Source organism: Acanthopagrus latus, chromosome 5 (assembly GCF_904848185.1).
Source record: "Acanthopagrus latus isolate v.2019 chromosome 5, fAcaLat1.1, whole genome shotgun sequence".
Lineage (NCBI taxonomy): Eukaryota > Metazoa > Chordata > Actinopteri > Spariformes > Sparidae > Acanthopagrus > Acanthopagrus latus.
The window spans coordinates 15,186,885-16,325,984 of NC_051043.1; the positions used below are offsets into that span (position 1 = coordinate 15,186,885).

The 1,139,100-nt window shown below is 40.8% G+C and overlaps 30 protein-coding genes, 4 long non-coding RNA genes and 2 other non-coding genes across 72 annotated transcripts; 17 read left to right on the top strand and 19 right to left on the bottom strand.

Annotated features, from left to right (window-relative positions):
- Positions 1-34,245: 34,245 nt before the first annotated feature.
- antxr2a (ANTXR cell adhesion molecule 2a) lies at positions 34,246-110,410 on the bottom strand. Of its 3 annotated transcripts, XM_037098114.1 has the most exons (18): positions 110,297-110,363; positions 109,865-110,025; positions 104,063-104,134; positions 100,513-100,584; positions 99,229-99,310; positions 99,010-99,114; positions 98,642-98,710; positions 96,667-96,747; positions 93,414-93,474; positions 92,879-92,974; positions 90,994-91,063; positions 81,963-82,041; positions 81,177-81,272; positions 75,907-75,957; positions 75,191-75,280; positions 73,080-73,250; positions 72,358-72,438; positions 34,246-37,009 (listed from the first exon to the last, which is right to left on the bottom strand). In XM_037098114.1, the coding sequence occupies exons 4-18, from the start codon at positions 100,575-100,577 to the stop codon at positions 36,971-36,973; spliced, it is 1,236 nt and encodes a 411-aa protein (XP_036954009.1). In that variant the 5' UTR covers positions 100,578-100,584; positions 104,063-104,134; positions 109,865-110,025; positions 110,297-110,363; the 3' UTR covers positions 34,246-36,970. The 3 variants fall into 3 exon arrangements, with proteins under 3 accessions (XP_036954009.1, XP_036954007.1, XP_036954008.1); XM_037098112.1 differs by having other exon boundaries at positions 109,865-110,407; XM_037098113.1 differs by lacking the exon at positions 34,246-37,009 and adding an exon at positions 60,162-60,471 and having other exon boundaries at positions 109,865-110,410.
- A 33,616-nt stretch (positions 110,411-144,026) lies between these two features.
- prdm8b (PR domain containing 8b) lies at positions 144,027-150,694 on the top strand. Its single transcript, XM_037099479.1, has 4 exons — positions 144,027-144,478; positions 147,290-147,514; positions 148,213-148,444; positions 148,795-150,694. The coding sequence occupies exons 2-4, from the start codon at positions 147,296-147,298 to the stop codon at positions 150,051-150,053; spliced, it is 1,710 nt and encodes a 569-aa protein (XP_036955374.1). The 5' UTR covers positions 144,027-144,478; positions 147,290-147,295; the 3' UTR covers positions 150,054-150,694.
- Positions 150,695-158,654: 7,960 nt separating this feature from the next.
- Positions 158,655-166,477, bottom strand: LOC119020236. Its single transcript, XR_005075251.1, has 5 exons — positions 166,295-166,477; positions 164,489-164,624; positions 163,803-163,875; positions 160,721-161,978; positions 158,655-158,784 (listed from the first exon to the last, which is right to left on the bottom strand). It is a non-coding gene; the product is annotated as an uncharacterized LOC119020236 (long non-coding RNA).
- Positions 165,346-176,860, top strand: fgf5 (fibroblast growth factor 5). Its single transcript, XM_037099480.1, has 3 exons — positions 165,346-166,045; positions 168,189-168,292; positions 175,974-176,860. The coding sequence occupies exons 1-3, from the start codon at positions 165,826-165,828 to the stop codon at positions 176,343-176,345; spliced, it is 696 nt and encodes a 231-aa protein (XP_036955375.1). The 5' UTR covers positions 165,346-165,825; the 3' UTR covers positions 176,346-176,860.
- A 5,617-nt stretch (positions 176,861-182,477) lies between these two features.
- cfap299 (cilia and flagella associated protein 299) lies at positions 182,478-257,926 on the top strand. 5 transcript variants are annotated; one of them, XM_037099021.1, is made up of 7 exons: positions 182,478-182,637; positions 185,598-185,740; positions 199,294-199,384; positions 240,218-240,360; positions 244,177-244,305; positions 253,028-253,157; positions 255,450-257,926. In XM_037099021.1, exons 1-7 carry the CDS (start codon positions 182,497-182,499, stop codon positions 255,540-255,542), a joined length of 870 nt encoding a protein of 289 aa, XP_036954916.1. In that variant the 5' UTR covers positions 182,478-182,496; the 3' UTR covers positions 255,543-257,926. The 5 variants fall into 5 exon arrangements, with proteins under 5 accessions (XP_036954916.1, XP_036954917.1, XP_036954918.1 ...); XM_037099022.1 differs by having other exon boundaries at positions 255,414-255,551; XM_037099023.1 differs by lacking the exon at positions 244,177-244,305.
- A 2,039-nt stretch (positions 257,927-259,965) lies between these two features.
- Positions 259,966-268,978, top strand: bmp3 (bone morphogenetic protein 3). Its single transcript, XM_037099020.1, has 3 exons — positions 259,966-260,641; positions 262,116-263,041; positions 265,423-268,978. Exons 1-3 carry the CDS (start codon positions 260,266-260,268, stop codon positions 265,612-265,614), a joined length of 1,494 nt encoding a protein of 497 aa, XP_036954915.1. The 5' UTR covers positions 259,966-260,265; the 3' UTR covers positions 265,615-268,978.
- A 458-nt stretch (positions 268,979-269,436) lies between these two features.
- prkg2 (protein kinase cGMP-dependent 2) lies at positions 269,437-298,581 on the bottom strand. 3 transcript variants are annotated; one of them, XM_037099538.1, is made up of 19 exons: positions 298,414-298,581; positions 297,052-297,565; positions 292,614-292,780; positions 289,927-290,040; positions 287,890-287,995; positions 286,833-286,896; positions 281,811-281,888; positions 279,708-279,802; positions 279,057-279,125; positions 278,536-278,634; positions 278,267-278,420; positions 277,752-277,888; positions 276,136-276,225; positions 275,698-275,839; positions 275,003-275,166; positions 274,675-274,797; positions 273,743-273,805; positions 273,344-273,410; positions 269,437-273,052 (listed from the first exon to the last, which is right to left on the bottom strand). In XM_037099538.1, the coding sequence occupies exons 2-19, from the start codon at positions 297,555-297,557 to the stop codon at positions 272,957-272,959; spliced, it is 2,334 nt and encodes a 777-aa protein (XP_036955433.1). In that variant the 5' UTR covers positions 297,558-297,565; positions 298,414-298,581; the 3' UTR covers positions 269,437-272,956. The 3 variants fall into 3 exon arrangements, with proteins under 3 accessions (XP_036955433.1, XP_036955435.1, XP_036955436.1); XM_037099540.1 differs by lacking the exon at positions 298,414-298,581 and adding an exon at positions 298,320-298,366; XM_037099541.1 differs by lacking the exon at positions 298,414-298,581 and adding an exon at positions 298,009-298,063.
- A 5,311-nt stretch (positions 298,582-303,892) lies between these two features.
- Positions 303,893-413,163, bottom strand: rasgef1ba (RasGEF domain family, member 1Ba). 4 transcript variants are annotated; one of them, XM_037097049.1, is made up of 16 exons: positions 412,710-413,163; positions 394,650-394,697; positions 384,402-384,455; positions 325,866-326,048; positions 325,606-325,728; positions 325,375-325,512; positions 318,954-319,169; positions 318,159-318,233; positions 317,060-317,155; positions 316,237-316,339; positions 313,746-313,825; positions 312,154-312,249; positions 309,324-309,419; positions 308,672-308,795; positions 307,795-307,867; positions 303,893-305,643 (listed from the first exon to the last, which is right to left on the bottom strand). In XM_037097049.1, exons 1-16 carry the CDS (start codon positions 412,776-412,778, stop codon positions 305,619-305,621), a joined length of 1,599 nt encoding a protein of 532 aa, XP_036952944.1. In that variant the 5' UTR covers positions 412,779-413,163; the 3' UTR covers positions 303,893-305,618. The 4 variants fall into 4 exon arrangements, with proteins under 4 accessions (XP_036952944.1, XP_036952947.1, XP_036952946.1 ...); XM_037097052.1 differs by lacking the exons at positions 384,402-384,455; positions 394,650-394,697; positions 412,710-413,163 and adding an exon at positions 362,349-362,461; XM_037097051.1 differs by lacking the exons at positions 384,402-384,455; positions 394,650-394,697; positions 412,710-413,163 and adding an exon at positions 342,192-342,294.
- LOC119018953 lies at positions 337,336-342,171 on the bottom strand. Its single transcript, XM_037097054.1, has 3 exons — positions 342,025-342,171; positions 340,694-341,344; positions 337,336-339,967 (listed from the first exon to the last, which is right to left on the bottom strand). The coding sequence occupies exons 2-3, from the start codon at positions 341,199-341,201 to the stop codon at positions 339,459-339,461; spliced, it is 1,017 nt and encodes a 338-aa protein (XP_036952949.1). The 5' UTR covers positions 341,202-341,344; positions 342,025-342,171; the 3' UTR covers positions 337,336-339,458.
- A 10,635-nt stretch (positions 413,164-423,798) lies between the features above and the next one.
- Positions 423,799-434,805, bottom strand: LOC119018954. The gene is made up of 2 exons (XR_005074898.1): positions 434,666-434,805; positions 423,799-426,262 (listed from the first exon to the last, which is right to left on the bottom strand). It is a non-coding gene; the product is annotated as an uncharacterized LOC119018954 (long non-coding RNA).
- Positions 434,802-441,047, top strand: tmem175 (transmembrane protein 175). Its single transcript, XM_037097053.1, has 10 exons — positions 434,802-435,036; positions 436,045-436,083; positions 436,302-436,399; positions 436,510-436,561; positions 437,052-437,087; positions 437,213-437,296; positions 437,434-437,598; positions 437,883-437,961; positions 438,106-438,241; positions 438,388-441,047. The coding sequence occupies exons 1-10, from the start codon at positions 434,830-434,832 to the stop codon at positions 439,058-439,060; spliced, it is 1,569 nt and encodes a 522-aa protein (XP_036952948.1). The 5' UTR covers positions 434,802-434,829; the 3' UTR covers positions 439,061-441,047.
- Positions 441,048-441,096: 49 nt separating this feature from the next.
- cds1 (CDP-diacylglycerol synthase (phosphatidate cytidylyltransferase) 1) lies at positions 441,097-467,443 on the bottom strand. The gene is made up of 13 exons (XM_037098686.1): positions 467,011-467,443; positions 457,120-457,277; positions 453,502-453,598; positions 453,284-453,381; positions 452,272-452,411; positions 450,332-450,390; positions 449,234-449,316; positions 448,594-448,681; positions 447,975-448,043; positions 447,247-447,399; positions 446,917-447,036; positions 446,008-446,111; positions 441,097-445,260 (listed from the first exon to the last, which is right to left on the bottom strand). Exons 1-13 carry the CDS (start codon positions 467,077-467,079, stop codon positions 445,125-445,127), a joined length of 1,374 nt encoding a protein of 457 aa, XP_036954581.1. The 5' UTR covers positions 467,080-467,443; the 3' UTR covers positions 441,097-445,124.
- A 2,433-nt stretch (positions 467,444-469,876) lies between these two features.
- trnaa-ugc lies at positions 469,877-469,948 on the top strand. The gene has a single exon. It is a non-coding gene; the product is annotated as a tRNA-Ala (tRNA).
- Positions 469,949-471,267: 1,319 nt separating this feature from the next.
- wdfy3 (WD repeat and FYVE domain containing 3) lies at positions 471,268-563,859 on the bottom strand. Of its 5 annotated transcripts, none has more exons than XM_037098208.1 (67): positions 563,637-563,859; positions 544,968-545,178; positions 542,859-542,982; positions 541,507-541,616; positions 537,775-538,002; positions 537,291-537,483; positions 536,460-536,646; positions 536,201-536,367; positions 532,076-532,555; positions 530,661-530,765; positions 528,446-528,639; positions 525,120-525,391; positions 524,418-524,615; positions 522,724-522,807; positions 519,338-519,527; positions 518,591-518,805; positions 515,948-516,060; positions 513,820-514,057; positions 508,983-509,083; positions 505,624-505,842; positions 505,127-505,311; positions 502,857-503,088; positions 502,520-502,680; positions 500,935-501,046; positions 500,478-500,668; positions 500,199-500,351; positions 499,828-499,901; positions 499,542-499,703; positions 499,274-499,368; positions 499,013-499,133; positions 498,565-498,782; positions 496,975-497,171; positions 496,374-496,508; positions 495,432-495,611; positions 494,542-494,775; positions 494,253-494,352; positions 493,331-493,491; positions 490,977-491,206; positions 489,071-489,180; positions 488,709-488,891; positions 487,809-487,966; positions 487,639-487,716; positions 487,121-487,351; positions 485,036-485,204; positions 484,719-484,882; positions 483,761-483,909; positions 482,914-483,034; positions 482,675-482,760; positions 482,158-482,238; positions 481,812-481,866; positions 481,578-481,697; positions 481,358-481,475; positions 480,914-481,020; positions 480,445-480,598; positions 480,253-480,344; positions 479,948-480,160; positions 479,367-479,508; positions 478,892-479,046; positions 478,066-478,224; positions 477,602-477,781; positions 477,279-477,461; positions 476,826-476,919; positions 476,592-476,735; positions 476,076-476,321; positions 475,881-475,992; positions 475,473-475,670; positions 471,268-474,786 (listed from the first exon to the last, which is right to left on the bottom strand). In XM_037098208.1, exons 2-67 carry the CDS (start codon positions 545,145-545,147, stop codon positions 474,666-474,668), a joined length of 10,662 nt encoding a protein of 3,553 aa, XP_036954103.1. In that variant the 5' UTR covers positions 545,148-545,178; positions 563,637-563,859; the 3' UTR covers positions 471,268-474,665. The 5 variants fall into 5 exon arrangements, with proteins under 5 accessions (XP_036954103.1, XP_036954101.1, XP_036954102.1 ...); XM_037098206.1 differs by lacking the exon at positions 563,637-563,859 and adding an exon at positions 556,463-556,679 and having other exon boundaries at positions 505,127-505,308; XM_037098207.1 differs by lacking the exon at positions 563,637-563,859 and adding an exon at positions 556,463-556,679 and having other exon boundaries at positions 496,981-497,171.
- A 9,573-nt stretch (positions 563,860-573,432) lies between these two features.
- Positions 573,433-574,757, top strand: LOC119019757 (C-C motif chemokine 24-like). The gene is made up of 4 exons (XM_037098596.1): positions 573,433-573,584; positions 573,709-573,823; positions 574,040-574,153; positions 574,256-574,757. Exons 1-3 carry the CDS (start codon positions 573,524-573,526, stop codon positions 574,146-574,148), a joined length of 285 nt encoding a protein of 94 aa, XP_036954491.1. The 5' UTR covers positions 573,433-573,523; the 3' UTR covers positions 574,149-574,153; positions 574,256-574,757.
- A 6,153-nt stretch (positions 574,758-580,910) lies between these two features.
- On the top strand, positions 580,911-583,426 carry LOC119020253 (C-C motif chemokine 19-like). Its single transcript, XM_037099503.1, has 4 exons — positions 580,911-581,090; positions 582,389-582,512; positions 582,622-582,736; positions 582,986-583,426. Exons 1-4 carry the CDS (start codon positions 581,027-581,029, stop codon positions 583,016-583,018), a joined length of 336 nt encoding a protein of 111 aa, XP_036955398.1. The 5' UTR covers positions 580,911-581,026; the 3' UTR covers positions 583,019-583,426.
- Positions 583,427-587,735: 4,309 nt separating this feature from the next.
- On the bottom strand, positions 587,736-625,675 carry rusc2 (RUN and SH3 domain containing 2). 4 transcript variants are annotated; one of them, XM_037098129.1, is made up of 13 exons: positions 625,439-625,675; positions 606,124-607,876; positions 604,324-604,909; positions 597,806-598,495; positions 596,401-596,592; positions 595,930-596,103; positions 594,507-594,583; positions 593,525-593,699; positions 593,299-593,404; positions 592,695-592,741; positions 591,495-592,563; positions 591,175-591,345; positions 587,736-590,768 (listed from the first exon to the last, which is right to left on the bottom strand). In XM_037098129.1, the coding sequence occupies exons 2-13, from the start codon at positions 607,690-607,692 to the stop codon at positions 590,561-590,563; spliced, it is 5,064 nt and encodes a 1,687-aa protein (XP_036954024.1). In that variant the 5' UTR covers positions 607,693-607,876; positions 625,439-625,675; the 3' UTR covers positions 587,736-590,560. The 4 variants fall into 4 exon arrangements, with proteins under 4 accessions (XP_036954024.1, XP_036954025.1, XP_036954027.1 ...); XM_037098130.1 differs by having other exon boundaries at positions 595,930-596,100; positions 625,439-625,674; XM_037098132.1 differs by lacking the exon at positions 596,401-596,592 and having other exon boundaries at positions 595,930-596,100; positions 625,439-625,673.
- Positions 625,676-627,742: 2,067 nt separating this feature from the next.
- On the top strand, positions 627,743-630,017 carry LOC119019945 (extensin-like). Its single transcript, XM_037098940.1, has 8 exons — positions 627,743-627,904; positions 627,995-628,047; positions 628,189-628,349; positions 628,488-628,595; positions 628,650-629,228; positions 629,298-629,617; positions 629,702-629,784; positions 629,929-630,017. The coding sequence occupies exons 1-7, from the start codon at positions 627,888-627,890 to the stop codon at positions 629,736-629,738; spliced, it is 1,275 nt and encodes a 424-aa protein (XP_036954835.1). The 5' UTR covers positions 627,743-627,887; the 3' UTR covers positions 629,739-629,784; positions 629,929-630,017.
- A 693-nt stretch (positions 630,018-630,710) lies between these two features.
- On the top strand, positions 630,711-790,032 carry LOC119019929 (protein unc-13 homolog B-like). 3 transcript variants are annotated; one of them, XM_037098921.1, is made up of 53 exons: positions 630,711-630,944; positions 643,780-643,809; positions 655,295-655,394; positions 667,900-668,017; positions 668,567-668,690; positions 671,111-671,184; positions 671,886-671,943; positions 672,709-672,744; positions 673,435-673,648; positions 691,581-691,865; positions 692,659-692,746; positions 726,801-726,850; positions 726,977-727,052; positions 728,123-728,128; positions 730,228-730,302; positions 731,808-732,027; positions 732,327-732,554; positions 736,395-736,536; positions 738,055-738,224; positions 738,464-738,579; positions 739,422-739,585; positions 740,652-740,802; positions 751,420-751,488; positions 751,926-752,015; positions 752,388-752,528; positions 753,815-754,065; positions 754,779-754,864; positions 755,018-755,053; positions 756,150-756,191; positions 758,358-758,484; positions 758,739-758,835; positions 761,064-761,207; positions 765,023-765,100; positions 765,443-765,520; positions 767,030-767,050; positions 768,523-768,555; positions 768,699-768,713; positions 768,849-768,878; positions 772,115-772,132; positions 773,271-773,297; positions 773,729-773,749; positions 775,120-775,140; positions 776,864-776,890; positions 781,228-781,316; positions 781,476-781,613; positions 782,922-783,045; positions 783,973-784,017; positions 784,614-784,685; positions 785,078-785,225; positions 785,348-785,404; positions 785,720-785,803; positions 787,138-787,297; positions 787,397-790,032. In XM_037098921.1, the coding sequence occupies exons 1-53, from the start codon at positions 630,923-630,925 to the stop codon at positions 787,677-787,679; spliced, it is 5,199 nt and encodes a 1,732-aa protein (XP_036954816.1). In that variant the 5' UTR covers positions 630,711-630,922; the 3' UTR covers positions 787,680-790,032. The 3 variants fall into 3 exon arrangements, with proteins under 3 accessions (XP_036954816.1, XP_036954817.1, XP_036954814.1); XM_037098922.1 differs by lacking the exons at positions 672,709-672,744; positions 755,018-755,053; positions 756,150-756,191; ... (7 more) ...; positions 775,120-775,140; positions 776,864-776,890; XM_037098919.1 differs by lacking the exons at positions 630,711-630,944; positions 643,780-643,809; positions 655,295-655,394; ... (17 more) ...; positions 775,120-775,140; positions 776,864-776,890 and adding exons at positions 707,292-707,817; positions 722,367-725,283; positions 726,099-726,121.
- On the bottom strand, positions 668,791-695,649 carry LOC119019930. Its single transcript, XR_005075187.1, has 3 exons — positions 695,597-695,649; positions 692,650-692,707; positions 668,791-669,064 (listed from the first exon to the last, which is right to left on the bottom strand). It is a non-coding gene; the product is annotated as an uncharacterized LOC119019930 (long non-coding RNA).
- Positions 790,033-791,723: 1,691 nt separating the features above from the next.
- LOC119020321 (nuclear factor 7, brain-like) lies at positions 791,724-794,355 on the bottom strand. The gene has a single exon (XM_037099591.1). It carries the CDS (start codon positions 794,201-794,203, stop codon positions 792,764-792,766), a length of 1,440 nt encoding a protein of 479 aa, XP_036955486.1. The 5' UTR covers positions 794,204-794,355; the 3' UTR covers positions 791,724-792,763.
- An 812-nt stretch (positions 794,356-795,167) lies between these two features.
- Positions 795,168-810,530, bottom strand: LOC119019874 (SEC14-like protein 2). Of its 2 annotated transcripts, none has more exons than XM_037098816.1 (12): positions 810,214-810,530; positions 808,508-808,583; positions 805,088-805,131; positions 803,780-803,842; positions 803,437-803,625; positions 802,934-803,029; positions 802,768-802,828; positions 802,536-802,619; positions 802,320-802,426; positions 797,531-797,670; positions 797,160-797,329; positions 795,168-797,057 (listed from the first exon to the last, which is right to left on the bottom strand). In XM_037098816.1, exons 1-12 carry the CDS (start codon positions 810,265-810,267, stop codon positions 796,906-796,908), a joined length of 1,236 nt encoding a protein of 411 aa, XP_036954711.1. In that variant the 5' UTR covers positions 810,268-810,530; the 3' UTR covers positions 795,168-796,905. The 2 variants fall into 2 exon arrangements, with proteins under 2 accessions (XP_036954711.1, XP_036954712.1); XM_037098817.1 differs by lacking the exon at positions 810,214-810,530 and adding an exon at positions 804,187-804,244 and having other exon boundaries at positions 808,508-808,566.
- Positions 810,531-811,838: 1,308 nt separating this feature from the next.
- Positions 811,839-818,760, top strand: rnf215 (ring finger protein 215). The gene is made up of 10 exons (XM_037098415.1): positions 811,839-812,252; positions 812,832-812,984; positions 813,080-813,151; positions 813,282-813,367; positions 814,221-814,275; positions 814,395-814,499; positions 814,943-815,059; positions 815,556-815,699; positions 815,815-815,917; positions 817,206-818,760. Exons 1-10 carry the CDS (start codon positions 812,019-812,021, stop codon positions 817,226-817,228), a joined length of 1,092 nt encoding a protein of 363 aa, XP_036954310.1. The 5' UTR covers positions 811,839-812,018; the 3' UTR covers positions 817,229-818,760.
- Positions 818,761-818,910: 150 nt separating this feature from the next.
- ascc2 (activating signal cointegrator 1 complex subunit 2) lies at positions 818,911-827,538 on the bottom strand. Of its 3 annotated transcripts, none has more exons than XM_037098411.1 (19): positions 827,388-827,538; positions 825,873-825,980; positions 825,631-825,789; positions 825,292-825,465; positions 824,989-825,118; positions 824,772-824,839; positions 824,541-824,654; positions 823,727-823,839; positions 823,558-823,632; positions 823,337-823,441; positions 823,179-823,247; positions 822,946-823,020; positions 822,483-822,723; positions 821,684-821,880; positions 821,147-821,266; positions 820,768-820,992; positions 820,530-820,620; positions 820,269-820,360; positions 818,911-820,155 (listed from the first exon to the last, which is right to left on the bottom strand). In XM_037098411.1, exons 1-19 carry the CDS (start codon positions 827,427-827,429, stop codon positions 819,984-819,986), a joined length of 2,370 nt encoding a protein of 789 aa, XP_036954306.1. In that variant the 5' UTR covers positions 827,430-827,538; the 3' UTR covers positions 818,911-819,983. The 3 variants fall into 3 exon arrangements, with proteins under 3 accessions (XP_036954306.1, XP_036954307.1, XP_036954309.1); XM_037098412.1 differs by lacking the exon at positions 827,388-827,538 and adding an exon at positions 827,240-827,349; XM_037098414.1 differs by lacking the exon at positions 827,388-827,538 and adding an exon at positions 827,118-827,224.
- A 473-nt stretch (positions 827,539-828,011) lies between these two features.
- Positions 828,012-852,090, bottom strand: slc39a14 (solute carrier family 39 member 14). 4 transcript variants are annotated; one of them, XM_037098126.1, is made up of 11 exons: positions 851,826-852,089; positions 850,399-850,518; positions 845,135-845,311; positions 843,305-843,651; positions 840,129-840,306; positions 836,123-836,292; positions 834,823-834,945; positions 832,948-833,121; positions 832,413-832,647; positions 832,006-832,190; positions 828,012-830,932 (listed from the first exon to the last, which is right to left on the bottom strand). In XM_037098126.1, exons 4-11 carry the CDS (start codon positions 843,620-843,622, stop codon positions 830,780-830,782), a joined length of 1,536 nt encoding a protein of 511 aa, XP_036954021.1. In that variant the 5' UTR covers positions 843,623-843,651; positions 845,135-845,311; positions 850,399-850,518; positions 851,826-852,089; the 3' UTR covers positions 828,012-830,779. The 4 variants fall into 4 exon arrangements, with proteins under 4 accessions (XP_036954021.1, XP_036954022.1, XP_036954020.1 ...); XM_037098127.1 differs by lacking the exons at positions 836,123-836,292; positions 850,399-850,518 and adding an exon at positions 837,443-837,612 and having other exon boundaries at positions 851,826-852,090; XM_037098125.1 differs by lacking the exon at positions 850,399-850,518.
- A 1,598-nt stretch (positions 852,091-853,688) lies between these two features.
- On the bottom strand, positions 853,689-853,760 carry trnap-ugg. The gene has a single exon. It is a non-coding gene; the product is annotated as a tRNA-Pro (tRNA).
- A 494-nt stretch (positions 853,761-854,254) lies between these two features.
- On the top strand, positions 854,255-862,194 carry LOC119019380 (STAM-binding protein-like A). The gene is made up of 10 exons (XM_037097883.1): positions 854,255-854,410; positions 856,337-856,561; positions 857,061-857,136; positions 857,248-857,343; positions 857,737-858,136; positions 858,347-858,471; positions 858,918-859,055; positions 859,780-859,892; positions 860,071-860,170; positions 861,107-862,194. The coding sequence occupies exons 2-10, from the start codon at positions 856,359-856,361 to the stop codon at positions 861,161-861,163; spliced, it is 1,308 nt and encodes a 435-aa protein (XP_036953778.1). The 5' UTR covers positions 854,255-854,410; positions 856,337-856,358; the 3' UTR covers positions 861,164-862,194.
- A 1,057-nt stretch (positions 862,195-863,251) lies between these two features.
- On the top strand, positions 863,252-886,319 carry ppil2 (peptidylprolyl isomerase (cyclophilin)-like 2). Of its 2 annotated transcripts, none has more exons than XM_037097881.1 (20): positions 863,252-863,408; positions 863,591-863,640; positions 863,887-863,932; positions 864,033-864,095; positions 864,506-864,557; positions 865,075-865,126; positions 866,155-866,246; positions 867,005-867,094; positions 867,189-867,264; positions 867,445-867,605; positions 869,751-869,826; positions 870,562-870,668; positions 873,659-873,748; positions 876,223-876,256; positions 878,987-879,104; positions 879,916-879,972; positions 882,539-882,611; positions 883,127-883,189; positions 883,781-883,923; positions 886,070-886,319. In XM_037097881.1, the coding sequence occupies exons 1-20, from the start codon at positions 863,377-863,379 to the stop codon at positions 886,170-886,172; spliced, it is 1,578 nt and encodes a 525-aa protein (XP_036953776.1). In that variant the 5' UTR covers positions 863,252-863,376; the 3' UTR covers positions 886,173-886,319. The 2 variants fall into 2 exon arrangements, with proteins under 2 accessions (XP_036953776.1, XP_036953777.1); XM_037097882.1 differs by lacking the exon at positions 886,070-886,319 and adding an exon at positions 885,899-885,947.
- A 22,230-nt stretch (positions 886,320-908,549) lies between these two features.
- Positions 908,550-936,714, bottom strand: ypel1 (yippee-like 1). Of its 4 annotated transcripts, XM_037098355.1 has the most exons (7): positions 935,955-936,714; positions 935,572-935,650; positions 928,477-928,626; positions 926,974-927,258; positions 913,369-913,412; positions 911,633-911,741; positions 908,550-909,642 (listed from the first exon to the last, which is right to left on the bottom strand). In XM_037098355.1, the coding sequence occupies exons 4-7, from the start codon at positions 927,088-927,090 to the stop codon at positions 909,553-909,555; spliced, it is 360 nt and encodes a 119-aa protein (XP_036954250.1). In that variant the 5' UTR covers positions 927,091-927,258; positions 928,477-928,626; positions 935,572-935,650; positions 935,955-936,714; the 3' UTR covers positions 908,550-909,552. The 4 variants fall into 4 exon arrangements, with proteins under 4 accessions (XP_036954250.1, XP_036954249.1, XP_036954252.1 ...); XM_037098354.1 differs by lacking the exon at positions 928,477-928,626; XM_037098357.1 differs by lacking the exons at positions 928,477-928,626; positions 935,572-935,650.
- Positions 936,715-944,370: 7,656 nt separating this feature from the next.
- mapk1 (mitogen-activated protein kinase 1) lies at positions 944,371-968,543 on the bottom strand. The gene is made up of 9 exons (XM_037099233.1): positions 968,130-968,543; positions 951,866-952,048; positions 949,210-949,399; positions 948,449-948,565; positions 947,959-948,073; positions 947,136-947,267; positions 946,749-946,858; positions 946,513-946,641; positions 944,371-944,716 (listed from the first exon to the last, which is right to left on the bottom strand). Exons 1-8 carry the CDS (start codon positions 968,273-968,275, stop codon positions 946,525-946,527), a joined length of 1,110 nt encoding a protein of 369 aa, XP_036955128.1. The 5' UTR covers positions 968,276-968,543; the 3' UTR covers positions 944,371-944,716; positions 946,513-946,524.
- A 584-nt stretch (positions 968,544-969,127) lies between these two features.
- Positions 969,128-971,318, top strand: LOC119019563 (nuclear factor 7, brain-like). Its single transcript, XM_037098299.1, has one exon. The coding sequence runs from the start codon at positions 969,289-969,291 to the stop codon at positions 970,717-970,719; it is 1,431 nt and encodes a 476-aa protein (XP_036954194.1). The 5' UTR covers positions 969,128-969,288; the 3' UTR covers positions 970,720-971,318.
- A 3,449-nt stretch (positions 971,319-974,767) lies between these two features.
- grsf1 (G-rich RNA sequence binding factor 1) lies at positions 974,768-983,038 on the top strand. 2 transcript variants are annotated; one of them, XM_037097826.1, is made up of 10 exons: positions 974,768-975,194; positions 975,785-975,929; positions 976,146-976,301; positions 976,538-976,672; positions 977,586-977,724; positions 977,828-977,922; positions 978,355-978,440; positions 978,542-978,677; positions 979,750-979,801; positions 982,905-983,038. In XM_037097826.1, exons 1-9 carry the CDS (start codon positions 974,970-974,972, stop codon positions 979,797-979,799), a joined length of 1,167 nt encoding a protein of 388 aa, XP_036953721.1. In that variant the 5' UTR covers positions 974,768-974,969; the 3' UTR covers positions 979,800-979,801; positions 982,905-983,038. The 2 variants fall into 2 exon arrangements, with proteins under 2 accessions (XP_036953721.1, XP_036953720.1); XM_037097825.1 differs by lacking the exon at positions 982,905-983,038 and adding an exon at positions 980,219-980,358.
- Positions 981,382-997,576, bottom strand: rufy3 (RUN and FYVE domain containing 3). 4 transcript variants are annotated; one of them, XM_037097820.1, is made up of 18 exons: positions 997,020-997,281; positions 992,036-992,209; positions 991,721-991,838; positions 991,426-991,527; positions 991,152-991,275; positions 989,977-990,041; positions 988,833-988,898; positions 988,661-988,730; positions 988,428-988,517; positions 988,202-988,285; positions 987,894-988,061; positions 986,579-986,676; positions 985,310-985,429; positions 984,497-984,620; positions 984,314-984,399; positions 984,197-984,224; positions 983,844-983,921; positions 981,382-983,065 (listed from the first exon to the last, which is right to left on the bottom strand). In XM_037097820.1, exons 1-18 carry the CDS (start codon positions 997,279-997,281, stop codon positions 982,922-982,924), a joined length of 2,001 nt encoding a protein of 666 aa, XP_036953715.1. In that variant the 3' UTR covers positions 981,382-982,921. The 4 variants fall into 4 exon arrangements, with proteins under 4 accessions (XP_036953715.1, XP_036953716.1, XP_036953717.1 ...); XM_037097821.1 differs by lacking the exon at positions 997,020-997,281 and adding an exon at positions 994,237-994,934; XM_037097822.1 differs by lacking the exons at positions 981,382-983,065; positions 983,844-983,921; positions 984,197-984,224; ... (1 more) ...; positions 984,497-984,620; positions 985,310-985,429 and adding an exon at positions 985,633-986,408 and having other exon boundaries at positions 997,020-997,576.
- A 6,349-nt stretch (positions 997,577-1,003,925) lies between these two features.
- Positions 1,003,926-1,061,811, top strand: slc4a4a (solute carrier family 4 member 4a). 3 transcript variants are annotated; one of them, XM_037097560.1, is made up of 27 exons: positions 1,003,934-1,004,218; positions 1,004,788-1,004,886; positions 1,009,280-1,009,353; positions 1,014,995-1,015,168; positions 1,025,588-1,025,723; positions 1,027,910-1,028,070; positions 1,030,025-1,030,177; positions 1,033,916-1,033,992; positions 1,039,267-1,039,424; positions 1,040,130-1,040,217; positions 1,040,705-1,040,859; positions 1,041,676-1,041,786; positions 1,042,640-1,042,814; positions 1,042,907-1,043,040; positions 1,043,611-1,043,885; positions 1,045,392-1,045,462; positions 1,045,941-1,046,126; positions 1,046,247-1,046,360; positions 1,048,351-1,048,512; positions 1,049,656-1,049,834; positions 1,051,060-1,051,132; positions 1,052,190-1,052,258; positions 1,052,396-1,052,569; positions 1,053,543-1,053,698; positions 1,055,338-1,055,431; positions 1,056,215-1,056,294; positions 1,059,116-1,061,811. In XM_037097560.1, exons 2-26 carry the CDS (start codon positions 1,004,870-1,004,872, stop codon positions 1,056,256-1,056,258), a joined length of 3,210 nt encoding a protein of 1,069 aa, XP_036953455.1. In that variant the 5' UTR covers positions 1,003,934-1,004,218; positions 1,004,788-1,004,869; the 3' UTR covers positions 1,056,259-1,056,294; positions 1,059,116-1,061,811. The 3 variants fall into 3 exon arrangements, with proteins under 3 accessions (XP_036953456.1, XP_036953455.1, XP_036953454.1); XM_037097559.1 differs by having other exon boundaries at positions 1,003,936-1,004,218; positions 1,030,025-1,030,204; XM_037097561.1 differs by lacking the exon at positions 1,055,338-1,055,431 and having other exon boundaries at positions 1,003,926-1,004,218; positions 1,030,025-1,030,204.
- Positions 1,061,812-1,094,754: 32,943 nt separating this feature from the next.
- Positions 1,094,755-1,121,687, top strand: npffr2a (neuropeptide FF receptor 2a). The gene is made up of 4 exons (XM_037099530.1): positions 1,094,755-1,094,954; positions 1,100,917-1,101,251; positions 1,108,765-1,108,864; positions 1,113,157-1,121,687. The coding sequence occupies exons 2-4, from the start codon at positions 1,100,924-1,100,926 to the stop codon at positions 1,114,007-1,114,009; spliced, it is 1,281 nt and encodes a 426-aa protein (XP_036955425.1). The 5' UTR covers positions 1,094,755-1,094,954; positions 1,100,917-1,100,923; the 3' UTR covers positions 1,114,010-1,121,687.
- An 8,473-nt stretch (positions 1,121,688-1,130,160) lies between these two features.
- Positions 1,130,161-1,134,424, bottom strand: LOC119020282. The gene is made up of 3 exons (XR_005075272.1): positions 1,134,299-1,134,424; positions 1,130,585-1,130,698; positions 1,130,161-1,130,454 (listed from the first exon to the last, which is right to left on the bottom strand). It is a non-coding gene; the product is annotated as an uncharacterized LOC119020282 (long non-coding RNA).
- Positions 1,134,425-1,139,100: the final 4,676 nt, after the last annotated feature.

Genomic DNA, 1,139,100 nt, shown 5'->3' on the forward strand with positions numbered 1-1,139,100 from the left:
GGGGAGCCTCACCGCTGACCGATGTGCATGCTCTCCCCCTCTCTGCATCATTTTCTCTCCCTCAACATTTCTTCAGCTCAGAGTATATTTAATCCATCCACTCAAATTTTCCAACCGATAAACCCCCTCAGAAATCACCCTCTCGTTCGTTCACATGACCCCTCTCTGCAGTTGCAACCCCCCACCTCGCTTTGGGCCTCCGGAGGTTGAGAGAGCCCTCTTTTGGTGGGAGTCAGTATTACACCGCCACTGTAGCCACCACAGTCAAATCTCATCAGTGAAATGAAAAGGGCCCTGTCACAACCCTGGGATCATTCCTCCCACCCCTGGCAAAGCCATGTGTGCTGTTAGCCCAGCATACATTATAATCCCTGACATATGTAAGATCTGTGTCATGTTTTTTTTTTTTTTCTCCGATAAGCTAAAAAACTTGAAGAGGATGAATTTGAAGCCCCTTTAAGCTGCTTTTAGCATTCTGTAGCAGCAGCAGCAGCAGACATACTGAAAAATGAAAATGGAGAAATTATTAGATTGAGGACAGGAAGTGGTGGTTGTCAACCACTGTCCATGATGGGCTGGATATCTGTCATTGCATTACACCCCAGAGAGTGAAAGGATGTCGATGAAATTATAAAAGCTCTTTTATAGCAAATGATTAAATCTTAAGCATGAGCTTCTGTAATCATGGACTTTCTCCAGGTGTTATTTCAGGAGTTTCTTGTCTTGTTTTTGAGCCTTTCTGTTTTGTTTTTTAAAATTGCAATTTATTGTTTTTGAGAGGAAATATTCATCAGAAGAGAAAGATCTTCATTGACGGATTTTTAATTCTAAACAAACTACCTAAACACACAACCTTTAAGGACAGCACAATTTCCTTGCTGCCTTTTTAGTTTCCAACATTGTTCTGGTTGTTATTTTCATCTGAGAACAGCTTGTTTATTCAGTTATTAAAATACAAATATTTCTGAGTTTGTATTATTACCAAACTTATAATGTAAATATAGCAGCTTAAGCAAGCTCATGGTTAAGCAATCTTGTCTAAGTGTTTAGTCTCTAAAGTGTTTGTGAATAAGGAAGAATGCCGATAACATGTTCCCAGTGCTTATGGTGTAGGTCTTCAGACTGCTTATTTTGTCTGAACAACTGCAAAAGACTCCAGAAGGAGTTCATAATAACATGAGACAGAGAAAAGCTGCGCATGTTCACATTGGAGAATCTCAAGCATACAAATATTTAAGCATTTTAAATTTGAGAAATTACTGAAAACAAGTACACAGTTGGGAAAACTGTGGATAATTCTCTGCCTACCAATCCATTTATTCGATTGTCATTTACACAATATTTAGACCAATCACATTCCTAATAAGTTCACAGCTAATATAAAGAGACATCTGCAGCATCATCATGCTGCAGTTTTAAAGAAAATACAGTCAATCCTTATAGGGACGCCACAGATATTGCACCTATATGTGTACAAAAAGAAAAACATTGTATAATAACTTTTGTGGCTCCAGAGGAAGCTGCATGTAATCTAACTAACTGCTTCCAGTGATGTCACTTAGTGGCTACACTGCATTATGGTAATGTGGCACCAGGTTTAGAAAAGGTAGAAAAAGTTGTTCAATAAAAAAAAGGTTATATTTCTGGTTCCGCTGTACTGATTTGTATAATTTGTGCCGTCAGTGTTACTGGAGTGCAATGTTAGAGCAGCTAAGCTAAGATATGCATGCTTTGATCCTTCTGCTTCTATGACACCATCAATAACATTATGGCGGGGGCTCTCCCTCCATATGGGCAGAGACAAGCTCCAGTGTCAGTCAGCACAACACGAGGCTGAAGCAACAGTGTGTGCTGCAGCGTTTACATTCACGTGGACGCATGTGTGCCCATATGTGTGCATATGCATTGTCAAGTGACTTCTCTGACCGGGCTCATGGCTAGTCATTCATGCCGATCTCTTTCTCTCTCTCCATCCCCCTGCCTCACTCTCTCTGTGTTCTCTCTCTCTCCTGTCCTCAATGAATGTCTGTGTCTCTCGCCCCTCCACCCCACTCTCCGTTGATGTGCCAAGTTGATAAAGAGAACGTTTCATTTCATTCCGCGGCAACGGCACCATGGCCGCTCTGCATGAGCGGCTTGTTCGTCAGAGCGTACGACAAGCGAGCAAGATCCTCGAGCACAAAGTGAGATACAAAACAAATGGGCCAAGTACAGAAAAGAGAGGGGTGAGAGAGGGAGAGAGAGAGACAGACAGAGAGAAAGAAAGAGATTGCAGGAACCAAACATATGTGTGCGCCGGAAAGTCATGTCCTATTTAAGTGACTATTATTAGAGTGGGTCACCATCTGCAAGTCTAGATAAAGCAAAATGGGGGAGGGGGGGAGGTGACTCTGCAGAAGATTATGCCGCAAAACAAACAAACATATTAGCACATGCTAATGTTAGCTTGTTAGCAGACGAGATGAAGTCGAACATATGTCCTGCAATGACTCTTCAGAGTCTGTCGCAGGGAATTTTGTCATGCATTTATCATGTACATATTAAGTAAGTCTTATATATGCTTTTTTTCTTGGAAATTAAAAAGGGTAGGCTTTTGGTGAAAAACTTTCAAAAACAAGTTAACCATGATGACTTCACTATACCATCAATGCTGGTCATTTCATAAGGATTGACGAGGCTCCTTCTGGGCTACATCATGCACTGAACCATGGCTGAGTAGCACCTATGATGAGCAAATGATCCCCACGTGTAAATTTGGCATATTGTTCCTTTAAAGAGGCAGCATATATTTTTTGGAGAAGAAATTCAAACTCAAAATGTTAAGGTTTATAGGATTTAATAGGTAATAACACAAACTCAGGTCATATTTTTTTTCCATGACTGAATAAATAAGGTGTTCTTAGAGGACACTGTTTGAAGCTGTAAAGGTGGCAGGGTCCGCCACATATAGGCAAAGTAGAACAGTACTCAGTCACGAAAATGAAGGCCGTTTATTTAGTTTGTTCAGGCATAATAAAACAGTCAATGATGAAAATGTCCTCCCAAAACAACACAGTGCACCTTTAAAGCTACTGGCTACGGTGCAAAGCACAAACATAAACTTTTTGGTCTCATCACATTTATATTTCATATATATTGAATTGCTGTTGACATGAGCAAGTGTTCCTTCCTGAATATTCTGGCGTAGACATAAAATGCATCCACAAAACTCAAATATGTATATTCTCTCCCCAGTCACATCTCTCGGGCACAGAGTCAGAGTGCAGCAGCAGCCGAGCGTCGCTGCATTAAGGAGTCAGACCTCTGCAGTCGCTCCAGTGTGCAGCTAATCGGAGTGGGTATGTTGTTCTCAGAGCTAATGTCACCTTGCTATGAAGGCACATATTGCGCAGTGTGAGAGCAACTGCTTTTCAGCCCACACAAACAAAACAGATGTTGCGGGTGTCAGGGGTCGGTGTGCAAGCTGCACAGGCCTTAATCAACTATTTAAACAGCTGAGAGCTAATGACGTCATTACAAACACAGATTTACAGGCACTTTCAGCTCCCTCTGGTGCGACTGGACACATTTTCATTTTAATTCATCTCGTTATTTTTGTAGCGAGATGTTTACTTGTGCATCGTGCACGCAGTGTGGTTATGTTTATGTCCATACAGCCACGACCTATCCACTGTGTAAGCTCCTGCTGGGTTTGTGGTATTCACGCGTGATGTGTCAGCACCCGTGAACCAGGTCAGAAGGTCAACTCCTCGTAGACCCGTTTTCTTGTGTTACATGTGTTCAGGAACATTTTTCCCTACGTAAAGAACACAACCGTCAAAACAGCAATTAACAGATCTGAGAATTACTGAGGGAAAATAACATAGCAAGCTAAAGACAAGAATTATAAGACAAGACAGAAGAACCCTCAAGTTGTACGGTGCCTTGGATAAAAGCATCCATCAAACAGAATATGCTATATTAGCAACAGCAAGCTGTGTTGCATCTCAGCATTTAAAATATCACAAGTATTCTTTCATTTTCTATGAGGGAGACATTTTGTGCCACGTTCAGCTCCAGAGCCACTCATTTCTAATAAAAACACATCTCATCAGCCAGAGGTGTCATCCTTCCGTCGGTCCCGTCGGCTTTTATCGATTCACAAGCAGAATATGTACCTCTTCCTTTTGTTTTAGCTCAATCATTAAACCTGCATTACCTTTTTTTTAAAATCCCATTTGGGGGCAAGGTGCACTTGTTAGCAAACGTCTAGCAGACATGGAGCAACATTAGCATTCATTATAAATCATCATCTGGGTCTACCTGATGAATGTAAATCAAATATAGACACACTGCTAATGTCTTTATTTTGTTCTCCTATGCAGGCAGTGCACTGTTTGGTATTTACTTAAAAAAGCTGCCTGTCGTGTCGAGCACTGACACTAATGAGAGCTCAGAAGAACAAACCAACCCTTACGAAAATGTGAGATTTGAATGGAAAATGTCCACATAACAAATTTACATGCGTATCACAAATGTTCATGTGTATCCAGCGTTTGTCACTGGTGGATAAGAATTTCAAAATGTGGAAAAACTGTATATTTTCAGCGCAAAAAGAAAAATCAAATATAATGAGCCAAAAGACCATATCTGATTGCTGGATTCACTGAAGCTCGCCATCCTGGTGGGTCTTTATGCTGCAGCTATGATTGAATTCTAAGTGGATCTGGCGAGACAGCCTCTGTTAAAACTCATCACTCTCAGGATGCTCGTAACCCCAGCGTATGCCCCTCCTTCTCCTCGTACCGCCTGAACTTTTACTGTAATTGCACCCTCTTCTCTTTTAAAGCACACCGCTCTGACCCAGACTGGTAAGTGCTTACGCAGCACTCGTGTACATAGGGCAGGTTGTGCTTCCCTGAGCGTCCCACCGCAACCTCAAACAATTAAACAGCAGACCGAGGAGACACACGGGCCCATGGCCTCACACTGGCTGCTGCGACGACGATGGCGGCGGCTTCCCGTCTCACTGAATGACAGAACAGTGTGGCGGTGGCGGAGGGGAAGTCAGAGAAGCGAGACAGACAGATAGAGAGGAAGGGAGAGGGAAAAAGAGCCTGGGGGTGTTGCAGTCAGTTTGTCAGAGAAACTCAACGGCCACCAGAGCTCCAACCTGCGTCACTTTGAATTCCTGGTCTCGCCACATGATATCCCCCGCTCCCACCCCATCCTGTCCGCCCGCAGATAGGAGATAGTTGCCCTGGCCATGAAGCAAGGCCAGCTGTAACAACATGTAGGCCCCGGACAAATGATTGATTCCCTCCTAATTCTCTCAAATAGGATGAGGAGGGTGGAGGGGGAGGAGGAGGAATGGGGGGCTGTGGAGACAGAGAGGTGGTGATGGTGGTGGATTCGATGGGTAGGGTTGTAGGAGACGAAAAGGGGCGAGAGACGATAAGTAGGCCACCCTGTGTCAGGTAAACTTTGGGCCTGTAGCTAACTGGACGTGTCAGGGCGGCTAAATGTTGAGCTGTCGCCTCAGAACAATGGGGTTAAAGATATGGCCTAAAAATCTTATGCTAGCATCACACAGAGAGAGACAAGGAAAGAGGGTGGAGGAGATGGGTGGGAGGAGGGACCATGAGTCATGCAGAGGATTCCTTCTTTTCAGCTTTTCCTTTTATAAGTTGAGATGCACACATCGTTGGTTTTGTAACCTATTTTTTTATGCAATTTCTTCATTTATTTTGACAATGTCTTCATGTTAGCCTTTTCCAATTTTACATAATGGTCAAACTGTACGGGGGCTGTAAAACCGAGGGTTCATTTTTTTTTCGAGCATCACAACTCCTACAGACTGACATGTTTCACTATCAGAATATGATCCGTTGGTCCAATAACATCTGGAAACTCTAGATGAGATGCTCAAACAAATTATTGCAACCTCATTCAAGTTAGCTGGGCGCTAAACAGGAAGTTAGCGGGCTCAACATGGACGTCTCCAGTGCACATAGGCCCCACAGTGCGAAAGACTGGGGTATTTTTAAACCTCTGAACATATATTTTTTTTGACTTAATTTGCCACTGAGCAGCTTTCATAGGAATTAAATTGGACTTGCTCAGAATGCTGTATCCAGAGTTCCCATTATTAGATCCGTGCCCCTAACCTACCAGAAACTGATGAATTGTTCTTGTAGATATCAAACTATGGTAGCGATTGTTAGGTGCAGTTCACCGGAAGTCTGACCTGTTATTCAGAGTAATATCTTGATTAAGAGTTGTAAGAGTCTATGGCCGGTGGCCGGTCGGCGTGTGATTAAGCTTGATTTAAAGGTCTGCAAAGAGGCTAATGAAGAACTAGAAAACTTCTTGCTGAAAATGGGATGTATGTAGTGTAAAGAGATAGTTCTGATAACAGCTGGCAAACAGCTGTTTTTCTGTTTGCTTTGTTGCATGTGTTTATTACTCCCTGTAAGTGTATTCAGCACAGATATCATGTTTTGACTAATTAGACCCCATCTTATTAAGTCTAAGTAAGAAATACGCTGCATTTCACGTTACATTGTTTCACACACACCTGCCAGGTGTTAATTGGACACATTAGATCGCCGAAGCATGTAAACACACAGATCATCCTTAACCATCTGCATTTATACCAGGTTGAGCTACCGCAATCAACAAATAGCTGCACGTCAACAACAAAGGGACTCTCTTATCTATAGAGCATGTTTGAACTGCTTAATGGTGTATAATCTATTCATCACTTATCAATATGGGATGTCCGAGCGACACAAGCAAGACAAACTGCACTGCAACGAATGGTTATCGTCAAAACTATGTCATTTCTTTTTGATTGATTGTTCAGTTAAAGAAACACAAACAAATGCAGCTTGCTACATCCATCCAGCAGGAGAAAGATCACTAAACACTGATATAAGACAGAGAAAAGCAGCAAACCCTCGCATTTAATTGGTTGAAACCAGAGATTGTCTGACACTTCTGATTGCGGCTTAATCATCCACACTGTAGCCCGTGAACAAATCGACCGGTCAATAATTGTTGCACTCCTTTGACTACAAGGGCATTTTTATGCTTCTCTCCCGTCCAGTCAGCAGCAGTCCCTCGCTGCTCTAATAAGTCATGTAAACGTATGGGACAAACAACAGTGATCCAGAGCTCCTCTACAGAGACCGGGCATCTGCCTCCGTTAATCAACGGTCCCTTCCCCCTCCCTGAGTACGAATTGGAATAATGAGTCAATTAATGTGCTAAAACGTCAATGAGAGATAGCAAAGAGAGGGAGAGAGAGAGGGGAGGGGAGGGGAACTGGAAAAGACAGTGACAAGAGAGACAGGAGCGCCATGTGAAAAGGAAGGAACTGAAAGGGAAACAGTGTACAGAAGAAATGGGGTGTTGTGCCATTTCATTGATAATTGTTTGTGTGTGTGTGTGTGTGTGTGTTTGGCAGTTGTGTGCAGTGCAGCACTTTGTTTTTTTGTTTTTTCATTTTTTTTATCACATCCACAGAGCCACACCGCGGCATCCATGCATGACTGATGGTCTCGGCTGACACCCGCCTCCCCTGGCCTGTCTGTCTTAAGTGAGGAACCCCTGGGTTTAATTGCAAAGGGCACATTGGAAATGAATCATGGGAGGAAAGAGAGAGGTAGGCAGAGCAGGGTAGGGAGAGAACGAGCGCGCGTTAGACAGCGACAATGAAGGGAGCTGGAGAGAGACCCGTCGTGGTTTTTCACATTATGTTAACCGGCTCTGCGATGTGTATTTTGGCGTGTCCTGAACGTGCGCCGCACACACACACACACACACACACACACACACACACACACACACACGCACTTTTTTATTGAGCTCTGTGTTTTTCTCCGTGACACCTGGTTCTACTCCAAGATAATGAATTATTCAATAAACCCCAAACACTTGCGTCCAGTTATTGATATCCATCCCTGTTTCATAGTGGCAACCAGCCAAGCACTTTAGACAGGAGAACACACAAAGATTTGCAAAAAGAAAAACACAAACCAGTGTAGGTCTTTAACAAAAGGTATGTGTCAGAATTTTAGCCTTTTCTGACTGAATCTCTGCACATTTTCTTCGATCACCTTCTCAGCAGCGGCACGTTATGTGGAGAGTCTTCTGATTCCCTTCGTCGTTTGACGTCACCATTGTGACAAGTGGAAATGAGCCACTAATTGGTTATTTCTGAAACATTTAGACAAGGTGACCAATCAGTATGGGAAAATGTAAATGATGGGTGACAGCAGGCAGTTGAGAGAAAATGACTGTATCCGGTTTGCATTAACTCTCGACCAGCTCACCACACAGGTCCAAAGTAGTTTGAATGAGTCAAGATAGGGTACGCGCACTCTCACTGTGAATGCTTTAGTGTAAAGGAATGTTTGGATGTACAGGTAATGTAACGTACCTCGAGGGAATGTCCAACAAAGTTAGGCTACCAAACAGAAGAATATGGATCCTGTATTTTAATTCAATCAGGCAAACACATTCAATTCTAGTGTTATCTCAGGAGGCACCATGGAGTTCTGGAGGAGAAAGTCAATATTTACAATATTTAATGAGGTAATGATACAAACTTGGAAATATGTGAGCTGTTCTCAGAGGAAAATAAGGTCCTTAGCTTTTAATCACTAGTACTTGTTTTTAATTTATAACTTATTGGATCTATTATCTTTCAAACCCCCTGAATCCAACATTTCCCCTAATGCATCTCGATGGTATCTTCGATCTCCTTGGCCAGCGAGTACATTCTCCTTACAGCCAGTTAAATGCACAGTATTTACAGAAGCTGCTCGGTACACTACATTCTCCTGCTGTTAACCACTGAATAACTGAGATGATCTGTGTTTGGAGCAACCACCACAGCTCTCTTTAATCTGCTGTGTTGAAGCGTGATACCATGCGCCGACACACATGTGGCATTAAGAGACGCTGGTTCTTACAAATTGGCAGTAAGTGTAATTACCCTGCTGCTAATTGCCCCCTGTGAAAGTGGCACTGCCCATGCCATTACAGTCCGCAGCCTCTTCAACCTCGCTGATCAATTATTTCCACTCTTGAATAATTAATAACAACTTAATTGTCCGCGTTGCTGGCGAGCAGTCAGGGCCTCGGCGGCGGCGGCGGGAGGATTCTTCACTCACACTCTTGGTGGGCACGATGTTTCACTTTTTGAGTTGTTGTCTTTCATTACGGCTAAACACACAGACGTAAATCAGAGAGTGTTCACATGGTTATAATCCACAGCCGCGGTGACCTGAACGATCAATTATTCAGAGCCATTTGCCTTTGAATCAGTCACTGACACGCCGCGCGGACGACAGGAGCTTGTACAGCGACTAGGAGAACACCAGGAGGTCTGGGCCCCAGCGGAGCTTCAGGTTCAGACGCCTGCACACTTACTTTCGGCCTGTCACTAGGAGTCACCGACGACCTTTTAATGCTCTTACCCCTCCCACTGCACCCCCACCCCTCCTGAGGCTAAAGTAAATTAGCATGTGTCTCCGAGGAGCTCCTTTACACGGCGAGGGTCTTTTAAGATACAGCGTGTCTTAGGAATGTGTGAGATTGTAAAATGGAAGTAGAGTCGCTGTAGCGTTCAGAGAGACTCAGTAGGAACAGGCAGGCGGGTGGTGATAGCGACAACACGGCAGGGTGGAAGATAATGATGGGTTAGGAGCACCTGAATGCAGCATCAGGGAGAATCAGCGTTTACAGAGACACACTGAATATCGCCACACAGACAGGTGAGAAATTAAAGGGAAAACCTGAACAAATGCAGACGCTGTCACGCACGAGTGCTCAGTGAATGGTCTGATGACTATGACAATGATGTGAATCACAGTGTGGCTTTCACCAAATCTTACGTCCAGTACAACACTGGTAAGGAGGAGCCTTCATTCTACCTAAATTTCTTCTTTTAAAAAAACAACACTTGCGTAAATTTAGTATTCTTGTGTCCTTTCTCTCATCAGTTGCTATAACACATTTAACCAATAACCACTTGTGAGGGATTTTTTTACATTTGCTGCTTGTATTGTTGTATTGTATTGGGCAATATTAATTTGTCGTTTTTATCCTCAAACAACTCTACGGTCGTTTGATACCCGGTGAGCTGCTTCATGTCAGATAAATGTCAGAATATGACCCCACATAGCTTTTTTACGTGTGTATATCAATTTTTTTACCGAATACAAATGAATAAAATTATTGGCTGCACAGACATCTGTTGGTAGGACAACTGAATCGCTGGTGTTGGCCTTTTCATTGGATTTGTTCATAAAATAATACTTTCGTTCATCTTGCGGGAAAATCCAAACAAAACAAACAGGCATCATTTTGCTTCCGACCAGTTCACTGTTCAAACTTCCAGCAATATTGTACAAAACACACCACTGTCTGTACCCTTTCGGCCTTTATTCGCTCCTTAAATAACTCTTTCTGTGGCATTTCCTTGATTGCATTCAGAACACACACAAACTACTGACTACCAAAAGACAGAGAGGCCTTGAAAGCATTTTTCCATGTCCAGATGTTGGTGACATCTCCCGGGCCATTCAAGCCTTGCACAGACAGACTAAGTCGCCCAGAGACCGCAGTCAGGGGGGAAATTACATGAGGAATAAGAGCCAGTTTGTGTGCTTTTCCATGCAGGCTTAAGGGAACAGTGGGGAGGGCGCTTTAATAGACAGTGCGAGAGGTGGTGCGATGGCACTGGATCCATGGCAGCTGTTTCCTTCAATGTTTCATGCTCATAGCCACAGCTGCTCTCCAAATGAGAGTTAATATTGCAGGGGGGCCGTCCACCCTGGGTCGAGCCTTGTCGCATGGTCTGAATGTCAAACTCCACCCAGCAGGGTGACACCGGCTCAAAGGACACACTGTGTGATTTCTCCCCTCTCTCCTCTTTTGCCCTCTCCTCCCTGTTGATGTGTCTTTCTGCCTCATTGGATCTTTTTCCCCCAACTGGACAAGGGTGAAATCTGTATTTTTCATGGGTGCACCAATGTGGCTTCGGCTTTAAATGAAAAATAAATGAGGAAATAAAAGACGGTTGTTTAGTTGTAGCTGGGAGAATCATGTGCCGACACCGGGATCAGACTGGAATGTGTTTTTGAAGGCTGCCACTGACACTGATGTTTTTTATAGAGATGCCAGGATGTTGCCCATGCTCAAATGTTATTGTTCTTGTTCACAGATTCACTGTCTTGTGCAACCATCTGAGCTTGTGGACAAAATGGCATTTGGACATCAATAAATCAATAAATCTACAGATGGAATGCTTTTTACATCTGCTTAATTACAGGGAAACCCAATGTGCTTAATTTTACAATGGATACATAATAGTCTCTAAAAAAAAGAATTATTTCGTACACATTTAAATCTTTCTTTTAATTGAAGTGCTTTGCATGGTTACTGCAAAGGAGGAATATTCAGTAGTGGGTGACAGTTAAGCTCTAATCTCCACTAATTACAAATAAAGCCAGCTATCTAGTCCCAACCGGAAGATGTGAACCTTGACATACAGACAACAATCAAATAAAAAAAACAAAAAAACCCCACAAAACTCAAAGCAAAGCAGAAGTAACATCTAGTAGCAGCTTTGAACCTCATCACATGGTGTTCATCAGAAAATGGAGATAGCTACGTTGTCATGGAGATGGATCTGTTGGCACGCAGGCTGCTATGACGGAGCTCGAGGATCATTCTGTCACGCTGCAGTTTCACGGGATGTCTTAAGCTTCTAAATCAAATGACTGATTCTGTTGTTTCTCTGAGAAGAAAATATTGTCAGTTTCTTCGTGTAATTAGAGGTAATAAGAGTTCTGACATGGGCAAAATACGAAGATGTTACTTCTACATTCGGTAACTGCACGAAAGCACGGCCTGTGATCCACAATCTCTGGTAAATAAGGAACAGCAATTTTTTTTCTCAGGTGAGCCAGTTTGCAAATTTTGGAACAGACTGAAATATCCGCCTGGGCGGGCTCGGTTATTCCCACAGAGTCTGTTTCTCGAGGCATTTTTTTGACGATGACTTTGCTTTATTTCCAGACGTGTGTGGAATAAAAGCATCGGCGTCGACGCGTCTAGTGCCACGCTCTTTCAGTAGACCAACACACGACCTGCGCAGTAGACCTGCGCTCCCTCTGTGCTGATAACATCCACAGTGATAGATGTAGGGTGCCCCTCAACCCTGTGTTGTGTCTCACTGCAGCGACGAGCAGCAGATCCCTTTGGACTGCCACACACACACACGCGGCGGTGGCAGCGATGAGCATGATTTGAAGTGTCCTGTCTGCGGCGGTGCAGCTGCATAAAGGAAACAGCTGCTGAAATATCACAGGCGGCCTCCCCGTGTCTCCTAGTATCTATCACACACACAGTGGCCAGCTCAGCCCGGAGAGAGAGGACACAACAAAGACATCTGCAAGATGGCCTCGGACACACAACCCCAGTGATGTGTGCACTGCTGTGATGTCGTCTTTGCTGGGCGGATGACACAAAGCGCGCCGCTGTGATCTGCTCCTCTCCGGGTTCTATCCCGTGCCTGCTGTTTTCTTTTTTGTGTCGTATGGTGAGAGGCTGACACGCAAACAGGACATGATGGTCAGAGTCTTTGTTTGATTGCACGAAGAGGCTTTTTTTTTTCTGATGCTGCATCTGTGCCTCGTTCAAGGATGGTCCCGGCCTGTTCCACGGTCACTGCGGGTTCCTCCCCTTGCCCTCTCAGCTTCGGCTCGTGCGATTGTTACCACCTTCTGATGGCGCTCTAGACCTCATGGAGATGTCACTGCCACTCATGTGTGTTGGCATGTTGAGTCTACGTGCAGCCCTTTAAAATCCTTGGAGCTAATGTTGACCACACGGTGTGTCGCAAAAAGCAGATGGTGGAAGACAAGCTCTGACACAAACCGGCGTTGATTTTGAGACAAAGATGGATACATGGAAATAACCGGTATTAAATCTAATGCTACAAATGTTTTTAACTGTGCGTTGAATCCACCCTTTTTCCCTGTTGTGTTAAAAACTGAAACCTCTGACTGTCTCATTCAAAAAAGAATATTCTATATGCATCATAAAATGCATCCAAAAGTGTTACTATTTGAGCTAATATTATCTATATAGTAATTGACTGATATAACAAGGTTTATGCATCCAGGATTTTCTTACTGCTGATAAAGAAACCTCGATCACGGCCTGTCAGCTGAAAAAAAAAATCAGTGTGTCATCAGTTGGGTTCATTTGAGTCCACATATGAACGATAAAAAAAGTGAAGAAAATGCAGACACATGTTAAACAAGGCAGGAATTACATTGAACATGGCCACCAGGCCTTAATGCATAAAATGCGATTTGGTAAGAAAAACACTGAACGTAAACAAAATCATATTTGATGACAATGAAAGCTCCTCGGGGTGCCTTTAATGATACCCTGCTTATCTGGCTGATAGAATTATGACCCCAGAGAAGGAAGAATAAGATATACGATATATCACCAAACATCTGGTTACTGTCAGTTAATGATTCATGCTCCATTACACCATATCATAGACCAGATATAAAAAAAAAAAAAAGATTAGATTTCTTCAGGAAACACTCGAGGCTCTCTTTTCACCTCATCAGCTGTTTAATTCTCAGTGGGAGTTTTAGGTTCCTGGAGTCTTTCAGCTTTCACAGTACCATCTCATCACACTTTGAAGGGAAACAGAAACCTCGGCCAAGTTATTTCTCATGGACGTCCCATACGCCCCCGCACCTGTTGCGTTACGGCTCCTTGGGGGATGTGCCATACACTGCTGACAATTACGAGACATAAAAAAAAAAGAATGTAAGGAAAAGTCGGCGGCATATGGATCCGATTTGAGCAGCTCTGGCGGAGTTGAGCTCCACCAGATGTTTTGGCGATCCGCCGTGCTGAAAGGTGGAGTGTGTTATTTGACAGACGACCCCGTGGTGCATTCGAGCCGACGACTTCAGCTATCACTGAAAAGTCGAGTTTGCTTTTCCGTGCATGAAAGTTCATCTCACTTCTAGCTGAGAAAAACGGGGTGCAAGATGGTCACTCGCACACTGCCATTCATGCATTTCAATCAAAACATCCTGAGTTCTTAGCTGACAGAATGTTTGTAATAAAAGTAATAAAACATAAATCATAATAACAGAGCTTGTTTTATATTCTAGCATCTCAACAATCCACACTCAGTTCATCTTTCAATGTAGCATGATGGGGGACACTTTGCCTGTGGACCGATGCCGAGCAGAGGTTTTTATGTTTTACGTTTGCTTTTCTATGCATCAGTTCCAAAATCCCCTGCTACTCTTGACATGAAAGTAAAGTTAATAAAGAGTCAACAGGAGCGAAGCACATTGCATCAATAATACAAAGGATTAAATGTTTGTTCTGACATAGTAAGTCCACGGTGAGTGACAGACAGCTTGCCTGTCATTGTAGCTGTCATCGGCTTTCACAAATTCCATTACTCATGTCATAACTATCTGATACTCTGCTGTGTCTTGTGAGGCTGGTTTTTATTATTTACATAGTCATCCCAAGCATGTAAAATATGTACAGTGTGTTTTTGATGACATGTTTATACATGCGTCCATTTGATTGCCCTAATTTAAAGGATAAGTACAACCGAATCTGTTCATCCCTATGCCGATGGAAAGTAAGGTGAAGTTTTGTAGTCCATAAAACATTTATTCATTTATTTATTCATTTATTTATTTTTTCAGTTTCATCTATCTACATTTGTTGATAAATTCTGTGACATGAACTGGACTATGAAACTCCAAACATAATGACTGAATTTTACTTTCTGGATGAATTTATCCTTTAACTGCTAACCATGGGGTTTTGATGCGACTTGCACACCCTAAAAAGGATCTGTCCATCTTGTTATTTATCTAGCTTAGAGGCCATGTACATGACATCCAGCTCCATCACGGCCGCTGGAGACGATCCCCTGCCATTTTAAGAGGAGTGTGTGTGTGTGTGTCCACCAGGTCCATGTCTGCAGGGTCTATGTTTGCCCGGAAACAGCTCATGTCTCTGAAGATTTAAATTCACTTGCAAATGTAATGTATACACTCGTGACAGAGTTGAAAACTATCGTTACAATTGTGATGCACGTCATTTGTTTCTGAATGTGTGTACACATAACAAAACACAACTAGAGTCAGCAGGGGAGAGAAGAAGAACAACTGGGCACGATGGGGGAAGACAGAGGACCCAAAACGTCTCATCTGTCCCCTCCTGCACTCTGCGGTCACCTTCAGTGTGTTTGAATGCAGCTGAATTCATCATGTTGTTCCCACCACTTCTCTGTTTGTTTCTGTCGGACATCAGAAAAAAGGATGAAATCTGATCACCGCGTTGTCCGGCAGTCATTACAAGGCTGCAGAGCTGCAGTTAAAGCTAATTATTTTAACGACTATGTTACTATAATTAAGTGCTGTAATTGCTACACACGGCTATGAAGATACCAGATTAACTGTGATGTCTTATCTAACCGCATCACCTCATGGAAGGTTTTCAAACAAATATTTTGACTTGATTTTGATGTTAACCTATGTTTCATTACACTGTATGCGCAGTGTATTGTGCACGCACAGTAGCCTGCCCAGTATGTCAGCGCTGTATCAGTGGGAAATGTACTACAGAACCATTTGTCTCACGTCTGCTTATCGCTCCATGCTACTTCTCACATATGGCCATCTTCAAAGAACGAGATCTCTGCTGGAGCCGGTTTTCCATCTGGCAAAGTCATACAGAGCCTCTCGGAGCCGAGCTCGCAGCAGGGTGACGCTGAGCTGTATCAACAGTGACAAAAGTATATTGAATAATTATCTTTGGAATTAATACATTAGCCCAAACTTAAGTAAATGTCAGCAGATCAGTATATCTGGGAATGAAAGGGAAAGCGGAGGAGAAATGTGAAGGACGCTGCGCTTCATTAATCACGTCTCCCAAAGTAATGTAGGCAGATGAAATGATTCTTACAGAGAGCTGTCATTACAATCACACTGGTCATTTTAGATATCTAATTCACCATTCACCATCACAGCCTTCTTAACTAGATGGGGGGGCAGAAAATTAACTCACTCAGTGCTGATTCCTATTCTATTGATACGCAGGCGGACGTGAAGCAGGAAGTTACCACCAAGCAATTTCACAGTCATGGTAATCTGCATAAAGCAAGGCTAACATCAAGATTTACGGTACTTATATTTTCCTTTTTTTGGACTTCGACAATGTTACAGTCCATGTGTATGTCAAATCGGCTTCATGGAGTTCGGATTTTAATTGGAATTGTGGAAAGTAAGGCTGCAGACCAAAGGAATACAGGCAACACATTGGGGACATTTCATCCAGACCTTTTTTTTACAAATTTGCGACACAACACTGCATATTTGGATCTTTTAATTGACTTACATCCACATGACGTGAGGTAACCGTGTTTTGTAAACAGACTAAAGGGCTGCATCATCCTTCGCTGGGTGAGTGTGGCTCAGGAGGCAGAAGGCTTCGATTCTCGGCTCCTCCTGTCCACCTGTCCAAGTGTCCTTGGGCACTGAACACCAAAATTGCTCCCGATGGTCAGGTCAGCACCTTGCATGGTAGGTCACCAGAATAAATGCAAAGTACGTTTCCGCAGAACGACGGATAAAGTAGAACTAAGCATTTCTTTATGTTGCAACTGTACATCTGTTTAGGTTGAAATTTCTATTTCTTTTTTGCCACAGTGCTGTGTTTATTCCCTGTTCAGGTTTTAGGCACAAAAGCCATGTGAACGCGACATGCTGAGTTTGGAAATACATGTCAACCTTGAACTTGAAATGTTCATGGCAAACATAACGTCTTTGCAACTGGGTTGGTAGTGACACGTTTGATCATGATCCAGTCTAATGCAGCCAAATGAATCACTGTAAAGTTGTACTAAGACCTCTCAGGTCATTCGCAGGTCTGTTGTGTAAAGCTGCAGTAAATGTAATGGATCTCAATCCTGTTCAAACGAAGACGACTCAACTTTTTGACGAGGACGCTGTTTCAAACGTTGGAAAGCGTGCAGTGAAAAGATTCAACTTCGACGGCTAGAAAGACGATGCCGTTGTCTGCATCTGTACAATCATCCATAGTTAACCTCACAGCGGATCGTGATTGATATTTCCTGTGACACGAACATCAGTTTGTCGTGAGCCGCACACACCCGAACCGGAGCCTGCCCCACTAAAAAAAGTCTGTTTCCATTATTCACTGGTATGAATAAATCACTCCCAGCTCTTGATCGTGCAGCATATGTGAGTCCTAAGTTGTGTTCATCTGCCATTCCAAACATCTGTTTAGCCGCAGCCTCTGAGGACCGCTGCTCAGTGGTGACCTAGCCTGAGCCGCTGGGACGCGAGGATGAAATATACATGACGAGAGTAGAAAAGAAAACACAGTGAGTGAGTTCAGGGCGGTGGGTTATTGATGACCCTCCTTCCTGGCTCAATCCTGTGCTGCTACCTCTCTCATTTTGCTTCCCACAGCATCTCTATATTACATGATCGTTCCAGGTTCAGAGGGTCTTACATACATTTCTGATAACACTTGAATTGGCTGCACGCATGTCCCTGATCTATAGTCTTTGTACACGCAGGTAGCTTTGAATAAATGATGCATATAAACGCTGCTGTGTAAATCAAACTGTTTTACATGATGATTTTTTATTAAAGGAAGCTTGTAAAACAAAACAAGAGAAGATATGAGATCCAAATCTTAAAGAAAGATAAGCGAGGTTCGAAGAAGAAAAAGGAGCCATTGGATCCAGCAATATTTTTCCCTTCCGCACTGGAAATACTCTTCTCAATTTCTAAATATCATTTAATGTAATAACATAACTTTGTCTTCTAGAAATATTGCTTATTGTCTTCTATTTTGCATTTCTATTTTGACATTTTGACAGGAAAATAATGCCATCTCAGTTATATTTTTCATCAACAAAGATTACTAAGTACGATGCAACAGGTTCAAATTGAATGTATTTTCAAGTTGTTTGAAAATTGATTAATTTATACAAGTTTTAAAAAAGTCAGTCTTCTTGGTCACATATGAAACTAGTAACCTGACTAACACGCAGCACAGCACAGGGCATGTTGACTTTATTTACAACAAACCAAAACCACAATCTCACCCTAAACTTGAAGGTGCCGATACTGCATGTAAGAGTTTGACCACCTGTCGAATTCATACTCAAAACAACAGGGAACAGCATATCACCACAGCGATACTCGCTAACCGCTGCGTACTGTAGCTGCCGTTAGCTCAGTTAGCTGTGCAGCTAGGGAAGAGAGCAGAGAGAACAAGGGGACAGTTGGTGTTTAAACTGCTGGCAAATGAGCTTTAAAGCCTTTTCACACCAACCATGGCTCATCATCCAGAATATTTGCACAGAAATGTACAAATACTCATGTTAGAGGTTCATAATGTAACAGCTTCTGCTGCAGAAGATTTGCACGGGAGTATATCAAAATATGAGAATGAACCTTACAAAAAGACCCTGCAAAAAAACAGAAAATGATAACTAAACCAGAAACCATTCCTGAAAGAATATCAGATAAGCTTCCATTTTGACCTTATACCCTGTGATAAAACTCCTTACGACGGAGCAGGATGAGATCAGGGACGTGGCAGCCGTCCTCCTGGCACAGTCTGCAGTGCTAATTTATCTAGATTAAGTTGTCTTGATCCTGTTCAAAGTGTGACCTCCTCCATACAGTAGCAGGTGCTGAGGCAAGTAAAATGGCCCTGGATGATTGATGCCTTTTCAATTAGTCACAATGTGAGACCTTCACATGTCACTCTCCCTTCCTTATTAATGACATGCTGTGTTAATACTGGGTGTGTTACGCAGCCTCTGAGTGAGGTTTGTAATTAATGTGCACGGCCTTAAAGACACACGCTGACTGAGGAATCATCAGGTTCAGCTTCAGGTGCTTCAGTTCAGCATTTTATTTTATATTTATGGACTTAATTATCTACATGTGCCATCACAGAACATCCACAAAGATTTAGTTATTCAGTATTAACATGTACTCTGGTTCAAATGAAAGGAAACCCCAGTTGTAACATTTGACTGATTGCAAAAGTTCAATCTTATCTCTCCCTGAGGCTTGTTATAATTGAGTGTACAGGAGACGTCTCTGATGCATTCACATGAGGACGTGCGTCCAACACCCTCATTTCTTCATTACATGTTCTAGCCAACAGCATACATATATGTTGTAGGTGATTTAATTTTGTTCATAATTGAAGCATGAAGCTGGTAATTTCTGCACTATTAACGCATCCAATGAAAAGACAAAAGCCAATGATCAATGTGTCAAAAGTGTTATCTGTGTAAAGCCTGATATATTTTACTGCTCTGTCATCAATGAGCCACACTGTACTCTTAACACACACTATAGCTGATTGTGACGACCCCCCTGCTGCCCAAAATACTCACTAGAGCACCAACTGTGGTTGGTTCCTTCCACCTTTCCAGATGATTCAGGAAATATTTAGCCCTTTTTTTTTCAAATTAAGGTCCATGTTTCTTAAACACAAAAAGAATGGCGACTGCCACAGAAAACTGGTGAGCGACAGAATCGTTGGTCAGGGAGTTTCTACGGGATTCACTGACAATAACTATCATATAGAGCATCACAAGCCTTATCCCTTTGAGCTATGAAGCATGAATGTCTGGATTTTTCTTATTCAGCCACGAACAAGCCAAAATACAACCACTCCTGAACACACACAGTTAATAATGTTATGTTGTATACTACTGCAATTTGCACAATTATACATGGATGATATTCATTTATCTTCTTCTTTTTTTTAAACAGAGCACGTAGACAGGTGCAGAATAAAAGTTTTTACATTAAAGATTTTCCTTGAAAACATTACAATGATCGTGAGTTAATAATCAAAGAAAATGTGTCCGTTCTATAATAATTGTAATGTTTGCGTCTTTGTGAGAGTTTGGACAGTTGGTTTCAGCTCCTAACAATGTTTATGAGCCAACAGCACAATGCTGATGGAATCACCAGGTATCTTTTTCTCAGCATCAAGCGTTTTGGTGGTTGCCAGTTCGTGGAAAAACAAAACAAACATAAAACTGGCTGGGTTCCACGGCATAGTTCTGTATATAAATAACACCTATAATGTTTGACTCTTTTTAAACAAATTCCAGCATATTGTTCCTTTAAAAGAATAAAATGTACAATTGATAAATGAAGATATATCAACAGTAAACATTGTTAAGAGTAGACTAGTGTACAGTAGTGTTGAAATTACTAAGAGCGTAATGTAGACAGGGTTTGCAGAAGTCGTAATGTATACGCACATATTTATACCCAATGGCTGAAAAGCTCATAGACAGCAGTAAAATAAATGTACACTGCATTGTGTGCAGGTGTAAACAAAAGGTTTTAATAAGCTATTGCATTAGTTATATAAATATCAAAGTAAATTAATTGGTACGCATTTATTTATAAAGCAACACGTGCTTACGACTGGTGCGTTGCTCCCCTCATGTTTCAACAAAAGACATGTTCTACTTATTTTAATCCCATCTCATGTCCAGTACAGGACGACTTTTCATGTTTGCTTCCCAGACATTACAGCATTAATAATATACTAGAAACAGGATAAGCCCCAGAGCTGCCACCCTCGCGTGACTTCCGATCGTCCCTCCCCGCCTGAAGGAGTACAGGAGTTAAGCTGTGTAATATGCCATCAGATTCCCCAAGAGATTGTCATTTGGCCCTCATGGACACACGAGTGACCTGATAGCCATTGATCCTCCAGTGTAAGTTTGGAGGTCGCATAACTTTGGTCACGCTATCGGAGATTACAACAATATCTAAAGAAAAAAAAACCAAAACAGGATTATTGAGGACATACAGTACAAATGAGACTGCATATGTGTTCTCATTGCATGCTGTATGTTGTTGTTTAACAGATTAAAACCCAAGAGACACCTCTGATCTCCACACAGAACCGGCTGAACTCTCTGAGGGGGCGGAGAGCTTCTTAATGCAGTGGAGACTGTGGGATTTCACTGATCTCACTGGCTAGAAACCCCTCAGACAGACTATGTGTGCGAGCCATAAATTCAGCAAATGCACTACGCAGAAACCAAAGTGGTTTCCAACTCAGATACTGATGTGTTTTGACATATATAATAGTCTCCTAAAAATGTTAGGAAACGGGCCAAAAGGCATTTTCTGCAAGGCACTGCTCCTCACAATCTCAAGAAAACCCCTTTTTTAAATCTTAGGATGAAGACTTAAATGGTGTTATTTTCCTGGTGTGAAGGGGCTTAACGACTAATCTGAATGTTTGGACAACTGAGTCAATTGTTGCATGTTTGAGCTCGATTCAGAAGTACCAGCAAGTCAGTTAGTTTTTCGAAAATGAGCCCCGGTAAGACCGCCACTGTTTACGTCTTTATTCTTACTAAGCCACGTCTTTAGACTTGCAACAGTGACTGCACACGGCAATATTCCACTATTACACAGAAGATGATGATATCTAGAATTTGGTACAGACCAGGTAACAGCATATTCTGTTTGGATATTATGAATTAGGTCTTTAAAGGTACAGTTTGTAAGAAAGTTTGATTGTTGAGTCTAATCCATCAAACACTGACGCTTTAGCAGCAGTATCTGACGGGATGAGGACAAGACTCATCAATCAAGTAGCTCACAAACTGGACCTCTAACCCCAACGTCACATTTCCTGATTGAAACGTGTAGGATATGCTAATATTATTCAGGTTTTTATAAGCATTCATTGAACATACAGAGCATTCAACATATGAGTCTGTTTCAGCTTTATGGTGAGGAAAGAAAGACAACAAAACAAAACAAACAAATGATTCTGTTACTGATAATTATTAAATGCTTACATCTACTAATAAACTGGACATCAACAGGTTTTGGATATGCACAATTATCCCAAAGCTAAACTTTTCAAGAAGGTGGCTGAACGAATGAAAGAGGGAGGCTGTGCTCTTTAACTGGAGCATCTGTGGCTGCACATGAACAGGAATATTAGTGAAATATTCATTTTAAACAAGCCTGTAAACACGAGTTTGAAAACAGACATACTGACAAAGAACGAGGAGGAAAAAAAGAACTAAAATACACAAGGGATAGCGAACAACTGAAACACAGGGATACAGAGAAAAGGGTGGTAGAGGACAAAGACAGGAAGTGGAAAGTAAGGATAAATTCTACAAAATAAAGCAGTAAACACTAAACTGAAAACCAGAACCATGACAGAAGGCAAGTGGTCTTTTTTTAAGAAGGTGGACCTAAAGCAACATGGAGTAGAATTTGGTAGCATGTGCAATTTGGTGCCCCTCACAGTTTCTGAGAGCAACACCACTGCTGTAAATATAAAATCCCCAGTCTGTAACAATTTATCAGACGTAACCCTACCTTCTCACTTAAGTTACAAGTGTTATGGGGGTGGAGTGTCTGAGACAGAGACACCATTCATACTATATCAAGAAACTGAACCATCAACATGATTCTGAAGCTGACATTTTAACGAAAAAGGTCACATACTGTTGCTTAAATGAAGTGATTTAAAATGTTAGACAAGCCACCTGGTAACAGTAACAACTGTCCTCCAACTGTTCTTGACAGCTGCTGCTTTTGGGCAAACTGGCAAAAGTAAAACAACTTTATTCTTGTTGAGTCGTCTGACAGTTGCAGTATCTTCTCCACTATAACCGGAGGAGACACAGTGATACTGCTGGTGTCAGATCCTCACACAGTACGATACAGTGAAGGCTTCATATCAGTGACCGTGTGTCTTGCCAGCAGAGACGGGGGCATGTGAGGGTTCGGTGGTGAAACGAGTGGTGGGTTGTGGATGACGCCCAGGGGCTTCCTCAGGTGAGAACATGTCAGGGGAATCTAGTGTTGGAGACGGATTTCTTCACCGCAGAGCTATAAGTAACCCCCGGGGAGGGGAGGGGGCGGGGGGTACTCTCACTTTATCTTAATGTCATTCTCTTTCAGCCATCCAGGCGGATGAGATGATTGAGGCTGTCCCGGCCAATTGTCCGAAGAGGATTTGATAGAAGCGCAAGTCAATGAGGAGCGGAGATATGCTATAATATGCAGGCAGGGGAAACTGTTCACGGTCAGTGTGTGACGGTGGGATGGTAGAGAACTGTAAAGAGATGTCTACCCCCCGAATCCTTCACACTGGGCCTTTAAATTATGTGTGTCAACTGATCTCAAAGACAGACAATAGACACTTAACAAGGGTCAACAGAGGTGGAGGATTGGCGTGTGAGTGAATTAGCATGTTTTCATCATTTTTCCTACCTTGCATCTACATTTCACTCACTTGTGCTCATGCATGCTTGTGGGAAAAATGTAAAAAGTCACAAAAAACATAGATTGTCTTTATGTTTAGTCCTCCTGGGGGACTGGAAGCCGAATAAAAATGCTAATTTTTCATATTTATCTATGTTTTCAATTCCTCTGTAACTATCTCCAGAAAATCTGGTGGTCCGGGGGAGCTCGCCTGCAAAACAGGATAATCACGAGGATAATCTCAATTATTAATAGGATGGTACAAATATGATTCGCTGACCGATTGTTTGGACACACGACGGAGCTGAAGCAAAACAAAGGCGGGCCGGCGGGGTTAGAGGAGGCAGCAGCCAGGGAATTATCATGTATGTGTTGTACATGATCAATCTGGGATCAGCGGTGTGATTTATTTGGGCATTTTTGGCTCCACAGCTCACGCTCCATTGGTGGACTGTTGTGTTGTTGGTCTGGGAGTCTGACCTCGACGTGCCTGAATTAAAGTACTTGCCCGTGGAATTTGGGATCAGTGAAATACGCCCGAGATGTTGACTGAAATGTGAAATTGAACTGTTTCATCTATATGTTACGACGAAAAAGAATACATACTGCAAGACGGGAGTGAAATTCAGTATCAGCACTCTTCACAACACACTTCAGATGGTAGCACCCAACATCCTGCCAGCCTCATGAATAAATTATTTCACCCCTCGCTGCCAAACTGTGTTACAATGAGCTAGACTGTATTTTTGCCATTTAAATTTCTGAGCCCATTTTCATGCAAATGGGAAATTTATTGTCACAAACCGTGTAACGCTGGCAGTAACACCTTATCTTAATGAATATCAAGTGCGGCTGTATTTCCCTGCTGCAATAGCTCACTAATCAAGTTTTAGTTGGAATGTGATTCATAAACGGACGATTCATGGCCCCTCGACTTACACTTAAGACTCCGCGGCCTATTCCGCTGCGTTATAAGGATTGATGAAGTCATCCATCAGATTGATCGCCAGCATTCTACCAAATGAAAATGATTATCGAATTACTGTGGCCGAGCCGTTAAAGGACCCCCGGACTCGTAAAACTCGGAAGTTAGAGCTTCTCTGAACCCACTCAATTAAAAAGTACGAGGTAATCGCTTATACATGCTGTTAGTTTGAGTTATGGTGGTTAGCACAGTCTCTCGTCACTCGTGCTCCTAAGTCTACTGTGCAATTACTTAAGAAATGATACATTAAACCTTTAAAAAGTATCAAAGGTTTAAGTTCAGGTGACCTTTAGAAAGTGCAGTAAAGTTAAATAGAAAGTTGGACTGGGAGGGGTTTTCTGTTAGAACCGCTCGGTCACTGGTGCAATGCATAATCCTTAAGCCTCCCCTCCACCGTCAGTAGCGTGACATGAATTCTTTAGTCCATAAGCCAAATATTGATATTAATCAAAAACCTAAAAATGAATTAAGCCTCTTTACGTCTTTATCGACTTGTTTTTGACCTTTCACACCATAATAACATCCAGTGTACACAGTAGGCTTATTGTTTCCTACTGGCCTCCGAGAGACTGAAATGTCGGGCGTAAAGACAGAGAATATTATTGTTCAGTTCAACAGTGAGGCTTAATGTAAAGGACATTTATTTAATCCATGTTTAAACAAAACAAAGAGAATATTTGTCAACATTTTTCTTCTCTCTCTCTCTCTACAAAGTCTGCATCAACTGCTGGGCCAGGGAAATGCCACTGCTATGGTAACAAATATATATATATATATATATATATATATATATATATATATATATATATATATATATATATATATATATATATGTGTGTGTGTGTACATAGTACATCTAACAGACAAAAACAAAGGATTTCTTTTGTTTTTGTCTGTTAGATGTACTATGTATATATATATTAATATGAAAGATATGCCATATGCAACTAGATAACATCTCAACCTCCTTTATATTGCTAAATTGAAGAAAAAAAACAAAACAACTCAACCTGCTTACAGAATTGATTGACAGGCTTAATAGGCTAAGACTGCACAAGCTAATTGATAACTTGTAATGCTTCCAAAGGTTGTGTTATTGTTATATTGTTATGCTAATACAACATTTTTTTTTTCTTCCAGTTACCATCTTTTTTTATAATTTTATTACCAGAAAAAAATGTTTGAGGGAAAAAAAAATCCTTCACTATTTAACCAAACCTAACCAATCTAACAAAAACAATGATGGAAAATTAACTCTGATTTAGAGATCCGCCCAAAAATCAACCCACTATGGTCAGTGTAGCTTTTTTTTTTTTTTTTTTATTTTTTTTTTATTTTTTACCAATTTCCTTTCACGTTTATTCACCTGTGAAGTCTAAAATCAAAGCTAGATTTTCCACCTCCCATCGCAGGTTTGTTTCCTATAAATCAGCAGACTTCCTGTAAAATGCTGGTGATTCGGTGCAGTTTCGGTGGATATTTGGATTTGGTGGTTAGATTCTCCAGGTTGAAACAACTTGTTGAGTTTGATTACATTTGTTTTAATAAAGGTCAACACAAATACACAATGGGACACAAATACAATACAAAGTGCACTTTTCAATGTTAATTATCCTGTTTTGCCTTAATTACTATTATTTAAGTCACAAACAAATACCATCTAATAAAATCTTCTCAGCCTCTGCAGTAAATATATTATTATTATTATTATAAAAAATTCACCATCCTGTTACCCTAAACAATTTGCCGTGATTCAGTATCAATCAGTACCTTCATTAAACCTTGTTTAATTACAAGGAAACAATCCAACCCAAACATTAGAGACATTAGAATTTAATTTGATCTCATTTTCATTCTACAACAACAAATGGTACAGCAGTATGGATCCACCTTGGGATGGATTCAAATAGTTTTCAGACATATTTCAAAACAAAAGCGCCCCCCCCCATCACGTATGCAAACTAAGCTCTTAAGTCCTGTTGTTGGTTAACAATCAAAATGACGTCTCTGCATCGAGGAATCCCTCACCTTTTGTCAATAAACATGCTTTCTCTAAAATTAGAGCTTTGGTGCTAACAACAGTGGTGATTGGCCCACGTGTAATACTCTCGATTTCAGAGAGGGGGAACAACAAAAACAACAGTAATTCCCTGAAGGCTTTTGTCCCTTTGTTTGTGACAGCTACTTCAATTACCACCATATGACACTGGGGACAAGGTGACAAACATGTTGTTCTCTGTGTGCACATGAAATTGTTTGTTTGCTCTCACGAACCAGCAGGTTGAGCTAATACCTCGCAGCCTCTGCTAGATTAGACTATCTGGGAGGTGTCGCTCCGCGGCCCTGCCTTCGACCTTTGAACAGTCACTGACCTGTGGACCAATAGAAGAGCGGGGAGGGGCCGCCACCCTCCACCTTTCCCTCGTTCACTCTCTCTGTCTCCCTGTCCTTCCCTCTCCCTTCATTCACTGAGGATCAAGCCTCCATAATCCCTGGATTTTATATCCACCAAAACAGCTTGGGCCCATCAGCAAATTGCGATGGCATATGGTATAGGTTTATGATTCATCTGGCACATGCATAGCAATGAGAGCCTCATCATCCGTGGGCAAACACCAGGAAAATATCGTAATGTTAAATGATGCCAGCCATGGAGAGAAGCGGCACCGGGCGTGTGGGAGGGCTGTGTTTGTTCGGCCCAGCGAGCGCGGCAGCTGAGGTTGTAAACAGCGTTTCGGATCTCTCGTCCCCTCCTGCGGTCCGGGCTAGATTAGGGACTGGTGCTGGGCGTGGATGCTCCGGGGGGGAAGAGTTTCCGCTGAGAGGAGAGGGCGGAGAGACAGGGAGGGAGGAAAGAGACAGGCACCGAAACCCCGAAACACCGGAATTAAATCAGCAATTTGAACATTTTGGTTCTAGTTTGAGAAAAAAAGTTTGGCGTTCAAAATCTAATCAAACTGATTTAAGATTAAACACAGTGTTTTCAGTATAAAATAACCATCTTATAAAAGGTCGAAGGTCAGTAAAGTCATTGGTAGGTGGCATTAAGGTTTCTGTTTTTTCATACTCTGATGTTAACATGACATAAATGAGCTGAATGTATAAATTTCAACAGATGAAGCACAACCTTCTATTCTATTGTACTCAAGAAATTACTCTGCTTTACTTTTCTCTACACGACAATTTGACTTGTTGTAATATATTCTTTGGGAAATGTATGTAATGAAATAAACAGATGTTTTACTTGTGCATCTTTTAATATAACTAACTCTTCCATAAAGCTGGTTATAAGATACATTTTCTGCATACATTTCTATTAAGAGTGTATTTTTCCCAAGTTAAAGTGGAACTCTTGACAAAATGCAACCTAGGCTTTTTTTGTGAATGTATATGAGTCAAACCTTTGTGTAAAAGCACGATGACGACAAAAGAGGCACTTTTAAGATTTACCGTATTTTCGTTTTTAGGTCAAACTCATTTTCAATGGGAGTGCTTGGGGCAAATTAGTGATAGCGTCCAAAAACTCTCTTTTTAGCAAACTCTTTGTACACAAACATTGTTCTCAATGCTCGTGTTCATGTGTAGAGACCCTGGTGATACTACAAGCAAAGTTTCATGTTGTGTTGAGCGTTCTTAGTGTTTTAAAAATAGTTTGCCCCATGCACTCCCAATGAGTTTGACCCGAAAAAGAAACAATGGTAAATCTTAAAAGTGCCTCTTTCGTCGTAATTATGCCTTTACGCGAAGGTTTGACTTGTATACATTCACAAAAAAAGCCTAGGCTGCATTTTTGCAAGAGTTTCACTTTAACTCCGCTGTCATTCCTGAGTTTCTCTCTGCTTGTTCACCCACAGACATAATCCACAACATTAGCACCATTTCAAAACATCTGCTGGAGAAGTCAGAAGCGATCCGCTGCCTCCTCTGCCCGTGCCTCGCTGGAAATGTGACATGATTACATACAAACACCTCCAGCCAAAGTTTCCCTTCTGCCTTCATTAAAGGGCGACGCGGAGCGCTGCCGGCAAGGTGACTCGACCCGGCTCCTCCGAGGCTCCACCCCCACCGGGGCCGGCACTGGCTCGCAGGGGCCCCCGCGCGATTGGCTCAGAGGGCCTTCCGTCAGCCGCCGCGCCGGGTCAATATGGGTTCAGACGCAGAGCAGAAGCGACCGCGGCTGCCTGCCTGGATGCCGCTGCTCGGAGAAGACCTGCCATGAGCTGACAGTCAGTATGTTGGAGGTTTATCATTAGCAGGCTCCAGACGGCCCACCGACCCCTCCGGCCGGACAGGTGATCTCGCTCGGCCGTCTGACTCAACATATGCCCCCGCGGAGCTTCAACACACATATTGTGCCATCATTATTTCATACCTAGCAGGAGCATCTCTGAGCGCAGCCCAGATTTAGGTGCAAAAGCAGGTTGCCGTGGCCAGATTTATGGCAGGAGGTGGGAGAGGGAGGTAAAGTGCAAAAATGAAATCTGCAGCCATTCGCATGGGCTGACCATCATTTCATGTGAGCATGTAAAGATAATATTCATCATTATTTTTAAAAACTATATTCCAATAACTTCCCCTAGAACATCTTTTAGTCACTGGTTTAGTTCTTCAGAAGTCTTTCAACATTAACAGAAAAAAATGTTATTAGATTTCAGATACATTCAGTAAAAAAGGGGATTACTATCAGGAATCCATTTCAGAATACAGAGTGATATACTAGTCTGTAACTACGCACATGTGCACATGAACACTTCACGAGTCTGAGTGACCACATTTTTTAACAAGTTCTAGTAACTGTAACGGGATACACTTTAACAGACGACTGGGTGGAGGCTGTGGATTATTTGAAACTGTTTGGTATCAGGGCTGATTCCATGTAGTGCTTTTTTGTTCTAAAAAGAAGCCCTCTTATAATTTAACTTGAGGACCCAAGACAACTGTTCAGGTCAAGAAATTTGCTAAATTATAAAAGAGCTGATTTAAATCAGTAACTATCTGAACTATGTGATAAAAGATTACAGACATGACCTGATATTTACATCTGACTTTGGGTTATTAGATATTTTGATCACAAACATACACAAATTGTTCTGTACAAATAACTTTAAGTGTAAAAATATTTATATGGCAGATGAGCAGATGTATTTGAGAGGTATAGTTTTTCATTTTCATGTTTTTCCATCCATTAACTGTAGTGGACTGTAGTGGAACAAAGTCCAGTATTATCAGTAGAAGCACTTAGTTACCCAAGACTGTTCTCTAAGTGGGTATTAAAGCCTTTGGAGAGCCAAATCTTAATGTCTCATGGCTCATTATGATCATGTTTTTACTGGAGTGCACACAACAGCCTAAATCTTGCGTATAATGCGATCGGACTTCTGTTACATATACATACGTGGCTTTCCACTTCCTTGCCGCTCTCTTTAAAATAACTGTATACCACCAATGACATACAGTCTAATCATCTTACAGGAGTCCTAAATCTTTATCAGCGTATATAGTATATTGGGCTTTAAAAATTCACAGGGAGCTCACAGAAAAGAGCATCAACATAAAGCTCTGAAATCCCGAACCGCCGAGCTCTCCTAATCCCCCCACCTGCATTTTCCACAGCCGTCGCTGAACAGCAGCCCTCCATATCGCCTGAGAAGGGGATTTAGTTGTAATGCTCTCGGAAATACAATGCATAAAATCAAGTGTCAACTCTAACAAGCTGTTCTTAAGGCGGATGGGCCGCCCTCTGGATCTGACAGAGTCCGGGGCTCAGGCTTTGAAAGGTTAGCGGCCGTCCAGAGCCGCAGCGTTTGATCCCACAGTTACCCAAATTTCAGAGACAACTGTGCAAATCGGGATAACCTGGGAAGCCAGACGGGTTTTCGGGGGGCAACAGCTGCTTAAGTCCGTTCAGTGCCTGCCAGAGAAACTTTATCAGGGGAAGTGGAGGTTGATATTTTATGGCAGCTAAGCCCCCTCCATCAAATTGCGAAAACAGAACCTTGTGGCACAGCTCAGGATGGATTTAGGAGTTTGCTCTGTGTTTTCTTGGCTGTGAGTGTTAATATAAAAATAGAAGAATGCAAAGACCTTCGGATGCTGCTGTCCTCATGTGCCACTTTTATTCCAACCACCATGTTAGACTTGGGATCAACCGAATACAATGGTGAACTATTTTCTTCTCTGAATCACACACACAAAAAAAATTGCATTTAAAAGCCGCAAATTGCTGCAGCGAGGCCTAAACGCGTGAGCGGATGCGAATACCCTCGACTATAGCCACAAAATCGCCTTTAAAACTCACTTCTATTCTCGTGTTCGTGTTTCTGTTTTGTATCGCATTTGTGAATTTCTTTTCCTGCTGAAATCGAGAATCTTTGCAGCGTCTAAGCTTCTTCAAACACACGACATCTTTTGGGTAATGCAGCCGCTTTATTCTCCTTTCAGACGTCTTTTCATCTCCAAACTATTTTGTTTGTTCACGTATGGCAGTGTGTGTCTCTGTGCACTGAGAGCGTTTACATATCGCGCGATGTATAAGCTCGAATGGCAGCATGGTATATGAGCGGGCTCCAGTGTGAAGTAATGGCTCTTCATTTGAAAGCATATTTGTTGCAAAGACCGTTAGCAGACTGGAGAAAGTCTGTGTTACTGGCATTGGGATAATTTCAAGGAGCGACGCTAAGTTTTTTATTTTTTCAGAATTTCTTCTTCTAGTTTTGCTGTTCGCTCACTTCGTCTTGTGTTTCAGCTGACTGTTATTTGTTGCTCCTGAGTGAAGGCACTGACTTCTTTGTTTTAGATCCTCAACAATTTTTTTTCACAAACCTGAAGAGAAATAAAAAAAAGTTCATACATGAGGTCACTTACAAATGACGAATCTGAAGTTAAAAATGGCAGCATACAGCGTGCAGTAATGAAGACAATTTAGACGTGCTTGTAGTTTCCACTAAACTCTTAGAATTATCTGCGTGAGAGCTGATGTAGCTCAGAGCGCTCTGCTGCTTCAGAAGTTGACCTTTTAAAAGTAAGACTGTGAGATTAAACCCTGTATTTAAATACATAATTTGTCTCTTCTGCAAACAGCACTTGTTTGCATTAAAATGCAATTCGCACACAGTATTCTGGAGCAGCTCTGGAGGGAGTATCTTAAAACATTCAACATGATCAGCACCAAATTATCCGCACATCCGCATTTATTCACATCAACATTGTGTTATTGATTTATTTCATTTAGGGTTTCTCCGTTCATCTATTTTTGAATTAATTGTTTAAATGTTGAGATTTGAATGCAGATTTTTTTTTTCCTGTAGGAGTCAGCACTGCTACCTTGAATATTAAAAGTTCATCTTATCCAAGAAAAAAAAAGTCCAAATCAAATCAATTTAACAATGGTGACATGGGACACACACATACACAAACACACACATATACACAAAGACATACATGAATTACATATATATAGGTTATGTATAGGTTTTTTTGTTATTTTCTTTTTGTTTTGTTTTTTTCCTGGGAATAATGTAAGACAAAATAAAATCATTCAAATCTCGGGGTTGAACTTCTATCATTGATGAAGAACAACTTCTGCGAACAGTGTTGTCAGTGACACAAAGAAGGCGATGAAACTGTGGAGGAAAAAATAGAAAGCAAAGACAGAACATGTGCTGTGTGGACTTCAAGTCGCGCACCACACTTCAGTCTAGAAAATGTCACATTTAGCAGGAAGACCACTACACTCAGATTACCACCAAGTGTTTCCTTCAGCCGGCTGTGTTTAAAGCTACCCAGCCTGGAGCTGCTGCTCCTGTCGCTAATCATAAACACAACAGTAAACAGGGCAGATGAGCAGATATTTTGATAAAGCAGTTTATAAATCTCTGTGATTTTATACACTTGGTCCCTCGTGTCTCCAGTAGCTGATCCTGGTGTTTTTTTGTTTTAAAAAAAGGCTGTGTGAACTGGTCAGCTGAGAGCAGTAATCAGCTTATGGTGATGATTCTGTTAGCGTGGAGCCATACTGTCTGTGGATCACAGTGACACATGGAGGATGTATTTAGTCCCAATTTATAGAGAATCAGCAGTTCAAGCTCAGGAAACCTTGAATACACAGTGAGTCAGTCGTTTTATAAGGGTTTGTTGGTTTCCTGCAGCTGAGTGAAATATTTGTACTCAAAGACGTCAGTGAGCTCACAGATGAGAGGCACAGCTGATACAACGTCAACACATTTGAGTCTGAAGAAAGGCTGCAACTATGTTTAATTACCTTTTAATATGTATTTGTAGTTTTTTGATTAATTGATTGTTCAGTCAAGGGTTAGGGTTAATATTATAATATTTAGTTTATAATAATATGAAGAAAACATTCCAGTCCTCATAATGGCCAAAACTCAAAACCAAAAGGCCAAACTATTTTGTATCTGATATATAACTTGAAAAGAAATGACAAATGAAAATTAAACTTTTACTCACAAGTACTCTTTTATTTATCTATTGTTTAATTGGATAATTCCACACTTTCTTTCAATGTTCCTGTACGACAGTGTTAAGATTGTAATTTATGATTCAGTTTAGTTACGTATTCCTGTAAATATGACAGTTAACACATATTGTTTTTAATGCTTTGGTATGCTTATTTGTTGTTTTCAATTACATTTACAGCCCTTTGCTTTGAGCCCAATATCAGATTTGATCCTGACACCGAGCTGTAATAAACTCTGACTTGAGTTCTTTTGTCAGATGTCAAACGGTGTGAACAGATGAAGATCAGGGTCACATACTTTGACCATTAAAGGTTGTGACCATTAAAGAAAAGTTGTTATAGTGGAAAAACTATTTAATTTCAATGTGTATCTGGTTTTGAGTTGCCACAAACATAAGAAAACTTTGTAGTAAATGATATAAAAGCTCATATGTGAAACTATAACTTAAGTTAAACTGTAATTCTCTAACTGAGACAGAGTTGTTGTCTAACTGAATAAACAGTTACAGAAGGTACTTAATATTATTACTATCTACTAGTATTTTATTTATTTTTTTTTTTTTTTACCAAAATCAGTAAATGTGATTGAGCTCTTCACACTTAAATTTTGGGAAAAAGGGGTTTTAGAAGAAAAGCATGTTAAGAAATGTAAAACCAGATGTAAAAAGGGTCATTTTAATAAGCAATTGTGATTGTTGTCAGAGTACGAGTCATGCTTTCAAGTGAACTGTCCATTACTGCTTACTTATTCCTCACAGTATCAGCTTTACATAACTGACATATATTCTAAAACACAACTTTTAGTGGCTGAAATGATCGCATCGATGGTGAATGACTGATTTTGATTTATAACCTTCATGAGAGGAGAGTTCAGCCCAGAGAGACGGATGTGTGACATCTATACCTCAAACAAGGAGGCATCACTTTCCCTCTGTCACTTCCAACATAGAGGAGGGGTTACCGCATGTATACAGACACACACTGACCCACACACGCACACACACACACACACACCTCCGCTGGCATCTTGTCACAGCATGCAAATGTGGACAAAGCAGAAGGTGTATGAGCGCATATTTTTACTAAATGCAAGACCTCATTTTTGGGGCGTTGAAGACCTTGAAGGGATTCTGAATGTGTGTGTGTGTGTGTGTGTGTGTGTGTGCGATGCCTCCGGTGACTGACTTCACAGGGGGAGAGGCTGCACACTGTCCACTCCTCTGTCCACACACACTCTGTATAATCACGTTCCCTGTCGGGCCCTATAAATCTGCAAGGGCCCAATTAAAGATAGCCTTTAGCATGTCCACCCCTACCAGCACACACACACACACACACACACACACACACACACACACACACACACACACACAAACATATAATAAAGAAAGAAAAAACAAAAACACTGTTCGCTTTTCAGTGAATGTATATTTGACACAACAGACTGCAGTGTTAAACAGGAACTGTTTGACTGAAAATAAAAACAGTGTAAAAACTTGTGAAAAAAAAATAAGCTCTTAGCTCTTGCTTAAAAAATGTTTTTGGTATTTTGGCGGCAAATCACACACGTATGTGCAGCTTGTGTAATTTGAACCTGATCTTAAAAGGTGCTACATGAATATAAAAAAGGCAGCATGAAAGACAAAAACTGTACAATTTTAAAGATCATTCAAAGATAAATTACAATTCTTACACCATAAATGAGCTGATAGTAAGCAGAAGGTAGTGCATGCAAATCAAATCAAATCAAATCAAACATTTGACAGAATTGTTGCTAAAAAATCGAAATACATCAGCAATTGTGGTGATCTACAATTTTAAAGCTTGAGTTGTATTTTGAATTGACAAAGTTAAAAAATGTATTCATAGTGAATAAATGGTTTAAAATAATTAAAGTAACTTTTTTTTTACTTTTGCCGTTTGCCTGACATTAAATAACCTCATTAAACAAGTGTAGACATACAAAAATACTTTCTTTTTTGCATCAAAGGCATCCATTTAAAAGAAGGCACAAGGAAATTCAATAGTTGTCTCTTTCTTATGGAAACGAATACTACTGTGTGTGTGATGATGTGTGGAGAGGACGCAGAGGGGACATATGACGTGTGTTTAGCAGGGCGGCTCGTGTTGTGACTGCTATGTAAATATCTCATTAGTTCGGGTTAATAACATTCCTGTGCTCTTGGTTGTAACATAAAAAAGACAAGATCTAAGTGCTAAAATTTCCTCGTCCACCGTCCGTCCAGCAAGAGGCTGATGAGCCTATTAAATGTCAGCCTGCAAAATTATGCAAGAGGCTAAAAGCGTTTAAGTCAGACATAAATACCAGCACACCCCGAGGATTTGATTCAGAATTATTTATGTCCCTCAGATCGGGATGAACGGGAAACAAAAGAATAATTAGACTGGCGTGCCGCGCGCCGCCCCTCTTGCACGCTCTCGTGCCCACCGAATGTGAGACGCTCACCCATAGCCCCTCAAACTTGATGGTTGTTGAACTTATTTTTAGTGTCATTTGATAAGCTTCCCTGCTTGCACAGAGACATCCCACTGACCCAGCCACTGGTCATTGTCTATACCGCTTCCCGTCAAAGCCGGCGCGCTTTGTCAGGTTTCGACTCGAATATCCATTTTGCATCTGAAGTACGGTATCCGAAGTGACTGGATCATTCGAGCCTTTTTCTTCAGCTGCTGCCCCCTTTCCTCCCCCACAGTGTTTCCGCTCACACTAACATCATTTGGGATTGGCGTCATGACAGCGCGCTTGAGATATCCACCATATATCTAAGTATATATCCCCTGCTTTTTGGGGTGAGGGAGTTGGGGGTGGAGGGGTGGACATAATTTCTGGAAATGAACAATACTTATCCGTCCATCGCATCCGTTACTTTAGGTTTACGTTTTGGACGCGTCGCACCGTCACCGTGGCGCGGTGTCCTCTTTTTTGCTGTGAATAAAGCGGTAATAGGTCATTCAATGTCAAAAGGCATAAAAAAGAGACAGCCAAGTCTTCACAGGCTGCTGCTTGCTGTAGCCTTTAATTATTTTAATTAAACTTTGATATTCTGGTGCTGGAGGAACTAGTGAGTTGTGACGCAGACAGAAAGCCCTTGGAGGATTGAGACGGTGGGCAGAGGAGCGCCAACACGGCTGTATCTATATCTTAAAAGTCTTAACTGATAGGCCTGTTTATGGGCTGTGATGCGCTACGCCTTGCTGAGCAGAGAGCAGACTGCACTGAAAACAGGGGCAAAAAACACCAAGCGCCATGTCAAGGTCTTAAAGGCATCAATCCCTCAAACCTAGCTGGAGATCATCGTGGTCAGGAGGCTGTCCTGCGGTCGAATAACGCTCTATTAATTTTCTTGTCCCCAGTGCATATTGAAAGGAAGGTGTCTTTAAAAAAAAAAAAAAAAACTACAGGCAAAGTCTTGGTGCCTTCCAATACCTTGGGGCATCCTGTCTACAATTTGTCATGCGTGTGCACTTCTCAGTGTTAAAATGACAAGATAAGCCAGTCAAAGGGCAGCCGCCAGGCATCCAGCACTGCTGAAGTTGGAGAGGACTCGTGATGAGACATTGCCAAAAGGCAACGGACTTCTGCACTTGTGAGGCCCACTGGGATTATTCCGACTTCCACGCCAAAGGCAAACAGCCCCTTTCTCCTTGTTTTTTTTTCTATCTTTCTCTTTTTTTCTTTTTAGATAGCTTCCGTCTGTGTCCATGAAATGAGATTTTTTTCACAGAAGGCACAATATGGTCAGAATATGTTAAGCCTTTGGTGTGCACGAAAAGCTAACCGACTCTGAGTGCTAAGTTCTGGGGCGCCCTGTGCTTCTGCACAAGTTTTTTTTTTTTTCTTTCTTAATTGACAAAATATTTGGTAATGGAAAAAGGCAACAAATAATTTAATGAATAAGAGTTAATATAAACATTTCACCCTGCGTACTTCAAACGGGTGAAGGGCAAGAGAACCAGCAGGGAAACTTTGTGCAGAAAGTAGAGCGGAGTGAGCAGATAGTGGTTTCAGCTGAAGGATTACAGACTTTCAAAAAAAAAAAAAAACCTGAAATTCTCCTCTTGTCCACAGCAATCAGCACATGTTGGGTTTCACACAGTCGTACTTCTCTTCTACTGATGCTGCACACGGCTGAAATTAATACACCGACCCTGAAAGCACAGAAAAAAATAAAATAATGAACTTTCATAACTAAGAACCATGTCATAATTTACTGCAGTTTTCCTAAAAAAAATATTTTCTTCATATTTAGCATCTTATAATTTTCTTATTACCTCATTCACATAAAAACTACCTTACATAAACCAAATTAAAATAAAGTAAAAATAAATAAAAGATATGATGTAAATACATATATTATTATTATTATTATTATTATTATTAGTAGTAGTAGTAGTAGTAGTAGTAGTAGTAGTAGTAGTAGTACATTTCTTCCAATACATGCCAACACATCAAGAAATCGCATGAAGGGAGGTGTGTAATAATAAGCATAGAGTGAATACAGATCAATTAATAACAGTATAATTTAAGGACAAATGAAGATCATCAACATTCCAATGAGCAGACATTGCATTCAAACACAAGCAACTGATGAACCAGCAGCAGACACTCCTGTTCCCCCACCACACTGAAGATACTGACAAAAAAACCCATTTTACTGTAGCCACTCTGTGCCTGGTCTAACCCAACGTGTGTGTGTGTGTGTGTGTGTGTGTGTGTGTGTGTGTGTGTGTGTGTGTGTGTGTGTCTGTGTGTGCACGTGTCCAGGCAGCTGTCTGAGCCTCTCAGTGCAGCAGCAGCAGCCTGTTCACCGACAGTAGGCCGACTGGCACCAAGAGGGAGCTCTCGCACAGCGAATCCTCAACAGCCAGCAAGCCTCCGACCTCACACTCACACGCGACTCTGACTCTCTGTACCTCCATCCGGTGTGTTTACATGTGCTCACTGTAACCTCATTACGACATCGTAAAGGTAGTCATTAGTCCTTGTTGGAAATTTGTCCCCTGCATCCTTTGACTGGTTATAAATATTTACTGGGCAGCAACAGTGTAACAAACAAGGGCTAGCTCATATCTGCAAACAGTGTCTGGGTCAACAGCATAAGCAGCATTATTCCTAAAGGAGAGATCCAACAGAAAATAGAAAACCTCACAATTTCAAACTTCATAGTAATCCATCGATCCATGCACATGACCAGTGCAATGAGGGTGATTGGAATGTTGTTTGCAAGACTCAAAGCAGTGAAAAATGACTCAACACGTACAACACAAACAAAGCCCCAGCTGTGCCTGATGATCCACAGACCTCACTGTAAACTCTCTCTACTGGGACAATTTCTTGGTTAAAGAGTGGTTCTTTAAAAGTCTAAAATCTAAAGTGATAAGTGAGGTGCTTTCTTGTTCTTGAACCTCTTCTTTAAAATACGACAAGCGTGTCCTTGAGGAAAGTCACTCAATCATGGGGTGAAAGCTCAAAAACAAAAAGCCAGAGCAGGTCAAAAGTTTAAAGACACAGCGTCAACAGAGCCACATTATTTGGCCACGTGGATTCATGCCTGAATTACTACCTGCTGTTGAAGGCTTGAGACAGAGAAAGTATCACAGAGAGCCAGGATGATTCTTGTTTCCAAAATAACTGAACCCACTGACACACTGAAATGAATCAGTCTGAATAAGATGGTTTCCACAGCTCGAAAAACTGCCCGCTCACACCACAGAGACTGTCCTCTCACTGTGTGTCTAGTCTAAAAAAACTAAAAGATCAGTGGCAGCTTCATAACACAAACCAGGTCTCTTGTACAAAATAAACCTTTCATAGAATACAAACAGGCAAAAAAAAACCTCAAACAGAAACATGATCACTGTACAGTGACAAACTGCATGTACAGTAAAAACATAACGGCACGTGAGTATGTCCTACCTGAACCTGGCTTCTTATGTGAATGTACTCTGGTCTCCTCTCCCTCTCGCTGTGCCTCCTGCTCTCTGGATTACCAGACTGATTAGTTCTTATTGTCCAGACCTGATCTCCAAATGTTTGGACAAGTGTGAGCGTTTGCTTATCGACTGCATTGGTTGTCATAGTAATAACACAGGCTATGGGACTGTACGGATGTGTTTCCTGTCCAGCAAGAGCAGCAACATAACACAAAAGTATAGCTGTTTGCTCTGACATCACAGTGCAGGACATACTGGCTGTTGCTGTATCTTTTGTCCCAACAGGTGTTGACAGCACATTTAATGGGTTGATATGGTCTTGGTTGACAAAGACATTTCTATACTTTTTTTTTACTTTTTGGGGAAAATTCGTATTTTGTCATGAACAGTTACTGAAAATACTACACTGATAAAAGAGCAATCTCAAAATACCAAAAATTTCATAAATTTTGTATGCTTTGATTCTCCCTGAAGAGAAGAATAAATAAAAAAATGGGCGGAAAAAAAACATTTAGAGATCAATTTTGGTTGTAATTTCCAGACCAGGAAATGTTTGACTGCAAAGTTTTGAATGGCACAGAGTTTTGAGTTTAAAAGACCTGATTCACTGAATTGGCATTACAACGTGTGTACATATTTGAATTGCACATCTCTGCCTTTTCTCTGTTTGAGAACAGAAAAGCACATTCTTGCACATGCATGCCTCACACAGTCCAGGTGGCTGCTTCCCATTGAGGTATTACGGAGAGAGATGACCAGGACGTTGGCTCCTGAGCTGCAGGGTGAACACAGAAGTCAGCAGCCAGTTCCTCTGGTGTGGGAGCTCTTACTGTATCTGCACTACAGTCTGGCTCCGGAGCAGAAGTGTGCACGGACCGACTGTGACGAGGGCTTTAGACAAGCTGGAGAATCCTCCATTTCTCATTATTTGGCAGGGCTGGTGGGTGTTTGGTGGAGGGGTGGGGGATACGCTCCATCTCTGCATGGTAAGCCCCTCGACGTGTACCCTCTGCAACTAATCTCACACAGTCAACAAATAAGGCACATCAGATGCTGTTTTGGCCGCGGCCATCAGAGCGGCTAAGTTCAGTGGATTTTACGGGTTTTACGGTGCAGGGGCTCGGTGAGGGAAGAAGTGCTCTCTGCGGCAGCAGAATGGCAGGCGAAGCAGGGGGATCTGGTGCGAGGGCGAAGCAGGTGCAGCACAATACGGTCAAACCCATTCCAGCTCCCCTGTTCCCGGATGAGCGGGGCCTGACTTGGCAGGGAGTGCCGCCTTGTAACTGGGCCATGTTGGAGAGATGGAGGCCCACCTGTGCCACCCGGAGCGGCAGAACAATAGTCTGAATATGTCAGCATGAAATGTCAGTGAAATCTCATCAGACGGATGGGAGCGTGACTGCAGATAGACGGGTGGATGAGTCAGGTGGAGAGATGGAGAGGTGAAGAGACAAGAGGAGGGGGCGAGGCGGAGGGGTCAGAGAGAGGCATTGACTTTCCAAATGAAGACTGTGATTAATAAGGTTCATTACTGACACTCCAGTGACGTTCTATTGAAATAAATGAGAATATGTAGGATAGGTATGAAAATCATTGCCTAAACTAATGATTACCATCCGACATTTTATAAGTTATTCTTAGGTGTTTAAAATGACTGAAAATACAGTAATGTACAGTTTTAACCTTAAAATCTCGTGGGGTTTTTTTTGTCAAAAAAAAAAAATGTTTGCAAAATTTTCAGCATGCAACGTTTTGAGGTGGGCAAAAGCTGTGAAATGTCCCTGATGAAGCTGGAACATACTGCACAAATATTTTTGCATTTTTACTTGATGAACTACTTGAAATGATTAATCACTCATCAAAGATATGGATATATTTCCTCATCAATTTACTGACTGCTAACTGCAACACCAATGAAAACATTTTGAGCAAGAACAAAGAGTTAAAATGCTGCCAAAAATTACAGGATTCTTGCATATTTCAAATTATGTTCTCTTATATCATCAATAATCTCAGCAACTGAAAATGATCTTCTCAAGTCCCAGCACCATCCTGTGCTGAATACTTCACTTAGAAGAGTTTTAGCCACCTACACTCAAGTCTTGTTAACGGGAACCCTCGCTGCGTGTTGACAGGAGCTGCAGAGGTCCACATTTGCCCAGTCCTCAGACAACATGTTTGTGACTCGGACTGTTGGCTTGTAACTTGAGGCAGAGCTCCAGAAGTGAAGTGGAGAGAGTGTGAGTGTATGTGTGTGATTTTGATTCTCATCTCTCGCAGTGTTTCGCACCCTGAGCAGCTTGAGTCCCCCAGAGCTGCAACTCTCTGAGGAGCTCCGCAGCACGACGCTGCGAGATTCAGAAAGCAGACAGAAGCAACTTCAAGCTCAGACCAAACTCTGTGCTATTTAATGCTTTTTTGGGCTCTTGACACAAGAAAATACTACACGGAGATTTTAAATAATTATCATTCTTGTCATAATAGTGTTTGGGAAAGTTTCTGGGAAATTATCGATGATACTGGGGAATATTTTTGTTTCTAGTGGCTGAACTGTCTGCAAATTGATGGCCGACTGTGCAGCCCTGTTATTTGTATACGTCGTATAAATCATATTGACATTGTTTACAACTCGTATCAAATCACTTTTACATTACATGTATACTAGCGGACCATCACGTCCGGTAGTAGAGGGGATGGTGCTGGAGTGACAGCTGATGGCTGCCAAGCCAAAGATCACTGTTTGAGATGGTGTCATGACATTTTTAGCGTGAAACCACTGGCCAATCTCAGGCAGACGTCGGGACAATATCCAGCTGTGTTTGTGGCAACAGAATGAGGTCACTGAAATCAAAATTCAAGATATTTTCAAAAAAAATCCAAGATCATTAGCACAGCATTGTCTCAACATAAAATCAAAAGTTTTTGTCATTAATGTTTCAACATATCAGTGCAGAAATGTCAACTGCAACCATTTATTCTGATGATTTATTTAGCCTGGGTGGGGTTTTAAGACCTATTAAGACCTATAATTATAATTATATACTGAACATCTGGTTACAATTTAGCTCCCTAACCTCAATAACGAGTATTTATCCATTCTGCATAACATTTCTAGGGAGATGACGATGCCTGCTCTCTTTATTCAATGTCCAAGAAAGGTGATGTTATAGGTCTGTAAGTCCACTTCCCATTTCCTGGCTAAAGACAGGACCTTGGATAAATTCACTTGAGCCAACAATGGCTGGATGGTTGTGTAAACTCTTCATAAAATGTCATACAAACGCAGGAAATGCTGTCTGGCCTCATGGTTTTAATTGTATGCAAACAATCATTCACGTACTCAAATTACCAAACATAGAGTATGTTTCTATTGTTGGCATGGATACCATTGAAGAGGAAATTTGAAGCATTTCAAATGTTTGTGCTGACATCTCCAGAGTTCAAGAAAAGCTTTTAGTGGGCAGGCTCAGCTGTAGGTTGCAACTGGACACATATTCCAACTCCGAAGAAATGGAAAGTAAACAGTTGAATCCATTCATTGTGGCAGGTTTTGAATTGAGAGTTTTTGTACAGCTGCTCCATGGTGGATGGTGCCCAAAGTGTCGGTTCACCTTAACAACCCGAACTTCAACACATTTATAAAACTTGGGTATGACATTTCTTGCATGGTAGGATCTGATCCAGAGCGTGACTCAGGCCCTGGAAGTTACACCCATGCGTGTTTCTTCCTTTGCTTTCTTTCTCTAATTTAGGAAATAATCTAGACATCTTCTGTGATCTGTAAATTAAACAAAACTACAACTGAAAAATTAAGTCGCCATGTGTTTGTCTCTTCGTGATGCTCGGAACCAGTTCGAAACGAATCTCCTCAACATTTTTGGGAGACAAACAACAGGAAATAAACACAGCTGATGGTGAGTTAGCTCTCTTCCAAATGTTTGTATTGGATTGTCTTATTAATTGATTGTATAGTTTGTCCCATTTATGATATCATAGTCGACAAAAAGATGCATGAAAGAAGGCATCCATTTAGGTTACAGAACGAATCTCCCATCTGGACTGTAGTGTGAAAACACTTGCAAGCATGAGAGTTGTAATCCAGTTGCAAGATGCTTATTTTGCAGTGATAAGCTACAGGCTTTGAAAGATTTTATTACCAGAACAGAGACTTTTTTTCACATTAGAGCTTTGCAGCCTATACAGTAGCTTAGTTAATCAAGGGCTTACTTAATCCAACAGCAACAGGACGACTGCAATACTCATCACATTACTCTAACGCTTGTTTGTTGTTCTGACAAAATGTTAATGAGCTAAATGGGAAATTTGTACCATAAGAACTCAAATAATTGATGTAGATGCTCCATGTTTTACTGCAGGACTACAGTACCTGCAGTGTGTACTGCTGATGCATGTCCACCTGAAATGGTAAGGAGAAATGTTGCAAGATGATATTACTGCAAGATGGAACATCACCCTTGAACAAAGTGGAGACCTTGTCGTGTCACAATGTTCTACAAGCGTGGTCAACAGTCAATAAGAAACTATTACCCGAGCTGACTTGTGGATCCAACTGGTGCATCACTAGATACACTAATGTGTCAAGGCAGCTGTGGCTCAAGGGTAGAGCCAGCGTCTTGTTGTCGGAAGGCCGCTGGTTCCCCTGGTGTGCATGTCGAAGTGTCTTTGCACAAGATAATGAAACCCAAACGGCAGCTCGCATGGCAGCCATTGCCATCGGTGTTTGAGTGGATTACTGTAAGTCGCTTTGGACAAAAGTTGTACTTGTGGAGTGACATGAAGACATGAATCAGTGGCACAAAAAACTTTGACAGCGGTGAGCGGTCATTATGTTTACTAATACCTGACCCATGCTTTCCACAACCCCGCCCCAAAAACAAATAAAAACAAAAAGTGGATTTGCATAATCACACCCCTGAATAAGCTAAATAAGCAGCAATGGTGCCATTTATGGGTTTTTCTTCAGGGATCATTTCTGTCTTGACTGTCTGGTAACTATGGTGGTTTCTCTTCTAATCCAGGGTTTACCTCCCTGCTGGTACAATCTACAATTAGTATAAAAAAAATGTACTCTTTGAGTAAAAAAAAAAAAGTGTGAACTGTCCGTGCCTGTCGAGCTTCAGCCACCAGACATGTGTTCTGTTTTACTCTGTGCTCTCTGCCACATATTGAACAAATTAAAAGTTCAAGTTGAAGGGAGAAGCACAGCTGCACGGGTACAGAGGAGAGAGCCAGGGTGTGAGCAATCCTCCCTCCACGAGGCTGCTGGCCCTCTTCTCACAGCCCCTCGTCCACACACACACACTGCCCACACAGCGCTGCCATCTGGCCTGCTGGGAAATCAGAGCCACCTGAGACTCGGCCAAATACATGATGCTCGCTGACAACTCGGGCATCTCTTCTCATTGTAAAGAGATGAATAAAGATTATACAAGCACATAAGGTACATGGGAGGACAACATATAAAAAAAAAACAGTTACTCTTTTCACAACTGTGAAGTTAAAGAGAACCTGAAGGTGGCTGGATGAAGTTTTTTCCTGTTCCAAAACAGAAGAGAGTTTCTATCTATACCGTTATGTCCTTTCGTTATTATAAATACGCTGTGTTTACATGTATTGCTAGTGCATAGTGCTATAACACGTAAGAATAAGACTTTTGTAGTCTTTGAGAACTTTGATATATCTTTGTATTTGAACTTTGATAAGCTTCTGTATCCTAGCCAAAATTTAATTAACATCCATGAACAATATTACACCCATTTGCAATTGTTTTCCAAGCCCAGGCACATAAATCAGCAGGTGAAACAGCCTCCACTCTGCTGGTTTCAGGCCTCAACCTCCCTTTGACAACCTCGCTACAGGGATTTGCTCCCATTCAGCCCAAAGAGCACTGGTGGGCTTCAACACTGATGTTGATGGTGTTCATGTTCCACTTCATACCAGTGTGTTGGAAGAGGATGAGGTCAGGGCTCTGTGCAGACCAGTGAGGTTCATCCATAACAAACTGGGAAACCCATTTCTTTATGGAGCTGGCTTGTGCACAGGTGCATTAGCCTGGTGAAGTATGAACAAGACGCACACAAACAGTTGCCACAAGGTTGAAAGCAAACTGTTATCCAAAACTTTGATTTTGATGTTTAAGAGTTACCTTTATATTGAGTTAGGCCATTAAAAAGTGAACAGAGTTGTGAACATACTTTAGGTCATAACGTATGTGACACCTTTAGTCCTAGAGACTCAAGACGGAATCATTTCTGGTGTACCATTAAAAAGTGCTAACGGAGTAATTTACAAAAAGGTAAAATTATTTGTCTCCAACTCGCAGGGAACACCCCTGCTGGTCTAGTGGCCAACAACACAAAAACCCTTGTTCAAATCCAGTCAGACATCAGAACTGGTATCATTTAAATTATGCAAAATCTGGTCAACTAAGGTTAACAAGACTAAATGACTGACCCAGTATCTAGAGTCATCTTTGAGCACTAGTTTAAATTGGAGATGTTTAGTTTGATGCATAGCCCTACCTGTGTTTTGAAGTTTGACTAAACTGAGAACATGTGACTCTGGAGTTAACACCCTTTGAATGATGGGGACACTGAGTGCTGCACAGTCTGATGTGACTTTTAACAGTTAAACTTAGTTTAATACTAGGCTATATCAGTGTAATACAAATATTTAATGTTCATGTCCAGTCAGACAATAACCCTCATACCATCATTCTGAGAGAACAGCAATACCAAACATTTACCATAAAAACTGATGGTGATATGCAGCAAAAATCCACCCTCTGGCAGCATATTTACATCTCAAGCCTTTCAAACAGCCGTGCCGCCTCCAATAGTTTCGGTGTGAGTAAAGTAGTGGTTGATGGGCAATCAAGCTCTGACGGCTACTTGACTGACCCTGGGAGCAGAGAGGGAGTGAGCGACAGCTTGCAGTAAAAAAGTTATGCTAGCAGGCAGCAGCATATGGTCTGCAGACTGTCAGAGTGTCACTGGCTCCCATTTCCTGCAGATAAGAGAATATTTCACTGAGTGGAGAAAAAGAGAAACTGATGTTTAGGGAAGAGGCCAGGTTCTGTGCATTTTCGATTGAGGTTTCCACAGCCATTTGGAAACAATGTTGTTCCAACTTCAGTCCACCTAACTTTAGCTTTTTGGTGAACCAGTCTTTCGTGTATAACCTCTTCTTGTTTGTTCATATCAGTCTTATCTGAATGGAAGCTTACTGAAGTGCTTTTTGACTTTTTTGACAAATTATTTTGGTATGGTAAGGAGAACTGCCTTCCTCCTTACATCTACAAATGCTTGCATTGTCAGGTAAAGGGTTAACCAAGGCAGAGCCAGAATGGCAGCATATTAGTGGTGACAGCATGTTGTCTGCTTTTGCAAAACATGAGTAAAGAGAGATGCTCGCTTGACTTCAGAACATGCCTCAAACACCTACAACATACCTACTTTTATGGTGCATGCTATAGTTGGATCTATAGTATAGGTACAGGTCTAAAACTTAAACTATAAATTCAGCTTCTTTGGGCAAGTTCACTTTAAGTTTGCCCCTGAAAGGTGAGGTTCTACGGCATTAAAATATCCTTGGGGTTTTAGGGCTTACGAGCGTTGCTTAAAGGCACTTCAGAAAGGGAAACGCTTGCCAGCATGTCTTTCGTCTGAGGGCCTACGAGGCCATCTGCTGCGTCATATCATTTGCAAATTTTCTGTTCTGTTTCCTGTCAACCTGTACCTGTTCACTCCAGTCAGTGTAAATAACACTGCCAGCTAAATGTCTAAAAATGAAAAAGCTCTTGACTCTGTATCAGCTGTCTGTTGTTGCAGGGATAAGTGGTATCTCCTGAAGCTTGAAAATGTAGGATGCAGCACTGTAGGTGCAGCTGTTTCCTGCCGGGGCCTCCTGCTTGCTTCAGCCCCCCGTACCCCCCCATCCTCTCTGGTTTTGTCAGAGTAAGTGCACATCATTGGCAGCAAAAAGCTCTGGGCACCGTCCCTCTGGTTGTTCCAGAGAAATGCCAATCGTTTTGGCGTCGACGGGGCCCTCACAGACGGCGCAGGAAGGCACAGATGGCACTAATGGACGAGCAGAATCCAACCGAGGGACCGGGACAGAGCCACACCGGAGCGCCGTCCAAATAACTGTAGTGTGAATGTACTGTATGGCCAACGCGCCGCTCTGCTCTAGCGGGGATGATGCCACAGCAATGCGGCATAAAGAATTTAAAATGATAAAATAATCATAAGAGAGGGAGATCGTGGGAGGATCAGCGTGGAGTGGTGCCAGGAGGATCAGACAGAGGAGAGATTGTTCTTGGGCTGATAGATGCTGAAGTGAGTTAGACAGACCTCATCCAAGTCAACCTACTGCAGCCAGACAACTGGGTTTACAGCTAATGGACTGACTGCGACACTGTCTGTCAAGGAAGAGCCAGTTTATAGACTGCACCTTCCCCTGGTACAATGGTACTTTTATAAAATGTGTGAGCCAGCTGATACTCTGTTTTACGACCTGTGAGGCGTTAGACTTACATTTAGACTTTTTTTTTTTGTCACCCAAAATCTTTCCCTCCATTTCCCACGTGATGCCCACATGCAGCAGATCTTAACATTTGTTGTGCAAAGCATTGACAAAAAACATTACCGTGTGCACCACTCTCATTTTTAGCTCGTAGTGCTAAGCAGATGCTTGTAGGAAGAACTAGTCACAGCTTTAAGTGGTGCTAAGAGGCCTCTGAAAACCTGTTTGGAGCTCTGTGTTCTTTTGATAAAAGTTTAAATACTTCTGAAGGGTCACGGCACCTTAAGTTTGAGCCTTTTTCAGCCAACTCTGTGGTTTCTAAAAATGCAAGCGGTCTTATGAGCTGAGAGAAAAAGCAGATAGGTGGGCAGATTGGAAGAAATTGTAGCATGACATTTTTAAATTCTGCAAACCACCAAAACAGCACTATATGGATAAAAGTATTTGAGGCGCTAGTTGGCAACAGATAATACAGTTAAACAAAGATGACACAAGTAAGATGCTAAGTTATAGTTCACTTTGGATGAAAACATGCAAACTCCAGCGTCACCCGAGTTCCACTAAAAGAAAAAAGAAAAACAGGCCAGTTCAGCACTGGACACACAGCTGCTCAGTGTCCCAAAAGCTCAGATCTGCCGTACAACACGCTCAGACAGCATGTGCAGCCCTTCTGAACAGGGATTCCAAAAGCAAACCACAAATAAAGAGGGGGCCATTTGTTAATTTTGTCTTCTGTGTGCCACAGCGTATCAGCGTCCGCAGAGAGCCGGTGGGCTCATCTGTACTTTTAAATTACGTGTCATCGCCACAGCCGTTCTCCCAGTGAGGCCAGGAGAGACGCCACAAACACTCAGAACTGCACTCAAAACATAAGCTCACATCATGTCTCCGGGCCACGGCCCTATCAACAAACATCTTCTTGTATTTGGCTAAATAAAAAGTCTGTGTAATATTTGCCTATTAATACTACACCGTAAAAAATGTGTCTTTTATGCTAAATGGAATGAACCCTGCTGTTGCTTAAACCTGAGGGTTTTTAGAGGCACACACACACACACACACAAACAGGACCAATGATCGAATATGTATTAGCATGACTTCAGTGTGTCGTTCACAGACACAAAACAGAATTTATCCCCTGTAGCAAACAATTCCATCACTGCAGATGTTAGAAGAGGTGTAGGGGATGGATGAAGAAGCACTTCACATGTGCATATAAGATGCACAACATTCCCTTTCTGATCAGGTGCAACTTCTTTTAACATTGCAGTGATATTTGCTGTCTGATTGTGAAACAGTAGTGACGACTTGCACGGACTGACTGCTGCAGCACTTTCTCTGTAACACCAAATCGCACTAAGGTTGTCCCTCTTCTGATAGTCAATATTACAGGAAGTCCTGAGTGATGTATCTTTTCTCACTGCTGCAAAATGTATTAGATTTGAGAACTGTATTCTAAAAATAAAATAAAATAAATCTACTTACAGCTTACTGGCACTATGAGGTGGCAGCTTTCTACCACTTTCTTACCTTAAATCTGCATCAACAGCGACAAATGACATATTAAAGGGGGGAAACATTCACCAGGTAAAAGAAATGCATTTAAAAAGCAATATGTAACTTTATAAAGTGCTGAGTTGATTGAAAAGGTGATGTTTATTTTTTTACGCACAGTGACATATTAAGAGAATTTAAGTTTTTTGTTTTACCTCACAAGACTTGACAGTACAATGTGGCTAATTGCTTACAGTCACAATTCTGATGTGATAAGGAATCATTACAACTTTTCAGTAAAGTGCTCTTTCACTCACGACTCCTGCGTTATTTCAGCAAGTGCAACTAGTGCTTCAGTTGAACTGTCTGACCTGTAATTACAGTACACTGTTTTAATGAGTCCCTTCAAAATCAGCAAGCCTTTACTGTCTGCATCTACAATCAGATGGCCTATAATATTACTCATTCCTTCCTATTTTAAGACTTGAAGGGATTTTTTTTCTCCAAAAAATAAATATGCTGGGTATCCATTTGGTCTAAACTTTGTTGCCTTAAATTCATCTGTCAATATTTCAAAAACACAGATGATTCAATCTTCACAAACCTATTTGTAAACAAAGGTTTTAAGATGACTCATTAACAGCAATGTGCTTTACTTCCATGCCAGTCGTGTTTTTGTCAGAGTAGGCAGATATATTTTCAAGAGCTGAAGATCGCATTTTGGAATGAAACTCTTTGATTGGCCTCAATTTTTGGACAGTGTCCCTTTAATGTGTGTAAATGTGAGAGTGGGTGTGTGTTACTACTCCGGTTCCCTGCATGGTTCCCCCTCTTCCCCCTCCACCAGCGGCATGCTGGACGGGGTCACATGTGATCTGCTCTTAGCAGAGATGCAGGCCATGCGACAGGGAGGGCCAGTAATTGGAGTGAGCTGTCAAGACGGGGCGGTGTGTTTGTGTGTGTGTGTGTTGTGCACGTGCCAGAGAGGCTGCCCTCCTACAGGGTGGCACATATTAAAGTCCCTGATGAGACTAATGCAGGAGGAAATGGGTTTGGCGTTGCGCCCGGTCGAGAGGTGAAAAGGGAGCCTGGTCTGGGTCAACCATGACCTGAAATGAATCTGGAGCAAAAGCGAGAAAAAAAAAAAAAAACGAAGACAATTTCGATGTGTCTTTTGTGTGTGAAATCCTGAATTGTTAATTTTTGTAATTGTTCCTCTCGATTTGATTTGCAATGAATATTCATATTTTACCAAGATATTCTTAAAAAAAAAAAAAAAGAAAAGAAAAAAAATTCTGTTCCCCAAATCTAAAAAAGCAACATCTCATATTTGTATCATTACTGAATCATTGATCCTTCAGACGCAATTAGCGAGAGAGAGATCACAGCCCCGGATTCTCTTTCTCTTTCTCTTTAAAGAGTTAATCAACAAATTAAAGATGCAGATTTGCAGCTAATGACGAGCCGACGTGAACTGCCAAAAAACATGCAACGCTTTCCTGCAGTTGACATGATTAACAACAATTACAAAAAAAGGTAAAACAAAGGAATTAATGGAAAATGGTGTCTAATCAAAGACACAAAGGACATAATTGCGCTGTGTGTTGATGAATTAATTATTATTAGTCTCTCTGACAATTCTGGTTTATTTTATCTTTGCCAGTACATGAACATCTGTAGCTGCCTTATTAGTGTTTCGCTCTGACAGACAAAAAAGTTGCTTGTGGAACACATCAAGTCTTTGTGAATTGTTTAACCAATTAGTCTGCCTGATTTGGGGGATTGAAGGTTTTTGCCTTTATTTTGTCTTTCAATAATTAGAATAATCCCTGTTTATTCTTGTTCTAAAGTAAACTGATGCTAATTTTCATTTTTCATCATGAAATGTAAGATTTTAAAATGTGTGGATGTGAGGTAAGGTATTAACATCCCATCACTTTCACTCACGTCCTGGTATCAGTGTGAATAATCTTGAAAATGACTGAATCACACTCATCTTAAAATTAACACTATTGCCTAATTATGTTTTGACCTACAAGTTAGATTTCGTCATTTGAAAAGACAATTTCTTTTAACCTTTTAAATGAAATGTATTAAACAGATAAAAGAAGCAAAAAGTTTGAGGCAAAACACACAATTAACTTCAGAAAAATGACCAAATACTTTGTATTTTGTTAGAGCATTTTTAACATCCACTCTGTGTTGTTGTGCTGAATATTCCAAAGCTGTTCTGCTTATTTAGCAGAGCTCATTGTTGATTTACACTAAAGGTTCTGTGTTCATAATTCACAACCAAAAACTGTCTCCATGTTCAAAGTTAAATCTGATTTTACAGCAAAAATTCCAGCTTTAAATCTCAACAGGAGAAAAGTTGTTATTTATGAGGCTGTAAACTAACAGGGTGGAAACAGAAGCAAGCGGCGGCGGTGGCGGCGGCCTGCTACGCTGGGTGGAAAGGCTCGGTGATAAAGCATCTTGTTAGCTCTACTGAGGAAAATATGCTTATCAAGCCGCATGGTAATACAAGCAGTAAATAATGTGATCATCGGCCAGCGATGCTGGAAATATAACAGCGTGAAGGAGCCTGAAGCCACGCTGACTACAGGGAGGGTGTTGTGTGTGTGTGTTTTTTTTAAACATGGGCTACAAACTGTGAGAACTGGGTTAATGTGACCTGAGCAGTGAAGACATTAGCAGCAACACACACTGGGTGGACCGACAACAGGCATTTTACCAAACACACACACAAACACAGGGGCTCACAAAACCTCAGACAGCTGTGTAAAGGCAAGGTACATGAATAACATGTAAAGTGATAAATCAGTGCACAAGACAAACGATAAACAGATTATTAAGTCAGTTTTAATGGATGTCTGCTACTGGACAGAATTAACATTCAGGTTTTGTGCTGCTTTCAGGAGGAACTGAAACTGCAAAGAGAGCGAAAATGAATAAAATAATGCACAGGTTTGGTTCCAATATGTAATTTTTTAAACTGAATTATCTGATCTTCACTTGTGGGACACATTTGGAACGTATGCATGTTTTGTCTAATGACAAAGCAATTTTGTCCAAATTAATAATTTAGAAAAAGGTGTAACCAACTAACTTGCAACGTGTAAGTGGGAAAAAATTAATTTAAATGTATATTTCCTGTTTTATTAGGGGATGCAAAATGTGTTAATTTGAACACATTTAGAGAGATTACTTTTTCTTCTCTTTTAATTCAAAATATATGTGGACATCAAGCTGGATTAAAATAAATTCTTGACTATTAGGAAGCAGAAAAAACAATCTTACAGAAACACAAGACTACTGCACCACTAACTTACTCTGTTTTAGGCTGTTTTAGATGAAATTGCTAATGTGGTGGCTAACTGCCTACTTCAACATTCAATGTATATTATTCCCTCTTCAGTCTTTAGCCACAAGTTGCTAACTGTGTCTGCTTTTTTGTGCTTGGTTTGTGAAAGCCTGAAGGATTCTACAATACCATCTATTTGCAGCTTCTTTAATAAGAGAAGGAAGAGAAAGCAGTTCAACTCTGTGCAGAGCTTCTGATTAATGTTAATTCACTGTGAATCGGGCACCATGAGCCATTTTTACACCTGATCTCTGTTCCTTTAACCACACATGTCCCTGCTGGCATCAGAGACAATACTGCATTACAAACTTCCCCACTCCAGTGTGTTTCCATCATGCTGTCTTCCTCTGAGCTTATCTTAAGTCTCGCTAAAGAGGAAATAACACAAAGAATCACAGAATTGAAAGAACAGAAAACAAATGAACAGACTGGAGCTCTTAAGTTTTGATTAAAACAAACCAACAAATCGAATACGGCAAGTAAATACTCCATAGCAGGAATCTTCTTTTTCTGTGAGCTTCTTAAAAGCTTCTCAGAAGTGCCTATCAACAGTTAAGGCACACAGGTGTTAAGTTTCTTGACAATATCACGCTTTTGGTGTAATACATTATTTTTGCAATAAATCTCGGGGCTTCTCATTTTCAGTCCCATCAGTTCTACAAACTCAAAATGCATCAACCACCACACGAACATATGTACAGATATGACCCTTTACAACTGCATGGAGTTGGCCAGGAACAAGGGATAACATTTTTTATTTTTTTTTACCTGCAATATTCCTTTCCACCTGTATACATCTACATTAATCGAATTGTCTTTATATATTTGGCGTTAAAATGCAGCGGAAAAGCAAACAGATACACCGGAGGAATTTTCATTGTTTTGTTTTAATTTGACTTTTTTTTTGTTCTTTTGGCTCATGGCTAACAAAATGCATGCCAATGTTATAATCCCAAATGAAAAGGTAGCATTTTAATCTGTAAACATGATACAAAATTGACTGAAATTTGCTGGATTAGTTTATGAGATTGTCTAGTGAGAAAGGCCCACCTCGATCCTTGATGTTTTTTTATTGTTTATTTATTGTATCCAATAGCTCCTCTAGAGCTGTTCTTACAAGCCCACTGCTGATGCTTTGAGACTAAACTATGTTGAGTATTGCACAGTGTAAAATCAGTGAGTGTATCTCAAGAAATCCACAGGGTGCCACACACTTAGCAGAGGTCTTGGGGTGTACTACACTGCAATCAATCCAGCTAAAAACAACTGCTGCGTGCCTCTGTGGTACGTCTGCTTTTTTTAAGGGACCACCCTCTTATTCTGCACCGCAGTTCTCACGACTGTCCTTTACACTCTTGGCTCCGATCGTGAAAAAAACAACTGTGAACTTGAGTCAACTCTGGTTGACCTGGGAGTTGGTAGAAGAATGGGGGTGGGAGACTTAATTTGCAGTATGATGAATCGTAGCACAGCACGCTCAAACCTTCCCCGAGGCCCAGTAGTGAAATTAACAAGTTTGGCAGGCCGACGCTGCCCTCTGAGGCGGACGCCGAGTGTTGCTTTTGCGAGAGGAAGGCGGGCACTGCCTCTTTGTCTCAATGGAGACAAATCTTGGGCGGACTGTTTGTTTGGGGAAGGGGTGTGAACGGCGCACAAGTCCATCAAATCAATTAGAGTCTTATGCAGAGACGGCCTGGCTTGGCCTGGGCTGAAGGAGCTTGGCCCGATCTTTTGTGAGGGGTTATGTGAGTCAGAGTGTTGCCACAGCCAACAGTCATGACTCGTGTACTCACAACACCAGTACGAGCGGAGGGAGGAGGGGTGAAAAGCTTGCATATGGCCAGAGCCAGTGTGTCACATTTGGGCTACAGTTCACATTGGGCTCAGATGCTCACACCAATGAACTTGTGAGGATTGTCGAGCTGCAACACTGCGGCCATGTTTGAGGGTGAGATTTACCAGCTTAGAAGTGATGGGTAGAAAACCACACTATGTGTACACTGACAAAACCAGCCGCATACACTTATTCTCCTTCGTATCCTTAGAACTGCAGCGTGTTTACATCTAATGGTACAAGGAATTTATAAAAATGCCACTTTTCTCAACTTTTTATGGAGGATGAATGCAAGATAAATACATTTTCTTACTGCGTTTCCATAGAATTGGCATGGTTAAAAGGGCAGAAAGGAAGGAATGTAACTGCAAACAGTTAGGAAGCGAGCTAAAAAGATTTAACACCTGCAAAATGACAGTTTATCTAACGTTCTTATATGCCAAAAAAAGCATCAATGTAAATTTCCTGTGAAAGTACAAAAGCTTTTTGTTTTCATCTCCTCATGTAAAGCTTTGAGAGGTCACACTTTACTTACATATTTGCGTAACACGCACAGTGATCCTGGATGAGGGAAGTAGTATTCCTGTCTGTCAATAATCCAAGCTCGGATCTCTTCCAGATCAGCGTCAACTCAACACATCAACTAACCACCATGTGATTTCTCAGGTGATGGGAGGCTTTCTCACCTTGACTTTCTAATTTCGAATATACGCAGGTTAATCTGTTCACACTTTCCAAACGTGTCTGATTTTCCCTTTCCCTGTTTGAAAATGTGCAATCAACAGACAAACGTCATTCTGCTCAAAGCCAGTGACTGCATTTCATGGCTTCACTGAGCGGCAGCGTGCAGATGTGTTTTATTTAGTACAGTTAATGAAGGCAACTTTGTGGATGCACTTATACTACTAGTAGTGAGTAATTAGTAATATGTTGTTACAATTAAAACATGGTTTGGTATATTTAAACTTTTTTTTATTTATCCCTTTCTTTTGGAACAAACTTCCCATAGAGCCTGTTAGACAGCGAGATTTTCTAGAAGTTACATCAGTGCTGCTTAATTGTGTCATGTGTGGCTATCATTTTGAATTTCGATGTCTCCGTATGACATTAAAAACAATATCACACTTTGACCCTGACAGACGGCTGTAACATTAAGGTCACATACACACACACACAAAAAAAAATCATATTTAGGAGTAGAATTTGTTTACTGCAGAGAAAATCACATCACTCCGTCGGTTTCTAGTCTCCAAATGTCAGCTTCCACACGTGAAAAAGATTTTACCGTTGCTACCCTTTTTGTGATTTAAATCCCTGCACTAACACTGATTGCACTGTTTAATTAAGCAGGTCTTCAAGCTCTGCAGTGGGTCAACACTCATTTCAACTTCCACTGCTGCCATGAGCACGAATCTGAGTGCGATTTGCATTATGTTAATTTATTTGCATATGTTGGGAACTACAGACATTCACAGTTGCCTGAAGCCTCATCTCAAACACTCAGTATTAAGTATAATTATTCACCAGTGTTGGGCGACTCCTTTCTCTACTGCGCTGCATTAAAAAGGCTAATATAACTGCTGTTTTCCTAATGGCGAGGTTGGTGGCCATGTATTTCATTACTATGTGCATACTGGAAGTCTCAGAGGATATTTCACCAGGAGGACCCACATATGATGTTACATTAACTGGCCGAGAGCATTTCGTTGCAAGTTTCCAAGTTTTTTGGGGAGTCAAGCTGTACTGTTAGGGTGACATGCATGCTAATCAGCGTCGCCTCATACTCTAGTCTTTTATTATGCGTTTTCCAACACAGTGTGTCAAGATTATTTCGTTTGAAGGAAAACGCCAGCTGTCATGTTTTATGCATTCGCTTTTCAGTTCAATTTCTCTTTCACGTCGCTGTTGGAATATGCAGCTTGACTTGTGCTTCAGCTCTTATATTCTACAGCGTACAGGTTTTATACATTCACTGCAGATGCTTGGGCCTTGATCACATGCCAACGGACTAGACCCCATACAGCGGTGATGGGATATGACACCAATGTAGCGTCTAGATGGGAGCGTGTTGGGATACAGCTTAATTTCATCTCTATCTAGCTGAAGTGATTATGAGTTCATTTCTTCCTGAATTGGTTAAGCACAAATGCTTTTTCTGGGTCAATTAATAATTCAAAAATGATACCTGAAAAACAAAACTGAGAAAGAATATGGAATGACAACAGGTGTGTCTTGAATCCAAATGTATGCTTGTTGTTGTAAAAGGAAACTGAATTGCTGACAAAATGTTTTAATCACAAACTCATTCTGTTTTGACATAGCACTAAAACTGATAACTCAATATGGTGACATTTTTAAACTTTCTAATTCATAGACATTATACTTGTATATTACAATACCTGTACATGTTGTCCTTGCTCAAAGTAGAAAACAAATATTTTACCAGCCAATATCTGTGCAAGAGTTCGATATCTTCAAGTTTGACAAAGTCAAATATTACACTGATGAAAGATACAACAGATTTTCAGTACTCTTAACATATTTTTGAATAATGTGTTTCTCTGATATCTGTTTTATGTCTGAAAATATTTGCATAATGGCTTGTATATTAAGAAAGAGTGAGTTGAAAAAAAAAAAAAATTAATCCAAGTATTAAAAAAGCACTGTGATATCAGCATCAAATTGTAAGCAGTATGCAAATATATTAAATCATATTTTACCTAATTATTGATATATTAGTTTGTAAAACACAAGCATGGTCATGTTTTTATTTTATTTTAGATGTATTATGCATATACATGCAAGGCTATTCTTATTTAGCATTAAAAAACACAATTAAAAAAAACAAGTAACACAGACCGACTCCCCACAGCCATGAACTATAAAATTGACAAAAGCTTACATCTCAGCCAGTGCTTTGTACACTAACAAAATATACCAAACTGTTCTGTTCAAAACATTTTTGATAAGAAACCTGCCTAAATGTCTCCAAACGTTTGCTAATCTAGTTCAGGGAATCTCAGTTCTAAGTTACAGATCTGATTGATCATTTATAAGTGATTATGGACTCAATACTGGTAAAACAATTTTTTACAATGTCAATATACATATAAGTATACAAATCCCTATATGAATCCTCACACATGCTCTAAAAACTATTTCTTAAAAGCTTAGAAAAATGTGCTTGCAGAACAAAGTTGAATATCTGAACTGTGTAAAATATGATAATGTCATCATGATTTGATTCCGCTGATAGTCAGTAAATTACAATATTGGATTATCACCCTGCCATAAGAACAATCCTACATGTGAGCAGCAGACAGCAGGACTTTCAGATACTGTATGAAAAAACGGACCTATCAGTCAAAGTGCAGGGCAGCAACTCTCACGTACTCGATCTGTCTAATTGACTCAAAAATTCTGCCCTGATATCACAAAGGCCTCTGGAGCAAAACCTGCATACACACACACACACACACACACACGAACACACGAACACACACAGAGGCCCCCTGTCCCCTTTGCTTTCTCCTCCATAGCCGCGGCTTCATTAGCAGCGGTTTGCATCATCCCCGGTGAAAACGTCACATGTCATCAGTGACTCCATTCTTTATCACTTCCTGCGGTATAGACAGTGTAACCTTCAGAAACCTGCTGCCCACAGTTTTACGTCTTAATTAGGAGCACTGTCACAGGCGCCCAGCGCCCCTCGTCCCGATGTGAATGGACAGAGAGGGATGGAGACGGAGAGGGAGTGTGAAAGACGCAGAGGAGGACAAAGTCAGACACGAAGGCAGAAGACAAAGGCGGTGAGAGCGAAGGGAGGAAAAGATGTACAGTGGAGGAGAAGAGACAGGGGCAGGAGTGGAAAGGGTGGAGGGGGGCTAGAGGATGAGGAGATGAGCATGGAACTTGTGACCGTGTGCAATAAAGAGACAGGAGAAAGTAGGTAAAGAATTCTGAGTGAACCAAAGTTTCATCATGCAAAACAAATGACAATGCTTAGGCTAAAAGGACAAAAGAACATATCATCTTGTGATATTGTAGAGAAAACACTCAAAATAATAAAACATATGCGTCTGTAAGTGGATGTTGTTTGAAATGTTATGATACAAAAAATACTTAAATTATAGCACAAATTATTGTGTATTGCAATTTTTAAAATAGCAACATGTGTACATTCTTTTACTTTAACCAAAGAGGATCTAAAGGGTTTGATGTGGTCTCAACACAAGCAGTCGTACGAGAACTCATCAAGAATAATAATCTGTAGAATTTATTTTTACAGAAATTCCATGCCGCATTTACAACAGGTAGATTTTTAGGAACTCATGTTCTGAAAATAGTAAAAAGGCAGATACATTTAAAACATCTAAAACCAAGACCAAAAAGTCCCCCAGGAACCGTATGGTGCTTTTAAACTGACCACACACTGCGAGATTGAAACCAGTGGCTAATTTTTACCATTACGTCCAAATATAATAAAAAGGCCTCCAATACAATGTCTCTCTTTGCTCGGGCAAGTCTCAAAACATTTCTCTGTGACCAAAAAAATTTTTTTTTTCTTCTCATCTGGAGAAAAAACATTTTCATGATGGTTTTGTCAAAGACAGCAGCAGTCAGCAGGAGAGTACAGAGAGAGAAAAGGAGGAGGAGGATGGTTTTCAGTGGAACTTGTGTTGGCTACTTGCTCGGTGAGAAAGAGTGAAAATCCGGCTTAGTGGCGAAAACACTGGAGACGCTTGTGTCCTCAGTTTGGGGACAGCTGACGGGTTAACACTATTAAGACTGCAGAGAACACAGCACTGAGTGTGCATCTGTGCTCCCAAACAGTGGGATTGAACGCCGCAATCGAGGCGTTCACTCAGTCGCAGATACAGAGACAGACGGACCGCAGAGAAGCAAAGGGACGACTCAGGAACACAGATTCTTCTTGTTTTTTTTGGTACTATGCTATTCTGATGGCTTTGTCTGTTTTGGAAGTTCATAAGCAAACACAGCTTTAAGATTGTATGTAATGAAAGTAGATCATCACAGTATGCTCTGGTTTAATTAACCTAATACAGTTTTTCCAATCCAATGGCATTTTTTTTGTATCTGCATTTTTACTGCATGTACAACTAGAATAAAGTTCATGTTTCTTGATGGCCCCAGGCTAATTACCCGCTGTCGTGGTCCAACAACCAGCGATATAAATAAACAACAAACAGTAAAGGAACAGTCCACTGAAGCTGTACTGGTGAGTTGCTGTTCAGCAATGAAAGAATCATTAGAGCACTTAAGCATTAATTAAATCTATATCATCATTACTCAGTGTAATTGAAGGTGAGACAACCTATCAATTGTAAAAGATCACACTGTCATTAAGGTTAATAAGCTGTTTTATAAACTATCGTCATTAACATCAGATACATCTATTATAATGATAAACGACATATTGATAAAATAGGTGGTAAAAATTGGCGTCTTCTTCCAAGATGGTGGCACGGACGAGGTGAGACAAATGAGATGGGAAGGCGAGCGAATCAAAGTCTGATCAAGATGAATTCTTAATTCTGCACTTTATTGTAGGAAAAAAAGAGACGACAACTACATCTGGAACCCCTTCAAGGATGTTTTCAATTAGCCGCTGTGCCGTTTTGCCAACTATTGTCACATCTGCATCTTTTCTCTCAATCAATTATGAAACACTGTAATTTATTCATGGGATACTCAGGCTCTAGTTGTGAGAATTTATGACGAATTTGACAACTGGACTGACAGAAAAAAGGAAAAAAAAAAGTAAAAGCTCTCAGCAGTGTCCTTAAAGAAGACATCTGTTTAAATCATAGGAGATGCAGTGAAACCTTGCACAAAGATTTTTTTCAGTAAATAAAACCCCCTTTTAAATGTATGAGTGCACAGCTGCTGGTGCATTTTTAACTGCATGGATGTCTGAAAGCTCAGAGTTTGAGGTTTTTTTTTCCACATTCAGGACATTACAAGAAAATACTAAGGTGATTTTCATTCATTGTGTTTGGTGTAACATACATGTTCAGCGTAACTGCAGGCAGACAGACATTAGCACCTGCTGCAAAATCATGTGTCGCAAAAAAGAAAAAAAAACCCCACATGACCGATGCAAGTAAATCTCAGCCGAGGTCACTTAACAGAACATTTTAATCAGTGTCAAATACGAATTACAACGTCTTCGAATGGGTGTTGAGCGTACAGTTTAGGATGAAAGAGCTCAGGCCATTTGCATGCTGAAGCTCATTAGCATAATTAAGCTCATGTTTAAAAAATGGCAAAGGCCTGGCGTTGAAGGAGTTAACGAGGTGGAGCCGGTAATTGGACGAGGAGTGACCCTTTAACAGCCGGTGATGGGGGCGCGGCTAATTCACTTAAATGGTCACCGGAGGCCGATCAAAACAGGGACGATGAGCATCTTGTGGTGCCTTACTGTTGATAAAAAGAACCAAACAAACATGAAAAATGAAAAACAAATAAATAACCAGATGTGGGAGGCTGGCGTATGAAACATCTGCGAGCTCAGCTTTATCAAGACGGATGTCAAAGTTTGTTTGATTTCAAATGTGGCATTATCATCAAATTCCTTTTCACGCATCTTTGCCTGTTTTCATTTATGGATACTTGTCAATTGTGAACAAATGAAAGTCAGTATCCAACTCTCTGAACAGATGTGGTGATGCTGTGAATAACACAGTGACATGCTAGACCTCAGAACAAGTGACATATCAATCATTTCAGAGGCGTCGGGTGATTCTGTGTTAACATGTGATCTTTAGGTGTTACTCAGTTAAGTGTTGCTCATCAGTTCCAAAACAATATTTATCGGGGGCCACTTGCCCTTGTACCATAAAGTATGTACATCTAACAGGGCCGTTTTTAAGGACTGACTTAGCAAAAAAATCTTTTAGTGGAAATGATCTTGGAAACATCTTGGTGCATTGTTTAGTAGGACATCATAACTTTAATTCACAAAGCCGAATTTCCTGCAGTGTTTAATGGATTAGCACCCCATGAATGAATAATTTTATTAATAGAAAACGCTTTAGATAAAAAAGGAGATCAGGCATTGTTTCATGTTGTATATTCAATGTGTGTGGCTTTTTCCAACTGCTATCTTTTGCAGAAACTGAACTGATCATTAGATAAGATGCATTAACATACATCGTAGGTGGCTTACCACCTCAGACCAACTGTTTCCACATGTAGAGCCTGCGCGCTATAACTGAACTATAGCAAACACATGCTGGAATTACAGCCCAGAAATATATTATAAGTTAGTGGTTTATTGAAGCAAATTTGAAGTCTGGATCTTAAGAGCAACAGGACAACAGCAGACAGAGAGGGACAGGGGAGCAGAGGGAGGGACGGTCATGAGGACTAGAGTCAGGCCCGCAAACCAATGAATAGAGCCACATTAGTGACACTTCACTGCTCTATTCACAATGGAGAAGAGAGCCTCACTGTTCAGGGTGTTTTCAGGAGGCTACTCATTTTGTTTTCTCACCAAAACAGATAAAAAATAAACACAACAACATTCATAATAAGCCTTCAGGACAGTGTTTTGCCAGTGAAATCTGATTTTGACAAGAAAAGATAAATCCATGTTACGAGGACAGAGAGAATTATAGAGACTTATTGAGAGGGTAATACTAGCCTAAACTAATACAACGTCATCAATGATGGTAAAGCTTGAGGATTAAACCAGTATTTAAAAAAACTTCCAAACAGTCAGACTGTACATTCGGTATGAGAATTAACATCTGAGGCACATGTTTACATGTTTATTCATGATGTACGTCTGTTATCAAACATTTTAGATCATATAAAATGTAGCTTCATGCGAGAGCCCTTCACTACATATTAGCCAGCACCGTCACACCGCTACATTTATGTATACAAAATACGAGCAGGCTAATTGAATATTCACTGTGAACATATTCCCTACATAACATTACTCCCCGCTTCCATCTTTTTAAAAATTCAAATCGATGGGAGGAGAGGAGGGGAGCATTAGAATACATTACTGCATGTATGTGTTATCCCCCCACCCCCTGCCTCCCCTCCTTCTCCTCCCTCCTCTATATGTCTGTCAGGAGGTGAGCCGAAGAGGAGGAGGAGGAGGAGGAGGAGGAGGAGGAGGGCAAAGTGCACGCGACGGAGCGGGCCTCGGCAAAGCTGACGTTAACAATAATGTAATTTAATTAAAGCCAAGATCCCAGCGGTCCTCGCCAAACGACGGGGCTTTTGATTTTAATAGGTGATGAAGAAAAGGCTCAGCGCACGGCGACACCGCCACCGCTCCAACCAGTCTGAGGGGTTCTCGGAAAAAAAGCACCGGCAGGACATCAGTTTAGATCGTATCAGGCATGGGGGGTGAGGGGGCGGGAGGGACAGTGGGTGCAGGTACCAGCCCCGGCCACCCAAATACAACAACACCGATCAGCTAATGGAGAGGAAAAGGGGAGACCTCCAATACAGGCGTTACAGGACTGGACGGTGCCAAAAACAACATCGAGGACAACAACACCGGAAAATACTTGATTGAATCGCAAAATTCTTTTGTAACCGAGCATATAAAAGCTGTGTTAGAGTGGATTTCACTGCAGAATGAGCTTTAAAGGAAAGAGAAAAACAAGGGCTAATCCAAAACTGACCGAGAAGAGATCAGAGTCACAGTCTTCACATGCAGATAAATGACATTAAATCTGGAAAGATATTAAAATATCTAAACAACAGCTTGCTGTGGTTTAGTTTTTTTTTTCTTTTTTTTTTCGTTTCTGGGTGACATGTTGCTTGAGAAACTGTTTTTTTTGGTTGTTTTTTTTCTGTTGTTGCTAGGAATCAATCTCTATAATAATATCATTATTATTATGTTTTTTTAAACCAACATAAAAGCTTGGTAAGAAAATAATCTGTTTTCTTCTTTTTTTGTCTCTATTTAATGACCTCACAAACACTTGAAGTCTGGCTTGTAAAAATATATACAAATGCCTGAGTGTGTTTTCAATATATACAGATACATATGAGCTAAAGGACCTCTGTACATGTGTTTTAAAAATACACATTCATTAAAACAAGCTGCTTTTTACAGTCATTCATCAAATTTGACTGAATTCTGAAATCAAAATGTTTAAAATGGTCATTACAGAAGGTTTTTTTTTAAGTGAAAAAGACATTTGATGCCACAAATCCAAGACTAAGATGCTGAGAAATTTGGGTAGAACTAGAGGGGATTTGGTCCTGATGCCTCACTGATCGTTTTCTCATTATTTCTCTCTTTTTCCCACATTAGGCTACTTTTCACTTTTTCTCCTCCAACCAGCCACCACCAACAACAATTAGCCTCCTTTTTCCTGGTCCAAGAAACACAGACACACATGGGGAGGGTCCCCTTATTGGTAATCCTGTTACCAGCCAGGTCCCAGCCTGGACTTGCCGTGCGGGGGCACGGACAAAGAGGGGAGGAGGGGAGATGGGGGGGATTAACATGGCGGTCATTATCAAATTTACAACCAGTCACACAGACATCTGCCCTACTTTTCCTCGGTTAATGTAAAAAGAACTAATCTGGTTAAGAGAGCACGGGCACGGCTCATAAATCGGCGGCACTCTCCACCATAGTTAAAGCTGTCACTTCTCTTGTGGGGGGAGCGGCGGCTGAATGGAGCTGTCAGCTGACTACTTGTTAGGGCTAACAAGGCCGTCCACTGATAGGACTAATGAGGCCCAGGGCTCGCCGCTACCCCACAAAGCCACTACTACTGCTCTGTATTATGTACAATATAATGTATAAAGAGCTCCAAGGTGCGGGAGAGAACACAGATCAATCTTGATTTTTAGTGACAACTGCTGTAAAAATTAAATGGACAGCAGATACATGCCTCTTAACAAGTCTTAAAGTGTGATGGTGAAAAGAAGAAAATCTAACTTGTTACCTGGTTTTCCTTTGAGTCAAATTTTTTTTCTGTACCTTGAAACAACAACAACAAAAAAAATAGATCCCTTTACTACATGTAGTCTCAGAAAGACAGCCATATCAAAAATACTGTTAAAAAAAGGAAATTACAATATATTTTAGCTAGATTCTTGGCCACTAAACATGTTGATATGCGATCAAATCTGCAATTAAATTGTTTCAGTTCACTTATTAGATCATTATTTTGTTTTAAATGTTTTCCCTGATGTTATCGGAATGCCTGAACATTAAGGTTGAATAGTACCTTCATGGCTCTAAAGTGTTTACTTAACTCTACTGATTTCCGCAAATTGATGTATATTATGTTCATAATTCAGCAGCTTAAATTAGCATCTTGAAAATCATTAGACAATCCAGGGGTCAAATAACCATATAATTCAACTGACAAGATATTTCTTTGAAATCATTCGCATGCTCTTGGGTTTACAAAGTCTTGAGGATTTCCCCTCTGGTTATGCAGTGAGGAACCCCTACAGGTGTCCTGGAATTGTTGCATTTGACAGTGGTGGTCAGCTATTGGCCCTGTTTGTCCATCTCTGTCCAACATCTGGGTATGACCCCGACAACAGAACGGCAGTGTAACAAAGAAGCTAAAAAAACACAAAATAAATTCCTCCCTCCTTCACCACGGAGAGATACTGTAAATGTGATGTTGGTCGTTGGGGGTTAAATGTCAAGCATGAGTAACATCTGATTGTTGTTTTGAGCTTTGTTTTTCAGAGTCAACTCAAGCCTTTTCCGATGAAGCCTCGTCTCTTCGCCCAACGCTTCATTATTTGTGACGCTCTGGTTTAATTCCAATTACCCCTGTTAATTAGGAAATCTCATGCTCTCTGATCTAGGGGTTCGTTTCAACTTAATGTCATTTGCCAGGTTGTTTACTTTCGATTAAAGCATTTTATTGTGAAATTAAGTGTTACATTTGTTACAGCGAGGTGCAATGGTAAACATCCTGACTGATGTCAACATGTAGGAGTCCTCCTGCATGCATTACTATGTTTATTCTGCATTAGTGCTGCTGTCAACTCTTTCTTCAGGCATATATTATGACACAATTAGCATATTGTCTTATCAGATGTTTAGTTACCAAATTATTCCTTTCAGCGGCTGTGGAGAGCAAAACGTGGGCCTTCTGCAATGTTGAAAACCCTCAAGAATGTGTCATCTTTTGGCTCTTCTCGGGCATTTATTTTAACACCGAACAATACAGTTTGACGGCTTTTATTAGCTTCAAGAAAGATGTTCTCACCATATTCAGTGTGGCATTGTAATGCAACGAGATAAAAGCAACAAACGGAAGCGTGAAAGGATGAGTATGTGTGCATCTGTTTACATTTTTTTTAACAATACAGTGCAAATGTTTGCTCTGCTTTACATACAGAAGATGCAAAGAAAGAAGCTGCTAAATACATACTTGATGTACAAGACTGATCAAACAGTCTGTTGAATGAATTCCACCGCCGAGCACAGTGTAAAACGTTCAATATCATCTATTCTCTAGTGTCTTTTAGGATTCTGTGGCATTCAAAACTCTTATACCTAAATAGGTCATTGTGTACCTCCCAGGCCATAAGCAGCCAGCCTCTCTTGGATCTTTTCCATGTGACCAGCCTGCCCAGTACATAGTGATACACCAGTACAACCAGTATGGCAGCCAGTTTACTGCTGATCCTATGGCATGGCTATCGTCCAATATCTAAATCTGTATTTAAGTCTGATTCAGTGGTGTAGTGAGTTGGGTTTATCTGGTTTTCTACTGATGATATTGTAATTACTCATCCAGCATGTTTCTATGTCAACAGATCAGTAACAGTTTGCTCTTCGAACAGCTGATATGCTTCTTTCCTAAAAATCCAACAACTACAGTTTTATAATCGTTTTAGTTTTCTTCTTAATGTTATGTGATATTGCGCAAATCATAATTGAACAATATGCGTCAAGATAGCAAAACCATAAAGAGCAGCTAAAATATATAGAAGAAGATGACTTTAGAAACAACGTACTGTTCAGTATGGATTACAAACTCAAACAGAAATAAATTCATAAGCAGAAGAAGTCTAAAATTATGCCTTGCTTTTGAATAATGGTAAATATCATCATTAAGCAGACACGTGTTCTATGGTACAAAATCCATCTTAAGGTTCTTGAAAAACTACATTTCCCATAATCCTCATCAGTTCTTGCTACAAAAATGACGATCAGACCAAAGCTTTTTCTCTGTGGCATTTCTGAAGATGATAAACATATTGGAAATGATTTTTTCCCCCTTCAGCCACTCAGTCCTCTGCCATCTGCCATTGAGACAAACTCTGAGAGAAACTTGAGCTCCATTTGCGCTGGAAGAACATTTCCCACAAAATGTGACCCAGTGGCTCACAATGTAAAAATGCAGTGTGGAGGCCAGAGGGACGCTGCCAATCCTCTCAGACACGGTCTTGTTTGTTTACAGTAATTATAGTCATGTCTCAAAATGAATGTGGCAATTACTGATGACTTACTGATGTTAAAATGCTACATGTAGCACCTTCATGCCAGTCAAATATTGAAACTGAAAGGCAAATATCTTTCGGTCTAATGTTTCTCTTGGCTCTATTTCGATGCAAACAGTCACCTCACCACCTCGCAGCATCCTAATTGAGCCCTGACAAACCGGCAGGCACCACACCGAGCTGCTGAGGAAAGGAGGAAATAAACCAGAGCATGTATTACTGTGACCTCCAAGGACAGCTCTGCCATGCCATGCCGTGCCGTGCGATGCCAGGCTACGCCAGGCAACCAGACTGTCACCTCTACCCTCTGTGGCCCTCGGCTTATGCTAGCCTTGTCCTCCTCCTCTTTTTTTTTTTTTTTTACACCTCATATTACATCCATCCTTCTCTCTCTCTCTCTCTCTCTCCTCCCTCCATCTGATGGGACTCGTCCAGAACAGGTCCGTGGAGTCCCTCCGCTCATAGCCACTTAATTAAAGGCTCCCACAGCACTGTCGACAACGTGACCGACGGCTGTTAAATTAAGACGCTGTCGCAGCCAGGGCACCAAGCACTGGCAGGGTGAAGGAAAGATAAACCAGCTGAGCAAAGAGACACAGTGAGGTGGGCGGCTGCCTCTTTGACTCACGTGTGAGTCTGTACAGTTTGTTATAGGCCTTTTGGGGGAGGGCAATTCTACTGTCTTAATCTTTAATCCAGTCAAGAGCTCTAATGATTAATCAGTTGTCAACTATCAAATTATTGGCCAACGATATTGACAACTGATTAATTGAAAACACCTCTATGACAGTAGAGACAGCTACCTTTGGGCTTTTGGGAACATTTTTGTTATTTCTGACATTTTATAGACAATTTAAGAATGGATCGAGAAAACATTCAATGAAAATCACTGAAAATAACTGTCAGTGGCAGCCTCACTTGTTACTTTGTGCAAAGAGATTATGTATATGTAAATTTGCACTATTATAAAGTAAAATTTTTCCTGCGTAGTTAATATTCTTTAAATTCAATGTACTAATAGTATAATATCACATGCAAAAGACAGGACAAAAGAGAAATGAGAATTACAAAAAGTGGAAGTATTTCCTTTTTCGGTTTGTTTTAAAGTTTGCAAAGGATGTTCTGAAATGACGTTTGAGATCTCTCGCACTATCCAAGCTGCTAGTGGGAGGATGACACATGCTTCTGTTTTTCTTCTGTGTTCACACCCAGAGGGATCACCTCATTACTACTTTTTCTTTAAAAATGTTAAGACTCAAGAAGGAGCAGCGCCTCCCACCCCCCGCAAAACTATGTTTGAAAGTGTATTTTATAAACTCAACAGCAAATATGCTCCAGCAGTAGTAAAAAAATCCATTAGATAATACCATTAACCTCCGCACACACCAGCATACTCAGCCCACACGTCCCCCTGGTGAGGAACAGATGAGAGCAAGAGGAACAAATGGAAATCCAACTGGAAATCCACACAGACTCAGAACAACTCTAACGCCTGCTCTCTGTTTTTGGCTTGCCCACTACTGTGTGTCTTTTCCTGTAGGCGGACACAGAGGGTTTAATGTATGGTGATGCATCATTCATTGCACACCTTGTTTGGACATTTTTTGGACAGCTGCTTTTAGAACACAATACCTCGAGTGTAAAGGTTGGGGAGGGGGGTTCTGAGAGGAAAAAAAAAAACAAAACACACACATGCATCGTGCACACCACCGCCCCTTCAAAAAGAGCCTGAGTGAGAACCAGAATAAGGCCATCCTCCCTCTCAGTCTCTCTCTGCCACCTTCCTCTACCTGCTGTCCCCAGTCGATCCCCAGCAAAACTTGGCGGCAGATGTTGCTGTGCTAAGTTGGCTCTGAAGTGCCTCCCCGGCTCCCCTGTCTCACCGACAACACAGTCAAACCACATTAGATCTCTTTATTTGTGCCTGGGGCAAGTTCGGCGCTGCAGCTGTGTCCACCCCCGCTCTACCTTTGGTGTTGAAGGCCCGCCGGCGCTAAATGTGAGACCACAAAAAAAAAAGGAAAAAGAGAGAGAGAGGGAAAAAAAAACTGTTTCACTCTCATTTTCTGTCTCTCTGCCTCTCTTCTGCATCTGCTGACAATCCAGCAGTCTGGCTCCGGGCGGCAGCACTGAGGAAGTGGGGGAGGAGGGGGGGACAGGATAGAAGCTCAGCAAGGAGAGGGTGAGGGTGAGGGGGTGGCATGGACACCAGGGTCCCCGCGCTGAACAGATGTCTGCGACAACCTGCTTCCTTACACCTGTACGAGTCCTTGTAACCCCGCGGATGCAGCCTGCTGAAAAATTCATGACCCTAGAGGTTTCCTGTCCGCCATCAAAGACCGCTGCCCTCCCTCCCCTTCTCCCTCGCTGCCTCCCCTCCCTCCGCCGCTCCTCTCCTCTCTCTTCTCCACACCACCGTTGCCCACTCTGCCATCTACACCTAACCTCCCACTGGACAGTTCAGAGTCCTCTCACTTTGATCAAGTCAGGTTTATCTGTTCAGCAAATTATTACACGCATGTCTCATTGAGGGGCAGGCTGGAGAGGGCCAACAATAGTAACAGAAGTTACCGACTCCAACATGAGCTTTTAAGAAGACAAGGAACAATAATAACAAAAGAAAGAGAAAGATGACAAAAGAATATATAAGCAAAACTGTCAGCTACACATAGTTGTACAGTTGGATGCAAATGTTGTAAATCAAAGATTTAAGTCTAGGGATCAGGTCCAAGTAAAAAACTACTCCAGTGAAATGTGTCCGATGATAACACCAGAACACCAGTTACTGTATATGATAACTGATGATACTGTACATGGAAACTGTGCCCAAAGCTACTAAAAAGAGAACACATGCTGGAAATATAACACTTAAATATCTTGGTAAAGTTGACAATATGTCATGATACAGTTGTCTTTTACTTTCCACGGTCCAAATTCAAGGCCTCTTTTCTTGGACAATAAAACGACTGCATCAGTCAGCTGGATTTGGAATCCGATGTCTGAAGTTTCGATATATCCTTGTCGCTGATATCGTACATAAACCTGCCGAGCCACCATCACCACTGATTAAAACCGTTAAAATTAAAAATCTACTACAATCTGGAATTTGTAAAGAAATCTCCGTTGATTAAGATGAATTAATATGATTAATAATGATTTACTAATATACACTGAAGCAGTCATTGAATTATTGAACGTATTTCAGAAAAAGGTTTGGGTTTAATTGCTGTCGACAGGTTTGGTTTAGTGAAAACTTAAAGTACTATCAGTGGAGTTGTTACTCTTTTGAGAAGTACTGAAATTACTTAAATCAGACTGAATCAATTTAAATCAGTATTACAGTACATTTAATCCCATTTCTAATAATTAGTTGAATTAATCTAATTAAAAAGTAAATAAATTGGATTATATCGTAACCTAAATGTTTATAAAAATAAATTGCTTTGTTCATTGTGATTCAAGGAAGCCAGGAATCATCATTAACCACTTAAAAATAAATGCTTTCTGTTTTCACCAACATTCATTTTCCATTCACTGTCGACTACTGCTCTGTTAAGATGTAACCTCAAACACACAGAGCCTCTGTGGCCTCCTGTTTGATTCTCTCCTGTGTCCGCTCTGTACAGTCTTGATCAAAGACTTAAAAGAAGGGTTTGGCTCAGTGATGAGCATGTGAATGAAGTGTGCCAGCGGTGCCAGGGACTCCACTGGCGTTTTTTTCCTTCCAAGTCCTTTTCTTCCATGCCTATCCTACGAGCTTTGACACAACCGGTGTACTCACCGGTGGGCTTCACTCTCTGTTTTCTACACTTCCAAACTGTTTGCTCGGAGCAACCGAGGTGCCCTCTTGTGTGGGAACATCTATCATCTGTCACACAGTGGGAGCTGAAGCCATGATGTTTCCACATTCTGCCTTTTTCTGCTTAAAACTCAGACAGTTGGATGAATATTGGGCTGGGGAATTGTTGTCATTTCTACATGAACACAGCAGCCTTTCCAAGGAATGTACCGCAGGAAAATATGCACATTTGGTCAGCTTATTAAAACCCTGGCCACATCATAACACAACAAAAACAGCAGCAGTCCATTTAACAAATTGTTAACAATAAGTCATGGCAGTGAAACAAATTCATATTATACTTGAGTCCTTTTTGCCATTACAAAGAGCAGTTTCTTGCACAAAGACAAATCTACTGATCAGTTTAGAAACACTCAAAAAACGACCAGCCTGCACTGATTTGATTTGTACCGAAACAGATAACAAGGTTACAGTAAAAGCTGTTGACGGAATTTCAGTTGTTGAAATGCATTCACTGAAGAGATGTTTAAACATTAGTTATATGCTAGATAGATAGATAGATAGATAGATAGATAGATAGATAGATAGATAGATAGATAGATAGATAGATAGATAGATAGATAGATAGATAGATAGATAGATAGATAGATAGATAGATCTATTTGGATATCCTCTGACCTTCAATTAATAGGTCAGAAGATGTTGCAGGTTTTTATGGAGCATCTTTTGGCATTTTGAGCTCTGCTAAGCACTGTGACGCCCTGAGTAGCAACTGGCAGGCTCACAGCTGGCCCACTGGCTCGGTTTTTTCCATGTTCTTCAGAGCAGCAAACGTTATTCCACTCGAGATGATGCAGTCTGACATCATTCTGGGAACCATTAAAAAACTCTTATGGTTCCTGCTCTGAGAGTGCTATAAAGAGGAAAAGGATCAGAAGTGCCCACCACAGTGGATGAAGTTGCTTGTATAGTGCCTGTGATATTTTGCTTCATTCACAGAAGAGAACATTTTTCAGTGAATCAGTTGTTGGTCTTCTTTCAGCTTCAAATGTGATTTATGCTGATGTATGGACCTTTGGAAAGAGCTAATGTTACCTTCTAGTGTTCAAAAAAGAGCTGTACACAGAATTACAGTGAGACATCTACACTGCCTACTGTATAAATGTTTGTCTGGTCAAGAAAAAAGATTCTTAAATGCTCTATTCTACTAGATCAGACATATATCTCAGTGTCAACAGCAGATGGTGCGGTTTGTTGGATTGACTGCTGCTTTATAGAGCTAACAACATATCACAACATCTGGTTAACTCGGACATGCTGGCGGTTTGTGAGCGGCGTGCTCTCTTAACCGCCTGCGGGGCGTCAGGTTTCAGTGCGTCGGTTAGTGGAGCTGATGTGTTTCCCCCTCTCCAACTTGAGGTTGAGAGAAGTTCAGAGTGTGACCATATTAGGTTGTCCCTGTCGTGCTCCCTTCTGTGAGCCTTTGCAGCTGTGGCTTGCATCAGCTTGATTGGTTAACAACAACACAATGCTAAAGTTGTGCCAGCAGCTTCCTCTGCTTGGAGGCAGACACAGATTGTTGAACCTCCATGGCTGCAATAAAACAGGGAGTTCTTAACTGTAGTTATGATGACTCAAAAGATTCAAGGGGATAAAAAATACCCAAATATGTCATACTCAGAGTCTTGCTTTTATGGAAAAGAGAAGACCATCCATACTGCTGACTGATGCAAGAAATTCTCTACTTATATCCATGAACACAATAAACAGCACAGATGACACAGATGAGACTTTGACTCACTACCTTCTGGCTTAAGGTTTGTGCAACTAAAAATCCTTGACACTTTAATGCTGATTTACTGTATCCCACTCACACACAACCTTCAGATAACCACCTACATACACTTCACTCTTTATCTTATCTTGCATGCCTCTGCATATTTTCTTCATCGTGGGTATAGTTCCTATTTAAGGGTGACCTGTGAATAAACTGGGGGGTTCCCCGGGGGAATAAAAGAGCTAGAAAATGTCAATTCTTTTTATTGACTTACCTTGTCGTCAGATGTTGGTCGCATGAGGGAAACTCTGTCATACTGCCGCCTCATAAGAGCCCACAAAGCGTCCAGACGACCCTGACAAACCAGAAAAAATGGGTCTTAAGTCTAGCAATGTGTTTGGTCAGTTTATTTGTGGACATGGTAATACAAATAAAATATGTAAAATCTAGAAATTGACAAAACAAGAAAAGAAACTTGAGCACTAAATTTTTATCATCTGGTCTTGATCTTCAGGATGATCTTAGGGTTACGATCATTTGTCGTCATTTAACTGAAATTTAGCTCTTAGATTACATGACTCCTGAGCTAACTTCATTTGATGAATGACGACCTTTAGAGGCTGTTAAAAGCTATAAAGAGCTGACGAGTGTGTCTTTATTAGTGTCTGAGGGTAAATTTGTTGTGCAGATGGAAGATTCAGCATTAGAGGGTTAAAAACAGATTGCAATACAGATTCAAAGCATGTCAAACAAAATACATTAAAAACATGATACACCAATGAAGAAGATCATAACAAGTGCATCTACACACATACACACTCAAAAGCTTTAAGTGTTGTGTATGGGTGAAGTTGGCCTTTGACCTCAGATGGTTTTGCAACATAAACGAAATTAAAAGAATCATTGATTAGAGGGAAAAGAAGTGAGTAAGATTTATGCTGAAAGACATGTTCAGTAATATCAGTGTCAGGTACATGTACAGTATGTGGCACTCACCTTTATGGGAGTGTACCATTTGTTCTCGTTTTGATGGTAGGTCGGGGCGGCCTTGGGGGTGGGGCGTTTGATCATCGGCTCTGCGTCGTCTTCTGGTACTGACACTACAGCATTCTTGGCTTTCTCCAGCCTGGCGCCCTCCTCAGTCGAGCCTTTCTCACCCCAGCGTACCTGCAGAGGTACAGATATATTATATTTTTAAAAAAGGAACTGAAGGTGCAGATATGGTATGATATGGACATGATATATGTCGAGTGGACCAAATGAAGTCTTGCAGCTACTTTGTGGAAGCTGATTGGAATCAACACTTAAGAAAAAACAATTCTTACCCTTAGTACTTAAAATGGAAAAACAGCACCCTATACTTCCCATAACACACCTTTAGGTTTTTTTTTTTTTACTAGTCTCATGCTGCTTTGACACAGCCATGTCTTTAAACTTCACAAACCCAATTCGTTCCAGTTCTGTAATAAATTTGCGGTTGCCAAGCCAAGTGTGAGATTAACTTGATGACATCATTTTGACATAACGTATGGGATTTTGTCAGTATTTTCACACTTTACACATGTTTCATACATTAGCAGTGAGTCTGGATAGATAATAAAATGAAGAATTTGTTGCTGCTGTTGATATAAGCCATAACCAAAGATCACAATCGGTCATGTTCTCCCTAAACTACTAACTGTGATCTATAACAGCCAATAAGAAGACAGGAGAGGCCACAAAAGCTTTCAGACATGGAGGAGCTAACCTGTACAGGTGGGAAGGACATTATGATAGTCTGAAGGGAGTTGCATAACAGCTATCACTATCAGCGTATTCATACGAAAAGGAAATGACCTGAAAACCTGTTTTTGCTTTTATTAATAAGCACATTTGCAAGTGGTATAATGTGTTATTGTGTGTGTGAGAGACAGTGTGTGAATGTAGGCCTGTGTGTTAGTTAAGCTGTCCTGCTTTTTAATTGAATTCATCACATCTGTTGCAAGGAGGAGATAAAAAAATCCACCGTCACATGAATAGGGAGAGGTGATTAATTAGCGACACAGTTTTCAAGCTGTAGGTTAAGCCGTGACAATATAGAACAGCTTTTCAGAATCATCTCTGGGATACATCCCTGGCCTGCCGCATCAAGAAAAGAGAGGGCCGCAATGAATAAAAGATACGTTGTCACCTCAGCCGGCTCAATATGCGTTTGAAATATTGGCAGCGGCAAAGCAATGGAGGTGGAGGTGGTTTTCTCAGCGTGGCATCTTAAATGTGGATGCAGAGGAAAGGGCAGGTTGATCTTAACAAGCACCTCGTCCTCCATCCACAGGGGGGAAGCTTTAGAAGTGGAGACGGGCCTGTCGGTGGGAATCAACCTGCTGCAGGAAGAAGAGAGTAGCGGGACAGCCGCACTCTCAGCTCGCCAACACTCGTGGGAAGGAAGTCAAGAGGTACGAGCTCCCTGATGATGCAGGGAAATCCCTGCAATGCCACTAACTTCCTCGGGGCTGAGAAGCGGTAGGGGGTACAACAGCGATGGGGGAGTTGGGGAGCTTTCCTTTAAACCTGGATTCCCAGTGGAAGGAGGCGGACAACAAAGGGGCTGCCAAGGTTTGGGAGTTGAGAAGGGGGGAGGTGGAGAGGAGAGGTGGGTGAGGTGGATATGTCAAGTTGACAGCAGCACTCAATCCTTCATTCTGGCAATGACTTGATCCAATCAGGGCCACACGGCCAAGGACGACATGGCAGGGCCTGTCATGTTGGAGGCATCAGTGGACTGACGAGGACAGCGGCCTCGTCAGTCCCTCCTCCTGCTGCCTGTGTAACTTGACAAACTTGTGGCTTGTAGAAAAGACTGATTGTCAGCAGTTTTTTTCTCAACACGATGCTGGTTTACTGGATAACAGCTGTCGCATATGCGTCACTTCCTGCTGTCTAGGATCGTGGAGTTCGTTTTCACTGCCTAGGTAAGAAGGAGTGTCCTACTGTATTCAAATATGCTGCTAAAATCAATTTATATCATGAGAACTTCAAGGAGATTCAAGTGTCAAAAGTAATGGGAGCGATATGACTGCAGTGAAAGTGTGTCACTCATGATTGGGGGGTGATGGTTAGGCTCTGACCTCCATGCGTTTGATCCCTCCAGCTCCTCTTCCTCCGTAGTAGGAGGCATCCACAGTGGGCCACTTCTTCTTTGGCAGCTGCTCTGGCTCCTTAAAAAGACAGGACAATTAAGACCCTCACACCCGCTAACAGCAGAAGTTGTGGTTACAACTGGGAAACATGTAAAAAAGTATTATTTTAATGTCTATATTCTGCTGCATAGACAAAAGGTAGTGTGCTACTTTCTTTCAGTCCCATTTATCACAATTTGAATGCACTTCTTCTCAACAGGAAAAGATCATCGCCATCATTTTCTCATAATGGAGGAAATATCTAGTATCCTTTTTTTCTGCTAGAGACATCAATTTTTTCTACATGGTTCAATGAATTTCAGGGAAATGATCAACAGGATAATTAGTCGAATTTCCTCCAATTATGTTGTTGAGTAATCACCTGCAGATTAATCTAGTCTTGCAGTGAAAACTCTTAAATCTAGTGGTTTTTGAAGACCAAAACCCGTTTTTCTGCATATTATGATGACAGAGAATGAATAACATTTTTAGGATGTGATGTTATTATTATCAAAAAATTGTAAAAAAAAAAAAAAATTAAAAAAACAAATCAGCTTGAGTTTTTGCTGCAGCAACTGCTCTGCTTGTTTCACACATTTTAAAACTTTCACTGGCAACAAGTGAAATATTCCGGCATTGTAACAACCCTATCGCGATGTACTCACAGGTGGTGGTGGACGGGAAGGTGGAGGAGGTGGCGGCGGGTCTTTGATGACCTGGATAAACAGAAAAAGCAAAAGAGCGTCAGCACAGGTCCATCAGGGGACAAAATACAGACACGCACAAACACACATGCTCAAACCTTGTCAAGACAAGCGTGGACAAGGCTGACGGAGGCGATTCGTGACAGGTGACTGAGTCAAAGCGAGACGTCCCTCAGCGCGTCACACGGAGGAGACGCTGCCGCTGCCAGGCTGCTTTGTAACTGCAACTGGCACCCCATCGCCCGGCTGACTACTGATTACAAGGATTCTGCTTGTAAACCAACATCAGGGGCCCCCCGTGCAAAATAAAGAAAAGCTGAAAATCAACTTGTTGACAGGGGAGTCTGTGGGGCGAGCGCCGCTGCCCGTTTAGCTCTTAATTAATTGGATGGGGTTCAGTGCTCCCAAGCAATCCCCCCAATCATAAAGTCCTAAGGAGTTAATTAGCTCCAATGAGATACAGAGGAGGAGGCTCGGGCTCAGCTCCAAGCCCTGTCTGCGTGGAAGATGAGTGGCGGCATACACACAGGAGAAAAAAAAAAGAAAAAACCCACACACATAGTGGCGACACACCTCTCCCACAGCAGAATGACCAGCCCAGCGGCATTGTTCATGACAACACTGGATGACATGGCACCTGAGGAGCAGGTTGTCCACAATGTGATCCCACTCAAGGACAAGATGCCTCTACTGGGTTTTTCAGATGTGCATTGCAAAGCAAAGAGCAGCCTGACAGTGACATTTGTCAGGTGTCAGTCAGACGCTTCACATACTGATGTCCAACTTTTAACCGCAGGATTGCTGAAGACACCACTGCCACTCATTCCGTCTGTGAGAGCGATCATGCTGGAGTGGTGGAAATTATTCCGCTGTGACTTCAGGAGTTCAGACTTCAGGCTTTAGCTCCTGAAAAACACTGATGTCCTCTCCGTGTTTTCTGAAGATTATGTGCTGAAAGTGACAACTAGCTGCATTTGCAGAGACCATAATAATTCACAAATAAGAATCAGAATAGCCCAATCAGAATAAAAACACCTCATGTGAACGCCTAAGTCAGAAGGAATTGGATCAACTGGATTTGATAATCTGTTCAGCAGGAAAATATTAACGTGTAACCTTTTTTTCTAGGAAGGACAGAAACATGGTGATTGTAGAACATACCAACACAACTGGCAGACCTTTTACTAAACACCTCAGTTATTATTGGTTAATCTCAAAACCCAAAAAACAACCTTTATAAACAGTTTTGCCATGATGTTTTTCACCCAACAGACGTGACTTTGTGAGAGGCTCTCACCAGTAAACTGTCCATACAGTTGAAATTTTGTTCAAATAAATTGTTTCATCATCATGTTCCCAGGGATCAGATGTCTCAAATTGAGGAAAACTACCTTGCACATGTCAAAAAAATTATATTCTGATGAAATGCTTGGTGTATGTAAACTCACATTTCATCAGATCACTTTTTTAGCATGTATGTAGAGTTAAGGTGGAATCAGACTGAAGAAGCATTATCAATGTTGCTGCAGGTATAGATGCCTACACCCATAAGATAAGGGGGTGCCCCGTGGTAGAATAATTTGTTAATCAATTAATCAGTCAATGGACAAAAACTAAAAAGAAAGTGAAGAGTACTTCCTGTTCACTATTTCATCCAGCTTTGGTGTGAGAGATGGCCTCATTTCTTACACAGTGAAGGACATTAACACTACACACAGAGTACACTAGCCACCCTATAAATACTGTACATATAATTACAGTGAGGACATAGCTCAACCTGGGGTGTGCAGTAAAGTGGAATGCAGACCTTTGTACATCAGTCATCGCAGACGGATACTTCACTGTCATCACTGATTATGCATTTGCTAAATTGGTTTTGGAAGGGAAAAAAGAGCAATGTAATTACAGCATATCATAGATCCTAACAGCTGTTTCATTCAGCGTTAAGCGCAGGCATACCATCACACTCTCCACATACTGTTGTCATTAGAATAATGAAAAATAATCAATTAGGGTTAATTAATCGCTCTTTGACACACAACTGGCTGTAAGCAAATCCAGTGCATGTCTTCTGCTAACCTCTCCATACGCTGATTAACATCATTTCAGCCACACCTTACGTTGACAGGATTATCTCTTTTTATTAAGTAATTATGCAGCAGATTTCCTGGACATATTGTGGGATAAATAAAGCATTATACAAATGACGGGGCGCTGCTGCTCTTTCCCAGCTACCTGATAGACAGATGTGAAGGAAAGCGCTCAGCGACATAATTAAAAACTAAACCATGGGATACTTAGCCGCCTGACATCAGCCCCAGAGTTTCACCACCACAGCCACGACATCTGGGGGGAATCAGACCAATCAGAAGCTTTTGGGGCATCGTCCCCATATGGCTTTCCATAACTGTCCAAATGGACTTGATAATCTGTTCATTCCCAACCTCAAGCTCAAACCATGTTGTGTCAAGCTGTTTTGAGAGGCTTACTGTGATGGATCAGTGGCAGGTAGCATATTCAGAAATATAAAAAAAAAAATTGTGCCTTTAACCTTGGACAAATTAACCTGTTTGGAGGAAATTAAACTGGTTCTGAGGGGAAAAGATAAAAGTTCTGCATCAGAGAGCAACGCTGACAACTTCAAACATAAAATAACAAGACATAATCGGAGATTATTAACATATTAAGCACCAAATGAGTTGAAAATGTGTCCAAAAGTGAATCCAATTCAGCAGTGATTCATTTGTAATTTTGACAAAATGGCGATCTAATTTGAAAGTGCATCTCCAATCTAGAATCCTTTGATTTGAACTAAAGGCTACGCCATTCTGAGTTTAATTTCCAAACAAATCATAAACAAAGAAATTACCACTCCACAGCTTGTATGACCTCTCTCCTGGCATCAATCCATATGGGAGAGAAACAGAAGAGAGAGAGAGAGAGAGAGAGAGAGAGAGAGAGAGAGAGAGAGAGAGAGAGAGAGAGAGAGAGAGAGAGAGAGAGAGAGAGAGAGAGAGAAAGAGAGAGAGAGAGAGAGAGAGGGATTGTGGGAAAGAGGTTGGGTGCGCGTGTGTGTATATGTGTGCGTGGCCTCATCCCGACTGCTGAAACCTGGCAGACTGGGGGTTTAAATATTAACAAGCCACACATGGCCCTCCTCTTCTGCCTCGTCCCTCGATGGAAGGCAACAGCAGCTCTCTCCACCAAGACAAACACGTCCACGGCCAGACATGCTGCAGGGGGTTTACATTTTAATGCCTTTGTTGGTTTTCCAAAATATGCTTCCATCTCATCCTGGATGGGCTCCCTTCAGGTCCACAAAGCCAGGTGACGTCTATCATTTAAGGGGCGGTGCGGGTGAGCGGGAACTGAGGTGTGGTGAGGGAGGGCGGTTGGCAGTAGTGGAGGGTAAATTTGCCTTTATCAGATCTCAGTAGAAAAAAGCAGAGAAACAGAAAAAGACCAGGGTGCACCATCTGTAGCCCCTCTCTCATAGCCCCAAACGATAATCTGTTGTGGATTTTTGTAAATGGTTAAGTGGGTGAGACCGTTTCTCCAAAGGCAATAGGGGCAGGAGGAGTTTACAATCATGGCTTTCATGAATATCCAGCACTAAGGAAAAGTTTAAACAATGGATTAAAGGGGAAACAAACTTCCATTAAGTACAATCAAGTTGTTCAAGAGAAACGATAAAGGAGTGCTCACAATGTAATTGCAGATTCAAGACTCGTTAAATAAACGCAGTCTCGAGTTCCATCTTAACAAACAGCCCATTCACATGGGACCGCTAACACACGGTGATCTGTGGAGTTAGAGAATAACCCTCTGACCTCCGCATTTAGAGACACACATTTGCTCTTACTAACAACATTCTCTTTCATCACCAGACAATCTGAACATGAAACTGCAAGATTTTATATTTCGTAATTTCAAGATTTCAATGGGTGATGGGGTCCTATAAGAACAAAATATTTTCTTTGAAATTAAGAACAGTTTTGGTTATTTTACATGAGATATTTATGTCTGTGCTTTTCTGACTGCTTTAAAGTAGGTGGACGTTAGTTAGAAAAACATGTCATATATGGGTTAGGGTTAGGGGTTAGAGGTGTTGTTGGTTTCTTCTCATGAGAGGTTTTAACCCTAACCTAAAAACACTTGACACTACTACTACTACTACTACTACTACTACTACTACTACTACTACTACTACTACTACTACTACTACTACTACTAATAATAATAGTTGTTTTGTTGTTGTTGTTGTTATTATATTAATAGGGGGAGTGAGAGGATAAACAAACCAAGGGCAAAAACAAAGTATAGCTGAAATGAAACACTGACAGGATTAGTAAAAGAAGACTTCTGTGTTTACCAAAACAAAGTAAGTATTTTAAGCTGCAGCATGAACAGATTCGACTGTGATTAAACCATAAGCAATCTCTGTGATTATTATTAATCACTTCAGTCCCAAGGTAGGCCTAAAGTTAGTCCTGGACAAACAGAGATTTTGTTAACTGTCATGCAATCTGTCCATGACATTCTTCTTCTGCTAATCCATCTCTTGTTCGGTTTTTCACATAGTTTGCTCACATGAAGTGACTTCATCTCTTGTCAGAATTTGTGTGTGATCACATGCAGTCATCAGCTTGAACTGAAGTGCAGGATGTGGGTTTTTCACTTCCTGTTTGAGGTTCTTCCTCTGTGATGTTGCTAAGCCACGGCGGATGATTAGGGCAAATGGGAGGTGAAGGGGTTGGACAGATGTTCAGTACCACTTCCCTTTAGAGCCAGTGAACAATGTCTAGCCTGCTATGTGTCAGCAGCCTCAGACACAGTTAAACCTGGCAATGACCTGCTGGCAATCGCTGGTTTGTGTTCACAACATTGGGCTTTCTGAGTCAACATATCACGATTTGGACCCCAAATACCACTTGATTTTCTGCATTTGCAACAACAGAATGTTTTAAAAGTCATCAAGCTCTAAATGCAAATCATTTTATAAAATTAGACTGCTATCGTGATCATCTCTAGAGAGGGTAGCAGTGAGTACTATTTTTATTATTTTGGACTGCAGGCAAAACAGGCAACATATGAGTTATTTGGCATGTTTTGCCAGCACAGAACCTGCTGCTGTTATCTGTGTGCAAACCCAGATCGAATGAATCATCAGCTCTGGTTGCCCAAAGTTGAATATGTTCAGAGTTGGTTTTGAGCAGAGCAGCAACACTCACCACTTTGCAGCAAAGAGGCCAGAACCACCACATGAGGGCCAGAGCTAGGAGGATCAGCAGCACCAGGAAGACTATCGCCACCGCAAAACCATCTGACTAGAGGAGACAATGACAAGCAATCAGCTTATTGATCCTCAAAATCAATTTAGGTATCAAATTAAAGGACAAAAATTGTGAAATTTAACAATCAAATCACTGCTTTTTGCCACTGGCTAATAAACACAATCATAAAGTGGAAATCATTCACTGACCCATAAATGGCACAAAAATAATAATCCAGATAAAATATTTGGTATACATGTAGAGATAATGAATGCTAAAGAAGATTAAGATCAAATTGTCATTATTATTATTATTATTATCATTATCATCATCATTATTGTTATTAATATCATCATTGTCATTATTATTATTATTATTATATGGAATTTGATTTAAGGTCTGATTCTAATTCAATACAGGGTTTTCAGGTCTTTGTATCTCATAACAATTTAACTATTTTTAACTTAAGGAAATGTTTCAGTGCTTCCTTATTGTGTGCATGACAATAACAAATGGCACTGAGGAACTGTGGAACAAGAGAAGATTATGAGGTCACCACTGATGAGAAAAAGTTGGGAGAGAGGAAGAGGGACAGGTCGGGAACATTGTGACTATCACGTACTCACACCACAATATGAGCAACACTGACTGAAACGTTTACTGAAAAAAAATCCAGTTACGAAAGAGAGGTGTGAGAAAATGTTACAGAAAGATTTTGTTCAAGTGAAGCTGGTTCAGACTTACACATGTGGAGGCAGTGATGGTGTACGCGCTGGAGATGAAGGACTTGCCGTTGTTTAGGCTGATGAGAACATCCATAGTCCTGTAAAGAGAAGGGCTTCATTAATGTTTCAGTAATGTGTTGTAATTAACTATATTGGACACATACAAAAGTGAACTATGTGCACAACAGAGAGAAAACCCCTGTTGGCGTCTATTTCAAGTGTCCCACAAGAAATGCTTTTTATAACATGACAAAAAAGCTGATTTGCCAGCTGGTCGACAAAATCAGTTTGTTCTGTCGCATGTATATTGGCAAATACACACAAAGAAGTACAAAAATACTGTTTTATGCTGCATATTTATGTATTTTTCTGTCTAAATGTAGTTCAGCTGTGGATCAGGAAGTACCATGAGTTGTCCACTTCTCACAAATTTGGGAATTTGATCGCCAGAGTCAAATAAAACCCTAGATTGTTCCCTAATGCGTAGTGGATCGAATGTCTGTGAATGGATGATTGAGAGGCAAATTGTAAAGTCCTTTGAATAAAAAATCAATACACAAAAGCATTCAAAATTGCTTTATTTATATTTACTACTTTAATGATATGTGTAATGATCATGCTTCAGTTGACAAGGATCATTTTATCTACACTAAAAGACAAAAACAATATTTTTATTAAACATCTATGATGATCTTCAGTAATAGAATAAAAAGATTAATAGTATTATCTTCCAAAACTAATCCTGTTTAAAAATTAGTAACAAGTCCGGCGCTCTATGCAGCACAATGCTCAGTAAAAAACACAATGGGTGCAAACTAAACGGTCAAACTCAGAGGGAGGATATCCTCTCATTACCACATCCATCAGCGTGCGGATGAAGTAACCTGACTAGCAGTAACAGGGCTCGTGAACTCCTATGACTTATTTAGAAGGAAAAATGCGAGGCCAAAATGGGCGCAATTAAAACCCTAATGATGAACGGCACCGCAATTTCCATATGTCTATTACGCCCAATCCAATTACCGCAGGTTTAATGAGAATTCAGGATATGGAACGAGCGAAACGCCTGAAATCCTCCCTCTGACACAAGAAAGGGAGAAAGAGAAAGAAGTACGCAGAGTAGTATTGTGTGTGTGAGGGGCCAGCTGTGAGTGTGTGGTAGCGTACAGGGGAGGCCTGCATAAAAACTGGTGCTGCGGAATAATAACAAGAGAGCTCTTTGCTTTGCTTTGGATCTTGCCTGAGGCAGTGCCTTGGGCCGCCAATTCTCCTGTGGTTCAGAACAGATGAGCAACCAGACCATGTGTCCATTACTATGCAGTGGATTCTAAATATTCCAAACTGACTCCTTTGCACCTTTTCTAATTTACCACCGCTAAATATTTAAAATACAATTCATGGAACTTTAAAACCTGATGCACTTTGACACTTCACTCAACTTGTTGATGCCTCCACCTTTTCTTTGTTTCCTCTTTTCATTTGCTATTCTTTTATTGTTTTCTTGCATTTTTTACGTGATGTTCCATCTCTGTATTTAAGTTTTAAATGTAGACTGTCGGATCTTTATTTGTGTTAGATGGTTTAGCAGGGTAGGTGAGTCAATGAAACAGACAATAAGGAGTTAAGGCTTGGTTAAAGCAGGAACAGACAGGTAGACGATAACTATTCAGCACAGTTTTGAGGTCAGGAGGAGTGTTAGTGTCTGTTCTAGTTCAATTATGTCCCATGATCCTGAAGCATTAAAAGAAACCCAAGAACACAAAAAATATTCAGAATCTGAGTGACGATTGACTGAGAGTTAAGCTAAGAAAAGAAGAGTCACAAAATCTCCAGTTTAGCCAAAATTAGTGTGTAAAAGAAAGATTTAATGAGAGAGGAGATGTGTGGTAGTATTGACAGTGGAGCTTAATACATTTATAAAGTGTTAATTATCAATCTAACTTAATGACACGGAGAAAATACTCTAAATGACACATTTGTCATTAGTAGTAAAGCTTAATGAAATGTAACTGAAGGTCTAACTGAACCAAAAAAACCACGACCCCCTCCATCCCCTCAGCCTATGCCCATCCCTCCTCCCCTCCCGCTGCCGATACAGACAACCAATCTGTAAAAACAGACAGTTTAGGAGGAGTTTTGTGCCCAACACTAAACGGGCTTTAAATAGCCAGGGTTTTTGTTAGTTTTTAATTTTCACCTTGTTCTGGATGTCTTTTATGTGTGAGAGTGAAAACAAATGTCCCTCTACGGAGGACAATAAATAATAAGTATGACTCTGACTCTAATAATAGTCAAGTACAAACATCAAAGTTAAACAGACAGGTTTTACAGTTTAGAACAGACAAACAGCTTTTTTCCATTTTGTGTTGAACATTTCTACATCTGTGTATTACACACACATTTCTTTGATCCGCTCTATTTGCCCTATTTTGACTACAGGTGTTAAAATTGTTTTCACTTGATCAAAAGTGTCCAGACGAGGTTGGAATGTGAGAATCCCCGGCGCAGCTCGGAAGCCATGTCCCTGCTCCCCACTCCTCTTAATCATGAATGTATACCGTGCGCTCTAAAAGATTTGAGAACGCCCGACTTTGACAGTGCTTCCATCGAAAAGCATCTCTTTGTGTCGAACGTGGATCGGTGAAATGCTCCGCGGCTCTGCAGCTCAGCGAAGCCGTTCCAGGTCCATGCATGTTAACGAAGTGCACATGCTGAATGGGTGAGGGGAGAGGCTAATTTAGCTGACACCCTCAATCCGTGATAATGGTGGGCAGGTTGTTAATCAAGCTGGAGGTGTGGACCCCGGCGTGTGAAGGAGGAAAGCTCCCAAGCGAGTTACACTGATGAACGCCCCCCCTCGCCTGACATCGCTGGACATCCTTAATGCACCACAACTCAACCATAGTTAGCAAGGCCTTTTTTTCTTCCTCCCTGAGACACTGAATGCTAATTCATAGAGTTACTGTTGAGTAGGCAGAATCTGCTCAGGCAGATGCGTAAGTCATACATAGACTTCTCTTTTTCACAATTTTTTCAGGAATAATTACAAAACTAGCTATCGGGAAACAACATCTATTTAAGTGGTTACTCGTCATATTACAATTAGTGCTGACATGGTAAATTGGGTTAGGGTTAGTGTTAGTCAGGCATCGGTGAAGTGAATGGCAGATGTCACCTGTGCTCTGCAAATTTTTGACTGGTGTTTTTCACTAACTCCTGATAAAGACAAAATGATGACTTGTTTAATTGAAAATGAACCTTGACAGATTATTGATAGACAAAATTGTAAGTTGCAGGTTTTTGTGAAGGCATATACACAATGTGTACCAATCTAGTTCATTTGCCCCAAAGCAATTATGCTCTAAATTCAAAACCGTTGTGATGGTCACCAGTGAATATTACTACACACGGGAAACACTGAGAAGAACGCAAAACAAAGAGGAGACCAGAAGGGTTAAAATACAATGAAAACGGCGAGGCGAGTGACTCTAAAAAGTAGCCGGATGAATAATTTAAAATACAACCTGCTGTCATTTAACTTTTCCAACTGGTGAAAACCAATGAGTGACACTGAGTAGAGAGCTGCAGCTGCTTGGTGGGTCGATGGTTATGTCTGAATAAATGAGAGATGAGAGGGCAGATTGTCATGGGGCCGAGGGATCAGTCAAAAATTGGGTAGAAAGCGACACGGGCTCCCAGGGACACCGTTTGAATGGCAGAAGGCTCCTTCCCGTTGCAGATCTCTGGCTTCACGTTGGAAAAACTTTGTCCCTGGGCTCGCTGTAATCTGTCATAAAGTAAACCCGCCATGACACTAAGCTTTGGTGATGCGATACAGCTGGAGCGGCTGACAATGGTGACGCTAATGGCTTTCAAACTTCCCTTAAAGATGTGAAAATTGAAGGAGCTGAATAATTCACTGCAGAGCATATGCAAGGCCTGTCACTCGGCATCCAGGAGTCATCACTCTGCATGAATCTGTGTGGCAGAAGTTCTGACGGAGGAGTGGAAGCTCAACGAACGGGAAGGATGGCCTCATGAAGCCTGGGGACCTGATGAGAACTTCCAGAGTGAGACACCCACCATTTGGAAGAGTGATGCAAAGAAGTGGCATGGCAGCTGTTAACTGAAAGGGTCATTCAAGTGTGGTGCACGATACGACTGGTTAACTAAATATCAATACTTTTTTTCAGACAATTTTTGATACATGGTTTATTCTCAATGTCGATAGTTGATTGTTGAGACTCATTCCCAGGTCATCAAATAGTTTGTGGCTTGTTCTGAGCAATTTAGCTGTTAGTCTCCAGAATAAGTTGCTGCACCTTCAAGGGATCACAGGCGGAACATTTTGGGAATCGCTGATGTAAAAATGATTTGTAGCCATCAGGCAAGAGCTGGCCTTATTGAAATATTTTTTTTTAAGGCTATATTGCAAAACAAGGTATATCCCACGATTTAGAAATTTGTTCCAAAGCACTTTAAAATCCTGTGCCCAAAATGAAATATCACACTGTTATACCTCAAGACCGATATTGAGACAATATTGCAGGAATGACTACTGGTACCTGAAATTAGTTTTTTTAACAATAATCTGACTAAGTGTGGAATAGCAAGTATCAGAACAAGTAAAATGGACTAGTAGCTTCAGAAAATTTACTTTGAAAGATCTATATCCATAAAGGGCAGTATTAAGTCTCGTACCACGGTTTTCAATATCATCAATACATTGCCCAGCCTGACAACGGGCTAAAAGAGTAAAACAACACAAGTCCTCACACAAGTTATACAGACTGGGTTCTGTTTATTTGAGTTGATCTACTAAAAGTGTCAGACCTTTTGCTTATTTTTTTGCTCTCAAGAACCAAGAAGAGCTTGAAACATCCAACATTAAAGATTCAAAATCTAAGCTGACACGTTGCTCATTACATCTTTCAATCATCGAGAGTCAGTTGAAGCTTCATCATGGGACAGCAAATGATTGCACATCCAACATGTCTGTACGACAACATGGGGGGACAAGTAAACAACGGGACAGTTCTATCGTAAACATCTTCATGCGCCTACTGGAGCAGATGGAGTGATGTGGCTGCTAGCAGCAGCCCTGGGACAGCCTTTTTTAATTATTGACAAACATTAGCATTAGCTACTATACCTGCTTTGTAAAGCAGGTGTCGACTCCCCCCTCAGTTATTTTTTGTCCTCCACCATTATTGTGAAAACACCAGGTGAAGACATGCTGCTGCAAGAGCGCAGCCACTTAACCTCCCGATCGGTGCCCCAGCAGGGTGTTCTGGGTCTCCTAATGGGGATCTACAGAAGGGGGAGGAGGAGGGGGGTGGGGAGGGAAGAAGGGGCATCAGCAGATGCCAGTGTTTCAAGCTTGATGCGGCAGCTGTCAGCACAGATGATGCCTCCACCGTGAGTGCTCCTACACAGCTCGATGACCAACTGAGGACACTGTGATTCCTGGACATCGAGGCTGGATGTGGAAGCGCCTGCTTAGAGTCCCCGGTGGAACAGGAAGCTGCAGCTGAGCACCTCAACTTGGGTGTCTGCTGTATCTGAAATATGTTCCCCGACAACCCAAGCAGCGTTCACTGAGGAGTAGGCCTCACGAGTCACAAAACATGGTTGAAAAGGGGAAACGGGGAAAAGGAATGTGCAACGAAAAGGCGATTTTTCTTTGGCTGAGTAGAGCCATGTTAACGGAGCGCCCTGTGCGGCGGGAGCGGTGATGGAGCAGAAGCAGACAGATGGACGGAGACGGAAGTTTCCGGGCTCCGCCGTTCCATGCAGGTGGTCCTGGGTGCAGGGACTGGCAGAGCATGGTGAATTATTTAAATGGGGAGCGTGGAAAAGGGAATGGCTGCATCTGTCGCACATCCTTTTAAAGCCCCTCCAGCAGATGTGTTTACTCACCGCCCGTACCAGCTAACTACTTAATGGGTCACCATCGGCAGCCAAGAGTTAATTAAGCAGGCCTTTTGCAAATGGTGGGCACGTAGCATCAGCTCAGGTCCTATCAGGTCGTAGCAAGCGCTGTAGGCCTGTGGTTTACAGATGTAGTCGCTCAAGTTCATCCTTTAACTGCATCCTTAGTGAGTCAGTTAAAAAAAGATATCAGATTCTGTTTTCTATTCAAGAGATCTGGGTAGAAAGAGGACTTCTACAGCAGCTGCTCCTATAAGACCAGTTGTATTCAAAATGTTGCATTTTCTTCACACTGAAAAATGAAGAAACTCAAATGCACTCCAACAGTATTGTGTAAATGTCCTACAGTATATTACAGAAAGTGACGCCAGCTGGGAAAGTGTAAAAAATAGTTTTTCTAGCAGCTGGAGGAAAAGAAGCTGTTAACCTATAATAAAAAAAAATAGAAAAGAAAGAAGTGTGAGAGCGTATACTTCCGCCCCAGCTGCATCATTTTGAATTTCCTATCATATTATTTGCATGTTTTTTTTTTGCTGTGGCTCAGTTGGTAGAGTGGGTCATCTAGTGATCGGAAGGTCACCAGTTCAAATCCCGGCTCCCCCTAGTTGCATGTTGACGTGTCCTTGAGCAAGATACTGAACCCCAAATTGCTCCTAATGATCACCTTGTATGGCAGCCTCTGTCATTAGTATATGAATGCGTGTGTGAATGGGTATGACTGTGTGTGAATGAATGCAACCTGGAGCCCTGTCAGGCGCTTTGAGTACCTAGAAAATTGCCATACAAATCCAATCCATTATTATTATAACATACAAGACAATAATATTATCTTTTAAGAATATTTTTTACAAAGTACACCATTAGGTCTCAGTGATCATTTTGATAGATTTGCATTATTGCTTAACCCATGCTGCACTTTATAATGTGTACATTTTCAAACTCAGAAATAAAAAAGTGCCAGTTCTTATGATTTGTATCATTCATTTAGAAACTGCTGCTCTTGGTCTGATTTCCCATTTATTTATTCTATCTCTCTATATGACAGATGGATATAAGATGTGCAGCTAAAGCTTATTACAGCTCTGGTCACCCTTAGACTTGGAACGCAGGGTTTAAACAGAAATAGAGAAAAAAGGTAGTCTAAGAGGTCAAAGCATGTGTCTATGTACTATATTTGCATATCGCACTACGCAGGCTGTTTATGCATTGAAAGGTGCAGAAGTACATTTTTCTGTTTGAGTGCATGGTGTGCGTCTGTACATTTATGTGCCTTCGTGTATATGATTTAGTGTATCTGTTGAATCTATCTGATAAAGCCATTATTTCACTTGTTTGTTAAAAACTAAAAACTGAACTGAAAACATGAATACAAGTCCAACCTCACGTATCGTATCCCCTCAAAAACTCACATTCCTCTTTCAGCGCTGTCTGTCAGCGTCTGGCAGAAAAACATGTTATCATGAGCAGTTTGGACGTGAACATGAGAGGATTATCTGAGGTGAGGTTCAAGTTGATTTGGAGTAGTTACAGCACCGCCGTCATCATATGATACATAATCTGTTTTAGAGCTGAAAGACCTTCAGGAGCCAGCGGCACTCATAATCATACATTTTTGATTGGATTGCAGTCATCCAGGACATTAAAATCTGTTGTTCCATCTAGGATGCCTTAGTGATCATCTGTTATGGTTTGGGATTATAAGAGATGACGTTAAAATCAAACAATAGCTACGCAGCTGGGAATACATTCATATTTACACTGTTTTCACTTAAATCTTTGGGTTGTATGTATGGAGTGTTTTTCTGTCAATCTACAATGTTTACTGCATCTCCATGCTATGCCAAACTCTTCATCCCTGCTTCTACTGTTTTAACATACAGCTGATTTATAGATTTAGGAGTTGTTTATCTGCGAAAAAAAGAAGCCAAAAAGTAGTGCAGAAAAATAAAGACTGTGAATGTAAGATCAAGAGACACATAAAGGATTGAAACAACTTAGCTAAAAATAAGAGATACAGGCAGTTTAAAGAAAAAACACAGTTCTTAAACTGAACACAGAGGAGAGAGGCACAAAGACGACAACTGAGGAAAGGGTAAAATAATTATTTTTCAAGGGAGTCCTGATGTTGGTAAAAAGAGAGAGGAAGAATATCGAATTTACTGAACACAACACTCAATTTCTTCAAAATTTTACGGCAACATAAGGATCTGTAGAGTAACATATTTCAACTATTTAGAAGGTCACATTTATAGACACTTAATTTAAAGAGTTCACAGAGAGATATGTGTCATTAATAACACATTTCCTGTCATCCATATGCCAAGATTTAAACTATATTTATAGACACACTGCCCATCTACTGATACATATCCGTTATTTTATATTATGAAAAGATAAACAGAGAATTGTTACGTTAGAATATTTTCTAAATTTGTCATTTCTACTTCATAGTAAAAGTAGCCGTTTATTCATTTGTGTCAACCTTGCTTCAAAGAATTTAAACAACTGTTTAAATATCATATTTTCACTTAAAAATGTCTTTCAATTTGTACGTGTTATTAAAATATAATCACATACTTTCACCATTGCTGATCTATGTTGGCATAATATCTGGTGGTCAGTTTTGCAAAAAAGAATGCTTCTCTTTCAACAAAGTTCCTCAAAACAACTATAATTCTGATTTATGATTCACTAGGTGCCAGTTATCTATTTGTGTCAGTTGACATTGATAAAAAAGCAAAAAACCCCTTTTATTTTAGGATTCTACCCATCATTGCTTTCCACTTAAATGACACACAAATACACAAGTGAAGATTTCAAATGCAGCGTGATCCGACTATCACACTGCACACAGAGACTCTGAACAGCATTACTGTGTAAACATAACTGACATTGATTTAATGAACAACTGAGTTAAAAAATAAAATTCTACATTTTAGTTTATTCTGTGTCTGTGGTGATGAAGACACCTGTATCTTATCAGCAGTAGACTACATGTTTGTCCAAATATCTGATAGCGATATACTAATATTTAGTCAAGAGTCAATATTTGCACCATATGCAACGTTAACATGCTCCACCAGCACTTCACCCCAACAGATATTCCAAAGGCTACTTACTGTCCGACTTCGTAGAGCTTCGGTGCAGGACACAGCAGATAATCATTACGCACAGTAGTCGGCTTATGATCTGTAAAAACAAAAAAGTAGACAAAACAGCACTACATTATGTACTTTAATGACTCAGTAAGACTTGCATGCACATCTGAACCAAAAGAGGACAGGTGCTGAGTTGAAAGTGAGCAAAACAACTGCTCGTACAGTGCAGGGCTCAAATATCTACTTAATGCATCAAAGGAGCGACCTTTTTCAGTCTGGTGATAACAACATACATATAGTCAGTCAGAATTCTTTTTCAGTAAGTACAGCATCAGGAAAGTGCCAAATGTAAATATTCAAACCCTAAACATCCTCTTATATGACTGTCTTCTGATGATCTAGTAAGTAAGTATCAATGATATTCAAAAAGTAAACGTATCATAAATGTGTAATTTGACTATTTAATTGATAGTTTTCAAAGAAAAAGATACAAAATATAATGTGTGTGTGTGTGTGTGTGTGTGTGTGTGTGTGTGTGTGTGTGTGTGTGTGTGTGTGTGTGTGTGTGTGTGTGTGTGTGTGTGTGTGTGTGTGTGTGTGTGTGTGTGTGTGTGTGTGTGAGATCAGCACAGGTCGACAGAGGCCTGAACCATCCTCAGTCACGGAGGTCGTTCAGATTATTGATATTTCCTTTCTGCTTTTCTGCTCGGGGCTCCTACTGGTTTGGTGAAGGAGAAGACTGTAGCATCTGTTCCACATATGTGGTGTGTGTGTTCCATAGTTGCCATGATGCCTGTCCATAATTATAAGGTGCCCCACTGTTAAAAAGGTCTGGGCTGAACACATGCAGAAGCCAATAAGGGAATAAATAGCCCCAAGTGGGCGAATGTGAGACAGCCTAAACTGAGAAAGGACTAACAGGAAGACATCTGCTAATGGCCACTTCCTGATTCGAACGAAGTTCTTTTTTAAAAAGAAAAAAAAATATGCTCAAGTGTTTTAGTCGAGTTGAAATGTTGAAAATCAAAAATAACTTGTCAAGGAGGGAAGTGTTGTCATTGGCAGTCGTCGATCCCACAGATCCCACGGCCAAATGAGAGCTTGAAAAGATTGGCTTTCGGTGCCAAATCCCGTTTGCTTCCTGAAAAAGGATTTCTCAACAGAACAGACTGCAAGCTCAAAATAAGGAGCACAGTGACCTACATACCCTCCTTTCTTTTGGTGAATTTAGATCATATAGATAGGGAGCGGCTATGAGATAACAGATTTGGCGGGACAGGGGTTTGTTTTGCCATGTCCTTCCTTTGAATACCCACCATGAATTCATGTTGCAGCAAGTCAGATAAGAGGATGTGTTGAGATTTGTGCAGGAGATGTAACATATTGTGTGTCCATAACAAGGACATGAAATACAATGGAACACAATGAAACCTCATATCACAACACAAATCAACACATACAAAACATGCAGAGGCCATAGGTTTTTACTGCATGTCAGCAAGTTTATGTCTCTTATATTATATTATATCATATTATATTATATTATATTATATTATATTATATTATATTATATTATGTTATAGGCCTGACTCTAAAGACAACTTGTTTCAAATCTTGTTATACAAGGAATCAGAAAAACACCACAGTCAATCAGATGATGGATATTTGTGTTTTACAAGCGGTTAGTCAATGGTGTAGAGGGCTTTAATGTATCAGCATTTCTTTGCACTCTGTTTGAAGTTCCCAATCTTTCCATCACTTGCTCTGACTGTTACTATTTCTCTGACTGCTGAGCTCTACTACCTAGAAGTTTAATCTTTGTCTAAGCCTGTTGTTACAAAACTTTGCTATGAATGTGACAAGGTGAATGCAAGGTTTGTATTATAGTTAGTTCTCCAACACTTACTGAAGGTTTGCTCGTCCACTATGAAGCTGCAGACAACGCCTTCATTGCTGCGGCCGAGGGCGAAGCCATTGCCTCTGAGGACGATGTTGAACGACTCTGTGGAATGTAAACAAACAGGAGATAAGACTGCGAGGAAGAACATACATATAGTTAGAAAGTCTCTTCTTTTGTTTATCTGGATTTATGGGCTTCTGCAAGACCTGCAAGGAATTCCTTCACTGAATGCTTACAACCCAAGTTTAAAGTATTCATTATAAAAGAGAATAGGCCTCAATAATTGTGAACCAACTGATCAAAGTCTGAAATATTTTCAATTTTCTGAGGTCCCGTGGGGAGGAGTGACAACCTGACTTCAGTCAAGTGATCTTCAACGACCCACAATAATCTACTCCTTATCTCCAAGTAGACTTGCTAACTTGAAACCGAGACATATTTCCCATCATCCCCTTGGAGTGATGTCAATTTTCAATAAGAAAGCAGAAAAAAGAGGGCTTGAACCTATCTGTGCAGAGCTGAAGCAAGAGGATCCACTCACCATTCACACAGACGCTGGAGGGCTCCACATTCAGGATCTCTGTGCACGATCGCTTTAATATCTGGGGGATGAGAAAAAAAAATTAAATGGGTACATTATCGCTTGAGGGCCAAGAATAAATACATCAAGTGCGGGCCGTTATCAGCTCTGTCAAGTTTAGAAAACAGATTAGAGTGCAACACCTGAGAAATGTCTCACTCCTGATCGGGCCCTGGCGGCTAAAGAAGAGCGCCGAGTATCAGCGGCGGGGAGAACAGGAGGGAGAAACGGCAGCTGTGTCAGCCTTTATGGGAAAATTATGCAAGACTATTACATTTCCCAGTTCTATTAAAAACCTCCGGGATCCTGCATTATCATATAAAGAGGCCTGTGTGAGCCCACTGTCATAGAGCTGCACTATCCGCTATGATTCAATAAATCAACAAAGGACAAACTATGCAAATCCCAGTACACAGTCGGTAAAAAGAAGCATATTAACTGCAATATAGGACACTTGAACCTTTCATTTGATGTTGGCTGAAACTTCAATCTGAGCAGTGGAAGAGGGAAGTGTTTACAGCGGCCTTATTAAATATGATGGTCTGATATGGAATCGTTAAAAGGGGAGAGGGTTGTAGATGACAGCTGGGAGGAAAAGGATCTGCTGCTGTTCCTCTGTGCCACTATTTTCCCCGTCTAATTACTTCCTTGGCAGTGCCTGAGATAAAAGGAGGAAAAGAAAATAAAACAAAACTGATTGCTTAAAATGATGGAGGGACCTGAGGAAGTGGAATTTAGAGTGGAAATGTGGACACTTCCACTCAAAAATACCATTGCAAAATGTAGCACTGACTCTTAAATATCGCAAAAAGTATAGTACTTTTTGAAGAAATGCGGGTAAATTAAGTAATTTGTCAGGGTTGGAAGATTCACAAACTAGACTTTCAAATAAAAGCTTTGAATGCTGAGATTAGAGGCCTGAACTCAAACAGCAGCTACTCATTTCTCTGGGATCTTGTGACAAACATTATTTACAGGCTGCAGGGGGGAAAGGAGGCAGTCGTCCAAATATCCTAAGTCATCCCAATATCTCAGCCAGTGTTGGAAGTGGTGGGGTTTCTGAAAGGATGAGGCTGGTTTGATCATTTTGTGGGAATAATTAGGAGAAAAGGTTCATGAGGGGATTTCTGTTGGTCAGTATTTAACAATAGTGCATTAAAAGACAACGGTCAGCAAAACTTTACAGGTTTAGCTGAACTCAGCTTAATGTTCAGTAGCTAAAATTGGAGTTAACAATAATGATGTGACTACATTGCAATTTGGGGTTTTCCCAAATGGCCCAGAGCTCAGACAACAAAAAGCCCAGTTTAGTTAAAAAAAAACAAAAGAAAAAAAAAAGAAATAATGGCCCAACAAGGAGCCGAAGCACAACTTTGCTGAGCTCTTTCAGTGAGTTTTGTCATGCTGGTCACAGAGGCAGCGCGGATCCTGCAGCAAAAGGCTGCACAGATGATCTCAAATCCTCAAAATCCAACAGAGGAGTGAGGAGGCCAACTAGTCAGGAATCCAGTATTACTAATCAGAGAGGAATGCTCCGCGTTTCATTTGGATGCTGGAAGCGTCACTGTACTCAGCGCCTCCAAGGACTGAGGGGATGAGCTTTTTTGTTGAAGTGCTGGACATTCTTGTGCAGGCTTTCAAACAGTTTAGAAAGTGTTGTCGTATAAAACATATACATGGCTTTAATGGGAAGGACGACCTTGTGCAGGAGACTTCCCTAGATAGAAGATTTTCTTTGCCCAGCACAAAAACATTAGAAGCATATTCTCTTCTAATTATCAATAATCAAATCCATTTTTTCAGTGGTATTATTCACACAATGTTAACTACAACAAGATGAGTTCCCATGCTCATTAGAGAGGTCAGAACTAGTGTGTCATTTTTTCCTTTTTAATTTTTCTAGACACAGTTACTCATACTTTATAATGATCCAACGACTATTACACCTGTTTCAAATGAATGGTTGTTACATTTTTTGCAGCATGTTAACATTCTGAATAGACATGAAAGATGCATCACATGGACAAAATGGACACACATGAAAAAATAATTGGTCATAAATACACAGGAGAGATGATTTGTTTGAAATTTTAAGCCACATAAAGGGAAGCAATATAAAAGCATATTTGGCATCGGAAATATTCTGCACATTACTGACTGCAGTTTTCAGCTTCTACATTATGTGAACCAAAAGACTGAGAGCGAGAGATTCAGTCCCTCCTTTACATGACAGCCATGTTTAAAGCAACATAATCAATCATAGTTGGTGTACTTTGCGTCACACAACAGCAACAGGACACACCCTTTGGCTCCTGCGTCCTTCCAGCTGCACGTCTCGTAGCTCCGTCTAGTCCTGCCCTCTCCCTAAACACTGTCGGCCTTGTCGGTTTCGACACAGATGTAAGTCCGGCGCAGGTCAGTGAGCTCCGCAGGGCTCCAGGCTCACATTCATGTAAAAATGTTGCCATACAAACCCCCGCCTTGGCTGACAGCGTTTAGGCTAAAAGCTGCAGCAAATGGAAAGTATCACTAATTGGCTGGCAGAGGACGTAGAGCCTGCATGAGAAACTTTGTATAAACACTAGTTAAGGGACTCTTATGCTCTGACAGTTATTCACTGATTACAGCATTACAGTGACAAGATGGCTTTGATGAATAACGTGGGCTTTTATTCCAAAATTCTCATTGACCAAAAAACAACACAAATACAAGCATTAATTGTACTGAAGCGCTGCTGCTGCACGGAGAGTTTTGTCACTCAACACAATAAAAACATTGTGAAGAGGATGTCATATGGATAGTGACTAACTGTCAAGCTGCTCCCGTTACAGTGTCTAAATTGCTGCAGAGTGGCTGAGACATTTCCTTCCCCATCTAAAAACTGAGGACACAACGAGCACTTCTTTCCACAGACATTTTCCATGCAGCTTAGCAGGAAGTTCTCTGAAGTTGCTTTAATTTGTGACAAATTTCAGTGAAGCCAAGAGAGGAAACAATTTTATCCACCTGATGGCTAAATATACCAACAATCTGCACTATGTTACCACCTCCAAAAGTAAAGGAAAATACCTTAAACTGACTACTATGTCTGGTTTTAGTAGTGAAAATTAGTTTAAATTGTACTTATTCATCTCATAAATGAAGCACAAACCTGAGCTGACTGAAAGTCAAACAACAGTCATACTCAAACACAAACAAAAAGTCGGCAACTTACAGAATTGACAATGCCTTTGAGTGCGTGGAAGCCATCTTTGACAGGAAACACTTGGTCCTTGGTGTCCGCAATCACAGCAAGCTGTTGGTTTCATGAAGGAGTTGATAAACAAGAAGTACTGCTGATTTAATGCTGCTTTCTTCTTTTTCTGTTTTCCTCTTTATGACTGAGCACTGTCTTTCCTTTCATATCATGGGCAGGAGGAGACATAGCAGATGGCATGACTGTGGCAAACACTTTGCTCAACCATAAAAAAAAAAAATCATTGCAGCACAAACTGGGACTCAATATTGCCTTTTGTTTTTGACTTAATGAGAGCTCATCACAGGGTGGTTACCAATGGTTACAAGGGACAGGCCACAGTGTTGGAGGAGAGACAGAAAAACTACAGACACCACTGACACAAGAAGGAAAGATTGTGACTTTGGTGCAGCTCAGACATCTGACATTGTTTTGTTTTGTTTTTTAAATGAGGACAAACTCCGAAATAAATATTATTAGAGGTGGAGACAAATGATAAATTAAGTAGTGATCAAACTCTTATGTGGATGATTGCATTTATTAATTTCTCAACAAAGTGACAGCCAGCATAAATGGTGCCTTTGATCAACAGTGTCTATCTAAAACAGCATGCAATGAAAATCTACACATTAAGCTTAAATAGTCACACTCCCCTACACATCAGTGTTAAACAGATTCTTGGTTACGTGGCCCTACTGGCCTGTCCAAGTGTGAATAATATCCAACACAGAAACTACACTCTTTGTGTATGTGTGTGTGCTGCAGAAGCCGCAATATTGTGATTTTTATCAAGAAATGTGTGAAGAATTGTCTGTTGAAGATACACTTGCACTTCAACGTCAATGCTCACTCATTTAGCTTCTTAATAAGAACATTAAAGGTCCAAATCCTTATAAAAAACACAGTCAGTTAAAGAGCGTCCACAAATGGAAAAAATTAGACAAAATCAGAGAAGTCCTTTCTTTTTAAACTAATGTAAAAGTAGAACTAGTATTTGAGAGATAACACTCATATATTGTACATGAAAATGGCCTATTGTTTCATTATGTTCCTGTTTATGTGGCATGTGTCTGTTCAATGTAATTAACTTGGATTAAATAGACGTCATTTGTTTTTACCCCGTTAATTAAATCTTATGTTTTAGTTAATTTTGTTTCTATTCATTTCAGTTGTTATTATCTGTTGTCTATTGTCTATTGCCTCTCTCTGAGATTTGATAGGCAGTTGTAAGGGTTCATTTATAAAAAAAAAGGTCCTTATTGGGAAGTTTCTATCATTTATAGCTGCTATGCTATTGGTCCTTTGCACCTTATCAAACTCACTCTAATGACTGGCTTTCATTTCAGGTTCATCATGTTTGTACCAAACTTGGAAGATCTGCTTTCAGTTTCTACACCCCAACTACATGGAACTCTTAATAAAGCAGCCTAAAAATGAATGAACTGACGAAAACCACTGGGCTTCTGTTTTAATTCAATTGTCTTATTTTTGTATCTTTCAATATTTTTTACCTAGAACTTCAGTGGAAACAACATATTTCATCTTATTTTGGCAATACCATACCTATTTGGAGCATACTGAGCATGCAGATAAACATCAGATAGTGGATTATTTTGCAGGATTTTTTATTGACTATTTTTTTCCCCTCCATTAGATTTAAATCCAGTGCAACTGATATAAATTCAACCTGACCAGGGTGTCTGTTTTCCCTTACAAATACAAGCTTTGTTGGACATCTTTTAAGTGGACAGGAGGTTATTTGTTTGTTTTAAATTGGAATATCACTCCAAGGATTTTCCACACAGGTAATGGCACTAACATTACATATGTTTACCTGTCTGGACACACTTCCAACACGATGTCTCTTGTTATCAAATGTAGTCTTCCAGCACACATATAGTGACAGACTTCACTGGTGTTTACCTGCTGCAGATTAAGACTAAAGCTCTCTTACCTGCTGCTCATCAAAGTCCTTGATACCCACACAGTAAACACGAGCGCCATATTTTCTCGCCTCATCAGCCTGCAAATCAAACAGGTGTGTAGATGTAGATGATGTGTGAGGTTGAACAGAAACACTTAACATTCATTAAATCATATTTAAGGGAAATATATGAATTAATGTATTAACAGATTAAATAGTTAAAAGTAAAAAATAATTTATAATAAAAAGGAAATATTGGCATTTAAAGTTTGTCAAACTGTCAAGTACAACATTAGCTTTGTGGGAGTCTGCATGAATTGACTTTTGACACCTGAATGTCAACATTTTAACAAAGAAACAAGACAACTTGTACGCCTGTTTGACAATAAGGATCTCACCTCTTTCATTGTGAGCTCATGAACATAAACCTCTAGCTTTCCATCCGTCAGAGCCAGGATGATGCTCGACGACTTGGTCGTTTGTGCCTTTATCTGAGCTGAGGCCTGCAGGTTCAAAACGAAAGACAAACATTTCGCCAGATATTTACTTAATGTAATGTGAATGTTTGCAAAAAGTTACCAAGTTGTAATAAGTTTTATTTGAGAGGGTAAACTGACCTGTTTTATTCCCTCATGCATATATGTTTCACCTGCTGGTTTCACTTCCCGCAGGTTCTTCAGACCCTCTTCGATCTCGTATCTGACAACACACACAAAATAAAGCATTTACTTTTTTCCTCCTGTGTTTCTCTCTGTGGCAAATGCTTATTTTTTCACACAATGGGAGAAGCTTATTGTATTACCACTATGAAAAAAACAGATGTCATCCAGTTGTTCTTGTAATAAAGATGAAGCTGTTTATCCAGAAATACTCAGAAAGTCTGTTTTTGGCATTTAGAGGCCTTGTGGGGATATAACCTCTAACCTCTTACTAATGTCACCATGCAAACATTTCATCCACAGTGGCCAGCAAGAAGAGTCCAGAAAACCCAAATCAACAAAAAAGTATGCAACCAAAACAAGGTAATACATACAGTATAATATATACACCTATCATGATAATAATAATGTTTGATATTAACATAAAAACTTTGGAAAGTGTGACAGTTTCATATTAGATGTTGGGATTCTGATTTCAAAACACACCTTAGAGTTTCGGACTATGGTTGTTAAATCAGACTACGCTCTATTACCTTGTGTACACACTGTAAAGGTTTTGATGATGGTGCACATGAGAATTTAACTTTGTTATTTTATCGTATGTAATGGAAATAATGCATACACTAATATGCAAGACCAAACTGAAGTGGAATTATAAATCATTGCCATTTATATATTCTGTTTTTAGGGGCGCTAACATCTGTCCAATGACTACAGATAAAAAACAGGCATTTTGGCAAACTTTAGTACATTTACAGCAACGTTTATTGATGTGCACTGTCCCTGTTAAACAAAACCAACAAAATGCAGAACAATGATTAAGAATATATCAGCTTAATGTACCCAGTGTTGTATCCCTTTCAAATTGCTGTGGCATATTCATTGTGCCGTGACCTTAAAATTACTTAAGACACAATGTTAGCTGTTTTTCTCTTTTTTTAATACTGAATTAATGTGTACCCTACAAGTAAGCGATGGGAAAATGAGATTAATAATACCACTATATCTAAAAGGAAAAGCAAACATACTTTCATCATTATACAGTATATCGTGAACATTTTCTTGAAAATCATTCAAGGGGCTGTTATTGTATAAACAAATTAATTACGGTTGTCAATGGTATAACAACAAAATGTAAAAACTGAGCAAGAGTCGAACAAACTGTCATTTTTGTACTAATACAGACACCACACAACTGTGTCACATAATTAATTACAGTAAGTTGATCTCAGAGTTCAGTACCTGTTTCCAGTCAGGGGCAGGAGGACTGTCGCTCTGGCAGAGAAAACGATGAATGACACTCTCATTCTGGGGCTGATGAGAAAAAACAAAAATCTCATTAGGTGTCCAAAATTTTGCATTTTTCACTCAAGATAAATGAGCACAGAATTATGACATAATGCTGTAATACTTATTAAGGTCTTTCTTAATCATTACTTCTTTCCACTTCTGTTAACCACCCACAGAGTGTGAAATGTAAAATGCTCCTATATGACTGAGTATGTCTGACAGCTTGATATAAAGCTTTAACATAAGTTCATGTCTCTTAAAGAGAAAAAAGCTTGAAGGGTTAACCAAACAGAAGGGGCTCTTTAATGTCAACTAATATTAGTGTGCGACTTAAAGCAGCTTCTGTGGGGCTGAGGGAAGTGATTAATCAATTCACAGACAGGAAACATGTTGTGGCAATGAGTCATGCACAAACACACACACATCCTGCTTGGTTACACAAATATATACTTTGTACCTGTGACTTTAAAAGGGTGTGAACTGACGCTGGACACTGTGATGTGTCTCTGACCACAGAGTGTGGCATCAGACTGAGGCTTCTCTGTACAACCTGTACTGTTTACATTCAGTGTTCCTCTGTCATGTTACTGCACACTTGCCTTCTCATGAATATCAACACATTTTTTTTTGTAAACATCACTGATTTCTGAGTGGATATCCAGCTGAAATTTCTGAGGACTAAATCAGCACAGAGATGATGAAAGTGCACAACACCCACCGTAAAACTGTGCTCGAAAACTTCCCTTCCTTGAGTTGATTACGCAAACTCAATTTGAAATTCTTTATGCAGCTAAAAGCTGTAGCAACACATAGGAAAAATACTCCAATACTGGAGCCAATTAAGTAATTTTAAATTTCTTTAAAAAGCAAAGCAATAATAACTAAATGTACTTACAGTAGTCTGAGTGATACAAGTAACATACCCATAACTGGGCATTATACAATAATAATAATAAAAAATCAGAGTGGATTATTCAAGGTTTAACACATGATTATGTAAAAAAAAAATACATTTCTTTTATTTAATAAAACAACCCATGTATAACAACTCTATTCTAGATACAGACTCGAATGAGCAAAATTATAATTGAAATAAGGAGATAACTAATTAAAGAGCAAGGAACAGGATTAAGAAGCAGAACGAGCACTTGAGCTAGCTTTCAGTACGTGTAATGACGTTTACAACCCAGCACTAGTTGGAATTAAAATGTCTTCCTTCATTTATGTTTGCTATCCGAGATTGTCATCCTGTTTCTCCTTATTGTAAATCTTCTCTTTATCATTTCAGCCTTGGTCTGTTCACATGATATCTACTATCTGTCGTGCTGAGATATTCTTCCTCTGCTGCTCCTCATCATGTTTCCTAAGGATTGTTAAACCCTTTGAGGGAAATTTGTGGTCTGCAGTTGTGTGAACTGCAATTTTGGGCTGTATTAATAAATCTAACTTGACTTAATTCTGAGGATTTTCATGCATGCATGATGAACAGAAGGAGTAAACGCTCCTCTACAGATCAACTGAATCTTCTCTGGATAGCTTTAAAAGTCTGTATCAAGAAGCTGGAACAAGGTTTGTTTTTTTTGTTTTTTTTTATTCCTGACACATCAGCTATATTTTTTCTTTTTTTTCACACTGAATGTAAAATAAGGGGTTGATGTCGACACTGACCTTATAAAGCACACTTTTTCGATGTGCTGACCGATGTGAACTATACACATTAAATACATGTTAGTTTCCTTGTTGTTTATAAAAAGGTAACAGCACTATGAGATAAAACTTGCTGCAACAATATATACACAATAGTACATCATTTGCAGAAGCCTTTAAAGCAAATGTGTCGCTACACTGAAGAAGTGATGCACAGTTAGTGCTTTGCATTACACGCAAAAGACTAACCATTTCTACACAGTGAGGTTAATAAATTTTTATATTGAAAAATAAAAAGTGGTGCTATCAGAATTCGTATATGGAGAGACAAAGCAGGACCTAAGCATCTCTTATTAATATCATAACGCCAAACGTGACCAGTTACTCTGGCCATCAGATAAATCTAAGTGAGAAAATAGTACAACAACCACTTCTGCAATATAGAAGGAAAAACAAAGTACCAAATAAAGTCTTAAACTACTGAAGTACAGGACTCAAGTGAACGCACTCTGTTACAAACACAAAGCATGCGGATGTCATCCCACAGAGCGAATTAAACTTCAGATAATTAAGCGCCCAAGTGTTTCCTTCAGAGATCCAAAGCCTTCAGAGCATAAGGAGAGGTGCTGATATTTCTCACCCACGTGACACATGGCCCAGTCGCGATCCTCCCCCGCAAACATAGCACAATCTTTAAAGCCACACGGCCAGATTTGGCAGGGAGCGGTAGCAGCCGTATACATCCACATCCTGTCTGCAACTTTCAGAGTCATATGTGGACTAAAAACTAACCACACTCTAAACACGGATGATAAATCGTGGGTGGTGACTTAACGTCGAACTTTAGGCTTTCAGTGGAGCTTATGACTGAGAATGTTAGCTCTTGAGCAGTGTTGAAATATTTTCTGTTTCTAAGAAAGTCTACAGATAAAGCAGCAGGGATGCCAAGGACATATCAGAGGGTGGTGGTGGGATTCTTTTCTTTCGAGGGATGTGTGGAGGGGGGGGTTGATGAAGTAGTCCAGTTTGCTCCACATGGCGGAACAGAAGAGCTCTTGGTGAGCGAGCATTGTTTAGCAGATTGTCCTCGTCGCCTTCCAGTGTTCTTTTGCTTTACTGTACATTGTCTGCCTGTCAGCCGTTCTGTGGTGGAAGCAGGGGATAAGTGTGGTGCCGGACCCCCCCGGTGCAAATGGCCATTCTCACAGCCCAGAAGACTGCTCCTCTCTGCCACCCACTCCCACCTGGTGCCTTTGCTATTTTCTTCAACCAACCACTTCATTCTGGCTGGGTCGCTACCGTCTGTACTGTGCTGGCAGGCGCTGTTTGACTCAAACGTTATGCAAGCTGAACGTTTCAAGCCGGTTTCTCTGCTTTTCGTCTTTTTAATGAATTATGTGAAAAAAGGATGTCACTGATTTTTGCAATTTTGATCGTTTGTAAAGCAGGTGGGAAGTGCTTTAAATCTGTGCAACGGGCAACAGCTAACGTTGCACAATACTGATTGCATTATTTGATAAAACAGCCATGAAAATGTTACAAAAATGTGAAATAAAGGTGTTTTGGCAAATAGACTGCACTATTTCCCCAACCAATTCTGTCAATATAGATACCATTTTTCAGAAATGGTAAATATCTCTTATGGAAGAAAAAACTTTATTCTAACATTTAATACTTTTATTGCTTTACTAAGTATTTTGACATTTCTCCTTGTTTCTGTCATTGTTAAATCATTAGTCTGTGCAATATCAGCAACGTCTAAATATCACTTATTTCAAAGCTTCATGAAAGCCTGAAACTTTTTAGGTTTGAAAAGAAAATGTATGATTTTGACCCTGGCAACTTTTATACTGACCTCACAAATCTGTCTGTAAGGTTCTTCACGAATGAGTAAATCTCGAACCAGTCAGCAGAGACACTTCCAGACCTGAAACGAGAAAACAACAGTCAGTTTGCAGATCGTCAGCGGCAGCAGATTGTGTGCTGGGGAGTAAAACACTGTACAGTATTTGTGCTTTGTACCACAACCACAGTTGGACATTAACACCAGCCACATGCTGGATAATTGTGCCGATAAGTCTCTGTTCCATAGCAGCCACTTCAGCTGTTACAACCCTCGAATGTTCACAGGAGTGCTGCCTTTCTACAAATCTAGTTGGTTGGGAGAGTCAGAATTTATTTTCCAACACTAAAAGGTAGCAAAATCATTAAAGTAAATGAATGTAATGAACAGTAATTTGTTACACAGACGGGGAGGTAGGTAAGTACTGTATTTACAGTACAGTTATAAGGAATGCATGTCAATGCAAGTGCATGTGTAACCAGAGCTGCAACAATTAGTCGAACAAAAGAAAATGAGTTGCATACTATTTTGATATAGATCAATTAATCATTTTTGTCATCTACAAGCAAAAATGGCAAATATGAGGCTGGTTCAAGCTTCTTAAATGTTCTGCTTGTCCTTGTTATCTATGACAAATTATGTGTCTTTGGGTTTTGGACTGTTGGTTGGACAAAAGAAGCAATTAGAAGATGTTGCCTAAGGCTCTGTGCAATCCTGTTGAGCATTTTTCATAATTTCTGAAATTTTAAAGACTAAACATTAAATCAATTGGCAGATTAATCGATGATGGAAATAATAGTTAGTTCCAGCTCCGTCTGTAACACATGCATTCTCTCAGAGGGCTTGTTTAATAACAATACCAGCGGCTATGAACGCCACCAAGATCCTTTAGAAGACAAGAAATAGTCCTCAAATAAAAAAGAGCATAAGTTAAGACAAGGATAGGCAGGTGTGCAATAGGAGTCATGGCAGGATAACACAAACACAGTTACATCAGATTTACATATATCCACATCTAATGGCCTAAGTTCAATTCAGGACTTTCCAAATAAGTTGAAGAGAAAAGATAGAAAGTCTATTGAGGATCATGTACAATGAATTCATTAGTATTAGTATTAGTTTCACTCCTTCTGTTTTCTTCCTTTCCTTCTCCTATCCTTCCTTTTCTCAGCGTATGAAACTAGTAAAAATTTGAGTCAAAGCACTGAGGACTTCCTCCACCAATGCCTTTGTCTCATTAAAACTAATTAAGACTCTGTAATTGTCAAAAACGACGCATAAATTTTGCTGCAACCAAGGACAAACCAATGTTAGGTGGGTGTCAACCTGTAGCCCTTGGCCCTTCTCACCCCTCCATAAGTCAATCTGACCACAATGAACAAAGTGAGTAAAATGTGCCCTTGATGTAACGACAAAGAGGTAATTAAACCAATAATTACAATTCAATGTATGTGCGGAGAACATAAAACAGTAGAGTTTGACCATTAGGAGGCTCATCTTTCATGCCACCTCTCTCTCCTCCCCGCTGCCCAAAGACAAGGTCACACAGCGGAGGGAAGGCGTGACTGTGAGGGTGAAAGAAAGTTACACTGCACTGACAATATTTAAGTGTCAGTGGGTGATTAGCAGTGGGTAACTGTGGTTTAAGTGTTGGTGTGGCAGTTAAATTCAATGGCTCCAGAACACATCTGTATCATGTTGTTGGTGCTAGCAATCAGCTGGGGCATTTCAGATGTTATGGCTTTTTCTAGTTTTTCATCTATATTTCTTAAAAATTTCCATCTAACTCAGATCTCACTCTGCTGTGCAAAGGCCGCTATCATTGCTAATACTGAGTACCTAGCTCTTTACCTGTTGGTTACAAACACACCAGGATCTAGGGAGGGGCAATAAACCAGTCTAAGTTATGTAGTGATAGTGATAAAAAGGACTCTGTGATTTGCCAAGCATAATTTCATGATACACTTTCAATGTCCCCTTTTAAAAAGGACTTACATAGTTTTTCCTCTTTTCCTCGTCTTTGTACACTGATGTTCCACAGGTACACTACACACATAACTCTTGGTTTATCATCTATACTGAACAATTGCAGCTGATATTTTACTCATTGCCTGGCGATCGGGAGGCGTGGAGATGATAATCATTGGATTTTTTTCTGGAAAAGGTAAATAAACTCTGATGTAACAAAACTGAAATCAGGATTAAATTAAAGTGAGCACATACCCCAAAAACATAGTACTAAACTCTATGTTCTTATGAATTTAGGGGAAAATTATTATTGCTTTCATGATATTGGATTACATATATCAAGACTTCATTGTGACCGGACTGGTCTGGGTATGAAAAGTGCAAGCACAGCGCTGACACCTCCTTTGTTTCCACCCCTGAAAAAGCCCTTAGATTGCAACTGCAGCTCACTGACCAGCACAACAGACTGGGGTTGTACTGGGCAGCTTCCAGGTGTGAATGTGTGTCACTGTGTGAGTGTGACCAGGGCGTTTCTGAGAATGGAAAGCTTGGCTCTCAGTTAAATTTCCCCGACTAAAAAGCTTAGACATTAAAGGACGCTCACTTGGAAAGAGCCACCTGAGTGTACAGGAAACTAAACAGAAATGCTTTCATGCACTGTCCTCTGACTGAAACATCATCTGTAGGTGTTAGACCACCAAAATGGACATGACTTTCTACAAAAACATGCAACAAATCTTGCTGCTGACATTAAGACATCTGAAAGTGGAGTACTTTATCTGCAGGGTAAACTTCCTGTGAAGAGACATGCAGCTATTTGACACCCAGCAATCACTGCAGATTAAGCTTCTGTTTCACAAACATAACTGTGCATGTAAACCAAAGAGACCCCTAACTAACAAATGTATACAAACATGCAGAACAAACTAAGATCGTTGCACTTGGTCAAACTTGTGCCAATAATCTCCATCATCATCCTGTAATTTTGTCATTTAGAAGAGGGTGGGGTAAGTTTAAAAACGGGTCAGGAGAGCAATGTTTCAACTGAACGGCCCTGAGTAATGGCCCGTTTCCAAATTGGAGGGAGGACAGGATTAAGAACATTTGCTATCAGACACAAACTCTTCATAATATATTGGAGGACTTTTTGCATGACGCTACTGCAGCACTGCACATTTTTGCTGAACTGACTGAATCTGGCTGTGCAGTTTGTGTGTTTGATGTCTGAGGCACCACTGTAAGTGCAGAGAAGGCACAGGAAGTGGTACTAATGTGCATCATTAACACAAAACTTGCAAGGCCTTCCAGAAGATGTTTATGGTGTGCGTTTGTGTGCCAATAAATGACTCAAATGGTCATATGTTAAGGACACATGACAGTGGTCCAATTCCTGCCAGCTGGTACTCGAGGACAAATAATAAATGTTTCCATTGCCATTAAAGTTGAGATGATGCAACCTCTGAAAAACATTGCTGCACGTATTCATAAATGTATTCTGAAGAAGTAGGCCTATTCTTTGTTATTGTGAGGGAGGTATCATGGTAATCCCCCCCCCCAGCTCATGTACAGTAAGGGAACAAGAGATGTACAAACATCATGACATGTGAAAAGCTTGTATGGTTAAGGCTTGGTTAACCTGGGTGAATCTACTGTGTAAGTGTGGTCATGGTTAGCCTTGTGTGGCTCCCTAAGGTTTACCTTCTTCCAGTGCTACCACAGACTCTCACATGACTCCAGCCAATCAGAGACATGCCTCAGTAATCCATCAGGTCAGAGAAGTAAAAAGCCGGAATGAGTCTGAACCAGAACCACCCAGGTTCATCCTGACCATTTCCTTGTTTGGACCAAGTTTGAGGGACTGTGTAAATTTGTTTTATTTTTTTCATTTTTTGGACATTACTGCTGATAATTTTTCAAGGGCATGATGTAATGTTATCAAACTTTTATCAAATGCTGTTTTAAACTAATTGCCAGAATCTTCAGACACATTAACTGACTTTAGTAATGTATTTTCATAAACATCATGTCTGTTTTTATTTAGCCCAAGTTGGTGTAGCTACAGACTGATTTTAAAAAGCAGTACTTAATAACAACAATAACATTACTCCTACATAGTTGCTTTGCATACTAAAATTCATAGAAATGAAACCAGTGGTTGCCTTGTTATTCAGGAGCTGACAATGCTGGCAGCGCTGTAGAGGGAAATAAGGGAAATACTGTGTTGCATCTGTTATCTTTGTATTGCAAATTGCTTGTACTTAAGTGGAAAGATGTTAATAGGTCAAACCTTTGAACCAGTCAGTAGTCAGTCAGTAATTGTGCAACATCTTGTATTAAACGGGTTAAAAATGCAAACTTGGTGGTCTGGTCTTTCCTGTGAAACATTCACCACTGGAAGCAGCTCAGTACAACCACAGTATGTTGATGGGCACTCAGCAGCTTCACTGAAGCAAGTTGTAGCCCCTGTACCAGCTGCCTTGCTCTTGTGATGAGTGCCTCTGTGATAGTTGATGAGAAACAAGAGCCCAGTTTTAACCCCATTCAACACATGCAGGAGATGTCACACTGGAATCTGTGACACAAAAGGGTCAACTACGGAAAGCAAAAACACACTGTGGACCAAATATATATTATTCTGATCCAACTGAATAAACAAGCTGTTCTCAGAGGATAAGGATAAGGTCCCCAAGACACGTTTTGAAGCTAGAAAGATGGCCTGGTCCACCAAATGTTAACAAAGTAAAAGAGTGTGAAATTGGGCTGTCCTTTGAAGTCAGTCTGTTTGCTCAGTGGTTTCAGTCATGAAAATAAAGAGATTGTTTATCTCTGTAAACACCGCACTCATATGTGACGTGCAATCCTGGCTGCAGGAATGTGCGCCAATATAGCTTTGGTCCAACTCTGATGTTGGGTGATAAGGTCTGACTCTGGCATTCCAGTTCATCCCAAAGGTATCAGATGGGGCTAAAATCAACTTGAGTTCAACACCAAACTTGGAAAAGCATTTTTTAATGGGACTGGCTTTTAGGGGTAGATAGATTATCAGCCATGGCCAATTATTGGGGCTGATGTTCAGCCTTTTTCCAATTATATGTGTTGGAGGTGTTTCTGTCAAACTGCTGATAAAATAAACTTATTTTTAAAAACAAATGCAACTTAATGTCCGGTCCACAACAATATCTGATTGGTTACAACCATTAATAGCCTATCAACTGTGAATAATCTGAAACTGCAAGGTAACTGCAGTTATCAAATAAATGTAGTGGAGAGAGAAGCACAAAGTAGCAGAAAATGAAAATACTTGCAAGAGGGTATGTGAGAATTGTACTTATAAACAATACTTCAGTAAATCATACTACTTGTTCATTCCATCACTGGTTGTTCATAAGAGTGAAATAGGTTCACAAATGAATATCAGTCCTAAATATCTGTTTTTTTGTTTTGTTTTGTTTTGTTTTTTAATCACGCCTCGATTTCTGATAATCATTATTGCCCCTGAAAAAAGCCATATTGGTCGACCCCTGGCTTTGAGTCCACATACTTTTGACCGGATTTGTTACCCAACCTTAAACTATGGTGCCACCACTCTGGGTGGCAGCTAGTAAAATACAGTATGTGATGATACAGACACGTGCGCAGTGGCACTGTCTGAACCGGGGCACAGAAAACGCTGTCACACCTGCGACCACGCGCCCCCCTCCCATCCCTCCCGCGCCTCAACTCCCATCTCACCCCAGCAACAGTTTATAAACTTAAGAGTGTTGCAATGACATTATTTCAGTGTTTAGCTTCGAGGGGACTGTGGCCTGAAACACTAGCTGACGAACTTTTCTTTCCCTCACTTACTTGTCTAGAACAAAGTAGAGGTCGTAGGCTCCGTGACAGGATGCTTCCTCTGCCCAGCAAGACGACGCAAACAGTCCCAGGAGGACCACAGCAACCGCCGCCGAAGTCCACCGACTCTTTCCGTGGAAAAGTCCATCCTCCGCGGCGATGTACCGTGACAGCTTTTGCATTTTTTTTCCACACCAAAAAAAGCAAAACTTTAACGACAATAAATAACTTTCAGGCAGTTTCACAGCGCGCAGAGTCCGCTGAGTACGTCGTGCTCATCCCGTGGTGCGAGCAGCTACATGTCAAGACTTCCTCCAAAACAACCAAGTTAACTGTTTGAACTGCGAAATAAAGGAAATCACCACGCCGACGTCACCAGCTGTGCGGTTTCTTCATCATCTTGACTCACGCTTCACACACTCACATCCTCAATAAAAACCCTACCTGGCTCCTGAGCTCTCACCGACCCTCGGTAACAGACAACTTAAATCTCAGCTAACAATAAACTTCACCGTGCTGGAGTGCACACTGGGGAAAAAAGTTAGGGATGCCTTCAAGGGCTCCTTGAGAGCTCGTACTTCTGAGCGCCACAGGCGTGACTTGTTTTGTGTTTTTACCACAGTTGTTAATGATTATACAATGTTTGTAATAAAAACGTTGATGGGTTGTGTTTTGCATTATAAAAGTGCACTCACACGGGGTTGTACTGCTGCTGCATTTAACCAGACAGAAGGAGATTTTCTTTTATGTATTAAACTTGCAACCAATGTGTTATAATGTGTCAGAGAAGTGAAAAAGATGCAACACTTACAGCCCAACTGCAGTTTGGTAGTAATTTCAGATACTCCATTTTTACTGAATCAACAAAAACTTATATAAGAATATATTCTTATAAAAATAGGGTTGATACAAGTGTCAGTTGATGTGAAGATAGCACTTATTGTTAGATTTAAGTTAAATTGCTGTATTTTGTATAATTCAGGGGAAGTCTGGGTGTCCCTGCTCAGGCAGCTGCCCCCGCGACCCGGCCCCGGATAAGCGGAAGAACATGGATGGATAACTGACATCAGAAAAATATACTTGAAAAGTGTCAGAGTGTGTTGATATTGAGTGCAACAGAAGTTATATTCCACCCAAAATTTCGGCTATCTAGATGGTCTGATCTCACATAATCCTCAATGGGACCATTTGTCACATATATTATAAAAGCCACCATATGCAGCATTCACTTAGCCATCTCGCTGCCTCCAGTCCGTTCACCCAGCTAAATCCCTCAGTTTTCTATATGGCTGTCTCTCGTGTCCCTTAACGTCTCACCAACTAGTAGGGACAATTGTCTGCCTATGCAAGTTTAAGTTTCACTCCGACCTTTCCGACAGCACACAAACGCACCGTCAGTTTCTAACCCAGAGCGCATGCCCGATGTGAAAGCAGCTGTTGGACTTCTGCAGAGCTAGAAGTCTCAGTGCACAGCACACACCCTTCAACATCTGTATTGCCTTTTGTGCAAGGCAACTTAACAATGTGACGTTCACAATATTTACACATGCGCATTTGCTCCTGTGAGAAAACTACTTGCAATTGTGTTTCAAGGTCCTTGTTAACTTTCTGCCTGCAAACTAACACAGAAAAAGGGCCTCTTAATATCAACAGATAGATTCCATGTACCATCATCCAAGTTATTATGACTGATTACATTTTGGAAGAAGCACACAAGCTGCGCAGACAAGGAAATATGAATGTTCTCCTTTTGTCAAGATTTCACAATTTCCCCAAATATTCTTTTGACATGCGCACTAAGAGCCTCCCATTGAGCCGCATATCCGCTTGGCACGCTCCATTTGAAACAGTGGGAACACACGTGGCAAACAAAGCAGGCAACCAAAACTCTTTTCCCAATACAGAACAGTCCCTCTAAAGGAAACACAAAAGTCTGTAGGCAAAAAGAGAACAGGAAGGGGCTGCAGATGTGAGGTCTGTCAAATCAAAGATGTTGCATAAGGACACATTCTGAAGTGTGGCATTGGAGAAATTCTTAGAAATATTTTCTGGGAGGGTGTGAGGTGTTTTTGTAAACCTCTTTGTGTTTCTTTTCTCATCCTGTTTGTGTTTCTTCCGTCTTTCTTTCACTTTTTTTTTTAACTCACATGTGTCACAAGTGTACCCAAGAATAACTCTGGCCTGCAGTCCTTCAGTAACACACAACAGAATCAGACCCCCGAACACAGCAGAGCTTTAAAAAGTAACTCTTAAAACTGACTGATAACACAGTATTAATGGTATAATGTGTATGAATTGGCCACCTGTCCACTGTAGAGACTTGGCTTGGGGACTGGAGCGTGGCCAGTTCAAGTCCAGCAACAGACCACAATATGGAAGTGGACTAGTAGCTGCTGATGTGCCCTTGAGCAAGGCATCAAAACTCCCATGTGCTCCCTGGGCGCCTGACATGTGCTCCTTGTATATGCTTACAATGTGCAGCTAGTGATGGGTTAAATGCAGAGGACAAGTTTCAGTTGTTTTGCAATGTTGAATGTAAAAATCACTGACAAATAAAGTTTCTTCTAGCTGCCGTTAGCTTGGATCGCAGTGTAACTAGTGGTGATGTTGTTGACACTGCTAGCAGAGGAGCTGTGGACTGGGATGGGTTGGAGTTAGCAGGCTAATTGTAATAGATCTCTGCAACACGATACATAGACATCATAACGTCAAAGCTATTATTTCTTAAGATTTTGATGTTAATTTTTGATATATATGAATATATTTTTTTTTTTAAGAATATATGTATATATGAATATCTTTGCATATATGTGTAATATGTAACACACTGTAACACAGAAATATGCTAACGTAAAACAACCCAGGAGGAGCAATGGGGAATTTTCTGTTCAACTGCTAATTAATTTTGCCGTTTTTATTCCAGACACACTATGGAAACTGCAGGTGCTTCTGTCTTCAGCATGGATGGCTCATTGTGTGATTTAAATCCCCAAACCTGGCAGACTCGGCGCATTTCTTTCATCGTTGATCTACGCAGGGAGCTGAACCTCCGAGCCTGGCAACGTACCACGGAGCTGTATGCATGTATAAAACTGAAGCCCCCCTCATCTTAGTGCTGCCACGCTCCACCCGCTGGGCACCACAGCACCTCTTAACCAAACGCAATATGAACATGTGGCGGTTCTAAAACCAAAAGTCTTCGAGGGAATACTGAGGCGGATGATGCAAATGTTCTAACAGTTGTAAATGTTGACTCTGATGAGTAATTACGTTTCCTAACTCCTGTGTATCTGACTAACACCACCCTCAGGTAACAATAAACACTGATGACACCTTTTATTTCCCTGCAGGTGGTATTTTCCAGGACATACAGGAAGTTCCGGGTTTGGTCTTATCCGAGCACTTGTTTGAACAAGGTGTGTGTTGCTGGCTGTGACTCCAGGCTATGGAATTAGATAAAAACACTGGAAGGCTCTCGGCTCAGCTGTTGTTGAGCTTTAGCTGCATTACCTGTACCTGCCGCAACACATGTTCTCAATAAAGTTAGAGTGAAGGGATTTTTTTATGATTATTGCACTTCCTGTAATACCCGCAGGTATATTTGCTGTCACTGTCGACAAATTACACAATGACACATTTAACAGTGATAAAACAGGTGGTACCAGCATTGAAACCCATGTAAATCCAGCAGCAAAATAAAGTATTTGTTGTCCATTTTTATTTTGAGATACTGACTGAGATAATTCAGGAACTCAGACTTATTTTTCTGTAAGATGTTTAACATATTCCTAACTGTTCAATTTTAATTTTGCTATGAAATCCTATAAACTTTTTCGAAATCTTTCCATTTACTTTGGCTTTAGTCATTTTTTTTTTTTTTTTGCAATACACAAGCAAGTCTCAAGTCCCTGATCCGAATATATGGTCAGGGAAAAGTATGAGTGAAGTCGTGACTTTCTCATTTGAAAGTCAAAGTCAGGCTGCCGGTCCAAAGTCGGGCAAATCGATGTGACTTGAGTCCACACTTTGGTCCACTTGTCTGCTTTGACAGTGAACTTGGCCTCTTCCTGCACACACTGCTCTTAAAAAATACAGTAGACAGATGTGAGTCAGAGATGATTTCAAGATGCTTCTGGGAATGTGACATTTTCACATTTCTGTTAGGATGAGTCTCCAGTTAATTCATCAGGCTGGAGCACTGTAAATGCAAATGTGAAGACAACAGCTGTAGACATGAGCAAAAGTCACATTCAAAGTATTGAGACTTATAAAATCTGAATAGTATGATAACATAAAAAGAGCCGCCAGGCATTGACATCAGGCAAAGATTCCTTTTCTCCCCACAGTTGCAAAGGTTTCTTGCCTTAATAGAATGACTTCAATTGAAGCGGTTAAACTCCACATAAGAATGTATAAAATGGAGCACTTCAGTGTAGAAAAGTGATCCAAATATTGTTGTAGAGATGTGTTGTGACATGAAAACCTAAAATGGTAAAGAATGAATGTTGAATATGGTCCTGCTTTATTTAAGATTTTATTGTGCTCTTTTATTAGGAAGCACTCTCACCTTATTAACTGCAACAACTCTTTACTCTAAAACATGGGCTATACTGAGGAACTAGATCTATTTTCTTTTGTTTTGCCTCGGTGCAAAAATTGCGCTGTCACACAGCTCCACATCAGCGAGATAATTACCACTAACACACCTCATCAAATCTGAATAGTCCAGAGAACAGCGACACACGAGTATAATTATCTGGCAAATCAAAGTCTAATTAGATTTTAATTAGAATGTTAATTCTTTTGCACGCCATTTGGTTTCCGTATATGCTACCTAACTTGGTGTATCCTGAGCAGGGCTCCATAAAACAAAGAGAGCAAAAAAAAAACAAAAAAAAAAACACAACAAGCATGTCGTTCCCATTATTTGGCAAATGTACATGTTTATGAGAATCCAGTGGCTTGAGAAAATAGTTGTAGTGCATGAATTTGTCATGGTTTTTTTTAAACTGGAGGAGAAATCAGAAGTGACAGTTGAAACAACAACACTAATTTAAGGAAGCAGTGAGGTGTTGAAGCTAATCAAGACGTGAACCCATGACAAAATGCCAAAGTGCAAGAATAAACAAATATAAGAAAGGAACCCAGTCAGACTTTTGTTAGCATTAGACTGATAAAGATAAAATGGAACATGAGGGACACCAATAAACCTTTGGCCTCCCACTTTAAAATCATTTCTCACAAAGGTCCTCATCGTATGAAAGTTGATTTCTGAGTCTTATTCCCAACTTGACCATCCCAGAGTACTTGGCAAGCTGGAAATTCTTACAAATTGGACCTTCAAGAGAAAAAGAAAAAAGAAAAAAAAAAACACAGAACAAACAGGACCTCCCACTTATCCTCCTCAGAATAACTATACTAACTTCATAAGACCCTCACTCTTATCAAAACACAGACAGAGCTTCATTTTTGTACATCCATATTAAGCCTTACTTAGCACAAAGACAAGAATCGGATGAAAATTGCTGACACAGCTCTTTCTAATGCGCTTACCAACAACACTGGCACCAAGCAGTCTGGCACAAATGCTTGTACAACCTCGTTTTTGACCTTTTTATTTGCTAGGACAGCTTGAGATATGACAGGAGGTGGGGGATAACATACAGTCAGCGGCCACAGGTCAGACTTGAACCCCCGGGCCGCTACAGCAAGGAGCATATCAAACATTGGCTCTTGCAAACTTTAGAATTTAGAATCCAGTGGCTTGAGAAAATAGTTGTAGTGCATGAATACTGCATGACTTCTACTTCTATAACAAACACATGATTTTGTGTCTCTACATTACAAGTTAATCACTGTGTTTGAGTGTTTGAATCCTCTGGCTTCTTTTAATGGGTATGGAGGTGTTTATCAACGATATCCTCTCAGACCCTTGACTCAAGTAAGATAAAACTCCCAAAATGCAATGCATGTCACATGTACAGAAGACAACGATGTTGTAAAGTTACAGCAGGATGACAAAATACTATATTGATTGTAATCATGTTTGAGGAACATGGATCTTGGAGGACATAGGGCCATTTTCGAGGGCTCCAAACAGACCTGACACACGACCTTCTCTCCACCTTGAATAACCTGGAAAATGACAAACTACATACAAGTCAAGAACAACACGGAGAAAGGAAACAGAGAGAGTGTGAGGCAATAGGAGTTTATCTGCACTGACAGAGGCCGAGAACTGCAAGAACATTTCAAGAACCTCTTGCTACACTCAATTCAGTCATATTACAGTGTGTCATATGTCCTTACCTGCTAAAGACAATCAAAACTTTCAACCAGTTGAGACCATTTCTGAGCCAGTGTCCTGCTCTCTGTGACTCCCTGTGGCTTAGTATACAGTAAGTGTTTCTTTACTCTCAAAGACTCGTCCTCTGAAGGTCCTTGAAGTTTAGAACTGCTGTGTGTTGATGAAGCTTCATCAAGAGAGAAAAGAACTCGTTATCGATAATTGGAGAGGCGTCAGGAAATCAAGGCACCTCAAGGAAACCCACCAAAGAAGTATTAGTCACAATAACAAAGATCCACCGAGCCCTAATGGCATCTATAACTCATAATTACCTTAATAACTGTTATTTTAGCTTGTTTTCCCTCCTTTGAGAAAGCATTGTTTGTCACTAATGGCATCTTAAGTTGAAATTGAGTGCCTTGCCCACAAGTAAACAGCATCTATCAATCATGACTTGAGGCCAAGTGTCACAACACACAAAAGCCAAAAGTGTGCATGTGTGTGTGTAATGAGTGCGGTGTGTGCAGGAGTCAGACAGCTCCTACACCTGCCTGATGAGTGTGAATGGTGATTACGCACACAGCGACCATCTTTTGTTGTTCTGAGCGAGCCACTTTCCATTTCATAGCAACATGCAAACTCATCAGCTGCTCCACATCAGCGTCATCAGTTACTGGTGTCGGAGGTGAGACACGCCGCCATGTTGGAGGATGTTGTGACGTGTTCAAACAGCGCAAGTGTGCATGGCGGTTTGTCCACTGCGCTTATTTAAGACACTGATAGTTTTAAAAACAATGAGGCAGCAAAATGAATCCCAACATCAATATGAAGGAATCAAAACCCGGATCAGTAATTATTAACTTTTATTTTCATCCACTTTGTGTCTACTAGAAAAATGCTAACATGCTAGTGTTTTAAAAAAAACATTATTTTGATTATTATTTTTACTGTAACATTGCTGCAGCACCTCTATTCACCATCTGTCTGAACCCCCTCCTGAAAAGGAAGTCTGTCTACTTTCAAATTCCCTCTCTGTTTCCCCAAATCATGTTTCCTTGTTGTGTGTATATATGGTATATATATACAGATGGTATATATATATATATATATATATATATATATATATATATATATATATATATATATATATATATATATATACATATATACAACCCCATCACCAGAATAAATCTGGATAAAGTACATTTCTGCAAATCCACAGGTAAATTAAAATTTTACGTCTCTTTAAGTTAAATTTTTGTGCTCATGCTCTGAATAGGTCAAGGCACGAAAATGAACATGTGGTTCAGGTTAAGACAACATCATGTTTTGGCTTAAAATACCTGTTTTGGTCACCACAAATACAGCTGTCAGCAATGAAACCTTTTTGCTGCCACAAACACGGCTGGTAACTCTCCTGAAAAATGATCTAGTGGTTTTACACTTACAAATGCTGAAAGGTAGATTAAAACTCCAAAATGTTGCTCCAACACCACTCCTACACCCTCTGACATAAAGGTTAGGTAATAAACATGAAATGTAAACTTGATAGGGATGAAGATACCAACTCAATTTGGCTAACTAAAACTGGGATCTCATTTTAGGTTTGACGAAACTTCGGATAGAATTTTTGCATGGAGCAGGGATCGTATTTGTGCCCACTGTTAGGAGCTGGACTGTGAAAGGATCGTATTATAGCCAGTATGTACAAAAGGAATAAGTTCAGCAATCCATGACTCGAACAGAGAGTTTGAACAAATCTGAAGGAAGGATGGAGACATAATAACAAGAAGATTCCTCCATAAGTACATGCGAAAAAAGTCCATGTTAATGTATGTTTGAGCTGACCTCCTTTGGGTTCAGCCTCCACTAACATCCCTGCACAATGGGCCTCGGTTAAAGCACACATCTGCACTGACTCCATTCTCCTCGGAGGCAGACGTTAGCATTTAGAGAAGAACAGGCAGCAAGGCATCGTCCAGATAATGAAATGAATCCACGTTTGATCCTCTCAGCGTCTCCCGGTAATTGTTCTTGATTCCCCCTTTGTGTTTCACGCTTGACTCCCCACTCATATCAGGGCCCGTGTATGAAGACGTGCATCGTTCCCCCTATCAGTGACAGCAGAGTTCAGTGATTAACAAATTAAGGATCTTCTTTGCCTTAATCTGTCTCGAGGCTTTTTTTCAGCTGGCTCCTGCAGAAACATGTTTGGCAGTGACAGCACCTCTGCTCCCATGTTTAATTGGATTAGAGGGAAATCGGGATAAATACACTCTGAGACGGGGCGTCGGGGAGGGCCGGATGAGAGAAAAAAACAGGTGATGAAGTCGTTTCAGAATTACCCTTTCAACTTCTTTCACAGCGCTGTTGAGACGTCAAAGATTTCTTTGGCGTGCAGTATCATGGGAGGAAGTGAAAGCCTGTGTGAGGGCGTATGGATTAATTTCTGGAAACATTAGGCTGAACCGATTAATGTCACAGTCGGAACATTCAGAGGTTTCCTGATGCAGTGGGGATGGGGCGGTGCAAGGTCCTTATTAGATTCTCTACTGAAGTTAGTCCAAGACCAAAAATGATGGGATGTTTTGCATCTGAACCATTTTCATGTTGCCCAGTCGTTATCAGTACATAAAGTATGTTACAGCCGCTAGCTAGTCGATTGGTCCGTTACTTTAGGGAGACATTGATATTCGTCCAGACGTCGATGGTCCCTGAACAATGAATCCTTTGACTGACTCTGGTGGGCCGCTGACTTTCCATTGAGTGCCACTGTGACGTTTACATTGGTGGTTGTAAGTCCAGACAAGGATTCGATGGATTTATACCAAATGTGGTAAAAAAAAAAATAAATTAAAAATTAAAATAAAAAAAACAAAAAAAAAACCAAAACAAATCCATCTTGATGAACTTTAAATCACTTTTGTGTTCTCTCAAATTGTTCAGTTATGCGGGACAAAATTTGTTCCAAACATGAGTTTTCACCTGCACATAACATAATATAATATAATCCATGACTTTCATATCTGGAGGTGGAGGGTTTCAGCATTTGTAAGCGTGACACAATTTCCAGCTGTGTTCCAGCTGGCAACCAAAAAAAGGTATTCTCTTACCAATATTGTGCTCGAATGAAATCTTAATAATATTCCAATAATACTCGCCGCTATACTTGTTTCATAGAGCTAATAACAAATGACTAGTTGACTTGTTTTTCCTGAGTTGTTTTTTTCTGTTTGAAAAAGCCTGTGAAACATTTAAATACATGTTTTTCCTCGGACAAATTTAGCCACCAGCCTATGTCACCTAAATCCACGAATGTCTCACCATCACTTTTGTGCCATTAAAGCTCACCCTCTCATGTAATATTGCTTAATGTTTTTATTCCAATGGATAGATAATATCAACCACAACACCTTTGGTTTCAAACATGCTCCCCCCCCAAAAAAAACCCTGCCTCCTCTCTAAGTTCAGACACCACCACTAGTCTGTAAAAACACAACCATCAGTTTGCATCCATCTCACTCCTCTGTCTCGCACTCCCATCCGCCCTGTTTTATTTACTTGGCTGACATGCAGTCTTCGCGCTGGCAGCTTTGTCCATCAAAAGGCACCTGCTCCTGGTGATTGTTTGCTCACCTTCCTGTCCAGAGCGCTGCAGATGAGTGTCAGCAGCATTTCGCTCTCACCACCTCTTTTCTTGGGTTTTTATTTTTGTGTGTGTGTTTATTCTTCTTCCACTGTGATGAAATGTCTTCCAGGCTGACGAGCCACCCGAGCAAACATCGGGGTCAGCATGGCGTCCTGAGGGGTGTTCGTCTCTGGAAGAGTCACTGGATTTCATCACTGGCTTACGTTTTGCACATAGTGTTTTGTTGAGACTCTACGTGAGAGTGTAAAGTGGGAATTCAGAGTCTTGCTCAAGAACATTTCATAATACATGACTGTTGATTGACACACTGCTTGTAGAGATGACCGTGTGAATCTCCCAGTACAAGGGACCCTCTAAGCTTCTCTGTTCATCATGCACAGTAGGCCTTCGGAAACATATAGAATGCAATGTATTGCTTAACTTTCTTTACACAATCGGTTAAGCAATTATATTTTGGTATCATATCAGCATTAACTGACTCACTGTTAGGAGAGGAGCAACGTCCAATTGTATTCACTTGCTGGTACAATTATATCACTGCAGCGGCTGGTTTGTTTAAGTTTGAGTCTTTCCAGGGAGCATTTGACAGCAGTCAGTTCGACTGAATTAGCTTTCGTTGCATGTTGAAGATGAATTTCAGTTGTTTTAAGGACAGCTGTTTGCACTACATTTTGGCATTTCCTAAAGACTCTAGTTTGAGGGCACACCATACCGAAACTTACTAAACATAAAATTACATTTGAATTTTTGCACAATAATCAGATGAACCATGATTTCTGGCACATCTTCACCCACTTGCAAAGATACTTCTGAAATACTCTGTGTGTTCTTTGGCATAACAAGACATTTTGTGCTATTAGGCCTTTTGTTGAACTTTATCTTTCATATGAAAAACCAAAGAGGAGCAGGGGAGGAGATGCCCCCCCCGGTGTGAGATTTAAGCACCTCAGTAGCTTTTTAATCGTTTCAAATGTGTGAGGTCTAAAACTTGAAAAAAAAAAAAAAACGACTGCATTTACTTTCAACGGTAAGAACGTTGGTGCGATGGATGAGTGTATTGCACAGAAACTCACGCACTGGGCATGTTGACACGTGCTTTCCTTACATTACCTCCAGCATGTTGTCTTGCCCTGTCACACACATGTCATCTCAAGCAGCAGAAGTCAGGATTTTTAGCCTATTCATGCTCCAGAAGAGGTCTTTGTGATCAAAGCAGTGTGTTCAGTGGGGCATGGATAAGTGGAGGTGACCATGCTGCACATCCCTGACCGATCAAACAGGAGCACAAGTGCCATTTTAGGTACAGGCAGCTGAAACATATAGCTGAAATAAATGAAAATATAGACACTGGCCTGACCAGCAGCCTAATGTCAAAGTGTATGAGCTTGATTTTGAGTCTGCAACATTTTTTCCCTTATTTGAGACATTTCCACGTATCTAGCATTCGGTAAATCCAGACTATTATTAGAAAATAACAAAAAACAGAGCGGATCATGATTAAAACCACAACGATGAGTTGACAAACAGTTTCACATCCTCAGCTTTGGTGGGAATTGGCTCATACTGGCTATGTAGACGATGACTGTACAATAGTGTCCATACTTCAGCATCTTTTCTTCAATGATGAGAAACAGCATATCATACATTAGAATGAGGTCACAGAGAACATGAGATCAAGCAGTGTTAAGCAATGTATGCCAACCTCTATTGGCAAACAGTTGCAATTGCAACAGCCCAGAGAGAATTTGTTTCATATGATATAAGTCTTATCTCATCTCCTTCAGCACAATCATCAAAGTTGTATTTTTTTTTCTCAAAAGCAGAGAAAAACACAGTACTGAAAGCCTTAAATCTAACCACCCGGTGAGCAAAGTAGTCCCCATGCAGATATGTCAAAGTTTTCTTGCTGTAGGGCAGCAAAGGTCTTGCCACTGCCTCTTTAGGTTTGGATTCAAAGGAAAACAATAGTTCAAATGAAGGTTCGTGTTAAAAATCTGCCCCTAAGGGTTAAAAATTCCCCTTTGTGAGTTCAGAAAAAGTAGTCGGTGTAAAATCAGGGTTAGGGTTACTCGTGTGTTTGAATGAGTGAGCACGTAAGACGCAGACAAACACTGAGTGGTACAAAGAAAGACAAAGAGAACGAACAGCAAGAGCGCAGCCGCTGATGTGAAACCAAAGTGGACGAGGCTTTCGATTAGCTGTTGCTTCGCATGTCAGGCTGCGGCTCTGCTAAACACTGACGGGGGCTGATTGGTGAGGGCCATTCCTTTACAGCTTAATGATTGTCCCACAGCGCCCTGTCCCTCGGGGGGAAAAACACTTTTTTAAAGAAGAAAGAAGTGCATGAGCCTTGCTGTCGCTTAAGTTGGCAGCAAATAATCCGTCCACCCTCGTCACCTCCATGTGCGACCCACAATCCTCTCCCCCCTTGTTCCACCAGCCCCGGTTCAAACTGCCCCGGGCGCTTTGAGCAAGACAGCGAAGAACAATTGCCGTGTTCACAGTTCATCTTGCCGATGTTTTTTCCAGCCTGTCATGGGAGTCTTTGCACTTTTCCAGCGTTAGAAGAAAACTTGCTGGCACATTGTTGTTTTCCCGTGGCTCAGGAGAGGCTTTGACCTCACATGACCTCACAGGGGACAGGTGCTCTGACGAATGTATCGCAGCTCAACACGTTGAACGAATGGTCGTCATTAAACTTTAACATCATTTAAACCCATGTACAGCGAAGATGGCATGCATTGCAGATGATATGGATATACTGTCGGCCTTTTGATAATGCATCACCTTTCGGTGACCGCTTTTAACCTCTGTGGGCAGTGAATTATCTTCACTACTCTGGGTTTCCTTCTTGTCTTTCTTTCATTTTGAAAAGGACTGCATCAATTCTAACGGCCATGATGCTCTTGCATTGTCGCTAAATTAGAAATAAAAGGTTATCATTCGTTTTTCCATCTTTGCAAAGAGAAGTGGTCAGTCCCTTTTGATTGTTTAGCAGCGGGAGAAGACGTGTGAACTGTGGCTGTGTTGGATGCATGTGTATTATTTATTTCAATCCTTTTCTTTTGTTTGGCTTACACTATTGAAGAAGGACTTAGTGGTATCTATAGGTGTGTTTACAGATTTCAACCAACTGAACACCCCTCATCTTCGGTACCTGCAAAAAACAGACAAACAAACTAACAATGACAAAAAATACAAAGCACCCTCTCCAGAGCAAGTGTTTGGTTTGTCCATTCTAGGCAACTGTAAAAACATGGCGGTCAACATGACGGACCCGTTCCCATGTAGATATTAAAAGTCTGGTTATTATACACTACTGAAAAAAATTCCATGTCTGTCCAAAACATGGACATTTGTTTTCTAAGTTTGTTTTGAAACTTCATTTCCATGAAAATTACGTCATTTAACTGAAAGAGGGAGGAATTTCACAACACTTCAAGATTTTAGGCATTTATTTCCCCACATGGACTACTGTTGATTTTATTCAATTCAGCAGATTTTTTGATGTGCAGTTGATGCACGCACTTTATCAGAAAAACATCTTCAAGCAAGATTTGTTTGAAAAGTGCACCTCTTTTAAATTCTGAAGTCTCTGAGTTTACTGTTCCATATTTATTTGTAATCTCCAGTATCTTAGTTGCAATGCGATGTTAAATGTGATGAGATATTCATATGTCTGTTCTCTCTTTGGCTGGATCATTGAAGAAATCCCCCCTGTTCTTAGCGCTTTAATGGATTTACCTAAGCAGTCACACTTGAGTTCACGCACGGACATACCTCCTCACTCAACTTGACAAGCTTGCCGGTCCGCATTTACTCTGACGACCAGGAGTATCTAACGCATGTGACAAAGTCCTCAGACAGATCAGGGCGATGGTGGAGGTGGTGGTGGGGGGGGGTTCGGCTCTCGCCTGCTCCCCCTCAGCGTCACATCTCTTGACAGCTGCCATTTTCAGTACCGTGCTTCGCCGTCGCAGCCAGCCGACTGCCAAGTCCCCATCAACTTTGCTTTCTCGCCGCCTTTTCCTGCTCAGGTTTTCGAGAGCGCACACTGTAGACAGCGGAGAGAGTTGCAGCAGTGTCGCCAGATATTAGCAGCATGGGCTTGAGGGCCAGCAGGCCTCCGCCTGACCCTGAGTGACAGCTGGAGAGGACAGAAAACGGAATTGAAAAAAATCCTGAACTTCATGCAGTTAGAAAAGAGGGTGCGATGGAGAGGATGTTCTGCCTGATGCTGGATAGATGCTGATTGCTGGCACCAAGATCAGTAAGCAGGCGTGACTACATAACTGGAATACAACGCACACAATTTGTGTCTTTTAACACATCACAATCTGATTTAACTGCAGAAAAATGTTCATAGTTTTAATTTGTATGATGCTGTTGTACCTGTATGTGAAATTTCTATGCCAGGCTGTGATGATGTTGAACATGAAGGTTTCCCTCCTCACGTTCAAACTGATGAGGCTTCTCAATTGAGCTTGAAGAGACAGAATCCATTAAATAGCGTTTTAGCAGATGGAAGCTTTATTTTCTCTCATTTGCAATTATGTACTTTTATACACAGGATGTCCAAAGGTCCAATTTCCTTATCACTGTGAAGATGTGTTCAGGATACAAAGCATCACTTATGTGGCTCTGAGTGCTGAACGATTCGTGTTTATTTTCCCCCAAACAGCCAACGTGTCTATAGGCTGGCTAGCAACAGACAGATAGACAGTCACTGTGGGAGTGTGTCTGTGTGTTTGTGCTCAGCTCAGCCTCTGACTAAACTCAGAACTCACCAGAAACTCTTGTCTCTGCTCTGTTATTTCCCTCCGATCTCTTCCTTTCTTCTTTCATCTATGTTCTTTATTAATGCATTAAATCCATCACTCAGTGTCCCACAATTCAATTATAAAGCACGGACGTGTCTTAAAAATCCCGCTGAACACGGAAACTTTGCAAATTTAGATCGATCAATTTAATGAATACATGTTGAGTAATTACTGGCGGTGACGTTTAAGTAATGTGACAGAAATGTAGTCCGTTTATAGCCTAACATTAGCATTTTTTACTTTAAGTGAAAATAAAAAGTGGTGTTCATCCGTGAGAATGATCTTGTGGAGCAAAACGTGTACGTACCAACTTGTGATTGCCACAGAGCTTATTTTCTGCAGTCATCCAATTTTCCAATGGAAAGATCCCATAGGCTTAGTGACACGGGAACCAGAGCGATGCTAACTTAAACATGTCATCCCTACAGCACTAAGATCAATAGTAAGGTTTTCTAATAGAGACAAATACTTGTGAGTCTGTTTTATACATATTCTCTTTACTGCTGAAGTGTAGAAACATATGTACTATGTGGTAACCAAAGAGCTTCACCTGGGCGTTGAAGAAAAACTGCACATGGGTGAAGAAGTGATGTGCTGGAAACACGCAGTTGTGAAATGAGATATTTACTCATGCCTCTTTTCACATTCCTGAGGCTCAAAAGTGAAAGACCAAGCCAAGAAGTGTATGTAACATTGGGCGAATGTTGACAGAAACTTTCCCCTGCTGTGACAAACTGACAGCGTTGATTATGAGAGTCACTGTTCATGGGAGCTAAGACGCCAGTGAATCTCTGCTCCCTGCAGTTCTCATAAGTGTAATCAATAATCTCAGCACATTCCCTCCTCGCCAGGCTCGAGTGAGAGAAAACACATGTTAGGTACCGTAGAAGTATCAGAGCATTCATGAACAATCGCGCCTGGTCAGACCGCATAAGTGAATTCAGCTGTTGCTCAGGAACCGTATTGTTTGGAGGAGAGAGAGCACGAAGATCCATCCAGCGTCAACTCTCGTAACCTAGAAAGCAGCAAAACAAACAGAAAACACAAATGACAAACTGTACTCCACCTCGCCCGCAGTCTGTTGTTCAGGGGGAGGTAGCGTGATGGGAATCGTCTTGTTTGTTTCGTCAGGGGAATTTTTTGTTTTATCCAAGCTGCGGTGGCTGCATGAGATCGTTGTTCCTCTCAGGAATCCATCTCTGCTTGTTTTGTACCTTCAGGAAAACACAGAGGATGAGGTTTCACAATTTATTGGGCTGCTCCTCTTGTATACCGTGAGATACCCACCCTTGACCAAACTGATGGTCGAGTCAGGTTTGTGGTTGGACGAGTACCCTGACCATGCAGCCATATTTACCTACCTACATATTTACCTGTGCAGCGTCAGCTGATATATTTGATGGACTGGGAGTGAGAACGGACTGGAAATATGGCTCATAACTCACTGTAAAATCATTGGCATATATATATATATATATATATATATATATATATATATATATATATAGAAACTGTGTCAATCAGCGAGGTGCTGGGAGAGATACTTTTGAACTTTCCACAGATCCAGGTGAGCTACTCACAGTCCTCGTGCTATGCGAGGCTCCGGCTCTGTGCATGAGGCAGAGGTCAAGTGTAAACAGTTCCCTTGGAGAATCAACCTGCATCACATAACTTAATATCAGCAGAGTGTCTCTCTCCTTTTGCTGATATTGGCTCTAAACATTCTATCAACACTCACAAGCAGCTGTTTGTACGCTAACCAATTATGCAAAGTAGCATAATAGCTACTTCAGATCTCGGGCCATGTATACATTTTGAATTCTCAAGATGAGAAAGTAACCGTTAAATAATGCATAAAACTCATGTGTTTCTCTCGCTTGTGAGCCTCAACATGTACAGCACACTGTGTAAACCCTTCACCTGTTTTTGCAACCATGTCCTCAGTATGAGAGTGGAGATGTTACTGAGTTTTTTTCTCCACCCTGTCCATCCTTCTCAGTTGATGTTCAAATGTGTATTTCACTCAAAGTTCAATGCTTGGTGTAGTGTCAAAGGAGTCAGATTTTTGTTTATCAGCATCCTGTGAACCGCGTTCAAAAACCACTTTCGACAACGTGAAAAGTTTAACACTGTCAGATGAATTTTCAGTTCAGCAGGCAGCTGTATCTTCTGCTCAACTGTCCATCGCCCTGAGTATCCACAGAACCATCAGCTAACAAGCTCCATCTCAGCCCGGAGTCATGTTCCTGTAACGTACACCAGGGATCCGCATCTTCTCCCGTAACATGGGATCCCTCCGAGGACAGCCACAGCACAGCACCGTTTCTTCATCTCGGACTACTGTGTGAACTTTTAATGCGATTACCGGCCACATAGGATGACATGAGTCCAGGCCACGGCGTCCGTTTTCGCGAAGCGAACATAAGAGGTTTGGATGGATGGTGGGCAAATACCCCTGCACATCCCTCCTGGCAAATCACTCCTAGCCTCCTTCTCTGGTCATCCTCTAATTTCCAAAGGGTCACTAATCTAATATTAAAGGGCTGTGACAGTAATGAGCGCTGCGGATGTGTGGTCCGAGGCTGCGGGATTAAATGGGCGCAGTTACAATACCAGTAAACTCGGGCCAATCTCAGCAATATTTAGCCGGACATTGAGCTGCAGTGCCTGAGCCTCAAGTCATGTTAGCTTAACACCAAACGCCACTCAAGTACAAGGGGGTGGGGAGGTGTGTGGAGCTCTGACTTGAAACCAAGGCCAAACATTTCAATGGGTCACATACTTGGCTCAGCAATGAAACGCTTGCTGCCTCCCAAAGCCTTTTGCTCCAACTTCCTCGGGCAGTTTGAGGATACACCTGAGTGCCGCTTCAGTTTTCCGAACTGTGGAGTTAAAATAACCAGGGACTCATTCATCCCTGCTGCAATTACAGCAGATTGTCCAATTTGCACATGGAATCAGGAATCCTCTTGCGCCCATGCAACAACAAAATCCACTGATTCTTTTCTTTTTGTGTGTGGTGGACTCCTCCTCTGTTTTTAACTTTTGTGAGCGTTGTGTAATTATTTTATCTGACAATCTGTTGGGTTTATTTCTCAACTCCTTACTCCAAGTACATTTCTCTTATAAAAACAATCAGGATTTGAAATGAGTCGTGTCACATCCCCCTTCCACACTCTGATGCCTTTTTTTTTTTTTGTCTCTCGCACACTCTCTTTCAATCTCGGAATGCTTGAGGCCAAGAATATGAGACCAATTAAAACTCGGAGCAGGGTCCATCCTCTCTCCTGGCAGGCGTCCTGGTAACACGTTGCACATTCTTTGCTCCAGTAAGCCTTGCGCTCCCAAAACCGCATAAGACAAACGAGGACTGGTGGCTCGGGGTGCGTGCCAGGCTCCGGCGTGCAACAACAAAGACAAAGGAGATCACAGTGGGAATTAGGGGATTCCCCAGAGAGCAGAGGGGAGGATGGTGGTGGTTATGAGGTAAATCTGCTGTGAAATCTCCCCCATGTAGAAAGTGCGGAGGACAACGGCGTCTGCTTAGCCCCGGCGAGACAGGAATGAGGTCGATGTAACCCCGGGTGCATGACCCCTGAGTAAGTCCAGGGAATCAGGCGCCGGGGGGGCAATGCGGTGCTTCGTTAAAACCAGGGGTCACTCATTAAGGGTGGGGTCCCTCCCTCGGCTGAAATGTCTTGAAGGAGAGGGGGGTTTCAAAGTGATTATGGTCAGACATGGTTATCCATGTCAAGCAAGGTCAGAAGTTAAAGCATCACTGGTGACTGCCGGCATGTCCCGGGATGGTGCCCCCCACCTTTTAGCTCCCTGTGTGGCATCACTGGAAGTCCAGAGGGATTTATTTTCCTTTTTTTTTATTAATGCCATCACTCGAATCGTACAAGCCATATGGTACTAAAACAGTTTTCTAAGCGAGGGGTTAGTTGGGCTCTCATCCTGCCGTTTAGGATGCTTCCAAACCTCCACATAAAATTAAAGATAAGACATCTAAAGAATACATATGTATCAAATATAATGCTGAAATATATCAATAGAATCCTTTTTATTGCGACAGTTAAAGATATGTAAAGTCTTTTGCCATCAGTCAGTTTCTAGGAACTTCCAGCAGCTTAAAGAGGAGCTTTGTTGTTTTGGAAAAGTGATTAAAAAACTGAAATTTTATGTTAACAATATAAAAAAATGTAATAACACAAACTCCAAACTCATTCTTTTTCTCCATGACTAAATAAACAACCCATCCTCAGGGGAAAATAAGGTCCTAAGAACACTGTTTGAAGCTAGAAAGTTGGCAGGGTCCGCCAAATATAGAGTAAAACAGTTTGTTTATTCAATCATTAAGACCAAGAGTTTGTTTATTTTGGATATTTAGCCATCACAACCCCTTTTCCTCCCTTTCCTTCTCTTCTGATTAAAATTTCTCCCCCAAAACTATAAAAAAAAAAAAGAAGGAAAATCTCATTTGATTTCTGCCCGAGTTCCTGTTAGGACCGCAGCCAAAGCAGCAATGTGGAGAAAACGTGTCGCTTCCACTACAGCTGTGTCTGCGCTGCACATCTCTGTGGCCACGTGCTGGAGACTTTTCACTTGCTGCTCTTGGGCGTTCATGATGGAGGGCGTCCTCGCCGAGGCCTTGTTCGTGTCACCGCTCCCTGAAGCATAAAAAAAAAAATCGCTTTTAAATCCTCCTTGTGAATATTCAGGTTCCGAAAAAACACAACCTTCCCGCTCTGATCGGCTGTCGTCAGAGTCTGCATCGGTCTTCAGTTTTTGTTTTCAGTCGGTTTTCTCTAGTCTGTCAGCCATCCCTCTACCCCCCTGAATTCTCATTCTCCTTTCAGTCTCTGTGTGTTTTTGTCTCTTTGAGATGAAACGCTGATGCACTTATGGAACGCAGAGCTCTCCCTGTGCAGGGAGTCTGAGAGGGGCCACACAACCCCCCAAACACACACAAGAAACACATGAATCCACCCACATCTAAAACGCCCTCCACTAAGCAGCTGCGTCCCACCTCTGTTTGCTCTAAAACACACACACACACACACACACACACACACACTGCACTGCTCTGCTCCCTGCCAGCGTCCGCCTGCCGATGCCCGTCGGGACCCGGCTATGTGTTTGCTGCTGCTGGCTTTGATTTGCTGTTTGGTGCGGCGGTCCTGCAGTCGTCCCGGGCCACTGCAAGTTTGGAGGGGTGGAGATGGCGGTGTGGTCGCGGGGGGGAGTTGGTGTTGGTGGGGCTGACAGCTCCTCCTCAAGGCATTCCACATCATTTGTCATCTTCATCTCACATGTGTGTCTTTTTTTGGGGCTCTGTGTTACATCAAAAATACTCCACCGCTGCCCCCGCCCTCCCCTCTCAAATATTTTCAAACAGAGGTTTAAAATTAAATTTGGTGCTTTCACGCAGGACTCGTATGGTGTGGAGACCTCATGCAATTCATTCATCCTACAAACTCTGCAACGCATCTGGACAGAGTAGTGGCATTCACTGAAACGTATAGTCCCCAAATACAATAGTGTTTGGTACTGAGTTTGTAACTTAATGTTTTCTGGTTTTGATTTTTAGGGGTACCTCCAATGATCCCAACAGGAGGAAAACAGCAACGGAAGAAGTAGAAGAGGATGCACAGAATAACGTATGATTCGAAATTATTATCATTTAGGGATGTCTGTGTGAGAAACAGTGCTGGGGTCACATGCAAAATATTTAATTTAAGATGTTATTTTGAAATAATTATGAGAATAACATCAGAATGATAAAATCAAAATCAAAATCAGAACTGTATCTTAAAGTTATTTAACAACCGCTCAAAAAAAATTTAAACAATGCGTACACTAGTATATTCAGATTTAACCATATCATCATATTAAAGTATTTTATAGATTATTAAAAAACACTTTTGCACATTTCTGAGAGTGCCGACCTCAAAAAACAGAAGATAAATACAGCATCTCACATCAAGATCTTTAAGAATTCTCAGAATTTAACTCATTTAAAATATTCTCATGGCCCAATTATCAGTAATCACCAACATCTGTTTGCACGAGAATGTGGAGGAAAAATCCAGCCAGATCTTTAATCGACAAATAATAGATTTAACTTCCATCATTACAATCACTGGACACATGAGGAAACTTTATGCAGAATGCAAGAACTGAAATCCGATGTATGGGGGATTTAGATTTTGTCTTTTTGTGCAAATAACTACATCCATGTTATAAAAGCTTACTTACGGCAACATTTTAATATGTTTTCATGAATCGAAAAGGACCAAATTACAGATATGTCAAAAAAATGTTTTAAGCTGGGGGACCAAGTCTGTTTGCATCATTCTGGGTACATGAGGCAACAAGAGCGGAGCCGAGTGGAGCATTTGAAGAGTTTGGAGGACGCTGCCGCGGCCAGACAGAGGCAGACGTGCAGCTCTCTTCCCAAAGTGTGTTTTTGTTTGTTGGGTTGTGTATGGGAGGATGCCCTGAGGGCAGAGGAACCTGGAACATTAAGCCTTGCCATGGCGGCTCAGCACAGCTCTGAGCCTTGAGCTGCTCTGGCAGCTTGCCTGGGGTAGAGGTGGCAGCGGGGGTGGTACAGGTTTTGAAAAGGCCCCTCAGCTTGCTCCTTTTCACTCTTCTGGGACACACAGCCCCACTCCATGTCCGAGCTGGTTGAAATGTTTTTGTCACTTTCTTTTGGAATCACAGATGCGCAGAAGGGAAAGTTGGCCTATGTGGCCTTTGTTTGACCGTGTTCACATCCAGAACAGAGAGTAGCAAGGATTAAACGCATTTTGGAAGAGGGATGCAAATTACTAGGTTATGCTCAGTGGCTGGACGGTCTCTATGATGCAGACAGAAAATGTGTCACCGTCCCTTTGAAAACGGCCCAAAATAATCACCGTCGGTGCAGACGCCAGGTTGTTCTCGGCTCCTGGGAATTGAGTTGAAAGGCGACAAACAAACAGGATTTACATGACAGAAAGTCATCAAAAGGAATCTGGGTCTGTGTTTACGTGCTTCACGGTCAGTACAACCCGAAGCTCTATGAGAGACTTGCTTGATTACTGAGTCAGCAGAGAAAACGAAAAAGAAGCCTCCAGTGGCCCAGTCATTTTAAAAGCTGCTGTGAATTTGTGTTTCCCATCTTCCCCCAATGAGCCACTTCGATCTGAGGACAATGATGATTATTATTTCCAGCTTCATTATTTTATCTATTGCTCAGCCATCCTTAAGGTGCCACAGTGGTTGTTTATTAGGCCTAGACCCATAATTTGTTCATGGTTTCCATTTGGAAGATTAGTCATTATAGCAAACCCCTGTTGTCTACTTATGAACATGAAAGTCTGTAACTTACTGGGTGAGTGAGTTAGTGATGAAGTTACACCACTGGTTGGTCAAGTGTCAGAATTTCCCCATGACTTGATATGTGGGATCAACCTTTGTTGCATTAAGATGATAAGATAAGATAGACTGATAAGACAGTATTAAAAAAAATAATAACCATCATCATCAACACAATGTGAGGAAGCACCAGTTGTATTGTTTCATCAAAGACGTACTGAATGGATGATATATCTATTGAAGTTAGCATACTAACCAGCCCAGCCCCTGAACTGAAAACCTCTCTGTCCCAGCAGTCAAAACCTCCTGTGCTTTCAGTGTAAACAAGGAAACTCCTTTGGTGACTGCACAGCTAACTGAGCTAACAAGCTAACAGTAGCTACAGTCATGGATTTATGAACAGAATACAGTCAGCAGCAGTTGACAGTAACTTTGCCCATACTCAGAGAATCTGGAGTTATGACATGTAACTAACATACTGTGTCATAAAGCTCAGGACAGACAGATGCAGTCAGGAGAGGCTTCTCCTCCATTTTCTGGATTACTAGGGCAATGTGTGAGGAGTCTCGACTGATTGATTTCAGTCATTTGAGTGAAAATTCTCCTCAAAATCACTACCGTTGACCAAACATGGTCAAGTTATAAAGGTTTTGACCTCTTGTTGACTTGTGGCTTGGATAGACCCCCATTTGAAAGCACATATAGGCTGACAGGAGGTATTTTGCAAGATCCCAAACTGTACCAACATAATTCTGTTTTCAGAACCTCATAAATGCAGCAGTTACTCCCCCTCTCCAACAGCTAAAGATCCTGGGGAGTCTACGGGTTTAAGTATCTGACCAAGTGTGAAAACTGTGACAGACCCAAGACCATTCATCTGGACCCCACCCGTGTGTGACAGCAGCTTTCACGCTTTCAAACAATTGTACCAATTTCTCAGGGCGAACAGCCACAGGTTCAGTCAGCCCGGGTGTGAAAACGCCCTTCGAGTGCCATCACACCTATACTTTATTTTCTTGGAAGAGTTGACTTTGTTACTTTTCTGCGTTTGGTTCGACGAGGTTCTCACAAATCCGCTACAGCTTGAGAACAAAGTCATTTAGAGACGGAAAATAGTTTAGTAACTTGTTGTACCACAAGGATGGTCACTGTTTAATCACTGGCTGATAAATAGCTTTCTAGCTTGTGTCGCTATCGAGGCCTGCATGCATGGGGACATATACTATTGCGCCTTGGTTTGCAAAATTATGACACAACTATCAAAAACTTTTTGCAGGCTAGGAGCTCATTTGCTAAACAGTTGCAGCTCACTTAACAGTTGAAAAACCTACCTGCAAATATCAGGATGAGATTTTTACCCACCAATATCAGTCCTAGCAAAATGCCATCTGTGCATGGCCTGTAATACATTTGATGTTTTAAGTTTTTCCTTTCCTTTAGTATTTTGTATAGATTCTAAACAAGTATGGTATAAAACTGCTCATTTTGGAAAGTGTCATGAGATGACTGATTGTCTGATTGATCTTGAAAGTTAAAAAGGTTGAACACCGCACCAACAGAGCACTCTTCTCTCCTGCAGAAAACACTGCTCCTGAAACGCCTCACTGGTAGTCACACCTTTAATTCTGTGATTTCCTGACTTCACACTACGTCACAATGTTGCACATTTTCATAATTTATGCCTAGTTGCTAGTCTGGCACGCAAGAATTGATTTAGCACAGCTGCTCTGCTTTTTATTAGTGGTGCTGGCTCAGGCGTGTGCCAATTAGACCAATCAGAGAAGACTGGGTATTCTTGAGGAGGGGCTAATGAGACAGGAGCTAGATGCGTTTCAGACAGAGGGGAAGTACCGTGAGGAAACATATGTATTTTTTCAAACATGGCAGCATGTAAACCTGTCCTAGTAGCAACCCAACATAAATGAGCAAAATACCTCTCCTTTAAGAACTCCAGAGCCTAAACTGTGTTTGGACCAAAGAAACCAGAGCTGAGATTTATCTCTGGGCCCCCAACAATACATCCGTTTTCTGGTTGTAGTACTTTCCACTGTAACTTCCAGGAATGACTCACTCGCTCGTCAAACTCAAACGTTGCAGCTGCTAAACTTGTGCTCAATTTGGCAGACACAAATATACATAAATGGAATGCAGATGACTTTAAAGCGATACATCTCCATCCTACGTAATCAAACTGCAGCAGGGAGACGCTGAGGTAAAGTTTAACGTTTGTAACGCCTTATGAATGTAAGCGATGATACAGTAACCCTTATTTAGATTAAGCTTCAACAATCCGCAGTGAGACATGTCCATTAGTCTGTATTGTTTACAGTGCTACAGGTACAGGTGATATTTAATTCAGCGGCAGGACAAGGTCATCATTCCAAGTTGGCATCTGCGGCATGTGCTGTTTGCAAAATGGAAACCGTGCCTGTTCAGCCCACAAGCATCAGTGTTAGGACTTGGGGTGGATATTTCCTGTATGACGCCAGCTCTCCGTCATTACCGGTCTCTGTTTCAACTTTGTCCTGTCGTCCCCACAAATTTGTATATTTCTGCCGTCATCGGGCCTATTTGCCTGATTTCGACTGTTCTCCAGATGTGGTGAAATGCAAAAGTGAACTGATGTTGGACTTGAGTTTAGGTCCCGTGGCTCAGTCTGCGCGGTCGAAAATGGTCGACTGTGACTCGTCGCCCCTGCCGGCTCGGCTGTCAGTCAGGCACGTACCCCGGCCCGCGTGATCAGAGGCTCGGAGGCCAGTGTTCACAATCAACCAAACGAACCGAACAAAGGTGGATAAACATTACTTGATCCGAACACAGCCTTAGCTTCCCTTTGTCTCTTCTCGTCTTCTGTCCCTTTCTCTCTCTCTCTCTCTCTGTCTCTCTCTCTCTCTCTCTCTCTCTCTCTCTCTGTCTCTCTCTCTCTCTCTCTCCCCCTCTCTGTCTCTTTCTCTTTGTAGTAAGAGCACCAGAAGCTGTGGAGTGAAGAGTCCAAGCCAGCCAACAAAGCTATTGAAGCATTACTCCCCCTCCTCCCCTCCCTCACCCTCTCTCTCCATCCCTCTCTCTCCCTCTCTCTCTCTGTCTCTCTATCTCCCTCTGTTCAGGCCTTGCTGTGTTTTTGGCAGTTAGTACTGACCATCATGAACGTCATTGCCAATTTTTGTGAAAACTGGCACATATGGCAGCTGAAGTGCCATATGCCATACAGAATATTTTTTGGCCGTTTCCCCCATTTGTATAATCGCTGGATCCGGTATAAAAGTGGCTCATTATTAATTCATTCCTTCCCAGTTTTTTTTTTTCTTTCTTTTTTTTTTTTCCTTTTCAGTTCCCCTCTGTGTGTTTTTTTTTTCTCTTTTTTTTCTCGTTTTCCTTCATTTTTCTCCAAATCCGTTTGATGTCTATGAGGACAGGAACGACAAGTTAATTTAACGTGCAGTGTGCGGATTAAAGCGTTTGGTTAATTCAAAGCTAAATGTGGGGATTACTGCCAGCGCGGAAGTCCGTCTTTATGTATTAATCTTGTTTGTATTCAGCCCTGCTATGGCGCAAATTAGGTTTTAAATGCTTTACAACTGGAATAAATTGGTTTATTGTAACAATGAAACCCAAATCTTCTGACATTTGATGGCCTGGAAGAAAGTAATTCTATATTTCTTTTTTCTTTGAAGCAACACGCAGGATCCTTTAAAGGACTGCCCCGTTGGTCTTCTATATCTGTCCATTCTTAATACTTTCCATTTTCTCCGCCCTGTCTGTGGCACTCAGTACCAAGTGCCCTGGATCGTAGATGCAAATCTACAGAAAAAAATAAAATTAAAAAAAAAATTAAAAAGCTGAGGAATATATAGTTTAAAAGTGTACTATGTAATTTTAATCATTTTTTTCATGGCTGAATAAACAAAGTGACATTAAACGATGACACTGTTTCATACTGTTTGTTTATATTTGGCGGACCCTGCCATCTTTCTAGCTTTGAAAGTGTTCTTGGCCTTATTTGCCTTTGAGAACGGCTTGTTTATACAGTTACGGTAAAAACAGATATTTATGCGATTGTGTCATTACCTCATTAATGTTGTAATACTAAAATTCTGAGTTTGAATTTCTTCTCCAAAACTAACACAGAAAAAAAAGCAGCTCAGGATTACCTGGAAATTCCTGGGTACTGTTGATTTTCAGGAAACATGATTCAAACAGGACTGGACACTGCATTTCTTGTGAACTCTTTTCAGCGGTGGATCAATACTAATGTGCTCCGGTGAATAACCCTAGGTGCAAGATGGTGTATGTGCAACTGAGTGTGTGTGTGTGTGTGTGTGTGTGCGTGTGTGTGTGTGTGTTCATGGTAATGAAGGAACATGTCACCACCGTGCAACAGTGTGACTCGCTGATGTGTTTTTGGACAACAATGAAGCTCTATGGCTCAGAGGAATAAGACATATCAGGCTGTGATACACACACACACACACAATACTCCTTTGTCAGATTCTTGCATTTCATTTGTTGTTTTTCTCACCTGTCAGTCAATGGATTTTCAGTTTTTTTTTTGTTTCTTTTTTGTTTGTCTGGCTCCCACCTAACCACACAGTCCTTCTTGTATCTTCAACATGCGCCAAAGCAACGCATCACTTCCTGTGTGACAGAAGAGGGTTTTTTTTTTTTTTTTTTTTTTCTTAAAGCAGCTAATTTAAGAGCTCTCCTGAACCGGCTGAAGGTTGAGTCACTGTTGTGTTATATCATTTAGCGTGAGTGGCCGGACTGACATTTATTTATATAAACTTGTGATGAAATGGGACCTCTTTATATCACGGCGTGTGCCTCCTCCTCCTCTGTCTCTCGTGAACAGCTCTCGCACTCCTCTTCTACTACCACAATTGTCTCCTCGTGTGTGTGTGTTGCGTATGTGTGTGTGTGTGTGTCGGTCTCTGTCTTTCTCTGACACTCACACACAAACATCCCACACTTCCTCTTCGCTTTTGCCTCGGAGTCGCTGCCTGTCTCTTCCCTCTCCTCTTCTGCCCTCCATTGGAAAGAGACTGGAAGGTCTACACTGACTCCCACATTCACAGTCAGGTCTCAGCATTGCAGCTCGTCCACCCTCGTGTCAGTTTTTTCCCCCCCACGACTCCTCTTAATTGCATCTGGACCGTGTTTGCAGCTCCACCGAGAGCCCGGGTCTCCCTGTTCATTCATTGAAACAATGATGATGTCAGTAATATACAAACTTGATCCAATATCGCTCCGTTCAACAGTCATTCACCACATGCTGTGACAACCAGTCAAGACTTTGCGCCACGTTCCCCAATCACTGGTGAATGACACATTAAAGTGACCCTCATCACCACCCTTTAAAAGGTTAAACTACACAACATATTCGAAGGATGAACAGTGAACACAGTTTTTTGTAGCAAACTTCTCATTTTGTAAATCACCTTGCAACCTTTCAAATCCATTTTTCAGTGTTTGGGACAGTCTCTCGCTTTAGGTTGGGTTGCTTTGAACTGAGATTTTTGGAAACACTTACCGTTGATTTGATATTAAAAGGTACCAAATGTGACACAACGTTGTCCAATAAAATCTTTTACACTCAATTTATATCAGTATAAATTAGACCAAAAAATTATTCCTATTACTGTCAAATTAATTTGAGCAGCCAGGCTGAGAATGAACCGACTCACCAGGACAACATGGATCTGCCTCAGGACACTGAGCTGTACAGCAGCTCCCTCCACCCTATGAAATGTTTCATAGGGGGGCCTAAAAGGGGCCGATGAAACTCTTGGAGTGGACAGAACCTTTTTCTCTTTTGTGAGATCTTTTACATGTACAAACAAAACACAAAAAAAATGGAACATAAAAGTCATACAGAAGACAAACTAGGAATGATTACTGATATTGATTACTGGCCTGCACTGTAAAATCTGACTAGGTGACTGAAAAACCTGATTGAAACCTGAAGAAACTACAGTAAAGGAGTGATAATAATTTATAAGTTTTTAAAGCTTATTTAAAACTTATTCTGAGGGGATCTGAAGTCAACTTTTACAATTTACATTTTGGGATTAAATGATCATAATTTTAGAAAACATTCCACCGGTAACAGCATTAAAGACAAATAGACAGGGATCATTATAAAAGATGTAACACGACATACATCTAAAAGGAATATCATCATCTCCTACATTTTGGCCACATTAGTTTTTATTGACAGACCCTGATTCAGTCCAGACAAATACATCAATATTGAAGTTCATCAAGTTTTTATGCCATAATGTAGAAAGAAACACCTCCTCAAACTCCAACCCAAGAGGATAAACATTAACAACTAAAAATTAAACATCAAATACAGAATGAATTTAAAGATAAGTAGAACAAGTGGCTTCCGTTTATTACAGGAATGTCCTTCACTATTCAGTATCAAACAAAATCAGTATTTCAGACACATACAGCCAGAGGAAAACTTCTTTCACAGGAATGTTCAGCTTAAACGCATTAGGATACACCATATCAACACCATTTACAGAATCACCTGGAAGTTTACTGCCTTGCTAAAAAGCACATCAGCAATAGGTCAGGAAGATCCTCAGCTTTAGAACCAGCAACAATTGCAGGTTGTAACAGAGACTGTGATAAAAGTATTTGGGCTGTTTCATAAAGGAACAGAGCATCCTATCTTGGTTCTGTTTATTTTATCTATGTGTCTGTGTGTGCATGGTTGAGTTGGACCATTAAAAAAGACATATTCCACTCCACGTATCAAAGTCGAGGGAGATTTATTAAACAGCTTTGTTGGAAATAATAACTGTCAACGCGTCCACAGTGGACGACTTTGACGTCTGGGTGAATAACTGTGTTTTTCCTGTGATGTGTTTACCCATCGAAGATCAATGCATAAGTCTCCCGAGCTTCCATTCTTTTTTTTTTTGTTGTTTTTTTACGAAGCATAAAACATGCCTAATATTTGATGAGACGCGGTGACAGTACGTCCGGGACGCAGCGCTGCCAGTGTCTGTCTGCTGAAATCCGTTTGGAAGCGCTTTTGTTGTCGTTCTCGTGATGTGCTGAATGAAAGGGAGGGGAATTAACTTATCATTACTGCAGAATTTTGCATCACAAGGGGGAGGATTAAAGATAAAGTTTAGTTCAGAAGTTGCCCAGGTTTTTTTTGCGAGCAAATATTCAAGAATGCTTGTTGATCCGTGATAAAAAAATATGATCCTGTCAGAAACTCTCTCTATAATTGATGGCGAGGCATTTATGAGCGCAAGATTGTTCCCACAAGATGTTGCGTGATGACGGTGAATCAGTTATGGCGCGGGCATCAGCCTTTCCTCATACAGTATTTACTCAACAGGTAATTTGACCAGATAGGAACTTCAGTTGTTGAACGCAGGGAAAGGACAACAACGGATCATCGTGTCGGGGTTCATTTCTTTGAGACTTCATGCTAATAATACGACTTGGTCCTTCCATTGTTCCTGCTGATTCCACACACAGTCACATATTTTCAGTTGTACCATTTACTCCGAGTGGTTAGCTTTAGCTATAAGATCGTAGTTACGGCAAATAAACCATCATTCACTGGGGCATACAATGTCACTGTCACGTCTTGCCTTGCCATGGTTTGAAAAGTAGAAGAAGTGCAGCACCAAATTGAGCAACAATGAGTGTCCATGTAGGGAGGAGGTCAGGGCGAATGGGTGGGTCAAACAAAACGTTTGTTGCCAAAATGTAGAACTTTCACCCAGGAGGTTGGTATTTGTGTCCAGTGTACAATCCAAAGTTAGCTTTGACTTATTTTCACCTTACGTAGGCTTATGTAGGACAACTTACACAACTTACTTAACTTACGTTGCGTACCTAGCATCACAGGTGTAACGTCACAGATGCACATAATGTATTGAACTCCATATAACCTGTAAACGTCACATTTATTCATCACAATAAATATCTTGTTGGTTTAAATACCTAACGTAACATAGCCTACCATGATCTTTGTCTAAACCTAACCAAGCGGTGTCACTGCCTAAAATCCAAACTGTTGGCCATCAGCGAAGATTTTTCTCAGCAAATTTAATTTTTTAGTCTAATCTGACATTGCATATTTATCATTGCTAATCTGTTTGCAGAATAAGAACCTGAAATTCGAATGGTAGCTCTATTACAAGCACTGCCCTGTTACTGAGTTGGTATGAGGTAGCCTGTGGTTCTGGTTGAGCAACAAAAACACTTGGTTTAAGTTAGGGAAAGATATTTATTACAGTCTTTAAAAGAGGCTGACTTATGTCCTGACATCTGCGCCCTGACTATTTGCCATGCTACATTAAGGAAACACAACTTCTTGCAGCGCCACTAAAGGTGACCACTGGATGTGAACAGTAACATGCAGTAATGCATATAAACTTTAATAGCTTTTTAGTTTTCACTAAATGTTAGCCTGCTAACATGCTAAAAACAACATACTAAGTAACTGTCAACATGTTGCCTACATAAACATGCTAACATTAAAATGGCAACAGCTAGCATTGATATGACAATCTCACGTTGGCATGCAAAATGTTAGCGTGTCGCTCTAGAATTGCACATTTTAGTACGTTAACAGGGTAACTAAATGTTAGCCTGCTAAAAACTGCTTGGTTGACATATCTATCATTTATGGATAAGTAGGCCAACATAAACATGCTTACATTCAAATGGCAACAGCTAGCATGCTACCATTAGCATATAGCTAAGGTTAGGACTAAAAATGAGGGGTGTTGGTGAAGCTAACATGAACACTTACAGCTCAAGCTTACAGTGTCGAGAGCTGAGCCTTAAACGCTGAGTCTGACATGTCCTAAAATGGCCGCTGTAAACACAATCAACTTTCTGATTTGGACTGCAATCAGTTGTGGGGTTTTGTGTTGCTCTCTGTGTTTCGAATAACTATTTTCCTAACTCGTGATTTATTAATCTGAACCATCACAGCGATTGTCATCTGATCACAGACGTTGTGTCATCTCTGAACAGCTCTCAGTCCCTCTCGCGTGCCGTTTCTCCGTATTCGTCTGAACACATTCCGCTCCTTGGTAAAGAAATATGAGTGCTGACTTCACAACCTTTGCTTGGCATCGACCTAAAATGTGAGCGTGGACTGTAGGGAGTGGTGCTCAGGAAACAACGCAACTGTCATATTACCTAGATGATTCACAGACACACTGTTGAATTCAACTGTGAACACACACACCCTCTCAGCAACATCGCACACACACTCACACACATTGATCTTCTCATTTCCTTACAACTGCTGCATGAGGGGTATTTGAACTTGTTCGTTGCGACTGCACAGTGTGTGTTTTCTTCTCACCTCACATGTAGAGCAGTGACGCAGCTGATTTAACTGGAATTTACAACAATGTCTCGAAGAAGAAATTTTGTCAGGATGAAAAATTCAACTGCACACAGTTTTGTGTTTCATATGACAGGAATATTTTCCCAGTAGATTTAAGCATCTACATTTCCATCAGTAAGAAGTCAAGGAAATGGGAAAATTACAAACATTATTTTCAGCGATAAGGAGTCAGGGGCTAATTTAATTTGTATAAAATATCACCTTATCATTTACTTGATTTGGCGTGAACGTGTCCACACACGGACATGTTTTAACAATCAAAATCATTCCACACAAGTTACATTCAAATCCCGGGCGAGCAAGTGTGTAAGGTTTGTCACAAACACACAGCGCGAGGCCAGAAAAGCGGCGGCTCTCCGGCAAGCTGTGACGACTGCATTTTAGCATTCATGGCTTTGTAATCGTGAGTGCCTTCGTGTGATTTTTGTTCCTTTCTCCGCAAATGTTTTGGTGCGCGCGCTGATCACTGACAGGACGCATTCAGATGATCTGCACTTCACCTCAAATGTACTTGAGTAACAGGCAGTCTCGGAGCATCTGCGAAACGTCCTTTTTTAAAGATGGTTTCAGTGTGGGAGGTTGAGGATCTCTGTCTGAGGATGGAGTTTCGCAATAAAAGGCAACACAAAGGAAAAGAGATTCAAGAGAATCCGACGAGAAGTGCTCTAACTAAATCTGCCCCTTTGGACCTGAGCACACATTATTTTAAATCTTTCTCTCTTTTTTGGGGGAGATAAAATCATTTGGTAGAGTAAACATGTACTCTTTGTTTGCAGACCACTCTCACGTCATGTTTCCTGCTGCTGCACCACTTCGTGACTTTTAACAGTATCAGGTTCAGTGTCATGTCCTGCTGCTGCGTGACTCACACCCACGGTCAGGTGAAAAACAGATCCGAATTTCGATTTGTTGCTCGGCCCACAACACTTCCCTCGCTTCCATTCTTCTTCCACTCTGAGGCGCTTCTGGGTCGCTGCATCTCTGTTTTTCTCTTTTAGGGGTTGCTTGACCTTTGACCTCCCTTGTCTTGCATTACATCACAAGCCTTGTATGAAAGTAACAGTCGTCTTTTCAAACCGGATTATTCTCGGGCAAAAAAAAAAAAAAAAGAAGAAGAAGAAGAAAAAGAGAAAAAGTGTTCTGCCGAGTGCCATTTTTTAAAAAAATAACAAGTGTCCTTTTGCGCCTCTAAAATGCAGAATTCGACAGGGACAGTAATGACGAGTTGAGCAGCAACCAGTACACTTGACACACCAAGTTCTCTGCGACGAACAGCTACGCTGACGAGGGTTTAGCTGAATGGAAATACTGACCAGCGTTATTTTTAAGTAATTTATTCTGTCTTGATTCTGAGGTTTTTTTTTTTTTTTTTTTGGATTTATTATTATCATTATCGAAACAGAATATTTTAACTTCAGAAACAAAAGCTCAATCTGCTCTGATGCAGGAGGGTGAACGTCACATTGATGGTTATAACCTTTAAGTAATTTAAGATTAAAGACAGGATATTTATGATATAATTCAGTTTTTTTAATAATATAAACATAAAACAAAATCCTGGAAATGTGTTGCATTTTATCATTTAAAAGAAAATGCAAGTAAAACACCAAAAAGGGTTCAATCTTTTTCATGTTACTTGACTCAAAAAAAAAAATAATAATAAAAACAAACAAACAAACAACAAAAAAAAAAAAAAAACAGCAGGGAGCTAAAAAGTTGTATTATTCCAGTTTAACATAGTAATTTTTTTGTGATTACCTGATTACAAACTTCTTCTTCATACTCGTCATTTAAGTCTTGACTTTTAAATCCTAGGCAATTTACAAAATGTATGCAACAGCAGAGAGATTGACGTAAACGCAATGAAGCATTCTGTCTTTTAATCACATTTCAGAGTGCAGACATTCTTCATCGCAAAGACAAAAAGTGGATCCCAGCAGCAGCAGCAGCAGCAGCAGTGCTGGCCCTGACCTCACGCTTCTTTCCCTCTCCTCTGCCATCCAAATATGAGCCGCTCGCTCAGATGCAAATTATACACTGGCGCCCCCTAAATGAGCCTGCACACAGTACAGACAGGAGCAGCGTCAGCAGCGCTCCGCGGGGGGAGACTTCCCGGGATGCTGAGCCGCTCCGGCCGCGCGTCCAGGCCGGAGCTGGGAGGCTGCGGAGCGGAGCCGCGCGGCGCCCCGGTGCTGCGCGTCCAAGAGTCCTACGAGCGCTTCAGAGGAGGGTTCAAAGCCTCATTGGGGACTGCTTAATTAGCATACATGTAAATACATCTTGAGTGGCACTTGTGTCCAGCCCAATTCTGAGGAGTGGCGCTTCAAGACAGATATAATAGCATACAATAGAAAGTAAACATTCAGATGAGGAAAAGATCTGCGTTTTGAAAATTGCGCATAAAAATATTACTTTCCCCCCAGTCTTTAAACGCCACTTTATTCTAATACAACCACCAACTATAGTGATTAGAATTACAATAATAATGGGAAGGAGGGGGGGGGCTGGGGGAGGTGTGTGTGTGTGTGTGTGTGTGTGTGTGTGTGTTGGGGGGGTGTCTTTATCCCTCCGCTCGTCCATAAATCGCATCAAATGACAGTCGGCCAGTGAAGAGTTAAAGGGAGGAGACGGAGAGTGACACGCCTCATTGGGTAGATTATGTGCCGCAAACAAAAAGTGTGTGTCGGTGTGCCAGTCAGTCAGAGCATCGGGCCCCATCTGCACGCCTCTCTCTCTCTCTTTCTCTCTCTCTCTCTCTCGCTCTCCCCCCTCTCTCTCTCTCTGTCTCCCTTTATCCGTGCAGCTCTCTCTACCCCGCCCGGTCACTTCCAGTGTCGGCGAGTATCTGCAGCAGCAGCAGCAGCAGCAGCAGCACTGTCACTATCACCAAACACCGGGGGGGAAATGTACTGACACTACGGACCAGACCGGGAGCGCACCACCATCTCCATCACCTCCATCGCCTCCACCGCATCCCTCTTTGCTTGTTTTCGGGGCTTTTTTTTTCTTCTTCGTCCTCTTCTTCTTCTTCCCGGGGGTGCACACGGGTTTTGATTCGCAGCATCGCTCGCAGATTCGTTTGTGGATTATTATTCCTCCTCATCGACCGGAAAAGGTAGGTTTGGTGATACGCAAGGGGATGTGTGTGTGTGTGTGTGTGTTTTTTTGTTTTTTTGTTTTTTTTTTTGGAGTTTGTTTTTAATTTTGATTTTGTAGGGGACGATTGTTGGGTTTGTTTGTTTTGTTTTGTTTTGTTTTGTTTTTGCGCCGCACATGCAGCCACATATCCTGCAGGCGCAGAAATAGAGACAAAAAGGAGAGAGAGAGAGAGAAAAAAAGCAACTCAAAACGCAGATGTGCTGCGGACAAAACCCGCAATTCAGCCACAGCGTTGATTTAGGGCAGTTTTCAGCCTGGCACGGATTTAGCAGATGGGTTCAACACCCACCCAACCAACCACCCCCCTCCCTCACCCCCTTCCCAATCTCTGCTCACCCCCCTTACCCCACCCGCAGTGGGTTCGAACGGGAGGGTGGCCGCTTTTCCTCCAGGTTGTGGATTGCGCAAACATTCCGCTCTTCATCCATTTATTTTCCCCTCTTATCTGAACCTGAGCGCTGCCACGCGCCGCTCGCCTAATATTTTTGTGTGGCTTTCCTCCTCGTGATTCGACTGTTTCCGAGGGGCTTCTGCGTGGTACCGGAAACAAAATCTCCTCGGCTCGCAGCGCAGCGTCTGGAGCCACTCCGGGAAAGGGCTCTCCATCGCACCGTGCGCAAAATGTTCCACCGAGCACGCTTCCAGCTGCTGTTGAACCTCTTAGGACGAATTTGAAAAAAATAAATGAAATAAAGAGTTATGATAAAAACTGACCCAGGCTATTTAATCGGATTTCCCTCAATTTAGTCAGCAAAATCCGAGAGGAACGTCTGAGACCTTTTTCATGCGCGTCCAGTCACACAACAGCCGATACTGAATTTGGACACATGATAAGGGATGTTATCACACTGTTCATCATTGTAACGAGTGCAGGTGTTAAATATCAGCGCATTTATTTATGATTTGAACCGCCCAGCTGCGCACATGCTGGTCGCTCCCGGATTTTACGCAGAAAACAAACTTTTGCTCCAACTGTTCTTTCTTTCTTTCTTTCTTTCTTTCTTTCTTTCTTTCTTTTTAATCTTTCACACGAATAGCTCAGGCCTGCTTGGTGGTGACGTCGTTTTTGAGCTGTTCCTGGTGGCTGTTATGAAGTGTTATTGCGAGAAAACAAATCAAATGTGATCGCGCAGCCGCTAAAAATAATAGAATACGCGCGCCATAGGCCCAAAAAAACCCCGCATCAGTGAAGAGCTATGAATTATGATTTTGTGCCAGAAATGGTGGCACAACAATATTAAACTCTACAGTTTGCAAACAAGAAAGTGAGTATTTCAGCATTCGGGCAATTTCAAGGGTATAATCCCACTTTTATTTTTTATTTTTATTTTTTTAGCAATCGGTTCATATTTTTTCCAAATATATATAAACATTTTTTTTTTTTTTTAAATTGTATTTTGTTATATCCGGGTGTCCAGCGAGCCTTATTCACGGCTGAACAAGTGTGTGTATCAGGTGCAGGTTTGCGCGCACAGTTTGCGCTGCAGCCTATTTAGCAGGCGGAGGGGAGGAGAGGAGGGGAGAGGAGGGGAGTGAACGAGCCGCAGCCGTCTAAACACACACATTCAGAGGTTAGAAAAGGGAGAAAAGAAATAATTAACTGGTCGTGCTGCTTTAATTACAGTCTCAGAGGGGAACGTGGTGGATTATGGTAATGAGGCGGCATACGCTGCCGCTTGTAGGAAGGAGAGAAAGGTTGGCTGACACGAAATCACCGACTTTGACAGTCCACTTGAAGCCCATTGGACATGCTCCGTCCACATTGGACATGCACGGACCTCAGCAGCTCCTCGCGAGAAGGCGTATCATTATTTATTTCTTGTATATAAGGAATAAATATCTCGTAGTTGTACACGTGAACACCTCATGTTTCCTCAGAAGAACATTTAGAGAATATATGATAATAAAACGTATCATAGGGCACCACAACGCGATTCACAAGACACGTCAGCAACGTTATAGCGATATTCAAAAAATGTCTTCGTCTTGTTTGCGCCAATCACAGTTACACCTGAGCAGACAGGAGCAACGTGAGCCCGAAGAGGCCTAATGATGCTGATATTAATACGATACTGACACAATGCTGATAAAACGATGAGGAGAGAAGGGCGAATCGTATCATGATCACCCGTTTAACTTAATTTAAATAAAGGATACATGTTTAATATGTGATACAAACCGAGATAATAATAATAATAATAATAATAATAATAATAATAATAATAATAATAATGAAAACAACAACAACAACAACAATTATTATTATTATTATTATTATTATTATTATTATGTATCACCATAATGATAATAATAATTTGTTTGATCTGTTTTGGCCACATCGGATTTTTTTTTATTTAATTGACAACATCATCAACATGCTGAAGGTGATGCGCCCTCATGAACTTATTACGGGGTTTGAATAAATTAGAAGGCCTGGCCAAAAAAAAAAAAAAAACGAGAGAGAAAGAAATGGGCCCCAAATGACGCCCTTGACAGCTGGTTTAGTCAATCTGTCTAGGAAGAGATTTATTTCCCATCAGCAGGGACGGTGCAGGATAAACCCGCCAAACAGCCACTTTACACACCTTTAGGTTCTCTTTTCGGCTGGAGAAAAAATAAAAAAAATAGAGGAAATAAAGCACAGGCACCAATTGATTATTTTGATACAACACAATTTTTGTTTTGATATTTTCTCATCACCCGACGGCTGGTGTAGTATCTCTGCTCACGTCTCATGCCTCCCCCCTCTCCCTCTCTCTCTCTGCAGTGTGAAATGGAGGAGTCCAGCTCTCAGAAGTTGGTGTGGGATGGGGACGCCAAAGCGGTCCAGCAGTGTCTGACGGACATCTTCACCAGCGTCTACACGACGTGTGACATCCCAGAAAACGCCATTTTCGGGCCTTGCGTGTTGAGCCACACGTCGCTGTATGACAGCATCGCCTTCATCGCTCTGAAGTCCACCGACAAACGCACAGCACCTTACATCTTCAGGGTGAGTGGTTCTGCTTTTGACTTGTTTATATTTGTTTGTTTTTTTAAATTACAATTTTCTTTGAATATTTCTGTTTGTTTTTTTTGTTTGTTTTTTTTTGTTTTATTTATTTTTTTTTTATTTTTTATTTTTTTTACATTTTCTTAATAGCTCTGTCGAAATCCCTTTTAGTTATGCTATTCATGCTGTGCAGCTTCAATTAGAGTAAATAAAATGTTAAAGTTTTGGGCCCCTGTCCAATTTTGCAAATCAGCACTGAAGCCAAGAAGTTGAAATGTGCAATACTAAAATATTGCCATGTTAGTCTATATTTTCAGTCTTATTAAATAAAACAAAGCAGGTAACTCTTGACTACAACAGACCTAAACAAGGGATTTAATCCTTTATTGATTATGAATATTACTATTGTTATCCTTATTATAATTTCTGCAGGAAGGAAAGAAATTTGATATATTATAATAACATTTAATATAATTTAGTTAGAATAAATATTCTATTTTAGTAAATTGTGTCACACTGCTTTGCTTCAACATGTCAATCTGTACAGAAAATAAATATTTGGTCTAAAGGGGCTGGGTGAGATTTATTGTCTATTTGCCAAATTTTTGTAAAAAAATAATATGTAGTGCATAATATTTGCCTGAAAAGTGAATCTGAGCTCTTAATAACCGAATGGTCATGTGCGACGTGTCGTGCAGGTGGACACCTCAGCGGCCAACAGCACCTCAGAGGGTCTGATGTGGCTGCGGCTCGTCCAGTCCGCCCGGGACAAAGAGGAGCAGAACCTGGAGGCCTACGTGAAGAACGGCCAGCTCTTCTACCGCTCGCTCCGCCGGATCGAGAAGGACGAGGAGCTGCTGGTCTGGTACGGCAAAGACCTCATCGACCTGCTGCTGCTCAGCTCCAGCAGAGCCCCTGCCAAGAGCAAAGGTGAGTCATTCAAAACTACATCCTCGCTAGACAGTAACCTTTTGACTTCCTGTTTTCATTTGCTGTCTGCGGTCTTTATTTTACACCACAACAAGATACATTTCAGCGTCTTTGGAAATGCATTCTCACTCTGGCGTTGTTCTCATGATTTGTAATTTTGGCATGTAAGTGTGATGGTGTTCCAAGGACAGTTTTGCTCACCTCTGGACAATGTGTGATCATGCCTCCATTCAGATTTAGTGCGAAATACAGCGCAAAGCAAAAAAAGTATAATACTAATAAGTCTTAACCATGGCAGCTTTAGGATTGTCTCGATCATCAGAACTAATTTCTGTCTCTCTTCTTCACAGGTTCGTCCCACCACTCATGTCCAGACTGCAGTCAGCGCTTCCAGTTCGAGTTCCCGTTCTTGGCCCACCTTCGATTCCGTTGCACCAAAAGACTGCAGAGCATCACGGGGGCCGACGAGGAACCCAGCAAAGAGAGCAGCACCGAGCGACCAAACACAACCCCGACCAGGACCAGCCCAAAGCTGGGCCGCTCTGAGGGCTTCAGCAGCTCTCAGGACAGCACCAAACCCTCCACAGACTTTCATAACCTGGCCAGGGATCTAGAGAACAACCGCACCAGCCCGCCGAGCGACAAGGAGGCTGAGATCTGCAGCGAGAGCTCGGGGAAGAGGAAGTTCTCGGACATAGAGGACAGGGAGTGCCGGGTGCCCAGCCATCCACAGTCCAAGTCCAAAGATGAGCTTGCAACATCTGCGCAGAACTACAGAGGAGTCTACGGCCTGGAGGAGAACCACAGGTCCTTCTCACCGCCGGGCACCGCACAGATCGGGGAGGGCAAGCGCAGTGCCTTCACCGAGGTCAAGAAGACGCCCCAGAACGTCAAACACCACAGCGGCAACAAAAACCTCCACAGCTCCAACTCGGAGAACAAAGACGGCGGTCGCCCCAGCAGCAATCCATCAGAGAAGCACCTCAACATGAGGCAGGTGCTGTCGGAGACCCAGCCGCCCCAAACATCACCCATGGGCAGCGCATTCACATCTGTTAACCAAGGTGACGGAAATGGTGGCGAGAGGAAGAGCGCCTTCAGCCAGCCATCACGCTCCTCCTTCTCCCAGATCTCACCGCTGGTGATGCCACCCAAGCTGCTGGACTGCCACCCAGCGGTGGGTGACACCATCTCCTCCAGCAGACTCTACCAGGCCGACCACCTTGCCGCCAAACTACAGGGCGCAGAACTGGGCGCCAACTGCCCCGTGCCGGGTGGCATGGCTAAGCAGAACCCCTTCGTCTACGCCACGGCCTTCTGGCCCAAGAATTCCGGGCCTATTCAGCTTCAGATGCCCTCGGCGCTCACCCTCCTGCCACCCTCCTTCACCTCCCTGTGCCTGCCGGCCCAAAACTGGTGCGCCAAGTGCAACGCTTCCTTCCGCATGACCTCGGACTTGGTTTACCACATGCGATCCCACCACAAAAAGGAGTACGCCATGGAGCCTCTGGTCAAGCGGCGGCGCGAAGAGAAACTCAAGTGCCCCATTTGCAACGAGTCCTTTCGGGAGCGGCATCACCTGTCACGCCATATGACCTCCCATAACTGACTTTTAGAAAAAGGAGGGACTTTTTTAAACAAGGAGGGACTGTGACCCTGCCTGGATTTAAGCAGTTCGAGATAGGCCACTTAAAAACACACAAACACCCTCTTGCACTTGTTTTCACTTTGGACTATGATCTTCGAATTCCTTTTCGGTCTGTTTACTTTTGCTCCCCTGTACAAAATGTCATGTTTTGGGTGTATGCAAATGCGTTTCGACTTCAAAATGAATCTATTTATGGAGCACTTAAAGGTTTGAGAATAAGGGAAGATTTAAATATGTGTAAATGTACAGTAAGTTGTATTTTATATCATATAAATGCAAATATAGAGAAGAAATACAAATGTAGTCACACGTCATGGTTTACAGCGCAGCAAGTTTTTTCATGTCTACGATGAATATGGACACAAATTGGGGATATTATGTCAGACTATATTTCAGAGTGCATGTGATATTAAAATAATATTGATTTAAGATGCAGTCTATACATTACGATGTAAATAATTTGTTTTATTTGAAATACAAAGTGTAATATTTTGTGTCAGTGGGGAATAGTTTCAGTGTTTCTTCCTTTTGCGGAAATTTACTACTTGATAGTTTATCTAATCATGTTGAATGCATTGACAATAAAATAGCTTTATTTTCAACTGTGGCCTTCCTGGAATTTCTTTTTATAAACGGCAAGTGAAATATGAATATTTCTTGACTGTTGATACAGCGGTGCTTCATTCTGCATTGATAACAATAATAATTTACAACACTACAGTTGAGTGTGTGTGTGTATATATATATATATATATATATATATATATATATATATACACACACACACACACACATAGATTCATATTTATTTTTTAATCTTAAACATCATTCACATGGAACCAACCTGTCACACTACATTACAATACCATGATGATCTTATACCCATTCCAAATTAAAGTAAATATATGGCTATATGGGAATATGAATTTATAATAATGTTAATCATTATCATATCTCATTATTTTAATTCCCTATTGAAACGAAAGGCACCAACACCGGATGTCACACATATTCCTTATATTATATTATTATTGGCATCTTTATTAAATGTCAACGCATTTATTCTATCCTCATACTTCTGAAGCTTCTCGCGACAGATCGCTTCAATTATAACATTAAGAAGATATTAATAACCTGCCAATTTATGTTTCAAGAGTTTCATGCTTCAAATATATAAAGCGGCCCTTTTGATTTTTTGATTTTTTAATTTTATTTCGGTATAAAATGTTTGAAATGACGAGGGAACAATTTCTAATTCGCATTGGACATTGAATGTCGATTAGAGCGTGTATGACGCGGCACTGACTGAGTTGTATTCACTGAATAAAGCACATATTGCTCGATACATTTACAACCTATACCGAATTAATTTTCCTTTGCAGAAACAAACCCACAATGGTCTTAACACAATAAAACAAAAGGCCGAGCGTGCAGCTACACACGCGCCACGACCAAACTGTTTAATAATCCTGCATCTTATCTTATCTTTCCAACACTGAAGGCGACAAAGATCATTAATAACACATGAACCTGTAGTGAGGACAGCAACGAACTGACGGACCTGTGCAGAAGCTGTGACACATAAAAGTATCAATAATCAACCAAAGTTGAAAGCTTTCAGGTGAAATTACGAGAGACAACAACCTTACAAAAAAAAAACAGGCGATCATTTATAACCAACACAAACTGGTAGGCTTAGAGTGTGGAGAAGTCTCTGGATCGATAATCAACCAGAAAGAAGAAGAGGAAGAAGAAGAATCAGTCCGACCGGCTCAACGATTCACGACGAAAAAATAAATAAATAAAATAAACAAAAAAAACAAAAACAAAAAAAAACAACCAAAAATGTGGAAAATAGTTCAACAGCGACATCAAGTGGTCAACGTGTGAACTACACGAGAGACACAGCCGGTCTGTGTTTCAGCAAGTGGGAGAGATTTTACACTTTAAAACATTCTTGTTCAATGTTAAATAACAAACAAACAAAACAGAAGAACAACTGTTTGGTGTGCATATGATAAGCTATAATAAAACCTCAGGGGTGTAATTATATACAAGCTACTGAGACCTGAGCGTTATCTCGTGGCTCACATCTTTAACTGTGATAAAGTGATTTAAAACTTTAAGCTCCGCAGACAGTGAATTATGAATATTTATATTCATACTGAATGGTCTTCAAAGAGAGGAAAACAAATCCAATTATTCAAAATGAACGTATGAATCCCAGATACAGACGTGTGTGTTTCATTCTGTAAATAAAACAATCAATGGTGTGAAAACTGTCACTGATCAGCCAGGCATTATTTCATCTTTGCCACAGATAATCAGTTATTCTAAACCTTAAATTTCAGAAAAATACAGGCCCAAATAATGTGTATTCAAGTGTGCATTAACAGTAAATGAGCAGGGATGGGGATGAATATAATCATTTAAATTTTCAGGGGTATTTTTTATGCACACTTAATGCTTAATCAGAATCATCATGTGGCTAATTAAAATTTTTCAAAAAAATCTCAAATTCTAGTTCCAGACGCTTAAATATAAATATTAATTGTTATGTGTATATACAGGACATGAAGCAGGAGAAAGGCTGGCTTGAATGTACTGCAGGATCAGTTGTGGGAGAATTGAATAATTTCAGCCAAGCTTTGACTCAGAGTAGATGTTAAAGATAAATAAATCATCAGATCTATCAAAAACAAACAAGAGGTCCAAGGTGAAAACTGTGTTTGTTAATTTAAATTTTTGATATCTATTCTCAACAATCCACAAACCTTACAGGTGTTCCTCTGAGAGGAATACACATCTGAATTAAAGAATAATAATAATCTATTGCTTTAATCTGCTGGATGTGTTAAAAAGCCCTTAAAGAGTCATTTTGATCAGATTTTCAAATTCGAAAGCGTACTTTAAAAAAGTTCAACATTTCAATTTTTTTTAAAGAAACAATATCCGGTATGTTCAGGGTAATCCACAAACCATATTTTCTGGTCTTTACTACTAATTTCTCCAAAATGTTGAGGAGAAAATGAAAGACGCTGCTGCAGTAAAACTTAAATTGCCTCCATTGTACAGAGTAGCCAAGTGGGAGTTTATACATAGAAAATGTCAAGTTACTGATGATTTCAGCACTTAATGGCTTGGATGGGCCTAAAACTTACCTGGTTGAATCATCCATACAAAAGAGGAGCTCGTCTCTTACACAGTCACAAGCTTAAAATTAAATTAAAGGGTTTCACAGCCAGTGAGCTGAAATGAAAGATTCACTTTTAGAAACCTGACAGAAGCAGTTTGAAACGGTTCATTTTTCAGATTCTGGGGCAGTTTGGGATGAATTCAGTTGAAACATTTTCCAAATATGCTGCAGGTCTGATGGCTTGTTCCACCTTGCAATGGCATCTGAGCTCTCGGGTACGTAGCACTTGGAGACAGTCATTCCAGGCTAAAAAGTTGATTTCCCGGAAACAGAAGTTGAAATAATGGTCACGTTATAAACCAGCGGGCAACTTCTGCACATGTATAGGAACATTGAGATGTCATCAAAAGGAAAACTTTAAGTGGGGAAAACACAACTAAATCTATCTATAGAGCTGATACCATCCGGAATAAGCTGGTAAAATATGTGCTTTTTGGAATTTGGGTGAACTGATCCCTTTAAACATGATCCGTGTCACACAATACGGGAAGTAAAGGCAGGGGGAGGACATGGAGCTGTAGTGAAGATGTAGCAAGACATAAAAAAACAAACACGTAAATGCGTTCGAGGTTGAGTGAGGCGGATACAGCACGGCGCCGTGACGCCTCGCATGATGATGAATTACAGCACCGGTGTGCACGTCTGCATGTTACACCTGATCTCACATCAACACACACCTCCCGTGTCAGCAATCCAAACCGGTCAATCTCACCACACAGGCATGTGATGGGCGAGAGAGGTGGGCATCACTCACACACACGCACATGCACACACACACACACACACACACACACACACACACACACACACACACACACACACACTCCAGTGATATTTAGTGCCCTCATGCTTTGCTGCTTGTGTCATCGTCCCTTTTGTGCCCCGACCCTCCCCCCCCACCCCGCCAACACATTTGTCACTGCATCACTCAGCACGAAGCGGCGTGGGACAGTTTATATCTCTGCTAAGCTGGCACTTCCATTTGGCCCTCGGCCCCGGTCACACTACATTTTTACATTTCAGTCATTTAGCTGACGCTGTCATCCGTGAAAAAAAAAAGCGAGCAGGGAAGTGAACAAGCAGGTAGAGAAGCCTCAGAGGGGTTCAGCGTCTCTCTGAACTACACCCTGATGGGATGGATGGCGGTCGCTTGGTCTCGAAACCGGTGACCCTTTTCTTGGTTACGGCACAGGCTCGAGAACTGTTACGCCAACTTTGATACCTGAGCTGTATCCAGAATGCACACCGTATACTATTAATATAAACGGGTGGTGTAAGTGGGTAAACACAAGACAGGAAATGATACAGGCCGTGTGCCAGGGGACATCAATCAAACTTCTCCGTTGCAAAGCTGCTGTGTACAGTGGCCCCCGTGCGTCAAAACACACATTTCACAAAATATAATGTACAGAAAAGCTCAACAACATTTCCTCAGGACATTTCGCAAAACACATCAAAAAACATTGTGTCGCTGCCCCTAATCTCACTCGCCTCCCCACTGACAAAACAAGTTCACGCTGGCACCATTTTGCAGGCGGCGCATCTTGAGCCTTCTTCAGCCAATAACATTGTGATTGGTTAAAATATTTTTTAAAACACCAGAGCATTTTTCTTTCCCCTATTCCAAAATGAGATTTGATGCAGACTGCATACCCTGCTCTAACGTGTATTTTACTCTAAATGGGACCATGACTTACTAAATTAATTGAAGATGGCTTGAAACTAGCAGTCGAGACCATAAATTCATTAGGAAACTGTTTATCGAGGTAATAAATCCTGTGAGGAGCAGGCTCTTTTTCTCATAAGCTTACATACAATTGGACGTCTTTTTTCACAACCAGTGGATTTGCCCCATGCTGGCTAGAGAGAATGCAGGTTTAAGGCATCATTGGGTCTCGTGAATAAATAATTGGAAAATAAAAACGCATGATATGAATTGCAGTTTAATGATATTTTTTTTGGGGGGGGGGGGGCATGTACAACTTCTGTACCTATTATCATTTTTTCTAATCTGAGGAAGGCTGAGGGAAACTTTGAGCAGGAAGTCAGTTAATTAATGTAAGTAAAGGTCCCTTGAGAGGCCGATGAAAGAGGAGTGTGGTTTCATATTTTGTCACTTGTTCTTAAGTCATAATCACGTATTGGGGTTAGCAATCAAAGGAAGTAGCTGGCAAAAATCATCTCCACTGCAAACCTAAATACTACTAAATACAAATGTTGCTCTCCGTCAAAATGTTACACATCTGTTAATGCTTCACTTTAAATCAAAACACACAGCGTACAGGTCCCGAAACTTTAGCATGATTTTAACATTCAAAGTGTCGATCGCAAGTAGCACAAATACAATAATCTGTAGATTTGTAGTAGTAACAGGGGCCACTACCCTGGCCCCTTATGCATCTTTACTACTGCAGTGACCTCCGAGCAGATCTGTCCTGTGTACACAGATGGTTCAGACAGTGAGCTAACAAGGCTGCGAAAGAAAAGTTCAGATCAAAAGTATCTGTTTCGCCCGCCGGAGCACGGCCCGCAGGCCTGCACACACGCACCGCGATCTGTTTTAAAGTCGTAATCCAGGGTGAACACAGGGCCAGCTTCCCCCTGCTGCTGTCTGATTAGGATATCGCTGTCACGTCATTACTTTTTGAAGGTCTAAATATACAAAAACAGCGTCGTCCTCTGTGCACTCGCACTATTTCCGACCCACAATGCACTCAATCTACGGGTCCGCTGACAGGGACAAATTTACACATCATGTCCACTCTGAGACGATCCCTGAGAGTCCACATGCCTGCGACCGAGTCCCTCTCCCTCGGGGACTCTACCTGTCTTCAGGGCACGTCTGAGTCTTGGATTCTTCACATCGTGGGGATGGTGAAGACTCCGGAGGTTAGATATTTAGGTTACACCTGTTTCCCAGCTTCAAACTCCTCTCTGCCTTCTACAGAGGAGCGGCTGGTCTGTGGTCAGTTCTTAAACCAATGCACAGCGCGTCATAGTCATCTGATCCTGTATCATTTAGCTGCTTTTCGCTTTGACTCTCACTCTGTTGTTTTAGTATAAAGGTTTGTTAGATTTAGTGTCTTCGCTTCTATTCAGAGTGTTTTGTTGCCTCTTTTAATTGTTTTTCTGGGGTGTGACATTTTCATGAGCCACTCCAAGGGTACATATGAGTAGTGTATGTATACTTAGTTACAGCTTTATGAACGTTAAATGTTCAGTTTTTGTTGCCCTTATTTATATCAACAAGGATGGACGAAATATATTAAACACCTGTCTGTATATCACAGCACAGCTCACCTACAGCCTCTAAAAAGACTATATCATTGAATCTACATCCCTCTGTAATGGGTGGAGTGTATATCTTATTGGCCATGTATGAACAAATCTTAACACGGGATGGAAAATAATACCTTCACGTCTCTTATTGCCCAAACAGGCTCATGGATGATTTGTTTTAGTTGTTTAATGCTGCTCAGATTTCATTCAGATTTCATTCTGAAGGACCAGGCTCAGATTTCCTGCAAGCTACTTAGCTCAGTTTGCCGTGCAACTAGCGGTCCAGCTGGGATCCAACCCAAAACTTAAGTCTTGATGTTATCAGCTCCAATTCTCACACATTGCACCTTTAAATTTCCAATTCTAAGTTTTCAGCGGTTTTGTAAAGGAAACATTTTTCCACATGTTGAGTATCTCGGTCTTGAGCAGTACTCTGTCTGCGGCAGCTAATGACTCTGAATATGGTTGAATTACTTTGTTACACATTCCACCTCTGCTTTTAAAGTACATCTCCATAACAGCCGTGGCACACAGTTTTCTTGGAGGCTGGGCAAGATGAAGTTATCAGTCATGGTAATGACGGCAGCGTAAGGCAGTTCTCAGTTTGAGAGTTGGCTGGTCGTGTGCCTGTATTTCCGGACCGACAGCTAAAACAGCGGAGGACATCTTACTTATTTACAACCGAGAGCCGTCCGCTTTTAGCTTTAACACCACAAGTAAACACACATTCACAAACACACACATACACACACACACACAAACACCATCTCCTCAGCAACCGCAGAGGAAATGAATGGTAAAACTAGATGGAACACATGTGCTGAGAGCACATATCATTTCAATTCTGATTTGTCTTAACATGTCTTTCAAGTGCAAGTGCTTCCAGACTGACTAGTTCAAAGTGTCACTCTACATAAAATAGAGTAATACAGCAGAGCTTTGTTTGGAAGAAAAAAAGCATCTAAATTTGTCGAGTGTAATAGAGTAAAAGGCAGAGTCTTCTTCAGAAATGTATTTAAGTGGAAGCAGACAATAGGACAAAATGTAAATATTTCAGCGGGCCGTTTCTACAGGTTCTGTAGGGGATGCAACGTAATCCTTGAGCGTCACTCCAATTGTCGAAGTAAAAGTCCCCTAATATTGCTTTTTCTGACAACAACAAGCTGAGGTTGTTACTGTACGTGTATGACACATCACAGAGACGATCCCTACAGAGCAACATCAAATTTATCAGCTATTGTTTATATGTATGCAAATACTTGTTTTCATAGTAAATATTCACATACATATGATGGACCTTAGCATGCCAAAGTATATAGTCATATATCTGCCAATGCCATGGAGGCACTGTCACGATGAAGTATGATAGTGCAGTGATTGAAAAAGTATTTCACAGGAGCTGATATATTTTCAGGATGCTAACAAATTATTTTGTCATCAAATACTTTTTTAAGATCACAAGACTTTTTATATATAGATTTAAATATACAGTGCTGTTTCTGTTTCTGTTTTCTGGAGACAGATGGAAGCAATCCTCAATCAGAGAAGAAATAACAGAAGCTGTGTGGGAAGGGCCGCTGAGCCCAGGTTTGATATCAAAACACTGACTTAAAGTAACATTAGTTTGTCAAGTAAAATGTTGTGCAGGTAAAATCAATAACAAGCACACAGTCAGACTTTTAAACTGAGTCTCATCTGAGGTCATTTCTACTAGTGTGCTAAGACAAAAAGCAGGTGGTCCAGTAAAAACGTAAATAGTTCAAAAGTGTGAACAAATCAGTTTTCATTCATTCAATTATTTCTACTTTAATTTTCAAAAACAACTTACTGTCCATCTAGGAGCTTTGGAGCAGAAAACTAAACCCAAACTGCTCCAGTTTTGGACGACACCTGAACACAAAGCAGGAAAAGGCTAAAAAGTTTTACGTTTTCCGTATGTACTCAACAATGAAGGAGTATTTTCTTCTGGTCGAATCATGAATTCATCAAGATGAAAGAAAAAGGAAATGCTGCATAAGGACATACGTTAATCAGACTGCCAAGTGTGTTTTGTGTGTGTGAGTGACCGCGTGTGTTCCAAACCTGCTTGGGAGTTCAAGTGTGTGATCAGGCCCAGTGAAAGGTCCAAATGAAGACATATGGGGGCCCAGGGGTGGGCCAGATGCAGAGGTGGATAATGGATTAGTGAAGATCAGTGTTGTTCAGTGCGGCTGTTTCCTGTGAGGAAAAACAGACCAGATTTATCTTCTGTCCTCCGTCCCATGGCCACCCAGGGACCACTTAAAGCATGAAGATCTAAGTCTGATGTGTAAATATCTTCAGAAGGAATTTTCGGAGGAAAAATGGATGTGCCATCAAGAGTCGACCACTACGGAACAAAGAAAAGAGACTTTGTGAATGTTTGACCCGCAGCAGAGCTGTTGAGGAAGTTTCTGGAGTTTCTAAGGAGATACAGAGAACTGACATTCTTGCAGAAATCCATTTGTTTTCAGGCATCTTTGTAGTACCCCTGTCGTGCTTTGGCTATAGTTTAAGAAGGTAATTTCTCTCAAAACACTTCTTTCAGGCATAAGGTGTGCTCATCTGTGTGCAGCGAATAAACACAAGTCCAATTTTACGTGCCGGTGATTCACCAATCCTTCTTCTTCTAAGGCAAAAACTGAAAACTTTGTTACTGGTATGAAAAGGTCTCAGTTTGGTTGGGTTTAGGCAATAAAACTACTCTGTTAGGTTTAGAAAAACACCATGATTTAGGTTAAAATGAGAATGTTTTGTACCAGATTGATAAAAAAAACGTAAATGTCACAAATTCCATCAGAACCACACAAACACACTCCAAGGCACACACGCTTCAGCTCCACTCGTCTCTGCTGGATGAGCTCCAGGTTCAGGACTGCCATCAGCTGTTTTTACCGGGAGCTGAAGACCTCCACTAAAGGCTCCACGGGGAACATTTCATCACCTGAAACTCAACCAGCACACGTCGCCGCCTCGGCCTCGGGAGCTGGACCTGAGCTCTGCAGGAGCCGGAACCTGGTCCAGGATGGAAATGCTGATTGTTCGCTCACGCATACTCAACTGTTGGTGAAATGAGTGCGTAGAATACAGAGAGACGTGGACTCGAAAGCCAGACTCAGAGGCAGAGCAGAGGAAAGCAGCCAGTTCGAAGTAGAGATTCGGCATCAGGTTTTTTAGTCAGTGACGGCAGACTGAACAGGCAGGGGGCTTTCAGGTGAAACCAGAAACAGGCTCAAGGTCAAGAACAGGACAGTGAAACAGGACACAGTGCCGAAACGTGTAGACCGGGCGTTATATTAAACGATCAAGCAAATGACTGAGGAAAGAGGGCTGGTAGGGGAGATGGAGGGAATGGGGAACAGGTGTGTTTGTGCTCCAGAGTTTCAGGGCTGCCGGTGTAGCAGATATCCAGACAACTGATATATCCGGGCCAAGACTTTCTTGTCTTTTTCTTCTTTCCTTGTCTCCAGCCCGGTAAGCAACTTGTGAACAGAGTGGCTAATTCCTAATGGCAAAATGAATGTTAAACTAAATCGCCATTAGACGAGGTACGAGACTGCATTTTGGCCTCATCTTTGAAGGCTGAAGGCTGAATGCGTCACAGTGGCGTGACAGAGCCGTCCCATTTTGAAGCCGGACCCCAACGCTGTCAGGGTTGTAAGGTGACAGGAGCTATGCTTCTTGATGCAAGGGTAATGAATTCCTGTAGACCGGATCATCTTAGGTTTTTGCAGACGTGTAGTCCAAGTACAGTCGCAGTCAAGAAAAAAGAACAGTTAGAAGACATAGTTTGATTCACATTAAGTGGTTGTTGCCGAACAGGGTCTGAAATCACCTCTGCCCACACCTTACTAATGCTGGGAGTGATCTTTGTGACTTTCCTCCTCTGAAAATCAGAACAAAGTCTCACTGCCTTTTTGTTTACCACATTTCACCTGCTCCACCTCCACGTCATCTCTTTTTTCGTCAGTAAAGGCATGTGTCCTTTCCAAATGAACCCACGGTGACTGTAAAAGGAACCTGGTCATAGAGGTCCGGGTAAATTTTCTTTGAAGGTCCTTAATACACAGTGATGCTTATTAAAAGTGGATCAGACCATCCCCAAACACACACACACACACACACACACACTCACCCTTCCTCTCTGTGCTGGCAGGTGGTGTCTCTGTAACAAGTGAGCAGGTGTCGCTTTGTGGCTCCGCCAAGAGACATCAAGCTGAAAGCAAAAACACTCGCAACAAACAAGCAGCAACGTCCCTGTCCTGCTAATTACTGTGAATGCACCGCGGTGATCACCTCAGTCTGAAGTTTTGTTAGATCGCTCGTCTACTGAGCCATCGCTCGGCAGTTCAAATGAATTTCTCATGTCCCCCTTGCGACTCTCCTTTCTCCTAAACTTTGTCCTCTTTTTTTTCCCAGAGCTGTCTTTCAGAGCGGGCCTTGAACTTTGGAAGAAAGGAGGTTCAGGGAACGGGGATCTGTCGGAACTCAGAGGTCAGCGGAGTGGGAACAACGCGGCCAGAGGCAAACGTTGGACGCTGCAGACGGCACGTCGGCGAGGATGGTGGGAAGCGCTGACGGGGACGTCCCACGGTGTGTTTGTGGATTCTGTGACGCTTTTGACGTAATGCCCCTTAAAGTCCGCGGGCAGTTATTTGTTTGCATGTTCGGATGTGAATGGCCTCCTCACACTTCAGGGCAGGTCTTCATTCTTGTACAAAGCATTAGTATAAACATTGTAAATTATATATGAAGAGGGCTGATTAATGTGAGGGGAACTTGGCTGACCTCTCCAGCCGTGGCAGAGGAATCAGCCAAGCCACTGCAGAAAAGCTCGACGAACCATCTTAAAATATTGGGTGGCCAAAGAATATGTACACACAAACTGAGCATGCTCAAGTAATTCGACTCCCGAGAGACGGCACAGAGAGCAAAATAATATACAACAATCTGAAGCACAGCTCATTAATTCTGACCCATACATGCAGGAGAAGCAAAATGCTGAAACTAATTCATTTGTCCACATCAGTGCAAGTATGAACCTGGAAGACCTGCACTTTAAATGATGAGCTCAATAGGGACTGTTATGTGCAGGTTTTCTCAAGATGTCAGCGCCATATATGACCTTACAAGTGCCTGGAGATTGCAGCAGGAGGGAACGGTGTTCAGCATTTTAAAACTGTTTTCTTCATTATGGTCATTTTTTTTATGCCAAATATGCTCAATTCAGTTACTGAGCAAGTCAAACTAAAGGTTTTCAGCCAAAATACACTCATCGGTTCTTCCTAAGTCCCGCCCATTTTCACTCCAGTGACAGCTGCGCGAGCTTGGAACCGGGATGAACCTCAGTGAACTTTCCTGTTTCCGTAAATGTGCCACGTGCTGGTTCACCACTGTTGAAAACAAGAACACGTAAAAAAAAAGACCTCTACCTGCACCCAAGTATCCTGTCTGTGCAGAAGGCGTGTTGTTTCATGGACACACATTGTTTACAGTTAGCTAATGTAAGCGAAAAGGCTACCTAACTAGCTAACTTTATGTCAAGAGGAGTCAGCCCAATGTCAGATCTCCAGTGTCAGCCAGCTTTGCTTCCTCCGGTAAGATTTTCAAAAAGGACAGGTAATTTGGCTGCTGACGTACTGTTAAGATGAAATGAATCACCGTGAGCTGGAAAAGATCAAGGCATCGCTCATTTTTTTACTTGACTTCAGTTTGTGTCATTTGCAGTGCTCATGAAACTTAACATTGTGAATGCATCCTCCCGTCACGTACTGTAGTCTGCGTTGTTGGCTACATTATATTGTCTCACCCCGAGAAGATCTAATAAACACTGTGGCAACACAGCTCAACATGACCGGCATACTCCGACACCTTTTCTGTACCACCTTGCCCAAGAAGCTGACTTTGGCCATTCAAAATCTCAGTTTCACTCTTTCAGGCGTCGAACTGCACTATAGACGTGATATGGTACTTGTGCTGTTCTTCAATCCCGATGATTTTGCCTCCCATCCTACCCACACTACACATGAACCCCGGGTGCCTTTTTCTACAATGATGACTATGCAGACTATTCCAGCACCAGTGGACATTAGGGGGAGCACTGTCATCAGGTCGATGATTGAAGCCTTAGCGGGTCAGATGTTCCCAAGCGGTGCCCTCCACCCTCAGATTGATCACCGTCTCCAGGCTCAGACGGTTCAGGGCCGCGGCAGAACCTGCTGTCTGCCGTTTGCTTACACTAAAAAGCTGCTAAAAGCTGGGATCAATCGGGCGGGAGAATCAATCAGGATCATCCGTGTTTATACGACTCAGGAGGATTACCTCACTGTTACTGGAATGGCCTCACAGGAATGACTGGCCATTAGAACAGTGGGACTAAACACTGCCCCGCTGTTTACATAAAAGGTAATGTGGGCCCGGCCTCGGGTCTGTGTGCCAGAGACAATTAGGCTCCTATACAGGCCGTAATCCACTGCCGGGCTTGAGGTAATCAAATTCAAACATAGCCGGGCCCCTGAAAACAATGAGGGACAGGATTACAATGAATGCAAGGGAAGATAGAAAATTAATACGCTTAAGTCCAACACGTGCTCCAGTGAACAAGAGTCGTACAGCATCAGATGGATGTTTTCAACATGATCTATATGTTAGCTTTTTGCGTTTATTAAGAAGTAAAACTGAATCGAAATACAGTATGTAGCCAATGAATAGTTGTTAATCATTTCATCATTTGTGTGGTTATATTTTTTCAGCATGTGGGTGACAAACTGTATTTGTCGTGAAAGTGATGCCGTTTGTCCGTTCCAAACAGTACCAGTTGACTTCACAGAAGCAGCTTCCTTCAGCAAAAGTCCCAGAGGATCTAACTGTTCATCCAGTGTTCTGTGCTCTTTCTAACTGTGATCTGAAAGATGCCTTATAGATAAAAGTTATTACTGTTAAACCTCAAAGACCGAGGGTCCTCACTGGCTGTTCAACAGTCAGAAGAATTCTAAACTTTCATCAATCGAATAAAAATGAAAGATTGTCTGTTGTCTTACAGCTGAATAACAAAAATGTACATCCTCCAGTCAATCAGAAACAAAGACAACAGCTAGTTGAGGGTTTCATGAGTTAGACAAATGAAGTGCACACCTTCCAATGTTTGGTGTCTTTGTAGCGTGAAATGATCTCTTATCGTAAGGGTTCGGTGTGCTTGTAAGTAAATGTGTTTGTACCTGTTCCGAATGGTCACACCCAATGATTCCTGTAAGTAGGGCAGAGAGGGCACACTTTCAGACAATCTGTGCTCTAAAAAAAAAATCAAAAAAATCAAGGTTTTGGACTCAGATGAACACAAGGCAAGAAACTGTTGTGTGAAAAATTAAAGGAGAGCTTGAGAAAGAAGTGCAAATTCCACTCTCTCAGCTCTGCACATCAGTTACTGTGTAAAGTGCTCCTGATTGCTGGTATTGTCTGTTCCCCTTGAAGGCCCCAGTGTCTGTTAGAGAACAAACGTATAATCAGCGGTAACATGTCTCTAACTCACCTTTAACTCTACTTCATGGCTCGCTTCGTCAGCAGACATTTTGACTCTTCAGCTGCAGCACAGGTGTTAATAATAACATTAACAATGGCTTTGTTCTATTCAAGGTGTCCCATTAAGCTCAAACAGCACCAGGCACCTGACATCGCAGCAGCTCGGCCCGCATGAATAGAACAGACCTCAGCTAATATTAATGATATGATTCACACTGGTGCCGCCCTGACCGTGACATGCTTAAAACATAAGGTCTTGGGGAAGACCCGAGGTTCTGGGTATGGTGTGCGTGAGTGTTTTTTACCTTCAAAGTGTATTTTGAGCACAAAAAGGTTTTCGGTTCAGATTAATCCCACATTTTTGGGCATTCAAAGAGCTTTTTACCTGAGTGGCTCCATTTATGTTGCGTCTCCGCAGGTTACAGTGTCTGTCACAGGACGAAAACCATTCTTATTGTCAGAACCAACCGACGATTTACATTTGTCGCCCCAGCTCACCTCACTGGGAACTCGGAAATCACCTGCAATAAGAAAAGATGGGTGACATTTTATAAGCGAATCCTCTCAGCACTTCACTTTTTTCTCACTGCTGTCGGCCGTTGTGGGAAAACCAGAACACCTTTTTTTTTGTTTGTTTGTTTGTATTGTTTTAGTCACTTTCTTTGCTTGTGTGATTTGTGCGTTTGGCATCAGGACCGAGCCAGAGTTGGTACTTAAAACAAGAATGATATGATAAGGCTGAGTGTACGCTGTATGTTTACATGAATCAGCTCAGACGACTGGACGTTATATGTTGTCATGCCAATCTCAACACGATGACTTTAAATGATGTCTTTGTGTGACTTGGGTGAAAAAAAGCTTGTCTGGGGCATTCGGTGTTGTGTTCAAGGACACCTTCGGAGGTCATGTAACTGTTACCGTGTCACCCGCTGTTAAAACTCCCATCCAGAAAATAAACTAAACGAAATGACACGGGAGAAAGGCTATGCTTGTGTGCGTGTGTGCGTGTTTCTTCCACAATCTGATCATTACAACGTCTCCTCTGCCGCTGTACGCTGCTCAGAATACATTAAGCAGCTTGAGGGACGCGTCTCCTGGCAGCATGTGGACGTATCAGATGATAAGGTGGACTAAAGCCTATAAATACGGCTGCCCGAGTCTCCCGGTGAGCCAGTGTTAAAACTCCGCTGCGCCACCTGATGATCTGCTGTCTGACACCCACCGGTCCCCCTCCTGCGCTTAACGTCTCATTATATCGGTTCTTTATATGGAAAGAAGCGCCGCCAGGAGAGTCGTTCTCCCACCACGTCTCGTCGTTCATGAATCAACCGCGTCCCCGGTCTATTAGGCACGATGACTCCCCGTGCGTAAAATGCCGCGCTTAGTGCGTCCTGGCGCGGACGATTCCTTGGAAAATGTGCGGTGTCAGTCGCGCTGCCTTCACGCCCCGCCGCTGTGGATCGGTGCTGAGCAGGAGTGGCATCTCGGCGACAAAATCTGGATGAAAGAGCGTCCTTTAGAGCTCAGGCATGCATCGAGTAGTGAGATCATTGGCGTTATAAATATCCCCGTGCCAGCAGAACAACTCCAGCTCCTGCAGCCGGGGTAATGCCCAGGAGCGCTGCTGCACGCGTGTGTGCGCACTGGCTTTCTGGTGGCCAGACCTCAGGAGCGACGCCAAAATGCTAGAAGTGGCCTAGCGAGTGTCTCCTCTTTGGAAGAATGAATGTTCCTCTTTACCTTCTGACCGTCGCTCACTTGATTTGCGCCGCCGCCGCCGCCGCCGGAGCACAGCACGTCTCTTTGGAGCGCCAACTTCTGGAGGAGGAGATCAGATCGGGACGCAGGACTTGCAGGCTCTACTGTAGGGTTGGCATCGGCTTCCATCTCCAGATTCATCCCGACGGCAGAGTCAACGGCAGCCATGAGCCCAACCAGCTGAGTAAGTCATTCAGCCGGGCGCCACAGCGCACGGAGCAGCCTCACTGCTAAATTATAGACGCCTGACGCACACGTGAATCCAAGTGCGTCCCGCTGAGAATGCGCACACGGAGACGCGTGTTTGCTCCAATTGATCTCCTCTCTCGTTGCAGCTATATCTCTTTTAAAATTGTGTCCCTGGAGGTTTTGTTTTGTTTTGTTTTGTTTTAAGAATAATGATTTACAGAAGCAGAGTGTAAGGATCGCGCACCAAAACTTGGGCTGTCTGACCCCGTGAAATCTCCGAGCAGCGGCCATCTGGTTGACGAGTCTTGTTTGTGTCTCTCCGGAATGTTGGCAGGTAGACTATTTGTGGAAGTAACAGGTGCAGCAGTGAGACACCAGGATGTGTTGGATTGCCAGTCAGCACGATTGTCATCACAACAACGCTACTCCATGCACGCTGCAAAAAAAAAAAAAAAAAAAAAAATACCCAGCTTCAAATTTAGACCATTGTCTGTTGTCAAAGCTGCTGACTGTTTACCTTCAAAACTTGTTTGAAGAGCAGGCGCTTTGCATGCAAATTCAGTGATTTTATTTCATTTATTTTTAATGAAATAGGTCACAAAAAAGAAATACAGACCAATAACAAATAAATAGACAAGTAAATTAGCTGAGGTAAGCAGCTCAAGGTTGATTTGAGGTGGTTCTCAAAAAAAAAAAAAAAAAATCTAGGAAATATATAATCTCATATTCATTGTTCTACATTAACAACACAGACTAGCATTTGTACAAAAAAAAAGAAAAAAAAAGCAATCAATGCATCAGAGATAAAATTTAATCTTTTAATAAGTGGGAAGAATTTAAATACAACTTCTGAATATTGAAAAATTACACTATATTGTTTTTTGGGATGTTTTTTTTTTTTTTTGATGTGATGTTTGAACTGAAATGGCTTCTTTTCCTTTTAAAAAGTTTATCTCTCAATTCAGATCAGATATCAACAGTCAAAATTGGACTGAACTGCTTCCCAAACTCCAGTGAAGTTGAAGTTGCAGTTGAAGTGAAGAACCAGAAAGATGTGTGATAAGCTTAAAACCCAACAGTCATCAAATGCCGTCCTGTTTGTGAATCTTGCCCTGCGTCGTATGACTCAAGTCGTAAATCAGATATTGGGTTTTTACTGCCCCACCAGGGTCCCTCATCGCTCATCCGCTGACGAAACAGCCAAAGCTGACCGTGAAAGTGCACTTGTGCCTCCATTTCATGGTCCCCTTCAGAAGAGTTGTCAGGTTACATGGATTTCAACACGACAGCCATGTGGGTTTGAATCCTGCATGGCAGCGCCGGAGACGAGCAGGAGACGGGCTGTCTTAGAATTGTAATATGAAGATTCTGTTTTCATATCAGTGCCTCACAGAATACCTCAGGTAGAAGTTAGTACACAGACAACATTAATCTGGGACGACGCCTCTATTTGAAGGCACACTGTGAAGTTTTGGGCAAGAAACTTTAGTCAGAAGAGAAAGATGTTTATTTTGATGCCTAAACAAACTAAATAAACCAACTCTCTGTGATTTAAAGGCTAAATAAACAACATTGTGTTGGCCCTAAAGGACAACATAATTTCATACTCTTTTACTTTGTTTATATTTGGCGGACCCTGCCACCTTTCTAGCTTCAAACAGTGATCGGAGGACCTCGATAGCCTCTGAGAGCTTGTTTATTCAGTTATGGAAAAATGCAATATTTCCGAGTTTGTATTATTTCCTCATTAATGTTGTAAATATTAAAATTCTGAGTTTTAATTTCTTCTCCAAAACTACACAGTGCCCCTTTCAGTTTTATTTTCATTTTGACTCCGACCGTGGTGCTGTACAGCAGTCAAATGGATATATTGGTTTGGCAAAACTGTGTCAATATCAGCCTTCCGTTAAATTTCAGAGACCACTTTAACTCTAAACCGGTGTTATCCTGCATGGAAGAATGACTTTAAGGACTCTTTATTAATGAATGCCGTGTCAGACGTGCAGGTGAACTGGAGAACTGAGCTGATCTGACAGCGGGACCGTGGAGGGGGCGACGAGTTACAGAAAATGACAAGAGGAGTAAAAATACACTTACATCATCCATCAATCATCAGAGTGTGTTGTCTGTCCGCCCAGGTGTCCTGGAGCTCTTTGCGGTTTCTCAGGGGGTCATCGGCATCAAAGGGGTCTACAGTAACAGATTCCTGGCCATGAATAAAAGAGGACGGCTACATGCCACTGTAAGTATCCATATGCATGCACACACACACACATACACACACACACACACACACACACAGGACAAACTGCTTCTGTTTGTCAGCCTGCACTCTCAGCATGTACATACCTAAACAAATGTTCACACTCTCACCATTCACTGACAGCTGGAGATCAATTCAAAGCTGCACTAATTGATTTTTTGGCCATTCAGATGTGAAGAATAATTTCCACCTCATCAAGTTGTCTTTTGTTTTATTGAAGATTTATGGATCAATAATTACTGAATAAAGACGTATAGTATAATATGCATTATACTGAATTGGGTCATTTTTACTTGTAACACAGTATTTCCACACTGTTGGTACTTTTCCTTAAAGGTGCAATACGTAAGAATTTTGGCTGAGAACAATCAAAAAGTAAGAATTATCGACAACATGTGAATAACAGCGCTGATGTTATGACATCAATTTATTGTGTTGCAAAGATGTATACTGAAGTTGGCATGCTAACCAGCTAGCTGCATGGCTAACTGAGTGAGCGGCAGCTACAGTTAGCGGCAGTTAGAGTGAGAGAGCCAGAGTTTCTGTGTTGATATGCTTCCCCCTATTAGTTTTGAATTTGACAGGTGGTAAGTTCTTACATAAAGCACCTTTAGGTAAAATATCTGAGTACTGAACTTGTGTGGTGCTGAGCACGTAGTGTACAGTGGATTTATCAGGGACTGACAGAAGTGATGGGAACACAGAGACCGCAGAAGGCAGTAAATAGTTTGTGAAATCAAAACAATGAGCTAAAAGAGGAACATTGGCTGATATTTTCTCAGAAGAATTGCTTGTCAGAGTGCTCATAGTGTCTTTTTCGTACCCCATGGTAGAATGAACAAACACACGTGCATGAGTCTCTTGAGCAGCCTCCATCATGGCGTTGCATGTGGCTGTACGTAGGAGAGGTTGTGTGAAGACAGCAGAAGTTTAAATCATGTGTAACTTCTGGAAAGTTACAAAAGTTGTTCAACTCAAGCTGAATCCGACAACTTAGTTTAAAGCACACTGACCCCTTTATGAGCCTCTCAGAGCTCTCAACTGCGTCTCACAGTCGGATTATTTTGTTACACACGCTGCTCCCCAAAGGCTGAGAATGAATTTTCCTGCTCGAAGTGTAATATTGTTTACTTTAGATGGACCATTTCACTTGCTGCCAGTGTTGCTACCTGCTACCAGAGCGTAATAAGGCCAAATTCTGTGAATCTGCGCCTCGTTTGCTGCTGATATGATGCAGCCCAACTTATGAAACAGGATGTATTTCTCCATTAAAACCTTGCCTAGTGCATCTACAGTTGTTTTTATTTATTAGTTTGTCCAGCTTTGCATCTGTGCTGCATAACAAAATCCCCAAATCTGACATCAGCATGTCATGGCACACTGCTATAATCTTTAGCCACAGTTACCAAGACTTTCAAATCCCCCCAAACACACAGTAAGCCCAAATCTGCCCACAGCAGCTTGGCCCCGCTGCCGTAAGCAGGCCGGCCGGCCAGCCAGCAGCCAGCCGCGCTCACAAGTCATCTGTGGGAGCCTTGGCAGGCATATAGATAGAGGCGGCTCACTATTAGCATGTGTTAATGGGAAGAGCAGATTAAGTCCTGTCTGGGACGGCTGATAATATACAGAGAAGTGAGCCACAAAGTGAATATCAATATGTCGAGCAAACAATCAGCCAGGCAGGCAACAATCGGACAGCCGGAGAGTCTGTGAGCTGCTGTGGGTGTGAATGCCGAGCAACGGCGATTTATGCCCCCTCAGCTCCTGGGATTGTTTCATGAAACCCTGTCAGCGGGGAGTGATGTAGCGTCTTTCCTGAAAGTGCATTCTCAGCCACAGCCGGCTTGAACTCCACTAATATGACTGTAAGCTGTCCCACCAGCAGATACATATTCAGTTGTCACTGCAGCTCATACAAGCACACGGAGAAATTATAAACATTCCCGGCGTCACAGCGCATCCCAAACGAGATTTAGACATCCACCAAACTGGGCCGACATGGATAATAAGGGAGAGCAATGCAACAAAGCAAAAAAGCGTGGTGGGGGTGTCTCCTCAAACTAAAAACCTGATCATCGCTTTTGCCCTGCTGGAAGGTCATCATGCACTGACTCGGTGGGATTTTCTTTCTTGTGATCCGTCTAGTGCGCAATTCGGTCTCACCTGCCGCTTCATCTCCTGTTCCACAGTGTCCAGATGTCACAAACTAAAGTACGACTCTCCTCATACTCCTACTGCGCCAACTCACAGATCGGTGGTCTGTTGTATGTGGCTGGTTTTGATGTGTCTGAATGACTCTCTCAATCAGCACAATCAGGTTGATCCACTTATCCTCATGGACATAGAGTAGGATTATTGACAGATCAGCTTTACCAGAACTGAAATTTGGTACATTTACAAGCATTTAGCTCCCTAAATTAGCAGGCCTGCTAGCATTCTAGCCTTCCAAAATAATTTATACAATTGTTTTAATCTATTTAAATTGTGAATGAAAAGTAGCATGTTCATATCAGTGTCATAACTGAACCTTTAATCCAAAACAACAAATTTGGACAACTAATGAACCCATTACACTTAGATTTCTCATGGTCATTCATGGTCCCAAGATGTGCAATGATTTTCAAGGATTTTGGCAACTCCATGACCTTTGCTCTAGTGCCATCATCAGATACAAATTCCAGTAAGCTAAAGGAAAAATTAATGTCCAGGCTGAGTGATATTTTCTGTTCATTTTCCCCAGAGGATGAATCACAATGTTATGGTGACCTGATGGACTTTTTCTCTCATTGTGCGGCCAAAATGTACACTTGAGCACAAAGATTCAGACTCAAACGTCTCATCTTTTTGGATTGAAACTCTCTGAGCACAATCATGGTCCCCCCAGCATGAACCCCTTCTTTTTTGACCATCATCTTTTAACTAAAGCACTATCTTAGCCCCAATAATTGTAAATGTGATGTATGGCAGAAGTGTCACCGTGCTTTTGTGGAACTTTCAACTGCATCTCACGATTCTCGTAAAATTCTCGTGAAATTTGCAAAATATAAAGTTTGCAAGTGGTTCAACATGTTTGTGCCATATGACAGTTGGCAGTCTGTCTGATAGGACGCCTTTGGACTTTTTACATTCACTTACTAATTTCAGTTTTGTGCACAGTAAATGTAGGTTATTCCTCTTGCAGCACAGCTCTACTACTTACTGTAGACACTTTGCACTCTCAGAGACTGTTTCTCTGGCACCAGCCGTTGCATTTGGGGCTTATTTAGCAGCTCTGCCTCAGAGAAATATTTGTACAACTAAAACTCCAATCTGTGGCTACAGCTGCACTGTGCTATTTAACCGCCTTGATGATTCAGGGTTGGATGTAAACCTCGGGGGCCACAGACAGCCTCGGGCCTCGCGTCAGGGTGTCAGGTGACACCCTGAGCCTTATCTTGTTGCGTCGTCTGTCATATTTAATATTTAGATGTTTTCACAGTGGCAACTTATTGGCTGGATAATGGGAGAGGAGACAGATGCACATTGCTCTGCATGACCTGCTCAGCGAGACACCACAAACATAATCTTTCTAAAGGTGAAGGGGTCACCTGCATTTGTTGAACAAACAGCGACAGACGGAGGGAGGGAGAAGGGAGAGACTCTCAGGATTACACGACAGCGTTGAAATTATAAGGATTTAATCAGCAGAACCACCTGAATTAACTTGTGTGTTTTGACTTCTGTCACTTGTTTTAAAAATGTCTTGGCTACAATTTCATACTGTCAACACTTTTCATGTCAAAGCATTAAGTGTTTCACATTACCAACCAGCTCATAACAAGCCCAGCTCTTCACGTTTGTGCATAATAAGAATGAAGGTTCAGTGTGTGATCTGTTTATCTTTGACATTTTGGTTTTGAGTGGCACATCACAACAAATATTTGATGGATTGTTGTGAAGTTTGATAAAGACACTCACGGTCCTCAGAATATAAACGCAGACACATGGCTGAAGCTGACTGAAAACTTATCTAAGCTTTTGCAAACTGCTTTACTTATCTCAAGAGCTTTTTCTCAGTTTATAAGGCCTGTAAAAAAGTTGCATACTGCATCTTTGAAGGCATTATTTGTGTCCCAACGAATGGTTTACACCAGGAAATTTAATGGTTATTCTCAGCTGTGAGGTCTTATGATCCGCTCATGACCTCAGCCTAAAATCACATATGTGGAAGGGGGTTGAAAAAAATGTTTTTCCCTTGCATCTTATGTGTTCTTACCCCAACTCCTCCTCTAGTGTCAAAGACAAGTCGACATTTTTGGTTTTGAGTGAAATGTCCCCACAGCTGGTGGATGGACTGCATTAACTTTAGTGACATTCCAATCAGCGTCACCTATAAGGGTGCTTACACGCTCAGTTAATTACCTATCAAACGTTTGCATGTTAACATACTGATATGACAGCATTTAGGTCGAAGCTGAGCCTTTACCATGACTGTAGAGTCTTAGTCTTCTTTTATTGTTGTGTTATTTCGCATGTTGACCTAAGAAGCATCATTCTGCATGAACAGAATCTCACCTTGGAAATTGTTTAGAAAAGTGAATTGGCATTGGCTTGTAAAACGTCTTGTGTTAGACTGTGGTTTGAACAAGTTAATAAGAAGCCCAGTCTCTATGGTTTGTGCATGTTAGAATGAGTAAGACTGTGGTTCACTTGTAGTCTTCAATGTTAGTGAAACTGGAATCGATACAAACACTCTACCCATCCATCTGTTACAGTGGTAATACTAAAGGGGCCACTTTCGTGAAGAAATACTGTTTGGGTAGAGGGGGAAAAAAAACAAAAAACGTTGGCCATCAGTAACTTTCCACCTCTGCCCTCAATACAGCTAACCCCTTAGGATCATGGGAAAGGTCCCTTTAAAAGAGTGTGACCAATCCAGCAGGGCAAGAGCCAGGTTAAACAGCTGTACAAGCATTATGATTTTAACAATAAGATCTCTGGAATCTGGCCGCAGCCATTAAATCCTATGAAACACAGCAGGAGCCAAAGCTCCTTCCTGGTATGCATGCTTGTGTGTGCGTGTGTGCATACATGCCTGTGTGTGTGTGTGTGTGTGTGTGTGTGTGTGTGTGTGTGTGTGTGTGTGTGTGTGTGAGTACATTCATACATGCTCCAATGGATTTGTTTCCAAATGTGTTATTCCCTGACTGGTACCAGAGCTGGTATGTTGCTCAAATGTGGCGTTTTGTTAAATCATTGCAATCCACCCATAGCAGTGACTCGGGAGGTCCGTGCACTTTTCTAATCATTTCAAAAAACAACAGCCGAAAGGAACGCTCGGTCACTTTGAATAACTTAAGCGGCTTGTACTATTCTGCTGCAGCCGCGGCGCACTCTCTTGTGACTGGCATGTTTACCGAACGCTGTAATGGCATCATTTTCTGCTATGCTTCACTCTTCAGCAAAGCAGAACAGTTTGTTTTATTTCAGAATGGCGGGAGGTTACACAAGAAAGTCACACTGCAGCAAGAAAGCAGGCATCCCTGGGTACATGTCAGAGTTTCCCACCCAAGATATTTTTAGGCACAAAACTGGAACATTCGATGAATATCTGCATCTCTATTCCTGAAATGGGATGAAGCAGAAAACCATACAGCATGCTAGTGTTCTCTGACCATTTATACCAGGCTAGTGCATTGTTCTGACCACTTCCTAGAGGGTGTTCTGTTTGGTAAATCATTTATTTCAGCCAAATCGGTTTGGATCTGAGACTCAAATGACTTTCAGTCTCATATAATCTATTTGGGACATTTGGAAATTTCACCTGGAAAGCTAATGGATCCTTCAGAATATTATTGCTGATGCCTCAGTGTATAAGCAACATTTTGAATGCACCTCTGCTGACCATTTACATATGTCAGCTATATATATTGCATACAGCATCATTAGCATTACCCAGGACAATGACAAGGGCCTCACTAAAAACTTGGAATTTCACCTGGATGGGTTTTCAGGGTGAAGCAGTGCACGCTTTGGCGAGCTGTGTGACATTCTCGGTCTGGCTCTGATTACACCTATTTTCGACAATTTGTGTATTGTGTACTGTAAGAGCAATTATGTGGTTTTATGAAAAGTGTTCCGCTGGAGAGGCTTTGAGAGGTCATGTGATGTGGTTTAAAGATGGACAAAGACTCATTTCACAGCCAACAGTTATGTTGGTTGAATGGAATTTGCACATGTCTTCTGCGATGGAGGTTTTTGAGTTTTAGTTTCAGTGAATTTATTGTTTTCAGGTATTTAAGAATATGTTTCAAATTTTCAGTTTTCTTAGGTTTTTGGTAAATGGTCTTGCTTTTCTGTAGGGCGTCTACTGTCAGCTCAAAGCACAACACTTATCACATTCACCCATTCACGCAGTGGTTGCAGAGGCTGCCATGCAAGGTGCCAAGTGCTCATCAGGAGCTCATTGGGTTTCAGTATCTTGCTCAAGGACACTTGGACATGCAGCTGCGTGAGCCAGGGATTTGAACCAGCAACAGCTCTTCCTTCTGAGCTACAGCCGCCCCCAGGTTTAGGTTTCATGTCACATAACAGGAACAGCAATGACAACAAAAAAATGAAAATCATCTCTGAAATATGAAAGGCAATCAATGTGAGCTAAACGAGAACGCTCACCTACAGCAGTGAATGACGCAGGATGATAATGTCTCAGTTAGGTTTAGGGAGCAAAATAACTTGGCTTTTAGGAAAAGATTGTGGTTTTATTAAAAGTTTTCATAACTCCACTTTGCAGATGCCAGTGAAAGCTACTGCAGCAAACAACATGAAAAGAAAAACAACAGCCTGTGTCCTGTGTGTCTTCATTTAGCAGTTCTATTGGACAAAGTCGACACACAGACGGGCTGTAATGAGTATTGGACCGGTACAAAGGAGGCTCTGCTGCTGTCACTCAAACCATCTCCAAGATAAGGAAAGCCATTTAGATGACTTTGAAACCCGCCCACGAGATGAAAGCTAAATCCTCTGTTATTTCAGAGCAGCTACACCCAATCAGATCATAATATTGTGTAGAAGAGCATTGGGGCCATGCAGTATGCAATTACACGTTGAGATGAGAGAGTATTTTCTCACTCTCACTCTCACTATGATTCCTGCTCTTCTTTTTAAAAACAAAGAAAGATATCTGACAGTTAGGACAGTTAACCAGGGCGATGACAAACAGCTTCTCATCCTAGCGTTGTGTCCTTCTGTCAGATCGGTATTAACGAGGAAATAAAATTTCATCAGCGGGAAGAATCTGGCAGGGGTCAGCTCCCACATGCTTGTTGGTGGGAGATTTCCTGTAAAGGAACGGGAGCCATTACTTCTTCTTTCCCCAACGAGACAATTATCTTTGCAGCAGTTAACAAGCAGTTGGGTTTCATGGTAGCATGCAAACACAACAGAGCTCCCACATGTTCTGCACCTGAGCCTTGTTTTCATGCGGACAGATCCAGTTACATGAGCTCAGAAAATGAGCGTGTGGAACAATTTACAAATTTAGCAGACGTAAACGTGATTAAAAATTAATCACAAATAATCTCGCTGTCTGATCTAAAGCACTGAGGTACAGCTCAAGTTCCATTAGGTGAAAGCCAAAAGAAAACACCTGTTAATTCTGTATATTTCCCCTCTTTTCTAGGAAAGGTTCACCGACGACTGTAAGTTCAGGGAGCGTTTCCAGGAGAACAGTTACAACACTTACGCCTCAATAATCCACAGGAACCACAGGACTGGTCGCGAGTGGTTCGTGGCCCTCAATAAGAGAGGGAAAGCCAAAATGGGCTCCAGCCCGCGGGTCAAATCGCAACACGTGTCCACCCACTTCTTACCCAGGGTCAGCCTGCACGAGACGAGCGAGCGAGGCTTCACCATCACAGACAGGAGCAAAGAGAGGAGGAAAGCCTCGCCGGTGCCTCCACCAAAACCTGCTCTGGTGAAGGCCAACGTCCATGCAGGTACAGCGCCGAGACGTACGCAAGTCAAGTACTGGCCAAAGTACCGGTTTGGGTAGCTGTCAGAGGGTTTGGCTCTATCCGGGGGACAGAAGGTTCATAGACATTGGACAAACGTATAAATGATGAACATGTTCAAAAAACAAAGACAATGGTACATTCAAAGCATTCCAGGTATCTATGAAGTGTTTGGAAACCTCAAAGGGCTGCCAGGTACAACTGTGGAGCTTCTCTTTCCTGAAGCTATGATCATAGTTGGGATTCGTCTTTCCACTTTCGTTTTGTGGTGCTCTGTCCCGTTTTATGTTATCACTGTGTACATGGTGAACTTTAGCAGTGCTCCAGCTGGAAAAATGTTTGCTTTTTTCAGATCAGATGCTGTTGAAGCTGAAATCCATAACTTATTCTTGATATGATTTTATATTACATGTCAAAGACAATGTTTTTCTGTCTTGCTAGAAGACTGAAAGTGTGCTTTAACAGACTGTGCCATCCTCTCCCACTGTCTGATAGCTGGTGAGGGACTGAGAGAACAATCATATACAGTATTTGTATAAGGGATTTATTTTTGTTATAATCAAGTAACTACTGCCGAACCAATGTGTCAGTTTTGAGAAAAGAACCAATAAGAGTCAACTTCTTGTATAAGCATTGGTGATTGAGCATTATCTCGAGCAAGTAGGGCCTCATTTTTCACCTTAGTTTTCAAAGGGAACAAAGACATCTTTTCACCACCGAGCACTATTATTGTCAGCACTGCTGTCGCAACACAGCTGGATCGTTTCCCTTTTCCTCAGACTCACAAGAACACAAGTTTATTTATTCATTTAGTCTATATGAAACCAGATTGAAATGGTCCGGTGCCAGACAGAATGGCATAGTGAAGCCTTCGTGAAATTAAAGCTGTATCAGAGTTCAGAATTATGTCACATGTGAGGCTCTGTTTTATAACTGAATCCTGTTTTTTTCATGTAACAAAAAGTTCCATTTAAAAACTTCAATTGAAAATGTGGATCATTTAAATAATACTTACCATTTCAAAATTCCCCTAAAATGGTGAGCGAGGTACGAAGCCCAGTTACATAATTGGTTATGGATTTCAGCTTTAAACAGCAAAAAATAACATGTGACAAATGTTTCCTCCCTCTGAAGGTAAAATGATACATTTTTCCCTTAAAGCAATTATTTAGCCTCTTTTGAAACATGAAAATCCCTTTCAGACTTGGTGTGGAAAGTACTTTGCCGGAACATATACGACGCCCAACTGTCCCCTTTCCCAACACCAGATTTGTGATAATCAACATGAAAACGTAGACTGGGTCACTGGAGACTCTAACCTCCCTCCTCCTGGACAGCTGTGGGGGATCAAGGAGAAAACTGTCCGTCAAAACTATCATTCCATCAGCCGGCTGTCCCCTGAAAAAATCCAGAGTCATGACCTCAAGGCATTCCCCTGAGGAGGAGCGTGCACCGCCGCCACCGCAGGGATGAAGATGCCGAGAAAGAGCGGTCACTTGTTTTGGGTAAGGTTGAGGCTTTAGGTGTATCGGATGGCAAACAGCCGTGGAATGGCCATTCAGGAGTGTGCAGTCATCTCTGGGGAGGAGGGCAGCGATGGCTGTGTGTAGTGTCCCCGACCAAGGAGCCTAAACTTTAATTTGATCATTTGAATTAAGACAGCTTGGGCACATTTTTGCAATTCAAATTGACAATCTATTAAACTACTTGGATCATATCCACTGTAAGAACCTGTGTATTAATGGGAAAATGTTCATAATGTGCCCAAATATATGTCCCATAAGTTGGACAGTTGTTTCTTGAAAAATAGTCAAACTTCCCAGGAAGGATTTATTAGAATTTGTGCACTCTGTAGGTTTGAGAGAAAAAAAAAACTTTTATTGAATGATTTGTTTATGTCTAAACAAACTAAACAAACAAACTCTCTTTATGTTCATGACCGAATAAACCAATAAACAAACTGACATTAAAGGACAACACAATTTCATACTGTTTTACTTTGTTTTTATGTGGCGGACCCTACCATCTTTCTGGCTTCCAACTGTGTTCTTGGACCTTATTTTCACCTGAGAACAACTTGTTTATTCAGTTATGGAAAAGATACATATTTATGATTTTGTGTTACTGCTGGACACGAAAACCGAAAACCCTTGTCGATGAGGATGACAAAAACAGACAACCATCATAAAGGGGAACACACAATATTTAAAACATGTGGAATACCTTTATTTTAAAGTTAATACACAAGTTAATACAGTGGAAAAGTACTGTTGTCAACTGTTATACATTGTTTTTGTCTTTGTCCAGGTGTTCGTGGAAAGCTACCTGCTCTGGGGCCCTTATAGACTGTAGATATCTTGATGCTGTTTGTTTTTTGTTTGTTTTTGTGTTTTTTTTCTTTTTTAAAAGAGCTTCTGTTTTGTCATCATGTTGTCTGGTTCTCAAACACATCCCAAAGAAATATTTTTTGTACCAGAATTTTTTAAAAATAAAAATCTATGTATGAAGAAGAGTTTTATGTAATATGACTATTAAAAAGCAAATATAACAGTGGATAATCATATGTATTTTATTGTGTGCGTGTGTGTGTGTGTGTGTGTGTGTGTGTGTGTGTGTATGTTGGCCGATGTTCTCCAAATCCTCTGAGGTCATGACAGTTTTCACTTTAATGTAAAACAGGCCAGAGTGCTGATTGCTGACCGTCTTTCTTTATCTTCTTGTAGATGTGAGTGTGAGTGGGACCCCTCCTCCCTCTGACACTAATGAGCCAATATTTAGCCTCATTAACATTTTGTGTCACCATGTCACAGAAGGAGAATTATTATATCATCCTGCTCTCTTCCTAGAGGGGCCAGAGGTGAGGACCTGTATCATACCTCTCTTTCATCGGAGTCTGCCAACTCTATAGAAGTGAACACAATTAATCCTGCAATTACTATTTATTTTTCTTCGTTTTCTATGGATTATAAACATAAAAAACAAAACAACAAAAAAAACATGATGATTCAAAATTTTCCCAGAATAAGAAAAAACTGAATTTTGGAAAACAAAAAGAATTTATCATGAAAAAATACAGCATACATATTTATTGAATACATTCTGATATGCTGTAGATTTCATTTATGAAGCAGGACTACTGAACAGTGACATCAGACTGTCTAAAAGTAGTTCAGGTCATCAAAACAGCCACATACTATCAATGCAAACCACATATATCTACATTTAAGTTGCGCGGGCACTGTGAGTAATGACTTTATCAACATTTTAACACATTTAACCAGATTTTAACGTATGACCGGGTCAGCATGGATGCATGTTTGTTTTGAGCATGATCATGGCCTTGCAGTCCCAAAATTAAGTTTTCTCACACATCTACGATCTTTGGCCCCTCGGCCAAGTCCACTGATTGTTGTTCAGGAACGCAATGATGATAAACGAGTAAGATAAAGGAAAATTGATTGTTCTAATACGTTTTGTGCAATTACATCGCTTCAGGATCAGATGAAAGAGTGACTAACCCTGAAAAGAATTACTGGTTGGCATAAAGGAAGCCCAATCAACGGAGGGCAGCAACACCAGCAAGTAATCACTTCCTGGATCACATCCTCCATCACACGTGATTTTTTTTATCGGTCTCTTACAGTCTCCTTAGGTGTTTTGTCGCAGTAGTTTTCTAAATATTCTCACATTACCAAAAAACTATGTATATCTAAATGTGTGAAACAGAATCCAGCTGATTCTCCCCCTTCTTCACTGACTGCTATATTTATGTTCTTATATAATGCTGCACTCACAGGACCAGCAACAAAGAAACTAATTAGATGAGATACTGTGATTTGCTGCAGTGTGAGAGGCAGGTTAACGTTACATTTGAGTAGTTTTCTAGGGAGGTGATGGTGAAGAAGGTGATGAGCAAGAAACTGATCTGTCCTGGTGAGGTATGATGTCTTTACTTTAGCTGTGACGTGCTAATAAAGTAAAGCAAGAGTAATACAAAAAGAAAGGCATTATAAAGTCAACCAACTGACTAGTTTGTTATCATTAGATAATACCATCATTATGCTGTGGGTCCAAAGACCAAATATATATATTTTTTATTAATTTTATATCTCATATTAAAGCAACATGAAGTAGAAATTGGCATTTTGTGAAATTTGGTGCCCCCCACTGTTTCCGAGTGCAACACCACTGTCGTAAATACAAATCCAAGGTCTGTAACAATTTGGCAGAAGTAACGCAGGTGCTGACCACAAACAAACTTGTTCACAACAATGTTACGTGTTCAAAATTTGTACCTTGAAGTAAACATGTATGTAACGCTGTGATCCTCAAGCTGAAATTTTAAGGCTAGGAGTCTGCTATATTGCTCATGACTTCAGTATTTTATTTGTTGTGCAAATATGTTATCTCATCTTTCAAAATGTGTCTTTCATCCCTGGCTGCATTTTGAAATCATACACAGAGTTCAAGCTTGGTTATGTGTTTGTGACACAAGTACGGAAACCAATAAACTTCAGTGGAAATAATGCATAATAATCACAAGTGACCTTCTGCAAAAAAAAATAAAAAAAATAATAATATCAGTTCATATCAGATCAAATATATGCTGATAGTGATATAGCTGTTGTAGGCCAAAATCAGGACTGTACCTGCGGTATGTTTTCACTTTTTCATCAGAAAATGAAGGAACAGGGGTCAGACGAGGAATGAGAGAAAGCGTAATCACCATGAGAAGATTATTCAGCGCAGAATAAAAACAAGAGTTTGCCGTTTATTATTCATACATGGTGTTAAATAATGGAGCAGGTCTTTATTTCTAGGTAAGTAAACACTTTGTGACCTAAGAAATGAGACGAGCTTGCGTGACATTTTTTATTTAAAGTCAATCTCAAAGGAGCAGGGTCCCCCGTTAACCAGCTTACATCCTAACTCCTCTACCCGCCATCTGCCTCCACTTGTTTCTGCCCTTTTCGTCTCTGTGTGCACGCTCATATCGGCCATAAGTGACATGGCGGCTGCACGAGAGCGCATTCGTACCAACGTTTTCAGTCATGACCTCACTTTCCGTGGACGTCATGGCAGAGCCAATAAAAGTCATGCCGAATGAGAACATTTAAACAAAATGATAATAAAAGATGATACTGACGGCCAAGAGTGACAGGATTTCTGTAAATGGAGCCGAGAACATTCCCAGTTAACATTTTATTCTGTTTTACAGTCAGCCACGGTGCCAAATTGTGTCGATTTTGCCAGGATGTGGGGACTGGATGACTTTGTCTTCTTGTGCTGCAGCTTCAGGGCCATAATGAAGTGTCAGTTGAATTCAGTGAAGTTCATCAGGTATACAAACATACTGACTACAATGTTTAATAAGACTTATAGAACCTTTTACACTTTTGATGTGGAATTTAGTTGCTGACAACAGTGAAAGCGCAACACTCCACCAAATAAGTAACCACCGTTTCATACAGAAGCAAAACATGTATTTTTTTTATAGCACTGTCCAGTTCACACTTTCAGTCTCGCTTTTGAAAACACATTTTCCTGCAGTGGTTACAATAACAAGTTCGCTCAGACCCACTCCCACTGGAAAGCTACCGAAACCAGGATATCATTTTGATAACAACCAGCTGCAGCAAAGGCCGACTGTTGTGTCGCCAAATACAAACCGTTGACGCCACTTCTACTTAATATATGTCTGATAAAAAGTTGCAATTGGCACTGCTGAAGAGGGGGGAGGAGAAAAATAAGAATCTGCGCTAAACAGGTGAAATCATATATATTTCAGGCACAGGCTCATGGAGCTTTTCTTTTCTTTTTGAATTGTGAAATGTTTGCTGTACTGGAGCTCAGTCCCATTTAGATTATGCTGCAGCCTGTTGTTGCTTTCTGGGTTTTCGTTGGTCCACAGCAAGGATACAATTTGTCTTACAATTTGTCCATTTTATTGTAAAATGATCATTTTGGCACCATTTTGGCCTTTTCTGCCTAGTCAAACTTCAGTGAACCCTTTGCTTCTTTTTAGTTTCACCTTTTGTAAAGAGACAAAAAAAAAGAAGAAGAAAAATCTCCGTCTATATTAATTATTTTTGAACGTTTTCGTGCTATTTTTTCCCGTTACAATTTTTGGGAGGTTTCTGACTTCCGCTTCCTGTGATGTCATTTACGTGAAAGGCAGGTGAGGCGGTTGCCATGGCAGCCTGTCGCAACACAGCGCGCGAGCGGATGGAGCACAGCGCAGCCGCACGTGTCCTCGACCCCATCGCACAGTTTCAACTGTACGAAGATTATCTCGACTCCAAAGTCACGCCAATGGATTTATTTTACTCAAAAGTGAGTCACTCTCGGACTTTTGACGCCGCGTCGTGGGTCTGTTCCGTTTGGTGCGCCACTTTGTTCAGAACCGCGTTTAACAAACTGTTAAATTAAAGTTATCTCCGCCTATCTACGACATTGTAAGTAAGAACAACATACCTTTCGACTTTTTAAAGTAAAAAAAAAACTACTTCTTTAATTCGGCATGTAGCAATACTTCAACTCGTTATTATAAATAACACTGCCGTTGCTTTTAAGACTGCTGCAGGCTGACGTGGTTTTTGTTAGGGAGCAAGAAATTCTACATGTTGAGCTCTCGCTAAATGTTGTACCGTTTACTCAAAGTATTCCCGCATTGACTGCTGTATCACTACGATTATTTAAATGATTTAATGGACGTTTAACGAGGTAGGCCTCCTGCTGATGAGCAAGGCAACAATTTCTCACCATTTTGAACGGAATCTGGTTTATGGTCTTTGTTCGAGAGGACAGATTCATACTTTACATGGCTTAAATGTGGTCATTTTTGAAGAGCACAACACGTTATCCTCGTAAGTGTAGGCCGAGTTTTATTGCATAAACTTTTTCTGAATTCAAGCAGCATATTTGGAATCACATAAACGCTGCCTCTGCCATGAGGATAGGTTTTGTTGGTGTAGTATCAGTGGGCGCACGCTAGGTGGCAGACTTATCCAGTCATTTAGAGTTTGCTTCATGAATGCGTGAATTAATACTTATGTGACTCCTCACTCAGTCATGTCGTTTCAACAAAAAACGACAGCATGAAGTTAAATCCTTGGTCCTTTACTGTTAGTGATACTGTTTACTGGTAAGTACCGTGTTCATGTCTCATTACAGGTCTTGACTGTTATAGATATACATATTTAAGTATATATATTATATTTTTGACAGTGTGGATTTATTTTGTTCAGTAATGTACAAGTAGTATAATGACAGGTTGTATTGGTATACTGACAGTACAATGAACATAAGACCAATTACATGACACTCTCTCTCTCTGTCTCTCTCTGTCTCTCTCTCTCTCTGTCTCTCTCTCTCTATCTCTGTATCTCTGTATCTCTCTCTCTCTCTCTCTCTCTGTCTCTCTCTCTCTCTCTCTCTCTCTCTCTCTCTCTCTCTCTCTCTCTATATATATATATATATATATATATATATATATATATATATATATATATATATATATATATATATATATATATATATATATATATATATATATATATATATAAAATCCAAAGTGGCTTGAATTGGAATTTTTGCCCACCAGATGGCACTCATGCTAATGGTACACGTAGCTGCTGTAGTGGCCACTTTGTTTGAACACCTGTGTCCACAAGGAGAAGAGAGCAACTCATATCTGCCCTGATAATCGGCTGCAGTCAATCATGATCAAACTCAATCACCCCTGTGTTGTGACACAACGCAGCCAGCACAGGTCAGATGACCTGTGCAGTCTTGCTGATAAGGCCTACATTCTGATAAATCAGCTAATTACAAACCTATTTCTCCTGGATGACTTTATTTACGATTTGTTACAAACCAGGACTACAAACTCACAAAAATTAAGCGGAGGTTTTATGTTGAAGATGTATTAGCCCAGCGCCTGGTGTGTCCAGCTCATTCAAATCGACTCTCTCAATGAGCCTTGAAAATGAAGACAATGATTTTCAGGCCAATTTTAGGACCGGCAAATGTCTGAGACTCATTTCTGGTGAGCCACATCAAAGTTGAAGGAAAATATAACTTTTCCTCTCGGGTGCGGACACAGGCTCTGCTGCAGGGATTTTGGGGTAGGAGGACATGTGGCCGAAGCTTTGATCTAACAAGCCACAGGATTTGACAGCAAGATTTGGTTTTCAGATGATGACTTTATGGCTTGGCTTTAATGACAGCGGGTCTGCGAACGGTGATTGGAATAATGTAGCTAACAATCCCTGCAGAACCACTGACACATGTATGCTTGCACACTTAGAAGATGAATGGACCTGTGCATAGGCATGAAATTGCTCTAAATCCATAAAATGAAACTATATCTGAAGCGGGTGGTGTTGCGAAATGAATATCACCTCTGTATTTTGGGGAAGGGAGTGAAATAATGATTTTAAACTAAAGGCCAGAGCGGTTAAAGTCCTTAAAGCCACCTTGCTGGCGAACAACATTTCCAATTATATTTCTCAATACTTGGTGATTTCTGAGTTGGACGTTTCAGAAATTGGATGGATGATTCATCTAAAATAGCCACCGCAACAGAAAAGTAATTAATTTCAAACTTTTATGAAGCGGGGCGGCTGTAGCTCAGCGGGTAGAGCAGGTCGACTAGTGATCGGAAGGTTGCTGGTTCAAATCCCAGCTCCGGGCAAGGCTGAGCTGCATTGAGCGAGATACTGAACCCCACGTTGCTCACTAGTGAGGGCCCTGCGATGAGCTGGCGGCTTATCCAGGGAGTACCCTGCCCTCGCCCTGAGACAAGGCTGGGATTGGCTCCAGCAGCAACACCCCGCAACCCCATGGAAAGGGATAAGCGGTTACGGATAATGACATGACTTTTATGAAGCAAAATATTCACTTGATTTCAGCCTCTAAAATCTGAGTATATGCTGCTGTTCTCTGTTTTATATCATCGTAAAGTGAATATCTTTAAGTTTTGGACTGGCAGGTGAATCAAGCAAAGCGACATCACATCAAGCGCAGGGAAATTGAGAAAGACATTTAATGATAATAAAAACAGTAGTTGCACTCCTAAAGTGCTCTCCAAGAAGAGCAGTGAAAAAATAAATCACAGCGTTCGCAGCTTTCCCAGTGCCAAAACTCAAGACTGACAACATCTGACAGTCTTCAGCCCAGCCTGCAGGCTGTGTATCCTCTCTTCTCCTCTCGTCTCCTCTCGTCTCCTCTCTTCTCCTCTCCTCTCCTCTCCTCTCCTCGACTGACTCCTCTCCTTTTCTTTTGTCTCGCAGAGCAGGGAGTTGGCCCGTAAGCTGGTGGAGCACGGCCGCAAGGGCACGGTCCTGAGCAGGGAGGAATTTGAGGAGAAGAAAGCAGCTGCACAGATTGCAGAGGCTGCGAAGAGCAACACGTTCTACAACAGGAACCAGCCAGCGTGAGTTAAATTCTCACCAACCCACCACTGAGATGTTGTCTGCGTGACAAACACAGGAGACAAATTCACACCAGCCAACCAGTCAAATGCTAGAATATAAGGAGGCTGTGTTATATTGTGGAGGTTAAATTTAGCTTTTTTTAAAGTCTAAATGTAGTCAGTGGATTTTGGAATTAATCAGTCAATGTGGCTTGGGGAAGAAAAGTTACTCCCTTGGTCTCTGCGTTCCGTGTTTCATTATTCAGTATTCCTTTTTTTGAGGTGGAAGCTGGAAGGTGCCCATGCAACAGTTTGGCTGTGATGCCTCAGTTGGTTTCAGTTCCAAACAGATCTTATATCTCTGGCTGAATTATTATCAAAGGATATGTCAAAAAATGTGGCATTGATACAAATTATCCAACTTTTTTCACTCACCTTTACATGTAATCATTTTTTTTCTTGACTGTCAAGGTGTGTGTGATTTCAAATTTGCAAAAGATGCCAAAAAACAACTTCTTCAAGCACAGGAGGGTGTAATGAGAGGCAAAAGCCTCTCTTCATCTGGTGGACTTTGATCTCCTGTTGTAGAGTAAACCACTGGCAAGCAACTTCAAGACTGCCGCTGTAGCTCATCCTGACCTCTGACCTCCCTGTTTAAAGGAGGGGGGCAGAGAAACCTGACCTGTGGAGTGTGATTAAGTATCTGGTTAATGTTGATATATCGGCTTTCTACAGTAAATAGTACTGTGTACTGACACCAGACGAAAACACTGTTCCCTTGGAAAATGTGAGTTGGTGCGTCACTTCAGGTGCTGGAAAGTTATCACAAAGAACTTTTTATCCCCTGCTTTGACAATTGCGGGGTCAACTGAGCCAGTGTTGTGTCAAAGTTCACTTTAATCTACTGAGTATTTTCTTGATTAGTTGATTCTTTGTTTACTAAATGTTATGAATATTGATAAATTGCCATTTATAAGTTCTTAGAGATCACTGTGATGCGTTAAACCTAAAGATATTCAGTTTGTTATTATATCTGCGTTAATGCAGCATTTTTGCTTGAAAATTGACATCAAATACCCAAATCTGCTGATTCATTCTCCTCAACTGACTAGTCTTCGACTGGTTTTAAGTACTCCAACAGCTTGTGTTTGACTGTTCGTGCCCTTTTGACCCTAAACAACACGGTGAACCAGCTCGGTGAGTTTAAGCAGAATTTTGTAATACATACACTCGTGTTCCCAACATCTTTCTTTTGTCTTCCTTCGTTTGTTTTGTGAAACAGGATTTCTTCCTGTAGTGATTGGCAGCGGCAGTATCTAGAGGAAAGTGTAAAATGCATTTTTGGCTGATGCTCTGCTCTGCTAATCAAACCATGACAGCTCATAAAACCTGAATCTTTTATAGTTGTATCCGGTGCGGTAGCAGCTTGAGCAGCTCATATAGTCCTTTATGATTGCATTTTACAAAGGACAGAGCAAATGGGAGTAATTCATGAAGTCCGTGTCATATATGAACAAGGCTTTCATGTGAATGAGGGCTGCCCATCTGTCTGAATTCAAATAAAAAGGGTTAACCTAAACAAGCTGGATGACAAATATTACAAACTGGAGTCCTCTGTAAACGGCCCCTCCTGAGGAAAATGATCACAGAGATATTGTTCTCATTCTTGATAAAGCCATGTGGTTGTGGTATCTCCTTTGATGACAAGCCAGAACAGACTCCAAATAAGACTATTCACCAAACACACACACACGAACATACACACACACTGAGGGTTTTAGAGGTATCCAAACATTTACCTGCTAGGTGTTGAATTTGATTGAACCCTCAGATGCTTATCCAAACGTGCAGATGTCTGGAGGATGCCCCCACCCCACCACCTCCCTCTTCCAAACGTCTGTGAACATCAGTGACACTGGTGAAATGGGAGCCTCCACACCTGCAGTTACAGTGATATTAGGCCGCAAAGCCTTTCATCTTGTCCCAACAGGATCCAGGGAAATGTTGTCTGGGAACATTAGAATGTTTTATACACAGCGGTCTGTCCCTTCTCCAAGAGCAGAGGAGGTTCACAAAAACGTTATAAAAAAACATTGTATTGGTCTTGTACTGCAGTTTTAAATTAGACAGCCTTTAAGAAAGAAGTAGCAGATGAAGTAGTAGAAGTTCTGATACATTTTATGTATTTTATTTTATGTGTTTTTTTGTTATCTTTTCATAAACAAGTAACGAATACTTAAAGAGTATAGGTAAGATGGAAATTGGATTTTTCTATTTGAAAAGTAACATTCAGCCCCCTCTCCATTGCATTCATGTCAAAACACAGCTGTTCTTTGAATCATCTACCCCCCCAAGTGGTTGCCAGTTTGTTGCACTACCTAATGTAGCTAATGCTACATAGCAAACTTTAACACTTCTTATGCTAGCTAGCAAGCTAACTAATCTTAATGTGGCTATCAAGCCCTCGGGAAGAGCACCAGGCTTTGAAGCCAACTTTTGTGTTGGCCACACTGTGATTATAGTGTAACATGATGTATTGAGGCTCAAAAGGGACTTTTTTTTTTTTTTTTTTTACAATTGTCAAGTCACAAAATGATTCATTTGACCATTATGTTATTTTAAGTTTGGTAATAAATACATTTGTAGCGTGTTGAAGAGCCAGATGATTTTACATTTTATCTCTATTTAGGTTATGCAGGTGCTAAACCTGAAGTTAGACAGCTCGGATGATGGAGGTCTGTACTGTGCACACTCTATAAGCACCCACAACGCAAAAAGGTTTTTTTGGCTCCATGTGCCGCTGAGCATCTATCATCTTTAATGTTGTATCAGGATTGTTTGATATTCTGTTGCTACTGCAGGCTAAGTTCAACCTTGCTAATGCTAACAAACTAACAATAGGACAGTATGGCGCAGTACCATAAAAGTCTGCCATTTTTATGTTTATTCCACAAACTGGCAATTACCATACTGACAAAACAGAGATTCCACGTGATACCAATTTGTTACCCATGACTGAAAAAACCTTGTTAAAACTTCTATCAGAATTCTTACACAAAATCAATTATCAATTCACAATCATAATAAAGCAATGAGATACATTTTCAGCACCTTTCTATAAGCTCTAAAAATGTATTTTTTATTTAAAAAAAGTTATTTTTTTTTTACATAAAAATGTTATCAATTTGATCTTTAAGCATAATAGAGTTCGACATTGGCATTTTTTTTCCCAGAGCCATTTTAAAAAGCCACATTTCATTTAGGAATTCAAAACCAATGTAACATTGTGTTAACCAGGCACATGTTTAATAAGTGTCAACACAAGAGTAATAAGGAAGCATAGATTTTTCACTTTAGCCTTTATTTATTGAATTTGACATCATGTACAAAAAAAACATGGATTTGAAATGATGAGAAGGTGTTTTGTGCCAAGTTAAAACACTGGTTGTTCTGATGAACGTGAATTTAATCTTTTTTTTTTTTTTTTAACACTGAAACAGCTGTTCAAGAAACTGAAGGGAGTCTGAGTGAAGTATTTGGTTCAAATACAAAATAGCCTGAAAACAGCCCCTCTTGGCTCACTCCGCAATGTAATGTTTGCCATTATCCATTATGGAGTTTCTTGTTTTCCATCAACTCGAATGAAGGATGAAAATGCTCTGTTAATAATCGGACATTGATGGGAGAGACATCACTCATAGCACTTTTACAGTGTGTTGTTCTGACTGGACCGCAGCAAGTGGTTTTTGAATTCTCTCCAAGGTAATTAACCAGCGCTTATGTTATTTTTAAAAGGAAAAGGCTTAATATTGATATAATATAATCCTGTTCTAGGTAAATGATAGCTTATAGCAAATTAATGTCTATTGTTCATAATAAATTTAACCCTTATATAAGCATCTAATACATCTGCTGTCTTTGAGATTTTTTCACATGATTTTAGTACATTTCACTTGCTGTTTGGATTAGTCCGTCAATGCTAACGAACTGTAGGTAACAGTATTATAAACTTACATTGAATTTTCATTTTTTACAAATCTGTTTTGAAGTATTTATAGGGTAACTCCACCAATTTAATACAACTTCATTAGAACTCCCCAAGACCTGTAAACACACTTTAATGTGTAAAGTTGGTGGAGTTAACAGATCCCATTGTTTTCCCAAACTGGGAAATTTGACAGATGCAGACTTTTTCCATCTAAGTGGCACATTTGAGCCGTGTCCCCCTCTCTGTCTATATGCAGATTGCTCTTTCCTCTGTGGTTTTCTGATTGGACTCCCAACCAAACTGACCCCCTGACCTCCTGTTACGGTCACATTGTGAAAACACAAGGCCCAGGATGCAGTGTACCACCTGCAAAGTGGCTGAGCACAATCAGTACAGTGTTGTGCAGAAAGAGTTCGGCTGCAAAACCTGGCAGCTGTGCGGTAAACAAACTAAATGTAGTTGTTCTTCGGCTGGCAACGAGATTCAGATATAAAGAAAAAGTGATGTTAGGACAGACCGTGCACTTGGATTTGCATTTATTTGTGCCTCTTTTCAACAAATGCTAATCACTGTACTTCCCTAAAGACCTTTGCACCTGCATACTTATCCTCTCCCGGCACTGGGCAGCCATGCTGTTTTGGGAATGCCTTTTGCCTTCCCTGTAGGCCTTAACCTATGTCTCCAAAGGCATGTCTTTTTTCACTGCTCTGTCACTGTGCCGTGTTTTTTCCCCCTTCCTTTCTCTTCTTTTCAACCTCCATGTGCTCTCTGGGAGACCTTTAGTGCCTGCAGGTGTATAAATAGAGCTGTTTTCAATTAAGGGCTAACCTCGCCTGTAGCGTGCATCTGATCAATGAATGCCCCTGCACCTGTGGTAATAAAATACCAAGGGAGTGGAGACAGTGCTGTGAATGCTAATCAGATGTTGCCCTGTTGTTACCCTGTCTCATTTTTAAGGACAACACGCTCCTCCTGACAGCTTGACTGTGAAAGGGGAGGAGAGGGGGGAACGGCTTTGCCAGCACATCACAAAAAAGACCAAACAAAAGAGCCGGTGCTCTCATCAGACATAAGTGAAATTCAATATGTGATTGAAAAAGGAAACTTGAATGAATGGGATGCTTAGTGAGTTGCGTGGTTGTTCGGTTAGGGGGAAAAGAACATGGTTGGGTTCTGATAGCCAGTTGGAATTTTGGATTCAATTTCAAGTTGGTTAAAATACCTGGATTTGTTAAGCAGAGCTTTGTCCAAATCCTGCTTTGACAAAAGAGGGACCAAATGTCAACTAGCAAATATGTAGCAAGTTTTAGTACTTTGATTATCAATCTTTGGTTTTCAGCTATTGATTTGTATTGCTTCAAATGCTAAAAGCTGAACTGAACTTGATCTGATAAAGGCTGAAATAATTTTAATTTCACTATTGTTTTTTAATTTAAGAAAATGGCATCAAACAGCAGCCCTGCAAAAGAAAATTAAAGGAGACATATGATGCTCTTTCTAGGTTTGTATTTTTATTTAAGGTTAATATTAGAATAGGTTTTTAGTTTTAATAAAGCACATCAGTTTTCTCATATTGTCCAATACTGCAGCACTGTATTCCCCCTCGATCTGTGGCACTCTGTTTTTAGCTCCTGTCTCTTTAAGGTCCCCCTCCTGAATACCCAGGCTCCTCTGATTGGTCAGCTCACACATGCTTGACCCAGCCCCACACCAAACAACAGAGCAACTGTGCTAAATCAATTCTTAAATGCCAAGCTAACTGCTAAGCATATATTATGAAAGTGTATGACATGGTGACGCAGAGTGATGTCCCAAAGTCAAGGAAATTAGAGGCGAGACTACTGACGAAGTGTTTGAAGGGCAGTGTTTTCTGTGGGAGGGAGGATCTTTTGTTTGCTTTTTTAATTTTTACCATTTTCTACATGCATAAGAACATATATACAACACCGAAGGAAAGAGAAAAAACAAAAAACCCAACATGTCTCCTTTAACATTTGTGCTCATTCGTGTGTTCTAGTAGACTTTTAGCAGAACCAACGTGTCTTGCTCTTTTTATTAGATATTCAAAACAGTTGAACTTTTCAACTTACCAGATGTTGGAAACTATGTTCTGTTCAATGCAAACAAAAAAAAAATAGACACATATGAGAAGTCCTGATGGTCGTTGCGTTTTATCTCAGACAAGAATAACATTTGATATGAAGTCAGAGACAAACAAGAGGAGCAGGGGAGCACCGCTGAGCAGACGTGAGGCCTCCGCTTCCTTTCTGCGCCAGCTCTGGCTCGGGCCCAGAAGTCCATGTCAGCATATGTCCTGACCTCGCGTGCTCACGGCAGCCCTGCGAGGTTTCCATCAGGCTCCCCGCGATCTCCCCACAGTCCAAACCACAGCCATGCTCATTGTCCATTGTGCTGCTGCGTTTTTACAGTCTGCCTCAAGAATTCTCCGCTCTCTAACTCTCTACTCTATATTAAAAGTGAGCTATCACTTGCTGTGCCAAGTAAAACCAGTGCCACGAACACGCACAGTGAATACATTTCACCGCGGATCCAGCCTCCAGATGCTTAGCGAAAATAAGATTGTGGATGTGACTGACATGAGAAGCCTCACAAAGCTGATCCCAAGCTCATTTTTAGCCAGCCAAACCCCCGCCACTCTCCACGACTGCTACTCTGGCGAGGGCCCTCGGGCGACGAGGTTTTGCAGTCTCTATTACATGTGCTGTCAAGCCAATTGCCTTCCTTGCACTTTGTGATTTTGGACGGGTGTGTAAGTTTGGAGCTCTCCCCCTGCAAGCTCTGTCCAGAGCCACACATCCTGCCAGGCTTAAGCTCACCACCACATCCCACCACGCAGCACATACATCAACACACACCAGTTTAGGACCAGCTGGTGCAGCAGATAATAAATAACAAGCTGTCGTTTGGTCTGGACGTTTCCACATTTTAGAAGTCATTCTGTATTTCGTATTAATGACCTGATTAATGCCCTCACTCACTGGCTAAATATAAGAGCCCCCAAAATATCACTTTTTTTCAACAAAACCGTCCTCAGTGAACATTTGGTTCAACTGCATTTTGTTTAGACATGATCTGACAGTATTCTGATACCACACGTAGACATACATTGACATGCTTTCTTCCCTCCTACAAATAATCTATCAATGCACATATTACAGGTGAATAATAAGTGTAAATGGAAGTCAAACTTGAGTTCTTGAAGGCACAATATGTAAGATTTGTAGTTGAAAAAATTGAGAAACAGCTAAAATTATGAATAAAATGTGAAGAAATAACGGGTTTTACATTAACGTCTGTATTATCAGAGATATCTGCTGAAGTTAGCATGCGAACCAGCTATACTAAAATAAACAGCATTTAGTAATTCTTGAGATATCTTGTCTTGTGTTTATTAACGGTGACTTCTTGCTCAAAAAAAAAAAAAAAAAGATTGCATCAGACAGATCAGCTGATAGCATCATGACCCACACCAGGTCCACCAGAAGCAAAATGATGACTTTGTTTGTTAGAACTCAGCTTACATCCCACTTCTCTTTTAGCAAGAGCAAAGGAAGGCCCAGATGATATAAACACTCAGGAAGATTTTTTTATATGATATGAATTCTGGCCCCCATTTCATCTTTAGCTAAAACTGATCTGGAGTAATTTCTTCTTGTTTCCTCTTCTGGGTAATTGTCTGATGCTCTGCAGCAGACTTACTGAGGATGCATTCACTCTTACCTTCCACACTCTATCCAGTTGATCTCTGTTGTATGATCATATGAGATAGAACATTCTGTGGTTTTACCGCAACTCAGTACATTATGGCTATGTGTCCCTGATGAAGGGGAGGAAGTGTTTTCTACATCATACAGCTCTTTCCATTGTATCCTTTGTACTTCTAAGTGCTGCAGATAAAGAATGTGTATGATGGATTAAGTGGCCTGCAAAGCTCCCCCTGAGGTAAATTTTGTATGATTATTTTCTCCACTGTGCAGTTTAAAAATGCCAGCTTGTTTTAGGGGATTTTAAATGTTTTGGTCAAGAAAGTCGAGTTTCCAACTCGTGAGATGTTCTAGCTGCATATTAGAAATTAGAAGAAGACATGTAAGAACTGTGAGGACATTCCTCACCAATCACCAAAAAAAAAAAAAAACGCTTTAAAATGATTTCATATGTGTTACTTTGCATTTCAATGTAAACTAATGAACTGATGGGGAGGAAACCATACTGTGAACATGTGCAAGACAGAGAGACATCCAGGGGGTCGTCCAGCATGTACCCAAAATGGAACACATCTAATACGCTTCAATAAGAGCTCAGTATGAAAAACAGTGATTCCTTTGATCCACATTCAAAAACATCCATTAAGCAGGCAATGTACAATGTGCAACCTCCCCAGCCCCCAAAAGCCAAGGTGGCCACAATACACAAAGACAGCTCAGGTAGAATATCATGCGTAGCACATGTGTAACTGATACATTCAGCTCATTGTAATCAGAGGTGACAGAGGATTTTAGAAAAAGCCCGAAATAAAGTAAATTGTCATGCTGTGTGGAATTTCCCTTGACGTCCACCAGCCCAAAATAATATTTTCCATAAGATTCATTTTCCCAAGCACTCTGAGGAATAATATTCTGCTACAGTATGTGTTGTTTCTTAAGAAATCATTGTATTATTGAAAGTTCCCATCTGCCATAGCGTGAAGAGCTGCAGGCTAATGAAAGCTTCAATCTGTTAATCGGAGAATAAAAGAAGGAATGATTTCAAAGCACGACATCTGTTAACCGTTGTGAAAAGAAAAACTCAGAAAGCACAGTTTTGACCAGTTTCTGAATATTTATTTGCAAAATGAAAGCTACAAATTAAGAAGGAATGCTGCCCCCCCCCAAACCTCAAACAACTTTTTAACGACACTCCATTAATTATGCTGGGTATTATTTGCTGCTGCAGATTTTTGTACGTGTGAAAGAGGGCAGAACCTGATATGGATCAAATTTGTTTGGCAAGGGTGATGAAATTGCACAAAAGGCGGGGCTCGGGGCTGTGTGCTACACTATATTGGATTTCTTGAACATTCCCTGCAGTAGTCCCTCCTTTCAGCTGTACAAACAGATAATGATATTGTCTCCGAGTGCAGTAAAGAGGTGAATCATTGTCTATAACTGTTGGTTAATTCAAAGCTGACAGATGTGATCATATTCACTGGTAAACACACAAACTACAGGCTCTTATAAAACAATGAAAGAACATACAAGATGTCACATGTAAACCAACTTTTACACAGATGTGTCTGCTTTGTGAAGTTAAGACAGCGTCAGATTTAGATTTGTCATTGTGAAAGCACTTCTCCCTCTCATCACTTCAGCATTTTTGGCAGCTCTTCCAAGCACCAAGTGTAAAAAAAAAAAAAAAAGAAGCCATATGCCTAGCATGTAGCTAGCTAATGTCGCTAGCGGCCTATCTATAGGATCTAAAATGGTAAAGTATTTTAGCTAAGTTAAAGATGGAAAAACTATAGATATACTATAACTCTGAGGTAACTAGACGTACAGTATAATGTAGAGTTGGCACTGGAAGCAAAAGGACTTGCAGTTTGTAAAGTGGACATGTTGTCACACGACATTGTGCACAGGGAGAATAAAATCTAAAGGAGAATCAATTGTCTAAAGCAGCACATAATGCAGCCCTCTAACGTCTGTATCAATCAGTACTAAAAATAAACAAAATTCAATTGTTTCAAAAGCTGGCGACTTGTTGAATTGACTGCTCATGATTTTATCGCTTTGATTTCACAGTTTGAAGCTAGGTAGTGGTCCGTTGTTCATCAGATGGCAAGAAGTGTCACACTTTTGTGGATTTAAATCTATACTGTAAAATCATTGATGCCAAAAGTTATCATACAAAAACATGAAATCCTGAACATGTCCGATAGGGTTAAATGATGTAGATATCACAGAGAATAAATAGTTTAAAACATCAGTTTAGGAGGCTCGTTGTCCAGGAAGAAGGCCCCTGGGTTTTGGTATGGCTGAGTACATTTCACTGTCATGCTATGTTTATACATGTGTAAACACACTTGGAGGATAGTTGCTGTGCAGTAACAGCTGTTCACCCCCAACTGAGGTGGACAAAGCGTTACATAAACTCTAGTTTATAGCACAGGGAACAGGAGATTCTTGACAACCAAGAGGCACATTCATTGATTTTTTTTTGATATACAGATTGTATACAGTATCATTTGTGTAATAATTTATAAGTCTGACTAGACACACCGCTAAGTAGATGAGAGGTGTTGTTGCTTCTCTCACAGACCTGAACTGGAGGATATGTTTGTTTTGAGTTATTAGTTGCTAGTTTAACAAGGTCTGAGAATCTTTTTTCTACAGCTTGGTGTTGAAATTGATTTCAAGATACATGTTCAGTAATACTCTATTTTGGGCCTTGTGTGCCGTGTTGCAGTCATTTATTTGAGTGGAGCCTGAAATCCAGAGTAAGGAACGCTAATATGTATCCAAGAAGCTGATATGTTGTGGCTCCCCCTTTTTAGCTGGCACAAAATGAATTTCATATCTATGGACAGATGCTCCTCTTTCAAACAAGCCAAATGATGACTGTTCAGATCCTTTCCTCACTTTTTTTCTGTTAATTCCAGAGCCCACCTGCTCGACCACAATCCAAAAACAAGAGACTTAAAACACATGGCTAGATCACAGTTAGCTTAATACCTAGTCATTAGCCGCTAATAACCGTCATTTGATAGTGAAATTCTTGTTATCCCTCCTAAATGAGGCTTGATAAGAAATTTGTTAATTGACGGGAAACTCAAACTCGCAGCAGTCCATGTGTTTTGCTCAAGTATTATTCACTCTCCGTGACTGTGTGTGTTGCTTTAGCTACTGGATGGGGTAACCCCAGTCACTTGCCTCCTCAACACCTGTGTTTACTTTGGGGCCTCGGCCCCCATGACCCAGCAGCAATCCTTCACTCACTCAGAAGATGGAGTGAGCTTCCAGCCTCCAAATATGTGCTGTTCGTGCACTTTTACCACTGTGTGATTCCTCTAAGACTTTCATTATGGGGCTCAGGCCAACAACTAGTATAAATTACAATCCTTTTCCAACTTCTAGTAAATTTAAACATTCAAATCCTGTTCTCTTTCACTGTAATGCTAAGCTAGGCTAAGAGCAGAAATTGGCTTTGGCATTTGTCTGTGCTTGTTGTGGCTTTTTGTGCTTTGGGGATGGAAAGTAGATTTAAGGAGCCATTAATGTAGAATTTAACTGAACTTTTCCTCGCTTTGGACGATGAAGCAGACAGAGGTGGATTCAGCAGTTCTGAATATTCCACAGTAACATAAAGATGAAAGAAATGGATTTACAACTCAGCGTTTGGTGGTTCAAACTCACAGGTGTTTGGCGGGAAGGTTGGGATTAGGGCTAACCTCAGTACTAATTTAATGCAGAGCAAGTGTGTCTATAAGAGCAAGTCTCAAAAACTGAGATTCGATCTGATCAGAATCCTGATTTTCTTTATCTTTTCTTTGATCAGTAATTTCTCAATTTAAATCCTAATTTATCAAGTTGATAATGTTACTGTATAGCTATCTTGGGCAGAATTTCAGCTTTTCTTACTCAGTTTTGCATGATCAGTGTCTAGTGTGGAACATGGAAATACATTTCTTTTTTACAAGTTAGTCATGTTACATGTGGGGAATTTGCTTGCAAGTTTTGTCCACTCTTCCCTCTAGTACACACCTTTCTCATGAAATAGACCTGTCAATTATTTTTCAGCTTTTCTTAAACTAAAAAAGGTGTTATGTAGGACATTCTTTATTAAACTATGGTTAAAGATTGAGTAATGGTTTGGTACAGGCGCTGAATTGAAAAGGAACTGTAGGTCAGCCTGACATGGCAGTGACGTAATTAGCTTATCGTGCATATCTTATCACCTATTGATATGTGTACATGACCTTAATTATTTGTGCTGACCTCAATATTGCCTGCATGTTTTCATGCAGTTCATGTTAACAGAACCTGAAAAGTCAATTTTATGTATATATTTTCTATAGAATATTCTAAAGATTGTTTCACATTCCAATTTCACTGTCTAAATACTCATAAGAATAGATAGTTTATAGCTCATTGAAAGGCTGTACTATATTATTTTGGTCTTACATCACAATATTATTATTTAACTCACTTATGTCTTGGACAATATGTCATCAGTGATAATATTGAAGAATTGCCAGTGATACCCAGCTGTACTTCTGTGATGTGTTAGTCCAAGTATTCTTGAACAAAGCACCTCATCAATGCCAAACTCAAGCAAGTAGGTCAGTTAGTCCCACACCTGCAGGTCCTGCACGATATGACTACAAATATGCCATTGCTTCATCGGAGTGATTTTATTTACAAGGATGAAGCTAACTGAATAAAATTGGATCAGTTATGGTTGAAATACATGAAAAAATAGAAGGAAAAAAAAGACTTGAAGAGAAAGTTCATGGACACGACAAACATGCAAAACAAAAATTAAGAATATTTGATATAGATTATTTTTTCAGATAGCTAAAGTCAACAGAAAAGGTGTTGTAATGTTAACCACTCTACTGTATCCTTGATTTAGTGACGGGCCTTTCTTCTTTTGCTTTTGTTAACCACAGCTGAAGGTCACCAATGACCTGTTTACTGCCTTTAAGATGTTTTAACTCGGTGCGGAGCTGATGAATGTTTTGCAGAGTCAATTCTGGAGGCATGCCAGAGCTCTGTTGCTCGTACTGCAGTGTAAACTGTTCAAATATTAGTGCCAATGTTGTTTCAGGTGTGGATACATTGGTGTGCGCCAAGACCATGTTTCCATGGAAACAGGCCAGCCGAAGTGTAAAAAGCTGCCACAGCATCGTACAAAGTCATTAAACTCTGATATGATTAATATTCCTCTGCATACTGAAATGAGCGAAGGCAGCTGTGACATTCGAACATTCTGAAATTCTTTATCAATTTTGTACTTTTCATATTTCTGTCAGACTTAAAATATGGCTTATCGACAATATTTATGAGCATTTGAGTTGGTATTTGGAGTATTTGGGAGTGTTGTGGGAGCTTGGCAGCTTGGTGACCCAGTCTTGGCTGACATACTACATGCCGGCTTGTTTCTACCTCAGGACTTTTGATGACATGTCATTCTGGCTTTTTGTTCAATCTTGTATATTCATTATTTAATGAAAACGTATTTGAAAATGTTTGTGTACATTGTAATTAGGATATGCATCATTTTGTGCTTACAAACTGTCAGGACAGTCAGTGAGACATGGAAAGGTTTCAGGATCAATATCTTTCCTCTACAGTGTCAAAGTAAATAAAACCTATCAAACATTTTCACTCCATCCACTTTAATCAAGAATATTAGCAGTATTATTAAATTGTCTAAGGTTGGAGCAGAGGTAGGCCAGAGTACCCTGGAACTTCAGTGTGTTCAAGGGTGAAAAGCTTCCATAAAGAACCTTTAAGGCTTCATGTGACTTTTTTTTTTTTTTTCAGGTTAAGAGAAACATTTCAAACCGTTTGAGTGTTGTCTTTTCCAGGACACTGGCAAGTGCAGGAAAAGAACTCAAAGATAACTTCCTGAAAGCCCTGGCAGAGCGAGAGGAGGCCAACCGCAGTGGGAAAATGACTGTGAGTACATTATTACAGCACTCCAATTGCTACGTAATGGGATTCCCTTCAAATATTTCTGCAATTCCATTAGGATGGGAACAAAATCCATACTGTGTCAAGTTGACTGGAAAGGCCCCCTGCCCCATCCCTCCCTGTATACCATGAAAGCCAGCTGCCCGCCTCTCTTCCATCTATAAAACCCTGTGTACCAAACTACCTTGTCCTTGGTGTGCTTTTCAGATTGAACTGGGGGAACTTGTGTTTAGAGTTTTAAGTAGAAGCCTAAAGGGGAATAACCAACTGAACTCTATGATTCTTCCTTGGATCAACTTCTGCCTTATTTTTAGCATGAAATTAGATTGTTATAGTTATTATATGCCATCACTTGTGATTCTTCCGTACTTCAATGACAGATACCATTAATAGTATTAATACAGATTAGAGTCAATAACATGTTGTATTCTTGAAACTGTAAATATTTCCCATGAAGCTAAGTGGAGAGTAGTTAAGAACAATGTAGAGTTTCTGCATCTGTGTCTAAAAGGGTCAGCGTTTTGTGTGGTCCATGCAGACTTTATGTGTGACCTGACATATACACATGTGTCTTTGTGAGCCTGTCCTTAACAGAAAAACAGTCATCTTGGTCAAAACATAGAGCAGCTTGCAACAATAACAACCCGTATTTATGTTTGTTGTGAGGCGGCAACCCCTAGTGGCTGCAGCAGTTATTACAGCTGTAAAGGAGGAAGTGAGAAGAAGGAGTATAAAGAGTGACTTTTGGGATGTGAAGCATCAAGACAAAGTCGTATGTTGATGCTGGTGGTAGTACAGTACCAACCAGATATTTTTAGTCTCACGTCAACACACGGCATCTAAGTTAAGGACTCCTTTTTTCCAATGATTTGACTGATATCACTTAGGTTATCTAAAATATTTAAAGTGGTTTGGTGGCAGGGATTTATGCGATTCGGCTTGAGGTGCAGACGACTCTCTCAACAATGAGAACTGTTGCGCTGTCTTGGTTGCCACAGCTCTTTAATGTTGCCTGGAAGATGCAGGTTTGCACATTGATTACATTTGCTTTGTAGACTAGGAGAGGTCTTACATCAATGTAGAAATGTATTGCAGGCTTTTGCTTCTCACTGTCCAGCCCTTGTTTATTGGCAGCGAAAGCTGTCTCCATATTCTCCGAAATGAGGCAGTTGCAGTTGAGCTCTGCAAAGGCCTCGTCACAGATTCTGTTTAAGATTTTCATGGACAGAATCTCCAGGTGCAGCTGATGAGTAGAGAGAGTCTGGTTGGCTTCAGCAGACCTAGACCTCCGGCACACACTGGGACAGCTTGCAACAGAGTGTGAAGCAGTTGGAATGAAATTCCTCCTCACGTCTGAGGTACTCTGCCAGAAAATGGTCAGAAAATGCCTCATTTGGTTTGGGAGAGAGTTGCTGGTCCAAGTGAAAGAGTTCATTTATCAATAGGCCCTGTGTCAGATTGAGGGTAAAAAGGAGCAGGAGATCAAAGGTTGGTATTGGTTCAGCACTCAAATCTTAATTTACCATGGAAATCATGTTTGTGTAAATGAAACCTAAAGATTTACATTTTGTTGCTACTTCATGAACTTATTTTTATTGATATATATAACCAAAATTAGGATCTATCACTGACATTCACTTAAACCAAAGTGAATCCTTTCATTTTATGACTTTTTCACAAATTGAAAATATGTTTCCTAACCTTAACCAGTTAGGAAAGTGCTTTTGTTGACTGGATGCACCATGGATTCTGGAGTGACAGTCCCTGATAATGTATGCAGCCATCAATCCTGCCAACCTCCTAGCGACTCCAGCATGGTTCATAAATTTTGTATGTCGGGCAAACGATCGTGATGCAGGCACAGAAAAAAAAATCAAAAATCCATGTCCATGTATACTTATCCTATAGATTATATTGTTTAGTAATTCTACAAACTACCGTGATACTGTTACACATCTGTCCAAGAAGTCAAGTTTAGATGTTAAATGAGCCCTACAGTGTGTCTACTTATAGTTTATATGTACTGTTTTCCAGGGATTGTACTTAGCACATGCACTGTTCTGCAGGGAGGTATATTAGTTTTGATTGACTTCAAATGATCCATTTACGAGATGTGAATACAAAAAATAATTTCAGTTTCACCTCCATTTACATGCCCCTATGGGCTTTGCAATTATGAGATCACATAGTGCATGGAAGGGAGCAGAGGTGGTAACACCAGAAGTTTTCCCACTGGATGTTCACTGTGTAAACAGTACCATGCAAAAGCCTTCTTCCTTGTCAGCCCTTCATACCTTCAGCCATTGAAGAGATATACGAATAGCTCTTCCCTTTCAAAGAAAACTCCAATGAAATATTAAGTGATTTAGAATATCTGTTCCCATTTACAGAAAGGAGAGCCGGAATAAAAACAAGCAAAATATCGTGTTGTCTATTACCGACTTTGTTTTGCTGACATTATATTTTCCCACCTCTCCTTATTTTTCATCTCTTAAGAGCTTCCTTTGCTGAAAAATCCGATGGGGAAGGTGTTTATTTTCCTTTGAGCCCCGCTCTGTTTAAAATTGAACCCACATCTGTGCGCTTAATACCTCTGGTCTTTGAAACTGTTTCAGTAACAGGTAATCTTTATACAGTTTGACAAGGCTTGACCTCATTGGTGTATTTACATAACACAGATGTATTTGCACATGTGTGGACATACAGTAAAACCTGTGTTATACCCTGATTCATACACATTTTAAATTCATATAGAACTTTATGTATATTTTTTAATATTTGAAATGTAATTTGCTAGTATGCATCGTTCCATATAGTACTCATACATATGTTACAGATGCTGTTTTTTCATCTGCTAAAAATTGCTAACAATTATGCAGCATGAAGACGTTGGATGTGGTTTGGATTTCCTCCCTGTGCACCTAAAATCCTCTTTATGAAAGTGTCAAATTACCCAAGTTAATCTTTGATAAGGTTCAATAATAAGACCACCCAGCGCTGTCGTAAGGTATCTCTCACACAGCTGAATGTGGGCTTTCTTTTTGAAACACATGACTCAAGCTCCTATCTGCCACGCTGCTCAAACCAGAGGATCAGTCCCACTAACACGTTCCAGGTCCTCATATCTGCACTTTTGTACGCACTCTAATGCAAAGCAGTCCTTGTCCTACATGTGTTTTTCACTCTTTTCCGTCATTTTTTATGTTTGCACATTATTGTTATTTCAAGTCATTTTTAATTGTGCATGCTTTAACAGACTCACCAGCTTTGCATGAAACGTATCAGCCAGACTTTCATGGTCAATTCCACATGTTCTCAAACACAAATTGCTTGATCAGTTTTATTTGACTTTAAATGTCCACTGTCTTTATCGTAAACTCAACCAGTGTTTGCTGACACTGTCTCAGGTGTCATCTACTTAATTTATCAAAAAGGGTTTCATTGTTGTTGTGAAGGTCTGTTAGGACATGGAAAATCATCCATTTCAGGTGCACAATGGATGAGGAAAAAAAATACTTAAAGTTGAGTTATTGGCTCTCCTTTAAATGGATGACATTTTCATTGTCATCTTCCGTCTCATTCATCAGAGGGGTCACTCTTTTCTCCTCCTTTCATGTCATGCTCAGCCTTTCAAGTCAGGTTGAAATTACACCTGTCAGTTAATACACTTGTCAGGTTATTCTGCCTCTTCTGCCCTGCCCCAAATGGCATAACAAAAGATTGATAGCAGACATGTCTCTTGATGAACAGAGCTCGTCTTCCCTTTGTGAGCAATCCTGACCCCCTCATGTCTCCCTCTCTTTAGGATGGAAGCAAAGGAATACTGGGAAGACTATTTTGAATTGAAAATAATGACTTTTACAAATGTTTGCTTCCAGTTTTCTCAGAAGTTTTTTTGTCTGTAGAAGGAGCCCTCAACTATCTCTCTGATCAGCTGAACTTGTAAAGCTTTCAGTGCATTGCTTTCATTGTGTTTTTGCTTCCCCGGCCCTGTTGCGAAAGCTGCTTCACTGCCAAAAGTCACACACAAACAAAAGCTGCACCTGGGCAGCTTTGGCTTTATTTGCACTGGGTAAGAAGTTAAGTTTTTTATCAAATCCAGGTCACACCTGCGCAGGATGCCTGAGGGTGTCCATTGTTCAGAGGTTCACATCTGAAACTGAAGGTGTGCTGCTACCACCCACCCTGTTCCCTGTTTGTTTTCTGTTGTTTGTTGAGAGGCTCTGATGTTATCAATGTGGAATTGCAACAGATCAAATTAATGTTAAACGAATGAATGGGCACAGATAAAAGCAGTTCTGCATACACTTGACTATATGTTATTTGTAGGGTTCTTCAGCCAAAAGTGATATACATACAATACTTTAAGTGGGGCCAGTGTCCATAATCTCTAAGGTGAAGAAGGTGAACAAAAATGGCACATTGATGTGGCATGATGATCATAGCTACTAAAATACACCTAAATTTAACTTTTATTTGTCTCCCACCAACCAAACCACATTCATTTACCATTTAATTACTAAAATCATAGCATAAGATGGTATCATTTCATCAGCAGTTGAATAACATGGTTACGCAGGGTGCACTATAAAGTAATTTAATGATAGATATGATGAATGATGATGATCATGTATTTCACCTTCATCAAACTTGAATTTTAGTCTGTTGAATCATTTTTTTTTTTTTTTTTAGATACAAATCAATTTTGAATGACTAAAGAACACAGTGAACCCTGAAAGTAAACATTCACAACCCTGAAGAGGCTAATAAATATGTTTCTTATTTCATTGGTAAAGCCATCACTCACTCTTTAACAAGAGGGTACTTCACTGAAACAAAGCACCTGTGTTGACAGGTGCATTGCCAGGAATTAGTTTGTTTGCTCTCAGCTCATTCCCGAGCAGCAGGGCTATCACAGAAGTTCATTTGTTGTGTAAGTAGTAAAGTAAAGAAAATATAATGAAACATAACACAGTAGTCTCAGAAAAAAGGACTCATTCATGTATTATATATGTGAGAATGGTCAACAAAAACAAAAGGTATGGTTAAAAAAAATAAAAAGGCTGGAGCGTAAGGGCCAGTAGTCCCAGTTACATAATGTAAGCGTGTGCATACATGGAGGCATTTCAGTGTTGAGTGACACTGTGAGCAAGCGCTAACACTTTATTTATCAGATATATATTCTGCTGTGCATTGTTCATGAATCACTTTGTTTGTGGATGTTGTATTAATGGTTACGTCGGATTGAATATGTAGATAAATTAGACACAAGTTTATGAAAGTTACACACAGTATTATTGTTCTTGGAGCTGGAACAGTGGGTTGTAAATTATGTATTCCTTTTTTTTTTGTCATAATGGAGAAATGGCCTTTGCCTTAATATTTTGAAACTGATTTGTATGTAACTCATTTAAAGTCGAGACTCACCTTTCATTTTGTTCACTATGAATGTTGATTTTTAAAATTAAGACACTTGAGAAACCTCTCCAGTGTCACACCCCCGCCCCCCCAACTCTACTATTTTGTTCGACTAATTTGATGGTTTAGAAATGATTTTCAGTCTCCCACCCTTTCAGTTGTGGAATTTAGCTGGTTGGCCTGCGCTGCGTGTCTCATGCCCAGAGGGGACATCCTGCATAAAGGAAGTGTTTGTCTTTGGTCTGTGGACCCAGCGAGTTCTGTATTGATAAGCTCCTGTCGCTATAGATAATAAGGTGGTCAGTCATGCAGCCCAGAGATCAAGTATAGCATTGAAATTAAAGAGGAATTCCCAGCCCTATTGCATTACAAGCTGTGTGTGTGTCCCTCCTGCCCAGTTCCTTTGTCCTTGTCATGGGCAGTAAAAATAACAATGGCAAGTTTGATTTCAAAGCAGCAGGACGAAGGTGGACAGCCTTTAGAAAGGAAAGAGTCCTGCAGGGCTATCATATGACCTTGACTTGAATGGTGTCACAGAGTTGTGGAGAGGTGGGGATAAGGCCCCAGCAGTTTGCAACCATCTATCAAGTGGACAAAAAGGACTTTTTGTCTGGAGAAGCAACCATTGTGATATTTGAGAATCTGATCAGCATCTGTTTTCTTTCTTTAGTCCAAGGACTTGATTTTCATTTGATGCAGGCAGAAAAATCTACATGATTATACCATAAATGACACAAAACCAGCTCTGATGTTGTGTTATTCTGGCTCCTGATTCATGTGACCGCTTCCCCTGTAGCTTTAAACCGTAATACTTGGACTGCAGTTTCTCACAGTTGCAGATCTTGAGGGAAAACCCTATAGAGTAATTGCGAAATATTACAAGATGTTAATTACAAGATGTGAATTTCATGGCTAGGGTCTTAGTCTATAAAAAGAAAATGGATAGCCAAATCATTATGTGTTATGTTAGTCCAGGCAGCCAACATGGCAGCTGTGCCCTGTCTCTAAGTGCACCATATCTGCCACTGCATTTGTAAAGGAATGGGGAAGAGGCTGACTAAACCACTCTCTTGTTATATACAGCACAAATGTTTTTTAGAGTTCTTTATCAATTTTAATTGATTAATTATAGTAAACCAAAAACAATCTGAATCAATATTATTGAGGCAAAGATTCCTCTAAGTGATGCAGCTGACATCAATAGCAAAGCTCTGACACGCAATGTTTCCTTGAATGAAAGCATAATTAGTTGGGAGACAAATCCAGTGAGAACATGCTGTGGGCCATTTGGAAGCCATTTCAGGGTGAATGAAAGGTTTGTTTACGCATGAAATCAAACATCACATGATATACCAGACATGTCTCAGGATGCAAGTGGCACTGCTCTCCTCACTCTTCTGCCACTGAAAGCCTGGATGAGCCCCACTATAATGATTTCTTCTGCCCCCTCCCTCCTGTGAACAGCTGCTATTGTCCAGAGAGATTGCCCCAAAAATGTGGCCCCTGGACCATTTTCAGAGCAAATGAAAACGGATACACTTAATCTAATCTCTTGGGATTGTTTTTCTTTTTTTTTTTTTGTAACTGCATTTGTGCATTTGGTGGATTTTCTTTTTTCCCCCCGAATGCTTTGTGAACACATTTGAGCTGTGGCCCATCACCATCAACACACCCATCAGCTTGATTTGCTACTGGGAAGATGGGGAATCATATTAAGCCCTCTGCTTGGTATCAAAGGAAGTCTTACATTAAGTGGAGGCCATCTGGGAGTCTGGATAAACTACGACTGCTCTTTGTCCCCAGTTTGTAAGAGCTCTTATTTTGGACACAGTTGAAGATTCATTGGAAGGCAGATTATTGAGGGGATTACTTTATTTTCTTTTGGTATTAAGGTGGTCCCTTGTGCTTCATGTTGGATTAATAGCTCTTAAATCACAGGCAACAAAGAGTGTAGATACACAAGAGCTTACATTCATGTGGTGCCTTTCTACTGGAGCAACGTTTCAAGTAATGTAGGTCCAAATACTAATTTTCCAATGTATATAACAAGCTTTTATCTTTTATGCACATTATGTACCTTTATAAAGCCAAAATTGTGATTGACTATATGTCAGATGCTATTTGGTAGGCGACTGAAGCAGGGTTTAAGTTATTTTGTATTTATCTTTTGTTCAGTGGGAAAATCTGTTGAAGTCAAACATTTTAAAATCTCTACGGTCATATTGTGTGGTGGAAATAAATCCTTTCAAAGCACATATTGAATTGTATCAAAGGTGGATAAATCGATTGATAGAACTGACCTGAACTTGAACACACTGACAAATACACCCTTGATCTGTACTGTTTCACACTAGCTTGGGGCTAACGCACCGTAAGGTATTCCTGCTGTTTTGGGGCGACTAAACATTTGCACAAATATAATGAATAAACACAGGACACATCAATAAACAACCATTTCTCATTAATAGTAGTAGCAGTAGGGTAAAGGGAAGCAGATTTTCTGTGTATTCATAAATCATCTGAGACATTTAATCATCCGGATTCTGTCATTTTAAAACCTTGAATGTAGCTGAAGGTCTGTAATATGCCTTCAGAACTCATTTGCAGAGTTCAGTTTGGCCTGAACATTTCCGTTTGACATGTCAAGGTCACAGTCTTCTCTCTGTCCGACACATTTAATACTGTGAAGCTGAAATCATCCATTGCTGTAATCAGTAATTATTTATAGCCATATCTTTTGCATTCCTTTCATTTGCACTTGTCATGGTCTCATGAACCTCAGCATGTTTTCACTTCAACTCCCATCTATGTAGTAGAAGACACAGGGTGCTTGTGCTTGTTTTATGCTGGGGAGGATTGAACATCTGTGTTAAATACTACCTAAGGGTTTCTGGCTTGTCCCTGGAGGAATGTGCACCTGCCATGTGCAGGCGGTGTTTTTTAGACTCCTTAGGCTCAACATCAACACTTTGTATAACAGGTCCTATGATAAACCTGCTGCACTCTGAAATATAGTCACTTAAACACCTTTAAATCAACAAATATCGATAAAAGTGCACAACAAAAAAAACATCTTATCTAATCTAATTCTTCAAATTAATTTACAGAAGCACATTCTGAGGGAACAAAATATATTGATGTAGTCATACATCGCTGCCTTTGTTTACATTTCCTCTGCGTCCCATCCTGATTACATCATCCCTTTGGATTCTCCTCCAAAACAGTGATTAGATCTCTCCAGTTTGTGTCTGGACCGATCTTCTTCCTGGCCTTCTGTCAGGGAGGAAAGCCAAGGGTTACTCATAGTCTGAATTTAAACTGTGTGACTCAACTGATGCTACAGGTGCAGTTATCCTTGAGCAATTTGTAACTACTGTATCCATCTTAAAGAAGAGAATATACTGTATGTACCAGATTCAGCCCATCCCCACCAAAACCACATTTGTAAAGGTTGTCTGTGCAAGCAGCTTACTGTAACCCATATTTACGTGTATTGTAAGGCAACTACATCTAGTGGTAGAAGTCACAATGTCAGGTATGAAGAAGGCAGCCCAGTCACCAGGATAAAATGTTAGTAGCTGAAGTTTCTTTAAACTAGAAATTCAAGTGTGTACATGTCATTGGCTACAAAACATATCATATCATGTTCACATTACCTGTTTATTACCTGTCTTTCATGTTAGTTGGGGGCGACAATTCGATTTCGATTCGAACCTTGTTTCAGTTGTCCAGGTGATGAGGTTAATGAGACTTTGGGAAATCCCTAATGGTATTTCTGGTTACCAAAACAGGTAATTAAAGCTAAAATATGATCTTTTTATAACCCTAACTGAGCTGTTTCTGTACCTAAACCCAACCAGAGCATAAGCGATGAGTCTTGACAAGAGAAAAAAGATTATTTACATGTTTAACTTTACTTATTTTCATATTTAACTTCTACGTGACATACGTGATTTACATCACATACTGTATATAACTTAAGTTGTTTTAGTAGTGAACTTATTTCAACCCAGACCATGATCTTCCTAAAACTTGCCACGTAATTCTGGTGCCTAAACCTATCTAGCAACTGTTTCACAACATCAGCCACAGGACTACAAAGGTCAGGTTGCTGGTACTCCCCAGCACTCATACTGGATCATGTTGTTCTAGGAAAGTTAGTCTAACCTACTGAGACGTTTATGTATGAGTATACATTTTGATTGATCTTCTGCAGGTGAGAGCACAAATCATCAACTGATCTGGAGTCCTCATTTTGTAAATTTAAGTCTCAACTATTCATGTAATGCAGAAAAAGGTCTGTTTTACTACAACATTTTAAAGATGATAATTCCACAAGGTGACAGGCAGTGTAGCCAAGTATCTGTTGGATGCTGTTCAGGATCAAGTGGATTAAAGTAATGCGAGCATCCAGCCTACAGGAATCTATCAAACTGGACAGCCACCCTCCTAAAGTAGATCTTGAAGCCATTCTGCAGCTCTAGTTATCAGTCTGTTTAATACTCTAAGAAAAATCTCGCCTTAGTGTGCAACCTCCTTCACACTTAGCTATGTGTATATTCTTTCAGCTCTCCCAAGGTTCACTAGGTGATTGGCTAACAAGGTAGCCCCATGAGTGATGAAGGAATCCATTTATGGTCAAAACATTGATACCCAATCTGGGAATTCAGTTGATGCTTCATCGCTCTTTGCAACATATGGAGCACATTCTGCAGAATCTTCTTTGTTTTATCACTACACACTGGACTGCTTTGGCTGTGTATTATTCCACCTGAGTAAATACTGGACGGCATCTCTCCTACTTAGAACAGTGCACATGTCTTCCAGAGGCTTCTAGGCCTCAGCCCCTGTACCTTCTCACCATGTCATCGGCCCACAAACAGTCTCATCCCTCTCTGCCATCTAAGATCAAGTCCAGGAGTTTGGTGTTTTTTTTATTTGTATCCTGAGAGACCAGCTGCCGTTGATAGACAGTTTCTCATCAGGTCAGTGTTAGCGTGTCTCTCTGTTTCCTACACACTGTCTCACTTAAATGCCTAAGATTTGAGCTCATGGTTTAACTTTCAAGCTTCTAAAATAGACAGGCAGAATTCTCGGCATATTTTCATGTCATTGTAATGCATATTAACACATGTATGAGGTTCCTGCCAGAGAGAAATGCAGATGGTTTGAGTCTATTAACAAATACAAAGGACTCAGTTTAGAGCTACCTGCTATTAAACAAAGGAGATTTTTATTTTGGGGCCTGTTTTCATTAAGTAAACCTAGTCATGTGTGTCATCCAACAATCACAATGTTTATTTAACTTGGTTGATAGAAAATGCCTACATCACGTGCTAGTTTACATAGAAGTGGTATTTTTTCATGACATTATTTCAAAATGTATACATCTCATTCACCTAAAATGCATGTTGGATGCTCTAATATCTCATTAATGACAACATTTTTACTAGGGATGCATGAATTGGATCTTTTCAGCCGATACTGGTACCCAATAGTTCATAACCTGTAGTTTATGCACCCCTGAGGGTAAAAAAGCTAAGATCTAGTGGGAACTGATGGATGATTTATCATTCATAGCACTAAGAAGATTTATTGTGTTTAATTAATATACTTTTTCCCTCCTCGAACACTTGTTTATTGCAAGTTAGAACTGTGCTGTCTTCTTCTGAACTTGACAAAAAACAACACCCACTCAAGCGACAACATGTGTGGCTCCTGTCTACATTGCGTGGCAGCAGCTCTACGTCATGAATGCGACAACAGAATTGTTGCTTTTCTTCTTCTTCTTCTTTTCTCTTGTTAATTGTTTATTGATACCTTTGAAGATGCATTCCGCAACATACATAATTTTTCTGCCGTGAACCAATAACTGAAATTTTCCATTATCGGGCTGATCATTTCTCGGCCTGATGTATATCATGCATCCCTAATTTTTACCAAATTAAGTTTAGAGGCAGTTTGGCCACTGACCAAAGAAAATGAGTTGAAAATTATAGTTTAGCCCAAACTAGTACTTTGTCTGAGATGTCACTATTGGGTAGAAATCAAAGATGCTGACAAAGCTACAGAGACCATGAACACATTCACTTAAACCTTTCTGAACAACAGATCTAGGCAGAAAAATGTCAGTATTGGTTCTTAACAAAAAGAGCACAACAATTAAAAAACACAGAGAACAGAACTGACATAATTGTGTTGTTTTGTTTGTGTAACGAGGAAGAAGACACTCTCATACATTAATTACACAGTACACTTAACCAAAGATGTGTGTTAAAACAAGAAAGAATAAACACTTATGTTTGTTAATGTGTGCAGCTGCTGTGAAATGTGAAAAAAAAAAAAAACATGTACCATGCTGGGATTTTATCTGACACTGCAATAAGTCACATGTGGATGTTGAAACTGATTTTGCTTTAATGAGGCTTGTTGGAAGGCAAAGAAGAGTGAAAATGTGCACGCCCATATTTGTCAGGACGGCAATATGTAACCTATTTATCTTGTGCCAGATAGTGAGCTCTGGAGACTTGTATGCAATATATTTTGAAAGCTTCAGGATGGCTATGTATGACTTAATAGTCAGTTAGTCTTGTAGTGATGAGCAGTTTTCCTTAACTACATGTGTGTTTTTAAGGAATACTTTTTTTTGCGCCAGTAATTCTTAAGTTTACCTTCAGTAATTCCTTTGATTGAGTGCCCTCAGCCAAAAACAGCAAAGAGGCCTGAATGGTTACTTTCAAATACTGTGTAATATGTCAAGAAATGTCTCCTTGTCTTTCTATGACCATGCCAGTTGTTTGCTTTCCTGTGTGTCACGTAGTTGAAAGCAGTTAGTGTCAAAGGAGAGAAAGGAACAAGACAATTTGTTGGCATTGCATGGGATAGAGAAATAGAATATCAAAAGCATTGGGTCCTGGGTCAGGTTCAGCTCTGAAATGTTGCAGTTCTCTGGTAACTCACAGCTTGTGTCAGGAAAGGCACCCGAAACCTCAGCTGTTGTCTAATTTCCCTCCACTTTGCTCTCCCATCATTTTGTGCCGCCGTGTCATTAACAAGGCACCAGATGCTTTTTCCTTTTTGTTTACATGTTGCTCTAAACATGAGAAAGATCCTTCCTGGGAAGAGTCCTCAAACAGGACGCGCTACACTTTCCAGCTACAGTAACATTGTTTTGCTTGCAGTAAATAGAGACTAACTTGGATGTTAGCATCAGACTGAACACATGACAATAGAAAACAACTAGAATGGTGCTTAGTAGAGTGCATACCTCTGCCAAGGCCCAACGGTCCAGATTCAATCAAGTTTAATATGAAATTTAATATCAAATTAAACATAACTCAGATACAATTATTTTAATACATTATTCTTGGTGAAATTAACAGAAATGTTGAAAAACATCTTGCAAGGCAAAGGAAGTGAGAACAAATTCCTGGATCCACCCCTTTTTTCTGGATCCACACCAAAGGTTAACAGAATCTATTCTGGACCAAGACCCACCCTTAATTAAAGTTTGGTAGAAATCCCTTCAGTAGTTTTTGTTTAATTCTGCTGGCAATCCAACCAACCGGCCAACCAATAAACGGACATGGCGAGAACATAACCCCCTTGGCCGAGGTAAAAAAGACAAACAAACATCTGCCTAAAGAAACCCAAACTAATCAGTCAAGATCCAGGAAGAATGCATTCTTCACTGCTCAGCACAGAAACCACTGGTCCCACAAATCACTAAATAATACTGTTTATTACAGGAGCACACTACAACAAATGTTCTGTCTCCACTCCAAATGACAACCACACATATCCAAACTAACATTTGGCCACAGTTACCACAGTGGCTGGCCAGAACTCACCTGCTGCTTCAACTATTTTCTTTAGTTAGCTACCAAAGTGGCTGGTTCAGTAGATAAACCTCCAAACCACAGCCAGAACTGCCCAGTACTTAGGGCTGGTATTTACTCCCATCCTGCCCTCCTGGTCTTTTTTTCAGTTGTGTGCCCTTACAGTACTTCCAGCTTGACTGTATTTATCAGCGACCTATTTCCAGCCACCATCTGGCTCAGCTGATATCACACTGGTGTCCTGGTTGTTATATGGATACCTCCCCTCATTTATCTTTTCCCGCATTACAAAAAAACAAAACAAAATCTACCCATCTTGTCTTAGCAGAAAGCCGCCTGATATCAGCCAGCAGACAGCAGGAAAAGGGTGAAAAAGATAAACATGTTTGCACTACCGGACCTGTAGCATGACTCTTATTGCTTTGGACAGTGTTCGAGTTGTCTCACACCACAAGCCCCCTATTTAGTTATTTCAGAGCCACAGAAAGCAGAGATCAAACAAAATCACACTCTCTATTATTCTTTTCCTCTTGCAGGGCTGAACTGAAGTGCATTTCATGGTTTGAAAAACACAGTAAAAACACTGTGAATTCCTTGTGCTGCAGTGTGACAGCCGGCAATTGCAGGAGTCTCATGGCAAGCCCAAAGGGGGAGCTTCTCAGCAGAGCTGCAGGCCAACTAAAACAGAATCATGTTTGAACACCTATTTCCACTGGGAAGGGGGGAGGGGGAGCTCTGCAAGCTTTAATCAGGATCTTAAAACAGTTGAGCCTTTGATAAAGACTCCGCTCTGTACATTTATCTTATTCCTCTGAAGGCTCTGCTGGCTTATGTCATTCACTTTGATCCTACTTTTCTGAAGCGCCGTGTTGGACATATCTGCACTGCTGATAACACGCTGGTCAAGTTGTGATGTAGGAAAAAAAGGAAAAAGCCAATAGCCCTGACCCCACCTTCCCCTTCTCACCACTACATCCAAATGCACGAGTGCGTGTGGTACGCTGTGCCTCCCACTTCTTTTTTTTTTTTTTTTCCTCCTCCTGGAAACAGTGCCATTAATTTTCCGAGTGCTGTCATAAACATCACCTCCTGGTTAAAGAGGAGCTGTGACAGGGTGCTGCCCCACAATGTGCGAGGGCAACAATATTTGACTTGGACATGTTCCTGGTGATGAGGCCAAACCCTGTAGCAGGCCTCTTGGCAGATGTCATGCCTGAGTGCTTTGGAATAATGCTGATAGGAGCTGAGCTGGACTGGCCTATACCCATGATGGGCTCGGCTTTAATCTGTGCATCAGCATTCGGAGTGAACCAGGAAGTGGCACAAGACAACACTTGAGTTTTCATCCAGTTTATTTAAAACAAACAAAGGTGCAGAAAGAGTCCAGTTACTACTCTGGACGTTCTGTTTCAGATTTGAAAAAAAAAGCCTCTCATTTACTGGAAATGATGTTTTAGTGACGGCACAAGCGGTTTGTTTGGAATAAACACAAGAACTGGTGACTTAGCATGAGAAGCTAAAGCCACAATGGATGGACAGCTAAAAAAAATTCACTATGCACGCAGAAAAAAAACTTTATTAGTGGGAAATCCAAGGAGTAAATAAACACAAGGTTGCCCACATTTATTTGATTACAAGGTGATCTTTGCAAAAGTGCAAAAACACCACAGCGATGACCACTCTTAGTCAAACATGGGAACAAAGTGAAAGTATTAAGAGTCGTCACCCGTTTCATCAAATATGGATTAAAAAAAATCCTGCTTGTCCCAGTTCATAGTTCTTGAAAAGAATCAGAGCCAAACGATGCAGATGAAGGCTTAAAGGAAGTGCAGCCAGGAAGACAATGGGAATATTGAGAATTCCTCTGCGTCATTAGGGAAGACCAGGATTAGCAGAGACTTCCTGTTTGCGACTAGCTCGGGGGCCAGACCAGCCTGTGATGTTGGCATTAAAGAGAGACGATAACCTTTGAAAGGATACCTTAAACAGGCCAGCCACAGGGGGCATGTTTTCTTTCCCATGACACATTGAGCTGCCACTTAACCCACATGGAGCAAGTTCAGCCCACCTCCCTTTTCCTTCCCCCTCAGGGCCAACTGACGGATCATAAACTGATACTAAAAAAAGAGGTCGCACAGAGACATTTACGATAATGGTTTGTAAAATAACTTTCAAATTACAAGGAGGCGAGGTGTTCTGTTTTGTGTCTCACAGTTGTGGTCACTGCAGTGCCGCCATCTTTTGAGTTACACAGGTGTGAGCTGTTTGGTAGAGAGCTCTGTGGCACTTGACCCCATTATCACTGAAAGTTAGCTGCACTCGCTCAACACATTCGACTGAGCCTCATTTGTTTCTGACTGCTGTTTCTTACAGTTTGTCACTCAGATGTGAAAGCTTTTCTCCTGTATTTGCCCCCTTAAGGTGCCATATGTAAGAATTTCAGTTGAAAACATTAAAACATTAACTAAAGTCTGAGGAAGGTTTGATGTTATGACGTATGTGTATTTTTTTTGAACACTTATCAAATGCAAATGAGCTTGCTAACCAGCTAGCTTGTCCAGAACGTTCTGGTCTAAACAGTGAAGTGCCTTCTTTTGAACTCCACTGGTTACAAAAAGTATTATCATTCTACGTCATCATATGAGAAGATGACCGTACTTCTCATTTAACTTATTAACTCAGTAAACAGCTATTGAGACAGTCTTAATCTTTTGTTTTAGGTAAACATGATGTTCAATTTGTAAGTTATGGTCCCATTTAGAGTATAATAGACAATAAATCAGAGTTTGCTTGTGTTTGACATGCCACTACCATGGTGTGTCTTCCTGTGTCTTCTCAGTCAAATCCAACTGGGATGTCTTCCCCAGCACCTCCAGTGCCAAACTTGAAGCATTGAAATGGTAGCCATTATATCAATGGATGATATCATTGTAAGTGTTTTTTTTTTCTTTTTCTTAGAGTATAAAGTCTAATTTTTGCATGAAACATTGTAAAAGAAAGCACTTAAATTTTTTCAGTACAATGCAGTGTTTGATGACGATTTGTATCTTTTAAGATACAAACATGGACACATTAGCTACAAATTTATACTATATATTTGAAATTGATGGTGCATGTTTGAACAACATACTCTGCTTATGCCAAAGTAGCTCACATTGTTGAATATACTAATGGAGCTGCAGTGATGTATTTGGGATTTATTGTAAATCATGGACAACTACATTGGGTGAAACTCCCCTTATACCTTTTTTGAAACTTGAAAATCAAAATATGTAGAGATTATGGTTTGAAACTGCTGCTGTATTTGAATTGAAACAAATTTGTTACCATCCGAACCAGTTTTAAAGCTCAAGCTGTAAGGTTTCATGTGCATTGAATGTTTAGATTTACAGCTTTCACGTCGTTGTTTACCACTGATAAGATAAACAAGTCATCAAAATTTCTAAACACCGATTGGTTTGAATTCTGAGAACCTGACAATGTTGCGGAAATGTTTTGGCCTGAGCCTAAGCCTGTGTTAAGAGTGAGTTCATCCATCCATGTAACGTTTTAACCTTCGCCAGAATAAACACAACTAATAACCACTTCTCTACATAAACACAGACCCTTTGCATGAAAAAGGTGCTGAAGAATAACTCCAGCAGTAGCCTAAACGTTAGCTGTGCGCCCGTGACCGGGAAACTTGCACGGGCTGAAAAATTAATGTGTGGGGGAAGTGAAAAGCCAATGCTCAAGGGCACTTTTAAGTAGTACCAAGGTGCCCTTGAGCAAAGTGTTTAACCCCTGCTGCTCCAGTGGAACCCACTGCTCAGTGGTAGAAGAGTGGTGGGCAGCTTTTAGTGCATTTCGTGAATGAAAAAGAAGTCGACCTGAAGGATATTCATTGTAGTTTTGTCTATATTTTTGAACATTTTGCATGCAGTTTTTTTCAGTTGTTATCACATGCTCCTTGTGTGTGAAGGTCTACTAAAAGCACAGTTAGTTCCACCCAAAATACTGTTACATCATATTAGTATTTTAATCAGATGGAGAAATGTATTATGTCTAAGTTAACTTTGCAGGGGGCAGAAGGGTTTTGCAAAAATGATTTGATTGGCTATCTGAGTGATTTCTAAACATTTGAAAGACTGCCAGGTCATGGTCAAAATGACTTTGATTTTCTCAGAGTTGCATATTCCTAGCATGAAGCCTAGAGTTAAGTGGCAGACAAACAATATACAATACACATTTTACAAAATGTCAGCTATTAAATATTGATTTAAAAATACCAAAAAAAAAAAAAAACATGTTTAGTGTTGAAATTGTTGCATTATGCTCAGGTGATTGTAACTCTATAGAGCACAAGTTGAAAGAAACTGATTGATACTCACAGTCCTGTGAACAGGTCACTCATCTCGACCACCAAACAGGAGGCTGCCTCCTCATTGAGATGGTTGGCATTCTTGGTACTTTCTCTGACATGTTTGGTCTGTAACGAACAGGCTTTGAAAGCTTCTGTCAACGGCAGAAATGCCTAATAACGTGGAAAGAGTTTGTCTCAGGTCAAAAGAATTAACCTCAAGTTGTGTGCGTGGCTAAACTTGGATAAGAGTCAGACAAGGAGCATGATAGTCAGGTCTTTCAAGATTTATTTTGGGTCCCTCCCACTCTTAAAAACACACTTCAGTTAATTTTGTGTGGCCTGTTTGGTATGTGTAAGATTTCCTCCTCTTCCCACCACACATCCTCATTGTTCCCCACATAAGGACACTCAGCATACTTTCAGTTTAGCTGAAACTGAGGCTTTTGGGTATTGTGGCTTTCACTACCAGGACACGTTTGTCTTGTTAGCTTATTGATGTTCCTCTGTGGCTTAATGTTTTTAAATGGATAGGACAGTAACATTCCTTTGGGATGTTTTAGATGCAATAGCTTGTGTCTTGGTCCACTAACCCTTTATTTAGGGTTTTTATTTTACATGCTTAAGGTTGTTTCTTTTAACTTTTTGATTTTGAGCAACAGAAAAGATGGAAGAAGTTTATACTGTAAAACATAAGTAGAAGGTAAGTGTAGTCATAGTGTAAACAAGTTGTCAACGCCTTCCAAAGTGACCCAGATGACTATTCCAAAAATTAGGCATGAGTGTTTCCTGCTCTACCACCTCTGTGGTGAAGGTTTGATTAAGTTTAGACAACCAAACCCACAGTTTTATGGTTAGGAAAAAATTGTGGCCATTGTAATAAAAATGTTGACTTTCTGTGGACTCACACACATTGTACTCCCAACTATCCACCCCAACTGTCCTCCTAAGCCTACATGCAAACATTTGTGGCTGAAACCCACCACAAACGGGTGTGTCCAATGTGTGCAACCATCACAAAACTTTATATGGATTTAAAAAATAGCTCTGTATTTTGTTTTTTCAGCTGCATTGTTGTAATGCAACATCAAATAAAAAGATTGGACAAGAAGCAGCTGATCTTTGCAAGGCTAAGCTGCAAGCTAAGACCATTTGTATTATTTCAAAGGACAAAAAAAATTGATGCTTTGTACCAGTAAAACAGTGTCTCACTACTTTGCAACCTCGACTGTGACAAGACTATCATTATTATAACATGTCATTAACATTATCATGAGGTCTCAGCAATATAAAGGAATAGGGCTGCTACTAACAAATATTTTCAGAATTGATTATTCTTCAGATCATAATTTATCAACAGATTGTTTTAAAAAACACAAGAAAATAATAAGTGCTTTTGTCAAACCAACAATCCAAAACCAGCCCAGTCACCAGGATATAACATTAGCATTTAAGGTTTCTGCAAATCAGAGAGGTTGACATGTGTGTCTGACATGTGTGTCTGTGTGCTTATTAGCCACCTTTCACATCAGGAGGCAAAGAGGATGTTGGTAGTATTATTACAGGCCAGCAATGCTGCCAAATTTTTCTAACCCTAACCAAGTGGTTTTTGTGTGTGAGCCTAAACTGAAATAGAATCTTCAACATGACCAAAGGGAAAGTTGCAACATAAGGAAACATCAAGTTTAACTTACCTGTGTTTTTGCAGTAACTTACTTAGCTAACATTTATTCTGTTGATTGGGTTGCCAAAATCCACAAACTCTTCATTTTGTTCAAATGACTTGCTGCTTACCAAACAACGCCCGCTAGTGGCCATGTGACTTGTAACTGTAGTCTGTCAGAAGCAAAAGTAGAAACTGGGTGACATCATCACAGAACCAGAGAACCTCCTGGGGTGGAACTCGGGGTGGATGGATGGGTCAACAAAGTGATGTGGGAAACCATTTATTGCTTTGGTTTCCTACCAATGTCGGTTTTCTTTTAACCATGACAGGGTTCTTTCCCCATCCTTAACCAAGATGTTCTTATTTTAACCACGATCGTGATTCCCTAACCATTAACCAACTACTTTCTGTAACCCAAACCATGATATTTCTCAAACCCTAACTAATCTTTTCTCCTAAACTCAACCACCGTGATGGCAGATCAGGAAATGTATTGCATAAATCATTTCCATAATGACCATTTTTATCAAAAACTGTGAATTTTAGCATTTAGTTTTTAAGGACTTGCTGACTGGAGTTGTTTTGAATCCTCATCCTCTGCCATGCCGATTTATAATATGAACATCCTTAAACAATTACAACACTTGAGAGCACTTTGTTTGTATAGATTTCTAAATTTCAAAGGACAGTATTGCAGCTCACTATAGGCATATCTCTTATATTGCCACATTCAGTTTCCTAAACACAGTTTTTCCTCATCCTGAAGCATATCTGCCTCTTCAAAGGCCTAATCATAACCTTCTTTGGCGGTGTTTATTTCTGTCCGCTCAACCTTTAATTACTGGAATAACGGAATATCAATCTCTTGCAGGTCTTTCATTTGTTTGTGTTTGACCACCTAAATTATTATCTGCAGTTGGCCACCAGTAAAATCTTACCACATTTTGTCAAGGGAACATGGATGCAGATATAATTGGGGGACTGAGCTTTCTTCCTTCACCATCCCCCCTGACAGAGAGTGGTAATATAAGAGCATATTAATGTTCGGTCATACTGTCAGCTCTTTATTTATTTTTCAAATAGTTTGTCTAAAACAAAATAATTACAAGGTTTGTCTGCAAAATCTTCCTATTTAACGTTTAGGTAATATGGCTGTGTGCCTGCCATAAGAAAAACTGACCCACGTGTTGCTACACAGTGAATCACCTAATGCTCTGTAGGAATCTGCCTTTAACAAATACTTTGAATACTGCCTCAGTGAACAAAAGTAATTGAATGTAGTGCAAACATTTAGCTTAAGCTGTGCCCAGCCCGTGCCCCAGCACTCATTTGTCTGTCTTAAGAACTGATTGTGCTATGTACACTTTCCCTTTCAAAGCCTTACACCTGTGGCTTTGTCTGCTTGGGAATGTGTCCACAAATATAAGGCTCTGATAATGCTGCACCTGTTTAATAAGTTATTTTAAGCAGGGTAAACAGTAATCACGGAACAACTCATCATTATGCTGTGAGCAGGGCTATTAGAGCGGGTGTGTGTGTGTGTGTGTGTTGGTTTCAGTTCATAGGCACATAATTCTTTATACAGCTGCAAGAGCTCTATTTGAAGTTTTTTATATTAATGAGCGTAGTGGTGAAAAGACTTCTTATGGCTTTCAAAACAGACAAAATGATACTGATCTTTTATAAAGAGGGGCAGAGAGCAAAGTTCAGAGACTTTGGTTTCAATCAACCTTCCTCTGTGCGTTTTTATGTGAGAAAACACCTGTGTAATCATCCTAAATCATAGCTCTGAGCTCCAACAGCCCAGTTCCCACTAACTGGGATGCAATAGATTTGGCGTGTGTCCTAAATTTACGTCTGGTGTGGGATATCTTCACTTCTCTGACCACAAAAGTGATAAATTAACATTTATGATGAAAATAAATAAACCTATCAGACATCAGGGGATGCTCCATCCAGGGGAAAAAAAGAGTTAACAATGTTATCTTTTGTTTTTCTTGGCCTTTAGTATTCTTTGAGGTGAGGTTTGTATTAGATGTTTGTTTGCTGATGCCACATTATTAAAGACTTCTTACCTCTAGCTAGCATTTCAAGCCATCTTAATTTCACCTTTAATTAATTTGTTGTAGTTTTATCGTGACAGTATTTTTTTTTTTTTATAGCTATGCATTAGCTACTCAGTCAGTGTTTCTGCCATAACAAACTAAACCATTAGAGTATTACATTCCCAATCTGACTAGGCCTGATTCATTCATTTTAGAGCCCGACCTCGCCCAATTAATTCAAACCTTAGCCTAACCCACCTGAGCAACAGTCTGTTCAGCCTGCTGCCATCTGGCAAGAGATACAGAAGTATCCGCTGCCGCACCACTAGGCTACAGTGCAGCCTCTTAACACTTTCAAATGTTGCATAAAGGGTCTACAACTCAGATTTTTATTTTACAACCAAAAAGTTGAATCTGTAATGATGAAATTCATTTCCTAATTGATTATGCTCTCTGTCGTTCACAATAGCTTTAGTATATAGCGCAATACTTCATCAATTACAATGTGGCAGTTGGTCAAGTTTATTTGAGTTTATTTCTATTCCTCCATTGTTTATTTTAGCCATCGTCATAACCAGTGTGTAATATGTCAAATCTGACTAATGGTAAGATCAAAATCCATATGAGATGCCTTCACTGGGAGCCATAGCCTAACGTATTAATCCAGATACCTGTGTTGCTCTCAATGTCAGCATATGGCAGATCACATCGCATCGGGTGCTGCATTTATCTGTAATGCTCCCAGAGGGAAACTGTAGAGTCAGGGGATCATTCACTGTGGTTTCATCACTAAGCCTGAACCCTTTCACGTACAGGTCATCATGTGATCCGCTGTAAGTATACACTGAATATAGCAGCTATAATGGCAAGGTGTAAATTTCATATTTTTGGCCCAAAACACAACCTGACCATGCAGAATGCATGCAATAATGTGTTGAAGACTTGGATAATTTTAAATGAAAGCTGGCTGGAATCACAGTCTGTTTCATATAAACATAAGTTGAAGTGCTGACCAATGAACTTTAAAGCTTCCCTTGTATTACAAAGGCACCGATCCTAGCACCGAAGCATATCATTTGCACATTTGGTGTTGAGCTGACATTTCGAGCCTATTACAGTGAATGAAAGGGTTTGGCTTCAATTTAATTTGATGGACATATGGGCCATTGGAGGAATCACGCCTGTGACCTTTTTAGTTACAAGGTGGTTGCTGTAACCATGAGGCCACCCTGCTGCCTTCAGCACACCGGTGGTTTCTGGCTTGACTCCGTTATATTCTTAAATGTTAACAGACTTAATACAGTGGAACTCCATCATGTCACATGCAGTGAGTGGTAAGAAAAGCTGGTTCTCATTAGCTTATGGAATGGAATCAATATTGTGTGTGTGTGCGTGCGTGCGTGTGTATGTGTGTGTGTGTTTGTACACATTATTCAGTTGTGTGTGTCTGCGTGTGTGTATTTGTGGTCCATGTGAGATCAATGGGCAGGGACTTCCCCTCTGTTTGCAGCTAATCCCTGGCTGCGCTGCCCAGATTAATGTGCACAGGGAGCAAGAGCTGACAATTAGAAAAGTGCTTGTTCACTTCAAACCCTCAAAGAGAGTCCTGCTGTGACGGACACACACCGCAAATGTTAACATTTCAAATGGAGATCCCGGAGACGTAAAATGTTGAAGACTTTTTTTGTAATAATGCATGGCACACTCGCTTTGAACAGGAAGGTAATTGTTTTGCAAATTCCGTTTTGGTAGACTTGCTAAGATCAGACTAATCTACAAACATTTTAGGAGGAAATTGTGCCCCACCCAAGGACTTTGAAGTCTGTTTTTTGTCAAAGGATTGACAGTTGAGGCTCAAACATGCAAAGCAGGAACATGGAGTGAGCAGAGTTCACGGAGGAAGAATGTGTGTGCTGGAACAAAGACATCGGATTCTTCTGAAGTGGATTTATGAATGCTCTGAAGTCATGCAATATTTTGTTAAATCCATGTTGGGCTGTAACCCTTGCACACACTGCTACTGCTTCTTGTGATTTTGGCTCCCTCCAAGCCACTTGTATCAGTCATTTTTGTATAAATGCCTCAGATATCTTTAATATGATGTACATAGTTACAACAGTCTTTTGGATTTTGGACTGTAGTTTACGAAGCATGGAGTACATAGTACAGTGTATTTATTAATTTGCTATAATTCATAATGACACACTTGTGAAAACTCAGCAGGACACAGCCTCCTAGATGAGTGCTGGCACAATGTCACAGAATTAAATATGTGGCTACTGACAAGGCGTCTTAGGAGCAGTGTCTTCTGTGGGAGAGAGGAGCCTCCACTTTGACCTCTTAAACCTTCAAGATGTTTTACTTTCAGAAGAACATATATAAAACATTGAAGGAAAGGAAAAACAGAAAAAGCAAAATTGGTCCAAAATCTGTTCCACAGTGTTCTTTAAGACATTAGTGTTAGTATTGAGGTCTTATTGCTCCCTCAACCTGTAGAAAGTCACATCACAGTCTTCTCTGAAACCTATTGATGTTGTTTTTTGCTTCAAATATTAGAGTTTTCCCACCATATTGTAGCCACAAGTGTGACACTGAATTAAGTCACGCTGTTTGGATTGTGGTAAACAGTATCAACATAAACCTGTATAAGCATTTACTATGTGGCTTCCTGTATCAGAGGATTCACTCAGCTTTATGTGGTTGGTCATGGACTTAAGTGACGTGGCCTTTTGACATCCTGCACTGGCAGCATTCAAATGCAAAAAAAAAGGCACAAAAGAGAAACATGGCAGTATTATTCTGGCCGTTCTGTTGTTCATAAAGCCACATATCTACAATAATACTGCGGCATTTACTTTTTTTACTTGTTTCAAGCTTACGGTGGCGGTTGCGGTCTTGTTGTGGTGGTGTTGTGTGTCATTTGTTCTCTCCCCCTTTAGCACTCAGACAGTACCAGGAATAGCCAACCAGATCAGTGTTGAATTACATTTACTGTACTTACATAAACACTTACTTCTTCAACCAAGCCCATGTACTTTAACTCAATACGTACAGCACAGAGAGGAAAGAGAGGCGGTCTTTCAACAAGTAAACATCCACGCCACAGTTGGATCCCAGCACAGACATGTAGTCAGTAAAAAACGTGGGAAATAAAGACACTAGACCTCTTACTCTCACTTCATCCCACAAAAACCCAACCAGTCCAAGTCCAAGACAAAGAAGGAAGGAAAATAATAATGTCCCAGGGGCTTTCTGGCGAGTGTATTTTCAAAGAGGTAATTCAGAGGACAACTCCCTCTCAGCATCCTTGTTTTTTTTTTTTTCCTCTGCCACCTTCTGCTCTCCACACCTGAGCTGAATTGAAGGTTTCCACCTGCCTTGCCCTCCAAGCACATCAAAGCACAGATATTGAATATTTCTCATATAAATCCAACTTTGACAGCCTTTACTTTCACACCCCTTCATAATGATGTAAGAGCTTACAAACTGTAAGCTGACATTACCTCCTGTACCGACAGGATCAGACAAACTGGCAAACTTGGCAAAGGCGTCCGCGTGGTTTCAGAGCAGCAGATCAAAGAAATGTGCGTATTTGTTTTACTTAGTGAGGTCTTTGCTTTTCATTTGTCAAGCTGGAGTGGATTTGAGTTACAGACGAGTTGCAGGACCGGGAAAGGGATACTGGTCAGGTGTAACATCTGTGCAGTTCTAGGAAATGTTAATTGGGCTGGATTTGAAGCAGTCAAAGAGTGGATCACCACTGCAAATCAACCCTGAATCCATTGCGTGCTAAATGTTGTGAAATGCTGTTTAAATGTATTACTCCCTGTCAGACTCTCCTTCCCCTTGACAGGACAACTTGAGATATGACAAGAAATGGGATGAAAAAGAGAGGGGGGATGACATGCAGCAAAGGCCCACAAGTCAGACAACAGCGAGGACGCACCTTTGTACATGGGGCTCGTGGTCTACCAACTGGATTGTGGCGCACCGTTGCTGATCAAGTCATATGCCCCCTCAAGTGGTTGCCAGTTTGTGGATGAGCTAATGTTGCTAAAGTTAGCCGACATTACTAATGTTAGCTAGCAAACATAAGCTAATGTGGCCAAAAGTAGCTAGCTAACTTTAGACATAAGGCAACCAAGACAGTCGGTTGCTGACAAAACACAGACAAAGTTTGTTAGGCGATAGTAGAGCACTGTCAATGTTATACTATCGCCTGACAAACTTTGTTCAAAACTGGAACAAACTGTCAGATTTCTTTCAGAGACTTTAACAAACATTTTGCACCAGAAAAAAAAAAAAAAAACATTTACTGTGCATGGACAGTAGATGTATTTTTTTTAGTATTTTCAGCACTCTTTCAAGTATTTTCAGCACTGTCAAAACATAAGGGAAAGCATAAATCAGAGAGTAAGGAAGTTGGCAAACGTAATGTGAATATAAATTTAAAACATTATCTTGTCCGTGAACATTTTGGCCCAAGTCAGATAGATGCATCTATACAGATAGATTTCCATCTGCAACTGTGGTTGTTGAACAACGAAGGCAACGACTTCCAAGATCCCAGGCTACTTCATAGCATCATCATACTACTATTGTTTTAATTGAGACCCCAAGAGGCACATGTTAAATACTGTGCTCTTAAACAAATGCTGAGTTGTAATTTTCCCACTTTTTTCACAAACACTGTGTTGTCAGCTAATATATACTGTAAATGATATTATCTTTCAGATGTAATATCAAATTAAGATACAATAATAACTGTCAGTAGTTTCAGGTGTTCACCAGTCAAAGAAGCAGCTGCTTCTTCTCCACTGTGCAGGAATTTATTATAACTCCCATGTAGTCTTATTTATTCAAGTGTGTGTTCTGAGTGTGTTTGGCAATACATGCTACAGGAGTCCTTATAATGTGACCGTTACTATCAATTGATTTCAAATCTAGTGACCTCAAGTCTGGCTGTGGTATGCAGAACTTACATTGACAACAGTTAAGGTCTGCCAGCTGCAGATCCGCAGATTCCAGTCATCCCTGAGGAAGGTGCTGATTACTCTTTAAATTCCAGTAAGTGCCAGATTGAATGTGTTTACTACTGCCGGATCATCGTCATGTGGTTACTGTAGCCAACATCTGTGCCTAAAGTTGTAACTTTGTGAGCTCGGGGCACTGCTGTATCTGTCGAGCTGCACACGCAGCTGACCAACATAACATGTATTTGCCTCCGCTCAAAAATCTGTTAAAACATCTGCCTCAAATAACAGGAAGGGAGTGCACTCAAAAATAAAGTTGTTTGTGGCAGCCTTGTTCGTGCCCACTTTAGAACTTTGGGTACTGTGTAATTTCTGCATAGCTGCACTGTGGGCAACTCCGTACGATAATTTGAACCACAGCATAGTGATTCGTCTCCAAGGTGACAACGACAAGTATTCAGACCCACCAAGATGAGTTTGTTTGTTTGTTCCCAGTCCAATTACTTGCAGGATGTTTGTGATGTGCAGTTTAACATCAGACGCTGCATGTCATCTCTGTGTTGTTCAACAGTTGTGCAGATGCAGCCACTGAAGCTTTGTGACCAAATGTATGCTGTACTGTATACTGTGACCTCATTTCATAAAACATTCTAATTCAAACCTGATTGTGAGCGCGTCTAGTAATATATCGTTCACGCTAACAAAGTGACAAAATCAAGTGTAATGCAAGAAAAAAAAAATCTCCCAGTAATCTCCCGATTCCAGTAGTAGTCATACAAATCAGGTGGGTGCTTCCAGGTTTCTGTGGGGGATAGGTGTCATGGCAACCCAACTTAGAAGCATCCATGCGCATACTCAAGTCCTCCGCTCAGTTTCCCGCTGAAAATTGTTAAAACAGGTCTGAAGGAGACCTGAATTTCACTCCATTTGCATTTGCAAGACCTTACTAAGTTGGATCATATTTTTGGACCCAGACTACGCAAGACTTTCCCTTTCATTAACATTTGCCTCCTGTTTCACCCTTGCTTCGCCTTGCCTCCACTCTGTAAGGGTTAGTGTTATCCTTCCACCTCTTACTGATGATCCTCTTGGCAGTGATGTTGACATATTGTGAGTTATTTTTAAATGTATTTTACTACTAAAAGTAATTTCAATCTCATCCCTGTATCATATTATATTCACTTGTGGTGCAGAGATACATGAGGGCAGGGGCAATTTTCGTCTTTTTCCCAGCCTGATGTTGGCAGGTATGATACTATGTCTTACCCGTTAGTAATGCTTAATTGCAACCTTGCACCCGGTTGTTGCACTTTTCATTCGATCTCAAATAAGATTTTCTAAAAAAGAGAGTTTCACTTTATAATAAACTTTAAAATCCTGTCTCATATAATAGATAAAATCATAGTTGACGTGGTTATTTTAATCTTCAGATTTGTTATTCCGTTGTAGATGATATGGTGTCTACTACAGATGGTAACATTGTTTGCATGCCCCCTTTTCACACAGTTGTATGAGAAATAAAATCCTTAACACATCTACGGTTACCTCGAGGTCTCGCCTTTGTTCCCTCAAGAAAACACAGTAGCTTAGATTCTCAGCAGCTCCCCACTGAAAAGCAAAGACACGAAAACCTCAAGACTCTTATGTCAGACATTCGCGGACAAATTCTCAGGCGCTCACATCTTGATAAATGCTTGCTTTATAAATCACACCAACCAGTTTCACACACCTGCACAAGCAGATCTCTGTATGTAAGCAGTCTAGTGTTTAGTTATGTGTTCATCTTTTTCCACTTTGAAAGATGGATACTGCTAGTTTCTGTCAAGAAATACACACTGTGCTCACAGACCTGCTCATCTCAACATACGCTTAAACATGATAAGACCATTTAAAATAGATAAATCAACATCGAGAACATGGATTCAGACAACTGTACATCAGTGTTTCACAACATGTAGCACAACAAGGCTCATTAGATGTACGCCTTTAATCAGATTGGATTCTTGGATTTCTTGGTCTCTGGCTATAGAGTTAATTTACTAATAGTGATTTAGGGTGAAGTAGTTACGGTACAGTTACTGTTGTTGGTGCAGGACCTTGACTTCACCTTTCTCTAGATATGTTGTGAAGATTTTGCCTGTTTCATTTTCATGCTCCTTGAAGGTTTTTCGGCCAGTGACAACAGCCAATTAAGTCGGACATCTTTGGTGTCTGATTTAGGCCTATTGTCATCAGTCTTTGGTTGCAAAGGGTAACAAACTAGCTGTGTTATGTCTGGAGTGACGTGTGATGTGTTATGTAGGTTTGTCCCACATACTGTATGCAAAGCCCAGAGTGCTGGAAAGAACTAATTTTGCAAATTACTTTTGGTTTGCAGAATACTGAAGTCTGTAGTATAGTATCACTGTGGTGTCAGAGTCAAGGCCTGAACTGACCTGAAATGGAGGAAGATAACTCGAGCTGACCTGCATGCTTTGAGGATTTGAAAGTTTAGTTATTTTCAAATCTGTGCATGTAAGAACCACGCGTGTGCATGTGATCTGAGCACACAACAAAAAGTGTATCCGTCCTAAAGAGGGAGCTTTTCGCTGTGCTGTGACTTGTGCAACCCTAACCCTCCGCACGGGCGGGCAACAGCTCAACATTTGCTTGCTTGTCGAGTTGACTTTTGATACTTTTTAAGAGACAGTGGCTGATCACTTGCTTCTTTTCCCACAAGTTTGAGCAAAGGATGATCCCTTGTTTTGTCCATCTGCCGCACATCCCCCAGTTGAAGCTTTGAATATTTGCAGGAAATAATCAGTGAAGCTGCACACCCCATAAACATGTTTTTTGTTCTTATTGTTGAGCATTATTGGCATCTAATGATGAAGCTCAAATAGCTTTAGGGAGGATGAATAGAGACAATAATTTGATGGCACAGTGCATTGCTCTGCATATTTACACTTTCTACAAATAGGCTGTGTGGGAAAAATTCTCCCATCTCAGACACTACAGCTGCAGTTTAGGATGATATAACAAGTCAGCCTACACTATGATATTCTCCAGGTCTTTGTCCAGGTCTTTGAAGAAAGTTAAATTTCTTCTTGCACATTATGTTAGATTCTGCTGGAAAATGCACTGATGTAACATACATGCAGTGCAAAGGCTTAACATATCAATCTAAGATGTGCAATTTTGAGCCAGGAAACCTCAGCATAGTTTCTTTATATATTGAAATATCATTTTTAAAACTTGCTACTGCAATACACAGGCCTGAAACATTGAGCTTTAAATAAAAGACTCAGTCCTTTAACAGGACAGGAAATGCAACAGAAAGGATTAAAGTACCCGCAAAGTTAATGACACCATAATCCTGGTTTTTCCTTTTTTTTTTTTTTTAGACAAGCTTCCACAAAGTCACCAGTGGAGAGGCAACTCTGTCGCACTGCTCTCACATATATTTTAGGCTAAACTTGTATTCTTCTTCCCACTGGTAATTTAAAAGCCAGTGGAATGTGGAAAATGATTGTAGGAGTGGAGGGGAGGGAAAAGATATGCCTTGCTTGGTCACTTTGGTGTCTGAAATCCGTAGCTGAGATGGCGTTTGACTGATTTGTGTTTTGACCACATGTGCCAGACCCGCCTGCTATTCTCAACCGGTAATTCCTCACTGAATTCAGGCATGCGACTAATTTACTGTAGGGGCAGGATTTTTTTTCTTTCTTCTCTTCCAGGGAGCAGAAACTTTACCCTTTTTCTGTTACAGGGCTCTGCACCGAGCGCCGTAAGTGATGCCACCTGTCAGGCTGACAGCTCATTCTCCATATGGGGAAGGCCTTTATCAGCTGCAGTTGTGAGGACTAGGAAAATGTCTGCCACCTGCCAAAGACTTCAAACCTTTAACTCTTGTCTATAACAGGTTGCATACTTTAGAGTGATTCCATTAGTTTGCAGAGTACTGCGCAGGAAATGAATGGACATGCAGAGTTAGTTGTCTTGGTAGTAAAAGCACACACATCTAGAAAAAGATATTTACTAAAAGATTTACTCTTTCCTGGTGTGTTGAACTGCACAGCAGAAGGACCACGAATGCAGAGCACTCTGCTGGTTTACAGGTCTGCATTTACTGCAAATGGACTTTTCCTTCTGCTTTTTATGTCTTCTAGGTTTTACTTGGGTTTGAATTTATATAAAGGGAAATTTCACTTTTGTTCAGATTCCTTGTCACAAAAACCGACATTAAAACAGTTGTGCAAAGATTGAGTTGCTCTTAAGTTACTTGAAGTGTTGGTTTTGAGAAACTGGTCCAGGTCATGTTTTCATATTCCCATCACTGCTTCATGCTTGCAGCGGGAAGTTGCTTTGGCACTACTAAAGTTAGAGCATACTGAGACTATGTTACTCTTTCCCAGTGAGCTCTTGAGTTTAATAGGCACATCCAACATGTTTTCCAAAGACAACCATAACTCACAGATCAGAAACCGTGTTGCTGTGTGTTTTTTGTGATTTTTTTTTAACACAGCCATGTGTACTTTACAGTATCTATTGTTGCAGTTCATCATTTGTGAGGACAATGAAAATTCTCCAAACGCAACACAATTCACACGCCAGCCGACGTGAGCCGGTGCAGTCAGAGAAAAACAGCATCGTGGGCCAAACTAAGGAGGTTTTAATAGAATTTCTAAAACACCAATTGCAAAAAGCAGGATAGCATTTTCTGATTCCGAGTGCCCTGTAATTTGAAGTGTGTGGGTTCAAGCCACTTATTTTGTGGTGATGGCTTTACTGGCGAGTTCTCCAAAAAGAGAGAGGCCAACGCAGCCGAGGGTTGAAGCTAGCTGCCTTGCCTTACTTACTGATTGACCGAGCTGCTTCCCCTTTGGTATCTGGCCACAGTTGTTCTGCCCTCATGGCTAACCTCACTGGGCGTAGCTGTCCACCATTGGGTGTTTAGAAAGCCCAATAGGAGGACACCTGCTTCTGGATTTATTTATTCCATCTCTTGCGCAAACACCCTTGCAGTCTGTTTATGGATGCAGATGGGGAGTGCTCGGGGTAAACAAATGTACAAATCTGCTTTTTTGCTAAACTGACGTCCAAACAACAACCAAACATCCCCATATCCAAGCGCCCGTATTTGCCATGCATCACCCTAAATTTAGTATTGTAGCCAAACATATTGCATACTGTATGTTGCAGTGTTACCTAATGTGGGCTTTAAGTCGTATGTCCTCCGAGCACTATTTGGTCCTCTGTCCTTTGCATACTTTAACTTCCCAGAGTTTTCCAAATTGAGGAAATTCCTGTGGTCTTCAAGGACATACAATGTCAAATGAGCAATAAAAAACCTTGTACAAAATATTATTATGTGCAAAACCACACACACTAATACACACTGTTACATCCCAGGTCTGGAGGAAGAAGGGAGACAAAATAAAAGGTTATGTAAATTTGACAATCAATTGATTCATTGTTGTAGTAGATCATTAGAAACCTTAAAAAAAATGCATTTAAACATTTGAGAAGGAATGAACAGAGATGAGCTACAACAAATTAAATGATTTAAAAGACCTATCATGCTTTTTTTTTTGTTTTTTGCCTTTCCTGCACTGTGTTATATGTCCTTTAGAATGTAAAAGATTTTAAAAGTTATAAAGGCCACAGTCCACACTAACAGAGGCTCCCACAGAAAACACTGCTCCTGAAACTTATAGTCAGCAGTCTCCCCTTTAATTCTGTGACTTGTCACCATGTCACACATTTGCATAATGTATGCCAACCAGCAAATTTGGCACATAACAATTGACAGTACAGTCTGCTATGTTATTAACGACGTTGGCTCAGGCAAGTGTGAACTGACCAATCTATTTCAGACGGAGGGGGAACACTGTTACTCACTGAGTACTGCAGAACTAGACAGTGTGAGATAACTTTTTTAAAATTTTATTTTTAAGATTAAAGCATGTAAACCTAATCTTGTAGTTACCCAAAATAAAATGATGAACCTGAAAATTAGCATAATATGTCTCCTTCAACAAAGAGAGAAAGTCCTCTAATGCAACAATGCATTGCACAGAAACAAGAAAAAGGTTCCTTTGCACCGTTTTGTGTGGCCTGGCCAGGCTTTGTGCAGGACTTTAAGAGAATACAGATATAACATTAAACCACAGTGAAGGGCAAGAAGTCCTTTTGAACAGTTAACTTGTGCATTTTTGTACCCAGTGCCAAGACATCTGTCTAGTGACACACCCTGTAATTATAAACGAAAGGAAAAGAAATGTCTTTTGATTATTTCCATCCTTATTGCATGCGCACACAAAAAGGCCTGTTTTGACAATTGCAAACAAAAGCTTTAGAAATGCGCTGTGTGCCTCGGTATCATGATGGCACAGTGACAGAAATGATGAGGTTAGAAATACCGTGTTTGCATTGTAAGCACTCAAATTAAACGTGGATCTAGACTTTTTAGTGGATGGAAAGGCAACAGCACTTGCCAGGAGAGAGTGTAGGGACGTCTGGGAATGGTGGCTGCAGTCTATCAGCAGCGCATGTGATGAGAGGGTACGTTAAAGGGTGCTCAAACAGATTATAGTGACTCACAGCACTGTACAAACAATTCACAGCCCTGCTCTTGTGTCTGGGAGGCACACTCCAACACATTTTTCAAAGAGGGAGTGTGTACAATAGGTCTGTTTGTGTGTGGTATCTGTGTAGCCCATTGCTTAATGTCTCTAAAAAAAACTCTGATATGAACTGAATTCAGCTGCTCTTTCCAGGAAGGACTGAGTTGTGGGCCTTTTAAACGTTTGTGAATTCTTCAGCAGTGTTAAATTTTTGTTTTAATTAGTGTAATCCGTGTAATTTCAAAACAAGATTGTAAAGTCTTCAACAGAATGTGTAATTATATATCACACCATCAGTTCACTGCATTTTTGGATAGAGTAATTTTTATAACATTTCAATTAATAAACTATAGATAAAATCAGCAGGTGGAAATGGATAATTAAAAATACAAAATAAAAAGAAATCAAATACCTGACTAATCAAGCTACCTTATCAAATTGATGACGGGAGATGTAAGCACTCTTGCGAGATGCCACTCTTCAACGAGTAAAGACTAAAAGCTTTGGTAAACAACGTGTTTTTTTTTTAAAAAAAAACACCTACTGATAGCTCTTAAGGCCACTAATGTAAACTCTCTGTACATAAACAAAATGTTTATGAATGTCAGTTTGTTGCTGATGTTGAATGTGTAATATTAACTTCCCAATTAGTCCATATTCCAGCCAGACAACACATTTCACAGCCCATTTTTCAACATTTAAGAGATATCTACTGGGGATGGCATGTTTACAAGTTAGCCCAGGCCCATCCTGGTCCAAAGCTCCTGTGTTAATGGTGTAAACACTAACACACCCCGGGCTAGCAGCGTGGACCACAAGCTGCATGGCTAACTAGCTAACAGAAGCTACAGTTAGCAGAAGTTAGCGATTACTCTGATACGCTTACCCCTTTTTAAGTATGACTTTGACAGGTGGCCAATTCTTACGTATTGCGCCTTCAACTTACACATGATGGAGTCCGACAGATACTGTCTCTGTGTGTTTTGAATGTGAGTCAAGAAATGCATTACCACCTGCATAAATGCCAATTTATGGAGGAACTCTGAAACATATGCATTTCTGTCACAATTTGCTTGATTACACCTTTAATCTCTGATGAATTGTGATGTGATTGCTAAGAAGAGTTCTCAGTGTGACATTCACATTGAAGCTGAAGCAGTTATCGCTGGCTAATGTAGGTTAGTGCCTGTGATGACCTGCTTCGTTGCCCACAGGCTCTTGAGTAAGTGAGCTCTGGCTGTTGGTCACATATCCTGCAGGATGTGTAATTCGGGTAGATCCCCATGGATGCAACACACCTCTACACATATGGTTGCATCCATTACACAAGCCAGCTGTGTGAAGTCACTTCCAACTCAAATAAGTAATCACCATCATCCCGCTCCTTAACCCCTCCCCAAACGCTCTGTAAAAACACAGATCAACACGCACTCATGTGCTCCAAGCTGCTCTCAAGAAAAAACCCCTTAAGAAACCCTACATGACCAAATAAAGGGTTAAGAATAGCTCACTTAAATATGTGTAGTTCAAAGAAATAAATACAGGATACTTCAGACACGTACATAATAAGAGACATTTAATCAGGTGATAGGTAGCTTAGAACAAACCAACTGATATGACAACAATGAATATCCATGTAGAGACAAGGAAGTTGAACTTTTCTTTCTTTTATGGGAAATATCATTGTATATGAATCTCAAGAGATACCTGAAGGACATCTGAAGGACTTTTTTATAATCCTTCCATGTATAACTTGGAGATATAGCGAACAATAAGTTACAATGGAATGATAGAAGTCATAATTCGATGTATTTATTATAAATAAGAGTACTTAAACATAGTCCTGGTTTTCCCCTAAATGTATGACATTAATGGAGAGAAAGATCCATCTTGATTTATTCTTAAACACAGGATTTGTGTTGCTTTATTGACGACATCATATCTCTGAGAGATGGCATAATTATGTAGTGCTATCTACTGAAGTTGTTAGATTTGATGATTGTGTTGTTTTCTCTCATTGTTTGTCATTATATTGTTAAGTCTTATGGATTTCTCATCTTCTGTGTCATGTTTTTTTTTCTTTCATTGAATCTTGTAAATACATTAAGTGCATCCCAGAAGGAGTAGCTACTGTTGTTGTCACAGTAGCTAACAGGGATCTGAGTAAACATACAAACACACGCACACATGCTCTCCTCAAGGGATATCCAGAAAAAGGGGAACACACACACACTTACGTTTCTAAAAGGATATCCAGAGAGGGGACATAAGTAAAGCCTGCCAGAAAAAGGGCTCCCACCTAAAAACATTCCTGTAGTACAGGCCGTGTTTTCCTTACCCCAACAAATTTACACAGTTGTTAGTGATGGCCCGGGATTCCTCCTGAAGCACAGCCCACCAATAATAAACAGTATGGCAGCTGACACCGCAAGACACCTGCACAGCTCCCTGACACTGCAGGATTGTTCCCAGGGAGTGGGGGGGGGGGGGTTGCTGTGGGCAGAGGTGGGCTGGAGAATGGAGGGAGGAGGGGTCCATGGGGGCTGGAGGTGTACGTGTGTGTGGGTGGGTGGGGGGTGGTTTCTCTAAAAGCAGTCAGTGTTGTACACAGGTTACTCACCGAGCTGATGACAAACACACATAAGTGAGTCGAAACAGCTTTGTAAATATATTCGGTAATAAACAGGTTTTACTGCTTCTCTTTCTCACTCTTTCATGACTGACGCATGGACATTATAATTGGTTTGATCTGAATTATTGTGTAGTGTTAAACATCTTGTCTTGTCTGCACTCCCCCTGACAAAAGAGCTGAGACAGAATAGAACATACATGTAATAAAGTCCTGAAACTCAACAGTTAATTTGATTAGCCAATTAACAGAAAGTTAATCAACAAATGTGTGTAAATGTCCAATGTGTAGGATTTAGCCTCACCTAGTGGTGTGGTTGCAGATTGCAACTGACAGAATAGCCCTCAGCTCAGCTGACAGTGACTGTTATTGCAAAGAAACAGGAGAGGCTCTCTCTAAAAAGCCAGTGTTTGGGGTGCTGTTTAGCTCAGTGGGTAGAGTGGGCGTCCCATGTACAGAGGCTTTGTCCTCACTGCAGCGGACCTGGGTTGGAGTCTCGGCCTGGGGCCCTGCTGCATGTCACTCCCCCTCTCTCTCAACCTGTTTCCTGTCACGCCCTCAGCTGTTCTATCAATTTAAAGCCAAAAGGCCAACAAAATAGTTTAGAGGAAAAAAAAAAGCCAGTGTTTGGCTGTCCACTGCTACTGTAGAAAGATGGCAGTACAACATGTTGGACTTTATGCATGCGCTCATTTTAAGTTCGCAAAAACACAACGATTCTTAGTTTCTTAATTATTATATATACAATGAATATTATATTTAATTTCTGCCGATAAGTCCCACTTAATCTGACACACTGGACTTTTAGGTCATTTATTGAGCTAAACTGCCACACAGTTGCTGGTTCCATGTTTTACAATGTGAAAACTATATCATTATATTACTTTCAATGAGTTTGGATTTTCCTCAGAGAAAACTAAAAATTTAAAGCGCTCATTTTCTTCTCAGAGAAAAAGGAAAAAAAGAAAGAAATTTTACTTGTAACCATACAGTATAGAGGTTCAACACCCCTCCCCTCGTGGCGTTTTGCCTTTTTGTGTGATACACACTACACAGACAAGCACACTCACTCACTCAGAAATACACTCCTCTTGCCACAGGATGTCAGGTGGTCCATCCTTTGTGTCCCCACCTGTAGGACATTGTCAAAGCACAAAGGAGGGGCACAGTACGTGTCAGCCTTCTGTCAGCTTCTGTTTGACTTGAATTTGTAAATCCCTCTCTTTCAGCCGTGGGGCTTTGAAAGATTAGCCAAAGGTCTGTGGAGTAATTCACATCTGTGTAGGTTTGACTTATTGTCAAGGGGCAGGGGATCTCTGCACAGCTTTCACAGACCACAATAATTATGATTGTCAACACTGTTCAAGTTTCACTGTTTGTTTCTGAGTGCATAAACATGTTCATGGTGGATTTTTTTGAGGGCGGGGTACCAAAGAAGATTTAGGAGGCTTTGTTGAGTTAATTAACTGGACAGATCGTGGATTTAAAGGAAACTCCTGCTCTACTGTTTCTTTACCGGTTTATCCAACCTTTATCTTAAGGTCACTGGTGTTTTCCTTCAGCCAGCTGAAATTTCAACCGTGAACACACACACAAAAAAAAGAGGAGCAAACTGAATATTGAGTATCACAAAGAGCCAGAATCTCTACCTGGAACCTGGGCAGCGCTCAACTTCCACTAACCAGACTGATGTTTGCCATAAAGCGGGGGGCCTCTCACTCGCTGCCCTGTGAGGTCACAGCACCTGTTCTTGGTAATTGCTGCCAGGTGACGTAAGACCTCCACTTGTTTTCCATGATGTAAGGTGGAGGTCCCCCAGCTCCCTCCAACACAGAGGCTGGAAAGTCATGTTGGTTGTTTTCAGCAAGTAAGCATGTCAGGCTCCATCGTTCTCTCCCACAGTTCCCTGGAATGAAATCAACTTTGGCTTAGCTGTCAAAGGCCAGTGAGGAGAACAAAACCTAGTCGTGCCCTTCTATCAAGACAGTTTCCATTACTCTTCTAAACTGTGTTACACAATGAATAAGGCTAATAATTTTTGTGCTCTTTGAAAAATTACATGTTTTTTCCAAGAAGCAGATGGCAAAAGAGCAGAACTTAAAAGATTTTTCATCTTGATTTTATGCTTTTCTGCAGCTCTGAAAAGTCTTTCAAACAGGAAAAGACATGGAGCAAAAATGTGTTAATGGCATGACTTATGCATAATTCCACTGTAATGTGACTCGAGTCTATTTTTTTTTTAGATTTGGTGAATATAATACCATTGTACTAGGGATGGAGCAGTTCATTACGACCCGTATTTACATTTTATTCTACAGCGGCTCCTTCTAGCAGCTGCGGTAGTTTAATACAGTTGGAGAGAGCAGGATCATCCTGTTCACTGCTATGTGTCACGATTACCTCTCCGTGTTCAAAGTATAGGGGAGGGAGGGGATTGCTAACTGCAAAACGAACAGGAAGTTAGCTGTAATGACAGCAATGCTTATAGCAGCTTTAAGCATTTATTACAGAAAAATCATCCTTTTTTTTATATAAATACAATTACAAAATCTGAAAAAAAAATCCCATGACAAAGTACTGTATAGAAGTAAAATGTTATCAGTGCTGGCATATTTAGCAAACTGGCCTTTTTGATTGATGTATCCCTCATACACGAATTGAACTGATATTTTCATCGCCACTACCCAAATGTTACTCGCCTCCTTTGCCTTCGCCTTATCCACCTGATGATGTCTTTTCAAGGCTGGCTGCAGGAGGACAGAAGCCAGTAGATAGGGTATCTGGTCCAGGCCTCCAGCCAGCTGTGAACCTGATAGCATCTGTTTTAAACGTTTGAGAGGCAGAGAGAAAGGAGCCCTCTTTTCTTCTGAGCTCTGGAGCGCTAGTTATCTCACGCCTTTTTAGTAAAGGGATCCACAGATGGCCCGTGTCCTGACAGTTATACAAATGTGATATCACGAGCTGAGGTATTCGCTTGGGTCCACTTACTGTGTTACTGTAGGCCGATAAGTGGGACTCATTCAGGCTCAGAGTAAACAAGAGAAGTAAGACACAAAAAGAGTCCTCGTTTTTCTTGGAAACAAAGAAAAGCTTTTTATCCTTGGCAGACAAAACAACCTCTTCACACCTGAGCGTGTCTTCTGTTTGTAGTTCTTCTCATCCATTGTCATCGCGTGTTATCTAAACCATCAAATCGACATGAAAAGATCATTTCATGTCCTGCTGTCACCTGAGGGGATCTGGACAACTTGCCTTTCATTGGCTTTGTCTTGATGCGATGACAAAGTCATTTGTCATCCTTCTTTTTCAGGATATGTCTGGTTTGAGCACACTTCAAAGTATTGAGCAGCCGGATGACTGTCTTTAGATTTATGTGTTTTGTTTACGTTGGAGAATCTGAGCAGTGTTGAGCTCTAATCAGAAATCTGTGTTTGGGTTATAGACAGCCAAACTGTCGCCTTCACATCCAGTGATTTCCTTGTCTTTCCTTTATTTAATAAATGTTTTCACGAGGTAGCAATTGTAGAGCGTGAGATGTCTGACCTGTTTCAAACAGGGGCTGTGCAGTTCGTGGCAGGTGTCTTAACCTTTCAGGTAATTTTTGGCTGTTGTGTTCATATTTTGAGCCTTTTTTGCCAAACAAAAATGTAATAGTTTTTTGGTGCATTCAACAAAATACTGCTCCGGTTCTTGGGTCTGAGTATCCATACCTTTTTATCAGATGTGCTCATAGGGTACATTACAGTGATAGTCATAGATGTCTGCCAGCCCCTTTTGAAGCTGGTTTTGGATGTGGGTCCGATTGAGGTCTTGTCCAAAGACCTCCACATCAAAGCACATGTTCATGTGGTTTTCCATGTGATTACAAAGGCGAGTGAGTCTGCGATTGTTAAATCAAGGCGATTGATTGGTCGTAATGAGAGTAGTAAAAATGTTCGGAAGAATGAAATAAACATCCATATGCTTTCCACTTTTTTCTGTCAGACTTAAGTCAGAAAAGATCAGTTTAATATAGTACTATACCTGCGGCAAAATCATTCTCATGCTCAGTCCACATTGCCTGCATGAGCAGCATGTGACGGCTGCATTGCTAAGCTGCTACAACTAACATAATGTGTATGCTGCATCACCATCTTTCTACATGGAGTTAGCCCTTGAAAATGTCCATTTGATTACGTGATTTTCCTTTACCCTCACTGAAAGAGAGATCATGGCAAAAATACTGCCTCTCACCTGTCTTGTTTATTCTTTTCATGTCTTTGACATATTCTACATATATAGATTGAAAGTGTAGTGCAACACTGGTATAATGATGATGATCTGACTATCCACGGCTTGTTTTCAGGTCTATTTTTCCTGATAACATCATGCCTGACAGAAAAAATGGCTCCAAATCTCCTGGTGACGCACCTCTGCAGCTTCATGGTGCGCTGCTCACGCTGGCTGTGTGGCTGCTCTGTAAGATGTGTGCAGAAATGAACAGAGAGACGTTCCGCCAGGCACACATGCTGCTCGTGCAGATAGCGTGGACCTTGACTCAAATTTGGAAAAAACTTTGCAAAACTGAAAATGAGAGGGAGAATGAGAAGACAAGAAACAAAGGTGGACACCTCTTCCAGGTCGGACAGATAAAGAATATGGCTTAGCTTAAAATAAAGGGTTAAATACAGCTGCATCGTAGGGACAGTTTAGTTAATGTTAGGTTTGTATAGGCAATTTGGATTCCTACATTCCGATTACATTGAGGCTGAAACTATGAATGGATGCTTTAAATTGTGATACATCCATCACTCCACTCTAAATCTTTTAAATATGGAAGGTTATTGCTTTTATCACTGTTTTAAGGACCCTGTTAGGGCCTCTGTCTTTACCTGACCTCCACTCTTTTCACACAACTTACAGTGTGAAGTTTAAGCTCAGGACTGCACACTTCATGTCATTTCAAGCTAAATTCTTGCCTGGACTGTAGGAGTGTTACAACGGAACTGAGACTCTAGTTACTGTAAGTCAAAGGATTCAGCTCGAGTCCCACGCACTTATCTGAGCAGGATATTCTGTAGACGGCCCATCTCGGTGAGCTGAGGCCATCACAGCATTAGGCTGGGGTCATTTGTGATTTGGACCTGATTCAAAGTATAACACGAGCCTCTGTATTTCAAAGTGGGAGCATTTGAAACAGATCCCCTCTATCTGTCCGCTTTTAACAAGTGACATTGGTCTTCCTGGCTTTTACTCAGGAGAGGCTTGATGGCCATGATTATTTACACAGAGGGTTTCCTTCTTTTTCTCTCTTTTTTTGTTACAGTCGGTCATTTTCATAAGGGATCATAATACTGTTGGACAGGAAGTGTCTGGCTATATAGACTACGCCCACAGACTCAAGACCCAAGATTTTGAACCATACTTCAGCGGAAAGAAGAGGCTCATGCCAGGACGCTCGGATTTATGGTAAGTCTCCTTCCATTGTAGCATGTCCACGTTGGTCGGGGAGGCCTTTACTCTAGTGGGATTTGACAAGGTTTGAAGGGTAAGGAAATCTTATTATCCAGAATTAAAGACTCAGGTTGACGTGAGAGAGCAATAGGCTCAGAAGGAGCTGTGCAAAGGGCCAAAATAGTTAGTATGTACAGCACTGGCCCTTGTGGCCTCAGCATAGATGTGGAATAAATGCAAAATTCTAAAGGAAAGCTGGGAAGAGCTGCCAAAGTGTTGAACCTGTCTGAACAAGCAGGCTTAAACCATGAGATTGTGCTCTTTTCATGTTCTACACATTTGTCATCACAGATAAATGTAATAGATTGTATGGCCATGGGAGGCCTCAAGGTTACAGTGACAACTGAAGATAAAATTATACGATAAAGATCAACAAATTGATTAATTTGACTTTTGGAGGCCCTGGAAATGTATTTACATGATTGACTTAATGTGCTTCTATACGAACACACTAGCATGTGCTTTGCTAGTGATTTCACATTTCTGTATTTGTGTTTCTGTCTATGCTTTTGAAAATTGTTTATGTTTTATGTCATTTCAACTCTAAAGGTGCAATATGTAAGATTTTTAGTTGAAAACATTTTAAAATGAACATAAAATTATCAGGAGAATGTGAAAATAGCTATTTGTACATCATGAGGTCTTTGTATTGTGTTGTAGAGATACCTACTGAAGTTATGCTAACTAACTAGCCCCAACCTGTCTGGTCCACACTTCCTCTGCTGGCAGTGAAAAGTTAGAATCGCAATGTTGGAGGAAAATACCTCGATCTGTCCCTTTACGTGAACCCAAAATTTAATGAGGTCCCTAACGGGCTAGACCCATCCTCCATCCAAGTTTCGCTGAAATCTCTTCATTGTTTTTTGTTTAATCCTGCTCACATCAAGTTTGTGTTTTTCCATGTGATTTCAAACAAAGGTGTTGCGTGGTTTGTCTGAAAAGCACCAGTGAAAATCGATTCAGATTAAACAACTCATATCTAATATTGGTAAATGTTTGGCCTTTTAGTTGCAAAATGCTCAGCTGTATTCATCAGGTAGTTCAGGTAGACTTTAAAAACTACAAGGATCTAAAAAAATCTATACTATTAGAATAATTTCCAAAATAAACCTATAGAAAATTTAACACATGGCTGCTTTGAATTTGAAAACTAAGTCTTCCGTTGCTTTAAATGGCATATTTATCCATGATACATCATGTACTGTATGTTGAACAACTACATTCATCAGTGCCAGTCACACAGTTCCAGGCCAAGCCACAAGTGAACTGCTGACCTTACAGTTGTAAGCTAAAGTCTAGTCTGTATCCCTCGGTGGTGCAGGTGACATCTTTATAATTCGGTGTCTATCAGGAGAGCTGTGTACATAGCGAGCTGTCAGCAAATTACTGGAGCCAAAACCATTCCCACATTCCACATGCTCGTGCATAGTAACATATTACCAACATTTCAGATACGTGCGAGAAATCTCCTGAGGACAACCACAACTACACAAGGGGTGAACGAGAGTGTCTATGTCATGATTATTTTCAGAGTTCAGCCAAATTACATGCCCCCTCGATAACCTCACTGAACATGGTCCCTCATGTCCTGATGTGGACAGATTCTGAAGGTAAATGTTGTTTTAGCCATGATCCGGATGTGATTTTCTCAGTTTAAACCATCATCCCTGTCGCCTTGAGCTTTTACTCTGCAGCTTAAATCAGAGCCAAATCACGAGTCACATTTTATGACACAGGCCACTGGGGCGAACATTACGATCATGGATGCTGTAAACAGATCCCCAGTTTGACCATATCATTTAAGTATTTGGAAGTGAAGTGATACACAGTGTACCTGAAATGACCATTATCATTTTTCATGGCAATGTAAAAAACTGCTTGTCAGTGCGACTAAAATAAGTGCAGTTAGGTCAAAGTACAGTAGCTCACTAGAGGCGCTTAGACTCTCAAAAAAGCAGTGGTTTAGGTAGCATGTTTAAACTGGGTGTATGTACAGACAGCCCCGCCTAAACTAGACGGATGTAAAAGAACAGAATTTTCCTGCAGATTTAACAAAAGTAAAAGTTAATTGAAGGTCCATCTCGTAACTTTTTTTCTGGGCCGGTCACATGCTGGCTCTATCAGCGGATGGAGTTTGTCATTCTCCATGATAGCTGCTTACCTTGCAAACAGCTGGATTTGTAAGAGCACGTGAATCTCGTGAATCCAACTTGATAGGCTTCAAGATATGCGATTGTGGCTGAATGGCGGTTGTGAACGATCTGCGTCCTATGAATAACAACTGGCAGTTACGGGTGTAGTTTAGATTTGACATTTGGCAAAGACGCATTTGAGAACAAAAATGGCGGCTCCTCATTAAATTAGTAAAGCTGCTGTTATAGCATCAGTTATATCAGAACTGGAGAGTTTATTCAATTGAAAGAAGAGAAAAGGGCTTTTCTCGATGATGTTTTCATTCTTCTCTCGACTGGCTTTGGTTAGCATTTGATTAACCACTACGTCACGTAGTGTGCTGAACTTATTGGTTGAAGTTAGCCCATGATACATTGTGATTTGTCCAGTCACCATGAACGTATATTTTGAAGGTGCCTGCCCTTGATAAGAAACAGTTTCTAAGGATGGCTTCCCAGGTGGTGCTATGTAACAAATCATCAGATATGTCAGGTTCGACAGATGCATCCTCTGATGAAAAACATGAGATGCAATTGAAAGCTGAAGTTGAAGATGAACTGAAATGCTAAGAAAATATTTTTTTCAGTGAAACTAGCATTTCCGTGGTCAAGAATGAATATTCATGAGAGCACTTAATGTTTTTTTAGCTTACTATATTGTCGCAAAAGTGATTGTTGGCTTGTTTTTGCAGTCCTTGTTTATTCACCACCAATGTAGCTGCAGCTTGTTAGCAACATACATAACCACCACCCAGTCATAAAGTCTTGGGATGAGCGCACATTTTTGGGTCTTGCAAAACATTTTCAGCACATATTCACACTCATTTGTGCCATTATTAATGTCAGTTAATGTAAATATTCTGTCATTTATCAACAGGTCTAAGAATCTTCGAAATAACCATGTTGATATTAAAAATGCGGTACATTCTATTTGCAGAAGAGGGTTTCCTGCGACAGCAGTCAGGGGACAACAAGAGTGACAGTCTGTGTTTTATTTTTGGAAGTGGTTTTCCCTTTCTTTGAAACCAAAGTGTTAGACATGCAAAGCTTTGTTGTTTTATTTATCCATTTCTCACCATGTGTTCTGACACACAACCCCGCTCGTGGCCTTGAACTCGGCCTCCTCTCTGGCAAGTGGAAGCCCTAACAAGCTGTAGGTGTGAGTCATTGAGCGAGCATGCCTGGAGGTATTGCCTGCTCCCTAATGATGCTTTTATGAGGCTTCCCCCCTACACAGGTCTCCCTGCCCTCCCTCCATCTGACATCTGACTTACCTCTCCCTCTCCCCCTCTCCTTCTCTTTTTTCATGCAACATAACTTGATCAGATTTACTCATCCCTTTGTATTCATCTCCAACTTTTCTAACCTTGCGTTCTAAGCTTTGCTACCTCTCCCCTTCCCCTCCCCACCTTCTATGTCATCCTCCACCCCTAACCCACACCCTCCCACCCACCCCCCTTTTTTTTTCATCTCTGTCGGGAACAATAACACCCAGTGTGGTTGCCTCTAAGAGGGAGCAGATGCTGGAGCTGCTGCCCACTCAGTGCACTAAACCTCCCACCGCAAGACTCTGAATCCTGTCCCTCCTCCTCCTCCACAGCCACAAAGAACACAGAGCAGCGACACCAGCGCCAGCTCTGGCCTCCACCTCCCACCTCCAGCAAGGCAGGGTGGCTAGGTTCACGTACACAGTCTGCAGTGTCTTGAGGGGAAAAAAAGCAGTGGCAGAGTACGTATGAGAATTTAAAAGACAAAGAAAAAGAAAAAATGGTTGGAGGTGTAATAACTCTTTACAAGCAACTTTTGAAGTCTTCTCTCCATTATTCCCTGCCTCATTTCTCAGTTCCAGCCTGAAATATGTGTCATTATGGACCATACCAAAATGCAGTTCATATTGATTTCAAAATGTGAACTACAGGTTGTTTTCTTGGGACTGTTAATTTTCATTTATTTCATTTATAGATCTCTGTTCGATCATCTCTTCCAGGAGAAAACTTACACATTTTATCATCAGGTTAAAGGGGCACTTTAATATCGACAGTACTAATGAGTTAATAATACAAACTCAGGAATATATACATTTTTTCTGAATGGGAATGGGAATGAACTGAATAAACAAACTGTTCTCAGAGAAAAATAAGTACCAGAACATTTTTTGAAGCTAAAAAGGTGGCAGGGTCCGCCAAAAGTAAAAGTATGAAATTGTGTTGTCCATTTAGGTCAGTTTATTTATTCAGTTTATTCAGTTAGGAAAATGAAGAGAGTTTGTGTGTCGTCTCTTTGAATGAAGATTTCTTACCCAAAACTACAGAGTGCACCTTCAAATTTCAATCACATATTTTGAAGTGCTTTTCAGTTTTTTACAGGACATTCTCGGTCACCTTCAGGATCTTTGCATTTGCGTTGGCTCTATAGGAGCAGCAAGGAGCACAAATGAGTTGAATGCTGGGCTTGATTTATTTTAGCAGGCACGCTGGGTGGGTGGGTCATATAAACATCATTTGTAAAGGCATATGTTGTAAGCCTCTGACCTCCTTGGAAACCTGGTTAAAGTAAATCAAGCACAGCGTATTCCTTGTTGCATCTGCAGAGAGTTAACATCTAAGAAGCGGTTAATAAGACAAAACCACATTACAATAGAAGCAATATTGGTAAAAATGTTAATAAAACTGCACTTTTACTGTGAAACATTTGTTAACACTGAAATTAAGTGATGGTAACTGATAAGAATTTGCAAAAATCACAAACATATGGATGACTGTGGCTTTATGAGACTATATAACTGCCTCTGAGAGACAATAACTTTCAGAGACACATGCGAAACTGGTCTGTTTTAGTTGCTGTAACTTCGGGGCAAACTGGATGAAGCCTTTTAAATAACTTTAATCAAAATCTGACACTGATACTGCACATGCAGGGGAAAAAAAACTATTCAACATATACAGTATCACAGATTTAAAGGCTAAATCTCAATTACTTTTTACTTAGAGCTTCCAGCACACACACGCGCACACACACACACACACATAAATATACACACACTGAAGTCCTGACCCTCATCTAATTATCCCACAGATCTGCAGCTCTGTGCACCCAGCTTCCTGCCACTCCAGATGTGCCTACAGCATCTCTGATGTCTATTTAATGTTCCCCAGCAAAGTGACCATCTGTTTATGCGCTCTGGCTGTTCCCCTCCTTCCCCTCTCTATCTCTCTCCCTCTTCACTCCCTGTGTTTAGTGAAGACTTTTAAGAGGCTGGGCAACATCTGACATACATGGACCTAATTGATTCTTTTCCTCTTGAAATTGTTACAGTGTGTTTTGCGTCAAGGTACCATTCACCAAGTAGATGCGTTTCCAGTATCTTCTTAACTGCATGATACATCGGTTTTCATCTCAAGTAAGCAGTACCATGCCTTTTCTTTACTTGATGAATCTTTCTTATTTAAACAACTTTTTTTTAAAGCTGGATCAGATCAAACTTTCCGGCACATTCGCTCTACCCTGCATGCACTTGGCGAGAGACTGAATGATTGAACTTGAAGGATCCGCTCTCTTGAAACACAGCGCATGCCTCCTCCAAAGCCAAAACCATATTGCCTCCGCGCTCTGCCTCTGCAATGCACCTGTGTGTCTGGCTTCATTTTCTGCTGTAAAAATATTTGCACTGCTGTCCTATTTTATTAACTTTTAATACAAAAGAGAAATTGTTCCAGCTCCGAAGGTGATTTGGCGGCCCAGCCTGAAGCATTGTGTTCGAGCTTTAATGGGGGGGGGGGAAGATATTCTGCCACAGTAGAGTTTGCCTGCCTGATGAATATTTGCTGGTAAGCTGGAACATCTTATGTCATGTGTTGTGATCTTCACACATGGTGCACCCACACTTCACTGGCTGGTCCCTCAGGGTTAAATCCAATCGGACTGTTTGTTCTCAGTGCTGATGGTGTTTGGACTGTGTGTGACAGATTAACTCAGTGTTCCACCAGCGGTATGATCATCAGAGGCCTCCTGCCAAGTTTGATGGGCTGTTCTGTCCATGTAAAATGACACAAACTCTTATCTGTGACCATCGTTTTTTGGTTTCATACCAGACTGATGAGTTGTCATTAGTGAGCATTTTTGGAATATGAGTGAAGATAAAAAAATTTTAGCCCCTCTTTACAAACAGAGATTGATCCCTGGCCTCCCTCAGTCAGGGTGCCATTGGCCTCTTGATCTCCAGTCAAATGGAATATGGGATAACACCCAGTTGTATCACTGCATTATGTAATGGCTCTGGCCTACGTCTGTGTGCGTGTTGATCTGGTCGAAAACCAGATGGCAACGTGAAACATCTTAACATATGCAAAATGGTATCACACTGAATGTATGGTGTAATGCTCTCACATGGGCCTTAATGTGAAATAATACACAATACGAGATTAACGATCAATGTTGATAAAGTAAAGTGAGTGTACTTGCATACAATCATTTTTGTTTGTACCACTTTTCACTAAATTATATTGAGTTAGTCTAAAATGTCATTAAGCAGATTGTATGTATATGTGTGCCACAAACGTCATGTTTTCTGCCACTGACTGAGACTTACACTATTTTATTTCATTAGAAGCTGCTGCAAAATTATTGACAAGATTTTCTTGCAAGGCTGACAATAGTGAGAAAAATGTGCATCACAAGTTGCCCGACTCCCAGGTGACATCTCCACCAACAGTCTAAAATCCGAAGGCAGTAGGTAGAAGGTAGTTTACAGTGACTTAAAAATAACCCCAGAACATTTGGTAGTTTTACTTAAATTAGTGAGACAACTAAAATTGTTAAGTGGAACTGAGGAAAATGTGTTGTTTCCACCTGACTTTTTACAGTGAATTCACTAGTCTTTGTTTGATATATATATATATTTTTTTTTTTCTCTGATGTCTCATCTCAACAACATCAAAATGGACTCAAGATTTTACAACTCCTACTTCCCTAAAGGCAATTATGAATAATTTCTATAATAATATTCAAAATGAACATTTAGAAAATTCCCTCATGAATTTAATAATAATGAGAAGGCGTGAGTAGGCGGGCGGTTGTAAATATGGGTTTTGTTAATGGGGTTGTCAACTGGTCATGGCCCATCTGTGATTTGTCATTGGATCAGACCCATGACACCCCCAGAAGGCTTAACAGTAAATTCAACCCATTACACTCTGCCTCTCAACACTTAAGAGGCCTTTTGTGATTTACACTGGAAACATTAACTTCAGAGACAGTTTCTGGACTTGTATTCTTCAGCTGCTATAGAAAAAACAGTTGAACGAATACACATGCTAGGTATTTGCTCTTTTATGATATATATCATCCAGCGCAGAGAGTCCAGCTCCTCTGAGCCCTGTAATGAGACTGTTGACATTACCCTGGAAAATGACCGCCTGGAGATAACAATGGAGCTAAGCACGGTAACTATGGAAAGTGAAAGGACACAGTGCACGTGTCAAACAGCCATGGTAAATGCATAGGGAACCAGGAACCGGTGCTGGGAGCACCGTCATTGTTTCCACCAAATCCAGGTTCTCACACTTTTACTGGTCCATGTGTCTGGGTGTGGTGCCATCCAGCTGCTGGAGCTTTCTTTGTGACCAAATGTACACCGACCATGCAGTTAGTTGCCCTGGTGACAGTTCATAGGGGACAGTGAGGGAGGTGGGTCCAATAAACACATCCAAGTAACATATGAACGAAATTCTCGGCATTGCTTCAAAAATATTTTTTTCACACTTTCGTCAGTCCTTTTCATGTTCAGTGTTAAAATATCTCACATCTGTCCCATTTCTCTAGCAAAAGTGAGCGGTTCACCATGGAATAAAAGTGGTCGACCAAAAAAATGTTAATTGTCACATGGCATTTCGGTATAAATAGTCACTGAAACACTGTCAGATCTAATTTACAAAGAGAAGAAGTATACTCATGTCTCAAAGCAAGTCTCAGACAATGTAATTTTCCCTGGAGTTTTAGGGCAAAAACCTCAATTTGTATTTCAAAATTGGGGCATTGCAGCAGGCTATTCTGAACCTGCTTTACGCAGCTCTGTTGGCAACATGGAAAAAAATGCCAGACCTCTCGTCCTGTCATAACCTTATAATTTTATGCTTCACTGTATTTCCCCACACAGTTTGGACTGTTCAGAGGCGTCCAGTTCACGTGTTTCCTGGAAAGAAAGATTACTTTGAAAGCTAGAAGGAGATATTTGATAGATATCTGAGACATCAGATAGTACCCACAGAGTCACATGTTCCCAAATTCATTGTTTCATTGTTCTAAAATATAGTAGAGCCAATTAGAAATAGACAATATGGATAAAATCTTTCAACATAGTGCATGTGTTTCTCTGTCACACTATCATCAGTTACTGTGATGAAGTGCATATTATATTAGTATGTATTTTTCATATGGTCTGAAGATAATCATTTGCCAGTTTTGTCTTTAAGATTGGTTTGAAAGCTGTTAAACACACACAAGTTACTGGAAGTGTGTAGTCCAAATTGAGACTGAAGTTGAAGTCAGTCAAGAAAAGTCCATTGAAACAAGTTCAAGTCAAGTTAAAGTCAGTTACAACAGCGCTGAAACAAGTCTCTCAGAGAAAGTCTTAAGTCAAAGAAATGTGAGACATAGCCAAGTAAAGCAGCAAGGAAAAGTCCATGAAGACCTGTCCAGGTCAAGTCTCAAGTCAGAAACAATCAAGACGAGTCTGTCAGAGCAAGTAAGAAGTGTCTCGAGTGCTTGATGATTGTAAGTCCAAGTTAGGTAACAAGTCTTTATAGGCAATTTACCAGTTAATGTATAACGCTTTCAGGTTTGGTCTACAGACCAACTTTTTCTCTCAGATACTGGGTTTTCTGTGCCAAGACGTTGAGTCTTGGTGAAAGATTGATCCTTTTGTCTCATTCTCAGTATTTGGGAATATGACAAATGTCCAGTCCAGGAAAACCATATTTCCAGGAGCAACTGACAGTAAAGTGGTTCTTCCTGTTATTGGCTGGAATACCTGGCCCTTTTCATAGCAATTGAAAAACAGACTATTCTGCAAAAATATATTTACATTTCCCAAAATTGCATCGTGGGGGTCTGTGGGTTTTGGACAGGCCACATGGGTAAGTTTTTATGTTGCTTGTACTATATATTTGCTTGTAATTTGTAGCAAGCGTGCGTGATATGTTGCAGTCAGAAAATACTTTTATTGCTCGAATGCAAATGGGTATCTGCAAACAGGTTTTATGTGCCCCTAGAGATTACCTCCGAAACAGATCCTGCAGGAAACATCTTGACGCCAGCCAAACTATCTCAAAGATTGCAGAGCCCCTACAATGTAAATGTAAATATCTTGAGATGTATTTTACATATTGTGGGTCATTAATACTTCATACCAGCTGTTCTTCATGTATTGGCTCCAGTAAAGCATCGCTGCAGTGAAATATAACCTGCAGCATGCTGGCACCTCTCCATTATGTTACGGTCCCATATTTACAACTTGCTGCTGCAGCTTCAGCCCACTCAACTCCCCCAACATAACGGACTTCTTCCCAGATTTACTCTGAGCCTCCTCCCTGAGGTCCAACTTTGTTCTTGGACCACAAACAGTTGCTGGGGAATAGTCAAGGGCCCGCGTTAGCAATCTTCAGCGCCTCGGAGTGTGACATGTGGAGTTGTGTTACAATTGATGTGAACAACTAATGATGGGAACCAGTTGAAATGATCACAACTGCCTGGAGAGCACAACTGTATGAGAAGCAAGGGTTGTTTATTACATATCACTTGGTATAACAGCATTCAAGTCTGTTATCGCAATTGTGTTGTTGTTGTTGCCTTTATTTTCTAAGAACTTTTCTTAAAGCTGTTTTTTTCATTTTTTGTTGATCCTGGCACCCCCTGTGGACAAAATCCTTATGAGCACTAATAGACCATATTCACACAGCAGCCATTTTCCTCTGATGCTCAGGGTGGCGAGCTGACATGCTAGGATAATGTTATGCTGCTGTGTTCCAGGTTGAAAGTCAAATTAAGATATAAGTTCCGACAAATTGTTCTTTACCAGCACTACTAAAGAAGTGATCCACAACTGAAAAGACAATAGATAATGAAACTCTGGAAGGCCTATGGGCCATATAAAACAACATATTAGTCGACCCCATTACCTAACATTTGCATTCAACCATTTAGAGCTAACATTACCGTTTGACTACATCTATTGCACTTTAGTTCCAAGCTTAAATACATGTGTCCAAGATTTTAGAGTTAATCTATGGCTTTCCTCTGGTGTTATCCCAGTCTGGGATCTTTAAAGTAATTCTATTCTATTCTATTTTATTCTATTGTAACACCATTAAACAGTAATCTAGAACGTGGTTGAATGGTAGCGTTAGCTGTTGTCAAATGGAAGCATCCTGATTCTCAGTTATGTTGTTTTAGGTTGAGATATGGCCCGATGTCCCAGATTTTGCTTATCCATTGTCTTTTCAGTTGCTGATCAATCATAATTTTCTATGTTTATATGACTTGAAACCTGGACCAGGCAGTATGACATTTGTGCTTCCCACTCAGTGACATCAGAGGAAAATGGCTGTCATGTGATTATGGTCTAATAATAACATGTTTTTGTATAAAATTTCAAACTTAAGGTATTGCAGTGCTTCACAGAAAAATAACTTGATGATAAATGGCAATAACTATTTGGAAAATACAAATAAAAAGGGGTTCCATACATCAAGATTGGGGCACTCACTGAACCAATTTTGAGACTTGTGTCTTTGGTTTTCTCATTTCCATGCTTGGCTCCTCTCAGCTGAAAAGTTGCGCTGAATCCAAACTTAACACAGGAACAATGCAGTATTCAACACTACCTTAATGAGATGTTTTCAACTCCCAACCCGCCTCGGATTTCACATCAACAAGGAAAGGGAAGATCTGCCAATTCTGTGGCTAGAAAATGTCAAGCTGCTCCGGATGCTTTCTTCAACAAACATGTGGCCTCCAGCAAACTGCTCGAGCTGATCAACCATTTGACAGGATGAACACTACCTAACTGATTTTGATCTTTGGATTTCTTTCAGCTCATTGGCTTATCTTCAAAAAGTTCACATGTTAATAAATCACATCCTCAGATCAAAACGTATTAATTCAACCTGAAGGACCAACATTTTTGTCCCTTTGACTCTGTCAAAAAGCTGCACACCATTGCTCTGCTGTATCAAAAATAACAGGGAACCTGACAGCAGAGCTGTGGTCCAATCGGATGCTGTGAATTAATCGGCCATTTATTTTGGAATTCAACCCTTTCTTTGGTTTCAGTTGCTTATTAGCCACAGCTTTACTTTAATGCCTGGCTTGGCGAACTCCAACACGGCGCCCTCGCAAACAAATTGGAAACAGACTTTTACCTTCTGCCTCTCTCACAAAAGATACTCTGCTCCACAGGTTGCTTTCTTTTCTTTTCATGCAAAGCAAAGTTCTTTTGTAACCTGCTGTTGAATATTGATATGATAACAATGGCTTAGTAATGCTCTGTAATCCGTAGTTTTCTTTCCTCCGTGAAACATGCTAAGTCATGACCCTAGTATGGTGCTCATGTGTTATTTTAAAGTCTCCTGCTGTGTGAGCCTGTAAAGGGAAAATTAAGCAGAATGCATGCCAAATGGTCAGGTAGCGCATGCCACGACCACTGAGCATCAGACTTCTTCCTGTGGAATCTTACAAAGTCATGCTTTTATATGTTAAGCAGATAAATTACATTTTAAACATCTGTATCCACTGTTGCTCTACATGCAAACATTTGGACCTGGAACACATTGCAGACCAAGTGTCAACCATCAACTCCCATTTGAAATTCGAGCAAACTGCTTTTCTTGCAAAGGTCAACCACTTTGACCTCCGACTGGAAACGCAACCATGTCTTATCTTTTCCTTCTGTGTTAATATTACAGGAACTCGTGCATTCTGACTTGCATTTCTGCCACAAATATCTGCAATTAAGGTTTTTATCAGTTTCACTCATTCTACATCCATACATCATATAAAAGAGGTCTTGCTTAGGCCAGGAAACCAAAGCCACTCTGACGGTTCGTCTCCACGGAGGGCAAGAGAACAGAAAGAATGCAGCGTAGGCAGCGATACAGAGCAGCTTACCGATTCACATAGCATCTCATTTAAAGCTGACCTATTTTAACTATTTTTACTTTAAAACGAAAAAAGACATTGTGACAGCGCTCCCCCACCCTGCCTGAATGGTCTGCATCCTTTCGTTGAAATACACGGGTTTCAAATCTGTTTCTCTTTAGCAATATGTCTGTGTGGGCCCAAAACAGCAAAAACAAACCAAATGGTCTGGCAGCACAGCCAATGCAACTGCTTGCTGTGTGAATGCTTCAGAAATTGCTTCAACTCACTCAGTACTGTTACCTTTTTTTCCCCTACAGCTACTACAACTGGAAGACACAGGTGTCCACATCCAACTCGAGCCCCAACTTTGAGGTGATTTATAATGACCCCAACGGCCTTCTCTTCAAGAACACGAGGGACAAAAAGATCCTGAACGTGGACCCCTTGGTAGGTTGTTTTGTTGTTGTTGTCCTGTTTTGTTTTCAAGCCCCGGGGAGACAAATGGTCCTGCTAATGAGATCAGTTCACCTGCTCTATGGCAGTAAAAATATCCCAAGGAAGCAAAAAGCCCACAGGGCAGAAAAACTCTTTCGTGCTATCGCTTGGCGTTACACTGACGTTACTACACTTTCCATGTACTTGCAACATCCTGTTTGTTTAACGTGGACTGGGAATTTTCTGCCCTTGTTATCTCCCATGTAAGAAAAAAAAAAAAGTTTCAACTTTTTAAAGTTCACCTGTGCCAACTTTGCTAATTGCCTCGTTTTTAGCACGTCTTAATTAACAACAGATATCAGGCACAGTAATTTTCAGAGGGAACCTACACTCTAAGAGAAGCAGTTGGAGAGACTGAGCGAGAGAGAAGTCAGTGGGAGGGAAAGATATTTGCTTTCCACCTGCACAAAGAATGGAGGATCAAGGGGTCGAGACAGGTGCTTCCTCCGCACTTACAGTCCGACAGGGGCCCTGGAAGAATAACGACTGACAGACTGGGTTTTTTTTCCCCCTCCAGTTTCCTCTTCGCTGGGGGGTAGGGAAGCAGTTGGTGGGGCTGAACTATTTTGAAATTGCAGACAGAGCTGTGGGGACTGCGTTTTTGAGGCCAAGTGCCAAAATGGCAGCACAGTGTTCTAGCTGCGGTCGAGCACCGCCCCGACCAGGCTGTCTATTAAAAACACAAGAGAAGGCATAGGAAGCCAGACACAGCAAACCACCCGTGTGCCCAGGACCAGCTCAGCTCAGCACAGCCCAGATTGGCTCGGCACAGAGGAACACAGAACCATCCGGCTCATAACCCACCATGAGCTCACTAGCTGCTCAAGTGGCCGCAGATCCTCAGTAGATCCTTCCAAACTCAAGGCTCACATCAACTCATTTTGGGTGATTTGTTTGTTTTTCTGCCTTTATTCTACCATGACCACTTTTTCTGCCCTTGCCAAGAAGTGGGGTTAAAGGGTTGTCATATTTCAGCTATGACAAAGGCTTCAATCTAACTTACTTGGATGACGTGGGTGTTAATGACACATTTTGGTTTCTGTAAAAATAGATGCTTATCATTTCGTTCGCCCGTCGTTTCCCATTTTCCCTTAATGTGCCTATGAAGTCACTTTTTATAGACCTATTTTTATTCAAGGTCTTTTGAACTTGCAAAGGAGGACTGCCTCACTTATGAGGACACCCACAAGTGTGTTTGAGGTAAAAGTGTAAATTGAGTGTAATGGCTGGCTATGGATCCACTCCCACTACAAGCTTTTGACACACTTAGCCCTAAATAAATGCTCCCAGCTGGTAGTGACTTCACATCTTAGTGGTGGGGCCGTGTCAGGTCTGACATTCAAAGTAACAGAAACGTCTTGAAAAATTAACCACTACTGTCACTGTCCAACGATGCTGCATTTGGCCTCACTTATACCAGTTATTGTATAAGATGTCTTCTGAATATCTACGGTTTTGTTTGATTGCTCACATACTCAATTTGTGGCAGCTTTCGCTGACGTCTCTCTGCATCTTTGAGCTTCTTTTTCATCGCAATTGGTTGTTCAATTAAAAACACACTGTCTGGTTGAGTAGCTCTTACTAATATCCCGTAGAAAACCATAGACAGTTGTTTTCAGTAAACAGGCTGAGATAAACAAACCTGTCAAGCACTAAATGGCAAGTTACTTGTCCTTACAGAAGGGCCATTGTTCATATCAATGCTTCATGTGGACCCATGCCTCAAGCAAGCTGATTGGTTGATTCAGTGCTGTTCAAGATGTTTTGTAAGGAAAAGAATAAAATAAACCACCACAATCATCTCTGGACAACCTTTATGGAAGTTCACAAACGTGCATTCCAAAGAAACATGTTTCAGCTTTAAACCTCTTGTCGATTAAGATCGAGTTTCTTTTCAAATTCATCAAATACTGACACTTTTTGGTGGGAAGGTGACCCTTATTTGATGAGTTGGGAAACCCAGATTCTCAGTATTACTGCTTACTAACATGAGCTTAAAGATGAGTATTTGCTAACATGGTGAACATCTTGAAAAAACAACAAATGTCAACCTTGTAATTCAAATTGTGCTCAGACTGAAAGTGAAGAATATTTTATGGGACTGCAAAATTGTATAAAGCCAATGGAAAGGCACACAAGAGGGGAAATGCATTCTGCATTTAGTCTGAAATGCGCTATTTTAAAATGTAGATAACACTGTCCATACAGCTCCAATAACCGCTCTGAATCTGTGCTGGGTTCCAGTCTGGTCCCGGTGAGGACTCCAACAGGACTCTCCTACAGTCGGACCTCTACATCCATGTCGTCATCTACGACCACAGCATCAGGACAGTCTAAGCTAAGAGGGCTGCTGCTGCCGACACATTCATACATATGGCACATATTGGAGAGCAGTGGAGGCCTCTAATTTGGCCGAGTTGCTTTGGTTGCACCATCATTTATAAACTGTTCCCCTCATATCATGCATGCCATCTGGGTGGAGGTGCTGCAGTGAAAAAATGTCTTTAAACTGAGGAGTCCCAGAGGAAGGAGTGGCTGGACTGGTGTGACAACTTTTTTTTCTTGCAAATAACTTGTGATTCCATGCGTTTCGCCATATTATCCTCTGTTTTTTTTTTTGGGGGGGGGGGGGTTTGGCCTCACATCTATATCCTTCTGTACTCCATTTAATGAAGCAAAGAACCCAGTTTTGCATTCCCCGAGTAGCATTTTTCATTATGGGCAGGAACCTGCTCGGGGACCCCAGGCTCGTCCCATCGGCCATTTGGCCTGGCATGTTTTGGGCTGTTTGTCTAAACAAATTAAAGGCATAAGAGCTTTGAAAGATGATGGGGGTTGCTTTTATGTCCTCCCCCAGGCTGCGGTAGCTCCAATTGGACTGGAAGAATGGGTAATGGGCTTAAAGCATTCCGCATGTTCCCAGATGCAAGGCACACTTTACAGGACATCAAAGTGCTCTGTCATTTACATATTAGTCATTCACTATGGCATTTTTAATGGGAAAAAAAGCTCTACAAACAACCTGCTTTGGAAATTATTTAGGAGGTACGGAAGACTTTAAGCGACTAGCTCCCTTTTAATTTTAGGATTACATTTTTTTTTTTTTTGCATTTGTTATTTAAACACATGGAAGGAATCAGTCGCCCCACAAGTAACATTTTCTATGTCTATAAGCTCGCAAATTACATGGTATTTGTTATTGATTCAAATATTTGTTGTCTGTAGACTCCGCAGACACATAGTTTAGGGGAAACACACTTTTTTCCATTTGGTCACAAGAAAAGCATGATGAACATGTCGGCATACTTCCCCCCTTTTCTTTTAACTGCTCCTGAAAATGCTATTGGAATCAGCCATTTTTCATACTATTGGCTCACAAACTTTGTTGGAAGCTGGAACCAAGTGGTAAAGAAAAGACGAATTTGATATTTGGGGGAGTAAATACACATGAGAAAGAGACCTCGCTATGCTAAGCTAAGCTAGTGGTGTCCTTGCTATAAACGTAATGCACAGACATGTGAGTGGTAACGTTTTTGTTTTGTTTTTTTCTTTTAACCCCCATCAAGAAAGCAAAAAAGTGTATTTCTCAACATGTTGAACCGATCCTTTAAAATAACATCACTGCAGCCGTAGTTAGCGTGCCCTCGTACTCATTTCCTCTGCGTCCTTTAAGCCCAAATTTATTTCTGAAAGTTACAAGGTTTTAAACAAATGAGTTCATTTTAACACGAAACCTCTAATGTCCCTCAAGCCGCCCTGATACCAAAGCAGCTTTCCACCGGCTGCATCTGTTTGTCTGTTTCGGCTGAATTGGACCCTGCTGGCCTCATTGGCGCAATATGTGTGGTGACATGGGGATGTGGGTTCTGGTTCTGTAAAAGCAGGGTTTGGGGAATGGGGGTCTGGTTTTGGGTTTCCTTAGTCTTAGTGGGTTTCTGGTTGTTTTTTTGTTTCAGAAAGATGTGAGTGTTTGGGCCTGTTTTTGGGGTGATGACGAAACAAATTTTGTAAAAGTCTAAAAAGATTGTTAAAAAAAACAATGTGACTGACTAGAGGGGAGGCGTCTTTTTAATTTTTCTTTTGTCCTTTTCTTTCAAATGTGTCTTTGTTGTTATTCTGTGTTTAATGTGTTTTTTTAATGTCTATTTTGAGGTGTTTGTGTTAAGATGTCTGTACAAGAAGTGGTTTGTCTTTTCTGTGAAACTGGACTGACAAGGATTTTTGAATTGTGTTAGGAATGCCATTTCCTCTTCGACCCCGGGCTGAGGGCTGTCGCAATTGACAAACCGCCCACCTGAATATCTCGCTATCAGCACTGCTTTGTTTTGTTTTTTTAAGCATTCGAACTAAGAACTCAGGCCGGCCGGGTGGCAAATACACATTTCACCCTCATCTACAGCTGTTTAGATTTACAGGCCACAGCCCATTCATGTGGTCCGGTGAGGCTGATGGAACGGCCCCACTCCCCTCTCCTCTCTCCCTCCCTGAAAGTGGCATCAGTCATTCCAAACACCTACCAATCAAAACAGCAGATGTGCTCCGGTAAAAAAAGGGGCAAATTAAAATGCCGGCCGATTGACAAACAAGCAGGGTCGCTCATGAAATGCCTTAACTCTGTGGAAGACCAAACCTCAAACAAACAAGTGGCTGGAAGTCGCCCGCACCGATCATGTGTCTGTAAATAGTAATGATTTCACAATAAAGTTTCATTTAAATGGTTATATCCCTCTTCATTTCTTTTATTGGGCTTTTAAGCTGTTGGGGTTTTAACTGAAGCGTGGTTTTATTAGTTTGAGGCCTGACTTGCCCCTAATATACACAACATGAGGTAAAGAGGTGGATTCAGACTAAACTGGGCCTCGGATAGTAGAGGCACTATTTGGCCCATGCTCACTTTCACCTGCATTTGATCCCTCCTCTCTTTTAACAATGCTGTGTTTTAATGTGCTTGACATTTCATATATGACTAATAAAACGGTCAGTATTGGTGAAATTACAGGCGATATAAAAACCTGACAATATAAAGCCAAATTGTTTTTCATTGCCTCAACAAATGCTGCTCTTACAAGGAAATGAGCAAAGGAGAAAAACAAGCGCAGCCTGTTGTGCTCAGGACGTCAAACTGCTACACCTGGGTAGAGCCATGCAGTCAGACTAGCGGGCCAAACTTGTCGCTGGTGTGGGTGTTTTATACAGTTTCAAAGGAAGTCAGTCCAACTGCAAGCTGCATTACACCTTCCATAAGGGTTCTGAGAGAATCGGAAAAAAAGTAACAACAAATCTTATTAAAGCTTTGGAATATTAAATCATCCGTCTTTGCTCACAACATCTGAGCCTTTCTTACTCTCGCGTGCACAAACTACAGGTTAGGAACTTGTTTATTTTTAAGGTGAAAAAATGTGACATTATAGGTCATCTTATCAGTACTGGCCACGAGAAGCACGTAATTATCAGTAATCTGTATTGGACTGGAAAAATTCCAATACGTTCCCAAAAAATTAAGTATGTTACAAAGCTTATTTGAGACTTCAGCAGTCTGAGGTGGGCGAATCCACTTGGTATCTTCTTATGGTCACGGGCACATGACTGTTTTTTTTTTGTTTGTTTGTTTTTTTTTTAAATACTGCAAAGTTCACTGCATTCATTGTGTGTTTGATAAGCTGGACCATATGTTTGGATAAAACAGACCATAATTAAATTTTCTAATTGATGCTATTAAGATTTGAACAATTGTGAAGCATTTTCCACCAGTGTAAAGCTCAGTCTGTACAATGTAAGGCATGCAACTCACATACTCTGTTTAAGAAGTCAAACCTTTCTGTGTTTTTCTTTTTATCGATTATTTCTGCTTTCTCTCTTTTGTCTTCTGATTTGTCATTATGGATACAAATCTGATAAGTTGCAATGATTGATTAGTCTATTGATTGGTTATTAAGGCTTGAACCTGTCCGGTCCCAGCTGACTCCCCTCTGCTGCCCCTGTGGTGGAGGCCTGTATCGATTCTCTCCACCCATTTGAAACGGTTAACCCCGTTCAGTGTGTTGACTGCTATGAAAGACATGGCATGCTAATATTATTGCCATCAGATGTCCAAGGGCGGGGAAATGCCCTAATCATTTCCTCCCGAGTGCCCCTGAAAGAGAAGCCCAGTTGCGGGGGGTGGAGGGCGGTGGGATGGAGTGTCTAAACCCCGCCTGGATGGGCTGTTTTGGGGGGGACGGTGGGGAGGGGCGGTGGGCACAGTACAGCATCCGGATCGGGCCGCGATGGTACAGGATGTGTGTGCTTAACTCCATTCAACTAAACTAAATAGGGGAGAGAGCCTTTAATGCCGACAATAAGCCGCTTCATTCAGCAGCGCGGCCCAGTCAGACGCACAGCTCTGCGGAGTAGAAAATTACGCACAGAACGGCTGTTCTGTGGCAGCAGTCTATATATTGAAATCAGCTCGACAAATCGGCGGAACGGCCTTTAATTACGTATTTGTTAAAAATCCGCCGTGAAACAAACCAACCGCCTCGTTCATCTCCAGATAACATAAGATAATTTGTCCCCAGGCTGAATGTGCGTAAAAGTATCCTGAACAGGAAACTCTCTCTCTCTCTCTCTCTCTCTCTCTCTCTCTCTCTCTCTCTCTCTCTCTCTCATTGTGTATGTGCGCGCGCGTGCGTGCGCGAGGAATACCCAGCTGGTCCCACAAGCCCTATAATACCAAGCACAACATGCTTTACCTTCAATGAAAGCTGAGACGGGGGGACGGTTGACTGCTGGTCCTGAAATCAGCTCACAGCTCGGATACAAAACCAGGAGCGTCGCTGTTTGAGCAGCTTAGTTCTCCCGAATCTGCTCCTTCATTGCACCTTCTGCTGTGCGCCTGAACTTTTTCTTTTTTTTTCTTTCTTTTTTTTAAATCATTTACTGACTGTTACAACTTACCAAAAGCAGAGAAGCAGCTTTGGATCACGCTCTCATATTGTTTTCCTGCCCACATTGCTCTCTCGCTGTGACTGGTGTCAAAGGTGATGGTGTCATTTTCTAACAGAGGACTCCTCCTCAGGTGATGGTATGTCTTTTTGGAGATAGGCACCGCTTCTGGAAACGTGCTAGATTTTGTTGTAACTGTTACTTTTTCCGCTGCCACCTTCGCTTTGGCTCAAGCATGGCTCTCTACTCTCGGTTTGTGGTCGTGCTGCTCTACGGATGGACTTATCTGTGCGTGGGATACTGCGCGATGCTGAAAACAGACAATTTCCCCGAGAGACGAAAGGTGGATTTTACGCATTCGGTGGATAAAAAGCAGCCCACGAAAGACGACCAGGATCTGCTTTTACAGGATACAATGACGGAACACATGCAGATGCTTTACACGAAGTACAACCGGGCTGGATTTCCCTTTAAGGACGGCAACACTGTCCGCAGCTTCAAAGCGCACTGGGGTAGGTATCCAAACTTTTACGCGCGTTAACAGCACTTAGTTCTGCCAGTCTAGAAAGGGTAACATGCATGTCTTGTGCGGATTTTGGTGAATTGGTCTGTCTCCTTCCTTGCTCGGTTTGTTTCATCCGCACATTGCATGTGCACACAGTTGTGCGGCGACGGAATGTGTGCGTAATTTAGGCACATTTAAAAGAAACACAGACATTTCACTAGAGAAAATGTTCACTGTGCCGTTTTAGGTTTAAAAACTGATTAAAAATCGACAAAAAAAAAAAAAAAAACCCTCGTCAAATTTGTTGCCATTCGCGCGCTGCTGTACTGAGCTGAAACTAAAATACACCTGTTGATCCAGTCATGGAAATGCGATCAACCTGTTACTCCGTCCTTGTGCCAGGAGCACAGATTCCTCATCAGATCTCTCCACGCAACTCCGAATCATTCGCCGACACAATTGCGTTCACAGCTCCAGATTTTAGTGTCAGATAGTCGAGATTCTCCCTCGAGAAAGCGTCTGGCAGCTGCCCAGCCTGCCTGTGTGGCGGCTGAGTGGATGCGTTTCCACCGCACTGAGTTTCTGCATTTGAAGCGCCTTTGTTATTATAATTATTTCTGGAGGAACTTGTATGATAACTTTAATCCCCTCGAGCTCGCCATTCCTTGCATGCCACGTTGTGATATTATCACTTGGACATGGGCACTATTAAAGACGGACCCGTTGCCACTCAGGGTCAAAGTTTGTTAGATTATACTGCCTCCTGTCGCCTGGTAGCTGTATGTCACACTGTATAAAGGGTCAGTTCACCCAAATTACAAACACATCGTCTCAGTATTTTCTCAGCTATGCCTTGCAGATAGTTCTGGTTTTATTTGACTAGGTTTTTAACTCTGTCCTGGTTACTTTGCATAACCCACAGACCGCAGCATGAATGACTTCCAGTGAAAACACTGTCTTTGAAGATAAGGTGCCTCTTAAACCTGTCAAAGGTGCAGTGCGTAGTTTTGGGGATGAAACTGTATTCAGAGGAGACAGATTTTCATTGACTGTTTTTTATTATGGCTAAACAAACTCTCTTTGTTTTCATGATTGAATAAACAAACTGACCTTAAAGGACAACACAATTTCATACTGTTTTACTTTGTTTAGATGTGGTGGACCCTGCCACCTTTCTAGTTTCATGTTGCATTATTACATCATTACTACTGGAAATATTAAACATTCAGAATTTAAATTTCTACTCCAAAATGACTTAGTGCCCCTTTAAGTGGGTTGTTTGGATCATTCAGAGTACTGAGGGAATTCTAGAGAAAGATATCATTGTTAACATTTTTAAACATAATTTTTGAATGAGTTAAGAAATGAATGAGCCATGAAATGGTTACGATGAAAGCAGAAAAATCACCGACATATGATTCAGAACCTGGCCAAATAAAATGTCCTCACTGTATAAATAATATCACTCATTGTACCCACAGGTACAATCAACAAGAAGCAGCTGCAGATTTTCAACCTCACCTCCCTCACCAAGTCAGAAGACGTTCTGTCAGCCACTCTTCATTATTACATCGGAGACCTTCAGAACAGCACCCAGGCCTGCTCCAGGCCCAAAAGCTGCGGGCGCCACGGCCCCCGGAGGCACAGCCACATCCACATGGTCATCTGGAGCTTCGCCTCCGTGGATAACAAGATGAGGACTCTTGGACACTTTCGGATCAATGTATCTACCCTCTACAGGGATTTCATATCTTGGCAGTGGAAGGACATAACTCGTGTGGTCAACCAGGCCAAGAACCATGACGAGCTGCTCATTGGGATTGATGTGACCTCACAAGGGCCCCAGCCGTGGAAGAAGCTCCTGTCAGACCGCTCACCTTACATCCTGGTCTACGCCAATGACTCTGCCATTTCAGAGCCTGAAAGTGTGGTAGCCACTCTCCAGAGGCACCACCCGGTGGGAGGGGAAGGCTCCGTATCACACAGCTTCCAGAAACTGGGGCTGAATGAGCAAAATGACACCGAACAAGAGCGGCCGCAGCCCCGACAAAAGCGCTCGGTGAACGTTTTGCTCCCGTTGCAAAACAATGAACTTCCTGGCCCCGAGTACCCATACGAGACGACAGGGTGGGATGAGACAAGTCCATATGAGCCTTTTGAAAACAAGCAGGCCCGCCGGCCACGTAAAAAGACACGCAAGAATCAACGGCACAAGATGCCCCTCCTGCAGTTCGACGAGCAAACGATTAAAAAGGCGCGAAAGAAGCAGTGGAACGAGCCCAGGAACTGCGCTCGGAGATACCTGAAAGTGGACTTTGCCGACATTGGATGGAGTGAATGGATTATATCACCGAAGTCGTTTGATGCCTACTACTGCTCAGGGTCCTGCCAGTTCCCGATGCCAAAGGTGAGACACAGAGTCTTGTAGTGAACGTCTGCAGTGGTTTCCAGCCTGAGGGGGAAGCAGACGTGTGAATTACTTGTTTAACGTTTCAGGCTTCTAAATTTTATCCAAGTAAAACAGGAGCAACAACGCTACAGACTGGTTGGGAACCCCTGGATTTTTTTGTAACCAGGTTTTGTTGACAAGTTTTCGGCCAAGTGGTGGTCATCGCAACTTGAGAAGGCCTTTTTCCTGCTTAGCGTAATTTGAACCTCAGCTACACACAACAGCCTGCATGTTTCACCATCAAACTGCCTTTTTCATGCCATATGGTGTGTATTAGGTAAATCAAACAGGCTATGTTGAGATATCAGCACATCTAGCCATTAAGCTTCCTGTCCCTGGCTTACTGTTGTTATGACTGTTCTTCACTTGGATGACATTTACATCAGAAGTCCTTGAAGCCTATCTGTCTTATATTATAGATGATGATACTGAAGAGCTGGACCATTGGATAGAATCTATGCCATCTGTCAGGATAGACTAGTTATAGTGGTAACTGTAATGCTTTTACGTTCAACGATGTATCTCAGGAATTAAGATTAAGTTTGGATTAAGATCTTGGAACTATATCTGCTGAAGTTAGCATGCTAACCAGCTAGCTGTTCCGATCTAACAAGCTAACAGTAACTACAGTTATTAGCAGAATATAGTTCACAACAGTTAGTGACTCTGGTGATTTACGGCCCCCTATTTCTATGGAGTATGAGTGTAACAGGTGGTCAGTTCTTACAAATTACACCTTTTAAAGGAGAGAGTTAGTCCAAAGTCAAGCCCTTCTTTACCCAACTCGCAGTAAAAGCAGTTAAACTGCTGATGGCATTAATCAAAATTGGTGTTGTAACCTCAAGTGAACACTACTCCCTGTACAACTTTCAGGGAAGCGAGTGGCTGACCTTGACATCAAAAATCAGTAAAACTTCATAACCCTGCTCAAGAAAAACGAGTTAAGACCTTGGCGGAAGCAGCTCTTTTAACTCGCGCCATTCTTGAACATCTCTCTTTATTTAAAGGCAACATGACATGTGGTTTCACACATTTGAAAGGGCAAAGAGGAGAGAGAAACAAAACAAAAACTTGTGCCTCCACTGATGTTAAACATCAGCTCCCCTCGAAGCTTGTGGTCCCGCTGACAAGATAACATCACAGGTATTTTAAACATGGCCGGAATGCACGAGTTCCATCCACTTAATTCATTACCTCGGAGTCACCCGGCCTTTGTAGTCGGATGTAATTAGTCCCAGAAGTAGGGCCTAAGGCGTAAGGCGACCCCCCCCTCTCTCCTGCAGGTTTGCTGCTCAGTCAGACTGGCCTGTGATCCTGTGATGTTGTTTCTCCTTTGTCCGGATAAAGCTTTAGAAGCTGCTAAATGGCTACAATTAAAAGCTTCTCGGCCTAGTTTATTATGCTGTGTGGGAAGAGCCCTGTCTCTTATTGGATCCTGCTAAGACATGAAGCAGCTCACCAGGTGGGAACAGCTAGGACCAGAGTTAACAACACAGATCCTGACCTACCTGTAGCTGTTTGTCAGATGCACTGAACAATATTCTGAACGATCCAAAAAAGTTTATGCTGTGGTAAAAAAAAAAATATATATATATATATATATATATATATATACCTCTGGAAAAAAATCATCACAGTTAAGGAGTTATTTTAGCAGATCTGGCCATCATTTGGTCGGTTACAGTACTCACAAATCAACAACATCAATACAACAAAGCCAGATACGCCGTAAATGTAAGCAGTCCAATTAGGTGATGGAGATCGCCGTTTAAGGTGTCCGTCGTAATCTTTTTGCAGCATTAAATGTCCTCATACTTCTGTCTCTATTCATCACATAACCTTATTGAGGAACAGATGTATACCAACAAACCAGTGGAGTAATACGGCCAACTATGGCTTTGCTGATTGGACAAAAGACTTTGGTATGAATTTCCTTAGGTGACATATTGTAAACGATGAGTTGAGCATAATGGAGAATTTTGCCAATCACTTTCTTCTCCTCTTCCAATTTACTTTGCTCTGAATGTTTGTCCGATCAGATTTGCTTTTTAATGATGCACTTTGTGTGTACTTTGCAGTCAACTTGAATGTTACTGAGAGGAACAATAGCTAAGACTACAAAACCAAGACCTACTTTGTTAGAGAACCTTCCCTTTTATCAATCAAACGTTGTGTAGCACCTCTCTGTAACAAGTGATTGACAAAACATAGCTAGTTAAAAGTAGTTATTTTATGTGGCAATATGCAAAACAATCACGCTTCTACAAAGTGATCAAACTTTTAGAAAGACTTTTGCTTTCAAGGAATCCCTGTTAATCCTTTCTGTCTCTTTGCTCAAGGCTCTGAAGCCCTCTAACCACGCCACCATCCAGAGCATAGTGCGGGCAGTAGGCGTCGTCCCGGGCATCCCTGAGCCGTGCTGTGTCCCAGAGAAGATGTCTTCCCTCAGCATCCTCTTCTTTGATGAGGACAAGAACGTGGTGCTGAAAGTCTACCCCAACATGACTGTAGATTCTTGCGCCTGTAGATAGTTTTTTTTCCCCCTTCAATGCCTGTTAACATAAAACTCATGTCATTTATAAAAGTAAAGAAAAAAAAAAATCAACACATGCAGCCAGAACGACACTCTCTCCTCCTGTTTCTGTAGTCAGACACTCATTCACTTACAAACACCCATCGAACGCAACGTAGTGTTGCACTGGAGGAGAGTGCCTCCTGTTGTTCCAGGTGAAGAGGAGGTTGAACAGGAAGGAGTGGATCGTGTGAGTTACCTTAGCGGAAGATACCTGGAATGTCTCCATGCTCCAATTTCACCAGCAGCTCCACTGATTACCTTTATGTCTTCATCATCTCTGCTCAGTTGTCCATCGGGTGATAGCAGGGTTAAGAAGATCAAAAACTGACTTTCAAGATATAAAAATACCAACAAAGCGTAAGAGAGACAACAACTGAAGAAAAAAAACAAAAGATCACTTTTCAGGAAAAAACTGATTCCTCCGGGGGGGTCACTCTCATCTTTCTCTCCTTCATAGCTTGAAGTTGTCTTCGGTCACCACCACAAAGTCAGACTCGCACTTGCATGGTTTTTGTTACTATGTGTATGTATTTATGTCTGTACTATCACTGTGTTATTCACTATATGAGAAGTCATTGTATAATTATTGGCTTGGCTGCTATAGAGAGATATATTAGATTCCAAAGCCAGAATTATGATGTAGGCGGTACAGTAGATAGCCGTACATATCTGTGTTTAGATCACTGCTCCATCGTTGTACAGAACCCACATTTTAAGAGTTTATTATATGTGAGAGAGTAAGCTACTTTTCATTTGTGGTCTTCATTAACATTTGAAATGGGGAGTTTTTTTGTGGAGACCCATCATGCCATTTCTTCGCCAAGAAAATGTTCAAGCTTTACAAAATAACAGAAATCAATCATACAGATTTAATTTTGATAGATAAAGGGATAAAGCATATCAAAAGGAGAAACTACTACGTTGGACCAGGGCCATCACCAGTTAAGCCAAAGTACTCAGAAAGCCGCTTGATGCATGTGTGGAAACTTTGATTGAAACCTTTGCCGGACCTGATAAGTTAAGAAAGAAATCAAATAAGTCATTCAGGCATCAAAGATTTATACTGGTGGTTTTAATGAGCTTGACATCAGGCTTAACTTTCTTTAACGTTACAAACATGTGGCCTTTACATTGTGTTTGAAATTGTGTTTTGTATTAACAGCATAGAATACATTTTTGAGAGAAAAAAAAACATTATAAACTACCAGAATACTTCTAGAAATCTGTTTTTATCAATTAAGATATCAACAAAGTCAGTATGAAGTCACTATACACTGCTGGTCTGGAATCAGTTTTGCCTTACTGCTCAAAATACAACTTCATATGTGAAAAAAGTAGTAGATGGCCATTTGTGGCTCCAGATGAAGGCTGCATGTGATTGGATAAATTGCCTCTAGTGATGTCAAGCAGTGGCTTAATTCCACTGTGGGTAATGTAGGCGCTAGGTTTTGAAACGGAAGAAGAAGGTATGGTATAAAAAAGCAGATATCGCTGGTTCTGCTTGATTTAAATCTTTTGTTTTTAAACTGTCCAGAATAAGTCCAATAGTGTTATAAGAATGCAATGAATAACAGTGGACTGCCTTTGAAAACATGCCGCCTACATCACCCACAATGCTACATAGCCATTTAGTGACATCACTGGGGGGATTTTTGACATTAGATGCAGCTTCCCCTGGAACCACAAAAGGCTTTATGCAATTTTTTTCACATTTGTAGTTGTGTTCCTCAAGACCTGCAAAAAAGCTAAATGTGCAAAATTAGAGTTATCCTTTAACTGAAAAGCAGATTTTCCTAAAAGGTTGAGATGGTATAAAATGTGACTTTCACTTTGATTTCATGTTTTTCTCCATCTGAACTTGGTTTCAGCTCCAAAAAACCTTTTGGTTCTCTGTTGGCAAGGACAGCTCTAAGGTTTCTGCTGGAACGTGATGAAGATGAAAATAGAGAGGACACATCAGTGAACATTATGCACCAGTCTCTCAAAATGGAAAACATTGGGCTGCCGGTATTTTAAAACCTAGATTTCATCCATATTTTATCATTGGCATGCCATTTTTTTAAAACCAAAACTGATGAGCAACACTATAATATATTGAATGATCAGGGAGAGCTGATCTGTATTCCTGGGTCGCATAAGCCTTTAATATTACTGTACAGAGTATATTTCACATGAATCATTAAGGGCGTGTTTGATCACATGTACTTTGCATCAGGTCAACATTGAACAAAAGGCACACCTGGAGGAGCAGTTAACACGTCATACTTGCTTTGGGTTGTGCATTATTGTCAGAGTTCATTAAACCAAATATTTATTCAGAGCAAATAGACTGAAATATAGCAGCAAACTTTTTTTTCTATAGACTTGTACATTGTTCTTGTATATAGCTCACTACTTGTCGATGACATTCTAATGTGTCTTTGAGATAGAAGTGCCTTTTTGAATGAGTGGATTTCTGCCTTTCAAAAACTTTGATTTGAATCATCGCCTGTTCAGAGAGGCTCAGTCATTCATAGAACTGAGCTCAGTTTGCGATTAAGCTGAAGTCAAAGCGTAAGCAGAGAGTAGTTTTTTATGGTACAAAATAGTCTACAGTGAGTGAACATAGTGCTTATTATTTTGGTAAGTATGATCACCAGTGGAATTTATTCTAAAATGTATTTCAGATAATTCACTATTTTGATATTTCAGAGACATTTATTTTGTGTCAATAGCTAAGGGCAGATTTTTTAACTTTATATATTTTGTACTGACACTTTTTCCAGTTTGTGCCTCCTCATCTTGTGCCAATACAGATTTTAGCAATTTATGCTATAGACTGGACTGGCTTTGTGCCAGTACAACATTGCAGACATGACAACTGCTTATGAGTAATTTTTTTGGACCTTTGCTTTTGCTGCATTTGAGAGTCGACCCACTTCTAAACTTCACTAATGTCTTTTGGAGTGCAAGTATCCAGTATACAGTGCAGTGTATCAGCAGTTTACTCAACTCCACTGTTCGATCCTATCTTGTAAATGTTATGCTGTAGGTAAAAAAAGGAAATGCTTGTACAATAAGCTTCATAAAATATATTTGTATATGGAAATGACCTTTAACATGCATCTATTTATTTTCTGATTGTTGCATATGTTGCAGAGGTGTGGCCAGGGGAGGGGAGGGGTCAAGCTCGGACACGTTGATGGTCTTTATATCTGTGATGGACAGTTGTCACCTCTGATGTGAAAGTGTGGTAAGCTGTTTATGGTTGCCCTCCCCATCCGAGCTCTGACCACCTCTACACGGCATTCAAAGAAATGAATAAAAGTATGCAAGACTCAGATCGATCAAGGTTCTTTTTGGTTCCTAAACGTGATGGTTTTGAGGGATTTGGGTACAAAACAAGACACAAAAGCAAAAAACTGAAAATGCATCTCCTACACAAGCTTCTGTTTCCATTCTGCATAAAATACAAGATCAGTATTTCTGATTTCAGTGACAAAATGTAATCGAATACCTGTATGTGCAGTATAGTTGTTGGGCAAAAGCTTTCACCTAATGCCCCAAAAAGTAAATATTTACATTTTACAACCAGATAGAGTATATGTTTTTTTAGGATTGCACTAGGCAGACGCAGTTGCAGTAAATACAGCATGTCTGTTGTAACAGTTTAGAATGTGTGCATAAAATTGTCAAATCTACTGCAGGGCTATTATTTTAATACTAGCGCCTGATTATAACCTTGGAGACGATGTCCAGTGAATAGAGGTTTGAACAGTTTGGTTACATTTCTGTTTTTGCAAAACTTTATTTAAACTTACAATTCAGTCATGAATCAACACAAATTAAGCAACAGGCCTGGTGGCCCACATTTTGACTTGTCATTGCAGCAAAGCAATGTAATTACTTTCGAAAATTCAGCGCACCTCTGTATTGCAGTCCAATTCCTCTTCTTCAGCGGTTCAAATAGGACGAGTGTGTGGTCATTGGTGACTGATTGGGAAATCGGAACCAGAAACATAGATTTCGGGGCGGATGTATGAGATCCCTCAATATTTAGAACATATGCATCCCCCGGTAAAATGCAACAGGATGGCAGTTTGCTAACACAAAAGCATTGATTACAATCTGCCATAAAACAGAAAGAAGGAGAAGCAGCTGCATGGCTGACTATGACGTAGCCCAGCCCAATCACCAGGACAATTGTTTCTGCACAACCACAGATAAGTTAAAACTGAACTTTTCTTTATGTTGACACTTATTTTATGTTGACACTTATTTTATTCAGTGGAATTTTCTATTTCCCTTGTTGTCGTAACACTGTGCTCAAACTCTAGTTAGAAAGAAATAATGGTTTGGCTGCCACAATCACAGATTGAGTTGAGACCAGGTGTGCTTAAGAAAATCAAGTACTGTTACTTGAACTGCGGTGAACCGTTTGGCCACCACCTTCCCCTTCACCTTGTGACAGAAACGTGATGTGACACATTTGGTACAAATGTCAACCTTGTAAGTATCTGTGGTTTACAGAATCATTTACTGCTAACATTACATCCTGGTGACTGGGCTTGGAGGTCTGTTATAGGACATTATTTCTCAACAAGTCATTTCCTTTCAATAAATGAAGACATTTTCTCCGCAAATTGGTGCAGAAATGACACAAATAGGTGCACAAATATTATATGTCAGTGAAGAAAATGAGGAGTTTGATGCTCAAAATTTCTTTGGGAAAGCCACGTCACTTAATATGTATTACACCTGTGTTAATGTTATCACACATCCCCGTAAAAATGTCCACAATGAGTATGGTCAGGAAATAATAAGAATCTATTCTGGCCATAAACTTTAAATTACCAAATCTGAAAATACTGTTCAGTTGCAAAAATCAATTTCTGAAGGAAACTCTGTCTGAAATATTAACACACACAGCTGTATCCTGAAATCAGTAGTCATTATCTTAAGGCCACAGCTTCTCCAAGAGTTTCAGGTGTGTCACACAGACACGCGCAAACATTATCAGATACTGTACATACTGTACACACACATTCACCAGTCAATGTATACATGTTTATGTGATATTTACAAAAAAAAAAAAAAAACACTCACCGAGTTGTTAAGGTATATGTAAAGGAGCAAGTGGTTTGGACTGTATAAATTGTGTATTTTTGTGGCCTGTGCCTTACAGTATACAGTATACACATAGACCCAGAGCACACAGTCCATTTACTGTAAACCTGAAAGATTTAAAAATGGAAATTACATAAGCTCCTGAAAAACCCCTCATAGTAGAAGTTTGGTCTCTTTGCTGTTCTTCACATCATCAACGCCTCAGGCCGAGCAGAAGTAACTTTCTCTTACCAGGAACTATGGAGTTGAAAGCTTCAGTAAGTAAATATTTCTTCAGGTCACCCTCCTACGGGATGCTCACACTCTATAACTTAGTAGAGTTCACGATTTGTGTGTGTCCAGTTTGGCCTCTGTGGGGACAAGGAACCTCTTGGTGCTTCTTAGCACAAGTGTTTCACGTTGGGGATAGCAGTGCATGGTGGTGCGATGCTGCCAAAGCAGTTCAGTCGCATTTCTTCTTCCCAAGTCTGTGTTTGTTCTCAAGTTGCTTTTTACAGTGTCATCACCACACATATCCCATCCCCCACACCTCCACTCCTCCAGAGCCATAAACAAACTGCACATGTAATCAAAAATTCCCTCAGCTGTAAGAAATGAAGGCTTTTGCAGCTGCATCACAAATTTCCCAACCAACCACATCTGGAGGCATCATGAGGGCCCACAGAAAACAATAGTTTAGTATTATTTGTCAAAGATCATTACATTGGGTTAAGGTTCATTAAGGAATGCATAAAGTCTCTCCAAAGTAATATGAAATAAAGCTTAAGGAGCCCAGCTTAGTTATCCAGGACACACCGTTGGGTACTATTTCGGAGTAACTTGCCTGCAGGCTAATTTAGCAGAGCTCAACCTGTAATAGTGTTTCTGTTGCTTCACTCTGTTTCGTCACAGCATGTGGTGAAAATGTTGTTGTCACGTCAGGGATTTTATTGGAAAGCATTGGTTGTTTGACACGTTCTCATTGTTCTTCGTTTACTCCTGTTCACCATATTGCAAACACTACAGGAACTTTAATGCATGAACAACGGGAAATGTCGGCTGAGGCGCACTAATCACTTATCTATGTGAATCTGCACTGTGGACTGAAAAAGGTCTTTCATTAATTCTGGGTGTTACACAATTTAAGAATTTGTTTTGATGCAGTGCTGGTTCTTCTTACCCCATGTCTAAAATAATGCAGACAGATGTTTTTCTTCTATTACATCTGCTGGCCTGGCCTAACTTGGTTTGACTCGGCACATCAGCCCAGCACAGCAGGGATTTTCATTTCCATTACTACAGGGCTACGTGCGTGAGGATGTCCTTAACTGATGACACCAACTCATTTTGACTCAGCGTGGTTAAACGTTTTTTTCTTCACATTTTTCCCATGGGGGTGAGTTGTTCATTTGATTCCAATCTGTGAACTCACTGCTAGATTCCACTAAATCCAATGAAATGCACTTTAAAACCACTACAGTTTGTTTTGCTGCCCCCAGAAATACAATGACCTGTGTTTATTAAATTACATTTGCTGTTTCCACCAGTGAATGCAGGAGTTGCCAAACTCCCCACTCCTGAAATCCTCCAGAATACCACTTGAAAGGAGCAATATGTAAGAATTGTCCACCAGTCAAATTAATACGCCAAACAAATAGTGGGCGACATATCACCATTGTATCAGTCTAACTGCTGCTGATTGTAGTTAAACGTGCAGCCAGAAGTCATATTAGCTGGCTCTGCCCAGACTGGGTCTTAGAGTAACAGGGGAGTATCTGTCTATTACTTCTTGAGGTATGAAGTAGCTAAAGACTAGTTGGTAAGGATGCTAACTGCAATACAATACGTGGACACCTGTGATGTAACATCAAAACTGTTATTTCTTTTCAATTCTGTTGCCAATTTTGATTCATTCTGAATGTTTTAAACTAAAAATCTTTCATATGGCACCTTTAACCAAAGGATAAGTTGTTTAGGAGGTAATACATGTTCACAGTCATACTTAAATAAGAATTCGCCTCTAGCTGTTCATTTGTGTTGAGACAGCCAACCGCAAGTTCATAAAGCAAGCAGCCACTGTTGCCCAGAACCTGAGGACCTCCACCATGGCTGCAGAGGTGATGTAAGATCACCAGAAAACCCACTTTACCCCTCGAGTTTTGGATGTAAAGGTGCACGATGGAAGGAAGAATGGGAAGGTGGAGCAGAAGGTCTCAGAAGTCCATGTCCCAGCCAGACAGCTCATCAGGAGGACTGTCCTCATCTGGAGGGTAGCTGTCAAAATAGCTGTGATCTGTCGGCCCCGTGAGCTGTTGAGGAAGTGACGACAATGAAGAAGAAAAAGGGTGAGAGTTAAATATGTTAGGATGCCTTCTCAATTACTACCTCAGTTTTGGAAGTGGAAAACCGTTGTTGGAGCGCCTGAAGACATAATTGCAATTTTTAAGGGCAATTCTTGTGGTACTTATTCAAACCAACATAGTTTATAATCAACTGTTATCCTCCTCCAACTTTATAAAAAATTAAATCTTCATTTGTTATTTTCTGTCGTTATATTTAACAACTTAACAACTACTTAACAATTTCTTGGTTACACCTACTTCTCTTTTCAGTGGAGACAGTAACGTCCTAGCCTTCAGTCCTTCCCAGTTGAAGCCATTGAACCACCTTAAGAAACATTATTGAGAGCACATAAAAAACATACCAATTATTAAATCTGTATGTCAAATATCAAAACTCATCCCTTTAATTCCCAGGGATACATTTTGCTGTATGTATGTAGAGTGGGATGAACACCAGTAAGTATAAAGAGCATTCAGGCCACAAACGAGATAAGCCTTTTGAATATGATTTGCTGCTCTTGTACAGTGTGTTCACTGATTATGTAATTGCCGTGGTCACAAACCACCGGCTCACATTCATAATGTTCAATCAGTGCTAAATTTGCGTGGCTTATCTTCCCACTGAGATCAGAACAAAATGAATCAGCTCCTTTTTACCTGTGCTTCTTGATATCAGTAATTCCATTTTTGAGGTTGCCCAGTCGCTCTGAGGGATTTTTCCTGTAAAATAGATAAGAAGTGACTGTTTTGATCTTGTGACTGTCATGTTGGTGCTCAGGTAAAGAGTTGAAACATTTGAGGACACTTATTCACTATTTTGTGCCGGATACCCCATGAACTCTTGTAACACTCCCCATCTTTGATACATTTTCATAATCGCGTTGCTCCTTCTCCATACAAGTTCAAGCCAGCAATGTATGTTTACCTCCCAGCCTTTAGTGTATCTTCAACCCTTCGACCTCGCCCTACATTTTTACGCATTGACGCTCCTTTTAGATGATACGTCAAACACACTAAAGCCAGCAATGCAGTTTAGCATTAGCTTTTCAGCATCTAGCATTAAACACACAGTTTGCAAAAAAATTGCCGTCTCTCTTCATTGAGTTGCATATCTGGGTTTCAATTAAGCTTCACTCTCAAAGGGTGATCAAATTTCGTCTGGGTTAAATTAGAGCTGCGACAGTTGATCAATTAGTCGATAAACTGTCGACTATTAAATTATTCACCGACTATTTAGACTATCGAAGACAAATTTCCTGCCTCTTGAATGAGAGTGCTTTCTGGTTTCCTTACTCCTCCTCACTGAAGAGTGTGAAACACTGATCGACATTTGTCATCATTTTCTGACATTTTAATGACCAAAGAACATATTGATTAATTAATTAATTGCAGCCCTGGATTAAATGAGATCCCTCTCAGAGACTTGACTGCTAGCCTTCCTCTGCTCTACACTACTCATCATCATCATCATCATCATCCACCAGAATAATATTCTGCTCTGAGAAATCTGGTGGTAAGATTCAGGAGATTGGATTGGAGGAATTTCAAGCTTGATTCTTGACTGTTGCTCTGCCTGCGTGATCTCGTACCTGCATAGCTTGCGTATGAGGTCCTCGGGTCTCTTGGTGATCTTCTTGGGGAAGTCCATCTTTTCAATGCCTTTCAAGATGAAAGTGTACGTCATCATCTGGTCACTCCCAGAGAACGGAGGACTGTGGAGAGGAGGAACGAAAAAATACAGACATGTAATTGGGCCTTTGGTTTAGCTGAGGTCTGTTGAAAGGGGTGCTTTTCTGCAGCCCTCTGTTCCCGCCAGCAAACAATTACAGCAAATCAGCAGTGAGAGATTGAAGTGATAAAATGGATGATTACAGGCCTAACTGCAGACTGAAAGCACAGATGAGCACATGCTCTAACCTGCCAGTAAGGAGCTCAAACACCAGGATGCCCAGAGACCAGAAGTCCACGCTGAAGTTGTGGCCTTTGTTGAGGATGATCTCAGGGGCCACGTACTCCGGTGTGCCGCAGAATGTCCAAGTCTTTTGACCACATCTGATCTTCTTGGCAAAACCAAAGTCAACCTGGAAAAGGTAGAGTACATCAGCTTCATTGCATTTCTTTATAAAAAAAAAAAAAGTCTATCTGGGAACCTGTGGAGCTTTACCAGAAAACTATGTTCGAGCAATATTGTGTGGAAATCAGCACCTCCCTCAGTTCTATAAGTTATTTTAAGGTAAACAAGTTACAAGTAAAACAAGTCAGAAGCCTTCCATGCTGTTTTTTTTCTTGAGTGACACTGAGGTGCTGAACTGCTTTCTTTAGATATCATAAAAGCCCTTCAGTTTTATCTCCATGGAGAGTTCTTTAGTCGATGTAAGATTTAAAAAGACGGTCAATATTAATGCACAAAGGTGAGAAAGAGAATGTTTGAGCCTCATTACCTGTAAGCTGTCGACTCCCTTAACTCTCAACCAGTTGGACAATGAACATTGTGACTGGACTTTACAAATTAAATCTGCTAGAAACAAATTAGTCGTCGCAAAGGGATCAAACTCTTGACAGTTGGAATCTGATGTCATTTCAGTTCACACTATCTGTTAAGTAACGCTCACCAGTTTGATGTATCCCTCAGTGTCCAGCATGAGATTCTCGGGCTTCAGGTCTCTGTAGAGGACGCCCTTGCGATGGAGGTAATCAAACGCCTCTGTGACACAACCGACGCAGAATTTGGCAGTGGGCTCATCAAAACTTCCCCTGAAGACAAGAAAGCCCAATTTAAACATTTTGCTGACAAGTAGGGTCAGATCCTGCGCTGTTAGAGAGGCAGAGGAGCAGCAACTGTGGTCTCATTACACAACTGCACCGAAAAAAAACCCACTCGCAGGCAGCTCTCATTCAGTGATTGACGACGAGTGAACCTGAGACGGGGAAAGTTCCCTCATTAGGCAGTAACTTCACCAAAGTACAATCATTTTAAGCAACAAGCCAGTGAGTTTTCAAAAAAAAAAAAAAAACGTCAGGGGCATCGGTGAGTGTTTGGTCTTTCCTACCTGTCTCTGAGCAGACTCCAGACCTCTCCACCCAGACAGGCCTCCAGCAGCATGTACACATACTTGTTATCCTTAAACGTGCGATACAGTCTAGAGAAAGAGAAGCAGAGACAGGTTTAGCTTCAAAGTGAAAGGCTTTATATAAACAGAACAGTAGTCATGCTGTTTTGTTTTGTTTTGATTATGTGCGTGCAAAATGTCTTGAAAGTTAAAAAGCTCCCATTCCGCGCTAATGGACGCTCTTCTCTCCTCACAGAAAACTCTGCACCTGAAACGCCTCGTCAGTTGTCCCGCCTTTAATTCTGTGACTTTCTGACATCACTCTACATCAGCATGTCACATATTTACATAATGATCCCTTTATTCACGGTAGAAGTCAAGCTACCTGGAAGCTAAAACACGACTGAGCCGACCATAGCTACTGTGTTGGCTCAGGTGTGTGTGAGTTGACCAATCAGAGCAGACTGGGTATTCGAAAGACAGGGGCCTTAAAGAGACACAGCGTTTTAGCCAGAGGGGGTACACAGTGTTGCAGCACTGAATAGTTAGAGAAAACTGATGCATTTTTTTAGCAATAAAGCACCTCACCATTAATTAGTAATGACCCAAAATAAAATTATGAACCTAAAAATGAGCATCATATGCCCCATAACTGGTACCACCTGGTCTAACAGCATACTGTTTTCCTGGTTTAAAATAATCAGGTTTTTTTCACTGATCTCTTGAAATTATCATTTTAAACCTCGTAGCCACGTTTACTAATTACTTGCCTTGACAGCCCACAATAGCTTTCACTGGTTAAGACACGGCATCACTCAGGCTAGAATCCCTGCTAGTAAACATTAAACTGATGAACTAGCAGGGAGAAACCTCATTATGCAAAATACATCATAAACAGTAGGCAGCGCTCTTGAGTGAATGAATGCAGCCCCAGTGGTTGTTAGAACAAGGCACTGCAGTGGACTATAATATATTTTAAGACAGTATGACGCAAATTACAGCTCAATTTGTGAACTAATGTGATTTTAATTGACCCCTGCGGCAGTGTTTTCTGAGTAAATTGTTGACAGCAACCCCAGAGTGTGTGCAGAGTCAATATCACTCTGAAAGACACTTAAAAAAATCAGAGTGGATGTTAACATGCTCAACCACACTGTCATCCCTTCGTAGCCTCAAATCGTGGATCCCCTTACATAAGTCTTGAAAACAGATTAGAAATATGAAGAGATGATAGTAAAAACGTCTGAAAAAGGTCAAATAAATACATCTATGATGAGGAGGCCAGCGAGAGGAGCCTCTCAGATGGTGAAGAATGGCTTTAATATCTGAGCCTGTTCCACTGCACACAGTGAAATTGGATCACCGTAATCTCACGAACAGCAAAGAAAAGCTTCTGCTGCCATATTTAATCACAAATAACTCCATTTTTGTAGCGCGCATCTCAATATCCCCTGCCTTTCTCCCCCATCGAGAAGATGTAATCTGTTCAAGGCCTCAACTGTGATCTCATCAAAAACTAATAAGCGCCACACTGTTTCCCCAGACTAATGGAGCAGAGCTTCATCATGTAGGATAAAAAATGGAAATGGTTTTGGCGGCCGAGCGGGAGGACTGACTTGACGACAAAGGGCGAGCGAGCCTCGGCGAGGATCTTCCTCTCCGAGTGGATGTGCTCCTCCTGCCTGTTGTCCACGACGTGCTTCTTCTTGATGACCTTCAGCGCGAAGGTGATGTCCTCGCCCCGCACCTTCACCTGCACGTGGGAATGAGGATGGGATGTCGAACTTACTTATCACAGCTGTAATAAAATGATGGGTTCACAACTGTATTGTTCTAGTCTGTCTTAAAGCGAAAGTCAGCTTCCCATGTAAACCATAGAAAAAGTAATTTCTCTTGTTCACACTCATCAATAAAAGATCACTTCCTGAATCCCTTTCAGTGTAAGTGCTGGGGATAAAATATACAGTGCTTGTTCAGTTCAGTCTAAAAATATATGACAAAGTATATATGAGGTTTTGACACTCCAAGATGATTACCACATAACGGTCTTGTTAAATATCATTATTACTATTACTATTTTCAGAATGGAAAGAAACAAAATGTCATTCAGGATAAAAGATTCAGGTCTCACCAGTTCTACTCGTCCAAAGCCGCCAACCCCGAGGGTAGCGATGACCTCCAGGTGGTCGAAGGGCCTGGACGATGGGAACTCTGACACCATGTCCTTCAGACGGATGATGTCCGGCGATAGCGGCTGGCTCTGGTGGCGCGACACTGACTTCTTCCTGAACGGAGACAGAAACTTGTCTTTTCAGTCCCAGCGAAATGCAAAACAAACACAAAACACTGAACACAGCGTTCATTCACTCTTCTGGCCGGAGCTCACGGCGCTGCACCCACCTGGCATGTCTCTTCTTGTCGTCACGATCGAGTGTTGCCACGTAGCCTTGGAGGTACTTCTGTAGCTCGTTGAAAGTGCCCACCGTCTGATCAAATGTCCTAGAAAAACAACAACCATGCGTCAACGGTGCAACCACCGGAATGTTGGCTGAGAGGCTTCATAACCCCAACTTTGAGGTGACAGAGGTGTCCCACTGAGGTAAAAAAAAAAAACCTACATTACAGGGGGGAAATCAGGGCAAGTCCTGCACACAATGTTGACAGCAGCTGATGGATACCAAAATACCCCATTGTATTGTTTGCTTCCTAAGGATGATGACCTTTTTTGCGTTATTGGGAGGACATACTCTGACTTGCCACTTTCAGATGGCATGTCATAGAAAAGAAAAGAAAAGTGAAAACTAACAACTTAATCTAAGTTGGTGCTTGACAACTTTGTGTTACAGAGGAATGGGGATTATTTTGTCAGTGTTTGGTGTTAATGTCTCAACCAGAAAGCTACACTTTAAATGAATACTCACTCTCTGTCGATGACCAAGCACTCCACGCCGTTCTCCTCAGCGATGATATTGGCTGACCTGACATCATCACTGAAAGAAACAGAGAGATGCACATTACACACATAAAACACACACACATTTCAAATTCTGACTTCTCACACTGTTTTTATACCGGTTTTTTTTTGGATCGGGAGGACATTTTGTCAATAAAGTGCGTCCAGGAAACGCTTTGCAGAACAGCTACCACTGGGCCTCCTCTAAAACAATCACCCTGTTAAACTTTTTGGTGATGAAGATGAAGATTATTGGCAAAGGCTGTCAGAGCACAGCAGATTACATGCCATGAGATTACATCTATGTCAATCCAGTTATAACAGAAGTGCAAAAACTTCTAATTTTGCTGATTGTGATATTTTCAGCTCTGCCTCTCCCTCTCATTATTTTCAGTATGGAAGGCAGGTACTGCTGTGGAGCTTTTCCTCATTTGAATCGAGGTCTTGGGGGATAGCAGGTGTCCTAAAGCCCTCTGAGACAAACCTGTGGTTTTGCGGCGGTATGAATCAAAATGACTTTGCATGACTCTGCAATTAAAACCGTGTGTGTTTCCACCAAAATATCCCGGAGCAGGTTTAAAATAACAATGTGTGTCTGGGTTGTGATGTTTGATTTTACCTTATAAGGGCTTTCTCTCCGAAGTAGTCCCCCCTCTGCAGTGTGTTGATGATCTGCGGCAACTTGTGGGCCTCGGTGGTCTGGGTCACCCTCACCTGACAAAAAATATGACCTGCGTTGAGCGTTCTGGGTAGGGAGGTGTATCGTACTATTATTATCATTATTATCACCATTTTCCTTTATTTTCTTTTTTTGTGTGTATATACTGCTTGTCGTCGCTCATCTGCTGCCAGTACAGGAGCAGTTTTTTCTGCAAAAGATACTCCTGGCAGCCTGAGTGTTGTGAAACTTCCTCTTCATTTGTGAGGCTTTAACAACCAGCGGCCCACCCTGGCCGAGGTCAGACATCCCACTCGTGGCACCATCCTGCCGCAGAAATGCCGCAATGACATCACAGCAGTAAGCAGGCCAGGATGTGTTTTAGCTAAGTGTCCCGTTTGACCTCGGCGACCTCCACTTCCCCTGTTTTTCCTGGTGGCTCTCAGCGTTTATTCCCTCCCTTGTCGGGGGGTTGCGAGGGGGGGGGGAGGAGGGGGAGGCAGTGGAGCCATTTCCTGTATTAGCCCCCTTTCTCCCCAACAACATGTGTCTCTTGCTGGTTTGGTTAGCTTAGCGCTGAGGAGCTGCTGTCTCACATCGGCTCATAATGGCATTTTGAAAGTCCCCTGTGGACAGCTCTGGCCCCTCTCCATCTCCCCTCACTCCCCGGTGTCAGGTTGCTGACTTGTCAGACAGACGGGCGGGTGAGTCATAGTCCAACACCTCCACGACTCACATGCAGTTTAACTGTCTTGTTTTGTCAGAGTATTAGCCAAAGCGGGTCTGTTATTGAAGAAAAATACATTTTGTCTGTCCTTTAACTGTCTTTTGGACAGTTGGTCTTCTATCGGCTAAGGCCTCTAAGCATGATTTCAGACATGGGGTCAGGTCCATCAGGGTCTGATAGAAATTTCTAAAAAAAAATGTTTGAGTTAATTGTTCTGAGTTGCCACCTGGAAATTTCCTCGCCACTGAATTGTTGATTTAGTAACAGGTTGTGAGTGTATGGATTCACTTCATTCGTATATGCAGTTCGTCTTTGTGTTGGAAAACGAAGGGGAAAGAAGAAAAATGAAAGTAGAAGGGGGCCCAGACTAATGGTATTTCTGGAGCCATTCAACACTCGTGCTGAATGATGAGAAAAGCCTTTGCAGCAGAGCCTTGAGCAGCATCCTGATCGGTGCAATAGAGACGTCACACAGTATTGTCTAACTGCAGCACCAGAGGATTTATTTTATTGCTGTAAGGACGGGATTAAGGCTCGTGTCTCTGGCCTTAATGAGTGTCATTGTTCAAGACTCTAAAAACGTCTCTGAGATTTCGGCGCTGCAGCCCAAGTGTAACGTGAGAAAACACATTTAAAAGGACAGATTAAAACAAAAAAAAAATGGCTCTATGGATGGAAATATCAGTCCACCCTGTTGAGACTGAAATATGTTATTGCCATGCAATTTTGTACATAAATTCGTGGGTCCCACAGGATGACTGTTGCCGTTTCACCACTTCCTGACTGATTACGACCTAGCAAGATAATGGCTTTCAAGAAACAGACATTAGCATTGTCACTGTGAGTTTGTTAGCATGCCGATATCAGCACTCAGCCTCGCAGAGCCAAAGGTTTGTTGGCCCCTTGCATGACTATGGATGCTTGTTAATCGGTATTTTTTGTGTGCAAAAGAAGTAATATTTTGAATTTAAAGCATCTGTGAATAAAATCATACTCAAAATCCAAAGAGGATAGAGGTACATTTGTAAAACTATCTTGGAGCTATCATGGGAAGCATAAATGCATAAATAAGTAGTACAGAAAAGATGGAAAAAGTTTGTAGCATCTGTTTCGATCTCTGTACAAATATGTTTTATTTCATATCAGTTCAAACTTTTCAATCACCGTAGCAGGGAGGACTTTTGAATGATCCTTGTTTGAGAATTCAAGTTAAAATGTCCATCAACAGAGTCCTGTTTGATAGGCCTGACTCGCATCATAAGATGGATGATGTGTTTGTGTGTGTGTTTTTGCCCAGCCAGTTCATGTCACCTGTTACAGTGCGTGAGACGCGTTACCTTTCCCTGCGCGATGATGTAGAAGGTGCTCCCCTCCTCTCCCTCCCGGATGACGTACTCTCCTTTGTCATAGTATTCCTAATGAGACGGAAGAGGGGGTGAGGAAGGGGGAGGACAACAGGCAGAACTGAAGCATTATATTGATTCGACCATCGACCCGCCTTGTCTGATTCCTGGTAGCTGGTCCCCTGCGGGATGAGATCTGGAGTTCAACCATTAATGAAGCACTGTCATTCTGAGCTTCTCAGCCTGTTGGTCTGTAGCAGATTTGTAGTATAGGTCAAAGGTATGTGTTGATTATGATGCTTTAATGTCTGTCAAGAGGGCCTTGGATGATGATGGTAAAAGGATGAATATGATAGTGGCGACACCATAATCTCTATTAATCGTAACGTAACTGTTTTTAAAAACTAGCCTGCCAGTGGCTCTTTCATCACTTGATGATTTTTTTTTTCAATAATCCTTTAAATATTATTTCTAAAAAGTCAAAAATAGAGACAAATGCCCACATATCATCAGAGACATGCCTTCAAATTGCTCATTTTGGCTTGATGAGAGGATAAAATCCCCAAATATTCAGTTCATACTGGCATGAATCTGACATAATCCATCCAAAAAAATGTCTTGTTTTTTTTTTTTGAAAGTATATTAAGGCCTTTAGCTTTCTTGATAGAACAGCTGAAGACATGACAGGAAACAGGTTGAGAGATGACAAAGCCTCTGCACATGGGATGCCCGCTCTACCAACTGAGCTAAATAGCACCCTAATCCAACAAATGTTGAGCAACAAGCAGCAAATGTTTGTTTAACTTGATCAGTAAGCGAAGCCATCAAAACAATAAATTGCCATGGAAAATAGAAATATTGTTTTTGTTCAGCACTCTTCCTGCTGCTGGCACGGTCGGGCAAAATGTGGCAGGGACACAGTATGGATTTTTTTTCAGCCAATAACAATGAATACCTGCCTCTCACGGTAGATACTGATAAGATTTTCGTATTTTAAAAAGAAGTCCCATAAAGCAAGGCTAATATTTGGCTCTCTAGTCAACGCTGGGTGGCTTCACCCAGGTGAAGCAGTTTATCGTCATGAGCCACCACCTACTGTATCTGTGTAGATACTGTGCTTGTTAAGTCAATAAAAGCAATTTGGCTTTGTGTAACTGGCTCTATTTACTGGCTATAATTTCACAGATACCAATGAATACCCAATATCGAGGTCAAGTCATTTCTGTATTATTTAAAAGTTTTTGGGCAGCTTGTCTTTATCCAAATCAAGGGTATAAGAACAGAGGGTGTTGCATGATGAGCAGATTCCTCTGCATCTGAGGCAAATTTGCATTTTTGTAATATTTGCCTATGCAAATATAAATGACTTGGCTCAACTTAAGTTTGCATACAGAGAGAAATTTCACTGGTTATCTGCTTGTAAACACACTCAACCCGCAAATGTAGGGATGAGTGTTTTACATCATGCCACGTGACATCATTTATAATCTTTCCAGTTACATATCACCTTGTCATCCAGTCAAGTCAAGTAAAAATCAGTCTTATCCATCATGTTTACACCACAACCATCTATCACAGGGGAGAAAAACGTTTCTGTTCAAATCATCATCCATTTTTTTTAGAAGATTTTAGTTGATTTCGGCATAGCCTGAAGCCTCAATATTGTTGCTGCATAATGTAATACTCTCTTCACACTGATTTGAAATTGTGTTTTCACCTTGAGGTGTCTTGATTTGATTAAAACATGCAACTGTAAGCCAGTCAAATCTAAGCAGTTTTTCTGGCCAGAGACTCAGACATGACAGGAAGCTGTCGGCCGCTTACGCTCACGGACGCGCTCCAGTTTTTCTGAGCAGAAGTACGATCACACTCGACCGAGAAAGTTTGCTTCAGTGTTTAGGTGAGTTTAACGAGCATCATAAAACTGAATGACGGCCACTAAACGCTGAGGCACAGTATGTTCTCTGAGTGTGCTCAGCTCTCATCCAGAGACAGATTCCTTCACTTCATGCTGTCAGTCACTCTCTCCGTACCTAACGCACCACCTCCACCACAGCACTGGGGCCACGCTGCTGAATCAGCGAGCCGCCAGATCGCCTTCCATTTTAAAGCCTTTGGGTGAAGAAAGGGGGAAGTGCAAGGTGACCGGGATGAAATGCCCTCTGGGACGGATGCCAAATTCCCGCCGCTGAGAAAACGGCCGTAATCCATTTGACTATAGAGGACTTTGGCGAAAAGTGGACAAACAAATCAGGGCAACCACGCGTAAACATTCCCTGGTGTTTACTGTCAAAACTCTTGACACGAGTGGCATTTTCCTTGAGCGTCCGAGCTTGTTTACGTCCCGTTTACGCTTCAGGAGAGCCTAGTTTAACACCCGCTTGTGACAGCGGAGACAACATGCCGCGGCTTTGTTTATAAAGACTGTCTGGATGATACAGTGACTGTGCAGGGGAGCGACAGCTTTTGAATTGTGTCTCGGGTTTGTTATAGCAGGCTGAGTCCTGACCTTGAGACAAACATTTACCTTTTCAGGAAAGAGAGAGGACGTTTTCACTCGAAAGCTTAAAAGCACGCCTCTCCGTTAGATACGTCAAGTACCCTGACCCCTAACAATCACATACATCCCCTTCTGTCTTTATCTTATCCATCAGCTTGGTTTGCTCATGTGTCCGTGTTAGAGAAAGCCACTAATGCTCTGTTGTGTGCTTGCTGGGTCGCAGTCATCCTATTTTTGGAGACTGTCAATCGAACAGTCACAGCAACACGTTCAACCGCACGTCTCTCTCTGCTTGCACCGTCAGAGACACTAAAACAAGAGGGGGGGTGAACCTATTTTTAAGACCACCACAGTCTTCAGCAGCCCCCAGGTGGACTGCTTGTCCTGTGCCGCCCCTTGAAAGCATCGTACTCCCTTCAAGAGTCTGTTGAAACATCAGTCACGGCGGGGGCAGGCATGAATGATTCAAAAGGGGGTCAAATATGGCAGCCGTTGCTCTTTCTGCCATCCCCGTTTTGCAGAGAAGTGGCGTTCATGGATGAAGAGCAAAAAAAGCTTTAAAAGAGGTGGTTGTAAGATTTTACATTTTTAATTACAGCATGCGTAGAATATGTAAGCCAGATGGTCCATATTCCATATGTGGCCCGTGTAGCTGAGTGTCAAAACATGTTCTGCCTTTCTATACACTCAGGACAGCACTAATTGTATGCGCACTCTCTTAAAAGGAGTCGTTCGACCATGGCAGCGTCGTGATGAAAGCATTTGTGGGACGAAAAATTAACATATGCCCCCAAGTGCAGGAAGGCACAAACGCCATATGAATAATACTTTTTGCCATTGTTGCACTCCCAAACGCAAGGTGAGATATAGAGCAGGACAGAAGTGATAAACAGCATTTTGACTTCATGGAAACTTTAAGTAAATGGTTGTTTTAGTTGCCTTAAACTAAGTAGACCGTAACCACAATGCAGATCAGAAATACCCAATCAAGATCCACATTCCAGCTCCTCTAAAGATCACTGTGTAACATCTTGTTACACAGTGATCTTTTTGTTTTTTTGTTTAATTCAAAGAGTAACAACAATTTGCTATTTTACTGGGGTTTACGTGTATGGGCTGGGCTAATTATCATTAATTACATCAAACAGATGCAGCGGGATCACACTTGGTGTCATAATTCCATTTACCATCTGTCAGAGTGTCGCACTAGAACATATATTGTCATACAGCAGCTCTCATCACCTGTGCTTTTCTTGGAGCTCTGTTATATTGTAACTAAGAGAAACGTGATGTTTTCGCTGTACCAAGTTTTCAGACCAGTATTTCAATCTTACATTTACATTACATCTACATTTAGGGCATTTAGCAGACGCTTATGTCCAAAGTGACTAACCATCTCAGTAAAGTGGTCACAAAGCTGAAAGCTCCAACATTTTAAAACAGCTTTTTTTAGCATCTTGTGTGTGGTAGCTTGTTAGCTTCGCTGGGCATCTATGTCCAGACCATCACTGCTCGACTGCAGTTCTCTGGGTGAGCTTGTTAGTCTGCGTGATGTGATTTATTATATAAATAATTTCATGCCAACTTATTTCTCATTCCTATTTTATGCTGCACTTTCAACAGAGCTCCGTCTTTGCTATTGAAGATTGAAAACCTGAAAGAGGATCCAAAAGTGAGGTACTCAGACCTCCCTCACACACACACACGCACATACTATACAGGCAAAAATACACACACCAGAACACTCCGAATTCCATTCCCCCTCTGTTTGACACGAAGCTTCAATATTATCTGGCGGATTCTCGACGAACATCTGCACCACTATTAAGTTACAACCCCCCACTCCCACCCCTCACCCCCGAGAGGCAGTAGAATCAGCTCCATCAGAAATGACTGAATAAGGAAATTCTCCCGTAGAGGAAAGTAGCGGGACGACCAACCATCAAAACGAACGTCCTTCAAGGCTTCATTGTGAAAAGACGCTGAGAGAGGCTGTTTTTGAGCCGAAGCTGACAAGCTCCGCTCCGCTTTTCTCCTTCCCCGTTGAAATACAATGCTTACGGAGGAGAACTGGAGTGAGCCATTCTCCTGCATGTTTCAACACACACACACACACACACACACATTCGCTTTTACACACGTGTATGTTCTCACACCAAAAGGCTGTCACTCGCACATCTTTAAGAAATCACTCGTCCCCCATTTGAATAAACACTTTCTGGGGCCTTGGTCAAATAATTATGGTAACAATATACAGCGCCCGGCGATGACAGGAATAATATCGGCTCTGTTCATCAACAAGGTAATTTGTGAGGTCTTGCCGACTGGAGGTAGAAAGAATATGCTGACTTGCAGTAATGGTATATGGCCAAATGGTAATGATATTTTGACAGCAGCTATCTGCAACGCTGGGGCTCCCACGAGCTGCCAGTGCGTTGTGCAATACTGAGGCAATACAATGAAAAGTCTAATTGTCCCTCCAGTAGACATATAGATAGTTTGACAGAATAACTTACCACCTCGAGGCAGTCCACTATTTTGCTTAGCTTGTCTTCTGGTAAATTGGCCAAGAGTGAAACACTGACAGAAAAGACAAAAACACAGACGATGAACTTTTATTTCTGAATCTACATATCTTCAATATAACGCATGCAGGACAATGCAAGTGTCATGTAAGTAAACTTGTTGTTATACGTTTGTAAATTTGTTTTCATATTCATAAAAATGATCATTGCTTTTTTATTATTTAGACTGTTGTCTTAGTACTAGATCTGCTCCTCAACGCTCTCTGCAAAGCTTGTTGCAGCTGTTAGCCTCGTTTACCTTCTTTAAGCCTCTTGTTTTTGTTCTAAGCCACTAAGCTCACAGTTTAGACAGGCTGGCCGATGGCCCCACTGAATGACAGACAGCCAAATTAAAGGAGTTTCTGGTGAAGGAAGTTGAAAATCTAGCAGAGAAGAATCAGGCCATCAATGACGTGTCTGTGGCTGTCGGATGGTTTTGGAATCTTTCTGTCCCCTAGTGGTCCAAAATGGCTGAACGCTGCTTTTGATGCAGGTGTAACTGTTGCTATGGCAAGAAAAATGGTGTAGTTTATAAATAAAACAAAAATGTGTGCATTAAATGTATTCAGAATTAACTAATCACTTAAAGTATAAGTTCACCTGTAAATGAAAATTCCGTCGTCACTGTGTGAAATTTTGTGGATTACAAAACATTCTGGAGCTTCACAATGAAACAGTGTTCCTAAGCAATTAAATGACCACATTTTTATTTTTGGGTGAACATTTTGTTCATAGGTGCAGCTATTTGGTACCATAACCATTATATATTTTTATTTAGATGTCTGATAACCATAAATCTAACGTGTCCTCTGAAAGGTGCCTCCTGATTGGAGTCCATATCTTGTACATCAAATCAGGGAAGAACAATGTCATTCTTCCATCTCTATCCTGGCCATTACGTTCTGTTTTTACTCATCATTACTTACATGAAGGTTTTTGTGCATGATCGCTTACGAGAATCATAACAGTAAGGTGATGCCAGCTTCGTCAGCTATAGCTTTGGGCTAACCTTCTGAGGAAGTTGCGGTACTGTTCATGTCGTGTCTCAGCCGTCCTCCTCATGATGTTCTGAAACACCTCCCTGTCCAAAGCCCACGTCCTCACTTTGTTCACCGCTGTAAAAGCAACATGGTATCGATCAGAAACTGGGGCAGGGTCATGGTTCTGAACTTTCAATTAACTAGTTAGCCCGATCGATACATTGTAAAGGAGTCACATCTGTTTTCAGTGGCAGAGGAAAATTTGACTGACTGAAGAGTGAGTTATTTTTCTCCTCCCTCATCTGTCTTGCCGTTTTCCACTTTAATTGAAGCCCTCTGTCCCCACAAAGTCATTGCGCATTGTTTTGTTTCGGCAGATGCACAAAGGAAGCGGGAAAAACACTGTAATCTGTCCTCCATCTTGGTGGTGAATGGGGTTGAATCTACAGAAACTCTGAGATGAGCGTCTGTCGGTGCAGGGAGGAAGTAGCTGTGAAAGTTTGACATGAACCGGTAGCAGAGAAAGAGCTCCCCTTTATCCACGTCATCTGTTATCATGTAAAACCCACTCAGGGAGACTTGTCAGACTGTCATGGTTTTGCCACTTCGCCCAGATTATTGAGGTCAGCTCAGTGTCCCTCCCCTAAGGGCCACCAGTCAATTAGTTGGTTAAATATACAAACCAGGACAAAGAGCACTCACATAGAACATGGTATGCGCTTCCCAAATGCCAGGGAGGTGAAAACCAATCACAGCACAAAGCTGTGGATATCATGTAAAGCCTCTGTCAACAGACCTATACGAAAGCTTGTTTACTTCGCTACTAATGACCTATCTGATTCTCCCTGCTCTCACTATCATGCGATCATCGGCTTTAAGAAGTCACTGCAACTCAGGTGAAGGTCAGAGAAGAGTCAGATTGCATTCAGAGGTGAGTTGGTGGGAGATAAAAGAATATGAAGTGATATTGGATGGGAAAGGAAACTTGTTTTAATCAGCTAGAGTGGCCACTAAAATATAAATGGTAGCTTCCATCCTCGACCATCAGCCACAGTGACAATTCTGCATGTGTGTTATTTTATCTGGTGTGAAAAATGTTGATAATCCTTAACATATACCTAACTATGCAATTTTCTCTTTTTTTCATAAAATTACAATGCATTTTTATTTTTCATGTTGAGTTTTTTCATGTTTAGCTCCAGTTTATCTCAACAGAAGGAACCACTAGTGCAGCAACTAGTTCTGGCTGTGACCTGGTTGTTAATAGGAACAACCTGTTCAGTATTACATTTTTGACTCATTTGCAAATGCTTATGGGAGGCCTTAGCGTACAGCAGTGGTTAAAAATGTCCTTTTTCATGGAGCAAGAGTATAAGGACTGAAATATTAGGCACTGAGCAGCAGAATGTGCTTTGTTCTCCATCAGCTATGGCCTTCCTGTATGCATCAGCTTTAGATCTTTAGGAGAGTATTTGTCAGTGACTGCGCACCAAGGCAGTGTGATTGTGATTTTGAGCTATATAAAGAAAACTGACTTGACGTGACAGATCTATTAGTAGCGATGTACATGTTGTTCGATAATTTAATTAAATAATATAATAGTTAATTTAATTACTTTTTTATATTACTGTGCAGAAAAAAATACTTGGGATAATTCAGTTCAAACAACTTTATTTGTCCCAAGGGGGCATTTGAATAATGTATAAATGATAAACTCCCAGGAAGTTGACTGTATCGGTGCACTTCTGTCATTTTAGACAACAAAGTGCAACTGAGCTGTGAAATATCTTCCCTCTATAACTGTTGATAACCACATTTGAGTGATCACTGAAAAAGAAGTGTGTATTATTGGCCTGTATATCGATACCTCAGTTGTTTACTTCCTCATATTAGTGTCGCCATTGGCCCCAATAATCCAGTATCGGTCAGGGTCTACTTAAAGCAACACTATGTCACTTTTAAAGTCACTCTAGAGAAAGATAGTTCTCCCAGGTCCCAGACCCTGCCTCGGGTTAATGGTTGGGGTAAGGCACAATGACCCAGTTTGGTATTTGATTTTGATTTACCTCGTACTGATGCAGTCCGTGTGCAGTTGTACAGAATGGCTAGTTCTCCAAACGTGGTCCACACCGTTATCGATGTGAGCAGTTTGTTCTGTTGAAACACGTCCAGCTTCCCGTCTGTAAATATGAAACAAGGACAATCAATAGTTTTATTTGAATCATGCAATTAGGACAGAGATTAATAGAAACAGGAGACAGACACGTGTTACAGGCAGGCCAGTCACATTTAGGTTGATTCAGCTCATTAACAAAAGACAACGAGCTAGATTACTGATCGGGTTCATCTGGCTAGATGAACATAACTAAATTCTTCTTCTGCTTTTCATGATTCACCAGCTTGTAGTAGTGCAGGGTGACATATCAACATTATATCGCTATCATGATATGAGGCTCTATATCATATTAGATTTTTGGATATTTCTATGAGGTGATGGTTTTAGAGGCTACATTACAGTAACTTGGTTTTTCTAAATTTACCCAACTATTCTACTTGTTCTGCCTTTAACCACTTAGTCATCATAGCCAAATCTCACTGTGGTAATATTTTGTGAAAAACACCAATAGTCATCCCTACAATATTGTTGCATAGAGATGTCAGCATTGAGATAATTGGTCAAAATATTCTGATTTTTGTTTTTGGCGCCCACTTTTAGCATTTGTGAAGTTCTTTTAATGAGATTTCAAAATAAGCAGGTCATTCAGACACTTGATAAATACATACAGGCCTACAAGTTTCATTTCCTGTACTTGCTGTATTTGACAATTTTAGGAGCCCCCTCGCAACATGAATCCTGGGATATTTTACAAATAACAGTTGTTAAATCCTTCATATAAGACAAAGAAACAACAATATAACCCTTTGTCCTCTCCTGCTTCCCACCATCTGTACCCGCTGTTGGCGCAGCAGAAGGCATAACGTGTATTTTTTGGCTCTTGGTCTGTCAGTGACCCTGAAATGAAGTCATTTGCTGCACAAATTATGACTCAAATTAAAGACTTAATTAATGAGATTACAATCACTGGCTCCTGACGTCCATGGGATTATTTCAAGGGCTTTCATTAGTGAATAATCATCAGTCATGAGCTGTTTTTGATACCTTAGTGACTGCTCACATCACAAGAGCAAAAGCTGTGCTGGATTCAGTTTTCGGTGGTAAAACATGTCTCAGACTCATTGTCACAGTCAAGATTCTGTTTCATACATTATTTATTTTACACACATTTACATATTGTAGTTTTGGTCATATTTGGACACATCCCATCGTGTCAGGATTACATTTGTTTCAGTGATTCTACATGACTGTACTATTGACTGACCTACTGCATTGTCCTGTCCAGGGTGAGAAATCACTGTATCACCAGACAGCAGAACACATTCTGGGACATTTTGTCTGTGAATGGCTAATTTCATCACCAACTACACTGGCAGATGAGCAACCATTGTTTTGAGGCCATGTGGTCATCCATAAAGCTTAGTTGCCTGGTTACTTTGAGAGATTTCCCAGTGACACTATTAACTATGAATGAAAAGGTTAGCTTCAAATTTCCTTTAGTCACAATCTAGTCAAAATCTACCAACCAACCTACCAACCAACCACTAAATGAGTAATTAATATATTAAATAAATAAGTAAGTAAATTAGTAAATGAATGAGGAAGGACATAAATGGGTGATAAACATATATCAAGGCCAAAATCATTACAACATACGTTTTTCACAGAGTGACATTAGGTAAGTTAAATGTTCAAGCTGGTCTAAAGGATTGCACAAGTTTAGATGCCACTCATCTGTGTCGAACACTAGAACCAATCGAAAGGTTGTTTGATTTACAGCTGCTGTGTCACTTCGATTTGATTGGCTCGTGGTCAGGAAAGCTGTACAGTAGCTGGTAGGGGCAAAGTTTGAGAACATGCAAAAAAAGAAAGATGTCAGTGTTTCCAGCACACATATTTCATTTGGCTGGTGCGACCAGGTATACTAATGTTTAAGTATATTTGGCAACCCATTTCCACATTTTATATTTTTTGCTTTAATCCGTCTGAGTGAACAACGCCATCTGCGATCACTTAACTAGTGAACAATCTGCCCCCGCTCTTCCCCTCCTGCCTACCATCAATCAAACATACTCAGCAGACAGAGAGACGCTCCAAAGTGCCCTCTAGCATGCCCCTATGGTAGATTAACCATGATAAAGTACGCTCTAGGTGCCCTTTCATTGGCCAAACGACATAAAGTGCCCTCCAGGGTGCTCTCCCAGTGGACAAAACATGGTGAAGTGCCCTCTAATCACAACTTTCTATGCACTGCTCCCCATTTTGATCTTTATGCCCCAGCCCCTCAAACCCCTTGAGTGCGCCACTGGCTGATTTTGGAGTTTCCTTCTCAGGTTGTTAAATCTCTACGTCCTGCAACAAGTAGACAGTCTGAAATGATAATTACTCAAGCACCATCCAATTCTGGTTTACACCCCGCTTCTTCAGAGTGTGGATACTGATAGGATGATTTAGTTGGCTGAACAGATACAGATAATGGTAAGTGCTGCTTGCTCATCCCTACAAAACGGTGATAAGATCACCTCAACACAGCCCGCTGAGGTGCATCAGCCGCTGCAGGAAGTGGACAGAAAAGCTCATTTGCTAATGAACTTCCAGACCAAGAAGAAGAAGAAGATCAAACAAGACTGGACCTACCTGCCAGAACAAACAGATGGTTCCCAGGTTCCCCCTGCTTGATGACGTACTCTCCCTGCTGGTAGGTGCGTTCATACATGCACTCCACCATGTCTTTGATCTGCTGCAGCTCCAGTCTCCTCAGGTACTGGTTCTTGTTCAGGGCGTCTGTGAGCAGCTTCTTCACACTGGTCACAGTCAACAGAGGAAGAGTTAGAAATGTGATGTTCACTGTACAGTTTTTGACCATTGACATTTTAGCTATTGGATGACTATAATGGACAGAAATGGACTGATCTACAGGTTGTTTGTTTCATATTTACTCTAGATTTGTTTGTAGTGCTTCAGTATCAGATTAAGAAGAAGAAAATACATATATCTGGGCAGTTTAAAGCTCAGGACATCGCAGGCTGCTGTAGAAGTAACTGAGTACTGTACTTTGTGTAAGTACAGTTTATGTATTCAAGTGTTGCATCACAAAAACTTTTCTATTTACTAGAATACCTTGTTACCATTTTGCATTCATTGTGAGATCAACAGAAATGACACAAAAGAGTACCTGATTTCAGTTTTTTCTTCATTTATTTATATGTTTTGTGAATATTTGCAGTTTTATCTGGTCTCCCATGTTAGTAAACTGAAGATCTTTGGGCAACAGCAAACAGTTCAGATCCATCAACTTTTGTGAATCTTGTCATGGACATGTATCATTTGTCCTTTCCTGCTGTTCCTCCATCCAGCTCTTATTCACTTCTTCTTATATTTTCCTCCCTATTTTTTTCAGTTGTTGTCTTTCTTTCCTTCATGCCATTTTCCTTTTTTCACTTACTCAGTATTTACTACTTTGGAACTTTTTTTATTAATTTCCTTCCTTCTTTTCTTCAGCCATACCCTCTTTCCTTCCTTATACCCTTTGCCTGTTTCTCAAACTGATCTGAAATCTAGTATTTGTACCTTTTTTTTTTAAATACCTTTTACTTTTCCTAGTAGTACTTCTTTGTGCTAACTGAGGTAAACTTCATGGTATTATCTAGTTTACAGGGAGTAGAGTATGCTCTGTTCTAGTTTTAAGACTTCCCTTAAGTAAAATGTCTTTTTAAGTGCTTCTCCCTCTGCTGATTGCAGCTATGCGGTGCACTCCTGAGCCCACTGAGCCACCAGGACACCCACCTCCACATTACTCACCACGTTTTTAGTCTGCGTGATAAATATTTTGTCTCCTGTGAGAAGATGACTATTTGCAGCCTCTGGGCTCCTTCCAGCGATGAATCAAGTGAAACAGCGAAAACATAAAATCATCATGAGCTGTCAAAGTTCACCACTGCGCATTTTAACAGCTGCAGCGAGGGGCGGTAAGAAGAAGACATCGCTTCCTTTGGGGAGCTGTAAACCCAAAAGGTTAAGAGTCACGGTTGAACACAAACTATAGATCATGAGTCCCGGTCGCTGCTCTGAGAGGTGAGCGGTGCAGGTGGTGGGTGGTCTGTTTATCCACCTTATCATGTGTGATAAATTATCACTTCAGACTTCATAAAGGCCGAGCAGATGACGTCCAATCCCTTATTTTTCAACCCACGTCCCTTTCTCCAAACCAAGTTGCGTCATTACTTCTGCCCGAGTCTGCAACATGTTGCACTGTCACGCACTGAAGATGACTTTCCCGTTTCAAAGGGCCAGCCTGCCTCATTTACATTGGTTTGGGTTATATAATACATGCTGGGCTCATTAGTGGCATATGTTTTAAACATGAGGATCAGGTTGTGAGAAGGAGACTCTGCATGATCACATTTATTCAGTGCTGAGTGCTGCATTCATGTTCACCATGAAGAACAATTACGGTGTCTAAAGGTAATTTGCCTTTCATGTTGGGAAATCTAACAAGATTTACTGATTAAATAACCTTTTGTGTTGTCTCTCTGAGCTTGTTTGTATGTGTGTGTGTGTGTGTGTGTGTGTGTGTGTGTGAGCTGACGTGCGGAGTAGGTCGCACATTTGGATTTGATCGTAATGGATCCCTCCGCAGCTTGTCAAAACAAACGTAAAACATGTCTCTCTCCTTCTTTGTCGGCTTGTGTTAAAATGACAAATAAGCTGAGCGCTTATTGTGTTTGCATTCATTTAAGCTGCAACAGAACAAAAGTGGCTCATCAGGGAGGGTGCTTGAAGAGACGTGGGCAGCATGTGCTGACTGTTAAAGGTGCAATATGTAAGACTGATCATTTTAAAAAGAATTAAAATTATCAGTCTCAGATTTCTTTCATCATAACAAGGATGTCTGCGTACTGTGTTGCAAAGATATCTACTGGATCAACTTTAAAGGTAAATAAAAAAATCTTAGACTTTTTAATCTAGAGTTTCTTTCCAACCCTTCTCAGGAACCGCTGAATCTATCTTAACACTTGTTGTTTGGTCGAGGGTGGTAGAATAGAGTGAGGAATAATGTACAGGCTCTTTGAGGCAAATTTGTGATCTGGGGCTACTTGACCAGTCAAAGACAGTTTACCAGAGTTATGAATACAACTTAAGACATTTTTAACACCAAAGTCAAGTTATCTGGCTTATCCCTCTGAACATAGAATACACGACCACGTGTGCTGACATGATGGAAGTTTCACACTCAGGTCATGTGAAGACGCCTTGTCACGGGGAACTATTTCGACCTTTCAATTATCTGAAGATCTGGTGTTTGTATGTACTCCAGCATATAGCGGCCTGGGCTCATACTGACCTCATGTGGAAAAGACTGTGCTACACACAAAGTGGGTGAGAAATGTTTTGGGAGGTAAGCTTATTTGCATTCTGGCAGAGTTACATATGTAACACCAGCAGATGGTTAGCTTAGCTTTGCTCAAAGACAGGAAACAGGGGAACAGCTAGCGTGAACAGCTAACTCTGAGGTGAGACTGCAGTGCTGACCTGTTTAGCTAACAACTGCTTACGCCAAACATGACCTGCAGCCTCATTCAGCTCCCTTTGGCTCACCATTTCCTCCCGCTTGAAATGCGAAATATTGTCAAATTTACGAGCTGGCAATCTTAGAAACTATTTCCTTCATGTCTGTTTAATAAAGCGCTGCATTAATGCCACTGGGCTTCTTCTGATACACAAGCTTAATACTTTACATCTGAGATTTTCAGAGGCTGAGTGCTCTGATGGCTTGAAATATTTGCTTCTTCGGTCTTTTTCTTTTCTTTTGTCCATCTGAATCATCCCTGATATCTTTTTTTAGAGGCTTGAAGCTTTAATGGCCCCATGAGGAAGCATTTTGAGATCAACTTACTTCCTTAATTTGATATACTTCCTGTCGGGGTGGGACATACTGTAACACAGGCGGTTAGTGTAGATCAATGAAATAACAGTTGGGAGAAAGGTAATTGTTTTTCATGGCAGGAGAGGAGCTCCTGTTATATATAAAATATATCCCTGTTTGTCTTTACTAGTTCAAGGTTTATGCACTTTTTAAAGCTACACTACACAACCAAAGATCACACCTATGTGTTGTCTTTTTCCACATGTCAACACTGATGTTGAGCGATAAGGTGTGTTTTACAGTCGGTGTTCCAGTTCATTTCGAATGTGCGGGATGGGGTTGAGGTCAGGGTTGGATCTGTGCAGACCACACTAGGAACACATTTCTTAATGGACCTGGCCATGTGCACATCATCCTCTCGAGACGGGAAATGACCAAACGCAAACTGTTGTCATAAAGTTTGAAGCACAACTATAAAAAAAAATATGACCGGCATTACGATTTCGCTTTACTGGAACTAGAGAGCCAAGAACACTATAATGAAAACCTCACGAAGAAATGGACTCATCCTGGACATAAAATCAACTTTTATTTCTTTATCGGCCCAGGTTTAAAAGCACAGTATATACTTTCTGCTGCTAGCTGTCTCTCAATCAAAACAAAAAGTTTGATTGAGTGTGCTGTAGCGTTGGATCATGGGAGTTGTTGTCTTTATTGTTAAATGGTCCCGACAACAGACTGTTGTCCATCACAAGTGAGCAATACAAACAACAATGCTAGTTCAGCATCATCCTCTCTGATGTCTTTTCCTTGTTTTAAGATATAGAGACAAAAGGCCTGAAAGGGAGTACGATGCTTTGGACGGGTAGCCGAATCAAACGCAGCCTTACCTTAAATAAAACGTGGTCGGAAACATTTAGGATAATTAAGAACATAACTCAACAATCCATATAACAAAGGGTGAATCATTTTTTAGACATCTAAATGTGAAAATGTCACATATTATGCATCGAAAGTCATTCCCCAGCAGATGAAATATCTTGAATTTTTTTTTTTAATGACACACTAAAATCTCTTTCTGCTGCTTGCATTTCAAATTCTCCTTCTGCTATAGGCTGAGACAGATCGAGCCTGAGGGCACCGTGAACCTTTAACTGCCTTCTGTCACACCTCATTTTCCCCCCTTTTGTGTTTGGGACCTCATCTCACCTTGCATCCTTCGGTACCCGGGCCTTCTCGAAGGAGAACTTGGGCAGGCAGCTGGAGTCGTAGGTCCTGGATGTGGGCTCGGCTGACACCCCGGCTTTGGCCCCTTTCCTTCTGTTGAGGGTCTCCTTGATGCGAACGCTGAGGTTGGGGCTGCCCCTGCCGCCGGTTTTGATGGAGGGCTGCCTGGACGCCAGACCCGCCGAGGCCGCGCTCTGGTTCTTCATCACGTCCTGCAGCTTGTTGAGCTGGATGCACTTGTTCTGCAGCTCTTCGCTCAGCTCGGCCAGGGCTCGCGTCTGCTTGGCCAGCTGCTCCTGGAGACTCTTGATCTGCTGCTCTTTGGCACTTAGCTCCTCGTCCCTCCTCTTGCCCTCCCGCTCCAGCTCGTCCACCCGGGCCCTCAGGGAGTCCAGGGACGAGTTTTTGAACCCGCCGCCGTTGTCTTTGTGGCCGGCAGATCCGTCTGCGTGTTTGTAACGCTTTGATTTCATCGAACCGTTCCCCATCTTATCACCTGAGGAGAAGAAAAGATTCAGAGTCAATATTTGCTGAAGCGCTGTGAAAGAGACGAGCTTCTCAGACAGTACGGTGACATTTAGCACGAATAAAAGGGTCTGTTCGAGGAAGCCGGGAGTGGGGTTTCAGACAAAAGAGCTGAGGAGAGAAAACCGGAGAAAGAGAGAGGAGAGAGCAAATCAGTATATAATGGTCAATGAGTGTGTCTTCTCCATTTATTATTCAGAAGGCAGGAAGTATTACATTACATCAACAGTCCCTCCCTATCTGCTACCAGTGGAGGAGACGCTGCTCAGGGAGCTTATGAAAATAAAGAATATAATAAATAAAAATAAACTAAAGATTTATCCTAGAGTGGACTTGTTTCTAAGAGTGTATACAGGGGGAAAAATGTCTGAGAACAATCCTGTGTTTGTTTGTTTGGCAGGGTCGCCCACTCACACACATACAGCAGTCTCCATTCATGACATTCCTGCTCTGACACAGTGAGTGGATGTCAGAGCAGAAAAACAGAATCGCTGACATCATTTCTAAGCCTTTTTTCAGAAAAGATTCCCCCTTGGTTTTTTTTTTTTTTTTTTGCTGTTTTGTTTTTAAAAGCCTCGCCTCTCAGACCGGAAGGTTCCCACCAACAGATTGACTGACATGACACACACCTCTCACGTCTATTCCAGGAACACTCCGCCGACTCTTTTAAATTAAAGTCAATTAAAAACTAACTCAGTTCAATATTTAGACATCCCATTGTGCACCTGCAACTTCGAGATGCCGCGTCACTCCTCTCCAGAGATGCCGGGCTTCGATGAATCCGTGTTCGGATCAGTCGGAGTAAATCTCAGCACTCACCTGGATGGTTTTCAGAGCCTTCAGTCGAGTCGAGACTTGGAGGAAGAAACTACGCGATCGCACATTCGAGCATCCGGAGAGAGACAGTCCATGAGCGACTCTGCTCTCATCCTCCCTCTCCTCTCCTCTCCTCTCTTCTCCTCTCCTCCCTCTGTCTCTCCCTCTCTCGCGCTCTCCCCTGCTGAGCTGCGCGCGTTCACGCGTGCGCGGCAATACCCAGCATGATTGGCAGTTCAGGTGGAAGCCGCGTTGACCCCGTCTTTTCTTTTCTGTTTTCAAATGTATGTATGAATTATGCATGCAATGTTTAATGATGAGGTCGGCCCAAAAATCTTGCGTTGGCTACATTAACCTGGCAAAAAATTAATTATTCTGCTGCTTCAGATGAACTTAAAATCGAAAAAATTCCAGTCACTTTTTAAAACATTTATGAACTTTTATTTAACCAAGTCAGCCAGTGATGCTACTTGTTGAATCATCAGTAAAAAAAAAAAAAAAAAAAAAAGGTGTTGTTCCCAACAGTGGCAAACTTAGGATGTTTGAGGGGCGGGGCGGGAAAATGAAAAGGGCCCCAGTGAAACAGAAAGATGTTATAGTTTAGGGCCTATGTCCACAAAGTGTTTCTTGTTTTTCTGAGCACAAGCTTCTTCATTTTCAATTGTTCCCACTGACGAGCAGCCGTCTGCAGCAGCTCTTTTCTCACGGTGCTTCTTGTGAAGCTGCTCTGAGCGCGTTGATTTTGAAAATCCCTCGATTTTTCAGAAAGGCCCTGGTGACATCAACGCCTCCTCTGTAGCTCCTCACATATTGGTTTATCTCATCTTAAAGAATCACCAAATTTAAATTAAAAGGCTAATAAATCAGAAGCGCTACTGTTAAGTCTGGGCAATGTTACATGTAAAAGAGGAGACAACACTTCTCTTCCTTTTACAAATGAAACAAAACTAAGCTTTTATGAAGCCAATGCACTCAGTAGTTCAGCTGCTACTGCATATTTAATCTCCTTGTTGTGGTATGACCAGCAGCTTATGGTGGCTAATGAGAGCTGACGTGGAACGTTCTGTGGACATTGCTATGTGACATTACTGTGTCCCTTCACTGACTCAATGAATCTTCTGTACTAGCTCAGTTTAAGCATGTAGCATCGTCCTATAACTGCAATTTGTGGCCACAATTGTTGCTGTTAAGCATAATGTACATACATTTAAAGCTGTGTTTTGTCCCCTTGGTGGCAGCAGAGTAGGATGAATTATTATTATATAATGTACAGACAGTTACACTTTCAGTAGACACAGTGCAACATCATGATTCATTTGGAGGCATGTTTCTGTGACAGAGCTTTTTTGATCCAAACAGCAGACTACTGCCGTAAGTAGTGTTTATAAAAAGCTGTAAAAAGTGAGCTAAAACTGTGAAGTTGTTGGCCGGAAAACCAAAACAATGTTGTCACTGCAAGTATAAACATATTCACTACGGCAGCTGCAAATGAGTAGAAGAGATTAAATTAAAGCGATTAGAGAGATGATACAAGGTGGTTATAAATGTAAGTGCAATTCTCGGTATGTGTTTTGACAGATCATTTTCCTCTCTTGGTCGCAGTGTGATGGTGTTATGCATGTTTTCTTCTCTGGACAGGCTAAAGTCTAGACCCAAAGCTGTAGGCCTTCACATTCAGCAATGATTAATTGGTTTTCCCAGTGTGTTTGTCTGTGACGCCGGCCTGAGCAGCCTGGCTTGCACGACATTTTATTGACAGGCACAGAACAATAATGGCAGGTGGCCAGAGCTGATTCATCTGCAGCACTCACACCACAGCAAAAACAATCCAGGTCACTGACTCCCAACCCAGACCTGAGAGGAAATCTGAGAGGATGGAGAGCGATCTGAGGACAGAGAGATTTTTGAACATGTGAAAATTCTTACACTGAAAGCCTTCAGCTGAGTCTGTAATTCATGCCTTGGCGTGGCTGCAGTGACATGCTTAAGGGCACTCTGGCAGAAGACATGTGTTAGGTGAAAGAATCGACTGTTTCGGCAGTTTGTTGGCTCAGTTTTTAACCCTGCAACCCAACAGATAGAGGCTCCGAGGTTCACCCTGACAGCCAGCTGCCTTTCTTTCTGTCTGTCGTTGGCATTTTCCCCTCATATTTACACATGTACTCATGGTTGTTCGCTGTGTTTGAGATCTCGGAAGGTAAGCTGAGATGATATTACAGTACATAGATGGTACACAGAAGTCGCAAGACAACAATCAGTCCAGCATTTGTTCATGGTGAGATTTAGATCAGAAGCAGCACAATAGTTTTAAAGTTGTAGATGTTAAGATGTTGCAGGATATGTTGCAAGGTCATGATCAGGGCCAGATTGAATTGGAATTAGATCAGAGACTCATTTAGATTATTATTTTTTTTTAAATATTTGAATGTTGATGTATGCACATATCTATGCTAAACATTATTTAGTGTAGTGAATTATTTTCTCTTCTGCCAGGGCCCCTGGAGTTGTGATAAGGCCCTGGGCATGTGCCCAAAAGGACTATGTCGAGATCCAGCCCAAGTCACGATGTAGTATGAAATATGTTAGGTATTTAGAAGTGCAATGCAGTGGTTCATAACCTTTTGAAACAGAGCAATGTCTCGACTGAAATATAAAATGGTTCTTGATTTCACAAGAAAACAACAGAAGACCTGAAGTAATAACAGTTACAGAAGTTGTTACAGTACTATATAAAATAGAAAGCAGGTGCAATGTAGTATGATACACAATGATTTAGTTGGGGCTATCAGATGATACAGTAGCATTTATCAGAGGCTTTTTACCATTTACTGTTGAAAAGACTTTCATTCAAACTTTAAGCTGTTAAGACTCGCTGTGTTGCAGTGATGTTATAATAATGAAGATTATTATTATTATTATTATTATTATTATTATTATTTGACACTAAACCTCCTCATTAAAACCCTTATACATGTATTGTACTACCAATCAATGCAAACAGACCTATCCAAACATTAGTTTATTGAAGACAAACAGGCAATTTAACACCAATACAAAGAACTTTTATCATTTCACCAAACAGACAAAACTTATTAAGTCTTTTCAGAAGATTTATTCATCAAAAATTATAGTAAAAAGATCAAATAATCTTGTTGCCTTCAAAGCCATTGAAACATACAGACTTTGTGAAGACTTTGATGAGGGTGATGTTCAGGACAACAGGCGGTCAGTGACGCTGCCACAGTTAAGGACACATCTGGAAATAAAGATGGACATGAGGGAACAACAGCTCGTAACTTCAGCAATGTGGTGAACACATGAGGGATTTAGTGTTTTAAAGCTGTCCCTCTCACTTATAAAAATCAGATCTCTGTCTAATGTGTGATTGCCGGGAGGATAAATCAGCTGCAAACACTGTCACTGCACTGACTTTATTTGGTCACTTGGTGGAGCCAAAGATGTATTTTGTTTTCTGCCTTCATGCAGTAAACTCAACTCCAACATCAACAGAACAGTCATAATCACATTATGTTAAAATTTTGGTTTGTGTGATTTAACATTTCATAATGTCCCGATGTATTTATGATTCACCTTCAAATTAATGACTTCATTTTTTATACCTCTGCAACCTGTTTTGATAAGTTGCCTCTAGTATAGTTAGATAGAACTTGTCTGCATTCAGTTTGTTTGTTTCTCTACGGCTGACTTTCCAGGTCCAGGTTTTGTTTGTCTGCATGTTTCGTTATAGCGTATATATTTTTTAAAGTATTAAGATTGTGAATGCACTTTAGAGACTGTGTTAACTCCAACCTTCTTGTCATGTAGTCTGCTACTGTGCGCTGTACACCTCCACCATCCAGTCAGTTTGTGATGCTTCATACTGAGGGGACCAGAGAGGCGAGGCGTTTCACCCCCTGTGAGTCCCTTATTCTCTTCATGAAGTCCTAGTGCTCTTAACCTTTTGATGCATGACTGAAGTGAAGTTCCCAGAATTGGCACCAGAATTCATCCAGGCAGATGAAATAGTGTCTCAGCTGAATTTATGGAACAATAGCGTGGTCAGAACCTTTCATGATGTCGAAAATGATATTGCTCAGTATAGCAGATCATAGGGCATCAGTAATACATGCTGAATGGTAATAGCAAAGTTTTGTCTTTTATTATGTGTGGTCATTGAACGCAACATTCACCATTGTGTGATATAGTTAAATAGATTTAGTAAAACACCAATAATAGCCAGCTCCTTTCAGCTTGTTGTTGATATTATTAGACTCCACTACAGCCTAATAATAATAACAATGTAATGATGTAATGATGGTAATAAAAATGATACAAACTAATACAATAATTATTTTATAATGATTATGATAATAATAATTTGCCTAAAATATGTGACATTATAAGTAAATCTAACTTTATGACAGCGTATGTGAGTGTCTCACATTTAATGCAAAACCTTTCAGTCACGTCTGATTAAGTTATATAAATGCAGACTTATATACTACATATGTGTAAACCTCACATGATAATACAGTTAGTAAATAGGAAGTTAGGGGGAACATGAACATAATGTGTTTTTCAAGTGTTTAATATTCACCTATATACATAAAGGTAATGCATTTCAAATATTTTTCCATCTCCTATAATAAATCACATATTCACGTATTTACATTTACTCAACATGTAAGAGGAAATGTGCATCAAAGGTGCAAGATGTAAGAACTAGCAACAGAATAACATTAACATTTTTTATGTTATGGAGTTTATGATTTGCCTTGCAGAGATCGCTATTGAAGGTAGCATGCTAACAAGCTAGCCTCGACCCATCCCGGTCCAAAGGTCCTGTTCGAGCAGTGATAACACCAGTAAATACTACTAGCTGCATGGCTAATTGAGCTAACTAGCTAGTGGCAGCAAATGTTGGCCGCAGTTGACAGGTACTCTGGTGATATACTGTCCCCTGTTTCCGCATGAATTCAAGAGGTGGCCACATTCTTGCACACTGTCCCTTTTAACATGTTACTCTTGACACTGAATATGAATTAAGATGGAAAATGATCTTTTCAGGCATATTCTTTTTTTTTTTTTCTTTTTTTTTACGTTTGTAGTGTGTGTTCTGTTACCCTTTTCCTAATAACAAACACAGATTTGTTCTTCATCTCTCTGATAAATATTCTCAATTTACACACACAAATATTTAACAATTGGTAATGTAAGTAGAGATAACTTTCATACAACAGGTTTAGGATTAGGGGTTAGGCTTAACATATGATCAAAATTAATTTTAAATATACTAAAAGGAAAATTAATGTGTTGACTGAATAATAAGTCCAAATGATCACATTTATTTTGAAGGTCATTTCCTTCTTGGTGTGATATTCAGCAGTAGAAAGTAAGTTTGAAAGTATTGTTTTATCACATATACTGTTCCCGCATGTCAAAAATAAAACTCAAAAGCATTTAACAAACCCACAGTCAGTGATATTTTTAAACATTCTTTTATTAACTCTCTCTTTTTTAAAACACTACTAACTGATTTATAAATGGTTCCTCTATTCCATTTTAACGTTCCAAATACAAATGAGTGAACACATGGAGGAAAAAAAGAAACACAGTATGTACACAATAACCCACAACAGCACTCAGTGTCGAGGGAGGAGCAGTCAAGGCAAAGCACACATCAGTCAAACAGATTCAACGTCATACTCTGAGCTGGTACCTTGGAAAATAAGTGTCATACAAACTTGTGTAAAAAAAACAACAAAAGAAACATAGTTAAGCCAATATCTGAGGACTACTTAAGCATGTTATGTACCTGGTACAAAATTAAATAACAATAAAATAATGGTAAATATTGGCATGAGGACATAATGTGACTACACAAACATCTTTATAAATAAAACAAATATGGATTAAACTTTACTTTTTTTAATAATATGAAAAATAAAAACATAGAGAGGATATTATTTTTATCGTGTGTAGGGTTCAAACAGAAAGCCTCAGTTCACATTATTCAATGACACAAAATCCATTCACTTTTGTCTAACTGAACCACCAGGGGGCAGCACAACCACACTCACTGTCTACACGAGAGCGGGAACAGAGGAAGAGCGTATGGATAGTAGCCCGCCGCCTGTCTTATCTTAGCAGCAAAGCGCTATTTTAACACTGATTATCAGGAACAACAGGAAAGACACTATCATCACACCTTCCATTTAAGCTCACTGCTGAAGGCCTCGGTATGCGTCACATGAAGTGTTCTGTCGGAGCGTCCAGCGGCTTTTTAAACCCCAACCCCTTCATCATAGAGATGTGGGAAAACGATGATTTCAGATGCTGTTCAACCGCACAAGAAACACTATGGTTCAAGTTTAATGATGCCTTAATTCATCCAAAGCATGCTGAGGCCTGGAGTGTGTCAAAGATAAACAACAGCGAAGTGTCGCTTCCTGCTGAAGAAAATCACAAAAAACTCTATACAACACAAACAAACAAAAACTCAGTTACATCTTCTTTAAATTGCAGCCAGTGCATTCTTTTTTTTTCCTCAAGCGTCACAAATGACAAAACCGTCAAAAAACATGAAGTGAGACACACACACTCGGGTATCATACAAAAGGAAAAGAGACCAAACTACGAACGATGGCTAGCTTAATGATAAACGACAGTGTTGCGGGATAGGTTCGAGTTCTCCATACTAAGCGCAGGCTTACGGAACCAGCAGAGTAGCGTTTCTGTTTAGTTAGCCAACCAGCGGCTAACGTTGTAGCTTCAGTGGAAAAAAAAAAAACCTTGTTGAAAACTAGCGGGGGGAACAAACAACCCCAACGACTCCATTAACGCTCACAGAAGGTTTATCGGGGCGAAATGCTTCACACAAGAAAAAGCACCTTGGCTTTGACTTTGGGGGTTCGTAGCATATCGCTCTCTTTTTTTTTTCTTTTAGAAAAAGACTACAAAGTCATACAAAGAGATGAAAAAAACAGCTGTCCTGAAATATACAGCACAAAGAGCAAGAGGGTAAGGAAAAGCAGAGCTTAATAGAAATCTGAAGCTGGGGGGAACACAAAAGATCCTCGCCAGCCAAAGTAGAGATTGTCGTTTCCCTTCCAACATGGGGATACTTTGTTAGGACAGCAGCGGCGTCTGCAGGGCACGGCTCGCTTGTCAGGTTTGCCATCATTCTGGATTTTCTTCCGTTTAGAAGTTTAGACCCTGCTTAGCAGAGTGGATCTGTGGAGAGAGGACAGAAACAGTGGTTAATCTCACAGGACTGAGACTAACGCATAGATCCATCACGGCTGAACAAAGCTTTGTGTCATGTTAACACTGGAAAGGACTTTGTTATTTGTAAGATTTGGTGCAATGTGGAAGAATTTTAGTAAAAAAAAAAAGTAAGAAAAAACAAAATTGTCAACACAATGTAAAGAAAGAGGTTATGTATTGTGTTTCAGAGATATCTACTGAAGTGAAATCTACTGAAGGTGTGCTAATCAGCTAGCTATGGCCCGGCTCCTGTCCACACTGCTAGCAGCAAGGCTAACTGAGCTAACTAGCCGACAGCTAGCAAAGCAGTTGGCGGTTATGCTACTGAAATGATGTCCACTACTGGTTTTGAGTATGAATTCAACAATTCTTACACGCTGCACCTTTTAATCAATAATTCAATTTGTATCTGTGCTGATGCATAACAACATTGAGCCAATTTAAGGTTTCAAGACAACTCATTTCACAAATTCTTTTGAGCAAAACTAGAAAATAATTTGCCAACAAATCTTTGGAACAGTGTTGATTGTTTAATTTCTTGGCTTCGAGGGGAAAAATGCAAAAACACTGCTTGCTTTTAAGAATTAACTCAACAATTCAAACAACTGTGATTGTGGTTTGGCTTGAAACTCAAAATATGTACGCTGATTTAAGAAATTTAACCCAAAAATGTAACCCAAAAAACAAAACATCAGTTTTTCCCTTAGCAAAGATATATTTAAATGTCAAATTTGGTTCAAATCTTCCAGTTTTACACTGCGCAGGATCTGCGTTGCGGCAACAGTTTGTATTCAGTGGGTTTCGAGGGGTGATGTATGTGTGTGCAGAGAGACAGTCTGCAGAGCCAAGCAGCACGTTCTGCTGACGCGGCTTGGCTAGAATAAAAGTGACAGATCGTGTCGCAGCGGAGGCGAGGCTCGGGGGGGATGCAGGGGAGTGTTGGCAGCCGATCAAAAAACGTGACCACACACACACACACACACACACACACAGTGGATTCACCCTGGCTGGGTTTAACCCAACACTTGCAGGACTCTGGGTCCAAAACCTGCTCTGACCTGTGACCCCTTCCAGCAGATCTGATTCATATGTCTACATGTGGGTGGGCTGGGGGTGTGTGTGGGATCAGTTTTTGGCAACCTGCAGCATGACTGTCAGCTTTGAATCATGTGCTCACCGTCTTTAAATACTGTTTTTATTTTCTACATGTGTGTCTCGTGTTTCCACTTTTGAGCTTCCGTCTTTAAGGATTTGTTTTTCCTTCCATGTAATGTGCAAAAAAAAAAGAAGTGTAGAAAACCTATTTTACTGTGGGTAGAATGTTCATAAGGGATTTTACACCCAAGTAGGCTGAAGATATAATCTTTCTTACTTCATTTTAAAATATTTTTAACCTGCATTAAAGATGCACTTTGTAGTTTTTGGGGGGAGAAATTTTAATCAGAAGGGAAAGATAAATATACAGCGTGGAACAGCATCTACCCTCGGTATCAGCAACCCTAAAACATGTTTGCGGAGTTTCAGAATTATTCAACTTTTATTGTATTTAACAGAAGCAGTGCACCAGATAGATCCCATAATTTCTGGATGACCCGTTCTGTCAGCAGGAAAAACCCAAATGTCCTCAGACTGAGTTAGTGTCAATTAAACGTGAGCGTCTGACGCTGAAGCGAGAGGAAACGTCCCTCCGTCAGCTCTCTGGGGGCTTTCTTCCACGAGTTAGAGCCAGCTGAACAAAGACCATTTTCTCTCATCCGTCTTCACACACATACGTCCGGAGTGCCGTGTGATAAGGGGATACAGGGCGCCTGTGTGTGTGTGTGTCTGAGGATATAATTGTGTGAAAATGACTGATGTCCTTTTCGCGTGCGTCTAAGCTAGCGATGGTGTGACAAAAAGAGTGATGAGCACCTGTGCATGTGTGTGTTTAATGCATTTATTGAATAGTGTGCAGGTCAGCATCAGCGCCTGACCTACATCCCTCTGGGTCTGCGTGGTCAGCGGGGAGGCGGGAGGGGACGTGGGGTGACGGCCGTGATTGAAAGACTCCAAACCCCCTGAGGGTGACTGTGTGTGTGTTTGTGTGGGTGAGGAGGGAGACAGGGGGGTTATACACACCTCAGAGACTTCCATCTGTCCTTCTCCATGTTGTTCTCAGGGCCTTCGCTCTCGTATGAAGCCAGATATAACGCTAAAGTGAGAAAAATCAAAAAAATATTAGCTTTTCTGGAATCATTTTTCAGCATTAAGTCAGTCATTCGCTCCACTTTTACTCTATTTATCTTTATTTTTTTTATCTAAGGATGTCACTATTGCTTCTTGTAACTCAGCTGTATGACATTTTGGACCCCCATCATTTTTTAAATTGTCAAACAGCTTGATCTCAAATGAACCTGCTTCCACTCTGATGCTCAGGTTTATATTCAGTTGACTGACGGGAGGATGTCACCAGTGGATGATAGTGTTAGCTGTAGAAAATGTGATCGGTCAGTTGGGTCAGTGCTCTCGAGTGTCAGGGGGATTTCACAGACTTCCCTGTCCCTCTCTGATAAGGCGGCGATAAGAGCCGGAGCCAGTGTCACATGACTTTGATGTGGATTAAAGGAGACCCAATCTATCAGCGCTGCTCGGGTATGAGGGGTGATAACAAGGTGTGTGTGGATCTGAGGCCGACGAGACAGTCAACCTGTTTGTCTTCATTCTGCTATATTTTTTCAGGGACAATGAGCCAGGAGACATCACTGTGTTTTCTGCTGGTATGCATTCATATCCAGCCACCTGAGAAATTAACAAAAATTGCAAAAAAAATCTCTATCTCTAAAAAACTGAGGAAAAAATGTCCTGGATCTGTCATTTCCCTTGATTTCAGTCTTTATGATAAGCTAGGCTAACTGGCACGCTAATGTCTGTCTGGTATTTAGCATACAGACGATGAGGTGGTATCCAACCCTGAACCGTTTTACTGCATCATCCATTCCATCATTGGTAAACGTACCATCTTCATTGAATGCTGGAGCCGTCAGCAGGTACTGGAGGATCTTGCGATCCTTCTCAAACGGACACTCCACTTTCTTCCAGGTCATGAACTCGCTCACTTGTTTGGCCAGTTCCCAGAATTTCTGAAATTTGAAATCAGATGCTACAGGTTAATATTCAGAGGCACTGTTTAAGGCTCAGTTCATAACCCCTTAGTGTTCCACTGACGCTGTCCAGTGACTGAACATATTACACTGTGGTTATAGTAGCTGTTCTGAAGTGTTAATGTGTTCAAATATACTGTATGAGAGTCATAATAGGGCAGGGCAGTTCACCAGGATAGAGCAGATCCTTAAAATAGTATCTGATTCAGCGTAACTGTGACCCAAGACCAGTGGAAATACTTATGAGTCTTTGGTCACTGGTCAGTGTATTTTTTCCATGGAAACACAGCAGGACTTTACACACTTAAGTCTGACTTCTTCATTCTGTAACACTCTTTAGGGAAGTGGAAGTAAATAGCACCAGATTGGTTGTCATGTGTAGTAATTACAGTGACGTTTCTCAGACATGGAGAAGTCAGCTGTGGGAAAACAAAAAAAAAAAGAGCAAATCTGGTGTAATCTGTTGCCGGGGGAACTCCCCGTGGGGAATTCAAAATTCAGTTTTACCTCAAAGTTGATGTGCCCATTCTGCAGCCTGTTGGCACACCCCTCGTTGAGGAAATAGATGTCTTTTATGAGCAGGCTGAAGAAAGGGATGACAATCTGCAGAGACAACAGAAAGAGAAAGGGATTTCATTTCAATGGGAAGATGCGGAGGGGAATTTCCACATGACTCAAAGGTGTGCAGTCTGTATAAACAATCAATTCAAAGGCAGAGGATTACAATGGACAAAGAGGATCTCTTCTAAGTTCATTTCCTGGGAAAACAAACCCGCTTTTGCTCTGATTAAGAGCATGTTTTTATCAAAAGGAACCCACTGATTTCTATTCTTACAGGCCTGTAGCAGCAGGTGCAAATACAACCTCTAATAGCTGAAAAAAAACAAAATCCACAAGATAAATTTTGCTCAACGAAAAAATGTAGAAGTGAGTTTCCAGAGCAGAATTCCCCTTTGAAGTCCAGTAAATAATTCATCACTACCCTCACACAATGATTCAGGTCACTGCGTGTCTCGCCACTAACATCGATGTTGATGGGGAGCGGGGTTGGGGAAGACGCACCAGACTACATGAAAAAAAAATTGTAATTTTATACTGGTGGGTTTTTTCCTTTCTTCTCTGATCAACTATCAGGGAAATCAAAAACTGGCAGGTTGGGTTGGTTAAATCTGTCATTTCTCAGTTGCTTTGGCTGATAAATAAATACCACTTTGGTTCTTGTGTGTCGAGAGATTGTTGAGATCTGGCACAGTGACCCAAAAAAAAGCTAAAAAAAAAAAAACACAGTCCCAACACATCCTCACCCAAGATGATCAAACATTCATGATGGTGGAGCTTTTAAAAGATGAAACACCAGAGGGAAGGCAGAAGACTGAGCAGTTTGTACTATTTAGCCATCGGGGGCTGAACTTGAATAAACCGCATACGCCCTTTCCTCATTAGCTCTTTCCACAATAGAGTCTTTTTGCCAAGCCGGTGAATCCATCTGATGTGTTTCTCTTCAACGCGTTGAAAGTGTATTTGTGTGAAAAAAACTACCTCCACAGCACCTTCAACAAAATGTGGGTGCAGCTGACAACCAGTGGACTCGATGTCAGTGAAGCCAGAGAGTCTGCTCACACAGTGCTCTCACTCCGGAGGGGATCTGGAGGGGCAGGATGTTTACAAGGCCATGCTGACGTGCTGGAGGCTGTTGTCATGCGTGCACACACGTCTGTACACACATGTTCTGTTTTTAGAGGAGAGGTGGCCGACAGGAGCAGAGAGGAAGTCGTTTTCACAGCTGGACACATCTGGGATGGTGAGGGGTCTGGAGCCAGAAGGGCGCCAGGTCGGGATCAGTGGCAACGATTACAAACTGTCACTGGGTGTAAACTGGAATATTTCACACGTTCTTCATTGTACATTGTACATTGTCTTTGCCTCAATTGCAAGCATGTGATGCACCACGTCTGCCTTAGATCAGCTGTTTGGCATTTTGTTAAAATGTTATTCCAAGCCAACAACTAACAGCAGCAACCCCCGGATCCCTTCGGTCTTCCTGTCCTCGCAGCAAAGAACAAAACGACAGGATCGAAATGGAGTGTGAATGCTGCCTTTGTCAAGTCAACAGCATGGTGGGTGCATAGGGGAGACCATAAACAACCCCCAACCTCACCCGGCCCCTCTATATAAGGGGAGGCCAGAAGGGTAAGAACATGCCGGACTTCTTGGGAACTTTCCGTTTCATGACCCGACCCCTTGTCCGGGTATGTTTGCATTTCTGAGCTCCGAAAAAACACAAACTGCAGGGAGGCAGATACATATTGACGGTACACCCTGTCACACATTATTCAACATGTGATGCATGAGGAGAGGCTAACCACGGACGTCTGGCAGCCCACGAGCTCTGCGCTGGTTCAGATCCGGGCAGGGCGGGTGACTCCAGAAGCAGCAGAGAACACTATGTGATCTGGCAGGCGACCGTGTTTTCTTTTCCCTCCCTCGTCGAGGAGAACACAACATGTTTGACGAGGAGGAAACCGAGACCCTTCTCATATCTTGACCCACTTTTAACTCGACCTCTGCGTCCCCTCCGGGCCACTCTGTTATGCAACCGCTGTCCCTCATCCAAGACCACTGCGCTTGTGTTTACAGCTGCTGATGCTGTCTGTAAACACGATGGGAGCGCAGCTCCCACACGATAACGAGGCACAGCGAGCGACACCGCTGTGGTGTGTTTTCCTGCTCGGTAGCTAAAGATGCCAGTCGCGTGATAACCATCTCAACTTTTACGTAACTGTAATCAGCTCAAAGGGACTTTGGTGCCGTATGCGTCAGCAGCAGTCTGTCCAGGGCGGTCCAGTGGACAGCGTGCGTATTCTGAAACTGAGGTTTACTTTGGTTCCTCCAGCAGCTGTCGAGCAAGACACCAAACCCCCTGATTATTCACTGTAAGTGGCTCTGGATGTTAGTTCTGGCCAAAAGTATGAAACATAAACCAAAATCTGGAGAGCAGATGTTTCAACTTTTTGGGTTTATATAAATGGCAGCTACTGGATGTGTCATCACTAAAGAGAGTGTTTGTAGACCTCATTAACTGTGACTGACTTGAGTAGTGTGAAACCATAACAACGCATGGTTGCTGAGTCGGGTGGTTTCTTAACAAGCGGCTCTGTAAATGTTTTTTTTGTCTCCTCAGAACACGAACCAATCGATGAAGTTACAGGTCTTTCATCACATTCAGGGGGGGAAAAAACCATCTTTCATGAACATCTCTTGCCAACTGTGGCCCTGCAGCTCGTTCACAGAAGCACTGTATGGTACAGTGTGTGTCGCCCTGTTGTTGAGGCCTCACCTTCTCCCTGCTGCTGTTGGCAGTGATCGATCTCTGCGTGGCTCCTCTCAGCGCTGTTCTGTAGTTGTAGAAATTGCTGGAAGGATCCATCTGGTGCTACGGAGAGAAAAGACTGTTTTTGAGTACTTGCAGCATTTTATCTAAGCCTTTTTAAGACTCCGCAGATGCAAACCAGTTTGTTTTTTCGTTCGCTGCTCTTCAACACATGACTATGGTGTTAAAGAAGAAAGCATGCAGCAGCGTTTTATAGTCACAAGCAAAAACAAAATACAAAAACAGCCCTTTTTTATTCAACACAAAGCGTGTTTCTAACCTTGAGAACAGAGAGCACAATCACGCACTTTCCAAACGTTTCAGACTTTGTGTGAACCCTGACTGCTGGATGGAGAAAACAAAAAATTCAAGATGTCACCGTGGCCTCTGAGGTAGTTTAACCTGAATTTTTCTGCCATGAATGCTTTGAAAATATTCGAAATTGTGTACTGAAAGAAAAAAAAAAGGTCATGAAATTGGCCACTTCCTCAAATTAAATACCTCCATCCTGGAACTCAGTAACTCAAACTGTTGTCAAATGAGCCTTTAAGGTCATTTGATGTGGGAATCAGGAGATCAAACTGAGGTGCACATCAGCTTCACACAGCTATCACATCCAATTATTACTCTCTGTTAAAGAGAACTTAGAAAGTTCAGGATTCACCTCAAATAAGGCTCAGAGGGAGGAGGCAGGAGGGTAAAAGGAAATCATCAAACGAGTAAAGGGGTGAGGAGGTGTGCGACTGACAGAGAGAAGGGGGAACGATGGAGATGAACTCCGCTGAGACATGAAGGGAACCTAAAGAACTGAGTTTTTGAAAGCTTTCAGATCCCACAGAGGGTCCCGCCGCCTGGCTCGTCTCCCCACCTCAGATCTCCTCTTTCAAAGGGGCCGACTGAAGGCCCGTTGGGCTCAGAGAGCGTCTTTCACTGCAGTATCTGGGGTTTCCTCAGGTACTGCAGGGAAGGGGGGGGGGCGTATGTGCTTTTTATCCGAGGTACACCTCAACTTCTGGGGTTTACTACCTGCTGGACTGCCTTGGCCTAACCTGAACCAGTCTGTCACATGTAAGGTAAAATAGAAATGCTTCTGAACTGGCTCATTTTTTTATTAGTGATTGCAGAATTCTTTAGACATTCAATCACGCTGCCACAAAGCAGCCGATTTTTTATGGTGTTTCTCCATCTGTGTATCTGTACCGGTCTCCGCTCTCCCACTCAGATCATTATTTGAGAGGGCTTCCAAGCTTACAGTGCTTATCTGGCTTTGTCATTTACATCTGACCCAACAATGCGGCGAACGAAAAAAAAAACAGCAGCTCCCCCACACTCCCACAACACGCTTAGTCATCAGTGACAGAGCTGCTAATATGTGTGGGCACAACGGAGCAAGCCCGCCAGTTAAAGGCAAAGAGAGAGACGATGCGGAAAACGTTCCAAAGTGTAGATTTTAGGTGGAAGAAAATCGTTTTTTTTTTTCCTTTAAGTGCTGCAGAGCAAAACACTGTATTCACATTTGTTCAGCGACTCCAAATTTCAAACTTTTCATGCAAACTTACTTCCAAGATGTCGAACTTGGCCGTCTTGACTTTGCTCCAGGTTTTCTTGAGCCGGGACACGGGACTCATGTTCATCCCAGCTGCAGAGCGGACACAACAACAAGCAGAGGAGACAATGAGAGCCGGCATCGCGCATCCAAAAGAAAAACACCCAAACGTGATCGCATGAACACATGGCATTTTTCCCATTCAGCCAGACAGACGCACACACCCACCCACCCTTCCTCCCACGACAGTCATCCTTTAAGACCCCCCTCCACCTCCCCTTTTCTTTCTTTCTTTCTCCTGTTGTCTCTTCTGATGCAGCGAGGCAAAAGGCCACAGGAACAATGGAGTTAACACATGCCTCGTTTCCCCTCCCAGAACTCTGCTTCCCATATGGTAATCCCCTGTGTGTGTGTGTGTTTGTGTGTGTGGTGCAGGTTCAGGCACTGAGGGTCAGCGTCCAAGCAGAGCGACAACACAAATCATCCCTCAAGTAAAAAAAAAAAAGAAGAACTGTACAGACAGAAATATAAAACTAGAGCCATCCATAAACCTAATTTTCTTCATGAACTCACTCAGTTTAACGTGACACTCGAGCGCCGTGGGGCCAAAATGAATGAACGTCTGACTGCAGAGGCATGTGTGTGTGTGTTTGTGTGTCAGAGCGTGTCTCGCATAAGGAAATGGCTCCGTGCCCTCACAAAGACACCAGTGTGTGTTTATGTGTGTGTGAGGACAGGTGTTAGCTGTGGCGGTCACCCCACTAGGACACACTCTCGCCTTTATGAGGACATTAATGTATTGTTTCCTATTCATCAGCGACACAATGTTGCAGGGGCAAAAGACGAAACGGTGACAGAGTGTGATGGGGTTTTTTTTATCTTTTAAAGGGTCAGTTCTGCCAGATTACATACCAGAAACATTTTGTAGACAGTTTGGCGCAAGTTTTAAGATATTCGTCTACACTTGAGGCCTTTACTGATGATCTGGGAGGTCCCGCAGGGTTCTGTTCTTTATGAATACAGGGGTTAATGTCTAAATCCTGGATTCCATCATCTATTATATTGGGCATAAATCATCAGGCCAGCAGAGTCTAGGGAATCTCAGACAAAAGATGTCTCAAAACCTTGAAACAAAAAAACCTAAATATCTGCAGTTAAAGCGAATAAGAAAATTTGCTTTTCTTAATCGGGTGAACAAACCCTTTAATTACCTCACTAACACACTGTCTCACCCTGTTGGTTCCCTGGTGGAGGAGGGATTTGCCCGTGGCGTTCTATCTCTCTCTTCTCTCCGCGGGGAAAGACAGAGAACAGCTGGCACTCCGATATCCTCTCACTCTGCTCTGCTCTCCGCCTCCCCCCTCCTCTCTCCTCCCTCCTCCTCACACTCTCTCTGGTCAGTGCTGACCATCTGCCTGGATGGTTTGTTCTGCGAGCTCTTCCAGCTGCCCCCCCCCTCACCCCCCACCCTCCTCCTCCCCTGTCTGCTCTGGACACACACATCTTCCACCCCTCGGGCCTGTGAGGATGACCAGATGCCTTCTCCTCTGAACAATACCTGGAGTCCATCGGCTGGACCTCCACTGAGGTCTCTAAACACTGTGAGGTACTTTAGGGCTCTAAGTGTGGCTTTATTTACCTTACGTGGCCTGGGTCACTTTGCTTAGACCAACGTCATCTTTTAAAAGAACACATTTACACACACTGACACCTCGAGGCTGCTCAGCACAACCAGAGTCTAATCTGCTGCCCACGGAGCAGCTCCACTGGAGCAGTTTGAGGTTAAGTGGCTAAGAGGGAGGAACCTCTTTTTTTAGATTGAACGAGCAACCTTTCAGCTGTAAGTCTACTCCTCTAAGCTTCGAAGCACTGCTGCCGCTGGTCTTCTGACAATACAATGACATTTTGCAGCTGGATTTGGCTCTGCACGCTTGGGTCCAACTCGAGTAATAAACTGTTAAGTCAAGCTTTTGGTCACTTCTGATCATAGGGGCAGTCAGATTTCAGCGCCAGTAAACCAGAGAAAAACTTGAGTTTCCCTCCACCTGATTCAATTCTTTCGAGACAATTATCTGCATGAACTGCTTCTGCACTCCACCCGCTGATGAGTCTCACCGATATCAAGCAAATTACACAACTTGGAAATGAACCGGGACGAAGTGATGAGAGGAGGTTACCGCTGCAGGGGGAAGATTACATCACTGCACGAAATACTCACTGAACAACAAATTGCATTAACCACGCTGATCAGATTTACTGACGGCTGAAAGAAAAGGCTCAGTGCGGGAACGCAGACGATGGAACAAGTGTACAGTCCAAATGAAAATGACAAAAAATTTAATAAAATGTGATACTCACTGGTGCAAATCATTTCTATTCCACTAAACATCATCTTAAACCACTCACATATGAATGAATAACATCCTGATAAACTTTCAGTGGCTAGGTTTCCCCCAAAAAGTAAATAAATATCTCGGAGGGAAGAAAAACGAACATCAACTCACATATGATGGCCATGAGGGAGTTAAAGTTGCCTATGTTGAAGCATTCGCGTGCCACGTCGATGAAGAACTCGATGACCCGAGCTCGGTGCTTCTTCTTCACAGGCTGTTAACAGAGGGGAGAACATTAAAAGTCAGCATTAGCCCTCAGGACTGTCTGTTCATTGAGTTTGTCAGGAATCAGGATGTTTACTTGGGAGTGTTTTATGGTCTGCTTGTACTTTAAAAGGACATTTTGTGGGATTTGGTGACATAAAGCAGATTTTGGTTTATTCGGGTGATCCTGGAGATCGCTGAACCAACACTTAACTTTCCAGAACACGAGTAAACCAACAATACTGGGCCTATTGTCGCACAATTGGGAAAACGTGTATTGATTCCAGCTTCTCCAATCCAGCCTTTTCTCTATTTTACATCATCGTAAAATTGCGAATGTATCTTGAATACAGTTCAAAACAGGCAATTTGAATGCATCACCAAGGTGACAAATCCTTTTTGGCACTCATTTCATGCATGTGCTGGTGAAGCAGAATTTGCCTCCTGCTGTGTTAAGCAGCAGACAGACTCAGGTACTGAAATGAGTAGTTGATTGCGAGTTAATCAACAACAATTTGGCTAATCAATTAATCATTCAAGCGATTTATCGAGCAACACATGCCGAGTATTTGTTGTTCAGGGCTTCTTGAATGTTGTTTTTAACCATTCAAATTGAATATCTTTGGGGAAATCAAGCATTTGTTGATCTGTCACCTTGCTGAAGGTAACAAGCGGTTGAACCCCAATTTCCCTTTTCTTTCGAAGACTGAACTTCACATTCATTACTCACCATGCAGATTTCTGTAGCCACCAGATAACTGAGTCTGTTGAACCATTCGACGTAAGCTTCCAGGTTGCTGGCCTTCTTGTGATCACTGAAGCAGCTCTGCAACACCAACAACAGACTTTCAATTAGCATTTACGCTAATTGCAAAGCAGAAAAAAATAGTGCTGAACTGGAAAAATAAAGCTGATATTTGCTTATTCTCCTCTCTCTCTTTTTTTTTCACAGTCAAGGCATCACTGGGCATATAAAATAAACTCGGGGCTGAGTGAACCTGTGTATCACGCTCAACTTCACTCTGCCTCCATAAGCACAATGGTGGCCAATCTTATTCACATTATGCATGCTGGTCCTTTGTGTGGATTCCTCTTGATCTAATTCCGCGCATTCCTTTGGCCTTACGCCACTCTGCCCCATGTAGTATTTCCCGCCGCTGGCCACGTCGCATTTTAACATGCAGACGCACACTCACACTCGCTCACTCACACACACACACACATACACACAGAGTTACTCCCGTCTTTTCAAAGTGGCTCGTTGGGGGTACGAGGCAGGCTAGCCCGAGGAACAAAGGCAGCCTTAACCCCCATGTCACCGCGCCTCCAAAAAGGGGGCTGTTGCCTAGCAGCCGAACGCCAGACAAGAGAAACCATCGTCAGACACATCAACTCACACACACACGCTCACAAACTCACACTCACTCACCCCTTCCCAAAACAAACCCTTGGCAGCAGCGGTTGCTAGGAGATGAGGTGCATGCATGCCCATCCAATCCAGACATCGGGATGATTTGAGGAAATTGTCGGTGAGGTGTGTCTGAGTGTGTGCCTCTGAACGTGTGTGTGACGGGCAGATATTTAGTCTGCTGCTGCAGTCCAGAAATCACCTGCCCTCCCTCTGACCTGTGCGGCGGCCAGTCTCTGTGTTGTGTAAACTCAAACATCCGTCTGGAAGGGAAACTAGGTCGTCCCACACGTAACCCACACCACACAGAGACGGATCACCTCTGCACGCAGGGTTCTAAGCCAAAAAAAATGTTGCATAACCGCTGTATATACTTCTATCATCTGTCAGTTTATTCTTACTAAAGGAATGCAGACGTTACCTTATCGTTGTCCAGAGGGTCTTTCCGGACGAAAGCCTGGACGAATTCTTCAGGACCGATGTAACTCAGTCTCTCCTGAAAAGAAAGCAAAGGAGAAAATCAGCTACTTGTTTTTGTCTTTAGTTCGGTGATTGTTGAAGAAAGTGCTGCAAGAGGTTGCATCACACTTAAAATAAGAATCGAAGAATCAGTAGGAGCCCAAGTGAACACCCAGCGAGGGAAACACTGTCGGATATATCATGGCATCTCTAATCCAATGTGTCCTTGTTATGACGAGCATATAAACATGAGAATTTAAGTTCATCTTGAGGATCTTTGAGGAAACCCTTGATCGACCTCTAGTTTTCAGATGGATTCATTATTTTAAATGGGAAACTGCCATGAAGTGAATATAAAGCTGTGGTCAAACACTGCTGTTTAAAATCAATGCTGTGGTAGGTCGAATGTGTGGCGTTCGCTTCACCCCGACCACCGCAGTGATTTCTAATCCATCATATGTGTCAGCTCCCCCCTCTCTCACAGGCATGTTTTCTTTGGCTCATGAGCCAGTATGCCTGTAGGTCAGAATGTCTGATTGTTCTTTGGAGGATAATATTTACATCTTAATTTGGTTTGACATGTCACAACAAATGATTGATGCGATGTAATGATTTTAACGGATTTCCAAAGATAAGACTGATGAAAATTTGCCCTCTGGGCCAAGTGGGGCCCAATCACAGATTTCAGTAGAGCAATTGCCATTGTCCTTGACTCAAAAGAAATGAAAAATCATAAATCTAATAAAACTGCTCTCACCAGTTCTATGTGTGTGAGCTGTTGGGCGACAGTAAATGGGTCGTTGCAGATGGACAGCATGTCCCTCTGGATGGATGCCTGGGGCTTCGCCTTAAGAGCCGTCAGTCGCTCGGCTGCCGTGGCGTTGATCTTGACCAGTGCCTCCTCGTACTGGCTGAGCACCGTCAACCTCCTGATCAGGCCCTGACTCATCTGGCTGACCGCCTTCCTGTAAACCTGATGCGTTGATGGAGAGGGACAGAAAACGGGAAAAGAAGAGAATCAGTTAGTCAGAACTCAATGTTCAGGAGCTATAAAAGGGTTTTATTTTATTCTGCAAGTGCTTGGGAATCCAGCGTATTCTTGAATGAACACCTTCAGAAAGGGTCGATGATATTTCAACAAAGATCCAGCACATAAATGTTATTTTCTTTTCTCTTTAGACCACCGAGGACCCAAGATAACCCCCAACACTTTACCGTAAGCTAACGCTCTGTTTTCCAGTTCTGCAGCTCTGTCGAGGTTTGAAATGCGACAGAGACACTGCTATTAGACACGGTTACATCACTTTTCCATTAGGATTCGTGACTGAGAGCAGGAGAAACGCTATAACAGAGATAACAATAACAAGAGAGCCGAGGGTGTCATTCAGTAGCATGCGTGCAAGCCACTTTGTTTAGCTCAGCTGTATGCATTTTGGGTTAAACCCTAACTGGAGAGTGATAACAACCTCAATGGAATTTACAACGCACATGTCGACTACATGTCAGCAGAACTGACTGCAAACTGATGCCAGCTCTCAGCCCTAACCACAGAACGACCCTCAAAAAGTGATGCCTCTAGGATTTATTTTGCACAAAAGCATCCTTTTGGTCATGCACTGGGAGGAAGGTTGCTTGCAGTGTTATGCAAACCTCTTCCTGCCAGGCTCATTAAGGCCTCTCAGCTCAACAGAGGCAGAGGAGGGAGACTCTTGGCTCCCTGGCCCCAGAGGTCGAGAGGTCGTCCTGTTTTGAAGCCTCCCCTAGAGTCAAAACAGGCCACTGTTAGATAATCGTTCCCTCACTGACACAGTTTCGCACAAAAGTTGTGTAAGAGGGTCTGCGGAGGAAAGGACATGTGTGTTTGATTTTGTGTATAAGAAGGAGACTGTGTGTTATTGTGTGAAAGTCCGGGATCCTGTTCGTGGCCTCTTTCCATACCACAGTATGAGCTGCCCAACAGAGTCTAGGGTGACAAGGCCCCTTTTCTCAGGACCACATCCCTCCTCCCTGAGCTTTCTGCCAATTCAGCCTGCAGAATCTGGGTTCCACAAACAAGACTCCAGTTCAACAGGGTGGGAAGAAGTACAGCTAGCCTTATGATAAACGTGAAGGCCTAGACAGCAATCAAATGTGCAGAGTCGTTGCGGTGCATGTCAGGCACTTTAGGGAAAAACGAGCGGACTCTCATCACTCTGCTGGAAACAGTCAAGGCGGGACCCGTTCTGAAATTCACTTCCCAGGGCGTGACTAATGGATCTGTCTGTGGGTGATGTGGCTGTGATAGGTGTGATGGCACAAGAACAGACACATTCGCATGTCAGCCGATCAACTGTGGCGCTGTGGATATTGCAGCTTTTGGCGAGGGGGTGATTGCAAGAGCGTAGGGCAGGGAGAAGAAAAATGAAGCTGGAGATAAAAAATGAGGTTCAGATAGGAGTGAGAGTCGTAACGGACCAGAGATCTGAGAGAGTTTAATGGAAAATGTCTGCTTCTGCAGTATGGAGAATTTGTGTGAACCATCAACAGCTGTCTATTGCTTACCATGACCGTAGCTACTGTTAGTTTGTTAGCTCAGTTAGCCGTGCAGCTAGCTGGACTGACAGGGGATCGTTGGTGTTTACACCTCGAGCATAGGAGCTAGAGTCAAAAAAGCAATTTCTTCACAATCAGTTGATAATTTTTGTACATTTTTTAATGTTTTTAACTTATATTCTTACTTTTTGCAGCCAGAAAAAACAAATAAATGTTTCAATCTCATGTTAATAACGGAGCAAAAAGAGCAAACAGTCTATAGTTCCAGCCTGTCAAACGTGATGACTTTCTGTTTTTACTACTGAAGGACTGCGCCAAAAAACATGGACAAATATTTTAAAGTCATCATGTGGCACTACATGAAACATCACGCCATCATGCTGTATTGTATCAGTGTAAACACTGTATACACTCAGCCAATGCTTGACCACAGTCCTGCACAGTTGGACACCAGTGAGACACGCCACCAGTGAAAATCGCTCCAGTTGCCACTTCAAAGTCCGCCATCTGCCCGAGCTTCTGTCCCCACTACAAACAGAGGACAGGCCAGGGTCGGATAAATATAGTCACAGATCTTGGAGACAACAGCACGCCTGACATTTCAAAGCAGAGGGTCTCACATTTGCTCATCAAACTATTGGCGTTACGAATGAGGGGGCCTAGCAGGGGCACGCTGTTCCCTACACTATGGACCCTGGCAGTGATCCCGAGGTGGCAGACGGCTGCTCAGTACAAGTCACCACGACAGAGCTCATGGTCAGTTCGTGCCATCATATCACCAGAGGTCCTGTTTTTCTTGGCTGAGTGGCGTCACTTCCTGTGGCGCACCACCTGACCCAAACAAAAAGAGCGGACTGTTTTTAGCAGGTTGGCCAAGCAGCACTAATGGACTGATAGTAAAAGGTGCATTGTGTAGGATTATTTTAGGTACAAACACATGAATGATGCCAAGTCACGACGGGCCTGAAATAACTCCAAACCGCCTAAATAGGGTCTGCTAGCATTTAGCATTCATTGCTAATAGTTCTGGAACAATTCATTGAGTTTATGTCTAAAATCTCAAATCTTAAGCATTTCTTTTTTATCTCTTGTTTGTATTCCTTGGGTTTACATATCACAGTGCCCTGTTCTTTTAATGCTGCCAGTTGTTCTCCCCACGTCTTGGATCTTGGTGAGTTAAAGACACATTTCCACCAGTTAAGTTGCATTTTATCCTTATCTTCTATTTGCAAGAGCAAGTAAATCTTCCATTTTACTAAAAGTGGACATACCAACATCAAAATCTTTGCTTCCCTTTGTTACCTCTGGGTCCTGATGGTCCCCACGACTTAGCAGTTCAGTGACCAGCACAGACTGGTAAAAGTGTAAAGTAGTTGATATACAGGTCATACAGTGCCCTAGAAATGGTTATTGGTGAAAAACTTAAAAGGTTACCAAACCCCGAGGGTTAGGTTTTAGGCACTGAACTCTGATGGTAAGGATTTTGTTAGGCCACACAGCATAAACCCACAGAATGTGATGAAGGCAGTTATAGGCACCAATCTGGGACAGTAAAGGTTAGGGTCAGAGTCAGGGTTAGGGTTAGGGCCAATATTTCCTTTACTGCCATTGTGAGTGACTAAGAGGTAGAATCTGAACTTCCCTGAGCAACTAAAAACACACAGTGCAGGGGCACCTGTCATCAAAGGGTACTATGCATGCACCATATGGGTTAAAAAACAGCAATGTTTGCCCCAAAGTCTGTCTTACATCAAGTGTACCAGACATCTGAACTGGATAAATGTGGGATCTGTTAAATCAACCCAACTTGTCATAATAAATCCAAAAAAGAGCTTAGATCAAAATTAAAACTGCACATTTTGAGGGAAAGCAAGAACTCGGTACCGCCAAGTGAGGTCAGATCAAGATCACAGCACTTGTTTTCCTCCTCGGCTGCTGCTTCCCTATATATCCCACCACATCCATAATGACAGTCTTACTAGAGAGATCAAGGTCCTGGAATATTCTGGAGTGTGGTCTGGACACGACGTTGACCAGATGTTCAGGGCATCTATTTTGGACTCAAACCCTTTTCCCAGAGCGGCGTGGTCGATGCGCTGCAGAACCAGCATCTTACTCCATACTCGAGTGCTGCTTATGGTTAGACACTTGTGTTTTGTTTTCAAAACATGATTTGGAGAATCTGTGAGAAACATGAATGCAAATTGGTTTTGATCAAACCCCTGCTGCTGTCATCACAACAGGACTGCCTACTTGTACTTTAACAGCTGGACTTCTTCTAAGAAGCGTCTCGTGGCGCTTGTACGACCTGGAGCGAGGAATCATGTTTTATTATCACGTGTTGTCATCTACACATGAATAAACAATATAACAACTTTACTTCCTAAAGATTTGCTCGTGGCAATTTTGTAAACCGAGGCACCGAAGCTCTTCCAAGAACCGTTCATTTGAAAAAAAAACATCCGTGGTCACGCTGTGCTAATCATGAGAACAGCTAACATATCACAACACATCTGCAGGGTGTTCAAGTACTGCTAAAGGTTGCTTTGTCAACACAGTGAATGATCGAGTGTTTGTAGCCTTTGTGTATTCACCAAAAGAGTTTTTCCTGTTCATTCTGTTATCACAGGGTAAGTCAGTCCATGATTTTAAGGAGAACTGGTGGTATTTTTGAGAAGCCATCATTTTGCTAACATTATCAAACCAATTGTTGAGGTCTGAGGACGCTGTGACTTTACCAAAATAATCCAGCAATGAAGAAACTCGAGCAGTCACACAGAAATTGAAAGTGAAGGTTAAATTTATTTCGCAATCTGTCCCTGAGATCAACTTTCCAGCTCAGCCGTTGCATAGCTGCTGTATCACTTTCTATATCACCTCTGAAAGAGAGGGTTAGACCATAAACACATGTGAGACAAGAAAAAAAAATAAACCTGAATGAACAAGCAGAGGAACTAATGACTTCTTGGGTCGGTGCCTGGAAAAAAAATATATACTATACTCCCCTCGGGGGAAAGTACCAGGGAATCCTGCACTATAAGACTTTCTGTTTCCTCCAGGCCAGAATGGTAACCATCAAAAATATCGCTAGAGTGGCGTCATTAATATCAACTGCAGCCAATCTGCTGTTAAATCAAAAGATGTCTGTGTGACCATCAACACACTGAGAGTGTTTCTTTTCACTGATGGCCAGTTAAGATCTATTTCATGTCCCCGGGGTGACACAAGGACAACAGATTTGGGGAGCTGCAAATGTGTCATGTGAGAACCGTATTGACTGAAAGATCAGATCCGGATCAATACTCGTGCTTGTACTATTGATGAGTCATGTGAAAGCTGCACTGAAAACACTGGGGGTGGGTGGGCTGGGTTTCCCTTGTCGTGAGCGGCGACAGGGGTGTCTTCTATCTGGACAGATGGGTGTTTGCGTCCTCCATAACTAATTGGTCCAATCAAGACCCTGCTGCCTTATCGTCAACACCAAACCCCCCCCACCCCACCCAAAAAAACACACATTTATACAGACATTTTAACTCATTCCCAAGCATGTGAATCCATTAGGACATGCACTGAAAGAACCCTGATTCATGATGACTAACTCAATTATTTGTTCAGACTGAAGAAAACTGAAGTGGAAATGTTACCACTATTGATGTGGAGAGAAAAAGAACATTTGACATTTACCCACTCTAATCCAATTGGAGGAGGAAAAGAGTAAACGTTTGAAAAGTCCCACAAGAACGACTGAGCAAAAGTTCAATGAGAAGGTTCTTCTTCCTTACTTTCTCTTAATTTAACATGCCAGTGTTCTTTGAAATCAAATCCCCCTTTAAGGACAGGCTGGGCCAAAAAGGCAACATAAAACTCGTTTTCATTCTTCAGACTACACAAAAAAGTGTGGAGAATTTAAAGAAATTGACATTTGGGGAAATTGTGAGAATTAGATAATAAGATTGATACCACTGTTGTATCTGTGCTATAAGACAGGAGGCGATTAGCTTAGCTTGTATAAAGACTGGTGATGTTGATCTTCTCATCTACCTTTCTAAAAATCAAACAAATGTGCCGATTTACTTACATTTTGAACAGGTAGTTGCTCACAGATATTCTATGAGTTCAACATGTCACTGTCATACTAACTGAGTCATCGCTTTTCAAAAAGACCTTTCTATATCTAAACGTCAAACGGCGGAGGGTCTGCATATGTGACAGAGATGACAGAGGTTGCGGGACAAACACAGTTCGACCCTAGAAAAAAAAAATCTTTCAGCCGAACAGCTAATGATGCGCTAAGCCAGTGACATTCAGCGCTGTGGCAGGGGAACAATTCATATGCTGCCTAGGAAGGAGCGCCACAGAGACCACAAAAACAGCCACCTAGCCCACGAACAATGGGGCTTTTCTCTCAACTCAGCCGGCCTCAAAAAGTGCTTTGTTGCCAGAGATACCCCCTCCACCTCCCTCCACTGCTATCAGCAAAAAAAATCGGCCTGTGCCTGTAGCTCCGCTGCATGTGCGGTCCACAAAACAGCACTCCGCCGCTTGTGATAACACCTGAGCTAAACATGTTAATCTGATTTCACTTAACTGATTCAGCACGAGTCCCTTTTTTTTTTTTTTTTAAAGGAAAAAGAGAGAGGACTCACCTCGTCTCCACTGGCCAGCCGGTGGGTCAGCTCCTTCAGGCTCCGCATCATCCTCTCGTCTCTAAAGTCATAGGGGAAGGTTTCCGTCCACTCTGTCAGCAGCTGCACGATCTTGGGAGCAATCTTCCTGACTCTCAGCTAAAAAAAAAAATGCAATGAACGATATTGAAACCCAATACTCCGCCGCCAAAAATCAGATCGAGCTAGGACAGGATTGTTTGTCACGCATACCTTATCAGCCTGGGGATCGCCGAGTCGCTGTTGCTCCATGCACAGGTGGCACACCTTCGACATGAGCTCGTATGGGTGGATGAAGAGGCGGGAGCTGAGCAGGAAGGTGAAGATGTACGTCCTCTGTGAGAGAGAAAAGGGATAAAGGTGACATGCTGCTCATTTAAGTTTGAAAATGGGATTTAAAGCCAAGGGGAACAAAACCACCAGGGATGATACAAGTTTAAAAAAAAGCAAAATGTAAAAGAACCAACGCTCACATCTGGATAATAGTCAACAGTTGGGAGCAAGTGATGAATAAGGGCCTCCAGGGACCCAGACACCAGGTTGTTGTCATGATAAAAGAGGCCCGGGTAGCCCTCCTCCTTGGTCTGGTACAGGTTCTTGTTGTAGCCGCTGGTGTTCAGCTGCCCCGTGAAGGGTGGTGTCTGAGGCATGTTGTCCTGCAAAGAAAAGGAAGACAAAACACAGGAACCGTCAGCCGGGGCTCCTAACTTCTCCTGCGATAGATATTACACCACAGACGCTGATGCAGGATGGCCAAACTAATCCAAAATAGCTCTCAGACACAAGCGCAGACGGCCGAGGTTTTGTTTGGGAAATGGTTTGGACGCGGTCGACACCCTTCCTCCTCTGGATCCCTGCTGTCCATTTTAAGCTCTCTCGGTTTGGGTTTAGTTTATTTTGATGGACAAATGGTCGAGTGAGAGAGCTGAAGAGCAAAGTGTGGTCGAGGAAGGCGGGAGGTTCGTGAGTCATCTGAATCACAATGAAAACCCAGAAAAGACGCCTCACATATGCTTTTACCCCATGGAGCTTCACAGGGAATTGAACCCATAACCCTAACAATTATGGTGCCTTGCTCTACAGGACCACCTCCGAGTTAAAGCCAAACATGCAGGCTAATGCAGTGTATGCTTACAAAGGCAATGAAAATAACCAAATTCTGTGAGAACAGAACTCACATCTGGTCATTTTTATTAAATCTTCATTCATTCAAAAGCACTGATGACTCATGACGAGCTGTTATCTAATGACCTGTAAAGCTTACAAAAGGGAAGTTGTGTGTATGTGTCTTAACACACAGATGTCAAAATGAAAGTACACCAAAGAAACGTGTATGTGCTTGTGAGATGCAGAGCCCTCATGACGCATGTTTTTTTTCCCCTGAAAGTACACAATTTGATCACATTGTCAATGTACTTCCACTGCCGCCACGTGTGCATGACATGAAGCACGGGGGAGTGTGTGTGTCTCTGTGTGTGTGTTTGTGTCAAAGAGGCAGAACAGATCACAATGCAGGGCAAGCGGAGGAACACGTGTGCGGTCCTGTGCTAGGTTGCGAGCGTCATGCTAACCTTGATCAGAACGTTGCCTTGGAAACGTGTCAGACACCCTCTCATTGATTCATGTGTTCCAAACAATCACAGCTTTGTCGGTATAAAAAAAAAGAAAAAAACTGATTTTGTGAGCTGAGAGGGGTGATCACAAAAGAAGCACTTTTGGAAAGCTGGAACATTCGGATTCGGAATCCTGTTTGTCAAGATAGTTTCCGATGTAACTGAAATGTATTTCTGCTGCTAGTGGTCTGGACTGGGAGCTCAGGCTGGCATCATGGGCTGGTATGGCTATACCGACACAGCTACCGGGTGTATTAAACTGAACAAAGGTGCATTTTACAGATTTATTTATTTTGTAAATTCAGCTTTTCATCTGGAGAGAAGGCATCTGTCATTTCAACTTTAAAAGATGTGAGGACCATCATAACATCCTCCCTCTCAGGTGTAAAACTCTGACTGGTCCTCACAAAGACAGAACAACAGGCAGACACACACTTTCCACTGCCAGCCTCCTGACCTCTGACCCTGGCGCTTTGGCTCAGTCCCATGCCAGGCAGACTTATGGCTGGGGAAACACAAGGGGCCTTTACACACCGAGGGGGGTGTCAGCAAAGGGTGAAACAACCCCCGCCCCCACGCACCGTCACAACCCTCTACACCCCCCCCCACCCTCTAACCTCCTTGACAATATGCCGCCCGGTGGCTGCATGCCGAGTCAGGAAGCCTTTAGGCCTGATGCACTGCAGTGCTGCCAGGAACGGATACGGGGATGCCAGGAGGTATAAACTGCACCTGCCCACACACTGGCACGAGCAGTTCAAATACATCCAGGCTTTCATTGTCCTGTGATGTAATTCTGGTTTGCAGAGGAGGCTTACATAAGAAGAACAACAAAAAAAATCATAAGGACAGAAATCTGAGAGAATTAACAGATACTACTTAGTAGCATTTACAGGTCTGTTTGCTCCATATAGATACATAACAAACCTTCTTTATTCATACGTTCACTTGAAGCCTGCACCCACACGAGGCGAACCATGCACCCTTTTCCCCTTTCACACGCCTGCTGCTCCATAATGCACGCGTGCACACGTAGACCATCGCTATTATTCAGCCAGACAACCATGGCCATTTCCATGAGAAAGGCGAGTGTGAGGAGTCAGAGCACAGCGGCCCGAGCATCTGCTGCACCATGTGGCCTCCCCGCAGAGAGGGTGAGACAGGAGGCGATCACGAGTGTGTTGGAGGGAGAGGAGAGGAGGGATGCCCTGCTAAAAGTCAACTGTTTTGGAATCTGTGTTTACTCCACTGAGGGTATTTACCGAACATGAGAGCATTTATCTTAGCGGCACCACACACACACACTCCATTTAGACACAGTGTCTAACATCCAAGTACAACCACAGACATCTGCTGTCCACAAAGCCACTCTGAACACACCACTGGGGTTAAGATGAAGATCACTACAGCAGCAGGTGACTGAGGACTGAGAACGTGTCTCATTCACTTTTCCCAGCTGGCATCTAAACCACCAACTCCCTGATCCCACGCTTGCTTTTCTTACCATGGGGGGGGGGGGGTTGTTTTGGTTGGATGCAGAGCATGAACGGTAAGTGAACCAACAGGAAATTAATCAACAATTTGAAGGCTTAATTGTTTTAAGTCATTTTTTTTCCTTTTCAATTTATTTTTGATTCACTTAATTAAGCAAACATTTGTAGGTCCAGCTTCTCCAAATGGGAGGATCTGCAGCTTTCCTCTCTCTTTCATAGCATTATCAACTGAATCCCATTAGATTTTTTAACAAATTAACCAATTGCAAGAGGACATCTGGGGCTCTGGGAAAGCGCTGTTAAAGCTAGGACAGGATTATTTCTTTTTCTTACAATAAACTAAACAAAGAAATAAATTACACACAGGCAGGAATAGTGGGCTGATACCAACTTCATTAAGTAGCTCGGGTGTCGACCAGACCAGACCGATCTACATTTTGGTCAGCCTCATTGTAAACCAAAGCATTTCTGCAGCTCACAGCCATCCCCGGCCTCGTGCTACCTGACATAAAAGTGTGGTGGACCCATTTCAAAAATCAGAAAAAAAGAGCACTTGTATCAAATTAGAAATCTGTATCACGTGATGACCTGTGAAAGAAGTGATATTGGCGCCTGGTTGCTTTTCTAGATGGATGCAAAGTTCAACATTTCATTCCCAGACAGTTGGGCCGAGATTAATCATTTGATGCTGTTGCAGGTCTGTGAAGTCCAACTGTTATCTACTACCACACAGACGCATCATCACATGAACGGATTTAGTTTATAAAGTCTAATTTTGCAACATGCTGTACTGAACCTCCAGCATCGTTACATCACTGTCCCACACTTTGGATTAATGTCACAGTGCCGGGAGCAGGTGGGCTTCTTTGAAGATGAAAAACTGTGGCTCTAAAACAAAAAAAAAAACTTTAGGTAGAGGACACCATGACATCAGATGTCACACACTGTCCTCTTTGAATTCTTAAGAATTTTTTTTTAAGAAACATTTATTTTCAAAAGCAATTGAGTGCACTCTCCTTAATTTCATCAAAGAAACAAAAGAAAGGCACTTTCGGTGTTAACAGAAATAGAAATTGATTGAGTTTTGGTTTTGCAGCAAGAGGACAGCACCATCACCACCTCCAAAGACAGTCTATTCTTATCAGCTCTGATCCACACATGCCAGCTGCAGCCTTCACCCTAATCCTTAAAACAAAGTGTAGGATTCTTACAGGCAGCGACAACTGAGACACACTGATTTACATTTGGCTTCCAGGTGTCTGTCTGTGCAGTAGTAGTTGTGGTGAAGGGGCCACGTGTCGAGTCCCAGGGCCCGACAAAAGCAAACTCTTAGCACGTTGCTGTTGGTTTAGCGTGGCCGCTGGCTGGGTGGCAGCTGAAGGTAAACAAACAAAATGCCACAGCTCAACTGGGGGGTGGGGGTGTTTAGGTTGGATGGATGGTTTTAATTATAGTCTTGCTGGTTGTGTGTGTGTGTCACCATCTGCCTCAATGTGTGAAAAGAAGTCTGGTTTGGACTTAGATTGGATTTAAAAACAGAGGACATTCAAATTTCTGCTGGTTTCTGCTCACTCAGGGGCACCTATCTTTTTTATTGACTAAAAACTCAACTGCTGCTTATTACAGGACAGTGAGTCTCCTATATGCTTGCCTAGTTCATGAGCTGACTCATGGGATGGCAGCCTGAAGGCGCTGGTCTCCCCACCTTCTTATTTACACTGGGAAATAGTACTGAGGAAACTAAGAAATGAAACTAACGCTGACATTAATGTATCGCTGATCATGTACGGTAACATTTAAAAGGTGACAGGTTGAGTGGAGGAGAAGGGAAAAGGGGAATTTTTAGTTTCAGGCCACGATTTGCTGAAAGGTTATAGAAATGTCAAAACAGTTCCCCTTTCTTTGCCCTGTGGGGAACTTCTCAAACAGAAGGGCAACAGTTTAAAAAAAGCACCAAACCTCTCCAGGCAAGTGTCACATTAGGAGTAAAACCCCGCCGTATATGCTGCAGAGCCATCAATGACACAAGCTCGCAGGTGATTTTGTCTGCAAACGGTATGGGGTGGGGCGGGAGAACGATAGAGCCTTGGCTCAAAACAGCCATCAAAGAGCCGACGGAGGCTCTTCCCGCCCTGCCCGCGCTGTTAACGACCCCTCATGATGAGCGCCCATCAGCAGTTCGGAGGCTGTAAAGAAGAAAAAAAACACCCGGAACACACAAAAACCTTTCCCGTGGAGAAATACACAAGCAGCCAGACACTCGTGTTTACTGTTCAGGCGCTTCCCCGATGCCATACTGCCGAGACATTTCTAAGATCTTCCTGCAACCGCCGAGCCACCGAGGTCAAAGCAGTAAAGCTGCGAGATTTGTGACGCAATAAAACATCCTCCGCAGCCTGAGCAGCAACGAGAAGCGGTATCCACATAAAGGAAAGCCTGGGAGAAAAAAAAAGTAGCACAGTGTTTTGGGGGTTTTTTTGGTTTATTGGGGTGGAGAGAAGGAGGCTACAGCAGCGGGGGGAATGCTGTGAGACACTTTGAGGGAGGGCAGCAGTAAATCAACAGCCGCCCCCCCTTCTACTCCGTAAACACTGAAAGGCATGAGGAATCTCACTCATCCATGGCTTGAGGAAATGAGGGTGAGAGATAGCTGAGTGGCTGCACAAGGGGGCGAAGAGGCCACAGTGGAATAGTGGAAGTATTCTAAATAAAGAGGGCTGGCTGGTGGTGCTGTTTGAAGCCGGTGTGTGGTCAGAGGTACTTTAAACTAGGAAAAAAAAAAGCACCTGTCTTAATAGAGGGTGGCCAGCAAAAAAAAAGTGGGACTGGAACATGAGAAAGACACAGATTCATGTCTATTAACCAAAAAAACGGTCTGGTCTCGACACAGCACAACTTCAGAGTGGAAAACAGACTCCGACAGTAGCAGGAACATGCACAGACCAGAAAAGCGAGAGGGCTCACCACTGATAAATCTCTGCCTCTCTCAACCTTTTAACCTTTTTTAACCACTCTGACCCTCCTGCAGGTCCGTCGGTTCAAACTCACAGCGTGCGGCTAAACTTTGGTCTAACCCACAACACTTTATCTTCCAAAGAATCTAACAATCTCAAGCTGAAACCTGGAAAAAAAAGAACATGAGAGTCTTGGATTTAAAGGTGCAACATCAGTGGATGGTGATACAGCACATCAGGTACCTTCAGTGAAGATGTGGCAAGAGCCAAAACAGAGAACATGGCTGCTGTCCAAATTTCAAGATGTTTAAGGAGAGGGGGGCAGACGTTCAGGGGCTTAACACATTTTCTCAGTTATACATTAATAAGATTATTAATGCTTTCTGGGTGTTGTAGTCCAATTTTAACTCAAGCTGCCAACAAGAACATTTTCAAGCGACTTCTTCTTCACAAAAGAATCAATTAAAGCCCATTCATTATCACCACGGTAGCACTTCTTTCAATGAAATGCTGCAAAATTAAACCAAAGGACGAATACTACTTTACACCGTATGATGGCTTACAGCTCAGTGCAATGCACCATCCAACAGCAGGAGGTCGAAGCGCAACCTCTCGCAGCTCACCCACCCTTCACGACTACATCCACGCTCGTACCGAGAGTGACGGCTGACTACCAGCAGCGCAGTGACAGAGGTGATGTGCGCAGCTGTTGGACCGAGTGGTAAAACTCACAGCTTCCATAAAGGATTCTGTCACCCAGCGTCATCAGTCCCTGACAGACACATGACATGTTCAATGACTAACCAAAGTGAATAAACAAACCGACCTTAAAGGACAACACAATCTTATACCGGCATACTTTGTTTATATGTGGCGGACCCTGCCTGGAGAACATTAATTATCTGAGTAATGTTAATATAAAAAATAAATAAATATGAGTATTATTTCATCCTCCAAAACTACAGAGCGCCCCTTTAAGCAATGGACCTAGACACAGCTAAGCTTGCAGCTGAGAGCTCACCTCTTTTCATTCCCACAGCTCTGCAGTCTGACTCTGCACACACACACACACACACACACACACACACACACACACACACACACACACACACACACACACACCCTCTCCTCTGCAGCTACATCCCCACACATCAGGCTGCTGTGGCTTCAAACACCCCCACGCATCATGACAGGAAACTTCCCACTTTCCCCAAAATGTCCCTATTTGTCTGCTTCTGTGCAAACAAAGAGCGCCACCACAACACACCACAACACAACACAACACCAGAGTACAGCAGCAGCCATGTAATCCACAGCAACAATCACTCATTCAGCGCGTTTCCAGAGGAGGCGCCCTCATTGTCAGCGGGTCCTGCCAAGAGGGAAACCAGCCGAATCACCAATAAACGGATTGAACTTGTCAGCACATTAAAAGGGGGGAAACCAAAATGCATGCTTGTAATACGGAGCAGTGGCACGGAAAGCCAAGAGGAGGAAGCCGGAGTTACTCAGGAGAGATGTGGGATTAACTTCACTGATCCTTTACTGTCTTGCAGGAGAGGAGAGGAGAGACGGGGGGAATCCTCTTAGCCAGAAGGTAGTGGGGGTTAAAAATAGCCCGCTATTGACCCTCATTTCAAAAATCCCATTATTTGGGGTACAGTTGAGGGGGTCGCTTGGGAGGAGAGGGAAGACAGAAAGAGCTACTTATCACAGGGTGCCAATTTGGAGTATCACTGCCCTTGTTTGTTTTGACTGTGCGGGATAAAGACGTGGGTAAAGTCAATAAAGGGCGCACAGCCAGCCCTCACACAGCAGCAGAGGCTCGATTCACACACTAGAAACTGGAGCTGGGATACTGCTTAATACCTGCAATCACGTTGAGGGAAGGAGTGACAAAGCATCAAGTCAGCGGTCTGTTCATGTCCAAGCGATCCCCCTTGGATGGAGATATAAAGTGCGCTCTCTCCACCACCTGCGCGCATTTTTTTTTGGGGGGGGGGACGAGCAGCGGGTCTCCAGGGGCGCGCACACAACGCAACACTCAACAAGAAACATAGAACACTACACATTCCTCACAGCTCACCTCAGCAAGCAGCAATCCAGGTGCGAACTCTCCTCGTATCCTCTCTCAAAAATGTGCCAAACTGCCTCTTCTGAGCAGCCGTGACTTTCTCCTTTATTTTTTTTATTTTTTTCTTTTTTTTACATGTGAATAAAACACGGCGGTGAAACCTTGTCCGCGCCGGGCACTCAGTGCAGCATTATTCAAGCGTACATGCAGAAAAAAAGTAAAACAAAACGTATATTCTCGCTTCCAGGAGCAGAATCAGCAGCGGGTTTCGTGCGGAGAAAGATCCGTATGAATGGCTAACAGCTCCGGCAGCGTTGCAGCTCCTCCGCCGCCTTCTCTTATATGAGAGCGCTCCGGAGCCGCGGCCAGCCTCAAGACTGTGCTGCGAGCGAGAGGCGGCAGCCAATCAGGGGACGGAGCTCACCCACCCCTCCCTCCCGTCTCTCTCTCATCCCTCTCTCATCCCTCTCTCATCCACCCCCTCTTCTGGAGTTTTCAGTTTCATTACTCCATCCAGACTCTCCCTTTCTGTCACACTCTAACGTTTTTTTTGTTGTTGTTGTTTTTTTCCATCGGTATCTCCCTGGTTCATCGTTCCTCTTTCGTTTCTCCTGTTCACCTTGCTTTATTTAGGTTGCGGGAATACCAGGAGAAGAGCTGCCAAAGCATCTCATTTTGAAATGGAAAGCACAAAAAATAATAAAAATCACCTACAGCATCATAAATGGAAAACTTTTCCATTTCCTCAGGTACATGATCGGTGTCTGTGTGTTTCTATCTGATAAAGTTTTATCTCTCCTATGATTTCACTTTTTGTAATGGTTGCTTTTACTTGTGTTTTGCTTACTCTTTTTTTTTTTGCATTCATTTCTTATGAAATATACTTTAGTTTATTTGTAATAAAATGCACATTTTGAGCAAAAACGTCTTGCACTGCCTGGTAATTTAGGAAAGTAAAGACTACAGCCAGGCTAGCAGTTCGGTCAAGTTCACCTAGTAGCCAAATCATGTATTTACATATAATGTGATCCACACCTGGCCAAAAAGACCTTTTTCCTGTAAGCCTACATTGTGAAAGAAGGACCTGTAAAAACCCTGGGGTATCACCCTGTGTATCACAACCAACGTGACACAACTTTTACAACCCAAATTTTAGCCATGTGATGCACATTTTAAAAAAAGAAAAATAGAAATGCCTCACCATTAAATTGTTTTATTCCCATTCAAATTGGCGGAAGATAGCAGCTCAGTCAGAAGAAGTCTCTGGGGCACATGCTCTACGGACAAGGCGTATACCCCTCTGGTTAATATTCAGCATTTTCCAATGCCAATATAATAAGCTACTTTGGAAGTAAGTGCTACTTTGGAACTGATGCAGCATCCTCCCACACTGTCCTGCCTACAACACTTTGATGATTGGTAACACAAAGACAAGCTAAAATGATCAAACAAATGAAGTGAAGAGAAAGTGGAAAGTTGAATCGTTATCGGTATCGGCCCTGAAGATGTCATATCGGTCGACCCCTCCTATGGAATGTGCGATGGGGAAGCTATGTGGAAGATCCATGTAATTTAGCACCCAGAAGTCAAACTTTTTGGCACCACTGAGCAGCTTTCATAGAAGTGAGCGGTGCTCCGCCTCTGACACTGTATCCAGATTTCCAGACTCTGAGCAAAATGACCTAAACCTCTGGAAGCTAACATGAGTACAACAAGGACCTACAGTGCTAACATGCTAATGTTTACTGCATTCATCATCTCGGTTTAGCATTGTAGCAGGCTAACATTGACTGAGACCACCACATCAAAAGATGTGTGCCAGCTTTTTCTAAATAGGACTGAACACACAGTGGACCATAACTGAGGCTGATGGGGCAGGCATGAGTTTTGCAAGTTGTTTGTTAAAAATACTACTAGAAAAGTTGACCTGATGACGGCGCTACATGACACCTTGACAACCAAAGTGATCGAATTCATCCTAAGGGGGACATGAATGTCTGACACATACAGCAACAGTCTATCTGATAGTTATCAAGATCCCCTGATGCCGTCAGTAGAGATTAATAAAAACCACAACAACAACATCCAGGGGATAATCAAAGTCAGTAGGATTCACCATGAATGGCTGTACCAAATTTCATGCCAACAGCTCCTGAGCCACACTGCCAGCATGGCTATAAACTCTAATCTGTATGACAATAATACGCATACGCATGACAATAATCACAAAGACTTCAATGAATCTTATAAAATACTCACTGATATCAGGCCATGTGTCCACTCTTCTGTATCTACTGTTGCATGTCTTAATTGTGACCCATCAAGGAGCTGCAGAGGAGCTAACAAGGCTACATTTTCACATCTCACCCATAAATGTCTCCAATTTATTCTGTTCACCTTTCTCTCCTCACCTCCCTCTCCCGTGCCCACTTCCCCTTTTAGCCCCCCCTCCCCTCTCCTCTCTTCATCTCCATCTCCATCTCCATCCCTCCCCCCACTCTTTCTCTCTTTTGTACGCCTAGGCGTCTCATTCTGAGCTCAGGTCATGTAAATAGAAGCTTCACCACCACAGGGGGAAAAAAAACCCCAACAAATTATAATTCATATCAGCGAGAAAAGCTGTTGCATGAAAATCAAATCGAACAGCTCAGTCTCTCTCTTCGTCCCTAACGCAACATGTCTCGTCTAGTTCCTCAAAATCGACTATGATGTTCATTGTTTGTCCAAATAATTCAAGGTGACAACTGTCTCTAAGAGGGCGGCGCGCACAAAGGGAAGCTGTCTTTTGTCAGAAAATGACTCACGTTGGCACACATTATATAAGTCCAGAATGGGACTGAATGATTGGATTAAATGAAATAAACATGCAAACAACAATCGTATTTAAATGTCGACTGTATTAAATCATTTGATGAAGCCTTCTCAGGCGAACCTACTGCCGTTGTGTTCTAGCTGTGGAGTTATAATGGGCCACCGTGTGTTTATTGGTTCAGTCAGTTGTATTTATTTAGATTTTATCTGAAAAGGCAGGTACATTAAGAAAGAATGAAAACCTGAAAAGACGAGAAATTGGGTTTACTGGAGACAAAATACTCTTTTACGTCTGCAGAAAACACAAAAGCCCATCTGCCACTTGTTTACAACAACTGTTCCGCTTATCTTTTGACAGAAAATAAGAGTAGAATTTTTGTCGTCTTCAGGCTCAACCTCATTGTAGTTTAGTCAAACAGGGACCAAATGTGACTTCTACAAAGACGATGTGCTGGATGTTTGGTTAAGACGGGAGAATCCTTTGTGCTTGGCTGACTTTCTCCACTTTTCTCCAAACAGAGTAATAAGCCATGGTGAAATAACAGCAAATCATCCCAAATCTCATCAACATCCAGAGGTATTACGCAATCAGGTGTTAGCGCAGCTTTACGTATATGCACTAATCCAGCTTTTCTCTCGCTTAGATGACTGCACGGAGTTTGACCGCAAAGGTCAGGATTGCCGTCAGCATGATGGGCATCATGGGACGCAAACACAATGTATGTCGGCAAACACTATGAATAACGGTCGTGTTCGGGCCAGGTTTCTAGATCAAATGGAAGTTTAGGCACTACAGCTTTCGTTCCAATGTACTGCAACTAAAAATCTGAGATGCATGATCACAGCTGATCAAAAATATTATCTACTGTTGTGTGTATTTGAAAAGCTTTAATAAAACCTTGAAACAAACAGCTAAAGAAGGCTGTGGGTGCTCACTTTACAACTGGTTTTCCAACTAATTTATGACAACATCCACACAACACTTTGGACACAGAATGTAACAAAGTAGTGGATTTTTATTCACAAATTACTGGCATTTAAAGGCAACAACATGAAGAAGAACATGAGCAACAAAAGGCTTTTTGCTGGATACTGTGATTATTTTGACAGATACGGCGATTGCGAAATAATCATCGCTTTTGCATTAAAATATTTATTTTCACAAAATAAAAAATGTACTAAAATCATGATGATGTGACCGATGATGTCATCTAATCCAATGAAAAGACCAAAGCCAACTTTTTTTGTCTCTTAGTATTTTTTGCTTTGCCCATCTTGTCTCTGGCTCCCAGCTCAGTCATGTTCTGAACCCGCTGGGCCCTGTAGAGTTTTGCCAAATGGTACTCAACCAGGAGAAAATAGTGCATTTATTGGGGACTATTTTCAGTGGTGGATTAATATATTGCACATTTGGCGCTCTGGTCATTGGATCAGCGGAACATCGTAAGTGGGGCTGAGTCAAAATAAATGCAGCTGTGTGCTTTCATTGTCATGAGATAACACTATTACATATAGTGTTGGTTTTGGTCTTTTTGTTGGGATATGTTAAAGAAAACAAAAGAAAAGTAGAATATGACCAGACGTATCCTACGTACTTCTGTGTCTGTAGAACGGATACCAGCTTGATCAGTCTGATTTCAGTGGTTCGAAAGGACTGGGAAGTGGGACTTTACCAATTCAGCTCATTCACACTCTGTCCCTTCAGGGCAGCCTGTGTTCAATGGCTGAGTGAAGGATTTCCAGTTTGTCTATTCAGGTAACAATCAGCATGGGGCAGCCACAGCCTGGAGGTTTAATAAATTGGATTCCTGTAAGTGTGAGTGTAAAGCAGAAAGAAAAAAAAACATCTGACAGAAGAGATATTGTTGTGTAGCTAGTTTGATGAAGCTTAAAACAATAAGGGATAGAGCTTTAACATCAAAAAATATAATTTACATGAAAAAGGCGCAAAATGTCCACATGTGGTAAAAACATATGATGCTCTACTCTCAAGGAGACGGAGCCTGTCCGGCTTATCAAAACTGTGCTAAAGGTCTGTTATGCAAGCGAGACGTCTAGGCTGATGTGCTGGATTTGAAATGTTCCTGTAGGGAAACAAACACTGACTTTGTGTTTGTGCTACATTCCCCATATAGCTCCCAACACACAAGTGCTGGAGATAGGCATCAGGAATTTACAGTAAGATGTTGTTTCCCGTTTGACTGTGGCACTAAGGTCACAGTCCAGCGTCTCGCCTGAGGACACTCGGACAAACATCCTGAAAAATATAATACCAACTGACGTCATATCTGTGACTGATCCAATCTCCACCCTATGTGGATATTTCAAGCATCTGTCTCTGTTCTTTATGTAATAAAAATGCATTTGTCATAAACAGTATGTCACACCAATCTCCTGACAGAGATCTTTTTTTGTAATGCATTTTGGAGATAATTCACATACCAACAGTTTGTTGTAAAATGTATCATCTGTATACCATATTTGTTAATATCTTAAATTCTTGAAAATCAATGTCTTAAATTACTGCCAAACATATTTAGATTCGTCCTAAATATCTAAATAAAACTGGTAAAAAAATAAATGAAAAGGTGCAATATGTAAGAATTGGACACCTGTTGAATTCATACAACATAAAGGGGACAATAACAAGACAGAATCAGGACAGAAGGGGATTATCGTTTTTATAACAAAAAGCCAAACTGTTGACCAACATATTCCAGTTAAAAATAGAAACCAGGTTAGAAATATTTATTTTTTAAATTTTTTAATTTAAACAAAAGTGCGTGAAACAGTTTGATAACATTTGGTAAGTCACCTAAGAAATCCCCTTACAAACAAACACTTCAACTGTAAATTCTCTTGGTAAATTTTTGCAACTGACCACTTCCTGTTATTCAATAATCATCTTCTTTAACTCACAAACAGTATGATTTGTTGGAGGGGGTCTTTTCTTGCATTTGAATCATTTAAAGTTTCACTCCATAGCACTCATCTTTAAGGCCTAAACAAAGCCACCCTGACTGTGGCTCTTTGCATTGTCAGTGCTGTTATTTGGTTCCACCTGAGCTTGAATTCCACACTTTGGGTTAACCACTGTAAAAGTCTTCAGTGTGAGGGCATCCTAATTGCCACCTGTGTTCATGGTATGATTTGGACCAGCTGGCATCTCTGCCGCTGTCTTACTGCCTCCACATTTACACCCTTGTTCTCGGGCTAGACTGGTAAGGAGCTCCAGGACTCTGATCTCATGCTCCATGCGAGCTTTCTCCCTCCTCTCCTCTCTTTCAGCCGCCTCCCTCTGCCGGCGCTCCTCCCTCTGCAGCCACTGGGACAGGAGCTCCTGATGCCAGTGGGCCTGCTCCTGCCGCTGGCTCTCCAGCTGCACCATCAGGCCCCGGGTCTCGGACACAAGCCGCTGGAAGCACTCGGACAGGTGCTTAAGTGCCGGCTCCAGGCAGGTGGATTCAGAGTGGTGGTGGTGGCCAGAGGTGGGCAGGGGGTTGGGGCTTGGATCTGTGGGTGCGGGCAGTGGAGAAGCAGCGGATTGGGTGAGAGGGGGAGGAGAAGGACCAGCCGGAGGTGGTGCTACGTGTGGGGAAGGAGTGCTCAAGCTGTTATCCACGAGTGTACCTATGACACAGGTTATTAAAGAGTCACAATTAGAAAAACGGCACAAATTATTCAAATTTCTTACTGATCTGCAATTGTAAAATCATATTCTGAATTTTTATTCTGTCACTGATGCTGTAGATGTGTTAGCCTTAAATAGAATTTCTAAAGATAATTTTACCTAAACTAAATCTGCTGTTGTATTGTGATATATGATATGTATCTTGATATTCTGAAACTTCCTCAAAAGTACATCACAAATATGAGGACATGACAGAAAAATATTACAATATTTTTTACTTAATACCTCGATATTCATACTGCAACAATGTCATAGGAATGACTACTTGTACTTTCAATAAATGTTAACACAATGAGATGTGCATGTGATTAATTGAGAACATCTCATCACTTTGCCATAATGCAGCCTTTAAAACCAGGAAATAAAAACTCTTAAGCCATATCACAATAAAACAATATCCAAAATCTCAGACAGCATATATTGTCATATCATGATAACAATATACACTTTATATATTGTCCAGCCCTGGTACTTTTGGCATACACATCACCTAAAGTCATGTACATATCATGTACAATTTCTGAAATGATAATAAATGTTTGGGTCACCTGCCAAAATCAAAAATGAGCTCAGCTGAAATAAAATATTTATAAGATACGCGCCATGAAAACACTGTTCATGTTTAACAGAGGTGCCACATCTCAGGATATAGTCACAGTACGTACCCGTAATTTCTCGATGGATGGGTGATTCCAGGTAAGCGTCATGCCGTCTGTCTCTCGGATGCTGTGGGAATCCTGTACTGCTGAACTCAAACTCATCCGTTGAATCTTCTAAGTCCTCCAACTTGACTTCAGAATCCAGCTGCCAGGACTGACGGCCTCCTACCTCCTCCAGAGAGCTCAAGCGTTGTCTTCCTGTCCTCCCAGAGGAACCAAAATGGTGCCCACTGATCTCTGTATGAGAATTTAAATCTGCAGGAATACTTCCTCTCCTGTCAGTGGAGTCAAGGTGGCGTTCTGCCATCCGCTCTTGAGAAACAAAATAGGGCCCTCCTTCCCCAGCCGCTGACCTCCGGCCCAGCACAGCGTCCATGTCTGCAAAGTATTTGAAAGTGCAAGGCTGCGAGCTGTCGACGCTCCTCTGTAGTTTGGCTCTCACGTAGTTAGCCTTCAGAGTTTTGACCCGCAACCTGCACTGGTGTGGACTACGAGAGAAACCCATTTCGCTCATGCGGGCAGAGAGGTGTTTGAAGACATGGCGGTTGCGAAGGTTTTCTGCCAAACTCTTTTGGACGCGCTCGTCGCTCCAGGCGCACAGCAGCACCTGAGTCTCCTCCACTGTCCAGTTGACTGAGCGCTCAGCCTCTCGTTTTCCTGTGCATACATACACAGCTGAATACAGTAACAGTACAGTTTGGGCACTAGATCAGACTGTCCTCAAATAAATCCTCCATGAAGGTTATAAAGTTCAGTTTTTGTTGAAGTTGTCTTAGAGAAATGTCATTCAACTTTATGGTCATTTTGTGAGCTGTGGCTTGTGTGCTCTCTAGTCTACTCACACTGATATAAAAGGATTAGAAAATATCAGAAACACATTAACTTACAACATATCTCTAAAACACTTTCAACAAAAACTGTACATCATGTTCTGTTAAGACTGCATTAGTTTTAGCTAGATGGCATTCAAAAAGTGTGCACACTACTGCCTGAACTCTGTGTGAGGGAGCAACCACAGCAGATTAGCATCTAGACTTACTAACAAACTTATAACCCCGTTCAGTATATTCATAACATAGTCATAGATTGTTATATTGATGCCTTGTCCATGTGACATCCTCACATTATTCCTTGTTGCTGATTAACCTGACAGGAAACGGTTAGCTGACACTGGGTGTTGCAAGCCAGTTACCAGCTGAAAAGTTTAGTGTTAGGAAACAAGCTGTATTAGACACAAGCAGAATAATACTAGCCTAACAACTGTGCCCGACGCGCTAAAGGCTCGGGGTGTGATTTCATAAGCAGGACAACTAGCAATTAATGGCTCATTAGCTTACCAGCCGAGTGAGACCAAACTAGAAAGCCATTTCTGCTGTGTAACAAACACAGCTCAGGTTAGCAGCTGGCTAACAGTTAGCTGAGCCAGCTACATGAGTCTCATCCTGTCGCTCTGCTTCCTTCTTAAACACAAACAGAACATGTCGGCTGCCTGAAAGATTCTTACTTCTGGTCGTTGAAACGGAGTTGGTCGAGATGATCAGCGGAGGATTCATTTTAGCAGCCTGCAGGCAATGTAAACAATCCTCACACACGACGTCGCTCCTCTCTTCCGGGTGACGTCGTGTTGCGCGCGGTGACGTCACGAGTCGTCTGAAGGGTCGTGTTACATTCGTGTTACAAAAATGAAAACAATTTATTATTATTGTTGTTATTATTATTAATATAAAATTTTAATTTAAAAAAACTAAACAGAGCAAACAACTCTACTTGCATTATTTTGGACGCACAAATAATACTGTATGCATTATTTTTACCATAATACTCATTTACATACTGTACTGAAAATGTATTACGTGTTCATTAGTTATTTATTGCCCTAATTTGCAACATTCCCGTTTGCCCTATATTGTATCTGTACAGATCCTATAATTTTTACACATCCTCTGGGATCATTAAAGTTGCTGGTACTGCGTTTAACATCAAATATTCATCCTTGTCCAACATGCAGTAAGCCAATATTCATATACTATTCATATACAATACTGCGGGTTGTGCAATATTTATTGAAACAAGAGTATGAGTTTTTGTCAATATTGTACAACCACTGACCAAGCAGTGGTGGGTTAGTTTCCTGCATAACACCTCCAACAGCATTTAATCATGTTAACATCGCAGACATTATCTGTGCATACAGTAATGTACGATTCATGATTAGAGATGATGCAAAATTACACTGATACCATCACATATTAAAGAAATGAAAATTAGTTGTTGTTTTTTAAGTTTGTTTGTTTTTTTTCCTGTTTGGGTAGTTTAGCTAGACTTAGAGTATGTATAATGAAATATCCAAAAGCATTAGAATCCATTTGCACCTCAACAATGAGGACACAAGGAAGTTTAGTGTATAAGACTTCAAAAACAGGATTGACATCGTAGGGGGGAGAGGCTAATATCAGAGTGGAAATTGAGGTATATATCATTGGTAGACTACAAAGGCTGTGTTCAGAAAGACAATTGCTCTGCGTGGACAAATGCAGCCATCTCAGTGACACAGCAGTTGGCATAGTGGGTGTCAGAGAGGCCTCAGGCAAAAAGCTGCAGTGTTGTAAAGAAAAAAAAAAAGTTTAACCTGGCTACACATTTGCCACAACACAATCCCATGCCATCAAGTAACCGAATATGATAGGGCAAGCAAAACATGCAAGTGCGCATTCCTTTGTAATACAAACAGTTTAATTCTGATGTTTACATTGCAGTCATCTAAACATAGACCAGTATGCAGTGTTATGGTGAGTCTCAGCCAACACAGCACCTTGTCATTGACAAATGGCATCAGAATGATTTAGAAGTGTGCCGTTCTTACAAAATCTCAATTGGAAAATGAATGCATAAACAAATAATGTAATACTGGTCACTTTTAAAATTCATATTGAAAAAAAAATGGGGCAGCATATCACTAGCTGACTAGCTAACTCTGTTCTAGACTAGGAGTTTGGGGTGGGAGTGTTCACTATCAGTTATCAACTTTTGAGGACCGCTTTACCTATAACACTAGGCCTAGGGGCTAGCTGGTTAGCATTTTAACTTAAATTGATACCTCTTCAAAACAATACAAATATGTCTAAATGGTTATTTGTTCACAGTCTGTTCATAATTTTATTCTTTTTTTAAAACATAGAACTGAAATTCTTACATATTGCATTGCATATTGTATTGAAAAAACAAGAAACCCCTGTGAAGACAGGACAAACTCCAGAGAAGAATAGTAACAGATGACTAAAATGACTATGCAATCTCTTCCAATCTCATGTCCCTGACAACCATAAAACAAGCTTCCTCTGTGCATTTCGGTTGCAGGCACACCTGTATTAACAGCGATGCGATCATGCGATCTATCACCCCAAGTTGCATTTTAACTGCTGTGTGTGAACACATCCCCAGAGACCACAAATTCATCTCAACTTTGAATAACAAGAGGCAACCATCCAGAGGAAACATCTCCTTAAGAGGCTGTGAGGTGCTAATGGGCCGTCTTGTGCATTCTCTGGATGTCTGTTGAGAGCATTAAGATCTCTGACGTCCCTCCTTCTTTTTCACTGGTTCACCTCCTCACTCTTTCATCCACAAACACAGCAATTAGCAGGGGGGAGAAAGTCCTAAAGTGTTGCTAATTCAGATTCAGTCTGCTCTCCTGCAGTTGTATTTGCATTTCGAGCTCTCAGCCTTTGTTGTGTTACACAGTGACTGAGAATGAGTTTAATAGTAATCCTTAAAGAGAAGGCTGGAGATCATTTACAGTTAAAGCCCATTTTCTTCTGTCAGTATCTCCTTATGTAGTTGCAATGCAGATCATATCAAGTCCAACAGTTTGGTTTAAAAAGTACTCATTTCAAAATTGTTTTTAATTGACTGCCTGACCAAGAACTAGCGGAGATATTCTGGTTTAAATTCTGTGTTCAACACATCAATCTCTATAGTTTTTTAGCCTAGCTTAGCACTAGTTTACTGTAAACACAGAAAAAACTGCTAGCCTAGCTTGCTTCATGGTGTTGGTTTTATCACATTGCATGTGTTTAAGACAGAAAATATGACACGATTAAATGAGCAACTACTTCCGTTTCTTAACCCTCATTGCTAGGCTTTCTGCATTTTTGTAAGTCTAAATAAAACACAGCTGACTCTCAGATGTACTGGTGGCTCACTAGCTAAGAAGATAATGACATGATAAAAAGAAAGTTTGGGAGATGATGGAGGTATATTTTTTTACTTTTGTCAAAGAAAAAACTATTCTATTTTTAAAAACATACGCATCCAAATCTCAATTAGATTAAATTCAATAACAGCAGAAACATTTTTCAAATCATGGGGCACTGTCATATTTTCCTTAAATGCTGTCCTGAACTACAAAGACGTCCCAGATCACTGAGTCCACCCTGTTTTTTCTGGTGGGTTACGTTAAGAACCACTGCCCAAGATGACGAGCCAAAGACAAATTCAAATGATCAACTGACTTAACGAGTTTAGAATCTCTTCATGATCTCACAATGAGGAAAGAATACGTTTTAAAGTAAAGAGGATTTTTTTTTTTTAGGCACCCTGGAATTTCAGGAAACATGTTTTGATTCTGGTTCTAGGGACACAGTTCCTGTTCCCAGAAAATCTTTGCAGCTAGTGTGGGACTTTCCATTTGTGATGGGGGAAAGGGATCACTTTCAGTGATACTGACAATTCACCACCAATAAAACAACATCCCAATTGTTGCACAACAGGAGAGAGACTGAAAGAGAGAAGTAAAAAAGTGATGACAAAGACAAGTGAAACTTTTGGTTTAAACATGGTCACGAACTAACCAAGTATTATTTTTCCAAGGACTTTTTTTAACTTTCAGTCTGCCTTTCTATCTCTGCATACCTAATATCCAGTGAGTTACAAATACCAATACAATGACTGTATTCGTGTCCTGTCTTACTGAAGAAAATGCAGTTCAAACTAAGGTTTGTAATCATTATTGGTCTAATTTGCCCAATCTTCAAAGCACAGTTATTGAAAAGATGGGACCTCCAGTCTCTGAATACATTGTTCTAGTCCTTAGAGCTCCTGACATCTTGAGACTATATAGTCAGAAAAGCACTACTAGTGGGATTAGAGTCAGTCTGGCAAATGCGATTTTTCACTGATCCGTTACCAAACCAATATGTTGGGGTGATGTAAGACAACACGTCGGATAAAAGTCTGATTTTGTAGTTTCCAGCCTGGCAGTAGGTGTAGGCCCTGGAACCACAGGCTGACATAAAGGCTGTTCTTCACAGCAGAACTCATAGCACTGACTGCCTGGGAACAAACTCAAGCACACACACACACACTAAGACGTAGAAATGATGAGCCCACCACAGCATAGGTAATTACAAAGGAAGAGGGGAGCCGAGACAGTCGACTGGACATTCATCTCATTACTCATGCGTGCCTCCAGGCTGTTCCCCGCTGGCCTGCGAAGGGAACATCACATGCTCTTTTCACACACACAAACAAAAGCAGGTAAATCCTTTCAAAAAGAATTCTGGACACACACCTGGCCAGCCAGGGTCAGGATCTTGCTGCATCTTTGCTAATTACACCACTAACAGCAGTGTCTGGCTTATTATCATTCATGAATACTCTTTTGTGCATGTGGTACAGCTTGACTGGGAATTGAATCTCAGATTTTTTGCATATTGTTACTACTTAGATCATTAGCTGACCACTTAGCAACCTCCAAAATAAAAAGAAAATATCTAAAAAGGAGGGCTTCCTGGTGGATATCATTTTGCAGGAAGAATTTGGTGCTGCAAGGTTCACACTTGTGATCTTTCTGCTATGGGAGAAGCATTAACTACTCGCCTATGGTCGACAAAATGGTCTGTAGGCTACACCAAAAAGAAAGAGCCTGGCTTAATAAATGATAGCAGTAATAAATAACTGCAAAGCCTGCACGACCACCTCTTCTGGATTGTCTTCTTTCCCATCCTCAAACAGGGAGAGACAGGCAGTAGATTTTCTCCCAGTGTGACTGGTAGCGCAGAAAACCAGGTCAGCGAGCACACAGCGAGGTAAGTTGAGGTACAGACGGCTCACACGCTGGAGATGGTTACATCAGCTGAGGCTGGAGGAGAACTGAGGTATCCCATGGTGGAAGCTCAGGATCCCTGCCGGCATGCTGCTCTTTGGCGTGGCTCCATTTTCCCTCCTTTCATGTCTCCTGACAACCAGCAGCAGCCGTGTTGTTTAGATCAGTGGCTCGCAAACTTTCACACCAGACGCAAACAAAGACTCAACATGGGAGCACTGCAGCAATTCATGGAATCTGTGCTTTTTTTTTTTGAGCTCATACCCCCTAAGAATCAGAGTGGTGAGCCCCTGAAGCAAGAGCTCCACTCAAGTATTTAATACGCAAAATGTCCACATTCCACAAGTCAAATCATCAACCATCCCCGAGCCATTTGAAAGAAAAGAAAACACGCTTAGTGCACAGCTGGGCTTGTAAGTTCAGTCACCTCGACTTCTATTGCTGCTTGCAAGCGAAAATATACCCATGTTCTACATTTTTTTCTGTGTGTTGCAGCACCTATATAACTAGTCTGCTCATCTCTGCTGAAGAAAATGGTATGTTGATTCTGAAATTCACTTGACGCTTAATATCTGTTGAGTTCTTTGATCCCGGCCACAGCTGACGGGAAGTTCTGTTTAGTCTTAGTTAAGTTTAGGCACAGAAATTACTACCGTACTTGGTTTGGTTTCGGAAAATATCACGATTTAAGTTAGAACAAGTTCCCATGATTATGTAATTTAAGTTACATAAGCAAGTAAGTAAGTACCAGTCAGCAAAGGACAAGGGATGAGGGAGGACGCAGCTATTTTAACTTAAACCATAATTACTCCTGTCATTGTGAAGAAATGGAAATATGAAGCAAACATTTGCTGTACAAATTATATTGCCATGTTGCGTATTTAAATTACGTATGACCTTGGACCTTGTATAACTATAGCTCATGGTGGTGCACTATCATACACCGTAAAATCCTGTCTTATATTAAAATATACTGCAGTGTAGTATTTTCATATCTAATAAACTTACTCAAACTGGATGTATAGGATCATGTGTCATCTAATCACCACCTGTAGCAATCAGGGCCTTAACATTTCCAAGTGCTATATTTGGTTTGAATGACCACTTCCTAATCCTGCATTAGTCTAATTGTTGACCACTTAGAGGGTTAATTTCCAACCTTGCAGAGACAAAACAGAAAAAAAGACCTCTGGTGTTCATTTTAGCCGTGCTGATGTCTATATGTGAGCTTTCATTGGCCGTTTTATACAGAAGGCAAGAAATATCCTGTGTCTGGGTGGTAATCATACGCTAATCATCACCTCTTGATATTACATCAACCCATGCATAAAAAGTTACCCTATAGCTGTGATTTCCAGCTGCAAAGCATATGCCCCTGCGCCAGGGCGGGATTGCCGAACCACAGAATTTCAAAACACACATGGAAGAACCACGGCAGGTCATTTATCAGCCATAAAAGTGGGCTTCAGAGCTGTTGTGATGTGGAGTTGGAGCCCCTCTGTTTTCAAAGCTTTTACTCCAGTCTCTCCAATGAATTACAGAACTCTTGGTCCCTCGCCCGGACGCCCTCTAATTTGCTTGCATTTTTATAGTAGCCACCAATTTGCAGAGGCCACTTTGACCAACAGTGAACTTATGGCAGAGCATCTGCGCTTCAAAACATTTCCTACAAGCCCCAGATGCATATATGAAAAAAAAACACGTCCACTGTAATATATTCAACAGCACAGATCAATTTGAGATGAAGTGCAAGAGACCATCTGGGGAAGTGCGTGGTAAAGGTCTGGCTTTGGCAGAAACTCTATGTGAACACAGATTTCTGCAGAAATACAGAGTTAAGTCCCAGTTCAAGACAAAAATAGAGGTCACAGGCATCACTTCACCTTTCCATTTAATCAGTGCGTAAAGCCAAATTTGTCTTCAGTCACACACCCGCTTCCCACGCATCTTATTTGAGTCATGGTCATCTGCAAATCTGCGTAACTCTACGGGCATTTCCACCTTGAATTCTGTCTTCCTTTGTTTTGCACGGGCAGCAGCGTTAAACAGGAACCGAGGAGCTAAAAGTGGAACAAAGAGTTAGAAGACTCAAAAATACCACACATTTTTTTTCCTGCACATTTGCGCTTGTAGACGGTCACATTCCAGTGGATTTTTTACCAAAAAAGGTAGAGCAGTCTTACGTAAGGGAGCACTGTGATCTTTGACATAAATGGTAAATGTCGGTCAGTGCTCTGAGAAACTGTCCACTGTCTGCCCACAAGCCTGAGAGCCAGAGCTCGCTGGTTACATCACAGGGTCAGCCGGCGTGACACTTGCGTGTAGACGAGGCAGACTAAAGGATTGAACATGTAACCAGCTGAATGAATGATTCCCTTGTCATGTGTCCACACTGTTGGCCTGCCATGGTGGTCTGTGGCGGAGAAAGAACATCCACTGTGGTTAATGATATTTGTTCTGTCCGTATCGAGAACACTGTGACCTGCATTCCACAACGGACCCTTGGCCACTGACCGTAAGACTACGGCTGTCTGAAATATCTATGTCATTATCTAGATGACAACATATGTGGACGATGAGCACGTCTACATATTAAGTCTAAAAACTGTGCAAGATCTGACTGAAAATAGCAGTAGTGGAGAGGACTGTGGCTAAGTACATTTGATCAAGTACTGCACCAACCAATGACCAGCTCATATAATTTGATGCATTGTTAAACACAACCAAAAAGTCAACACGTCCTCACATCTAAACAACTGAATAGGTTGATTGCCAGAGGCTCCAAAAACATCTTGTGTCTGTTGGAGAGTAGCAGCATCGAGTGTACCAGATCTTCGTCGATATTGTGAAATCTTCACAGTTTGGTTAGGTTTAGGAACAGATCACAGTTTGGGTCAAAATAATTATGTTAGTATCGCAATGTTATGTAACCTAGGCAAAGTCAGTTGTCACATAAGTTAAGATGGGACACTTGGGACACGATCAGCAGTCTCCAGCAGGTGAAAGGCATACATTTGTTTGACCCATTCATGCATCCAAGCCTCCATCAAATACGGACTTTGTTGCTGTTCACACTACATGACCTGACATCCTCCCTTGTTCCCATCAGAATTAGTTGTCCACTAGAGGTCGCTACATAACATACCACACTTTTTTTTAACTTTTAACTTATCTATTTATTTTTATTTATTTATTTTTTATTATTATCATTTTTTTCTATGCACATCTGTGAACACGTCAAAGGCGAATTTCCACTGCTTTTTGCAGGGGACAATAAAGTTTTTCTGATTCTGAAGCTGATTCTGATTCTGATTCTTTCATAGACCACCTTTCATTTCAGGTGAAATGAAGCTACCAAAAGAATAAAGAATAGATGAAATTAGTTTCACCAGCTACAACATTAAAATGATTACATAATGCATTTGTAAAATTACACCAAGAAAATAAAACAACATCCTGAAAATACATTTCGCAGAACAAAATGAACACGTCTGAAATGAAGACATTTATTGCCTTATTCTTGTTAAAGTGCATCTTTAATTGCAGTAGATCTATTGGTACTTCTCACTTAGACATCTAAAGTGTTACATCACAGGAGATGGGTTTTTAGACATACGTAGTTAAGAGCTGCTTTTGAGTTATCTGTTATCGGGGTTATCTGTTAGTCATAGGGGTTTGTGGCTCAGTTCCCAACTCCTGCTGTCCACTTGTGAAAATGTTTGTGACATCCCGACAACTTTGCGTTTATACCACAGTGGGTGTCGGATCTTTGTGGCCAAGAAGAAAAAGAAAAAAGAAAAAGTATGTCGCTCTGGATGAAAGCCAAATGAATGTGATGCAATTAAATAATTGATGACCAGAAAACTTTAATTACTAGAAGTCACCAAACGAGTGCGTCTTTAGAAATTATTTCATTGTCCGGGACCTCAAACCCCAGATTCCACAGACAACCCCACCGCCATCCACCTCCCCGCGCTCCCCTTCTGCTTTTGGATCCCTGGGACTGCGAGGAATGCGTCCCCACCTAAGTCACAGAGTTGACCCCCTTTTGGTGGCCGAGGAATGCCTGGCGTTTCACTGCTCAGTCTGTTTTCACAGTGCAAACAAGCGTCCGCATTTCTTCTGGTAAACTGATCTCGACCACACAGGAGGGGCCCCGACCCCTCCCCCCAATCTCTCTGTACAGCCACCCCTCCCAGATACAAGCCCCCACTACTGTCAATCAACACCTAATACTCCAGGCACAGCTGATCGAAACCACGTGGAGGAGCTGCTGGTTCCAATTGAACCAAGAATGTGCTTATATAACAGTAAAAACTGGTGTTGGGAGTGGTACTCTTATGGCTTTGAACGTACAAGAAGCAGGCAGCCTGACAGATCAAAGAGCGAGAAACGAGGCCAAAAGTTAATATGAAGTAACATGAAGTATTAAGTAAACCAGGGCAACATTTCTCAACTTTCGCAACGTGCAATCCCTTGAAATCCATGCCAACATTAACAAGCTGAGTGATTAAGTGTTTACAATGATATTTGTCTTTTTTGCAGTGGTTTCACTGGATCGTTCCTGAGAAGAGGCCTAAATGCACAGGCATTTCATTTTTTTACCACATAAATCCTCCATCCAAAGATTTAAAAACAAAACAGCACATCTGTATATCTAAATTGAACCATCTTTAACCCCCCCCCCCCATCTAAATATTCTTGTGGACTCCTGGGGGGGTCTCAACCAATGGACTGAGAACCACTGACCTTTCTGTTACACAACGTCAGCACTGAATCTTTCTGTCTGATTATGTCACCTGACGCAGAACTGAAAGATGGGATAAGTAGGAAGTGAAAATGATCATCTGGAGGAAGAAATATATTTCTGTCTGAGATAAATGTGGGTCAGAGTCTCATGTATGATAGCTAGGTTCTGAGACCGATTCTGTGATGTCAAAGGTGATGCGGCAGCCTTCTGAAGGTGTTATGGGAACAACACAAAGATATTTTTGTGGTAAGAAGTGTCTGTTTGATACCAGGGCTCAGCAGGTGCCCACTGTCCATGTACAGCTGCTACAGACTATGTGCATGTCTACAACAAAACGATCAAAGCAGTGTTCCCTGTTAAGTTACATTTGAATACAGATTGCAGCCTCTTCGAACAGGGCGTACTGTGAAAATTTCACCAAAGCGGCAGGATTTGGGTAGTGTGGCGGTAATCAACCTAAATTGGTGTTCAGATCAGGGTTTATCTCTCCGGATCGCTGACTTAAAACTGATTACCCTCCCCATGTTTCTCCATTGTTCTAATGGTGCTGTCTTAAATCAGATCTGAGGAAGGGACCCAGGGAAGACAAATCTACCCATAACTGTCGGGGTGATTAGTTAAATAATGCCCACAGCAAACACAACTTTAAGTTGATACCTCTTAAATTGCTTTCCCCTGCTGCTGTCTAACAATGGTTACAGAAGATACATCTTTTTGATTTAGCTAACAGTTGGATGAATTGCTTTTTCTGAGGCCTGAGAGCATGGCTATAAACACCTAGTCATATTTGAAAATATGACACGTGGGTCTGTTTAATAGCATACTTCTGTACTGGGGTTCGAACATTTTGCCAATGTGACTTAAATAAATATATTAAAGGACGTGTTCTACAGTATTCCTTTGAGGCAGGAATCAAAGTCACAGGTTTAGACAATACAGTCTTACTTGAAAACTATCAAGACTCAACAACTCCAACGATTTTTCATAAATTATTTTTGACAGTTTTCCAGGAAAATATAAACACTGACTGGCTCACTGAAAGAGAGCTATGTGTCTGAGTGTTATGTCACAAGCTATATGTGTTTTCAGCCACTGACCTAATCATCTCTGCGTTGTGTTAACTGGAACGTAAAGAGGCAGGATGCAAAGTATAGCTGGTTTAGACTTGGCGTTTGGGGATATCTGACGTAAATGCCTCTCAGTAGAGAACCCTGCACACTTCAGTGTTTGGAGCCTTTTATATGCATGTCTTTATGAAACCCACTCCACATACACATACACATACCACATACATTCAGATCCTCAAAATACTGGGTTGTGTTTTCTCTCTCCTAATGCAGCCGTTTTGTTTTTATAGATAATGAGGCCGATGGGAGCAAGCCATTCTCACTTTACTAGTCTGCAGACAGACGTAGATACTGAGAGATTAAAAAATGAGGGAGAAAGGGTAAGCCTGTGAACCAAATCTGTTTCCGAGCTCGCCTGTCTGCGTTTCTCCAGCTGTCCTCACCCCCCGTCTGGACACCCAGACTGACGCTCCAAACCGTCATAAACAATATCTATCCCACCCAGACACACTCGTTTTCACAGATCAGCCTCAGAATGTGTTGGTGGGGGTGGCCTGAGACTCGCAATGTTTTTGGTATCAGATATTTGCATTTGTTTTCACCTGTCTGGACAAATTGAACTTTGTGAAAATTAAACACTCTTTACTTAAGAGTAAACACGTCTAGTTCTGCTCCAGAGTGTGAATTATATGTAGGTTAGGCAGGACTGAGGAAATCAAGCAACAAAGCTACAGTGTAATCCAGATTTAGAGAAAAATCTGGATTACATTGTAGCTTTGTTGCTTGATTTCTGGGCAGCTAATTATTGTTGAAACCCAAAAGCCATCATCAAAATAATATACATCCAGTATATCAACACATCTTCACATGTTATAAACTCAAATTTTGGCACACAAGGTTTCATTTCAACATTTTGTGGTCCCTCATTAGTAGTTTCCTGTGGTTAAATACGTCCCGCCTGTCCTGGTCTGGACAGGAATAAGAGATATTCAGCCCAGTTCCTGAATGCTCTGCCAGTAATAAATGATCGCCTGACTCATTTTTCCACCTGCCGTCAGCAGTGGTGGAGGAAGCAGGTGCAGCGGCATTAAGAGGGGTGGTGGAGACCCGGCGGTGTCGCCAAACAATAATATCATTAAGTGCATAAAGAACACAGAGGAGCTCTGCTGGAGGGACTGGGGGTTACTGGTCTGGGAAGTCTCATAATTAGCCTGAGCAGCTGGGAGGCCGAGGCGTGTGTGTTTGCATGTGTGTGTCGTCTTCCTTAATGTCATTTTAACACATTTTAATTTTGATTTGATTCATGAACAGCTTTATTAGTTTGACACAATGATTGAATACAATGTAGGAACAGAGGATGGCAAATAAATTATTCACTGAATAATAAAATAATTAAAATTTTTTTTTTTATTATTTACAATTACAATCATGATCTTCATACAATCAGTTTAAATTACATTTAATTGGATATTTCCAGCCAAATTACACACAAGGGAGACAGAAGTAAACATTTCAATGACATTGTGTATTTCTTTGTAGTATTATTCTATTACAGCATAGCTTTTTTGTTGTTTTTTTACATCTTGTCAAATCCCAGAAAAAGTCATTTAGTGATGAAAAAAAGTGAAAAAAAAACACATCTTAATTTGGCAAATTGGCCTTTATTCTCTTTCAAATGACTTCAACAAAATGCCAGTGAAATAAAATGCTGTATATATAAACTGATGCCAGACTGAAAGATGCTGGACAATAACAGCAGAAGAACAAATTTCGGTCAACTTCAGCCTTGAAATATCAGCTTCTAGGCAACAGCTCAAATATTTTTCTGTGCTGTAGACACTAGTGACCTCAGAGAATATCTGACTCCCCCGTCTGTCTTTATCTCTGTGTATCTCTCTCTGTTTATTTCATATGTTTGCATTGTGGGGGAAGTGACTTGAGGAAACCAGGGAAACAATGAGCCACCGCCAGGACAAACCACCCCGCCCAGCTCGACCTCACCTCCCCCCTTTCCCTTGACTTCCCCGATGCCCTCCTCCCCCTTCGCAAAACCAGCAGGGTGAGAGAGGATGCCCCACCCTGGATCAATAAAGCAGTCGCAGTGCTTCAATATGCACAAAAGAATTAGGGTGAAAAAGGACACATCCTGACTAATGTGAAATGTGTGTTCACGTGCAACTATGCAGTAATCTGATTTCCTATGCTGGCTGAAAAAGGATGTGACATTTTACAAGCGCTGAAAACCTTCAAATTTGCGTTCAACCATTCAACCAGTGGAGTGGTTTATCAAGTGGATTTATTTTTTTGTTCAGTGAAACAGGTCAGAAAAAAGCTTAATTTGCTAGTAATCAGCAGTACAAGACACCAGGAGCTGCCAGCCTGGTGTGGCTCACTTTGGCTCACCTCAGCTGGCACTTGCCTGTGATCAACAGTGAGCCAACTCTGGCTGGCCCACATGTATGGCCAGATTTGCCCTGGTTTGATTTGGGTATAGTGGACTGCTTTAGGCTGATAATCAAATGTTAGCTTCTCTTGGGCCAGCATCGGCACCCGGAGCTGGGCCAGTGTTATGCCAATTCACATTACAGTCTTCCCTAAATCTGAGCTCGGTTCAGGGCTGTTGTTTGGCCAAGCCATGTCTGGATACATGTTACAGTGCCTAATTTTCTGTGGCTTCCCCCGATTACAAGCAACAGCAGAGTTAAGCCAATCCCAGCTGTGTATTGGCACATTCTGCTGTGTTCTGACACAGGACGACCAGACTTGAGCCAGCTCTGGGTAGACTATATATGGCTGCCAGATGTGGGCACATTTTCAGGTTGAGGGCTGATGATTAACAATTAGTGAGCGGGCATGACGTTCATTATCGGTCCGTCGTAAACGTGCAATAACCCACTAAGATGGTAATGGATATACAAACCGACGTGGCACGGTTTGACACGTCGGGGCCGAAACTGCCCATGACAGAGTCACACTGGCCTAACAGCAGTCTTTCAGCTCTAGAGGTAATAGAAGAAGATAATAGAGGAAAGAAATGGTGAGCAAGAAAAACAACAAAAAACTGAAAATAAAGTTTCGGAGAAACAGTCAAGTGTGAGAGACGAGGATCCAGCTGAAAGAGGGGGACGAGGGTTATTTCTCAAAGAATTTGCTTTTTGGCAAATGACAGATGACGGGAGTGCTTCTGTTCCATTACACAGACCTTCAGTCCGTGTTGACTGAAGGTCAGTCCAGGTAGAAGAATGGCTTTTCCAATTTTCGTGTTAAATGAATCTGAAGTCCTCCAGTTTATCAGAGAGACAGTTTTTGAAGGCTACATTTTTCTCTCGGATGGAATGAATGGCACGAGGGCTCCATCATGACGCAGAGCCTGTGCTCTGACCTCTGAGTGAAAAGACACGTTTTTTTCACAGCGGATCAATACATTCTAACAATATCTGTTTTTACGAAGAGATGTTAAAAAAAATGTTCTTTGGACTAATAAAATGTCACAGAACTTCAAAGAGCGTGTGTCGTGGATATTTTAATAACAACCCCTCCACTGTGAATGCAGGACTAACACAACTTTTTTGAATGCTCGAGATAAAACATTTAATTGCCAGCTCGATAGTTGTTAACAACATAATAAAGTTTGTGTTTAATTTATATATCCCATTCTGGATTACAGTACCTGCTTTAGCAACTAAAGCGTGACACAACACTTTTAAAGTTACAACGAAATAGCAAGTGGAGTGTTATGCCTCTATGTTATGCTCAATGTAAAACAGCTCCCACACGGTCCAGGAGGAATAATTTCATATTTGTTACCACGGCAACCAATATAACACGACAAGGTCGGCCATATCATTTCTTGAGTATCTATTGCTGTCCAGATGTAGTTCAAGTGTTGTAGAGTCTTCACATACATTCTTTAGGGGAGGACTGGGTAAAAAGTGAGAAACCAAACAAAACCCTTCCCCTTTTCTGTATCTTCCAGACTGATAAATGCCATGATGTTAACTGCTAGAAATGTCTGGAGCCATCAGAGGCCTCCCCGGTGGAGCCTCCCTTCTCTTTGAATCACTAATCTGGTGACGCACAGAGGGAAACAATGGGTAAACAGAGAGAACAAGGGATTCTCAGCATGGTCACGTCTCCGGTTTGTGTGTTTGCAAGTGTGTGCGTTTTGTGTGCAGCCTAGCAGGCGAGAATCGGCATCACAACTAATGAGTCTCAGGCCTGGCGGGTTGCAATTCCAACACACCCTCCCTGCAACAAACACACAAACTCCCACACATGAATTCTCTCTCTCTCTCTCTCTCTCTCTCTCTCTCTCTCTCACACACACACACACACACACACACACACACACAAACACACACACACACACACACACACATATGCATTCACCCCTGCCACTTCATCACCCACTGGCACCCACTGGTGGATCTGGAGGAGAGCCCATGGTCCAGGCTCTTCAGTGAAGTGCCACACTGAGACTTGAGGCTGCCATTGTCAGCTGCAGAGAGGACTGTCCGAAAAACAAGCGCCCACTAATCTGCCTGGGTCCGTGCTGGACGGATACACATTCTCTACACCTCCTTTCATCCCACTCTCCAGCCCGCAGAGATGGAACCACCCACACACAGAAAATGGAAGATTGGACAAGATGTCCAAGATTACACAATTTGGAGCCTTTATGTAACAGCGAGGGCGAGCCAGTCAGTTGGAACAGGCCTTTTTAGGGCTCCTTTCTCTCTCCGACAGTCTTGCTATTTCCTTTTACGAGAGAAGACGGATGAACGGATGGATGGATGGATGGATGGATAGATGGATGGTTGTGTGCCACTGGCGATGCCCCAGAGCAGTACCTCTGTGACAAAGAGTGGCACAGATGGCGGCCCAGGGCTGGCCGCCATTCAGGGTACCAAATGGCATGCCACAACAGGTCCAGATGGACTCAGGCTCTCTGCTTTATTTTTGCCTGTGAATAGATGGTGTATAAACAGTGAGATAGATAGAGGAGTAAAGAAATAAAGAGAAAAATGGTGAGGCGGGAGGGCAAAGAGACAACAGCCTGCCTGCAATGTGAGAACAGCTGAAAATAAAGAGATCTGGACGGATAATGGAAGCATGAAAAAGACAAACACACTGATCAAGCTCAATTTCCCATCTACCCACTTTTTGTGTTTTACTCTCAAATAAATCTACCAGCTGAACCTTTAAAGATCACTAACTTTTCAACTTCAGAGGGGAATGACAGCAACGATGCCCAATGCAGAATTCTCTGACTCCAGTGAGAAAGTGCAGATACAAAACAAGAGGGAGCTTAAGGGTGGAGGATAGAAGTCACTTATCCCTTTTTTTTTTTATGATGATTGTTTTTTTTTAATTCTTGTAACAACAGTGACAACTGTATCTTAGGCCCTGCCCTGACACAAATTGTTTTCATAGCTGCAACCAATCGGCGCTCGCTAATGTGTTTTGTAAGATAATGATGTCATCTATGAAGCTGAACAGTTTCTAAAACTTTGGACCTCAGCTGAAACACACCCAAATTTAACGTTTACATGTTGAATAGAAAAAAGGGGGAAAAAAGATCAAATTGGCTCCAAATCCCAAAGCAAGATATTCCCACTGTGGCTGCTTTCCATGTAGAGACTGAGAAATAAGCAGCTGCTGCTGAAGATGATTTTTCCAAAGACCATTGTATAACATGACGTATACACAGAATTGACACTTAAAGCGTAATTCTAGTTTTACAAATTAAAGCGTCTGAGGTCTGAAAAAAGCAGTAGAAAGTTTTTTGTAGCTACAGAGGAAGCTGCACGGAATCTGAAAAAAATCCTCCAGTGCTATCACTCAGTGGATGAGTTGCATTGCGGGTGAAGGACGCGCCACATTATTGAAAAGAAGAAATACAAATCAATATCTCTATTCATTTTAATCATTTGTTTTTAAACCCTCGATAATGAGTCCAACAATACCTTTAAAAACCTGCCGCCTAAATTACTGACGTAATTCTTTAAATAATCCCCATCAAGAATGCTTAACTGATGACCACCAGTCAGTAAATATGATAGAATGTCTCTGTACGCGTGAGAAACAAATCCAATTATGTAGCAGTCAGAAAATAAATTTGTTCTGGCAAATTAACTTCAGCCTCCACAAACAGAAGTGTCACTCACTCTGTCTTTAATGCTCCTTTCCATTTCACCCAGATCAGACCTCAGATAGCTGCATGCAGTTCAAACCGGAGAAGCCAGCAGCATTCGCAGAGCGCGGGAAGGAAAATTTCTCCTTTGAGAAAATAAAAGCAAGTCCATCTCACGCTTATTATATAATGTAATTGTCCGAAGGCTGTGAGAGATTGAGTGTTATTTCACAGATCACCCTTCAAGGCAGCGTTCAGGGGAGACAGGCTTCATTCTGAGAGCACTGAGAAAACATTTTCTCCTGCAGGAAATTACTTCAGAGAAATTCACATTTGTTTGACAAGGGAACACAAGTCTGGCGTCCTCAAAATCAGACCCCAGCGGAGAAACTCCAATATGTCGCAGCCCTGAACTTAACCTGTGGCGACCTTTGAGCATGTGTGTCAAGGACAATGTGAAATCTGAGGATATTATGGTTTTGGCCAGGAATTCCAAATGATAACAGTACGCAGCAGAAAATATTGGCTCTTCTTCGAGAGAATACCTCTGAGTGCAAGGACTCTGTGAGGGACATCTGTCTGGTGTTGACATTTGGCGTTGCGCAACCTTTGAAAAAGAGCTCTGTGGTTTAAAGGTTGCTTTGCTCCGTTCATTTGAGGAGGGAAACCCGCTGCTCCCTAATGACCGTTCACAAATTACCTCACATTCCCTGCGAGGGCAAAATACAGAGGAGCTTATTCTATTCTTAGATAAGCTATTCCCTCGCAATTAGGACCTATCAGTGCAGACTCTCCATTGTAATTTCTGTAGTATAATTACCAATGAATGTCTATTCTAAGGTCAACAAAGGATGACACTCTGGATGACACTGTGTATCTTTACCGAGAGAATTAACCGCAACATCAGAGGAAAGACATCAACGACCCAAAACAAGCCAAAACATGGTTATCGTACGTATTAAACTGACCTAAAGTTGACGTTTAATTTTCTGATATCATTTTTCCTTTCCACACAATAATGAATGTTTGTCCAGATGTTTAAAATGACATGTTTAAATTTCCTGACTGTCCTCAATAAGTAGCAATGGGAGAAGCACAATGTTATAACAACTGTTGTGGTGGGTGGAGCGCAGGATAATCAATCAGGCAGAGCAAGTTACTGCCAGAGGACACTGACTGAAACCTATCATCTAGACTGACCGCTCGCTGGCTATTCTAGGCTCTAGAGGGGGGCTGGGAAGCTCCTACCTGCTCAAATGAGCTATCAATCAAATGGCTGCCATCTCAGGATCTCCAGTTAGAGCTACTATGGTGGATATGACTCAAATGCTGTGAAATGAGCAGCGTTGCAATTTTACTGATGTATAGAAACCCTTACAATACACGCTATTTTGTTTGTTTGTGTGCGTGTCGACTAGCTTGCTGATGTGGATCTATCTTGAAATGGTTTGCATGAATAAAATCATGAGAATCTTAACTTTATAACGATGTACAACATGACTTTACCCTTAAATCAACGCTTTTGCTGTGTCTTTGTCTGCGGCCTGCTGAGTTTCAGCAGGCTAACCAATACCGAGCATAAATTCAGAAATTCAGCATACTTAAATCTGTAAATTATGACAAACCTGATGTCACGTCCAACATAGAAATTGCGTAACACGGCGGAACTGAATGTTAATCAGGGCCCATAGCATCTCAGTTTTACCCCAGGGCCCCATATCAGGTAATCAAAGTGTGACTTCACTAAAAGAGAGCACATTAAGCAAACAGGTAGATTTAGTTCCTGTTAGTTGCCTAAACTGAACCAAACTTCATCCACAGAAGTGGCAGATCAGAAAACCCCAGGAGTCACTTTTCTAGTACAGGTACAATCTGAGGATCAAATTCTATTTTCTGTACAGCTGCTCCAGATTTGCACATCTTGAAGACATCACTCTCACTTGTGGAGAGCTGGATTTTGGAGAGGCTCGAACGTGTTCAGAGAGTAGACCACATGGAATTAGCTATGATTTATTACGCTGCAGTAGTATTCCTTACAGATGAAGCATGACTAGAAGACATTCCAGTGCTGAGACAGGGGGCTGCTGGGGGTTTTAAGGTGGAATGTTTGTCCTGTGTCAGCAGAACTCGCTGTGCTGTGGCATAATGTACCCGACTGTACTGTAATGTGCTGCCTCCTCGTCCTCTGCATCCTGTTTTATCCCGGTTCAAGTGTGGGTGTGTGGGTCCGTATGTTCTATTTCGTGTTCCCAGCCCGTGCGGGTCAGTTGTTGTGTTTTTTCGCTCTGTGTGGAGTGAAAAGGAAGCCTGGCCTGTGTGACTTCCCACACTCACATGTATTACTTGTTCATTCACACACTCACCCATTTGGTTGCTGACGCAGGTGTTTCCAAATGCCACACCAAATACTATAATGACGCGTCAAATAGAGCCTGACTGATATATTAGTTGGTTGATATTGTCAGCTGATATTAACCTTTCACAGATACGTCGATATCGGCATTAAATTATCCCAGTTTGCACCAATATGAAAACTTTCCGAGTAAGTTTATCTAAAGTTTATTTTAGACAATTAAGTTTATTGTTATACTGTATAATATACTGCTATTCCTGCCTCAGTTACATATATATAAGTGTTATGTGATAACCACATTTATGGGATCATTGCAAAAAATGTGTGATATCTGCAGGTATTTTAACATCGGAATGTTTATCTAATGTCATCAGTCATCAGCCCCAGAGATCAAGGTTTAGTTGTGCTCTTGTGTAAAATTATACTTCAGTTTAATTTAGACAATTTTCTAAACCTGAAGAATCCATGCTTTCCCTCAGAATGTTACTTTTGTCAAAAAGGAAAACAAAACCAACTTGGACGTCAGATGTCTACAGTGAAACAGAGACCACACAAAAAAAAAAATAAACAATTTTAAAGATTAAGTCAATGGTTCTGAAATTAGCAATGTGTGACAAAATGCCCCTAGACACTGTGGCATTGATGCGTGGGGGCACTGGCACTCAACCACACAGCATCGGGCTGCCTCTGTGAATTAGAGGTGAAAACTCAGACCGTGTACCGAAATGCCCCTCACTCACATCCAACATTGTCTTTTTATACCTCGTTTCATGTCGGCCTTCCATTGTCATGATCTAACAAAGACATTAAATTGCCCCTGCAAAATGATAATGACAAAAAAAAGAAAATAGAAACATGAGGAGTCATTCAGAAAACTTTTCTGAAAAAGCAACATGAACTGAACAGACAATTAACAGACAGACAATTAACAAGAAGGTTAATACAACGCAGCTATTTACCTGAAAGACCTTATCAGAATAAGTGCAGCAGAGAAATAAGGATTTGGACAATCAGCCCACCTGGTTTTACATATTGTGTCAAAAAATAGTACAGTAGAGTTCATCAGTGCCTGTCTGAGGGCAGCATCAGCAGACAGTGGCTCGAAGAACAGATGTGCTGACGGGTTTAAAATAGCACCAGCATGATTTACTGCTCAATGTAGCAACATGACACACAATGTTTGAACATAGAGACTTAAACCTGCACACGGCAGAACAACTGAAAATCAACACGGACAAAAACATCAGCCACTCACTGTGTTTGTTCTTCTATTTTCCCTCTTTATGGGTAAAGAGTTTGTTCACGCCAGAATGCACGCTGAAATTTGCCAGTTTGGTGTTTTCCTCGCTGGTGTTTTCCGACAAAAACACACACCTCGCTGAACGTGCCGTGAGATGATTTGGATTCATCATATCCACTCTGCACGCTGGCACGCGTCCAAACTACCAAGCAGCACACGCCTCCATAAAAGTTCCACTTTTTAAAAAAAAAAATTAAGGCTCACAGCGAATGTACTGTTGTATCCAACCAAACAATAGACTCAGCGGGGGGCGAAGACAAACTGTGACAACCAGTTTAAAAAATCAACACGGATGCAAAAGCACAAAAAGATGCGTTAAAAGCAATTTGCATCATTTTCAAGGCTGGTGGACACATTTTACTGATGGGAGCAGGGAACAGAAGGTAAAGATACTGCAATGCATTTTTATTTCCTCTGATTCATGTCTATATTATTTATGATCAAATGTTTGCAGTCATATGCAATATTGTTTGCTACATTGAATATCGAACAGCTGTTATGGCATCTTCAGGCTTTTGCTTTGAAAAGAAATTCCACCTGGAGTTGTCATGGCAGCGGAGGCAACACACATCCATATTTGGGAGGTCTCTGCAGGTTAATTGGCTGGTTGTAGCAGTGTGCACACAGCGTTTTAACGTTTGCAAAATGAAGGCCAGCACGCCAATTTGGCAGTATTTTGTGTTTAAAGAAGGAGTAAATGGCGAGCCAAAGATTTGAATGAGGCTCTGTGTCATCATTTCCATAAACAGTTGTTAAATTAACAGGGCAGTACCACAAAATCTGCAGTTTCATCACCCAGCGCAGTTCCCTCGGTTGGGTTATACTGTCTGATGCGTTATGTGGGTGGCATTATACTGTGATATAATATTTTGGATGGAATGGTGACATGAACCGAGGGCCTATGTCCACTTAAAACCAAGGAGTTTGTTTTTATTTTGTTCTTTCTAACAGAGTGGGAGCCTGTCACAGTGAGTAGCCTGAGAGTAATGATTTTTTTCTGTGGAAGCAGAAGCAGAAACAGGATGTCAAGGTTTGGTCAACTAATCAGTTTTGCCAATAAAAAAATAAATAAAAATAAATAAATCTGGCTGAATATGGTGGTTGAGGTTCCGGCCAAGCAAGCAAACAAACAAAAAAGATGGATAGAACCCTCAAAATAGGAAATTATCAGCTTTGGAAAGCCGTACTGGAAGTAACAAAAATCGCAGTGTACTGGTTTCCTCACATCAGTGACAATTTAACCGGACCGTGGCTCTATTTGTGGATGATTTCAGGAGCATAAAGTTGCTTCAAACAGCTTATCTAAAGGAACTTTCATCAGTGCATCCTACACATCATGTGCGCTTGTGATGTAAGACAGTACCTTAAAGAGGCCGATGGCAATATGGGGAGATGCTCTCTGCAGTAGGGTAATCCCTAGTAAGTTATATAATCATCAGCTAGAGCACAAAGAAAGACCAGAGAGGCTGATCCTTGTGGATTACTCTGCACTCAAAGTCCACAAATCTGTCTGGTGACAGAAAGAACATTGTATGTGTCTGTTGGACAAGCTTTTAATGTAAAGAACCTTAACAACAAAGTGACTGTTGGTTCGAGCCCCGCTGGACAGAGTGAACGTCAAGGCTGGTCACATCCAAGAAAGTGCCCTTGTGGGGAAAGTTTGTCCGAAGCTGTCTCAAAGAGAACAAACGGAGCAAAGAGGAGTAGTTTTACAGTCTGAGAGAGACTGACATGTCCATCAATTAAGTTTGTTGTTCTCTCTGGCTGTGTTAATCTGCTCCGTGCCGCAGACTGCAGCGCTGCTCAGACATGATGATGCATCTTCGTCACAGAGAACCTCGGGCTTCCCATTCATTATCAAGTCTCCATATGATGCGCCTTGCTTTGGCAAATAAACCTCCGTGATTTTACATCATACATATGACCGGATTATTTTATCTGAGAATCAAACTTATAAAACAAAGGCCATGGTCAGCTTAAAAAACAGACATGGAACTTACTTACGTACAATGAAATGTCTTTTGTTTGGACAGGAGATGTAATAAAACTATGGTCACTCCTCCATCACGGTGGCGTATGACACTCTGCCTGACGCAGTGACAGGCCCATAATTGAGAATCTCTATTCCAGTTTCTGCTGTATTTGTCACGTCTTTCCTCTCTCCTCATCTTCTCAGCATCCCATCTTTGCTCATCAGGGACTCATATCCTGACAAGCCCCCCTGTAGAAAGCCAGGGAGCGCTCCTGCTTCTCCATGGGGAGTATAATTAGCCTCATCTTCCTCAGTCTCCTCCGCACCCTCTCTCCCATGCCTGTGGCAATGTGTGTAAATGAGCTGCTTTCCACCCCTATACATCTCCTCTGCTAGAAAGCCTATCCGTGCCTCGGCTGCATAACGAAGAGTTCAGCTTTTGTTCTGTGAGGGAGTCACACGTCGACGTGCCCCAGATTTGCAGCCTCCTCAATGTCATCCTCAAAGTAAACCAATAACTCTTGGAAGTAAACAGACCGTGGAAGTAGCTGGGAAGTTAGAGGAGACAGGAGCTGGTAGTTCAGATACTGCTTGAGAAGATCTGGCAGAGAAACGTTTACAATTTTATTTAACAATGTTTGCATAAGACACAAAATCTACTTATTCTGTTTTTACATATATATATTGTTATCTGACTATGTGCACAAAGCATAAGGAAGTACTGTCACAAGGTTTGGCATCAACACACTCTCCCAGAGAAAACGCAGCCCATTCGCTAGGATTCGATGTCAGCAGTTAACGTTTCTGCAAGTCACACATATGTCCAAATATTTGTACAAAAGCATGACTGCCAAACGGGAGACTACAGTTTTAGTCTGCTTTCCAGCATTTGTTCGCGAGAAACTATACAGAAGATGTCCAGCCATGTTTGTCACAACCAAAACTGGATATTTGTCACGAGAAGTAGGGCCCATCTCCAGCTGTTTTTGGGATGACCAAACCTAGTATTTAGAGCCAAAACATGATGTTTTCCTCACCATCCTTAAGTGTTTTTTGTGCCTGAACCTAACTAGAGAATAAGCACTGTGTTGCGACAAAAGAGAAATAGTACATTTAACTTAAACAAACATAAAGTGTATACTATGAAACATGCCTTGCCAATCTTTTGTAAACAATGGCTCAAGTTATTGTAAAGTCTACCTGTCCATGGTCGGTTGTAGACTGCACTAGGTGGCAAACAACTGATGGAATTAAGCAACTGGCGCATTTCAATTAGAATATGTGCATCAAATGAGAGAAAAATGAGAGATACTGCCTCTTTGAAATCAATTTCATCATTTAGAAAAAAGAAGCATGCAAAGTGACAAAGAACAGAACCCTCCCAAAATGCACTTTGTAGTTTCAGAGAAATAAATGTTCTCTAACCTTAAAAAACTTAAATATTTTCTATCACAACATTTTGTGTCCCGATGTTCCATTACACTGAGTGAATTTGTCCTTCAGTGGAACCTTTGTGCTGTGGAGCTGCTCAGTGGCAGAAGACTGAACACCCCCTGAAGTGAAGCAGGCTGTTGCTGAGGAGAGCAAACATGCTCAGTCAACATCACCTGGATAGCAGATGAAATAGATGGCGGTGTGATTCACTTTGCACAGAAAAGCAAACTGACAGCTGCTGCAGGTTAATATCTGAGGAGAGACAAGGTGGCAGTTTGTAGGGTTCATTTTATTGTGCTACCAGTAAAATAAAGGCCTGTCTCGGGTCTAAACTCTTCAAAATGTCAGCTCTGAGGTGATATTTATACAGCACAACACTGCAATAGGGAAAGGTGCTATTGATGGACAGCATGACAATGAAATTCTGGTTCAAAGTATATTGAAATTTTTAAATATTTTTTGCAAAGATTCCTTTTTCTGTGTCCTACACAAGTGGCAAGTGTCAAATCACATTTCAGACTTTCATTTTGCCATATTTAGTTCTTCATAAGCTTCATGTAGAACCTAATGACACCTCTTAGCAATAATCACAACACATTACAGTATGTAAATATTGGCCACCTCTTCATTTAATTCTAAAAACAAATAAGGGTCAGCATATCCCCAGAGTAAGAGCTGACTGCTGTTAACTGTTGCAGCCATTAGCTAGTTAGCTCAGTTGGCTCAGTTTGCTGTGTTGCTAGTGGTCTGAACCAGACGTTCAGGCCAGTTTTATGAAAAAAGGAGAGGAAGGGCCTAGCTGCTTAGCATGCTAACTTAAGTAGATATCTCATAAAAATAAAGACCGTACATAGACCTCCTTAGTATCATGACAAAATTCTAATTTCTTCAAATTCTGTTGACAGTTTTTGTACATTGTCTTAATCTTACATATTGCATTATCTTTTGCTCATGACTACTTCTATATTCAATGAAATTCAATGAAGTCACTCTATTTCCCCTCGACAGACTGATATTTTTTTTTTATCTTTGTGAAAAAAGGTTGTAAAATCAAACAGCAGACTGTTACTAAATGTATGTTATATATTTCAGTACACTTCAGTATTTCATCTGCAAGTCAGAAAACAGGCAGACGGAATGGGATAAAGGGGACGACGTGTATTCTTTTTTAACCATTTGGGTCATCAAAATGTTCAGCAGCAGATCTCCTGGGACATATTAATTAAACTACTGTAAGATTATTAAAACACAGTCTCTTGAACACTAACGCTGTGCTGCCTCCTCACATCTTAAAATAGGTTTTCACTAATTTTCACCTGCCTAAAATCATCCCTAAATCAAACTGAATTGCATATTTCAAATTTCAAAGAAAATCATACGCAATTAAGCAGCATGTTCCTCTCTGTCGAGTCAGATTCTTTAATATCCGAGGTTAGGGATCTTAATCTAGTAAAAAGAACATGTAGTAAAATGATTTGCAGGGTCAGTATTTCCTGCCTCGTCCCTGATCCAAACAGAATTGTATGTATACTAATCATGACGTACAGTGCAGGCTGATCCTCTGGAGCGGCAGCAGCTGTGGTCAGCCCTTCAGAAACAGCATCGTGGAATGATTGTGCTTAAAGCCCACAGCAGGAGGTTTAAATGTGGCCTTTGCAGATCAAACGGCTACTGTCGCCTCCGGGCATCGAAGGCCAGGCACGCTGAACTGTGGCATTTTGAGCGCGCACAGTAAAGCATGAATATGTAGCTGCGAGTTTGTAATAAAAAAGTACTCGATTTTCAATGGCTGTAAAAGAAGAAAGACATGAGGGCTGCAGGAGGGGCGGCGTTAGCCTAAAGTTAGAGAGACGGACTGGTGACTGGAAAGTCGGACCTGCCAGGAAAATCTAACTGGGGAGAGAAAATGACAAAACGCTCTTTCCTCCCTCAGCACGGCTGTTCAGTTGCCCCTGAGCAAGGTACTAAATCCTCTACTGGCCTACTGCAGCTTTGGTAATTGTACTCAGTGGTTTCAAGCTGTAAGTGCAGTAGGAAACATTTAATATGAGGATGGATGTTGAGGAAAAAGCAGATATTGTACGCTCAAGTACACTCTGGGTTTATGACAGCATTTCCAAGTGCCGTGCAATGACTTTTCTATTGAGGTCATGGTGTTGTGTCATTTGTTCCCATTGGTTGGATCCTCACAGTCAGATGTAGTTGCCAACTGTTTGTGTGACTTAACATTTTCAGTATTTTGACAGACAATGGAATACGAGTCAGCATTTTAATACAATTTTTTGTTTAAGTACTTTAAAATCCAAAATCAAAGAAGTCAAGGCAGACTTCGATGTTTCTAATTTACCTGGTTGCTCAACTGACTCTTAGAAATGTTCTAATGTGAGTTACCTTCATTTCATTATTATTATCTGGTACGTTCCTCAACTCAGAAGGAACAGACATTGGTCCACAAGTCCAGCTCTGTTTTTCATAAACAGTGACCTCTCATCCTTCTCACTGACCTCTTTTAGTTGTTCTCATTGCATAACTATCACTCACTCACTATCAGAAATGATCTTCCGACATCTTCATATCCTGTATAAAGAGCCTATCTGCAGATGTGAGGACAGGGTTTCTGAGGGTCTCAGGAGGAAGCGCCTCGGGCTGTCGGTCATCCATGGCTGCCATCAAAGGCCCATTACATAACTGATTTCTTGAACCCGCACAGCGTGACCCAGACACGTTTATGTAACCCTTTTTCCAGGCCAGAGTTATGAAGTGGGACTTGACATCCAGGGGACATGTTTGCATTTCAGGGAGGGTCAACGCACGATGGATGGTTGTCAGGCACATATCAGTATACAACATTTGATAGTGCACAGTGCTGTCCTGGTCTTGGTGTTTATCTAGTCCAACTATTCCCAATTAGTTACAACTGTGGCATAATCACAGTGCCTTAACCCTCGCTTCTAAAAAAGCACTTTCTGGAATCAAATTTTTTTTTTTATTAATATAACTTATATTTGAAACTTTTTGTATATTCTGTTCAGCCCCATGACAGGGACAGCAGTCCAGCTCAGAAGTCACCCAAAAGGCACAGAGGTTTTTGATCTTATTTCAAGCAGGCTACAGGATATTGGTGCTCTGATGCTCTCAGAAAAGAAGGGTTTAGATGTATGCCTTTAGGGGTACATCAGCTTGTCACTGGGGTGGTACCCTCTAAGGTACAGCTGTTTGCACCCTTGGATACTATCTTGCGCCCTTGTAGTTTGTACCTTAAAGAGCCGAGACTTGTACCTCTGGTGGCAATTTTGCACCTGAACTTAAGGGGCCAAACGTTGATCTATTAAAAATGGTGGACACAGAAAAAAATGGTACATGTATGTATTTCTTATTGCTTGAGCACATATATGAACCTTTTTGCCCCCCAAACATTGCGGTCAGGCATTAGTGCTCCAGACATGCTGGTATTGGAAGGCAGGTTTTTGCTTTATTCATGAATGTATTATCCATCGGGTGGGATCAAAGCGCAGTCTAACAATAGTGGTGTCAGTGCAGGTCTTAGAGGCTGTCACTCAGGACTGGAGGCTGGAAGGTCAGTGATTTAAATCCCTGACCAGCTCAAACCAGGGAAGGAGAGGATGAATCATGCTCTTCATTAACTATTGCTGTGCTTGTACCTCTGAGCAAGGGACTTCATCACTAACTGAACCAGAGGAATGTAACTGCAGTTAATGGTGAAGTTGTATAACAGCTCTTAACCTAACCTCACCTAGTTCCAACAGGAGTAATGAATATCACGCTTTTTTGGAATTCATACAAACCATTTCTGTTTCCTTGACTTGCAGTTGAGTCCTGTTATTTCTATAAACAGCAAAATGCCACTTTTCTCATTTAGCATGTGTGATAGTGGTTGACATGATTGATGACCTGACAAATAAGAAAACACTGATGATTGGCTGTTTGTCTCATTTTCCGTCTGATTATTCTTTAACGTTTCACCTTTCTGGATGAGCCCCAGGTGTTTATGCTTCTCCCCGCCACCTAATTGGTCAATTATCATTACTGTGGGGTTGGTTGCAGACACACACACACACACACACACACACACACACACTAATGCAAACCTCTCCATTATTCATTCTGCTGTGGAGGCAGACAGTGCACTTTTTCTCGCCACAGTCCACCTAAGGGAGTTATTAGAGGTTTGGGAAAAGACTAAATCTCTTCCTGCTCTATCTTTGTTTTTCCCCCTCGCTCACACACTCCTGTACAGTATGCTAACATCCATCATGAACGAGGAGGAGAGGAGTGGCAGTCAAGACAGAAAATCTCTCGGAGATGAATCTTTCTTCTGTGTGTCTAAATAAAAACAATATTGGACTCCAACCTTAGCCTGTAAAACAGGAGCCTCTTCGGACACACACACACACACATACCACATAGAAGAAATTCCCTGAATATGTTCCAGTGAATAACTGTGCTGCACTTATCTCTTGTTTATGAAAGTATTGAGGACATTCTGGCAGATCAGGGTCAGGAATGTTGTCGCCATTCCTCTGAACGAGTCCAAGATGAACCTCCAAGCAGTTTCTGATGTTTACTGAGGGAGATCAGTTGATATCTAACTGTAAGGACCGGCCCTCAAGATAAGCTCTCCTCCTTGGAAATAATTGGAATCCAAAGTTTTTCATCAGCTTAATTTTTTGGTGATACTCCATGTCCTCTCTGAATGGAATCTCCAACAAAATCAACTTCTCTTGTGTCACTGTCCTCTAAAAGACATCAGCAGCTCCTTGTTTCCATTGACAAGTCACTGAGCATCAATGTCTGATGTGTGTGCTGTAAGATCTCCTTTCATATCTTGTTATTTAAAGATTTTTTTGTTTTTTGTTTTTTTTCTTTTTTGTGTTCAATTTTATAAAACAGAATGATACCAAGTTCTCTGTGCACTGTGCTGTTCACAGTAGTTTTGGTGGATGGACTTTTAACAGATTTAACTTTTAACAGTCGCATTTGCCTCAAAGGGACTGCACAGCAGGCACTGCCCCCATGATGCAGATGAGCTTAATCCCAAAACTTTTAGCAAGTATGAATCATTTACACAACAAAACATGTAAGGTCAACAGCTTTTTACTTTCACTTCCTTCATTTTAACACACAAAAAAATGTACTTTCTACTGCTTACAATTCCAAAACAGGCTTGTTGCTGTAGTTTTAATGCACTTGGGGGAATTACTGATTATTTTCATTTTGGGTCATTGCACACCACCTACCCAGCATCACAAGACTGATTTGATCAGTGTATATCACGCATGGCAGATGTAACAAGACATGTTGTGAGCAGGCTCATTTTCAGTTAGAAGTTTGAGTTTGAGTTTGAGTTAAGCTAAGTTGAATCAATACTTCTGCTTTTACCAGAGTCTTCTATTACACAAGCTCCTGTACTCCTACTTGAGTAAAGGATGTGTGTACTTTCGCCACCTCTGCATACGGCGTACAGCATGTCACCAGTCTCCACTATCACTGATGGTATGTGAGGGCAGAGTAAGTGTGTTGCATAAGGGGATGCTAGTCCTGAGGCCAAAGTACAACTATCAGTGGTATGTAAGCATCTGCTGGCATGTGCGCGCGCTTCAGCTGCTGCCAGCCGCTCTGTGTGGTGAGATAACAGAGGGATGTTGTAACACGGTGCCTGAAATAGTGATGGTGTAGTATAGCTAGGACAACTTTCTCTTCCTAGACCAATAGATCTGTTAGAGCTGACAGACAAACTTCAGATGTTTCAAATTTCCATGTTTATATTTGTATACTATGGAACCGTAAGAGCATATGAGTAAGGGTCTTATTCTATACAATACACTCTGTGTACCAGAAATGATCGGGTGCCAGAAACTCGTGGGGTTTTTCCTCCCTTTTTTCTTATTTCTTCTTAGTAGCTCCCTATCATTGTCTTAAAAATGTTGCCTTTTAAGGAAAACTGAGTCCAAAATCCAATCCAATATATCTCCCATGCACCATTTATTGTCCATTGATTTGATTATTCACGATGATGCAAAATAGCAAGGAATCAAAAATTGCCTGGAAGCTCCACTTGCTTATTATACACATTGGTATGATAGACTTATTGAATGACCCCACACACAATATTCACACTGCGACCATTTTCCTCTGATATCAATGCTTCCTTGCTAACTAGCAACTAAACAGACACCAGCTAACATTAGCATTCAACCTCTTTCGAGCTAACGTTACCGTTGGACAGCAAATTAATAATGAAATATCAATGCACAAATTCAGCTTGGAAGTGGCTGAACATTTACGTTAGCTATGGGTTATCAAATATATTGCTTTTCCATGAAATATGGCCCGATGTTCCTCCAGATGTTCACTATTCATTGTCTTTTCATTTGCTGATCAATCAGGACGTGGTGTAAAGACAATGATTTGTCCCCCATTTTTATCCAACTTCTAAAATGGAACACAGCAAAAGGACATTTGAGCTTCTGAGTGTGACATCTGAGGAAACTGGTCACCCTGTGAATGTGGCATATAAGACATTTACCAATCACTTCTCACATTATACAATAACAACAATCCTGAAGTGATCAGCAAAACAAGATGATTACTAAATGTTTTGGGGGTTTTTTTGGCATTTTTTATTGAGATCATACTTAATCTATTTTTTTTAATGCTCTCAGCTTTCATGACAAACAGATAAAAACAAATTGTACAGCTACAAGATGAAAAAGACAGTACTTGCCAAAATAACAGATAACAGAGAATCATCAGTGGACCTACGCCTCCCCCCAAAATAAGATCAATTATTCTGAACAACTGCATGGGTACATTCTCCGGTGATATGAATCCTGTGTGTATGAAGATAAAAACACATTTAATTTGGTAATATTATTCTTTAATCTTGAGAGCCAAGTTCTTAAGATAACTTGGGATCTTGTTAGTGATTATTATTCAACAAACGTTAATGTCTCGATTTCTATTTTACTGCTGCTGTTGGTGTGTTTTTCAAAAATGTCTTTGCTGAGTGATTGGACTGATCAACACTCTTAGATCATAAGACTCACATAGGAGTCATGTAAAAGTTCACAAGTTCATATCTTATGTGTTTTTCACAGGTTTGACTTCGGGTTCATCTCTGTGGCTTCCGCTCTTTCAACTCTCAGCCAAAACATCGAGCCCCTTTGAGCGATCGCGGCGAGAAGAAATATGGCAGCTTCTTCCTGGTGCCGATCCACACGGCTGTTGGACAGAGATGATGTCTTTTATGTCACAGAAGACGTGCGGTTTTCCTCCCAAGCCGCAGATAAATAACTTTTCCTTGCTCTGAAATATTTAAACAAATAGTAGAGTTCGGCTGGAGGTTATATGAATATTGATGAGTTAAATGCCAAAAACATCTGGATCACCATGAAAGGGTGTCAGACACTGAAAATAAATATGCGCAGCAGAGAGAGAACATACAGATAAACAACCCCATACTAATATCTACATATTATATTATATTATATTATATTATATTATATTATATTATATTATATTATATTATATTATATTATATTTTATATATATATATACAGAGAAATACAGTACACTGAGGCCCGGGCTGCCTCATTTTGTCCAAACCCAACTGAGTCTGAGGGTAGGAACTGAGGCCGACCCGAACTCAACAGGGATTGATTTGACTATATTTTTATGATACGCTTAACATAAGGTGAATCACTGAGTCTGTGTAACCCTGTCACACAATTGTTACCATGGCTACACCTTGCCTGTTTACCTTTATTACAGACATTTAAAGTGTAGATGACCATGAAAAGGCAAAATTCTACACACATAGATATAAAATATAAAACATATCCATTGGCATAACTGGTATATCATCTGTTGATGTGACTGAAACCATGCAATCATTTCAGCATTTGTGTCTGAACGCGGCCCAGGTCGGGTGTCCATGCTCCAGAGCAGTAAAGCAGTTAGTTTATGATTATTATTACATTTGTAAATGAATATTTCAGACAGCAGCACACGGTCGCCGCAGAAGTCTTCTCAGTGTTCAGTGTCTATATTTACGCCCCTGTACATAGATCATTATTTTTCAGCACATGCTGTAAAAGGCCCTTCTTCTTTATATTTGGATTACGGGTTCTCCTTGACGCTGTCATAGACGTAGAAACTCGGCAGCACCCCCTGCTCATTAACGCTCACACGTTTGGAGATTTGGTTTGCAAATTACCCTGCACCCACCCACTGTAAAATACCCTGTCAATCAAAACACGGCGAAAAAAGGAAACAGTCAACCTGCAGTGACATAATGGATGAACAGAAACAATAAACCTGCTAATTACTTAGTCATTAATTATCTGGCAGCTTTACAGGGCAGCCCTCTGGATCACAGAAATGTGTGTGAGGGGGGGAAATATCGCTCTTCTGCAAACAACTGCGCACTTGACCTTTTGAAATCAATGAAAGTAGACTAGTTGGCATTTTGCAAAGCTGCCAAAAAAAAAAAAAGAAAAAGAAAAAGAAAACAAGGGGGAAAAACAAACACCTCTGGGAGCAGTGCGAAAAAATAATTTGGCAGCATGGCATGGCTTGGTGATAAACCAAACAGGATAAAAGTTTCAGATAGGATATGCTCATACAGTAGATGTAGTATGGAGGATATACTTGATACTTGTTAAATGTCATTATAAAATGGCTCAAAATGTATTGAGAGCTGTACCGTTTCAGCATAAACACAAAAAACTATGACGTGTGCAATTGCAACCTTTGAAGTGACTGGATCATAACATCTGTTTGGGGGTATTTGCTCAGTTTCTGTGCTCTAGTTCTGTACAACAGATGAACATTTCAGTTTAGCCAACAACCACATGAGTTGTGCCAGGCGGTGCGTGCATATTTACTCAGCCTTATCCTGTTGTACAATTTAACATATGAACAAATGTAATCTCACTTAACTGAATAAAAAGCCTTTGCTTGCCACAGGCCAGGATTTGTCATGAATAAAACATGAGCCAACCCCTCCGCCTCCTTAATATAAATAGACAAAATACGCTGCTTTAAGGCCAGTTCCTCACAGTACAATGGCAAGCAAAGACAAAGTGCTTATTATTTGATCTGAAATCCCATTTGTTTAATAGCTTTTGTATGCTTAGCACAGCCCTAGAGCATCTTCAATGCATAAATTTAAAAGACGTAAATGTTTTCTGAGGCTTTGTGTTCGGACATGATATGAGGAGCAAGTTTTCCCCTGTTAACTCTGGATTTTTACCGCTTTTGATACTAAAGGTCAAACTGGACAGATAGAAATGAAGACATGCTGATGGCAAACAAGTAGAAATTAAAGTAAAGTGCATTTTCTTTCTTAAACACATATGGATTGATATGTCTGTGTGTCCCACACTGTCCTTTAACATTAAATATCATTTGACACCAAAGCAGCACTGTGAGTCCAAAAGTCTAAGAGTCCATGACACCATTTGAAGGATGCTGACAGCTCAAATCTTTTCAAATACAGAATAATATATGGTAGTATTATATACAATATAGAATATATACTGTTTGTATTGCTGCTTTAGGAGCATTTTATTACTTGTGTTTGTTTTCACTTGTATGTATCTAAATTTTCCATCAAAATGCAGCTACTGTTAAACATATTATGTTAAAATAACATTATTTGCATGTGATAATGATATCATTGTCATTATTGAGAATGACTCATTCACTCTATATCCAAACTGATCAGACGTCTGATCTGTTGAATTTGTAATATTACAAGATCAAGTGATGATGTTGCTATTACAAGAAAACTTTGTTCAAACAGAATGGGGTAAATAGGGGAGAGATACATCATGACAGGAAAACCTTGACATAAAGTGAAAAGCATGCAGTTAGAACAGGTTACAATGAAACACATTTTATCATGAAAATGAAAATATGTTTGTCACAGCTGCAGCAAATATCATTCAGAAAGTAGATTGTTGCATAAAAATGCATTTCTTGAGGCTCCTTCTTTCTTTGTGTACTCCTATTGTCACATGTTTCCCCGTGTTATTATCACTTGTGCCAGGCCTTTTTCCACAGAACACTGAAGGAAATACATCAAACAATTGGGCATATGTAAAGCCTTGAAACGGTTTACTGTTATTTACATACAATAATATCACACACAACTAGGATTCAAGTACAAACAAACATTTGGCATTGCTTTGACAGTTTATACATTCCAGTGAAAGAATCAGGAGGTGAAACAGCTGAATTATATAACAGCCAACAGATCACTGCCCATAGTCATTACGCTCACTATTTCAACAAGACTAGTGTGACTGCTCATACGTAGTGCCTGATGCAGGCGTCAGTCCCAATGAAGTCTGGTACTGCAGCAAACTGACCTTTGGCAATTTCATAATTAATAGAGGACTGCTGTACAGAGGTGCTTCAAGCTATGACACTCTACAAACCCTTCTATAGCATCAGTTTTGCACACAAATGGTGTGTAAGTGACATAACTCATATCACGTAATGTAAGTGACATGACCGCGTCACTTATGTTAAGTCGGAACGTCATAAATGTATCTACTCTAAAAGTCGCCTCAATCAATCTTGAGTCTTGGTCAGATTATTTCACTGCTATTTGAGTGTTAAATCTATTCATTTAAACCCTACATATATCATTAAGGCCGAAAATTCAGACTGACTTACTTCAGGTCAGTGAGCAAAACATGAGACTAACTTATCTGGACAAATGGACAAAGTAGTTCTGTGCTTTACTGAGCAACTTTGTAAGACAGGAGAGTTCAGCTTTCTTTAGACGCACCCAGAGACCAGATTTGTACCTTGTTTTTTTTCCAAGTATGGAATTTATGACTTCATGTGGGATGACCAAAATGATCAATTGAATTGACAAAACATGACAAATCTATGGCACCTCGGATGGCAGGGAGTTAGAAATGTTTATTCTGCATAACTATATGTCCTTTATGTTGTAACCATAAAATCCTCTCTGATATTTCTAGATCTTGGCCCTTAGCTGAAACCACAAGTTGCATAAGCTTTTTGCACCAACATTTATTAATGTACTCTCTGTATTCACTCATATTCATACAGCCGACCTGCGTATAGCCTCTAAAAGTCAAGCTTTAATAAGATAACCCTTCTTATTGGGGTTAATCAGCTTAAACTGTTCACTGTGGTCCTGTGTGGCGTTCTCTCCCCTGACAGGTCAGAAAGTCACTAAGCCAATTTCATTTCCTCGTGGATTACTGGATTTTGAGAGGGGGAGGGGAGCAACGCTAAATTATTGGCCAACGCAGTAACTTGGACCCTCTGTCGCACAGGAAGCCAACAGGAGGAGAGGTGGACTATGATTGTGTTTGAGATGCGTTATTGAGCTTTGTGGTAAATCCTGAGGCACCCAGAGGGCATGTTCTCTTATCACTGCTCTGTGTATCTGGGCTCTGTGCAACGTTTGCCCTCTCAAAATCTAATGTCCAATCTTATTGTAGGCCAAAGCCACCAAAAAAGACACTTTTGTGGATACATATCCAGATATAGATCACCTGATACGTACGCTTCAGGATAAATGATGTCAACCAACCACAACATTTTCCTTTACTTGAAATATTTTTTTTGGGTGCACCTTCACTGGTATCGCAGTTTGCCATCTGCAGATGTCTGGATCAAGATAAAAACTCCAAAGGCCATGAGTCAGAGGGCAACGTGGTCTTTGTTTTGAGACCAGGAAGTTATGTGGAAGGAACTGATGTAGAGGTTTCGAGGCCAAAGCATCCACCTCGAGCTTGACATCAAAGCAACAGAGTCTTCAAGTCATGAGACCAATATTCCCAAAGGAAGAGCACCCCACAAATGTTTGTGGGAGATTGAGGTTTTCCTCGGCTTTCTTTGAAACACACAAACATGCACAACACACTGAGGAAAGTTCAGGAGAACTTTCGACTAAACTGGGCTACAAATAGCGCAATAAAATTGGATGTTTTTCACGCTGGATTGGAAATTCCACAAATGAGTCACAAATTATTTTCATGTTGGCTTTTTATGATGCACACTGAAACATCTTAGCACATGATTAGGGATTTCCTCATTAACTAAGAGCCAGTAAGCAATGCATAAGAAAGCCGGAATAAACCATCGTTGATAATGAAACTCTCTCCAAGATGAGACATAATTACTCTCTGCTGGACAAACTGACCTTTCAAGGAAGAGCTGACGCCATTTGGGCATCAGCAGTTCACCGTTCCCTTTACAGAGGGAACAGTCAGCACTTAAAGCAGAGATGAACGTGTGTGTGTGTGTGTGTATGTGTGTGTGTGTGTGTGTGTGTGTGCGTGTGTGTGTGAGGTTGTGTTGATGAAATGAAGGAGAGACACTTCCTTAGTTCAAAGCACAGGCATGTGGAGGATAATACAGCATGTCATTGAATACCAGGTACTAAATGAGCACAGCAGGAGCATATGCACATACACTCACAAACACACACACACACACACACACACACACACACGTGAAAAGTGAGTACAAGTCGGCCCAAGGCCAACGTTCAAGCCATGACTAATAATCACAAGACCAGCAGGCCCTGAGACGTGCTTGCAAGTAGCTAACCGTTCGACATAAACACATCCAAACACATCCACACGATATTCCCACTGCTGGCCACACAGCTAATTTCATCCCTGTAACTCAGAGTTCATCAATGTGTGTGTGTGTGTGTCCGTGTGAAGAGACGAGCAGCCTGCCATGACAAGCTTATGTAACACCTGAAGGCATGTGTGCGTGACACTGTCCACTCTGATGCCAACAGAAGGTTACCAGAGATCACACACACACACATGCACACACATAAGCGAGGCTCTTAGGTGGCAGCAGGTGGTTGTGCAACTGCTCTGCTGTTGTTCTTGACTTAATTGATGGCAGACAAAGCTGAAGGTTTCATGAAGCCCAAGCACAAACGCGTAGCCCGAGAGGGAAAATCTTTCTATAGATAACATTTTGATGCAAGCACATGTACACGAAGACAGCAGCAACATGCATGAGATTTCCAAAGAAAAACAAACAGCCTCAGCGGTTTCAGCAAATGCCAAAACAGGCAGAGAGTTGGTCACGACTGGACTTTAACAGAAGCGACCGCTGTTTGTTTTCTGTTTCCAACTGACAATCAACGTTGATTTCTCTTAACCACGACCATAGTTGCTCCCCACAGTATTTTCTTAACCAAACCTTAAAGAGGCAACATGTAAGAATTTTTGTCGAAAACATTTTTAGAAAATTACTAAAATAATCAACAGAATGAGAATAAACAATGACCTCTGTGTGTTGTCTTGTAGAGATTTTTACATATATAAAGGACATCGACAGGAAAGTAGAACCATGCATTGTGACAAAGTCATAACTCACCCTGAAACATGGGTGGAAATGGGGTTGAACGCTCACCGATTTGGGCACATAGGATAAAACGGATGCAGTAATGCAATGCAATAAATGACATTAATGATGCATTTACAGACAAAAAGCATGTTTAAAACATGGTATAGGGAGCAATAACATAGTTTGAAAAGTTCAGATTTTCTGATTTCATTTGTTCCAGATACACACATCCCCACGGCTTATATTAAATAGACTCTGTAAATAACCAATAAACAAGCAGTCTACTTTTAAAGCACCTTGTTATCAATCATCTGGATGGAGCCATACTGGTGGTCAGAGAGACCACAGTGATGCCTCCATCTGTTAGCTTTGACAAACAAGTTCTGTTTTGGTTCAGCTTGTCTTGCTGTCGTCTGTTGTGCTGGTGTGTCTTTGTCAAAACAGGAAACGTACCGCCATTCCTTTGAATAATTAATTGAAATGAATGCACAACAACATGTTGACACACTGCGCTGTGGAGCAACTCTGGGGACAAACCAGATGACATCACTCTGTATTTCTGAACACCTGCCATTAATATAATTAATTCATCAAGAGCCATGTGGCGCCTTGTCACTAACACAGCCCGGGTCGGGAGTTTAATTCTCACCGGGGCCATGCAATGTTAAAGTGCCAGTGCTCGTGGTACTGTATGGTGCTTTGGAATAATCTGTCCTCCAAATGGCACTTGTCACATGTGGGATCCAACAGGATTACATGATCACTGTGACTCAAATGTCAGTGATTTGTCAAAATGCTGCTGCTTGTCAGAGCTATCATATATGAGGATCATATAAGTAGTTCTCGTAATATTACAAACCACGATGCTGTGTGTTAGAAAACTCATGTATCTTAGATCCTACACGTAGTTTCTATGTGTTATGAAAATCAGTTAGTTTGTCCCAAGATCATTTCTGATGTACGAACCTTGTTCATAACTTACGCACCAGTGATCTCTAAATCGCAGATCGAATCAACTTCAATTGACAGCATCAGCCTTGTGATTCCCTGAGGCCTACAAGAGGTTTAAGGTGAAAAAGCACCAGAGATCCACTGTACACAGTACACCAGCTGTGCACCAATCATCAGATAGTCACAGTGAGTGATGAGCATTTAGCTGCTAAAGAGCCGGATGTTTCCCTCAGGAGTCAGAGTGAATATGTTCTACCAGATACTTAACTGCAGATGAATGTTGCTCTGCAACTGCAATATATCTAAATAGCCATCTATTAACCCTGTGGTAAAAAAATAAAATAATAATAAGGATATAACAAACATAAGTAATCCTCAATGACTTCAAAGTATAAGCTCTTCATTTACGCAGTATGGAATGGTTGACTAGAAGGTATGGAATCAAAAATATATTGAGGTAGACGCTGAAACACATGATTTGATCATTTAAAGCCAATTTTGATTGGGTTTAATTCAGTCAGACTTCACAGAGGTGTTTAAGTGAGCTCATGACATTTGAAGCAACCATACCCTAATCCCCTTACTGCTTTATTAGACTGTATGTAAACACAGGGTGGGTTTGAGTGTTGAGGTCCAGTAAACGGGTGCATCGCTTTAACTTGGAGTTACAGGACTTCAGAACGGTCCATGGGCGTTCTCGGCCGATTCCTGCTGCTCAACTTTTGTTTCACAGGCACAAATTGACAAGAAGGAAAAATGCAGCACTCTGGTTTTGGCCCGCATCCATGTTCCCAGCAGTGGGTTGCTGATGTTGGAGGAAGATCAGGCCTCTGCAGGAACACACTTGGCTGGGCTTCTGATTTCTTTGAGAAACACGTTTACATAACCAGAGCCCTTAAATCATCCTTACGCAACCACCCTGGATTTGAGAGTTAAACACACATCGCTCATGTGCCACCTGCTGATCATACCTTCATCAGGGTGGTTTAGACTTATATAATGGCGAAGGGTGAAAAGACCAAATGTAGAAATGAGCGATGAGTGGCATCAGGTCAATGTGTTTGAGAGCACAGTAGCCCAATTCAAATTATTTAACAACAGACTTTGCATTGTATCGACATGCATTGGTCATTTGTCGATTGCCCTTGAGCAAAATGTTGAACGCTGCCTCGTGTTTCAGGTGGAGGATCAGCCAAATGTAGCTGGATTTCAGTCAAACTAATGACTTCAAATGACTTTCTGAGACTTAGATTATCGACACCACTTAAATGTCTGCATGTTTAGTATGCAGCTATTGTCAGGAGGAGAGGAGCTCAGCTTAACAGAAAGACTGAGCTAGGGGCCAACAGCTAGCCTGTCTCTGCTGAAAGGTAAAACAAAATAAAACTTTCAGTTCCAAAAATTACCTCTAAAGCATAACCCGATTTATATTTTTATCATTAATTTGAATCATTTAAATGGTTTTCTTCTGGTGTGGCAAATCAAACCTTATGGTGGGCCGGAATTGGCCCCACTTTGGGCGGCCGTGGTGTAGAGCAGCACATCCATTCGATTAGAACATTTGAATTATATTCAAGGAAATCCCTTCTTGTTTGAATGACCTGACTGGATGATCATTTGTTTAAGTTGATTGCAGGGAAAGAGAGATCGACTGCTGGGTGAGCTAGATTGATTTTTAATAAGATAGAGAGAGGCACGCTGCTCTGTAAATTAATAAGCTTGTCTCAACACAAAGCTTCTTCCTGTCTACAAGTTCTTCTTTGGGCTATTGGTGAAACAAACAAGCTACATGAAAATGTCACACTGGGATCTGTGAACGGATGAAAATTACAGTGTAAATGTGTGTCAGCTGTACCCTCGAGAAGTTTCCTCAGACAAATGATTTAGTCTTCATGGCAGACGACAGTAAACACAGCTCCTAGCTGGATCAACATACTACCAAAACACCACCTTTATTAAAATTCACAGTATTTGCCTCCTCAGTTGGCATCCTGCTTTCGTTGTCATGGGAAACCTATCCCAATTAGTGGACAAAGGCTCCCGATCCATTATGAGCCTTTTGGTGCCGTTTTATTCATCTTTCATTCATTTTATTCATCTTTAATTAAAATCAAAGAGCAACACGACTGCTGACAAATGACTGCAGTAGATTATCCATCATCAAATTACAGCAGCATCAAAAGCAATGGCATCAAATACTTGTTAGTACCAGGCTCTGTATAAGATGCTCACTTGTTTCTCGAGGTGAAACACAACATGCAAAAAGACTCTGAGAAAATTTGACATTAAGCCTTTTCCTTCCTGCTCTGCTTTACAAAATGTAAAAAAGAAAGTGTTCATCCCAGTTACACTACCAGGTTCATTGATAGAGCTCATGATCAGAGTCTGACGCAGCTGCATGTTGGATTTATCCGCTACACAATGAGTACAATGTGCATAACGATGAAAAAAAAAAAAAATCAATTAGGATTTCGGCACAATTCTGACTTTATTATTAGGTTAATCCCTCAAAGCTTCCTGAACCACGAGAGTTAAGCCGTTTGAGGTGATATCATGGCGGCTGTCTTCTTTGACTGCCTGTCCCACTGAGAGTGCTATTCTTCAGTTCGCATAACGTTAGCATAATCCTCAGCCTGTGCCTGGCCCCCCTCCTTCCCACCTGTGCCTTCACACTTTTGAAGCCAACGCAAGAGCAAGAGGAGGCCTCATCTCACCTCACAGTTCTTCAGGAAAAGGAAAATGAACCCTGAGTGGATTATCTGCAAGACATAGACCAGCTAAAACCCGCTTTTATCTAATGTGGTGGTTCTCAAGAGTTGTAGCCCATTGAAGACACTCCACTGAGTGAAACTGAATCAATTTGTATTCACTGTGCAAAAAGGTTAAACCTACCCCAAGAGGTGAGAAAAGTAATTTCCTTCTTAAGTGAATGACTCCATGAATCTTGTGAAATCATCAGAAAATTCTGATTGTTTGTTTTTGTCGAAGGCAAACAAAACTATGATGCTTAACTAGAAATCTACAGCGTACAAATTGGAAATTCCCATCAGAAATTAGTGGGCTATTGTAGTGGCATTAAAGACAATATACTGTCTATAGAAACTGTTGGTGATTCACATTTCAGCCAGGTTACATAGACAGGAAGATTTCACAATTTCTATTGCAAAGCAATTATCAGTCTTTTATCAGTGTCACATATTGGTTTAACCTTAGGAATAAAGTCTGTATCTGTTTTCTTAAATCAACAGAGGTTTTCAGGTTTCTCTCTCACATTGACAATCCAAACCTTAATGAAGACTGAAGTGCCAGACTTTTTCCCTCCATGCAGCTGAAAAACTTGGACACATTCCATCAAACGCCACCAAACATCCATAATCCAGTCTGGCTTAGGACCAGGTTTGGCTCTTCACACTCTCAAAGGGATTTAACCAGTCTTTCATGATCAGGCTCTCTTTAATACATATTGTACCTGTGAATCAACACTGGTCCGCCCACCCACCTGCTGCAGTCCATTACAACAGACCACACGGCTTTAGAAAGAGCAGGGAGATCCTGCTGAATGGTCATGGGGCCCAAGAGTGCTTTGGAGATGGAGCATAAAGGGACGCTTTTATTGTTTTCTGATAAATGGGAAATGGACGAATCCATAAATCTGCTGGATTCATTCAGTGCCGCAGGGCTAAGTAATTAAATAAGTCATGTGCCAGTTGGCAGAGACTCGCCACGGACTCCCCTCCTCTGTTAGATCTAGCCGAGCAGACAACCGGGCAGCTTAATAATTTCCTTTGTTGCTGGTTAATTGGCTTTCTGTGGCGTCTGCCATCAGCATTTGCATTACACAACAACAGAGAGACCAAGGAAGTCTTTGTGTTCCATCAAAACATGGAATCATCAACAAGGAGACAAGATTTTTTCCCCATCTGTTATGCAGGGGAAACGAGTGAATGGTGGAAAGGAAATTATTTTAAAAATGTATTAATATGAACAAAAACTCCACCATATTCACAGGGTAAATTCAGCTCTGAGAACAATGAAACACACAAGCACACATACATGCACAAAGGCACAAAGTAACACAGACATCTGTTGCTGCTTTGGGGGATTTTTATCCTCAGGAATTTAAGGTTAATTAAAATTCTCGTTACGTGCTGTTTTTCAATTAAAACCAACCTCAACCTTACACCCTCAGAACCCCAAATGTCTAAACGTTGCGGGCGCCATCATTCAGTTTACATAAAAAAATCAAAGTTCATATTGAGGTGACTCACCGGTCTGTTGTCAAACAGTGCTCTCTCATTGGTAAAGGTCCCAAAAATGGTTGGCTGAGGAGAGTTAAAAAAAAAGAGAATATTAACAGGGTTAGAAATCCTGAATCATTGCTCCTGATCAGCTCCCAGCCTCTCACATATTAAGTATACAGTGCTCATTTTATGTAACAAGGCAATGAAATCACAGTCAAAATAGGCTCCAATTAATAACAAACACTGTACTGTCATACAACACATGTTCCTGAAAGGACTTCTTGAGGATTCGTCTCACATCCTGAATCCCTAAAACTTCAGTGAATCTGGATCTACCTTTAACAGTCTGAGGTTTATCTTAAAAGGTTTTTTGTTTTTTTGTGGTAAAAACCTTAATTTATGCAGCGAGGTGGAGGCTAGAATGAGTCACAGAAGAGTGAGGAAGCGGCAAAAACACCAGCTGACACTGATGTCCTCGGATACCTGTCAATCATGTTGTTAAGCAGCCATTGAAAAAAAACATTCGCTTTTCAGCTTCAGCTGCACAGCAAAAACTCCTAAGCAGTAGGCGTACCTAACAAGTCATACCTCTTATAACAGGCGATTTAGAAATGAATGACACCTGTCTATGGCATTGCTTTGCCTAAATAATTTGCATATTGAGAGTCAGTCACAAAGCGGGAAGAATCAAGACAACAAAAAATTGTTTTAATTCCAGGTGCAAAGGCATGGATCGGACATTATTATCCCACTAATTTATCCAGGAACTTATTAGGTAAGTTGATTGTCCATGTATTTGATTCTGTTTGGATTGGATTTGATTTTAATCAGCTAGAGACAGCTGAGAGGACGGATATCATCAATGACACTGCTGCATGCATTGTGCATGCAAGGGTCAGTGACTTAAGCTGCGTTCCAGACACAGAACAAAAATGAAAATTTAGAGCAGTTGTCTGACATCGAACAACAATGGCAGTAGCCTATCTATGACAGAAAATGGGATCACTAAATGTCATGTCTTTGTTGTGATCAAACCTCTTCAACACTACAAAGTCATGTTACTAGCCTTCTACTGAAACAACAGTTGCTCCCGTCTCAACCGAGCCATTTCGGACACCTTGACGTCACAACAAGGTAAAACAAATGAATCTTTTGGCACGAAGTGGCGACAGAGCGGAAACCTGCTGAGCTCTGGTCATTGTAGCCAACTGACGGCACGGTGAGAAAATAATGACGCTAATAAAAAAAGCTAAATTTATTACAGCAGGACAGGTGCTGTCGCCGAGAGTAATGGCAGTTATCTGCGTTTAATGTGGGCCTGAATGTGGGCGGCACATCCAGGCTAATTAAAGCCGAAGTTTAAAATACAGAAAGAGCCGACAGAGCAGAAATAAGTGCTTCCCTTTGCAAGCTCGATGGTGGCCGGCGCTGAACAAAGAGACATACAGGAGGCAGATCTCAGCGTGCTCCTCCACACAGCCATTCAGAGAAACGACTGGATTAGAAGAAACACGACGAGCTCTCCGAACCAAGCATATCATTCACCGGGTTCATCACAGCATTTAGAGGCAAGATGACAAGACACTAAACAAATATTTCCTGTCTGTTTGCACGGGGGAATTATGGGGAGCAAACAGAAGTGATTTCACAGACTCTCGATTCAGCTCTTTTGTGATCAGCATCCAACACTCTTGAGTTTTGCAAATTAATCACTGAGGAAACTGCAGCCTGAGAAAGGGAAAAGGTACATTCTTCTACAAGACAGCGCTCTGATTTTGTACATTGGTATCTCTGCATCTTGTAAGAAAAAAAGCCAAGACTCATAGGTAAAGTTTCAAATCTCCTCTCGCTTTTTTCAGCAGTGTGAAAAATAACTGAAAATGACCCCAGAAGCGCCCACTTCCATGGGCTGCTGTCAGGGTGGGCATTCACTCAACTTTAATCTCCTCAAGTTGAGCACTGGCAGGGATTTATGGGCAAAGGCCTACAGCTGCATGCCATTGCATAACTCAGCCCGATTAGCCAACCTGTTTCTCTGTGACACAGAAACAGGAAATCGATGGGAAGGGCCACTTTGATACCGCCATGCTGGATGTTGGATTTATTCTCCTTTTGTGGAGGGTAACATGTGAGTGTTTTTTCGATTTAGCGTGCACACTTTTATGTATGTGCTGGCGTTCAATCGCTCATTTGCAGAAGATAGAAGATAGGAAGATGTTTTTACTGAATAATCCAAACAAACATTCAATGCCAAGACACTAGAAACACTAGAGAAACTATCTCTTCTCAGTGAATGACTCATCTGATGCCATAATAATGTATACAGGAAATCCTCTTAAACCACATTAGCGAAAAGAGGGATTTAACCGATGAAATCCTGGTGGTTTGTGAGCCATTTGCGTTATCTGTCCAGAGGATCAAGAGATCAACTCATATTTCACAAATTCTGCATACAGCCTCCTTTTTATTGAACAAGGCAGCCAGTGTTCAGAGCTCCAGCAGACTGGCACTGGCAGGAATAATTCCCAAAACCCAAAAGGCACGTAATGACCGATATAATTTACAAGCCGCTTGGATAATTCCAGCAGAACTAGTCCATCCATCCATTTTTTCTCTTGATCAGATGGCCTCCCGCGTCGGGAGTGGACGTTCTGTCTCAGCGTGACCGATGTAATCTCGGACCTTTTTAACCCTCCGTTGTGCCGACACACTCGCTGTTCCCAAATATCACTTATCCTTATTAGTTATTAATACAGGCTCAGGCCGAGCTCCATGAATCATTTATGGGGTAGTGCAGAGACTAATTGAAAAGAGAGAACAGATTGTGGTAAAGGTCATCGGTTCAGTGTGCTTTTCAGGAATTATGAGGGGGAAGCGGCTTGTGAGAGCTACTGCAAGAAAAGTCACAAGGTTATTTTTCCAGCTTGCAGCCACCGGTGGGTCGTCCACAAACAGCCTGAATGTAAAGTAATCCTATTCGAGGGCTTAAAATCTATTAACACGGTTATGGAGAAAAGGTGTGGAGTTTATCTGCCACCTACAGTGTCTGACTTCAGAACACAGATCACATCATAATACAGGCAGTAATTATGAAAGTTAATGTAGTGCTACCTTGTGATTGTAATGATACAAGAGATGTATAATCCTGACTGTGAGTCCTGTGTACCACTACAGAGACTTACAGAGCATTTGAAAACCCCTTTAACAAATTTGGTAAACCAAAGTCTGAATTCTGCTAACTTAAGGGTTAGGGTTAGGTGAGGCTAACTTTGGTATTTTTCAGCCTTCACCCTTTTTACCTATGTTTTTGTGGTCCAGTACTGAAGGTCAGATTGTCCTTCAGTCTGACTTTTATAATATTATGGAAAGGAACAATACTCCATTTACAGAAACAGTAATTATGTCACTGATTTGGTAGTAAATAAACCCCACCTCACTATAAGAAAACACTCCTGACTCTAAACGCTACATACAAACTGAATTCAAAACACATTATTTACAACCTTGACATGCAGTTGAACTTGCACACCCCCTTCAAAAAAGTTGCATGCTAATGCTTTTAGCTTAGCAGCTGTACAGCGCAGTTTTCAGCTTGTAGTCAGTGTACATATAATCTTTTCACATCAATTTAAGATCCCTGGGCGTCTGGAGACTTTGATTACATTGGACAAGCTGTATGGTTTCGCCATCTGCTTCAGTTGTTCAGGAGAATGTTTTTCTGTGAAGCTCCAGAAATGTTTTGTGGACTACAAAACTTCAGCCAACTTTCCATCAGCCACAGAATTGGCATTAGCATCAACATGAGCATAGACATAGGCATTGATTAGACTTTAAACCACCAGTGACATTTGCACAACTTGATGACTTCTTCCTCTCTGTTTACTGAATTCTGTTGTGAGGTGCAGCAGTGTGGTCTCTCTCCGGCTAGTGTTCACCTGAAATCACAGGTGGCCCTTAAATGAGTAAAAAAATATGGACAACTGACAGGTGAAATGGACTGCGAGCTTCACGCATGGAAACATCAGAAGACCGAGGGTCATTTGGAAGCACAAAGTTTATGTCATCTGTAGCCATTCCATCATGTATATTACTGCTGAAAACTGTCATCAAAATGTGACAAAGAAAGAGCGACACAAGGGAGGAAGCAATAAACAAGAACACATCCATTAAACAACACAAACATGAGCAGGAAACCCTTTAGGTCATCCGCTGTTCCCCTCAGCACATCCCTCCGTCCAAGTCATCAGATAATTGCTTTGGGGACTTGGACCTCAAAGCAGTGCTACTACCTGTGACCTCTGACCCCTGACATCTTACAACCACAGAGATGCTGATAGAGGATGACCACTTGGAGACCGCTGATCTCTGACATCTGACAAAAACTGGGTTATTATCTTGATGACAGGGACGGGCCTGAACTCACAGTGACCTGGTAAAGCTGGATTTCCATGTTTATGACAAAATGCAGACCCACAGCTTTCGACCCCACTGACCTCTCCTCTCCTCTTCATCCTCATGAACAGTCCTGCAAACTGCATTCTGTTGTACACACACACTGTCTAATTAGTAAAAGTTTCTCAGATTTTTCTATTGTACCTGAACACTCACAGTACGTTATGAAGCTATGGTTAAATCAGCTAGCATGAATTTCAATATGAGACACCAAACAACCAAAGTGAGTTTTGACTGAACTATCCAATACTGGTCTACAGACTGACTTTCTTAAGCATGATCCATGGTTTGTCAGTTGAGATTTATGTCACTTCTGCCACTCGTGATCTCTCAAAAAGTTAAATTGTATTCTTCTAATTTGGAGTTCTGACCTCAGTGTTGAGTAGCAGGTTCAGTGAAGTCAGCAGTTTACAGAAAATATTAAATATTGGATATGCCTGCAAATACGAGCACACACGTCCTTTTAAGTTGAGTATGTGAACTAAAACAGATTGCTTGTAAACAAATCTTTATTGCAGTTGCAAATCTAACTTCCATTACCACATTAATAGGAATCCCCATTATGTGTTAGCATCAAGCTAATGTAATTAGCATAGTCATAGATAGTATGTAATTCACATACTTTTGATTTCATACCAAGGTTTCAGACCATGTAAGTACACAAGGCAACAAAATATATTACAAAGCTGTAGTCGGCTTTACAGACCGTGATCAGCTTTTCCAGCAGCTTTATGATGCATATCATGCTGTGTTCAGCCAGGTATAAGGATGTTTAAAAGTCAAACCGCTCAGTACCGATTTAGACACGTATCTGAAGCACCTCTCACTACAACAGAACTTCAGCTTATGTAACAACAGCCTTTGCAGAAAGAAACAAGCAGCCTGTGCCAGAACAGATTAGCTCAAGAGCACATGCTGGGAAAAAAATGTCACAATCTTCAAATCCCAAAATTCAATTTTCTTTAACTTTAACTGACCCTGTTAAGACTGACCACCAGCCTTGTGAGGATGTCATGTGATGTTGTTACAAAACATGGAGGAAGTTTATGTAATTTCTGGGCAGCTGCCCCTGCCCTAGATAGAAAAGACTTCTGGAGCATATGACTCGGTCCGTCATTCAGCATGAACCAGGTCATGAGCGAATCAGGCCACAATGCTGCTGAGTGATTGTGTATTTATAGACAGTTGTGTTATTTTGATATTGGTCAGAGATTGACTTCTGTATGTTTCAGTTGGCATGTAGGCTGGATCTCCGAGCCCTTAGTCAGATTTTTAGTAAGTAGAGTAAAATAAATAGGATGCAAGTCTGAATTGCAGTACATTTCTATGAAAAGACTTACAAGACTTGATAAAATTAAATGCATTACAGAATTCATCTTGTCTAACTGATAAAGAATTTATCAAGATATTTTCTTCACATATTCAAAATTATATTATCGAAATTCTGATTTCATGTGAGCAGTAATCCCATTTTCCCTGCTATTATTTCTCTCTACAGATGAATGAGGATAATCCACTTTAGTATCAAACAACAGGCTCAGTTCAGTTCAGCTGAATCAAAGGAAATACTTGACTCTAAAGCAATCATAAAAACAAAACAAAAGATCACATAATGATGCAACAGCTCAAAACTGTATCATTCAAACAGTGCATTGCTCATCAGCGTCTTATTCAGACTTCTCAGGCTATGTGTTGTCTCGATAAAACACAACCCTCAACAGGCTCAGCCAACCTTGCAGCAGACTGAGGATCAGCTCTTTCAGAGGAAACAATCACGACAGCAAGTGTTTACCTTGTGCTATAAAATGACAACAAAGCTGACTACACAATGTTTAAATTGGAAAATAATCTTGTGGGCTCTAATGCGGAGGTGGCATGCATACTGTAGGTCTGGGAGGAAATTAAAATGGAAGTGGGCCTCTGCAGAAAGCCTTGGCGGAAGCGGATTTGCCTTCAGCGAAGGAAAAAGGGGTCAAACCCAGTGGAGATACTGACCGGAGACGCCCCTGAAAACACAACCAGTGGGAAAAGTAATTGTAATAGAAAGAGTGCTTAATGAGCGGTTGGTAAAGTTGTAAACTAACCCATCTTGTGGCTCTTCTAGACTTTCCAAATATTACTGACCAAACAGCTCAAATTACGATTGTGAGCGAGTCATTTCGCCGAGGTTGTGCCACTCAAAAGATTGTAACCATTGTTTTACAGGCACTTCTTTCACACAAGCGTTTCTGGTGCTTTGGATGAATGTGACATGGATTGTGACGTCAGTGACGTACATCGTAATGCTTTAGATAAAAATCACAGATGGGCTGCCTTGCCTGCAGGAGGTGGGAAAGGGGTCAACAGGTGATTTTAAAAAGTGGAAAAGCGGTTTATGATGATCAGTTATTCGGCCCTAACAGGTTTGACAAAGCAGGAGAGCAGAGCAAACAGGAGGATGACTTTTTCAGGCATGAGAAGTGAAGAAAACAAGTACATTTTGCATACTTTTGCAAAACAAGTTCCAAACGTTGCTGACTACTCTTTTACACGTGCCCCCTTCTGATAAACACTGCAGCCTGAACCGGAGGAGGTGTCTTGTGATATCAACTCAGGACATCTATGTGAAAATTGCCTTTTCCCATGAAGTACTTTCTGTCTCTGTTGACTTGAGGTCTGTGGGTGGCATAGCGGTTTGTCCTCCTCCACTGGCTTGTGTTTTTATCGCCCGGAGAATTTCGTAACAGCCATGAAGCCTTCAGACTTCCTAGCTGAACAGAAGCAGCTCTGTACCCCCCCCCCCCCCCAAGTCTTAACCAGCTTTAACTATAATGGAAAAAAAGTCAACTACTTATCTGCTCTGTTCTGCTTTCTGTTCAGCTGACAGTTTAAGTGTTTTTAGATCACATACGGCAAAAATGTTTCTCACCTGTGACCCACTGACACACAAACCGGTGAGACACCACATGATGATTTTGTTGTTTTATTTCCCAGGCAGTATTATTGGCAGTCTTGTATAAGCATGTGGGAAACCTGCCTGCAGATACAGCAAGCAATGTAGACGTTCATGCATTTAGGTCTCACAATGCACAAATGTATGTCTACTTTTACAGTGCCAGTTTTGATCTTATCAATCGATTTTGCCACTTGTATGAGCTTCATCTCCATGTTAAGACTTTATGTTATTCGGTTTCAGTTCTGTGTTTTACCCCTACCTACAGTATGTTTGACACTATTATTTCTTGGCCTGCATCATGAGGCCTTTTAATGAAGCACCACAGGTTTCTTTGCATCATCTCCACAGTTATATTTGTCTCTTTTGAAGAGCGTATTTCTCCCAGTTCAATTATCGGTGTGCGGCTTAGGAACTAAACCTAAAGCCTGCAGTATAACATACCGTACAGACAGTGTATATGCAAATGCAGACATTAAAGGTATGCAAAGTCAGTTCCATGCATATGTCAGGATAGAGCTATCTCCTTTGATCTGTGCCACCATACAGTCTTTGGCAACTGTCTTGGTGGCCCAGTTAGACCTGTTTCATTAGAGTTATTCATGTTTAGTTTATCCAGTTAAGCCCAAGCAGAGCCCGATTGGGCTATTTTTTGAAGCCCCTAAGGTAACACATAAGTGAAATATATAGTTTGGTACCTGAGAAATTTAAAATGGCACAGACAGAGCCAAAATGTAACAAAATATTGTCAAGATGGCACATTTTGAGATTCTTCCTGAGTGCTCTATACTGAAACCTCTCTAACTCAAAAATAAATGAATAAATAAATACTTTGTTTCAATACAATGTTAAATAATAACTACATTTTTTCCTTAAACATCTGGGCTAGTAGGATAAGTTTGTTTTGGTTCGAGTCATCACATTGGTTTGTTGACAGTCAGAAAAATGCAAAATATCACAAGACTTGTGCTTCAAGCATTTGACACAGCAGAGGCAGGACATACAAGCCGGTTCAGGCCAGGCTGCATCTATTCGAAATGTTTATTTGGCACAGGAAACGCAGCATTAAAGAACCATCTCCTGTGTCGGTGGCCCTCATGGGGTTTCAGCAGACCTGTCCAGAGAACAAAACAAGCCCAGTGCTGACCTCATGCTTCTCGAATGATCAGCGCAGGATGTCTTCCCAGCTCTTTGATCCTGGATGAGGTAACTGCAAGCGAACACCTCCGAAGCCTCAGTGCCCAGCGACCTCACAGGGCCGCCGGTTGAAACTCAAACCACCGGATCACAGACTCATTCAGGTCTGTTTAATACTCACTAGACTGACAAAGGGAATTAGGCGAGAGTGTGAGATGAAAGATGTGTTTGGCTGCATTCTCAGACAAGCCTGTGATCAACGGGAAGACACAGACAGAGGAATGACGAGAATTAACTCATTAAAAGTGCTCAAGTGTCCGGATTAGTATTTATGTGTTGCACTGATCACATGGCCGATTTGTCTAGTTAATTTGTTTCAGGATGAGATGGACAGATGTTTTAGGCACGGTTTGCAGCTAGATAATTATCTTTTCGCGCTAATGAAGGTTTTCTGAATTTATCATACGGTGCGATAGATAAAGAGGATGACATTGAACAAGAAGAGAGAGCAAGGGGGGAGAAAAAGGGGGCCGTCAAGCAGAGAGAGGAGATCAAAGCAGTGGCCTCCAGTGTTCAGTCCTGAGTGGGAAGTGTGTTTGTGTGTGTGTGTGTGTGTGTGTGTGTGTCTGCGTGTGTGTGTGTGTGTGCGTGCGTGCGTGCATGTGCCTTATACCATCTTCAAAGACATTCAGCAGCTGCCCACCGTCCCTGCTAACCTTACGAGGCCCTCTACACAAAAGCATCCACACACTCTATGATTCACAGCTCGGTGTGGGTGACTGAGAGCTATCATATCAGGTATCTCTCCGCTGAGACTCCTTTGTTTGGACAGATTTGGGAAGAATTTGATGAGCAAAACTTTTTGAAAAACAATAATATTGGTAATTGTATGGACTTTTACATGTGCTCATAAACATTAAAATAGATAGTAAATAGTTAAAAAGGTTGGCTAAAGCAGTGTAAAAATAAGTATCTTGTGTCTATCATGGTTAGTTTATCCTTAGAAAAATCATCTTTTTTTCTTTTTGGGGTATTTTGGTATTTTCGCCTGATGAAGACTCTCTGTAGTAAAAACACACAGGCGTATCCATTCACGAATAAGGTTTTTTAAACAGATCAGAGTGCCTTGGGTTTACAGTCTGACTGCCTCCACACATGATGGACTTTCATTGCAAGTAAACTGGACAATCACTGTTTTTTTTGCCATTTGTATTCAACCTCCTTCCTCATCCCTGAAGAGCACCTTACTTTCTCACTTTTAAGACAGTTTAACTTTTAACTTTTACTCAGTGCAGCACTCTCATTATAAGTTTTTCAACTGAACCAGACAAAAGCCACCTGAGTAATTTGTTGTTCCTGTTTTAATCCCTGCACTGGCACAATGTGTTCAGATACAGGTAAAACCTCTCCGCGGTCATGATCCACCCCCACTTACGCTGCCGAGACTCTGCGGGTTTGTACAGACTGAAGATGTATGGGGATGATGTGTAATCCACATCTGAACACACAACATTGGCTGCATGTGAATCCTCCTTAATGTCGCAGCGACACAGACTTCCAGCCTGCTGCTCATGTGATGTTTTCAGCCAGTTTATCAGCACACAGTGTTTTGTGTGCAGCGAGCCAACTCTGTGGTATGTTTTGTACAGTCGGCTTTTTGTGCGCGTACGCGGACGTACTGTTCCTTCAGCGCTGAGGACACAGACACACAGCAGATACAATAAGTCATCTCGGGTCTCAAAGTGTTTACCTACCCGCTGTTTGGAGGAAGGCCTCAGTCCAAGATGGGGCTGGCTCCGACACTGCAGGGAGGGAAGGGAAGACAAAACTATTAATGAGAACAACAACAATAAAATGTTGTCAGAAAGATTTGTTATTTCATACAACTGACAGTGTTTTACTCTTTTTAAATTGTTCTGTCACATTAAAATAACGATGCCTTGAAGCTGAAGACCAGGCTTATAAGAGATTATGTGAATATATAATCTTTGTGAGCGTGTTTTCATGAATAAGCACGCATTGATGTTTGTTTTTCATTGACAGTACCAAAAGTTTTAAAGACACTCCAGTTTTTATCATATAAACACTCAGCAATTGACACAGCAGTCAAACCAGAGGTACGGTGGACAAGTGTGTGTCAGTAACAAGACCAGATGAGATAAAATTGCTGCTGTTTACATCTGCAGTGGTGTTGATCATACACCAACTGGAACAATTGTCTTTATATTCCAAACAAGTACCGTAGTTTGAACTTTCATACTAGGTATGGATGTAATGCAAAGAATGGCTGTGTACCTGTACCTGTGGTGGGGGTGGAGGATAAAAGTAGGTCATAAAATGCTTAAACAGGTCATCAAACATACTTGGGCATCTGTTTATATACCTGGGTGGTAAACTGTATGTGTGGGAAACACTGCTTAGTGTTTATAAAACTTTTGTTATATTATGATTGAATAAGATATTAATATGATTCTGATTTTAAAAAGTAAACCTTCATCCTTGGATGAAGATAGATTTTAAACCCTCATTAGGCGACTCACCATCTGAATATAGAAGGAAATTCACATGATGCACCTTTACAACATTTCACTGTAAGTTAGGGTTAGTGATGGGAGAAATTATGTAGACTTTGTCTTTAATTTGTTTTTTGTGTGTGTAAAGGACTTTGTTACATTGGTTTTGAAAAGCACTACAAAAACAAACTTCATTAGTAATATTATTACTATTGTTAGTGGACGCCGCAAGTTGCTTGCTTTAGCTTTGATCCATGTTGGTAGCCGATGTTAGGCTCCCGACAAGATTGAGGCCAGAACCTCGTTACAGTGACAAGAGATCTGAGAAAACGGTAGATTTTGTTTTTATGATAGAAAATATTGAGAACATATAATCTTGTAGAGAAAAGCAAAACAACTTGATCCCCTTAAAACAACAGATAAGTGAGCCAGAGTCCCTCCTGGCTGCCATCAATCCAAGATGTTTTGTTGCATTAACTCCACCTAAACGCTGTGAATGCAAAATGCAAATGGCTGCATTTAAACTGCGAGCATTAAGACGAATAGAAGCCATTAGTGGTATTTAAAGATGAACACGGTGAGAGTATTTCACAGGAGACGACAGAACAACGAATCCTAATGAGTCTTTAAAAGGCTCGACGTGATGCTCCCAAAGGAGTTATTTACAAAGAAAAAAACTCTGCAGAATGGTAATGAATTCCCAAATGGGGAAAGACACACACGCACGCACACAGAAATGAACAAACACACTTTGAACACTGAAAAGACATTGTTTGATGTCGAAATTCTAAGATTTTACATGCAGCACACACACACAACTGTGCACGCACAAACAGCACACAAATACACAAACTCACATAGACACACGCATGCACACGCGCGCGCACACACGCACATACACACACACACAGCATATCTTCCAGTGCAGCAAAGACATTGTTTGATGTAGAGAGTCTTGCCTTTTCTTTAACACACACACTGAATTACACACAAAAACATGCCCTCAAACCTTTGGATGATTTGATAAAAAGATGATTTCTCACCCACACACACACACACACACACACACACACACACACACACACACACACACACACACACACACACGCACACACACACACACACACACACACCTTTTAGCCCAACAAAGGTATTATTTGATCCAGAAAGAAAGAAAGCAGGAAGCAGCAGTAAACCTTCAGGAGGAAGCACGCTTTTATTTTACAAGCTGCACCATCTGGAGATTTTTGGGGGGGTTATGAGGGAGAGTAGGTGTGAGATTGGGGTGAGGCAGGGTGTATGGGTAAGGGAGTAAAGGTGACAGTTGAGCAGGTGGTCATATGCTGCACACATTTCTGCTGCACGCGAATGGTTTTCAGCTGACATGTCGATGGCTGGACGGAAGTGATTTATTTATCCCCGAGTTGACTGACGAGAACTTTGGAAAAAAAATCTATTTACCTTTGATACACAAAGCCAAGCATCTTTTCTCGGGGGATTTTTCTCAAGACTGGTTTCTTACATAAAATGCTGAAGCATGTTCCTGGAGTTTTCAAGAATAAACCGGTCTATCTGTTAAGAAATATATTTCATGCATTGAACACTGGGGGCATAGCTCCGTTACCGCAGACACAAAACAAAAATATGTGGAAATGAGAAGTCTGCTGAGACAGAAAGTGTTTATGTGGATCTAAATAAAACACAAACACTGTCTACAGTTTAGACCAACCCAGTCTCACCCAATGTCTTATTAATGACAGGGGTTTACATTTGGAAACGTGCATTTGAATACACATAATGCTGCAATATTAATAATTGGGACCGGTACGTCTTGTTTGCATGTGGCTGTTCCAACTTTACTCACATAATCTGAAATGCTCAGACCTTCCGAAAACTGACGCGATGCCCCCAGCAGCTGAAGAGGAGGTAGTCAGTATTGTGCATCCGTCAGAGATACTCGTTCAAAGTGCTTCTATATATTCTTATTCTTGCAGCCACACATCTGTACACATTGGGTAGTACATAACAATTAATTTCCAGTCTGCATCTTTTTTAACATTAAACACAGACTCCCCGATTCTTCAAGCTCACTTGCATGCATACAGCTACCCACAAATTAACAAAGCACAGGCAGATTCACGCTAGGCAGCACAAACTGAGGCAGAGATGTGTCTGCTCAAGCTGAAAACGTCTTAGATGGAGCAAAAAATGTGTTTTAACAACTTGTCTGAGTGGTGATGTAATGTACGGAGGTGGGAGCAAAAAGGACGAGAACTGGTGGGAAACAATTGAAACAAATGGACCTCTGAAACCAATCCTCCCACAGCCACATAGACAATTTGGCCCATGATATGAAGCCAGTAGCGAACAAAAAATATCTTAACTTGGTTTCTAGGAATGCAAAAATCGCTGACTGTCTCATCACAAACTTTACTGTTTAACCTACTCACTGTCATGATCTTGTTAATTCTTTGAAATCTAAAGGAAAAACACATCATCCCTCACTTATGACACTGCCTGAAGTGAAGCCTTTATTCTGCTAACATCTTATGTCAACAAGCAAATCAGTCTCTCACTCAGACAGAAAGAAATCCACATTGAAACTCACTGAAAAATGAAGTATTTATATACTGTATTTATATATAGATATATAGTTAGATAGAGAGAGACAGAGACAGAGAGAGACAGAGAGAGAGAGAGAGTTTCAGTGTCAGACAGCAAGGATCAGACAGTTCCATGGTTGAAACAAAAGAAAAGTGACACTTTTTTCTTTTAGTTTTACTCCTGCAGACAATTGCCGTGACCTTTAGAGGAATATTACATGGCAAAGTGGAGGGAGTCACGGTGGCCATGACTGAATGTATCTTTGATTGGAGCAGAGAGACAAGTCGCGGAGACGGTAGGGTGAGGAAAATGAGAACCGTAGGACGAGATGGAGAGAGAATCACCTCGCGTCTTTCCTGTCTGATCACAAGCACAGCAGGACGTTTTTGCTCTGACGTTCTAGTTTCAGGCATCTCATCCATCACTCGGATTTTTGTCATCTGTTGGCGGCAGTCAGGCTCGGAAGATTTGCGTCAAATGGGAGGGAAAATAGGCTATAAAGTCTGATCGCTGGGTGCACAGACACAGAAAAAGAAAGAACTGAAGATGTTACTGAGAGACAAATACAAGAGGGTGGAAGTTTTTTTTTATAATATTATTATTATTACGCTTGATTACTCCTAAACCATAAATAGCAGTTAGTGTAAAAAATATCCAGTTTTAAATCTCAGCCAGGTCACACCAAATCATCATCACCTGAACAACTAAGAATCATGCCTCCCCAGACCTTTTCATCGTACCTTTATTTTGTCTTTAGGTGATATTTAAAGTAGTTATTTACAAGTCAAACAAATTGCTTAAATACTGACTGGAAACTACCGGGACGTGCAACTAAATAAAACTTTGAGTAAATTAATAATTTTTTCAGGTTTGAACATTGTTGGTGACAATGTAAGCACGCCTACTCTTAAAATACACAATGGTCTCTAATGTAAACATCTTACATATCAAATTTTAAGTCAAATGTCTGACCAGACAGGTGTAGCTGCTGACTCGTATCTTCACATTAGCTTATACTGACATGTTTCTCTTGGACACGTAGTTTTGTTTAATCAAATCCTTGATTCTTCCTGTGTCCCTTTTTCATCGGGTTTTGTGTAAAATCAAAAATGGAAATGTCACCTACAGTCCTCTAGGTTGGAGTTGTGCCAGTGATGTCAGATCAGCTCAAAAGACTGAAGATAATCAGGGCTTAATAATCTTCCAGGTTAGATGAAATGTTCAACTCCACCAGTGGATGGATGAGAGAACAGGGTAGTCGGTGTTTGGATGGACACAGTTTGGTCTGAATGCAGCGAGGTAACTGCTGCATTTTCCTCCCGTCGGGGGTGTCAACGTGTGCGCCAATTTTATGGTCTCTGCAGCAGTCGGGTCAGGAGAAACACTCATTACCAAAGTGAAAAGTGGAGGGAAGGTCACAGCATCACCGAAATCAATTGGATTCTTTCTCTTGGGAGCGTGAACGTGTCCGAGTTTTCCTATATTGGTCACAGACAACAAACAACCAATTGACAGAGGTGAAAACACAACATACTGTTCTTTATCTGTTGTATTCTCACTTTGTTTTCTCTCAGGGGATCAGAACAAGAAGACGTTTGTGAGGAAATGTTCATTCAAGGTAACAGTTTCCTTTTAACCAGATCCTCTATCACTTAGTGAGCGGTGAGTGGTTGATTAGGGATTCATTTTAATATAAGATGAATATGTATATGTTTGTATTATTACCTCATTAAAATGCAGAATTTGAATTTATTCTCAAACTACATCATGCCATTTTAATGAGTTTAACCTTGAACTTTGAACTTTGTGTGGCCGGTATAACAGGATCGGCATAGGATAAGCATCTTATAGTTTAGATACATCCTACACAGCAACACATTGAGGAATCTGATAATAAGATGCATGTGATAGAGGAAAATATAAACAGTATTTTCTAAACTAACAGCGAACCAACACATTTAATCCACTTCAGCAGCTTGTCTGGGATCCTGCAGCAGTCGAAGTCTATGTCTGTCATTTCGAATCAACCATTCTAACCTCAACGACTCCGGCGACCCTTCCGTGCTGAGCCCCCCTCACCCCTGCAGGTGAGCCAGTTCAATGGGTCACACAGGCTCATCAGGAAAAGTGCTCGACCGCTGCGGAAGGTCAGATGATGAGATGTGTGTGTGTGAGAGAGCGAGGGTGTGCGCATAAAGGTCACATGAGACCTCAGTGCATCACTGCATTAATAAGGTATGAGGCGTCAACGAGGTCACGGCAGCCCTGCGTGTGGTGGGGGGGTCAGTTTCAACTTGCTGACCTCTTAACAGTGTTGGCTAACAGTGTTCACTAACAGCATTTACGTCAGCGCTGATGGGACTCAGTCACATGGGTTTATTGACACAAACAAACAATGTAGATGAGTGTTTTAGTGCGTGTGAAGTGATACGGAACAGCCACTGTTGAGGTCGTACAGTTCACTAGGAAAAGGAATGAAACAAGACCAATAAAAGTGTATTTACGTCTATTTTTTTTTTTCCGTTCCCAAGTCCATTTGACACCACGGGGGTTGCAGCAGGGGTCATATTACCCCATCGAGGGTGTTATGTTGTGGTTTTCTCTCTTGTGACAAATGTACTTACTGTAAGTCACTTTGGACATAAGCATCTGCTAAATGCCCTAAATGTAAACGTAAACATCATAACAATAGACTTAAGCAACACTATCGTTTAATGGAAAACATAATTTTACGCAATCACACAGTCGGGAATTTTTTTATCAGCTGTCCTTCCTGCATTTTGGCAGCTGTAACCAGTGGCGGGCTTGGGATGTTTTGGGGGCATAAAAAGGGCAGCACATGTACGCCAGAGAGAGGGGGGCAGAGCAGCATACAAAAAGTGCTGATATATTTATCATGAAGAGAGAGTTCTTCTCCAGGGTTTGCTCACTGGAAGGGCACCATAGATAAGGAGTTCCCAACCCCGGGGTCGTGGACTGGTGCCAGGCCTTGGGTCCTGCGCCCTAACCCTAACCATGTGAACATACTCATGGCTAGGGGTGAAAACCAGCTCCGTGTGACTGCTTAGCGTGATCGGGATTGTTAGGGTTGGTGAAGCCAGATAAGAGAAAAAAAAATAAAAATATCCTGGGAACGTTGACCTGGCTTCGTACTTCAGGCCTCTGCTTCCTCTGTGATTTCCCTTGCAGAGCTGTCCAGTAACTGAGACCCTCGGCAGCTGACAAGAAAGGCGCATTTGGACAGGGTTGTACCGTTCGGCCAATGCTTGTTAGCGCGAATAACCATCAGACTGCAGCCTGTAACTCCTGCATGTCCACAGGTATGAGTGTTATCATCTGTTTAAGCTGGTTTCAGAATGTGTGTCGAGTCACGAGAACATGTGAGTTTTTGTGGTTTTGCACAACCCTCCCCTCCACCCCTGAACTTCACCCTACACAACAGTCACTGTGTGAAAACACTCGAGACTCGAGCTGCTATTAACATGCACAGAGGCCCCTTCCTCGTTGTTGCAAATGCAAAAATGTATGCGTGTGTATGTATGCAATAGTTTTATCAAGCAAATGGTTGTGTAAGTAAGCGTGTGTGTGTGTGTGTGTGTGTGTGTGTGTGTGTGACTACCGATGAGCCTCGGCGTGTACTGTATGAGACACTGTTGTGTGCATACGAATGGAGGGGGGGTGTTCTCCTCCTGAATGCAGAGCGCATCCAGAGCATCTCATTGCTATTCATGTGAATGAGTCTCCTTGAATCAAACTGCAGCCAAAAGCATATTTGCACAGAGTTAAAATGCATGTTGTACTGGAAGAGAAATCTAGCCGAGATTCCCCCTGAATGAAATCTGTCTCACTCCATCACACCGCCTAATGTTTACAGAGTAACTATTGAACAACGGGGCCAGGGAGACGCTCCTGCCATCCTCACAGAGAGTTTTGAGCATATAGCACGTCATCTGACTGGCTTTTTCATTCCGCAAACTTTTACTTCTCTCCTTTGAACTTGAGCTACAGAAATGATTAAAAACTTCAAAGCAAGGTCCACCAGTCTCCACCAGCTATGGAAGAGATTCTCAAAGCTGCTGTCAAGTTACTGTAAGTTGATTTATTGATTTCTTGTAAACTCACACCAATGAGTTGAAGTTAGGTCTTTTAGAGTAAGTTCAAGAAGAGGCAATTAGGAATTTTATTAAAGCATAGAAAGTGCCCGCTGACAGATGCTTAAGCTAATGAGGTGAAAACTGCCTCGTGGGTGGATGCAATCATGTAATTGACGCACATTTTCGTCTTTGATTTTGGTGGAATTATCAGTGTGGATCTTGCAGACTAGAATTTGTTCTGCATTTTGAATAGAGGACGAGTTGAAGTTTTCGGTGCATGTCTTTATGATGTCCTGCTTGTGGGTATAGAAGAGGACGACTGTGTCATGCTGGTTAGAGATTATTAATAGAGATATTAAACTTATCTTAAAACATTTGATTATTTTTGGCAGCTGATTGGAGTTAGTGTGTGTTGCTTCTGATGATCAGTATTACTGCTTCTCCTAAGGTGGCTGACTTGGTAGCATCTAGCGGCGTGGTTGCAGATTACCAACCAACCAAACTGTAAAAGGGTCTCTGGAGCCACATTTGGTTAGTCTATTCTGGGCTACTGTGGGAACATAGTGGTGCAACTTTGTGGACTTGAAGCCTCTGTATAAACAAAAGACTCTTAAGGTAACAAAATAAACTTGGGGAAACAGGATTATGACTTTAACAAACACCCCTGACTGGAATCAGCTTGGGGACATTTCAGCCATGTGGTGCGTGTCGAAACACGCTAGGATGCCGAACTCATGAAAATCTAACCTGTACTCCTAAACCAAATCTCAACCATTTGAAGAAGAAATGACCTGACAATTGTCGGCACTCTGTGAAGTCCTCACTCTTGAGGTCTAAAAACCCCAAATCCTCACAAGGATAGTAGCATAAGAACACACATATACTTTAGAGTCCCTGATCCCTGTTTGCAGAATGAAGTTTATTTGACCTTTCTTCGCTGGAGGGTCAAAATAAATGACACATACATGCTGTCGAGCATGCATGACCAGCCGCAGTAACATACTGCTTATACAATGACTGACAGCTGGTGACGCCCAAAACTGCCGTGTGAAACTCCTCATCGCTCTGTTCCCTGCAGAGCCCTGCAATGACTAACCCCCAGTGTGGCTCCTTCACTCTGCCCTTCCCTTCCTTTCCTCCTTTCCTTATCCACTCCCCTGTCATGTTCACGCTGATATGATAACATGTGGTTTTTTGCATGTTCTACCAGGCAAGTTGACAAAGATTTCGATTTCTGACACTCGCAGTTATTGTTTAAAGTATGTGTTTTTAGCAGAAAATGCAGTGGTGGATTTTTTTTTTGCACCTTCAACAAAACCGTGTCAAAAGCGAACCTGTAAGGTAACAACAGGTTCAACATAGCTGCAGGATCTTCTACAGATTGAGGCTATCATATTCTCAATTCATCCTAAATCATCACATAAGATGATAAAAAACATCAATGGAAGTGTTGCTAACAGGTTTTTTTGCAGTAAAGATTATGTTTGTGTTCATATGACTTCATTTAAGCATTCTGATCCCATCTAAAAGTTACATGGCATCAGCCTTGAACTAAGGTCCTATTTTTACCATCAGTGGAACAATAATTAACCGTTTCTCCTCATATCAAGGGTTGTGCTTGATTTGAGGACAGTCAATAATAAGGAGGTGCAGTGGTAGTTTTTATGAGTCAGTGGAGAAATCGATGTCCCTCCCCTCCTCACTCTCACTCTGGGCCACATATTGGCATCAGTTTAAAAGTGAGCTGCACTTGGTTATATGTAGAACACCGCCCCCTTGTGGTTAATTTATCAGTGGGTAACCACAGGTAGGAGGCCAAGTTAAGGTATGCTGTATATTGACAGAAATATGTAGAGTGCATCCGGGAAAGGTTATTTTTATTCATTCTAACAACAAGCACCAGCAAACTCTTACTTTACTAATTAAAAATGTGTTAAAGGACAATCAGAGATGGGCACAAATACGCTTAAAAGATATCTGGTTACAAATACTCGCTTATGAAATATATCCAGATAAAATAAAAAAATATTGGTATAAGAAAATGTTTGTTTTTTTTACCTCTCTGTGTCTGAGAGGATGTTCACCACTTGCTACACTGCCAGTTTTTCCAGCCAGAAAATCCAAATCTTGGTAAGATGGTGTATCTTATCTGAAACTGAGGTTTGCCAGTCTGGCAGCCTGTCAACCGAGGCAATCGTTGCCCAAAAATGTACTTTTTTAATATCCCCTGGCTACAGTAATTTTCAAAAATTGCTTCCAAGGCCCATTAAAAGAAGTCTTTGAAATCCTCGCTTTTGGAGAAGAGTTACATCTCCTGGGAAAGTTGGGGGTGTTATTGATTTCTGTTCACTTTTCTTAGAGCTGGTATACAGCAGCTATTAGTGAAACTGTATCTTCAGGGACTTCCGGATGGGCTTCGCCATTCAGCTGTGGTGGTTGATAATTGACCACAAATAGCTGTGGATAATGGGAAAGCTGGTCACCCTTGTGTTTGGCACATTTAGAGGAAGCACAGCTGTTTGCCATGAAGGGAGAGGAGGCTCTGATAACAGTCTTCATCAACACAGTCATCCCTCTGCCAGGGAGGAAAAAAACCTCCCTGATTAGCAGTTTGGTTTGACTGACAGCTCAGTATAAAAGGGACCTTCTGCTGAATAACTGTCTTCTGCAACTGGCTCAGAGAAGACGCTTTGGTCCTGATTAAACAGACTCACGTACAGGGAAACCACACACACACACACACACACACACACACACACACACACACACACACACACACCTTGCTACATGGTTGGATGCGTGTAGTCCAACTGTTTTGCTCATGGACACATCAACAGCCTGTGAGGACAGACACAATCTTTGTGATTTTCCAGGACATTTCGAAGCCGTACACACTGAATACAAAACTGTGCATTTGTGTGTGTGCGTGTGTTTGTGTGTGTCGCTCTGCCATATACACACGGATGCCAGCATATACAGTAGTGTCATTACATGGCAGATCCTGCTGTGCTTTTGGATTGTCTTACTCACTCAGATCTCCTGATCACAACCCCACAGAAACCTCTCTTCTTTTGACACATTTCTTGACAGGTGAGACAGCTGCAGCTATAAAATAAATTGTAGACCAGGAGACATTTCACACACACACACACACACACACACACACACACACACACACACACACACACACACACACACACACACACACACACACTGAATGAAACAAATCTGTCTAGACTCCTTCTTGATCACACTTACAAAACAAACTGCATGTAGCAGCTCCCCTCCAAAAGTAGCTACAGCCAGTCCACTTCAGAGAAAGCACTGTGCTTTGCAACACATAATGACTATACAAGTTTTCCAAATATAGTCTGCAAATTCTATTTTAAAAAGGTACCTTGAATATTTTGGAAAATGCTTTTTTACTTAGATGAATGAAGACGTAGTCTCCTCTCACCCTTGCAATTCACTTAGTCTAGTACAAAGACTTGAAAAAAGGTGCCAAAAGCTCATCTGGCTCTGTCCAACAGGAACAGAATCCACCTTCCAGCAATTCTAAAGCTCATTATTTAAGGTATTTGCTCTGTACAAAAACTGAAGTCAAATTTAGTAAATAAAACACTGTTAATAAAATGACTTCCTGTCTTCTGCCACATGAAAGACTGACAACTATTACACACTTGTCTGTTCCTATTCTTCTATATTTGCTCTTTATACAAGCATAAACCTCATACAGATGGGGCTGTCAGGGAGATGGATCGACTTCCTGGGATGATATCCCTCTCCAAAGCACAGGAGACCGGCAGTAAAACACGATCTGTGCCTCACCTCATACTGTAGTGTCCATCTTTGTTGATGATTTACACCAGAGCTCAACTTTTTTTACTCTACAACACCTGACAATAAAACAAACTAGACTGCCCTTAAAGTGATGTAAATGTGCTTGAACGATAAACTCTTTTACATGTCACCAATGTCTAAAGAACTGATGGTAATACGCTGCCTTCCATTGTTACAAAGTCAATAGTTATTGAAGACTTGTAAAATTCATATTCCATACAAACGAGGGGCAACATATCACCAGAGTAACTGCTGCTGCCGAGTAGATGCCGTTCGATAGCTCAGTTAGCCGTGCAGCCACCAGTCTGGACTGGGATGTCGGAGTTGTATTATGCGACAGGGCGGGCCAGGGCTGGCTGATAAGCATGCCAACTTTAGTAATTATCTTGGCAAACCAGTACAAAAGCTGCCTCTGTTATTTCTTCATATTATGCTGACAATTTTGGCTGATAATTGAATGATGTAAACTTAAATTCTTACGTTTTGCATCTTAAGCGATTTGAATTCAAATCCACTCGACTGATGAGGAAACATAAACCGAAAGTCATCTACCTTATCTGAGTGGAAGCTGTGTCGTTTCTCTGCCTCATTCAGCGATTTCAATGGTTGTCATAGTGATAGGAGCCTTTAAAATTTTTATTTTTAAGACTACCTTGGCTCTCCCTATTCTCTGGCTTTATTTTCTGCTTGCCAGATACTTTCCTTTTCTCTGCTTCTCCCTCCCCGCTCTCACACAGTCACAAAAAATGACTTGTAAACATGGTACAAACAAACGCATGAACGCCTGCAAACTTCACATATTTTGGCTTGCTTTTTGCTCAGATACACAAAGGGCGGCTGACACTCATGTCTGAAGGCTTGTGCAGACACACACACACACATACAGAGTCATTGTACCAAGGGTTACATCTCATGAAAATACATACTGTGTAAACACACGCGCACACATTTTTATGTTGGTTTGTGATCAGTAGGAATTGCTGTGTTTCCCACACATAGATGTTAATTGGGGAAGCCAAGTTTTTTTGGTGGGGCGGCTGTAGCTAAATCACAGATGATGGATGGATTAAGTTTTTTGGTGGCCCATTTTAGCATTTCATACTTTTTTAAATCTGTCCCATTGAATAACACCACCCGCAATGGCCATCAACTAATATTCCTCCATTGTATTCAAAAGAAACATTGAGGAAAATGCTGCATTAACATAAAAAATCATATTGTTCATCTGTATCTGTATGTTGTGGATGATTATGTGTTATAGAGAAAGAGGAACAGAAAACAACTGACAACTAAGTGGTGGTGATTTTGGTCTGTGGTGGAAAGGTTGGTTCCTCTCATGTCCAATTGATATTCTAACAACTGTCCCCCTTATTTTTCTACACATAACCACTTGATTCATATTCAGCAACATGCTGCTGCAGCCTTGATTTGTCACAAATAATTACAAAAGCATATTTATTGGCATAAACATCATAAACAAAATTAATCTCAACAGATGAAGCATTAGAATTTAATTACAGGGCACATGATGCCCTGTTGCACCGTGCGTCCTTGTCTTCTGAATACATTAACACACACACACACACACACACACACACACACACACACACACACACACACACACACACACACACACACACACACACAAAACCTCTCTGGACCCAGAGCAGACAGTTATGCAACACATCATCCCTGATGATTATATTTCACAGTTTAGTGATGTCTGATGTGTTGGAAAAGTGGAATGTGTTTTTATTTTTTTCACCCCTGCCCCTCAAACATCCTGAGTCCACTTATGATTATGGGGAGGCTGTTTTAGTCCTCTGTTAGTGACTATCAACCTGTTGAAAATGTAGACAGTAATGTAAGCAAAGTATCACCATATTAAAGTAACTTAATTATTCTCCATTACTTCTGGATTGTCTAAATGCCAATCAGAACATAAAAAAAAAATCAATAACATAACTTTTATGTAATCTTACTGACAAACATTTCATCTATAAGAATACACACTTGTGTATCTGGGTTCACTGGAGACCAGAGGGATGCTATGTGAGACTAACATATCATTCTTCATTTCAAAATTTTAATCCTGATAGTAATCCCCTTTCTTACTGACTGTCTTACTGGAATACAGCTAGCTTTTTTTTTCGTGGCATAAATAGGTATTCCTGTTACATGTACTCCATCACTCCCCAAGCCTGCTTCGGTATGAGCGTGTCCGTACGTAGAACAAAAGCAGGTATTTACGAAAGTTACTTTTGTGGTTTCTCAGTGTCTCAGTGAATATGGACCTGAAAGACTGTACACGCTTGAGTTTTCCATGGCAACACACTGAACATACCAAAACCACTGCTGTGGATTTCTCTGAAACTTGCATAGGCATCTTTTCAAACGCGCAGACCAGGCCTTGAGAGTACAGTGATGTTAATCTTTTTTCTTTGCCCTTTGAAAACCGCATACCGCTTGAAAAACAAGCTCCCTCGTCTTGAATAAAGCTTCGCTTAAAGGCTGCAGAGAATAAAGAGGGGAGAGAGGGAGGAGAGAGAGGGGAGGCCTGGCAGCGGCAACAGACAGTACGTGAGTGAATGACGAGTCTGCAAGCTGAGAGAGAAGGAACATGAAGGGAGAAACGTGGCAAAGCGCACGGAGGAAAGTGAGCGAAAGACAAAGAGACGCAGGGAAACGTTTATAACAGCGAGTCAAAGAAGGCCGGGTTTGAAGAAACGCAAGCTTTCATTTTACACGACAGGAGTGTTTTCATGGAAATCTGTCAACAGTGACAGTGCGACAGTTGTGATTTACAAATGGTAAAGCTGAAAAGGAAAACGCAAATGAACTTTGTCGCCATTTAATTTTCCCCTTAAAACGCCTAAGAAACGTGACCTCAGTGGCGCACATTTGCTGATGGATAGCTATCAAACTCAGCTGCAGCACAGTGAGCTTTATTAAACAACATGTGTTTATCAGCTGCAACTTGATTTTCTATTCACCACAATGAAAGTCAACCCTATGTTGTCAATAAATGAAGATTCACTATTATAAATGCAATAAAGTTAAAGCTTCCTTTAAGATAAAGACAGTGAATGTTACATGAAACACTGACAGAGCGGCATCCTGGACCTGTATAAACACACTGCCACTATCCCTTGAGAACTTGAACCTCACATCCGCACCATCTGCCCTCTGCCTTGTCTCATGTTCACATGATGCACATGACCGATTCATTATAACCCTTAAAACGACATGAAAATGAAGGGCACGATTTTCTAAAACCTCCTTTCAGAATTACACATCTCGGACCTTACTTGATCTTTCTGAAATCTAATGTTTCACTTAGAAAAATAGCGGCATTCTCCTCCTCAGATCTACTTGTGGTTAAAAAAAATACCTCTGTGATTTAGTCTTCTCTGGTCTTCGCAAAAGGCAAAGAAGATAAAGAACGTTCAAAATTAAAGCAGCAGAGGAAGAGATACCCCAACGCTATGAATCACGTTATTGTGGAAATTGGCCAACATCTTTCAGTCTCCAAGTTGAGGGTTTGTCACGTTTTCTTCTTAAAAAAAAAAAAAAAGCAAATGGGGAGTGTGGTTGAGCTGCAGTGGTGACGTCTTCAGGATTTCTTTCTCAGAATCTGTTAAATCCTGTCAGAGCCACAGGTGACATTATAAAACTGTTTTTGCAGACTGAAATAGTGCCACGAAAAGTAAGCTGTTCTTATTTATTTTATCTTGTGTTTCCAGGTAACACTGCGGTTGGCCGGGGCAAAAGTAAAGCAAGGTTAAACTTTTTTTCTATCAGTCTGAAGCCATGTTGGGAGCCACTGGATTCTCCTCACCGCTGCTGTGTAGGTTTGACTTCTCACACCATTATCGTTTGTTTTAACCAGTTTATGTTAACTCTTAGTAAAACTGCTTGTGACTCAGCCTCTGTGTCTTCTTGTGCCATCAGCCTGGAGCTGGTGCTTTAGCAGTGACACTGTTCGTCTTGGTAAGGTGGCATTTAAAGCTCAAGTTAAGAGTTTTATTTGAAGATGAAGTTTCACAACAGGCCAAAAGGCAACGCCTGACATTGATGAGCGGCACAAAAATACAGCAATATTAATGTAAAAAGAACTAAAAGGAGAAAGCAGATGTGAAAAATACACATAATTGTCTAGAAACAGTTTTTTGTGCTTTGACAATCTCAATAAATGACCCCTCAAATTCATCTGGCCACACATCCTCAGATCTGTCACTGCTACTCGTCTCTACCTGGAGAAAACCAGTGCTGCCTGCTGCCTGCAGTCGGAGGTGCATCTATTCAATAGATTCAAGTTTTCAGGTGGAATTGGAGATCAGGCTTTACGTAACAAATCTAATCTTCGTCCTCAGTAAAGCCGAACTGGGCAGGTCATCATTTCATTTTCCCAGAGGTTACTACGATGATCCTCTCTGACACATTTCTGAGATGATTTAATACGTGACTCACACACAGTGTGTGTTAGGCAGATTGAGATGATGCCTGATGGATTAACAATCATGTGGTGGCACTGGATTATGGCTGGTGTGTGTGTGTGTGTGTGTGTGTGTGCGTGTGTGTGCGTGGGTGTGTGTGTGTGTGTGTGCGCGTGTGTGTGTGCGCGTGTGTGTGTGTGTGTGTGTGATGAGAATAAAATCCAAAACAGTTTTTCATTAATAGCTTAGCTGATGTTATGCAATGCATGTCAGGTCCCAGTTTTAAACCAAGACAGAAATCACAGACGCAAAGATGAATCACGGTTCCTTTTTGGGACATTTTTCTTCAATGGACTCAGAGACATAAATATTACATTATTACACAACAACACGCAACACACCTAATCTGTTTTTTTCCTGTGTCTCTTTATCCCCATTCGTCCATGTTACCTCATTCTTTGGTAACAACAACCTGTGACTGTAATGATGAATAAATGACATGAATATCTTTCTTGACAGAGAGGTGTTGACCACGGAATGCATCAAATAATATGAAAAAAGACCATTTTAGGTGCCTTAACCTCCAACAAATTTTCCCGCCAGACTCCTGTTTTTCATTGCCCTCTCCCAGTTTCCTCCCCGGGTCACAATTCTGCTGTATTTCACCCAATTCTTCACACTTTTATAACAACCCGTTTCTGGCCCTGTGCTGCCTGTAGTCTGCTGCACTGTCACGCCTCGTCCTCCTCAGCGAGGAAGAAATGGACAGAGAAATGAAGAGGAGAAAGAATTTTTAACAAAATTCAGACGCCCTGGAGGGAAGAATCCACGTTTCTTAGAATAAGGTTTTAAGGAAGGGGCTGTAAAATCTGCCACAATGATGTTTCTGTCAAACACCACCTCGTCACCCAGGGAGAGGCTGACACACATGCACAGACACTAAGGGTCAGGGGCAAAACATAAGTGAATGAATGAATGAAAAGTGATGAACATCAATCTATGCCACAGATTTGAGACCTGATGCTGATGGGGTTAAAGGACACTTCTGTTTTGGGGGCAACTTATAAAAAGTCAAACGCACTCTGTGATGATTTTCCTAAATTCACAAGACTGCTGATAGCAATTTAAAAATGGGTCTACACAGTTTTATACACTGGCCGATCGCAGTCACCAGACATCCAGCTCCTCCCTACTCCATAACAGGTCCATCGAGGGCACGGCTCTGCTCAACTCGGTGCAATAAACTTGGTGACAGAAAACAAATCAGCGCGGCGCGGTTTGACTTGGTGAGGCCAAAAGTGCTGGGGGAGAAACAGCACAACTATGCTATGCGTCAGTGTATACTCCAGCACAGTGCATAGACATCTTTGACATTGGCACCGTTGTGTTTTCACACTCTCTTGAAATGTATATATTTTTTTTTTTTTTAAATCTGGCCACCGTCTCCAAATGGCTCCTTTGAGTAAGGAGCCCTTTCAGCGCCTGCTCTCTGTGTGACTTCATGACACAACCACAGTCCTGCAGAGAACCAGATGAAATGGGACATAAAGTTTGACTTAAAAAAACATTTTCTAGTAAAAACCCAGTTACTTCACAGCAGATTTGTCCATCAATCCATGTGGAGCCGAAAATATGTGAAGCATCCTCAGGCAACAGGTTCAGTGTGTGTGTGTGTGTGTGTGCCAGCCTGTGTGGCACAGTGTGTGGCACACTGACCCAAATAGGAGCAGCATTTGAGTTTCAGCCACTTCTTAGGAAATGCCACAGACTGGCACCACATGCAGCTCGACTTACAGCGTAAAAACCAGCGCAGTGTCTATAATCATGCTTCAGCGTGTTTTTGGCAGGTTGCTCTGCAGCACAGCGACAGGAGAGGAGATTTCAAAAACCGCACCACAAAGTAAGACAAGGTCATTACAAACTCATTATGAGCACCAGAGATAAACCATAAGCTGATACTTTAGGAATATTGTAGTGATTTTCCGTGCGCGTAAAGACGCAAATAATAATGCGCATTAATCCGCAGCCTGCAGCGCGCTGGATAAGCATCTTGTCACCGTATGAAACGGTGAGCGTGCACGGAGCAGATCCCATTTTACTTTTTTTTTTTTTTTTTAAAGCTGAAGCCGCAGGGATCAGTGTTGATGAAGTGCTTTACAGCATGGCAACTGTCAATCATCTTGATGAACAAAGCCTCAGCCTCCTGTTGCCATAGAGAATTCATGTGGCGAACAGGCAGCTCCGTGCATACAAACTCTCCCTAAGGTACCAGATCATAACTCTGACGCTGCATTGTCTTTTTAAGTGCGCTTTGAAAGCGTCCTTACCTCGAACAAAGGCGGAGCGCCCTTGTCTGGAAGTGTGCATCCCAGTAGTTCAGCCAGGAACTTTGCCATATAGAGTTGAGAGGTGCGCACCTGTGATACTCCCTTAAAATGTGCTTGGTAGAAAGGAAGAAAGGAAGAAGGAGCTGGATCAACAGGAGGGTCCTCTTCTAATCAACTTCTGTGTGGCGTTCAAGGACCATGCGCGCATCCCTCCCGTCTTCCTCTCCCCCCCCTTTTTTTCCCCCCAGCCACACAGCTGCCCGAACAAACCCCGGCAGAGGATGCAGGAGATGTGCCCGCAGGAAGAGAGGCGCTAAACTGCTCGCCAACACAGCGCAGTGCAGCCGCTGGATGTGGCGCTTCAAGCCTGGAGCCAACAGATCCCGTGTCGGTGAAATCACCATCAGCAGCGGTGTGGACTCACGCAGGTGGGGCCGAGCGGAGGGGGAGTGGGCGGGCCGACCAGCTGCTCCTGCAGGAATAAAGGCTCATTCACACATACAACTCTCACAGCTGACGTCTCGTCCTGGGAAGTTGGAGTGCTCGGTGTGAATTAGCAGTTTTGATGTTGCATTTTAGTCTGGAGTCGCATCTTCTGTTGAACTTTTTACTGTCACGATCACAATGCAGTCAACATTTTGTACTAATGGATCTGTGTGTTTTGTTGGAAAAGTTTTCCATCGCTTTTTTTGTTTGAGTGCTGCAGGAATTCCTTATTTTAACTGGTTCACCTCAGACCGCTCTACCACCTGAGCCACCGCCAGCACAGCCGCCCAAAGAAAGGCGTTAGAAACACCCAGTCAAGTTAAACAAGTGATGGTGGTTTCGACTGTTTAATTGGATTAAATTACACCCAGGTCACACAAAGTCTATCCTGTTGCAACTGGGGTTTTATAGCCCTCCCCTCTCAGCTCAGTTCAAACCTTTTTCTTAAGAATGAATACAGATATTATTAGATCCAACAGCAGCGGTCTGTTCAAATGCTGCTCCTGCTCCCCAGGTACGCTCTTATTCTGTCAAGCATCTTGACCCCCCCCCCCCCCAGCCCTCATAACTGTCAAGGATTCTCATTTTGTCTCCTGGGCACCATGAGAGCCATAGGAGTTTCTTGTCAGAGTGACGGAGGTCAAGGTTCAGGCCTCATGATGTTGTCAAACTGCATAGACGCGAGTGAATAAAACGCTGGCACCTCTTGTCTCCTCTCGCGCCACAAAGGACAGCAAATGTAACTGTTCTGACAGCGGAGGGCGACGAGGGATCATGAAGTCTGAAGAGGAAACATAAGGGAGAGAAAAGGTCGGTTTTCTAGAAGGACTACATTTTAGTAGTGAACAACACAGGACCAAAAATGACGTAGCTAATACACACAGTGGATGCTGTACTGTACTGACTTTAGATGTTGTTTCGGACGTGCCGTACAAGAATCTTAAAGACAGCAACAGTATGACTTCTGTCAAGGCCAATTTTTTTCATCCTTTTCTTTTTCTGCGATCACTTCAACGTGCTGTACATACATAAAACTAACTTTAACTACTTTTAAGCTATTTGTTACTCTACTTCTTTTAAAGGTTGGGCACGTTTAATACTATTCTTATATGGATAAAGAATTTTTAGTCACCAGATGTCTAGATTTTGAGTCATCAGTGAAACAACCTGAGTGTACAGTCAGGAAATAATGTGGTTTATCTTTAAAGTACCCAAATATTCAAGCTGATCATTGCACACATTTGCTTTTATCCTGAAGGCGTTCTGAACTACTTTTATATTTCCTGAGTGCACACAGATTCAGTGTACTAGTAGTCCACTTGTATTGCTCATACAGACCCTTTGTAGGTGTAATGAGGTCTTCGTCACCTTGTTCTATGTCCGTCAGGGTCTCGCTTGTCAAAATGTCCCTGCGCCGGCAGCACCGAGACAGATTGCAGGACAATTAGCGCAACAGTTGTTTCCAATTAAATTGACTGTGAGAACGATTTTTGTCTCACTTGATGCACACGTTCTTTACACCTTCTTCATTGTGTTGCTATTTCCGTCTCCACAGTGCTGCCGTAATTGACGGACCTGTAATGGCTTCCATCTATCACGTCGATCTAGGGGGACTGTCTTCCACCCACTGAATGGCTGTGGACACCGAGCCAAATGACTCCGCGAGACATTTCAATGTAGATTACTTCCCACTCAACACATGCAGGGAGGCAGATTCACTCTATCCTAATGTAATTTGTGCAACGTATAAATCTTTTGTGCGGGGAGAGGGAGCTGAAGTTTAAAGGATCAACGAGTCAGCATCCTTTTTTTTTTATCCAAAGACAGGTAATGCAGTAGTCCTGCATAAAATGATACTAAAGTCAAGTCATCGCACTAAATTCTGGGCAGGAGTAGGGGATCGAACCAACAACCTTAATGTCAGTGGCAGATCTGCTCTGTCATCTGTGTTACAACCACCTCCTCTCCCCATCCAGAGCCTTTGCCACATCGTCAGTCTTCTGTCCTCGTCCTTTTTGTAACCCTTCTACTTACAGTGTGTTACCCTTAATGTTATTTCAAGAGTGCTGTGGTTAAATCGTTTTGTCAGCTTTATTTCTTGGAACTTGGTTCTCATCATCTCTTCGTGTCGTACTCCAGTTTGATCATTACGACAGACATCTTTCAGCAGCACACACTTCGACTGTCAGGTGTCATCGCTCGATAGAGAGTGTCCTTCGTCCCAACCACAAATCAGCTCCTCTTTAAACAAGTCTCAAATCTGCTCATAAAGACTCCTGCGGCTAAATCTGGAGTGTTATTTTTAATTTATATTCAGTTGTGTTGGTCTTACTAGCTAAATTTAGGTAAGTTACAATGTTAGTTTTGGGGGAAGATCCTGGTTGTAGACAGATGACTGAAACAGGCTACATGGGGAACGGACGCAGCGCGACACGTCTCACTCTGATATGCAGCTGTTTACCAACGGAAGGAGAGCTCAGGGATTGCACTAAAACTTTTGGGATTAAAAAAGTGGATTTATCTTCACTCCCGTTTATCAACCTGACTGCAGCAGCGATCCGCTGAGGTGACCTCGATTGACAGGTATTACGTACTGTTGTGAAAATCGTTGACTGGAGCTGGATGGGAGGTGTACTTTCCTGCATGAACGTATCCTTACAGACACAAGAGTCACTAAGTACTGAGTTCACTAAGAGGCTGACCTGAACTCAAACGTACGATCATACAATGAGACAATTGGTGCTCACTGCTGCAACTAACGTTAATGAACTCAATACCACAATCAAAGTCGCTGCTGGTGGTGAACATACCACTAAACCACCTTTGCCAATGAAAGTCTGTGTGTGAGAGTCTGAAACAGGCACAGATATATGAAGAGATAATGTTTTAAAGATTTATTCACATTATGTTTAATCTCCTTCTCTGACTTCCTTCCTCCCTTTCGCTCTGGACATTGCTGAAAAACATTTGGAATAATGTAACTACACAGCTCACACACAGTTCATCTTTATTTGCTGCAACTTTCCGGTGCCGAAGGAGTCTCTCAAACCATTAGAGCGTCGTGTAGGTTCAGCATGTTTGCATTAGTGTGACACAAATGCCTTTGATGTGACTACCTGCTGTTCCGCCTGCTGCCCCGATTGTGCCACATTAGAGTACCCAAACACACGCATGTAGACCTCCCACACCTCGAAACCTAATTAGTCAATTTTGAGATGAATAAACCGTATTCATCATCTAACCTCTGACACAAAACCGCCAAAAACTGACAGCGTGCACTTCCCATGTAACCAATTGTTGACAAAAAAAAAAAAAATTAATGAAGCAATCAGCCGGAGCTAGCGGAGCCTCTCATTGACACCCCGCTGATGTACTAGATTTTAATAATGCTGTTTAATGACATGCTCCATGTTGGCTGGCAAATGCAGCTCCATATGTTGTTACAGCTGTGGGGAGCAGGGAATCTACATGATCTACACAGCTTCAGAGCAATGCCCCCCTGCTGGGATAGAGGGATTTACGAGTGTGTGTGTGTGTGTGTGTGTGTGTGCACGCATGTGCACTCACTTGTGTGTGTGTGCAGGCTGGAAATACACTTGACTTGGTCCTCCAGAGAATTCCCTGTAATGGTTTTTTTCCTCATTTACCTGCTTGCGTTACCTGCTTCACTGTGCTGAAGTACAGATATGGTAAATGTGCTTAAGACACGTTTTGAGTTCACTTACAAACATTTCTCTAGCACATATGATCATTGAAGTGCTGACGCATTCTTTTCTTTTCTTTTCTTTTCTTTTCTTTTCTTTTCTTTTCTTTTCTTTTCTTTTCTGTTCTTTTCTCCATCACTCCTGGGTACTCTTACACTCAGATCAGGTCCAGATTCAGAAACCAAACTTGAGTGTTCGATACACATCTAGAGCCACAGAAAAGTATAAGTCTAAAAATATAAGTCTAAAAATGTCAACCCCTACCACAGTGGCACTAAAAATTTTGGGCAGTGAGCAACAATGAGCAAATATACACATATTGAAAAGGATGATTTAATTCCTCCATTAAAATGCTGCTGTTTGTTAGCCAAGACATGAGCACACCACAGTATTACAAGAAGCGTATACCAGGCTGCATCAAGCATGTATGATTTCTGAAAATCATATGTCTGTTCATGACATTCTTGGTTCACGTTAGCTTAAGCTTTCAGCCACAATCAATGAATTGAGTCAAAGTGAATGGAAGTAACTGAAAGGTGTTACAAAAAACATTCAGCCACTACATGTTTAATTCCCGCAAGCTAGCTACTGTTAGTGTAGCACAGCATGCTGCAAGCATATTGAACAATTCCAGCCAGACATTTTTTTTCCTGCAAACTGGCAACTACCAAGACTCTTGATGCTGATGAAACATGGTTACCATGTGATACCAATTTGATTGCGCGATGACGAGGTTGCCAAAATTACAGGAAAGCATCCTATAGATTTACTTTGAGCATTACAGCCTCACATGGCCACTAGAACTGATTTAGACTTAACATAGTTTAAATAAGATAGAACTTGGATCTTAATCTATTGTTGTTTACACTCTTCAGGGGAAAATAACCAGGCTTTTTCAGAATCACATCTGATGTGTTAGCACAGACGTTGAAATCATTTTCCTCCTCAAAGTCACTTTAATGCTGACTGACTGAGGAGCTGTATTTTTCACTGGTGAGTTGCCTGCTGAGCCAAACAACCAGGTGTATATGTACGAGACGTCTTTCAATACATGCATGCGTGTTAATAATAATAATCTCTTGATGTGTTGATATTGCAGAGCCTGTGGTTTTATAGGCCTGCAGTGCCTATGAACCAACTTACACTTTGCTTTAATTCAAGTGTATGTTTAAATCAACAATGTCACGATCGTAAAACTCTTACAACCAATGAATATAAAATAACCAATGTTGTTACTCAAAGGCTAATGCTAATTCTGGCAGCTTTGTATCATTGTCGACAATAGTACAAATGTTGGGGTGCTTTGGCTAAAGCAGTGTCAAAGAAAAGGCCTGAATTCAGTGTTTCAATGTGTAAAATCAAAACACTTTCATTCACAAACACTGAGATGAGTTCTCTGAGATGCTACGTTATGAGTAAGTGAAATTAAAGTGTTGTTTAAAGGTGCAGTAGTTGATTTTAGGCCACTTGGGGGCAGCGCAGCGATCTGTAAACGCAACATATCATCAGAAATTGTGGCGAGTGTCTTAGCAAATAGTTGCCTATAGACGGACCATCGTTAGCATATACTCACCCACTTTTTAGCACCATTTTGGCCACCAACTCCCTGAAACATCTCTGGCCATTTCAGCTGCTAAATGCTCCACTGTGTTCACCAGCTGGTTGCTTATTTTGTCCCCCGCAACCTAGCAAGAGTTCAGTTGTTTGTTTTATTTAATGTTTTGCTTAAAGATAATCTGATGATGTCTCACTGTTCCCATTTCTAAAAAGCAGCTAACTCGTAATTTTGTAAAAAAAAAAAAAAAAGAAAGAAAAAAAAAAAGAATATGAATAAATAATTACAGCTGAGAGGAATTGGGGCAGCAGCTATGAAAATGAGGTTCAGGTTGTAAAAAAAATAATAATAATTGATGAATGTTTTTCCAGCAAACACTAACCAGAACACACATCACACATGCTGCCAGATCCACACACTGTCACACTGACACTGCTTTTGCTCTCTCACACAACCCTCCCTCTGTTCACTGCAGCAGCTGCCTAATGTTGCATCAAAGAGCCAGCCGCTCACAGCGAAGCCTGTGATGGGGAGTTTTTTTTTGTTTTGTTTTTTTTTTTAAACCACCCTCTCTGAGTCTGATGGATCTCCACAGCGTTAGCGCCACGTGCCAAGTTGCTGCTCCATCATCAAACCACATGAACTATTACTCAGCTCCTGAGAGGAAGAGAATATAAGAGAGAGAGAACAGAGGATAAAAAAAGAGGAAAATAAAGAGGAGACCAGCCGTTGTGACCGGCTGCACCCTCGATGCACTGCAGCACAACAGAGGGTGTGATTTATCCATGAGTTTGCCAAGGGGAACCGGGCTTCACCATTAGCAAATGAGCCCTAATTCACCCAGACAGCAAAGAACACACTCTAGTCTTTTAGCTCTTGGGTCACAGCCCAAGGCCAAATGCCAATGCTGATCAGGAAGCTTCTTCCCGGCAAGCCATAGGTGTCATTTCAGCATCTCAGCTGAATATACTTTGAAAAATGATTCAAAAATACAGTTAAAATGGGTTCGATTTAATTTTGTCAACCCAGTTAGCGAGATTCCATCACGTAAGACGTTTATTTCATTGCTCTCTGTGTAGCCACAATTAAGCCCCACTTGGATCTGCAATTTGAAGCCAGCTAACCAGATCTGTTCATTGTTCTCTCTGAGGGCGGGTTCACACCTGTAGTTTAATTCCCTCAGTGTGTACCTGAGCAGAAAATTAGGTTTTACTCATAATGATCGCACAGTCGGCTCATTTTTACATAGGTGGTCTTTAGACAAAAGCATCTATATTAAAACTTTCTTACTTCCAAGTGTAAACCTAACTTATTGCCTGAACTGATTTATATAGAAAAGACAAAGTCCAGATGTCCAGTATCCTTTTGGATGTGTTTGCCATATTTAACAAAGAACTGTATTAGACAAGGTAAGTAACTATAAGATAAATCTCTGCTCTGACCAACCCCGCAAGAAGTTCTGACTTCTGTGACAAAGAAACCCAAAACACAACCACCTACCTATAAAAACCATGTTAACTATGAAAGATCCCTGATGTGTTAAGCCAGTTCTAACAACTACTGCCAGCCATTTTTGAGACAAGTCGTTTATGAGGGAGGACAGACAGTACGGAAGCTCATTACGATTAATATTGTACTCAAGACAGAGGGAAGGTAAGAGAAACACAGAGTTTCTTTAAAATCTCTCTGACACGTGTCCGATTATACACAACAGATCCCAGCGAGCTACCCTAGCTAGTTTGAGTGTTAGAGTGGCTAAACGGAGTCATGTAACTTCATTTGGTCCAAGTCTCAAGGAAGTTCAAAATCTTCCTCCCATCAATTTCTTTTCTGAAAATCAAGTCACAGAGCGTGTCGGGTTAAGTCAAGTCGAGTCAGGTCCTCTATAACAAGTCAAGTCCTGAGTTTAAATAATTTCCTTCTTTGGTACAAACTGTGAACAGTGATGCTCACGCTTTAAAAGAGCTTATACCCCAGGCATTAATGCTGCTTAAAAATGTATGAAATTGTCAGAGTGGAATTTGGGGGTGAGGCTGAAGGGAAAGTAGGCTTGTGATATTGTCTAATGTGATTCTCATTGTTTTTCATGTACGACGAGACAGCTTTTGATATCTGCGTGTGACAAAAGAGTGGAGAAAAGAGAGGGAGGCTGATCGAGACCTCAGATGTTGTGTTGTGGGAGATGAAATCATTCCCAACATCAAACAGACAGCTGAGCTGACAAACACTCCAGCACACACACACACACACACACCAACGTACACGCGATTTTCCCTTTGCATGAAATTTTCATCGCAGGGAGCTGGAGTCTTGATTAAAAAATTCCGATTCCGGGACAGTGGTCCCACTGTAAGTGAGATACAGGCAATTTTTCGGGTAATGATGTGAATTTTGATTCATTCCATGCATCGCCTGAAACCAGATGGATCCTCCACTCCATCCTTTTCCCCACAGGGCTGCTGAGTGACAGGCATGGACACACACACACACACACACACCGACACACACACAGGAAAATATGTCAAACCAAATGTGTTCACATTTCTCTGGATGCAGGAAGACTATTATTAGAGAGCTTACCCGCCCCCCAACACACACACAGGCACACACACACACAGATACATACACCAGCACATGTTTCATCTCTTGAGTCGTCAGTCAACACAAATTCACAGGTAACAGGTTAAAGTAATCAATATCAAGTGAAATGACTTTGATGCATGACAACTTAGCTTGAGTTGTAGACGTGGACTTTGAACAAAATCTACTGTAACAGAAACAAATCCATGGATGAAATGTTGTTCTTCTTGAATTTGAAAGAGAAAAAAGAAGCATACAGTAAGAAATCAATGGGTTTACAGTTCCTGCCCATTAACAAACTCCTGAATTCTTTTGTCAAATAAGCAATGTTACAGCTACTTTTGATTGCTGCTAATCATATCATTTTGCTTGCTTTATTTTGTGTGGTTTGCTTCAATCATGGCTTTCCCAAAATTTCCCAGTATGTATTATTTAGACTTTAGTAGTGTCTTGTATCGTGGCGTATCATAAACATGTGATACATGTGTCATATTCTGCAAGTCTAATTTGGAGAAACAATTAGAGAACATGGCAGATAATTATTCTTTATCTGAGCTATCAAACAATCAACACTGTAGATTGGAGAATAAACCACTTAGATTATATACAAGAAGGGAAAGATCACACATCTTTCTTTCTTTCTTGCTTTCTTTCTTCCCTTACCATCTATACTAATTTGCTTCACTTCATCTCTTTCTCAGCCTCATTACCTTCATCTCCCCATCCTCTATCAATCATGGTTTCCCATGTGCGCGCGTGCGCGCGTACCCACACAAACACAAACACATATACACGCACACACACACACAAAATGGATGAATGAGAGAGAGCGAGAGAGAGAATCGAATTAAAAGGGGGTAAACAAAGATGTAGTGAGCTGTCTCATGCATAATTACTTCCCATCATTTTTTCATCGTGTTTCCTTCCTCCCCTTTTCGTCCCTGAGCATGTTTTTAAGTGACAGGATGGTGAATCACGTTTGACCGTGGAGCAAGATGAGGCTCGACACGTCTGTGTTTTTTCACATGACAGACAAAACACTGTGGCCACACGTCAGCTTTGGTCATTGACTCTTCGACATGAGGTTGCTGAAAGCACACTTTATATATAGAAAGCGTCTTCTTTCTCTCTCTGTCTCTCTCTGTCTTAAATATGCACAATTTCTAGGTTTGAGAAAGCAATCCAAGGCAAACAGCAGACCAGTTTATGCATCAACACAAATCCAAAACTCCCGACGCCATCTTTTAAGGAATGCTGTAACTTAAACTTGACTGGCATCTCAACGGTGATAATAAAATTCAAGAAAAAAGGGGGGTACTGATTAAATTAACCGACAAACATAAGCATATATTCAAGTAACTGCAGCTTAGTATATGATTCATATGACAAATAAAATACAGGGAAGTTGTTTCCATATCTAATTTGTTTCCAGTAATCACACCCAGATAACACAAAAAGGTGACAGTGATTGAATGTATCAATTATATGTATCAATTTTTTTGTTTTTTGTAGGATTCTGTGCATATTGACTCTCATGTTTACTCATCTCAGAGTGTGTTGGTATTTGCTCAGTGTGCAGTGAATGCATCGCTCTCCCTGTCCGTTCCCTCATCACTTTTATCTCCTCGCAATTCATCCTGTCCGGTCTACCTTGAACACAGCCGACGAATTAACTCTGCTATTACGCTCCACCTCCCTCTCACCGTTATCTCAATATTCCTGTTGATAGTAAATCACCCGGCGGCTTCACTCATGTGCTCCGTGGAAATATATTTCCTACAGGGGCCCTCAATTTGAGACAAGCTTCATGTCAATGTCAGGGTACTGGACAAGCTATTTTTTTCATTACTGCTCACAGTCTACCTGAAAGCTACAAAGGGAGTTGTATAAATCGGATATAAAATGGAAGAGGTGACAACTATGATGAAGAGGACCTCAAGACTCAGACTGTACGTGACATAGACTGACAAGATAGTCCTAAATGTAAATCTTGATGAAATGAAATTAATGAAATGTTCATTTTACAAAATGTATTTGCGCACAATAATTTAAAAAAAAGATTCCAAATGCTCAAACACGCCTGTCATGCCATAAGGTGTCAACAAAACATTAAAAACCTGAGAAGAAATGACATCATTTCTGCATTTTGCATTATCACAGAAACCAGATTTTTGATAAATCTATACTGTATAGGATGTGTACTGGATCCTGAAAACTACTGATCCGACCGTTCTACTATTGGCATCCCTGAGTCACATTTATAGCAGTAATCATATCTTAAAACCAGACATCAGTTGCAGGCAGACAGTCACACTGTGCGATGCTAAAACCCTTCCCCTGATGCTCTTAACGATAACATCCTCTGTGCTGATCCTGCCTTACCCTACTGTCGCTGCCCTTTCCACAGCCCGTTCACCGGCTGGCCCTCGCCCTCCGGATGATCGCGTCTTATCCATCAGTGGAGAGTGAAAGGCCTGAGTGTTTGGGGGCGGGGATTTACCTTCCATTAATGGTTGCTGCCTCAGATGGCTTGGCCTTTACATGTGACTCACACACACACACATACATACACACTCAGCCATCTACAGCTACTTCTCAACAAGCTACTGGTAAGAGTGGTGTCAAGATTAAAGAGCAATTACGAGCTACTCCCCCGAGTGATAGATTGGTAGTGAAGTCAATGTGACGGTGACCCACTTCTAAGAGAGAGGAGAGGGAAGAGTGGGAGAAGCGCAGAGAAGAGAGGAGGATGGGAGATTTGGAGGGCAAATAAAATCGAGAGGCATGAGAAGAGGAGAGGAAAGGAATAGAGGAAGCGAAACCAGACACTTAGAATAAAACTGTGTGTGGAGACCAAATATACAAAAAAAAGATGATGAGGAGAGGAAGGCTGACTATTTTTGGAGTGATCATCTTGTGTTGGCTGAAACAAAATTTTGCCATTTGGTGATGATAATGAGTAAGTTAGGTGTCATTTTTGCCTGTGCAGATGTTCGACTGTGCTGTGTGCCTATATTGTGTGTGTTTCAGCCTCTGACTTAACTCAGATCTCACTAGAAACTCAAGTTGTTTTTTTATCCCTCTGGTCTATCCTCATTCCTCTCATCACTGTACCTTTTTTTTCCCCCTTTTCACTCAAGTTGAAACATTTTTAACTTGTGCTGACATTTCTTTGCATCACATAACTCTTCATCTGCTGATGGCACACTTAAAGGTTCCCTTTCGGAGCGTTTTAAATCTAGTAGCAATCGATTTTGTCTGCGTTGTGTGACAAACAAGTACATGCATGCCTATACTAAACAACAGGTGGTGAGAAATCTGTCACTATTACTGGGATTACAGGCACTTCATTTAATGCTACACAGTGTCACAAATCAGGGTTTAATCTCGATGCCACAACTGTATTCATTCAAGGCATCGTGATTGATTGAAGTGAGCTGATGATCGTGGTAAACGTGGAACACACGCAAGTGCAGATGCATGCACAATATTACCGATAAGCTTTTCACAGCCTATGGGCACCATAATTTTAATCCCTTTGATGATTAATAAAGCTCGGCTCATTGTGGTGAGAGAAGCGACAGCTGTGAGTATCACTGGAGCACGGCAAAAGGCTTAATGGTTGTTCTAAGTGCTAAAGATATAAATGGCGAGACCTTGTGTGAGGATTGTACAGGTCAAGCCACCTTTAACTCGCATGAGATAACATATAGGAATAGTTAACAGGATGTAACAGTTGTAACAGGCTGAAGTCCAACTTTGGCCACTGACCACATTTATCCGCTGCCTAAACTTAATTTAGCTGAGGTTACACCACCATCAAACAGGTGGCAGCAGCGAGTATGTGGTGGCTTAGACCTGACCAACAGGACATCAAATCAGAGAAAGACTCAGTCCTTCACAAGCCCTTGGTTCAACACTTTCAGCCAACTGCATGCAGTAATGCTAATTAGCTATTTTGCTTTCCCTTACTGCTTCTTCAAATATCAGCATCAGATCCAGCATGGATTCAGACAGGTGTATCCTGATAAATCCAGAGTCCCATCAGAGCTGTCTACAGACACTAATTTCACAAGATCAAAGTTTGATGCTTTATCGTCTGGAGATTGTCCTCTGTCCTGCCAAGTTTATAACTGCTGCTTTTAGTTTTACCTGCTTAAATGTGCCACATATTTGTTATAGTGACACCACATGCATGCATGGAAACATTTAAAATGACTGAAAGCAGCCTCTTTAATTATAAAATCAGAATGTGCGCAGTGTGGAAGTTCACCGGCTGCAGATATGCCTTTATATATTGGTGTTTGGGATATGTTTTCTAAAACCAGAGATTTATGGTCCTGAAGAATTGTCTCAGTTCATGAGGGAGCTTAATCATCATCATAATCCTCAAAACTAAAATTGGATTGTTCAGATAACACAAGCTCCACAAACTCCTCAAGGAAATTCTAATTTTCTACCTTTCCAAACCAAAAGATTGACGGCATAATAATCAAGTGTCTTCAGCATTAATTCTGATAAATGCATGAAGAGGGACTTCTGCACCAACTTCTGCATCAACATGGACTATCTGGGGCACACAAAGCTTTGGCTCCAATCACATAAAGAGCCAGTAATCCAGTTCACTGAAAAGTTAACAACAGGAAACAGTGGCAGTGCCAGCATCATGCATCACAGTCTGTGAAATGACAGAGTTTACAAATGTCACCTGACAAAACCTCAACTAGATTTTCAAACAAAGAGATAACAAAACCCAACTGAGATAGAACAAATCAATAAATTCATACACAGAATATTTTGCATACTTTGTTCTCCGTCCCTTTCACTTTTGCTCACACATCACAGACCAAAATCATTAAATCTGCCCTACACAGATCACATACTCTCTTCAGGATCGTGAAGATCTTGATCTCATTAAGCTCAATTTCCTGCCAAATTATTCTCTTCCATCTTCTCAGAGGAGTTGTTTTAACCAGCCAGAGAGGAGAGAGGAGAATGTCTCATCCATCTCATTCTCCATTTGACCAAACTGTACGGCAGCCAAGCGTGGTTTGGGCTGGGTCGCAGCAGAAGCTCCTGGGTAATAGGGTTTGAAGTAAAGGCTCATTACCTCCTCTATTTCCTTCCGACTGGCTAAAACACACACTGCAGGCCTTCTGGGTAATTTTGAAACACAGGCTGGACCCAGATGTGTGTGGGGCTCAGATGAGCTGGAGTCAAATGTTATGCTGCAGAAAAAAATAGAAAGATTTGCACATTAGGTTGTATAAAATGAAAGATCTACACAGAGGAGTCTCTCTGAGATATTTAACATACATTTACAAATGTACCCTCCCTCGTTGTCACATTAGTCACTTTAAGTTCTTGAAATCAAAATAGAGGTATTTTTTAAAGGCCATTTCATTACCACCAATATTATTCAACTGAATTTAAATTAATAAAAGGAAAACCCCTTGAGATGAAACATTTAGACCTGGAAGATAAATCGATTAGACCAGCAAAAAGAGCAGTTTAGGCAGTTTGTCTGATTGTACAAAATATGTACACTTAAAAGCATAAAGAAATGTGCTAAAACCAAAGAGATTCAGTGCTGATCGAACATGTTTATGCACAGATAATTTGTTGTTTTTAATCTATAATCGAGAATCATCCTTTTTTCTTTGTTCAGTCAAACTGGGTGATGTGCCTGTCACGATCTGGGTTTTTGGTTTGGTTATGATTCCTCTTGTGTCTTTTTGTTTTGCCACCCTTCTTCCTGCTCACCCGTGTTCCTCCACACCTGTCTGACAACAGCCTCATTAGCCCTGCCCTGTTCACTGTGTTTTTCCCTCTTGCGCTCTTGTTTCCTCTCCTGATTGCCCTCGCCTGTGTTTCTCCACCTCTCCCCACCTGCACTTCATCCCCTTGTTGGTGTAGTTTGTAGGTCCAGTCTGTGTGGAGTCACCTGTTGTGCTTCCCTGAGCCTGCTGCTCAATTGTCCTGTTCCCATTGTTATCAAATAAACGTCCTGCAACTGGTCCACCTTCTTCTGCTTTCAGTGTTACAGTGCCTTTACATTTAAACCTCCATCTGATTGGAAAAACCTTTTTTAAGGAGACCTCAGGACAATTTTCAGCTGTGTTTGGGTCATCAAAACCAGGTCTTTTTGGTGGGAACATCTGACATCTTCAGTCGTGTTCGGGGCGACTAAAAAGAAAGGAGATTCAACCCAAAACACGATCTTTTTCTAAACCTAACCAAGTACAAGCTACTATTAGTACTATTTTCCATTATTATAATAATTCCAACTGAATTATATTATTATATCATATCTTCTCAGATGCTTTTTCACTGCTGTGAGCACGATAAATTATGTTCCTGCGGCTCCATTGCACAATTGGGCAAATAAACCACAGTTTTCTACGTGAAGTGTTTTTGCCACTTGTGTAAACGGATGTAAACAGGCACGAATGTGTAAACATTAAAGTGGGAAAGAGGACTGCGGTTGTTATTGGAAGCTCCCAGGTGAGACCACATGCCAGCTGTGTGAATGTAAAGCAGGGGTGGCGATGACAAAGAGCGTGCTTTACAAGCTCAAGTGCCACCAAAGTCCAAGCTAATATCTGAGGCGCGCTCATTCGTCCATGAAGCTGAAGCAGGTCAAAGCGATGAGCTCAGTCTCTGTGCAGCCCAACAGGCTCTGATGAAAAGAGCAAGCCTCTCTCATCTCGGCTCCAAACAATCTCCCGGAGCGTCTGCCTCGGGCCGAGGCATGTTGACACTACACAAGCCAGGTGTAATGGAATTGACCTCCCCCGCCAATCCGCTCCCGTTTCACGAATAGACACATCAATAACATCCGTTACGCTAGGCCAGTGCAGCACGGACTGTAAACTCAGCATATTGTGAATAAAGGCCCGGCGGCTGCAGCAGCAGGGACACACCTCTCTCTCCTTGAATATGTCTTTTTCAGCTGCTGTGGACTTTTATATTCAATACAAACACAATACCAATGTGGTGGTTGTCGTAGATATTGCCGCTGTAGCTGATTCTGGGTTTTGGGGAGTTTTAATCACCATCATCACTGAGCAGGAGAGTGAGTCACTTTGAAAAGATGATGGACAGCAACAAAATGTTGTTAACAATTAAATTCCAATAGTCATTTTTGGGGGTATGAGTATTTGTTTAATTGTTGAGATTTAGAAGAGAAGCTTTCAGCAGGGAAAAATGACCAAATACATGTCTGCCAAGTGCATTTCATCCATTTCTTTCTGTGAAATTAAGGAGCTGAATGCTTAACTTAACTTATCAAAATGATTTTTTTGATTTTACCAGCTACCAAAACACTAGACAGCAGATGTACAAGCCACTGGATATTTCTGAGGAAAGCATTTATCAGGGTCCATTTCTGGAGAAGGGAAAACACTGTGTTTTACAAGAACTTGGGACATCTCCAGCCATGTTTTTCGTGACCAAAACAGGAACAGGAATTTTTAGCCAAACATGTTCTTTTCTTAACCCAAACCCAGTGTTTTTTGTATGTAAACCTAACCAGAGCATAAGCACAGCAAAGTCACAACATGATTTGAAAATTTAACCTAAAGAAACAACGTTTCAACATAATGAAATATAAAGTTTTATCCTTAATATGCAAATACATAAATTGCCAACATGTCTGCGATGAATGAACTGGTCGTAAGAGTGTTTTTTGATGGAGGGCGCCGACCATCAGCGGGGCCCATTTCATCTGACAGGGTTTATTAAGTCAAGGTGATGAGCTGCAATTCCAGACAGCAGGGGTTGTGATGGCAGCCACGTCTCCTGTCAAAACTGATTAAGGTATCAGAGCTCATGTCTGGGGAAGGGGAAGCGAGGGTTGTGAGAGGGAAAAAAGTCAACAGTCAGACGACGACAGCCCTGTCTCAGTAATGTCTCAATCATGGGACGTGAGCACCCAGATGAGGGGGGTGGCACGAGGAGGGTGAGGAAAGGAGGGAAAGGGGTCAGGAGGATGGGATGAGGACGGGGAAATGAGAAAACGAAGAGCGCTGCCCTATCACAGAGATGACTCCTCGACAGGTGGGCGTCCCCCTGGGGTTCTCTCCAGGGAGATAGCTTTTGATGTAAAGTCAAAAACTGAGGAAAGGGCAGCGGGTCAGGAGACGTCTCATGCAGGGAGGTTTGATGGTTTCTGGTGTTTTGGGAGGTGCGATTCAGTCATTTTCCTTATGTTCCGTGGGTCTTTGGTGTTTTCTGTGGCCTGTTTTTTCTTTGGTGGTCAACGTTTTGGGAGATTTCAGATGTTATTGGTGGATTATTTCTGTCTTTGTTGGGTTTTCCGTGTTTTGAGATGGTTTGTGATGCTTGTAGGAACAATAGTTTGTAGTGTGTGATATTTTGGTGGTTACTGATGATTGTGGTGGACATGTCAAAGCTGGTTTTTATGTATTGAGCCGTTATGTATTAACGCTGAAGAAGAAGAAGAAGAAGAAGACGTTTGGGCTGAACTATGGATGTAACAATTAAAATCAGAACAGCAGCAAGAGCTCAAGGTGTCAGCCTGGCCTCCAGATTCCCCAGATCTCCGTCCAACTGAGCTCCACTGGATGCAGTCTGAGCCAAGAACAATCCATGGGGGCCCCAACATGGATGGGAGTTGGTTCTGGCACATCCCGTGGATGCTCAATGCTCACTTCGCTTGTCAGTTGTTTTAATGTTTCGGCCGAACAGTGTAGATACACACATGAATTACTTTTAATATTTTGCATAAATTGATTTTTTTTAACATATGTATATATATTGTGGATGTCCATAATGACATTTTTACTACTTATTAGTGGGCTGTGCTCGCAAGCCCACTATGGACACCTCTATAGCAGAGCTATAGATGAAATCAACGGTGAAATTGTCAGTGGCGCTCGCTGCCTATCTCGACCCATCTGGTAGTGGTTTGTATTGAGGAGATTTTGTGTTTTGTTACAGTTTGGTCACAACTGAGAAGTACTCTCAAACCATTAAAACATCACATCATGTGTTTGGGAAATGTATCTGTTCGGTGATATTGGAAAAATAAATATAGGCATAAATCTGTGCTCTAAAATATGATCTCAAGCCTAAACATGCATATATAGCAAACTGAGCTGCCCAACCAGAGACATGGACTGTAGCTGTGTGTGTTGATTCTTTGACCACATGAGATGTTCAAGAATCAGAACATCCCAAATCATTATTTTATCGAATTAAAGGGGAAACAGCAGCTTGCATCAGCAATATTTCATCAATCTGACGACATGCTGCATTGATTCTCTCTGTCCACACAGCTCCCATCAATGGATCAACGATTTCAGGAAAACACTCGTTCATTCTGAGCAGCAGCATGTCCTGAAAATACTCTTTCATGGCAAAAGAAGCTTAACTTAGCAGTGTAAGAGGCTGTGCTGTGTGTTTACCTCCTGTTTTACATGCCAGCTGGCTCAGATGAATAATCCCCGACTCATTCAACATGTAGTAGTTTTGGTAAAAGTCAGGAAAGCAGTGTGCTTTTTAAAGTACACAACTACACAATTTTTTAGGGCTCAGATGAGAAGGGGCAAAGACAAAGTGTGATGTTACAAATCTGGTGTTTTGTTTTTCAGCCTCTCCAGATGTCTGGCATCACAAATGTTCCGCCACATGTTGGAAAACAAGCTTGAAATAATCTGCAGTCTGGAGGGCCGAGTAAAGCCACGAAATCCACAGTCTGCGTCAGGTTACATAATTGTCTGCTCACTGATGGAGGTCAGGTTTAGTTTTTACTATTTCTCACTTGCTCTGTAAATCACATATTCCATGTAAATGTACAGGAAGTTGCCAGACAGTGTCTCTTAACCTGTTGGTCAGGATTGCTTTAGATAAATCAACAAAGGATTACAGGGATAAGACAGGAAAAAAACCCTTCTTGTTGCATAAAATTATAGGCAACATTGTTTATTGCGGTAGAAATGTGTCATTTGTAAAAGGTAAAGGCAGTCATGTGTAGGTGTACAAAGAATTGATCTCTGTACACCTACATCCAGGTGTTGAGTGGTAAGTCACTAACTAATATCATCAGCTCCCACACACTGTAAAAAATGTGTGGTAAATGAATTGAATGCCTGATCGATGCCCATGATGATGATCAAGTTATTCTGAACCTATTTAACAAGCACCAAATTAAATGGGGCTTTTTTAGGGCACTTCCAAGAAATTAGGAGATTGCAGGCCTATAAAGCAAACAGAAAACAAATGTCTCTTTTACCTTACTCCTTACTTTAGGTTTAACTGCTTATGCAAACCACAAATGTCAGAAACCACTTGCATTTGAAGTTCAAACTCATACATAACAGTAAAAACGGTTTGCTTTACATTCAAGCAGTTGTCAAACTAGCTGTAGATGATATTTTTTTGTAATGACAATGCATTGAATCACAATGTGACTATGTGAAAGGACCCATTGCGAATAATCAACAGAATCTGCAGCTCCCCTCTGAGATTTGGCTCATTGTTTAGCTGTCCAGCCCACAACTTAGATCAGTTCTGTTTTAGTTCAGTGTCACTGCTGCATAGCGGGCAGCAGGCAAACACCATCCTGCACTACCTGCTCTGCACCTAACAGCAGATAGACACAGCTGGAGACTAGCTGGTCAATGTAGCGATGCATTTGGCAGCTAAAATGCCAGAAATGTTCCTCAGGAGTAAGTAGAGACAGAGGTGAAAGAGAGTGAACGTTGGACTTACATTCATCAGGTGGACAGAAATATGACTCCAGGTGGCTGAGTCCCTCTGTACTTGTTGGATGTGTAAATTAGCACTGTGAGTGGTGTTAGAGTGGAAGTTATTATTGGAGTATTTTAGATGTCTGACATTTTGAGGATGTAATTTCAGATTTGTTTTCTTAACAAAACATATTTTATATTGAATCACTTCAGAGCATCCCCATCTCACCAATTTACTTTGAGAGTCCTAAAAATGGCACCTTTTGACAAGCTTTCCTGTCTAAGTGGTGATTTGACTCACGTCTTCTGATTTGATCGCAGACACCTCGGTATGGGGTTTTGATGGTAGCTCTTAGTTGCTAGGCTACATTTGCAGACAGTGAATACACTCACACTCTTTAAATATGTCTTTTGGAAACAGTAAAAGGGGGGCTTTTTATGTCAGCCACTCACTTCCCTTTGTGCTGCCTTGATTGGTTCGCTTGATTCTACTTCAACTAACCAGGGGCGAGATAAAAAGCCTGCAAGGACAAACAATCTCCTCCATACAAAACTGTATAGAATTTAAACCCTGCAAGGCAAAATAGGAGAGCCAAAGACTTCATGAGACAATGACATGACAATTACAGAATTGGGGGCATAAATCACAACCTGCGCCAACACTACTGGCTACAATAAAAGGTAACATAATCAACAAGTCCCTGACCGACACAAGTGATAACATAACCTCCTTGGTGGATGTGATAAAGTTTCATTTCTCTGACTTGCAGCACATTACAAAAGAAAAGCGAGAGAGAAGAAGTGGTTGTTTCTATATGAATATTAAAACAACTGTAGTCCACACACAGGGAGTTTTGTGTTTAAAAAGCAGAGTGCAGACCAAAAGTCCAAAAATCAATCAAGAGCCTGATCACTGCTGAGCTCCAGCACCAGCAGTGATCACACCCCTGCAGCTGTGCTAAACAGTACAATATTCCTTACTGCCCCATTTACAATGGCTGCCCGACTAACCAGTGGATCCTGGTGTATCAGTAAAGAGATGTGACACTAGTTTGCATGAGCAGGGTTCACAGAGGAAGACCCCAGGATGCGGAGACATAATTAGGAGAGACAGCCCAAGGTGCCGCCTCAGGCACCGGCTGCACTGTGCAAACCTGGCCTGAAAAGCGGAGAGACTCTGTGACCCAAAGCCATAACCCAGACTCCAGACTCGCCCCAGGCTTGGCCTGTCCATCCCTGACTTCCCCAGCTAAGAGCTCTGCTGCAAGGCCCCTGAGCCAACAGCAGAGGGAGGTGTAGGGAGGAAGAAGATCATCAGTCTTAACAGGTATTTACATATGTTGGTGTTACCATGACATTTTCTTTTTTAGTGTGAGATTCATGAGGTTGTTCCACCATTAAAACAGTTCAGCATATTTTAATACAATGGTGGATGTAAAGGGACACATCAGTAATTTATTGGAACAATACTGTTATCTAGTTCCCTTTGTTTATTACGTTTGGACCTGTACTCAAAATTCACGTGTTCAGTCTTTGTATGTCCTGCGGTTAACCTGTGATGAGCTACAGGACAGAAAACTCAATCTTCCACTTGCTGCAGTGCCCGGCATTGTGTAATGTCTCCCTCTAGAGGCAGAAGAGAGCTTTACACGTCGAATGTACATACAGTTAACCATGATACATTAAATACTTGATATATTACACGCTGTCCCTTTAACATATGAAAATGAAAAAAAAAAAGCTGAAACATTTATACAGTTACCATTCAGTTGACATTAGATTACGGAGCAGCTATTTTAATAATCATTTCTTAGTTTTCATGTAAAATTGTTCATGGTTGCGCTTCACTTATGCCAAGTGTTGCTGCTTTTCCTTTTTTATTTTTATTTTTTTTTAAATCTTTTTCACAAATTTGAGGTTAACCTGCTTACACAATGCATCACACAATGCTACTGACAATTATTACCACAACATATTACTATATAAAAATGAAGCTATTCAAATGACTGATTGCAAATCAAAATTCTCTATTTATCAATATATTCACCTGCAACCACGACTTCCTGGAACTTCCCCCAAAACAATTTTACACCTGCTTTCTTATGCCTACTGACCCACATCCCAGTAGGGTCATCGGAGAGGAGATAAAAAGCTACAGAACTCTCACTCCATCCCTTTATCCAGGAACTAAAATACCAGAAGCAAAAGGAGGAAGACAGTGAGGGCATCCTGTCTGAAGCCCCACTCTCAGTCAATAGAATTTGCGGAACAGCTTCAAAAGCAGCAGAACTTACCAGAAGTAAAAGTACTCATTAAACAGCCCAGCTGTTCTTTTTTAAAGGGGCCAGAAGAACCCTAAACTGTCATGAGTCAGACATGTTAATTAATATACAGACATTCCATGATAATGACATAAACAACTTGTGATTCCGAGAAAACAAATACAATTTATGTAGTTTGACTAGTGGGCTTCTGTAGGTTTGTGGTTATTGACAGACGTGACTAATGAATGGGCTAATTTGCCTACTAACAAAATGAGCAAAGTGCCGGAATGAGGTTGTTAAAGGGCCGCCTTTGGCCCACAGGACACCAGCTGAATAGGTATGTTATACAGAATGTCCCATTTGAGAATGATGGATTAAGTGTAAACATAATGCTTCAGTTGTCAAATGCGTTGCACAATTTACATTAGTGCTGGGTAGTTCGATCCTGACATTGCATGATAATTTATCAGCTGCTTTAAATTTTGTCTTAGCAATTTCCAGCTACAAAGTCATTTATATTGTAAAATAAAAGTTGCTGGGAAAAGGTGGTGTAGAAGAAGTATAAAGAAGTGTAAGATATACATTAAAAAGTAAAGTTAAATTCCATCATTCCTAGACCTCTGTCCGTTTTTAACCACGGAGTGTGAGCTCTTACCGTCAATCAACGATCTTTGCAGAAAACAGGAACACAGCCTGGTATCTACTTCCGGTTTCCTCCTCCCTCCTCAGTCAGCTGTCTCTCGGCTGTTTGCAAACAGATCCGTCCCGCCGGGTCCATGGTCCCCGCTCCGTCCTCTGCGGTCCTCTAGCTCCTCCACCATGGAGGCCAACGACGACAGCGACATCATCGAGCACCACGTCGAGGAGGAGATGGAGAAGAGGGCCACGAGGAGCCACGCAGCCTCCTCCTCCTCGTTCCTGGAGAGCGTCACTCCGTCCGACCGTGAGGGCCACAGCGGCACCCAGTCCTCCCACAGACTGCTGGCCTACAGCGATGCGCTCATCTCCATCATCGCCACCGTCATGGTAACACCGCGAAGTGTGCATGTGGAGGGGAGCGTGCTGCAGAGGGCTTTGACCCCATGACAGGAGGGGTGATGGAGAGTCACCTGTGTTGTTGTTGTTGTTGTTGTTGTTGTTGTTGTTCCCTGACAGGTTGGAGCCTGAGGGAAGATATTAACTCTGTACCTCACTGTTTATCTGACAGCTGTAGCAGGCTGTTGTATTATGTTTTGGTTGTTGTTCAGCTACATCTTATCTATAACGTATTTTTATACATAATAAATGAACTTACCAAATAAAACACAATACAACTGATAAAACTATTCAGAGTGGGTAGATTAGTGAAAACTGACCCCACCCTAACCAAACACCACATAAAATCATTGCCTATGCACTGCTGCATTGAGCTATAATCCAAATTATATTGGTTAATTTATAACTTAATCAATCAGTTGTTTAAAAGAAGTAGTAACAATACTAAAAATAATTGCTTAATCCTTTCATTCATTAAAGGGGCAGTATGTAGTTGGGTAATATGTAATGCAATATTAATGAGGTAACAACACAAACTCAGAAATATGTATTTTACCATAACTGAGTAAACAAGCTGTTCTCAGAGGAAAAGAAGGTCCAGAACACTGTTTGATGCTAGAAAGGTGGCAGGGTCCGCCACATATAAACAAAGTAAGACAGTATGGAAATGTGTTGTCCTTTTAAAGGTCAGTTTGTTTACTCAGTCATGAAATATTATATATATATAGTTATATAATATAGTTTGTGTATTTAGTTTGTTTAGGCATAAAAAAAGAAACAGTCGATGAAGATGTTTCTCTTCTGATAAAGGTTTATAATGCACCTTTAACCACAAGAATTTTTGTGTGAAACATTCAAAAAATCAAGTCAGACTTTCAGCAGCATGAGAAGAAATAACACTAGATGATGTTATTACACAGAGTGAACAGGAGCACTGGTCGGGTGGAAATCACATTGTCACAATGCTTCCTTTTAAACGCATTTTCCTTTCATTCACAGATATTACCTGTTGCCCATACGAAGGTGGAAGACAACGAGGTAATGTTCGACAGTAACGTCATTATTCACACTTTAAACGAAAGCTGTAAATGTCCTGCTATTCACTGGCGGCATAGTGACACTGTTCAGGCTTGGTCAAGTTTGGGTTAAGGTCAGCTGAACTTCAGCACTGAGTTTAGAAGACTTAACACGTTTTTGCTGCAACATTATAAATGAAAGGTTGCGAAATATTATAAACGTGTTTGTCTGTCTTGCAGGAGCTGAGGGAGAGTGTTCAGCTTCTGCTGACAACGAAAATAGCTGTTTACTTAATGACATTCCTGATTGTGACTGTTGCATGGGCTGCTCATATCAGGTGAGATGTAGTGTTAATAGTAGGAGGAGGAGGAGGAGGAGGAGGAAGAGGCTTCTAACAGCAGCTTTGAGGTTTTTTTTTTGTGTTTCCCGTTTGACTGTGTTTGACAGGTTATTCCAAGTAATCGTACGCATCGACGACTGCCTCGCACTGCTGAACCTCGTGAGTACTGTGTGGCCGTGTTACTTGAAGTCCGTCCTCAAGCAATAATCTGTTCAGCCTGCTGCCGTCTGGTGAGCGACACAGAAGCCACCAGACTACAGAGCAGCTTCTTTACTCAGGCTTTTAGCTTCAACTGAAATATGAAATACTGTTTAAAATCCATAATGTTTATGAATCCATATGAATTCTTTTTTTGTGTAGCATAATGTATTGGATATTTCATAGGAAGAAAGAGATTGCAGGTACATATGTAATAAATGGGCTTGTGGTTGGATCTCTGACACCTGCACATGAACTCAGACTCAGATGTTCAATGTGTGTTACATTAGTCAATGTCTGTAACTGATTTCCTATACAAATGCAGACAACTTTATATTCTAGACTAATGATCATTGTAACGTTATTCTGACTTGTGAATGAGCCCTGTTTTCTCTGGCGAGCTCGTTTCCTTCTTTCTGATGCGAAGTTCTGCTTTCGGTTTCCATTCCAGGCCTGCATGATGCTGATAACCTTCCTGCCGTACACAGTGAGTATGAGTCACTGCGGCAGATGAGCCGAATCTGAATCAAACACACTGCTTGCACAAACACAGGTTAAGTTGACTGACCTGATTCGGGGCTCTCTAATCTCCCGCGTGACTTGTGTTTGCAGTTCTCTCTGATGGCGACCTTCCCCGAGAACATCCTGGGGATTTTACTCTTCTGCGGTTGTGTGATGGTGATGGGCGTCATCCAGGTGATGCTGCTCGTGGAGCTATTACAATTCGAAACGCAAAACTAGCTTATCGCTTATTTACCTCCAGCTTCTTTCCCTACATTCTGCACAACACGTTTGCGCATGTATCTTCATCACGTGCGTCTCGTTTCCCGTAGTCGGTGATCGTGTTGTACGCCTTCAGCCGTCCGTTCCTGCTGAACGAGCAGATCCAGATCTCGGAGCACCAGACCTTTTACAAACACCACATCCTCAAAGTCATCATGCGGGTGCCCCTCATGTGCTTCATCGCCACCATCTTTTCCTTCATCTTCTTCCAGCTGGTGGGTGACATTTACTGTTTTCTTCAACCATGTAATTATGCTACAGTTTAACATTGGTAAATGATAACATTGATTATACTAAGAGGTACCAGTTTAAAGGTAGGGAGGGCGATTCTGGAGAAAGATAGTTCATCGTTCCGAGGACGTCTTGTGCCGACGCTGTGGATCGGTACTCACAGTTGAGCACCTGGAACAAGTAAACCTTGAGGCGCTGTGCTTGATTAATGATGGCTGACAAATGAACTGTTGACGCTGCATGATGACACTTTCATTTTGTCCTCCAGTCCTACGTGGTGTTGGCGATTGTCATCTTCCTGCCGTACATCTCCCAGTCTTTGAAGTGGTGTCGCAGCAAAGCGATAGGTGAGAACATTTTTTTTTTTTTGTGATGGGCAGGAGGAACGAATATGTGCCTGCTAACTGGCCTCCAAACACGCTTTGGTTGTGGATGTAGATTGAGATCACCTCGTATCTCCTACGCCGTAAAGCAAATCTTGCCCAATTCAGGTCAGGTGGAGGAGACTCCAGACTCCATGTTGTTTTACACCTACCTGCCCAACGAGCCCCTCAGCAAGGACCGAGTGGAGGCTTTCAGTGACGGAGTTTATGCCATTGTAGCGACGCTCCTCATCCTGGACATATGGTTTGTTTCACTCGACTCCCTTGCATGTACACACGTATGAACTGACTTGCACTCACACAAAACGTTGTCAACAGGGATTTATAGTTTTAAGAAAAGAGTTCTGAAAGTTCTCTTCATGCTCTTCCTCTCTGGTCACTCCCGTTCAGCGAGGACAACGTGCCCGACCCGAGCGCCGTGCAGAAGCAGTATGGCGGCAGCCTGATCGCAGCCCTGCAGGACTACGGCCCGGAGTACCTCGCCTACTTTGGTTCCTTCGTCACCGTCGGCCTGCTCTGGTTCGTTCACCACTCTCTCTTCCTCCATGTCACGAAGGCGACGCGCTTCATGGGCCTGCTGAACACCTTCTCGCTGGCCTTCGTCGGAGGTTTGCCCTTGGCCTACCAGCTGACGCACGAGTTCCCGCACAACACTCGCAACGAACTGGAGGCCATTCAGATCAGCTGCGTGATCATTTTCTTTGGGGGTATATTTCAGCTCGCTATTTGGGTAGCCGCTCTCTATAATGAACAAGAAACGCTGCACCCTTACGTGCGTTATGGCGGGCGCGAGCACGTGTTTATGCTGGCTAAGCTAGCTCTGTACCCCTGCGTAGCTCTGGGGACATTTTTCCTCACCTGTATTTTGAGTAAATTTAGCGCCCCAATTTTCCACCTGATGCAGATCACGGTGCCTTTTGCGTTTCTGGTGTTGAGGCTGTTGGTGCGTGTCGGGCTAGCTCTGCTGCGGCTGCTCTTCTGTCCCGACAGGCCCGACCCGAGGTCAGTAGTCGATGAGGAAGAGGAAGAGACAAGGGTGCCATTCAACGCTTTAGTTACCTAGCTAGCTTAAAGCTAACTGACAGAGGAATGGAGGCATTATTGCTAAAATGCTTGGTCTCTGAAAAGAGGTACTTGAAGGATTGAATTGGTAACCAAGTGGAAAAGAAGACTGCACTCTTTTCAACTCTAAACTGGTTCAGATCTTGAGCAGGATTCAGAGCAGATGGGATTAGATGTGACCTCACATGGTGAAGGCAAAGTATGGACGTTGTAGAGAAAAGGCACTCAGCCAACAAATACAATTATGAAAGATACTGACAGCCAAAGCCCATTCACACATTTGTTTTTTTTTTTTGTTTTTATTACATGATGCCTTGAAAAATATATTGATGCTATTTTTGATTTGCGGATAATCAACAATCATCTTCAAAGACTCAGAGGCTAATGGTCCACTTTAATTTATGCATTTTGCGATCAAATCAAAACTGCTGTGAGTATTCTCGTTGTTTTTAGCTAACTTCCTCTTTGTGTTGCATTTAGAGATCTCCTGCCCCCTCTCTGCATCGGCACACGATGGTAATCCGCAAACAGAAGGTTTCCGCTCGCTGCATGTTGACTAGCAGACAGGACCGCCTCTTCATAGAGTTCGCTGTCCTGATTGGACAAAGGGGGCAGGAACACCAGAAAATGTGTTAAGTCTTACTGCAGAGGGAGGACAGACAGAGGTATACAGAGCTATTCAACATTATTCTAGTTTAAAAAAATATATCACTTACAGCAGCTTTTAAGTCTTGCATTAAAAATGTTACATATCACTGGAATAGGGCTGATCAACCCCTTAATTTCACAAAAAATAAGTCACTTAAAGCAGCTCTGAAAATTTCTGTTTTCAGGGATGCCTTGAAATAATGTAAGCTAGTTTATGCGTGCTGATTACACCTCGCCCTGAAGGTTCAGTCAAACAGACCAAACAGTTTTTTTTTCATAATTATAGTTCAATTTCTGTGCCAAGTTCAGTCACATGAACAGTCCCTCCAACTGTTAAGGTTTTAATCCAGACTTAATAATTATTGTTTCAACTGGGGAAAAGTCTCAAACCATGTTCAGACAGACAGACAAATGTATGAACAAGAGCTGATGGATTAAAAAAAAAAAAACTTTTTGGTTTTCTCAAATTTGTCTCCTTTTGCCCCGAGGTGACCTGTTAAGCAAACAAACTAGGTTTTAGTCTGTACTTTTTGGCACTTTAAACATTGTGGTTAACGGTTATGGCCATAAAAGTTCCAATTGCACTATTTTGAAATACTTTGATTCAGATCTTTGTGTGTAAGGCCCACTGGAATGTAATATCATCTTTTTCTGACACAATGTTGTTTTATTTCTATGATTATCTTCTAACTGGAAGACAGTGCACTTAACTTGATGTTTGAAGGTAGAGAAAGGCCAGATTGCGCATTGCTGTTGTTTTCAGTTTGTGATATTGTTAAACAGTTTGATTATCTTATTTTTATTTTATTTTTGGAAAAAGGTATTGTTATTGCATTAAACTGACATCAGAAAACCTCAAGTTACTTTAATTGTGAAGTGTTCCTTTTTTAATGACGTTTTTAAAATCAGTTATCACATTTGTCCAGAAGGGGTCACTGTTGTTTCTGTTAAATAGTCCTGAGGGCTGGAGCCATTTTCATGACTTTGATGATGATGTGTTCTGCTTTGTTGTACACTTGTGTGTTGGATACTGACTCAAAGGGGACTTAGATCTGTGATGCACTTTAATGGAAACCTGTCAGGTGATGGAGAAGGTTTATTTTAAATTGCTTTTGTAAATTCCTCCAACATGGTTTGTTGAGACCCTCTCTGAATATTCCCATTGAGAGATTTATGTTCTCAGTGCTTAGATGTTTTCAGTCTGTAATGTCTAGATGAGTGCCAACGCTGCATTTGCTCTTTCACACTGTTCAAAATCTTTTTTTAAAAAATAAAATGTGAAATTGAACTGTCATGCTTTGTTTTGTGAATAAATCTGAAGTCATTCCTTCAATGTTAAAGTGAATTATGTCTTGTCATTTATGAACAGCACATTAAACACACACAATCTAGACATTCTAAAGAAAACAAACTTTATTTACCTCCGTACAGTAAACAGCTTTACAATATCCCTAACAAGATATCCATGTGTGTCTTATACATTACCTTATGTTGCCCCCTATATTAACAGAATACCTCCTTTGTATAATTTTCAATATATTATCCACTCCAAAAGCTATAGATTTCCATTAGAAAACATCTCTGCTCAAAGCAAATCACACAAAATATACACAAAAATGATAAATTAAAAAGACAAGCAACCAAACATCTGCAGTGCATCATTTCCTGACATTTGGGCCACTAAAAACTACCTTTGTCCTTCAGACATTTTCCGTTTGTGTACCACAGCCTTCATAACTTGAATAAAAATATAAATTAATCCACACAACAGCTTCGATCTGAACTGAAAATAAAAAAAAAAACAACTGTGAAACTGTGGAGTCTCGAGTGTCCTGATGGAATAATGCACTTAATAAATAATCAATTCATGTATTTAAGTGACGCTGTGTAGAGATGCAATATATAAGAATTGGCCACCTGTCAAATTCACGCTCAAAACATGCAAGGGAGCGGCATCCCAGCAGAGTAACCACCAGTTACTGCTCACTGCAGCTGACATTAGCTGCAGTTAGCCATGCAACCCAGTTTTTTGGACCAGGACGGGTCGGGGCTAGCTGGTTAGCATGCTAATTTCAATAGATGTCCCTGCAAAACAACACAGACAAGATCAAAACTCCTATTTATTCACATTCTGTCAATTTAACTTCCGACTGATTCAAATGATTACATGTTGCCCCTTTAAAGACTGTTTAAAGACTTTTCAGTGAATTTGCAATATGCTTTTCACCGGTGCTGAGACAACTAGTCGATTGATTGATTGATTGATTGATTGATTGATTAGCTGACTGACAGAGAATTCACCAATTACTTTGATAATCAATTCATTGTTTGTCTTTGCGCTTTTCACAAATGTTCTAACATTGTTTTTTTTCTTTCAGTTATTCCAGTGGCACACTCCAGACTCCACATGACACAGACTTGAAATAAAAACAAAAAAAACAGTCCAAATAATTCTAACATCCGCTGTTTGTGTAGATTTTTGGTCAGATTGCTGTCGTCTGAACGCTGCCCAGATGTCTCCATGCTTTGCTTCATCTTGCTCAGTATGCAAAGTGGACAGAACAGGGTTGAATACAGAAGAGCCTGTAAAGCAGTAGTGTGTGTTTCACTAGAGTTATAGATTCATACAGTACAATACAGCTGGTCCCAAAAAAATCCACCCAGCACCCCCCATTCTCTTTGAATGGGGAAAACACGCTAAAATGCACTTCTATGAAAGAAAAACATGAACAGAACAAACCGGACAAATAAATTATAACATCCTTGTCGTCCAACAACTGAAGGAAGTGAACAGAATACAGTGACACACATTGCACAGGCCTCAGATACTAATGTAACCCAGTTCCAAACTCTCTCCTTGTTTTGTTTTTCATTTTTCAGAACAAAGAGAGAATGCTGAAATGGGAAGGAGACGGCTGCTTGGCCCCGGGCCCTGGAGCTTTTTCCAATAAATGAAGAGAAATCAGTGTTAATCAGACAGTGCTTTGGTAAACATTTCTCTCTGAACAGACGTGGATTTGATCAGAGATTCTCATGGCTCTGTGGAGGAAGCTTACCGATAATGCTATAATGCATCATCTAATTTATCACACTGGTGAACGGGTGAGAAATCACAAATGCCACAGATTTCCTGTCGAGTTAAATTATCCAACGCTTAAAATCAGGAATCAAACTGCAACTTGCACATGATGAATATATTGCTGACAAAAGCGCCTCCCACAGTATCAGATCTTACATACTTACAGATATATGTAAATACAGCACAGTTTATACTGTATATACACACACATATTTTAAAGTATAGACTTCACATGTACTCAAATCTTGTTATCATTGATAACATTATTTTGCAAACTACATTCAAAACTTAATAATTTAAAAGTGATTTGATGCATAAGAAGAAATAGCAAGATCTTTTTTTAAACAGAGGATGTGGGAACCTCCGGAGTGGTCTGATGCATCCACCCCCTCCACCCCCACTGCTACAGTGCAACTAAAGTCATTGGTTAAATTGATAAAGGAAGCATAGTATTTTTTGTTTTGTTTTTTTAAAGGAACAGTTCACTATTTTGAAAATACTCATTCACTTTCTTACCCATCGTTCGATAAAAAGATCAATATCACACACATGTATGCGCCTTTTAGATGGATTCAAGAACCAGCAGGTGATTAGCCTGGCTAAGCGTCAAGACAGACAAATGGGGGGAAAACGGCTTCAGAAAAAAATACTTGTAGCAGTAGTAGACGCAGTTTTAGATGTGGTTTTTCAGTGCAGCGTCTCTGCCGTTTGCCACAGCCATCCCACTGTTCCACACCGACAGGTTTGGTCTGAATAAGATCATTCTGTCCAGTGTAGGACATCAGCTGTGCTCTCCCAGGAAGCTGCATGAACCATAGCTGTGCACCACACAGATTTTCCACTATGTTTTGCAGCCAATGTTCAACTTTAATTAAATTCTGACCCGACATAAGCTCAGCACTGAGAGGGATTGTGAAGAATCATGTGCCGCTTTTGTGTGTTTCTGATCGTCACTACGACGCCCGAGGGACATTACTGTATGAAACTGCTGTTTGTCATCTACGCATTACTTTGTAAGCTTTGTAGATGCACACTGGTGGGTTCCCCCCCCCTCTTTCCAGCCTTGATGCTATTTACCTCCCAGCTCTAGCCCCTACGGTACTTAAACCACAAACATGAGTGTGCCATTGATCTCTAATCTAATTCTCTGTGAGAACAAACATATTTTCCAAAAGTCAAACTACGCCTTTAAATTCTTTTTACAATCTCTGATGAAGGGTCACCCAGCACACCTTCTAAAGCAACAACCTCAGAACCAATCTACATCCTTACCTGTTAAAAATCTAATTTGTTCATGCTAAAGGCTACAACTGAGTTAAATCTTTTTTTACATTTTTTTTTTTCTTTTTATTTTGCATATCATTTCTCCTAGCTTAAAATTTCTTCTTTTCTCCCAGTAGGTCACACAAGTACTTATAGTATGTATTAGGTATTTGCTCAGCTACATATTTCCTGTATATTTATGTACAGTATGCTAACTTGAGTGCTGATGCTCTAGTTTCTGCGTTAACATGCCTACGGTCAATACTTATTGACTTGAATTGTGCGAGTTATTTCCATTTAGACAGAAAACTAAAAGCTAAAAGTTCACACTGTGGAAGAGGAGAACAAACATGGCTTAGTTTAGCAGTAGCCCATGACAGGACTTGCGCACATGCTACATGTTTAGTTATGCTGTGAGGTTAGGACCAATAAATAGAGCATAGTCTATAAAACAGTGACTAGAGTATTTTTGACAACCCTGCTCCGTCATTACTTCATCCACACCCAAACCCCAGAAAGATAAGTCTCAACAGTCCGTTTGCTGTAGCTCAGGTCCACGTGCCCAACACTTTGGGCCCAGTTTATGCTGGTAAAAGCTTCTTAAATCTGTTTGTTCAGCTTAAGTCAGTGCAATATTTACCATCCACATGGAAACTGCACATCCGCCATCCACCATCCGCCAGCGCTGAGAAAGCCATGTGCTTTAGAGTCTGTTTTGTTCGATGAGACATTTTATCTTCAGTCTGTAACTGTAAGTTGATGTGCAAAGCAACAAAACCACCTATTTTTTTCTTGTTGTTGATGGTATTGTCTGTGTTTTTTTTTGTGTTTGTCGTTTTACTACAAGGTTATTCCACGTAGTCTGGAGAGTCACCTCAGGTTGAAAGTCATGATTTTGAGCTGGTTGGAAGTCGGCAGGATGATGATGAAAGCTCTGCGAGAGGCCTAGGATCACACACCATACAGCCTGTGTGTGGTGTGTACATGCTCACACAAACTTTCAAAGCCATCACACACACACACACGCGCGCGCGCGAGGGTGCTCCATTCATCAACCTGAGAAGCCGACAGTGTTTTATTCAGCCTGGTCGGCGGCGGGGGGCAGCATGTCCCTCTCTCTCAGGTGGGAGTGCAGAGTGTGGAAAATGCTGAGCTGTTGTTCAGGCTGAAGCATCAACAGCTGCTGTAGCACCTTGCTTGGGTTCGGTCCCCTGCAAGACGATAATTAGAAATGTGACCACAATGGAAAAGCATGGAAAAAAGTACAATAAGCTGTTTAATCTTACAAATACATTTGAAATACTGGACACACTAAGAAAAAATAAACACATCAAAGAGAAACACAGCCTCCAAGACAACATCAACAAACCAGGAAGTAAAACAGAAACTCTCTTCTGCTCCTTCTTTTTTCCCCCTGAAGCTGCTGAGACTGCTACATAGACGGGAACTGAAAGTCGAGGGTCACACTGCAGATGCTAGCACTACTGCTACTGAAATAATCTGCTTGCATGTTTACTGCTGACCACTAGTAGCTGTGAGAGCTTTTACGATGGATAACATTTTCTTTAATGTAAGTAACTACCCAAGCAAGCAAAGTTACCAAAAAGTAGCTCAGGGACACCTTTGATTTTCTCAATTGGTCACATGACCCCTCATTATTGCAGTCCATTGAGTTTGTTGCAACGTCAATACTTTGGTGCATTAAAAAAGTCAATAATTGGAGCACTTCAGTGTGCCAGCAGTTTATTAGTTTATTTCTTGTTTTGCTCAATTCGGTTCGTCACCTACTCTTTTTGGTTGGATGTACATGCATACTTCTGTTTTTATAAGGTCGGTGAAGGTCTAAAATTTGTTTTGTTTGAGTTCTTTTGATTTCACAGCTATCTAACTGTTTACATTCAACAAACATTAAGTGACTGTAAGGAGCTCTTCCTCTGAGCCATCATTCCTCTTCTTACCTGATGAAGCTGGCTATATAGACGTGTGTGAAGGTGGCCATCAAGTACTGACAGTCGAATCGATCCATGATGCCACCGTGGCCGGGGATGGTGTCGGCAAAGTCCTGAAGAAGAGGAGAGAAGGGTGTCATACCAACAGAACTCAGGATTTTGAGGACCAGGGTACCAGGTTATCTGAGTATGACTCAGCCTGATTATTGTTTTCCCTTTTCAAAGGTAGAACAAAAGGTTGTTTTTTTTTCCTTTCTTTTTTTTTGTTTTTTATAATTTCTCTTCTGGTGCTGCTCTGGTGTTTCAATGCTACAATTTGACAAAGATCACCTGTCACACATATGGTGTCACTAAGTGGAGATGTGCTACAATGGCAGTGAACAAAATGCAGAAGCACTGCCTGTAGTAACATTAACTAGCTCAGTTCTGACTGAAGACTATCCACAGCAGGGAGCTGAGACCCCAGTGAGAGCAGTGGTGCTGCTCAGCGGTTGACAGTAGCAGGCTGCACTTTACCTCCACAACGTGCAGTAATGAGAGTGTGCTGCTGTGTCAGGGATTACGCAAAACACTGCTGAGCTACCTGTCACTTTAGGTAAAATCTCTGCTCCTCACCACAGTTGAAGTGGTCCAACCAGTTACTGCAGTATTCAAATATTCCTCCTCCCTTAAACTGATCTCTGTCTGTGAGCAAGCCATGGCAGAGACTTGAGGTACAGACTGCAGAGAAGTTAGCTACTTTTTTGTACAAATAAAATGGAAATAAGACATTTAAAAAACTCTGCCTGGTGGACGATGCTGAAACGATAAAATGATACATCAAGAAAGGTAAACAAGTTAAAAATACCCCTGCTGAAGAAAAAGTCAATCACAAATTAAAAAGACAATATGAGAGCAGAACTAAGATGTTTCCTTTACTTTGATTTTGAAGGCCCGCTTAAAGCCGCTTGCAAAGAAGCCGCCAAAGGGCCCGATGAGAGACGCAAAGGACGAGAGGAAGATGCTGTGGATCTGGAACGGATACAGGTTCACCGTTTTCTAGACACCAGAGGACATGGGACAGATGTTGAAATGTGATTTGATTGAACAGCAAAAAGCTCAAACACTCAAATATTTACATGAAAGAAATAATCTAAATAATTCTAAAATAGATTGGGATTCATCATGTTAAATACTGAAATACTAAATAGAGTCTGCAGCCATCTGGAAAAGATACCTATACAAAATGTAGTGAAATACTTATTTTACCCATTTCAGTGTGTTTTGTAGCACAGCAGGTAGAGTGTACTCCTGCATCACAAAGATGTCAGGAGGCTCACATTCAACTGTAAACTTGTTGGTCTCACTGTTGAAGCCCACAGGACACACAAAGTACTGGAACTGAGACAGGAGGTAGGCCAGCTGAGCGGTAAACAAAACAGAAAGGAAAGATCAGCTTCTAACTCTGCGTTACTTCAGTATGACATTAAATCAGCAAAATTGTTTAAGTAAGGATCATGATTTTGTGCAACCTTCACATGTGACTACAAACTGAAAATGTCACCAAGCTAAATGTTGATAAACATCAATTACTGAGTCAGAATGGTCAGTATATGTGGAGATGCTGCAAAATTGATTCTCTGTCCTGTTCAGCGTGTGATTATATTACAAAAATCTAATTTCCAACCGCATCAAAGAATATCTGACATTCCTTGTTGAAACGGAAGAGACATAAAATGTGATGGACTGTTATGAAAGCACTGTCCAGCAGTTAGGGAGCCTGTTGAGTAACTGCTCCCCATGTCACAATCCAAATAACTCATACATTTGAGCAATGGCTGTCTCTTATCTAATCAACCGCAATTAAGATGTCTCATTCTTTTCTTAAAATGTTGCAAGACAAAAATAAACACATCTCCTAGCTTTGGGGACTCAGAAACTGTGAGTAGAGGAAAGAAATGGACCATGTGAGTGAAAAACAGATTAAGTGAACTCACGATGAAGCCAAAGACCACAGTGGAGAAGAACCCTCCGATGAATCCCTCCCAGGTCTTCTTGGGCGAGAGCTGCAGGGAGGAGCAGAGACAGACACAGAGGCCGTCTTTCACATCAGCATGACATCAGCCTCATTACAAGATACATGTGATTTAAAATAAACTTCAGCTCTGTGTTTCTGAATGGCTCTGTGTGGACTGATGTACAGCCTTACGCTGTTACCGTGAGTTTAATCTAAATAATCTAAATTCTAAATTCCCTTGCTGAAGGGCAACTTACTGTCATGAATTCAGAGTCGGTTTACACTTTTCACAGCATTTCATGCTTCTCAAACCCCTAGATATACTCACAAACGTTACGCTTGTCTGAATGACATGTCTACCTTCAGTTTGCAAAACCATCACTGAGCATTCCTACTATTCAAACCATATAAACCAATTAAAAATTCTTACAGGCAGGTTTTTTGCTTATTTTCGTAATCATCAAGATAGAGAAATCTCTACTGCTGGTTTCTTGTTGTGATGCTGATCTGTTAATGGAAATTCTCTCTACTTTTGCACCTCTTGAAGACAGCAAAATCACTAAATGCAATCCCTAAAATAAGAACAGTGTATGATATACCTTGATCAGTGGAGTCCTCCCGAAGAAGAATCCAAACAAGTAAGCCATGATATCGTTACAGATCACAATGGAGATGGGAACAATGAACCTGGAGGGAAGGAATTTCCACAATATCACACCAAAACCAGATTAATTCTGCCTTAAAATGCGTTGGCTCCGTAGCAGGGAAGAATAACTTGTGTGGTAATCTAGCGTGGCAACATGTTACAAAAATTGTAAAAAAACAAAGATAACTATTATAAATCTAGTTTAATAAATCGCTTAAACATTTAAAGGTGCATTATGTAGTTTTGGGGAAGATTATTGAAGGATTATTTTCAGAACAGCTTGTTGATTCAGTTACGGAAAAATAAATTTATTTCTGAGTTACATTTATATTCTAAAAATTGATTGATTGATTGATTCAGATTATCAGTTCCTTCTCCAAAACCACACAGTGTCCCATTAATCAAAATGAAAAATTCTATATGTCCATACATCACTTGGACTTTCAAATTAACTGCCTCAGTAACCTTCTGTAGCATTAGCCAAACCTACAAGCCTACATGAAGAGCACCAAAACAGTGAGCACACACTTGTGACAACATATAGTCAGTGACAACAAGGCAGGTTTCCTACTGTCTGACTGCTTCCTGCTTACCAGATCATCCCTTCAAACAGGTTCTGAATGACAAGGTGGGACTGAGTTACCACAATCAACAGGGTCACATGGGTCCAAGCAAACTGGAATGGCAAACACAAGCACAAACACCACAGCGTCACTGCACTGGAATGTAGCCACGCCTGCTCAGAAGTTGGCTCGCGCCAGAAAACAGTGGATTCATAATGAACAGACAGACGAGGTGAATGACACCATCGAAAACCATGCTGCAGAGTGAGATGATACACATGTCAAAAACACTGAGGCAAAGAGGTGATGTGAGAGTGTGTGAAGAGCAGGCAGCAGGTGAGATAGCTTTGTCAAACGTAGCGGGAAGAATGTTGAAGAACATACATGCACCACAATTATTCAACTTAAACTAAACAAGCCACAACACAGCAACATAATGAACCCAAATGGTAACTCTATTACTCTATAATTACCAAACTTGGCTGCCTTATAACTTTTTGTTTTATGAAAATGTAGTTGTAGGAATCTAATGGTATTTTGGGGCCTGAACCCTGACACTCTGACTTGCTTTTTGCATAAATTTGTCTGTAAAATAACTGAATAAAAAAAGAGATAAAAATCCAACAATTCAATACATCCTTTTAAGTTTAAAACAACAATAAATGCAAACCCCCCCCAAAAATAATAAATACTAATAAAACATACTAATAAAGTTAGTTTGGGCCATGATGTTTTGTTGTGCATGAAGGTGCCCACAGATGGCAGAAAAACAACAAATTTTAAGTGAAATAATGCTGAAGTCATTGCTTCAAGTCTTGTATTTATCTAGGATCAAAGTCTACACTTTAATGTGGACAGCTAATCTGTGAGTAACACAGTACACCATAAAGGTAAAGCATTTAGAGCTAACAAAAAAATGAAACATGAGAAAAATGTCTCATGTCCAAAAAGATTTCTGCAATGGCAATACTATAAGATGTTTCAAAAACCTTGTAAAAAGGAGCAAAACAGGAAGGAAGAAGCAGTGGAGGAGGTGAAGCAGTGAGGTTAGTGTAGGAGTAGAGAGGAAGACGAGGAAGACGAAGAGGAGGAGTAGGAGGAGGAGAGGGTTACTTGGCTTATACACACCATATAAAACTGCAGGCGGTAATGTTTCTTCACTAAACTCAGCACAAACATGCAGAAACCTGTGAAAGAGTAGACAACATGCTGTCAATTTTTTTACTCTGAGTTGGAAAAATTAAAGGTAGATTAAAAAAACACATATCACACATAACATCTGAACAACTGTTTCTTAAACACAAACATCTAGGGGTATTTCATTCTTTGATGGTTCCGACTTTAAATCAGACGCATGAATCTGAATAGAGGAGAGGTGACGGCTGAAAGCTCCCGTGTGTGTCAGGTTTGTCAACATAAAACCTGGGAGGGCTCTCTGGGGAGCCGTTACTGCCAACAGATGGAGAAGATGCTGTCTACTTCACAATGTCCTTGGGGCTTAAAACTGCAGCTGACGCCTGGCTGGGTCAACTGAAAGACAACGAAGTCAGCAACGCTCAGGAAGAAATGTGTTCACTGTGCTAAACCACTAACTGCTAAGAGATCAGAGGACAGAAAGCTATTGTTACAGCAGCAGCAGCTGGTAACGTGACAGCTACTGATACAGTATGATTTGTGTGTTTATATTCAACACTTCTTCATTTGGTATATGAATAATTGGTGGGTCCATAGGCATCATATCATACCATGTTACTCACAAAGTTACATATACCTATGTTACTTTTGATCATTTTCTAACACATGATAAAAGGCCCTCAAAACGTATTTCCTCCATCAGCTTTTTATAATGATGCAAATCAGGATTTCAGAATTATTCAACTTAAAATGGGATGACAGTTATTATGTTGTTTGCATGATCTGTTAACACAGCCAAACTTGACTTATTTAAATGTTCCTTCAGGGTGTGATTATTTAACGTTGAAGGAGCACTATGAAGTTTTGCGGAAGACACTTTAATCAGAGAAAGATCTTCTGACTGATATTTTCTGCTGAAACAAACTAAATAAACAAACATTCTTTGTTTGTTCATGGCTAAATAAACTGAATGAACACCATAAAGGTGCTTTTAAACTGATCAAACTAATAATTCTGTATTAATGCAGCTGAGAGTGAGAACTGGTTTGAGGTGTGTTCAGTGCATTACCACACAATGGCAACACTGACAGACCAAAATAAAAGCAAACAATACCAATCTTGGCTTTGAATGTTATTCTGCTTTTGAGATAGTTCCAGCTGGCAGATCGGAATTGGTTATTCCCGCCTCTCCATTTTACTTATAACTTTACTTACTTAAGTAACTTATTACTTTATTCTAATTCTACGCTTCTGTTAGCTTTAAAATTGCTGTTCTTTCTCTGCTGTCCTTGGCAGTGTTTTTTCCAGGTGTTGATGTTGAACCGATTTCAAAAGCAGAATGATGATGCTACTTTAAATTCCTCAGGAAAATGCCTGTCAAGGTTGGATTAACTCAAATAACATTCAAAATGATGTTAGGTGATCTATTGTATATTGACAAGAATAGAAATAAGTTTCTCCAGTTAGAAATTACTAACTTATTTCCATTAGTAATCTAAAACACTATGGTAGTTGTTCAGCTTAATCAGCATCAATGTAAATTATATGCAGCTCACTGTATCATTAGCAACAACTAGCTTAATGCAAGCAACAGCTCAATGTTTGTGGTTTTATGACACATCTGGCTGCAATTTACCAGAGCAATAAAATATCCTATCAGTGAATTAAAGTTCCAAAGAAAAAGAGGAGCTCATGTTATTGTAAATCAGTTTGAAAATTCAAGAATTCATATGGTTTCCCTAAGGACTTTGAGTCTCTTTTTGCTTTATTTTCTCCCCAGCAATGTTATGCGTAACTGAACTCTACCATACACACAGGCAGTGTCTGGTGAAATCTGATCCACCTCTAAAGAAATAGTGAGTAGAGGCAGGGGGGGCAAAGTGTGTGTGTTTTGCGAGATACAGCAGTTGTATTGTCTTGAAGGTGGGACCAACCTGCGAGGTACAAAGCGAAGGAGATGAAGCGGTGATAGCGAGCCAGAAACTGCAGAGGTTCCTCTCTCTGCACCAGAGCCCCAAAGTAATCTGCTAAAGTTTCACCATAGAAGAAGTAGTTGACACAAATCAGGAAGTACCTAGACCAAAAAAAGAAAAAGGAATTAACTTTTGTTTATTCCTCAGTTTGTCCATGCTTCTAGGCATGGAGCCTTGTTGTCAGGCTGTGTACACATCTAAAATGTGTTAATGTATGAAAGTATGTGTGTGTACTTTCTTGCTGTACATTGACCAGGTATGTATGTGTGTGTGTGTGTGTGTGTGTGTGTGTGTGTGTGTGTGTGTGTGTGTGTGTGTGTGTGTGTGTGTCCTGTTATAACGTGTGGCCTTGGTGAAAGGGGCAAGTTTCAATTAGCTTTCATTTGCTTCCAACATGGCAGTGATCTTTGCTCCTGGCTGCACTGAGCGCTGCCGTGACATACTGTGGGTGTGTATGCAAAGGTGACATGTTAACAAAAACACTGGAGAAGTAGAAATAAGAGCTAACTCAGGCACTGAGGTAGCTGGTGGGTGTTGCATATTCAGCCACTACCTGCAAACGAAGCTGGTTTGAGTTAGTATTTTACTGAAGGAACAACAGAGTCAAATGGAGTGAGGCTGCCAGAGGAAATCACTAAGAGCTGCCTTCAAAAGAGAATCTACCTGTTTAGGATTTTGAATCTCCTTGCATTACCGTAAAGATAGCTCTGAATTAAAGTATGGCGTTTTTTTTTTTTGTTTGTTTTTGTTTTAAAAAGGACACTGTGGTTGAGATATAGAAGTAGGACTAGGTATCATTTTAATTTTGTTTTACGAGAGCTGAAATGGTACCTGAGTTGCTGTACAGTTTGTTTTGTATTTATATCAAAATACTGTCTAAACACAAGCGACGATACAAGGACTTAAATAAAATGAAAAACAAACAAACAAAATGACATAAAATGCTGTTTACTGTGAAATCCATTCTCCTTACCAGCTTAGTGTCCTGAACCAGGGCAGTTCATAGGAATGGTAAACTCTGTAGCCGATGGTAATGATTTCTTGGAAACACTTGATTTGGACGGTCATAACCTACATCAGATGATGGGAGAGGGCAGAAATAAGACATGAATGAGCCCAGGCCTGAGAGTCAGTGCTGACACTAGTGTATTTGCAAAGCTTTAAAGAAAAAAATAGGATAGATGCACTTACGACTAATATTAGAGCGATAGGTCCCATATAGATGATGAGGAAAAAGCCTGAAATCATGGCTAATGACAGAACCCCCCGTATCCAGTAGTTCTTCCATCTGTGGAGAATAGAAACCTTAAGTTACTACCTTAAAATGACATGAATAGTTGATCAATTAATGTAAGATTCATTTAAGTTTTCATTTTAAAAAAAGAGAGTAGAAAGTGAAAAGTATAAGACAGTTGTGTAAAATATCCAAAAATATGTCAGTACTCATTTTCCACAGTATCTAAACTGATACCAGTTGTGCTTTGTCGCTTTCTCTTCTCTCTGAGAGCGAGCTGACATACACCGCTGCAGGGTCCACATAGGCCCACTTTCTCACACAGTTCTGGCATGTTATATTCATCCAAAAATCTATATATGTTCTTAATGTTATATCTTTAACCATGTTATCTAATATCAATATCATATCTAAGGTATATGTAAGTTAGAAATTCCAGTATTCTGAACACACTATGACACAGATACTTGAAAGTATTCATCCTCTGACAACACTGAGTGTTTGCACAAACTTTTAAGGTAACTCATTCAATTAATTATAATTCTTGTAACATTTCTGTCTGGACTTGATGATAGTGATAAACATGTAGGTTGACAGGCATTTTTTCCATGCTGCTAGTGTCATCGTTACAAGTTGTCATTTTGATTGGTTGTCTTGGTTGGCAGACTTCAGAGGAGAGAACAAATGAGGGCACAAGAGGACGTGCTACAGATTAGAGACAGCATTAACCAAAATGGACTCAAACATGACAAGAAGACTGGGGCAGTCCAGTTTGGACTGACCCAATGACGTGGTACATTAAGTGAGTACTTTTTTGGCAATCAAGGTATTCCGCATATATTTGGTCCATTAGGAGCTGGTACAGCCAGAAGCCTAATAGTAATACACTGTGAAAAAACTAAACCAGTACGACCTGTGCATTCACACTAGCATGCCTAAAAGTGTGGAATGAGGCCTCGTCCTCTGAGTGTTTTTCCCAACACGCCATGCAGTGTGTGTTGCTGTGAGGCAAACTGCTGCACTGCCTGCTGCCTGGGAGCAAAACAAAAGCGAGGAGACAGCGAAAAGCTGCACAGGAGCCAAGCGGGGCAGCGTGCCTGGTGCCTGCTGTATGAATGAAGAAAAACAGCTGCATCATGAAAAAAAAGCTGCTACTGGCCACTGTGGTCTCTCTCTCTCTCTCTCTCTCTCTCTCTCTCTCTCTCTCTCTCTCTCTCTCTCTCTCTCTCTCTCTCTCTCTCTCACTTTCTGTCATTATAACTACCTACTCTCCTCCCATCTTCACCTTCAAGACTTATCTATTCATCCTTCTCTGGTGTCATTTTGCTCTTTTGTTCATCTGCTGCTCCTCATCTCTAGTACATCTTCCTCATCTCTCCATCTATGTTTCTTCATCTCTCTCTTCTGCCTTCTGATGATTTCCTTACTTCCCTTTCTCCTTACTTCCACCTCCATCCCCCCTTTCTCCCTCTCTCTGCAGTCTGTTCATCCCCAGGTCTCTCTGCAGCACACCGGCTCCTACGGCACTCGAGCCTGCAGGGATTAGGGCTTCCCTCCCAGTGAGCCTTTAAGCCCTGTGACCTGCTCGTCACTCATTGGTCACACCCACCACCGTGTTCATTTGTGGTGCTGCTGACTTGTACTGGCACATATTGACAAGTGTACCAGTCCTGAAGGACTGGCAAGAAGTGTTGCCACCCCACAAGAAAGTAAACTGTGCAAGAATAGTCATTGTATTATTGTTTGTGTAAAGATTTTTTTTACTTTGTTGTGTACATATAAACTTTCCCTTTCTAACTATGCCATAAGATTATGATGATGAAGATTAGTCCCCATTAAGCGTGAAAGTATGAAAGTATGGCGGAAACTGCGATGCTTTTTCCAGAGGCTTTGTATGCATAAAAGCAGATATCTCCAAGCCAAGTTTTCCTTAAAAAAAGCTACTTGCCTTCAATGTCACAGTAAAATATAATAATTTTCCTGGTTACTTGTTTTGCTCAATGTTTTTGAGCATCTTTCAAAGGTCAGTTCATAAAATCATCCCAAACAAAATACTATTTGCATGAGTAACAACAACACTTTGTCCAGCAGGTTTGTCAGCACTTCACATTCAGGTGGACAAGAAATACTTGGCTATAGCAACGTATGATGGTTAAGTGACTTATCACAGGTGTGTCCATTTGTAGAGACTGGATTATCTTTTCCTTTGTGCAGACCCGACTGGTGGGTTTATCTTAAAATCTACACATGATCCTAACCACCATTTGGAAATTTAACATGCCTTATTGAGGCTGGACATATTTGGTGATCCATTTACAACTCTACTTGCAAATATACACCTCACTGGAATAAACGGATACATACATACATACATACATACATACATACATACATACATACATACATCTGCCAAATTTACAAGTGGGCCCAAATATTTAAGAATGTGCTGTAGAAGTAACAAGTAGGGATTTACAGTTGTGTTTTTTACAGGGACAATAATGACACAGATTATTAGTAATCCAAGAGAAGTTTTCACATCACCACCTAGAAGAATGGAAGGAAGGATGATGATGCTAAATGTGAACTTGATCATTTTTGAACTAAGACTGTTAGTTCAATGTCAGAAACATGACTATATAATCCTGTGATTCTGAATAAAAAAGATATAGGGAACAAAATCATCGGTAGTCTCTGATCAAAAGCAGAGAGGACCTGTTTGGACTGATTTTTTCTTAACTTAAATGTACTACTACATGTACATGTAGTACAAATGCACTGCATTAATAAGGCCATGTTCAAACATGTCTGCAGGTTCCAGTCTATTTCTGGTCCAATTAACCTACATGCATAGGGGAGAGATGATCAATCACTCTGTCAGGATCTTCTCATGAACAATGTAAGGAAAACTGCTTCTAACAGCAAAATGATAGGCTACATATTATTATGGGTTATAGCGTACATTTGAACCTCAAACTTCTTTGGTTAAAGGTATGTTATGATATATTAAACCCTGTTTTTTAATTTCTGTAAAATCAAGACTTTGAACACTGAGCCTATGAAGTTTGCAATTTTTCTACTTACTTATAATCTAAGATTTCACACCTCTCCTACTTCTTTTGAGTTTCTGGCAATTAAAAAAGCACAATCTCACTGGCTGACCAGCACACATGCATACAAAAAAAATCTTTGTTAAAGTCTGGATGAGTGATTTACTTTGTCATTTTGTTAAAAAAATCAATCTGTACTGTATGACACACTTACTTCCATTTGAGGCTATTTGTTTCAACATGAAGATGATGAGATATAGTTCAGCAGTGGGCCCCTGTTTTTACTGGCTTGATACCAACTTGGACAAAGCCAGTTTAGACAAAACTCCTCTGAGTATTTATAAGTCCATGCTAAATGTTAGATCCTTGTACCATCATCACACCACACAGCGGAGTGGCAGAATCAGGCCACAGAGTAATTCCTGTGAAATCTCTAAGCAGTGACTACACCAGGGTGCACTTCAAGAATGAACAGCTGTTGGCATCCATCTCTTGTGAGTATCTGCGTTCAGGCAGAGTGTATTGTACCTGGGCGGCAGGCCCTCCAGAGCTTTGTTCAAGTATTGTGGAGTGTTGTCTGTGTCTGCTGTGGAGAGAGGAACATCTGGAGTGTCTGCTTTGGAGTCACCATCACATTCTCCCTCCACGTCGCCTTGCAGGTCAAGCCTGTCATCACCATCACCCTCCTGCAGGGACAAGCACAGACACACCCAGATATTCAAATACTGACTTGAGATAGTGAGCATTTACTGTGAAAACACAGACAGACAGCAGGGCAGTGTGCACAAGGTGATAACAGAAGAGTATGATGCTGCATCATCCTATAAAGGGATAAGATGAGCACTGCGAGCACCTCTGAGAAACGACAAGTAAATGTTGAGGTAGTCAAATACAGTATAGTGGAGCCTGGTGTGAGGAGTCAGACAGGGCTCAGCAGACAGTGCTTTATTTAGGACAGAGTTTAGTCTCTCACCTGGGAGAGGGGGACTCTACAGAATTGATGCATGTGTCCTCTGAGGTTGGCTGGGACTCAAGTAAGTCTGCAAGCGAAGGTGGAAGTCTGCATGTTTGTTTTTGTGTGTAACAAATGGTTTCTTTTGCACCAACATAATATATGTACTCAAAGTCTTAATAACTTACTCAACTTTAATTAGCTGGTTCTTTTATTTCTAAATGTAGTTATCATCATTTGATGTCAGCGTGACTTCACTGCTTATACAATAAATTCAGAATAATTTCTAAGACATACTCCAACATTGTGACATCTTATCAGATGTATCTTGATGTGATGCTACAGATCAACTAAATCATAAAAAAAATATTTTCAAACCATTTCTCGAGATCCTTTAATGAAGTATTTTGTTCCCATTATCATACTAATGTTTTTCTAGTGACCTAATATATCTCGACACAAACATAAATATTCCACACTTTCATCATATTTCATCACAAATGAATAATTCTCAAAAAGTCCATAAAAGGAGAGAGTTTGATTTCAATGTCATCTGGAAGCTGGAGGATTACTGTCTCAGCCTGACTGAGCTGAAAGTCTAAACCCGGTGTCGACAGGTTAACAGGCTGCTGGCCGGGAGGCGAACATCTTTATTAGGGTTAATGAATCTTTAATCTGGATTTAATCCCAGTCTACACACACAGCCTCTACGTGTGCTCTGTTTCTTCTATGTGCTCACAACATGCAGTAGATCTGTTTTCTTTAATGTGACAAAGAATGGGCAAAAGTGGTGCTGCAGCAGATTGAATGACTAGTTGCCAAATTTTTAATTATTCACCAACTATCATAATAATTTGATTTTGGGTTGAGTATTTGTATGTGTTTATGTCCAACATACCTGAATGTTGCTGTGTTACTGCAGTTTACCAGAATTTACTGTAAACAAGGTACTCTGCTAGTAAAACAGTGATTACAACTCAGAAAATGCATCTGAGAAAATGTAAATAAGCTGCTGGTTATATACCAGTCCAGAAACTAATCTTAAAAAATATGTACACATTTTCTTGTTTTCTGATATCTAATATAACCATCGCAAATTTCAAACATCTTTTTTTTTTTTTAAACTTTGCATATATATGCATACTTTTTTTTTTTTTTTTTTTTTTTAACTTTTATTGTCCATATGATTGCCAACTATAAACAATTACAGTCAGCAAAATGTTGAGACAACATAACTTTGGCACCTTTATTGCTGCTGCTGCTGGTAAAGCAGTAGAACATCTGCCATATTTACAAAAGTCAGAAATCAGCACTTTGGGTTTGAAAAATGCTGACCCAGTGGCGACGGAGGGCCAGAACTGAGAAAACATGAAGCACTTTCAGATTTAGCATTAGTGTGGACATGGACACTCTGACACTATCAATAAGTAAGCACAGTGACATGCTAGAAGCTAAGGCTAACACTTTTGTTCTTGAGTTAACACCAGTAATGGTCTATCATGTAACAAAACAGCAAGTGGAGATGCTTCTCCAGCCCAAAAGAGGCTATTTTCACAACCAAGTGAAATTCCTCCCCACCTCATACACCGATTGTTTCCTTTTGCACTTGAGCAGCTCGCTGATGCTCCTGGACATTTTTTTCCTTTAATGGCTCCTTTTACTCAAACGTTACTAAATACGGTCAGTGGGGGCATCAGGGTTAAATCAGAGGGCTTTTCATTTAGAAATACGGCCTTTGATCTCAGTTGGACGCTGTAATTAAGTGGAAAAGTGCTGAAAGTGGGAGCAGGCTGAGGTTGAGCCAGAGGGGGTCACTTAAGTTTATGTTGGGAGTTCAGGAGAGAGGAGGTGTAACTGAAGATTTCTACTCAGGATTTAATGAGGAGACTGTGGAGAGCTACAGGGTCCTATCTGCTGTGTACCTCACACATCTTGACTGAAAAAGGGAAACACAAGACACACAACAGCCACTATGGAACACTGCACTGGGAACAGTGGTTCCTAAAAAAAACGCTCTTGGAAGTAATTTTGTGTAATCCTGCTGATAAACCAACCAACAAAAAAACCCAAATGGATATGGGTGAAAAGCCAACCTCCTTGGTGAAGACAATTAGAGGTGAAACAATTAAACAATTGATTAGTAGATCTAGTAGATCTATCTCAGGGTTTTCCACCGTTAGTCAGACAAAACAGTTCACTGTGGCATCTGGAACCATTTTCCCATGAAAACCAAATAATGCATTTTTGTTCAATTTCAAAGTTAGGAAATAGCAAAGAGTAAGAAATTAACATACTGAAAAATGATAGCTTATCGTGAAGTACAGATTGCAGGGATGATACCAATTTTTCATCTAATTAAAAATATAAAAAAAACAAGGGTTGTTTCTATACAAGAATTTGTGCAGCAAAAGCCTCCTCAGGACGGTCACTTTCAGACTCTGATTGGAAGGTACGCTAATACATGCAGGTATCACTTGACAGCAGCAGTTATTTTCATTATTCCATTTCTCCTACCATTGTAACTGCTTACCAGCAACAAAGCTACTATGACAACCTGAAAGCTGGTAACTTAGCAGACAGAAAACGGCACTTTCTCACTCTGGTTTCACTGATACAGTTGGTCGGCAGTTCAATTAGTGTTAAACATTCCTGAGCTTTGGTCTGCACACTAATCCATACACACAAATGTGTTACATGCAGAGCTACAGTATTACAGCCTAATCTGGGTGAATGTACTCTGTCTGTTAATTAAATGGTCAAACACTGTTAATCTTTTGTTTATTTAGTAAGGTACGCTAACTACAGTGCAAATACTTCACAGTCTAACACTTCAAACAATGCTGCAAATGTGTGCTGTAACAATTCAAGTTATTCTGTGGGGTTAAACAAGTCCTGAGTACATGTAACCAGTAGATACAAAATGAAAACTTTGCTAACAGCACATGAAATTAAGCAGCTATAGCAGGAGGTGCATCCAAAATAGACTTTCTACCCTATGTGCATGTAAGGAGACAGTACAGCAAAAGCAGTATAACTGCCCTTGTAGCTCAGCCGACCTCCACCATCCCCTTTGTGTATGAAGGAGATCAGATCAGAGGACAGGTAACGAGCAGCATCAGCTCCACACAAAGACAGCCTTTGACAGCCCAGAAGAAAGAGAAGAAAAGAACTACAGCTGGTGCTTTCTGGAGCAAGACCTCAGCTCTTTGTACAGTATGCACAGGTAGTTCTTTATCAAGAATGAATATACCAGAGCTAAGTTAGTATTCTTTAAGTATTCTTAAAGAAAGGAAAATAAAAAATTGGACTTGTACCTAGATTGTTTTTCGAGAGTGATAATGACTGATATACAATTAAGTAATCTAAAAATACATCTCCAGTCATAACATGACAACAAATTCCCCACAGGCTGGAAACAAAAATGATGACTCGCCTTTAATAGAGGGTTGTGACAAATTAAAATGATCATGATTTAAAGTAACGATTCAAATTGTCTGCAATAGAAACAGAACAAGTCAGGGGAGACCTTGCCCTTTGACTTTTATAATGGCAGAACTAATAACATAAAGACAGAGCATTTCAGAGTTAGAGGATTAACTAGTCATGCTAGTGTGCCGTGCAGATAAAGAGCTGTTTCCTGTTCCTGTGTGTATAAGCATGCGTGTTTGATTTTGACTGTGGTGGCTCAGTTCTGTCTGCAACAGTGGGATGAAAGTTTATTTTCACCTCATTCAAACCCTTGTTTTCTTTAATCAAACACCGCTGTACTGAAATACATTTATATTTCTCAAGAAATCTGTCAATTGTCAATTAAAAGGAGATGGTTTCATTGCAATCTTAACAGAAGGCTGGATGACTTCGTTTTTTGGGGCACACAAGCTCACATCTGCTTTTTTGGATAGCAAAAATAACGTATTTTTGGTGCAGTAAACAGACAAAAATATAAACTTGTTCAGCACCCCCACCAGTATTGTCATTTTACAATGGAGCAGGTTCTCTGAAACAGCCTCAACTGGTAGTGCAGTCAACAATTTCATCAGTCCCACCAAAAACCTGGCTTCAAATTTCTGAATGACTGTTATAAATTAAAAACTTAACCACACAAAAGCGGTGCCTTCAACTGTGATGCAACCAGTCACGGAGTATGAGTGTATGAGCATTCTGCTTGACAAAGAGAAATCAAAGGTGCAGCGAACCACAGTCGTAATTTCATCTCACTTGAGAGAACCCTAATTTAGCCTGGAATGGTCAATAGCAGAGGAGGAAAACAAAGTGACATTCTCACCACAAGACAAGACACACACACACCTGTGAGGTCCAGACCAGCAGGCAGCACCAGAAAGTGTCTGGCTCTGGTCACTGGGGAAAGGATCATCTACAAGGGCTTAATAGGCTAATCACCAACAAGCACTGACCTGAAGTGGCACTGCTGCTAGCAGCGAAATTCAGCTCTCAGCAGCATTTTTCAACCCAGCTGCTGCACAAAGCAAAGGACACATTTTGCAGAAGACAAAACAGTCTGTAGGCACATAGATGGTTATGTGGGACTAAAATAGAAATTAGTAGTGTTGGATGGATGAAAAAAGGTGGAGAACCTGACCTTGACCCGAAAGCTAATGTGAGCATGTCAGCATTCCAACAATGAGCATGTTTAAACCAGCTGCAAATTCAATATTCAAATTAATCTAAATTATCTGGGCAGTGGAGGTTGAAAACCATGAAAAACTAGGTTAAACACTCCTCTTCTGTCCAAAGACATTTCTAACCAGGGCTGTGCACTAGGAAGATGTAAGCAGCAGAGCGTTTAACGGCCTGCTGCCACAGCCACCACCACTGGTGCTACTGCCGGAGGCTTCTGACGGCCAGCCGGCCAGCAGACAGCCCACCAAGGTCAACTGTCATGTGGAGTCTTCAGCAGCAGCTAACTGCCCCAGCAACTGCATGCAGGAGCATGAAGGGAGAGCAGTGATGTAAAGAGCACTGATTCATAATGTGAGTCGAACACAATCTGCTGGGTATGCATGTCTGGATGTGTGGCTCACTAAGTAATGAAAGTAAATATTGGCCTTGGAAAAAAATAAACAGGGAGGGTGTGACTATATGGGAGCATGTAGCTCTATAAGAGCCTCTTTTTTTACTCTGACTAAAGATAGTGTGCCTCATGTGAACATGATCTTCTGGGGTGTTGCTGCATGGTGTGTGACACAACAAACTGATCCTTTAACCTCCCGAACAAGACACAGATAGGGCTGACTCATTCTGGTGTAAACCCCGTTAGCTCTGTACTGAAAAGCTGCTTCTTACTGAGAACATATCAAAGTAGCCGACACAGGAAACCAAAGTTTCATTAGCCAGCATTTAATAGATGGCTTTATTTTTCACTCTCTGACAGTTTGCAGATCTTAAATGCTTTCAGAAGAGCAAGAGGACTTGCAGCTTGGATTGTCAGACACAATGGTTTGGGAGTGGACAGCAGTGCACATCCAGTGTTGCTCAGTCCTCTTCTTTTGGTTTCTTGGGCTGGATCACACCTAGTTTGTTCCGCCTGGTCTGAATCATAGAAAATTTATATTTTGCTGCAACATGTAACGTAATAAAAAAGAGGTTAATATCATGTGATTACAAGCCAGTCAGGGCTTGTAAACAAAAGTAACATGGACTCACAAGCAGCTAATTAACAAGACGGAGGTTTGCCACCTTGTCATCCTGCCAAGTTAGAGATTTTGGTGGCAGGAAGTCAAAACAAGTGTTTCTAATTCAGCTGTACTTGGCCTTCCAAACATGAGAAAGTTCTGGCCCTGAGTCACCATCCAAGTGACATTACCCGTCTTCTTTTACCCCTCAATGCTTTCCTTCTGCGGTAACTTCCTCAAATCATTTAATTATGTTAACCCCTCATGGACAACATTGGATTTCTCTCTGTGAGTAATCCAGGTTTCCAAAAAAAAGGCTCCAAATGTGCTAGACATGGATGCATCCTTTAACAACAACGAAGCCAGAAGGTGACACTCCGAGTAGCTGGTGTATCCTAATTTCTTCATCTGCTCCAGCTGGGTGCTTTCAAAAGACACACACCTCTAAATGGCAACATGCTAGTTGCCAAAGTGTATGCAAAGCCAAAAATATTAGAAGCATTTATCTTGTGGCTGAGTGGCCATTTGCCAACCTAACAAAACACAAAAATATATAAATGACCTCATTCTCAAATGCTCAAAGCATTAAAATTGTACATAATTCTGTCAGATTGTGCAGGGGGACCATTTGTGTAATGACTTTAAAAAGAACTGAGCTGGCACTGTTAACACCAACAGTCCCCCAGTCCTCTGAGCTTACAGTCAAGACTGCTAGCTGCAGGGATAAAGTTAACTAGCTAACTTACTAGCTAGCATACTTGGCAGCAGTTAACAGTTACTCAGTGACACGCTTTGATTCCGTTTTGAGTATGAATTTACAGGTTGCACTTTTAAAAGGTGAATTCTGACAGAAAGTGCAACAACACATCATTTACTAATTTGACTTTTTGTTTGAGAATCAAGACCAGTTATTGGGGGACAGTTTGTCAAATAAGGGACAAAACAGTGTCCTTGAAATCTGACTTGGGCCTATGCTGACTTTCAAGGTTAGGGATGATAAAGTAGTGGTCAGGTCAGGGTAACTCCAAGAAATAAGTAAGTCTATGAAACGTCCCAAAAAGTGACATAAATCGTCTTAGTTGACATGCCGAACATGTGTGTGAACAGTAAAATCTTTCATTTTCTAAGTGGAGACAGGGTAATGCTTCTGTAAATATATAAACCAGCTTGCTTTCTCATGTGTTGAGAGAGAGAGAGAGAGGGAGAGGGCTTCCTGGGGACAGCTGAGGACAGAGGACAAACAAGTTGGGACATTAATAAGGCTTCAAGCGTTGCAATCAGCCTGAGTGACCAAACATACACACAGCTGGTCAACAGTAACCATGAGCAAACACTTAAAAATGTCATGTGGTCGATAGAAATCAGTTCTACGAGTCGGTCAGTTTTTAGACTGATTGTCTTCAGTGATATCTGATATCCAAGTCAGTCAGAGGCTGGATGGCTGCTGGTTCTGTGTGTTGCACAAGGTGGACCATCATGATGCAACCACACCTACCCGACAGGATTTACATCAGCCGTTGATCAAGGTGATGAACAACACTAAATCTACATTGCTGTGGATACGTTCACGCATGAAATCAGTATAAATCCTTTTCTGATAACACCAGCAATTTGAGTGAAATAAACTGAAGGCCTGGGTAGTTTGTGGAACGTTAGTCACTATGGTTTAACAGACAACAGAAGGAAAAAGACTTGGCATGAGCTCTGACCCTGCTGAATGGATAGTTGGAGTATGTAAAAATGTTTTGGACTGAAATTCAAAGACGTTTCAGTATTACGGTGATTTTGGTCACTGTGTCGACAGACTTCCTGAAAACGTGACCTTGTCTGAAGCAGGCATGCAGCAGCACTTATATACAGTATGATTTAAAGTAGGTCTCTGGGCCATTTTGAACTCCTAGGCATATTTTCAGAGACATTATAGTGTCGGTGAGTGAGTTCTTTTCTCTGTGAGGCCAGTTAATCAGGTGGCCGGGTGGGATTGTTCAAAGACTTGTGCATACATTACACAGAGGCTGGTGGGTGGACGCCTGAGTGGAGCTGCTGGGTGGAGTTAACTCTGTCTAACCTTTGAAACTGCCCCACTGAGGTGAAGACTCAGGAATAAGGAGATGTAAAGTTGTCCATAAATGTGTGGTAGCTGATAGAGGTTAAGCACCATTCAGCCAATAGACCTATGGAGATATTCAAAATGCAAAAGAGGCTGGCCTCTATAAAATGACTGTGATTGTCAAATGTGCATCCGTACAAACATATAAAGAGGAAGACTAATTATCATACACAGATTCTGAAGAATATCGTTACAGTATGTACACTTAGGGCTGCAGCTAACTTCTTGATAACTGCATCAATTGTTAGATTGTCTGCTCTATAAATTGTCAAAAAACAAACAAACAAACAAAAAAAGAGCCAGCTTCATTCCCAGTCTACAGCTGAGATGGACTTGGCCAAAGCATCATAGCTCATTTTTCAAGCTGCTTCAAGTGATGCTTAGACTAAACCTAAATATAAAAATAAGAATTAAAAAATCAAATGTCAGGGTTTCATTTTGGAAACATAAACTGTAGCTATACCTGCCATTAGTTGCAGGTACTGCAGCTTACACTGACTATTAACAATTCAAATGTAATGCTTCTTTATATATATATATATATATATATTGATTGCCCTTTCCATAAGAACCGCTGTGTGGTTTACTACAGCAGTTACCTTACACATGGCTATACAATCACCTCCAACAACAACAACGAAATCAAGAAAAGAGCTCTAGTAACGGCATCAGACCAGGATCTAAAATCTGATAAACTCTCTAGTAAAACATATAAGAAGAAGAGGAAGGAAACAGCTCCTGATTTCTCAGCTCAGTATGTACTGTTTTTTTACCCCGTCATGAGTCTGTGGATAGATGATGTTTCCTGGATGTCGACTAAGGTATGTGTGATTTGGTCGAAGGCTCCAGCACTGACTGAGTGAGAGTGCCTTCAGTGGATGGCAGATTTGTCACCTGCTCTTACCAAGAATATGAATGAACCATTGAGCTCTGTCAGTACAATTATAGGTAATTATTTTAGCAGCACAATTAATCCTTGAAAACAGAACAACAGAACAAAAGTAAAATGGCACTTTGCACAACTTAGATTTCCCGACTGGCCTTTAAAATCTTGCCAATTAATGATTGAACTGATTCAAACCTTTTTATTTCTCTTAATTAATTATTGACTCACTGAAGGGGAAGGTATGCCTGCCATCTGTCACTGCAGCACACATGCAGGTAGAAATGTATTAGTTGATCTTGTTGATAAGAATAGTTCAAATCAGTGAGCAGAGAGAGACACACAAGACATCTAAAATACGATTATTCAAGGCTTGTACATCGAATTTTGGATACGACAAGACCTCATCTGTCTGACGCTACAAACCAAGAGGCCCTCCCAAGCCCTTTATCTTCTCTTAATGCTCAACAAATTTCAACTTTCAAGCTAAATATTCACCTGTCACTCACGGTTTGGACTGATGACATGAACCAGTCTGTTTCATAACGACAGTGTGGAAACGTCCCCAGCCTCGATGTGGGGACGTGAAGCTCACACCAACTAGAAGAGTCGTTATTTCTTCACACGGAGCGATTTGCGTGACTGTGTCGTGTAGTATGGTTGCGGGATTACAGGAGCCAGCAGCGGCTAACTAACTAGCTTATTTAGCTCCCCTGCTAACCTGGCGACCCAGCTAGCTTGGCTACTTGGCCAGCGTCTGTCAACAACCGGACTAACTTGTTCCGAGGGCGAGGTCCCACAGGGAGACTGGCACCTTTCGGCTCGTTACGGTGCGCTTTACCTTGTCGCTGATATTGTCGGTGCTGTCAGGGTCTCCTCCGCCTCCGCCTCGCTTCCTCAGCTCCGTCATGTTTCGCTCGTGTCGCTGCCGGGACGTTAATGTGTCACATAAGCCGACCCCGGGGGAAGGAGGGAGGGAGGGAGGGAAGGAGGGAGACGGGGATAAAAATCCTGGTGTTTTTCAGATAAAGTCCTGGATGTGTTTTGTTTTTCTTAATTCCAGTCTGGACTTCACAGCTTGGTTATTGAAGGTCAGCTTTCCTGAAAGTCGGCTGGTGCTGCAGAAGCGTTGCAACAGAGCTCGACGAGACACTAACGACTCCACTGCGTGTGTTTGTTTATCACCGCAGTCCCCGTCCCCGCTCCGCTCCTACAGCACGGCAAGGTCCATAAAGCAAGCACACACAGCTTCCGGTAGAAGCTTTCACAGTAAAAGCTTCGCTGAGGAAAATCTTCAAATCAGTGGTTGAAAAAGTGCTTGAGTAAAGTACAATTCTGAGTTACTTTTACTCTACCTTCATATTACTCTATACTTTATATTTGTACCGAAATATTGTGCTTCATACTTCGCTACATTTTGTTTGATGGCTTGAGATTAATGATATAAAATATAATCAAAATGTAAATGATGATGCATTATCTCTTGAGATAAAAATTGTATTCATCACTGGGAGTAAACTCACAATTACTTTATATACCCAGAACATAACATAGTTAAAATTAGCCCCACCTTTGGCAACATATAAATGAAATGTAAGTATATGTTGTGGTTAACAACAGTAAAATCCTGCATCCGCATTGCTGCATCAGTATAATGTGCAAATATACTGTATAGTATATAACAATATAATTATCACAGGAGCTGTTTGTCTGCATAACAATTACTTTTCATGTTTAAATCATATTTTTGCTGGTAAGATTGGGACTTAAATGCAATATCTTTTACTACACACTATGTGTGTATTACATGGGTGCAGTTAACCCATGCAATTGCCCCTTCTTGGTCATTTGTGTGTAGAAAGTGTGGAGAAAAAGTGTATATAGTCTTTTTTATTTGATTTTTTTTATCGGGTATTTTCATTCTGTAATTCAATTTTTCTAATTTGACTTGCTTTTGTCCTGTTTTTAATTCTTTAATCTATCACTCAATCGCTGATGTAAGGTGAATTTTCCCCAGTGAGAGATCAATAAACTCATATCTTCATATCGGTCATATCTTTTACGCAACTGCTTTGCTAGCTTTATATGAATAAAATATCACAATATTAACCAAAAAAAATCAAAAATCAAATAAATAAAACACAAAAACAAAAACAAAAACTTTCTTTGTACTTTTGAACCCAATGATTAAACTTTAAAGTAAAAGTGCTAACTGAGTAGTGAAGAATAGTTCTTCTTGTATGTTTTCTAAAGGTCAGATGTTTTTTCCCGGATCACTACAGATTGTGTTTTATTTTGTGTCCTACTGTACAATTTGTTCAATATCTAAAGACTTGGCAACCGTCAGATAAACTAGGGCAGTGAAATGATCTCCCTCTGAAATTCAGGAAGAAATTAGAAATTGTCTACAAAATTAATATTTAGGCCTAAGTCTAGTGCCACTGTCATTTAACACACCACAATACAATTCACTCAAGTGTGTGGTTTATTGTCAGTCAATTAAATCCACAGTCTCTTATTGTGTGGAGTAAAGTGAGCTATAGTGCTTTAGTGCTTAGTTAAAGGGGTGTCTTATTTTGAAGTACAAGCCACAGACTGGTCCCAGTCTGTTTTTCTTTTTCTAACTTCACACAGGGCTGGTGGTGCTGCTGCGGTGGAGACAGCCCCTCTCTCTCTCTCTCTCTCTCTCTCTCTCTCTCTCTCTCTCTCTCTCTCTCTCTCTCTCTCTCTCTCTCTCTCCAGTCATTTGAATAGTTGGTTGACCAGTCCTGCTGCGGTAGACGACAGGACCGGTGACAAACCCCGCCATGTAAATCGGTGTGATTTTTAGGTGTAATACTGTCAATGAATGATGTAACTCATTCATTGACGATGTTGTGTTGCGTTCAAGAGTAACACTGTAAACACATCACTGACGTCAGTGTTCTGTCCATACACATTATCTCTGTGCATTCCCTAATTTTTTAATTTCTCTGAAGAAAATAAACCAGACTGTAATAACTTAACTCCCAGGATTGACCCAACAGACCTTAAAATAACAGTGTTGTGTTACTTTTGATTCATAAATGTAAATTAATGTGACATTTTTGGTAAATTAATGCAGCTGATCCAATTTTAATATCGTAAGAGTGATCTATATTCTACAGTCTGATTGAACACATTTAAATGTAATACGTCTTTGTATATATTTTTCACTCTTTCAATAACAAGTGCTGTGTGGTTTACTACAACAGTTACCTTACACATGGCTATACCATCACCACCAACAATAACAACAAAATCAAGAAAAAATAGCTTTAGTAATGGCATCAGACCAGGATCTAAACTCTGATAAACTCTCTTGCTTAATGTCAGTGGTAATGGTAATTAATGCGTAACACTTGGGTTTTTGTTTTGTGTTGTTGTTGCTGTTGTTGTTGTTGTTGTTGTTGTTGTTGTTGTTGTTGTTGTTGTTGTTGTTTTACATTTATTCTGCTTTTTCACTGGTGGTCTCAGGAATTGTGCAGGGGCCCCATCTTTGAAAAAATGCCTTTTTGGATGCCCCCATGCTGGATAAAAACTTAGTGTCGGATGCTTGGTAGGTAAGTTAAACAAGTGTCATATAAATATAGATAGATGTGTCTGTCTGTGAGAGCGAGAAGGACAGACACTACAATCCATCAACCCGGTGTATATAACATGAGAATATTTTGCCTTAGTGTCCGCCAGGGGATGTAGCTCAGTGGTAGAGCGCATGCTTTGCATGTATGAGGCCCCGGGTTCAATCCCCGGCATCTCCACTCCTTTTTGCGGTAGTTGAAACGTGTATTTGATTGATATTTTAATATTATTAACTTCTTTATATTTTGACGTTGTTCTTGTCCTCCATACATGTACAGAGATACAGAGGAGACATGACAATAGAATAAGGCAGCGATAATGTGGAGACCAAAGTGTCCTCGTGTCTTCGTATTTGTGTCCGCTGAGATCACCTGAGAGCTTGTTGTTCTCAACTATCCACAAACAAAAACAAACGGTTTTCCTTTGATAAGTTTATATGTTGGCGGGTGCAGATTTTCATCAGAATCTAAACATCCTGTCTGTGTCGGTGCAGACCAGTTCGTAATAAACAAGTATGATATCTGCAGTGAAATACCACGACTGCCAGATGGATTTAATTCAGCTACATGTGTCTTGCTTTCAAAACCAATTATCTTAATCAGGGAACGGAGCTGTTTCCACTTTAATCTTTGTTTTGCTACATAACCGTGGTCCCGAGAACAAGCAACTGGGATTAACTGTGAATAATCTTAAATCACTTTGAGGTGTCTGTGGTTATTTCTACAACAGTTTTCACACAGCGCGTCTGCTGAGCGTAAATCTGGCGCGCAGTGCGCATAGCTCTGGTTAGAGAGCGCAGATGGAGCTGATACTCTGCCTTCAGATGGATGTAGTGACCAGTGGAAAGGAAAAGCCTTCAGTATATAATAGAATTGTCTTAGATGACAGAGAGGATCTTGCCTTGCTCCATCAAGGCTGGCTGAGTTGTAAAGAAGTATTTATGTACAACAATGATGATGTATAGACAGCATACAGCCTCTCAAACTTGTGGATGATGTCATTGTCCCCCCCACCCCACCATATTACCTACATTTGATAATGAAGGACTTTGCTATTGTACATCATTTTGTATGCCATCATGCTGCTGCCGCAAATTCTACCTGAGCTGACAGCAGTCAGTCATGTCGGGACACTGAGGATGAAAACCATATAGACGACACCGTATGTTTATCCTTGAAATCTTCTATATTGACCATATTTAAAAATACTATTTTTTTTTGATAATCTACTCCTCAGTTAGTGACTATAATAGTTTAAGCCCTGATAGAATCAGCCTTTCATCTGAAATCATGTTTGGCAAAGAAATGCAAATATCTTATCCTAAATAAAATAACATTAAGTCGTCTAACGTGTCGCTGGCAGTCATGGTGATGATGGTGACTCCTAAAAAAGGCACAGTTTTAATTGCATCCTTCACCTGAGCGCAGACAGGAGCGCAACTCTTCACAAGTCAAACTCATCACCTGTGAAACCTGCAATAATAAAATTCAAGTCTGTATTTGGTGGTAAACAGCAATTATTTATTGAAACAAAATTAAAAAGAATAAGTACCAGATCTATTGCATTATTGTAACATTTTGTTTCCATGGGGGGGAGGGGGAGGTTACTCTACTGTTTTCTCTCTTGTAGGATGAAGTGAACACAAATATACAAGGAACATTCAGCTATCACAGATTGCACACCAGATACTGTAGTAATGCAGTCTAATACAAGACCACCAAAATAATTCAGGATTTCTCTTTTTTTTTCCTTCTTCTTCTTCCATTAGTCCTTAATTTTTTTTTTTCTCCATAAAGAGTACAAAAGTCCACCCAGAGTTGGGGACACAATCTCCGGCTCTGTACACAAACCTGTCGGTCGGGGACAACTCATTAGACAGTCTCCAAAAAAAAAAAAAAAAAAAAAAACCCAAAAAGGAATTTAAAAAATTAACAAAAAAACAATATAATGCCAAGAACATGTACAATGCACTGACACAGAAAGTCAGCTGTGTTAATAGACATGCGACAAGTAACAAAACTTGCTGAAATCGCAATAATCATTAAAAAAAAAATCTAAAACCAGTTATAATTGCATAAATACTTTGTACAGTTCATTTATCCGCTGTGAGATGCACCTCTCTGTTAAAATGACAACGCAAAAACTGCATTCAATAAAAACCTGTGATTCCTCTTGACTTTTTCGTTTTTTGTACACGTGAAGGTGCAAAAGAACTCTTGATTGATAGAAGCCGATTCGGCCTTTTCAGCTAGGTGGCATGATTGCACGCTAAATTACAGTACATAAATGCAGAATGATATAAGACGGACAATGACAAGAGTGCATATTATTATTATTACAATATCAGGGAGCTGTGGGGGTGAATAATAAAGAACTTTCTGAAAAGCATTTCCTTTGTTTTTGTTTGTTTGAGACTCGTGGTAAACCAAAAGAATAGTTCTCTCTGGGAAAGACAGAAAGCAGCACTTGAATGCACAGTCGTTACCCACAGTTCTCTGAACAAAACAACATGATTACATGTGTGAAGAGAGAGGAGGGAAGTGACATGTGAAAGAAATGACACATACATATAAACAAAAAAAAAAAATCCTTAATGTCCAACCATGAAACTCAGTAGCAGCAGCAGCCATCTTATAGTAAGAATAGGGTGTTTGTGGTGCTGAATCATTGACTATTATACTATGTTCACAACAAGAAAAATTAGACATTTCCAAATGTCATATTTGTCCAAAAGAAGACATCTGTTTTTCTGACTAAATAACAATGATGTTTAGATGTCTAATCATGTTGTTCTCTTCTGGCACAAATTAAACCTCATAGATGTATGCGCAGGCGATTCCTTTATATCTTTGACCTGTTTGTGACCTGCATTTAGAATAAACCCTTTTTTTTTCATGACCCTCAATTAACTTAAAGTGTCTTTAGCCAACAAATTAGGACTAAAGAACCCATTCGCTATACAAACAATTTCAGGAAGTGAGTCATTTTACTTTAAAATTGGCAATATGTAAAAATAAAGAAATTTTTAAAAAAGTGGTTATTATGAGGAAGTCTATATAATGCTTTACAGAGGTATCTACTGAAGTTAGCATGCTAGCCCCGACTGGTCCTGGTCCAAATCTCCTGTGCTAGCTGTATAAACATTGACCTTTGTCCCCAAGCTCTCACTCCATACTGCTAGCCGTACAGCTAACTGAGCTAACGGCAGCAAGAGTTAGCAGCAGTCTGCGTTTACTCTGTTGATTTGCTTCCCCCTGTTGGTCTGAATAGGAATTAAAAGGTTGGCCAATTCTTACATATTGCACTTTTTAATTTGCTAAAATAATGACATACGCTCATAAAGCATAAAAAGGGGATCAGTTCTGCCTTACTGCCTCAATGTATCAGACTTTTTAGAATAAACACCCAAAGATATTTAAGAATTCTGAGCTGGGATTATTTACATCTTGTCTAACAATTTCTTTCTACGCTGAACAAAGAGTTTGAAAGATGCACAGCTGCTGCTCCTGCAGTTTAACAACTCCTTTAAGGACTGAGGATAAAGTGTGTGGAGTGCAACATTTACTCATCTGCTGTAATAATGCCACAGGGTCAGACTGAAGTCTGTGAACATCAACTCTGAATAGACACCAACGAGAAAATAAAAACCACGGCACATACTAAGAGTCCCTTTTTCTGTGTGCATTCAACAAGCCGCTACAGTAACTGAATAAAGCTACATGAAGGAGACATGATGGAAAATAAACTGTGGAGCAACATTACACATTTGCTTTAAACCTAATTCATAATTTTTCAAAAATGAACCCATAATGTTTTTTGATCTCTTGACAAAAAAAAAAAAAACACGAAAGAGAAAAAAAAGTGATAGGAGTGATATGATTTAAAAAGAGATAAAAATCTGAAATGATAATGTGTCCAGTCTTCAGACAGCAGCAACAACAATCTCCAAATGGGAATTCATATAAAGGACAGAATAGTTAAAAAAAAAAAAAAAAAAAATCATAATTGATAACATCAAAACTTGGCAAAAAAAGGTAAAGAAAATCTGATAATAAATCTCTCTCTGATGCTGATGGCTTGACACTGTGGGCAACACATCAAATGAATCACATTTTATGTAAACAACGACAACAACAGCAAAAAAAATGAAAATGATCAGGAACTTAAAAAGAAAATAAGTAATTTTGCATAACTAGACCCACTAGCAAAATCAACCCACAGACATTAATTATTGACATTCATATCCCTTCCTCTGCTCTGTGTAATTCCTCTGGACTTGCTGTGACTCGTGACGCAGACTACACACAATTGATTTTGTTTTGTTTTTTTTTAAAGCCAGGAGTGGTTAGTCACAATGCTATATTACAGGCAATTAGTTTGTATTTTTTCTCATTGACCTTTGTTTTTAATGTCCTCTGTTTGTTCCTCGTAGAGTTAAAAAGGCCATGATAAGTATTTACAATATAAACAAGTTTGTTACGTCTTGCGGTGGCGGGTGATTGATTCAAGCGTGCCGCGTCAGAGTTGTTTTTGCTTCTTTTTTCCTCCTCCAGGTGTTGAGTGCAGGTGGTAAGAGTGGTGACTGAGTGTTTTTTTTTTGTTTGTTTTTTTTTCATTTTCTTTCCATCTGTTATCCTTGCTTTTTCCCCAGGCCACCTCCTTCGCTGAGCTTTACTGCTGTCGTGAAGAAACAGCCGACATTCCCTCCTGTTACAGCATTGTCAGTGTGTTACAGTACATGTGGTTACTGGACATACGAGAGGATAGGGGGGGGTTTCGAGGGATATGTGGGAGGTGTTTAGGGAAAAACGAGGCAGATGGAGATATGAAGTACTCCTTAGTTTGGAGTCCTCGGGAGGAGGTGCGTCTTTTATCGGCAGCGGGTGAAGATGGAGCTCAGTTTTTGGTGCCGTCCTCAGCGCTTCGCTCATGTTGAAGGTTGTAGTAACAGTTCTGACAAACCCGCACCGGTGACGAGATCTTCAGCCTTTTGATCTCTGATTGGAAGCGACTGCACCTGCAAAACAAGGTCAGGGTGTGGAAATTGTATAAAATGCTAGGCAGTGAGGTCGGGTTCTCACAGAGGAAAAGTAAAAAGTGATGATCTAAAAATGGAAGGAAAATACTACAGTGGAAAATACTACCTTTTCATTTATTTAAATCACTCTGTCCTCCAGAACAAAAACCCAGACAAAGAAAACAATAAAAATGTGAAAAGCATCCTATCATAACATTGTAACCAAATAAATATTACATACTTTGATGTGACAAATGGCTTATATTATGCTTTATCATCAAAAATAATAAACTAGTCTTCAGTCAGTTAAATAAATGAACTGGCCAAGCATTTCTGGATTAGCTGAAAAGAACAACGTAATAGACAGGAGGAATGCCTAGAGATCGATAAACCTATACCTACCCATAAATAGATACATGTGGGCATTATGTGCGTAACAATGGAAACATATGTTATAATGCTAATTATGTGACCCAATGGAAATGTGTCAAAATAACAGAGGACCCAGGATTGAGCCTTGGGGAACACCAAAGTTAAAAGGTGTTGAGGAAGAGGTGAAACTGTCTCAGTGACAAACCATTAAGGAGCCGTACCCGGCTTCAATTCCTGTAATATTTCACTCAAGGAGAAGTCTGAGTTCAAGGAATTGGAGAAATTACATACAGGCAAGTGTTTAATTTACTTACTTTTGGCAGAAGAGCTGCCCGCAGTTCCTGCAGTGGTGGCGTCGCTCTGTAAGGGAGAAGCGAACTGTGCAGCCAGAGCAGCTGTCAACCACCTCGTCCTTTACCCAGTGGTCTGCTGCAGAGCGGCCCGGCTGGTCGCTGACCGACCAGCTGAAGACTCGACCACGACCATCGCCCACCAGGATCTTACTGTGGTCCCTATAGAGAAGAAGCACAGGACAGAGACAGATAAGAGAGAGAACAGGAGGGGAAATAATTTGCCATGCCTTTATTTTCGAATAAAGTTGAATAGTATGATGACAGTTTGTTCCATGCAGTAATGAGAATCTTTTCAGGTGCATCAAATAAGTTCTAAATATAGAAATTAAACCACAAAAGTGTCTGCTGCCACACACACAGCTCTCTTACTTGGAGATGGCGAGGGATGTGATCTCAGCTGGGTGAGCGTTGTCCTTGCGATCAAACGCCGTGTGCATGGTGAGTTTGCTCCGGAAGACCAGCTGGCGCTCCCATCTGTAGCCTGTGACACACAGTAACAAACACTTTCTTTCACAAGTTCTTTTTAAGTGCTTTATTAACTGGCTTTTAAACTGAAAAACCCACCTGTCCTGAGCTGGTTATACGTCCGAGCGTCCATGGAGGAGGGCTGGAGAGGCTGTGGCACTGAGCTGTGCCCTGGATGAGCCGGATGTGGATGAGGGTGAAGGTGAGGGCCCTTAGCTTGGCCCTCTGAGTAGTTGACGAACACAAAGCCATCCTTCTCGTCAATGCTAAGGGTGTCCGACCAGCGGTGAGAGTCGTCTGAGCTGCTGTCCATCGACCACGAGGCTCCCGCTCGGGCTGAAGGACCTTAGAGGTATTTTGAAGACAGGAATGTAGGTGTTATGTGTTTAAAGCTGCATCTTCAATTTAAAAAAAAGTTATAGTTTCAGCAAAATTACAAGTCTATAGCTATTTTCTATGTTTTTTTTTTTAAAAGAAAGTTTGACTTCTTTCCCAGGCTGCAATAAGGACACTGTACTGCTATCAGCGCTTGCGTTTGTTTCTACAAGAGCAGCTAAAATGGCTGAACAGTATAAAACCAAACTGTAAATGTAAGCGGAGCTGTGTATTAAGTACCTCTGGGTCTGTGCACAGTGCTTCCCGGCTGGCTGCCTCCACCTGTTGAGGGGTTGCGTGGTGCTTTGGGCTCCTGGCTCAGACTGGGCTCATCTCCGTCTGAGTCGCTGCTGTCGTCCTCACCGTTGTGACTCTCGCCACCCTCTGTGAGACCGAGACAATTTCACAAAAAATTTTGTAACTTTTACTCGGTCCAGCAGCTCAAATCAATGTTTTTTCCCCATTAGGACTCACCAATCTTTTCCTCCGGACAGAGGTCAGGCACATCTGGCTCTACTGGCTCTGGGGCAGGGGTTTCTGGGACTTGGAGGAACTCCATTCTCCAAAACTACAAGAGATGTCAAAGGTTTAACTATGCATGGTTTAGTTCAATTAAGTGACAGCACAGAAGATTAGTAGTGACAAAAAAATACTTTAGCTCCTTTACAATGGCAGATTTTCTCTTTAATTTGGAGGGATAACAACAAAAAAATATGTAGTGCTCTTCATAACTTATAATTATTGTTTTTCTTATATTATTACACATGCACTGACAAATAGTTGGACAACAGTCCTTACAAGTAAATACTTCTGTCGGCAGTGGATCACACAACATTAAAAAAAAACAATAATTCAAAAAAGTATGCACAATATGGTATTGTAAATATCATAGTTGATATTCTACTAGACGAAAGTGGGCGTGGTTACCCTGACAACGCCGTCTGAGTGTCCTGTGACGATGACGTTCTGCGTGTCCCACTCGTTCATCTCCGACACGCAGCAGCACAGGATCTGCTGACTGCGTCCCGTGAAGGTGTTGGCACTGGCAATAGGGCTGCCATTAATGCTCCACACGTGAATGTATGTGCCTGCGCAGGACACGATATCCCCCTATACACACACACACACACACACACACACACACACAATGTATGTTGCATCACGCTGTGCTAAATTTTCCTTTCTATGATTTTTCTTCCATAGCTCATATTTCTTGTCCTGAACTAAAAGAAATTTAAGCTCCGACGTACTGTCAGTTCGTTGATGCACAGAGCAGAGACGGGCGCTCGGTGTCCCCTGAGCTGCGTGACGAAGGAAAGCTTGTTGAGATCCCAGATGATGCAGGTTCGATCCCGTGAGCCGCTGACAACAATGTGGTAAGCTGACGATGCCGTCAGACATGTTACTGCGTCCGTGTGGCCCAGTAATGACTACATAGAAACAGCACAGACAGAAGCATTAGATGGATTCGACAGTTTTCAATAGTTAGACACATTAGTTTGGATGCTTTCAGCTGTCAAGGGCTCATGTCATTAGCCAGAAGGCCCTGCAGATTACTTTGTCTCTGTTAATGACAAAACACTTTGTTACTGAGCTCACTTTTTTAATATATTCCAGCACTTACACGTTTGACTCCTAAGAATCAGGTTCTATGTTTTAAGCGCCACAGCACCCTGTTGTATGTTTCTGGAAAAGGTTGTATGTGTATTTTTACCTGTTTGAGTGTAAGTGACTTGGCCCTCTCCTTGGAGGTTCCTGTCTCCCACACACAGATGGCGGTGCTGGTGCCACCGGTGATAACCAGCTTCGGGTTTGGACATATGGCACAGAGGATCTGACCCCACTCCGACAGACATTCGTATACAACCAATGCCTGAGAAGGAGATTGAAGATTAAGATTGAAGATTGGATTGCTGGGGGTGCAGAGGTGTGGAAATTAAGATGGAGGAATTTGTCTGTATCTTGACAACCAACAAGTTCACCCTGATCAACACCCATGCAACTGGCTACATTATAAGTCCTTCAAAGCTTTGAGCTGATTTACAGCTCAATATTGTGTAAGACAATAATAACAATAATAGAATAACAACATAAAAAACTGGAACCAACAACCCTTGAGCTGCTCTTATACCAAAAATGTAAGATCCTGTACAAGGACTGCTCTGCTAATCATTCTGCTGAGAGGCATTTATATTTCATCCTTCAGGGTCCAAATTTTATTCTCTCATCTAAAATGCTCATGTAACAGAGTTCTATAGACAACAGTACAGCATCAGATGCAGAACAACTGCATTAGAGACTCCTGTAATGGCTGCTGCTGTAAAAACTGATAGGTCAGAATGAAAATTGCATCATCATTTCAGCACCAGCAGGGGGAAACATTGTCTTTGATAATTTGTTTATATTCACATGTCAGCAGTATATCTTTCAATTAAGCAGTAGTGTTGAGCTACATTCAAACACATCTGGAGAATAAAATACGTATTCAATAAAGTGTAGATCTCTGCAAGACTGTGGCAGTTGTGTTAACTGTTACCAACCTTGTCAGATTCATAGTTCGCAAGACGGCAGCTGAGGTCAGCGTAGCCCCAGGCGAAGGTCTTGCTCCAGGTGGGGGGAACCAGAACTTTGTTTTCCTCCACAGCAAGTATGCCCTTGTCCGTGCACACTATCTGTCCCACAGGCTCCTTCAGCTCTAGATCAAGTAATGTAAAGAAGTATGTGAGTGGTGCTGAATCTAAAGGGGTTCATGCTCCTTAGGGAGTAACAGATAGTGCTCATGTAATGGGTAATGGACAGAGTGTGGTACTGTCAGGGTTTTGGTCCCACCTGGTTTTTGGGTGGAAAAGCTGACAGGGGTGCCCAAACATATTCAATACAGTATGTAACGTAAATGCACTCTAATTTTGCAAATGGTTTGTTGGGGCTTAACTTGTATTATACACAGTAGATTAAACTGAAAAGACAAGGTGTGAGAGTTTGTGTGTTTGGGATCGGTTATGTGTGTGCATGTACCCTTGACAGGTGCTAGAGAAGGTCTGAGATTGTCCAGATGATGGAAGAAGATCTTGTCGCTATTGGAGCTCGGAGGAACGCTCACTACGTCACCGTTGGCTTTGCTGCGTACCCTTTTTGGAGGATGGGGCTTCTTGAACAGCTGAAACACACACACACATCAACAGTAAGCTGATAAATGATAGTAAATTATGGCTGTGATAGGTACGAAAAAAAAAAAACTCTATGCTAGCAGCCCTGTGAGACTGTGATCTGCTAAATAAAAAACTATTGGTGAATAGAAGGAAAACAGAAAAACAATTTGCAAGAAAAGTTTGTATTAGCATTAAGCTACCAACAGCATGTCAGCTGCTGCCAATGGAGTTAGAAACATAGCTGCCCCTGAAAAAGCAGTATTACTCCTAGCAGTATTATATTTTAGTACAAGCTGTACATGTACAAGCTATTAGTGGTAGTAGTCATTGCATTAATTCAGCCTAAACTAGTTTTATGATACAAGCATGTGGTAGTAATGAAAGTTGCAGTGGTAATAGCACTTGCACTTTGACAGTATCACAACTGATACAGCAGCAGTATCTGACCTGTTTGGGGATTTGTCCGAAGTTGTTGATGAAACCAATGGTGGCCGTCTCCTTGAGTGGGTCGTTGATGTTGTAGATGTCCACCTGACCCTCGTAAAACAGGTGATGGAAAACATTGACTGCCTCCACGGCCGGCGGGCCCTGCTGCTTGTATCCAAAAATCAGGTCGATCCATTCGTGGAGGTGGGCCGACACATAGTCGCACTCCAAAGCCTGCAGCCGGGCAGGAAGACAAGACTGAGGTTAATACTGTACATTCGCACAGAAACTTGGATCAATCTGACTGACATAGGTTCATTTCTTACCTCTCTGTGGACTCTGATGAACTCCCTGGGATCGCCCTTGGCCCAAGGTGGCAGGATGACATCACCCAGCTTGGTGCCATTCTGCTTGGCGCCTGGGACATCAAACAGAGGGCAGATAGAACATTAATATTCATGCACTCAATTATCTTGGTCAGTCTGACTTTGACTTTCATGATGCTTTCCAAAACTGACCCAGGTCGAAGTTGTTGGAGTTTAGCATGAACTCGGGCAGGTAGAAAAACTCTGGGATGAGCTCCTTGACGTCGGCCATGTTGTGTTTGGATGCAGAGAGCCAGGCTTCACGCACACTGTGGAACATCCTGTCAGCCAGGTCAAAATGACCTCCCTGGTAATCACAATGACACAGGCAGACGGTTTGAAAAACATGAAATAATCACTTTTTGGAAGAGCTAAAAAGATGATCATCTCTCTTTCATGTCAGGCCTTAAAATCTGCAGAAAGCAGAAGAATCACAACTTCTGGAAAAAAAAGGGTAAATTAATCTGTCTTCAAATATAAAACTGTATTTCCAAATGTAATAAACCATTTTTCACACTATCGGCTCAATGTCAGAGTAACATTTAAAATCTTCAGTCTTACTCATACTGTCAGCGAAAATGGGGATGACAAGTAGAACATGCTAGGAGAGTTCAGATCAAACCTGAAGTCTGAGGAAAATCTGTGTGAAGGGCTCCATCCGGACCAAATAAGAGGCTACGATCATGGCTGATGAGTAGTGGGTGCCGTAGTGGTATGCTGGGGTTTCACCTGGTAGGAAAGTGCAGGTTGGACAAGTCAAATGAGAAATGTGCCTCATTCCTTTAAACTTTACTCTGGTTGTTGCAAGGTTTGAAGTGTTCATTTTCCATATTTGTAAAACAACCATAGTAACACTCGTAGTTTGATACAGGCTTCATGTATTCATTTCAAAATTTGGCATATTGGAGAAGGATTACAGAATTAGCATACAAACGTTAAAAGAGATACCTGGTAAGCTGGATCTTTTTTTCTTCACGTCTTTTATTTAACTTGAATTAAGATAATTAAAAGTTATCTCCATGACTCAGTCCTGTTTGATGCAGTTTGTTGATTCATCAGATCTTACCGTTGGGGTCCTCCCAGTCCTTGTACCTCTTCTTGTACTGCGTCAGTCTGTCATCCGTCTGTGCGCCCATAGGCTTGGCCAGGTTACGGAATGTCTTTGGATTGTTCAGGTCTAGTTCCTGTTTAAATAAACCAACACACACATCACCACCATTACCAAAACAGGGTTGATGAGGGAACAGGTGTACCCTTTGTTAACACTTAATTGTTTTAACACTCACCTCTGAGTCGAAGTCGGCCAAGATCCAGGGGAAGACGGGATACTGCATCAGGTCGTTGTACGATCGACCTGCTAACGTGTTCAGATGCATCAGGTACTGGAAATTACTGATCTCCCCTCGCTGGAAAAAAGATGGTTCACACATGAGCGAGGCTTATGATAGCTCAGATTATGACACTTCTTCACTTTGTGTTGCTCAACTGAACAGGAAGCTTTGACCAATTAGCCTTCTTACCTCCCATCTCTGAGTCACTGACTTTTCACCGACAAGTGTGCTGAGGAGCCCAGATCTGACAAACACCAAGACAGAGAGCAATTTTAGTTAAAGCAGCATGTGGGCAGTGAAAAGCATCCTTTAGTCACCAAGCAGTTATTGCATGTGATACAATCTTATATTCTGTGCACATCTTTTTCTTTATTTTATTTCTAGGTCATTCATCTGAATAATTAATACAGAAGCCAATACGCGTTATTTGAGAAATCTATTTAACACAAAGATCAAACACAAGTTGAATCAGAAAATTTATGCAGCCAACAGCGAATATGGTTGTGTGCTGAATGTAACATAGATGAGGTCTTACCCCTGTTCAACGCTTGTGTTGGGTCTCTGGCCTGAAACCGACTCTGAGCTGTCAGCCAGCGAAGGCACCACGGCCAAGAACCTGCAGGGATGTCATTATATTATTAAAACATATATTCAGAAGTTCTTTTACTTCGCATATAAACCAGTGTAACCTGAAAGAAATGACAATACTAGCATTACAGTGATCTACTCAAAGCTTTTGAGAGGCTTATGATCTCGTCTCTGAGGGTTTTTTTATGATATCATGTTGTAATAACCTTTGTGAAATCCCTCATTTAGGCAGGCACCCTGGATCCCAACTACCAGTTACTCAAGAATTGTATTAATATGAAAGTGCACTGGCTTTAAGTAAATTGTACTAAATATCGTCTCGTCTTTTCTGAGGGTTGAGAAAGGAACAAAACCCTTTTTCTCACATATTTTTGTAAACAATTCTTTCTTTTACTGAAACGTAAGAGCAGCAGCAGCTCAGCAGCATGCAGGTCAAGCTCTTTGTTTCCGTTTGTATTGAGTACCTTTGGTAAACTTTGTTGCGGACTCCTTTCTGGAAGGCTAACAAATAGTTTCTCCCATCTGCAGAGAAGACTTCCACTGCCATGGGCTGAAAGATGATGACACACAGGACATTTAATAATCAATGTGATGAGTTACACATCAGAAAGGTAAACACTGTGGTGTGTTGAAACCCAAATATTTTAAGCTACTCAGTACAAAGTTCTTCTAAATATCTGTCTGTGTTTCTCTGCAATCTTACCTGCAGCAGGTAGCGTCTCTTGTGCACCTCCTTGATGTCTTCATAGGCAAAGATGCTGCAGGTTCTCTTCAGTTGGCTCTGTCCTTGTCTCGCTCCTCTGGGGATGATTGCCTCATGTAAACTGGACACGGACAACAGACAGTGAAGCACTTATGAAATCAGATTTATATGAAATTCTACAGATTAAGCACTTGTATCTACAGAGGCTTAAGTTCACGTCATAAACAATTACAGCTTTCCTAAAGGACCTCATCTATCAGCAAAGAGAGCTGCAATGAAGCGCTTCCGCTTCCTATTAAAATGTCTTTCTCAAAACTACACAGTGGATCTTAAAGTGTCTCTACATGTCTTTAATCTGATTAAAATACTAAAATAAAAAATTAAAAAAATGAATTACACTGTAGTAGCTCATAAATGAAAATGAAATATATTTATACATGTTTTTTCTTAATTGAGCAAAAAGCATGTTTTGATTGTAAAGGTTTGTCTGGGTGCTGATGAGAGTACAAGGGCAAAACACCTGAGGGGAACAAAGTGAAATCAAAGAAGCACCTGTGTGTCTCAAAGGAAAAGACTGAGAGAATTCCCTCAAAAAATAAATACGTAACATCTCTGCTGAGTTCTACGACGCATGCTCCATCAGCAGCATTACATCATTCCAGCTGCAGAAACTCGCACTGCAGCGTCCAGAGGGAATGATGTCATCTCTTATTCAGGGAGGGACAATACAAAAACCGTGTCATCATGTATTGAGGATTAATTATGTGGCCGTGGTGTGTTTCTCCAGATTCTCCTACAGGAGCCCATACCCTGATATAAAGTGACCAACACAGAAGTCTGAACCTACTTTGGGGGCAGCGTGTCGATGTCCCTGATCTCCCTGGAGACGGTCATGGTGTAGCCATCGATGACATAGAAGTGCTCTTTCCCAAACAGCAGCAGACCTTCGCTGGTGTCCAGACCCTGCACCCTGGCACAGCGGTACATGTGTTGAATCTGGAACAGTGAATGCATGAAACAAGTGAGCGTTAATTACCTAAAGTCTGGAGAAAGCGATGCTCTAACAAAAAAAAGTCACACTTGAATTCCTCCAAACATCTGTGAGGAATAAATAAAGAGTAAGGGAGAGCTCTGAGCAAAGGATTTAATCCCTCCGTGCAGCAGTTGAGCTGCTCAGCGGCAGACCATGGCAGGACTTGATTAGAGGGTTAATGTGCCGAGTTACTTTTTATGTGATTAAGACAATACAGGATAGAAACATCACCCAGAAATTTAACTTAAGTGATGAGGCCTATTTTGTCAAAATTAGATGTGTAATTCATTAAACATCATGTGTCACCACTTGTTAAATCTGGATACTGCGTTGGAAACGTTGCCCTGTTCATTCAAAAGAGAGCTGGCACATGGAACCAAAAAAGCCCTCCGCCGACTTCTAAGGATGAATGGATCAAAAATGTCAATTCACAAGCTTGTGATGCTTAAATTTTTTTTAAAATTTCAAAAAATGTCGGCAATGTCAGTGTCACAATGGCAACTTATGGATGAAAGTCTTTTTGGGTGTGCACCAAATGATGTTGTAATTACACAGTTTGGCCACTATGTTAAATTGGCATCAAAGCTCTGCACCATTCCTGTGAGCTTGGTATCATTTTCAAATTTCAATATGCATATATATGTATCCGACACTGGAAACTGATTTTAGCCTCTAGCACTTATGAAAATAGACTGAGACAGAGTGATGGAAACTGTGCCATTGTTATATAATTGTAACTGTCCAGTCTTATGGTCTTGTGTCCCTCCCTGACCTTCTCTCCCTCCTCCAGGAGGCGCAGCAGGGAAGTGTTGTCGGTCCTCTGCTCCTCCTCAGGGCCTCCTGACTCCAACAGCTGCTCCTGAAGCTGCTCCTGACTGTCCTCATCTGCCCCGTCCGCTGTGGACCGAGACCTCTTCAGAGGAGCCTTCACCAGGCCTGCAGAGCAGAGCAACATATTAGAGAGGGCTTTCAGGTAAAGAAACACTACCAAGAAGAGGAGTTAAGAGCAAAAACAAACACAAGTTGTGCTTTCCAAACCAGCTTTTGAATTTAGACACCATAGCGTGTCCTCCAAGGTATTGTCTGTACCTTTGACCCTAGCGATAGTGTCCTCTCCGTGCTCGGGCTCATGCTGTGTGGTCTCTCCCTCTGTGGTGTGCTCTACAGAGTGCTGGTACATGCCAGGGTTTCCAGACAGCAATCGCATGTAATACTCCTTACTGTCGTAGCTGATGGCTCGCCGGTAACGGAGAGGCTTCTGCAGGGATGCCAAAAAAAGACAAGTCGGTGAAGTCTTCGAGAAGCAGTCGTTGTTAAGAGGGTTATAAGGTTTTGCTTATGTTTCAATGCAAATGACCAAATAAAAGCATTATAGGAGGTTTTGTAGTTACTATAACTGCACAGAAGCTAAGGCAGACATTTTTTGAAGGTTGCGCATTCAAATCAGAAGCCGGTCCAATCAATGTTGATCATAATAAGGATAGGATAGGGACATATCGATTTGTGATGAATCACTAAGGAAATACCAGTACTGTGCAGTTAATAACAGACACATTTTATGCATTTCATTTTCTAGTATATTTAATACTGGATAAAATACAATTTGAAAGTCACTGCAAAACAGCACATACACATATTTACATGCACATTTTCACCGATGTATTGATACAACCAAACACATTTAAAAATACCCAGAAATCCCCTGTTCCATGAATTTATTAAAATATCAACTTTACAACACCTTTCTACCTGCAAGCACACGTCACACAGGGTGCACTTTAAACAAAGATCAAAGAGATTTTCACACCAAATATAAGATAAGGCTTCAAATCATGTCCAAGCCCCTGTTTTGCTCTGGAAGCATGTTTGTTTTCGATCATGCGGACACACCAGGCATCAAAGGTACCTGGGCACGAACAAGAACCCCAGCCAGGGCTGAGGATACCAGGGGCACCAGAGGGGGCGGAGAAGGCTAGAGAATTGAAAAGGATGGAGGTTGAGGTTGTCTGAATGTCAAATTAAGAACGCTGCTGCAAATTAGCAGATACAGAGGCCAGGGGCAATGCCATCTGGCAGCATGATTCTGCATTTGACACATTTCTTTGTATGCCAAACATATATTTTCATTCTTGGTAACTATTAACACAGCCATCTAGAAAACTAGTATTGAATTTTTTTTTCTTTTTCTTTCTCTCTTTTTTTTTTTAAATAATCTGAATCTGGGGGGTGATTCTACAAGAATTTGAGGTGGCATCAATGACCAAGACAAGCAAAGGGTTTGTAATGGTTTATATCTATGGGCACAAGTTGGCACAAGTGTATGACTTTGTCAGACACCCTGCAGCTTTGCCCAAAACATGTTTGAATTATGTATTATTATGCAGACTGGGGGACTTTGGCACAATGGAAATTTCTCCCCAGAGGGGTTCTGAAGAATCCTTCCATGAAGCGTTCATCAAATTTTACCAAGCAAGTTTGTACAATGTGATCAATCCATGGTCACGGGGCCAGAGAAACATAACTACGTATTCTTCAATCATTTGGTTGATTGTATTGTTTCTGATATGGACATTTCATCTTAAATAAATAAAAATGTAAAAATGCAAAATTGAGTTTCCATGTGTTGGCTTTTCAGGGGCAGACATAAATAAAACCCAATGCCTGTGAGCTATCTCTTGCATCTTCCTGACCAAATAAATCATTGTGGAGGGAAGAGAGGCACCCGTTGGCAAACAGAGAGGAGGGATTATTTGCAGAACAAACAAAGCTAAATGTGTCTCGGTGGTGCCAGGAAAAGAGAGCCACCGGCTGCTGGTGTCACTTCCTCACATGACATCGATGAGCTCGTCCAAGAGCTGAGCTATTCTTACAAGTTCACTGCTCTGGAGTTATGGTGGAGGTAATTCAAGAATATGAATTTCTCCACATGATTTGTAAGCGTTTCTACTACATTTCTACTGTGAAATGTAATATTTTCTGTATATTAGTACTTGTGGCAGTTTATCAATGACTTTACATATAATACTTTCCTGTTTTAAAGACCTAATATTTAATAAATGTATTAAAGTGTCTAAAACTGACAAGATCTTTGTTATTTACAGCCTGAAGAAAGTAGTCATAGAGGGAAATACTATTCAAATGAGGCCCTTGTGTTAGTTAAAGGTGCTGTATTACCTGTGCAGAGTTGGTGTTCGGCTCCATCTCTGGGATGTATGGGTAGTGGATATAGAACATGTCATTGCGGACCATCTTCTTCCTCATCCGGCACGGCCCCTCTGTCATCTCCAGCACAAACTTATCTAGGTGGGAGCCGATGGGCGGGCCCCAGAGGCCCCGTTCACGCAGAAGCTCGTACTCGATGGAAGCCCACTCCTCGGTCACATACTTGAGGGCGTTCTGCTGCCTCTGGGGGACAGAGGGATGGGTGAGGTGTGAGCAGTGAGTCACTTTAAAATGTTGTTATAAATCATACACGCTGTCACAACTGTTACACCAGCCTGTGAACATGTACCTTTGCTTCTTTTTTTTATTTTTTATTTATAGTTTATTGTACTGCAGCAACATCCCAACAGCACTGTTAGATAACTGTCTGTTGTTTTGTCCTGCAGCTCGTTTCTGAGTATGCTGCTTATATATCATATCCAACAAACTAGCTAGAATTCTTGCAACCACAGTGTTTGTAATGATGGTACCTCTTGATATTCTTTGTACTGCATGGCCACCAGGTCTCGAACAACAGCGATATGTGTGAACATCCACTGGAAAGTCTCCTGTTGATCAGAAATAGCAGATTGCAATGAAAGCTGATTACCACATAGTTTAATCTTCTACAGTCATACAGTAGAGTGTCATTTGTGTGCACCTGTGCGGAAAGGCTGTTCTTGTTCAGGCTGTTCTCCTTCTTGTTGCGGCGGACACCTGTCAGTTTGGAAAGGCCGAAGCCGCTGCTGACTCTGGACAGTTTAGACTGAGTCGCCGGTGCCACTGCCTCACCACGGCTGATGCACTTCTTCTCATACACTGAAGAGCAGAGCAGACAGCAGAGAAAGAAAACGAACCAGTCACATTTTCAGGTAAGATGCTGACAAATGAAAAGTATAATTTTGTGAATGCTTCAAGGTTCAGTATGTTAGAATTAGCCACCTGTTGGACTCAAAACAAATATGAATCAGCAGATCAAAGTAACCACTAACTGCTGCTAGCTGTGCAGCTAGCAGTCCTGACTGGTAACTCAAAGCCCAGAAGAAGTGTTGGTATCTACACTACTGGCACAGGATATTTGAGGATTAGATATTGGTCTCCAGCACGATAAAACGAAGGAGATTGAAATGTGTTTTGGTGCTTAAGGCACTGGGAAATGACATTTAAAAAATAAGGAGAAAAATAATCCAATGAACAGGCTGTCTTATCGTCCCTATAATAAAGGAAAGACTTCTTCTTTCATCAGTTTTTCTCATCTCTCTCTTCTAACAATATCTGGTTACATGCCAAGGTGTCTGGTTCAGCAGACTGAGTCAAAACTTTGGCAGGTGGCTGGTCGTAATCAACAAAAGTACAACACTCAGAGAAGCGGCAATAATAGGCCCTGTTGGCAGGACACCAGACTAAAGTATTTCCTTTGCAAAAAAACATGAGGAGCTTCCAAACACTTGATCTAGTTATGTAAATCCAACACAGACGGAGTTCAGGAAATGTTCAGCTAGTGCACAGCACGTCTGGGTGGGGATATCTCAGTATGTGTATGTTTCCCAGTGTCGCTCACCCAGGTGGGTCTGCCAGCTCTTCAGGGCCGGCTCCTCCAGGGCGGGGCGGGCAGTCGCAATGTCCACGTGGCCTCTGTCGTTGCAGGGCAGGGACACTTTAAATATGTCCTCCAGCATCTGACGCTTGCTGTGCATCAGCTCTGTCCACACTCGGTTCACAGCCTTTAGCAGCAGCTGCCGGCCTGCAGAGTGAAACAACAGTGTTTAGTCATGCAAAATAAAATTTGTTTTCCATTACATATAAATTGAAATGAGCCCATTCAATTTACGTAAAACGGAAAAATCCTCAACACACATGCAAACAGTTAACAGGGTTAAAATACTTTCATGACGCACACATAAACACATAACAGTCTCTCACCCTCGCTGACGTCGTGGCTGTGCGTAGTGTCGGCGTCGTTCTCTGAGGGCATCATGACATGCCAGGTTGTCATCCGGGCCTCCGCCTCCAAACCGAAGCCCTCCACACTGCTGCAGAGACAGACACATAGCGACTTAGGACCAACCTCTCAGAGACCTGAAGGGAGGCATCACAGGGAGAGTCGGATTGTTTGGCTTCCCTGCAGCAGATAAGTCTGCTCTCTGCTGTTGTACAGTGTGTCGTGTAAAAGCATATTGTGTTCCCAGTGTGGTAGGAAACTCAGTGTGTCCCCCACCTGCTGCAGTTTTGGAACATATCAGGACTTCTGGCGGGACACGTGCACAAAAAAAGAGACTTGCCACAATTGCACTCAGCAGCACACAGCACAGCCTGAGTCGCAGGAGATAAAAAACTCAGGTGTGAGACTCTGTGGTAAACCACTTTTTCATTCCACAAGCAATCCGGAGCGGCAGAGCTGCTCCGGAATAATCACACTGAGTTAAACGGATGGAGATGAAGAACCACTTAGTACCACTATGAAACGAAATACAATAAAAATATGTTACAGAAGACAAAATAATGATCACATTTTCAATCATGACACTCCCATCCAGACCAACTAACCTAACCTAAACTGCTGTAAGCTAGGTTAACTACTAAAATTCCTTAGAAATTGAAAGACTGGATAACAATAAAAATGCTTTATTAGTGCGTGACGATCTCATTTCGTACACGCTGTTTCACTCAGTGTCCTTTAGTGCTATGTGATTTGTGCCTTTGTCAGAAACATGTTTGCACAGCCGTCATCTCATCCTCCACACCATACAGAAGCAATGTGATGAGTCTAATATGAATCATGCATGCTTCACACAATGTAATGTAACACTTTCACAGATTTTCATCTGACAGAACAAACGAGGATGAGAATTTTTAAAAGCTGTCACGTTGTTCGTTTACTGCTACATGCTGGAGTGGCCACTAACTGCTGCTAACGGTAGCGTTTGTTAGCTAGTTACCTCAGCTAGATGTGCAGCTCGCAACACATACTGGGAGCTCAGGGACCAGGGGAGTGTTAACATCACTAACAGAGTTTTTGGACCAGGGCAGGTCAGGGCTACCTTGTTAGCATGCTAATTTAAGTATATATCTCTGCAAAACAACATTTAGACATCATAAAGACAAAACTAGTATTTTGTCACATTCTGACAATAGTTTAAATCAATTCAAATTTTTGCATGTTGCCCCTATGATCACTGTTTTAGTGGCTTTATGTGAGCAGACTGTAACACTTTGCTGTCTCATTCAGTTGCCTATACAAGCCTTAAGATTTGTTTGAGTTGTTTAGTGCTGCTGGACTATGGGTTTCTTTGTGAAGTACTCGAGTCAGACTTTCCATGACAGTTCAAAGGATGTGACACTATTTATATTCTCCAGTTCCTCTCCGGTAACAGAGCAACATTGGCTAACATTAGTTTATAAAAAGAGTTCACTAATATACACCACCAGCTGGCTTCCAGCTCAATACAGAAGTTCCACAGAGCTCCTTTTGAGACTGCAGCTTTAATCCCCAAATCAATCCACGGTAATTAAAGTACTTAAAAACCCAGGTGAAACTGTATTTTTAAATAGGAACAAAATACAATACTATGAAGTCATTAGGAGCTGGTTGACAAAGACATGAACATGTGGAATGACAGAATCGATCACCTTTGAGATATGACATAAAATGAATTTCTTCTAGTGGTGATTTGCAGGTGTAAATCACAATAACAATACTGTCAAAGCATAATAGTGTGATTTGCTACTGTCAAAGCAAGTGTCCCAGCATGACCTACGACCAAGCTGCAAAATCAATTAAAAACATGCATTCCCATTACATACCATCAAACCACTCAGATCATCTTACCTTCCGCTATGCAGGCAGATGAAGCAGTGAGCCAAGCAGGCCACAAAGTCCTGGTCGTGGTTTCCCGGGCCAAGCACCAGGTTGCGGTTGACGGTCAAGACCCGCAGGGCGTCAAGCAGGGCCACCTGCTGAGCTACCGTCTTGTGGGGTCGACAGAGCTGGTAGAGCACCGTCCGGTTCAGACAGTGGTAAATGGTGTCGAGGGAAAGACCCTGAGAACGCCTCTTTGACTGGAGAAGGAGAGGGAGGAAAACAAACAGGTGAAGGAGGTTAGAATGAAAGTATTTTCATCTCAGTAAGTGCTAAATACGAGAAGGGTGGAAAATACAGCTGAAGAAACAGGATTTGATGTTGTGTAGCTGTTACACTGCTGTGCTCTGGATATGAATAAAGCTGCTATTGAAATACATCAGCAGAGAGATTTGTTTGAGCAACTCCGACTGAAGTGGATTAAGTAGTTAGAGGGTTGTGAATGTGGCTTTGTGTTTCTTCTGTTGTTGTGTTAGTGTCTGGGCAGAGAACTGCTCAAGGACTTCAACTGGGATTTCATTTTTGAAAATAAAACAAGCTTCTTTTCAACAAGACTTGAACAAGCAAACTGAAGTAAAGCTTCTAGTTGTAAAGATGTATTTAGAGTCAATGTCTTACTGCCTTTATATTATATCATGTAACTGTAGGGGGGTAGTGCAGTAACTACTTGCTTTGAAGACATTCAAATTTTCCTTGATATCACATTCATTTGGCTGAATAGTCTGCCTGAGACAACAGGATAAAACAAACAAAAATGTTAAAAAATAGTTTCTGAGCAGCATATCTTCCAAGCACATGCTGTATGAGCATGAGTATTTATATTTCAAGTCAAGTGAATGAAATCAAAAGTAAATACATTCTTATTCATCATATATGCCTCAGCATGAAATCACTAATCACACTGGGATAGTTCCAAGGTGCATTATGGTTGGAGAAATTAATTTCCGGGGATAATCTCCTAATCTTCTCGCCTGGACTGCAGCGTGTGTGTTGAGGGCGTTGCATAAAAAGTAGAACACAAAGTCCACACACATGACTTCACTCGAAAAGTCTCTCCTCTCAAGATCATGTTTTTTTTTAAAACTGGGGGTTGAAACATAAACGGTAAATTATTTATGAAACCATATCTTTTTGAATCAGAAAAAAAGGGCAAATAATCTTTTTTTCCACTTTCTTCCAATAACATTTTTTTTAATAACTTCACATGCAGCAGACACCACATACACAACATATACTATATACACTCCTCATACACACCTGTCAGTCAATTTGCAAGGCAGTAAGGCACTAACAGCCATATCTAATTTATATGCCTTCATGGGCTAACATGAGTAAACGAGGCCTGCAGTCTGGATGCTGCTTATCTAATATAATCCTGAGTGTGCTCACTGGTTACATTAACTCGAAAAAGACTCACAGAAGGACCGTTTCATTTCTCCATCCAGTGCGGCAAGCACACAGACGCCGTCTGTTTGCCTCAGGCTGCTTTGGAGAAAAGTGTCCGGCCTGATAATGCAGTCTGTTTACAAAAAGTGGGGAACAGCAAAATGCTGGTGCTTCTTTCTGGGTGTGATAAATTTGAGTGCTATAATTTAACTCTGGAGCGCAGCCAGACATTTCTATTGTAAATGTAGGCAGCCCTTTTAAAGTCTAAATGCCTCCAGCAAGATTCTGCAGGTACAGGAAGGGAAAGTGTACACTGTCTGATAGACGAAGGAAAATCCAATTTACTTCCAGTGAAAATGAAGTGCTTCAGTGCATAATTCCAAATAGTCTTCAGCAAGGATTTAAGGAGTGACCATTAATAACTTAAAGGGGTTTTGGAGAAGACATTCAAACTCAGAATTGTAATATTTACAATATTTATGAGGTAATAGTATAAACTCAAATATTTATTATTTTAATAACTGAATAAACAAGCTGTTCAGTAAATATTATGAAATTGTGTTGTCCTTTGAAGTCAGAAGAGATTTTGTTGATTTAGTTTTAGGCAAAAAAATCTGTAAACAAAGATCTTTCTCTTCTGCTTAAGTGAAAGCCTTGTTTATGTGAAAAAAATTTTTCCCCAAAACTACATGGAGCACATTTAACACTGCATTTACAGTTTACAATCAATGATAACTAGTTGACACTGACTTAAAAAAATGTTTACACACAATAACTGTGCAATGATTCTAACTATGACCTACCATCTGAAAATCTCCCTTGTCCACCTGTTTCAACATGATGTAGAACTGTCTTAGTGCCATATATCCTTATTAGTGAAATATAAATGTTATTTCAATGATAAATGTAGTAATTTATTAAGGCAGTTTGGTTTATACCTGTCCTATGAGCTGCACAATGAAGTCCACCACCATCTTGGAGTCCTTGTTGAACATGCCCTGCCAAAGCTTGTCCACCACCCTCTGGGTGAAGTAGAAGACATTGTTGACCAGGATCTGGTAACTGCCACCACTGCTGAGGGGCAGAGAGGCATCTTCCCCTGCAGGGAGAGAAGCGGCAAGACAGACATGATTACATATTATTAACATTATTATTATTATTATTATTATTATTGGGTTAGATTTTTCATCTTACAAAAGAATCATATTACTAAAAAACTGTAAATGTTACTCTACTGGATACTAAGCAATTCTTCTTTTTATTCTCAGTTTTTTATTAGTATGTTTATATGCATATAATGTCTATTGTTACAGACAATGTAAATCAAGTTAAAACAGAGGTTACCAGCTTGGACAATTTTAGAGGTGATGTCAGAAGTGATCAAAGGACAAAAACATATCAAACATATATTTTGTATGTTGTTATATAATTAAAAAATCATAAGTAGCTCACTTAAAAAACAGCCACACACTGGAGACTAAATATAGCACGTGCAGCCATGGTAAATGCTGAAGATTATTGCAGTACTCTCAGCTTCAGACTGTGATTTGCTGACTCATGATGCAACCATCCGAGCACCTGAGAGAGCCAACTAAGATTATCAGTCTGGGCTGTCCTGCAGCATGCTTGTCAGGTCCATTTTCTGCCTAATCATCAGCTATTCTTTTTTTCAAATAGCCACTTTGGCAGGTCGTGTGCCACTAAAGTCAGATGAAACATCAGTGAGCAGCACAAAGAATTTATTTAGAGGTTTATGTTCATCCTAAAACTATCGACTACTAGAAAATATTGAAGCTGGCAGATAAACTGAACAAACTGCCACTGGCTGGCTCTGTATCAGGTTAAGGAGTTTGTTCTGACCGAGAAGGACATCAGCGGCTAGAAGGTGCTCCATGACACCGTCCAGGATGTTGGACTGAAACTCCTTCTGCTGAGTTCTGGTGGAGCGCTCTGGGGAGGCCTTGTAACACAAAACACACACATTGACGAGTTAGGATGGGCATATATGTTTGTCGGTTTGCTATTAGTTAAATCAGTGAGCTACCATATTGACTAGTATTCTCAGCAAAAGAAATATGGGTTGTTATCAGTTAATTAAGGTGCTACATGTGTTGATTTAGTCCATTCTTTAAATTCATTGTCTCCTCACCTCCAGCAGCAGGTCGATGATGGGTGTCTGCTTGCTGGCCGGGGTCATGCAGAGGTTGTCCATGATGAGGACCCTCATGAAATCAAAGACGTACTTTTTGGCTGGATGGTTGGTCAGGGACGTTTTGGAGCCCACGTTACAGTACTCTGACTGGCTGCGGTTCATACCGGAGTCTCCAGCGAAGGCCTTGAACTCCTCAGTGGGAGAGCCTGCCTCATCATCCAAATCACTGACCTGGAATGGAAAAACAGATGGAGTGAGACAATATATCAATAGTTTTAATGTTTAATTAAGCAAGTAACGAGCACATTCTATCAAAAAAAAACAAAAACAAAAAACAAACAAACATGCAAGCAGTTAACTTGGAGACATTTCTTTGTTCTCCAGTTGAACAGTGCAGCCTTGTTTCCTCGTGTTCTTTCCCCTGACATCTTTTATTAACACACAGCTTCATTCAGTGGCTTGGCAATCTGTAGTTATCTTATTGTAAACGTTCTGAAAACACCTTTTCTTCTTAGAAAAACTGTCGTGTCTTGCCCTGCAATAGTTTACAGTGATCACACTGCTCTTGACTGCAAATGAGACTCCAAAAGGGCAATATGTTTCAGTTTACTGCCCCATAGAAGAGAATCACAACATATTTTCAGAGGGCTGATAGGTTTAGTGATCAATACCTCGAATTACTTGTTGAGGTAATGAGATTTTCTTTTGTTCCTAAACCCAATTCCAGCCCTAGAACAAAAACTCCTCAAGAGATTTGTGCAGAAGGTGACAGTTGCTTTATTTCTTTGGAGTCTCCAGTAAAGGTCAAAGATTTCTTACTGTTTCTTCACCTGAGTTAGAATTTAATTTGGCTTCAATTCATTAAAAGAGAAAATGTAGAGCCTTACCATCTCAGAGTACGGCCTGATGTTGAAAGGGAAGACGGCTGCTGCCAGGGCACAGAGGAACTCAGGACTGTGCCACATTGGTGACAGGTCAGGCACATTGTGGTAAAGATATCTGAAGAACTGCATCAGGGTGACTGGGTATTCTCTGAGCCAGGAGCCCTCCTCCTCTGACTGCCACGGCTGGGAAGACACAAACCAGAAGACACATCTAGAAGCAGTGGAGATGCTGGGTTTCTGTTTAAATCTCAGGCTGGTTTGGGGGATCTAAGCAAAGTGGAAGTCGTCAAGCAGCAGCCTGCGCCATCAGTGAGGCAGTTAGTTCCCAGGAGGTCAAGTGAAGCTTGTCAGCAACCAGCAGCGGCTCACTGAGAGACTCTCTGGGTGTGATTGTGTGGTTTCCAGCCATGTATATTGGATAAATGGAGCTTAAGAAGACACCTTGAACAAACCCAGGCAGCAACTGCAGGGAAGTCTTACATAAAGAAGCACTTCAAAAAGACATGAACACCAGCAATCTCTCACGTTTTCCTCGACATAAGCTCTCAGTGAGTGGGTCTTAAAAAGTAATCTGATTTTAGGGAAAAGATATTGGATTTACTTAGTCCAATTATGTGTAAAGAGGCTCCTCTTAAGCCTTAAATATGTGATTGGAATAATGATCATGAGGGCATTATGTTCTCAAGAAATTAAAGGTCATTTTTCTGCATATGATTTGTTTAAGAAAAAAAATATTTAATGTAAAAAACAAGATTTATAGATTTTGGGAAAAAACAAAATGTTAGAATATTTTAGATTTTTCACATTTATTGATCTTATTGGTCATATTAAATTACTGATATCTGTCTGCCATGATAATTACGTTCTTCCTGAAAATGGCAATAAAGATAGATTCAAAATAAACCTAAAGTTTAGAGACGGTGTAGACTAAACTGTGGTTCTCACCAGGTTGAGCATGCTGCGCAGCATGGCTAGCAGCAGGAAGGCAGCATCAGGGTACATATTGTGGATGGAGCCCACAACTGTTGAGCTGGAGGCTGGCATGCCGAAGATGAACGTCCAAATGGAGTCCAGGTCAAACTGAGAAGACAAATGCACACATGGGGGTAATACATACACAAACTAAATAAACAAACTCTCTGTTTTCATGACTGAATAAACTGAATTAAAAAAATGACCTTAAAGGACAATAACATTTCATACTGTTTTACTCTGTTTACATTAGGTGGACCTTGCTACCTTTTCTAGTTTCAAACAGTGTTCTGGGACATTATTTTCCTCCAAGAGCAATGTCTTTATTCAGTTATAGAAAAGAGATTGTAAACAATAATATTATGTTGATCGATTGAAATCTTTACTTTGAACATGTACATTTTTAAAAGCATCAATATTGTAAATGTGACCCTTTAAAGTCTACTTTTTAAATTTCATTTCCACTGACATTAGAGAAAAAATAATGAAAAGCTGCTTTAAGTTGTCCAGTAAAAGCAAACTGAGCAGATTCATTATCATAAGTAGAAGAAGAAAAAAAGGTGGGTATACTAACATGTACCTGCAGGCTGTCTGGCAGATCGGTGACAGGCTGCTGCAGAAACAACGCCATCAGCAGGAAGTAAAGCTCTGGCACGTTGGTGTGTTTGGGCAGCAGTGTCTGCAGCACAGGGAATCCTGGGAAGTGGCAAGCGTCCCGGTTGATCTCTCGCACCGTGGAGCGACCGCCGGCACTGCGGCCCACATTGAAGCCTAAGGAGGGGGATTGAGGGAGGATGTGAATAATGTGAATAATACTGCATGAAGGTAGACATGTGGCATTACAACGCACACACCCTCTGACTATGGCACCTAAAGGCAACTCTGAATACAACTGCTGCACTTGGTTTGGGGTTTAATGGGGCAGGTCTATGAAGGAAGAGGCTCTAGTAATAACCCAGGACTGTTAACTTATACCTGAGCTAATCAGGAAGGTTTATACTGGAAACTGCACACTAACAAAATAAATCAAAAGATAGGGATTTGGTTGAGCTGAACTCCAAATCTGAATTAAACTAAGGACTTCAACCTGAGAGCACACATTCTGACAGCAGTGTTAGTTCTGTACGGCCATGTCACTAATCAGCGTGGTTTTCATAAGCAAGGTCAATGGTTCTCAACCTGGAGGCTGGTAAAATGATATTTTAATGTAGCTGAGTTAATTAAAAAAGAAAAGACAGCTGCAATGACTAGTCACTTAATAAATTATTTGTAAACTACTATGATGATCAGTTTGAGTAAATTTTGTTCAGAAAACTCTGAATTCAGCTTCTTAAATGTGAATATTTTCTGGTTTGTTTTCTCCTTTAACACAGTAATAGGGCTGCAACTGACAATTATTTTCATTACCAATTTATCTACCCCGCTATTTCCACAATTTATCACTTAATCAATTGTGAAACAATTTGTGAAAAATGGTCCGTCTTCAAACTGCTTCTTTTGTCCAGCCACCTGTCGAAAAATTAATCTAACCTTTCAGAAGCAAAATATTATTCTCAAGATAGCCGGCACTTTCATTTTGTTTAAATCAACTAATCAGTTTACTGACTAATCTTTGTAGCTTTAGATATCTTTGGGTTGTGGACAAAACAAGACGTGATGTCATCTTTGGCTTTGCAAAACGCGTGACATTTTTCACAATTTTCTACTTTTCAGTTAATTGAAAAAAAATAACTATATAATTAACTGACAAAGAAAATAATTGTTAGATGTAGCCCTTGAATACTTAGAGCCGAAAAGGTCTGTAAAGCGAAAAATAAAATCATCAGGAAGCGCAAGTAAAAAAAACAAACCTATGAGGTTGAAAACCACTGAGCTCAGGAGAGACTACGGTCACAGCAGCAGGGAGAGCAGGGAGCCAGAAAATGAGATGACCAACCCTTGGCTGTGCGGCGCACAAACTGCGCAGCTTTCTGTTTAGTGAACGAAGGCCAACTCCGACGGAATGCGTTGCCATAGTGAGGAGAGGCGTCTGCTGAGCCATGTTACAACATACAGCATTTACACTGCACATTATTACTGCATGTGTCTGACCTTTGTGGTAGGGAATGTCTGTATGGTGTTTTTTTTTTTAAATTACAAAGCTGCTCCGGGCTCGTGTACTCACCCAGCACTGTGCCGATCTTATTGGTCAGGACGGAGTCTGTGTGGTCCAGCCAGCCGCCTCCGCACAGGCCCTCTTTGAAGCGGTTGAGGATGGATTGGTTGGAGAGAAGCACCACCAGGATCCACAAGGCTGCCGTGACCGTGCTCGAGTGAAGATGTTCTTCCATGAACATCAAGAGCCAATCGAATCCCAGCGTCTTCACCAGCTCCTCACATGCTCTGCAGGGGGACACGAAGAGCAAATGAGCTCAAGTGACGACTCACAGTCTGCGTTCCTTCTAAAAATAAAGTCTAATGGCTTTTTTAAAAAAAATGTCATCATTATTTCATTCATCTCAGGACGATCTAAGATTATTAGAATTGAACACATCAAACACTAATGGGTTAACTGGGAATTTTGTTTTGAAGATTTGAGGAGGAGCCGACATGGTGCGAGACTTTTATCTTACTGGGCATTGACAGAGCATTTCTCTTTGGTGGTGAACAGCAGTCTGAGCAGGTTGTCCAGCAGTCGGTTTCTCAGCAGAATGAGATTGGCCGATAGAAGACCACCAAAATCGTCATCATTACCTGTTGTCACAGAAGTGTTTTTCACAGGGAAAGCTATCACTCATTCCACTCACCAAAACAGGCTGATAGGGAAAACAATTTAATACATATGTATCTATTTTACTGGCAAAAGAATGATATTGGATTTCATTTATTGTTACCTCCATCGATCTTCTCCTCATTATTGATTTCCATGACGACAAACTTCTCACACACAGCAAATGTGGGGAGAGTAGAGGAGATGAACTGGCCAAACCTGTGAGGTGAAGGAAGGAAACTTTTTTTGTATACTTGCTTTCCGTTGCAGAGCTGCTGACACCAATTATACGATAAAACAAACACAATATGCATACACAGTTCAACTGCTTCTTATTATTCACATCTTATTATTCCACAATAACTCAACCCAGTATGAGTGAGAACATTTACCGCAGCAGATCATATGGGTTTGGGAAGCCCTGCAGCAGCAGACTGAGCACATTGCTGATGGCCGCTACAGTCGGCTGGGACAGTGAGGTGTCTCTTAGGGTCAATAGCAGTCTGGGGATGAGCTGGAATTCCCTCAGAAGTTTGGCATTTTTCGCTGCCTCACTGTTCAACATAGAGAGTGGTATATACAGTTAGATAAAAGCCTTTTTTCAGTGAAGTAAAATTCATAAAGATTTACTTTTTTATTCAGGGCACTCTCAAGGAAAAAGAAAGTTCTGACACTTACCTGGATTCTGTCAGCAGTTCAATGAAATGCTCAAACAGAGACAGATGGAGCTCGTAGGGAGCGTGGAGCCAGACCTGAGGAGCAGAAGGAGCAGACTGAGACCTCTGCGACACCAGTTGTGCTTGGCAACACACACTACTGGCAAGGAGAAGTGGCCAAGCCAGGCACACCAGATTCCCAGAGGTACAGCAGCTGAGCAAGAAACTTTTTTCTCATGTGGTCACAATAATATACCTGCAACTCTCACTGCTTCATCAGTCAGGTATGGTTTTATGGTTGGTCAGCTGCCCAAAAGACAGACTAGGTTGTTTCAGTTGCTAGACTGCAATAACGCTACAGAATCGAAATACTTTGGTTTCTATAGCCCTCACCTCGAAGTCACAGAGCAGGTCCTGGAAGGCGGTGGAGTTTGGAATGATGGAGGTCTCGTGGCCGCTGTCAACTGTTCCCACCAGGGAGAAGGTGAGGTGGAGGATGTGGCTGTTGAGCAGCGAGCGCTTCTTCTTCAGCAGCATAGCCAGCAGCTGCAAGGGATTGACAGCAGAAGTAGTTTAACTGCAGAAATTTGCTTATGATCCAGAACCGGTTGTGAAAAACAGTCTGGAAAACCAAAACACATCATGTGACCAGCAGTGTTCAACTTTACTAACCTGGTATCCTTTGATTCTCTCCATCTCCTTACTGGCTAATGGGTTGCTTTTTACAACGCACACCAAAGCTTTGACAGCTGCATACAGCCCTTCCACATCTGACGCCATGGCAACCAAGCCCAAGATAGCCGCTGCCCCACCCACATACTGCAGGTTGGTGGCGACAGGTTTGGCAACGAAGGCACGGACCCCTGAAAGTATGAAAAGAGAGAAAGGATGCATTTTCCTTTGGAAAAGCTGCTGTACAAAGGTGACTATTTCAAATTTCATTCATGAGCATTTCACAGAGTAATTGTTTATAAGGGTTCAACTAGGGCTGATGTTCTGTGTTGGTGAATTTTCCTCTGCAGCACAGGAGAGTAATACTGAACACACCACAAGTCCCTGAGCCCTTTAAATACTGTATAAAACAGGATATGTAGCTGATATTATGGATTATTTCACTGGCTTGGGTTACCTAAATATCCAATGACTCCGGCTCCGATGGTACGTGCTGGCCCATTGAGGTGACCAGCAGCATTATGAATCAGTTTGACCGGAGTGGCATTTTCATGAGAGGACACAGCGAGCTAAAGAGGGAGGGAGGGAAGAGGTTCAGTGAAGAAATCCCAACCAAAACACACACTCACTCTAAGTTATTATTCGTTGCCTTTACTCTCTCAGCATTTTGCATGACATTCTCATTTGTGAATATCATTTTCAATCACATATTCTTTGACTACAAATGTTTTTGTTTTGTGTAGCATTTGAACGGTTCATGTGGATGTTTCAGGGACATCAGAATTTGTGGTTGAAAGCTGCTGTCTTGTATCAACGTCCAAACTTTCTCAAATGCTCTTAGAAAGTTACAATAAAATATGGGACCAATTAGGGAGAAAAGCAGGACCACACTCCATTTATTCCTTTTACCGTGATGGCCAATTTAACAAGAGAAAATGGTGTAAAAAAAATGCCTTTATGTGGCATTTTCCTGGTTTTAATGAAATGATTATGTTACAGTCTGTATTTTCATCAAACAAAAACACAATGGTTTCTCTTAACTGCCAGTGCCATGAACTACATATTCCAATTCTACAGCAGGTCCCTGCTGCAGCATAAATGCTGCCTCTGCAGTTCTTTGCTGTTGACTTGCTGTGAGTCGCCGTGGGCCGAGGCTTAGCAGAGAGCAATGTAGGCTGGGAAATAACTTAGACAGGTGTGGAGAAAGATAAGGATGGAGAAGGGAGCTCATTTGGAGCTCTATCACATCATTTTGGTGTGATAAAAAGGAGTGTGTTAGTAACTGTTAATTCATAGATATTGAATATGAGCGAATGAACAACCATGCAAGCAGACCGAATCCAGATTTTCTGCTGAGTTTGACCTTTGCACACCAGTGTATATTTATGTATGTATGTATGTGTGTGTGTGTATATGGTTATAAAAATCTGAATTTCTTATGTGTGTATTCATATATTATTTAAGATAAAAATCTTTCCTCTCTGCAAACTTTGCAATTTCGCTTAAGGTCTGAACTGAAAGCATCAGTCTTGGCTGTGGCTGAGGAAAAGTGGCTGCTTCTTTTTTCGGTCTGTTACATCAGTTTGTCATGATGTAATATGAGTCAGTGAGGTCAACGATCCAGCACCATCCACCCAGAAAAGACTCTTCTTTCCACCAGCTCACTCACTAGAAGTTAAATAAAAGAACTGAAAATACTTGATACTGAGAACAAAAAATAATGAACTCATCAATTTTTCTCAGATGGTACTTACTCTAAGAGCTTTATTTAAGAATCTACAATATTCATCTGATTAAGTCTGGTAATACACCTGATGCTGCCTTTTTAGGAAAAAAAAAAGCTTTTCATTTTTTAAACAGCAGCTACTGGAAGTGGAGCCAGCTCTCTCCATTAGTTATTATTGGTGGTGCACCATGTAGTTTGGGGGAAGAAAAAGACTGTAGTCTAACAAGGTGAAATGTTAAATTTTACACGTAGTGGCTTTAATTAACACCACACTAGAATCGTGACTTCTATTCTACTGAGCAGTGGCATGCCTGACCTGTTTAGCAATGGCTTTGCTGTCCAGTTTGTTGTAGACTTTCCTGATCTTGGCCACAGTGAGTGTAGAGACAGAGAGTGCATAGAGACTGAAGGAGACCTTCTCCTCTGGCACCAACGCCACTGGGGAGGTAGGTGCTACCTCTGTCTTCGAGTCTTTACCTGGGACAATAAAAAGTCAGATGAGGTAAGACATGGAGAAAACAGACAGAGTGGTGAACTAAAGGAAACAAGAGTGACACTTAAAGATGAGAATTGCATGGTAAACTTTTCAAAGACGTATAATGAGGTAAAGGCTTTTCTGAACACCACACTGAAGAGGAAAGGGGAACACTTACAGGGTAGGTAGACAGCCTGGAAGCTGCCCACGTAGTTTGGTCCCAGTTCATAAATGGCGGCAACACTGGTGGCAGGCAGGACCTCCTCCAGGAAGTGGCTGGGCCCAAGACGCCACACCAGGCTGGAGAGCTGTCGTTGGGCTGGTGGCGTCCCTACATAGCCATACACAGTGCTCACCACGGGAGGATTGGTGGAGCCGGAGCCGCCTGGTGCACTGTGGATGTAGTGAAGCTGAAGGAGAGTAATGATAAAGATGAGTGATTTGTATGAAGGTACGTCCCAAATATTTCTTTATTTTTAATTATTATTGCCAACGCAAATTATACAAGTGCTGAATGATTACTTGTTTTATCAGGTGATAAATATTTTGTATAGTTGCAAACTGAATACTTTTACGTTTTAAAGGTTTAGTTGGATATCTGAAGATCTGAACACTTTAAGGCATGGGAACATGTAACAGCCATTCTTTCACTATTTTCTAACAGAAGTATTAATCCAGTAAGTTCAGAAATCACCATAAGATTGAACGAAGGTGAAAATAGTTGTTGGTTTTAATGATACATGGTTGGATTTATACGCACTGATAGCTCAGGGTGTACAGAGGGTTAAATTTAAAATGAAGCCAACAAAAATGCTATTCTACAGTTCTTTGAGCAGACAGCCATAGAGCTGAGTTGTGTAAATCTAAGGTGGGGGTTTATTGGCTTAATGGAGGCTACCATTGTTCATACTGAGTACTGCAGATACTTTTGCCTTGAAGAGCACCCAACGAAATCATTCAAAATTTTATACTTAAACTGGCAATAAACAGATTTTTAGCTTTAACTTATCATTATAAAGTACATGTTGACTGTGGCTATACAACAAAGACAGCAATACTGTTTAAATTGATTCCCTGTAAATCTCACTGTAATTATCCCCCATGCCATTTTGTATCACACTGTGCATAAAATCTTCTGGGAAAACAGTCTGACTGGCTATAATGTTGGCAGCCGTTCTGTTTTCATGTCTCCACTATATTCTACATAAAATAATGAACTCATGTTCTGTCCTGTGTTGTTGGTAGCTGTTTCTCTGAGGAAAACAAAAAGCACTTGTCTTTACGACAGCTCTGCCAACACTAGGGATGAAAAGTTGCCACTTTAGGAGAGAATATCTGTGCTTTACAAGTACCAATTCACAAAGGACAAAGAGAAACTCACGTAAACTCTTACATGCACGCAAACACATAAAATACATATGACTGGCTTGTTGTTTCCTGTATGACGACCTCAGCAGGAAATGAAGCCGCTGTTATCAGCAGTGCTGAGAGGAAGCTGAGACTTGCGGTCTGCCACGCCGTTACCCCGCTCTGCTCTCTAATCTCATGGGGAATCTAAAGTCACTGAACCGCAAGCCACATCACAGGCCGCTGACTGCTGTGTGGCAAGATGACAGTGCTCAGCCTGGTTCAGAAATGTTTCTGTGCTTCTTTAACAACTCAGTGATCCAAACAGCTGAACTCATTGTATGATATGGATATTCCTCATCAAGGCAGGACTAATTAAGGTTTCACTCCAGAGGAAATAACTCAAGTTACAAGCTTATTTGACACTATTTTTTCAATAATATCAGCACCGTGCCATCCACTGACCTGGAGTGCAATCTGTGGATGAAGAGCCTCTACACACCCACTCACTCTCAGCTGCTGTATATAGATTTTAGTATAAGTGAGGAGATAACAATGCAGTCAAATATCTGCTCTGTATTTTAGAATAGAAATGAGAGACACAAGCAATATTTCAATATTTATCTTTTCTTATTGTAAATACCCATCTTGTTGTAATTGATCCATCATCCACTTTTGTCTTATATACTGTGTTTGTTCAATTACTTTCAATTGCATTTTGATTTGTTTGGAGTCTGTATCAATAAAGTTTAATTGACTGAATGTTGATGACAGATTAGTCATTGAGGTCATTTATAAAACAGAGATACCAAATTCTCTACGTATGCTCTCCAGAGTGAAAACTGTATCTCTTCACTGTCTTTTTATTGTGAAATTAAAATCTTTGGGTTTTTGACTGTTTATCAGATAAATCTAAAGCCATGTGCTTAGATTCTATTAATCTGTGATGAGCCGTTTTATATAGTTAATGATCTATAACCTGAGCACAACTTCACAATAACAGTTTTAACACTACAAAACAGAAATATTTTACAATTTCGGCAATGCACTGGGTACAATGAATATACCAACATGTATGACATCATTCAGTCTATATCATACCTTGACAGTGTTGATAAGCTGCCCGTCGATGTACAGCGTGGCCATGCTGTTCTTGAGCATGCCTTTGCTCATGACCAGCACCAGGTGGTGCCACTGGCCCTCAGCGATCAGCTCTCCGCAGCGGAAGCGAGCACAGCAGGGCAGGATCTCATAGAAGGAGGCTTCCTCACTTGACTCGTCCGCTGCTTGATTGGGGGAAGGAAGGGGGGGTGATATCGATGAGTCAGCAGGCTTTAGCAGACATAGAAACAACTAACTCTGAGTGACTGACTGAAATCCAACAAGGGACAACTTCATAAGGTTTACCTCCCTCCTCTTTCAGGTTTGTCCCTAGCTTTGCCCCCAACCCAATTTTAAACAAAGTACTTAAAAAAACAGAGAAAACACAAAAACATGTTCTACTTTCAAACACACACTCAGGTGATTCATTCCATGAGAACATACACCACCTGATACAGTGAATGATACAGGTTGGTTAATGTCACTACTCTACTCACAGTAGGTCTGCAGCAGCTCCTCCTTAGTGGAGACGGTCAGTGAGCGATCCTTGGCTGACAGAACCACAGCCAGGCAAACATAGTGCTGCTCCGAGGAGGTAGCTCGCCGGACGATGGTCAGCAGACGCACCGGGTGGGCGTGAGGAGCCGTACTGAAACGCTCCACACAGAACCAGGTGGAGTAGCTCAGACCTGACGGAGGAGGGAACAAGCGCTCCCCTGGAGGTGAAGAAAGTGGAGTGAAAATAGGTACGAGGAGGTTCGATTTTGATTAACATTTCAAAATTTCACACTATTCTGATATTGATACTGTGGAGGTAAGATTAGTAAGCTCAGCTCAACACAATGCTCTCCACAAGTTTCCCTTCAAGACCACTGGTGTGTATACCTGCTTGCTAACAGTGGTAAAGTGTGTGTGTGTGTGTTTATATATTCACGTGTTACAGCTCTGACTTTATTTTGTTAAGTATTACTACTCTCATTCTGTCTAAAGGCAATTTATGACCCTGAAGATCATGCTTACATTTTTACCTCTTGAGGTGGAATACATCAGTATTCCTCTTGAGTCATCTTATCTCACCTGTGCAAATGAGTTTTCTCTAGTGATTCAGCAGTTTTCTGGCTTATCATTGCACATTGTCATTTTATTTCAGCGCCTAATCGCCCGTAAAGAACCCCCAAACCTAAATATGTTTATTTATACAGTACAGCTTCTTGTGCATGATGGCACATTGAGTGTAAGAAAAAAATCTAAACCAAGCCTTTGTGGCAGAATTACACAGACAATGACTTGTGTCAAAAAAAATGGTACAATTATGGAGCCACATGGAAACAAATGACACTGTGTTGGACTGAGCTGCCAAAGCCTGAAAGCAGAAATGAGTCTTTGAGCCTTATTGACCGGCAGCTCAGTCAACTAACACCTCGCAGCAATACAAACTCATTTTGAGTCAGGATCATTCTGTCACTCAACAGGTTATCAGACTGGACTAAATCAAAATTGGCCAGACTGCCACAATTCACTGGCTGCTGCTGGTACACCGGATGCGCATGGATTGATTTTTGCATTAGGCCTCAATATAAGGGAGCCCAAACTACAAACTTGCATTACTCCTTATTTGTGGAGCCGATTATGGACTTGTGGGACTTGGATTACACACAACAACAGCAACAAAGAAAACATTAATATTGCAGGAAAAGCTGCTGCAGGAACAGAGATACTGATGAAAACTGGTTTGTGTTTGTTTTTGAAAATGTTGATACATCTATTTCTAATGTATATCTGTAGATGGTTGATTCACTCAAGGTGCTACGAGTTCCTGAGCGGAGTGATGATATTTTGATGAATGGGCTTCTTGGTGATGTCATCCAAGGATGTGGGTCAGATAGGAGTGGGACAAGAGAGGGAAACAGGAAAGGGAGGGGGGGGGGACAGAAGGGGATTGAGACAAATGAGGCAAGAAAGTGGGGGAGGTAAAGAGACAATAGATGGGGGGGATAGATGGATATAGAGATAGAAAGAAATCACTGACAAGTCAGTGATGGAGGAAGACAGACAGAGGAAGAAAGACTGAGGGCTGGACACTGAGATGAGAGATGAAAAAGACAGAGAAAATGAAAATGTGAGTGACACCAAGAGAAGAGGGAGGGAAAGAGCGAGGTCTATAAATAGTGTTGGGCTGGAGAAGACACGAGGAGGACAGTGTGGGGTGAGTAAGTGCAGAGGAAGCGGATGAATAGGTAAACAGATGGAGAAATTATAGAGAGGAGAGGAGAGGAGAGGAGAGGAGAGGAGAGGAGAGGAGAGGAGAGGAGAGGAGAGGAGCTTCATAAATACTAAATGAGGCTACAGATGAGAAAACACACCATAACGTCATAGATTAAATTTATATCTGCCTTCAGGTCTCTTCTGTAAAATCTCCGCAAAATGTTGCATTTTAAATCAAAAACATTTAGTTTTAATACATGATATAACCAATTAGCAATAATCCAAAGGCCCTAGGACATGGGAGGGTGGAACACAGCTTGTCTAACTTTTCCTTTTGGTTGCATGAATGATAAAACCTGAAAGCATCACAAAAATATATACTCTTTGTAGGTAAGATGCAGAAATCCTGAGAGCTTAACACTGAAGAGAGAAAGTGAGAATCAAGATGATCAAACAGAATGCAGGTGAGCTGGGGGAAAAAAGGGGGAGTGAGAAGATGGTGGTGCACAAACACTACGGATGTGACAAACTAAACAAAATAATGTAAGTGGAGCGTGTGTGTGTGTGTGTGTGTGTGTGTGCGCGCGCATGCGTGTGTGGTTTAAAAAAATGAGAAAATGGGGCAACATGTGCACCTAAGTGTTCAAAGCGTGATATAATGTTTTGATGTGTGCGTGTTTCAGTGAGTTAAGATTATGTGGGACATGCAGCAGGAGGAGATATGAGGATTCAAACCATCAGAATCTATTTTTACTTTTTAGTTGCTTCAGTTAAACAAAATGTTTTCCAACCAAAGAATTTCTGAAACAATGATGGAACATACTAATACCATGGGAATAGGAAAACAGTAATGTTTTGCCAACTAAAAGCTTGGTGTCTGCCAGAGTAGATGGTTGAGTGACAAAAATGTACCAGAAATTGGCTGTTGGTTGGTGGTTAAAACCCACCCAGATATCAAAAAGACTTTGCCAGGGTTATGCAATGTTCTCCCTTTCGAATAAAAATGAAAAGCCAATGAAATGTCCCAACAATCTAACAAATTGTCCTTCAACACCCTGTCACTGCCAAACCTCAACTCAAAATGATGATGACATTTTGATTTTGAACACATCTTCAGTCAGGACCACGTAAATAAGTATTAAGATCATACTGATTACATTTTTATGTAGAAAACCCTTTTTTAATAACACATCTACAGAGCTTGTAGAGTAGTGCAGAATTAAAGTATTTCCTTTCCTTGAAAACCACTAAGGTTCAGTTCTGTATGAGAATTCTGATGTTTGGTTCCTGCTTCTGACAAAATTTGGGGGCTGATAGTATAACGCTGTTGGTATCACACTGTATCTATGTTTTGTCATCACCACCAGTCTTGGTAGTTGCCAGCTTATGGGGAAAAAAGTAAGAAGTGTTTGCTTAAACAATAAAAATCTAGAGTTATTGTAAATGATAACTGTTTAATACCGTATTTCTTGAGACTTTCTGAAAAGTTAATCATGCCATGAAAATCTCAAACCATTGCAACCCTTCCTGCCAGTAACCACTTTGTCTGTATATTTCAAGTTGAAATATAGGATATATTTGTAACCATTCTACTACATTATATAACTACAACATAACTTTCTCCAATGAAAAATACTCCAGCTGTTTTTACCTGTACCCATGCCGCTAAGCACGGCTCCGTCGCTGACACCTGAGGTGTTAGTGTTGTTGGTGGGGGCGTTGTGGGGTGCCAGGCTCGGCAGGAAGAGGCACCTAGGCAGGACAACAGAGGACAGATTAATGACTGCTATCCGGGAAAACAGCTGCAACAAAACAAAACATGTTATCAGCTTACATGGGTAGTTATTGTACAACAGATTTACTGCAGGTTTGCTGAGTTACTGCTGCAGTCTGGCTCCATCCCTGAGATTAACTATTAGAAAAAAAAATCACCTTACGCTACAAAGAACAGTCTGGTTATTCAAGTGCTGGAGACACAGGAGGTTGTATTATAATATGGAAATTTTGACTGCCTCAACGATTAATTATGTATGTGAGCAGGATAAAGGTGGGATGAAAGCATACATTCAGGCTGATTTTAAAAAGGAATCTTCTCATACTCAGCCAGTTGCATCTCCTTACATGTTAGCTTCTGTTCATGCTGATTCTGATGATAATTTGACAATTAACTGCAAAGAATAGGATGATGACTGCATAAAGATCTCAAATATAAAAGTTTTATAAATCTTCAATGGGCTTCTGAGATGATGGACCATTATTTTGTGGAAAAATGAATTCAAGGCTAATGTCTGGAGGCACTGTCAAGGACCTCTACAGCAGACAATCATTCCACAAAAGGAACTTCATTTGTGAAATTGGTGCTGACTCACTGCCCCTCAGTGTGGATGCTGTTTTCCCCCTCTCTAATCATCCTGAATCAGCATTGAAGTAACTGGTGCTCTGGGGATTTGTCATAAGTTTTTTTCAGATTTGAGAGACAAAAATCCCTCAAAATGTATTGAGGGACTGTTGGCAAATTCGACCAGAAGCCTAGAAGGAACCACACTGGAGGACAGCCTTGGTTAGAGCTTTTGACAGGAGATCGCAATAACAAGATACGTACAAAACACTACAGGATGATGAATTCAGCTATTGTATCCATATTTATGAATTCCTCCTTTTGATAATACAGGAAATTGCTTTTTAAACGTTTTGCTCTAAAAATGTCCATCTCAAACAAACTAATTGTCAACTAATTCCTTCTAGTTTCCTGTTCCTTCTAAACACAGAGCAAGGCTTGGGTCATTTTTCTTATGTAATCCTCTCCAGGAAAGAAAGCACAACTGCAGCAGTTATTCAGGGCAAATCAGAGAAAATTGGCAGATTGCTGAAAGAGCTCCTGCTGTGACCTCTGCGTCACATTAGACACAGACAACAGGCAACTCATGTTTTGGTCGAAAACTCAGACAAAGTTGGCCAAACAAGGACTTCCCGTTGCTGCTGAAATGATATGCTTATCCATTAAAACAAAAAGAAACAGGAGGGTTGCCCAATCAGTCCCCCAGACTGGCATGATTAATCAAAGGTGAGGAAAGTGAAAGACAGAACTTTCCCCTCCCTCATTACTATCATAGAGGTGCACTTGAGCAAGGCATTTAACCCCAACTGCTTCAGTGAAGCTGCAGATCAGGATGTGGTTGAACTGGCCAGCTTCCAGGTGTAAATGTGTAATTGTCATAATGTGATTTTAATAATGACTCAGTAATTTCTGGGCCATGAGTGGATTTATTATTTTCAGATGTATTAAACATATAGTGCTCTAGTTAGTGTTGCCAACAGCAGGATGGTGGGATTGTATCAAAGTGTGTAAATCATCAATGTGTTTTTAAGTTTTTGGACAAGATGGAGCTCTATGGTAGGAGGAGATAACAGAGGAATTAGATATAGTAGTATGTAAACACTGACAATAATCATTGGTATGTTGATTATCCTTTAAGCTGTTCCAAGTCATTCCCTGCTTTCAGCTTCTCAGACCTGAGAATATACTGCTTTAATCTGTTTTATATCATTGTAAAAAGAGTATCTTAAAGTTTTGCACTGTTTGGCTTGGACAGAACACACAATTTGAAAACACCCCTCTTGGCTTTGGAGAACTGACAGAGGAATATTTTACATTCTGTGTAATTAATAATAGATTATATGCACAGAATACAGTGACTGATAGTAACCATTTTAACTGCAGCCATAACAAAAACCTATTACTATGAAATCTTTTGATTAGCTATTTGTGAATGATGCATTTGTAAAGAGAGATTGATTGAGCCACAATATTATCTGATTTTTTAAAAAAAAAAAAAGAAAAGAAAGAAATCTTTTTTAATTAATGTGGCTTTCTCTTTTTTGTTTCTCCACCTGTACAGGAAGGTCGGAGGTCAGGGTTAGCTATGAGAAAGCGCCCCTGAAGCTGGCAGGGATTCAATGACTCATTCAAGGACACTTCTCAAGGGCAGACACTATGGTCTTCTGTTTAACAGACAGTCTGTCTAACTAATAAGGACACCACCCTGCTGCTTCACAAAGAAAACATGTACGCTGTCTTTTTCCCCATTAGTCATCAAGCTGATTAGGTTAAACAACAAAAAAAACCATCTAGCCGCTTGACAAAATGCTAATTTCTCTTTTTTCCAGTCCGAATGAAACGCACCCCCTCCACCCACACTCATAGCATCTTCCTCGTCCCTTGAGAGATGGCTGGCTGGGGGAGTGTGCAGTGGTGTGTCTGAGAGTGTGTAAGCATGTTGTGCATGATAGAGAGTGGATATGTGTGTGTGTGTGTGTGCGAACAGCAGCAGGAGCATCAATATTTCATGGTGACAGATGGGAGCGGAAGGAGGGGTAGTTTTTGTGTGTGTGTGTGTGCGTGTGTGTGTGTGTGTGTGTGTATGTGTGGGTCTGTGTGTCCTGTGTTTATGCTGAGCAGAAAGTGGGCCATTGCCTAGTTGCCTGTGTGCTGCTGCTGCTGCTTTGCTGTGTTTTCAGGAGAAACTCCATGTTCTATTCTGAGGCGCCTGCTCACGAAGAGTCACGAAGTTTGGAATGGGTAAAAAAATGAAAACAGAAAAGCAGATAAATTATAGACCAGGAAATATGATAACTGGAGGGGTGAATGTCTTATAAAAGTAGCAATTTAAAGGGAACCCTAACCCAAAGATGCTTCTTAAAGTAGCACTGATGAAGAAGTTTTGTTCTGTCCAGTTTCTCAGTACATAAACCTCTGCGTGGTTCGCCAAAACAATCTTAAAAAGGTGCAATATGTCGCCATCTGACAAATCTATTCTCAAAACAAACAAGGGGCAGCACATCACTGGAGTAACCACTAACTGCTGCTAACAGTTGCCATTGGCTAGTTAGCTCATTTAGCCACACAGCTGGTGGTCCAGACTGTGAGCTTGGGGCAGTGGGGAAGAGTTGGTGCCTACAGAATATGACATAAAATGATGAAGGACATCACAAGTGAGCAGCAAAAGACATGGATCACAAAATATACATTTTGCTATGTATGTTTTCTATGCAAACACGTAAGTATTGTTGGACTAAGGTGATGCCTTGAGATATGTCACTGTTCCTTTACCCAGCTCAAGAATATTGGTAGTCTTATCGAGTTATTTGGCAAATCCCGGCCACTGTAGCTAAGCCTCTGTCTGAAAAATAAATCGACAGTATCTAACAAATTCTCTCAAATGATACTATGCAAAACGTGTGGTGTGTGTTGCCCTTGAAAGTGTATATATTAAGAGCAAAGCACAGAAGATTTAGGGCAACTGGAAAGAACCAGATAAGTAGTGAATTTCCAAATGTATAATTCCTCCTTCGCTGCCTTAGTCTATAATGGGATAATCATGAATAAACATATAATCCTTATAACAGTGAAGCTATCTGTTGATTCAGTGTTGGCCAGGTAATCAGAGGCAATGACCTTTGGCATTTTGCAACTGATCTGACAGAAAGCGTTTACAATGACCTTGTAAACTGTTTCCTTATGAATATCAATGAAGAATGTAACATATCATTATCTTAAGTCTCTCTTAGTAGTTGTTTACTGTGTGTCAGCGTAACATGTGTGCATGTGTCATGTATGTGTTGTTAAAAAGGTCAGGGCTAATTGCCCTTGTCACATCCCACATGCCATCATTTCCTCGGACCCCGACATTCACAGGGCCGCTTAAAAACAACACCAAACTCCAGGCGTAGCACACCGTCAGCAGCAGCACCCACAAAGTGCAGTTAAGAGCATCATATGACATAAAAGGCAGAAAATAAGCCTATTTGTATGCGCAGCTCCACAACTGGAAGCAAGTGACAGTCTCCTGCTGTGACAGTTGCAGGTGCAACTCAAAGGTAAAAAACACACAACCTGTTTAATTGCAGGGAAAAAACATGGTACCCTGAGGTGCGTCACTGGTGAGGAGAACTGAAGGCTAACGAGAAATATAAAGAGAGAAGTATTTTGCAGAAGAGTGGCATCATCTGTTGCTGCAACCATATTTTTATAAGCTTGTAATAAATACCGATCCGCTCCTGGAGCTACAAAGGACGAAGACCAAAAACACAACAAGGGGACTTGAGGGGCAGTTCGACCCCGCTTGCATCCATTTATCAACACCGTTTTATGTTTGTAGTGTTGATAGCTATTATCTAAGTTACTCAAATATATCTGACTGAGTCTCAGAGCTCTCATCAGCTCTATTTCCACTCGTAGAAGGCAACTCTCTTTATTTAACAACAACCTTGTGAAAAAAGATGAACATGTAGCACTGTTAAAGCCAGATATTTTTCTCCAAACCAGAGCTAATAGGAGAGTGCATATAAGAAAATTACTATTGGCCATACAAGCTAAAATAGTATGTTTGTGGATAAAGTGTAAATAAAGAAATTGCCACTGTATACCAAAAGGAAAATCAGATATGTAAGGACTCAAATTCAAACTTTTAATGTTCATGCTGACTTACCCGAAGCCTTCCAGCGAGCTGTCAAACTCCACAAATGCAGGCGTGACGGCAGAACCATGCAGGCGTATGTCGTGGGGAGTCGTCATGGACACCAGGCACTTGACTCGGGTGAGGGGTACAGTGCTGCCCTCTGCGGAGCGCACAAGGCTGCGGCTGATGCGATACTGCCCATTGTCCTCCGCAGGTGTGGCGAAGACACTGTCAGGACCGAAGCCCTCCATGGACATGGTCATACTGTCTGTGAAGTCAGGAAGGACAGGTTACATGCAACCACAGCAATGATGATGACAATCCAACATCCAGGGCAGGAGAGTGTGTTAGTTTTAACTTGTGTGTAAAGCATTTTTATGTCAACTTGTTCTGTGATCCAAAAAAAGAGACACAAATCAACTTTATACTTCATAGTCTTCATGCTTTCTTATCCTTTTTGTCTAGCCCACTTCAGTCTCGTGCAGCATGTGTAGTCTTGTGTAAACTAAGGTTTGCTCTCTTTGGTTATTTTGAACTCCTTCACTGTAAAAACAGGTTATGGTAACATTTAATGCTTAATCATAACTCAAGAAGATCGAAGCATGTTTACCAAATCAGTCATGATCACATGATGATTCACTTTCAATACCTGCTTTCCTGCTTGTCAGACACCTCCCTCAGATAGTTAAATTGCATAATATATCTCCAGAAAAACTAATAGCTGGATCTGGCCAAGCCAACTTATCTGATACTGATTACAGTCAAACTCTCAGAGAGCGGGCAGCATGAAATCAAGCTCAGGTGTCAACTGTCAGGAAGACAAGAAAAAAAATCCTGGCGGAGGGTACAATATTTTACCTCCTACCAAGAACATGGATTACGTCTCTTATTCGTTAAGAGCAAGTGCATCTTACAAAGACAAACAACCAGCAATGTCAGCTATAAACCATACTGGATTCTCCTCTCACAGACAGGGAAAGATAAGCACTGTGTGTTCTAACAGTGGCGGCTTGTAAAGAGCAGTAATTAGTAGGGACTTAATATCCATTCTCAGCTGGGAGGAGACACAATAAGCAATTAGGACATGCTGAGGCGCCAACAAAATTACAAACATTAACAGTTGTTAATAGAAAACAAACTATTTGCACAGAGTACCAGTGGTAGGCAGATCTTTGTTTAAACAGGCAGTTTACACATTAATTGGATATTTTCAGGCCAAGTAGACTGCTAACCTGCCGCTTAGCTTAAAAATGACAGGTCTAGTCTGTCATCTAGTTAGTCTACCTACCGACTCTGAACTCTGCAGAGGAAACAGGCTTCACTGTTCATACTGTAAGGATTGTACACACTAAAGTCAGGCTGTCCACCGACTCTACAATCATCAGAACATTTCTGAAATCTATAGGATCGCCTTTCTTTCCACCACAGAGCTAGTGCACGTAATTTCCGCCTGCAATTAAATGGCGATGGAAAGCTCATCCTCTGCAATCACGGCCTATTCACAGGAGGAATCATCCAAATATGCTCACAGTCAGTGAGCAAAGAGACGGAGCGGAATTGCTCGAAGATTGATGGTCTTTTTGTCTAGCTTTTAGTTCAGAACCAAAGTTTCTCCCATGAGGAAGCTGGAGTCACTGTGGCAGATGGGGGTGGCTCCCAAATGACGTTATTATTTCATAACCGCACTGGAGGACGGCTGTGGACTGAACTCTTCAATTCTCAGCTAAGTCATAGGTTCACTTGTAAAGTTGCATATTTTATCACAAATTCAAAGAACATATTACAATCTGTGATAAAAATAAATCCCAAACTGCGTTTTATAAAATGTATGCTGCTTTGTTATTATGTTACTTGTAATTAATTTTACTTAAATTCACCATTAGTTTTGAGGGATCTAATGCAGCTACAACAGAAGATAAATACTGCAAATTTTGGAATTTAAAATAGACACAACAAAATTCATGTTCAACGGCTAAGTAATATTTAAGGTCATAATAGGTCAACTGTACAGCGTTACAGCCAGAGCCCATGAATTTCCATCAATCTTCTGTTCTAAACAGATCTCATAAACAACACCAGGAGCAGCATGTCTTCTGGAACCCGTGGCACAGTGACGATCATGTGGTTGAAACAAGGATGAGAGTTGTTATTGTCTTACTTCTCATTTCGGCGTCATAGCTGAGAGAGCTCGGTTTGTGAACCCGATACTGCTTCAGTAGCTTCTTGTCCCAGGCACCGCAATTCAGAGGGTTTCCAAGACGCAAGAACTCCCTGGAGGGGAAGACAACCAAAGTGTCAGGAACAAAAACATACCAACAAAGAAAAAAAAAAAAAAAGAAAAACATTTCAATTTTACTGGTCTTAAGATTATTATTTTTGAACTTTTCACTGTATTTTAGTGGGATACCTTCTTGTCATTTTTCATCAACCCTCAATTACTGCACTTCTGAGCTGTTGCTACTGTTTTATGCTACAGAAAGTCAAAATCAAGTCAACATCCATCCGTATCAAAACCATTTCATTAAATGTAAAAAGAAAGTTACAGAAAATTACATGATGGAACTAATCTGGTAAGAAGGTGAGCCATAACGTACTTTCTTCGTAAGAAATGTTCTCGATCACATAAAAAGACACAAGCTTAATATAAGAAAAATAAGATATTTTTCAGCATAAAATGTACATATTACGATATTTTTTATGAACAATCTTTAAGGTGGCTCAGTAAGCAAAGTGTGGCTCCAACCATGTATGGTTTCTGAATTCCCAGAGGGACCACCAATAGTAAACACGTCCTATATGTCCTCATAAAACTGTAAAGAACTCTGGATAAAAGCCTGCACCTAAATGTATACAGTACGTTAAGTCAGCAGTTACTTTGCGGGTTGACTCCTACTCCTCAACAGCTGTGGTTAACAGCACGTCTGTTAACGTCTGTTTAAAAGTCAATGATAAGGTTGAGTGGCATGTAAGTGACTCGAATGCAGAGAGACCCAGAGGGGGCTTTATGTGAGTATTCAGAGCCCCGAGTGAGAGAAACAGGCAGCTGAATCCAGACAGCCTCAGAACAACACCAAAGAAACAGAAAGACTCTGGTGTTTATCTAGGGCTGATTTGAGCAGAGATGAGACAAGCTGAGAAAAAAAATATATAAGGACGAGCAAATTTATGAAGGGAGAGTGACAGCACAAGAGTGAGGGAGGTAGACAGACAGAGAGGGGAGACAGGAGAGGAGGGTGGGAAACAGATTGACAGCTACAGTTAGCTCTACCTCCAGCACAATTACAGGGGGGAAGAATATCAAGCAGGGAGAGGGCACATTAACATATAAAAAGAACCATCCATGTGCATGTCAAATAACCCCCCTGTTCCTCAACCCCAAACTCCCATCTCACTAAACTAGCCAAGCGGGAAATGAGAATCGCTCTGTTTTGTCGGCAAACATAGCCCTGCTTCACACAGTGAAACCTGTCAAAGCAGATTACCCTTCCCAGAAGTCGTTTTTCAGCCGCTGGAGGAAAAACCGCACCTCTACATTTAGCTCATTAGGCAACACTTAGAGTTAGCACATTAACATGCTACATACAGCAACATATCGGCAGGGAGTCTTTGTTGCATTTTACCATCTCTGTCCCCTGATTTCCACTCATCGCTGTGCTGCTGGCTAACAAACCAAGGCACAAAATCACTGATAATAATAATGTTTAAAAAAGCATGATAGCATGCCTCTGGGCTGACACAAAAAATACAACATTAAACATTTGCATTTTAATATGCTTCATGTTGCAAGGTAAATGTAAGTGTGTAAACGTCAAATTCCTTTTATGTGCATATGGTAGCAGCAGCCTACTAGCATGCTAACAGTAAAGTTCAGCTCAAAGCACAACAGAGGCAGATTAGAGGAATTTTGGGAGATTTCTTGTAATTAAATGAAGTTATTTTTACATTCATTCTTACAAAAAATCATTGTGTGTTTACACAACACTGTCTTGAAATAACTGGCCTTTAGCGTGACAAGTAGTGAAAATCTTAACAGGATGTGACAAGCTTGAGTCTTGCATGGACCTTTCTGTACGCTCTGTCAGCACTTGGTTCACCTTTATCTCTCTGGTATAGAGGAAGAACACTTTGGCTTGTCTGTATTCCTTTAACCAATCACAATCGTCTTGGCTCAAGCTAAACCCAGGGTGTCGCATCGGTACTCCTTCAAACAAAAATAGTGTTTGGGCGAACTTGTTTTGCACAGGGGGAGGTGAGCACTGGCATTAAAATGGCTAAATCTCTGCAAAAGAAAAGGTAACACAGCAGCTAGCTTGTTTATCTTTGTACTGTCAAAAAGGTAACAGTTCGAGTAACTTGCCAATTTTAGTGTGTAGATTGCTAGATTAGAGATTGTTCTTGTCGTTCTATGTAGCTACAGGGAGTTTGACAATGGAAACATGCAGATGGCAGAAGGGAGAGGCTTATTACAGGTTTGTACCAACAGTCCACATCTTGTGAGCCAGACCAAAATGCCCTAAAATGGCCAACGTACAAATGACACACTCTTAATCTGGGTGAAAACATTGTCTTTCTACTGGCACTACTTTTGGGCCAAAAGTCTTCCAGCCGGTTAACCAAACCACCCACCAGCTTGTCTGTCTATTTGAACAGACCTAACCAATGAGGAGACAGACACTTAAAAGGGACAACTTGATGTTTATGTTGAACTCAAAAATAATGAAGTCACACTGGAGTTTAAATGGTCCTTTAGGAACGTAGTAACCACAATGAGATAGGTATAGAAAAAACAAATTGCCAGTACCTGAGTGCCATTGGCTGAAGGGCCTGCGAAGCCAGCCTCTCAAACATCCTCTGCAGCGGCGGGTGCAGTGGATGGTCTTCGTCACCCAGGGCCTGACTGCAGCGCTGCAACAGCCGCTGGTGGAGGCAAGCTTCACACAGCACCTGCTGGTTCCTCTCACTGTTCACCAGGAGCTGGAGGATGTTGGCCACTGCCAGCTGCAGGTCGAGGGCATGCTGGGAAGAGAGGAATTTACCTTGATTCATATGGCATTTAACGTACTGCATTAGCAAATAAAAGCAGCATTTTTCATGTGATTGTTATTCTGTTACTGTATTTTTTTTTATTCTAAAGTACACATCCATTGTCCATTTTCAGGTTTATCAATTTATATTGGGTTACTTCTAGAATCATGATTCAATGCTTAAAAAACAAATTAATTGTCTTATTCTGTCCAGTGCTGCAGCCAAGCGCTTCAGGAGCAGTATTTTCCGTGGGAGAGGGGAGCTTCTGTAGGCGTGAACTTTTTAACTTTAAAGATCTTTTACATGCATAAAAACTTATATAACACACAGATGGAAAAGAAAAAAAAGGAAAAAGCATAATAGGTCTTCTTTAAGATATATGAATGCTGAGAACAGGCTGTCTGGCCAACTGATACAAAAAGAAACAAAAAAACAAAAGGAACTTTCCTGCCCAGCATGTAACCTCTTCACCCACTTTAACGGGAAGTGCATGTCAGCACATTTCCTTCTTGTGTTTCCTCACCTCTGGCTGGCTGTCGGAGCAGACGGAGGGCAGCAGGTCCAGCATGGCCAGGACGGCGCCCGGGTGAATGACCACCATGTCGGACATGGATGAGGAGGAAGTGGGATGGGAGGGGTTGGCTAGGTGGAGCTTCAGGTCTGTCAGGACTTTGACTGGTGCGGGAGGGCCTGATGTACCATAGTAGCCATGTCTGGAAGCATAGGGAGGTAAAAAGTCACACTTAGTTAAGTACAGTTGAGTCAACACGGACACACACCACACAAAAACATGAACAACTTCTAACTGCAGAATTTAGTTGTGGTGGTATTTTTAAGGTTTTGATGTTCTTTTTGTCAAACAAGAAGAATCCTAGAATTTTTGTGTTCGGCATTTTTTTTTGGCAAGAGAGGCCCTGCTGATCCCTCTTAACAAGGTTCTGTGAATAATAATGATTAAAACAACAAACCAATTTCAATCTGAGGTGTGTTATTAGCAACAGACATGAGCTATGTGAAGTAAAATTTGGGTTCTATGATATAAAGTGCTTATTCTTCAAGTCTCAGAAGTTATCTGGAAGCACTACATGACTGTAAAATATGTAACTGGCTCACAAAAGTAAGGGAAGTGGCTGCTTAATATTCAGATTTACAGTCACAAATTCTGCCAGCAAAAAACCTTTCAAGGCTTAATCAAAATTCTTATAATGACAACTGAAATAATAACATTACCGAATAACTATAAGCATTGTATTTAACACTCCAACTTTAATTAACATGACTCAGCTATCCTCACATTTCAGAGATCAGGGTGTCAGTCGACTACTGTTTTACCCAAAGCGCAGAGCCCTTCCTCATGTGCAAATAGCAGAGAGCGGGATATCTGCTGGGGCCTGCAGTCAGGCAATTAGACAAAATAGGCGCGTTGCTGCGATGCAAATTACAGAGTGGCAAATCCCCCCTCAGGAGAGACGCCGTGCTGGAAAGGGCTGGAATCAGCATAAAGTGCTGGAGGGGATGGAAGTGGAGCAGGAAACTTAACTGGGTTGTTCTTGTTCACAGCTACCACTTTAATTGTTTTTAGAATACAACCAAACTTCTTAGGTATTATCTCCTGCGTTGTAAGACAAGGGGGGATAAAGTTTGCGGCCACAGACACAGCTGACCTGCATCTGGCAGGTGGCAACATAAACATGTACTGTTTTATGCTATCAGGAAGTGGTAGATGAGAAAATGAGGGAAAAAAAAGGCTTCCTGTCCACATATCACGAACAAGGACAATAAACAAATGCGTCAAAAAAATTAGCAGCAAATCTGATGACTGGATATCCAAATCCAAGAGAAAATAAACTGCTGTATGTTTGAACTGAAATCAAAGTCAGGAAAACCAAACGGTTGCACATGGGAAAAGCAAAGAAAAACAAAGAAACCAAACTGCTGATTAAAGATGTCATTGCAAATGAAACCTTACAACTACACATCCAAATGTTTTTCCAAAAACTTTACAGTTATTTGGTTTTCTAGGGTTGTTCACAATGCTATGTTACCACGACTCACAATCGGTCTCTGTATCTCAAAAATATTGTTTCATATGTTCATCTGCAACACATGAAAAATGCAACTTGTAGCTCAGTTCAACTCAGTTGTAGCTCAGTTCAAAAGATTTTTGGGGGCTGCTAAGTATCATTTGAATGGAGATTAAATGACGGGACACGTTTTCATTTTAATCAAACCAAACAAATCTAAAGCATATCACCATGCTCACATTTTATATGTTCTGAAATAATTTACAGAACAGAAACCAGTTTTAACAGTCCAATGAAATCACATCACAACCACAGACTCTTCTATGGTATGATGGTAACAAAGCTGAAATACTGTAAAAACAAAAGGAAGAGCTTTTAGTGAAGTTCACAAACAAGAATGAGGGTCTCATCATGTCTTACTGTCAAATTAGTCCACATCATGAATATGCAGCCTTGGAGCTGAGCCAGGCAGACAGAAGGGGTGACTGAGACGAGACCCCCAGATTCACCTTGACAGTTATTACAGCGAACTAAAGGTAGAGTACACTAAAAACAACCTTTTTTCTTTTTATAAGTTAAATTCAATGAGCAGCAGAGTCTGGGTTTGTGTGCATGTGGGGAGGGGCTTCAGTTGAGAGAAAAGAGAAGAAAGGGAGGAGGAGGAGCAGGAGAGTGAGGAGGAATGTGATGAGGAGGAAAATGCCTACTTTAGACCAACAGTAATTTGAGTCTGTACTCTTCTCACTGCCCGAGAGTGGTTATGGAAAAATGTTTCAAATACAGAGATGAGACTGACATTTCTCTGTGTTGACAAGAAAAATATATCTCACAAAGTCATTCATTTAACTCTGTTTAAGTTGGTTTGTCACAGTCCTGATTTTGGAGTGATTTTCCGCTGTGTCCAGCAGACCATGTCACATTTTTTCAAGAGAGTCATATTGATCGTTCTATCTATTATCCAAGGTTTTGATCTCAGATTTAAGATTTTAAAATCAAGAACACATTTTAAGATGACAGCAAAACTGTATGCGACAGACTGTGTTATAGCTGATGAATCCATTGTTCTCTCATGGCAATAGAAACGCTTGCTAAAAAAATTAGCAGCAATTTTGATGATTCATGTATTGATTGAGCTATTTTTCAAATGTGAGGATCTGCTGAATTTCCTATAATTTTCTATCACTTACAGGCAGCAACTCACGTTTTTCATTATCCATGTTAAACCTTATCTGAATCATTTGAATGAATTATTTGCTTATGAATCTCTATAATAAATTAATATAATGGCAATCACAATTTCACAAATTGAGACAAGGAAAAGCATCAAGTAGGAACGATCAAATATTTGGTATGCTGGCTGGAAAATGTATGAAAACACTGTGCCCAAATCTGACTTGCTTCTTCTATTTGCCTGTTTGATTCATAGTAAACAGTTTAGTCTCAGTAACTCGGCTGATGGTTAGCACCTGGCCACATCTGCATGATTTGCTAACTGATTCATGTAGCAGAATGGTTCATGATCATTTTATCACTTCTGTGCGCTCTTTCGCATCGCTCAGACAGTTAGCAAACCAGATTTGATCCTGTGACCAGACAGTCCAGGCTCCTCAATGTCAGATTTGACCAGCCAACCTGAGCATTCACACTTATCCGAAGAAATCTGACTCCAAACCACCTCCAAATGCGGCTTGGATCTGATTTGCAAAAATCACATTTCACACTTTTTTTGCTGTTTAGATTTCCAAAATCAAACTGGACATCATCCTGTTTAGCCAAAAAACAGATCTGGGTTGGCAGCCAAAACAAGGCCTTAGTGTCGACTAACAGCGAGGAAAATGGAGAGGAAGGGATGAGGGTGAGGAAAGTGGCAGAGCGCTGTAGCTACCTCTTCCTGGCGAGTGCTGGCGTGCCCCACGGCGAGGGCAGCGAGGTCTCATGAGTCAGGCAGGGAGGCACCTGCTCCGCACGACTGCATGGCAGCACACACGTACACACACGCACACACACATACACATTCAGAGGTAAAGGGCACAGGCAGAGAAACACATTCAAACACATGCATGCACATACGCACACATAAAAGCACAGGTATTCACACACCCATGTGCACGCACACCCACACATGCAGCCGCGCAGATGGACCGGGCCGAGGATGAACAGCCAGACAGCACCAGAGGTTAGAGGAGGAAAAAGAGAAAGAGAGAAAAGAAGGAAAGAAGCTGTTAGTGGAAAGCTGAAAGGAGAAACAGGATCAGAGCTACAGCTGGAGCACATGCATGACGCCAGCTACAACTACACATGAAAAAGGTGTGTAGTGTTGTCATAGTGACCAAGGACTGCAAATGTAATACCGCTGGAGTTTGAAAGTTTTAGCACTGCAAACAAAACTGCCTGTAGGTGGTGCACACATGCACAGAAGAAGAAATGGTAAAAGAAGATTGTAACCCATGATTGAGCAGTCTGTGTCGTAACTGCACCGGTGATCAAATCTAATCAACCAGTTAAGAACACCATCGAGACATATTTTCAGATCAATCCCAGCAAACCTTAAATAGTTACACAATGTGTATTTCTATTTTTGTCAACTATTTATTGATATACAGTCACATTTTTTTCGGGTGTCACACTGGAAAATATGTATATATGATATTTCATTCACACTGCCATCATGACAACACTACCTGGCTGTGCAACTGAGTCAGAGCCACAGCACGCGTCTTCATTAACGTGTTCAGCTACCAGAGCTCAGCTGTGTGTCTTAACTGAAGAGCCGAAGTGTGACTGTACAGTATGACGTGACTGAGGTCAACACGGCTGTGAACCTGTTTAACACTTTGAGAACACAGAGAGACAACTGACTGACCTCAGCCTACAAATGTTCCTTTCACTTGTACAAAAAGGTTTCAATCTCCAAGTTGTGTTTTTTATCAATAACTTCCCTCCAGCTTAATAAATTGGATCCTGAATGTCAAAAACATTTTCATAGAGGGTTCTTTCAAGATTCAAATAAGGCCAAAAGGATCACAATGGATGCTCACAAGAAGAAGAAAAATAAGTTCTGGGTTTTGTTAAGAATTCCAACATGTTAAAGGATTGAAGAGAAAAATGTGAGGTCCTTAATCTACTGCAGAAATGTTCACAAAGAACACGTGGAAGCAATCTACTGAGCTTGAACTAAAAGCTCCTCGATTCTCTTTTACATAAGGAAAAATACTCACTAAACTGTTTATGTATTTAACCACTGAGAGAAGATGAAAAACGTGTTGAAAAAATGTCATTGTAATTCATTAATTAGGCTCAATATCCTGACTACATGCAAAGAGATGACAGTCTCCAAGTTATGTTTGACCCTTCTGTTATGATCTATGGTGCAACATACTGTTAACACCACTGAGGGAGCTAACTGCTGGTTATTGTCTGAACAGAGGAGACTGATTTCCTACTATAAGGTGTTGACCTTTTGGCATTTAGCTGTAGGATAAAACTACATAGGACGTGTAGTGCAAAATGTGTTGACCATATCGTTTGTTTCATTAAACGTCTACGCATCAAAATGCCCAGTTCCTGACATCCGCTGACCTGTCAAATGAGTCTGTAGCCATCTTGTACAGGTAGATGAAGAGCTTGCTGCAGTGTTTGAGTGTGGGACAGACACTGTCTCCTGCGCAGCCTCCAGGGGCAGCCTCGTCCTCCAGCAGCCTCTGGAAAGGCTGAGCATTGGAGGGGAACACGCCTGTGGGACCAAGCTTCTTTGTGTCTGAGAAACAGCCCAGCAGCCTGGTGGGAAGTGGAGAGAAGTGGTTAACATGAGGAAAGACTGGTTTTAATAAGGACAAGGACAGACTGCCACAAGGTTTACTTGTTGTTCTTGTTGATGTGCGGGTGGGGGGAGTTTTTCCCTTACTTGAATCTAGAGTCTAAGGACAGTTTCTCACACTGTACAGATTGTAATGCCCTGAGTGCCAATTCGGATTTTTAGTATAAATAAATTAAACTGACTTGAACTGATTTGACTACCGACAGAATTGGACTTCTCCTACAGTGAGGAAAAAAAAACACCAAAGAAGACACTTAAGAGGTCCTTCGAGCATTATCCTGCCTCTACACTACAATAGTGTGAACAGTGTACAAAAGCGTTCACACAACAAAAAGTCTAAATAGTTTGACCAAAAAAAAAAAAAAAAAAATCTAAATTCATGACTATTTCTTTGTTCCTGAGCTTTTCATCATATCTCTATCTCCCTTCATCAGCAGATTGTTATGTTATGAGGAAGACCTTACCTCACAGCATCGGCCAGCTTCTCGTACTGGATCTCCGTGCGGAAGAAGTGTGAGTTTGCGGGCTCGTAGCGCATGGCGGCGGTAAGTGTGCAGAAGACGGTGTGCAGAAGCTCAAAGACTTGGTTCTGGTTGACGCGGTCCCAGCCGTGTCGTGGCGGCTGGCACAGTGACCGCTCCATGGCCACCAGCAAAGAAGTGATGTAGACAAAACCGCCAACCTTGCGGAATACTGTCCGTGTGCGGTGACTCTCACGCAACACTGCTAACAAAGCCTTAAGAGGAGAGAGAAAGAGATGATTGGAGTTTAAATTCTTTATTTCACAACGAAAATGAGCCGTTTGCAAGTAGGTAAATACATTTAGTGAAAAGAGATCATTTGTTTGTATCAGTGATGAAGATAACCAAGTACATTTACTCAAGTACTTTACTTAAGTGCAACATTAAGGTACTTGTAATGCTGTATTTAATGCTGTGTTATACTTCCAGCCCTATACATCTGGAGGGGAACTTATGTATAAGTATACATACTTTATTTATTGTACATGCATCAGAGCCAAAGCAGCACATTTTTAAATCAATCTATTAAATCAGAAATTTGATTCATTCTGAAAATTAGAAAAATGCTGAATATCAGATCCAATAATTGACCAAGTCGGTACAGCCAGTGCAGATGACGCCAAGTCAAGACTAAATATACAGTTTATACATTTATATTAATGTACATTCAACCAACTTTTACTTGTAACGTTGAAATTTAAGTACATTTATTACCAGGAAATTACTTTTACTCCATAACCATTTGTATGGGTGACTTTGACTTTTACCAAAATAATATTTTAACTTTTTTTTTTTTCCAAGTATGACTTTTGGATACTGGTTTATATATCGCTGTCCCTGAGGTACATTAGTTTATTCTGATGAATTCACACAAACCCTGTTTAATATAATTTTAATCACTTACTAATTTTAAATTTTGTTACTAAATTATTCTCTCCCATTTTGAGTTTCCATGTCAGTTGTTTTTTGTCGTCTCATTAAGTCATATCTATATTCATTTACGCATTTTCCTTCCATTCTTCTTAGGCAAGGAAACACATTTATGAGCCCCTCTGGGTTTCTTTGTCTCGCTGCACCGGCTGGATGTTTTTTTATTCCCTACATTTTTCAAAGATTTATTATTCGTATTTGCAAGCAACCTAAACTGAAACATCAAACTGTAACCTAGATATGAGTTTGGGGACCTAAAAACAGCCTGAGAGCAGAGACTGGCTGTGACAGGAAACAGGTTTTAATTGGCAACTGAAAAGTGGAGAAAACATCTGGGATCGACAGCAGATGAAGCTTTTCAATGACAAAGGTGAAGTGGATCGTGACACTAAGCAGGGCTCTGTACCACTTTGCAGGAAAAACTTCCAAGCTTCTATTTTTGATACAAACAATGTTGTAATGATCGGGCAAAGACTGTATACAATATTGTATGATAGGGTAAGTTATTACTTCTAAACACTGTAAACATGTTACCACATTATCAGTATCACAGCAAAGAATACAACAAGAACACTGGTACAGTCCAAAAATCTCCTATTGTGATGTCACTTCACTTCAGATAGCCTCATTTGTTGTGCATCTATAGATTATAGATAGATTATCAAAAAACCCCCCAAAAACTAGCACGTTATCATTACAGCAACATCTACTTCAGAAACACTAACTGCTCTCGCTTCTCAACGCAATGAAGATTGTTTATTTCTACCATTCACCAAGGTTGCAAGACATTCTTGCTGTTGAAATTTAGGCCACAGCACCAATAATGATAGGTGAATGTTGAAAACATTAACGGCAATATTATCTTTTCCCAAGACACTGTTGACTCTGTTTTGATGAGTCGCCAGAACAAGCTGTAAACAGCTGTCATGAGGACTATTTCTTCAGTAAAAGGTAGCTCTGATGAAATGTGTCAACAGCAGAAGCAGTGGGATTATGGGAACACTGTTTCGGGAAAGAACATGCTGCTGTTGAAAATACAAAAAAAACATAGTGTTTTGAGCCCCGAATAAAATGTTTTTAGAGTCTGCTCCAGTGCAGTGGCAACAGAAAACTCAGTGACGGATACAACATAACAGAGAAAACTAACAGAAAATAAAATTATTAACACATTTGATTCTCTCATATCTTAATAGAAATTGTATCCATTTTGCCAATTTCTACAATTGAATGGATGTGACACTAATACTCAAACTATATTGTGCAAAGTCATTGAGATCAGAAATGATGATTCATCCCACTGGAAGAAGAGTGAACAAACGAGAAGTAAAAACAGTGATACGTAGCACCACTGAGCCAGCTGTTTCCTGCTGCATTAAAATACCGCCAGTCTCAGCACAGTGGCCTGTTTTTGACAGGATGTTGAATACATCCTCTTCCTGTTCTCCAAAGTGGGAAATTACCACCAGTCTGCGATGTATGCTGGTAAAATCTAGCTTTCGGGTGACAACCTCATCAGCCGTGAGGAGGCCTTGAGGATTAGACACAACACATCAGGTTTTTGTCTATGCCCTCCTGAGAGATTACAGGGTTAAATGTGCACTTTCATAAGACTAATCAGCTTAATTTGGAGATCTATTTGTGTGTCTGCAGTGTGTTCCTGTCAACAGTACATAAACCCCTATGACAAGCGAGGAAAAAAGATTTTACTCAAACTGGATTTTATTTAAATTCTTTGCAGTCATTAGATGTTTTTTTGGGGTGATAATTAAAATCCCTGATTAGCTGAATCGGGGGAAATGCTGAGGGGTTAATCCAGACGCTTTCAGAAGGCGTGAGAATAACCTCGTCTGAAGGAGTGGAATTTGAAAATGCAATTATGCTTCAGAAAATGAGCCTCTCATCCTGTGTGTGTGTATGTATATGTGCGTGTGTGTGTGTGTGTGTGTGCACGTGTATGTGTGTGTGTGTGTGTGTATCTGTGCCTTAATGTGCACCTTGCACTTACTGCCCCCCGTTTGAAGCAATTATTGTATGCAGGGCTTCAAATGCATATTGATTTTTTTAAATTACAGACTTTCCTTCCACTCAGTGTTCTCACTAAAACTAAGGTTTGCTTGTGCTGGCATTTTTTGAACCCCTCCTATACATTACACTCCATCAAGATAAAGTTTAAATTTTTGCAACAAAAAAAAAAAAAAAACAGATCATATCTGAGTTAAAGAATTCTCTAAAGAGAAAACAAAGCCTTTGGAACAAATTAAACATTCAGTAAAATGATATATATTTAAAACTGATTAAAATTACTCAATCTGACAAGAATAATTTGAGTTTGTCATTACCCGCAGTATGTCCGTCTTCAGCTGTAGTTCACTGGATGGAGCAGAGTGCATGAGGCCCAGCAGTGTTCCCATGTCGTCGTCCCCGCTGGGCGACAGGACGAGCTGCTGGATGATGAGCAGGGCGTGTTCCCGACACTGGCGGTATTTCACGATGTTGTGCACACAGCGAGCGCCGCCAAACTCCCTAAACAGAGCTGGGAGACATACAGACAGAACAGTCAGAGGAGGTGGACAGGCAAATAAATTAAGTCTTTTGGGGTCATTTTAAAGATTTTACTGAGCCCAGGCAAGGACATAATGTGCATAGTGTTCCAAAAATGAGCCCAGTGCTCACATGGTCATCTAAGATAGTAATTAAAAAGTAAGAAAGAGCAGCAAGTCCAGACATCACAAGCTGGAACCAGAGAATGATTTGATATGGACATCCTTCCATATGCCTAATTTTAACTGTTTATTCTAATTTAGCTATATTTATTAGCGATTGTGTTGCTTGGAATATATTTTGGAACAGAGTTCAAATCAGGAGGAGGAGGAGGAGAAGTTTATGATGACATGGATTCCATTGACAACTTTTGTGGGAATCCTGGTGGATTAAAGCTGCCGTCTCCATAACGCAGCAAATTCTGTAGAGCATTCTTTCCAGCATACAGTCATACATGTTTTGTGGCCTTATCCTTTAAAGCATAGGCAAAATCTTTAGGCTCTGTCGGGTTCAGTCCAAGTTCATAATTGTGAGATTAAATTAAGATGTATTTTGATGATAAAATAATGGCTTGTAACTACTTTGGTTCATTTTGATTTCATCATAAATTCCCTTTTAATTGATTAGGCAAAATCGACTGAAAATGTCTTTAACATCATTTTGAAAGTGAGTTGTGAGAGTGATGTTTGGGTTTTGGTGAAACTTGGCGAGATAAAAATCTGACCTTGGCTTGTGCTGTTTTGGCACCCGCTGTGCGACAGACTGTGCAGTGAGTGGATGCTTATTTTAGACCGTCACGAAAGAGTGGGAGGTTTTTTATTTTCTATTCAAACTGAAAGCCTGAGCTTTGTCATTAAGTTTCATCATGTGGGTGCTGTAAACAGATAAACCCTCTTTAAAAAACCGGTTGCTTGTGACGTTGCGGATCTATGTTGATCTGAAATCTCAGTCTGTTTACTGACCGTACACTGCTGCTCTGACCTGAACTTTTTGTATTATTCTTCTAATTTCTTGACACACTGAATTTCCTCCTACAGTTGCACGCATTTCAAGTCTCTCGAGATAAGACGGGCAAGTGAGCTAAAAGCCTCAAGCGTAAAATGTAAATGTAATCAATGTGTCAGCGTGGAGGGCTACAAACATCATCACTCATCAACCAGTCATCATCAAGGTCAAAAACGGCTGTGAGCTGTCACTGTGCAACCTGTTGGTTATGTTTGTGACTCATCAATACATTTTTCTACAGCCCACCGACACACAGACACACACAGACACACACAGACACACAGGAGGTCAGCAGGCATGTTTGTCATGTAGACGGATGTTTAAATAATTGTAATAGGATACTTCATTGATTGTGAAAAACTGTCTTTCCCATCCATCTAAACAGACAGATCAGAGGTCAGCATCTCTAGAGATGGTAGAGAATAAGTCCTTAGCTCAAGGACACTTCAGTAACATGGATATATGCAGAAAAAAATGGCCATTTGCACTTGTTTTAGCCAAAATCAGCACACTGAATGAGGTAAAGGAACACCCTTCTAAGTGAGGTCAGTTTCTTTTGAAGCTTTTTTTAGGGCCAAAGAAGCAAGCGGTGTGACGGCCCTCTTGAAATGCAAGGAATGATTACTCTTTCATTCTACACCTAAACTACATTGCTTTGTTGAAGGCATAATAATGCTCAAAAACTCGCCTCTTATCACAAAATTCGATGGCAATGGCCGACACCTCTTAACAAAGCTAAACACAGTCCCTAGGACTATTTTATAGTCAGGGCCCGTTCATCACTGCTTGCAGTTTCAATTTCCTCATTGTTGCTGTTGATTGAAATCAAAGGGTTCAAGAAGTTCAAAAAGGGTACCTGGAATTTAACTATTAAGGGAGAGGAGGTCCAGTTGGTTAACTTACCAAAAAATATCCTCTTCATAAGGTTAATACCCATCTCGAGACTGTTAAGGCACATTCTGAGAAACTACCAATCCTCGGTAAGTGTGTGTGTCCGCATGTGCGTACCTGCATTGGTGTTGTTGGAGCCCTGCAGGAGCACAGTCAATGTCTCCATCACCAGCCAGGCCAACTGCTTCTGCTCCTCTGCCACAGTGTTGTTTTTACAGTCAGCTAAAGACGGAGTGAAAGCAAAGGTTAGGATCAGATGACATCATGACGGCAGTAAATACACACTGTGAGTGAATAACACTAATGATATAATGAAGGGCATGCAGTAAAAAAATGAGGATAAGGAATACTTCTACCAAAGGGCAGTAACACAATAGAAAGAAAACAGAATTTAATTTTCTGACGGTCTGTATTTGTAGAAATGTACATTTTTAGCTCTAATGGCTTTATAATCTGCTCTTGATTCAGCTCAGTGCAGCTCCAGTCAAGCCTGGAGTTGGTAAGATCCATTTAGCTTGTCGCTAAATGAGTTAAACAGCCTGTGGGGTTTTTCAAGGCTTAGAAATTATTCTGTATGGTGCCACTGAATTGGTCTATAGTCCTGGTTGGTTGATTTGACTTTCTGGTTTGCGTTTACAGATCTGAATGGTGTATTTTTCCACAGCACTACTACAAAACAATTTCAATATACTGACCTGAAACCATTAGGCTCTTTAAAAAGCACCTCAACATCTGTATAATAAAACCATCTTTTTATTGACCTTAGTTTAATTTCTCTCTTTTCTGCGGTGATGTAGTGGTGCACCCCACAGTATGCTGTGTGTCAACTTTGCATAACTGTCATGGTGACATACACAGTGTGCCTGTTTTTAAGTTAATCTTTAAAATCTCACTGACTGATTTCTGAAACAAGCAGTCACTGGAATCATATTTGCATTTTGCAAAACATACAGTGTTAACTTCTTGTTTGGTCAGGTAAGATTAGGGCTGATACAAATCAATAGAAATTACCTGCTTCTCATGGCAGATGCAGATATGATATCTGACTTGTTTGTATCTTAACTTGTGGAAACTTGTGGAAAATTACAATCTTGTTGACATCCTGTGAAACTATGAAAAACACCACACCAGTAATGACATATTTGGCCCACTAGTCTACAGTGCTCTTAAGCTGTTGCAGCAGTTGATGTCTTGAGCACAAAGGTCTGCACTTCTTCTTTCCTCTTCTTTTTATTGGCAAATCACAAACCATCTTTAAAGGTGCAAACCACATCCTGCTATATCTGATTGTTAAGCAATTTGGCTACATATTATCAACTCTTAGTGGCTGGAATTTCACCAATACCACTAAAAAGCTTACAATATACATGTTAGCTGGTCCAAATTTAGCATGGTCCCTAATCATGGTATGTTTTAGTCACAGTTTGGATCACCTCATCACATTTTGGTCTGCCACTGCTTTGGTAAACGACTTTACATGTAGCACACTTCAAGACATTTAGTTACAAATAAAATCAAGAAACACTCCTCACCTTGGTCATTATTGTGTGGTTGCTGTTGAGTGGTTGGGTCTTTAAGCAAGGCAGCATACTTGTGCAGCAGGTTGACCAGCACCTCCAGCAAGCCGACCTCCCGAAGCACATCACTGAACACTGGGTCATGCCTGGCCAGCTTCAACAGCGTCCGGACAGACGTGATGCTGCAAGCGTGCGACGTGCTCGACTTGAGCAGCACGCTGACACTGAAGAGCTCCTTGCACGGCACGTAGTTGAGGCTGAAGACGACAAACTCCAGCAGCTCGAAGTACTTGGCCTGGGCCTCAGGGAGTTTGGCCACGCGATCTGCAAACTGCGACAGGGTGTGCTGAGACTCCAGGATGAAGTAGTTGGCAGGCTCTGCTGCGTAGATGTTTCCGATGGCATCGAGGAGCATGCAGGCCAGGCGGCTCGTTTTAGCCCTCAGGAAGGCATTTTGTAGCACAGAGAAAGCCTGAATATTACGCACTGTGTGGCCTGGAGAGAGAAGAGATGGAAAGGGAGAAAGGGTAAGAGACAAAACAAATAAAACTGACTGATCAGAAAGTAAATTCAATCAATTTATAATGATCCTGGTTGGGGCAATAATGGAAGCAAAAAACAAAGTGGGTGGAAACATCCCTCTGTTTTGCTTTGTGTATGAATTTGAAGCACAACAGCATCAAAACACAAAGTGGAAAGATGGGAGCTGAAACCACATTTACATTTCTCACAGTCAGACCTACATATGATTCCGCTAGTCTGAATCCAGCAATACAAAAATGGGATCCTTGGCCTTGAAACCTCCCTGGCTATACTGAAAGCAGATATCTGAGAGCACTCCTAATGTTACATGCGATGAGACCAAAATGCCCTAAAGGTGCATTAAACCCAAAGAGCAGAAACTGCAGGGAGCGTCACACCAGGAAAAATAATCTCATGGCACGGAGGGGAGTTATGAATCTTTTCACAGCTTTTCACAGCATCTAGTCTAGTATTTAGTCAAAGGAAACCCCAAACCCTGTTAAGATGCTTTAACCTACAAAATACACAATAAGGTGCCCTAATTTGCTTTGAATGGGGTGCATCAGTAAGCCAGAAGGCCGAGCAGCATAGCAGTCAAACAGTCAGGAGCTTTGGGATGAATTATGTTTATAAAAGTTCTGTCAAGCTTCTTTACACTTTTTAATTGGATACATACAAACAAATCTTTACTGACTAACCAATGAACGCATGCTGAGCTTGACTGCCGCTATTTAGTAAATGACTCATGTGTTTTCAGTCCTTTAATAGGTTTATGGTCCTTGTGTTCAGAAGGATTATATTCATGTTTGCTGTTACACAACAATGATAATAAAATCACACAGAGGAACCCTTTTTTATTTTGCATGAAATTGTTCCTTAAAATGTTTCTGAATGACTCCAAAGAAAATAAAATGACATCAGCTCCTTCAACATGATACCTCACCTTCAACATTTATGTTGTTTAAAGATAAATGTTTGCACTTTGCTAAGTAATTTAGTAATAATGCACCATGGTTAAAAAACCTCTTTGTGATGGCAACATTTACTAGACAGTTCTTTATTTAGGTCCCATGTGATTTGCGGGTAAAAACACAAGAATACTGAGTCAATAAAAACATGAGGTGGTGGTGTGTCCTTAATTTGGGATGGAAGGATAGAGAGAAAGGTTTAAGTGCAAGAGCATGATGGGTTGGATGTTGTCCATGAACTACATTACACACATAATCTGACCTCCATTTTGGGGTTGAGTAGCTAACATAAAATTATGAACTTTAATTGACACACACACAAACATGTACAAAAGAGTCTCACAGACGTGTGTCAGCACACACACACACCAAAGCACATATAGCCGTTAAGTGAATGTGGCGGGCTAATTAGGCGTGTAAGCGGACCCTCACACCATGATGGCTCCTGGTAATGACTCTGCACACAGCTGGAGCTGTCATTTGATGGGTAAACACGTGTGTGTATATGTGTGAGTCCCCCATGTGCATGTGTGTGTGTGTGTGTGTGTGTGTGTGTGTGTGTGTGTGTGTGTGTGTGTGTGTGTGTGTGTGTGTGTGTTTCAATAGGCGGCAGAGCTTGGCTCTGTTATTGCCAGAGAGTATGAGGTCAGAAAGTGGGAGGTCACGACACTGTACAGCTACATGAAGCACTAAAACTTGTTCAACTGGAAATATTTTAGTGTTTAAAGTCTACTTCAAACTCTTTACACTCTCTTTAACAGAAGTAACGTCAAAAAAACAACTTTACATTCTGATAATATTCCTGTTAATGTTCCTGTTATTGTGATATATGTTTAATATGGTATAATACAGTATACTTGTCAGGTCTGTTTTTAGTTGCTGATTTGGATAATGAGCTCCAGAGTCACATATCGTTGGAAGTAGTGTTGTTAGAGGTATCTCAATATTTTCTATTCCCATTTTTAAATTATTGTTTTATGGATAAAAAAACATTATTGTGTCACATGTGTAAAACAAGATCGCAGGCACTCCAGTTTGTATTTCACAGCTTGTTTGCATTGTGCTGTTATAAAGGAAGCATGACTGCGTTATAATTATTTTGGATGCCCATATAAAGATCATCCTGTTTCTTTAACATAAAAACTAGAAAAAAGAAGAGGGGGATGCAAGACAAGAAGGACACTGGGGACAAGTTCTTGGGCAGCAGATGTAAAAATGTGGCCCCAAGACAATTCTCTGAACCACTAAAGCGTCTCTGGACTCAAAAGAGCCCATTTGTATGCAGGAGGCTTCAGGCATTCGTCTCCAGCAGTGTGACAGGCGGCAGAGTTGCCATGGTGTCTGTCAACAGGTTAAGCTGACTGAGATCAGCCAAGCATCAAAGTCATTTCAGGGATTAAGATCTGACGGGGTGATACGGCGGTAGGGGTATACAAGAAGTCTTTGCCACCACGAATTCCTCTCTTGTTTCAGGGTTTTGGGTAAACTGACTTAGTGGGAGCGTGGGGATTTAACAGACGAGCTTGTGATCAGAAAATCACTGGAATGTATCCTGGATGGGGGAGGGAGAGATCATCTTAACTCCTTGACATTTACTGTCAAAGTTTCATTCATTCAATGATGACAATTGGAGAGATGCACAATACCATGTCTTTAACCAGTTGCTGTTTTACTGTGGTTGTCTTGTGTCCACTACAAAGTGTCACAACATATATTTGAAATGTCTGACACCTCCTTCCCCTTATCGAACCTTCTGTGATATATCTGGAGATAGTGAAAGTTAGCATTTAACAATAAGGTTGGCTATTCTACAGCTTATTTTTGTTTTTGTCATTCAATCTCATGAAAAAACCCGCAACAATGTGTTAGTCTGTCTCTTAATACTCTCTCAGCCAGTGAAAAGCATGCAGTCTTCATTAGGAGACTATTTTTACAGAGGCGTACAGAGGACAGATAGAGAGCTTGTTGTCACATGTTGCAATGACATTCACCTGAAGCTCAATATCAGTAAAAACAATGATCTTGATGGATCACTGCTGTGTATCTATGAGCATGTAAGTACAAAATCCTTGGATGTGTTCATAGCTTGGACGGACAGACTGATGGACGCCAGCATGTGAGGTAACTTCCAATTTCTGTTTGGGAAAGCACGCATGACTCAAGATACATGTCATTAACTGACATTAAAAGACTGCAAAATTCAAGTTTCGGCATCTCAGTGCAAAGAAAATGAAATTATAAGATCTAAAAGTGGATGGATGAAAGTATAGCTGGCTGAGGTGACAGTTTGCATGGAGCATACAAGTGGGAACACTTTTTGGAAGGTTTGCCATATTTTCATTTAATTAAGGGCATTCCACTCAGATCAGAGAGATGAATAAGTGACAGGAAGACATAATGTTTCTTTTTATTAAGGAGAGGATGTTTTTCGCTGAAGCAAAACAAACTGATCAAGGACAGTTACTTTTGAGTTGTGTAGTCACTGACATTCCAGTACCAGCTAATTATTACTGTGAGTAAGCCCAAGGACTACTAAATCTACTAAGTACATGTCTGGATCATCAATAAAAGTGCAGCTAGTTAGGGAATTATGAAGGCAGAAAAATGAATTTTAATGATCAGCTAGCTGCGGTTGCTACCATTAACATACCTTTCCCAGAGGGCTGTGGGAGAACAAAGCCAGGCAGAAGGAAGGGGGCTCCAGTTGTTAGACCTGCGGGTTTTAGCTCTGTCACCCCATATGTAGTTAGGCAGGTGACCAGGTTGACCAGGTCCTTCAGTGCATCTTTCGATTCGTCCTCCTTGGCCTGCTCCAGTCTGCATCCAGACAGAATGTGTATGAATATTCATTGGACACACTCAAGGAACAAGCAGAATGTTAGCTGAGGGAGTGAAGTTCAAAGCTGTACCTGAGCATGAGATCGCAGAGGAAGGCATAACCCTGGCACATTCGGAAATCATCCAGCAGGGTCTGTGACACATCACTGGAGTCCTTGAGGAAGCAGGAGAGGCCAGCGAACATCTCCACAATCTCTAGTGGGGACAGATCATCGGACTGCTGCATGTTCTGAACACATGTGCCCAGGCATTCCTTCTCTGTGAATGGAAGGAGGTTTAAGACAGAATGTTTAATAGAGAGGACAAAAAGGGATTTCTGATGTGTCACAGAGTGTGTGGAAATTAGATTTCCATACATTCCATACAAGATGTGGCACTCTTATTATTGATCTCTTTGACTAGCGAGAACGTTGTTCTTTGCCAGTTCAAAGCTGTTTGGATAATCTGCAAATTCAGCCAACCTTCATTGACTAACACATACTTAAATGAGATTAAAATCTTAGTTATTTATACTGCTCTCCATTTCCCAATGTGGTAATTTTCTGGAAATCAGTGCTGCAGGGAAATTACGAGAAGCCAAAGCGCAGCCACTGCACTTCCCAATTTCCAGTGGAGACAAGACTGTACAACGGTTAAGTCTGGTTTCAGTGAGTCTTGTTCCCTATTTGTGTCTAAAACTAAAGCACAACATTGCAAAAAGATTTGTATGTGCTCTGTGCTAAATGTGTTTTGCTAAAGCTAGAAACTCATGACTCATGGATAAAAATACAAGCAACATGTTTTGTGTTGTAATATAAATCACCCTATTGTAAGTCTCTGTTTCACAAATACACAATTAAGTCTTATCTGACCACAACTAGACAGTGTTTTATGAAGTACACAGGTTGTGCATTTGAGCATACCATGTATGTATTTGACCACGTTGACGCTGAGGCCATGTCGGGAGATGGTTGTGAGGACCTCGCCAGCACTCCTCCTCCAGGGCAGGTTGTGAGGGGGGCACCAGGAGGTGATGGCACTGAACAGTAGCTGGAGGTCATCCTTTTGGGCAAGCTCCTCCGCTGGAGACACAAAGGTGCATAGCTTCACCAGGATCTGCAGGAGAGTAAAGGAGAGGAAATGTACTCTGGGTGAACACATAAGCCTGAAAGTGAGCTGATACAACTTGCAAGTCAAGCCCAAGTCTGTAACCATGAAGACAAAAGAGTGTTTGAAATAAATGCCTTTTACAACTGCTATGATTAATATGTGAAATGTTTACAGTAAAGGAATCACCACTCCTTTGATTATTAGTGCACATGTGAATTTAAGTATTCACCTGAGGAATTCACCTTGTCCTGAGTGTATTATTTGCTCACTAATATTGAAATATAAAAATTATTTTACCTGGACGAAGACTTTCTGGAGCAGCGCCCTGCGGTCAGCCAGGGGAAGCTCCTGCTGGCTATGGCCCTGGCCTGGGGTCTTCTCCTGGGTGGCTGGTGGTGGTGGCGGAGGCGGTTGCGGGGTGGGTCCCACAGGGGCCTCGGCCATGTGAGGCAGGTCGAAGAACAGGTAAAGGCATTTGACCAGAGTGGATGGTACAGACATAGTTGTCATGCAGTCCACCGTTTTCTGAAGGTGAGGGAAGAGGGAATGAAAGGGGAGGGAGCGCAAAAGACATTGTGAATTATAAATAAGACAGATGCTTCAAAAAAGAGCCCAGACGGACAAAAAAAGAACTCAGGGGGCCTCGGTGATGGTTTATAAACCACCTTTTCAAAAAGATATAATATAAAGTTTGCAGTAACGTGCTGTATCATCACGTGTCAGTGTCATCTTGACTCCACTGAAGAGTCCACTCAGAATATTCCATAATTTTCCACTCTGAACTGCAGAACAACATCTACTGAATGCATAAAGATGAAAATTTTTTCTCGTTTTTAAGTTTGGTAAACGGGCATTTTTGTTGTGTTATGACTCATGGTTGTGCTTCTGTGGTGAAAAAAGCGGCAGCAGTAGCTTTGAGGGTTTTGTGTATATGTGTATGGCAAGGAAAATGACTGAAGAAAGAGATGGGGTTTGTGCTCACTGAGGCGAATGATTCAGATAATCAAACGTTGCCTCCCACACACTCGCACACACACAGACAAGAAGCTCACACTGACAAATTATCTTGCTCCTTCTTTCACTTACACACATGAGCTCTCATAAGACATACACACGCACGCACACACGCACACACCGTGGCTGGCTGAAATGACCCTCCCATTTACTCCAGCTCTGTCTGCACAGCAGAGAGATGGTGGACTTGGGAGGATGGATTACAGAGCCCAGCAGGCACACACACACATACACAGCAGGCACAACAAATGCACCCTCACACTCTCTCTCACATACACACACACACACACACACACACACACACACACACACGCACGCACGCACGCACGCACGCACGCACGCACGCACACGCACGCACACACGCATACACACACACAGACACATTAGGTCCCTCAGCTGATCGATGGAAAGGAGTTGGGGAGGTAGTCACTGACAGTGGAAGCAGGTCTATAGTTAATAGTGAGCCAGTATAACCAAGGAGTGGTGTGTGCGCATGCGTGTGTATGCGTGCGTGTGTGTGTGCGTGAGTGTGACATATTGGCCAAGGTTAGGTCAAGGTTACTGAGAACAGTAAATCAGAGAGAAAACCAGAGAGAAGACATTCTATTAAATAGCTGTGTGTGTGTGCGCGCACACACACAAATGTGTGTTTAAGGGAGAGAGAGAAAGAGCCACACACAGAGGAGGAATGAGAGAGAGAGGAAAGTACATTGGGAATGCAGAGCGTGAAGGGCATCCTGTAAAAAAAGTAGACGGACAGGAGGTAGAGAGATGGAGCTACAAATACGAGTGTTGCTGTTTTATCATCTAAGGGACGAGAGTGGGAGGTGAGAGGAAAAGAAAGAGAGAGAGGATGACTGCATGGGGGGGGAGTGACGTAAGGTTTATGGGAGGACTGCTGCCAAGAGAGTCCTTTGTTTTACTGTCTGAGACACAGGAGGAATGGAATACAAATCCATTAAACCCAGTCACTCACACACATACACATAAACAGGACAGTGAGCCTTCTTGCTTGATGATAGGTCATTCTTTTTCCTGTCAAATTTGTGTGCACTGATATCAAACGGTTCTACGGCAGTATAATGAAAGTGTTGCCTGACTATCAGAGTGAAACAGGTGCAGGCTGGAGCTTTCAAGTGACAGACAAATGCTGGTAAATGTCGGCTGTGGAAGGGAAGTTAATTATTGTTATTTAAATGAGACCACAGCATTGACACAGTGTTGTCAACCCAGAAAGATGATCCAACAGAATACTTGAATATTATTCTGTTGTTTATAATAGATAAATAAAACATATCTGCGAGTAGGGATGAGTATATTATCAAGTTCTTAAAAATTGCCATCTCTTGTTGGAAAAGATTGTCTACCATTTCCAGCAGCTGCCACTGTATTGAATTTGGAGCACAGAAGCAAACCATGTAAGGGCACAGGCAGCATTAGCCTCTATTGCAGATCAGACTGCTGGCAAATGAATTTGTTTCTCAAGTCAGATCTCGGAGATGGAGTATCTGTACTTTTATTTGTAAGTGATCAGATCGGATCAGGTGTCAACATCTGAACATGTGAAATATTTGTTTTCATATTCATTTTAATGAGTGGGATATTTCCGACTCACAACAAACAAAACAAAACAAAAGCTGTGAAGTTGTGTTGAGACTTGTCAAGATTGCCTCATTTTCTGTTTATCATCAAGTTTAACGCTCAAAGATGGACACTTTAAACCAATAACACATTTAAATGTTGAATGACAGACGCAACTTGTCAAACTTAGTCGAGATTCATATGTTCATAGCGGAAAAAAACACTTCCCTGGTTCAACAAGAAAAGAAAATGTTATTACTTAAAACAGACACGATCCCGTAACTAAATGAAATGTACTAGAAAGCACTTTGAAGAGTCTGCCAGGACAGTAAAGCTGAAAAAGCTCCTCACAGTAAGGAATCTTAATTTCAGTGAAGTGTGAGTGGTTTCAATCCTCATGTGTTTGTTGTGGGCACCAGTGAGGCCACTTCATACAAGTGTGAATTAAAGTAAGAAAAAAAATAAATAAATAAATCTTGGTTTATTTTCTTTCATCCCCTGAAAGAAGAGGAGTTCTTCACAGCAGCAGAACATTGTCTTAATCACGATGCAGCAGACACAAACCAACAACAACACAGACTGTATGTCACCATTCTCTCAAGCCTCGAAAAGTGTTTTTCCATAAACTCTTAAAGGTGAATTAAATGTGTACACAGCAGTGCTTGAGCAAACCTGTAGTAAAACACTTCTAAAATAATGTGATTAGTGTGTGTTTTTCTCTGTAACTCAAAGGAAAAGCAGAGTGGATAAGGGGAGAGGAGGAAGCATCTGACTCAACAACAACAACAAGGGTGAATTTCTGATGTGCAGCAGAGCAGGAAAAGTAGCCGACCAGCTGACAGCGATGCTAGCCCCGAGACCTCCAGAGGAATGCAGGCCGAAAAGTTCAAAAGATGTCTGCTGGTCACAATGCAAGAGCAAGACCTCACTGTCTAACTTCTAAACCAGGAGCCTGAGAAAGCTGCCATGTTAAGATTCAGATGTCGATTCAGTGAGAGATGCATCACAAATCCAATTCTGAAAATATGACAATGATGCTATTCATTTAATATGAAAATAAATATCAAGTCACAAAAATCAGGAGCAGCACCGTGTCTACCATTCAGTGCAGCGAAGCAGATTTAACACATGACTGTATCTGGAGAGTAGGGTGCGATGGGTCTGGTGAGGATTTTTACTTGTACTCAAGAGCCTGTTTCTCAGCTCTTACAGAGGCTGATGCTATTTTCTGCTGGGAGATCAAAGAGGGGAGATGCAAATGGGTCAAAGAAGAGACAGAACGCTGGGAAACACAAGTTGTTTCCACCGATTTCATTGTGCATCTAGACTCAAATGAGGGCCATCCTTACAACATAGGCCTAATAACGTACCCACAGTCTAAAGATGGAGCCCAAAAAGCGCGGTGTGATGCAAGTACAGTGTTACTCTACCAACCTGTCCTGAGGAGGCCAACAGGTTGATGGTTGTCAGAAGCATCCAGCCACGACTCGCCTCCTCGCTCTGGTTCACCTCCAGGAACTGGACTATAGCGCGACTGGCTGCCTCTGGAGAAGCAAAAACACACACACACATACACAGTTAACTAGAAGGAAAGTGACAGCTCATTGTGGCAGGCAGATGGGCTGCTGGAACAATGATCAGTTATGCAACAGATAATTCATCTTGGTGGATGTGACATGAGTCTTGTCTACAGCCCACTGATGTAGGGATGAAAGAAACATCTTTTGCATCAGTACATATTAAGAAAGTTATTAGCGTGTGGGTTAATATCAAGTGACCAAATCCTGCCCGAAGACTAAATTCCCCTGCTTTATATACAGTGAAGGAGGAGAAGAAATGTATTTGTTTGCAGGTGAATTAGAACATAGCATATTACACTCTTCAGTGGAAAAATAGTTTAAAGATAATACTATTGACAACATGTCATGGCACGGCATAACATGGCAACCAGCAGCTAACTAGCAAATGTTAGCAAGTGAGCACAGCCACGACCTTAGGTCTTGTTCTAGCTCACTATTGCCATTTCTTTTCTGTAAAGAGCAAATTAAAATCAGTTGTTTTGATTATGACAGAGCACTGCACAGTCATTTGAGAGACATGAGTCAACTACTGACTCAGTATAGAGGCCTGGTGACCAGCTGCAAGAGTGTGTGTTGCGAAATCAGAGCTATTCTCTCCTGAAAACAACACATCACATGTTCAGACAGAGAGAAGATAGAGATGATAAAGAAGGGGGAATCAGAGGGGGGAAGCTGAAGACGTACAACAAGTGTCGTAAGAGTGACTGCGCGTGCCTGCAAGTGTGCGTGTGTGTGTGTGCATCATCTGTCAGCCTGTGTGACGTCTGTCCTGTGGTGAAGCTGCAGTCAAAGCTGCCACTACTGTCAAAGCTTTGAGGAGATAGTGCCAGCTCACCTGTAGTGACTACTAACCTTTCATGTCAGATTCAATACACTTGCATTGCTCCTTTGAACAAAAATATCCACTGAGTTACAATCAGTTAACAGTTACTGTTTGGGATAAGGATATGCGTCACAGGAAACAAATTAAAACCAATCTCAGTATTATGAGTTTAACTATAATTGAAAATTGAAGGAGTAACGGGGGAAAATTTCCTTCCAACTGTTACCTTATCAGAGCACAAACACACCCATGACAGGTAAAAAAGAGATCATCTCTGTGACAAGAAGAACACAGGTTATGGGAAATAACCACAACCATCACTAATAAATGATAATTGGTGTTTACATCTTTACTGTGATAAATCCATGTGTCAGAGGGCTCACCTGTGGATTTATTAGAGGCTCGTCGTCTGATCTCCGTCACCATGAGCCGTGAGACCTGGGTGGTGAACTGCAGCAGGTCGGAGAACTTCTCCGTCATGCTGCTGGGAGGAGCATTCCCAAACACCTAAAACAGACAGATGAGCTTCGGTTAAATAATAAGAAGAGAAATTTCAACAAAACTTCATTTCATTATCAATCAATCTGCCCGGTAGTGGCAGCTTCAGATTCCCCACAGTCCAAAACCAAAAGACTCTTCACTTAATATCATAAATAACATAGTAAAGCAGCAACATTTAAGAAACTGGAACCATCAAATATAATCATATAAGGTCACCCCAAATTAAAATGAGGAAAGAGTTATTGCAAAATAACCCTCTTTAGAAATTGAAAAATCTGTCATTTATTTATTTGGAAAGGTTGCTGATTGTTTCTTTAATGGAGGAAAAAGACAAAATCAAATCAAATAAATTAAACATTAATAGCTATTAAAGCCTGTACTTCCTCACAATTATGACAGTAACTGCATCAAGCAGGGACACACAGGAGTCATCAAGGTGGAGCTACACCATACTACCTCTCTGGGTTCTTCCTGCCATGTCCTGATTATACAGCCACAGAGCACACTGCAGCCTGAGCCCTTGTGGAAGCGGGGCAAAGATAAACTACACTTTATTGAACTACGACTCATCATGTGTTTATTTTCCCAGCACATCTGACATGGTAGAAGGCCCCGAGCCTGGCATCCTGCTGCACCGGGAGTACTCTACTTATGAATTCTGACATGAATTACGGCACCAGTGAGTGAATCATAGCCAGCGCTGGATAATTAGCTGACAAGTCAAGAGACCCTTGGTAAGGTACTCCAGTCTGATGATAACACTCAACAGGGCTGCTTGCTGCAGCGGCCACAAAACAAAGAGGCAAAGCACTCTGTCACCTTAATATAAAGAAGGAATGTAAGCAGAGAAATTATTTCTCCTGCACATCAGATTGGTTGGACACACGACAGACACACAGTCATTTTGATACATTAATCCAAGCCTTTTACAACAACATGGACACAAAACAAGGATGTCAGCTTCATATATCACTGAGCCCAAATGACTGCTCTTCAGTAAACTGGCAACTAAGACTCCTTATGAGAATTGGTATCTCTCCTGTTCACTTCTGTTCAGTATTGTAATTCTAGGGGTGTAACGGTTACCGGTGTCACGGTAAACCACAGTAATCTTCCTGACGGTGAAGGTTTAAATTTTAATTACCATGGTAACCGCCCCAGTCGAAAACCGTGATGTGGAAAACTTGCAAGACACTTTATCCAAGTCTCCCTACGCAGGCGCAGCATGCAACATACTTGTTATGTAGTGAAGAAGACATGGCGGAAGGAGGATGTGATAGTAGCGGCCCGCAAGGCATTTTACCACCTTCAAAAGGAACCAAATCTGAAGTCTGGGCGTATTTTGGTTTTTATAAGAATGCTCAGGGACAGCTGGTCAAGGACTGCAGCCCTATCTGCAGTAATGGCAAGAAGAAAGTTGTTGCGAGGGGCGGCAAACACATCCAATTTACTTACTCATTTGCACGATCATCACTCTCAACTGTTCAGCAAATGCGAGGTCAAATATTGACGCAGAGCTGCAGTGAGGAGGATTTGAGACAAACACGTACTTGGTAGACCGAGTTAGTGAATGCAAACTCACCGAGATGATAGACTTTCATCTCAGCTTCTGCTAGCCAAGCGAGTGCTACTGCCAGTACATTTCATTCTACCTCCAGTTTTGATACATTTTTGCTGTGATTATTGTTAATGTTGCACAGTTTTGATATGACATTTATCAACTACATTTAAGGTTTATTTTGCAGTTTTGAGTGCAGTGTTTTATTAAGGTTTTGGATTTGGACTATTTTAATATTGAATAAATCTATTTAAATATAAATCTTGGTGAAATTATTTTAATTTATTATTTTCAACATTTTGAAGACATTTTAAAAATACCGCAGTGATAATTTTGGTCACTATTACCACGGAGTGAAATTTTCATACCGTTACATCACTGCCAATGTTCATCTGCCTGTGTTTGGACCACCTACAGCCCTAGTGTGACTTACCCTGTTAAATACGGGAAGCATCATGTAGAGCTTCTCCTCCTGCTCCTTCTGGGTCATGTGGCGAGGAGGGTGGCACAGCTCGGAGAAAAGGCGTCGCAGGTGCATCAGGCCCAGTGCGTTGTCCTGGGGGCTGCACTCCTCCTGCCTCGGCCGACCCATGATCCTCTTCACCATGTTCATCTTGAGCGGCTTTGTGAGACCAAAGGTGGTCCTGCAGACAGGAGAGGGGAGGTTAAAGACATGCATTGATGCACCTCAACACTTAAAATGTCCTGTTGGGCTAAGTGTTGTATCTTGATTAGGAACCTACTACACTGTGTCCCTAGCATTGAGTGTTTAAACAGTCAAGTCGCCAAAGATGGCATTGCACATTTGGTCAGAATCCTTATCTTTTTGACTTTTCCTTTATTCAGACTGTATGTAGATATTTTTATGGATTATGGATTTATGGATTATTGAACATCCACTTGTCTTATTATTTAGCATTTTAATTTTTGTTTCATTGTTTCATTTCATTTAATGAATATAAATAAGGTTTTTAGCCCATCACAAGGGTAAGTTACTGCTAACATGCTAGCTCTCCTGCTACCACCACTGCCTAACACAAAAGCTGCACCGGCCTGCTTCAACCCAGAGGCGGCTCATCATGGCTTAGTATCAACACTCTCTGGACTTCCAACCAAGACATACCAATTAGAGTGAGCACCAAAAACTGTAACTGCAAGTACTGAAAGGTCAGATTTGCGCTGTAGTTTCCTGTTATTCTAAGTGATTATACAGCTGATGCACTGATAAATTTAGCATATATTTCAGAGAGACATTTTCTTTTGCTATGGCAACAGTGGCACATGAATATGCAGTGGCTGGTAGCTAGGTTTTGTTTTTACAAAATGCTTGCTGCCTCATTGACCAGCTAATAAAGCCAAATAAATGTGTCGCTGGTTTAAGTTACTGTGCTTCTTTAAGCAATTCCCTTTAAACAGTACAAATATTATACTTTGCTTCTTTGTAGCGTGGCTGTTATATATTTAGCCATTATTTTCACACGTCCAATTCTCTCCAGACTATCTTTAAGATGGTTGCTAGGAGACTTCACAGGACTGCAAAGCCTACATACAACACAAATAAACATCCACTTGTAACAGAACCAACAACACGGAACGTTTGCAACAAAGATGCTCATCAATCTCAAATACAAGTTTCATTTTCAGCCACTGCACTGACGCACTGTACCTTGCTCAAGGGCACACTGACTGTGGTAGCTGTAGTAGGAAAAATCATCTCTCATTTATCGTCCCCACATGATGGAGTACGGGGCCTCTAGGGATGCTTGACATTATATATTGTGCTAAATGAGATATGTAAAAGCTTTCTCAGCTCTAATTCTCAATCACAAATAATCATTTTTGAGATATTAGTACATTGTGTTACACTGTAATAATGACAGCTCATTGGCTCTGACCCTTGGACTCATACTGTAAATGTGGAGACTGAGCAGCTGCAATGTTCTACTTTTAAAATGTTGCCTGTGAACATCAGATTGCCTTATCAGTTAATTACTGCATTGCACAAGACACCTTCACAGACAATGGGATTTACATCTGAAGATCAGGTACAGTATATACAATAGTTTTGGCCTAGGTTATTAGCTTGCAGACCTTTGCCGACGTGAACTGTACCTCAAGAGCACCCACAGTTAACTACCAGTCTTGGAGAAAGCAACATGGACAGTTAGGTGACATGACGGTCTACTGTGGATTACTTTCAATTTACACTAAAAAAATAAATACAATGAAAGATTCAATGATTTAAACCATCATCTTTTTTTTAACAGAGACTGGCCTAATCTTATCACTCAGATTAACTAAAATCCTAATTTCCTTCTGACAAATACAACTCATTGAAGTAACTGTGTTTACATGCTTTTATGGCAACAGGACAACTAGGACAACTGTCACATCTCTCTTTTCAGTCTTTTTTTTTCTTACTATTTTACAAAGTTTTGATTAAATCAATATCCTATGATAAAATAATGCAATAAACCAGACAGGATTTGTGAGTGTTAATTAATTTATAATTAAGGGGATATTCATATACCATTTGGATCTAAACTTCTGTTAAATCATATATTTTAACATTTTTGTATGACAAATTACTTAAAATGTCAGCTAATTTCTCTTGAAATACTTCTTAGCAAGTCAGCCTGAAGGTGAATTTTTCACGTGCTTAATGGTGATATCCCTATGCAAAGAGACAAGTCACTAGAAAAGTGTTCTGCACTCATATACATCATTTTTCAAAATGGCACCACTTTGCTTCACATTTATACTGTGCCACACATTTCTGCTACCTGTCAGTAAATCCAAGTGTGATGATCTACTTGCTCAATAGCACCTCAGAAGTAGCCACGGAGGACTGAGAAAGCATTTGTTCATACCCTCTCCTAAGCCGCTTCTGTGAAGTCAACACAAATCTGGATTCAAACCAGCCACCCTCGGGGTAAGAGTCCCTCTGAACAGGCTAATTCACTCCTGGCAAGCCCCTCCGTCTGTTGGCTGTCCATACATTTGATTCTTCTGTTGTGATATCACAAGAGCTGCCACTATGTAGATATCCGGGTATTTTAAAGTAGTTTGTAGACTTGAATTTGAGCCAAGTTTGAGTTGAATCATTTCACAGTCAATGGAAAGGTTTGTAAATATCTCAATTCTCAGATGCATTGCTATTTAGACGTGCAAACTTCTGCATCGAGACAGAACATAGTCAGTAGTTTGCAGCGTACACAAAAATATACTCTACTATATTATCTTGATCATTGAATTTCCAGGTCTCAGCTGGACAATAAAATATAAAATGCTAAAACATATAATACAATAAAATAAAATTACAACATTGTGGGCAAAGATTAAGCTAAACTTGTATATGTGGCAGAGGGTGTCACTGTCGCAGTGATCAGCAGCGAACATCACAACAATTACAAACCCCATCATCTGCTCTCAACATTGCCATCCAGCTCTGAGAGAGGTGTGTGCTGCAGAGTCATGTTTGTGATGTTTGCCACAATCAGGAAGTGGCCTATCATATAGCTGCTATGTGTAAATACCATTTTTATAGATCAAAGTACCTTTGATTTCATTAAATGTTATATCTACTGCTACAAACAGAAGAAAAAAAAAACTCACTAATCAATGATTTTATGAACTTTCACCTGCCGCCACCAACTGATGACACTTTGGCAATCATCTCCTAACTATTTGATCACATAAGACATACGATATTGGCAGTGACTGTAACGGCTAAGTGGGAAGATTATTAGCTGTTCCCACAGGGTCTGCTTTTTATTGAGCGCTTTCTTGTTCAAGGTCTGCTTCACCATGACTGGCATCTCAACAGCCCACATCTACTTTTGCTCCATCCTGCTCATTCCTTTAAGGACTGTCATAAAAGACAACAAGAACGTGAAAAGAAACATAATGGCAAGGACAGGCAGCCACAAAGACACGTCCAAGTGTTATTCTGATTTACTGGAACATGGCATCTGTGGAACTAACAAAATTACTGAAGACTGAAGGCTTTAGTAACTCACCCTTCCCACACAGCACGGCTGCCCTCGGCATGAACTCACACTCAAACAGCAACTCCATTTAACATCCGCCATTTGGTACACTTTTATCTAAAGTGCCTGACAGTACATGAGTGTATATATGTTTTCAGAATGCATTGTCTCAAGGGATTTTTGTTTCTTTACCTGGTTATGGCTCTGCTTTGCTAATGCCACAATCAGGCTTTGAGTTACGTAACTAGTTCCGTCAGTGCTTTTGGTTCCTTTCCTCACTTGGAAGGAAAATTTCATAAGAAAATAATTACAGACAGGTATGATGTTTGGTTAATCTCCGACCCATTTTAGACACATGATGGTGATCAAATGAGACAAGACCTGAAAGGCTCAGGGTTTGACATTTACAATACAGCCTGTGTTGGCAGCGATACATTCCACAATTCAGCTTCTACTAACCACCAGCTCTGCTTGTCTGAGATAAGGCATTAGAGCAAGCCCTACAGAATATATCCTTCCAAAACAACTAAATTATACCACTGCCTGCTGCAGACGCTGATAAAGTTTAGTAACGTGTGACAGGGGATTTTGTTTGAGGTGAAAGGCCTAAAGATGCAGCAACTGTAAACTGTAGCAATCCCATTTTACTGCATCCGCTCCATTCGAGATTACATTTGAAGGTGAACTTAAATGATTACTGACAGGGTAATCCTACCTATAATATAAGAATAAAACTAGAATAGCTATCAGTAGAGCGCATACCTCCATCAAGGCTGAACAGTCCCCTGTAGCTCACTCCCACTATCTTGCAATGTTAAAGAAAGTGAGAAAAACTTCCTTGATCCTTCTGCAACAAAAATGAATGGGGATCTATTCTAGACTGAGACTCATACTCAAATCAGGTAACGTAAAAATGTGTTTAGTACTTGACTAAGAGTCAAAGATACACTACATATTAAATAATGCCAGCAGGGGCGTTTATATTTTTAAAGGTTAAAATATACACTTCTCTATAAACTGACTGCTAACACACTGAGGGTTTACTTTTGCTGTATTCATAAGAGGAAGTGACCGTGGAACATGAAGTCTTTTGAGCCAGAGGAAGTTGAAAGGCGAGGCGTGATTAATTACACTGTTGAGTAACGCCTTAAAATACAAATTTAGACAAATGCCGTTAGAACCTATTAGATTGAAAATGTACACTACTGCGATATTATTATGGAATGCATCCAGGGCTGATGTTTACAATAGCTACAACTGTTTATGTGTCACTGAGCAATTAATCATTTAATCATTTCGGTTTTGTTTTGTTACTTTTAGTGTGAGCCAAGTAAGAGTCATAATCAACAAACACCACCATTAAACTTATCAGAGTGAACTGCTAACAGCACATGCTGTAAAAACCTGATCCAGAAACTTTTATCTTCCAGAGAAACACGGTCTTGTTTTCAGAGGAAATTCACTCTTGAATTTTTCTCTGCATATCATTAATCGAGACTCAGGCAGGAATTTTTCTGAAGTTAGAAGAGGATATTGCTGTACCGAAAAAATTACCTTCTGTGTGTATTTGCTGCTGACCAATTTCACCAGACAGAATGACAACTTTACTGGTTGACTATGTTTAAAGAATAGTTGAGGGCCTCTGAATGACATCTGTGGTTTCAAAAGGTTCAATCGCACTGAAGCTCATCAGTGACTGCAATTAAATTAACCAATTATTAATCCTCAGCATAACTTGTTAAATTGGGAAGTTTTACGGAAGTATGAGTTCATTACCATTCTGACATGTTATAACACTGATGAGAAAGGCTATTCTGGGCAGCCTTATCAGCTCTCTGCACGGCTAACATCCTTCCCCTCTCTATATTGACACATTTATGTTTATCAATTGCTTGTCGTTCAGGTCAGAGTAATCCATGTCAAATGGCAAAAGTCCTTACCATAATAAAACTACTGTATGACCACTGCAATGGAAAACAAAAGGCCCATATCAAGCTTTGAGAAAAAGCCACAGATCTACAGCACATTTGGCCAAGCGAATACACCAGCAGTTGGGTTATAAAGTGATCAAGATGTACAAGCCTCAGTAGCATCAGCAAAAAAGCCAGCCTACAGCTTTTGGCTAACATGAAAATTCAGGCTGAGCAACAGAAAAGCCTGCTGAAAAGCTGCCAGTCAAGGAGAAAATCTTGCTGGATGTCAGAAATTGAGAAACCAAAAGCAGAAGCAGTTGTCCTGTGGCCGGTTTAAAAATATCCAGCCCAGTGGGCCAGGTCCCTGAGTCACTGTTTCAAGGTTTCACAGTGAACAAAAAAAAGAGGCATGAATGATCGAAACTGGTGGGATCTTCTTTAGAGGCATGTAGTTTGGAGAGACTCTGAAACAAACCTTGAAAAAACAGATCATCACACTGAACTGAACCATTCTGCCTTCAACCAGACAATATGAGATCTTCCAGGGTCACAAGGAGAGAGAACGACAAAAATTATTCCTATTAATGATTCCTAAAATTAACTGTGCTGCCTGTGTCACGTATATTGTCACACACTGGCTGTTTTGACTGTCTACAGCTACATTATTAAGGAGAATGGATGCAATAGGAGCTCACTGATCAGTGATTGACTGATTACGTTGTTCACTTTGCAGGTAAAAAAAACCCCAACTTTTCCACAGAGAAACTCTGGATTATATTTTCATGGATTCTGACATAATTTCCATAAGACTGTTGTGTTTGGATTGTAGTCACCAAACAGCTGAGATCTGAGAACAATCACAGAAACAGAATTTAACAACACAATTGAGCAAGCAATTCAAACATTGGGACAGGTTGTAAACAAGCAGGCAGTTTGGGCATATTAGGTTTTACTTTATTTGGAGGTTGAACCAAAGTCGGCGCTTACTGAAAAGACAGCAATAAATCCATTATTATGCTGGTGGAAATTGAATCAAGTCAGATTATACACAGTAAGGGACATCACAAAGGACAGTTTATATAAATGTCCCTTCTTGAAATCAAATTTAAAGTTAACAGCAGATTTATCCCTAAAGCTGTATTCAAGCTGAAACAGCCCACCTATCTTTTGTGCTATAATGTAGCCTTACTTCAGATCAAAGCCAGCATTTGTCTCTGAACAATGCTGACTGTTAGAACTGCTGTACTGGGTCCTGTGCAACAGAGAGTCAGTGAAGCAGACAAGAGTGCTGAGAGAATGGTAGAGTCGGAGCGCAGCAGGGCTGGGACCACAAACTGGGGCAAACACATGTCATACGACTCAGCATAAGGCTGAGCTGGAAAATCAACAAAAGGAGAGGCAGTGACCCGCAGACAAATGTAGCAATACAACTCACTCCACCTATTTGGTAAGCAGTGAGCATCAAGAAACCACAGAGTCCGGGCCTAGGACACAATGATAGTTTGTTTTGCATCACCCTTTCGACACTGGGCTCCAAGGTGCAGTGGAAAATAAATTGTGACTATAATCTGAAGGAAGAGCAGATCTTTACCTGAAAGCCACAATTTGTTTTTGATTGGCTTCCTGAAGCTTCGTCTCACAAGAGACTCTAAATCTTGTCAACCAGTCTGGTTTTAAAAAATTAGACTCAAAGTAGCATTTTTGTGAGAAAGTCGCTGGACCATGAACAGACAAACATGACTACAGTGTAGACAAAAAACAGTATTAAATCAGTCTGTTCTCCTTTGACTCCACTGTCTGAATGACAACCAAGCTGCGAATTGACTTTCTCCTGAAAAGCTTGTGTGCCCTTTGTGACACTCTGTGTAATATAGATCTATACAATATAACTCTGTTTGTATTTAGCAGTTTATGTTATAGCAGGTGGGCATAAAACATTTATTGAATATAAAATACACCAGCAGGACGTGCTTTATGTCAAGTGTTCTTCTCTAAATGAACACAGTCCATTTTTTTTATTTTCTTAGTTCAGATCTGGAAACAGAGCCAGTAAAACAAGATGCCCACACCATTTGCAACAGAGCACTCCTACTTCCTTCAGAGATATGAGGCCACATTATTTTGTTGATTCAAAATGTGTTGATGTGTTGTGGGGGGATGCATGCACCTGAAGAATGCTGGAAACGGTTCAGGACTGTGAATTGCGAAAATGAGCTATTTAGATCCCTACCACAGCTTCCAAATCTTGCTGTTATTGCCTCCAGCAACAGCTGCTAAAATGGCTTTTGAAGCAGCTACTTTAAAATAAATATTTTTCATGTGAAGGAAGAAAAATGGAAGATATTAAAAGCTGTTTCATAAATTGCAAGATCAAATCTGTGCTCTTTCAAAGATAGTGTAATGTATGGCTGAATTACTTGAAAAGAGCCAAGTAATTTTATTATAATGATTTGTTTCTGTGGCACAAAAAGGGGAACAGATAACAAAAAATAAACAACAGAAAAAAAAACAGCATCAGCATCGGCCCATAAGTTCACAATCAGTGCATCCCTACTTTTTATATTCTAACAAAACCAAACAAGTCTGAACCTTGCTGGCTCATAACATCTCTCTCTGCCCTGATGTGAGTTTGTCCAACAGCTGACATATGCAAGCAGACAGCTCACTGCATACTCGATCAACCTTAGGGAGCAGTGACATTACAGGAAGGATCAAGATGGCAGCCTTGATGAGGATTAGAAACCCACAACACCATCATCACACAAAGTTATTGCCAACTGTAAGCTAATGATAACTTTTACACAAATTGTCTACTATAGCACAGGAAAAAAGTGTATGAATGTTAGGCTACAGCAGTAACCATTTCAAAGCAGAAACAGCATCAAACCATGACTCAGCTGAACTAAAGAAAATTAGTGAATGCCATCAATGGAATGTCGACTTCTATGCAGTGGGGGACTGAGCTAGCTTTCTTGGCCCTCCAGTCTTTTTCAAAGCATTCTCTTTAAGCGGACGCCAGCTTCAATGAACATCTCACAGAGTTAGCGCCAACTCCTGAGAGATGAAGGCAGCCAGTGCCCTGGAAAAGCCCAACTCTTCAAAGGCTTGTGTGGTTGTTCCTCTGGAGAAAGTGATGTAATCATAGAAATGTCTCCTGTCTGACGGTTTACAGGGGAAGGTGGAAGCTGGGGAGCTCCACAGAGAAGAAGAAAAAAAACTGAGCTGACAGGAGTTACATAAAACCAAACTTGTAAAAACCAAAGATAAAGACAAATTTGAAGAGAGTAAACGGCTATGTAAGCAGGGTGGTGATTTCTCACCAACCTCCAGCCAAATGTTGCTACAGGTGATAAACTGTCTCCTCTGCAACCCATTCTAACATATAATCCACCAGGAGCTACTTCCGTCTGTTAACTGACAAGTCACTAGAAGACTTGGACAATACTCTGACATTTTGAGACATTTTAAAACCATCACTAGAAAAAATGGAACTTGAATCATCATTGATTTAGTGTGACAAAACTACAATGGGCAGCTTCTACCTTCTGTAGCAGGTTTTGATTAACAGCTGATGCATGACCCGTATGAGCGTAACAAGAGCCAGAAGGGCAGGAAATGATCTCATGCCAAGCAAGCCCAGACACGACCAGAGTTGACAGCCTCCTCACTGGATATCTATTTAGGCCTTCAGTAAACAACACCTACAGTGTCATCATCACGGGCTTTAACCACAGCCACCAGCTAAATGCTGGTATATTCTACCTGTGTCCCCCTACCAGCTGTTTTAGCAGATAAACAGGCATCATTGTAAATGTTGAAGTGTAGCAGCAACTCTGACCGGAAGACAGAAAGTGATTTATTTCACAGAGATTGGCGAGAAAGCCTGAGGCCACCTCAGTAGTGTTGCTTTGGCACTAGATTTTCAATTAACTTGTTTTATTTTTACGGATAATACATAGGTCATGAGCCACAATAAGTAGATCTTATTTTTTTATTTCAATTTATTACTGTAAAACTACTCAAATGATGATAATGGGACATTTAGTCAAATATATTTGCTTACATCTGGAGAACAAGATCTTTAAGCTATGGCATTCCTGCAGTGCTACTGTACTTCATTACGATGCCATTTTATCAAACATCATACCCTTATCAAAAGACTTTGATATTGCACTTGGCCACACTACAATTTCGATAATATTTGGATAAATTGTGCAGTGGCAGCCCTGCAATAATGTGTTGGTTATATCACTGAATGGTAACCATAACAATAAGTGGATCCCATAAAAAAATACTATAATATAATAAATACAAAAAGGATATGCCAAATACTAACAAACCCAAATATGAGGAAATATCGTAACAGTCATACTGATGTTACATATTTTGACTTTAACATACCATAAATTTATATTACACATATTGTTATACATTTGCCTTTGTATATCTATAAAACATCTGCAACAAGTCGTTGTGGTCCATTTTACAGTGCTGTAGGGATGACATGTTTATTGTGGGGTAACCTGGAAATTAGCACTGGTTGCCTCCACAAAAAGCCTATGGGAGTTTTGAATTGGATTTTGGAATACTGCCGAAAATAAGCTGTGCAAAACACAGGTTTATTATACTTATATATTTGTCCAGCAAGATAATCTTCAAAGATGAACATGACTTTTGTGAATTTCAAAGTGTAACTTAAACTGCAAAAGTTAAAAGTTAACGTGAGGCTATAAATGCTACATACTAAGCCATATTACTATACGTTATTGTCAAGTTAGTGTTAAGTAGTTTGAAGATAAAGTCGGCCTGCAAAGATGGGCTAGTAAGTAGGTAAGTATTCATGTTCAACCTGATGGCATTTAATTTCCCTGACAACTTCTATAGCTTTTTTAGCCACTTGTTAGCAACCACCGTTTTTAAGACACGTGATTGCTTTATAATGCAGTCATGGGACATTTAATGATGTATTTTATGTCTTAGAACATAACACATAAATAATTTAAGCCTGTGGTAACCATGGACCTTATTTAAGGCATTCAACCCAAATCCATTAAAAACAAACAAAAAAAACATAGACTTTAAGACAAGTGAACCAAGTGCAAAAATGCTAACCGATTTCCAGGTTTAAGACTCATCGCTACAGCAGTCTATGTACCATCCCTCTACCCTGAAGTCAGCTACAACCCAGTGGAAAACTACACATAATCTTAACCGTCAGAACACCTAGAAAATTAGTTAAATTGTTCTCTATTATTTCTGAAGAGTCTCTGTAATGTTTCCTTTTCTTTCAGCTCCATCAGAGATGACTACCTCTCCATCTCAGCTTTTCAAAAGTCGATTCAGTTGTTGCTTGTACAGGAGGCTGTTAATAATCTCAAATGTGAGTTTCAAAATACCCCCCAAAAAAACATAATCCCATATCCCACTAATCCTGAGTTTTAACATCATTTACATGCCTCATTCAATTTAAAGAACAGAGAATTACACTGGATGTCTCAACATAGGAAATGTGACACTCTTGAGAGAGAGATCAGGCAGTGACATTTATATTTTACTGTGTAAGGAGTTGTGCTATATCATTACACAAACATGACATTACTCAAAAATAATCAAAATGTCCACTGCTCTGATCTCTACACTTGTACACAGTCAAACACAGAGCTTAGCAACCTTGCTTCTTTTTATCAAGCACACGACGGCTCTCAAGACAACAGGGTATTTTGTTAAATATTCAGTAGCTCTGACTGTTGCATCCCTCACTGTTCAATGGTGGCAGTGATGGTTATCGAAGCATATTACGTGACTGCACTCAGTCATTCTGGAGGTTAACATCCACCAAACTGCTTAAATGTTAGGTATACATGTAAATGTGTCTGGCACTGATGGTGAGAAGCAGTGCTTTTACATCAATAATAACATTTTAACAGTCTATACTGTAGCCACCAAGGTCAGGTTCACCCGTAACAGTAAACAAACTCCCAGTCACCGCGGAGACAAGCTCACCCCCCGCTCGTGATTTTCCCTACCTGCTGTTCTCTCTGCGCTCCGCCAGCATCTCAACTCATCAGCAGCAGATAAGACAGAAATATTCCACTATAAACCAACAGCGGCTCCTCTTCCCCTCCAAAAACTGTCTTCTTTCTGATAAGGAAAGGCAACAACAATGGTGTCATGCCTTCTCCTCACGGTGGAGTGAAAAGAAGAGAGGCTAAGCGCGGAGGCATGGCTTGTCTTCATTGGCAGTACCAGGGGCTTTGTTCGCCAACCAGCGCACTGTGTGTGCGTGTGTGCGTGTGTGTGGCCTGCCGGGACTGGCACAGCTGATCCCCCCCTGACACCGGGTGGGGTGTACTGGGCTTTAGAGGAAGAGGAGGGGAGGGTGGCGTGTGGGGGGACTGTGGCCGTCACGGCGAGAGGGACATACCATTTAGTCCAGAATAACGGGGGGAGTACATGCAGATCTCACAGTAGTGAGCACCATTAAATATTCATTTTATGGGGAATTTTACATCATTATGTACATCCAAGCACACTGAGTTCACATTAATTTTGCATTATAATGACTTCAGACACATATAGGGAATGGAAAGGTTTTATCAAGGGCAGTTTCTCAATCTTACATGTGTGCATTTCGTAATAACTGACAAAGGCTACTGATATTTGATGCCTATCTTGTGGAAAGATGTAACATCCAATGATGAATCACTGTTTATAGGTACTCTATTTTGAGTTCTGTAAATGTTCTTGAAAACAGATTACTAGAGCTGAATCAACTAGTTGATTAATTAGTTACATGGTAGACAGAAATTGGTAACTATTTTGATTAAATGCTTCCAATAATGAAAAAGGCCAAAAATTCTCTGGTTCCAAATTCGCAAATGTGAGAATATGGTTCTCGTCTCTGACTGAATATTTTTGGGTCAGCTGACTGAAGTAAAAAGGCGTGTGAAAGTTTTAAATTGGGGTTTGGAAAATTGAATTGACATTTACAAATTGTTGCAAATTGATTATGACATTCTCACATTCACACAATTTAATTTCTGTGATTGGATTTTTGGATTTCTCAACCTGTAAACAGGATCACAGCCCTGAGCAAGTTCAAAAACCCTCTCATGGAGACTGTAGTGGAAGGTTCTGAGAACCACTGAGTCTTCTGGTTCCCTAAGAAGACACTAAAGAGTAGTTTCTAGCAGGGGCACGCTGGGATATATGGAAATGAGGCCAGCAGGGGATGCAGATCATACACCTCAGTGAATGAAGCCTGCTACACAATCTCCTACTCAACATACCACCAGTGGCAAGGTTGAATATAAGCTGGAAAGTGAAAAAATCTGCAGCCACAGAGATGTGTTGTGTTATAAGAGCCTGTGGGTTTCTCAGTAACCGGAATCACTCGACAGTAAGAGAATAGCACAAATGTGATTACAGCTCTTCTCCACCTAAAACTGCACTTGTTCTGTAAATTTGTTAACTGCTAGTCATGCACCACAATGTCATCTTGTGTAGTGGAAAATAATACAAGAATCATCAGAGTTCATAATGCATTAAATTAGCTGCTGATCAACAACAATCACTGTAAACCACACATGAGCATAAACACTGTGAATCAGCAAGAGGCCCAACAGTTATCATCATCCAGCTAGGTGGAGCGCAGTCTGTGAAAATCACAACCAATGAACAATCAACAGAGCTGGGAATATCTCTCCTTCAATCTGTCCATTTCCCATCATGACAGTAAATAAACCATCGCTACAGTTCATCTATGATCAATCCTCCAACCCTGAAGCTGGCACGACCAACCAAATCCCATTTCATTTTTAAGGAAACTCTAGTAAGAAATGCAACCATATATCTTCCAACGGTTGAAGTTTTTGGAAGAACTAACTGGTGTACATAATTCATGAACTACTACAGATGTTGTTCTGTGTAATAAATACTATAAAGACCGCTATTTTCTCAGCGTCAACAAATCCAAGTACGAGAACGAGAACTACAACATGTATGTCGATCTCCCAATACTCTATGGCTCTCAGTACTAGAGTATCTATGGAATAAGACATAGGTCACAAATGTATAGTTGATCTAGTTAGTGTTCACAACAGCAGGAGATATGTGTGGTGTAGACCCAAAACAAACTTATACATAGTGCCCATGTTCATTGTAACAAAAAAAACGTGTCACCTAATGCAACAGATACTGGCTACACAGGCAATATTTTTTGTAGGATCAATTTATAGTTGATTTTGGCCTTTTCAGTAGATTTGTTGACAATAACAATTGGGTTTGTTAGAATTATTATGAAAAAATAATGTATACAATAACAATATCTCATTTGTGCACACCATGAGCACAAATATATTTTTAAGTATGCTACAAACATTCAGTGCACATTCACAAAGCATACATGCACGCTGATTTCACTGCTCTAATGGCTCATATGACATGTAGGCCGTTTCCCTGGGGGCTAATTAAGAATGATCCCCTCCTGCAATTTGAATGCACGCTACTTCTTCTCAAGGACAACAACTGGTGAACTGCAACTGAAGTCTTGTGTCTGACTAGACATCTTCAGTCAAAACACTCATACATAGACACACAAGACACGCCGTCTTATTCTTGATGCATTTTACATGGCCTGAGAAAGCTCACTTTGGTGCACTGAGAAGAAAATTAGCATTGGCCTTGCGCCGCATTATCCACAAGATTTTAATGTAGATATCTGGCTACATGCAATCAATAACAAGCGCCTCACAAAGCACAGAATACACACTACTGCTCCTATCCCACAACAGAGAGGGAAATGCATAAATAGATGGTAGTACCAGATGCTAATCTTTGATTTGTGCGTGTACTAAGTCTTTAAGTGCTTATTGCTTTGATAAAACCCTCTTTTGCAAAAATATACGTATTTGCATATATACAAGACCTTTTATCCAAGTTGGCCTCTGGCATAACTGTCTTCAAACTGTGCATAGGCATATCATATAGCTCAACTGTTGTTAATACATCACAGAACCTTGGTCCAGAATAATCATGACAAATTTCCATATAAAGCAGCTGATAAATAGGATGAAAGCAGTTATTTCTGACATTTGTAATTACATAAATGTCTCAATAAACAATGTGGAGCTCAAAATAATGTGTATCCTTACTGGACTAAATACGTTATCTCCCCTTGCAACAATTTGCAACACTTTACAAAACTGGAGGAAAAAAACAGGTGATAATACCAAAGATGACTGGAGGTAAATGAAAGAGCAACGTATGTTGTAAGAATGCAGTAAGTCACAGCAAACCTTGTTTTAGCCCTGGAGAATAAACCAAGCTGCGACTGATAATTGTTGCACCGTTTTGATGTCAGTTAACACTGAAAGCACAGTGGGAGAAAAGCAGAACAAATGGAGGCTCCATGGTTACAGTTATGACTTTGCTTCATTGCACAATCTACCCACAGTTTTTAAATAATCTCAGTAAATTACAGCAAAACGAGAACTCAACAGTTCATTTCTGTAGTGGGGAAACATTTAATGGGTATTACAATCTTAGCTTAACATAATGTATTGTGAAATTAAAAATAATAATAATGGCTTTCATGAATTAACTAGACATATCTAACGTCCCCGCGAACATTATTTTGTCTAAAAAGAGTTCATGAGAATTTTCAGGTGACATTGTTGCATCTCCGAATTAACATCCACAGCACATCCAGAGTCCTCTGTGGCAAACACAGTGAAGGGGAAATTATTCTTGTGCAGGTTAAAACTCACCAAAACTCTTCATATTAATATGTCACTACCTCAGGCAGTGACATCGCCTGGCAGTGTAGATCAGCGGAAGGTAGTATCATGTTCTCTACCATTATTTGTAACACTGTTTTAGATTTGTTGTACAGTTATATTTTTAAATTTAGGGTGTACTTTATTCTGCATCAATAAATGTGTCTGAATGCACGTGTGAACTTCATGTTTCAAGAAGTCCTTCTTTCAAGAGCTGTTGGGTGTTTAGATACACTAAATGATGCTACGATTTTTTGTTTTCCAATGAGGCACTAATCTGCCTAACTGTTACCGAACATTTTTATTCATTTTTGGTTAAGGCATCAAGAGCTACTTGAATATTTGAATAACAGTTTGGTAGTAATCAAGATGGCCTCATCAAATTGCATAGTTAGTCCTGCTTACTTATTTGGTTTTTTAACTGCATATATGAAACCCAATAGACATTCCATCTAGTGAAGTAACTCATCATTTGAGCTGTATATCTGGATTTATGCCACCTAATTGGCTTACTTGCTAGCTTAGCCTTTTGCGTTATAAAATACAACTTCAAAACATGAAAATGGAGAAAATTGGAGATTCCTGCTAATAAAACAAACATTTGGTTTGCTCTATGCAAAAAGAAACTCTATTTCTGTCCAAATGCTCAAGAAGACGGTAGTGTCCACATGTCAACAGCTACTTTAACTAATCATATTACTACAGGTCTAATTATATTAGATCAGGACATTCAAATGATAATCAACCACATTCAAAGGTGGTTGACAGTGTAAATAGACCCACTGTAGCTTAATTTAATGCTTTTATAGCATTATGGTGATGGCTGCCAGTCAGTCATGAGTCTGCTTAGGCTCTAGTTTTTTTTGAAGCGATGGCATTGGCTGCGCATGCCTTATCATTAGTTAATACGGTCCAATATACTGACATTGGCTTACTTCCAACAACTTCATGACGCCTGACGGTTTAAACTGTTAAATGGCCTGGGTGTTTCACCCATCCAGTGAAACTGTTTAAATACTTTCGGCTACCATCAGACCATCAAACCTGTTTTTAAATCAGGAGTCTGGATAGACAGAGGGTAAGAAACAAATATCTACTGTATGCTGCATCTAATAATCATAGATAATACATTTATGATTAAAGAATGTCACTTTTTCATTTTTAAGTCAATGTGTTCATATGTTAAACTGTATGAAATTGAACTTTTTGTTTATTAGTGGTCATAACGCTGTTTTAATAACCTGCATTTGTTGACTACAACCTTTTGAATTGTATTCTTTCAGGTGGACAAAATAGCACAAGGTTCTTAAAAATGCAGTGGCCTGCAAAAACCGTACCAATTAGGTCAAGCTCATTAAGCTCATAATAGTTTCTGCTGTGAAAGTGGTTTCCAAGGCCTTGATTGGAAGTAAAATTACTAGACAAGTTATTATATCTATGCGGATCAAATGTTCAGCAATCCAGGTCTCTACACCTGTAACAAAGAGTCATGAGTTGGCATGATGTTGTTTTATAAAAAGGCTGAGACAATCAGGATAAACAATTGAGCTGCACCTTACATCTATTACACTGCTATCAAGTGTGACCGAATAGGATGTAAATTAAACATGCCAGTGTGAATTATTAAGGGAAACAAGAATGTAATTGGAAAAGATTAAGATGTTACCCACAGCCGCTGTAGCACTAGAGCATCTCAGGCAACATTAACAAGCCTTTTCTGAACACAGAGGAAACATCTTGCCCATTGTAATGTTTACCTAGGTGGGAAGAATCAGGTAAATGTTGGCTGTGGCTGACTAGGTTTTGCTACCATCCAACAAGCAAATGATTTCTGGTCAATCTTTCTTTGAATACCCGAAAATTAATACAATTTTCAGATGGACCATGTTGGCTTTGGATGTAGTGCTATTTTTCAGTCCTGTCTGCAACATGTTTACAGCTACAGCCCTCGGGCACTGGGTTCATAGCAGTTGTTACACTGTGGGGGAAGGCAAGAGCAATGCCTGGATTGCACAAATGACAGCATGAAAACATGTTTTACAGTTTTCCACCAAAAGTTATTTTGTCCTTACATAAGGAAGTTCTTATTTATCCAATCACTTTTCCAATGCTCTGCCTGCAATCTGAGGTAGACCTAATTTAAAAAGGGGCACCATGTGATTTTGAAGAAGAAATGTAATAACACAAGCTCAGATATATTTGTTTCCTGTATGACTGAAGAAACAAAGTAAAACAGTATGAAATTTTGTTGTCCTTTAAGGTCAGTTTGTTTGTTTAGGCATTCACATGTTTCTTTTTTAATCTGTCGATAAATATCTTTCTCTTCTGGTTACATTTCTTCCCCTGAACTACATACATACCAAAGATAAATTTCCTTGAAAACACACCACACGAGGACTTCTTCACACAACCATCACCTTTCTCTAGAAACTACAGCCAGCAGAAGTAAAACCATTCCTAACATGTGATCTGTCTGTCTACCATCTCAAAACACACTCTGTCAAAAGGTACAGTAAACACTGCAAGAGCACGACAGTAGTTTGTAATAATGTCAGCTGCACCACTGTACACACAGCCCCAGTCTGCAGGCCAGATGGAGCCGCTGTCAGGTAGCTGGGTGACTGTACAGGCAGCCAGCCAGTCAGCCATGTAATCAAGAACAATGCACTGGCCAGTGGCCACACACAGGTGACTTTAAGTTGCCCATCGGGCGTACAGCAGAGACTTCAAGCACCATACGAGGCCGATGAGATCGCACTGAATATGCCAGTCACTGCAACTTTAGTAGCAGCAACCTTGGCTATTGCTGGTCAGTCGTAACGTTACAGCATACCTGCTTAGCCACCCATAATATTATGTGAAGTGAGAAATACAGCCAACGCCACATAGCGTTACTGTAGCTGTGCCTCTTGCGGTTAGCTTAATTTTACACCGGTCTGAGTCCTCATGTGTTTTTCCCAAATGAATGTAAATCCAAACTCCTCCAAGCGACCAAACACGAAACGAAAAACACAGCACAGCAGCGAACCTGTACTGTATGACCGAAACGCTTCCAGCAGCTACGTTAGCTCGCATCAGCTAACGACCAGCTGACCAGCACTAGCATCGCAGCATCTGAACGACAACTGTCAAGCTAAACGGTGACGTTGGCCTTCAATGACTGCACAGCAAAATAAAGAAGCTGCTTTGTGTTTCAGTGATAACAATGGGTATGCAAAGTCTTTCTCGGCGATGCTGCTGGCATGCTGACACTGACTTAAACGTTGCTGTAGTTAAAAATAATACTAATAAATAACACTGACGCGAGCCGAGATGCACATTCCTGTCTAGGCTAGCAAACTCGTATGCTAGGCGGCTAGCAGCGCAGTGCTAGCTAGCCACTCCAGAGACCACTGTGTCTGTCGTGTGTCCGCCATCCACTTACCAGTGAGCAGTAAAATCCTTCGGCTTGAACACTGATGATAACCCCCAATGTGTCAGTTACGTGGGGCACTCCGAGTGTATCCATATGTCACAAATCATGCTTTACTCCAAAAGTCACTGCTTCCTTCTGGTAGCCATTTTTCCTCATCCCCCAAAATACAACAAGCGTCCCAGGCACCGCTGATTTTCCTCAGAGTGATTTTCCTCCTCCTCTCTCTCTCTCTCTCTCTCTCTCTCTCTCTCTCTCTCTCTCTCTCTCTCCCTCTCAGCAGCCCCGGAGACCACATCCGTAAGACAAACCTGACATCTGTTGGATGAACGGAAGAAGGCACTTCATGCTGTGGATTAAAGAGACCAATTAATTGAATTAATCTTCTCCGTTACAGTACAGCTAACTGGATTGGCCATACATGCTTCGTTGAGTCAGCTTTTTTTATTATTACTATTATTTTGAGATAGATATTTACCTTCATAATATGTGATGTTCCGAAAAAGGGTTTAACCATAATATACTTAAAGGTGCATTGTGTAGTTTGGGGGAGAAAGGTCTTTTTTTTTTAATGCATAAAGAACCATAAGAGTCAGAATAGTCAGAAGAAGAAAACTGACCCTAGAGAACGAGACAATTTCGTACTGTTTTACTGTGTTTATAAGTGGCGGACCCTGCCACCTTTCTAGCTTCAAACAGTGTTCTGGGACCTCATTTTCCTCTGAGAACAGCTTGTTTATTCAGTAATGAATATATATATATACACACATATGTATGTATGTATGCATGTATGTATGAATGTATGTATATATACATACACATTTCTGAGTTTGAATTATTACATCAGTAATAACGTAAATATTCAAATTTTGAATACTTAGTTTAAGTTTGAGTTTTCGTCTCCAAAACTACACAGAGCCCCTTCAAATCTTGTACAGCCAACCTAGAACATAATAGTGTAGTATCATATGATTAAGGTTGAACTCTACACCACCTATAAGTCAGAATCTGGATGCTACTCATCACCTACTAGCCAAGCCAAGCTAGTAACTGAACAATGTATACGTGGCATAAAGATATGCACACACCACAGAAAACACAAGAAAGCACAGCAATGCTTCTAAACAAGTTTCCAAGCAACACAAACAAATGATAGACATGTTCACTGACATGTTAGACCATGCAGCGACATTGCCAAGTCATTGGCAGATAAAGTTCGTTCAACGGTCTCACAAGTATAGATATACACATTTCCAGTGATTCTTGGCTTTATATCTGCTGATGGAGACTCTGCAGTGCAGTCAAAACAACAAGTTATGTTCAGTTATGGAACACATAAATATTTCGGAGTTTTAATTATTACCTCATTAATAAATATTACAAGTTTGGATTTCTTCTCCAAAGCTCCGCAGTGCCTCTTTAACATTTATTGGTGCATTCTCAATCAAATCTAGTTTGTGCTCATTTTATGAGGTACTATCTGTATTTCTCAGTGACTGAGTTGACAGTGAAGACAATGGATTTGATGTAAAAGAGGCATGTTTTCTTTTTCTGCCTCTTCTCTCTATGGTATATTCTATATGTGATTGTTGTGTTTTACTTGGGAGTCATTTCTATTTATTTTGATTGAGAGTTTTAGTGGACAATATGACAAATGATGTTACAGTCTAACATAGACAGTAAATAACCTATTCCCTAATGTCTGCACTGTCCATGAAAAGGGAAATTATTATTTCTCTCTCTCATGTGTCAATTGTCTTTCTTTTCATGAGTTGTTCTCTTTTATATCGCAAATTCCCTAAATTGCTTTTAGTGGAAAATACATGGACAATAGCTTGAAAGAAGCTTAAAGGAAAAAAAAACTTTGCTTGACAGTGGAAAAGTTTGATTCCTGCTTGAGTGGTAAGTTCATTCATTCTATTTAGGAATTATACATTTATATTTGAGGCACATTTTTCAGTCACAAATCGTGTTAGTGTGTGTACTTAAGAGGTGACAGTTGATATCAGTAACTGTATGATTTATTTATTTTTTGTTAAAAGGCGGATGCCAGTGAACTATTATTGGTTTGCTTGGCTCTGAAAATTTCAGACATTCAAACATTTTCAAACAAGTGTCGAATCAGATCGTCCGCTTCTGGACCAACTCCATAATCTCAAGTAAGGGGGCACTTGGGTTCACTGTCAGGAGATAGGCCTGCATAAATTAACACAGTCACATTGTAATATCACATGTGAGGCACTAGGTGACAGCAGATCTCAGCAGAGTAATGAAAACACAAGCAATCAGCGCCGCTGTGTGGGTGGTTTGGTTTGTTCTGCTCGAAGTGACATAAACCACAAACCACAGCGACCTCAGCCAGTGATAGTGATACTTTGATCTTGTGCCTGAGTAGTCTTATGGTATAAATAGAACACGCTCTGGATATTAAAAAACACACTGTGACACTTGCTGGTTAAATTTTCCACCCATCCCAGTGGAAAGAGTGACTCTTGTCAGTTGGACCGGTGTCATCCTCTGTGCACAGACGCCTTAAATGAAAAGCCGGATCTCTTTTGTTGCTTCATGTTTCTACAGCTGGAAAGTTTCCTGAGTGGGCGATATTATTATTGCACCATAGTCAAAGATGTAGTTGGCCTGTCTGACCTGAAAGTCTACCTTTTACTGGCGGTTGGGGATAGAGTTCATCCATTGTTGCTCCTCTGTGGATGAAACGCTCACTGCTGCTCTTATAGACAAAGAAGTGTAGTCTGCCTTAAGTTTTGATTTCTCCCATGCATGAAGAATAAAAATCAAAATGGGGTGAGGGTGGGGGCATATTCGTGGCAACAGGTGGACTCAAATCAATATAGCAGAAAACAAAACTAAGAGGACACATCCTTTGTTGCTGCAGGAGTTCCCTTGCCACTTTCAGCAGTTCAACAGTTCATTTCGGCAGTTTTAAAGATTTGCAAAAAAAGGTTTTCACTGCAGAGCCTATATTCTGTTGTGTGCTTACGGCCTGCACATTGAAACACATGGAAATGTAGGTTCATTTAAAGCCATTGAGCGTTCATATCAAAAAAGTGAAGCAATCAGAAATGCTAAATGATCCCGACACTGACGGCCTTCTAAAGTTGCTGACAGTAGTGAGATCGTTTAGCGTCCCAAGCGTCCGAGGTTGAGGTAAGCCTGGAAACCAAACTTGAGTAATAACAGGGTCTGAAGGTACTATTGTTTAGTTTTTAACCTAAAAACTAAACAATGTGCAGACACAGAGGCGAACTCACCCAACGAAAATATAAAGGGGACCAACTGCATCTGGTGGGGAGTCAGCGCACAGAGAGTTTATCAAGTTTCATCTACCATGGTGGTGTCAAAGAGGGCACTTTTTTTTTCTTTCTTTCTTTCCTTTTTTTTTTTTTGCAGACTGCAACCAACTGATTACCCCTACCTTTTGCAAGCGTGTAGGAGATTCTGCTGTAGCCTTCACTTTAAAGTTAAAAACATAACAGGCCCTCTCTAGGGCCAGTGGGTGGTTTGTCCATCCTGGGCAACTGTAGAAAGATGGTGGACATCCTGGGAGAGGATTGAAGCTGAATTCTAAGCAAATGAGAACACACCAATTCTTACTTTCAGGTGATTATATACGTATCAAAACAAAATTAAAACACAACAAAATTATGAATGTTATGTTCAGTTTTGATCCTCTTAGTGGTTTTCAAAATGTGGTCGTGACCAAGACCGAGGCAAGTTTATGTGACAATAAGTCCAAAATGCCATGCAGGAACAAATTCTCATGACCAGGCACAAAACCAAGGCCGGACCGCTGCCAGTTACAGCTACATATGACCTGATTTAGCTGCTGGCTGCTGGAAATTTCCCACCCAAGAATCGGGGGTTGAGTAAATGCTCAAGTAAATTAAAAAAACCTCAAAACAATAAGGCTCCCGTAATTTACAACAGACACTACTGGCCACACTTCCAGCTACTTAAACAAGCCCAAACACGAAGCTTACTGTCAATGTGCAACATGGGTAAACAATGACAGAGAACGAAACTTTAGGTGTCTTTTGCAGCACCCTGTGGAGATGCTATTACCGTTTGTCCATCACGTGCCAACGCCCATTAAAACAAATTATTAGGTGCGCGGGGTTAATTGCAGAGTGCCTTCGATCAGTTGAATTTCTCAGCGGGAGACAATAGTGCAGGTTGGATGCTGTGAGGAGCTTCCTCTACTGACTCACGGAGTGTGATGACTTTTGGACACACATCAGAGAAAGTTGATCCCCTTTCTAATGAAAAACACTGCGAGACATGAGGAGTTTCATTTCAGCATTCAGCAGAAGAGAAGTTGACCTACTGTGACAAACTTAAGGTCAACTGAGGGCTGATATTTATGAGGAAATAACAACAACAACAACAACAACAATAACAATAACAATAATAATAATAATAATAATAATGTCTTTATTTAAAATGTAAATTTAGCATTTTTGACCAAAACATCTTTGTTGTCAAAGGGAGATATGTATTGTTGCCTTCTTGGTGTTTGAAAGATAATCCATCAGATTCTTGGATGTCCCCTTAGTGAATGTCAAAACAGTGTGAGAGCTTCACCAGTGCATAACATAACTAGATTGTATCTACTTTCACTCTCAGCGTGTCTGGCAGCCGTGCTTCATCGCAGAAGTGAACACTGTGTGTTGTTTGCTTTTCAAGTAGACATAACTTCTTGTTTTGTATTCATCTGTGAAAACAATTGCTGAAGGCTACATTGCAGCAGGATGACAGCAAAGTTCCAAGATAGCATTTTGATTTCCATTTTAACTAATTCATTAATCATTCAATACACTGCATGAGCCGCTAACTGACACTAAAGGCACAGTTCAAAATTCAGGGAAGGATGCTTGGCTTTCTTGCCAAGATGAGATGAGTTAGATGAGATGTTTGATACCACTCTTGTGTGTCTGTTGAATATAAAGCTGGAGCCAGGATTGCGTTTTCTCTGTGTACAAAGGTCTCAATCTATCTCTTTTGATCCATCAGTCAGGTGCAGCTGACAACACTTAAACGCATAAATCAATCATCAGCACGTACAAACACCAGCATGGCTCCATTACACTTCCACTCTACCATGCTCTCAGCCCTGCATCAGGACTGCGTTAAATCCTCTTGAGTTTTGATTCCTTGCAAATGTTCTGGCTGCTGTTTCTGATGACCTCAGGGCTTGTTCTGTCATCTACACAGCACCGATCAGTTCTTGCCTGCTTTGCTCCTTTCATTCAGAACTACTTTACGGGCGCTTCCAGTTAAGCACTAAATCTTGACCTCGATTTGAAGCCTGTCCCTGCTTTCCTGAAAATCACATGGTTCCCCAGAGTCTTGTTTACACTCCCATTCCTTCATGTTCTCCAGTGTGAGAAATGTATTCATGGAGGGTCTATTGTGGCAGCAGTGGGTGTGGCTGTGGGCAGTGAATGCACCCATGGATCAGACCACAATAAAGATATTTCTGTCTGAATACATTTTTGCATTTGTAGGTTTCACTTTTTATGAGGTGGCCACAATTAATCCAATGCCTACACCGCAAAGGGTGAATTCCCACAGGAGCACCAGCCATCACTGCAGCTCTGTGCAGCTTTTCATCCTCTAGCAGAGTATCATCCACAAGCAGAGTATCTTTGCAGATATTTTGTCATAAATCAAGCATAAAATTGACTTAGATTGCAGTTAAGAGAAGTCAAAGGATCATTAACAATCAGGAGAAAAAGAAATGACAGTTACCGTGCAAAGCATTTCACTACCACTGGACTAGTATTGATGAATAGTATTGGTATTTAAAGGTGTGGATGTCAGTGAAAATACAGCAAATCTACAAGGGCGCACACTTATAATGGAATGAGTATAACTGATCATTTTTGTCTGTAATTCAATTCTACAAAGAAAAAAAAACATTTTGAAACTCCCCCAGAGTATAATTCTTCCAAACTGTTTGATTAGATCAGATCAGAGCCAAAGAACAATACAGGTCAGTAAAAATTAGAACTTTTTGCACGTCCAATTTAATTTAACAGGCATGCTTTGCTCCAGACATCCGCTCTGAAACATCCAGTTTCACATGGTTACCCACCACCGACAATAAAGCCACAATTACGCCACCTCATGTGGTATGTTGACATAATTGACTGCTCGAGTAGCACCCGACTGGCCTCAAGCCCTGTAGCATCGAGTATCTACATGCACTTCAGTCCAGTTTTAACAGTAATGATTTAAAGATCTGCATATTTGGCAGAGATTCAACTTTTTGTAATTTCAGCTAACTCTTTTTTCCCTCTAAATGTCCAAGTCTTGATTTCAGTTCCATCTGAAGAGTGGTCGTCTCAACATTTCATGCTTACCCGCCTGCAGACAGGCAGCCCATTATTGATTGACTACCTTTTTTTTTTCTTTTTTAAAGTTGCGCAAATTTGTCTTTCAGCAGAACTTACAACAGAAACCCCTCAGTGGTTAAGGGGGGGATTTTCTTTGTTCACTTCCTTGTTACTCAGAATTCTCCCAGATAATATTATTGCAATATGCTGCGTAAATGTGAAAGAAATATATTGTTGTTTGAGTCGAGCGTAAGAAGCCTTGACACTGACTTGTGAGTGAGTCATTTTTCTGTTGTGCCATTTCCCCTTCCCTTTTAAATGCAGCTTCCCCCGAACAGAGTAAATGCATTGATCGTAATGGTATGTAAGAGTTGATGACGAGTAATTATGACGCATGTGAAAGTGATCTGTCCACTGTCAGCAGTAATTTTGGGAAGTTGAATTATATTTTCTTTGCTTTGGTAGCACTGTGTGCGGTCAAAGGAAACACGTGTCTCATGTATCTGTGTTCAAGAAATTCTTTGACATTTTGCCTGGAAGTTATTGCACCTTTTTGAGAGACAGTCCTGCACACAACCCCCTGTACAATCACAAAACAGTATATATGGCACTTTGTTCAGATTAAGAGATATAGCATGAGCTTTGGAGGCCATCTGTTTCGGCGACCTGTCTTCAGTTCTAGTGCAAAAAAAACTTTAGCAAACTTTATCATCTAGCTTTATCATATTCATTTCAGAAACATGAGATAAAAAGACAATTAGTTTACACTGTGAAAGACGCAGCTGTAATATGGTGGATCATTTGTTTTGCACAAACCCCTGCGAAAAGGTCATAATTTATGCAATTAAATCATTTTATCTCTATTCAAGTTAGGGCACTAAACCAGAGGTTTGCCAGCTAAGTCGGCGGACTCTTGTCTTGAATACACATAGTCATGCGATGCATTGCTATTATCAAAAGAGGTGTAATAGCCACTTGAACACACAGATGTGTTCTGCACATTGTCTTTGGAGATAATTGAGACAGACCGTAACTGTCAGGCTGATGGGAAATCAAACCAAATTAGGTGATAGTACTACACTATAAGTTTTACCCTCACGGCCCCTCACACCTTCAGTGGTTGCATCACTCTTGGCAAATACACTGCTTCTGGCGGGAAAAGTTTCCCCTTCTGTTGCTCAATAATTCCCACACTTACACAGATTGTAATCAAACACTTGGATGCGTGCACACACATGCACGAATCTTCCCACAAGCAGCGTTCACACCGACTTGTCCTTCCCGCATGCATTCCAAGTGAAATCCCCAAACCCAGCTGTCATCAGTTTATGAAATGGGCATTACAACAGAAATACAAGACAGATAAAGATTTAGCCAAGGTTTATAGAACTACAGTTAAACCAGCCCTCCCACTCCTTCCTTGGAAAATCTGATTTATACCTCTCTTTAGATACAGGGACGGTCTTAAGCAAGTCCCAAAACTGCAAACTATAGTAGGCCTTTAACCTGTCTTGGATTGATATATTGGTACGTGTGATGCAGCTGCAACGTCACAGAAGCACCTTTTGAAACCTGTGACAGTGACTGTGTCAGTTCAACTACTTTGAGCTCTTACACTGACAGTCTGAGGTTAAAGGGATATTCCGGTCTAAGTTTATTCCATGGTCTAACACATCGAGACACCGAGTAAGACCCCCCCCCCTCGAGAGATCAAGTTTGCAGACCGCTAGCTTACGTAGTTTTAGCAACCTCAGAAATGGCCGCACAATAACAATACACTGCAGTCTGTGACTCCAGCAAGACACAGCCATCAAAAAGTCACAAATAATGCTCAGAACAGCACCAAACTTCAGCAGTTCGAGGCATCAAACAGCAGCTAGCTTAGCCGGATTGCAACTCACCACTCTCCTGCCGCAGCTTCCTGTTGTGGGGAAGTCCCTGCGAGTCAATTACCAAGCGCGGTTAGAATTACTTAATTCCGTTATTTTCCCCGTCCGCTCTCAGCAATAATTGTTATAAGCTGGTAGGTAAGACACATGAACTTTGATTGCTTCCCATGGAGTAATAATCATAGATTTTCATCCTTGAGCTACGGAACTCTACTTCGCAGTACCGTGAATTAAACTTACACAGAATATCCCTTTAAGAGTCTGACATACCGAAACAATTCCTTCAGTGATGGAACTTTTAATCAAATAATAAGATCTATTTTGTTACAAGAAACACAGTTTGTTTTACACTTTATTTGACCCCATTTTTCAAAATTTCCTTTTTCGAGGGGAGACCTTGCCAAGGTAGCACATCATTAAGAGAGTTAACTCCCAGAAAGTTTCATTCAAGTTTCATTCTTATTCCGAGGTCTAGCGAGGTGAGCTGTTCCAGTTGTTGGCTTGTCTACATAGTCAAAGTTGGAGAAATAGTCAGCCATAACTTTGATAAAAAAAATCTTGTTGGCAGTTTTTCTTGGCAAACTCCAAACTCCTCTGTCCAGATCCTGCAACAACTCACATCTTGTGTGATTTCTTTGCGAGACTTCTCCCTAAACTGGGACTTCATCCCTGCTCATCTGGATCTGATCATTTAACAAAAAGGACTCTCTGTCAGTGACAGAATAACGACCTCAGCCCGTCTGTAGTGAGAACAAGCACTTTTGGTGGCCGTAACTTCCACAGCTTAATCTAGTATTAAGTATTAAGTATTAAAGTATTAAACAACAGCCACTGCAGCCGTGTCGTGTCGCTGCTAGCTGAGGTGATCTGCTCGACTGATTCCAAAAATTTTGATAAGTATGAATCACTGAAACACTAAAACATGTTAATATGGGGCCCAGGTTTAAAAATACTGGAATTCCCCTTTAAGTGCTTCAACTTTAAATGTGAGCACAGCCTTTTACATTATATACTGTATGTAGATTGTTGTAGTTTTTCTACCTTTATCAAGTGCTTTTCCCTGATTCTGTACTATGTATAAATAAGGCTACGCATTATATGCTTCTGAGAGCACAGTGTGCAGAACACAAGAATCAATCAATGTACTTTACTTTTTACTTTGCTCTAGCGGGGAGTTATGCATTGTTTGCAGAGCACCATATTAATTAAACTCGCACAGTTATTTTGACTGATGAGGTTTGTTTTTGAAGGAAACAGAATCCTTGCAAAACGTTGTGCGTGTTCATTTGTGCTTGTGCTCATGAATGGACAACATCATTGAGATGCATGGATTGTGTGAGGCACGCAAGGTTTTGTTAATCACAAAAGAAGGATGCTGGGATAAAGACCTGCCTCAGGGAATCATCTGAAAAGACTCACAGGAGGATTTTGGCAAGCAGCCAAAGAGAAATCAGGGGTGAAGTTCGGGCACGTGTGAGACCATTGCCAACTTTCATTGATTTCCAGTCATCGAGCGCAGGGCAAACTTTCGTTTTCTCTTTTGCAGGTATAAATACACCTGCCGCTCGGCTCCTCACAGCAACACCTTCACTCTCCTGAAGAGACTCATCCAGAAGCAACCAACCTGAGCTCACAGCCGCGAAAGAAAAACGGAGACATGGCCTCTCGAGTTGCAGCTCTGTTCTTGCTGGGTGTCATCTGTGTTGGGTTAGCATCAGGTAAGACATAATATAACAGACTCATATTTCAGAGTGCTTTGAGTGAAAATTCAAGGTGTCGGTGACGTTTTCCCATTTCCCATTCTACATTTTCTGATTATTTCGTGTCTCCATCTTCCTGCAGGTCAGATTGCGGTGGACTGCTGTCTGAAGACAACTGACAAGTTTTTGCCGCTCAATCGCATTAATGGCTATGTCATCCAGGAAGCTGGGCAAGGCTGTGACAAAAGCGCTACCGTGTAAGTGATAATTATTCAAGCAAAATACATTTCCGTTGCTGAATGGTTATAGTTGCTGATTTATTTTCTTTTTGCTATATCTCAATTTGCAACACAGTAAGGTAAACTAAAGTGGATGGATGTCTTGTCTTTTGTTTTGTGGCTTTTTTTTTTTTTGCTTTTTTTTAGCAGTCTGCAACCTAGTCTCACTTCTCTGTCTCTAATCTGCTTTTTCAGGTTCATTACAAAGACTGGAAGAACACTGTGCTTCTCCCACCACAGCAAACTGCAGTGGGTGAAAGGTCACATTGAGGCTCTGGACGCAAGACAGCGGGCAAAGGAATAAATCAGGTAAAATATGAAAACGGATCTTGTATTTCACCTTTTTTAGTCTGAGCATTTTACTTTAAACGCCTCAACAGTGCACTGGCTCATCACTTCCTTTTTCTGCAGGTGTAAAGAGAAGTGGACTCCTTGAAAGGATGGCTGACGATCAAGAAGGACCGACCCGAGACTGAGAGCTGAGGACAGGAGCCACCTTCACTTCAGTTTCTGCTCAGTCTCTCAGATGTTGTACTGTAGATGGCGAAGAGTTTGAGAGGATTGCTGAGGAATCATCACTTTGTCTTATCTATGATGATATTCATGCCAGTGAATCAGAAAATGTACAGATCTGAATAATGTTTCTCCTCATTTGTGGTGACAAACTCGCTTTTCTCTTTTTCCATTTCCCCTTTTCTTGTGATGATCCCTGTTTGTGAGAAACAATATTTGCCTTATCTTGCCTAGAGGGTAAAGCTATGCAGCTGTGTGTGTTTGTTTCAGTCTGTTGTAAGATGAATGATGTTTGACAAGTATCACGATGTTCTGAAATTTCAATGCTGTTTGTGTCAGCAGTTGTACAAAGTGTTTGTGTGTCAAAACTGCTGTTCAGAGTTACTCTAAAAATAAAGTTTGATATCATTTTTTAACTTTGGGTTGCTGGCTTTCATTAAAACTGAAACACACCACATGACTGCATCCTGTGCACAGTTTTCTCTAACATGTATGAAAAGATGAAACACATATGAATCTTGTTTTAACAGATTTTATTCTAGCAAATAGAAATATGATCCTGAAATAAGAGCATGGCATCACCATGTCCATGAATTATCATAATCTATACACGTTTAGTGTATGAAAACAAAACAATGAATACAAATCTGAACTACAATGATAAAATAAAGCTCCAGGAAGACAGGTAGTACAATAAGATAACAAAAATGCAATAAACTAAGGTAAAGAAAATGCCAATAAAAAAGTGAATAAATTAAATGCAGTGCAAATGGAAAAAATTAAATTAAATTTGATGAATAATCAGAATCCAGCACATTTAAAGCAACATTATATAGGAATTGGCATTTTGTGTGATTTGCGTGCAATGCCACTGTTGTAAATACAAATCCCAGGTCTGAAACAATTTGTGAAATGTAATGTAGGTGCTAACTACAAACAAAACTCGTAAAAAGATTAACTGACTAATTTTCTCTTTGAAACTTGTGCTCCAAATCAATTTCTCTGTTTCTGTGTTTGCCTCCCTGCCTGATGTCAACATAGTGAAAGATGTTTACTGCTCTTGCTGGTGTATTTCATACATGCATGTGTTTTCTGAAGCAGCAGAGCGCTGAGCTCTCTCCTCCCCGGTGATACTTCTCCCACTTGGGAATCGCCCAGCACAGCAACAGTCGTCTGCTTTGACTCCCTTGCTTGCAGTCCAGGAAAACGAGGAGACCACATGGAGGAAATATAACAGGGTGTGGATGCAGACAAACTCAGTTCAGTTTATAATAACAAAATGTGTTTTATTTCTTTCCTTTAAAAGCTCCTTAAACTTGTCAGAGTTTGTTGAAACCAGTGTGGAATAAGTGTTTGCACAGGGTAAAACAAATGAAAAAGCCATTTTTGTCAGTCTTGTCTCATCCTAATTATGAACAGCATTTCTAACATGATCTGAGCTTAATTGTTAGCTTAATTGTCACTTAAAGCAACATTATGTAACTCCTTTACCCAAAAATGACAGACTCGAAATCATGTTGATGCTTCAGTGTCTTGGTGTCAAGGTGAATGGTATCTCTGTCTCTATCACTTGTTTCTGCACAATGTAACTTCAGTGAGAGGGAAGGATCACAGCGTTACATACATGTTTACTTCAAGTTTTCAACATATAACACATTGTTTTGACGTTTTGAGGTTTTTTTTTGTAGTTAGCGCCTACATTACGTCTGACGAATTGTTACAGAGCTGAGATTTGTATTGAGGACTTTGATGCATCACAGAGAAACTGCAGGGGACGCCAAATCGCACAAAATGACCATTTCTACATAATGTTGCTTTAAGGAAGGTTCAATTATATTAAAAATAGGGAATTCAATTTACAGATTCAAGAGACCCTGACTTTACATTAAAGATTATGCATACAGACTTATCGAATGATTGAGGCACTTGCTACTTATGTTTGTTTTTTGTTTTATCACTAGAGCTTGGCACCATTTATTTTCCCCACTGTGCCCTGATTACTTTATCATCATACCTGAAACATGCATGATACAAGACATTAAACATGAGCCAATTTTGGTGTAAAAACATGACTCTGCATTGAGTGTTGTGAGTGATGATGAGTAAGTGTTGGTATTCACCTCTAACGTTTATGAGAATAAACTTCAATGAAGGCTGTGTGAGAGCATTTGAGAACAGGAAGCCCTTCCAGTGTCATTTGACCTTATGTCGAGACAGTGCCCCTGGGTTCACTGTCCCCATGGCCAAAGAACAAGGCTCCTAATATCCAAGAGCATTCTGTGGAATTTCCCACAATTCACGTGGGGCCACAGACCGCACATAATTTATACGAGTCTGATCAGCTGACCTTTCTCTGCTCAACACAGATTGTGCTTCAACGATCTGCAAAGTCAGAGATGTTTATTGTTGTATTATGTAAATAGTTATGTAGCAGTCTATAATTGTTGATGGAGACCAAACACAGATAAACAAATGAACACAAATACAGTTTCTGGTCACTTGGCAAATATGATAACGCCGTTCCAAGTCTGCAGAATGTGTACAAACGTAACTGAAATAAGTCATTTTTGCTTTTTACTTTTTTCACTAATTGCCATGTCAGCACAGTCATTATTGTAGTTCTCAAAGACATCTCAGGGAAGGTAAACCTTGTCTCTTCTGATTCAGGATGCAGATATGCAATAGCATGTTCACCCCTAACACACTTGGATGGATAATGCGCTTGGATACAGACTGCTGTCTGGCTGCTTGCCAGGTTTTCCCGCCTAAGGCAATAATTCAGGTCCATCAGCTTCTTTCTTTTTCCTGTAATTGCTTAGCAGGGAAAGTCCAAGAGAGTAAGTGCGACAGGGAAGACAGCCAACAAGTGATTTACAAGAAAATGAAACTTCCTCTGCAAATTCTCCATTGCCACACACAGGGTGTGACTGAGCTAATAGTTAAACGGCTAATAGTGTGTTAATAGTGCAGCTGGTGACACAATAGGTTCAGCTGATAGCAAGAGAAAATTCAATATTGGCTCTTTTATGTCAACACAGAGAGTCACAGAACTTGAATGCAATAAGTAAGGAAGAGAAACTTGATCGACAAATGAGGTTGTATCAGTTTCACTGGAAACAATGTTTTTCCAGAAAAGTTTCACGCATCTTCCACATTATGCTAAATAAACAAAGGAAGTACACACACATTGTGTAATAATGCAAGTGTTTGTTCTCCCTCTGCGGTTTGATCTGACTTATTTCAGGTCAAACAACTTGACAAAAAAAAAAAAGTCCTTGAGGATGTAGATTTGGGGTGTGATAACGGGTATGAAAAAAAATCTTTCCATGAACAAGTTTCTGCCATGTTCTCTGCCAAGGGTGCAGCATCTTAATCTTTAATCTTCATAACATCATGGAAGTGACAATCATCATCATGACCAGTTTCGGGTGTCGCATTGGTGAAAATGACGACCTTCCCTTGACTTCCATGTGGTAAAATTGTAACGTGCATCTGTGAAAAGTGCCATACGTATCTGAAGATTTACAATTAATTTCAATGTCAACTGACAATAAAGTTGTGTAGTATTATATTGTATTATATCTTAGCATATCATCATATCACAGCATATTGTATCATATCGTATCATTATCCTATAATATTGTTGATGTCATATTGTTTCACATTGCACCGTATCATATGTCCTCTCATATTGTATCATAGTGAGAAACAAATAAACCTTTGAACAGTGTGTGTGTGTGTGTGTGTGTGTGTGTGTGTGTGTGTGTGTGTGTGGCATTGTGTGTCGCTTTTCATTTTGGCGTCCATGCAAAACAGGTTGGAGCAGCGACACTGGCTGCATGAGATTTGGAGCGTTGCTTATCTTTATAGCGGCGCTGAGCGGTTCTCAGCAAAAAGAAAATCTGCAAAGTATAAAACTGAGTTAAACAGTGCAATAATCCATTATGCCTTAATAATGTTTCTATATTGAGGCACACATGTTAGTCAGTGGTTCTTTGAAGGTTCTTCTGGTGGTTGTTCAAGGATTAGGGTAGTGGTCCTGTGACTGGGGGGTGGCCTGACTCAAAGTGTGACAAACAGTTCCTGTTACCTGTCAAGAGCCCTGCATGTCTGATAAGTACTGGGAAATGAAATGAGAGCTGATCAATGATAAACAAGAAGAGGGGATTTTTCCAGTTGGCAGGGCTATTTAAAGAAAAAAAAAAAGAAGAGGGAGGAGGGAAGGCAGATGAGAGAAAAGAGAAAGTAAGTGGACACCGTTTGAGTGACCAGGTGCGACACAGACATTCATCTCACTTCCTTGCCACTGCAGGTGCAGAGAGGAAGTACCAGCTCTTCATCAGCTGATCAGCTCCCACTTTCTTGCTCTTCCAACAGCGATAAGGGCATTTAACAGACTCTTTTGACCAAAGTTACTTACATGGAGTTTATTTGTCACAAGAATGAAACCACAACATAATGTCGATTACGTAAGAAAGAAAAAATAGAAACAATTTTTAAGCCCTCATCTGAGCGTAGTAGCTGCTATTTATCAAGGATAACTTAAATACATTCATGCGATGAATTAAGTGCTATGGGTAAGAACATAAGTGTATATACGTTTCTTCCTTTTTTTGGTGGGGGGGTGGGAGGGAGTCATGCTATGCAGGGCCGAGGTGAAGTCTGAACAGGTGAGTCTTGAGTCTTTTGCGGAAGATGGTGAGTGATTCTGCTGTCCTGACATTGGTCGGGTGCAGTTCCATCGACAACCTTGAAGGCCAGTACCATCATCTTTAATTGGATGCGGGCTGCAACAGGAAGCCAGTGGAGGTCAAGGAGGAGGGGGGTCACATGGGAGAATTGGGTAGATTGAAAATGAGGCTTGCTGCAGCGTTCTGGATACACTGCAATGGTTTAGTCGTAGCAGCTGGTGGTCCAGCCAAGGGAGAGTTGCAGTAGTCCAGCAGTGATGTTAGGGATGCAGGATAATCTGTCATCGTGGATTACGCCAAGGTTTATTGCACTCAATGAAGGCGACACTGTGACGTCCTTGATAGTAGCTGACAGGTCCACGTGAGGGCAGTCTATCCCCAGGACGAAGAGGAGTTCAGTTTTATGAAGGTTGGGGATGAGGTGATGTGCAGTTGTCCGAGGGGAAATGTCTGCCAGACGTTTCAAGATGCGCATTGCAACGTGGGTGTCGGAGGATGGGAGAACAGCGAGGAACAGTTTGGTGTTGTCTGCATAACAGTGGTAAGAGAATCCATGTGATGTGATTGCAGAGCCTAGCGATCTAGCGTCTAATGAAAACAGGAGTGGTGCTGGTACCAAGCCCTGAGGGACACCAGTTTCCAGAAAGCAGGGTTTGGTACGAGGAGCCATTCCATATGGCTCTAAGGATGGCAGTCTCAGTGGAGTGAGGACACCTGAAGCCTGACTGATTGGAGTCAAGGGGGTCATTTTATGAAAGATGGGAGGATAGTTGGTTGTAGATGGCACGCTCCAGGATTTGAGAGAGGAATGAAAGAAGAGATACTGGTCTGTAGTTTTGGACGTTAGCTGAGTCTAGTTTGGGTGAGTTTGACGTGAGCAATATGCAGTCCCTTTTTTGCCAGTTTCTTCAAATTAACCTATTTATTGTTGCAAATTAGTATTGTTCAAATTCAATTTCTAGCCATGTTTAAGTTTTCATTTGTAAATTGCGGTTCTTGATAGCCCTCAAGTGCTTTTTCAAGCCATTTTGCTTGCGTAATACCTACTAATTGAAACAGTGAGTTCAATTGTTTTGGCAGCAAGTGAAAGGAGAACCACAGATTTTCCTGAGAACTGACAGCGCAGTTTTAGTTTAGTTCCGTATACAGTGAAACACATGAACATGTGCATGTTTATCTATTGATACGTGTGAGTCATTCTGAATTATTTACTCTGACTGTAGTTTTTTTTTTTTTTTTTGGTTGTTTCAGCTGTTGAATATTTAATAAGACTGATAAGATTGTGATAGCTTTTCCATATGGCATCTTCACAACAAAAGAACAAAAGATAGAAGAAAGCTATATTGGAAATGTAGCACTGAACACATGCCTCCACAGTGTGAAGAGGACATAGGTTTTTTTTTCTGGAGAATTACTTAAAGAAGAATCCAAAAATATTCCAAAATGCCCCATAAAAACAAGGTCATGATCATGTCATCTTTTAAAAGGTGTACCGAGGTGCACATGTTAATCAGTGGCTCTCTAGAGGGTGAAATCACTAAGTGCTGGTGTTTGTTCAAGGATTAGAGAAGTGCTCCTGTGACTGAGAGGTGGCCTGACTCAAAGTGCGACAATCTGTTCCTGTTACCTTAGAAAAACCATCCAAGACGTGCTGGGAACCGAAATGAGAGCTGATAAATGAAATACAAGACGAGGGGATTTTCCAATTGGGAGGGACATTTAAAAAAAAAAAAAAGACAGAGTAACTTCAAATGATGAGGAGGAGAAGGAGGAGGACTAGGATGGGGGGGGGGGGGGGGGGGGGGGGGGATACTAAAAGTGAAAGTAACTGATTACTATTTAAGGGACCAGACCAGACACAGACAGTCACCTCACTTCCTTTGCCACTGCAGGTGCTGAAAGGAAGGGCAGCCTCTTCATCAGCTGATCAAGCTTCCAGAGAGACAAAGAGACGACCTCGCCAGCTCAGCAACCAGACATGGCTCCGTGGGGTGATGCCAAGCTCTTCTTCTGCATCCTTTTTATCGCCTGCTGCTGCACTGGTGAGTTTAAAAGAAAAATAATAATGACCACACATCCTTCCTGTCTCATCATCAGAAGCTATTGCTAAGTCGTGCTTTTTATATTGTGAAATAAGTCGGTGCCAAATCAGTTTTTGTAAGCCAAAAGAGATAACAGGATGTAAACACTTAGCAAATCCACTCGGAACAGATCCAAAAGGAGTAGTTGTTTACTACAGGAAATAGAGGAAATTCTTCAATGGGTCTATGTTTGAGGCTCAAATACACATGTGGTTCTTCTTTTGACTTCACTTCACTTGAAAATTCAGCTGTCCAAGTTTGCGTGTTGCAGCTTGTATTCCAAAATCACAATTGTGTCTGACAGAGCTTTATAATCAGTAGTCTGTGTGACATATGACACCCTCTGTCATTAGACTCCTAATGCAAATAAGAAAATACTCCATGCAAAACCTTTAATGAGGATTAAAACAAACAGACATGCAACAGGTACCTGGTAGCCGCGATGGTGGTAGATTTACAAATTTTAAAAAAAGCAGGTCAAGCAGGTGAAGCAAATAGGTAAAGTAGAGTCTACATAACATTGCATCAGGTAAATATCTATACAACTAACATTAATGGTCTTAAGTGAAGTCAGTATCTGCGTGTCAAAGGAGAGGTGAGTTACCTTCAGGCAGGGCGTGCTGCTGATATTTCCCTTGCCTCGGCTTTAACTGCTCAGTTAATGGTTAATCGGTGGAAATCCCAGTCAAGTGACAAAATTTGATGATGCAATTCGGTGACTTGTTACTCAGAGCGAGTGATGAAAGCAGACCTCGAGCAATTGGCTCTGAGCCACTGAGATTTCCTCCGTGAATTTCCCACTGCAGATTGCAGTTGCAGGAGTTGAGCTCACAATGAAAAAAAACACTGGGGATGTAGTCACTATATTGTACTTTTAATTGTTTATAACACTGCCAGAGCTTCTATGTTGGAAAGATTCAAAGAGGTGGACGGCATAATAACTGCATAAGTGAGAGAACTTGTGCATGAAAAGAAAAGAAAATCCGTTCCCTTGCAAGTGAATCAAGTCATGACTTGTGACAGTGATCACACCTTTAAGGCGTGAAACTCTCTGTAGCCATTAAAGAAAGCCGTGGAAATTTGTACGTTCCCTCCTTATGAAAGGAAGAACAGCTGTAGTAAGCGTTTTGTACCGCTAACACTGGATGAAAACTTGCAGGCACAAGAATCAAGACGTCTCCTCTTTACTGTGAACACATGTGTCATATGCTACAAGCATCATTTAACAAAAATATGACCTGATCTTCTTTGTCTTTCAGTGACTTTGGCTCAGGTACCCATGGACTGCTGCTTGTCGGTCAGAAACCAAACAATTTCACAACGCCTTGTTGCAAACTACCATCGACAGGCCAGCGGACAGGGCTGCACTCTCGCTGCCACCATGTAAGTTTGGATGGTGTATCTAATCAGTAGATGGGATGAGGTACACAAACGCCCTCTTTGCAAGTCATCACATTCTCACCCTGATGTGGATGATTTGGTGTCCTTGCAGCTTGGTGACCAGGAATGACTTCAAACTCTGCGTGCCTGCTGGTGAACCGTGGGTCCTCAACGTGATGAAGCACGTGGATTCTCTGAGGAAACACTGCAAGGAAGCCAAATACAAGGTAATAAGCTGCTCTGCACTTCAAAAGGGCCTGTCTAAAAATTCAGGAAGCAGACGAAAAACCGCTTCCTGCAATGGAATGCATCCAATTTTTTCACCACCCCTCCTCCTTGTTTTTAAATATGTGCTCTTATTTTGAAGAGCCCATAGAGCATTCCATCCAGAAGTGCGAATTATGTCATGTATCTCTTATCCTCTTGGGGCATGAGCCTCTGTTTGATGTGGTTCTGATGAATATTTGTGTCTACAGGGCAAGCGCTGCACTGGAGTGAAGCCTGAGTGAACTGCGAGCTGCCAGTGACCCCTTCAGCGACGACAACAGGGTGGACCACTGCGAGCCAGGGGGGAGGAGTGGTGGATCCTACCAAGAAAGAGATATATACAAATATTATGAGGATCATGATGATGATTCCTCTTGTTGTCATTTTCTATTCTTTTTTTCTAAATCATGGCAATCAATGCAAATAAAATATTTTGAAGGATTTTTATATTTCGTTGTATTTCTGTTTAAGAAGATATAGAACTGGGGTGGAATGATCAAAGTGTAAAATGTGAATTGATGTAGGAGTATGTAGCCAGTTAAGCTAACTCTGAACTTCTCAGGCCGCACGTTTTCTTGTTGTTGTTGTTGTTGTTGTATGGATTTATTTGGAATATTCCAAAATAAAAGTTGTGTTTTTTGGCATCTTGATCATTTCTCTAATTCTTTTTTGATGACCCTCTAAACTCTTTTGGTGGTGATTGTAATGTGTAGTCTTTTTGTTTTGTTTATAATCCCATCACTAAAGCCGGTGTGGTTTGTTATAATCATTTACGGAAAGGATTGCAAAGGTTGGCTCGCAAAGGCTGTTATGTCAAGATCACAGGTGAATTACTTTGTGAAAACAAGCTTTGTCATCTTTAGATAACACATAATGAACCCGTTAACACTAGATAACAAAAGGTGGTTTCCTATAATTACCTGCAATGTTTGTCAGAGATCGGCAGTGACATGCCGGCATACACATGGTGTCTCGGCTCCTGTAAAATGATTTAAACTGAATCAATCAAATCAAATCAAAGATCAAGGAGTACTTATTGTTGATCAACACATCCTCTGCTCCTTATTTCAAACGTTACTCTTTTGTATCACACTTTATTATACCAGTCAAACACCAGCAGAATACAGTGTTTGTTATCAATAACAGTATTGTTGCAAGCCAGGCTTTTCTCGCCTTCAGTAATAACATGACGTTTGCTGACAAAGTTTTAGAGATCATGTCATGCTGCCATGATAGAGTTCTGACTGAGGACCCACCTAAAATTCCCTCCCCTGTCAGATGAGTGTAATAGGTGATAGTATGAAGGGGGCATCTTCAAACAGCTGAGATGGGGAGGGCCTCACCAACAGTGGTCCAACAGTTTAAGATAGTCTCTCATTACACAATTGCAAAAGATTTAAGGATTTCAGCATTCACAACCAGTATTTAATGATTCAGAGAATCCTGAGGAATCTCTGCACAGAAGGCAAGGCCGAAATCCCCATCGTTTGCCCTTTGTGCCCTTTTCAGATATTATGCTGCTTTGAGCTTTTAAAGGGGCCTGTTGTTAAAACTTTGTATGAAACTACAGGCTCACTTTTTTTAAAGGGGCTCTGTTGAACTTTTGCTGTGTGCTGGAGGCCAGTCGTTGGTTTATGTTAGCTGACTCCATTTCTTCAGAGAGAAACTTGTTATAAGTGAGCCAGCAGATCCAGTTTGTCTGAGCTTTTGTGGCTGCAGTGTTGATATCTTTTGTGACATAACACAACTCTCACTTTCACAGTAACTTAAAACCTTTATAACCTTAAGAACATGAGACAGTAATTGGACGTCTCTCTTTAGGTGTTTGTGTAGATAAATACAGACAAGGACAACAATACACGGATGAATGCACATTTACAGGCTGCTAAATTCCTCATCAACCTGATATTTGGAATCACTGAATGGTTTACTTAAGGGACACCTATTGTGCTTTTTTTTTTCTCCTTCCCTTCAGGGGTTGCACGTTCTTGTGCATGTAAATGATCTCGAAAGTTAAAAAGGTCAAAGACTGCACCCACAGAAGCTCCTCTCTCCCACAGAAAACACTGCCCCTGAAACGCATCGTAGAGGTCCCGCCTTTAATTCCATGACATCACAAAGTCACAAAGTTACTCGTCTGCTTAATCTATGCCACACTGCTAGTTTAGTATGTAAGAAAGGATTTAGCAGGACTGCTTTGTTGTTGTTTGCGTTGCTGGCTCAGTCATGTGCGAGCTGACCAATCAGAGGAGACTGGGCATTCGGATGGGGGCGGGGGACCTTAAAGAGACAGGAGCTGAAACAGAGTGTTTCAGACAGAGGGTGAATACAGAGCTTTAACAAAAGGTTAGGGGGAAGAGTTTCCTTGTAAATATGTAAATAAAAACAACAATTTGCTTAACCTCTGCCACAGAATCTGGACGTGTGTTCATTCAATACTGCTTAGATTTGTGTTTGTATGGTTACGGCTGTACTTAAATCCAAGAAGCCACAGTCAGTCATCCATTCACTTCCCAATCCTCCTGTAAACTTCCAGGATAAACAGAGGATTTCCAAGAGTTTTTGGCAGAACCTCTTATCTCTGTTAACCGTAACCATTTCGGGTGCACAACAAGAATCAAAGAAGTAAGTACCAGAAAATTAGAGCAAATTACTGAACGGAAATGGCCAGGAGAGAAATATAATGAAGATGATGAGGTTCCTATATTTTGGTGGAATCAAAGGCAGTCTGTATGTCACCAGTTTCATTTGAAATTTCCCCATGTTGCCAAATACCTCAGCTCTCTCACAGGAATGACGTGCCAAACTGAATGTTAGGAAATGCAGCCACCTTTCAGATTTCCATGGAGATATATGTCTTCCTTGTTCAAGGTAATCTGATTTAAGGCAAGCTTGTGATGAGTAAATTACAGATAATGAACTGTGTTGCAAAAGCAATAAACAACAAAATAGTGTGTCGGTTGAAGCAGGTCTGGTCCTGTTGCTGCAAGAAGGATTGCCAGCAGTTTGATGCAGCTATTATCTACTAGAACGGAATCTGTTAATAAAGGGGCACTATGTAGTTTTGATTGACACAAACATCAATAAACAAGCTGTTCTCAGAGGTCCCCAGAACAGTGTTTGATGCTAGAAAAGGTGGCAGGCTCTGTCAAACGTCAACAAAGTAAAACGGTATGGAAATGTGTTGTTGAGGTCAATGTGTTTATTCAGTTTTTTCAGTCATTAAGATAAAGACTAAGAGGGTTTAGTTTGTTTAGGCATAAAACTACATAGTGCACCTTTAAAGGTTTTGCAGAGGGCACATGTGGAACAGACATTTGGACCGACTGTGGGAGGTTTGATGCCATTTTTGTACTTTCGAATAGATATCACTTAGACATTTTATTGATCATATAATTATAGTTGTATTATGAGCTAGCTGGTTTGCATGCTTACCATGCAACACAATACACTGACTCTGATGAATGCTGAACTGGATGCTCTGTAGTTGAGAAGGTTTCAAGGCCAAAAAAAAAAAAAAAAAACAAAAAAAAAAAACTCCTTACGCAACAACCTGGATTATCTATCATGCTTCAGATGAGAGGTCGAGAAGTTAAACTCGCCTGAGGGCGGCCAAATGTACACTTAGACTGAGCTGGTGTTAAATTACACATCCTGGCATCTGTACCAGCCCTTTGTTAATGGGCAGACGATACCTCAAACTTCCCATATTTCTCCTTAAATGTACCCTTAAGTGTCATTATATTGGAATGAATTCACTATATTGAGTGTAATATACGCAGAGCTGTATGTGACTGGTGCTCCTGCTGATTGAAGTAATACAATATTATCATTCAGTAGTCTGATCATTATCATCCCTGGAGTTTGAGACAATAATTAGAGCTAAAACTAAACTCAGTAAAACTCAATAATAATAATACTGAACAAACAGTCATGGAATGTAACTAAGTAGAATTTAGTACTGTATTTCCACCTTACACTTCCTGATAAGTATACAGTCAACATGATCCTGTGAGGCTCTGAACACAAAGATGACCTCTTGAGGCTATTCAGACTGACCTGAATGTCACAAGGAGGAAATAGAGACAAACACCACAGCTTACCTGGAAATATATCCAGGATCAATAAAATAGATATCATGTGTCTGCACTTTAATTTTGGATTGTGCACGAGAGCCTGAATGTGGCAGTTCAGTGAACTGATCTGTCTTAACTTTTAACACATCGGCCCCATCTAGTGGCTCAAGTGTTTTCACTCAGATGTAATCATGGACTCAGACCTGAGCTCCAGCAGCCACACTAAGACAATAACAAAGTCATCCTACTATCGCGTTCACAATATATCCAGGACAAACGGACCTATGTCTCAGCAGGGTTTGTACAAACTTGTCCATGTGTTTATCTTCAGCAGACTTGACTCTTTAAAAAAATCCATCAGACAGCTGCAGCTGATTCAGAACACTGCTGCTTAAGTCCTAACAAGAACCAAAAAAGTAGATTGCATCACTCCAGTTCTCAGATCCCTACACTGGCTTCCAGTCAGTCAAAGAACAGATTTTAAAATCCTGCTGTTGGTTTGTAAAGCACTGAATTGTTTGGTGCTAAAACACATTTCTGATCTGCTGCCACGTTATGAACCTCTTCCTACTTACTTTTAGTGCATTTTAAATGCAATTTTGAATTTCTTTTTAATGTAATTTGTATATGCCTGTAAGGCACTTTGAGTTTCCTTGTGTCTGAACTGTGCCGCACAAATCAATTTGCCTTGCCTAGAAAAGGAGGAAGCATCAATTAAGCCGTGAATCTTGCATTTCTGACTGTAATGCATGAAGAAACACTTAACAATACTATGTCATATGACTTCTGATGGAGAATTGCCTACAGAAAATAAAAGAACACCCATCAGAGAGTAGGTTAATGGCTGACTTTTCTTTCCAGACTGATTGAAAGGGGCAGATAATATCATGGTACATGGTACATTTATTGTCATGTTTTAAAATCACAAGATACAAACGGGGGCCGTCCGACCCATATTGAGGATGAGACTGCCATTACACTGCACATGGAAGCCTTTTCGAAAAGAAATCGAGGGACAAACAATGCAACTAAAGATCAGTAGCTAACCGACTCTCAGTAAAGGAACTGAGTAGTGACCTAGATAAAAGCAAGTCTGACCAACACAAGCACTGTTGTGAGCCATATTTAGGGAAAAGTTAGAATTACTTTGACACCTTTCTGCAGACATTCTGGAAACCAACATTTAAAAACCTCTGAAAGTCACTTTCATTTCTACGCAGGCAAAGTGTTTCATCACCGGAAGGTTTTGGGCAGAGAGACACTTCAACAGAACACTGTGTTAAGGACAAAAGACACAGGAGCCATTGGAGTTTGTGATCACATGAGCACTTTGTTATTTCACATCCATAGTAGTTTGATAATGTCATACGTATACGTCACATAGCCTGGACACAGAGAGAAGAGCAGTGTCACTGATGCTGAAGGTATTTACAGGCAGGAGGAGGCAGCCCGGGGAGAGAGAGAGAGCAGATTAAAAAACAGATGAGAGAGAAAGAAAGACAGACGGAGGGCGGCTTCTCCCTTTCTTTCTTTCTCTCCTTTATGTCATCTCCTTCACGTGTAGCATTTTTAAACCACGACACCTCAGCTCGTACGTCACCAAAATTGAAATCTGTCTTCGCCTCTTACCCCTGAGCCTCCGTGTTGCTCTGGCTGTATCACTACTATGTGTTTGTTTCCATCTGTCCCATGTGAACAGGATGTCAATGAACAGCAAACTGCCTGGAGGACTGAAAGCGACCCCTGCCTCGCCGACCACGGCCCGACACTCACCACGTGTGTTAGCGCTGAAACTAAAGCTTATACCTGCTTCCCGTATTTAACATAAAATGCATTAATAAATCAGTACACATCCATACATATAACTCATTGAAAGATTTAAATATATTTACAGTTCAATGAAAATTAAGTATTAAATTGTTTGTTTTTTTTCTGAAATTAAATGACTCTATAAACTGTACAGTAATGCAACAAAAAGAGGATTTTAATGGTAAAATTATATCCTATGTAAGTTTTTCAAAAACTACACAAGCATTTATTTATTTAATAAATGTACATTGATTTTAACCATTTCATAGTGTGTACTATTTAATATTTGGATTGGGCATCTGTATGCACTCTATGCAGGTTTACTGTGTATAGCCGTAAATTTTGTTATTTGTCAACTCGTTTGGAACCTAAGGCAACATTTTACAACTGAGCTTGACAGGCAGCATGTACAGTACGTACTACTGCCACAGAGCCGCCATCACAAAATATGTCGGGGTTTCCCTTTAAGCATCAAAAAATATCACCTCTATATGATCTCTGTTTCTTCACAATACTCTTCAAAGTCAACAAGAATCTCTGGAGACACAAATCTGTTGAAAATGGTTGGACACATCATAGCATATAGAAAATATAATGTCACAAGCCTTGAAGTGTCCAACAGGGCCATTCTCCCTTTTTTTCCTCAAGCGCTTTAAGGCATAGATAAGATCATTAACCCCTTCTCTGAACGCACATTCAACTAATTAGCGATGATTTCTTTGTTCAGCCTCGACCCCCGACACATTCAACAAGGCCTCCACAGCCATGCTTTGCTTTCATTAGACATCCTTCCCTGTTTCTCTGTTAACCGTCCACTTAGGTGCTTCCCTCAGCTAACTGGACTGGTTGATAAATAAATAGAACTCACCACATGTGTAAGTCATATAAGCATTTACAGTATGTACCAATAGATCAAAATGCATATGTACAGCGCAGGCTGTGGCCACTCACTTGAGTGTGTCCTCAAGAGATTAAGGTGGGACTGAGGGGGGAAAAGTCAACATTTTGGCAAAGTTACATGCACTTAAACAATGTCAACCACTGATTCATCCCAGCTGCGGTGGGTCTTATGAGGGAATGAAGAAGGGAAAAAAAGAGCAATTTCACTCTCCATATAAAGAGGTGATCAAATAGTACAGATGGGCATTCTCTTCACTTGAGTTGGACACCTACTTCAACAAACTCGTGTGGTTTTCTGCTCTTCTTTTAACAACATGCCCAATCACACCTCTACAACTGTAGCAGACACCGACTAAGAAGTTCACAATTTTTGCTTTTACATCAACCACCTTAAATTTTACGAAGAAAGATTCAATGTTTATTTATTTTTTCACGTGAATTTAAAGGATAAGTCTGCACCAATTAAGCGACAGGACATCAAACTGACCCCAGTGTTTGACTGAGGGCAATAACTGAGCACTGTGTTCAAACTGTGGCACAGCTAGGTGAATGTGTAGACAATACAGCAAAGTGCAGCTAGGCATGGTATACATTATATTGTGAATTGTCCCGTCTGTGAGCAGCCCCTCTGTAAGTTGAGATGGATGATATATATAGACTGGACAGTCACATAGTTAAGCTAGTAGCGGAACTTCACGCAGAGAGAGAGAAGCGTGTGCTGGAGTGTCTTTTGGTTTGTTTCATGTCTGGTCTTTTGGTTTTTTGGATGTATGCATGCATACTTGTCTGGATGTACCCTTGAAGTGGATGTGAGCTTGTGTTCGAGCCTGCATGCTTCCCTTGCATGTGTCTGTACATCATCTTCAGAATCTTTTTCTACAATGTTTTTTCAGGAATCATTCCTGATGTTCAGTTATTTCAAACAGGTTTTTGTCAGTATGTGGCCTCCAACGAGGTTTGTCTTGATCTTGCTTTCATTTCTCTCAGGGTAGCTTTCGCTCAGCATTGCCCGAGTCCGGCAGCGTCGTGGCTCTCCTCCATGCCTTTGAGGGTGACGTAGATGATGGGAACCAAGCCCTGCGTGGAGCCCAGGGAGCAGAGCAGCCAGTCCGGATCGGCCTTAGTCAGGACACGCAGGATATCGCCCTTGTTGAAGCTCAGCTGGCCGGGCTCTGTGGCTATGTGGTGGCACAATGCTCGGACTTCGCTGTGGGATGATGCAGGACATTGGGAAATGGTGAGCAGGATGATTTAGGTAATGTGTGGTCATGTTTCAAGAAAAATGCAAAACATTCCCTAGCTGAAACTTCTCAATTCTGCTCTTTGTTTTGCTTTAACTGAGTGTTTGTTGTATATCTGTAACCTTGTAAGTGTGCTGCCTCTCTTTTGAAAAATACCTTTTTAAGAGACACTTCACTCCTTGTTAAATAAAGAGTAAATAAATAATAAAATGAAAAATTGGATTCATTCATTTATCATAAAACATCCATTTGAGGTCGACACATCAGACCAGTTTGTCACTACACTTTTTCTATAAATTAATCTGGTTTGGATACTTTTCAGGTTGTAGTTCACCCATTGGAATGGACTGGTGTACAATAGTATTTGTTTACCACTGAGACTGTAGTTTGGCTTCAGTTGGTTGGGTTGGCCTTGGTGCAGGTGTGCTTTGGGTGTGAGTGGCTGGGGTTGGAGACTCTGCCTTCTTCCCACTTCCTGCTCCAATAGTCTGCGCAACAAGGTCAAGGACAGACCGATCGAGAGACAGCCAGCCTGATGGTGGCCTGAGAAGGACAGTGGAAAATATGAAATTTACTGCTACCGCTTAAATAAGTTTTGGAAAAAAAATATTTTTTATTATAACTTTTAAGATAAGGCTGATTTAAATTGTGTTTCTAATGGGCAGACTATCAGACTCATTCTTTTAACTTACCGGGTCGTGGGACCTTTCGCCCTCTGTTCAGCTCCCTCCCCCCTCAAAGGAGAACCCACACTGGATCCAAAGAGCCTTCCCCAGCGCAGAGCCTGTCCCTGAGAGGGGCTTTCCTCTTGGGCTGCAGCCTGGGCCCCAGACCCTGTAACTTTCAGAGGTTTGGTCTCTTTCTCCTGGTTGACGACAGACTCTGGCGGGCTGCCCATCCATGAAGCCCTTCCCCGGGATCCAGCTGAGTCACCACTAGAGCTGCTGCTGCTATTCCTACTTCGATACCCCTCCCCTTCTTGGCTCGACTCTGCCCCCTCCACCACTCCCTCTCTGGTGGGCGGTAGCTGGCAGTGTCGTCTCTCTGATGACTTCTTCCTCTTCTCAGTCTTAATGAACTTTGACCCCTCAGTGGATTGGTCGATGTAAACCTGTGAGGACTGCATGAGTTGGTACCACCAGCCCGCCTGTCTGTCTTGCCGCTGACGCCCCTCGTCAGACATGTCCTTGTCTTTTTCCTTCCTCATGTCCTTCTCCCGTCCCTCATCTTCGCCTTGGCTCTCCTGTCCTACGCCTTTCACCCTCTGCCCGCCCATCCCCCTATCCTTCAAGACATTTGCAAACCCTACTTCCATCATTGTCTGTCTGCAAGCAGGCCCGGCGTTCATGCTCTCAGATGTTGCCCCGTCCTTCCTCAACCTTGAATTCCCTCCCTCTCTTCTTGAGCCCACCCCTTCCATCCTGGGCCATGTTCCCTCTCGTCTCAGCACCGCCCTCTCTTTCTTCACCTCTGCACTCGACTCTCTGACCATTTCACTCACAGTGGTGCTCCATCCTCTCATGAGCTGGAAGGTGGAGCGTGTTGAGTGGTCGACACTCTGGCCCGCAGAGCACAGCTGCTCCTTGCGACGGAGGTGCTCCTGGCCCTTCTGCAGGAGGTGTGGTTCAAACAGCAGGTCCAGGTCAAAGGGGAGAAGCGACAGCGGCTGCAGTAGGAGGAGGAGTTCCTCAAAGAGCGGCTGACACGCCCCCTGCGACAGGGGAAGGAAACCCCAAGGGTTGTAATGTGCTGCTATGATATCTAGGAAAAGAAGACAAAACAGGAAGAATATCAGAAAAAGACTGAGAAGAACTATGACTTCATGCAAATATAGGCTTCAAATACTGACACTATCTGGGTACTTGGAGATGGATAGATGATGCACAATTTACCTTCGTGTGTGTAGAGGTGATTGAACCAGAATTCCAAAGATTTTAGGCTGTAAATATGAAGAGAGGGAAATTTTAACAAGGGATAAAAAGCTGGTACTTACAAAGTCAAACACTGTATGTTGTAAAATGTAACAAAGAAAGTAGCTAGCTTGATACCTTAGTAAACACTTACATGCAGGTTTATTTTTCAACTCTAAATTATCTTAAACCTGGCATGACTTAATTTTGGCCACTTAGTGGCAGCAGAAACAAGTTGTGAACACAACACTGAAATATTGAGGGAAATATCTGGCTCTTTAGCTGCTAAATGCTCCACCAGGTTCCTTCATCAGCTAGTCTTTGTCTGGGTTTTCAGAGCTTTTTCAGAACAGCTGACTGTTGCTAATGAAAACGACACCATGACAGCAGAGCGAGTGAACTAAAACAGTAAAATTGTGGCCTGCACACATTGTCACATTGTTCACATCTCCCTGTAAATACATCGTTATTCTAAAAATGATTGATTATAGCCACTTTAAAGATCCATCTAGGATGAGAGCCATCATTGAAAAGAATATGTTCATAACAGTGACAGTATAAACAGGGATCAAGGAAAATGACTTACTTAAGCAAGCCGAAGATAAATGCGTTGAGTCTCATGCTGTGGCTTGTGAGCTCTGAGTACTGGCTCACTTTTGAGAACAGGCTGTGGAGAACACGTGTGGACGGGCCTGATGGACACAAACACACAGATATGTTACCATAACCAAAATGTCACCAATCTCCTGTAGACAGACAGCAGTCATACCAGTTTGTCAAAAAACTAAGAAAATATGCAAGGCAGTTCTCACCCAGTTGTGTGGACGCCTCCACCAGACTCCAGGGCTGACAGCGCCGCTGTCCGATGATCAGGTCCAGCACATAGGCCTTCAGACCGTCCTGCAGCACCTCGTGCAGGGCCGGGCACAGGTACTTCAGGATGAGGTGACCCACGTTGGGACTCACCCAGCTGTTCCCCAGTTTAGCCTGGCAGGGTGGCGAGGAAACATTAGGGAATAAAGGATGAAAATGAAAGTAAATTGTGAATTGGGGGGTTGGATGTGGGATCAGAGAAACAAAATGATGCAACACTTTCAGTCCATCTTCTATCCAAAAATAAAAACAGAAAGTAAATAATTGTCTTGCTTCAGCTTTAAATCAAGAAATGATTAAAGCCTTCTTTTTTGTGCCTTATTTGTTCTCTGGATTTGATTGATCTATAGCCTGCTTTATTAAGTGTCTGTGGGAATAAAGCTCTGTGGAAATCAAAACATTATGCAACAGAAATTCTGATTCCTAGTTGCAGCTAATTGCAGCAAAAGTCACAAAGGACCAATTAGATTTCTGAAAATGTTCATTGTGTTGTTGTGGCTCATGTGCTGTGCAACTAATCAAATAACAGCGAGGACATATACCTCAAACAAACAAATGCACACTAGGAACTAAACATGGTGTTACTAACACTATTTGCTGTTGCAGATCTGGGAAAGGCATAATCCTTAAAATAATAAATACTGAATAAAGATTTCATACACTCACATATGCTTAAAATGAACCAAGACAAATGATGAATACAAGAAAACACAAAGCTCCACATTAACTTGAAACTACTGCAATTTACCAACTGGAAGGTTTTATGTTCTCTTGTACAGCCGTGTTAGTAAGTTGTAGCTCAAAGCCTCTAAATCTTGCTGTGTGAGCATTCACCAGCCAGTAGAATCAGCTTTCCAAAGAGCCATGTATTAGCAGTCAAGCAGTCATTAGTAGCCGTCATCCGATCCACAAATCTCCTACCTTCACATCTGGGTCTCGACTGGTGCCGAAGTGTGCCACAATCAGATCCACTGCTGTGTTCACGGCTTTCACCAAACCTGACAGAGTTAAAAAGAGGAAAAAAATGAAGAAAGATTTTAGCAATTATCCTTTTTGTCCACAAGCACTAAATGCCTTTGCAACAAATGTCACTGTATGTTGTCTTTTAAATCCATGATTTAGTCTTCTGTTTTACCCTCTGCTGGGAGGTGAGAGGCATTAAGATCCGAATTTAGCACTTGGTTTGCTGCACCCTACCGTATTTTTGCTGGCAATCTGCATGATTTCACTGTTTGATTTACTACGGCAGCCACTCGTTGTGCAATGAACAGCTGGGACTGCCTTCTAGGGATTTGTCTGCTATCAGCCTGCTTGGAAAATGATACAAAATGTACTGATGCTGAAAAGAAAGTAACAAAACCGTTACAAACTCCTACTGAGCACATAGTGGTTTAGCCTTAATTACAAATACAATAATACACATGAGGGCCAAATTGGGATTTTTGTCTAGTGCACTGATTTAGTACATTTCTTTGGGAGGCAATATATCTAGAATGAAAGATGAACAGGCTCAGTGAATCCGTCTGTCAGTGTCCTGCTCAAGTACACTTCAGCAGTGTAGGTGTTGGTCCACAAAACCTGGACGATTCACTTGAAGGATCATTATGTGACACCCAGCTTTTCAAGAGGCCCCAATTTATTCTCCCCACTGTCGAGTATCCCTGTCTGCAGTGAGAGGCACTTGATTTAACCACCTTTCAACAAAATTCCCTGTATGTGATTCTGTCTGCTGTGTCGTAGTATTATTTTGTGGCTCACGGTACAAACCATTGTCTTCCTATAGTGGCAACGGTTCAAGGCAGATCGGCGTACTAGAAAGACTGTCTGTAGGATAAATGATGACAAACAGCTCCTTTCAATGGATTGGTTTGTTTTAGACGCATCTTTTGCAGTCACTGTGGTCTTGTTTCTATGTTACTGCTGCGATGTGTGGGAGAAAATGAAATGAGACATTGAGGGAATTGAACAGTTTTTAGATTCAGAACTCGCTGTATGGATTAGAACATGTCAGGAAGTCAGATGAGGGATGGGGACCACCCAAAAATATACTGTTGGGAAAATTGGAAAAAAAAAAAAAAAAAAGTGAATCTAGATAAAACATTCTGCTCTACTCTTCAGAGTATGAGCAACATGATTTTTTAAAATTTTTGTTTAAATCTCTACGTATCTTGCTCCATTTCTGACTATGAAAGAAGTCAGCTGCATGACCTTGTTTAGATATCATTACAAATACTGCATCAGTACTCTCACACAGCAGGGAACGGATACTAGAAAAACAGCTCACCGTTTTAGTCATTTACGATTAAATATTTACAGACACACACACACATACACAGTGCCTCACCTCTCTTCTGCGTCAGGTCCACAGAGATGTGGGACTGAGAGGAGGAGCAGGAGGAGGAGGAGGTTGAAGCATCAGGGGAGAGGCAGAACTCTTCCGGAGGCTTCTCTGTCAGGGAGAAGTAGTCCGGCAGGAAGTCGCTGTAGCTCTGCTGCAGCTTAGCTGATTGGCCAACTGCTAAGACACACACACACACATATACAAAGATGATCAGACACACATATAAAACACATGCTACCACTTCAAAAAGCAGGAGAAGCCTTTTCAGATCCTTAAGTATGCAACTCTAGTTGAGTTTTTGAGAGACATCTCTAATATATTTGTTCTCCAGTGGCCCCTTCACCAATATTCTCTCAGTGACATTCCTTGAACCTCAACCTCCTTAAAAACTTGTTACTACTTTACATATCCACATCTACTTTTCTCTTCATAATCCTGTATACATTCCAACACTGTCAGTAAAATTATGAGCACCATTGAGCCGTCCCTGCGCATGACCAGAGAGGGCTGACGGGAAATCGAACACATTTCGTCTGGCAAGCCGCGGCCCTCCGCCCCTTCGGGGTTCCAGGCTACCCGTGTGACCCCCTGAGACCCTCTCCACTCCCAGAGGGTTTCGGCGACGGTACTCCCTCCATTTGAGAGCCTGGGGAGAGAGGTGGTGTGCTGTTGGGGAGGGGCGGTGTCAGGGTTATGATCAAGGGTTGGGTGAGGATTAGAGGATGGATTTTTGAGTAGAAGGATAAAAGAAATAAATGGGAGGGAAGTAGGTGGAAAAGGTGAAGGGAGGACGGGAGAAGATTTAGGTCCATGCATGACGGGAAAGAAGAAAGAGAAAAGGACAGAGCTTAGCTCTAATATCTGTAATACACAGAACTTAATAACTTTCACTTAAGTGAGACCCGAGGCAGCCATCTGTTGTTTTATCAAAGCAGCAAAACACTAATACTGTAAAGATTATGTGTTTCATTCTGCAGGCTGAAACCTCCATCATGTGCACCACAACATGACTTCAAACCAGGTGTTTGTAATTATTTTACATGTACGACTACTTGTGCAAAAGAAGTTGCACATGACTTTAGTACCTTTTAATGTAAACCTGTGTATAGTTAAATGAAGAGGAAACAGAGGAACAAAACAGCAAAGACAATCATAGTCATAAAGTTGAGAGAAAAAGTAGCAGGTAAAGTCCTAAATGTAGAGCCCAGTTTTTACTGAGGTGATGCGACTGACATCAAGAGACACTGCCTTGTCTTCATTTGTTTTGCATCTTTAGCATCATCCTTAGAAACAACCAACGATAAACAAAATGATTCCAAAGGATCCGATTTTTCGTGTCTCCACCCAAATGAGTCAGACACCGAGAGCTTTGAGTTGTTGCTGTGCGACTCCTCTGATATCCAAAACAAAACTTCCTGCAAACCTTAGAACAGCTGTGAACCCTGATGAACATAAGTTCAGTGTTGTTGCTTTTTCTTAATGCAAATTCCCGGGTTCTGGATTTAGAATACATTTTAAAGGTCCCATATTATGCTCCTTTTCAGCTGATCTGAGCAGGCTGCCACGTTTCCACTGCAACTCTGTCTTTTTTTTTGCAACCACAGCTGTGGTAATGGGGACTGTATCGTTGTGACATCACTACCTTACAGAAGTCCTGGCGGTTTATCTGAAGGCACACTGTCTGAAGACAGGCTGTGTGCATTTATCAGTGGATTGAGCGATTTGATACTTTCACAGAATCTATATGGCACCTAGACCTGCTTTATAACCAAAAAGGCCGGAAATTTCACTTTCTCCATTATGGGAAGATTTTAACCTTAATTTTCTTCAGGACATTTTATTGTGAGAACATCCTGTGAATAATTATTCTGGAACCCACCATTGTGTGTCCTTGCTCCGGGTCCTTTGCTTCCCTCCACGTGATTCCCAGAGTCCAGACAGCCCAGCGGGCTCAGTGTGTCACTGTTCAGTGCTGGTAAACTGGCCAGAGCTCCCCCATGGAAACAGTGTCCTTGCACTGCTGGCAGCGTTGGTGGCACTGTCCCTCTCTTCACCCCCAGGGATGGAGGTGGAGGGGTAGATGGCAGCTGCACAGAGCCCCCTCCCTGCTTTCCTGTTGGTGGGGTGTGCAGGTGGCCGAGGCCTGCTGAAAGCGGGCAGGAGAGGCTGTGTGTTGGCTGAGGGCTCGGTGTGCAGGTGGAGCAGGTCCCAGAGCTGGGAGCACCCTGAACCCGAACTGGGGAGTAGCTACCAAGAGGTGAAGGTCGTACTGATCCAGGAGGAGGCGCTGCTACAGCCAGAGTCCCCTGGTACCTGTGCACATTCTCAGCTGCATCTTCATTGTCTTCACCCACCGGACCTCCAGAGTCAGAGCCAGAGCCAGAGCTGGAGCGCGCCTGCATCCCAGAGACGTAGCCTGTGATCAGGGGAAGCAGAGGCTTGGGCTGTGGGGGTTTGGAAGCAAACTGGTGGTGGAAGGTGAAGGGCTGGATAGGGAGGGTGGTGGGACGCTGGTCCTTCCTGTAGCGGACCACTGCTGGGCGGCTGTCTGAGGAACTAGAGAGACCACCTGGACGAGCACAAGAAGAACAGTTAGGATGGAGACAGAAAAGTCACATCTGACAGCAACATTTACAAAGAAACATGTAGAAGAGAAGCAGTCAATGGCTGTTTTCATTATTATGACATATAAACACAATATAACTCATCAGCACCACAAACTACAGCCTCATTAATTGATCCTAAATTGAATCAACACATTATAAACAAAAGATAAACAAAATATAACCTTCATGAAGAGAGGATTTATGGCAGAACGTGTATTAAATATGAACAGTTTGCCACAGTAGAGGGAAGGGCTGCAAGTGATGATTTTTCACTGTTGATTAATCTGTGGATGATTTTCTTGATTAATGGATTAGTTGTTTGGTCTATAATATGTCAGTAAATGGTGAAAAAATGTAGATCAGGCTTTCCAAAAGCCTATGACAATGTCCTCAGAAGTCTTGTTTTGCCCATAACACAAAGATACAGTATACAGTTGATAGTGTTGTCATAGTGGAGCAATAAACCAGAAAAAGTTAAATGCTCACTTTTTCAGAAGCTGGAACCAGTGAATGAACTAAATTATGATCAGTTCATTCACTGGTTCTAATTCTAGTTCTAGTTCTTGACTCATCAGTTAATCCACAAATCCTTTCCACACTATAAACATTAAGTTTAGCAGAAAATTGCCCAGTCACGAGTCACGAAGATCAGCAGACCTTATCATACACAACCGCGCTGCTGTTAGACATTGATCTGACAGGCCCACGGGCACACACACGCACGCACACAAACACATTTAGAGACACACACATAGATTAAACCTGGAGCCACGGTGTCAGGAGGGATACCAACGAGGAGGAGAAGCCTTTTTCTGCACTTCTTGTTCTCTGCCTCTGAGTCAGTATCTGTGTGTGTTGTGTGTGTGTGTTCCTAGATCCAGTGCAGTGTTTGACAGACAGAAGCGCGTGTGACGTAGACGGTGTTGCGCAAGCTGTTTGTCACCCTAAGGCCAGCCCACTGATGCCACCTGAGCTGGGTGCAGTCATGGCTCTCTGCCACAGAGGGCGATGTTGAGCTACTGTTGAAACAATGATTACATGAGGAGGGAGGGAGGAACGCTACACACCCAGCAGGCCTGAGCTCCCACTGGGGATGGAGGAGACAAACACTCCCTCCTTGTCTCTCTTATATCTGCTCCGTCATCCTTTTAATTGACATTTTTTTCCTTTTCCTCCCCCTCTCCATCTCATGTTTTCTCTCCTCAGCTGCCTCTCCTCTCTCCCTTTTCCATCTGCTACTTCCCTGCCTCCCCTCTTTCTCCTCAGCTCCTCTCCTGTCTCACAAACGAATCCGTTAGATGGCCGAGGGTTTTCCTTTGCAGCTCCGATGCTTCATGTTAGCATCAGTAGCAACTGCATCCCAAAGGCTCTTAAAGAGGCCTGTATGCTGCGGTGAGACAACGCAGCTGACTCCAGTGAAGTCTGATGAATAATACATGTAGTGAAAAGATGCACAGCCTCTCATTATAACCTTAAATCATCACAGTCTGTATGAATACAATGTTAAAGGATGTTTTAGAGGCACACATTGTCGTTAGAGGTAGACCCATTTCCTTTAATGTGTTTATGTCTTTATTGTTGTGTGTGTGTGTGTGTGTGTGTGTGTGTGTGTGTGTGTGTGTGTGTGTGTGTGTGTGTGTGTGTGTATGTGTGTATATATATATATATATATATATTGGGTTGGGTAGATGTCTATAGAGTTTGAATTTTCTTCTCCAAAGTGATTTTTGGGTGGAGTCAACCTAGGAATGCGTACCTACATTCCTGCATAGCGGGCTACATGTAGCCCATACGGTTTTCACTGTGCTCATTTAGTGCCTGAGTTACAAAACAACCCTTCCATAATCTAGCAAACAAATCCGGAACTGGTAAACGAAGCAGAAAATGGTTTGTTTACACTTGTGGAGGCTGGTAATGGTGACCTGAGGGCAGGAGGGTTCATTTTCTATGAAGCTGCTGTATCTTTATAAACAGATTTTATTGAGTTCACTGAAAATCACTTGCTCTTATGATTTTGTCATAAATGAAAGATTACCACCACATAAACAGGTCATTTTAGTTAGCTCTTTCAGAGGTTTGGGTTGAAATTTACACCAACACCTTTTCCCTTTTTACAGGTGTTAACAAAATGTTGAAGCTGGCAACAACTGACAGCTGATTTCCATTTCTAAGCTGTTTTGTCTAAATAATTACTTGAAGAAGCCAAGAAGGAGCCTGTAAATGAAAAACGATCATCATGACATTTGTACAAAGAGATTCAGTTTCATCAAATCCTCCTTAAAGGATTCTGGGAAAAGGGGACAGCTGGAGCTTCCTAGACATTCCTCTCCTGGTGCACTCACTGTTACTGTCACTGGTCTTATTCCAATGGAATTTCAAGCTCTCACTGTGTGTGTGTGTGTGTGTGTGTGTGTGTGTGTGTGTGTGTGTGTGTGTGTGTGTGTGTGTGTGTGTGTGTGTGTGTGTGTGTGTGTGAGAGTGAGTGTATGTGTGTGTGTTTGTCTAAACGGACACACACAGTGAGCAGCTGAGACTGAGCTACATAAGGTGATGGGGGCGTCTGCTCAGCCAAAAAGTCTTGTCAGACAGAAGATTGAGACACTATTTCACTGCTTCATTAAATGATATGATGGACAGTTAGACATCCATCAGTGTCATCAGTGCTGATGAGGGTCAGAGCAAGATACAGAGGGTGAAAACTACTGTCATTTAATGTTATTAGCCTTTAAAAGATACTGTGTCAGTCATCATGACCCTGCTTCTTTGCATGCTCTGTTGTTCAAACCAACGCAGTCGTCCTCACATAAAACGCATGCCTCCGGCCCCATTCACATTTTACAGCTTGTTCAAATATTCCCATGGCCTCATGCACTGGCCTGCACACGATGGCAAGTCGTTATATTCTTAAGACTTATAAAAAGTCATTTTTGGGATACTTGATCTGTATTTTAATGTCAGCAACATCTTTGATGCCAGTTTTAAGTCCTTTTTTTCTTTAGACCTTAATTTCATTCATTGAGGTCTCTAAAATAGATGATCAACGTTAGGTTTCTGTAAATGGCACTTCCTGTATTTACAAATTCATGCACTAAACATTTCCGACTTATGTTTTCACCTTTGTCCGTTTGTTGGTTGGTTGGTTTGTCAGCAGGATTACGCTAAATCTACTGGATAGCCTTACACGGAACTTAGATAGAGGATGGATCTCGGCTGAGAATAGACCGCATTAACTTTTGCAGCTGATCTGGATAAACAAACAGATCCAGGAATTTCTTGCTTCTCACTTGCTTTAACATTGCGAGATAGGGCGTTTCAATAATTTCTCAGGGAATAATGCTGTGAACTTTATGGAAAATATCTGGCTTATGTAAGTGGCTGGTATCTGTGAGTTAGAACAATTTGATGTACATCCAAATAAAATTGTAGATCTAGCGAATTTAAATATGTTGTATTTGATACCGGAATAAGCTTAATTGAAATAAAGGGGACTGTTGGGCCTTGGAGAATATATGTGCTCTGAGTTTACATTTTTAATCTCACACTGTATAGCTGGATGCAAAACTAATTCTCAAAAGTACAGAGCATTTTTTAAGGGAGACTGAGCTGAAAACTACAATGTGTGCTCATAATAACCAAGTTTTTGTTTGTTTTCAGTTATGACAACAATACATGTATCATGATTTATCTAAATCCCTTTCAGAAGTCAGACTCGGCTGCAGAATAGCACAACTGGATATGGCATGAAGATAATCATATCTTAATGTGTAATGACTGAGTGGACACTGAATAGTTCAATAGTAATGTGTGAGAAGCATTTTAACACCAAGTAATTACTTCCTCAACATTTGTATAATAAAATGACTACAGACAACAATCTCAGACAACACTGTTAACTGCTGAATCAGTTGACTAAGAATTCTTAATTTTGGGGAACAATAAAATGCTTAGAATGGAAGCTTGTGTTGCAAGATATCACTGGTTTGCTAACCTAAACAAACTGAGTCTTTGGAAGTTCATCACATCTCGTCACCATGTGAATATGACAGTCACAGCACCTTTTAATAACACCACAGCGAGGAAATGTTTTGCAGCGGAAGAGAGCAGACAACATTTGTCTAGGCTGCCTGACGAAGCTTCTGTAACTTTCTCTAACCTTCCTTTGTTTTGGGGACGAGTTGGGCCTACAGGCTCTCTGGATCAGAATGGCACACACACAAACACAGCAGGTCCACACACAGCTCGGTATACTGGTGTCGAGCTCAGCGGGTGGGTTTCTCTGCATCTTTATCTCCTCTCTCACCTGATTGTTATTCAGAACACGTTTGGCCCACTTCAACCCTTCATTCCCTCTAAAGCTGAGGACACACACTCTGCGTCAGTCTCTTCCAAGCACATCTATACATGCTGGCACATGGGTATTTCCAGTTTCCAGAAGGTGCAGTCTCCAGTCAGGATGTAAATTACCGGATGTGCTTGTTAAACTTTGAAAGGGAGTAGCAGCTGCATATTTCTGGGTCAACTTTGATATCATAAGCATATTTAATTGTCGAAATACACTCTGTAGTGTGTCTGTTAATAAGAATCAATATTCTTTATCCACTCTTCGTTCATTCTACCAACAGCAAAATCAGCAACATGTATGAAGACAGATTCAGCAAGGAAGAGGTGGATGATAGTCATCAGTACAGCCAGAAGGCAAATTATACTTTAAATAAGGTCAGCGAGATCAATAAAAAATTACTCATCAGCAATTAAAGTACAAGTAGGTGAAGTAAGAAAATAAAATGCTGCAGAGAACCCATGAGTTGTAATGTTTTTCTTTTTCAAGTGAATTTTAAAGCTCCACTGATGAGCTTTTACATGTTAAAGCTGCTGTAAGTTATGTCTTTTTTATTAGAATAAGTGTTAAAAGGTTTGGTTAGGGATATAGTAATCACTCTCAGAGTGTTTGGTCAGTAACCCACGTCTCTCTTCCCCCTGCTCATGCAGTATAAAAGGAAAATCAATGTTCTGGTATCCCTGTCCACTTTATCCAAGCAGGACAGAGAACTCCATTAAGAGGTAAGAGGTCTTTTCTGCTTGAGAACGTGCAGAGCCAGATCCTCCTGTTTGCTGCTGTGTCTTCAATTACCGCTGCATGTACATGTGACGATGCAGAGAGGAGGGAGGTTAAAGTTAGTGCCGACTGCAAAACAGTATTGAAGTTAGCTACAACAACGACATTGCTCACTGCAGCTTTAACGATGATTGAAATGACTGTGTGTTACGTGGAAGGTGTTGGTTGTAGTGACCATCCAACAGGGAATCATCAACTCAACTTCGTAACTCTAGGCAGTGTTTTCTACCGCCAGTTAGCTCAATGTTATCTTTTTATGGCCAGAAGCTAAAGAGCCAGACATTAGACATTAGAGCTGGTGGAGACCAAACCGGAGCTAATGTTTTATTTCCATTTCTCGGGGCAACAGAAACACAATGAATGCTAATGTTGCTGCAAGTCTGCTGCATGTGTAAATAGGCAATTATATACTAATACCTTAACTGTAACAACTGTCTAAAGCTATAAATATATCAGGGTTGTGTGTCTGACAGCTTATTCTGCCCACATGTGGACAAGAAATTGTACGCTTTAAGCTTTTGAAGCATCCTATATTTACACTGGTAACATCTGGTATACAGGGTAAATATAAAAAGCTTCTTGATTCACTCTGGTGCATTAATAGCAATGTTAACAGTACTCTTCTGTCGTTAAATCAAGCAATGAATAAACAAGATAAAGTCAGAGGTGATATACCTTCAGCCTTGGCTCTTGTCTCCCTGGCCCCCTCCAGGTGTCGCTCAATGCTGCCTTGACTGTAACATCTGGTGAAGGGTACAGGTGACAGGCTGTGACTCTCAACCTCCACACGCTGCTCCAGGATCGGAGAGAAATCCACCGAGGAGTGGGAGTGGGTAGAGTAAGTGGAGGAGAAAGGGTCTGCAGCTGCTTTCATTGATGGCGACCCTCCGTTTCTCCGCTTGCTTCTTGCAATCTCTGCAAAGGAGGTGACTCGTGGAGGAGGAGGTGGGGTCGGGGCGGCGCCGTCGCTGAGCCGGACGGGGCAGCTCAACATACGCTCCAGAGATCCAAGGCGGGGAGACGGAGACTTGTCCAGGTTGCGGTCGTAGCTGCGAGATCGGGGACGGCTTCCTGCAGAGGCTCCACCTCCGATAACAGCCCGGCCAACTACAGGAGGGGAGATGTTAACGTACACCTGGCCTTCAATAACATCAGGAGCAGCTTCAGCCCCACCAGCTGTTTGCTGACTCTTCTTTTTCTCCTCCTCCTCCTCCTCCTCCTCCTCCTCCTCATCTTCATCTTCATCATCATCATCATCTCGCTGAAAGAGAGAAATTAAGAAAGAACACAAGAGTAAAATCTAATTAATAGATCAGATAAAACACTTTATAAATCATTATTTATAACAATAAAACCAAAGCAAACCAAAGACCAAATCTGCCTTCAAGCCAGATTTGAGTTGACACAGTGGCACTGTTACTGAGTGACAGTAGTAGCCTCTAGCTCTACATATCTGCTAAAATAATCCCCAGACATGATATCAGATAACCCTAGACAGTGGCTGTGATCTAAAATGAGCCAGTGCCAGACTAATACCAGTGTCACAGCTATTTAAAGTCGTTGGTTACGGTCATTGTCACAGGACGTTTAGTTTAGTTGCTATTTAAGCCTTATGTTGTTTATGCATTAATCCCTTCACATTTATCTCTACTTGCTGTTTTGATATCCAACATTTTGCTTATTTTACCTATTTGAACCGTATTCCTTATCACTAAAGTAATAGTGACTTGTTGAAGTAAATGTGCTACTACATGTGCTGCTTAAACTTCATTAATTATGTGTATCATGTGCAGCAAGCTGCATTTTTTTATGATGCAGAAGAACAGGAGAAAAATACAAGTAATTTGTCATTTGCTTGGATTATTTAATCATGTGAATTCTTTGACGGAGTAATCTTCTTATTTCTAAGGACCCTTCGGCTCTATGTTTTGTCATCTGACATCAAAAGCGGCACAAGTTCCTCCTGTGTGAGTTCCTGTGTTCATTCACATCACGTGCAAACAAACAGCTATCGAGCCAACACAAAAGAAATTTAATCCAAAGTACAGAGTAAAATAATGGCTGAGCAGGAAGTACAGATTATGTTACACTTCGAGACTAAGGAAGACGATAACCGATGAAACAAGGAAGTCGCAGCAAGTTTCCAAGCAAATTGTTACTTAAGTATTTGTCTTGAAAGTGTGACTACTTTGTTGTGATGTGTCAAATTAACATTATTAAACTGATGTCATGTATGTTTGAAGGTGTAGCGCTGTTTGAAATGTTTTGTTGCCACCATTATATCTGAGGTTTGGTGCAGATACCAAAGAGGTAATTTTATTTAAAAACTTCAAAACTCCTTAAAAATAAAACATTTAAATTCAAAGCAGTAGTATCTGATCAGCCTAATCACCTGGTTGAAAGTCTAAATATCACACTGCAATACTTTATCAAGTATTTTGCTCATGAACTGTTTCTCTCTGATTGGTCACTTACCCTTGATGACTCGCCACCTTCGTCTTCCTCCTCCACACCTCCCTCATCAGCTCGCTGCCTGAACAGGTAGTACTCACTGGGCTGGGTCGGGGTGGGGCTGCCTTTGCTGTGCTCATCGGAGCAGCTGTTGACTGAGGAGCCTGCGGGACTCGGGGACGACTGGGACGAGAGGTCACAGGTGACCAGCTTGTAGTAGTTCTGAGTGGCGACGACCAGCCGAGCCTGACTCTGCAGACAGGATGAAAGGTCTCCCGACGACCCGGAATGTGGAGGGTGGTAGGAGTTGCAATTGGCATCGAGGTCAAGAGCCCCCTGGTGCTCCAAGGCGCAGGAGCATGTGGAGGACGTTGAAAGGTTCGGTTCACGGATGAGTGGGAAGGTACTGCCTAGGCAGGACGGCTGTTGCTGTAATGAGGGAGGTTCAGTTGGGGAGGTGTGAAGGTCCAAATAGAAAGCCCCTTTGGTTGAGTCTCGTCTGTTTCCTGATGGATCAGAAACAGACGAGGTGCAGGAGTGGTCAGTGGAGCTGTTGAGATTGGTGTGCCCAGAGACTGGTGGCTTCTCCGGGCCGCCGTTGTTCATCTTGTTGTAAATGGCGCTGAAGTTTACAAGGACACCATCCGAGCTGTTGCAAGAGGAGTCACTTCCGTAGCCTTGCTGGCACTCTGAGAAAGGCTCAGAGAAGGCTTCAGGGAAGTGCTGAGGGTAGTTCTGGGAGAGTACACAGCAGGAACAGTGATGTGTGGAGGAGCTGGAGGAGTATGAACCTGTCTTGCTGCTTCGCCCACACCTCATAGGATGGTCTTCATCTTCTTCGTCATCATCGCCCCAGTCGTGCTCTCCACAATCCATAGACATGTTGGAACCGCTGCTGCCATGGCGCCGCTGGCTCTCCAGTCCTAGAATGTCCAGGTCCTCCAGGTGGCTGGACAGATCTGAGGCTAGACCCCTCAAGGACTCACGACTCCTTCCACCCACCGAGCTGTGCAAAAGAAAGGGCTCAGAAGCAAAGCCAAGGTCGTGTAGGTGGAAAGAAGTCATCCCATCATCGAGGCCAGAGTTAGTGTCACTGTGGAGGTGAAAAGAAGAGTCTTCAAGGTAACCACTGAGGTTGTCCCCATCATCTTCTTCCTCCTCCTCGTCATCTTCAGTATTCAGCAGGAATGGATTATGACGCAATGGATTCCTGTTCCTCTGTTTCGTTCTGGGTAACGTGTGAGCTGTAATCAGCTGGTCCTCTGAATTGCTTGAGGTAAATGATGAATCATCACTTGCTGTGCTGCCTCCTCTCCCGCCCCCCTTCCTCTCTTTTCCTCCATTGTTGGAGGACCAGGAGCCACCGGAGTTCTGGATCAGGCTGCTATAGAGTAGGGCTTCTCTCTGAAGGACATCTCTCTCGGGAAGGGAAGTGGTGCGGCTCAAGCCCAGGTTCTCTGGTGGGCTAAATGGGTTGCTCTTCTTCAGAGAGCCTCCACAGCCACCCTGCCGCCCACCTGACACCTGGCAGTGCACCAGGGGGATATGATGCACGATCAGAGTTTCCCCTGACAGCTTGGGAGGGCTGTCCATGTTCCAGAAGGAAAGAGGGTAGGACTGGAGCAGAAGAAAGCCCTGTGTGGGTGGAGGGGAAGGTAGATGTGTGTTGTGTTGAGGGTTGTGTTCACACTCTATTTGCAGGGCCTAGCTCTGCAGGGCTGCCGGGGATTTGGAAGGAGAGGTCGGGGAAGTCAACACCATGGTCAGAGTGGTACATCTGGAAAATTTGAACAGACAGAGGAAAGCGTTATAGAAGCAGACATATAGAGGCACCACAGCGTGCACACCCACAAATTCTAAATGCAGGGTACATGGAGCGAGATTATTATTTTAGAAAAAAAAATGGCAAGAGTTTTGATCTGTTTGTTTTATATTCCTTTTTTTTTTACTGTTTTTACTGACAACTTTTGTAGGTGTCATCTTTTTTGCATGTGTTTTACATCTTTTGACATCAGATATTAATGTCGAGGTCACCCACACAATATCTTCAAGGACCTGCAAAAATATGGACTCCTAAATGAGCCTAGTTGAGTGGAGAATGTAGAGAGCATTCAGTGAAATGCTCAACAAGTTATAACTGTAAATGGTAATCCGGTAACTTAGTATTGCACTTAAAAAACGAATTGTAGAGTTGTAGAGTTGAGATCACCCTAATGACATCACCATGAGTTTTTCACCCATTAGGATTAAAGTTTCTCTTTAGTGCCACTTTGACAGGATACAGGATTTAAATACTCCACAAACTCTTCATTTCCATTCCTCCTTTGAATAAGTCGTATTTGTGAACCAAGTGCACCATAAAATAAGCGTATCTAAATCAGCTCTGGTAACAATGCAGAACTACATTCTTCTAGTCTGGTCTGTACACCAAGCAGGGTGAGTCAGCACCATGAAATGGAAATAGTGACATCCACACACACAGACACACACACCAAGCAGCTGACTCTTAAACAGGGCTATGATCTCATCCTGTTTCACATATTACACCCTAAATGACATGAACATACTGATACACACAGGGTGCAGCATCTGTCTCTTTACATATAAAAAACCTCTCTCTGCTTTAAGATTCACACTTTGTTGGGTTAATACAATAGTTCAGTTGATCTTTAGACTATTTAAATAGATGATTTAAAATTATGGGACACTTCGTGCCCCCTGCGACAGTCTGACAGTATATGCGGTTGCAGATAATCACTATATCATATTGAATATAATAGCTTCTATCTTATGTCAGAGGAGTTATTTACATCTTGCGTTCCTTGTGTTTAAAAGGGTACCTCCACCAGTTTTTCCACATTTAAGTGTGCTGTCTACAGGTCTTGAGGTGTGCTACTGCTTGTGTGACAAAAGTTGCATAAAGCCTTTTTTTGGCTCCTGTGGAAGTTGCATATAATCTTAAAAAGTAACCTCAAGTGATCGAGTCAACTTTTTTTACACAAAGTTTTAAACAGAGTTTAACTGTCAGAGGCTTACTATTGTCTAAAATTAATGTGGAAATAACTTAACAACATACTCATACTGCATGAACCACCTATCGCCATCCACTGTTTTTAGACGCATGGATATATCTGTTGCCAAGGTTACTGGGCAGCCTCAGTGTCTGCTGGCCATCCTGCCAGACTCAGGTTAATCAAATTGTGCTTTGTGTAAGTCATGTGTAATATCTTTAATTTTCTTCAGTGAAGTATTCTATTGTACAATATGAGCTGCATTAGGAATGAAGTCTGCTCACCGGATCATGACCTGGACCAGTTCAGTGCTAACTAAAGCTTGGAGTAATCCCTCTATTAAACCTGCTTAGTGAAACATAATCCTAGATACAGGAGGTTGATTAAAAACAAGTTTGAAATGAAGTTTTGGTTCTTAAACATTTCTTTCAAGTGTGATTATGACGAGAGAAAGAAAGATGGCAGAAGATCTGAAGAATAAAGAAAGTTGAAAATCAGTTCTAGGGACTAAAAAATGAGCAGGAAATTAGAGAAAGTGCCAAGTGACATTACAGTACAATAGAAAAAATATCGATTAGCTATAATAGGCAAAAGATGATGAGACCTTCAGGTGCTCCGTTACAAGCCGGTGCACAGTGAGCACTGCTGCATTATCTTTATTGCTAAATAAAGAGAAGAGAAAGGCCAGCTGAGGCTGCAGACTGCAGGACTAAAGCGAAATGTTAGTGCCATGAGATGGGTTTACTTAGGAGCAGGGTAATAACTGAGATGCCACTCTTGACAAATGACCTTTTTAAATGCAGGACTTGAATGGTACTGGCTGTCAGAGAGGCTTCAGCCTCACCTACAATGAAGAGGAGCTCAACCTTTTTAGCTCTGAACTGAGGAGCTGGCTGTGCACGACCTCCTGCTGCAAGCATAAATGAACAACACGCATGACCTTTGACAGATATTGACTGTTTTCAGTATCCTGACATGATAAATTATTGAGGGAAGGCAACCATTATCTTCCATCTCATTTGTCACAACAGCTGAGTCACCTGTCTTGAGCTTGTTTAAGTTAATCTGCAGAATTTTCGCTCTCTGAATAGACTTTTCTTATCTTATCTACTGCTGATTTTTGTGTAAACCCCCATGACGTCACCCAGTGGTTGGTGGACTCATGTTTTGAAGCCTTGAGTTTGGCATTATGCTCAGCACCATCATGGTTTTATGGAGGCAGAAGAGATCATATTTGGATGAGAGGGTGGAGCTAGGAGGGATATGATGATTGGATCTGGGTGAGACTGGTAGGAACTTGTAAACCACAAAGCAGGGACCCCTTAAAGCCTTCCCTGCTTTATCGTCTGTTTTACTCTAATTAGAACCATAATTTACAAAAGGAACATCATGCTGTATTGAAAGAGACTTGAAACTAGTCTCTGAGACCATGAACTCATTAGGAAACAGTTTACTGAGGTGATAGATCAAGTAAGAATTGGGGTCATTTTCTCATGAACCTGAACATAAACTACTATAAAATCTTTTTGAAACCAGTGGAGTCGCACCCTACAATTCATGATAAAGAATGCAGGTTTGAGGCACTTACGCACTACCTTTGCTATTCAAATCTGGAACCCTAACCCTACCAAGATTACTTAAACTGTATCGGAAGTCTGATGGCTCCAGTCAGAGGAAAGTGACATTAACAAAATCAGCTCAGTGGTTCAAATAATGAGTGGCGGTGATGTTAATAGCAGACAAGGGAAACTGAAATTGGTTTAAGAGATTAGCTGCAGGGTCAGGAAGGCTACCGTGTGTAACGTGTGTCCAGACCAGAGAACTGGTGTTAACATGGACTAGTAACAATACTGCCTGCAGTTTCTTTCATCTTTTGAGGTTATTGTATGTGTGTGTTGTCCACAGAGAATCAAACTGTTTGCGCTCTATTTGCAGGTAGAGAGCCTGGTAAGCAGGACAGCTGCAGACAAAATCGATGTGTGAGGAAACTAGGACTGTCAACGAATATTCTAAATTCAAATATATGTTTGAATATTTACAAAAAAAATGGAGATTCGATCGTGAAAATTACTATTCGACTGTGGAAAAAAACACATCAGCAGCTGCTTTCTGAGTGGGTGCACAGCATGACAGGTCAGGGACAGGTTACAGGAGTCGCACAGCGTCACTCACTGCTGAAAGTGTGACGTGACAAACGCGACTGTGGCAGATGCAGATGGCAGAGAGAAAAACGAAATGGCAGACAGTTCAGAGCCCAACTCGGCAGCAGAGAGAGTGGTTTGGACTCCAAGCAACCCAAAAAGCCCTGTTTGGAAATACTTCGGATTTTGGTCAGTAGATGGCAAAAATGCTGAGCCTTGAGATACAGTTGAATGTAAGCTGTGTAAGCGACAGTTAGCTTACCATTCCACCACCAGCTACATGAGGGCACATCATGAAAATGTGCACCGAAATGAGCATGCCATGATGTCTGGAACTCCAACTAGACAGCCACATCTCGACTCATATTGTCATCACCCGCCACAAGCTCTTTGTCTGCAGCATGACAAGAGGCGTGCACAAAGAAACTTGCTTCGCTCATATGCAAGGACATGAGGCCAATCAATATCGTTGACGGCACGGGCTTCAGAGAGTTTGTCTAGAATTGGAACCAAGGTACCGTATCCCGAAAATACCTATATAAGTAGTTATGTCTCGTTGTACTAATTTGTCTTCCTGTTATTGACATAAAGCGCAAATATAGATATTCGAATGGTTCAAACCTATTTGTTTTTTTTACAGTGAATATTCAAATGTCATTTTGGAGCAATTTTGACAGCCCTACAGGAAACACAGCAAGTTGGACTACACAAGCACACACACATACACGCAGAGAAAGATGCTGCATCCATTCTCTGTCAGTACAAAGCAGCATTCACATATAATCTTCCAGGGTTCTGCAAAAAGGCTGCTTAAATCAAAGACATCCCTTGGTCAGCAGTATATACTACCTGGTACACAGAGCTTTTGACCGCTGGAGGTTTTTTAGATCAGGGGCTCGCTGGTTAGCATGCTAACTTCAGTGAATATCTCTTTAACATCATATTTTGTTGATAAGCTTAGTTCAAAAATGAATGTTTTCAATCATAAGTCTTACTTATTTCACCTTTAATCTAGGTATGACAAGATTTTATGATCCATATTCAGCATGGTGACCACATTTGTCACATCACTCAGAAACCTTTTTTGGGCTGCGATGATGTTGTAATGATTTGCATTATGTCATTAAGCATTCCTAAAAGTTAGGTAAGGGCAAATTTGAGCAAAAAAAGATAAACTCTTGAATGTATCACTTTCCTACAGGAAACATTCTAATGCATAAAGCATTATGCCGCTGTAAAGCAATGAGTGCTGCTGTCCCTTACACCGGTGGCACAGTGGACAGATGCATATGGGCTACCGAGCTATTCAAGTATTCAAGTCCACACATAAGATTGAAACAGAGAAACTCGTGAATGGGACCATTGAGTCGACTCTGCCATTATGTTCGCTGCTATTATGCTCCACCAGAGCCTGAGGCACCATCCATCTTCCTAGAACACAACTCAAAGGATGTCATACTAAACATGCACACAAACTGGCAGGAATTTATCCAATAATCATCTGAACATAAAACAAAGACAAGAGACAAGTGCAATTCTTGGGCTGCATCAGTGCCACCAAAACAAATTCTTTTACATTTAACTGAATGTGCTGACATTTCAAAATTGTATTGTTCAGCTCCTCAGCAGCAGTCAACTGAGTGCATTTTAGTAGGTCAGACTTCTAAGGTTCAGAAAATGTCCTCCTCCCTTTAAGCCAACAACACCACCACTCAGATCTGTGTTATTACCAGATTACAGCAGATCAGATCGGATGACGGGTTAACAAGAACAAAGAAGCTGAGCCGGGCCAATCAAATTTCATTTCCCACGCAACATCAGAAACCCTAGTTACAGCACCAGCCAGTCAGAGGGAGGCATGCTGCGTGACAGAGAGAAAACAACTACAAGAAGAATCCAAGGAGGAAAAATGATGAATGCGTCAAAAACAAATTTAAGTAACCATGGAAACCGGTGTGGTGAGAACAGCAAGAGGGAAATGAGACACATGTACAGAAATGTTGTTAGGCTGAAACGTCTGGTCTGTCTTTCCCTCCCATACAATGTTCTCGATGCGCAACATTTATTGATGTAGACAGAAAAACACTTTAATAAATAAAAACCTGTCCTCACTGGTGTCCTAACTGGTGAACTTAGAGCCACAGCAGATTAAGAGTCACATACCCAAGAAAAAAACATGAAGACCAGACAAGAGGTGGCCTCAAACACAAATAAAGGTTATTGGTGCACCCGTGTTGGCTGGATATATTACCTGTTTGCAAACAGTTTTTTTTAGCTTTTTTATAGCTTGTCCCACTGCCTTAAAGTGAGCAACAAGCAATGACTACTGCTTTAAGAGAATCCCTGATAATCACTAGAACAAAATATTTCAACATGGAAAGTTATAAATCACAAAGCAAACCACATATTACTCAGTGGTTTGGGTGAACCAACAAGGATCAGCAGCATTTTAGAAAACACTGAAGCCTTTAAGCTTAAAGAAACAGTTGGCTGCTTTGACAGACCTCTAAGTATCATTCAAAGGTCGTGTTCTCATCCTCTCACGAGTGGGGAATAAAGTAAAACTTGGTGATTTACTTCAGGTTCAGCCTTTTTGGCTTGGAATTGTAGGATGTCTCCTTTTTGAAATTTGCCTGATTGCAAAATGTAAAAGCTTAAAAACTGATACAAGCAGCAGGAAATATCCTAACCCTGGCTCCTACTTTGGTCTTGTTCAGCTTCACATCGGCCTTGTCTTCTGCTTTCCATTCCAACAGAAGAGAGTCGGAGAGAAGAAAAAGGGATAAGATGGATAAATACCACCAGAGTGTTCTTTCCATGACAATAATCTAACTAGGGATTCACTGAGGGTTCTCATAGGAGCCAATTAGCTTTGATTTTTCTCCACAACACGTCCTTAACTGAGTTCCTTGGTAAACCCATATGTCATCATTTTAGAGTAGGGTGGGAAATTGACCTATTTATGGAACACACACAAACACACACACACACACAAGGAAAAGGAAAGCAAGGTAGTAACAAAGGATATCCTCCCTCTTATATCATCTGGGCTGTACTTCCAGGAATAAGTCTGAGCCCGGGAGGGGGGCATCCGAGGGAAGGTGCACCCTCGCCAGGAAGAAGCAGATGATGCAGCCAAAAGAGATGGCAATTACGATGATGGATGTAGTCCACACTGAGCGTTTATTGTAATCTTATGACTATTTGTGTAACACAATAGGGAAGAAGGCAGAACAGCTGAGTCAAATTTTCATTGACCGGTAGCAGAAAATCAACATGATTTGCTCGTGGATGGTTGATGAGTTTTGTTTTTTTTTACTAAATAAGACTTAGACCATCACAACTTACATTCAGTTTTGGAGAATTTTGAAGAGTCCTTCAACATTAATCATAACTTTAAGCACAACAACATTTGAGCTACAAATGTTTAAAAATAAATTAATCAAACACTAACATTCTATGTAATAATACAGCATTACTTGAATTTATTTTACATGATTGTTAGGTCTAATTTTGATGCAATATTTCTTAACTGTTTGCATCACAGTAACTCAGTGGGGCATAAATTACCTCATGTATTCTGTCATCTGTCAGATGTTTGATTTTCATGAGATATCTTATAGTCTGTGTAAATAGTTTGACTTGACTTGGTTACCTGCTTAAATGTTGGTTTTGGTTACCCACCCTGCTTTCACTGATTGTGACTCTACAGCACTGTCACTGTGAACTCATTTTGCCCTGATCCTCTGTTCAGACAGTCTCTGCTTCTCTCTCGACTCCTGCACCAGTGGTACTGTCTGTAGCTGTCTAGTTGTTGAGTTACAGGCTCAGTGCTTTGTGTGTGTGTTTGTGTGTGTGTGTGTGTGCACTGCTGACTGAATGAAAAGAGCTTTTGTTTGTTGCACACATTCACCATCTCGCAGCAGTGTCAAATAAAGCCTGACAAAAAAGTGTGGGAGAGCTAAAAAGGAGGAACTAACCCTGACAACCTTGAACGTCTCTTGGGACTTTGGATTTGTCTCACATCACTGCCTACATCTCAACAAATCACAATTTGTTAAGCAGTTATTGTCTAACCAGGAAGATACAGCATGTAAAAAAATATGGACAGATAAGCAAGAGAGAAAAAGAGAAAACAACCAGGAAATGACCCAATGTCATGCTATACTGAAATAACGGAAATTTTGCACTGACACCGGACAAGTGATGGAAAGATTGTCAATTAAGCCAAACTGTGGGTTTAAAATATGCAATTTAAAGCTGCACTGTGTAGTTTTGGGAAATACATTTAAATCAGAAGATAAATGATGTTTATTATTTAGGCGTACAACACAGTCAAACTAAATTAACAAACTGACCTTAAAAGACAACACAATTCCAGAGTTTTACTTTGTTTAGATGTGGCGGACCCTGCCACCTTTCTAGCTTCAAACTGTGTCCTGAGGACCTTATTTTCCTCTGAGAAACATAAACCGAAAATGTATGTTTCTGAGTTTGTATTATTACTTCATTAATATTGTAAATATTAATATTCAGAGTTTGAGTGTCTTCTCTAAAACTTCATAGTGCCCCTTTAAAGGCATTCAAAATTCAGTCAATCTTTTCTGGCATATTTCCTTGTTATAGCTGTTATAGATACTTACAACAACACAATATTGATTTTCTGTGCTGCCATTAGCTCACAGCCATAGTGGGGCTGTAAAACAAAAATGTTAATGAGGGAAAAATTAACGGACAACTTTGCAGTAATTCCACCTTTGCCTTCAGCTTCCTTCATGCTCTGAGACAATAAAAAACACCACACTAAAAGAGTCACCAGAAATTTAATCTACTGCCCTTTTGACTCTAATATTCAGTTCATCTTTGCCATATCCCTTTTTTCTCCCAACTGTTCGTTGTTTGAGAGCCTTGAAGCTTTAAAAAAAAAAACAACTCGGGTGGCCCTGTGACTACGCTGGTGTGAACCAATGCTGACTTATTCGTTGATACAGCAAAAAGTGAAGCCTTATTGATCCGTTTAGGAAAATGCTCCCATGCCTTTGCCTCCTTCACAGGTCAAAAGTCTCGGTCAGCTAGGAAGCATTGCTGAAGCTAGTCCAGTAAATCATCAGTAAGTTACTACACTGACAGTGAGTCATTAGTGGAATTACACCATCGATCGCCATCCTCCACTGACCTTCATGGTGCATTTCACATCATGAAATTCAGGGTTTGCTTTGGTGGGAGGTGAACTCTCGGGAAAAAACGAAATAAGAGCATTCTTCTTCTAGGCAAGGTGGTTATTCTCTTCAGTGAAGCCAAAGATTAATCTAACAGGAATGACAGAAGTGAAATGAAATGGGATGTATTTTTTGAAGAGTAACACATGAATGATAAAGATGATTTCAATTTACCCCATGACTCTTAATCGTACCTTAATTCCCGCTATAAATCAGTTACTGGCTACATAAATCAATGTCACAATGCTTAACTTTAACCTCTGAGCACAAACAGTTAATACACAAGTCAATCCCCTGCGCTACCTGAGTGCTTTCAGCAAGCTAAAGGTGAACACATGACCTTGATCCCTGTGACAGCTTAATGACAGTTTCCCCTCCTTGCCTGTTCCTCCACCTGAACTTGAGGAGCTTAAAGACGCTTGCGTAACAGTGAACCAGCATGCTGCCACCGCCAACAGGTATTAGTGTTAGCTCACATCCAGCCACAGTAGCGGGGATGTGGCAGGTACTAGCTGATTGCTTAGAATGCAAATACAGAAATTTACTGCAGATTAGCTGAATTTTCCCAAATAATTATTCAACGATAATAGCTTTTAGATTCTGCTGCAAAAAAGGAGCTGAAGAAATGATGATAGATATTATGTATTTCTATAAACCGTGCAACAGGGTGAATATCATTTCAAGAACCAGAAAATGTTTGAATTTATATGTTGATAAATTATCAATGATCAAAAATTGCAATTGATGGCTTTTCTGTTCACAGGTGTAACCAATAACATTAATGAAGGCTCCAATTTATTCAAGTATCCCATTAAGCCATGGCAGCACGACTGCGAGCCAGCATGGACAGCTAAACAGAACTCAGCCATTACTCATTACATTATTCACACCTGTGCTTTTAAAGGGTCCAATTTGTAGTAAAGTTGATTTTCATTCAGTTTAGGGTTAGGGTCTTATTCCCAGCTCGTCGAATACTGATTGTAGGTCAGATCCTCAGCCATCTTCTCATCAACTCTCTTACAAATTGGACCTTTCATATAGTGATGTGTCAACATATCACTGAAAACGGCTTCTTATGTATCTGGTATTGTTTAGCATTTTGGCTGTAACAATTCATTATCATTTCCCATAGTCAAAAGAGACACATTGAAATGTCTCAAACGAAAAGATATTCACCCTCATGTTTGAGAAGCAGGAACAAGGGATTCATTATCTGTGGTCCACTTAATCAGTCCAATTCAACTTAATTTAGTGTTATAGATGTGCATGTGTTGTACCTTTTCTCCATTGCTGAAGTCCGCAGAGCAACCTCAACCTCGTATCTTATTGGAGTAGAGCTAATTAGAGTACAACGTTACACTGCTGCACGTCTAGGCTTACGTAACACGAATACACAAGCTCTGTTAATACAAAACATCATGAGGAAAACGTCTTGTTTCCAGAGCTGCACTTCTCTTCTTGCAGCCATCACATCTCTCTCTCTCTCTCTCTCTGTCTGTGCTGACTCTGTCCTTCTCACTCTTCTCCTCTTTCTCTGGTCCATTTCCAAGCACCTCTCACTCTCTTTCCAGCCTTCTTTTGATCCCTAACGCTTTTCCCCTTTCTCTCCCATCCCCCTTCAGCTTCACTAAATCCTCGTTCCCCTACTCTCTCTGCTTTTCTTCCATCCACTGTGCTCACTGCAGTGCAATACGTCTTTCCTTTGCCCAATTCAGCCTCTGTAATCATCGTCCTCCCTTCTTTCATCTTGCTCCTCTCTCCGCTACCCATGCTGCCACAAACACTGAGATCCAACCAACATGGAGATGCAGATGGTTTCAGCCAGATCGCTTCACAACCCCACAGTGCTTTTAGTGTAGGACGCCGCAGCACATTTCACAACCTCGATCCCTTTGAGAGTCAGTTAAGTGGAAATGCTACTACCACATGCTAATTACCAACAGAGAAAATATGTAAAGTTTGGAGCTCTTTCTCAGTATTTCGACAACTGGAAGCTTCGCAATACACCACAACAGATATTATTGGTTAAATTACTTTTTCAAGGGCTTTTTCAAGGGCACCATTTCTGATCACAGGCACCTCAGATGATCTCAGGCAGGTATTAAAAACCTGACTTATTTTCTGCCTTTAATATGTGTAATGCCAATATGTTGTTTGCTGAGCTCTTCCTGTGGAATGCTATTTTAAGGTTATGTTACTCTGCCCAGACACACCTCACTCTTGCATTATATATTGGCTTGTTTTTACTCTGAACCACAAGTACAGTATCAGTTCATGTCAAATGTAGTATGTCGGCCGCAGGGTGGGGGGGATATGGACTATAAATGTTATTGCAAAATGTTTAAACTGTGACACAAGGTATAAATCTTGATATTCTGAAATCTTTGCCAGATCTCCAAGATCAAATGTATGCCTTGATATTGATTTGGTGACAATATTTATGACTATTAGTAATTTCACCAAATATTTACGTGGTAAGGTTTTTCTTAGGACTAGGACGATATACAATCTCATATCACAATTACAATATCAGATCGCTACATTTTCAAGTCTTAGTTGCAGATAATTAAATAATTATGATGGGTGGTGAGTATATGAGGGTGAGAGATATGGTATCAAATAGCATGATACTGATTTGGCATACTGGTATATTTCCTGAAATGTATGTGTATCTAGATATAGCAAATATACACAAAAAATACATAATATTGCATTTACAGTAATCCAAATAATTTTCAGTGAATAAACTCACATTCTCAACATTTTATGTATTACATGAACCCAAATTCTTAATACAGTCCTCAAATTGAATAATCAGTTAATCGGCTAATAGTTTTAATGTCTACCGCAGTTCCCTTTATGCCAGTTTATGCCAGTAACTCTGGAACTGCAGAGACAGCAAAGCAGAGTCTGTGGAGCCAAATATCAAGGAGCCAGTGATGCATTCAGTTCAACTTTAGGTTCGGGAGGGATTCTCATTCAGACTTCAATCAGAATATTATAAATATATATAGAAAATTTGTTCTGAACTTTAGTGCATATGTTGTACCTGCTTGAGAAAGTTATTGCCTCTCCCACTCCCTCTATACTTCTGTTTCTGAGTCAGTAGCTAAACCACTAGTCATTGTGTAATTACCAGAGTGGTGTTCAATTCTACACAACAGCACAGTGAAAATGTCCACAGTATATTGATAGTGTCCCGCCAGCTCTCGGTGCTCTTTCACAGTCAGACAAATGGCCACATAACACAGAGCGGGCCTGGGCAACATTCATCTGCTGCAGAAATAAACACACACACACACACACACACACACACACACACACACACACACACACACACACACACACACACACACACACACACACACACACACACACACACACACACACACACACACACACACACACAGTTCTCATATAGTCTGGGTGCCTTTTAATCAGTGAAGCATTGCAGGCCGAGAGCCATGAAAGGAACAGAACTTCTATGACAAGCCAGAGGGCAAAAGCTGTGTGTGTGTGTGTGTGTGTGTGTGTGTGTGTGAGAGAGACTCAAAAGTTTCATAAATGGACAGCGTCATATCCACCGTGAATATATTTATTTTCTTTTAAGACACACAACTTATGGCCATGTTATTACGCTTTGACTTGTATTTTATGTAAGCAAGAGATACTAGAAAGACAAAAAGAACAAATAAACAAATACAATTTTACTCAAGTCAAAGTATCAGTAGCCAAATGTTCTTAAATATAAAAAGTTGAACAGTGTTTCCTCTAGCTTGTGTCAGAGCAGTGTCTGACATTACCTTTTTAACTCCGTTAGATAAATAAATCCACTGGGCCAAGTAGCCAAAATGTACAGTGTAAATCTAGGGTATAACTTCAGTGTTCAACAAATAAAACCTTTGCGACCATTCGAGTTTACACAGTGCACTTGAAACCTTCATCATAGTTTTCTGACATGACCTTTTCTGTTCCAAACATTTACCCACCACTGTGGTGGATAGCCTTCAGAGACTTACTAGCAAAGGGACATTAGGGACCTGTGCTCCGATAATGTAATTTCTATCCTCTGCCATGTTTGTCACTCTGCATGAGGAGTAAATGCTGTAGTCAAAGCACTGTTGTCTGTTTGATTGTCATTACTTTGCAAGTGATTGACTTCCTGTCACTGGTCCAGTTGTTCATCCTCAAAGTGGTGGAAGGCTTAAAAATGTTCGTTTGAGTTCAGTGGAGTGGTCCACACAAAGTTACAACAAAAAAGACATTACAAGTACATGAATGAATGTTCTTTGTTATGTTTGCACTACTGCCCTCGAAAACAAATGGACTTCAGAGAACGTTAACAGTATGTTTCACAAACCCCTGACCTAAACGTTGTGTCAACATCACGAGAAGGTTCATCATGAGGCTAAACCACTGAAGGCCTGCAGACACTACACGTGGGCTCAGCTGGCTGTGGGGACATACTATCATATGAATCATATCAGTGGGTTCTGTAACTGGGAAAGTTCAGCGAAGGTTCCAGCGTTTGATAGCGCTGTCTCAGTGGCATGTTTCAAAACAACTCTTTTGAATCCACTGCTTCGTCAAACAGAAGCCCATTTTACTTGAAAGTCTGTTCATGATCATTCATGAAATTAATGCTTGCACAGTCAACACGAGTTCTTGCAGAGAGACATTCGCAACCGAGAAAATTTGCAGGGGTTGGTGCTCTATCTCAGCACTTCAGTGAGGAGCTGTTTTAGTTTAAGGACATGAGCTGTTGAAGGTTAAATGCCTTTGCAACAGAACGCAATGACAGTAATTATAAACTTAAATTTACGATAAATCTGCAATTCAACTTCTAACTAAATATTTTAACCTGCATAAAAATATAACTGAGTGAGACACGTTTTAAATGGTTGCAGCCTATACCTATCATTACTGGCACTAGTGAGGACAGGGCTGTCCAGTCTCCGAGTTACACAAGCACAAGCTGTGTGGCGTGATTGTTTTTGAGTCTGAACAACATCAATAGAGTTGGGACAAAAAAAGGCTTTCAGGATGCTGGCACGCCTTGAAAAGTTCTCAATATAATTATGTGGCTGGGATGTGATCTTTCAGCATTGGACAATTTTCAAACCAGCCAAGCAAAGCATTGAGGTTACACTATTTTCACTGAGTGTAGCTGCAGATAACAGAGTTGAAAAAAGTCTATTCAGGAAAACTGGATAACACGCTACAGGAGCTGTGTGTTATCTGCATGCAGTGCCTCACAAATCAGAGATACTCAGACCAGATAATACACAATACTACATATATCAAACACACGCATGTCACACACGCAGAGGGAAACTATGCACATCCGGCCTCCGCAGGCCCTCGGTTACATAACACACAGAGGCACATTCTAAGATCGGGAAGAGCAGCTGAATGCTGAGAGCAGGCACGTCGCCTGACACACTGAATTACTTGTGGTTTAAAAACGTGCATGAGCACAATGTTGATGCTTTAAACTTGTAATGCCACGATGGTGAGCTGCACTCACACTTCCTGTTGACGCTGACATTGGTCCTATAAAAGAACAAGTGCAAGTGCATCGGATTGTGAAGTGACACTGCTGTTATACATGATATTCACTGTGAATTAATAGAGCTACTTTCTGTCAATCAACACAAAATCAACAACAACTATAGTGCTTAAGTCATTAAAAAGTGTGTGAGGACACTGGGTTTAGAAGAGTTGGACAAAACAGGCAATTTAACAACCCAACCTGAGCCATGGGAATTTGTATAATGCACTTCACACAAAATCATCCATTAGATCATCCGACCATTAGTGAAGAAATAAGACAATAATGAAAATAACCCTGAAGTATAAGCCTGTGTAGTTCACAGTAGAGCTGCAACTTATTTTAATTACCTCTTAGTTGATTGGGGGGTTTTTTGTCATTTCAATGAAATGGTCATCATTTTGGTTTACAAATCTTTAATTGGCTTGACTTGTCCAACCAGTGGTGAGAATCAAAATAATACAAATTTTTGCTTGTAAAATTCCCAGAACATATAATCAATCAAAAAAGTATTTGATCTAATATTTGTTATATCTAATTGAGTAAGCGATTGATTGACTTAAGACCTAGAGGGACAAATTAAAAACTAAACTAATACGGCAGCAACACATTTCTACTGTCAATTTTTTCTATCACTGTCCATCACTTGGTTCAAAGCAGAGATTTGATTTTACATGAATAGCTTCAGGTTAAAGGACCACCAGTCTGTATATGGACTCGGACATTTACTTTAGCAAGACTGACCTTTAAGATTAAAGGCAGAGGCATTAGCTACCCAAAAGGGATCCAAACAAACACATCTACGTATTGCTTAGGAAAGGTACTGACTGCAGTTCTGCTGACGCATCCTTGTCATTTGGTTACAGATTTAAACACAGCTTGACTTTTTACTATTAAAAAAGCAATGACGCAGTTTGAGCCCTGGTGTTGATTTGGGTTGTTACTGTGACCTTAAATGTTGCTCTAAGCCTGCTGATCTTCAAATCTCTCCCTTGATCTCTCTCCGTCTTTAATCGGTGATGTCAGTTAACTTCTGCTTGACTGAGTGAAGGTGCAGGTTTGTGCACAGGTTTTGGCTGAAAGCAAAACAGCAACGGCGATTGTGATCACTCTGATTCTTCTACCAATTATTAACGAGGCAAGGTATATCTCTGCAGGAAATCTTCATTACAATGTGTTGCTGTAGAGTCAGATCACTACATTTGTACTGTCTCTCAACCAGTATTCAAATTTCTACTCAATTGTCTGGTATTCAACAGGCCCAGGGAAATGCCCACTTGCCATTATTACAACTGCTGCTACAACTTTTATATGGAGCTTTCATAATGGATCTCTAGTTCAATTTGCCCATACAGAACAGCTCCCTACCTATATGCAGGCAGTGCCTCCTTGAAAAATAATAACTGGATGATAATTATACTGCCGAGGTAAGCAGGATGCCAAAAACCTTGACTCTATAATCAATTCTGACTCAAGTTATAGAGACCAGAGAGCAAGGCAGAAAATAAGAGTTTACATAACAGGAGAATAACCATGCATTGAAGTATTTCCTCCCCTCTCATCTACTCCTGAGATTATCCACCAGGTCATCTCTAGCAGCAAATGGTGAGTTAGGTAAATAGACCACCTACCACGGCACACACCCCTACATGTTGTACCAGCGTGGATGAGTACTGTCTAATGTCAAATGTGATACAAACCAAGCAATACACATTTAAAAAAACATGTGTATTTTAAATAATTACGCAACATAAACAGTAAAAAAAAAATCAAAAAAAAATCATAACATCCTGATAAATATAGCACAAAAGCACACAACATGTCACTGAGAGATCATTACCAAGTTCTGTGAATCCATAAAGGAATATTACATTATTACATTGGTGACTTACAGGAAGGATGGATTTCATATTAATTCATGTAAAGAGCTAAGCTTACAGGTTGATGCTGTAGACATGACAAGATGCTATTATTGCTGTTTAGCCTAATCTGCATGCCCACCATATTGCATGTAATGCACCTCAAGGCACCAAACAGCAACAACAACCACAACACACCAGGAAGTACAGCCAAGCTCCCTTCACAATAAAAAAAAAGCCTGGGCGTGTACACTAGAGACAAAATGATAATGCATGTATGGCTAAAGGCAGTCACTTCACAGTCAAATCAACTCATGTTTGCAGCTATACATAGCAAATATATGCTGTTAACTATGTTGTGTTCCCTGAGAGTCTTTATGATGAATACATTCATATTCTAATATATTTAATGTCTTGTATGAAGTTAGACCTAAATGCCTTCCACCCTTGATGTAGGCATCACTTTTATGACATTATCTTGCCTTTTGTTTATGTCATATTTAATGTTTACTTTTCTTATTACTTTTGATGCTTTATTTGTGTCCCATTTTCTTTGTATTTTTTATGTTTTGTTCAGTCAGAATTAAGCGGCCTCTTTTGAAGTTAAACACTTCCTTAACTTTGCCTGGTTTATAACTATTTTACTCCTTCAACTTGTAATTAATCATATTGACTTTTTTGTGTTCTTGATCAAGGCCTTTCTTGTGTTTGGCTTGACAGTATTGATGTTGTTATACTGGCTCCCTGAGTTTCCTGCTTTTTCTAAGCACTTTGTAAACATCTGTTATTAAAAAATGTGCTATAAATAAAGTTTATTTTTATCATTAATTATTCTAGTTTGTAGCTCTGAGTGTCAAATGACATACCTCTAACAAAGTTTTCTTTACAATGGTGTTTTCCAATCAGTATTTCTAAAACCTCAGCTGGTGCTTCGAGTCTTCTTCAAAGCGACGGTGCTTTTATTTTGCTACGTACGACCGGAAATGGCGCCTCCTCATAGTGCTGAACTTGACGCAGGTTGTGGCCGCCGTTGTTTCGAGCAACATCGGGTCAATATGGTGATAAAATCAGGGTGCAGGCCGCTAATGTGACACTGTTAACGCAGTCCAGTATGTCAAGAACGAGTACTGACTATTACTGTCTGTAATACATGTATGTTCATCCGGTGTACACAGCCTTTAAACCCGCATATAAACGATGAAACACCGATGGTATGTCACGCCGTTACCATCCGCTGTGGCTACCTTTGTGCCACTGCGATAAACAAATAACAAAAATATAAGAAAAACTGCACAACGCCACTAACAGAGCTGAATCATTTCCCCCTCAAAACAGAAAACAGCAGTTCGTCATAAGACAGCATTGCGGTTAGAAATGTAAAACATCGTTTGAAAGCCGAGGCTGCGTCTTCCCCGTTATGACATACCGAGGCATCTTTTTTTTTTCCAGCCTCCGACGCGATGCTGCTCGGCCGAACCTTTTCTCCTTCCCCCCTCCGTCTGTTCTCCTCCAGCTCTAAGCGAATAACCCCACCGGAACCGCAGTTAAACACACTCACCTTGCCGCAGTAGGTCGGCAGCAGGTCTGTTTTCGGTACAAAGCATAAGCAGCTGTAGGGAACCCGGAGTGCTGCGCTGCTGCTGCTGCTGCTGCTGCTAGTCCTTGTTGTCTCTGTGAGCGAGAGAGGGACTGCAGGGCAGACAGCGGCGGTGCATCGCCGGATGGGCTGGGCCGGAGCGGCACGTCAGCCTGAGGTCACAGCTTGGTCCCAGACTGGATTATCTAACCCTGGGTGGGCCGGCTGCCACTCATTAGGCCTGTCACCTCGGACAGGGAGGATCATATTTAGCGTTCTTCATCGGAAAACTGCACAGATATAAACCAACAAATTGTAATGATTATGATGAAATGATTTTGTACAGCAGCATTTCTTAAGAAAGACGAGTGCCTTCATGCGTGTCGACAAAACAGTAGAATATAAGATACATATATGACATAAGTAGTGGGTCTATAGGTAAGGAAATTATGTATAAATATATAAATATCCTAATAGGATTAGGGGCTTAAATCCTGGGCATGGTTGTCTTTGGTTATTGCACATGTTCAGTTTATTAAAACCTAATTTGTATGAAGCCCTTTCATAAAAAAAAGTCATTCAAAGTGCTTCTTTGTATGACAATAACATTTTTCCTGTACTGAGGCATACAGCAAGTGGGGTGTTTTCTTTACAAATGTGAAATCATCTATGTGTGGAGTCACCTAATTCAAAATGGCATAGATGATAGAATGAATAAGAAGTTGTTTATGCAGAGTAATGACACTTTCCCATGGTCAAAAGAGCTCTACATGATCTTTGAAGAGCTGGAAATACTGTTTATCTATAGATGTAATTTATGTGGTACTGTCAACTCTATTTCAAGTAGGCATTTAGATTTGATGGGTTAACGTGAGTACACTTTATTTTGTCTTTAATTTTGATTTTAACAAGACCTAAAGCCAAACATATTAGCAAATCTTAAGATTCGCCACAAATCATGATTGTAAAGAATATTATCTTCAATCAAGATTTAATCAGCATGTCATCAGACCTAGCAATGTCCAGATCAGCATGTTGCTGAAAGTCAGGAGTTGTAGAGAACACGGTCTAATTATGTTCCTCTTGGGAATCTATAAGAGATTTTTCATATGTAAGACTTACTTCACTTGATGGACACATACAAAAGCACAGTACAAATAAAATTATGTCTTATATGTTATGCGTAAAATATAGATTTATTGTTGCCTTTTTTTACCCTGGGTTAATAATGATTACTCTTGTAGCAACACTTGTAGGGCCTGTGCAGTGTCAGGCCTCAATGTGTAGGATTCAGATACTTGCATGTCTCTTTTGTCCCTTGCATGGGCTGAGTTCCATCTGCTGGTAATCTAATGTTACTGCACCAAAGAGCATATTTTTAGACTATGGATAACTCCCTATAGTCGCTGGAGCTTAGTGCTGCAAAATATTCAACAGAGGCCTACATTTGCGTCAGCACCCCAGTAGTTTAATAGAAAATGTTCTTTGTAAGGTATATGGCTCCATATTCTAGAAAATCACCCAGCTCACCTTACAGTGACCTCACCTTCAGATGGTTTTGATGTTTCACACCTTGGCTGGGTGGACAAAGCATGCTCTACTTTTACTGTTTCGGCCTCTTCAATCACTGCAATGCATTAAACTGCTGTGATACAGTTTGGGTTGAATTATGGCATAATGACGGTCACTGGACCGGTAATATTGTAAAAAGATCACTGGGCCAAGTAGTTATCCTAAAGTGCAAAACCAGGTCATCTAAACAAGTGGAATGATGTAGACGATGGAAAGTGATATAGTAGAGCCAATAATCCATTTCACTATGTTGTTTTAAGGTCAGTAGTCGGGTTTATATGGACCAGAAAATGAGTCCCTCCTTGCATCAGCTATTTAAAAACTTGGAACAGAAACTCACATTCTCACTATACATTTCTATTTCATGTGTCCTCACGTCTCATGTCACAAATTCTGCAGGTCTGTGAAAATGCATCGGGGGGGATGGTACACCATACATCCCAAAATAATCCCTCTTATAAGGTGTCAGATAATGTTGGTGTTCAACTGATTTAAGATCATGCCTTACTTGACAGCTTTCGATTTTTTTTTCAACTCTTTTATAAGGTTGTGTGCCCATCAGTTGTACCTAATTTTCACCTAACCCATGAGGAGAAGCACATGTATTATCAGGGTATGAAATACTTTTTTCTGCCACAGGATGGCACCAGCTGACAATGAAAAATCAAGGCTGTTTCCAATCAACTATTTCGGAAGAGAAGGCTGTGATTGGCTGTCATCACCATTAAAAATAATTGGCCTGCAGGTTTCCAGCCACTGCACCACTGTGGAAGGAAGACAGACTTTTGGTTGCGTTGGGTCAGCACAAGTCAGATAGAGGCATTTCAGATTGCATTTGATCTTATTTCTGGCTGAAGCCATGGGACTTTTTCTACGGTAACTTTTAAAGGCTCTTTTTGTGCTTGATTGTACATTTACAATGTTGAAATTTTATAATTGTAGTTCATGTATGATTTTCTTCTCCAGTGTGGTGCTGTTATGGCTGCTGCTCATTGGAGAGCTTCAGGCGAACATTAAATGTAAGACCACAGATTACAATTGTGTTCCAAATAACATTTCAAAATACTCTTAAAAGTAACTTGAACCTCTGTGTTAAGTAAAAAAATTGGTACCCTGGGCATTCAAGTTGGTATGCATGTTATATCTAACTTCATCAACAGCTCACAATCATGGATATGGGTCTAACAATATAGACATAGGTGGCCAGCCCCAGGTTCCCAGCTACCAGCGCCAGGTTCCCAGCTACCAGCCCAAACACCAGCCCCAGGTTCCCAGCTACCAGCCCAAACACCAGCCCCAGGTTCCCAGCTACCAGCCCCAGGTTCCCAGCTACCAGCCCCAGGTTCCCAGCTACCAGCCCCAGGTTCCCAGCTACCAGCCCCAGGTTCCCAGCTACCAGCCCCAGGTTCCCAGCTACCAGCCCCAGGTTCCCAGCTACCAGCCCAAACCTCAGCCCCAGGTTCCCAGCTACCAGCCCAAACCTCAGCCCCAGGTTCCCAGCTACCAGCCCAAACCCCAGCCCCAGGTTCCCAGCTACCAGCCCCAGGTTCCCAGCTACCAGCCCCAGGTTCCCAGCTACCAGCCCCAGGTTCCCAGCTACCAGCCCAAACCTCAACCCCAGGTTCCCAGCTACCAGCCCAAACCTCAGCCCCAGGTTCCCAGCAACCAGCCACAGGTAACTTTCTTCAGTCCAAGGGCCCATCCACCTTACTACCAGCCCAAGCCCATGCCCCAGCCCCAGCCTGGCTACCAGCCCAAGCCCATGCCCCAGCCCAAGCCCATGCCCCAGCCCCAGCCTGGCTACCAGCCCAAGCCCATGCCCCAGCCCCAGCCTGGCTACCAGCCCAAGCCCATGCCCCAGCCCCAGCCTGGCTACCAGCCCCAGCCTGGCTACCAGCCCAAGCCCATGCCCCAGCCCCAGCCTGGCTACCAGCCCAAGCCCATGCCCCAGCCCAAGCCCATGCCCCAGCCCCAGCCTGGCTACCAGCCCAAGCCCATGCCCCAGCCCCAGCCTGGCTACCAGCCCAAGCCCATGCCCCAGCCCCAGCCTGGCTACCAGCCCAAGCCCATGCCCCAGCCCCAGCCCCAGCCTGGCTACCAGCCCAAGCCCATGCCCCAGCCTGGCTACCAGCCTGGCTACCAGCCCATGCCCCAGCCTGGCTACCAGCCCATTCCCAAGCCCATGCCCCAGCCTGGCTACCAGCCCATTCCCAAGCCCATGCCCCAGCCTGGCTACCAGCCCATTCCCCAGCCTCAGGTTCCCCGCTACCAGCCCAAGCCTCAGCCTCAGGTTCCCCACTACCAGCCCAAGCCTCAGCCTCAGGTTCCCCGCTACCAGCCCAAGCCTCAGCCTCAGGTTCCCCGCTACCAGCCCAAGCCTCAGCCTCAGGTTCCGCGCTACCAGCCCAAGCCTCAGCCTCAGCCTCAGGTTCCGCGCTACCAGCCCAAGCCTCAGCCTCAGCCTCAGGTTCCGCGCTACCAGCCCAAGCCTCAGCCTCAGCCTCAGGTTCCGCGCTACCAGCCCAAGCCTCAGCCCCAGTTTAGTAACAATTTTGCCTCAGGCATTACAGCCCAGAATGAAGCTGCAAGGTGAGTTTGCATAATTGTAACTACTTTGCCAGCCATCTCTAAGTTGCTGCTTCATTCACATGCCATTATGCATTTCTCTTGTAGAGGGAGTGGGATCCGTCCAATCTATGGACGCAAATGAGGTTTTGCCTACAACCACAACTAGAGCCTAAGGCACAGATTAAAGGGTAAGTGTCAAGTTACCTCCTGTGTATGTAGGGGATAATGGCCTTAAATTTGTTTTGTTGTGTTTTTTGTGTTTTGTTTTTTTTTCCCCTCATGCTGCCTCTTTAGGTGAAACAAATACTGACCACTGATTTGTCTCATTTCAGATTTCTTGGAAATGTCTGAGCTGATGGGGCTTGTTCACTGAATGCTTGTACAGGGAAAACCTAAAGAATAAAATGCACTTTGTACTATATTGGTGTGGAAATCACCTTTTATTTGCATTACTTTTAATGGAACTTGATTGCTTCATATCCAAGGTTGCTCTTTTGTCAAACTATCAGCAGCTTGGCAGTAACCTATAATTTCTATAGCTGTTCATGCACATGTGACTGACAGTTCAGCCACTGGTTTCACTCTACTCACCTGACCAACAGGTGTTCTAACTAATTGCCAGTGAATGAAGACTGCTAGCATGTAAATGCTGCAGGTTATCTTCTACAAACATTAGAAACACTTGATACCGGCATTCATGTGGATGCCACTTGACATGCAGTGTCCACCCTAACACAATTGCAAAATTCTCATGGCACCAGTGGGTTCTCACAAGTAGGACAACACTCCTGCCACACTGGGGAAAAAATCAATCTGATCAGGCATTCATGAGATGTCCCCAAACACACCTGATCCATAGCAGCCAAATCCTGGATCAAACTGATCTAAATCATCAAGGCATGTACTCAGTCATTGTGCAAATGTTTTTCTCTCGTGATTGCAAATCACTTTGTTTTCTTGCCGGAGTTGGAATGAATATAAAGTGATGTATACCGGACCATGCAGGCTTACGCGCTTGTTGCGGAGCTTTGCTAATTCCCACCTTCCCTGCAGCCTTTGAATGCAGCATAAGAGCCGCCCCGCTCCAACGGATTTCAGCCGGTAGTTAGTCGGTGTCTGCCGCTGACAGTCATCCTTTAAACCCTCAGGACTAACCCACCTGGCTCACATCTGTGCATTTTTTTTTTAATGACACGGCGTGATGAAGCGGGAAGTAGGCGACATCTAGGAGCAGTCTAAATGTCTGCGGTGCAACAGGCAACTGTGCTGCAAACTCACTGAAGGCTCATCGGCTTTGGAGGAACTGTTGCACACAACCCCGCTGCGATGTCCCTGCTGTGTGTCAGAGGTAAGGTCTCGCTTCTCACTGCAGGTTGCGCTTTAAAGAATAACTTAAGAATAGTGAAATACTATTTACAACACTTTCTTTGTGTGAGCGTGTGTGTCACTCTTCAGCCCATCATAGCAAAACCGTGGTATCCTGTGGGAATGTTACTGCCAAAATCACAAAATGTCATTAACGTAAAGATCTGACCTAAATCTACAGGGGAAGGTTAGCTATGAATAGGCCTAATAGTTGGGGCAATGTGTGAAGTCGCATGAAAATAAACAAATTTATGAGGTTTTCAGCACCTTTCTCCAACCGGGTTGTGACAAGCGTGTGCTGAGACAGTGATCACAGTTATTGCTGGACAGAAGCACCTCGACCATGTGTGAGTGCTGTAGACAGCCACGACACTATTTTGAGTGTGTGTAACTGAAACAACGCATTTCTTTACATCAGAGTGTCATTGCCCCTTTAATAGTAAAATATGTGATATGGTTTAGTTCTTGGAAATGTTAGGCTTGACTACTTTAAAGGGGCACTGTGTAGTTTTGAAGTTAAGAATTACCGAGGTAATGATACGAACTGGGAAATATTTAATGTTTCCATAAGTGAATAAACAAGCTGTTCTCAGAAGATAATAAGGTCCCCTGAACGCTGTTGAAGCGAGAGAGTTGCCAGGTCCGCCACATATCAACAAAGTAAAACAGCAAGAAATTGTGTTGCCTTTTAAAGTTAGTTTGTTCAGTTTGTTTATTCAGTCATGAAAACAAGAGTCAATTCATTTAGTTTGAAAAGGCATTAAAAATAGTCAGTGAAGATCTCTCTCTTCTGATTTAAATTTCTTTATAATTATAATTTGTTATGCATGTTCATAAAGTTATTGGACATTTAATTATGGCTGTAGTTTCTTTGTTCAGTAGTTGTTTTGTGATTTACACTTTAGTTCCTCAGGCTGGTCGCCCTTTACAGATTAAATAAGCATGGATATTTAATAGAGCTAAACTCCACTGAACTCACGCCTAAACAGAAAGAAAATATGCACACTTCTCCAAAGTGTATTGAAACGCTAGAGATGAATAGTAATTTTGCTCCCAACTATTGATCTTATCAAAGGTGCACTCTGAAAATTTGGAGAAATTCTAATCAGAAGAGAAAGATTTTTATGCATAAACAAAACAAATGTATAAAGAAACACATATTTCTCAGTTTGTATTATTACCTAATGAATATAGTAAGTAGTAGTAGTAGTAAGTATAGATGTTAAGATTTCATTTTCAAAACTACAAAGTAACCCCTTAAAATATAAACGATTCAACGAGCAACACACATGAAGATCTTTTATACGAAGACAAAGCGTCACCTTCTTCTGCTTCTGTTCACCGAAGCCGACATTTCTCAGCTCTAAATGACGACTGGCCTGAAACTGGATTGTCTCTACAGCTCCACTGGGACGTTTTTAATGAAACTGTGTTGATCAAAGAAGGGAAGAAAATCAAGGTTAAAAAAAAAACAACAAAAAACTTGAACCAGCCTTTAAGAAGCTGATATTCCATGATGAATATTATTTCTTTCAGTAGAAAGCTTCAGTGTCTGCTGATCCTCATCTACAACATTTACATCTGGGTGGAACAAAGGTGCTTGAACCGCTGATAAAGCATTTTGTATACTGGCTGACGAAATCTTATACACATATCGGCTTCTTCAAAAATCAGTGAGACCTGCACGCTGCTTTTGCTGTAGAAGAAAGATACAGTATCGTAAGTGGAGGTGAAGTGAAATTGAATGACATATTGCTTCCTCCTGCTACATGCACTGCTGGGGTGCCCTTCAGCAAGACACTTGATCTGCAGCTGTTCAAGTGAAGCCAATCAGTGGTCTAGAGCAGGAGACTGTGGGTGTACTGGACAGGTGTGTGACTGAAGGAGTAAAAGACAAGTTGTTGCTGAAAACGAACATGTGTATTCAGACAGATACAGTTAATGAAATGTTAAAAGAATAAATAAAACAAATAAAAAATGCATTCCACACTGCCACCAGTTTATTTAACATTCTGGCTCCTTTCCAGATCACAAATTGCTCTTTTTGTTCATTCGCAAGCTGATTGATTTTCGCACCATCAAACCATTGTCTGCCTATCTCTAACTCTCAGCCTCTGGCGTATTGTTTCTCACTGATCGCTTTTGACCGTTTCTCATCTCGGGTGCGAGTGCCGCCCGAGGCTGGAGGGCCACCGTTGGCGAGCTCGTCTATTACAGAATGATGAAAAAGGGGTGAGGTCGTAGAGTCGGAGGGATGGAGGGGGGTGAGTCACAGCTGGGTCGCACTGGGCTCAGCCATGTGGAATTATGAAGAGGGCCATCATTTGTTTCATGGGTCGGGCAGAGTCGTGGAGAGCGTGGCTCATGTTCACCCATGTCAGAGTCTTGCACACAAACTTGAATGTTTCACAGAATATCTGCTGCATTCATCTGAGATAGATGTAGATACACAAATCTATAGTAATGCAGTTAATCACATTTGTCTTCACAGCCATACATTTTTGCGACAATTGCCGAATTCTGCTTTTAAAAGAAACAAGTAACTGTTAATGTGTTGGTTAGAATTTATTGGATTCAAACATCCAAGTTGGGTGTTTTCCAGACTTTTAATGATGTCTTTATTTATGGCCGTTGATGTGTGCTGATGCTCCCTACACATGATACATGAACATGGGAGACAAATTGAGACAGATGCACGTCGCTTTGGGCTCAGGGAAACTGCGATGAGCATTTATCACAACTTTTTACGATGGTTTAAAGCCACACGTTTAATTGATTGATCCTCAAATGCAGCTTCACAGATGAAATAAAATTATGTAAAAATGAAACATTATTTTAAAACCCCTACTTTACACAACTTCCCCTTTCCATCTCCTCTACTTCCATCATGTGTACCTCTGCTAAAAGTTGCTGCGTAACAACATCCGTAATTATGGATTGTATTACGCCCATTTGTTTGTGATGAAGGTGGTGTATTCAATACTTTTGTTCTGGGTAATTTTCAGTGTCAATATTGTTTTTTTTTGTTATTTATTTTTAAATGAAGGCCCGCCATTGTTTGCACGTACAACAGCTTTGATCTACAGAATTTTTACATGAGCAAACCAGACAGTAGACTGGTGATCTGATACTCATTGTGAGGTTGTGATTTTGGTTTTCTTCCTAAGTTAAAATGTACTTGTTGTTCGTATGATTTAAGTTGTAAGAGCACTGTCTGATAAAGCAGATATCGCCCCTTTCTTTGTTTTAAAGTGGTGAATGGTTTTGGATTTTCTGTGTGTTACTGTTACACCTGGCAGTTTGAAGAAAAGGCTGGGCAGCTGTAGCTCATGTAGGCTATTTAAAGGACAACTCCACCAATTGTACACATTTAAGTGTGTTTATAGATGTTGAGGAGTACTAATGCAAAAATGAGTACGAAACCTTTTTGGCTCCAGAGGAAGCTGCATGTAATCTGATAAATTGCCTCCAGGGATGTCATTTAGTGACTCAGTTGCATTATGGGTAATCTAGACACCAGGCTTGAAAAAACAGTCCATCGGTCTATCAATGCAATGCTTTAATACTGTTGGACTCATTGTGTACAATTTAAAAACACATGATCAAAATCAATACGGCAGAAAGAGCGATGAGAGATTTTTTCCACCTTCTTCTTCCTTTTCAAAACCTGCATAAAAAGCCTGTTGCGTTTATTGATGGGCAGCAAATCTGCATTCCCAAGAGAAGTCTAGCTGGGAAATTGTTAATTGCTAAATAAAATGTAACTTTAAGGGAATTGCTAAAACCATGAACGCTGTTGTCCCTTCTTTGTTTCATCAACCGACCTGATATGAAGTGTATTGAACACAGTTTTACATCCCCTCATCCCTGATGACAAACCTGATTAGCCAAACCTAGACTTCCAGTTTATAGACCCGTTACAGCAGACGTTCTCTCCCTGATTGAAGTAACACAGACTTTCGATTTCATTGAGAAAAAATGCAGACAAACCAGAGGAGTTGCATCCTTGTGTTCTTGAGAGCTGTAATACTCCTCTGAGGCCATTTTCCGCCTTCCTTGTTCCTTGTTGTGTCGAGGGCCCTCAGAGCCCGCATGGTGCCTGGCAGTCCTCCAAGGAGAGTGAAGGCCTGCTGAGTGAAAAGCCCAAGATGGGAGGACACAGTCTCTGACAGCTCAGTCTGTACCCACACTCAGCTATTTCTAGATGGTAATTAACAGGAGAATAAATGCATAGAGTAATGACATTGAATAATTTGCATGTGTGTTGAGTCAGGCTACTGTCAAATAACTGCATTAGAAGAAATGACACAGCACATGCAGGTGGACGGCTGTGTTGAGACAGCAGCGTGGGATTCACTTGCTCCATCATTTATGGAGGTCAGCATAAAAACTTGAGCTTGTGCAATTTTGTATTTATTTATTTTTTTAAAAAAAGGCCTGGCGTGGATTCATATAGGGTAATATCTGAAAGCGATTTGTCGGGCCACCAGATGCCACAGGTAAGGGGCATAGGGACAGGGCAGGTCAGTGAACACACCTGCACACTGTGCTGGAATGACAGGGACATGAGTAAAGCTTCAGCAGCCGTCTGCAGGGAGGAGGGGGTTGGGGATAGAGGGGGAATAATCCTCTGGCCATCTGCTGCTTTTGCAGTCCTGTGTGGGTGTTTATGCTTGTGTGTGTGTGTATGAGTAGGGCCGTGAGTCACGTGGGACAGGGAAATCACTTCCTGGTTCTCATTCCCTCTACCTTTATAATGCTACTTCCTGGTACGAGACTCGCTTGACACTGACAGTCTCTCCTTACACTTAATGTGTGCTGCTCGCCACTTTGCGGACCTTTTTCTTCAGAAATGCTCTCTCACACTTTGCAATGATGACACACTAAGGAAATATTGCAGAAAACACATTGGACAAGCACTTTGTGTTTGTGCTAATCAGAACATATTAGCATGCCCCCGAGCCAAACCATGGCGATGGTGAATATTATACCTGCTCAGCATCAGCATGTTAGTATTTTCATTGTTAGCTGTGAGGTTAGCATGCTAATATTAGCGTTTAGCTTAAAGTCCACATGAAACCGCTAATGGAGTGCTATTTTCTTCAGCATGTTTAGGTGTTTCTGGTAACGACAGGCAGCCAATAGCGCGGAATGTACTGCAAGCGTTTGTTGGACACATGATTAATATACACCACTGAGTGCGGGATGAATCATCAGCATTTTTAATGGTTTTTCAGGAAGTTATAAACTCAGAAATAACATTATAAATAGCTGAACTAACATTTTTGATGTTATGACAAAACATTTAATTGCACTGTGTTTCAGAGATAGCTACTGAAGTTCGCATGCTAACCAGCGAGCCCTGGGCCTTCCCTGTCTCGTAAAACCACTTTGTTCCTAGTTGCAGCCAGGAGAGCCAACTTTTAGTGTAATAGATTAACAAAATACTGGTAAAGAAATCTAATGCTCTTACATCTGTTTTGGAAGTGTTAGTAAATGATTAATAAAAGGTCACCTCTTAGACTGGAACCAGGAAATGTTAAGATTTTTGTTCTTCTTAAACAATTAGCTAATGATCAACATGTTCTCACTCCCAACTTGTGGGGCTCTGGAATCAAGTTTGCAACAATACATAATAGGCAACATGTGGTTGTTGCATATAATGGAGCCGTTGCTGTGCTAAACCACAGACAAACTATTGATCAAGTGTAGCTCACTGCTGTGTGGCGTGACCCTCATACTTGTAACGCTCATATTTGTAGGGGGCAAGAAGTGATATGGGTTTTCGCCAAATGTCATGTAAGCATACTGTAAATGTCACTGGTGTTTCAGAGTTGGTAGACACACAGTTATAAGAGAAGAAATTACAATAGGAAATAATGCTGCAGTATCTGTGTGCATGTGTGTTTGACGGTGTGGCTGTGGTCATGTCCTCATCTGTGAAGCCCTGTCCCTGGACCCCCTCCTAGTAGATCCCTTGTGGTCCTCTTGAGGCGTTTCTAATTGGCTCTTTATGGTATGGTGAAGCAGGCACACAGCGAGGGGAGACATCTCTGTTAATTTGTGATTATGCAGGATGACGATGTGAGGTATACATGCCACTGTCTGCTCTGAAGATACTGAGACAACGAGATGGAGGATGATTAGGGCTTGTAAATGAATGAATGCGTCTACAAATAGCCTTATTAAAAAATATTTACATCAGTCAAGCAAGACCGGAGTTACGATAGAGTTGCTAAGATAAAGAGTTGTATTCTAGAGCAGCTAAACGGTCAGAAAAAAACCAAGAGGTCCTCAAAATGCAGATAAATTAGGAGAAGAAAGTTTATAACTGGACAAATCCTGTCTGCTGATAAAGATTATGCTATATGATTGGAAGTCACAGAAAAGCTCCTAAATGGACATGGTGGATTGTTTTGTAAACTGCTCTTTCCATGGATGGGTGCTAGACCTTAAACAGGTTGAGTATTAGTGTTTGAAGGTGTGTGAGCTGAGAGAGCTTCCACCATTCAGTGCAGTGCTTGGTGGCATTAGTAGTATCATGCTGTTCATTTTGTTTTGTTTTTGAATGTTTTTTGTGTCCACCATGAGGAATCAGACTGTCCACATAACTTCACTGTCGGGAGGATGGACATTAGCGCAACTGCTTATGTAACAAGCCCAAACACACCCTCAGTCACACATTTAAAACGTTGGCCTGGCGAGGTCTGCAGGGGCTGTCGTTTAATGGAAGTGAGAGGGTGTTAATGACATGGCCACAAGGTTGCCAACCTCCACACACTCAAACCCACCGTGAGTCGAAGGACCGGAGCTAAAAATAGAGCCACCGTCTGGCCTCTTGTAATGACACTGCTCTCGTCCACGTCTGTCTGTCTGCTGAGCGGGTCTGATGTTCTGCTCCTGTTCAGCAGATTTTTTTTTCAGGTTTCAGTGGACCTGAAAGAAATGAATGATTGAAGAACACGAGATTAAAGTGCGGCTTGATAAATACTTTTTTTACTGTACCAGCCGGCAAATTCCCTTTACCCCTCGTGCACCTATTTTACGAGGAGATCAAGAGGTTAACAGTCCCCAGTAGCTGGTAGGGATTTTGTCAGAGACACTTCAGCAGCATCAAGTTAAAAAAACAGCGGGTAGTTTGTCACATTTACCACAGTAATGAAGACATCTCCAAAATTTTTAATCATATTCTATATATTTATACCAAGACAATGTCAGTTGGTTTGTCTGGTTTTCTGTTGGTCAGTCCACCACTTGGATCCAAACTAATATGATCCAGTAACTACTTGCTGGATTGTGATGAAATTGGCACATAGTCGTACCTACGAAGAGTTTTAATTAAATAACTAAGTTGGATAAGTGAAAGATGAGTTCACCTTTGCCTCCCTCTTGTTTGGGATCCCACCTTGTTCAACAACCATTACACAAACATCTGATCATTAATGCGAACCCTTCTTTGAAATGTTCTGACACGGACGCAGTGAGAAGCTCTCACTGTATGTGGCCTGGTGCCGTCAATGTAGACTCCCGCTGAACAAGCTGGAGAGTCATCTCCCTGCATTGACTCGAAGCTTTAGAGGCACAAAAACGTCACTATTTCCACCCTTGAGCTTCAAAGCTGCACTTTCACATGGCACTTCAAAGAGATCAGACCAGAGCCACCGAGGCAGCCATTAAGGGTTCGCAGTCGGAACATCAACCTAATGAAGAGGGGGATGTCGAAGGTGCACAGTGGAAATGACATAATCATTTTGGCTTTGTGATGCTGTCGACCCTTGGTTCCTTCTTCAAAGTCAGGCTAAAAATTGGCTTGCTGTTTTGGACCTGAGTTGCATTCACGTGTGGTGTCGTTTTTTGGGTTTGGTACTACGGTAAGTTTGACAGGGGACATGATATGCTCAATATGTTATCCTAGGTACAAAGTGAGTGGATCTAATCACAGAACTGTCTCACAGTGATAAACTTGAAAGCCGACTTTTAAACATAACTTTACCGAATAAACTTGAGTTGTCTTAAGTTTAGCTGACAGAAAAACTGTAATGACAAAACTGTATTTTGTCCACTTGAACTTAATGTAATTTCTACAAGTAAGAAGCTAATCACCAAAGCAAAGTCAGACATGGCATTAGCGACGTTGATTGACAGGTCTTGCACACACACAGAAGATTTATTTGAATCAATATGTGAGGAGAAACGTGCAATCCCTCTTGGGAAAATCAGTGCGAGGGTGACCTTTTAGCATGCTTGTTGAAGCTGCTTAGTTAAAATATTTGACTCAAAATTGGTAAGATTACAATCAACAAATCCTCAAATTATCAAGTGAAACAGGAACATTATGCAGTGGCACAGCCCAGTGTATTGTCAATAGAATCAACCTTAATTTGAGTCAGGGGCGTGCTGAAACGTTACAGATGTGTATGACATCATTGTCAGCAGCAGCAGCAGCAGCGGCAGCAGCAGGTTTAGTCTGATCCAGGACTCATCACGTGAGCATCAGCATCATTTGTTCTCCACTAATACCCTCCGTGGCTCTCCCCATCACTTTAGAGCAGTGCCAAAAGCGCTGGATGCTCCGTAAGGTCAAATCTTAAGTCTTGCCAGTCCAAAAGTGTTTTTCCTTTCCTTGATGTACAACTTGTTCTATTTGTTATTCATCCACAGTACAATACAGCAGGGTCTGGTAGATTTCAGCCCTGCTTAGGGCTTTAACTCCGAGGGATTATCCCACCAGCCAAACGCTCTGTCACTAGCAGCACGCATCCTCGCATACAATCAGTCCGGTGGACACGTGTCCAATATGTGGGCCGCTTTACTACCTCTGATCAGGCTTGTCCTCCCACTCTCTCAGAGAGATGTGGTAATGACCATTGTATTATTTTCTGGACCAGAATGACTGCAATGTCCATGTTCATGTGTCTGAAACCCCCAGCATTTGATTTTACATTTGAATACATTTGACATGTGACCAGGCACAACAGATGACAGTAATTAGAAAGAGAGAAAGAGAATTACTGATACAGTACACATGAGGCACATTTAAAAGTAAGAACAGATGAAATAAACTTCATGACTATCGGTGATTCTTCGTCGTCCAGTTTGACAGCATTTGAGAAGTAGCTGCTCTTTTATCTCTTTCATCACTTTTGGCTCGTAGTATCCTGGTGACTGTGCTGAAAGATTTTACTTGTGAGCAACTGTTCAATCATAACTGTAAGTCTGTTTTAAAGAGGAATCATCCCACATTTGTGTTGGATGTTTGGAGGCCCCCAATCCCAAAACTCCACCAATGGGGAAGACTGGTGTAAGTCCCCCAAAATGACTAACTTGCACTGTATAAACCTTAGTAATGATTCACCTTCTCACAAAATGCCAGGAGCAGGGCTTATAGTTGTATTTTATTTACACAGTACATCAGTATATGACCAGTATGAATAAAAAGCTGTGGCAGTGATGAGGAATCTGTGATTTTTCTCTGCTCTATGTGCTTTTGATTTTGATGTGCTGCTGGGTGATGTGTGACCAGTGTAACCCACTTGATTCTCCAAATACGTCGTGTGATGCATTTGATCAGAGCAGCTGGCATCTCTCGTCTGTGAAATGGCAATTTCACAGAGTCGAACTCTTAAAAAACATAGAGAATGTGTATTTTAGTCCTCGCTCGACGATGAAATGCACTGGAAAGGAAGCGTGCGCCAAGTCATTTGCATTGTCTGCTGTCATTTGGAAATGTATGACTGAGCAGAGGGCTGAGAGCAGCACATCGAGTTCAACAGGTGGCATATGAGTGATGTGACATCGTTAGTTGTCAGACCCATTCTTGTCTTTATTTTTTTTTTGCAGAGGAGAGAATTTGTTGACCTCACAGTAAACTGCAGTTTGCTTGTCTTTTGCCTGGAAGATTTACTGTCTGCGGGCACAAGAGGGATCCTGTTATTTACTCATTTGTTCAGTGATAAAACATAAAGGATGACATAAAATCACATGGTGGTGAGACAAAATGCTCTCACGGGGCTTGTAAAACATCTCAACACAAATGAAAGCTAGACAGAGCATACCCAGCAGCTTCAATGGCACACTCTAAGTCTGACCTTACTCTCCATTCCACAACAGTAAATTGCCCCACTGGGTTAAATGATATTAAACTAAACTGTCCATTTGCTTGTAAATATAACACCCGAGAAACACTAAGTAGCCTCAAACAGATCAGTGTCCTGACAAAGCTTCTCTCTGGGGAACACTCAGGTGTTAAGCATTTGTATCCACTTAGTTTGTCCCTAAGTGCTCGGCACAGTCTTTTTAGTGTGAGGGATCTTGAGCAGGATTTGTCATTTTCTCTCATACACTTTACATTTTTGGCCACATGAATAGCTTGCAAGCAGTGGGCAAATATGCCTGAATGACATCAGTATTTTTGCTGATCTCCTTTTGTTACTTTAGGTGGTTTTTTGTCAGAGACATTTGATATTGACCATGGTCTTCCTCCAGGAAACATCCTGGGCTCTCTTCTTTTTCAATGTTTCCTCTGGGAAATGAATCAGCATGATGGTACATTTCAGTGTTTTGCTCAATATTAGGTTATATTTGTGTGGGTATTTAATGCCTTTAGTAGACAGCTTATGGCAGGGAGATCACAGGAAATGAGGGGAGAGATAAATGGGAAATGACTTGCAATCCATCCCCCCTCCTGTTTAGTTAACATTAGTCTTGTCTGCCTGACTCACTGATCCTTTATCTGACTGATACCTAAACGAACAAATAGGTCAATTATCCAAAACGGTGTTGCAGCGTTTCAGCGACATACCTTCATTGTACTGTTGCAGTTCAGACAGAAAACATCATGGTTTAGGAACCACAACGCCTTTGCTACTTCTGTCACAAATGTACTTACGATAGCTAAGTGACGTACGCTGTCTTATGTACATGACGTCGCTTACTGCAAAAGTTACAAGAACTAACTGTTGACTTCTGGTTTCATGATGAAATGTCTGTCCCCAACCTCCTCTCTGTATGGATTCTTCACTCCTTATACTACCTCTCCTCACCTGCTTCTTTCCAGCTGTAATAATTAATACGGCTTAAATAAGAAAAGCTACCTTCATTTTTAACCCATACGGTTGTTTTTCTGATCAGGACAGACTCGAGATATCTGTGATATAACTGCTGTGCCTTCTTTCACATTGCTCCTATATCTATAATATTCTTTAAACTACATCCTTTAAATACTCAGTTCTATACTATAATGTCACTTCTATAGACTGTCACTTTTATGAGGAAAGCAACCTGCAGTCAAGCAAGCTGCCTGCAGCCGTATCAGTAGCTTCTGTGCTGCCGAAAAAACAGTCGCAGCGCGGGCCACCTCTGTAACTTTTCTTTTCTCCATGACTCTCTGTAGCGTCACGGTGAGTCTCTCTAAAAGCGTCAGGCCGTTCACACAGGTATTGTCAGAGCCTGGACCTCGATCAACGAGGCCACCGGGCTTCCTGCGAGCCTCTGCCAAGCTGGCACGAGTGACACACAAGGCAAGCTGTGCTGACAGCTCAGGACAAATGACCTGTTAATGATCTCTCTCTCTCTCTCTCTCTCTCTCTCTCTCTCTCTCTCTCTCTCTCTCTCTCTCTCTCTCTCTCTCTCTCTCTCTCTCTCTCTCTGAATTCTTCTCAGTCTGGTCTCTTTCATCACGTCTCGCACTTTTGGCCTGTGATTGAATGAACGTATCGATCTCCTTTGGTGACAATATGCATTTAAGCCTAATTTGAATAACTAAATTACCCCTAAAAAAGGGCGATCAACTTTTATCCTGCTGCATAGTAAAATGACAATAACATATCTTCTGGGGGCTTAATTGCATTTTTGATCAATATCAGTGAGTCACTTTTAGCCTAAAGCCCAGCACACGTTGACATTTCAAGGCACTCAGGCATTTCAAGACCTTCTGCGTGGCATTGTGTGTGAGATCTCACTGCTAATGTTTAAAGTTATTCTTGAAAGATTCCTTCATTTTTACACAATTTTCACCATATTTTTTGTGGACTTTTTTGTCGTTTCTGAGACATTGAACTATTCTGATTGCAATGCTAGCCAAAAATAAATTTGTTATAGAAGTGGGTTCAGACTTCTTCTGCTCATGGCATGCCTGTCTTTGTAGGTGAAAAATATTTTATAAATTGAATGACGAATATACCACAAAGAAAATGTGTCTTTCGTAGCAGATGGCAGGAGAAGCGCAGGTGCTACTCTCATCATTATTGATGGCTGTGTTCCAGCAGTTCAGTGCAGCAGTAAACAGTGTTATTAGAGATGGCTGTGATTGACAGTGTCTGCTGTGTATTTAGAGGGTTAGGGTTAGGGTTAGGGATTTTGACAGCTTTCTCGCAATAAGAAACAGACTTGCATCGCTGAAATACTATCAGAGGAAGTAAGCGTTCAAACATTCAACAGACAAAGAGCAAGATTATCTTTATTTTGGGTTCATACCTCAATCCACCAGTTAGATCACCACTTCTGAAACTTAAATGGGACGATTACCCTGTTAGCTAAAGGCATGGATGATCCCTCAGTATTTGTTGGAAGAGGTGAAGTGAAAAGATCCGATCAAACCCTGTGATGAAGTCGGCAGAAAATAATTCTGATTCAATGACTCTGGTTCAATGTCTGTGATAAGGACTGTGTCATCACGTCAGTCCACCCTCTGCTAACCAGACCCATGAATAGTTTCAAACAATTCCAGATACAATTTTCTTCAGACATTTCATTTTCATCAATGAAAATGGTGTATACTTACCTTGTGACTAATCTGTCTTTTCTCATTTCCTTTTCAGTGAAAAAAGCCAAACTACATGGGCCTCCAGGTAAGAGTGAACACATCAAACCAAATCCCGCATCCTGTCAACAGCTGTTGGTGATGTTGGTTATTTCAACCTAAACCTCAACTTCTACATTTTTGTCATTCACGAATGGGGACTTGTAGCATACAATTTAGCTGAGCTTAACAAGGTATCGATGTCCCGTAACAGCTCAATTGAGCTTCACATGGGCCAGAAAATAGTTGTATTCCAAGATACTGTGTTAGTATCAAGGTGAGAATCCTGTTCTTGTGTCCCTGTGCAGTGTTTCTAGCGAAGCCCATGTTTGAGTCTCCCCACGGTCATGTACTTGGATATCCACAATAGATTTGCCACAGAGGAGAACACCTGAAGTGGAACTCCGTCTTCCCGTCCATGTTTCTTTCTCTGCATCTTTTTTTTTTTTTTTTTTTTTTTTTTTACCTCTTCGCTGCCTGCAGCTGTTGGTCCCACCTTCACTCGTGGCGATGATGAGGGGGAGAACAACAGCGACGAGTGGGAGAATGAAAAGTCAAGCCAGAGGAGGCGAGGAGAAAATCAATAGATCATCACAGACAAAAGGCCACCTGCTAGCCTGAAATGACAACTTGTCATCCGGGCATAAAGGAGAAGATGGAGACAAATCCCTCAGTGTCTTTAGGAGACAGAGACAGACTCCAGATACAGGAGATGATTTGTCACCGGCTTGCCTCTGGCCTCCGATTGCCTGGAAGACTTTCAGAGCGGAAGGAGGAGATTTGATTGGCCTCCCCGGGGTTCATAAAACAGGACATGAGTGATGGCGTTGCTACTGTAGAAATGTCCTTTAATTCATTTATTGTGTAGTTCTCCTGAATTACTACTACGAGCAATCGTCCCTTTGAATGTTATAGAGTTATTAAACTAATTTGTAATGCCAAACAAAATTGCTCAGCTTCCCGTAAAAGGAGAGCATGCAGAGCTTTAGCAGAGCCAACTGTCCTGGGGCTGTATGGTGTTTTACTGTAGTACTACGTGACCTCAGACCAAAAACTTACAAACTAGCGCACCGATCGAGGTTGCAGTCGATCAGCACCAAAATTTTCAAGGTAAAATTACTGTTTTTATCAGTAATCTTGTGGATTTGAAGAGAGTGCAGGTGGATATAACAGCAGCAGTTACAGAAGCCTGTCTGTGCAGAGAGGTCACTCATCCCATTTCACCTTTGTCATACTTTCTTCACAAGTTTGTCATACAATACAGGTTGCTGACAAACGTAAACAATCAAAGGTCCGACATTCTCAAAAACTGTGAGGTGACGTCCCTTTTGCACGACATGATTGGTTGATGCCTTCGTTCACTTTGCGAAAGCTTTGAAAAATTGACTTCGTACAGAAAAAAATTGATGTCTCTTTCTTGCTGGGTGATATTTGCGTTCGTGCGTGTAAGCATGAATCACACAAATATCGGTAAACGGTCTCCTTGATTAGTAATGATTGGTTTCGTCCCAGAAAAAAAAACCGAATCGATTGGCCCCTTATAAAGGCTAAAACCAACGTGCGCTTGGACTGAGACTTGAGCGGCTTTAGGAGTTGAAGTGTCTCAGCACAGTGCCGGATCATCAGAAACCTGTATGATATGTATCATATATCAAAAATATGAGATATAAGATTGAGAATACTTGTGCTCATGAGAAAAAGCTCGATGAGAGAATGAGGCAGAAGAGAAAATAAAACAGAGTGGACGGAAGTATATGAACAAAGGACTACTGTAAAAGTTCAGAATCTAAAATAAATTGACAACACACCTACTTTTCCTCAGGTCTGTGACAGAAGTTAGCGAAAGTGAGCATACCCATCTTTGTCATGTGACATGATTATTAGTCTCAGGTCAGGCACATCTAGTAGAGTTTGTCCCACTCTTATGCCCCAATTTGGGAAACATGATCTGATTTATCTTAATAATAAAAAGCAATAGATTTTTATTCGCCTGGGGGAGCTGGTGTCTGTCCCAAGGCCCTCCTGAAACCCCACTGCTTATCGACCCCTGAGAGATGTCGGCCGTTATATGTGTCACTTTATTAGTTTAGAAGGTTTAAGGCACATTATCCTGATTTTTTGACATTCTCTCTATCACTGTGGATGACAGACTCACTGAGTTGATTCCCAGCTTTTTCACCTATCACTACCTGCAGGTCAGAACCCTTTAAAAAACGTTCCACCTCTCATAAGCCACAAAAGCACATTCAGATTAGTGCAAACGTAGAAAGCTAACATTCATCCCTGAGGCAAAATTCAGCCAAGTCTGGCAATACAGAGCTGATCTGTCTGAGCCCGTCCTGAAATGGTCACTGTATGGATTTAAAAACCCCTCTGATTTAAAAATGGCCTTTCCTCTGACACAACGTTCAGGCCAAACATATTTACCCCGCAAGCGATTCAGATCTTATGTCAAAGTTGTCATCCCATTTTTCACCCCGCCAACAGTTTTTCCAGCTATGTAGTAAACCTTAGTGCTATACTCGTCATTTTTAAATTGGCCTTGTCTTTGAGGTATCCAGGTATCCAGTGGAGGTGACCTGAAATTAGTTTGTTTTTTCAAATAGCCTTAAAAAAATGTAAAAAAATGACAGACTTTTTATTAACAAAAGAAATAACAAATAAAAATATGGACAGCGTCAACTAAATTCTATTTGTATGCAGTTCATAACACTGTAGAATGTTGCATGGCTTTATAACACTAGACTCTAGTGGTACAATATGATTAATTCTTTGGTTATTTTGGTCAGCTGAACTTTTAAGTAGACAGGTCATGTAAAGGCGCACTATGTAGTTTTGGGGATGGAAATTTAATCAGATGAGAAAGGTCTTCATTGACTGATTTATTCATCCACAACAAACAAACAACCCCTTTTTTTTCATACTGTTTAACTTTGTTTACATGTGGCGGACCCTGCCAACTTTCTCGGTTCAAACAGCATTCTGGGACCTTATTTTCCTCTGACGACACCTTGCTTATTCAGTCAAAGAAAAGAGTTTGTGTTATTACCTCATCAATATTGTAAATATTAAAATTCTGAGTTTGAATTTCTCCTCAAAAACTACACAGTGCCCCTTAAACTGAACACTTCCTTTTCCTTTAGTCTAAGGGATGCAACTCAGTGATATCAGCTGTTCAGTATTTGGTAGCATATGGTTGACAACCGGCTGTTGATCTTTTGTGTCACGACACCACTTACTGCGCTCTCAAATCTCCGGATAAGAGGTTTGAGAAGTTGGGTTTTTAATCAGAGTGAAACTAGTCCGAAACTAGTCTCAAATTGCTATGGAAAGACAAATCTGGCATGCGATGTGAATGGTACATAAAACGGTCTATGGTAGATAAAACACGATATAGTGCTCTCTAGGGTGCTCTTACAGTGGAAGCAGGCAGCAAAAAATTGCGACTCTAAATGTTATAATAAATCCTTACGCTTCAGAAACTGGCCCGTCTTCTTCAGGTGTGTCGCACTTTAAAGCTGGGGCATTGCTCATCTGTAGTAGTTGTTGTCTTGTTGCGATGGCCCACTGCAGCGTAATGAAGGCAGAGGAATCCCTGACAATAAGGTGGCAGTGGCGCAACCCTGTCTCAGAGCTCTGCTGTCTGACTTGTAGTCTGTCTGTGAATTCCTCTCGAAGCAACTCAGTTCATTTGTAGGCAGCCATTCAAGAAGATGTTTTCTGTGTAATCTGTCTGCCGCCTCCCCCCCCCCCCAAAAAAAAACAAAGAAAGTCACAGTATTTTTCCTTGTGAGGAACTGTGAGGAGAGTTTTGTTTCTGCTCAGCAAACAGTGCGGCAGTACGACGCCAACATAAACGACGGACGGTGATGTAGTAGTGGAGTGGGTGTAGATTTTCTTTGGAGGAAAATACCATCTATTTTTCGAACCAACGTTTTATTGTCGTCTCCTTTTTGGACAACATTTGTCCTCAAAATAGTTCTGTTCTTGTTGTTTATGCGGTCTGTCTGTGGTATTAAACGTTAATTGCTGGGTGTCTCTGCACAGAGCTCCAAAGAAAAATCTCCTGTCAGTCAAGCAGTGTGGGCAGTGCTGCGCTTTCTCCCTCTTCCTTGGATTTTCCGTCAGTAAAATTTCTTTGGTGAAGCTTCCTTTTGACAACTTCAGCAGCCACTCAGTCTTTATTTCCGATAACTAACATACAGTGCTGTAGGTCATTCAGTACAAAGGGAGTGAGGTTTGTCAGATTCTGGATTTTGGTTAAACTGCCAATGGACAGCATTTTTTGCCTTCATGTGTCATTATGAAATAATTGTTAATTGCTCAATGTAATGAATAATGACACCATCTGCATTTGAATTGGTTCCTTATAAACCATGTTTCCACAAAGCTATTTTGCCAGCCACTGGGCACAAAACCGCTTGGGAGGTTAGCAGCCTGGCACCATTTCTGTCTGCTTTCGTGTCTCCATCATCAACTAAATAATGAATTATCTCATGTTTTGTCCTCTGTTGTTGAGTTAAACTTGATGTAGCCGTCTTTGCAATCGCAGTGGCAATAATCCTGCTTGGAAGGTGGGAAAAGGAAAAGGTTGATGTTTTCGGCTAAAATACGTACATTCGGTATGTAAATTAAGTATGCAATGAGGAAGAACCAGGCTATCTGAACTCAGACCATTATTTCTTAATGGCCATTGCCAGATTAAATTTAAACATGAAATCGCGACCTTTTTCATACCAATTAGTTACAGTTAACAGCGACAGGTTAACAAGTGGACACAGATCAACATTTTGATTCAATTGGAGTCATATTTTTTGTCCACCTGATGAATGCAAGTCCAATATTCATTGCTTCCAGCTCTGTCTTGCTCTCCGGCAACCCTAGAGGAAAATTTCTGGCTCTGCGTGATGTCATCCTTTCTTACCAGCCAGCTGGTAACTCTTTATCTGTCTGCTGACCAGGTAGTCTATAGCTTATCAAAGCGTGTAAAAGAGCTGTCTGCTGCTACTCAGACAGGGTGGTTGAGTGCGGTGAGACTCAATCATGTACATTAATTGTGGTGTAAAACCAAATCAGTGATCTCAGGGGCTAACTAAGAGATTGTGGGGAAAGGGCTGTTGGTAAAAATGGCTCTCTGTTTGTTTGCACTTGCAAGACAATAGATATTAGTCTCAGTTTGATATCTCCTTCAGCTCCCTTCATCTACCGAAAGCTCTGCAGCGCTCACCCTCCCAGCGCGTCTCCCTCGCTCTCCAGCCTCCTCCATCCCGTCCCATAATAGAGTATTCATTACTGTAGACAGCCTCGTAAATGTCATCGCTCCTGGACGCGCCGCGCACATCCGTGTGTAACTGAATATAACTTATTTATTTTCATAAGTCGTCCCCACTTAATTATAAATGACGCTGACTGCTCCCCCAAGAGGGTCCAGCTGCATGCTGGGATATGTCACCCCCGCCGCAGCTAGTTGCTGCTTATTGGAGGCGCGTGTGTGTGCATGTGTGTTTGTGTGTGTGTGTGTGTGTGTTTATGTGTGTGTGTATGCATTTATGGAGGTCTGTTGAATGTCATTCTTTTAAGACAACCCCAGTGAAGGAAGACCAAATTTAGACGTAAGATAAATTTTCATATACTTTTTCTTTTTGTATTCTTTGTTTGTTTTTGCTCTCTTTCCCGGCCTGTCCACTGGTTGTATTTTCCTAAATGTTTCTGACCACTGTCAGCCCAGGCAGTAAATGGGGCTGTCTGCACCCTGCCAGTCCCCTCGTCCCCTTAATCACATACCTGGCAACCCCCTTAAGTGAATGATGGATTATTCCAGATTAGCCCTTTCACCCCATGTCTCAGAGACATAGGCTACATTTACACTTGACATTTCATGTTTCTCATTTTCTGGATAAAATTCCTAAACCTTGATTAACATTTAGAAACATAGTACATGTGTTTATTGGCAACATTTAGATGAAAAAAATGCAGAAGAAAAAAACAATAGAAGCAACACTAGCCTGACATGCTTGGATAACAGTCTAACATGAATCTGTCAGCAGTGGTGGAAATAGTGTGGCAAAGTCAGTATTGGTCACATTTTTTCCTAATACACAGAAAAGAAGAATTTGTAAAAATGTTGTTACTGAAACAATGTAACTTGTAACATATATAAGATGTTAATTGGTTAAGTGGTCCAGTTAGGTCGATTTTGTTACCTTTGGGCGAAGCCAGTATACGTGGTTGTATAAATCTTATTTCCAGTTTTTCTGCTAAGATAAACTAACCAGCTGTTGATGGTAGCTTCATAATTATTGTACATGCAAAAGTTGAATGTCGAAACTGTTCCTGTATTGCATCCAAACCTTTCTTGGAGCCAAGCTCTAACAAGGAACACCCCATGTAGCATGTTATTTATGGATGCACAATTAACACAAATATTGTTGAAATCGAAATATGGCCAAGTGCAATATCCCCATATATGCCAAGGAGGTTGTTTTCACCCACGTCTGTGTGTTCATTTGTTGGTTTGTGAGCAGGATTACACAAAAACTACAGAATGGATTTCCACAAAACGTGGATGAAAGATGGGTCTTGGCCCAGAACAGACCCCATTACATTTTGGTGTGCATCTGGATAAAGAGACGGATCAACACTGATATTGATATTGGATTAGGCTTGACTGAATTAAAGGGGACTCAAAGGTCTTGGCGGAGGTATGTGCTCTACTAAGTGCCATTCTACAGTAATTTGTAGAGTAAAATTTAACAGCAGGGAGTATAGTACTTTCAGCGAAAATTAAAATTGAGTTGTTAATTCCCACTAATCGTAAGTCATATTAAAATCACAATATCTGTCAAGAATAATCATTTTTAATCAGTTTTAACATTTTGTTCAGCTTGAATATTATCAAACTACATACCAGTGTAGTTTTTAGCAGCTGGATGGCAATCCATAGTGGTTTATGGCTTCTTTCTTCAGTTTTCTTATTAAAGGGCCGACATGTTTTCTCATGTGTCTCACACACCTGACAAGATTGGGAGATTGATGTTTATGTGTTTCATGTCCCCAGCAAAGTCAAAATGAACTTTTAGACTTACTGACTTCCTGATTCTCCTGAAAGACCGGACATACTCTTCAGTTATGTTGTCCAACCAGGACGAAGGACTGTAGCTCCCAGGTGTGTGAATGTGTGTTAGTGTTCGAATATGAAGCAGGTCAAGTGCTTCATCAACCCCTACTGCATAAATAAGGATTAGGAAGTGCACACAGTTCATCCTCGCTCAGTGCTGCCCTGCTCTCTTTGCTACAGCAGGAAGAGGTAATCAACAAAGAGCTCTAGGGGGTTTTCAGATGGAAATTGGATATATGTAAGAAACACATCCGTGTGCAATGTTTTCACCATTTACCAAAAACACAAGATCAAATGTAGGAAAGAGGAACTGTTTGGCTAGTGTGATTACTATGTTAACCTTTATTCCTGCAAGGAAACCTGATTGAGTGCACAAGGTCTTTCCTGGTAACGCCCTGCTTTCATCGCTTTGTTTAACCATCACACTCTCAATACCCTCTAAACAACTCACTGCTTTTAGCTACAGCCATGAATTTCACCTATGATGACAAACATGACTTTAATATACATAGCAATGTAGATGGCCATCTTTTGGGTTTAGGTCAGATTATATAAAAACAAACAAACAAAAGAAACCCATCAAATCTTCTAAACTTTTTAAATTATCAGTAGTTTGTATTTAATTGTGTATATAAACTCATAAGCATTTCAAGAATCTTAATGTAATTATTACTGAGGTAATAATACAAACTCAGAAATATATATTTTTTCCATAACTGAATAAACAAGCTGTTCTCAGAGGAAAATAAGGTCCCCAAGAACACTGTTTGAAGATGGCAGGGTCCGCCACATACAAACAAAGAAAAACATCATGAAATAGTGTTGTCCTTTAAGGTCAGCGTGTTTATTCAGTTTAGATCTTCCTTTTCTGATTAAAATTTGTACCTCAAAACAACACAGTGCACCTTTAAGCTTCACCAAATACATGACATATTGGTTGTTTAGCTACATAAGTACCAGATGTTTCTGCAGCCTGTACTTTGCTGATAAAGAGGAGGATGTCAGTTTGTTAGGCGGTTTCATTATAGCTTAATTAAGACTCACAGCTTAATGAATCCAGGTATCTTACCAACTTGGAACCACATCCAAATTAGAAACTGGGTACCGGAACCAAACCCTGGCTGTAATGTATTCATTTATGCGGCCGAACGATCACGTCTCTCACCTCGTCTTCACCCCAAATCCAATGACATTGCCCTCAGCTGCACTGGCCCTGTTCTTGTGCTTGTGAGATTGAGAACGAAGAGATGTAACAGGACACACAAATACACACAACAAGGCTGCACAAGAGCCTTCATTCTGTGGTGTACATTAGGCTCTCTGTCCATGTGAAAAGTGGGCTACTTGAGGCAGGTAATCAAGCAGGGATTAGGTGGTCCTCGGTTGATGCTGATTATGCCGTTCTCTGCGAGTTTGACAGCAGGGCACACACACCTCTTCTTGCCTCTTAGGAACACATTGCTGACGTCATTACTTCCTTGGAGACTTTATGTAACCTTCCCCTTAACCACTGCCATGCCCGTTCCTTAATCTTGACCCAAAACCTCAAGTTTGAAACCTGAAATTGAAATAGAAAGTTAGTTGTGGCAACCAGCTGTTTGTCCTCACATGGTCGGTGAGTTCTCATATTGTCTGCCTGAAGCCAGTTTTGCACCTCTAATATGAGAAAGATATCTCAAAACACCTGAGAGAATTTGAAATAATCCATGGCAATCAGCAATCTGTCAGTCATCCAGTCATTTAATTTAAACAATTATTTACTTATTTTATACATGTAGTCAAAAAAACAAACAAAAAAACTCCCTACTCTACTGTTCTGCAATTGGGGCTCGTCCCTTTAAAAGCTTAGCACAACAATCAATTCAAATACCATATCAATTCAAATCCTAGGTTTCTGTCGTCAGATGTAATGTAACGTTACATGCTAACTTCAGACAAAACTCGTTAATGTTATATCCTGATAACATATGCCCTGAAGCCAACATGTGTGCTCAGGCAAGGCTAAGCAAACACTATCTGAGATGATAACGTCTGGCTGTAACATCCTAACGGCTAAACCTAATGGGCTGATTTTGATCAAAAGCTAGCAGGTTTGCTAACACAGTCAAACATCAAACAGCGTGCTAAAACACAAGTCATATAACTTAGCATGCTGGCTAATGCTAATTACTATCTAAGAAGTCCTGCTCGGCATATGCCGTGCAGAGTTTTATCAAGCAAACCTGTCACCAGTGACTAAAAGCAAGTCTCCCAGTCTGTCACTGAAGTTACAAAGGAGTTGCTTGAAGGTAAATAGTTAAATAATGTTGCTTTCAAGGCAGAACGTACAGCATGCACGCCTTGACATTGCAGGTATGATGGGTAAAATATAAACTTTATTTCCTAAGTCCTTCAGGTTTAGTGGAATAATACACACGCTAGTTTGTAACCCTTGAGAATAACATGAGTATTTTCTGCTCTGATACAGGCTACACCGTGAATTAAATCCATAAAGTGCTTCATAATGCTCACATTATGAAACGGTAGTAATGATCTCAGCCAGACACTTAGGAGAAATGTCCATGAAAAAGGAACGGGTGATTATCTTTGCACCAGTTGATCTCTGTAGAATAACCACGTGTAGCCTTAATGAGACCGATGTGAATATGTAAAGCTTGGATCAATGCTGACAATGGACAAGGAAAGGGGTTGTATAGCTCTCTGTGTAGACATCAGAGTGTGATGAGAAAATGTAATGAGTCTCTGAAATGGCTTTTTCTTGGTACAAAATGTTCCTCCTTTAGCACTTCCACAGTTAACAGTGACACTTTGCAAATTAGCATTATTAAAAGGCACACGGTGGAGTTATTTAAGGTGCGATTGTTAATTTCTTTTCATTTCTGTCTTTGCCCTCCCAGTTTTATGTCGAAATACCAAATACGGATGATTCAGAAGTTGAAAAGGAAAATTTTACACCTTTATATTTGTGCTTCCTCCTTACATTTCACAAAATGCTCATAATCATGATAATGATGTTTCTCTTAATACACTATTTGTTTCAAAGCTGATTTGTGAGGCAGAACATAGAAATAAACAAAATGAAGACTTCAAAGTCATTCAGTCATTTCAGTAGCTGAAAAAATAGCTACATTAATCCCTGCAGTTCCTTCACAGTTCCTCTGAAAGAAACACTTAAACGTTTTTATGGAAAAATAGGTTTGTCTCAATAATTGTTTTTTATGTTTGTTGTTGAACTCTGCAGTCGGACAAAAAAAAAAAGTGCTATGTAAACATAAGACAGGGTACAACTGGTAGTCTTTTATTCCAGTGTCTTTCACCAGTTGTACGCAGACGTGGTCTCTCTATTGCAAGTTTCAAAGGTCACGTCTCAACAACAGTGGCAATTCAATAATTATTAATATAAAAGTAATAGTATTGTTATCTGTAAATGACATTGGTTTGTATGTGAAAACCCAAAGCACAAATGTTGTAAAAAGAACTTAAAGAAGAATGTTTCATTAACCTATAAAATTATGTCTCACTTAAAATGTTCTATTTGAGTTAGATGAGCTTCTTCAGCTTTTAAAGTGAGACACTAAACATTCCTCAGATCGCTGCATGTTCTTTCAGGCTGAATCACTGTGGTGCTTTTGAGGACAGGTCTGTATGTTTGTTGATCCTATACTCTGAATTATAGCCTGGATCGTGATTGCCTTGAATCCTCCTCGCACTTCATCAATACTCTCTGACGGTTTTGCACGAACATGCTGTCCACATGATTTTTGACTTTGCACTGGCTGGTGATTTGAAGGACAAGGCATTATTGCAGAGGCTCAAATTAGCATAAGCTCTGCATTTCGCATTCATATCCTGCTGCTGGGTTGAGGATAATGTCTTTATCTCCTTTGTATTAGTGTATAATATAAAGTTCTGCATTAAATCTTCTGTCCACCTCACAGTGTGTGTGTGTGTTTTCTAGGTAACCTTGTGTGTTAGTTGTTGTTTCTCCTACGTGGGTAATAAAAATGATTTTTTCCCCATGGTAGGGATTTTTATCATTTGTCATCTCCCCTCTATCTGCTCATGAGCTCTAGAGATGCTTTACTGATCCAAAAATGCTGTTTTTCATCCATATTGTTCTGTAGAGAGGCAATTTACATTTTCATCTGTGGTGCAATCAATAATTGAGAGGTCACTGGGGCCTCGAGATGATATAATCAGGACAGCACAAAAGAAAAATGTTTTGTCACATGGGACTTGTTTACAATACGCTACAAGATAACATCTTGAACATGTAAATATGTGACACAAATTACATCATTTTCTTCCAATCAAATACATTATTCGGTAAGATAAAAGACCTCCTGACATGGTGCTCCATAAGGAATTAACCCAGACATTTGTATTGTTTGTTTTTTTTCCCACTTCTCTTTTCCAGACAAGTTTAACGCCTATGTGACATTAAAGGTGCAAAATGTGAAGAGCACCACCATCACGGTCCGTGGAGACCAGCCATGTTGGGAGCAAGACTTCATGTTGTGAGTATCCTGCTGCTGTTTTGTACTTATTTCTCACTATATGATCAATTGCAGCGTTATATATAGTACCCAGAAGTCATACTTGAGCATAAGTAAAGATGTCATGTAAAAATATTATTTTGGTACTACAAGTGAAAGTAAATTATAAATGGGCTATATTAACCTGTATGTACAACAGTATATACTTTATACCATGGGTTGACTGATTATCAACCTGGACGATTATCATATCGGATATAATACATAGATAGAAGTTCTTTTTTTTTTTTTTTTTGTTTAATCTGATTAATGAAAAAATAAATATTTTTAAAAATGTTTAAAGGCACTACGTGAAGTATCCGGTAACTAAAGTCAACAAATACAGTGGGGTCAAAGTATTTGACTCCAGATGTAGCTAAGTGCAAGTATAAAGAGGCTAAAAAAGGAAATACCTGGTATGTAAACGACTCATAGATGGAGTGATATTCATGGATGGTGCCTTCTACTGAAGGATTATTTGTTGAACTGTAGGTTTAAAATTTGAAAAGTATGGTGCAGTTTCCTCTTTGCTTATTTATAATATTGAAGATAGGTAACAGTAGTCCCAGGTTTGACCACTCTTGCCTTGGTTTCCAGTTTCTCCCACCGCCTTCTTGCTTTTTCGGCCTAGTGTCACTTATATTACCAGCAACAGCATGTTCGGCACCAACCTCTTGGGACATATTAAGACAAATGCAGTGAGAAATTGAAGCTTTGGAGTGTGTGTCAGCCCTTAGATGAATACAGGCCAGGTATCCACTGCTAGCTGACTTGCTAGCTGGCTTTAATAGGCCTCGCTGAAATTGAAAGGGAGCGTCAGCCGCCTGTGGGACTCCAGTCTGGCCGGCTGGCACGGGCTACTAAATGGGAATTTGTGGTTGGAGCAGGTTGGATGGATGGAAAGTGAAATTACATGCCCAGCTCAGATAAGTGGATGAGTCAGTGATAAATCTAATGAATTGTCCAGCCCTGTCGGATTCCACGGGGGAGAAGAAGTACAGATGTAGCTGATGTAAAAATCCCACTTCACGTTTTGTGCTCGTGGAAGTAGCACTGCTCCCGTTATCCACACCCATGATGACCTATTTTTGGGTGACACGTTTGTAGGGACGGCATTGGTGGAGGGACATGTAATAAGCCGGATAAGAGAAAGCACTATGACTGGCTGACATGTCTAATGTTAGGTGGCTAGGCTCAGATGGGGCAATTATAATAATCCCACTTTTTTTTTTTTACAACATGTTTTATGAACAGTTCCTGTTATTTTGTTCTGTCCTCCAAAGCAAAAATGTTTACAAAAATGAGGCTTTGCTCTATTTTTGGGCTAATGGAGTGGTACATTTTTTCAAAGTGGTTTCTAGAAGAGCAGACATCTAGCTTACAGCTGGAGCTAAATTTGACCGATCTTCAGCAGATACAATTGTTGTTTCAATGGCGTTTAAGTAACTTAAGTAACTGAATGTGAAGCAGCCTAAACTGCATGGTGAAATGAAGTCAGTGTAATGGTTATGTGATTCAGAGAATCAGAATCACACTGGACAAGATTCCCACCAATGCCCACTGACATCTGGCTTTAGCCTTCACTGGGGAATGCTGCAATCAGCATCCAGTTCTAGGTCACATGACTATGCAGTAGTCACAGTAGTTTATCAGCTTCAGCTACAATCATCAGCGAAATGTGATTCCCCCCCCCCCCGGGTGGACATGCTCATTCTCACCCCTTTTCCAGCGTGATGCTATGATGTCCGTTGAAGTTAAGGATGTTGACGCCTTTTAATTATAATTCCACTTCATGATTTTGACTGATAAGGTCGCTGGGAATCATATGTGTCTATAGAGGAGCCTTATTTAAGCAGTATATAAAACACAAATAAGGCATGCACATTTATCTCTCCCTGTGTCTGTCTGTTTGTCTTAGACACACACACACACACACACACACACACACTAGCACAGACATTTTTTGTATTGTACAATGGACAGAGATCCTCCTGCAGACTGATCCCCCTAGACTTGATTAGAGGGATTGGATAAACTGACTGTATGTCCACATGATTACATAAGACTCTCCTCCCCTCTCCTCTCTCCGCTCTCCTCCCCTCCACGTTTATTGTAATCTCTGCTATTACCCTATCCTCTATCAGATCCACTCAGAGTGATATTTTCCCTTTCACTGCTTCAGACAAACTAACGCCACACATGTCTACGCTGTTAAAAAAAAATATACAAATGCGTGATTTTTATTATTTTACAATGAGACGATGACTCTATCTACATCAAGAGTTCAACTGAATTTGAATTAAAATACAGTACTACTAATTTGATCATACTGAAAAACAACAGTGATTACATACACAGGAAACCCCATGGCCTCATATGCTAAATGGCTAATTAGCACCTAAGTCTAATTAGCAGCAGTCGAGCTCGACGGGGGGGCAGCAGCGGCGTGCTGCGTAGAAGCTCTGCTGGAGGTCTCAAGAAGGAACTGCAACTGAGTTTGGTTCCCAGAATGAAAGGTCTCAGGAGGAGGAGCCAGACAAACACGTTTGTCACAGGGGCCAAGTGTGTGCTCAGACTGTGCTGAAAAGTGTTTTTTATTTAGTGTTTTACACAAATGACAAAGGAAGTGAAACATTGAGCAGTCTGGCTAAATTACGTGGAGGAAAACAGAGAAATTAGCCAAATTATATGCGCTGCATGTGCTCACTTGCTCACGTGGTATCTCTTTGCATAAGTGCCTTTTGTATGCATTAGATTTGTGTTAGTTTGGACAGGGCTTTATGTGGTGGTTAAGACAGAGCTTCAGACGCTGCCCTTTATCCGGATTCAGGTGTAGACATGTTAACTGGCACGCTGATATTTGATTTTGGTGGTATTTGCTGGTCTTTGCTCATGTTACCTATCCTTTCGTAAACTTTCTTCTTACAGGCTTTCAAGAGTGGCTGTGTCCACTTGTGTTTGTAAATCAGCATTTTTTAAAAGCTCTGAGTTTAATGTTTTTAATTTGGATTACACTTGTTTTAGTAATGTTCATGAGAGATTAAGTGACTCTTTTAAATAAATGGTGTTGCTACTGAAAAACTACATCCCAATATTTTTTATTTATTTATTTATTTTTGGCCTTTTCTGGCTTTATTGATAGTACAGCTGAAGAGTGTGACAGGAAGCAGGGTAAGAGAGGGGGAGTGACACGCAGCAAAGGGACCCGGGCCGGGAGTCGAACCAGGTCCGCTGCAGAGCCTCGGCACATGGGTCGCGCTACCGACTGAGCTAAGCAGTGCCCCCCGATATAATGTTTGCTTTTTATTCATTTGGAATGAAAACAAAACAAAACACACATGTCCATGATTTGAAAATCACAATACAAAAAAAAAAGCATAATTTTACTGTACATGCCGATTAAGTTATGATCAGCTGCCAATGGATGAAAACATTATGTTATGTTATGCAACTATGAATTACATACAAAACAGACATGGTCAAGATCAGTCATTACAAAATGTTTTTGACATCAAAGCACTTTTGAGACTCATTCAGAAAATGAATGAATGGGGAGAAAATGTGAATAAATGCATTGTGTTGTGCTAATAGAAAAGCACATTCAGAATAAGAGGCGCTAGTTTCCATTAGCAGCATTCTCATAATGGACTGTTACCTTAGAATCAAGACTTAGGCTGAACTCACTTACTTAGGCCTCTTCACACCAGAGCTGTAAACACACAAGATAAGATAGTGATGCGGGATACCCACAACATTACAGAAGAAGAAACCAGAATTTATCACTTGTCAATTTTCTTTTCTTATTTAGAAAAAAGAGCACAACCTACACAGTGATTTTGGTAATTATTCTGAATGATGCGAGTGGATGAAGGTTGGACTTAAGATGTGTTTTCCATGCTTACCCGACTATATTGTAGGGATGATGAACCCGTTACACGTTTTACTCTACTGTAAATCCTGTCCCGTCATTATATATATATATATATATATATATATATATATATATATATATATATATATATATATATATATATATATATATATATATATATATATATATATATATATATATATATATATATCTCGGTGGTCAGGTAGAAGTTTCCTGGCTGTCGGATTATCAGACGTACTGTGGCACACTTCCATTCTGGCCTGGCCGAACATACCGCAGATTAAAGAGGGAGCGGGAGACTGACGGAGCTGGATGGAGGGTGAAATTTGGTTTTCATTTTCAGTCCAAGTCAGAGATGAGTTTGGGCTGAGTCTGGCTCATACTCATCCATCCTGCTACCCTTCTTATGCTTCTGCCCAAAAATATAAAGAAAGTAGAAAATAGTAACAGCGGCTGCACTCAGAGCTCCTCTCGGTCTCTGTCTGGCTGAAAGCACTCCCTCTGCCTCTCTCGCTGTTAGCAGCTGGCTGTTAACCTTTCTGTAATCATGATTGTTCCAGCTGCAAGCCATCCATTTAGGCTTGATGGTTTAACACACACTGCGTTGAAGTGCATTTGTAGGTAAATGAAAGTAAAGGTGATGCTTTTGATGGATACTGGGTCCATCTAGAGCCCAGTATCCATCCGAAGCATCACATCAGAGATCCTAGACTCTAGACAAAGTATTTACAGCCAGGAAACATTCAGGAAACGTTCAGAAAATGTTCGTGGTCTCAAACTATTCCATGTACTTCCCACACCTCAACAGTTTTTTATCCACTGAAGAAAGGTACATGACTTTTATAAAAACAAAATATTTGTAAGCTGACATTTACCTATTTTAGGTTATGAAACACTTGACTCTCACTTTGGTAAAATGTTAGCCACATTAGCGTCGTGGGACGGTAATATTTAATTGGTCAGTCCAATCTCAGGCTCACATCTTCAGTGTCCTCCTTCAAATCCCATCTAAAACCCTATTTTTTTTTATTATTATTATCATTATTATTTTTTTTTGATTTTTTTAAAAAAATAAAAAACGCCTCCTCATAGTGGAGTATCATACTTGGTCAGCAACTTAAAGCCCTGTACAGGCCGCTGGGGCAACCCAGTTAGCATTAGATTAGCATGCTGACACCTTTTACTGGTTAAGGAATGTCTAAGATTTACCAGTCAGTTCATTAGATCAACAAGTAGAAATTTGGTTTGAATCTCATATTTTGTGAAAAATGAAATCTCTGACTTGGGGCTGATGATGAATAATTGTCTGGAAGAAGTCTTCATGCCTCATGTTAACTAAAGTAAACCCCTAATTTAATGCTAATTTACCACACTAGTGTTTCACCCTAAATTACCAGACCCGGGTTACTAAACAAGTCCAGCTCATCACTGCTCAGTAAGTGTGTCATTTACACTCATTGTTGATTATGTCTGTAATTGCTACCCTGAAGTGTGGTGGACAATAGCTGCAGCTGGAGATTGTTGGAGTCTTTCCCATCAGTTTGATTCATCCCACATGATTTGACATCGTGGCTGAACCAAATCTGACAGTATTTAACTGAACCTGACAAAATGGCAAAGACTATTGCCTGAATATAATTAAAACTTGCTTTTACTGGAAACTCATTAATTGTTGCTTCTTTTTGCACATTATATACTTTTTCATGTTTTTGCCACAATGTAAATAGCACAATAAATATCCACAGTGTAGGTTTCTCCATGGGTATATCACATCTTTACATTTCTTTACATTGCTACTTTTATGATGTTATGTTGTGACAGTGCTGTGCCTGTGGTCTGGTCAGGGGGTGTGTACAAAAAAGGAAAAGATCAAGTTTTGTCTTAACTGGCCTGTTTTGGTCGACACAAATATGCCTGTCCCGTGGTTGAGTTAGAAACACCCATTCTCGTCACAGCAATAATGGGATGAGATAACCCAAACTCATTTCAAATGTTTTTTCAGTTTCAAAAAGTTTTTTGACACCGCAAACTCCTCTGGAAGTTGTCCATGAGGTCTCCTTAAAAAAAATTGATGGTTTCACATGTAGAAATGTTGAAACGCAGGCTTAAAATGTGACCACTGACTTGGAAGCCTTTTCATGGGTAACTCCTCCTCCATTCCCTCGGCCTGCACATAAGACAGTCAGATCATAAAAATGTGACGGACGTTGCTGAAATGTCAATTTAGTGCATAGCCTATGATATGTATAAATGTGAACACATCAGACGTTTGGAGTAACTTTAAGTGCCGACATTTTATCTGCCAACTGGGCTACCTGCAAAGCATCTGCCCCAGAATTACACTCCACAAATTAAATTTATTATCCTCATTTAGCAGACGAGCACAACTCATACTTTTAAAACCCTCCAAGGTGAATACATTTCCACTTAATGAAAATGCTTTCTGTTTGAGGACATTTGTTTTTAATACAATTTATAGAATGGCATTAAATAACCTTTTAAATTTTTCTGTGACAATGAAATGACAAAGACTGGAGAGGCTTAAACCAAAACGTATTTTCTGCAAGCTGTAATGCCTGCAGTCAATACAGTGCACTGGGGAGATTGCTATTAGAGGTTGCTTTTGAAATTGAATGGGCTTTGAATTAAAGCCATTTATGTAATTTGGAGGAGTTTACATTTTTTTTTAATGTTTATACATTTACTCGACAGTTACAGTGGATATATGACAGGAAATGATTAGAGAGAGAGATAGAAAGATGGGGAATTAAATGCAACAGGGGTTTTGAGCAGGATGTGAACAGGGATGTAGTTGTTCATGGCTGGTGCATTAACCTCTAGGCCACCAGCTCGACCTGGCATTAAACCTTTAAGGGCAGCCTACTGTCAGCGTATGATGTGAGTCGAGGTGCCCACTGAAACATCTTTGTCCTATTTCCCAGCTGCGACTCCCATCGACACTCTCTGCGTCCCTGGTACTGTTCCACAAATACTTTTTGCCTGACATGTTATGGGCCACAATTGATGGGAGTTAAATGATGGGATGATGTGGCTGTATGATTTGTGTTGCAAATGTCAAACTTTCACTTTTGGTGGCTTTCAGTTTAATCGCTGACTGATTTAATGATTGATCAATCGTTTCTGTCATTTCTTAAGCAAATATGTCAGACATGTGCTGGTGCTCCAGCTTCTTAAATACACAGATTTGCTGCTCTTTTGTCATTTGTGATATAAATGAAGACTCTTTGGGTTTAGGATTCTCTGTCAGATAGAGAAGCAAACAAAGACATGACTTGGGGCTCTGGGGAATTTCTTTTTACAATTTTAATGACATTTTATAGCCTACCAATTAAAGGTGCACTGTGTGGTCATGCGGAAGAAATTCTAATTCGAAAAGAGACACTACATTGAGTGATTTTTTTTTTTTTTTTTAATGCCAAAAGAAATTGAAATCGAAACTCTGACCTTAAAGGACAACACAATTTCATACTGTTCGACTTTGTTTACATGTGGCGGACCCTGCCACCCTTCTAGCCTCTTACAGTGTTCTGGGGACCTCATTTTCCTCTGAAAACACCTTGTTTATTCAGTTATGGAAAAGATAAATATTTCAAATTGTATTATTACCTCTTCAGTATTGTCAATATTAAAATTCTAAGTTAGAATTTCTTCTCCAAAACTACTTAATGCCCCTTTAATCGTCACAATAATGGGCAGGTTAATTGATAAATGCACAACAATTCATAGGCTCAAATTGCCTAAAAGCAATTGTCATCATTTAATGTTAGCTGCCTTCTTGGAAATTAGATCGCGCCACATTTTGTCCCTCTGCATTATGTATCGACTCATCAGATCTCATGGCTTGATACATTGGTGGACAGCTGCCTGCATGTGTTGTGTGTGTGTGTGTGTGTGTGTGTCTGTGTGTGTGACGGCTGATTGGTGGGTTGGTTAGTGAGCGGGATAAGGAGATAAGCAGTTGAATGTTGATCCCTGAGTGTAGACTCGGGGTCACTGGGCCTCACGTGCTCCACTCATTCATCCTTGGATTCAGTCTGTTTCAGTCGTATGCTCACCGCAGGCTTGACTCGCAGGACTAGCGTGAGGCCTTACACCTCGCCTTGTTTCTTGTCTCAGTCTTTCTCAAGCTGCTTCTGTTTGTGTGTTCCTCGCCGTCCGCACATGTCACTCAAGTTCTTAATCTTTTGACCTGGTTTACAGTATGGGGTCAAAAGGCTTTCTGTCACCAGCCACTCATAATCTTAAGAGGTCTTCACTGGCCTAGTCTGGTTTTTTTCTGAGGTATCTGTCACTACATTTATTGAGGAATATGAATCTAATGTGCCTATTTCATCACTTTTTTGGGGTGTTGTCTTTCCGTATCACAGCTTCCCTGGTGATTCAGGTCTCAGTCTGCCCTTTCCATCAAGTTCTCTGTCAATTAAGTTGTGTTTAAGTTTAAAAAAAATGGTGACCTTTGTCTCGTCTCGTTGATGCCACATCAACCTCTGTTAGTCTTTGGCCAATGACTTGATCGAGTTACAATGACAGGAATGATTCACTGCTGCCTGATCAAAGCCTCTTCCCTCACTCTTATTTACGCCGTCAGTTCTCCTCTCAGAGAGACATCAGCGACATAGCAAATTGAACTGCATTATTTTGGTCTTAAAATTATATTGATATATTTTTCAGCTGGATTAGTTCTCAGTAGCACTTCATAAATGCTAGGACTAGAGTACAGAATCAGATGTCACAATATTTTCACCCTAATATGTCTATGAGTGCCTGCGACTATATTGTAGGGATGATGAATGTTACTCTCACTAAATTTCTTTCACCTCGTTTTCCTTTTAGTTCTTATGGGAATCCTTTTTCAGACCTGGTTCACTACAGGTCGTGGTGACCAGTGTCTTCTACCAGCAGGAAACAAAACATTTGATTTGGACACGACATAAAAGTCAGGTAAAATTGAGTTTGAGCTGACTTTCAGTGAATAATTGAACAAAAGAAAAAAAAGCTCAAAACAAAATGTGAAACTAGCCTTGCACTACCCTTAGCAAGATAGTGATTAAATAGATAATCAGTTCTGAAAGCCAGAAATATATTCTGTGAAAATATTAAGTTTTCAGCCTGTTTAAAAGTGTTTTCAGCAGCAGGAAATATCAGTGTTTCAGTCAGTGTTGTTAATGAGCGAATCTGGTATTTTATGAATGAGTCCTGAGGTGACGGAGCAGTGTTCCTGCTGTGTACAGCCCTCCTCGCAGGAAAGTGTAAAAAGCCACAGTGACGCTCACCTGTTTCGTTGAGTGCCTCCAGTCCATCATTTCCATCAAGCCGTTGCTCAGAATGGCCGTACACGCTTTATCTTCCTCTTATCTTATCACGTCTTTCTTTTCTTTTCTTTTCTTTTTTTTTTTACCAATTTCTGTCTCTCCGTGTTAACATGGCTGTGTGTAGGTGTGCACGCATGTGTTTGCATGCTCGTGTTTTCTGAGTGATAAAATTACACCGTTTTATTTCCTGTTACAACACAAACCATTCCCTCAATAATGGATGGGCTTTGATGGAGGGCATATGCCAGACGTCAGACGTAAAGCCTCAAGATCTCGCGCTCACATGCTCACACACAGAAACTCAAACACACACATCTGGCTGGTGAGTCAGAGACAGGTTGGAGACAGACTGCACGGATGGACAACGTCAGACCTATTTATAATCCTATTTGGGGTTTTATGTTTCATGGTTTCAATTAAATAATCTCATGGATTAAAATCAGGCCGTAGATCATGGGACACTCCTTTTGTTTTGCTTTTTTTTTGTTTTTGTTTTCTTTTAAGCCAGCTGTTCTGATATTGTGTTATGCAATACATTTACTTCCGATATGTGGAGTTCACCGCTGCTTTTTGGAACCCGCACTTCCAAAATGCCTCAATGTGACAACACAAACAAAACACAGAAATGGTCCAGATAAAGTTTGCACAATATTTACTACAACAAGGGTGTATGAAAAACTTTTCAGCTGTGCTAAGGCCAAGATGAGATCAATTTGATGTGAACAAAAATGTATGGAAAGTTAATATCAAGATATTTGTTTCTAAAGAGTTCAAGACTTCCTCGCTGCTCTGAGCTCCCAGCCCGGACCGCTAGCTGCACGATTCACCGAGGTGACGGCAGCTACAGTTAGCAGCAGTTAGCGGTTACTCCAGTGATATAATGCCCACTATTTGTCTTGAGTATTCATTTGGCATGTGCCTTATTCATACACAACGCAACTTTAAAATAATGAAAATTTTCTCTTACTGCTATTTTATTTGTTGCAGTTGCAGACATCTTACAGATACACTTAGCTAGTCATACCTTACTGCACCTTTGAATGGGGTTGAAGGGGCTCCATGTAACGTCTGTGTTTTACTTGAACCTGGTTGTTAGCTTATGATGGCGGACTCCATGTCTAAACTAACAATCCTATCAAACATGGGGACTGACTGGGATCCACAGCTTCTCCTCACCAAACACATCCAGTATAGAAGTAATGTGTATACCCTTGGAAGAGAATGTCCTCAAATATCAAACCAAACTGGCTGAATTTGAATAGTTTAATGTACATTGATGGATTATATTCGTGTCATTCATGGTAGTCAGTTTTTGTCCTTTCTGCAAGGCGAGCAGCTCTCTCTGGAATGAACAAGTCACCATGTTTAAATGTCTCTGGCCTCATACTCTGGCACTTCTCATGTCAGAATCTTTACCGGCACAGAATGATCTCTTGTCTCTTTTACAGTACCTGTCACTGCAAAACCTTCACAAACATTTCACAGTCACACAGGCGTGTAAACAAGCAAGCACATGAATGAAGGCGGTTAATGGTAATCATTCTACCATGTAGGAACATCATCATTTTGACTCGACTCATTCCTCAGCATTTCAAGTAGCAACATACACAGACACACACACACACACACACACACACACACACACACACACACACACACACACACACACACACACACACACACACACACACACACAATGTCTCCCGCCCACCCTCTTCACTCCATCATCCCAGCTGTGAAGTGTCACTGGAGATGACTGACAGCGAAGCTGAGGCATGTATGAATTTGAATGGGACTGTGAATATGAATATGCAGATGAAGAGGGGAGACAGTTTGCCTGCTGTCTTCTCTTTAAGACAGATCCGTCAGAAAATGATGGCTGTCATCCCTCACCCTCATTACTTTAGGATAAGACTGACCCTCTTACTGACCTGTTGGAAAAGTAAGGTACTGTATTATTTTGTCAGACTAAGGCAAAAAAAAAGCCATGGTAAACCATTCCAGTAGTTTCAGGCAGCTGTAGCTCAGGAGGTAGAGTGGGTCGTCCAGTAATCAGAAGGTCAGTGGTTCGATTCCCTGGATTCCAAGCTGCATGTTGATGTATCGTTGAGCAAGATACTGAACCCCAAAAATGCTCCTGATGAGCAGGTTGGCACCTTGCATAGCAGCCTATTCCATCAGTATGAATGTGTGTGTGAATGGGTTAATGTGTACAAGTGTTGTAAAGCATGTCAAGCGCTCAGTAGAACTGGAAACAGTTCTTCAGAAATGCCAGTTCATTTACCAGTATATGTATTGTTAACAGGTAAAATATGGACCAAATGTTTTGTGAACAGCTGCAGCACCATGATTAATTGTGTAGATCATGTAGAGGTATTTAAGGTGACAAGGAAGGAGCATTTCTGTGATGTCTCACATCCTTAAATCATCAAATGAAAGATGTGTGAGACAAAAAGTGTCCGAGAGAAAAAAGCTGGTAAAGCTTATGTCAGCATTCCTAGAAATTGATCTCGTGGCATTTTTTTTTTATATCAGACGAACTTGTGATATTAAAGTGCATACAAATCTCAAAATCCTCTTTCTCACACTACCCCTTTCAATTTTCCTGGCACTCACATCACACCAAAATCAAACATCGAATAAGACCACCTAATAGGAAAGGCTGACATTTATTTGACAACTTAAGGAGGTTTGAGTAAGGCTCTGTTTCTCCAATGCACTCACTGGAAGAATCCTCACATCATTCCACGGTGTGGTACAACAGCACAAACCCACAGTGAAGTCCAGCGGATTGTCGTTTACCCCCACGACATGATGGATTTAAGAAATGGACCCTGCCTTTGCTCATCCCTCAACACAGTCTGATGGTTTTTCATCACTCCATGTCAGACCTTTAAAACAACCTGTGGTGTGTTGCTGAGGGAGTCAGACAGATCCCAAGAAACCTTTGGCATGACTTTATTTAAGGCGCCTCATCATTTATTACCTCAGTTATTAAATCCTAATAATTGTTTTTTTATACTATTATTATCTCCTGTGTGTTTATGTAATTGTGTGTTGTGTTTAAATGTATCAGTTTTAACACTGTATTGTTTTATTGTTGTAATTTTTAGTCTTTTTAATGTCTTCCGCTGCTTCAGTTTGGTCTGTGAAACACACAAAAAATCCAATTATAAAGTTGAGCTGAGAGTTTAGTTGCATTTACCAGTACGATTCAGTGTCAGAGTCAATTAATTAATCTGTATTTTTCCGTTTTTTACAGTGAGATCAATCATCTGGAGTCAGGTCTGGTGGTGGAGCTGTGGAATAAAGGTTTGATATGGGACACTATGATCGGTACAGCCCTGATACCCCTGGAAACCATTCGACAGTCTGACGAGGTAACACGCTCTCGCCATTTCGTCCTCAAGATGAGCAAATCATTTTTTAATACCTTGTTCAGCCTTTAGCTTAAACACTCTCTTCCTTCCACCTACCTCTCCTTATTCATTAAAAACGCATCTTCACCTGTCAGATGGATCTTCGAAAGCATTCTCACAGGTGGCCTGTTAGAAGAAGCCAGCAACTCATTTCAGCGCGCCGTTAGCAGGCTTGTCTCGCCTCCAGACTTCATTATTTTCACTTGAGAGTTTGGAGGCAAGCTTACCTCCTGTCATTAATTATGCAGCCCTCCCAACTTCTGACTTCTCCCCTTGGTTTGAAGCACAGTAAATGCTCACCCTTGTTCTACTGTGCGTCAGTCTGAAGTGCCAGTGTTGCTCCTCGCTTCTTTATCGTTTCGGCCTCACTTAAGTTTAAGTTGACACTTTTAATTCTCAGGGAGTGATTGTTAGTTTTTCCTGTCCTTCCTTCTCGCCCTCTTTTTGTCTCTTTTCTTTCTCTGTGACCCTCTGTTCTCTCCGTTTCTCTTCTTCATTTCTCTTCTTCAGGAGGGACCGGGAAAGTGGACGTGTCTCGACTCTGAGGTGTTAATGAGGGAGGATGAGATCTGTGGTACCAGCAACCCAACTCCACACCAAGTGCTGCTGGATACCCGCTTTGAGCTGCCCTTTGGTACGCATGAAGTTCACAAAACACACAGCACAAAATGGATACACAAACACACAGCCACGGAGCCAGGACTTGATGCCGATTAAATAAAAAACCACTAGGGTTCATGAGGTCTTTTGTGTTTAATGTTTTTGTTGACCTAAATATTTCTCAACAATCTTTATTTGTGATTCTTACTCTTTTTGGATCACGTAAATAGTAACATGTCCATTTTTTTTGTCCTCAACAAGTGCTTAATCTCAGGGAGGTGTCTGAAGCGCCTGCTCTTGAGCTGCCGCTGTGTTTTTCCGGTTACACTTCCTGGCACTCTATTTACTCGATGTCAGGAAGACACTGGTTCATGTCGCTGGCTGCTCGTCTTGACACGAAGTCAGGGTCTGAAGATGGAGATAAGATAGGAGTTTTCCCCTTTAGCGAACTTTGACAAATCCTTTTCAAATAAAGTTAAAGTAATTGACATCCAATTTCCAACACAAGTACTAATCAATAGTGAGCTGCAACCTTTTGGTCATCCTGACACACACAAACACAATTCACAAGTACCTGTTTAAAGTAAAACCCCGTGCTCTTATTTTAAAATTCAGTATGACTTCCACTTCCAGAGGGTATCCGCTTAGAAATCGAAGAAAAAAAGACTCCTCTTCTATAACTTTGCTGAGAATTATCACATTTTGCAGTTTTCTACAGTATCAAATGTAACCAGTCGTCTTCACATCTGTGGGTTCACTGCAAACAAGAAATGCTAATGGCTAACAGCATATCTGTATTACTACTGATTTCCCAAAATGTAAACATATACAGGCAGCCCGCTGGCCACATTGGCCCAGTAGCAGCCTTCGAGTGGCCTAGCATCTACAACGCTTGCATATGATATATATGTGAACAACATATGAAGTGTCTATTTACAGTGCATGTATGTCTTAAAAAAAAAAAGGCTGCTGAAGTTGTCTGTGCCAATTCAATTTGTCATTGAATAGCCCTGCAGTATGGAAAAAATCGGGCCCATTTGTAGCCTGCACCTAACTGACTCCATGGCAACATTATAGTTCCTATTTATTTCCCTTAAAGCCTTATTGAAACTATCAGACAGGATGTCATCGGCAGTGAAGCATAACATTACTGACTTCTACCTACCTGGCTTGTGCCCACATGACACACAGCCTATTACATTAGACCCAGACAGATTTGAGAAACTCTCCTCTAACTTAGCTTTTGGGTACACTCAAAGAATAAGTTTAAGTTCTCTAAAACACTGACTTTATGTATTTCATTTACATACATTACATATGTGATTTAATTACATGTACATGCAAAATATTTCCATCAAGTTGAGTTAATGTGAATATAGTAAATAAATAATTTAGTCTGCTTCAATGCAGTTTTTAAATGATAATACTTAAAAGTCATCCATTGTATCAACTGAACATGATGGAAATACTTTGCATTAAATTATGTAACTCACGTAGAACTTATATAATTAAGTTACATGGACAATTGAAATACATAAAGTGTAGTCTATAAATATCAGAATTTATGGGACGGGCCTAAGAGGTGCAGGATCTGTGATATCACAAATAGTTTTGAATGGTTTTGAATAGTTTGGAGTATTCAGTGAGGGAGAAAGAGTATCTGCCAATGTAAGGGTGCAGGGGATCTAACTAGATACATATCCCAACTAAAAGATAAACACACAAGTTGCAGGATGTCAAAAGTTGCTCAATAAAGCTGGGCACCAACATGGCAAATTTGACTTTCTGTTAAAGGACATTTGTAATACTCATGAATGACTTTAATATTTAGACTTCGACTTATGTGCTGTTGTATAGAAAATATACGTAAGTGCTTGCAATGTACTTCCAACATATTAATGACTGACTTATGTTTTACTCAGGACACCATTGTCGGCTTTTCACATTTTCCCTTTTCTCATCTCTTCCACTCCCACACACTCCTTCTTTTCCTTCTTGCTTTGGGGAGGACCTTTGATCCCCCTGAGGTGGTTTTTAATTCTATTTCTGGACCCCCAAACGGAAACCTCCTCATCAGTTATTAAACACACATGAATATAAGATGGGAACACATCAAGCAACAAGGGTGGGGTAAGACAGGATGGGATAGGGGTAAGAGGGGAGAGGCAACTGGGGGAAGGGTGGAGCTAGTGCTGTGGTCCTTCTTCTATTCTTGTCTTTTGTTTCACATTCTGTGCTCTCCTTTCTCCTTCTTGCTCCATTATTTACCTTCTCTCTTGACAATTCCTTGCTCAATCCTACCATCTATCCCTCTACCTATCCCTCCATCCCATGTGTCTGTATTTCCTGAACTTTCTCTCTTTCACCACCCTCTCTTGCACTCTTATCCACTCAATTTCCTGTCACTCTTTCGATTTTTTTCTCATCTTCGAACCATCTTCTTCTTCTGTCCAGATATCCCAGAAGACGAGGCTCAGTACTGGACCAGTAAACTGGAGCGTATCAACACCATGCGTATACATGATGAGGTAAGACTACAAAGTACCTGTTAATAAGTTCAAGATTATCTTAGTGCTGATAAAAAAACAATATACTTTTTCTTCACCTTAGTAGGTAGTTCACGACGAAGTGTTAAGTGTGTGAACCACTGGTGGCATTTGAAACTTTAATAGGCAGTACAGGATAATAGCTTTAGTTATTTTTTGTGTAAAAAAGATCACAATATCAGTAATTAAAAGGTGCCTGAAAATGCATTGCATCCTGTATCCATCCATACTGCAGAGAGACATGTAGGATTAGAGGCAGAAGTGGACGTAAATGAGATTTTCACAGATTTTCAGACCCCTGCTGGAGCTGAAGAGGAGCAGTTCAGAAGGACAGACAGGAATTGTTTGCAGGTTTGATGGGAGCAAGAATCAATGCTCCTGAAATCTCTTTTCATTTAAGTCAGTTTACATTTTTACAAGTCTTCTCAACTGTTTACAAGATTGCTCTTGATTATAAACACAGAATCTGTATGCATCTGAGAGCATTTTCTTTATTTATTTAGTTACCAAATATTATGTCACACCGTGCACCCTTCTCATAGATTTTGCAGTTTATATTGGCTCCCTGCTGCCATCTAATGAAAAATAATAGTTACTACATCGCATATCTATCTTCTCTATCTCTAGATCTATCTTTCTATTTACTATTAACTACCATTTTATACTGTTCTCTTTTGTGGCAGTATCCACTGCAGGAGGACGTCCAGAGAAGACGGATGGCATCTGTGCCCTCTCAGTGCTGTGAGTAAACTTTAAAAGTAAAATGTTTGTAGCAGTGTGCACATTTAAAAAAACAATTAAACACTAGGTGCTGGACAGAAGGAACAAAATTAAATTCAAAACCATTGTCTGCACACAAGATAATTCTCCTATAAACATTTATTACCACTATCATGTGTGTCTCTGCAGTTTGTTTATGTCTGGAGAAGGGTTTGGGCCTGAAACATCACATATGGAGATAATAAATGTTCATGTTTAATGTGGTACTTTTGTTCAATCCACGCTAAAAAAAAAAATCTCCTCTTTGAAACTAATTTCATATCAGCCACCAGTTAAGTGATGATACTATTTGACCGATTTCAGTAATAAATTTAGTCCCCATTGATTTCTTAAAAAAATAAATAAACTTGCTGTTTGGACACTAAAGAAGATTGGATGCACCTGCCACTGTTCATTTATAAAGAGCTGTATTTTCTACTTGCTGTTCACAGATGTGAAAACACTTTTTTTTTCCCACAGCTGTTGCTCATAATGCTCTAATTGAAATTAACTCAGGCATCACATTACTTCATGTGACTTCTTCACTTTGCTTCACTTAGTTCTTCTTTATCTCATACTGGTATCACCATTCATCATTTCCATCAAGCTGCACAAATTTGGGTGTCTTCAGTCCCATTGTTACATCCTCATTTGACCATCACCATTCACAGTCACTGATTTGAATTTTCAGTAACACAGTTTACTTTTCTTCCTGACTTTTTTGAACACTTGCCTCCATGCCACCAGGCAGTTGGAGTTATTTTGGATGGAGTGACCAGCAGAGTACGTATGGTGGTTGTTTTCCCCCTGTGACTGTCATTCAGTCTACATCTGCATGGCGCAGCTGCTTTTTTCCTTACTCTTTGGTTAAGGACCACTGCATGTCTGGCCCTACTCCTTTGTTGGTCTTCATTGTGTTTGAAAATTCACTGTATTGTATCCGTTCGGTCAGAATGTGAAGCGTTCATGCCAGTTTTGTTGACTTAATCTATGTGTCATTTGGAGTTACATTATTAAATTGTGACATCAATCCAATTTTTCCTTGTGTTTATGTCGTTGTATGCTTGGTGCTCATGCAATTGTATTTGATGCCCTCTACCACAAGAGGGAGCTTTTTATTCAAACAAGTTTGATTGCTGCCACATCATACAGTGGCTCTGTCTTGGCAGCCTGGCTGTCAGATCAAACCTTGAGTACAATTGTACAGATCTTACTTTTGTCTAATGCTTTATTTCCTGCTTGATTCTTTACGGTTACACTGTAAAAAATGTGCCATGTAAAAAAGGCAAGTGGAAGCAGGACAAAGTTTTACAGTAATTAAAAACAATAATGATAAACAAGAGCTATCTTAAAATCTGTGGGAGGTCTTAAGACTTTATTTTATGATATATAATTTGAAAATCGTCAATCATTTATTTAAAAATTTAACGTGTGTATGTGTTTTACTGAACTGTTTGTGTTATCTTTGCTCAGCTTTTGATGACCACGATAGTGCAATGGATGACCGCGATAGTGACTACCGCAGTGAAACTGGCAACAGACCTCCACGGTTCCACAACACCTCCCAGACAAATTCGTCAGTGCACCAGTACCCTATAGGAAGCAGGGTCCAACATCAAACCCTGTCCAGAGAGTCTGACTCTATACAAAGCTATGAGCTAGACTACAGAGAAAGTAGGGGGCCGAGGTAAACACACACCCATTCAGTGACACACATAAGCAAAGACACAGCACTTGTCACCTCATCACCACATGAAAATCATTTGTATTGTGCTATAGCCATTAATATCATTGTTATTATAAAGGCCACATCTGAAAGAAGAATTTGCACAGCTTTAGATAGTTGTGCCTGAATACATTTTTTACCCCTATCTACTGTATACAGTAACTAAGTGTTTTGATCTGTTGCTTGTTCCAGTTTACCAGTCACTGTTATATATAGATGTTTTTTTGTAAAAAATTAAACAAAAGAATCTTTGAAGAAAAGCAGGCAAAAAGCTACAGCTAGCCTACCAAAATATCTCTATACAAACAGAAAACAGGTGCAACTTACCTTCTCTTTACAACTGCAAATGAGTTTCTCATGCGCATAAACAACAGCATGACTTTGTGAAAAAAAATTTAACACTTTCTTCACATGTGCTTGGCTTTTTTCATTTACTATTCTATTTCTTTACTTGCATGAACACTCACTTTGCATGATCTTCAGTTTTGACTGATGCTTAATTTTTCTTTCTTTCTTTTTCTTTGCATCATGTTCCACTGCTTCCTGCATGGCACTTTTTTTCCTCCTTGAATCCAGGAGATCAAAAAGTAAGGGTGGAGTAAGAATAATCCCTGTTGACTCAGGTATGGGTGTGGAGGATTGGGAGAGTAAATATAAAGTGCCTGACTCAGGTGTCTTAGATGATTACTTGGATGCTGAGCAGAAAATGTGGGAGGATGAAGATAAAAGCATCATCTACCGGATCAGTGACAACCCTTCCGAGTCCAAAGGCAGCAGGTTTTATCAGACAGTAGAATGTGATGCACTATCCCCTGAGGATATGGGGGAAACAAATGGCAGGTCACAAAGACAGAGGCATGGCTTCGGTAGCGGAGAAGTGCGTTTAGTTTATAAGGAAGCAGGCAGCTTTGAAGATGAATCATCCCCTCCAGAAATTGATATAATTCCCTCTGTTAAACAACAACGTCAGCAGACAGACAGAGAATGTCTCCTTTACAAGACCAGACTGTGGGCCAAAACCGCCTTAGAGGACACACTTGAGAGCTATGCAGCTTTTCGTGAAGAGGAGGCTGCTCGGGAAGAGGCTGCAAGAATCAGGGGGAGAAGTGAATATGGATCAGTTGGTTCAGATGAGATGCAGTATTCCTTTGGATCTGAGGAGGAACTAGATGATCTGGCATTCACTGAGGGGGATGCTAGTTATGAATATGAAAGTTATTACTACCCTGGCAAGTATATCTCACAAAGCTATTTAAGCAAAGGGAGAACAGGTCGTGGACAAGATCCTTCATTGTCTCCTGTAGAGGAGCCAAGTGATGAATTTGTAGATCCAATGGATGAACTTAAAAGCTTGGTTAATTCTGTGTCTGAATATCTCGCTGTAAAGGAGGAGGAGATCAACAACTATGAATCAATGCCTAAACCAATTAGAAGAAAACTCCCACTACTGCCAACTGAAGCTACAGTTATTGAACCTGGAGACAGTAAAATAAACGAGGTCAAACCTGAAGTTAAGGAAGACAATGCTGTTGAGCAGGGTATAGCTGGAGTAAAAAATGCCATGAGCTCATTATTCAGCACAATCACAGGATCAAAGCCCACCACTGAGGGAGAAGCCCCTGCCACAACGCCATCACCTCAACCACCACAGGCAGACTCTGGTATTTCAAAACTGCTGTCTTTGATCCCTAAAGCTAACACTGAAGCCACAGAGACCTCTGGTACTACTGCAACAGATCCACCTACCTCCCAAACATCATCTCAACCTGAGTCTGGCATTTCAAAGCTTCTTTCGTTTATTCCCAAAAGTGGTGGTACTTCCCCACCAGTAGCCATAGTTCCTCCTGCCTCTCAGGAGCCCACAACAGAGAAAAAGTTTTCCCTACAGTCTCTTTTGCCATTTCAATCCTCCTCCAGCCCACAAGCTGACACTGATCAGGTGCCAGTACATGTTGGAACAGGGGCACAAGGCAGTTCAACAGCTGCTAACCAACCCACATCTGGATTTGAATCCATGTTAGGAAGGCTTAGTCCTTTGAGAATGTTTTCTAGTGCACCGTCATCTAGAGAGCCATCACCTCAGCCATCAGAGCAAAGAAGTTCATCTGCTGCAAGCAATGCATCCCAACCAGCATTTTTAAGCAGAACCCCAAGTCCTAGTCCTAGTCCTAGAGAGGGCTCACAAACAGAGCGACAGTTATCAGGTGAGACGAGACCAGGTTCAGGAACTGGATCAGTCGATCTTTTGCCAGATACAGGAAGTGGATCAATTGAGCTTTTGCAAGAAACTGGAAGTGGGTCAGTAGAACTTTTTCCAGAGACAGAGTCATCTGGTGAGCTACCTGATATTCAGCAAAGAAGAACGCCTGCAATATCTGAACCAAGACCTGAAAGCAGTGCAGAGGAAACAGGATTCTTCAGTCCTTTTAAAAAATCTCTCTCTACCCTCATATCAGTTGTTCCACCTGAAAATGCCTCACAGACTGACACCAAGCCTACAGAGGAGTCATTTTTAGGTGGCAAACTCAAAATTCCATTTTTCTCCTCTGATAATGTTTCTACAGCAAACCCACCTAAAACAGAAGGAGGTATGCTGTCAGGGATTCTTAAATTTGCATCTGGTGATGATGCCAATATCCCATCAAAAAGTCCATCCCCCAGCCCTGCAAGAACTCCCTCTCCAAGTCGTGCTGCACTTCTTGAAAGTGTGCCAAAAGGAAACACAGAAACTGGCTGGTTTTCAAACCTGTTTAAAGTAGGCCCAAGTGAACCTGCTAAGGAACCTGCAAAACAACAAATGACTCCAACGGTGACACTTACCAAACCTAGTGGGCAAACTGAACCACATACTGGACAAATTGTCACTGAAACCACAGAGAGCACTATCTCCGGAGCAGAACTGTCTCAGGAGCAACCACTGTCTGAAAAGGATGCCCAGTGTAAGACAGATGTGCAGCCTGAAGCAGATGAAACATCTAAAAATCATGGTCCTCCAAAGCCTGTAGAACAAGCAACATCAAAACCTCAAGCCTCACAGGCTCAAGGAATTCTCTCTGGATTGTTGAAATTGGGATCAACAGAAGATGTGTCATCTGACAAGAAAGCCCAGGGAGGGGATAGTCAGCCTCAACAAAGTGGGCTATTTTCAGGCCTATTTTCAACACCTGCCCAGTCCTCTCCTGAAACACAGCAAAGTTCTGCCACACAACAGGCAGGAGGACTGCTGTCTGGATTTTTAAAATTTGCCTCTGATAATGTTTCTGCATCTACAAATCAGTCAATGTCAACATCACCAGGAGGTCAATCTGAAAAAATTCCAACTCAAAGGCCAGAACAACCTGCTGCTGCACAGCCACCCACAGGAGGACTTTTATCTGGGCTCTTGAAAAAAGCTACAGACTCAGTGGCTTTGTCTCAACCACCTCAGTCCAGTCAACAGTCAAAACCAGATGCAAGTAGCCTAACAGCAGAGATGGACAAACCTCAACCAATCTTAAGTGAAGGGACTGCTCCTCCTACCGATAAAGATCAACCTGACCCGCAACTTAGACCAACTGTAGCTTCAGACAACCAACAGCAACAGTCAGACCCAACAACAGGAAAACCACCTCCAAATGAAACAACAGCATTACCTCAATCTAGTGGATTGTTAGGGGGTTTGCTGAAACTTACAGAAACAACTTCTCAGCCACCAAAAGGACCTCTGGCAACACAATCTACACAACCAAATCAACAATCAGGTAACATGTTGTCAGGGCTTTTTAACAAGATTGTTGAACCTAATCCTACCTCATCTCAGCTACAATCACAAACCGCTGCTCGAGAGAGTAACCAAAGACCAGGGCAGCAAGCACCTCCTCAACAAGGAGGCTTCTTCTCCGGCCTTTTTGGAAGTGGAGGCCAAGACTCTGCTCCTGTAAATCCAGCACAGCCCTCAAAAATCCAGAAACAGAGCAGTCCACCTGGGCATCAACCTAGTCAACAGCTGGGTAATAGACAAAACTTACAACAGCAGAAGCAAATTCCTCCACAACAGCCCCCCAGTACTCCTGGGGGGATGCTTTCTGGATTCTTAAACAAAATTGCAGATGCAGGGACGCCCACTGTAGGGAATCAACCAGAGCAGCAACAGGCACAAAGGGCAAGCCCCAAGACAACCCAGCAACCACCTAGTCAACAGGGAGGCTTCCTCTCTGGGCTATTTTCTACAGGCCCTACTCCTCCAGCACAGCAGCAGCCACCTGTTAGTCATCCAAACCAGCAGCAACCGCAACAAGGTAACAGACAGCCTCTGCGGAGGCAAAACCAGATTCCCCCACAGCCTGCTGCCTCTGCACCAGAGCCACAGCAAGGTGGACTGTTTTCTGGATTTTTGAATAAGTTAACAGATAATGCAACGCAACAGCCCACACCACAGACTGGATCTCAACAGGGAAATAAATCAAATACTGTTCAACCTGGTCAACAACCATCTCAACCCAGTCAGCAAGGAGGTTTCTTGTCTGGTCTGTTTGGTCAGACATCACCTCAACAACAGCAACAGCCTGGGAAAATGGCTAGTCCTCAAAATGCAGCAACCCAACAGCCTAGTCAAGGTGGAGGCTTGCTTTCAGGTATTCTGAAGCTAGCATCTGGTGATAATGTACCACAAGAGCAACAGTCACCTCAACCTGCTCAGGCAGGTCAACCATCAGTTAAATCAGGGCAAAACCCAGCACAGTCTGAATCAGGGGGATTATTCTCTGGCCTGATGAACAAAATTACAGCGACTGTGGAACAGTCATCATCACCACCTGATCAGGTGGACCTTCAAACTACACAGCAACATCAGCAGCCACGTGTAGGACAGGGGCGACCACAGATACAGAGAACCAAACCAGTAGATGTGCAATCCTCCCAAGATGTTGCTACAGATAAGGATGCAAAAGGTCCAGCTCAAAAAGGTTTCCTCTCAGGCCTTTTTAGTGTCACAGAGGAGCCATCATCAAAGACACAACAGCCATCAAATCCTCAGCTCGGGAAGGAGGAACAAAAAACCAGCACAAGTAGCACATCTTCCGGTTTGTTAACAAGCATTTTCAAAACAAGCCCTAGTGACAGTAGCACTTCTGCTCATGAAAAGGAAACCGAAAAAGGCCTTCTTGATCGTCTATTGCCAAAGAGCAAGGAGGATATACCCTCAAGTTCAGCAACACTCACAGCTGGTTTTGGTGCAGCTACTCCAGCTGTTGTTACCCAGAGAGAACCTCCGCAAACTGAGGTTTGGCAAGATCCCACAATTCCCCCAACCCAGCGTTATCTTGATGAAATTCAACGTCTCTTGTATGGGACTGCACATGAGTATGGTTACAAGGATCTTTTATACAACTTCACAGAGCATGGTGTTATTCCACCAGAACTTTATGAGCATCAGTGTCTCATAGAAGCTCTTCTATGGCAGCAACTCAATGATTATGCTCTTGCTGAAGCCCTTGCCACTCAAGTTCAGGAACGCTCCAAGGCATGCCAAGGATATAAAATGCCAATGGCTCAAGAACCTGAATCAGAGAATAATATAAGGTTCAATCCTATAGAAATGAACATCAGTGACTTCTATGTACCCTCGCATCCTTGGAAAGATGCTGCTGCTGGGCTTTTTGAGAACAGAAATCGTTTCTTGGAGCCAGATGAAGATCTTGTTTTGTTTGACATGAGTTGCAGAGACAAAAAACGCTGGAGTAGCTGTGACCAGCTAAGTGATCTTGATGGTAAAAGAAAACCTTGGATTGTAGGAGGTTGTGCTCTAAATCTGTCCACGGAAAAAACTAAGAAACGGCTAAGCCGATGTCAGTCTCTCACAGAATGTAATGTGCCGGAATTCAGCAAAGTAGTGGAAAAAAGTGGAATTTGTAGTGCTGTAAATGATCAAGATTTTGGTTTGAAATCAGCAACTGAGTTTTTAAAACAACTTGCCACAAAAAAAGGTCCAATGGATTTAACGCGTGGTGCTATGGATTTAAGCAGGTCTGCAGGTGCCACAGGGGATGTGGATGATGAAGTGATCTTTCAGGATTCTGAGTGGTATCAACAATGGCTGTCACTATTGGAGCAAGGGTTGTGGTGGCCTGCTGAGGTTGGGGACTGTGGATACTATGTTTATACAGATGAGGAATACATTTATTCCCTTCTAACTGACAGAGCTGGTCGACATCTCTATGCCTGTGCTGCCCCAGAGGATGTACAAGCTCTAGAAAATATCACTGAAAATATTGCTAACATCCTGAAACAAAAAGAAAAAGTAACCCTTTGTGGTTTTAAAATACCCCTCTGCACCGAAGACAGAAGTTTCTGGAATTCTTGCCAGCAGCAAAATAAGTTTGTGCTTTCAGATGTGCCCATGGACCTAACTGCTGCCCTTAGAAAAGGTGAAAAGATAATGAACATGAATTTAGAAAGCTTTTCTCAAATGTTTCAGGAATCTGTGTCTTCTCAAGCAGACCAGCCTGTAGACTTTAGTGTGTATAAACTTAAAAAGATCAAGGTGGAATCAGTGCAAAATAGTAGTAGCTTCCAAGAGGAGCCATTGGAGGCAGCTGATTTTACTTTAAAGTCATTGAGAGGTGGACATGGTGGGCCATATTGGAAGAATCAGGGAGTAAAAGATGTGTTTACAGTCTCACCTGCACCTTCCCCAAGGTGCTCTTCAACACAAATCTCTCCCAACAGACGTTATCCAATTCCTGAAATCAGGATTGCACATGCAGATGACACACTTGGAGCACAACGAAGACAAAAGTCAAGCTCTACTGGAATGTCTCCAAATACTGATCCAAGTAAAGCTAATATACTGTCATCCTCGACACCTGCTACATCACCATTAGTGTCAAGCAAGGATTCAGACACTTCAAAAAATGCCAGAAGTCTTCCTGAGACTCCATCAGTTTCAAAAATCCCAGGAATAGCACAGTCTGGAAGGAAACTGCCCACACCACCAACTGTTACCAAAGCCCCTTCAGCACAGCCAACTTCTGTTAGGAGTTCACCCACTACATCTTCTACAACTGTGACTGTGCCTTCTGTTTCACCACATAGACCCCAGCTTGCAAGGCAGCCATCGCAAGCAGACAAACCCAGAGCAACATCACAAGCTAATAAGACTACGGTCACAACGACATGTGACATAAGCAAAGCTGGTGTTGCTCTAGCAGTGGACCAAAAGCAGCCACAAGTTTCATCTAAGGAGTTTACACCTCAATTACATATACTGAATGACAGCTCAAGTACATATAATGAAGCCCACCTTTACAAAAAAAATCCCAACTTTGGCACTCCAATTGACCCTCAACTATGCAATAAAGTCCTAGATTTTTCTGCTGCAATTGATAAAAACAAAAATATCAAACAAAAAGATACAACAGATGCCAGTGTCAAATCTACACAAAAAGATGAAGTTGTTGACTTCACAAAGTATAAGTTGAAAAGATTTAAAGAGAAAAAGCACATGAATGCTGAGGCAATTACGGACTTGACAGACAATACCACAATTGCTGTAGATCTTACTAAACAGAATGAGGAAGAAGAAATGGAATTTCCTCATTCAGAATGTCCAAATGAGGGCACCTTGCAGCAAAGCCCGAGAGCTTCAGATCCAAGCACAATTTCTCAAACCAAATATGTGCCACTTGATCAACACGACAAGTCAGGAAGAAAATCAGAGAGTCCAGAGGTTAAAATTGTCCATAACTCTTCAACAATGAAATTCCAAAGACGACCAGCCTCGCACAGCACCTCTATAACTGTGACAAACCAAACTGATGTTACAGCATCTGCCAAATGTTCAAAAGATATTTCATCCAAACCGTCTGTTAGATCATCTGATGAATTACCAAAGAGTGCTGACATAAATGTAAAGTTATCAGCAACAAGAAGCTCTTCATTTACTCATATTTCCAATAAAGCAGTTAGCATGGATAGAGGCCTAAAACAACCTGCAAAAATTGGATCACTTCAATCTGTATGTACCTCACCAGTGGTAAGCCCTGCTATAATAAAAGAAATGGGCCCTCAGGGACAGCAGCTAAATCCATCATTAAATGTGCATCTAAAGATGCAGCATAGCCCACCAGTAGTTGAGGCTGGTTTGAGACAGCAATTTCCTTGCTATAAGTTAAGTGGGAAACCTCAGCAATATCAGGAGACCACTGCACCAGCCAACTCAATTAAAGCCACATTGGATATGTCCGTTAAAACAAAATCCCAGCCGCCTCCACAAACTGTTGTGCAGCCGAAGGATCCCCTCTGTGAAGCACTGTCATTGACAAAGAGAAAATCATTAACTGAGGAGATTGACACCTGTCCTAGTCATGAAGATTCCATCGACTTGTCATGTAGAGGAGAATCACCAGTGCCTCAAGGAGAAACAACGGAATATATTGAACCACTACCTGTTGAAAAAATTAATTCTCATACTAGTAAAGGTAATAGGAAACCATTACCAAGACAGCAATCTCTTTTGGGTCAGTCGTCTGAATCCCTTGAAATTTGTCAAGTACAACAGAAGGCCACAGCACCGGCTAATACAGTTAAGGCCACACTTGACATGACTTCTAAATCCTCCATCAAATTGAAGGAGGTTGTTTCAGAAGTAAAAACAGATGACTCTCTTAATGAAGCCATACCACTTATGAGAGGCAAGCCAAGTGCTCGTGATCTTGCACGAAAAAATTCAGTTGGAGTACCCCTCGTTGTAGATATCCCTTCTCAAGAACCTTTTTGTGATATCAAAAGCTCCCCAGCAAATGCACAGCAAGAGATTGAGAATCAGAATCTGTACCTTTCAGATTCTGTTTCATACCATCAACAATTGCAGCAAAGCAAACCTGTTGTCTTTTCCCAGTCAAATAATTATTCTTTACAATCATCTTTAAGTGCTCAAACACATCACACAGCTACCTCAACAAAACCTGTCACAGCTACAGCACTGGATATGTCACCCAAGCCACCCCAAACCACACTGATAATGAATATACCAGAACATGAGCTGACTCAGAGTGAAGCACTTTCACTTATTAATAAGCCAAGTCCAAGAGCAGTTGCCCGAAAAGATTCTGTCGGTATTCCCCTGGTTGTTGAACCAGCACCATTGGAATCAACATGTCAGAAGCAACTGCAGAGCTTGATCCCCATGCCAAAACAGCAAAACTTTGATGGAAACATTGCCCGAGTTCAGATTCCAGCACTTCCCAGCTGTATGACAGAGCAGTACTCCAGAGTTAGTGATACCAATGGTGTGTCACAGGCCATTCCCCAATCTTCTCCACTCTCTACAGCTCCGGCAAACTCTGTTAAATGCACGTTAGATATGTCAACTAAGACATGTAAATCAGATACCATGCTAGACCATACAGATCCAGTGTCACTGGTAAGAACAAGGCCTTCAAGCGCTGCATATTCTCGAAGAGACTCTGTGGGTGTTCCACTAATTGTGGATTTGCATCCATCCAAAGAGCAACCTAAAAGGCAACAAATGCTGATAGAATCACAGCAACATATGCAACAAGGATTTGTGCGCTGTGAATCTCGAGAAATACATCAGCGAGAATCAGCCCCTGCCAACTCTATCAAAAGTTTCCTGGACATGTCTCCAAAACAACGCCAGAAACAATCCGAAACAGCTCCTGATATCTTGTCAGCTGAAGTTGTGCCACTGGACAGATACACTGCAGCTGTAACAAGGAATGGTTCCATTGGTGTACCGCTCTTGGTGGATAAATCTGCACATCAACAAGGGAAACAACCCTTGAGTGTCGTCAACACAACTGAGACACTTCTTAGAGAGATATCAACCTACCACTGTAATGAGGTCTTTTCTAATTCAAGGTCCATCTTCAAAGAGACATGTCAACAAAGTAAGCCAATGGACTTCTCTGCAAAAGATAGCCTTAACACAACTAACATTTCAAGTAATCATGCTGAACCAGAAGATGGACAACCCACAAATTACACTAATAACAAAGCAAAGACAGAAATGTTTGAAAGAAGGCAAACTGGAAGGCAATTACAAAAGAAAACAGTACTGGGTATTGTTGACCTTACTGTGGATACTCAAAACAAAACCCAATTGATTGGTCTTCAGGATGCAACAGATCTTTCCTCTCCCTATGTGTCTTCTCCGACTCAGAGTAGTCTTTACCATCAGCAGCCATCCATTTCTCCAACTACTCCCAAGGAGGTCAGAGAAGATTTGGCGTTTTCTCAAATTCAGAATTATCTACAACATAGGGAATATTCAATTGATAAACAGGCCACCACTCAACCTTCAGCACATTTCAGAATGCAGTCAGGAACAGGGTTGAACTCTGCCCAAATGAATTCATCGGTTTCTTCTTTGATGTCTATTCAAAGGAATATACAGCCTCCTCAAAATGTAGCTTCCTATGCTATGCAGGACAGTACATCTTCTACATTCTCACTGAACAGTGCATATCAGCAGATCAGTGATGTACATTTTGAATCCAAGAAGCCTGACCAGTTTGCTCCAAATATACATCATCTGCGAACTCAGCATGCAATCCCACAGCAATACCAGCAGCCTAGTATGGATATTGATTTGACATCATCTGTTGCTAGATCTCAGCCAAAAGCTCCAAAGTTACAGAGACAAGATACAGTTGTTCAGCATGACATGACACTTCGACACAATATTCTTATCAAGCAGCCAACTGTGGACAGCTTTGCAAGCGCTGAGGAAAGCCTCTCAGATAGTGGAACAATGGCAACTAAAGGACAAGCATTGCCTCCCTTTTCTACCCAGCCACTGTATAGTGCATCCTATGTTTCTGCCCTACAATCTTCAAGCATTCCATCATTGCCGACTCCAACAATTCAGCAACCACATGATAGACACATAATTGATCCAAATGTACAGTCTTTTCATGAACAGCCTGTGCAGAGCATTGCAACTGCAGATTATTATGCCCAAAAGCCTCTTCAACTCTCAAAACAACACGATCCATGCCCATCTCCTGTTACTGGCCAGCATTATCATACACAAACTGTACCCACAAGTGCTGTGGCTTCAACTCAATATGTACCTAAGGTTGGTGCAGTTATATCACAACCCCCTACAATCCATGACCAGAGGCCAGTGAACCAAGGCTTTAGAGCTGAAAAGCAAGGTCCAGAGGTATCTTCAACACCAGCAGGATCTGCATCTGTTAAGGGTTTAATTTCATTATTTAGTGATTTTGGTACACAACCATCTCAGATTACAAAACCAGCTGCCGTTATACCCCACCACACTCAGAGTATGTTCATACCTTTGGACAACAGGACACACAATACTCCAACACAGACTCCTGCTTTTAGCCATGTTGCAGTTACTGCTGATACATCTGCATTGAGTGCTTCACATGTGAACAGCAATGTTGAAGAGACAGTTGTCCCAGCAATTGCTAAATTACCAGGGACAACTGATAAAAGCCCACAAATGTCTGTTGTATCAAGTTCTTGGCCTTGTACACCAGCACTTGCTAGAGACAGAGAAAACTCTGCTTATAAATTACCAGATGCTGTTTATGATCCATCACACATGAAACGCCCCCTTAAATCTCCAACAGCACAAACTAAATTCTTCCAGGAATCAAGCCCACTGGCAACTGGAGGTGAACAAGTTGCTTCCTTACCATCTAGATTATCCAAAGATCAATCTGTAGCCCTGCAGACAGCGATAGCTCCAGAACCACCTTTATGTGGTGTGAGCTCTCCAACATCTCCGATGATATCACATTTGGTCTCTTCCTCTAGTCAGTCAACAATGCATAGTTTCAAGTCTCCATCTGTTCTTGAAGGCTCTCAGCAACCACAGGCAATACAAAATGAAAGCCCAGCAGAACTTGCAGAAACACTGCCACAGCTGCAAAGTTTAGAGGAACCCAAACAAACTATAAACACAGAGTCTGTAGATGTCAACACTGGATTTGGTGAGGTCTCAATTGTGGCTAACATATCCCAGGAGAAAATTAGCCAACCAAGATCAATCTACATTGGCATTAATTGTTCAGATGTTCCTCCTGTTGATAAGGTGATTGAACCAGGCGAGTCAAAACCCTATGTTAGACTTCCTCATATTTTTATCTCAGCAGCAAGTCCAACAGAAGAAGAGACAATTCAACATCCATTCAATGAAGGTAGCAAGCCTGAGCTGCCAGAAATAAGTGGCTCTGAGGATACCACTCCAATTGCAGTATCACAACCAGACTCAAAGGATTCTTTACCTTCTAATGTTGTTGCACAGTCTGTGATATCCGAGGAGGCAAGGGACACAGAAACCAGCAGCACAGAGGCACTCATTGGGCCAGAGCAGGTTGAGATCATCTCACCAGAGATGTCACCTACACTGACTGCAGCAGATCAAACACATGCAGATGAACATGACTCACAGCAAGCCCTTACCAAGATTAGCTCAACTATAGAAGCTACCCTTTCTGAAGCTGAGACCACTGAGGCCTGTGAGCCATCACTTGAACTGCCTTCAAAGGACAGGTCTACAGAAATAACTGCAAATGAAGAAGTTAAACCTCTCAGTGACCTTTCATGCAAGGATGAAACTACAACTGTAGAACCAGAAGGTGCTGGAACTCTTGAAGAGTTGCCACACAAGGATAAAAACACCACTGTAGATGTTGTATTTCCTGAAGAAGGTCAGTGTCTTGAAAAGTTACCACAGGAAGACATACCCTTAGATGTAGAGTCACCCAAAGAAATCCAACAGCTTCATGACAAAACTGAAAGAGATGTCCCCTCATCTTCTCTTGAACCCAGTCCTGACAAACCTCCCGCAGAGGAAATCACAACACCAAAGGACGATGGCTTAGCTGTCAATGTTAGTCAGCCTGAGGCTGAACAACCTGCAGAGCAACCAGGTACTGGCTTATTTTCAATGTTTAGTGGCTCCACTGCAACCCCACAGCAAACGCCCTCCCAAACTGGGCTGTCAATACTTGGTGGTATTCTTCCTGGGTCATCTACCAAGGACACTCCTGGTACAGGGTTACTCTCAATGTTTTCGGGGTCAAATGCGCCATCTGCACCTGGATCCAAAGACCAACCGCCACAGTCAACCCCACAAGAGATGCAGGGAAAAGGATTATTCTCTATGTTTGGCGGATCTAGTAGCCAGCCACCATCTGGCCCAAGAGGTCCAACTGTTGGAGGTGTGCGACCTAGAGGTCCTCCACCCAAAGAACCTCCAGGCAAAGGTTTGTTTTCCATGTTCGGTGCATCTGCACCTCAGCAACCACCCAGTCCAAGAGGTTATACTGGGAGTAGTGCAACACCAAGAGGACCTTCCACTGGATCTTCTATATTTGGTGGCATTCTTCCAGGTTCTACTACACAAAAAGAAACAGCTGGTGCAGGTTTGTTTTCCAAATTTGGAAGTCTTGGTCCTTCGCCCCAGACTGGATCTAGAGAACCCCCTCCTGGACCAACAGTAACACCACCAACTAGAGGTTCAGAGCCTTCAGGAAAAGGGCTGTTCTCCATGTTTGGTGGACAAAATCAGCAAGCATCAGAGGCACAGCCTGCAGTGTCTAAACCACCTGAAACAGAGGGTGTTTTCAAAGTTTCTTCTGTGTTCTCACTTGGTGGTGTTTCTGACTGTAACAAATCTAAAACTGGATTTGGCCTATTTGGAATGTCTTTCAAGGAGGAAACCAAGACAGAGCAAGAAATAATTGTTCCTGTGAAGGAGGAGATTGCCTCAGAACAAATACAGCCCTCAGACACAAATGATTCTTCAAAAGAAGCAAAGGATCACCTTGTTGAGGCCAAGAAAAATGCACCCTCTGGCCCTCTCTCTACATCATCAGTCGAGTTAAAGCTCCAGTTAGAGCAGACATGCCAAGATGGTAAAGATTCAAGCTTGGACATCAATAAGAGTACTACTGAAATTCTTATTCCCTCAACAGATCCACATTCAGAGGTGGACATATTAGACACAATGCAAAAACAACTTTCTCATGATGAAAATTCCTCAAATGTGGTTGAAACTGTAACAGTAAAAGCTTCCAGTAGTTTACTAGAGACAAAGTCACTGCTTGACCAACAAGCTGTAAAAATAGTAAATGAGGAACAGTCGGACATCCCCAAAGAATACAAAGAAATTAAAGAAACAGTGGATGCTGTGACAGAAGCTGCTACGTCAGAAACTTCTGAAATTAAGAGAATAGATGATGAAACTGATAAAGGTGCTATCAAAAGCCCACCAGAAAAAACTGATGAAATTGAACATTTGGAGGCCATTGTTGAAGGAGATATTACAATTCCAGAGGTAGAAAAACAAAATGAGGGGCCTCTAAAAGCTGCTGATGAAGAGGAAACTGCTGTTGCAGATATAGAAAAATTAACAGAGGAGCCTTTAAAAGTTGATGATAAAGAGCAAAGAGCAGTTGGAGATACTGAAAAATCTACTGAGGAGCCTTTGAAAGTCGATGATAAGGAGCAAACAGCAGTGGCAGATATGGAAAAATCAACTGAAGAGTCTTCAAAAGGTGCTGGTGTGGAGCAAACAGTGGTCACAGATGTGGAAAAAATAACTAAGGTTATTGGTGACGAACAAGCAACTGTTACAGATGTGGAAAAATCTGAAGAGGCAAACATTGCCACTTCAGTGATAGAAGTTATAGAGATCACTCCTGCAGATTCCACAATGGGTGCAGTTACAGCAGAGGCTACCATTTCAGAACAGGACAAATCTAGTAAAGAGGAAATAAAAGCCCCAGTCTCTAATGAGACTGCAAAGGAGCCATCAGAGTTTGGGGAAGCTGTTAAAGAACCGGAACAGGTATTAGCAAAACCTTTTGAAAGTAATAATTCGGCTGAAATGACCTCCTCTTTAGATGAAGAAAAAACTGTAGGTAACAACTCACCAGAAATTATAACACCTTCAGCTGTGGGGCCTCTGAAAGATCCATCATTGGGACCTGTAAGTCCTCTGCCACAGCATCAGCCCATGCCAGGAATGGCAAGACCACCTGGCCCACCAGGACAAAGAATGGGAGCACCAAGAATGGGAGCACCAAGAATGGGAGGACCACGGATGGGTGGCCCAAGAATGTCTGGACCAAGAATGGCTGGACCAAGAATGGCTGGACCAAGACAGCCAGGACCACAAAAGCCCCCTGAGCCAGCTCCATTTTCTGGCTTTATGTCTATGTTTTCTACCCCAAATGCCCCAAGTAAATCAACAACTGTTGGTGGATTTTTCTCAAGTTCACCTGGTTCACTTTTTGGTTCATCACCAGCTCCTCGTCAGCCACAACAGCAGCAGCAGCAACAACAACAGCAACAGAAAAGCTCGTTTTTTGGACTTCCAAGTAGCATTGGTACAGAATCCCTGACAAGTGACCTATTTGGTATATTCAAGGGTCCTGAAACGGCAAAATCTGAGGAACATCAACAATCTGGTACAGAGCCTGGACAAGGGGATCCTTCTGCTAAGGTTACTATCTTAGAAAACACTGAAAAGACAGGCACAGAGAAGACACCTTTACCTGGTGATGAAACTGTAAAAAGTAGTGAGGACTCTGAAGTTCCTGAAAAAGGATTAGTGGAGAAGGCAGAACAAGCAGACAAATCAGAGGCAGAAGAAAGTTCTCTGACTGAACCCACCATGAAAACTGCCCCATCTGAGGGAGAAGCCGTGGGTGATGAGCAAGCTGAGCATTCAGGAGAGCCAGCTTCTGCAGAGTCTAACAAAGCTGCACCACCCCCAGCTCCTGAAACCAAGGGTATATTTGAAATACCAGGTCTCACAACAACTAGATTTGGCTTTATGTCTGTTGCTGCTGAAGGCACATCCTCTATTGGATCCCTTTTCTCCACCACTCCATCTCCAGCCACTGGTGAGAAGACACCACAGCCACAACAAACAGATGGTGGTCTCTTTTCCGGTTTTAAGAACCTTTCAGCTGGTATATTCCAGGATGAAAAGCCGACTGGAAAGGAAGAATCCTCATCTGCTTCGTCAGTGTTTGGCATGAAACTTGGCTCAATGTTTGGGAACACTGAGCCTCCCAAAACTGAATCCACCCCTCCTGTAGTTACAGCCCAACCTCAGTCCCAAAGTCCCAAACCTACAGATGAATTCTGTGAGCCAGAGTCTGAGAAACCCTCCCCAGGTTCTGGAGAAACTGGAAGTGCAGATGCCAGTGATACAGAGGGACCAACAGAAACTTCAAAAACAGGAAGTTGTGACAGCTTAGCACAGTCACCACAGTCTGCACTCCCCTATGACTCAGCATCCCTAGCAGAAGGTTTCGATAAACCGCTGTTAAAGACTACCCCATGTGAGGCAGAAAAGAGCGTAGCTGACACAACTGACACCATGCATGCAGATCTGGACACAGAGCAACCAAAGGAATTGTTGGCAAAGGAAGCTCTGAAAAGGCTAGTACAATTTGTATGATAAATGGTATTGTTCATTTATCATGCTAGTGTAGACAAGTACATTGCCCCTCCCCTGTAGTACCTTTCCCATCTTTAGGTTGTGTTTGGACCACATTTCCTATCAGTGTCTGTATCTTTTTTCTCAACTTTGTCATCCCACAACTTGACTTTAAAATCCAAAGCATTAGTTTAGATTTAGACATTTTTAGAATTGGTTGAACCAACCAAATTCCTTGTTCAGAACATACTTCATATACACCTCTCAGCCACATATACAAACAATTAGGTAGAAATCTGACATAATTTATCATCAAATTCATAAGAAGGGAAATGATCACATATGCTTAAAAGGTGCTTACCATTATGTGTTAATATACCAGAGCTATTTTGTACTTAAGGAACCTCTGTAATAGTTTTCTTGACATTGATGGACATGAAATGAATGAAAAAAAACAATGTTTTTTATTTATTAGCTCTTCATTTGTGAGGCATGTATAAAGCCCCTCCCTGTCCCCTGCAGTTCTTTGAATTATTCTCCAGGCCTCAGCCAATTTGTTTATATGAATCAAACTGTGATAGATTTATGATGGTGTGGCAGTGCACACCACGGAGGCAGGCTGGACACTGAAATAAAAGGAACAGTGAGAGGTAATTTGGCTTTCATCCAAGACAAAGTAAATCATGCCAGATAAAGCACAGAGCCACTTTCCTTGTTAGCAGTCTCAATCACCTAGCAGCCACACAGTCAGCCACTTACGTTTTTATCAGTCAGGTTAAGCGTATCCCCTTTGCACTAAGAGGGTTTTTAACCTTTTAGTCTCAATCTTATTAAAAGGTTAAAGAATTAGGAATGTTGTGCATTTATCATAAAGTTCAATAGTAGATGCTGTAAATTTTCTGTAGATGCAGGTGAATTAGGAAGGTTATGTCTTTACTCTGTGCTCAGATACAGGATTTTAGACACAACCTTCAATGCTATGAAAAACTGTAATAGCTGGTCTCATTACGAGCACACTGTTACAGTCTTAAACATGCATTATGACCACCTCTCAGGGCTAAGGACCTCCCAGTGCTGTCTTTTGACAGTGGCTGCTTTCAGCCACATTCATTCATGTTACCCTGTTAGTTTTCCTCATTTTATGCGACCTTCCTTCCTTGATCTCATGATGCTGAGCTTATTTACCCTGACTTTTACTCCCAGTTTTTGTTTTCATGAATTAAATGAATTGTTTTATTCCAAAATCACTGTCCTCCATCCAAAGTGGAACTTCCTCATTTTTAATCAATTTGTAAAAAAAAAAGAAAAAGAAATGCAGTGTCTTCTCTTACAAGTGAATTTCAAGTTGTAATTTCCAATTTACTGGATTTTTGAATTAAACTGTTCCATTCTACAGTAGTCCTTTAACTACATTTTGCTTTCACAAATCACAGAAATATTTTCAATAAAAATCTGATTCTCCTCTAGTCCTCCGGACAGCAGCCGCTTTGATTCATCAGGCAACCTCAGCCCGGCAAGCTCCCAGCTCAGCTCTGAGCCTGAGGAGCGCCGAGATACCAGCGGCCCACGTCCTGCTCTTAACAGCCAGCCGTCAACATGGGATGAAGAAGAAGAGGGGGAGGAAGAAGAGGTTGAGAAAGAGCTGCATCCACTTCCAGAGCCTGGTTCCAACAAAGATTTGAAGGACTCTTCAGTAATCCCAGCCAAACCTTTGTTGGACAACCGTGATAACCAGACTCACTCTAAAATCTGGTACGTAAGACCAGCAGACATGTAAGTGAGCAAATTATGCAAATTTACATGTCCAGGCCAAGTGTCAGGTTAGTTTTGTATCACACGCCAAAGAGGGATTACATACATGTTGGTGAACTAGGAACGTGTACTGATGTAGGAGCACCTGATGAAGTCGTGGTGTGGTGCTGGGTGAAAAGAGGCAACTGAGGACTCTGTGGGCCCTATTCTTACTGTTCATAGCGAATGGTCTGAAGCGTAAGTGCTAGTGCATGGCGCCATCAGGGCACCCAACCCCACCTCAGTTTAAGACCACCACGCCCAGGGCCGCACAAAGTCGGTGCAGGTGCTTTTGCTATTTACACACATGCTATTAACATGGGCACTGGGCGTGAAAATTACAACTGCGTCAGTCTGATACTAGCATTGATATTTGTGCTGCACTGTGCTTTGAGCCGAGCTTAAGACAGAGTTTACCACACAAGAGAAAGGGAGTAATTAGATGGCACTTACAAGGACCATAGCTTGGTCACATTGGTTCACATTTGATGCAGTCTTTAAACAATAGACATGTTGCTTGCTAACTTACCATTAAACAAGCCCACCATAATCTTCCAATGTAAACACATTCTTAACTTAAATGAGGCTTAAATGAGCTTCCAGTTGTCTGAATGTGTCTGATTAGACTAATTGTGAACCTATCCTTTGACCACGACATTCATCGGATTGATTTTATTCTGAAATATTCATGTTTGCCATTCTTTTGAAATGTGTCCCTTTAAACCTGTTGATCTTTTTGCCTTACCTTTCTCAGTTTCTTTGAAGATGGCCCTCCACCCTGCTCTCCATCCAGAGTTCGCTGGCTGAAAGCATACAACAAAGTCAGAGTACAGCTTCTCGAGGTACAAAGACTCACTCTCTCTGCCCACCCCAACTGCTCTCTCTCTTTGGCTGTTTCTCTTTCTTACACAGTCATGCTCACACACTTATATTTGACAGCCATACTTACATAGTTTGTAAACTACACTGTATTTATCCAGTGGCACACAAGGAAATCAAATTAAATCAATAAAACCCCTTGCAATACACAGATTCACATACAAGCACATGAACACTGCTGTTTCTCTCTCTCCCCTCTCTCTTGGAATGACACTCTCTCTGCCTCTTTTCCCCTATGGGTTGGTTGAGTTTCCAGGCATGCCACAGCAATTTGCACCATTTTTATGCTCCTTAAATGTTTCCACTTTGATCTCGAATACCCCTTTCCACGATGGGTCTCTTCAGTTCCGGCTTTCGCTCAGCTCTTACGAAAAGATTTTTTAGTTCCAAGATATTGTGCTGTGAGTTAAAACGATTCCTTAGATTATGATGAGGCCTAGCGAACCACCTTGGGGTGGCTTGCAGTTGACTTTGGTGTCGGGATCTGTGTAAGCCTCAGGAGGAGATAAATCGTGCGTGCACACATCAGGGCACATTGCATTGACTTTATATTAATTCCTTCGAGGTTTATTTTAAACCAAACATATGCAATACATGTATATATACTTTAATTCTAACCTAGTTGTAATATTACAATTACATTGACCCAAAAACTACATAAATTCTTGTTGTGACCGGTGTTTTGTGTTTGTCCCCAGATGGGAAGTGAGTTGTCACATGGTGATTGATACACACTCACACGTCACCAGGTGTTGATCACATTCTGTTCAATCTCCAAGAGTTATCCCCACTGCTCCTTTTGTTGGCTACTGTCGGTGTGATTGGTGCTGTGTTTTTACTTCTAATTACCTCGGAGTCCAGACCAGTGCCTCCTTGTTTTTTCTGGACTTTTTTCACACCTGAACATCCATTCTCATGTCCACTGTCTATTTAAAATTGGAATCTGTTGAGATGGAGATGTTAAACATTTAGTCCATGTCCACACGTACCAAAACTATCCTTTTTTCCCCACGTCTTCCTTTGCATCATTTCAAGAATATTTGTATCTAAATGGATCCATTGTAAACAACTCAACAGGCTTGAGTTCATATTCCAGGCCTATAGGTGGTACTTGAAATTCACCAAAAACGGAGAAGAAGAGATGGAGCATGTGCATAAAGCTTGCGCACTGTATACAAACAGGCAGTAGAAGGAGAAACCGACCACAAGAAGAAGAAGAGGAAAATTGCTAGTGTGGCATATGCAGTTGTCCATAATACTTTTTACACAATACACAAGCATGTAGTCTGCCATTGTTGTTGTTGTTGTTGTCATGAGACATCGCAGGGTTAAGAGGTCCAAAGCTAGAGGTCGAGGGGTGGGTCGATGGCGTCATCGATATGCAAAGTATGCGGAGTCGCTGTCCAGACACACAAAAGCGTTTCCATGTGGATGGCTTCTTAATTTGTGTCTAGTGAAGCAGAAGGAAATAAATGATGCACTGAGAGAAATTAAATCGCAAGGTTGTTGTCAGTAGGGAGATTGCCAACATGGAAACATGACCTGACAAATCCCGCAAGATCACTTCAGTCGGGCTACCTATTAATAGGGGGACGAGCGGGTACAAGGCCCTTTGTTGACAAGCATCTGCCTTACTGAAGTGTCCTTGAGCAAGACACAGATATCACAAATGTCCAGAATGCACAGCGCTTGCACTTGACGACTTTGCAGGTGAATTTGTTTGAATTCTGAGACAGAACCTCAGAAATGACAGTGTGAAGAATGAAGACAGAGCTCTTGTTGGGCCTGTCTGACCGCGTTTGACTGCAGTGTATTGTGGTGCCAGCAGAAGTGAGGTCGAGAGAGCTGTCGAAATTAACCTTTATGCCATACTAAGAGACTATTTTCTAGGTTTCAAAAAGTCAAACAGCTGTCGCATGTGACATGACAGCTGAAAAAAAAAAGTGTCACTAAGATGTAATTCAGGGCATTGCTGTTTTGGAATGTAAAATACGCGAGAGGGAGATGAAAGTCATACAAAAGCAGCCGGAAAAGGATTTATCATAGCTGACTGTTGACAGGAGCTTTGATTTAAAGTCTAGGAGAGGCTTGCATACAAATAGTAGCCAGAGGGAGAGAGATGGAAAATCTGGCCTTTTTTTTTGTTACGAACAATAGATAACACAGAAGACAGAAGAAGTCTATGGCTTGATTTCACAAGAGAAACTTAAGGTTAAGATGATCACAATAGGAAGACAAAGGAAGACACGCAGTAATGTGAAATGTCTTGAATCTCTGCTTCTAAGGTCCAACCTTCCACTGTGTTATGACTGAAGCAGCCAATCATTTATTCATCAAGTAGGCCCAATCAATAAGGTATTTATGTGTTACTGCTAAAAATCTCCAACACTGATTATTCGTAATTTCAGGAAATAAGTTTATTCATCACGAAGATCATGATTCAGACTGTGAAAGCTGTTTTATTATGGCTTCTGTGAGGGAGTTTAATCAAGTCTAAGATGATAATAATGGCTTCATCATCATCAAGGTTATTTAGGTGTTTAACAGAAAGCCTGTGACAAAGCTGTGCAGTTTGAAAGAGATGAGGGTCTGAGGCAACATGCTCTTGATTTGTATTATGTAGAGTGTGAGATCACGTACTTTTGGAGCTTGTCACGGTTTTTCTGTCTCTGCCACATCACATCATTTGACTTATTTATTTAATGAATCTCTTGTCACTCCATCCCCTGAGTTCTATTCTTGAGGTTGGTGTGCTCAGTAGATCATATTTACATGGCGGCCATTTTGCTCTGTTGTGAAATATGTTATTTTACCTTGAAATGTGGTTCACTGTCCCTCCAGATTTTCACTATCCATCATCTTCTCAGTTGCTGATCGACATTATCCCAGCAAATGAGCTTCCAACCCTGCGTGTGAATACGAACATGGTCTATTGCAGTTCCAAAACATTAAATCCTCCCCAATGAATAGTCCAAGGTCAGCAGCAGACAGTTATGCTCCACTGCTTTCTAGACATGCCCACAATATTTCTTTGATAGCCTAGTATCAGGTGTCTTTTATCAGCGATTCATTCAAATCAGCTCCAAGCTCTTAGCAACAGCATTTACACAAGTTGTTTTCACAGACAACATGTGAAATGACTCAGGGAGAATGAAAATGGTGGAAACATGAGGATTAGATTTTAGTAAAAGAAAACACAGACTTTGGGAATTTCCATATGTTTTTTGAGCATTAACAGGTTTGAGAAATTGGAATCATTGCTGCTTAGTGGAGCTGGTTTGTGCCAACAGCACAGAGAGACTTAAAAGATGACCACCCCCTCCATACAGGTAACGACGTCTCTTCTGCCACTGCTGCCCGGCCACTTCAGCACAGATCTGAGGGAATAATTAGTTCATCCAGTCCAGCGCTGCTTATCAATGATAGATCGTTTCTTTAAATGCCACCTTTGATCTTGCTGAAGATCCAGAGAGGAGGGCGCAGCAGATCGCTCACCTTTCACAACCAATTACACGAACATTCTGCTGTTTAATGCTTATTAGTCTCTGCTTTCAGGGGCGCATGTGAAGGTTTTGTGTGTGTGTTAGCGTGTGTGTGCGTATTGTGAGCGCCCACTTGCTTTTTCATTTTCATGGTCAAGTATAGCTGAACAAAGTGATATTTTAGGTCAAGGTTCTGTTTATACAGGAGCACAACTCTAACACACAGTGAAGCGTAGCCTAAAATATTTTGTTATAACTGATTTGAGGAACATGCTTTACACTTGCTTATTTATCAAAGTCAGTGTTAAGAAAGTCACTTCCAGCTGCATTCATGTCTTGCCTGGAGAGACTAGAGGGAATTTTTTGTTGGATTTAGTTAGATGAATGTTGCATTTGTCTGTGTCAGTAAATAAAAGGTGAACATAATCCCAGATCATTTTACTCAAGGCACTTTTAGTGGAGAAGTCACAGACCTATATTTCCTTTTCTTCCTGTGAAAGATGAATAAAAAATAGGAATTTTACAAGGAGACAGTTGTTTTGTCTTGCTTGTCTGGAAACAGGTCAAAATGGAGCAGAGTTTTTTTGACAGAAACATGTGCTTGTTCTGGGATTAGTTAATTAAGGTAATATTTTTTAGCAGAAACAGGAAATTCCTGACATCAGTAGAGCCTGGCTTTTTTTTGTTATGATTATCATGCATATAAAGATGCTCTGGGTAATTGATGATAATTAAATTCCCAGTAAGTTCCAGTATGTTTACTGTTTCTGATGCCAGTTGATAAAGATTGTGGTCAGACTATTAAATATCCTGCCTTTGTGATGTATTTTTGTCACAAGTGTTTGATAACCATATTTGAGGGATCAGTGCAAACAATGTGTGTGTATCGGCCAATATATCGATATTGGAATTTTTTACTTCCTGATATCTGTATCTGCATTACAAATCAAGTATCAGCGGGGCTCTGCCTCCATTTTTATTTCATCTTTTAGTGCGATAATATACAATGTTTTGAATGACCATAAAATTTCTCCTTTTATGTGAAAAGAGATTGGCCTGCTTCCCAAAGCCAAAAGTGTGATTTATCAATTGAAATGCTATTAAGATCTTAAATTAATTCTTTCTTGCACTTTTACCTTTTTCACTCTACAGTACTGTCACATAAAATCGTCAAACCTCTATTACTCTGACCTTTCAAGGCCTTGTAAAGTTTGTGAAGGTTATCACTATCATTTGCGACGATTGCTCATTTAAAGTTTAAAGACTTATAAACTTACAGCAGACATTTTCATCAGCTTCAGTATGCAACGTGTCTCTTGGTAAACCAGTTTGCAGCCCTTGCTGCCCTTAATGCCATGCATCCATCCTTCTGTCTGTCTTGGAGTCACTTATTCTGGTCTTTAATGAAATGCCCTCGGCATTAGTGAATACCATATTGTCAGAACGGGTAGATAAACATATTTTTTCCTATGAGAGAGTTTCTGTCATATGTAGACTTAAAATCATTTAACAGGCACATATTTCTATGATTAATGTTTATGTCTTTGCATAAATCATTTCAGCAATTACTTCATTAGAAGGTTGTGTGATGCTGCTAGCATTATTCTAAGGTGACATACAGAAAAATGTTAATTTACCAGGCTTCCAGTGTACCAAGATAGATCCTGGTTTACCACTGGTCAGCAGTTATCCACATCAGGACAAAAATAGTCGCTTTGTCTCTGTAGCAAGTTTTGTACCATGGCAACAATGTCACATTTCTATGGAAACACAACCTTACTTTTGTTTATGATTTGGGTGGTGTTGTTGCAGCTATGGAATGTGTGTGTGCTTTCACTGAAAAAGTACATACCAGCCATATGACATGCTTGAGCTTTAGTTAGCTCCATATGGTTTGTTAACAACATGTCCAGATATATTTGGATCCTATAAGTTGAATAGAAAATAGAAAATATCATCTGTTTGTGCTGTTTTCTCAGAAATACAGACTTTGACACTCTGTATATGTATATATACATATGTATATATACATCTGTATATGTGTGTGTATATATATATATATATATATTTTATATTTTTATATATATATATATATATATATATATATATATATATATATATATATATATATATATATATAGTCTAAACTATAGTTTTCTCAAAACTTAAGCCTTAATTCTCCAGTCTAAGTCCAAGATTCTGATATATGTTTGCAATTATCATCAAGTTCAAAATACATTGACAGAACCCCTCATTAAAATAAGACTGGAGAAAACTGAATGACCAGTGTATAACTGAGAACATGTCCATTTGATTTCCACATGCAGTCTCATTTCCTGACAACAAAGCACATTTGTTTGAAAAAAGGTTTTAGTTTTGGATGCCTGTGACAGAACTGGAGCGCTTTAAGCGCGAGCTGAGATAGAGGAGGAAAGTAGGGGATATTACACATAGCCCGAAAAGCGGGTCAGTGACTCAACATCTCCTCACGGCAACTAAAAACCTCTCTGAAGACAGAGTCATTAACATGAACATTAACGCAGCTGAGGGAGCAGGAAGAAGAAAGAGATGAAGGGAGGCATCAAAATCCAAGACAGATTATTATCATGTCTTCATGTGTGGGTTCAGTGCTTTTGAATCAACAAATGCTAACACAAAGCACGTTGTCTCCTCTCTTCTAAAAAGTTTCATGTGAAGACTGACAAAGCAGGACTCTTCCTTGACGTCCTTTCATCTATCCTGCTACAGGAGCATAATTTAGTTGTATGGCTTAGAATTTTTCTCCCTTCTGAAATCTTTCGTTCAGTCAGTCTGGAGAAGCTTTACAAGTTTGTCTTGTTTCATCAGTGCCAGTGGATCGATTCTTTTATAAAAGCACAACCAAAGAAACTTGATAAACACTCTTTTGCTGTCTATGCACAGTATGCTGCAAACTTGGAGGAGCTGCGAGGTGCACTAGATAGTTTTTAGGTTGGGGAAACAGTGACTGTTTGAAACACAGTGAGCTCTCAAAGATGGACATCACAATCACAAATAACTCAAGATTTTTCTGTGGATATTTTGAGTGTTTTGCTGCTATAGAAACCACCTAATGTCGCGACTCGCCAGCATTACTGTGGTGGCAGCTCAGTGTCTGCTGCTGCATGCTGAGAGTGACTGGTGCATGGATGGTTGGATCACAGATGTCAGACAGTAGCTCCCATGTTAACATTATTCAGCTTTTACATATTAGAGTTTTGCAGTTTGGTGCATTTACTTGTCTATGAAGTTGTTTTGATAGAAACTTAGAGAAATTCAGTGTCTGACCCGTAAGTCTTAGCTTGCAGTAGTGAGAGGCTGTGAATGGGTGTATGTGATCATGCACCAGTCGAGAGTAGAAAAAGGACCCTTTTCCATTTCAAGAAAGGAACTTCTGATGACCAGAGTGTTGTGTTAAAGAAAGACTTTTAATTTTAAACTTTGGCAGTGAGCACCTTAAAATGGCACCTTTATGTTGAAAATACCGTCATGACTTGAAATGAAGGAGTCCTTTAAGGAGAGTAAAGTTGAAGGGATGAATGGTTCCTGAGATCTCATTTTGTCTATGGCCAGCCACCATCATTCCCTGTAAAATACATTTTCTTCTTGAGGAGCTTTTTCTGCTGACTAACCCAGGAGTTTCTGTGCACTGTGTTCAAGTAATTTGAAATCTGACCTTTCAAAGTACCTCTGTTCAGATTTAATGTTAAACTGACATATGTGGACGGTTTTAGTGCTTTAACTTTAATTGAAGGATTACAAGTTCCTCCATTAATTGGGGTCATTTTCAGTCTTGCGAAACCATTTTCTGTCATGTGAACCAATTCAATTCTGAACAGTCAGACCCAAAATGGAGAATATTGTGTTGTAGAGGGGGAACTTGTTTTACATTAAGGTCAATATTCTTATCCTTCAAGACTCTAAATCAGTTATTGTATATCAATAATCACTTGTAACTTACTCAATGTTTTCAACACGTACAGTGTAGTGTAAAAGCTAACCTTAAACTCAACTTGTGAAGCCGAACCTGTGGAGACATTTCAGATCGTATCATTTCCCAGGGAAGAGGGATGTCTGTTCTATGTGTGTGTCGCACAAAGGAGCCTACAAACGTTCATGTTATGCAGCTCTGTTTTGTATAATGACTAATTAATTACCTTGAATGTTGAGCTTTCCCTAAACTTAAACAGCTGTGTAGCTGCATTGTGCAGATATTGTAGAAGCGAAGGATTTTAAAAGCGTTGGCATTCATTTTGCAGAACCGCCTAACGCTCTCTCCCACAGCAGGGTTCAAAGTGTCATCAGATAAACACTCTATATGTGTCATTTGATAAGGCGATGATGCACTTTGTTGTTCAGGTTCCAGGACTTGTTGAGTGCACCATATGCCTTGTCCTTGGAACATACAAACACATACACACACACACACACACACACACACACGCACACATGCAACCAAAGAAAGGCCGCAAGAGAGATGAGTTCGCTGCTTGGACCAGGCAGACATCAAAACAAGCATCAGTACGGAGCAGGAGGGGCAGCCAGATAGGATTGTGGGAAGTAGGATGAGAAGGCGAGTGGTAGAAAGGAGAACAGAGGGAGAGCACAAACAGCAGGAGGAGGTGATGTGGCTCACAAGAGTCCAAAACTCCTCTGGGGGTTGTAACAATACAGACCCAGTTTCATTAAACTCAGAACCTGTGGAATTGAAGTTTTATCTCACCAACATTTCAACACCTGTGTGTCTGTGTGTCTTTCATCAGGTCCAAAAGACAACCCGATGAAAGAAAAAACTTTAGGCAAAAATTGGATTTTACTAAGAAACACTGTAGTTTAACCATGGATATGTATTTAACTTATTTTAATGTAGAAGAATAATCTGCAGGCAATGTGTGTGTGTGTGTGTGTGCGTGTGTGTGTGCGTGTGTGTTTTTCTTTTCCACCCTTTTTGAATAGCACTTTACATTCTGGGATGGCACAAATATTGAACATACTGCATTTATTCAAGGCTGATTTCAAACCATATATCTTAGATATTCCAGATACAGAATCCATTAGAATTAAAGGGATCTAGTGAAATGACTTGAGCAACAAAAAAAGCTGAACTACAACTCACAGACCAACATGAAAGGCCTCGCTTGGTGACAGAAACACACACCTCTCCTTGTCCTTGCTTTCACGATCAAATCGCCTCTGCTTGACTGTACAGTAGATGTGTTCAAAGAAAATAACAGCCCCATAGTTTTGGTCGGTTTTACATTACAGGCTTTGTTTGTGTGTTACATGCAGTAGATGGGGGGGAACAAAGAGTGATGTGAAATTGAGTGAGATCAAGGGAAAATGTGAGAAAGCAGCACAAAAGAAAATAAAAGATAGGAGGGTGGAGCGGAGTGATAACTCATTATCGACAGAGGGGACCTGCAGAGATAATTGGACACAGAGGAAGCGGACCGCCTCCGAGCCGCCTGTCCAGGGGTTCAGATGAGGTTGCATAACATCAGGGAAGAATAAAGAAAACAGAGAAAATGTGAAAAGAAAATATGTCTATGCTGTGCTTTCCAAATCTACAATATTTTAAGATATTTCTAGTAATGCCACAATCGAATCTGTTTCAAGTCAGAGTGAGACTGAGGGATGTCGAAGAGATAAATTAACCTTCTGCTTGGAGTTGAAGATGGGGTTTGTGCCATATTATACAGATGGTTTATTTAGCAGGTCATGAATATTCTGATTGTGATTGCAGTGATTCATGAACACAAGTCGTGCAGGTTCATTGCACCCTGATCTGCTGCCGCTGCCATTGGTGGAGAGAGTTTTATCTCAGTCGCTCATATGTGAAGTGTTGAATTTCTAGACAGCAACAATGAGGTGGGAGGAGATTTTTCTGGCTTGGGGTGCTGATAAGAAAATTATTGAGTAAACCTGGCCGCCCCTTTGGACAAAAAAAAACCAAAAAACGAATGAGCACCACCACCCTGTGTCTAAACATCTTGATCTGGCTGGTACATTTGTTTTAGAAGCAAGTGACGAAAATAAGTACATCTTTCTTTAATACTGTTTTTGTAAAACACAGCTGTTTGCAGGATACGTGCCAATGATGTAACGTGGTTAATGTAATATGTAAGAGTAATAACTGTAATATAAGTTAAACAATTTAAACTTGACTTATAGTGCTGTACCACCAGACTACAGAGCAGCTTCCTCAGGCAGCGAGACACCTCAATTCATCCTCAGCATTCCGCCATAATTTTTTATTTTTTTTTTAAATGCATGGTTTTATGCATGATATAACTGCTATCTCTGACGTGACCAACAACGTAGGAGGGTGCTTTATGTTTGATGTGATAAAGACGCAAACGGTGTTCACATGCAGATATGCATCATTTGCTGTTTGCCATCTGGTCTGCTCAAAACCCTCCCGAACTATATATGAATGAACATATGTGAACTGTGCTATCATCAAGTGGGTCAAATTAGCTCAGACTAATTTGGTTTCAGTTAATTTTGAGACAAACACAGTTTTACAGGTGTCCTGCTTTGATGGTTCTATTCTGTACTGAGTGCTAGAGTGAGGGAATAGCAGCAGGAAGAAAGAGGCATTAAAGAAAAACAGAAATGGAATGAAGAGGAGAAGAAAGGATAAATGGATTAAAAGACAGACCAAGGGGAGTATTGCTTTGTATCTTTTAGTGACGACTTCCATTCAGCATGCTAACGACAGAGGGGCGGCGTCGTCAGCAGCGTGACATTGGCTGAAAGTCACCATGGAAATCAGGCCTGTGGGCGGCGAGTGTGTGTGTGTGTGTGTGTGTGTGTGTGTGTGTGTGTGTGCGCGCGCAGGTGTTTGTGTGTGTGCGCAGGTGTTTGTGTGTCTTACCGGGATTGCAGGGTCCTCATTTATGCCCTCCAGGGTACCAGTGTTAAATCAGATGTTTGGCCTCCCCAGAGCCGACTGTCAGCCCCGTGTTTACCACAGTGAACCTGTCTTTGGATACGGGAGGTGAAGGAACACACATCCTCACACCTACACACATACACCCTTCATATATGTTATGCAGCTTCCATTCTCAGGTTGCTCAGTCTCAGTCTTTAAAAATAATAGAAATCAACCAGCAGAGGGGGAAAGAAAGACAGCATATAAATGTATAAAAGTGTCTGAGGAAAAATGAATATGTCTCAACTAAACAATCCTATACCTGTATTCTTATTACATGTACCACATGATAAATTCCCCTGTGGATGAAATTTTTCTGGTCAACAGCAGGATGTCAGATTTATTTGTCTGCCGTGCCAGCCCCTGAAGCAGATAACCATCAGTCTGTATCCCATTCGAGAAGGCCATTTGTGTATTCAGTATATGAAAGTGGCCGTTAAATTTTGCATTTCACAGACAGTGCAGCGGAGGGATGAAAGGGTTCCTCTCCCGCTAACAACCAGTTTTGCGCGTGAGATGACTGTACTCAGAGGGATTTAACAGCTTTTTATACAGAAGCTGTAGCTCTGATATCTGTTCTTAATTATGTCTGTTGGAAAGATTAATGAAAGACCTGGGAATTGAAGAGGGAAACATTTAATCCCTTGTGTTTTGCATTGTCAGAATGATCTTGTTAGTACTATAATCTTGTATTGTCTACAAAATGTTTACTTAAAAAAAATAAATGTTCAGACATATTTGGAAACATCCCCTCATGACCATCTTCATGAACAACAGGGCAGAAACGATTGCATGTTAATCAACCAATAATTTAATCAAGAATGTTAATTTCATTTTCTATTTCCTGTCAGTCGAGCAGTTCTGGAAATCTAACTAGTAGTCTTAGTTGTTCTGCACAGCAGAGTGTTGTCTTCCGAGGAAGAAAAACAACTGTCTGATTGTTGTTTTGATCTTTTTTGTTTTTGTTTTTTTCTGAAACATGAACATTTTGACGACACAAGTAGTATTATCAGTTATCAGAGCAGGGGTTCTCAAACTAACTTACAATCTGCATCTCAATTTAACTTAAGGGTCAGGATTCTGAATCACTTTTCATTTTAGGGCATTTTGCAGATGCTTTGGTCCAAAGCAACTTACAGTAATTCATTCATTGAGTCATTCACTGATGGCGGTGGCTGCCATGCAAGGTGCCAACCAGCACATCAGGAGCAGTTTGGATTCAGTATCTTGCCCAAGGACCCTTTGACATGCAGAGACACTGGCTCTACCACAGAGCCACAGCCACCCAAACAATTGGTGATAATAAAATAACATTTGGTTATTTGGTGAAGACATTTTAAAACTGAATGTATAAAATTCATAAAATCAGGATCCCAGCGGCCTTGTTTCCCATGTGCATATAAAAAGAGTCAGTGATGCTAGGGAGAAAATCCTAACCAATCGAAATGTTTATAACCGCCATGACCCGATACATAAAGTGACTATTCTGCAACAAGTTACCTTCTGTTTTGTGGGAGGAGGATCATGCTGGGAGAGTGAGGTGATGCTTTTTTTTAAATATTTTTTTTAAAATCCAACTGTTAAAAATTAAACTTCCTTGAAAGGACTGAACAGAATCAGAATCACTGAACAATATGCTCGTGTGTACATAGTTACTAACATATCTGCCAAAACTTAAATGCCTGCTGGCAGTGCGTCTTCAGGTAATCCACAGCTCCCGTGTGCTCTGGCTAAGCACATGTTTAATTCTACAAAGCACTGAACGTTATGCAAAAAGAAATGGTGGCACAAATATTCCAGCACTCACAACAAAGGTCTGTCAGAGAATGTATAGAGTGTAGAGTGTGTTTCCATGAGTTCTGAGGGTCTTGCCTCCATAGTGGATGAATGACAAACCAAAGGTGTTATCGCCTCTCCCTCTCTCAATAATCCTTTTCCTCACTTTTCCGGCACAGTTTGAACACCCACCCTCTGCACAAGAAGTTTTTTTTCATCACATAGGAAAATATTCTAATTATATGAGCTTCTGTCTATTTTCTCTCTTAAAATGGTGTATTTCGATCACATCTATGATCACTTTATACCATGACTGCCCTTCATTCCATCTGTGGAATGGTGTGTGACAGACGGTAGTCAATGTTAACACGGAGCAGTTATGGCTTGTAGTAGTTAAATGTGATTAATGCTGGATGTTGTTCAATCATGCTTTTCCATGTCTCATAAAAGCAGCATCGGATTAGTTATGAGGACAATGAGTTTCGGCTGATGGCCTCGTCATGGGCCGAAGGCTGGGTAGCCACTGGCCTTGGCTTTGATGCTCTATTGTACTAATAGCTTTTTAATGAGCCATAAGTCACGTCCCAATCCAATTGCTCCAAAGCATTTTGTGCCTGCATCTCAGCCAAAACAAAAAAGGAAGCCTTCATGCTTCAGATGTTTCCAAAGCATATAGACAGTAGAATATATTATCATTATTGTGACAGGAAGTAATTTGTTATTTAGCAGATTGTACAGATGAGCACTCGCGGGCATTTCATTTAAGAGATACTGAAAGTGTGATATAGTATATATCATATATCACCTCCACAGACATTAATTTAAAGCTTATAAATAGAGCTGTTAGGAACCATAGCAAGTAATTAGTTTAGTCCCTTCTCCACAAATACTTAACATTGTGTACAGATGTATGTTTCAAATGCAAAGTGCTCTGCTTTCCAAGGGATCATATCCTTTTTTTTTCTTCTTTTTTTTTGCATGTTTTAGCCCAATTACTGCACAAACTTACAGACATACTGCTCATCATCACTAACCGTTTGGCCACGTTTGAAAAAATGTGGGTCTGCTTCTGTCGTCTGCTCCAGGCAGTCATTAGTTTCCATTATTTTCCAGCAGCTCGTTTATACGTAACATTTTTGCCAATGGACTATTAGGTTTTAGATGTTCTGGCTACTTCAAACAATTAGTAAATTAAAGGAGTAGTCAGTCAGTGGAAAGCTGATTGCCAGCTATTTTCAGAATCAATCCATCAATCATTCCTAGTTCCAGCCTCTCTAATATGAGGCTTTGTTTGTTTTCCTGGCAATGGAATTTCTGACACAGACTAAAATATATATATGTGTGTGTGTGTGTGTGTGAATAGAATGAACACTAATGAAACTAATCATCAGTTGCAGAGTCATACTTCAGCATAAAAGTGGAAACTGTGGAAAAGTAAAAACTGTTCACAAAACCAACGCATGTTTCAGTAATCAAGTTTAAGTTCATGTTGATTTGCCCCCAAAGGGCAAACTGTGTTTTTTGCAACATGAAGTGCAACAATTAATGAAACAAAACAAACATGAAGTAACAGCACCGCATTATTGAACATGCATATAATCATCAGGACTGTAATTTGATTTTCATTTATTCCTCTGCAGTATGAAAATCAATGGGTGCCTGGAAATGTACTACTTACAATACATTAGTCAACCATTCAGAAATGAATTGACAGTTTTGATAAGTGGTCATTTTGAAGTCATTTTTCTTTTTACAAATTGTCATACCCTCAGAAAGGACAATTTGCTGCTTCCTCGTGTCATAATTTGAACATCTTTGATTTTTGGACTGTTGCTTTGATATAAAAAGCAATTTCAAGATGTCGCCGCTTCAAAATTGTGATGACCACTTTTCTCTTAATTTGGCGAAATAAATGATATGTTGATTAATTGAAAAAAAGATGGAATAAGTACATCTACCACCAGACAGGCTGCATTTGAAATTGGTTGATAAGAATGTTAAGGTTAAAGCAGTAAAAACTGTACTGTAATAGCCCTAAAAATATCTCATGTACTGAGGGCATGTGCAGACTGTGCTGTAGCTGAGTAGCGTACGTTCGGCTGTCGGGAGTACCGGAGTGTGTGAAAAAGTGAAATTATGTGAGAAAGCGAGCGGCAGAGGTGGGTGAGGAAGAGAGAGAGAGAGAGAGAGAGAGGGGGGAGAGAAAGGAAGAGTGAGCGCACCAGAAGTGGAGCGTCCGTGCCGCGCAACAAGCTGCGATCTGTAGAGCTACTGGGAGGGAGGAGGGCAGAAGGAAAACCCTGGAAGGAATTAAGATCAATCAGGAGATGTGAGGATGTGAAATAGAGAGAGGCAGGAGGAAAGAGAGATGAGTGAAAGAGAGGGAGAGAGAGGAGGAGGAGGAGGAGACTGTGGCGAGTGGAGGCAGAGAGGGGAAGTGGAATAGACCGCTGGGATGCGACTCAGTGAGCGCTGTGATCAAGACAGAGGGGAGTACAGGAGAATACAGGGAAAGTGACAGAGAGCGCTGTGATTGACACGCCGGTCATGAGAAAAAGAAAAGAAGAACCTGGCAAATGTCATTCCTTTTTGATTCCCGTCTGATCGGCTGGTATCTTCTGATTTACTGTAGAGCTGAGTGAATTAATTGGTTTTCCTCGTCACTTCAAAGGTTTTTTGTCTCGCATATCTAAAAAAAAAAAAAAAAAAAAAATGACGTAAAGAGGTGCAACCGATCTCCGAGTGCTCTTTGGGGATTGTCTGTTGGATTGTGCCGTCAAACTTGTTGTTCCACCACCTTGGCTCAGCCTCTTTGCTCCGTGAGGTAGGTTTTCTGTTTTCACTTGAGCAATCAGAATAAAGAGATATTGATAAGATGACAGATGACACTGTTTTAAGTGCGCTGTAAAAAGATGAAGACGTTTGAGGAATTCTCTAGGGGTTGGAGTTGATAAAGAGATCACGTGTATGTGATAAATCAGGGAATTTATTAAGGAGCTCTAATGTGCTTATTGGCCCCTCGGGATCTGAGGGGACCCCGTGATGAACCTCTTATCTTTATGGTGTAAGGTCTGATGTGTCTGTGTGATCTAAAGTGTCAGAGTAAGTGCTGAAAAAAGAAAAAACACATTTCCTCTCTTTTCCCACATCGCACCGTCATGTCAGAAGTTCTATTTTCAGACAGCTACTGATACAATATCAGAATAATTGTGCACTTTCCTCTCCCACTTCCCCTTGAGCTTTCATTTTTTATTCCGTGTGCTGAGTGAGCATTTTTGTGCATACCATACAATATCTCTGCTTCTTGTTCCCTACCCCTGCCAATCTGCCCTGTCATATGAAAAAAACAAAATAAACAAACAAACAAAAAAAAAACACACTTTATCCTCTAGCAGCCTCTCCAAAACATCTCACTGTGTGGGTACACCAGTCGTGATCCCCACTCATGGTGTGTGGAGGGTGTGAGTGTGTGGAGGTGTTGGAGCTCCTGGGCGTCTCCAGAAGCTCCACGCTGCAGCTCCAATCAGTAATAATTAATTAAGTAGCAAATCTTTGCATCATTACACTGGTTCCTCAACCTGCAGGTCAGAACCTCTGGGACGCTGTGTGATAACACTGGAGGAGTGGTTTATGTAATACGGGTGATTATATTTATAATTTCAAAGTGTTTAATCATCCTTTTTTTAATCTTCGTGGTGAATGCATTTTTCATGTGAGATGCTAACGAGCCTTCAGGGGGTCTTTCATCAGTTAAAAGTACGTAAAAGTTAGATGAGCGTTAAAGTGAAACGCGGCATAGTTCATCATCTTTAATGCTGCCTTTTGTAAAGAGTCACTGGGAGCTGGCCTCTACAGGTCAAAAATAGTGAGCTTGTGACTGAAGGGTTGAGTACAAATCCCAGCTGCTCCCAGATGTGGGCAGAGGGATGTGACCAAGCACTGATGTAGGTCTGGGGATGGTGTGGGGAAAGAAGCATTAGGAATGTATCATCGAAATGACAGAGAGAGGGGAAACGTGCAGGGAGGAAGCTTCTGTGCTCTGTTGCCTGCAGTGTGACACATCCCAAAACTCCTAGCTGTGTTTTATCTGTTTTATCAACTAAATGTGAGCGGATCAGACTGAATGGAATACAGATAACATGTGACAGACAAATGAGTGGTCACAAACTGTGTTTTGATTTGTATGTAGTTGTTCAAACAAAAATGTGTATTAACAACAACACAGTTGATTTATATTTTACTGGATTTCTGAGGTAAATTGAAGACCTTGTCCAGAGTGTATCCTGCCTTTCTCCCAATGCCAGCTGGGTTCAGTTCCAGTTCCTGCAACCCTTCAGACCCATTAGTGGTTATAGATAATAGATGGATGGATGGATTATTGATGTAGACTAAGATATCTATTTGATTTCATGACGTTGCTTTAAGTTTGTGTAGGTGGAGCTTTTGCCAGACAATGGAAATGTCAGGGTTTAGGCTATTCTTTTAAACTCATGAACTCATAAACTCACCGTCAAGTTTGAGACCAGATTGCAGATTTATGGATTGTGTACAATATTTCCTTGACGTTTGACATTTCTGTCTGGCTGCAAAAACCCTCTGGGTCTCGACCTCTTCGCATGTACTCCTCTGACTGACAGATGATGAAAATTATCTCCAGCTCAAACACCAATTCTGACCTTGTTAATTGTTTGTGGCGGAGGTGGGTTTACCTTGCACGGGCATTTAAGGAGTGGACACATTGACATTTAAACATGCAAACGAGTAGAAACTGGTTCACAAAATCTGCATCCTGTGAGTGCCTTGCCCTGTGGAGTTCATGTTCATCGAGACTTGTGAGAAACCAACTTTGGGAACGAAGACAGAAGACAGACAGATTTGCACTACATGTAGCTGCCTGTGGAACCACAAAAGGCTCTGTAGGCACATATAGGCAGTAGTTCTTCCCAAGACCTGTAAACACACTTGGTTGAGTTACCCTTTAATGACTGAATCATGGGTAAGCACTGCGGGGTGAGAGAGAGCAGCAGGCTCTAAAATGACAAAGAGAGTGATGGCCAGGGAAAATCTGACGAAATGAGGCAAACATAGTGAGTTGTAGCTATGACACTGCTAGAAGTTAACGAAAGGGAGGAACTTGGTGCAAAACAATGTACAAGAACTGCTGATAAAAGTGATGTCTGTGGGTGAGTCAGTGGAAAGTCCTCATACAGATAGAAATGACAGAAAGTGTGTTCTCAGTGGGAGTATATCTAGTCCTCCCCAGATATGACAGGTGATGAATGGGTTGGATGTCTTGAAGCAGATACAGCAAGGAAATAGAGACAGCAAGGGTCAGTGCGTACGGTGAGCCCTTAGCATTAAATGAGATGAGGGATGGAGGGACGGCTCTGTTTCCTGTAGGGACAGAGGCAACGAGAATAAGAAGGAGACAGAAGTTGATGAGAAATGGCAGTATGGGACTACTTTTACATCTGAGGTGTGGTTTGATGGAAAGATTACAGGTAGTATCGTCTGTATCCAGGCAGCATTCAGTACAACTTCACATGTCCTCTTATACCTGAAGCAGTTCATGAAAAACATGGGAATTACAAAGTAATGAAATCCACCGCTCCCCAAGAAGACCTGTATGTATTTATTCATGAGCATATGAATACAGATGATATGATATTATAAGTCGGTGCTATCAAATACAGGGTAGGATCCTGCATTTGATGCAAAGCTGTAACACAAATCTTCTCTTTAGGAGGTCACGTTTTATTTTGACGAAGTAAACAGCCCTAAAATGATTTTGAATGGACGTGAAGGCTGAGTTTTTATTAAATGAAAACTGAAGATGTCTTTTAACCATCTTTTAAGAACTGTGTCAGTTGCTGCATAAAAACACTCGCAAGCCTGCATTTTGAATCATTTGAAATTGTTTTTAATGAAGGCGTTTTTACGTTATTTGCAGAGTCTTTTCACATTACTGCTTCTGTGTTGGAAAGGCATAATAATAATAATATTATACACAAGTGCATGAAAACTTGTGTGTGTCAAGTTTGAGATACAAGCAAAATGGGAACTCTCATCAAAGCAGTCAGTGTTTACTGGTTGTCATGAAGTTATATAAAGGCAACAAAAACGTGTTCTCTCAATCGACCTCCTTTTAGTTTTGCGGCAACGTAACAAAATCTGTGTTTACAAACGGGCCTAATATTCAGATTGAAATCAGTTTAAAAGCCCAATCAGAATGAAATGCCTCAATCAGAAAAAACAGGCCGCAGCGAAACTAGGTATTAAGATGTAGCTGAGGGGCAGTTTAATTATTTAATTCACCGATGGAAACAGAAACTGTCCCATGTAAATAATATAACGCATAGTGACGTATATTTCTCCACTAACCAAAAGATGCCAATGCCTAAAGTGTACTTCAGAGAGTTCGCTTTCAATACAAACTCTTAACTTGACAATGATAGACAGCCATCTTCAGCTGGTCACACACAGGGCAAAAGTGGAATGCCTGATGGAACATCACTCTTTGTTCATGTTATACGGATGTTCCAGGTGAATTCATCATTGTGTGTGAATACCAGACCCATATATCTCAAATTGACCCAAAATCTTCAACTGGAATGAGGAAATATTCTCCATGTAAACATAGCAAATGTCAAGCTGCTCCCCCTTTCAAATGCAAAATGTAAACACTCACCTTTTCAGTATGCTTTGAAGAAAGTTTATATGATGTAGCTGCAGTGTTTATACTGATTCTCAGTAGCTATATTTGAAGGCATGGTAGAAAGCCTGCTGTCATACAAATGGGGATAATGGTCTCGGACAGTCTAACCATATAGGTATTCATGTTTTTGCACTCAAATGTAGGAAATTCAAATGCTGCCTTCTTTTTTACACTCACACAATTGGTCAATCACTATCTTATGTTTGTTAGAATGACAGTTTCAGGAAGTTACAAAGAGTGTCAGATGTAACCCCCCAAAACTTTTGACCTCAGAAAGAGGTTGTCTACACGGGATCGCCAATCCGAGAAGCAGTTTAAATCATACTCATCATAATCATGAACCCTTTGAACAAACGAACACTGTTAGATTTTTTCGTATGACAACAGAATTTCGTGCTAGTGTAGGCCTGGTTGGCTTCAAGCAAAGGATGCTGTAAATCAAAACAACTTCAGTTTTAATCAAAAACCGAAATGAAATCCACAAAGACAAAGAAAACACTATGGGAAACATGTTTGAAACATTGACTAAGCAGCAGCTGAAGCTGCAGGCAGCATTCTCCAAAACCATCACTTTATCACAGCCAGCTGAAAGGAAAAGGCCTTCTGTTCAGAGCAGAGGTTTTCTTCTGAATGCCAAGGACAGCAAGCAGCATCATTGTTTGGGATCTCTGAAATGGCTGAGAGAAAGCGCAATCAGTTAGCCTCAGGAGGACGCGCATTGTCATTCGCATCGGGTTACCGGTGGCGGCCAGCCAGCAGCGGCCCATGGAACTCACTCAAGGAAACAGGGAGGAAAGGATGGAGAGGGAACAGGCCCAGCTTATTGGATTTACTCAGGAAAGTGATTACACCTTCCGCTTCACAACAACCCTCCCTCCCTCTCTGCATGTTGGCTGCTAAGTGACAGTGACACACCTTGCCAGGGCGTTCCTCCTGGCTGCTTTTACAGCTTTGCTTGAGAGCCCATGAGAGCCTTCAAGTGCAAACACTTTACCTTGTATAGCAATCTGTTTATGCTGCAAACTGGATTTCCTTGTAGAGCCACCAGCAGGGTGATGGCCCGTGTTCATGCGTGATTGTGTGCGTGAGAATAATGGAAAGGAGGGCCACTTATGTTTGTCTACACATGATATACTGTACTGAGTGTGTGTGTGTGTGTGTGTGTATGTGTGTGAGAGAGAGGGAGAGAGAGAGAGAGGGAGAGAGCGAGGCGAGAGCACATGTGTTTGGTCTGAGCTGTGTGTTTGAGAAATGACTGATGGAATTGGATGGAGTTGGAGTGGCGATGATAAATCAATTAGAGCGGCGGGAGAATTAGTCTAATGAAGGTGACGGCAGGGCCAGAGTCCCACTTAGCCATGACTCCGTCCTGTGGGTGCACGTATGTGTTATACTGGATTCTACTCTGGAGTAATCGCACACCATACCTTTCTGGCTAGAAAACCCTAACCAGACAGTAGATAAAACACTACCGTCCCCGTTGGTTTCTTGACAAGACGGTATTCAACCTCCTTGAGACGAGGGAGAGCACTGGTCCTTTGTTCAAATGCCTTATAACTTTGCTTGTGTTTGCCTGACCAGGGTCTGTGATTTATGACTGGTGTGTAACAGAGCCAAAGGTGGAAGTCGTTTGATGTTTTTTGTAGTACCTCAGACTCTATTCTGTAATAAGGTTACTTAATGGTTGAGGCAGGAAGCTGAAACTGGACACGTCTGTACATTAGTGTCCCATTTCCAAAAGACAACTCTAATACGTCCTCATTTTAACCAAGTAGATCTTCTTTTAACCATGGCAAAAGACTGCTGGTCTGCTTTTCGTTTAGTTTCATCACCCTTTTTCTTGTTTTTCATCTTGTATGTTAACCTGCTGTGCCACTAAGCAGCTATGAAGAGCTTGAACTGCTGTTTCATTGGCTTCAGTGCCATTGGTTATTCAGCCCTGATCGCTCTCTTAGACGTTTTTTCCACTGCATGGTACAGACCCACTCCACTAAATTCACTTCTTTTCTTTTTTTTTTTTTTTTACATTGTGGCTGATACCTAGCACCTGGGTCTTCTTTGCAGCTGATGTGACAGTAAACGTACAGTGTAGGTTACAGTTTCTCAGTGAATAAAGGCGGCAGTTTCTGTTTCTTCAGTACGGTGCAGGAGCAAGGACAGAATTGATATTGCTTAGAAGCCAGCAGAGGTTACATCCTTGCCAATGATAAGCCGGCTCTGGTAACCGAGTGGTTAGTACGTCACAAAATGGTAATAAGAAAGGTTTATCATTATGTCAATGTCGCTAGCCGGGGGAACAGTATTTATTGTACCAGCCGAGGAAAGCTAATATCCAGTCGAGGCGGTAACTGGCCCAGTGGGTTGACAGGTTACACCACCGTAGTCGAATGCATAGCCAGACTCTCAGTTATGAACGCTGGCTTAACGTCAGCCAGGGGGAAAAAAGCAGAGAAAAGTAACTGGTACAAATAGTGAGTACAGCCGACCCGTGACTCTTTCATCAGGTTTCAAACTGCAGTGTAAAGTTGGCAAATTGATGGCCATGGAAGAATGTGGAACGTTAGGTGAGACCAATAAACATGGTCTGAAAGAATTTGTGACCTGAGGATCAGCACTTTTCCTGCGTTCACCTTAATTTTTTTTTTTTTTTTTTTTTTTTTTGCATGAAATCATGAACAGTTCCACTCAAAAACAATATTGCCAGGACATTATTTTCCTCTCATGTATTTACTCTCTAAAATTACCCTTGTCATCGCTCTCTGTTTTGTCGCTCTTTCAAACAGCTGTTATCCTGCTTTTCCTTTTTGGCTCTTTCTCTTTCTAACTATCTCTCTTTCTCAGCCAGCTGCCCGCTATTCTTCCAGTTGTCATTCTTTTCCCCGGGATTCAAACCCCCCCTCTTAATAGTGGTATTTATTTTCTGTCAGCCACTCTTTGTCCTAGACAGAATAGCATGCTCATTACGCACACTTTCATACTTTCAAGATGCCTGCGAGTATTTTCCAGCTGCAGTTATGTACTTTTCTAGGTCCATTGTGTATTTTTCTTATGCTTGTGGAGAGGTGGCTGGGTTCATATTATATACTTTATTGATCAATTTCCAGACAAGCTCGCAGAAGTTTCCAGTTTTCTCTGTTATCAACGGTAAAAACTGATGATGTATTTAGATGGCGGTCAAAAAACTTCACAATTTTCTGAATATTCAGAAATCATCAAGGGAAATAAAACTCAGAGAAGATTCATTTTGTAGCCCTGTCAGTGGCATCTTGTTGTCTATAAGTTTGAATGTTTTGATGTTTGCTTGACATTGACCAGTGGTTTGCTATTCATCGTGGCATTATTTGTAAATTGCAATGCAGACAATGTTTGTCACAGAATGAACATAATCAAGCCGCTCATTTTAAACATGAAGGGTAAGGTTAAAAAAGAAAAATGTCTTCAGGTCTTGAAAAGATGCAACTGGTTTCTTATCTCTTTCTCCAGAGATAAAAAAAAAAAAGAAAAAGAAAGAAAGAAAGAAAGAAAGAAAGAAAAAAGAAGAAAACTGATTTTTCATTTATTTATCTGTTTTTGCTCAAGATGAAAAACCACAGCAACTCTGATTATTCAGCATTGATAAACGATGTATAAACAATTAATTACTTGTTTATAGCAGACTTCGTTAAGCAAAGGCTCAGTGTATTTAATTATCTCTCCCCGCTTCAAGAATCAGTGACTTGTGGACACAGAGAATTGATAACTTATATAACCATTTTAATATGCATGTGAAATTTTAAGTTTGTGTGTTAACGTGACTATCAATAGCCAGTACTACATTATTGCATCAGTACTAAGCACTCAGAGGTTAGACGTCACCCATCTTTGGACTTGGCCTCATTTTGATTTTATCTTTGTGAAAATCATGGATGCAGAGACAAAATTATCACGCTGACAAAAATCTGTCTGCAAACAGACATGTAAACACAAGGAAAAGTGCTCAAAACTGCTCCTGCAGTAGTTCCTGCTATAAGTGTGTCTCTCCAGGAACGTATTTCCTGTAATGACAAACACTCACACAGACTTACCAGCTGTAGCCGTTGCAGCTGGTAATCAAGTACTTACTTATCAGCACCTAATCTTCATTTACTAATAGAGCTAATCTACAAACATGCACACCAGCAGGCCACAAGATACCTTTGAAAGGCTATTTCCAAGGCGTCTCAACATGTCATCATGATTTTTGAAACCATAAACAGTTCAAAATGTGCCTGTGAATGTTAAATACATATGTATTAATACGGGGTACCAGTGGTAATGTTGGTGCACCACGCGATCGACAACAGCTTCATCCAGTTTGTTAAATTCCTTCAGAAATCCAACTCTTGGCCTTCTGGATCTTCCTATTATCTTACTATAAAAGTAGATTTACATGAAACACTAAAGTTACAGACATGTCTCGAAGAGAAAGACATTCTGTCATGGTCAGAGGTAATGTTCATAGTTGATTGTGTGTACGTATATGCTGTTTTTATGAGAAGCTCGCACCCTTTGTGGCTGTTCTCTTCATGGCTGAAGTGCTTGTAGTATTTATTAATAGATAGGTTTTTTTCTTTTGCAACCTTCTTTATTGGTGTTATGTGTGTCCCATTGTAAAACCTCCTCTGTGCATCTGTCCTACATTAGGACTACAACTGACACAACTGCTTGTCTGCCATAGAAAAACCAGACCGATCCTTCTAACTGTTAGGTATATATGTCTTGGTCTTGGTCAGTTTCTTCGACTTGTAACTTCATGCATGGTATCATGGAAACACATGTTGTTTGTTAGTGCTTCTCTTTGATTGATAGTGTGCATGTGACATTGGCAGGAGGGCAGGACTGTTTGCCTGGTTACAGGAGAGCATTTAAGACACTGATCAATAACTTTACAGCCTTTGAAAAGGAAAACGTGCAGGGGAGCTTTTACAAGGCCTTTGGACCAGTCAAGAAGAAAGCCATTTACCAAGAGCTCTTTCACTAAACTGATGAGCTCAGTCAGATTCCTGGCAGAACAATAGCAGTGCCCATCATTCAGAATATAAATTCATTCAGCTCTCGTCTGGCTGATAAGCCAAACGGACTGTTATGTGTCAATACAGGCGGGATAGACAAAGGAGCGTTTACATCGACATTGTCAATGTAAATGTAAAAGACAAATTATGGAGGAAAAGATTCAGTTCACAAAATGATGTTATGCTTTCATTAGATGTAGACTAAATGGAACAGATCAAGTTCTGTTCAGGTCTTTGTGCACATAGGAAGATTCTAGAGTCCGAGGAGATAAATCGAATCAAATATGATTTATTTTGTTTTTTAACTGCCTTGTGATTGGAATTTTCAGAAGGTAGATCACTGCCCGCCTAAGCTAGGTAAATAATACCAAAGAGTATGTTTATATGAATGGATGATGTTGTTCATGGGTTAATCCACACTTAGGGAAGTCGGGCACAACAAAATCAGAGGCTATCCTATTCAGAATCACAACAGTATTGGTCATTTGTTTAAAAAAAAAAGAAGAAGAAAAAGAAAAAGATAACCTTTACATTACATAAACTATTGCTTATCTCAGTGATGATGATGATGATGGTGGATGGTTGACGTTGTTTGGCTCTGACAAATTGCCTGTTTATTCACTTATGTATGAGGACTTGTTTTTTAAAAAAACGATTGCACAAGCTAATATTCAGCTGTGGGTTTATATGTATAATCACCAATAAAAGCACATAATTGTTGGATAACAGCAAAATGTGTGACAAGGACTTTGTTCTTAACTAAACCCATTCAAATCAGTGTTCATCATCATTGAGTTTGATCCTCTCTGCTAACCATGTTAACAAACTCTGTAACTAACCCTAACCACTACAAAATGACAGCATACTAAACAAATACAAATGCAAAACTGCAGCTAGTCAAAATGGTCAACACATTTTTAGACCAAAAAATTAACTTTGACTGTGTGCAGCTACTGCTCAGTCCTCAGATGGGAAGTTGTCCCAGAGCCAGGCAAGTTTCTCTTCAATTCTAGCCAGAGGCAGGGGGGGGGAGGAGAGTTACAAACTTGGAAGCCAAATCTATGACTTGTTCCAAACTTTGCTCCTCATTTAATTTTCATATTACCCCAAATTTACTGCCACAAGCTTCAAATCATAAACTGTGAATGTACTTAGAAGTCACAGCAAGGTAACAGAGAAAGTAGTTTTATGTTCAGATGTCACACACTGCTGTGTCATGCCTCAGATTTACTGTGAACTATAAGGTGCTGGCCAATGCAGGAAACAAAACAGCGAATCAGCCAATTCTGTTGTCTTTGCCCCTTATTTATCCTTCAGGAAAGCATAATTGTTTTGTTAAAAAACAAGAAGTAATCGATCTTAACCACTGTTGTTTTAGGTGTGGCCATTCCAAAGCATTAGACATGGACATTTCTAAGTGGTATACAAGTTGATGTCCCATTCTGCATTTTTTTTTTTCTTCTGCTGTGACATGAATGCAAGCTGCAGCATTAATCACCAGAGAGGAAGAAGTAAATCTCTAAAGTAATCCTTGTCATTTGCTGGCACTGAAGCAGACACTCAGAAAATCTCCCCCTTTTGGCTGGAGCATGAGTTTTTCTCCCTTGGGTCGTGTCCAATGTGAAATGACAGAGAAAGAAAGCAAGGGAGCGCTGCCAACAAGAAGACATAAATAATAAGAATGATCTTAAGGAGAACAAGGAGCTGGAGACGGAGAAGTCAGTAAACTACATAATATAAAGGAGCTATCTTATGTACTGTGATGTTATGTAAATTGTGGGTTTTGATAATGAGAGCTCTGACCATGAATGGGATGCACAAAGAAACAGAACAAGCATCATATTTATAGTCTTGACATGGTTGAGAGAGGCTTGCACCTGCCCAGAGCTTCCTCCGATCCTCCCCGCAGCTCACTAATCAGTGGGGCTGGATGGGGATGATGGGGCTTCCTAACCTGCCATCAGCCAGCTGCTCTCCACCAGGCTCCCAGGAAACAAAGAAAAAAATAAAACAGTGTGAAGCAGTCGTGGTGATGCTGCCAGTAGGGAAAAACATCACTGTATTTCTCTGCTGTAGGAAAACTTTAACGAAGCGTCGCTCCATTCTTGGAGCAGCCGGATGACAGTTTGTCAGGTGACGCTCCTGAGAGCAAGGTTTCATATCTTTTGTATATTTCTATAAAACATTAATTGTTTATGACCAACTGAGCTGCTTCTTGCACAACTGTGTCGGTGTGGTTTGGTCAGATTTGACTGACAGCGGCATCAACAAACAAGTGTTCTTGCTTTGCCATTTCAGTGCCCCTCCACATCGAGAGCATTCAGCAGCATGACTGCAGTAAACCTCAGTTGTTATGCAGAAGAGATATAGAGAAATATTGCAACCTTTTTTTAGGTTTAGTTTTCAATTTGATGTTGTTAAAACACTTTGATTCTGCTCAAAACAACAGATTTTCTTGCCACTGAAATGGATGGTAATGTCACGACATCTCACTGACACTAACCAGTGGTTTCTCATGTACAAATGTTGAAATGTCGTCTGTTAAAAGCAACGTTGTGTAGAAATGGGCATTTTGTGCAATTTGGCAAACCCTATTGTTTGGAAGAAACACTGCTGTCGTAAAAACAAATTCCAGGTCTGTAACAATTTGTCAGACGTAATGTAGGTGCTGAATACAACCAAAACTATTTCCATCATAACAATGTTACGTGTTCAAAACTTGTATATGTTGGAGTAAAACATGTATGTAGCGCTGTGATCCCTCTCACTGAAGTTACACAGTGCAGACACAAGTGATGGGGGGGAAACAGGGACACCATTCACCGTATTACAAGACACTGTACCATCATCATGATTTTGCAGCTGTTATTTTAAGGTAAAAAAAAGTTACATAATGTTGCTTTAAGATCAGTGATTGTCCTTTACAGAAAATCTCCTTGGGGTGTCTTACTAGACTCATGTTTTTTTTTTTATGTCTACATACTTTTGACTTTGTATCCAAGGAGCAGGAGCAGGAGAGTTTCATGCCAATCCAAGTCTTGGAAGTGTGCCAACTTCCAGTCACATAACATTCCTTATGTAGAAAATTAATTAGACGTTCACATCCTAAACCAAGGGCACCGAAAAGAACTCCTTCAACCTCACAACTGCATTGTTGTCAGATTCTCAATAGAGCGCTGTCTGCATCTCCTTTGACTGGTGCAGTGAAATATCTGACATCGCCTTTTTCTTGAGGGAAATGATCCGTTTGTTTTAAACTTTGGCAAATAATAGTGTACTCATACCTCTTTGTAAGAAGTAGATTGAGAAAACAGATTGTCAGGGCCTTTGATTTATTAATACTTTCAGAATAAGTAAGTGACAGCCGTGTGTGCTCATCTGCAGCTTCTGTACTTTAGTGTAAAAGTTTTATCAGTGCAGTTACTTATGTAAGCTGAGTCTGAACAGATCTGCCTTAATGTAGCGGCTGGTTTGCCCTCAAGGCGGGATTGATTTAGGTTTGACTGCATTACAATTTCCATCTTACTTCCCTATTCACAACCCCCTATTCACTAGCTTTCCAATCACTGAGTATCCAGCTCCCAAAGTCTTCTGCAATCTCCCTAAATGAAATAAAGAATACTAACGTTTTATAATTTAACTTTATTAGGACTTAGTAGGCTGCAGTGGCAGAGGGGGATAAGGACTGAGTAAGACTGTATGTGATATATCCAAGCTCAACTACAGTATAAACTTTTTACCACCCAAAGGATTAGTTTTACATATCTAGTATAAAACATCTACCATGCTGCAGCCTTTAATATTAAATAATAAGGGGGAAAACCCTGCCTCCTTTGTTTTAATAACGTATAAAAAGCAACAGATATTTCTGTTTATTCATAATTGTTACTGTTTTCAAGTGTCTGTTAATTAACATTACTTTTAAGGTGTTTAGTTCAGAGTTATTTTCATGTCCTTGTTATCAAGAATACAATTCTACAAAGAGTTAGTGTCAGAGTTACAGTTCCTCTATGACCACAGAAAGATCACATTAAAATTCAGTTAAAACACGAGTTCAGGAAGGACAAAGTTACCATTTTGACCAGCAATAAGACATAATAACATCTAAAACATGCTGAGCACGGGGCCACCAGGACCAGGACCAGGATTTAATGCCAATAGGAACCCTATCCTGTTGTACATATCCATCTAACACATGTCAAAATAAATAGTTACACAAGGTATTTATCACTAAATTGAAAGCACTTCAGGCAAAATCTGTTTCCACAGGTTCCGCAGGTTTTTGAGAGTGTGACGTTCATTATAACAATTTAATGTTGCAACTGACTTATCAAGTAATGACCCTATACACCAGCACCACCATGGTCATGTTATTCAATGAAAATTCATGTTTCTAACCATGGTTTAATAACCTTTTACAGGTGGTTGAAATCTCAAATACCAAGTATACACAATACTATACATTGCTTTTATGCCTAATGGTTTTAGATCACATCTGGTTCAAGAGAGTGTGAAATCAGTCAATAAGTAAATCAATGAGCATGATTTAGCCTATTAAGGGGGGTCCAAGGCTCTCTCGCTGTTTAAGACACCAACCATCCACTCCTCCTCGTATTTTTTTTTCATGTGATTATAGATTTTGATCTGTTCAGTTCAGTTTGTGACATATGAAGTGGTGGCATCAAATAATTATTTTGTGTGTGTGTGTGCGCACACGTGTTGCATGTTGTTGCACTTGAAAATGCATGATGTCCGGTTGTAGTGATTGAAAGACATTAGGAAAAGGGTGTTGAGCGTCTCATCCACTGCAGCAGCAAGCACCATATAAATCCAAGAATCTTTACAGTTCTCAATTATAACCAAAAGCATAATTTCATTATTAGATTTAATAAATCTCCTGAGAGGTACTTTGCCTTCCAATGAACTGGAACATGAGTCACTATGACTATGATCTCCATTTCCTGTTGAGCCTCAAGATGCAGGCACTCTCAGTATCTGGATATTCCTGTCATTAAGTATCAGTAAATAAGCAACAAATAAAAACAGAATTTGGTTTATTCATTTGCAGTCGCCAAGTAAGTAGATCCTGCCTAGAATTTGAACTTTTGATGTTCAGCAGGAGACCTTTGCATTTCACATTCAGTTGATGTAGTTAGTCTTTACCGATATGGTCAGCGCGTCAGCAGCATCCCTATAATATTATAATTCAAGTATGGTGTTGACATAATTTGAATGTTCACTAGTGTAGTGACATGAAAAATATAAATTTGACATGGACTCAAACAAACTTAAAGCTCTGCAAGATACATTTGGAAAACAACATATATCCATTTGTCCGCTTGTGTCATGTTATTGTATACATAATATATAACTTCTGCTTTCAGGGCAAGGAGAGGAAATGAGTTAAAGAACATGCACTCACTTTTGTGATCTATATTTGTGTGAATAAGTGAAGGGGGAAAGGTACTGTTAGTTGTACTGCTTCTTTGATGATTGCGAAAACGTTTATCTTAATTAAAGAAAGAGTAATTCCTCAAACGTCTTCTTCCAGTCCCCTGTTTTAAATTGACTTTGATGTAAACACTTACACACTGTGATGAGTATTTTATCTTTGTCTCCCCATTTTAGTCATGGACCAGTGACATTACGTGGTTAAGTTGAATAAGCTTTCATCAAGCTTGATTAATGAACTATGAAACCGAAGGCAATTTGATAGTAACTCCCACTGACGATGTGGGGAATTAGATGAGGACCGACTGCTCTCTGAAGAATATGTTCTCCAGGAATCGCTTCAATGGACAACATGGAGCTGGTGTTGCCCCTAAAGGAGGCACAAAGGCAAAAGTCCACTCTCCCAAAAAGAGGGCACCAAACCCCAGGGTAGCACTGGTCATTCGGGGTAAAATACATCGTCTCTTGCAAGGTTCCACAGATCATCATGTACCTGAGTCCAACCTGTACTATGCAGGTATTGAGGAGGAGGAGGGGGAAACACAGGAGGGCAGAAAGGAGCACAGAAGTGTATATCCTAAGGTTAGCTCCAGGGCTGAAGCCTATTCACCAAAAGTGTCAAATGGAAAAGGACATGGAGCACCACCTGGACCACCATGTGTGGGAGAGGTGGAGCTGAACAGAGAGGGATGTATAAGAATACCCTGCACCTTGCAACATAAAAGCCGCAGATCTCCAGGGAATATCAAACGAATCTCCTTTGAGGGGGAAATTCGGACAACTCCTGAGCAGATGGGACCACCCCAACACTACAGTCCATTAGGCTCAGACATAAATGGTACTAAATTTGCAGGAGAAGCTCGCAGGGATTTTGCCTCACCCTGTATTCGGCCAAAGAGACCCTACTCCACTGGGGACTGTGTTGACTACAACTTCAACAGAGCTCTCCCTGGTACACTGCTGGAAGAGGATGAAGATAAAGAGGAGGAGTCAAGTGCTGTCATTGAGCACATTCTTAAAGAACTGAGGGGGATCAACAAGATCCAGGAGGAAATCTCCGACCTCAGGGATTACCTGACCTCTGTTCGTGGGTCAGTTGAGGAAGTATCATCCTGTGTGGATGCTGTATTGTTGGAGATTGAGGGCATTCGTTCCAGCAACAAGGCTGGTTCAGGGGTACATGCAGGTACCTGGTCAGGGGTAGGGTGTAAAGATGGACAATCCCCCCGCCGAAGGCCTGCTAGTGCTTATGGGAGTTTGGGGAGTGCAATGCCAAAGTCTCGTTCAAATTTTTTCCCCCAAGTCCCTAATGAGCGCCATAGCATTCACGGAGAATTACTGTTACCCAGGCCAGAGGAATCTACTGTGTCCCCAATATCTGAATCAGTGGATCATCAGGAGCTGGAAGAACAAGAGGATACTTCTGACCATAGCTCGGATATCCCAGAAGGCGCCATAGCAAGAAAACTCAGCTTTGGCTACCTTGAAAGGCAGGATGGCCAAGACTGTCCAAGCACCAGCTCCTTGTCTTCTGGTCATAGTTCTAAGTCTGAGTCAGATCTAGAGAGACCATCATGTAGACATGGAAGGAAGCAGCAAAGAGCTGATGATGGGGAGGAACACTGGACTAGCATTGGACCACCACACAGTGCCACTGGGGAATCTGAATGGCATAGAGAAACTGCTTACCTTAGCGGCAGGAGTTTAGGTGAGCATGAAGGTGACAGCCCTCTTTGCTGTGAGGGAGCTAGTAGCTGGGATCATTACAGAGGTGCAGGAGGATATGGTACATCCGGGCAGTGCTCCACAGAAAGTTCAGAACATCTCTCTGTTCGTTCTGGGAAACATTACAACTCACCTGCCAGCACTTCTAGCAGGGACGAGTGGCAGTCACGGAGGAGAAGGCCTCAGACCAAATCTGGGATTCATGTTCCAACAGCTACCAACCTTGAAAACCCTACCGCAGGATATGAGTGTGCTGCAGATTTTCCCTACCCTCAAAGTTCTGGTTACCATTCAGTTGATGGGCATGATGGAGATGCCGAGGAATTTGAGTACAGGCAATCAAATGACCTGAGCTACAGGACAGACTGTCAAGTTGACAGTTATCAGGAAAATTACTTAGACTATGAAGAGTCATCAGCAGTGACATGGAATGAGTCATCTTTATATACCACTGTAGCTGATGTTGATCAACCATATATCCAAGAGACTGAAGCCAGTAACCAAAGCTTAGAAAATCGACTCCCTCTCTCTGACAATCCAGATATCCAAGCTGGTGGTTTCACTGTCAAGCGCATAGGCCGAGCTGTACTTGATTTTAGCTCTGCCTTGCGGGGAGCATTGCGCAAACTTGAAGTACCTGGACCACAGAATCCTGGAGAGGAAACAGACTTTGAAATATCAATGCCTTCTGATCTGCCTGCAGCTGAGTTTACTTCAAAACCTTTATGTTACGAGGCACAATTTGAACAAACATCTGACAAAATACCGAAAGGTGAAGTGGTAGATCATAGGAATGCTGTAGGGGAATTAAGCAAAAACAATACTCTAGACAAGTTAGATATTTTCTCTGTGGAACCTATGCTTGAGGAGGCCACCAACAGCCTTACTTTGGAGTCCAAAGACAACTGCCACTATCCCACTTCTTCGGACAAGGTTCCTCCATGCACAGAAGAACTTTCGATCTGCCCTGACCCAATTTCCAGTCACACTGCAGCACTGCCTCCACCTGATGGCCTTAGAGAACAGCCTGCAGAAGGCCCTGCAGATCTAACCGTTGTAGCCCAGCTTTCGCAGTTCACACCTGCAGAATCCCTCTCAGTTTCCCTCTTGACTGATGAACCTGCAGCACCAGAGGAGCAGGGAGAAAATGAGGTACCACAGCCACAACAGTCCACCACAGACTCTGTGGCTCCAGTGGGCAAAGCAGAAGGAGATGCAGCAGAGCAACCCACAGAGATAAGTCAGATGGATGAACGCAGGCTAAAGTGCCTGAGGACCTTTCAGCAGATTCTGAGGGAGAAGAGGGAGACCAGGCGCAACCTCACCAGTATGACCATGTCCACCTTCTCTCAAGAAGACTTTGAGCCAGGTAGCCATCATTGGATTTTGAGTCGGAATCATCTTTTGTTCCATTTTAGTAAATAGGTTTTCATTCATTTTGAGTCACTGATTTTCCCTCTTTTTTTCACCTCATGCTTTAAACAACCATAAGGGTTAAACAACACTGCTATTTATTTGTACATTAAGAGTTATTTTTAATTTATTTTGTGTGTTGAAATGCATACATTTTTTATTTAACTTTTAATAATCAGAAAGTATTAGCTTTGTTTACTCGAAACGTTCATTTTCAACCCCGCCTTTTTGTCCTCACAATGTCTCACTGTTGCCAAAACTCTTGGGTCTGTCATGGTTGCAGTGCAACGTGTACATTGATACGTTTCGTACGTTAGTATTTTCTTTTGGTATGTTCACTCAGCAAATTTAACTAAGCCCCTTTACCGAAAGGTCCCTTGGGTATTTACTTTACCGAAAGGTTTCTGCTGATACTATAATTTTTTACTCCCTTGAGAGTAATGTATCACCTGCCATATGCGAGTCCCTTACTCTTTTCCAAGGCTCCAGCAGTAGCCATTTGCTGAATTAGAAAACATTAATTATCTCCTTGGAAAGCAAGCCTGACATTAAAGGGGAAGGAGAAGGGAAATATTAAGAGTCATTTTCACGATAAATTATACATAGACCCTCTCTATCTGAAAAGTCAATGGCGGCACTGCTTTTGACATTGCCCAAGCATTTTTCAGAGCATAAATAAACCTGGGTGTGTCTTGTTATTTCACATGATAAGACAAAATTGTCTTTGACTGCTTGTGTTTTCTGATTCTTTCTTCTTATGCTGTTTTACAGACGGAAGTCAAGATGGAGATCAGGTTACCTCTTTTGTGGTTTCTCTCCCGTCAACATTATTTCCATGACATCTTAAAAGATGATGTCCTTTCCTTTATATATATTTTTCTGTATATTCTTTTGATATTTTCACGTCTGTTTCTCTTGATTTAATTTTACTTTCTGTTGTGTTTATATTGCTTCTGAAAAATGCTAATGAATTATTTTTAGGTTTTATTATATTTCAGCCTCAATGCATCTGAGCCCTATTAAGAATATTTGTTTCTCCAGTCATAAATATAAGAATGCCATACAGTATTGATTAGGACACAATATTGCAGAAAAATAATATCGATGTCAGGTCTGTCAAACTACAGTGTTTGTATGTCACTGTGGTGTTTTCTTTACTAGCAGTCAGAAAGCAAAAGTCAATATTCAGGGTGTGTTCACTGGGGGTGTGTGCGGTTTGTTAGGTGTTTTCTTTATTAGGTGCAACCAGATTTATGAAGCTCATGTATATAGGGGGACAACATGATTGATTGAATCCTCCTATTTCGCATGCAGTACCGAAACTCAACCAACCCAGTTCAGTCCCAGTGCTTCTCCCCTGTTTTTTTCTTCTCACTTTGTTGTTTCTCTTGTGCATGCTCAAGTGCCATGAAACCAATAACATCTGTCAGCCTTCGAAAGGCTAAATTTGTAACCTTTGACTTTCTGTTTCAGAGCCGAGATCAAGATAACGACCCCAGCAAGCACCCGTGGGCCAAGCCAGGGTCAGTACACATTTTTAGATGTGTATGTGTGTGTGTGAATGAGAATAAGATTACCTGATGCAGTGTTTGCACCTGGACTTTCATTATTTAAATACTGATCGGTGAATTGTTTGTCTGTTTATACAGGGGAAACGCGCCCTTTGGTATTGACAGCATGCCAGACCTCCGCAAGAGGAGGCCCATTCCCCTTGTTAGTGAACTGGTGAGTATGCATCACTCAATATCTGCCTCCTGATTGAGAATTTTTGACCTTCACAGAACCTTAACTTTTGTGATAGCCTCAGAAATGTTGTTCTCATTATTTTAGTAAATTGAACAGTATTCATATTTAAGACAACAAAATTAAGAAATAAGTAAAAGCGAGAACAGAAGTGAGTGTGTTGTTAACTGAGCCCAAAATAAATCTACTCACCAAAGCAAGACAATCAAACCCTATATTGAGGATCATCAGGATGCCAGGTGTTAGCTTTCTGAGAGGATTTTCAGGGAGTCAACCTAGATTGAATCAATATGGTGCAGTGTCATTCATTAACGGCAGCAAAATCAGTAGATATGGACCTGTCAGGGTGGCTTTAAGTCACTAATTCCTGATGGTGGTGGTGGTACTTTATATTTAGTAATGTGTTACTTACATGATTACCTAGCTACTGTGGCCACAGATGCACTCCATACTATACCACTGCTAATATATTTACAGCGAGGTCGCCTTATTAGTTGATAATGACAATTTCAGAAATGAAAGCTAAATTCAAGTTCCAAGTCTCTAGCTGCTGGTGACATGTGACGATTCTGATCATGATTACATTTTTTATTTTATTTCATATAACAATAACAATAATGTACATGGTGTTCCTTTGGTTCCTCTTGCAAATGCTTTCACCAGAGGCAGTCTCACTTTTGTCTGTTTTAATGACCGTTAGCTTTTTCTTTAGTATTGAAAGTAGCAGAGTAAAGTCATAGAAGGGAATATTCCTTTATTTTCACTATACACGTTTACAATGAAATTTTCATGTTAACAGGCTATCGGAGTGACACCATGTTAGTGACACCTGTTAAAATCTGCTAATTTGATCTTTCAGGAATAATAATTTGATCTTTCAGGAATAATAACTTGAAGGCTATGAAGGCTATGCACTGGAAATATGCATGATAGAATTTTTCATTTTGGAATGGCTGGATTTAAGGTGGAAGCTGTTTGTTTGTCTCTAACCTTTGTTTTTTCTTGTTCTCTTTCCTTGCACATGTTGTCTCCCTCCCTTTGTCGGCCCTAAGGCTATGGTGAGTTAAAGAGGAGAGATTTCAGCTGCTGTGCTTTTTTTTGTTTGATAGGCTTGTTTCAAACTCTCAGATGGTCCAGATCATAAGAAAGGATTTTGATCTGCTCTGTGTGAAGTTTTCTTTTGTGTGTTTGGAGAAAACTAGCACACACCCATACAAAAATCTGTCATTGTTCCCCAGTATTACAAAAAGTTTTGACAAACACAAGAAAAATCAATTCCTTCTTGTGAATGCTTTCAGCTTCCCCGCTGATTGGTCAAGACACTGTTCCATCTTTTTTTTTCAACAACAGGCCCCTTAATTAACACGTCTGTTTTGCAGCAATTCAAGTCAAGTCAACAACTAAATAACACACCTGCCTCCCTAGACAAACAAATGCTAATAAATGTGGTAAATTGTGCCTTGCTCTCTTCAGTCTTGCATTTACTTTGAAGTACTCGAGAGAGATGTAACCAGAGTGGCTCGAGCTGCAAATATTCAGCCGCTGAGATCTGAGAAAGTTGACTCATCTGATGAAAGAAACTTTGACTTGAAATGAATCCAGATTGGGGGTCACAGCAGAAGTCTGAGCACAAAAGCACCCGTGAGGTTTGAAGGGATAAAAAGGCTCAGGGACAATCCAGTCTGACTTCATTAGTGTAGTTTGTCAGCTTTCAAAAATCACAAAGAGATAGACAAACAGACTGAAGAGAGATGAACAAACACAAAATTGTGCAGATGAGACCCAAAAAAGCCTAACAGTCTAACTCTTTAATTCAATCAAGCTTTATCCGATATCAAACAAAACATATTTGACTCCACTAGATCCGCATTTTTATTCAGAGCCCAGAAATCAAATAAGACTCACTCATAGATACCAACCACCTACATGTGCCTGATTGTTCTCTTCGAGATCCATGCATTATTTCCTGAGAAACTAACAAAAATGTTGTAAAAGCATCATGCATTATAAAATTTAGATAACATCCGTAGCTCCATCCCTTAATCTTGAGCCACGCCAATATTCATTCAAAAAAATGCCTCCAGTGTATAAAGGCCTTCCACATCGTATGTCCTCGCATAACTAAAAAAATATGTGCAGAGAGATTGTGGTATGTCATCTCCAGAGTCGTGTGTGACTCCAAGTCCGCCTTTAATGTCCCTTAAAGTAAGCTAAACCAGGGACACAAGCTATCACAGGCGCCACCTTGCACAGGCTCCTGTAGCAAACAGATGGCAGTAATCAGTTAGACTTAACGATAACTGACAACATGTGTGAGTGAGATGCTGTAGCCAGAGCCAATCTGGGTATTTCAAGGACATTTCGCAGGTGTAGAAGAGCTTGAAAGTGTTACTGTAGGATGAAAACTGCATTTGATCTTCAGTATTTTGTTTCAGCTGGAGATGAAGGAAGACTGTCCAAGGCCTGTCCAAACCACTGCAGCACATCTGCAGTGACACTTTTACCAAACACTACAGAGTATGATAGAAAATAATCTGCAGAAGGAAAACCCATTGTTTCTTAAAGGGACATTACAGCATTTTGGGAAATACACTTGCCCACTTTCTGATGGAGAGTGAGGTGAGTTGATTGATACCACTCTCATATTTGCCCATTAAATTTAAGGCCACATCTTATCTCTGAGGAAGAGAGCAAGTAAGCATATTTCCCAAAAATATCAAACTGCTCTTTTGATGCAACAGCTCTCTAATGAGCTTTAAATAGGCTCAAATCAGAGTTGAGTGTTAAACAGTTTATGATACTACAAAGTCTATTGAAGTATCCAAATCTGAGGCAGTGGCCAAAAAACTTGAAACATTGCTACATCAGCTGTAGATCCTCACAAATGTAGTAAACCAAACGTGTTAGAGTCACTACTCAAGTAGTAGAGGAGAAGAGAGGTGTGTGACATGTTTTCAGAAAGTGTGTCGTCAATAGAGAGGAGTTCCCACGACCTTGAAAGTTGAAAGAGCCCATCATCACACAGAGAATCGATTTTTCTGACATTCTCAACCGAAAACCTTCTTTGGCTTGTTCTTTTCTCTTTACCTTGTTTGTTTCTTCTCTCTGTGGCTGTTTATGACTGATGCTTTTCTCTCTCTCTCTCTTTTGTTTCCAGTCTATGATACAGTCCAGGAAAGCTGGACTCGCCCACACGCTGGCCACACGGACCTCCCTGAAAGACGAAGAGCTTGTGAGTGGCCAAATGCATATGCCACACACACACACACACATTTCACAGTGATGTAAAGGAAAACTCGCTGTAAACTCGGTTCCAGCTGGTGGGCGTCCACAGGACCACTCATGCCCACTCTGAATTTTGCTGAGTCAGCTTTAGGCAGCGTGAGGTTTTAACAGAGGTAACAGAGCAGCAAGTCTTCCCTGACTGGAAGAGGTTATATTATTGTTTTTTTATTGTTTGTTTTCCGCCTTTTTCCGGCTTCACCGTGTCGAGTCATGCTGGTTATTACAGTACATAGAGGTGAAGCATTAATTATTCAAGTGGATAAAGTAGCCCAGCGAAAAATGATACAGAGGAGAACGAGGCAACTGCCAATTTTAAAATAATAAATATTTTACTGTGTGATTGCACTGAATAGAAATCCTGAGAACAAAAACAAGTTACAGTTCTGTATATTTAGTTTATCAAAAAAAGTGCCGATCAAACAAAATGGACAGCATGGATTTGCAGAGGGAAATGACCATTTTCCAGCCTTTTGTTCATTTATATTTTTTCAATCATAATAACACCAGCAATAATGGTCGAAGACATAGTGGAAATCTCTCTATCTATAAAGATTTGTTTGATGTTTACAGTGACAAGGAAGTAAATCAGATGTAATAGAATCGTGTAAAAGCACAGGACCAAAAAAATAAATATAAAACGCACAAACAGTTCTAACAGGATGTACCTATATAGCTTGTTACAACAAGACTGAGAGAAACAAGGGGGGGAGGTGACACGAGATTAAAGTAAGTGGAGACAAAAGCAATGAAACCAAAAAAGAAGGATATCATTCACTGTATCGCTATTTCTATTATATAATGACAAGAAGAATCAGCCTGATGATAACATACCCCACTATACAAATGCTGTGTTTACCAAATCAAACTGGGCTCCCAGTGAAGGTGTTCTCTCATCCAGTGGAGATGTGTTCACCTCCTCCCACACTCCTCCTACACTGGACAACAGCAGAATTTATCAGTTCATCAGTAAGGAAGCTAAGAATTACAAAAACACAAATTAACACTGCCATACACAACCACACACTGTTATTTTAGCAGTAGCCACCTTCACATGACCCTGAAATGTTCCATCATCTGTCCTTCATTGATGGCTGCACACAATTATGTCACCGAATAAGCATGTTCAGGATAGAAACTACTGGAGCTTATGTCGTTGCTAAGTCATCCTCTTTAATTTGTTGTTGTCTCATTCTTGTTTTTGCTTCCTGCACCGCCGATCTCTTGTGCCACCTCTCCTGCTGTCTACTGCCAACACTTTCTCCGTGCTTTGTTGTATTTGTGTCACTCACCTTGTTGTCCTTTGTCTTGCCTTCTTCACACTTCATCCCACACTTCTGGTATACTTGCACATCTTAAAAAAATCTGGCGTGCCCTTTTTTCTCTTATCCTGCTTCTTTTCTTGTGCCTTCCTCCTCTGTCTCGCCCCTCCTCCTCCTCCTCCTGCTTCCGCAGAAGAACCATGTGTACAAGAAGACCCTCCAAGCTCTGATCTACCCTATCTCCTGCACCACGCCCCACAATTTCGAGGTGTGGACGGCCACCACGCCCACCTACTGCTACGAGTGCGAGGGTCTGCTGTGGGGCATCGCCCGGCAGGGTATGCGTTGTGCGGAGTGCGGAGTCAAAGTGCATGAGAAATGCCAAGAGCTGCTGAACGCTGACTGTCTGCAAAGTGAGTAATCATTTTAAACTACAGAAAAACAGAAACCCAGAAGAGATGAACTACAAACCAAAACACATACTTAAACGTACTTATGGACAGTTGATTTTGCATGAGTGTAATGTTGTTACAGGATACAAAGTAGGCATCACTCTGAGTGTGAGATGTGATGAAGGGTTACGCCAGAAAAACCTGGTGAATCTGCAAAATAAAACGATCATAAACCTAAAAGTAAAAACATGCAGAACCCTCTGGAGCTCATCGTACGAGCCTCTCTCTCCTCTGTTTCCTCCCATCCTTGTCCTCTTCAGGAGCAGCGGAGAAGAGCTCCAAGACCGGGGCAGAGGACCGGACGCAGCACATCATCATGGCTATGAAAGACAGGATGAAGATCCGCGAGAGGAACAAGCCCGAGATCTTCGAGGAGATCCGGAAGCTGTTCAACGTCACCAAGATGGTTCATGTCCAGCACATGAAGAGCATCAAGCAGAGCGTCCTGGACGGCACCTCCAAGTGGTCGGCCAAGATCAGCATCAACAGTACGTCCAGTGACTTTTTTTTTTTCTCTAAAAAGAAGAACATGTATGCAGTTTAATACTCAATGGGAAACATTTACCTTAATTTTCTTTAAGTGAAAGCTTGAATGTACTGCAGAAGTCTTTACTCTGAGCTTTCCTGAGCAGTACAAGGTCTGTCGCTCTTAATCTCTTGTCTCCCTTTGTTTACCTGCTATTAGCACTTGAGTACTTTTTCTTCTTGCCATTGACAGATGCACAAAATAGGCATAAAAACGAACTTTTCTGAAACCTTCAGTGAAACCCTGACATTTACGTTTAATAAATGCCTTAATGTACAGACATAACAAAGGAAAAACACTGTGTGATGATAGAAACACTGACGCACAGTGAGAGAGACAGGAAAAGCTTATCCAACCTGTCGGCCCTTTTCTTTTCTCTCCTATCACGCTCTCTTCTCCAGCCTCTCCATTATTACTAATGCACCTACACAATCTGAACAGTGTCCACATGGCTTGGAGCAACAGGATACCGTGTGTAAATTTATCCACACTTGTGCGGTGTGGATCATGTTCCTGTGTGAAGTCAATCTGTTGAGCGTGAACTCGTGGCTACATTTTCACCGTTTTCTCACTGAGCCCTTTGATGCATTCATTCTTCAGTGTGAGGTTGTATGTTCAATAATTGAAAACGCATGATACATGATGAGCATTATGTCATGATTATTGTGGCCAGAATAATTGTCATTCATGACATTATTTCAACCATATAATTGTTTTGAATTTTACTATTAATGTATTGGAAATACTCTAATGTTAAATACCTGATAGAATATTTTATTATATATGCAATTGTCACCACCAAGAAGCATAAATTGAGTTTGTAACTCAGTCGGGGAACAGGGGCAGTTAACCAAGTTCTTTGTAACAGCTTTTCCTAAAATCTTAATGGGAAGACAGGAGTTGAGACATTGACTTGAGCCGACCTCAAATCACTTTCCAGGCACAGTTTAAAAATGTGTGACAGTGGTAGAGGGTTAGGAAAGCTCTCATGTGAGGCTTCCGAATCCCACAACAGTGTAAGAAACCTGGATTGTAAAACTCATCAACAGTGTGCTCTCAAGAACCCTGAAGAACACGGACACCTGTGAAATGTGAAAGTGTGAAACAAGAGTGCCACTGCACCAGAGCAATTCAGGTTTCCCCAGATAAATAACCCAAAAAAAGAAACTGTCCCACATTTATGAATGTTTTGGTCTTTTATCTAACTGTCTTGTTCTAGATCTGTTGAGAAACTTTGTTTATCTACAAGCTTCACTAATTTGAACAGACATGCCCCCCTCCCCACCTCCTCTGATTCTCCTCCCCTTGCCAAACATCATCCGGACTGCCGCTGTTACCGGAGCAACCAGTCACATCACACCATATAGTGGCAGCAGTGTTGCCATGGCAGCCATCACACCTTGTCCTCCCAATCACCAGTGATGAGCTTCATTAAAAAGGAGATACAGGGACAGATTTTCTTCTTTAAATTCATCCGCAGTCAGGTGGTAATTGATGTCACACACTTTTATGCTGATCAAGGTCAGATCACATAATAACAGATTCTGAAAACTATCAGAGGCGTTGCAATTAAAAGATTTTTACACAATGTGTCGGGTTTGAAACAGAATTACCATTGTTGCTAAATGCTTCAAATCTTTTTTTTTATAACAGGGAAGTAGTCTGTCATCCAGTGTGGCTGCACATAACTGAAGTCTCTACAGCAAAGAAATCCCTGATATTGTTCAAATATAATGTTTGTATACTCGTCATGTAGCTTAAGCCAACGCTGTCCCCTCTCAACCATAGTGGTGGGAAAGTATACAAACGTTCTTCCAAACACATCTATAAATCATTCACTTTTTTCATTTCACATTAATCAATCATGTCCTCAAAAAACACTCAGCCCAAGTTGTGATTGAACTTGATGGTGAACTGACATCAGAGGCTCCACAGAGAGTTCTTTGAAGAATTCATTGATTTCATCAGGGAATATCTCCAGCAATTAATATTCAAAATTCCCTTTAGCGCAGACAAAAATGGATCACTGAATAAACCGTTAGCAAAGGTGTTACAGGGACATGATGTGGACTGGGGGGGGGGGGAGTTGACTTTGAAGTGCAGTGGAAATCAAAACACCTGGTGTTCTTTCCAAATTACAAAGAAAGATAGATGTTGGACTTGAGAATATGGCTTTCACCTGTATGTTAAAGTGCATAAAAAGGCAAATACATGATACACAAAATGCACTGACCAGATACATCAGACGGGGACGATATTGGCCATAATTAACCAATCCACATAAAGCAGACCCTGACCTGCTCTTAACTGACACAATCTGCTTAGTGTGGCACACAGATTTAACATTTAGGATAAAGAAAGCATTTGTACTGAATACAAATGTACTGAATTTGTACTGCTATCTGGAAAGTTTGATAAATTAAAGAAATATTTCAACATTTCGGGAAATGTGCTTAGCTGCTCTCTTATCTTAATATATTTGTCTTTATTTTCCTATTCTTTTTTCTTTTAGCTGGCAGAGGCTCCCGATCAAGGAATAGTCCCAAACATAACTCCCGTTGAATTGGCCATGTCATTTTTAACATAAGATACATATTAACTAGTGAGCTTAAAAGATGCTGGGAAGCCAATTTTATCATCATTGAATGGAGCCAGGGTAATTGTTTCCCCCTACTTCCAGTAATTGTGCTGATCTAAGCTATGCTAAGCTAAGCTAACTGGACAAAAAAGCTATTAACATGTGACTTATGTCTTAAATGTGACTTTAATTATCCGGTTGCAGTGTGGTGAGGTCTATGATCTGCTGCTTTCTACTGTTTTACTGGCGCATTCGTGATAACGAACATGATGCACAAGGAATGACAGTACGGCAAACTCTTCCTATGACAATGTCAAAAGTCAGACACATTTTAAGTGGGTTTATCCTCGCTTAAAACCCTTACATGTACAGCTTTGGTGTAAAATTGCAGAGGTATTAGACATTCAAGGGTAAACGAAGAAGCTCCCTGTCACTCTTCCTGGTTAAATCGGTCACCTTATGTTCTTCTAAGGGCAACACCCTTCAGTGGTGTATAGCCTTGTTTACTGAACAAGCCCAGACAGCTCATGACACACGTCGACCGTCCTTCAGTTAAACAACCTCTGTGGTACCTGCTGACCTTTTACCTCAAAGAAATCTTTCCAGGCTCGTTTCATGAGCCTTTAATCTCCATCTCTTCAACAGTTTTACTGTAACTTGGCGACAAGTGGAGCCAGACAGACGGTCTTCAAGGCAAATGCATTAAAGCGGTTGTGTTGACACTGTTCGCGCTGATGTGTCACAGACACTGCTTCTTATTGAATGTGCTGCTTTGTTGTCTTGACAGCCTGGTACAGAAACAATATGCACAATACAAAGGGCGATAATTAAATTGCAAATGCAACAGATATGCATGTTGGCGTTGGTAATCGGAGCATACTGGTTACTCTCAAATCGAACTCAATGCCTGCTCTGTGCTTGTATTTCCTTGACAGCCAGGAGTCTTAAACTTCAGCATTTGTTGCACAGAACAGTAGAACAGGGGGTGACAACATTTGGTCAAGTAATATGGTGGGAAACATTGTTACCCAACATCTGCCTGTGAGTCGTGAGTGTTGTGTGTTACGAGGCTTTGCGCAACCATGTGGGTGATATCTTGTGTTTTGGTGTGTGTGTGTGTGTGAATGAGACAGAAAGACGAGGGTAACGAGTAGGTGTTTTGTTGTTCTTATGCAATTTTCATAGTCATTCTGTTTATGTGTGTCTCTGTGTGTGTTTGATCAGTCGTCAGTGCACAGGGTCTCCAGGCCAAGGACAGGACGGGCTCCAGTGACCCGTATGTCACGATCCAAGTTGGGAAGACCAAGAAGAGAACAAAGACCATCTACGGCAACCTGAACCCAGTCTGGGAGGAAAAGTTCAGCTTGTAAGTTCAGCTTGTTATTCTTTGCCTGGTTGTAAAGCAAGGCTGGAGCTCAGCGGTCTGCATGAAAACAAAACCCACGGTGATGATCACCTTGCATGGGTAGGAAGGAGGTTTCAGATTTTAAACCCACTCAGGTGTTTTTGCTTATTTTTGTTTGTCAGAGTTCTTCTGAGCACTGACTCTCCTGTTAGCATCAGGGTGCCTGATTGGTGTTACGAACCAGCTGTGAAACCACACTGTAAAAAATGTATGGCATCATCAAATCATGTATTCACATCATGCATTCAAGCTATCATATCATAAGTTATATAGTGTGTTGTGTTTGTGTTTTTTACTGGCTGAGCCAACTTGCAGGTCCTCCATTGCATATATTATTGCATTATTACATTATCAAATTTATACTTGATGGCTGAGTGGATGCCAATGTTTGTCTCCAGCCATGCCATATTTTGTATAAACCCAGGTGTTTTTATGTTAAATAACATATCCCAAGCAACTATAGCTGTCAGATAAATGTGGTGAAATTAAAGGGTATAAAGATTGTACTTTATTACTTTATTTTGATAATATTTGTCAATTTGTAATTTGAATTTTATTTTAATGCTACTACTATTTGTATAAGATTATTTGTAGCATTAGGAATATTAGGTATATCAGTGCATTTGTGAATGCTGATGCACCTGTTACACAGATTAGTGTTTTTGTGAGCTTTTAAAGTGTTTTCTGCTTCATGTTCTGAATAAGGGAATATTCTATAGACTGTATGTTGACTGTATCTAAAACGTCTGCATAAAGAAACTAAAAGGTCAAAACTCTCCACTAGGTATGATCACAATATAGTAGGGGTGGGTAGTATACATGATATATATCGTTATCATGATATGAGACCATATATCGTCTTAGGATTTTAGAAATTGTGATAAAACATGATAAGTGTTGTAATTTCAAGGTTTACACTTTACTTAGTGCATCACAGTAAAGTGATGTCAGTTTCCAAAATTTACCAGACTGTTCTACTTATAACTCATGGTGCTCACTGTTAATGTATCAATAGTCAACCCTAATATATTCTTGCTGTATCGATATCAAGGTATTTGGTTAAAGAATTGTGATATTTGATTTTGTGGCCCAGCCCTAAAATATATGAATTTGCTTTGACAACATTTGTAAATATTGAGATATATAGTGTATCACAATAAGATACTACAATATTATATTAATGCCACACTGCCCAGCCCCACAGTATAGGTTAAAAAAAAGAACGTATATGTAATATGTAAGCATTCTGACATTAGAGAGTGGCTTGAATATTATTGATATACAATCGCTTGGTCAGTACATAAATCCAACATCTTGTCTAGTGTGTCCTTGCACATCAGCGCATAATGATAATGAGGTGCACAACTTTTGAAGTATTTCTCGAACATATGTTTATTAGCAAACCTTCGGCCTCAGCCTTCTGCTTCTGCACTTATTAAGGGAACACCCCACACCCTCCTGTTCCCCCTGTCTCCACAGTGAGTGCCACAACTCATCAGATCGTATCAAGTTGCGGGTTTGGGATGAAGACGATGACATCAAGTCACGAGTGAAGCAGCGTCTGAAGAGGGAATCTGATGACTTCTTGGGTCAGAGCATCATCGAGGTCCGAACTCTTAGCGGAGAGATGGACGTCTGGTACAACTTGGGTATGTCGTCAATATAAAGGGAAACATAGTGCATGCACGTGTGTGTGTCTACATTTCTGTGTGTGTGTGTTTTGCTTATTAGCACAGATTTTAGAGGGCTGAGCATTTCAGTTGTCGTCATAGATCCAAAGTTCAACTTAAGTTCAGCTGTGAGCGATGCATCATTGCAGACTAACTGTGTGTATGTGTGTGCGTGTGTGGGTCTGTGTGTGTTTGCATGTGTGCGTGCGTCTTTACAGAAAAGAGAACAGACAAGTCGGCGGTGTCTGGTGCCATTCGTCTTCAGATCAGTGTGGAGATCGAGGGGGAGGAGAAGGTGGCACCCTACCACGTACAATACACGTGCCTTCATGAGGTAATACACTCATGCGCGCACGCACACACACACACACACACTGTAACTGCAGTCATGCTCTTGCTTGTCACTGCTGGATCAGCGCTGTACATGTGCATTTCTCAACAGAGATGACAAGGAAGCTGCCACCAGCTCAGGAAAAATTCACGTGTTTGATCATAATTTTCAGATTCAGACTTTTAAGTATGTATGGTGACTTATATATATGTCACATACTACTGTATTTGTAAGGCATAGGTAGCCATTATACATTGTGTTTACGTATCTTTTTTATGTATGAGATTCTTCACCAGCACATCATGTAACTTGCACTACGAAGGCCGACCGCTAAGCCCTAACACAAGACGTGAATATTTGTTTTATAAAGTCAATAAAATGCTTAATTAAAGGAGACCTATTATGCTTTTACTATATTTCCTCTCATTCTGTGTTTAATAAAGGTTCTTGTGCATGTAAAAGATCTTGAAAGTAAAAAGGTTAAAAGTCAGAATTTATTATCAGAGACTTAGATCTGATTATTGACTCAATGGTTCTTCATTTCTTTCAAATCGTTTCTCATGTTCAAGGCTGCTCACATGTATAGACAAATCATGTAAACTTTTGATAGTGCAAGAAGAAAAATGACCAAAGTGGCCAGAAAAGTAATATTAACACTCATCATGATCCAAAAGTTTTCAAAATTGTGTCCGATCATGATGATTTCTCAACAAGTCAGTACAACAACATCAACAACATCCCAGCTAACTATTGAACATTAGTTGTTTCTGTGAACAGCTGCCGCCAGTTGTTTACTTTTTTGAGCACTGCTATATTTTTTTGTTTACTCATCCTTTTTTTTGTAGAACATCTTCCACTACTCAACAGATGTGGAGGGAGGCGGCGTGGTGAAGATCCCAGTGGCTCAAGGAGATGATGCATGGAAGGTTTACTTTGATGAGGTGCAACAGGACATCGTGGACGAGTTCGCCATGCGCTACGGCATTGAGTCCATTTACCAGGCCATGACGTATGTTCAGTGTTGAAATGTGTGTTTGTGTGAGTGTGTGTGTGTGTGTATTTATGAATATAACTTTGCCAGGCACTTCCCATTCAATTCATCCAATGGGGCATGATGTCATGATGCGGGTAAATCAAATCAGGAAATACTTGAAATTAGTTTGTGCTTGGACAGTATTTATAGGCCTCTGTGTGTGTGTGTGTGTGTGTGTGTGTGTGTGTGTGTGTGTGTGTGTGTGTGTGTGTGTGTGTGTGTGTGTGTGTGTGTGTGTTTGTGTATGTGTGTGTTGATGTGATGAGCGGTGGGCGGGGTTGTCATGAACTATAAACAGCATGCAAATTAGTTTATCTCATCTAATGAGAAAAGATGACCTGTCACCTCAGACATTTCCCGGCTATTTGATTGGATCACTGACAGACAGGTGGAGACTCAATGAGAACACACGTGCACACACATACACATTTACACACAGTTTTAATTACATTAATAATGTCGTAATTTGACCTTAAATGGACAGAAAAAGGTCTATGTGTTTGTTTAACGTCTCGAAGGAGCACCATCAATTAATATGATATAATAATCAGACTGGGAAGCAGTGAGGAAATTGAAGTTGTATTGAGGAGGGGATATAAGCCAATCCACTACACGGCCAAATGAAAATGGTGATTGAAACACACAGACACAGCACTGTTGCACACTGTAGAAGAGTCTCATTTTTCACTGGAAGCCCACTTAACTTCAGCTATATGTTGGCTCCTTTGCTTGAAAAAAAGATTAAAAAAAATAAAATGCATTCCATTTCCTCCCTCCATCAATCTATCTATACATCTAATACTATATCGTCCTCCTTCTCTGTAATTTATCTCTCTGGCCTCTGTCTTCATCTCAACCCCTATTTTCTTCTGTCCCCACCTGTCTCATCCTCCTTGCCTCCCTCTCCATGTCCAACCTGCCCTTTTATTTAACCTCTTACTGCTTTTAAACCCTCAATCTTCCTCCTTTGAAACCTGCCAACCTCCCGTAATCCCTGTTTCCCTTCTTCTCGGTGTCCCCCTTCGTTTCTTTTCCTCCACAGCCATTTCTCTTGCCTGTCCTCTAAGTACATGCTGTCAGGGGTGCCGGCAGTGATGAGCACCCTGCTGGCCAACATCAATGCCTTCTACGCCCACCCCACCGCCTCCACCAACGTCTCTGCTCCGGCCAGATTTGCAGCCTCCAACTTCGGGGTAGGTGACCACGCCGCACAATGAAATAAACACTGATAAACACTGATCTTTTATTGCAGTGGACAGGGAACAGGTGATTTCGCAATCATTGAGATAAAAACAGTCTTAGACATCTGCACACACAAACTTTATCTTCTCTGACTGATCTGTCTCTATCTTCTCTGACTGATTATGTCTTATCCATCTAGTGTAAAACTACTGGTCTATAGCTGGAAGGCTAATACTGCATCATTCATCTAATTCAAATCAGTACTCTACAACACCCTACACTTAACAATGGCTCTTTGTTGCATGTTGCCAAATAGAAGAAATATTGAAGTCCTTATAGAGGCAAACAGATACACGATTAAAGATATAAAATATAGTAACATCCAACTGAATAGTCATTAACCAGTGACTCCCAAAACAATATACAGTATATCACCGCTGCATACCAGTGGGACCTTTGGTGTACGCTCACTGTTTGGATCAGTTGAGACACTTAAACTACTTGGTTATGTTTAGAAAAAGATCTAGACTGTAAACTCAAGTAATACATGCATGCATAATTTAGGTTACCCGATGCAGATGAACACACATTAAAAATAAATCATGTTGACATTTGGTTTCTCACAGCACACGATCTCTTCTGTGTAACCCATCTACCTCATTTCACAGACCTTGTGGGTCTTTATACGATGCCACCGGACTTCCTCCTTTGCTGCTGTAATAATCACTGCGGCCACTAGAGGTTGCGTCCTAACAGTAATCACGGATTGTAATAAGCTACTTGCAAAACAACCTATATGGTTGTAACATCAGTTTGTTCTTTACGGCTTACATAAGACTTTATGTTGCAGGAAAAAATTCTGACCTTGTAGCTGCCACATTGCTAACTTCTTCAATTTGTCTTAATGGTAGTGCATCTGCATAAGTCATACCCATGTGATTTGTGCTTTGGCTTTGTGAGTGTCATGGACTTTGGATGCTCAAATTGTAAAATACATTACCATTTGGAATCATCTTGTATTGATGTTTTTCTTCTGTCCTTCAGTAATGGCTATTGGCTATATAATGGCTAGAGAAAAACAGTGTAATTAGTTCTGGCCACACAAGAAGAATGAATAAATGATTAGAACTTCCATTCAGTCAACATCCCAATCCCTCAAATACTCTTTAATTTGGATTTTTTTTTTCTTCTCCAGACCAGAAAAGCACAAGTGACCCTCGATCATTATTGAACCACAATGGTGTAACTGGGCTCTGAATAATTTTGAAACTCATTTTAATTTTGGCCCTTTGTAGTCTACTTAGTGTTTAGATTGAATTGGTTTAAACAATGATTTACCAGCCCATGTTCAGCTGATATTTGATGCTCGATCCAATTTCAAGTGTACTGACACTAGACTAACCTGCTATTATTTTGAAGTTCTAAGAATAGCTTTGCTAAGCAACATATCTGTTATTTAAGCATTATTGTGCACTGAAGCAGGAGCCTGTTCTATGGATTGTAACAGATTTTGATGCTAATTTTCCAAGTTCTTTCACCAGTGACTGGTGATTTCTTGTATTCTCATTTAACTGTTGCTCATCTCAGTGTCCGTCTGCCCTTTCAGTTGTCAGTCTGGTTGTATAAATGTACAGCGTTTGTTCTCCATGTACAAAACAAGACTTTTTTGCAAACCCATCATACAAAATCTATTTATAAAGAGGACTTTCTACAACCTCAAAGCTTGAAATACCATCCTAAGCTGTAGTCATCTCAGCCATCTGACTGTGCTGAATCTAACTTTTGTGACAGGCGATTCCAAACTTTAGTGTACATCTGAGTGCCAAATATTGGCTTGCTAAAAGAAGAAGCCTCACGCATTTCCCAGTAATTCTCTGAGGGGTTGTGGGCTGACTCGTCCTCCGTCTGTTTCTCTATTCGCTGCATGTTTGTTTGATTTCTCAGACACTGCTGATGTGATTCCGATGAAGCCTGTGAAATGATACATTCATAACAGCAAGCAATCAGTGTTAAAAATGACATCGCTTGCACTGCAATTACATGTCAAAACAGTGACAGTGACACATGGTTGTTCATCTTCCCCGAGCACTGCAGATACATAAAATGGTTAGGATATTCAGGGCATGTTGAGATTCAGCTTTTGGTCCAAGCAGGAAACATTTTTAGCTTACTCTTCACTTAATTAATTCCACTTTCAAGATGCTTCTACCCAAGCCCTCGCCAAAAAACACAATCCTCTTTTCTTCCTGATATGATTATTTAGGATTATACAAATAGCCTTCAGCCACTGTATTGACACTGATTTAAGAAACTGCTTCTCTCTGCAAAGAGCTTTCAAGGCTGTAATCAAGCTCAAACCTGGCTTACCACACCCACCAAAAAGAGTAACAAGACATCAACTTTGCTGAAAGAAAACCGGACTGGGACCAAACTGACTTCTCTCCTCACTCTCTGGCGTTATTGTGGAAATTAATGCGACAGGCAGCCAAATGAAACACACCATTACCTGTAGAGTGCACTAATATAAGTGCAGAAGATCAAAAACATGGCAATGGTCCAGTCATTCATGGACATTTAATGCAGATATCATGCATATTATATCTCTTAAGCCACAGTTTCTTAGCTAAAGTAGGCATCTTCCTAGAGAAGGTGATCTGGTTTGTCAGTAACCATTTGCAGTGACCTATAAAGAGCCAGTAGGTGGTGTTCCTTTATGCTGCTAATAATCTTCTTCGTTAAAAGGTAATGTTTCATCGCTGTGGGATCTTTGGAACGGCTCTGAACCTTGCAGTGACCCAAATTCAGCCCGCGGGGCCCACACAAGCCATGGATGGGGGGACAATGACAGCTAGAGGCCGAGCTTAATGACTCCTGGGATCTTTGCCAATACTGCTGGCTTGAGTTCTCCTACTGGTTGCTCTCAGACTCCAGTGATATACGAGCGACTACAGGCAGCATAATCTTGCCCTAATGGGTCATGGGATGCAGGCAGACTTATTCTCGCCATGGGCTACAAAAGTGTGGGTCTGCTTCTTGGCTTGCCAGCTTGATAATAAGCCCTGTAGCATAGGTCGATGCATTTGTTTGATATGAATTATATCTAATTAAATTTCACTGAATTGAGGCATTGTTTATATGGGTATATGGGTATTTCATTTGTCTTAATTAAGCTGTTCTCTACTTCCCGGTTTGCTCGTAGAGAACATGGGTAATACTCGAGTGACTTCACAGTAATTAATGCATGAATTAATGAATGAACCGACGCCTGTCATCATACATTCCAGCATGGAGCACAATATTAGCTGATGTTGTGGCTTCACAACTAAAAACGATTGATCCCAAACTGACTACTTTTGAATACACTGATTAACCTGTGACCATTACAACATTTATCAAGGTGTTGCTCACTAATAGAGAGTGCAAGGAAAGTTTGTTAATAAATGAGGCAAAATGCTTTACATAAGACCGACCACAGCATTACTGAAAACACCGTCGGTACCACAGACATCTCCATTAGAGAAGAAGTAGCCTCTGAGACACTACTTACAAAGTATATTGGAAGCTAACACCTCCAAGTCAAAGGCGATTACTGACCCATATACACTTGTAGAAAAAAACAAAGTTAGTTGGTTGAGACTGATTCGATAACCAAGATGACTCGATGTCCACGGGCATCCTCATGGTGCTTCCCATTCCACCTGCGGTCTTTAGTTGCTTGACATCACTCTGCACTCTCAGAGTTATTTATCTATCAGTAAATATGACATTGAAGCTAAACTGAATTGTATTGTATCAATTTAGTCTTTTTATTTTATTGTTGCACAGTAAGATTCAAATGGGGCTGGGGTCACTCTAAATCAAATATGTCCATCCAACTATTTTTCTTAACCCTACTCAATAACGTGTATACAAAATATAATATTGCTTTAATGGGAGTGACTAATTTGATTAAATCTCGTGAGCTCCGTAAACAACACTGCAAAGAGGAGAACTCTAAAACTAATCACAAAGTTTGTTTGTAATAACAGGTAGCAATCCCTGCATAACGCACCAGCATACATCAAAATGAAATGCCTTTTTTGTGATATTACTTCAAAGTGTATCCATCTAATTAATCAAAAATACGTGTGACACTTTAATATCTCATTCATAAGAAAACGTTAACTAAGTAACCACAGACTAAAGAAGTTGACAGCTTGAATTTACCACAGACTAGCAGTTAGTCCAAGATTTAACAGAACCAGTTGTTTACCTGGAAGAGACTGTGATTAAGTGATTGTTGTTGTTAGGGCGACGCCATGGTGATTCGGTCTATAGAGCACACAAATCTAACAGGGATTGTTCTTTTTTTGTAACAATTTGAGATAATTTGTCTCCTCTCTTTATTGATTTATCATTTTCTAGTCTCGGACTGTACAACACACAGGCAGCGGGGAGGTTGTTTTTTCACCCTCTCCTTGGCCACACTCTGTCTTTCTGTCTCTCTTCATTTGTCGGAGCTTTTTTCACTCTCTCCGTCTCTCTCTGCTGTGCACCTTCCCAGACAGACCAATCAAAGACCACACACATTATTTCCCTCCTTTCCTTTTTCTGGCTCTTCCTTACCTTTCTTTTTGTTTTGTTATTGTCCAAATGTTCAGTCAAGCCAATTTCAGCATATCTGTTCCCATGGTAATAAGGTGATTTTCTAATCTGTAAAACATCAGCCTCTCCTTTCCTCCCTGTCCTCTGTCTCTGTCTCCCCCCCCCCCACCCCCGCTATGCTCTGCTCAGCCCAGTGAAAGATGCTGTCAGATCGATCTGCTCTTCCTCGCCTCTGCTCTTCATAATTCTTGTCTGAAATCATGTCATCAGCTGACAGTTTTAGCGAAACTGCCTGTTGTGCTTTACAGGTGTGTGGGTGTGTTTGTATGCAGCCTGCAGCCTGTGTGTGCGTGTGTGTGTGTGTGTGTAAGGGCAAGGAGACTCCAGACATGCCAGCATCTCACACCTCATGTTTTGTTTTTTTTTTTAATTTAGCTTTTTTGCTGGGAAGCTGTGGATACTACAGTAAATTTTGCCAGTGGGAGCAAACGCTATTGACTTCTTTCTTGTTTTCACCATAATTTACCTTCCCGGGGAATAGATTCTGAGCAAGTACAGTGCGCCGCAATGCCCATTATCCATTATACAACTTCACACCTGAGGGCTCTCTGGTTGTCAGCCACATGCAGTAATGATGGCTGCTGTGAGTTTGTCTGGTTGCTTAACATTTCTTGAGCTGCTTATCTGAAAAAAAAAACAATCTGAGCAGCAGCGAAAGCTCTCGACGAGTTCTTTAATGCTCCCTGTTCGTGAGCAATGGCTGCTCTTTAGAGGTTCATTATTAAAAAGTTTGCTGAGGATTTTGCAGCAGATCAGGTCGCAGGTTAACTTCATTACTGTTAATGTTTCATTCGTACGTTTGGGGTTTTTTTTTGTTTTTTGTTTTTGTAACATCAAAAACCAAGTCTGCTCTTTTGAAGTGACACCTCCATCACGGGTGCCGATTTTTCAGTCTTTTCTGTGCCAATTTTGTACTTACGTGGCTGCACCTGAGTGGGAGAAGAGGGACAGTAGCGGTGGGTGTCAATAATGACTAAGCTGCTCAGTGCAATTTTGCTGTACAGGATTTAGAAGGTTGAGATTTACACTTGTTCTAGCTGCCTGCAGTCAAAAGCATAAGCCATTAAATTCAGCACCGCTTTGTGCGGAAGGAAATGTGCCTAAAAGCTTGCTGCAGTCTGTGCTTTAAGTATCGTTTATTTGCAGTTGTTCAAGTTCTATAGTGAAAAATACCAGTTTAGGGGTTATATCCTAATTTCATTGTCCCACTTGTGCTTAAACAATTGTATTTTGAAGTATGGGAGCGTGTTCTGATGTCTTAATGTGATTAGCTCTTTGCCTTTGTCCCAATACCCGACATGTACAATGAAAATTAAACACACACACTGTGCGTTAGTGCTTGTGTTTTGTATGGTGGACTATGGTGGTCATTAGCTTTCCTTCAAGCTCGCTTTTAGTTTTTTAACCTGACATCTAGTACTCTGAAGACGACTTCTTGTAAAAGTCAACCCAGTCCACTAAATTCAGTACTTTGTCTCTATTTTTCCTTTAATTAGTACCCAATGAGATAGTTATTTACAGGAAACCTCCTATGGGATTATAAAGAAATAACAGGACCTGTCAGACAACTGATTGCCTGTTTCCTTCCATTTTTCTGTTGTTAGTGGTTTTCATTTGAATGAAGTAATCAGAGTGGACACTGATACACATCGAAGGTGAACTGAGACCTTGCCGAATAGCTAAATTACCCCAACAGTCTGTCACCAGCTTCTGTTCCGCTCCTGGACTCACTTATTGAATTGTTTCCTGCTTTGGGCAGGACTTCCTCTGGGACAAGAGCAAAGCATCCTGTGTGCTCCCAACAGAATTGAATGTCACCTGCCCTCAGCAACTTATTTAAGGCATCTTTTATTAGCGTGTGGGGATTCAGCACCTGCTCCACAAGGGAAACTGAGGAACTTTGGTGGTGAAACCAGCGTCAGCCGTCAGTGCTGTGACACAGAATTTGTTCTGGCTGGAGGGAGAAAATGGGATTTGGTTTGACTTAACCCTAACCCACAATGGGATATTCCAGCCCATTTATTGCGCTTCAGTGCCAGAAAGGAGGTATATTGGAGCTTGGTCTGAGCGTGACTGAACGAGTAAGTAATGTCTTTAGATTTGGATGAGGCTTCTTGTCAGAGACAGTCTATTGGTCAGAACTAAAAATAAATCAAGGACAGGAGGGCAATAAAATGTAGTAATATTATATGAAATACAAAATAATCTCATTAAGTGCAAAAATGAATGAAAATATGACAATGATAGCTGAATGATTTTAATTTCTTGAAAAAAAAAATACAAAAAAAGGCTCCCGAAGGTGTATTTAATGGTGATGAAAACTGAGTTTTTAACTCGGCTCAGTTCTCTTTGAGAATATTGAACCTGACTGCAGACTTAAATGCAAAACAGCTAAAGTTCAGCTCTAAATGATCATTTTCATCTTCCCCTTCAAGCTACTTATTTTAATTGTGAAATTATACCTTTAGGCTTTTGATATGAATTAATCCCACATTTGTCACAGATCTGATGAATCGAAACACATGCCAAATGATTTTATAGTCACATAAATTGTGTCACAACAGCAGAGGACAGGGATCTTCATGCACCCCAGGACCAGAGTCACTGCAGTAAAACCTGAAGGGAGCAACCTGCCCATCAGTAACAAGGAGAGTGGAGAGCCAATTACAATTATTACCTGGCTAGTGTGTGTGTGTGTGTGTGTGTGTGTGTGTGTGTGTGTGTGTGTGTGTGTGTGTGTGTGTGTGTGTGTGCGTGCGTGTGTGCGTGTGCGTGTGTGTGCGTGTGCGTGTGTGTGGCCTTGCTTTAGGGAAGGACAATGTGACAATGTGTTATTTTGTAAAGGTCAAATCTGATCTGTTATCCTTATCTCAGTCTTTTTTAGGTCAGACATGCGTGTGTGTGTGTGTGTGTGTGCGTGTGCGTGTGTGTGTGTGTGTGTGTGTGTGTGTGTGTGTGTGTGTGTGTGTGTGTGTGTGTGTGTGTGCGTGCCTGAGGTTTGAACATTGAGAATGAGGACAAGTTGTGAAAAGTGAGGACATTGTGTCTGGCTCTCACTTGTTCAAAGGGCTGTTTGAAGATCAAGGTTAAGACTTGGCTCTGGAGGTAAGGCTGAGGTTAGCCTGGCAATGTCAAATACTTCCCTTACTGTCAATAAATCCCATCACAAGACCAAAACCTCACCTTGCCCTTCACTTGCATATCTGTGACATTCAGGGCTGAAGCAGATGACTGATGTTGATCTGTCTTCATCAGTATCCTTAAACATCCATTAAGTCACAAGTCCACCATAGCAAATCCTTGCCTGCGTTAAAATGCTCCACATTAGATTCATGCAGTTTTTTTAATTAGTTAATTGATCCCTTTCAACAAAAGGGTAACACGTCATGAAACAACTGTGTGTGTTTGTGGTGATAAAGGAACATGTCACCCAATAGCTCATTAAATGTCCAAACTGTAAGAGGGCTGATTGTTGAGTCTCTTTCCCTCTCTTTCAAATAAAAAAACGGCATTGTGGTTTGGTAGGTCAGGTCAGCCACCAATCCAAAGCTTCAGTATTTGATGAGTTGGGAAACAAAGTAAACCATTAATGTTTTGGTGATAGATTTTAGAGACTAAAAGTAGTTCCTTCTTAGGGTTCACTGACAGTAAGTAAGTAGACTGTAACTAGCCTCATCCTTTATGGTTAGAGCTCCTTCCCTTTGCTTCATTTTCTCTCCTCCGAAACCAAACTTGTCTCCTCATTTCCTTAACTTTACTCACATATGCAACACTATATGTTTGCACTTTCTCCCCCATAATTAATGACTGCTTGCATTGTCCCCGCCACCATGGGATGCACAGATAGAGAAAAAACAAAAGAAGAGTTGAAAGAGTCTCTCAACATGCTTGTGTTTGTTTCTTGTTGTTGCTTTTCGGTGCTAGTTAATGTTGGCCATTGTTCATACTTGAAAACAAAGGGAAATCCTTTCCATTAAACTAACAATTCACAAACTAATTGCCATGCAATCATGACTGGCTACCTCTGTAAGGAAGTAAAAGGTATGGCAGATATCCAGCTGTTTGGCTTTTTAACTGTTGTGTATCAAATTGCACCAGTGTGGGATTCACCGGTGTTTCTGCCCACTCGATAAATGTATTTATTTATTTAAGTTGTTGCAAACCGGTGAGTGACATTTGCCAGTTCCTAGTGAGACTGGAAACTTTGCCTCTCTTTCTTCCTCCCCCTCGTTCTCACTGTCAGACACAACTCATTTTATCTTGTTAGTTTGTCAGCCATGTCGTGACTCCCACTACACCAGAGTCCTCTCTATCCCTCTGTCTCTATCCCTCTCTCTCTCTACCTCTCTCTGTGGTTCTCATTTTCTGTTGCTTTCTTGGCATGACATGCAAATGCATTTGCAGTGCCAAAACATATGAAGGAGAGTAGTTGATGAATGACAAAAATAAGCATTGGGGATACCGCTACTGGCTGTAGCTCAGGTGTTCGAGCTGGTTGGCCATTGATCATAGAGTGCTCCAGTCCCTGGCTCCTCCTGCCCATGTGGTTCCATGTATTTAAGGAAAACACAAATTGCTCCCAATGAGCAGGCCCTGTACAAAAGAATCTGTTATACGAATTTAACAGAGAATTGTGAAAAGTGAAAATTAAAGTTGTAATTCTAAAGATTTCTGTCCTGGTTGGTTTGGCAACACCTCTGGTTACTGTGTTTCCAAGTCATATTATTGATGCCACCGCAGTTTGAAAGATAAACAGCTCGACAGCTCAAGCAGCAAGATAAGAACATCTAGATATTTGATTCTCTGTTTCTGGCTTCTTGCAACTCCTGGTTGTTTTCTGGCTGCTAGTGTCCGAAAGCAGAGTGTAATAAACCTTGGTATCAGTAGCAGCCTGTCTGCTGTCCAAAAGCAAGAAATCAACCTTCAAAGTCCCAATTCAACACAGAAACCCTGATTGTTGTGGTATGAAAAGGCGTAACACTTGGTGGTATTAATAACCAGGCAGGTTTTGTTACTTTCTGATCTAGTAGAAGGATTGCCAACTGTCAAGTCAGACTGGTTGAGGGAAACACGTATCAGCGGAGCACTCTCCATTGGGTTAATGCCCATACTTATGCTTGTTTAACCTTAGTGTCAGTCACGCACCCTCTTCACCTTCCTCAGCTCTGTCAGCTGGGCCATGCCATGCAGTGGAAACAAGGCCTACAAACAGCTGTCTGTTTATACACGGCCAAACAAACTGACAGGAGGCTGAAATGAGTCACTGAAGATTCAAAAAAAGAAGACAAAAGACAGTCAACAGTTACATCTGACATGTTAATACTGAACTTTCCACACGCACAGCCTTTTGTCTGTTACCTCACATCGACTACGTGCACGCAGCGTTTCCTGGATACACAATGAGAATCAGCAGATGCAACATGTTGAATGGCTTCCAGATACAAATGCAGAAGCTGTGTTAGTCCCACAAGCAGGCCTGTGCTCCATTCAGCGTTTTCTTACCAGAGCGCAAGTGCATCGTTGAGGTCTAACAAGAGTGTTCATTGCATCTTCTTACTCATAAAACATTTGCAAAGCAAATCTGTTTTTTTTTTGTCACTAAGTGGATTATATGAAACAGACAGCGGATTGTGATATTAAATCCACCAGTGTGGTTTCATGTGAGAAACTGCATCCTCAATGGGGTTAGCATTGGTCAAAATATACAGGAGAAGAAAAAGAAGGAAAGTAGAAAAGGAAGAAAGAACAAAGGAATCAATTGGAAGACTTGTGTCTACATTTTGATGTACTCCTAACACAAAAGACATTCGGTCTCCCCTGTTAGTCTCTGTAGCGCCGGCCTACACACATATTCAGGTGGAGACAGACACTTGGACACATTCAAACATGCAAATTGTTCTTGTCTGTCTCTTCCCCACTGTCTGAACTCTGAACAAGTGCAAGATTTTGAGAAATAAAAAAACTCTCTTTGCTCTATCCAACAGAGAGATCGTTTTGTGAAGCTCCTCGATCAGCTGCACAACTCCCTGCGTATCGACCTCTCCATGTACAGAGTGAGTCTCAGCTCTCAGCTGCTGGTATTCTTTTTCCTCACCACACACAGATCTATAGCTGCAGTTCCATCCCAGTCACATTCAGATTATTCCTCGGTAGGAGTTTGTCATCTTCTTCGGGCATTTGACTTCTTTATTTCCTCCAATAAGAAAAAATATTTTCTTCACAGCTACTCAGATGTTGTTTATTTTTTCTATCTCTTAAGTTTATCCAGGGATCACAGCAGGTTTTTTCATATAGTTTTTATCTGGATGGTGTGCTTCTGTCTTTTCAAATTAATCAAGACTGTTTGCTTGTGATCGGTTATACAGAGATAAATTGGAAGCTCAATATTATGAGTGCTTTAAAGGCAAACAAAAAGAAATTAGTTAACCAAATTCTATTACGTATGTGTCTGTGTGTGTGTGTGTGTGTGTGTGTGTGTGTTTGTCCGCAGAACAACTTCCCAGCCAGCAACAAGGCACGCCTCAGCGACCTCAAGTCAACGGTGGACCTTCTCACGAGCATCACCTTCTTCAGGATGAAGGTAGAAACAACATGTCAGCTCAATAATCACCAAATGCTGAAACCAGACATCAGATACATGCAACACTGTTTGACTGATATATTATATATGCATGCAAACTGTATTTTTGGTCAAGAAACTTTGTGTTGACTTTAGAAAAAAGAGGAATATTTATTTTGACACATCCATTTGTACATATTGGTAATGACCCTCTTACACCTTGGAATTTTGTATATACTCTGGATATCATGTGAAAACCATAAGATTCAAAATTGTGTTTTGACTTTTTTATGCTTTCCTCAACACCTCGTATGAGAAGCTCAAAACTATCTGGTGATCACAGATTCTTGACATCTGCCTTGTCTTCCCACTCCAATGTCCGGGCTCGTGCAGGTCTTGGAGCTGCAGAGTCCCCCCAGGGCCGCCAACGTGGTGCGGGACTGCGTCAAGGCCTGCCTGAACTCCACCTACGAGTACATCTTCAACAACTGTCTGGAGCTCTTCAACCGGCAGTTCCAGCCAGCCGTGCAGCCAGTGAGTTGCTAAGCATCTGAGTGTTTTGAGGTTTTTCCCTCTGGACAAATGGGCCTGAGAGAAATGATAATACTGGATATGTGTTTAAGATGGCATATTCTTACATTGGGAATTTAATATTGTAAAAGTTGTTGATTTCAATTTGACAGTTAAGCATTTTATTAAGTTCAGCGCTTCAGATGATCTGGTTGCTGTTGTGCCTGACCATAACTACCAGGCAACCACTGAAACTGAATATTTAAGACGGGTAACAAACAGGAAACAAACCTCAGTCTTCTCTGTGAAAGTCCAATGTCTGACACATCCATCCATCCCCATCTCCCTACACAACCTTTGTCACTCTTCATACTGCATTTGTCCTTTAATTTATGGTACATATATGCTCACATATACATGATTTAACAAAACTATAGGCAACAGACTTATTTTAACCCAAATAATAATCTTTTCCTTAACCTAACTTGGTGATTTTGGTCCTTAAACCTAATCAAACTATGACCATTTGACATCATTTAACACCGCCACTGGAAGTAAAGTTCACCAAAAAATGGAAAGTCAGGGGAAGTTTGAAACTCCACAGCAAAACGACATTGTAGTGAAAGGGGACTTATTTTAAAAGATTTTTTTTAAAATGGTATTTAGAGGCATTTATTTAGTTAGAAAACAGCAGTTTTAATGTCTTGGAATATTTCTGTAACCTTTAAAGTAGAAATCGGGAAAATTATCAAAGATCTGACTCCTTTTTTTGCTTCACCTCCCCCAGTTTCTCATATTAATCTGAATACTGCACATGCTGGCTTAGCCCTAATTGGTGCACTAATTAACTGAGTCTCCGTCAGCTGAGAAACACTGAATATTTTTAACCGTGCTTGGAAAGATTCATGTCTTAGTGTGTCTAAACTCATTAAACCAGCCTGTGCTCAGTATAAATTACCAATACTTTGCATGATAATCAAGTAAAGTCTCCTTTTCAGCTTTATGGAGTGTGCAGAACCTTGTCACATAAACATGCAGCCAAAATATTTGATAATAAACGGTGTCGGAGCACTGGAGGAATAATATTGTAATTATTGTTGTAAATTATTCAGCGCGGATCAATCATCCAAACACAATTGTTCAGCTCTCAAACTTGTTTTCTGTTCTGTGCTGCGACTCTTTTCATAACAGCAGGTGTTTCTTTTTGCAGGTTCTGGAAATCTGGTTTTTGATTCTAGGTGTATAAACAAATCATGTCAGCCAACTAAATACTTACATTTTTACTTCCTCTGTCTTATTCCCTCTCTCAGCCCGAGCCAGAGAAGAAAAAGAAGCAGAAGAAGAAGAAGGAAAAAGTGGAAGGAGAGGAGGGGGAGGAGGAGGAGGAGGAGGATGAAGAGGAAGATGAGGAGGAGGAAGAGGAAGAGGAGAAGAAAGAGGAGAGCCAGCAGGAGGAGCAGGGCCCGAGCATCCAGAATCTGGACTTCTGGCCTAAACTCATCACGCTCATCGTGTCCATCATTGAGGAGGACAAGAACTCCTACACGCCCATCATTAACCAGTCAGTACTGAGCTTTGTTCTGAGTTACATTCATATTTGAAGCAATCATGTCATATTGTTCAAACATGTTGCGGTAAGTGTTCTCTTTTATGACGTCACTACTGTAAACTCAGTGAACTGATGAAATATAAAGCATTTCATGGCTCCAGAAGAAGCTGCGTGGAATCTAATAAATTGCCTCCAGTGATGTCACTCTGTGGCAGTTGCATTGTGGGCAATGTCTGCACCAAGTTTTAAAAAGCAGTCCACCGGTCCAGCATTGCCGTCCGATAACACTTACGGTATTTGGGATAGTTCATAAAGGAAAGCTCAGGATCAGAAATACCGCCTTTTTATTCCACACATTGTTCTTCCTTTTAAAAACCTGTCGCCTGTACTACCCACAGTGCCACTGAGTAACATCACTGGAGGTAATTTATCAGATTAAATGCAGCTTCCTCTGGAGCCGCAAACAGCTTTATACTACTCTCTCCTCTTACGCAATCGTACTTCCCGAGACCTGTAAGCACATTAATGTGTGAAGTTGCCCTTTAAAGATTCTCGGTTTATGCGTTTACCTGTTGTCGTACTTCTGATCAGTTACACCCAAAGCATCTGTCAGCAAGCTGAATGGCTAGCAGAATATTACCAAACAGACATAACTTACAAACAGGATAACTAAAGCTACTGACTACTATTTGTCTTTTCCTGACTCCTGACTTCTTCACTTCTAGGTTTCCTCAGGAACTTAATGTGGGTAAAGTCAGCGCTGAGGTCATGTGGATGCTGTTCGCTCAGGACATGAAATATGCCCTGGAGGGTAAGACTGAGTGTGTCTGTATACAGTGTGTGTGTGTGTGTGTGTGTGTGTGTGTGTGTGTGTGTGTGTGTGTATGAGAAAGAGTAACAACTCAAGACAGTCTCGCTGTTTTTCCATCAACTCTCTTTCCTCTGTTTGCCATCTCTCTTCCAGTTTTGCACAAAATTGACCACTACCGCTGGAACAATGGTGAGATTGTAGTCAAATGGGATGTAGCAGATAACAACATACAGTCAGAACAAACACTAGAGGCGCAACTGCTTTTTGCCTGTTTGTCTATATTGGATCACAAATTATGATGTTATAAGTTATGCAGTCCAAACACATCTTGGCAGCAGGTGTCAATGGAAAGCAGACTCACCTATAGGCAGAGTCATGTAGTTTTGTGTTTTTCATTAGTTTTTATTCTTGTTTTAAGTGCAGTTTTGTCTCCGGAGTGGGTTTGCTCTCTCAATTTTAGTTTTAGTTAAAAAATGATTTGTTTAGCTTATTTTTTTAATTATTTTTAGTATTAGCTTTAAGGCTTTAAGAAGTTTGGAATAGGTAGTGCCATACAAACACAACACTTTGTGAAGGCTGTTGAATCTCCACATGCACAGTAATGCCTCCTCATATTAAATATAGATATTAACTGTATTTTTTCTGTTTATTTTACTATTTTTTTCACACCTAACTGTAGCTATTTGATTTGGTGAATATAACAAACTTAAATAATGAATAATTTCAGAAGAAGACATGGTTGACTTTCCCTGAGGCTCTCCACATTATACTGTAAGCTGTTTCAAGTGAGCCATCAACATCAGACGACTGTGACACCCTGTCTACCTGTCTCAGTGGAAACCTGCTCAGCTACTCGATATTCCAGCTCCAGTTTGTCTTGTAGAAACCGTAGAAACTGTAGTGTCCTGAAACTCTCTCGAGCACTCTGAAGCCTAGCTCCCTCGATTTTAGATTTGTTTTTTTAGTTTTAGTGAAAATGTCAAGTCTGCTCACAACAGAACACCAAAACCCGCAGAGATGCTGAGTTTTGTAGTCGAGTCAGTACGCTGTCCAAAAAGTTTTTCCTAAGACGCTTTCTGACTGAAAATCACAAGTTTGATCGCTGACAAGTCCTGCAGCGAACCCATCTCCAGACTATTTTTTTCTGTGTCTACTCTACCTTCCAGCTCCACTAGTGTTGTCATCTAACTTTAGTTTTATTTATCATCATCACTTCATCAAACTTTTCTTCTCTGTTTTCCCTGAACATTCATTGGTTTGTTTTCCAACGCTGTCACCATCCCAGCTCCCACCACATTCCGCATCCGCAAAGTTGATTTCTATGCTGGTAAGACTGTGTGTGTGTGTGTGTGTGTGTGTGTGTGTGTGTGTATGAGGACATGTAGGCATGGTGTGTGTATTTCTAATGTGTCATCTATAGCAGAGACTCCCAACCTTTAATGCACTGTAGAATGATTTCATATGGACCAGAGAACAGGAGGGCTGGTTCTCCAAACCCTGTCAGCAGGCACGCTGACACATAAAGCTTTTTGGGGGACTACTTTCATGCTTAAATACCTGTCTGCATATAAACAGATGTGGTGCGGCAGCAGTTTAGACTACGTACTTGTCCCTGTACAAATAAACCTTAAATGAATGAATTGATAAAACAATATATACCTAACTATATTAATATAACAATGGTATAGCAGGTCAATATCAAAATGTAGGGTTAGGGGAGGCCCGAAAAATACATTCTGTCCACCTATATCTTTTATTTTAATCCAGCCCTGCCATTGGTGCACTCGTTACCATGTGAACTGTTGATCCACTTTACTAAAATATCAGTATATTGTTGTCTGGGGCATGACAGGCAAGAATGTAGCAGAGACAGGTGCACCATGTTCAAAGTATCAAGTGGTAAAAGTGGCGTTATTATTCAGCTTTTTGCCTGTCATCCAATCATCTCTGAGGGTTGGGAACCTTGCTAACACTTTTATAGTAACCATCTTAAATAAATGTACAATTTATTCGTGATTACATTTCAGTTAATAGTAGTCTTGCTGTTAAAAAAAAATGGAATGTTTTATAAACCATTTATTAAGCAGTTGTAAAGGTTTATGAACATCAGTTGCAATTTTATAATGACAATCCAAAATGTCTTTACATGAAATCTACATTATTTATTAACTATTTCCTACCTATTATGAACATCAGTTTCAAGTTTACAATATACAGTTGCTTAGTAAATGGTTTATGACGTATTTTATTGTTTGTTGACAGTAAACTAGAGTTTTGGAAAAGACATTCAGGCACAGAAAGGTAATATTTACATTATTAATAATTTGATAATACAAACTTGTAACCTAAAAAAACAAGCTCTCTTCAGTGATAAGTGATAAGGTGGCTACTTAGAAGGGTCCTTCAAATATAAACAAAGTAAAACAGCACAAAATTGTGCTATCCATAACATTTCTTTCCCCAAATTACATGGTGAGTTTAATTGAATATACATTTACAATTTATGAATTATTCATTTTTACAAAGTGTTACCAGAACCATCAATCTAGAGAATTTTATCAATTAGTGAAAAAAAATCTACTTCCTCCTTTTGACTCTTTTGACTTTCTATTATTTATCGTAAGAAATTAAAAGGGAAGATTTATTAGCTTCCTTATCATATATCTTGTTTATCTAATATCACACATATGGTATCAATTATAATATTGCAAATAAATAAACACCTCCAATTTCTACTTGCTTTTTTGTCTTGTGATTGCACTGTGGTGCTGACTCCTCCACTTCTTACTACCTTTCCTTTGTAATGTGGGAGTGATCCAATAATTGAAGCCTGAAATGAAATCAGACTTGCTCCCCAAGATTGCTCTTATTCCTCCATTCGCTTCTTTGTTTGTTGGTTCATAGTACACAAAGAACACTGATTGGATCTCCCTATGTGTGTGTTGAATCTTTTCAAAATTACACCTGGCCCGAGCAAGTCACTGTGTTGCTCTTCTGTAGGGGTATATTATTTGTCTGAGTCCCTGTAAAGTACAAAGAACCTTTGGATTCTGTCATATTGTTGTTGCTCCCCACAATGAATTTAAGGCGACAGCTAAGATCGATTTGTTTATTAGTTCAACCATCTGTTACCTTTAATATCTGGTGTAATGCTGCCTGGAAAGTAGTTAAAATTTGGATAACAGACGCATCTCAGGCTGTGGTTTGATGTTACGCTCAATATATGAAGAATCTCTGATCAGAGCTTGATGAATAGTGAAGAAACGACTGGCCCAAACAGGATGCAATCTGTTTCTTGCCGGACAGGGACGTGTATACATAATGATTAACTTGCTAAGAAAGTGCGTACGAAATTTCACCACACTAGGGTGCAGATCTTTACCGAGAAATAGTAAAGCAGCAGCTGATGCAGCAGAACTCGAGAGATGAACTTTGGTGGTGTTTGTGTTCACTTCAGTGTGTTTCTTTGTGTGCGTGGTTGTCATTTTTACAGAACACGAGAAGCACAAGCTCTGTAAGACTGCAGACTACATGAACCTGCACTTCAAGGTCAAGTGGCTTTACAACGAGTATGTTATGGACCTGCCCGCCTTCACAGACGCTGTGCCTGAGTACCCTGCGTAAGACACACACACACACACACACACACACACACACACACACACACACACACACACACACACACACACACACACATATATCTAGTATATTGTAAAAATGATGTTTTATAAGATGGTTTTCAAGGTTTCTGAATCTACAGAACATTTGGGTTGTTCTTTTTTCTTTGGTGTGTCATGCATCGAAGTTATGGTTCATGGAAAAGAAGGTTAACAATGTAGTTCTGTGGATGTGTCTTTTTTTTTTCTTGCTCCAGGTGGTTCCTTCAGTTTGTCCTGGCCTGGCTGGCTGAGAACGAGGAGGTGTCGATGGAGTTCATGCACGGAGCGCTGGAGAGAGACAAGAGAGAAGGGGTGAGTCAGAGAAAAGAGGCTGTCTGATCAGCGTGCACATCATTCATTATTTAAGGCTCAAATGTCTGTTTATTTACTTTTTTAAAGACATCCAGGATTTAATCAGCCCTTATTTAGTGTAATACAAAATTCCAAGTGACAAGGCGGTTTCAAATAATGCCATTGGCAGCACCAGACAATTTATTGGCCGTCAAAAGTGTAAGACGAACCATTATGTTTTTTTCCCGTGGCAATGTTCAGCATCTCCCTGTTTCTAGGCAACACATCACAGCTGTTTCCTCGGGCACCAGCAAACTGCACAAAACTAACGGCAGTGGCTCAGAAAGAAAGTGATTAAGGACAAATATTTCTCAAAACTTTCATCACTCATATAATCTTGGGCATGTAAGCAAGGCATATGTTGCTATGGAGTTAGTTTGCTGTGGGCTACAGGTCGGACATAATATTTGTGGCTTACATGGGTCAATATTTTGGCAAGTCGCCACCATTGAAAGTATGTTTGCAGTGGACTGTGTGTTCGTGATTTAAGCTATTGTGGCTTGCATGAATGTAATACATTCATATTTGTTTGATTTTTATTTACGAACTCTGAAGAACTGCAACTCGGGTCACAGCGCTTATAACAAGGAGGAAAATTGGAGGGAGGATATGAGAGGCAATGGAAGATGACTCACGTCCTAAAAATATCAGGAAAGGAATGTAAAGGAACGCTAAGCAATTCACTGCTATTACTTGCAATGGAAAACTGATGGGAGCGCGTTGTTTTGTGTAAAGCCTGCTTGGTAACACAGCAGAACCACATCTAGTGTCTTACTGCTTCCTGCCCATTTGCTGCTGCTGCCGGCAGCTGAGAGCACAGTGAAACTGTATTTTTCTGAAAGATGAGAGGGAGCGGGAAAAAAAACTGAGCAGTAGAATAAAAGCTTTCCACAGCACTGACATCCTCAACAGAATGAAAGACCACTTCAGCCTTGTGACCTTCTGTTCACTGACTTTTTTAGCCATGCTTCAATTCATTCTGGTTCCACTTTTCGTCCAGCCCGACCCAGATCATCAGAATGATGGACAAGAGTTGTCCCTCGACCTCCTGATGGTCCCGAACGTCCATTTTATCTTCAGAGACCTGCTGTGTGGGGACTTTCTCTTTTTTTTTGGCTTGTTGGTCACGGCTGGCACTGGACGCTGTTAAAAGTTAACTTTCGAGGCACTCCAAGTGTCATCATTGGCCGTGAGAGAAGAGCTGCTTTTTACTGCACAGCGGGGACACAAACTGAGCTGGCTCTCCATCACTAAGAGCAATTAGACCAGCAGTCCCTCAACAACAGACAATGACAGAGACAATCAAATTTGGGGGTTAAAAAAAATCCCAATGGATCCTGATCCTTAGTTGAAGTTAAGTAAGCAAACTCTTGTATAAGGTATAAGGAATATACCAGTATGAGTGCGACACTCGCTCAGGAGGCAGAGGGGGCGGTAGAGTCAGAGCCGACAGGTGGATGTAGGGGTGGAAGTTGGGCTATTTAAATTATATATGAACAGCAGCAGCAGAGGTGGCAGCAAACGTGTGAGCATAGCACTGGAGGATTTCTAATACAATCCAAAAAATTTAGGGAATGTCAGAGAATTACCTCGGGCAGAAATTATTTTAAACAGTGCACATATTCTGTAACTCTTTTCTCTCTTAAGTAGCCTGATGGCACAACCCTTTCAACTCCATTAGAGGCAGATTTTATTGAGGAACTGCTAAGTGCTTATCGGCCCCTTTGGCTTTTAAGGATTCGGCTTTGGATCCGGACACTGCAGGTTTCTGAGAGTAAGAGAGACGGACCACCGCATATACAGCAAGACCCAGTCACTCAGGAAAGATGTGGCATGGTTCTCTTGACAACTGCAAACTATCACACCAAGCCTCCGGGCACCATTTCCATTTCCATTTTAACCATTTAGCTGATGAATTTATCTACAGGAATGTACGATTAGCGCAAGAGCTCAATAAGCCCTCTATTCCCAGACCAGGCCTAACATTTCAACTGAATGATAATGACTGTCATGGGCAGAGAGCCCTGAAATCTGTGGTGTAATTACATAAGGACAGATTCAGCAGCTAGAGAAAGAAATGGGAATGGTTTGAGAGAAGAGTAGGATAGGAAGTGTGAGTCGGTAAGAATGGACAGTGCTACTTGAGCTCTACAGTTCTGCAACTTGTCCTCTCGTCCCTCCGCCTGCAGTTCCAGCAGACGTCTGAGCACGCGCTGTTCTCCAGCTCGGTGGTGGACATCTTCACTCAGCTCAACCAGAGCTTTGAGATCATCAAGAAGCTGGACTGCCCCGACCCGACGGTGGTGGGACATTATAACCGACGCTTCGCCAAGGTGAGACGCAGGCCGCTGCACCTGACAGCATTGTGAACTCTCCCTCCACCAATCTGCCTGTGTGTTGGAAACAGTATGTAGCAATTCATGGCTCCCTGCATACAAGTAGAGTTTGCCGTCTGTGATGAAACTGTAGCAAAAATATGTGTTTGCCCAGTGAGAGTTGATAAAGCGTTTTTCTTAACTGATAACTCCCAGCAAACATTTTCCCTGGTGGAGCTTTAAATCATCTTAATCTTAAGAGCTTTGCTAACACAATTCTCTTGAATCCTTTGTGCCTTTGGAGTTTCAGGTTCTTTGTAACAAAACATACGCGGCGTTGTGTTTTGTAGTTGGATCCCTGTGATCATATTTCGTCTACAAATTTAATGTAAGGCAGTTGCTTTTAGGCATAGCAATTAAACCTAACAAGCCTCTCTCTGCAGAAGACTTGTGCTTTTATATTTGTGTGTGTGTGTGTGTGTGTGTGTGTGTGTGTGTGTGTGTGGGCGGGTGTATAGTGTTATGGCTCGATCAATAAGGGACTCATTAAATAAAGAATGGCTAATGTAAGCCATCACTCTGTGCTGTCCATCTCTCCGTCCCCAACCCTTGACTCCCTTTTTCATTTTCTGCCACTCCACTCATGTTAATCTTTCCCTCCACCTTTTCATCTCCCCCGTCTTATCTTCAGTTTGTTTTTCATCTTCTCTTCTTACCGTCCCTCCGCCTCAGTCATCTATGCACTCTCCGTCTTGTCTTTTCTTTGTCTTTTCAATCTATACTTTACCTCAGTTTCTCTCCATATATCGACCATTTTCGCTCTGTCCTGCTGCTTTGTCGCCTTACGATTCCTTTTTTATTCCTGTCTCTCACCTTTCTTCTTTTCCGTCTCTTCTCTGCCGATATATTTCATTTTGGAAAAGTGTGAGATGACAGTAAAGACAGAGACAGCTGGAGAAGAGGGCAAAAAGCGAGACAGAGTCATACAATATGAGGAAACCGTACTAAGTAATGCATCAGCCACAGGCTGCATGTTTAATGGATGAGTGTAAGAGGGCTGTCTGGCTGAGTCAGCAGAAAGTAGGAAATCTCTCACAGCAGGCCTGAGACTCTGGTTGTTGTCATTTAGACCTATACATTAACTTGTTGAATTATTTCAAAGTACCCCGTGGGATTTTTATTGTAAACAAACATCACATTCATTGTTTCTCACCAACATGCATTATGTGTGTCCTCACAAACTTGCCAGAGAGACTGATTTGCAACCTTATTAATAATTTGAAAATACCTCCTCTTGGAATTTTTTGAGACCTGCTTTTTTTCTCTCTTGCTCTTTTATTTGTACATTTCTACATTACATCCAACTAAATAGTTTAAAGCTGAATGATGTCATATGGATGCCCTGTTCTTCTTGAGATTTTGAGGTAAACACCTCACATGATCAAAATGAACACATTTGGATAGACCTGCAACCACTCAGAGCAAGAAACGTGTGGGATGGCACTTGCTTATTAGGGAAAAAAACCTCAGCAGCGCTCCTCTACAGTCATCGCCCCATGTTAGATACGGAGATTGTCTCAGCACAGGCAGACTCAGCTGGAAATCTGTCTGAACCAAAGGGACACCAGACACCAGTCTGGCAAATCTACCATCTCTAATCTAAAATCTACCAAAGCAAAAAAAAAAAAAAAACATTAGCCTGGTGATTCTTCCAGCTCCCAGGCTAGCATGCAAGTGTGGTTAGCAAGTGATGATGTACAGCATTTCCTGCTGTAAGGTCCTAAAAGTGTTATAGCCACTTGTGGTATTTGCATGTTACCGAAAGATGAGACAACTGTCTGACAAACATTGCTCGACAGTGCGACCACTGGTCAAAAAACTCCACAGGGTGCCTTTAAAATGTTTTTTTTTTATTAAAAAATAAATAAATAAAAAAGAAGTTAGATTAATCGCTCCCTCTAATCTGCATGATATTCCTGTCCACAGGATCTCCAGTGTTGTTGGGTTTTTTGGGGGTTTTTTTTGCCTTTTGTTCCATTCTGGCCAAAATGTTATCCTGTCTAAGATAAAATACAGTATACTGAGTGACAAAGCTCAATCATTGTGCCTATTTCTGAGTTTAACTGCTGTTCAGCCTGACTTATACCACACATAATTACAGCCACCAGTGTTGTTATGCTTAGAAAGCATCGTGTGCTACTGATGACCTTCACTGGAAGAAGTCGAACTACAGCAAAGCCACCCAAGGGAGAAATCTAGTTTGGTTAAAGGTCATAATGAACAGACTAAACAAATCATTAAAAGTTTGTAGAAAGGTGCAGAATAGAAGTGCCTCTTTTCCTTTTGGATTACTAATTTTGAAATGTTTGTAAGGTCCCAGGTGATTGTTTTGTTTATGTCTGTGTAAGAGTTCTGACGATTGGTTCCAGCTTCGTTTTCTCAGCCAACAGTAAAACACTGTTGCTATCACATGGTACCTGTGTTTCATCAGCATCAGCAGATAGATGTTGTAACATGCAATGGAAAGTGGCTGGATGTTATCAATAACAAAATCAGTAACATCACATCCAAAAAATAGCTCAATTTGCTTTTTAAAAAATGAGGAAATTGATGAGATGCATGTGATAGGACATTTTAACAGAATATAACAAATAAGTTGTCATGCCAACAGAGGTTTATTGCCCAAAGTACCCAGCTGTTCATGGGAAAGTCAAAAGTGTCAACCTCGACTGGTTAAACAAAAACAGAAAATCAATCCTTTTCTCTCATGGGCCAAAACTGCTTACAATTTCATCGATTAAAAAGCAAAAAAGTGATTTAACTACTAGAATTACTGTGTAAATATGAATGCAGCTAAACTACTTGAAAGCTACTGCAAAATGTGGTTAAACTTCTAGGTTAATTAAATGTAGTTCACTACTCCCCAAACATGTTTGGACAGAACAATTCATGGAAGAATTAAACTGGAAACAACAGACTGTGTGGAAAGTAAGGCAGTTAATTGTTTTGGACGCTTTTTTACAATTTAGAAAAAAGTATGTCATTCGTTTTATTCTCCTGGCAACTAGAACAGCGCTTTTGTTTAAACAGACACACGATTGGCTCGCTGTATGAGAGGGCTAGTAGCCACCACGGCTGAGCAAGCTGTGTAGACCGAGCCTAGAGATTGCTCATCAAGAGAGATCCGAGGGAAAAACATGTCCCTCGCGTGCCGCCTACGGTCTGTGATTGGCAGGAGGGTCACTGCAAAAAACAAAACATTTTCACATAACACCTTAGACATGTTGCCAAGTCAGAGAACACGTAATGCTCGGTGCATTCTGTGATCACTGTCACATAAACAAACCCGGTTTCATCCTTTGTCAATCTGGCTGGAAACACTAATTTGTCTGATTTGTTCTGCTACTTTTCTAACCATGAGGAATATTTAGCAGACATAAGTATCCATTTCCTCATATGCATTGCTCCTTCGCCTCAGTGGTAGCCAGCTAAGATTTGAAAAACACAGCTGTAAAGTTTAGAGACTTGACTCCACTAAGACTGGAAAAAGAAAAATGTCCAAGAGTCTCTAGAGTCAGACGTGCAAAAGACACACACACACACACACACACACACACACACACACACACACACACACACACACACACACACACACACACACACACACACACACACACACACACAGTCTCAGAGTTCATATTTGATGCCTGACGTTTGAGCAGCACTGTCTTCACCAGACCGAACAAATCAAACATAGAAAACTGTGCTCAGGTTTTACTACCCACCACTAAACCAACTAAACTAAACCTATGTGTGTGATCTTGCTTCCACAGACGATCACCAAAGTGCTGCTGCAGTACTCTGCCCTGCTGGCCAAGAGCTTCCCCTCCTACTGTGAGAAGGAGAAGATAGTGAGTACTGCTGTGTCACTGCTTCACTCTGAGCTCATCTCTGATTTATAGTGAGACTCTGAGCTTTGGAGGCTCGTACGCTCTTGGTGGTTTGGATTCATGTTGTAGATGCTGCTGCCCACTTCTGTAACTCTTTATCTTCTGTCTGTCCTTTTGTTTTTTTGTTTGTTTTTTTCGTCATCCTGTCGGGCCTTTTCTTTTCTTTGCCTGACTTTCATTTGTTTGCTCTTGTATTTTTGCTTTCTGTGACTTCCTTGACTTTTCACTTGCCTCTGTTTCTCCCTCCTCTTGTGTTCTCTTGTTCACTCACACCTGTTTTCTCCCTCATCCATCTCGCTCCAGCCCTGTGTGCTGATGAACAACATCCAGCAGATGAGGGTCCTGTTGGAGAAGATGTTTGAGTCGATGGGGGCGAAACAGGTCAGCATGAAGAGTTTCACACACATACATATACGCATGCACACTCTTCCCAACACTTTTCCTGCACCACTGGTTTTCAGTCATCTGCCACAGAGACCTGACAGTCTGAAATTTTTCATTTCACCGTGCTGTCAGTGATTTCTGTGATGAGGCATTTCTCTGTGGTTCAAACTCAAAAGAAATTTGGGGTTTTTATAGTAGAGACAGAAAGACAGGAAACTGCACGATTTCAATGCTCTTTCAATCCTCTTTATTCACAAGATGTTTTAACACAGAAGTTTTGGGAAAAGTCTGGTTGAAAGGAATTTTTGTTTTACAGAGTTTTTTTGGGGAAAAAGAATGTGTTCTACGGAAGAACATCGCATTGAAGATCAGTGAAAGAAAATGTAACAGTATCACCTTATAGCACGAAATCTTTGATGTTATAACAAGATAGATACTATAGCCTATTGTTATAACAAGACAATTTGTTTATATGTCATAATAAAATTAAATACATCTTGCCATAAATGACATAAAAGTGTGCAAACTGGACGTGTACTGTCTGGCAGAGGTTGTAATGTACATTTATACCAGACAGAGGAAAACGGGGACACAAGTAGCTCTTCTGATAAAGCCATTTATTTCAAATGGGAAGACGCTGTGAAGCTCCCATTCTAAACACTTGATACTAGCCACTACTGAGAAAGTGAAAGTAGAGAACACTAAGGATGAAGTTTTAAGACGTGTAACGTGGCAAAATGCGCTGACGTTGTCTGGGACATTACGTGTGTTTTCTACATTGTCACTCACACTGTGTGGATGTTCCAGTTCTCACCCCAACACACCCAAGAAATGAAAGGAAACAGATCTCAGACACTATTCAACAAGTTGTGATCAGGACCACTGTCTGTGTTTGAAAAAAATCTTTTCAAAACTGCTCCCAGATTTTTAAATATGTAGTTGTCGAGATATTTATTCAATGGATTGATTTGATTTAAACCTTATTTTATTTGTCTGATGCAGAAAAAAAACTGCTTTCGCCAAAGAAATCCCAGCCCTGAAACACATTCCTGCAAGGAAAAAAAAAAAATCTTTCTTGACTCTTTTAGTGCCCATCGGTTTTGGACACAGAGAAACTTATTTGGGTCAACTCATCGCCCTCCAGGTGTGACCTAATTTTTGGAAGAAACCTTTTTTGTATGTATTTGGGTTCACGATGAGGAGAAGCAGCAGGTTTTTGTGTGGAAATATATCGACATTACATATTCAGCGATAGCCTTATAAGATGCCCCCTTCTCGTATTTCTCATGTGACATTCATATCGCCATTCAGTGCCAGCTGATATATATTTTTTTTATTGCTCGACTAATTCTAGTGGAGAAATCTAACGTCTAACAATAGCTCACCTTGTTTTCGTCAGTTTGTTTGCAGATGAAGGTGTAAAAGGAGCAGCAGGTGTTCATGTAGCTGGATGTGGAGTTGATTTTCGCAACATGAGATTGAGTGTGTGTGCTTTTCTCTCTGCAGATAACTGCCGAGGAGGAAAGGGTACGTCTAGGTTTCTGTTCTGCCCTCGCTCCTCTTTCCCCTGTTGCTCCTAGAACACAGAAATCCATAATAAACAACTTCATTAGAGCAACAAACACCGACCTGAACCTCTTGCCAACTGTCAAACCTTTTTGTACCCAGTAGTGCGTCTGTGCGTGTCTCTATTTTTAGATTGATCCCAATTCACCCATAAACAAGACATAGACTAGATCTCTTTCTCTTCCTCCACCTCCTACTTACTCGACTCCTGGTATCACTCCCAGAAATAAATGTTGTTGTTTTTTTTCCACTGAATTTAATGTGTTCAAAAAAAAAAAACGTACTGTGCTCTCAACCACGTTGCTGCTTCTCTCCAAAAGCTTGAGAACGAGGAGGAACCTGAGGATTTTGATGAGGAGGTGGGTCAACAACCACAGAGCTTGTTGTTCAGTTTAGATGAAACGACTGGTTTGTCACGGACGAGTGCGCCTAACAGCAAAAGTCATGGCTGCTGAGCCTTGTCGTGTTGTTATTGGTTACACCGCTTTCTGCTATGACAAGTCAAAGTATTTGCTGCAACAGGCTTGTTAGAGATTCTGAAAGCTTAAGAATTTACAAAAGACTCCTCTTTAAATAGCAAATAGCAGACAGTATGTGGACACCCACACATTACACAAGTATTTCAAATATTTAATCCCAAAATATGGACACTGATCTGGATTAGTGAGTTTTTTAACCTGGAGATTTGCTCCCAATTAGCACAAGAGTATCAGTGACGTCCACCACTGACCAGGGGCATTGTCATGTTCAAGCCAGCCTCAGGATCCATCACATATCTTTGGACAAGAGATTTGACCAGCAGATCCTGATATCAGAGCTATGGAGCAGTATTTGCCTTGCCATGTGCCGGTCATTGTTTGCAGACTGATTAGCAACTGGAGACGTGAGATTCAAATTGGGAGACGACTAATCTCTACAAACAAAATATTTGCATATGAATGCAGATACATTTCTGAAAAGCTCATTAAAAGCTAAATCGTTATCAGACGTTATCCGATGGGCTCCAGGATTACATATCTGCCGATGCATTCTGCCTCTTTTGCTCTCCACACAGACGGTTTGTGTGTAATCAAAGCCTGCTCAAACGTGGTTGGTCAATACTACTTGGAAAGACATTCAAATGTTATGTTTGCCACACCAACATATTGCCCTTTGCTGACAGATACTACATTCATATGCAAATATTTGTTTTCAGAGATCATCATCAATTTTCAGGTTCTTAACTGTAAATGAAAGCTTGAGCTCAAATTGTTTTAGTGAACGCCACCTTAATCTGACGCTAAAACCTTCGTACGTCTGTAGAGTCCTTACATAATCTGAGCAATTTATTGATTCATTGTAAGAAGGAATATACTTTATACCATGCTGTTTGTTTTCTTGCCCCACATATTCTATAATTTAAATTTGTGTTATTTCCGCACCATCTCCACCAGGCCGTCAGTGACAATGAAGGGGAGGATGACATGGTGGGTAGGCTGATTCAGCGAGAGCTGCCAGCAAAATCACAAATATTCATGCAAATCACATCTTTATGTTTTTGTCTATGTTTCTTTCTTTTATTAACTGTCATTTGTTTTGGGGGGTTGGGGACAATCTTTATGGCCACCAGTCAGAGGACTCCAAGGTGAGAGAGGGATTCTAGGTCATTCCCACTGAGTTCTTATTCCATATCATTTTCTTAAACCTCATTTATTCTTTTTTTTCTAATTACTTTTGTCTTATATTCTTTTCTTATTGTTTTTATCCATTTCAACACCAGTCTGGTTGCTCAGACTCAGAGGGATCTGAGGTAAGAGTATTTTTAGGGGCTATGTACAGTCATTGTATTGTTTATTTATTTGTTTATTTAACAGGGACAGTGCGCGTCTCTTAGCCGTACCAGAGTTAGCTACCCGCTAAATTTCATCTGTAGAATTTCGTCTATAGTTTTAGTTTTAGTTCAGACATCTGGCAAGTAGAAATTCACAAGTGAATCGTCCATTATATGAGCAGCATAATCTGAGAATGTTTTTTTGAAAGTGACTGTGGTTCTTTCCCAACTTAATTTCATTACAACATTAAATTCTTAAGTGAAGGGAAGGAAGAGGAAAACGTAACCATTTCTTTGAACACATGTCTTACAAAAAGAACTATATGATTTTGGACATGGATCACAGATTTTAAATTTTCTTAATCCACTTCATAGTCAAACCAAAACAAAAAGGTGCAGACTCAAAAACGAAAGAACCCTCTGTGTTATGTCGAATGGAGGTTTAAACATATTGGTTGTCTAAATTGTCCTGCGTCAGGAGAAGTGTCCATAATCATAGGGAAGCATTTTATATACATCCCAGATGATTTAAGCTGAATTTTAAGTGACTCCCCATCTGCTCCTCCTTAAACTCTCTCCATGCTGAAGCGTCCATATAGCCTCTGGTACCACATGCTGGCGAAGCCCTGAGCACATTTACAGCTGGGTGCTAACACAGCCTCCCTCCTCTAGTGAGTGCTTAATAGACTAGACGGTGGGCTGCCAGATAATTGAATTTGATTGTGCATAAAGATGTTGTATTTAGCCGCCACTAAATGGATTCGTGAAATGGTTTAGTCTGTTAGTTGACTGTGGGGGAGGAGGAGGAGGAGGAGGAGGAGGAGGGGGAGGAGGAGGAAAGACAGATTTGGAGCAGTGGATGTAGCGAGTGCGGCAGCGTTTCGACCATGCTGGTTAATGGCCAAAGTTACCGCTGTCTTAACAGATGTCCAATTGGATGTTAGAGTAAAAGTGCACATAGTGTTTCGTTGAGCTAAATGTGGTGCTCCTTGTAATGCAGGAGAAGAGATTGTGTGTGAACTGAACATAGTTTGGATATTTAGTCATGAACATTGGCCAAAGAACAAGCGTTTAAGCTTGAACCCGACGATGGATCATTTTAAACCTTTTATGCTGCTTAATTGATGCCGTCCATGTAAATTAGCAGTGTTGGAAATTAGTGTTGGTGTTTTTAATGTATATTTCTTGGGGACTTTCTTTGTTAACTGGGAACCACAAGACTCTCGAGTGCACCCTGAGGTTTTGTGTTTTTTATTCCTCTGTGCTGGCATCAGCCATGGCTTGAGGCATCGCGTTGTCAGATTTCTGTGAGGCTCATTAGTTTTGCGGATACTGGGCTGGGGTGATTGTGATTGTCAACGTAGCCTCTACTGTGAGTGAAGACAGCTTGTTTCTCACTGGTAAATATTCACTCTCTGTCCCCATGCTCTCCTGTCTTTAACCGTAGGTTGACAACAAAGAGAAGGAGGAAAAGGTCGGTTGGTCAGAACCAATAATCAGGCTTTTGTCCAACCAGGACTTGTGTTTTGTGTGCCGTGCTGTATTTGTGAACTAGACCCACCTGTGTATGTGTATGTCCTGTGTTTTTTACCCTCATTAAGTAGTGTCTAATAGAACATTAAACTGCAAGCTTCGTCAATACAGAACTGAGCGGAAATGAAGACAATATTTGATTTTCTCTTTAATTCTGATTTAACTTTAACTTTAAAAACTGCACACAGCATCTCGATGCGACCCAAACTAGTGATCAGAGGAGCAGGGAGTTGTTTGAAAAACATATATCATGGTGCAATTTCGGACACTGACTTTGTGTAGAACATTAAGTTGATTGTCAAAACCAAATACACAGGTGAAACTGTGGGATTTGTATGGGCACCAACTTATATCAGTTCAAAACAAATACACCTTGGACATTGTGTCTGTGTGCTCTCACTGTTCTATCAATCCCTGACTTCTCAGGGGAAAAGCAGTAGTGGAGAATAACTAAGTACATTTACTCATACTCACTTGTACTTCCATTTTCTGCAACATTTGACTTCTACTCTACTGCAGTTCAAAAGCAAATACTCTACTTTTTACCCCACAATATTGATTACCACTTTAGCAACCAGTTATACAAAATATAATCAACAATTAGATTATGATGTAATACTATAGATCAAGATCAAACTTTATTGAACCTCAAGAGGAAAACAAGCTATCAAGCAGACAAACAATTTAAAGTTGTGAAACCACCTTTACCAGCTTCAACGATGAAAGTGATGACCACATTAATCAATAATCTTAATCCAATATTATGATATTATTACTGCATAATGAGTACTGTGGTACTCTAATTATGTTTTGATCTCTTACTAAAAAATGAAATGCAGAACTTGTAACTTAGCATTTCTACACCGTGGCATTGTGTTTTTTTTTTAATTTAAGTACAAGATCCAAGTGCTTCTTCCACCTCTGGGGAGGAGTTCTGCATTTGTCGCCTGACGACAATAAAGATTAGCATCTCGTTAAACGCCTCTTTATACAGCTAGCAGCAGCAAAAGGAGGCTCCAGGGAAATGCTGGGTGCTACCTGGCTCCTGCTATTTCTCCGAGAAGATTGAAAATGTGGTTGAAGTGGGGAGCATTTTTTATCTTTAACTTACGCTGAAAGAAAATGCTGAGCTCTCACAGCTGTTGAGAACTCGCGATTCACAAGGAGACAACAAAGGGAGGCGTTGGGTAGACACGCTGGCACAATCACACGGAGTATTCTTCACTAACGGGTAGTTTCTCCTAAGATTTAAATAGCCTGGAGAAAAGAGAGTTCTCTAATTGTGATGCTTAATTCCAGTTGTATTAATTTAGTTTAGTATGTTAAGCCATTGTTTACCGTCCGTCTTCCTGTAGGATGATTCCTCAGCCTATGATGACAGTGAGGATGAGCAGGAGGAGGTTTGCTCTCTAACCTCTGCTCTCCTGCTGGCTGCCACCTCAGAGCTGATTGAACACTGCACATTGTGGTTGACTAGATCTTCCATGACCTTTACTATTCTCTTGTGAGACAGTGACTCATAGTGTGTGTGTGCGTGTGTGAGCGCAAATATTCTCTATGTGTGCACGTTTCCAATGTTTTCCGTCATTTCCATCAACGTCATCTCATTGTCTTCCTTATGCCCTCCATTTGTTGTTTTCTTTCTTTTAATATGTCTTTCTTTTGTTCCTTTCGTTGTCCAGAAGATTGATAAGGAAAAGGTGAGCTAGAAACCGAAGACTCCCATATACACTTTTAATCTTAAGGATAACTTGTTTTTAACATTTATGTCATTTGTCTTCCTCTTTTCTTGTTTTCACATCTTTCTTGTCTCAATCCAAGAAGGAGAAGGTGTGTTTGCTACAGTACACTGTATTTGTGCCGACAAATTTTTTTAGCATGTAGAGAACGTGTGTGTAGCTACTGCGTGTGTAGTATGAATGTCGGAAATGACAATGTGAAAATGATGTCTGTGGGAAGGCTTTCACTCATGTTGATGAGCATACATGGAATGATCACCTAGAGAGCCTCAGCTTATTGTCTAGCTGTCCGACCTCCATCTTTACTGCGCTGGTTCACTCTTACTGTGTCTTGTACACTAACTGTGTACAAGACACAGTTAGCAATTCACTGGTGGAGCATTTAGCAGTGAAAGATATTTCCTCCAGGAGTTGGCAGAGACAAATAGAGCTGAAACAGAGTTAATATTGGACAGAAGGCAGACAAAAAGGTGTTATTAACTGCTGGATGTGTTAATAACAACACATGCTTGTACCTAAATGATTGAAGGGGGGATTGTCAATGACACCTAAAACGACATATATGACCATTCACACTGACAGGCGCATTAGACCTCGTGTCACGTAAGTTAACCTTGTATAACTGTCCTAGTTCGGTTAGGTTTAGAAAAAAAGGCTGTATGTTAAAATAGGTAACGCAGGCGACATGTGTTACATTAAGTATAAAAGTTAATGTTGACCATGGAAGTGGCTAAAATCATGCATCTTGTCTCATATCAGAAGGTGTAAATCCTGTATGAGCTTTATGCAGAGAAATACCTTGAACCCATCAAATGTCAATGCTTGTTTTAAGCTACGTTTTAATGATCCCTCAGTGGAGGCATGTAAACCTCCAAGCTTGATGCAAAGCCTGTGAATCAGCAAAACTGCTCCTGTGAGGGTCTCACCTGAAAGCAGCAGTAAGCTTCATGAATATGTGAGTCACTGTCTGGAGGGGACGAAAGGCTAACAGGGAGGCTGAACTTAGAGGAAAGTGCTGAAATGAGTGCGCCTGTTATGATGTGCGAATGTGAACATGTATCTAGGCGTGTAGCTCACTGAAAAATGTGTGTCCTTGCAGGCTGAAAAGAAAGACAAGGAGAAGCAGGTTGGTTTGTATTCTCTCTGCCTTTCACCTCCCTTCTCTGCTCAGTTCAGCTTTTCTGATTCTCCAAGTCTATTCATAATTGCTCTCCTGTGTAATACTCCCTCTCTTTGAAGTCATTTTGAATGCACTCATGTATTGACCTCATTGAGGCATCATAATTGCTGTTCATATTTTATATATATATATATATAAATATACCCCCGCGACCCTGCAGAGGATTAAGCGGCGTACATAGAATATGTACAGATGATGGATGGATGGATATATATATATATATATATATATATATATATATATATATATATATATATATATATATATATATATATATATATATCATTATATTCATTAGGAGGAGTTTGTTTGTGGGGAAAAAAGGATTGATGGTGACTTTCTTTTTGAACATTTCCTTTCTTTTTCCCCCCCTCAAGGAGGATAATAAGAGCAAACAGGTGGGTGTTTATAACACAGATAATCATCCTCACTTTACAAATAAAAAAGGGGATTCGTAAACATTTGTTTTGAAATGAGAAGAAAGGCCCTGCAACGCCATGTAATATTGCAGTTTGTTCAGCATTCATAATTTGTATTCATTTGTTTCAACAATATGCTCCACTTTGACTGAAGGCTGAATGATCACTTTGGATGAACTGACTATATATTTTTTTAAACATTGTTGAAGGTCAGTCAGCATAGGCATCAAACATCAAAAGTAGCACAAAGAAGCTAAGACCAAAAGAAAACTGTAAAAACTACATTACACAACTACAAAATTTAAGGGGCCAAATTAAAAAATTAAGAGTTTCTTTACCATATTAAAGGTGCAGCATGTTACAAATTAGCCAGCTGTCAAATTCCCACTCCAAACAAATAGACAGCAGCATTTCACCATAGTAACCACTAATTGCTGCTCATTGTAGTGCTCTTAGTTAGTTAGCTCAGTTAGCTGTGCAGCTAGTGGCCCAGACTTAGAGCTATGAGCTGGAGCGTGTGGAATGCATTATATAATGTCTTTGCACCCTGTTAATAATTAGTTAAACTAAAACTCTTGCACCTTTGACTTATCACCATGTAGTCACTTCAGCCATGTTTGGCGCTACTACGCTGATGATAAAATGATGCCTGAATAAAGACATTCTTCCTAACATATGACAGAAAAAAGGCACTTTCTTACAGGTCTATGTGATTTAAAAAGCCCAGAAAACCAAAAAACATTGAGAGCGAGAATGCATTTAGGTGCATCTTTGTGTGACTGGTTTCCAAAAATCGTGTGACCTGTTTACCCCGACCGCACTTAAAATCTCCCAGTGTAAACTAAACACAACACACTGACAAACTGCAGGTGAGAAAACTATCCAGCACAATCTGGAGCAAGGCCAGTGTGTTGTAAGTGGCCGGTGCTGGCGAGGTGTAAGTTAACAATACATCTTCGTTGTAAACAGCAGCAAGGGCACTTTTATCACGTGTTAAAGCACTTCAGTTAAGTGTGTATGTGTGTGAATCACTTCCACGCTGTGTCCGCTGCCCCTGATGACTTAGACTTGTCCCAGAATTCAATTCAAAGGATCATTTCTGTTTGCCAAAAAACGTGGATTTGGCCTTCGGCAGAGGCTGAACTGCTTAATTTAAATAAAAGGCGATATTTGCCTGAGAATGAAGTGTATTTTCTCTGAACTTATAGACCCTCTGTTTTGTGTTGTATTGCAGTAAAAGTGTTGGCTCATCATTCCCTTAAGAATATCTTGCAGGGAAGGTGAGAAAGACGTGACTATAGAGCGCTGCTGTCTAATCTTTTATTTTGTTTTGTTCTTTTCATCACCAGTCAAAGGAGGAAGTAAACAAGGTTTGTTTAGCAGTCGCAGTCCTTTTTTTCCCCTTTGTAGAGCCTCTCCCTTTGACCCACCTCTTTCATGCAGCTCCTGAATTTAGACTATTGGGCTGTTAGCCGTGATGCAACAAACATCCCTGTGTTCCACTTAACCTGATGAATGTTATTACTGCAGGTTGTTCTTGTAAGGTGATAGAATCAGTCTCATAAAACAGAGCTGGGACCAAAATAAGCAGACTAAGCAGCTGTTGAAGGGCCGTCAGTGACCCCAGACAAAATGAAAATGTGAAAAAAAGTGAGGGTGTTATGTATATATTTGATATATTATGTATGTATATATTTCATATATTCGTATGGGATAAGAATGAGTGAGAATTTCTTCTAAATTCAGCCTTGATGGATTTACTTTTAACTGGATGTGCATGCGTGCAATCATCCATGGACGACTGATTGCAAAATGTGAGAATATACACCTACCCACTCTATAATGAACATGATGTTTTAACATAAAAGAAGAAAGAAGTTACTGTATGACAAATGCCTGATTCACAAGTGGGCCCAAACAATTATATATGGGTCATTTGTTCTAGAAAGTTCATTAAGTTTTCCCTGACTCATCAACTCACTGTGGCAGTCCCATAGTGTGGCACTTGCTACCTCTCTGGATTGACTGCAGTGGATTCAGAACACCTGTGTGCAGGGTCGGGAGACTGGCTCCTGATTAATGAGTGAAAGCAGCTTGAGGGATTCCCCTCCTAGCCAATCAGAGTGTGACAATGCCCTTTTTGTGAAGGCTTAAGAGAGGCGTGGACCAGAACCCAAGTATGACTTGTTCCCATTCCGAGTCTGTCTGTGACACACTGTAGACCAAAGCCCCCATAGATTGTCAACCAGAATCTCTGGTCATTAGGATTTCTTTGCTGCCCCATTCTTTCTAGTTGAGGGAAATTGCACTGAGTGACCACCAATAGTCACTGGGTATTTCGTACTGAGTGCACGTTAACATATGGGCTGCGTTGTGATTGGACTAAACTGGAGACACTATTAGACTGCAGTTTGAAGGGATAGCACTAAGTCTAATCTTCTGTAAATGCCTTCAAAATGATTGTTCAAACAAATCTGTGTTATGTCCACCTTTGGTCATTAGAAGGCCACCTACAAAACTCTGGCTACAAAAGGCTGGCTATGATACACTACGATGTCACTTTGTGTGGTGTTGAAACCACAGATGAATGATTAGGACAGAGGTGCACAGTGTAGGCTGCTGGTTTTGATAGTGGGATAGTTTGGCCAGCATGAAACATCCTCTTAAATTACATCTGATCATTCCTTCTATACATGAGGCAGTCTTCCAAATCATCCTTGTTTGGGAAGAATCTAGTGTGCAGCAGTGTCATATCAGATAGCAGTGAAATGTTTTTCATCAGGTGATGTTGGTTTTCCCTTTTGTCTTGTATCATCTCAATAAACCTGAGGCAATAAACAAAAAATCTTTTATTAAAATCACCCACTCACCGTTACCCAATCCGCCAGACAATATCACAGAAACTCACCCAAACCGTGATGCTATTTTTACCTGCCATATACCGTAATGTACAACCCTATGTGTGTGTGTGTGTGTGTGTGTGTGTATATGTTACAATTTATTTAAATCATCAATGTTCCTCACAGTATTGTGTGACTTTATGTTCTCTTTTTACTTTTGTGTCTTTTCTCGTTTTTCTGTCCCTCCGGGAAGACTGAGGCCACAGCTGCCACAAAGAAGGTACAGTTGGGTGGTAGAGTGCGATAAGTCGGGCAAACACTTGTATTTCTTGTAAAGGACACTAATCTGTTTGTAGTGAAGAGTGTGTGTACTTGCAGGCTTGTGTGTGAGTGTCCTTTTGTTCTTAAAAGCAGTTCTTTGTAGTCATTCTTATTCACATCACTTTCCTTCTCCCAAGGTCTTGAATAATTACAGTCTGTAGTACCTCTACAGTTAGTGTTTTAAAAGCTTGGTAGTTTTAGCTATGTAAGAGATAATATTTAAATCAAACATGATGTAAAATTGTAAGCTCATCTGTCCCGAACTCAGAACGAACACCAGGAGTGGAGAGAAACTGCTAGCGTAGCTAAAGGCACTTCCAACAACCAAAAATTATGCACTTACACACTATATGTTGTGTAGCAGGCAGACGATGTTGGAAAAGCCAACATGCTAGCCCTACAAGACTGAAAGGTTGCGATATAATGTGTCTTCTGAAAACATAATTGAAATGACAACCCTCTCTTGTGCAGTATAGCCACAGTCAGTGCCCAATTCATACAAATGTATGAAATGTAGATTTGAAAAAACATACTGGCTGTATTTTTTCCACTCCATTAGTCACACTCAGTAAAAAACACAGTAAAGAAAAGAACCATTACTTCATTGACTAATAATAATAATAATAATAATAATAATAATAATAATAATAATAATAATAATAATAATAATAATAATAATACATTCGCTGTTAAAGCTAGGCAAACAAAAAGGGAAGATAGCCAGGACTAAATGTAACAGTCAGCCCCATGTCAAAATCACACTCGAAACAAATATGGGGGAGCCAGTTAAGGCGTGACTACGTCTCAATACGTCTCCACTCACACTGCTCTCAATTCACATTCCTTTCTAATACTGAAGAGGATCTTGTCTATTTTCATTCATTTCTCAAGGACACCTCAGAAACTCGTGTGTGCACTCACCTCCAAATGCCTGTAAAGAATCTTTGAATCTGTTCAACACTTGCGGCCCACATAAACACAGCTGTACATTTCATTTTTGGATGCAGACCAAGAGCAGACTTGGTCTGATGGTGCAGAGTGGACACTCGAGCCCCTGACTTGTCTCCCTGCAACATTTCCCAATTAAATTCCAAGATACTAAAACACTGTCACTTGAAAGTCATGGCCTCCTTTTAGTCCAATTATATGTTATGGCAGTTTGCCCAACGTCCTCTATCTAATAACACAGTTATTGATGGCACACTTTCTATGAAGACACAATAGGATGCTGTAACTTGCAATCGTCTAGCCACTTGGCTTGTGTTACATGTGATGCATTCTTGAGGTCCAGCATACTCATGAGCATCAGGCTTTATTTTACAGGTTTATCGAAGGTCTGCTACTTGACACTTCAAGGCCATTTTATCCTGCAGGCTGCAGAACCACTAAAAGCTGCAAGTGCAGCATCTATTAATACATTTAAAAAGACAGATTATTTATTATCTGTGCTAGCAAATGCCACGTTCAGCATCATGGGCATTGCTTGATGTGTCAAGCCGTCAAAACTGTAATTAGATTTTTTTTTTGTTTGTTTTTATCTCTAGTGCCTAGATTCATGGCGTGTATTGAAAAATCTTTAAAAGCTTGCACCTGAATTTATCTGAGTCTGAATGTGAAAAAGATATTGGAGAAACATTGATCACACACTAATATTAACTAAAACATGTCTTAATATTCATGGGAAATTGACCAATCTGAACTCAAAAGTTGAATTTTTTTGCCTAAAACCACTTCCTAAAACCACTTCAGAAAGAGACAGGAACCAGCAAAAGTGCTGGTTCCTGTGTCCATTGCATGTTATTTCTAACAATTAAGATGGACAACATGACAGCTCCCCAAAAGTGAAGCCAAAACATCCTAATTGCATCCTGGAGACCGGCTATCATCAATGCCTGCAACACACAGGACTCACAACGTGATCAAGCCTTTAAAATTATACCACAAAGGTCAGAGGACTGTCTGTAGTGCATTTCAGCCCTGGGGTGAAATGCAGTCAGGTGGATCTGACAGCCGTTTTGTGTCCTACTCAGGTTTACTTCAAACCTGAGTAGGACACCAAATGGCTACCAGATACAGAGCTGCTCTCAAGAATCCATATTTCCAATGAACAAATACTGAAAACCACGAGCACGTTTTAGTTGTGACGACTGGTGATAGAAGCGACTGTTAGGGTCAGTGAAAGAAGAGAACCAAAGTAAGATTTTTTCACTCTCCCCTCAACTGGCTTCATAAGAGTTTGATCAACAGGTGGCTCTGCCTGCTGTGGAAGCTGATAGGGAGACCTGCCAAGTTTCCAGGTGGTTCTGTATAACAAAGGTTATCTGAGCCTGACCTCTTGGCTCGAAGTTAACTTTTATGATTACAGCTGTTTAGACTTAAGCCGACAAATTGTGCATCCAAAAATGAGTTCATGTTTCCTTAGTCTGCAACATTTCCGATGCACTGGTCTCATTTAAATATGAGCTACTGGTTGCTGAAAATGCCAACAGAAACAAATCTCATGGAAATGTTTGTAAGAGTCAGCTAATTTTAGATCACTCTTTGAGTAGCTTCCTCCTTCTTGTTGCTGCTTTGAACATCAGCCTCACTGTGCTTCCCACCAGTTTTATTGTATGTCATTATATTCACCAGATTCAGCTTTCTACTCTCAACAAGTCTGTTAACTGAGGATAGAGTGACAGCCTCCTGTCATCATATGGCTTCCACTAAATGGACTTACTTCACCTCCTGTGGTATATTTTTTGAAGGCCTTGAGCTTGTGCTGGTGTTCTTTATAACTTGAAGCACGCTTTTCACACGCTGTTGAATGGGTCTGAAAAGGCGATGAATGATCTCCTCATCTGATTCTACCGTTATATCTACAAACTCCTCACAGATGAACTCTTGTTGAGTCACAACCTTTTCGATTTGCGTTTGAGTTTCTTTCCTGTTTTGTGTACATTTGTCATCCAGCTGCATCATTACACACACAAAATATACCCACACTGTAAGTCGCTCTGACTGATACACACTATATATTCACAGACTGAGAATTGAATGCAGTGTTATTCATCTTATCCTTTTTATACATACATACTGTACAATCCACTTCATACAAATGTATGTAGCTGCAAACTTTGTGCACAGTTCGGAAAATCTACTGTCGAGAAACTATATTGTATATTTATGTTCATATTGACTTTGGTACTTCAGAGTGAGTTTGTGGGAAAGTTTTCAACTCAGTCTTACACGAAAGACAACCACCTTTGGTTTTGGTTATTTCATCTTTACTGTTACTTCAAAGCACTTCCATCACTTGATCCAGAACCACACATTACCTGAAGTCTTATTTCAGTGAACTTGCACTGTAACCTTCTAATGTCGCAGTTTAATGGACGCAAGCTTCCGCATATTTTTGCCTGATGCACCTGCTACTGTCATACCTGCACTTCAAAATCTTTACAACCCTTCGAGCCTATCAAACCATGTTCCTATGCACAAAAAATATGGTACAGGCACACCTGCATGCAGCGAACAAGAATAAAACCTACATATTCTGTGCATCCACAAGCCTTTTCACCAAAACAGGTGATTTTTGCCAAATGTAACGAATGCATTTGTTCACATTTGGCATATGCTTATGTTTAATGTCATTTTTCATTTGTAAATCTCTATAAAGATAGAGAATTACAGTTTTCAATCATTTTTTCCCATCCATACAAGCAGTGTTTCTTTGTCTTGTTCATATTAAATGTAGTCTATTCATATTAGTGTACAAACGCCTAAAACTACATTTAATTTTGGCTTGTTCTCACATTAAAATCAAATCAGTGGGTGTCACTGAGCTACATTTGCTATTTTTTTGGTCTTCCTCATTGCTAAATGATTGTTCACGGATATGTAAGAATTGGCCACTTGTTTATTAATTTATGTTTCATACAAATAGGGGGCAGAATATCTCATCACCAGAGTAACTGCTAACTGCTGCTAACTGTATTCTATACATACATGCTTGACTGCTGTTAGCTTTAAGCACGCTAACTTCATTATATATCTGCAGTAGACATTATTTCTTCACATTCTGTTGCTGATTTTAGTCTATATTCTTTATGCTTTGAACTGAAATTCCTACATATTGCACCAGTTTAATGTGAAGTTCCTTTAATAGTGAGAGAGAAGGAAAACTGAACTCACTGATTAGGCCATAAGAATGCAGAATTTGGGGTTTTAACAATTTAGATGAGGCTGTTTGAGAGATTAAAGACTATAAGTCACCTGTTCTCACCTGTCCACTATTCGTTTATGTGTGTGTTGTAGTTGGATACAGAGGCAGCTGACATCCTCAATGACCTGCAGGTGAAGCTCAACACCGTCCTGGACAACTTCAGCACTGTATTTGCCAAGAGGTAACACACACACACACACACACACACACACACACACACACACACACACACACACACACAAAGATATATAGTATTCCGATATGGCCCAGAAACACTCCTCCGCCAGCCTTGCAGAGGTTTTCTTCTTTAATATTGCCTCTGTCTTCCCTCTCCCTCCAGTTTCCAGACTCGTATTAACGGCTGCATGCGTCAGATGGCTGAGATCCTCTACCAGATCAAAGGCCCACCCAACCACAACACTGCAGAGGCAGATGCTGACACCATGCTGAGGCCCCTCATGGAGTTCCTGGATGGAAAGTAAGAGAGCGAGAGACACGCAGCAGCTCCTGTTGTTATTTACCAACTGTAAAACATGGCACAGCTGCAAACACTTATAATCAACCTCTTTTAAAACATGTATGTCACTGTACGTTATTGTTTGTTAAGACTGGTGTATTGGTCACAGTTTTGAATCTGACATTGTTTCATTCCCCAAACAACACATTCGTGACTGGAAAAACTTTTAATGTGTCGCACGTGACCATGATGTAGTTTGATTAAAGCCAAGAGTAATATATGAAAAACAACACAAACTCCAGGTCAAAACATCCTTCTTTGAGCTGGGTAAAAGTGGTAATTTAACCCAGACTGGACCAATGTTGTAGTGTGTCAATACTGGAATTCGTTAAATTCTGCTTCTTCCTAATTGAGTTCAGGAGCACTGGAGGGCAAGTTAATGAGGCTTGTTAACACAGCGGGAAGTTGACACTCATCCTAAAATCTTGTCCAAAGTCTAGTTAACACTCGGCTGTTGAGGCTGTAGTGGCGACAAATTTCACTATTAAGGAGGATAAAATGTCAAAATGTGTTTAATAATTTTACAGTCCTTGTCAACTGTCTTCGGCTCTGTAGGTGCAGCTGATTAACAGAAGCAGAACATACTGTAGCTGTGAATGAATCACTGTGGAAAAACAAAAAAAGGAATGAAAATGGTCATGTGGATTAAAGATGGCAAAATAGTAGTATACACCTTGCTGCATCACAAAGGGGAGAAACATATTTTATCTAATCATGTCATTCACAATAATGATGTTCTACTTTAGGCATTTTGTCCTATAATTGAGGTACAGGAAGCCATTATCTAGCAAAACCAAACCAGACCATCATCATAGCACTGGAAAGTACAGAAAGAGAGTTTTTTGTGTTTTCAAAAAAAAACAATATTTTGAAACACACATTAAGATTTATGATGCTATGAAATGTCAAGTGATATTCAAGACAAAGTATTATTATTTTAACTTGTTTATTTAGGACACACACTGAGGGTTCTCCTCTGAGCACACACACATATTTTATTTATATTGTATTCATCTAACTGGTATTAACAACTGGCTTTGAAAGAGCCATAATTACTGTTCTGTTTTGTTTTGTATGTATTAATTTTCTGTATTATGTTTATGATGTCATCGTCAATTCACAAATCACTCTTTGTACAGTACATGTTTAAAAATAAAAAGAAGAAAAGAAAGCATCTAATGGAAGAGCTGGTGAACACTAAATGCTTAAAAAACGACCTCTACAGAGACAAGCTTGAGCTCACAGTTTTGGTGTTTGTGTGTGATCCAGCCTGAGCATCTTTGCCGACGTCTGTGAGAAGACAGTGCTGAAGAGAATCCTGAAGGATCTGTGGAAGATCGTCCTGAGCAGCCTGGAGAAGACCATCGTCCTGCCTCAGAGCAACGACAGCCTAGTGAGTACAGCTCCGACTCTTGCTCCAACATAAACCTCCACTACAGGATGTTGCACTCCTAAAACACATCTGGACTCATTCTGGACAATGAGAATCAATGCAGCTATACTAGATAATGTCTTTTTGTTGCACATAGTCTTCCTTGTCAAAACCTTAGTGCTTATATTAAACCACAATGCAACAGTTCAGTCAGAGATTTAGGTGTTTTATGCCAGAGGCGGCTAATGTAGCCTGGAGCCGCTGGCCACTAGAGAGGAGGAGTGTGCTGGTATGCTCATTTCTTTCTAATTCCAAACCCCGTCCAGCTGTTGGTTGGCTCCAAAGACTACACGTTTTACTCAAGTGACATCACTTGAGTCAATTTATCATCACATACAAATCACAAACCACAATATACCATACTAAATCTTGTCTTTTATCATACTCATACATGTTTTTGTGTTGATTATCTGTCTTACGATAGCAGATCTAATAAACTGAGTTTAATTTATGTGCAACAAATGTTCCTTAATGCGCTAAAATAGCCTGAAACTGCACTTGCGCATGACAAAAAAACGAATTGTGATAAAGTGAAGGCCATGTTTACTCTCTTGATATATCTCCAAAGTCTCTACTTGTTGATTACAATAGCACAATGGAATGGATGAAAGATACTGTAGAACATCTGCAACTACAGTAAGTGTAAATGTTATGTAGTCCTGGATAATTGTAGCAACCCAGCTGAGATCAGTATCTTTGCTCTGCTGCCACCTAGTGGTGGATACCAGCAGTTTCTATAATTCAAAATGTTTGGAATAATCTTTACATGAGTCTGTTCAAGTTAGATTTTCTTCTGTGAATAATGTTGAATTACTTCATTTTGTCTTCATTTTGTGTACTGAGAATTATGACAATACCACATGAAGTCTCCTTCTCGTCTCTCTGCAGGGTGCCCAGCTCCTCACAGCCGCGAAAGGACTGTCTAATCTCAAGGTAACACACAGGCGTTGTTTGTGAAGGAACATTTGAAACCCTGAATGTTGACTTATTAGTCTTCACCATGTTGTTAGTTATTGAAGTCAGATTATTTAAGATCGGTCATTTAAAACATTCATAAGAAGCCACAGCTAAAGTCGTAGGTGTTTATGGTATTGCAACTAAAAGCATTTGTACATGGAAATCCAAAAGTCACCGGTGGCTGCTTGCATAAAGGTTGCATAAAGCTGGCAGTTTAAGGACTAAGCAGGTGTATCAAAAAAAAAATTCCTCCACCTCAGCGGTTACTGCTGAGCACTCAACTACTTCTCACGCAGCAGAAGTCTCTGAAATTTGTTTCCCACTTAACTGTTTAATCAATTAAAGAAAGAGGCTCATGATGTTCACAGTCAGTGTAGATGTACTAATGAGGGTTCATTGGTCTGTTAAAATGATTGATATTAACATGGAATTAACTTCCAATATCCAGATTTATTCATGACACTTTAGTGAAACAAAATATCAACACTTAGTAACAGAGGCCTGGGTATTCTGTGGTGTTTTTTATTCACTTTTTAAAATGTGTCTAAATCTGGGATCTCTGGTTGTTGCAGGGAGGCGGTGAAGCCAAAACCTTGACGCCCAAACAGTGTGTGATTATCGATGCAGGGCTGGAGTCCATCAAGGTAGGTGAAGAAGAACATTCACATGTCTGAGAGACACTTGTCAAGCAAAAACTGATCAATTTCACACTCATAAGAAACAACGCAACATAAAAAAAAAAAATACTATCAATAAAACATTAAAGGCCTTCCCACAATCACAAAATACACTAAAACATCTACACAAAGTTATAAGAAGGAATAAAAGATTTCAAAGTCATGCAAGAAACTCCATCTGATTGTCTTCCTTTCACTTTTTAATTATTCATTTCTTATGTATTTATGTGGATGTCCTCATCTTAAGTGTGATTTGGCTGCTGAAACAGTGCAACTTCTTTAATGTTATAATGAATAAAGCTCTCTTATGTAACATTAGCTATTTCCCTCCTTAACCACGCCGCTCTCTCCTCCGTCAGCAATACTTCCATGCAGGAGGAAACGGGCTGAAGAAGGCTTTTGTCGAGAAAAGCCCTGAACTGGCCTCACTGCGTTACGCCCTCTCCCTCTACTCCCAGAGCACCGATGCTCTCATCAAGACCTTTGTCACCACACAACACTCTCAAGGTGATCACACGCACACACATGTACTGTATACATATTTACAGTATGGGCTCTTGGGTGTTGGATGTCATGCATGTGGTTCAAATTAACTAAAAAGTTCTCTCTGCTCACCTCTGTCTTCTCAGTGCATGATGGGATGGGCATCAGGATCACTGGCAATGAGAAGATTCGACCTGACAGGGGTAAGTTCACCACTCTCTGAAATAAGGGGATTTTCACAGGGAGCTGTTGAGCTTCTTTAGAGACATTCACACTTCAGTGGAACAATAGAGGTCAAAGAAGTTAAACTGACGTGCTTATTGGCTCACCTGTCACCAAAAAGTTGCTTTACTCAATTAACTGATGAGTCACCATGTTGCATAATATTTCACGTCTCCTTGTTAATGAAAACATGTGTCAAACTGTGATGTGATGCTATTTTAAGCACTGCCTGCTGCAGTGCTTCAGAGATGTTGCTATTCATGTTAATGTGCTGTGTGGTCGCTGTGTCCTGCAAGGTGCCGGGATAGAGAAGCCCATCGGAGAGGCCATTCTTCAGATCGACATGATGCTCGGGAAGGAACGCAAAATCAATGTCAGAGGTGAGACCTCCTCAATTCAGAATACACAAACTTTTAGAATTACAACCTGATGATGTTTAAATCTGTCAACTGCATAGCCTACTATACCAAACCTGACCTCTTCCTCATTCAAATCTTAACTCTAATCCATCTTTTACAGTTTCTCATTATCACACTGAAAGGCAGAACCTACTTTTAAAATGACTCTTAATTTTGGTGTGTACAAGCTCTTTTCAGTAAATAACATCAAAGTCTGAGATGTAAACCTTACAGCAGAGCTTCCCCAAAGTTGGGCCAGATGTTTTTTTTTTAATTTAACTGATAAAAAATAAAACTATAAAATGGATTCATTTATTTTTAACATTTATCTCGAGTCATGAACCGGGGAAAGAAAACAGTTTATTCAAGCGATCATCAGAGTATTGTTTTCCTCCCTGTAGCACCACGTTGGGAAACACATCACACTGAAGGTCTTCAAATTATTGTGTTCATTTTGGGGTAATTTGAAAGAAATTTAAATATGTTAGTTGGTTATTTCCAACCGCCTACCAAGAAGTTTGTGGACTTGTAATATGAAGTGTGACCCCATTTCAAATCTTAACACAATAGGTGTTTGCTGTTGGTCCGTGGGCTTCCATTAATTCTCACTTCTGGCCCTCCAAAGGAAAAAGTTTGGGCAGCCCTGCCCTACAGAAACTTAATGAGGGAAAACAAAAGCATGAGATTCAAAAGACAGTCTCACCTCAAGTTACATTTTCCAGGACCTGAGATGCACTTTGGAATTCACTGAACATTTAAACACACAAGATCCACGTTATCTTTAGTCTTTACCCAATTCGTCCTCCATCTCTGAATCTCTCTTGGAAGTTTAAGCGCAGGCGACCATATGAAACACACTGTTACCTTGAATATAATTATGGATTTCTCTGGGTTTTAACATTGTTGGAAACATTTTGGATAATGTAAGTACACAACAACTTTTACAAAGCCTTGTTTTTGGTAGGGCATTTTAAAGCAGAAATGTTACTTCTTTTTTTTTTTAGACTCAAAGTTTAAAATGAGTGTGAGTGTTTAAATATAGTGTGCCTGAAATATCTTAAGTTAGTCTCAGGCCCTGCAAGTTAACTTCCTCGCCTTGATGACACAAACTGACACAGACAAAAAAGAATTAAAAATGGTAAACAGTAATGCAGAATAATCCATACTTACTATAGTTTCACACATTAAAAACCTGTAAAAACAAAGATATGGTCCTTTAATGTTATAAAACAAATAGTTACATGAGTGTATCATCAGCGCTGAATCTCAGTCCGTTTCATGTGCTCTCCTTTTGTTTCCCACATCTCTCCATCCAGTCATCGCAGTGAATGATATGAAGTGGCAGACGTCCGGGATGTTCCGGCCTTTCGTCGAAGTCTCCATGGTCGGTCCCTTCCTGGCCGACAAGAAGCGCAAGTTCACCACAAAGTCCAAGAACAACAGCTGGTCGGCAAAGTTCAACGAAGCTTTCCAGTTGTGAGTCTGAAATCTGAACTCCTACACCTACAAATGAAGTAAACAAGCAGTACAACAGAGGCTGATGTTTTTATTAATTTCCTGTTCTCTGCCATGTAGTGTCCTGGGTAAGGAGTCCCCAGACTGCTATGAGCTCCAGCTGACGGTGAAGGACTACTGCTTCGGCCGGGCGGACCGGGTGGTCGGCATGGCCATTGTTCAGCTGCGGGACGTCGCCGACCGCAAGAGCTGCGTGTGCTGGTGTCCGCTGGGGCCGCGCATTCAAACTGACGAGACGGGCATGACGGTGATGCGTATCCTGTCCCAGCGGCCTGCTGACGAGGTGGCCAAGGAGTTTGTCAAGCTGAAATCTGAAACTCGTCCTGTGGAGGAGGGCAGATGAGCAGCAGAAACACTGACTGACTCGAGATGGGAGATAGGTGGAAAAGGTGAAAATAAGACATGGATAATGGTCAGAGATTATAGAGTCAGGGCTACGCATTGATCCCAACTTTGTCTGATGTTTATGAGCACTGTCATCTTCATCCTGAGTGAACACAGACTTTGAGATTCTGACTGACAGTATTCAACACCGATGAGATCCTTCAAAAGAAACCGTACGAAGAAGCAAGCTGTCGTAGTTTGCTGAGAACTAGAAGTACGTTTTGGAAGGACGTGGTCTCTCCGAATGTTGAAAAAGAAGAACACATAGCATTACAATCAAGCAACATGTGTTTAAATCACCAACTCTGTGGTCAAACATAGTTTTAGTTCACCTCCTGATCTTCTAAGGGAATGACTATGACTATTTTGGCTATCTGTAGCAAAATCAAACATATGTGTCACACGTTGGCCTTCAGAGCTGACCTCACAACGCTAATCCATAGCTTCTTACCAAACATCCATTCACTGGAGAGAGCGGATTTGTGTCTTTGTCTAATTCACAGTGTGGGAAGAAATTGAGGTTAGAAAGGTGTTAGTTGTTAAACTGAATGGACCTTCTGATTGCTTTTAAATGACTGTTTACCAAACTAAAGTAACTATGACATGACATGAGTTAAATTGGAGGAGGTCACCAACCAGTTAATGTCACAAAAAAACACATTAAAATGAGAAAATGTCATACTCGCAAATTGTAAATTTGGAGATTTAGCTGATAATGACAATGATTCCCAAAAAGGAGGGGAAAAAAAAGAAAAAGCTTTTGGTTTATTTTTCATGTAGCCGCAAAGTGTTTTATTCCTGCCACTAGAGGGCTCTAAACCAAAACAAACTAACAGACATAGGTAGCATGGGATTGTGGGAGTTGCAAAAAAAATGAAATACCATCGCAGATGAAAATCTTTTTAAGTCTCATTCACAGGCTTCTTTCCTCACACTCTGACTTTCTCCCACGCATTCATTGACAGGCAACTGAACGAAACTCAATCAAATGCTTTAACTTTACTTAAATGCAGCCTTTAAAAACAGGAAAAGATAAAACCTATGCCATGTCATGATGAATGATATCCAAATCTACGATGATACCAAGTCTAATGTCATGGTACCGATTGAATATATGTTGTAAAACCTTGAAAAGACAGAAAATGATGAAATACATCGCCTTAAAAAAAAAATGCTGGCTAGCTAACGTAGCTAGCTCACACACTCAGTGGGATTCAGGGAGACTTGTGTAGTAAAAAGGTATTGATTTTTTTTCAGAGGCAAAGAATTATGGGAATAGTAGTTTAAAGTGTGCGACTGACTGACCTCTGGACTGTGGCCTGTTGAACAAAGCGCAGCTTCTCTGCACTGAGAAGAAACACAGTGTCAGAAGTTTTTAATTTAGCGCCTCTGTTTTTTCCAAGTGTCAAACTGTGACTGTGAACACTGTTTACCCGTCCACCTGCTCTGAATGGAAATGACCAAAAGCTGACAACCTGTTTTGGTTAACACCTTTTAATGCAGGACCAGAAATGGACCTGTATTTTTTTCCATCTACTTTTACAGTTTTAAATTGGATGAGAACAAAGTTTTTTTTTTTAAATGCCACAGCCTTGCCACGCATGCATAGTCACTGGACCAATCTTATGTTTCTGGATACCAGATTAGGCACACTACAATCCTGGACTGTGATGGAAATAATATCATGCAGACAGGTTGTTCATTTGAATGAAGTGAGACCGGGTTTTGATCCACACTCTTGTCTGTTTACTACGTGCCAAGGAACGCAACTGTTCAGCCAGCCATGTTGAACTAGCTCCCTCCATGTATTTTGGGTTGCTCGCTAACAGATGTGGCCACTGTGGATGTCCCCCTTTTTTGCTTCTGGTTCACCAAAACTAGCTGCACTTAGGCTCTAAACTGAACAGGATCTATTTTGTAGAACTTAGATGAGATAGTCCCGCATTGTGTTGTTGGTTCTGCTGTTGGAAAATGAGCAAATATTGGTCTGCAGGAGGGAATATAACTGCATAAAAGGGGATTTTTTTTACAATGGCCACAACTGTAGTGACGACTGAACTCTTGCACTCTGTTTAAAATAACTGTAAGTTTGTAAAAAAAATAGATAAATAATAAATACAAATAAAAGCCTACGACCAGAGCATGTATTTATTGTATACAAAGTCAGCTAGAATTGTGATCTTTTTCATGTATGTAGTGTGAAATATGAAGACTGATCAAATGTATGTAAAGTAGTTATCATTATTCTAATGTGACATATGTTGAATATACTTGTAACAATATTTTGTACATAAAATATTTATGAATCAAGACAGTGGCTCCTGTTCTTCGTGTGTGTGTGTGGGGGGGGGGGGGGGGGTAGCCTGTCGTCTTCAGTGTCCTTGAATAAGGAGCTAAAGCCTGTTCACTCAGTGTAATCTACATTAAGTTTTACAGTATAAACAACAACAGTGGATATATTGTAGGCCCCCCTCCGATTCTCATGCAAACTGTAAAGTGTTTTGTATGCAAAGAAAAATGCAGAATGTGACAAATACCAATTCTTCCCAGCATGTTTTTCTGACTAGTCTCTGACCCACAATCCTTTGCGCTGCAGAAAACGTGTCACGTCAGTTCAGCCACAGACAGATGAAAGCTCATTCATCTGTGCTCCAAATCTCATATTTTTTACTTTTTAATACAATTTCGTGCTACAGACAGCAGCACGTGTGTGAGCTAGAGGGTAAAAATGTTATGGCGCAATGTTATGACAAAGTAGTATGTCTCAATTATATGCATACTCCATGTAAAGAAAAAAATACGTTTCCATCAGAAACTGTTGATACATAGATTTTTCTGTTCTTTAATGTAAAGTCATTTATGACTTTGACAGAAAACTATCCATTTCAACATCTGACACTGTCTCAGCCTTTTTTTGCGCTCTCCCACATCCTGACCTTGAAATAATTCTTAACCATCCATCCTCCATGAAAAAGAGCACAAGTCTTGCTCTATAAGACCGGTTGTCTTCACTTTATGTGTAAACAGTTCAGAGGAGCGAATAACTTTTGGGGGGCATTAGAACTAATTATGCATCTGGACCTGAAATTAGACCTGCAGGCAAGTACCTTATAAATGTGGCATGTGGACATAACATCATTAGATTCTGCTCTTTAATAGTGGTGTCATTAGTCCATGTTTTGTCATTTGCTCAATTCTCGTTTACTACACTTCATCCTCACAGAATAATTTAGGCTCTTCTGGATGTTTACTACACACCACCTCCACCTTCTTCACTTCTTTTTCTGCCTCAGATGATCCAGATTTCTGTCTCTCAGCAAAGGAGTCAGCCAGTTCCTTCAGAGCAAAGTTCACCTGTGGATCATCCTTTGGGGGTTTTCTTTTACAAATGGGACAATTTTTGTCTTCAGCTTGTTCACATAATTTTTGCAGGCAGCTTGAACAGAATCTATGGTTGCAGCTCAGAGACACAGGATCTCTGAAAGTCTCTGAACACACATGGCAGCTCAGGAAACTTTCAACGAGAGCTATTTTTTTAGCCATTTGGCGTTTTAAGTTATTTTTCACTGCACCAAGTGTCTGTCTCTTCTCTTGATTGCTTCAAATACTCCAAATGTTTGTTTTCCAGCAGTGTCAAGACAACAAAACAACCTCATGACACAATTTGGTATCAGAGCTGTGATTTAAAGATGCATCATCTGATTTACATTTTATAAACATGTATAACTCAATTGTATGTTGGTATTTCCTTTATGTTAATCAAAATGAACACTTTCTATTTCCACTCATGTTACTGATCATGTTTACACTACAACAGATGTCACAAACAGCATGAAGAAGCACTGTGAGAGTTAGAGACTGAATTAGAACTAAATTACTTTAAGACATGTTCCCTCAATAACAATAAAGACCTGAATCAATAAAAATAAAAAAATAAAAACAACTGATGACATGATGCAGTTTGACTCAAAACAAGATAATAATGACAAGGAGAGTTAATGGCTTTGAGTTGTAAAGTTTGTCTCCAGATGATGTCACACAGTTTCCACATTTTGCAGTCACATTTTTTTTCTGGTTTAAACTTTATTATAAGAGCTGGTTTAATTTACGCATTAACCCTTATTTTACCACCAAGATAACAGCATCGGGGCAGTCAGAGTATTTACAAAACAACATAAACAAATATTTTGTTGACACCCATGAAAAGTAAACAGTTTATCAGCAGCAGGAGTTACCACCTTTATACATGGAGGCTGAATAAAATATAATTAAACTCTTAACAAATCAGCATCTTTTAAATTATGATTTTCAGCTGAAACTAATTAATCAAGTGTGAATATTATCACAGTGAGTTTCAAAGAAAATGTTAAAAGAAGATTAAAACCACTTTTCATAATTCATTGCAGACAGTAGAGACACTTTAGATAAACGTCATGTGACTCGACAACAGATGATAAAGATTTAAAATCAGTCAGAATCAGAATGTGTGTTGATCCTCTGAACCACTGAGTGTAAAGAGTAAAAACTGAAATTAAAACAAAAAACTAAAAGAATCATCATAAGATCCAGAAATCTGACAAACAAAAACTGATGTCTGATGATGATAAAAGTTAAAGAATCAAACAACATATCTGGTTCAGTGGATACAGTTTATGTTATACTGTGATCTAATTAAAGACAAGATGCTTCTAATCTAAAACAATTGATTTATATAATAAGAATGAATAATGTTAATATTAATCTAATTCAAACTTTATTTACTCTGATTTTTTTGTGACCTAAGTCAGCGTAAAATCTTAATTGTCTTTCAAAAGTGATCAACGTTTAACTGAAAGCAGTGAGGTTTAAATGTTTTCAGTTTTGTGCATAAAAACCACTTTGGATCATTTATGTCAGATGACAGAAAAACTGAGAAAAAACATTTCTGTGACATCAACTCAGACCTGTTTCAGACATAATGAGTGTGATTAAGATTTTAGAGTCTAATTAACCTCTAACAATCATGATACAGTGACATTAAAGATAAAAGTTGTCAAGTTCAATTCACATTCCTGAACATGACAGAGAAATATCAGTCTGACAGATTTTGATATCAGCAGTTTTAGCATCACCAGCATTTCCAATACCGAAATATGGGAAGAGTTTCTCAGTGAAAGTGTCTCTGAGAGTGTAGATGTGAGTCATGTCTTCAGGGTTGTAGAAGGACACCTCCCCCCTGTCATAGTCCAGCTGGACTCTGATCCTCTGGAGACTCTTCTTCACTCTGACAGTCTCACCATCACCATTAGTGTATTTTCCACCGCGTTGCAATAAACACCAGATTCCATATTTTGGCGAAGCAGGTACATCTCCCTTCCTGTCAACTGACTCTTTAACCAAACCTACAAGCCAGCAAGGATGATCTCCCACCTCCACCTCCCAGCTGTGTTTCCCTGAGCTGAAGCCCTCAGAGCCAAAAACATGGGTATAGATGGTGTGTCTCTCTGGATTGTCAGGAAGCTGCTGGTCTGTGTCTTCCTGTCTCACACTGATCAGATCATCAGACAGATAGAGACAGCGGTTTGCAGTGTTTGGGTCCAGAATGACAGGACTGAAGTGGACCTGGTCCTTCATCTTCTCCCAGACTCTGAAGGACAGGTTGCCCAGGTGTTTGGCCACATCTATCAGCGCTCCTGAGACCAGCTGTGGATCTGACAGTGAGCACTGGACTCTGGCTCTGGTCTGAGTGGCTTTATAACTGCTGAGGAATGGCACGTTGTGTTTCTGCAGCTCTTGTTCAACAGCACAGATACTGTCTGACAGAGAGGAGAGCTGCTCCTCAATCATCTTCATCTCTCTGCTGACAGTCTTCCCCTTCTGCTCCTCTTCCTCCCTCAGAGCTGCCAGTCTGGACTCCTCTTCCTCTTTCAGGAACTGGTGGAGCTTGTTGAACTCTGCTCTGATCTGCCTCTCTGTGGACATCAGCTGCTTCTTGGAGTGTTCAATCACTTCATTGTATGTTTTCTCCACTTGTTTGTATTTGTTCCTCTTGTCCTGTAGAGACTTTAAGTCAGATTTCAGCTGCTCCTTCAGCTCACTGACTGCTTGTTCTACAGGAACCACCTTGTGACTCTGGTGGAGAGAAAACTCACAGACAGGACACACAGCTCTCTGCTCGTCCTCACAATATAATTTAGTCTCTTCTGGATGTTTACTACACACCACCTCCACCTTCTTCTCTCCTTTTTCTGCCTCAGATGATCCAGATTTCTGTCTGCCAGCAAAAGAATCAGCCAGTTCCTTCAGAGCAAAGTCCACTGGTGGAGAATCCTTTGAGGATTTTCTTTTACAAATGGGACAATTTTTGTTTTTAGCTTGTTCCCAGAATTTTTTCAGGCAGCTTGAACAGAATCTGTGGTTGCAGCTCAGAGACACAGGATCTCTGAAAGTCTCTGAACACACATGGCAGCTCAGGAAACTTTCAAGAAGAGCTCTCTCAGCCATTTGTTATTGAAGTAATTTTTCACAGCAGGACTCACCAAGTTTATGTCTTTTCTCTTGATTTCTTCAAATACTCCAAACGTTTATTTTTCTGCAGAGATGCGACACCCTGTAATGGCGGCTCAGCTCTGTTCAACAATGTCAAATCTAATTTCACTTTCTTTTACATGACGCACAACTTAAGTTATTAACAGCAGGAAATGCTGTCATGTCATGTTGTCACCAGCAGATGGAGCTGTCAGGATGTAATTCCTTTTCATTCAGAACAAAATTTCACTGTTCAGCATTTGCTTATCAGACAAAAACAAAAATGAAAGACATGTATGAAAAATGTTACAATGTTGTTTTTAACTATATAAAGAATAGAAATGATCAGAAACATGGAGAGGATTGAACATTTCAACATGCTGGCTGACACTAAATCAGTTTGACATTTTTTATAGTTTAACAGGAAACGTGTTCTGCTGTGTCTGAATGACTGAGTTCATTTCATCTAGTTGGACTAAATAATTGTCTTTATTGTCTCAAAAACATTTTATTCTCTTGATTTTGACTTTCTATTTCATCAGTCTTTTTTTTGTTTTGTTTTTTTTATCTCATGATTATTAAGATATTAACTCAAACTCTGCAGGTGGCCACAAACTCAAACAAATACTAATTTCCCCTAAGTCTGTTTTGCTAACTCATTAGCTATGTTGTGAATATATATTGTGCTGGTAATCGATAGGCAAGGCTTAAAAACCTTAGCGTAATGCTTCTATCGGTCACCACACACACACACACACACACACACACACACGCACACACACACACACATTAATATCTTCAATAATCAAAACACGGCAACAGAATGTCTCTCATTGACATATGCTGCATGTCCTGATGAATCAAAGCTCTGACAGTTAATATAGGACAGAGAGGTTGAAGAGACGTTTCATTCAAAACAAATTTAAACAAAACACATTCATCTGGGACAGAATTTTTCAACAGATTTATTTACTTCTATTGTAACTGTTTCAAGTTTATGTCATCTTCATCACATGTGAAAAGATCTTTATCAACACCAGACAGCATAATGATGACAGCAGGCTGTTTCACTCATACTTATCGTGCTTTCACAGAAGTTGCTCAATATTGTTGCAAAACAAATAGGAAAATAACTTCCTTCATCCTGACTATCAGCCTCAGTCTACATTCAATAATTGTCTGGTGTGAGTAACATACTTTATATTCACTGCAAATGAGTTGACATGACTATTATTATTAACTTCAACACTTGTTACTTAAATACTGAATATTTGTGAAAATTGGAAAATCCTTGCCTATGTAAAATGACAGTTGTTGCAACCCATTGACATTTCCTGAACATAAATTTGGACATGAGGAAATAAATATTTAAAGACATGTAATCTGAATACAACAAGAGGAAAGAGACAACCATGAGAGGCACATCCACTGAGTAATGGATGTCAATGGGGCTTTAAAACTGAACTTTTTTTATAACAAATTATTTCATGTGTATCCTCTGTTTTATACATAGAGGATTAAAAAATCTGTCACTATGCTACTTTTAAAGTGTGGTGGCTTACTTTACAGATCATACAACTGAAGCAGGCGGTGGTAGCACCAACATGACTCATTTGGTGCCTATTTGAAACATGTTTACATGAGAGACATATACAGACATAAAATCGGAAAATGTCAACACATAAGTGAGGATAGTCCGCCACTGTGCATTTAATGTGCATTTTAATCCCATACCATTGACAGATAACATTTTTTATTCCACACTTCTTCCTTGGCCCCTTCTTTACCCTCAGTGCAACTCAGCCACTAACAGTTTGGCTGGGTATTTTTGGTGCGTTATGTTAGTGTCAGCTAATGAAGCCTCAACTTCATTTGACTTCTCCAGATGTGGCTCAAACCTGACTCATGTGACATCACTTGAGGCAATTTCCCAGACTCCCAATCCGACTAGTATGTGAGTGGATGTGAAAAATGTCTTACTCAGTTGCCTATACAAGCCTGTGGGTCATTTGTTTTAGTTGTTTAATCCTCCTGGACTGTGGATGTCTTCTTGAAGGACGTGACTTCATGAACCTCCCTGAGTACCTTGTCAGTTTCTCTCTATGTAGCTAACGCTAGCTTTGAAATGGAGTCCGCCAACATAAACAAAAGACCAGTTTCCAGCACAACACTGAAGTTCCACAGAGTTCCTTTAACATCTGTGTCCAGGGGTCCTCATGTCTGAAACATGTCAACCAAACATTAAATGTTGAGCAACACCATGTGGCCAGAAGTATGTGGACACCACATGTGGACACTATTGAACATCTCGTGGCAAAAACTCGACACCTTTCGATTTAGGCTCTCCGCTGGATGTTGGAACCTGGCTGCAGGGAGTTGTCTTATATATCGCTGTATGTTATAGCATTCATATTTCTACAACTATTTAGACTCCTCGGACAAAAAGTGCACAAAATATGTCGACATACTTTTGGCCATGTTTCCAAATGGAATAAGTCATCCTTAGAAATGATTCAGTGGTCAAACCATCAGATCTTTACTTGAGTCAAATACTTTTACATCTTTGCTTTCTGGCAGCATGTTGGTTCCTGTTCAAGTCTCTCAAGCTGTGCTTACTAGTCGCAGCTAACATTACAGATCTCACAACATGGAAGTGGCACATTGTGTCAGCATCCTGGTTATGATTGGCTGCTGCCCTCAGCTTGCACATGGTTTTTGGACCCCCCGTTGGTTTGTGGGGACTTTAAGTGGTCGGGGAGCAGGACCTCAACGGAGAAGCTGATTCTTTTTGCCTGGAAAATGCTGTAAGTGTTGTCAAATCTAAGAACATCTGTGGAAGACAAACAAAAACAGAATATTTAACATGTGGCTGGATTCGAGCTCATGCTACATACTGAGCATGAGTCTATACTGAGAGCTGTAGGTTACTCACAGACTCCTGGGTGCTCACAGGTCAGTGATCCATCCTCGGGCACTAAGTGGGCGTTGTAGCGTTGGCTGGGCACGACTTCCTGCATCTGAGCTGCCTTCTTCCATTCGCCCTTTTTAGCCTTCAGAAACACCCCAAAACCAATGTCGGCACTCTCAGTGGCAAACTGCCATCTGACCAGATTAAAAAAAAGTTTTTAAAATGAATCAAACTTTGCTTTTATAAATTTCAATAAATCAAATTCATTGCAAAAAGCCACAAAAACTACATTACTATTTGATATGTTTCTGTTAGTGTGCTTGGGCTACTGAGATTAGTGGTGAAACGACTGGTAGTTAAATAAACCTTTAGAAAACTTGTGGTGCAGCACTGACCTGAGAACACAGCCTGGGAGCAGGATGTCATATTCCAGCTGTTGGGAGGAACCTCGACTGACGCTCAAACACTGCTCGTAGTCCACCTTAACATGGTCCCGCACATAGTAGGAGGGGGGAACTGGGCCGACGTGGTTTATCTGCAGCCGAGACCATGCATGAACAGAGTTAGGATACAGGTGTCAAAAAGATTCAAATATGAAATGTTGAAAGTTTGAGGGTAGGAGAAACGGGGAAAGAGCCATCACTTACTGTGACTTTGTGACACTGTCTGAGTGCTTGTTATTTTACAGGTTTTGCACAAAAGGGAGAAAACGTTTCTCTATTTCCACTTTTCATTTTATTCACATAAATAAAATAAATATAAGACAAATCATCTTCTGTGGTTTTCCTGCACTGCACAATGCAGCACACGACTCAACCAACAGAGGGCAGTGATGTGGACAAGTTTAATCCAGAGCGTAAATTAAATCTTACATTGTGTAAACTACAGAGGACAGACACACATACAATAAAGAAAATGTATGAACAGCCTGTCAGTTGTCCAGAATAATTTCCTAGAAACACCTGTCTGGGATATGAACATTATTATAAGGAAAGTCAAACTCATCTGAAACCACAAAATCTAAAAACACATTAGAGAGCAAAACTTCATCTGGCATCTCCTCATTTTTCAATTATTTTACATTAACTGTGCAGAGATTTGACTGGAGGAGGAAAAGTGTGAGAAAAAAACAAAATGCAAAATGTATAAGGCTCAGAAGTTTCCATCATATGACATTAAAGGTGCAATACGTAAGAATTTTGGTTTAAAACACTCAAAAATCAACTAATATTTTCAACAGAATGTGAAAAAATAAGTTTTGACATTATCTCGAGGACATATATGTATTGCGTTGCAGAGATACCTACTGAAGTTAGCATGCCAGTTTTCTACCTCAACATGTGACGGTCCTATAGAAAACAACACCAACAGTGTACCAGTGCTCCAAGCTCCCAGTCAGCTAATACAAGTGCTAGCTGCACGGTTATCTGTTAGCAGCAGTTAGCTGCTACACTGGTGTTATGCTGCCCCCTATTGTTTTGCAGTATGAATTCTATAGGTGGGCAATTCTTACATATTGCACCTTTAACAGCTCAGAAAGTGTAAAAACAACAAATCAAATTTCTCTAAATCAAACTCTCGCGATGAAATAATAGCTGACTATAATGAGCCGTAATAATGCAGAAAATGCACACACAAACTGGATCAGCGTTTCTTTAAACTATACCGAAATGTTTTATTTACATACAATTTGTACACAATTGTATGCTATAAGTGATTTATTTAAGTCCCATATATGATGCCAAATTCACAAAGGAATAGTTCAGCATTTTGGGGGATTCACACATTACCTTAGCATGGAGACTGGAAACAAGGGTAAAGTAACTAGCTAGCCAGGTAGTGACAAAACTACCAACAAACCAAAGTATGAAGATGATGAATTGTAGGAGGAGATATGGCCGTAGTTACTTCCTGACTAACAGGCTAGCTGTTTCCACCCACTGACAGTCTTTATGGTAAGCTAAGCCAGTTATCACCACAGAGTTAGCTTCATCTTTATTGTACAGACATTATAGTGGTGTCAATCTTCTCATCTAATTCTTGTACTTCCTAAAATGTCAAACTATTCCTTTAATTAGATAACTTGGCTCCTATGACCTAATCAAAATAATACAGTACAATGTCAAGAACACACAGCTAGCTAACTAAAAGAAGTGTATTTAAAAAAAACAAGGTAGAAAAAAGAAAACACTCTGAGCCTGAGCATGATAACTCCTTGAATCTTGAACGTAGCCGAAATGAATTTCTCTCTTCCTGTTCCTCATCTTTCCTGGGCCCAATTATTTATCTACAGAAATAGCGACAAACTCACAGTCAGTCTGGGGTATTATCTATAAACGTGACTATTTGAGCTTTTCTTCGTGCTTGCTGCTCGATACTACGCTGCTCACTAAAGCATCCTCAGGTTTGACTGCAGCTCTTGTGCGGAGGCCGTTTCTATGCAGCAAAGCAGGGTTGAAGCATGGATGAAGAGTATTTCTTGCGTCACTGAGCAATTCATTTCTTCTTTGTAATTTTCTTGTTGATTGTCTCTAATCGCAGGAAGATTTCCTCTGTCGTTGCCTGTTATAGTTCACATAGCACACCATCTGCTTCAGTTCAAAACCACAATCTGCATCCTCTATGCATCAGTTCCTTGTTACATTCAGTGGTCAAAATGGCCACGGCTTGCTAAGAGATTTGTCGAGGGCAGGATGAAAACTTATAAAAACTTACAAATAAATCTTACCCATTACATTTCTTTACAAAAATAAAGAACTAAATCTACATTAATTACAAAGACTGCCAAGATCAAGATCAATGCCAATCAATCATTACCTCCTCTTCCCCCAACAGACTTGAAATTCAAATCATAATTAATTTAGTTTTTTTTCTCTTTAACCCTTAAGAAACACACTTGATGTTTCCTTTGTTTGTGTTTGTTTAGATGTCATCATTAACATTTAGCAGCAAACAGTGACTAATGGCATCCTGACCAGAGAATATAGTCACACTTCCTGTGTCTGTTGTGATCCAAGCTTTTCCCAAGGATGATAGTTAATTAGCTGTTAATATGAATTTGTTTTGCTAATGGTGAAATTGCTAGATGTTGCTGAATGTTACATATAGCACCTTTAAGCGTGCTCTTTTTTATTATACACTCATTCTTCATATACTTCATTCTATTATTATTCTAAAATGTGCATTTTGTTTCCTTTATTGTTTTTAGTTTTATTACAGCCTGAGTTTACCTCATAGTATAATCAAATATTAATCTTTTATTGCATCTCTTTCTAATTTTCTATTTGGCCTTTTGATTTCAATAAAGACCAAAAATATCATCCATACAGATGACGCCCAATGCACTCTGACTGAATTTATCTATGCACCCATATTTATAGCTAAATAATCTGTGTGCTCATGGTGACTTTTAATCATTAACCCATGTTTGGTTTATGTTTGTTTAACACACTCGATGTGGATGGTGAAAGGAGAAATGAATGTCAAGCTTCTCCACCTGTATGCATGTGATGCACTATCCCTAGATGGTGAGAAAGATTTCTTTTGTTTCCGCCCGTACATGTAAAAGACTTGTTTTACTTGTGGCGACACACATTGTCTGCATCGTGTCTAGTGAAGTTTAACCAGATGTCCGAGCCCATTTTCATCAGGGCAGGGTCTCTGTATCTGTGTCAGCTGTATTGATTCATCCTGCTGTGGACAGCCGGTCCAGAATAGCCCTTGCATTGTCACTGACCTGCTCGTTCATGTGTAACGGGAGCCTTCCTGTTCTGGTGTTAGCAGCATTTTATGATCCAGTGTTTTGGAAAACATCTTTTTCTATCATTTTCACTTTGTGGCCTGGAGGGTGATATTGAATTTTCCCCCTCCCATCTGTTTTTCAGGTGGTGCTCCCGTAAAAACATAGTTTGCCAGTCAAATTTCAGGTGCGTGGTATGCATATTAGCCAGCCGGTCTATCAGCAGAGCAAAGCTGTAAGCTGCCAAACTAAATGTGCACAGGATGCAAACCAGTGTAAGAACTACAGGGCAGGACTCCCAACTCTATGAAAACAAAGTCCATATATGTAAGTAGTACAAAGCAAGCAGACTGCAGTGGCTGTGATTGTACAGGAGGGCTGATCGGCTGCTGCTGGAAACAGACTTGTCTCTGTTGCAGGACTTTTGTCTATGTTGCCTCATAGCTTGTTCCTCAAAACAACCGTCCACAGAGCTGGGTAATAATAACTGTACATTGACCTTTGGTGTAACTGTTTTGTAACAATAAAATCATCATCTTCTTTGACTGAGGTGAGTGATTCCTTCCGAAACTGTTACATAGTTTATCGCATTGAAGATTAGTTTTATCACATTATGCAATTTTCATTGACATTTATCAGTACCAGATAATTATCTTTGTTTGTATGGCGACAATGATTTCAACCATACCAGATCAGTTTCATGTCTGTGGCTTTTACTGCTGAGTGGAGTCAGTCAAAGAAATATCTAACTACATCTAACTGTTCTAACTGTGAAGGTTACTGTCTTTAATCTTTTATTTATTTATTTATTTATTTTTTATCAGTCTCATTATCAACATCTGCACTTTTACCTTTTTACACTGTTAAATGTATCCTGTTTTAACCTGCATTCTTCCTTTACTCCTACCTCCAGGTTTCCAAGTTTAATGATTCTGATTTAAATAAAAATAGTATTAGTCTAAGCATTCAGCAATTAGACACTTAATGCAATCAGTGAAAAAGTGTAACCATAAAATGATAGCTGTCATTAACAGGGCAAACTTTACAGTTTATCAGTCACATCAGACTGAAAAGGGGAATCAGTTTCTACAAAGAGGAACTTAAAACCCTCAGATATTTATTGATGTCATTGACGTCACCTGTCACGTGCTGAAAAGTGATTCAAAGGCTCCATATCAACATAAAAATGGTTTGATGGAGGTCAACTAGACTTTACCAGAGCGTTTCCTGGAAAATTCTTGTTTATTTATCAGGTTTGGTCTTCAGTTTTATTAATTACCTCAGAAACAAGTTGTTTCAGCCCACCTACAATGAATAGAAGGGAATATATATTGATGAATCTGCAACAGAGACTTGTCTCTTCCAACTCATCATCAGCCTGCCTCAGTACCAAAAACACACATCAGCCTTGGGTGTGGAGTTTGGCCTGTCAGTCACTGACTCACCCTGGTCCGACAGCGAGGATCTCCATCAGGATCTGTCAGTTTGCCCCCGTATATCGCCGGCAGCTCCTCTGCATCGATGTACTTCAGTAAAACCTCCTGCCAGTTAGCTGTCAGACCAGAGATATAACAGCACTCGTGTCATCAGGGAGTTAAAGCGTTTTGATTGGATTGAATTTGGATATTTGGGTGAAATGTGACAAAGGTATGGTGTCTCACCCCCGAGGATATGGATCTTTTGTCTTGTGTTCTCACTCAGAAAGTGCTTGACGAGGTTGTAGGCCACAGGAAAGAGTTTTGGGGCTACAAGAGAAAAAATTAAAAGCATTACAAAAACATAAACGAGCAATGGCAGAAAGTCTGGTCAGCATATAATGATAAAAAGAACAAAGACAAATGATAACAAATAATTTGTTTACTGAAACACACTTTGGAGGATGAACAAATTCACCTTTGATGACAAACAGCCTTTTCAAGCCTTCTGGGTAGTTGTCTTCAAACATCTGGAGGATCTGGTGACACACAGAAACATTATTTGGAGATGTCAACCAACCTAATAGTCTGCTCCGCGTCTTAGCTGAGCGACATCTGTGATTAAACTGTATGTGTCTTTGTACCTCGCCATATGTTTCTATAGCAGGCTTCCATAAGTGTTTTAGACCCAAGCCTTCAACATCATAGACCATGGTGATTGACTCCACGTTCGTCCCAAGCTGGTTGAAAACAGAGACAAAAAGGCAGGAAAACTTCATCTGTGAGACCATGAAAAGGTTTATATATTGTTCTATATACAAAGTGGCAGAGCAGGCTGGCCATTAATGGTAGGGTTGATGACTGATTCTTGGATCCATAATATGTTCTCAATGTGAACTGATTTCTGATTGACTTCCATTTGTTTTTCGGAGGCTGAATGATCAATACCAAAGTGTCTTCCTGTACTGGTTGAATGAGACACACCACTTCTTAAGTATTATTATACGTGTATATATGTATGTGTGTGTAGTACACATTCGTAGTATTATTATACTACATCTCTGCCTAAGACAATCCACCAGTATAAAGTGTAAACCAGACGACTGGATCTCCGTCCTATCAAATGTTGTGTCTGCTCGCCTCTCACCCTCTCTGACTGCAGGTTACACTCCTTCTGCAGGACCTCACAGTCTCTGATCTTGGACTTGATGAAGTCTTGCTTGGAGGCAGACAGGAAGAGGCCTTTAGGGTCCACAGGTCCGATGACATCGTACCAGATGGGACTGCCCTCACGGTCGTAACCGCACATCCCACCTGAGAGATACTTTTCTATCACCTGCAAACAGCAGTCATATTAGATGTCAAACCACTGACTTTCTTCGGTCACATACAGCATTATTTGTCAAGAGGAGAATTCAGAGGAATTTTTTTTTTTTTGATTAGAGTGAACCTACAGTAAAATATGGTTTATAAGGCGGACTTCTGTTTACCTCTGGTGGACGCCAGTCGGTGACTATCGTGTCTACTTTCATGTGTTTCCTGAACTCCAAATGCTGGAAGAAAAGATGCGTGCATGTTAATCATTTGATTAACAATATACATTAAGTAGGACAACATTCAAACTTGTTTTTTACTTCCTCTGTGAGGAACACAGAGCTTGTAGTAGCAGATCCGCCCAAGCATGATCTAGTGATTTAAGTGGATTATGAGGTTTCAGACAGTAGGCTAGGTGATGTGAAGCGAGCCCCGTCAGCAGGAGGAGGATCAGTTATGTAGCGGTGTGGAAACAGAAACATGCCACCACATGATCACAAGCACAAGCACCACCATCCACCAACTGACGGGAAAGAAATGAAAGAACATTTTAAGGTGTAATTATCTCTAGATTTAGAGATACCTGTGTGGCGAGGGTGTAGTCCAACTACATTGGAAGCAAATTAGTTTGACGAGGTTTGCTTAAGAATGAGAGCAACACAGTAAATGTTATTGCTTACCACATAGTTTGACTCACTGTTAGATTATTAGATTCTTTCATTATGTAGAAATTGGCATTTTGTGCAATTCAGCGCCCCCCCCACAGTTTTTTAGTGCAACACTAATGCCGTTGATATTGCTCCCAGGTCTGTAACAGCTTGTCAGACGTAATGTAGGTGCTGACTACAAACAAAACTCCTTACGTTGCCACAATGTTATGTGCTGAAAACTTGAGGTAAACATGTAACGCGGTGATCCTTCGCTTTCACTAAAGTGACATAGTGCAGAAACAAGTGATAGCTGTGACAGAGACACCTTTAACCCCGTTACAAGACACTGAACCATCAACACAATTATTTGAAGCTGAAAAAGTTACATCGCGCTGCTTTAAAAAGCAGTTTGTGTGGCTAAATCAATACGTTAACGCTTTGTCTGTCCGTTTGCGTCCGTCTGCCCCCTAGTGGACAGAAATCAGCCTGTGCAGCTTTAAGTGAGGTGGTTGTAAATCGTATTCTTGTCATCTTAAGTAATCATTTAATCCATGTTATCTATATCTTGTATCCCCAGGCTGCCGTGATGACTCAGTCTTACCACAGTGAACTTTTACAACACAGCCCCTTTGTAATCTGTACTGAGCTGATGGGCTGAACGGTCTTTCCTGGTGCTAATTGCACTTTCACAAGCAATACCTATTAGTCACAGAAAAGGGGAGGTTGGTTGTTGTACCTTGATTTTCACTCTCACTACATGATTTGTAAAATATTGCATTTCTACAAGAGAATGACACATGGAGAGACGACATAATCTTCTGCTGAACGAGTTACCTTTCGCAGCATGGCCTCCGACTTCTGGATATTGAAGTTTCTGGCTGAAAAAGAAAAAAAGAAGGATGATAAATATGGACATCCATCACCCATTAGTGTTAAAAATCAAATAACATTTCACCAGAATGCATCTATTCATGGACAAGAGGTTCATGCTCATTACATTCGAGAGAAGGCACACAGCTCTATGTTTGACATCACGGCAACTCACACCCAAAAAATCTAGATGGATAAATAGCGCTACAGTCAGACGAAAAACGTGTATTTTTGATTTTGGCATGAACTGGCCCTTTAAACTCTTTTGAAAGGCTAAAACAGGTCAATCATTCAGACAGGAGAGCAGAGGGGGAGGTGCTGGGGAGATTTTGGAAATCTGACTGATTTTAGATCCAAAAGAGAAAATGCAATACCAATAACTACAAATAAAAGCAAGGTTTGAAGCTCATTGTTTAAGTTTAAGGTTTTAGGTAAGTAGTGAATCCTACTGGAGCCTGTCCTGTCCTGTCCTGGCTGTCGTTTGAGCCTTCAACATTACGTCAGAGTCTTAGACAGCCAACAGAACAGGTGTCAATGGAAGCAAACAGTCGTACACTAAAATGTGGTCTTGTGTGCCAACAATTACGCAAGAGATCCTCAAAGGTTTCTGTTCCATCCAAGCATCATACCATAACATGCCTCATACCTGTCACATTAATCAAAAGCTAACACCAAGTATAAAATATGTGAGAATCTCTTAAACTGTAGCCTTTTTACTGATGACCTCTGGGAATAAACTTGTATAACCTCCTCCTCTTTAACACGGTCAGTATTAAAACCACTGTGTCAGTATGACGCTCCAGGAGAGAGTCGACACGCAGTCCTACGCTGTCTAATAAGCTGCATCTAAGGTGATTAGCTCTGCTGCTGACAGTCTGGTGGAAAAGAACAACAGTTCTGCTGCTGCCTAGAAGTGAGACTTACAACTTACCCCAACAGTGGATTACACCGCACCTAATGCCCCATCCTGGCACCTTAACTAGGACATCGAGGGACTTAAAATTGCAAAAGCACAAAGCAGATTCTGGCTCACGACCAGGCCGTGTATCATTTTGAATTACTAGTAAGTGTTGTGCTCCGAGCGCCTCCGGCTGCTGGGTAATTACGGGGATTTTGCAACTCTTAACGACGAACATGCAGAGCCTCGGATGGCGCCAAGGGTGGCTCTCCTGCTGCTTCCCAACATAGGAACGTTCATTATTTCTGATTTTAAAAATGCCAGGTGATTCTGTGAGTGTGAGTGAAACAATCTCGGGGTGCAGAACAGGACAGTGCTACGTTTTTTAAGGTGATGTCAGAGTCAGTGTTCCTCTTCAGATCGCTGACCGAACAGCGATGGTTTATGGTCTGAAATAACGTTATCTCGAGCTGTGATAGAGGCTCCTGGTACGAGCACAACCCTCTCAGCTCATTGTCTGATAACAGCTGATGATATTGATGAGAATAAAATGGGATAGGAGGGACTTTGTGACCATGTTGTGGTCTGTTAATACATCACTTTAAAAGCCCCACTGTAAGAGGAGAAGACTCCTGTTTTAAACGAGTCTGGTGAAGGCATTATCCTCAGCTAATCAGTTGTAAACAAAACAAAAAGAGGACAGTACAAATATCATTTTTTTAGGCCCCATAGGTAGCTAAAGAAGCTGAAAACAGCTAAAATCCCTGAACATTTCTATAGCTGTAGAGAGAACATAAGCCAAAGTCAGTTGAAGGAGCCCGTTTGTCATCACAACAGTGAGACTGAGACAGTCAGAGTCACAGTCTACTCATGTGACTTGTGGCTGAAACTGGACAGCGACGTTCAGAAGTTTCTGTCTGTTTCACTGAACTCTGGAACAAGGTGCAACTCCAGAGTGATACTTTGTCTTCACATACTGCAGTACAACTGATAAACTGACCGGACTGTCATCTACCAACTGGCTCCTTTATCTGTTAAGGTGGAGCTCCTCAGAGATAAAAACTGCTCCGCTCCGAGAAAAACTTGCAGCTTGGTTGGAAGAAGAGGATCTGGATCTTTCACAGTTTATTGCTTTCATTTCCAGGAATACAGCGCATATGTCACGATATTTTATGTACTTCATTTCCTCTGTCAGCTAGTCTAAAAGCAGTTCCTGAAATCTTTTATGTCTTTGGTGTTACAAGCAGTTCTTTCGTGGACAAAATGCAGCTACACTACAAGAAGAGTTGGATTGTATATCTCTTGAAAAAAAAGACCTCCATTTTACTGTGTGTAAACTGGTCAATTCTAACTTTTTTAAAACAAGCCAGTCAGGCTCCATTCTCTGATTCTGTTACGAGGTCAATCATTAGCGCTCACTGTGTTCCGCCTCGGGCCATTTGCTTTCACTCAATGAACTAGACTGAGCTATCCTCACTCTTCCCACAGCTTGAATGGGATCATCTTTACATTCATATTAAGAGGGAAATAACTTGCATCATTCAGAGCGTATGCAAACGGGCCAAACAGACCCTCATTGTCCGTGTTTGGAGCTGTGGCGCTAATCTTTCTGAGGGGCGTTTGGCAACGGCCATTTAGCGAGACTTCGTTAAAGAGGACAACGCGCCTCCTGGCTCCTGTTGCGAAACGACTTCGGAGGGAAACGCGGCGGCAGAGTGTCTCCTGGCAGATGGGCTGTCGTCCATCGTAGTGCACCTTTAATGCGATTAGCCCTGGATTAGCCAGATACACCGAGTGCTAGACCTCTGCTCCAGGACTAATCAGCACAAGGGCTCCTCAAATCAATGCTTCCCATTTCTTCATGCGTCTGAGCATGAAACCCCCGGCGTGGGTTTGTACAGGGCTCACCAAGTCACAAGACTACTGCCACATTGAATTCAGTTCACTACCTATTGTATTGTTGATCCTGGCCATAGTATGAAAAAAACAGAAAATTTTTCACATGCAGTATCCACCAGTGTTTCCTGAAAGGCAGCAACCACATACAAAAATACATTTCTTAATAAAATGAAAACCTTTTAATAACTTTTTTGAGGCTTTTTGTGAGGACACTGAATTCTCTGACTTTTCAGGACCTGCAGTCAGAAAAGCAGTGCTCCTGGTTTGGTTTGGTTTATCCCTGCTCAATAGGAACCTTCTTTTTTCAGCCTCGTGCACAATCGTGACAATCACACCACTTTCTCAACCACCGCTAATAGGGATGCTTACATCATCGTTTCATGTAATAAACCACTGCAGCCTCAGCTTATTGCACAAGCAGAACAGCCCCATCACATTTCACCCTTTAATATGAGTGAATGAAGGCTAATTATCACAAATTTACCATTACGGTGAGGGATTACGTGAGAAATCTAGATTACGCTTTTTCTGAGAGTACCAGCTGTGGTAAGGTCAAAGGAGCAGGTGCATCATGATTTTCAACTCACCTCTGAGCCAGCGTAACAGGAAGTGGTCATGCTGTGCGGGAAGTTGAGGAAGAATGTCTTGTATCCTCTCTCGAAACTGTGGCCAGAGGAAGGAGAGAAGAAGAGACACGTGATCGACAAGTTTTCAAGGAACGTCTTTAACTAGTATGTTTTAGTTCTGACCCTGGAGGTGAATAACAGTCTTGAAGATTACAGTACTTTTCTTTGTTGGAAGGTATTTATAGTTTCACTCATTCATTTCGGATTAGTAGATTTCAATTCCCAGTCCCGCTGAAACTTGTGACTCGGTGACTAATTGTTTTACACACTTTAATGCCAACGTTCAGCAATGACTATCTGTAAACATGTTTTACATGGGCACAAAAACAGCGAGGACACCCGACGTGCGTTAGAATATTCTAGGGGGACATGGCCAAATGTATGTGGACACCTGAGCGAAAATATTTTGTCTTGACTGATCTATCTTTTGGCTTGTAAAATGTGAGAAAGGAGCTCATAAATAAAGGTTTAAAAAGCACTTCATTTGCTGATATAACAGCCATTCTGGTTTTCTCCCAAGAACATTGGTGAGATATTGTGAAGCAAAGCCTGGAACTCGAGCAACAGTCAAATTTATCCCAAAGGTGTTGGATGAGGTTGAAGTTTGGGCTCTGTGCAGGACAGTCAAGCTCTCACCCACCCCAAACTGGGAGAACCAAAGTTAAAATAAAACGTGGCACTAACAATGAACATTTGAGTTTCACTGAAAGAAATCTGAGCCACAAAAACAAAATACAGCGAATGAAAACAAAGCATGTCAAGAAACTTTGTGTGACATATATTTCTACTCACCAGAAATCAATTATTGTTTCAGGAACACTGTGCTTTGCTTAGCGCTGACTGATATAAAACTGGAGCATATTTCTATTGGGATGTTAGAACTAGAGCTTCACAAATGAATCAATATATCAATTAGTTGACTGAGGTAAAAGTAATCAACAATTTTGATTATGTGTTGATCATCTAAATCGACAAAAGTGCCAAAATCTCGCTGGTTCGAATCTCCTGACGATTTCCTTACATCACAGTAAACTATAATATCTTTGGGTTTGGGCTCGGACACAATCAGAAATTTGAGGACATCATGTTGAATATTGTCACTTATAATTAAAGTATGACTACACCCCCCCTCCCACTCACTTCTCACTGGCATTTCCTGGAAAACATATCTGAGAAAGCACTTATTTACAAAGCATTCATATTTTTTACCCATGTTTTGCATAACGGTCATAGGGTGTGAAAAATAACAGGGGAGGGTTGAGAGCTGCAGCATCCAACTGACTGATCATTTTGATAACTGATGAATCATTTTAGTCACTTTTTCAAATAAAGATAGCGAATATTTGCTTCTTCCAGCTACTCAAATATCAGGTGGTGATGCTTCTCTTTGTCATGTATGATAGAAATTGAACATTTTGGGGTTTTTGGTCTGTTGGTCCAGCAAAACAACACACTGAAATAGATAATCTTGGCCTTTGGGATATCTATAGTCTCTTTATTAATTAATTTATTTATGTATTTTACATTTTAAAGACACAAGGATTAAAAAATGATATGCATATTATTACGTATTTTTCTTTTTTTCATTTTTCATTACTTGGCAAGATAAGCAGTTATGTACAATGGCTGGTAACTGATCTATAAACTATAAATAAATGAGCACTTACCTGCTCTAGTGCTTCAGCCTGTTTAGGACTGAGGTCTCCTACTCTTCCGCTCATGACTGCGACCACAAGATGCGAGATAAGGATAGAGCTGCTTCAAAGTCAGATTAACAGACGGAGAGACAGAAACAGAAACAGCACCGTCACCGTTAACCGTGACAGGCGGATTTCGGTCTCTGACGCCTCCCAGTGATGCTCATCCACGGCTTCAGTGGCCAGTTATCCTCGCTGTCAGCTGCCCGCAGCTGAAGAGGCGGCTAGGGGAAGAAAAAATGTAAACAGGAGCGTCGCACCGCCTGTTCAAGATCCAGCCCAACCAGCTGACTGGGCCAAAGATCAGAGAAAATGACAGGAGGATAACTCGCTTCAAGAAAGTGGAGCGAGGCAGGAGCCACCTTTGCCAAGCCTGCTCACGTTCGACTCGCGTCACCATTTTTACAGACTTTAACCAATATTTGTGGAAAAAAGGGGAGATGTGCCATTCATAAAAACTGCATGTGAATCTACTAATTTAAAGGCTGAAAAAGTTTGTCATTTTAACTGAGACACACAAAAAGAAAGAAAGAAAAAACTAAAACACAGCACACATGAAGATTTGAGCACATAGAGGTCAGCGTCTAAGAAATATAAACCCCAGTGTATAGAGACGTAGGTATGGTTGAAATCACAATATTAATAAGGATATTTTCGTATATCGATTGGCTATATTTAGACATAAGTATATAGATCAAAGAAAACGTACCAAATGTCTGCAGGGCCACATACAGGGTCATCACCGGGATGTTCAAAGCACCGAACATCTGAATAATGAACTTTGACAACAGAGATCTGATAAATGTTAGAAAGACGATTTGAAACATGTTAATTTCCTTTCTTTGTTTTTTTTTGGGGGGGGGATTCAGATTAAAACTCATGATGATGTGTGTTTTTGAACACAAAAAATGTGGCAAAGGAGCTGGGTCATGATGTTTCTTTTCTTTTCTTTTCTTTTCTTTTCTTTTCTTTTTTCTTGTGAGTGATTCCTCTCCAATTACATGGAATATACAATCTTTGGTAGTAATCCGTAAACCTCGAAAGTACGCACATACACACACAAAATATACTAATAACTGTATGCTTGTTTTTTTTTTTCCTTCTGCGATTTAGTTATACAAATCATTCAGGCTACTATTACTATTGCTCAAATTTTTGTCAATTTTATTAAATACTTGATGACACGATGACGTCACACCGCGCAGGTGCAGAGTGACTTTCAGAGCTCATTCACACAAAATGTTGAAATACGGCAATGAAAATAAACTACCCCCTGTGTTAACAGACGTGAAACATCGGTCTGAGGGTTTTATATAGCACTCCAGCTGTACTTATTGTAGCCGTTTGGCACGGCTTCAAAGCAAAGAAGGAAGTATGAGGATGTAACCTCTTGACATGCGACCTTCCTCTCTGGTTGTATAACCTCAATATTCACAACATTGTAAATAAACGGGAGAAGCTTGACATTTACGGAAACGATTTTTAAAATTTCAGTACGGGGTGAAGTCATGGGTGAAGTTGTATAAAAAATATCTTGTTCAGTTCAATTCCAACCGGTTAGCTGCCTTGTATACGTGGATACAAGATAGTAATCCCCACCCTTCTTCCGGTAGGAGCCGGAAGCTATCCTTCGCTTGTTTACATTCTCCGAGGGGTCTAGCTAACTGGCGAGCAAAACCCCTAGCAGCTTTTCCAAAACAATGGGTAACAGGTGATTGGGCTTGTGTGTTTAGAGCAGTTTTCAGCTGTAGTTTCGCTCTGTGGTTCCTCGGGACATGGCTACAGCTCGCTACTGGTGCTTTCTCCGCGTAACGCTACCGCTCCTCTTGCTGCGGTGGCAGGGGCTGCTGGTCGCGGCGGAGCAGGTCGCTGTGGTGGAGGTGTTCCTGGAGCAGCGGCCCGGTGTCAGCGCAGTGCTGCAGGGGGAGGTGGTGGAGTCCAGCAAGGGCAGCAAGAGCTCCGAGCACCGGGACGAGGACCAAGAGGAGCTGGAGGGAGAGTTGGTACTGGTGAGTCGGACAGAGGGGTGTGATTCCAGTTTACATTTGTACGTTGTTTTCCGTACCGTTAAACAAATAAATAGGAAATTTGTGTGAAAACGGGAGATATGAGACTTAAGGAAAGTACCAGAGGCTTTCCGGGTTATCATGACACAGGTCATTTAATCATCAGAGCCAAAACACCTCTATATACTGTGTCATAAGTGAATCAACCTTAAATTGAACATTTGATACATACATGCATGTTGGTCATTACACTTTTGGAGTGATTTTAAAGGGACACTATGTAGTTTTGGAGAATATATTTAAAACTTGTAATTTTAGTATTTACAATATAGATAATACAAATTTATCTTGTCCATAACTGAATAAACACCTTGTTCTCAGAGGAAAATAAGATCCCCAGAACACTGTTTGAAGCTAGAAAAATTGCAGGGTCCGCCACATACAAACAAAGTAAAACGGTGCAAAATTGTGTTGTCCTTTTAAGGTCAATTTGTTTATTTAGTCATGAAAATGAAGAGATTGTTTATTTAATTTGTTTAGGTATAAAACATCAGTCAATGAATATCTTTCTCCCCTCCTCAGGTTCAGGATGAGGAGACACAGGTGAGAGGAGAGAAAAGTCAGGGCGACACCAAAGAGCAGGAGCTGTGGATCGGGGTGGTGCCTGTCGAGATGGATGACAGCAAAGCCACAACCGGCAATCAGGAGTCCTTTGCCGATGCAGTGGTCAATAAAGTAAGAAGCTGAATTTATTGTATTTATGTAGGGAATTTTGTTCATTCTGGTATAGACTTGGGCATGAAACTAAACATGCAACCTCTCTTATGAAGATGAAGCGAGCACTGGTCCTCGGAGCATCTGCGCTCATCATCTTGGCTCTCAACCAAAACACCGTCAGTGAGGTAAATCTGCACACACTCAATATCCAACCGGGGCCCTTTTTCTTGGACCCAAAGTTGAGGCTGAAAATGAAAGCTCACAAGACACTTGTGGTGTATTTATAACCTAAAAACCTGGTTCTTTCTGGTGTAGATGGATCTGTCTCAGGTGCTCTCAAAGCCCATCATTGTGATCCAGACGTCTGAAAATGTCACCAAGCTGATCGGAGCTCTGCTCAGGTACAGAACACCCTATTGGGGTCACGCGCACCTCTACTTGATATCACTGAAATGTTGCAAAATACAGTTTCTATGTGAATTAGGTAACTTATGACATGTAATGCTTCCTCAGTTTGAGGCTGTTGGCAGAGATTAGACAGTGCTTTCACATACAAGCAATCTATGATAGTAATTGAACTAAACCAGTTTTAACAATCTGCAACCTCAGTACTATATGGATAGTGTCCATATTGTATTGACAAAGTCAGCTTTATTTAGACAGATTATTTTTCCTGTTTACCTTTTCATTGATCTGATTTGATTTCCTGATTGAAATGATCAAATAGTTAATGTTGGTTGGAGAAGTTTGTATGAGCATATGATCACTGATGAAGGAAAAGCATTGTTATTCATTCATTCATTCATTTATCTAGGCTTATAAAATTGTCAAAAGTATTGAAACCTCACTACTTTTTTGATACCATGTCCGCATTCGGACATGGTATCAATATCTACATTCAGAATTTCCAGTGGCTGCACAGATTTTAACATTATTACAAATGTGTTATGTGTTCAGTGACTCTTTCTGTACCATCACTGAGCGCAGTTATGAATTTAAACAAGACCTATTTATCTTGCCATGTACTCTAGGGAGACAAACAGTGCCACACAAAGACATTCGATGCAGATACACTTCTGCATGAGCCTACCAAAAATATAGATGAAAATAAACACCACCAAACTCCCACATTGTTTTGTAGTATTTTCTGTCACTTTCCTTAATGTGGATATTCACAGTATCCAGGTTAGAGTGTGTGTCCATGTAGTGATGGAGGATCTTTGTTCTCACTGAATGACTGTTGTCTCGCTACAGGGGTCTTCAAGCGACAGCAAAAATCACATACAGGACGATCCTGCAGGACAACCTGGTGAGCTCCTCAATCTATCAGCTGACAGTGTGTTTCTCAGTTGTTAGCACCCTCCAGTGGTGTTTGAGTGATGGCAGGCTGAGCTGACAGTGAGCACATGCTGCTGTGTGTTGGGGCAGGGTGCCACGCTCACGCTGTGGTCCAGCTGCGGTCGATCGAGAGGAGGTCGCTACGGCGAGTGGCAGGGGGTCATCTGCACGGGAGAGACCAACTCTCAGGTCCAGGTGGGGGAGCAGAATGAACACATCATTGTCCCTGTTGAAACCTTTTCTTTAAAGTTGCTGTAAGACAAGCTACTGCATGTGGGAAGCTGTAGAAAGCTTTGATGAATTCTGAAGACGTGTGAGAAGACATCTGAGACATCAGATCTCTGGAGCCCACTGCTCATCCTCTCGAAATAACCCTTTTAGCAATAAACATACAACAAAATCACTATTATCACTTCAATTGTCTCATTTATCAGTGTTTATTTTGATTATTACAATATTACAAAAGCCAGTATTTAAACTGCTTGCACTGCAAATAGTCTAAATGTATTTTCTAAGTCTCAGAAGATCATTTGCATTTTCTCGTTTTCACTTCTGCCGGAAGCCTTTTCTGAGTTGCACAGAGTACGGTATTACAGAGGGGAAACAGATGACGTGACTCTGCCCTGTCTGTTTGTTAGAAGTACCTGCAGCAGCTGTGGGACACCGTCCTCCTGGTGGCTCTCATCCTCAGCACTGGAGTCATCGTTCAGGCTCGCTGGCAGTACCAGGGCCACCAGCTGAATGACGACATGGAGGTACTTACAGGTCTTTACTGCTGACATTAATCACATGTTGTTCTTTGATTTTGGTGGGCAGTTTTCACTTTTGCAAACATATCATTGGCAAGGCTGCACTGCAGTTGTTGTTTCTTTTCTCTTATCAGCAGATATAGGTAATGATAAAGATGCATTGGTTGGGTTGCATTTATTGTATGCCTGTTCTCACAACTATTTTTCTCTGTTGTCTCCTGTGTTGTAGCCCCATTTAAAAAAATGTTTGCATCTTTTCACTGCATGGACTGCTCAGTTCTACAAAAAGACCGTATCTCCAGCATTGTAATACTTCTTTAATAGTAGCTTCAAGAAAATCTGTAAAAAGAAAATGTTGCACAAATTAAAGTATCACGTCCTCCATAAGAAGAACTTGTCCTCTATGTATTCCCTCTGTCTTTTATTGTATAGTTATTGTGTCCGTGTGAGGAAAACACAGCCAAACATGTTGCTTGATGTTCTGCTGTGTTGCATTCTTCAGCTCCTACCTAAACAGGATGTCCTCAAGAGAATGTCGTCCCTCAAGACCAAAACATATCGTCAGCCCAAACCGTGGTGTGACCCGTCCCAACAGGTCGAGACAGACAACTGTGCTGTCTGTCTGGAGCCCTTCAACAACAACCAGGTCAGACAATACACCCACACCCTCTTACCTGATATTTTAAGGATTTAGAAAAATTAGAAATGCAGGTGATTGTGCAGCAGCTTTTAAGAAAACTGTTGGTGTGTTTCCCTCTCAGTGTCTGCGGGTGCTGCCGTGTCATCACGAGTACCACAGGGATTGCGTCGACCCATGGCTGCTGCTACAGCACACCTGTCCCCTGTGCAAACGCAGCATCCTCAGTGAGTTCCCGTCACAGCATCAGGCCCAGTTTCACAACACTGTCTGTTGTGTTTGACTTGTGCAGGTTTTTAAACAGTCAATTAACAGCAGGCGGCAATGCAAGTGTTCTAGGCTCGCTCTGGTTGAAACTTCTCAGCCCCCGTCACTGATGGATGTGGTCAGAAATATGCTTTTTTTGCACTAATCACACACACCAGTGATGTCACCATGTCCCGGGTACACCTGTGCATTACTGCAACAAGGTGAGATGTTAAATCATTTGAGGCCAGCATAAACAAGTGTTTCAGGGTGTTATGTTCCTCCGTAAATGCCAACATCAAGAGTTCTGTGTTATAGCTCTGTTGTATCTGTATGAGGTAGCTTCATGCAAATGTTTTAATCATAGATATCCCTTATTTACATCAAGGCCATTTAGGAGAGATGCTTGCTTCAGAAATGTAATAGTGTACTTTCACAGACTTAAGCACTTTAGCACTGACTCTTATGACTGTAAAATTAAACCGTATAGCAGGTGTAATATAGACACTTCTTTGTACAAAGTTTGTGTTGATCAAAGTCTGAGCCTCATAAGACCTTCTTCCTTTTACTTCAGTTCTTCTTTATTTGACCTGGTAAAAGTTTTGAAATTTAAACAGGGGTGAAGGTGTGATATATAAGAATTTGGCCCCTCTGGAATTCATACTCCAAACAGATTGACGGGTACATACCACCATAAAGTTGTTGTTTTTTTTTCTCAAACAAATAGCCTAGCAAACTTATTAACACTGTCAGTAATATTGCACAATTAGCTAATTAGCTACTTATAAGCTAGTGCAAAACTAACAATAGCAACTGGTGCTCACCAGTCCAGAAGAAACATGTGCCAATGTGAGCTGGATATCAAGCTTATTTAACTGAATATCTCTGCAAAACAATGCATGTATTTGATATAATATCAAAACTGGTATTTCTTCACATTCTGTAGATACTTTTAGGTTATATTTGAATGTTTTAAAGTAAAACTTGGGTCCTTTAAGATTATTTCAATGAATCTGTAAATCTTTTTGCTCGTTCTTGAATCACAAAATGTCAGATGTTGTCAGAACAGTTTAAATCCAAAGATATTTAGTTATATTAGACTCTAAAAAAAGTACTGAAATGATAAATTGATGACTCCGTAGCTGTTCACCTCTATAAAATCAGCTTTCCACTGATGGGTTTAAAAAAAACCCTCTATTTTCTGCTGAAAATATTCAGTTATTGTTCCTGCTCTTGATTCAAATGATTCTCTTTTCCAACCCTCTCCAGGCAGCGTCTGCAGGGACAGTTAACGATCACCTCACCTCCGCTGCTGCCACCATCGCAGCAGTCCTGGGAATCAAGTCTCTTCTCTTCCTCGGTGACACTCCGGTTGCCGTTTTTTTCCCCCCACTGACCTCAAGCTCCCTCCTTCCCGAGGTGGATCGTGGGAGCAAATACAAACATTTTACAGCAACTAGCTGTCCGTCTGGACTGTGGAGCAGTCCATTTTTGACGTCTGACCCTCGGGTGAGCGCAGTGGGTCTCACAGACATGCAGTTGTAGTTTAAAGTACTTTACCGGTACTGTTGTGTGTGAACAGTACTTCTTCCTGGGATCATGTTACTGTACAATTGTTGAAATATGTGTTTGTATGTGTGATGTACACAAGTGACGATTTGGCTCGTGAGGGAGTTCGTGCTCAACGTGACTCTTCACATAAACACCTTCTGCTCTGTGTTGGTGCAAACAGCAGAAGAACAATACAGAGAGAATCTGCGAGTCAGTAGTAGCTGCATGGACATTCAGTGCTTTATGGTTTTTAGCATGGAGTCCAAATGATGTCAGTAACTCACTTATTAAGTGGACTAACAAGAGTTTAAACGTGACAGATTTCATCTATTGTCCAAACGTCTACTTTGCTCTTACGTGTTAGTAGTAGAGGTTCTGTAGTTGTACTTCAGTAGTTCCTGTGCTACAGTCGGTAGCAGACGTTGAAAAGGTGTTTGCACTTGTCCTTTACATGCCTTATGACTTCACTGCAGAGTGAGAGAAACCCAAACCACAAACACGCTTCCTGAATTATGCTTTAAAACTTGAACCGTGTATGTTACAGTAGGTCATTTAGTTGCACCGTTTTAAAAGATAACCGATAGGAGATGTTAGACAGGTAGGTTGGTAGACATTTTGTAGAAGCCCGCTCAGCTGTTACTTGTCATTTTCCATTTTCATTGTGAAGAGGTCAAAATCAGTTCTGCCCAAATGTAGGTTCTGACATCAAACTCAAACAGACATAACTATCTTAACAGAAGTTCATCTCATACATTATGTTAAAAGCATGTCATTACTCCTACCACGTATAGCTGCACAGTTAAATCCTAATGAATGCTTTACGGTATTGTACTTGAACACAACATCTTGAATCTGCTGCAGCTAGGGTCTAACTTCAGTGTTATTTAAAAGATTAGTTCCACACTTTTGGTAATGTTTATCTACCTTGTTGAGAGTTAGATTACAACACTCTTTTCTGTAAATATGGAGTTGTAGCTGGTGCTTCTCAGTGTAGCGTTGCATAAAGACTGAAAACAGGCAGAAACAGCAAGCCTGCCAGCACCTCTAAAGCTCACAGATTACTGTGTTGTAATTTGTTTGTTTCATTTGTACTAATACCAAAGTGTAACACTGACAAGTTGTGGCTTTAATGGGGCTATGTGCTGATCTATTTCTTGACTAACTTCCTGAAGTCTCCACTGGTACAGACATGAGTAGTGATAATAATCTTCTCACCTAACTTGTCAAGGAAAAAAAAACATGATTCTCAAAATGTTAAACCATCTCGTAAAGATCTAAGACATTGCAGAAAACTGTACCATAAAAAACAAATTTAACTGTACAGCCATACTCTGCAGCATCTCCAACACATTGTACTGTGAAAGAAAAAAGTCAAATCCAATCCATGTTGGCATTTTTTCAGTGACGACTCAAACTCGAAGGATGTTGAAAACAGTATTATTGTATTTATTTTATGTTTATTTGCAATGTCAACTCCAAAAAGCGATAACGTGTGCTTTTTTTGTTACAAAATGCTCTTATAGATCTGTTCTCTTTATAGAAAATAGTGTGTGCATGGCAACATCTAGGAGGCTTCTCCACAGCTAATGTGAGAGATGCTAGGCCTCTCTGTACAGCACGTGCTTCCAAAACACATCAGCATCACTATGAGATGATCATAGAGTTGATTTCTTTTTCTAGACTTATTTGTTACAGTTTTACAAAGGCTGGACAGCAGTGGTGTGAACTGGGTGGATGACATCACATGCATGCACTTGAATGTTACATGCTAGCAGCTTTCACACAAGCTTCTCTTACAGGACGAGAAGTGAGAGCAACACAGTCTGCCGCTGATGTCCAGACTTGATCACCGGGTCAGTAAATTGTTCTTCCAGCTACAGAAGGGACTACAGTCTCTCCAAAGCGCTGGATGTCGCTTCCTTTTATTCCTATGTTGTCTATTTCATAACGATGATGTCAAAGATCAGTCACTCTGGATCTTAATAAACTGATTTGTTACTTGGCAAAAATGAAGGTCTTATTCATTGTCCTCGGTCTCTGGCTCACACTCGGGACTTTGGTATTTAATGAGCTATAAAAGAAAATCATTTGGGCCAAAGAGCTGAGCGTCCTTTTGGCTCAAACACTAAAAGAAGATGTTCATATTCTCAAACATTTCGGCAAGCTGCTTGGCAACTTCGCATCACAAAAGGCCAAAATGTGGCCAAAGAAAGTCGGCAAACTAAAGCAACTTTTGAACCTTTCATCTGTCAACAACTGAAAAACCTTCTGTTGCTTTTCCTTTGAGCTAAGACAGCGACTGCATGGCTAAGGTGTGATTGTGGGGACACATTGTGGGTACTACATTCACAACTTTTAACCCAGAACAAAAATTTGTCCTTAGATTCTCTTTTTTCCCTCCACTGACTCACACGCTGTCGCCTGCCTGCAGTCCATCCGTCCCTCCCTCATACTATCCGTCTGTTTGGTTCCAGCAGCAGGTCATCATCACAGGGGTCAGGAAGGGATCATGCCTTTGTTCCTCTTGCGGTCGGCCATTGTGCGGCGGTTGTGGTTTGACGTGCGGCTCTTATTGGCCTCCTTTTTGCGTCGGTCCAGGAATGTCTCCAGGGTTTGTCCTTGGCCTTTGGGTTTGCCCACCACGTTACTGGGACGCTCCGGTCGGAAACTGGAAGAGAAGGACGAAGGGAGGTTAACAGAAGTTTTACCAGGGCTTAAGTGTGAGACAGGGCAGTGGAGGGAAACTTTGAAGAGCGGGTTGACAAAGTGAATCGACCTTACCCTTTCCTTTGCTGCATGGCTGCCCTTCTAGCTTCAGCCCTCTCCCTCAGCAGAGCCGGGTCCTGCACAAACTGGTCCCTGTTAACGTTGTTCTGAAATAAAATGGATTCACATGTAAACACACAGTTCAAGAGTCACAGACGAAAGAAAATAACAAAATATACAAATGTGGAAATGTCACATTTGCAGCTAAATATTTTACTTCAAGAGACTAAAATATGAAGTAAAAATATACACTTGAAGAAGATAAGAATAAAATACCGGTAAAGTCTCCTCCTCGTCTTCGTCTTCACCCTCCTCATCATCCTGTGCTTTGTTTCCTTTTCTCAGTACCTGTGGGACCGTGAAAGGCCTGCAGAAAAATCAAAAAGTGAAATTGTCTGCATCCTTTTTCTAATTTAGAAAGCATCCTGTCAAATATTAAAAGGTGCTTTTATATTTTTAACTGTGCATCTATTCCACTCTGATCAAACACACCAAAAAAACAACTCTACATTACCTTCTGTTGAGTAAACTGTCTCCATCCAGGTCATTAGCTCCCACTTGGTTCATGTCGTAGGTGTCGTCGTACTCATCGTCGTAATCATCCAGGCCGTAGGCTTCCGCACTCTCACCAGGTTCGATGACAACCTCGTCCACCACCGTTTCGTAGGCCTGATAACGAGCTCTTTGCTCAGCTACATGCTGCTTGTCGTTTAGCATCTCTCGAGCGCTCTCGCCTTTCCTACAAGAGTGAGAAGACCCAACTAGATAAACTTGACCTCAGGCAGTCTGAGTTATTAAGTGCAGCCTTACAAAAAATAAGCAGTAACATCTGGGTCAGGTAGAAATTATAAGGAGTACAGGGATTTTTAACTTCCGATCAGTGAGTGTCCCACCTCCTGCCCTTCCAGATGCGGGACATGTCCACCTTGTCCCTACGGAAGATGTCAAACTCATCATCATCAAACACGTTGGATCTGCTGTCCATAACGTTTGGAAGCTCCTCCTTCAATGGCCTGAAAGGACAGAGGCAGATCGTTGTTCAAACATAACAAATATTTTGAACTCTTCAGCTATTTTTGGATTTATGCAGTATATTGTGAACAAATATCAACAACAAACTTTCACACATTTTAGCTTCTGAAGTGAGAGAATGTATTGCTTTTCTCCATTTACTATATTGATTTAATTTATTTGTAAAATGGCTTTCTTTGAGCAGCCATTTTGCAGATACTGCTGATCATGTGCATTGTGCTGATTATATTTTAATATATTAAATATACATTACAAAGACGCTAGCATACTCAAATACTGATCCGTAAAATCTAATAAAAACCTTCTTTTGGTCCCGAACAACATATGACAATCTCAGCAGCATGACCCACATGTAGAAACATGTTAGATGTAGAGGCCGTCCCGGTGCGTGGTGTTACCTTGGCATGGCTCGGTCTAGTTTGTCCAGGTTGGGGGCCAAACGGTCCTCCAGGATGTTGTTGATGACCAGCTCTGAGTTGTAGTCGTACTCTTGCAGGCAGGCCAGCAGGAAGCCTTCGCCCAAATCAGGCAGCAGGTCCCTGATACATGACAACAGAGACTCCAGCTCCGCCTCGCTCACCGGACACATCGCACCCTGAGACAGTAAGTAAATACACTAAGTCAGGTTGGGTCACCGCTCGTCTTTCTTCCCCCCAGATTTGCAGCAATTTAGAAATCCAGACTTTAATCATGCAGCTGCAATTAATGGCTATTTATTTCTACACTTTCATGCTCTGAAACTCTACTTTAACCTTTTGCTTTGTGTTTGAAAAATGCTCCACAAAGAAACTTGCCTGAATTATACGCTAGGGCTCAAAGTGGTTTCATTTGTTTTATGCCCTTAATCAATTTTATCTCCTCAACTAATAGCATCTCAAATTACAATCCCAACATTTTCTTCCTCTAGCTTCTCAAATATCTGGATGCTTATTTGCTGTTGATGCTTTTCCTTGTCATATATGATAGTTGACTGAATATTATAGGTTTTTGGCCTGTAGGTCTTATAATAAGACATTTGAAGACGTCACCTTGTGCTGAAGGGATCAAGCTTTTCACTTTTTTGTGATTTACAGACAAACGATGCGTCAAGGAGGCATTGGCATAATAATTCTTGAGATATGACATTGATGGTGAACACTCCTTAAGCTGGTTACCGGTGATGATGAAGTGCTACTCTGTAATAATTACACATCTCACATTGTTTCCTTTTAGGGGTACATCCAACATGGCCTCTGCTCCCCTCATGCTGTCTCCTCCTCCTCCCTCTGCATCTCTGTCCTCCTGAAGTCTAAAGCCCGCTGAAGCACCGCCCTCTGCTCCCTGATAAGCTGAAGCTGACGGTGCTTTGTGCTGAATCTGGCTCTGTGGTTTCCGTCGTCCCACACTTTCCCAGGCACTCTCCACCCCCTGGAGCAGGTAGGATGTCCGGGTCTCATCACTGAGGGAAGCGGGCGGTCAAGAAAATTAAGTACCTGAGGCAACTAGCTGTTAACTTAATGAGGGCTGCACCTAGAGACAGATATCATTATTGATTAATCTGCTCATTGTTGACATTTTCTTGTTACCTTAAGTTGCAAGATAAGCTGATGTGTAATCTACATTTCTACTAGAATTTATATTTGCCCTGAGGTACTCTGAGGTATATGGCTGATAAGGATACATGACAGGGAGGGCCTGTTGTAAGAGGCTGACGTCATCTGCAATGGGGAACTGCTCATCATAGTCCGACAAGAACCTAAAAGGACAAAGAAATAAAATGGCAAACCTCTTCATACACTTTGTCCCCATACCTAAAGAGAAAAAAGTAAAAAAAGAACAACTACTTCTGATATTTAATGGGAACTAACTAAGCCTACTTTGTAGGTGACCCCTGATCTCAACCAGAAATTTTACCTTTTCTCAGTTAAAAAAGATGTGAAATGTTGTAGAAGCTCCTCTGCAAATGTTAGCATGTTTTCTCCCCTGTGAGGCGACAAATATCAGCAGAATTAATATGTGCTTCTGTAATGCTAATTCTGCTAAGATGCATATTGAGAGTTTAGACGTCTCACCCCTCCAGGATTGGCTGTAAACAGGTGTGGTGTAGCAGCAGGTGAGCCGTCTCCACCATCTTACGACAGGAGTGGGACAACCTTTTCCACAAGTCCTCCTGAAGACTAAAGCAGAGGACCTAATTCAGGACTTTCAATGACTTATTCAGTATGCTGGTCTCAGTCTTTTGGCTTTGCATATGGGTTCGACTTTACAAAAAGTAAATGCAGCAGTAACTCACTTTTTATCATCAAAGTTTCTCTTCCTCACTGCCTTCTCAAGGTCAGGCACAGCGGTCTCATAAAATGAGGTCAGTCTGCCAGGAGAGAAAACAAAATGATCGTGAAAACTTTTGTGAAGGTGTGGCTGGCCATGAGCAGAGAAACCGCCGGGCTACTCCATCCATCTACCTGCTGAGGAAACTGTGGGAGTGGAAGCTGGAGCAGGCGGCAGGGAAGATGTCCAGGAAGGCATGGATGGTGGTGGTGGAGTCACACAGGTATAGAATAAGATCTACAAGTTCCTGGAACCGAAAAGCAAACAGATTATCAAGTGCGTGGCAGTAGTGTAACTCTCTGTATGTCTAATCTGTCACTTTCAGGTTAAAGTCTTATCCCAGTTACCATTGTTACCATGACACACCTGCTGCTTCTGACGAAGCCTTGCTGTCCCCATTAGTAAACCATTAAACTGAACATTTGACAGTCTAATTTTCCTCAAAACCAATTTCTGGGTCAGTTAAAACTGAAGTCTATATGACTGATATATATCTGTCGTCAGCACAAGTAACCTACAACCACTTACTTCAATTCAATATCATACCAAAAGTTATATTCAACTGTATTTAAACACTCGCAGACAAACTACACTTCTACTACAGATAAATACGATTATTATCTTAGTGGAGTAAAGGATAGTACTGCTCAGCGCCGCATTGTCTTGTTGACAGGTTTTTAATTTAGAAACAGGCAAATTAGCCTGATCAGGAATTACTAAGTTGTAAGGAGTGCTGGATGTATTCACTGAGGCTTTCAGCAGGAAGTTAACTTCAGCATTTAAGAAAAAAAAAGTACACCTAAAGATGTTTAATCGATTTATATGTTCCTATGCCAGAGTGGCCATGTAAGTGCTGTAAGATGTTTATATTAGAAAATGTTAGAACCTAAAGTAGCCGGTAAAGTTAAAGTGCCACAGAGGTGATGATAAGAGGTGTGATTGTCTGACCTGCTGGCTCATGGTCATGGCAGTGGGCTGTTTGTTTGTGCCTAGCTTCAGCGGCTCCATGGCTGTGGCTCCTTCACAGTGGAGGCCACACTTACCCAGGATTGTGTCAAACACCTGAAGGCGACAGAGAGTGAAAAGGTTTACTTTTTGCAACTGAGTTGTCTTGAATTAAAAACTTTTTTGTACCAATCTTACACTTTCCATATAAATTAAAAAAAGATTTTATCTTACCTGTAACACAGTGGGAACCGTCTCATCCAGGTCACTGTAGTAAGATGGCTGCTGTGTAAAGATGTTGTCTGAAGAAAGAAGACAGACATCACAATAAAGTTAAGAAAGACAAATGGATTCAAACTACAAAACTCTATTACAAATCTTAATCTAACTGAAACATTCTCCATCTAAATGCAGAAAGATTTTCAAAGATGAACCTTAAAAAACAGCTCACCTATCATCTTATTCAGCAGCTGGCTGTTGCCCTTCCCAAAGAGCACACATAGATCCAGAATTTTGGGAATGTCAAAAAGGAAGTTCTCGTAGATAATTTCTCCGAACACAGCCGGGGTGATGAAGTTCTCCTGTGGAAGAGAAGCACAAGGCACACAAAAGAAAAAAGGTTAAAGAGTATTACTAGGCTTCGATATGACAGCGTACAGAATTGTCAATAGTTTACTAATCAAGCTATAATCTATTTCTACTAATGTTGATTCCTATTCCCTCTCAGGAGTTCATATGTGGGTGCTGCTTTCACCTTGGACTCTTTATGTGTGGCCATCCTGAGGAAGGTCAAGAAGACCGCCCTGTGGACAGAGCGCTGCATGTCGGCCACGGCTGGGGAGGAGGGCAGTGTGGCAGGGTCGAGGCCACGAGGAGCGTGATGGAGGTATGAATCTAGGCACCTCTGCAGAGACTCATCAAACACCACCTGACAGAGGTGACAGACCACAGCAGAGGAGGGAGAGGAAATTTAAGAGAGAGAAAAATCTCAGCTTCTCATTCAACAGTGCACCTTACATGTTTTCCAGCTGCTATACCCCTATGTGGCTACGTGAATTAGAAGAGTGATGTATACATGTCAGCCGTCAATCACCTGACACCAGAACTTGTCATGGGGCAGCGCGAGCAGCCACTCAAGGTCCTCTGTGATGAATTTGGCATGTTCCAAAAACTCCTCCACCTCAGCAGGAGAGCCATCTTCTGGCGGTGACTTGTAAGGCACAAAACAGCGCTCCTCCTTCCTGACCGGGTGCTGACGTGGATCAGAAAGCACAGAATTAGAGTCTGACAGCTTTTTAAGTGGATGTCTGTATAAAATGAGGCAATGTGACTCACCAGTGCAGGCAGTGTGTGCTCTTTCCCCAGCGGGCCAGGCTCAGTCACCTGTTGCTCATCTAGAGGCACTCGGGCACAGGCCATGGCTTCTCCCTCTCTAGTTTTTTTCTACCAAACCGACATAAAGAAATATTATTTTGCAAATTATTTTTTTGCTTGTGTATATCTGTCATTTCACATTCTTGTAGCTATATAACTGTATATTTACAATGTAATACCCAAGTGCTTTACCTGTTCAACTTCCAGGATTGTTGCATTAATATAACAGAGTATGATTTGAATTTGAAAGTATACTGCTCATCGGGTTAGCCAAAAACACTGCCATACAATTGTTGATTTCACAGTTTTTCAATTGAATACACATGAAGTATGCTGTAACGTAAAGTAAAAACACACGTAGTTATTGAAGATTTAATCCTTCACACATTCACCTAGAAGGCTATCAAGTTGAACTCACTCTCCTTATTTTCTTACTCACTTGTATCAAAAACTATATTATATATTACAGCTTTGCTGGCTACTTCTTACTCCTAGGTGCGAATAAATGATAGATTATTAACTTCTTCTCTTCAAAAAACCTATCGTTAAACCCTAAATATGAACTAATACAATTTAAAGCTGTGCAAAGAAGTGCTGAATCTAGATCACAAGAAATGTGCATAAATTGACGAGTCATGAGGAATCTAAACATCTGATTCAATGCTGTAGCTATTAGATTTTTTTAAGGTGCACCTTTATAGGTCCAGTATTTGCTTTTGTCTTCAAAGGGTGAAACAAACAGACGGATAGTGAGCAACAGCATCAGAACAGAGCAGCAAAAGAAGCATGAATTAAATATATTGCTAAAACACAGCTGTTGTGTAGCTGTTAGCCGTTGTGTTTACTCTGTATGAACTGTTAACAGTCTGAAAACTATTAATGGGGGAATTTAATCCAAATACGGAAACATTTAGATTTATGTTTTTGTTTATCAACGGCAGTCGCTTCTAATCTCCAAAGATTTAGCTCTAAATTAGCTTATTATTGCAGGCTAATTGTCATGTCCTTTACGTCCTGCTGACAGATGCCATTTAAAAAGCAAAAGGCCGCTAAGTTACTGTCAGATAGCTCACATCAGCACTTGACCAGCGAACCAGCCAGTACAACTCCAGCTACGACATTAACAGTTAAGTAAGCTAGTTAGCTAAGTTTGACGTTAACGTGTCAAATTAACGTAAATGACCACTGCCAGTGAAAAGTACTGACCTGTTAACCACAAAGCTAACCCTACAGCACCACAGCTACCACTCGATGTATTCAATAAGCTAACTTCTGACTGATAAACAGCATAAACCGGTAACATTTCCTGCTAGCTGTCTGCTATTTACCAAGTTTATCAGAGCTGAGAGCACGTCAATGAATGGAGAGAGGCTAACGTTTTTGTAACGTGGCTCACCAGCCGGTGACTTTATAACCTTCCTCTTGTGGCTCGTATCGTAATAATTGTACACGGAACACGTTAATAACTCCGCTCACCTCGTGACGTGACTGTCTGTGACTCTTTTCAAGCCATTTCATCAAAGTCGTCACAGCTTTCGACAGTTTCAGTTTCCAAACGCTTTCTAGTCACCTGTGTTGGGCCAGGAAGTGACATACTTTGTTATTTTAGTAAGACGCATGCGCAGTAAAAAAAAAAAATTTAACAAGAAACTATATGTAGCCATCTTTACCGCCTCCTTGTGGGCACCAGAGTGAAGCACATAGAGATAAAACACTGACGTCATCTTGCGAATGCCTCAATAATTGTTCCCCAAATTACGTCTCTCCTGATTGAACTGTGAATCGTCCAACAGTATAGTAGGAGTGCGATGTTAGACAAGTCAGTTGCTTTTGAAAAACACTGATCCTACATTACCCACCATGCAACTTACCAACTGACTGACAACACTGGAGGCAATGTGTAAAATGGTAAAAAGTACTACTTAGTACTACTACTACTACTACAAAAAAAACCTTGAAATTTAAGCTTTCCCTTACCTGAGCACAATGGTAAAAGCACTTTATTTGAACCAGTACATATAATAAACATCTAATCTGCATTTAAGTGATGAGTAAGGTGAACAAAGACAATATCATTCAAAAAGGACTCCTGACACATGATTTTCTTGGAAAAAGATGTTTATAAAAAAAAAAAAGGAGAAAAAACACTATTTCCATGATACAGAGAGAAGGCGAATGAGGATTCTCATTAACCACATCAGGTACAATATTTTTCAGAGTGATGCAATAAAAGTCTGAAAGCACATCCATAAATTATTTAAATCTCCACAAAGTCAATCATTGGTTGGTTTGTTGTGTAATTTTTTTTTGAAGTAAGAGTTTTTACACAAATAAAGCTTCTTGCTGTTGGTGTGCTCCTGAAGTTATTGGTTTGTGTCTGACCTTAACACCATCACATTTAGATTATCATAACTGACCATGAATACCAGACTATATGCTCTGGCATACAGTTAAAATGTGCAATGCAATAAGAGTTTACGTATTCCAGCAGGTGTCCCATTTACACAACATAAAATACTTAAGCAAAGATAAACAAACAAACATACAAACAAACAAACAGACTGCTTTCATGGCTTGTGGTGTAAAGCTCAACTGAATATGTCATCTTGGGTGTAAACATGAAATAAACATTTATGGCTCAAACAACAATAAATAATCTTCATCTTACATTTCAAGCAGCAGTAATACTGTACCTTATGGTACCTGTTTTAATGGCTTGCCCTCTCCATCCAGGATTAACACATTATTTATAGCAGACCTACAGTATACAATTTGACAGACAATAATGGCTTCCTGATTCTATCTCTAATAAATAATAAACTACAGCTCTATTCTACAGTAATATAGAATTACAAAAAAGAATGCTTCTGGTAATGGATCATTATCATAATTCTAATATTTTATTCTATGGAGAAAAATCTGTGCACTGCTGCACTCTGAATACCACTGTAAGATCTCAGTAAATATGGATTAACAGAGACCCATCAAACTCCCCTGAAGCCTCTGATAACTATTTTTCACTGGTTCCCCTCAGATTTGAATTACTCTGCATGGTCAAAAGTATGTGGAAACCTAACATTGCACTGATGGGTCAGTGTTTCACATCTTGTCATTTGAGAGGCTGGAACAAGTGCTCAACAAGTGCTCAACAAAACATTACATAATAATTTCATCCATTACCAAAATAGAAGCTGTTAAATGTAATGTTGATTCGCTACTGGATTCATCAAATAACTGTCACAGCTCTTGAGATTTTTCTTCATTGGAACCAGGGCCACAGTTCAGCTGCAACTTGGGGAAACTGGGTAACAACCTTTTTATCTTCTTCATTAAATCCTGCAGCAGACAATATTTTTTATGTAGCTGGTTAGAGGAGTCTTTCAGGAGAACTTAAGGACAGCAGTAAGTGTTGACCAATTATCCTCTTGGTCTTTCAGAGATGTCTCTATTTGAGAAGGAAAATTGGAAAAAAATAAAAACCCCAAAGTTCAAATAATAATAGAAACAAGCCTGTCCACATACTTTTGACCATATGGTGTAACTCTGACAGATGTTTTCTTCATAAAAACCTAAGTAGACATGGTATCTAACTTAATTATGTGTGATTAATATGGATAAGGTCACGGACCGGTAGGCAAAGTATGCATGTTTATATGATTCAGTTTACAGTATGCTGTTAAAACCCTCACTGTGCAGTAAAAGAATAAATCATTGTGGGAAAATAGTTTATGGGATGACCAGAGATTTGCACTTTGTTTTCAAGACATTAAAGAGAACAACTTTTGAATGCTATATCAATGAAGGGCACAGATGGTAAACTATGTGGAGAAATGCAGCAATGTGCATGCTGAGTGTTGATCCGTCTGATCTGTATAACGCCACTATTACGAAATTCTGCACTTTACACATCTAACCCAGTATCAATAAAGGACATTTTAACTGCATGTTGTGGATGCAGACTGGAGTCCTTACTGAGGGAAAAAATAAAACTGTGTCCTTTTCAAACACCACCATGTAGCCCTTCACCATTCTCAATGGTCGGCCCATATTTGGTCTGATCATTTTTCATGTTTTTCCACATATAAAAAAATAGAACATCAACACACAAACATCAAAAGTCCAGCTGGAAGTCTTTTTGATGTCGACACATGATTATAGTTCCAGTTCAGGTCCGATTTGTTTTTGGTATGGAATGAAAAAAGAGAGGAGGGGGAGTGGGCTATATTCTCAATGATGTCAATAATACAGCTGCTGCTACCTGATTGTGCTTCTCCCACCTCCTGAGGGAGGGTTACAGGCATAGAGGATGTGTGATATAAATACTCTGTTTCCACTAAATCTCAACAGTTGAGGCTCAATAACATTCACTGAGGGAAGAGCGAGAGGAGAGAAAAATAAGAGCAATGATTCAAATGTCTGATCAGTAGTCTGGGGAATAGAGAAATGTATGAGCGACTGGGTGAGTATTGCACGTCAGTTCATGTTCAGCCAGGGAGTCACACTTCTTTAACTCGTCTCTGAAGGCTGAACGCTGCTTCTGTTGATATTTCTAGACTGTAGAGGGAGCAGCTGTAAGAAAAGGCTTAATAAAACTTAAAAAAGAAGGCTGCCGCCCTTTCTGCCTGGGATCTACTGCATCTGAGAACTGTGCATCCACGGCTACTCAATTATTTTTGACAAGAGGACTGTGCGTACCTGCCGCACAACAGCAAAACTCCCAAAACTCCAGGGTCCTGCAAACTGACAATGGGAGGACAACAAAGAGAAAAAAAAAGTTCTCTTTTTGGGGTCAGTTTACACCAGCACAAACCAGCTGACTGAGATCTCAGTTTCATTTCACACCGGTGTCGGTCCAGAGGAGCCTGGTGCTAGCCCAGCTGTATCTGTCCTGAGTAGGTGGTGAGGAGGAGCATGATGGAGAAGCCTGTCAGCAGGCCGGCGTTCTGGATGGCAAAGGTAAGTAGGAAGCTGCTGCCGCCTGCGTCCTCTTCCTCACGACTCACTTCATTCATCTCTGGAAACTGAGACACAAAAGACGGAGTAAGGTCTTTATTAACTGGTATTTGCTGCAATTATTCAAATCATTTTGTTTGAAACATTTGGTTTGGATTGTACTCACTATTATTCACAGCACATTTTCCATATTCAAATACACCATAAAAGCATGCATATTCAAACTTTTCCAACAACTTAAATATGTGGTGTATATATACACACGCACTCAAAATGATTACCATCTTTTATATGCCGTACTCCCATGAGGCACTGGGTTATAAAAACCCAGTAAATCTGTTAATCTTGTGAATAAATAGATTTCCAATACATGTAAATGATAAATATGGTAACTTTAATCAATCTATATAAATTTCAGGCTTAAATGATTGACTTTCAGCTACTCCGACCCGTTGGCCAGTTTAAGCCCCACCCAAAAATAAACTTGGTTGAACAGATACAGCTAACAGTGTACTTGCCCATCGTCAGTTATTATTATTAAAAGTTATTAGACATGCGCCGTCTTAGCAAAATTCTGCTTCACAGTAAAGGGGCCCTACACGGATTCTATATGTCAAAGTCAAATAACTAGTCTTGTGGAATTTCACACAGACGATAATTGTGATACGGGTATCTTGTCCTCTGGCTCTGGTGGGACTTTGTTACATCAGAGAAAATGACTGAAGTGACATTGTCTGTGTGTCTTCAACAGAAAGCCTGCAGTATAAAGTAAACGGATGGATCCTGAAAGACAGGGAATTAGGGAAATTTTGCAGTTTGCTGCTGGCAATAAACGTTACATAACTAAATGGTGACAGATATTCCTTCTTAATATATTCAACCAACTATACATAATCAAACATCGTCATCATGAACTTGTTACGCTGAATGTTTTTTTTTTCACTTTAGGTGGCACCTCAGGAGTAGCTGGTAAAAAGTGAACAACTTGTTAAATATCTTTAACAACAACAATCATTTGAAATCAAACTGAAGATCTTCTTGTAATATCCTCTTCAAAAGAAGTCTGTCCTTTACAGGCACATATCAAGCCTTACAAAACATGGATGTGCATTGACCTCATTCCTTTATGCCAAACACTGACCATGTCTGCCAAAGCAATGTAGAGGAACATTCCCCCTGCCAGGGCAAAGATCCAGTTGGGGGAGAAGCTGTTGCCCGCCAGGATGCCAAAGCCCATGCCCAGGTAACAGCAGCAAGCTGACAGGAAATTAAAGAACAGTGCCTGCTGTATGCTCATGCCAGCATTCAGCAGGATCACAAAGTCTCCTGGTAACAGAAAGAGAACGAGAAAAAAGACATGATGTAGAGTTGTCTGCATGCAACAGATACAAAAGAAGACCCATTTCTCAAACTACAAACACACTATGAAAACAACTTGAATGATTAAGAAGACTGACTTCAGTTGAGACTTGCAGCCTGGTAGAGGTTGAAAAAGGCAACAAGGCATTAGTGAAACATCTGGTAGCTCAAAACTCCATCCAAACTCACCCAGCTCGTGGGGGAACTCCTCACACAGGATGGCCACAGAGGTGCTAATGCCCTGGAAGACAGAGGCGGTGAAGGAGGCGCCGATGGCCAAGCCGTCTATGAAGTTGTGCAGGCCATCGCTCAGCGTGATCATCCAGGCCAGTGTCCCAATGTCAGAGTAAGACGTCCCCTTCAGCCAATAGCAGCCCCCACCACCGCTGCCTGACCGCCCGGCACTGTCTGGGCTCTGGGAGTCCTGGGAAAAACAGATTGAGGGACACGTGGATTGAAGTGGTAAAACTATAAGTAAGCTTCTTAACAAAAAAATATTATGTTATGATAAAAATATTTTTTTTTAAATTCTAAATTTCAGAATGATAACAATATGTTTTCTTTTCTGTCCAAGTGATCATGGTGTGACACCTTTGAGGCTGTTGTAAACAACTGTCTGAAAAAACACTGCATCAACTGACTGTTACAATTTTAAAATATATGGATGAACCACTTATTAACTTCTTCTTCTGTATTCTCCTCCTTCCTCAGCCTCCACCCTCACCTGTGGTGTCTGTGCAGGACTGAGCATGAGCTCACCCTCCCCTGCATCCACCTTGCCCAGAGCCAGACTGCTGGCTTCTCCGTTCTGCTGCAGCTTCTCCTTCTCCCCCTCCTCCACATCCCCGTCAGGTGTTGAGTAATGATCTACACCGGGATAATGACTGTGACCGTGGCTCTGAGAGAACAAAGAGAAGAGAGAAGAGAGATTTTGACAAACATAATAACCTTGAAGTCTGATCAGTTAATCAGAGAATAACAGAGAGGCTAAACTTGACATTTAAGAATATGTGTGTAAATGTAACCAATCTCACAAAAGAATGATTCAATCAGAAACACAGAGCCCAGGAAGAAATATCTGGTTGAACTTTCGCTCACTTTTTTCTTGCAGTGAAAAGAAAAACCTGTCAGCAGCATCGCAGGTACCAATTTAGGTCAAAGTGCTCCTGTAATTGGATCAGCAGGTCGATGCCTTAGCTGTTAATTAGGTTGGCTTGACCATATGGTTCCAAGCTCAGCTACCACACGGTGGAGCAACTGTCCCACAATGATCCCCCTACATGACCTGATACTTTTTGAGAATCATACCAGCAGTACTAGGAAGCACATTAACTTCAGCAGTTAATCATTTGGTTTTAGAAGTCAACGTAGATGAAAATCTGCAATTTGGAACAGGGCTGCATGTTTACCGAACTGACCACTAGGTGTGCATTTCAGAGGTTAACCGTTACAACAACAAACAAACAACTGCCAGATACATGTCTCGTGAACATCAGCAAATAATCAGGGAAAAAGCAGTTGCTAAGTGGCCAAGAGCCAAACCCAAACCACATCTGCATTGTTCACAGTTAACACCAACATATGCCAGCTGACCAGATCGCATGACAATCGGTGCATCACACTCAACTATGACTCTCATTAAGGTTCAATGAGCGCTCAATGAAATCTCTTGTATTGTTAAGGGTTAACTGTGTAGCATTATCATTAATTGATAATGAGACAATGGAACAACATTAAGGTTAGTGATAATTTAGTATTATCATGCATTGGTTGGGAAGAGTAATACTGTTATTAACTGATCATTAAAAAATGTTTTATAAACTCTGTTGTCCAAACTATTCTAAGCAAAATGCATATAAAAGTAATTAAAATTTAGATCCTGAAGGTTTTATTTCATTTCTAGATGGAGTTTTGTCTGATGTAATACAGATCAGTGGAAAACCGTTCATTGAAATACTGACTTGTCTTTACTTTACGAGTGATCCTTGTACATATTTATAATATTCATGTCATCTGAAAGATATTCTCAGCAAAATCTTTTTTCTGCTTCCTCCTTTGACACTTTCTTCAAGAACTGAATAAAAACAGTCTATCACTTAATTTTTCCATGATCTGACAAACTCGTGAGTTCAGAGTTTGATTTTATCCCATCTCTTCATGATCACAGGGGAATGATGACAGAAAATCATGAATCCAAACTACTTTCTCCTTTGCTTTGGACTCCTTGCCTTGGTTGTTTCCTTGTGTGCTGACCATGGATTATTGTAACCCTCGATAAATACCAGTCCAAAAACTGTTGTTGAGACCGTTTCATAGATGTTGATTTAGTGCAACATCTCTTTTTTCTTCTGCCTCAGTCCATCAGCACATCTGATTTATTCATGATTTTCAAGTATGTTGCCTTCTTATATTAAAGAATATTTTGGGACACATACATTTGGGTTTGATCACCAACTTTTTGGCTCTTTTGGTCTTAAGCTGCCTCCTGCTTTGACATCTTAGATTTAAACAGTAATACTTTCTGAATAACCCACCATGCTTATATAACAAACACACAATATAAAAAGGGAATTTCACATCAGTCTTGCTTGGTACTCACACCCTGTTTCTGTTTGAGAAGCACTCTGAGGACCTTTTCAGTGAAGAAGAAGAGGTAAAAGCCTCCGAACACCACCGCAGACTTGGACACGTACAAATCCACCATGGGGTCAAAACCAAAGGCCTACCATGCAGGAGAGAAGATGATGTTAGCTTGTAATAAATATCCATAGTAGCTTCTGTGACATCATTACTGCCTGACCTCACTCACTGTGCATATCTCACAATGAAGTGTTGTTTGAATTTACTGTTACATATAATGAGTATGATCTAGCAGGGGTTTAAGAGTGAACAATTATTAGGTTAGTGAATCTTTTGTTTGAAACTCTGAGTGAGTCTATGCTGTGTAGTCAGCTGTCTGAAGATGAGAGTGAAGTTTTGTTTCTGGCAAACATGGAAAACATTTTCCTTTTATGGTCGCCATCAGAGCCAGCTGCTTGTACCTCTGTGATGAACTTCACTTTGCTACATGTCTTTGGATGGATTCACGTTTGTCCATTGTTATATCAACATGTGAACAATTACATGAACTTAAGCATTTAAAATATGTCAAAGCGCCATCTGATCTGCAAGAGTGATTGACTTATGTAAGCAGTCGTCTCCCCTTTCAGCAGACACAAAGTTCTAATAATCAAACCACTTCAGCTCTGAGGTAAACAAATGTATTTTCTTTTCTTTTTTTACACTATTCATTCAGCCCAGTTCGGCACGTCAGCTGTAAATGGGGCCATGATGGGTGTGTGCACTGTCTAGACCACATTTAAAAATGTAATGGAAAATTGCTCATGGTTGTGGGATGTGCCACTCTGACTTAGAACTTCAGTGTGTTGAGATGCATCTAAGCTTCCTTCAGTAACCTGACATAAACTTTGTAGATATGAGAAAGAATGAATTAACAAGGTATGTTTTACAGCTGAATACTTCTGGAGACAGAAGTGCATGTAAATATAGTCAGTGTTTATATTTGGACTTGTGTCTCTATTCTGTGGGTTCAGATTGAAGTATTCATTGTGGCTGATAAATGAAACATTTCTGTTTTAGCTATTGTTGGAGATGATGGCTGGGTAAGACGACTGCCCATTAATATCATACTCAACAACAACACATCCTATGTTTCTGGCATAAAATGATAAAATGGGACGGAGGTATTGTGACAATTTTTTAAATAAAAAAAAAAAATCTATGGAATATTCTACATAAAATTCATATTCAATGTTCTTTCCTGATTCTACATAGCAACCCTGCACTGAGGCTATGTGAGGGAGCTGCAACTAAGTGAGTCACAGCAGCATCAACACTACCTCTGGGATGAGCTGAAACAGGGCGTTGGAGTAGAGCGTGCCAATGGCCAGGGCTATGAAGTAGAGCAGCAGTCGCTTGTAAAAGGTTTTCTTCATGAAGGGCACCACGCTGGCCCCGACCAGCGAACACAGAGAGATCAGTGTCACACACAGGATCCCATAACCCCACACTGATCAATGGAGAGGAGGCAGAAGAGAAAAAGGGGAAGGTGAGAAGAAAAAAGAGAGGTAGGTAGTTAGTTGAGGGAGAATTTTATCAGATTAATCACCAGGGTTAGGGCTTAAAATAATTAGAGAACACCAACCAGTTATAACCCTGAAAGACAGAAAGAATTGAATGAAATCAACCTGAGGGGGAAAAAAAAGGATATTTCAAAGATACTTGCAAGTCTTCCCAGAGACAACAGGCTCATTTGTCCATTGAAAACAGATCAGAGGTAACACCACCTTTCATTTGCATTTTGAAGACAGTAGTTGTTTTGTCCTTTGAAGCAGTCCTCCAACCCCCATGCATTTCTTTTGATCAAGAAGATGAGGTAATTTAGGTAAAATTACAGGAAACCTTGTACACACACACACACACACACACACACACACACACACACACACACACACACACACACACACACACACACACACACACACTTTGTCCTCGTCCATTCAGGTGTATTTCTACCACTGTCCTAGCCTCAGGGTACATACAAGCTATCACTGCAGACACAAAAGGGGGCAATTGAACTTTAAATAGCCTGACAGTAGCAGAGGAAGCACTGCTAACAAGAGGTCACATTTCAATTTGAGGGACACTTAAAGGATGTTATGTTCCATTTCTCCAGTATTGTCTTACACAAACTGAATTTTATGATTCTCACAGCGAAAAACCAGAGTGAGTGAAACACTGATATCAAGTGCGTTTCGCCATTTTACAAGCTGCAGTTCTGAAGAGAGAGCTGAACCATCTATCCAAGAAAAACTTTGTAGCTGGCCTGGATTTCAACGCAAGGGAAGGTGCAGACACAGATACAAACGCACAGTGTTAACAAATATAAAAAGTCACCTCCAGATGACCGGTGATGCAGTGAGGGTAGAGTAAAACCAACAAGTCATCCAGAGTGCTTATTAGAACCCAAGAAAACAAAGACAGGAAGGAAAGGAAACCAGAGTACAGACAAAGGAGCACTTGGCCAAAAGTGCACTAGTTTCGCAAACATCCAGTGAACTTAAGAGCATTTGGCGTTTGTGTTTTTGACTTCATGTGAAAAAAATTAAATGTAAAGATAAATAGATGTGGACAGAAGAATGTATGGATAGATGTCAAACCTCTGGCAGGAGCTGCAGGATGGCAGTGGAGAACAGCGTGCCAATGGCAAGAGCGACGAAAAAGATCAGCACGTACTTCATATAGCGAGTCTTCATGAGAGGCACGATGAAGACTCCAGTGAGGGAGAAGGCATTGATCACTGTCACGCTCAGGAAAGAAAAGCCCCACACTGGCATTTCGAGTGATGGGAGGATTGGATAGAAGAGGAAGGTGTAACATTAAAACACACTGCATAATGTGTGGTAATGAAGCTGTAAATGCAGCTCAAGCTTCAATTCAATCATGACGTTATCAAATGAATGCAATGCAATTACTTTATTATGTTGGAAATCAAATACTGATCTCACATTTTATATGTCTGGAAAAAATATGCCTTAAGAAATCGAGTTTGAATTTTTTCTCTAAAACTACATAGTGCCCCTTTAATGAACGATTTATTTTTCTTTAAGTCTGACAAGGTATGAAGTTTGGGAACCACCAACACCTGTAGAAAAGAAATAAGGTCAGTTTCAAGTTTTGTCAGTTTTTGTGTTCATTATACCAATTTTCTGAGGTATAATTGATATAAGCGGTTTTGAAGGCCACAGAAAAACAGCCAGTCGGTAGCAAAAGGTTGATATTATGCAGTTCTGCTGAGCGACAAGCATCAAAACCCATGTTAAAGTTTTTTGCTTTAACAAACAATTATGATGGTTACATGGTTCCTTCTCAACTTTGTTTCAGCAATTTTGTTTGCCACCAGGCAAGAGTGACAGCTGACTGATGGACCAGTCAGGCTGGCAGCCTGGCACCATTTCGATCTATGTCGCCATTATTGACTAAACAAATAAAAACACTCACATTTTGTCCAGAGTCGTTGACATTTGCTAATCTGAGGAAAGGAAAGCAATCGTCTTTGCAACAGCAACATCAACAATACAACTTGGAAACACTAGGGGGGAGGGAGTTGTCTGTAACCACTTCAAGTAAGCTTTTGGGCAAGTCATCAAGGTTACAAGTAGCAGACTTAAGAAAATACTACTATTAGCATGAACATTTGTAAAACTGGTAAGAAAAAAAGGTTCCAGTTAGGGGAGGAATAGGTGTGACTTCACTATGTGTAGTGATGTGTTTTGATATTTATGATGTTTATTTGTTCCAAATAGAGTCATTTGCTATCTGAAAAAAGCTAAATGGCATCAAAATTAGACAATGAGGAAAATATCAGCAGTAGAGATGAATTTCCATGGCATCTGCCTCCCTGCTGCTGGCAGATCTCCACAGCCTAGGCAAAGAAAAACAGCTCTCAAGCCAAAATAAGCTGCCTACAGGGGCAAGTGTGAGGCGAGCGGAGGCCATATGAGTGGAAGATAAGGGAAAACAAATGTGTCAGTGGAGAGGGAGAGATAGAGCTAGAGACCACTAAACAATCTCTCCTCTACTTGCCATGGATGAGTTAAACTGGGTTAAAGGTGTGAACTGGAATTTGTGAGCTGGCTCAGCAAGGCTACAGCACAATGTGATAATAAAAACTGTCATTTCTCTTTTAGCTGAAACTAAGGAGGCACCATGAATATTCCTGAAGCATTGCTGCTTTCGGGCATGATTTCTGCTGCAGACTTGAGGGCAAAACATCACACAAGTCGACCAAATTCTTCAAGTCTGTCATTAGCTAGCTTTTTATAACAGCCACACATTCCCATGCCAATTTAGCTTCATTCAGCAAGGACTCAAAAACTTTTTTAATCACCAGCCTACGCTGCACCCCACATTTCTAACTACTTCAGCTTGCATGCAGAAGCCAAAATGACTTCCAGGGCTCTCAGGGACATCCTCATGGATGTCTACAGTCTGCAGCCTGCTTGGAGCTACAGTAGGTGAGCATCTAAGGAAAAGAGATGAGTTTGTAGCTTTGATGTTTTCCCTCCCTGACTGTTTTTACCTGGATGAGATCTGGTTATGCTGACTGTGGCAAGTGAGAAGTCTAACGGATCTGTGGGTTTTTAAGCCAAACTGAGAAATGCAATCTGAGCCTTGGCTAACTGTGCGTGCTTATTTTGGCTTTCATCTCCTTTGAGGACATCACGATATCACTATCTCTAGGCAACAAAACACACATTGGGATCCCAGATCTGATGAAGAAACGTGGTTATTCGAGGTCTCACTGCATTGGGTTTTCATTGGTTATATTTTTACTGGAAACAGGGTTGTAAAAAAAACAACAGAGCACAAGGATAAACTTGTAATGGAGTAAATCATTGACAGGGATGATGTACACACTCAGCAAAATAGGTAAAGACAGATAGAGGAGCTGTAAAAGATAAGTGAAACAGCCAAAGTTTGACCAACAAGCACAAAACAATACCTACACAATAGGTAGAGGTAAATGATAAGTTTGGCGATGTTCTATATTTTTGTTATCATAGTTCCACCTTCCATAACTTACTAAATAACCACTATTATTAGGTTTGAAGGAACCTAACAATGAATTACTACAGTGGCAACCATGTGGCTCAATGATGTGTTTTAGTACTCATGACACTTTTTGATGGTTAGTTTTAACCATCACTTGACTTATCTTTTAAATCTAAAATAGAATGAGACCTAGTGTTCATTAAAGGGGACTTTGGAGAATATTCAGCGTTAACACAAATGGACTGGTAGCTAAAAGGTTATATAAATGATCCATAACAAGTCAGTGCTCACCTTCAGCATCTGTGGGTCTGAGGGAGGGGTCACCGCTCTGCTCCTCCTTATTTTGCGCCTTGCAGGTGCCGGCATCCAACTGCTGCAGCATAGTTGGGCACAGCTCCTGTAAGCCCTGCCCATCCAGCCGTGACTGCTCACCGATGCTGTAAATAGCTAGCGTGTCTGCAGGCAAGCACTGGAAATGAAAATATACCCATCAGTCAGTTGGCCAATGAAGTTACAATTTTACGCTTAGCACCTAAATTGGCTAGGGTGTATATTCAGTGGCAGGGCAGGATGCTCTAAATTTTAACCAAAAACACGGAAGGCTGCCACACATTGGTTTTAAGAAAAGAGGACATAGGAAAGAGATGGAGACTTAATTGGGTTTGGAGTGATTTTGTGCCAATGTGACAAATTGCTTGTCTAAACTAGAACAAACCAGTGAAACATGCTCCACTGAATCCACAATAATGAATTTGTCACAAAATGAACAGCCCCTTCAGACAAAGGGACCAACCTAAGCGATCAATTTCAGAAGAAACTCTTGTCATATTACTGCATGAAACTGCATTGCATTAAACAGACACTAGACCAAGTTAGAGATTAAATAACTAATGACTTAAATGAATGAAGTGATTTGCGTGATTTGTTATAAGATAGGAAATTAAATTTAAAAAAAATAAAAAATAATTGTCATTTCAGCTTCTCAGATGTTTGCTGCTATTCTCTGTTTAATATTTTACATTGAGTATATTTTGGTTTTGGACTGTTGGTTGGACAAAACAGAGACATGTGAACATGTCACCTTAGGATTCATTATATTTGGTAATTTTGACAAATTTTGTTTTATTTTGACAAATTCCCTCTCTAAACTGTTTCACCTGATTACTTGTTAGTAGCTGGAAATGGTAAAACAATCCAGTATTTTACAGAAAAATAGAATTCTTTCTTTAACTATAAATCATAATTCTAATCTCTTTGACTTTTTTTTTTTAACCAAATCATTTAATAATACTGCAAAGATGTGCTACTTACTGCCCAAAAGCATCTGCAAAAAATGTGCAGTATAAAAGGTGTCTACTTACAGTGATAAAGATTGAGGCCATTATGAATAATACCTTAATCCTTTCTGATAAAATGACTGACCATACAATAAGAAGCAATTTGAAAGAGATATGAAATATACACTTGACACTATGACATGCAGTAATGTCAACTTATAAAATCTAACCAAGGTATCAAACCTCAAAGGTCATATTGAAAAGTCAACAGACTCTTCCTATGGTAAATATTTCCCTTCCATACTTGGAGACAGATGTCAGTTGGAATCTAATCTAAGTGAACAATAAAATGAAGCTAAATCAAACACAGGTGGGCCTTTTGATCATGATTCACAACATAATTAAAGTGCACGAATCCCTTTCGATTCCATCATTAGGAGCAGGAAATACATTCAATATTTTACTCAATGATCGTTTAAACTCTTCTCAGCACAAACAACAAATCACTCTTCCCATTGTGGCTGCCAAGAACATTTGAATGCAATGTGTTCATTGACATAGTGGTGCCTCTGAAAGGTGTTTAACAATGTGCAGGTGACATGTGACTAAACACGTTACTGAACAGAGGCATGCGCTTCAATGAATGGAGAGAGCAGTGACAATTATTGACAGGGTTGCAGCTTTACTTTTGTTCTCAGAGCCACAAGCATTTACAAGACAGGCCTGTTTTAGTGCTTTATCAAACAAGACAAAATGCTGCATTGCGTGTCTGACATCTGAAGTTCATCCAACCGGAATTTCTTGTTAGAATAATTTATCACGTGGCTCTTAATGTTGATAACTTTGCCACCATTACTCAGGCTAAATCTAGTCAAAAGCAGATCAGCAGGTGAGTCAATCACATACAACACTAAGCATGGGAAATATGCAAAATATTTCAGCTATGTGGCACCAGTGGCTCCTGCTTCTCCCAGACAGGACTAAAGCTGGATTTACCCTTTGGAGTGTCTGAGGCTCTGCCAGAAGCATTGCTACCACTGATGTGAACCTCCTCAAAAGGGCTGAGGCAAGACTACAGGGAGACCACAACACCACTCCTACATAATTGTGTTGCTGGTAGAAAAAGGAGCCACTTGGCACTCATGCTTGATTTCTTTGGTTGGTAATAGTTGGTTTACCGACTGTTAGTATGATGTGTGTTAGCACATACAGTTTTCACAGATGCAACACTTAACGGCGCACTGACAAGTTATTAGACACACCCATGATGTGTCATTGTTGAACTAGCGTATGAACCTCCTTTGTTTGTAATTGCTGGAGGAGCCAGTTAACAATAGCAACACCCATTTTTAGTGTAAGTCCTCTTTGATCCACTTAAGTATAGGCCTGCAAATAAGGATTATCGACATTATTTTATTTTTTACAATTAATGAATAAATCATGTCAAGTTTCTGAAAATGTTAATCCCAATTTCTAAGACCCCAAAGTGATGTGTTCAAATTGCTTCTTCAAATGTTAGACATTTTTGCTTGAAAAATGACTGAAACAATAAATTGACCGAGACAATTTTCTTTCAACTGACTCATCAATTTATCATTGTGGATTTCCTAAAGCAATTGATGGTTTTCAAATGTAATGATGTGGTGCTTTTCTCTCTTATGATAGTGAATACAATTTCTGGATTTGGACTGCTCTTTGGGAAAAACAAGACGTGAACTTGATTGACAGGAAATGACAGATGGGGAATGGCATTCAATAAATAAGTTCCCAACTTGAATCATACAAAGGATGTTGTGATTCCTGGTAAATTACTTAAAGTAAAGTACATAATTTTTCACAGTGGTGACTGTAAAATACTTCCTTTATATATTTACATTGAACATAAATAGTCATCAGATGTTTACAGGTTATTCACCTATAGTATATCATCCTTTCAGAGTTTCCCAAATCCTCTACATCTTTTATGTCATCATCATTACAGTAGCTGTGCATCAAGTCTACACTAACGTATATTATTTTGTATCCTTACAATAACATATGTAGCACAAACAAAACCTTATCAAAAGGTCATAGCAAAATGTGGTTGCTACATGTGCATAGATCTAATTGCCACCTGTTATACAAACCACAATGGAGAACCCTATCAACTCAGAGAGCTAAGATGAGATAAGAAAATGCATTTGTTCTCACCTTGGAGCTGTTAGTTTTCTGAGGTGTAGCTGTAGTCATCTCTGACCCTTTGCTGCTCTCACCGTCACCTTCACCCTGGCCCTCGCTAAGGAGGGCCAACAAGGCGCGAAGCTGGGGCACTGTGATAGTGTTGTTGTCTCCATGGCGGGCCAGCAGGTCCTGGAGCACCTGGGCTGGGGAATGTGTCTCACTGTCCCCCTGTGCTGTCACTTGGGCCAAGGGGCAGAGAAGCACAGTCAGGGCCAGAGCAAACATCAGCTGGGACCGGAGGAGGGTGATGGTCATAGTGGCACGGCCATGGGGGGATCCGATAAGCATGGCTTGTTCACTGGCTGGTGGACGTTAATCTGTGTGGGGAAGGGGTAATGAGAATAAAATAAATACTTGAACCAAGCTTTTTAAACTACGACAAAAGCCCTGCTATCTAAACTGTGTACTCTGCCACATATCTAACTGTTGACTCCAGAAGGCAGAGGCTCCAATTGTGTGATGTTAAAAGGAAGACCGGTCAAGATCAAGTGCAAATAAATGCTGTATCCTGAAGAAAGAAATTAAACAACACCAATTACACCACCGAAATTAACAACTTTTAACAAAAGGATGTCAAAATGGAAAAGAACGTCCACAGATCTTAAAAAGTCCAGTGTGTACTATTTAGGCTGATCCACTGGCAGGTATGGAATATAATACTCATAATTTTGTTTTCATTAGTGTAAAAATCACCTGAAACCAATAACTGTTGCTTTTTCACAATTATAGGATGAATCATTTATAATTACAAAGGGAGCAGGCCCATTGCGTTGCAATGTTTCTACAGTAGCCCAGAACTAACAAAAACAAACAGTGATTTTACAGAGAGCCTTCTGTTTTTTAATGTTTTCTGCAGCCACCATAGAAGAGGGTTAGGTGAGGGCATAAATTCAGTAGAAAAATAAAAACATGTTTGGAGTACTTTAAAATAGCCAAAAATTTCTAAATTTAATTGAAGTGACAAAACAGAAAAAAGAAGCATTTGGTGCCAATATTTGGTACCTAACAGATTTGAATACTCTGGAGAACACATAATATCTGCGGGGCAGTACACAAAAAAAGAAGACTGATTGAACCCTAATGGGGACTGAATTTCTTTTGCCTGCTGCAGTTTTAAGTATGTGAATAAAACCTTATTGTTTAGGAGGCAAGAGAACGATCCTTATGGCAAATGAAGCACTGAATTCACAATGAAACCCAAGGGACTACCGTTAGCACCACACACCAGGAGGGAGCAGGAAACAAGTAGGATAAACACAGCTTACAATTACATACAATTACAGACAATGTAGCACATGTCTACCACATACACCTCACTCACACACACACACACACACACACATATCAATGACAATGTCACCAGTGTGAAACCATCAAATTGATAGAGCAACACCCACAACCAACCACAAATTAAAAACTACTCTTTAAGTCTCAGCATAAGAATCAGCTAATAGCATAATGTGCTGCCTGTTTTCAGCCAATGGTACGATTCGATTATATTTTTCCTCATCACTCATTCTACAAAATTTATAGAAGTATTCTTTTTAACTCAACTCATGATGTGTGTGGACAAAAAGTATGTAAGCACTTTGACTACAAAATAGCAGAGTGCATCGCGCGCACGCACACACACGAGCACGCATACTAACACACACAAAAACAAACAGGGCAAACTGTAACATTCCTGTCGCCCTGCTCCAACACACAGAACACTGATTCATTTCCGTGCACGCTACAGGTCCACATGCACAGTTGGGCTGAATAAACAGACCCATTCATTTTTTGCAAAGAAACCCTCACCTTTTCCCACAGAGCCTCTAATGATAGCTGGTGCGTGAAAGCGCCTGAGTCAGTCTGTCTGTCCTGAGGCTCTGAACGTGCTGAGTGATGCCCACAGGTTACCTGGGAGCAGAAACAGACTTGGGGGAAGGCAGAAACGACTGAAGAGAGCAGTGGGCTGCTCGCGAATGCAGCAAGCTGTGGAGGGAAGATATAAAATGAAGGTTACAACTCACCGATGAGGAAGAAAGCAAAAGGAAAGGATGGGGGGGGGCAGTGAAGAAGAAAAAGAAGCCAGCTTAATTTGTTTTACTGTTTTCTCTACCCATCAACTTGCCTTCTTTAAATTCCAATCAAACACTCCATGCCACAAAATCCAGCACCAAGCCAAACCCACATCATTCCTTTTCTGATGCAATGAGCATTCCTTGTTGATTTCTATTCTGCTATATGAATGATTCAGTCCTTCAGTTAGCACTAGAATCGGCGAGGGAATTACATCCAATCCAGCCCCTGTGGAGGAACACAACTCACTGCCAGCCAATATGATTGAGTTTCTGTCTCTGAGAGACGCCAGAAAACTTGAAACGCCACAGGCCAAGACAGACAAATTAAAGAGACAACCACCTTTATATATACACACGCAACGGAGGTGCCCTTGAGCAAAGCACTACACCAACAGTGTACATCTGTATCCCTGCTGGGTGGCTGTGTGGAAATGTGAGCCTCTATGAATGTAAAGAACATTTGTCAAAAAGTGCAACCATGCTTGGTCGACCTTACCCAGGATAAAATACAACTTTTCCAAAAGGTCAGTCAGTCTACTTTCTCCCACTTCTCATTTGTGTTCAGTCAAACTGTTCACTTCGTGCTGCTCTCCTTCACACTCTGAGCTTGAAAGGCAAAGAGAAGGCTCTCCTCTTCTATAAGTCACCATCTCCCTGATGAACTGCACCCAAGTCTTCCTCCATGAATTTCTCTAATTAGGCCTCATTCTGTAGTGGTGGGCAAAAGAGGAGGAAACAAGGTGCAGAAAATCAGAGAAATTCTTTCATAATTCTCTTTAGCTCCATTGCTCTCACCAGCACTTCTCTCTCTTACACAATGCTTGTAAAAAGCTGTAGGAGCTCTGAACCTTGCCCGTCTTATTGTTTCCTGCTAAGTGGAACTCCGGTTGAAACCAGGAGTGGGAAATAGTTCTGAACGAATTAGCTGAGTGACAGAAAGTAGACTGCCAACAATTCTGATAGTCAATTCGCTGATTATCTCTGACTGTGTGTCAAGATTGAAAGTTAAATATCTTTGGGCTTTTAGCCGTTTGTTGGAACAAAAAAGGAATCAGGTTGAGTGCAACAAAAATGTGATGGACATACTTCCCTATTTCTTTTATAAGGTGCATAAAGTCTGACAAAGTGCCTCTTTAACACACTGACTGCAACTTGTCCACTGTGCTATCATTCAAATGTAAAAAGTCATAAACTGGCCTAGAGTTTGAGATACAACTACACTCACTCAGTTCTTTTTGTCTAAATTAAATTCACACAACAAGGGTTTGTGAAGTTCTGACTCTGGAGAGTTAAACTGTCAGGGGAATATATATTCAGAGCACTCTGTATGCCTTGATAAAAAATTTAGGTATTTGGCACTGGTGTATACATATGTTATAAGAAAAGGAAGCAATACAATGTATTTCCGTATTACACAGGCCTTCTCTTCTGACTCGCAGGAACGATGCAGGTAGGCTGCCTGAGGTAAACTGATACCTCTCTCCTCTTCCACATTTATTTTTTATCAAGAGAGACTGAAGAGGCACGCTGTGTGAAGAAATGTTTAGGAGTGGTTAAGGGCAGAAGTGCATGGGTAAACGAAATAACAGACATGCCCTGGATAAACACTAGCATTCTCAATGTGTTTACATATGAGAACAACTATGTTGTAATCTTATATTTGGCGACACACATGTAGACTACATTATTTTAATGACATTTAAACAATGGACCTTAAAAACTAAGACAAATGCGCATTAGGAGTGCAATCAATTTTCATTTCGAAATGACAGCATTTATGGGAAATGTGGTCTTCATTTGGGAAAAATAAAGTAATTACAATAGCAGTGGGAACAAGCAATAAAAATACACCATCTGACTGTAATCTCCCTAGATTCAGTTTAAAACTCCACCCTAAGATTCATTACTGGTGACAGTTATTCTACTCATCGTTGCATCATGTATGAGAGGTTTGGATGGGTATCTCTAGCAGCAAGACATGTAGTAGTTTCAAACTTCCTTATTAAACTAGTCTCATAGTCATTATATGAGCTGTTCAAGTGATTGGCTAACACTAGAAGTCCTGTGTGCTGACAAAATTTGTGAAAACTGCTTTTAGTTTTTGTGCTGCACACACATTTTTAAACAAACATACATTAAAACTAAACACAATTGTACCTGTAGATCAATTTAAAACCATGTGTTTAAAAGACTCTGCTCTTAAAATGCAATTGTTTTAACTTTAATCTGTTCATGTTAATCATGTTTGTGCATTTATTCAGATTTTGAACTAATTAATTTATAAATGTTATCTCTTATTACATGAATGTGGCACAATAAGTCTACCACTGATAGGTCTGATATGTGTTTAGGTGTGCAAATAAAATACTAAGGAATGGACAACTCCAATGTGTTAATCCACTAAGCTAACTTTGCGGGTTAAGAAATGGTTGTACAGTGATCATGGCCATGATAGTTGGTGAACTTGTTACCACTTCTATCAGTCAGGGAAGGGATTCACATCAAAAGTTTAATTTTTTCATTTGCTATGAATTAGACTTAAAACTCTCAGATAATGACATCATCCTCAAAAATCCTCTTTCAGCTGCGTTCTATCTTAAATACAGTATGATAAACAATGACGTGGAACAGTGGTTGCCTTGTTTGCCTATGATAATAACTTAAATATACACATGCTCTCCTGCTAGTACATAAGTCCTCCGTTAGCTCAGGAGAGCATACAGTTCCAGACAGCTAAGTTACAATAAACACTGTAGAAGCAGAAGGGTTTTTTTGCTGGCAGGCCTTCATCTTGGTCTCAGTGTGGCTACAGTCCAATCTAAACAACACAGAAGCTGCTTTAAAATGTCAGCATATCAGGTCGGACCAATGTCACTTCACACTCAGAGAATCGCCACATCTGTTCTTTTGGTACGTGTGCATTTAGAGTCCAAGGCTTATTTCGAGCTGTGGAGATAAAGAGTGGTGTGGAGAGAGACAGGAAGTCTGCAGCATAGACGTTAGTCCTTCAACTGGACTCTGACTGCCTCTGACTCGATGTAAAATACAAGTTTTACAAGACATCCAGCAGCAGAGGAGAAAGGAGGAAAGAGCAGGATGGCAAAATGTTTAGTCACAGTCTGCTGGACTCCAATCCCAAAGGCATGCAGCTGATTCTACTCTGCACATCCTTTCAAATCTTTCTCTGTTCTAGGAAAGTCACCAGTTTGACCTGCCTGGTATTTCACTTCCCTCTCATGGAGTTTTCTTTTCAGATTAGAAACCAACAATTATTTAGCACAAACAAGTGGCTAACAGTCAGGCTATCCTCTTAAATGGTGGATATCATGATTTGTGATAAGTGCTGTCATTTCATGAAAGTACAAGTATTCATATCTACAATATTGTGATCTTTCATTTTGTTGCCCAATCTTAGCATTTATAAAGCGCTTTTGAGGAGATTTCTAAATATCAAAATATATATTGTGTATTTGCGATAGAGCAGTTGTATAGGTAAAATATTGCAATATTACTTGCGATAATTTTTATCACCATTGACACATGACAATCTAAGCACTGGGAGTGAGTAAATGAGCACATATGGTGATCAGACTTCATCAGCCAACCACATTCAACAGTCATATCAGCTCTTAGGGCCGTGTGTAAACACAGCTTGGTGAGAAGTTTCCCTTGTCATCATCAATTTAACCAGCTGACTAAGAAGAAATAAAAATATCTGGTCGGTCACAAGTCTAACAAGAGGAGACGCAGCCAATTCAAACACCTAATCTATCACCTGCACACGGAAAGAGTGAAGTCTGAACATAGAATAGCAAATGAGCGTTCCATTACTGTTTTGCCAGGATTTGTATAACCAAAAAAACTACTTGAAACCAACACAGTGCTTTTTTTGTTTGTTTTTTCTTAAAGTGAATAATCAAGGTGCTGCATATCGGTAAGCTAAAGAGCTCCTTCAAATGTTTCTGCCAGTATGGAAAACTTTTGCTTTAATTAGTGTTGGTTATCAGCACACCGTACTTCTTCAACAGGAACAACAAACTCAACCAAGGTTAGGTGAAATCATGACTGATAAAAGTGCTGATTGTGCTTTATGTTTGCATTTGTCCCACCCACATTTTCTCAATGATGCAAATTTACTTCCCACTTTCAACTACTGGGACATAGTTTCATCCTTTCTTCACAATTTATTGCCTGTGTATATTTCTGTTTTGTCTATTACTGAAGGGAAGTGTTGTGGATAAAAGCGTCCTCTTGAATGATGCTCGTCACAAGTCATCTTTCTGCCACACCACACTTGTCTATTAGATCTTGTTGTAACTTTCACCTTTCTAAAAGATATTTCCAAGAGAAGCTGATCATCTAGCTAATGTCCACTAGTTTGGTGGTAGGGAGGTGAAGATCTACAGTACAACTCAACTCACACCATTTTTACTTTTGACCAGGATCTTGATTTTACTCCCCTCTCCTGAAATGAAATAGTCAAATTTCAATATAATTCAGTAGCAACTACAACTGGATGCAGAGGTAAACACAGCGGTATCTTCATACAACATACAGTAGCAACATTGTGTTGAACCAAGATTTTTGTATTCAGTAAAGCTGAAAGTAGACTGTGTGTACATCTCCACCAGTTTTGCTTGTATTCAAAAGCAGATATTGTACTGCAGTCCATCAATTCTAGAAACTGCTGTATGTTCTGGCTACTTAATAATTCCTTTTTTGCTGCAAGAAAAGAAAGGGGCTGATGCAAGGCAGATACTGTACAGTATCAAATAAAGAACAAATAAACAAGAAGTCCTTAGGGGACAAGAATTGCATTCAAATAGCATACCACATTGTAATTCAATTTATCAAAACACTCAGCACAGTAACATATTTTTGACATTATGACTTATTCAAAAATCAGTGAAATCAATCATAAGCTAAGAAGCAATTCTCCACAGCTTCTTTTGCGTCAGGTAAAAAAAAAAGCATAAAAAAGCATAAAACACACAGTACCTTTGTGAATGAATGGAGACACAAAAACAGCAACTGCCCCTCGCCAGTTCCTTCTTAATTCAGGTTGTTCCTCAAAGCAGACTCTGGTTTGTTCTGTCTCATCACGGGACACTTTATATACTGCTGGAGCGAAGGGCAGGTTAAGTTGTACATCAGCTCATCAACCTTAACCCATGCCCGTAATTACTGTTTCGCACATTCTTCAGGCTGATATCATCAACCAAGACTGTCATTAGATGAGAGAGTGAAGGCTGTGGGCAGGATGTTGGCCCACTGGACACATTGTATGTGTGCTCCACTCATCTAACAAAGGACCATTCACCTTAAAATTAAAGGGTTTGGAGATGACTCGGTCAGGCTCAAACCCACACTTTAAACCAGAGGCAAGCTTAGAGGTCAGAGATTGCGAGGTAGAAAGCCAAAAAGATCATAGGGTAAGTCCTGCAGCTGTAGACAACTTTTAGGGGTCGTCGTCAATTTTTGCCATTTAAAAAGAAATTTCAAGAATACATGCCAGTCGCACAGGTGACATTTATTTAGCAGCTGTAGTTCCAGTTACATAGCAGAATACTATCTTTGAAGGACACATGTGACAAGCTCTGGAAATAAGATATTCAGCTTTTTCCATTATCAGTATTGATCAGTCAGATTGCTGATAAAATAATCTAACTTAAAAATTTGCTAATGCAGCATTCTCTCAAACAAAGTCCTGCCTGACAACAGCATCGTGTTGATAACATGTCACAATTAATAGCTTATAAACAATGAATAATCTGAATCTGCAAAGTAGCAAATAACTTTATTTATCTGACCATGTTGGCCAAACGATAATTAACATGCCTATATTATTTAGTGAATTTAGATGATTTACTGCACACACAAAAAACCTTTTAAAGATGCGTTCAGAGCTGATTTAACACCCTTAACGTCTTAAAATATGTGCACTTTTGCAGGTGCAGTGTGTGCTTTTCATTGAATTGTCCATTTCCATAACAGCACAGATGAGTTTACACACCACTGAATGAATTCCAATGGCTCTTCCACGACCATCAACCACAGAAGGACGTTATAAGGAACTCAAGTAAACAGTCATCTAGTCATTCTATACTACGACTGGGCGACCGCACCATTTCCTATATCTCCGTTTACATTCAAGCTCTTTGCATCCATCTCTTTGATTCTGAGATGAATGAACAGGTCAACGAGTCACAGCTTCCAGTCTAACTTGATCTAGCTAAATTAGGTTAGCTTCTCTAGCAGCCCCTTGACTCAACTACTCTGTCGTACTTGTAAGCTAACCCGGTACGTGAAATCCTTTATGTGTTAATCAAAGTCTTCGGGGTTAATTGTGAGCCGGTTTCAGAGGCTAGCTAATGTAGAGTCGGGTACATTAGCCAGCTTCTTATTAGCCTTGACAGTTAGCTTACCCGGTGATGCTGTTGAGGGCAGAAAAGCAGGCTTGACGTCAACTCCTCTCAACAGCGTCCCTTTGGCTCCTCTGACACACAGGAGGTATCACGGTCGGGCAAAGAAAATGTCAGATGTGGGCGGCGGGTTGTCCGCGGTGCGTCCAGTCATTCACTGAAGGTGGGGGGGGAGTATTTTCCTACGTTGTCCTCCCATTCAAGATATTCGTACAGCAGCGGCAGCAGCGCGTGGCGGTGGAGGATGTGGTGGGGGTGACTGTCAGCGGTGACGTCGACGTCGACGTTTTTAAAGATGGCGGTGTCTCCCTCATGCGGTCAGTAGCGGGTACTGCAGGACTACATACTGATGTGATGAGGCTGTGGGGGGGATATAGACTGTATACCAGATATTCAACTGGAGGGCTAGATGTGGCCCTCTTACAACCTTGTTCCGGCTCTTTAAAAATGTTGTAAGTATTCTAATTAGCCCATTCTTTAGTTATATGCCTGTTGCTAAACAAAAAGGCGGTATGTCCAGGCTATTTGTAATCTCAGAGTTTCTAATAAACCAGGAAGGTACAAAGGTCTGTTTTTTTTACAGGCAATAACTGCCTGGGTAATAAATCATGTTTTGTATGAAAAACACAAGCATTGTTGATAATCGAAAGAAATATTTGCCAAACTACTTTGTGAGTCATCCCTCTATGTTAAAACATATACCGTCATTGCAGACTGATAAACCAAAGATTGTATGTAAACTAGGAACATTTCTGAGTAATGCCTCTCTGTAGCTGGTGCTGGGATTATATTATGGTTGTTTACTATTGTATTATGGTTTTGTTATGTGTTTGTTCTCCATACCATGATGTAGTGCTTAAAAATCTGAAATCCGGAAGTATTCAGCTCATTTAACTTGAGTAGAACTAAAATGCTTAAGTAGTGGTACCATATCATGCAATTAGATATCATTTAATTATTACTTTGTATTCATTAATGCAAAAACAGGAGTTTATAGTTGTAGCTATTTTTTACCTAGTTTGTATAGGTCTCCAACTAATGATTATTTTTCTTTTGTTGTTTTTGCTGATTATTCACACCATTAATAGATTGATTGTTTGGTTGCTAACAATTCTGAGAATGATGACTGAGACATTGAATAACAGACCACGAAGCAGCACCCTGACAATGCTAAATTGACCAAACTGCAGCAAAAAAAAAAAAAAGAAAGAAAGAAAGAAAGAATAAAGGGAAAGCAGCAAAACATTTGTGAAGCTGGAACCATGGAATGTTTTTGCATGCATTTGTTTGACAGCAACACTCGGTTACTTAAGATTAAATAATAAGATTTATATGCTGAACATATGATCATTTTATGAAAAAGTATTAACTGTTACAGATTTATACTTGAAGAGTAGTAGAATGTAGTTCTCTTTAACTCAGCCTTGAACAGTTTCAACATTAAAATGCTGCTATAAATGACAGTATTCTATGTTGCAATCTGACTGTTTTCTTACTTTGCATTGTACGGATGTTCTGTTGTTAGTTAAGTGTTTTAACGTAATTACTAACTTTAGGATTATGGATGCCTCTTTTAGGCCTGAGATTGTTTTTACACAGATTCTACACACAGTCTGCCTGCCTATTTAGTCCACTACATAATGAGCACACAGTAGGAAGACTGGCAGACTCATTCTGCCCAAATGCAAATCACTGAGGCGTACAGTAGCATGAGAATATTTAGCTTGGACAGGTATTACCAGTTTTATTTTTAGAGGCACTGCTGCTGTCACTGCCTTGTATTCACCGTGCAACTCATGGTATTCACGAATACGACGCTCACAACACGGATTTGATGACATTTTGACATAATTTCAGCGAAAGAGAGGGCTCGTCCGGGATTTGAACCCGGGACCTCTCGCACCCAAAGCGAGAATCATACCCCTAGACCAACGAGCCGCTTGTGGTAACAATTTGCCTCACACATAATCTCACGGAAACAATCTCTATACCTGCATACAGGTTTATCAAATATGTCATGTCGACACAGACACCAGACTTCAAAAGCCCCCGGCAGAGATCGTACATGAAGAGGATAACTCACTTAACGTAAAAGACATCGCATGCGTCCTGCTCGAGATAAAATGTCTAAAATGCATGGAAACTTAATGAACTAGCTGAATAAAAACGTAATAAAAAAATCACACCCACATCATAGCAAAATTACAGCTCATTAAATACGAAAACATGTGTTGTGCAGATATACCTGCAGATGTTGCAGATGACTTTCCAAAAAAAAAGCTTTTTTTTTTTTTTTTTTACATTCATGCGACATGTATACTCAGCATAAATATAATACATATTAATACCATAAACATTACTCTATACACATGATCTCATAGTAGCTTTCTCTAATATCGCATCGAGGTGATGGATATCGTTCTGAGCTGGCGTGATGATTCGTCAGGCGGAAGTTGTTTTGATTGCGGAAGTGCACAGATGCCGTAGGCGCAGCCCACCGAAGCAGTCTGGTCCAGGACCTAAATTTGATCGTGTTTTGATTCGGCTGTATGTAGGCCTCTGAGAGCGTCGGTTTACAGCTCGATCAGGTAAGGTTGAAGACACAGTTCCTCGATGGTTTATCAGCTGCGGAACCATTTTAAACTCCTCCTGTAAATGGCCCTGGCTTTGCTAAGTTAGCTAAGTCAGCGGCGGCTAACGCGACGTCGTTGGGAGACGTTGATCACTTTGGCAACAGGGCGAGCGAGATGTCAAGAGCTCGTGGAGGAAAAACATGTCTTTATGACACCCAGAGCATGCCGGTCGAGTAATTAGCTAAGGACTTTGTTTATGAGGTGACGCGTAATGTGGTGTCTCTTACTACCTGAGCTAAAAAGGGCCCACGCTTTTGGCGATTTGTTTTCCCACGTACCATGAACGTTACTGAATGACAGGACGAAGCCTCGAGCGTTTTCACGTTAATACTGGCACGAGATGTTCCACCAGTTTATAGATCTACACGAATTAATGTGACGAGTTGTGGTTTACGACAGTCTTACAGTTAATTTCCCCTTTGTTTACATTTTTTTAAACATTCATAAGCAGCTATAGAGTGAGTGCTTACATGTTTTACATTGGTAAAATAAGCAATAAAGTCAAGCATTTTCCATCTTATTCCAGTAAAGTGAATTGATTTTTCAGCAACATGTTTTTCATTTGTCAAAATTAAATTGATCTTTATGCTCAATGGTTCCTTATAGACTACTGTACTGTTATATGTTGGATTGTACTGATCTCTGGTGCACTGTGTAAGCAGCATTTAAATGTTATGAATACATTATATACTGTGGGTCATGTTGTGTGTATAAAATCTTGATCATCAAAAAAACATCAACAACCTAATTTAATCTTTCTTGTGTTTTACAAACTACTAGAAAAGCAGCCACAATTTTAATTAGATTAATGTTAGAAGCTTTGCTGGCTCATTTTTTGTCCAGTTTTCTGATAATTTCCTTCACTGGACTCATTGTACAGCCGTTAAGACTAAAATAACTTGCATAAAAGTGAAATTAATTTATTCACGTTTCAAGATCTTAAGCTTCTAAGCACCTCCTCCTCCCTTCTTATCAACGCTGCACCGCTTTAGCTGAACTGTTAACACTTCTGACATGCTGGCCAAGAAGCCGTCATGACTGAATCAATACAGGCCGCCTGACTGTTAGTCAGCATGCTGATGAAGCGCTCACACATTTGTCTTCATTTGATCAATAAGGAATAGGAAAACCTCAAGTCATACAAACTGGACCCTCCTAGCAGTGTCATTGCTTCTTTTCTAAATATACTTGTGTACAGTTGTGGCCTCAGAGCAGGGTGTGATGGGGGGGAAACACTGCTTCTTTGTGCTAGTTTATACAGGATATTGTGTGATCTTTCACACTTGCTGAATTGCTTTACTGAAGGCACACGAGCATACATACAACCAGTAAAGAAGTCAGATGAGCTCATCAGTCACATTGTTCCCATATTGAGATTGATTTAAACACCATTATTTCAGCATGATTTGTCAGGTTTCCACGTGTGAGTGAGAATTCAAAATAAGTACTGTCTTTTGTTGAAGAAAATACCCAAAATTTGACTGGAAACACCCTCAACTATTGTGCTATTTGTTGAAGAATGGGAGTATTAACCTCTCATAAAGCATTAGTTAAAGTCATCAGAGGACCAAAGTGCTGTCGCATTCACATGACGTCCTTACACGTTAAGATTTTACTCTTTGGTGGAATACGCTCAGCGGTCACGAAGGAAGGAAAATGTTCATTCACAACAGTGGAAATGCAAGCTATTATTATTTAAAGGAACTACAATAGCCTGACAGAGAATGCAAAAATTCTGTAGCACAGTGGCTCATGGAAAGTGGAAGAAAAAGTGTCTGTCCGCAGTGCGTGCAGTGTGCATAACTAACATACTTGGTTCAGGTTCATCGGCACAATGGTTTACACTGAGTAGAGTAACAGGTCTTCATCCTGTCCCCTCAGTGTTCCAGGTTGAGCTGTCGGGATGGCAGACCACAATGACGTCAGTCTGCCGCCGGAGGAGAGAGTCCGCGCTCTGACCAAGAAGGGAAGCTCGGTGGAAGTAAACGACGATGTGCCCCCGCGCCGCTACTTCCGCTCTGGCATGGAGATGGTCCGCATGGCGAACATCTACACAGAGGAGGGCAACATTGAGCACGCCTTCGTCCTTTACAATAAATACATCACGTAAGTGTTTTCAGCGATGGGCTCGACTGACTGAGCTTGTAGTGAGCTTTTATTTGTGTGATTGTTCTCACATTAGTTTAAGCAGTTATTGATGTGTTTCTGTTTGTAATCAGTCTGGTCCAGCATAGTTTTTAGAGCTTTATGTTTAGGTTGAGGTTAATAAAAAATGCTGTAGGTTATAGAGGAAATGTGCAGGAAGGAGAAGAAAGTTAAAACAGAGATCTTTCTCAGGATATGGCTCAACTCTTTCCCAAACAAGGCTGATGAATTTCACCACCTAACTCAAAACAGAGTGCCTTTAACTTGTCCTTCGAGTGTAAATATATTCTACACACTTCAGATGACCGATGAGTTGTGTTGTGATGACTCTGTTGTCAGAAAGCCAACCAGAGTGCGCAAAGTCTGTCATTGGAGTCACAATTTCTAGTTGACTGTTTAACACAATTATTCCAAGTACTCATCAATTAATCACAACTCTTTTTTTTTCCTTTTCACTCAGGCTCTTCATAGAAAAACTTCCCAAGCATCGGGATTACAAGACAGCTAACATTCCTGAGAAGAAGGACACACTAAAGGTACGCAGACAGTGTTTATGCTGGCTTATATAACAGATTTGAAATGTTTTTAAGAAATAGTGTAAGCTTTTAAAACTAAATTGTGAAACATTTGGGGAAATTTCCTTTCAGAAACTGAAGGATGTTGCCTTTCCTCAAGCAGAGATTCTGAAAAAAGCTCTTTTGAGGAGATTTGACCAGGAGTACGCCCAGTATCTTGTCAAAAAGGTAAACTCTTTGTAAACGCCTTTCACACCAAAATGTGTTAATTGTATTTTTTGAGATTTAAATATTTGTAATAGTATTCTATAACATAATAAACAAAATGATCCAACACACATGAACAATACAACAAGGACTTACTTACGCTGATTTTACAATGGGTTGTGTAAACCCTAAATGAAGTTATACATTAATCAGCTACACTGCAGCTGTAGGCCATGGTTTTAATAAAAGGAAGCATTTGTCTGTTAACAAATGCAATGATGTTGACCTTGAGTAATCACCTTTAGTTTCAGTTAATGAGAATGATACAATCTCATGATCAGAAAATCACACATCCGATTTTTTTTTTTTTTTTACAAAAAGAGACTGCCTGTTGAAATTTTGCTGTATGCGCAGAAAGCGGAGGAGGAAGCCTTGGCACGCGAGCAGTCCAAGCAGCGGGCGCTGGACGCCGAGCGGGAGCGCGTGGCTGAGATGCAGCGGCGGCAGCGGGAGCAGGAGCAGTTCAGTGCCTTTGAGGAGATGATCCGCCGCCAGGAGCTGGAGAAGGAGCGCCAGCGCGTGCTCCTGGAGTTCGCCACGCCTGCTACACCTTCCCCTGACACTCCCCTCATTCCAGGCTTCCAAGTCCCTTCAATCGTCTCCCCCACCACCCCACAGAGCCCGGGGGACATGTCCGGCGGCATCAACCACCAACACAATCGTCCCCCTGCAACCATCGGCACACCTGTCACGGGCCTGCCCAGCTTCGACCGCTCGCTCAAGCCTGGAACTTTGGTCAGCCCCGGGAACAACAGTGAGTTAATCTTTCTCTGACACGAGGGGCCGGCCTTCAGAGGATTTAAATACTGCCCTGCTCCTGCTTTAAAGTATTTGTTCTTCTGAGCTGAATTCTTTCCCCCTGACCTACTTCATTTGCTGTCTACACCATGCCTTGTTTCAGAACATCACAAGAATCAAACTTTTGCGTTAAGCTTTGGTTTATTCCTCTGCATGGTCTTGGCAGATACGATGGTGGATGCCCTCCGGCAGTTGGCCGTGCCCGCTGAGCTGTGCCGGAGCTTTCTGAGGTTGGCCGAGGCCAACACAAGCCGAGCTGTAGAAACTTGTGGCATCCTGTGTGGCAAACTGGTAAGACTCTGGAACAGGACAGCTGTGTTGAAGCCCCTTGTGAATAGATCAGTTACAGGAAGCACAAAAGTTTGCTTGAATAACATGTTAATAAATGCATTTTCTTTAGATTATCATAGAGATAGTTAAACTAAGAAACTCCCTATTTCTGGTCCATTGTCCAGTGATTGTGTAACAAATGTGTGTTTTTTTTATATACTTTATATGACAGAGACTTCAGCCGAACTCTCACGGATCTGCTGTGGCTTTTCTTTGAATTGTGTCATTAGCTGTTCGTCTGTTTTGTGACGAGCATGACCGAGCATTTTTGCCAGCAGCAAACCAATCAGCGCTCTGTTAATTTTATTCAGACGGAGTCCTTGGATAGCTTTTTTGGCAGACGGTGGCTGTCTTTGCATAATTCAAAAGAATATAATAGCGGGGACGCTTTTCTGTGTTTGTTCCAGACCAGGAATGCGTTTACTGTGACGCATGTCATCGTACCAAAACAATGTGGCGGGCCAGACTATTGTGACACAGAAAATGAGGAGGAACTGTTCCTCATACAGGACCAGTACGATCTCATCACCCTGGGCTGGATACATGTGAGTAAAGATGGGCAAATTCTGACAAGTGCTGTCAAATGATCAATGTCCCATTATGAGTAAAGTGTGAGATAACCCTGCTGAAAAATTCACTCTGATAAAACACTGAGTAAACAAGTGATACCATGAATCCCTTGTTTTTTGTCTCATGCAATCCTGCTGTGACCTTATAGACAGATACCTAAATCAGTAGTTAAGACTTTCTTTTAGATATTGATGTAAATCAGAACGCGACCAATGCATGATTTTTTGGAGCCAATGATAATATCGATAAAGCTATATATCAGCCGACATACACACATTTTCTGCAATGATCCCAAAGATGTGATTATCAAACACTTGGGACAAAGATATCTAATGGACTCAGGATATGTTACAGTTAAACAATATGATCTAGTGCACTGAAGTGGTTAACTCGGAATGTAGTCATCATAAATCACTCCAGGCATATTTTTCTGCAGAAAATATTACATTATAATTGGTGGATAATACCGGCCAACTGGTGCTGTATATCGGTCCGGCTCTAATATCACGATAGAGCAGATGTCATCGATTTAAATGTCATTGGTGAGTAAATCATACGGTCTACAGAGCACAAAAAAGAAAGAACTTGCTTAATTTATGGTTTGGTAATTCACCAGCTTACAAGTATAAGACGTCACAGAGGTTTGTGTACACTAACAAAACAGTTAAACTGACTTGTGTGACACACTGTGTTTCCCAGACTCACCCCACACAGACGGCCTTCCTGTCCAGCGTCGACCTCCACACACACTGCTCCTACCAGATAATGATGCCTGAGGCCATCGCCATCGTCTGCTCGCCTAAGTTCAATGAGTGAGTCCGAAAAAGTGCCGGTGTCCTGTCATTACATATTTGAGGGAACATTTTTAAAAGCAGTTGATTTTAGCTGGAACTCATTTATATTGTTATATGTGTTAATCAGCACGCTGCCGGTGTACTTCCGTATGTCTCTCCTTACTGAGGTGTGACTGTGTGTTTGTATTCGTCCCAGAATCGGCTACTTCAGGCTGACAGATCGAGGAACGGAGGAGATCTCAACATGCAAACAGAAAGGCTTTCACCCTCACAGCAAAGACCCACCTCTATTTACAGTGAGTCGACCTCTACTGTCGGGCCACAAGTACAAATACACCAAGTTCGGAAAACATATGTCAATACTAAGAGCGCTCATCGTTTCTAATCGAATTTTGATTATTTAAACAATTTACTAGAGTCAAGTATAATTTTCTTGTCAGTAGTGCACAGTTTGCCTGATCCAGTCTGGTTTCAAGGAAATTTCAGAGCCATTGCTCTAGATGTGGTCGTCCAGGTTCCGGTTGAGAGATAATACAACATAATGACGGGGAATTAAAAATGTCTTTCTGAAGACATTAAAATGCCTTTCTAACCCTTTTCAGATGACATCCCTGGTCATTTTGACCATTTTTTTAATTTAACAATGTATGCAACATAGAGTGGGCTTTGTCCCTCTTATAACACACTTTTTTAACATAAAAAATCGAATTCCTCCAAACATTATTTCCTGTCTTCCTCCCCCTTTTCACTCAGAAACATCACGATACAAAAGTATATACTCTCAATACTCCATTTAATCTGTTCCTAAACAGCTTGTCACTGTGGATATATACTATATGCATGTAGTCATGAACTCATGTTAAAATTTGCAAGCCAGCGCTTTATCACAAGAGTTAAAAGACATTGTGATTGTACTTTGGGGAAATAAGCCTCATGAATAATTGTTAAATTGAAAACAAAGCGTATGTATGCTGTTTTTCCTCCCATCTGTCTGCTCTGTCAGGTTAAAAAAAACCTAAACAAAACCAAAATGATAAGTGTTTGGTAGTTTTTTTTACACGCACAAAAAAATGTGGATTTCATTGTTTTTCTACATTTTCAAGGTACAATTTCAATGACGGATTGTGTTAACTGTAAAAAGTATTCTTCTTTTATGCAAGCAGTGCTGCATCGTAGCTTGTTTTCTTGTTCATGTGAGCAGACTCTAACCCAAATCTGTTTCTCCCTGCCAGCACGCGGGACATGTCACCATCACCGATGACACTGTGTCCATGGTGGATTTGCGGTGATTTTCCTTTTTTCACCACAACCCTCACAGACTGTTTTATCAAACTGTAGACATTTTACCGAAGGAAAACACTCATCTTACATTCAGGACGGTACTGAGCAAATGCCGGCCACGAGTTTACTATTGACAGACTTAAATTGTTCTCAAAGGGAACAACATTGTGAACTTTATTTTTTTTCTGTTTAATTTGTTTTTTGTTTTGCTCTTTGAGAAAAATTCTACTTATTATTGCACTTTCCAAGCAAACAACTACTATCCGCTTACTGGACTAAAAAACCTCTGGCTCGTCATCCCCTCTGTTTTTGTCAGCACGTGCTCCAGCTCCAAACTGTTCGAGTTTTGTTTATTTGCCATGAATAAAAATGTCTTTTTGTCAGTAAAGTGTCCAGAAACCCAACCTTTGTTTGGTAATTGTCATCAAAGTTTGGTTCTGTCTGACAGATAAAGTGCCAAGGACGAGAACATTCATTAGTTGAGCTGTTCATTGTGCATCGTGAAGTTCAGTGTGTAGTTTGTAGTCACGTCTTTGTTCTTCTGACATGGGTTTCCTTCACAAGCTGTTGAAGTGCTATTAGTGATGAGAGAAAGGAAAGCCAGTCGTAACTCAGGTCTGCAGGCAGCGTTGCTGTTGCTGCTCTGTATTATATTTTTTTATATACAAACACTATCACTCCACAGTATCCTGTATCTATGAAGGGTTTTGTTTGCTCTTTGATTCATGCTTATAATGGATCCACCTTCTACCACTTTTATTTCCTCATCCTATGTATTTTTGTTCTGTGGAAAGGGGTTGGTCGTACCTGTATAATGTGTCCAAGATTCAGAGGACATGTGTGCAACAGGCAATCTGAATGTGCCTTCTGCCACACATTACCACACATTACTAACCACCTGGCCATGGTTTCATGCCTCTAACCATTTTTGTTTGCTCCATTCTCTTGTTAGAAGAAGTAAATGATTAGCCATACTTGTGAGAATACCTTCAATGAATTAAATGCCAAGGTAAAAATAAAATCATTGTAGATTAATTCAGTCTGCATTGTTTTGTTTGTCATTTTTGATCATGGTACACATTTAAAGCGTATTACCAGAACATGAAAATGTCTCAAGTTTTGTTTGAGATTGCATGCGACACCAAGTATAAACATTTTAACTAAATGAGATGGGGTTGCTATGCACCCAGTATAGGAGATCAGGGTGAAAACTGATTTAATAACATATCCCGCATCTGTTTTCAGTATTATGTGCGTACTTGAAAATGAACAAGAGAAAGCCAAGAGTTTTTCATGAAGTGAATGGATTCCCTCAGATGATCGATGGTAAATGTGCATGTCATGGTGTGTAAGATTGATTTTTCTTGACTTGCAGTGATCATAACTCATATTATGGGTGTAGAAATTGGAGCTGCAAAAGTTCTGATTCATGATTTTGGTTTGGCTGGAGAGGAAACATAAATCTGTGGTATTCAGTTTCATGATAACGTCAACAAATGATATTGCCTGGCTGAACATTCGCTCAGTGGTATTATTTATGTACACTAATCAAAATTAATTAGGTTTGTTGGAATATTTTTGTATTTCACTTGACTGTTAATTCTGTGACATATCTGATTTTTTTATTCTATGTTTTGTGAATTTTTTTCCCAGATATGATGCAACACATTCCATCTGACTTACATTGCATTTCCAAGCACATGGATATATGAACCCTTATCACAATATTCCTGACTAATTTTAGTTGAGCAGCTGATTTTTCCTGGAAATATATATCATTTTAGAAAGCACGAAATACAAAATAAGGCAAGAACACACAAAACATGTTGCTCTGTGTTTTTTGTGTTTTTTTTTTTACCAGGGGCTACTTGCACATTCTTACGGGTGTTTAGACTGGACGAGTTTAAGCTTAAAAGTTTGGGGACAGAATCAGAATAAATGAATCTAAAATACTTCTTACTCTACACTTATTAAACTTTTTTCTTCATATAATAACGATACACCTAAGAAACGTACGTCTGCAAGCAACGATGTAATGTATTTCTTCTTTCTTCCACTGGTGGCAGCAGAGGGTCCTTGTTATAAACAGTGTGCCGTCAATAACGAAGACGAAGAAGAACATAAACAGGAAGCCACAAAAGGCGAGTAGGTTGTGTTTTTTATACGGCGAAGTCTGTCTTTTTCTCCTTAATAATCTTACAGACCCAAACAATACATCAAAATGGGGAAGCGACAGCACCAAAAAGACAAAATGTAAGTATTAGAAAGTTGTGACCAATACAACACACTTCTGAACCGTGCTTCTTGTTGTTAGCTCACCTAGCCGCCGATAGTGATTGCTAACGAGCTTATGTGAGCTACCTAACTGATCGTAGTTTGAGCTTTCTCTAACATTTGTTTAATTATTTGTGTGTTCGTGTGTTTTATCCTCACAGGTACATCACGTGTTCAGAGTACACACACTTCTATGGAGGAAAGCGAGCAGGTGAGTTGTATTCAATTTAACTGTAATATTACCTGGTTAAACAAACACTTGTAGTTATAGATATGAACTTAGTGTTTCATACGCACTGCTACACTGAAGGCTGTAATGAGTCCATATTTAGTCGCTCACCACAACTTTGAAAAGTTGGTATGTTCACAGGCTTTGTCTGTAATAATCACGTACATGTATTGAAACTAATTCAATTTGATGTTTGATTTAATTGTGCTTCATGTTTCACTTTTTCAGAAATTCCAAAGGCAAACTTCAGACGACTTCCATTTGACCACTGCAGGTTTTTACAGCAACATATTTTATTTAAGCAGTAATATCTGTCAGAATCTAATTGTTGTCACTGTCTCATTTTGTCTAAGCTGCGTTCTCTGATATTTCAGCTTGTCCCTTCAACCATTTGAGTATCCTGTGTGTACTGAGGAGGGGGTGGTCTTTGACCTGCTGTAAGTAGATGATGTTGATGCACACACTATATAATCGGCATGTTTGATTTAGTGACCTGTTGGCTGTCATTAGGTTATTTAAGTAATACCCGTGCTAAATGCCGAATACTAAATATGCCAGCTTAAATGGTTAAAGATGACTTATGATGCAGTTGAATAGCATTTGAGGGCAAAAATCATTATCAGATAAAACAGGTGGATTAAAATGGCATCAGTATTCACAAAGTTTAATCTCAGTGTAATACTGAACACAGTAATAGAACAGATAACTGAGGGCCAAGAATATGTTAAGGATGTGGGATGTTTCTTGTTGAAATCACATTATTTCTTGTTTTATGTGTATTGTTTCAGCTACATGTGTCTCGTTTGACCTTCAGTAAAGATCACTTTCTTTCCACCTTGTGTTTCAGGAGCATTGTCCCATGGATCAAGAAATATGGTACTGATCCAGCCACCGGAGAGGTAAGCAACCCCCCCCCCCAGTATCTTCTCCCTGGTTGTTGTATAATATTAACCTTCATATTTGACTGTAGTTTGGTACATTTACATATCATTGACCTTGTACAAATCATTAAATCTCATACAAAGAGAGGAGAGACATTGTATTAGATTCAGCTACAAGCTCCTACTTATCTGCAGCTAGACACAAATGTTGCTACTACTACCAGAACAATTACTATAGCTACAAGTAATAAATGTGATATACCAAATTCAGTCAAATATCCAAACACACACAGTACATACAAAATTCAGTACATCCCATCAAATTAAACCATAGGCAATATAAATGTTAATTTTCAGTCAGCACTCCTCTCTCCCTGAGCTTTGGAGCGCTGCAACAATTTGACCTGTTATCTCAGAAGTAATCATCAACAGTTTTGATAATTGATCTAGTTATTAATCAAACAAGAAATGGTACCTTTGCCCACTTGGATGCTGGGAAATCATATCACATCTCAGTTTTTCATCTGTCCCATAGAAACTGGAGGCAAAGTCCCTCATCAAACTGAACTTTTCCAAGAACAACGATGGTAAATATGCATGTGTTCTCTTTCAATGATTCATGTAGAAAGTAGAGGCTAAATGGGCCAGTGCTGTCCTTTTTTTTTTTTTTTTTTTTTAGAGCTGAATAAACATGGCTGTTTGCATGATGCATTGTGATGAGATAACGTGTCTGTTTGTGGCTATGTAAAGTTGATAACTGTACTATGATGATGGTGAAACATAGCAGTAGTAGAAGCAGAAGTATACCTCTACTTGTTTTGTGCTGGTCATCATATATCAAGGTAACATGTAGGCCTCCCCCCCGTAATGCCAGGATTTTTTTCTACCATTATTATTAGTATTACCATTACCAAGACATTTAAAATCATTGTGGAGAGTTTCAAAACTAACTAAAGTAATATTTCCCAGATCTTACAGTTGTAGTTATTCCCCGGTGAGCTTCATTAGCAAGCATAACATAAAGCTTTTTGGGTGCTCTGTTTATTTATTATTTATTTATTTATTGCCGCTCTTGCTTTCCAAGCTCTTTATACACAGATGTGTTGATCATTATGGCCCAAATTAAAATCTGCATGGATTCCGACCTGGGGACCAGCATAAGAAATAAGTACAAAGACAATAAAGAAATAGTCTATCTTCTCACTGATGGTTGCTTGTACTTATGTACGTCATATAAAAGCAGTCGTATTACATTAATACGGTTTCATAACCAGTTAAAAGTTCCTTGTAGCTTCTTTAATTTCCAGATTCTAATCACCAAACTCAGCCAGTAGTTAGGAATGAAAAGGTCAAAGCCATACTTATCTTGCATGAGCACTGCTGTGTATGAGGGCAGCTTGAAAAAAAAAATTACTCAAAGAGTGTTAAAGGGTAATTTCTAGGAAGTGGATGAGTGCAAATGAAAGCAAGTGGAATCGGAAGGTGTGGGAGAGATGATATAATTCAGCAGAGAGAACATTACATGAGGTACCTCTTGACTTCTGGAGGAGAGGAGTGATCGAGAGTGACTCTACTGCTCGGCCTCCTGCTGACTTTTCTTGTCATTTGGTTCCAGGAAAGTATCACTGCCCCGTTCTGTACAATGTCTTCACCAACAATTCTCACATCGTTGCCAACAAGGTCACCGGCAATGTGTTTTCTAATGAGGTAGGTGAACTCACACAATCTCCCTGCATTGATCCTCATACAAAAGGCTCAACCCATATGTCTCACAAGATGCAGCCTCACATCACACTGAATGAGCTCTGTGCAACAATTGTTTTTTTCCAAATACTATTGAGGAGTTTTCTTTAAACAGGACACAATTTGACAACGTAGAATCTGCCTTTTTTCATAATTGTCCAATCTAATGGAAACAAGCATGGTACATTGATGTTGAAAAACGATTAAAAATAATAAAATGAAATACAAAGTTAATTTGATTTTTCCCCTTCACACAAATCCCTAACCTTATTATGTGCCAAAGGAGGTTTTTTTTTTTTTTTTTAAAGTAGACCTACTTTGTAGTTTGTTTGTTTTTTTTTCCTTTCCTTCAGTGTTTTATGTTCTTGTGCTGAAAGATGTTGAAAATGGAAAAAATAGGTCAAAATCCGCACTATCAGAAGCTCCTCTCTCCCACAGAAAATACTAGTAGTAGTAGTAGTAGTAGTAGTAGTAGTAGTAGTAGTAGTAGTAGTAGTAGTAGTCCTACCTTTAATTCTGTGACTCTGACATCACACTATGTGTGTATGACCTGACCAATCAGGGCAGGCTGAGTAATCGGGGAAGGGGACCTTTTTAAAGAGTCAGGAGTTAAAACAGAGAATTTAAGCATGTGAACTTATTCTAGTAGTGACCCAAAATAAAATTGTGACTTTGAAAATGAGTGTAATATGTCTCATTTAAATATTTCTGTTTCCACTCAGGCTGTTGAGCAACTCAACATTAAGACCAAAAGTTTTAAAGATCTGCTAACCGATGAACCCTTTACCAGAAAGGACATCATAACTCTTCAGGTTGGTTGTTGCTTAATTTTTGCTTTGCAGGGTTCAAAAAATAATCTGATGGTGTTTTTTTTGTTTATCATTATAATTTTTTTTGTCTTTGAAGGACCCTACAAACCTCGATAAATTCAACGTTTCCAACTTCTTCCACGTAAAAAACAACTTGAAAGTGTTGGATCCAGGTAACTTATCAAACTGTTACCTGTCATTTGTAAATGACCTATTTGTGATGGGAAATTGTGATTATTATTATTATTATTATTATTATTATTATTATCAGCTTAACCCTCTTTTGGTGTTATCTAAGTGTTTCGGTCAAACCATTTCCCCCATCTTTCTCTCCTTTCCCCGGCATGGTTCAGATGAGGAAAAGGCCAAGCTGGACCCAGCTTACCACCTGAATAGCACCAACCTCGAGACCAGGGAGACCTTAGCCGAGCTCTACAAAGACTACAAGGGGGATCAGCTTCTGGCTTCCACTTCGAAAGAGCCGGTGGCTAAGAAGACAGACAAATTAAATGCTGTAAGTAAAAACATAAAGCTAAGTGAAATAAATGGTGAACCTTTCCTGTGAAACCACCAAAGCCCATGAAGACATTAGTCTTTGTATCTTAGATCCTTATAAAATATTTAAATTAACCAAACTTATTATAATTTCATGCAAACCTAATGCTCAACAGCTGCTTGTTGAATTCCCCAGACTTTCCTGGATAATCAATTAGCCACAGATAGTTAGAATTTCCCTGTTTATGACCTGGATGTCGCACATTCCAATTATTGTGCCTCTGGATCATTTCAAGATGGCATTAATTTGGTCAGGTGGTGTACTTTTTCCTTTGTACACTGGAGGGCGCCAAAAACACAGTAATGCATCGCCATTACAGTGGGCATTAAGATAAACGACTGCATCCAGAAACAGAACAAAGAGTGTTTACAGAGCTGTGAAGATAAATAATATTCAACGCTTTTATTACTGGAATTTAAGCAAATATTAAAAAGACTCAGCCAGTAAGAACATGTGAAGGTGTAAAATAGAAACCTTAGTGATGCATCAAATTGGCACAAAGCCTCTTTATTTTCCCCATTTTAAAACACTGTCTGGAATTTTTCTGTAACCTTCCGACTGCTATTCCCTCTGTTGCTGTGAACTAGGATTAACTGTCAGGGAATTAAACGCACAGATGTGTAACAAAAAAGGTCAAATGCGGTCACCACCATAAACCGTGTCCTTGAATAAACCAGGGGGATGAAGTCTGATTTAATTTGAACAGCATCAACACCTTGCTTCTTATCAGACATCCTTTGATGCCACGCCATGTCTCGTTTTTTACGCCAGAGCTTCTCCTTGGTTGCTCTTCGTCTTGAGTTCACAGTCGAGGTGACGCTCTGACAGCATCTGAGAGAACAGGGAATATAGGTCAGACGGAGCACACAAGGTAAAGTCTGTGCTTTCATGCGCCTTCACAAGAAGTAGAGCAGAAGAATGCTAAGCCAGGACTATAGAGTCGGTTTACGCTTTTGAAATCCATTTTCTCTTCTCTGCCTTCATCTTCATGAGTTGTTATTCCACTGACTTAAATAACTCCCTCAGTCTCACTGCATTGTTTGTGGTATTTTTGGATGTTCAGATATTCAGCAAATGTATTCTACTATAATTTAAGCTCAAATACCGGTAACCTCAAAGCAGCTCCAGTGCTACGTTTAATTGTGACACTTTAGACATCTCTCCCTAGATGAGGAGGTTGTGCTCTTCATCACACAGAAGCTGCAGAGGCTGTCATTAAGCTAGTTTGCAACTGATGTGCCACTTAACCCAAAAGAGGGGAGAGGCAGGGCAAGAAGAAGGGGTGGTTCAGTGGGAGCAATTATTCTTCTACAAAAGGATGATGGTTCAAACTCCTTAATGAGGAAGTGTCTGTTGTGATTGAGTGCCTTTGTGCATTTGAACATTACATGCAGCTGTTTTTTTTTTTTAACATACTTGCATACATACATCACTGGATGAGTATTAAAAAAACCCACAAAATTAAAAAAAAAACAAACATACAAACATTACTGTTTGTCATTATTGGTTCATCTATCAATTTGTCAATCTAGTGATATTAATTAGTGAAACACATCTGTCACATTCTCCCAGAGTCACAGGGTGTGACGTCTTTTAGATTGTAGTCCAAAACCCAAAGTTGAATTTATAGTGATTGCAGACTAAGAAAAACAGCATTCCTAAAGACGTGTTGACCTTAACAATTAAATGTCGGATTATCACTGAATATTTGTGGAGTACTTTGAGTCAGTCGTTGTACGTTACAAGGTGCGAGGCCTTTCCAGAATTGCATTTTTGGACCTTTTATTATAACGCCACCGTCTGGCCGTCTCATCTTGCGAAGTACCTTTGCATCATTTAATTCATAAATCATCATTATTGGGCTGTGTTTCAGGTGGAGAAGTCATTACAGCTCACTGCAGTTTGAGACGATACAACAGAAAATAACAATAATAAACGGCACATGAACAATAAATTCAGTGGTTTTCGAAGACAGTCCAATCAAGTTGACAAGCAATATTATAGTAGCATAAATAAACATGAACTGGAGTAGTTGAGTTAAAAGAATAGTGTTGTAAACATATGACATAACAGCCTTTTTAATTTTGTCTTTTTTTCCCCCAGGCCCACTATTCCACAGGCAGAGTTTGTGCTTCCTTCACATCCACAGCCATGACTCCTGTAACAACACATGAAGCAGGCAAGTGAACATCTCACACACAAAACAAAAAAAAGCCACTGCAGATTCTCAGCAGACAGAAACATTCACCCCTTCTGTCTTTTGTTACTTTAATCTTTATTTATCCAGGGAGGACTGGCTAGTCACGCCTGGCCTTTTGCAGCAAAGTGCAGCTTCATGCTCACACAGTTGAACGTAGCTGCAAGTAAGAGCTGCTCAGTTTGACTGTGTTTTCTTCTCCTGTCAGCCTCTGAGCTGCTCCATGGGAGAGATTTGCTGTTATGCAACAGTATAGTACGTTCAGTACACTTCAGAAGAGGAGAACAATGTTTGGATTTTGTGACCTAGTTCATGTTTCTGAAAAAGGATGACATGCAATGTATTTTTATGGCCCTAGTCTAACTTGCAATGTAGACTCAGATGTGATTTATTTTTATTTTATTTTATTTTATTTTATTTTTTGGACAGTCTATATGTATATCGAAGTGTGTTAGTTGTTGCGGTTAATGCTGGAAAGGATTTAGATTTCAGGAGCCATATTGCTGTTTTACTGTATTGCTGTTTGTGTCATTTGAGAGACTGAAGTTAATGTCCTGTATAAAGGCTATGTATATTATTTGAAAGAGAATGACGCATGCATCTAAATAACAACCTGCTCTTCAGAGAGTCTGAGGGTTTCTAAAGGTCAGAGATCTTAGCTACATCAACATCAAGCTGAGACCCATAAAATAACAATTTTGTATATATATGTCACAGATGCCATTGCAGACGACACCGTGCGTTACCAATATGTGAAGAAAAAAGGCTACGTCCGTCTGCACACAAACAAGGGAGACCTGAATGTTGAGTTGCACTGTGATAAGGTAATAACATGCATTTTCACACCCATACACCAACCTTAAAATCCCAAACCAAACAGTTATGTGCAACAGTGCCACAGTGATCAGGAAAAATGCTTCAGAGTCTCGGTGTCTGTGTCTTCACAACTAAAGAAAAGATAAAGAAAAAGTTCTCGTCAGGAAATCACAACCTTTCTTTATGAAATGACTGAGCTGTCATAGTTGGTTTTATAAATGAGGCCTGATTTTTTTGATACTGAGAATTTGACCCAGGCTTTTTAAATTTTCTTGTATGATTGTTAAATAACGTTGTCATGACACAGGTTTGGCCTAAGCTGGTGGTTTGGTTGTATTTAAGGTGACTCATTCAAAGCACTGGAATCGGCTTTCTGCAGGGTCTCTCCCCAGGTTGCCAAGTTGACATCTCGGCAAAAATGTGTGTCTTGTGTGTTTTTCGTTTTTTAAGGTTAGGTGTGGGGCTCCAGAGAGTCGGCATGAGTTCCAGGAATGCATTTCTGCCCCGGTAACCAGGCGCTTCATGTGCTTGGTTTTTATTGGCTTGTGAGCTGTCGAATCAGAATAATGAGGGGAAAGTTGCAGCGGTTAGACAACCTGCCCCCGGTGCCCCACATCCTCCTCCTCCCTACCTTCCTCCCCAGTGGTTTTCACACAAGATTGCAGCTCTATTCGTGGCCTGCTGTTTATGAATTAATGAGTGCTGTTTCCCTGTCACATACACTCAGTCACACAGATCCAAAGCCCTCCTCCCTGTAAAGTTCCCATTTGCTGGCCCAGCTTTGGATGTTTTGGTCGCCCTTGCCCTCGTTGTCTCCAGGTCAGGTGAAATGTGAACAGGCAGATTTTTGGAGAAAAAAATCTTTAGATGGCCTGTACTTTAGTCATACATGGTATTGAGAAAGGCACGGCTTTGTTATATTCAAGAGAACTGTTGATATGGTTGATAGGCTTCTCCTGAGTGGGATAAAATATGACGACTGTTCAATTTAAAAATAGTTCTGGATGACTAAAATTTAAATTTAGATGTAGACATAAATCCAAATAACCCAGTCATTTTCTTTGAGAAGAGTTTCAGGTTCAAATCAAACAAAAATGATCTACCTAAATGATACAAAATAAATTCACACTGTCGTATGTTATGACATAGAAAAGTGAAGGAATATCACATGGACTTTCAGTTACTGCATAGGCTGTCAGAATGCTGATTATATTCACCCAATTCTGAAATACTTTAAAAAGCCTGTGAACATACGTGAATTTGTTTTTTTTTTGTCATCACTGATTGCTGATAATTTTAGGCACCTAAGCATGTTTCTAAATTGGGTTCCCAGGCTCAAACTCACACACACAAACAAATTCAAAAGTATGCATGCAGACACGCTAAATTAACCTCCATTACAGGGCAGTGCCAGTGTCTAGAGGCAGAAGAAGCCAAGTGTTCCAGATACAGATCTCTGACGTGAACGTGTCTGGGTTAAAGTCTGTGAAGAAAAATGATTTGTGTGTACATGTTGACCACGCATTTCATACATGTACTTGTAATCTGTAAAAATGATCTGTTTTTAGGGCTTTTCATTGCAGAAATCTGTTTTGTGGCAACAATGTTTAATCCAGTTTTTTTTTTTCCTCTATCCAGTGGTTAAAACAATAACCGTCTTTGTACCAGAGAGCTTTGAAAATCTGAGATTTAAAATGAGAGAGAAAGAGGCAGAGCTTTGAACCCCAACAGCAAAATTGAGACATGAGGGAAGTAAGAACAGTAGGGCGTAGAACAACCTGTTGCACAGAGAAAGCCCAGTGAATAAAAATAGTTTTTTGAGAAAGCATCTGTTGATTCCTGGAAACCACCAACCATTGTTGCCAAGGGGAAAAGTTTCTCACACAAGGATACACATGCATACGAAGTGAACCTCAAGGCTGTTGATGTTAATAACAGTAGACATGACCAGCATCACAGTCAAAACCAGGCCTCCCAATTTAGGGAATGCCAGCAGTATTTCACAGAGTGCCAATCAGTCAAAGTTTGCTGCTGTCAGTGAGTGTTTTGTAAGGATAGCAAGATCCCCAGACATTTTTAGACCCATGATGTACCTTTTTTTTAGTGAGGGGAAAAGTCCAGATGTCAGTTTTATTTTACCCCAACAAAATAGAGCTTTGTGGAAGAGAACTGAGCCTGGCTTCTAGCTATATAGCTGCGCCTCCGGCAAAAGTTGAACTCCACTTCTTTTGCAGATTTGTGTGTAAAACAAACACTTTCAAACAGGTCAGACAAAGTTATGACTCTGTTTGTTTATGTGAATGAAAAGCTTTAGCTTTAGCTGGAAGTTGAAATATAACCTGCCTCTGTAGCTCGACACGTGTCCACTGTCCTCTGACACTCTGACACTAAAGACAGCTTTGTACAAAAACACTGGAGTCAAATTGCTTTTTCCTCCCTCTTCTTTGTGGGTACATGTGTTCTGTGATTATGTGCAGTGGTTCCCTGTTTAATTTTTATACAAGTAGTTAATTATGTGAGTGAGAAATTACTTGGAGATTTAATCGAGTATGAAGAATTGTCGTGATATTAACACCTCTGGCCATCATGTGGCCTTGTTTACCCAGCGTTTGTTTATCAGTGGTGGGTTGAAAGCAGTCAGGAAGACAAATTATGTTAATTTGTTAGAAGTGCTGTAACGCTGATGGTAAGTTTTCCCCTGCAGTGGGAATGGATAAAGTGTCAGGCTGCTTTGTGTGTGTGTTCCAGGTCACTTTGCTTAGTTGATATTACTGAACAAAGAGCACTTAGGCTTGTTTTACATGTAAAAATGTAAAACGCAGGATGGAAATCGTGATTAATTGTACAACTCACTAGGGTTTTTAAACAATTATAGAGCATCTCATAACATTGGCTGTGGAGAGTCCATTTAGTATTTTAAGTAATTGTGTCGGCCAGTGATTATTCCAAAAGATTAATTTTTTTTAATGAAACAATATCTGCATAATCTTTCCTCTAGGTTCCCAAAGCTGGAGAGAATTTCATCCGTCTGTGCAAAAAAGGCTACTATGATGGGACAATCTTCCACAGATCTATCCGGAATTTCATGGTAAGGACTTTGAGCAGAAAAAAAAAAACTTCTGCCGTTGCTTTCCTTCACTACAAGCACCAGTGTACTTAGAATTACTTTGGCATATTTGCATATGTTAAAAAAACAAAAGAAAAATGTGATTGCAATTTTTTTTAGCGATATTGCCATTTAATTAGCGATTTTTTTGTTGTTGTTGTTTTCTTCAAAGTCGAGCTTCGATTCATTATTCACTGTGTAATAGATTTAAAATGTGATGCAGTGTTACCACACTGATATACCATGACAGTAACAACTGGTCTATCTTTTAATGAAAAGATGAGACTTGCTATGTTTCTTATTTTTTTCATTTGGCATGGAACATATAACAAACATACAGAAGTTTTGACTTAAATTATTTAGATAAAAATACCAAATTCCACTAAAAGAATAATAGAACATTTCTGTAAACAGTTTCTGACTCTGAAACGTGTCAGGAAGCTCAGGAGCAGTTACATAAATATTGCATATTCTGCAATGAAGTTAAATAAAGTAATAATAATGAAAAATTAATTTAAAAAATTACGATGAGAAAATTCCATGTCACGGAAGTGCCGCTTTTCTTTGTTGCTAAGTCTAAAGTTGCTGCTGATCAGAGGATGCCATATTTCAGCACCACAAATCTAAAGTTGTACTAGGGTTTCACATGTTGTTGGTAGGCATGTACGCAGCTGCCTTGGGTCATGTCTGATTGCATAGCATGACTGTTAGACTAGGAAGACGGCATTTGTAAGACCATGGGTTAGACCTGCAACCCGGGGCAAATGATCACCGGCTCTATGATTTGCTAATCACGTTGTTTCAATTTTGATTTAAAAACGATTAATAATTCAGCTCCACCACTAAATGTGAGGGTACTTAAATTGAGGGTCACGTAGCTCCCTATGGGAGCTTTTATAAAATCTGACTGCAGTGTTCGGACAGATTAAATTGGATTAAATATGAATACAGACATTTGCAAACTCTGAGTGAGATGATATAAAAGGTCCTTTATAGATAATAAAATATCTAATAAGTTAGCTGTGTAAAACAGTGCAATTCACTCACTGACTGAGCGTCTGTAACCAAAAATAAAAATGAATAATCATTCTGGTGTTCATCTTTTTTATTGAAATATGAATATATATTTTAGTGTAGAGTATTACTTCAGAGATGAGTGAACACTTCTCTCTTGACCTATTTATCCCGACTTGTCCTCCAACTGCAGTGTCTCAAACCCAGACTGAGAATTTGAAAGGACAGGTCTCTGATCAGCCGCTCGTCTGTTTATTTCAAAGCTGCCGCTCCCATAATTAAAGTGGCTCTGAGTGGGCATCTGGTCTCAAGAGGACCCTTACCTGTTTCATTCAGTCCCTTGGTTTTCATACACACATACATTTGTGAATTGTTTGTCCATAATTACTGTGCCACTTACGCCCTCAGCCTATCCTCTGCAGCTCAGAAGAAGAGGAGGGTGGCCTCGGAGAGAGTAATGTCATAGCAACAAACACTTTTATAGCAGTGTGTTAATGGGAACAGAATTGTGGGCCTCACTGCCTTTTAAAGCACCTGAGCAGATCTATGCGAGTATACTGAACATCCTGAGATGATAGTTCTAAGAATTTGACAGTCTTGCTCTCACATGTGAGAGGCCCACTGGGCTGTTGACCTTCAGGCTCAAACAGGGAGAAGAATTGTTCAGCACTGACATGATGCAGGTGTTATACACATGAGTCTGCTCTAGTATATAGGACTTCGAATGGTGACAGCATATATTAAATGGAAACTGCGATGTTGCAGTGTAATGTGTCAGTCAGGGAGCACAAATGCAGTCATGAAAATGAAGGAATTGGACTGTCATTCATTTAAGTATGTGAAATATAACTATACCAACTTAAGAGTGTTGTACCTTCCTGTTCTATTGATGGTAGGCTGTGGAGTTTATTGTTTCATACACCTGTTTATATGTGTATATTGCCAAGTATATACCCTAACAAAATTACGTTGAATGTATTTCTTTATTTTCATTTCAATTTCTTCTTTTTCTTCTTATTCCTCCTTAAGTCAAACAGTGTTCTGCTGTTGCACAGAAACAATACAGGGACACACTCATGAAAACCTTACTCCACAGCAGCACTATAGTCAAACCCCCTCGTGTATATTTAAACAAGAAGTCTAAAGAAATCCACACAGCCTAAATATTTTACTCTGTAATATAAACAATAATAGTAAAGTTGAGACTTAACAATGAACAATAGAGGCCTGTATCCTGGAAAGCTTTGCCAGTATGCTCTAGTGTTTACCGGGAACAAATCTGCAGGTTGAGATGTGTCAAATGGAGGTATTGTAAGGTTACTTGAAAGTCTTATTTGAACACTTCACAGACATTTTCTCATCCTAAGTATTTGACTTTCAGTGTGTAGCAGCTAAGGTCAGCCACACTCAAGTGTTTTTATTTTTTCTGTTGTTGTCTCTAGATTCAAGGAGGGGACCCCACTGGCACAGGCACAGGTAAGATGAGCGCTGCACTTAAACCACATTTCAATTACATAACTCCTCTCTGATGAATTATTAATAGTTCCTTTTTGGAAGCTTTGCGTAAATACAGCTTGCAACTCAAGATGCAAGTCAAGAGTGTTACTAAATATAATCTACGAAGGCACATGGGAGCGCTGAAGATGCTTACAGCACACACACACACACACACCAGTCAACCAGCATTTGTTGTAATTTTCCTGTTTTGAAAAGGCAGCACAGTGTGATTGACTGCTAGGCCTCATGCAGTTAATTTCCTGCTTGCATGTCATCTGTGCTGCTCTAAGAGTTTGCAGCACAAAGTGTGCTTTGTGTCTGTGGGCGTCTCTGAACACTACACAAAATGCGTCCACCATGACAGATTTATGAAGGTGCAGAATTCCTGGCCTGTGGGTAAAATTCTCATCACCTGGACTGACCATGTGCTCACAACCCTTGAACAGACCTCTAACTGGCTTTTTAAAGGATTTCTCCCAAGTGTTTGACAGTTCTAGCATGTAATTAAGTATATGGTTAAGAACTCTGCACAGGTAGGTGCTGTGATGCTCTGTCAGACCAAAGCAGGGCTTACCTATTTCATCTTTCATTTGATTGTTTTTTCTCTTAAAGAGGTAATATGTCTGCTCTAGTTTTTGTGTTGATTTGAGCAAAAAGCAAAATGAGAGACCACGACATGCTATATTTCTAACATTTGGAATCCCTCTATTTCACTGCCAGTACATAAATTGGAAAGAGACAAATCCGGCAAACTGCTCACTGTAGCGTTAACTCTTTCCACAAGTTCAGAAGAGCCTCATTAAACTAAAACCCTCCAGAAACAGATGCTTTGGAGAAGGAAATCTTTTAAACATTGACTTGTAGCTGAAATCCTAGACATGTATTCAAGATATGATATGAGAAGCACATGCTCCTGTATTTTGAAATGCCCAAATAATGCTTTCATTAGTGAAAATGTTTCACAACTGTCAGTCCATGGAAGACATTTTCATATACCTGTTTTCTTTTCTGTTAAACCTTTTCAGTAAGTTTGAGGTTGTACTGTTCATGTTAATTAGGGTTTTTTTTAACGTACATGAGTGGGAATGCTGTTACATTTATTGGTTAACTCTTCAGGGAGAATTCATTTTTCTCCTCATCCTTCCCTCTCGCTCTCCATTCATTTACGACCAAGCTGTACTGAGGTAAAATGTCACCTACTTGATAAATTATGTAAAGATGTCACTAGGGGTAGTTTGACGGCTGCATCAAGCCTCTGAAGAGTTGATTGGATGGCAGTTTGCATTTGAACTCCAGCATGTACGCACACACCTGCAGTACATTCTGTACCTATTACATGCACACACTGTTTTATGCACGTACACCAGCTGGCAGATCGCAGGATAGTGAAACACACCTCAGGGCGGCAGATCCTTTGCCCCTGTTGGGAGCCAATAAGCTCCTGCAGTGTGTATTCCTGTATGCTCATCATGATGATTCTTAATGATGAAGTCAGTCTGAATAATGATTCACAGCTGAAGGCTCTCGACATGGCTCCATGTTCAAGGGCAAACAGGTCTTTTGCATCTTATGAAAATACATGGTGCCTCATTTCTGTTTGTCTGGTGCTGCAGTAATCTTAGTGAATGGTACAGATACAGATACAGCCAGTTATTGTCATATAGAGGTAAAACATTTTAATAGGTTCACACACATTTTACAATATAAAATCCTAACATGCATTTTGGAGGTGAACATTTAAATGCAGTTGTCTATCAGTTTCACTTCCCAAAGTGTATTTGTTTGTGTTTGGGTATATTACACTCAGTTCGTAGTTTCTGCTGTGAGGGAACTTGCATTCAAAACAGTGACAAAAGAAGAGGTTTGGTGTTGTTGTGGAGTAGCATGGGATCATGGGAGTTGTCTTCCTCATTAAACAACCAGTTTGCAGATGAAAGTATATCTGGTGATAAATGTTCATGGACGAGATCAGCATATATTCATATTATGTTTGGTCATGTTCCCAACTTCCCTCCTGACACATGAGATTAAAGCTACTGGCGGCAGTGAAGGGAATATGATGCCATTGATGGACAAATAAATGAAACAGTGCATTAACAATGCGCTGTTGTCCTGCCAGCAACATAAACTCTGTTTCTCCAATGATGTTTCATTGGCAACAAGTGCGAAGAACGTAGTTTTGGGTTTGTTTTTTGTTTTTGTCTCATACATTGTGGGTACCCTGTGGAGATTTTTTGTTATTTTTACATTCAGTTTGTCTCAACAAAACACATTTTGTTTCCTCGAGGCCTGGCATGTTTAATACATTTCCTTCTGTTATAAACATTTGCTCTGCCGGTTTTTTAGGATTTTTAAAATCTACATTCTCTAAAGCCATGTTTGTATGATCTAATAGCCCATAGCCGGCATGCATAATACCAGGGCTCTGAAACCAAAATGGACTGCAGCCATTATTAATTACACCTGTACTTTTTCTGCTGTGAAACATGATAATGTCTTTTGTGCAAACTTCATCTACAGATCTTAAGTGTATTAAGATCATAACAAAAGCATGTGATGTTTCTGGGGATGTTGTTATACCCGTCTGCAGTCTTACCTGCAGTAATAACTGGATACAATGTTTTCACTTCCTTGTCTTCCCCTGTGTCTTTGTCTGTCTCTCCCCCATTGTGTTTTCCTTCCTCCCTCACTCCCTTTCTCCATTCCCAGGAGGGGAATCCTTCTGGGGAAAACCTTTCAAGGATGAGTTTCGGCCCAACCTCTCTCATACTGGCCGCGGGGTTCTGAGCATGGCAAATTCGGGTCCAAACACCAATAAATCCCAATTGTAAGAAATGTTTCTTAAAAGCAGTTTCTTTGAACAGTCTTTCTGTGCTGGAAAGTCAGCCAACAGAGGATAAGGTTTTGTTTTTTTTCTCTCTCTTCCTCCTTTTGATTTCTTTGCTGAGCCCCCACAGGTGAAAAAACAGGAAAAATGCAGTGCTGTTAGAATAACATGCGATTTATTAAAAGCACAGACAAAAGTTTGTGTGTGAAACTGTCGGAGATTGTTTTTGTTTATTTTGAAGTTCATTTTGTTCTTTGTAGAACTATATTTACCCCCTTATTTTGCATTTCTAAGTGTTTATTGATGTAGTTGTCAAAGTTTAATGCCTCCTTTTGATTTTGACATTTTTCAAAAAATATTTGTCAATTTGATAACACAGTTGTAATGATATAAATGCCTTCATAGAAGCTGAAATTGCTGAAAAACAGTTATTTAGTAATGACTCAAAATGTCCTTAATGTCTATGCTGAAAAGCAAATTATAATATTTCTTATGTTATTTGTTATGTAGAGCTGGAAGATATGCAAAAAATATCATATGACGATTCTTTTGACAGACATTGTAATTTTGATATAAGTCATGTTTTTTGTGGAGATTGTCATTATTACATTCCTTATTGGTTATTCTTAATATTTGGTAAAAGCAGAGTAATTCTGTGAACACACATGGCTTCTGCACTGACTGTAAAGGCAAAGCTGTCTCTTAGATTTCTTGTTTGATTCCAGTACTTCACTTACTTATTTAATGAACCTTAAATCTTTTGAAGGCTTTTTACTAATGTTTTTCTCATTTGTGATCTGTTTTCTCTCAGCTTCATCACGTTCCGGTCGTGCACCTACCTCGACAGGAAGCACACAGTCTTTGGAAGGTAAACCTTTTATTTTTTAAAGTGTGTGTACACTTGATTCTTTGTTTATAGAGGCGTGGAAATTTCTCAATTATTAGATGCATCGGCATGCGGATGTTTCATGCCTCTATTGTACATTGATGAGGTGGCATAACATAGTCTAGAATAGGCAGCCGACTCTAGCTTCTAATGGTGATTGTTGATTTTGCAGCGTCATCTAGACAATTAAGTTGTTGAGTGACATTGCACTGTTGCTCTCATGCATTGAATTCTCTGCAGTTATTCTCTGATTATTCCAATGTTTGGAGAAATCGCAGAAGGGAGGCAGTGATAAACATGCACTCTGTATTTTGGTCTGAGTCTGAACACATTTGCTATTTTATGATCTCACTAAGAGCACGAAATAGGCAAGATGCACGCTGTGTCTAACTTCCGCCTCACAATTACAGCTACATTGTCCATTTTCACCCTGAGCTAACTCTGAGGGATGTGCACAGCAGGAGTCATTTTTGTGGTGTTTTCCACGTTCAGGAAGTACCCTTCCTTAGAGCTGCTGTGTGATTATGATATTTTTGTAGATTACAGCACACTTGTAATGCACTGCTGCAGATGGATTTTTGTTTTGTTTTTTTATGTTTCTGTGCTGAGGTGGGCGACGCAGATGCTGGTACTGAGTAACTGGTATTAATTAACTCCCTGTATTAACTGATGAAAAAGTAGCCATTTGCAATAATATGACACACACGAATCATGAGGCCAGTGAAGTCATACCTTTGATGTTAATCATGTTGTTTTAAATTGACTCCACTGTGCCATCGTGACAGTTTTGTGTAATTTAGCAGCTGAGGCAGATGGCTTTGAAAGATGACAACCTTGATTGACACATTCCTAATGCTCAGAGTAATTTACGCAAACAGTTGGGTCAGAGCCACATCTTCTTTCTCTTTTCTTAATCTTTCTTGTCCTGTTTGTCTTAGGCTTCTCCTCCTCAGCCTCTGTCTCTTATAGTCACACAGTCATTTTTTAATGCATATGCGGGTCCTTTGGAACTCCAGACAGCAGAGACAGTATTGTGACTTCCAGTCTGACTCCTGGCCGACAGCAGTGAAAAATTTAGTAGATGCTGAATCTAATCTAAGGCTCTCTCTCCCTCTGCTGAGCTGAGCATGATCTTTAAATGGTTGTCTTTTTGGTGAAAGCCCTGGCTGTTGTCTAAAAATATGCATACTGCTTTCAGCTGGCTGATTCTTCACATGGTGAACTCACTTAAAAAGCTTCTACTTTAACCAGGCGTCTAGCTTTTTATCCTTTCCAGACTGCTGTCTACGCACATTTAATGGCACTGGCAGTGTGAGTCCTGATCTATACATGATGAGAAGACTTTGAGAAAAGAAATGCAAATTAAACTGGAGATCCCTTCAGAATACCTTCAAATGATAGTTGCAATGCTTTATGTCCACTGACTGACTTTTCCCTACAACTTTCAAAAGGTGTTATGGATCACCCTTTACCTAGTATTGGTGGGCAATATATTGAAATGGAGATTTGCCATACCATTTGAACTGTGGTTGCTATCTTTTTCACATTCCTGGTTATAATATGCCATTGTGGTAATCCTGCAAAACAAAGAGAAGGGCTACTTGATGTCAATATGGGATTTTTTCTGTATTGGTAACCGTCACTTGGGAATATTGCTGCTTTTGTTTCAACTAGATCTGTGATGAAAGGAGATTAAACTTTTTCCCGATACGAGAACTGCTTTAATGTCCTTTACATGATGCTCGAAAACTGTCAGATCATTGTGCTCTCATAATATGAATACGTATATGAACAAGTCTTTAGGTGAGAGTTCCTGACATTGTTTTGGAACCCTCATAATTTTGTCTGATATTGCGAGGTTAGTGAGTCATTGAGTGTGGGAGCTCCGCTGCCCATCTAAACATGTGAAAGCAAAGCACATGTGGCCTTGGAAGCACCCCCTGCTAGCTGCTGGGTGTACTGTGTTTGATGTCTTCTGACTCCACACATGGTAACGAGGAGCCCCCACAGGAGCAGCTGGATAAAGAGTTTGCAGTTAAAAGAGCAAAGTGAGAGCAACTTTTTAAAGTGCTCTGCACCCAGGGAGTTGCTAACAGATCGCCTCTTGGCCCTCAGCATTTTGACAGACTCTATATCTTCAGCAATTGTTTTTTCTTCTCTGTTTATACCATGAAGCTGATTACAAAGACAGTAAACACAGATCCCTCAGCCCACGAGATGATACACGGGAAAAAATTACAGGTTGAAATGGCTCAAGGGCACGTCAGCAGGATGGATGGTGTCACAGGGATTTGAACTTAGTTTCCCCTACTCCTCAGACTCCCCCCTACAGCCTTCTTGTCATGATGAAGCACATCAGTCTTTACACAGGATATGTAAATGATACATTTTGTTGTGAGGTGCTTGCTGTCCTTGTTTTATCTTCCCTGTCAAAGATCAAAGTGATCTGGGACCTTTTGTGTGGAGCTCAGGTGTCATCTTGCTCTTACCTATTGTCATCGTGATAAATGAATCGCAGTGACATGTTTTGTGTTTCTTTCGTCTTCAGGATTGTTGGTGGATTTGAGGCACTCACAGCCATGGAGAATGTGGAGAGTGATCCCAAATCAGATAAACCGAAGGTAAGAATCAGTGTTTAACCTCATTATGCTTCATTTTACCATCTTGCATTCAGATGACACCCCGTGTCCAGTGCAAATTACAGAAAGTGACTGAGGAATCAGTTCAGGTTCCTAGATCACTAATATTAATAGCACCTGAGGGGTACAAGACTCGGCTATCAGGCCACTGTGACCCCTACATGGATCATCTAAAGGTCAGGCGCTGAGGCGGGAATAAAGCAAAGGCCAATGATAGATGAGATGAGGGGCTGAATTCAGTTAAAAAATTAACAAATGCAGCTTTTTTTAAGTTTGTATTGATGTTGCTATTTCAGTTGCCTGCTTCAAACATGAATGGCAGTTCTTGAAAGTTTTTGCCATTCAAAAATACTGTATTTTCAACTAGTAGAGACTGTTTTGATAGTACAGTCTGATAATAAAGCTTAATATAATTTACAAATAAAGAGCATAGGGACACCTAACCAGACCATTTTTGAATCCACATTTTTTCTTTTTTCTTTTACTCTGTTTTACAGTCGGAGATCAAGATCATAAGTGCGACTGTGTTTGTGGACCCGTACGAAGAGGCTGATGCTCAGGTCTGTATCCTTCACTCTGTTTGCACACGTGAACTATACTGACTTTATGAGTAAACAGCAGGGAACAGTGCACCATTCAAGGGTGGTTTTTAAAGCTGTCACTCACTGTAGGCAGCAGGTTTTGAAAAGTTCTCCACTCGTCTAGCATTGCACTCCAATAACACTGTTGGACTCATGATGCAGTTTAAAAGAGCCTGCATTACCCACAATGCAACTTACCCACTGATTGACATTACTAGAAGCAATTTCTCAGATTACATGCAGCTTCCTCTGGAGCCACAAAAGGCTGTATACCTCTTTTTCACACATGCATTAGTGCCCCCATAGACCTGTAAACACACTTTAATGTGGAATAAAATGGTGGAGTTACCCTTAAAAGCGGGAGGTCATCACTTTACCTTTTATAGTCATTGTCCTTTGAAGACACTTCACTTCCATCTTTTTGTCACACCTGCATTTGAAACACAGATCGCACAGTGAAAATGTCAACATGGGAACAACACTCAGTCCTGTGCTGTAAGCTTAGGATCTGGATCCCCTGTTCTGTTACGTACAGCAGTTGTGGGGACTTAAATGATTTGTGTTCTCCAGATTGCAGCTGAACGAGAAAAGGAGCTTCAGAAACAGGAGGAGGAGAAGCAGCAGACCAGCATTGCCCAGAAGAAAGCAAAGGAGGAACAGGCGCCAAAGACCTTCAAAGCAGGCGTGGGGAAATACATCAACCCTGCCACAATGTAAGGACACACACACACACACACACACACACACACACACACACACACACACACACACACACACACACTGATTTACTATTCATCAGACACTATTTCCCCTGCTTCTGCTTTTAGCAGTGACTCATCCACAGGCTTCGCTGTATATAAAAGCTGCATATCCACAAAACAGAAGTTAAAGGTTTTATGCGTCACCCTCCAGGCACAATTTGGATGAAAAAGTTTAACCTGGACTCCACTTTTCCTCTCACAGTCTGATGGTTGTAACTTGAGAAACAGGATAGGAGTGAATGGACGATAAAACGTCATGATTTCATAGCGACGTAGATTGAGTTGAAACATAATGTATAAAATTGGCAATTACGGAGAAGTATGCCCATTTTCCCCCATGGGGATACTTCAGTTTTATTATCCAGATCATACTTTTGCTGAGTCCTGTTATATAGAAACATTAGATTATTGTCCCTTTGTTCTATTGCATTTGTAATGGCCACATAAAGTTTTTAAGTTCCTGTTTAATTTGTTTTTTGGTAAATTTGTTTGTGCTATTTTTCAGTTCCCCCTGATCTCCCACTTTTTTTAAATTATTGATGCAGAACCCTGTCAGTAGAGAGAATAATATAGACGTTACATTTGAGCCACTTCACTGGATGTACAACCATCACAATTTTGAAATGATAAAAAATGAAGGTGATTTAATGGAACTGAAAATGTTGCACTTTAGCTAAAGTGCACATTAAGAGATAATTAGGCACATGATTTTTTTTCTGTCTGTGATGACATTTTATTTTCAGATTTTAGCTGTATTATCTTTCTCCTGTCATCACATCACATATATTTAGATTTATGCAGAGCATGTCGGTACTAATGCTCCCAAATAACAGTGGGTCCATTTCCCTAGACAGTTAAATGTAAAAGTGACATGTGGGGTGTTTCAGCAGTCAGTAATGTGCTTTTTAGATAAAATGCCTGTTCATTTGTGCCTTTCCAGGATGATTCTGATCAATAGAGATGCAGAAGATGAGAATGACATATACAAAGTTCATCTAAAATTAGTAGTGTGCTATAAGATGACATGACTTGAAATGGTCTACTGAGTTTAAAATAATACAGTACAAGATCATATAATATAGTAATAGTAAATTTTAACCCTTGATGGTGGATTGAAAGTGTGGAATTAGACAATTTTTCATTTTGTCATGTAATGGGAAAATAACAAATCTACAAACTGGTTAAGTTTTCCAACTGCACATTGTCTCTCAGATGGTATCTCGCCATTTGCACCAACCCCCAACATAAAAACATATGAAGCTGTTTAAGCCAAACAAGCTCAAACAAGCCAAGTGTAGATACTTGCTCGGCACCAAACAGCTTGGGGCTGAGGTAAATCAGTGGCTGGTGAGGAAACGTCAGACAGCTGAAAGGGTTTTAGAAGCTGAGTTTAGTTTATTGAGGAAGAGATGTTTACAGAACAGATGTTATTTGTTCTGTTCCATATAGATTTGAGAATTATAGCTATGACATCTGATCTATCGTTCATAAAGAAGTTTGGTTGACGAAAGCCACCTAACCAGTAACTATTTTGGTGATTAAGTATCATAGTCCTTTTTTATGCAAGGCTGCTTCTTTTGGTGGTTTCCGCTTCTCAAATGATTTGCTCTTCGATGTTTTATATCAGTATAAACTGAATATCTCTAATGTTTCAAACTATTTTTTCAGATCAAACAAGTCATTTGAAGGCATCTGTTTAGTTTATGGAAAAGAGTGTTATTATAGACAAACCAGTTAATTAAGAAAATACTCAGAATAATTGACAATGTAAGAAATTATTTAGTTGTAGCCCTAAAGGTCACATTGATAAGATAAATAATTAATTCTGCCCATTCATGGTGATGTCTGATCGAAGGAAACAAGTGTTGTTATACAGACTGTTTGAAATAGCTTCTGTCTCATGCAAATATGTCCATGACCTTGTCAGACCTAAAAGAGAGAGGCAAACATTTTGATGCCCTGCCCAGACTACAGCTTTATGCCGGTAAGAGGAGAAGAAACCTGAAAGGCCTGTATAAAGATCAAAGGCCTGTATAAGGCCTGGTGTCTTACACAACTGCGACAAAATGGATGATTATAATATTATTTTCTCCTTCAGAAAACGTCCAGCCGCTGACGATGAAAGCGGGCCATCCACCAGCGGAGTGGTGGCCAAGAAGTCCAAAGCCAAGACGAGCTTCGGAGACTTCAGCTCCTGGTAGCACAGACACATCCAGCATTTACCAGTCTGTATTTTTACTGGTCATGTTGATAAAACATGTATTTCACTTTCATACTTGTCTAATTGTCTATTGTCTCGCAATTGTGTTGTGAAACAAGAAATTAAAGTGACTTTTTAAAAATTTTAAGTGTCAGTTTCTCATTTTACACATCTTCTTTCAAAGACACTAAATATCGCTTTTAAGGCAATTTATTCCAACAGTCATATCAGCAATTTACAGGAAACACTAGTCAGTATAGGAAAAAAATGAGTCCTCTACTTATCCTCCAGGATGGTCAAGACGGGCTAAAACCATCTGATCGATATCTTTGGACCTGGACAATTTAATCAATGATTTGGCCCAGAACCGTCTAATCAGTGTTTGTGAACATGATTAACTCCCAACATCAGACCGCGGTGGCTGTGAAGAGAGGTTTAAGGATATCACAGTTCACTTTCCGGTGAGGAATGACGGCCTGCGGCAGTTTCAGCTCGGTGCTGGCTGCTTTGGCTCGAGTCCTCGAGTGTTTAAATGGATTAACTCGTCACGTTTCCGTAATCATTTAGCACCACTCTCCGCAGAAAGCTTGAGCTATAGATTGCATCACAGTCGAGGTGGCCCACACATAAAAGATTCATCTCAAGCTTGGTCACTTTATGTCCACGCTGGTGCTCTGGTTATTTCAGAATGCACTCTCGCTCTCCTCACCTAGGATGAACCTTTGAAAGTTGAGATTCTTTTATTTTTTTAATTTGTTTTTTTAATTCTAACTCTTGTGCTTTCTTTAAAACCCTTTTGTCAGTCTAAAAAGACATCTTTGTGTGGAGAGTGTCAGGGTTTGATTGTTTCACCAGAACACAACATATTTTTGAATGTTTATATTCTTCTTCGACATCACAGAGCTTAAAAAGCATCTCAAAGTTTTCTGAAAATGCCTTCATTTCTCCTGATTCAGTAAAGAAAATTGAAAGAAATTACACCATTGTTGTTGCTGACTGTTGCAGGCAGTTGGGGGTATAATTCTGGCATTGGATTGTTTTCATGTTGTCAACAGCCATTTTCAGATTCATGCTCATGTTGAATTGACATCTTCCCCTATTTTATAAAATCTAATCTTATTTGTGGCGCTGGCGGCTTTTGTTCCTGTCAACACTTTTTTTCTCTTGCGAGGATGTTGTTTTGAATATGCTACCACTGCTTTTGCAACACAGGCTAAAACTGTTTTAAATTGTAAAACCTACATTTATACAAAGATATCGTCCAGAAAATATTCACTGAGTAAACCAAAGACGACAGAAAAACAAACTTTACTGTCTGTGTTAAACTCCGTGACAGTTTCAAGGTTGAAGGTTCTAGCTAGTGTTTTCACTTTAAGTGTTTTAATCGAGAAGGAGATCTTAACAACAACAAACAAAATGCCTAAAGTTTCTTCGTATTCATCTTATTTTGGACTGCAAAAAACAAAGCTGAACTGTACAGCGAACATCAGTCTAGTAACTGTTTTAAAACAGTCATGTTTACAATTTCATTGTTCACCTAAATACAACATATTTTTAACGTTAAGATCCAAACATTATTCCTTGATAAATTAACAAAATCTCTGCTCTACCATGTTTACCCGCAAGCTCTGTTTCACCATCCATTAGTTGATCAATTGATCAAAAGAATTAAGTGCCAGCTACTTCAGTAATTGATTCATAATTAATTAGTAAATTGCTGTTAATTATTAATTCGTTCATGAGTCTCTTTTCTAGCAAAAATGTCAAACATTTCTGGTCCCAGCTTTTTAAATATAAGCATTTATTGTTTTTCTTTGTCGCTGATGAAAGTAAAGGACGAGACTTTGGGTTTTAGACTGATACTGAGACTGATTTTAAATGTTCTTTATATAACTAGGTCATTTGATTATATTAAGGCTTAACATTATGCTTAATTAAAGGTGTGGGTGCTTCTGAGTCTTAATTCCACCAGCCTCAGCTCCACCCACACTCCTTTTTGCCCGTTTTTGAATGAAGCTGGAGTTGGATGATGTCTGACACCGCCAACATGGACCCCCAACACTGAGCCTCACAATGACCCAACAGAAACCTCACGTCATGTAGACTATGTCCATGTTTCATACAGTCTACGGTGCTTGCAGAGTGCGTCCAACATAATAGCAGTATTGTCTTGAGTTGAGGTGTCCCGGACACCACGGCAGTATCTATCTATCTATTTCATTGGTAATTTGGCTGTTTTTTTGCTCGTTTTGTTACCACTGGATAATATTTACTGGGAGTGCAGACTGGATTGTACATGTTGTTCTGAGGAGTTTCAAAATCTAAAATGGCCTTCATGGCCAGGAAGTACTTTTTTTCAAACAAACAAAAAACATGTTTTTCTTGGAAGAGCACACTTTGGTTTACACTATAAATGTTTCCTAGAAACAGTATTTCCTAGAAGCAGATATACGGAACAGCAAATGTAAAAGCTTTCATGGTCTGAGAGTTGAGTCTGCAAAAACAAGCTGCCTGAAGCTGTGTGGGATCATTCCTTTCAGATCCTTGTTGCGCTGGTGAAACGGTGGTATTTGTGATAGCACCCTTGCGTCACATAACACATAATTTATTGGATGCTTGGTTATCGCCCTAATGCTGCTCCACTCGAGCCTCATTATTTAGCCGTGTGCTTGGCAGCAGCTGCCGTGCTTTGGGCTTTTACCTGAATGAATACACCCTTGTGTGTCCTCTGTGTCTCCCCCCGCCTCAGCACACTGAAGCTTTGTAAATACAGGGGGGTGAAAAATGAAGTTGGTGCCCTCCAAAACTCAAGTTTCAGTCCTACACGATTTTGCTTTTCACACATGGAGTGCTAAAACTGAGCCGCGGTGCAGTGGGAAAGTCATTCGTTTTCCCAATTGTCCTGTCAGCACAGTGGCATAAAATGACTCTCAGCACGCTGTAAGTCACTAATTGAATGAATAACTGAGGTCCGTGCATCTTAGAGTGGGGAGTGACAAGCAACTGTAACTTTATGCAACAAGTTGGTCTTATAACTGTTCAAGACAGGGCTAATAAATAGACCGAGGTTAGTAGTGATGTAGTAACCAACGCATTTCAAATCTGAAAGTTGCCTTGACCTTGGAAACAACAGTTTGAGAAAATGTATCTGAATTCAACTCAACTAGCCTCCGAAGGCTCGACCACATCTGGTGCTCAACTGTCCGTGTAATCAGAAATGAGTTTGTCCAGCGCCCTCCTCGTGCTGTTTGGACACCAAGAGGACGCCACACTGGCACATTTTGGTTGATCCTAAAGACACAAATGTGATTTTTAAAGTAGGCCGCCTCATTATGCTTTTGTACTGTGCGATTGGATAGATGATGTTAAAACTGATCACCAAATGTGTAAGATCTAGCCAAGTCAGTGGTTTTGTCCTGTCTTAAGGATTTACCTTTGTAAACCATTCTCATATATCTGCAGGTTAAATGAGCATTTGCAAATGTAAAATGTAAAATAAGATTCTGAACTTTTAAACCGTGCAGGAGGTGCAGTGAAGTTTACTGTTCAGGCTTTGTCTGTCATTTAAACTTTGTTTGACAGCCATCAGGTTAAAACAGAGCTGAGCTGCTGAAGGTGAATTTAGTTTCTTTCAGGTCTTACAACTTTACCAACGCAATCGTCAGACTGCTCCAAAATGCTTTCATTTAAATGTGTAAAGTCTCAATAATGTTAATAAGCATCAAATAAGGACTTGTTAGTGTCTTATTACCTATTAACCAACGCTTATTACAAGGACCGTAATACAAAGCGTTACCCACCTAAACACAGTTAGAAACGTAGGCATGTTGTGTTTTTCAACATTTCTATAAAACCAAATTATGTCCATTTCCACAGTATCTTTAAAGCAGCCTCTTGTTCTTCCTGTTCTGCTCTGTGCAGCGTCATACCACTTGGAGCCTGGATTTCTTTTTGTCCTTTATATACAGAGAGCAGTGCCGTCTGATTGGATTACCATTTCAAGTACCAGATGTTATTGTATTTCCACAGATAGATGTGGTTGTAGTGGTTGTCCAGATGCTGTTGTCTGAAAGCAAAGTTCGTCCTTATTTAGATGTCCATATATTCTCAGTAGAGGAAGGCTTTTGACGTTTGTTCAACATTTGTTGGATAAATCAGCCCTGAGCACGGCACCAATTAACAACTGTTAATGCGGTGAAGTGCATCTGGGATCTTTGGCAGTGGAATAGTTATTGATTTTGGAAAATTATCATCTTATGTGTGTGTCTGTAGGGTCAAGAAAATGTTTTAATTTAAAAGGAATAGTTTGTTGTTTTGCTTTCTGGCAAAAACATGCATGGATATTTCGATACATCTTAGCTTAGCATAAAGACTGGAAACCTAGCCTGGTTCTACCCAGAGGTAAGTAAGTCTTGATTGTTTCATTCATACACAAACTATTGCCTCAAAGTATTGCATTAAGATAAAAGAGTACTATCTCTTATTAAACTCTCCCAGAAGGTGGTAAAAAAAAAAAAAAAAAGCATTTTACCCCATAAAAGACCAACTATTCCTTTAAAATCTTTGTTGAGAGGGATCCTGTTTTTGGCTCTAACAGGTAAATGAGAAAACTGTTTAGCATTTGCCCTCCAGACAACTTGTAGTTTCAGTAGAGATAAGCTAACTCTAATAGGGGAACAGCTTGCTACAATAAATGCAGTTATCAGGTATCATGCACACAGATGTTAGACGGGATACTTCTAATCATTGGTCCTGCTTGGATCCAGTTTTATTTCGTACAAAAGGCCAGGCAGAGGACACAGTCTTTATAAAGTTAAGTCCTCACGCTTCCTCTTCAGCACTGTAATAAAAATTGACCAGAAATCTCTTAGCGTACGTGCAGTAAATTGTAATGCGCGTCTGTGCACATCACCACCACCATCATCATCATCTTCTCCCCTCTCTCATTCTCACTTTTTATTTCCGAGCCTCCTTTTGAAGTCGGCCATGGAGAATAGACATCAGCAGAGAGACTTAAGGGGAAGAGAGTGGGTGTGTGGTGTGTAGAGTAACTCAGCAGTCGGTTTCTTATTCCCTATGTAGTTCAGGAGCATCATACTCCAGATTTTTAGACATTCTAATAATATCATTACCGTTTTCTGACTCAATGCTGCCACAGTGGCTATAGGCGCAGCAGCTGGAGGACGTTATGTTTTCAGGCTGTAAGTTATCCATCCTGTCTTTGTGGACGCATTCTCAGAAACGCCTTCAGGGAATTTCTTCAAATTTGGCACAACTGTTCTCTCTATCCAACTCAAGGATGAAAAGATTAGAATCTGGTGGTCAAAGTTCACAGTGACATCATAATGTGCAAAACCACTTTTCTGGCCATTGTTCAGCTCCATCACTCAGGAACAGAAGAGGAGATTGGTGGGAGTATTCTCCGGTGCCCACCTTGAAACCATGCTGATTTCAACGATCTTATGAGCGGCCAGGTTTAAGAATTTTTGAAGGTGTAGCTTCTTTGCAGCAACGTCCATATTTGAAGCGCTGTCTGCTGTCACGTGTTCTATCAATAGGTGCTTGGCTCTGTTGGCCACTTATATGAACACAAATTTGACTGTTTTTTTGCTCCCTCAATGAACTCACACCAGAAGACATGCAGCAGGGCAACAAAATGTGAGAAATCTCAGGAAGAACAGTCTCTGTCTCTTCCTTCAGTGATGTGAGCTCAGCAGAGGCTCAAACTCATCAGTTTTGCTGATATTGAGCTTTAGCTTCAGTCCTCTGTAAATATAGTTTCTAAGTGAGGACAGCGTGTTTCCCACTGGAAACTATTCACTAGAATCATACGTGTCAATAGTATGAAAACTCCTTTTTTGCCCATACTATTTATATTTGTGTAAATTATTTACTATTTAGTCCTCACTACATGATGGATATGGATGTAATCTGCAACTTGAGGTGGTTATTCTATTCAAATCTCAGTCATGCTGTTATAATTTAACTGCTGCATTTTAAGACATGCGGCTTCGTTGTCTGCCAGCCTGTCCACCACGTTGGTCCCGACCGAAATATCTCATCAAATACCAGATGAATTACTACTACATTTATGGCACGGGTGTCAAACTGATCCAGTAAAGGGCCACCACTGATTTATGGTTCTCCAGCGGATGAATGCTACTGATATAGATGATTCCCTCGCGCTTCATGTTGTGGCACCACGAGGTTGACATTTGTGGTTTTGAGTTGAATGTCTTGATAACCACTGGATGGGTTATGCATAGACATTAGGGGCTGAATCAAAATGTCCAGACTTCACCACTCTTGCAGACTCTGAACTTTGCGGGCGCATTCCCGGGGAAGTCTGTGAGCGCTAAGGGCGGTCCCAACCCACAGCTCACCCAGTCCACAGGGGACCTCAAGCAGGCTTTCTGAGGGTCCACTTAGGGTGCAGATGTGATAGATTTAAAGCAACATTGTGCAACTATTTTACCTTGAAATAACAGCGTCAAAGTCTTTTTGCTTGAACAGTGACTTGTAATGGGGTGAATGGTGTCTCTGTCTCTGCCACTCTGCCTCTTTATCGCTTTCAGTGAGACACTATACTATACTGTGAGGAAATGTGGACAGGTCAAAGCCCCCTTTTTTTAATTCGACAAAAGTTGAGTTTTCAAACTCGCCTAAATTAACGTAAAAAGTTCAGATTTACACCAACAAATATCTGTACTAAAAAGGAAGTAAACAAGAATCTGACAAAGAATCTAATCTCAGATCTTAATACTACTATACACATACGGACAAGTACTAGTTCAACAGTTCAAAAATGCAATGCAGCATTGTACTGAGAAGCAGTTTCAACAGCCTTTGATTCGACTTCAAATTCACTTTCATTTGGATTGTACTGCCAGTTTTAAACAGGGGCTTTAACAGTCACTAACATCATTTCTCTCAGCTGCAAAACAGCTGGCTTTTATAGAGCTGCTCCCCCAAGAGCCCAAATAAACCTCCAACCTTGAGTCCCACCAGCCCTTGAGGGACCTGCTGTCAACACCAGTGTTCATGCCTTTTTATATCTTACCTTTCAAAAATTACAACCATCAGCTGTCTGTCTGCTTTCATTTCACAGGGCAGCTCTCCATTTTTACACACAGCAACCATTTCATTGAATCTGTTTTGAGAGAAGTGGAGATCACTCGTTACCTTTTAAGACAAGGAAGTGAATCGCCCATCCTGGAAAAGGAGGTAATCCGTGACTCTCCCTTCCTCTCTGCACAGCAGCAGCAGGGGCAAGGGGTTTATTTGAGCGACATCCCAGCTGTAGCTTTTTAATCTAAAACATTTATGATGTTACACAGTCCAGAGAGAGATGTTAAAGGGAGCCACTGAAACTCTCTATCAGAAACGCTCCAATACAGACACTTTTGTGGATTATGTGCTTGTGACAAATCTCCACTGAGTCATACGCAGAAGCAGTTAAAAGCAATTTAGAGCTTTTAACTGAATATCATTAAGCGATACATTACATGTAACTGCCTTATTAATTCTGCTTCTGTGCTGTCTAGCGATAAAACTAATGCTGTGCTGTTTAGGAAAGGGATAAAAGTAGCCTAGGCCTTTAGTTTCTGTTACAAAGTTTTTGGAGGGGCAATGTTGAATTAAACCGCTAATCCTTTGTGAATTTAAAAATAGATTGCTTGGGCGTGAATACACCAGGAATTGTGCATTTCATTGTATTGATGCGTTTCAGAAAAAGAAGGGAAAGGGAATCTGGAAATGTCCGATTTCACTGACCTAACAAATGCTTATACTTACCTGAAGATGAGCGGTTTCAATTGGAAATGCTCTAATCTGGTGAAAGAAAAACTTGACTGATTGACAGACAATTGAGTCTAGACAGAGGGCTGAAACTGGTAGAAAAATCCTAACCCTAACCATTAAATTAAAGGGGAATGTAGGAACACAAGACCTGATTTTGAAAATGTCCTAGAAATGTGGGAACATTGGGCTGACCCCAACTGAGCCACATAGCTGACAGCAGCAACAGTTAACACCAATTAGCAAATACTGTAGTGATATGGTTAATATGAATTTGATGTGCTACATTTCCTACAAAAAGCACCTTTATGTTGTCCTATTCAGGATTTATAAGAAGCATAAAAATATTCAATAACTGTTTTTTAATACACGCTATTAGATAGCTGTGAGCAGATAAGTGTTTGATGTAGAATGCCCTTATATCTGCTACAAATACAATATAGAGTGTTTTAACATTCATTCATCCTCACATTTTGCTAAATAGGTGACTGTAATTGAAGGGTTAGCGTCCTGGGTTATAACTCGACTAAGTTTAAAGTTTCTGAGCTGGTGTAACTGCCTCCAACTTGAGCATCTGTAATGAGGCAGTTCAGATTGTCTGAATCATTTTTATGGCTTTTAGCCGCAGTAAAAAGCAGGTTGTATCATTTCACACCACATTTCACCGATGCTACAAGCTGTTTAAAAGGTGTGACCGAATCTTGAGCAGCTTCACGGGGACTGGTCTCCTAAATTAAATGTAACTGCAGTTTGTGTTTGGGATAATGTTCTTGTTTGCTTCAGTGTGCCCTCAAGTGAATTCCTCTCTACTTCTGCTGAGAGCGGAAAAAGTTTGTATTGATGTTTCGTCTGTGTCGCCGAGCAACACGTGCAGCGGCTGGCTTTGTGTGTGAAAGGGACGATGCAGGCAATTTGATGGCTTTCAAGGGAGAGCATGAAAGGGTTTGAAATCAACAATGCTGCCTTTCCAAATATGATATTTCACTGGCTTTTCTTTGCAAAAGGGCCGGCAGGGAATTATCAAAATGGCCTCTAAATGCTTTTAACATAATTCACCAAACCTTTCAACACATCATACACAGGGAGATCAAACGAAACATCAGAATTACTGCGGGAAAATTTGGCAGCCGCAGCAGCAAACGGGAGCCATGGAAAATAAAACAGAAGCGAGCAGAGGTTTTATTTGGGTCTGTTCATACATTCGCCCCACCCCCCCCAAAAAGTGTTCCCATTTACCCTTAGCGCTGTAAATCTGCTGAGATTTCTGCAGCAATCCCTATACATCACCAGCTGATCGCGTTCATTGCTCCTGTTGTGGTGATGTCATAATTAGTGACCTCATTGGTTTGTGGCAGACCCTGAAAAAAAGTGACACATAATTGGCCACAAAAATGCCGAAAAGCGCAGATGACATAAACTGAGCTGTGCAGGTTGTTGTGAATTAACTTAATCGACAATTCCAATTCCTCAAAGTAACTGCTGCCTAACCCTCTGTGTTCTTAGTCGATCGGTTTGGGCAAGACAAAATAGCCCCTCCCAAACAGAAATCTGCCAATATGAACAATGTGAAGCTCAGCCTGAAAAATGCAGTGAACTGAAATGGCAATTTAATCTCATGAATGTCAGAGTCAACAACAACGGAAATAAGGTCCAGATACAATATTAACATATCATCATCCATTAGGAGCGTGTTAGCAGACAGTGGTTTACCAGCAGCTGCAAAGCAACGTTAGCTCATTCATTTAGAGCCATGTTTGTTTATACCTGATTAATATAAGTTCAACATCGACTTAGTCTCTAGCTCTGGTTTGGTGTCCTTCAACTCCATCCGTCCCTTTGGCTGCTAAATGTACCAGTATGTCCACCAGCTCGTCTCTAACGCTGTCTGCCATCTGGTGCTGGGCAGGTGGTTGCTTCACTAAAAACATGTGCATGCCTGCTGGAAATGACGCTGATGAGAGCACTTTGAGCAAACCATAAAATAAAGCTGCGGGCTGAACTACAAAAACAAAGATCTTAATAACACCGAAGTGCTGCGTGGAGCCAAAGTGTCACATTCGGCTTTTGACACCTTTAACATCCACTTTTAATGCAAAAAACATGATTATTGCACAGATATACATTGCTGTTAAGTCTTAACAGGTACTTTTTTCTTTTCCTTTGAGTGATTTTGTCATCAAAGTTAGTGCTGTGCATGTCTGTTTGTGTGGGTGGAAAGGGGTATCTGTGCCAAATCCCTGTGGAAATGCCCCACATTGTGACGAGCCTTGGGTTAATTGGTTACATAAGTACTAAGAGAGGACTGGCAACAGCTCCAGACGGCTGTAAAACATCTCTGAGCCTGACGTCCACCCTCACCTGTTCCTTTCAAAGAGATAACAGCTAATGTGACAGCCTCCCGTGTTAAGTTGGTGCGTCAGCAGAAGATCTCTGACACTCTGCCTTTGGATACACATCTCTGCCTCAGTCCCATCCTCTCAATGACATCACTCACTTCCTTTCTCATTGGACAAAGTGCCTGTCAGCATGACACACTGACCAATGGCGGCTTGTGCGGCGCCTGGTGGTTCGGGGAGTGGTTCGGCGCAGGAGAGTATGGCAGATGCAGAGCTGTAACCATGGCGACAGTGGATGCTCAGCGCTGCCACGACTCTGTGTAGGCAGAGTCTGAATGGAGATGACATCACTCAGGGAGACGGGAGAAAAACAACATCTTCTTCAGTTCCCGTGTCTGTTTTTCAGGCCATGACGATAACACCAAATGTTATTTGGAGGCTGATGCAAAACCAAAGACGTTCGTTGGACTGAAATACCTGGAAATGAAATTAGATTCACTGCAAAGTAGATAGAGACTGTTTATGTACTTATGATGTAGTGAGTAAAAAGATGTAACCAGTGACTCTTTATGAAAAACAGAACTGTGTCTTTATGTGCAGCCAGCAACATCCAGCATGTTGCCAAGCTTTTAAAATTAAATTTGAGTATTGTTTTTCATGTCTTTCCAAGGATAATACTCCTGGAAAAGCTTTGCTTATGTAAATATTGAATTGCACATCATGAAATATGAAGAAATGCAAGAACAAAACATGAAAAAATCACACAGACCAAAATATCTAGGAAAAAAACGTCAGAAGAAAAAAAATAAATACAGAAAAAAACAAAATACAAAACATCAAAAATCACAAATAAATAGTTTTATGACAAAATAGTTTTGCCCTTTTACATATTGTCAGTCAAATGTTGATTTTAATATCACAAACTACCATTAAATGTCTAGATTAAAGAGCAAACTGCAGATTTAATGACTAATGCAGCCCAAAGAGGAAACTTACTCAGCTAAACTCACTGATCAACACTTTTTAATAAAAGTCTAATTTCAGCCCAGTGACACCAGTGTGTGGTTACTGGTTGTCACATGTGTTGCTGTTTTCCACTGCATGTACACTGTTGCCATTTCCCCGGTGACAACATGGCGAGCAAACATTTTACCACCATTGTTGTTTTTGATGCTCTGTACCTCTTCCTCACTGAATCTCCTCTCATCCTCCCTCCCTTCTTCCCTCCCTCCCTCTCTCCCTCCCTCTCCCTGGCTCTGACTCACCGCTCCAGGGATGAGGGCCGGCCCCTCCTTTAGATGACATCAGAGGGCTTGAAATAGCAGCAACATTAAAGCTTCCAGTCATGGGAGCCTGCTGCGAGGCCTGCAACCCAGGGCAGCCACTTCCAGCTGAGAGGGAGTGAGAGCAGCAGGGACAGAGAGATGGACGGGGGTGAGAAAAAGAAAAAAAAAAAGAAGTGACAGAGAAGATAATGAAGTGACAGTAGCAACAAGTCAAAGGGGGTCATCGGCTTGACATCCTTCGAGAGCCAATATCACACATAGAGGGAGTGCTGCAAAATGCGAGAGCGGCAATTATGTGCTGTCAAATTAAGCACTTGTGCCTGAATATTTTTTCTCTTTGTCTCTCATATATTTCCTTAATGTACAATCAAATCATAGAATATAAATGGTAAAGATCTAATTGTTACCAGCTGCCTCCTTAATCCTCAGTGCTGAATTTAATGGGGCTCATGTCAACCATAACTACTTTAGCTGACTTTAGACATTACATTATTTTAGTTATTTGTTGAATCTTATTCTAGCTGGTAATCTTGACATTCTTTTCCTTCTTAAAAGTGCTTAGCACATTGTGCATTTTCTGCATGACAGCGTTCAGAGGACACCTGTTAATCAAACAGTGCAGGTCCTTTTATTTGGGATTTCAGTTGGACAAGTTTCGGGACAAGAGCACAACCTTGAAACGCAGTCATACACAATGGCAGCCGCTGCCAGTGTTGTACCCAAAAGTCATACTTGGAAAAAAAAAGTTATTGTGTTAAAATTCTTACGTTGGTAAAAAGACACCCATACAAATATAACTCAAGTAAAAGTATGAATATATGAAATTGATATTAAATGTACTCCAAAGTAATTTTCTAGCAATAAATAAACTCAAGTGCAAGTTAAAGTAAATGAAATAGATGTTAGTTAGCTAGAAACACAGGCGCTGACTGGTGTTTTTTCAGACTCTGATCTGAAACTCCAGTCGCTTGTTCTTTTACTGCCTGTGTACGTCCATGAAGTGCAGTCAAACAGCTTCTGAGCACATATTTTTTGCTCAAGTTAAAACATTTTCCAGTTAAGCTTTCCTTTCATTAACAACAGTACGTCGCACTGGTTCTAAAACTCACTCCATGCCCACTCCCTTAAGCAACCCAGCTGCTAAATGTTGGCATTGTGTGTTCCTGTTGAACCACAAATTAGCTAAAACTTTATGTTTCCTAATGTTGCAACTTCAGGTTCAATTTTAAAATGTTCTCTTGTCACAATGCTGTGCTCATGCTCTAGTTAGGTTAGGAAGACATCATGTTGTGGCATAAAATATCTGGTTGCTACAGACACGACTGGAAACTGTCCAGAGGTGTCCTTGAAAATATCCATTGGTGTCGTGCTAAGAAATGCTGAAACACAGGCTCGGACAGCAGTCACTGGTATGGCAGCCTTGTTGCCTCTTATGTCACCACCATAGTCTCTGCCTCCTGACATGAAAGCCAGGTAATTAACATGTTCAGTGAAAGTGATATGACACATTTGTAGACATGCCAATGAGGTATTTAGCCTATGACGCGTACACATTTGAGCCTAGCTGTGGTTTTCGGTCTCAGTTAACCACTAACATTTTATCCTGGCAACTGGGCTGCTGCTCTTATGTCAGGGTGCATGTATGATTATTTTTAGCACAGAATGTTGTATTTTCCTGGCCCTAACCAAGGTGTTTTGAATGCCTAACCTAACCAGATCATATCTATAGATCACATCCATAAACACTCATATGAACTGTTTTAAAAACTAAGACTTGAATTTCAATATGAGCACCATCCAGTGTAAATGATAAAGTTAGTCACTTGTATTTTAAATCAATAGAGAATAGAGACTCCTCTTCGCTCCCTTTCTCATTTTTCTTGTCAGTCTTGTCCTTTGCCTCACACCCAGACACTTACTGTTTATCCTTATCTGTCTCCTTCCTGTCTCGTGCACAGCACCTGTCTGTGCTGATGGAGTGTGAACAAAAGAAAAAAAAAGACAATATGGTCAGCCAACCACTAGATGCCTGAACCGTGGCACGGCCACCACCTCCCAGTGTGACACCCGCCCCACACAGAGACCCTCCTGTTGACGAGCTTGAACTGTGTGACCAGGCGTCGCAGAGAAGTAGGTCAGTAGACATGAGAGGACTGAAGGCATGAGAATAACACGCGCCGACATAAACATCCCCCATAACTACATCCTGTCTATCTTCAGCCTTCACAACAACAACAATCCTACTCCTACTCTGCCTGCTCTCCTTCTCTGTCCGAGCGTCCAGGACATGTTCCCTAAAGGTTAGATTTGATTCACTCTGGGGCCTGCCGCTCTGAAATATGCATGCACTAAAAGTAGCACGAGGCACTCCGGATAAAAGCATCCACCAAGTGGAAATATGCTCTGCTTCTCACATCTGCACCTGCATGTCTGTCTTGAGAGGAATCTTTTCTTGAGGATGCAATATCAGTTGTGAACTCCTGATATATGCTCCCGATAAAAGATGTATTCACTACGATAACAACATTTCAACATCTCGTCTTCCTTTCCCATCTCTATTATACAACTTTCCTGTCTGTGAGCTGTTGTTCGGAGCTGTTTTGGACCACCAAGAAACTATTTGCTATGGCACCAAGAGCCACCCAACCCCCAATATAACATGCATATACAGTATGTTAAGATGCTATCATTTTTAGATTTAATGTCATTATATTATTATTGTGTATTAAAGCAACATTTGTAATAGGGTGAATGTAGTTTCTGTCACGATGTAATGAGTTTAGTTTGTAATAAGCACCTACATAATGTCTGGCATATTGTTACAGACCTGTGGCGTTGCACACGGAAACCCAGCAAATTGCTTACTTGGGCATCCAGTATTTGCATGAATTTGGAGTCATGTTTCAGCAAATCTGATAAATGTGGGTACAATATTCGTTCTCCTTTGAACTCTCCCTCCAGACCCTAATAAACCTATATTGCTCTCTCCAGGAGCTAAATGTCCGATTTCTTAACCAGCTTGCTGTTTACTATGCCTGTCTGCTGGGCAGGTAGTGTACAGATGGTTTTTAGAGGTTTTTTGTTGTTGAGAACAGCTGCCGGCCAAAGATAATACTGATGACAGTGGTGAGAGTTAATGAAAACAGTGAGATGTGTGAGCCTGTAAACCCAAAACAATAATGACTGAAAGACACCAAGATGCTCTGTAGAGCTACAGTTTGGGGGACTTGAGAGTCGGGTCACACATTAAATACATCCATGAAAAATAGTTTTTAATTCAAACAATTCTGTATATAGCTTGTTATACACTTGAGTTATTTAATTTATAACTTTACAGTCCTTACTTTCCTACTACCACTTGTACCATTATTATATTATGGTCAAGTATATACTTTACACAAGGTCACAGTCAAGAGCATGGACTGAAGAATCGGAAGAAAATCAAATATGCTGTCAATTTATTGTATTCATGTGAAAATGGTGCATGTTGTAGCTTTAAAGTACAGGCAAGGAGTGTGAGATAAATTAGAGGCTGACAGGCTGCCTTGTGCTTGAAGACAAGCCAGTCACCTCAAGGACATCAAAACACGAGGCTGTGTGGGCATCAGAATCACAAGTAAGGAGACGCATAGAAAGCACAGTACAGGGAAGAATCATTGTAGTGCATACTGCCACAGCAACTCCAGTCCATACAACAAACTTACAGTCTGTACATTTTCACTGTGGCAGATCTGATAATAGCTATATATATATATATATATATATATATATATGAGCATGCTAACTTGCTAATTGAAGATGGTGACCATAGTCAGCATGATACTGGCTTGGCATCAACATTTTAACCTCATTGTATGTTACTAAGTATGTTAGCATTAGTATTTTAGTATGCCAGCAATTAGCTCAAGCCCCACAGCCTAATACAGCTTCTGAATGTGTCTGGATATGAACTTATACTTCCACAGCCCTCCTTGAAAAACTGTTTCCTCTGGAGCTACTTTCTACTTAAAACCACTGATTAATGAAGTTGCTCAATTTACCACCAATCAACCATGATCAAAGCGGTGATATTTCTGTGCAACAGCCCTTTTGTAAGATTGTCACATCTCAGATCAGTTTCAGTGCAACAGTTGCATTTGCTGATGTAAACAATTTATGTTTTTGTTTCTTCCATTGCTCTCAGGCTGGTGAGGTGACCAAGGTGAAGCTGGTCCAAGCAAGCAGCAGCTAAGGAGATTAATAATGGAAAGATAAACAAGCTCAGGGAAATACAAAAACCGTCAAGTATACCCGAAAAAGAAGATTTGAGATTGGCTTCTTTTTGGGTTGTTATAACACAGACATGAATATTCAGTCCACCTCTTAACTTACAGCAACTGCAGGTTAAACAGTGTGAGAACAGACTTAGATGTCAGCACCTCAGGCCTTCACACATACCGCATGAGATAAAAATATGAGGTAGGAGAGAAATATATATATACTCAATGTTATGTTTAGCCTCATGTTCCAGCCCTGGTTTATCTGCATTACAGATGACATGGTACCATCAAACTAGGCTTATTAGGAATAGCCATCTTCAAGTCCAGAAAAAAGAAAACTGCTAAAACATAATTTATAAATGTTTTAATGGAAAGTTACAGAATTCTTACACTGCCTGCTTGACGCTGCAGATCAGTACATGACCATGACCATGTCAGGGTCACTAGAGGAAGTACAAAGGCTGTATGAGATCAGTTTATGAAAGAGGAAGTTCTTTATTTGATTTTTGTGTTGTGTGTCTTTCTAGTCTATTCATCCAGAATCATTCGGATAAACAAAAATGGTGCAATGAAAGAAAAACAGACAGTAATACCTTGTGAAAGTACATGAGATAAAAGCCGTATTGTACCATAGTATATACTGAATGCACCAATGGGAAATGGTCAGATAAAAGCTAAGTTTGTTCAAAATATCCGTAGTTCCTAAATCCAGTCAGGATTGGTGCAAACATATGAGATACAAGAGTAACTTCCACTATTTCCTGACATGAAGGTCTGCTGGTATGCTGTTTCAAAGCCTCCTTTAGTTTCATGAAAAAGTTATCTGGTGAGGAAATTATGAATCCTTTATTGGTTAATGTAGTTGTTTGCCTTAAAGTAATCACATTTGTCAAACAAGTCTAAAATTAGCTGGAATTCCCCTAAAAAGTATTCATCAGCTGCTTGCTAAAATTTCAAAATTTTCAGAAGAAATTCCGTTAAACAGTGTCACACATTTGTTTTCTGAGGATGTAGACACAATTAATAATGATCAAACACAAGATGTTTGAATTTGTAATATATGTTTCAGTCAGTTTTATCAGCGAGGCAGAGATGTTTTATCTTTCACTAACGTAGTTGAAGTGGAACAAAACAGCTGAGTGTCATCACCAAAGATGTGGGGAAAAAAATAAGACAAAGCACATATAATCAAAAAAGCTGAGAAACAAATGCAGATTGACTTTTTGAATTTGAAGAGCAAGATGAGACTCACAGAAATGCTCCGATGTTTTGATTAGTGCGGAAACAATTTCAAAACACTGTACAGGTAGGAGCAGAAACCTAAAGCAATTTAGTTGGATGAAACCTTGAGATAATCTCAAACAATGAAATGAGAATTATACCTTCAGTGATCTTTTGGCACACATTTCCTCACATTTGTAAAGAAACTGAAATCCTCAAATGACAGAAGTCAAGTCGTTCAGGACAAGCCCAAGCCAATGTCTTGAGTTTAAAAATGTAAGTATCAAAGCAAGAGGACCACATTAAGACTGACTTCTAGGTCAGTCAAATAAAATAAAATAAAATGAAATAAAATAAAATAATAATAATAATCAAAAGAAGAAAAAGAAAATTGGCATCAGTTGAAACTGCAGGTCTCTCACTTTCAAACTAATTACCCGACAGTCTGCCAGCCTGACACTCCACTTTCTGTCCAATTTCTGTCTGAGGCTCACACATCAGCAGGGAAGACAGTGAATTTCATGCTTCAGTAATTGTTTTAAATTTAAAGGGCATTTTCTGACATATTTTCTGCCAGGCCTGTAATATTTAATCACGAGTTCAGCCTCTGCGGCAAAATGTTGAAGTTAATTCTATCACCTTTTTCACACATACCACAACCTCAGCAGACAAGTTCCTTTTTTTTTTCAGCTGTGTTCCTGCAACGTGCTGATGTTTTATTTTCATCATGTGTCATGTTTCTTGTGGCTTTGCAAGTGATTTATGGCTCTCAGAATGGAAAATTATATAACTGGCTTGACAATTTAAACATATACCGATTTATAATGTACTGAGTTATAGTTTAAAATGATTGGCAATACAAAAGAAATGAAACACATTAGTATAAGGATACGGATCTTCGCAATGGTTTTTTTTTTTCGAACACGTGATAAGACAGAAATAGGACAAAAGTTTTCAGAGCTGTGATCTATTTTTTTCTCTTTATCTGTATCACATGCAGATGTCTGAAAAATATGCAAATAAAAAGACTGTGAAACATAATTCCATGATCAGTTTTCTTCTGAATGAACATGAACTGAATTTATTCTATATTTGCGATAATAGGTTTGAATAACCTTTCTAATGCCTTTACACAAAGAAAACAAAAAAGATTCCATAATTTATAGAACGTTCATATGGTTGATGTCACATACGCAGAAACATGGCGGGCAAAACTAATTGTTTGGTTGATAGTTTGAAACTTTTTATTTTCTCACGTTGCATATCAAGTTTTTGCTCACGTGTAATTTGGTAATATGGTTTGAAGTTGTAACTGTGAGTTGCTGACACAGTTATCTAGATTAGTTTGAAGTTTCTTTATCATCAAAATCGCTTCTTGTAATTTAAAGCTTAAAACTCAAAACGGCCATCAACAAATACTACACATCCTCTTTGTAGCATCCATATTGTTACGACTAAAAGCTAATGAACACATCGAAGGAGCACGTGAACGCAGGGTTAATCAAATCTAAAAAAAAAAAATCAATGACGACTTGACACAGTCAACAACTTAATGCCATTGAAAATTTATTGTGATATCTGATAGTTTACATTAGAGTGAAAACAGACATGTGACATGGCTTTACTAAGACAGTATGCAAAGCAATGTAGTCAAATAAAAAGCATATAATATTTTTGTTTTCAAATTTAGGAAAAAATAATAATAAAACAGGCACGACATATAGCCATTATAAATACAACATGCTTTAGACCTTAAACTGTAGTTTAACAGTCCTAAGAAAAGAACTTGTACAGTCTTTTCCCCTGTATACCCATCTTGCCTTTGATCAACATCCTTTCAGGTACGTTTTTAGACAGTAACAGAGCTCAAAAAGGCGGTGGCCAGTGTCACGATTAAACAAAATAACAATAAAAAGTAAACAGTTTTCAGCAGCAAATATCTACATTTTTCATCCAGGCTGCTTTGATGCTGTTAAGTTCAGAGAATCAAAACATTCTACAGAAAGACAATGCCACAGGTGACAGGATTTCTCCTCTCTGATTTTGGTTTAGCAGTTGAATCTCCAGGAGACCCTCGAACATGACGATCCCTGGCTTCCTTCCTGCCCGCTGACACATGACATTGATGCATTCGATAGAACCTGGTTCTTATTTGGTACACACTGACAGGTGACACTGGCAACTGCTTTTTGTTGGTTCAACTTAGACTGACTGATCGAAGGGAGAGTATAGAGGCTCTGCAATTGGGTCACAAATCTCCCAGCAACCACTGTTGGCGCAATCTTGGAGGTCCTTTGGAGAAACTAGCTGTGTACACGTAACAGTTAAGAGGAAAGTCGGACTGCTGTGGGTCGATTCAGTAACGATTCAAGTGGACATGAATGGTCTAGTGGACTTTTTTCCCCCCCAAATTTCACTATCATGTGCTCTGTGGGGTCGGAAGAAGTTCCCCAATCTCCAATAATCAGCTGAGTTTGACATTTTCACCTAGATATGTTCATCAAGGCTGGCTGACCAGATAAATGCTGCATCTCAATTAAAGAGCTGCAACCTTTGAACAATGCACCCCTTCAAAGCGAGTCCGTAGCAGGAGCTAAAAGCCAGACCAATCCTGCACGTCCCCTCCAAACGAGAGCCTCGAGGGACATAAAACCAATGGTGCATTCAGGCACTCCTTGACCACTCCTAAAGTCGACTGGAAATTAATAAAACCATCATACCAAAAGGTCCATCTGGTAGCTGTTCTGGTAGCTGGAGTGTATCACACAATCTTCTTCAGCAGACAGAGCTACCCAATTGTAGATATTCACATTTCCATTCCTGTGCTCAGTGCTTAGAAATAATAGAAATTTGACCATCTACAGTTTCGTTACTGAGCAAATCATGTGCCATGATCCAACGTTCAGTCTGAGCAGTTTTCAAGTTTATCACCAGGAAATGACTGACAAAGTGGTGAACACCAAGCAGTAAACTCAATTTCGTGAAATGTAGCTTACCAGTAGTTTACCAGCACTGATGAGCACAGGAACACAAATATCAATGAGGTCACATTTTTCAACTTCATGAATTAGCGAAGACCACCTGAATGCACCATTAACATAAAACTTATCTTGAAATGCAAACTTCGAAGGATGCAGCCCCAGAACCGGGATATAGCAGATCAGCTCGGGTAGATAACCAGCTAATATCATCCAAACAGTAACTCACATCAAATGGATCGGGGGATTAACCGTTAATATTCAGTTAAAACCAGCACAAACGTGAACAAGTTCTCAAGAAATACAATCAGATATTCACAGCCCAGCTAAGGACCTCCAATATGGCCACCATAGGGTGCGTTTCATCACCTGAAAGCCCTCTATACAGGAGACACTGACTGTGGTGGAGAAAGGGTCTTGGTAAAGGCTCTCCCTGCGACATGGTGGGAGATTCCAGCTCGCCCTCAACGTCTACATGGCTCAGCAGAGACCTAAACACCGGCCCTCTAAAGGGCTCTCACCACACAAGCTAAATAAACAGGCTAACAGAAAAAACAGAAGAAGGGATAAATCACTTCCAAACAAACTAACCTGGCTCTCGACCTCGCAGATCACTGGGAGAGACAGTGAAACCAAACAGCTGTGAAAGAAAAAGGAAAAAAAAAAAGAAAGTACAACAGAACAGATAAAAATACTTTCAAACCAAAAAAGAGGGGGAGAAATAAAACTGTCTGAGGAAAAGAAAACTAAACATTCACTTACTTTCGTGTGCAGGCGTGCATGCGGCTAACACACATGCATGCACACACATACACACGCACACATGCGTGCGCACTCACACGCACACAGACACACTCAGACACACACACACACATTCAGACTCACACAGCCAGAGGTACAGTGAACAAAAGTGCTTCAAGTTGGGGAAGTAAAACAACTAACCCAGTAGAAATACGTATAAAACCTTAAATATGTTACTTTATGTACAAAAACTGTAACACGGGCCAATATGTTTATGTCTTTATATTTTCAAGTAGGTATCACTGCTAACTATTAAGGGTTTGCATTGTCATCGTTTTTAGAATATAAGGTCATGTGATTAGACTGACCTTGCCGGCAAAGTAATCAATCACTGCTGATTTTTAAATCTCTCCTGTCCCATTCTGCCCCGCCTCCACCTGCTGCCATCTTTTCCATCCTTCCAATAAAAAGACAGACAACGAGCCCTGGGCATCCCGCATTGTCCTGACCTCTTCCTCCCTGCTTTACTCTGAGAAATAATATACTGAATATCCATCTGTTTTTTTGCACCTCAAAATCTTAACATAGAAAATATATGTGTGTATATTTACCAAGTCTCTGTTAATCACAGAAATAAAAGTGGGGAAGAGCTCTCTGAGGATTCTGGTGCAGTTATTTTGAGGGCCACTTTGAACCAGTAGGGGAGGGAAGACACATCGGTTCACATGACGGTTTTCAGAGTTATGCACTGCACAACAGAAAAAAGAGGGGAGGCCGTTCATGTTTTGAAGAGACACAAGATTCAGACGGCTTAGAGGCAAATCACGGACGCCATCCACAAAGAGACAATTCATATGCTCTAAGAGAGAGACAGACGGACAAGCTATAAAGTGCAAAAGACCTACAAAAGCGGGAGGAAATGGCGGGATTTCTAGAATAGCAGCAAAGAATCACAAATGACACTTTTCCCTTTCAGAGAAAAGTATAAAATCGGGCAACAATTGAGAGGAAACGCAGAATTTGTCTACAGAATTTAAATAAAATCCACCTAAATTCCCTAGAAGCATCTGACAGACAGCTGCTAAACGCGCTACAGTCTATATGGAGATGACGATATCCTCAAACCATCCGGGTCAAACTTTCTTTCCGTCTCCAACGAGCTATCATTCATCTGTGAGAAGGCCATTAAAAAACACACGAGAGCGAACAAACTTTTTGCCTCTAAACTGAGATGAACCCAAGGCCTCTGCAAAGTGCAAACGAAGTAGCATTGTTCAAGTATGCCACAGTGTAATGCTTGACCACACACACACAATGCATATATACACACAGTCATATGCATATATACATATGTGCATGACAGCAAATATATATATAGGATCCATGTTCCAATATCTACGTACTACGAACATTTTCATAGTATTTATGGATATGTAATCATAGTGTGTGTATATATATTCATATGTAGTTGTGTCTCTGACGGTTTCATTACTAGACAATGGAATAATACAGTCTGTCCTAATGTTTTATGACATGTGGACACTGATTTCAGGTTCCCCAGTCTAGAAATTATTTCTGCTCCTTTTCTTGTCTTTTTCCACTTATGGTACTGCTGCAAAATGGGACCAGCCACAATCGCATTTAGCCAAACACTACAAATATATATATATATATATATATATATATATATATATATATATATATATATATATATATATATATATATATATATATATATATATATATATATATATATATATATATATATATATATTTATGTCAAACAAATACTAGGTGCTGCTTTCAATGATTTTTGGGTGCTCAAAAGTACCAGAAAGTGGGCGGGAAGAGGATAAAGACATTCACAAGAAAGTAAAAAGTTAAAAATTAAAAATGGGAAAGAAAAAAAAAAAATACCAGGAATAAAAACCCCACACAACTGCAATCCCATCCATAGCCACTTAAAAAACAAACAAAAAAAAAAAGCAAGATGCTGCTACATATTTGTAACTATGATAAACTCCCTTTCCCCTCCGCTGCTCACCCGTCCCTGATTGCTCATTTGGACATTAGCAAAAGAAAAACATGCTCAGCTATGGGCAGAGATACAACAAGCCAAAAAACAAACAAACCAAAATATGACAGACTCGACAGGGAAATAAAAATGCTAACCAGTAACATCCATCTGCCATCAAAACCAAAACCTTACCAAACCCAGAAGTTAAAACTACCAAAATAACATAGCAAATAACATTAAAATAACGAAAGTCATCAAAGTCATTCGTCTCGCTGTATGGGCGAAAATAAAGAAAACAAAGACATGTCCTTTCAGTGAAGTCTTTCTCCCTACGCTTAGTGGTCGCCATATCACCACAATCACTTGTAAGCGTGGTTCGGTGGAGGAGGGGGTGGAGGGGTTGTGAGAGTGAGCGGGGCGGGGTCAAACCCAAAAGCTCCCGAGCCGCGAAGGAGAACACGCAATCTCTGAAGTAACGACAGGACTCCTGGGATGTGATTTCTCAACAGTTGCTCCAATTCCTCGTCGTCGCTGTTGATGTCATTTGTTCTATTCGGTTTCACGATGAGCCGGTGGGTGTGTGCACGTGAAGGGCGGCGTGGAGGTTTTGTGGAGGGTTTCTGTAAGGGAGGAGTTGGAGAAGGGGGTGAGGGGAGGTTCGAGGGGGGCAGGGTGGTCGATGCTCCACGCAGTTCGATAAAGAGAGCATTCCAAGGTCAGAAAAAGACAAGAGCGCGGCCGGAGCGTCACTCCCATCCGTTGTCCTTGATCATGTGAGCCAGCTCGATGATGAACTTTCCCTCTTTGTACTTTTGACTGCTCTCAAACGCGTGCTCCTGCAAAAAAATGCACAAAAAGACAGAAAAGAGAGAACAACTTGAGTTACAAGACCGCGTTCCACTGTAGAGCCTGAATGACACAGTTGATGAATGAAAGTAAGTCTTTTCAGTCAGTCGGTGCCATTACTTATTATTTTAATTATTTAAAGTAGCTACAAGGAACTGAATTTATGTTGATTCTGGCGGCCCCTGTGGACAAAAGTGGCATGAACACCACCACCACCTGTTGTTCAAGATCTAACTAGCATGTGCATTTGTTTTGAAGTAAAAAAAAAGAAGGCGACACAGCTGTTTGCAGGATGCATGATGATGGGGCTATGTATCTATTTGTGGCTATGTGAGACTGATAACACAGTGAGCTTTGTCTGAGTCCCGTTCGGACGTCAAGGTTACATGTAGCCTATAGCCAACAGATCTGGTTGCTCGGTAACAGTAATTTTGCTGAGGAAAAGCTAAAGTTATTAACATTCCCCAGTCATGTTGTGATTTTGAGAGGAAAAATTTGACCCACTGACAGGAACCGACAATAACAGCCAATCTTCTCGCTGATAGCCTGTGTAGGTCACGTAGAGGCATCACTATTGAACCGAGACTGTCTCATAACCGGTAAATAACTCCTCACTGTACATTTAATCCCACTGACCCACCGATGGATCAGTCATTCCAGCCACACTCACAGACCTTGTTTTAAATTCTAGTGGAGTTTTTAAGACACCAAATAATGTTAAAATTGTTTTGGCCAAACCGCTGTATCCAAAGTCCAGAATGAACTTTTCATCGATTTAAAAAATGCCTGATATCCCTTATCTTCCTCCCTGTCTTTCTGTTTGACATTAACAAAAGGTCATCAAGTAAAGGAGAGCGGTTCAATGGATTTGTATTTTTGAGACTGACGGAAAGACAGTTTTTTTTTTCTTTTTTTGTCTCCTCAGTCTAACCATGGCATTTCATCATGTCACACAGTTTACTTTGTATATCTTTCTTGCTCTAATGTCTGTTGTCTTCAAACTTTGACCCCCTCTGGCCTCCTCACTTTTCAAGTAAATTATGGTGAAAACTTTCCAGCATTTCCAGGGCTACAGAGGAGGCATACATCATGTGATCAAGTGTGCAATAACTCAGCGCAGAATTTAATTTCAAGTCCAAACAAGAACAAACAAGACAGTGAGACAAATTCCCCCACACGTTTGCCCATCTGGTCTCATTATTATCTGAAACAAGCAGGATTTTAGAGATGCAGTGAATGACACAAGCGCTTTACCATGCCGGTTTCCCTCCAGTGACTCAGTCTTTCATTTCGTATGTCTAAACTTCCTGTCTGGAAATACATCTCTTGAAGTGCTGTATGATTTCCGGCGTATGTCCCAGTCCTGCTGAGCTTCAGGACAATCAAGATGTCGATGTGGGTCTGTGTCTTTGATTATTTGCTCAGCCTGCTTTGCCTTGTAAACCAGCTCCGCTCGGCTCTGTTTTGCTTTGCTTTGCTTTGCGGGGCCTTTCTGAGAATCTGTAATTGTTTTTGTCACTGAAGGAGCGGCTTTAAGTGAGTCCCTGTCTCATACTTTGTTCAGTTATTTTACACCCTTCTTTAGTCTTTTCAGACAATTACCAGGACAAGCCTCTTCAAAATGGCCTGACATTTAATCACTGTAGACTCTCAGAGGTACCAGTCTGGCTGTCTGCAGCCAACCTTTCGGCACTGTAATTATCTTGAGCGCTAGGAGACCATGACGTGCTCAATCTGTGAGCCTAAACACAACCGTGAGCAAAAAAAAAAAAAAAAAAAAAAAAATTTAGCAAGCAACGCTTTAATGAGAGCAACTGTGTTCTTTTGACCTGTAACAGCATAATTTGTCCTCTTGGAAGCCAAGAAACCACATACTTACACAACATCACAGCAACAGGCGTACGTGGTGCAACAGGAAAACACTAAACACGGGAAAGTAAAAAGGGCTCAGGTTAAAGTTTAAGGGAGCGACTGACTTACATATTTCCAACCCAGGGTGGTTTTACAGTTTTCACAGTAGATATCAGCCACAGCATGTAAACCTGTGAGGAGTACCCGCTCCTCCGCTGGCCCGCAGCCGACATTCACCCTGCAGGTGAAGAAAAGGTCGCAGAGGTCAGGAGGAGCCTTGGAGGAAAAGCTCAAATCTTTTACGTCAAGTAAAATGGATTATTTCTTGCACTTTAAATAGTTAAAACAATTCGCTGAGAATATTTCCAAAGTGTTCAAACACAAATACATACATATTTGTTCAGGCAAATGTATTGTTTGCTCTCTCTAAACCAATGCCTCCCAGCACGTACACTGCCGCTGATTAGCTTTTGAGTGTCATTTTAGTTAAAGAACTCACCGCAGACACACTCATTGAAGTACAGCATCAATGTATGTAACCGGGCTGCATGCAGACATCTCCAAAAAATTTGCCTTTCCCACCACATTATCTGTTTCTTTGGGCTAAATGTCCTTCAACATGCACAACCCCGTCGGCATTGTTCAGAGAACTGCGAGTGCTTTCGCATAAGACACTTTTGAGATGATTTATTTGAACATTTATCTCAAGACTTTCGAGTGCTTCTTTCATTCAGCTCACTCTGGCAGGTAAGAACAATGTAAACGAGACAGGTTGCACAAAGCGGCTGCACCGTGACACTGGTAGACTTCTGTGTGGTTCATTGTGACTGAGAGCCGCGTCCCCAAAAACCAACCGAGCGCGAAATAAACCACCGAAAGTGATTCTTGGGCTTAAAGAGATGGATGTTAAGCAGCGGTTCTCGTGGCGCGGACTGGAACACTCACAGAGGACGAAACAGTCCGTCGGCTCAGTTTAGCAGGAAGCCTCGATTTGGTGGTTTCAGGACAAAATTCATTGATGTGCGCGGGTTAAAAACTGGGCTAAATGTGCAGGTTACGATTGTTTCAAGTGCATCACTGGCTATATTTCAAAATGGAGTTTAATTACTGTTGAAACATTTATATGTAACAATAAAAAAAAAAATCTAGTTTTAACCCGGATGTCAAGGTCTATTATTTCCAAATCAGTGCTTACTTTAGATGGCAGAGACCGGAATCAGACTTGTTTTCACTCGCTATGATTCTGTAAAATCCTTGATATCCAGCTCCTGTTCTCCACATGATGAAGTGGGTGTTTATATGAACGTAAGGCCAAATTGTAACGTGTCAGCCAAGTGCATTTTGATGTAGTACAACGTGTTTGTTGGAACAGATAATCAGATAAGGCTACTGGAAGTGAAATCTACAGAAAATCCTGTTTTCACCTGTTTGTGGCTAGTAAACGTGAAGGCCTAAAGGCAGACATGCTCCTTTCTGTTGTTCTTTTTGGGGGCGCCACCTTCCTGTGCATCGCTTCGTTTGTTTATGCGCGTTAAATGGTCAACAGCTCAAATGCGTTGCCGAGGCTTTGAGCTGGTGTTCATGGTCAGAAGACAAGCCTAAACAAGTGTGACAGGAAATGAGTAAGCTGAAGTGATGGGGAGGAAATTCAGCTCTGGTTTAAACCGAAACAAACACACCCAGAGTGAGTACACCGTTAAACTTTGCCCATCAAATGAGCTACTTGTGAGTCCGTGTAACTTTTATTCACAAGCTCCAGATCACTTGTTAATTACACTGCGTGAGCCCGAATAAACAAAGTGCATAACAAGAGGAAAGTTTTCCACATAAATGAGGCAGGTTGTTAGTGTGGGTCTCATACTTACACTGAATTAAACAGATAGGCTCTTCCTTGACTGCCTTGAAATGACTGAAACGAGAGAGAAACAGGGAGAGAAAACCATGTAAGTAGACAATACAAGGCTGCACCACACCACCGAGTTCAAGAATGTCGGCAACCGACGCCCTGGGGTGCTTTTCTCCCAGTTACTGCTGTGCATACTCGTTTTTCCACCTTGGCAAGGTCCCCCCACCCAAGTTTGGTTGGAGGTTAGAAATAAAATGAGGGCTGAGAGAGGTGCTGAAGTCTGAGCACACGAACATGAAGGAGCAAGTCTATCATCAACATTTCAACTTAAAGGACAAGTGAGATCCACTTCTTGTTTCTTGAGAACTGAAGCTGGAGTCATTTCCTTCTGACTAATTGTTACATCAGAGCAGAAAACTCAGTTTGCTAACAACCCTTGACTTTCTGGCAAACGTGTTAGTCAAAATGCAGGTGGAAGGTCAGAATGGACAGAACATTGATGGTGTGTTTTCAACAGACACATAAAATATAGATGAAATGATCTTTTGCCTGCTGCAAACTCGAGATACCAAGCTCCATTGTTGATATGCAGTGTTGGCTCATTTGCAGAACAGCAAGGCCGCTTTTACAACCGTGTAGAGCAGCTGAGAGGAGAAAAGGCTTCAATGCCTCGACAAAAACGACAATCTTGAGCTGAATCTGGATGAAATGTCAATAAAAAAGCACAGCCATGATAGAAGTTTAGCGGGGTATCATGTTAACCGCACACACACACACACACACACACAGCTGATTAGATTACTGAGCTCCATTTTAGCTTAAATGCGTGGAGGAGTAAGTTATGTTAAAGGTGCCCTGTGGACTTTTCTTATAAACAAATACAAAGTGTGTGTGTGTGTGTGTTTGTGTGTGTGTGTGTGTCCTTGAGGCTTAACAAACATTTTTAATGCATTTCCTTTCTCATGAGGCCAGAATTAAGATGCACATTAATGCCACAGCAGATCTACGCAGGGAAAGGTGATACGGAACTTCCTGGTGGGATGAAAACAATAGGAAGAGCATAAAAGAAGCGGCCACGCGAACACCTTCAGGTGACTTTTCTCCCGTGCAGCCGGTAGAGGCACGTTCCAGCCTTAAAGCAATAGCAAAGCAGATTTCATTGAATACTGATTGTTTACATCCATATTTGCCAGCTTGCAGTTTTCTTCTTTCCCTGCCTTCTGTTTCCTCACTGTACATTTCACCAGCAAGTGTCAAAAAGCAGAATGGGGTGAAACGGTTGTATTTGTATCCTGCTACCTGCAAAGTGTTTGCCGTGCACTTTCTCAGGAAGGATTGCCACGCTTCTGCATAATGAAACCGAACAATGGCAGAGCTGCGGAGCTCCGCGACGGACTCCCCAGAGTCGGATAAAGACGCACAAAAGTATCGCAGGAAGTTTTGTCGAGGAAACTGTTCACAAGTACGTGCATCTCTGTGACGTCTCAGTGCTGCTCCACATACACAGAATACTAAGATTTTAGGAGTCGACATAAAATACCATGCCCAAATAAATGCAGATAGATCAGAGACTGATTTGCGCGGTGGGAAATGCTGGACACTTCCAACAGACAAACCTAAAGGTTCTGCTGATGCCGAGACTGGGAGGAAAAAAACTGCACGTGTTTCATTTGAATGTTTGATTTCAAAATGACAGCTAACTTACTATCCGTTTCTGCAGTTAGCAAGCCCCTCCCTCCACTCTACGTCGCCACATGAGCGCGTAGACATAGCAGCAAACAGGAGGATCAGACAGGACCGCCTCTTTATGGAGTTCTTTGTCCTGATAGGATAAAGTAGTAACATTCGATTTAGAAAGAGATCGTTTTTGTTTTGACAATTTCAGCTAAAAGTCTTTCCTACTGCCCTGTTAACGCACCCAGGTAGTTACATTTTTAGAGGAGCAGTGTCACTATAATAACGCTGGTGCATTAAATAACCGGATATTTGAGCTCTGCAGTGAGCAAACCGTTTATTTCGCATCCACCCATTTTTGGTTTGGATGTGCGTGCCTTCTTCTGTTTTCACGACCAGAGAGATTCCCACACGTTAGAAAAAGATGACTGTAAAATGTTTTTCTGCTCGAAACAACAAAACCTGATATAAACACTGAAGTGTAAATCTGATATCATGTCAGAGCAGCTTACATTTGACAAAAGTGCCTATCATATAAGAAGTGCGATGAAATTAAATGGATGTATAAGTTGAACGCAACATAAAAGCAATCACACAGTTGTGATGAATTTAGAGGCCTTATAAATAGCCTGCCATCCGCCTGCCACAGAGGCTTCACATGATGTTACTGTATATTAATGTAAACAGAGAGCAGTAAAGCCGTCACAGTGGGAGACGACAGAGCCTGCCAGGCTTCTCTCCTCCGGCCCCGTCATCCTCGGCCGGCAGACAGGCCCCAATCGGCTTTGCTTTTTCCATTGCAAATGAGTGCGGCAGATAAGTTTGTGGCTGCGGTTGAGGGCGCTGAGCTAATACCGCCTAACAGGAGCGCCAGCTGCCTCCTCCACTGACCACAGCCACCACCAGCACCACCACCAACACCACCACCAACAAGGCTCGAGGGACGACTTTAAACTGCCCGAGTGCTGCCGGTGTTTGTCATAACTGGGAAAGTTTTTATTCTACAAAATAGGGTTTTGGTTTGGAACTGATTCAAGAACAGCAACTATAAGAAAAAAAAAAAACGATTATTATTCTCTTCTCTGCTCCCTCCTCTAGTCACTGTAGGTGTTGATGTCTTACTGTTACATCCTGAAGTTCATTGTTTGTGTTTGCAGTGAAGTCCACACACAATCAGTCCTGACCCACAAGACATGTGACCTTTAGCTGTGAGAGGGAACTAGGTCGGTCCCTGTGGAGTCAACAACAAGTCCTCTCCACAGTGTTTAGTCCGGGGAGGGGAGGCGAGGCGAGGGGGGGGGTCTACTCCATGTGACAAGAGCTGGGTGTCATATCTGTGCTTCACTGTGGCTCAGCCATCAACTTAACCACTGGCAAAAAGGGAGGGCTCCGTCTCTCTCTGCCCTTATCTGTTTCCCACAGTCTATTTTTACTTTGGCTGCATTTTTCTCTCCCTACCAGAGCTGCTGCACTCGGCTACAAAAAACACAACAGGAGCAGGAGGATGCTTGTCACACAGCCCGTTAAGAATCTTACAGCAAAATCTGATGAGATGAGTGGAGAAAAAAAAAGAAAGAAAGAAAACATTTGGTTCATGTTTTTTTGAGAGCAGACAGCAGACAGACAGCTTTTGGGGTTGCACTAAAACCCTCCAGACTCCCAACAATCCTATTAGACGGCCAACAGGATCCTGCAGGGATTGTTTTCAAAATGTAAGAGTGCAGCGAGAATCAGATGCTGGCTGGAAGTACTCCCACAGGTTCTCTTTTTCTCTCTCTCTCTCTCTCTCTCTTCTTCTTTTGCTGCTTAATAAAACATGAGCAAACGGGAGTGTGGTTACCGAGCTCGTTTTCTTAAGCTGCTGCAATTGCACTTGTTTTAAAAACGCTTGTTCCCCTAGAAATGAATTCTACAAAGCAAATCTCAAAATCCCTGAATCCTCTTGACCACACGGGACTAACAGGGAACAATACCTCGCACAGAGCAATCCGCTCCTTCAGCCAAACACACGACAACACAAATCCAACCCGAGACGCAGAATGCTACAACTGCAGAGAGCAGTGATGTTCTGCTGATGGTCTAACGGGCGGACGAACTGCATCTGATTTCACCAAAATCACAAGGGGGATTTTTACGTGTGACACGATAAGACAACCCAAGTTGTGAAGTACAGATTAACTCGAAGCTATTAACAAACCTGCCGAGGTCGACATTTACCATCTGTCTCAACAGATGCTGACTGTGGTAGGTGAGGGTTCAACTTGTTAAACCCAAAAGCTCTATTTCAATTCAGTTTAGGGGTAAAGCATTTTAGAGGATTAAGCATCCCATATTTACAATCTCACATTATGTTCCGCAATACTTTACATAAGTAATGCTACACGGTGGGGAGCATTTAAGCCATTTCAAAGGCCTGATCCCCACCATGTATGATTATTTCACCGACATGGTATAAGCTATCACATGGAAATAGATCTCGAGCGTTTCTACACACTTGTGTTACTCACCTCTGTTTGTCAGCCAACATATCAACCATGTTTTTAGCATTTCTGCATGCCAGCGTTAGCTAATTTGCACTCAGTGCAAACTAAAGATGAGGCTATTTGGCCATATTTCATAATATGGGTGACTCTAACCTGCTGCTAGTGCTCTGTGAAAAAAAAAAAACGACACAATTCATCCTGTGTACAACAAAACATTTGCACCAAAATTCAACTTTAATCCATCCAATGCTTTTCACTTTGGGCTGAAGTGGTGGACCAACTGACCAACACTGCCATCCTTGAAGTCCCACTGCTAGTCTGGCTAATGTGCAGTTTAATAAAACCTTGCTGACACAGAATACACTTGTTTTAATTATGATATTAAAAAAGCGAGAGGGAGAACAGTAACAAATTGACTTTTCTGCCACAGTTGCACCGAATACATGTAAACCGTCAGCATTTTGGCAAACTTCCAGGTGGGGGTGGGGGGGAGAGAGAGACCAAAAAGACACTGTGTCCGTTAATGGTGAGAAAAGAAAACGTGTGATCAATCCATCAGTGGGGCCTCCATCAGCCTGATGGGTGGGATGAAGCCAAGGTGCTGAATTAAACACTCTGCCTCCTCCTCAGTATTCAGGCTGCGTCGTCGCGCTCCAGGACCACGTCCACACTGCAGGCCTTCACGCTCCGCTCTCGACTGCTGCTCGCTCTGCTATCTGGTATCAGGACGGTGCTCCTAACTGCTGTAGGATGTAACCCATATCTGATAAAAATATGAACTGACAGCGATGTTGAAAAGATGCAGCGTGCTCAGGATGGCAATAACAACAGATGTCAGATCAGATTTTGTGCCTGCCCTTCCCCATTTTCCGGCGTGTTTCGGGTGCGGGTGTTGACTGAAATAAAGCCAAGTCAGTGATTATGTTTTCATGTCACTCTGGTGTCTTGTTGGCCTTCAAGCTGGCTGAGCTTTATCCAGCTGACCGTAGACAATGTGGACAGGAGCCACCCGCGTCGTTGCCGGCGAGGGCGTTGTTTTCAAGTTCAGAAGAAGACAACACAATTGTAACTTGCATTACGCAAGTGTCTGGAGAAGAGGGGAAAAGTCCATGAGTTCAACACAAATCTTATTATAGCTATGAATAATAAAGCATCCATCTTTGCCCGCTACATCTTGGCCTTTGTACCCTCAGGGGGTGCATGAACTACAGGTCGTGAACTTATTATTAAAATGCAGTTCTAAAGTGAAATTATTAACCATATTGTGCATTTTGAGTCATTCTTCAAGCAAAAATGACAAAATACTTGTTGTTACAGCCTCTCTCATGTGAGGATTTGCTTCTTTTCTGTGTTTCGTTCCCACTTTGGGGTTTTTTTTGGAGTGCTGCTCAGACTAAACAAGACATTTAAAAGACGTCATCATGGGCCCCTTGTTTGTTTAGTCTCTGAAATGTTTGCAGACAAAACAATTTGTGAAGAAAATAATCGGCAAGTGAATTTAAAATGGACGTTGCGTCCGTAAATATGTGTATCATTGCTGGCAGAGGAGTCCCAAAGCAGCACAGCCTCAATGGCATCCAACATTAATTTTAAGTTGTCAGGGAGTTTTACTGCGAAAAGAAAACTTCACCCCACTCCAAGTGTGCAGCAGCAATAAACTGCCTTTTTCTCAGAAGCATCCCATATTTACCAGTTAAGTGGCTGAGGGCTGGAGGAGGAGGAGGAGGAGGAGGAGGAGGAGGAGGAGGGAGATATGGACACAGTGCCTGCCTCACTTCCTTCTGGCCCGTGTGCTCAGGTTAATCCCCTCTCTCTCTCTCTCTCTCTCTCGAGCTGCTCCATCTGCATCTTTGCTCGCCGGCTGGCATGCCTCGAAGACTCGGAGCATAAGCTCGGGGAGGGGAAACAGTTTTTTTTTTTATATACCTGGCTCAGGAGATTTCCAGCACTCAAACTGCAACTGTGGTGAGAAAATCTGCCAGCGCCTGCAGAGTTCCCCCAACGCCTTTTGTGTGCTGTTAGCATGGCTGGATTACCAGTTTCTGCCTTTCCCTCCCCACTGAAAGACGCTGATATAGAAACGTGGTGCTGAAGGACGGCACTTTACAAATTTCACAAAGGATGAGAGTCAAACATGGACAGGGTGAGTGGCCCTTGGCAGCGTGGAGTGGAAAACACCAGACTACGGTGTCATCTTCTCCTAAGTAACATAATCAGCTTAGAAGGGTTGATGCTGAGGACCGGTGATGCTGCCCCGGACGACTGAACACACAAATGCTGAGGAGGTGTAGCAGAGCATAGAGAGCTTATTGACGGATCTGTGAGCAGCGTGACCCAAATCAAGATATTCATAAGAACAATTTTCATATATCAACCTAAACATCGAGTATCAACTTACACATATGAAGCAAACATGCCAAATATTCTCTAGTTACTTAGTTTTACTGTGGGGATTTCCTGGTTTTTCTCTGTTTGATATCAATATAAATTTAAAATCTCTGGATTCCTAACACGCGGTCTGAGAAAACATTCTTACATGTACCCGTCTGTGAGTTTCATAGGACAACGTTATTTGTGCACATTCAGGCCATGTTCATCTACCTGTCCTTTTAGTCACTCAAAAATTGCTGACTAAGTTGTGTTCATCCATTAGCCTGTTCAACAAACAGCTCTGCAGACAGATACAGAAGCACGATGAGCTGCTACAGCAAAGCAGCCTGACGTCTCTGCGACATGTACACAGCGTCAAACCTCCAGGAGAAAGACAGACTGTCCGAGGAAGATCCCTCGGTTCAATCCAATTATTAACAAAGTGGATTGTTTGGAACAAATCAGGTCAATTGTCATGGGTCGCCTTCTGGCACTTGTCCAGCAAACAAGGAAACACGACCCAGTCAACTCTCATCACTGCAGTCGTCTTTGGCTTTTCACCTCTGACCTCTGAGATGAGAGTTCCGAGTGGAGACCTTGGACTTGGAGTCTTGCTCAGAGGCAGGTGGATGTTTGCCTACAGAAGGATCTGAAGTGCTTAAGTTAAATCTTTTATGTCCAAATCATTGCACAGCATTACCAATAAATCAGTTTTAAAAAGATACAAGATGCTTTTTAACTATTTAAAAATCACAAAGAGGCAGTGACAGTGATCACAAACACGTATACAGACTACAATTATTATCAATGAATCTGCAGATTATTTCTCAATTCATAAGAAAAGTATTTGGTCTATAAAATGTCAATTGATGTTGAACAATCTGTCCAACCAATAGTCTCAAAGTTAGATATAATAATTTTTCTACAGTAGGATGTGTCAGAAAACAAATAAGCAAATAAATATTTATGTTTGAGAAGCCAGTGCATTTTTCTCTTTGCTTAGGAAAAATGATGTAAAATTCTTGTTGAAAATGTTTTTGACAGTAATTTTAATTCTACGTTAAGTATCTAACTCGTGAGTTATGTATTTCTTTTTTAAAGAATACACAATAAAAAAGCAGAGAAATTGTGATGATTCAACCACTTTGGTACAAAAATACAATCAGAGACCATTTTCCTGCCACAAACAGTCAGATTCAATAGGGGATGCATCACTTTTTGGACAAAATGAAAGCACTTCATGAGACCTAAAAAAAAAAATGGATCGCTGTGATCCACTGATATCCGTTTATGTTTGGTGAGAAAGTCTGCATTTTAAAAGGCCAAACACCTGCACAACCAGGACACAACGAGACACAAGAGGGAGAGCCAACATTGCACAGATGTGAGACATTTGCCAAAACATATTTGAAAGGCCACCAGAGCCGATTACATAACAGGGAATTCTGAGGTAAAGAGACAGTTTCACTACAGCAGCAGTTTCCAGACAGCTGTGGAAGTTACAATAATGAATCGCGGTGACGGTTGGATTCAGACGCTGTGTTTCAGTCCTACATCGCTGGCAAAGCATGGAGAGGTCCCGTCACCAGCTCAGCTCAATCAGAACGCGATGCATTCTGGTGGCTAGTTCATATCCTGATTAAATGCCTCATTGAATCTTTGGCTTTTTCACTATTAAACACAACATGAAGAGATTACAAATTAAAATGTGGACAAAACAGATGCTAATAAACATGACCATACATGGGGAAGTGTGGTTTTAACCAGCCTACAGTGAAGCGTTTATCCTATCTGGGCAAACAACGAGCGACAAACAAATTATTTTAAGAGCTCATGTCTCAATAATGCACCACAACACGAAAGGAGTTGAATTAATGCTTATGGGCCATCACTCTAATGCGGCAGACTATTTCAGCACTTTGGGAACTCCCAGAGACGCGGCTGCCACTGTGCGGTTATAAATCTAATTCATTTGCCTTTCCCAGTTTGACACAACTGGTTCTCCGGCATTCCTGCTCCGGCGTCACTTCTGAGGAACCTCTTCGAACAATGTGGCGTGACGCTAATATAAGAAAACAAAACAAAATAAACACAACAGACATAAAAACGGTGACCTCAGCACCGACGTCACACTTTCATCCAACTGTTGGTCAATCACAAAGCAACAGCACGTATGAAAAGGTCAGTCAGACTGAAGAGGAATTAGTTCAGTGGTTGGGGGAGGGAAAGCTGGGGTTTGCATGCTGTTGAGGTTAAGTATAATATGTTACATGACCAATCATCAGATTATAAATAAATAAACAAATGCAACAAGAGCAGTGTAATCTTTCAAGGCTCCAAAATCAAACCTACACTTTCTCTTGGATGACCTTTCTTTGCAAAAGCACCAACGTTTGACTTTTTTCGCAATTCAAGCAGACATGCGGAGCATCTCAGAGTGCGTCTGAGGCACACAGGTCGTCAGTACCGTAAGCAGACGTATCCCAGCTCACTCCGAAAGCTTCCAGAAAAACCTCATTCACACTGACACTTTAAGTGGCCGACCTGTAGTTGGTGCTTTGGCACGAGTTTCACTCTGCTGCATCACAGCCAAATATCTGTAAAAGCATTCCCTTCATTCCCCACCACGTATTACTCTATTCATTCCAGGCCACAGCGTGGAATTACAAGAAAGTAGAAATGAGTGAGTTGAACTTCAAAACGCTGAACTGTGTTATATATTATAAATGGAAGTCTAAAGAACGCTATATTGGTAATTGATTAACTGTTATGTGAGTTTTTTGCTAAGAAATTGCTCAAAATGTGCCGCGTTCATTCATCTTAAATGACAAAACTGAGTTTTGCACTGCTGGTCAAAGGTTCCCTATAATGATTATACAAAGTTTCATTATTATGATTGGTGGTGTTTTTTCTTCCTCCTTTTATGTGGCGTCTCAAACCGATGAACTTCCTGATTGCATACGAGAGGACGTGAATCAAACAGGAAAGTGAAACAAAAGGAAAATAACAGCCTAGATTGTGTGAAACTTCATGACTTTAAATCACATGTTGCATTTCTTCTTTGTTTATTTCTTCTTGACTTTAATAATATTCAGTTCAATCAAGTTTTTCTTCAAATGTCTCTTTTATTATGTTTTCTCTGCATTCTGATTGCGCTTGAAATGAGGGATATTTGTTTAACCCTCATCTCCTAAACTCCTTTCCACTTCTTTTCTTATCTGCATCCAGTTAAAATTTGCCGCAGGGGCAATTTCATTTCCCACACTGGAGCCAATAAAACCTCACTGCATCTAAAAACATTAATCATAAAAACAGTCACAGTCTTTGCCGTGTGACAGTAAATCCGCAGATCTGACATGGCTCTGGGCAGGTTAAGCGAGGTGCAGATGAATGAGGATGGTCCCTCTCTTTAGCCAAAGGCACATCGGCGTGATTTACGACAGCCTTTAACAATTAAAACCCTGTGATATCCTCGTTGTGCAGACTTCACAACTCCAAAATTACCATCTTAAGGCCTCTGATCCCACTGAAAGGATCAACACAGTCTGGTGGTAGAGCTGTTTACCGAGCTCGTCTTCCTGCTTGCACTAACAAGCTGTGTGCTTCCAACTCTCCGAGCCGCAGGAGGCAAATGGATTTCGACATGGAGATGGCGAGTGCGCAGATTGATCATCCTTGCCATTTGAATAATCAGCTTAGCGCATGGTGAGTGTGCAACGCACAGGGAGCACACTGTCACCATCTTTTTATACACACATAAAGGTCATTGCTTGAGTCGCGACAACTGTGGTTCATCTGATAGTTCACAAACTTCACTCACTCTTCGCTCACCAGCTGCCGATTTACGGGCGACAGTAAAGCAGCACTTTGAGGCTCCAAATGTCAGCGACTGTTTGGTCAATTTGGACTTCGATACCCATAATTCCTCTGACAAATTGATGCTGTTGTGCTTGAGAGCATAAGGGAACAGGAGGACATGCCAATGCAACGTGGCTTGGCTGTGACGCCATTTTGGCACTGTGGCCACACGCTGTATTGCAACTTCTGGGAGCATCATGTGACGCACGCTGGCCCAAGAAGAATCTTTCCCAAACACAATCACGAGTAAGTGAGCTGCGGTGTATATGACCCTTCCTGTTAACTGAATTTGATTTAGCGGAGTAATACAATCGGACCCAATAGGAAGTCAGTCTTTGGCTTGGATGCTCTCAACCGGCTCCACTGAAACTGGCTTCAGTGGTAAAGTTTCATGCAGATTTAATTTGGTGAGTTCCTGTTTAGAGAATATGTTGATAGCAAGGACTTCATTCAACACATTAATTCATTTAAAGACCTGGATCACTGCTCAACCTTGCTTCCAATTTGAGCCCAGTGGCCACTTGTGGTATTGCAGCAGAAATCCGCCCTGCAGCCCTAAATCCGGACAGGGAGCCTCAACTGCAACCATGGTCGATAATGACTCTTTGTTATGAATTTTTGATCCATGGAGGCTTCATATCACTTTCCTGAAGCTTTTTACAAATCTCTGTTTTTCTGTTTTAACACTTTTGATTCAAATCAATTAAACTGTTTTCAGATGATAAATGCGACTTCAGTCTCTTATTGGTGTCCAGGATAAAAACCCTCCAAAGGATCGAAAGACTTTAAAAGTCAATGTGCTCCTGACTTACTCATTATCTATGTATGGATGATAATGTGTTGAACCACATATACACATAGGATAACAATAGGATAATAATTTTGCTTTAGGGACTCTTTGAGTGATAGAACACACTTTTTAACTCGGAGCTCCATGTCAAGGTTTTTTCACGACAGTATATCAACTTTGGCCTCAGAAAACCATTTCTAGTCTTTGAGGCGTTTTCCTTGAGTTGTAGTGTAGAGAAGAACTCTGTAAATTCAGACCACACGTTCTGACACTTAAAATAATAATAATAATAATAATAATAATAATTTGGATTCATTTCAGGTCACAGTCTCACAGAGATGAGTTTCTATGACAACAGTCTGACACATCTCATGTCTTGAAATCATAAGGGTACAGACTCTCTCGTTTAGAAAGTTTAGGCTCAGCAGGAGCACATCATGACGATGATCAATCAAAACACAAGGTGAAGTTTTAATTTGAGAATAACGTCTTAAAATGTTGACATCTTGACAGTTACTTAAAGTCGAAATCTGACAACAACTATGCGTCAGAAACTACAGAGTACAACTTCTGTTACTGAAACTTTGAGTCAATTACTTGCTCAGTTGATAGAATTTGAATAATAGTTGTATCTTGTTAGGAGATTTATCACAAAAGAGAAGATTTCTACATTTCAGCTTCTCTATTATGTGACCATTTGCAGTTCTGTCTTCTGTCTTACATCGTTATAAACTTGACGCTTTGGGTTTTCTAATTTTGGTCCAGACAAATTGAGACATTCGGAGAAACTGTATATGTCCCACATTTTTACGACCTCAGCAGCATGGAGCATCTTGATGATTAGCAGGACACAGTGAGATCAAATATAAACTTCTCAGCGCAGGTCATTTCCCCGAGTCTTGATTTTTTGTAACATATTGTGAAACTAAGCCTCTGACATCTCAGTGAGCCACAGCAGTGCTTTTAGTTTTACGTTTTTTTTTGTTTTTTTTTAAATGCAACTCAAATACAGCAACAGCGACAAAAATAGCCACGGCAGTGACACTTTAAAGACTGACCAGCTCTTTTGTGCACCACAGAAACGACGTCAGTAAAAATGCCAGCAGTGGCTGTCATCTAAGCCTCTGAGAATTGATCAGGAGGAATAAAGTAGGCGCAAGAGCAGACGGGTACACACGTTTTGGAGATGCAATACTGCAGGTGAGCATCAAATAAAATTACACTGCTGTCAAAACCAAGTGCCATCTGACACGACTAATACCAGAGGACAACACTCAATCACTGCCGAGTCCCATCTGAGTGAGGACTCAGTTTAGCTGAGTACATGGATTTATTCATTTCCAAATATTACAAGGACAATTGTCTCGTCATGGCTCACAATGTCATCCAAAAGACGATTAAAGAGACCCAAGACAGACACTTTGATTTCCAGTCGGAGAATTTATCAGTGTCGGAGTTTATTAATAAAAGATGGGATAAATGACAAAATCATAAAACTCAATTTTGTGCCAACTTGACAAACTCAAGTGCTAAATGTCCGCTTCTCAGTCTGTTCCAACAAAAGTACCACATAACGTAAAAACACACCCAGAGACAACTATCAGCCAACTTTGCAACTCCATTTAGCCCTTCAGCCACTTTGGGTTATTGTTTTGGTTTCACAGAAGTTAGTTGTTTTTAAAGCTCTAATACACCCATGGTATGCTACCTACACAGCACCAATGACAAAAACACAAAGTTACTGACTAGCTGGCGAACAAAGTGAGGAGTCTGACAGCTAAAGATCCAGACATTATTTTTAGGAAGTGGTGGAGACCACACCAGAGCGCAAACATGGCCGCCACACTGACTTTCATAAACTAGTCGGTTGGAATCGTGCTAACAGCAGTCTAACGACTACAGAGGCAGAAAATGTCGGCTTTGAAGACAGTTTGATCACATCAAATTCAAGGGAATTTCAAGGACTTTCCAGGTCACATTCCTCAGCACAGCCCGACTTGAGACACATATCGAGGTTAATTACTGTTGCAACACTGAGAATTTATATAATGAGAACTAGCGGGCTTTACAGAAGCTCAGAGACAACAATTAAAAAGAGGGAGAGGCTTGAATGTGTGAAAACCTCTAACACAAATGATTGTAGCAGTTACACTGAAATTAACTGATTTCTCCATGAGAGGATGTTTTCTATCATTATTAAATTGGTCTGCTCTACAGTTTATGAGAGCATTTCCATTATCAATTACATTTATGGATTGTTTTTCTCGTGTTGACCTTCAGGACGAAACCAAATATAGCTGACGGGAGATTTGTAGCACGACTGCAAAGCTCCCCGGAGCCTTTTTAATGTATATAAATATAGACAGGCCAATTGACTGTCACGTGAAAAGCTGCAGGGAGGCTTAAGTGAAGGACGGGGAGAACTGGGTGACCAGTGAACTCTCTGTACCTTTGAGATGAGCTCGTCGTGGTTGGCCAGGTGTGCCCGGCAGTGGATGCAGCTGTAGGTGCGGTGGCAAGATGGCAGGTAAGCCTGGAAGGTCTTTGACTTGGTCATCTTCACCATGTCAGTGGGGCAGGGCTCCTCAGTGGTGTCAGGGCTGGCACTGGAAGAGTTGCAGCTCTGCTGGACTTGCTGACAGAAGAAACACTGGAAGATGCAAGCAAAAGCCGTCGTTGTTGTGGAGTGGGTGTGTGGCACGCTCCACACAGACACCACAGGAGAAAATCAAACCTGCCGGGGGATAAGAAGAGATGTGGTGAGAGACACGTTCCATACTTCTATTTTTAGAGCCTCATGATCTTGATTGCATTGCCAATATAAGCACAGCTCATTTGCTCGAGCAATCATTTGATTACAATAATCTATTATGTGATTACAATCGCGTGTTGTTGACTTCCAACATGGCTTCACGGTGACGTAACTTAATATTATGACACATCTAACAGGGCCTCGTTCATGTGAAACCACGTAATATAATTTACTTGCTCAAGAACGATTTCATTATTCATGGTTTATGACAGGACAGGTCCTCGTTAGTTCCGTCCCAATGGACCATTAGATGCAGGATGATCAGTTCTGTGGCTGTGAGATAAAAGTTTGGCACGTTTGTTTGTTTGTTGGCCTGTCAGGAAAATTGTCTAACTGTTCACAAAGGACAATATATACAGTATATATTTAATGTCCAGTATCTCTTTCATTACATATTATTAGACACACAACTGCTACTGCAATACATTGTTTTAAGAGGAAATATAGGAAATACTGCATATTCCTTTTTGCGGCAATTAAATGTTCTTTTTAATTTGCCATGGTGGACGTAAGCTATTGTGTGGAAGATTCTGGTTCAGTTTGGGCCTGACTTGTGTAGTCTTGTCTAACATATCTATTCATCATGACTCCAATGATGACTGCTAAAATCTGGCAATATGATGACATCGCTACAAACAAAGTCAGAAGTCATGTCAGGCAAGAAACACCACTGTTTCGACATCAGAGACCTGTACAACACTAGTGCACACAACTGCTGTAAATACAGTAGGTTGGTGCTGTCAGAGAACCAGGAAGTCAGTCTGTGAACTTCGACGGATGCTTACATCAGATAGTCAATTCTACTGTTTGCCTTTATTTTCCTTCACAAATAAGTGTGGCTAACCTCAGGCTTTGTTTACTGTACGTCAGATCATTTGACTGCTTGTGTTTCTTGACCCGTTGGACTTCGTTTTATGATGCAAACTTGTTCCTGGATCTCAGCCATTACTGTGGCGAGTATAAAAAAACACCATGACAATAAAGAACAGTAGCCAAAACTACAGAACCGTCCCAAGTTGAATAAACTGGGATTATACTTTAAACGTTAAAAACGAACTAAAAAGTTAAGGCAAAACAAGAAAACAAACAACCAACGAACTTAGATAAACTTTTATGAAGCACTCAGAACAAAAGCCTCACTATGTTCTCATGATGTTCTGAGATGAATTCAGCATGCCTGCAGGAGATCCATCGCTACAGAACACAAAGCGCATGCCAGTTCAGTTCACACGCAGGACGGACTAGAACAGCCGATGAGACAATGCAGCCAAGACACAATGAATGTGTGACCTTTGAAACAAAACAAAAAAAGAGGGAATCAGATGGACAAAAACATCTCTGCAGGTGTCACTAGAATTTACTGCTGACTGAAAGTCAGGCAACTTTCAATAAGTTCTTATTCAACTCAATTTCCTCAAAAGACAATAAATACAACCTGCCTTCCACTTTAAAAAACCAAACGGACCCAATGCAAACATTCATCCTGTCAAAGAGAGCAGTTCTGCTTTATTTTACCCACTACTATTTTGACAATGACATTTCTCTCCGTCTTTGTACACTGCTGCCGTGGTCTCCATGCTGCACACCACCTTCTTTATGACTCTCTTATTTATCTTGTCTATTGAATTTATCACTGTTATCTGTTTTGTTTGTGTGTTTGTGTCTGTGGTTTACAGTGAGTGGGAACTAAAAGGCTCAGCTGTCAAAGGAAATATTTTACACAAGTGTTGTTCCTGTAAACATCTCCGTCTGTGTTCGGAGGTGATGATCCATCGCCATCTTTAAATGGACCCTGAGGTTTGAGGTCACAGTGGTTTCTTCACTGAATCGGTCTCTTGATATTTTTTTGCTACTGTAACTATTGATTTTTTTTTTTCACTTCTATGTGAGGCACTTTGTTCTAATGTCTTGCTCAAAAGGCACTGTGGAAGTTAAGCTGAATTAGATTTTACCAGTACTGCAGGCAGCGATGGATGGTAGCTATGGTAAGTATTCAAGTGTTGTACTTACATTTCTATTGTATATGTGAATGATGTTTTACTCCATCTTTGAAAGTGTGTTTGTTATTGTCTTTTATCTAATTCCCTTTGTTAAATTAACACCATTCTTATCATTTTCATGTGCAATGGGCATTTCTCACAATTAAAACGGTTTGATGTTTGTGTTGCTTGTCCGTCATCTGTAAAACACTTTTGAATTTTTTTATTTTTAATAAAGATTAATGGTTGATAGATGAAATGTTGCTCTCTCTTAAAAAAAAAACACAAAAAAATGTAGCCCCTCTAGAGTGTGGAAGACTGGATGTGGAGAGCGGCTGGATTTTTGGAGCGGCAGAATCCCCACGACATAACTTGTTTCACTGTCGCAATTTGAGCCATTTACTCCATTTGAATTAGGTGAAAAAGTATTTCATCCCCATTCGACTCAGTCTTCCGCTAAATTGAAAGCTAGCCAACCTGTTGGCGAAAGCCTCTAGTGCGCACACTCTGTGGGTCCCACAACACTGAAGATCCAGGTATTTTTCATACCCAGGGAAGTGGAGATATTTTGGGCTTCAGAATGCCACCGAGCAGCTTTCACAGGAATGAACGGGGCCTCTACCTCCAACACTGTGTCCAGATTTAATGTCCTTGAGCATCACAAGCCAGCTACTTTCAAAAATGAACATTTCAGCTGTGAAAAGCTTTTGAAATGTGGGTATAATTTGTTTTATTTACTTATGTGTGCTCACATGAAGAAATGTGTTCCAGATCTATTATCGTTCATACAGTTTAGAATGAGAGGGAATTATCGGATTATGCCGACTAAATTGACTTTCGCCTGCTCATTTAGTCAAATATTACTGCCCTAATGTTTTGTCATTTGAGGCGTGCTGTGTTGTTTATTCAAAATCTCTTTTCTAGATTTCTAACGTCATTAAACAGCGTTTATCAAGTTACAGGTCCGATATGTCGACGACATCATCTCTTTTGGGAGTCATGCATTAGCAGGCTGGCGTTAGTGTTGTCACTTGCTTCAGTCAGTGGGTGTTAATATTAAGTAACAACTCATCTCTACATGAGAAGTGGTCTGCCTCGAGTACTTCATCACTTCTGCGCTTCAACTTCAGTGAAGGAGTGAGCACTTTTTTCCACCACTGAAGGGAAGTGAATGGCTGCACTGTTCTCATGCCTGGCCTGTCAGTCAACCTGTGGAGGCGGGACCATGACGTCTTGTGTCTTTTGTTGTTGATTAAAGACTGCCTGTAGGTGGTGCTGTTCCTCAGTTCGACCACAGTGGCCTTCACTTCTCACTGTATATGCTCCGTGCAAATATGTGAGAAAACACACTTTCTGTAGACCCTGGGATCATTTGTCCCCAGAGACAAAGACACTGGTGACGGTCCTGACACAAAGACCTACTTGTTTCCCTTATGCAGGGTATTGTTTCTACAGTGTTTATGCTCAACAAGAAAAGGCCATCATTTGTAACCTGTTGCTTCCTTTGGAAGAGTATTAGTATTTATAACAAAGGACAGACATTACTAAAAGCCTGAGGGGGGTTTAGTTTCTTCTGATTCATAAGCTAAGCGTCGAATCAAGGGAAAAAAACTACCTGCTGTCCCATCTTTGTCTTAAAAAAAAAACAAAACAACAACCCACAGGCTCAACGGTCAATCTAACCAACGACAAAGCGCAACAAAGGTGGCACCTCGTTCAAAAAGAAAAGAAAAAAAAAACAAAACACTACAATAACCTGCTGTGTCCCTGAGAGTGAAAACACAATGACAACGAGCTTCAGCGGCTCCAGAAGTTTCCAGTTGAGCTCAATGTGCTGCAACAGGAAGAGCAGCGCCGAGACAGAAGCCAGCAGCCAGACGAGAAAACAAAGGGGCTTCCGCAACTCAACAGGAAGCAGCCGTGACGTGAAGCATGGCTGCTCTGCAAGCAAGCAAACACACACACACACACACACACACGCGCGCGAAGGCAACTGGCAGCCTGGCCAAGTGGCTGCAGACGAGTCATATTTACATACATGCAGTATAATCTGCACAGGTGCCTGAGGAATAATCCCTGCATGAAAAGGACAAAATCCCCTTTCTGAATTAGCCCAGTATAACCTCGGCGGCACGTGCACGGGGGAAAGGTAAACACACACACACACACACACACACACACACACACACACACACACACACACACACACACACACACACACAGGAGCGTTTTAAGTGTGTCACACTTCAGCATGATCGCCACCAGTCATTACATCAGCTTTAAATACTGCATCCCTATAGAGGAAGGGATGTCACTCACTCAGACAAACAATAGCATGCTGGGTATTTTTTTGTTGTTGTTGTTGCATTTAGCCCCCTCCTCCTCCTCCTCCAATACACATTCACTGTGACAGCATGACATGACGCACACACCTTGCTTTTTTCTTCACAAGTGCCAAATATGGACAAGTAAGCGTCTGTGGAGCTGTTTGTTTGTTTCTTTTGGTCCCCTGTGAAGCCACGTTGCTGACTTCAGGCTATCTGACAGCACATGGTCTTGTTTGTGTTCAGTCACTTCAGCATTTCCTGTATTTTTTCTTTCACAATAACAGCAGAAAATATTTTGCATATCTATAAAAAAAATAAATTGAGTCCTTTAAAATAAATTCCCTGGCCCTGGGATTCTTGTCTCCTTTGTTTTTAAGCTCCTTCATCACCTGGGAACAGGTCAGAAGCTGCGTTCAGGCGACGTCGTTTTAACGGACAAACAAAGAAAGGAAAACTAGTCTACGTGACAAACCAAAGGGAGACTTGAGTCGAGTCGACAGGTAACCCAGCAGGAACAGCTGATAGTCAAACTGAGCAAAGTGAAAACAAAGAGGCTGCACACTGTGCGTCTCTGGTAACCACTAACAGGAAGAAGAGTGTCCAGACAAAAGACTCCACTGAACACAGACACGTTTGCGACACAACATTCGTTTTAACGGGAATTTCTCAACTCTGGATGACTTAATCTTGACATGACAGTCACTCGCAGCCTCTCTCCTTCCTCTTGTTCCCCTCCATCTCATCTTCTAAATGTGTTTTTATCCCCAAACAAAGAGCACGACGCCAGCTCAAGTGCAACAGTGTCGCTGTGCTGGCTGGCTTTTTTTCCTATCTTTTTTATCGTTTGTTTTTCCGAGCCTCGTGCAAAGTCTGTGAATCCGGCACGACAGCGGATCGGTGTGTTTGCTGCTTCACTGCCAGTTTGTTTTTTTTTTGATTTAACGTAAACATTGCCTTGCTGATGAAGGTACTCACCACCTGGATCAGATCTGAGCAAAACGCAGCTTGGTGGAAAACTGCTTGCTGGAGAAAGAGAGAGATGTTTTTTCTTTCTTTTTTTTAGTTAAATAAATGATTGTCGTCGTCCCAGGCTCTGGTCCATGGGTGATGCTGCCAGATGGGAACTTATTGTTGTGTCCTTTGGGTGCTGACGGATCTCATTTTTCCCAACACGGGCTTTTGTTGTGTCTTTTGTGTGCGTAATGGACTGGCCTGGTTACTTTGGTACGGAAACGTCACCACGTGGGAGGGAGATGGAGCTGGGAATGACAGGCCGGCCGGCCAATAGGTGGCTGCGCTGCCTTCAGGCTCCCGTGGGAAAGATGGAAACCAGGTTGCGTGTGGGATTTAGGTGGAAATAAAATGTTGTATTTCTTTTGGAGTTTATTCATGATCTTATATGCTCTTACACATCTCTCGTCCCACCTGTTTTCAATCCTTCAAGAGCAATTTTTCTATTTAATTAATTATTGCAATTTCCTAACCTCTAATTCTTATTCTTATTCTTATTCTTATTCTTATTCTTATTCTTATTATCTTGGACTCATTACACTCTATAGTTAGCTTTCTATGTATATATGGCGTATATAGTGTTTATTTGATGACTTTTACTTTTATCAGCACTTTGCATTATAAACAGTTGGTGCTCATGACACAAATGTATGGCATTCTACTTTTTTATTTAGCTATACTTTGCATTTATTCTTGCACTTTCTTTTGCTGCTGTGGCACTTAAGTTGCCCAGCATAGCATGGATAAAGTTCATCTAATCTTACGTTAAAGTTAATCTTATTGGAAATAGCTCCAACTTCATCATCTATTTGGTTATTCGGTTGAGAATTTGGTGATATTCATGTCTTTTGCTCGGCTTAAAACACCTGCATGGTGTTTCTTTTGTATGCTTTCTAAAAATAAAAGTTTTTTCTACATATTTTTCTACGTATTTCACATTAGGTTGCTCATTTTGGCTACTGGAGCCTAACTTTTTCAACGACGACATTTTGTGGCCTGTGATGTTTAGTCTGCTGTAGACTAAACATCACAGGCCATGACTCGAATGCTTCCCATACAAAGCGTGACAGGGTCGAGAATTATTCATCGCAAGCGACAACTTTAATCATATATTTTAGTTTCGGGAAAACAAAGCTCTGAAAGTTATTGTTTTTTGTTATTGCGGGAGAGATTATTTCCCATGCGGCCTGAACGCGCCACTGCTGAGAGGAGGGAGCGCTCAGGTACCCGGATGTGTAAATAAATACAAGATGAGAATATGAATCCGACGCGTCTTCTGTCTGTGACATGGAGATCAACACTTTCGGTTTGTCCCGCTGGGTCTTCCACCTGCAGCTCTCCCTTTAAAATAAAGTCAGAGTCACATTTTCTTTGTATCTTCTTTTTGACACATTCTCCCTCGAATGACCAGCTGCATATTAAATGACTTGCGGATGAGTCAGAATGTGGGCTGATCAAGTGGCAGTACGGGTTAAATCCATTAAGAAAAGAGGGACCCTGGCATGTTTCATAAGGATACCAAACACAACGAAGCAGCCAATCTTTTATCACCCGGACACCACATGGGGAGGCAAAACACACATGGAAAGCAAACACCAACATAAGTCATAACAGTAGAAACACTGTGAGAATATTATAGGATGTTTAGGACAAGCCTCAGAAAACAGATCAACAGCTTCCTCCTGCTTCTTATGACGTGACATGTGAGATAAATCTGGTCTATATTTTATTTTATTTTATTTTTTTGTTAAAAATAAAAACAAAACAGCAGCCTGATCGCTCACCACCACCATCACCTCCTCCTCCTCCTCCTCCTCCTGCTGCTGCACTGTTTATGTGTCAGTACTGCATCACCCTGGCATTGAACGCATCCACATCTGACACACACAGCGCCTCGAGTGACGGCATGAAATATATATATGTTTTGGTTTTTTTTAAACTCGGAATTAAACAATAATCTTGCACCTACCATCCAAAAACAACCGCTGCTGCCCTTGTTGTCCTGACGTCGAGGACGCGCGTCAACAACAATTCATGGTGTGGTTTTAATGTTTACTGCTCTTTTTTTTAGTTTTTACATTCATACGTATATGTTTTTTAAAAAACAACAACAACCGCATGAGCCGAGTTATGTTGCAATGCACGGACACCCGTCCGCGATGCATGTAAACACAACACAACGCTGTACCTTCCCCATCAGAGGTGCAGACTGCGCGTTATGAAATCCATCCTATCACTGTGTTTTTGTCTCCTGTTCACGTGGCACCATAAGCCCCCCCAAAAAAACAGAAACCAAAAAAAAAAAAAAAAAAAAAAGCTGACCGAGATCTGCGGCCAGAGAGGCGCACAGGCGACGATCAGAGCGGAGATAGCGCGGATCATCAGCTGACAGGAGCTTTTTTTTTTTTTTTTTTTTTTTTAAATCCTTTTCTTTTAATACCCCTGAATGTAACTCGAAGATCAGATTGCAGAAACGCGTCTTATCGCAGAAAGGAGACATCCTTATTACCTTATAATTAATGTCAGCAGGCCTGCAATTACATAAATCCCGTCATTCTATGTAGAACAGGGGTTGGGAATTACAGCACATAAATGCAACACTTTAAGCTACAGTGCATATATTATGGGGTAGTTAGTGGAATATGTAAGTGTTTTTCGCGCATCGTTCAGTGGCACTGGACGCATCCGTCAGCGCTCCGCACAGGAGCCTGTCATCCTGTGATGAATCAAAGCGGGGTATAAAAATAGAAAAAAAACTATAAATCCCCTCGGTGCAACAGGGAAACACACATAAAACACCATCAAGTGTCGCAAACTACGCTACGAAGACGCACACTTTTACAGCCTCTCTCCTGGTGACTGATGGACACAAACACAACAACGCGTGTCCTCCAGCAGGTCACTGGATCTCCACTCACCCCAAAAACACCTCGCCTTCCCCCCATCGGAAACCAAAACAACCCGGTGACGAGGCTGCCTCTCCGCTGGAGCTGGAGTCTGGATGATGGCAGGGAGAGAAAAAGAAACATCAAGACACCTTCACCGTCCCATGGAGATAACAGCAGCAGCAGCAGCAGCAGCTTGTCTAGGTCGGGCCATTAAAAAGTCTCCATAAAAAAACAAACAACATCAAATCTCCTCGGCTGGGATTCTTCAGGCTGTCTGCGTGATAACCCGTGAAATCTGCGGGATGTCTCCGGAGGTCCGGGTCGAGTGGAGTCCCATCCGTGAGGCGGGTCAGAGTGTGTGCATGCTGGAGCGGCTCGCAGCTTTTTGAAAGGGTGTTTTAACCTCTATATACCTTTAGCTCTCCGACATCAGCGGCAGGACAGGACGAGCCGTCCCGTCTGCGGCCTTATTTATACTGAAATCCTAATTAGCTGTGATGCGCAGCGCCTTTTGAATAATGCACACGACCCGGATCTGTCACAGAACTGTTTGGATGCGTTTGGAGTCTCGTTTGTATGACAACCGAGAGCCGATTTAGGTCTGAAACATAAACAAAAAGTGGAGATTTAAAAAAAAAAAAAAAAGAAAGAAAGAAGAAGAAGCGGTGTTTAATTTCCATCTACCCGTGCTGCCTTCAGGAGCTGCTGGAAATAAGTGAATTGGGAAAGGAGCGCAAAGAAAATCAACGTGGAACAACTTCATCGATACAAGAGGCTTGTTTTTAAATAGAAACAAGTCGCAGGAATAATAACTCTGCGCTCATTGGAATATGCAGAAACAAACATTGGTCAGACAACATTCATCTAAATATGTTAAAAAACGTGAAACTTGAAAATAAAAATGAGAACATAGCCTGGAAGTTTGAAAAAGAATAAAATCCCACCACGAGCCGCAACTTGTTTCTGAAGCTTTCGTCCACAACTGGCTCGGTTTTCATTGAGATGTTTTAGATGTTATCACGTTTTTGTGGGTCATTTCTCAATTGTTCAAGGGTGGAAAGTAAGAACAGTTGTGTATTTTAGGCTTATAGTAGGTTTGGAAAATCCACATACATTTTGTCAAAACGTGGTTAACGAGGATTATTTATTTTCCTTGGGGGTAAGGGCAGACATCATGGACGCAATCAACACTGTTTATAAGTTGATCATCTAGTTTTTTTTTTTTTTTTTTTTTTTAGGTTTTTGTTTTCACTATTCATCTTGTACTTGTCATGGAGCTTTAACATCTTACGAAAAGTTAAAAAAGTCTGCTGAATATGGTCAGCTGCTATTTCTGACCAACAAAACTGAAAGTACACGTCTTCATCTATGAAAAAAAAAGTCTTTAATCTGATTTTTGAGGAGGCACTTTAAGGCAGCAGCAGCCTAGCTACACCGCCGGTTCTACAAATAGCGTCCAATCAGCGAGAAGAGGAATCTCCGCACGACCAATCAGTCGCGACAGAGGGCGGGGCTAGAGCCCCACAGCCAATAACACGAGGTCAGACACCGGACGGCGCGCTCGCGTGGCTCAGGGTTGTTTTTGGCGGTGCGCGCCGCCGACATAGACGCGTGCCAAAAGAAGAGACGCCTCACTGTGCGCATGCGCGGCCGCATAGCGAGCACGTGGTCATGAAACGCGAGTAAACAAACCCCCTTCAATATCAATACAGTTGATTGATGTTTATACTGGAGTTTTATGTAGTTTATATATATATATATATATATATATATATATATATATATATATATATATATATATATATATACACACTACCGTTCAAAAGTTTGGGGTCACATTGAAATGTCCTTATTTTTGAAGGAAAAGCACTGTACTTTTCAATGAAGATAATGTGGTAAATGCCTATTCTAGCTGCAAATGTCTGGTTTTTGGTGCAATATCTACAAAGGTGTATAGAGGCCTAGTTCCAGCCACTATCACTCCAGTGTTCTAATGGTGAAATGTGTTTGCTCATTGGCTCAGAAGGCTAATTGATGATTAGAAAACCCTTGTGCAATCATGTTCACACATCTGAAAACAGTTTAGCTCGTTAGAGAAGCTACAAAACTGATCTTCCTTTGAGCAGATTGAGTTTCTGGAGCATTACATTTGTGGAGTCAATTAAACGCTCAAAATGGCCAGAAAAAGAGAACTTTCATCTGAAACTCGACAGTCTATTCTTGTTCTTCGAAAAGAAGGCTATTCCATGCGAGAAATTGCTAAGAAATTGAAGATTTCCTACAACGGTGTGTACTACTCCCTTCAGAGGACAGCACAAACAGGCTCTAACCAGAGTAGAAAAAGAAGTGGGAGGCCGCGTTGCACAACTGTGCAAGAAGATAAGTTCATAAGAGTCTCTAGTTTGAGAAACAGACGCCTCACAGGTCCCCAACTGGCATCTTCATTAAATAGTACCCGCAAAACACCAGTGTCAACATCTACAGTGAAGAGGCGGCTGCGGGATTCTGGGCTTCAGGGCAGAGTGGCAAAGAAAAAGCCATATCTGAGACTGGCCAATAAAAGAAAAAGATTAAGATGGGCAAAAGAACACAGACATTGGACAGAGGAAGACTGGAAAAAAGTGTTGTGGACGGACAAATCTAAGTTTGAGGTGTTTGGATCACAAAGAAGAATGTTTGTGAGACGCAGAACAAATGAAAAGATGCTGGAAGAATGCCTGACGCCATCTGTTAAGCATGGTGGAGGTAATGTGATGGTCTGGGGTTGCTTTGGTGCTGGTAAGGTGGGAGATTTGTACAGGGTAAAAGGGATTCTGAATAAGGAAGGCTATCACTCCATTTTGCAACGCCATGCCATACCCAGTGGACAGCGCTTGATTGGAGCCAATTTCATCCTACAACAGGACAATGACCCTAAACACACCTCCAAATTGTGCAAGAACTATTTAGAGCAGAAGCAGGAAGCTCGTATTCTATCGGTGATGGAGTGGCCAGCGCAGTCACCAGATCTGAACCCCATTGAGCTGTTGTGGGAGCAGCTTGACCGTATGGTACGCAAGAAGTGCCCATCCAACCAATCCAACTTGTGGGAGCTGCTTCTGGAAGCGTGGGGTGCAATTTCTCCAGATTACCTCAACAAATTAACAGCTAGAATGCCAAAGGTCTGCAATGCTGTAATTGCTGCAAATGGAGGATTCTTTGACGAAAGCAAAGTTTGATGTAAAATCTGATTTCAAATACAAATCATTATTTCTAACCTTGTCAATGTCTTGACTCTATTTTCTATTCATTTCACAACGTATGGTGGTGAATAAGTGTGACTTTTCATGGAAAACACAAAATTGTTTGGGTGACCCCAAACTTTTGAACGGTAGTGTGTGTGTATGTGTGTGTGTATGTGTATATATCTATAGATATATATATATATATATATATATATATATATATATATATATATATATATATATATATATATATATATATATATATATATATATATATATATATATATATATATATATATATATATATATATATATATATATATATATACACACACACCATGTATACACATTACATCATGCTCTAACAATGTGGGTTTTTCCTTCAGTTCCATATTTTATAAAACATTTTCAAACAACTTTACTTAAATTTAAAACAATTATGCTTGAATTTGTCGGAAACGTGGATTTACACTTACACTTTATAAAGTAGATGTTTATAATGACTGCGCTTTATAGTCCACATATTGTTCAACTTTTTTTTAAATCCAAGGAATCATAAAGACATCTGATCGTGTTTGTTTGTAGGCTGCAAAAGTGAATGATACATATTTATGAATCAGGCCGCTCACTGGACAAAAACTGCAGTATGTGTTGTTGGGCAGAACGACAGCGCCCCCTAAAGGACATCTGCATAAAGTGGCTACAATGCAGTATGAGTGACATTATTCAATGTGTTGAACATTAGGGCTCCTGTCCCTTTTCCCATATCGACATGTGCATCTGCTTTTTATTATTTTTTTAATTATTTTTTTTAATGTCGACTTCAGCTTTAGAACATCGGAAAATAAACAGACACACTGTTCACATTTCCTAATCTACTAACTGCTAAAAAAAACAGTAAACATGAAGTTGCTACATTAGATGATGGACTATGTGTAAGAGGTAGTAGGAGTTGGTATTAACGTGTTAGCCGTCTGGCTCTGCTTCCAGTCTTTCTGCTAAGCTAACAGGCTATCGCTTCATATTTGGCATACAGACCTGAGAAGTGGCATCAATGTAATCATTCTTGTCAGTGTGGAATATAAACTGCAAAGTGAAAAGTCGCAAGCAATGACAGTTCCACTACAAAATGTTTGAGTAATACAACATTTTTATTAAGAATATTCATTCTTCTCATTAAACACATTTAATCGTATACTGTGCTGCTCCAAGAAACTCTTATTTTGCAGTTCTGTATGTAATGACAGATGCCGACAGCATTGCAAGAAGTCGTCTCTAATGCTTCAGAAATCTTATGTCGTGTTTTTTCTTGAACCCTGGCTTACAAAGAGACTTCACAGAGATGTTAATGAAGGTACAGTGTTTTTTAATGAACGTCTATTTAAATGCCATGGCAGAGTTGCAAAAAAAAGAAAAAAACAAACATTAAAAAAAACTTTTTTTTCAAAGTGGCAGTCAGTCTTTAATAATAGCAAGGAAATGCTTCGTTCAAGTCAAATCCTTCACACGACAGCAAAATAAAACTGACCAATCGATTCAAACATTTGCTATGGCAGGTCAAACAGGAACCTTTAAAATACAACCAAGGATCTTATTTTTTTTTTTTTTTTAATTTTTTAAATTTATTTTCTCTTTCAGAAATGTTAACTACACAACTAAAGGTTTATACTGATCAAAACATACAGAGTGAAGTAGTTCCACTGGAGACAACTCAAACAAGATTAGTGTCTGATAGAAACATAACATTCATTTTACAATAAAAATATCTGCACAAAAACATCAAAAAGAGAAAAAAAAATAGGCTCAAGGAAAAAGGGTAATGCAAAAAAATATAAATGTTTGCTTTTAATCTTTTCAATACAGTCACAAATCACACAGCTGTGGCAACAAATCTCTTTAAAATTTACATAACTGAAAGATAAGGATACCCACCCGTGATCCCTCCCCACCCCCAGACTTGATTGTGTTCATTTTTAAGAGCGTATACTGCGAATACAACGGATTCCCGACTGAACAAAAGCTGCACATCAAATCTTGGATATCAAGACTATCAAAAAAGGCACGAACAGACAGGTTGCACAAAGAACTCAGCAGAAGCTTCTTTTTTTATACAACTAATCCCAGTAAGGTTTCCAGTGCCCTTAAGGTTCCAACTATCCCCCCCCCAAAAAAAAGACTATCTACAGGTAAGTCAAGTCCCAGCAGGCACCTCAGATTACAAGTCCCATCCCAACTACTGGAGAAGCAAGTGCATTTAATAGTCGCGTGACAGACGGGTGTGTACAGCGGCTGTGAGGAGTACTGGGACAGACGAGTCTTTACCTCACTTTAAACGTCTGTTCGGGTGAAATTGTGTGCAGAAACCGTCATTTCTGCATTGGAGTTTTGGTCATAAACCTTTGTTTTCAAATGTCAATAAACCAACAAAACCAGTTTTCTGAATGCGTGCAAAGGGAATTCCGAATCTCTTTTTTTTTGTTGTTGTTGTTGTCCATGAGCAAATGTCTGATTTTTTTCCTGGTAATGCTCGTCTTTTCCAGGCCATTATCTCCTAATATTTCCCTGAAAGTTTCCTGTTTTGAACTGTGTGATTTTGCAGTAATAATAATTAACACAGAAACAACATTTTGGACTCTTAAATTGGGTTAAATGTGTTGAGGGACAGCATCATTTATAGATATCATTTCTGCATTAGAATATCTTTTTGAATAGTGTACTTACAATGTCCAAAATGTTTCGTACAATGTTCATACCCGACGAAATCGTATATTTAAGGTAACATTAACTCATCATCTCTGTCTTGGACAGTTAGTGAGATGAAAAAAGGCTACCTGAGAGGATCTGGGAACCTTTTTTTTTGCTTGTTTTAGACCAAATGATCAATCATAAAAATAATTAAACAATGGTGGAATTAATAGTTTATTGTTGCACCTTTGAACATTGCACATAAATCCACCAGCAGTAAGTACCAAATAACATAGTTCTTTCCAGGAAACTTCCTAGGAATGTATGGAATTTACAGACCCAGAAAATAAGAAGATACACCAATTGTTTTTTTTTATATAAATCATGAACAAACATTTGTCATCTTACGTTAGCAGGTTAGCTAGCTTACTTAGATGATTAAGGATTAATCTGAAGCCTTCAAGCTATATTTAACATCTGAAAGTCTTGTTTTTGAAGATCTCCAGTGGTTTAACTTCTAATGTGGCTGCTCTGACGTAGAAGTGTACTCCAGGGTGTCTCCACACACTGGGACATCACTGTTGGGTGCATTCAGAGGTGCAACAGACTGACTGACTGATTATGGCTTGAGTGCATTTCAGCAGAGCATTAGCGTCCTCCTCTCTTAGCCCCGACTTTTTTTTTTTTTACGCTCGTTGTCAGTCGAACATTTACTAGCCGAAGAAAAGACAAACACAAAGTTAAACTGTGGTTCTTTGGCTCTGTCCACTGCGATGTAATTCGACCAGAGCAGTCCCGCCCTCACAGAAATGTTGACATGTGTGCTAATGTAGAGTTGAGTTTAGCTTTGTTCATCTTCTGACTGAAACACAAAATTCATGAGTTTACAGCTCGCCCAATACTTTAGTCACAGACTACATGCATCGTTGTCGTCACTGGAACGAATGAATAAAACCAGCCAAAGTAGCTCGATAGTTCAGAAATTTTCTTATCTTAGACTGAAATCTCTAATTTCTTAATTTAAGTGCCAGCGGAGAGAGATTCTTGAGGAATCCATTCAGGTAGATTTTGTCTTTAATCTACTTTGAGATTCTTTAGTGTTGTAAAGAATACTACTTTGTTTCATTCATTAGGTCGTTCACATATTGCCAAATAAGCTTTTCTTTTTCGAAGTTTCAGTACTGTGACCACCAAAAAAAAAAGGCTAGGTGTACCATGAAACTGAATGCATTTGAGGTCCACTTGTAAACAAACTTAAATGACAGCCATTAGATGCTGCAGTGATACTGAAGTGAAATGAGACGCTTGGCTGATAAAGCCTCAGTGCTTCTGGCTTTGTTTTTTTTCCACATATATAATCTTTAAAGTCATAATTCCTTTTGTTTGAGATAAATTTCTTAAAATTCAACAGTCTTTAATCAGCAGTTACTGACAAGAAGTGAAAATGTGGTACTTCAGTTTTATACTTATACTGCAGTTGTCATCTTGTACTGACAATGCCAACTGTTATCAACGTGAAAATGTGCAATTTAAAGCAAGAAAAAAAAAGAAAAAGAAAACTTTCCAAAGGATGACATGTAAAACATGATATTTTACATTTGAGTATTATTTCAACTGTTTCACACATGGATCCCACTTCTCAGGTTCAGGAAACATCATGTTTGGTGTTTTTTTGTGATATAAATACAGATATATGGTTATTCTTCTTGCAACCACAACAAGACTTCTCAGCATGCAGATGGAGTGTGGCTAAAAAGAGGAGATCGAAACGTGTAGAAAAAAACCAAAAACAGACAAAGAGTGCTGAAGCAAAAGAAAGAAACAGGACAAAAAGCACCATGTGATTGGGAAGTGTGACATACCACAAAAGGTGGAACAGAAAGAGCCTGGGCGCTCTCCTGTCGGATCTGCCTGGCTTGTGTGGCACTTAACATAGTCGTCTTTGTATACAGAGCTTATAACAGTCATGCAAAGGGCACAGTATTATTCTAACAAGGCGAGAGAGAGATTGACAGAGACTGAAAAAGGGAAAAGGGACACACGAAAACAGGACAAATAGGGAGGCACGACAACACTTCCTCCAGACCAAACTGGTTCTGTGTGATAGGGGAATTCTTGTCCTGACAGTTAATTTTTCCCAATATGAAAAACATCATTCTGTACATACAGACTTGTATGAAATAAACAGACGTTTCCTTTAGGTTCTCATGGCTAAGGCAGAAATTGATGGTGAAACCTTTCAAAGCACCTGAAACAACCTGACATCTTACTGAAGCCAATGAGACATGTAAATGGGCACTTTTTTTTTGTTTTCAGGGAAGAGAGAGAGAGAGAGAGAGAGAGAGAGAGAGAGAGAGCGTATATATATATATATATATATATATATATATATATATATATATATATATATATATATATATATATATATATATATATATATATATATATATATATATATATATATATATATATATATATATATATATATATATATATATATATATATGTCTGTGTGTGTGTGTGTCTGTGTGAGATGTGTCTTAAGGATTAAAATACAGGGTCTTTTTTTTAAATAATGGCTTGTGGCCAACAAAGTGTCTGGCCAATCATGTGATTTCATTGCATAAATCAGTTGATTTAATTTGGGTTCTTTTTTTTTCCCCCCCAAGAACGATAGAGATCAAGGTATCCCTTATAACAGTGCGACAAAGGTTACAAAATTCAAAAGACCTTCTGTATGATGGATGATTCTTAGTAAGTAATCTACCATCGTCTGTGCAATGCAGGCAGAGTTATGACCCGACAGCTGCACCAAAACACAACAGCTAGTCTATCACTGTCATTCAGCTTGACATAAAAAGGTCTTGAAAGGGAATAGCCAGAGCCAAACGCCTTTTGAGACACACTAAGAATGTGGTTATCTTGGCTTAAAAAAAAAAAATAAAAAATCACCCCCAAACTGTAAGCTGTGACGTGACCCCCTGACCTTCCCTCACCTCAGAGAGAGCAAGAGAGAGCGAAAGAGCGAGAGAGAGAGAGAGAGAGAAATGATAAAGAGAAATAATGATTGATTGACTGATTTACTGATTGATTGATTCCTGATGCCATTCCTGAGCAAAGTGGACTTGACGAGTGAGACCCAAGGAATCCAGGTGATGTGGACAACAGGAGAGGAAAATAAAATGCAGAAATAAAAAAACCATCACAGCAACAGTGTGGAGGCGGGTAGGAGCAGTGGCAACGCAGAAGCCAGTTCACAGAGTCATCTGGGGGGGAGAAGAAACAGTGACGGTGTGATGAGCCATCACACATTTGTTTTCCTCTTTACATAATTAGCTAACAGATAAACATCATCTGTATTACTCTGATGCCTATAATTACTACAACAGCTACAGTGATTTCACCTATAGCAGATAGTGTTGCCAATAGTCAGCTGCATTTTTATGATCCAGCTCTAGGTTATTAATAAAAATTAGCAAAACAAACAATGACCCTTGTTCTCTTTACAGTAGTATTTTCTGCTATTCTGCTGCTATTCTGCTATTTCCAAACCTGTCACGTCAAAAAAATTTTGTTGACTAAATATCAAAGAGTGACTCCAGTATTTTCAACCTGGTCATATCACTGTCAGATTTGTATAGGATGGTGTAGGGATGATGTATTTTTGTAGACTAACTCAGGAGTTAGCATCACCCTGATTCCCTCAGCAAAAGGCCTATGAGATTTCTGAATTGGATTTTGGATTATTGCGGAAAGCAAGATCTGTGGCAAACACGAGCTAATGATACTTACACATTTCGTAAGCAAGGTAATATTCACAGATTAATAACACGTTTGTCATTTTTGATGCGTAAATTAAATCGCATTTAGTAAAAAGCTCACGTTGATGATAAACAGACTACACTGTGGTTGCAGGACGTAAACGTCACCATCTCTAAGGTTCTTACTGCACAATTACTATACAGATGTTTTATATTAGGTGCCTAAAGCAAGTTGTGACAACACATTTTAACTGTTGCTGCTGCAGAGAGTAGCGATGTGCTTTCAGCTGCTCTAATTTAAGACATGTCACACTCTGTTCCTTTTCAGTACACTCATGTTACACATCAAAATGCTGCAGAGAGGAAACACAGCAATTACATATGCTGACACAAAGTGGATGATAGGCTATAAAACGTAGCCCTGATAATTATCATCACAGCGAGAAGCCTGTGAGGGAGCAGCTGGTGGTTAGCAGAGATCAGACACCACATCTGAGGAACGCCATTAGTATGGGAAATGATCATGTTATCTGCTCTTGCACGATTACATTTTAGTTTTGTTTTTAAATAATCAGAGGCACAAGTATGCTGACATTTTGTACTTGCATTCGGCAAAAATAAAAAGTGTTTCAAGCTTTGATTTATATGCGTATATGAGCCAGACATTTTGGGGCAGTTATATCAACAATGTTTTAAAGTGCCATCTGCTTTTAAATCAGCTTTCCAGTCATTTTAATTTTCTTTAAAAATGTCATATTTGTTAAAAAGGAACATTATCTAAGGTTACATCAATGTTTGGATAGTAATGCATAAAGTTAGATACCAGTCTTGCCTCTAGAGACCTAGATACACCCTATGTCTGAACATAAATGTAAGACCATTTAAGATTTTGCTTTGGATGCAAACTAAGAGCAATACAGCAGAATTATGCTTGGCGAAGTACCAGTTCAGATTGAAGGCGTTTAGAGTGGATTTATCCTGGTGAAGAACCTCTACTGCACACTCTACAAAAGCAAAATTTAAATCCATATTATAGTGTACTCTCTGAGGTCTTTACTTTAACTCTTGAGCACCGAGCCGTTAAATTTAGCATGAATGAATCAGCACACTCACTCGCAGTTTTAAGTAGCTTTCACGATGGACACTCAACTGTACCGCATTTTCAAAACAGCGGATGCGCGAACATCTGACTGCGATGAGGATCACCCTGAACTTTTTCACCATGAAAAGTTAGTTGTTGGTAATATTGTTCTGTACCTGTACGTCTAAACACGTCTCTCTCTGCATTTATGTGGACTTACCTATGTGAGATGTTAAGACCTAAAGGCACGCTGGAAACGTGCAGTTTCATCAAAGATGAGCTCCTTCAGTGTCTCTTTGGGTAGGTCATCCAGCTCCATGTCAAACTTGAATGGGGCCTCAGCAACAGGCTACATGACAAAGCAGAGAGGATATATTGTTGTAACAAAGCAGCTGATGCTGGTGCACCAGCCTGTTCACCAGTCTGACACAGACCAGCCTATGAAGACTGTCTCACCTCATCTGTGGGGTCGTAATATTGCTCCAGGTAGGGGTGCGCCAGAGCCTCCTCCACCTCGATCCTCTTGTGAGGGTTAAAGGTCAACATCTTGTCCAACAGGTCCAGAGCTGCAGCACAAGGATGAGAATATTTAACAGGGCAAAGAAGGCATTAATTAAGGATTGTAAAACAACAGTGAGCTAGCCTGTCCACTAGAGGGTACCATCACACCCTACATGCTTTTTGGATTATGTACAGGTAGAAAACTGAGACTCGGTTTTGGACTTGCCACATTTTTCAAGACTGTACTAGCTCAGAAATTAAAATTGAGAGCTTTTCTTCACTTGTTAGTCCCAGTGTTTTGTCCCTGTGCCAACTGTGCCTCTGACAAAAGGATATTCTGACCTTTGGGATCAGCGTTGGGGAAAAGGCGGTTCCATGGCACTTTGCAGCGCAAAGGCAGCGACAAAAGATAGTTCCTGGCCTTGACATTGATGATGCAGTTGAGATCCTCCTGAGAGGGGGAACCGAGGATCCCTGAGGAGAAGATTGTAAAGATGAATAACTCTGATTCTATGTATGACTGTTAGTGAGTGCACACCTCTAAATAAAATGGACTATCTACTACTTCACACAGCCCCTGCTTTAAGTTTTCAGTCGTGGGGGGTTTCTTGAGAGAAATAACAAGAGTGTGAACCAACAACAATATGACAGAAAGGAGAGTTAACATGTGGTCTAGCACCAAGACACAAAATGTGATCTGATAAATGCATATTCACAGCTACAGTATCTACCGACCTTGCACCAGAAAGCTGTTGCTACTGACATAGTTAGCTGTTAGCCATTCACACCTGTGCTCACCTAGGACTAGCAACTGATAAAGTCAACGACCGATAAGTGGTCCTAATAATTCTGAAACTCAGAGCTCACAGGTGTCCTTAACCACTCTGTAAGGATACTCCTACACAGAGTTTAAAAGCCTGCAACTCCCCTCCAGTCAGTTAGAACTGAAGAAGCCTCATGGATGAAAGGGTGAAACATCTTCAAGAAACTGAAACAAGTCAAGTTACCTATTTAGAAGGTAACCAAGTTACAGCACTTAGAATTACTGTGACCTGGATGACTGAGAACCTTCATCACTCATTTTTATATGAAAATGCTGACCACTTGCTGAGATCAGTAATTGTTTTAACCACAATATCACAGCAGCAACAAAGACAATTATTACCCAATATGTGGTTAAGCTGATCCAAGTAGTGCTTCCCTGGAAAAATTGGTCTGTTGGACAACATCTCAGCCAGGATGCAACCCACTGACCAGATGTCTATGGACTTGGTATAGCCCTGAGAATGAGGAGCACAAAGACACAGTCATGAATCCAGTATATCTCAAGTCAATGTGATATCATTTGGTGGACAATTTCCTGCAAGGCATTAACTTACATGGTTTACACTGGTAAATCAGAAAAAAATATTATTTACCACAATGTTCATGAAACATTCTCCTAACTCTTTAACTATTATGAAAAAAAGCAAAAAAATGTGCTTTAAACTAGAATTACAATTTTAAGAGAAAGCTCATATAAACTGAAATTAAATTCAAGACGTCTACTAATTCTAATACTTAAGTGGAAAAAAAAATCCACAAAAGTATTTCAATCATCCTTGTATCCCTGACTGCATTCATATCAACACTTCACAGCAGGTAAGGACACTCACCTTGGAGTTGAGCATGATCTCAGGTGCTCGGTACCAACGAGTGGCTACATACTCCGTTAGGAAACCGGTGTGATCGTGGTCAGGATCGGCCACACGAGCCAAACCAAAATCACAGATCTGCAGAAAGAGGAGCGACCAGACAATCAAAGAATCAGAGGATTCAGGACTAAAATAAGTGTGATGTTCATTTCATTGACAAATTCAAATGTTGGATATTAGAATTGCTGCCTTGCAGTTTTCTGCCTTCACACACGAGTCAACTTGCATTTCCTAAGCAATAGTTTTAAATGATGGAAATATTTTTGCAAAATATTATGATGTCACAATGAGGCTGATTTTTGACCTTTTAGATATACAATCCTCTAAGTTTATCATTATATCCTATTAGACCTTTGGGTCAAATTTATCATAATTATCATTTGAATTGTTGCCAAAAATGTGTTGCATGAGGTCAGTGACTTTGGAGCTCCAAAATGATGAATCAATTCATCCTTACACCCAAGTGGACTTGACAATTTAACAACTATCACCACAGAGGCACAGAGATGTTCAATTACTTTCAGACCAGACAGTATGCCAGTGTTTCCACCAGCTTTACCTTCACGGGACACTAAAATTAAGCCTAAAAGTATGAAAAATTTAGATAGAAGAGGCCACACGGATGAAAATGTTAATTCTGTGAGGTAAATACCTGATGCTGGTAATGTATAGCATGAAAATAATAACCCACACCCTTGTTAAAATTCTCTTAAAGAGACTACCTTGAGATCACAGGTGGTGTTAAGCAGGAGGTTGGAAGGCTTCAGGTCACGATGCAGGACGTTGGCAGAGTGGATGTACTTGAGCCCTCGTAGGATCTGGTAGAGGAAGTAGCAGATGTGGTCGTTGCTCAGGTGTTGAGTCTTCAGGAGCTTGTACAGGTCTGTCTCCATGAGATCCTGCACAATATATCTGCACAGTGCCACGTTAAAGAAACTTCTACTGCAATATCATTATGTTTTAACGCACATACTACAAGCACAATCTTAAACCTACATATATTTGTCCAGTCCAGTCCGCAAAACCAAGAGAGGCCACAACAACAGGTATATTACATGCTATCTGATGTCAATTTGGCACACTTCATTGCAAGTAACGTGCGGCCTCTCTTATCCCACCAAATATTCTCAGCAGATGTTTGTGAACACCACTCACCGTTTTAACTAGCAATATTCCCAGACTCACCTAACAAATTATGCAATTTTGAGAGTTTCTGCATTAAGAGAAAATTAAAGAACTAACAAAACTACTTTGGCAAAATCATTCACACCTACATGTAAATTACATGTTATGTATTAAGAGGTTTCTTTCCTCTGTTTGTCGCAGCATTAACGTACCTGCCTGTTGGCTTCCAACTGTCACCGTCTACAACAAAGGTGTAACTATTTGGGTCTATTTGTTAAGTTTGCAAATGAAGACATTTCTTTCTTTGTGGAGAAACACCGAGTCCATCTGTCCGATATATTTACATGTTTATTTGCATATCAAGCACGGAAGTGAAATACCTATAACTCTGTGACCAACCAGATTTTAGTCATACCAGTATGTGTGATATTTTTCTTTCATTCATTCATTTTATTTTCCATTCATCTTTACTAACAATAGTATCCAAACTACATATTTAGGTTTTACAGGGATAGTCAAAATGGATTTTGTTGGCATTGCAGAAAACCAAAAAACATGCCTCATTTAGCTGAGACAGTTGTCTTGATTTTGGTGTTACAGCAGGATGGCAGAAAGATAGTCAGACTGCTGACATGACTTGTATTTTTGGGCAACTGCATAATGCTGTCAAATCCCTGAGGTGTCAGGGTGGTTAAATGAGCTGAATGTAACATACTGAAGCCATCTTCATCCCTGTGGGCCTACATCACTTGGTGAAAGAAAGCTAATTTCTTCATAGGACAGATATTTTATCTGGAAGAGTTCATTTTTTGTTGTTTGGGTGAATGCTCATGTTAACTGGCAAGCAGAAAACACTGGCTATGACCGACTTAAGCCCACGGCTAATCAGCTCAGAGTGTGTTAAACTACACACACTGCATTATTAAACCGACAGCAACTATGGACTCGACCAGTTTGCTACTGTTGCTGCTTGGCTACAATGAAGAGCCACTCTGCCAAATATATGATGACAGGTGGCTATTATGTAATATAATATAACTGAAACCCCCCCTCTTCAACAACAAATGCTGGAGTTTAAGAGCGGCTTCACTGTTAACACAAAGTAGTAATTTTAAATGTAATAAACCACGAAACCATGAAAAAGCATATTAATACAGTTAAAGCCCAACCTGAATCCACTAAAAATGCATTAGAACCAAGTGTAAACCTACACTGTCACCCCCCACTGGTATGTCGGCCACTGTTTTCACGCCTAGAGTTTGGCATTACAGCCGTCGCCATTGTGTTTTTTTAGAGCCCGCAGTGACCATATTTGGATGAGAGGGTGAACCTACAGAGGATTTCCTGATTGGATCTAACTGAGAAATTAAGGACATGATGTAGTAGTGACTCGTCAATCACATAGTAGCCACCCCCTGAAGCATACCTGCTTTTACTTTTTATTTTCATTATTTATTTATTTATTTTTAAACTGTAAATGGGACCCTAGTTTGCAAAATAAACATTATGCTGTACTGGAGAATACTGAAACCAGGGATTGAGAGTATAAACGCCTTAGGAAATGGTTATAAATCAAGTGAGAACTAGGGTATGGGTTACATAATCTTAAAGGAATATTCCGGTGTAAATTTAATCCATAGTCTAACACACCTTGACACCGAGTACGATCCCCCCTCGAGAGATAAAGTTTGCAGACCGCTAGCTTACGTAGTTTTAGCATCCTCAGAAATGACCGCACAACAACAATACACTGCAGCAAATGGATCCAAGTATAAATCGCCATCAAAAAGCCACAAATAATGCTTAGAACAGCACCAAACTTCAGCAATAAGCACACAACACCCACAACAAGGAGGCTTCTCGGGTGGTGAGTTTTGTTTATCTTTTCCGTCAAAGCCGGCAACGATATCAAATGTTTGATTCCTCGAAATATGTGCTGGGACCCTGTTTCTAATGTTGCTGAAGTTTGGTGCTGTTCTGAGCATTATTTGTGGCGTACTCGGTGTCAAGGTGTGTTAGACTATGGATTAAATTTACACCGGAATATCCCTTTAAATACAATCTGACTTGTTTTTTGTGGCATCAGTGACATCAACCCCTGCTGGCCATTAGAGAGCATGTAAGTTTAAGAGATGTACGTAGGTTTTACTCTTCAAACCTGGAAGCGCTGGCCACCATTTACACAGTCCATGATTGGAGCATATCTTGACATTTCAGACATCAACAAATCATGTAAATTGTGTGAAAGGATACACATCTTTCATCTGGTCAATGGTTGGTGTGCGGATGATGTCGTTTATTCCGATGATGTTCTCATGTTTGAAGCGCAGAAGGATTTTGATCTCTCTCAGGGTACGTTGGCAGTATGTCTGGTGCTCAAATGGGCTGATCTTCTTAATAGCCACACGTATCTTGTTGTCCCGGTCATAGGCAGAGCTGGGTTATAGGGAAAAAAAAAAAGAGAAGAAAATCACATTAAAGCAAACTATAAGACACTTCTAGGCAAAATACTTTTTATTTGTGTGTATTTACTGAGAAAATGAGTAAAGCCACAAAAAAAACATTTTAAAATATCTTTGACCTACAGAGTGATACTTTAGTTCCCATTCTGTATATTTTGGGTTGGGATGGCACTTGTGTCTCTGCAATAGATGCTAATAGCACCACTTTCCTTACGCTTGTTATCACAACAAGCTGTGTTGTGAGCAAACATGCTTGCTGCTAAAAGCATGTGATGCAGTTGCAGCACAAATCCATAACACAACTAAACAAATGTTACCAAGCTTGATAAGATTTTGTTGGTTTGCACAAACTGCAGTGAGCACCTGTCACATGCAGCTCCACTGCAACAGCAGTTCAGTGTGGCTGATTCTTCTCTCACTGCTACCCACTGAAATATTTAAAGATGATGCACTGCCATTAAATATTAGAAAAAACAAGAGTCTTTTTGAAAAGTAGCTGTCAAGAGCTGACCTTGCTGTCAAATGCTGCTTCCTTCTTGTGGTTTTCCAGTGGAAAGATTTAATGTGAAGTAGTAACTGCAGGAAATGTTTGGTTGTATTAGCGATATCTTTACATGGAAAATATTCATCTGATACAGTGTGGAGCAGAAAACAGTGAAGCTTCTGCAGTAGCTGTTAGATAAAATAAGGAATGTAGGAGTGAAACAAAGGTCCCAGCCACAGACAACGCTGCTTTACACAAGAGCTACTTATGAGCAGATACCTGACCCACAACAGGCATCAGTTTAGTATGATGAGCAGGGGCCCAGCTGGCTTCAGAGATGATCCTTGATTGGTCTAGCTGCAAAGCCTCGCAGGTCAACAACTGACCTTTTTAGATTTAAGAAACATGGAATTTCTTAATTTTATTCATTTTCTAGAAACATTCTTCTGACTTTTAAGTAGTGCACTTAGAATATGTGTGCCTGTATTGAGGTTTTTGAAGGCAATTTAAGACAAACGACCTCTTGCCTGTTCATGGTCAGCTCTGTACACTGCCAGCCAACAGTTTGCAAGGCTAAGGTCAAGATGCACGCACAAAAAAACAAAAAAAAGCCAAAGGAGAAACACACAGAGTTTAAACCAGAGTTTACTCCGCATGCAATTGTTTCTCCTTGGTAACAATGTGCTTAAAAAGCAAGTTTCTAGCAGCTGTCACGTTTAGGTGCGTGTTTGATGTTAGAACAGGACAATGACAAGGTGCTATTGAATTTCATTTTGATGATTAAGTTATTGTACTACAAAATTCTGTTTTTCAAATTAAGCAAAATGCAAAAAAAATAAAAACTGAGTCACTGTCTCACATTTGTAAAAATGTCAGACTGACTGTGTGTGCCTACACCCAGCCGACTAATTGTTCTATTCCATTCTGAAATCTTGGCCTGGCCTGTGATACACCTCCTCCACACTATTCCAGGTACAGACATGTCCTCTGTAGAATTACTGACTCTTTCCACTTGCTTAATATTCAGACTTCACCATGCTTAGTCATCCTGAGGTATTTTAACCTGCATTTTAAACCCCAACTTCATCTCCAAAAAGCTGTCATCTGAATACTTTTAATTCCAGTAAAAAGGGAGTGAAAAAATAAGTCCAAATGTTGGTGTTGCCTTCAAGTGGTGTGACTCATACATATGTATATTGTTTTACTTCCTTTATATGACATTGCAAGGATAGCATATTTAGGTTTTAATGTAACAGAAATTCAGTTGACCTATTTTGAAGGCTGTCACAATCAATACAATTTATAGTTGGGTTGGGTGCACAAACTGGCCAGACATCTTCAGTGCACAGGAACTGACACATCAAAACCAAGTCCAGCTCAACACCTACTGCCAAGAAATGCAAAATTACTGCTGTGGGCTTCCAAGATTTTCTGGTCTTAAAATGCTGCAACTTGCTGCCATTTGGTGCCAACACAAACCTGATATTGCCCAATGAAGTGGTACTTCACATTAAAAAAATTGCAATATTATGGTTTACATAAGTCCTTAAGCTTCATCATTTACATCTAGCGAACAGTGAGGGTATTTCTGCACATTACAAACAACAGAACTGACTGAAAAACACCCACAGAGTATGACAAAATAAGAAAATGAGTTGCTATAGTGATGGGGGTGTAGGGACTGAAATGTAAACACAAGTGTGCCTGCCTTCTGCAAGGGAAATATGAGTGACCTTCCTTTCCACTTGTGTGAGAGGAATGTGTGTGTGTGCGTGTGTGTGCTTGTGTGTGGGAGGGAACAGTTTGCCATGTAACTGTTCTACAGTAGAAGAGACCCTTATGTAGAGAGAAGTTACAAGACTTACTCATCAAAGCCAACGTCTGATCCAGGGCAGAGCCATTTTGGCAGAAATATATCTTCAGATTTTTTTTAGAACAGTCAATGGTACAACCCCCACCAGGTTTTTCTAATGCAGAATGTAAACTCTGAAGCAGACAGTCTTCACAATGCTTTGTTGTCTCCAGCTGTATGAAAATGAATGCAATTTGGCTAATTGTTTCTCTATTCTTTTAAAGAATAAGAGTGTCATTTAGCTTTATCTACAGATTGTGCACCAGTTGTATTTCACATTATCCTCTTAAATTTCATAACTAGACATTCATTAATCAACACATTTTATAAATGTATTAACTGTTTAACCATTCATCAAGCAAAAATGCAAAATGTTCAATGGCTCCAGCTCCTAGAATGTGAGATTGTCGCCTTCCATTTTATATATTGGAAAATATTTTTAGGGTTAGACTGTTTGTCTGACAAAACAAGGCATGAGACGATGTCCTGGTTTGAGGTTTCTTGCACTTGGAGAAATTAACATTTTTGCTGCTTTGCTATAATCTGTAAGAAGACCAAAGGATCATTTGAGAAAATAATTGGCAGATTCACTGATAATACAAACAATTGTTACTTGCAGCCCTAGTTTAGTTATTAAGTGATGGTTTGCTGCTTTTCCACCTTTTATATTCACAGGTGATAGACGAAAATATGCACCCTGATAATGTATAAAAATAAAAAGTCTGAATTTCTCCCAAGACACAGGGCTGCAACAGAGATCCACAGCTGTTAAAAGATCATAGGGATCATTTAACATTTTCGGAAATTTTATAGATAAAACTAATAATCCTCATAAAACTAATTGACAGGGTAATGGATAATGATTTCATCACGATAGGGCTCAAGGCCCTATTCAAAACCATTTCTAAAAACGGTTGCTTTAAAATGCACTAAACTTAAAATGCACTGAACACTAAACTCCCATCTTAATGAAATATACAGTATGTGCCACTTGATGACACCAGAAGTGTAACAGAAGGAACCTTTGAGGAAGTACAAACTACACCAACTTAACTATGTAGTATGACTATGCTTTCCTTGGAAAATGTCCTCTCTGGCCAAGAGTCTTGGGCTATTCTGTCTTACCACTGAAGGGTGGACTTAAACTCTGAGAATGGCGCTCTAAGGCAATAAGCAATTTTTGATGGTTTTGATTGTTACTGAGGTGAATTAGCTATGCCTGGCAGTGACACCACACACCTGGCTCAGTGCTCACAGCTAGCTGATGGTGTTACCTGTCTAGACAGCTGACTGAAATTCCTCACGGTACAAACACTGGCAAAGCACTCCTTATGTTTTGCACAGTAGCTCAATCCAACGGGAGGCAGCATACAAACTGTTGCAATTTTTAAGCCAAATGCCCAAATTCACTGGGTCAAGTTTCACAAAGATACATATTTTCTGAAGCCATTTTTCATTTGAACTCCAGACAATGTCTGGAAAATCAGGTCTGGCCATTTTCACGAGTTGACCTCTATATATGTTGCACACAACAGCAGATTGTCCATGTCAGATGCCCTCTCGCCTACAGGAAATACCATTTGGTTTAGGCAAGGGGTGGAGCTTGGTTAGTGACTGCAACAGGAGGAGAAATGACTCATCTGCAAATTATGGCTGTTTATACGTTGATATCAATGCTACATGCATTTAGAGGAAACAGTGCACCGATCCGATATTAAGATCAGTTATCGGCCCTGATATTGACAAAATAGCTGTATCGGAGAAATTAACAGATCAACGGGCCTTTTTTTTTCTCATTTCAGGCAGCACAAAAAAAATTACAGTGATTTCATTGTTTTCATTACATTTTGTATCTAATGTGTACTAAACGCAAAGGATGTCAGTTGTTCATATTCATATAAAATAGAGGAAATACTAAAATACAATAACAAGAGGTGTGTTTTATTTGGCCCACTTAGGAACACAATTTGATGCTGGTTTGGAGTCACTGGGTCACATGACATAAAAGATATTGAAAAAACTGCAATTATTTTGTATTAACATACTTATGCTAAGTAATTTAATGACTTTCTTTTATTGTCATTCGAATTGCAATGGGAACGAAATCTAGTTTCAATTGCTCAGGATAGTGCAAGGTAAAAAAAAAAAAAAAAAAAAAAACAGCATGTAAATTTCGGATGTTGGAAAGTCGGATGGAGGGAAGCAGCATTCTCTGCGGATTTGCCTCCAGCCCAGCTGTTTGCCCCGTTGGACAGCTGCGTCTCTGTCCTCGGTAACAACGTCTCCGCTTGCTCCTCTGTCTGCTTGTGATGCTAGAAGCGTCCATAGCAACTGGGTCTTGACGGCGTAGGTACCAAAATCAGTTTCCAGCGATTCAGCATGAGGCTCTGGGAGGTGAGCTAACTGTCCTCCTGCTGCTAACACTGGGCCGTAATGTCGCGGCTGGACCCGAGTGAATATCCGCCGAATATCCAAACTGAAACTAACCAACACTGTCAGGGTGACAGTGCATGTGTGAACGCGGTTTTAGGTCTTCTTATGTCTAGCTGTGATGGACATTTTTTACAATACTGAAGAAAGACACATGCATGTAAGGCTGGGCAGTATAACAACTTTTTAAGATCTATCAATACATTTTCAAACAAGTTATAGTTTAAGACAATATGAATTATCAATTGCAACATAGGCCTCAGTAGCATCCATGTAATTCCGGGTCACGCTGCTTACGTGAATGACGGAGACGCTCGTTTATGTTTGAGACGAAACACGGTGTATTGGTCTACTGTGTCACAGTGAGATGAGAATGAGGGATACAAGCATCGTTAGGAAAATACGTCCCAGTGACGATACATTTCACATTTCATTTAACTAATGACAATAACACAGACTTTGATTGGTCTCAAACTACAGTGGACTTGGTTGAGACATTCTACTCATGCTATTGTTTATTTTTTTTATTTCATGTCTGTGCCTTACTTAATAAAGATGCACTTGTGACAATAACAGCTGCTTGGATGCAAGAGGGGAGAGAATCTGCTCTGCGCTGCCTTTCCTGTTTCCTCTGCTTCTGTATTGTTTTGTGAGCATGCTCAGTACTCAGGAAGAAGCACAGAGAGAGGGGGGTTCAGTTTCCAAGGAGATGGGAATACAAGGCTTTACACTGCAGCCGATGTGTTATGCAATAGGGCTGTTACCATGACAATCTACAAGGGGTTGGGTTGAAGGAAGAAGGGGAAAAGATCCCTATAATACAGGCCGATGCGCACCAAGAAAGTGCAGATATGAATGTCCAGGTATCACTGAGACATTGCAGAGTCCAACATTTTGCTGAGGCTTTAAAGGAAGCCTGAGCTGAAGCGTCAGGTTGGAGGGACTGACTTCAAACAGCTTCAGGCTGGCGTGCAGTGAGACCGTTTGTTGCATGAAGCAATTCACTGTAGGATTAGAGGGTCTTTGGATTATACCATTTACAGTACAATCACAGGAGGTCATCAATCACATCCATGATTATTCAGTGTGTTACAATGACATTCAGTTTCATCACTTTTGATATATTGACGATATATCTAGTGTTATACAAATTAAAAGATTTCAAGTAATGTTAAAATGCAAATCTAAGTCAAAATCTAAAAAATACATTTAATGAGGGGTTTATTAATTACTTTTCCTGCATCTGGGTTATTGATTACGATTATACAACTTCCTGTTTGTCTGTGCACTGACCCCAATCATCATTTTTTGACAAGGTGACTGTGAGGGGTTTGTGATTCCAAGAGCCCCTCTACGAAGTTCACAAACTAGCTTTGCTCCATCATCCCGATGTTAAAAACAAAGGACATAAATAAAATACTGGCACACAAACAAGTCTTTGATGATTTATGATGCTATGTTGCCTTTGTGAGGGAAACAGACGTAAAGAGCCATTGATAAGGCACCTTGACTCACTTTACTGGGTCCGTTTTGTGTTTTGTTTTCTGCCTTTATAAAAGAAAAACACATAATGGATAAATTACACTGAACAATACATTTCAACCTTGGTAACACTGCCAAGTTTTTTTTTTCCTCTTCAAAACTAGCATGGTTCATGCACGGCCCAGGACAGGGAGGCTCTGCAGTGGGTGACTAAAACCACCAGTCACTTGTACCCACTGGCACCCATCAGTCTCAAATAGATCGCATGCATCACACTTTCTACCCACAGCAAACGTGAAGGCTACACAACATCCTTAGAGATTGCAGTGAGGGTCACACAATTTATGTTCTAGGCTCAAGGCTCAGGCAGCTTACTGCCTGGCTAATCCATTTCCTGAATATGATTTCTTACCAATTATAGTATCTGTACTTGTGACAACAATGATAAATTTCAGTGTTTGTGCTAGCATGTGAAATATACAATACACTTTAGTAAGAAGTGAGATATTGGCTATAATTAAGCCACTTACAGCTATGAAGTCAAGGCATTACAGAACATTTGTTTGCATTCATAGATGAAAAAAAGTTTACAAGTTGCAATTAAATGTGAACGATAAAAAAAACCTAATTTCCCCTCTCCTCCTTCCTTTATTGTCTCTTATGAGCAGATATGTGATGTATCAAATGTATTGATTGCATTAGCACTTAATATGAATTATTTTTCAGTTGGTATGATTGAAGCTGGAGCCTTTTCACTATTCTAATATAGCATCCACTCATATAGCAACTGGATTACACAACGGGCTTAACAGAGACGGCATTAAAAACAATCCAGCTAAATACAGATGACTTTTCTTGCTGACACAATAAAAGACATTTTGGCGAAAAAAATAACATTTGTTCTTTTTCTGTCTTTAAGGATTACTACATGGTTAGGTTTGAATCCTTCATCACAGCAACTAGCATGACATCAGATTAAATGTCTATACTCCATTTACTTACTTACTTACGGTACTTACTTACTTAATTACTTGACATAATGAATGCAGAGAACCTCTCTGGCATATAAAAGAAAATGATATGTAAATAACAGCTGTGTCCACTGTGAGAGAGGTCTGACAGAAAATAACATTTTTATGATGAGTCTAAATGGCCCCTTTATGCAATCTTAAAAGGCAAGATGACGCTAAATGATCCACTGGTCAATAACGTGTTTCCTTAGCGTTTAGTGTGAGCATTTATGTTAAACACAGGTTTGCGGATTGAGGCCCATCAGTGGTGAAAGCAGTGTAACCCACACAGGGTAAAAACACTGTAAATACTGTACAGTCTTGTCTAATGTGAAGTATAGCATCCCTCCTACAAAAAGCACTTATGCCCCCTCTCTTTTTTTTTTATTTATTTCTATGCCTATAAGCACTCAGCCACTGCCACACAAAACTGCTGTATAACCTCTAGCTCTCAGGTGCTGACCAAACACACGGACCTTGGTATCTGTTTGAGCTCGTTATCAGCAAGGTCGCAGATTCTGTCGTCATTCGAGCCTCTACATTCTGACTCACTTACATACATCAAAATTCTGCCAATTAAACGAAGTATCCTCTTGTATCCCTGAATGACAATAACCAATTAGCACAAGAGCTTTGCTTTCAGGAAATTGTAAAATGGCCTCTCTCACAAATTTCTAACATTTCAAAGACCAGGCAATTAATCCCAACATACACTGAGAATAAATTGATTAGTAACTTGTTTTAGCCCTACTTAGCTGTAGTTTAATCAAGCAAAAATAGCAAAGGATCTCTAATAACAGTTCCTTAAATGTGAAGATTTGCTGGTTTTCTGTAATATTATATTTCTAACTTTTGGACTGTGGAGTGGACTAAATAAACATTTAAAAAACGCTCACCTTGGGCAGTGGCCTTTCATACACTTAACAATTCAATTAAAAAAAGCTGCTCATCCTGACAAAATTTCCCTAACCCTAACCCTACAAGCCACAAGGCAAATCAGCCACATCTGACTGCTGACTCTTGTTTATCAAACCACAAAGGTGATCTGTAATTTAAGCTTATAATTTCTAACATTAGACAAAAGGGGCAGTAGGCCCCTGCTGCTTCAACAACAAAGTTTTCAAAAAAGGACGTAATTTATATGCAAATAAGTGGCTCATCTTGATGGTGCTTTAACAATGCACAACAGTTGAGACTGCAGAAAAAAAATCACAAAAACGTGACAGACATGAGAGAATAAGTATGTAGGATGGCCCTCGAGTCTGTCAGTGATGCAGATTTAACTTTTTTTTTTGTGCCCAAAGGAGCACGACTTCACTTTAAAGATGACTCAAAAAGTGTAGTACTCATAACAGTTCTCATGTGTGCTGATTTCGATGGAAGCTTGACTGATGCAAGAATGCTTTGATATAAAAACAATTCCAAGAGATATAATCAAAGCCGTCTGACCACTTCTGCAAATGTTACTTTGCATGACATTACTGTCACTGTTTTTTCCCCTCACAGACCACAACACATTCATATTGTGTAATGTGGTTTAAGCAAAGGGGTTTGTGCTCTTTTCAGTCAGTCCATTTCCTGAAAAATGTGTGGATGCAACACATGAGAGCCGACATGCAAAAGCAGCTCAGTAATCAAATGCATCCGTCAGGTTTTGATGATGAACATCGATATCAGTTCCAATGCAACAAGCAGCAGTGTGCATGAATGTTTTACTTGTTTGTTGAACCAGAAGTCATTGTGCTCGTCTTGGCGGGCGTAATCACCTAAATTACACAAATTACATCTCCTTCTGAATTGCACAACAGGATTTGAGAGTGTCAAGGCTCTCATTCTCTCCCTGCCTTTCCCATTGGCTGTTGAGTGGTGGTACTGATGTCAGAGGCAGAGCGGTTGCCATGGAGATGGGCGCCACGGTGGCATTTCAAGAGGACGGCTCATGGCAGAATGAAGCAAAGCATCAGCGACGTCTGGGAATCAGGCAGGTCAAGGAGTCGAGATCAAGATAAGGAGTCACCAGAGGAGGACATGAATTACAAAGAAATGTAATTTCTGGTGTAGGGTTGATGATGACATGTGCTGAATGGAACTCTGTTGACAAGAAGTACACTGTATTTCACAACAACTGTCTTAAAACTATAAAGTTAAATCCAAATTTAAATGTTGATTACGAAATGCATTTTCAACATTTCAAAAGTAAGTATTTCTTTGGTTTCTCTGTTTTATCATTGCAAATATAACATTGTTCAGTTTTGGTCTTAGGACATCACATTGCGCTTTGTTTAAAAAAAAAAAAAAAAAAAAAAATCTACTGATAGCTTTTGACGTCTTTCAATTGGCATTACAACTCAAACACATGGGCTGCTCAGTTTTCACAATCAGTGAATAACAATAACATTGACGCCATGACTTATCTGGTCAACTTAAGTACAGTTTCCTTGTCAATTACATTGTAAAATTAAATATTTCCTCTAACATTCATTCAGTTTGAACAGGCTGCCAGCTGAGCATTTAGTGCCATAGCAGTTGCTGGTGACAAAACAACACACATCAGAAAGGTTACTAATTAGCTCCATGCAGTGCAGTATAAATTTGGAAGAAAGAAGAAAGCATTCTAAATGAACTGATCCTGGATATCCTGAGACAAGATATCAGAATCAGGTTTAGGGTTCAAGCCTTTTCACCAGAAATGTGAAGCAATGCGTTGCCATCCCATTGTTCTGTTTCTTCCACTTTGCCATTAACGTGGCGAAAAGATGGAGCCTGTCCGATTACCACCATTCATTTTAGGAATAAAACTTTATATGAATATAGGCCACTTCAGCAACGTTCCTCCATGATCTAACTATTCAAGTGGGTGGGCTGAAAAGGTAGAGTATGCCACAGTAGCTTCTGAATATCATCACCGAGGGTGATACAGTATCTCGCGATTGTGTAAGCAGACAGTGTGCACGCACTGAGGCTTGTGTTAAGAGGCTCAGAACACCGTCAATCTGCGCAGACCTCAGCCACTGGAAAGCCCTGACATGCAACAGCCTTACAGTCAACAAGAGGCTATTGAAAACAAAAATAGGCCTACTCTGAAAATGACACAGACGTGCCTCACTGTCGACCGCCCTCTTATCATGCAGTATAACACAACCAGATTATGTCCTTAAAGCTCTGTAAAACATATCAACCACCACACGTATCCTTGTACAAACAACTTAATACTCTTCATTGTACATGTTTTATGTCTATTGGCTGTAACTAACTTTAAGGACAAGATATAGGCTGATTTTAAATGTACTGTCTTTCGTCATCCTATTTAGATTTACACAATTGTTACAACATAACCCACCTGTGACCATTTTAAAAAAGGTTACCCATAGCCAAGAGTGCTAACAAAGATTTTAAGAAACATTCATCTTCATCTTTATGTCAAAAGCAGAGCTGGATTTTGACTCTGTTAACATAAACTCTAAAGAAGGATTTTGGATCAATTGTTGGTGACAATACAAATTGTTGTAGAACACTCCAAAGGACACAGTTGTGATACCTTGTTCATAAGTGATTGCTGTTAGGTCATATTTGACAAGACTGGAAGCCGACAAGAGAAAAGAGTTTTGTCAATGCTGAAACTAACAATATCAACGTTTTCTAAACATTTCGAAATCAACTCACACACTTGTGCCGTCTTTCCAGTACATCTGCCAGCCTGTCTCTACTCAATACTCAGACATTTCGCTCACAACTGGTCTACCTGCTTGAAGGTGTGTCTTAAACAAATGACGCTCTTGTCCCAATCCCTGTAGTACTAGCCGAGAATCATTGCGAAGTGGTTTCACTTATTCAGTTACAAACAAGTTTCATGTCTCATACCCCCTCTTTATTTAGTCATTTAAAAGCTTTTATTATGAAGCAGTGTTACAAAAAAATGTTGTGTGTTAACCAGTAGTAACAAAACATAACTCCTGAAACAGCTGATAACACGAGCAGATACAAAAAAATAAATAAATAAATAAAATCCTCAGCCAGTAAGATAAAATGCATTTGGACAAGACACTGAAAACAAGAAAAGCAGGGTACGGAGACAGCAATATTACTTTAAATGCATGTGAATGTAAATCTTTTAAGTACCCAGAATGTTCATACTGTGTTGCTTACCTTTAATGGGTTGGGATTGTTTGCAATATTACAAAGGATTTTTGGGATCAATTATTTTTGCATCACAACTGTCATTATATCAGCAACAAGGTGAATAAAATCGATAAAATAGATGATGTGACATTTGGTGGGGTCTGTAACAAACTACAATTTTCATTACATGCTGTTTTGTAACACAGTTTAGCTTTATCAAAAGCAGCTTATGCAATTTGGGTATCGCACTTAGTCATAATGTAATTCTGACAATATGATTAACTGGAGCCTTAGAATGTTTGGAATGTATTTTTTCATTTGATTCAACAAACAGTTTCCCAACAGGAAGTATCACCATGCTTTAAGTAATTTCTTTAAATCAGACTGACTGAAGATTTTGCTAATGATTTCTGAGCTTTAAAAATGTCTTGTGCATTTCTAATTGTTTCCAATAAACCTTTATGTGTGAAGTGAGTGCTTTTGCATAAAATGTTCACAATAAAATATGACCATAAAGTCAACCTTTCTGTCTTATAATGCTTGTTGAATGCAGCAGGTGCATATTGCTGCATTGCCACCAGAGCATAGTCAAGAAATACTTCATTATGATTTAAAAATAATTCAGATGCAAACCAAGGGATGTCTGAAGTACACGCTGCACCACTTTCTCTGGCTGCTGCACATCAAAGCAATATGACCAACTGACTCAAATCTGCAGGTCTCAAGAAGAACGCAGCAAGACGAGTGCAAGGAGGCTGAGGCTGACACATCGCCCACTCCAACTGCCTTTGAGCAAACCAAAAATACAGAAACAACACCAAAGTAAAGAACTGGGCTTTCACATGAACATGAGTGAAGATCACAGTAAAACTGACAGAATATGATTTTTGCTGCTAGCATTGAGTCAGGACAGTCACTTAAGGTCTACAAGCTGAAAAAAGTTATTGAACAAAGAAAGGGAGCATTGCTCTTGTGAAAAAAGAGAAGAAAAAAAACAACAAAGCCTACAAAGCCTCAGAAAATACAGCACAGTGCTCTCTACAATTATATAGTCACCACAGTTTTACATTTTTGCAAAATTTAGTCTCACGGGACTTGCAAAAGAAAAAAAAAAAAAAAGATCACATTTAATAGACACAACGTTTTTGCAACCTGACATTTTGCTGGCTTAGAGATTTTGCCAAAACCAATACAAACCCAGTCCCTGTAACATAAGCCAATCTTGATGGACTTGTCTGTGCCTGTTGCTCTAATCTATCATCGGTGATGTCAGGAAACGAGAGCTATCTTAATACGACTGTTTAACTAAAAAGGTTTTTTGGGTGCTGTACTGTAGCTACTCAACAATACACTGTATCATTGTTTCCACTGGAAAAATTTATAGTTTTAAAACTTGAATTGAAGGAATAAAGCTTAAATGTTTGATATGACCTGCACGTCACAGTTCAAACCTTCCCCAATCAAACAAATAATTGGATTAAAACATTCTGAAGTTAAAATAATCTGGTCACAACACGCTTCAACATAAGACAGATTTCTGATTTTGAAGCCAACTGTCAAAGGAAAATATGGATACTGACTTAATTTGAGAGGGACAAAGATATACTTATTATATGCCTGGCAAATTATAAGATATGATATTCAGCATCTCGTTAGAAGAATATGTGCTGTTGTGTATTTTGACAGACTACCAATACAGATAGTCTGAATCTACAAAGAAACCAATATCTACTGTTGATTGAATTTAGTGGAGTAAAAAGTCAAATGTTTGCCTCTAAAATTTAGTGGAGTGTAAGTTCAAGGTAAAAGTAAATGGAAATTTGTACTCAAGTACCTAACAAATTGGTTCATCATTGTTTAAAGTCAAAAAAGTCTCAGTAGCTCCTAAAGTCCAAGATTATGTCCTCAAATGTCTTGTGTTGTCAGCAACCCAAAGATATTCATTCTACTGTAATAAAGGAAGAGAAAAGAAAATATTTACATTTAAGACGCTGGAATCAGAGAAATCGATGGACTATCAAAATAGTTAATAATAATGAATTTGATAATAACTAATATATTAATTGTTGCAGCTCTACTAATAATCAGTATCAACCTTGGAACAACAATAGCTGAAAGCACAGGGAAGCTGGCAGCACTGGTGGCAAGCATGGCTGAACAGATAACAAAAGGAGCTTAGGGCCCAGTTTCAGTTTACAGAAACTTCATTATAAGAAAGTTCAAGGAATAAACGTCACTGCTGCCCACATGGTTTGACAAACAGATGATCTCTGAGAGGTTATGTGCAGAAACACCTCAGTGATGGGAACCAAGCCTGTGACGAATTTAAAAAAAATCCCATGAGTTCACACACAAATCAAGATTAATTGTTGGCTAAGATGATGCAATGTCTAACTTTACCTATTGCAAAACAGTACTCTGTATGAGCTGAGTTTCAGGTAGGACATTGCAGAAACCTATAATATCATGACAGCATGTTTAGTACAAACGTTGACCGTGTTCATTTGTCTGTCATTCCCAAAAGCCTTACTTCACAGATGGCCAGACTGTTTGGAGTTTTGGATCAAAATGATTGCGACAAATGTCCCATGGGACCAAAATGCCTGTAAAGCACGGCAATCAGGTGAAGAATGGACAAAGCTGAGTAGATCCCAGTCCAATGGTTCAACTACACTTTTTGTTGTTGTTTGTTCAGCAGTTATTGTCTGTTTTTTGGTAACGACAAACATTTCTACCAGCTCATATTGTGATAATTATTCTTTAAAGCTGTAACGATGAATCAATTAGATTTGAAGTCAATTCTTCCAGCTTCTGAATTTGAATATGCTCTAGTTTCTTAACTCCTCTATGACAGTTAATAAAATGTGTTGTGTTGAGAACAAAACAAGACATTTGAGCAAGTCATCTTGGGTTTTGGGAAACACTGATCAACGTTATCCATCATTTTCTGACATTTATAAACAAAACAACTAAACCATTAATCAAGAAATACTGGACAGATTAATTGACAACGAAAACAATCATTGCAGTCAAATCATCGTTGACTCCATTGTGTTGCTAATTCTCTTTAAAGAAACATTTGATTTGGTCAGGAAAAGTCTGTCTCGGACCAGAATATTTTGCAAATTCTGCTGCAAACCGGTCACCAAAAAAAGACTCAAACACCACTAACCTCTAATATCACCTACGCGAGAACCATGCAAAACAGTACGGAGCTGGACCATGGATGAGAGCAACAAAATCCAATTGTGCGCTCAAAAGAATCAAAATGTTGAAACATTGCCAAGCTTTTAGCTGAACATCACTTTACGGGCTCAGAACACTTTTCTGAAGTAGTATTCATGGTAGAACAACCTCACAGACAACTCTTTACAACTGAACATCCTTCCAGCACTGGGGCTTTGATGGTGAACTGCATTTTATCTGGTTTGCTTTGCTTGAGCTACAGTATACACCAGTCAACTGATGATGGGGGATCATACAAGTAGCAAATTTGGCTGTGTGCTTTTGGTGGGTTTCCATTCTGCAGACTAAAAGATGCTCAACAACCCACTGTCGCTCTTTACTGTAGGCAGACAATGTCTCAAATCGGTGTTCTCAGAAAAAAAACACAGCTCCTCTCAACACAGCAAGGAGAAAAAAAAAACTATGCTGTTGTTGTCTGACACAAGGACAATATTATGTAATACAGTACAGCGTGCACATTTAAGGTCAACTACATTATCACAGGCTACAGAAACAACAAGATTTAGTGCTTTTAGAGAGGAGGGTAGGATTTGACTTCAGCCCAAATCAGATTTACTTTACAAACTTTGAACAGAATGAATACCACAAATTTACAGAATGAAGACAACATTTATGCAGTTGATTTAGATTTAGATTTAGATGTAATAAATTGCGTTTTGAGGGGTTGATCCTCTGCTGCCTCCCGAGTAACATGTCATCATTGGTCCCTCACATAAATGTCTTCATATAAAGTGTTTTGATCCTGCAATCAGTTTCATGTGATGCACAAGGAAAACCCCTTGACATACTCCTTTAATGCATTCTCAGGCATATTATGCAAATATCGCCTACATAAATTAAACAGTTTTTGGGTGATAATATACTGAAAAACAAATAAGATGTAGTATTACTTCTAGATTAAATTGTTAAGTACTAACAGCAGTGCATATACCACCAGATCAATTCATTTCGGTACCTGTTGCAGAAGTAGTATTAAAGAAACTCTAAATGTGTTCATTTTCTAAACTGTCCGTGACATTTAATAGTAAAAGATGGGAGCCTTAAGGCGAAGCAAATGGCATTTAATTTAAAAAAACAAAACAAAACAACCTGTGCCCCACTCATGCAAGTTTGTGGTACTTCAAATACACTTCCAGCTAAAGTACACCGACTTCTCGTCGGTGATGATTACAACACAAAATGCACCCTAACGTGAACTAAAAAAAAAAGAAAAAGAAAAAGAAAAAGTCGTGATTTAATCTTCCTTACTCGCACACGGTGTCCGTCTTCTCTAACATTGGGCTGACACTGTTGCTTGCTAGCTAAAACATGACATTAACTAGTTGTGTTGAGCGGAAAATATGTAAGTTAGCTAGCGATACATCAGGCCGATAAGATGAGGTGTAAACTCCGAACAACATGAAAAATGTTAGGTAGGTAAACACTGTCTTACCACACCATCCCGTAGGCTCCTTCCCCGATGTAGGAGAGGTTGCTGTACCGAGGCCCGACGTCGAAGGCCTGCCCGCGGACCAGCTCCGTTCCCGACCCGGGGCTGGGGCCGCAGCCAGCAGGGGCAGACACCGCAGCTGTCGCCATTATGATGACTGGCCTTTTACAACGCTACCAAATAAAAAAAAGAGCGACTGAGATTAGAAAATATATATATATATTTGTGTGTGTGTATATGTCCGTCGTCGCTGTGACTGAAACAGAGCTTTCAGAGTGGCAGAGGCCTTCACTACGTGTGGAGTGCTTTTTCCTTCCGTTAGTGTGCGTTCAGAGCGACCACACCACTGCTGTGCTGTCGCAGGCAGGCAGGCAGGCAGGCAGGGGCGAGGAGCGGAGAGGCTGCTGCTGCTGCTGCAGGAAATAACGAAGGCAGTCATGTGATCCGGTGTTTTCGCTTTTCCCTTTTTTCTTTCCCTTCTTCCTATTTTTTTTTTTTTTTTTTTTTTTTTTTTTGGGACGATCAGTGTTGCTTTCATGTACTACTTCCACACAGTAGCACAAACAAAACAGAAAGGTGTTAGATGCAGTGAGTGGTGGATGAAGTGCTCAGATCCTTCACTGCAGTGAAAATATTTATTCCCACACATATATACAGTTTTTTTTGTGGTTTGTGAAAAAAAAAAAAAAAGGAAAATAGTCACAAAATGCAGTCATAATCACAACTGACTGATCAATTAACAAAAATGTTGCTACATATATAATAAAGAAAATGTAGGCTACATGATTTACCAATCATTTCAGCTGTACTTGTTTATACTTTTGGGTAGTTGATCTCACAACGAATCTATTTTTACCACCTTTTTTGACTGAAAAATAAAAATGCTGTAATGTTATTTGCCCTGAATCAAGAGGAATGACATCCTGACAGCTCCATCTGCTGGTGACAACATGACATGACAGCATTTCCTGCTGTTAATGATTTAAACTGGGAGTCATGTAAATGAAAGTAAAACTAGATTTGACATTGTTGAACAGAGCTGAGACGCCATTACAGGATGTCAGATCTCTGCTGAAAAACAAACGATTGGAGTATTTGAAGCAATCAAGACAAGAGACAGAAACTTGGTGAGTCCTGCTGTGAAAAATAACTTCTACAACAAATGGCTGAGAAAAGTTTTGCTCTTCTTGAAAGTTTCCTGAGCTGCCATGTGTGTTCAGAGACTTTCAGAGATCCTGTGTCTCTGAGCTGCAACCACAACTTCTGTTCAAGCTGCCTGAAAAAAATATGGGAACAAGCTGAAAACAAAAATTGTCCTATTTGTGAAAGAAGATCCTCAAAGGAATTTCCACCAGTGAACTTTTCTTTGAAGGAACTGGCTGACTCATTTGCTGGGAGACAACAATCTGGATCATCTGAGGCAGAAAAAGAAGTGAAGAAGGTGGAGGTGGTGTGTAGTAAACATCCAGAAGTCCCCAAATTGTTCTGTGAGGACAAGCAGACAGCTGTGTGTCCTGTCTGTGATGTTTCTCTCCACCAGAGCCACAAGGTGGTTCCTATAGAACCAACTGTCAGTGAGCTGAAGGAGCAGCTGGAATCTGACTTAAAGTCTCTAAAGGACAAGAGGAACAAATACAAACAAGTGGAGAAAACATACAATGAAGTGATTCAACACTCCAAGAAGCAGCTGTTGTCCACAGAGAGGCAGATCAGAGCAGAGTTCAACAAGCTCCACCAGTTCCTGAAAGAGGAAGAGGAGTCCAGACTGGCAGCTCTGAGGGAGGAAGAGGAGCAGAAGGGGAAGACTGTCAGCAGAGAGATGAAGATGATTGAGGAGCAGCTCTCCTCTCTGTTGGACAGTATCTGTGCTGTTGAACAAGAGCTGCAGAAACACAACGTGCCATTCCTCAGCAGTTATAAAGCCACTCAGACCAGAGCCAGAGTCCAGTGCTCACTGTCAGATCCACAGCTGGTCTCAGGAGCGCTGATAGATGTGGCCAAACACCTGGGCAACCTGTCCTTCAGAGTCTGGGAGAAGATGAAGGACCAGGTCCAATTCAGTCCTGTCATTCTGGACCCAAACACTGCATACCCCTGGCTCCATCTGTCTGATGATCTGACCAGTGTGAGACATGGAGACACAGACCAGCAGCTTCCTGACAATCCAGAGAGAAATACTTCCTCTGTCACTGTTCTGGGCTCTGAAGGCTTCAGCTCAGGGAAACACAGCTGGGAGGTGGAGGTGGGAGATCATCCTAGCTGGAATGTGGGTTTGGTTAAAGAGTCAGTTGACAGGAAGGGAGAGAGATTTGCTACATCAAAATATGGAATTTGGTGTTTATCGCATGCTGATGGAAAATATACTTACGGTCCTGGTGAGACTGTCAGAGTAGAGAAAAGTCTCCAGAGGATCAGAGTCCAGCTGGACTATGACAGGGGGGAGGTGTCCTTCTACGACCCTGAAGACATGACTGACATCTACACTCACAGAGACACTTTCACTGAGAAACTCTTCCCATATTTCAGTATTGGAAATGCTGGTGATGCTAAAACTGCTGATATCAAAATCTGCCAGAGTGATATTTCTCTGTGATGTTCAGGAATTAATTGTTCAGACCTGTACCTTTAATATCACTGTCTGAAACAGATGTGATTTGATGTTGACGGTCACAGAAATGTTTTCCTCACTGTTTCTTTTTTCTGATATAAATGATCCAAAGTGGTTTTCATGCACAAAACTGAAAACATTTACGCCTCACTGCTTTCAATTAAAAACTTAATTTTCACTTTTGAAACACAAGATTTTAATCAGATCACAATATAACATTCTTTAACTTTTATAATTTTGTTTGTCAAATTTTGGATCTTCTGATGATTCTTTTGGTTTTGATCATGTTTTAGTTTCAGTTTTTACTCTTTACAGTCAGAGTCTCAGTGGTTCAGAGGATCAACACACATTCTGACTGACTGATTGTAAATCTTTATCATCTGTTGTCGAGTCACATGATGTTTATCTAAAGTGTCTCTACTGTCAGCAATGAATTACGAAAAGTGGTTTTGATCTCCTTGTTTTCATGTAAACTCACTGTGACAATATTCACACTTAATTCATCAGTGTCAGCTGAAAATCATAATTTTAAAGATGCTGATTTGTTAAAAGTTATATTTTATTCAGCCTGCATGTATAAAGGCGGTAACAACATCAATAACATATTTGTTACATTTCTCTAACATTGTCTTGTAAATACTCTGACTGCACTGATGATGCTCTCTTGGCCTCAAAAAAACTTGATGTATTGCATAAATTGAACCAGCTCTTATAATAAAGTTTAAATCAGGAAAAAATGTGTGACTGTCAAATGTTGAAACTGCGTGGCATCATCAGGAGAAAAACTTTACAGCTGAAAGCTATTAAATCTCCTTGTCATTATTATCTTGTTTTGAGTCAAACAGCATCATGTCATCAGATTTAGTTTCTAATATTCTCAATTTTTTTTTATAGATAGATAGATAGATAGATAGATAGATAGATAGACAGATAGATAGATAGATAGATAGATAGATAGATAGATAGATAGATAGATAGACAGATAGATAGATAGATAGATAGATAGATAGATAGATAGATAGATAGATAGATAGATAGATAGACAATTCCAGACAAATCCTCAAATTACAATTTTGGACAGCAAGCTCTGAAATTTTCTTTGAATATGTTGATTTTTAAAGGATCACTTTAATTGTTGTCTCTAAAAAAAAAAAATAATAATAATGTATCTGTTTGATTTCACAGCAGCATTTCATTCATAGTTCTTGAACATTTATTAAAATGCAGCTGCTGTTTTCTCATGTGAAAAAGTCCTATTTTAAAATTGTTTACTTAAGTGATTATTTTATTAGTCGATTAGTCGATTTGTTGATCAACAGAAAACTGATTGCCGACAATCAGCTTCTCTGATTAGTGTGTTTTCTCCTTTTCTCTATTGTAGTATATTGTGGTATATCTATTATGTCTTTGTATATAACCAATACATTTTGTTTGATCAGGTGAACCAACTTATGTGAGACATAACCGGGTATCTGGGTGTCACATCTTGGGCTCTTGTCTATCATTTTATAGACTAATTAATTTATTGATTAATCAAGATGCTGACACTGGCAGATTGATAAATAGTTTTGATAGTCTTTCTATTGATATATTAATAGTTCAAACAAAAAGTACTATTAGCATGTTGCTACAAATGTCCTTGTAATCAGCCAAATACTTCATTATTTATTTTTCACCTCATCTTATCTCTGGCTGCATTCATTATTTCAAACTAATTTACTCGTCTCCTGCTGCATCTACAACCAAACCTAAATTATTAAAATGAGAGTGTTTGTCTTTGGTGTGTAATAGCAGACATGGTGGGGCATTCAGAGTCAGAGGGAGCAGCAGTATCTAAAGTGGTTCTTCCTAATAGAAATCCTTGCGCTTATGGCAAGCTGTTTTAACATTTAATAGCTAGACTGGATATGTATTGCACATATCTGTAATTCAGTTCTTCCTAGTCAAAAAGAACATTTCAGATATCCACAATGGCATTCTTCCCATCCACAATTGTCATTTCAGGTACTCACAATGACATTCTTCCTAGGACAAATGACGCCACTTTTGCCATTCATGTGTGTATTGGGCTTTCAATTTCAGATATCCACAATTACATTCTGGATATCTAGAATGAACATTCTGGATATCTGCAATTGAATTCTTACTAGGAAAAACTCCTTTTTCAGATATCTTCAATCCAGTTGTTACTAGTTATAATTTTCATTTCAGATAACCAAAATGAAAAACTATTCCAGATATCCAGAATGTAATGGATAATTGGATATCCACAGTGTAGATACAGATGTCCACAGTTGCATTTTTACTAGTCATAATACAGATTGTGGATATCCGTGATGACATTTTTACTAGTCACAATGTATTTTTGGATATTCAAAATTACATAGTTATGCATTTTGGATATCTGATATGAAAATTATGACTAGTGACAACTGAACTGAAGATATCTGTAATGGGAGTTTTTCCTAGTAAGAATTCTATTGTAGATATCCAGAATGTTCATTCTAGATATCCAGAATGTAATTGTAGATATCTGAAATTGAAAGCCCAATACACATGAATGGCAAAAGTGACGTCATTTGTCCTAGGTAGAATGTCATTGTGGCTATCTGAAATGTTCTTTTTGACTAGGAAGAACTGAATTAAAGATATCTGCAATACATATCCAGTCTAACTATTAAATGTTAAAATGGCCACTTATACTTTTTAAGGATTTTTAGATATCTTAAATTTATTTTTGACTAGTACAATCAAAGTTGTTGATATCTTGAACTAACCTTTCTACTAGTAAGAATGTTATTGCGGATAACTTTAATTACCATTCTGACTAGTGAGAATACAGTTTTGACGAGGAGAAATGCTATTATGGCTATCTAAAATGTAATTACAGATAGGAGTGTGGTTCGATTAAATGTTAAAATGGCTTGCAATATGCGCTGCAACTGCTTCAAAGGTTGTTGAGCTGGATGGATGGATTGTTGTGACTAGGGGAATTTTACGGCATCCAAACCTGTAGATGGCAGTGTAAATGAAACAAAAGATCAGAGAGAGAGAGAGGAAGTCTCTGAGAGAGAAAACACAATACCATCATCAAGTTGACAGGACTTAGTGGCAAATTAAAATCCAGTGATTGAAATGCTTTCAATATATTGATGTGTATGTTATTGTTAGTCCTTTGAATGTAAATATAGCTCATTTTTCTTTAAAAAGCAAAATTTCAGTAAATTGTGTTCATATTGTTAGATGGAGTTATGAGAGCCTGCAAGCAAGCAGATCTTTTCTTTATTTTAATCCTTTTTCTGTTGAAGTTAGTGCATTGTTTTCTCATGTTCTTGTCTTAACTCAACTTTAAGCTATTAGTATAGAACTTCGATCAAAACCCAATATATCTTAACATGAGAGGAACAAATGAATAAAGAAATACAACCGCTGAAAATAACACAACACAATACAATATGCAAATATCAATAACAAAAGGTTAAGTTTATAGTAGTTATCAATAGCATGCTACTATGACTTAGATATTTTATTATATTTTAAAGTTTATTTTGTGTATTTTTTGCATATAATACAACTGGGCCATATCGCTACCTGTGAGATTCTGTTGAAAGCTCTGGAAAAGGCAAAACAACAAAACAAACAAAAAATAAGTTGTATTAGTATAGTTGACACAAATAGAAAAATAAAGGTAAACGTTTAGCAGTCTGACACATTGTATACATATATATATATATATATATATATATATATATATATATATATATATATATATATATATATATATATATATATATATATATATATAAACAATAGTAAAACTCAATTTAAATGACTGAATATATTTATCTAATTTAAACTGTGTCAGACTTCTAGAGTTTTACTATTGTTATTAGTTTTTACTCCGTTTTGTCTTTTTTCTACGTCTCCTTCTATTAGATGTTTAAAAACGTATTTATTACAAATATTTGATGAAAAAACACACCGCATGTAGACTGATCAAACCGGAAGCAAACCGGAAGTTGAACGCGCTTCCTGTCAGCTTGACAACGTCTTCAGAACTCACGAGCTTTGCCCTTGACTGTCGCACGTGAGTCAGTTCAGCCTCCTAACTTCATGCGTAACTGGAAGCTAGTCGGACTAGCTGGAAGAACTGACCTCAAACTGCTCGGCTGTCTACTTGTTTTAGTCTAAGCACCGGCTGTACTTAACCTAACGTCCGGCTAGACTCGGTCATAATGTCCGGTAACAGTAAGTCTCTGTTGTTTCTGCTGCAGCGGTGTGTCGCAGTTAGGCAGCTAACCTCACCGACAGGGAGCAGAACAAGAGCAGGCGTGTTGACAGCCAGGTTCGGGTTCAGCCAGCAGCGAACATGGGCTTCGTCGACACGGAGAGTTTGCCTACAGAGACTCAGTCAGCTTCAGTCCGCGCTGAAAACCAGCCAGTACAGCTTCTGTACCAAGGTGAGTCCCATGGGGGGAGATTAGAGATCCAGACTGTGGGGGAGCTGCTGACTGCATCACCTGTTAAACACGGTCACCACAGGAGTCTGGACACACATAGAGTAACTATGAGAGACCCGCAGATCGGTTTGAATATATTTAGGAAGTGTTAAGACATACAAAAAGCCCACCATGAAAATCACTGTTACAAGTCAAAGGCCTCAAAGGAAAATTGAAATTGTGCAAGAATAACCAGGAAAATGTACTTTAACTGAAAGTACTGTAAAATGTTCCCTGTGACTGCTCATGGCATATTCCATCACCCAAAATCCAGAACAGTGAACAAGATGTCATCATCTAGTATGCAACAAACCAAAACATTACGAGGCGTAACTTCAGACAGATGTAAAACCTTTAAGTCAGCACAGTTCAAATGTCTACAGATGAGCTAAAACAGTCAAAAGTGGGAAAATTGACTTATTAAACAAACAATCTTTCAAACAAAAAACACGATGAAGGATAACATATAACATCTTTATGCAGAAATGATTGTTTGATTCAATCATCTGTAAAGAGCAAACACACACTGATCTATATATTTTGTCTTCCAGGCAGGAGGCCCTTTTGAAGATGATTACCCACCGCTGCCGACCTATCAGTCTTATTCAGAGGAGGAGAAGAAGGAGGTGTACATTGTGCAGGTGAAAGGTTTTCCGTGGTCATGCTCGGCCGGGGACCTCCGGGACTTCTTCTCAGGTGAGAGTCGCTTTCTGTTAATGTTGATTTTGATGGTGAAGATCACTGACATCCTGCCTCAGAGCATACTGTGTCTTCCTCATAACTCTTTCACTAATAAATTGGTGCCAGAAATGTTTACATCTGCTGTCCAAACCGTCCAACATAACATAAATATATTTACAGTATATATACTGAGATAAGAATATTTGCCAACATGTATTCTCTGTGATACAGACTGTAACATCCGGGACGGATTGAAGGGGATCCATTTTACTATGAGCAGATCAGGAAAGCCGTCAGGTCAAGCCTTCATCGAGATGGAGACAGAGATGGACGTCAGCAAAGCTCTGGAGAAGCACCGACAGTACCTCGGTCCTCGCTACGTTGAAGGTTCGCATCTTAGTACAGTAAGCTGTGGAAGGCTGAAGTGCAGGTGCTGATTGGACTTTTTAACAAAGCCATTTTGACAAGCTGAGAAGAAATAAGTGGTGGCTGGATTCCATTTAGCTGCCTCAGTTTTAGGATCTTGCTGTCGTTAATGCCGAGTCACTGTTGCACTGTCATGGTTTACTGGGACATTGAAAATATAAAAGCCGACGGTCATGTCGTGCTTTTTGTGTTCACAGTGTATGAAGTAACGAACAGTGAGGCCGAAGACATCTTGAAGACATCCATCCAGACTCTGTCTACTAGTAGGGTGGTGCGACTCAGAGGTCTCCCCTTCTCCTCCACCGAGGCTGACATCACCCAGTTCTTTTCGGGTAAATTCCTCCCACCTCCAGATCCAGTGGATCTCTGCTGGACTGTGGACAGAAACCATGCTGACAGATAAAGGGGCTGTTCCATTTTGTTCCACCATGACAGCAGTCAGTAAAGGATTCAGTCATCTTCTGATTGCTCCTCTGGACTGTTGTCGAATGTTGGTTAGACCATCTTTAGCTTCCAGAATGTAGCATGTTTCAGCTTTTTGGTGATCTATTTTCCAGCTAATTCAAGAGGGCTTTTAAGTGGTTTATTAACATACATTACATACTCCTTCATTTATAAGTTGTAGAATTATCTCAACCCATAAAGAAACACTTCATCCTTCAGTTTAACATAATATTCAAATTCAGAATCACCTTCTTTGGAGTTGCATGGTTTTTACTGGTCAGGAAGGGCACGTTTTGAAGTTGCATAAAATATAAATATTCCAATCCAGTACAAGTGCCTAATTTTTTAAAACTAAATTACAGCACTTACAGTTACATTGTTTTGCGTGAGTGGTTACCTGGTCGCCCCAAATGATATTTGAGTGGACTAAATTATTCTATACACGCTTGAGTAGAAGATGAGTTTATGAAAAATATTTTGTAAACAATTATTTTAGAAACAAACACTGAATAATGCTTTATTTCTCACAAATATATGCTAAGAGCTAGAGTGAGACACTGGAGAGAAGCTTTGAAAAGGTATTTCTGTTGTTTAAAAAGATTTCAAGGTCACATTTATTTATCATTTATCAACACCAGGGTTGCAAACAAAATTAAGTTGGGAGCCCTTTTCTTTTCTACACCACAGAAAAAGAAACAAAACAAACGGTATATTATATTTTAATGTGGAGGATGAATTGAGGTAAAGACTTTCTTTGTGTGATGACTAAACTAAAGTTCAGAATCTGCTTGTGTCTTTCAGGTTTAGATATAGCAGAGAAAGGGGTCACCATTGTCCCAGACCACTTAGGAAGAAACTCTGGAGAGGCGTTTGTGCAGTTTGCTTCTCAAGAGGCAGCAGATGAGGCTCTGCTGAGAGACAAAGACAACATTGGAAACAGGTAGGATGCTGCACATTCTCCCACTGAGGCCTGGACAGAACTCTTCCTTTACTTATTTATATTTATTCGATTGTTGCTCATCCTCAGCTCTCTGTGTTTGCAGATACATCGAAGTGTTCCCCAGCAGCACTGACGAGATCCTTATGAGGATGAGGTCGGCAAACAGGAGTACTTCCTCACAGGCCGGCCCCCAAACTAGTGAGGAGATTTAGGGATTATGATGTTGTTTAAACGGTTTCTTTTTTCACTTTCGTTGAGAAACTTTGGTGCATAAGAAGGAACTCATGTACACTTTCTCTCTCACGCTGTTCGCTTCACTTTTCATAACAAAGATTTTCTGAGCTGCTAACATCATATATGACAGTCCAACTGGTGATAGATGTTTACATAAAAAATACACAACGATGTTTCAGTGATTTGGGACAAAATAGATTTAAACTGATATATTCCTTTTAATGAAATCTGTCATTTCTAGTAAAAAAAAAAGTGATGAAATGCTTTAAATCTAAATTGAAGCCCAAATGAAGACTGTGTTTAGGTGAAGGATCTTTCACAGATACTTATTTTATTGTGTATAAATTAGTTGGAAAGTGTTTATCTTGGTGTAAACCAGCATATCTTCTCCATCAGGGTCCACTCAGAGCTCAGCCCTGCCTCTTCACTACATCCATATGAGAGGACTTCCTTTCCAGGTGTCTGGACAAGAAATTGTTAAGGCAAGACAAAAAAACCTGTCCAATATGTTGACATCAGTTCTGTTGCTGCATTATAGATCCCTGATATTTGATTGCATAATGTGTTTGTTTTTCTCTTGCAGTTCTTCTCTCCTTTAGCTGTGTCTAAGATCCTGATTGAATGCGGTCCTGACGGCAGGCTCAGCGGAGAGGCCGATGTTTACTTCAGCTGCCACAGGGACGCCGCGGCCGCCATGTCCAAAGATAGACAGTACATAGGTGAGACTGTTAGGGAGCCTTTAACGGTGGACGCAGAAATGCTTGAAAAGAAATAGGAATATCACTTTAAAAAAACTTAATATTATGGACAACGTTCATTTTTCTCCAAAAAATACATTTTTGACTGACAGCATTAAGGTTGCAATAATTTTGGATTGAAGATTTCAGCGGTACAATAATCATCTCAGAAAATATCAGTTTCACCGTTTTACATTTTTATAATAAATTAGTATGTGTAACAATGAACCCTAGAGGAGTAACAATCTAAATTGTTAAAAGCTGGCAAAATATTGTGTCCTGACTGAATTATTATTATTATTATTATTATTATTATTATTATTATTATTATTATTATTATATTATTGTTATTATAATTATTATTACACTAATTTGTTAGGCTTCCACCGTAGATAAGCAAATGTACAAGGTATGTAAACATAATTTAATACAAAGATGTACCATGTAATCTGTAGATATAGCTGCAACCATGGTCACCATGCCCATTTTGCCACTGGTTCAGTTCAAGATTCTGAAACTATTCTATTCTTTAAAGTGGAAATAGAAGTTTTTTGTTGTAACATATAATTATGGTGATTGGCCACTGTAATGGCTATACAATAATCACATCATATCTGCATCTCTATAGACAAGTTCTCTACAAACCTTGTTATCTCCAGGGAGAATGAAGCTTGGCTTGTGATCCAGTCAGTTAGCCTGGCACTATTTCTAAATGTTCTCACATGTCCATTAGACTTAATGAATGAGTAAAGTCATGTTTTGTCTGCCTTTTTTGGAACAGAAACAATCTAGTTGTCTTTGACAGTGTTACCAATGATAAGAACTCTTGCAAACATTGTACAATACAGGCCTGGGAAAAAAGCTAGTTATAGTCTCCTCCATGCTACACACAGAGCTACATAAATTGGTATAAAACAATAAAATAGCTAAAAACACATGTTAAATACCTGAAATGTAACAGTACATGTTACAGTATGAACATTTATATAATAATAATTACTGCTTGTTGGTCACTGAGAGTTTCACTTATGTTTAAACTTTCTCTTATTTTTAGGAGAGAGATACGTCGAGTTATTTCTAAACTCTGTACCGGATTGTGATTGAAGGTGAGAAACACTGAACTAGACCCAGAGAGCTTCTTGACCGAAAAATGGACTATATGATATGTTTTTGTTTTTCAGCACCGCAGCACTGTACATGTTGTGAAAGAACTGCAAAGTTTATCAATTGACGTTTTTAATTAAGTTCAAAATGAGAGCAATCTCTTTAAGACTGTTCAGTGGGTGTCTTGGTTTGTCTCAGCTTGGATCACAGCAAGAGCTATAATTAAAACCCACCAGCGGAGAATAGAATAACAAATTGCAGTCTCTGTGCTGCTTTGTTTTTGTGAAAAGGGTTTTAAAACTTGCTCTTTTAAAGATGGAAAGCTTGAATTGTCTGGTTTAGCTTCTCCCACAAACTTTGCTGTGCATTTTAACACCCTTCTAGATGTGATTTAACATCCTGTTTTTTTTTTCTTGCAGGTGAATGCTGACTCAAGATGCCACACACACACACACACACACACACACACACACACACACACACACACAGGACTAGTGTATTTATGTTCCTGCCTGACTTGGACATCAAACAATAAACATTCCTGGTGTCAAAATAGAAATCTGCCCTCATTGTCTCTATCCAACAAGAGAGAGATAATTGGTTTGAGATCAGCATAGGCAACTTATAACAGAGGTGTATTCTAATGAGTAACTTTAGTATGAAGGTTTAAAGAATTAGTAATGATAGAAGCTTACACTGCTGTGTCTCATGATTGGGAGTTGTGGGAGTTTCCAGAATGATTGAATCAACATTTGAAATGAAGCTGAGTCAACATGACACAACAGAACTTACATAATTAAAGGTGCAATAAGAAAATCTCCAAGAAACCTTCAAAATTTAGAGTTCTTGAATTCTCTTTAACATGATAATGAATTGCTCACTAAAACTGGGGAACGAGTGTTTTTTTTTATGTAAAAAGAAAAGTTGCTTTGAATTGTAGAACTAAATGCAAGAGGAGAGCTGGTTAAAAAAAACAAACAAAAGGCAAATTATACACACTTAAGAATAACAAGCGTGTATATATAATTTAAGTGGCACACTTTCAAAGCGTTTTTTTCCGTTATCTGCTAAACGCATTTCTGTACACAAAAACTTTGAAGGCAATAATAATAAAAAAATCATATCCCCAAAACGTCTAATTTAGAAAATTGTCATTTTTTGCAAGTTGGTGCCCCCCACCATTTCTAGGTTTAATACAAATCCCAGGTCTGTCTGATGTAATGTAGGTGTGACGACAAACAAAACTCATTACATTGTAACAGTGTGATGTGTTGAAAACTTGTATCTTGAAGTAAACGCGTTCGTCAAGTTGTGATCTTACCCTCTTACTGAAGGTGCTGAAACAAGTGATAGAGACAGAGACACCATTCACCCTTTTACAAGACACTGTACCATGAGGATGATTTTGAAGCTGATATTTTAAGGTGAAGAAATTACCTAATGTTGCTTTAATGAAAAGACCTTCTACTTTTTAATTACCAAGAAAGAATATCTGAAATAAAAAGCACAAGGACTGACCTGTTTATGCTCTTGACTCAACAGTGAGGTGAAATACAGGTTAAAATAATCAAGACACACAACATTAAGATCTAATAAAATTTTATTGTTGATCTAAGAAGCATTTCCATTTCATGTGTTAATGAGCTTCAACAAGAAACGACTAAAGGTTCAACTGGCTGAGCTGAGCTTCTAATTACTCTTCATATAAATCTATAAAACATAAAAGCAGCTGTTAAAGATGCACTGGGTGACATGCCCACTTCAAACCAGAGAGCCATGCATTTAAAAATGCTTTAATATGTTAAGACGCCTAGAAAAGCAGTTAGATTATCCAGACAAACAACTACAGTCTAAATGTTTGATCGTTGGATTTTATGATTTAACTAACGCAGATAAGAGATAAACCAGACCAATCCATTTGGTTAATGCCACTTCTAAATAATACAGATCACAGCAGCAGCAGTATAGAGACATTATACCCAGAATATTAAATTGTGTAAACTTCATGGACCAGCCTGACATTTTGAAAGATATGGTTATGCCTGTGTGGTGAATATGAAGCTACAGCTACTGAGCTTAGCATGAACTTCTCTTCTCGTCCCCACAAGAAATCGAATAAGCAAACTAACCAAAACATCTAACCATTTCTTTCACATGATGAACAGCAAATCAACTCTCTTCTACGATGTGTGTCCATCAATATTGATAGTTGATATACAATTCATATTGATATACTAGATAGAGTCTAGCAGTCTAGGATTTGGTCTTCATAAACTTCAATATTTCTATTTTCCTGGAACTGAATTCTGAATTACAGTTTTAGGTTTCTTAACTACTTTTGTGTATCACTATAGTATGTGAATTTTAGATTTCGTTGAACAACTTTCATAAAAAAGCTTGTGACCGCGCACACAGTGTTTCCTAAATGGCTGCCACATGTTTAATATCATAGTATAATAAAGTATTTGGTCAAAAGTGTGTGTGATATTTGATTTTAACAGTAATTCCCTGAATGAGATGCCATTGAGGACAAAAGTGTCAAATTTCACGTTTCATCTGATGTAAAGTTTCAGCAGTCACATCACACGCTGATCTGTATATGATTAACTACTGTCTTACATTGTGGCTAACATCACAGAGTCGTGAAGAAAAAGTCCAGTTTTTCATTTTTCAACTTTTAAAAACGGAGGTTAAAATATTGTCAGTTGACCATTTAATCAATAATCCACTTAGTGGACATTGTGAAGAGTAATATTTAAATGTGCATGAGATGATTCAAGTTGACTCTTTTATAATCAATAATCTCTAACCGGGTGCCATGTTCAGCCTTTTGGGTGCAGGTTTTCAATAAAAACAAATACCACAGCAGCTCAATGCGAAACATTTGGCTTCACCTGTATATTTGAAAAATGAAAACCTGCATCCAAACAGCTCTCCATTCAAAAGATTAATTCAAAAAACTAAAATATTTCAAGTTCAGAACCTGCAGGACTTCATCAGATCTTTCCTCATTCAACTTCTCAAGTTAAGAAGTCAGAAAGTGCATTTTTGCAGTGCCGCTCTTTACAAATCAATGCTCCTGGTTTCCATGTGTCTGTCTTGTAGTAACTTGCTGAGCTGTTTCATGTTGGTGTTGAAGCATACTGCTGGAGCAACAGCGAGAAGCAGGCGGTACACACAGTCTCTGGGAGAATGGAGGAAGGCAGCGGCAGCTCATTGGACACACAGCTCTCACAGAAGACCCCACTGCAGTTCTTACACTGTTTCTGGAGAGAGAAGAACAGAATTGTAAACGCACTGTGATGGAAAATGTACCTTAATTAACCGTGGCTACATTAAAAGGACACTTGACCGGGTCTTCACTTGATGGTCTAATGACTTTCTGGAACAAGAACCGTCTCCAGTGAGCATTTTTAGTGAGATCCTGATCGTTGTTACACTCTGGATTCAAAACTTCCAAAAACAGTCTGATATTTCTATTTGATTCTATTTTTTGGTGAATGACCATTTATTTTTATGCTAGTATTTAAGAAACAAGTTAATTGATTCAACTGAAGATTAAAAAAGCAACCGTGTCATTTCTTTTAAGTGTTTCAATGCTGCTTTAACAGTCCATCATGGAGAGTGTGATCTAATGTGACACCGTAGCGTCGCTTGAAAAAAATGTTATAAATCATTGAAAAATCCAATTTATTTCCTATAAAATCATCTCTATGCATTGAAGGTCCAGTGTGTAGGATTTAGGAGGATCTACTGGCAGTGTAATATTAAGAACCATTTTGTTTTTGTTGCCTTCCAGTGAGTCTTTTATATCTTCAGAGGGAGCGGGTCCTCTTCAGCCATGTTGCACCACCATGTGAGGGTGAGGCGAGGGGTGTTCAGTTGGTTGCAGCCTGCTGTCACACCACTAGATGCCACTAAACGCTACATACTGGAGCTTTAAAATGGAGACTTGACCGCAAGCTTTTATGAACACTAACTCATAGTAGCACTACATATTTTCTAGTTTTAATGGAGGATGAGAATGACGTCCTGTCCTCACACCTTTGTCTTAAGGAGGGAATCGTCCTCTTCACACATTGTACAGATGGAGGGCTGACTGATCTCCACGAATGACTCGTCCTGCAGAAAAAAACACAGATTTAGTAATTAATGTTAATTTTATCCATTAAAGGATTTTTCATGATACTAGCACAACAATATTAGTTGACCATTTTAGCTATTACTTAGTTTCTTGTTTGCGTTGTTGCAATGCAAACAACATTACTGATAACAATGACTGTGTGGAGTTTTTTAGTTGAAGTTGAGTCCTCTGTTTTATTACTGAAATAAACCAAATCATAAACAGATCTATGATAAGATAATTAAACCTTTTATTAGTGTATCTTAGACCTCACCTGTTCATCCTCATGATGTGACAAGGACCTTAAAGGAAGAGATAAATAAATAATTGAATAAACAGATATAATATTTTCCTCTCTCTTGTATAAGCTGTATGTCTCAAAACTTCTTACAAGCTGGAGCTCAGACTGGTTTTGTCCTCTGCTCCTGTGTCCAACTGGTGATTCTCTCTTTTGACTGATGGGGATTCTGGGGGACACTGTTGGTAAAACACACACATAATCTGTCAGAACAAAGAAGACAGCTGTAGCAAGACTATTCTTTACATTGTGCACAATTTATGATCACACGTTTACTTTTGGTATGTTCTCTTGATGTCTCCTCTCCCTCCGGGGAGTGCTGGGATGTCTGGAGGCAGCGTCGAAATGATGCTCACCCCTTCCCTCTCGCTCTTTTCTCAACTCCTGCTCCAGATTAGACCTGAAACAAACATAGTGAACAACAATGTAAAACTAAGTGTAAACATTCATAATCATCGCATAAGAAAAGGAAGACATGCACAATTTAAGTGATCCGATCTCCTCTCAAGATAAAGATCCCAAAGCCAAAAAATAACTACAGTGGAACTACAAACTTCATTTTGTAATTTCCATAAACACAATTCTAATGTCACCCCCCCATATGATGCACAGGGCTCTAATGTTGGAAACACAAAGGATGATGAACTGAAAACACACTAAACAGAGTATGCTGTTCAGAGTGTGATATGATGATTATGGGCTGCTTATAGGAGCCCAGAAAAGATTTATTCTTGGGGAAGCTCTATGCAACCAAACAATCCTCATGTTGCTGCTTTTCACGGAGATACTAACCGCTTCAATGTTGCACAATTTGGCCATACAACAGCGAAGTAATGGAACAATAAACAGAATGAAGTCTTAACACACCATGATTCAAGTTGGTGCTGGTCTTGTGGTCTTTGAACAGGTAAGGGTTCAGCTTGGCGGAATTAACTGGTTGGGGTTAGGTTTACGTTTGGGTCACGTTAAAGGGTAACTCCACCAATTTTGCGCAGTTAAGTGTGTTTACAGGTCTAGGGGAGTACTAATGCATATGTGAAAAAAGTAATCTCATAAACTGCCACTGAATTCCATTCAGTCAGACTTCACCTTTGCTTCCTCAGCTGCTCCACCTCCACCTGCAGACTCTCGATTTTGTCTCCAAAGTCCTGCTTGAAGAGGCGGTTGGCCTCCAACGCGAGATCCCTCTCCTTCTCAGCCTGTTTCCATCTGGTTTGGGGAGGTTTGGGGTTTTACATAAACTTATGGTAAAATGAAAACTTGATGAAAAAGAAACATGGTTGGAAATAAGCGTGAAATAAATCTTAAATCATAATTAAAAAGTAAAACAGATGAAAGGACTGAGTGTCCGGGGACTGGAACCCAACGAGGATAACGGGAAACTTTATCCAAAAAAGATGAAGCAGGCTGTGTTTGTTTAATGTTTTATTAGCCTAATGATTACTACAGTTTACACCAATATTATGTTCACATACAATTCAAAATTAATAAATTAATTTTGCCCTTTTCTTCTCACTTTCTCTTGCTCCTGGCCTGGCCCTCAACACTTGAATGTGGATCACCAAATGACAACATTCGATATCAGTCCCTAAACATCAGTTCAGATTCTCTCTTTTCTTACTCTGTCAGTCTCTGTTGGTTGAACATATTCAAGCATCACAGTCTCTGGTGGTGGTCGAGTTCTTTGGAATTACATTACAGCAAGTCAACGACCTCCCAAATATCCAGGACGTGTCCCTTAGTACATCAATTATCAGTCCATCAAATCTTAAAACTGTCCACTGTAAACTTCCAGACGCCCTGCAGTCTACCTGTCTTACCTTTGCAAGAAAGCATTAACGGAGTATTTGTAAGAAATGCCTACCAAACATAAGTATAAATCTGATGTGGCAAACACATCTGTCAGAGAACACAAGGATTAAGGGCTGCTAAAAAGGTGGATTCAGTCCACACTACTCAAAGCTGATGCTGGAGAGCCACTGCAGGAGGTTGTGGGAAAATGGTTTTATTTTCAACAACAAAGGAGCATCGTACAGAAAAGATAACATCCTAGTTTGGTTGTTTCTATATTAGGCAGGGTTGTATGTTTGTATTCAGATTTATGAAAGCGGGGAGCTACTGCTGCAGCTGCAGCAGCTTCCCTGCGGCTGAGTTCAGGTTTCTGGCCTGCTTCACCAAATGTTTCTCACTGATTAAATGATTTGAAAAAAGAAAAATCATGATTATGAGAAATAATGACAATGACAGTGGAAAGAGAAAAAACAGGACATAAGACACTCAGTAGGCTGTGATCCTGTATAGAAACCCATCTAGTGTAATAATTATGTAGATTACTGGGCTATGGAGAACTGTCCTCACCTGGTCTCCATCTGTTTTACGGTCCCTGTCATCTGGTTGATTTTCTCCTCCAGGCGAGTGATGGCTTCACTCTTCTGTTTAGAGCTTGCATCTGCACACTGAGGGGAGAGGATGAGCCATGTTAGTCAACCAGGCACAACAACTCAGTATAAGTCTGTTTAAAGACTCAAATGGAAGCTCTGGAAGGGAGGTATTGTTGGTTCCAGTAAGGAAAACTTCTATTCATTTTTCCACTATAGATCAGAATTCAGGATTTTTTTTTTTGATGTGTTCATGTGTTCGTGTGATGATGCACTTATTCCCAAAATGCCTATAAAATATGTTTATTTTAAAAAAAGAACATATAACATCTGGTTCATCAATCAAAGTCGAAGGAACAAGCCTGAGCACATCAATATTTTAGGGGAAAAGTTAACTACAAGGTGCAGTCATCCAGTAATAGAGCTTCAAATTATGTCACATGAGAAGCATATGGCTTCAAAGCTAAAGATTACAGTGTTGAGAAAACTGAGAGCACAATCAGGAGCTTGAATCGATGCACTTTTGATTTCTGAATAAATAGCAGATGAGCTCAGTAACTACAGTGCCTCTAAGTGGCTCGACTACGGCCGAGGCTGATGGGTATTGTAGTGTTTAGAGCTCACCATGCTAAACAGCTGGCTTTTCATAAAGAATACAGAAATAACTTAAAAATCCATATTATAAATATGATTGCCACATTCAGAAAGAGACTCTTGAGTTTCTATGTGAAATACCATTGTGGGTGTCATTTATGCCTCATTTCCATACAGTGTTGTTTTGTGTCCATAATTACAGATGATGCCCTTAGTGTTTGACGCCGGGAAATGCATTTCTTTATGGTTGAATAGATGAAAAACAAAAAAAAAAACCCCCAAAACCTTTTCTGTCATGGTGACAAATAAGTGATGAGGTTGGCATGCCAAGTTTGTCGCCAATTATTACACAGCTAGTATGTAACTAGTACTAATGTTAGCTAGTGAAATATACCATTAAATCTTTCCCTTAGAAATTGTCTTTTTAATAGAGCTGATTTACATTCATCAACAGACAGGAGTCCAGAGTTTTTATTGGTCAACTGCATGGATTGAATCTTACCTTGCAAAAGTGACCGATGCAGCATCATCACTTAGCTCTATTAAAAAAATGCTACAGGGTATTTTAGGGCCACCATTGTAAAAGTAAATCTAGATTTCTGGAGGGAAGTTGTAATATTTTGTGTAAAAGTCACGACATTTCAAGAAAAACTAATTTTGTAAAGTGGTACAACGAATAAGATGCAGAAATGCAGCCTTACCTGTGACTTGTGGCTGAGCTGTTGGTTGATGGCACGCATGTCGTCCAGCTGCGCTCTGAGCTCCACCAGAGCGTCCTGCTTCTCACAGATGTCTTTCTCCAGCATCTTCATGGACAGCTCCATCTCCTGCTTCATCCCGATCTGCACCTCCAGCTCCTTCTCCACATCCTACACAGACATCAGTTTTTTTTTAACTTCAGATGCAAATTTCACAACCAGGAGAACGCTGACCTTAAATGTAGGGGCTCTTAGGATTCTCTGACAGTGTAAACATCTAAACAGAGGAGTGGTAAAAGCACAAAACGCACCAATCGGAGCAAAGTTTCCTCTTTGAGCTGCTTGCGTGTTTCACCCAGTGCTTGTCCGTTTGGCGCCGAGTCGCTTCTTAATGCCTGAAAAAGGAAAATAAAGTATAATAAACAGTGATGCACAAAACAACCCCGGTACAATGTCCACAATGAGTTTACCAGTGTCATAGGAGTGCAATGCTAGGCCAGTGAATGGCTTTTCAAATGTAATTAATCATATGTTCACCTTCCTGGACTCCAGCTGATATGAGCTCTCCTCCTTTACTCTCTCCACGTCTTCTTGTAAAGTGATGATCCTGTTATTTGCCACTGCGAGCTGCGGGGACAAAAGTCAGCGAACAGTTCTGAATACAAGCGTCTGTACAGCGAAGCAGAAAAGGCTGACGACATTTTTAACAAAAAGGTGCTTGTGAGGAATTTAAACGCTCTCTTCAGAGTTCAGCTCTGAACAGCTCGCACCTCTTCTGTTAGCTTTGTGTTGGACTTTTCCAGAGCGTCCACCTTGGCCTGGAGGTTATTTACTGATGCGCTGCAAACAGAGACAGAAACGTCATCTGAGTTTCCAGCTCAACAAGCTACTATACAAGGTGATGAGAGTCAACAGAAGAGAAAGAAGTTCACTGTGTATAACCTTAAATGTCTGTTTAGCTCCTCCACGTAATTCTTCTGGTCGAGTATCGCTGTGATCTGACCGTCGCTGAAGGAGCAGAGAGGGAGGAGAGGAATGAGTTGACAGATGGAAGACACAGTAACATATAAAAGATGAATCATGACATCAGTCAACTTGTTTTTCACTGACTGCAGCCAAGTGAGGAGAGTTGCATATTTGTTGTCATTTTCATAATGAGGAAAATGTTTCATATTTACTTTTTAGTATCTTACTAGGCTAGGTTGCCTTTTCCAGTCAGCTGGAATAGCAGAGACAAAACTGTTTCTACACTGAAAGGTTTCAACTAAAGGACACAGCAGATGGTGATGGTATGTGAAGAGTTTCAGCAGGTTAAACCTCCAATAATTTTCTAACCTTTTGCTAATATCAGCTCATCTCAGTAAAGTTATAAGTTTTACTTGGCCGACAGAAGATTAAATTACAACTACTTTGATAATCAACCAATCGTCTGAATCAATCAATTTTCAAGTGACAAGGTTAAAAATGTGTGATGGTTTGAGATTCTTAAATGTGAGAATTTTTGCTTTTCCTTGTCTTAACATTTCGCTAAATAAAATTGATCTGGGTTTTGCTTTCAGTCGGGAAAAAAAAGAGAAGATATTTGATGACAGCACTATGAAGAAAACAAAACAATTAATATTAGATTAGATAAATGGTAGTTTTACTGACAAGTCTGTAAACTGCCCTGATCAGTATTCTTATTTCTTCAATAATTTCTCTGTGGCAAAAATATAGAAAAGTAAACAAACAACTTACACATTTTGCCTTTAGTCAACATTAATCTCTAATGTCTGCTTTTTAAAATTCAAACAAGAAGCTTCCAAATCATTGACACGAATGAGCGGACAAACATCTAACTTGATGGCCAGTCTATAAAAGTCACTCAGATGTTAGCTGCAAAGGTCATCGCTAAAAGCTAATAGAACATCTTAGAAATCGAAGCTAAGAAACTAAATCCATTGAATAAGAAAAAGGATGAAACCAATAAAAGACTCATAACCAACCCTCCTCCACACCCACACCGCTGACTTCACTGTGAAATAGTTTGTGAGTCTAAAACAGACTGAACAATCACTGTTGTTAAAGTTGAGAACGCTGCACTCACCCCTCTGCACTCTTACTACTGTGTCCTCCATCTTTGAGATACATTGAAAAATCAATCACCCCGACCTGCAGAAGTAATTGAACAAGAAATAGAAAATCAATGACAGATGAAACCACACTGTGGCTCTTATGTCAACAGGAAAAGAAACATGGCTACATGCTGCTTCAGGTAGATCTTTACAGATGTGATCACTTTTTTTTAGTCCCTTCTTAGCTGCATTCAGGTCATCAGTCACAACAACATCCACTTTACAAGAAGTTTATAACTGGAGAGGTTTCACTTCCTTGTACTTGGAATGAAACTTGTTTACTGAGCTGATGACAAACTGGCAACCTGCCAATCCTGCCCGTCATTCTGGCTTCGTCCCCAAATTAAGTGCTGCTAAAAGAGCATGAGGCAGTGATTCCTGAGTAGTCAAAGAAATCTACTGACTTTAAGGAATTACTACAGGTAAACTGCTAAGGGTACAACAACTGATTGCTTATTTTTAGAACTGCACTGTAGAGCAATATAACCTATTTGAAGATAAAGAAATGGCACACAGGTTTGATACTGTGAGTTCAGGGCTAACATACCAAATCAGTTTGGTTTTCTCATTCTTAAAAAAACAAAAAAAAAACAAAGCTGAAACATGAAAGCAAATCAACTTGAATTAAAGCGATAACTCCTGTAGACTGCTGTGGACATGTATATTTCCAGCATTTCTGCTTACACACAGATCCTGTCATATTTTTGGTTATTTCAGGGACAAAAAAGGGTGCAGAGTTAGCAAACAAAATGTATAATTTTCCTCCATCCCTTCTTGCCACCACCTGTCAAAATTTGGGTCCATTTAAGGCTTCAGAATATGGTAAAAAAAAAAAAAAAAACATAAAATAAAAATGTGTATTGAGATTATTTTGACATACTGTATATTTCGATTGCGATGTGATTCATGATCAGTGGGAATGACCAAATAGTGTAATCATGATGATGATGTGACATTTTTGAGGTCTGTACCAGACACATGTTTTCTTATATCTGGAGAACAAGATTTGTAGGCCAGGGCAGCACGAGAGTTCCTCATTATAATGCTGCTCTATCACACACTGTCTTGCCCATTTTGCAATTTTGATAATATTTCAATTAATTTGATTTTGGAGTTTTGGACAAGGTAAGAGTGAAAGCAGAATTACCTGAGAGTCCAAGTCCTCTCCCTTCATACACAGATTGGCATCGATGACATTTAGTCCAACAAGCAGCCCAGCGATGACGGCTCCCTCCTCCTCCATCATCAACGCGTTTGGCTCATAGAATTCACTGCACAGAGCAAATGATAGAAATGCTGTCACTCACTTAAATGTGTATTATGTGCAGGTTTGGGGGGGGGGGGTGAAGAAATCAAGACGTAGGTATAACAAAAGTTATTCTTGATGCCAGTGGGCCTCAACAAGTATGATACAAACAAACCTGAGCAGGTCCTTTCTGTTGATGATCGTCTTCATGTAGTCAGAGAGTTTCTTCTGCATCAAGGCCAATCTTAACCAGGCACGCCCTCTTCCTAGAGGAGTTCTGTAATCAGACATGGGAGAGTTGCATAAGAAATCCACTTGAAACCTAACACACAACCAATAAAAATAACAATTCTTTACAACCTTTAAAACTGGAAAAGCTACAGGAATGTTCTAAAAAAAAAAAATCTTTCTTAATCTTAATTTGTGACAGGGAGAAATCTCTCTATAGCGAATCCATACACCAGACTCACTTAAGGCCGGGCAGATCTTTTACACTGGCTGTGATCTCTCCTGCCTCTGGCGTCAGCTTCTCGACGAGCTCCAACGCCCCCCAGAATGACTTGTTCTGCCCCAGGAAGGTCTTCTTGGCTGATCAATGAGAGAAGTTGAGTTGGTTCATTTGGAGGAATTTGGGTCACCAAGTCATCAAACAATAATGAGCCCCAGCAACAACAAGGAATAATCTCTTAACAGACGTGCTAAAAAATGCCAAAAATAAGTGCTCTTAAGATCCACCAGTTGTGTAGTTTTGAACAGAAGGACAGTGTGAGGTGTGTTTTACATACTTTTCAACCCATGCTTCAGACAGTGCTCCATCACGACAAAGAATTGCTGGAGAGGTGCATAGTCAGAGTCAAGTGTGCGTCCGAGGTTCAAGGCAGACTCGATCAGGCCCTTAATGCTCAGTTTGGCCATGTTCATCAGGTTAAGCCTTTCGATCGCGATGGGATCCTTGGGATCTAAAAAGTGGGGGGGGGGGAAAATAGATGAAAAAGGTCCTGAGACTGTGCAATGAGACAAACTATGGTCTGACAACAGGAATGACTCAGGAGCTAAATTTATTTAGAGTCACGGAAAGAAAAAACAACCTTTAGTCAGTTCTGCATTTCTTTCACCACTACAAGTTTTTTTTCCACGAAGTAACATAGTTTTCATAAGGAATATGTTTTAAGTTTTAAGTAGATAGCACACCCAACCGTCAGAGCAAAAGTTACCTAAAACCTAAAAATAGCTATAGATATGAAAGAGAAAAGGATTCAACAAGGAACATTTGAAATAACCTAAAAATGCTATGATCCATCTATACGTCTTTGCCTCATCCATTATTCATGTGAGTAGATAACTGAGACACAGAGTGGCTTTTAGTGAAGGTTTTACAGGGTTATGCTACTTGTTTACATTATTAATACATTTATACATTTGGTCAACTGAAACCAGAGGATATTTAACACAGAGATGTTGTGTGTTATTGCTGAAATTGTGTAAATCTGCATAAGAATTATAATTTTAAAATCTATGATTTAAAAACAGAAGCTTCCTTCGAACATAATGGGGTAAATGGTGACAGCTGGTTAATGAGAGAGATTCTATCGTCTATTCACTTTCATTATCTTTATAGACAAAAAGCAACAACATGACAACTTCACATTTGATCCAGATCAAATCAATCAGTTTGCTTGCAGTTATAAACACAGTATGTGCAACAATGAGAGTGTTAATTTGGAAAACTAGTTGTAAAATTAGGTATCATGTACTTACTCGAGTAGCGTATGTTCATTATGGTTTCTGCACTTGTAGAAACTGATGAATAAAGGAAGTGAGTTTCCACCTATCAGTGAGGACACTCACTTCAGACACTCGACTTCTCATAACGAAGCATTCAGGAATTCCCCTGCTGCACAAAAACTTAATTGCTAGAACCATTTTGTGTGGAGAGAGAGTGTCATCTCGTGTGTATCGTCTTAGAGATGATATCTTCAAGTGCTTGTGAAGACGTTTATAATATTGAGATGTAATATATATTGTGGTGTAATTTTGTTTTAAGGCCATATCAACCAGCCATTGTTGCATATTACTTCAATTTCAGTTGAAATGCTTACCTCAGGCCTTACAGTTCAAGTGAAACAGGTATACTGTTAATACTGCATTGAAATGAAAACTATCCGCCATACAGCAATACCAAGCATGATAACTGACAGCTTGTGAGACATTTGATCTTGCAGTAGCATGACAAAACAAATGCTTCTGTCACCGTCTGGTCCTCTGTAATGTCATGTCACCAGTCTATTGCTACTGCTGGAGCTTGAGGTGCTGCAGTGTTTGCAGTTTTTCATTTGTCTAAAGAAAACTCTAATCTGCCTCTTTTTTGGAGGAAAACCACGGAGCTGCCAATCTGCATTCTCTGTACTGAGAGAAGGCGTGGCAAAAGATGAGGAAGAGGGAAGTCTCACCGGACAACAGATATTCTGATTTCCATCAGATTTAAAACCATGCAACTAAAGATCACACTCTGCTGCACGAATTTGCACAAAACAAGTCCCCCGTTCACTGCCAATTCTAATCATCTAATCTAAATAACATCCTTTCTCATTCTGTCTCATTGAGAGTAAAAAAAAATATGGATATGCAAACCTGTATTATTGCTATGTTTCGTAAGCAAAAAAGACACTGATATCATCTCAAATGCGTGTCCATTTGATTAACTGCAAGCTAATGAAACCCCCGACGACGAGACAGCAGGCACTTCCTGTTTGTTTTGTTGCCCAGCCCTTGCTTATTTACAAGCCGCGTCATCCCGCTATGTAATACTCAGACATCAAACCGTCTCCTATGAAATCGATCATGACACAGCTCAAACAGGACACACTGCTACAGTTCACTAGATGAAACACGTCGCGTCTGGGGACCTTGTGTACCACCACGCCCTAACAGAAATCCCACTGTGCAAACAAACCTCCTTGGATGCTGAGCTAATCTGCCACATTACCTTCATGGGCCGGCTCTGGGTCTGGGGTAAGGGAGATGTCGTTGAGCTCGCGAAGGCAAAGCCACTCGCCATCGACAGACACGCGAAAGTTGCAGAGATAGATGGTCTCCCGGGCGGCCTGGGTGATCTTGTCGGTGGTGGGAGTCGGGGTTTCGCTCTGAGGCGTCAGATCAGACATGATGACTCAGCTGATGCGAGGCAAAGCCAACACCACCGAGGGGAGAAAAGGCGCAGCAGCTTTTGTTCCAGGGACCGGTGAAAGGCTCCCCCCCGGAAAATCACAGAGTCAATGAGAAGAGGAAATCAGAGAGGATGAAAAGAGCATCAAAACAAAGAGGATAAAAGGCCAAGACGGGGAAGGCCCTCAGCAGGTGTTAGAAAGGGTGCTGCTTTTCCTCCTCTCTATGCCTGCATCCTCCTCTCCTCCTTGTTACAACTGAGTGAATTACGCTGCTGTCTTGAAGAGACTGCCCTGGCCTCTCCTCCTCCACCTCCCTCTCCTCTTCTTCAACCTCTCGTTATCCCTTTTGTGCAGACCGGGGATTTAAAATGCAAGACAGCACCGTGCTGAAAATCACAGCCCTCCTCCGGTCAGCTTAGCACCGGTTCACTCTGATTGGACTGCCTGTGCACCGCAGTGAATGCACTGGGTGGGTGTTGACCAAGATGGCTGACGGTAGTGCTGGGTACAGCAACACACTGTCACGTGAGCAGATGGTGCATGCGTAAAAAAAAAAAAAAAGAGGGGGAGGGAGGAGGGGGTCCCCAGAGTATCCAACCAATGCTAATGATGCAGCAGAGGACTCATCTGTCTCTCAAGCTTCAACAGCCTCCCCTGACCTGAAACAGAGGCCATCTATCAGTGCAGTGCAGTTACTGAGATGGCTGCAGAGGGACATCAGTGAGCACAAGGGTAATAAGGCCAAAGATCCTGGGTATAAATGGATGTCGTGTGGTTTTAATTCCCCATCATTTTTTTCTATAAACAGACAACAACTTGCATCTCACTGTACAAGCCTGTGTTGTAAAATGACAATTACATTAACCTTTTGAACATTTACCATACTTTGATACAGTTTCTACAGCTCTGCAACATGTCGACAAACTTAAAAAAAAAAACGCTTGATATTGATGAGAAGACGAAATTTAGGACGATAAACACATGAAAACAACACGCGCAAAATTGCAACAGTTGCTGTTAATTTCATTAGTTTATGTACTGTAGCTATGACTACCAGGAAAAGTCAATATCCAAGCTCAATATTGTTTTGCTTACAAACCATTTATTATAGAAATGTTTGAAAAGGTTGTATTATGGCTTAGCATATCTACAGAGGTAAGCATATGATTTTTTTAAACTAAGTGATCTGACAATTTAATTGATAAATCACTCATTCTTGCTCTGAATCATGATTATTTTTCTGTCAGAGATAAATACAAAAGGATCTCATGAATTGTATATCTACTATAGACTAGTGCAGGATCTGTGGCCACTGGTAATGTCATTCAAACGCCCGTGGTTCTAACTAAGAACATAAACTACATGTTGCCTCCTCATTCTCTCCTCACATTTCCTGTTTCTCTCTGAAACCAACAGTTATTCTCATTACGATTAATCTGCTGATTATTTTCCAGAGTTGGACGAATCAGCGGAGCCAATACATTGACAGATATTGGCTGATATCATGTAATATATCACACTGGCAACCCTGTAGTTGAATATTTTTTTACGGCATAGATCAGGGCTTAACTACATGCAGAAACTAAACCACAGGATGCGATGAGATCATACCAGCAGACAGTAAGACCCATGACTACTCAGTAGTTGTTACTACATACTTACATCAGTGCTCTGTATTTGCAGGTTACACTGAAGCGACAGCCGAAACCCAAAAATATTAGATCTACAATCATATAGAACAGAGAAAAGCAGCAAATCTCCCACTGAAGATCAAGCAATTGAGTGATTATTGTTTTTGGTCACCAGAATCATCACCTGTAAAAAAGCCTCAGTTTAACCCAAATCCCAGACATGGACAGCCTTCAACGGTTTGGTGTGACAGTGACACTCAGCAGCACAGACTGGCAAGGTACACTCCTTAAACGCAAGTGTACTTTTAATTAATAATATCATGTCAAAAAGGCAGACGTTGCTCTGACGCTATAACGAAAATGTGATTTAGTGTAGAGTTTATCACAAGTGCAACCTAACTGCGCTGCAGTCTTCACGTGTGTGAAAAACTTGCCAGTTAATGTGAAATATGTGTGACAAATCATAGACACAGAGATCTTTGACCTGAATAAAGCTGTAGACAGTCCACCGTTAAGTCCACATAACAGCAATTACCAGTGGTGTTGCAAAACCATTAACCAAGTCTGCCACAACACATGACACACACACACACACACACGAAACTCTCACAGTAAGGCAGCAGCATGAAGTCGACACCTCTTGTTGACATTAGCTAGCTGTTTCCACTGTTGTTTTGCTCTCCTTTCGCTACGTTTGAAAGGACATTTTGGGGTTAGAATTTGAGAGTTGATATTATTCACTATCTTTCTAACGTTAGCTAAGTTAGCTACTGACAGTCACCTTGAATCTTAAGCAGGTAAGACGCTGTTTGTTTACGGGGAGTTAAAAGTTAGCCAATTACTAACACTAAGAAGCTAGCAACGTTAACTGCACGTACAGCTAGTGTCCTTAGTAAATCAGGTCAGTGTGGAGGATGATGTTAGCTAGTTGGGTAACGATTTGGACTTTTCAAAAGTTCGTGAACACTTACTTCTGCGCTTTGAATCGATTCTTTCAATCTTGAAGTCATACTGTCTGAGAGGAGTCGGTGACAGCGACCCAGCCTTCCCAAACCTCAAGTTGGAGGAGTTTAAAGCCTCCTTGAAGTAAATGACTGAGGTCGGAGACAGAGTCTCGTCGGGACTATCAACGTGTCCGTTTTCGTCCGAGGATGGCTGCCTCTCAGAACTTTCTGAGAGCTCCGAGGATGATTGCAGAGGCACATCTCCCAGAGGCACATCCCGCTCCGCCATCCTGGTCAAATTCACTTCATGTGACCACCAGCGAGCGGGCTGTCAGTCAGCGAGCAGCTAGCTCGGTGTGTTAAGCTACTGCGGCCATGCACCGCCCTGACTAGCAAAACAATCGATGGACCAGTCAGTTAACTCCAGAATATCTCCTGTAATCACTCCGCCTTTCGTCCTGTCCTCCACAGCCTCCTCCTGACCCGGAAATAGCTATGCATGATGATTTTGGTCAAATCTGTTGCTAATTTCGCGAGAGTTTGCGCGCTGTGTCAGCGGTCCAGCAATCCGCTCACATGACCAGAGATGCTGCACTCGACGGGAGATAAGTCACTAGTGGTGGAGCCACGAGTGAGTCCGCACCGCCGGGTTCTCCCATGATTCATTGCGGTATGTGCTCGAACTCGTGTGCTTCTTGTATTAAAGACTCTCTGGTGGACCTTTTCGTGTTTCTGTGTTTAAAAGTGCAGTACGTAGTTTTGAGTAAGATATTTTAATCACAAGAGAGATAGTTCTGAATTCAAACAGCTTTCTGGGGACCTAGTTATTGTCTGAGCAACAGCTTGTTTATTCAATTATGAAAAAAAAAAAAAAATAGAATTTGAATTTCTTCTCCAAAGCTACAATGTGTAAAAGAAGGATTTCAATCTAACCACTGTAATAAATCAGGTTTCAGTCTGATTGAAAGTTTGTCATTTTCAAGTGTGAGCATATCATTTTTATATTCCTCCCCTAGTATTCTCCAAATGAGGAGAGGGAAGTCTGCTGCACATGTAATACCCAGAATTGGCAGTGGGAGGAGATGCAGGATTGATGCCATGGAGTTAACAGAGGCTGCTCTCTGTCCTCTATCCTGAACAGCAGCAACTGACAAGTCTGAACATTTATAATTTGAAGAACCATCTGAAAATATTCAAATACACTGGTATCAGCGTCCCATCCCAACTTTTAGATTGTAAAAAGTGCTTTGATAAAGAGAGTAACTTTATCTAGTGTTCATAGAATAAGAAAAAAACTGTTAAAGGGTTTGTACTTAGAACTGACCCCACTGTATAAGGTGATAACCAGCACCACACCAGACTTTTCAGTAAATCATATCCTTCACAGTTCTGCTGAGCCACATTAACTGCCACAAAACGCAGTCGGCATCATGTAATCTTTTAGAGCCCAAACCTAAAGGCCTACATAGTTCCTGGAGGGGAAGAGAAGAAGCTGGAGGGACAGGACACAGTCGTTTAGATCTCTGTGGCTTTCCTTGGCCACAGTTTGATTACATGAAAACTTCAACTTCAACCAGCTTTATGCGCCTGCTTTTAAAACACACATTCATGACAGTTTAAAACAGATTAAATCTCATACAAATTAAGTTTTGAAAATATCTTTTAAAAGTGGTTGTGTCTTTTCATTCATCTATGCAATAGATTTCCATGGAATATTCTTACAGAGATTCTTTGCTCCCAGGAGATGAATCGCAATGCCTTCGGGGACCCTCTGACTTTTCCTCTAGCACCACCATGAGGCTGATGTATGTGGTTTGAGGGAAATCCCTCCAGAACTACTGGATGTATTTTAATGAAATCTATGGCCTCCTCATTTGTCGTATGTCCTGCATGATCAGATGAAAAAACATTATTTAAAATATTTGTTCAGTGATTTAAAACCAAATACCTGCAAATCAAATGACAGTCCCATCAACCGCAGTTGTAATTTGAGTTCAGTGCAAAGCAGCACATGTCAGCATACTTACCAAGAGATGTTGAACTTGGTATACATGACACCTGCTAAACTTCAGCATGTTAGCACTGTCATTGTGGTCATGTTAGCAATAGGAATTAAAAGTATTATTCCCAGAGTATCAATGGAATATTGGGCCTGAAAAATAAATTAAGTAAAATTGGGCTCTGCAGGCCGCTCAGAGGGCACACTTCTGTTTCTCCTCACAGGCCTCTGCCACATGACTTACATTACACTGCAACCTCACATCTGTATGAGAACATCTTCCCATCAGCTAATGCACGCACATTAAAGTATGTGTAGCTTTATATTGTCCTGACCATAAATGTTCAGGAAAAAAGTACTCTCATGACCTGACTTCACTTTTAACAGTACTAACGATCAAGTTCCACAACGGTTGTCAAGACAGTTACAGATCCTGCACTTACAGACATTTTTGGAATTCTTGAAAACTGTAGTGTTTTTTTTTCAGCACTTACCTTGTCTTAGATGTTTATGTCCAACTTTTAGATACCATCTCTACTTCCTTTCCTGACTTTTGGCCTCCTTTTCAGATTAATTCCAAGTTTATTTGTTTTTAGTTTTTTTTTTTTTAAATGTTCTTTTCTTAAAATGTTGTCTCTTAGGACCTCTTATCTACTGGAATCAGGTTTGTGTGCCAGCTGGAAAAATGATATCAGAACTATATATACATGTTTTTGTCTGAATAAGGAAAGATGATGTGTAACAGTAGTTTAACATTGAGATGCTTTCAACTGCATCCCGGGGTCTTCAGTCTCCATCAGTGGATGGAGTTGGCTCAGTTATCATAGAGACAGCTTAGCTTAGCGGTTAAAAGTCTGGGAAAAAATATGGTAAGTGTTGAATTTTGTTTCTTTTTTGTCAAAGGTCATTGTAGATGTAGAGAAATCTTATCAGAGATGAATCTACAATAATTGTTTATTGGGAGACAGTGATTTTCAGTCAACAGTGACATTTAAAACAACAGTGGTTGAATTCAGAACTGTGTATTAATAGCTGTCCTGAGTGATTCCATCACAAGTGGACAGGTCCAAGTCTGTCAGTTCACACTTATTGTGTTTCAATGGACTTCACTTCCTGGCCGTATATGCAAATGAACACTGGGACAAATGGACACAATGTTTTATACACAAAGAATGAATTGTCTCACAAACAAAAACAAATATCACATATAAAATTTGCCGAATTAACAAAAAAAGCCCATCAAGTTAAGAATATATTGTCAACAGTGTTACACAAAGTTTATAAAGATTCTCCTGAACAACTCAACAAAACGGCAATTTTTAAAGGGAGTCTGGGGACTCTCTACATGGGCAACAAAGTTCCCTATATTGGTTTCTGCTTAGTGTATTTAGAAAATCTAACATGTTTACCTTGGAAAAACAAACAAACAAAGCAGCGTGTTGTCTGCTGCTCTTCATTTCGTGTCAGTGGTGATTGGATCACTCAGTACAGATGTTGCTGGCGATGTGAACAAGGCCGGCGTTGATAGACTGGATGAAGCTCCACAGGCTTCTATGCAGCTAAAAACAGACAGATCTCATACAATTTTTCACTCCGGTTTTAATGTCATGGTGTGGCTTGGGGAATTTCAGAGAAAAGGCGAGGTGGAGCTATGTTTCCTGGAACAATTTTACATCAAAGGCATGAGCTGGCACAAAATAAAACACGGGGGGGGGGAGACAACAGGGATCATAACGGCAGCATCTTTTGTGACATTGAACATATCTTGAACTTCAAAGGGCCGATACAAATGCCTCTCAAATCCTCCTCTCAAGGCTTACTCAACTTTGCTACCCTTTTCTTCCCTCAAGCAAAATCTTGCACTGCATGGGGGAGAGCATGGAAATGCTGACATGCTTTGGGTTGTAAATGTGTAAGACAGCAGCTGTTTTGCATTATACTCTCATGTATGAGGGACAATCCCTGCCCACACTGACTTGTCTCAGATATGTCGCACTGATGTTAGCCTTGAAAATATTTTGTGTTATGGATAAAAACATGTAACATTGTTTTGAGAACAAATTTCCACTTGTGGAAAAATCAGGTAATGAAGGTAAAAGCGCAAGACAGCAATATCTTACTTTTGGCAATTGCATGTTAAGGTACCCTGAAAAAAGCAGTCCCACCACGAGAAAATCATGAAATGACGACATCCACTAAAATGTTTTTATCTTGGAAATGACATGCAACCTCATTTACTTCAACTACCTTATTATATCTGCTGTTTTTGTCATAAACCTCATTATTTGGCTCACATGATGCATCAAGGAAGGTACTTTAGAAACGAAAGAAAACTTGCCTCATGTCTGACTCTTTAACATTTAATTTATGTCAAACATATGTAGATGCCACGCCAGGATGGCTTATGGGACACAAAAAATGATATAGTTAAATTAAATCATGAATACAGTGTACAATGTAATGGTTGTGAAATAAATCAAACTAATCTTTGATTTATGTGTGAAATTCTGCTCAACATTACCAAATGTTTCAATGTATTGTATTATTATATACAAACATCTGTATATCTTAAATAAAGAACATTTTTACTCACAGTGTATTTATGAAGATTTTGAAATGTGAATATTTTTAAACATAATCATTATAAACAAGAATAATGTTGATAGGAAATAAAGGCCTTGGTGCCTTAAATGTCTCCCTTCAGGCATTTATAAATCTCTTTTGAAGTACACGTATATTTTTTTTCAGATGCAGGACTTTTACAACTTATTTACAGAAATAAACCAGAGATCCCATCAGACTCATGGTGCAGACAGACGATGACTCTCAGACAACAAAGTCACATGACAGCAGGAGTCCCTCTCTCGGCCCGTGTTTTGGCAATAGTCCCTAACTTTCCAAAAAGTGTCAGGTATCACAGCGTGTTTTACTGCCGGTGACACGCAACATCCAACATCTGACACAAGACAAAAAAAAAGTAAACCGGACTTTCTCACAATACGATTCTTACACTCCACCATCAGTGCAAATGTGTTTTTTCTTATTAGTAAAACGCTCTTCTAAATCCAGACAGACAAGCTGAACATGTACAAACCTGAACTGGATGATATATGTGACACATGACAATCTGGAAGAGTATGTAACATGTTAATGCAAGTTGAGTTAATCATGACTTTTAGATCCATTCAGCGTTTCTTTTGAGCGTCATTAATGACTGTTTTAACATCAACGAGATCAAATGATGACGTCAAGATATTTATAATGACACAACCAAAAGGAGTTACCGTCCTCCTGTAGCTATTTGGCCTCTTTCAGCTCACGGTTTTGATTTAACGCCTCATTTACTGCATGTTCAATCTTGCCAGTGTCAGCAGGCGGCTGTTATCAGAAAACAACATTCACTTGAGTTCATCAGGTTTATCGAAACCAAGAGCTGGCGAGAAAGCTAAAGTAATATCTTTGGTGGAGACCAAACCAGAACTAAAACGAGGCCTGAGTGATTGATTGGTTTACATTTTCGATGGCGGAAGCACAAATCCCCAGTGCTCTTTGCACTCTGCACTGTCACGCTGTCATATGCTTGTTCAACATGAATGAACAGTCAGCCTTCTAAACAGACATTGTATGTCGTTCGTATGTTGCTTTCACCTCATTATAGCCTGTACATAATAGCTATATTTTGACCTATCTCTGTTCAGCTTTGTTGTCCTTGTCAAATTGCTTGTACCGGTATGTGTGCACACATTCTTGGCCAGTAAAAGCGGATTCTGATGCGATGATGAATTTGCTCCCTGTTAAGATTTTGCTAACATGTTTGCATTCAAGGCTGCACGTCCATCAGCTAGAATCCCTCCGTCCACAAACAAGCAAGCAACGATAACGCTGCTTAAAGATGTAAACGTAGTTTTTGTATTCTTTCAGAAGAGCTTGATGGGGGAAATGACAGACTGACACTCACTATTGAGGTGAAGTGTTGGAAATGTTCAACTATTGTAACGGAGGCTTAAAATGACCATTTTTGTCAGGAAAATTAAGATATGTGAGTCATAACCAGGGCAGTAAGTATTTGCTTAGAGGCAGATTCACCCTGAAGTTGGTCATACTGGTAAATCTCGACAACCACCAGCCTAATCTTTGTCTTTATTATTTTGCTGTGACTTATCCTTGACATGTAAACTCAGATTATATAACAAAAGTTGTACTTTTTGCAAAGTAGAAAGGCATATACAGCACGATATGTGGATTGATATAAGTCATGACCTTAAAATAAATGCTCAGTAATTATCACCTAAATAACTGTTATGCTCAGCTGATTGCTGTTTCACTTGTTCAATTAAGGCTGCAATAACAATCCGTGATTGGCTGCTCAATTATTCATAGTATGAAGGCAGTGACAGCTGATCCTGCCATGATGCGTGCCTCCAACAGATGGCGCTGCAGATTTTAAGATCCAAAATTCACATCTGAACAGTGCTGTACAATCCCATCAAGCGTCTCACAAGAGGACCCTGCAGTAACCCTGCTTTAAATGTCAAATCAATAATAATACTACAAAATAATAAAAGATACAAAATAAAAAAAAACAGTAACCTAATACCTTTATGTCCAAAATGTATGAACAGTTATTATTTATTTTTAACTGATACAAGAACACCTAAATTAGAATTTATTCAACCGTGGCTCCAAAAATCTGTGACATTTAAACATTTCAAAAGTGTTTTCAAGAATGTAAAACGCTTTTGACTCTTAATCTAATTTGAATATGTATGTGTATATATTATCAATAGGTGCTCCCTACTTCATCATCATTTAACCACCTTGTTATTTTTATGATTTGTTTTAACTTTACAGAGCTATAAATTTCTTCTTATGGTCTAATGTTTTCAATTACGCACACATATTCGCGGTCACCTGTACAACGACTTGATTCAATTAAAGGGACTGTGGTGGGTGGGTGGCTGGATGGGGGCTGATGAAGATGTTGATGAAGAGGAAGAAGAGGTGTGATGATGGTGCCAGCAGCAGTGGTGCAGTCTGACCTCCCACCGGAGGAGTGGCGTTGACAGAAGGACGGTCCAGCAGATAGAGGCGGCAGCATGCTGAGCGCCGCACAATGCCACATACAAACTCAGGCGAGCGGTGGGACTAGACTTCTTTACCTTCATGCCACCGCAGGGGTGAAGACGAGAGCCAAACACACGCGCAGCCAAAGATCAAGTGTACAGCGGTGAGTTCTTCTCCTCTTTGTTCCGCCTTGTTGACTTGTTGACTGAAACTAGTGTCTCCGGGCCTCGTGTGCATGCGTGAGCAGGCGCCCTGGACATAAATCACCAAAATGTTCCTTTTTCTTACAGCCTGTCACTGGTGCATTCGGGACTTTTGGAAGTTTATGCTACTTTTTTTGTTTTCTTTTTCGCCGAGTCGGCAACCCGCGTGCCTCCAGAGCCGCATTCACAAAGTTAATTTATGACACGGTTGAAAGGCTGGCTCGTGCGTAAAGGCGCAGCTGGAGTGTGGTTTGTTTTGGTCTGGCGGCTCGCGTGGGGCCAGTTAGCGCTAATTATTAATGTCACACTCACGCGCTGTTTACTGATCCTCATGTGATCATAGTTTACAGTATTGTTTTTATTTGTTTTGTTTTTTTTTAAAATGACCATCCCGTATTAAGTCTCCCTGCGCTGTTTTGATATCCTTGAGGGACTTTTGCTCTCAGTCGGGCACTTTGGTTGTGAACGACTGGGAGCTGTCCCACCTTGAGCAGAGAAAATGACCTGAATGTGTTGCTCCTCCTGTCAGGCCAGAACATCAGCAGCCGCTCCGGTGATCAGCTCTGCTCGGCACGTTCAGTAAGGAGATTTATCACACGCAACACGAGGAGATGAGCGGCAGCAAGAAGTAAGTGACATCAACAAGCTTTACCGGAGCGCTTTTTCATTCTACACAGAGCTGCTTAACTTGAAAAAAGAAGAGACTATGAACACAAACCTGTGCACATGAATCTAAAGAGGAGTGAATGCTGACAGATCACTGAAATCATATTAAGGTCAGGAGTTAACAGGCAGAGTCAAGATATGAGCTGTCATGTAACTCCTCTGCAGGGATCCTAGCCTTGACATACACAGTGAAGCAAGACACTAAACATACATGGGATCTTAGAGGAAAACCTTCCACGTTTGATTTGTTTGCTCGTTTTAAAAAAGTGGACAAACTGTTGGACCGATTTAACTCGAGGGTAATCCGCGGCCACCACCAAGACTTTGATTTCATGCCATCAGCTGGATCCTGTGTTGTCTGCTAATTTCTCTGATTTTGATCATGTTAATCTCCAGGTCAAGTGCTGCACAGACAGCCACAACACCAAAAAGAGGGGAAGGCAGAAAGCATCTATTGAGCAGTTCTGACAGATATTTGACAGATTATTGTGATGATACCAAAACCACAACTCCAGGACGTTAAATCCCAGCTGAATCTTGAAACTTCAGGCAACAATTGATCTTGAATTTCAGCCTCGTGCACTGTGAGAACTACTGCCAGACTAAACCCCCAGTGTGGCTATCATCTAACAAAAACGGCATCTTTCTTTTTCTAATGGGCGCAGAAGCCCTTTTGAGGTTCAGGGAAATCTGATATCTGGTGACATTTTGCCTCCATTGCATGCACGATTTGACTTTTCAAACTCGATTGGAGAACGGGACACTAGATACGCTTTCATTCATATCTCAGGCGACGAGAGCGACGGACAGCGAATACCGAAACACAGTCCTGATGCCTCCGGGCCGTGTGATGTCTCCGGGGTTTGGACGCACAGTCGACAGTTGCATCTGCTCGAGTGCAGAGAACACACTCTCCTCTCCAAGCAGATAGTGAATGTAGGCTACATGCAGATTGCCATAGGCCCTACAAGGACAGGCGGACTGATAAGTTATCTGTGAAGTGAAAGACAGATAGCAGCTAATACACAATCAGGAGTGCAAAGTAACAGCTCGTAAAGGTTTTTGATTGCCTGCACACTTTGTAATGTGGTGATCTGAGGGTTTAGCTATTGATCCTCCACACATACAGAGCCAAAATCTTGATTAAAGAATTAATCCACATTGAAAGACCTTTACACTCTTAAAACCATAGCTGAGAGTGCATTTATCGGTCCCTTTTCCTCTTATTCCTGGCAAAGGGATGAGTGTCATGATGTGAAATCGAGATGTATCCTGTGCAGCTATAAGGGATCTTGATGGTAGACATTGTTGTGGTGTTCTACAACTTAAAAGGCAGAGATCACAAGAATCCTGAACTTTAATCGTGTAGTGGGTACTGAAACGGCCCCTCGGGCATGAGTTTCGGCTGATTGTTTTCCCTCAAAATAAAATAAATTCTAGGAAAAAGGGACACCTGAACTTCTACGGAGAAATATCAAGCTGCAGGTAAAGGCAAATATTGGCCTGTCACAGAGATCTGAGTATATGTTGGCTGAAATGTGCCAATATGAAACCTCTTTCTTTGAGGACTTAATGCAGGTAACAGTGTTGATGATAATAATAATAATCAGAAATCCTCTTCTTCCCCACAGATGGGGAAATTTGTTTGTCCCTATCTATCGAGGCAGAAAACAAAGAAAAGTAAAACATAACATCACACATTGCTGACAAGCAACAATGAGACTGAGTGGAGTTGTAGTCTCACATCACGTGTGGGTGTTCAGCTCAGGCTGAGGGGAGTTCAGCCTGTTATGTCCAGGATTGTTCCATAGGTGGCAATGGAGGAAGTAGGAAGGCCGGTGCCACTAGGAAACTGTGGCTCACCATGATGTTTTTTGCAAGTTCACCCACAGCGGACACGACAGAAATTAAGCTTGATGAGCAGTTCATTTGGGTTAATCAATCAGCCGAGTGCATCTGAAGTTTGGGTTATGGTACTAAATTGACCCAGTTACTGAAAAAAACCACAGTTAGAAGGAACAAAATCTTTCTCCAGGCATCTTGCCTTTTTTTTTTTTTTTTTTACCTCTTATGTTAGACCTGAAAGCAAGTGTGTAAGTTACATCTTGGACGCACATACCTCCAGGTACAGTAATAAAGCAGTATATCCTACATTTGGTGTTAAGTGTGCTGTGAAAATAACAGCACAAAATAAAAAACAAAAAAAACCTTGAGGAGCTTTATTTCTAGAATGATAAAGCTCGTATCGTCAGCTCATACGACTAGATTGCAGAGTGGTTGTCCACATATGGGGCTGTCAAAGGATGACTGCATGGAAACACTTTGTCTCAGAGTTAAAATAACACTGATAATGTGGCGACGGTAGGATCATTGCAGACGTACTTTCCCTCATGTTATGTCTTTATGACATTTCAAACCAAGACACAGATGAACTGAACCTGTTCGTCTATGCGACGTTAAGATTGCGCTGCATGCGAGCAGGGAATGCAGAGAATGTCTTCTCACACTGAGCAGGACGCTGAACCCAGACCAGCTGGAAGAGTATTGTTCTGTCGCTGAACTCTGACCTCTGATACTGTTGTGTCCAGGGTATCTGCCCACCATGCTGTCCTGTCCACTTTGGCCTAGAATGGACTAAGTGGCTGGAGAACATAACTCAAAGTATTAATGGAATCGTCATATCAAACGTACAGTAGTGGACACAGTTCCAATATTAAATCACTGCCATCAGCTTAGATTTTGGATCATATATCATGGTACAACTTTTGTCCCTTCCTGGTTCTGCATCAGAGTAAAGTGATGTTATTTTCAGGACTTGCCAAACTGCTCTACTTGTTCTAACACTTACCCACTTAGTCATTATATCCACATTACTGGCGATTTATCAAATAGTCCAGTTACGTTGACATTTGGTGAAAGTACAGATGGTCAGTATATATCATAATGTAGTGATGGTTGAATTTGTCACCCAGTCCTAGCAGTGTGCTTTTTAGGAGATTTAAAAATGTCGAGAAACATACTGGTAACTCGATACATAATAGAGTGATATCACCCAAATCTTCATCACTCAGAATCCCTCACTATTGATTTTATTTTTTTTATTTTTAATTTAAGCAGAGTTATGAACCCTTGTTACCCTCGGTAACAAAACAAAACAAAAAGAACAGGGATTGTTTCACAAAACAAACTAATTTGTCTGTGATTCAATTAGGATAAACCCATGGCTCTATTATTCTGGTTTTTGTGTGTTAGTTGGTGTGTGTGTGTGTGTGTGTGTGTGTGTGTGTGTGTGTGTGTGTGTGAGTGTGGGGTCCATAGTCTTTGATTGAGCACTGATTGCTCTGCTAACAGTAACTTATGAGTTATTAATATGAGGATGATTTAAATGTAAATATTTGCATTAGCAGTTTGTGTTTAAGACTGTAATGATTTATTGTTTTCGTACACGCTGTGTAGCCCCTGGCACAAAAACAAACAAACTTCTTTTCAGCCATCTGAATGCAACATTTCTTATGAAACTTTTCCACGTCTGTCCATGTTTGTCGGGAAACAGTTTCAGGTGAGGTTGAAGGCGTGTGGAGTCGTCTTGGACAGCAGCGGAGGCTGCCACACACCGGCCTGTCATGGGCTTGTGCGCGCGTGTGTGTGTCTTGTCACTTAAGTAAAGCCGGCGTAATCCTGTAAGGGCGGATGAGTAGACAGACATGTGTTGCCCCACTTGTTTCTAAGGTGGAAGGCGGTGGAGAAGGGGGCCTGGCAGGCATTACTGACCAGATGGAGAGGCTTTGTTGTCTGTGTGTGTGTGTGTGTGTGGGCGTGTGACTGATTAGAAGCAATACTACCTGATACTTTTTCAGATATTTTTTTTCCCTCCCAGTAATAAAACTCAACACCTTCAGTGTGATTCAGTGTCTAGCAGGTGAAGCGCAGATGGCGTCAGATCCAGATCTTGAGGGGTTCCAGTCTCGCGTTTTTCTACGCATGAGCAGCACCACTCTTGCCATCACACTCAATTAGCAGAGACTTCCTGTCCTCTCCCTCACCCCCCTCCGCGAGATTAAATCCATTACATCGTACCTATCGACTGCGCACTTTGCCCTCCTCAAGGACAGCACACATTCTCACACTTGAGTGGAGTTTACGCACTCGCTCACGGGCAGTTCTTTTAAGGGCGCTATCTCAGGGCTCCGAGGTGTGTCAATGAGTCTTTAATGGGTGGAGATGAGTGCCACCAGCAGCACCAGACTGAACCCCAGTCCCAACTTACTGCAGGTGAACGAGCCGAGGCGCTATGGCTCCACGTTGTCACTGGAAGAGAAGTGTGAGCAGTCTTTCTTCCTCTTTTACTACTACAGGATGGAGGACGAGGCGGTGCTGGACCGGGGGGCGTCCTTACTCAAGCACATCTGCGACGAGGAGGAGGTCGAGGGTGAGTTTACCTGTTGTTGCTGTGCTCTTTCATTTCTCTGCATGCCATCGAAAAAGCCTGAACTCCAGGATGTTTGTTTACATTCTCAAAAACTATGCCACCCAAAACCAAACAGTCACTTGCTCTGTAGCCGTGTAGAGATTTTTCTTTTTGTTTTTCCTAAGCAACTCCGCTCTTCTTACTAGTATTTTTCAAAGGGGGGGGGGTTGCTCATTGAGAGAGGAAGGAAGAGCGTCATTTAGCCTTTCAGAGACTGCCAAATGGCGCGCACTTCCCACTTCCTGCACGTACACCGTGACCTCACCTGTTTAGCAAGCTGGCACGAGAAAGATGTAGAACGCGGAGCATGTGATCCTGTGTTTACCTCACCTCTAATCCCCGAAGATCTACAGAACAACAAAGAGAAAGGAAAGAAAACCTGCCAGTACTCTCAAATGGCGCTAGCTAAAAGGAATTTCTCATCACATAGATTTTGCTTCAACACTTTTGCTTTGTAGTCGTAAAATCTCAAAATTGGGAGAACCTACCAGACAATTATATATGCTCAAGTCCGGTGAGCATGTGGAGCGTTCTTTTTGTTCTTGATTTAACAATTCTAAATATTCGAGCCCATCGTTTCAGAACAGTGTGTTGTAGGTTTTCCTTTGTGAACTGTCCAATAAATACCACCTTTCTCTGATTTCCGACCCACTTGGCGTAGAGCCAGCTAATTGAGCCTCGATTCAGTGGTTCCGTTTAGATTATTTTTTTTTAACTCTCCCTGCTGCTCATGACGCTTCTTGTGGCCCGGGCGCAAGGTCGGGTTAACATGAGGGCGACATTAGCACCCAGCTTCACCGTTTTCTTGGGTCTAGTCCAGCAGATTAAAGGGGCCGGGGCGTGGAGCCAGTTTAACCATCTAAGAACCTCGGGCCACCATTGGCTCTCAATGATTTCTGTACAGTATTAATCTATTGGACTGTATCCATCACACTGAATACCAAGCGTTATTGATGCACGTTTTCAAATCAAACTGTGTAACCAGGTGGCAGTACTGCAACTTAGAAAAACCTAGACTGCAGCATTGATGAACACTTTGATAGATTTGTTTTTTTAAAGTTGCTGCTGTGACACTTTATAATAACCATCATTAATACATTTATAGTCAAACTTTAGTTAACAATGGTTTCAGTGTTAGCAAATAATGAAATGCTTTGTAATGCACTTGTAAATTTTAAATATCATTTGCAACTTTACAATAAGCAATTCATTGATAACTAGTGTGTAAAGCATTTAATTGTTTGTAAACAGTGAGCTAACTATGAACTAAAGTTAAATTACTCATGTATTTGCCATTTATTAATGATGTTTATTATCAAGTGTCACCAAATCTGCTAATTTATTTCCATTTTGTACAGAAATTAAAGTAACAATGGTTGTAAATGATTGATTTGTCGTCAAAAGGCTAGAATATTCAATATGCAAGCGCTAAGTGATCTCTTAAAAGTAAGTGAGCACCACACATGATTAAGGTAACAGAATCAACACTGGAGTTTGCACAGCAGTGTCCCCCATGAGGTCATCACTTTGTCGGGTGTCACCTCGGCTTGAACCCTGCTTCAATCTCCCTAACTTCCTGTGCGTAACCAGCGCCTGAGCTGTGTCTGAGTGTGTCCTCATCTGCTACCTAAAGCTCTTTTCGGAGTCTCCCCTGAGCTCTTCCCGGTGCGCGCTCAGAGCCGACTCAAAGGCCGGCCGATAAACAGAACAGAGAGAGACAGGGTAGCTTGACATTTTTACACGTTCGACGAGATAAAAGTCGGTGAGAGGAGCCTTGTTCCAGTGGCTAAATTATCTTTATCTGACACCGATTAGTCTCATGTGTCACTCAAGCAAAAACATTTGGTATCTGAACTTTAAATGCCCAAGATGGACGACTGGGTAACGTGGTCCAAGCCCCTGTAGACCTAAACTCCTACATCTGGCTGGCATGACTTTATGAAAAAGTGATGTATGTTGGCAAGTTTTAAGATATCGCCTGTTTAGCTGAGTCAGCCTAACAATCAACAACTCTCCTCCCCACTAACACACGAGCATATTTTTAAATGTGTTTTGTATTAGCATGCTGTCGGTGCCATGTGGCGTGCTGCCATCCTTCTCACTGGTCTGGGCAGGTCCCAGCATCGCGGTTACTGGGGAGACTGGCACACACAAGGATTTTATTTCATTCAGTGTGTGCTTATGGGCAGCTCCAAAAGAAGTTCCTCTTCCACACACAAAAAAAGAGGAGGAAGTCGTAACACAAAGCTGCACTGGCAGTGCGCAAATCTTCCTTTCCAGCTCCTTGACTTGACTGTTTTCTTTTTTTATTTTATTATTCCCTCTCCTCCATCACTCTCCTCTTATTCTCTCGTCTCCTTTGTGGTTGTTGTCCAGCCTGTGCAGACGTCTTCACGCTCTGCTTTATTGCTCATCTGTCAGCCCCTAATAGCACCGTCGTCTTTAGTTCTCTCTGTCTGTTTTGTCCTGTCCATGTGCTTCTGGGTCTTGCTGTAATGCCCACTTGCTGCATGGCAAATTTGACTTTGGCCAGCTCTAATGCTGATTGATAAACCTGCATGAAGGTGAAAGGTTGGATACTTTAAGAACCTAGTTTTCTACAATTTTAGCAACCCCAGCTTGAAGCTTAAATGGTTAAATTAAAGTTTACTGACCCTTTTCACGGCCGACATTTTGACTCCTCGAGGCAGGAAGAACCCAGATAGACTTAATAACTTTCTGGATGGCTGCATCCCATTTATCTGAGCCAGGCCCAGGGCTCTGTTTTTGTGCACCCTCACTCACTGACGTGGCTCTCTGGGACACTTAATAGAAAGGAGCCATCGTTAACATTATTGGTCACACCTGTGCTTTTCAAATGACTGATTGATCGGTGGTTAAACTGCTCTCCGGAGTGTGTCAGTGCGTTCCTCCATGCCTCTCCCGTTGATTTCAATGCAGCCGTCTGCCCCAAAGCCAGATTCAGCAACGTCATGACCCTTCCTTCATTCATTCAAGTTCATTACGTAAAACCAGGAGGTAAACCACGATGTTGGGAAAATTACCATTCACACCAAAAAGAATGGGGCGGCTGTAGCTCAGCGGGTAGAGCAGGGCCGGCTGCATGTCGAAGTGTCCTTGAGCAAGATACTGAACCCCAAATTGCTCCTGGTGTGTGGTTGGCACCCTGCATGGCGGCCTCTGCCATCAGTGAGGGCCCTGCGATGAGCTGGCGACTTGTCTAGGGAGTACCCTGCTCTCGCCCCAAAGACAGCTGGGATTGGCTCCAGCATAAAAAAAACAGCCACCCCATAAAAGGGATAAAGTGGTAATGGTTGGATGGATGGACTGAAAAGAATGAGACCAAGACCAAAAAAAAAATCAAATCTATACAACCGTTTTAACATGTGGTGTGAAAAGGGTAAACAGACTACGGGGGGAGGTGCAATATACCACTCAACCGACCCAGTCTTCAGTTTAATCTACTAGAGTCTTCTGATTGAACTTTTAGCAACTTTTTTCAAACTTTTTTCTTTTTTAGTTTCCTCGAGCAGATTTCCATTTTACTCCCCCCCCCTTTTTGTTAGACAATGCCGGCAGGGTTTTAGCCTGATTGATCTCGTGTATTCATGTTATCACATAAACACAGAGCAGGTGCCCTGTTTGTTGAACCAAAAGCCTGGTGGGCAGGAGCTCTGGTGTGGGTGATGTGGGTCCATCTCCAGCCGCACGTCTTCTTCTGCAGAGTTCCTCCTCATATAACAAAGCTCCTGTGTCATATGAGGGGCGAAGTTATATAAGTTGTATCCAGTATATCTTTATATAAACTGACTAAGTTTTTTGTAGTAATGATGATGCACGCAGACTACAGGCTGATGTTTGATGATCTTTATTTAACAACAGGCCGATATCTGCTCAGTGTGTTATTACTAAAAACCTCATCTAAAAAGCAGAACATAGACAAAGGAGCAGGCAGCTTGACCAAATAAAACATCCCCCCGACTGACAGTATTCCTTCACGCTTCAGGTAAAACAGATCAAATCCTCTCAGATCCTCCTCGTCTCTGATGCTTAGCGTTAGCTCGGTATGCTGAACGGTCGGTGTCAGTGAATTTAGATGAACCCTCTAAAAAACGAGGCATTGTGGCACGAGTGAATAAAGAATGCTCTTGTGCTCCAAGAGAGATCATTGTTTGTTGTGTTGAGGGGTTCAGCCACTTCCTGGTCGGGTCATGTGCAGTGCTTGGCTCAGCGCTGCTCCAAAAGGCGTCGTTTGACACTGATTGCACAGAGCCCTTTGTCTCGGGAGGACTTTTGATGTTTACTCTAAAAGGTTGCTTTCTATAGTCTTCCTCTGCTTAGGAAGGATAAACATGTGGTGCCAGAAATGTTGTCAAGGTTCTGTAGAGACACCGACTGTTAAACTTTAGTATGCAGGTATTAGAGAAAAGGTGAACATGCGCTATACTGTATGCTTGGTTGCAAATTTATTATGTACACAAGAACTCTTCTAGGGACTAAACAATCATTTCTGGAACCAGAGTCTAAAAAATAGTGTCTGGCAACTATTCCTGATTGCTCTGCAGTTAGTTTCCTCGAAGTGAAACATGTTTCTAATATCATGTTCATCCTTTTTATGTCAATGGAGGTAGAGCAGCTAATAGAAACGTGTCTTAATAAAACATAAATTGACACTATAAATAGAACTGAGGTCTTTCTAAACCAGATGAGCATTACAAATTCATACATTTCATATTTATTGCATGAGTTTTGTATTATACTGCATTGGCTTTAACTGGGTGTACCAGCTAAAACCAATGCAACTTGCCACTGAGTGCTTCTGAGTTTTGTCCTGACGTTATTGAGTAATGATGTTACACAGTGGCTGGCTTCATAATCTTTTCTCTCTCTCTCTCATTTTCTGCACTACGAGCTCCAAATCTCTGATATTGTTGTCAACGAAGGTGTGTTAGCAATATGCTTCGCTGCTTCGTGTACACAAACTAACAGTGTGTATCAACCAGATATGTTCAGGTGTTGAATTCCAGGTGGAATTTAATCCGAAATAGTAATAGATTCATGTTCAGAAAAAGTGCCCTGAGCCAGATACCATCTCTAAGTATCAGCCAACTGACCAGCATTTGGATGGCATGTTATCAGCAAACAGTCTGGTCCGCTCGCCTTTATTGACTCTATACCGCCCAGCTACAGGTTAAACGGCAGGTCCTGTTGGTATTGTGCCAACATGGATAACAGAGATGTAGTGGTGCAAGCAGTCTTGGCGTCTTCGCTGCTACGTCCTACTTCTTTTTCTGTCCAAATATTTGTTTTGACAGTGAACTGCAACCCCTACGACCCTGCTCTGCTACGCTGTCTGTCTGAAGACGTGAGAATGTTCCCTGTTAAACTGAATTGACACATGGTCAAGATTGCACTTTGCAGCACTTTAAAACCCTGCCATCATTTCCTAAATGTTGATGCTTCTAATTTAGCACCTACCGATTGCTTTTGCATTTTCAGAATGTCAGCTGTGAAGTTCAGGTGCATCACTTGCATCGCAGCAATCTGAATTTCCTCAGGATGTCAAAGAGTTCATCTGCTGTTTTTTTTTTTTTTTTTGCAGGTCACCACACCATTTACATTGGTGTGCACGTGCCCAAGAGCTATCGGCGGCGGCGGCGCCACCGTCGGAAAGCCAGCCACAAGGACAGAAAGGAGAGGTTGACGGAGAACGTCTCTGACAAGTCGGACACAGAAAACAACGATGAGGCCAGCAACAGCATCCTCAAACCTCTCAGTAAGTTCTGATGGACTCCGTGTCAAGGCTGGTTAGGGCTTGTGTCCGTCTTTGCTGAAGGCTGCTCCCTTTTCCAGAAAAAAAGCCCATGTAACTCCCCGTGACCCCAAAGAAGTTGCTGAGTCCAGTTAGTGGCCAGAAATAGCTGCGCATGTCCTGCTGAGTGACAAGTCTGTTTCGACAGAGCAGAGAAAATTTTCACTGGAAGTAATAGCCGCTCAGATAAAACTGTACGAGTGCTGATGTGAGTCTCTTGAGTGCAGAGTGTAAGTGCATGCCTGGCTGTGCTTTTGTCCTTGGTTTGAGACATAAGTGTATCCGTCTTTGTGTGCGTTCGGGTGTGTTAGCATCCATATATGTTAGGGCAGACAGGTCTTGGTTGGCTGGAGTGTAAAGTACGATGTGCCCTCAGGCACAGCTGCTGCTGCGATCTGCAAATGCTCAGACAAAGAGCTTGAGCCACTTAAGGGGAAACTTTAGAAAGAAGGGGGGGAGGGAAAGGTTACGCTGGCTGACAGTGACTAGAGGTGTGACTTTAAATGCAAGCCCATCTCCCACTGATGTCAGCATTTTTCCTCTACCATGTTCAAGTTAATGTTTGAATCAAGGTGTGACCGAAGTCCTATTTGCATTGATAACAGAGATTGTGGATATTTTAGTGGTGTGAATTTGCAGCTTTAATACAATTTATGACTAGAATCTGAAGGGGCTGCAAAAATTGAAGGCTTTTATGGTATGAGAAGGGAGCGATATACTAAATAGGGCTGCAGCTAACGATTACTGTTCTTGTCAGTAAATCTGTTGATTACTCCTCATTGATCAATTTACACGTTGTTTGATCTAAGTGACGTCAACAAATGTCTTGTTTTGTCAACAATCCAAAGACAGATAATGTAAAGTAGGAAGAAATACATCAGGAAATATTTCTATAAATGCAACCATAACCAGAGAATTGAGCGATTACTGGGTCCAGGTCTATCACAATTCATAAACATATGCCAGTAGACATGAAGGGCCACAAGCCAAAAAGGTTAGGAACGACAGATTTATGTCTCAACTTAGACTAAGAGGATAGATGCTAAGTCTCTGTAACAGTGGTCTTCTGTGAATAAGGCTTAGAGCATCCGGGCCCTCTATCAGATCCACTAATGAGGCAGGCTACTCTCATTTCTCGACGATGATGTCATTTTACACATGCCTGCTTCCGCATGAAGTGACAAGAGGACCGAAATACGCCAGAACTGGATTGTACAATTGTACGATTGTACACATCGCTTGATGTGGGGGATTTTCTTCAGGATGCAAATCCAATCAGAGAATAGATTACACCCGACCCATCTGGTGGTTGCTACTGACTGTGATCATGCATATTTCGCAAAAACAGTGAGTTTTTTTTTAAATCAATTTTGGGGCCTGTTCCCTGATTGCGCTAACTGCAGATGCATTGATCTGTAATAAGCCTCCAAAGTGGGTGAAGCTGTGTTTTTCGAGGTTTTGTTTGTGTTTCAGGCATCATGTTGCTAGCTGTTTGGAAAGGAACACACAAGTGTAATCTGATCATTTCTGTTTGTGATTCATTTGATGATGAACCTTTGACATTCAGACTTGGTTTTACCCTGACTTACAGATTGATACTGTGCTTTTGACCCTTATAAACCAAGCAATGCCCACTCACCTATGACCCACAGATTGTTGTTCACTTCTCGCTTTGTTTCAGTTTTTATAGGCCTGACAGTAAAGCTGGCAGAAATGTATTTTTTTTTAATCCTCCAACCCCCTTGGTGGGTCTCGACTCCAAGTCTGGAAGAAGAACTACAACAACAATATGGAAAAAGATATTAAAGAATAAAGGTGACAGATAAGATGACAATATGATTTCTTTGTTCATAGAAATTTGTGTTCTTGAGAGGCCGATTCGACTTAGCGACCCTGAAGATGGTTCTTTGCAGCTGGTAGTTGTAGAGTTGTTGTCTGTATTTTCTTTTTCAAACCAAATATCAGACTAATTTAAATCCCTTGTTCTTCCTCTTGTAAAGCCCAACCCAATCCCGAACCCGCAACCAAAGTGTGTGGACACCAAGCATTTACACTGACCCAGCAGGGATACAGTTGTACCCGCCAGTGCTAATGGATCGTGTCCCTGGGGCCATGAAGACTGGGTTTTGGGTGGTGTAAATATTCTAGAGTAAACAGCGTTGCAGTTACTCTGTGGCCTCACCGGTTCATTTGCTCACACTTGGTTTAACAAGATTGAAACTGCTGCCTGTATTTAGAGGTGAGATAGATCATGGCCTGGACAACGTCGTCGAGGAGTGTTTGGGTGTTCTTGTTTTTTTTTCTTTGCCTCATGGTGGTGGTTTGTCGATTGCCAAGTCGGACCTGTCTGTCGGAGTACATGATGATTTTGTTTGAATGATTCACTTGTAAATTAAAGTCTGATTGTCTGTTCTGATCCATATTAAGATGTACACTCCAATCAGACTTCTTTACGTGATACCAAAAAAAGGCATGTATGTCAAAGGGTAAAATCCCATCCGTGATTCCTAAAAAAAATATCCCATGCTGAGATGAACACGTGTAGAACTGTACACACCTCGGTTTGTTTACAGCAACACTGGTAATTCTCCATTCATGGAAAATGCGACTATGTTGGCAGCAGGGTGTGCGCATTGACGTGTTGTTAGCAGTCAACACTGTGGCTTTCTGCTGGTTCATAGGGGTGAAATAGCATGTTGCTGTGAGCACTTTGTAAAAAATCAGTCTCGATATTGAGGTGTTTATGAATTGCGCGGTGAATTGGCGTCACACAAATAGAGAGCAGAAAGTACAATTGGTTTTGTTGTGCAGTCAGTGGCTCATTTACTTTATTATGTGTAAGCAGACTTTGGTACAACTTATATACTATTGGATGTGAACCATTAAGTGCATTGTTGCCACTAGTCCGTTTTAAGGTTATTTACTGGAAATAATTGTTGTCTTCATCACAATACACTTTGTCTATGTCTATACGAGTCAGGCACTCTCGTTTTATTCGAGAAAAATGGAGAGGAACCGCTGTGATGCACACACACACACACACACACACACACACACATGCCATCAAACAACACAAGATGAGTTTTGCAGTGTTACCAATAGCAAGTGCAGTTTACACACTTTACTATTATAACGTTCAAAGCTCATGAAATTGAATATAAATAACGCAACAAAACAATACAAAGTGTTTTTGTCGAGCCCTGATTCAGTTTCAGTAATCAATCAATCAATCAATCAATCACAAGTCTGAACTCTACTGGAGAGATTATCAAGATATTCCTTCAGATGATATTTAATAATGGTGGCCACTACATTCCATCGTCTCCCATTGGTGTTCAGTTGGCTTGACATGTAGTTACTGTGAAGGCCAGAGAATACTCTTTTATTGACAGAGTTTTCATACCTGTCAGTATCTTCTCAGGGTCAAACTTGCCAAATTTAGCATGTAGTTGGCTATCTCAGGAAAGCTAGTGAGCTAGCCTGCTGACCGTTCAACATCATGCATGTCATCGTTGTTTATGTAAGGGATAATGTATAGAACGACGGTCATTATCGGGAAACTAAGTCCAGACAGGATGAACTGGTCGGGGTCTGTTTCGTCCTGAAGGGACTTTCTGAGGGAGTTTCCTGACAATGACCGCCATTCTATACATTATCCTGCTTATTACATGGCTACTCGCCAACATGGAAAAAATGAATTCACACAGTGTGTCTTTTTACAATTTCTTTATTACCATTCATAGTGTTTTTCAGCGAAGAAATGTAGCAACCCTAACCCAAACCGACGACAAAGATGTTGACAGAACATTCTTTAGGACACAGCTGATCAATTGTCCGCTGAAATTCAAGTCCTCTAACCAGTCTTTCAAAACTGACATGGCCCATACCGTGCACTTTTTGGTGTTCAGTTCCTGTCGACCCTCTTCTATTTTATCAACGTCTCATTCATCCAAAACTTTGTGCCGTTTCGCTTTTATTTTCCAAAAATGTTAAAGCTAATGTGAAACTCATCCATACTAGTGGCCTAGTAGTATGTTTTTTCTGATATGAAGTAGGCTACAGATCAGCTGATGTCACTTAGAGACCAAGTATGCTGGGGTGATAAGTGACCAGACTACTTGTGCAGCAAAGATTCTAGAGCGTGGAGTGCTAGGAAATATGTGAATCAGATGCAAAAAGGCCACTTATCTTGACAGCGGTCAAAAATGCTTAGCAACGGTCAGTTACAGGGAAATATTTGACCACCGATTTGGAAGGCCCATTCAAGTGGAGTGGAGTGGAGCATTCTAGAGCATTAAGAAGAGCCATGTAATAGATAGAAATAAAATTGCATTCATAGCCATATAGATTTTTAAAATGAATCCATTCAGATTTTTCCCCAATTGTCCAATTGTTGCTTGAGGGAAAATAATTGTTTATTTGCTATTTTGAGTAGCTCTGCCCTTGAGGAATGTTAACTAAAAGTCAAGTCTGTAGGCATCTGTTAGCAATGCAACAGCATGGAGTAAACCTAATGTCCCTCTGTTACTTGCTGCTCTACTCTGTTTTACTCCCTCTGGGAAACATGGCTGCCCCCAGGGGAAGGCCCATATCTGTTGTCTGGGCTGAAATCCTCTTGTTTGGTCAGATGGACACTGCAGGGACTATAAGTCCATCCTCGTCATTACATGTGTGTCCACCGCGGGGCCACTTGACCTCTGCTCATTTCGATGAGCATGTTTTTTTTTTTTTTTTTTGGTCAAAGCTTTCCCTCCTCTGCTTTAGTCAGATCAAATGCTCTCTCAAAGTGGATTACAAAGATTACTTAGAAACTTGGTTCTTATACAAATAGGTTTAATTTCCCAAAGTCAGAGAGAGCAGATTGAGACCACTGCGATGTATTAAGTGTTGTATTGTTTAAAAAACAAAAAACAAAAACAAAAACCCATACATTTGTAAATGCCAACTGAATGTTCTAGCCTTGCTGCAAGCATTCCTGCCTCTCTCAGAAGTGAAAGTATGAGCCTGAGATTTACGAGGACTTTCTATACTGATTAGATAAATACAAAGGTCAAGGTACAAAACTGGCTGTTTTTTTTTTGTTTTGTTTTGTTTTCCTTTTTTTTCTGGTTCCTGAAAAGTTGACATTTTGGAGCAACACACATAACCACATAGCAACTGCTATTACTCAAGTAAACTATAATTGCCTTTGACAGATTTTACACAAGGCTACATGTGCTCTGTTTGGATCCAGATATTTTCCCTGAGAGTTATGAGAAAGGATCCAAAGTGAAGAGACTCTATTGATTACATGTTTGGACAGGACATGGTGTCCTTCCAGTGGCCTTACCTCGATGATTCTGGTTGGTTTAAGACATTCATACGATCCTAAACATCATTTTCACATGTCACAAACGATGGCAGTTTCTTCTCTTGAAATTGCACAGTGCAAACATTGGAGAAACAGTCTGGACTGGTGAGACTAGAGCTTCTACAGAGCAACAGATTGTTGGAGAAATTCATCAACGTCATAGGCAAAAGTGAATTATATCAGCAGAAAAGGTCTCTGGCTATTGATTGGATAAACTGCTTAAACCCTTGAAAGGACATCATTTTTCTTTACTTTGTGTCTTTCTGGACATGAGTTATTATGATGAGTTAATTTTCATTGATTGACACTTAGATCAACAAAGACCCCTCATCCACAGCCTGCACTGATAGTCTTGGCTAAGATTAGCTAACTTTAGCTAGACCTTGTGTAAAATAAACATTTTAAGCCTGTTTTTGACTCACTGACTAGCTTGGATGCACTCTGGGTAATTTACTTTTGAAAAGGAATGAGAATACATGGAATCATTTGATCATTTGCCAGACCAGGGGACAGCTTTTTTCAAAACCTGATGCCTACATTACCCATAATGAAACTTTGCCACTGAGTGACATCACTGGTTTTCATCAGATTAAATGTGTTTTTTATGTATCCAGGTAGACCTGTAAGCACACTTTAGTGTGTGAAATGGGTGATTTCACTTTAATGTGAGTGATTCATGACATTCTTATGAAATGGGCATTGTGCCTTATACGGAGGGGATGTGGTCGAACGTTCAGTGTACCTGAAGTAGTCGTTTCATTTCAGGTTGCGTCCGCCCTGCTGGCTTTTGTTACATTCCCATCAAAACTTGCCCACCGCAGCTATCACAACAAAATACCAGAGCTTGGTGTTCTGGGTATAAATACTGTGTTTTCAATGAATCGCCCCCTGGGTGTTACTCTGCATTCAGCCCAATCCCTGTTCTGCTGCCTGTGTGCTAGCTGCCCTGCATACTGAATGTTAGACTTTGTGGCATGGAAAGCATTTCCTGTGTACTCTCCAGTGATCCCCTCTTTGCTTTGAACGAGGTGATGCAGAGCTGCATTATCATTGCGTGAACGTGCTATTAGATTCCATGTAGCCATTTACTGTACTGAGTTTTTCAAAAAGGTCAGAGAGATGGAAGGTATTTGTGTAGGATGCATGTCAAGAGTGGGACTAAACAGGCCTTTAGTGGCAGCCACACTAAGCTTTCTGCCGGGCAGCGGGCATTCTTCCTCCATCCCCTATCCCATGAGCCTCTGCTGCTGGGACAAAGTCCTCTTTGTATGCCCATGGCTCTTGGCTAGAGCACACAGAGCTTTGAAATTGTGCTTGAACGATGGGATTTTCATTTCTATCCCTCTTTTTCGTGCTCGCTCTCACCCCTCTTTGCTTTCACTCTGCACCGAGCCTCACCCCTAACCCTTCTCACCCATGCCTCCCACCTTTCTCCTCTCTCTTAGCAACTACTCAAGTGGGACAGTATTGCACTGACACCAGCACTGTGCTTGTTACCAGCTTCCTGAGTACCAGAGTTTACCAGAGTTTCTGCTGGATGCTGTGGATAGACAGCATCAGATTTTTTTTTTTTTTTAATTATTATTTTTTTTGCAGTAGGGTTTATTATTTCCTAATCTTGTGTCAAACTCTATTTCTGCTAAGATAATGTGTCTTCTTGAGTGAAGAAAATAATAATAATTGATATGGCACGATAAATTATTTCCTGGTAATAAAGGAGCAAAAACACCTTTCCTGCTCTTACTATATTTCTTAATCTCTTTTTTTATTCAATGTTAGTCTACACCCCTGAGGGTTTTGGCCCCCTGCCTGCGCCGCTTGCCATTGTTTGCATGTAATTTTAGCCAAATAGGCATTTAAAGATTGTTTTAGATGTTTACTGTAATCAGCGTAAATCACTATGGAAGTGAGTGTCAGCTAAACGTATGAAACGCATGTGTGAATTATTCCACCTGAGGTGTTATTAAACAGGTTGCAGTGACTTAAGCTAGTTGCAGCTTGTGGAAGTGTGCGTATGTGTGTGTGCCAGCAGACAGTTTATCCCCCCCACCTAGTAATCTTACAGCTGCTTGTCTGGCTCGTACCTGCTGTTGTTGTTACTGTGCTGCAGAAAACACACAAGACGCCTTCACCTCATTTACTGCTTGGACACTTATTGCTGACTGACTGACAGAATGAATGTATGACTCAGTGTGGCGGGAGATAAAAGGTTGTATGTGTGCCTAGTGTCTAAATTTCAAATGCGAAAGAAAGTCGAGTCAAAGACTCAACACTTAAGTTAGCCTGAATTATTGTTCTTCCTCTGTGATCCAGAGATTTTAATGAATTTGTGATATAACAGCAGGATGTTTTTTAAGTTTTTGAGTCCAGTAAAATTTTACATACTACATATTATTTTATAATTATATATTTTTAGACTAAGAATATTAAAAGTCCACTGAAACACTAAGTAAAAGCATATATTTTTTAGCAAAAATATTGAAAATTTAGATATTCAATAGCGTCAGTCAATACTCTGGTGCCACAGTATTAGCAGAGTGTTATGCAATCAGATCAGACAGCTTTGTTATTATAACACACACTCACACACAGGCACAGGCACACATACACATACACACATGCTCACACACCCACACACACCTTCAGTGACATAATGCAAGCCTTAAACTTGACCTTAGCCACAACAACTGCATTCCCTCGGGTCAGTGAGGGGGTTCTGGGTGCCCAGTGGAAAAAAAAAAAAAAAAAAAAATTCACTGTAATTCCATCCATAGCCAAAACAATGCCAGAATGTTTGACTATATTGATCATGGGATTAGTTTCATTTTTTGTGAGAACATATTGAGAAGCGAAACACTTAATGGTCCAGCAGTCCTTGACATGAAGAAGTTTGAATCCTCGTGCTAAGTCATCAACAATGAAAATTTACAGTAACAGCATTTCTATCTTGGATTTGGTTCTGCTTGCTCAGACAAGGTAAAAATGAGTTGATTTCCACCTGCTGACAATTCACTTGGTCACTATCCAGCGTCATTCGCAGCAGGAGTCCCAGTGACAGTGACGTTAACAGCCTTTTGACTTGGCATAATAAGAGAAGCTCACAAATGGTAAACCCACACAGGTGCTGATTGTTATTCAGCCTGATTGGAACTCTTTTCAGGACTGTATGTCGGCTTTGTTTGCACTTATTGGGTCAATTACATCTGTGTCCTATTGGTTTATAGAGATTCCCCTACTTCCCAGCATGCCATAGCTCCTCCCAACTTTAACTGAAGTGGAGGTCTAATCATCCAGACAACAGAGTTTTATGCTTGACTACATCTTACAAAAGTTCTCATGTCGATATTAGTTGTTAACATTCACACTGATTAACTGACAGGTGTAACAGTCATATACCTCACTAAACCAACTGACAAAGCTGATGTTAGCAATGAAGAGTAAATAAAGAGTATAGAGGAAAGACATGATATGGAGTACAGTTAATTTATCTGATCTAAAACTTAATGAATGCTGTTTTTTCCTCTCAAACAATCTTTTGGGGGGAAGTTATGCTAGCTTGTGATGCTAAGGTGATTTCCTCTTTCCTCTTTTCATTTGGCAACATGCTGTAGTTCATTGTTCTTGATTAATCTGGCGCAATACATGTTTAAACCATTTACATTATATTACTAAAATCTTTACTAGCTAACATTTTCTTGAATTTTAGTGCTGCAAGCAGATTTAGCCAAATAACTCGCTAGTTTGAAACTAGCTAGAAGTTGCTAGGAACTTACAAAGGACTTTGTGTTCAAGCTCAGTGGATTCTAGAATAGCTAGTGCAACCAGTCCAGGGCCTTTAAATGGAGATCAGGTTTCATCAGTGTTAGCTGTTACATCTGTGCTATTTTGGCTATGATAAGTGCATGTTATGTATCTGTTAGCTAAGGTTTGGCTGGGCAGTATTTGACTGTCAGATGTTTCATGAAATGAAACTCAGGTTTGTGGGCAATGGAGGGGGGACTGCGAACTGTTTTTTTATACTCTGTGAAAAGTGATTTCACATCAGCGTATGCATATCTGATGAGCATCTTGTGGCTGTTTCACAGTTGCCGTCTGATGCCATTGTTTTTTTCATTGATGTGAGCTTTTCCAGGAAGAAGCAGGAGCTCTAATGATGTGCTGGACTTGTGTAGTTGTTTGCTGGTAATAATCCTTGTGTACAGTTTTCTACATGCATGGGCCCGCTTTCATGAAAGAGGGCAGCGACTGTTTGTGGGCTCTCATTCAAAGTTTAAATATTGTTTCCACTTGTTGGAACAAGCCCCGATGGTGTCGACCATTTACACCATGTTTGAATAGCACTGGAAAGTCTAATTTATGTATCAGCCCTGTTGAAATTCTGTTTGTGTTGCTCTCTAAATATTCAAATGAGAAGACAAGGGGAGGAAAGCCAAGCCTCTGTTGGAGAATAGGCCAGTTTGTGAAACCATTTCCTAATTGTTAATGAGGGGCTCCAGGGCAGCTTGCCAAGGCTGGAGGGCCAATAGCATGGGCCTGTTTGAGGAGGGGGGGGGGGGGGCAGAGAAGGGAAGGGGCTAGCTGTGGGGACACTGTCACTGAGGGGACCCCTAAACCCCATCGGCCCCCTCCTACCTGGTTCACAAAGTGCTCGAGCAGGCAGCTGAGTGCGACCGTCACTTCCACCCGAGACTTTAATGAGGGTCTAGTTCGGCTTTGGGACTCGGTGAGCTTGTGTGGCTTGCCGACTGCTATCTGAGGAGCAAACCCTGGGCTGTCTGACTTGGAGAGCAAAGGGGGGGTCAGTGAGTTTTTAAAGATGTCCAACAACAACAATAACCAGGAGGAGAAAGAGGAAAAGGAAGAGGACACTGAGGAGAAAGAAGAGGAGGTCATGGTGAAAATCCCACCGCCTCCACCTCCTCCTGAGGTCAACTGGAAGGGTCCTGCTGAGGAGGGGAAGTCGGAGCCCAAACCTTTGCCCAATGGGCACCACTGCCAGCCTATGAACCGCAGTATTTTTCCTCTCTCCACAGTCTCGCCTGCGGCTGAGAGGATCCGCTTCATCCTCGGGGAGGAAGATGACGGCCCGGCACCCCCACAACTCTTCACCGAGTTGGATGAGCTTCTGTCGGTGGATGGTCAGGAGATGGAGTGGAAGGAGACGGCCAGGTAAAGACCTCAGTCTCAGACCCCAAAGTTCCTGTATTTGCCCCTTTTTGATTTTACAGTTATGATCATCAGAAACTCTCTCCATTGACTTAAACTCAGTCATTCCAAAATAAGTTATACGGTTGACAGTGAAGTCATCTACACAATAAAAATCCTGTCATCTTTTAATTACGACGATGTACACATTTTGTACACCTAAAAACCTTTGTGCACAGATTGTTTTAAACCTCCATCCCAGGGGCAAATAAATGAACAGACACTTTTAAACTTCAGCTGGTTGTCAGACTAAAATCCCTTCTTCAAACACGAGGGAACTTGCTGCGTGTACTGAATTTGGAGCAGCAACTAAAATGAACCCACAGGTTTCTCTTGTGTGGCCCACCAGTGGGATGGGATGGGTTAGAGATGGGATGATTGTTTATACATCATTAGCATGTGAAGAGTGAAGCTCTCTCAGGGGGAAACTGGATCCCTGGGCTGCTGTTTGAGACTCCAAGTGAGTCAATTTGTTATCCAAACCCCTGACCAATTATACCACCGATAGAGGTTACATTTTGCCTCAGTGTTGGTTGAATGATTTTCAGAGGAGCCCTACTGAAGAACTCTGCTGTCAAATCCATTCAGTACACTTGGAACAAGCTTTTTCCTTTAACTCAGGAAGGCTTCATAAGGCGATGCGATAGTTGAAAAGTATTGAGAAAGTATTTGCCCACCATGATATTGACTAAATGTGTCACTTCTCCACAGGACACTGCTACTGTGTTGGTGAGGGTTCAGCTGAGATGAGCTTTATCATTATGTGAATATGCAGAAGCTTGTAAATCCTACAGAATTAGAAGTGGGATTAAACCTTACGTTAACCTGGACTGAACCCAGTTGATTGGTTGATCATGTCATGTCAGCCAACAAGGGAAAAAAAAACACCTGATGAACTCAAACAGTAGGAGGTAGGATTTATTATAGTTCCTAATAAACTATACTTTATTCAGTATAGAGGGGAAATAAATCAGTAAAACCGTGTGGACAATAACATACACAGAGTGCTTTTGAAAAATGACCACAAAAAAAAAAAAAAATCTTTCCACGATGAAAGATTTCCCTGCAGTCAAAAGTAAAGTTGAATAAGAAATCAATCCAAGAGGGTCAGCAGGGCTAAAAAGGTTAAAAGCGAACAGCAGTTCCAGACCCTTCCAAAGTGTCTGTTCATTCTTATATGTTGCTCACAAAAGGTGAAAATAGAGGTGGAAAAAAAAATCAATCCTGTGTCTTTAATGTCAAATGTATTATTCTGCAAATTGCTGCAGAGATTAAGACCCGCTCCAGTGTCTCACCAAGTGCACTCGGGGGACTCAAAATGAATAAAAGATCTCACAAGTGCTGGGAAGTGCTGGGAAGTGCTGGCTGTCCGCCAAGTGCAATTTTGGCAGCCAAACTGGCCAAATAAAACCCCGGTATAGAAACAACTTGCTCAAAGCCTGTTCGGTTTCTCATCTCCATGACTCTGAGGGAGGAGGGAGGGGAGTGATTAAATATACACATTAAGAAAAAAACAGACATTTTTAATACTGCTTCTGAAGTTCAGAGCAGATCATCTTACCTTAACCATCCACAAAAGAGAGGACTGAATTCTCACACACTGTCCGTCCACTCAGGTCTTTTCCTGTTCACCTACCTTTGTGCGTTAGACTTAGACCGCATGAAATCTCTTTTCAAGTGCTTGATCTCCACCTACATGACACCATTTTAAATGTAATCTATTCTTTTCCGGCAGTTGTAAATTCTGAAATTATTCGTCTGTAATGAATTGTTAATTATGTTTGGGATGCATCTATAAAACCTCTGTTGTATGTGGACATGCATGACACATTCATATATGTGCGTTGCGTTGGTGAAGTTTGACATATTCAGTGTGAAAGATGTGAGTTGCCTGCTGAAATGCGCCATCATCTTCATCAGTCCTGCTTGTGTGCAAAAATATAGGCACCAAGTGGAAAATAACTTCAGTTTATTTCAATATCTATATTTGTAGTTTAGTCCATAATTCTTTGATGTGCCTCATAGCACTGCCACATGCTGGAAGAACTTATCCAAGTTAACGTAGAAAAGGATACTTTAATACAAACCCCGTTTACTGTCTGAGTTCCTGGTTTAATCCAGTCATTTCTCTCCCTTTTTCATCGCACAAGGTGGATCAAGTTTGAGGAGAAGGTAGAGAAAGGAGGTGAACGCTGGAGTAAACCCCATGTGGCCACGCTGTCCTTACATAGCCTTTTCGAACTGCGGACGTGCATAGAGAAGGGCACCATCATGCTGGACTTGGAAGCTTCCTCTCTGCCTCAGGTTGTTGGTAAGTTGACTGCAGGTCACTTGTCAGTCTTTCTCTGTAAGGAGATAAACTGCATTTAATTGCAGATTGTTAATTTTGCATTGTCTAGTGCATTTTGGGTGGAATTGTTGTGCCATGCAGATTGTGTTCATGTTGTGGCACAAAGCAGGAGGTGCAGGGGTCTGCATCCCATCCTGCTTCAAGTTTTATAAATTTAGAATTGTGCTAACCCCTAACCCTAACCCTAACCCACCCTAACCCTAACCCTAACCATGATAATGATTACTGGAATGGAACCTCCGGCCCAACAGTCTGTTTTAATTCAATCAAACATCATCCAATATCAAACTTAGTCACCCTTTTATCAATCTGAATTTCAAACCACCCTTACCACCCTGAGTTGTGTGTCAGCCGGTCACAAAACAGTAAGACCATTATGTTTTTGATGTTGGGAGCACAACCATTTTTGTCCACAGGGGCGTCCAAAATCAACAAAATGGCTTCATCAAAGTTCCTGGTAGTTGCTTTCAAAAATGTGACAAAAAATTCCTGGATCCGTCCCTTCATCTGGATCGGCACCAAAAGTTAATAGGGTCTATTCTGGGCCGAGACCCATCCGCCATCCAAGTGTCATGGAAATCTGTCCAGTAGTTTTTTTGTAATCCTGTTTACAAACCAATGAACAAGCAAGCGAATGGATGCGGCCAAAAACATAGCCTCCGTGGCAGATGGTAAAGCTGGGGTGTTTTTTTATATCTGTATAAAATACATTTAATGTGACGTCTCTTTTCTTTGTTAAAAGAAAGTCCCACAGCATTACGAGCCAATGTAATAACTTTGCAAGTAAATGTTATTTGCAGGATGCAGGGCTAAAAAGAAAATCAAGCTAAAGTTCAAAGTAATTAAATGATTTTTATATACTGCTATAATTATATCACTCAACTTCCAGTGAATGTTGTAATTATTCATTTTAGGTGTCTTAATGTGTACCAGTCTTTTACCCTTACAATAGAGTGACATTGATAAAGGTCGGCACCTTCCTGCCCGTGACGCAAGAGCCCGTGCGCCAGTTTGATTTGATCTGCTCTGTGATGTACAGGACACTCAGAGCTCGTCTGTAGCGTTGCGTGCAGGTTTGTGGATTGATGCGTTGCACACATAACTCAGAGGTTTTCTCCTTTCCCCCTTCTTTGCTTTTAAGAGTAGCAAAAGGCCACAGCTCTCTGAAGTCAAGCCAATCCTGTGCTCCGCTGTGTATTAGAACAGTGAGGAACTCGAACAGTAAATGGTCACATAAAAACTTCCTAATTTGAGGACAGCCAGCTCTTCGTTTTTGTCTGCATGAGGGAGCAGGAGGAAGAGTTACCACTTGGAGTGATTAATGTGATGTAATTGACTGTGCTGCACGGAGCGGACATGCCGAGCGGAGCGGGGCCTCTTGCTTTGAGGCCAGCTGACTGGACTGATGGGCCATTAACAGCACTACCCCTCCACCAGAGGAGAAACTCCCCGAGGCTGCTATCCGTCAGCATTCAGGCCGCCGACCTTCTTTTTAAAAATAGGCTAGACCTTTTGATTGAGCCGTTTCATGATGCCATGAAGACTTTCATACAGGAGCATTACAGTCTGGGGGCTACTAATTGAGTCCTTACAAGTATGAAGAGACTTTCTATGTTGCTTTTGAGTAGTGGCCTTGAGTCATGATACTATATTGAGGCGGTTGGGTAAAATGCTGCACGGAGGAAAAAGATACAGACAAAATGAAAAACTGGTATGAAAGAACAGCAGAATTTATTTTTGGGTCACATATTTCACATAATACATTCACGTTTTTAACTATTGCTCCGACAAAATAAGCAAGTTGGTGTGTGTTGTGTTGTGTTAAACGCAGTGTGGTTAAATTCCAAGTTGCAAAACTGTCTCCTCTCTTGAAAAAAACTCCTCTTCTGTCTCTCCCCTCTCTCTGCACCACCAGAGCTGATCACGGACAACCAGATAGAGATCGGTCAGCTGAAGGCGGAGCTGAAGGACAAAGTCATGTACACATTGCTACGGAAACATCGTCACCAGACCAAGAAGTCCAACCTGCGCTCTCTGGCTGACATTGGCAAGACGGTCTCCAGTGCAAGTAGGCTGTTTTCCAACCAGGAAAACGGTAATACTGATGCCAGTTTGGTGCAGTCTTCTGATTTTATTTTATGTAAATGGTAATGAACAAAAATCACTGAGTTTGAGTTAGATGGTTTTATTGAAGTAAAAACCCAAGCTGCTTGGTAGATGCCGAGACGTCATCAGAAATTTGGTCCCTTATAGTTTATTTTGAAGGTGTTGGCTCAAAAACTTAATTTTACTGCTACTGCAGTGCTTCTCACTTCTACTCACTAAACCCATCATTCAACCAAAACTAAAGTTTGTAGATGCCTTTTTTCTAATTCATCACAAACATTTGGTGTTATCACTCTAACAACTCAAAGTACTCACTGTAGGATACTGTACTAACTACATTTACAGATGCAGAACTGGTCAGAGACAAATCTTGTCTGCACCTGTGAGAGCAGGTGGAGCTCATTTCAAATTGACTTCCGCTGTAAATTTCCCCACCAAAGAACAGAGTTGGCGCATGAATTTTATGACACCGGTGAGAAAAGTCCAGGGCCATTACAAAATCGTAAAAGCTGACCCAGTGTTTGGATAGGATATGACTAATGAACTTGAGAAATTATGATTAACAGTGGTTAAAATCTCTGAAGTTGCTGGTGTGTATATGTGTGTATGATTCTCACATAATTTACCTTTAACGTTTGGTGTGAATTTAAAAAGAAAAAGAATGTAACACCCTTTTTTCCTCACACAGGATGGGCTGTCACTTTGCTTCACTGACAGTCTTTTTCCAGACTTTTTCCAGAGACTGAATCCAGATTTACATGAAAAGCACACAGAAGTAATGGAAATTGGATAACAGGGCAGTTTGACAGGATTGTAATTGTCTTATCAAATGGATTAAACATCAATCTGGTGTGTGCTGCATGCAAAGCTCATTGAAATGAATTCCGTCACAAAAATCCTTTGTTAATGAAATAGAAAACACAGAGCGGGATATTCAATCAGTCTCCAGAGCGGTGAGATGCAAAGTGACAGCCCTCACTCACACTGATGTCTCACTGACACTCCACGTGTACGAGTGCTTTGATATTAACACATTGAGTAACTAGATGTTTCACAGTGTTGACAATGTAATTAATGTGTTACCAGCCATGGGTCTTTGGAAAGTGAAGTTATTTATTACCTGCTATTAGATTTTATGCAGCTGGTTTATGACTGTATCTAAAGAAAAGCTCCCTCTGTTCATGATCTGCCTTGTTTCTGTGCTCAAAAGGAAACTCGTGGCATCAAAAGCTCAGGCTCTTATCATGATCGCTGTACTGAGATTAAGAGTTTCATTAATAATCATTAATTCATCACAACTTTGTGTGAATAAAGTACATCATCCGGTTTGTTAAAACAGCATTTGTCTGCTGTTAAAGTTTTCCTGTCCAGTGACCCATGGTGACCTGATTTAATGACGCAAGTCATAAAACTCATGTTTTACAGATTGTTAAAGGGAAAGTTCACCCCAGAAGCAAAAATGCATATTTTTCTTCTTACCTTTTGTGCTATTTTACTTCATCTGGACTATTTTGGTGTGAGTTACTGGGTTCTGGAGATACCAGCAATAGTGATGTCTGCCTTCTCTCAAATTTGATGTAAGTAGATGGAACTCGGCTTGTGGTGCTCAGAGCATCGAAAACTACATTTGAAAAAGAAAAAAAAAAACTAACGGCAACACCCCCTCTCAGTAATCATGACATCGTTGCTAAAGATAACCCACAGACCTTGTTTTGAGCAGTTTCATAACGTTTCTTTCGACCAAAGTAGACCCACCAATCACATCACAGCACAGGAGGAAAGCGAACATCTACTGTAAACCAGAGTGCAGGATGTAAACATTAATGGCCTCCACCGGAGCTGAGAAGAGACACATTGCTGCAAGTTTTTTTTTAATGCTGATATCTCCAAAACTAGGCAACTCACACCAAAATGATCCAGATGGATAAAATACCAGGAAAGAATGAAAAACTTCTATTGTTTTATTTGGGGGTGAACTTTCCCTTTAGTAGCCACTTGACTTTCTTCTCCTAACAAATCTCATGCTTTGGCTCCGTGGGCTTATCTATCAACTCTCCTGCTGTCTCTTCCCTCCATCTCTCTTTCCTTCCTCTTTTTGCTTCCCTGGATTGGGCTTCATAACCTGCTGCTGCTACTAAAAGCTCGCAGTCCTCTTGAGAACTCTGTGACTTGCCTGTCGGGTCGCATATCAATGGAGGACTTGCAGTCCCAAAGGAGTACCAGCATGGACTGGCTTAGTAAGTTCACTGGACCCAGTCTACATTCACACTGCAGACCATCAACCAGTTCTGAATCACTGCTCGTATTGGTGTTCATATTTGTTCCCTTTGAGATTGAACCAGTCCGCCAAAGATGCCAAAATCATATGTTTGTCACTAACTGAAGTTCATATTCTTCAGTGTCTGGCTTCTTGGTGCAAAAACCAATACCTGAGACTCGGGACGCAGACATTTGAAAATATGACTGCAGATTTGTGTTGCATGTGAGTTAAAGCAGTAAGAAGTGGAAAACTTTCAGCTGCAGTGTGAACGTGACCAAACTCTAGTCTAACATACCGCACCTATTACTCAGACTGAATGTAACAAGGACAGTAGAAGTCATTTTTATGTGCTTAATATAGTAGTGTCAATAAAAAGTTTGTCATCCCTGCTAGTTTTTTTAACACATTTTTATTAAGTTTAAGCAATTCTCTTTCCCAAACACCTGATATTTGATCCCCTTTCCCCTTGATTTAGTTGTTTTACCCCGTTACTTCTGAATCTACTTACAGGTTACCTATATACAGTGAGCACTACAGTTTCATCATTTACACTGGCTGCATCATACTGACAAGCATGTTATTACCCACAATACCCAGGGGGCAGATGCATGAAAGGCTACAGTGGCGTCAGATTTTGCGTTCGCTGAGATTCGTCCCTCTCTGGACGACCGTCCCTTATCTCCGACCTCAGCTCCAGGACTGAAGTAAAGTCACGTTCTGCTGTCAGATCTCTGATGCTGGGGTTGACAAGCTGAAACCAAATGTCAGCAGAGCGTAAATCAAAGTCCGCTGTCCACCTGCTTCACATGAGGAGAGCACTCAGTGGATGACATTGATGTGAGAGGTGGACGCTTAAGATGATCAGATATTCTCAGTGAACCTTTTCATTCATTCTTACAGAGTAACAATGGAAAAATGATCATTATTATTATTACTAGTTGGCACTGCATTTGTCATCTTGATCAACTACAAATGAAACAAGCTGAGACAAAGAAGAATAATCTCATTATTGACATGTAATACCGGACTAAAGCTAGTCGAACATGCACGTTTTGTTTTTCAATGTTGCACTCTAGTCTTCAAGACTTTTAGCAGATTGTATGTATCTAGATCCAGTTACTGTCAGTGAACCGTTGAGGTGTTCTTAGCTGAACTTAAATGTTTTTCTCCAAACGCCTATTGATCGTTGAGTAGTAAGCAATTTATCCTCTGGTGCACTCCAGCCTGTATCAGATAGATGAGAGTTTAATGGTGAGCTAGATCTCTCGTTTCTGTCTTCTACGGTTTGCCTTTCTTTCTTTTTCGGCGCTGCATGTTGAGCGAACTGTCTGGGCCACTGTCTTTTCTTGGATCTCTGCCATCTGTATTTTCCACTCAGTGCTCCATTCTTGCTGTAAAGTGAAGCCGGTTTAACTGTTCAGGGTTGATGTGTTCTAACAGATAGTCCCACCACAACTCACCGGAACCTGACCTCCAGCAGCCTGAACGACATTTCTGACAAACCAGAAAAAGACCAGGTGAGTCAACCTGATGATTTAATAGTGGAGAATCCCTTTTGTTTTCCTGAATTCATGTCTAAATGCCTTTGCTGCAGTGTTTCAGCACTGCGGACACCAGACATTACCTGTCAATTAGAAAATAACTTAATGAAATGATTTCTGAAGGTGATTCCGCATCTTTTCTGCATTGCTAATGTTCCTGAGTTTCATTCGTATTCTTTATTCAATTTAGTCTTGATTGCCGACTTCCTTCCTCACCCTCCGACATTAAGGAAGATATAGCGACAGGTGTCCAAATGAAACACACTCGTAATGTGCAAAAATGTCTGGGTTTGAACATTGATGGAAACTTGTAGATTATGAATAGTACACAACTCATTTTTACATTTTGATGCAGACGTATTCACTTTTTGTCGTCCATAAGAATGTTATCTGAAAAATCCTTTCAAGAATCGTAAAAGTCTTAAAAGTCTCAGAACATCTCAGAACATCTCAAAGGTTTAGCTAAATGAAGATGCCTTCATCAGAGCCAATCAAGTAGAGCCTTTGGCTCAGTGATTTATATTCAAACCAGGGGCCATACTGTAAAATGTGTCTTGAATCTGTCACTGCATGGCCTATTTTTGAGAAACAGATTTTTAGGGATAAATAAAACTTTGAGTGATTTTTTTTTTCCCAGCATAACTGAATTTTTAACTAAATCTGTCCAGGGCAGAATTGCAGGCCTGTATTGCAAAGCTAGCTGTTAGCCTGATGTACCCTCAGCCCCTGCAGAGCTGGAGGAACCAGTCAGCGCAGACTGTGGCCTCTGGTTCAGAGCAGAGATAACATTGTCTACAGTACATTGTTCCAGCTGCTGTCGTTATCACTCGGCCCTCTGCAGCTGCTCCGAACCTGCCACAGCCAAGTCTGTAAAGCTATTTCCAAGTCCCTCGTGTGTAATATCTCTTCCCAGTGTATCAAGAGTCTGCAGACAAATGTGAATAAAAGTTTTCCTTTAATGGTCAGTGTGGCGATTTTGCTGCAGGGAAGACAAGGCAGAGAGTCTTTGCTGCAACAAATACCAGAAAGAGAGAGAGAGAGAGAACAAAATTGATTATTAAGTCAAAATGAAAAGTACACAAGCAGACACACACTGCCCTTCAATCTACTTCTGCCACAACTTACGATACACTGCATCTTTATGTGTCACACCCAGAGGAGATATCAATGTTTATTTTCTTCTTCCTCACCATGTTTATAAATTAATTTCTGTCAACTGCGATGTGTTTACTTCTCTGTGACCCGCTGGTGTTGTTTAGCTTATCTTTCCTGCTCATGTTTCTGGAAGAATATCACAACATCAACTCGCTGTTTCGTTAAACGACGTGTAGCAGAATAAGAAACTGTAGTACCTAAAAATATTTCCCCGTTCTGTCTGTGTGAGTGGGTCAGAAAAGAACATGTATGATTAACCCAATCCTGTGCTCAGTATGCACGTCTGCAGGGATCAGTGCACAAACTCTTTTGTTGTTCTTCTGAATAGACAAATAAACTCCAATTTCATTTTCACATCTGAGTACAAATATGTCAGTTTAAAAACTGGATAAACAGCAAACAGATAGTTTTTCTTTTGCAGAAAACTGTCACATCTGCTGCCGTCATAGTTGTCGCGGCAGATGACCACAAACTAGTCAATTGTCCCTTGGTGTTTTCCAGACTGGTTACATCACGCTGTAAGCTCCATTGATTCTGATGGTGGAATAGCTGGATTACCTCAGTTTACTGCAGATATTTGTTCGTATGGTCTCATCCCAGACCAGGCATCTGGGAGACGAGAATTAGGTCAGACCGATCCAGTAAGTCCTCCTGTGGGACACACAGTGTAGGGAAGAGACAACTAGACAGGAAGCACATCTCCTTAACCGAAGCTCTTCCACACCCACTCAGACTATAAATACCATTCAGAGGTTTCCTCTGTGGGCAAGTGATCATTTCCACACTGTCTGATAACTTGGTGCTTGAGGACAGAGATATGATGGCGGCAGAGATAGAGACATCTGCCGGGCAGATTCATGTCCAAAGACTGGAGTGAGATTGAGTGCAAAGCTGAATTATGAATTGAAATGTCACTGATGCATTGTAGGGCTGCTGAGAAGGCCTTCATTGTGTGAAGGTTTCTCAGTTTATCCAGAGTCGAACCAGGGTCCGCTGCAGATCCTTAGCACATAGGACGCCCGCTCTACCAACTGAGCTATATAGACCCTTTGAAATCATATTTAGATGAAAGCAGGAATCTCAGACACGTGTTAGAGTGTTTCTGTGGAATGTGGGTGAACTGATTTGAAAAGAGGCAGCAGGCAGAAGTTTTTACACTTCAGGCTTCAGGCAGTCACTGCATTTGTTCCTGGTGCCAGTCGAGAGTCAAAGGGGACAGGAACAGATTCAGGTAGTTTATGAGGGCAGTGTGGTGTGGATTAGCAGTGATCGGACACAGGACAGGGTGCGCAGTTACACAGGTTTAACCTCTGGACTCAATGATTTACCGACAAACCTACTGCCAAGCCAGCTCAACAGCCTCTGATTGGATCTGTTTGGATCTCACCAGTGGAAGGTCACAATTTTATGGGATTTCAGTCCTCAGAGGTTGATGGCAGCGATCCTGCCAGTACGTGATCTGCGTATGGCAGGCAGGCGTGATGACAAGTGACTGAAGGACGCTCTTTTTTTTTTTTTTTTTAACCTGGGTTATAGTTGTTTTTATCTCTCCTTTCTCAAAGAAGATAAAAATTAGGCCAATTCTTCTTCATTTACAATTAAATCTTTCTTTATCTTCTTGTGGACACAAGGAAACTGCTCCCCGACTATATTTTTAGATCTGCTTTTTACAATGATTGTTGTTTACTAGCAGCCAGTCGGTGTTGCTTGTAAGCTAATCCGATTCAGATCCCGGCACTGGTTTGAAGCCACGTTTAACTTCATCCAGTACTCTTATTCAGTTTGATAGCTTATCAGACTGTTCTCTGGACAGGTGATTCATTTTATTGTTATCAATATTAACTGTACATGATTAAAAAAAGCAGAATTGTCCCAACGATATATAAGAAGCCAAACAACAGAAGCAAAAATGGTGTAAATGTCGAAACTGCAGGTTATATTTCTTTACCACCTTGCTTAAGTGTACCATTGGTGCTGCGTCCTTTATATGGAAAACATATATTACAGCCTGATGGTATGAAATTCAGCAGCCTTCCTGAAATCAGTTGATAGCAACGGGTTTATCTCGGCAGGGTAGAGTCGAGGTTATGAAAATCTTTTTTTTTCGCATAGATTGTCCTCAGTAATGTTGAGGATGAAGCATGACATCTGGATTGTACGCGTCCGTTGGATTCTTGTATCTGCCATTTAATACGAGAGAAATCCATTCATGTCGATTGTTGTGTGATTGTATAAACATGGACGGTGTACTGGTGGTGAGTGAATGGAGCAGTTCTATTAGGAATTATAACATCTGTCCTTTGATTAAGCTTAAGGAGAATAAAGAAAATGAACCCCTGTGAAACAGACTGCTGAAATGTTACCATGAATGAAGAATCTCTCAAGATGTAAATATAATAATTGACTGAATAGTCCTGTGGAGCCTGTCAGCATAACACATTCAATTCTTGTATTTCCAAAAAACTTTCTAGCCTCTAAAAGTGAAGATATCATGTTAGATATTACTTATGGTAATAGTTAAAAACATCCATGTGAATAGTATTTGAGTGGCAGAGCATGTACTTAAATAAATTATATATATATTTGCATATATGTATGTACTGTATGCCGTGAGTCAACTTGCCTGGCTAAGAACTGAATCTGATCTCATTTTTCTAATTATTAGAATCAATTTTCATTTTTGTCTGATTGTCAGTAAAATAAATTAATGTAGAAAATGTGCCTCTTTGACTCTGCTGCTGCAATCGGCAAAGTAACTAATAACGACAGTTGTCAAATAAATATAATGGCGTAAAAGTAGATCATTTGATGCTGAAATGTTTAGAGAAGTGAGTATGAAGTAGCAGAAAATAGAATATCTGTTGATTGATGTGGTGAAATAAAGTAAAAATAAGAACTTTCCTTTAATAAAGGAAACACCATCTGGTGCAGATGGGACATGGAGTATATACTTTGAATCCTCTTGTGATGATTTCTTTTTCTAATGTTAAGGTTTTTTGCTGTAGTTGTAGATGTAGTTGCGTAGAGTGATTAAATGGTTGAATTTGATTAACCTTTATGAGACTCAAACACAGTCTTCTAATAGAAGGGGAAGAACATTGTCAGTGGGCCTGATTTCTGGTTTGGGGCGAACTAACACATCAACTCAGAAGACTGAGCTGAAACGCAAACTGTTCGAGAAGCTCAATCGACATTGATGTAAACCATGATTATTAAACGTCCAGAGCACAGAGTTCAGATGAACTGTCGCTGGCTACGACTCAGTCAATCTTTCCCGCCTGCTCGCTGCTGTTTTCAAGTTAATATACAACAAAGTACTTTTCCATGACAATCTTATCTCAGTGTTTATGATTAATTGTCTTTGAAGTTTTATTTATTAATGATCCCAACCTGCTCGCAAGCGACTCAATACAGCCTCGCCATCATAAGAAACATCGTATGAGGTAGATAGGACTGTGGAACGAGTGATGTAAACCGCCTGCTTTAAAACCGATGTAAAGCATTGAGAAATGAAAGAGATTTTTATTACAAAATGTAATGATGAAACAAATCTGAATCTCGAATCTTGTAAGATGAGTTAGCAGACATAGAGATTAGCAAGAAGAGGAACTGATTAAAGCCAGATCCCCCCCCCAAAAAAACAAACAAACAAACTAACTAACTAACAAAAAATATATAAGAATAACAAAAGAAAACAACACAATAGCTTTATTCTTTGGGTTTGTATTTTTTGTATTTACACTGTTAGGTCATGTTCACTCACTGCACAGCTGAGTTAAAGAGAGTCGGTGTTGACAGGAAAGCTGTTAAGACACGTTTGATGAAGAAGAGTTTAAAAGAGCAGAGACGATCTCACCTGCGGAGCTCAGCAGGTGTCTGGCCTCCGTTTTCATGCATCTCGCCACCACAGAGACAGAAAGAAATGCAGCCTTATTTAGGTTCCATGGGAGCCTCCTGGTTTGGTATTTAACTTGAATGGGGATTGTCGTGTTTGAAATAGGTGGCTTAATTTGATGTGTGCTGTATTGAGTCGCTTGCTGGTGAGAACATAACATTTACTGTCTCCTCCTGTTCTTCTCTTTTGTGCCTTTTCAGCTGAGGAACAAGTTCATGAAGAAGTTGCCGAGAGACGCCGAGGCCTCCAACGTGCTGGTGGGGGAGGTGGACTTCCTGGACTCGCCGTTTGTGGCGTTTGTTCGTCTGCAGCAAGCTGTGATGCTGGGAGCCTTAACAGAGGTTCCTGTTCCCACAAGGTGGCTGAGATTAATGTCGAGCTCCTATTTATGAATTCCTCAAGCGCAAAAGTTCAATGAAGGGAGATGCACCAGTCCAGGATTTTATTGGTCAGACTTATATAAGTCAGACTACCTTACACATATGATTTAAGGTTTTAAAACTGAGAGAAAACATCATATTAAAATTAGAAAGAACAACAGTGTACTTTAATATAACAAACTTCTGTCAAGTGTCCAACTACTGTTAATTATCTGAAGAGCCATAAAGCAGCTTTATATCCTGTGGTTGGCAGACGTCACCTCAGTTCTGATGAACCAGGAAATGTAGTAGATAGCTATGCCCTATATGACTAAAGTACCAACATTATGGCAATACTCATTTTTAACACCGTCTAAAAAGTTTTATTATCATAAAAAAATCACTTGGAAAGTACCTGTGAGGTGTTTGAATAAGGTTTTTAATATGAATAACATTAGGATGCCATTTTCCAATAACAGTGGCAAAAACAACATATTCTTCTCCTGGTTCAAAAGGGGCACTAAATAACAATAAAAAGCAACAAGGACAAAAAATCAGCTTCAGGTATCAGCCAAGTTGTGAAATTGTGGGCTGATGTGATGTTTCAGATGATGACATATGAATCCCTCGCTGACAATTTATTTGTGACATAAAAGTATAAGGAAACAATATCATTAATCCAAATGATTTTGTTCCATTTGCAGATTTTTGTTCATCTTGCTTGGACCCAAAGGCAAAGCCAAGTCGTACCATGAGATTGGCAGAGCGATCGCCACGCTGATGTCAGACGAGGTCGGGCTGCCGCATTTAATCAACCCACATCGTCCGTGTTGTATTTGAATGTTGATAGGGACAAATCGAAATTAAATCTTTCGTGTAATTCAAAGTGTCATTTTCACACATTTATGTTAAAAAAAAGTGACCAAAAAAAAGCATTTTTTGTAATTATTCAGGCTGAAGTTTATTGTGCTGTCGTATTCAATTGGATGTCGTCAGCTGTTCATATCATATCATTTTGCTGACAGTCAGTGTCCTTAAAGTAAAAGTATGAGTTACCTGCTACACGGTTAGTGCTTCCTTACTTTTTGGATCCATGCATTCAAGTTTATATCATAACTATGTTGAATTCTTAATGCTCAAAGTCATCCTACAGTTTAGGTGGTACAACATGTAAGAACTGGCCACATGTTGAATTCAACTGCTGCCCAACTGTAGCTGCCACTAACTGGTTAGGTCTCTTTCACATTTAAATCCCTTGTCCCTTTCCGTCTTCATCCAGGTCTTCCACGACATCGCATACAAGGCCAAGGACAGACAAGACCTGCTGGCCGGCATCGACGAGTTCCTGGATGAGGTGATCGTGCTTCCTCCTGGAGAGTGGGACCCAGCCATCAGGATAGAGCCTCCGAAATCCCTCCCCTCCTCTGACAAAAGGTTAAAAAAGTCCACGTGACAAAGTTCTCACTCTCTGTCGATAGTCCTCTTGTAACTAGGATAGCTAATCATTTCTAAAACCGAGAACTGAGGATTATAAAAAGTAACAGTAGCCCAAAGGTGTTACACCTTGAGAGGTTTCCTTGTGATCTTATCTGAAACCACAACCGATTCTACAAGGACCTCAGGCTTTAGATCAGTCTGCTGGTCACTTATTAAACCCATTTCTATGGACACACACACACACACACACACACACACACACACACACACACACACACACACACACACACACACACACACACACACACACACACACACACTCTCGAGCTGACACAAATATCGTTTTAATTCTGGCACCTCATATATGAGAATATGATGACTTGGTCACTGGCCTGCATGAAACATTTAAGAGGGAACAGATCAGCAGGTGCTGTGAGTGCTGTGTGTGCAGTAGCTACATTATGTTAAAGAAGAGCAGCAGCTGCAGAGTCACTGAGGTGTGTCCAGGTGTCCAGAACATTGTTCAATTATGAAAGAGCAGCAGTGGGTATATTTAAAGCTGAGGTTTTCTCAGTAAAGCAGGAAGGTTCTCGATCATTCTGTTTAATCACATATCAACATCATCTGATGGACAGCACAAGAAAAGAGGCCACAGCATGCTGACACTTGAAGCTGTTTTTCCAGGGACTGCTAGCTGTGTCAACACCAGCAGACATCTGAGACATTTAAATACATGACCTGCATCAGATTTTCCTGTGATGAACTGTTAACTAAATGTAAATAGCCTGCAGACTGAAAAACACTGTGTTTTAGGAAAAACATGTATGCAGGAGGGGACTCTCAGATGAACGGAGATATGCCTCATGATGGAGGTCATGGAGGAGGGGGACACGCTGTTGGGGACGAGCTGAAGAAGACTGGAAGGTATGGAATCATGACGATTCAAACGCCAACTCTTTATGGCCACAGTGTAAAAAAGCATAACAGTGAAGCACCTCCCAGTGCAGAATGTGAGACAAAAGTAATAACACGGAATAGAATTAAATTGTTTTTTAAGAATAAAATAAACATTAAGAGGATAGTCAACACTCACAACGGAACACATTTCTTATAATGAACAGAACCAAAAATTTGAAAATATTAGTTTTGGTTTGAGAGTTGACAATGATGACTAAACCTATGGCCCACTGATGAAAGCCACTGCATTTGCTTTAACACCAAAGATGTACACTGGGTAATTGTGGCAACTTTCCTGGAAAATATCACAAGCGGCACACACTTAGAGACGCTAACACCCAGCAGTGGCTGGGTGGCCAGAGAGAGCAGGTGGTTTGCACGCAACATAACAGTTTTGTTTGTCCTGGTCTCTGCTAGGAATAAACAGGAATAAACAGTTCAAGTTGATGTTAATGGTCATGGCCGAAGAAATGACCAATGACAGCAGGCGATGAAAACTTGTGCAAATAAAATGTGCAAATTGCTTTCATGTCATACTGTAGCTACAATGAACCAAGAGCAGAAAAAAAAATGTCCTACCTGACAGATTTCAAAGTGCAAAAAAAAGAAATAGAAAGTAATTGGTTAACATGATGTTGTCTTTAAAGTCACCGTGCTTATGGTTCACTGGATATGATTTTCTAACTAAAATGCATCATATATTGAAGTTTATGTGGGGCTGCATACAAATACTGTAAACATATATTCATACTGTTGGTTTTGTTTTGCTTTGTGGTCATTTTGTGGGAAAACAACACATCTCCTGTGTCTCTGTTTTCAGGTTTTGTGGGGGTCTCCTACTTGACATCAAAAGAAAAGCGCCTTTCTTCGTCAGTGACTTCACCGATGCATTTCACATTCAGGCCTTGTCGGCCATTCTGTTTATTTACTTGGGAACTGTGACAAACGCCATCACCTTCGGAGGTCTGCTGGGGGACGCTACCGAAAACATGCAGGTCGGACCGAGACTTGAACCTTTAAAAGTTTGCCAAGTGTTTTTGATTCCTGTTCTGATTTGTCCCCTCACTGCTCACCATCATGTGTGCAGGGTGTGCTGGAGAGTTTTCTAGGCACAGCGATCAGCGGTGGGGTGTTCTGTCTGCTGGCTGGCCAGCCTCTCACCATCCTCAGCAGCACCGGGCCTGTTCTGGTGTTCGAGCGGTTGCTCTTCAACTTCAGCAGGTGTGTTCTTCATTTCCTCAGTTCTCCAGAGGCTGAACTACTAATCACAGATGGTTTTGGTCTTGAAAAGCACTTCTTCATATGGTACACTTTCATTGATGAGGCTCAAAAAGCACCAAACCCTGCTCATTATAAATTTACTCCAAATCTCTACCATATGAACTGACCATGTTTACACAGAATTCATTCCGATGAAGATTTTGAGAACAACGTCAACATATTTTAGTGGTTTTAACACCTTTTCAAAACTGAAATGTTTTGGGAAAACAAAGTTGTATTTTAAGACTTTAATCACTCAGATGCAGTAATCAGGTGAAACAAGTCAGTCAGCTTTTATCTGTCAAATGAAGAATTTGATTGTTTTCACTTTCACTAGTCTTGAAACACTATCCTTTTTTTTCAATCAATCAATCTCCATAATGTTATGACTCTTTGATTTAGATAGAACTTTAATCTCAAATCCCTTTCTTTATGTCCTCCCAGTCGCCCTAAAGTTTTGTCATATACAACTTAAAGTACATGTCAGACTATTCATGAACATCTGTTGTGATTTGCTGTTCTTTCATTCAGAGATAATAACTTTGACTACCTGGAGTTCCGGCTGTGGATCGGCCTGTGGTCGGCGTTCTTCTGCCTGGTGCTTGTGGCCACTGATGCCAGCTTCTTGGTTCAGTACTTCACCCGTTTCACTGAGGAGGGCTTCTCCTGTCTTATCAGCTTCATCTTCATCTATGATGCCTTCAAGAAGATGATCAAATTAGCCCACCACTACCCCATCAACGCCGAGTTCAGGATGGAGTACGTCACGCAGTATGACTGCCTCTGTATGGCCCCTGCTGTTCTAGGTGAGACGTACTAACTCTGAGTAGGTTAGCTGACATTGCTGTGTGTGTGTGTGTGTGTGTGTGGTGTGTGTGTGTTTTATACCCATGGGTTGCTATAAGACACAGACATTTTTATTTTGTCCAGTTTAACATAATATTGAGACCTTGTGTTAATGTGGGCACAGCATGACAAGGGAGCATTGTGTAAACCAAGAGGATTACAGAGTCACTGAGTTTAATTGGATAAGAGGAGGGGTTAATACGCTGGTAATGGTGTCATTGTTTACACGAAATTGTTGCAAAGTTTCCCCATCATTCATGCAACATGTGTTGAGGAGGATGGCATGATGGGCCACTTTAACTTGGGTTGATGTCAGGAATAATTTAAGATTCATAAGCTGCTGAGTTTAAGTCATAGTTTGGCATGAATGGCCACATATTTCTGTGTGATGTTGCAACGAAGCACTTTCTTTTGTTGATACTCTACAAAAGTGAACAAGTGCTGTTGATGAGACTTTAATACAACACAGCGCGCCTCTTTATTTTCTTTTCGGGTGGAGGATGGGAGATGAAGAGGGGGCAGCGCTGAATTACTGGTAATCCCCTGCTGCTTTCAAAAATATCTCTCTGACACACACACTCACTCACACACAGACACACACAGACATAAGCTAGTCCTCATGCTGCTCCACATAGAGTACATTGCATACCACAGAAGAGGAAATAACAGATGCATATTTATTTCGAGTGAGCAGCTGACGCATCATCCAAACAGTGTGGTGTAACATCGACTATAAGTTGAGGAAACTCCTGGCTGCCACTAAAGCCGAGATTTGCGCCCCATTTGTTGCGCAACACTTTGGCCCTGAGTGAAACATCGCTAAAATTATTTTTAAAAATATTTTTTGAACACAGTAGGGGGACAAGAGATGCAACAAAGGTCATCAGTCAGATTTGAACAGCAATATTTTAGTCCACTGTCACAACGGCGTCCCTTGAGTGAAATCTCCTGACAATTGGATTGTCATGAAATTTGCTACGGACATTGGTGGCGCTGAGATTAGCCAACATGCTAAACGTAGGCATGCAACCATGACAACTGTTGGAGTAGCAACATGCTGGATATATGCTGAGAGAACATGTTATATTTAACATTAGAATTTAAATTAAAGTGTGACCATTCCTGAGCTTGACAACAGCACACTTTACACCTTTAAGTGTGTTTGCAGGTCTTGGGGAGTACTACTGCATATAAGATCAATGTAGTATGAAGTCTTTTGTCGCTCTAGAGGAAGCTGCTTGCAATCTGATTAATTGCCTTCAGTGATGTCACTCAGAGGCTAAGTTGCATTGTGTTTCAGGTTTTGAAAAGGAAAAAGAATGTATGGAATAAAGAAAGCAATATCTCTGCTTCTCCTGTATTGATTTTGATGTTTTGTTTCCAAACCGTCCATATTGTGTTCAACAGTGCTACACTGTGCATTTTTTAAACTTGTGCTGAGAGGAATTTCTGTTATGTTGTTGCAGAGAACAGCACAGACATCATCAGTGATCCTCTAGAAGGTACTTCTGTCTGGTACTGGAACAACACTGATCTGGTAAACATCATTTCCATCATCTTTGACTGTGTTCACTTTTCTATTTGTATTGGCCTTGAAGACAAAAAACATTCTTATTGATAACATCCTGAACTCTGACGTACTGTACCGTATATATACCACTGATTTACTTTGAGCAGTGTTGAAGCTGAGGGACTTTGAACGTACAATCTCGAAAAGACAAATCGCATTCCAACCACAAGTAGGGAGATAAAGGAGAAAATTGAAACAGACAGTTGTGTTGTGTTTGTCAGTTCAATTATGTTAGACGGAAAATGGAACAATCTGATAAGCACATTGTTTCCAAATTGAGGTCGGCTTTCTTTATCTCTCTTTACTTCAAAACACTGAAAGCACTGAGGTAGTTACTAGTCGTTACGTCACAGTGCTTCACCTGAAAACCCTCTATTGTATCTGTCACAGCTCTACCGTGACACTTATGCATGAATAACTTTATAATCGTCGTTCCTCTGTGCAGCCAATGAACGCCACATGGTCGTCGCTCACAAAGACGGAGTGCTTGAAGTACAAAGGGGAGCTGGTGGGGAAGGCCTGCGAGTTTGTCCCAGACATCGCCCTCATGTCCTTCATCCTGTTCTTTGGCACTTACACCTGCTCCATGTGTCTGAAGAAGTTCAAGACCAGCCCGTTCTTCCCCACCACCGTGAGTCACACACACTACCGTTATTTAATCCAACAGGTCACCCGCCAAAGAGATGAATTGAGTGTCCAAATGTTTGAACAAGCGGGTTACAGTGAAGTGTTTGTGTTGACTTTCACCCAGGTGAGGAAACTCATCAGTGACTTTGCCATCATCCTGGCCATCCTCATCTTCTGCGGGGTTGATATGCTCATAGGAGTCGATACTCCCAAACTCATTGTGCCAACTGAATTCAAGGTGAGTCCCCTCCCTGCTCTGTAAGCGTTCATGCAGAAAGCTCAGCTCAGGTACACTTTGTAAAAGTGGATTGCCTCCATAAAATATAGTAAGACTCCAACAGACTCTAGTGCCAGACAGTGGTGGAATGTAACTAGATAAATCAACTCTTAAGTACTTAAGTGCAAATTCAACATACTTCAGAATCAGAATCCTTTTATTGTCACTGCACAGTGGACAGCAAGTATACAGACAACATAAAGATAGAGTAAAACGTACAAGGCAGTAGTGCAATGTAAGTATAAAAAATACATAGATAAATATGTACAGTGTTGTATAATTATTGCACATTGTCCTTGTGTGTGTGTGTCAGTGCCCGTTTGTGTTCAGTGCCATGATGGCTTGTGGAAAGAAGCCGTTTCTAAGTCTGTCTGTTCTGGTTCTGATGGACCTGTAGCGTCTGCCAGAGGGTAGCAGGTCGAACAGGTGATGTGCAGGATGGGTGCTGTCTCTTATGATTGCCTCAGCTCTGCTGAGGCAGCGGGATGGGTGAATGTCTCTGAGGGAAGGGAGGGGGCATCCGATGATCCTCTGTGCTGTCTTGACCACTCTCTGTAGCCTCCTTCTGTCTGCCTCAGTGCAGTGGTAGAACCACACCGTGATGCAGTAGGTTAAGATGCTCTTGATGGTAGAGCCAGCAGTCACCAGCAGCTTCTCACAGATGTTACTTTCCCTGAGTACCCCCGTGATCAGTCCCACCACCGTTGTATCTTCTGCGAACTTAACAATGGTGTTGCTGGATTGGGCAGGTCTGCAGTCTGTGGTATAGAGGGAGCAGAGCAACAAGCTCAGCACACACGCTTGTGGGGAGCCCGTGCTCAGTGTCCGAGTGGAGGAGAGGTGGTGTCCCAGTTTGACTGTCTGGGGTCGGTTGGAGAAAAAGAAAAAACACAGAGCTGCGAGCTGCTGCGTCTATTCGGCTCCCACCAACATACTTGTACTTAACTTGAGTATTTCCTTGTTTACTTTACTTTATACTTATACTCCAGTACACCTCAAAGACAAATTTTGTACAAGTTAGTAGTTACTTTTCAGATGACATACCCCTCCTGTCCATTGGAAACCATGTATCTCCAAATGTGTCCACTTCGAAAATTGTCAAAATTGTTTCTTATTGTCCTCCAACTTTTAAGATGAATAAACCATTTGAAATAAGCTGAAAAATGCATCATCACAAAGCTGATAATGGGTTGTTTGTCTGACACTGAAAAGTTGACTTATTAGAGATGCATTAGAGATTATTAGGTTCTCGCAGGACAGTAATGCAACATAATGATTGTCTTGTTGAATTTGATGCATTGCTGTAGATCAAATGAGCCAGCAGTGTGTTAAAATGAGTTCAACCTTAAACATGTACAGCAGAGAAATGCAACATACACATAATGCAGCAGTGATAAAGACTGAACAGGAACCACTGAACTTCAGAATGCATTCATTTGCTTTCCATACTTCACATGAAGGTACATTCAGCTAATAACACTTGCAGGCTTTTACTCAAGTAAGGTTTAGTCGGGTCTTGGTACTTTTACTTAATTTAAAGGATCTGATAACTTCTCCCAACACTGGTACCATGTGAAAATAATGCAGCTAAAAGGTCAAATAAATAAAGCTAATTGTTTGTTTTTAAACCACTTAGTCCAACATGATTTCTATACTATAGTTAAAAGAGGCAGGACATGGCAACACAAGCTTAGGTGGTAGAAAGAGAGGCAGGTGACTGCTCTGTCAGGCTGTCAACATGTTGAAAAATCACCTGGAGCACCAAATTCCAAAGTGGTCAGTGCAGAAAGACATTTTATGTATTTGCAGGAATGTTGCACTGAGCTGAGCTTATGGTAGAAGGCAGTGTTTGTCAAAAGCAACCAACATATGTTTGAATTCCTTAAAAGTAAAAGGTTCTGTCCATGCATTAAGCCTGATGTGTCGAAGCTTCTCTCTTCCTCCCTTATAGCCAACAAGTCCTAACCGGGGCTGGTTTGTGCCCCCCTTCGGAGGAAACCCCTGGTGGGTTTACCTGGCGTCAGCTCTTCCTGCCCTGCTGGTCACCATACTGGTCTTCATGGACCAGCAGATTACTGCTGTGATCGTCAACAGGAAGGAGCACATGCTGAAGGTGAATAAGAAACCTTAGTCACAAAATATGTGTTTTCTAGGCCAGGTGGTAAATGGTGACCCAGTAGAGGAAAGTCTGTATGTGAGTGAGGCAGTGGAGAGTTGGAAGTTATTTCTGTTGCATTCTGGTACTTCAGATGGCAGATTTGCATCTCAGAACATGGCCAAGATGTAGCGAAAATGCTTGAATCTGCATTATACACAATGTAGAAAACAGTGTCTTTTAAATTAAACGCTAAAAAAAATGATATAAAGTGTTTTCATTGCAGTAAAAGAGTCAGGCTTTCACCTTTTCCCTGGTTGTCTCACCTGATTTATGTGAAGCAAGGATTTTTATGCGTTTCCCACAACAAACTGCAGTGTTTACAGGACACTTTCTACCTTCACACTGTAGTTAAATATTGTTGTCATTCTTCTCGTGGGAGTGAGAGATATTTCACGGCAGTGACTGAACACAGTTCAGTTCAAAAAGCAAATACCTGAGATGTTCATAGTCACTGCTGAGGCCGAGCGGTGATTTTCGATATTAGTTGAGTGACTCTTTCCTTTAAAGACTACTGGTGAGTCATGTCAGAGAACTTTTTTTATAAATAATAGGGCTGCAACTAACATTATTTTTTACCTTCAAGTTACCCAAGGTCACCTTACATAAAATAAAAGCATAAAATAACAACATCAAACATTATTGAAACCAACAATCTGCTGATTATTAGCCCGATGAATCAATATGTTGTTTTGTCTAGATACAGTCAGAAAATGGTCAAACATGTTGATGCGTGTTCAGTCGATCAGCCTAAGATGACATCTGCCACTGCCTTGTTTTGTCCACAACCAAAAGATTTTTGAATTACTGTCATAGAGGAGTATGAGAACAGAAATGATTCACAGTTAAGAAACTGGAATCAGAGAATGTTTTCCTTTAAAAACAAACAAGAAATGATCAACAACAAATGATCAAAATAGTTGTCGATTAATTAATTATTTGACAACTAATCAGTTGATTGATTAGTTATTACAGCTCAAATCTAAAATAAGGGGCTGTCTCCTGGGTTTTAGGTTTGCCTGTGTCTGCAGCCCTGCATACTGTCCATGCATAAACATGCACATACTTGACCTTTGACCTTGTGTTTGTTGTCTATACCAGAAAGGGGCAGGTTACCATCTGGATCTGTTCTGGGTGGCCGTTCTCCTGGTGGTTTGCTCATTCATGGGCCTGCCGTGGTACGTGGCTGCCACCGTTATCTCTATCGCTCACATCGACAGTCTGAAGATGGAAACTGAAACATCGGCTCCTGGAGAGCAGCCGAAGTTCCTGGGAGTGAGGTAAGACTGCTACAGTATGTGTGTAAACTATACACTGAGCATTTCATCAATAGATCGTGTTTTACTTTTTCTTCTCTACCTGGATCCATATGTGATTGACAGACAATCACCCGGATGGCAGCTAAGATGATTTACAGAATACAAAAATCCTGTTTGGGAATATTGAAGTGTTTTGAAGCAGTCTTAATTCATGAGCACATGGTAAATTAACTGTACCCTGTTGCTGTAGCACCACCTATAGGTGAGATGCCAACAAATGCTACAGAATCCCTCTGAGAAGTTGTGCACCTGTCATCAAAGTTTGGATGAGGCTACAATTTAATGTTGCAGCCACTGAAAGCAGCATACAGCATAGCAAAAAACCCCAAATGGATCCAGATACTTTAACACACTGTATTGAATTGAGAAAGAAATACATTTAAAGACGGGTTGCAGAAAAATATAATGTGATAGGACGTAATAGTGGGCTGTTATTTTAGGCATGAAAAGAGAACATTTTCTTTTACATCGACAGTTCAGAAGTTATGAGACAGTATGGGAAATTTAGTCTGCAAAAAAGAAGAATCACCTTGTTTATGGAAAGAAATTCTCTCTGCTGTCCATCAGTGTCTCCATGTACTCAAGTGAAGTTGTATAATTGTATTAATTGGTTAAACTAATGAGCTCATCTCACTGCGACTTAGGAAAACACATGCAATCTTCCCCCATTTGACAACACACACACACACACACACACACACACACACACACACACACACACACACACACACACACACACACACACACTTTAAAAAACAAATCAAAACTCCTCTTCCTCTATTTGTTTTTTTTGTGGATGTGTGTTCTTAAGTTGCAGGGCATTGAGATGGCAAAAAGACACCTTGTGATGTCTTTCCTGTTTTTTAGAGGTTGTTTTGGGGGAGCTGTTTTCGTGTCTGCTTGGTGACATCCTCCAGAGGCTCCTGATGTGTCAGCTGCAAGCTGAACTAACAAACTCTTGTCATGCAAGACCCTAAAACATTCACACCAACTTTGAACTTCCTACGATGTTTGGGATTGTCTTGGCTTTGGCTAAACTGAGTGAGATCTGGGAAATGATTGATAACCTCAAAAAAATCAGTCGTTTTTTTCTTGGACATTATTATTGTAGTTAAAGGAGGAAAGAAAAGTTTAATAATGACATGACTTATGACTCTTGTTTTCTTCCCTCTCTTTTGTTTTGTAGAGAGCAGAGGTTCACCGGTGTCATCGTGTTCATCCTGACAGGACTGTCTGTATTTATGTCTCCCATTTTAAAGGTAATCAGAGATTGTCCTCTGATTTGTTTGTGTTTGTTAGTCACTTGGTCATCTTGAGAAGATTAAACTTCAGAGACTGAGCTCAATTTACAGATTAAATCAAAGTAGGACTGCTTTACAGCCTGAGATAATGTCATGCTGCCAAAATGCCACTTTGTTTAAACAGATCTCAGATTCAGAGAACTTAAATAAGATTTACAGTGAGGCACAAAAACATGTTGGCATGAAAGTTTCTATTATGAAAAGGACGTGAAATGAAACAAACACAACAAAATAAGAAAATAAGACTTTGTTTACGAGGTTCAATGTTTGGATTCTCATTGATTAACTTTTTGCCAAAAAAAGGGATAAATAATTAATTCTGCCTCAGTCAGTCCGCAAAACTTCCGTTGCGTGCAGTCTGTGTGTGACGAGGTCAGAGGTCAGAGGTCAGTAGAGCACAAAAGATTATAGTATAGATTAACTCGAAGACTTATTAACCTTCAGGACCACCCGAGGGACCTGTTTCATTCTTAAAAGAAAAGAAAAACACAGAATAGTCCTATATTCTTTGTTCTGTATAGATGCTAACATCATTGGTAACACTTTGGTTGAAGGAGACTGAAATAGTAACTGACCGATTGACAACAGTCGTAAGTATTCATAAGGATTCCTTTATATTCGTGACAGGTGTCATGTCAAAGCTACATCAGTGCTACAACATCATTTATCTTTTTATTAATCAGTGTTTACAAGCCCCTTTATCTAACTCAATCATATTAGTGTAGTGTTTGCTTTTCCGGGTTATGTTATAAATTTAATATTAAAATGACAAATGTACATCATATGTGTGTACATATAAATAAATATCCTTGAAACTGCTTTTACTTTCAGGCCGATTGTTGATAACGTGTAGCTCTCACTTAGTAATAGAAGCAAAATATTTTAGGTAAATGTGAAAAGATAATTCAAAGCAGCGTCTCACATTTATGACCTCCTGAATTATTACTGTTAACATAAATTCACATTGATTTAATCTTTAAAACAAGCTTTAATCTGCTTTCTCTGTCCTACCTAGTTTATCCCAATGCCTGTGCTGTATGGAGTCTTCTTATACATGGGAGTCGCTTCTCTCAATGGAGTGCAGGTAAATCTTACAAAGGTTTTATTTGTTCTGTACAAAATCACATGACATATAAGCTGAGGGGAACCTCTCTGATACTCTGACACACTCATGCATGCAATGCATCCCATCATTTGTGTCTGAAACTTATCTGTCTGCAGTTTATGGATCGCCTGAAGCTGCTCCTGATGCCGGCGAAGCATCAGCCGGACCTGGTTTACCTGCGACACGTTCCCCTCAGGAAGGTCCACCTCTTCACCTTCATCCAGGTCCTTTGTTTGGCTCTGCTCTGGATCCTTAAGTCCACCGTGGCTGCTATTATATTCCCTGTCATGGTAAGAAGAGACATTTGTATATTAAGATTCAACCAATAAACAATAAGATGATTTTTAAAGGAACTTTCAGCTGCTTCTAGTGGATTACATCAGCAGAAGGAGTTGGCACAGTTGTTTTTGATTAATTTTCAGTTGTGTTATGTTATGCATCTCTGTTAACGGAGGCCATGAAGACTAATGCTGAAAACTAAAAAAATGTTTACAGTAAGTGGCCCCTGTGTTAGGAAGCTTTAATCAACCTGTTGTTTCAAAGGTCAAATATTAATATTTAGGAATAAAGGGTTATTTTCAAGATTTTAGATTTAGTTTGGTTTACAACCAAAACATAAAATAATAACCAGTCCTGTCACTATTCTTTAAGTCAACTGGAGCAAAAATCAAACATATTAAAGGAGGATTGTTGAGATGGAGTCAGTCCAGTCAGCATGACACTGAATCACTCTGTAAACAGAGGATTGTTAATGTGAGTGATAAACCAGTTATGATAGTCATGGTGTTTCACATAATTACAATTCAGAACTCACAAAGAATGACTGACACTGTTTCGTTGGTCTGTGTATGAATGTTATTTATCAAATTCCATGTGTTAAGATGGGCCTCATTTATCACTTGTGTTATCTAAGCTGCTTAAATTTATGCCATTTTAAAAAACATTATATGTTGTGTGTATTAAACATATCTAGTTTAATTGTCTTGAAGTTTTGCAAAATCTTAACACAATTTTAAACATTGTTGTTTTGTTTGGTTTGAAACTACCAACAATCATTTAATGATATTGTCTTTTGCTGAAGATTTTAACAAATGATTATTGAAACATCAGCTCATGAAAAATAAAATAAATCTGTTGAATGTTTGCAGGGATGTTAGAATACACTGTAGTGTAATTAAACAGACCAGGCTGACCAACACTAATTCAACAAATGAGAGTGGAAACTTGCCTCACACTCTAATCCTCTCGTTCTTCTGTTTTTAGATCCTTGCTCTGGTAGCCGTCAGAAAAGCAATGGACTACATGTTCTCCCAGCATGACCTCGGCTTCCTGGATGACGTCATCCCAGAGAAGGATAAGAAGAAGAAAGAGGACGATAAAAAGAAAAAACGGGACAGCATAGACAGCGACGTTGAAGACGTAAGAGTTTTGATCCTGCAGTTGAATGCACCAGGCTTGTATCTGTGAGGAACCCGATACAAGTAAATGTATTGTATTTTCTCCAGTTTCTTATCATTTGTTTTACATGACAGCCTGATTACAAGTCTCTCGAACTCACCCACAACCTCCAGCCCTGCTCCCTGCTCCTAGTTCTCTTTTGCAGCAGCATGTACCGTTTGAGCGGTTAGTTACTGGCTAACCAACATCCAGGTGTATAAACGTCAGAGATGAGCTTCTCTCAGTTTCTTTTACATGTTCATGTGGCTGACATGGAATGCAAGAATATTGTTGTATGTGTTATTATACTTCTGCATTTATAGCTTCAAACTGAGCTAAAGATCAAGCCCAGAAGCTGGAAGCAAAGGTCCTCATGTATCCACTCAGCCCCATTTGTAACCGAGACTTGACCCGAGATCCAAGCTGGCCTGCGTTCAGATTGTATTTGGTTTAATTGGTTTGGGAACAGTTCTGTTGTTTTGTGGCACAACTCCAGTCTGCATTAATGCGTCTTAACACTGGAGTGGATCCCAACTGCCACTCTCTCAGCTCTGATGACATGGTGCATCTTAATCATTGCAGAAAATGACATGTTTTTTTTGCTGCACATTTTAAACCAAGGATGTGCTTAATGCTTTTCAGATCTGGTATCATTATCTAGACTTTGATTAGACATCGTGTTTGGGAAACTTTTTTTCCACAGACTAGTCAACTCTCGTAAGTGGTTGAGCTGATGATAATGATGTGACTCCACAACACTTGAAACGTGCATACGTGGACCACTTTCAATGGATAACAAGCTGGCTTGTTTTTGTGATCACTGACATAGAATGATGCATTTGTCCAGTTCTAGTAGTCAATATCCAGTGCATTCAAGTGAAAGTGAGTCAAGTAAAAATTACTCCTCTCAAATGGAAAGCGCTTGATGGATTATGCCCTTATTTTTTTCTTTTTACATGGCAGAATGATTTGTCTTTTTTTTACTGTACTCCTCAACATAAAGCTCTTAATGCAATGTTGCATTTACTTTTACATTTTTTTTAACCAGGAATGTATAAAATGGAGCCTAATATAGCAGTCGCATCCCGACATCTCGTTTTTGTAATCAAGAGTTCTGTATTTTTCAGTGGAAGTTTCCTTAAAGGTGTGATATGAGCAATTTCAGTAAAGCAAAACAAAACAAAAGCAACAGAATATGACGTTTATCAGAGACCTTTATGTATTCTGTTGTGGATAAATCTACTGAAGTTAGCATGCTAATCAGCTAGCCCCTTGCCATTTTGTACGTCAAGCGTTGTTAACAAACAGCACTTGCACTATCTCTATGCTCCGAGCTCCCGGTCTAGGCACAGAACTGCTAGCTGCATGTTAAATAAGCTTACTAGCTAACTGCAGCCACAGTTTGCAGCAGTTAGTGGTTAGTGGTTGTTTGGAGTTGTTCAGAGTGTTAATTCAAATGATACTTACATGTTGCACCTTATTAAGAGAAAATGTTTGGCAATGAATGTACTCGGGGAAGGTCATGAAAGATTTGGTAATACATGCATGCGTGTGCTGATGCTAACTCATCCGACACCCCCAGAGGTCCGGTCTCAGGATGTGCATCTCCTCTCTCCAACAGTCTGACTATCCTTATAATGAGAAAGTTCCCAGCATTAAAATCCCGATGGACATGATGGAGCAGGAGCCCTTCTTAGGTGATAAGGCGTCTAACAGTGAGTAGACCCCGAACTACCAGCAGTGCAGAAGGAAAGCTACTTCTTCCTCCTGCCTGACTCTCCTGCTCCGCTTGTGTCTCCACTGACTCCAGATCAGAGTGCTTGATGCTCTGTTGCCTGTTTATCCTTCGCTCGCTGCATGATATTAACATTTTTTTTCCGTCTTTGCCTTTCTCTTTCTTGTGTCTCAAAACATGAAACATTAACTCTGTCTTCTCCTTTTGTGCTTTGCTCTTGGATTAATATGCCTTCCAGCAACACTGATCTTATTTGTCTGTCCCCCTCAGAATTTTTCCTTCCTTGGCCTAACCCTTTCTTTTCTTTACAATTTCATCCTACCTGTTCAAAAAAGCTGTTGATTTCATGGATTTTCAAGGGTTTTTATTGCATGAACTTACACAGATTGTTAAACTGTATTATTGTTTTTTTCAGCTTTATGCAAAAGATCTCTACATATAACTTGGAAGACTGTGTGCCTTTTGTTGTGTGTGGTTAACCGTACCTTATGAAGCTTTTAACACTTCCTCATCATCATTTGCTTTTGCACTTAACTTAAAGAGGTATTTTAAAGTGCTGAACATAATGGTTTGAATAGATATTGTACGTGCATGTGCAGGTTGTCAATCCACCCAAATCAGCTAACGGCTAATTGTAGTGGGTTTGTTAGTGAAATCAGTGGCAGTCCTAAATACATGTAAAACTTTAAAGCATGTGTCAGAGAGGGCTGACTGTACAAGTATGGCTACAGGCACATTAATGGCCGTTTTCTTTCTTTGACAGGAGAGAAGTCCCCATCATTCCTTGAACGTCACACATCGTGCTGAGCAGCTTCGCTACTACCAGGCCAACTGCTTATCCAGGTAAGATGTGTCCGTGTGCTTGAGGGTCAGCCACACACTCTCGCAAATCTTCTCACCTAACAGGCCAAATTAAAGGATAAAGAGGGAACAAAAATAAAAAAATAACAGGCCACTGATTTTCTCTTTGAATTCATTCATGAATGTGGCATCAAAGCTTGCAAAAGGTCAGAAGGCGAGCTAACTAGCTCACATTTAATGCTAATCTGAACTTTAAAGGTCAGCGAGGCTAATTAAGTAATCTATAGCTAAATGATTTTCAGTGACTAACAGACTTCTTGCTTCTCTCTGGACTTAAGACCTGCAATAAGTAATTTTTTTTGGGGCCACTTGGGTGCAGTGGAAACAAGTTGTAAGCACAACATTGACCCATCATAAACTTTTAAGTTTATTTGAGAAACTTGTTGGCAACTTCCTTAAGTCCAGTACTTGTACTCTTTAAGCTCTGGTTTGGATCTTTACCACCAACATTTCTGGCTCTTTAGCTGCCGAATGCCTACACTGTGTTCAGTTGCTAGTTGTTGCAGAGGTAATAGGATGCTGTACAGTAAGTGTGAAGCAAAACAGTTAACTGAACAATGAGCTGATACTCCTTAAAGATGAGGGTAGCTAAGAATTTCACATTGTTGTACAGTTCAAATTTGTAATCTTTTAAAATATGATTTAATATTCCAATGTTTGTCACCAGCAACATGTGGTTACCACAAACAACTCAAAATGATATTCACCTCTACTTGACATGAACTAAATCTTGAACATCTTTTGAATCTCATCATCTGCCGCAGAATATTTCAGATTTATATCAGATAAAATCTCCTGCAGACACACAGATCAAGGCCCATTTAGAGTAGTAACAATGGTCTGAAACTGACCCAGTCTATGTGGCACCGTGACTAAAGGCCTTTGTTGCGTGATAACTACACACTGTGGTTCGCTTATATGAGCTTTAGAGGAGACAATCAGACTCAAAGAGGCAGAACAAGCCTTGTTTTTTGGGCAAATATTTAGAGCGATGATTATGATGCTGAAGAAGAGATTATGTTTCTTCATCATGCCCACAACCTCTCTTGATGACCAGGATCCGCGGGTCATATGCACAGGGTCACGTTTTTGTTCCAGTATTACCCCATCTGCTCTAAGATTGTCAGAGCAGTGCAGACAGAGGAGGATTAGTGGTTGGGACAATGTGTGAAAAGCGACTGTGATCACAGCACATCTGTGATGCCAACAAACAACTTACGTGATTTATTTTTTCTAATTGGTCTCAAGCTGGAGAAATCAGACTGACAGGCTGTCGTTCGTTCACATGGCTGGTGACTAACTATAAGCAAAGTGTACTGATGGAGGTGGAAGAAGTATTCAGATACTGTATTTGAAAGTGAAGTCATGAATTTAAATGTTACTTATGCCAAACATACTAGCATCAAAAACCATCAAGTAGCAGTTATCAAAAGTAGAGGTAGAAATGTCCCATTTTATGATACTACATTATATCATATTATATTAAATCATCCCATTTTTATTACTATCACATTACTTACTGCTGGCTGAGGTGAAACTTCTAACTACCATACTGAATACATTATTATTTACTTTAACTCCTTAACAATTTGTCATTTTAGAAACTCAGTATAGATTTTCTAGTGAAGAATTTATTCTTACAAATAACTTAAGTTAAAGTACAACCGAAATTTCTTCGCTTGCCATTGATAAGTAGCTTTAATTGGCCCGATGCTGTAGATAAAAAAATGTTGTAGCCTCCTGTCCTGGCTGGAAATGCAGATATAAAGAAATCAAGACTGGAAGAGTTTGATCTCACGTTACTTTGAAGACCTCTGGCCTTTCAGTGGTCTGTGCACATGTCCATTAGAGTCACTGACGTCATACAGGGCATGAACTGCAGTGATGCTCTGGTAGTGATGACATTACGCTGCTCCCACCCCCCTTCCAAAACTAATCCTGTCCCCGCTAAGATTGAAGCCAAATTGCTTTGAGCTCAGATGACCTCAGGAACCATCAAACGCGATCACTGGTTCTATTTCTGCAGCCAGAGACCAAAACGCGATGCTGTTGTTGCTCACGCAGTAATGATTTATCTCAGTAATGCGTTGATAAACACATCATTTTATACACGTCACAGAGAAGACGGAATTATGACGAAGACACTAAATTGCAGCAGCCTACAACCCCTTCGATTAAACTCAATCTCTCAATCAGTTTTTCGGGAAGTTGTCAGACTATTTGTCAACTAGGAGCAGTGACTTCCTTCACTCACCAGCCAAGATGTTACCACTGGGTAGTATGATTTAACATTTGGACAGAGCCAAGCTAAGCTAAGCTAACCAGTTTGTGGCTCCAGTTGCATAATTAGTGTAGGACATAGGGGGATATGTTGGAAGAAATGGAATGTAATATTAATTATTATGTTTTTGTATTAGTTAAAACATAGTTTGGTAAATTACTTTAGAATGAAGCTTTTATATCTACAGAAGGAGCACTTTGTCTTCTACAGAGTCGGCCATGTTTCACTGCTGTGCAGCAGCCCAGAATGGACAAAGGGTCTTTCGAGTTTTTGTCTTTTAAGAAGCTGCTGTAGGGAAGCTGTTTGCATTTTGTGATCCCACCACTGAATCCCAATAAATCCCACACCCTGAACTGTCAACATATAAGAGATGAGGGCATCAATCTTGTGATTTGACTCTCAGCAAGAGAATGATTACGTGTATTTCCAAAAATGTCAAACTGTTCCTTTGATTTAAGGTTATACTACATTATATCCAAGTGTACACTATGTCCTAACAATAGATGTACGTGTGTGTTTCAGCCCTGAGATGAGTCCACTGAAGTCTGTGCCTCAGATTAGAATAGAGATGGACCCAGACGATGATAATTCATTCTACTGGAAGAGCAGAGGATCTGAAACGTCCTTGTAGAGCACCGAAGCACCACCAGGCGAATCCTGCAGCACCCGCAAGGCAACTCGCTCTTTTCCCTTTCCTTTATGTCTTCATTCCTTTTAACTCCTTTCCACAGTTTTCAGGATTTTTGCTCTGAATAGGTGGTTCTTAAAAAAAACCGAGAGGCGACAAAAAAATCTGTCTAACACGACAGTACGTTTCTCATAATGAAGCTATTTTAAAACCATGTCTGTCTTCACTAGCTTGTCTCGGTATTTTTCTCACTGCTTCACAAACACTGTCAAATGTAACTCCTTACTACTCTACTATGCAACTCATCCCACATGTCGCTGATCTACAGTAAAGCTGTGGCTCTCTCTGACCACGCATGGAACACCCTCCCTGCTCTCTATATATATTTATATATATATATATATATCTATATAAACATATCTATATAAATCTATATATATATTATATATCATCTGTCTGAACTCTTTTTTTTTATATAAATTGAATTATTCTAATAACATTTTCCTGTAGCAGGAAAATTATGTTTTTTATAGCTCTACCTCTTGTTCTAGATCAATGGCTTATTATGAACAAATGCAACATGTTGATTTTTGACGCAGCATGGGGTTTTGATATTTTCTCTCTGTCCTCTTGTAGAGTTGAAATGATTCAAGAGATTCACTGTATTATAGCGTGTGAAGGAAATGTGTGCAAATAGATCTTTTAAGTTAATTAACAGTTAATTAATGCATATTTGTATGTGCAGATGAGGTAAATATTTTTATCATCACTTTTTGATGCGGTTTTGATTGCTTCACCTTTCTAATTTTCTGAATCTTTCTCTCACGTGTTCACTTCAAAGCTTTTGTTACTTGTTTGAATTAAAATCATACATTTCTTCATGTTTTGTTTTTTCCTAATGTTTTTTTTTTTTTTTTAAATCATTATGTTTGTGTGTATGTTGGTAACCTTTTTCTTGTGTCCTACCTTTTTGTTTCTTTGTGGGTAGAGAACAGTTCAGCTAAACATAATCATCTGATTTTCCTCAGCCAAACTTTAACTCTAACTCGGAGTGCATATCATATAGTTGCTTGTTCTGCACAAACTACTTTACCTAAGTGGCTTATAAGAGATCGATCCTGACTGAAATTCTCATAGCAACGATGTAACAAATAAGAAGGGAATCAAATCCATGTAAGCTATATGCAGTGGGACGGCTTCAGTCCGCAGCCAGTGTATTTTGTTTTTGTCTCGGTGGTTGTTTGAATTGTCTGATGTGAGAATGGGTTCACAGATTAAAAGAAAAAAGTTATACAGTAAATGATTTTGATTATTTCAGGTCTATCTTAATCTAAATCTCACGTGGTATTGGTTGCTGTTATTATCTTTACCTTCCAAGTCTGAGTCGAGTCTCAAATTGCAATGACAATGAGCCCACATCTGACAGGGCTGGGCAAAATGTGTGATATTCGTTGTTATCGTGACATGAGACTATATATCGTTTTAGATCTTGATCATTATAATTAGAACGTGATATGAGATCAGTGTTGTACACGAAGAACATTTCACCCCGGCCCTAATCTCTGGTTAAAACATGTATAGACGGCTCCCAGGACATATGTCTGCCACAGCTCAGCATACGAACTTAATTGAAAGACCATAATTTCCACTACCACTTTCATTTGTCATCATGCTAACATTTCGAATACAGTTTTGCACTGTGTTGTAAATCTCTTCTGCCATCCTTTTTGCAGTGTATTTGCATTAGGAAGGTATTGTTATCAGCAAATAATAACTGTGCAATCGTGTGAGTATTACATTAAGATGGACTTTGATTGAATCCAGACTGATCCTTAAAACAAATCATCCGCAGTCGTTTTTTTACTTACTTTGCTTAAATCAGGCTGAAGATACATAAGCGTCTTACTCACTTCAGTCCACTGCCACATACACAAAGTATTGAGCCCCTCAGATATGCCAACTTGACTTTTACTGGCCAGTATTACTTCCAGTACAACGAGCCAGACTGGCTTCTTAAGCACTGTTTGTCATGACAGTATCCCCACTTTATCTCTAAAGGGCACACTGTAGCACTTTCTCGCTCTGATTTTTACGTCTAAGTGTGTCATGTTTAACTTTAAGCTGGAAGTTGTCTCTGTCTTCATCACCACTATAGATTCCAATTTAAACTTTGAGATAAATGAGCCGCCTTCCTCTTCTGAAAATCATGTAAATACAGCAAAGGCATGTCGGTTCAGACCAAAATGCATTAAAGGTTACTTTGTTTCAGTTCATCAGCCGAAGTGACGATGTTGTTTATTCTCCACATCAGTGTTCTTAGACGTCAGCAGCAGAGCGTGGAAAGAAGTGTGACTTCATGTCTGAGATATACTTTGTGTGGAGTTGAAGTGCGTCGTACTGTGTTAGCAAGTCGGACAACAAATCTACAACATGAAATGAAAACCTGTTAATTTTAGCATACAGAATACTGATGTTTTTGTTTTGTTTTTGATTAACTTTTTGTGACTTTTTAGAACAGGTGAAATGGTTTATTTTAGAATTTATATTTTTCAAATGAAATGTATATTGAAAATAAACAGAATGATCAAATGGTGACGGTGTGCAGCTTTTTCATTGAGAGTGGAAAAACCAAGCAAATATTGTAAGGAGACGAGAGCTGAGAGTAAATTAACATAAAGGTGATATAATTCTGTCAATTATAATAATCTTACAATAATCTATCTATCTATCTATCTATCTATCATTCTCCGCATTAAAGCCTGTCACATCAGCTGTAAATTGAACACACAATATTAACAACTTCAACCGAGAACCGTTCCCCCTCTCCTCCACATGATTACTAATCGAATGGCTCCCTCTGGTGGCCAAACAGTTGCATTACAGCCTGCAGAAACTAGCCGTCACACAAATGTCGGCAAAGTTCTCGTTGGGATTCAAATCACCATAAATTAGCTGCTGCAGGACTGACTGCAGGGAGACTCGCTCCACTAGTCCTGCTGCAGTTAGGCTACGGCTGCCTGACGTTTGCTCTTTTGCACGTTTACAGGAGAAAGTGTTTTCTGACGGTTGCAAAGAATTCCCTCAAAGTAAATTTAGTCAGAAACCTGCAACGAAAACTTTGAATGCCACTCAAGCAGTAAAACTGTCACATTTATATGACACAGTAAAGAATATAGATCTAATGAGTGACCTAATGATTGTACTTGATGTTATGGGATTTTAACTCTCGCTCTCTTTAGTCAGGGGCAGTCCAGCTTCATGGTGAAATGAATTACCTGAGTACAGAATCACAGTCAAACTGATATTAAATTTAACAGCAGCTGTAGAAGCTATGTGTGTGTGTGTGTGTGTGTGTGTGTATGTGTGTGTTTTACTGTGGGTTATATCTTTGTGGGGACCAGTGACTTTTGGACTTGATTTTATGGCTGAGGTTGGTTTAGGTTAGAAAAAGTTTTTAAAAGAGTTACAAGTAGGTTTGTTTAGGAAACGCCTCCAATACTGCCTAAAATGCTGAAATCTGTGTGTCTATGCACCGATTTGACACCACTTCATATATTTATTAGATCTTCATTGACTGAATTAACAAACTGACCTTAAAGGACAACACAATTTCATACTGTTTTACTTTGTTTATATGTGGCTGCCATTATTTATTTTTTTGCAAAAGTAGCCAGTATCCATGAACAACAAGCAACTTTAGTAACTTCACATCCATAATATCCACACAGGGTTAGCAGTGGACAGCTGTTTTATAATGATAATGTGTATGTGTATTATTTAACACACTGGTATCAGATCAATATTCAGTATCAGCTGATGGTGGAAGCACAACTCAACATCTGTGCCCAGGAGAGAGCAACAGTTCTCTGTTGTTTGAGTCAAGGAGGAGGGAGAACATTAGCTACTGGTGATGAAAATGCAGTGACATATGTATACTGAATTGAACTGAATGGCAAAAGGAAAGAACAGAGTAGAATACAACAGAGGAGCACACCCGCTGACAGGATAAATATAAACTCTATACATGTACTGTGTCATTAAGCTGTTTGGTCTCTGCTCTGGAGGAAACATAGTGGGATTAATGACCGTGCTGCAGCATGTGTTCGCCCACTGACGTCATGTGACATCACCGCTGTGAGGGCGAGCTTGAAAGATGTTTTACAATAAGCCAGCTCATTATTGTTGAGATGCCGTTTTCCAGAGGTGGGCGTAACACATTACTTTTACTCTTGTTACTGTCACAAAGGCCTTTGTGTGTGTGTGTGTGTGTGTGTGTGTGCGTTTTCTTTTACTTTTTACCTTTTTTGTGTGGAGGTTTGTCTTGATAAGCTGAAAAAGAACAGAAGAAAGGATTCAAATCAGTAGCTGGTGTGTCTGCAGCCACAGGAGGGCAGAGCTCCGTGTTCAGAGAAGAGACACTCCATGACACACTGTGAGGAGGTGTGGGAGATGAGCAGTTAGGGACCGGTAGAAAAATACTCAAGGACGCAATTAAACTAACGATCACACCATTATGGTTTAAGGTTAAAATTGTTGTAATTTGATGCAGTTAAAAAAAGGAAAAAAAAAAAAAAAAAGGTTGAAACATACAGGGGGAAGCTCACTTTGTACCAAAGGACGTTCTGCTCACAAAGTAAGCAGGAGTATTTTTCCTCCTCATTTTCTTCTAACCTGTAGGATGTAAGAGTGTACTTCAGAAATACAGTCGGTGTCCGAGTGAAACACTTGTGCATGCTGGGACCAGGCTGCTGTGCAGGTTCATACTGTCACACACAAGCAAGCTGTTCTTTCCTTTTCTACACCTGCAAGAGTTCTATGTTATTATTTCGCCACAAACACATTTTTCCACTTCACAAAGCCTCCTCAGTCTTGTTGTCTTTCCCTCAAAGCAGCATTTGGTGAACTAAAACTCTCATTGAGGAAATCGACTTTGAAGGACAGAGCAAAAGAAACTACTGATTATGAATTTCATCACTGAACAACCTTGTTCATTTTGTTCAAATCTAAAGAAACACTCATATTAAAAAAAAAGAAAAACAAGGGAAATTTGACTTATTTAAAGACTATTTACTATTTAACTACTATTGACTATTTAAATTGTCGTCAGCTGGTTTTCTAATAAATAGGTTAATCAACTTGTAGTTTACGGCTCTAAAATAAACTTAAAACCTTATTTCTAGGTTACAACTACATCTCAGAATCTTACATGTTCTATAAAACCTTTTGATAATAAATAAAACAACAAAACATTGATTGTATTGGCATCTTTTTCTCTCTCTCAGACAGACACACAGACACAGACCCCCCCCCCCCCCCCCCCACCCCCCACCCCCCACCCCCACACACACACACACATAGCAGAACACAAGAGCTTATTTCAAACTTATTTCTATTTCTTGAGCACTAGATACAAATACCGAGAAAACGTTTCAGTCATAATGATTGAGATGCTTTGATTGATTGAGCAGCTTTTCTTCCTTTATCTTTCTTCCTCAGTTCTCTGCCTCTGCCGGTTCTGCTGCTGTAAACAATCAGCAACGCACAACACAGAGTGTTTTATCCAAACACTTCATGAACTCGGCTCAACAATGAGCTTATTATAGAGTTAAAGGTGTAAATGCACAAGGCATCGAATGAACACTAATACATATAGTTTCTACGTTATAGCAACTCATATGGGACTTTCTTTCCTCCGTTCATTCGTTCCTTCCTTTATCATCTTTTGATGAAGATTGAGCACCAAAACTAAATGGTTCAGAGAATTGTGATTTTGGTTTAAAAACTGAAATGAAAGAGGCAAAAGAAAACAAGAACAACAAAGCTGACTGTTGGTGGGAAATGGGATTTGAAGATTGATCTCTGGTGCAAAAAGCCAGACTCTTTCTACACCCCAACGTTCATCCAAACCCCCTTTCTAAGATGTTTTGTTGCACTCTAACGACCCGATTCTACCTCTGTCTTTTCTCCCGAGAGACAGCAGTCATAAATCACACAGCCACTGTTGTTTTACCGAGGAGGAGAGCTTCGTGCTGGCTCTGTCTGCGATGTTCAGTAAGGACAAGAGGAACGGGCTTCGTTGAAGTTACTCCTCAGCACTGCAAGCATTACACAAATACACAATTGTTCCAGGCTTATTGCTCATAAGCCTGGAACAATTGTGTTCAACATACTGTTGACAAACACACACACAATTACTTCAATCAGATTTAAACTTTTAAATTGCATGCTGTAGATAGGCCTGTGCCAAACTTCTTTTTTTGCATGGAAGTGGAGCACCATTCCTTTCCATTAATTCCTGTGGAAAACAGATGTGACCAAAAATGGCAGATTTGCATTATAAAGAACAACCAAGTGATCCAATCACAAGTGGACAGCTTTAAGCCTGTCAACTCCCACCGGGCCTCGAATGCGTCTCGTCATGTATCTTGAGTGACCTCCCCATAGAGCAGATCTCACTTCCCTCTCTATATGCAAAGATGCAACTACAACACTAAAACAAACAGATCTATGTATTTATGTATTACTTATGCCGAATTAACAAGAAGGCCCAAATAGTTAGATGTGCTGTAGACAGCCGTTCACAATGTTTGTAAAGTTTCTCCTAATGCAACAAGCCTCAGAATATAGCATTTTTTAAGGGAGACCTGGGACTTTCTACTCAGGTGTCGAGAAAGTAGCTTAAAGAATTTGTTACATGCATCACAGGCCAAAGTCTAATGTGATCTGGGTGATTGGATCTTAAATGCATCCTGAATGCATCGTAGGGGTGTCAACATCTGTACTTAGAGCTGTGCGCCTGTGATCAGATGACTCAGGACAGATGACAAATGTGAACAGCCTCCCTGTTGCTTACATCCAATTTATCCCATCATGCAAAGGTGGCATATCTGTGAGGCGAGGTATGTAACATAACATTGGTTAATTTGTTTGAACAACAAAACATGCAAAAAACAAAAAAGAAAATCTCGTGAATTGATTTATTTTCATTATGATTTTAGAAACATGCTGGGTGGCCCTGGAATGCTTTTGCAGGTCAGATTTGGTGGTTGAATAAAACTGCAATTTAGGCCCCATATGCTCTACATTTTACCATTATAACAGTTCAAAAGGAAACAAACAATCATATAAAATGTGCAAAATGTGCAACCAAAAATCAGCATCTTCATGACATGTAATTTTTAGTGACACTCAAAGAAAGAACAAAGGTGTCATAAAGGGACAAAAACTCTGTCACTGAAATAAAAAAAAGAGTCGATGTGAAGATGACAGCATCTTTTGTCTTTGAATAAGAACTTGGCAGACTCATACCGCACTGAGTCATTAGCATGTTTCCGGCCCACTTGCATAATTGTAAGTGTTTTGAAAGAGACAGTGCCTGCAGCCAGTCTGTGGAGAAGAGAGCTGATGTAGGAACTCCTCCATATTGAAATATAACCATTTAAAGCACAAGTCTGGTGATGTTTGACATTAACATTAAGGCAACAAATCTCATATGGTTGCCAAACCAATATGGGATTGATCCTAATAAATGCTGTATGTGCAAAAAAACAGAACTATACATTTTACAAGAATCCTCAGGAGGGTTGAATAGGATTGGGGGCTGAGTGCCAAGGTCAGGCTGGAGATGCATTTAAACTTGTCAAGCATCTTGTAACCGGACAAAATCTAGAGATTTAAGACACTTTTGACAGTGACACTTAAATGTAACCAGATGTGTACCTGTGATAGAGTAAGGCATCGGGAAGAAAATGCAAAGACAAAGATGTGCTAATGTATTTTGAAATTGATTTGATAGAAGGTCAAAGTTCAGAGTAATATTAATAGAGTTTGACACTTGGTCAAATTTCACCTCAGATCCATCTCATTCACTTTGCATGGGGACACTTTTTTTCAATAGCTTCCAGGTCCTTTGACCCATTGACTCAAAGTCAATGCCACAATGTCTTCTCATACAGGCTGAATGAAACACACATGTTTTTTTTTATTGGATTTTGGTGGGATTTATATTTTTCATGAGTAAATTAATCAGTCATTGACTGACGTCAGTTTTCTGCCTCTGACCTAACGCTCACCCTAGATCCAAAAAAGTGTCACTACAAATAGGTACCAATCCACTTCAAATGGCCTGAAATGGGCTCCTAAACACTTTCTGGAGGAACAATTTGGGCAGTCACACTCTACATTAGCCGCATATATCTGATTAGAATTCATCTTTGTTTTTTCTCATCGCCCAGAAGCTGATGATACACCTGAAGCTCTAACTAACAAGGAAATCGCTCTGATCAACAAATGGGTTAGATTTCAGTCTAAAATAGTATGTTTGTGAGATATGGAAGAGATGGAAGTCAGAGGTATTATCGGTTTGTCTGCTTTGTAAAGAAACCTTTTTCCACTGATCCTGTGGAACAACAACTTCATGTCACAGCTCTCCGGAAGGCCTCATTTCAGTTTGTACCATTCATAGCTGTGACCAAGTGGCCATAAAATGCAAGCCAGGCTGGATGTACAGTTATTCAGCTAACCCAGTACAGACAGGAGAAGAGGACCAACACAATAGTCTCTTGACACTTCCTGAACTCTGATACGCAGAAAGGCTCATAGTCATTACTTCAGCGCCTGTTAAAACAGCAAAAGTGAACCATCCGTCCTTGCACATCCTCCTTCTCCTCCTCCTCAGCTAAAAGTTTATTCATTCAGGATGTTATTCAGTGATCAGAGAATACATACGTTTTATGAGCTCCAAGAGATAAGCTGAAAGGTCATAGTTCAATTAAAAAAAATGCTTACAGCTCAAGGGTATGCATCCCCAAGGAAACAGGGTCAAAAGCCAGATTTAAATTGAATAAAGTTCTGAATTTGGTAGATGTAGATGGTTGATCATCTTGTCTTGAATTATTCATTCATTCATTATTCTATATCACTTGTTTAATTTATTGAATGTGTAAAAAAAAAAAAAAAATCGATTTTTTTCCTTTTCTCAGTTTACTTTATGCAGCTGCTTAGTTCATTTATGCCTCTGGCTGGCCCTGAGTAGGTGTACAGTGGGTGTACAGAAGGTGTAGGTGTATCGGAAGCAGCATGTTTGCAGTGCACCAGCAGCTTCTGTACTATGTGTCTACACAAGATGTGTTCAGTCACAGTGTTGAGTGTAGGTCACCTGTGTTTTATCATTGCTTAAGGCCCAACTAAATCAAGGCTGTTAAGGTCGTGTGTGGGCAGTTGCAATGAATGACACATAATTGTATCTGTTCCATGAGACAGATGGCTGACTGATAAATGCAACTGACTATCTCACCAGCTGGCATATGTTGCTATCCTTAGAGCCTTAAAGAGACAGGAGCTAAACCAGAGGATTTGGACAATGGGGGAAGTGCATTGGACATAATGAAAAAGCTAATTTGTTTTTTTGAGCATTAAAGCATTTAAACCTATTCTAGCAGCAGCCCAGAAATTGAATAATGAACATGAAAAAGAGCATAATGTGTCCTTAAGAAAAAGGTGAGAGCATGAAAAGAGGACAGCAAGTAGTAAACTTAACCTGAGGCGTGACCCCTTTATATAGTAAATGTGAATGGCTGAAAAGTGGTTGTTACAAAGTAATATCAAGTTTGATGCAAATGTGCAAGAAGTAGCACACGGATTGATTACCTTCACGCATTATTTAAACCATAGTCCCAGTGACAACAGAGGAGTTTATGAGGAATTTGCCTCATCAGTCCTTGAAGTTATAGTGAAGAAATTACGTTCCCCTCGATTCCACGGCTTTATTTTTGCTATCATTTTCCTGCAGTATTTTTTATCTGCAGGAACTTTTTTTTTTAATCTAGTATATATTTAGATTATCCCAAAAATAGTCTGTGCCGTGAATCTTCAACTTAGAATAAACTTGAATTGACTTAACTAAATCTTAAGGAGCACCAATCTAGTCTGAGTGTCCTGTAATATTTGGTGTCATTTAACGCAGTAAGTAAGCAACATGATGAATTTAAAAACCTCAACTCAGTAGGCTCATCACTTTTTTGAACATTTCATCAAAATATGTAAAATTAGCATAACTGTGTTTTGCTTTGGGGGTTTTTGTATGGAGGAAACTTTGAGGAATGCATGAGTGCGGTGGAGGAACGCTCGCTGACTGCCTTCTATAGGCCTTTATACCAATGTACTAAATGTACTAACTAAATACGCACATATTGGGCTGAATATGCCAAATATGTGTGAATGAGTCTGAGTGTTTGTGATGTGATTTATATCTATCCTCAGCTATAACAGATTTGACTGCCCCAGTTCCATCAATCCAATTAAGTCAAATCATTCTGGGTTGTCCTCACATCACACTTCCTGAGAGCACAAAGTTCATAACCTAGAATTCCAAGAGTAATATTATTTTAAATCCATTATTTTGGAATGAAATTGAATGTGTATAAAAGGGCTGTGGGACAGTGTGATTGACATGTTTCTACAATTTAAATTGTATCATTTACAAATTTATTGAACAACTGGCAGATTAATCAATTTATAGAAATACCTGTTAGTTGCCCTTGGTATTACACAGACAGGGAAAGACATTAAATATACATGTATACATTTTGGGTACTGATTTTTATCTCAAAGGAAGGAAGCATTGGACAGTCAACTAAAATACCATATCAATATGCTATAGGGGAAAAAGATACAATTTAAATTTAACGGTGTTTTCAAGATAAGCCTGCCTTTTCTACAGAAAGTCCTCTGAGAGGAGGTAGTATTAGCATAATCTAAGTTAAAATAAGGTAGAAAAAAAATCCCCCCTTGATTCCATTTATTTAATTTCATGCAGTGTGTATGAAAGAGGTTTGACGTAATCCACCTGGTGACTGACTCAGAGCATTGGTGCCACAGCCAAAGCACTGACACCCACACAGCTCTGCCTGAAACCACATAGAAACCAGTCACAGGTTGCAGTCTGGTGGCTTTTGGACATTATAGTGTGGGAATGTCGCATTTTCTTGCATATCTTTCACATACAACAAGACCTCTTATCTTTGAGAAAAAAAGAGAAATTGTGCTCAGATACGGAGTTAGCACTTTTATAACAGCAGATCATGTATGTGTGGCTCGGGTCAGATAAAAGCCAATACTCCCCTCCAAATGTTCGCTCTAAAAGTTGTCTCAAGTGCTAGATGTGGCACTGGAGGAAGCTCGCCAGGCAATAATGTTTTGGCCTTTTGGCAAATCAATGTTCTTTCATATATAAAATGTTAGACAGTAAATCACTGCCTCTTTCAATTCTGCTTGGATTAAGCCTTCTTTTCTGTGAGCCATTTACTGGCAAAAAAATCCATTTCACTGTTATTTACCTCGAAAAATGCCTTTCTCCCTAATACATTCTTACGTGCATTGCTGGCATTACAAACAATTTCATCAAATTGAAGGTTAAGCCTCCATCATCTCTTTCGGAACAGAGTTATTGAAATGGGTGCTTCTTGTACACGTCTTGCTGTTCTAAAGGAAGCAACTACATTTCTTTAGCCTGACTTCAGTCAAATCTGAATATCTGGCATCAACCCTTTGTGTTGAATGAATTAATATCAGAATTAATGTTGTGCAACATGGAAGCAATTAGAGACTAGTCAGATCTGTCAGGACAATGAGATATTGTGACTGATCTATAAAGAAAAAGCAAAATTAAATCAAACATTATACTCCCTTGCACTGGTTTGCGTTATTATTCAATCATCTGTAATCTATTTGAGGATAATGAATGTCTCAGCATGTATTTGTCTTGTGAGGAAAATGTAGTGCAATTTGATCTGCCTGCATTACAGGATGTTAGTCAAAGCGGCTGTGACAAAGCCCACCCGTCAATTCACTGTTCTCCTGTACCCAGCAGCATGTCATTGAATTACATGACAAAGTGAATGAACCTAGAGGTGATATTCACTGAAGGATATACTGTGCTTGTTAGGACATTTTCCCTTTTTTTCCCTTCATTTTTTTTTTTTACTGACAAGACCTCTTGAGTGTGTAGGAATCACGAGTAGACGAGGCAAGACGTGACACTGACATGGTGCTGGACCAATGGGTCTATTGCACAAGTGGACATGATACCAGGTTGAATGTAAATGTGAAGGATGATTATTAGACAAACAACCATCGGCATGTTTCTAAACGCATGAACATTAGCAGAATTTTTCATTATCTTCTTCAACAACATCGACCGCATATAAAGACTGACGACATGAAAGCATCCCAAAAATAGAGCCAAGGCACCTAGATTGCCTCGGTGTAAGTGGCTGCAGTTTGGGTCATAAAAAATGTTTTCCCTCATGGTATTTCTCATCAGACTGACGTATGTTCAAGTGTTCATTTTTCTGATAAGTTTGGTCTCAATTGCTTATTTGATGCTATAAAAAGGGTTGTAACATCATGACTGACAGCTGATCCCTGCTTGTAATTGAGTCTGGCAGACGTACGGGCGATCGATGTCGCCAGCTCAAGAGGGCAGCACCTGCATCCACGATACATCGGCTTTATTTAGGTACAGTGGGAGGAAGTGGAGACACACGGGACATATGCAAGTCACACATTAGGGGGAAGTGGGCACCCGTGAAGGGGGCAGAGGGGCTCATGGGGACGCCAACATTTGTATCAGGGGAGCCGAATTTTCAGTGGACTTAACTTCAACTTTATTGGACTTACAGGTCCCCTCCATCCTCTCCAAGTCACCACGCTTCGCTCGGCCTGTCTGGTGGTATATGCTGTCACAGGGGGTGCTGGTATTGGTAGCTTTCCCGGTCCCGCCTTGAGCAAGAGGAGGATGATCCTGCTGTGCGTGTGTTCACGAGCAGGTTGGACTACCCTCTTTATGTAGTTCTCTATCCTGATTGGATAAAATGGGCAGGGACCAAACACTCTGTAGCAGTGATTACTGCTGGAATATAGATACACTTATTTGAATAACTCAACACTTACAGCAGCTTTAAAATATTTTCTGTTGCTCCATGAACCTCTACCAACCACTTTATTTACAAATGTTTTTTTTCATTACAGTGGCACAATAGAATGCTACAATAAGTGCATAACATCACAGAAAAACCTGCCACTTAAAGTACAACACAAGTCCTCCAAACAATGCTAGTGTTCTTTGCATTAAAACACATCAGAGATGGGTCGTGCTTTCTTCAGCTTTCATTTGTGGCATTTTATGAAAATGATTTATAGCTTTGCTATCATTTGTTTCAACCCTGCAATTTACTCTGAAACGGTCACAAACAACCAAATACTCAGCAGAGACTAATATTTATGATAATTCACTTAATTATTTTGGTAAAAATGGTTCCATTCAAGGCTAAAGCTACTATTCTGTTATCTCAAAGTGAAATATGACAAAGCCTGTGCTTTAACTGAAGGACTGCATCTATTTATTTATGATTCCTTTCAGCAGAGTGAATGTGCCTTTGTCATGTTGCTGAATGCTAAGGGCACCAACAGAAAGAGCTGCTGAACAACAAGACGACAATGGAGTAAAAAGACAGAGAATATAGACCGTCGATGTAATTTGCTTCCACTCTCTTTTCAGCAGATATTCAATCTATAGATCAGTTCAGTTCAAGCTTTGATAGACCGAGCATCAGATGCTGTTTGTGAGGAGGACTGTTCCAGGAAAACTTCATCTGGCTCACAGTAACTCATGTTTTATACATTTCTTGTGTTTGCTTTGAAAAGAAAGACACAGGCAGGCCTATCTGCAACTCTATGGAATATATTGAAAGGATCTGGACATACTGAAATTTTCACACAACGGAGGTACTGTGTGAAAGTGTCAGTACCTTAACACCCGCTAAGTAGTTTAAAAACATTATGGCTGCACAATCGCTTTCTCTTTATTTTTTAGACACAGAAAGTAATAATCTAATGTCTAGAAACAGTTTATTTGTTAGTTTGGGATAAAAAGTGGAGCTGATGCTTTTATTTTGACGAAATCTGGCCACAAGACATGAATCCAGCACACATTAAGGTAGGATTTGTCAGCCTGATCAGAAAAAAACACAGCCCCAAAATATATTTGTTGTTAAAGGTACCTTAAATACATAACATAATTAACTTCACCTAAACTGCAAATAAGTGCTTATCATGTCAGCAGCATTTTCCAAACCTCTCTGTACAAATCCACACACTTCATGGACAATTAGGATCAGGCCTATTCTACAGATAGACTGCTCTGGAAACTGAACTTGGGCAGTGTGAAAACCCGTGGCTGATGCCATCACTCCAGCCCACACTTTTTTATTGACATGGGAAATAGTGCAGTCAAACAAAATCCAAAGTATGTCCAACAATTCAACAAGACACAAAATGTCTTAGATAACCATCAAAAATCCAGCTATACCAGGAAAACTTGCATAACAAAAAGCTTTGACAATTTATGCTGCAACGTCCACGATGAAGGGAAACAAAGAGCGGCAAAATGCTAAATTTCAAATAAGAAAGCTGATGATAGATGAAGCAAACAAGGACCCTACAGAGAGAACTGGAGGTGAATGAACTTGATAAAATTCAGCTGAATTCAAGGTAGATCACATCTTTGCACTGAAACCTGATGAACCAGATTATAAACTCACAGCTACTCTCACACTCATTGCACATTGCATTTTGCCATTGATTTTCACATTTCTCCCAAAAATGAGGTCAACTTTCCGATTCCAGTTATAGATCACTACATAAAAGCTCTTATATGGTATATATGTTTTGTAAGGCACTCACAAAAAATCAAAATGAACAACAACTCTTGAGTGCTTATTGAGCATGTTATAATAACAAATGGTAAGACTTCAAAAATGGAGAACCCTGACACATTTGCCACATTTGCTTTACTGATGTTTAAGATCATTAGAAATAATATAAGGTGGAAGGCAGTCACAAGTGTTGAAACTGCCTTTACATTTAAGCTGTGTATGATGCTGTAAGCTCATTTACATACTCAAAAGTTCCCACATTGTTGCAAGTGAGATGTCAATGTCTTGTAAACTATAAAGCAGGTATAGGCGTTGTATAATCACTATGAAAGTATAAAAACACTCACTATTCACAAACTATGCCTTGATTGAGCCGTCAGGAACTGCAGCTCCCCCAGCGTGGCTGTGGCAGCAAAGCTGACGTGGATATACAGTGGGCGGTGTCTGCTCAGGCCTGTGCGACCTGACCAATCGGAGAAGACTGGGCTTTTCATAAGGGATGCTTTAAAGAGACAGACACTAAATTAAAGCATTCAGAAAGAGGGTGAATATAGGCTGTGCAGCAAGGGGACAGAATGACATTAATAATGGGTTTTTGCCAATTGAAGCATTTACTAGTAAACACCCAAAAATAAAAGTATGAATCTGAAAATGACCATGATATGGGACCTTAAACATTGTCTTGTTTTCTTTGTAGGTTTCCAATGATTTCATAGACCTCAACACACATAATCAATAATAAAGAGGAAACCTACAGAGACTGACCAAGTGCTGTGCAATGGAAAGAGCAAGCTGCAGCCCTGAGCAACTTCCCACTGTACTGTACAAGAAGACTGAGCAAGAATCCAGTGCCCTCCTGGCTGAACTACGGTGCATTAACCTCTAATTACTTGCTGCATGTACGAAACACATTGCATTGATATTTTTCCTTTATCTAGGTGCTATCTGATGGATCTAGGTTTGATGGATTTGTGGTAAAACTATCACCAGTCAGAAGGTTGAATACTCAGACAAACAATAACCACCTACACCTTATCCTGTATTTTAGATTTTTCACAGTTAATTAAAATTTCTTGCAAACAAATAAAACTGTGACCTTCAGACATTTGCCAATTCCCAGGAGGCGTAGCCGAGCCTCATCATCCTCAGGTGTACATTGTGAATTTGCTTACCCTGTCATAAACATGTATCATATGCTAGTAGGGTTAGGGTTAGGGTTAGACTTTGACTTTCAGTCAAAATCTTGCTGTCAAGGACAGCATCGCTTGGAGGAACTACAAAGGCATACAGAGTAGGAGAAACACAGCATATCAACTCTCACATCTGTCTACGTTGTCCTTTGAGGTGAAAACCAGACTGTGTTTCCCCGAGTCAAAGATGATGTCTGACATTTAGACCAATAATATTATTATCAATTATTTTCATCAAAAAAGCTTGCTTTCATCCTAAGGTAAAGGTTTTTGAAAACTTTGTTTGGTTGATGTTTTGGTGGACGGAATGATTTTGCTCGCAGGTGCTTGTTTTTCAGTCTGTACTGTTGAGTGGTGCTCAAAGTTCACGCAACAAACTCAGCTCAGCTACTACAACAACAAAGCAGGGGCAATTTTTCAACCTCATCTTACTTCATAGACACTTGATCTGAACAAAGGTTCAGTGTCATTTTGAAGTGTCTGCCTATCTGCGACTGGATGTCCCAAAATATCTCTCGGCTATGTGTACGCAACCGGAGGCCACCATCACTGCCAAGAACATTCATTTGGACACAAACACATCAGGGAAACTGAGCTGTCTCTTGGCTTTTAATCCTCCAGCAAGGACATGTTGGTTGCCTCAAAAGTCAAGACTGAAAATCAAAGGGTGAACGTGAGTTTGCCAATATGGAACAATGTGCTGGCATAAACTTGAATCTCTGGAACTGCCCCGTTTCTGAATTTCTGAAATCAAATAACAGATGAGCGCTTTTTAAGTTGCTTTTTTTCCCACTGGAATTTGATGAACTTTATGCAAGACTGACAGTTTAATCGTGTCAAAAAATAACACAGCAAAGGCTCTGACAACTGACATTTTCTTATTATTATTTTGTGCACATGTGCTCGTCTAATCTGAGCCACACCTTAATGAAGACGCTGATGAATACCCCTCCTGCAGGGATCAGAGGTGAGAGATATCTGAGAGATGGGGGGCTGGGGAGGCTTTCTGGTTGGGACGAGGTGCCTCGTGTGAAACAGCTCTCACTTACTAATTGGCCTCCTGCTTTTTACACTGGCATTTCCATTTCAAAGGGTTCCCAGCAGCTCACGATTTCTGCCAGATCACCTGGGTTGCAGCTGGGCGACCATTATATCTAACCACTGCTGTCACTTTGACTGTTGTGCTTCAGATGAAAAATGAGCCTATGCCATTGCTAATGTGTTCTGAGAGGCAGAGACAGCAGCTGATCTTCAAACAACCTGAAAGCTTCTTACAAGTAGCACCATTTACTGCTTTTGAAGAGGCTCACAGTATAATTGTATGTAGTAAACTGTAGAGAATATGATTTGAACACAGTGCAATTCCCAGTGCTGGGCAAGTTACTCCAAACACGCAATGCATTATTTATTACTTGTTACTGTCATTTCAACATAATTTGTTACATTATAATATTACAGTCTTTGAATTGTAAGGCATTACACTACTATTGCATTACCTTTAATCTAGAGGCCCTAATGCAATAAAAAATAAACATTAGCATTAAACATTAAGGGCCTTAATATGTAGGCTACCCTCGATTCACAACCACCAACACTGAAAACAACAGTTTTTGAAAGGGCTGAACATGCTGAACATGAATTGCAATGTTAAAATTGAGACATTTGGAGTGCACTACCTGTTTCAGAAAAAAACATCACCACCAAAATGCATTGTAACGCACATTACTGAGATTTACCGTAACACGTTGCTCCCAACACTGGCAATTCCCTCTTGATATGTGGGTTAGGGATTAGTCTTTACACTGAAGCAGGCAGGTAATCATCTCCTTCTGGCAGATGGCAACGTTGCAATGTTTGGAGGAAACAATTCTCAGGTGACCGTATGTTTAGTCTTTTTAAGCTTGAGAGCACACGCAAGCTTCACACAGACAATTCCCAAAAGAAGCCATTGATTTGGCCACTGACATAAAGGAGGCAGACTTCAGTTGTGTTAGTTCTCAAAGGGTAAGGCTGGTGATCATTTTTGTGTTTCTCACTGCAAACAAATCCCACAAAAAGACCAGAAAGAACTATGAATTGATCCACAAGGGTTATCAGGGAATCTAAAGCCTTGTATTTCTTTTTCCACGGAGCTCCATTGCAAGAAATAATTAAAAACGCATAATTGCACTGGGTAGTATGTTCCTTCATTACCATGATAGACTTTAGTTTCTTCTGAATCACTCATGCATGTTTACTGCATCAACTGTGTATGAATCGACGTCTGAATTTGACCAACATATAGTATGTTAGAGTATAACAGTGTGTCCTCCCATTTGAGTCAATTGCTGAGCATCGTAAGAGGAAATGAATGGCCTTTGGACTGAGTGCCAGAGAGTGCTTCTGTCCCCTTTCCCCTGATGACCAAATAGGATTGTATTTTTTATTTCTGCAGTGGTCCTTTGAAATGGTTTGGTTAAATTGCAGGAAAAAAACTCCTCCACACTGTTCACTTCACCCGCAATGAATTTTGACATTTTGGTATTATTACACTTCACAAGATGAAAAAGCACAACATTTCCACCTCACGGTTTTGTGGCATTGAAAAACCTAGAGATGATGATCCTGACTTGTTGCCTAGGATGCTGGGCTATTGGATCTTCACTTTACAGACCTACTTCCTTGGGGTCTAAATGATGAACTACTGCTGAATGTGATGTTATGAGTTGTGCTGTTCGATTACCTTTGAGATATTCTCAAAGGTAGCTGTGGTGAGTAATGCAGCTTTGCCAACTAGTTTGGGGTAATTAAATGTATGGTGAAGTATTATGTCACGTGTCTTGCAGAGATGTGATTTCAGTCGTCGCATGTAATATAATGACATTGCTCATGCTGTTGGAGGCATGTGCTCATGTGTGGATTTGAAATAGCACACCACACGCTGCAAATCATAGCTGGATGCTTCGATCGAACCCGTACATTATTTAAGCAGTCATCGCTGCAATTAATTCTGATTATCAAAGTGGAATATTCAGTATCCATATCAAATCTTGACATCTGGAGAAACATTCAATTCATAAATAAAAGAACACGAGGAAAAATACAACAGAGAAAATGAGCCAAGGTGCCTTTTTTTTTTTTTTTAAACATATAATGGGTTTTTCAAAGGATGGAACATTTCTTTAATAACCGCTATTACTGATTTATCTCATACATTTACTCATACATGGCTTTTGGCAGTGAGCGGACAGGCTTTCAGGCGGTCAGATGGACGCTCCAGTTGGTACTGGTTGAAACTCGACCCTGATGTCTGTGCCGATTGGGATCCAGGCTTTATCCCTACCATGCACCCCCCGCTGTACATGAATTAACTCTTCTGCAGATTATCCATCCCTCAGAGTTTTGTCGCTTTACATCATTGTTTGGTGGGTTCAGGGGGTGAGTTTTTTCAGAATACTTGGCGAAATTGCAGAAAACCAAATAAAGCTGTGAACATCCTGACAGTTTTCTTCCTTTGTCATCAGTCTGAGACACTGAGTGGCAGTGGGCTTTCTTTGGCAACCGAGAATATTTTTAACAAATACTTTATTCCTTGTGCCAGCCACACAATTTATGCCCCAGCATAGATTGGTTAGTTTTACCTTGACATATAACAAATACATGTTGAATAAGTATTAGTTAGTTAGTTCTTTTGGTAACACATAAGGGTACATGAAGGACCATGACGTTTTGCGTGGCTCTATTTATGATGAGGCATCAATTCATTAATTTAGTACTTCATGAACTATCAGTAATGTACATATATTACAAGAAAGTATCTTATGGGATATATGTTAAAACATTTCTCTGCAGCAAAGTGGAGAAATCTCACCTCAGAATTACATCCAGAATGAATGTACTGTATTTATATTATTTTGACCTCAGTTCCTTTATAGCTTGTCCCAAAGTAAATGGCATGGATCAGAAGTGAAATTTGACTATGTGTCAGGGCCGAAACTTTCAGGAGCATGTTTTGGGTTGTTTGGAGTCCTATTTGTAGTGACACAAGTTTCACATAATTAGACTTAGGCTTAGAGGCAGTAAACTTACTTCAGTCAATGAAAAAGAGATGTTCTACAGAAATCCAATCGAAACAGGTGTGTCTCATTCAACTGGTAACCAAAGACATTGTGGCAGTGATTTTGAGTCAATGGGTAAAATTACCTAGAAGCTACTGAATAAGACGTGTCCCTGTGCAAAGTTCATTGGTACCTACTGTATTTGTAGTGAGACTTTTTCTAAAGTTTCACATAGTTAGAACTAAGGTTATGGCTGCTTAGAAAGATGCTGCTAAACACCTCCTAGAGTACAATGCTTATCTTTCACTACAGCAATGTGGAGAAATCTCACCTCAAAATCACCCCCAACCTGACCTTTGAACTTATGTCAAATACATTCCTATATAAATTAGCTCATCACTGTCTTTACATCTTCTTCCTGACTGCAGCAATGTGGAGAAATCTCAACCCAAAATGAATAAACTGTACTTACAATATTCTGACCTTTGACCTCATGTCAAATCAATTCCTAAATAGGTTTGCTCATAATTGTCCTTGCATCTTCTTCCTGGTGTCTAACTCTATCTCAGGTACATATTCCAATATCACATTTACATTTCAGGATCTGGTTATCATAGACAAAGAATCAGTGTTACTTACATTGGTAGCTGTTAAAACATTCGAAAAATACAAACGTCAGTTTGGTGCCTACCTGTATACTAAACATATAAGGAGTAGTTAACGGTTATTATCACCAGTGAATGTTATGTTATATATCTGTTTCCTAAACATATTTGTAAGTGTGTGAATGGGTAAATGTGACGCATTAACTGATAGCACTTTGTAGAGGGGCGCTTTATAAAGTTCACTCCATTGACTTATATTAGTTCACGAGGCAGAGCTGCCACATCCAATATGGTGGCGACATCGACATACGATTCAACGCTTAATGAGGGGTCTGTGTGTATATGTCTATGGGTTACAAGCAGCTTGTGCACCAGCAAGACTGATACGTATCAGACACTCCCCTTGGCTCTGATTGGTTGCCAAAACCAAATTATGGCCACTGGGTGGAGCCACAGACAGTGACTGTTTTCACAGTTGACCTATATCTTATACTACTGTCAGATACATGACACTGGCAAATATGACAAAAATAGAGGTACAGACTAAAACTTTAATTTGTCTTTTTAATTGTATAATGCTTTCTTCTTCTTCTCTCTTAATAATTTATTTTTTTCCAAACTGAGTAATTGCAAATTAGATCATATTTTTTTATTTCATTGCAATTATCAGTTGGTAGTGAAGGGCTGGCTTTATTTGAGATGATTGATGATGTAGCAGTTATACATTTTATACATGCTAATTTAAATGATGCCACCATTGATCAGTTATACATGATGATGTCATGTGATGATGCTCAAATGGTAAATGGACTGTATCACAGATTAAGCTGTTGCACTCAACCGGCAGACCATGTTTCAGGCTGACACAGCACCGGACTACGGACGGAGCGCTGGACCCCGTGTTTATAACATCGATGCTTGATGTTCACACACAGTTAAAGTGGATGGACAGTGTTGAACAGATGTTGTACATATGTTTTGTAATCTATGTAACATGAAGGACTTCTATTCTATTCATACAATTGTATAATGTTATTTAATGGTAATTAAATTAACTTATCATGAAAATTACACCACTTTCATTCAGCAGATAAGATGTAGTTGTTGTCAGGTTTTTTGGCCCATTCAGATGTTTACATTAAGTCAGGTAAGGCATGAGACACCACAATACTTGTATACTGCTGAGGCACTACATAAATGAATTAAAGCTTCTTTATGCATGGAGTCCTACATGAATTCATGATATTTCATGTACCCTGTTACTTGTGCTTTGAATCAAAATCAGCCTCTTTTGTCCTCCCATAATACGTGAAGTTATTTTTGATACCTCAGTGACACAAATTCATACCCTGACATGTGACAACTGGACTGTGTACTTGCAGGTTGCAGGAGAGCAATATGATCAAGGTTCAGGAAATGTCAGTCTGCAAGACATGTGTGTGGCTTCGCTCTAATTTATTGATTTCTCAATCATCTTCCCCCTTCCCCCCGGATCGAACAGCTTGGAGGAGGGGGGCCTACACTTGCTGTCACACATACGCAAATGCAGGCGAATGAGAACCGCCTGGAGGTGATGAATGTGGGCAGTGCAGGATGTGTTTCACGCGGAGCTCGACCTCACACGTGACTAAAATGCACTCCACGTAAAGACAAGATACAGATTTTCTTCAACATGGGATGTGAACGTTTTGTGTGGTCACGGCCTTAAATGCGGCATATTTGCAAAGCCACGTCCACATTTGAATAAGCCAAACAAAGAAAGATTTAATTCAAATCTGTCTCACACCTGCAGTCCACACACACATTTTGGAAGATAAAGATGCTCTAACTGCTGTTTAACTGCAACTCCCAAATCTTAAACTGATATTAAAAGACCTGCGTTATATTATTTTATCTTTTTTTTTGTTGTAGTCTGAAGACATGGTCTCACAGAAAATAATGTTGTACTGTCTTCTATCAGTGGGAGCATTTCACAGAAACAATTTGTGTTCCCTGCTTACAAGCAAATGAAAAATGGCAGAAGAATGAAATTTCACGACTGCAGGCTCAGATGCTTTTCGCTCGCAAATTGATAAATCATATGACACACAAGGCTTTTTAAAATTATTTCATGTAATTGATTTCAAGCTTGAAGGTTACAAATCTGATGCAATGAGTCACATGCTCACACAAAGGTAAACTATCCAACACAACGTCTTCCGAATAAAAATGGCTCAAAGGAATACAATTAATTTAATCTATATTATGGAGCTGCTAAATAATATAGTTTTGAACCCAAGCCTTCCAAGGCTGGTGTTTAAACATCCTCTAAGAAACACTGCATGTCAATAACAAAACATGATAATCTGAATGAACCCTCAGATCCACATCATTGTTGTAGTTTCCTCTTTCCTGTGTTTTAATTCTAGCTTAACACGCTTGGGACCCTACAATCTGAGAGAGCCAGACACCAAGGAATTTTCGAGTCAATCCCCAGCTGGTTCCAAGGCTCAGAATTCATGTAGTGACCCTGGAGGTAAAGCTGTCACTGCAATTAGCATCCTGTCTGCACAGTCACTGGAGACTAACACCCTGCTGTGTGAACAATACTTCAGAGGGAAAAATGTCTTACAGATGCTTGAACCACTCTACCAACCCGAGGGGACTTGCTTTCTGACTTCCTTTCTGACTTCCTTTTTGTCGCTGTAGCTAGGACTCAATGTTTTCTTTTTCTTTGACAAAATAACAGAATACTGTGGAATAAATACTTTCAAATTACTTTTCCAAACCCATTAACAGCATCGTCTGCTGAGTCAAAAGGCAGAAACTATTTTCAATTTTTTTCTCTAATAGAAGCACAATTTAGACTGAAAGCTGTTTATTTTGTGCTGCCGGCAAAGTTAAAAGTAGCACATATTCACATAGAGAGAAGGTTATAACTAGTGGTGTAGCTACACATAAATCCTGGTTCAGTGCAAGTACAGAAGAGCGGGTAGAGCAGGTCGACTAGTGATCGGAAGGTCACTGGTTCAAATCCCGGCAGAGTTGAGCTGCATGTCGAAGTGTCCTTGAGCGAGATACTGAACCCCAAATTGCTCAATAGTGAGGGCCCTGCGATGAGCTGGCGACTTATCCAGGGAGTACCCTGCCCTCGCCCGGAGACAAGGCTGGGATTGGCTCCAGCAGCAACACCCCGCAACCCCATGGAAAGGGATAAGCAGTTCGGACAATGACATGACATATATATATATATATATATATATATATATATATATATATATATATATATAGTAGTAAAGAGACAGCCTGGAGGAAGAGTAGGAAACTGAAAGGACTTGAGTTATATAAATAACATTTAATTTAGTCTGTAGCTCGTGTCAGCACTCAACTATCTGTGTCTGAATAAACCTAAAAAAATTTCAAATTTGTGCCATTCAGAGAGAGAAAAATATCAACTTCCAATCCAGTCTCCACACTTCTGGAGGTATCCGGTGTTAGCTGTGATTCATACCTGTTGCAGACAAGAGATGTATAGGACAAGCCACTGCTAGAGGCCGCTTAAAAGCAAAAGGAGCACACTCATGTAAGACCCGTACAGTATATTAAGATGTCGTATGTCACTGGAAACCTTCTATAATCTTTTGTTGCTCAAACAGCTTTAATTTGTCTTTTTTGAAGTAGATGATCCTCTGAGTCACTGCCCTCAGGCGAATGAGAGCCGCTCTTACATCTCCGTTTGTAAACTATTTAAGTAGCTCTCCAGCTGAACTTCCTCAGTCATATTAGTCATACTCTCCAATAGCTATTTATGTTAATTAGCTCTCCCACTAACCTCCCTGAATCTTGATTGATACAGTCATAGTTTTATAAGGATGCTATTACCATCTTGAGTGCTGTTGAAGTACATGGGTAGAAACACTTAACACACATCAACTGCCACCGGCTCGCTTAAAATGTGCTGGGAATAAGTCATGTTTGTGCACCTAATCAGACCAATTAAGTAATACATGGTCAATTTTGGGATTTTGGGCTATTTTGCTTCATTGACATGGCTTCTTTCAAACTCGTTGAAAGAAAGATATTCACATTACGCATTTAGATGTTTATGTTTCTGTGCTGGACATTTCTGAAAATGATCACATATGTAGTTAGTTGACCTCATTTACATGAAATACGAGAAAACTCCTAATACAAAGAGTAACTCAAGAGAGCCTTAATGTAAGGAATCAACAAAAGAAGTATCATGGTGTTTTTTAGTTTAAATGTTTACCTATTCACCATTTTATCCACTGCCTAAATTATTTTTCTTCACTTTTGGTTGCACTTACATTCACCAGACTCTCCAGTTTTATGCCTGTGTGTATTCTGAAGTTGTTTTTTTCATATATTCTCATAACCTGATACCTGAAACATGGCGAAAATATTTTCTGATATAAACAGATATCCAAGCTTCTCTCCATAAAAAAACATTCGAGTAGAATATATCAACCAACTGTGCAGTGAATTCTGATCTGGGCTTCAGCCAACGTTTAGATTTTATGTTCTTGAAATGTCTAACTATGTAATGCCTCATTTAAACATTAGATCTCAGAAAGGTAATATTGTCTTACTGTAAGAAATCAAGTTCATGGTGATATCAACAGTCTCCCCTTTACCACAAAGTCTTAAGCAGAGCTTTTCCAACACCATGTATGACAGGGAACAAGAGTCTATCACAAATTATAAGAGGTTGAATGTAATGATGTAAGAATGAAATTTAGTTGATTGCCTGTCATTAACAGTTAATGTAAAGCTTTTCTACTTCTCTCCATGAGATCAACTCATTACAACTCATTAACATTTGTCCTTTTACTAATATATACATTCATTAAGGAGTGTCAGGGCAAAGACAGTCAGCTGGTTTAGGCTTGAGTTAAACATCTGGAATTCCTCAGCTATCTAGCCAACCATATGACCAGTATGGTCAGCTCAGTCTTGTTGTGAGGAAGTTGATATCATTATATTAAGATGAGCAAAGAACTCATGATCATGCTATGTGAAACCACATTTGCCTTACACGATGCTTTATGTTACCTCGAGTGGACAAGAGATAACTTGCTCTTTGAAAGAGCACCATTCTTTGACCTGACTCAAAGTGAATGGTACAACACTTTCTCACCCGTGTCTGCAGTTGTGTGTGAGAGAGGGTGCTGCTGCCTGTGGGCCAAAAGCCAAAAGCATCCAAGAAAACGAAGCCATTGATTGGTGATCAAAACAATGGTGAGAAAGAAATCAGTCAACTACCTTCCTAATAAGCCTGAGTAGCAATAAAGGAAATGCCAGGAAATGATGTCTGTCCCCCAATTACTTCATTCTGTGCCTTCAGTTAGATTGTCAAGTTTTCTCTTCTCACAAAGCCGTGCTTCTGCTTTGGTTAGGTATAGAGGACAAAACACACTTGAAATATATTTTTTGTCGCTACAAAACACATTTGGAAATTCTCCTAAGGTCCCATAAATACAAACAATTGAAAAAATACCCAGTGCTACCACATCCAGCATTACATATTACCAGTGTCATCATTACACATGTTGAAACACAGACTTGCATTTCGGAGCCCCACTTCCCAATTCATCTCCAGTCAAAAAAACATCAGGTTATGATCATGCAATGTGAACGTGATATGATATACAGATGTAACTGTGCTTTGCTATCCTGGCAACTGGCCTGTTAAAAATAATCTGCTCTGTTGCCAGGATGATGACTTCCTCCCTTTGGAAGATCTGAGAGAGGCGTGCCACGTCAGGGAGCACATTTGCTTGCAGGTGGGGGGGCTGAAATGAAATGAAATGAAATGAAATGGTATGCAGTGAGAAAAGAGTGCAATACTTAAGCAACAGGATATCTGCAAATCTCTAGTCACTTTGACTTGGCCTCCTTTACCCTAATGATGTTTTGCTAAATAGCTTCATGTTGATACTCAGTGACACAACCTAAACAGATTAAACACTTTAAGCACTATTTAATAGACAGCAATGTGCTAAATGCAAGTAAATCTGCATGTTTCAGATATTTCAAATGATGAAAACTTATTCAGTTTAACCTTCAGCTCAAAAACCCAAATAAAGCCTGTGGCTGACCCCAGTAAGCAAAGCAGTTTGAAAAACTGTAAAAAAAAAAAAGAAAAAAAAAAGCTGTAGCTCTTGTCAGTGATCTTTGAACGTTTGCATGTGCGGCACGTTTTCTGATGCATCGTGACGGGCCGACATCTGATGAGATGCTGATGATACACACTGATGAGCCATGGCCGGTCGTAAATCAGTTTTGTTGACACTCCATTGTGATTTCCCAGTGCATGACATCTCAATTTAAAAAATCCACTTCATGAGAGAGAACACATTAGAAATGCTGTTTAATCCCCAGAGAAGTAAAACAATAATATGATGCCTACTTGTAAGTGCAGACCCATCAGTCTTTAATCCAGATATGAGTTGATCCTTAAATGACTTGAGGAGGTCTTTCATGTGCATGTTTTTCATCACTTGCTGTTAATGAGTCTGCTTTCCCATCTGTCAGCTATATGAGATTTTAATGAGAATAATGGAAATACGTCAAGATTTTATTGACTTCAATGCCTACCTCTTAGTTATTGAACACATAGACTATGCCACATGAATGTACAGTGGTTTACACATGGATATTCATGCTCTTGACCATTTCCAGCCTTTTCATCGACAATTCTGTGTGGTAGCCCCCTGGTGCTTATTGTCTAATACCCTCAGGTGTGCTCAGTTAGATATTCACTGGACATATTAATAGAAATATTGCTAGATTGTTTAGTCTGTGTTTAAAAGTCACAACTGGGTAAGTGGTAGGGTTATGTCACAACATTATGATCAATCCCTCAGCTCATTAATCATTTATAGAGACTGGGTGCTCTTTTACATCCAAAACCCTGGCTGGCTTTAATGTTTGCCTTAAGGTATTCAGAGAAGCTCTGTCTAGATACAGTTTTATGATTGACCCTCAAATTATAGTTGAACTCCAGTGAACTGGATTTAAACTAATATAATGATATGAACATTAAGTGCTGACTCACAGTTTGGATTTTAAGGAATCTGAAATTATTGATCAACCTGGATACTAAACATACGAATGAAACTAACCTATAAATGAAAGAGTGATCAAATTTGCATGCCCTGATGAAGCCTCAATGGCTGAAACATGAAGACCTATTTGACATTAAAGGTCCCATATTATGAAAAACACGTTTTCTCTGGTCTCTACATATATAAACTGGTCCTCCCTGAACCTACCAACTCCCAGAATTAGGAAAGCAAACGATTCCTGCATGGTCTCTGCAGCCCACCCACTGGTAAAACAGTGCTCCTACAGGCTGTTCAGATTCAGCTCCTTTCGTTACGTTAAAACAGGAGTCATTATCATAGGCCGACCTCCTCTGTACCGGTGTGTTCAGTGGTAAGATAGCAGTGTTTCGAAATGTCGTTGCTCAGAGCTAGACAGGCAAATTGCTGTTGTTGGTAGTATAAATCAACATAAGTGCCTATATTCTGTCCCAGCTACAGAGGAACAGAAGAGACAGTGATTGTGTTTCATTTTTAATGACAACGTGCCGACTGTGGTTCCTGTTAGCTTGTATGTGTGTGCTAACCACTTCACGTTGGACTGCTTCAGTAATGAGGGTCAGTACAAAGCTGGCTTTGCCTCGACACTGACCCTCGTAAAAGGATCAGTACCAATGATACCAGACCCAGCAACTGCACCCAAGCCAAAGGTAAGTGTCGCCACGGTTTGATAGTATTTACAGTTGCCTACGAGTATGAAGTCAGATGGAAACTGGCTAACTAATTAGCTCTGCATTGGTCCACTATGCAATGGCGTTAAAAGTGAGTTTAATGTTAATAATATTACGATGGAGCTTGGTTGTCGCAGTAAGAAATCTGGAAACGTGCAGACTGGAGACAGAGATGATGCGAACAGTGTCCAAGAGTTTAGAGACTGTGTTGGAGACAAACACAGCTTTCGCTAGCTGTCAGCCATTAGCTACATGGTAGTAAATGTAACAACGCATACGAACAAACTAACATTATTCAGACACACTAACCATTCTGAAATGTCCTGCTGCAGCCGCAGAGTCTGTACTTCTTCAGGAACCTCTCCTTCTGGGTCCCATTCTGGGTCAAACTTGTTTGGTTGAACGAAAGCATCTCCGCGAGCCATAGCGATACATCCACTGTAAAACATTAGCGCATGTTTAAGCGGCATCCTCTCTCTGAGAGGGGCCTACAGCAGGCAAGGCAGGTGTTGACAGATGGAGCTCATTAGCATTTAAAAGTGCAGGCACAGAAACAGCCTGTTCTCAGTAGAGCTCACTTGAGCAACTTTCAGACAGCTGAAATTCAGGACCACAGATGGGTTTGGGGCAATGCATCTTGAATACAGTGTCGTTGGACCTCTGATAGCTGTGTAAAATTGATGAAAAACTGTATAATACGGGACCTTTAAAGGCTGTCCAAAACATCGCCCTCTTGAATGCTTTGGACCTCTTTAACAATCTCCAAACTGAAGAGCACCAGAGGGACGCCTTTTTTGCCACCCAAATAGTACTCCTTGGACTTTTTTTTTAATTGAAGAACATGCTGTGGATGCCTTATTTAAAATCCTTTTAAATGACAGTTTGCAACTAAAAGAACGGGATCATGGTGGCCTTTAATGAGGCATTCTCGGGCATTTAGAGCTGATGTTCACACACACACGCGCACACCTTGAGCCACAGTAGTCATAGTTTAAGAGTTAAGTTTACAAATACTCCCAGCTGTATGGACCACCACACTCTCTGCAGATTCGGTACATGTAAAACGCAGTTATTTTTATGATGTGTTCACACGGTGGAAAAAAACGAGAAAAACCAAGCCGTACCTGTGGGTGTCAACTGTAATCTCAGACTTCCCTTTTGTTACTATGGGGACTTACTTGAACTGGGAGAAAAATAAGGACCCTTCATAACAAGCATGTACAGCCTCACAATGGGAGGGGTACTTTGTCTGGTTTTATTAAAATGGATGAGCTACTCAAGGGCTTGAGTTGAGTTTGTCATTTCACAGACACCAAAGCTTTGGTTAGACTAAACATTGTAGTGAATATTCCACATTTGATGTCTAATCCTCACTTTAAATGTGTATATTTTGGATATTTATTTTATGGAAAAGTACTTTAGAAAAAAGACATCTGTGGATTAAAAGATTTAATTTTGCCCCTGTATGTTCCTAATGCACTGTGCAAATAAATAATAAACAAACACGAGAGCAGAGAAGATACGCACAATGAAACAGAGATAATAGTGAACATGATTTTAATCGTCAGATTTGTCATATTGGACAATTTTCTGTTACACACACCAATCACTACACTGCATACAGGTATACTACACAACCGGATATAGGACTTTTATTCAAAATTGATGCTTAAGTACCTTGTTGACTCATTATATATCCTGTCAGGTCATTCACAGTAATCACTGGCTTTATGGTTTGACTGATGTTTGCACTTGTAGGCTACTTTTACTAACCAAAAGTTCTGGAATTGGTAAAGCAGATCACCTCAGGTAGAAGCCACAGCTGTGATGGCTGTTATATAATCCTTTGGGTCACCATGACTGTCAAAGTGACATCTGGTGAAGTGCTTGTTTTTGTCACTGACAGGCTGTGTCTGAGGTTGAGCCGAGGTTTACAAAATAATTCAATTTCTGTTTTTTCGTCCTTTACTTTTCAGCTATTTTTCTGGTCTGTCCCATTGTTGTGAATGCCATATCTCAAGAATGCCTCTAGGAAATCTCCTAAATTTGGTACCAATGTTCACTTGGACTCAAGATCATTGTGACCTCATGTGTCCTTGACCAAGATACTGAACCCCAAATTGCTCCTGATGAGCAGTTGGCGCCTTGCTCCCACCATCTAAATAAAATTTCAAAGTCTTCTCTATTTTTGCCATGAATAAGTGTACTTTAGGAAAAAACCTATTGCAGATAAATGATATCTCCTCTCTAATGAAATTTATTCAGACTTTTACATAATATGTGTAAAAATTACGCCTTCAAAAGTTAATCAGACATATCATATAGCCCCATGCTCCAAGGAGCAAAATTCATTTGATTGCAATTTTTGAATGCCAAGTTCATTCAAAGTGCTTCACCTAAGGCGTAAATGCTTATTTTTTAAATGAACAGCACAGCTGAAAACATTTCAAGAGAATCTGAAGGGTAAAATCTAAAAAATTAAAAGTATGAAAAGATTTGAAAAGGCTCAAAAGACGCTGAAGAAGATGAAAACACACAGACATAAACAGTGCTGACAAGCAAAGAGTGTTCAGACGTGTCTCCGATCCAGCTCAGAGGGACGCACTCCATGAAAACTGCATAGATCCAGCTGGCTGACGTACACCCCCTCTGGCTGGCACTGTCTGTATTGGACTGTGATTGCAGACTCTTCACGGGTGGATGGATGGTGCCTAAGGTTGGTGACACAGTAGTAACTATCTGCGGGTTGTGCAATCAATGCTAAATTGTTCAAAAGGCTTCTTACTATGCCGAGCAAGTTAAAAGAAAAAAAAAAGATGGCAAAGTCTACAAAACATTCATCTGGGCTTAATGAAAACGGAACAATTTTTACAAGCGTTTGATACTCACTAGGATGCAAAGTATCAGCACTAGCCCATTAGACCAAAGTTTGACCATCACCGCAATTTTTTGGAAAGGAAAGACACTGCAAAATGGACCAAAAAAATTAAAAATATAGAGGCAAATGTAGAACCATGAATGAATATGTGAGATGAAAACAAAAAGGGCATGTGCATCCACTTCACTGCACTGAAATTAGTATTCAAATCCGTGGAGAACGTTTGAAGCCTTTTCTCTAACCTGCAGGTACGGCATTGCTTCACTCTAACAAGACAAGAGTCATGAATGTGAATGCATCGTGTTTTCAACAAACGAAACCAGAGCTGAACAGTATATCGATCAAGCTTTGTTTTTTTGCTGCCCACAGGTGGAGGTGTTCTCAGTAGCTTTTATTCTTTACAGCTCCTAGAACACACCGACTATCTTGCTTTGTCCTGCTCCCTGTGGGTCACCGCGACACTGGAATTCATTTTCAAACTCTTTTCAGGTGTGAAATAACAAATCTGCACTTGAACCCCGAGAGTCCGCGAAAGATTTCAGCAAGATGCCACATGAGCGAAGTCATTCAGAGGAGAACTGAGTCGACTAAAACCCTGCTGCTTCGTTTGTTGGTGATGCTGTCCTCCAAGTTTTTGAGGTTAGGTAAGGACAACTGTGATCCTGAAAAAATCCTGTCAAATTCTCATGGCTTTAGGCTCTAAACTAAAAATGTTTATATAACCAAGTTGAGTCTATTCACCACTTCCAGATCGCTGATGTTTTGCTTTGTGGCTCCCTCAGAGGTGTTCTCACTTCTAAACATTTTGAAATGAATGATAGTTAACATCTAATTCCAGATCCAGGGGGAAATCAATAGGACCATTAAAACTCAAGCTCAAACTATTCTGATTATTATTATAAATTATATGTTTGAGCAAACTTAGGTCGTCGCAGATGGTTTTTATTTAAATCAACAAAGTTAAGGTCTTCTGTGATAAGATGCTTTACAGGCTTTGCCGTTATTTTCAGGTAATAAGACCCCAAGTTTAAAGCAACACTGTGTAAATTTTCACAATCATTTTCGACGGTAGAGTGTCTTATGATTGGGTGACTGGCGTCCCTGTGACAGCCCCTGTATCACTTGCTTCTGCAGTGGGAAAAAAAGTTGCTCGCCTCCACATCAGCAGATTGTATGATCGTATATTGATAACAGTTATCATTTTTGTACAAAGAAAATCGGGTTTTATTGGTCCAAAAAAAAAAAAAAAAAATCGCTTCACATTTTTCTCTTTGAAGTCAATGCTACTCATCAGACAAAACAAGCAAAGTTCCCTTTAGGCTGTGACAACTTGCCTCCTCACGTGTCAGCATTTACTGACTAGCCTAGTCATTAAGATTAAATGGAAGTTATACATGCATTGATAATGCAAACAATCACAGCCATTCTTGATGGAGAATAAACTGGATGAATGAAGATGGCATGGCTGACAGAAACAGAAACATCTGACGGGAAATGCGGCGCATTAAAATAACTTACAGGCTTGTCTCCAAAGCAACACTTTAGGAGATGATTAGTGACATGACACTGAACTTCTTCCGCCAAAGCTCCTTAGGCACAGCAAAGCTGAGTGTTGGCAGGGGTGGACAAGAATATTTAAGCTGGATGTTTGTAGAATGAGGCAAAGCGTGGAAAGAAAAATGTAGAAAATGCATGTACTGTAGCTGCGTGACACGGACGGTGTTTTTATTATGATTGCACTGCACTGAACTTTTGAAAAGGCGAATACGTTAACTGGCACTTGGAGAAAAGAAATGTGTTGTATAACCCCACACTCCTCCATTTCATACAAACATTCACATTCTGCACATGCCGACTTGTTGAAGGCTCTGCATCCACTTCCACCAACACCAGCGTCTCGCTCAGGCGAAGAGTGATGCTTAAATAGATTGTAACACATCCATCTTCTTATCCTCTCAAACGCTCACATTCAAAGAAACATTTCCCGAGAAGCAAAACCTTTCTCCTGCATTAAGAGCAACACTTCTCCCCCCCGTCTACCATAGGAAGAGGAGGTTTTATATCCTTTTCAGTTTCTTGGTGCTGCTGCTTGTAATGAGCAGATTTGCTCCTGCAATACCGCTGGCAAGCTGACAAGTGAACACAAAGTCCATGTTGCTATGATTAATGCAATCAGCTCCGTTCATTTCAATCAGGGAAAACTCCAAAACTAAGCTGAGCTGGATTCGGTGAAACAGCGATCATGCACTGTCAACCCAGAGGCGGCGCTCTTTTTGGGTGCCTCCGAGGTAATCCAGGGCATCAGAACTCTCATCTGCTGTGCAATATGCCACTTCAAAGCTGCCGTGTAGGTCAGTATTTCAAAACTTGGCTCAGGTATGGTTTCTCATGCAACATGAAATAACGACATGAAAATGAACTAACAGACAGGGGAAGTGGCGGCTCAGACTGTCCTTTAAAAGGCTGGAGGGCCATGTGGGTTGATTGAGAGTTTACAATTCAGTCTACTTATCAGCCAGTATCCTCCACTGAAGGTGAAGCCCAAAAGAGGGACTCGAATATCCTTCACTGCAAACTCAAATGTCCATGTCTTGGTTCTCAACTGAAGGAGTGAGATTTCCTAGAAGTTTTTGTTTATGGCAACTTTTATTATAACAAAATCTAAATTGACAAACCTTCACTAATGTTTTACCTTATAAAAACATGATGGTCAGACACTCGCTCCATCAGCTGGATCGGAGCTGAAATATTTCACCAACTTTTGGGCCGATTGATGATGATCGATTTAACAGCGTCTTCAGGTCAACATTTTTAATTTGCCAAACATATTTTGGATAACAAGCAATCACCTGCAAAACTAATGACACCTCCATCTGCCTCAGCTGAACTGGGTTTCGTTCTAATAAGCAAATACTTTCATCCTAACATGCTAAACTAGGCTGATGAATAATAAACGTCATACCTGCTAAAGTTCGGCATGTTAGCATGTCGATGCTGTACAAGATTAGTGTTTGTACTGTATGTTAAGTATTTGTTGAGTTTTATATATCTTAAAGGCCTATCTTTGTCTCCATAAAAATAAGCATTAAATAAATTGCTAGCAAGATGCAAAATGTGCATAAAGCATCTTTTCATTATGGTGTGCAGATGTGACCTTCACATCTGTATAATCAGCAGCAATAAACTAATATTCACTGCTACTCTTCTCTGTTAAATAACTGTGACATCTTTTGGAAGGTGATAAAAGAAAACGAGCTGTTTTTGGATGGAGAGATTTCCTGAAACAGCCTCTCTCACTGAGACAGCAATCACGGAGCTGTCGCCCAGCAGGGAGGAAACTTTAGGAAAAGTTCACAGTGTGCGACCAGCTGCTGCCTGCGGCCGTTCATCGGTACATTTCTGCACATTTGCACCCTTCAAACTTCGCAACTCCCAACCCAAATCCCATCGCTTTGTTCACTTCCTCATTGACACTTTAAACCCTCAGGGGGTCCTGCAGCTGCGATCAAAGCTATGTTCCGAAGCATATTGATATCATTCACGCTCAGCAATTTAAACGTTGTGCCCTTCAGACATAAAAGCTAATTCAAAATCAAATTATTCAAGGTCACGATGAAAAAAAAAGTTCACAAAGACGGAGCGAAAGAAATAAAATGACCATTAATTCACACATGAAAAATTAGAATCCTTGGAAACAACAGAGGCATGATACAAACAGATGAGGTGAGAGTTATTTAAATCTGCTCTAGGCTACACTTTATATTGATTTGTTTAAATGTATTGATCTAGGGGTTAATTGTCTGTAGCCCACTTGCAAACACACCGAGTGTCCTGCGTCGTTTTTTGTTTTTTGTTTTTTTTTGGTCACATCTTTTTTAAATGCTCATTTTAAAACTCAATTAAGTTCTCATTTATTAATGGTGCTTTGGGGTCTGACCAGGTTTGGGGTCAGCAACGCGCCTCAGATTCGATTAATGTGTGCATCTCACACTGAATCCAGTCAGGAGCGTGATGTGCGTCCTCAGCATCAGCTCTCTTTCCAGTGAAAACCAGTGGAATGCGCGCAGCTCCTAACATCTGTGACCTGCCGCGTTCACTGTCAGCTTCACATTTGACCTTGTTGTTTGTTGTTGTTTTTTTTTAATAGCTCTCTTGACATCGCAAATAGAGCAGCTGGGAGAGATCACGGGGGGATCTCACTCAACCATTAGCCTGTTAATCCGGCTCACATCCCACCCCCTTCAGTCCCGACGTCACCGCATCAAATACGCACGGACGGAGCTGCAAACCGGCCACTCGCGCTCCGAGCGGCAGTCTGAGCGCATCCCGTGCCACCGGAAGCGCTCCGCAGCGACGCACATGAGACCGGACTGACACTGCACACCGCTGGGTGGACGGAGCTTGATCCTTGATCCCCCCCTCCCTCTGTGTTTTGTCTTTCTCCTCGATCTATGTCTCATTCAGAGAAAAGTGGACGTTTTTTATTCTCCTCAGAGCGCACAGCCCGCCGTCAGCTTGATTTGAAATAAACCAAGGTAAGACAAGTTTATTAGCCTTAATAACTGTCGACGCGGCACGAGTTTATAACAAATGGGTGTTTATGGCATTCATTTCCTTTACCCCCCCAAAATAATATTTTCTTTCAATCTATTCTCAGTCGGACTCACTGAATCATTAAAAGCTTGTTTCAGGCTTGCGGACTTTTTCTGTCGCCTGTCCACCCTGCTCCCATCGGGTCAGCTTCCTCTGTTTGATGCGCCGATTTCCACTTTGACACAGAAACCTTTGTTAGATTGTCAGTCATGCGTGCCCTAGCGCCAGCTCCTCAAGTTTGCATCTTGATTACAATCACAATTTATGCGCAGAGCTCCCAGCACAGGAAAGCAATCGGAAGCAAAACAACTCTAAAGACCATCTCTTTTTTTCCCCCTATGGGCGCATGTGAAGTGCAGCGACCGTTATGCGCGCAAGCTTGGGACATAATTAACATCTGTATCTTCTCTGTTAGAGCTGCTGAAGGGAGATTGAAGGGTGTAGCTACAGTATGTGTTGGTCACTGAAGGCTGGGGGGCTGAAACTGGCTGAGGAGAATCTGGGTAGTCAAAAAAAAAAAAAAAAAAAACTTGAAAAATACTGTTCTCATCTTCAAGTGCCTCAAAAGAAAACATACTGTAAGTCAACCTGAGATATGAGTAGACTACACGCATGCAATTACCTCTGGCCATTCCTACTGCCGAGTCACACAGCCTGGGAATCACTGTGCTTATTTTATTTATTACATGCACGTTTTTAATTTGATCCGAGGCTGAATTTGGAGGCAAGTGATGGATTATTCATGTGATTCGGTGTCTTCAGGACATTTTAAATTATTCAGTAGATTAAATGAACAGTGATTGCCGTGGATCAATTTTAAAATCATGTGCACAGCCTTCGCTTTCAAGCATGGTTGTAAGCTGTTAATGTTGGTGAAGCTGGACGTAATGAGGAGCATGTAGGAGGGAGATCATCCTCTGATACCCTCCTCTGCTGTTTTAATTACAGGATTTAGTCAACAGGAGTCACTAAGCAAGCTTTCTTAGTCCTGCGGTCCTGCTCAGGTTGAAATAGGTCTAATGACTGCTAATGAAAAGGCTCCAGTGGGTGATTCATGAGCTTTAACTGACATGGCGGGTAACACGAGTCCCTTTAGAGAGCATACTGTGCCTGCGCAGGTAAATCTCGTATAACATTTCAGCATGCCCAAATTGAATTCTAAAGACATAAAAATGTTTTTGACCTCTTCCCCATGGAGCACAACATATGAGCGTAACACAGTAATCTGACATGCGGTAATCTTTTATTTGTTAAGTACCACTGTCACCAGGATTATAATCTTCAACATGTTGAGTTTACATGGATTTTCCCTCCATTCCACCTCCAGATTTAGGTTGCGTTTACAACTAGAATCCTCACTCAACCTGGACAAGTGCATAAAAGCTAAATGAAGGCCATGACTCCTTACTTACTCCTCTGAGGGTGGAAAAAAGCCTCTGAAATCACCTTTACTGGATCCTAATGATTTCCGATAAAGCCCAGGGAGAGGCACACTTTACCGCACAACACAGGGTCCGATAACCCACTGTAATGATTTCACTCTGGTCAAATAATTAGTATAAAAATTCACCAGCTGCAGGTGAAAGAGGAACTTCCATCACATTGACAACGGACCCCAGAAGCAACTCGCTGAATCTTATGAATTTAATTTAAAATGCAATGCGGAGAAAGATGGCATTTTTCTTTCAGCAATCAAGGCTTTTACAATCATTTAACGCAGTGAATTCAAGATGAACACACATGAGCAAACATCGTGCTCTACAGAAGGATGCTATTTGATTAAGCTCATTGTATGTACTAGAGTGGCACTCGGTATAGCACATACCTCCACCAATGACCCGCACTCCCCTTTCTCAATCAAGCCTAACACATTTTTAACTGTCCATAACTGCGTAATCATAATTCAAGATCACCAGCTCCAGGAACCAAATCAGACTGCGCTCACTCAAGAACACCAGCCACCCTAATACGCTCTCTAATTACATCAAGATTCCTTATTCCCTGGAAATGAATGAAAATGTTGAAAAAGACCCTCTATTGCAATGGTTAATAAGTGAGAAAAAAGCTCCTTGATCAGTTCCAAATGATAATGGGGGCCATTCTAGGCCAAGACCTCAATCTTCTTTGAAATCCTTTCCATAGTTTTTGTGTGATCCTGCTGACAAACCAACTAACTGTCGGACATGGATAAAAAATATAACCTTCTTGGCTGTTGGTGTTAAAAATATAGAAGTAATATTTGACTAGATTTATTGCTTCATAGGACCAAGCTGAGACATCAGTCTTTAAAATTCCAAGTTAGGTTGTAAATGTACTTTGTACAGTGCTTTGGCATTGACACACTAACTCTAGATTTAGGAAAAATACAAGTTAAGCAAATCCTTTTCAGTCCAAGAGACATTCAGCCAGTGTTGAGGACAAATTAAATATTAAATCAACAAAGTTTGATTCCTTATAAGGAGGCCGTCACCAGACACTGCCTGTCAGCCAAAGTTCAACACCAAATATCAAAATCAGGCAGGCTGACCAGATACTTTAGGTTGACTCTGAAAGCAGCTTATTATTATGACCCACATTTATGCTTCTTGTTAGGCATCAAACTCTGGCTGTAGTTGTGAAGTCATATAAAGAGCTATAAAGAGACAAGTTTTAGGTCAGGGTGAAACTTAAAGGTTGAACAAGCACAGGACTTTAAACCAGTGTCCATGGTGAGTTCTTTTTACTTACTAATGTAGTGAAGTGATGTTACATACATATACTAAGTGAAGTTGCTGTGCAAACTGGGTAACTGAGTTTACAGACGAGCACTGATGTATGTTGAAGGGTCAAGGGTTTTTGCTGCGGGTATTTCAGTCTGTATGAGTTTCCAGGCTGCGCGTACACAAGAGGTATGTAACACAAAGAAACTCCATGTACTTGTGTCCACAGGATGGAGCAAGCTTTTTTCTGGAGATTCAGAAAAAAAAACAAAAAAAAACCAACTCAGACCCTTCACCTCGGCTCTTCAATTCTCATAAACATTGCATCCCACTTAAAGACCGACAAGACAAACCTACATTTCCATGAATAAGTCATTAATACTGAACAGTTGGGTGCATGTTAAATAGCAACAAATGACCTCTTTTCTTGCCCAGGCATGTTTAATTCAAACTTTGTTTTTTTATTGAACTCCTTCACACAGTAACAAGCAGAATGCAGGACACTGAGATGCAACTGTGAGGTTTACCACCATCACCGATGTGAAGAAGTGCTTTCTGCCATCTGAATGTTGCTACTGTCCTCCGGCACTGGCACATAAGTAACATCCAATCATTACCGCACTCACAATCAGACATACTAAGCCCATACTTTGCTGTTGATTTGGAGGAGAAATCAGGAACAGCTGTTAGAGACAGAGACATTATTTTTCTGCTTCCTTCCGATGCGTCTGATGTGTTCTGATGTGTCACTTTCACTTTTGACTCTACGCTCAGACAGACTTTTGACATTTTCACAAGGACTACAGCTTCAGCTGGAGTTCGAATCATTCAATCTGCTTTACTGAAAGAAACTTTCATCAGAAGTTCGAGTCTGTGATAGACGTTGCCGTTCATTTCTGCAGTTTCAGTGTTTAACGCTGCATACTGCATCCACTGATTTACAGAAACACACTTAAAATAAACTTTTTCTAAAGAATCTACTGTGTGGCAAGAAGCAGAAAATAGACATTTTTACACAACCCCGGTTCAAAAGAGGCGCGGGCGCTGTGTTAAATGTAGACAAAAACAAAATGCAATAATTTACAAATGAATCATGTTTACCGACAGCATTTTAACAAAGTGTTCCAGAGCCAGTGTTTCACTAAGCTGTGAACCTCTCCCTGTGAATGAATGACCCTTTTATTATGATTCATGATACTATCACCCGTTTGTGTCATTCACACTGGAGACACGTCCCCCAAAATCATTCAAAGTTATTCAAAACATATGCTTGGATTGAGTCATGATTGGTTTAAGTTGATTACAGATCTTATGTGTAAAAAGAAAGAACATATATATAGTATTGAAACAAGAGATTAACTTTACATTGAAAGGTAAGGTTTCCTTACCATCTGTGGCTGACATTCTGAACATGATTCCTCTGGTTGTGATATTGGATACTGTTATCACTGCTGACATGCACCGGTACCTTCCGACAGTAGACGTCATACTGGCATTGTTAAATGACACAGTGCACTTTTCTACGTGATGCATATGGATGACTGTTACTTATGTGATCCTGTCACTCAGTTTATGCTGAGTGTTTTGTGATTTTCAGCTCCATATTAGCCTAGGCTTCGCCATTTTGATGCATCAGTATTTTTTTTTGTATCTATTCTAGCCTCAAACGACGTAAACTCTTAATTGTAAAGATTTGCTGCCTTTTTGTTTTTGAACAATGAGCACCCACTCTACACTCATTTATGGACTATGACATGCCCTTCAAAGAAACAGAGAGAGAGAGAGAGAGAGAGAGAGAGAGAGAGAGAGAGAGAGAGAGAGAGAGAGAGAGAGAGAGGAGCTCTCTGGTATTATATCCCTACTCCATACCGATTGTGATGCGACCTCTCCTATTTAATGTGGCTCACCTGCTTTTGTAAAAAACAGAATCGTGGGTGAAAAATCAATATTCGGGACACATTTGGGAAACAAGGAAAAAGAACAAAAAAGAGGTGAGGCAAGTCAGTGTGTGGACAAAGCAACAGTATATAGGCAAACTTTTTCAGCGATTGTGGAGCCTCATTGTCATGCCATCTAATACCATCACCGTTTGGTTTGTGGCTCAGGTCTGATAAATCAATCAAGCTCAATTAAACTTTGTTTACACCTTTCCGTTTAACACCTTTCAAACAAATAATAATATTGTAGCATGGTAAATAATACAAGATGAGGAATGAAATATAAAAAAACAAGCAATAGAAATAATGAGAGATGTTTCTTTGATATTTCACAAAAAATGTTTTAAAAGCTCATTGTTTTGAATTGACACTCAACCATCAAATGGCAAGAAACCAATCAAAATGGAGGCAAAGACACTGGTTTGTCTAATGATGGAAGATGAACCACAATGCATAGCAGCCCTCCTCTTGTGCGAATCTCTCTCTCTTGCTTCCAGTCCTCTCTCAGGGGAATAAAAACAACCCCACCGTGCGTTTGTTATTGTTCTCTCTTCACCTGCACGTACGCAGTAAACAAGAAAAGCTACTTCTGTGGCGGCTGGATCATACTCCCAAAACAGAAGCATAAACAGAGAGCTGCAGATGGGTCTCTGACATCACCCTCTAATGTGAGACAAGCTGTCTGACATAACGATCTGCCAGAAAGGCTTTACTGTAGTATGTACCACTAAACGGCTTTGTCCTCCTACACGATTTAAGCACATGTCATACTGTCAGGGATCTAACGGTTGTTTGGACACTTAACCTTTGGCATGAACTTTAGATTGTTCCTATGACGATGCTTTAACTGTGAGGAATGTAAATACTGGGACTACATCATACTGTAGCTAAAAACGACTTCCAGTTCAAACTTGAAGCTGCACTTGTCAATATTTTCATTTTAGCAGTGGGTTGAAATGACAGCCTTTAAAATGAGAGGCCGCTCACGGCAACATACAAGGAGTTTTCTCCTGACACTGCAGTTCTCAACATCCCACTGTGTTTTAGCTCATTGCCTCGGTTTTACTGTTTTGGTTGATCCTTGCATTCTCAGCGCAATGATTTCCAGTCACAGCAGCCAGTTGTCATCAGCAAAACTGCTCTGATAAACCCTCCGTTCACCACCTGCAAAACCATTTTTTCTTCCGCCTTTGCACCAAGTAACCTAAGAAAGCAAGAAAATAATCTGATTTGTCCCTAAGTCCTCTCTTCATGTGTCATTTCCCCAGGTTTAAAATGAACGAAGGACTTGGGAACAACTTGACTCAACTCTATGACAACTGGACATTTTACAACTCCTCCCTGGAGTCCGTCATACCCAGGAGTAACATCACCTATGTGGGATTTTACCTTCACCAGCCATCCACAGCAGCCATCTTCATCGTGTCCTACCTGCTGATCTTCCTCGTGTGCATGGTGGGAAATGGAGTGGTGTGCTTCATTGTGCTGAGGAGCAAAAACATGCGGACTGTCACCAACTTGTTCATCCTGAACCTTGCTGTGAGTGACCTCCTGGTTGGGATTTTCTGCATGCCCACGACGCTCCTTGACAACATCATCACAGGTGAGTAATTAGAAGCTTTCAGTGCTATGCTCGGTGTCACAACTAGGAACTGAATCCATGCAGGCTGCATGGTCAACGTCTCCACCTGCCCAACACTTCAACGACTTTATTGCTGACAACCTCAGTTGCAGTTCACTGTTGAGGTGGCATGCTACAAAATCTTATCTACAAACAGGAAAAACTAGCTGATACTCTATGCAAAACATCAACGAGCAATGACGGTCCAGACCAGAACACCCTCCATCAATTCTGACAGACTGAGAATTAATCAGCTGTAATGTCTTGCAGTCTGAGGGTTACCAGTACATAAAACACTGTAAGGTTCCTAATTGGGTTATTCTAAACAAACGTATGTAAGCTTGTTGACCTTGAGTGTGAACCACAACTTGGGCCAGCTCCCCATAATCTCTAATTATTTCTCTCAATTTCCCACACTGGGAAGACCCAACAAGACAGCATCACAGCACATTATGGATGATTCTCTAACATCCCACTCCTGGCAGGGCAACATGGAGCAGCTGCAGAGAGCTGACAGACACACCAAAGTAAAGAGCTGTTGCTCTGGGAGCAATACACCATCTCGTTCAGTTGCATTTGTGTAAACCGGAAGCTCTTACGTTCCAGGTCACAACTCCTTTAGGGTGAATCTTTGGCATAAAATCAAACGCCTAGCAAATAAACCTCAACAGGCCCTTTCAAAAATATTTCCTCCACCCATTTCAACGTCCTCTGAACTTCCAGCTGAGGAACCCTGGTCCAAGAGTTAGATCTAACACTGCACAAGTGAGGTTGATGGATGTTGAAATGTATTTGACAAGGTCAAGCTCTGACTAATAAAAGCTGAATCAAGGTTGATTAAGCAGAGCTGAGTCTAATGAGCTCAGCCTGAGGTATCCTAAAACTAATAAACTGTTACATTTTTCTTCTGGTGCCACCCTCAGCTCCACAGGGCTGCTGGACTCGTTAATCCTCTGATGAACTTAACCCTTAATATCTAATCATTGATATCATTTCATTCGCTGGAGGGCGAACTTGTTTTTCAAGTTTAGGCTCACATTAATGTGCACTACTAAGGTGCACGGGGGCCGTGCCACAAAGCATGAACCTTGTTGTTTTCTTGCCAGCCTATGGCAATCAAAAGTCAAGAAGGCTCAGAGGAGTTGACTTTGTGATTCATCATGTAGGTGACAGTCTTCCCTGCATGCATGAACAAGACCAGGGCTTTTTACACATCGTGCTGATTGGACCTGACAGTTGGCTCTTGATGACACAAATCCCACAGGAGCAATTCTTAAGGCAAGTGATAGCGGCTGCCAGTTCGGATTGTTCGTATAGGCAATCTGCGGTGGCTGTAGTGTTCTCTTAAAGGTCCACTTTGTCAGAAAAGTAGTGTCATTCCCAGCTCATCAAATATTGACGCTTTTTGTTTCCCAACTCGTCAAATAATAACGCTTTGAGATTTTTGGTAGGATTCATCGCCGTCTTAAAGCGTCAGTATTTGATGAGCTGTGAATGACGCTCAAAAATCGACTTTCCTCACAGTGAGAAAAGTGTTTCTTCTCAACTGACTAAAATCAAGACAAACTTTCAAAAGACTCACAGGCATTGTCGGACTTTTTGAAATCAGTTTGATATTGATCAAGTGAAGTGAATGAAAAAGGAATTTTGCACTGACTGTGGATCAGCTTAACTGCCTTATTCAGAGGTTTTCTTACAATTCAATATCTGATGAAAGGGGCTCTGTAGAACTTGTGTTGTGCTGAAAGCTGGTCCTTAGTTTATATGAGCCGCAGATCGACAACTTAAACAAATCATACACGGGCTTGAATAGGCAACCGAGAGAGGCAGGGAAGGCCTCATTTTTCAAATTATGTTACAATCTGCTCACATATGGGCGTTAAATACATGATTAAAACATGTTAATTGCTACAAAATGTTGACTAGAAATGTATAAATAATTATTTGCCATTATCCATCTATTGCCTCTTCACAGGAGCAGCAAATAGTGTAATCAGTCACTGTCTGACGGAGAGACATGCTAGACCCTGACATAGAGTTCATGGAAATCCAGCTGGCAGAGTGCTTTGAATGATTAAATCTGTGCTGCACTGACGTGACAAGTGGACAGCTTGCAGCCACCAGAAGTACACATGAATGAAAGCTTATTAGCTCTGCAGTGGACTATCGCAATTAGAATCATCCAAATTACAAAAAGAAAATAAAAATCTCCTTGGCATTTATTACCTCAGTGAAATTGACAGAAGGGTTCCATCAAATGTATCAAATGATCAGGAACAAACTAGTGAGCAGGCACTTAAACCACCACTTACTTAGCACAAAACAACTTTTCCAATCAGTTGCATTCACCAAAGTGTTTGACTATGGGGATTTCTAAAAGATAAAATTAAAACAGACAATGAGCTTCCTTACAAGAGAGGACTGAACAGACTCCAGTGGGCTGCAACAACAATCCTACTTTTAGTTTGTTAAGTATGTAATTTTTCCTGACAGCATGCTATCAAATACCTCAACATTTTACTTGCTGTATTGTTTGAGACAAAATAACACAGTTGACCACACTATACACAACAGGCAACAATACATTTGATACACATAGACAGTTCAGTGAATCATGGGGTCTTTCAGAGTTTTTTCAGTCACCTGAGATTTTTCCAGATTTTTTGAGACTGTAGCTAGAATACAATATGAATCGGATACCTATGACACTACATGCAATCAAACAGATGAACTGTACAACATAAGTTAAAGTTGACTGCATAAGGATGGTTATGTCAGGCTTAGACAAAAGAGAGGACTCAGATGCAGATTTGGCAGATGTAATGTCAGGTTTTATTGTTCTGTTATGCGGCTCTTTAGTCAGAATGATGAAACCAAATGGTATGAAATACTATGAGACTCACAAGACAAACAAGACATGAAACACGCAATAACTTAAAGCGCTCCCGAAGGAGGAAAACCTACTCTGAACTATAATTCTAGAATATGCAAGTTAACAAACAAAAATACACTCCGAAGAGGAAAAAGCACAAAGGCTATGAAACTTAACTACACTCTCTATATTCAAAAAGGTACAACACAAAACGCTCCAGAAGGAGGAAAATAAAAGGCTATAAACAAAGTTAAACTGGAACACAATATCCTGACCAGAAATTTATCAAACACAAAATCACTCTACTAGAGAGGGCAAAATCAGAAAATAAAACGTGACAATACTTAACGATAGATTCAAGGCAAGGCTGTGGTACAAGGTTTCAGTAGACGACGAAATGACGAAATACGCAGACAGGGGAAGACAAAGACTTTATACACATGGGGGAAGGGAACACAGGTGAAAACAATCAAGGATTAGGGATGACGTCAGACCAGGGACACAGGAGGAAGGGCAAGTGACCTGAAACGAGAGGAGAGTTACTTTCAAAATAAAACATGAAATTCACAAGACAGACCCCAAGACAGGACAAACCTCACCGCGATGTGACAGGTTAGGCACGTTGAAGGAATCTGGCACGGTTCACCTGTTTAACCACAGGCACTGCTCTCATGTCAATCTACTGTGATCTGCCCTGAACCAGCTGCACCTGGACAAGAAGCACTGCTGTGCATATTTTGCCACGATGACACACACATACACACACACACACACACACACACACACACACACACACACACACACACACACACACACACACACACACACACACACATTCTTCTGAAACGTGTTGAAGTGTTTTTTATTGGTGCTCAGCTGTGGCTGATTCAACTTCTGCTCTAAAATCATAAAAACCTACCATGTGGCTGTTAAAAAAAGGTCCACAGCTGCCAAGAGTATTTGCATATTCATGTAGTATGGACTTTCAGGGATCAACAGAGGATTAGGTGGGTAATTACAATCAAATCAAAAAAGTAATTACCTCAGAATGTATTGAAAATTTCCCCAAAATGACTGAAGAATAATATTTTTATGGTTGGTAAAGTACATTTTTAAAATTATTTACATTTTCACCAATGTTTATAATTGCAGTGTGATGGAGAAAGAGCCTGATTGTTGAACTGGTGAGAATGTGAATGGTTAAAAGATTTACTAAAATGTCCTGACCTGCAGGAAATGAACAGAAACTATTTGGAAACTAAGCTGAAACAACTCATCACAGTAATTTGTGGGTGCATTTCAAAGAAATTTTAAATATTATCCCCCACTGACTGTAACATTTTCAGTGCAAGTGTGTTTCCAAGAACTGTAAAGGAATTTTGGTTCTGCCATTTGTTTGACATTCAGTCCAGTATGTCATTTGGCATACAGCAGAGAGGTAGAGATTACACATAGGGGAGGGGGAGTGTCATTGGTCATTCCAGTTGACTGACATTCAACGGATACTGAAGACCTTCCTCGGGGAGGAGAACAAGAAGTGAAGGATCCTAGGCAAAAAAAAAAAAAAATCTTGCTGGAAGCACAACAGTCAGAAGAGCACTTCTCAAATCTGAGCGGTGTTTGAGTAACAGCGAAAGTGACGCCATGAGAAAAGGGTCAAGTCGAGTCAGGCTGCGGTTTAAAAAAAAAGGCACATAAGACTGAGAGCGCAGGAGGTGAAAGACTTGTTGGTGTCAAAGAGATGAAAACTCAGTCGCTCAGCTGGAACATGAAGCCCCGTGTCAGTCAGAAACTGGGCAGAGCTAATCACCAGTCTACAAGGATCCCCACTAGAAGGCTTTGTGATGACAGGTTTATGCTGCGCAGGGCTTTTCAGCAGCAGGGAGTGGGACATCCAGACAGCCGATGACATTTGATCGGGTTGTGAACCAAACTTTAAGAGGACAGTGACACTTAGAGGGACAAGTCTTGGTTCAAAGTACAGTTTTCTAGACTCCCGTGCCTTCACAGATAGGGTACAATTGGCATTTATTTCTGGGTGAAATGACTCTGCAGCAGTACAAGTAGGATATGTGTAAACGTGTAAATGCAACCACTGTGCACTGTCACTGGTGCAACAACAACAAAAAAATGGAAAGACAAACTCGACTACTGGAGATGGGAAAGTTCTCCTGTGTGGTTAAAAACACACACATATATATGTATATACTATATGTATATATGCATATTATTGTGTAGAAATAGGATTTGAGGATTCAGATTATTGTGGTGATGTGTGTGTGTGTCCTTCTGCCTCTGAGTGTTATTAGGGTTTTACAGAGCAGTTTGTGTCTCTTTTAAGACTGGACAACTTGCAATCTGCCACTGTCTTCAAAGACAGCTTTCATCTGATGCCCCATTAGGATGTTTACGCCGCATAATTGAAGATGTTGGGGAATTGTCATCTGTAAAAATGCTGAGTGGCCCGCCGCAATTTGTAAACCACATGAAAGAAGCATTGCAAGAAAATGAAAGTGGCGATTTTACCGAGAGAGTTACTACTACTACTACTACTAATAATAATTCATTTAATTTATATAGCGCTTTTCAAGGACCCAAAGTCGCTTACAGAGTTAGGTACACAGATAGCAAACAAAGAATAACAAGACACAAAGCACAGCAGGGAACAAAGGCAGTAGTGGTGTGGAGTAGATAACAGTGGTACAGACAAATAGAAAAAAACAGGTAGTACAGTAGTTGAGAGGTGGCAGGGATTGATTGAAGAGTGGTGGGGGGCTGATGAATGAGGAGAGTGGAAGGAGAGTGTACTGTGCATGGATCATAAGATACTGTGGACAGTGGGACTGCATGTCTGCTTCAAGCTTAATAAAGATAACTCAATAAAGTTTTCTCAGAATAGAACCACTTCCCCATCAGTATTTAAAAACCTTTACATTTTTGTGTATGTATGTATGTATACACACACACACACACACACACACATCTATATCTATCTATCTATCTATCTATCTATCTATCTATCTATCTATCTATCTATCTATCTATCTATCTATCTATCTATCTATATATATATATATATATATATATATATATATATATATAACCTCATTCTGTCACTCTGCTGTAAGTACAGGGTTCAGTCTGAATAGGATGAAAGCATAAAGAACAGTCGAAGAAAAAATGGTTCATTGTTACTTTCATCCTATTATCTAGCATATGCATCACCCACCTAACTCCTACCCCTGTGAGGCTTCCTGTGACAATGCTGGTCACAGAGATAGTGTGTTGAGCTTGATACCAACACATCAGCACATAATTTACATAATTCATAAACAAACATTGTTTAAAATCAAACTGGAGAAATGCACACATGCACCTTTGAAATTTAACCCATCTATCTTTGGAAACTGGGAGATGATGTCTCCAACTTTAAGCTTCTGATTCATTCACATTCTTAGAAAGGTCAGCAGTGACCCTAAGATAATTTGAGCTGCAGAGCAGGGTAGTGGAAAAATCTGGGCAGCGGAAACAACCAAGCAGTGCTGCCTTAAGCTCCAGCATTATTACTCTCTGTATTGGAAAATAGGAGCTGAAGTCGACACAAAGCTTACACCGATTGATAATCAACTTAAATCACATTTGTAGTTACAGTTATGATTGTCCTGATACTAACATCAGTAATCAAATACACCATAATACTGCGTATCCTGAGTAATTATGTACTTTCTGTACCACCGTGTCACCACATCAATACCCGTAACCAAAAAGGTGCTCGGAAAAACATCGGCTGTCACTGGCAGCAATAACCCAGATGCCAACAGACCCCTGAGCAAAAGAAAAACACTTCTCCAGTGTCAGTCAGTGATCCATTTCACAAGAACAATGAGCAGTTGAAGTTCTTAAGTGAAATTACACAAAATCCTAGAATCCTCCACAACTTATTAATGCCTCCTAATCAAAAACACACACAACTCCAGCATGTAACGCAGGCTGACAATGCTGTGTAGCAATGCTTGCAGCAGGTTAATTGAATATTGTGTGTAAAATTTCGTGAATTCCCCTTTTAAATTCATCCCCTTCACACCTTCTCTTTTGCTGTATCACTATAAACGTCTCAATTCCTTATTTAGTCTCGTTCTCACTCATACAGTTTTATAACCACGGCTGTGAGCTCTCAGAGTGCTGAATGGATAACCCCAGTCCCCCTTTGTTGTATGTAAGTGTATGGTAATTAACACAAGCCAGTGTTATAGAAGCTGAGGGCCATACTGAGGAAAGAGTGCAGTCTGTATTCATTTTGAGTCCGCCACAATAAGACACCTACACTGTCAGCAGCTCTGCTACAAGTCACCAGCAACCTTGATTAAGTTCTGGAAATAAAAGGATTGTTCCCCTTTATGATACAATACATCACAGCGAATCCCTTCAGCTCCTCCTGTACTCTGATGGGTTTGTGTGTGTGTGTGTGTGTGTGTGTGTGTGTGTGTGTGTGTGTGTGTGTGTGTGTGTGTGTGTGTGTGTGTGTGTGTGTGTGTGTGAATGTGTATGAGTCTGAACAGGTGTTCTGTCTTTAATGTGTTGACTTAGCGGTAAATCAGCTGATTGCATGTCTCCCTTCGACAGGATGGCCTTTTGGAAGCCTGGTCTGCAAAATGAGCGGCATGGTCCAAGGGATCTCAGTGTCAGCATCTGTCTTCACTCTGGTCGCCATCGCTGTTGACAGGTACAGAGGCTGTTTCTTTCTACTACCACTGGTACATAGAACAGTACAATTTCCTTTTCAAGGCAACTTTCATATTTAAACTGCAAGTCACAAAAAAGGACAAGCCTATCAATTTATGAGAAAATGTTTTTAAAAAATCACAGTTCATTAACTTCCTTCTTCTTAGAGCTTTAATTCATATCGGAGGCTACACTGCAAACTGGCACGAAATGTGTTTGTGTTAGTACAGAACAATCCACGAGTATGTCATCGGGTTACAGTTGTGTTTATTTCTTTGTTGCCTCATTTGTGTGACAGTACAGCCAGAGCTTCGTCTGCAAGTTTTGCAGATTCAGATTTTATTTTCTGGAGAATGCAAGTTATGGTATGGCCTTCAAACACAGAACATAATACAATATCAAACAACCAGAAACAATATTTAGCTCAAACAACACCATTAAAAGAGAGGCAGAAATGCATCGTGTTCATATGCATTCAGTAAAGTTTTACCCAGGACGGGTGATTTATGGCCGATACTTATTTCTTTTCTCAACAGTGCTTGTGTTTTTGCGCTCATACAAAGCATGATAATCATCCCACAGGCAGTTGTCATCACATTAATTACTAAATCTTATAATCCCTGTAGGACCTTTGTATCTACTTGTTTGGTGACATAATTATAATACTAATTTGCATGATGTTTTCCACTTTGCAGAAGCAAAGAGAAAAACTAGACTTGTACTCAGTGGAGCGCATAATACTGCCAAGTACCAGCAGTCCCCTTTTGCAGATAACCATCCTCCATCCACATTTTGTATATTTTTTTTGTGCGAGCTTGCTGACAAACCAATAAACTGGTATGATGAAAACATCTCCTCCTTGGTTGAGGTAATAGCTGCCAAGCTCACTGACGTCAAGAGGGCATGCAATGTGTCAAAAGGACAGTGTGTTTTAAGGACACCAATCCCTGAGATAAAGGCTATTTTCACAGTCTATAATCACTATAGTGGCTAGAACTGATCCTAGCTAGTCCTCGTACAGTAAGTGTACCTTTGGTGTAGAATGTTTTGGCACAGATTTTTTTGTTCCCAAGGTCATATATCATTTAATCTTGAAAAACAAATGACCAAAATCAAGTCACTTGATCTTCGACCTTTGTACTTTATTTTCTAGGCTTTGTCAAGACAGACAAATGAGCAGGATTGTGCAGCCTTCTCACCTTCATCTGGTACTCGCCCTCTTTTTAACGATTGTGCTGAATTGCCTGGTTGTTCAGCAAGATGGAGGAGGCAGTAGAGTTACAACAGCTCTCCAAGCTGTGAAAATGAGAGTGCTGGTATTGTATCGTTTGTCATTTGGTCTTCAGACAACCGACATGCGGTGAAGGCACTCAGAATTTGTAATCACTGGAGGGTGTCTGCGCCTCTGGAAAGGACAGATGGAGTTTCAAATGCTTTGACATCCAAAAGAGACGCCACAATAACACCGACTAAAGTTATTCAGCAATACACTTCTTTGTCTGGATGTCTCGGCACGACTCTGTTCTCAAACTAACAATCACAAGATTCCTTCTCAGTGACCGCTTGAGTCAATCTGCCTCCTGCCTAACACGGGAGATGCCAGTTGAGTCTAATGATAATGATTCCCGTCTCTCGCCTGTAATGTCTCCAAATGATCTGCTCGAAAACAAGCAAATCTATATTCAAGCCAAGTTTAAACAAGTGGTTTCTCCCTCGGTGTCTTCTTTACATCGCTCTCCTGCAGCTGCTTCACAGTGAAGGCTCTGTTTTCTAACACACTTCTACTTTTATACATACGAATGACACATGATGAATTGTCACTGATTAAACTGCCGAAGCTGTATGAATCAGTTGAAATTTTGGATACAAGTTACTGATAATACGTCTGTACCATGGCTGAAATATGATGTTAGCAGGACTTTTTTTCTTGAAATGTAGTGTTTTGCTTTGTTTCTTTGTTTCTGAGCTACTTCAGTTTAGTCCCACAGCACTTCCTCCATCGCTGCCAAATGCCAATGGAAAGTCAGATGAAGTTTTGCAGTCCAAAAAACATTTCTGACTATTTCATCAGTGTGGTTCAAAGAGGCTGACACAGAAGTGTTTGGCAACTCAAGATCAAATGTACAGATCATGAGCAGAGAAGTAACTAACTGTAACTAACTATTTAATGCATGTAAATTGTTGTTTAATAGGCATCATATATGATGGCTTGTGAGGGGCTGATGCATTTTTCGAAGGCTTGAGCAGTAGCAATTCACAAGAAGGAAAACAAAAATACCTTGGCCAGAGGGTTACTGATTTGATAAGTCAGTGAGAGATATGAAGATGGATGGATCTGACTTCAAAAGGAAGGCCAACAAGCCTGTCAGCCACCCCAACAGCAACAGCTCCTAGGACGAGAGGTCACGTGGTCCTCTCTCGCTTCACAGACATACTGCTGCTGGCCGGACTGTCACAGACTGCATGATACACTGCAAGGATTACATATAGCCCTTATTACTGCTGATTTATAAATATCAAAATGTGAACTTGGTGCAAACCTCTACATTTTTCAGAGAGGCTCAAGTTTAGAAAGGTGGTGCATTTGTAGAGAAAGCGTACAGAACGTCAACAGAATAGTCCTCGAAAATCTCAAGTGCACAATGGCCTATTCATACCATCCATTTGGCAAGAACAACTTGCTGCCGTCTCTCTGGTCTTCTAAATAGGAAGCACAAAGACAACCTTGTGCACAATTTGGCATGATCATTACATACCTTTTGTGAACAGATGGCAATAAAGTCACAGATTATACTGAAGGTACAAAGGGGAGCTGTGATAATTACAACCCTTTTGTTTTGAAATTGATCTGCAGTACAACGACATGGCGAGGAACATTGTAATGAACACTAACAGTAATGTTATTGTTTTTCTGCATTTTTAATTCAAAGGCCAAATCACTTTTTGTATTTGCTTACATTGTTGTCCTTTCTTTCTTTTTTTCTTTTTCTTTCTTTCTTTTTTTTTACATAAATACTGACCTGCATGTCTGCTGGTTAGTTGGTCTACATTGGTTGCTATAGTTTCACCCTTGGAGGCTGATATTTGACAAGTGTGTGTGATTGTCTTTGCTGTGGCCTATAGCAGAAAGGCGTATAACATCTTGACAGATCTGCATAAAATACGCACACAGTTTTCCATGCCACTTTTTATAACTCATGAAATGATTTTTTTTTTTGCTCCTTGCTTGAACCTGAAGTTGTTCTGGTCCACCCCTTCGCACCCCAAAGCTCTTGCTTCTGCTCTGACTGGAGTGAGGCTCAAGGAGCGAGGAGGAATCTTGAGCTAGGATAAACGAGACCAGCCTACATGACCCCTTTTTAGATATCAGCTTTAAATAAATATAGTTGTGCATGAGGCACAGCTGGTTTAAATTAATTTATCATTTAAATCACCTGACATGCCATCAGGATCGGGCAGGTTCTATTGTCCATTAATGTTCTGTCTTCAGATTCATATAGTAAAACTGTTTGGAGTGAAGCAATGATCCTAATAAATCCTAAGCTCCATCAGCCCACTCTGAGCACCATTCATTTATTTTAATTACCCTTTATAACAGAACAAGGCATTACAATAAATGATTAGTTCATTATTATTATTATTATTATTATTATTATTATTATTATTATTATTATTATTATTATTATTATTGTTTTATTTTTATTTATTTATTTATTTATTTAGTTAGTTAGTTAGTTATTACACACATGTAAAACGTCCCCTGGTGCTTTTTTTGCCAAAGGGTTCATTAAGCCCCCTGAACAGGTGCAAATTGCACCTGTGGAGAAAACACTGCTTCTCTGTGCTGATAACTGCATGTCTCTATTAGTGTTAGCATAGTGCACATATGTGCAGTCACACATTCTTCACAAGTATCTATAGGTGTTAAAGGTGAATCACAGCTGATTCCAGCTGTGATCGCTTCATTTGACATTTCAGAGGCATGGATGTCAGTGCTTGTGAGGTTGTGCACATGTGAATGCATGAACGAGTCAATGCTGTGCTAGCTAGTAGCAGCTATTGAAAATTCATGCTTGTTCTCATGTGCACCTCTTTACCATAGGACTCTGTGGCCCCTAACAATATCCCCTCCATGTGATAAGAGCCTGGATGATTTACAGTAACTCTAAATATAAAATGTTGTACCATTTAAAGTAAATATTCTTTACTGTCACTCAATTTCTTGTGGAAAAAGTAGGTTAAATTTCACCTTGTATCTTTCTTATCCAGTCTCTTTTTGTAATCCTTTTGCAGATTCAGATGTATTGTCTACCCATTCAAGCAAAAGCTGACCATATCCACAGCCACCTTGATAATCGTCATTATCTGGGTTCTGGCCGTATCCATCATGTGTCCCTCTGGGGTGATGCTACAAGTGACCAAGGAGCACACCATTCGGGTGTTACTGGGCTACGACAACAAAACAAGCCCGTTTTATTGGTGCAGAGAGAACTGGCCAAACCAGGAGATGAGGAAGATTTACACCACTGTCCTGTTTGCAAATATCTACCTTGCTCCTCTGTCCCTCATTGTGATCATGTACGCACGGATTGGCATTACGCTTTTCAAAACAGCCGTCCCAACGGGAGGAAAGCCGGGCAACGACAACCGCCACACTGTGTCAAAGAAAAAGCAAAGGGTGATTAAAATGCTTCTTATAGTGGCTCTGCTTTTCATCCTCTCCTGGCTGCCTCTGTGGACCCTCATGATGTTAAGCGACTATGCCAGCCTGACTGAGCAGCAGTACAGAATCATCAACATTTACATTTACCCCTTTGCCCACTGGCTGGCCTTCTTCAACAGCAGCGTCAATCCCATCATCTACGGTTTCTTCAACGAGAATTTCCGCAGAGGATTTCAAGCCATTTTCAAATTCAGCCTGTGCGCGGCCGACGGACAGCGGAGGAAAACCTACTCGCACAGGCTGCAGGGAAACTCTGTGCTCCCAGCTAACAATGCACAAACCTCCCTAGAGCCCATTTCCCTCAACAGCTTAGATAAGAACACTTCCAGGCGTCTCAACCATGTCACTGAGCAGGACTTGGTCATGGAGGACCTGGAGAAGGCATCTTGCAGCAGCGGAGGTGTGACAGCAGTGTCTATTTGAGGTGACATGTAGAGACAGTCTTCTAGGTGATAAGTAAAGGTGTTCACACTAAAAAAAACAAAAAAACAAAAAAAAACAGGCCTCATTATTGAAAATAAAGGCCTCCACTGTGTGATAAGTCAGCCACAAGGCTCAACTGAATGCATTTAAATAAGCCTGAACACATTTAAGAAGCTGACACTTATGTTGAATTTGCCAAGGTAATTTTTTTATCGTCTAATAAAATAGTCAAAAATGGAAAAACACAAATCTTTCCTTTCGACTGTTTTTCACCACTCAAAAAACAGTTAATCCAGCAACAGTGTTCGCTTCTGAAACAAATGAAATTAACTTTAAATTACCAACTTCAAAAGCGAACACTCATCCTGTGTGAGTCTTTGCTTATCACCTTTAAGGTGCACAACATATGTTGCACACATTGTGCTGTGTTCTAAACGGAAGCAGGCTGCGCTGTTGGAATTGTGCCTGTCAACAAAAGGAAAACAGATCTCTTTGGCGGGTGCATCATTAATCCGTAAGGATTGGTTGAAATTGCATTGATAACAGGCTACTGTCCTGCTCCACGACATACGGTACCTTACAAAACCTGTATGTATGTATTAATGTTTAAAGATGCATCAGACATGTTATGTACTTTTGATGTTTGCAGAGAAGATTTCAAAAGAAAGATTTGACACGTTAGATTGAACAACCTTCTCAGTATTAGTCACTTCTATTGAGAATGTAAAATGAAGTCATATCACCTTATTAAGAAATCAGATCATTTCAAAAACAACCTGTTTAAAACTTCAGAGGCCTCAAACATCAAACTGAAGAAAGACTCTTTTAGTTACCTTAATCATAAAGCACAGTTGTTTTTCATGCCCACAACTGTTTTTACATTTCAGAGAACCAAACTCTGCAGAGGCATACTGAATTTAAGAAACTGATGAAGGCTTTCATCCTGTTAAATCATCCTGTCAGCAGCTTGGCTAACAGACTACAGAGAACAAACCCAAGTTCAAGTGATAAACAAAGGTTCCCTAAGCAGCAGACCAGCTAGAGACTAGGTTGCATTGTCAAGGGCAAGTTATATTCAGTGAACTTTAAAAGTATGTGGTTGTACAGCTTTTTAGGCCACTTATATTACTTAGATTACAGTATTAAACATGTGTGCACTTTGTTTTTTGGAGTTACTTGACAATTTTTTCAATTCTTCACAAATATTATATAATTACAAGGAAATATAGCAGTCTAATGAAGACAGTTGGGCAGTCACTGTCATTTCATTGCCTTCAAAGAAGATCTTTTCAGTCTGTCCAGAAAGTTGAAACCTGTACCACTGGTTTTGTGTCTGAATTACAGGATAAAGTGGTATCTGCTCCTGCCACCTTGTCCTTTTTACAAAAATCCATGAGGCTTTGAAAGCATGCCAGTGACTAATCCTGTTGATTAATGAGTTAATCATCCCTTGGTATGATTACTGCCATGTCGAAGACAGGCAAAAGCTGTAGAATCTGTCGCCTGCAGCAGTTAACATGTCAATCATAATATTTTGATTTAATATTTATTTCTATAAGTCAATGTGTACAGTGGCAGCATTCTCATTGACATTTTCTGTCCATATGCAGTATGGCAGCTGCTGTAGCAGAAGCGGCTAAATGTCTCGCCATCGGCACAATTTCCTTCTAATACTCTGTGGAACAATTAATATGGTAATGATTTGTTGAAAAAGACTAACCCAAGCCATTGTTAGTTGCATCAGCCAGTTAAAAACTTCCCCTAGGGATAAAATGATATCAGATCAGAAAGGCAGGAAACCAGATAAACTGTGACCACAAATGTAAAGGGCCAGTCCGGCAGGTCTCACAAATAATAACGTGATTTTATCAGTTTTCTCATTCGGGCTTGAAAGGCTTCTTCATTCAGAGCGCACAGGGAACCTATGATTGTACTGTACGTGAGGCATATACTGTACATACAAACAGACTCTTCATCCATGCTTTTACTTTGAAATCTGCTCTTCAAACACGTACATAAAATGTAACAATTCTGAATTTAATCTAATTTATTCATGATATCTCATGAGCCTGTTATGAATGTGCCATGTAAATCTCAGATGACAAAGTGTTTTGCTGTCATTTCATTTTTTTTTTTATCTCTCTATGAACAGTCTTGTGCAGATAACCCATGTGGAAAATGGGAAAAACAGTTCCTGCATTGACCCTAGAACATGCATTGTCTGCTGTAAGTGTATGTCACTAAGTCTGAAGCTTAGATTACGAGTGATGATGTGAATCTGTCTTTGTGGGGTAGTGTACTGAACAATCTATGATTAGGTATTTTACTAACTTTGAATCTCTTCTGTTGGCAGAGATCATTTTGAAACTTTAAATGGCTGATTTAGATGTAAAAATTGTGTAAAAAAAAGTGGGGGGGGGGGGGATCATTAGCATCAGTACGACTAACCTGGATGCACTGTTGAGGAGCAGTCTAAGGCCGTCATGTGCTAGCTCTATAAGCAGTCTCTTCTGAAAACTGACAACGTGCCATATAGTATATATACGTTTGTTTACAAGCCTGTGGTACAGTTGAGGGGTTGTAACGAGTGGTATGTAACTGGACGTGTGATGAGATCCGTTTGCTCCATCACACGTTCTACACAAATGTGAAAACAATGGCCGCTCTTGCCAATGTTTCTTGTGTTGCAAGCAGAAATTCTGCGGCCTGCGTGGTAACTGACGCTTTTTGACTGCGTCCAATTTTCTCGCTAGCCGCTTGATTTAAAGCTGCTGTCAGGGCAAAGCTGCTCTCATTAACCCGCAATTGTGTTTATATATTGTGATTATAAAATAAGCAGCAGCTTGATGGCGACTGCTAGTCATCAAGGTATGAGCCAGGATTCCATTTCATACTAATTATCAGACAACAACAACAGCAACAGCAAAAAAAAGTAAGTGTGAACAAACATGTTGTACATTTGGCTGCATTGCAACACAGAGCAAATAAACTAAACAGAGGTTTTGCCCTTCTGCCTCCCTAGAATTATGAGGACAAAGTCAGAAAGTAATTCATTCATCATTCATCATTAAAAATTCATTTAAAGTGGATGAATACATAAATAGTCATTTATATACATTCCAACCTTAACAGCAGATTTTACTCGTCTGAGTCTCTGAGAGTTCTGCACTGCTAATGCTCACACTGGGGGGACAAATATGTCTCAGCTAGCAGTTAATGGTGACACTTGTCATAAGTGGATACCTATAATCTTCACAGGTTGTCCACTAAGATTCTCCAGGTCATTGGATATCTGGCTCTTTTAACACTTATCCAAATGGCTGCATCCTGTCTATTGACTGAAAGGGCCTTAGGCACTTTAACCCGTGTGTCACTTTGGTGTCACATGAGATTTGCTGAGGTCACACGGACACATATGAGACTTAACTGAATCACATGATGAGGAGTTAGACCAAGACCAGCTTATATAAAAAAAAAAAAAAAAAAAAAATCTGTGAATTTAAGAAATAGCACAGGGATCACAAAACAACTTCCTCGGAGGACCTCCAACATGGCACCAGACGAGATAGCCAAGAGTTTTTTCTAACACCTGTTAGCCCCCAAACTGTATTCAGTTCTTCGTGCTTATTCTGCTGGGCCATGTTTATGTGCCCTGATCTTGACCTCACTGCTGAAAGGATTCATGGCTTCCCTTTCAGTGTGTCTGACACATACCGAAGAGAGGCCCCTATGTGACCCTGATTTGACTGCTCCTTGTTGAACACTTGTAGTGAGTGTTCCCAGCTATTATACATCATGAGAGATTTTACTTTCCCGTGATTTCCTGACTGACTGACAGTCTGGAGACCTTGTTCATATTATCTGGTACATATTTAGATGTAATTCCTATAAGCTACTGAGCATTCTGAGTGCATCCTTAAGTGATTTTCTGTATGCTGCAAAGCACTGTGAGCCATAGGAGTTTGATAGCATGTCTGGAGTTTGATAGCATTTAATTGAATCTAGACTGAAACTGAGTACTGGATGTACTTTGTACTGGAGTTTGATAACATTTAATTGAATCTAGACTGAAACTGAGTACTGGATGTACTTTGATTTAGCTTTCTGAAAATTTAAGATGAGCTTGAGATATTAGTTATTTTACCAAATTAGAACATGGGTCCTAAGTGGGACCAGCAATCAGAAACCCAGTCTCACTGGGGAAATGTTAGCATGTTTAAACCCTTTCGATCATTTGACAACCTAAGCCAGACTAAATATATAGAGAGAAAGAGAGAAAAAGAGAGGGGGCGGGGGGAGAGATGCAGCCAGAGGCCACTGATGGAATCAAACTGATGCTGCTGCTGAGGACTCAGGACACAAGCTCTACCAAGTGACCTGATCGGGTTGGGTGCCCCCAATCATTTTCTTTTTAACTCAGTGCTAATAAAAGGCATCAGTAATTACTCATGTGACAGCACTGAGGTTTAGTGCCCTGCTTTATTCACAACTTCAGCTTGTAATTCAGCATTTCTACATTGTGAAACCAAAAATTGTCATTTAAATGAAAAAAAAAAAAATGTAATTTTGTTGTTTGTTTTCTAACAGCGGTGGCATTTTCCCTGGATTTTAAGCAGCCATTTGCATTGATTTATTCCTGCCAAAGACGTCAGGGGTATCTACAGTAATTTAAAACACTACAAGGCTCAAGATAGCATTTGGAACATTGCTCGTGAGACTTTTGGCACAGGGAAGATGTTTAAGTGTAACACTGAATGTAAAGAAGTTGTACTTTATGGTGCCTGTGGTGAAAAAAATGTTGTTTTTTTTGTCTGCTTCAGTTTTCAAGTATGTAAGTAAGGACTAATTACTGTGAACTTTCTTTGGGACCTAGATACTACTTTTGTTTAGTCTGCATGTGGATATCTTGTGTACTAGCATGTGTGGTTTTTGTGTCTTCTCCTACATGTTCTGAAATAATGTTGAACAATTTTTTTTTTAAATTTCTTTGTTGGACACAAATGCTGGCTGCAGGTTTTGCAGGACGCAATATCTTATAGAGAGTGAGTTAGTTAATGGTGTCCTATTTTATTTGTGAAGGGCTATTCATCACATTATCTCTTACCTCTGTGATTGTCTGCACAAAATATAATTACATGGTCTATAGTCAGGGTTCTGAGCATCAACAAAGGCTTTGTAATGCCACTGCTTTGTGGCGTTTGGTTAATTAATATTTTCTCTGCAAATAATCTGCTGTAATTTGCTATACAACAAGGGGATTTTGAATTTAATTACTAAAGATAAAAAAAAAAAGATTAAAAAAAACGGCTGTGCCTCTGGGAAAAGGCAAACTCTCTTAATGAAATCAAATTTCAAATAAATATTACACAAGCTCTCTGATACATTATGAATAACACTGTTGTGGCAGCATTTACATACAGTGGCTTTATTAGGTTTGCCTGATAGAGGCAATAAACTGAACATGAAATTAAGGAAAAGAGCATTTCTTAAGCATGTTATTGTGTCTATGCTACACACAGCAACCCAACAGTTTGAGAACATACAGTATGTTGTTTCACAGCTCTGTATTTAAACACTGCAGTTGAGCTGTGCTGACCAGGGGGTGTTGTTTTGGTAGTGTGAGACAACGACATACAGTCAAGGAAGTCCAGCTGGAGTAACAGATTTAATTTCAATGGTTTTTAGCACCCACAGACACACTCTCTCAAACGCTGGAATTGATGGTTTGGAGGTAAAAAGTAGAAATTCGGTCACCCAGTGCCATGTGACATCGTGTTGAAGCAAAATTTGAGCCTGGGCGACCCTGCGTTGTCATCCAAGCTGAACAGACTCCTTTTCAAATGAATGAGAAGCTGCGTTTTATTTTCACACAGGCCCCAAGTCGGTCTGAATGTGGCCTTACAATGTTTGCTAAAAATAAAAAGAAAGCGCATTTGCGGGAGAGAACTAAAGGGTAACTGACTTTGCAGTGAAATGTAGAGGGGCCATCATATAAGCAATGCACAATGAGGTGTTCTGATTCAGATGAGAGCAACAGACGAGGTGGAGCGTGGAAGAAGCATTTCCTCCACCCGCCTTGTTTTGTTCACATATCAGAACAGTTCAGAGTGGATCATTGCTCTTTTAACGTGGCGAGTGACCAAAGAGAAAGGTAGCTTGTGTGTTTGTATTTGGCTTATTGTTTGTTTTGTCTATAGGAGCTTGCCTGTGTTGTATTTTAATGACCTTCTAGTTGGGCATCTGCAGTTAAATAAATCTTGCACACTGATTTACACCAGCAGTTAAACCATTATAAAAACCACAACTCACGTGATGCCCAATATTTTATCGTAAATGGGAATTTTAATTGAGTAATTTAACAAGCATCCACTGTCAAGTACTTATTGAAATAAAATAAAATATTCTGAATGAGGTGAACAGTCAGTCCATGTTAATATCAGTGAGTGAATCATCCAGGTTGTTTGGAAGCAGAATAGAATAAAAAGCACCACGCCTCCTGGTGACTTATTCAGGCCAAATCCTCTTTGACAACCTAGTAGACAACTCTGGAAAGCATTTATGAATTTGCTAGAGAAATTTTCACTTTCTCAAATGAAATGCTGACATCATTTGAAATCTTGGCCAAAGCAAAATAAACATCCTAAAATGTATTGCACGTTACTGCAGTTTTGCTCAGAAATGTGGACGGGACAAACAAACGTTCAGTCATTGAAAGAGTTTTTTTTTTCTTTCATTATCTGAGAGAAGGTCAACACAGCTCCACTGTATAATTCCTACTGTTGCTGTATTATGTATTTTTTATAAATTACAAGGTTATTCTGATTTTATTTTAAAATTGTTCTGTTTCTGAGAAAAGTCCCCATGTGTCATTTATGCCCAGGGGAACAATAAGGCTGGGCGTGAGATCGTTCACTATTCAGTCTACCCATTGTTTTTTGCCAAGCGGTGTCCAGTTGTGCATTGAGAATTAGCACATACCATAACTGTTCTAGTGAGCGATTTTTGACTCAAGTTTTTTTTTTTTTTTTTTAATAAATCTCTCCTGCTTTCTTCTCAGTGTGCCAAACTGTAAAGCTTGGTATTTGCTTTCTGTCTTTGTATGTTCCTGTGTATACACTCAGTGAGGAGAAAAACAGACCCCTGTTTAGAACAAAATTGAACCACTTTTGGTCCTTAGGAAAGCTCTGAAGGATTGAACAAAGCAAGTCTCCCTTAACATCCAGGTAACAAAAATGTAGGGCTGCAACTGATGATTATTTTCATAAATGGTTAATCTGCCAATTGTTTTCATCAATTAATCCTTCAAGCCACCAAATGGCAAAAAGAAATTGTGGAGCATGGCCATCAAAAGTTCTGGGCCCAAAGTGACATATTCAAACTGCTTCTTTTGTCTAACCAGCAGTCCCAAACCCCCCAAACCCTTCATTTACTATCATAAATGACAAAGACAAGCAGCAAATATTCACATTTAAGAAAATGTTTCATTTCTCTGCTCACTGAGTGTATTTCCTATTTGATAATATGTACAATAATGAAAAAAAAAAACTATTGCAGTTGTATGCTTTTAAAAATTGTCAAGCTCAATTCTGTCTTGCCTTTGTTATCAAGAGATATTTCAATGTGCCCAAACTGTGAGCGGGAGCATATATGTTATTGTGAACAGCAAAATGTCCTAATGGTCATTAATAAAGATATTGGTCTTAACTCATTTACAATAAAGTACTAAAATCTCAATCTGGCAAAGTTCTCTGGCACAAACAATACAAAGAATCCATGCATCACATTGCAGTTTATAGTCATTGTGAATTATCAGCTCTTTCATGTGTGTCTTCTGCCTTGAGCTTGGGTCCTATCTATTTATCACCAAAAGTACAAAAGTGTCATCAGACAGTGACAAAAATGACAAAAAAAGCAAAGAAAACAAACAAAAAAACAAACAAAAAAACAATTGTCTGTGATATAATGCTTCTTACAGTATGTGTCAGGTGAGAATTTGCTTTTATCTCAAGTTTCAGGTATGGAAACCTGCTGTGAAAGTTGATTCATCCTACAACCTTAGACAGCTGCCTGATAATCGAATTCAATTCTAATAACAGAGGTTTCTTGTCACATAATCTGATGGCTAATTTAGGCACCATTGTGACACTGATTTTAAAGGAAAGACATAAGTAGTATAGCCTAAATTTGAATAATGTATTTGTACTTTTTCTTTTAGGGATTGCACTTGTTGATTACAACTCAACTACTGGACACAAAACAAAAAACAAAATAAATGATTAAATAAAACAGGTAGGGCAGCTGCTGCACAGAAGTCAGTGGATGCAACTGGAAAACGAAAACCTTCTGTGCAAAGGATGTGATCTGAACTCAGCGAGCTTGTGAGAGTTATAATTCCCTTCCACACAGTATCATTTTTGATACTCACTTCAATATTAAGGGTCTTATTCATACCCGCAGGGCACTCCAAAATGTCAAATGGCTGTTTTTGGCAGTTATCCATGGTGCTAAAAAAAGGGAGGGTCGTGAAAGGCCATCTTAACCTGTTTCACGAAAAGAAAAAAAAGAGGGTTGCTGCATTGTTTCAATTCCATCATTCCAAATTGAACCCAAAAGTATTTTTCTTCCTCAAAGCATTTCCGGCTAGGATTTTTTAATACAATACGGATGGATTTTGCAAAAAGTATATAAAGGTGTTATTGTCCAGTTTTAGTATAATAACATATTGAATGGGCACATACAACTCATAGAATCAAAATATTAAAATATAGACTTGGAAAAAAAAGATTAAATAACAGTTTGTCAAAAAATGTATTCATAAAATGTATTAAAAATATTAGTATTTCTTATAGGTCAAGGAACTCAACAAAATCTAACCTCTGAAAAGATTAAATCTGCTTCACACTGATTCGATGAATGGATGTTACTCCTGGAGCAGATCCCCTCACCCAGCATGTTTAACATATGAATTACAATGCTAATAAAGCTTTTATTGTTGAGGATGCAGTCAGACTAAGAGTATCCATAATGGCATGGAAACGACTGTGAGACATAATGCAGAGAAATTAGAATAATTACAGTTAATTTCCTCCATTCATCATGGCTCCATTTTTCACCCAAAAGGAACCATACAATGCACTGATTTATGCAGTTCAATGAAAACGTTATTACATCTTGTTCAATTAATTAATGAACCAGTAAACAGTATAACTAAAATATTTGGGCCTCTCTGTTTCACAGATCTTGATTTGATAACGTGATGGTTTTGTGACACTAGACTACCGACTACTGGTAGCCATGTTTGGACCACAGCTACTCATTTTTGCTCATTGGGTAATCAAGTCCAGTTGCCCACGATACAACACCTAGATGTACCATGACCTGGATGTCTGAGAACCTCCATCAGCATCTCACAGTGTAAACAAGGAACTCGATGAGCTTAATATTGTTTCTGTGATTTGCATAAATGGATCTCATAACTTCAGACCAGGAAGAAAAACGTCATCATCTGCACCACGCACATAAGCTACGTGATGAACAGCTGGTCTCTCCAAGTATACATACAATTATGTGGGCTTAACAGAATAATCTACATACAGCCGAGTGTATTTCAGGTTAAAAAAAAAAAAAAACCTCTCACAGACAGAAACATTGACAATCTGATTCTGTCTGCTATCATTTTACAGGATCAACTAGGATCTATGTCTTCAGTCACAAAGTGTATTGTTGGTGCTAAAAGTGATTTGTCGATAAATAAATAGCGTTCTTTACAAGACAACATCTGACACGACTTTTTTGTTAATATTGTTGCCAGTTTATCAAGCAACAAGACAAGACTACCAGCAGTGTAAGCGTGGACTTTGAGCCAAATGCTACTGTGAAGTCATGACAATGCTATGTGCTGTTGTTTAGCTCTAAAGTTTACAATGTGAGCCATCTTACATTTTGCATATTAGTGTGGGTATATTGAATAATAAGCACCTATCAAAAAAAATAAAATAAAAATACAGCCGAGATTAACGGGAGCATCATTAGCTCTTCGGCATTAGATTCCCTTTAAGAAAAGTGTGTGTTTTAATACTGTTTTGGGCAGCAAGTAATCTGCGCAGACATCCACCAGGATGCTTACGGACATTCGTGACTGATGAACTCTACTTCATATGAACACTTTGCAGCCACAAGAAAACCAGTTGTTCCCACACATAATTGGGTGGTCCCCCCAGGTATTTGTACTGCCAACAAAGAAAGCCGATAATGTTGCTGATGGAAAGAAAACAGAAAGGAGAGAGAAACAGACGAGAGGAAGAAAGGAGAGGCAAGTCAGTGATGTTGGCTTCTGAAAGTGGTTATAAAGCAAGATATATGAAACCGCAAGATATACGTTTTTGGGGTTGAGGTTGTGTCAGGATGGAGCCATTAAATTCCAATTACCATAATGGTCTGACAGAAATCATGTTATTCTGCCTTGGTGAATTTAAACTACTTTCCTGTGGCCTTTACCCACCTGGTGCCTCAGCACAGAAGACAGCTGCCATTTGTCAGGACAAGGAGAATGGAATCAGATCTGAATTAGTTTTCTTCTGCATGGAGAAAGCATGTGCCTTGTCTGCATAGGAGTCCCCTGGGTCTCTTCAGATTAGAGCTGGAATCTCTAAATTGCCCTGTGACATGAAGTCAAATGGAGAGAGAATAGTTCATTTTTACAGATGTGACTGCTCTGTATAGCTATATAATATATAGCTACAGCATGATATTTCATGATATGTTCAGCATGTGAAATATCATTCATTTGCAGTATTCCATCCTACCAACCTATGAAATTGTGTTGTGATCCCTCTGATGATAAGAAAAGACCATATAACAGCAAACGAGACCTTCTGTGCTCTGGTCAGATCACATATATTGCATATAAATCACGTATAAATACATTACCTCTGTCATTCACCTCCAAAACGAATGCATGTGTCGCTGGAACGCGCTACCGAGATCTTAACAACAGATCATAATGCTTCTGTCCAGAGGGGCACTAGTATCAACAAATATCTGAATGTTCATCATAGAACTTTAACTAGTGTACTAATTTTGGTGTGTGATGTGCAACTGTTGGGCCATAGAACAGCTCCAGCTAATTAAAAGACTCCTGCCCTACAGGTCTCAGCGTGGCATGGGTGCGCATTAAACAGAGGCAACGCAGCAAAGCAACAAACATGTAATTGCCAGGTCCTTAGGCTGACCTTGAATTAGCTGTGCTTTCAAATGGGAAGATAAAAACTGCGAATGGATAAGTCTTTGTTGGCTTAACATCAACCCCATCCCTTTTTTTTTTTTGAACACCGTGCAACTGAATACCACCACAGCCGATTAGATAACCAACCGCAGCTGAAGCAAGTGTGTCTGCATGCAGCCACTGTGTCTAAAATACACCATGTAAACATTAGGAGTGATCCATTCCTCACCACTGCACAATCCCAGCCACAGTGCTGAGGAGGAGGGAAAGCTGATGCCTCGAGTCAAACCGCATCCTGGGGAAACGAGCGCTGGACCAAGCTGCACCAAGATGCCACAACAAACACTATCTCGCATGACTTGTGAAGAGCACTGAACCACAGTGATCATTGTTTAACACCATATCAGCATTTTGGAAACATTTATGAGCAGAATTTTCAGTATAACCAAGTTCATAGTAGCAGCTCGCTTCAGGGCAAATAAATAAAGGTAGAATTTTTATCACTGCCGGGAAAACTCTTAACTTACATAATGTCTACCACAACACGCTCTGACAAAGGCTTACAAGAAATTGCCTGCCCTGTGTGTCCCCAAATAATTGCACAATTTCAGCAATTTGATGCATTTTGAGAAATACAATCGACAAAGCAGTAATGGGCGCGAGTGACCTCCAAAAACGAGATCTCAACTAGAACACAAAGGCGCATGTGCAGTTCCACCAGAAATGAACTGGCTCAATCTGGAACAGATTTTATTCCATTTGAAGAGGGCGGGTTATGAGTTTCATCCCATCAGAGGAACAAAGTCTTTCATAAGGACATCATTCCATTTTGGTAAAACTTTAATTGGAGAACAAACCATCAAGTAAAATAAGCAAATTGTCAGTGTTTGTATAAATAAATGAATAATCATAAAGAGAGTTAACCTGTCTACAGTAGGCTACGTATCACATGCTGTGCCACCAGCTCGGGGATACAAATACAGATTTAGCTTCATCTGCACTGTGATTATCTCTTCCAACAAGTCCCTCAACCATTAACTCTGACTACATTTTATTTAAGTGAAGATTAGCAGCTAATTTTCAATCATTCTGCGCCAACAAATTACTCGGTTGCAGGATTATACACTGCAGACATCAAGTCACAGTTAATTTACAAGCCGGGGTGAGCTCACTCTCCCAGCAGGCATACTGCATACATTCTCCTATGTTATTATTGTTAAAAATGAAAATTCCAATATAATGGAAATAAAATTGGTCAAAGTAATATGATGAATGATGTAAAGTGAAAACTGCCCAACAGTCCCCCTTTAATCCAATCAAGCCTATAATCCAATATCAAACTAAATAGCTCTGTATCACTCTAAATGTCAAAACATGGTAACTCTTTCACAAAGATCCATGCATTAATCCCTGCAGAATGAACTAAAGTGTTGATTGATAACACCTTATATGGTTCTGTTAGAGAGTGAGAAAGCACTCCAGGATCCACAAGCCACAGTAAAAGTTAATGGGGTCTATATTCTGGGCCGAGGCACATCTTCCATCCAAGTGGAAATCAATTCAGATGACAAACCAACAACTAACAAACAAACAAACAGACACCTCTTTGGTTGAGGTTATATATATATAAAAAAAACAATTTAAAAAAAAGCCTAGGCATTTTTAAGGTATTGTATCAAAGTGAGGTATTCAAGTGTTTAAAATGAATTTCTCAACAGAATAGTTAGTATTGCTTGGCTTCAGTCTGCTCTACCATCACTGTGATTTCATCTTTCAAAAAGTCAGATTTCTACAGCTCACAGGTGGTAACTCATAAGAGTAAGAACTCATGCTGTTTGCAGTTGGAGGCGTCCTGTCAAGAGTTTTACAAATGTCTTGTTTATAAAGGTGGTCTGCTGGAGGCTCTTTCAACGGCTTGCTGAATGTGGCATCAACAAAGTTTGTGGTTCTGCTTTGTGGAACATCTAAATTAAAATCATCGCAGCAGAATTTGGAATTAATCGATTTAATGTGTATTTGCAGTATTCACAGAACAGAATGTGCTCCCCCAATGCACAAAATCTTCTGCTGCCGTCTACCTGGCTTTCAAAAATGCTCCTTTTGAAATTTGTGCTCCTTACACATTGACTGGTCCGGCATGAAGCACAAAAGCGATATGAATTTTCACAAATTGGTCCAGGATTGTCATTGAGGGCCACATTGACCTGTTCTGAACCGACCTGCAAGTGAAAAAAGACATGTAAATGTCAAGTGGGAGTTTCCATGCACGTGTCCAGGACTGAGTGAAAGTGCATCAGACTCAAATTATGTGCAGAACTGTGTACCGTCACAGCCTGAGAGAGTCCTTAAGTTTAGATCTGATAAATAAATTACAGATGACTTATAAAGCCATGTGAACTGTACATATAAAATGAGACACATTTTAATTTTTCTAAAATATCCAAGCTACAAGTTCACATTAATTCGGTATCTTCAGACATTTCATCAACACTCAAACCATTAAATGAAATAAGCTTACAAAGAACAGCAGGGGGATTTACTGGAATGTGCTCAGATATTTTCATCTATAAAACGTGGAACGTTAATTCCTTTTATCCTCATCGGGCCATTTATCCCTCCTTTCCTCTGAAACTGTCCCTTTCTTTCCACACCTTATGCACTCAAGTCACTGAGTGTGATTTAGTCAATTTTTAACTGTGGCCTTAATGACCTGTTAACCATCAACAAGGATGGACTGCTGTCTTAACAGATATGGATGGAAATGCACTGATTTGTAGCTAATTAGCAACGGACCTGGGAGGAGGAGTAAAACACATTTGTGTGAGTGTTGAACCACTCAGGAACCCACTTACAGCTCTGTACTGCTGCGTTTTACACCGACTGATAAAACATTAATAGACCATCAGTGGATGGAAACTTTTTCTTGTGTTCCCGAAACAGCGATGGATGACAGCGTGATGCCTCGGGATACCGCGTGACCTCATTCAATAAAACGGCTGCAATATTAAAGTCGTTTTGTCGTGTTTTATAATTCAAAGGGATCTGCTGGAGCTGGTGCCTTTTTGAACCCAGAAGACAGAGCAAACACAAACCAAACCCACTAATCGGGAAAATACGCAACAGACGTCTTACAAACCACAAAGGGCAGTTTTGAGTTCTTTTGGCAGATTGGCTGGAGCTCCACTGTTCTCAAACTGCGGCACACGTACCAACAGTGGCACTCGGAGGAATCCAACAAATATAACAAAAATGAAAAATGAAATAAGTAACTGAAATATAATTTCAAATAAGTCAGCATCTTTTAAGGTTATGATTGCTTTGACACGGTGTTCCTTCACAGTTCAGTCATTCACAGAAATCCTTTCCCAGCTCTGATTGTATATCATTAATTAAGTGACAGATGAGGGAAAGGGTAGGAGTTCAGAGAAAAGTGCTGAATCGAATTCTTTAATACTGGTAAGCTAATATGAAATTCCTATTATAAGAAGAGCTGATTAATGAAAGTTAAATGAACCACTGTGAATTGCAGAGGGAGTCTGAATCGTGTATGCAGGGTTTTTAAAAGCCATTACCAATTATATACTATAAAATAATGTGATCCTGTATGATTTAGTCTTGACCTCATTCCTGAGCAGAGCTGCAACAGAGCAGCAAGAAAAAAGTGCGGACATGGACTCTTCATAAGATCTACAAAAGGTTTACTTTGCTTTTCAGTACAACATGTTTCAATTGAGTTGTTGTTTTTCAGGGGTTTTTTTTCCCCAACAACTGACTTAGCTGAAAAAAAAAAAGTTGTTTTATTTATGTTTATGTAATGTTTATGCATTTATATGTGTTTTTTTCCTTGATGGAAAGCAGACTTTAGGCATGATGTCAAACGACAAATTACACAAGGCTTTTGTTTAGACCACTGGCTCTCAAACTTCAGAAGCATTTATCAATCATTAGCAATACATCTGATAAAACAACCCATGTCTAATTTAAAAGAAAAAAAAAACAAGTTTCCAATTAGCAAGCTAGCCCTAAATAACAAATGTCCAAGATTTTTGCAGGTTATCAAAAAAAAACTGTTGCCTGGTTCAAATTAAACACCTTTCCCACATTAGTGGCTCTGCCATTAATCCAAACTAACTCTGTTGCAGTGAATGTTGATGTTTCAATTGATCATGTCACCTGATCAAAATAAAGTCATGTATATGAGGACTCATACTACATCTTTGAAAGGACCATCCATTTCATGCAGCTTGAGGCATTTCTGCAAAAAGAAATGTCAGGTTTCCAGCAGGTATGAAATATGCATTCAAACAAATGCTGCAATTCAAAATCATGTTCAAAATCAAAAATCGTGTTCAAATCACTGTACAGATGTTTTTGGATGTAAGGGCATTACAACCGATGGTTTACAGTTAACTCATAGTCTGCCTCTGTATTGAAGTTGCTATATTCAACTAATTGCCATTAACCAGGCTGATATATATAATAGTAAGACGTGAAGTGTTTAGCACACACATACAAGCTAACAGGAAGTGTAGCCGATACGTTGTTGTTAAAAATGAAATGCAACCACTGTCTCTTCTGTTGTTCTGTAGCTGGGACAGAATATAGGCCCTTATGTTGATTTATACAGCTAGCAACCAACCATTTTGCATGTCTAACTCTGAGCGATGACACTGTGAAACACTGCTATTTTACTGCTGGACACACCGAACGTCACCTCGGGGATGAACGCCCTATCATCTCCTGTCATCGTGGAGAGAGGACTGGCCTAAGAACATCTCTCCTTTCGTTACGTAACGACAGGAGCTGAATCTGAACAGCCTGTGGGTGGGCTGCAGAAACCACACAGGACTCGTTTGCTTACCTCATTCTGGGAGTTTGTAGGCTCAGAGAGGACCAGTTTATATGTGAAGAGACCAGAGAAAACATGTTTTTCATAATATGTGACCTTTATTGTCCGTTAGCCCATTTATACCAACTAAATTTGCCAACAAATGAGGCTAGCCTTATCAAAGTATCCCAGTAAGAAGACCGCCATGTTTATATGTGCATGCACTTTAGATTAAAAATTAAATTATTTCTTATGATAAAACTTGGGAATACTACAAAATATGTCAGGCAGGTGTGCAGATGTTTAGAGCTCTGGCATGCGCAGCAGATGATCCTCAGGTCACATCTGTTTTTGTGGATCTGTGCACTTCTCATTTCATCCAGCGTAGACCTGCTGAAAGAGCAGCCAGACAGGCGGAGTCACCACTTCATAAACATGCGAGTATATTGTCAATATTTGAACATCATCAACTGCTGAACTCCTACACACAAGAAAATTATCCATTGCTATCCTTGATACCCACCTTCACAATGGCTGTCACATTTGGTGCGCACAAAATTAACACCACCTGCTTGAATGGTGAAATACTGGGTTCCCTATCAAGACTCTTCTTCAGGTTGGTCTACAGAATTTGCCTCTGTAATGGGAAATAGTAAATCCAGACCCCTTTTTTGTTACTTGTTCTACAGTTTTAGATTACAATAACAATAATGTATGGTTATTGAAAAATCCCATGGAACACCTCTGTTACGTTTATGGGGAGAACAAGATGAGGACCCAAATGCAGACATACACAGGAGGAAGGATTGCGGGGGGACAAGAGGCAGGTTTTGATTTAGCAAAGCTGAATGTACTAATACCCAAGGAATCTGAGCAAACAAAAGCAAGTCAAAAGACAAAAAAACAAAGTATCAACAAAAGAGCTTAAACACAGTACAAAAATCAATGGAAACAACAAGATGCAAAAACTGGTATGATATTATGGGGACGTCACAGGGAAACATGGAGTGTGGCCGAACGAACTGACAAAGACATGAGGGAGAACAGAAACCATATACACAGCCACACTAACGAGGCGATCAGGAACACAGGAACAGAAAACAGAAAACACAAGGACCACAAGACACTAAACTATGACCGCCTTAATTCTTGCTTCCTCATATCCGAAGTCCAGTAATCATTATCATCATCTTTGCGTTATGATATAATCTATGATCTGGTGATATGAACTTCTGAATCCAGACCGTCTTTCATCCAGATAAAGTAAAGATTCTGGCACAGCCGTATGTTTTGCTACATTCTGTAAAAATCGTGGCAGTGTTGCGTGATCATTATTATCCCATTTTCCGCATTGCCTCAGATCTTTGTGCACGACCCACAGCCATCAGGATTTGGTTGAATCACATCAAAACTGAGCACCCGGGTGCGCATAACAAATGCAACCTTAATCCTTCTCTCAGTACACGCCCCAATCTTTTAAATTTACATTCATGCCATTTGATATAATAATATGATTACAAATGTCTTACACTTGAGCTGATCTAACCAACCGATTCATGGTTACCAAATTAAAACTAATTTTTGAAGCCAATTGTATAATGTTGCATGTATTTTGTTTCATCACTTGCGCGTATAATTTGCCATAATCACAGTCACACTGCGAACATTTCTTTTGATCCCTTTTATTACCTTTGTAAATATATAATGAATGTAATTAAAACACGCTTTATTAAAGAGGAGTTCAAACCAGGAGTGCATTGCAGGGTGAGCTTCTGTAATTCTACTGAACTTGTTCTCATGCAAGTGAAGCTTCATAACAGACTTAGACACAGTATAGTAGCATGGCTCACTACAGTTCATCTAATAACCCAGATTAAAGAGAGGCTTTATGCTGCAGGGGACGAGGGGAGGTGGGGGCAGTGGGGTGGGTGGGGGTCTCGGTGCAGTGAGGCTGAATTGATAAACCGAGCGGATGAGCACCAGCTCTATTGGTGTCAAGTCAATGCAGCCATGCAAGCAGGATTCCCAACCCAGTTGATACTCCCATGTAGACTGAGTCATTTGGGAGCCAGTGGAGTCTACAATCACACAGTCGCTATTCAGTTCTGATGAGCCACGTTTCACAATGATCAAATGACGTAAAAATGTCTTAAGGAAGCTGTAATCAATATTTTTAATGAAGACGTCACATGAGCCGACAGAGAATTACAGCTCAAGTCAACTCCCTTCACCTCTATGGAGCACTATAGTGAGTTTAGCTCATTGTTTAACTCTCCGGCCGCCAATTTTACTGTTTTTGCTTACTCTCACTGCTATCATAGCATCATTTTCAGCAGCGTCAGTTGCTCTCAGAGAGAGTTAGAGGTAGCTTTTGGACGTTGGCTAAAGAGCCATTTATTTACTTCAGGACTTAAAACAGAGCTAAACCTATATATATATATATATATATATATATATATATATATATATATATATATATATATATATATATATATATATATATATATATATATATATATATATATATATATATACATTATATATACATTAACATGTCTGCTTCACCCAGGAGCATGGCCAAGTATTCTCGACACACTAATGGATTCTTGTTGAAGATTCCACTGAAATCCCATTAGGAAGTGATATTTTAATGGGCAGTAGAAATAGAAGAGAAGGATGCAAGCAAGACCTGTTCTAATGCTCATAAGGGCATCTAACTATTGTTGTAAGACTTGAAAAATTGTGAGCTTATCCTTCAGTTGAGACGGACAGAATGAAATGAGACACTGGTGAATTTTTGGTGAATTTCAGCCCAAGAACAACACAGCTGAGTAGACACACCACACTGTGCCCACCACAAAACCACAATGGACCACAGTTTACTGCCAATGAGCATGAGAGTCAATGCCAGACCTCCCAGTCTGCGGGGGAGTCTCCTGTGCACTGAGGCAACAGGAGAACAGTATTCCCCACTGATTGCAATTTTTTACAGTCAAGCAGCTTGTTTCTTTCTTTTTGATAATTAAAATCCATACCCAGGTGCTTTGATGTCATCCTGGAGCATACTGAAGATGTAGCTCGTAATGAGCTGTAGTTTATTTTTATAGACCACTACATCAGTCACTGATTTCCCACATCGATCTCCCTGAATGAAATTTAACAACTCCCTGGGTATGAAAACAAACCTGTCCATTTCAATAAAATGTTGATGCAAGAAGACATGAATAGTTAATGAGCACTGGGGCATTTGTGATTGCAGCCACATCTTATGTATTGCATTATGGTCCACTGAGGCCACTGTGTGTAGATAATGAACACTGATACTTTCATGACGGATTTCTCACTGTGACTTCTGAAAATCAGACAATGCAAAAGGGTTGCAACAGAGTTGATGGATGTGAGCTTTACTGCTGTAATCCACTCAAAAGTGCATTTAAGCATATCTATCTATCTATCTATCTATCTATCTATCTATCTATCTATCTATCTATCTATCTATCTATCTATCTATCTATCTAGCTATATATATATATATATATATATATATATATATTTTTTTTTTTAAATTTATTTATTTATTTATTTATTTTTATTATTTTACATGCATTCTGCAGTGTGTGGACTGACCACTTATTAAGACGAACAGTAACAGAAGATTTTTTGGAGCACAGTGAGGTGAGGTTACATATTGTCATGTAAGATTCCTGGTCCGCACCGCGCATGTGCAATACTTAAGAGTGACGAATGACGAAGCAGCGAGATGGCACACGCCAAAGCTAGCTTTAGTGCTCTTAATTAAGTAAGTTTGAACATGAACCCTGACTTGTCATTAAGAAAGGCAATCTTGTCCACTGGCTATAAGAAAAAGAGTTGATTGTTCATTTTTAGAAAGTTTGCCAGTGTTCAAAATGCCCACATAATGGTGTAAAATTGCTATTTTTTTGCAGAAAGGATTTCTCCTCCTTTCCATGGACATAAGCAGGTCTTTTATATGAAAAATTGAAAGAAATCGAAGTCATCGAACTTTGCATGGAGAGTTTTTTACAGACGAAAAAGAAAGGGCCTCTCTCCATCTTAATTGAGAGCAAAAAAGACCTGTCAGCCTCTTCTCTCCGCAAACAAAGGACAAGCAGTCACTAGTCAAATCACAGATGCTGTACCACACGAAATGATCATTATCTCTCAGTGAGTTTGACAAAAAAAAAAAAACAGCTTGCGTGTCTTCCAAGCCACTCACCCTCATTTAGAGGAGCTCACACAATTGGAGTCACTGTCATGCAAATGTTCACACCGACTGAGCCCAATTGGCTGCCTGCCACCAGGATGGACTGTTGCTACGGCTGCAAATACGAAAACATCTAGCCATGCATACAATTACCACAGCAACCATCAGTTCATCAGTAAACTTTTTTTTTCTCGGTAATTACATGGGTCTTGTACATGTCAATGTGACATGTGGCCCTAAACATCTGTGACAAAGTGCCACTGTCGTCAGTCTTCTTTTCCAACATTATTTGATACTATATAATGTGTGATGCCATGATTGATGTGAATTTGATGCTGCAGCTCCAAAGCCCACATCAATATTAATCCAGCAGATAACATATTGCAGTAGGAATGCTTATTATTATTATTATTATTATTATTATTATTATTATTATTATCATTATTATTATTATTATTATTATTAGTAGTAGTAGTAGTAGTATTTCCATACAACAATCCAAATCAAACAAAAACGTATTTTTTTAATAGCCAGTTTTCTGACCTCACTATCATCTTTGGTTTTTAAAATACTCCCTGTTATAAATTTAATTTGTGTTATGATTTGAAGGCACTACAGTCAGGGTTAAGGTAGTTATGGTTAGGCATGGTAATGACTTGGTCAAATTTCGAGAATTGTGGTGACGGGAAATGATTTTATCCAATGTTTTGTTGACCCTTCCATTCACTTCCTGTGTACTTCCTCCTACCACGCACACTCTGCCACTCCATAACAACAACAGCAACTGACTTCCTCTGGTGCTCTCGTCATTGTTACTACACCCACCGAAGGGCTTCATTTGAATGCGTTTGAAAGTAAACAGTGCTTTCGAGCACTTGTTTTAACGACTGATGATGTCTTGCCTCACGCGAGGAAAGACTTTTTTAAAAGTAGTGACACCGACGTAAAATTCTGTTATAAAAAAGATGCTTTATATGCCCTCACTTAAAACGCCATGCCATCGGTAGTTACTGATTCACTAAGAGCCGTCTGTTTCTGTGTTATCTTGAATTAATGAAAGCCATTTTTCACAGCCTGAGTAGTGATTTCTTGTCATGCTGAGTACAACTCTAATAAGCTGCCATTGATCACACGGTCAATCTTGGCTCTCTTTAGATCACACTCTTAGTAAATAAGATCTGGATTGCAGTCAGCGTTACTGAGCCCCATGAATGAACCCCAGTCTCTGGATGGCGAATCCAGTTACCCAAGCCATCCTCGGACTCTGGCTTTTTTCACTCTTTAGACTATGACATCAGAGGAGCTACAGCTTAGAAATTAGAATTTAGAAGTGTAAGGTCACGGACCAGGCTGCTGTATTTGACACGTTCGGAGTAAGAATGAGCTGTGCAGTCCAGCGGTTTTGCACACAAGTTTGGTTCCCTCCAAAGAGTCGCAGGATAAGTCAAAAGGAAGAAAGAACAAAGCCTCCGCTACAGAATTTATATTCATTTATTTGTGGGACTTTTGAGCTTTGGTTTTGCAGGAAATATCACATACTTTGGGCCTCAAGGAGTTATTGAAATATAGGTCTAGATGTCGCAAAGAGTAAGTCAACCATCGGCGAACAGGCTCGTGGCTTTGCTACTGTAGGCTTACGTCAAAGTTCCTCTGCAGAATTGCCAAAAGCAGCCACCCAAGTGCAAAGTAGTTTAGAGTGTGTCAGCTCAGAGAATAAGCCCTCATCAGTCATGCGGAGTAGCTGCTGGCTCAGTGTCAGCCGGCTGTTCTGTGAGCGCTGTAGGAAAAGCAACACTATGAGAGTAAGTTGTATAATGCATTGCTGGCTGCTCATTAAAAATACTACTCTTGATGAAACATAATTACACTGGAGGGGCCAAAAAGAAAAACTCGGCTGGCTTTGATCAGAGTGGCCGTTGCCTTCCTCAGTTCTCTCTGCTCCTGTGTTCGTGGCGCCTCCGTCTCATCCCATTTCTCATCTCAAGAGATTTACATGCACTGATGTTTCCAGTGACCATAACTTACCTCTTCTTGGCTTTTTTATTATCTATGGAAACGTTTTTGACATGTCGCTCAGCTCTCCTCCACTTTTTGAAAGCTGCTGACGATCAAATTTAGAATGATCGCTGGTATTCTATTATAATTTTTTTGTGTTTGTGTCTGGGCAAATTATCTCATAGTCGTATCTTATATTTATTGTTAGATCCCGAGTTGTTTCCCTGACTGCAAGGGCAAAGCATACAGTGCAATACTTAGTTCAATTACTTATCAGTCATTATCAAAAATACTTATTGATACATCACAATACTTCAAATAACCAATTAATCTAAAAGAGCTGAGATCTACTTAAATTTAGGTGAGATGGAGAGGGTCAGGTCTTTCCATAGCTCGCCTTTTCCTTCCTGCTGAAAATCCAAGTCCTTGAGGCAAATCACCACCCCGGCCGAGGTCTCATAACTTCCTCAAAGTCCAGCTTTCACGCCAGCAGACTGAACAAAAGTCCTCCAATATCCAAATTGTAATCCACAGCATGTTGGCAAAAATAGTTAATCCATTGTGCTCTTAATGCCTTCGTCTGTTTCTACTGAAGATTTCTTGAAGTCCTTTCTGCGATGTTTAGGCTGCTCACATTCTCCGGCTCAGGTGTTTCTTCAAGGCTTGAGCGGGTGGAAGAATGAAAAGTTCGTGCTCCTCAGGTTATATACACTCTTGCTTGGACACTGGCTTGGTTTTGTGTCCTTATTAGGACATTTTTTTTCAGCATCTCTCCATTCACTGGTTGATAACCCCTTGATTAAGATTTCACGACGCTTCTCTCTTGCTTTGGACGCTGGCACGGTTTTATGTCCTTATCAGGACATTTCCCCACCATCTCTCCATTCAGTGACTAATAGTCCTTTGGTAACGGCTAACGATTTCATAATGATCCAACACACCTTGGCCATGGTCTGTGCCCGTGCCCAAAGCGTAATCAGATTTTGACACTTCCTTTTGGCCTCACATTGACCTGATCAGTTCTTTTAACACTTTCTCATGACCTCAGCTCAACACCATTTCTTTACTGATTTACATTAGATTGCTACACGTCAACACATTGTTTTCAATCATGGTTACCCATTACACATCCCTCTACTTTGCAAAGTTGGTACTTAATCAAAAATGATCATCAGAGACAGAATGACAGACAGAGCCTTGATTGTAATACTTCCTCTTTCCACACATACACAGTGTTGCCATTTCCTCTTCACTTCCTATTTCAACACACCTTCAATGTAATTGTTCAACATTTTCCAATGAATTTATGGCAAACACAATGGAGCAGGCAAAGCTTTAATATATTTCAGAATCATTTCAGGACAAAGTATAGTGTCCCTCTCTTGTATTTGTGTCTGGCAGGCGTGTATGAATCTCAACTTTTCTGACACTGTCTCCGTGTGTGTGTACATACTGGTATTTATCCTATTAACTATTTTGACAATATATATCCATTTTTTGCAGCAATTCTGTGCTGGGCCAACTTAGAATAGCCATCTACCGCCATACAGTGAAGTGTTTGGATTGGAAAAAATGACATAGTTGGTGGAAATAATCTAAAGTGCTATTAAAAGGTTGAAATAGCCAACCACACTAATCCAGTGGTGGATGATATAGTCTATATTAGCTGTATACTATATATAGGATTACAATGTAAGCAATTTCATGGAGTGTATGAGGATGTTAATACCAGGGATATGCTCGCTGCTCTTCGGCATACAGGCGCACTCAGCTCTTGCTGCTGCTGATTGAATTTTAATAACCACAATCTGAAACTTGCTGTGCAGGCAGATGGAGAGATATGCACACATTGTTGTAGTAGAATTAGTAAAATTATTCTTAGAAAATAATAATAAAATAAACAATTAAATAACAATTACATCTTTAACCCTTCACTTTAACAAATGAAGATGGTCATTCAATTGTCTGAAATGTGTCTCAGCAAGATGTAGAAAGTACATACCGTGTTAACAATTCTAAATGTCAGTCAGCCTACTGTAATTATTTACTGTAAATCAACAAACTTAAGTTGGAGATGTGATTAGTGCAGCAAAGGTCACCTCATTTTGAAGAAAGGGAGGAACTGAGTGTAATGGTCCCTGATTTAATGCTCATGGTTAATGATAAATTTTGCTGTTAATGTACAGCCCACAGTTTTCGTCCATGTGGCGCAGACGACCAAACAGGATGCATTTTTTCACCTCTAATTTATTTGACATTTCACTGTCCTGTTCCAAATGTACCACAGTTTAATAATGTGATGCACACGAATGGAAAATGACAGCCGAGTAGTAGCTGAAAGGGCGTGTGACAGGATCTCGTTTACATTGATTTTCCGAGTAATCAATCACCCAGGCTGATGCTGGAAATAAGGATGCCATGTGATTAAACGAGAGTGAAGGAGGATGAAACAGCCCTGCCAAATCACACTTCTTTTCATCTTAGAGTAAAAACGATGGTGCTTGAGTAATTATGTCTGACATTTTCATATAGACGACTGTCTTACCTCTCACCACCCCTGATGTACATGACATTGATTAATGCAACAGTGTAACATCCATCCATCCACCCGTCCATCCATCCACCCATCCACCCATCCATTAGGAGTGTCACAGGACTGCCAAACACTTTAACTGATAGGATGTATTCATACTCTTGTCTTCACTTCTCTGAGTAATAAATTAAGAAGTAACTCACTATGTTATATTTCCAGTATATCCTTCGTTTTCCCTACACTTATATTTGACAACCTTCAGGTTTTTTCGTTTTGCAACCCTGAT

Coding starts and splice junctions, on each gene's coding strand:
- mapk1 (XM_037099233.1), bottom strand. CDS start 968,275: ATGGCGACAGCTGCGGTGTCTGCCCCTGCTGGCTGCGGCCCCAGCCCC. Junction 949,400..951,865: donor ATTGACCAGATGAAAGATGT/GTATCCTTTCAC, acceptor GGCACTGTGCAG/ATATATTGTGCAGGATCTCA. Junction 946,859..947,135: donor CCCCAACGCTGATCCCAAAG/GTCAGAATATCC, acceptor CTTGTGCTGCAG/CTCTGGACCTGTTGGACAAG.
- fgf5 (XM_037099480.1), top strand. CDS start 165,826: ATGAATGTTCCTCTTTACCTTCTGACCGTCGCTCACTTGATTTGCGCC. Junction 166,046..168,188: donor CCATGAGCCCAACCAGCTGA/GTAAGTCATTCA, acceptor CTGTCCGCCCAG/GTGTCCTGGAGCTCTTTGCG. Junction 168,293..175,973: donor GAGGACGGCTACATGCCACT/GTAAGTATCCAT, acceptor CCTCTTTTCTAG/GAAAGGTTCACCGACGACTG.
- wdfy3 (XM_037098205.1), bottom strand. CDS start 556,491: ATGCTGGCGGAGCGCAGAGAGAACAGCAG. Junction 522,808..524,417: donor GCTACAGACTCATTTGACAG/GTCAGCGGATGT, acceptor GCTGCCATGCAG/TCGTGCGGAGCAGGTGCCTC. Junction 487,352..487,638: donor AGTACAAAGAATATCAAGAG/GTACCATCATTA, acceptor TCTGTCCCCCAG/AGGCAGCAGAACGCCCTCAA.
- LOC119019380 (XM_037097883.1), top strand. CDS start 856,359: ATGGCAGACCACAATGACGTCAGTCTGCCGCCGGAGGAGAGAGTCCGC. Junction 857,137..857,247: donor AGAAGAAGGACACACTAAAG/GTACGCAGACAG, acceptor ATTTCCTTTCAG/AAACTGAAGGATGTTGCCTT. Junction 857,344..857,736: donor CCCAGTATCTTGTCAAAAAG/GTAAACTCTTTG, acceptor CTGTATGCGCAG/AAAGCGGAGGAGGAAGCCTT.
- LOC119019874 (XM_037098816.1), bottom strand. CDS start 810,267: ATGAGCGGAAGAGTAGGAGACCTCAGTCCTAAACAGGCTGAAGCACTA. Junction 803,626..803,779: donor CCGACTGGCGTCCACCAGAG/GTAAACAGAAGT, acceptor TGCTGTTTGCAG/GTGATAGAAAAGTATCTCTC. Junction 802,620..802,767: donor AAGGCTGTTTGTCATCAAAG/GTGAATTTGTTC, acceptor TTTCTCTTGTAG/CCCCAAAACTCTTTCCTGTG.
- slc39a14 (XM_037098127.1), bottom strand. CDS start 843,622: ATGCTTATCGGATCCCCCCATGGCCGTGCCACTATGACCATCACCCTC. Junction 832,191..832,412: donor GGAGTTCCCCCACGAGCTGG/GTGAGTTTGGAT, acceptor TTCTGTTACCAG/GAGACTTTGTGATCCTGCTG. Junction 830,933..832,005: donor ACATTGCTTTGGCAGACATG/GTCAGTGTTTGG, acceptor TTTGTGTCTCAG/TTTCCAGAGATGAATGAAGT.
- slc4a4a (XM_037097561.1), top strand. Junction 1,042,815..1,042,906: donor ACGCTACCGAAAACATGCAG/GTCGGACCGAGA, acceptor TCATGTGTGCAG/GGTGTGCTGGAGAGTTTTCT. Junction 1,043,041..1,043,610: donor TTGCTCTTCAACTTCAGCAG/GTGTGTTCTTCA, acceptor TCTTTCATTCAG/AGATAATAACTTTGACTACC.
- LOC119019945 (XM_037098940.1), top strand. Junction 628,350..628,487: donor TTCCCAGCTACCAGCCCCAG/GTTCCCAGCTAC, acceptor CCTCAGCCCCAG/GTTCCCAGCTACCAGCCCAA. Junction 628,596..628,649: donor TTCCCAGCTACCAGCCCCAG/GTTCCCAGCTAC, acceptor CCTCAACCCCAG/GTTCCCAGCTACCAGCCCAA.
- bmp3 (XM_037099020.1), top strand. CDS start 260,266: ATGGTATGTCTTTTTGGAGATAGGCACCGCTTCTGGAAACGTGCTAGA. Junction 260,642..262,115: donor CAGCTTCAAAGCGCACTGGG/GTAGGTATCCAA, acceptor TTGTACCCACAG/GTACAATCAACAAGAAGCAG. Junction 263,042..265,422: donor GCCAGTTCCCGATGCCAAAG/GTGAGACACAGA, acceptor TCTTTGCTCAAG/GCTCTGAAGCCCTCTAACCA.
- LOC119018953 (XM_037097054.1), bottom strand. CDS start 341,201: ATGAGCGAAATGGGTTTCTCTCGTAGTCCACACCAGTGCAGGTTGCGG. Junction 339,968..340,693: donor CATCCATCGAGAAATTACGG/GTACGTACTGTG, acceptor CCTGTGTCATAG/GTACACTCGTGGATAACAGC.
- npffr2a (XM_037099530.1), top strand. CDS start 1,100,924: ATGAACGAAGGACTTGGGAACAACTTGACTCAACTCTATGACAACTGG. Junction 1,101,252..1,108,764: donor CCTTGACAACATCATCACAG/GTGAGTAATTAG, acceptor TCCCTTCGACAG/GATGGCCTTTTGGAAGCCTG. Junction 1,108,865..1,113,156: donor GTCGCCATCGCTGTTGACAG/GTACAGAGGCTG, acceptor ATCCTTTTGCAG/ATTCAGATGTATTGTCTACC.
- prdm8b (XM_037099479.1), top strand. CDS start 147,296: ATGGAGGAGTCCAGCTCTCAGAAGTTGGTGTGGGATGGGGACGCCAAA. Junction 147,515..148,212: donor CAGCACCTTACATCTTCAGG/GTGAGTGGTTCT, acceptor CGTGTCGTGCAG/GTGGACACCTCAGCGGCCAA. Junction 148,445..148,794: donor AGCCCCTGCCAAGAGCAAAG/GTGAGTCATTCA, acceptor TCTTCTTCACAG/GTTCGTCCCACCACTCATGT.
- LOC119019929 (XM_037098919.1), top strand. CDS start 722,484: ATGAGGACCGACTGCTCTCTGAAGAATATGTTCTCCAGGAATCGCTTC. Junction 739,586..740,651: donor TCCATTTACCAGGCCATGAC/GTATGTTCAGTG, acceptor TTTCCTCCACAG/CCATTTCTCTTGCCTGTCCT. Junction 761,208..765,022: donor ATAACCGACGCTTCGCCAAG/GTGAGACGCAGG, acceptor TTGCTTCCACAG/ACGATCACCAAAGTGCTGCT.
- LOC119020253 (XM_037099503.1), top strand. CDS start 581,027: ATGGCTCCGTGGGGTGATGCCAAGCTCTTCTTCTGCATCCTTTTTATC. Junction 581,091..582,388: donor TATCGCCTGCTGCTGCACTG/GTGAGTTTAAAA, acceptor TTTGTCTTTCAG/TGACTTTGGCTCAGGTACCC. Junction 582,737..582,985: donor GCAAGGAAGCCAAATACAAG/GTAATAAGCTGC, acceptor TTGTGTCTACAG/GGCAAGCGCTGCACTGGAGT.
- antxr2a (XM_037098112.1), bottom strand. CDS start 110,034: ATGCAAAAGCTGTCACGGTACATCGCCGCGGAGGATGGACTTTTCCAC. Junction 93,475..96,666: donor TCAAAGGCATTGTCAATTCT/GTAAGTTGCCGA, acceptor CTCATCCCCCAG/ATATTAAAGCGATCGTGCAC. Junction 37,010..72,357: donor GACCAACATCTGACGACAAG/GTAAGTCAATAA, acceptor CTGTGCTTTCAG/GGTCGGTGTATTAATTTCAG.
- ypel1 (XM_037098357.1), bottom strand. CDS start 927,090: ATGGTGAAGATGACCAAGTCAAAGACCTTCCAGGCTTACCTGCCATCT. Junction 913,413..926,973: donor ACGACGAGCTCATCTCAAAG/GTACAGAGAGTT, acceptor CTCTCGTTTCAG/TCATTTCAAGGCAGTCAAGG. Junction 911,742..913,368: donor GCCTATCTGTTTAATTCAGT/GTAAGTATGAGA, acceptor CTTCACCTGCAG/GGTGAATGTCGGCTGCGGGC.
- prkg2 (XM_037099538.1), bottom strand. CDS start 297,557: ATGGGGAACGGTTCGATGAAATCAAAGCGTTACAAACACGCAGACGGA. Junction 279,126..279,707: donor GGAGAGAAAGCCCTTATAAG/GTAAAATCAAAC, acceptor TGTTTCTTTCAG/TGATGATGTCAGGTCAGCCA. Junction 275,840..276,135: donor TGGAGTCTGCTCAGAGACAG/GTAGGAAAGACC, acceptor TCTTGTCTTCAG/GGGAAGTTTTGATGAGCCCA.
- ppil2 (XM_037097881.1), top strand. CDS start 863,377: ATGGGGAAGCGACAGCACCAAAAAGACAAAAT. Junction 867,265..867,444: donor CTTGAAAGTGTTGGATCCAG/GTAACTTATCAA, acceptor GGCATGGTTCAG/ATGAGGAAAAGGCCAAGCTG. Junction 870,669..873,658: donor TTGAGTTGCACTGTGATAAG/GTAATAACATGC, acceptor TCTTTCCTCTAG/GTTCCCAAAGCTGGAGAGAA.
- LOC119019757 (XM_037098596.1), top strand. CDS start 573,524: ATGGCCTCTCGAGTTGCAGCTCTGTTCTTGCTGGGTGTCATCTGTGTT. Junction 573,585..573,708: donor CTGTGTTGGGTTAGCATCAG/GTAAGACATAAT, acceptor ATCTTCCTGCAG/GTCAGATTGCGGTGGACTGC. Junction 573,824..574,039: donor TGTGACAAAAGCGCTACCGT/GTAAGTGATAAT, acceptor CTGCTTTTTCAG/GTTCATTACAAAGACTGGAA.
- tmem175 (XM_037097053.1), top strand. CDS start 434,830: ATGGAGGCCAACGACGACAGCGACATCATCGAGCACCACGTCGAGGAG. Junction 436,400..436,509: donor GCATGGGCTGCTCATATCAG/GTGAGATGTAGT, acceptor TGTGTTTGACAG/GTTATTCCAAGTAATCGTAC. Junction 436,562..437,051: donor GCCTCGCACTGCTGAACCTC/GTGAGTACTGTG, acceptor TTTCCATTCCAG/GCCTGCATGATGCTGATAAC.
- rnf215 (XM_037098415.1), top strand. CDS start 812,019: ATGGCTACAGCTCGCTACTGGTGCTTTCTCCGCGTAACGCTACCGCTC. Junction 812,985..813,079: donor CCGATGCAGTGGTCAATAAA/GTAAGAAGCTGA, acceptor TCTCTTATGAAG/ATGAAGCGAGCACTGGTCCT. Junction 813,152..813,281: donor ACCAAAACACCGTCAGTGAG/GTAAATCTGCAC, acceptor TTTCTGGTGTAG/ATGGATCTGTCTCAGGTGCT.
- LOC119019563 (XM_037098299.1), top strand. CDS start 969,289: ATGGCTGAGAAAAGTTTTGCTCTTCTTGAAAGTTTCCTGAGCTGCCAT.
- grsf1 (XM_037097826.1), top strand. CDS start 974,970: ATGTCCGGTAACAGTAAGTCTCTGTTGTTTCTGCTGCAGCGGTGTGTC. Junction 976,302..976,537: donor CGGTCCTCGCTACGTTGAAG/GTTCGCATCTTA, acceptor TTGTGTTCACAG/TGTATGAAGTAACGAACAGT. Junction 978,678..979,749: donor CAAAGATAGACAGTACATAG/GTGAGACTGTTA, acceptor TCTTATTTTTAG/GAGAGAGATACGTCGAGTTA.
- rufy3 (XM_037097820.1), bottom strand. CDS start 997,281: ATGGCGGAGCGGGATGTGCCTCTGGGAGATGTGCCTCTGCAATCATCC. Junction 985,430..986,578: donor GTAAAACAGATGGAGACCAG/GTGAGGACAGTT, acceptor TCCCCAAACCAG/ATGGAAACAGGCTGAGAAGG. Junction 984,225..984,313: donor ACCAGTCTGAGCTCCAGCTT/GTAAGAAGTTTT, acceptor TCTTCCTTTAAG/GTCCTTGTCACATCATGAGG.
- rusc2 (XM_037098129.1), bottom strand. CDS start 607,692: ATGGACAGCCCTCCCAAGCTGTCAGGGGAAACTCTGATCGTGCATCAT. Junction 596,104..596,400: donor TGCGCAGGGACGGCTCAATG/GTGCTCATAATT, acceptor TGTGTGTCTTAG/CAGTTGGCCAATCAGCTAAG. Junction 594,584..595,929: donor GGACCTGACGCAGAAGAGAG/GTGAGGCACTGT, acceptor TAACTCTGTCAG/GTTTGGTGAAAGCCGTGAAC.
- cfap299 (XM_037099021.1), top strand. CDS start 182,497: ATGGCAGCCTGTCGCAACACAGCGCGCGAGCGGATGGAGCACAGCGCA. Junction 185,741..199,293: donor TACAACAGGAACCAGCCAGC/GTGAGTTAAATT, acceptor TGTCTTTTCCAG/GACACTGGCAAGTGCAGGAA. Junction 253,158..255,449: donor TCCTGAACGTGGACCCCTTG/GTAGGTTGTTTT, acceptor GCTGGGTTCCAG/TCTGGTCCCGGTGAGGACTC.
- cds1 (XM_037098686.1), bottom strand. CDS start 467,079: ATGACGGAGCTGAGGAAGCGAGGCGGAGGCGGAGGAGACCCTGACAGC. Junction 449,317..450,331: donor ACCGCCTGCAGTTTTATATG/GTGTGTATAAGC, acceptor TTGCCATTCCAG/TTTGCTTGGACCCATGTGAC. Junction 447,400..447,974: donor CTGTGGTCTTTGGCTTCATC/GTGAGTTCACTT, acceptor TTTACCGCTCAG/CTGGCCTACCTCCTGTCTCA.
- ascc2 (XM_037098411.1), bottom strand. CDS start 827,429: ATGAAATGGCTTGAAAAGAGTCACAGACAGTCACGTCACGAG. Junction 823,021..823,178: donor TCTTTTTTAACTGAGAAAAG/GTAAAATTTCTG, acceptor TTGTCCTTTTAG/GTTCTTGTCGGACTATGATG. Junction 820,361..820,529: donor ACGAGGAGGAGACTTTACCG/GTATTTTATTCT, acceptor ATTTTATTTCAG/AACAACGTTAACAGGGACCA.
- rasgef1ba (XM_037097049.1), bottom strand. CDS start 412,778: ATGGCAAAGTTCCTGGCTGAACTACTGGGATGCACACTTCCAGACAAG. Junction 394,698..412,709: donor GCGCTCCGCCTTTGTTCGAG/GTAAGGACGCTT, acceptor CCCTCCCTGCAG/TGTCGGAGCCAGCCCCATCT. Junction 325,729..325,865: donor CTGTTGACTATTATCCAGAT/GTGAGCGTTGGT, acceptor TCTCTCTCACAG/AGGACGTACATCTTCACCTT.
- LOC119020321 (XM_037099591.1), bottom strand. CDS start 794,203: ATGGCTGAGAGAGCTCTTCTTGAAAGTTTCCTGAGCTGCCATGTGTGT.